The following is a 1153433-nucleotide window of genomic DNA, read 5'->3' as shown; positions in this document are numbered from 1 at the left end:
TTTTGATTATCAATTTTTTTAAAGCTTCATTAGGAACTTTGTCTTCTACAAGCTTTGTGACCACCAGCCTATGAGTCAGCCAACCATGATAATTCACACTGGCTACGGTTAACTTAGTAGGCATTACATTTAGGCAAAACATCAGGCAGAGAAGCACAGTGGGCCACACAGATTAGTCAGTAGTCATAACTACAAACAGCTCTTACAGACTCACCAAAGGAATTCAAGGAGCTCACCAAAGAAATTCCCTAAGGCTCTTAGAGAATGTGATGAAATGCTACTGGGAACAATGGCCTGGAAAACGCCTCTTAGTGCAGTCAGTCCTGGGAACTACTGATTTATTACCCGCTATCTTATTTACAAGAAATACGAACACATGGCTAAAAAAATGTTTTAAAGTTTAAAAACGTAAAAAGTAAAAATTACAAGTACCCTTTTCAATCGCTATCTCCATCTCACTTTTTAAAATTAGTCACTTGTCAACAGTTTGGACAGATTCACAGACATAGAAAACAAACTTGCAGTTACCAAAGGGGAAAGAGGGTGGAGGTGGGGATAAATTAGAAGCTTGGGATTAGCAGATACAAACTACTATAAACAAAATAGATAAACAACAAGGTCCTACTGTGCATCACAGGGAACTGTATTTGATATCCTATAATAAACCATAATGGAAAAGAATATGAATATATATGTATAAGTGGATCACTAGAAATTAACACAACACCAGAAATTAACACATTATAAATCAACTATACTTCAATTAAAAAAAAAGTTTGGTACGTGTACTTCTAGTCATTTAAAATATATAAATAAATACATATGTAGTTACATTGGTGTATGTATGTATATTTCCTTTTCTTTATAAATTAATTAGATCATGCTAAACCAACTAAACACTACTTGCTTTTCTTAATAATCTGAATATCTTTCTCTGTTACTGCGTATATATTTTTCCACTGTTATCTTTATTTTTAATAGCTGTGTATTATTCCATTTTATTATAATTTTCAGTTAACATTCCTGTACATGTCCTTTCCTTCCTAGGATAAATTCATAGAAGTGCAATTGGTAGGGGAAAGGGATATTTATTTACATTTTGATAGATATTCCCAAATTGTCCTCCAAAGATATTGTACTAATTTACATTCTCAGAATTGTATAGGAGACAAATATTGACCTTTAAATTCATTTCTTCCAGTAAATAGGGATTATACCTTTAATACTCTCCTAGAGTGCTGTGTAACCTACATATCACATACTGCCTTCTGTGAAAGATGTATATTTGTTTTCTCTCTCCTGTTAGAGTCTTTTAAGGGCAAGATTTCCATCCTGTACATTTTTGTGTCCCTTAAGAGAGCTTGCATAAAGCTCAATAAATACTTTGCTGAATGTTGCTTACTAAATATATTTTGCCCTTGACTAGGACATAGACTGTAGCCAAAGCTGTCCAAGGATTAGCCATCAGTGATTCATAATTATGCAACCCAGAAGTAAGCCTAAACTTTAGATGTTCCTCAGTGGTTCAGTGTTAAGCTTGCTTCTTTTGGGCACAGTTAAAAGGGTGGTTTGTTATTTAACTGCACTGATTTTCTCATTTCAGTGGACTTCTTTGACTTCTTTATTGCTAATGTGAACTTTACTTTTCATGGGGAATAAAATGCTAACTGATATACAATTTAAAAGGAATCACCTTCTGCAGAATGGATTCTTAAGATACAGAACTTTTTCCCTCTCACAATGATATAAAAAAATAGAAAATAGCTTAGATCCATGTAGATTTGCATTGCTGCCTTTTGAAATATTTTCCTAATGCCTGCGATTTTATATTTTCCTTATCTACTGGGTTCTTACTTCATTTTCAAAGGGACTTTGCTTTTCATGTATTCTGAGGAACTTGGCTCCATGACTTTGGAGACCTGGTCTGTTAGGGTAATGCTAGCTGCTGTAACAAACTTCAAAATGCCAGTGGCTTACTACGGTGGAAGCTTATTTCTAGCTCACAAATAGTCCAAGGTGGGGAGTCCCTGGTTGGTGGGTGGCTTTTCCCCATGTAGGAATTCAAGGATCCAGGCTCCTCCAACTAATGGTTCTGCCATTCCAGAGTCTTCCAAGCAGATGGGGAAAGAGGATGGAGAAGGCGTACCCACTTCTTAACTGCTTCAGCCTAGAAGAGACACCTATCACTTACATTTACATTCTATTGTTAAGACCTAGTTTTGGTCCTACCAAAGGACCAACGGAGGAGAGAAATGTAGGCTTAGCTTGGCACCTACCTCTCAGCAAGAATTCCACACTATGGAAGGAGGAGCACATCTTTTTTGTGGATAGTTAGCTGACTCTCACAACTTATTAGGTAGGCAGAACAGGGTTGAATTCTGTAGATTAGGAAAGGTACTGAATTAGGTACTGAAAAGTTGAAATCTCACGGCTAGTTAGTGGTAGAAATGCAATTTAGAAGCCAGATCATCTGACTTCTACTCTGTTTATCTTTCCTTAATATTAAATAGTGATCCTATTTAATTGGCTTGAAGTATAACCCTCTTGGTGATTCATTACTTTAAATTCAATGCCATAATCTTTTTTTTTTTTAACTCCTCATTCTCCTAAGGACTTGACAATGTCCCTGTATTGTGGAATTGCTTGCAGAAGAAAATCTTTTTGGTGCTATAGACCACTGTCAACCTATGTCACTAAGACACGGTGAGTTTTGACCAAACTGAGCTCTGATTATTCTGTCTTTGTCCCATTAAATTATAAAATATAATTATGTCACAATCCTGTACTGGGGATTAAGGATGTATGACTAAGATTTACATATAAATATGTTCTTTGCAAATTATTTATAATTAGAAAAATTCTAAAACAAACTAAATTTCCAATATTATCTAAAATACCTAAAATGTCTGACATACTGAAATAAACATTCTATAAAATAAGAACTTTATCTTTTTCACTATATTTCCCCTAGTGCATAAAACCCTAGTATCTGGCACATAGTAGGCACTGAAATATTGTTGAATGGATGAATGAAAGCAAGGGAGAAATTTAATTATGGTACACCCATATGATGGAGTTAAAAACTATACTGAATAATAGTTAAGTTTTCTGAAAATAAGGTAGATAACTCCAATCTCTGCACACCCTCCATTTCTTCACCCAAGAACTAAACTTCAGTGAAAGGTAGACTAGAAAAAAAAAATCTACACCAGTATAGGAAGGTGATAAAGGACTTCTTTGTCCTCAGCCTGGGTAAATTTGAAATCTGGGAATTTGAAATCACTAGCCTGCTCTCATACAGTTTTGTGGTTTAAATTTGCACCATGTACGTGGTGTGGTCCCAAAACCCCCACCCTAAGAAAAGAATTCATGTAGTATTCATAGATTTATTAATACCTCTGCACCTTGCAGAAGAAAATGTAAAACCCCTCTGGAGGGATACACTCACAGCCAGGGCTTCCCACATTGAAAGCTCTGCCAAACACAAGTGCCCAGTCTAAAATGTAAAGGCACATAAACATATACAATCTTACATGAGCAAGAGTGAGAATTGCAATACTTGTTTTATATATTGTTGGACACAGGTTATTTACAGTGCTTAAGCTGAGATTCTGAAAATAGTAACAGAATTACTGAATAGTCTAAAAAAACGAGTGTTAAAGGGGTTAAATATATTGAAAATGAATTTAAAAAATCACACACACAAAAATTCTATTAATAAAGAATATGGTGTGAAAAAATGTTAATGCTGAAGAAAAAGGCTACAAATTAGATCAATTCTAAATATACTTATTATAATATGATAGATGCATAATATTAATAAATAGTTTGGAGAATTCCAAGGTCTAAATAGTGATCAGATCTCAGTGGTGGGATTCTTGATAATTTCTCTTTTTTAAAGAAAATTGATAACTGTATTTTCTGATTTCTATAGGATGACTATTTTTTTTACTTTGATAATAAGGGAAAAACAGTTTAAGTTTGATAATCTTAGCATTTTGGTTTCCATACTATTATAACTAAAGGGGTAAAATGCATTTTAAAATATAGTGTTTTGATCAAGAAGAATGTCAGGAACTTTTTGGATCTCAGTCCCAGTTCCAGTGAGGCCCTGGGTTTAAGACCTTAACCTGGATGTTTTTGAAGTGATTTGCTTTCTAGGGTCATTAGGGCAAAGCACAAGTTGTACCACTCTTACTGTTCTTTTACAAAGGCAGCAGTATTTGCTCTATTGTTTATATTTGGTAACTTCTGAGTGGCACATGTCTCTCCTTTGACATACATTGAGTCTTTGTCCCAGGAGGTTGCAGTCACTCATTATAAGTTTAAAAATATCATGAGTATTAAAATCTCAGGTTTCTTTTGTCTTCTGTTTATAAAGTACTCATTGTAATCTCTTTTATCATAGTCAAAAATAGGTTCCTAAAGATGCCACTGGGGCACATTTATCCTTTTGCTTTGTAGTTTTATGTGGAGCCAGCTCTACTGGTGTTACAAAAGCTCCCAGATCCTACAGAAAATATCTGTAAACTGTGTTTCCCACTTAAGTGACAAAATACGCCATATACCTGAGAATCTGTTTCAGGGCTTTCAACAGTCAAAAACTGTTATCCCTAAGGCCCCAGAAGGAGAGTCCACTTTCAGTCCTCCCTGAATCGTGCAGACCCTGCCCTGATTCCCAAGCTCTTGAAAGGAGCCATCCTTAACGAAGGTACTGGAAAAGCCCAGAACTTGCTCCATTACTTTTTTATATATATATTTTAGAGAAACTAATTATAGGATGTTCTCTTTTTCCCCATTTTAATTTTGGCTAGTGACAATATTACACTTATTAAGTGAGTGTAGGTCAAGTATGGCTTCACTCTCATCAGTGGTCCCTTCAGTAGACTTAAGGAGCTAATGTCATCCACTTGGAGGACTAGATGGTTGAAACAAGAGTGCATTAAAGATAAAATTTAATCTTTATCATCCCTAGATTGAATGAGAGCTCCTGAAGGTATACTGCTTGCTCTGTCTGCAGTAATAAGGTCGGCTCCCAACTGCTAGGTACTCTGTGGTTGATGTTTTATCAATGTACAGGTTTTCCTTTCACTCGCATGTAAATTCTTGCCTCATAGCAATAATATTGGCAAAGTAACTTGAGGTTCAATTCAGTAAATATTTATTACCCTTGAGGTTCAATTCAATAAATATTTATTGAATTGAGCCATTCCATATGCTAATTACTGGCAATATAGAACTAAGGAATACTCTGCCCTTACAGAGATCATAGTCTTTCAGGGGAGACAGACAGATTAACAAATAATACCAGGTAAGTGCAACCACAGAAGTTTATATGGGCAAGGTATACAGTAGGACAAAGGATGTAATGACTCCCTGTAGCTACCCCAAATCCTTTTTTAAAGCAATTTAGGATGTAAATAAATAAAAGGGAATAACTGTGGTGGAGAGAATTGCAGGAACAGAATTCTCAAAGACGAATGCTTCATAAGTAACTAGGTGTGGTTTCGTAATGCTTTGATTACTTCCACAATATAGGTATTTATTTGAGCTGAAGGAAGATGATGATGCATGTAAAAAAGCCCAGCAGACAGGAGCATTTTACCTCTTCCATAACCTGGCTCCTTTGCTTCAGAAATCAGGACATCAATACCTGGCCCCGCAGCACAGCCTATTAGGTAAGCCTAAACTGGACCAGTAGAGTAGACCAGCCTGTGGCCACTAAGCAGAACTCGTCCATATTGAATCCCTGAGAAGAATCCTCTGACTTCAGAGTCCAGATTTTTTCAAACTGCTTCTGCCAATTAATTATTTAGTGCATAAGCCTGAATCGCCCAGTTTTATTCTATTATTTGGTAATGGTATGAACCACTACTGCCTTAAACCAAGGATCAGCAAAACTGCTGTCCAAATTGGAACCTGTGCCTGTTTTGTAAATAAATTTTTGTTGGAACACAGACATACTCATTCATTTACATGTTGTCTCTGACTGCTTTTGCACTAAAATGGCAGAAGAGAGAGTTGGGAGTTGTGACACAGACCATATGGCTCACAAAACTTAAAATGTTTTGCTAACCCCTGTCATGGACCAGTGATTTCCAGCCTCCATGGCATTGCTCACTGTTACACTGTTTAAGCTTTGCCTCATGACTGGATTTCTCCTAGAAGAGTCAAAACTAAATGTGAGCTAAAATTAATTGGTTTTGAGAACTCTCTTAGGGTATATAACTAGAGATATCTAAGCCACTGGGATTTGGCTTTCAAGATGCTAGTGGTTACCAGTGGGGAGAGGGAAGGGGGAGGAGCAAGATGGAGGTGGAGGATTAAGAGGTACAAACCATCAGGTATAACATAAGAGACAAGGATGTATTGTACAACATGGGGAATACAGCAAATATTTTATAATAACTATAAATGGAGTATAACCTTTAAAAATCTGTGAAACACTATATTGTATACCGGTAACAGATAATATTGTACATCAACTATACTTCAATTTTAAAAATATGATATTGTAAAATAAATACATAAGTAAGTGAAAAAATCGTGAAAAAAATGCTAACTTTCAGTTTTATGTGATGTCACTATACACTGACTTCTAAATACAGTGCTAGGGAAATTCCTCTGTGGGTCAGATGAATACTTAGGTAGTTTCTAGCAGGGCAGAAGTATATGGGGATGCTTATCAGAAGGTACTAAACATTATTTACAGATTAGCAATGTAATGTTGTATTATGGACAAATAAATACAAGTCCTTCATGCACGGGAGGACAGGTTTTCTCCCTACACAGCACTTGTCTTATACAGACCGGGATCTCAGATGAATAGTCTACCTTGGCCCACAGAAGCAGCATAATCTAGAGACTAAAGTACAGAGCTGATCTGGTCTCTTTACCATTTTAAGCATGACATATTTTTTTTCTCAGTGCCATAATAAGTTAACTATCATGGATCTTTTTTTCTTGGCACTTGGTATGATCCCCCCGCCTTTTTTTAATTGAAGTGCAGTCAATTACAACGTGTCAATTTCTGGTGTACAGCACAATATCCCAGTCGTGCATACACATAATTTGTTTTTATATTTTTTATTAAAGTTTATTGCAAGATATTGAACATAATTTCCCATGCTGTACAGAAGAAATTAAAAAAAATCTACTTTCCTGTATCTTTAAAACTAAGGGACATGCTCCTTTTATGATACAATCATAGAGTAATACAGTGTTATACAGAAAGAATTTTGTAGTCTAAACTTCAGATTGCTGATGAGAAAACAGAGGCCTGGGGAGGTTAAGTGATTAGACCAAGATTACATAGCTAATTAGCTGCAGGGCAGTGACTGGCATCCAGGTGTACCTACTTCAAGTTGAAGTAGATGGTTTCCTGTAAGTCTATGGCTCTAGTGGCTTAATTAAAACCCTTGTTTTCTTCCCTTTTGTGTTTCTTAGAGTTGGAAAGGCTTCTGGGTAAGTTTGGACAGGATAGTCAAAGAATAGAAGATTCCGTGCTGATTGGATGCTCCGAACAGCAAGAAGCATGGTTTGCTCTGGATCTAGGTCTAAATAGCTCCTCTTCCATAAATGGTACATAACTTTTTCCCTAATGGGTACTTCCCGGTGTTCTTAGACTTTGGGATGCCACATAAGAGTAAAATTTCAAAGAACATTTTAAGCATACGAAAACAATTTCAATTTTTTAAAAAGTTAGGACATAGCAAAATACTGTCATCTACTATCAACATCACTCACAAAAAAGTAAAGATATTTTCATGCTTTCCCAGCTGTGTGGTGGGTACAGAGATGTTTATTGTATTATTCTCTGTACCTTGATACATTTTATATGTCTTAAATATTTTATAAGAAATGTTTTAAAATTCATGCAGGTGAATAAACATGTTACCTTGCACTAGCTCTGGGTCTTCAGACCTGCATTTGGGAACCGGTTTGCTATAGGCTCATGGCTTCTCTCAGGCTTTCCTTCTCTCTTTCAGGGTCTAGGTGTAAATGTAAAGATGCTGGAATGAGGTTCAGATGGGAGCTTTGAGGTCCCATTTCATCTTTTTTCCAGGGATAGTGTGTGGCTAGTGCAAATGTTCTTACTGCCCTGAAGAGGATCTTGAGAAACACTGTGCACTAATGTTTCCCAAATTTCCCTGAATATAAGAATCTCCTGGTGCTTGTTTAAAAAAAATAAAGATTTCTGGGCCTCACTCATCTCCTACTCAGAATTTCCAGGTAGGGGCTTGAGAACCTGTAAATTTTTTATTCTCCCTAGTTGAGTCTTATTAGGTGAGCTTGGGAAACACTGTTCTAACAGGATATACTTGAGAGGGTCCCCGAGGCAAAATCTGACATTTGTTTCATTTCGTTCTCTTCTCCAATTTTTTAGCTTCCTTGCAGAAACCTGAAGTGGAGAAAGAGCTCACAGGGTCTTTCACTGAGCTGAGGAAGGCTCTCTATCAGCTGAATGTGAAGGATGCCTCCTTGTTATCCACGGTAGATTTTGATTTCTCCATTCGGTAGGAAATGTAGTAAAGTAGTTTATACGGGCAACATTTGATTTCTCCTTTTGCAGATCATACTCCTTCCTACAAACGCTGGCAGAAAGACAATGTGCAGTAGGGAGATTACGGTTTCTTCCTTCTTTTATCCTGTTTTTGGCAGGACCATTGTTCTCCTAAGGTCCTCAGTATCATTTTCTCCTAAGGGCATGAAGATCCACAGCAATATGATCTATCAGCCTCATAAACATTTTGAATGACCACAGCGTGACATATGTATCATGAGAAATTATTTAATGTAGTTTTAATGACTTGTCCTCCAGCTTTAGATTTCACTTGCTAAAGTGCTTTTGATTGTCCATTTAAAGAGGTAGCTCTAAACATTTTTTATTTGCCAAAAAATTCCAACTTTATTGGGGAGGAGTACATGTTGGGGTGTTTAATTACATTGGAAATGTTTTCTTTTAAAGCTGGGTCATAAGTACATGGATGATTATAATACTTGATATATTATGTATTTTTAAAATGATTCATAATACATTTAAAATATGCTTTTTAAAAATTTATTCTTCAAATACTAGACGACTATGTTCAGATAGTTTCCTTATTTTAAAGCTTAAATAGTTAATAATCATTTAAAGTAGGTGAGCTGGAAAGAAATTGGCATATCCCTTTGAGTTGCTTCAATAGGAGGCCCAGCATTGTTATTGGTGAGCCCCACATCCTCTCCAAATGAAATCAAGTCCATCGTCGCATTCCCAGGCTCAAGCTCTTCTCCGCTGGCATGACACTCATCAGTTCTGCAGCAGAAGTGGGCAGCCCACCAAGAAGAACATGGCTGGCAGCAAGCGTGTGTGCTCTTCCAATAAGATCATCTATTATCCACAGGTAAGTGCTGCTTTAAAAGGACAGTAATCCAAGAAGGTTGTGCACTACTCTGCCCTGGGGATGGAAGCCTGTACAACTAAAAGGCTTTCCTTAGTTATTTATTCCTTTATCTCATTAACAGGTCCCAAAGCCTTAGTGTCTAAGTTTCCATCCCCTTTTCCCAGATGGCTCCTGTGGTGATCACTCTGGTGTCAGATGGAACTCGATGCCTGCTTGCCCGCCAAAGTTTCTTTCCCAAGGGAATGTATTCTGCCTTGGCAGGTTTTTGTGATATAGGTAAGGAATTTAGGGTATGTACAGATGACATTTAAGGACACAAAAGCTTACGAACAGTATGTATTTGTCTTTTTGCAATAGTGCTTGGAGTCTCAAGCATATTCTTCCTTATTATAGAGAAAATGTCTGGCATTATAATTTTCCAGTATTTTATAGGCAAATTTTCAAACATAAGCATAATTGGAAGACTTAAATAGTAAACACTCATACTCACCACCTAAATTCCATAATTACTGTACTTTATCACATATCTGTCTACCCATTCCTCTATTCACCCATTAATCCATCTTATTTTTTGATGCATAGATTGCAGACATTAGTACACTTACTCCTAAATATTTCAGCATGCATATTAATAACATATTAATATTATCAACATATAATATACATATTAGTATTATATTAATGTTAACTAGAATTTAATATTTATTTTTAGGGTTTTCCCCTCAGTCTATTGGGGTAAAATTTGCAAATGGTGAAATGTGGCATTCAAATTTAATTAAAAAGCTGAGGGCAGCAGCAGCCTTTCCCACTCTTATTTTGCATAACTAACCTAGCAGGTTCAAGTATTCCAGACTTGATTCCTAGTGTTGTAGAGACTCAGAGATTTAGGGCTCTCCCAAGAGTATTTCATTGAAACTTTGGAGGCAGCTTTGCGCTCCTTTCACAAATGGGCGTCTGTATCACCCTTCCTGCTACAGGGCTGTCCTGAATTAATCTGAGTGCTTGTAGGTGAAAGTCTGGAAGAGACTGTCCGGCGAGAAGTTGCAGAAGAGGTGGGATTGGAGGTGGAAAGGCTGCACTACTCTGCATCCCAGCACTGGCCCTTTCCTAATAGCTCACTCATGATTGCTTGTCATGCAACGGTGAAACCAGGGCAGACAGAGGTAAGTTCTGATGCTTCCTTTATGATATACCCTTTGACTCATCCATCCTTTGCTGGTCTGTAGGTACTTATTAAGCACCAGTCTAGTCCAGCATTGTCTAGATTATACAAAGATGTGTAAGATATGATGTACACTCTTAAGGAATTTGCAATCTTGTAAAGAAAACAAATAATCACCATGAAAATTGGGAGTGCCAACATGGTCACCATTCTTTTTTGTATATCTATCTCCATCATAAAAAAAAAATCTTTCATCATTAGGAAATTAACAGAGCATCTTAGTAGGGAGGGTATAGCTCAGCGGTAAAGTGAGTGCTCAGCATGCACAAGGTCCTGGGTTCAATCCCCAGTACCTCCAATAAATAAATAAACAAATGAACAAACCTAATTGCCTCCCCCTCCACCCCCCAAAACACCAGAACCAAAACAAAACAGAAAAACAGAGCATCTTACATAGAATACACAATAAACATATAAAATTTAATGATTGATCATATTGCTCAAGTCAGTCAAGATGTTGGGAACTAATAATATAAAATTATAGGAACTTCTGGTTGAAAGGGACTTAAATGTTGTCTTATCCAACCTCACCTTGCTTTTCTGTAGCATCCCTGACAGATGGCCTTTGGTCCCTATCTGCTGAAGTCTGTCTATTGTATGCTTTGGTTTCTTTACAATGACTAATATCTAATCTGTCTCAACTTTCTGTGGATGCAGTTTGCATCACTTTGCTTCTTGCAAGGAATATACTATGCTTTCAATGATCATTAATTAACCCTTGTCCTTTAAAGAAGAGTAATATTTGTGTTTTTTTAATGGAAAGTTATATAATCAATATAGGCACAAAGAGAAATAAGCATTATTCACAACTTACCCCTCAATGTTAATCAATCTTAATATTTTAGTATTTGAGCTTCCAGGATTTTTAAAATATTTTTTTAATATTAAAAAAGTACCACTTACAACCAAGAATACTCTATCCAGCAAGGCTGTTGTTCAGATTTGATGGGGAAATCAAAAGCTTTACAGATAAACAAAAGCCAAAAGAATTCAGCACTACCAAACCAGCTTTACAACAAATGTTAAAGGAACTTCTCTAGGTTAAAAAAAAAAAGCCACAACTAGAATAAGAAAAGTAACAGGGGAAAAAAAAAAAAGAGAGAAAAGAAAAGTAAGGGGGAGGAGGGTACAAATGCAGGGTATCTAAAATGCATTTGAAAATAAGAGACCAGCAACTTAAAACAATCATGTATACATATAGACTTCTATACCAAAACTTCATGGTAACCGCAAACCAATGTAACTCTACAATCATCAAACCACAAAAGAAGAGAACAAAACGAAGAAAGAGAATAAAAGACCTACAAAAACAAACCCCAAAACAATTAACAAAATGGCAATAAAAATATACATACCAATAATTACTTGAAATGTAAATGGATTAAATGCTCCAACCAAAAGACACAGACTAGCTGAATGGATACAAAAACAAGATCCATATATATGCTGTCTATAAGAGACACACTTCAGAGCTAGAGACACATGCATGCTGAAAGCAAGGGATGGAAAAAGATATTTCATGCAAATGGAAACCAAAAGAAAGCTGGAGTAGCAAACTTATATCAGACAAAATCTTTATTTAGATTTTAAAATAAAGACTGTTAAAAGAGACAAAGAAGAATACTACATAATGCTCAAGGGATCAATCCAAGAAGATATAACAACTGTAAATAGATATGAACCTAACATAGGAGCACCTCAGTATATAAGGCAACTGTTAACAAACATAAAAGGAGAAATTGACAATAACACAATAATAGTGGGGACCTTAACACCCCATTTACATCAATGGACAGATCATCCAGACAGAAAACCAATTAGGAAATATAGGCCCTAAATGACACTTTGGACTAGACGGACTTAATTGATATTTATACAGCATTCTGTCTGAAAGCAGCAGAATACATATTCTTCTCAAGTGCACATGGAACATTCTCCAGAATTGATCACATGCTGGCCCATAAAGCAAGCCTCAGTAAATGAAATGCTAATCAAACAAACCTAATTGCTGGAGAGGAGAAAAAGAAACCCTCCTACACTATTGGTGGAATGGAAATTGGTGCAGCTGCTATGGAGGATGGTATGGAGCTTCCTTAAAAAAACTAAAAATAGACTTACCATATGATCCAGCAATCCCACTCCTGGGCATATTTCTGGAGAAAAATATAATCTGAAAGGACACATGCACCCCAATGTTCACAGCAGCACTATTTACAATAGCCAAGACATGGAAACAACCTATATCCATCAGCAGATGACTGGACAAAAAATTGTGGTATATATACACAATGGAATACTACTCAGACATAGAAAAGAATAAAACAATACCATTTGCAGCAACATGGATGGACCTGGAGATTGTCATTCTAAGTGAAGTAAGCCAGAAAGAGAAAGAAAAAAACCATATAATATCACTTAATATACGGAATCTAAAAAAAAAAGACACAAATGAACTTATTTACAAAACAGAAATAGACTCACAGACACAGAGAAGAAACTTACAGTTACCAGGGTGTAAAAGGGGTGGGAAGGGATAAGTTGAGAGTTCAAAATTTGTACCTCTTGGGAAGTGATGGAAATGTTAGTTATCTTGATTGTGGTGGTGGTTTCATTGGTGTATATACATCTATCAAAATTCATCAAATTGTATATCTGAAATATGTATAGTTTACTGTACAGAAATTACACCACAATAGTTTTTTTGAAAAATATACCTAACTCTCTCTCTTAATTATGGCTCCTTTGCTTCTGGAATATCTAGAACTGATTATCTCCCAGCCTATAGACCCCAGATATTACCTTCTAAGATTGCTCAGTTCTAGAACCATTTTCTCATCTTTGGCCATAGTATTCTAAGTTTTGTAGCTCCTAACCTTATATCCTGTTTTTCCTTATGTCTTTCAGATCCAGTTGAACTTGAGAGAACTAGAAGCAGCTTCCTGGTTCAGTCACAATGAGGTGGCCATAGCCCTGAGGAGAAACAACCCATATACTCAGCAACAGAATAGGGCTTTCCCATTCTGGTTGCCCCCAAAGTTCGCTATTGCCCACCAACTGATTAAGGAGTGGGTGGAAAAACCAACCCGTTCTACCCTGCCTGTTTAGCTCAGATTGGGTCACCTGATCAGGTAAACACCTCCTCACTGTCTCAGGGGAACATCAGATATCAGCTGATAAAGAGGAGGTGACAAAAGGCCATATCCAGGACAATCTCATAAGGCAGAGCAGGTGAAGCGCTTACAGCGAGACATCACTACCAGCAGTGTTTATGAAGAAGTCCCTACTCACAGGCAATCAAAAATGCCAAAACTGACAAGATGACAGTTGTCAAAATCAAAGGGAAGGCTAAAGCATTAGTTTGGATATAGGCTCTTGTTCACTCATTTTCTCCTGTGCTTTGGAAGCAAACATCTTTTGGCATGTGACTTATTAATGCTGGGTTTATACTAACTGCCAAAATGTGCCTGGTATAATTTTAGTTAAAACTTTTATCTTGGTATCAAAAAATATATAGCAAGTTACTTTTTAATCCTCATAGAATTTTTTAAAATAGCACAACATAACATTTTTGAATTCATGTAACTATTTTGTAGATGGTAGTTAAATAAAGGTCATATTTCTTTAAGTCATCCGAAGGGTTGAGGAAAGTAGGAGTTAAGGTCTTCCTCAAGGTATTCTGTAATAAATCAGATGCAGTGATGTTCTGTTGAGGTAACTGCATCCTAATGGGGCTCAAAACAGTTAAGTCTTTTTTGCTGTTATTTGCTCAGTTTGTGAACCAAGGAAGAGATTATCCCTTGCCATGTCTGTTTTCCTAAATGTAAAATGGTTGATGCCATTTGCACACCCAGTAAGTGTTGTAACTTCAAAGAAGGGATCAGTGAAGATGAACCATTTCCTGAGTTTTATGGGATAAACTAAATTTAGGATTTCTCATCAGTTATACATGCCATTCTATACCTTGTCATAAGGGACAAGCACTTACCTGGAGAGAATGAAATAAATGTCTGTACCTTTGTTCAGGTGTATTTTTGCGTCTTATGATAGTTAGAAAATTGTAGCAAGTGAGAATTGGGGGTGGGAGGAAGTAATCTCTATTTACGTGACAAACATTTAAGTCCAGTTTCCAAGTCTGTATAATGACTAAAGCAACGACCAGAAGAAATACCATTAGAAGTCTGTTTGAAAAGAGGAATGGCTGGAGAAGAGAGTCATATCCCAGGTGCTTTTACGCACTAATTCATGATTAAAGACACAAGTGCCAGAGACCCCAGGATTATTTAAATATCCAAGTCCCACAGGACTAAGTAAAAGAGATTTCTAAAACTGGAAAGGTTAAAGCACTGAATTTCCTTTTGATCCCAAAAGGTCATTGGTCTCACCATTGCCAGCAAACCGTCATTGCTTTAGGGAAATCAAATTGCCTTCATCAGGAAATGCTGAGGATATGTGATGAAACTTGATTATCCTGTTGGATTGGCAGCTTGCCTTTACCTGGGCTGAACCCAGCATGTAGAAGGGAAATGCACTCTTGAAAGAGAGGTCCTGAGATTTCTTCATATCTTGTAGTTAGAAGAAAACAGTTCAGGGTCCATGTGTACTACCGTCTCCCAGTGTTTTCTGTCTCTATGTGGGTGTGTTTGTGAGCACATGTGTACACATCCCCGGTCTGAAAATACTGATAGAAAGGGGAGTGTGCAGGATTCCTGGTTATGAGTTTCTCAAACTTACCATGCAGTAACTGTTTGCTTTTGGATTAATGTGTTGTTTTGGAAAAGAAAAAATGAGAGTGGCTAATAGGAGGAGCTGCAACATTGACCTTTGTTTCCCAGCAGTGAGAGGAAAGAGGGCTTTGCTTCTTAGAACTCCAAAGATTACTGAAAGCAGAGGCAAAGGAGGGCAGGGTTGGGATACTGAAAAATAGCAGAGAAATAAAAGAAACTTTGGTACAGAAGTCTGGCTGGAGAACAGTTATGTGGCAATGATTTATGAAAATGATAAGGATAAAAAGAACCCACTAGGTCCCATGAAGAAGAGCAGAAACAGGTAAAACATTAACTTGTCACCAGAGGAAGGCTGGCTCAAGGTCATTCCTGGTAACTGGAATAAGAAAGCAACTCATTCATTCCTTATGTTTGACTATCTACCTTCCTTTCTCTTCCCAACATTTAATCCTCAGTAAAGATAAAAAATGTTCCAAACATGCAGTGTGTAAATCTCAGGGGCTGTCCAGGGGCTTGATTCGCTCTCTCTGCTGACTTCATAACCTTGAGTGCACCTCTGAGTTGAGATCACAGAGACTTGTGCAGAGGCAACGTTTGAGGCTCAGGGAAGAGAAATCAATCTGCGAAACTTACAACGAAGAGAACTTCTTTTGGGGGGGTGGAATTAGGTTGTTATTTATTTTAATGGAAGTACTTGGGATTGAACCCAGGACTTTGTGCATGCTAAGCACGCACTTCACCACTGAGCTATACTCTCCCCACAGAAAACATTTTTACTAAATGAGTAATCAAAATCATAAATCAGCACAGTCAGACTCAATATTTATTTAAGAAAAAAAAAGAGAGGCTAGGTTTGCTGGCTAATCTTTCGTTGGCTTACTTGTGGGTCTGTGATCAGTGTTGTCAGGCAGCTGTACTCCCATGCTTTGTAAAAGGTTAGAAGCAGGTCCTGCCAGTCCAGCTTGGGAACTATAGGATTCCAATATATTTGAAACCAGGTTCAGGTCTACATCCAGTGGCGTCATAACAGATCCTCCTGCACCAGAATCTTCCTCATCTGAATTGTTATTGGTAGTCTGGGATAGAGGTTCCTTATTCGTGGAGGGAAAAGAAAATCATGGGATAATATGCTATTAGGTTGGATGGTAGTTACAATAAAAAGATAACTAAGCAACAATGTAAAATGGAATTCCACATTAGAAAGGAAATTTGCTTCTTGTTAGAAAGTAAAAATGAAGTCTAATAATAAACAATGTAATTTAACACACATATTAAAATTTGGTCCCAAAGATGTAACACATTTCTTCCTAAGAAAAGTTTCTACATATTAAATGGATTTCTTCCCTGTTTTGAAATAGCCCAAGGGAAATAACCAGGGTCAAGGACGTCCATTTATAGCTTGCCTTAGAGTTTTAAGAGAAATAAACAGAAAAATGAATATTTAAAAAAAAATTCTAAAATTTTCTCTAAATGAAAAAAGCTAGATTTCCCTTTCCCCCCTGCAATGAAAAAACAAAATAAAAATCTGAGGCTTTGCAGAGTCCAACCACAAAGACTCTGAATTGGTACTTGAGTCCCTGATTTCACAGGCTAGGGAAAGGATTTGAAAGATTGCAGCTTAATCTATCTTTTGTATCTCTGCTTAAAGTGTGGTCCCTGGACCAGCAGCAAGTCTGTCACCTGGGAACTTGTAAGAAATGTAAAATCTCAGCCTTCACCTTAGATATACTTAACAAGAATCCATATTTTAACAAGATCTTTAGGTGGTTCACATCCACATTAAAATTTAAGAAACATTGCTTTAGATAAATCTCATGCATGGTTTCTACGAGGTTTTGGCAATACTGAAAGTGATTTATAGTTTTAAATGAAGTTAAGATGATCAAAGCAAGGGGAATAACATTAATTAAGGGCCCATTATGAGTTTAACTGTCATCTCATTTTGATTCTCGTGTTCATTCTATGACATGAGGATTATTGGTTAATGGATACATCCACAGTGGATGGCTAAGCTGGATTTCAAACCCTGACCCATGAGACTCCAGGGTCCATTCTCTTTCTATGTCTCTGTCTGTAGTTAGACAGTACTGGTATAAAAACTAGGGTAAAAACATGATGGAAGATGAATTCTAAATTTGGCTCTAAATAAGAGAAACATATAAAACAAATACTATTAAGACTTGAAAATACTTGGATATTTAATATCCTTTCTCTTTTTTTAAAATCCATTTAAGTCATTAGCAGAAGTATGCAACTGCATACTAATCTGAACACAGCCATGACTTTTTATTTTAAATCCTGATAGATAACACAGAATAAATAATATAGTTAAGCCTATTTATGTTTAGGAAAATTAATAATCCTTCATCCTACCAGAGTTTGGAAAAAATTAGCATTCTTATTTATTTCAAATCAAAAAATCAAATTCATCATAAAAAATTATCACAGATCAAAAAGAAAAAAGAAAAACTAAGAGAAAATACGGTTTTAGCTATCCTTTGTAACAGACTCAAAAGGGAAAGAGGTTAAACACACATATACCATTTGCTTCTGGGTGGTGAAACTTTTGCCAATGCTGGTATGTGCCAGTTCCTGGTCCATCTGGGCCATGTATGACTTGAGATCATCAAGAGTTCCTTTTATAGATGCTTCTTCCCCAGGCTCCTGTGTTTCGAGATCCAAGTCATCATCACTATCTAAACATTCAGAGTCTTCCTCATCCACATCGTCGGAGTCTGACTCATGAAGCCTGGACCCTACACAGACCCCAACATAGAAAGCCATCTGGTAAATTTTTTTGGAGTGATTACACCTCTCAAAAGAATTAGAACATTATCTGCAGAAAAGGACTAACATAGATAGGCAAACCACTTCAGAAAAATCCCCTCCAGAAAATGGTACTGACATACATTTGCAGAAAAGTACACTGGCTGAGCTGAAAGATTCAGCTTTTTGAAAAAAAATGTGAATTCAATTAAAATATTTTACTTAAAAAAATTTAAAAACTAGATAATACATGAATACATTTTTATGTAAACATTCAAGTTATACAGAATTATTGTCTCACATTTCACTCTCTTCCTACAGTTAAGCATCTTTTAACAGTTTGGTAGGTACCCAGACGTTTATCTATGCAATTCTGTGTATGTATATAATATGTATTTTTTTACACAGATATACATATTGAACTATGGTTTTCTTTTCTCATTATTTATCTTCGCGGTTCTTTGCTGTCAAAACATATAGATGGGCCTCATTCTTCACTAAGGCTGCGGAGTATAATATGGATGTACTATGATTTTTTTTTGGTAAAATTATACTATAACCCAATTTTTTAATACTACAGTGTTGCAATCACTACCTTAGCATATGTATCTTTTTCATAAAGTAAATTCCTGGAAGTGAAATTGCTAAGTCAAAGGTTATTAACATTCTAGAGTACCAAACTGCCTTGAGAAAAGACAACTTTAACACTTCTACTTCCACAGTTAGACAATGCTCATTTCTCCAACCCTTGAGAAAACTGGCTTTTATCAATCTTTTAAATTTTTGCCAATATGATGGGCAAAAAAAAAAAGTTCTTATTTTTATTTGCTTAGTAGAAACTGTTACTATTTTCAAATATTTATTGACTATATTTCTTCTTCAAGGCACTGCCTGTTTATATCCTTTGTTGATTTTTTTAAATTGGGCTGTTTGTCTTTTTATTATGAGTGTGCAAGTGCAATATGCCTAAAGGAGAAAAAGCAATATAGTGTGGGAGCCCAGGAAAAACCCATCTAAACACACAGCATTCATTTACTCAACAAATATTTAATGAGCAGCTACCATGTCAGGCACTAAGCAAGGCATCCTCCGCAACAGGACAATAATTAATGGCTGAAAGCAGCTCGAAATCAAGAAGAAAAAGCAAATGTTTTGACTTCCAGGAGATCCAATGCCCTAATGCTCTAGTAATCTCTACACAACTTCGTTTCAAAATGAAAATAAACATCACACTGCAACTCACCTAAAACTTTATCAAAATAATTAAAAAAGGAATCTGCATCAAAAGTGATTGGAGCCTCAGAAGGTTCTCTGTAAGATTAAAGGAAAAAGACAATTTATCCCAAACATAACTTTGAAATTTTTTTCTACCAACTGAAGCCACTCTTAGGAACACTACTAGGGACAGACTCTCAAAAGGGACAGCAAGGAAAACTATAGTTTAAATTTTAAAAATCATTATTCTTACTCACCTTGTAGGGCAACAGAAATGGGAAAGATCGATGAAATAAAAGTAAAAATTGCACTTTGATTATACACATTTAACTTATGCTGATTTAGGGATCTGCTCACCCTCCACTTCCCACAAGATAGATCTAGCATTAGTTAAAGAAGTTATTTATCCAAGGTAATTTACATAAAGTCTATCTTTTAAAAATAAATAAGAACAAACCTTTCATTATTCCTGCTTTCTTAAAGAGAGAACGCTGAATGTAAATTTTAATCTTCTCATGAGGCAAAAGGGCATCAACACTACAGAAGATACATTTGTTGTACAAGTAACAATTCTATCTACCTTTTTTTCCTATTACTTGCCAAATGTCACATCTTCTTTCTTTTGTTATTATTTCTTCCTCTGATAAACCCTTTTATCCTCCTCTTTTCAGTTTGAAGCTTCCAATCTGCTTGGGGGTAGGAGATCAGAAACCTGAGCCTGGTGAGAGCTAGATGGTAAGAGTTCATCAGGTTCTGAGTAAAAATTTCCAGAGTAAAGTACATGGTTGCCCTGCATAGCTCTGGGAAAGTGGCCTTTAGATCTTTTGAGTGGTCTCTCTGGTTTACTTCAAAGGATCATATGGATCAGGTTACTAGCAATCTGACTCTAGATAAGTTATCATAGTATCAGGCACCAAAAGAGGAAAACAAAGCAGTAAAAATCACTTACTACAAAAAAATGAATAAATAATTAAAAAGAAAACAGAAAGAGAGAACTGGCAGTGACTGGACGACTTCAACATACGGGCTGTAACTATGTAGATGTTTATACTTTAACACAAATTACCGAGGCAGCTCTGCTCCTTTGTGTGTTGAGACTTTGGATATGAAAGCTTTCATGCTCTCTGAGACTTGAGTTAAGTCATAGTTCTCCTTCTGTGCCTTGGAAATGGGCTCTGGTTCTTTTCTGCCAGCAGCTTCCTGCAGCAGCTGGTCCAGCTGATCTGGTGAGAGCTCTAACCACTGGTCATCTGAAAAAGAAGCACAATACTGCCATACTATACTCACATGATGACTACTCTTAGGAGACTTACTGGAACGTTTCAGTTCTTTCAAACCTTCTGCTCTATCCTGGTCCATCACTTACCATCTTCTGGGGGAAGATTAGCTTCTTCTTTCTTAAGCGCTTTTATATCAAATGGTATTGTCTGTAATAACGTTAAGATTTCTTCACCTGGGCTCATAGCAAGAGAGCTACAAAAAAATAAAGGACATGGGCATTTAATAAGAGAGGTTAGAATAATAACTACAGAAACATAGTATTTTAAAGTTGGAAGGGATTATCCAGCCTAATTTGTTTTTAAACATTGGTTTTAGGATACAGAACTCTTTTTCTCAAAATTTCACCAGGAACTCTAATATATAAAAGAGCTCCAAGAAAAACTGCTTTGTACAGGAAAGGAAACCATCAAAATGAAAATGCAACCTATAGAATGGAAGAGAATATTCGTTAACCATATATATGACACAGGCTTAATATCCAAAACATATAAAGAACTCATAACTAAACAGCGAAAACAAACAAACAAAAAAACTCTAAGCACCCTGATTAAAAAATGGGCAGAGGAGCTGAAAAGACATTTTTCCAAAGAAGACATACAAATGACTATAAAATGTGCTCAGTATCAACTAATCATCATGGATGCAAATAAAAACCACAATGAGTTATCACCTCACACCTGTCAAAATGGCTATCATCAAAAAGACAAGAGAGAACAAGTGTTGGCAAGGATGTGGACCAGTCCACCTTGTGCACTGTTGGTGGGAATGCAGATTGGTGCAGCCACTGTGGAAAACGTTATAGAGGTTCTTCGAAAAATTAAAAATAGGACTACCATATGATCTAGCAATTGCACTTCCGGGTATCTATCCAAAGAAAATGAAAACAGGATCTCAAAGAGCGATCTGTACTCTCATTTCACTGCAACATTATTCACAATAGCCAAGATATGGAAACAACCTAAGTATCCATCAATATAAATGGATAAGGATACACACACACACACACACACACACACACACACACACACACACACACGCAATGAAGTATTATTCAGCCATGAGAAAGAAATCCTACCATTTGCAGCAACATGGACCTTGAGGACATTATGCTAAATGGAATAAGCTAGACAGAGAAAGTTAAATAGTGCAAGGTATCACTTGTACATGGAATCTAAAAAACAAAACAAAACAGAACAGTCAAACTCATAGAAACAGAGAATAGAAAAGTGGCTGCCAGGGACTAGAGGGAAGGAAATAGGGAGAGGTTGGTAAGAGGGTACAAATTTTCAGCTAGCAGATAAATATGGTGAGAGGATCCAATGTAAAACATGGTTACTAGAGTTGATAACATTGTATTACATAATTAAAATCTGCTAAGGGAGTGAAAATTAAATGTTCACACACACACACACACACACACACACGATACGTATGTGAGGTGATGAGCCTGCTAATTAACTAAGTGGTGGGAATCTTTTCATAACATACAGGTATATTCGATCACTATGATGACACTTTAAATACCTTAGAACTTTGTCAATGATATCTCAATAAAGCTAAAAACAAACTGAAAGACTGCTTCACTTGAAATGGAGGCTAGAGATTAGAGTTCTCTCAGTTAACTCTGCTTCATACAGTCTTCAAAGAACACTTTATTAGACAAATGCATGGCATTTGAGATGCTGGCAAAATGGCTGGGGTTCAAAACCAGATCAGTCTGACAAAAGAAGAAAAAGAAACAAAAAGCCTAACAACAAACAAAAACCACACTCACGTACAACCTGAGACCTTTTGAATCTTAGCATATACAAAGCTACTTCTTTCTTGTTATTTAATAGCTTTACATATCTCAAATTCAATTCTGCGAACATCAACTGAGTTTTTTCTAACACTCAAATTCTGACTCTTGATTCTTCAGCCCAGTAAGACTTGCTGCTTGAGCTCCACTTCCCTTGTGCCACACTGACTAAAAGTGCTCTCAGGGGACAAGTCAGACAAATGTACCTTACCCACTGTGATCTTCTTTCAAGGGTCCTGTTCCCTCTAATTTTTGCCTTCTTTTGTTATTCTCCAGTGTCTTCAAATAATTTTTTTTTAATATTCTGTTCAGTTTATCTTTGTAATTAGCAGGGGGTTAGTCTGATATGTTACTCCATCATTCCCAGAAAAGAAACTCAACTTAATCAGATTTTAAAGCGGTGCTATTTCCTTCCAAACCTGTGTTCATTTCTTTCTCCCCACATAAAATGTATGGCAGGCTAGAATGAGATTTGATTTGGAGGCTGAATGCCTGCTTCATCCTGTGTTTCAGATCCACCTATAATAGCTAAACACAGCCCAGAACTCCCATAGGAATTTAAGCACATGGCTCAAAACCAGACTGCCTGAGTTCAAATCCTAGGTCTGTCACTTATTAGCTGTGTAAGCTTTGGCAAATTACTTAATCTCTCTTGGCCTCAGTCTCTCACCTGTAAATATGGGTGTTGGTGTTGGTGGTGGTGGTGGTGGTGGCTACCAGTGCCAGCAATCTTCTGTATCAACACTTCCTCTCTCTCAACCCCAGCTCTTTCGGGAGTCATGATCCTTTCCATTAACTGTTTAAATTTGGAAACTCCAACTTCTGCCACTCTCAAGAGCAAGTAACCCCTTAACTTCTGGCAAGTCATCACTCTGCTGCCATATTTGGGTAGTGATAAACTCACCTTTCTGGCCGGTTTACGGAGAGTTGGAAGTAGTTCTTTGCCATTTCTAACCTTTCCTGGTACTGAGCTGAACCTTCTATCAGTCCCTAAAAAAGTAATAATGCCTATCAGAACATTATATACACGGTGTCTTTAAAATAATCTGCTCACCAGCAACTCTAAGGGAGGCAGTGTATGATATAAGATATTGTTCAGAAATCATGAGGCCTGAGTCCGAGTCCCTGTTCTGTCATTGATGTCTCTGGGCTCCAGTTTCTTCAAATAAGGTTAGATGTAGTGGTCCCTAATCCTCTTCACTATTAAGACCCTTTTTCCAATTTGAAAAGTTTTCTACCATTTTCTACTATTCAACTAGTTCTTAAGAAGTAGTTGACTAACTAGTAATTAACTTATAAAACAAAGTACAAATAGAGCCAAAAAATAGCATAATCCCACCTTAACGATCATTTCTGTCTTTCATATACATGTTTATAGTGGCACTCACACTCAATATTTTACATTCTTTTAAAAATATACTATAATATAAGCACTTTTCCATACTGCTACACAGTCTTTAAAATCATCATATTCTTTTTTTTAACATTTTTTATTGATTTATAATCATCTTACAATGTTGTATCAAATTTCAGTGTAGAGCACAATTTTTCAGTTATACATGAACATATATAAAATTCATTGTCACATTTTTTTCTCTGTGAGCTACCATAAGATCTTGTATATATTTCCCTGTGCTATACAGTATAATCTTGTTTATCTATTCTACATTTTGAAATCCCAGTCTGTCCCTTCCCACTCCCCACCCCCTTGGCAACCACAAGTTCGTCTTCTATGTCTATCAGTCTGTTTCTGAAAATCATCATATTCTTAACGATTTTTCTACTTCTTGGATGTTTCCTTAAAATTGATTATTCAAAGTGAGTGTTCCAAGTTTGAACCCTTCTACAGCTCTTGGAACCTGACTATCAAATTACTTCCCAGTTAAGGTTCTACCTATTGCAATGTTATCAGCAATGTATAGGTGTATTATTTTCACTATATTCTCAACAGCACTGAACGTCATTAATACCCGTTTTACATAAGTGAAAAACAGTCTTTATTATTGTGCTCATGTGCATATCCTTACTACTTGTGAGAGTGAATATTTTAAATTTAGAAATTTACAATTGTCTTTTGTAATTTTTTTAATATCTTAAACTGCAAATTTTTTTTTTAATTGAAGTATAGTCAGTTTACAATGTGTTAATTTCTGGTGTACAGCATAGTGTTTCAGTTATACATATATATATATTCCTTTTCAGATTCTTTTTCATTATAGGTTATTACAAGATATTGAGTATCGTCCCCTGTGCTATGCAGTAGGACATTGTTGTTTATTTATTTTATATATAGTAGTTAGTATCTGCAAATCTCAAACTCCCAATTTATCCCTCCACATTTCCTTTTCCCCCGGTAACCATAAGTTTGTTTTCTATGTCTGTGACTCTGTTAAACCACAAATTTTACATTCCAGTGAAGTAACAAGTAATAACAAATCAATGAACAAAGTGCATACCTGAAAATCAGTTCCTCAAGAGAAAATTAGAACTGTTTATGATCAGTTAATATTAAAAGAATGTTCAGTTCAATGATAGTTGTTTTTTTTTCTTCTTGTAATTTTTTAAATTCATGCCTTTGCTAATTTTTCTACTTGGTGTCTTCATATTTGCTTTATAGATTTTTGCAAGTTGTTCATCTGATACAAATAATAACTTCTATCACTTTATACAGATGTTACTAATTTCTCTAAAATACTGGAAACAGTTCATAGACATTCCCTCATTACCATCAAACTAGGATGGCCCCTTTTAACTTTTAGTTCCTACAATTATGTTACACATTAAATATGGACCATAGAACTTTTTTTTGTAATTGAAGTATAGTTGATTTACAATGTTATGTTAATTTCTAGACCACAGAACTTTAAATCACTGGCCTGATTTTCCCTGGATTGTACAATTTTAAAAATGCATTGTAATTCCTACCTTGAAGTAATCATTCTTTTTCAGACTTTCAAGGAAGCCAGCCCAGAGTGGGGAGGTAATCACATGGGATTTCTTGGAGTCAGAAAAATGTGGGCTAAATTTGGAGCATAAGATCTCAAATCCATGAGCCTAGGTGGAAAAGACAAAATTTTTATTATTAGGTTACCTTCTTTCCATTCAACCACACTAAGCTAAAAACTAGGTGACCAGACACATGGGCATGTGAACATTTATAGCACTATTCTAATTTTAAGAAAAAAATGTGACTTCATTTCCAAGTTTCTTAATCTCTGTAGAGTACCAAAAAATTATACGGGGGAAGCAAATAATACAAAACAAAGATTCTTATTCTCTACAGAGAGATTTCTTCCCTCACTGATTAAAAAAACTAGAAATTTAAACTTATTTCTTATTTGCCTAAAAAAGCCTTGCAAAGGGTTTCTTGCTTAACAGAAATTATAAATGAATTAAGCGTAGTCTCAGGCATAGTAAAGGGAGGGAATCACTTCATTTTGAGAGTCCTTTGGTTAAAAAATATAATGCACGTGGCAAAATACTTCCAACAGGGGGCTTCACTAATCACTCTAGAGAAAACTACTGTTATAATTTCTTGCATATCCTTTCAGAAGTAATCTATGCACTCAAGCAGATGTGTGTGCTTGCATTTGTGTATCCTCCTACTCCATCCCTCTGTCACTAAATGGCAATATACACACTGCTCCAAACTTTGCATTTTCATTTAGTGATGCCCTGGAAATCATTTCATATGAACATACATAAATTTCTCCATTTCACTTCATGTACAGACCATAATTTATCAAACTAGTCCCCCACTAATAGACATTAGGTAGTTTCCAATCTTTTGCTACTATAAACAATGCTGCCATGAGTATCCTCGAATGCCTTTGTGGACAAGTAAAATATATGGAGGATAAATTCCTAGAAGTGAAAATGCTGAGCAAAGGATTTGTGCATTTTAAATGATGCACGGTGACAAACTGTTCTAAGAGACTGAATCAACTTATACTCCTGTCAATAATGTTTGAGGGCATCTCTTTATGTATTTTTATTAACCCAGTATATATATCAAACTTCTGGATACTTGCCAATCAAAAGGTGAAAAATACTATTTTGTAGCTTTAAATTGCATTTCTTTTATTATGAGCAAGGGACAATCTTTTTCATACATTTAAATTAAAATCAGTTGTATTTCCTTTTCTGTGGACTATCTGTTCATGGTTTCTGGTCATTTTTTGATTGACTAGTACTATTTTTTTTTCATATTGAGTTGTAGGATTGCTGTATATTAGAGAAATCAACTTTGTACCATTTAAATTGCAAATATAGTACTTTCTCCAGGTTTACTGTCTTTTGACTATACTTACGGGTTTTTTTCCCACAAAAATGCTTAATTTTTATATAATCAAATTCATCAGTCTTTTCTTTTATAGTTTCTAGGCTCAAGTGTTGCTTAGGAAGGACTTTCTTACTCAGATTTCCAAAAGTTTCCTATGTTTCCTTTCAAATTTTATGGTTTCAAGTTTTTCAGTTCATTAGTTGGTCCAAGTGGAATTTATTTTGGTATTGGTGTGAGGAAATCAATTTTAATTTTTCAGATGGCTTCACAGTCCTATCATCATTTACTGAATAATCCACTTTTCCTTCTTAATTGAAATGCCATGTTTCACATTAATACAGCATATTTCTAGATTTCTGTGCTGTGTCATTATTCTGCTAAGAGCCCTTTAACATAAAGGAAGAAAATAAAATTTTCTGGTTCAACATTACCAGCTTCATGCCCAGTTCATGCGCTCGGTACTGGGGATGAGATGGAGGAGGCAGCCTGTATCCACTCCGCCGGTCTGGCACAAACCTTTGTTGCACCAACTGCGCATACAGACATTTAGTGAAAGTGACCTGGACATGGGGACACAAACTATGTGAGTCTTTTCCCAAAATAAAAAATTTGACTGTCATTTCATAGCTGATAACAATAACTTCATTTATGAGCTTCATATTCATATAAATGGAAAAAGGACCCACCTACTCACTGCCTACATTTTCTAGTAACAATCTTATCAAGATGTAATGCATATGCCATAAAATTAACCTTCATTGTGCATTTTTTAGTTATCACCAGGATGATTCCTATCATTAGTTACATTACATGACAATGATGATAAAGAATAATTTTTAATTCTCTGGGAGAAATGAAATATTTCACTATTAAGAAGGATGTAATTACTCAAATAGGGAAAATATGGTTAGAAATAGCTAGGAAACATTGAGATACAAAATAGGGAGTCAGGTCTCTTTCAACCTTCCTCCCCTGGATAAGAGAAAAGAAAAAAAGAAAAAAAGTACATTAACTTGCTATGAAGAAACAGAATATTTCCAATATTTTCCTAGTGAACAATTAAAATAATGTTCAATTCTCTTTCTAGTGAGGGAAACTAGATGACCAAGAGACATATCTTACCGATGTCATTATTCGTGTTTCAGGCAAGAATGTCTTGAAAACACGACAGGCTCGCAGGTCAGTGGGGTCCCGGAGGTAAAATGCCTGGACTCCTGCAGCCACCAACCTGGGGCGCTGCTTCAGCACTGCGGCAATGCCGACTGGAAGGAAGCAGTGCGCCTGATGGAGGGAGGCTTTAATTTTTTCTGGGTATCTGTGGCAGGTAACAGAATTATTTTTATTTTATGATATGCAAATATCTAGGATTCCTATGCCATTTAATTCCATCTTAACATTTTACCTTGTCTTGGCTCATTAAAAGTAAGACAGAAAGAGTGACAAGAGAGGTGAAGATAGAGATGCTGTTTACACTGAAGACTACAAGAAGGAAGAGAAAGAGAAGAAGTGGGAAGAAATGGAAAATAAAAAACAGGGATTAAGGTGGTCCAATAAAAACAAAATGAAAACACTACTATACTTTGGAAATAAAATCAGAATTTATTCTCCTAAAAAAATGGTACACATTATACTGAGGCAAAGCTAAAAGAGATTTTTAATACTGTTAAGATACTGTTAATGGTGTTAAACATTTACTAGGTACCCAAATTTGAATGGCTGGGCAAGGAGGGTATGGCTCAAGGGGTAGAGCACATGATTAGCATGCACAAGGTCCTAGGTTCAATCCCTAGGAGCTCCTCTAAAAGTAAATAAATAAATAAACCTAATTACCACCCCCCAAATTTTTTTTAAAAAATTTGCCAATAGCTGAACAAATATGTTATTAGACTAAGACATTCTCTTCTGAATAGAGCCTAAAGAGTTCTATGTAGGTCAAAGAATCCCACATATAGGCGCAGACCCACAGATAAAGCTTGAAAACATTGTGCCCACTTAGGTTTTCTATCTAAAGGTCTGAAAATTCTTATCTATGGATATACATAATACTAAGCCACAATGTCTATGGTAAATAAATGCAAAAATGTTGAGAGGATAATATTTTTAAATGGGAATTAAAAAGGTACCCGTTTCTTGGTTTTAAAACGTGTAAGTTTAATTTGTTGGTCAATTTCATGAAGGATGAAGACAGAATGAAAATTATCACTAATCTAGGTGAAACAAATTCTAGACCCCCCCAAAGACTTGCTACACTAAGTCAAAAGGCTCCTTAGTTAGCAATGAGTGTTTATTTTCATACCCTCTGATGCGTCTATTCACAGCAGCTCGTATGGATTCTGAAGCCAAAATTTTTTCTGGGTGTGTTGAGATTATATTCAATGCTTGAGATATTGTTGGGGGTGTGGTGGGTAACCAGGGTACTGCTCCAGGTTTCTTTGGTGCAGGGATAATGCACAACTCCCCATGGTGAAAAAATACCTGCAAAATGGTATGTTTTAGTTTTCATACTAGGCACTAACAAAGTCTAGGTACATATGAAAAATGCTGCAACATGATTTTACCTCTGTAAATTTTCCAAACATGGATATACTTACCCTATTGGCACTATTATCAGGATCCAACCATTTAGGGAGAAAGTCAGCAGCTTCTATTAACAAGAATTCACCATCATTGTCTTCAATCCTAATGAAAAAAAGTTCCAGCTTTGTATTCAAAAAAGCACATATTTGCTAATAATCAAAACAGATTTGTTCTAATAGATTTTCTGCTTCATCTTAGTAAATAATACGAGTATGTACTATTGTAGATTTCTAGAATAAAACAAAATATTTAAGATACCATTAAGCACTGAAGGAGACTGTAAGATTGTAAGGAGAGGTTGGAGGGCAATAAGGTGAGAAAAATAAGAATATAAATAAATAACAGTGGACAAAAATGAGAAAAATATACAAAGTACTATATGGTTTCAGAAGGAGAAAAAAATTACACTAGCCAAGATTAGAAAAGCCTTATGGAGGAATTATTATTTGGGCCTTGAAAGATAATTTTGTTTTGCCTCATTTGCATCACTTTTTAAAAATTTAACTTTCTGAGGGTACAGTCACATGGTTAAAAAGTCTAAAAAAATACCTAAAAAGTTACACAATGAAAAAGTCTCCTTCCTACTTTTTTATCTGAACACCCAGCTCCTCCACCATTGTTATTTCTTGTTGATCCTTCTAGAGTTTCCCTCTGTATAATGTAGCAAATGGGAACATAAATTATTTTTTTCCTCTTGTCACACCAAATGCAGCATATTATATATACTATTCTATAGTTTTTCACTTTTAATGGATGGAGATACAATATGTGGAGAAAAGGAGAGATGTTCTCGGGAGAGGGAACAGCATAAGCAAAACCATGGAGGGGGCACTTTAAGGCAGGTATCTGAAGAATGATAACTAGTAAAGAACAAGACTAGAAAAGCACAGTTATATCATTTTGAGAAGAGCTTTCAATGTTGGCAGAATCAAAGAGAATGAGTTTAGTTTTGTAGACAAAAAGAATGAAAGGTTTTAGAGCAGGGCAGTAAAATGGCTAGGGCTCTACTTTAGGAATACTAATATGGCAGAGACATAGAGGAAAAGCTTTTTTCTTTTTCTAAATTTTTTTTAAACAAGTTGATGCCTATTAAAGAGCTTTAGAGGCCTAATATGTAGATAGGAACCATTATTTTATATATATATAATACCAGAATCAGCACATGAAAGGTATTGTCTTCTCCTTATTTTTCTTGTAAAGACAGAAATTAATATTTCTGTGTATCTTCATTTGAAATTCTATCATTTATTAAGAAATTATTGCTACCTATTTTTAGGTGTGGTAACAGTAGAAGCAGTTCTTATCTCAGATTTACATCCTGAAGTATTTGAAGATCAAATGGTATAGTACTGGAGATTTTCTTTAAAATAATCTTGCTATGTGATGGGGGAGTAGGGGAATGGAATAATCACTATGAGTTGATAATTACTGAACCTGGGTGATTAGTACACGAGGGTTTATTCTCTTTATTTTTATTTATTCTCTCTACTTTTGAAATTTTGATATAATAATGTTTCCAAAGTTGTTGTTGTTTTTTTCTTTTTGTTCTGCTGGGGAAAAGATTGAGTGGGTAGAAGACCAGAATTTGGGGCCTGAAGAGGACAACTAGGACATGCATGAAGTGGGTAAATCGCCCTCTGCTGGCGAAACTTGGGAATTGCAGAGAATTATCAGTTCCTATTTTAAAATTTGAAAGAGGATGCACTATTATCTACTTTGCTTCTTATCTATGTAATTGTTCACTGATTTCTCTTTAAATTTCTTCTGTATGTGGTTTCTCTAAAAATTTAGCTATGGTATAATAAGGTAAGACACAATAAAGAAATCTGTGAAAAGTGTATATGTATATATGAATGAATTTTTTTTAAAGATTCATAAGAAATTTGATGGTGATTACTTTTGAGAAGTCAGAGCAGTACAACCTTTTGTATTGTTTGGATTTTATTTACCATGTGTATTTGTTCTCTCATAACAGGCATAAAAAAAGAGAAAACCTAAAATAAGCAAGTTTGTTCAAATTTTTTTGGAAGTTGAATGCCCAAGTGATATTTTAATCCCTCCTCAAAAAAAGGAAGTCACAAGAGAAAAGGAAGAAAACACAGAAATCACTTTTGAAATCTATGTCAAAATTTGTACAGTTTCCACCAGACTGCAGAAAAAAATATTACTAAGTGGGAAAAAATGTCAGTTTCAATAACAGAATTCCTTCAAAACTATTAAAATAACTATAATACCTTGCTACTAACTCTGGAAATTCCTTGGTAATTCGTTTTACTATATAAACAATAAACCATTCATCCTCAATGTTATCCCCAAACTTTGTCATGCCAAACATATGAGCAGGAACATCTCCTAAAAACAAGAGAAAAGCAATCATATAACCAAATAAATTTATCAGTGCAAATAAAAATATAAGCAGTTATTCAATTAAACAAACATTCATTGACTGCCTATGCTCTAGGTACTATACTGGAAGTTGGGGATGCAATCCAAAACAACATACAAGAAGCCTACTCTTGAGCAGCTTAGGGATTCGATGACAGGAAACAGACAACCAAGCATCTCAAAACAAGATGATGAACAGAGGTATGCACTGAGGACGATGTGAATATCAAGTATGTGCTATCTGAGCTATGCTTATCTGGAGGAATGACCAGAAGTAGGCTTTCCAGAAAGAGAGAACAGCATGTGCAAAGGCACAGAGGCATGACAGACAATGGAGTATTTTGGGGATATCAGCATAAATTTTCAAACAAGTACATTATCCAAAAATATGTAGAACTCAAACAATACACTCTGAAACAGCCAATGGTTCAAAGGAGAAATCACAAGGGAAATTAGAAAACATCCTGAGACAAGTGAAAACAGAAACACAACATACCAAATGTGTGAGATACAGTGAAAGCAGTGCTAAGAGGAGGTTCATAGTTATAAAAAATCTCAAATCAAAAACCTAACTTTATTCCTTAAAAAACAAGAAAAAGAACAAACTAAACCCAAAGTTAGAGGAAGGAAATAATGAAGATTGGAGCAGAGATAAAGGAAATAGAGAACAGCAAAATAGAAACAAATTAACAAAACTGAGTTGGTTTGTTGAAAAGATCAACAAGATTGACAAAATATTAGAGTAACTAAAAAAGGAGAGAAGACCCAAATAACTAACATCAGAAATGAAAGAAGGGATATTATACCTATGCCACAGAAATAAAATGGACTATTAGCGAACACTATGAACAATTACATACCAACACACTGGATAACCTATAAGAAATGTATAAATTCCTCGAAACACACAACCTATCAAGACTGGATCATGCAGAAATAGGAAATCTGAACAGATCTATAACACGTAAGGACACTGAATTAATAGTCAGGAACTTCCCAAAAACAAAAAAGCCCAGGACCAGATGAGTTCACTAGAGAATGCTACCAAACATTTAAAGAAGAATTAACATCAGTTCTCCTCAAACTCTTACAAAGAAAAAGTAAACATTCCAAGCTCATTTTATGAGGCCAGCATTAATTACCCTAATACTAAAGCCAGAAAAATACACAAGAAAACTACAGACCAATACCCGTGGTGAATGATGATGCAGAAATCCTCAACAAAACACTAGCAAACTGAACTCAGCAACACATTAAAAGGGCTGTACACCATGACCAAGTGGGATTTATCCTTAAAATGCAAGGATGATTTGACATATGAAAACCAACCAATGTAATAGATCAGATTAACAGAATGGAGGTCAACCAGGTATACTGTGGAGTGTCTCAAGAGCTGCCATGGCAAAACAAACAAAACAAAACAAACAAAAAAACCAGGTGGGAAGAACAGCCCAACTAACTCTTCTTCCTACTGTAAATCTCCCAAGTTTCTTTAACCAGAGAACCTCCAATTAGAACCTCCAATACTTTATATATTAAACTTCAATTCAAATTTCATCCAGAAGCAATGTGGAACTGTTGAAGGATGTTAGGCAGGAGAGTGATCTGATCAAATTTGTATTTTACAAAGGTAACTGGCAACAGTGTGAGGAACTGGAGACACAGGAACCAGACAGGTTGGCTAGGTGGCTACTGTAGTCTTCTAGATGAAGAGATCAAGAGAGCCTAGACTGCAGCCAAACAGATGTAGAGAAGGGGTCATATTTTAGGAGTAGTCACACTAGGATTTAGTGACTGACTGATCATGGTGAAGTGAGGAGTTGAATATGATTCTGAAACACTAGCAAGCTTGATAACTAGGTGGATAGCAATGCCATTGAGCAAGACAAGAAAACACCATGTAAAAATGACTTAACAGAAGAAAGATAAGGAATTGGTTTTAGATGTGCTGTGCTAACATGACAGTGTTCTTGCCAATAAATATCACATGTTTCAGTGATTAGGAGTTCAATAAAATTAACAGTAAGGAAGACATCTGGCAACTGCTAGCCAAAAGATAACAGATAAGTCCTAAATCAAGAGCTAGAACGATGTTATCTCAAGATGCCAGGCTCCTGATCTGAAACAAGCCCCCACATAAGTCACTGCATGAATAGAGACTTGGTCACCTATAGATGATTCATTTTAGTACAGTTATAAGATAGGACAAAGTGGCATTTTTGGCCAGAAGTCAGATTTCAAGCACCGACAACACAGGGAAGTAGTGAAAGAATCTTAAAATGCTTCTGAGGGGAGAATTATGGTCGGCTAGCCCAATTATTTCTCTTTATAAGCCAGGCAGAGCCACTCTTAGATCCTTCCCAAAACAACTATGCAAAACAAGGCAGCCTAACAAACACATTGTCAAGACTGAGGAATACAGAGTAACAGCTAAAGGAACTCTGGTTAAGGAAACCAGATGTCTGAACCTGTTTAGTATCGGTACCTAGATACATCATGGTATAGTAAATTAATTAAAGTTCAAAAGAAAAGCCATGGTTTAATAACATTGAGTATATATTAGTTCCTAAGGTAATGACTATTAGAAAGTTTTTATCAATATGAATTTTAAAAAAATTTTAAGCTTAAGGGCTTAACTGAGTATAGACAAACATCACTAATCTAAGAAGTTCAGGATGTAAGTCTCTTGACAACACTGAATGAACTATAGACTATTACACACCTCTGTTGTCAGAATGACATTACCAGTCACACATATTAAATGAAAATGAGCAAAAGAGCCTTACCTTTCCCCGGTTTATATTTAAGATTGAAAGGCTGATTCTGCCAGATATAGGGGACCAGCATAGGTGCAAACTGGGTCATTATCTTCTCAATATACTTTTGAAGAATCTCTTTGTGTTCCTCTGGGTCCCTTGGTTCATCTGGTATCAGGAACAGGCGGTACTCTACAGTGTCTTCCACTGTAGCAAGCTTCATATTTTCCTCCATTCTTCCTTGAAAACTACATTGAAAGTGTCAATAATATAAATGATATAGAATAACGTAGAAGTAATATCCTATTCCCTGAGCTATCCTAGGCAATTTAATTAACGTTGTTTTTCAAAATTCAGTTATCCACATATGATCATCATGATTTTTGCCTTGACCACATATCAACTATGGTAACATTTCTTTAACATTGTTTTAATGACATTTTTATACTTACAATTATATTAAAGGAACTTTTGATATAATACAGTAAATGGAAATCCAGTACATTCCCAAATTAACTAATAGGTATTTAAGAATAAAATTAAAAATGTTTGCCCTTGCACTGGTGTGCCACACTTTAAGAAACACTGCAGTAACATCTTCTGTTGAGATACTATCAAAAGTCCCAGTTCTGCAATTAGTCCCAGCTGCCTCAATTTGGGCATTTCACTTTCTCTTTCTGAGCTTTTTTTCCTTAACTGTAGAATGAGAGTTACTCTCTCATCTCTAAAATCCTTCTCTAATTTAAATTTTTTAAAGGAGGTACTGGGGATTAAACCCAGGACCTCAGGCATGCTAAGCACACACCCTACCACTGAGCTATACCCACCCTCCTTGAGTCTTTATTATTTAAATGCTCTTTAAGAAAGATTGCCCTTACTCTGCAGAATTTAAATCTTTCCCATTGCATGGCATAGGGGAATTCAAAACTACAAAACATTCATGTCCTACCATTCACCCCAAAATAACCTGCCCATGGTTCTTGACCCTACAACTATCTGTTGTAAATTCTTCCCCTTTTCCGATCTCAGGGGGTATAGCTCTAGTACCTTAGGAGGTGGAAAATATCTATTTACCAGGGGTTTCCCTTACAAACAAAAGGACTAGCTTACTACTGCTGCCAGATGAAGCTTGGTAAAGGAAGACACTACACTGGAGGGTCCCCTCTAAGGCTGCGATTGGCTTACTTGGTTTTCCATGGGACTAATAAAACGAGGTCGAAAAGAATTTACATCTTCCATCCAGACCCTCACTCACTACAATCTGTCCAAACCATCATTTGGCCTACCCACCCACCCCATAATGCCAAGCACACATTGTTAAGAATTTGGTGCCAGAACTGGAAAGGACTTTGAAAGCACCCCGTCTAATTCCTCACTGTACACTTGAGAAAACTGGGGGCACAAGAGAAGCGAAAAAGCAGCAGAGGCCCCACCTGGAGTCTAGCGCTTTTTACTCAGACTAGGCTCTCTCCATGCGACAAAATGAGCCAATTCCGCTCACGGCTCTGGGGCCTGGGCCTCTCCGGCGCGTCTCTGCTGCGGTACTTTCCTCAGCTGCCTTTCCTACCTCGTGAGCAGGTCGGGAGCTGCCAGCAGCAGCCAAAGCCTGCCTCGGGCTGGGTCCACACGCTTGTCTGGGACCCGAGGCCGACGGAAACTCTGGAAGTCAGAAACCGGCTCAGCCCCGGAACCGCAGGCGTCGTCACTGCTGCGCGTCGGCGGGAGCACTAGGCGGGTGCCCCTGTGCCTTCGTCACTTCCGCCCCGGGCGAAGCAGGGAGGGCGGAGGGCTAGAGAGGCGAGGGACCCTAGGGAAGTGGCAGTCCGGCGCCTAGGCGACGGGGCGTGACGGGGCTGGAAGGTGGCGGGAGGGGGCCCAGCCGGAGCCGGCGGGAGGGCCAGGCCCGGAGGCCCCCACCCTGGCGTATCTGCCCCGGCCGCGGCTGAGGAGGAAGAGGAGGATGATCTCCAGATACACTCGGAAGGCGGTGCCACAGAAGTTGGAGCTGTGAGTGGACGGCTCACCCATCCCAGCCGGGACCGGGGGAGGCCGAGGCGGGCTGCAGGCGCTTTGGGGACCCTTCCTGATCAGTCCCTTGATCCTTTCTCCTTTCCCAGGGCTGAGGAAAGAAAATTTTCCTCGGAATTCTCTCCTCCCAGCCTTGCCGGATGTTGCCCCTTCTATCTCCATCTCCAGCTAAGGGCATGTTCTCTGTGCTGTCCCAGGACTTGGCTCTCTTGGGCTGCATTTCTTGAACTCAGGGACTGGGTTTTCTAAGGCATTTGCAATTTCGGCGGAGGTTTCACGTCCCACTACCAATGGTCATTCACGACTCTTAAAGCTATTCATAGCTGAGTGCTACAACAAAGTTTAATATGTCTTGTGCCAAGGAACTTGCAAAGCTGCTTACACGCATTAGTTCACTTAGACCTATCAATAAAGATACCACATAGGAACTATTATTTTGCACTTTCTACTGATAAAGATCCCAGGTTTAAAGAATGTAGCATGCTGGAGATCACATAGCCAGAAAGTGGTGGAACTTAAGTACAAACATGTTGTCAACCTGATTCTGAAGCTTGTGATCATAACCATTATACATACTGCCTCCCCTGCAGTTAAGCGTCGGAATCCTTAAGGATCAGTTTGCTTTTAAGACTTAGAAAGCAAATATTTCCGGTTTAAAGACCCACCTCCCACCCCTAGTGAAGCGTTGTAATTTCGCAGATAATGATAATGTCATACACTTATTAATGCTTTACACTTTCAAAAAGACTTTCACATCTTGATCCTTGTAACCACTCTGTAAGATGGGTATGGTTATCCAGTTTTTCAGCTGATCAGAAAAGGTACACATCTTAAGATTATATAACCAGTAGGTTTTGAGCTTGGGCTTTTAAACCCCAAATCCCAATTTTTTTCCTCCACATAGTTATATAATTTTAGCAACCATATATTTATTAATTAAATATTAATTATATATGGTAATAACAGGCATGGTATTTCCAGTCACATCTGGATTTCTGGCTAGACTCTTTTCAAGCCTTGTGAATTTTAGGCAAATAGCTAAACCTTTGAGCCTTCATTTCTGTAATATAGGAATAAGACCTTATCTAAAAAAGCATATCTAAAGTGATGGCACAGGGCTTGAGGCATGGTTACTCCCCGGGAAATGGTAATTTCCTTGTCCTTTCCCACCTTTACTTGGTACAACAGTCATACAAAGAAAATCAGTCTATGATCTTTCCTTGCCTTTCAGAAGCTTATTATCTACCAAGTATAGGATAGGACACAGAAGCAATTTAGATAATAAGCTTTTTACGAACTAGGAAGAAGACAGTCATTTCCCAATAAAGCAAACAAGGCTTAGCTAAAAATCTGCTTTTATAATTAACTCTGACCATTCTGAGAATTTAAAAAATATCCTTTATGGAAAAAACTGTTGATCGGCACTAACTGGGCCAAAATTATGGACCAAGTATAGTTAGGTTACTTGTTCTCTATTGTCGATTGTAAAGATAACTCTGCTAAAGGATGATTCTCTAGAAGCATCAGAATAATGTGACTAATGAAGATAATGAAAATTATATGCATCTGAATAACTATATTAAAAACAATTTTTACTTTAGGTGTTATAATGATAATTTGCTCTGTTGAAGTAACTTTAGTTTTCTCTCTAGTAGTTCCAAATTATAGATACTGAGAAGAGTTTGAAAAAAAGTGATTTTCACAATACAGCTTAACATTTTGAAAATGATACATCTCAAGCATAAATGTATAGTGAATAATATAATGACCTATTTGTCACCTTCATTCAACAGTTATCAAAAGTTTAATATATTTGCTTCATCTTTCTTCTGTATTTTTTCAGCCTCTCTGTCATATGTGAAATAAGGAAGGAAAACCCCAGACACTATTTCCCCCCATATCCTTCTTTATGTATTTCTAAAAATTATAGACATTTTCTTATGTAACCATAAGGGTATGATCAAATTTAATACTTCTTTGGTTATCTAACTGTCACTTCATAACCAGATGTCTTCGACAGACTATAATTGTCTTAAGTTTCTATTTCTTAGCTGGAATTCACATTTCTGATACCCACCACTGTCTCAAAGACAAGCTTTTGGTGTAGGATCATTGAATGAGAGAAGTACAAATAGCTCTGCACAAATCCATCCTCACCATTTAAGAAATAATTTAAAGTACAAGCTCTGCTGACTAGGTTTTTAGATTTATCTTTTATATATAAAAATGATACAAGTCACTGAAATCTCAGACTACTCATTTGCTCTAAGAAGCCTCAGACTACCTGGATTTGAATCCTGGCTCCATCACTTTCTAGCCATATGACCTTAAGCAGGTTACTTAATCCTTCTGTGCCTCACTTTCCTTTCCTGTGAAATAAGAGTATTAGATTTCTCATGTACATTTGCATATTAAAGGCCCTGGGAAGACCTCTTGTAAAGATATCTGTGTAACTTTCTTTAATGTATTATGTTATTTGAGTGTAGAATTTTGTGCGGAAGGAAAGTCTACTATAGATGATTAGAACTGGAACTTACAATAATTGACCCCATAGTTTATTCTAATGCACATGTTAAACTCTGTAGAATAGCACTGTCCAAAAGAAATATAATAGAAGCCACAAATATAATTTAAAAATTTCAGGTAGTCACATTAAAAAATAGTATAAATGGGTGAAATTAACTTTACCTTTTTATTTTCAAATAATTATGGACTCACAGGAAGTTACAAAAATAGTACATAGAGTCCCATGAACCCTTCCCCCAGCTTCTCCCAGTGATGACAACTTATGTAACTTATTTCAAAGCCAGGAAACTGACACTGATACAGTACTGTTAAATAGACTATAAACCTTACTCAGTTTTTGTCAATTTTTATATTTATTTCTTTGTGTGTGTATACGTGTACATAGTTCTATGCAATTTGGTCTCATTTATAGATCTATGTAACTACTAGTACAAACAAGACAGAGAGCTGTTCCATCCATGCCTTTCTCCATACCTTGGTAATCACTAATCTTTTCTCCACTTCTATAGTTTTATCATTTGTGAATGTTTTATAAATGGAATCATATAGTATGTAACCTTTTGAGCTTGGCTTTTTTCACTAAGTATGATGCCCTTGAAATCCATCCAAGTTGTTACATGTACCAGTCCACTCCTTTTTATTGCTGAATCATGTTCCATTGTGTGAATATACCACAGTTTAACCTTAGTTCACCTGTCAAAGGACATTCCAGTTGTTCTAATTTTTTTTTTCAGTTATAAATAAAGCTGCTGTGAACATTCGTGTACAAACTTCTGTGGGAACAGAAATTTTCATTTCTCTGGGATCAATGCCCAAGAGTGCAAATGGCTAGGTTAGGTCTAGAATAAATGCATGTGTTTAGTTTTCTAACAAATTGTGGAACTATTCCAGAGTGGCTGTACAACTTTAATATTCCTACTAGTAATGTATGAGACATCCAGTTTCTCCACATCCTTGCCTGCATTTAGTGTTATCACCATATTTTATCTTAGCTGTTCTAATAGGTGTGTGTTTATATCTTATTATATTTTCAGTTTGCAGTGAAATTAATTTTAAGAATATATTTGATTCACCCAAATATATCCAAACTATTATCATTTAAACATGTAATCAAGATAAAATAATTAATGATATATTGTACATTCTTGTTGTACTAGAACTTAGAAATTCTATGTGTTTTACACTTAAAAGTGCATCTCATTTTCAGCTGACCACATTTTAACTGCTAGTGGCTAATGGCTACTGTATTGGACAGTGCAGTTCCAGGACAGCAAGAAGGAGGTGGACTAACTTGTAGATCAAGTTACTGAAAAGTTTATATTTTATCTTTACAGGAAATATAACTTTGATTTTCTCTTTCACAGGAAAGGAATAGCAAAACATGCTCTTAATCATCATCCCCTTCCAGAGCAGCTGGATGAAATTTCCTCTACCAATGACAGCCATGAAAAAGACATAAGTTCCCAAAGGTAATAAAACAGAGTGTACTTGCTTGTGTATTGCACTTGATAATAACAAGTTTTCTTTTTTCAATCTTAGGATTGGTATCAAGCCTTGTACTAATGAAACAAAACAAGAATTTTTTTTATCACATTTTCAGTACCCCTCAACTTTCATTTTGGAACAGCTAATGGAAACATCATACTTATTTTATAACTTTTGAAAAACGGTATTATGAAGTAGTTAAAAGCACAGACTCAGGAGGAATCCAACAGATCTGATTTTTAATCCTGATTTTGCTACCTATTAGCTGAGTAACACTGAGCAAACCACTTACCTGATAATAGTATATCTTAAAGCGTATTGTGAATATAAATGAAATAAAGTATAGTAAATGCTGAGTAAACATTAACGGCAGTTATTATTTTAAAAATAGAACAGAGGAGACTAACTTCTCAGAGGGTTCTGAGAAACAAAGTGTGGTATCATAGAAAAATTATACTCTTAAGACCCAGTTTCAAAACCTAGAACTAAATTTCAGATTCTTTGTCTTAAAAAAGGAGTTGAGTTCTACATCACTAGGTTGTTGTGAGGATAAAATGGGGTTACTATCTGTAAAAGTGCTTGGTAAACTGTAAAAGTGCCATATAAGTTTAGACACTATTAATACTTCTGAAATGTCTGTAGTTTGCAAGGGTAGAGGTTGTAAGTGGAATGTTAAAGTATTCATTGTAGACTAGAATCCATAAAGTATTATTAAACTAGAATTATTTAGAATAGCTGCCATCAGTTCTCTAGGAATTAGGTTGGACTTTTCCATGATGCTTACATTTCAAGTTCTTTACTTATTTTTGCCTCTGTGGATGTATTTGTATACATGCTTATCACCTAATAAAATGCTAAGTAATTAATGCTGCAGAAACTTGAGGAAATATAAGAATTTTTCTGTTTTCTCTTCTCCTTCCAAATTGTGCATTTAGTGAGTCTGACATCACACAAGAATCACCTTTTACATCAGCTGACACTGGAAATTCAAGGTCTGCTTTTCCAAGTTATACAGGCACAGGGATCTCTACTGAAGGCAGCTCGGACTTCTCCTGGGGATATGGTGTGAGTTTTATGTTATTGGTCTGACGGAGTGCTTGGGAGACTGTTCTGGGAGTTAGGATTTGTCAATTTTGTCAGTATATTTCATTCCTTCCTTCTCCTACATTGTTTCTTTACCCTTTAAAATGGCCGTAAAGAAGTATTAGTCTTCACCCTCTTTCAGTATTTACTGTTTTATGGATGTAGTAGTTGATCCTTAGAGATGCTTAGTGTTTGGCTTAAACAATTGCAGGTTGTTGTGGATCTGGGTCCTGGATCTGCTCCTTTTGCTGTGTCAGTCCACTAATGCAGACTCCACTACTAATACCTCGTTATTTAAAGTGTTTTTGAAAGTTTATTACTAAGCCATATAGACTTGGAAAATGTTTATGATATATTGTTAAGTGAAAAAAGGCACCTTAAAAATAGTATGTACGATATGGCTCTAATTTTATTTTACATATATATACACACATATATATATATATATATATATACACACACACAAACCCTTGAAACCTGAAATGACTATTTGCCAGTTAAATAGCAGATATCAGTTTAAATGGCAAAAACCACTAAAGCTATTTCAATTAAAAAATAAGGAACCAGACAGGAATTCTTTTTTACAAATTTGATTTCTTTGCTAACTTTGTACATTTTAATTTTTTTTATTTTTACCTTACATTTGTCATTATACACTATCCAGGGCCATTTGTTTTTCCAGTTAACGATAGTTCTTTAATAGTTGCATAGCCATTGTTATTACAAAAAATTTGCATTTATAACTCTGTATATATATTTTACATAAATATAACTATATCTGAGAATAAATTTGTAGAGGTGGAATGCTGCTCAAAAGATATATGCTTTTGTAATTTTGAAAGTTGTTAACCAAATTTACCTCTGTAGAAGTTATTCAAACCTACATTCTCACCAGGAACATATGAAAGGGCCTATTTTCCTGCACTTTTGACCGAAACAGTGAATTATCAAACTTTTTCATGTTTGACAGACTTTTAAGTTTTTTTAAAAAGGTATCTGATGCAGTGGGGTTGGTTAGAAAAAAATGTTGCACAGCTTACAGAAAATTGCATAACCTACATTTTGTGTGTTCCTACATGCATGTGTGTATGTGTGTGTGTGTATGAAAACAGTACACAGATCAAGATATAGACAGTCAGGACCCCCACAAAGCTCCTAGATGCCTTCTCCCAACCCCAGAGATAATCACTATTCTGACCTCTGTCACCAGTTTTACTTGTTCTTGCCCTTCATATAAATGGGATCCTACAATATGAATTCTTTATATCTGGCTTCTTTTGATCAGCGTTGTTTGGAGAGTTCAGACATGATGTTGCACATATTTGTAGTCTGTTAATTGCCTATTTATATTTCATACTCATTTATGTATTTGCTTATTATTTTCAAAGTAATTGGTAGCAGTTCTTTATCTTTTAGATTAGGGGTGGTAGGTGTACTTTATCTGTAAAAGACTAAATAGTAAATATTTCAGGCTTTGAAGACTGGCAGGACCCTCAGCTCTCAGTGAGAATGCAGCCACAGGCAATATGTAAATAAATGGGCATGATGGTGTTCCAATAAAATTTTATTTACAAAACAGGCTGTGGGCTGGATTTGTCCCACTAGCCATAGTTTGCTGATCCCTGTTCCAGATACGTAGAGACTCTAAGGTAGCTGCGTTATATCCATTCTCCCTATAGAACGACAGAACTTTTGGTATTGTACCCAGTTGAAAATTTATTTACTAACCTCTACTACAGGTAAAGGTAGCTAATGAATTGTACAATAAGTCAGGAGATGGGGCTTTCTGGAATGCCATTTTTTCCATTTACCCCCTTACTCCTAATTACTGCCTGGAACATGGAACTATAACTAAAGGTAAAACAGCCGTCTTAGACCATAAAGCATCATTGAGGATGGAAGTGATAGAAGAAATAGAGTCCTTGATATCCATGGAGACATCACATCAGCTTTTTAATGCCTACCCCTAGATTAATTTTTTATGAGAGAAAGATAAACTTTTATCTCTTGAAGCCACTGTTACTGTTTTTGTTAGTAGTAACTAAATGCAATTAATCACTGATATACTCATCCTTTATTTTTTTTTAGAGGTTTAATTTTTTAGGTTTTTTTTGGGGGGGGTTAGATTTATTTATTTATTTTTAGAAGAGGCACTGGGGATTGAACCCAGGACCTCGTGCATGCTAAGCATGCACTCTACCACTGAGCTATACCCTCCTCCTCTTTATTAAATGTATTGCAAATATCTTTTCCAGGTATGTGGCTTCTGTAACTTTCACAATTTCCACACTTGTGTCTTTAATCCCCCTGGAATTGTTTTTTGTATGTGGTATATGGATCATAATTTTAATTTTTCATTCAGACAGTGAATTGTTTCAGCACCATGTACTGAGTAGTTCAGGATTTCTAAGCAAGTGCATTTTTGGCATTTTGGGTATGGCTGTTGTACAGAAGTGTAGCAGGATGTTTAGTATTCATGTTCCCTGCCTATTAAATACCTGTAGCACCCCCTGGCCATTATGATCACTAAAAATGTACACACGTTTCCAACTTCTTCCATAGAAGGCAGTATCATTTCCAGTAGTATTGTTGCATCCTTTCCCCACTGATTTTGCTATCTTACCTCTGTTATAGATTAAGTTTTAAAATATGAAAGGGTCTTTTCCTGGGCTCTCTAAACTGATCTAAACTCAGGCTAATACAGCTGGTTTTAATTAAACTATAGCTTTATAATAATCCATAAAATCTGATAGTGAACTCTAACTGCATTGTTCAGTAACTGCCTTGGCCAATCCTTTTCATGTATGTTAGAATCAGACTTAAATTGCACAGGTCAACTTGGCGAGGATTGCTAGCTTTATGATACTGAGTTCTCCTGATTTGGAATCTGTTAAATAAAACTTTCCATTTAATATCCATTTCTTTAAGGCCTTTTAATAATTTTTTATAATTTTATCCATAATGGTAATGTACATTTGTTGAAGATTTATTCCTAGGTACATTGCATGGTATAATATTAAAATTTATATTTTTAATCTATTTGTTGCTAGTATATAGGTGTAGAATTCCTTTTTTTTAAGGGAACAGCATTCTAGGTAATGTTGGCTTCTGGGAGAAATTTACAGTCTTTGCCATATTTTTAAAACTTTTGATATTAAATTTAAATGTTTTTCTTATCTTGTAGAATACTAGATCAAACTTTCATTGGATTTATTTTTATTATTTACTACAATATTCACACAAAGTTCACTCTTTTAAAGTGGTTTATATTCACAGAGTTGCACAACTGTCATCACTATCTAATTCCAGAACATTTTCATCATCCCAAAAAGAAACCCTGTCTCCATTAGCTATCACTCTCCATTCCTCTCTCCACTCAGCCCCTGGCCACCACTAATTTGTTGTTTGTCTATATGGATTTGCCTATTCTAACATTTCATATAAGTGAATCATGCATTATGTTACCTTTTGTGTCTGGCTTATCTCACCTAGCATATAAGGTTTCCATGTTATAGCATGTGTTGGTAGTTCTTTTTTATTAATGAATATAATTCCATTGCATGGATATACCAAACTTTGTTTATCCATTCATCTGATGATGGACATTTGGGATGTTTTAGTTTTGGGCTGTTATGAATAATGCCACTATGAACATTTGTATATAAATTTTTCTGTGGACACATGTTTTGAATATTCTGGGGTATATACCTAGGAGTGGAACTGCTGGGTCACATAAAAACTCTATGTTTAATTTTTTGAAGGATACATTTCTCTTTGATATTTATACCTATAATTATGATTTTTTCAAGGTTTCCGGTTAGTATATAAATAATGTTGATATTTTCTTTGTATTACAGAAACATTTAATTGCAGATTTCACATGTATGTCAGAGTAGGTAATTCCTTTGAAATCTATTATTTTGTTAGTAAGGCGTGTCTTAATGAAAATCAGATTTTGTGATCAAAGTTGCAATTACTGCATATTGTGTTTTCTTAAAAACCTGAAACAACCTCAAACTTACAGAAAAGTTTGTAAGTATAGTAAAAAGAACAGTCATTCCTCCATATCTGTGGGGGATTGGTTTCAGGAACCCCCATGGATACCAAACTCCACGGATGCTCAAGTCTCTTATATAAAAGGGTGCAGTATTTGCATATAACCTACACATATCCTCCCATATACTTTAAATCATCTCTAGATTATTTGTAATACCTAAGACAATGTAAACATATTTTACATTTACAAACCCACGGGTATGAAGGGCCAAATGTTTTTCTCCTGAACAAATGGATAGTAAGTCACTGACATGATGCTCCGTCGCACCAAATATTTTAGTGTGTATTTCCTTCAAACAAGGACACTGTATAACTGGAGTACAGTCATCAAATTTGGGAAATTAACACTGATATATTGCTACCGTCTAATCCATAGATTGCATTAGTTTCACTAGTTGTCCCAATAATATCCTTTATAGCAAAAGTCATATCACATTGTCATGTCTCTTTAGTTTCCCTCAATCTGGAACAGTTCTTCAATCTGTGGTATCACACAAATGAGCCTGTTTTTCTCATCGCATTGTTGTGTGGCACATGATTCCATTTGTCCCATTACTGATGATGTTCACTTTGATCACTTAATTAAACTGGTGTCTTCTACCTTATTATTTTTTTCTATTTGTATTTAGAAGTATTTTGTGGAGAGGTACTTTGAAATTATGTGGCTACTATCCTATTCCTCATCAAACTTTAAGTTTATGAATTTATTTATATCAATGTAGACTCAAGGATTCCTATTTTGTTCACTATCATTATTTATCTTAAATTAAGTTCATATTGTCCTAGAGTTGGCCAGTAGAATTCCCTCAGGCTGGCTTCTGTGCCATTTTGACATGTTCCCATCCTTCTTTGAGTACTATTTTATCTCTGCTCAGCCCTGGAATCAGTCACTTCTCCAAGGAGCCCTGGTTCCTTTTAGTGCCACATTTAGGAACAAATATTTGGGTGCTAAGTGTGCTCATTGTTTTTCAGGTGTCACTCATTCCCAAACCCTCCCAGTGGACAGAACTAGGGAGTAAAAAGTATTCCTACTACTCCACTCTGAAATGACAATGTTCATTCTAGTTTTTCCCTTTTCCAAATCTGTAATTTCTTTATCTGACAGTGAGCAACCTGGCTCCCATTATTTTTAATATATTTACTTATTTGATTAATCTCCCTGAACATAACCAGTTTCATACTACTGCCTCCTAACCTCTCCAAATGCCCTTCTCACTCCACAGATGTCTCAGCACCCTATGCTGGGTCACTGCCCCCTCTACTCTCCCACCCACTGAATGATCTCATCCTGCTCAGAGTCAGACACCTAATGTTGTCCTGGCCTCCACATAGACACCTTCCTCACCCTGCTTGGACTGTCACCCAGGGTGGGGCTGCCTACTCCAGCCCCACAGGGTAAAAACCATTCTGGTTCCAACATAAGCTGGCTGGCCCCCCACATGGACATTCTTCTAACCTCACTTGTGCTCCATCACTTTGCAGGGCACCCACTGTGGCAGATTATATTTTCGAAAGTCATGCCAATATATTTCCTATCTGACATGCCTTTCTTACAAGATACTGGTACTCCTCCACTGAGGAGTTCTTTCCCTTTGAACCTGAATGGACCATTTAACTGCCTCAATCAGTAGAATGCAGTAAAAGTGATGCTACATGATTTTCTAGGTTAGAAAGCAACACAGCTTCTGCCTGGCTATTTCTGTTTCTCTCTCTCTGGATGCTTGACCTTGGAATCTAGCCACCATGGTGTGAGAAAGTTTAAACCACATGGAAAAGTCCATGTAGAGAACTACTGAAGCCCCCCAGCTGAAAGCCAGCATCAATTGCCAGACATTTGAGAGAATGCGCATTCAGATGCTTTCAGCTCCAACCTTAAGAGCCTTTCAACTGATATCCCAGATGTTGTGGAGAAGAGACAAACCATTCCTGTCATGATCGTTGCAAATTCCAGACACATAGAAACCTGGAGGGATGATACATGATTATCGCTATTTTGAGCCATTCAGTTTCGGAGTAATTTGGTACACTGCCAAAGTAATGAGAACACCCCTCTCACACTGCTCAGGGTCAGAAAAACTGCTTAGATGTTCTCATCACCCCTCTTGGGCTCCCACCATACAACAGGCCATCTTCCCACACAGATGCCCTCTTTATCGTGCTTGCATTCCAATTTCTTACCAGGATGCCCTCCCAGGAAGATGCCTTCCTTATTCTCTTCTGGCTTTGAAACCCCATGCTGAGTGTCTGTTAAAGCGTTGGTTAACAGGCAGCACACAGCTACAATCCATGAGAGAAAAAAACTCATAAAGTGAGCCCATTTATCCTGGCTCCCTGTCTGGGGATAATATTCTGACTATGGAATTGTGAGCTAGAATCCGAAGCTTGGTGGCCCCATTTTGCTGAGTAACGGAGATCAGAGTTCAGGGTAGATGAATCTGCAGGACATAGGGAGATAAAGAACACCAGAAACTAACTAAGTGGGTAAATATAAAAGTCTGTATATTTTGGTGATTTCTCTAAGGGATAAGTGACTGATTAAAGCAAAAAATGTGCAAGATGGAGATTATATTTGTAGAAGTAAAAGCTGAGATAAATACACCTCAAAGGATGAGTGAATATAAATGGAATTATTGTTATATGGTTATTACATTTGTGAAGTGTCAGGTATCAAGAGAGGAATGGGAAGTAATAAGAGGGAGGTATGAAGTGGTAAAATATTGACTCTTAACTAGACTTTGATAGGTTAAGAATGCCTATTATTAGCCATAGAGCAAGCATTTAAAGAATTATAAGAAGAATAAGCTAAGATGCCACTAGGGGCAATAAAATGGAATACTAAGAAATATGTGATTAACCCAAAATAAGGCAGGAAAGGAAAAGAAAAAAAAAAAGAAAAGAACAAGGACAAGAAAGGATAAAAAAAAAAAAGGGTGAGGGGGCAAATGGAAAAGAAATAGCAAGATGGTAGATTTCAACCTAACCATGTCAATAATTAAATGCAAATGGAATGGATAACATGCAGAATGGATAAAAAAGCAAGAATCAACTGTGTACTATATAGAAGAAATGCACTCTAAATATAAAGACCAATAGGTTGAAATTAAAAGGATAAAGTTATACCATGCACACAGTAGGCTGACATGGTTATATTAATATGAAACAAGATAAACTTCAAGACACAGAGTTGGTCACTGGGAAAGAGGAATATTTTTTAGTGATAAAAAGGCAGCCTATCTTCGCTGAGGCTGCTGGAACAGAATACCACAGACTGTGTGGCTTAAACAACAGACATTTACTTTCTCACAGTCCTGGAGGCTACAAGTCCAAGGTTAAGATGCCATCAGGGCTGGTTTCTAGTGAGGCTCCTCTTCCTGGCTTACTGCATCCTCACATAGCCTTTTTCCTGGACACATGCACAGGCAGAGAGATTTCTGGTGTCTCTTCCTTTCCTTGTAAGAACACCAGTCCTATCAGATTAGGGCTTTACCCTTATGACCTCATTTTACCTTAATTTCCAACTTAAAGGCTCTATCTCCTAATAAAATCATGTTGCAGATTAGGGCTTCAACATATGAGTCTGAAGAGGACATAACTCAGTCCATAACACAGCATACCAGGAAGATATAATAATTTACTTCTGAATAAGTAAATATCTACTCGTGTTTCAAAATGTATGAAGAAAAACTAATAAAACCAAAAAAAGGACTTGGTGAATTCACAATTGTTAGAGATTTTAGTTATTAGTAAAACAATTAGAAAATCAGTAAAAAAAAACATAGAAGATCTGAGGGTAGACCCAACAAATGCAGAGTACACAATATTCCCAAGTGCATATGGGATGTTTACAAGGATAGACTGTATGGCAAGCCATAAAATGTCTCAATATTGTTCAAAAGATTAAATCTTACAGAGTATGTTCTCTGACTACAACAGAATTAAATTGGAAATCAGTAACAATAAGATACCTGGAAAAATCCCCAAATATTTGGAAATTAAACAAAACTATTCTAAATATTAAATTACAAGAAAAATTAGGGGGTATTTTGAACCACATGGTAACAAAAACATAAAATATCCACATTTGTGGCTGCAGCTGAAGTAGTTCTTATAAATAAGTTTGTAGCTTTCAATACCTATTTTAGAAAAGAACATTTTTAAATAAATAAGCTAATTTCCTAGGTTAAGATGCTAGAAAAGGAGAGTAAATTAAACCCAAAGTAGAATGAAAGAAATAATTAAAAGCAAAATCAGTTAAACAGAAAATAGATAAATAAAAGAGAAAATGAACAAATCCAAGAGTTGATTCTTTGAAAAGATTACTAATTAATAAGCACTGTAGTGATAACAGTCAAGATAAAGCAAGAAAATACAAATTACAAATATCAGGAATGAAAGAAAATTTATCACTACAATTCCTAGAGACATTAAAATAATATTAACAGAATATAAAAAATTTTATGCCAATAAATTCTGTAACTTAGATGAAATGGACAAATTCCTCAAAAATATGAACAGCTGTAAAACCCCTAAAGAAACTGAATCAAGCAACTCTTACAGAGAAAGCTGTAGGCCCAAGTGGTTTCACCTATATGAATTCTATCATACATTTGTGGAAGAAATAACAGTTGCACAAACTTTTTCCAAAAAATAGGAACATTTTCAATTCACTTTATAGGCCAGCATAATATTGATGCCAAAACCTGACAAAGACAATATAATAAAAGAAGATTATGAGGTGGGACTTCTAGTATGGCAGATTGAGTAGCTTGACAAATCTTCCCCCAAACCAACAATAAAACTGGATATAATGGCCAAGAGCAACCATTTCAGGGTTCTAAAAATGACCGAACGTAACACAACAAATAGAGTAGCAGTTATTCATGAAAATCGATAGGACTCTGAATTAGGAACAGTAAGAGTCTGTTCAACTTTAAAATGGCAAGCTGTGTAAACCAGCAGCTTTACCACCAGAAAGTGCTCAGTAGATTTGGATGAACCTTATATCCAATAGCATTGTCAATAATCGTAGCAAACTCGGTGGCATATGAACAAGGAAAAACAGTGACTCAGATAGTCTGAGGTTTCAGTACTAAGTAGGGCAAAAAATGGATTGGCAGACTATTCAGAAGTTTATCAAGGAAATCTGAGATACAAGCCACAGAAGGCCCTAATAAACTGCACATATCCATGCAGGAGAGGCCAGAGAGGGCCCACACTATGCACACATCCCTGGCTGCCTCAGTCAGCACGCAAATGCAGAGGAGATACGTGAGAGCACAGAAATTAGAGCCAAGGCAGCCATAAAAACTGCTTCAATTTGAACTCAGACAAAGTAAACTTTAAGGCAGAAAATACTACTAGAAACAAAAAGACATTTCATAATGAGGAAAAGGCCAATTCATTAGGAAAATAAAGCAATTATAAACTTATATATATCTAACAACCCAGCCTTAAAGTACATGGTGCAAAATTTGGCAGAATTGAAAGGAGAAAGAGAACACAATTATGGCTGGAGTCTCCAAAACCCTACTCTCAATACTTGGTAGGACAACTAAACAGAAAATCAACAAGGATACCGAAAAGTTGAACAATGCTATCAACCAACTTGACCTAATTGATTTCCCCCAATGACAGCAGAATATGTACTCTTCAAGCATACATAAAACAAGTCTCATAAATCTGAAAGAATTGAAATTATACTATGTATATTCTCCAACCATTTGGAACTAAGTAAGAAGTGAGCAACAGATACAAATTTGGGATATACCCAAGTATTTGGAAATTAAATAGTGCTCTTCTAAATAACCAATGAGTCAAAGAAACTCAAAAAGGAATAAAAAAATCCTTACAGATATATAATAATTAAATAAATTAAATATCTTCCTACAAAGAAAAGTCCGGGCACAGATGGCTCTACTGGTAAATTCTACCAAATAGTCAAAAAATAAATAATAAACACCTTTCATAAACCCTTTGAGAAAATAGAAGAAGGAACACTTCTCAACTCATTCAGTGAGGCTACTATTACTCTAATACCAAAGCCAGACAAATACATCCCAAGAAAAGAATTCTGTATGTAAAAAATTCTAAGGAATTCACAAAACAAACAAAACTGATTAGAACTATTACATGAGTTTAATAAGGCCACAAGATACAAGGTCAATTAAAAATCAATTATATTTCTATATATGCTTAAATATTTAAAGAAAGAAATAATTCCAATCTTTCAGAAAAGAGGGAATGGTTCTTAACTCATTCTGTGAGGCCAGTATTACTTTGATACCAAAGTCAGACAGACATCACATGAAGAGAAAACTACAAAGTAATATTCTCTTGAAATTAGACACAAGAACTTTAAATTATTAGCAAACCAAGTCTAACAACATAAAAGGATTATTTACCCTGACTGAGTGAAATTCATCCAAGGAATGTACGGCTATTCAACGTTAGAAAATTAATACATCATAGTAATGGGGGGAAACGACATGATTATCTCAATAGACACAGAAAAATATGACAAAATCCAATACCCACTCATGTTAAAAACTCTCAAAAAACTAGAAAATAAAAGGGAATTCATCAGCCTGACATAAGGCATCTAAGAAAAACTTAACAGCTAACAGTATATGTAATGGGAAAAGACTGAATATTTCCCTCTTAAGATCAGGAGCAAGGTAAAGTTTTCCACTCTTGCCACTTTTATTCAGCATTGTATTGGAGGTTCTAGTCAGTGCAAAAGAACAAAATAAGGAAATGAAAGGCATCCACATTGGAAAGGAATAAATAAAACTATCTTCACAGGTGACATGATGTAGAAAATTTTAAAAAATTTACACTCCCTCCATCTCATTCCCCAAATTCTTAGTTCTTAGTTCTAGTAGAGTTCAGGAAGGTCACAGTATATGAAATCAGTTATAGAAATCAATTGTAAATACGTTTTATTTATGTAATGCAATACTATTCAGCCATAAAAAAGAAGAACTAATAGCTGCTACACTATGAATGAACCTTGAAAACATGCTAAGTGAAAGAAGCCAGACACAAAAGGCCACACATTATATGATTCTTTTTATCTGAAATGTCCAAAAGAGCAAATCTATAGAGACAGAAAGCAGATTAGTAGTGGCCAGGGGCCAGGCAGAGAGAGCAATGGAGAGTGATTGCTAATGCAAGACAGGGTTTCTTTTGGGGGTAATGAAAATGTTCTGGAGTTAGATAGTGGTGATGGTTGCACAATTGTGCATATACTACAAACCACTGGGAATCACACTAAAACCACTACATTGCACACTTGAAAAGGATGAATTTCATGGTATTGGAATTGTATCTAAATTTTAAAATCCACAGTATTTCTACACATTAGTAATGAGCAATCTGAAAATGAAAATTAAAAATTCACAAAGAACAAAAACATTGTTAGAGATAAATTTAACAAAAGAAGAACAAGACTTTTACATTGAAAATTTTAAAACATTGCTGAGAAAAATGAAATATACGTGAGACATTCCATGTTCATGGACTGGAAGGCTATATATTAAGATGGCATTTCTCCCCAAATTGATCTATATATTTAATGCATTCCCTATCAAAATCCCAGCAGGCTTTTTGTAGAAATTGATAAGCTCATCTAAGATTCATATGGAATTGCAAAAGACCCATATTAGTCAAAATAATTTTGAAACAGAAGAAAGTTAGAGGACTTATACTATCACATTCCAAACTTAATATAATGGTACAGTAATCAAAACAGTATGGTATTGACATAAGGATAGGCCTATAGATCAATGGAACAGAACAGTGAATCTTGAAATAAACCCTTATATTTAGGGTCGACTTATTTTTGATGAAGAATTACCAAAGCAATTCAATAGGGAAAGGATTATTTTTTCCAATAAATGTTGCTGGGACAATTGGGTATCCATATGCAAAAAGATGAACTTAGACCCTTACCTTACATCATACAAAAAATTTACTCAAATAAACTATAAACTTAAATGTAAGCAAAAATTGTCAATCTTTTAGAAGAAAACGAGAAACCCGCCTGCAAGACCCTGGGTTAGGCAACTAATTCATAGATATGACACACCAAAAGCACAAGCTTAAAAAAAATGATAAAAATAAATTTGACTACATCAAAATTAAAATCTTTTGTGCTTCCAAATGCACTATTGAGAAAATGAAAGGACAAGCCACAGATGGGGAAAAAATATTCTCAGTAAATATATCTGACAAAGGATGTATCCAAAACTTAAAACTCCACATTAAGGAGATAAACCAGTTGAAAAAAATGGGCAAAAGGCTTGGGCAGTCTGTAAAAAAAGGACATATGAATGGCCAAGTAGCATACAGAAAGATGCTCAATATCATTATCATCAGAGAAATGCAAATTTAAAACTGTCATGATACACCACTTCACACCAAAATTCTAAAACTAAAAAGACTGACAATACCTATTATTAGTCAGGATGTGGAGCAGATTTAATGCTCAAACATTCCTCGTGGGAGTGCTAAATTATATAGTTATTCTGCAGTATAGTTTAGTAGTTTATTTTAACACTAAACATCCACTCATAAGACCCAGTAATTCTACTGCTAGGTATTTATCTGAGAGAAATAAAAATATATGTCCAGAAAAAGATCTGTGCATGAATATTCATATCAGACTTATTAATAATAACAAATATTGTAAATAATGCAAATGTCCCTCCACAGGAGAATGGATAAAAACAAGTTGTGGCATGTTCTTAAAATGCAGTACTTCTTAGCAATAGAATGTAATGAATACCAACAGATACAACAACATGGATGAACCTCAGAAACATTCTGCTGAGTGAAGGAAGCTACTAAACACATAAAAGTACATCCTGCATGAGCCTACTGATATGAAGTTCTAGAACAGACCTGCTAATTTATAGTGACAGAAATCAGATCAATGGTTTCTTGATATGGGGAATGGGAAACTTCAACTACATAGGATATAAGGGAACATTCTGGAATGACAGAAATGTTCTAAACTGGAAGGAAATGGTGGTTAGTTGGGTGAATACATTGGTCAAATCTCATTGTGCTGCATGTATATACTTGAAATGTTACTGTATATAAATTATTCCCCAAAAGTGTATTAAACTTTTTTAAGTACTCAGAGTTAAGGGATAAGATAGCATCTATTAAAATTACTGGGGACTCTTAAAACAAAGCAGGTAGAGATTTTAATTTAAGAAAAGACAGATATGAAGATCCAGTTTAAAATCTTGGACATGAATAGCATTTGAAATATCTCAACAGGTAACTGGACATGATTACTCTATGTAAATGGAACACAGTAAAACAGAATAGTAGTGAACTGAATGACAGAACTAAGAAAATCACCTGGAACTAGAAAGCTAAAGACATTGGAGAATCTAAAGAGTAGTTAGGAGACATGGAAAATGGATCAAGATGCTGCAAGATATGTCTAACAGAAATTTGGAAAGAGAGAATGGAAGAGAGGCAATATTAAAAGAAATCATCACTGATTTTTTTTTTAAAGAATTGAAGAAAGACAACAGTCTTCATGTTGAAAAAGCACTGTAAGTGAGGGACAAATTTAAAAAAAAAACAAAACTTCCAGATATATTCCAGAGAAACTGCTGAAAATCAAGAAAAAAAAACTATTAAAAGCTATTAGAAAATATAGATCACATATAATGGAGTAAAAATCAGACTTAACAACAGGTTGCTCACAATGAACAATAAATGCCAGATGATAATGATATTATATCTTCAAACTGCTAAGGAAAAAATGATATACCTCAATTTATGATATATATAATAAGTAATAAAATTATGTATATATGATATACTACCATGCAGTAGTGAAGGCAAAATACAGACATTTTAAACATCTATAGAACAAAAGTTTCCCATTCATTTATACTCACTGAAAGAACTATTAAAGGACAGATTGTAGCAAGAAGGAAAATAAAGCCAGAAGAAAGGAATGGGATATAAGAAGCAACAGAGAACAAAGTAATTGGCAAAGCATATTAGTAAACCTAAGTAGTTACTAAAACAAATAACAATAATATTTTATGTGTTAAAACCAATACTGATATTAAAATTCAAAATAAAAATCACATGGAAGATGCTTAGAGGGAAGTTAAAGCATATCAAAGTCCTTTTTAAAAATTTGTTTTACCTAATTAGATTGTCATTGATTGTCAAAGTGGTGAAGATGTCTTAAGCCCCTAAATCCCTTTTCATTTCTGTCAATAGTCCTGTAAACTGAAGGAAGGAAGGTTTAGACTAGAAAGTGCCTTTGAAACTTTAAACTGCAACTCACACTCAGACATGTAGTTGACATTGTGACCCAGTGTGTGTACATAAAACACACGACGAAACTACACAAAGTAAGAACCATTATATGAGTGATCACTACCATATTTTACTTTCCATTCTGCTTTATTATATTTCACTTTTTTGGTATTACTTAATAATGTCTTAAAATTGATTTCCCTGTCCACATGGTCCTAAAGCTTGAAAAACACTAGTAAGAGTGTTTCCTGAAAAGTCCTAAGTGTCTACCTCTCCTGCTTTAAAAATATATGCTATTAAGTCAGAAATCAGTTAAAGATAAAAAGTTAAATGAAAAAAAATATGATAGAGATTTCTAGCAGCATCCTACCACCCAGAATGGAAGGCTTGGATTCATCTTCACAACCACCTCTCTCAATGAATCAGTCATCAATTTCTGTGTCTTCTGTCCTCACAATGTATCTCACATCTTTGTTCTCCTTTTCTTTTTCCTTTAAAAAAATTGAGATATAATTGACATATAATATTGAATTACTTTTAGGTGTACAACATAATTTGATATATGTATATATTACAAAAAGATCAAAGTTCTTTCTTTGTTTCAGTGGGGGACAGAAATTCTGAAAAACTTTAAACTTTGTTAGTGAAATAAGGGAGTATGGATCATAAAATTTTAAGTATAACAGTATAAAAATAATGAATATTTTCTAAATTGATAGGGGGAATATGGAAAACTCACTGTAACAGAGGGAAAGAGAATTAAAAACACAAGAAAAAGAAGGTAAATAGAAAACACAAAATAAATTGTAGAAATAAGTCCAAATATTGCACATTACAATAATTATAAGTGAACAAAACTGACCCATAAATAAGACAAAAACTCTGAAACTGGGTTTTAAAAAGCCAGCTACATGCTACTTAAAGAAATATATCAAAAACAGAATGATACCTGAATGTTGAAAATGAAGGGATGAAAAAGTTCTAAGAGGCAAATACCAGCAAAAAAAAAAAAGCTGACATGAACAGAATTTAAGAAGATAACTATTTAATAGGAAAAATAATAGATTTCACTGAGACTAGGAAAGTTTGAGCTTACTCCATCCAGGAACTTGAAAATAATAAATAAGAAAAATTTTAAAATATATTTGTATTGAGTCTTGAAAGTTAAACTCTACATCTACCTAGCAAGCCCTGTTTTATTGTATAGAAGCTGACTTTTATTGTTAGAATGAAAATATATATTTCTCATCTTGTGCTTTTAAAAGAAGGTGTAACTTTTCTTCCACAAGAATGTAAAAGGATGCATAAATACAGGTAAAGTAGAGAGTAAGCAGGTAATCAGATAACATGATCAAATTCACAGTTTATAGCCATAGATTTATAGGGAAAAGATTTAACCTAAATTGTCAAGTAAAAAATACACACTACAAAGTATTATACATATAGGATTGACTGTCTACTTTAAGCTCTAAAAAAATACTGGAACCAAGCAACTGTACTAAAATTAACAATCATTATCTTACAGTGGTAGAATTATTGGTAATTTTTATTTTTCTTTATACTTTTCTGGGTTTTCATGATGAAGAAAATGTTACTTTTAAAATGTAGATATTTCTACATATTTCCTTTAAACAGGAATAGGAAGGCCATTTGAATACTTGAAGAGCCAAAACTCACTAACTTAACTTTTCTTTAACAAAAATTCAGCAGTATTTCAAATGGACTAAATATCAAAAACAAAACAAAAATCTGAATGCTTTTTACCTTTTATGATTTGTTAGTGAGGGAGGTAACTGGGTTTATTTATTAATTCATATTTGGAGGAGGTACTGGGGATTGAACCCACGACTTCGTGCATGGTAAGCATCTGCTCTACCACTTGAGCTATACCCTCCCCCACTAACCTTTACGATTTTTAACAGAGATTAAAGTTCACCTAAATATTATGGAGTAATAATTTCTTCTAGGAACTTGATCAAAATGCAACTGAAAAAGTCCAGGCAATGTTCACAGCCATTGATGAGCTCTTGTATGAGCAGAAGTTGAGTGTACATACTAAGAGTCTACAAGAAGAGTGCCAACAGTGGACATGTAGCTTTCCTCACCTCAGGTATTGGAATCCTTGTATATTCATGGCTAATACTAGAATTTGAAAAGCAGACTTCAAAAAAACCTATTTATTTATTTTGAAATCTTTATGGGCATGGTTTTGTGTAGATAAGGCCATGTGCTGAAAAGCCTCAGCTGATAGAAAACTCACGTTGATGGCAGTTTCTCTGAGTTTTCATAACTACCAATATGTTGTCCTAATTGAGTAAAACAATTTCTATACCAGTAGCCAAGATCTGTGTATTGTCGCTGTCCAAAGAGCTCTTCTTCTGAGCAAGAAGTTCAGAAAATGTACTTGGTTACACTATTGTCTACAGTTAAATTCTTATGCACATATACTTGAAAGCAGATAAAGGCTATTAGGAAGTGCCCTTAGAAACTGCATTAGTGCACTTATTACACATACTTAAAATTTATAGATTCATGTTCTTAAAAGTATAATTCAATTTTCACTAATTTGGCCTGTCTTTCACTCATTTTGGAAGATTTAATGAAGACTGTTATAGAGGATGGAAGGCAAATTACAAATGTTTGCCTAGTTTCCTTGGAGTTTTGGGGGGAGTAGAGGGAGTGACTATAGCTTTATGTTTTCCATCTCCATTCTGGGGAAGAGAGATATACCTTTAATAAGGCTCTGATTCACATTTCTCTCAAGAATCATTCTTAATCAGTAACAGACTAAGTATGTACTGGACTTCTCTGTAAAGCCATCAAATTTGTTCCAAAAATATCTACATTATATATGCCCAATGAAGGTGCTTAACTGTCTCTTTATGTTCTTCACTTTGAAGGATTCTGGGTAGGCAGATAATCACTCCAAGTGAAGGTTATGGACTGTACCCTAGATCCCATTCTGCTGTTTCAGCTTCATATGAGGCAACACTGTCTCAAGAAAGAGATTCTACTATGTAAGTATTTATGTATTGTAATGTACAAGTATTATATTCTACCAGTTATACTTAGAGATTAAAATACTTCTTACTTATTGGTATTTAGTGAAGCAAGCAAATTCTGTAAGATTGACCATAGTCTTCATGCATATTAGAAATTTGTTATTTAATTTTTTGTTCAAAAAGTAAGACATTCTCTAGGGCTTAAGGGTTATTCAGATCAATATATATCTATATCTACATCTGTCTATAAATACAGGCACTTCCCTCTTGGAACAGATGTGTAGATAACACGGGTTTAAAGAAATTCAGGGATCTAAGAAACATTTAAAAGTTTTTTGAAAAAAATCTTGAAAAAGTGATTTTTCTTAAACATGTAATGCTAATTACAACTTAATCTACAGAAGTTAAACTGCTGTTAGTCTATTAGCTTAAAATGAGTAATTAGTACATTAATTTAAATGGCTAATTCTTTGAACACCTCAAACTATTTAAACAGCAGCAAAATAAACTCAAATAGGACTATTTCAAAAATCTATGCTTACCCTTAATTCTATGCTAACATTTCATAGTTTTAATTCATTTTAAAATTATTCCTTTACTTTTTCCTAAGACTGTAGCTTTACTTACTTGATACCTTCTGAGAGTTGGAGTTTTACTTACTTTTGATGCTTTTTTGGGCTTGTAATTTCATTAGACCACAGAGTAAAATATTACTGTCTTAGGTCAGTTAGGGTTATGGAATCTGGGTTATCAACTAACTGATTTTTGGTCAGAGAATGGGATTTGTTTGCTTCTCCCAAAGTTATTTAAACTTAAGCTTTTGGTCACTAGGCTGAGCTTTCTTTTAACATTTTAACCTCGTGTATTATATCAATAAGCCTTTTTAAGTTTACTCCTTTTATATACATTTCAGATTTTTAAAAACTAATGTCTCCCATAGAAATAATGTATTCTATAATTCTCACTGACCACAATTACAAAACCCATGTCCTGCTATTAAGATATATTTACCTGATCTGTTAGTATAAACTTTATATATCCCTTATTATTTTATAACTATAAATACTAGTTCCATTTAGAGAACTTATTTCTAAAGAAATAAGAAACAAGTCTGAGCAGTTAGCACCTCCTTTTTAAGGACATCTGGCTAAATCATCTACAACATACTGCAGACTTCCTTTCTTTCTCCCTTCCTCCCTTCGTAAAAGTAGATTTAGTCAGAGAGATACACACTCCACAGACTGAGTGTAAGCCATCTCAGAAGGCCAGAGAGGACATGAGGCATGGGGGTGGGTAAAGTAGAAGTAGACAGACACTCCATATACAGTGTGCCGGCCATCTCAGAAAGCAAAAGAGCGACCACAAGGTGCGGAGTTGTTAGTTTTTATGGGCTTGGTAATTTCATATGCTAACAGGTGGGAGGATTATTCCACCTACTTTGGAGACGGGCTGGGATCCCCAGGAACTGGGCCATCACTCACTATTTGACCTTTTATGGTTAGCCCCGGACATGGCACCTGTGGGAGTGCCATGTAGTATGCTAACTTAGTACAGTGAGTGTATAATGAAGCTCAAGGTCTACTGGGAGTTGAATCTTCTGCCGCTTGGTGCTAACTTCTGTGTCGTTCTTTTAATGATTGTGCCCTGTCCTTCTCCCTCCTGTCTCATTGCCCCCTCAGAGATTTATTTTTTCTTTTACTGAAGTATAGTCAGTTTACAATGTTGCATCAGTTCTGGTGTACAGCATATTTCAGTCGTCCATATACATACATACACCATTTTCATATTCTTTTTCATTATAGGTTACCGTAAGATATTGAATATAGTCCCCTGTTTTATTTCTTAAAATAGTATGTAGCTGGATTTTTAAAATCCAGTTTTAAGAGTTTCTGTCTTATTTATGGGTAAATTTTGTCCACTGTAATGTGCAATATTTGGACTCATTTCTACCATTTACTGTTTTCTATTGATCTTCTTTTTCTTGTGTTTTTTCCCCCTTGTGTTTTTAATTCTCTTTCCCTCTGTTACAGTGAGTTTTCCATATTTCCAATTGATATTTCCAATCAATTTGGAAGTTATTCATTACTTTTATACTGTTATACTTAAAATTTTAGCATCCATACTGCCTTATTTTGCTAACAGAGTTAAGTTTTTCAGGATTTCTGTCCTCTACCGAAACAAAGAAAGAACTTTGATCATTTTGCAGTATATATGTATTTATACATTTTAATTAACCATAATTATTATTGATGCTCAGATTGTTACAACTTGCCCATGTCAAGCTAACTCCCTTGTTTTTGTCTTGACTATAACCTTACTTTCTGGTTACAGTAGGATGTTCTAGGCCCTACTTAATTTTTCCTTCCTTTAGACATGGATTCAGCTGAAATTCAAGGAGGCCTAATTCCTTTGAGAGGCTACTAGTATTTGAGAACAAAATTAGGGTAGTGAGGGTATATAAATTGGTGGTGTTGCTACAGTTTTGCCCCTTTTTTAAATAAGAAGTGTGGAAAATGTGTCAAGAATTCATTTCAATATTTTTTTCAGTTTAACAAATAAGTTTTCCATAAAATATGAGGCTTATCAACCGCTGAGACTTTATGTAAAAATAACATTTCAAGTTATATCCATTCTTGCCCCTCCACATTACATCAGATTTTCCTTTTAAAGCTCAGAATTAATCCTTTCTGTCCCCTACTTAAAAATCTTCAATACCTGCCCACTGAATTTAAGATACAAATATAAAATTATGTCAAGGGCTGGCCTCAGTCTACATCTCTGTCTTTATCTTCTGTCACTCTCTATCTCATTCATTAATCCTCCTACACTGGCTTTCTTTCAAATCTCAAATGTACCAAACAGGGTATTTGGTCCAGTTTCCATTCCTGAGGAGTTCTTGGGCCAGAGGAAAGTGGTACAATAAACAATACAAAAAATGCAATCTCTTCCTCTTTTTATCTCTAATACTTAGCACAATACCTAGAGCATGGTTAGCATTCAGTTTTGTTTTGTTTTTTTACTAAATCAATGTATCATATTTATATGATAACAAATCCATGAAAATTAATTAATTGATATTATGGTTGCAAAACAGTGTTACCAATCGAAACAAATATTAATGTCTAGGTCAAAATGGAATTCTAGGAACTTACAACGATAGAAGATGATGGCAGCAGAAGGAGAAAACAAAGGCCAGAAAAGGTCCCTGAAATGATGATTTCTAAGACATTTCTATTTGAAAAAACTATGCATTCTACTGCTTCAAGTTAGCATAAGGGTCTGAGCTACCCTTAATTTAAATGCATATCTCAACAAAAATTAACTGTAATAACTAATAAGTTGCTAAAATATATGACTATATGCAAAACTATAACCCTTAAGAAATCATTAAAAGAACAGAGGGCCCAGAAATAAACCTTTGTGTATATGACTAAATGATTTTCAACAAGGGTGCCAAGACTACACAATGGAGAAAGGACAATCTCTTCAACAAGTAGTACTGGAAAAACTGGATATCCACATGCAGCATGAAGTGGGACCCTTACTTTACACCATATACAGAAATAAACTAAAAATGGACTATAAAGACCTAAATGTAAGACCTAAAACTATAAATAAAACATTGGGGAAAAGCCTCATTGCCTCATTTGGAAGTGATTTACTGGACAGAACACCAAAAGTACAGGCAGCAAAAGCAAAAACAGGCAAATGGGACTACATCAAACTTAAAATTTTCTGTGCATCAAAATAAAGTCATCAGAGTGAAAAGGAAACCTGTGGAATGGGGGAGAATATTTGCAAACTGCATATCTGATAAGGGGCATGTATCTAGAATATATAAGGAACTTACACAACTAAACAACAAATAACCCAATTTTAAAACGGACAAAAGACTAGAATAAACAATGCTCAGAGAAGATATACAGATGGCAAACAAGCATATGAAAAAACGCTCAATATCATTAATCAAAAGAGGAATGCAAATTAAAACCACAATAAAATATCACTTCATACCCATCAGGATGGCCACTAACAAAAGAATAGAAAATAACAAGTGTTGGCAAAGATGTAGAGAAACGAACCTTTATGTACTGTTGGTGGGGATGTAAAATGATGCAGCCATTATGGAAAACAATATGGAAGTTCCTTAAGAAATTAAAAATAGAATTACCAAATGATCCAGCTGTCTCACTCCTGGGTATATATCCAATATCCAAAAAATTCAAAGCAGGATCTCAAAGAGATATTTACACACCCATGTTCACTACAGCATTATTCACAGCAGCCAACAGTTCGAAACAACCCAAATATCCATCAGCAGATGAATGGGTAAAGAAAATGTGGTATATACATACAATGGAATATTATAGAAGGAAATCCTGTCACATCTGCAATATGGATGAACCTCACTGATATTATACTAAGTGAAATAAACCACTCACAAAAGGACAAATACACTATTCCACCCATATTAAGTATCTAAAGTCGTCAAATCATAGACATAGAAAGTACAAGGGGGGATGTCAAGGGAGGGGAGGAAGAAGGGACATTAGTGTTTAATGGGTATCAGAGTTTCAGTTTTGCAAAATGAAAAAGTTCAACAGATCTGTTGTACAATAATGTGAATATACTTAACACTACTGAACCATATAGTTTAAAACGGTTATGATGGTGTATTTGATGCTTTATTGTTTACCACAATTTAAAAAAAATCATTAAAGTGATATAGTGGTGTTTGTCCTAAGCCCACCTCCCTTGTGTCACTCATTACAAATTATAGCTTTTGCTTTCATTTTCTTTGATTTTTTTATAACTGTCCTAAATGCAAGAGCCCAGTCAAGCTAATTACAAATCAGATTTTTTTTTAAGACATAAAGAGCTTCCTGAACCTCTCTAAAACCATGGAAATATTCTCTTTCAGTTCTTCTACTGGTAGGGCCACCCACAATCATATTTCCTTTACAGTATACTAAGTTATAATGTTTCTCCTTTTGGCATCATGAGCTCACACCTTCATGTAAATTTCTTCTATTTTGGTCATTTCTAGAGGTCTACTGAGAGATAAATTTGGTCTGAAGTGGAGTTGAGAGTAGTTAATTGTGCTTTTCAGATCCTAGTCAGGAAGGAGAGCTCTTTGCCACTTGTTCCTCCCATCCGCCCTGGAGGGTTGCAGTCATCACCTCCATGAAGGCTGCAGAATTCCACCTCCTAAGGCCTACAGCTTAGTGGGCTGGCTCCAAATTAGACCGTCTAAATAATAAACCTTGCAAAGTCATTTTATCCTCCATACAAGTGAAGAAGAATAAAGTGGCAGTGATTTTTTTTTCCTCTCACAAGAAAACAGATCTGAACTTAAATATTACTTTAATATAAATATTACTTTCAGGTCAATACATTATTAGGTAAGACTACTGTTACTCTTTTAGTAAGTAAAAGAACTACAAACATTTTAGAAGTTAAAGGTTATTTTCTAGACATGGTAATCTCTGAGGCATTTAGAAGACTCTTTTGTTAGAAATAACATTTGCAAAGACAGTTTACTACCATCTGTTTTTTGCTACAGCTTTATCTAACTGAAAAATTTTTTAACAAATGAAAAGGCCTATACTTTGTTAGAAAAGCCTATTTTTTTTAAAGGAGGTAATTCCACTAGTTACCACTGACTAAAAAATGATTGGTTAATAATACAAATGGAATGATACAATAGCAGAGTAACATGGAATGTTGCGAATGCAATGCTTGACATGGGTTTGACAGCTTTTAATTTTGTCATGTGGTAGAAAAAAAGTACTAACACCACTATTTTATAAAGGAAAAGACATTTTAACACAAAAAAAGCATGAAGCGCATAATACATAATAAGGACAGTCCTCTTCAAGAAAGGTATTTTATAGTCTTACTGAGCATTGTTCTTATTTTGCTCATTTTGGTGTGGATCAGTAAACAAATCTGTCATGGATTGCCATAAATCTGTTGACCAGAATTTGGGTATCACTATTTTAGAATTTCAGAACAAAGACTTTAAAAACTCTTAAGTCTCAAGTTTAGAGATTTTATAAACAGTAATACCAGTTGGTTTAGAAGTGCTGGTTCTTCAGACTTTTTCTCATCTCTTACTGTCTCTTCATCCCTATGGCTCCTGCCATGGTCCAGGCTCTCATCAGCTTACCAGCTCTTGCTTTATCTTTTGCACTAACCTCCTAACCACATTATCATCTTCTTTACCACCATAGTGATCTTTTAAAGCAAGGATGCTGTCATTCCCCTTCTTAAAAACTTTAATTCATTTCCATTGCTATCAATTAGACAAAATTAAAAATGTCCTTCACAGTCTGGCGTCATAACTTTCCAACTACTTCCTCTGAACCATATACTTTATTTAGTGGCTTACAAAACAGGTTTTTCTTTTAAAAGAAGTCTGGAGGAAGGGTATCTAAAGACATCATGGTGATGACATGGTGTTTTCAGGGTCCTAGACTCCATTCATCTTTCTGCTACACCATGCTAGCCCAGGATGTTTTTTCCTGGGTTTTTTTCATGGTCCAAGATAGCTGATAGAGTTCCAAATATGACATTCACTTTCCAGGCAGCAGGAAGGAGGAAAGGCAGAAGGGCAAAAGGGCACCTCATGTAGCTAGGCCAGTTCTCTTTAAACAGCCTCCCCAGAGTCCCACACAACAATTCTGCTCTTACCTCATTGGTTACCTCTGGCCGCAAAGTAGTGGGAAATGTCTTTAAGATTGGGTGTATTGCTTTCCAGAACTAAATTGACATCGTTTACTAGGAAAAAAGGGAAGAATGGATATTGGACACTCTAAGCATTTTCTGCCACATATGTATATAGTTTTGTGAAATTACTGTACCTATTTTGTAATCTTTAATACTTACCATTTTATTGTGAGCATCTTCCATTTTTCCCCCCAACATTAATCTAATAACATCATAGACTTCCAATACTATTATTTAAACAACCAATTCCCAATCCTACATTTTGAAACAGTTGGGCTAGTATTGACTTTTGCCAATTATAAACAATTCTGTGATGATAATTTTTATAGCTAAATCTTATAGGTCATATCCTTGAAGGAAATCCCTACAAATGAAACCACTGAATCAATAGGTATGTTTATTTTAAGGCTTTTAATAAATATTTCCAAAATGTCTTCCAATAAGATTTTCCGACTAGCCTTGATGAAAAGTGACATAGGTTTATTCTTTTTTCACTGTTTAAAAAAATACTTAAGGTACAAAAAAGTATAAAGAACAGCACAAAGCATACATTGGCTATATTTAATATTAGGTTAAACTGAGAGCCATTTAAAAAATTGTATTGCTCAGATTTGACTTTCTCCAAAGTAAATCTGCTGAAGTGAATGAGTTATTACATATTCACTGAATACTTGGGTAGGAAGAGGAATTTAAATATAAATGAGAGAAGATCCTTGCCCTTTAGGAGCATGCGTTTTGAAAAATGATTGAGTTATTGAAACAAACTCATAATTTCCTGAGGTACCTTAAAGAGGTAATTATGACTGTGAATCTTACTAAATTAAAAAAAAACTTATTTTATAGCCATAGCTATTGCATCTGAGAAGATAGCACAGAGTATTCAAAAGTGCGTAATACACCTAAGCAGAGTAGGTCTATGGCTAGTATTTACTCCTATTCTGAGAAATTATAGATTTAAGGTTCAGAGTAGTCCAGGAAGGGGTCACTAGAGCAAGGGACTTTGAGCTGAAACTTGTGCAACTGAGTTGCTGTGAGAACTGTTTATGCTGTACATAATTACTATTTGCTTTTTTCCCTCCCCCAGATTTGGTATTAGGGGAAAGAAGTTACATTTTTCATCTTCCTATGCTCCTAAAGCATCTTCCATTGCCAAATCCCCTAGCTTGTGTTCTATGGAAAGAGAAGAGGAAGACTGTATAATCTTCTCTGAAGGAATAATAGAGGAATACCTAGCATTTGACCACACAGATATGTGAGTATTGTGTCTTTTAAACTTTTTACTCCCCTCCTATTTTATGTATTAATATCTACTTTTTCTAAAGTATACCACAAATATTACCTATAATTAGATTTATGTCCATTTCTGTTATTTATTTTCCTAATATTTCTCAGTGACCAGTGTTCAGGTACTTAGTTGATATAAATTCCTATTGCTTCCACATACCAGACTTCCTTGTATATTTTCTTCCTGCACGTGTAATTTGCCTGAGAGTAAACATTTTAAAATGCATCAATTTTTTTCTCCACATAATTTTACTCTTTGTAAATTATCATCAGTAACTCGTGGAAACTCTGAAACTTTTTAAAAGAGTTAAAAAGGTGTGAGCCTTGTTTACATAAATCCTGTTTGAAAACGGTATATACAGTTTATACAAAACCTTTTACTTGGCAGACTTTATAATTAGTAATGTTAATTTACATCTTCTTATTGTATTATGACGATAGTTCTGTGACACAGATATTATTTACCCTCTTTGCAGGATAGGTGAGAATCATAGTGGTTAAATAATGTCTGAGGTAAAGCTAAAATAAAAATTTTACTCATCTGTTTGTAAATCCAGTACTCTCTTCACGATTCCATGTTATTTTTCTGAAATATTAGCCTCTTAAATAATTCCTCTAAGCTTTTAAAAATTCAGAATTAATAGTCACCGCAGCACATCTAGAAGTGAGAATTTCATTTTAGGCTGTGAGGCTGTGGTTAGGTCTAGTTAGTATTGGGTCACATGATTCTGGACTTCTCTTCCTCCCATGTTTCCTCCTGAGACACATTTACTCCCATACTTAATGTACACAGTCCTCGGATCAGGTAAGCATAACCCAGATTTCTATACATAACACCACTGAGCTAGCTCACTGTTCCAAGAGTATGTTGTTTTGGCTTTCCAGAGACTGCCCCCTTCCCCTTGACTTCATCTGGCCAGGGTCAAATTAGCCCTGTTTTCTCTTCCTTTTTTTCTCAAAGGTCTTTTCCCTTCATATTAGCTTATTAAAAAATAAAGCTGATTTAACTAATCTGACATATGATATTCATGGCTTATCCCTTCCCCTTTTCCTGATAGTAAACCTAATGAATTTTAAGGGAATACAGGGAAGATTTTTAGAAAGGCAGTCTTCCTTTCCAAAATCTTGAGATACTGAGATGTGACAAATGAAATCATGTAAGTTTGACAGAAAATAAGATATGAAAGATTGTTTTTAAAAAAAATAATTTGAGAATAGGGAAGGCCTTTCTAACCATAGCATAAAAATTGACAAGTGATTTAAGAAATTCTTAACAATAACTACATAAAATGAAATTTCTGCACAGAAAAAACTCCTAAAGTCAAAAGACAAACTGGCAGAAATATTTGCAGTTCATACATACTCAAAGGCTTAACTTCCTTAATATGCACATCAATAAGGGAAAGAATAAGGATAAAACAGTCAACGAACAAGAGTAGTTCACATTATAATGGATTTTAAATATATGAAATGAAATTCAATCTCATTCACAATTAGAAATGCAAATTAAAACTATAATGAGATACTATTTTATCTGTTGGGCTACAAAGAACAAAAGATAAAGAAGTCTGATAATTCCTTGAATGAGAAAACAGGCACGTTCTTTCACTACTGGACAATTATACTACCTCTTTAGAGGAAAGTAGGCAATATCTTTCAGATTGAAATGCATATACCCTTTGACTCAATAATTCTATTTATAGGAACTTACCCTACAGATATAACACCCATGTAGCCAAAGAACTACATACACACAGTCCCCCGACTTAAGATGGTTTGACTTACAATTTTTCGATGTTATGATGGTACAAAAAAAGTACGTATTCAGTAACAACTGTACATTGAATTGTGAATTTTGATCTTTTCCTGGGCTAGCTATATGTAGTATATTCTCTTGTGATGCTGGGCAGCGGCAGCCGCAGCTCCCAGTCAGCCACGAGATCACGAGGGTAAACAACCAATACACATACAGCCATTCTATACCCATACAACCAGTTTTCCACTTTCAGAAGAGTATGCAATAAATTACATATTCAACACTTTATTACAAAGTAGTCTTTCTGTAAGATAATTTTGCCCAACTGTAGGCTATAAGGTAAGTGTTCTGAGTATGTTTAAGGTAGGTGAGGCTAAGCTTTAATGTTCAGTAGGTTAAATGCATTTTTTGATTTATGATATTTTCAATTTACGAAGTTTATTGAGCTGTAACCCAATACATAAGTCAAGAAAGATCTGTACACAGATATTAATTGCAGTATTGATTATAAGAGCAAAAGGTTGGTTGATTAATAACTAATTAGAAATATTATGCTACATCCAATGGAATACTCCGCAGTTATTTTTTAAAAGAGGCAGATTTTACATGTATTGTTAGGGATCCTGTGCCAAGATACACTGATAATTCAAAGAGCAAGTGCAGTACAGTGTGTGATGTAACTATTTCTCTGGACCTATGTATGCTTCGTTCTGGGAATGGGGACTGGGGAACAGAGACGTAGGAGACTTATTTTTCACTATGTACATATGTTTCCTTCTGTACAATTTGAATTTTCACATGAATGTCTTTTTCTCTTCTAAAAAGCAATATAAATTAATACAACTAATACTAATTGGCCTCCTTCCCCACTTAGCACCAGGCTAGCTCTTCCTTGGGGAAGGAGAAGCAGAGAGTCCCGCTGCCCTGCATAAACCTCTTAGCATCCTTCTATCCTGCCTAGTTTCCTATTAATTTATGAGACCTCTGCTGCCCTAGGAGTAACTTTTACTGTAGAGGCTGGGAGGTATTTCTCCCCACCCCAAGCAAGTTCCAGAATTTGCTTTGTCTTAGTTTATAATACATCTGTCAAAGGTAAGTATATCTGTCAGCTAGATTTTCTCCCCCCAGAATTCTGGGGCTATTGGCACTCATTGTCAGAAGAGACAGGCTTAGCTAACTGGGAGTTCCTGGGTTATAGATACACAGTCTCCAGAAGAGCCTCAGAGTAGCTTCCTGTGCTGTTCGGCTAGCCTCTTTTTCCTTTATAGCCAATTACCAAATGTTTATTTGGATTAGTAAAAATATACTAATTTTAATAATCTATGTGGATTATTTCCCTAATGAATCACTGCCTCAAATAATTATGCCATAATCACAGTTACATGTCATTAAATGTGTCACGTTAATATTAATCTAAATGTTATCCAATTACAACAAAAAGATTATTTATGTGTGCTTAATTGTCATAGCTGGTTGCTCAGTTGGCAGTGCTCATTTATTAACAGCTAAAAAAAGTAGTGATTCTCAGTCTTCTTTATCTTGTCCTATTTTTTTGGCAGAGTTGGGGGGTGGGGTGGGAGTGAAAAGGGAAATGCAGAATCTCCCCTGTTGAGAACTCCCTTAGTTCACAAGGCAGCTTAATACCTGTGCTACTTATGCCTGGCTGGGGAGAGGGGTGGGGTTGGCAGCACAGGGTGGGCACAAATCACACTGCTAAGCAGCACAAAAGATAGTGGTGAACACTCAGTGAAGAATAACTGTGAAGTCTTTCTTACTGTTACAGGGAAGAGGGGTTTCACGGAAAGAAATCAGAAGCGGCTACAGAGAAACAGAAATTAGGGTACCCACCGATTGCTCCATTTTACTGCATGAAAGAGGACGTCCTTGCTTACGTGTTTGATGACGTGTGGAGCAAGGTCCTAAGCTGTATGGAACAGTTGACACGTAGTCACTGGGAGGGATTTGCTTCTGGTAAGGCTCTTTGTGAAAACAATATAAAAAAATAATTGTTTTTTGATTTCCAAACCCTAACCAGTCTATTAGATTATGTGCTTAATTAGTACCAAAGAATCGTATTGGTATTTCTCATAGAAACTAAAAGATATTTAGAAAATGAGTGGATGAGTAACAAAGCCTAGTATATGATGACTAGATACTGTGCTTTCTCTTTGAATATAATTATTTGTGAGGAAAAAAAAAACTCCTGCAAGTGACAAACACATTTTTAAAACTTCTTTATTGAAGAATAACTGATATACAACAAACCATGCATATTTCAAGTGTATAACTTGGTGAGCTTATGTATGCAGCCATGAAACCATGAGACAGCCAATATGGTGAACAAATCCATTACCCCCAAAGGTTCATGATTTTGTAATCCCTCTCTCCTGCCGCAGCCCAACCCACTATCCCCAAGTGACAGTTTATCTGCTTAAATGGAATCATGTAGTCAGCTTCTTTCACTCAATGTGATCATTCTGAGATTCATCCATGTCACTGTGTGTCAATAATTTATTCTTTTTACTGCCGAGTAGTATTCCATTGTTCTACAATTTGTTTATCCATTTATCTGCTAATGGACATTTGGATTGTTTTCATTTTTGGACTATTAAAGCTGTTATGAACACTAGCGTACAAGAATTTTTTGGACACATATTTCCTAGTCTCTTGAGTAAATTTCTAGGAGTGGAATGGTTGGATTATATGGTCAAATGTATATTAACTTATTAAGAATTGTTTGTCTTGGTTTTCTGTGTTGCACAAAAAAATGTCACACACATTGATTATCTCATAGGTCTGTGAGCCAGAAATCCAGGAACAGCTAGCTAGTCCTTTACTTAGGTTCTCACGGGGCTGCAATCAAGGTGTTGTCTAGGGCTGGGTCCTCACATAGAGGCTCAGCTAGAAAAGGATCCACATCCCCTTCGGTGTGCTCTTGGAAGCATCCATTTTCTTGTAGCTATAGTATTCATGGCAGATTTCTTCTTCAAAGCCAGCAAGAAAGACTTGAGAGCCAATCTGCTAGCAAGACAGAAGCTCTATAATATAACATAATCGTGGCGTGACATCCCATCACTTTTACCATCTTCTATTTGTCTGAAACAAGTCACAGGTCCTGCCCACACTCAAAGGGAGAGAATTAAACAAAGGTGTGATCACCAAGAGGTGAGAATCATAGGAGGGCCACCTTAGAATTTGTCCACTACAGTATTCCCACTGTCCCCCAATGATTCATGTGCTCCCACATGCAAAATACATTCAACTCCCCTCCAGGGTTTCCAAGAGATTCATCCTAATATAGCATCGGCTCTGAAGATTTTGAATCAGGTCCCAGTATGAATGCAGTTCCTGGATATAAGTGAAGTCACTGGGGTACAATTTCTTTCCACCTATAGACTTGTGAAACTAAAGGTTATATACACAGATATATGAACATCTGACTATATAATCCACCCATTCCACTCCTAGAGATGAATTATTTGACCCCAACATACCCAACATACAATAGTGGGCCAGGGCAAGGATAACCACTGTAGACACTCCAGTTAAAAGGCCAAGGGAGTAGGTGTAAAAAAAAGGTCCATAGCAATTCTGAAATCCAGCTGCAAAAATATTGGGAGTTCCTTCATTAAGTTTCAATGCCTGGAAATAATCCTCTCAGTTCTCTGCTCTACCCTCTGAGCTCTTGGTTTCACCCTGAGTCATCCCTCCTTTTTCATGAAAGGCAGCATATGTTTGCAACTAAGTAACTTCATTAGGCTGCTTCCTGCTAGTACAAATTTTAGAGTCTGATAGCTTCCCCTTATTTAGAACCTTTTGCTATCCAAAGAGATTGAGAATTTTCAAAATCATCAAATCTTGGTTTCTTTTTGTTTAATAGTTTTTCCTTCATTTTCTCTCTCATCTTGTGTTTTATTATAAGCAGTAAGAAAAAAAAAAAAAACCAAACAGGCCTCATCTTCAGCACTTTGATTGGAAATCTCCTTAGCTATATAACCAAGAATCATTTCTTAAAAGTTCTGCTTTCCATATGAACACAGGAGACCATTTCACTAAGCTTTTTGTCACTAAATAACAAGCATCTCCCTTTGTCCAGTTACTAGTAACATGTTCCTCATTTCCCCCTGAGCCTTCCCCTACAGTGACCTCCAAATCCAGATTCCTACTAAGTATGTTCACAGTAATTTGTGTCTTTTTCTATCATGCTTCTCAAAATTCTTCCTACTTCTATCAATGAACAATCAAAAATAAAATTAAGAAAACAATCCATTTGTAATAGCATCAAAAAGAAGAAAATATGTGGGAATAAACTGAACCAAGGAAATGCAAGACTTGTACACTGAACACTGTAAAACACTTGAAAGAAAATAGAGGAAATCTAAGAAGTGGAAAGACATTCTGTTTATGGATTTGAAGGCTTAATACTGTTAAGATGGCAATATTCTCCAAATACATCTATAGGTTGAATGTGACTTTATCAAAATTCCAACTGCCTTTTTTGCCGAAATGGAGAAACTGACCCTGAAATTCATACAGAAATGCAAGTATCCTGAATACCCAAAACAATATTGAAAAAGAACAAAGTTGGAGGATTCACACTTCCTGATTTTAAAACTTAATACAATGCTAAAGTAATCAAAATAATGTGGTACCAGCATAAAAACACACATAGATCAATGGAGCAGAATCAAAAGTCCAGAAATAAACTCACACATCGATGGGCAATTGATTTGCAACAAAGATGCCAAGATCATTCAGTGGTGGGGGGCAGAAATGGTGCTGGCAAGGAATGTAGCCAATATTTTATAATAACTATAAATGGAGTATGATCTTTTAAAACTGTGAGTCACTATGTATACACCTGAAATTGTAAATCAACTGTCCATCACTTTTTGAAAAAGAAAATACAGATGGAAAACAAATAATGCTGAGACACCTAGATAGCCATATGGAAAAGAATGAAATTGGACACTTACTTCACACCATATACAAAATATCAACTCAAAATGGATCAAAGGTACACATTTAAGAGCTAAGGTTATAAAACTTTTAGAAGTAAATCTTCATGACCTTGGATTGGGCAGTGGGTTCTTAGATATGACACCAAGAACACAAACAACAATAACAAAAAACTACACAAACTTGACTTAATCAAAATAAAAAACTTTAGGGTATATCAAAGAACATTATCAAGAAAGTAAAAAGAGAACCTACAGAATGGGAGGAAATATGTGTAAATTATACACCTGATATGAATCCAGTATCTACAAAATATGAACAATTACAACTCAAAAACAAAAAGAAAAACAATCCAATTTTAAAAACGGGCAAACAGCTTGAAGAAACAATCTCCAAAGAAGATATATAAATAGCCAATAAGCACATGCTAAGATGTTCAACATCATTTATTAGGGAAATCAAATCAAAGCCCAAACCACAATGAGATATCACTTCATACTAGGGTGGCTGTATTTTTTAGGACAATAACAAGTGTTGATGAGGATGTGACATTAGAACCCTCATACATTGTTAGTGGGATGTAAAATGATGCAGCCACTGTGGGAACAGTTTGGCACTTCCTCAGAAAGTTAAACATAAAATTACCCTATAACCAAGCAATTCCACTCAAAGGTTTATATACGAAGAGAACTGAAGATATATCTACACAAAAGCCTTGCACAAATGTTCACAGCAGCATTATTTATAACAGTCAAAAAGTGGAACCAACCCAAACATCCATCAACTGATGAATGGATAAACAAAACTTGGTATATCCATGTGTTATGGGCTGAACTGTGTCTCCCTCAAAATTCATACGTTGAAGCCCTAACCCTCAATGGGACTATGTTTGGAGATAGGGCCTTCAAGGAAGTAATTAAGGTTAAATGAGGTCAGAAGGGTGGGACCCAAATCCTATAGGATTGGTATCCTTTTAAGAAAAGGAAGGGACACCAGAGCTCTCCCTTTCTGTGCATGCACAGAGAAGAGGTCATGCAAGGACAGAGCAAAAAGGCAGCTGCCTAGGAGCCAGGAAGAGAGGTCTCACTATAAACTAATCCTGACAGCACTTGATCATGGACCTCTAGCCTCCAGAACTGTGAGAAGATAAATTTCTGTTCTTTAAGCCATCCAGTCAGTGGTATTTTGTCATGGCAGCCTGAGTAACTAATACACCATGCAATGGAGTATCATTCATACATAAAAAGGAATTAAGTAATGATGCATCTTAAAACATGGATGAACCTTGAAAATATGTGAAAGAAACCAGACACAAAGGGTCATATGTTGTATGACCATATGATTCCACTGAATTGAGATGAAATGTCTAGAACAGGCAGGTCCATAGAGACAGCAAGTAGTTTAGTGGTTGCCAGGGGATGGAGGAAGCAGTGCATTGGGAGGTATGGGGTTTCTTTTTGGAGTGAAGGAGAATTTCTGAAATTAGAAGTGGTGGTGGTTGCACAACACTGTGAATATACTAACAGCCACTTAAGTGTATACTGTAAAATGCTTAATTTAAAAACAGCAAATTTTGTCTCACTAAAAATTTAAAAACATGCTGCCAACCTGAAGGATGTCCTCTAAAATTTCTTGTATGTGGGTCTGTTGCTAAGAAGTTCTTTCTTTTGAGATATGAAAATTATTTTGCTTTCATTCTTGCAAGATAGTTGTGCAGTGTATTTAAATTTAGGTGGACATTCTCTGTACTTTAAAGATGTTCACTGTCTTCTCACTTGCACTGTTTCTGACAAAAAAAATCTGATGTCATCTTTTATCATTGTTGTTCCTGTGTTCATGTCTTTTTTTTTTTTCCTTTGGCTGCTTTGAAGATTGTTCTCTTTATCACTGGTTTTGAGCATTTGATTATTAGGTGCCTTGATGTAATTTTCTTCATGATACTCCTGCTTGGAGTTTGTTGAGCTTCCTGGATCTGTTATTGTTTTCATTGTTTGGCAAGTTTTCAGCTGCTATTTCTTCAGATTTTTCTTCTGTCCTCCACAATCCTTCAGAATTCCAGTTGCTCATATATTAGTTCACTTGCTCACTGATCCCTCAAATAAGCGATGCTTTAAGCAATTTTTTTCTGTATGTGTTTCATTTTGGATAGTTTCTATTGTGCCTTCCAGTTCCTTAATCTTTTTCTTTTGCAATGTTGAATCCACTGTTAAGCTCATTCAGTGTATTTTTCCACTTGTTTTCTATGAAGTATGATTAGGGTGACTTCTATATCTTCCATGTCTCTAACTTTTTGAAAAAGTGGGATAACTCAAACACGTGTGTGAATTCTGGGTTGGTTTCAATGATTGATATTCTCCTCATTATGAGTTGTGTTATGCTGCATAATATTCTTTGGGTGTCAGACATGTGAATTTTATCTAATTGGGAGGTGAATTTTTTTTTAATTTGTATGAATCTTCTTAGTCTTTTCCTGGGATGCAATTAAGTTACTTGGGAAAAAAATTAATCCTTTCTGGTCTTGCTTTTACAATTTGTTAGGCAGATCTGGAGCAATGCTCAGTCTAGAGCTAATTATTCCCTAGATACTGAGACAAGATCGTCCTGAGTACTCTGTCCAATGCCCCATTAATTATGAGTGTTTCCAGTATGGCTAGTAGGAGCAGGCACTATTCTTGGTCCTGAGTGAGCAGCAGGCATTGTTCCCTCTAATTGTTTTAGTTGGTTCTCTTCCCTAGCCTCAGATAGTTTTTGTTCATACATGCATTGATGAATACTCTTTTGAGTACTCAGAGGACACCCCATATTCTGAAGATATCCTGGGTTCTCTTTCTGTGCATTTTTCTCCTCTGTGGCCCTGTCCTATGAACCCTAGCTGTCTTGGTCTCTCTGCACTCTCAAATCGGGGAGTCCACTCGGCCCAGCCTTTGTTCTCCCTCTTTGTGTCTGTCTTGGAAACTCTTTCAAGGCAGTTGCAGAGCTAGCTTCATTTACTATCTCATGATTCACTATCTCTCATTACCTGATGTCCAAGGTCTTAAAAGCCATTGTTTCATGGGCTTATTTGTTGTTTTAAGCAGGATGGTAAAGCCTGTCCCTGTTACTCCATCTTAGCAGGAAGCAGAAGTCCAGACAACATATTTTAAACTTATAATTAAAGTATATCTATATAGAGAATTGCAAAATGTTTATATCAGGTAAGCTTGATTAATTTTTAAAAACTGAATCCACTTGTATGACCAGTGCTCAGATCAAGAACAGAACATTACCAACACTTCAGAAGCCCCTCTCATGGTTTCTCTCAGTAAGTTACTAAACTCGTACCCCTCTAAGGGCAACCCTATCTTGACTTACATAGCACCACAGGTTAGTTCTACCTGTTTTAAAACCTTGTAAGAATGGATTCATATATCTGCCCTTCTGCACTTGGCTTTTTTGTAACTCAATTTTATGTTTATTAGATTTGACTGTTCTGTATGTAATAGCTCATCTTCACTGTTATATTGTATTTTATTGTATGAATACATCCCATTCCTCTGTTGATGAATATTTAGGTAGTTTCCAGGTTACATTTGCCAGCATACAGTGCTGTTTTGATCATTCTTGTATGTGTCTTTTGGTGAAGATAGGTACTGGGTACATAAGAATGGCATTGCTGGGTCATTGGACATGCTATTCCACATTCAGTGGACACTGCTACATTTTTTTCCAAAGTGGATACACCTATTTGTACTTTCTCCAGTGTTGTATGAGAGTTCTAGCTGCTCCACATGTTGGCCACACCTGATACTATGTGATTTTTTTTTAAAGCCACTGTGTTATATGCATGTTAAGTTCCCTTTTAAACTTGGCATTTGAGAATAATAGGTCTTAACACCCTTCTTAAAACTACTTGCTTTATATTATGTGAAGTTAAGTTTTTGGAGATACAGGACAATACCCAAACTCCAATAATAATAAACCCTGGTAATAAAGGAATTCATCAGTTTTCATTATCAAACAGGGATATCAGAGAAAACTTTCACTTCAGCTTTCACAGGTTACTACTATTGGGCTGTGAATTAATATCCTTTTTTCTGTGCATCCATAAATTTAGGTTATTTTATTGTATTATAGTTGCAATTTTGAGACAAAGTCTGCAAAGAAGATACTGATCTTAAAATGTAGCTGGAGGATCTCTGGTTTAGTGGGCTGATGGAAATGTCCTAAAATAGGGGTCAGCAAACTTTTGAGTACAAAGATAGTAAATATTTTAGTCTTTGCCAGCCATCCAGTCTCTATTGCAACTACTCAATTCTGCCATTAAAAGCAGCCATAAACAGTGTGCATATAAGTGGGTGTGGCTGTGTACACTCCTAAATACTCAGTATATGTTCCCCAAAGACATGTATAACAGCACTGTATGCTGAAAAACATAAGCAGGAAACTACCCAAACATCCCTCAACAGTATAATGTGATACAGTCATACAAGGAATATACAGTAATGAGAATAAACAAACTACTGCTGCAGTTTTACTTACAAAAACCAGCAGCGATAATGGGCACCAGGTTTCCCTAGTCACAAGTGGCTATTTAAATTTTAATTAATTAAAGTTAAGTAAAATTTAAAATTCTGTTCTCAATCACATTAGCCAAATTTTAAATGCTCTATAGCCATGTGACCAGAGCTGCTATATTGGACAGTGCACATGTAGAATATTTCCTTCAACTCCAAGTGTTCTTTTGGACAGCTTTGCTCTAAAAATCTTTGCTTCTCCTCTGCCAGGTATCAACAGGCATCACCAGCCTAGGAAACCACTTAAAAATAAATTCATGGTTTGGAGAATTTTTTTTTTGAAACATGCAGGTGGTATGAAATTGGACTGCAAAGATGAGTGAAGCTGAGCTTGACAGCATGAATTCTCAAGGGAGATTTTTCTTCACAGTACTGTTGCTGTGGGTCTGAAGATATCCATGGATAATAGATTCTATTCCTTTGCTCAGATGATGAGAGTAATGTTGCAATCACCAGACCAGATTCAGAAAGCCCCTGTGTGCTGAGTGAACCACAGCCTTTGGTCCTACCTCGAGTGCCACAGTCTAAGGTGCTGTCTGTCACCTCAAATCCGGTAAGCCCCACGGGGGAACATACTGGAGAATCTAGGCCTGCTCCTGCCAGAGGAAGTTTGCTAAGTTATTTGTCTTAATTATGTCATTATTACTTTTTTTCCAGTAAAGTTATATATTTATCACAATAATCCAGTGACTCTTTGCAGAGAGAAGTTTAATTTCAGTTTAAAAAATTAATAGCAAATTAGAGTTGAGAATTCTCAGGTAGCTCTTTGGAAAAGATATCTACAAGCTGTGCAATCTAGATTCAATTGTATGGTCAGGTTCAGTCTGTTTGCGGAAGAAAGGATATGACGAAAAGAGGGACCAATCTCAGATTTTCTATGGCCTTCTGTCCTTTGGTCTTCTTTTTTGATTTCTTCCCTCTTTTTTCTCTTATCTCAACCTACCTGGGTTTTATTTTTAATATTTGAATCTGTTGACTTTTTTGTCTTTTAGATGTTTAGAAATCACAACTCAGCTGTAAAAGGCAAATCAAAGAGGAGAAAATGGTCTCAAATAAATCTGCAGATAAGCATAAAGCAAAGGCAGCCATTTCTTGCAGAAGGTTGATGAGCCTGTCTCATCCCTGTGTAATGATTTATGTAGTCCCAGTTCCTACATGATAGCTTCCCAAGGTTACTTGTTGGGAGCAGGGGAGGGATAAAAAGAAAGAGAAAAGGATTCTAATCCTTGGACCATGCTCATCGATCCACATTAGTATCTGCTTTGTTGGTATGCCAGCCAGATACTGTACAGCTGGATTTACAAAAGGACCATTTAAAGATAAACTCAGCAAGGCCCACACCTTACCACACTGGGGGATGAACCAGGTAAACTAATATTCCTTTGATGGTAGTAAAATACTTCTACATGTTGAGCTTTCCTGGTTATGGTTTAGGTAGCCTAAACCTGAAATAGTTAACTTACATGGTTCTGGCTGTCAGTGACCAAAGGAAGGAGAAGCATTAATAGAAACACTAGAGAGAAAGTAGGAGGAAGGTGCAGGCTTTCGCAGAGTAGGAGCTGGCCAAAAAGGGCACTGAAATGACTATCTGAGAGGGAAAATAAACAGGACACTAAGGTGGCAATATAAGTCCAAGTAAGATTACATCCTGCTAACATGAGAAAAAATAAGATTAACACTTTCTAATAAAGTCTTCAGAATTTAGATTATCACTGAGAGCTGAGTGCTCCAGGGGTAGTTTAGGGGAAAGGATTAGCTTGTGCAGAATATAGGACTGTGTGATGGTGAAAGCGATTATATTAGTTTACTCTTATTTATTCTACCTTTGTACCATATTTTGTGTTTTCTAATGTAATGTAAATAATGATAACAAAGGTCCTCTCTCCCCTGTGAGAGTGGTTGTTAATTGCTTTCATCTAGATTGATCAGAGTTCTCCAATCTGCTGTCATTTAGAAATGGAGAGGAAAGTACTCTGATCCTGTCACCTTGACAGTAGAGTTGCAGCCCCAGCTGGGCTATTGGCCAAGATGTTAAGACATAGGAGAAAAATGTATAAATGACCTAATTTGGAAATATTAGTTTTTGGCAAAGTTGGGAAACTAAGTATCTTCACCAACCAATAATAACATCTTCTTTTACATGTAGATGAGTCTCTGTCAAGCAGCAAGTGGTCATCAGCCAAATGTGAACGGTCTCTTGGTTCATGGGATGCCTCTACAGGCAAGAAATCTCTCCCTAATGGACAAGCTCCTGTAAGAAGTATAAAATTTTAATAGACTATAGAGTTTAAGTAGATCACTGAGAAATAGAAGGAAAGCAAAGTCAGTCAGTCAATGTGCATGTACTGAGTACCTACCAAGCAACCAGAAACACATGGGGAGTAAAAATACCTAAGGAAAATGGTCTCCACCTTCAAGCAGCTGATAAAGTAACTGGAAAGAGAAGACACACATGGGTAAAGAGACCTAATCCTACAGGGCATTCCTGTGACTGAGTGCCAAGTATGTGTACTCAGTGTGAGCACTATGGCAGACCACAAAAAGGGAGGCATTTTGGTGGATAAGTGTAGATTTTGAACTTGTCCTTGCAAGATGGAAGTCTGGATAAGCAGAGAAGAGCAGCAATGCTATCCTAGATAGAAATGTGTGGGGAAAGGATTGGAGACAAGAAAATACAAATATTTAGAAGAGAAAGCAGACCATTTTTGCTATAATAGGATAGGACGAAACAGATCAGAACTTAAATATTCTGACCAAAGACCACTGACAATCTTCTAGAATTAAAATGGATGCTAGTGTTTGTGATTAGTGGGAAAGACAAGACCGAAATTAATGAATGTTGGGACCAGACTGTGGAGGGTTCTGAATGTCATGTTTTTGAGATCCATCCATGTTGTTGCATGTGACCTTCTCTTTTACTGCCAAGTGGTATTCTATGGTAAGAATATACCACAATCTGTTTATCCATTCTTCTGTTAATGAACACTTGGGCTGTTTCCAGGCTGGGGCTGTTCTGTATAAAAGCACTATAACTACCTTACACAGGTCTTTCTTGTGGACCTACGGTCTCGTTTTTCTTTGGTCAATACCTAGAAGTCAAAGTGCTATAGGATAGGTTAACTGTGTGCTTAATTTTATAATAAACTGGCATACAGTTTTCCAAACTGTACCATTTTACACTCCCACCAGCAAGGTATGAGTTCAGTTGGGGAGCACATATATTTAAATCAGGAATTTGAAAGATACGTTTCACAGGAGTAGAACATAGACTGCCGCAGGGGGAACTTTTGAAAGGTAAGGAGTCTAATGCAGGAGTTCAGGCTGCGCAGGGTCAATACTCAAGTTGTAGCAAAGAATAAAAAAGGAGTAAAATATTTTAGGAGATACAGTAAAAGAAATCAAATTCTGTAAAAATAGAGAAATTAAAGTCAACTCTGAGATTTCAAGCTCAAGGGAAGCTTGTTTTGCAGACAGAGATGATTCTGGGGTGTGGGATGACGGGCCATCTCACGGGAAATATGGAAGAAGTCAGATCTGGAGGTTGACCTAGAAGTCTGGACATGACAAATCCAGAGTTATGGATGAGTAGTCCCAAGGGAAAATAAAGATGAACAAAGAGCAGCTAAGGCCTAAACCTCTAATTAGAGAGCAGTTAGGGTGTGCAAAGAAAAGATCCAGGTGAATGGTTAAGGAGTCAGGAAGACTAGAAAGATCCCTTGAGAGTAACACTCAAGGTTTAGCCCTATTCCACGACAGGCATTTTCCCTTCAAAGTTCTCCAAACACCGAGGCATATTTTGCACTAGAGGACACCAAAGTGGCCTGAAAGATTGAGGAACTCGCTGAAAGCCAAGAGCACATGGCAGAGCTTTCTTCTTTCACTTTCCCTCCAATTCATGGTGTAAATACTATCTCTTAGGCGCCTTACAATAGAATCAAATGTTTTCTCATCTGCTTAAAAAACAAAAAGAAAATCCCTGAACCTACAGGGCAGAGTTAAAGCTACCAAACTGTTGGGCATGGTATTTTATTCATCAGAGTACTGAGAGAAGTGTTGTATTTCACAGTTGTTTATGCAAATAAGGACCTACTGCCCTGAGCTGCACAAGGTTCTGGACCCTTTGCCTGCTCCCAGCTTTCCAAGGAACCCAAACCCTTACCCCTGTAGGCTCCAACTAGCTCAGCATTATTATCTCTGCAGTGGGAGCCACACTGGTGCCACACCACTTCTAAGCAGCAGTATTTGCCTTTCAACTAAATCTTTCTGATGATGTTCCTTCAACACAAAAGAATCTCACTCCCTGAGGTAAACTTTTGGGAAGCACTTTGGAGTAGATACCCTATAGGTTACACTTTACCAGTAACTGAAGAAGCGACTGTGATGGCAGGTGAATAATGGACTTGCTTTCCCAAATCTCCATTCTAGTAAATTATGTGTATGACTGAACTGATGTCCTTCTTTTAAGAACACATTCTCATGCCTGAGCTGTATCGTGGAGCTTCTAGAAACTTGGTTATTTACTGAATGGTTTCTCTTTTTGCTCTCCTGAATGAATGAATTTCAGTCTAGGGCTTTTTACCATTTGAGACCTGTCTCCCTGTACGGAGCAATCTTGATTTCATTGTGGGTTTCTGATTTGGCCACTAGAGATCTTGATGACAAGCTACTTGTGAGGCCTGGGTCCAGTACCATCCTTTCAACTCGAAATTGGCCAAATCGAGCCCTGGAGCTTAGTACATCATTTCTGTCATATACAGTGCAGTCCGCCAGGAGACGCAATCCCCCACCACGTACCCTTCATCCCATCAGCACAAGCCATTCACGCGCTGGAACACCAAGACCTGTGGAAGAAATCCTCAGAGGATCCCGAGTGTAGGTTTCAAAAGCAGAATTTGTGGAAACTATGGTAAAACTAATGAAGAAAAATTTTACATAGAGAATGAATTTAAATGTAAGATTGAAATATACGCCTAGAAGTTAACCATTACATATTCTTATGATGGATTGCACACTGGTTCAAATCTAATACAGAAAAAAAGGGGTTAAATTTGAATGAAATAAAGATACTGGATCTTCCTATTGATTTAGCTAAAGATTTATATTTCTACAAATAAAATGTTGGCTAGATTACTTTAGCAGTACTCACCAAAGGAATAAAAATATATATATTTTATTAAAATATTTTCCTTAGTGGGAATATGCTCAAATTCTTTCCAAAATAATAGCTAATTTGCCTTTAATATTTTTCTACACCATGGGGATCCTTTTATTCCACTGACAATAAAAAGCTTCATAAACCTCAGACAAGTAGTTGCTTATATACTAGGAAAAATGTCCTTTGGCACATCTTAGGAATAACACTAAACATATTCACTTCCCTTTTCCCACCTCATTCACTAGACACTCTGAGCTTCATGATGCAAAAAATACTTAGAAGCCCAGTTTTTAAAATAAAATTCTTTAATTAGTTGCTGATTTACAAAACATCTTAGAATGGTTGATTACTAAGACTATGATCAACGGTATGAAATAGTAAGTCCACAACTGTTTTGAATTCAGCTTCCAAATTTAGCACATCACTGTACTTCTCTCCCAACGTGTTACTTCTTGATTTTCCCTTTTAAATTTCTTGTTATAATTTAACCCAAAAGACTCACTAAAAGAGATGTCCAAAACCACGATAAGTCTTTGTTAGGACACCAGGGTTCTCCTCAGCTGCTCACTACTTTATGTGGATGTAGCTTTTATCTATTCCAGTATAGCTATATAGTCACTTGGGTATAAATGGCCTTGATGTATAATTAGTCTCTCACCCCCTCTGACAGTGCTTTCTTCAAAGTGGAAAAATAAGTTGCTTTGCTTTTTCTGGGATGTGAAAGTATCATTCAGTTTCAGTTACTGTCTTGGGTATGAGTAACACTGCAAACTGTTTCAAATCCCATTTAAGGAAATAAAAGTTTAGGAACTTTACCTGGGAATTATAGTTATTATAAGGCCCAGAACTGTGGAGAATTCCATCAGATGTGAAATTACAAATCTGTATTTGTATCACTAAGATCTCTTTACTTAAAAATATAGGCAGCCTAAAGCTTTCTGTGCAGACATTAAACTCACCGGCTCGATTTATTTGATTCTAATCAGTTTGCTTGTATTGTTGTAACTTTATGCTTGTTTCTTCATGTTTGCCGGTGGGATCCGCAGCCCAGTGGCAGCCGACTCGCTCTCCTCTCCCTCACCAATGCCCCTGAGTCGAAATAATCTGCTGCCACCTATTGGCACAGCTGAAGCGGAACACTTGAGCACTGTGGGGCCACAAAGGCAAGCGGTATGTCTTTCCTATTGCCTTTCCATGTGCTTATAAAACCTCAGTAATTCTGCAGGATCCGTGCTCTGGTCTTGACTTGTACTATATTTTGTCAGGAGTACATACTGAATCCTGATTTATGACAATGGAACTGGAACTGCTTGGCCTGCAGTTACCATACCTACTAAAGGTGATGTAAGACATGCACAGCTCCCACTACAAATTAACTTTCTAATTTTTGTCTCGTCTGCAGAAAACCCATGGCGATTCCAGTCGAGCTCGAAGTGCAGTGGTGGATGAGCCTAATTATCAGCAGCCGCAGGAGAGGCTCCTTTTACCTGACTTTTTCTCCAGACCCAATACAACTCAATCATTTTTGGTAGAGTGACATACTTCCTCTATGGTCTTGATAGTTGGGGAAAGAGAAACGAAAGGAAAAAAAATGTAGGTTGGCCGACTTAAGGCTTTACATACTGGCTTAATCAATTCTAAGGATAAAAGCTGAGGTTCTAACAATAAAAATAGTATTTTAAGTACATTTTGTTGAAATTATAACTGGTATCTGCCGCTCATTCTTCTAATTTGTAAAAATAATAAGGTAAAATGCCTTACACATAAATTGCAAATTCTTAACAATTTAAAGTTTAGATATTTCTGAGAATAAGCAAAAAATGTTAAACCCCAGTGCTTATCAGATTACCATTAACTTCATTCTCTAACACTACTCTTAGGGAATTACACCAAAAGTGGTTATCAGATTATGATGTGGACTGGTGAATGGGCAAGTTAAGACTTTCTTTTTTTCAAACTGATACTTGAAATGCTGATATTGCCTTACCATTTAATGTGTATTTACTAGCCCTTTTACTTTTAAACAATAGAAAAAAACCTGACTGGGAGATTGGAGGTCATGCTCTGACTTTGCCCAACTGTAGGCCAAGAGCTCAGCCCCACCTCATTTGCTTTGTGCAAGAGGGCTCGGTTACTTGGGCCATGCTTAGGGCCCAGGAATCAGGCACCAAGAACCCACATCCTATACTGTTTTCAAGATGTAGTGTTTGCAGCCTATTCTCAAATCATAACCCTTAAACTGTATCAACCTAAACACTAATCTTCCCTCCACTAGAAGAGTGGTGAGAATGAATGAATGGGACATTGTATCAGTTTCCTAGGGCTGCTATAACAAATAACCACAAACTGGGTGGCTTAAAACAACAGAAATTTATTCTTTCAGCTAGAGCTTAGAAGTCCAAAATCAAGGTGCAGCAGAGCCATGTTTCCTCGGTAGGCTTTAGGTAAGACTCTTCTTGCCTCTTCCTAGTTTCTGGTGGTTGCCAGCAACCCTTGGTATTCCTTGGCTTGTAGCTGCACCATTCATTTTTCCCTCTGTCTTCACATGGCCTTCTTCCTTGTGCCTCTGTGTCCAAATTTCCCTCTTATAAAGATGCCAGTCATTGAATTTGAGATCTACCCTAATCCAGTACGACCTAATCTTACTTGATTATATCTGCAAATATCCCATATCCAAATAGTCACATTGAGGAGTTCCAGGTGGACATAAATTTTCAGGGTACACCATTCAAACCAACAGACCTCAGGAGGCTTGATTTAGGGGGATATCCCCCAAAAAAACACAGGCAAAAGGAAAATGTAAGCATTTCTGATTCTGATTCTTCTTAGGAAGTTTGAGAACCTCTATTAAATATGTCTTTTCATAATCTGATCCAGGACATTTGTTGAGCAGTGTTTCCCAATTTTCTATAGCTTGATCCTCTACTATCTAACAATTTTTGGCTGCCTTAGGATTAAAACTAAACACATGAAAACATTTCAATTTCTCTTTTTTTCCCCAGATAGTTGTAACAATAACAAAAGTAAAAACTTCTTAGCTATTACTCTCCAGTTTGTTGTCATGAAAAGGAAGATGAACTAGTAGCTCAGTGTAACTAAGGACACTAGATCTGAGTCCTTAGCTGGCACTGCCAGACTCACTCTATTCCTTCATGTTCACATCTAGAATAGGAGTCAGCAAACTAAGTAAGGTTCATGGGCTGTTGGACTTACTGCCTGTTTTCATTGTTTTCTTAGAGCAGAGCCACTATGCTCACTCAATTTTGTACTGTCTATGGCTGCTTTCCTAGTACAATAGCTGAACTTAAATAGCTGCAATGATGGTTGTACCACAATACCTAAAATGTTTACTGACTGGCCTTCTACAAAAGTTTACCTATCCCTGATAGAAAACATAGGGCATCACCAGGAGAAAAATGCTCAAATCTCTTAATACCAATGCTATGACAGGATATTGAGAGGGATTTTTATTCCAGAAGTACCAGTGGGATGACATTGATAGCTTTTTTTTTGATATCTGCATTTAAATATTTTAGTCACATCTTAAAGAATTTTAAATCCCTTGAGGTAATTTTGAAATGTTTGAGTTCCACATTGAGAGTCACATTTCAAGCATGGAGGTAAAGTATGAGTGTTTCAATGTTGCTAAAAAGACTTCTGTTGTTTTAAGCAGTCAGCAGGCAGTTTTTAGAAACATTAGACATCTGGATTATTTAGAAATACTAAGATTTTCTCAAAGACTTATCAGTAAAGTTCTAGAACTTTCATCAATTTTTACAAGTTAACAATGTCTCTGTGGGTTTCTGGCTTGGGATTTTTCACTTGGAATGCAAGAATGCACTCAGCCAACCTGTCCCTTAGGTTGGCAGACGATGCCAATTACATTGTTGTCCAATATCAAGGTTTTCCCTTGTAAACCACGTAACACATTATCCTTTAGGAGAAGTTGTATTGTAAGACGTGTCCCATCTTTTCTCTTTTTCAGCCGGATACACAGTATCGTCGTTCATGTGCTGTTGAGTATCCTCATCAGGCCCGACCTGGCAGGGGATCTGCAGGGACAGGTGGAGCCATGGCTTTCATTTTATATCATGTGGTTAAGACCCTGCTGTTTTCTATGTTTATTTTTCCTTCCTCCTGTTTTTTCTACATCTTTGTAAATCACCTCAAGTTTACTTTGGAATATGGGATACAATTTTTTTTTAAATAGAGGACAACTCAATTGCACAAAGCCAAAAAGTTCCAGATTTCTGTCTTCTCATATAAATTAACCTCTTGCCACTGTGGCAAAGTAAACAGTACTCTGTTGGGTTTTTTAATCTAAAAAGTTTAGGCTAAATAAGTTATTTTCATAACATTCAAACACTGTATAGATTTTATTATGTAGGCAAAACACATATTGCTCTGGATTAAGCTGCTTTGGTCAGTTAACCTAGTAGGCCAAGGTAAGAAAAGAAATTCAAAATGTCAAGTCATGCAAAGTCTGATTCTATCCCATCAACTTTTTTTAATTCTACGTTATATTCTATAGTTTCTATTTTCATAGCAGTGATGGGAGAAAATTTAAGGATGTCTTAATTCTTCCTATAATCTTCTCACCACCATCAGGGTCATTTTGTCATGTTGTAGATGAAATTTAGAACTACCAGGCAGTTGAAATGTTTCCTGTTGATAATCAGATTAATCAACAAGTACATTAAAAAGTAATCTGCCTCAAACCATCTCTCCAGTCCAAATGAGTTCTATTAATTCAGCTCCTAGTAGCATTGTTTGGTAGTCTGAATGTTTTCTATGGATTCTGTTCTTGGATCAGTCCTCAGAGAAGCATTGCTGCCTCTGAGCTACAGTTATTACATGTGGCCATGTCTGATAGTCAGGTATAACTAGTGTGATATTTAGGTAAGTGAAACAGACATTTTATTTTAGTCTTTCTTAAATTAGTCATTATTGTCTAAAATTAGGTTACTGCTTTCATATCCTAATATAGATTTTGTTTTTACATAAATTATGTAAACGTGACTTTTACTGCCTTACTAAATATATACTTTACTACTTATTCAGTCTCCAAATTTAAAGTCTGATAATTGGAGCAAAAAAGTCTTTACGTATGAACTTGAGATTATCAAATAGAATGTCTACTAATGTTACTCTACGATGTCATCTTTCTCTGACAGGTCCTCAGTCACATGGGTATACAAAATCACAAAACAGAGGTGGACCAATCTCTCGAAACAGGAAGGGACCATAGGGCAAATAAGAACCTGCTTCAGGCTGCAGGGAAAGACGTGGGAAGATTTCACGAATCAGCGTTCAGTCATCTCATGATGCAGAGCTTGTACCCAAGAGACAACCTGAAACCATCCTCACAAAGAGTTATTTTGGTATAACTGAGAAAAAACAGCATGAGCCAAAGATTACATGTGTACTGTTTCTACCTCCAGTTACTGTCTTCTTTCAGCATAAGTTAACCATTCCACTGGACAGTAAAGATTGTACCCAAAGATCTGACAAATAATTACCCCCAAATCACTACTCATGTTGTCTGTTAACAATGATCAGTTCAATTTTTATAAGATTCTATCAGACCATACATACACAAAAACTAGCAAGTGATTGATAACATTAAGTTATCACTGGCTTTGGAATACTTATGCTTGTGTTAATTTCTGGAAAGGTGTTATTACTTCTAAGTCATTTTTAGGGGACAGTGCTATCAAAAATCTGGGCTACTCATCAAGGAGATGTCATTCATTCCTCAAGCTTTCTCTTTAGATGTCCAATCCTGTAGGCAGATAGATATGGCAAGGGTGAGTAAAGACATAAATGCTGAGTACTGGTGTAAAGTAACTCATGTAATAAATCACAGTGCATTTTTTTTCAGATAGAACAGCTCAGCCTCATAACAGCTGCTTGATACTAGGTTATGTATGCTTCTTTTCTTCTTAAAGTACATTAGTGGTAGTTTTTCCAAATATTGAACTCGCCTTGCCAGACTTTCTCCTGCAGGTCTAAGAAAGGCAATTAAAAAATTTACAGCATCTTTCTACTAGTGAGCCAACAAGACACAATTCCTTAAAATTTCAGAAACTCTGGCAGTAAGTCCAGTATAAACACATCTTAAGAGCAGAGGAAGAGAACTTTGACATTCTTCTGATTTTAACATGAACCTTTCCTGAGTGCACTCATGAATGCAGCAATGGTTTTAACTATGGCTTAAATTTATATTTCATTGAATTTTAATTTTGATGATCATATCAGTTTAAGTAAGAGCTTATTGTTAATCTTCAGAGTTGATAAATTCAAATGATCATAAATTGGGGTAATTTTTTTATTATATCAAAGTGTTCTAATGCTATCTTATAAAGACAGATGCTTCAATCTGCATTAAATTATATTTTTAATACAATTAAAAAGACTGTTTAACTTGTTTGTAATCAAAAGCTGAAAACGTGTCATATGCTTACCTCAGATAAACTGAATCTCAACAACAGAAGGCTTGTTTTATGCATATGGTATTAAATATATTGGCCAACAAATTAGGATTTCAAGTCTCTAAAAACTTCTATATTCTAATGAATTTATACCAATTCAACTAAATATAAGTGAAAATCTCTGTACTGTTCTCACAAATCAATATCATGAGTACATACCAAACCACTGGATCAAGATGGCTTGCCTTTCAAGGTAAGCATTAACAGAAGGAGCCTCTAACAAGTCATTTAACCCACCTCCCTTACCCTTTTACAGATAAGGAAACAAGTTCAGACAAACTCAGTGACCTGACAAAGGACATTCAGCAGTTACAGGCAGGATTACAACATCTCTTTATGCTACTTAAACCAGGGCATCTACAATGCTCACTAGGACTACTTTTCTTCTCTTTTCTCTATCCTAAGCACCATTCATATTTTCTCTAGATCATCTAAAATGAACACACTGGAATCATTTAAAAAGCCTCCAGAACTTAACAGTCATATTTTACTTATTTAATCACGTATAAGTCTTATAAAGATGCATGCAAGTAATCTGAACCCGTTTGTCCGATATACATCAAGCAAAGAGTACAAAACCGGTTGAGTAAAACAAAAAGGAGAGAGTCTATGCAAGAATATTAAGACTGAAGGCAAACTGGCAAGTATTTGGAAGACAGATGTCCAGCAACTGTGCTGAAGGCCTTCTAGCTAGGTAGAGTACCTGTTTTAATAAATACACACATCACTGGATACTCTGCAACTCACTCCTACATGGCAAAATGACAACTGCTAAAGGAGGTGTGGACAGACCTGCACTCTAGATAGAGCTCCTTGTACAGAAGACCCACAGAAGCAATTCTGTCAAGAAGTATACCACCCTCCCCTGTTCCCTCAGTGATCACCACCAAATTCCATGATAAGAGGAGGAATGTCAGGATACTTCTAGAATATTTCTAAGATATATTAAGATTAGGTTGAGAGATTCTGCTTGGTTTACTTAGTTGATCTGAATAATTTAGGCTTGAAAGATGACTTTTCTCAAGGGCTGGGTTGACTTTTGTCTTCAAATCTTGACTATACCTTGCCTACGATGGTACCAATTAACACCTGAGGACATTTGAAGAGAAAATTCCATTATTTCTTCTCTTTCTTGAGAGTCGTTTTTTTCCCTCCTCGTTTGGAAGGTTTGCAGTACTTCGCTTCCATCTGAGCCAGAAAACTGTCCATTTCCTTTTGCCGATCCTTTTGTCTGCTCTGTTTGAGAGTTAAAACACAAGCTTTCAAAATAAGACTGTCCATCGAGATAAAGTACTTAGTGGCTGCCAAGGGCTGGTGGGAAAGCAGAATGGGGAGTGCCTGCTAATGGATAAGGGGTTTCTGTTTAGAGTGATGAAGATGTTCTGGAATTAGCTAGTGCTAATGGTTGTAAAATGATAAATATACTAAACACCATTGGCCTGTACACTTTAAAAGGATGAATACATGGTACATAACTTGTATCTGAAAAGAAAACAAAATGCCCACAACACCATACCTACTCTCCAAAGAAAATACTAGCAGTAGGAATCAGAACATGAAAGTAGCAGCTACTTTCACAACCTGCCAAATTTACCTGAATGACTGCTTTCAAGTCATCTACTCCTCCATCAAGTCCCAACTCCTTCCTGCTCATTTCTGCTTCTTTAGCCTCCTCCTGAGCCTAAAACAGAAATTCATGTGAGACTCCATTGCAACCCAGCAAATACTAAAAATACACGCTCTTTCCCAAAAGCAAATCTATGTTAAGACTTTCAGTTTGAGGACTACATAGATAAAAAGGATAAAATTACATAAGTGTGTCATTCATTGAAAGACAACAGTGCTGAGAGCAAGCAGTAGATTCTCTGATTCCAATAAGCATTTCTGAGTTTTCCCTATTTTTACTTGCTAAGGGTAAGCAGGTAGTTTGGTTTCATAAATCACATGGTGACAGGAAGGAAAACAAAATGCAAGGAGAGTTAGGAAAGGTCACTTAACCAAGGATGCCCTCAAAATGTTGCTCGAATAAACAGGCACCTCAGACTCCTCCGAAAACCCAATTTTACTAAGCTGACTGGTGGCAGCTTTGGGAGCAACCCTGGTTCAAAATTTCCCCAAGGTAGTTAGGATAAATGCTAGCAAATTCAGTTTTAACCTTTCTTTGCCTGATTTCAAAGCCAGCTCTTCTTGCCAAAGTTCACTAAGGCACTGATTCCAAAATACCACAAGAATACTTTGGGAAAGGTTAGTAAATTCATTCTTTCCTTCAGGACAACTAAGACTATAAGAGGCCCCAACCCCCCAGTGAATTATAAAGAGACAGTTTCCATTGTCTACTTTCAGTCCTTGGATTCAATTTATCTCTTTTAATACTGTATTCCCCTCTTCAAGTTTGTAAGAGTCTCAAAATTATGCCACCTACCTCCCTTCCCCAAAACTCTAGGGAAGTTTCTCCAGCTAATAGCCTATTACTGAGCACAGCTGTGTTCAGTTTCACCTAAAAAAATGATTACCAACTTAAACTGTCAGCCGGAATCTAGACAGATGTAGCCTATGAGCCAAAACGATGATTCTGACAAACTTGCCACTTCTCTCAACTCAGCACACATGTCAGCCTTCTCCTGTATCTCATATCTAAAAGCTGCAGCCCTACCTCCACCCCCAATTCAGCCATACAAAGTAAGGTACCCAACAAAGAACTAAAATCTTACACTGTCTGCTTTCCATGGAATTCCCATTATGAAAGCCAGGTTGAGGCAATGGTGACTTCAACACCAGTATGGTCTTTGCCAAAGGACCAGAGGCATAGATGTCTGCTACCTTGAATACACTCTTCCTCTTGTCCCAGATGTCCTTAAGCTCCTTTCTCCTGTCATCACCCTTACCCTCACCATCTCCACAGTTTAATATGGGTGTAAAGCACACACAAGCCACTATCTTTGATACTGCACAAAAGTATGCCTTGAAGTGTGTTTGGAAAGACACCTTCATCAAAGTAAACTAAATTGTTTTAAAAAGTATATTCTGGGCCCAACTCAATAATCAATCTGAGCAAGAACAAAGGAATCTGAATTAACAAGACACAGTCTTAAAAAAAGACAGTGTCTGTCACCTTCTCCCCATCCCTTAACCAAATGAGAATCACTGTCTAGCCTATGTCTCTGGACTCTATTACTTGATCTCCTGAGTAATACTTCACCAAAGCTACAAAAATTGGCCCATATGAAGACTATTTCAGTACTAATTTAAAATGACATTATTTAATCCATGCAGTATAATTCTCATGAGCACAATATAGTAGGGGAAGAAAAAGGTTCTCTTAATGAGCTAAAATGCTCATTTTATTAGATGCAAACTATAGAACACATTAACCCTTATTTCAGCAGTCATATATATATTTTCGTTGTTGTAAATATCCGCAAAAATTTTTACGTAACAGTCAAGATATAAATAATAAATAACATTCAAAATCTTACCCTTCTTTTCCTTGCATTCATCTTTTGCTTCGATTCTTTGACAAAGGCGTTATAGGATGGGACTTCTCCGGCATCAATGGCTTGTTGAATAATATTCCTTATCCTGGGTTCCTCTGCGTACTGCACACACAGCACAGACTCCATAATCTGATCCATGTCACCCTTGAAGTCCAAATAGGCCTGTTTAATATCAGCCAGCTCTTCTTCAGAACCTTTGTATGTCTTTTCAAAAGCTTGAATGTCTTCTAGAGATATCTGAACAAAAAGATGTATGCTTTAACTTTTGAAAATTTTAAATAAAAAGAATACTAGTGCACATTAAATTCAGGTGTTGAAATGTTTCTCCCCCAAATAAAACAATTGCTTGAGTTGAAACTATTGTATGGAATCAAATTTTCTATGCTAAAGACTTTTCAAAATCCTTCCTAGTCCAACCTTTACAACTGCTAAGCTACAGACCACGAAAATTTAAGTGAAGTTTCCAAAGGCGGGGAAAGACCCCAAAAAACACTCAGGACATACATTGAATACGTAAAATAAAGCGTATCTGTAAAAAAAAATCAAATGCTCCCTATTCACTACAATCACTCTGTATCAACAGAAAATTAGAGACCCATTTCAGTAAGTGTGTGTTATATGCGCTTGTGTACGAATATACACATGTAATAATTTGTTTTCAGATAGGCAGATGTCTCCTGAGTGATGATTCTGTGTATTTATTTATTAATGTTTTGAGGCCAAATAAAAATTCCTCATTCTTACACAACATAAAATGCAAGGCCTTCAATAAACGTTTCCTTGGGACTAGTCAAAAGGAAATCTCCAGAATCCTCTACCTTTTTAAAGAGTAATCTCCAATAGGTCTCCCAGTCCCGGTCTTGGCTGAGCACAACAGAATCCTCGTCCACTGTTCCCTGTTCATCGTACACTGCTCTCTGCTCTTTGTCACTCAGAACGGAATAGACCTTCCCGAGGATCTGCAGAAAGAAGCACCCAAACGTCAACGCCGCACCTCTCCCCGAAACCGCGCCGCGAAATTAGAACGCCAGGCCCAGCTGGGCTCACTCCACTCGGGCGGGGCCAGTCGGCCAGAAGACTGAGAGAAGCCCGGGCGGCCGGGGCAGCGGGGCCTTGAGTACCTGGAAGCGGCGGGTGGCGTCCTCCTTGTCGCCCTCGCCCACTCGGTCCGGGTGCACCCGCAGGGACACTTTGTGGTAGCCGCGCCGGACTTCGCCGTCTGAGGCCTCGCGCCGCACGCCCAACACTCGGTAAAGGTCGGCGGTGCCGAACACTTCCTCGCACAGTTCCAGAAGCCCCATGGTCCGCAGCAGCGCCGAGCGGGCGGCTGCCTCAGCGAAAACGGCAAACCCCAAAGACGCTGAGGAGAACTCCAGACTGCTTCCTTTTCCCGCGCAAAAAGCCCAAGGCGCCTGCGTCACAAGAAGCGCAGGAAGAGGCGGGGCCACGAGGCCGCACTTTACGGCGGCTGCAAATTGGGGCGTGACCAAGCCGCCGGCAGCCTGGATTGAAGCGGAGAGTGAAGCCGGCGTCCCGGTGTCTTAGCGCAGGAACCTCTCTTCACGCCGTCTGCTCCGCCGCCCTCCTCCCCTTACCGTGGAAACCTCGCATCTGTTTTCTCCCCAGTGTCCCAGCTCAGAAGCGTATGCAATATAAGGAGCGTTTATATCAAGTTGAACCTATGCACTGCTGTTTTGTTCTTGCTTTTTCCATTAAAAACAGCAAATCATCTGCATCTGGCCATTTCACATGGTTTAACATAGAATAAATGGATTTGTTCTTTTCCAAAGATGATCTGACAAGAGTACATAGAGCTCAGGGCCCAAATAATTTTGCAACCTACAAGATGGAACTGCTGGGTAGGAACTTTTCCCTTGAGCCCTGCAAGAAAAAAGCCTACGTTAAACAAAAGGCACAATATATTGGTCTTCTAAAAACTTTACCTGATAGACCTAGATTTTTATTACACAATCATTCCTTCACCTTCAAGCCTCTAAATCACTTTCCATTTTGGAGATAACATGATCCAAACCTTAATAAAAATACAAGCTGTGGAAGCAAAAGCTTTTTTCTTCTTCTTTTTTTTAATGCTTTCTAAAGTGCAGACCTGGGTTTGACCATGTTGGATTTGAGATGATACCAAGACAGGCTGATGCAATCATTCAAGACAGTGCAGAATCTGGGCCTCGAAATCCAAAGCAAGGCTAAGGCTAGAGAAAACTTGAAATCAGGGAGAGGATGAGCTCACACAGGAAGATTCTGTATACAGATCTTAGACAAAGGATAGAACAGGGCACAAAATGAATACTTGAGTTGGCAGAAATTTAGTCACTCAAAATTATTTTCATTTCACATCAGTTCCCCTCACTGGTCAACATTCTCTTCTGCTGTACCTATTAAAGGTTTTCCAAAGAACTCAAACTCTCTAGGGTATATTAATATCTTTTAAGCCTCCAGAGTTCCTACAGTTTTCAAAGCATTTCTTTCCTAGATCCAAGATCAACGCCAGGTAAAGTCAGTTCTTTTCTTCTGCCTGTCCTGCCTTCAAAGTCACTTTAAAGTAAGTGGAGGCCAACCAGTGACAACTGTAGGAGAGCTTTGATGACCTCAGATTTTGAGGTAGCTGTTAACTATTCTCAGAATATAAAACCCAGAGAGTAAAATAGGTTGGTAACATTGATAAGGCTTTAGAATCTCCTCTATGTTAGTCTTACACCAGAATATAAAATATGTATTATCCAGGGTGCACTTAAACCATCTAATCCTTGCTTGTGGTTGTAAAATCCTGCAGTTCTGATGGATTAGACAATGTGTTATTTTGGGGGTTTTGGGAGGCACAAGTCATTTATATTATCAAATCATGATACCTAAACCTGATTCGATCACTGACTTTTTAGGTGGACTTTTGTAAAGCCTCTCATCTTTTGCTCACTCCCCCACCTACAGACAATATAACATGTTGGGAAGGGCTCTCCAGGCAGGCACATTGGGTCTGACTCTTAGCGCTGCTCAAAACTGAAACTATGTAGCCTTGGGCAAGTTTCTATTTCTGAACTTCAGCTTCCCCACCTATAAATTGGAGATAATCCTGTCTAATTTCATGATACTTTCTAATTGTCACATATAACCTTGCATGTAAAAGACCTAGAATGTATGTAAGTACTTTACAGTATTATCTTTCTTCCAGCTATTCACTCTTAAAAAGGAGGCTACTATAGCCTAAAGGCTCCTAACAAAACTACCTTTGTAATTTTGAGATAATACGTTGAACAAGAAAATGTAAATCTTCAATTACAAAAACATTAAATAATTGTATCATTGAGCTGGTAGGATGACCATAAATGATTAAGGAAGGAATTACTTGGACAGGCCATGGACATGCTGACTGTGGCTTTGAAACAGGGAAGTCTTGGAAGGCAGCAGGCTGTAAAGTTGTGCAAGAGACCCAGGGCCCAACTCAAAAGTACAACCCACCTCACAGCTACAACCCTTTCCCCAGATGAAGGCTGAAAAGCCTAATTAGTACCTAGGCCTAGCTTTATGTCAGTCAAGAACAAACCTCTCCCTGGGCCCTGTTCAGGCCAGGCCAGAAGAGCATGAGTGACAGAAAATTCCATTTATTGACCTCCAAATATAATAAAACTAAGAGCTCTGCACCACGTGTTTTATGGGGACTTTTTAACCTTGTTCCCACTGCTATGCTCACTGAAGTCAGCTTGCATATGTTTCTGTAGCCTCTGAATCTGTTTTCTGGGCGGCTAAAAGGACTTCACGTGCCCGTTTCCGTCGCAGCCTCTCAGCATTTGTGATCACCATGGGATGCAGAGGGAAAAAGCCAGAAAGACCTAAAAGTAACAGGATTTTCATTCATTATAACAATGGAAGTTAATGGTTCCCTGGGAACTCACCCTCACTGAAATGAGGTCTAAAAGAGACCTACCTGATCTAGTGCATGGATTCAAAACAAGTTCCTCACTTGCCAAAATGTTTTACCTCTTCCCCCAACTCCCTTCCCTCCACTTACTGCAAGGATGTTGTCTACTTCTTAACACTAGTCTCCTTACTTGAAAAAAAGATAAACTGACAGCCATTCAAGACACAGCATTCCCATTCCTCAGCATAAAATTTCAGTCACCCAAAAAGTCTCACAAAGGAGTCCACAAAAGAGATATCCAGATTCAAAATGGCAATTAGATCAATTTCAGTTCTCAATCCAGTCCTGATTACTCTGGAAATAATGTAAATCGTTATTAATTCCTATCATCTTGGAACTGACTTCAATTTAAAATCCCCTCAATGATCTAAGGCTAAAGCTGTTACCTAGAAGCTTTTCCACAGGCTTAGAGAGGTGGGCCCCACAGCCAATCCAATGCCGGATCCGATCCAGGTTGAGAGCAACGAGTTTCTCTCCATGACTGTTGGGCATTGGATCATAGGAGCCCAGCTGCTCCACGAAACGGCCATCCCTGGGACATTTGTTGTGAGCAGCCACGATGCGGAAGAAAGGCCGGTTGGTACAGCCACCCAGGGAAAGGCGGATGGTTAAGTGGCCTCCACGGTAGGCCTTGCAGAGGAGAGTAGCTGTAGAGAAATAAGGGGTTAGGACACAAAAACCGAGGAACAAAATGGACAAAAAGAGGTAATAAACAACCCCCCTCCTCTAGTGAAATGTCCTTACTTCCAATCAATTCTGGCTTACATCCCATTTTCTCTGTGAAATTTCTGTTACGCATCCAGCCAGAAATGACTTCTTTCTCATCCCCCAATCCACTCAGCACAGGCCCGTCATTTACTGGCTCTGTACCATGTCCCAACCCTGCTGCCTCATCTATAAACTTAATGTCATTTACCTCACAGGGTTTCCGCAAAAACTTAAAAAAAAACAAAACAGACACGAGGGGAGGGTCAAAAGTGTGGCAGTTTGTTTCAGGTTCAGGTAGCCTCTAGCTCGCTTAGGAGAGCGCAGTTCCACCCGGTCCCGCACGCCCCCTACCCCCGCGAACGCCCAGAAGGTCTCCCGGGGCCTCAATCACTCACCGAGCCGGACCATGGCGCAGCCGGCGGGCGCCGGGGCCTGTACGCCAGTTGCCACGCCTCGGAGCTTCCCGCCGCCCGCGCGGATCTCCTCGACCACCTGGGACTGTGCCAACAAACCACGGGACAGTCTACGTAGCGTAGCCGCTGGGATCGCCGCTCTACGACCCCGATCCAGGATCCTCGGTGCCGGAAGCGAATGGTCCACTCGCCCCACCTCTTCCGCTCTCCGCCCCTCACTTCCCAGAACCCCAAACGTGAATTCCAACTGCTGCAGTAAGCGGCACTGCTATCTCGGGTGGCGGTGCGAGCCGAACCCTGTGGGTTCTCCTGGCCCTCACTGGCCTGAGAGTCCCTGCCGCAGAGAGGAGTATTGGGAGAATCCCGGGAGGGGCTGAGAAGTGCTACACTGCTCCATGAATCCATCTTTGCAGCCAACGTTTTTTGAGCACGTTAGGGCACAGTGCGGAGAACGCAAAGAAGGAAGGGCGCTGTCCCTGTCCCCAGGAAGCTGACAGTCTTGTCTGGGAGACGGTGAGGTTATACTAGACTAATAAGGGGTGGTCAATACACAGTTCTGAGGTGAGCAGGAGAGAAAGTGAACCTGATAATTCCTTGGTGCCTCAGGAAGATTTCATAAAGGAAGTAGCGTTATGGCTGAGACTAGAGAAGGACTACTAATATGCCTCTCACCTTCCCTCCTATTCTCCCACCTCCCTATTCTCTCAGCCTTCTCCTGTGAAAAATAAAGGGGTGGAGGGCTTTACTTCTGGTTTTGCTGTGCACTGATCAAGGAGGACAGGCAGGAGACAACGGTTCCTTTGTCGTAGCTAGCCCTAGAATAATCGCTTCTCAGTTATGAGTTTTGCATCTATTATAGGGTAATGGACTCTTCATGGAGCCTTTGTGGTTTAGATTCATAAAGATACCTTCAGCAAAGACCACTCTATTCAGCTGTTCCCCGTTGGATCCAAAGGATCTGGCCATAACTAATACATTCTTTGCCCTAACGCATTGACCCAGCATAGCTTGCTTCCTGTAGGCTCACCTTAGAAAATGCCTTAATTCCAAGTTACAGTAAGTGAACCTGGCCAGGGATTTCCTTCAAGAGTGATCCTGATAAGCTTTTACCAGAAACCCTAGTAATGAGCCCACCATACCTTAATTTTATATATATGTATATGTGTGTGTGTATAATATATATAAATTACATAATTATATTCTTATATATACCTCAGTATACTTTAGCTCCAGAGCCACACTGATGAATTCTGAACCTCTTATTTACACTTTATTACCATCCAGTTTACTATTAACCAGTAAAACATCTAATAGCACAGACATTCAGTAAGATAGCCAATAGAAATAAATAAGTGGGTTTCAATTTATGTTGAAGATCCTCTTTTTCTTTTTGAAGATTCTTTTTTTCTTTCTCCCCTGTCCTCATAAGGTGAGACATCCAGGATTTAATTTCTCTGGGAAGGAAAGGAGCTCAGAGCCCCATACAGAGAAGTCTTCAGGTGGACGGATGTTAGAAAGATGGATTTCCAAAGCCAACTGCTTCTTGTACCATGTGGATCTCTGCAAGCAGATTCTCATCTTTCAATTTTAGCTGCATCGAGAGGAGGAAGGGAAGGACACATTCATACCCAATATACCTACATGGAGACCCTTCACTTACGGGCCACAACTGAAAAACATAGTTCCTTGAGGTGGGAATGGCTCTTCCTTTATTCTCTATTTCACAGTAACTCTATTAAAAAGGCCTCAGAACATTGTGCTGGTTACATGGATGTATTCACTTTATGAAAATTCATCATGTGGTATGAACACTCACAATTGGGGGGTTGTATAATAACTTTAATAAAGTTTATTTTAAAAGAGTTTACCATATTACCCAATATATCTTGACTAATGTATAATATTCCCATTTGGCAAGTGAAAGAAAGGAATCAAAGACAGATCTGAATTTAATATTAATATCTAGATGTACAGTAGACACATCTAGTTGCCTACTGAAAACCCACTCTCTCTTCTTTTACTAACAAAATCTTCATTTCTTTTCAGGGCAGCAATGTAGCCAAAAAAAGCCACATTTCCTGCTTCCCATGCAGCTAGGGGTTATTTCAATTGTGGCCAATGAAATGTAAGGTAGTCATATCTCTAAAGGGAGGTGAAATAGGTAGTATGGCCCCTTTGACCTTTCCCCGCTTTGTTCTTTATTGTGCCATGGATATGATGGCTGAAGCTACAATGGCTGTCTTGCAACTATGAGGGATGGAAACTGCATGCTATGGTTGGTGGAGCAGAAAGATAGAAAGAGGTCAGGTCTCTGATGACACTGTGCAGCTGTGGTACCAGTTCTGGACTTTTCATTAGATGAGAAACATTAAACTAATTTGTTTAAGCAACTGTCTTCCAAGTCAAATTACTTGCAATCATAACTGATAGACTAGACCAGGGGTTGGCAAACGATTGCTCATGAGCCAAATCCAGCCTCTACAGCCTTGTTTTTGTAAGCAAGTTTGAAACACAGCCACGCTCATTTGTTTGTGTATTGTCTATGGCTGCTTTTGTACTACAAGGGTAGAGTGTAGAAGTACAATAGAGACCATTTGGTCTACGGAGCCTAAAATATTTTCTGTTTTGCCCTTTGCAGAAAAAGTTTGCTGACCTCTGGACTAGACCAACACCGTCATTTTACATATGAGGAAAATGAGACCCAGGGAGGTTAACAAAAGATCTCCCATGGTAATATGTGGGTGATTATTCCAAACCCAGCAGCCCCATGATAATGAAATGCTGGAAAGTCAAGTCCTGAATTAAGCCAGCATCTTCCTCCCAGGTTCTCAAACTCAGTTCAGTACAAACAGCAGAGGTGTCTGCATCATACCTTCATTGTGTACTTGTAGGCCTGCTCAGCTTCTAGTTGCCGTCCAGCCTGAAAAAAAGAGCACCACCTGGTGACAATGGCACATCATACACGTTATGATGGGAAAATACATTGCCGCTATTTCTACCTAAAGCAGAGAATTCCATGTCTTCTTAGTTAAGAACCTCTGAATTCAAAAAGGAAGCAGGAAAATGAAACGTGGTAGGGAAAAGCAGATATTCTTAAATACATATATATGTATGTGTATGTACGTGTGTGTGTGTCTGTATATGTATATACATATATATACATATATATGTATATCTCCCTCCATTTCAAAAAGCTTAAAGACAACTTGGCTTCTTTTTTTATTTTTCCTGAAAGCACCATAAGTCATTTGTTTCTCTTAGGATTGAAGCTATTTTGTTAATAATAGCTAACAATTGCATAGTGCTTGCTTTGTGGTTTACATTTTTCAAATTGTGTACATTTTTAAGTGCTTTACTTTCATACACACTATTATTTATATTTATATATTATTCATGTGCCAATATTATTTATTATTTCCAGTTTACAGATACAGAAACCTAGGCACAGAGAGGATAAATAACTTGCCAGGGTTATAAAGCTAGTAAGTGGGAGAGCCAAGGTTTTGAAACAATGCAGTCTGGCTCCAGAGTCCAAGTTTTTAACTACTAAATATACCCTGTCTCTATGCATTAGAGAAAGCAGATACTGGAATTAATTTCATGCAGATCTGGATATGAGACAAGAATACTACTTCTCCCACTTGTTTCTTGCATGAAGTACTCATGTAGCACTTAAAAGTCTGAGCATAACAAATTAGCCACAGTATGCAAAGTCACTTGGGAAAGCTTAAATACATAAATTTGAAAACCACAAACTGTTCAGGTTAGAAGGGAACTTAGAAAAGATCAAAGTCCAATTCCCTTATCGTTGCTAGTCTGATGAATTTTTTACTAGTTCACAAAAGACGTCATTACCCAAAAGACTTTCCTACAATGTCTACACTTTGAAGTTTTCCCACCTGAAGTTCACTGAATTCCGGGGGCATTTTCCAGCCCATCTTCCTTTCCTATCATTATTACTTTGGTTTCACTTCTGCCATTGGGAGGCAGAGGCCCAAAGGATGGAAGGATCCAGAACAGCCAAAACAATTTTGAAAAAGAATTTTTTTTTTGCTTATTATGGAAAATGCTGCAGTAAACATCCTTGTACATGTCTTCGGGTATTTTCCTTAGGAAAGTATCTAGATATAAAATTGCTAAGTTGTAGGTATGAATGTGACTAAATAATGCCATGTTGCACGTCAAAATAGTTGTACCACTTTACATCACTAGCAATCAGGAGAATTCTTATCATTGTGGGTGATATCAAACTAATTTTTGCCAATCTTATGGGTGTGAATTGCTGTCACATAATAATTTTAAATTGCATTTTCATGATTACTAGTGAAGCAGAACTTCTTTTCATATATTTATTGACTTTTACAATTTTTACTTCAGCCAATTATACATTTCTACCCTGTGACCATTTTTCAATCAGATTGTAGGGGTTTTTTTTCTTACTGTATAAACTATTTCTCTATTCTGGATATTAATCCTTTATTAGTTATAAATGCTGCAAATATTTATAATAAAGAAAGTCCCTAAGCTTTATTCTAGTGCCCTTTGTTGTACATGAATTTCCAATTTAAAAGTTGTTAATTTATTGATATTCTTATTTTTGCCTTGTGCTTTTACAGCCATAAGAAACCTTGCACACCTCAAGGGCAAAGAGGTATTCTCTATATTTTCTTGTAAATAGCCTAAAGTTTTAAGATTTAGGCCTTTAAACCAGCTGGAATTGTGGGGTGTGTGGGGTGTGTGTGTGTGGCTGTGTGTGTGTGTGTCTGTGTGTCTGGTGTGAGGTAAGGAACTGCTTTTTTTTTTCATATGGATAGCCAATTACTCCACCACTATTTATTGAATAGTCAGTTCATTTATTTCTCATTGGGGGGGGGAGCTTATAATCTTTTAAAAATAGATTTATTGAGGTATAATTTACATACTATAAAATTCACTAATTTTAAGGTTCAACTGTGCAACCATCACCACAATACAGTTTTAAAAGGTTTCTATTACTCCCTAAAAGTTCCTTTGTGCCTGTTTGCAGTCAATTTCCATTCCTACCCTTGGCCCTAGAATCAATGATACATGTTCGTCTCTATAGTTTTCCTAATATCATATTTATAAATGGTACATATAGTATATACTCTTTTGTGCTTTGCTTCTTTCAATTAGCATAATGTTTCTGAGGTTCATCCATATTGTTGCATGAATCAGAATTTCATTTTTATTGCTGAGTTGTAGTCCATTACATAAATATACCACACTTTGTTTATCCATTCACTGATGGACATTTTGAATATTTCCAGTCTTTGGCTACTATTAAATGCTGAAATGAAATAGAGAAATCTTTGTGTGGACATATGTTTTCACTTTCCTTGACTAAGATACCAAGAAGTGGAATTTGCTGGGATATATGGTAAGTATATGTTTAACTTTTTAAGAATCTGCCAAACTATTTTCCAGAGTGGTTATACTAATTTGCAACCCTGCCAATTTCTCCACATCCTTGTCAACACTTGGTATTGTCAGTCTTTTTGATTTAGGCTATTCTAATAGGTGTGTAGTGTGTATCAATTTGCATTATGTTAATGAATTATATTTTAAATTGTTGACATAATTTCCGATTAAAGTTATAAGAATAGTTCTCTCCTTTCTGTATACACATGCACACATCCACAAACATATACATATACACATATGTAAGTATATATTGTAACTTTTCCTGAAGCATTTGAGAGTAAATTGCAGACATGGTGCAGTTTTAGACTTCAGTAAGTTTCCTAAAATCAAGACGTTCTCTTCTATAACCACAGCACAATGATCAAAATCAGGAGACTAGCATAAATATAATACTATTATCTAATCTATAGACCTCATTCAGATTTTTCCAAATGCCCCAATAATATCTTATATAGCAAAAGAAAATCCAGGGTCTTGTATTCAATATTCATGTCTTATGTTTCTTTTAACTGGGAGTTCTTGATTCTTTGTGTTTCATGATATTGGAATTTCTCAACAGTACAGGGCAGTTACTTTGTAAAATATTCCTCAATCTATATTTGTCTGATGTTTCTCCATGATTATATCAAGTTATGAACTTTTGGCAGGAATATCACAAAAACAATGTTGTGTTCTCAGTGCATCCTATTAGGAGGCATATGCTGTTCATCCCAATGATGGTGATGGTAACTTTGATCATTTGTTTCGACTATTATCTGCCAGGTTTTTCTGCTACAACATTACTGTGTTCTCCCTTGTAATTAATGAATATCTTGTTGGGAAATATCTTGAGACTATGTAAATATCTTTTTTTTTAACAAACAAGTTCACTCCTTTTAATTAACTCGTTCTCACCACAGCACTGTTAAAGTTGGCATCTATTCTGTAGATGAGAAAGCCCCGTTGCATACATTAATAGGTGGTCCAAGGTAAGAGGTGGGGCAGTGCATTGACTCCATGCTTCTGGCTCTACGCGCCGTGGCCTTCAGGACTGTAGCTGCCTGCAGAGTATACACTTCGGTAATATTCATTCCAGTGATTTGTGAGAGGCTCTCTTGGACTCCAGTCCCTCCTGCTTAGCCCATGGTGTTTGCTTCAGAACCTGCCACCAGTGCTTTCACAGCCATCCTGATATTTCAACTGGTAAACCACAGGGATGGGCTTGTATTCACCATGCTTTAACTTGTACTTATTTCTGGTGGGCCAGACAATAAGTTGGGGAGGGACTGAACTCTCAGGTGGCATCCTGATTATCCTTATAGCCTCCTGATTAAACCTTCCTTTGGAAGGTATCAGGGCCCTAGGGACTCACTTCTTGCAAGGAGACATTCTACTTCCTCCATTTCATCTTCAACTTCCTCTTCCAACTCAGGGTCTTCTGAATCCTCAGGAAACACAGTGTTCAAGGCAGCACTTTTCAACAAACAGACTGTCTTAATATTTGAGAAGCTGCTCACGTCTTTCAGCTTCCTGTCTCTCATACGCTTTTAATCTTTGCACACCTTTTGAAGTTCTCATTATACACCTCTTCAGTCTCATCATTCATGATCATTTCTTCTTTATATACACTTAATTTCCTATTTGTGACTGTTCTTTTTTTTTCCAACATCCCTTGGTTTTGCAGTCTGGTGATGCCTCTTCACCTCTGGAGGGAATTTGCTGGGGGGATTTCTTATCCTTCAAACCAACTCATACCGCACTGTATGTCCTCAACTACTTTGTTGAACTGGGCCAGCCAGGCAGGGGAGGAACCATGCCCCTCATAGCTGTTGTTTTCTACCTCATCATCTTCGACTTCATCCTGGTTCCTATTCTCCATCAGCTCGGCTCCCTTTCTCAAATCGCACTGTATGCCCTCACCTACTTCGTTCAGCAGCGGGCTAAGTGGGGCATTATAGGGGAATAATCATACCCTAATAGCTATCAGAATCTTAATAATCATCATCAGATTCAAAGAGGTCACTATACTTCCACCATGGGCACACTGGTCCTTTACTGCTTTCTGATGAACGTTCAGGGAATTTCCCAGTCATCATAGTGCTGACTCATGTCACCTGGGAGGGGGAGGGGGCAGGTCCATTTTTAAACTGATAAAATCTTTTGGGAAAACTATCAGAGATTTCTGTTCATCCTTTTGTTAGTAATTCATTTATGCCTGCAACCTTATAGTCTACTTAGCCTTGATTTTTATCATTGGACTTTTAATAGCTTTTCGAGGCCATATATGACATTTTTGGTAGATCGACAGCATAAGTGAATGACTATACAGTTCCCAGGCTTGAGCTCCTGAATGTGAGAGCATGGGGAGGCAGAGAGGTGCTGAGGAGGGCAGAGGTGAACATCTCGCCTCCTCCAAGTCTAATCCACCATCCCACTGTGCTGCCCTTACACAGCTCCCCATGCAGTGTTCACAACCCCAGACCAAGACCTCATCCCCATGTGCTCCTTCATCGTGAGGCAGGGCACATAGGCTGCGCTTGGTTTGTGTGGCCTGGGCTGGGGTCTACTGAGCAGCTCAAAAAGTGTCACGGGGAGCCCACCCCACTTGGAACCTCCCCTGGCAGTCAACCCTAGTCCACCCCAATCCCACTTGCCTGAGACCACAAAACCAAACTGCCTCACTCCCATTTTTAGAATCTCCTTTCCAGACAAATGTACCTAAGTATATGATTTACAAGCACATGCTAAGTAGAGGCTTCCCAGTCATGGCCTCTCCTTTGTAATCAGTATAATGACCAAATCTGAAGCTCATCAAACTATCATGCATTGGTGATTGGTGGCCTTCCTCCTACTTCTTTTTCTACTTGGTCCCTCACCTCTTTGCCCTACAAAGACATTGTGTAAGGATAACAAACACTCACTTTCAGGCAGACCAGAGCCAGATACGCCCATACTTCAGCATTGTAGTTGTTCAGCGCGTTGGCTTCAGAGAGAGCATCCTCAGCCTCTGTGAGCTCCTCCAGCTTGACAGAAAAAGAAGATGCATGAGTTGTTAAGTAAGAGTACTTTTCACATAAGCCAGCTGGAGTCTATTTAGCTGAAAATACTGTCTTTTATTTTTAGCAAAATAACTCTTTCTTCAAACAAAATCTTATGTGGTGGTGTTCCAATATATGAACCAGTTAAAAGTAGAACTACACTAATTAAAAAGTCAGGTAGGAGAATCCGGAGGCCTGCCAGCTGGGCTCTCAGCTTACACGCCTCTCTTCTTCCTTCCCTCCATAGCAGGCCCATCAGGGCATCCTTGAATCATGGAGCTTCAGGTGCCAGGTTGGAAAACCAGAAGGATTCACTATCATGAGTTCAGTGACCAGTGATTTCTCTGGACATAGTGGGCTGCCAGACACATCTGTAGTTCGTCGTTTACATTGTGCATCCCTTTCTTGAGGTTAAAGTCCTATTAGCCTATCAAAGCACTATTGTTCAGAAAGTCTCCCTTTCCCCTAATGTTAGTTATTAAGAGCACAGTCTTGAGCAAAAAATACAATATTCAGAGATTCTAGGGTGCTCCCTGAGTTCTGGGCACATGGTTACCATTGCTGCTCCCTAAAACTAGGAGTTAGCTTTGTAAAAATCTTCCAAAAGGCCACCTAAGGAAAGGATAAAGTACTTCTCTCTCCCCTGTAAAATAGCTCTTCCCTTTTTCTGTTTTAGAAAAGAAAAGAATGGGTTTCTAGGCCCAAGACAATATGATGTACAGCCTTTCAGCAATGCCTATACCTTGGTCCACACTTTAACTATCTCAGAGATATTAATTCATTATTCAATCAACCTATATTTGCTAAGAATTTACTCTGTCAGACAGTATGCTAGATACTGAGAATAAAGAGATAAAATAGAGCCCTTGCCCTCAAAGAGTTCAATGACAGATATGCAAAGAAAAAAAAAACTCAAACACATGAACAGTTCTGATACAAAACAAACATGTCTATAATAAAAACATATATATAATCTAGTGGAGAGACAATGGAAAATAGGAGTAATTCTAACCTAGATTAAAGGATGGCTTCAGAGAAGAAACTGCTACAGTGAATCTTGAAAGATAAATAGGAGTTTACATAAAGTAACTACTAAGAGATAAAGGGGGAAATTGATAGGAATATAATCATTGTCAGAGACTTTAACACTGCATTAACATCACTGGACAGATCTTTCAGACAGAAAATAAATAAGGCAACAGGGAAATTAAATGATACAATAGAAAAATTAGATTTGGTGGATATTTTCAGAACATTACACCCTCCCCCCAAAATAGAATATACATTCTTTTCAAGAGCACATGGAACATTTTCTAGGACTGATCATGTACTTGGACACAAAAGAAGCCTCAACAATTTTAAGAAGATAGAAGTTATCTCAAGCATCTTTTCTGATCACAATGCCATGAAACTAGAAATCAACTATAGAAAAACAAAGGAGAAAAAAATGACAGCATGGAAATTAAACAACATGCTACTAAAAAAAACCCAGTGGGTCAATGATGAAATCAAAGTTGAAATTAAAAAATACTTTGAGACAAATGATAATGAAAACACAACCACACAAAATTTATGGGACACAGCAAAGGCAGTGCTAAGAGGGAAGTTTACAGGCCTTCCTCAAATAAAAAATAGAACAATCTCAAATAAACAATCTAACCCACCAGCTAAAAGAATTAGGAAAAGAAGAGCAAAAAAAACCAAAAGTCAGCAGAAGGAAGGACATAATAAAGATCAGGGAGGAAATAAATGAAATAGAGATTGAAAAAATAGAAAAAATCAATCATCAAGAGCTGGGTTTTTGAAAGAGTAAATAAAATCAACAAACCTCTGGCCAAGCTCACAAAGAAGAGAAAAGAGAGAGCACAAATAAGCAAAATAAGAAAGGAAAATGGAGAAATTACAACCAATAACACAGAAATACACAATATTATACAAGACTATTATGAACAACTATATGGAAATAAAATGGATAACCTAGAGGAGATGGACAAGTTTCTGGAAATATACAGTCCACCAAGACTGAATCAAGAAGAAACTGACCACTTGAACAAACCGATCACCAGAAATGAAATCAAATTAGCAATAAAAAATACCTCCCTACATATGAAAGTCCAGAAGCGGATGGCTTCACTAGGGATTTCGACCAAACATACAAAGAAGAATTCATACCAGTCCTTCTTAAACTCTTCCAAAAGATTGAAAAGGAGGGAATACTCTCAAACTCATTCTATGAAGCCACCATCACCCTGATATCAAAACCAGGCAAAGACACTACCAAAAAAGAGAATTACAGACCAATATCACTGATGAACACAGATGCAAAAATCCTTACCAAAATATTAGCAAATAGAATCCAAAAGCACATAAAAAAGATTATACACCACAATCAAGTGGGGTTCATCCCAGGGACATAAGGATGGCTCAACATACACAAATCAATCAATGTAATACATCACCTCAACAAAAGAAAGGACAAAACCACATGATCATCTCAACAGATGTAGAAAAGCATTTGATAAAATCCAACACCCATTTATGATAAAAACTCTCACCAAAGTGGGTATAGAGGGAACATGTCTCAACATAATAAAAGCTATATATGACAAACCTACAGCCAGCATAGTATTCAATGGTGAAAAGCTCAAAAGCTTCCCACTAACCTCTGGGACAAGACAAGGCTGCCCACTGTCACTACTCCTATTCAACATAGTCTTGGAAGTCCTAGCCACAGCAATCAGGCAAGAGAGAGAAATAAAAGGGGTCCAAATTGGAAAAGAAGAAGTAAAATTGTCACTATATTCAGATGACATGATACTATACATAGAAAACCCTAAAAGGTCCACACAAAAACTACTAGAACTAATCGAAGAATTCAGCAAGGTAGCAGGTTACAAGATTAATGTACAAAAATCAGTTGCATTTCTTTACACTAATGATGAATCAACAGAAAAAGAAAGTAAAGAAACAATCCCCTTTAAAATAGCACCTAAAGTAATAAAATACCTAGGAATAAATCTAACCAAGGAGGTGAAAGACTTATACATGGAAAACTATAAAACACTGATTAAGGAAATTAAAGAAGACTTAAAAAAATCGAAAGATATCCCATGCTCCTGGATTGGAAGAATCAATGTTGTTAAAATGGTCATACTGCCCAAGGCAATCTACAGATTTAATGCAATCCCTATCAATTACCCAGGACATATTTCACTGAACTAGAACAAATCATAATAAGATTTATATGGAATCACAAAAGACCTAGAACTGCCAAAGCATTGCTGAAGAAAAAGAAAGAGAATGGAGGAATAATCCTCCCAGACTTCAATAAATACTACCGAGCTACAGTAATCAAAAAAGCATGGTATTGGTACAAAAAGAGACATATGGACCAATGGAACAGAATAGAGACCCCAGAAACAAACCCACAAACTTTTGGTCAACTAATCTTCGACAAAGGAGGCAAGAACATACAATGGAATGAAGACAGTCTCTTCAGCAAATGGTGTTGGGAAAACTGGACAGCAGCATGTAAGTCAATGAAGCCAGAACACTTCCTTACACCATACACAAAAATAAACTCAAAATGGATCAAAGACTTATACATAAGACAAGATACAATAAACCTCCTAGAAGAAAATATAGGCAAAACATTATCTGACATACATCTCAAAAATGTTCTCCTAGGGCAGTCTACCCAAGCAATAGAAATGAAAGCAAGAATAAACAAATGGGACCTAATGAAACTTACAAGCTTCTGTACAGCAAAGGAAATCCATAAGTAAAACAAAGCGACAACCTATGGAATGGGAGAAAATTTTTGCTGAAGATGAAACTGACAAAGACTTGATTTCCAGAATATATAAGCATCTCATATGACTTAATAAGAAAAAAAACAAACAACCCAATCCAATAATGGGCAGAAGACCTAAACAAGCAATTCTCCAAGGAAGCCATATGAATGATCAATAGGCACATGAAAAAATGCTCAGTATCACTAATTATCAGAGAAATGCAAATCAAAACTACAATGAGGTATCACCTCACACCAGTCAGAATGGCCATCATTCAAAAGTCCAAAATGACAAATGCTGGAGAGGCTGTGGAGAAAAGGGAACCCTCCGACACTGCTGGTGGGAATTCAGTTTGGTGCAGCCACTGTGGAAAACAGTATGGAGATTCCTCAAAAGACTAGGAATAGACTTACCATATGACCCAGGAATCCTGCTCCTGGGCATATATTCAGAAGGAACCCTACTTAAAATGACACCTGCACCCCAATGTTCATAGCAGCACTATTTACAATAGCCAAGACATGGAAACAGCCTAAATGTCCATCAATAGATGACTGGATAAAGATGTGGTGTATTTATACAATGGAATACTTTCAGCCATAAAAATGACAACATAATGCCATTTGCAGCAACATGGATATCCCTGGAGAATGTCATTCTAAGTGAAGTAAGCCAGAAAAAGAAAGAAAAATATCATATGAGATCACTCATATGTGGAATCTTAAAAAAAAAAAAAGAATAACAAATACAAAACAGAAATAGACTCATAGATATAGAATACAAACTTGTGGTTGCCGGGGGGGAGGGGGTGGGAAGGGACAGACTAGGAGTTCTAAATTTGTAGATACTGACAGGTGTATATATAGAATAGATAAACCAGATTATACTGTGTAGCACAGGGAAATATATACAAGATCTTGTGGTAGCTCATTGTGAAAAAGTATGCGACAATGAATATGTGTATGTTCATGTATAAGTGAAAAATTGTGTTCTACACTGGAAAGTGACACAGCATTGTAAACTGACTATAACTCAATAAGAAATTCCAAAAAAAAAGATAAATAGGAGTTTTCTAGCTGTACAAGGTGAAGAAAAGCATTCCAGGTAAAAAGAATTTCATATACAGAGAAATGGAGGCTTCAGAGAGCATGTCTTGCTCAGGAAACTCTTGATATACCTGTGTGGCTGGAGGAGGAAGAGAGAGAGAAAATAAAGGAAGGGAGAAGACTAAAGAGTTAGAAAGAGACCAGGTCATTAAAAAAAATCTGAATATTATTCTGAAACAAGCGGTAGTCACTAAAGGATTTAAATCGTGTAGTAACCTGGTATTCACATATTTCAAAGGCCATTTTTATAACAATGTGGAAGATAAATTGAGGAAGGACAGGAGACCACCCTAGTGGATAAAGAGGAGATGAGGCTTGAATTCGAGCAGTAAAAATAGGGACGGAGAGGAGACAGTAGAATCAACAGACATTTAGGAGACAAAATCAGTGTGATATTTGATGCCTAATTAAAAGTAACAGAAGTAGCTCGGTTGATTAGATTTATTATAGCTCAATTCACCAAGACAGGGAATACCAGAGAAGATACAGGCTTAAGGAATGTGAGAACGCTTCAGAGATAAATTAGGTTATATGTTGGATATGTACATTTTGAGGTGTCTAGGGGACCATCAAATGGAGCTGTCCATTACATTGTTTGATGTAAGAGTCAGAACATGAAAGGTCTTATAAACTGAAGCTTTAGGATTCATTAGGACACAAGAGGTAGTAAAAACCACTGGGGTAGATGATATTTCTTAGGGAGAATAAATAAGACACAGAAGAGTTGGCTATAGAATTCAGGAGAACCCAACAATCATGGTGGGTAAAAAACTAGGAGCCAGCGAAAAAGGCTGAGAAGGATCCCAGAGAGGAAGGCATGGAACTGGATGTGAATGAAGATTGTGGAAATCACGGGAAGATGGGGCTTCAAGAAGGAAGCACTCAACAGACTTAGGTGCCACAGAGACTTCATCTAAATGTCTATTGTATTTGGCAATTAGAGTGTTATGGGGGCCCTTGTCAGAGAAGTTTCAGCAAAGTGTTAAGAGGTATACACCTAACTGCAATGAAGTGAAGGGTAAATGGTACCTGGGAAATGAACAGATAATTCACAAGTAAAGAAATACATCAATCACATGATTTCCACTTCATTAGTGATGAAAATGCAAATTAAGATCCCTATCAAATTGGGAAATGATAATGCCCATTGTTGATCAGGTAACAGTAAAATGGACTCTCATATCTCTGGCAGAGCATAAATCAGCATACAGCCTCTCTAGAAGGTGAACTGACATTATAAAGACTTTAAAAATTTTCTAGTCTTTAAGAACAAGGAAATAACAGAATTAATCACAGATATTTATGTTCAAGAATATTTATTCCAGCTTTATTTATAACAGTATAGCTGTAGAAACTAATGACACATCCAATAATAAGTGATTGGTCAAATTAATTATGGTATATCCACACATAGGTAGAATGTGACCAAAACACTGATGTGGGCAGATTACTCAGACACCTTAGCTATAGGGCTTAACCCAAGTCTTATTGAATTTCTATCTCAATGAAAATATATTTTACACTACTTAAAGCAAATAGAAGCATGACTTATGCTGACTAGTTTGTATACTTGGTTTCTTGTATTTTCGACAGTGCTGATAGATTTCTAAGAGCTAAAAATATTTTACTTCCTTTCTGGGAAGGTGGCACAGGGGGCATATGGCTTATATATAAGTGATCACATGTCCTGGTTGCTCTGTGACATCCCTTGTGTCCCAGTGTAATTATTAATATCCCCCTTTTCACTCTCAGAAGTGTCCTGGTTTATACGATAAATTATATGGTAATCTTACTTACGTATCCAAACTAGGGAATACCATGCAGTTATCAATACTCTTGTTTTAAAGAAAAAAAATTCATGTTTTAGACTATTTGATGATGTGAGAAGGTACCTATGCTATATTATTAAGTAGAAAAAAGATTACAAAGCAGTAAATATATTATTTATAATTTTATACATTAGAATTGCTTTCATGTATGTATGAAAAAAGGCTGGTGGAAAATGCATTCAAATGTTAATGGTAGTTTTCATTGAAGGGTAGGATTATCTATACTTTTATGTTTTCTTTATATTTTGTATCATCTTAATTTTCTATAAAGAACAAATATTTTCTTTACAGTTAAAAAAATAGCAATGAGGAACAGGAGACAAAGAACGCAGACAACTCTTTTGGTTAAAGGTCGCAACCAGGAAGGTGGTTGTTGTTGTAGAGCTGAATGAGAAGGAAAGCTTAAAAGTGTAAATCATATATGTCCATGAATGACTGAAAAATTGTGCTGAACACTGGAATTTGACACAACATTGTAAAATGATTATAAATCAATAAAAAATGTTAAAAAAGTGTAAATCAAAGAGAAAGAAAATATTGAGTGTAAGGTATTGGGAGAAAAGGAGAGGGATAGAATCAAGAATACACACAAAGGAATTAGACAAGGACAGCAGAATGCATGCCTCTTTCAAAGACCAGAGGAAAGGAGGGTAGGGTGACTAAAGAGTTTTTAGAGGTAGCGGGGAAAGGGGTCTATCAGAAGCTGTAGCAGCTCCTCCCAAATACAGAAGGGCCACAGAGCTTAGTAAGTACCAAGTAAATTCTTTAATTGAATTGAGTAGATTTTTCATATCCCATATCTTTTTAATTACAGATAACATCATACAATTACGAGCTTCTATACTAAATAACATGAACATTTTTATTCCATAGCTTCATGCTTCAGTTTTTGTGGGTTTTTTTTTTTTTTTGTAGTTCAGATTGATCGTCAGTTTAAGAACAACTTTGAAGAGCAACTTTTTGTTAGAGAAGACTGCCCTGATTGCCTGCTCACTGTCATCACAGAATCCCCATGGTGCCTGGAAGACCAAGGAGTCAAGGTTAGCTGTATGCACAGGCCTAGTTTCAAGCCTTGATCCTCTTACCCGATAACAGGCAATTCCTAGTCCGAGCCAGGTAAGGCATGAAGGCGATCTCTTACAGGCTTGCATGTAGGTTTTCTTTGCTTTTTCGTACTGTAGAAAGAAAGCATCACTAAGCTATTGTTCTTCTGGAAGCTTCAAACACTGCATTTCTAAGATAATCATGGGGCTTCTGTAATTATACTCCAAATCAAAGTTAAATGAGTTCTTGGATTGTATATATACATATTTTTAAGACAACTTTTTTAGAGAAGTCTCATGTTCACCTCAAAATTGAGAGGAAAGTACAGAGATTTCCCATTTACCTCCTGTCCCTACACATGCATAGCCTCTCCCATTATCAACATCCCCCACCAGAGTGGTACCTTTGTTACAACTGATGAATCTACGTGGATGTATCGTCATCACCTAAAGTCCACAGTTTACCTTAGGGTTCACTCTTGGTGGTGTACATTCTCTGGGTTTGGATAATTGTATGACATGTTTCCATTATTAGAATATTTCCACTGCCCTAAAAATTCTCTGTGATTCATCTATTCATCACTCTCCTTCCTCCAACCCCTGGAAACCACTGATCTCTTTACTGATTTCATGGTTTTGCTTTTTCCAGAATGTCATATAGTTGGAATCATGCAGTAATATAGAACTTTCCCAAATTTGTTTCTTTCACTTAATGGTATGAATGTAAGGTTCCCCTAGGTCTTTTCATAGCTTGATAGCTTATCTCTTTTTAGCACTGAGTAATACTCTATTATCTGGATGTACCACAGGCTATTTATCCATTCACCTGCTGAAGGACATCTTGGTTGCTTCTAAGTTTTGGCCATTATGAATAAAGCTACTAAAAACATCCACGCACAGGTTTTTGTATGGGCATAAGTTTTCAACTCCATTAGGTAAACACAAAGAGCACAACTGCTGTGTCACATGGTAAGAATATTTTTGGTTTTGTAAAGAGTTGCCAAACTATCTTCTAAAGTGGCTGTATCATTTTGCACTCCCACCAGCAATGAATGAGAGTTCCTGTTGCTCCACATCCTTACCAGTATCCGGTGTTGTCAGTGTTTCAGATTTTGGTCAGATTTTAGTGTGTAGTGATATTTCATTATGTTACTGACCAGGGTTCTTGAACTCCTTAATCAATAAAAATTAAGAGGCCAGACGAGAAATTCAGATAAGGCTTTATTGGGACTTATGATGCAGAAGGAGGGAGTGAAAACAAGTAACAGGTTCCCTTGCTCATTCCCTGAATGGGGGTGAGCTGGTCCCTTAAATGGGGTAAGGGTAGGGATGGACTCATGGATCAGGCCAGGGGGGTGACTTAGCTACTCAGCCCACCCCCTTGGTGGTGCTGTGTGCAGAGATTATGTGCAGGGATCTACTTTTGCTCCTAACACCTCAGAAGTGGCCAATGGGTTTTTGGTTTTTTTGTGTCTTGTTGTTCATATTTTGCCCCAACTGCAAATTTTTTATTATTTTTAATAATAGTTATTAAAAATAATTTTTAGTCTCTTACAGTTTCTTTATATTCTGTTGTTTGAGGAGACATTTGTCCAGGTGTAAGCATTGCAGCAAAGGGCTCTAGGTCCCAGCCTGTCTCAATCATTGTTTTAATGTGCATTTCCCTAATGACATATGATGTGGAGCATCTTTTCATGTGCTTATTTGACATCTCTATTTCTTCTTTGGTAAGCTGTCTGTTAAGGTTTTTGGCCCATTTCTTAACTGAGTTGTTTGTTTTCTTATTGTTCAGCTTTAAGTGTTCTTTGTATATTTTGGATAGCAGTCCTTTATCAGATGTATCTTTTGTAAATATTTTTCCCAGTCCATAGCTTATCTTCTCATTCTTTTGACATTCTCTTTTGCAGAGCATAAGTTTTTAATTTCAGTCAAGTCCAATTTATTAAGTCTGTCTTTCATGGATCATACCTTTGCGGTTGTACCTAAAAAGTCATCACCATACCCAATGTCATACAGATTTTCTTCTATGTTATCTTCTAGGAGTTTTATAGTTTTTGCATTTTACATTTAGGACTATGATCCATTTGGAGTTAATTTTTGTGAAGGGTATAAGGTCTGTGTCTAGATATGTATTTTTTGCATGTGAATGTCCAATTGTTTCACCACCATTTGTTGAAGATTATCTTCTTTGTTCCACTGTGTTGCCTCTGCTCCTTTGTCAAAGATTAGTTGACTATATTTATGTGGTCTAATTCTGGACTGTCTATTCTGTTCTACTGAACAATTTGTCTATTATTTCACCAATACCACACTGTCTTGCTTGCTGTAGCTTTATAGTAAGTCTTGAAGTCAGGTAGGGTCAATTCTCTACTTTTATTCTTCTCTTTCAATGTTATGTTGGCTATTCTGGACTTGGATTATATTTTTATGTCTACTTTAAGGAAGCTATCACAAGAAAACTAGTGAGAAAATAGGGATAAACCAAATTAAAGGGCAGACTGATGTAGAAGTCCCACAGACATTTACAGCCTCTGCATAAGTTGAAGCAAGGTGTTACACTGGAAGTTCTAGGTAACCACGATGATTATCTGAATTCCACCTTGACTTTATGGATTATCCCCTTTCACTTAAAAGCAACACCATGTAGTGGGATGACAGATACATAGTCTGTGAACTTAGGCGTATACTCGATAAAAGCCTCATTATACTGAGAGTTTGTTACCTTGTTGTAAAAGGTCTAAAGCTCTCTACAGTAGTACAGGAGGCATTTAGAAAAACAAAAACCAAACTTCCCAAGGAAACTGCCCACAAAAGACTCCCTGTCTTGTAACTCAAGTGTTAGAGATTGAGCTATAGCTGAGCCTCAGCTAACAGCTTAAGAATTGCCTGCCTAGAACTGAGTAAGTCAGTAGCTCTGAGAAGATGCAGCTGGCAACAACTTCGGAAAGAAAACTTTTTCTTATTTATTTCACCACAATGGGACAGTGGTTTTTCTCTCTCAAGCCTATGTGAGCTTTCCTCCTTAAACTATAAGGCATTGTAACTTCTCATTGCTGTTGTTGTTTTATTTTAAATAAAATAAATTGTGTGTTCTAGAAAGAGAAATGAAGTCAAAACAAAAGCATGGAGTCAAAAAGCCTTTGGCAGAATGTTGATAATGTTGAAGTGGGATGATGGGTCCATGTTGGTTCATTCTCTGATTCTGTCTACTAGGTATGCATTTGAAATTTTCCATAAGAGAAAGTTTCCTTTAGAAGGCCTTGCAGGTATTTCCTAACATATAGACAGGACTTGTGGAGAGGAAGTGCTAAAAGGTCATGTCACAGTGCCCAGTGGAATGGAGTTAGCCTCAGGTGAATTACATATAACGCTTTGTGTTGAACAGGAAGTTTGGAGAAGTTCTTTTGAAGCCCATGACACTTTCTGTTACTTAACTCAAGCTATGAATGTTTCTACTACTGCTAATAAAAGAAAGTTAGCTAAAATAATATCTAAAATAATACTTACTGAGTTCTTAACTTTTTTAGTATCATAATGGTTAAAATTACAGACTCTAATTCTAGACTGCCTGGGTTTGAATCCTACTTCTATTAATTACTGGTTATCTGATGTTGGGCAAGTCACTTTATCTTTGGATGTAAAAATGTCATTATCATATTGCTATTTTTAGTCCATAAAGATGGATGTCAATGCTTGAACTCTAATCAGGTCCCAGACCACGACCTGATTTACACAGTTACTCCCCACCATCTATCCCTCACCTCTTTCTCTTCCAGGTATATGTGCCCCAGTCGCAGGAAGATGAAGTGCATCTCAGAAGCATCCACGACAAAACTAATGGTTCGCTCATAGCATGCCTTGGCTTCAGCATGATTTCCACTCAGAAAATAGAGATGACCCTTCAAGCCCCAGACGTTGGGGTTCTGAGAAAGTGAAGAACAAGTAATACATGGGATGAAGTGGTATTTAAAAGTACATTAATGATCTTTGTTTAACATTTAAACTTAGATTAAGTCCATGTTCTTTTGCAAATTACAAAGAGGGCCATCAGTTGCACTGGGAGGTATTGTTCTAGGACTGCCCTCTCATTTCTTTCTTACATTCTTCAAAGCAATTTTGTCTTTAGGGTAAATATTAAGAAAACTATTCAAGCATAACCATGATAGTATTCACAATAAGAAAGTAGAAGTTCAGGAAACTTGAAATAGATAACGGTTTGCTAAAGAGCTGTCCTTATCCTTTCTCTGCCCTTTGTAAAACTCATGATTGATTAAGAAAACCAAATGGAAGAAAACAGATAATTGAGTTTACTGACAGCTCATGGCCCCCACCTCTGGGAACCAGAAATCTACATGTGATATGGCATCACCACTGTTAAGAAAGCCTGCTTGCCCTTTCCTTAAGAGGCTCTAGCAAGAGTTATTACCAGGTAGTCCATCTGGGCTGCTTGTTGAAGGCACTCCTCTGCTTTAGCAAAGTCCTTCTTGAGAAGGTGTATCTGGGCCAGCACCAAGTAATACTCACAGCTTGGGCCTCCTTGAGGGCATAATAGCTCATGTGCAAGTACTCTGTGTACATACTGCAAGAAAAAACCAGTTTATAAAAAACATGTAAAAGACTGCATTGTATCAGTTTCATAGCTCTCATGGTTGAAGATTCTCTTATCTCTCTGATATAAATAATAAGGAACATATTATAGAATGAAATACTTGTCATTTTCAAAATGATACGGGTGAATTATAAACATTCACCACATCATGATTCCATTACCAGCTATTTACTTAGTCACATTTCCAAGTGAATTATCTGCAGTATTGTACAACTTTGGTCTTCCTGATCATACTGGATGCATTTGAGCCTATTGTGTAGCAGACAAAAGCATTTCATCAACCACTCCGTGTACATATGAAGTAGTATTTTGAGGCAGCTGTCACTGTAAGGAAACTTAGAGTGAGGCAAAACCTCCCTTTCTAAAATTCTAGACTCAGGATCCTAGCAATATAAATGCCTATTTCCGACACACTTTCAAATATTTGTTATGTTCATTAGTTTTATACTTTTGGCTGTTCTTTGTTTTTAATACTATATAAGGCCTGCAAATTTCACGAAGTCATATATACTTGCTAAGTAGAGTGGGAAGCCCTTCTTTTCTTCTCCCTCTGTTCTCATCTCAGCCTATAATATAGAAATTTCCACTAACATGTATACCTGCTTAGGAAAATACCAGGGGATGGGGGACTTTGCAGCTGTTCCCTCTACCAGCATTCTGGCTCTTGGACATGGGGAAACGTGATTTATTTAATCAGGGAGACAGAGAACCTATTTCTCTATTGTGAAAGGTTAGTATGTTAAAGGCTCTTGTTTAATGTGGTCCACCCCACCTAGTTCATAATTCTTGCTCTTTCTTGAGCTTGCCCACCCTCAAGTGGAGCATCATTCTACAGGTTGAAAGTCAATTCTCTTGGCTCCTGGATTTTGCTCTCTCTCCCACTGCTTACTTCATGGGTATGTTTCTTATTTCCTATGTGGTAAGTAGACCTTGCAGGAAGCTCTTTTTCTCTGGAAGGGGACTGCAGTTCTCTAGCTGTTCCACCTGTGACTGCATGGATAAGTCAAATCTGGGACCAGTCACATCTCCAGCCCAGCTTTACCAATAAAAAATTAATATTTTTATCCCCCATATAGCACTGTGTATCTATTTCCAATTGGTTCAGAAACTGGAATGGAAGAAGGGTTTGATTAGGCTCCTGTGAACCCCCAACACTCACATAATATGAGTTCCCATAATAAGGTGGCATTAGGCTACATGTGAGTCTGATTTTGCTCTGCTGGTATTCTATAGGGAGCAGACTTGCAGTGAGGTCTCCTGATGCTCTCTGCAGAGAGCGGTTCATATTTTTGGATGTTTATCCCACTGGGCCTATAGTGTGCTGTCAAAAGCATATTTAATTTCTGTATCATATACATTTAAGTTTGCAAAGACACCACTAAGACATTATAAGTAGTTCATTAAAATCTTTCCACCTACTTGACCTTTTCTAAATATTCTGACCTGCACAGCATTGACCTTCATCAAGAAGTGTATGGTCTCCATGAAGATGGTGGTAGGAGTCTGGGAAACACTATAAGGAGTGGGATGCAGACAAGTCAATGACTCTTGACATTTTGATGCTTCTGAAAATATTATATTAAAATAATAGGCAATTAGATGTAGAGGAAAAATGTCAGAAGCTCAGACACATAGCAGGGAGAGTATTCTACTCTAACATACAAGAAAAATTATAATCTTGAAATCAGTAGATTACTCTATAGCAATGGCCCCTAAAGAGGAGATCTCAAGGTTCTCAAGATTAGTCTACTGGTGGTTCCAAATGCAAGCAGAATGAAATGAAAGCTTTTTTTTTTTAAGTATTCATGTCTTCCTGAATGTGAAACAGATCTGCAAATACTCTAAATCTGTGGATATTTTAAAAATGAAAATTCATTCTTAGGAAATCACAGGTCTTTAGTTGGCTCCTTCTCTGAGCTAAATATAAATCCTTACTATTTAAAGAGTTACATTATTAAGATTGGATTTCAGAGCCTAGCCTCATATGAAGGAACTTAAACAATATTATAAACGAATCAACTTCAAACAAGTTAAGATTGCCATTTTGCTTATCATAAGAGTTTTCATCACTGTCTAGTTAGTTTATACCCTTCTTTCAAGTGGAAATCTTAATTCTAATTACCTTTTTTTGTTGGTATCCCCTTGAAAAATGTGTTGGATGGTTTTTGGCTGGTATTTGGATCCTGAGATTGTACAGGCAAAATGGGTTCATGTGAATCAGATTGCAGGTTAGAGGATTCATCAAGAAATTCATCCAGAATGGATAATGGAGCTCCCAGCCCTAAAAAGATTAAATTTTAATGAAAAAAACCCCTTCTTACATTGTATATTAAAAGGTTATTACAGGAGATAAAATACAATTGATTTCCATAGCACAGGAAACACATTCCCTAAATATTTCATGAAAAAACTTGTTTTTCAGACTTCTAATATTTCTGAATAATTTAAAGAGTGTAAGCTAAACTAACAGCACAGGTTCTGTTACTATGACTCCCAGTCCAACCCTGCTGCTAGCTCAAGTCATGATAATGTCAAACAAATACCTATTACAAAAGCTATTTGTAAACCCACAAAGAATCCAGAGGAAAAGATTAACATATTTTTAGATAATATTAAAACTCCTGAATGACAGGAATTCTATTTTATCTTATTGTTCAAAATCATTATCATCATCATCATCACTATCATCATATAAGTAGCTATATTTGAACATGACTATATGCCAGGTATTATACTAAGGATTGTAATGTATAATCTTATTTATTTTCACAATATTATGAGATTTATTTATTATGCTCCATTAAACAAAGTGAATCACAGAAAAGTTAAATAATTTGTGGAAGCTCTTAAACATGCCAGTCTGTCTCTCAAATAACAAATGTTTTAGGAATAAAAATAAAAAGCAATGCCAATTAGGAAATGATCAGTACTAGCTGGCTGTGAATCAGAAGAGGTCATTCTCTGCTACAGAAAAGATACCGTTTTGAAAACACCAGAAGTTGACACAACATTGTAAACTGACTATACTTCAATAAAAATATATTTTAGAAAATACAAAAACAAAGACAGTGTGGTACTGCCAAAAGAACAGACAAATAGATCAGTATAACAGAACAGAGAACACAGAAACAGACCCACATGAATGTAAACTGATCTTTGACAAAAAACAAAGGTAATAAAATGGAGCAAAGATAGACTTTTCAACAAATAGCAGTGGAACAACTGGACAGCTACATGAAAAAAAATAAAAATAATCTAAACACAGACCTCATAACTTCACAAACACTAACTCAAAATGGATCACAGAACTAAGTGTAAACTGCAAAAACTATAAAACTCCTAGAAGATAACATAAGAGAAAACCTAGATGACATTGAGTATGGCTTTTTAGATAGAACACCAAAGGCACGATCCTTGAAAGAAAAAATTGACACACTGGACTTCATTGGGATTAAAAATTTATACTCTGCAAGCAAAGGACAATGTGAAGAGAAGGAGAAGACAAGCCACAGAACTGGGAGAAAATATTTGCAAGAGACTTAATAAAAATATAGGCAATTTTATTAAAAAGTGGCCAAAGACCTTAATAAACATTTCACCAAAGAAGATATACAGATAGTATAAGCATATAAGATACAGCACCTCATATGTCACCAGGAATGTTGATAATGGGAAAGAAAGACTGCATGTGTGGAGATAAGAAGTATATATGAAACCTCTACACCTTTTTAATTTTGCTGTGAACCTAAAACTGCTCTAAAAAATTAAAGTCTGTTTTAAAATAACAGACTAATATGAAAAACATATTCTAATAAAAATTTTAAACCTAAATGAAATTGGTGAACTCCTAAAATGCATAAAATGCCATGAATAACACAATAAGAAATATAGAACACAAATATATTAAAGATTAATCAAATGAAATGACAGTCAAACACTTTCCCTGCCAAAAACCCCAAGGTCCTGGTTTTTTTTATGATTGAGTTCTGCCAAACGTTTAAGTCAAACTCAATTGCTATCATATGTAAGTTGATACAGAAGAGCAAAGGAACAAAAGGTGCTTAATAAATCTTGATTATAAAACTAAATGACAAAAGAAAAGTATAGTCTATTTCATTTATGAACAAAGACGCAAAGATCCAAAATACAGCATTAGCTACTGAAATCCACAGGTATATTAAAAATTAATACATTATGATCAAGTAAGATTTATCCCATTATTGCAAGGATTGATCAATATAAAAGAAATCAACAATGTTGTTCACTATATTAATAGGTAAAAGAAAATTTTTTCAACTGATGCAGAAAAATAATTTGATGAAGTTCAATACCTATTAATGAAAAAAATTCTTTGCAAATTAGGAATACAGGAGATCCTCCTTGATTCTGTAAAGGTTTTTTTAGAAAAAGCTTACAGCATATTTTATACTTAATAGACATTAAACTCATATCCCTTAAGATAAGAAAGAAGACAAGGTTGAATACCACAACTGATATATATCACATTATTGTAGATAATAAAAAGACATGAGTAGTATGAAGATTGGGAGGGAAAGTTAACACTTCATATTGGCAGGTATGATAACCATATTCTGAAAAACATATATAATTAATAATCTACTTGAATTAATAAGAGGCAAATAAGATTGTTATATACAGTTCAATCTAAAAAATAATAGTATCTACTTAAATCTAAAATGTAGAAAATCAAAATCATTCATTAAAAAATACCAGAAATAACCACCTAGAAAACATAATTAAAATAAGATACTATTATGATAGCAATGGAACCTATAAAATATCTATGGATTACTTAAACAGAGCCTCACTGGAAAAAAAGTTAAAACTTTAATAAAGAACCCAGAAGATGACCTGAGTAAATGGAAAGATCCTCCACATACTTGGATGGAATGGTTTAATAATATGTAGACATTAATTATCCCTATGTTAATCTATAAGTTCAATACAGTCTGAATAAAATCTCCAACTGGACTTTTAATGTACTTGATAAACTCACTACAAACTCCAGATAGGTGAATAAAGGTTCATGAATAGGTAAGTAAGGTATACAAAAGGCAAGTAAATGAGAGAACCTCATATTCCAGATATTAAAGCATACTACAACATCATAGCAATAGAGTGTGATATTGTTTAAAGACAAGACAAATAAGACAGAATAGAGAGTTCAGAGAATATATATTTTAAATCAAAGGAGAAAAATGGCTGGTTTAATATATAGTTTTGAGAAAACTAGATCTTTATATGGAGAAAAATAAAACTGGAAGCCTACCTACAATCACATGCAAAGATGGAATCCTAATAGATTAAAGATCTAAATGTAAAACTAATACTATAAAGTTAATTGAAGAAAATGTGACTTGAGGTAGGAAGAGCTATTTAAACAAAACTTTAAGGGCACAGAACTATAAAGGATGTGGAGAGTTCAATAACACAATCAACTAACTAAACCTAATTGATATTTATAGGACACTCCACTCAACAACAGAATATACATTTTTTTCAAGTGTGTTTAGAACATTTATCAAAATAGATCAAATGCTAGACCATAAAAGAAGTTCAAGGATTAAAATCATGCAAAAAGGATTCAAATCATGCAAGTCACATTTTATAACCACAATGAAATCAAATTAGAAATAAAAAACAAGGATATCTGGTAAATTCCCAGATATTTAAAAAATAAAAACATTCTGCAAGATAACTCAGGGTCCCAGCCATTCAACTCCTAAGTATTTGCCTAAGAAAATGAAAGTATATGTCTATACAAAGACTTGCAGACAAATATCAATAGCAGTTTTATTTTAATAGTCTCAAACTAGAAACAACCCAAATATATACCAACAGGTGATCAGACAAACATAGTGTGGTATCTCCATACATCGGGATACTATTTAGCAATGAAAAGGATGAACTACTGGTATGGGCAACAACATGTTTGAATCTCAAAATAATTACGCTTAGTGAAAAAGTCAAATAAAAAAGCAGAGTATATACTGTGCGATTCTACTTAATTCTAAAATTCTGGAATATGCAAACTCATCTATAGTGATAGAAACTTAATTGGTGGCTATCTGGAAATGGGGACACAAGAAAGATTAGAAATGTATATAAGGAAAGTTTTGGAGATTTTGCATATGTTCATTATCTTGATTGTGGTGATGTTTCCATGGGTGTGTTCATATGTCAAAACTTAGCAAACTGTGCATGTTAAATATGTGTAGTTTATGAAATGTCAGTTATATCTCAAACTGTTGAAAATACATGTACATAAAATAACAATGTGCAATAACTTATAAGTAAAATAACATATGCAAGAAACACATAAACAAAAATACACATATTAAACACATTAGAAAGACTGATTTCCTAAAGCGAAGGAAAGGAGAATGGCAGTGAAGAACAGGGAAAAAAGAGAATGCGTGAATAAATAAATAAGTTTAACCATTACAAGAGTGGGACCTTATATGGTGGGGAAAGGGGAGTGGGAAAAAGAAAGAAATTTACTCGGCTACAATAACATTCCTTTTAGGGATACAAAGAGATAATAAATTCTCTAAGACTCCAAATACAGAATAGCAACAATAGAAGCTTTGGATTTTTAGTCATATGAACGAGGAAATATTTCAAAGGACCCTTTTCAGGTATCCCTGGAACAACTCAGAACTCCACCTACTCATTCACTTAACTATTTACTGAGTACCTACTACGTGCTAGGTCCTATTCATAAGACCAGTAATTTTTCCAATAGACACTCATCATCTCCCTAGTCCTACCTGCTGGGGCTTCCACCTTGGTTGCTGCTGTAGAAGAACCACTAGTAATTCCCCAAGGGCCTAAACTGGATTCTGCTTTCCCTCCTTCTTCAGCGTACTCCACAGTCCCAGTGCTCCTCTGCGTTGTTACTTGTGCCTGAAACACTCGTGCCTGAAGCTGTTTGAAGGCTTCATGAAATGCCATTTCCATTCGAATATCGTTGTTTTGAATTTCATAGTACAAGCCTGAAGGGAAAAAGATGTTGAAGCAAAATGGGACTATTTCCCACCTTAAATACTGGAGAATTGCAACATTTCACTTAAATTCCCCACATTTTTACCAAAGTTTAAAACTACATAATGAGTCATTAAAGAGTGGAAAGAAATAGGGAAAATCTTCTAATGAAAGAAAACACATTCATATCACAGGAAAATATCAAACCAAGTAAAGTCCAGGCTACAACATTAGTTGGTTCCAAGCAAGTAGCATCCTCGAAGAAAATTTCTGCCTGCTCATAGTTCTCCATCAGGACAGCCAGGATACCGCACAGCAACAAGCTGAGAAGAATCCACCAACATTATTAACAATGTGGTCTCATGTCACAGCCATGGAACCAAGACAATTTCATATAGAAGCTTATCTGCTCCTTCTCATTCCTTATCTCCCTTTCAACCATACCTGTGGATATGATTCTGGTTGAGGGAAAGAGCTTTCCGAAAACACTCCTGTGCTTTGATATTGTCTTCAGTTAGGAGGCAGAATGCACCATAGTCCAGCCAGTGCTCCAGGTTCCGGGGTTCACGGACCAACCTCTAACACATGAAACATCAAGAGGACCAAGGTTATTGTGACACTACGCCATGTTCTTTATGCACATAACATCACACAGTAAGCACTCCATAAAACTTTTAACTCTTTGAAACTAGAAACTATAATTTCTTTTTTTACCTACCACTGAATTCTAAATGCCTAGCACCATCACTTCTCTAGCTTATAGTATGTGGTCATTAAATACTTGCTGAAATAATGTAAAAATGAATCTTCAACTCATTGCATCCTCCTGTCAGTGTTCTGGTCATCATATGCTCATCCAATTACTTGGGAACCTAAAGATTCATTTCATGTTTCATTTTAGAGATTCACATATAATAATTTCTGTCATAGTCTTGAGAAGGCAAGTATAAGATTAGCCACAAATATGTAATAATAAAAGCAGCTCATAATAAGTGAAAACTATAAAACATTGCTGAAAAAAATTTTAAAAGACATAAACAAATGGAAATACTTTCCATGTTCACAGATGGGAAGACCTAAATTGTTAAGATATCAATACTGCTCAAAGCAATTTACAGATTCAATGCAATCTCTATCAAACTCCCAATGATGTTTTTTGCAGAAATATGAAAACTCACTCTAAAGTTCATATGGAATCTCAAGGGGCCCTGAATATCCAAGACAATCTTTAAAAAGAAGGCTAAAACTGGAAGACTCACACTTCCTGATTTTTAAACATATAAAGCTACAGTAATCAGTCTGACCCCAGGATAAAGACAGACATGTAGACAAAGGAAACAGAAGAGAGCCCAGAAATAAATCCTAGCATATATGGTCAAATGACTTTTGACAAAGGTGCTAAGACCATTCAATAGGGAAAGGACAGTCTTTTAAACAAAAAGTGCTAAGTAAACTGAACATTCACATGCAAAAGAATGAAGTTGGACCTTTACCTAACATCATATACAAAAAATAACTCAAATGGATCAAAGACCTAAATATAAGGCCTAAAATTACAAAACTCTGAGAAGAAAACATAGCGCAATAGCTTCACAGCATTGGATTTGACAATGATTTCTTGGTTATGATACCAAAGGCATAGCCAATAAAATAAAAATAGACAAATTGGACTTTATCAAGATTAAAACCTTTTGTACATCAGAAGAAACTATCAACAGAATTAAAAGGTAATTCACAGAATGGGAGAACTAGATTTGATGTGGATGTCAGTCAAGTCTTTTCTGAGGGTATGCTGGCATCTATCACCTTGGTAGGAGGTAGGGTTGGAGATGCAGAGGATAGAGGCGGCAACAGATGTGAGGCAGGACTTCCTCTCTGATCATTGGCCATCACTGCTCTGTCAGGGACGGCAGGGATTAGGGGGTGTCTAATTACAAGTCGCTGGAGCATAAGCCTTGAGTGTTGGCCTTGGGCTGGCTATGTTCCCATTCACCATGTGTTTTTCCCTCTCCTTGCACCAGGACCTTTGTACCACAGGAGCAGAGTGCTGAAGCAAGTAGAGCCCGTGTGCGTACTGAGGTCCAACATACTAAATATGTAGGTGTCAGCAGCTCTTCCCAGATGCAGCTTGCAGTTGAGTCATGGCCACCCCAGATCCAATGCTGCACTGTGGCACAGTCAGAGTGGGGCTGGAGCATTCAGTTGCCCTGGACTGGGGTGCATGGTGAAGCAGTCATGGAAAACCCTGCCACTAGGGCAGACCTCTCTCAGTCCTGCCTTGGGGCCAACCAGCATGCTCGCACTTCTCACAAGAGGAGTCCAGGCTTCCCCACCCTTCCTATCTGCCCAGTGATCCTCCAAACAGCCAAGGTGCTGGCCTCCTCCACATAGGGACTGGGCTGCCCAGTCTTTGGTTCAACCCGTTCCCAGGGTATAGGCCAGTGCAGTCTCCCTTTTCCCCTGGGTCCCCTCCCAGGGGCACAGGTCCCAACCTGATCACTTCCCCTCCCTTTCTACTCGATTATGTGTATATCTTTCTTTCAGCCTATGTTGTACAGGAGTCCTTCTGCCAGTTTTCAGTTATAGTTTTCAGTGAGAATTGTTCCACATTTAAATGTATTTTTAATGTGTTCATGGTGGGGAGGTGAACTCCACGTCCTCTTACTCTGCCGTCTCATTGGACCATTTTTTGCATATGGATGACCAAAAGTTCTAATATAATTTTTTGAAAAGACTATTCTTCCTGCATTGAATTTATTTTATAATTTTTGTCAAAAATATAATGGCCTTATTTGTGTGAACCTATTTTTGGACTGTTTTATTGAGCTATGTGTCTATCCTTTCATTAATAAGGTTGGATTTTAAACAATCAAAAACTACTATTTATTATACCCATATTGTACAAATAGCTGTAACAACAACTACTGGGAAGGCGTTTAATTACCTCTTCATAGTACACTGTTGCCATTTCAAAGTTCTCATTGACTTCTGCTTCAAATGCAAAGAGTCGAAGCTGTTCACTGCTGATGTAAATGGTTGAAGTAGTGCCTTGAACATCATCTGGCATGGTCTGGTCAGTATCAAGATGCTAGGCAGACAAAATGAATCAATTGGAAGTAGAGAAGTTTTATAAGAATAAATCAGAAGCGAGACTCTAGTCATGATATCTAAAATGATAGTGAGGTTTCTTATGGTCTTGCCAATACAGTAAGAGAGTGAGAGTGAACCAAGAGAGAAATATCAAGGTTGAAAAAGAAGCTCAGGTATCTGACTACCAACAGTCTGAGCCCATGGAAGTGAATAAAAATTATTTAGGGTAGAACTGCTCCCCTCAAACCTCAAGACAGTCAGAATCCCTAAAATATTTCTAACCTCAAATAGCTTCTTTCATTTTCTCTAGTGTACAGGCAAATATCATTTTTAGGTGCCATGACTTCGAAAAGTTTGGCAATAACTAGCTAGAGTCTTCAAATATCAAGAGAACACAAGACTAGGGTAAATCTTTGGAAGCTACATCTATTCTTTCAAGAAAAGAAAAGAAAAAAAAATGTGTCCTTGTAGTGAGAACTCAGGATTTACTCTCTTAACGGCTTTCGTATATATCAGACAGCAGTGTTAACTAAAGTCTTCACACTGTACATTACATCCCTAGCACTTATTATCTTGTAAATGGAAATTTGCATGTTTTGACCATTTTCTCCAATCTCTCCTTCCTCAACCCCAGATTTTGTTTTTCTTGAACTCCTTGGAGTATTTGACAATGTTGACCACTTTTTCTTCTTAAAATTTTCTTCTCTTAGATTTTGAGATAGCACTGACTTCTGGGTTTTTGCCTTTTCAACAACTCACTTATCTCCTTAATTCTTCTCATCCATTCCTTACTATTGGTGTTTCCTAGGGTTTCTCCGCCAGCTTGTTTCTTTCTCTACTCATATTTTTCTTGGCAGCTTCATCCATGGCCACAGTTTGACTAGCATCTATATACTCATGGTTCCCCAAATCTCATCTCTCTATCTTGGATCTCACTTGAGCAAAACCCCACTAAGAGCCAATGTTCAACACTGAATTCAACATCACCTGCCTTCCACCAGATTTCTTCATGTTGTATTTCTTGTCCTAGTCAATGGTATTACCAGCTACCCAGTAGGGCATTAAAGTTAAGCATCTGTTCCTCTTCTGTATGTAATAACCAGCTAAAATAATCAGCTTCACCACCTCTAACCCATCCTATATAATGCTATCCAAGGTTTGTTTTTTTTTTTGGTAAAATGTAAATCTAACAATACTATTTCCTAGCACATAATTCAACTTAATTGCATTCAACTTCTAAGAATGGACAAAGTCAAAACTTCTTGGTGTTACATACAAGGCCTCCCTGCCTACTCCCCACTGCCCACTAAGAACTGATTCCTGGCTTCATCATCTATTTCTCTGTCCCTCAACCACTTCAACCTGTGCTATATGCCATATTCTTTCAAGTTCCAAGACTTTGTGATGTTCTCTATGATTCAAATGCTCTGAAACATTTACCTGGAGAGCTTCCTTTTAGCCTTCAAGGCCCAGCTCAAGTCACAGGTTCTCTGTGAATCCTTTCCTAAAAGATCTCAGGGTGAATTTGCTCACTTTTTCTTTAGGCATTCCCTAATCTGCTCTACCATGGACACATCTCTGTCACAGCACTTACCTCACTCTACTTTAGTTACCTGTATTTTGTGCCTGTCTCCTCTACTAGACAGGGGATCCTTGGAGACTTAAGGCAACATTAGCTTATGCTCATGCTCATTTCTCAATTCCTTTCCAAATCAAATCATTCAAATCATCTCTGCCAGATTGTTCTCTTAACCCTAGGACACTGGACACTCCTCTCCTCCCTCTTTCAGGAAAGCTAAACAGGTGAAAGAAAAAGTGATGGTGGCAAAGAAGAAAAAAGCAGTGAAGGAAAGAACAGATAGAATAGAGGCTATAAGGACACAGAGCTGGTTAGACACTACCAAGGAGGCAAATAAGATTTTGATTTGTCATTGTTTTCAAACAAATCACAATGGCATACATTAAAAAATGAACAAATGAAGGCAAGATAAAAGTTGTGCAAATATAAACAGACAAGTGGGAAGAGAGCAGATTATCAGTCAATTAGAGAAGGAATGTTTGAAGTGTCATTGTCATTCAGGCATAATATCTGAAAACTCATAGTTTTTCTTTATCAATCTTGAAGAAAAAGTTGAGAATTGCAGACATTCACAGAATAAATTGAACGATAATTTCTGTTTCACAATTTACATAGCTGATTTTATTTTTATCCCTCAATTTTATGTCAGTTATAAATTTTTCTAGGAAGTTGAAAGAAGATACTCCTTTTTTTTCCCCAAAAAATAGCCTTATAGTTTAGGCAGTTTCTTATTCATCTTGGTGTTTCCAGTGCCTAGCATGGAGCAGACACCTCAATAAATGTTTGTGGAATTAAAGAAGAAAAGAAGAAAAAAAGGAAGGAATCATTCAGAGGAGACCCTGAGGACCTACCGAGAAAAAGAAGGGTTCTTAGTTCTTGAGCACCTACCTGATTTAAGGCCACATGCATCTGATCTACCAAGAACACATAGAGCTCACTAATAAATGTTTGCAGTTCTTCTTGGCTTTCAAATGATGTTGTCTTCAGGTACTTCTCTCTCACAATCTTTACCACAGCATGCTGCAAGAAACACAGGCCACGATCTGATAACACAGTCCAGCACGATGTTAATAGCACAGACCTCCCCTGAGCTTCTGATCTAAGGCTCATCAGAACTCCAGAAGGTAATTAGTTTCCCTTGGTGACTGCTAGACTGTTGGCTCTCTGATTTTCCCCTGGTCAGCATACTCCACATAGCTTCCTTTCTTGACATCACCATCATCACTAATATGGTCAATACAGTACTCAGACTGTGTGAAGAGTCATAAAGCTAAAGAAAATCCTAGCATTATGTTTATGTACTACGTTTCTCATGGTTGCCACTGATTCAACAGAGAAAAGGAGAAAAGCATGATTTTAGAATCTGGAGAATGGAATCCTGTTCAAATCCTGCCACTGTCCAACCTCACAAATTATTTTACACTTGGTACTTCAATTTTCTCATTTGTTAAACAGATATGTACTTCTGGTAATACTATCCTATTTCAGAAGATGATTGAGAAGCCAGAGAAATAACAGGTGGTGAATCTTAAAATGCGGTACAAATAACATTTTGCTATAGCCAGAAAAGCTTCTTTTTTTCTCCCTAAGTAAACATTATTGCCAGGTTTTGTACTTAAATACTTTCCATGCATTATCTTATTTAATTCTCATAATGACCCCATGTAATAATATCAATATCATTTCTCATCATTAGGCAAAGAAATTGAGGCTCAGAGAGATAGATTCACTTGACCAAGGTTATCCAGTTAGTAACGGGAAAACCAGGAATCAAACTGAGGTGTGACTTTGCCACGTGAGAAAAGCCTCTTGCCTCCATGAGCATCAATTATTTTTCACTTTATTACTTCCATGTGCTTTCTTTGTATCTGTTTAGTACAGTACAGGGCACATAGTAAATGTGCACAGAGAGGAAGTGCATTGTAGCAGATAAGAACATGAGTCTGGAGCCAGACCACCCAAATTTGCATCCCGTCTTTGACCTTTACTAACTCTATGATCTTGAGCAAATTATTTAACTAACTAATGTTGCATTTCTCCATCTGTAAAATGGGAGTATCTACTTCATAGGGTTGTTGTGACGATTAAATTGGTAAAATGTGTAACATTTACAAGTTTGGTATACAGCAAACACTCAGTAAATGTTACTATTATTATTCAAGATATTATTATTAAGTAAGTATTTCCCAAATCTTAGTGATTCTATGGACTAAGAAAAGGTTTGTAATAGAAGACAGAGATAATTAGTCATGGAATCAGTGTCAGGTTCAGAGTTTCTGCCTGCTAGTGCAACACGAAATCTGGACCAAAATCTGGCCCAGCTTCAAGTGAAGAATAAGTTTCTTAAAAGCTCACACTCAGTATAAATACCGAACAATTCCATTATATATATTCACATATGACTGAAGCATTGTGCTGTATACCAGAAGTTGACACAACATTGTAAACTGACCATACTTAATAAAATAATTATTTATTTATTTAATTAAAATGCAAAAAAAAAAAAAAAATACTGAACCATTCCAAGGCTCTGCAGGAGTGGAGCTTCTCCAGACACTGTCATAGAAAACGTAGCCCTTTGAATCAACAGCAAGAATGGTGGAGCATAGCTGAACACAACCAAAGAAAAAATGATAACTAGATATGTAGAGAAGATGTTTCATTAAAAACTCATGTGTTAGAGCAGGCAGATAGCTAGATATGAGCAGAGAAAGGGAAATGCAGGCCAAACGGCAGAAATTGGACAGAAAGGAGAGACAGGCCCAACTCAAGAAACCATACATCATGTAAGCACCAGGGGTCCCTGGGCAGAGAAAGAAAAGCAGGAACTTCTGGGCTGATAAGTGGTCACAACTTTGGGGGTGATAAGTGGCCTGGAGGCCAACAAAGAAAGGTTGGGAAAGGCAGGAATCTCCAGTGTCTGAATGTAACCTTTTACTCATTATGCCCTCATCTCAATAAAATTAGCCTTGCAGATTAGAAGTACCCATCATGCACCAACGTCATGACACTTCTGGTCCAGACTAAATAAGGATAAGAATCCCTCTTCCCTTTGGGAAGGTGGAGTTGGGATGAAAATCAGGGAATATGACCCCAGACCCTTCCCTCCCTAGTGAATATTCTGCCCATTTTTACACCCTATGTAACCAACCTGCCAAGAAAACTCAGGCAGCCACTCACCTGAGCCTGCCAGCTCTCCCCTTGAGAGGGTAGTATCCATCCTTTAATAAATTCTCACTTTACTTTTTTACTACGTCTTGTCTCTGAATTCTTTCTGGGATGGGACAAGAACCTGGAACACCGGTTATATCCACCAGCAATACATGGACTAATTAAATAAACTAGTATTTACCTTGAGTTGTTCTTTGAAAGCAAAATATTTCCCAGAACAATTAAGTTCATAGTTGAGCTGGCACTTCTGCTCCTCCAGGGTTTCACTATCCATATCACTCCCCAGTTTGGCTACCTGTTTTCCAAACATCCTGTGATACTCATCCAGAATGGCTCTAGAAATGTTCTTGATCTGCATGTGGTAGTCACTCACTGCCTAGGAAAATATAAAATGGCTGGTAAAGAGACTTCAAAGAGGTCAAGATCTGGATGGAAGTCTGAAACTGGTTTGGGTTTTACATTCAATAATACTTTAGGTATAAATTGCCCTTTTCTTCCCAGCTCAAAGACTATCAGCCAAAGATTAAACACTGTATGCCGTTGGTCACAAATAGAAGCAGGAAGGAAAACCTGTGAAGCTCTAATTTCTCACCTCTTCTGGAAAACATACTGAAAAGACCATGCCTTATTTTCAAATTGGTGCACTCAACATCTTATTATTTAAGAGTTTCACCTTGGCTTTGGCACTTGCCTTTTGAGCTCCTCCTGTCCGATGGGTAAGAGGTGGCCTCGGAGGAATCATTTCCTTGACCCTGTATCAAAAAAGAAAAACAAAAAACCCCACAAAAAATTTTATTATATGGAGATTTATGCAAAAAAAAAAGATAAGTGGTTGCTGAGGGCTGGGGTGCAGGGTGTTGGTTGGGGACTGGCCTGAGGGTTGGGAGGAAATGTAAAGTGACTGCTAATGCCTATGGTTTTCTTTTAGGGGTACTAAAAATGTTATAAAGTTGACTACGGTGATGGCTGTTTAACTCTGTGAGTACACTAAAAGCCATTGAATTGTATTATTTAAATGGGTGAAGGTAAATTTAGTTATGTAAATTATATCTCAATAAAGCTGTTATTTTTTCAAATTAAAAATAAACTGAAGGATGGAGTGGTAGATGCAGGGATGCCAGGTGAGAGACTGGTATGGTTCTGACCAGAATTGTGAGAATTAGATAATACGGATCTGGAGTTCAGGAGAGAGGTTCAGTCTTGATATATAAATTTGGGAGCCATCAGCATATAGTTGATATTTAGAGACATGAAACTGGAAAGAAACCAAGGGAGTGAGTGTAGAATGAAAAGAAATCCAAGATCTGAGCTCTGAGGGACTCCAACATTTAGAGGCCAGAGAGATAAAGAAGGCCAGTGAGGGAGAAATAAAATCAGGAGAGTATTGTGTCCTGAAAGTCAGGTAAATAACGTGTTTCAAGGAAGATTGAGTAGTTAAACACTAATCACTGGTCACAATGACCCTGAGAACAAACCATTGGATTTAATAATGTGGTGGTCACTAATGGTCTTGCTAAGAATATTTATCCAAAGAGAAGTTACTGGAAGTGAATTATTAGATTAAATAATGCATGCATTTGTATTTTAATAGCTTTTACCAAATTGTCCTCTGCAGGAGTTCTATCAATTTATACTCTTAATAGTTTGTATCAGAGGACCTGTTTCCAAATATTCTCATCAACAACATGAGTTATCAAGCCTTTTTGATCATCCACAATTTAAAAAAAAACAAGGCATTTCAGGGTAGTTTTAATTTGCATTACTTTTATTATGAAATTAGTTGAGCTTCTTCTCATGTTTAAGAATATTATTACACACTGACATAGATTCAGCAGTCTGGTACACACATGCCTCAGCCAGGAACCAAAGGCAAATAATCTTTATGAATATTGTGTCCAACTTTCTCTCACTGACATTCTAATTAGCCTTTGCTCTATAATACTGTCACATGAGCTAGCTTAGAGGAGAAATCTGCTTTCCACCTCCCTACAGCCAAAGAAAAAACTTATAGCTAATAACCTTTCTCATATAAAGAGTTCAATAATATTCTAAAGTTGATACACAGCATAATTTGAGAAGTACTATATATAGTTAAGTCAAATTGATTTTCAAAAAGTCAGAGGAGATGTTAAAAAATCATAAATTTTAAGAAAAACTCATTGATACAGATAATAGATTGATGGTTGTTAGAGGCAGGGTTGGGGAACAGGAGAAATGGGTGAAGGGGGTCAAATGGTACAAACTTCCAGTTATAAAATAAATAAATGGGGATGTAATATACAACATGGTGACTATAGTTATAACACTCTATTTTATGTTTGAAAATTAAGAGAGCAGATCTTAAAAGCTCACATTATTAGGAAAAAATGTATCACTATGTATGACCACAGATGTTAACTAGACTTATTGTGGTGATCATTTCACAACATACACAAATACTGAACCATTATGTTGTACACCTGAAACTAATATAACAGTATATGTCAAATATAATTCAATTTTTAAAAATCATAAGAATTTGCTTCTGTATTTGCTGTAAAACTTTCATTAACAATGCTGTTATTCTGTCACTCAGAATTCCCTATGTAGGAGCTTGAATGAGAAATTTGTTCTAGAATTTAATGCCAGGAAAAAAATACGGTCTCTTCTGGGACTAGTGTGCATCTACCTTTATGATTAGAATTGCATAACTTAAAGGGCTTCCCTTTTTGTTAGATAGCTCAGACTTGATGTCTATTCATGAAAGCCCTATTTAATACTTTCTTCCTTTTTGTTTCCATGACTTCTGTTTTTAACTTTCTATTTCTAGATTATCAACCTTATTTTATATATATAATTTATGGTAAATATTTTCAATTTATTTTTGAAGGGGCTAAATGTAAAGTTTAAAAAAGTTTAAGGACTCTCTGGTATAAAAGATGAATGTGCCATTGACAGCAGGTAATTTTCAAAAGGAGATTTCCAAATGACTAACAAATATGTGAAAAAATGTTTAAGCTCACAAAAACATGTACAATGTGCATTAAGGTAAGATAATTTCTTTCCCTGTAAAAATAAAAAATTATTGTGTTAGTGAATGTATGAGGAAACAGCAGTCTCATACATCACTGGTGGAACTGCAAACTTTTGGGAAGGCAATTGGATGATATTTGCCAAAAGCCTTAAAATTATCTGTAGTAAATAGTTTCCAAGATGAAGTTATCATTTGCTTTCATCCTTCATTGAGTGTGGTGCTCCTCATGAGGTCTAGATGTCAGCAAAATGACAGATTAGATAACTCCAAACTCCCATCCCTCCACAAAAGCTTTGAAAAAATAACCGGAAACTGTCAGAACCAACTTTGTCAGAAGTCTGGAAGACAGTCAAAGGTTTACAATAACCAAGCAAATACTGAATCAAGAAAAAGGCAAACAAAAAATAGTAGGAAAGCCTTGTGGCATTTTCAGTTGACCCTACCTCACCTCAGTGGCAGTCTTACAGATGGCTACCTGTATTTCAAGTGTGGTACACTGACCCCTGATTCTGGAGGAGCAGAACAGACCTTATTCTCAAGTTACTGGGTTTGTTCTAACCTGTCTGGGGCTACCCAAAGGAATGAATAGAATAACCAGACATAAGATCAACAAGGTGATAAGGGAGTTAAACAACAGTATAAATCAATTAGGCCTAACAAACATATACAGAACACTACCCAACATTCTTCTCACAGAGTACACATTCTTCTCTAGTACACATGGCACATTCTGAAGGATAGGCAATATATTAGGCCACAAAACAAATCTCAGTAAATTGGAAAAAACTGAAATCATACAAAGTATATTTTCTAATCACAATAGAATGAAACAAGAAACCAATAACTGGAAGGAAATCAGAAAATACACAAATATGTGTAAATTAAGCAACTCACTTTTAAACAACCAATATGTCAAAGAAGAAACCCAAGAGAATGAGAAAATACCTTGAGATTAATAAAAACAAAATACAACATATCAAAACTTATGGGATGCAGTGAAAAAAGGGCTAAAGGAAAATTTATAGATCTAAATGCATACAATAAAAAGATGAAAATAATCAATAATCTAACTGTAACCTTAAAGAACTAGAAAAGAAGAGCATATGAAACCAATAATGATTAGAGTGGTGATAAATAAAACAGAGAAAAAAATAAAGTTAACAAAACCCAAAAGCTAGTCCCTTGAAAAGATCAGTAAAACTGGTATATTTTTAGGTAGATGAACTAAGAAAAAAGAACAAAGAATCAAATTACTAAAATCAGAAATGAAAATGGAGACATTACTCCCCACTTTACATAGACAAAAAGGATAATAAGAATATGAAAACGGATATATGTATGTATATTTATGACTGGGACATAATGCTGTACACCAGAAATTGACACATCATAATTGACTATATTTCAATTTAAAAGAAAAGGATAATATGAGAATACTATGAATAATTATACATCAACAAATTGGATAAACTAGATGAAATAGACAACTTCCTAGAGACACAATCAAAGCACTGATACAATATAAAAAGTTTTTTAAATTATATACATTTATATGTGACAAGGGTATGTGTGTGTGTGTGTGTGTGTGTGTGTGTGTGTGTGTGTGTGTGTGTGTGTGTGTAATACAGAGACTTCATCATAGCTCCAGAAGGATAAATACTAAGATGTCAAAAGTGGTTATTCCTGGGTGAGTAATAACCCAGTAAAAACCCAGAAATAAATAAAGCTGGGTGTTTTTAGATACTTTCTTGCTGATTTTAAATTTCTCAAATGTTTTTTAATTGGCATATACTGTTTTATAACAAGAAAACAAATAAAAGAAACCTCATCTAAAAAAAAAAACCCAGAAAACTGTCTGTTGCTTAGCCCAGGAAAAATTACATTTATGTGGACAAAACAACTTCCTTTTATTTATGCCAAAATTGTTTTGCAAAACAAGTATGAGAACCATTGCTACATACCTTCTGGCTAGCTCCTCTGGCATGCGCTTCGGAACCAAGGCTTTGTCCAGCTGAATCTCCAACACAATGTATGTCCCTGCTTCTACATATTGCTGTAAACACATTTTTCTGTAATGTATTATTTCCACAAAGACAGATACTTATGAAAATTTTTAGTAACATAAGATAATGCTCATAATGTAAGAGAGAAAACTGCATATACAACTACATATATAGTGTGACTGTGACAAACTATTTTTTACATAGAAAAATAACTGGAAAGAAAAATAGCAACAGTGATTATTTCTTATAGAAAAAAAGGTTTTCAATTTTATTCTTAGGAACTTCTATCCCAGATGAAGCCTTGTTTAATTTATCTGATACTGTTCTTGGAACTATTTCAAATGAATGACATTCTTTCTTCCACCAAATCTGTTTCGTGAGTCTTGAAGAAACAGTTTTCTCATAACCTTCTGACATTCCCACCCACACCCTCATAAGCACCATCTATCAACTTCAAACTGATGGATATTTCTACCTAGATTTTTGCAAACAGCATCCTAAATACATGTCCAAAACTGAACTTATCATTTCTCCTGTATAAACTTCAATTTTGACTTTTCTCTTAATGATTTTATCATCCTTCCAGAAAGTGAGGCTTGAAACCTGAGTTATGTTTAACTTTTCTTCCTCAACACTCCAAAGCTTTCCAATTCTACATTTTGCCTCTGCAGGTTTCTGACTTTCTTGACTACAACCTCTTCCCTAAATTAAACTGTCATCAACACTTATCTGTACTGTAAGAAAAACCTATAAACTGATGTCTGAAGCCCCTATCACAATTTCAATCTCTCTTTTCCACATCCTAGCAAGAGAACTGCCCTGAAACACTCATGAAATCTTACTTCTATGTGACAAAAACCTTTAATGTGAGTCTCCAAGATAAGGCTTAAGAGTCCCTCATCACCTATAGAATGAAGCCCAAACTTTGTAGCAAGCCTTTCAAAGTCTACAACCCAACTCAGCCTCTCTCTTCTCATCTCCTTCTAGAACCATTCTTTTCATTTCTATACCACACACTGAATTAACTGATGTACCTTGAATTTATTACCTTCTTTGTGCCTTGACTCAAGCTATTCTCTGGCCCTGAAATTCCTCTCCTTCCATCTTCATCTGACAAAAGAGTTCTCTTTCACACCTTAGCTCTTCCTGAAGCCTTCTGAGACTGCCCCACCTGACTGCTCTGAGCCCACACAGCACCTTCATTTGTACTTCCACTACAGCATTCATCAAGATCCTGTATTACAGTTAGTTATGTACCAGTCTGCTTTGCCCACCAGAGTGCTGAGTGTCCTGAGGACAAATGAATAAATGCTGCAGATGATACATCTTTGCATCCCTCATAATGCTTAATATAGTACAAACAATAAAAAATACATATTTTTAAAGCTAGAAAGGACCTTAAAGTTAACCTGGTACCCACTCCTTTTAGAGAGTCTCAACAAGATGAAATTTACCAAAAGTTATAAACTATCATGGCAAATATGGAATGGTTATTCAGATAATGAGCATTTTCCTGAGCATTTTCCACTATTCCATACTGTATTGCTCAGTAAAGGACTGATGAATTTAAACTTAATTTTAAAACTCTTTATGCATACTTACCTGTCCTTCTGGATTGTTGCATAGAGAGGGTTCAATTTCCAAAGGAGTATCTGAGCTCTGAGATTTTATGCTAGATGCTTGCTGAAAGAAAATGAACACACTTCAAACAGTGAATTCTTACATGGTCTTCACAATTGCAGGAGCAAGGATCATTATGTTGCATCAAAATGCAAACTAAATTGAGGAAATCCACCAGATTGAGAAATCAGTGCAAGCCCCTGGAATGGAACAAAACCTACAAAATCATCACTTTCCAAAAAACTTACCACATCTCCAGGCCTAGACTTTCCTTCCATATCCTTTTCTTTGACTGCTTTATCTTCTTTCAGGTTCTTAGAAGCAACTTGTTTGGGCAGTGGAGAATTAATTCCTCCTATTTTATTATTCTGAATCAAATGATGGCCAGTATCCCGGAACAAGCTAAGTAAACACTTGGTCTGAAAAGAAACAAACAAACAAAAAATGCAATGCATCACAGACAAATGAGACAAACTCTAAAGAAACTTATATTATTCTTTAACATCATTTAGTTTTCTGGATAACTTCAGTATCATAGAAGTAGAAATAGAAGAAGTAAAAAGCTTCATTGCTTTACCATACTTGCTGAACAGGTGAAACTATCACAGAAAATTATCTACCTACTCTTATTTGTTAAATTAGCAAGAGAATTTTCAACCTGACTTGATTTGGTGTCTCATAAATTTTACCAGAAAGCTTTTAAACTTTAACACATAATTTCAAATTAACTTTAAGTGGTAGAATTTATTTCTGTACAAGAAATATTATCTGCTTAATTACTACTGGTCTATCAATTATAATTGGAAGAACAGTGCAAGTTTAAATTTCGAAGGAAACTTGTATGGGGGAAAATTCAAACTACAGATAAATGACTGGAAAATAAGTTTAAAATAATTTTTAAATTTTACAGCATGCATGAATCTAAATATGACTTATGCTGAGTGAAAGAACAAGACCCCCCCCCAAAAAAAAACAAGAGAGAGAGAAGGAATGGACAGAAGTGGGAGAGAAGAAAAACAGATGATGATAATGGATATTTTCACTATCTTGATTGTGGTGATAGTTTCACAGATATAAACCTACATCAAAAGTTTAAAATTGTACATTTTAAATATATGCAGTTATTATATGTTAGTTATATCTCAGTAAACCTTCTAAAAGATAGCCCAACTCTATTAAAAAATTGTAAATACTAAATATCACTCACAATGCTACTACTTCTACCAAAATTCCTGTATTTCATATATTCTAAGATGCAATATTTTTCAAATATTAACATCTCTGGAAATGAGAACATTTCATATAAGTGGTATTGTACAATACACTGTCACTGTGTCTGCCTTCTTTCACTTAGCATAATGTTTTTGAGGTTTATCCACATTGTAGCATGTATCAATCATTCATTCTTTTTTTAAACAGTTTTATTGAGATATAACTAATATTCCTTATAATTCACCATTTAAAATGTAGTCAAAATTCAATAACTTTGATATATTACATTAATTTCTTTTCATTGACTATTTAGCATATCTTCCCTAGTATAGACATGCCACAATTTGTTCACTGATTCACTGGTTGTGGGCATCTGGACTGTTGTGAGTCTTTAGCAATGAGGAGTAATGCTGCTATCTACATTCACATACACATCTTTGTGTAAGTACAGATTTTCATTTCTCTTGGGTAGGTTCCTAGGAATGATTTGCTCAGTTGTATGGTAAGCTTATGTTTAACATGGATTTTCTACATGGTTGTTCTGTAAGTATTGACAGTAGAATACTGAAATTTCTTAAAGTTACTATCAAATTGTCTATTATGCCTTTCACCTTTCTTGGGATTGGCTTCAAGGATCATGAGGTTCTGCTGTTAAGTGTATATACATTTATAGTTTATACATAATAATTTATAATTTATAAATCTTATCTTCCTGGTTAATCGACCTTTTAATCATTACGACATGCAACTCTACGTCTTTAGTAATATTTCTCATCTTGAACTCTATTTTGTCTGATATAAATATACCCATTCTGCTCTGTTATGTTTTCCACATGCATAGTATATCTTTTCCATTCTTTTACTTCACCTTATGTGTGTCTGAATCAAAATGTATCTGTTGCGGACAGCATATCATGAATCTTGAATTTTTTTTACTGTAGTATAATTGATTTACAATACTGTCAGTTTCAGGTGTACAGAAAAGTGATTCAGATATATATTTTTTTCAGATTATTTACCATTATAGGTTATTCTAAGATACTGAATATAATTCCTTGTGTTCTATAGTCTATCCTTGCTGCTTATCTATTTTACATACAGTAGTTTGTATCTATTAATCCCATACTTCTAATTTATCCCTCCTCCCACTTCCTTTCCCCTTTCGTAATCATAAGTTTGTTTTCTATGTCAGAGTCTGTTTCTGTTTTGTATATAGATTCATTTGTATTATTTTTTAGATTCCACATATAAGTGGTATCATATAACATTTGTCTTTTTCGAATCGATTTTTCTGAATCCAATCTCATAATCTCTGTCCCTTCATTGGGGTGTTTAGACTACTCACATATAACGCTATTGTTGAAATATTTATATTTATATTTGCCTTTTTGGTATTTGTTTTTTATATATCTTCTGTCTTTTTTGTTCCTCTGTTACTCCTTTAAATGCCTTCTTTTAATGTTAAATAAATATATGTACTTGTGAGTATGTGTATGGCATATGTACACATACACTTTTCTTAGTGGTTGCTTTAGGGATTACAATATGCATCCAAACTAACCATAATCTATTTTACATTGATCCTAACTTAATTCTGGTAAAATGTGGAAACTATACTACACTATAGCTCCATTCTATCCTCCCTCCTACGGTACTATTATCATATAAATTAGATCTGTGTATGTTACAAACCAAATAATATAATTAATGCTTTATACAATCAAGTCTTTCAAAGAAGTTAAGAGCAAAAATAAGAAAAAATATATTTCTAAAATCTTTTATACTAACTTACATTTAAACATTTCTAGTGCAGTTCATTTCTTCTTGTGGATTTAATATACAATTTGGTTTAATATCCTTTCAAGCTGAAGGACATCCTTTAGTAATTCTGGCAAGATAGGTTTGTTAACAACAGATTCTTTCAATACTTATTTATCTACAGATGTCTTTATCTCGCCTTCATTTTTAGTTGACAGCTTTTTCCTTCAGCACTTTGAATCTGTTATTCCACTGCCTTCTGGATTCCACTGTTTCAGATGAAAAATCAGTTGTTAACCATGTTGGTGCTCCTCTGTAAGTGATGAGTTGTTTTTCTCCTGTTGAATTCATGATTTTCTCTTTTTCTTTCAATAGGTCACTGTAATGTATATTGTAGATCTCCACAGGCTTATCCTACCTGGAATTCTATGAACTTCTTGGATATGTAGATTAACATTTTCATCAAACAGGGGATGTTTTTAGACATTGTTTTTTCATATATCATTCCTGCCTCTTTCTCTTTTCTCCTAGGACTTGCCTTACAATATGCTGGTTGCTCTCCACTGAGATCTCCATTTCAACCAACAACATTGTTGGGCATGGGTCCTTCACCCATTGCTTTAAATTATGTGAGCCTTCTCTGTGGCAGCAAAGTTGCTGGTCCTCTCAACCCATCCTGCCCTAGAAGAATTATTGCACTGATTAAGCTAAAATAGAGCAGGGGGAGAAGGGAGGTAGTTTGAGAACAGACCTAGGCAACAATGCCTCAAATTCCAGTTTTTCGTGCATTACTGCTTCTCAGTTTTTTGATGCCTTTGGTCAATTTCCAGAGCACTGAAATGGCATTTTGTCAATTTGTCTAGCTTTACAGTTGCTTTCACGGGGAGAAAATTTGATAACCTCCTCACTCAGACATAGCCAGAAATATTTTTTCCTCAATATTTTTCATATATTTTAAAAATTATGATTATATTTTTTAAAAAGTTATGATCATAGTGACTATAGTTTTATATCCTAATTTTTCATTTAACAGTCTGTCACATGCATCCTCTCATATTTTTTTAATTTTCATAAGGATAATTTTTAATGTATGTACAACAGTCTCCTATTACGTGGGTATAATAAAATAGGTAAAAATGTCTGTGTGCCAACTACATCTCTACTGCATTTACATATTTTATCTCATTTAATATGTAAAACAATTCTAGGAGACAAGCATTGTCTCCATTTAATGAAGAATAAAGTTGAGAGAAATTTAGTCACTTGCCCAAAGTCAGTAAATGGCAGCTCCAAAATTCAACGCAGAAGCCCTTGGATGTCAAAACCCATAATCTTTTGATTATGAATGTACTGTTTCCTGGAGGGGAGACTATAGCTCAGTGGTAGAGTGCATGTACAGTGCATGTTTAGCACACATGAGGTCCTGGGTTCGATCCCTAGTACCTCCATTGAAAAAATAAATAAACCTAATTACTTCTTGCCCTGACCTAAAAAAATTTTTTTAATTAAAAATAAATAAATAAAGTGAACAAGTCTGAGCATCTAGTTCCAAAACACTTTTTAAAATGATATACTGTTTCCCTTAGATTCACCAAAAATATCTTGATATGATTGATATGATGAAGGGCTTTATGTTTTAGGAATAGTAACATTTTTCTGATATGTATTCATTTTCCCCAATTTTTTAGTTACATTTTAATTTTGTTTATGATGGTTTCTTCTATATATAGAAGATTTTCATTTTTTGGTAATCAAAATCTTTCACATCTTTCATTGCTTTCAAATACAGGAAGTCTTCCTTTAATTCTTATCTTTAATTAATAGCCACTTCTATTTTTATAGCCTTCACATTCAACTTATTTTAATAAACTCACTTGGAATTTATTATGATCTATGCTATACGTAAAATTTTTGCATTCTTTTTTCTATTTAACTATCTACAAAACATTGTTGTTTATCTTTTTTATTGGGTGCATATTCCATCATTTTTATTTACAAAAATTTACTAAGCATTACTCTATTATTAGACATTTAATCTTTATTTTAGTTTTGCTATTAATGATCCCCCAAAGTTTTCATGAATATGAGGGGTTTGATCTTATTAAATTACCCCGTTCAGATAAATCCCTATAAGTGTGATTTCTGATTCAAAGGATACTTATATAGATGTTCAAAAATCAGTTGCATTTCTTTACACTAACGATAAATCAACAGAAAAAGAAAGTAAAGAAACAATCCCCTTTAAAATAGCACCCAAAGTAATAAAATATCTGGGAATAAATCTAACCAAGGAGGTGAAAGAATTATACACAGAAAACTATAAACCATTGATGAAGGAAATTAAAGAAGACTTTAAAAAATGGAAAGATATTCCATGCTCTTGGATTGGAAGAATCAATACTGTTAAAATGGTCACACTGCCCAAGGCAATCTACAGATTTAATGCAATCCCTATCCAATTACCCAGGACATATTTCACAGAACTAGAACAAATCATAATAAAATTTATATGGAACCATCAAAGACCTAGAATTGCTAAAGCATTACTGAAGAGAAAGAAAGAGGCTGGAGGAATAACTCTCCCAGACTTCAGACAATACTATAGAGCTACAGTCATCAAGACAGTATGGTATTGGTACCAAAACAGACATATGGACCAATGGAACAGAATAGAGAGCCCAGAAATGAACCCACAAACCTTTGGTCAACTAATCTTCGACAAAGGAGGCAAGAATATACAATGGAATAAAGACAGTCTCTTCAGCAAATGGTGTTGGGAAAACTGGACAGCAGCATGTAAAACAATGAAGCTAGAACACACCCTTACACCATATACAAAAATCAACTCAAAATGGATTAAAGACTTAAACATAAGACAAGATACAATAAACCTCCTAGAGGAAAACATAGGCAAAACATTGTCTGACATACATTTCAAAAATTTTCTCCTAGAAGAAATAAAAGCAAGAATAAACAAATGGGACCTAATGAAACTTACAAGCTTCTGCAGAGCAAAGGAAACCAGAAATAAAACAAGAAGAAAACCTACGGAATGGGAGAAAATTTTTGCAAGTGAAACCGACAAAGGCTTGATCTCCAAAATATATAAGCAGCTCATATGACTCAATAAGAAAAAAATAAACAACCCAATCCAAAAATGGGCAGAAGACCTAAACAAGCAATTCTCCAAGGAAGACATACAAATGATCAAAAAGCACATGAAAAAATGCTCAATATCACTAATTATCAGAGAAATGCAAATCAAAACTACAATGAGGTATCACCTCACACCAGTCAGAATGGCCATCATTCAAAAATCCAAAAATGACAAATGCTGGAGAGGCTGTGGAGAAAGGGGAACCCTCCTACACTGCTGGTGGGAATGCAGTTTGGTGCAGCCACTATGGAAAACAGTGTGGAGATTCCTCAAAAGACTAGGAATAGACTTGCCATATGACCCAGGAATCCCACTCCTGGGCTTGTATCCAGAAGGAAATCTACTTCACGATGACACCTGCACTCCAATGTTCATAGCAGCACTATTTACAATAGCCAAAACATGGAAACAGCCTAAATGTCCATCAATAGGTGACTGGATAAAGAAGATGTGGTATATTTACACAATGGAATACTACTCAGCCATAAAAACCGACAACATAACGCCATTTGCAGCAACATGGATGCTCCTAGAGAATGTCATTCTAAGTGAAGTAAGCCAGAAAGAGAAAGAAAAATACCATATGAGATCGCTCATATGTGGAATCTAAAGACTCATGGACAGAGAATACAGACTTGTGGTTACCAGGGGGGTAGAGGGTGGGAAGGGATAGACTGGGATTTCAAAATTGTAGAATAGATAAACAAGATTACACTGTATAGCACAGGGAAATATACACAAAATGTTATGATAAATCACAGAGAAAAAAATGTGACAATGAGTGTGTATATGTCCATGAATGACTGAAAAATTGTGCTGAACACTGGAATTTGACACAACATTGTAAAATGATTATAAATCAACAAAAAATGTTAAAAAAAAAAAGGATACTTATATAGAGTTTATTACTCAGCTGGTTTCCACAAAGATGACGGGTCTTTCTTGACTCTATTATTGAGAAATAGGTGTCCAAACAATGATGAAATAATAATATGTTTTTGTTATTATTGTTGTTTTACAAAGCCTCACTTTCTCCTAAAAGCAACAGGATAAAATTGATTTTTTTGCTTAAACATAAAAATAAATAAATAAATAATATATATATGTTCTCTCAATAGATGGGTGATTTTAAGATTTTAACATCTGAAAACTGAAAGACTCATATCATGGATTTAAGTTTTTGCATACTTAACACAATAGACTTCTTTCATTATTCTAAAGATTTTGTATCCAACTTTATTGAAGTAAAATTGAAATACAGGCTTACCTCAGAGATATTGCGAGTTCAGTTCCAGACCACCTTAATAAATCTTAATAAATAAATATTGTAACATATTCCCCATTGCATATAAAAGTTATGTTTACATTATATACTGTAATCTGTTAAGTGTGCAATAACATTATGTCTTAAAAAAAGTACAGACCTTAATTTTAAAATATTTTATTGCTAAAGAACGCCAAAACATTTATACTAGTAACAACACAGATCACAGATCACTATAACATATATAATAATAATGAAACCATTTAAAATACTGTGAGAATTACCAAAATGTGACACAGAGGCACAAAGTGAACACATGCTGTTAGAAAAATAGCATCCACAGACTTGCTCATCACAGGGTTGCCACAAACCTTCACTTTGTAAAAAACTGCAATATCTATTAAGAGTTGATAAAGTTAAGCACAATAAAATGAGGTATGCCTGTAAAATAAACTACATATTTAAAGTAGACAATCTGATCAATTTTGACATATGTACACACATGTGAAACCATCATCACAATTAAAATAACCAATATGTTCATCATCCCTAGAACTTCCCTCACATTTTTTTTGCAGTCCAGTCTTCCTTCTATCCCTGTTCCCAAGTAACCAATGATCTGCTTTTTGTCATCATAGGTTACTTTCCTATAACTGTATTTCATTGGAATCATAGAGTATATACTCTCTTTTGTCTGGTTTCTTTTATTTATCATAATGTATTCGAGATTCATCCACACTGCATGGATTTTATTGCTAAGCAGTATTCCATTGTATGGATAGACCACAGAATTTGTTTTTCTGTTCACCTGTTGATGGACATTTGGGTTGTTTTCAGTTTTTGGCTTCTCATTATCCTAAAGTTTCTAAGGTTCAAGGGCAGAATGACTTCAAGGCTCTATATTGAACATCCCAGTATACCAACTGGTTCCAAAAATCAATTGCTAAGATGTATGTGCTATAGATGTAAGCAAACACATATATAAAGGATAAATTAGAATGATACCTTCTATACAATTTTTTCTTACCTTTTCATACACTGTACTATTAAGGTAAGGGTAAACATGAAAAGCTCCCCGAATTCTCTTCACACCTGGATACAGCAATGGCACCATATTAACATAAGCCACACCATGAAATGAAAGCTGACCTTCATCATCAGTCTAAAGAAACAGAAACAGAGAGCTGTGAACGTTACAGAGTAATGCAGCATAAGGTATGGTGTTGACTGAGCAATTCAACCTCAATTTAGGAACTAGCTATGCTCCTTAACTAGTTGATTTGGGCCAATTATATAGACATTTTGGGTCTCCACTTACTTAACTTCAAAGCGGATTTAATAATAACATGATCACTGAGATAATACATATTAATAGAGTTAATAAATAGTAAATATAGTAGTTGGGTCAACATACTCAAATTATTTGATAATACATATATTCAACCAAAAAATCAATTTCACCATGTTGCTTCTTAGGAAAAGTGAAGTTTGCAAAAAACAGTAATAATAACAAGAAAAGCTTAAAAGAAATAAGAATCTGTGGCCTTTAGCTTTAGTTCACAGATTCATATGAATGGAAGGGGCCTGTGATGACAAATAGGATCTAACTTATGCTTAAATTCTACTCAATTGCTGGAGGTGTTTTAGAATACTGTGTTAAGAAAGATTCTGTGTCCTTATCTGGATTCAAAAGGAAAGAATGCTTTGATTGATCAGTACCATCTGCCATGGATGAAGGAGGAAAAATGACAGTCTGCTATCATGTATTTGCCATCCCTAATCTCATCTAAATTCTCATTACAAACATGAAGGACATGTCCGTAGATATATTTTAATATAATTTTTAGTGGTTGTATGGTTTGCCACGGAAAACTCTTATAAGGAAAAATCAACTTAGTGAAATAAAACACATTTAATTTCCATAAATTAAAAGTAACCTCTTTGATTCTGCTGATTTAACAATAATTAGAAATTAGATTAAAAGTCCTGTCTTCATGTGATAATATTCTGTTGTTTTAGAAACCTAAGGAATGTTAGCCAATGCATACTATATACTACAAAGTGAAGTGCTCACATGGTAGTAGTATTTTTATTATGTAAAAAAGCCTATTTTAAAAATCTGCAAAATAATTTAAGCACTTACTAAGTCTCTACTATATGCCATGAATCATGCTAGGTACTGTGGATGATACACAGCAGTCTATGACAGGATCACTACCCTTAGAGAGTTTATAAACAAGCAGCAAGGACCAGACATGTATAAGTAAAACTATAGCAAGGATAACTTGAAAAAGTATACACTAATAAAATGGACAACCTAGAAGAAATTGATAAGTACCTAAAAATGTACAAACTCCCAAGACTGACAGGACAAAATAGAAAATAAGAATAGACCAATAACCAGTAATGAAATTAAATCAGTAATTTAAAAAACTCCCAACCAATAAAAGTCCAGGATCAGATGGCTTCATATGTAAATTCCACAATACAGCTAAAGAAGAGTTAACACCTAACATTCTTAAACTATTCCAAAAAAACTGAAACTAAATGAAAGCTTCCAAACTCATTCTACAAGGCCGGCATCACCCTGAAACCAAAACCAGACAAAGATATCAAAAGAAAAGAAAATTACAGGTCAATATCCTTGATGAACATAGATGCAAAACTCCTCAACAAAATATTATCAAACCTAATTCAACAATACACTGAAAGAATCATACCATAATCAAGTGGGATTGATCCCAGGGATGCAAAGATGGGTTAATATCTGCAAATCAATCAATATGAGAAACCACATTAACAAACTGAAGAATAAAAATCATATGATCATCTCAACAGATGTAGAAAAAGCATTTGACAAAATTCAACGTTCATGATAAAAACTCTCAACAAAGTGGATAGAGAATGTACCTCAACACAATACAGGCCATAAATGACAAATCTAAAGCCAACATCATACTCGACAGTAAAAAGCTAAGATCAGGAACAAGACAAGGATACCCACTCTTACCACTTTTACTCAACACAAGATTAGAAGTTGCAGCCACAGCAGACAACCAGACATCAAAAAGAAACAAAAAGAATCCAAATTGCAAAAAAGAAGTAAAACTGTCACCGTTTGCAAGTGATGTGATATTATATGTGGAAAATCCTAAAGACACCTCCCAAAACTACTGGAACTAATAAATGAATTCAGTAAACCAGCAGGATACAAAATTAATATACAGAAATCTGTTGCACTAACAATGAATTATCAGAAAGAGAAATTAAGAAAACAATCCCATTTACAAATGCATCCAAAACAATAAAATACCTAGGAATAAATGTAACCAATGTGGTTAAAAAAAAAACACATGTACTCTGAAAACTATAAGACACTAAGGAAAAGAAACTGGAGATGACAGAAACAAATGGAAAGATATACCATGCTCATGGATTGAAAGAAAAATATTTTTAAAATAACTATACTACGTAAGGCAATGTAAAGAGTCAGTGCAATCCCTATCAAAATACCAATGGTATTTTTTCACAAAACTAAAAGAAATAATTCCTAAAATTTATATGGAACTACAAAAGACCCCAAATAGCCAAAACAACCTTGAGAAAGAAGAATAAAGCTGGAGATATCATGCCCTCTGATTTCAACTATACTACAAAGCTAGAGTAATTAAAAAGTATGGTATTGGCACAAAAACAGATATATAGATCAATGGAACAGAATAGACAGCAAAGAAATAAACCCATATTTACATGGTCAATTAATCTATGATGAAAGAGGCAAGAACAACGTGGTGTATCACATTGATTGATTTGCAGATATTAACCCAATAGGAAAATACATCCTCTTCAATAAATGGTGTTGGGAAAACTGGACAATTACATGCAAAAGAATCAAACTGGACTACTTTCTCCTACCATATATAAAAAGAAACTGAAAATGGGTTAAAGACTTAAATGCAAGACCTGAAACCATAAAACTCCTAGAAGAAAACAAGCAGTACACTCTTTGACATCAGCCTTAGCAATATTTTTTGGATGTCTCCTCAGGCAAGGGAAACAAAAGCAAAAACAAACAAATGGGACTACATCAATCTAAAAAGTTCTTGCACAATGAAAGAAACAATCAACAAAATGAAAAGGGCACTTACTGAATGGAAGAAGATTTTTGCAAACAACATATCCAGTAAAGGGTTAACATTCAAAATATACAAAGAACCCATACAACACAACATAAAAAAAAAAGTCTGATTTAAAAATGGGCAAAAGACCTGAAGAGACATTTTTCTAAAGAAGACAAACAGATGACCAACAGACACACGAAAAGATGCTCAACATCACTAATCATCAGGGAAATGCAAGTCAAAACCACAGTGAAGTATCACCTCACACCTGTAAGAATGGCTATCATCAAAAAGACAATAGATAACAAGCATTGGTCAGGATGTGGAGAAAAGAGAACCTTCAGGTACTGTTGGTGGGATTATAAATTGGTGAGTCATTATAGAAAACACTATGAAAGGTCCACAAAAAATTAAAAATAGAACTGCTATATGATCTAGCAATTTCACTTCAGGGCATTTACCCAAAGAAAACAAAAACATGAATTTGAAAGGATGTATTAACTCCAATGTTCACTGCAGCACTATTTAAAATAGATATGGAAGCAAACATAAGTGTCCATCTAAAGATGAATAGATAAAGAAGATGTGAGATACATATACATATGTATACACACACACACATAAGTACAATGGAATATTGCTCAGCTACTAAAAAAATGAAATTTTGCCATTTGTGACAACATGGATAGATCTAGGGGGTATTACGCTAAGTGAAATAAGTCAGACAGAAAGAAATATATCACATTATCCCACTTATATGTGGAACTGAAAAAACAAAACAAAGCAAATAAAATAGAACAAAAACAGATTCATAAATACAAACAACAAACGAGTGGTTGCCAGAAGGGAGTGGGGATTGAAGGGGTGAGAGAAATAGGTGAAGGGGATTAAGAGGTGCAAATCACTAGTTATATAATAAATAAGTCATAGAGATACAATATATAGCACAAAAAATGTGGTCAATAATATTATAATAACTTTGTATGGGGACAGATGATTACTAGACTTATCATGGTGAACACCATAATATATGCAAGTATCAAACCATTATGTAGTACACCTGAAACTAATAATATTGTGCATCAACTATATTTCAATAAAAAAGACCTCTTGCAGTGGACATTTCTTGGCCTATTTCCTGTGGTTTTCTTCTTCAGCATGACAGGAAGCAACTGTCACAGTCAGTGGGATGAATTGGAAACAGAGTAATTTGGACAAATACATTTATTTTTATCATAAACGAACAAAAAACAATGGAGAACTTATTCTAGGATCACCAAAGTTATATTTTTTCAGACTAGTAGTATATGTATGAATCCTTACTCTAATTAACAGGCCAAAATATTTTAAGTAGGTAAATCTAAAAGAAGTTCAGAAAATAAACAAGCTTATACTATATAGCACAGGGAACTATATTCAATATCTTGTAGTAACTTATAGCGAAAAAGAATAGAAAATGAATATGTATGTTCATATATGACTGAAGCATTATGCTATACACCAGAAATTGACATAACATTGTAAACTGACTATACTTTAATAAAATAATTAATTAATTAATTAATTAAGATGTATTATGTGGAACCATATAGCCAATATTTAACTACTTTTGACCTATTAAAAGGCTATTTTGTATGTAAAACTGTAATAAAGGGCTAAAGGGAAATAGGATATCTGGGAATAAAGCCTAAATAACTTTTAGTGGACAACAGGGAACTAGGTGAGTAGTCATCTCAATTTGCCAGGGAGAAGGGAATTTCCTGGGACATGAGTCTTTCAGCATTAAAACCAGGAAACTTGAGCAAATCAGGACAAGTTGGTCACCCTAGGAAGCAGCCACATCAGTTTACATTTTCCTTTGGTATCAGAATTAGAAGCAGAATAATAGGTTGGCTCTCACCTAGCATTTCTTATAAAAATATTTTTAAGTAAACAAATTTACCTTTTCAAATTTAGCAGCTTTCCCTTTGGGTACACTAACCAGAGGAATTCTTGTGATCTCTACAGGCCAAAATCGGCAGTCAGCAATTCGCTTCTGAAAACTGCAAATCAAGAAACAAACAGCCCACTAGTATTATATGCAAAAATGAGGTTAGTATAATTTAGGTTAAAGAGAACTAGTTCTCTCTTTAAAAGTAATGGAATACACATATATAAAAATTCTTATTAGGTATGTGGGTTTTAAAAAATCTTCTCATATCTAGTAAGATTCCAGGAGGAATTATAAAAATAATTATACAATGCTGCTATCAGAAGCAAACTGTACATTTTTTAGAGCAATTTGACAATATGAATCTGAAGTCTTAAAATGTTCAGTCTTTGATCCAGAAATTTCACTTCTAGTGATTTACTCTAAAGAAACAATCAGACAAGTATGCAAATGGTATTAAATAAGTTTATTTCTACTGTGAAAATAATCATAGTAGGACTTCCAGGGTCAGTTCTGATACATAAAGAGCATGGAAGTTGTCACTTCTGTCCTCACAACAAGAAAAAAGGTGGTCAAATTGAAAATCAATGGCCTTTCTTAGATCCATCCAAGAAGTAAGTTCAGTGGCAAATGCCACCTGGCAATTTGGAGAAACAGGCAAGTACAGAGAATTGCAGCTGAGGTCAGCTTACAGGCATCAGAAGCCACTAGAGCCAGTAACTGGTAGAAACACTTTGATGATAATTTTGACAAGTTGCTGGAGGCTAAGCGTGAACTAGCCAGAGAGTTAAAAAACTCTAGGGTGCTCAGTCTTAGGGGAGTTCCCCCACACTGTGCTGGGTTTTAAATCAAGGAGCCCCATCAGATTCTCACAGTGAAAACAGGAGAAAAATACCCTAAGGCAGGGAGAAGGGAAAGATAACCATTTTAAAATATATCCAGAGTGTTCTTAACAAAGGCCTGCTCTTTAAGGGAAACTAGTTCACCAGAGTTTTATCTGACCAAGGTGGAGGGCAATTAGACAACTCCAACCCTGTGTAGCCTTCCTGTCTCACATGAGGAGAGGAAGAAAAAAAGACTTATACACTCAAGAAGTCAAAACCTGGGGACTCAAACCTATTAAAATACTGAGATTAATTCACAGGATTATAGAACATTTCCCTTTCCAACACATTCCATAACATCAACAGAATTCCATTATAATGACAGTGGATTGTAAGTAAGAGACTGGAATACACAAACCCTATTTAGGAAAGAGTTCTTAGCAAACCCAAAGACAACAGGGGAGGAGCAAAGGAAGGACATTGAAGACTCCAGCACCTGCAGCTACAGCAAGTATTAAACATAGCCTATCCCGTAGCCAGATTAACATAAAATCTCACCTAAAAAACTTAATTATCACATTCCTTATTACCCAAAATATAATGTCCAGCTTTCAATAAAAAACTACAAGAAAAAAAAATTCAAGGAATGCTAAAAGGCAAGAAAAATACAGTCTGAAGAGACAAAGCTAGCATATGAACTAGACTCAGATATGACACAGATTTTGAAACTATCAGATAGTAAATTTAAAATAACTGTGATTAATATGTTAAGGACTCTCATGAAAAAGCATAACATGCAAGAACAGATGGGTAATGTAAGCAAAGAGATAGAAATTCTAAGAAAGAATCAAAAAGAAATGTTACAAATCAAAAACACTGTAACAAAAATATACAGTTCATCTGATAGGCTTATCAATAGACTGGACATAGTTGAGGAAAGAAACAGTGAGCTTGAAGATACACCAATAAAAACTTCCTAAACTGAAATGGAAAGGAGAAAAATGAAAAAATCGCAAGAGAATATCCAATTGTGGGGCAATTACAAAAGGTATAACAGGAATATCAGAAGGAAAAGAGAGAAAAGAGCAAAAGAAATATTTGAAGTCATAATGGCTGCACATTTTACTAAATTAATGACAGACACCAGAGATCTAGGAAGCTCAGAGAACAGCAAGCATAAGGAATACAAAAAAAAAAAATTTACACATAGGTATATCATATTCAAATTGCAGAAAACCAAATAGAAAGAGAAAATCTTTAAAGAAGTCAGAGGGAAAAAAAACACCTTACCTATAGACGAACAAGAATGAGAATACACCGGACTTCCCTTCAGGAACCATGCAAGCAAGAAGAGAGTGGTATGAAATAATCAAAGTTTTGAAAGAAAACAAACCACCAACCTAGAATTCTGTATCCAGTAAAATTATCCTTCAAAAATGAAGGAAAAGTAAAGACTCTCTTAGTCAAACAAAAATAGAAGGACTTTGTGGCTAGTAGACCTGCCATGCAAAAAATGCTAAAATTCTTCAGAGAAAAGGAAATGCTATAGGTCAGAAACTTGGATCTACATAAAGAAAGGAAGTCAATTAGAGAATGAAATAGATTAAGGTAAAACAAATTTTAATTTTTTTCTTATTTTTAATTAGTCAAATAGATAATTGTTCAAAGTAATAATAGCAACAATGTATCCTTAACAAGATATCAGCAAATCAAATCCAACAATGTACCTTTATATTATACACCACTAACAAGTTGGGAACTAGAAGTATATAGGACTTCTGAAATATCTGATCAGTTTTTCTGTAATTTTAAAACTGTTCTAAAAAATAGTCTATTAGTTGAGAAAAACAAAACAAAACAGAGTTTTTCATTCAGATTACACATACACTGATAATCCTCTATTTCTTACCTGTCCCTAAACACCAGGTCACTGTGACAGAGGATGATAGTTACCCACACAAAATTAAATATCTTAATCTTATTTAGCATCTAAATCCTGATTTAATCTTGGTAACAACAAAAACACTATTTTCTAGCCTCTTCTACATCAACAGAAAGACCAATAAGATGTAGACAGAGGTTGTCAGGTTCCAGGAAGGTTCTATAAGAGGGGCTAACACAGCTAGCGTATGACCTTCCTTATTCATAAACATAAGAAGTCCCCTCTTCCAACTTTCTCCCAGGAATATGAATGTGCAGGCTGGAGCTCCAATAGCCATCTTGAAACATGAGACAACTTTGTGGATGGAAGGCACATGTTAAAGAAGGTAGAGCAAAAGGAAAGATTGAGCCTGGATATCTGATAACACTGTAGGGCCACCATACATACTAGCTCTGGAGTTCTTTTATACGAAAGAGAAATAAGAATCCACCATGGTTAAGCCACCATCACTAGAAGCCTCTGTTATCAGCCGATGTGGAGGAAGACAATCTCAGATCACCTTAATTCAAATGTAGATAAATAATTAGGGGGGAGGGTATAGCTCAAGTGGTAGAGCACATGCTTAGCATGTTCAATCCCCAGTAACTCCATTAAAAAAAAAAACAATAATAAACAGACCTAATGACCTCCCCTCCAAAAAAAATAGTAACTTTCTTCCCACCTACAGTCTTTGTGGGTTAGACATATTCCCTCCGTATTCCTACCTGACCACTGTAGGAGGATCAAGGTAGCAGCGACTTTCCAAGTCCCAAGTAATCCTTTTCTTCATGCACTCTGCTTGGTTCCTAAATTCCCTGTCCTGTAAAATAATAAGCCAGAGACTTTTATCTTTCAGTATGCCATGGCTGCATCCTGCTTAATCTGTGGACATTCTTTTAATAGATTTGATCACAACACTTTTATGACTACTACTATTAGAACTATAAGTATGATTACTACTGAAAATACTATCACCATCTTAAATTTTAGGGTACTTTTCTTTCTTTTTTTTAACATTTTTTATTGATTTATAATGATTTTATAATTTACAATGTTGTGTCAAATTCCAGTGTAGAGCACAATTTTTCAGTTTTACATGAACATATATATATTCATTGTCACATTTTTTTCTCTGTGAGCTACCATAAGATCTTGTATATATTTCCCTATGCTATACAGTATAATCTTGTTTATCTATTCTACAATTTTGAAATTAGGGTACTTTTCTATTAAATAAAGTACCTAGAATAAATTACTTATATTATCCTTACATCAATTCAGTACTAAATGCCAAATATTCACTCACATAACTTCAATCAGTGATTCTCAACCTTGAATGCATATTAGAATTATCTGAGAGTATCTTAAAAAAAATCAACACCTGGGCATTGTAATTATTTTAAAAGTAAATTCTTAGGTAATTGACCTGGGTTAAAGCTTCACCACTGTTACTGTTTTAAGAGCTCTCTAGGCAATTCTAATGAACAACCAGCGTTAAGAACTAGTTATCTAAAGTAAAATAGAACAGGGTGACGATCTGGGAAGGAATCAGGAGGAAGAGACATGGAGTAGGAGGGAGACTTTAACTGCATATCCCTTATTTTTTTATTTTGACTTGTGATTGTATTACTGCCTACTCATAAATAAATAAATTTAAAATAAAATAAAGGGTAAATATGAATTAAATCAATTGTTTTGTTTGCTGGACTTAAAAAGTCAGGAAACATTTTAATCACAATTTTATAGATTAGTGTTTTATTCTGACATATAATTGTTTTACTTTAAGAGGTGACAAATGTATATTAACTATTGCGATTTACAAGCTGTTTATATCCCAGTGCACTGAGATTATCACAAAAAACTACACAGTTCTCTCACCTCAGGGTGGTTGAGTTCTCCTTCTTCTTCGTCATATGGCCCACCAATGATGAACGCATCAGGAATGTTATTAGCTCCTGGAGCCAGAATGTTGGCAATAGGCCATTTTTTGGGCCGAGGAACAGGTTCTCGTTCTCCTCCAAGCTTCAGAGTTCCATTCTTGAAGAAAATGGGATAGTCTTTCTATAAAGATAAACACCATATATCAGGAAATTTTGTGAAAGAATTTGAAATGGACAAAAAATGATTACAGAAATGACTCCTCAATGAAATAGAGGATGTTGTCTAACAGACCCTTCTGTGATTATCTGATTCTATAGAAAGGTCTGTCCCCTTAATTGTCTTTGTACTATTTTATAATTTTGTAATTTCTAGAAAACTGATAATGCAAATTATTCTTGTCCATGATATGCATATATATTTTGTCCAGTGGAGATGTAACTGATTATTGCCCTGTGGCTGATGACAAGTTTTGAATTACTAGCAAATTTATTCCAACATTCCTGGTTGCTTATATATGGCTCCTTTGTTCAGATTCTCCTTGGAATTGGTTTAAATCCTTGTTGTCATTTTGTATTTATATGAGAGTCATGATATGCCTTTTTAATAATTACCTTTTAAAAAACAAACAAATCTGACAAAGGGCTAAATTATAGGCATTTTCATATCTGTAATTTATCTAAAATACACTTGCAATAGAAAATTGGTAAAGTCATAAATAGGCAATATATAGAAAGGGAAATTAGAAAATCCAACATTTAAATAAAAACATGCTATATATATCATTAAGAGAAATCCACACTAAAACAATGAGATGCAATTTTAAACATAGGTTGGCAAAGTCTGAAAATATCAAATGTTGGCAATATTGTGAGAGAATAGTATTTTTATACATAGTTGATGAAACTGTAAATTGGCACAACTATGGAAAGCAATTTTGCAGTTTCTAGTAAAAGTTAAAATTGGCATACCCTATAACTCAACTATTCTAGTTCTTTGTGTTAAGTTTAAAAATTTCTGTGAAGGAGGGGCATTTCTGGAATGGCAGAGTAAGAACCTTTAGAAATCTGCTCCTCCCTCCAAAAAGAATAAGCTAGCAAAAACTGTCAAAGTTAAGGGTGCCAAGACTATTCAATAGGGACAAGACAGTCTTTCCAAATAATGGTGCTGAGAAAACTAGTTATTCACATTCACAGGAATGAAGTTGGATCTCTTACCTAATACCATATACAAAAATTAACTCAAATTGGACCAAAGGCCTAAACGTAAGAGGTAAAATATAAAACTCTTAGTGGGTAGGGTATAGCTCTAGTGGTAGAGCACATGCTTAGCATGCATAAGGTTCTGGGTTCAAGTCCCAGTATCTCCATTAAAAAATTTTAAATAAATAAATGTAATTACCTCCTCCCCCCAAAACAAACAAACAAAAACTCTTAGAAGAAAACACAGGGGGAAAGCCTCATGACATAGGATTTAGCAATGATTTCTTGGTTGTGACACCACAGGAACAGACAACAAAAGACAAAAACAGACAAACTGAACTTCATCAAAATTAAAAACTTTTGGCATCAAAAGACACTAACAGAAGAGTAAAAAAGGCAACCCACAGAATGGTAGAAAATACTTGCAAATCACATATCTGATAAGGGGTAATAGCTATAATATATAGAGACTTCCTAAAACTCAACAACAAGAAAACAAACCACCCAATTCAGAAATGGGCAAAGGACCTGAATAGACATTTCCCTAAAGAAGATAAACAAATGGCCAATAAGCACATGAAAAGATGCTCAACATCAGTAGTCACCAGGGAAATGCAAATCAAGAACACAGGAGTTGCTACTTCATACATATTAGGATGGCTGTTATCAAAAAACAGAAAATAACAGGTATGGTGAATATGTGGAGAAACTGGAACCCTTGTGCACTGGTGGTAGAAACGTTAAATGGTGAAGAGGAATTGGAGACTTCCGTACTAAACACGTAAAATGGCAATAAAGCAGGTGGGAGTATTAACTAATTACATTCTTTTAGCAAGCAATTTGAAAATCTCTCTCAAGAGCCTCAAAAGACCCATACACAATCATTCTACAGAAACTTGGAGTAAGAAAATAACCTGGAATTAAAAGAAAGTTTTGTATAATAAAGTGCATTATACAATATTCACAAAATAAACACGTATAAGTAACCTGGGTAGAAATACTACATACAAAAATTGTCATTTTTAAAGTGTTGTACATATTTTCTACCATAAATATGTATTTAATGATATAAATGATATTAGTCATATATATAATATATAAACTATAAATATAGACATCAATGTATAAAACAGAAGTAAACTTTATTTCTGTGAGCCTAAAATAAATCTCAGCCATTATCAGAGCTTGCTTTGAATGAAATTTTAGAAGGTGAGGAATAGATGGCCACATAAGGGTTTAAATCTATATAAATATCTGGCTGTAAGTCCTTACCTCTCCAGCTGATGGAACTTGCAGACCAACCATGTAGTTCTGCAGTGGCCCTGTTGGAATGAAAGATTCAGGCACAGAGTAGGCAGCCTCCAATGTGACCTTCAGAAGATTGCCTCCTGAGATCTGGGCTGGGGTCAATAAGGGCTCCGCAACAAATACTTTAACTTCGAGACTGCACTGCTGTAAAAGAATAAAATTATACAGCAATTTGAAAATGCCAGAGGCCTCCCTTTTTTTGCATTATCTCATTTGAATCTCATCACTGTTCAAGGTAAGAAGTTCAAGTTTAATGATTTCCATAGAGAGGATTCAAATAACTTTTTCTAGGTCATAAGTTAGAGACAGAGCCAAGAAGAGAACTTTATCCCTAAGCAAGTGCCCTTCCCTTCTACTATACTGAGGTCAAGTATGTATACAAATATATACAGAAGAGGAATTGCAAAGTTCTATTCTGAAATGTTAATAGTAGTTGCACATGAGTGACTGAAATTGGGTGCTTTTTTTGCTAGTCTATATTTTGTGACTATTTTTGTGAAATTTAAATGCAGTGCTTAAAAGCTTTTAGGTTTTTATTAAATATTTGAAAATCATATTCTTTAATATATTTCTACTTTTCAAACATGAGAAAGTATTTTGGGACAGCATGAGTAAGCTCAGGAATGAATTTTTAGAAGAGCTGCCAGGTATTTGACTTTAGTGATGTATCCAAGATAGCTAGTGTTTCATTAGAGAGGAGAAAAGAATTTGTTCATTTTCATTTTATTTTTCAGGAATCAACATTAATTGGAATAATTAATTTTATTGTTAAAGAATTAAGTATCCTACTAATGGGAAATTCCCAAGTTAAGTCTCCAATAGAAATTCTGGATTGGCAGATGTAATGCTTTTTAATAAAAAATATTTTTTGAAATATGTATGTATATAGTTATACAGAGTGAGAGACACGTATGTCTATATCTCTGACATTTTCACACAGGATACAATAAAAAGTAGGTTTAAAATATGCATTGATTGCTAATTATATGCCAGGCACTTCACTATATCACTGTGAATACAAAGATGAAGGATACATGGTCCCTTTCATCACGGAATTCATGTTAAAATTTCATAATTTATGATAAATGCTATAATAAGAACTGATACAAAGTACCCTGGTCAAGGAACATCAAGAAAGGAAGTGTATAATTAATTATGCGGGTGGGGAAGAGTAAAATATGGTGACATTTGAACTGACTTTTACAAGATGAATAGGAGTGTGCAATCTGGACAAGCAGAGGAAAAAAAGAGAAAACAAATCTGGACAAAAAGAAGAGCTCATGTAGAGGTGGCCTGAAACAGCATGGTACGTTCGGTTTAAGTGTAAATAAGGAGTTCAGTATTTTAGAACATAGCACAAGGAAGGAAGTACTAAGAGATGAGACAATATGTGGCAGGCATCTATAATAAACACTGTTGTATGTTTGTTAAGGAATTTGTACCTTAACATGCAAATCACTGTGCAAAAACTTGGACGAATCCATGAACTACACAATGCTAAGGAAGGGAAGAGATGAGATGACATTTACTTTTAAGTCACTCTGCAAGCAGTGGAAGGCTGAACGGGAGGGAGGAAAGGGCAGTTACAAGGCTACTTGTAATGTTCTAGATGAGAGATTATAAGGCAATAAAGTGTAGGAATAAAGGTAAGAAGAGAGAGTCCGAAGTCACTTAGGAGACAGAAAAGGCTGGATTTGGTGAAAGGCTGATTTGGGGATTGGTTGTAAATAGGGTCCAAGGGAGCAGTCATGGATGTAATGTAGATTGTACGTATGTCTTATGATTTTACAGATGAATGATGCCACTAATCAAAATAACTAAAATAAAAAGAAGATGCTAAGTTCAATTTTAAAATGTTGGGTTTTAGTGCCTATAAGGTATCATTACAGAGAAATAAGTGGTATCTACTGAGAGTGGCAAAAGCAGGGCCCCAGGAAGCCACTGATTCCAAGAGGAACTGGGAAACAGCCCAGAACACAAACAGTAGCACAGCCTACCAGTTCATGCCTCCCCACCTCCAATAACCAGAAGCAGGTTACCATTCCAGAAAGTGTGTTAGGTGCATTCATATACTGTTTAATTTAATCCATCAGGACATAGTTCAAGAGGCATTTCCACGGTAAAGCCTTCCCTACATCTACCCCTGGGCGAAGTAGCAGATATCTACTCTGTGCCCGTATGCCTCATCCACCATTTAATCACACTGGTTATAACATATGATGTGTAGATTATGGACTCCTAAGGTAGGGCCCTGCCTTATTTATCTTTGTTTCCCAGAAGCTAGCACTATGTGTGCCTGTGAAAAGAAGATGCCTAATGAACTGGACTCAACTGAATTGAACCTTAGTAGCAGACAGATTTGACTGAGTATCAGGGTGAAACGCTGAAATTTAAAACTCTGATTACCTTAACACCTGATCGAAGAGATTCTAAGGGGGAGCCCGGCACAGGGTGCAATGGGACCATCATTTCAAATGAACTCTCTCCTGCAGAAAGAAAGCCAAAGAAAGAGGGTTAGGCAGAGATAAATGTGCTCATCTTTTCACTGAATTCCTCAAATTAATTGAGGCTGATTTTTGCACTTCTCTAGAACTAAATATTATGAGCTCTGTTATTTCTACTTTAAAGCAAATCATCCATCTGACCTTCCAGTAAAGGAAGAAGGTCCACCACTGCTTGACCAAGAATTAAGGTTTTCTCCTCTTTCTGTTTCTTTTCCTTTGGTAAAACTTCAGTCATAGTTACTACAAAAATCAAAACAAAGAACATGAGAATGTGTCTATCACACACCAGATAACCAAGATGCAACAAAGCATTGTCAAAGAAATTTAAGTTAAAAGAAGCAAACTTCAAACCCAAGAAGGCACCATTATTAGTAACTTCCAGTGGAAATACTGGACCACCTTAGCAACTTACTAAATTTTTGCTTTTAAAAAGAAAACTTTTTGCTTTAAATTTTAAGAGTAAGATTACTTTTTAAAAGGGTTTTATAACATAATGATGTACACACATGTGTAAACTTACTGATACATATGATTATAACAAAGTTTCATGTAATATTCATCTGTACTAACTCAAAATCCTTCAGTAGTTCCTCTTCTATTTCATGTATAAGAAATTACTGGTCATGACTCCCCTAATTGATTTTAGTAATGACTAAAAATCACCATCTGCAGTTTGAAAAACACTGTTCTAGATCTTTCCATACTGCCTAGCATAGAGTTAAGCAGACCATGGAATGACTTACAGAGCATGTAAGGTATGCACCAGGTTTTTCACTGTAGAATTGCTTCTTGTATGTACTGAACATTTATTATGAAAAATTCCAAATACATAAAAAAGTAGAAAGATTAGGATAATGAATATCCATATGACCAACTAGATTTAACAAGTTAGCATGTCATATTTGCTTCATGTTTGCAGAAATACTCCCAAGTAAATTACAGACATTATGACATTTTACCCCAAACACTAATGTATATAAGTCCAAAATACGGCACTTTCCTAGTAAGTATGTGAAAACAGCATTATATAAAATTATTTAATACATCTAATACCCAGTCTACATTTAACATTTCAATGATCCCAAAATTTATTTTGTAGCTGGTTTGTTCAAAAGACCACAAGATGTAGTTGGTTGTCACGTTTCTTACATTCTTTTCATTTAGAACAGTCCCTCCTCCCATATACTTTTTTTTAATATGACACTGATTTGTTGAAGACATCAGACCAGTTATTATAGAGAATGTCTCATCTTCCGATTTGTTTTTTCTTACGATATTTAATTTGTTTTTCAGTCCTTGTTAACCTTAAACATAGCTTCATCTTCAGTATTTTTGGCAAAGGTAATACAATTTGATAACATACTTACATTGTCAAACTCTGTGATCTTTGTAACCATCAAAATGGAACCTCAGCATAATTATATTTCTCTTAGTAAAGTGAGGTTGAACATCTTTCCATACATTTAATAATAAGTTATATTTCCTGTTCTGAGAAATTTTCATCTCTTTCATGCATTTTGCACATTTGTCCATTAGTTTCTTGTTTTTCTTATTGATATGTAGGAACTCTTTAAAGGGAAATTTGCCTTTTGTATAGAAAAAAAATTGCAAACTGTATTCCAGTTTGTGACTTTTTTTTTTACAGTTACTTATGTAAAAAATATTTTTTTCCTTCTGTAGCTTCTGCATTTGTGAAATAGAAAAACTTCACTACTCTATGTTTTATTTGTTTTACTTCCATGACTTCTTATTGTACATACTTACATGGTTTAATTTTGTACATATATTTTATCCACCTAGAATTTATCTGGGTGTGATTTTGGATATCAGTTATATTTTTTCCAGATAGCTACCTACACCCTACATGTTTCACCTACTGATGTGAAATGCCATCTTAATCAGATGCTAACTTACTAGAAGTATTGATGACTGTATCTGGACCTGCTAATCTGTCCTAATAAACTGTTTAAGTCTGTGCATGCACAAGCACCGCATTGTTTTACTGTGATATTTTACTATTCTTTATCGTCATATAGGACAAATGGTCCCTTGTTAACTTTCTTTTCAGAAATTCCTGATTATTCTTACTTTAAAAACTTTTTTTTCTGTAAAAGCTCTATAATTTTAAAAAATAATGTTGGCAGATTTATAGAAATCACATTAAACTTACAAACTTAGGGGAAATGATATCTTTGTAATGTTGAATATTCCTGACTAAGAACATGGTATGCCTTTCCTTTTGTTCAACCTCATGTCTCTCAACAGCATTTTCTTTGAATGCTTGAATCAGGATGCAAATAAGGTCCACACATGTTGTGATTAGTTTGTGTTTCTTAAGTTTCTTTTAATGGGCTCCCTCCCATTTCTTTAGATTTTTCCCATTTTAATTTCTCGATACTGTCCATTTTATCAAAATTTTCAAAAGCAATGGCAGAATATTTTTTATGTCTTTTTTATTGTGTTAAACAGAAATTACATGAAGTTTATCATCCTATCCATTTTTAAGTATCAGTCCAGTGGTATTAAGTACATTCATTTTTTGTGCAACCATCACAACTATCCATCTCTATAACTCTTTTTACTTTCTAAAACTGAAACTTTATACCCATTAAGCAGTAACTCCCCAGTCTCTCCTCACCCTGGAAATCACCAGGATACTTTCTATCCCTATGCATTTGACTACTCTGGGAACTTCGTATAAGTGGAATTATACAATATTTGCCTTTTTGTGTTTGGCTTACTTTTCACTTAGCATAATGTCCTCAAAGTTCATCCTCCCCTTAACATAGCTGAATAATATCCTATTGGATATGTGTATACCACATTTTGCTTATCCGTTCATTTGTCAATGGACATGTGTCTACATTTGACCTTTTGTGAATAACATTGTTATGAATATGAGTGTAAAAATATCTCTTTGAAACCCTGATTTCAATTCTTTTGTATATATTCCCAGAAGTAGAATTGCTGGATCATATCATAATTCTATTCTTAAATTTTTGAAAAACCGCCAGTTCTCACAGCAACTAGACCATTTCACATTCTCAACAAAAGTACACAAGTGTTCCAATGGGTCTATATATTTGACAACATGTTGTTTTCTGTTTTCTGATAGAAGCCATCCTAATGGGTATGAGATTGTATTTCATTGTAGTCTTGGTTTGTATTTCCCTAATGGTTAGTCATGTTGAGCATTTTTACACGTGTTTACTGACCATCTGTAGATCTTCTTCGGAGAAATGTCTTTTCAAATGTCTTTACCCATTTTTGAATCAGATAGGTTTTTTCTTCTTTTTTGGTTTTGAGTTTAAGGAGCTCTCTATACATTCTGGATATTAATCCCTCATCAGATATATGATTTGTAAATATTTTTCCCATTCTGTGGGTTGCCCTTTTACTCTGTGGCTATTGTCTTTTTTCTAACTGAAGTATAGCTGTTTACACTGTTGTGTTAATTTCTGGTGTATAGCATAGTGATTCAGATATATATAGCTATATATAGATACATCCGCCACTTTCCTCCTTTGTAACCCATAAGTTTGTTTTCTATGTTGGTGACTCTGTCTCTGTTTTGTAAATAAGTTCATTTGTGTCCCTTTTTTAGATTTCATATGTAAGTAATGATTTTTTTTCTCTTTCTGGCTTACTTCACTTAGTATGACAATTGCCAGTTCCATCTATGTTGCTGTAAATGGCATTATTTTATTCTTTTTATGGTTGAGTAGTATTCCATTGTATGCATCTATACATAACTTAAGAAATCAGAAAACTGGAAAAAGGAGAACAAACTAAACCCAAAGCTCACAGAAGGAAGGAAATAATAAAAGTTACAGCAGAAATAAACACAATACAGAATAGAAAGATAACAGAGAAAATCAATGAAACCAAAAGTCAGTTATTTGAAAAGGTCATCAATATTGACAAATGTTTAGCTAAGAGGACTAAGAAAAAAAAGAGAGCTGACTCAAATTACTAAAGTTAGAAATTAAAGTGGGGATCTCACTACCAATTTTACAAAAATTAAAAGCATTACAATAGAGTACTATGAATAATTGTCCACTAATGGATTAGATAACTTAGTTAAAAAGGACAAATTCCTAGAAACACAAAAACTACAAGACTAAATCACAAAGAAAGAAAATATCAATAATCTTATAACTAATAAGGAGATTGAGTCAGTAATAAAAAAATCTCCCAACAAAGAAAAATCTTGGACCTGATGGCTTCACTGGTGAATTATACCAAACACATAAAGAAGAATTAGTACCAATCAAAATTTTCCCAAAAATTGGAGAGGAGGGAATCTGTCCTAACACATTCTGTGAGTTTAGCATTATCCTGACACCAAGCCAGACAAGAACACTACAGGAAAAGAGAACTACAAACCAATATCTCTTTATGAACATTGAAACACAAGTCTTCAACAAAATACTAGCAAACCATATTGAGCAGCAGGTATTATACCATGACCAAGTGGGATTTATTCTTGGAATCCATGGATGATTCAACATACGACTCTATTGATGTAAAGCACCGATTCAACAGAATGAAAAAAATCCACATGATTGTCTCACTTGATGCAAGAAGTGAGATGATCCCTTTCATTAAAAAAAAAACCCTCTGTATAGCACAGGGAAATATACACAAAATGTTATGATAAATCACAGAGAAGAAAGTGTGACAATGAGTGTGTATATGTCCATGAATGACTGAAAAATTGTGCTGAACACTGGAATTTGACACAACACTGTAAAATGATTATGAATCAATAAAAATGTAAAAAAAAATAAAATAAAATAATGTAAAAAAAAAAACCCTCAACAAACTAAGAATAGAAGAAAACTAACTCAACATGGTAAAAGCCATAAATGAAAACCCCACAGTGATCATTATACTCAGTGGTGAAAGACTGAAAGCATTTCAAGGCAAGGATTCCCACTTTCACCACTTCTTTTCAATATAATATTAAAAGTTCTGGCCAGAAAATTAGGCAACAAAAATAAATTAGCCTTTTTCATTCAGCATAGTTCCTGGAGATCATCGAGGCCATTGTGTGCAACAGTAGTGTGCTCATTTGTATTGCTGAGTAGCATTTTGTGGTATGGATGTACCACAGTTTATTGAATTCACAGAAGGACATCTGGGTTGTTTCCAGTTTTTTGACTATAAAACTCCTATAAGCAAACATGTACTGTTTGAAGAAAATATATATTATTTAATGATTGGCATAAATCTATGATTACTAATTCTTAGGGGAGATTTTTTCCTTAGCCTAGACAATGCCTAGATAGATATGATGGTGAGTGGATTTTGTTCTAGTCCAGTCTTTTTGAGTCTTGGCTTATGATGAGGTGGGCAGTCTCAGTCTCAACTCTGCATCTACAGCAGCCCAAGGTCTCTGTCCCTGTAAGAGCATTAAAACCCAAGCCTCTAGGTTTTAGAGTACTGCCCTCTCCCCCCACACCAGCACACATCAATGGCAGCTGTCCAAGAGTTCCAGGTTTCAGTTCCTGCTTTGTTTCTGGAACAAAGGAACTGCCTTTTCTTTCTCATGAGTTCAGTGACACACTTAAAATAATGGTCCAGTTTTGCCTTTCCCATCCAACATGCTAGGGAAGGAGGCAATTGGGACACTCCTCTTATTTGGGGCGACACAGAATCATAGAGCAAAGAAGAAAGAAGTAGTAGGGAGTGGTCAAAGAATGCAGGCCAGATGGTGCCTCTGTGGCTGACTGATTCCCAGGGAGGCTAGAGCTAAAAATCAATTTCTTGAGCAGTATTTCCCAGGAAATCACTTGACACTTTTGTTCAAAGGTACAGATTCCTAAGCTCCTCCTCTGGCAATTTTGGACTTGGTAGTCTGAGGTGAGATCACCAAGATTGAAGACTATTTTCTCCCAGAGCCTCAGGTGACTGTTACGGAAAGAGTTTCAGAAAGCACTGCTCTAGAATCCTGTATAGATTGCCAGGTCCACCTCTCTGGGTGTGGGATCTTACAATCTGTGGTTTTTGGCAGATACTCCAGGAGATGTGCCACTAAAAAAATAACAACAAAAAAAAAATAGAGTATAGTTTACAACAACAACAACAAAAAAACGTTTAGACCAGCATACAGATATAGGAATAAAATATTTCAGAGATAATATTGTGTAGTTAGAAACTGTGAAAGTGTGGATACTGAAACCATCCATCTATTTATCCATTCATTCATTCAATGACCACTTTTGAGCCCTTTTATGTCCCAGATATTTCCAGGTGCTAGAAATTCTGAAATAAATAAGATACAACCCTGATTTCAAAAAGTGCCTCTTCTAGCAAGGAAGGCAAATTAATAATACCTATACAGTCTGGTGAATATATAGAAGTACAGATAGGGTTGCCAGGTAAAATATAAGATGCCCAATTAAATTTCAATTTCAGATAAACAACAAATAATAATTTTTAGTATAAATATGTCCCAAATTTCACTTTTTGGGGGTTCTTGTTTGTTTGTTTCTTAATCTGGCAACTCTAAATACATAGGAATAGAAAGGAAAAGCTTCCCAATCAGCTTAGGAGATAAAGGCTGCAAAGTTCAGGCATATGTCAAAAGGTCTTTGATACAAACGGATTAAAATTAGTAGGGCATGGGGACAGCTGCCAGAAGCCGGTAGGACTCCAAGTATACTGCATTATTCCTAGATTAAAAAGGTAAAGTGTGTTCATCTGTCCCAACAACAGCTACTGCATACCTCAGAATATCCTATAACATGTTCATATAATTAACATTTTTAGAATCACAAAGACTTACAGAACACAGGTTTATGGGCGAGGTCTTCTAACGTGATTCCTCCTTCAGGATTGAACTCAAAACTGCTAGTGAAGTTGTATTTTGCAGTTCCTTCTGGAGAAATAGTAATTTTTGCAGAGTCTCCCAGAACTACCTGATTGAATTCTGCACGAATAAAGGTAACTGGAGTATCTCCTTTAAAACCCTTCTGTTGACAGAAACATACTTTACAATTATGCATGTTATATAATTATACATAATTTACAGTTCAAATACAGAATTTTCCTATATATCTGGCAATCCATTTTGACTTGAACTAAAAAACATTTTCCATGTTGTCCTAACAAGCTATACCACAAATGTAGTAGAAGTAGAAGTCATTATATAAATCTAGTTATAGCTAAATGCAATATTCTATTTAAATGCCATCAAGTTGGAAGTTTTGAAAAATAACATTTATTGTATTTATATAATTATAAAAGCATACTGTGGAACATTTGAAAAAGTGAGGAAAGCACATAGGAAAATAAATTACTTGCAATCTCACTTTTATATGGAAGCACTATTAACATTTTAGAATATATTTTCTAGCATTTTACTGTAAATGCACACACATTTATATATATATTTTTATATACAGCCTTTAAAACAAAGTAGAAATTAGTTATTACATCCTGTTTTGGAATAAGCTTTTGATTTCATAGCATTGAATGAATATTTTACTATTTCATTTTTCTTGTAAATTTTCAGTTATATTATATTGTAGCTTTATTATTTAAATTCAGCAAGTGAAATTAATCACAAGAGAAACTCTGGAGGAATTCAGATCCTCTTCTGGAGAAAGGAACTGCTGCTAGGAAAATGAAAACCAGTTGTTTCACCCCTGTTAAATTTAGTATTCAAATTGCCAGGTATTTTACACACACAGTAAGAGGATTTGCTGATTATAGACTAATAATAAGGCATACTGAGAAGGAAGTGCCATTGCTATAAAACCAGCAGGTTTGGTGGTACAGAATGATGCTAAACTCCATTCCTCCTGCTAATGTTCCTTACACATCCTCCCCAAGCCACACTTAGATGACTAACAGGGAGACTTGAGCCCAAAGGCAAAAGTATTTTCAAGAAATGAATAAACTAAGGACTTCCTAGATTCTCAAAAATAACTTTACCAAGTCATATCCATCTGTCACAGTGATCTGCACGGGTCTGCCTGTTGATGACACTTGTTCCATACCGACTCTCAGGCAGTCTCTCTGGTCTTCTTTGATCTCTGTGAACATAATGAGTGAACCTGTCCTCTCATATAACATAGCTGCACAAGTACTCACATTACATCATAACCAATACCAGGGGAGAAATGTTCTAGTCCAGTATTGTTTTGTGCCCTTTCCAACCTTTGTTGCCAGGTAGGCAGAGCTAGTTACAAGGGTGATTTCACTGGTTAGTGCTAATAAGATCCTTATATATGTAACTAACCCATTAAGCACAAATTATAGCAAGACAGAGGATAGGAATGCCATACCCCCAACTCACATCCCCCACATTCTTCACAATGTTTTTTGGTAGCTACTTTTTTTTTTTTGATGTGCAAATCTCCCCTCAAGTGTTACTTATCTCTCGGTTTTAGAAAAATATATTTTAAAAACAGGAAAGCAGCAGCCACACAGGTGAGTCCACTGGAAAAATTCCTAACATATGTCTTATTTAGTCAAAGATATTTTCAAATTATTTTACAACACTAAGGATACAATTTCAAAAATAAACTGCATAGCTGTTAAGGGGGGAAAAAAGTCATGTTTTCTAACAATTCAAAGTGGAACTTAATGCAATTCAAACATTTACTCAGGATTTACCCCTAAGTGTATCTGACCGATGGAACAAAAAAGGAGATATCTCGCCGTTCCCAGGGTTTATAAATATTCTGCCTCTCCCCAGCGACTCCCTCACTTTCCCAGTTACCTAAAGTCTCAGATCACTTGTTCAACACTATGTCTCCAGGTTCATTTAGGGCCTAAGTGACCCTAACAACTTTCTTATCAAGTTTACATTTGAAATGACCTTCTGCATCACTCTACTTCTTTCCTTTTCAGTAGTAGTACATGAATTAGGTCTTCACTAGGCTGATAAATGCCTAACATCTCTGAGCCTCAGTTTCACTTTCTATAAAATGGATAATATAACTTACGCCTATTTCACATTTGTTGAAAATATTCACTAAAACAGTAAAACTGCTTAACCTATGAAGCACCGCACAAATGGTGTTATTAATATGCACTACTTTTCCTGAATGCTGAACTATTCCCTTAAAAACAAGTAATCTGTCACACTTTTGCAGCCCCTGAGTGCCTAGCACCATGCCTTGTCCCTAAGTGGCGTTAGAGGCGTATTTGTTGAACAATTAGTGCAAGGAATCTGGCTAGTTACAAGTGATGGTTAAGGCAGTCAGTCACAAGAAACTGCAGGTTAGATAAAGGAGACAATGTGACTAGGGGTGGTCTGGGGACAGGTACGCAGTCTGCGCTTACTTCGGGGGATCTCGGCGTAAAGTGGGAGGCCTGGGCTTGGCGGGGTCGTCCCAGCCTAGGGGGGTCGGGGCCGTGGAGGTCTGTACCGGAGTACGGCGGTGGAGGGATGCGGTCCGTGCGTTTCAGTCTGGCCGAAGCTGAGGGAGAAGAGACTGAGGTAACGGGGTGTGGGCGCCGAGGGCGGGAGTGGTGAGACGTGGGACTGTTTTCTAAGGAGTGATAGCTGTCTTACCTGAGACAGCCGCAGACGCGTCTCCTGCAACTATAGGAACCGGTTCCCTCTCGCGAGAACTTCGTTTTCGGAATTACCGCAAGTTTATCCCAAGACTCGCGATAACATTGCCCGCGAGGGAACCAAGAAAGGGGCGCGAGGTGAGCTTCTGCGCGTGCGCTCTGGAAATTGTGAGCCTGAGCCGCAGCGCCCGTCCGTACCTGGGGTCTCTGGTGTTTCTGCAGATGTCCTTTTACCTTGGCGAAAGTTTTGGCTAAGTACGTTTTCCACTTTTTGATTTTGCTTTCTCGACCCCTTTCTTTCAGTATCCCTCCATAAACAGGAGGAGAGAAACCAAAAGGAAACGTATTAAAAGATAAAATAAAGGCCTGTATTAAACGGTTTTGAAAACGGGCATTTAAATCTTTATCCGTAAAAAATGCAGATAAGACAGTATTTTTAAAGGGAGACTGGCTCTCTCATATTGTTGATGAAAATGCAAAACCGTACTGCTAATAGTGCTAATAATGCTAAAACCATAGTGCTAATATTTATACAATAAACAGACTTGAAGTGATGCAAAAATTTAATACATTTGAAATTCTACATTAGAGTTGGAATGGCAAAATACAGTAGCAAAAACCTGGAAACAACCCAACCGAAGAGTGGATGAATATGCTGATACATATTCACAAAATAGCGTTATTACAAAGCAGTCAAAATGAATGAACTATGGAGGCAAAAAAAGGTATAAAAGCTCTAAAAAATTCCAACTCCTTAGTCTGGGTTTCAGAGACCTCCACTAAATGGCGCACTATTTCAACAACTCCTTTCTCATTACTCTGAAAGACTTGTTCCTAATTAGCCAATCTGTTTCTATTCCCCATTTATTTCTGACAATATCCAATAATATAATCAAATGTATTGCTTATACTCAAATTGATCTACAGAGTCAAAGCAATCACTATCAACATGGCTTTTTTTTTTTTGCATTCATATAGAAATGCATGGGACCCAAAATAGCCAACACATTCTTGAGAAAGGCTATAGTTGAAGGATTCAAATTTCCCAATTTCTAACTTATTATAAAGCTATAGTTACCAAGTAATCAAAGCATAAGGATAGACATATAGATTAATAGAATAGAGAATGGTGTAGAATTTGTTTCACAGTTAGCATAACTAACGCCATTTTGGGCCTGTTCAGTTTCTCCTGTCCTTCCACTGACCCTACCTGGGACTGTACTGTGTGGTAAATCTCTTCTCTATTGTCAAGAGCTTTGTAGCTAATAGATACTGTTTAATGTTCATTAGTTCCAGGTGGCCTATATGCTGTGTGAGTCTTCAAACTATGGTAAGACCTTCGCTGATGTTATCCTGGTGCCCACAAGACTAGTTACTCATAAATTAGATGCAGTCTTGACTTAGGAATGCACGCCCTGTCTCTGAATATGTACCCTCATGCCCTAGTTTGACATAAAGTTGTCTCAGTGGCCCCTTGACAGTGTGGAGAATTGCTCTACTGCAGAGGGGCTGCTGTCCACCCGATTCCACCCTGTATGTAAGTTACCCAATAATAAACTGCTCCATTGATTGTATGGAACTACCTGCCTTATTTTTTGGTTTTAAGATAGCTCCTCAGTTCGTTGTGCACTTTTCATTCCCTCTGTCCTTGGACCAAACTTTATATTCATGGTCAGGTGATTTTTGACAAGAGTGTCAAGACAATTCAATGGCAAGAGAATAGTCTTTTCAACAAATGATGCTGGGTCAACTGGATATCCAAATGCAAAAGAAAGAAGCCGGACACCTATCTCACATCATATAAGAATATTAACTAAAAATGTTAAAGACCAAAATTTCAGAACTAAAACTCTAAAAATCTTAGAAGAAAATATAGAGGTAAATTGGCACGAGCTTGCATTAGACAGTGGTTTCGTAGACATGATACCAAAAGCACAAGCAACCAAAGGAAAAAGAAAGAGAATTGGACTTCATCAAATTTAAGTTTTGTGCATCAAAAGACACCATCAAGAAAGTAAAAAGACAACCCACAGAATGGGAGAAAATATTTCTAAATGTGTATTGTGTGTGTGTATATATAATTTTCTGCACATTGTGTTGTTTTTACATCTTAAAAACCCTTCTGGCTAGGGAGAGACTGCCCCTCCCCAGGTAGCCAGTTCTTAGAGATAGCAAAGGACCAAGCTAAGAGCATGTTTTGATATGCCAGCTAACCAATCCAGAGCCATACCTCCTGTATCTGGCCCTGAACCCCAGGAGGAAAATATTCTTCTGCCTTAGTAATCCCAGGGCTAGGAACCAGGCAACTGGAGACCACCCATATAGTCCAAAGCCCACCAAAATTACTCCAACTAGCCAATCCTAAACTGTTTACCCTGACCCGCACTGCCTTTCACTCAGAAACACCAATATAGGCATGGCCCCCCAGCCTCCTGACCACCCTGGTGCCTTTCCCATTTGGCCCTATGTGTGCAGTGCCTTCTGTCTCTAAGATGTTTGAGCATAATTACTTTCCAGAGCCTCTCCTGTGTCTTCTCTTGTGGCCAAACCTGACTTACCATTCCGTAAAAGAATACAAAACAAAATCACATCCGATAAGGGTCTTCTAACCAGAATATATAAATAACCCTTACAACTCAACAATAAAAAGATGAATAGCTCATTTAAAAATGGGTATTTGAATAGACATTTTTCCAAAGAAGATATGCAACTGGCCAATGAGCTCAAGATATGCTCATTAGTCATTAGGGAAATGCAAATCAAAACCACAATGAGATACCACTTCACACTCAGTAGGATAGAAGACTCATTCATTGCTGGTAGGGTTGTAAAATGGTACATCTGCTTTGGAAGAGAGTTTGGCACATCCTCAAAAAGGTAAACATAAAGATACTGTATGTACCAGCAATTCCACTCCTAGTACTATAGCCGAGAGAACTGTAAACGTGTCTACACAAAAACTTGTACATGAATGTTCGTAGCAGCATTATTCATAAATAAAAAGGGGGAAACAACCCACATGTCCATCCAAACAATGAATGCTAATTGATAGAAGCCAGACAAAGGGCCACACATTGTATGACTCCATTCATATGAAAAGCCCCAAGTAGGCAAATCCATTTGGACACAAAGTGGATTAGTGATTGCCAGGGGCTGGGAAGGAGGGAAAAGAAGTTACTGATAATGTGTATAAGTTTTCTTTTGGGGTGATGAAAATGTTCAAAAATTGATTGTGGTGATTGTTGCACAAATATATGAATATTCTAAAAACCACTGAATTTTATGATATATGAATTATATCTCAGTTTTTAAAAAGCTTAAAAATACATTGCTCCTATCTTTTCTTTCCTTAATAACTTAAACCTCTCTCAGCTTTACATTTGGTACCTCCCAATCACTAGATTTTTTTTTTTTTACTTTACATCCCTTCATTGTTACTTACTCAAAACCTTTATCAAAACTGAACTTTTTCAATGAAACTTTTTAAAATTACATCTACCTTAGCCCATTATCCTTCTACCTATGTATCTTGCTTTTGCCTCAGTATTGTACATAGGTCTGCCTCTGTAAGAGTAAGGCTGTATTTTATACCATCTTGTATATATATACCTTGGTACTTAAACAAAACAAATGTTCATATTATAATTGATACTTACAATTCTTCTCCTCAATTTTTATTTAGTACAGTCATTCACCAGATCTATAGTAAACACCTGCTTTGTGCCAGAGAGCTCAACACTAAGAACAGATACGGTTATTATCCTCAGCAGAATTTATAACCCAACATTTACAACTTCCTTATATCCTAAGTTTTGTTTAGAACCCTCACTAGATTACAAACCTTCTTCCTTTGTATTTTCCCTGACTACCTATTGTAATGCTCAACATACTTAAGTAATTGCTCAGTACTAGGAATAAAACCAGGTTTGAAATCACTCTGCTGTACCACTGAGCTCCCAAAATACTTCTCCAAAGAGCTAGTGTTCAATCTCCCAGGGAAATACTTTAAGCCTCATTCATTCATTAATTGAGCACATTTTATGTGTCAAGCTTCACTTTCTTCAATCATGATTAAATTGCAACTGAAATTAAAGTCTTTTATAAATTTTTTTTTAAATCAAGGGTCAATAAAAATCTGTAGTGAGCTTTAGGAGACATAAAAGTAGGCTATGTATTTTATGCATGTAAACATATAATTCTTTTTTTGAAAAGTTGCTACAGGCAATACTAATCTATTTTCTGTGTGGGAAATTTAGTATTTATGAAATAGAATACCAATTTATGTAAAATAAGATGCAAATTACTCTTCTAGGTCAAAAGAGCTGAATTTTTTAAAAGAGTAATACAGTTTTGACATACAACCAACTATAACTGTCCAGTGGAAGGCAGAGGTTTTCTTTTTAACTCAGTATTATCTATTCAAATTTATTCAATATTGAACTTTTTTATTCAATATGATTGCACAGAATTAGAGACTGTTGTGATTTTATTCAATTTGGTATCCTATTTAGAATAAGAGCAGTGAGAATTATGCTTTACAAACATTGCATTATTACTATATCATTGTGATATGGCTTTACTTGATTGTATATAAAGAGAAAAAGAAAACACTGGAATTAAGGCAATAACCCCATGTGCAAACCAAGCACAATACCCTGACACAGTCCTTAGGAAAAGCTCTTTTGTTTAGGTGGCTGGTGTTGCTGCATGCAGGTCAGTCATTGCTTTGAAGGATAAGCTTTGAATAGCTTCATTTGTTTAAAAAAAATTTCTCCTACTGGCCCACGATGGCCAGAAGAAGCTTTCGGTAATCTCCACTTGTGTCACTTGAAATCATCATGCCCAGGGTCTTCTGATACATCTGACTGAATATCTGTTTTATCTGTACGAGATCAATCTGCATGCAAGAGATGATATTTTTGACATTAGAAAAAAAAAGCTGTCAAAAGAAAACTTATTTATTAATTTATTAGAATTATGTTTTAACAGTGAAGAGATCCTAATTATAATCAAAGCAGAGGGGAAAAACACAAAATGACTGGCATATTATAGCTAGCATTAAATTACCAGTACTAGCATCACCTAATGAATTTCTGATTCACTGCTATGTAAAGATATTGGCTAAGGGTGAACTAGTTTCATCTATTATTCCAAATATATTAGTCATTTAAAAACCAATTTCAGGGGAGGGTATAGCTCAAGTGGTAGAGCACATGCTTAGCATGCATGAGGTCCTGGGTTCAATCCCCAGTACCTCCTCTAAGAATAAATAAATAAACCTAGTTACGTCCCTCCACCAGAAAAAAACAAACAAAAACAGCAATTTCATAGGATGACAAATATCAAAAACACAGAAATTAACAAGTGTTGTGCCTTGCTGGTAAGAATGTAAAACGGTGCAGCTGCTGGAAAGTAGTATGGTGATTCCTCAAAAGAATAAAATAAAATGGAATTGCCGTATGATACAGCAAATTCCACTTCTGGATATATACACAAAAGTGAAAGCAGGGACTCAAATATTTGTACACCCATGTTCGTAGCATTATTCACAACAGTCAAAAGGTAGACGCAATCCAAGTGTCCACTGACAGATAAATCAATAAACAAAAGGTAGTGTAGATATACAATGGAATATTACTCAACCTTAGAAAGGGAGGAAATTCTGACGCATGTTACCACGTTTATAAACTCTGAAGACATTAAAAGGACAAATACTGTATGATTCCACTTATGTCAGGTAGCTGGAGTAGTCAAACACATAGGACAGAAAGTAAAATAGTGATTGCTGGGGATTGGGGAGCAAGTAGAATGGTGAATTATTGTTTAATGAGTGTGGATTTTCAATTTTACAAGGTGAAAAAGTTTCAGTGGTGATGGTTGCACAAAAATGTGAATATACTTAATGTCACTGAACTGCACCCTTAAAAATGATTGAAAAGGTAATTTTGTGTTGTGTATATTTTATTATAATTTTTAAAAAAAGAGAGTGAGAGTGGTTAGAAAATGTAGATCTAAAAACAAATACACAAGAAGTTTTTCCCATACATTGTATTATGGCTGTCTTTTAAAAAATGATTTACCTTCATTAGTATAATTTAGTAGCATATGTTTTCTTTCAATTAAAAAAAAAAAAAAGTCCACTGGTAAATACTAGGGTGTAGTTGTGGGGCTACGAGGCCACCAGGAAGCAGGCTAGTGTGGCTGGGGAAGGGGTGATGCCCTGCAGCCCAAGGCATTTTGATTTGATCTTTTTACATCATGGACATCATATCACTAAAAGTACTTTTAAAACATCCACAAAAAAATATACAAAGTCTAAGAAAGGAAAACATTTGAGGCTACATTTAGAGAAAAAGATAAAGATAAAATTTTTAAAATTATTTTATAATTAACAGTGTATGCTAATTTCAAGCGTTTTTAAGTCCAATAGGATTAATTTGCATAGGTCTTTCACATAGTTTTTTACATAAGCAAAATGAAAACCAAAAGATAAACATCTTACAACTTGTCATAAACCAGTGTTCTCTGAAGACCTTCTCAAGTAGGAAAATCTCTTGGCATTGGGATCATTAAAGAACAGTGGTCTGTTTAACTAAAGCAAGCCTCTCTCACAGCATGAGGAAAGGGAACACTGCGCTTTATACAACCTCTACCAGCAGTGAGAGAGCTTTTTCTTAACGTCAGTCTGACAACCAACTGAGGAATGTTTAAGAAATCAACATTCTAAGTTGGACAGAGAAAGACAAATACTGTATGGTTTCACTTATACATGGAATCTAAACAAAACAAAACAAATTAACAAACATAATCAAACAGAAACAGAGTTACAGACAGAGAACAAACAGGTAATTGCCAGAGGGGAGGGAGGTGGTGGGGGAGGAAGTAGGTCAGGGAGATGAAGAGGTACAAACTTCCAGTTGCAAAATCAGTGAGTCATGGGTATGAAATGGACAGTGTAGGGAAAAGAGTCAGTAACTCCGTAGTATCTTTGTATGATGACCTCATAACTAGACTTACCATGGGGATTATTTTGAAATGTATAGAAATATTGAATCACTATGTGTGTGACAGAAACTAACATAGCGTTGTAGGTCAATTATACTTCAAAAACAAATAAACTCATACAAAAAAAAGATCAGATTTGTGGTTACCAGAGGTAGTGGGTGGGGGAGGGAATATCAGAGGAAAGTAATCAAAAGGTATAAACTTCCAACTGTAAGATAAGTAAGTACCAGGGATGTAATGTACATACAACATGATAAATAAAACACTGCTGTATGTTATATATAAAAGTTGTTAAAGAGTAAATCCTAAGAGTTCTCATCACAAGGAAAACAATTTTTTTCCTATTTCTTTAATTTTGTACCTATAAGAGATGATGGATGTTCACTAAAATTATTATAATAACCTCATGAGGTATTTAAGTCAAATCATGATGCTGTATACCTTAAACTTATACAGCGCTGTATGTCAATTATATCTCAATAAAGCTGGAGGAAAAAAATTTTTTTAATATTTCTAAGAAAAAAAATCAGGGGAGGGTAATAGCTCAGTGGTAGAGTGCCTGCTTAGCATGCACAAAGTCCTGGGTTCAATCACCAGTACCTCCATCAAAATGAATAAATGAACCTAATTACCAGCCCCACACCAAAAAAAAAAATGGAGGGGATAGCTCCAGTGGTAGGGCGCATGTTTAGCATACACGAGGCCCTGGCACCTCCTCTAAAAATAAATAAATAAATAGACCTAATTACCTCTCCCACCAAAAAAATAAAATAAAAAAGAGCTAAGGAAAAAACCCTACATTCAAAATCAAGTAGTATCAGGCAAAGAGAAAAAGCCTCACCTCACTTCGAGTGACCACAATCCTGACCAGGGTGGAGTCATCTGTGCCGGCACCTTTCATTGAATAGTAGAGCCTCTCAGCAAAGAAGGCAGGGCGGTTCAGGGCACACTGCACTGCAAGGGAGACACGCTTCAGACACGGGGCCGGGACGGGACAAAAGGGGTCCACCCACCAGCTTCACCCGTCACTTCCAGCTGCCTCCGATCGGGTTCTATGTAATCATCCCCGAAATCTTATGTGAGGTGCGGATGTTCTCCTCTTGATTTTTCTCAGCATCCATCTGTCTTTCTAGCTGCATCAGACAGACTACCTTCAATACTAGAAGTTTCCCTCTGGCTAATAAACCCCATTTTCTCTCCATAGATCAGTCACACAGAGTCTTAACATTTTCCTCTGTAAAGTGAGAAAATCCTGTGGCAACTGTGCCCTGATAATCTCTTACTGAAAGGAATAATTGCTGAAATCTGAATTCTAAGAGTTAAATACATCATTTGGCTGAGAGAAGGATGTGAGACAGACTCCAAAATGAAAAAGAAAACACAGATCCAAGCAAAGACTTGAGAATGATAAAAAGAAACCTGACATGTTTTCTCTTAGGAAAACTGATTTACTAAAGTCTCCTCCTGCAGGTGGTAAAGATGTACCAGGTGTTCATTATTATGTTAGCTACAATTACTATGGTAGTATTTCTCAGACATTCAACTGCTATTACCAATATGTTACTAATACTCTCTTTAGTCTTATATTCTCCTTGAGAATGAAATTTTCACTTCATTAAGCATTTGAATGTTAAGACACCCAAAATTGGAGTTTTAGTTTCAAAAGGGGAAAGGGTCTCACTGGGCTGAGTACTTGAAAGGTGTCTGGGGGGCTCAAAATGACCCTTTGTGTGGTGGTGCTCCAGAGTCTCCTGGGGCATTCCCAGTCACCTTACTGGAAATGCTTCAATCTATTGTCTATTTTTGCACAGTCCTCAAGAAAGGAGACAGAGAATAAAGACTAAATAATCCCAGAACAACCCTATTTGATCATACCACCAACCACTCATAGGGAATCACATATAAAAACACAGGATTAGCTCAGCCTCTGCCTAAGCAGATTTCAGGGAGTCTATATTAATAATCACCACTTCATGGGGACAAATATTCAAAGCCTCGCTCATTTACAAACCAAACAAAGCAAAACACAAAAGTATCTTACAGATGGTCTTCAAACCACTTTCAACGTTTCCAGAAAACTCACGGCCAACACTGCTTAACAAATCTCGATTAGCCATCTGCAAACAAAGAATATAGGGGTTAAAATATTCTCACACTTCAAAACAAAAGCCAAATCTTCAAAAGAAAAGCTCATACCCTGGAATAAGCCTCCATGGTAGCTTTCAGCTGAGGAAAGCTTCTTGTGGCAAGAATCATGTTAAAGCAAGACTCATCTGTCCCTAATCTCCCCTCACCGGCTTGATACAGACGCTGAGCATCTTCCTGAGCCAGTTGGTGGTTAACATTTTGGTTCTCGTCACGATTTCCCTGCAAAAGAGGAAGGCAGGAATTAGAAGAAAGTGATGCAAGTTTTATTTAAAAAACATTTTCCAATATAGTCACTTTTAGATTTAAAGGGACAACTTACTAAAGATTAATGCATAACGCTTCTCACGCATATCTTTCACTCCCCAAGAAACTATACTAGTGTAACAAGTACTTTATCACTCTGCCAATTCTGGATTTTATAATATATATTCATGGTTTAATGAGGTTAAATTAAAATAAGAGGTTTTCAGGGCTTTGAGAGCTAAATTAAACCACAAAAGTTTTCCATAAAAAATTACACATACACACACACAAAAATCTCTCTTCTAGAGATATAAACTACCACTTGAATGAAGAAAGTATGGCTCTCCTTAGCTGGGATTTAAGACCAATATGCACTACACTGAGTTCCACTCTGTTTTCATTCATGCAATTGAAAGGTAAGGAGCACATGCTCTGTACCAGGCTCTATTAGTCAGGGTTCTCCAGAGGAGCAGAACCAACAGGCTGTACTAAATGGTAGAGACACAAGAAAGACAAGGCTCCCACCCTCAGGGAACTGAAGTCCAGGGAGGGAGCATATAATACGGAGGCTTCAGGAACTTCCTTGCTTTCATCCAAGAGTAATCTTACTATGTAAGTATTATGAATGTGTACGTAAAAACGACATGTGGGGCTTTTAGAAGAAGTGATAAATAACTCAGGTTCTGCTAGACTGTGTTGATTTATAGACCAAACTCTTCCCTGGGATGGGAGGGAGGGAAGAGAGGGAGACAAGCAGCTCTGGGCCTGAACAAGAGGAAAGCTTAGATGGGTAGCTGGTTTCTCTCAAAAACAGAAACACAAACCCCAACACAGGAAAGGCTGCGCTCTAGAGTCATAGTGTCTGTCTGAACTAAAAAACCGAGAGGTGTTCCTTGAACATCAGAAACTGTCTTCTGAAGAGCACTGGGCACAAGGAATACGTAAAAGCATATTCTAAATAGGCTACTGAACACAGCCCAGGAAAAGGTGCTCAGAAAAACCTCCCCAGATTATTGCCTTTGGATTCAAACACACAATACAATCCCACTTTCCTAGGAAGCCACTCCCTGGAAGAGGCTCCTTTACTTTTACTTTGTAAAAGAGCTGGGCCTTGACTCCTGCATAAAGACACATTCAGCACCTCGTTAAAGACTTAATAATCATTTTTAGCATTAAATCTCTGTTCCCAATTTTTTTTTCATGCTAACCTACTCTTCTGCTGTTACTGTTGTAGGTAAACTCAATGGCCTCCCACCCTTTTGCTTTCTTTTCTCATTTCCATACCCACTCACTTTGGCACACTGTCTTTTCTGCAACCGCCTTCTTTGCTCTGGAGAGCCTCTCCTCTACTTCTGGAACCCTCAAGACTGTCCAACCTTGTGCACTAGCAGGGTAGCCAATAACTCCTGATATTGAAACAGTGTGCTAGTCTTTTGTATCATCTCTCAAATATACTCTCATCATCTCATTCTAAGTGTGTTTATAGTATCATTCCAAATACCCTATTTGGAGAATTTTCTGTCATTTTTCCAGCACATCTTGGGAATCTGAATAAGGAAGGTGCTAATCACAGCATTACTGTGAGCCCTACAACACTGTTTGCATTTCTGGCTCTCCTCACACAGCTCCTCTGATAGCTCTTCCACAGCCGACCTGCAGTGCCAGTCCAACTTAACTGGCAGTACAATGCCAAGCTTAAAAGTACAGATTCATCTCCAATCTACAACACAGAGCCTCAAACTGATTTCTGATTTTGTACAACCTTAAAGAGGTTAATTTCTGATTCCTTTCAAAAGTCAAATCTGCAGAAATAAATTTCAATAGTGACCACAAAGAAATCTGTAGAGTGGATTCTGTGCCGCTTCAAGATGGCAAGATCCCAAGGGGGCTAAATATTAAAAAGAATAAAAAGAGCCCACTGGCAAAAGGTAGCAAAGAATGTTCCCTCCACCAACACACAAACATTTATGCTATACTCACCTGGCACATGGATACAAGTAAACGTTCAAAATGCCCTGAAGTATCTGATCTAATGTCCTTTTCAAGGTCTCGTCCAAATTCTGACTGATAACATCTGACAATTTCTCGGATTTCTTGATTTGTTCTTGTACACAAAATTTCAATCAATACACGTTCCTGAGTTCCTGCTCCCTATGTGAAATGAAGAAACAGAGAATTATACAAAGAAAAATAAAATTTCTGAAAGTAATTAAATCTTACTGTTACATCAAATATTTCTTTGGCCTCCAGATCTGAAAAACTCTGTATTTTCAGATAATATAAAATGATGTATTGATTTAGCTGTCACTGTAAATTCAGAACTACCATAATTTATAGTGTTTTACACTTGAATAGGATAAACTATTCACAGTAAATGTCATATAGTACCTTCATCGCATTCCGTAAACTCCAGGCATCATAATATGTAGGTGGCATGAACAGGGCAAGGATCAGTTCTTCCATATTTCCACTTAACTCTGATTTAAGATCTTTGATTAAATCCTGTTAAGTTACAAATACAAACTTAAGTACTTGTGCTCTCCAAATTTTGTTCCTTAAATTTTTTAAGGAAAATACGAAAAAAATGGAATTGACTTGCTTTATGAAAACCTTAATTTCAATTCTCAATATTACACAGTAAGAAATAGGTAAATATATACACCTTAAGTTTATCACACTCAAGCAGATATATTTTATTCATTCTATCAATAAACATCTAGTAATAAATTTACTGTAGTTCCTCCACTATACCAGGTACAAAATAGGAGGTACATGAAACAGAATAATTCAAATTAACAAAATGATAAACAAATTTACTTAGTATTTACTTAGTATATACTTCCTCATCTTGTTCTATGAGGAAGTAGAAATCATTATCATATTCTTATTTGGAAAGATAAGATAAACATCTAAAAAAAAAAGACAATAAAAGGCAGCTTGAACTCCAGCACCAGATGAGTAAGTAGCACATAAACAAGTTGAAACAGGAAAAGCTGAAGTGGGCTAGAGAGCTCAGAGACAGCTTTTAGTCCAGATCTTGAACAGTACGTAAAAATGAGCAGGCAAAGAGAAAGGAGAAAGGTATTGTAGGCAAGGAGGAAGAACACAAACAAAAAAAGAGGTTCCCAACCTTGACTATATGCATTAAAATCATCTGTGGAATTTTTCTTAAAAAAAAAAAAAAACCTCTGATGTCAAGGATGAATATTCAGAGATTCTACATGTGTTTTTAAGTTCAAAAGGAGATTATGATTCTTAAGGTTAAGAATCACTAGCGTAGAGGCAAGATTGAGGAAAGCCTGTTCAATGGAACAATAAGATGACCAATTTAGTTAGAGGGTAATGTCTCCATAGATTAGTGAAACAGAGTTGTAGCCATATGCTTGGATTACTACCTGAATACCAAGCTAAAGAATGTGGATTTGACTCTGCATCCTGGGAGAAGCCACTGGAAACTTTTATGCAAGAAAACAGCATTGAAACAGCAACAACAGGCAGTATGAATTATGATGACAAGGAGGCTATAAATTAAATTTAGGCTACTGGAATATTTAGGTAAGAAGTAATAAAGGCTTGGACTTGAGTGATGACAATGGAAGTGGAAAGAAAAAAGGAGACACAAGGCACATTTTTTAAAGAGCCCTTTTACAGGTTAGATCAAGAAGATGTGGTCAATAACCAGTTGCTACGATAAAGCAGTGCAGGGCATACAGTAGGCACTGAAACAATATTCACTGACTGACTAAGAAGAATGTGGAATCAAAGAAGATTCCATGGCAGGCTAGAGGAATAGTATTTTTAATAATAAGTCAAGAGACAAGGTGACTGTGGGTAAGGAAAATTGGCTGTGAATTAGTTTTAATTCAAAAGCAATATATGAGAAAATTCAGGACAGCAGAGCACAGACTATATATGAATTAAAGAAATTCATAATATAGAAAATACTTTTGTGAGAGAAGCAAGTCTGCTGTTGAACCCTAAGAGAATCTAGTTTGTGTTGCTTAATCAGTCTTAAGACTGAGGAAGTGGATTGGGTTGGGCAGAGAGGGAAAGGCACAGTAGAAAGATGAGGTGGGACGAGCCAATGGACCTCTACTTGCATTCTGAGAAAAGTAAACTGGACCCAGAGGATGTCAGGAAATGTTTAGGATTCCTATCTAAATGGCAAACCAATGCTCCCAGTTTTTCCTTTTATTTAAGAAGCAGTGGAACTGTTCAGCCACTGAATCTCAATGGGTTTAGTCTCTGATCATCCACTCAAGAAATATTTATTAAGTGGCCATCTGCTATTGTTCCTGTACTTGGTGCTATAAATACAAAGTGATGAATATGACATGGTTTGCCTGAGGGAAGCTCAGTTTTACGGGGTGAGCAGTGAGATTAGTTATAGCAGAGGTTTTACAAAGTACTGTGGGACTTTAGTGAAAGAAGCAGCTACATTCTGCCTGGAGCAGAGAGAGAAACTTCACAAAGTAGCTTAATTAAGCCAAATCCTGGAGAATTTGTTTGCCATGCAGAAAAAGAGGAAAAGGTATTCTAGGACAAGAAAGCAACATATACAAACCATGGAATATGTGTGGGGAATGGTAAGAAGTTCCATACAAGCATAATACAGAATATGTTTAGAGGGAAAGAGAGAGGACTGGAGATGATGCCAAGGACCAAGAACAAGCAAGGGCTTAAAAGAAATCCTTAAATCCCACTGCAGGGAGAAGAGTGAGAATCAAGCTACTGATCATGACTCTGGTCATAATCCACTTTCTTCTGAACATCTATCACCTACCAGACATAGTAGATGGGTATGACTATGAGATCCAGAACTGGAAAGGTTTTCAAGAGATATAAATATTGACTACACCTCTCCTGGGGTTTCTGAAGTTTAGCTGTCTCTACTCTATACTCAACAGTACTAATAAAAATACAGCATCCATCCTGACATGAATGGGGGAGGTCTACAGACCACTATTCCTGCTCATGCCAAAACAGAAAAAGAACAAAAACATACCTTGCCATACATGGTCTTAAAAGCTGCTTTAATTTTCTGCCTTTGATCATTGGAACGGTTGGCTACAACGTCTATAATTGCCTGCTCGTCTGTCCCTGGAAGAACCATACATGTTTAAGTAAGGATGAAGTCCGTGTGGGGTGTTCCTTGAGGACATCTCTTAGATGCTTATAAGGTGACTGGTGCCAGATTAAATTGGGGTATGTGCACACAGGCTGAAATATAAACTTGGTTTATGACATAAAGCATATTTTTACTTTATATTCAATCACTTGAACTTATTATAAATAAGATCAAAATATATTTTCCTTACCAAAACCCTTCATTGCTTTACGAAGAACTTCTGCATCTCTCATGGCATCAAAGCTGGCAGCTGGTTGAATTGTTCCTTGATTTCCCTGAGTCAAAGCAGCAGGTAAAGAACAAAGAACATAAAATCCAAGTCAGTTATTGTGGTAATCATTTCACAATACATACATATACCAAATCAACATGGTGTACACCTAAAACTAATACAATATGTCAGTTGTGTCTCAATGAAACTGGAAAAAAAATATGAAAAAAAATGTTCAACTTCTTTAATAAAACAAACACAAATTTAAAAAATTAAAAAATCCAAGTCAGGATTCTCTGCTGACAAGAAGACAACTTAAGACTTCTCCAATCATCACTCTTAGGCAAGGAAGCTAGTGCTTGGGTTTGAGGACAAGGATACTTACTTTCAGGGCTCATTCAGGAACAGGCAGGAAAGATCTTTCCCCCTCCTGCCAATAGCTAGCTAGACAGCAAACTTTCAGAAGACAAAATAGTCAAGCTTATGAAATTAGTCACAATCTTTCTATGCTTTGGTTTCCTTCTTGATAGAATAGGAGGGGAAAAAAGAGATGGATCCCTGGATAGTGTGAGATGAGTAGCAGTGTTTGATTTAAAGAGTACAATAATGGATTTAGTGAAGTAGAACATAAGCTACCAAGTGAGGTTTCAAACAAGCAGTATAATTTTGGTAATATCTCTTCATTTTCTCTATGGGTCTGGATTATTATACATTTTAAAAATCACAAAAATGAAACTGATGACTGGAAATTCTGAGAGTTACAATATTCTTCACTGATTTTATAAGAAAATAAACCAGAAAGCAAAACAAGGATTATATTTTAAAAATACAAATCTATAAATTTAAAATTGCCATATGACAAACACCACAGTAATAATTGTTTCAGACAAGAATCATCAATTGATGCGAAAATTAGCAGGTAAAAGTAAGATGAGAACCAAGATATTTGCATAGTTTGGAACATTACAGGGGAAAACCTGGCAGAGATCATCTTAAACATGTGATCAAACCCAAATGCCACCAGTAATGGAACAAGTCAACAATAAGTGCCTCCTGACAGGATGCACTGGGGACTCAACATCATTTCTGTGGTGTTCCTGCCAAAATGGCATAACATAAATTTAATCAGGAGGACATATGAGACAAACCCAAAGAATAATAAGGAATATTCTACAAAATAACTGGTAAGTACCCTTCAAAAGTGTAAAGGTTATGAACAACAAAGACTAAAGAATTACTTCATTACTTCATATTAAAGGAAAGACATGAGACATGAGGATGAAATACAATGTTTCATCCTGGATTTGATCCTGAACCAGAAGGACATTACTGGGACAACTAATGAAATCTGAATAAGGTCTACAGGTTGGGTAATAGTATTATAACAATGTTATTTCCTGCTTTTGATCACTATTTTGTGTTTATGTAAGAAGTTAACATTTGGAGAATCGGTAAAATGTATGTACACAGGAAATCTACATACAATTTTTGCAACTTTTTTATAAGTCTGAAATTATTTCAAAATTTAGTTTAAAAAATTAAAGATAACAAAGCTATGAAACGATTTATTAGTTTTCTTAAAATATTCAAATCAGGGCTTAAGAGAGATGGGATGAAGCAAGATGATACCCTACCACATTTTTAAAAATTCTTAATATATTTTATTTTACACAGTATCTCTAAAATATCATTTAAAGATGCAATCAAATATAAAATGATTCAATTGCTTTTTAGGCAACTGAAACTGCATTGACACTTACACCAATTGACTACAGCAATATGCCAGCACCTGTTGGAGCAAAGTAACTGGGGAGAAGGGGACCAGACCACCTTTCAGCAAACATTTTTATGGTCAATGGTTCCTCCCACTCATCTATACTCTTACACCAACATTTTCTTTTACCAGTAAGCCCTAACAAACATTCTTTATTAGTTTCTAAGCCAGGAATGGGAATGGAAGCAAAGAACTGGTAAGAAATATTTTTATAGTTGTTTTTAAGGAAAAACTAAAATTCTTCTCTTGTAGCAAATATTCAAGCAGAAATTTTTTTCAGCATGTTGCCTTTATATCAGCCTTAATGTATCAAAAAATTATAAAAGTTTCCTTTGACGTAACCACTGTCACTAAATCCTAGGCAGGGTAGAAGCCTTTGTTTATAATACACTGAACTAGACAATAAGACAAACTAACCCTCAGCATGTACTGTTCGTTGACTCTCATTTTCTGAAATTGTCTTCCTTCTAAAAACAAATAACAAACAAAAAACCTATTCCACTTTTGAACTGGAGGGGGAAATGGTTCTGTTTCATTCTTTGTTCAAAGTCTAAGTTTGATATGAATCTTCATCAAGAATATTATGATTTCCCAGGCATTATAAAGAATTCAAAGAAATCAGGGTCCATGTTCTTAAGGTCAAAACTCCCTGACTAGGGAGATTTCTCAGCATAGCAAGTCCATACTATCTGCCACCAAAAGGCCAACCGTTTGACACTCATTTGAGTCCAATCTTCCTGCTGGAACACTGCCATAGACATACAATTGGGTTAATCAGGAGAGGTCACCCTGCCCAATAGCCCAACCAAGACAAAAATTTTCTTTACATCTTCCTACACATACACATCATCAACCTTTACCAGGGGATTTTCAGTGACAGGGCGTTCACCCCTCACAAGGTAGTCTATTCCACACCCATCTAAAAGCTCTTTCAAAATCTACTGCTGTTAACTTGCTGGTTTTAGTTCTCTCTTCAGGTGGTAACTGTTACACAAGACAAGTTGCGTATGTATGTGTTTTATGTTTTTATGTTTTAAAATATTTTATATTCAGTCATAAAATCATGTCTCCAGAATTATATGCATGCTTAAACTAAAATAAAATCAAAATTCTTATAACAAATTATTAAAATAATCTGACTAACAATAATATGACTAACAATCTACTTCAACAATAAAAAAAAGGACTAAAAGCAATTTACTATGTGCTTTGGAGGAATATCATTTACTGTATCAGCAAAGTAACACTGTATAACAGAGACACCGCTGGCCCAGGAGGCAGAAGAGTGAGGATCTAGTCTCAGCTTTATCTTTTACTAGCTGTGTAGCCCTGGACAAGTTTCTTAATCTCTCTGGGGCTCAAATTCCTCAAATCAGGAAAGGAAGTCAGAAAATGGCTAAAGTGCTTCTTTTCCAATACTGTAATCCCTTTCCCAACCCAGCCTAAAAAAAATTTCCATATGCTAGATCTTAATGAATAGACAGTATGGAAATGAGAAAATCAAGATAAGGTAAACAGAAAACTGCTTATGCTCCTGTAACTTGCATAGAATATAAAAGAATTAACAAGTCAATTAAATAAAACTTACTATTAAAATGAGCTATACTGAGATGGGGCAAAGATTTGACATATGGGAGGCCTTCTGAAACTACTGAAAAATCAATTTAACAGACATTAATTGGCTATGTTTAAAGCCCTGTCAAGCGCTATAGGGACATAAAGATAAAACAGATACAGTTGAGCCCTCAAGGAAGTGATCAGAGACAAATACATCAGAAATTAGAAACAAATGAAGACACATTTGTGATTAGTGAACATTAGAAGAACCTTACTCACTTCACTGCTATAATCCAAAGAAACAGGAGAGAAAACAGGATAGGAAGGAAAGGATTCTGTACTGATCTGAAAGAAGAGTGGAAAGTTACAAAGGTCAAAATGGAAAACAAACCACACCAGAAATATCAATCACCCAGTCACCTGAGTTTATAATTATAACTGCCAACGAGGAAGGGGGAAAAAGGACTAAAACCAATGTCAAAGCCCAAGGGAATCTCTATGAAGAAGAGTCTGAGTACTGGCACCTGCGAGAAGGGACCCGTACTTTTCTTAGCAAAGTCATGAAGACACTACTTACAGCAGCTGGACCAAAGAGAGCAAAGAGTCTATGAGAAGCAACAATTAAAGTCTTAAGTGGGGAGGGTACAGCTCAGCATGCACAAGGTCCTGGGTTCAATCCCCAGCACCTCTGTCTAAAAGGAAACAAGAAACATGAAGTGCCCTAAAATGAGAGATAATTAAAAAAAAAAAGTCTCTTTAAAAGAAAATCAATAAATAAAGTCTTAAGTGACTGTATAGACCACCTCCCCTGCTTCATGGAAACCTCTAATGTCAGCGAAGGAGTGGTGGCCTTCTTTGGCATTATCCAGTTACTCAGACTAAGTTTAATTTGGTTTTGGGTTTTTTTTGGTGGGGGAGATAATTAGGTTTATATACTTAATTACTTTTTTAATGGAGGTACTGGGGATTGAACCCAGAACTTTGTGCATGCTAAGCCCACACTCTACCACTGAGCTATACCCTCCTGCTTCAGACTAAGTTTAAGAGGTAAGAGCAAAAAATACCTGACTAAAATAAGGAGTTTGTCCTCCAGGATACTGGGAAGGCATTGGTCCTCCAGGAAAACCACCTACACATCAAAACAAAACAAAAAAAAAACAGCAAATGACTAAATGATTTCTTGTTTCAAAACAGTGCTGATTTATTATGAATATGGAAACATGAGAACATTCACACTACAGTATTCACTAGGATAATTTTTAAATATTGTAATTTACTAAATCAAAAACCAACTTTGGTCATGAGAATCTTTTAAAATATTCCATGTCCTACATAATGTCTTAAAAAATAGTATTTTAAAAATAGAACAAACACTTGAACCAGATTAAATTCTGATTCCATCTGGAAAGGATGACAAGACATAGTTCTGGGAGCTGTTTCACTTGTGTTACAGGAGTGAATAGAGACGGTCCTGAAGGTTTTGTTTTTTTTGGTTTTGGGACAGATAAATTTTTCTTTAAATGAAAAAGTGGGTCCATCTTTCCATCTTACTAACTAAACTTTTCTATCAAATGAATACATTTCATGAAAACATATAGTAATTAAAATTATTTATAAAAGCATTTAGTATATGACAATCTCAAACATAAACTAAGTTCTCTCAATGGCAACTGAAAAATTCAAAATATCATGCTATTGTTTTTCTCCAGACAGCTGGTACCTACCAGGTAGTGGGACCTGTGCTGGGCCACCACCATAAGACTGTGAGGGTGGCTGTGGATAGCCAGAAAAGCCTGCTCCACCTGGTGGGGCTCCAAACCCTTGGCCTGGAGAAACCAGAGAAAAAAATTAAACATAATGACATTTCTCATGATTGAAGAGAAAACTTTAGAAAAATATCTCCTATTAACAATGGGGAAAAAAAACCACTGGAAAAAAATATGTATTATTAATGCTATAACAGCAGTCCCTTCTGGTCTAAATTCAACTTCTTACCAACTCCTTCCCCATTAAAAAATAAATATAAAAATGTTTACTTCATTTGTCTGCCTAAATAACTTGCAATACAAAAGTGCTAAGCTTTGCTGTTTTTTTAACCTGTGTCCTAAAGGTCACAATCATGCTAATTGAAATGTCTTAATCAGTTCTTAAGATTACAGATAATCAAGCAAACTGTTATATATTGGTCTTTTATTACCATTTATTCCAATTTCCTACACAACAGAATTTTGGAGACTGCTCCCAGCTTTCATGTCCTCTGAGAATCTTGATCCCTCAATCTTGCCAGCAAGGTCTTTACTGTCTAAGGTAGAAAGTAGGCTAAGGGAAACTGACCTCATACAAAACGAGCAGGAATACACTAATCCCATGACCCATGACTCACCTCCGGGATAGGATGGAGCTCCCCCTGGCTGTGGTGCACCAGGATAGCCTCCAGGCACTGGATAACCTCCAGGGGCAGGGTAGCCTCCAGCTCCTGGGTAGCCACTACTTGGTGCTGGGGGGTAGGCCCCTCCTCCCATTGGAGGATAGCCACTAGGGTAAGGATACTGACCAGGAGGGGGAAAAGATGACTCCTGACCTGCAGGCTGAAAAATGAGAAAAACTTTCAAATGAATGTGATCAAGAAACACAATCCATATAAAAAAGGAAAAAATCGATAACTGTTAAGGCCTAGCTTGTTCTTTCATGTATTAAAAAGCCCATCAGAAATCCTGGTATCTCATACTAGCTTATCAGTATACTAGTTTGTCAGGACACTTGTTTGTCAGAATTTGGTTAAATGTAATTCTACCTGTGTCAGGCAAGAGGGGTCTGTTTCTCCATTTGGGAGTAAATAGAGAACCAGGCTTTTTCCAAACCCCAAAGTTTCAGGAACAACTAATAAAGCTCATTAGTTCCTTTATTTTCCTAGCACCTAGAAATATGAGAAAGATCCACCTCTCTACCCTAAGGAGAGGAATTCATGCAACATACCTGGACTTGGGCATAACAGAAAAAAAAAAAAAGTGACCTGAGTCACACATTGGGTGTGACATTTTGGATCTCAGTTCCAATCATACGATGTCTAAGTATGGCAGAGATTGTTACATGTTCACTACACTTCTTCCCGGCCCACAAAACTAGACTACATTCCCCAGGACCTCCTTACAGGTAAGTAGGACCGTATGAATGTGGTAAATGAATGCGGACAGAAGTAATGTACACCACTTCCAGCCTGGCCCCTAATAACTTCCTATCTAATCCTCTACACTCTCTCTTCCTCTCTCTTTTCCTTCATCTGCCAGCTGGAAGCAGAGGATCCACTGGAGGATTATAAGGCATTAGAGAATGGTACAGCCTCCAAGATCACACAGAATAGAGCCTCTCAGCTCCTCACAACACCACCCCACCAACACACACACAACCGCTGAATTCCAGGAGGCTGAAGTAAGCAAGAAATGAGTTTTTAAATTGTTAAGTCATTGGGATGTTAGGGTTGTCAGTTTCAGCAATTAGCCTAAATTGACCGAAATGGTTGCCAGAGTTCAGATTAGTACATAAGACCTGGGAACATATTCATAATTCTCATCTCTCCTGTGATAAACACAGGAGAGCTATATATTCACTTTAAATAAGGATTCACACATTATCATTAATCTGTATAGGCCCCTTTTTCTAGTCTCAAAGAGTTAGACAGAAGCCTTAAATACATATGAGCATAAAATTGAAATTCACAATTCTCACTTTGGCCTCAGTAATGAGGTTAGTCCTCAGAATAGCATAGACATCAACAAGGCAGAACACGGTAGCACATGTATAAAACATACTCCAAACACTAAAAGTCTCAGAACTACAAATCCAGGGCCCTGTAATCCACAGCAATTTGTTATCTCTGAGCCAAGCCCTTCTTATTTATTTTAAACCTTCCAGCACAAAGGTTAAAAACCAGTGACTCATAGGATACATTTAGCTTACATACATGTTTTACTGGCTCATACAGCATTTAACATTAAAACAAAATTTTTAAGCAGGCAATTTCACATAAAATCCAGATTTTTGGGTTTACTTGAAGAAATGGAGTATCTAGCAACACTGAGTGGGCCTCCCTCCATGGCCACATCAGGCTGAAGCCGAGCAACTGCTGGCCTTCCCCACAATGCTTTACTTCACTCACATATTCTACTCTGGCCATTTGAGTTTGACCCTTGCTCTAGCATACTATAAAATCTGTCATGGGCTAGTCCTATACAACACTGCTTCAAGGACATGAGCTATTTTAGTATCATAAATGGCAATACTTACAGGATATCCAGGGAAAGGTGGGTAGCCTGTGGGAGGATAGCTTGGGTATGACATTCTGTAACAACAATAAAAAATATCCTCTTTAATTTCTTAAAGATATGCATATAGATATAAATAGATAAATAGATCAATCATATGGTTTTACATAAAATACACCTTCTTTCAAAAGAGTTCAGCAGACAGACTCTGATTCAGTAATTCTGAGATGGGGTCTGAGATTCTGCATTTCTAACAAAGCTTCCAGGTGATACTGTTGCTGCTGGTCTGTAAATATTTTGGTACCAGAGTATTTTGGCATTTCTGGACCTACCATCTAATTTGTTAAGTTTTTCATTATGTGTTTTGGCTCTTCTCTCTAACTGGTTGTAAATTATTTGTATCTCTTTTTTATCAAGACTTCAATCCAATCCAATTCAACATTATGAAAGCCCATTATATAATAAGCACTGTCCTAGGTGCTGGTAAAAAGATGGGGAGAGGAAAAAAAGTACCCTTCCTTTTGAATACATAGTGTAGGAAAATGAGATAACAAACTGAAGTTACTACAGTGTCCCTTATGACATTAAGCACAGTACAGAAGCTAAAAACTTGCTAAGTTGAGAATGAATGGCCATATGTTTAGTCAAAGTTATAAGTTAATAAGAAAGATAATAAGAAGGTTGATAAAATAAGTTCTAAAACAGTCATTTGGGATCCAAAGACCTTCATGCAAAGAAATAGGTAAAATTGTTTCTCGCTTTCTTCTTCTCTAAGCCCCATTGATAAAAGGAGTAAAGGAGAAACAACAGCATCTAAGAACAGTTAGGCAAAAGAGGTCAGGGTCCAAAGAAAGGGGAAAAAGTCTGAAAATAACTTATGAGAGAAATTAACAATAATTTTAAAGGCAACAAGTAGCTACAGTACTAAAGACTACATAAGCAATTCAAATTTCTAAATCTCTGGAATTGTTCCAATGACAAAGTCCTATTTCTACATCCTTGAGCTGCTATATTAAATATTATCTTTAACGGCCCTAGAGAAATTATTGTCAACAAGAGTTTCAGAACAGAACGAAAATGAAAAGTATCTGTATCTCATATGCAGTTTCTCATAAACTTAAAGCAATTTTAAGAAAGTGAATTCGATGTATTTTGAAGAATAATTATATAAAGGACTAGAATGCAATTCCATTTCCAGGATGTACTTACAGAAATACTTGCACAAATGCAAAGCTATATATGTAAAAGGCTATTCGTTACAGCACTATTTGTAACAGAAAAAGGTTAAAAACAATCAAAGTCCATTAATAAGGGACACGTGAGAAAGATTATGGGCAGCCATACAATGAAGTGTTATTTATGCAAGTATTAGAAATGAGCAGCTCTCTTTCTACTCATATGTGAAACCGTCTTTTGGTAAAGTAAGTGGGGGAAAAAAGTAAGGTAAAAAATTGCATAGATAATGTGCAATCAAATGTGTAAAAATACACATTTATTTGCTTGTATATAGAGAGAATATCCCTGAAAGTATACTCAAGAAACAGTGGCTGCCTGCAGGAAGGAGAGCTGGGGCATAAACAGGAGACTTACTTGTCAAAGTATCTTTAGCCTTTTTGGAATTGTGCATATATCATCTATTCAAAAGGTAGATTTTAAAAGCTTTTGTAAAAAGCTTACACAGACCTGAGGGTGACTCCACAAATTACTCAACTTTGCCCAAGGAATAATTAGATTATACCAGTGAACCAGAGCTTTTAAAAAAGACTGGAAAAATCATTCCTGGTTCTCCGAATCATCTCCACCCAGTGAGTCAACTACTAAAAGGGGTGGGTCTCACTAGGCAAGTCTCAGAGATGGCATGAAGCCCAGAAACACAGGCGGCATCTGGTGCAAATTTATGAGAAGAAACAAATACGAAACAGGAAGAGTGAATGAAGATGGCCAACAGCAGATACTACAATTTTCCAAAACCTGCCTCCTGACTGGGAAGGACCATTTAAATCCATCAGCAAGGGCCCTCTGATAAAGAACTGGAGGCGTGACTAGCTTCTGCATGGAAAGGGTCGGCAGCCACCACCAGGGAAGACTCAAAGGCGGCTTCATTTTGCATTGGTCAAAATTCTAACCTGCCTATCTAGTACTTGAAACTCCTTCCCTGCTTGAGAGGTAACTCATTACACTTATTATCTAATTAGGACAGATTACTTTAACAGATCAGCTCCCCATCAGTTGGCAGAAATTAGGAGTTTAAAGGCAGTTGGATGACTTCTTTTCATTGTCACTTTATGGTGAACATAAGCTATCTTCTGTCGAATTGTTCACACAGGTTGGCCTCATATCAACACACGTTTGCTCGTGTTCGGGAAAAAGGACCAAATCTGTAATGTTATTTCCTAGAATAGTTGCCAAGAATTATAAATCTGAGCCAGTGTACAATTTTAGGTTTATGCATTCTGTCCTTAGGATTCACTAAGCAAAGAACAAATTTCCCGTTTCCCTAAATTTGCTGTGTCACCAGGAGGTCTAGTCACCAGCTGGACTTAGCTTTCGGTGCTGCTCGCTGGTTTTCCTACTCAGCCCTCCTTGAGGTTGCTCCAGGAAGGCCATCCTCTGGCCTACTCCCTCCACCTGTGGTCCACCTGCGGTCCACCTGCCTGCGCGGGAGGGGTCACTGCTCCCTCTTACCTCCCGACAGCCGAGGGGCACGGAGGATCGGGGAGCAGGACTTCCCGTTGCCCGACGCCTCGGTGATCCGCCCCAATGTACCCCAAGCCGAACGCCCCCACCAGGGAGCCGGGGTCCCAGGACGCGCACACCGAGTTGCCCACCACTGGGAGACCCACAGGCCCTTCCCCCGCCCCTGGCTTGGGTACACACGCTGGCCACTGCCCTCTCCCGGATGGCCGGCCTTAGAGCGAGCCAGGGGGAGATGTTCAAGGGGGAGGGGTGGCGGCGAGGGCCGGGGGGCGCCATTCCTCACCTGACCCCGAGGAGCAGCGTCACAGCCCAACCCGGTCGCCGGCAAGATGGAGCCGGGGGCGGGCCCGGCGGGGCGGGGCGCCGGGGGCCGCCGCCCAAGCCCGTTAGGACTGCCGCCGCGGCCGGGAACGCCCCTGGGGCAGGAGGGGGCGGTACCGGCAGGGCCAGCCCGGGAAGCCAGCAGGGCCCCGGCTCGCGCTTTCCCTTCCTTCCCAGCTGGCAGCTCCACCTGCGACAAGGCGCTCCCTTCGGGTGCCCTGGCCGGTGTTACCGCAATTCTCGGTACCAAGGATGACGCGCCAATCCCGTCAGCTCTCTCAAGCCTCTTGGGAAGTTGAAGCGGTTCTGAGGAACCCTGGAGCCCTTTCAGTGGTGGGCGGAAGAGATGGGCTGGGGACTAGGAGGCCAGGTGCAGCCTCTCCGCCTGATATGCCATCCTCCCTGGAATCTTCTCAGGTCAAGGACGGTGTCTTTCATCAGTCCTTTGTGAAGTGGATTGGTATTTACGGGGATCCTAGATAGTCGGAACGCGAGAGACACTAATCAAAACCACTCTAGAAAGGAGTTGCTAGGTGGTTCTAGGCTCCCCTCACACTAGAGCCCTACATAGGACATACAAACTAGCATTAAACATTTGAGGCAATTTCAAGGGCCCAGACCATTATCTTAAACTCATTAAGAAAGTTTATATTCCAGAGCAAAAACCAGTCAGCAACCTTTTACAGTAGTTCTCAAACTGTGGTCCCCAGATGGGCAGCCACAACATTCCCGGCAAACTTGTTAGAAATGCAAATTATTGGGCTCCACCTTAGACCTACTGAGTTAAGCTCTAGAGGTGAAGCTCAGCAATCTGTTCTAACAAGCCCCCAGGTGGTTCTGATGCATATTGAAGTATAAGAACCATTAACCTATTACTCTTCGTGCTTTTCTATGCAAAAGCTTTCTCATCAGGGTAGGACAGGGTGGATTAAATTTTTAAGTGAGAAGAGCAAGATATACATGGTCCCAAAACAGGGGTGAAGTGGAAGGTACTGGAGGAAGTCACCACCCAATTTAAACAAAAATGGACAACACTTTGGGTACCCAGCATTTATTCCCTGTTCATCAGTCTGTCAGGCAAATAACTGGGCCTTTCTGTCCAATCTGCTCGGAGATCTCTGGAATTAAAGCATTTCCTAAGAAGCCTGTCCTTACTCCTCTTTGTTCTACATTACTTCCTTGGTGATCTCGTCCCCACCCTCCCCTCTCCTTTAACTATCAATTTGAGAGGTTATTTTCCAAACCTCTCATTTCCTGCCCAGTTTCCTGAGCTATAGGCCCAAATATCCAATAGCCTATTCAGACAGTACCACTAGATTTCCCGCTTCACCACTTCCATTCGTCATTTCCTGACATACAAGGCCCTCCAAGATCAGAGGTCCTTTCCTCAGGCTTCCTCTGCCTAGAAAGTACTGCCTGCCTTTTAACAACTGTGCATCTATTAAGACTCAATTCACAGATGAACCATCTCCTTCCTACTTTAAGAAACTTTTCTTTACCTTTTCCTCCTTTTCTTTACCTTCCCTTGGGTAGACTCCCTTTTCACGCCCAGCTAAACCTTTTATAGATATCTGCCATGGCGCATTTAACAGCAGTCATAGCACATGAGCATTTAATCTACCTGTATTTAACCACATAAACTTAGCGAAAACAAAACACCTCTGAAAAGCCATTATATGCTTCAGAGTTCATGTGAAATAGGAGCCATTATGCTTCTCCTAATGTGAATATTCCTTTGTGTTTAACACAAAATTTTTGTACAGATAGAGCAATAATTTTTTTCCCCAAGGGGACATTTGGCAATGTCTGGAGTCGGTTTTGGCTGTCACAGCTAGGGAGGAGGGGGTTACCAGTATCAATGGGAAGAGCCCAAGGATGTTACTAAACATTCTGTGACACACTGGGCATCCCCCTTCAACAAAGAATTATTCAGACTAAAATGTCAATAGTGCTGAGGTTAGGAAACTCTTAGACTGCTCTTTCTAAATAGATTTGGTCATACAATTCCCTTGATTAAATTCCTCCAATAGCTTCCCACTGGAAACAGAATAAAATCCAAACTCCTGGCCCTGGTCTATTAAGCCCTATATAGTTTGGCCCCTGACTACCTCTCTGATCTCATCCCTCTTCACTTTCCTTCTCAAGCACTAAACTCTGGTCACAATGGCCCTCTGTCCAAACATATTGAGCTTGAGTTTAAACACACCAGAGATTCTCAGGATCTTTGCACTTGCTATTGCTTCTACTTGGAATGTTCTCCACTGCATGTTGCATCTCAAATGTCATCCATCTCCTTAGAGAGGTAGGTATTCCCTGAACATTGTAACATTAGTAGCCACCACTGCCACAAACACCATTACCAGTTATACACACTTATTATCCTATTTAATTTTCTTTGTAACATTTAAAAGCATCTGAAGTTCTGTGTTTACTTTTGGTGATCTCCCTCCACTGCCCTGGAATATAGGCTCCTTGAGAATAGGGATTATCTGCAGAGTCTAGTAATAAATGTTCAATGAATACTTGACTGACTACAACAGGGCCCACAAAACTCAAGCCAACTATTTCATCTGGTGATCAACTTAATAAATAAATTTTGTTTCCAATACTAGAGGAAAAACTGGCTCTGATACACCTGCTGAGCGATGATATGTTGGAATCCACAATGTAGTGTTATCCTAAGGGAATTTCAATGTACTTTCGAAAATACAGCCTTTTCAGATTTTTAAGGCAATGAAATTATTCTGTATGATACTATAGTGGTGGCTACATGTCATTATGCATTTGTCAAAACCCAGAGAATGTACACCATCAAGAGTGAACCCTAATGTAAACTATGGGCTTTGGCTGATAATAATGTGTCCATGTTGGTTCATCGATTGTACCAAATATGCCACACTGATGAGGGATGTTGAGGGTAAGGGAGTATATATGTGTGGGTGGAGAGGACTTTCTGAGAACTCTCTGCATTTTCTACTCTGCTGTGAACCTGAAACTGCTCTAAAAAAATAAAATCTATTTAAAAAAAAAGAAGAAAATACAGCCTTTTCACTTCATATGCTGACTTTAGAAAATATAACTTTTATTATATTGCCTCTGCTTGTGTTAGTCTTCGGTTAAACTGTAAACACTTAAAGAGCAAAAGCCATCTTAGAATTCTCAGCATTTAGCATGAAGCTAGGCACTTTTATGTCCTATCACCACCATTCTAAGTTGGAAATTTCTGTGTCCCCTATTACTTGTTAGACTCTTATATATCACACTTCACCCATCACAATCAGTAATCAGATCCTATGGATTTTACTTTCATGTTCTAGATATAAAATGTCATTATCTACTTATTTGCTTCTCTTGTTACAGCTTTTCCTTTCCATACCTACTACTATCACCTGAGCTGACATGTGCAATATCTCATCTGGACCATAAAAACGGCTTCCCACCTGGTTTTTCCATTGTCAAACCATCTTGCACAGGAAGTTCAATCTATGTTACTGAGTGAAATTCCAAGTGGTATGTATTCAATAAAAGCTACCATTTATTAAATACATACTATGTGCTAAGCACTGTTAACCACTTAACAAATATTCTCATTTTTTTACATTATGATTTAAATTTTTTGGTAACAGCTTTATTGAGATATAATTTACTATGTAAAGTGTATAGTTCAATGGTTGTTTAATATATTCACAGAGTTGTACCAGCACCACAATCAATTTTAGAACATTTATATAACCCCCAAGATAAACCCCACACCATTCAGCCATCACCCCCAATATACTCATCCTCCTCATCTCTATGCTGCCACTGCAATCTGCTTTCTGTCTCCATAGATTTGCCTCTTCTGGACATTTCATACAAATGCATCCAGTCAATATGTGGCCTTTTGTGACTGGTTTCTTTCCCTTAACATGAACATAGATGAACATGTTTTCAGTTTATCCATGCTGTAGCATGACTCAGTACTTCATTCCTTTTTATGGCCAAATATTTCATTATGTGTATATACCACATGTTGTTTATCTATTCATAAGTTGATGGACATTTGGTTTATTTTTTACCTTTTGGCTATTATGAATAATGCTGCTATGAACAATTATGTACATATTTTCATTTCTCATGGGTACATACCTAGAAGCAGAATAGCTGGACGAAATGGTAACTCAATGCTTAACTTCTTCAGAAAAGGCCATTGTTTTCCAAAATAGCTGCAAGATTTTACATCCCCACCAGCATGAAGGTTGCAATTTCTCTACACCCTCATTAACCCTGTTATCTGATTTGATTTTTGATGTTTTGATTACTGACATCTGAGTGAAGGAAGTGCTATTTCATTATAGTTTTGATTTGTATTCTCAGATGACTAATGATGTTGAACATCTTTTTATGGGCTTATTGACCACTTGTGTATCTTCTTTGAAGAAACATCTACTCAGATCATTTGTCCATTTTTAATTGAGTTATTTGCCTTTTTATTATTGAGATGTAAGAATTCTTTACATATATTCTGGATATAAGTAGCGGGGTTGAGGTCACAGAAGGTTGTAGGAATGAATACCTGGGACTCTCCTAGTCCTGGGAGTGTGGTAAGAGGATGACAAGAGACAGGGTGTGGTAGAGAGGAAGGCCCAAACAGAGAGCTGATGTTAATCACAACTTTGGCCAGAGAGAAACCTCTGATCCTGATGTGTTCTGTGTAGACAGGTAATACTTGCCAGTGAATAGGAGATAAGATAAAGCAAATGACTTACTAAGCCCAAAACTGAGTTTATTGTGGTATAGACCAGGTGATAACAAGTTCCTATATATTCAAGTAAAGTCTGATACACCCTGGGATATCTAAAATACAACACAAGAGCAAAAAGTTTCCCTAGGGCTAGAAGTCCCCAAGAGAAAACAAAAATGGGACACATATCTCGAAAAAGCCAGGAAAGAGAAGACTGTGCCAATCTTCACAACCTCCCCCACGTCCTAACCACTTCTCTGACTTGCCCATCCTATTTGTCCACCACTTCGAGTAATTAGTATCTCCACTTTTTAGCCCAAATTACTGGATGAGAAAAAAGTCTTTTTCAGAAGAATAAGGTTCCATTCCTCTCCTTGGTGCCATCTGGTTCAAGTCAAAAGGTACAACTTTCTCATAAAGGAAAACTGTTAGGAACTCTAGGTTCTATAAAGATTTATGTGAGGGCTTTTTGCCACACACTAAATCTAGAATCCTGTCTCTAGAAGCTACATTTAGCTAACCTCTTGGAAATGAGTCACATCACATAGGATCTCCCATTTAGCTTAGTTTCTACCCAGATGAGAGAATTAGGTTTAGGACATAGTGGGTTTCAAAGTTAGCAATAACCTGGCATTAGCAGGTAATTTCATCACAACTTGTCATTTTCTAGACATCCAGCCAGGATTGAGGTCAGCTATTTATACCTCACCATCTACTTTTTCTTCCAATTGCCTCTTATCCAGCTGGCAGGAACTTCCAAGAAACATGACATAGTAGGCACTGCAGTATACTGGCTGCTTGTTGGGGTTGGAATAGACCTGTTCAGGTTTGAGGGACGCAAAAGGGTTGGCTCCATAGGCTGTGATGTGCATATCCAGGTCCACCAGAATCTGCAAAGATGCTGTCAACTCCTGATTGCTACGGAGACAGATAAGAAAATTTGCTCTGCTGATTATGAAAGACATAAGAGAGAAATTGCTTAGAACTTGACATTTCTGAACTCAGTGATCCCCAAAATTACCTAAGGCTGGACTAGGCAACAGCAATCCCTCCCTCCCAAATGTCTATAGTACCTACTCAATTAACTAGCGTAGCATTTTGTCTCAGGAGATGAGAAAGCCAAATGCGGGAAGGAAGAAAATCCTTACCAAAAGGCAGAAGATAGCAAGGGGGAAAGAAATGAGCTCATTTACATAAAGAGAGGTGTGAGTGAGTCAGGGAGGTTTCACAAATAGGAAGAGGGCAAAACCTGTAAACAGTAATCATTGTAGGGATCTCATAATCACGAAGTAGCAGGAGGGTGGGTAGCCAAGACTCCGTCAAGTCCGAAGAAGCATGGAAACCTACAGAACAAAGACAGAGATGGGAATAGGAAGGACAAAGGCTGAGGTAGACCCTAATTAAGATACTTCTTTGACTGTGCCCACCCTTCACCTTGCTCCCCTCCAACATTCATTTACCACCATCACCCACCCTATGTTCTTCAAAGGGAAAATTATGAACCCAAGTGTAGCACATATGGCTAATGATCAACCCAGGTCATCATTATATTACATTTAACCTGACCAAATGAATGGGGTTCCAAAGGTACAAGAGTCAGGATAGGAAATTCCCAGGACTGACCCAGTATTCCCCCGAACCAAAGACTCTTACCAGGATGGAATGCCACCACCAAATCTGGATGGGCTATCTGTCCAGTCTCCACCTGCTCCTCCCAGAAGTCATGATAGAGGCCCCTATGGCCACTAAGCTGAACTGTGCCAGGTTCCAGAAGTGAAGCCGAGGTGCTCTGCGAAAAGCCAGCAGCTATGTCTATACCTACCATGATTACACGGAGGCCAAGGTGCCCAGGAAACATGTAGCCAAGCTCATCATAGTCCCCGGGCCGAGTGAGGAATGTCTCTGCATGGGAAGCACCAACCACATGCACTGTGCTTCCCCCGACCTTCCTAACGTTTATCCCCAAGGCCCGAAGCCCAAAGCCCAGCGTCAAGGGCCGTGACAGGGCATCTGTCAGCAGCCGCTTCAAAGAGCCCTGCAGGACATGTGGGTCTGGCCTTGACCGTCCTGCACTGGCCCAAAGGGTGGTCATGGCCTGACTATTAAGCACAGCATCCAGTGTAGAATCTAGCTGTAAACGTCGCATAGAAAACCAGCTGTCCCAGCCCTGTACAACTTCAGTCAGCCATGACCAAGGTCCCGAGGGTAGGACAAAATCACCTGCAGGAAAGAAGGAACAAGAAATGACTTGATCCTTCCCTGGCTTCAATATTCCCTCTGTGTTCATTCTCCCAACCTCTGACCTGTAGGGCCGCACTCCCTGTCCCACTCAGTTCCTCATTTTCTCCTCATAACATGCTTTCATATGTTTGTCCTGAGTATGACCACTATGACTGTTATGGCAGTCATACCAATACCACCACTCCACCTGTGACCAGAAGCCATTCCATGAGACGGTCCACGGCGACAAGACGCAGCTCTTGACAAACCCTCCTGTGTGCTGGCCAGTCTGACCTCTGGCACTCTGGACCACAGTAATAGACATTTCTGCACCTGAGAGAATGAGCCCCAGAAATAGATGCTCCTATACCTCAAAGGTGACTGAGGGGTATCTGGGGAGGGGAATTGATATTCCTGCACCTAGGAAGAAAGATCACTGCGTAAGGAAGGTAGGGAGAGGACTGACAGCTGCTACACCAAATTTGGGGACTATATTTGGCAGAGAAGGCAGGAGAGAGTGGGAATGTAATTTTTCTCTTGGGTCAGAGGGACACCTCAGCCTCATCTGGAACTCATTTTTGACATCCCTTACAGAAGAAACCAGGAGTTTGTGGCTACCCTCTTGTCACAGATGCCTTGACCCCAGCCTCCCCAGAACAGATATGGTCTTACCACTTAAGTACTCAAGAGAAGGGAGGTAGAGGGGATTACACGGTGATCTCTGTCTAACCTCCCCATAATACCAAAATAAGCAGGAGCCCAAACCTTTTCTAATTTCTCTGTGGCCTGGATCATACAGAATAAGGAGAGGGCCTTAAGTTATTCTGAAAATTCTCAGACCTTTCCTCCTGCAATAGGATCGTTTTTGGATGTCTTCCCTACTAGCCCCCAGCTCGTCACCTCTTGCAGTGCCGGAGGACCTTGGAGTCTGAAAGGCCACTAGGGAGTGCTCTACAGTAAGCACAGAATCGGAATGTGTCCTCCATCTTCTGGAACATTTCTTGAGGGCATCGAAATCCAAAGCCTGATACAGGAGTACCCCCATCTAGCACCAACCTGCAGAGAGCATGGAGAAGCAGTGGCAACAGGAAAAATATCTCCAAAATTTCTCATGACCCATACCTTGCCCCCTATTTTTTCCCACTCTCCTACTCCCATTATTTCTTATTTAAGCAAATTACATTTCTTCTACAGTAATAAAACTGGCAAAAATAAGGATAAGAAAATCCCTCATTTTGCAGATACCACATATTCCTCAAGTTGTACTCCCTCTCCACCTTCTGAAATCATTTCTACCAGGGATAAGGCTAGTCACTCACTTGTATTCTTCATAGCTTTTCATGTTCAGCTTTTGAAGGATCAGCTGGGATAGGCCAGGAACATTATTCTCCAAGGAGAAGAAGCCAAGTGTATCAATGCTAGGGCCAGGTTTTGAGAGGGTCAGAGGCACAGGGGTTACAACTGTGGGTGGGGTCACAACCACAGGAGCCACTGATGAGAGGGGTTTCTTGTGCCTTCGTCGCCGGGACCGTGGAGCCATGGCCTGTCCACTAATACCTGGAGACTATATGCAGAACAGATATGCAATAGAAGTTTGCAAACTGAACATAAATGTGTTTGCATATGTTTGACCTTTCACTTGTCATTCCAGCCCCTCAGGCCCAGGTATCAGTAAGATTTATTTCATATCTACTGATTATTGATCACCACAGGCAGTTGTGAAAAAGAAATAATTAGATGTGAATACAATTATACATATATGTGTTACATATGAAGTTCTATATATAATGTAAGCATATATGTAAGTAAATGCTTTAAAACAGGTCTGGCAGAGCTCATATAAAACTGATAACAGATTAAGTCTGAGGAGGGGAAAAGGCACTGGGATGGGAACTGGGTTGATCAAAGGGGACTTTAGCCTTACCTGTAATGTTTGACTTTTTAGACAAGGAATATATACATATGTTACTAGTGTATTTTAAAAATAAACTTAGAAGAGGAAAAAGCAAAAAGTTTTGGTTGTCTAAAGCTACCATCTAATTGGAGAATCACTCAACCTAATCTAGTTGGGGAAGGAAAACATACATTTCAAAAGATTATAATCACATTTATAAGGAATACAACAAGAAGCAGAAATCAAATGCAACATGAAATGAGCACTACAATGCTAATAGTTACGCAGTCAAAGCACGTTATGCAAATTATTAGAAAAACTTCCCAAAGAGGTGAATTTTGAAGTAGAACTAAGCCCACACCCACCCACTACATAGCAAGAACAATGTGAAATCCTCCTTCCCTGGCTTGTCTTCTCCCATTCCTTTCACAAGGGCTCAATAAACAAAACGGATTATACTGGGAAAAAATTAAAACATCCATCCACTCAATAAATATTTATTGATAAAGAGAGAAAATCATGTGCAGAATACTACAACAAATATGAAAAATATACTTAACATCTAATTGTCTTGAAGTGGGATTAGATGCAAACTCTAAGGCAGTATATAAATCCTATCAGAAAGGTGAAAGTAAAGCTGTAATGGGAGATCAGGAGAGTCTCTTCAGAAGGTGAGCTATAGGAAGACTTTATGAAGCAGGCAGCACTTGGAATAGACCATGAAATATGGTAATACTTTGAATACACAAAGATAGGGAACAAGGAATTCTAAGCACAAAGAAGGGTATGAGCATACTAATGTAGATGGGAACATTCTGGGAATTAATGAAATAAAATGGTCTGAGTTTGACGGTAAAGTCTAAAGACCTAAGTGTAAGAGATAAAACTATGAAGTCCTAGAAGAACACGGGAAAATCTTCATGATACTGGATTTGGCAATTTCTTGCATATAACACCAAAAGCATAGGCAACAGAAGAAAAAGTAAACTGGACTACATCAAAGTTAAAAACTTCTCTGCATCAAAGGACAAAGTGAAATGGCAACCCACAGAATGAGAGAAAATATTTGTAAATCACATACCTGATTAAAGACTAATACCCTGAGTATGTGAAGAACCCCTAAAACTCAACAACAACAAACAGCCCAATTTAAAAATGGGCAAAAGACTTGAATTGACATGGAATCATGACCTGTGATCATTGGTTGGGGAAGCTGAGGAGAAAATCATTGAGAAATGTGATAGGAATTCTTAAGTATTTGACAGTTCATCATAGAGTTAAAAAAAAAAAAGTTTTCCTCAGAAGAGATTCAAAGGGTAGAACTTTAACCACAGGGTGAGATTTAAATAAAGGCACATTTTGGCAAATAAATAAATAAATAAATAAATAAATAAATAAATAAATAAATGACTTGAATAGACATTTCTCCAAAGAAATTATACAAAATGCCCATAAGCCCATGAAATGATGCTCAACTTCACTAATCAAACCCAAATCAAAAACATGAGACACCATTTGACTCCCATTAGGATGGCTATTATCAAAAAGCTAGAAAATAACAAGTGTTGGTAAGGATGTGGAAAACTGGAATTCATACACTGATGACAGGATTGTAAAATTGTGCAGCTGCTATTGAAAACAATATGGCAGCTCTGCAAAAAGTTAAATATAGAATTACCATATGACCCAGCAATTTCACTTAGGTACATACACAAAATAACTGAAAACAGGTACTCAAAAAAATGCTTGCCCACAAATGTTCATAGCAGCACTATTAATAGCCAAAAGGTAGAAACAAACCAAAGGTCACCAACAGATGAATGAATAAACAAACTGGGATATATATATATCCATATATATATATACACATATACATATATGTACATACATACACACATGTGTGTGTTTATCAGAGTAATAGAGATTGAGAGAGAGAATGAAGATTCAGCCATAAAAAGAAATTAAGTACTGATATATGCTACAATGTAGGTTAACCTCAAAGACATGCTAAGTGAAAGAAGCCAGATATAAAAGGTCACATTAGTTAAATGATTCCATTTATATGAAATATCAAGAATAGGTAAATCCAGAGATAGAAAGCAGATCTTTGGTTGCCAAGGGCCGAGTGGAAGGGGGAATAAGGAGTAACTGCTTAATGGTTATGGGTTTTTCTGGGGGGGGCTGATGAAAATGTTTTGGAATTAGATAGAGGTGGCAGTTGCACAACAATGTGAATGTACTAAATGTCATTTAATTACTCGCTTTAAAAGGATCAACTGTATGTTATGTGAATTACACTTCAATTATTAAAAAAAGGTATCTAGAGATTCAGAAGCTAAAAAATTATTATTCCCTCTAAAAAAATGACACAAATGAACTTATTTACAAAACAGAAACAGACTCACAGACAGGAAATCAAATTTATGGTTACCAGTACAAAAAGGGGGCATGAGTAGAGGGATAAATTGGGAGTTGAAGATTTGCAGATACTAACTACTATATATAAAATAGAGAAACAACAAGGTTCTACTGTATAGCACAGGGAACTATATTTAATACCTTGTAATAGCCTATAATGAAAAACAATATGAAAAGGAATATATATATGTATAACTGAATCACTATGCTGTACACCAGAAACTAACACATTGTAAACGGAATACACTTCAATAAATAAATATTATTCCCCAGGTAAACTGCCTTCAGGGACAGGGAAATGACAGGATAAAAATGCTGACAGTGGTTGGTTTCATTGTGAATGAGGTAATTATTAAAGTTCAAATCAGGAGTCATGTTTTGTTACAAAAATGGCCTGACATTTAATCCTTCTGGACCAGATCTGTCAGGAAAAACACTCCAGAATCATCACTCAGCTGAGATATAGGTGGCAGAATAATCAAACAAAAATCCTCCCCAAATCATACAGCTAATATCCATTATCTTTTGACATGGCTCTTGCAAACCACTGTCCTGAGGTTAATGGAGGAACTATTTCGTATTTTCTTTCTCCTTGTCCTTTCATTCTACCCCTGTACTCTCCCTCCTCATCCCACAGATGAACAGATGGTTTCAGAGTTCACAGAACAGAGACAATTAGGCTCATCTGCATATCATATCTTCTACAATCCCACCAACAGAGAAGAAATTAGACCTAAAGATGATACATTATTTTAGGATTTAAGGTTCCTGTCTCTTTACTCAAGGTGGATGGAACTGCCTTTACACCTTAGAACCCCATTTCCAACAACTGACCTGATCCTTCCCTCCACTTTTAATCATCATTCTCATCACATTTCCAGCATAACTGCAATTCTAGAAGAAGCATTTATCAGCTCTATCTATCCAGCTCCCTTAGGCAAGACAACACCATCTTAAACCTCGAAAGAATGGATTCATCTTTTCTTCCTACGTATGGAGGAAAAGTATCTTTGAGATAATTCAAGAGTCTTAAATTCCAGGAGTAATAATAAATATTTTTCATATTCAACCAAAGGCCTTTATACTGCAATGGAAGCCAATTAAGACCTGAAATGTACTGCCTCACTTATCTGCCTTTCCAAAGAGAAGTCTTCCTCCAATGGAAGATTAACTCTAATGGAATACTCGTTGAACAGACTGGAAGTCAAGGGATCACATGGCTTGGGGAGGCATGGTGTGGGTGAAATCCCTAATGTCATAGTTTTCCTCTGTGTCTAGAGTGGGTTCCTGATACAAATGAACTAATTTTACGGCAGGAAGGTTAAGAAGGTTGGGAATGAGGAGCCAGGTCTTCACATTTACATCTATATGTATCATCAGGCTCATGTCTTGAGTTTGCGTACCCCAGTCACAGACCCAGTTTCCCTGGTTATAAGTTTCCAACAATGAACCCCAAGATCCTCCGAGTTCAAGGTGAACGGTTCGGGGAGGAGGGATAGTGAACTGACAAAAACAAAGGCAAAAAAGACAGGACGAGGGAGAAGTTGCTAAGAATTATAGGAAGCTTTCAGAATTTTCCAGAATTCAGTCTACCCCACATAGAAAGGGAATCACTAACTTTTTTTCTATTTATCCCCAGTGACTTGGGCTCTAATTTAATCCCAGTATAGAAGAAAGAGAACACCAACACTAAGGACTGGCAAGGAGAGAAGGTATGAACTGGATGGCCTACAAAAACCCATTCTTCATCTCCAAATTCCCTAAAATAATTAGTCTATTCCCACATTTAAGTCCTCTATCCTCCTCCCTCCTTACCACCAAAAGCCTCAAGCTTCACCTAAATCAGTCATCTTCTCACCATCTCTAAACCAGGAAGGCCCATCTAATTTTCCCTAATTCACCAGCAAACAAAAAAATGTCTTTAGGGAGGTAAGGAAGAGAAGGGGGTGTGAAGCTAGTCATTGGAGATCATCAAAAGGGGTTGGGAAAGAGAAAGAGAAAATGAGAAAAACATCAGGAACATTGCTATTATGACAATATTTAGCTGCTTAATCAGTGATTAACACTCCCTGGGGTGCTAAATGCTTTACTCAACTATAAACTAAGCAAGCAGAGGAGTTGATGGAAAAGTAACTTACCCTGCTAAGCCCTCAGCTTCCTTCCTTCTCTCTTTCTTCCAAGTGAAATAAATGCTTGATCTCCTCAGATCTATGTTGTGGCTGTCTTGCAGCTGTCCCTTCATATCACTTACTTTTGCAAACTGCTGAAATGCTGGGTCTCTGTGATTAGATGTGTCCTGCCAACCAGACAGACAACACTGAATTCTCCCTAACGAGGCAAGTAGGGACCTGGCCCCCTGCCTGTGGACTGCTCTCTTTCTGACCTTCCTTCTCTGCCAAGAAGGCTCAGAACTCTTGTCAACACTCCCAAACTCACCAAAGGCCAGGCAGGCTGAGGAAAGATGAAGTCTACTGCTTCCTGGACCCCTCTCACCAAGGCAGCATTTCTGCTCTTAGTCAGCATTAGGAAAAAACCCTTGGGATTAGTTCAGAAGTCAATATCTGATTGGAAAGGATAAGCACTAGCCCACAGGAACAGGAATGCCTGGAGTTCTTTCGGGGGGTGTCAATCTAGACCCAAGATCAGTTCTCCTAAGACGAAAGTTCTTTTTCAGCATATTGAACACTCCTCAGACACAACTCAACAATCACCAATGTAAGCTTAAGTACAAATATAATACCCAGAAAAGGAGAATAGAAATGGTCATTAACGGTACAGAAGAAAATCAACTGTGGGGGAGACATCCAGAATTAATCTGTAAAATTCAACTTCCCTGAAAGGAGAGCAAGGCATTTTCTGAGTGAATGTCATCAGAGGCATTCCATCTGCTTATTTTATAAGAGGAATAAAAATTTCTGGAATATTAAAGTAATCAAGACCAAAATATTAATGACTAAAAATGCATACTATTTCTAGGAACAGAAAATAGAAAAGAATCAACTCAAACATCTTCTCATTCCTTCCTGTAATGGATGCTAATCCAGGGAATTTAACTCCACATTTCTAGCTCCTTTTCACCTAGAGGTATCAAACTCTAGAATCTATCAGAAATTATTAGCACAGTGGTCCTATATATGACTATAAGAACTGACTTTCTGCTCACATCTGGCCTCAGCTATGCCACTTACCTGCCTCTGGGAACATCATCAAACCAGGGGACAGAACCACTTGCAACGAGGTCCTGGAACGTGGCAAATAAATCTACATATGAACAGATGCAGAGAATGGATTCCAAAGGAACCCCAAACTGTAGAAAGCACAGGCTACAAGTAGGGAAGGTGGAAGAAAAGTGTTAAGGATGCAACAAAACATTACATAACATTATACAGAATAGCTAAGGACAAAGGAAAATCACTTGCAACAGGCAAAAATCCTGAATAAAGGAGGGGTGATTCATTTTAAGCAAAGATTTCAGGGCAATTTCAAATTTAACTGGCAGAACATTTGAAGGTTATGAAGTCTGTTAATAATGGCGGAATTGCAAAATATAAAAGAAATCTGAGATTGTCTTTTCTAACTCAAAAGCGTCATCTTTAAATACAAAGGGAGATATGTAGAAAAATTTGATATTGAATAGTAATTTACATTTCACCATCATTACCACTTGCTCTGGTACATATTTAAATGCACAATTTAGAAAGATCTGTAATTTCTCACAATTTGCATTCATCCTGAGTTACATTTAACAAAGAAAAAAAAACAACCCTTAAAAACACTTCTATAGTTATTTGTGAAACTATTTAGAAGACAGACTAGAATGAGGTTCCTATTCAACAAGTAGGAAGTGACCTGTGAGGCACTGGATGATATTCTACCACTCTTCATGTATACCACTTTTTCTGAGTTCCATTTCTTCCTCTTATTTTCTTCTTTTAAATTTTTACCATCAACCCATAATTCTTCTAGTTTGCTAATGATGCCTTATGTTTACCCACGTTCTGATAAACACTATATAACCCTAGTGACAGATCTAAGGGCTAAAGAAGTTCCTGGTACCTGATATACTAGTTAAGCTCTTAACTTAGAGATGTGTAGTTTTCATAAAACAATAACATCAAGAAGAATCTTTAAGGTATGCAGTACATAATAACTTTAAAGGCAGCTCAGGGACTGGGATGCAAATTAACATTACAGCAAGTAAAAGCTGTAATGATCAACAATTTGAGTTCCGTTTGCTACCTAGAATTAGGCAAGTATATATATTTTTTCAACTTAAATTAATGCTTTTTATGTGTATCATAATCTTGTTGAAAATCATAATTAAAGTTGCTATATGATTATATTATTATAAAATGTTGAGCAGTATCCTAATTTCCCTCAATTTGCAAAATTCTAAACCTACTTTGATTATAACAAAGAAGAAAGGAATATAATGGCAAGAAAATGCAGCATCATTTTTTTCTTACTGTTAAAACACCTAATAAATTCCCAATACTACTATAACAAAATTCTAGACAATAATATTTTCTTTTAATTAAAAGTTAAGTGAAACAGTAATTTTAAATAATAGATTTAGGCCTATAGTAGGCACCCAGAGTCCTTTAATGCTCAGTTACTAATATTCATGTAAAACAAGTGTAACCAAAGTTAAAAAAAAAAAGCATTATTTATGAAGACAAGAATTTAATTCATCAAATTACCAAGAACTATCCAATAAGATAATTTTCTCTGAAGGATATATCACAGTTCTATTAATAGGATTTTCTGATTTGCATGAGAAGGTCAAATCAGACTATATCTTCCAAATAAAACCCAACACAGAGATAGGAGCAGCGGCCCATGCATGGAATTTATTGTGTGCTATTGTTTATAAAATATTCGAATAGTCCTGCACATGCATAATATTTCCAACTCAGACAGGAGACCATACAGGGTGCACTTTCTGGCAAACAAACAATAGATGGTTCCGCTGCCTGGAGCTCTGAGTTGTATTCCAGGGCATGAGGGAAGCAGGCCACCAAAGTAAAGGGAAATACCAAACTACAGTGGCAATCAATACAGATCAATAACTGTGAAAAATTAGCACATGGTTCCATTTAATTTAACCAAGCAGTTCTGTAACTATCAAAAGAAAATGTTCAACATGCAGTCTTGACTTTTATGCTTCCACTAACATCTGAATGATTTGAAACAGAACCATTGCTTCTATGCTGCACTGCTTAATCAAAAACACTTCCAGAACATTTTAAAATTTCCTTTGCATTAAAACATAAAAATGATAGGAAGCCAGCAGTAAATCACCCTGTGGCTATTTAAGCAACTTGAGTACTCACAATAAACTAAAATTTCTCATAACATCTAGGTAACCTATACATGTCGTACCTGTACATCATAGGTCTATATATTAAATATTTGCAAAATGAAAACATGCATACACAAAATACGTCAAGTTTTACAGACATGATTTGAATTAAAATTTACTTTGACAATGTACAAACTTCTTTTAAAGTACCTTAAATGAGTAATTCTGTAATTCTTCATCATTTTGAAATTTAGAGGTTTTCTTCTTAAATCTCTGGGTGTAAATCTTAAAAGATCTGGGCAAAAAAGTTTCTAAGTTAGTTTTTGGATTTGTGTTCAAGTAAGAGAGTCTGCCTAGAAATAGGTTATGCATTCAGAATTGAAAAATACCAAGACTATATTACAGAATTAGCCACATTTAAGAACTATAGCCCTGAAGTCAGCATTCTGTATAAATGCCAACTGGGTTTCTCAGCATTTTGCCCACAATTCAAAATACACCTTAGTAACCTCAGAAATGTATTTTAAGACCATGCTAATTCATCCTTTAAAGACATTTCATGGAAAAAAAAAAAAAGTCCACATTAGCTCTTAGGATTGTATTTGAAGTTATGGTTGGAAAACAAAATCTAATTCTACTGAGGGGAAAAAGAAATCTCATTTGTAAACTTAAATGTGTGAACCACAAGCATAAATGGAGGTGTAGTAGCCCTCCACTGGAAATTGCCCCAAGCCCCTTGCTCACTGCTCTCCACCTTGGCAGCGATGACCCAATCTTATCATATAGCACAACATGTCCCAGGGCCCTCAAGCCTCCATTCAGGAAGGGGGCTGGGGTCTCAAAAGCACAATGGTTTCTCCAGAGGGACTGTGACATCTACAGTCAGCTTGGCCGACCCCTCCAGCTCCTCGGGTGATCTGTCCATTTGGGGCCCGAGTTGTGAGAGTCCCTGGGAAGCCGTGGGTCACTGGGCACCATGGTTGCCAGTCCCGTGGTTCTCAGTGGCATGTGCGGTGTTCAGAGAATTGAAACCATCTTGCTGTACAGCATCTTTCCGGGGTGGCATTCTCTCATTGATCCTATCCAAACCCTTTGCCTCTTCAAAACTGCAGATTCTATGTGGTGGAGAGAATCCTCGTATTGCTTAACAAAATGCAAATTTGATAAGTCAGTAATTGAAAAACATTTCTGAGATTTTAAAAACATAATTAACGATTTTTAAGAAGAAAGAAATTAGCTGTATGTAGCAACATTTAAATATTACTTTAACTGAATTCTATCCTCATTCCAGATTTCCCCTTAAAACATGAAATATTTAAACCTAAACACAATAGCTTCATAGATGACGTGTTAGCATAGCCTTAAAAAAATGCCACAAAAATACCCTCCCCTGCCCTTAAAATTAACCTGCAGGCAATGGTCTCAGGGTCTCAGTCTGACTTCTACTATACCAATTATCTCCTACCTCAGGCCCTAAGATCACCAGTAACTATCACAGTAAGGTAGCAACAAGAGTAGGAGCAAGTGAGGAGGCTAAACAAGGTTAATTCTCAACATACAAATCTGTACCAAGAGCTTGGGAGGAGAAAAGAAATAAAGCTAAAATTTAGCAGATCAGAACTATCATGGAGGTCAAAGTAACATCACCACATCACCACCAATGAAATGAAAACGGTGGGAAATGCCTCCCAGGAGTTAGATCGATGTGTTTGGCTGACAGCAAAAAGTATTTAGAGTTCCATATTTTAGGAGATATCTTTCTTAGTTCACTAGCCATTCACTGCTTGTTCTTTGGAAACCCAAATCAAAACAAATGACAATCCTCCTCCAAGTGTTATGGCTTCGCATTCACTTCATTTGGAATGCTGCATGCTCTATTATTAAAATGTGCACAGAAAAAATTTCCATATTGTTTTAATATGTACAATCCTGGGACTCAGAGTCTGTACATATGAACCAAGTAAGTGGCTAGGGCAGCAAAGCTTTCAGTAATGTGTAATATCAAGCCAATACATGATATACATGGATATAATATTATCAGCAAACATTAGCCCAAACCACAGTAAAAAAAAAAAAATCATAGTGACAGCTCCTACACTCTCAGGTGCATTACTGAAAATGAGTACATCATTTTTATACCATGAGCATACCAAACCTGTATGTATAGGTTTCACTTAGGAAAAAAATTATCTGAGCAGCATAGAATCATGCAAAATATTGAACAGATCTTTATTTGCAACTGTAAACGCGATAGCATTGTATGCTACATAAATATCATAGCATAACATGCTGTTCTCTAAAGAATTCTGGAACATTAAATGCTGGTTGCAAACTATGCTAGAAAAGGGAAAAAAACAAATTTCACTGCGGAAATTAGTCCTTGTGATTAAAGAAGAAGAAGAAGAAGAGGAAGAGGAAGAGGAAGAGGAAGAAGAAGAAGAAGAAAAAGAAGAAAAAGAATACGACTGTTAAATTTGATGAGTCAGTGAGTCTGATTCATCTTGGGCTGTGCAAGCTAGGAGTAAAACACACCCAAAGGACATTCTCTGATGCCCACCCACACACCACAGATCTCTGCCCAGCGCAAGGACTCTGATCGTACCTTTTTCAGCCTCAATAGCCTCAACTGTGGCTGTACAGAAGTGAGCAGAGGCATGCAAAATGAATGAGAGAGATGAGAAGGGTCATATTGTACAGCAGAAAAGGCAATGATCACTTAAAATATCACAGTACCCCGTACTACATCATCATTTGCAATTTAACATATATAGTACCCATATTAGAGAGCCCCATCCAATCCCCCAATTCCTGACACAGCACAGTTTACACACAGCACTAAGACACCATCGCTCAGAGCACAGAACACGTAGACCTACTATACACACAGACACCTCAGCATCCATGCAAGTGCACACTAATATTAATTACCCATCTTGAATTCAGTATTTTGATGGCCTTAGAATTTTCCAACATGTTTATTATATCACATCCAACACAATCACAAGGAAATTCTCTAGGGTGAAATTATGATGGTAGAATTGTAGCAAAAGAGTACACAGGAGGAGATTCTTTTTCTTTCACATCTAACTGGAATAATATTTATCACCAGCTGGTTCCCTAAGATATAAACTAGAAGGGGTCAGCAATGCTTTTCCTGTCACTTCTAATTCATAGGGCAAAGCATAAGCTGCAAAAGTTGGTATGACCTACAATGAAATTTATGGGCAGTAAACTTGGAAAGTTATTCTAAACAGAACAGTTCAGTTCCATAGCCCTGTCCTTCACGTGTAATCTAAAAGGACTCCTCTGGTCTATTAGAAACTTCCTTTCTATTCTAACATTGGTGTTCAACTATCTAAAAATATTAACATATATAACCTTAAAAATCCATTTATGTTCAGTGTATCATGAACTCAAATCTACTTCCGGTACTAATAGGCTGCATTCTCAAGTGAAGATAAAAAGGCTACTTACTGAGCATCTTTTCAAGCCCATTGAACAATTAGAGAGGAATCAAGAGAAAGAACTGAGGTCTTACAGGCAATAAATCCTAATCACTTCATGATACAGACATACAAATAGGTCATGTAAATGAGAAATGCATTCTTGGTATAGCTTGTTTCTGGCCCATTAAGAGAATTTCAACATATTTAGTCATACATTTTGTAGTCAAAGTATCTTTTGGCTCATTTCTGGGTTCAAACTATATAAAGCACTCACATTGAGGACCAGGGCCAAAGACTACAGAGGACAATATTGTCAATTCTCAATTCTTCACCTTACCCAAAGTGCACACACTCAGAATATTTATAACAACAACGCCCCATCCTTTCTATTTTGCTTTTTCTACAGTAAGGTCAGCTAGGACAATTATTCCTAAACTGACCTTTTAGCAGTACACATGATTTAGAAATGATAAATTTTATCCAAAGCAGTTATTAATGTGAAAGGACACTGATGAACATATGGAATTAAAGTAGACTAAATTAGATAAGTTTGTTGATCTCAGCCAGATAGTAAAGTGAATTGGGGACCCCAAACAAGGAGGATGAACACTGAATAAAGGGAGAATTAATTTTTCTTAACTTTCAAATTATATTACAAATTAAAGCAGACATACTTATTGTATATTCACTGTACAAATTACCATTTAAAAAATTTAGCCCTGTACATTTGGAAAATACTCTTGGAATGTGCCCAGACAGAAAACTGAGACAAATGATCCATCTCTATTGAATCAGCCTTGGGACTCCTACTTTCAAAATGTGGACTATTTTCTTTTATAATTTAGAAATTAAATGAGGAAAAAATAAAACACCTATCCAAACCTATGTTTTAAAGAGCTTGTGGTAACAGAAGTGATTTTACATGAAATATTTCATATTTTATATTATATTTAGTAATAAATTAAAAATAAAAACTGTTATCACTGTAAGAATTAGTATCTATTTGAGTGTAACAATAATTTAAGTCTATTAATAAATTTTTTCAAATTATGAAATGCGACAATATACTTTTGAAATCATTCTGTGGGCTTTTAATTTTATACATAAAACCATTTTCTAGGTCAATTTATATTCTCTGCTCTTTCCTGAGGTCTCTAAATGCTCCTGAATTCTTTTCAGAATACAAAATAAGTATCACACTCAAAACTGCATACCAGGTCAAGCTCAGAATTCAAAGATGATCATTTGAAGCTTAAACATTAAGCTAAAAACCACTATTTTTCTTCAATTTTTTTTTCAGTTGTATTGGGCATCTTGATATGGCCTTAATAAGTTTGAATATAATGCTTTCTCAAACTATGTTCCTCAATACTACACAGGATAAATGATCAAGAGGAATTGACATTACTATAACAGAGATGGCCACATATTTCCCATATAGGTCTGCATGAAGGTAGCATTATAGGGCTAGCTCCCAATTAAATTTCCATGAAGAAACTGTGCATAAAATATGAGTATCAAATCCCACTCCAATAGAGTTGTACAGTTTATAAAAACACTTGAGAAATATCATAAATTAACTGTAAAGTTATTGAGAAGATGATTCCTATTTTCCAATAATAGGATGGTGGTCTTAGAATTTAAAACCTTTCTTTTTTGCAATACTTAACTCTCAGTTATTCACATAAGGAGTCATGTCTACTAAAATTTAAAATGTTACATAAATTTTTAAAAATCACACAGGTGCAGCTTTTGTATGAGGTTTGTTATTTGTTTCGAAATGGGTTTATTTTATGTTAGAGAAATCACTTCAACCAAATGCTCAAACCACACTATCAAGATCCACGGCTGGCAGAGCTAGGGAGCTATCTAGTTTCCCAAATTGGACCTCTTAAGCTCAGCACCATCCAGTAACACACTCTAATCCAGGAATAGACACTCCCTTAGGTAAAGCTGTCTTTCAAACTTTCCCTGCAGTTAGGGGTGATTTCAAAGTTGGAAGACTGAACTTCAGGCTGCATGCAAATTAAGAATAAATAGAAGTGCTGAGCTATCAACAAAGCATGTAATTAGCAGGCGCTAATTGTGAAATCTGAAAGAAAAGGTTTGCTGTGGATACAACATAAAACTAATAATATATCCAAGGATAATCGAGAGATGACTGTAGTGTAGATTTATTTCAGTATGAGACTCTTTTGGTTCTCTTTTCCTTTTCTAAACTAAGAGGAGGAAGGGTGTAACAGTTTTCAAGCTATTAAAATTCATCCTTTTCTATTAACATTTTTGCTAGTTTTATTAAATATTTAAGATTTTCTTGTTTTAATGAAATCCTTTTTTAAAAAATCCCCTCATTTATCTTAAGTTTACAATATAATAAGAAAAATGGAGGGCAAGAAATTTAAAGAGAATCAAAGTAGGTTTTTTTAATCAAAAAAAGAACCCTTATTCTAAGTGAAAATTTGAAACTATAACTTTAAAACATAGCTGTATATCTCACATATACCAGTGATGGTAGCAGACAACACAATAACATATAAATAGAACATGTATAGGCTACAAGTAGAAATAATTTGTCTACAGGAAAAATTCTATTTATTTATATAAGCATTTATTACAAAACTGAGTGAAATGAAATTGTGAAAAGTCAATCTAATTTAAATTTATTCAAAATTAAAAATTAAAATTTCCTATTTTTTTGCTTTTAAAAAATTCACTAATTGTAACACCAAAAACGACACTGCTAATCATGACTAAGGAAAATACCAGATCTGTTGCTGCCTGTTTTTAATACAGCAATGACCCTTGGAGGGCTATAAAAAGTGGCTACAATAAAACATAAATTAAGGCTTTTCATATCACATTTTCTGGTTTCCAACCACAAGGGAAAGTTGTGGGTTACTGTGTATAGTCTACAACATCCACATCACTACATCACTCTCTTTTATTTAATCTGTAACGGGCTTTCAAAAAGTTAACCCAGTATTTACACAGATATTTACGCCAAAAAAACTTATTTTTTTTTAAATATAAGATATTCAATGAGCCAGATTACAGGAATTCTTTATGTATAATTCTTTTTATTTTCATGCAAAATAAAGGCACACTTAATAACACCCTTTCAATTTTGACTTACAGGATTTAAATTCAACCCCTTATAACAATGACTTAATATCTAATATTACATTCATGTTCAGAATGCACAAAGCACAGCAACAAATGCAGCAAACCTCAAAACAAGGTGCTACAACGTTGCTTCTACATCAAAAGACAGACAAGTGTCTGGTAAAGTAATTTAATTTAACATACTTTTACAGACATACAGCTAACCTAAAGAAAGACAGACAGATTTAGGAAAGCAGCTACATCTGCAGAGGAAGGAAACAGCATGTTACAGACAGTCAATTATACATAGAACATTTGACAAACACCACAGAAAACAAACTTTGGCATCATTTCCCAGGGTACAAAACCTTGCACAAATCTTTTGGCAAGTGAAGTGCATAAGTAATGTTCTGGGGCCCAAGCAGATTGTTAATTCTAAAATTAAGTATCTGAAAATATAAGCATAGTCTAATACAATTACATAAATTAAAAAAACTAAAAATAAGAAACGTGGAATTACATTTCCATTTTAGTAATGTGGATATCCTTGATTCACATTCTGAAATTGAGGCTTTAAAAAGAAAAGGGTGCATTAGACAAACGAGTAAATAAATATTTCAGACATTATGATATGAGTTACTCCCAGATCATTTCACGAAAATCTGAGAGACTGATCATTATTTTCAATTGAAAGGAACACCCATTCTATCAATTTTCGCTCCGGTCAGGTTATTAATCAGAGACTACCTATCATATATAGTATTCTGCCTGTGTCAGCTGCCAAGACAGGAACTAAAAAGCAGAAAGAATTCCCTGCATGCATTATGTGTACTGTTAGCAAAAGAGTGAGGTGTGCCCCAGTCCATCTGAGGCACAGCAAGTTGCATAACATCATTACCACTTTGTAGGGTCTGCCGTCCTCCAGCCAACACTCCACTAGGCAACATCCCTGTGGGAGTCAGGCCCTTGAGTGTCAGCACACTTTCACTCTCCTCCCTGTAGCAGAGAGAAGATAATAAACATCAGAGACTTCCAACAAGTTCCTAGTGTAAAAGAAGAGATGTGGCCCAGGTGTAGGCCATATATATAACTTAGGACATTCATTGCTATTATCCTATTTTATTCAATTCCAAGATATACATTTTTCTACATTCTAAATGTGTCATATATGAGGGTATGCCTTACAACTGAAACGTATATTGTTTCTCTTGAAAGTCTTTATTAAATACAGGGTGAGTCATCAGCAATGGGTATCATAAAATTGTGAAAATATAGTATTTCATGTGCTTTGAAGTTCAAATGTCTAATATAATCAGTTTTGCAAACAAATTATTGCAAACAAATTTTTGCAAAACACCCATTCCTGTGCCTCCATAAACTTGGTCTTCCTGAATTAACCCCAAGAAGACAATTGGTGGCTCCAGCAAAAGGGACTTCCCATATGGATGAGCAAGTTCATCAGGAACACTCTAAAAAGTGCCCCCTCCCTCTTATCCTGCTCTAATTTTCAAGGTGTAGATCTAACACTTTCATCACAGAAGGACAATAGATACCAAAGGTGAGTAAATAATCACAAGGGTCAAAAACACTAGTTTCAAAGGGACTTGTGTTCCCTTCCTAAACATGTAAATATGCAACTAACTTTATAGGAAGAATGCTACTGTATTGCTTTCAGATATTAAACAGGACATTGCTTGTAAAAGAGCACAATAAAACTAATTTCTGTAAAACAAATAATTGGGAAAATATATAATTACCTGAGAACAGAGAAGACTCTTGCCATCTTGCCAATTGCTCGAATTTTGTTTCTTATGATTTCTTTCCGGGCTGCAGCTGAACCTACTTTCAATGGAATAAATAGAAAGAAAGACTCAAGTTTAGGGCATCCACATCTGTACCATTCTATTAGCCTGTTCCACACTCATGTGAACCAACACCAAGCCCCCTGCCACCAGCTAGATGAACTCATGCCAAAAAGCTTCTCACTCCTTCAATGTTTAGCTCAGCACTGGTCTAGTACTGGGATCTGAATCAGATACAAATGAAAAGTAATCCACAAACTTGTATGACTCTCAGACTACTGACTAATCAGTAAAGCAGCAATGGGAAAGAAACTAGAGCCCAACCTGTATCACAAACCAGAGGACAAGAAAAAATGGTAATAATTCTATAGTCTGTTTAATTCTCATGAGAGCCTATGGCATGCAGACTAACAGACAAGAACTGGTAATAGCCTACAGCCTTCTGTTTGATTATCAAAAAGCCTTTGACATGCAGGCTGGAAATATCCCATCAGACTACAACAAAGTAAGTTTCCTTGCTCTAAGTTGGTCTGAAAACAATGATATGAAGCAATTACTGGACAGGTGACTCAGAACTAAGGACCATATCAGCATTTTAACAACGCACATCTCAACCTCATGGACTAGGTGTCCTCTATGGTCATGCAAATATATACAAGTTCTTACATTCCTAGGTGAGTATGACACAAGGAGAGTGAGCAATGTGAAAAACTCTCCCAAAAACTAAAGGATCACTAATGCTTCATCTCCAAAGGGTTAGCTGTGCTGCTTTTGTGATACAAAAGAGAATGTACCAAAATAACAGAATCTTTGGCTGAAGAAAGACTCATAGGTTGTATCTTCCTTCCCTTGGCCTCCAGAAAGAACAACAATCTCTGTCCTGTTACCTCATATATAGCAACTAGAATCATTCTGGACCCAAGAGTGTGGTTCCTTAGAACTGTGCTTCAACATGATGAAAAACACACATATAGAAGCACTGCGGTTGAGGAGAAGGTTAAGGAGAGGCTAAAGACACTACACCAAAAAGGGCCTGAGGTATACAGAGGTCTGAACAACCAAAAGTCTTCTCGGCTAGAGCATCTCACAATTTAAAATTCAAGCAGCCCACAAATACATATAACTAAAACCTAAGATGATGACTGGATCTTACTGCAAGGAAAAAGAAATCCAATTTCTAAGACGAAACAAAAGACACACTTTAAAGAAAACAGGCTCCACAACCATGTTTACGATACACCTCTAAGGGTAATATTAAGGGTTATCCCTCTAAGGGTAATACGATGAGCACTGAAGCTACAGCTTTTATAAGTCCAGAACTGTGTAGGCACCATGGCACTACACAGGTATTTTCAAGATGCCAAAAACATTACTTAAGAGTCTCAGAATCATTGAACATTAGAATTTGAAGAGACAGTAGAGATATTGCAAAGTTCAACTGCCTCATTTTATAGACAAACAAACTAAGTTTATTAAGTGTCTTGTTCAAGGACATAAGGTAAGTCTGATTCTCTTCAAATAAATTAATATAGATATTTTGTTTTAAAATTGACAGAATTTTAAAAATAGCAAAGCTGGGGAAGAGGAGTACGGGGATGGGGAGGAGGGCTGTAATGAGATACATTCATATTTTCAGCCTTAATTTATATGTATCTATAAAACCGAATGATATGTAAACTATACTGATTTCAAATTAAAAATTCACTGGAATATAAAAACACTTTATAAATCAGGATTTTTAAATCAGTTTACAAACACATCATGCATAATATTAAAGTAAATGTCCACAGTAAAATTACTTTGGGGAATAAGACAGACAATCAAACACCCCTAGTCATGCAGGGAAAAGTACAAAACATTACAAATAAGCAAAAGAATGAAATTTTAAAACAAGAGGAATGAAAAAGAGGGAAAAATATTTCCATGCACAGAAAGACAGATATCTTGGAATATGACTTCTAAAAACATCAAATTCTAACTTAGATAAAACTTAAACTAAATTTGCACAAGGCCCAAGAGGACTCTGCATAAATATACTCAATGAATATGCTAACTTACATGGACATGAGGACAATTTATGAAGTCATATTTCAAAACAATGTTACTCTGTCTGGTCTGTACCTTTTTTATTGCCATATATGAGCCGTTCTTCAGATGGAGAGTCCAGAAAAAAGGAAGTGAATGATGGAGAAAAGGTGGTTGAGACAAATAAAAAGATAGAGATTTAACTTGGCAGTGGTACTGAAGAATGAATGTAGAAAGAAAGGGAGAAAAATGAAGGCCCTCATATTTGAAATTTGAAAAATGTAGTACTGTAGGATCTGGCAAATAAAAGAGGGATGCCACTGGGTAGAGCTCTAAAGGAAAGATTTCTTAAAAGATATGTGTTCAGAAGAAATTATGGATAGAATGACTATAATATTTGATGAAAGTAGACAAATTAGGGACAGAAAAAAAACACGTGAAAACACATAAGACTGATAAAAAGACTGTGCTAACAACAATCGCACATTTATATTAATACCCCTAAGGAAATGTGTCACTCATGGAAGTATGTTAAGTGAAAGGTAATGACACAAATGAGATACAAACTCATGTGGTTCTTCAAGGACACCAACATCTGCAAAATCTGTAGTATACACAGAGAAATGTAGGTAACTTTATAAACTACCTCAGTGGAAAACCTTACCCACTCCCAATTAAGGAAAGGCTAAGTCTCCCACACTCCATAATAACAAGAACACACAATTTCTTGAATCTGAGTTGCAGAACTTTTGCACATACTCAGGATCATCAGTATGTGCTGTCTGTTCCCAATCCAATCTGGGAATTTGAGGAACATCTTTTTGCAGAAATAGCAACAGATTGTTTTAAAGCAAGTAATAGTTCTAAGAGTAGGGAGCAGAGATGTTTCATTTGAGCTTTCCATTCTAATGCTGAGATACATGATTCTACTATAGGAAACGGCAAAGTTTTAGTTTAGTAAAACTATAACAATATGGATTATGTATTTCCTTTACCCAACTCAACACAAAAGATAAATAACTGAAAGATATAGTATGCATTCTAAATATCACAGGAATTAGTGTTCAAAAACTTTCTTTAATGATTACATAATACCTCTAAAAGGAAGGCTATGTGCATTTATACATGCAATATGTTTATGTAAATTTTTGCCTTTAAAAATAAACCCACATGTACATTACACAATACAGAATATCAAACTCCATCACTTAAAAAAAAAGTTATTTCTTTAACCAATTTCTGCCTTGAATACGCAAAAACTACTCCTTCCTTCCTGCCACTGGGAAATCTCCAATCCTACTCTCTCCCTTCCCCATTGAAAAGCTAAGCCCTTATTCTTCCTCCACAGCAATGCCCACCCCAACAAGTTTTCCATCTAAGCCAGATTTCTCCCCAGGCCCAGTCCATAGGATGGTTCTACTGCTGAGCAGGAAAAGGGGAAGGAGAAGACAGAAGGCATGTTATCGTGGTGAAAGGAAAAGAAGAAAAGACAGAGTTAAGGGGAAGAAATAAGGGAATATGAGTAAGAAAGGGAAACAAACCTAGTTCCAGTAGCTTTTCTCTATCTCATCCTAGTATCTCTCCTAAACTCCTCCCCTTTCCTCCATTCCTCAATTTTCTTTCTCCCTAAAACCACTCTCATTCCTCGATGCAAACTCCCAGACCCATATTCTTAAAATTTTCTTGGAGTACCTACTGTTAATACTTGATAGTGGAAGGGTGAAGAAATAAGGAGTAACTGCACCTGCCATGTTGGCAGTGAAGGAAGATCTATTTCAAGTATTCAAAGCTGGAACTCAGTGTATTTTCCCACAGAAACACTGTCATAATGATACTTACCAATTTTTTTAATTACTTAAGAGTGGGGAAGAATTTTCATTCTATTCCCTCAATCTATAGATGAGAAGATTCTGAGAAGTTAGGTGACTTCCTCAAGATTACACAGCTAGATATAATGGTAGCACCAAGACACCTGAACCATTGATCTTTTTCACTAAACTACACTTCCTCTTTAATGATCAAATTTGACTCATCCCTGGAGTGTAAAAATGAGAAAACAAGTGGATAAACAGCATTATCTATCATTGATAGGAAAAATGTTGATAAAATATATGAAAGCTAATTAGAATGAATATAATAAAACTTCATATTTATTCCTGGTTGAGTCCCCAGATATATTTAGTGTCTATCTTCAAATAAATCATCAGTATCTAAACCAAGTACTATATTAGACTTAAAAAGGAAACTTTTTTCCTTTTCACTATAGAGAAAGGACTAAAGCATCACATACCACTACTCCTATTTAACACACTATTAGCAATATTGATACAAATTTTTAAAGAAAAAGAAATAAAAATGTAGAAGTAAATAACAATATCAGCCTCATGCAAATGGAATATTTTTTAAAGTTAAGGAAAACAAAATAAAATTACCATTGGAAATAATTCTGCTGACCCAAGTTGCTGAATAAGATAAATACACAAATATATAATTCCTTTATACAGTTAGAAAATACGTTTAGAGCTACCAGTTGCAATACCAATAAGAATTTAAAACACTGAAGTACTAATTAAACTTGGTAATAAATTTTTTTCAAAAAAAACTATGTAATTTTAAATGGAATAATTTTATATTAAATATACTAAAGGGAATATTTACAGTAAATGAATGAATTATATAGAGCAAGAGATTTTGACTTTAGAACCTTAAATTTTTTTTACACTTCCTAGATTCAGATATAGATTTAATGTAATATCAATTAAAACTCCAACTAGATAAATTAATAGAAAACTAAAAAAAATTGGTGGGATATGTACAAAAATTATTTCAATCATTATATCAATATCTGTAACATTATGATGTAGGTACTATTACCTTTATTTTGAAGACAAGAAAACTGAGGCTCAGAAAGGTTAAGTAACTTGCCTGAGATCACATAGCCACTATGAGGAACTAGAATCTGAACCTCGACCTAGTCTTACAACAGTAGTATCAGAATAGGTAAAAGAAATATTTAATTATAATACTTAAAACTTTTATGGAAAAGACAGATATGATAAAATATGTAACAACTAAAAACTTCTACACAAACATCAAAAGGAGAATTAAAATAGGGAAAAATAAATATTACTCATTAAAGCTTATTATCCAAATCAAAAAAGAACTGATATATGTAATTTATTTCAGTTAACAAAACTATAAGCCAGAATAAAAGCACATCTCTGCCTGCCACCAACAGATGACAATAGCAGACACTAATATACAGTCACTTTGTACTTTCAACAAACGGACTTACAAATGATTAAGAATCAAATCTATTTGTAAGTAGAGAAATTTCTAAATAGTTTTTACTCAGATTTTACTTGGTAAATGGTCACTTGAGAGGGACAGTTTACAAAGTTGCGAAAGCAGTTATTTTCTTCCTTAACATCATTAAAATTCAAAGAAATGTAAATTAAACCAACTGTAATGTACTACTATATAGCCATCAAGCAAAGTAAGTCAAAATGACCAAAATCCAATTAGGTGGGCCTGTGGAGAAATAGGTCTATGGAATCACTACTGGAAACACTTCATATTGGTCCAGTTCTTCTCAAAGTTGTCTGGCAGTTCTGAGCTAAAATAATGAAACTAAAACTCTTGATATTCTTTAACTCTGTAACTCTCTTCAAGAAATTTATTCCAAAAAGGAATAAAAAAACTGTTGTACAAATATATTTATTGTATACTATTCATAATAAGAGTAATTTAAAGCAACCCAAATGCTACACAATATAAGATTAACTACGAAGATTTTGGTGTATTAATATACTTAGAAATATGTAGCTATCAAATTTCAGCACTATTAGACCATGTTTAATACATGGAAACATTTATATACTGGTTACAACTATGAAAAGTATGCTGCAACAAAGATGTGACGGGAATATGGAAGGAAATAGTTTTTAGCTTACAAATTGTCTACGTTTTTATTTATTCAATTAATTAAATATAAATAAATATTTAAATTTAAAAGTTTTAAATAAAAACTTCAAAACATAAAAATAAAAGGAATTTTGTTCCTATGGTATTAATTTATACTATAAATGCACATTAGGTACATAGGCTGGTTGGCTTACATTAGAACTAACAACCATGTATAACTCTGTTTCTGTGAAAAAAATGCTTTCTCAAACTAAACTAACAAGTGGTCTCTTAGTACACAACCACTCATAAGTTGGGAACAGCCTACTTTAGTTTTTGGAAGGAAGAAGTGACCACAATACTGGATGCAGGTATGTTTCTAATGCACTAAGAATACTGTACCTATGAAATAAAAAGCATTTTTATCCTCTCTTCTCTAAATAGTGTCCATATTCATGAAGAACCACATTCTTTTAGTACTTCAATTTCCTTTCCTTCTGTTCTTTCTTCCAAATTTCTCCTTTCTCAAAATTTATTTTCTTCCCCATACCAACAGAAAAAAAAAAATCACTAAAATTACTTTAAAATCTTAAAATAAAACCTGAAAAAGTGACTTGTCACTTATCAAATAGCATAGCCATTTTAGAGGAATGACTATATTTTAGAGTATATTGAAGCTGGACAGTTAAAAGATATCATTTCACAACAAAAAAACAGTAAAATGAATAATCATACCATCAAACTGGTCTTCACCTTCAGTCATCAGTTCATCATCAGAGCAAATACTCAGAACATTTACCAACATCTCTGTCACTATTAAAAAAGAAACACAGTTACACATTAGCTGACCATAGTCAACTGTCTATATGTATACAGGACAACTCTTCGTATAAATGGCCAAATGATTTTCACCCAAGAACACTAACATATTCTGATAGCAAAAATGATGAAATTAAAAGTTATAAAGGTTTTCAAAATGAAAGAAATTCAATGGCTAAGAAGTCTGCGACAGATTCTTTATGGAGTAAGTTTCCAGGCCTCTCAGAAAAAAAAAATGCTCCATAGGGATAAGAACAGAGATAAATCACACCTAGATATACACATTTAAATTCTTCACTTATGGATATAGGAAAAGGAGTAAGGAAAAACCATGGCACAGTTCTACTGTTTCAAAAAGTCCTAGGATTCAGTCATTTTAAAAACTAGCTCCAGTAACTCCCCTGGCACTTAATTCTTAAGATTACTAATGACTATCTAACAATTGGAGCCCATGGTTCTTTCTTAGGCTTAATCCTCCTTCACCATTCTACATATTTTTGCCTTCTCTTTTCCCCTGGATTCTAGGATTCTACCCGTCTGGGTTTTCTACCTTGTAGACTATTTCACCTCAAAATCTGGATATTCTCTAGGTTCTATCTGCAGTCTTGTTCTTTTCATATGTTTAACCTCTTGGTAATTCCATCCATTACTGCCAGTCTTGACCTCTCCTTCAAACTCTGGACTTCCTGGTTGGTTTTATTGTCAACTGTCTTAGACTGGCTTTGTTGTTGTTTTACTTTTTTGGAGGTGAGGGGGTAATCAGGTTGGTTTGTTTGTTCATTTTAGAGAAAGTCCTGGGGATTGAACCTTGGACCTCATGTGTGCTGAGGGCTCACTCTACCACTTGAGCTATACTCTCCCCTAGACTATTTGTATACTGTCTGTTTCCTCTACTCGAATGAAAGCTTCATAAGAACAGAGTGTTGTTGTGTTTACCACTGTATCACCAGAGCCTACAGTACGATGTCAAGCACAGGACAGGTATTCAATAAGCATCTGACAAATGAGTAAATAACAAAAGGAAGATATAAACAAACTTCAATTAATAAAAATGCCTGTTGAATATTAGCCCCCAGATGTCTGATGGCATCTAAAAATAAACTCATCCAAAACAAAGTTCAATACTGCCCCTATTATTTCTCCTATAAATATATTAATAGCACACCACGTCAGGCACTGTGCTAAAGCTCTAGGATTCAGGTATAAAAGGTCCAATTTCTACCCTCCAAAAGCTTACTAACTACTGAAGGAGATAGATATAGATATAGATATATATATATCTCACAAAAAAGTGATGAGCACTATGCTCTAAGTATGCAGAGATATGCAAAAGACCTGCTGAAGAAAGGAAGGCTTTTGGTAGAAGAATCATAAAGTAGAAGTTTGCCAGGTGGAGAGGGCAGATAGAAGTTAGAAAAAGTAGTCATACAGATCAGTGGAATAGAATTGAGAGTCCAAAAACAAAACCTCACATTTAATGTCAACTGATTTCAATAAGGGTGTCAAAACAACTCAGTGAGGAAAGAACAGTCTTTTTAACAAATGGTGCTGGGACAACTAGTAGCCACAAACAAAAGAATGAAGTCAGACCCATCATTTCACACCATGGACTCACCATTTCACACCATACATACTCACAAAAATTAAGTCAAAAAGGATCAAAGATCTAAATGTAGGAACTAAAGCTATAAAATTTTTAGGAAAAAAAGGGTAAATCTTCATGAGCTTGGCAATGGTTTCTTAAACATGACACAAAAGCATAAGCAACAAAAGAAAAAATAAATAAGACTTCATCAAAATGAAAAACTCTCATGCTTCAAAGAACACCACCAAGAAAGTGAAAAGAATCCTTAGAATAGGAGAAAATACTTGCAAATCATATATCTGATATGGGTCTTACACCTACACTATATAAAGAGCTCTTACAACTAAGTAATAAAAAGACAACTCATTCAAAAATGAATAAAGGACTTAAATAAACATTTCTTCAAAGAAGATATGCCAATGGCCCACAAGCACATGAAAATATACTCAATAGCATTATTCATTAGGGAAATGATTTACAACTTTATATCCAGTATGACAGCTACAATAAAAAAAATGATATATAATTTAAAAGATACATAATAACAAGTGTTGGCAAGGATATGGAAAAACTGGAAACATTATACACTTCTGGTGGGACTGTAAAATGACATAGCTGCTTTGGAAAACAGTTTGGCAGGTCTTCAAAAGGTTAAACACAAAATTATCAGTATGACCCAGCAATTCTACTCCCAGTTATATACCTAAGAAAAATGAAAATATATTGTACAGGAATGTTCATTGCAGCGTTAGTTACAGTAGTCAAAAAGTAGAAAAAAACAAATGTCCATCAGCTGATGAATGAACAAAACATGGTATATCCATACAATAGAATATTATTTAGTCATAAAAAAGAATGAAGTACTGATTCATGTTACAACATGAATAAACCTTGAAAACATTATGGAAAGAAGCCAGTCACAAAAGACTACATATCGCTTAATTCCATTTATATGAAATATCCAGAACAGGAAAATCTATGGAAACAGTAAGTAGATTAGTGGTTGCGAAAGATTGGAAAGAATATGTGAAGGGATCTAGGGAGTGACTACTAATGAAGACAAGGTTTCTTTGGGAGGATGATAAAAATGTTTCAAAACTGATTGCAGTGACCGATGCACAACCTTGAATATACTAAACACCACTGAATCATACAATCTAATTGTATGGTATTTGAATTGTATCTCAATAAAGCTGTTATGAAAAAAATAGAGAAAAAGTATGAAACTTAAAGAGCAGCAGCACATTCAAGAAATTGGCTGTGCTGTTTCATAGCTGAAACATAGAGAATGTGAAACAGAAAGACAAGAAATGAGGCTGAAGAAAGTAGGGAGGGTCCAAAGACCTATGTGGCAGGTTAAGGTTTATCTAAGCCATTTATGGATACTAAACAGTAGCTTTAAAGTGTATAGTACTTTTCATCTAGAAGCTTAGCTGTGAAGGAAGTCAAGAGAGTCACGGCATAGAAGTAGCCAGTGAAAAGGTATCAGACAGGGGAAATGTTATTTATTTTTTATTTAAAGATCAGATAGTTTTGAACAATTTATAAAAGAGTTTAGTAGAGACAGTTTGAAGATACCAAGGACTTAACAAATGAAATAAGTTTCCTGAAAAAGCAGAAGAAGAATGGAATCTAAGGACAAGTTAGAAAGGCTAGCCTGGATGGAAGGGTCACTTCTTCAACAGGATAAAAATTCAAGATGAATGCAGTTTATAAAGCAGGGAGGGGAACAGTAAGTAGAGAAAGCTCCCATTGGTGGAATGTGCTTTCTCTGAGAGTAAGGGAAGTGGCTGAAAAAAGAAAATGTTTAAGAAAAAAAGATGAAATTTTAGAACGTATCTTAAGGGAAATAGTGAAGAAGCAGACTAATGACATAAAAGATGTTTGGGTACTATTGAGAGCCAATGCTAGAAGTCAAAGGGTGGTACCAAATCATAAGGCTGTATAAATATCTATAGCAGTGATCTACATCTTGACAGTAAAAATGGAGAAAATGAATGGTTAGACTTTACTGGCTAAGATTTATAGGACAAACAAAGAAAAACAGAGAGTTTGGGGTGTGTTAAGAAGAGAGGCAAGGAGAAATCTAATAAGAAAATGACATGGTTAAGGGCCTACAAATCCCAATGAAGATGAAGAGCAGCTATAACTGGAGTGAGGGGTTGCTAGAACAACAGGGGTTTTCATCAGAGTGTTAAAGACAATCATTACCAGACTCAAACTCTCCACATTATATTTAACCATTCCCTCCTCTTAAGCAATGCAATCTTGTTAAGTCTCACCAATTCTACTTTTACAGTTCTCGTGGTTCTCTCCTGCTCTCCATTTCTAATGCTACTAGGATTTCATTACCTTTCCACTAGATTCGTTTTTTTTAATTATTTATTTATTCATTTATTTATGGGAGGAGAGATCATTGGGTCTACTTATTAATTTATTATTAGTTTTTTTTTTTAATGGAGGTACTGGGGATTGAACCCAGGACCTCACGCATGCTAAACACGTGCTCTACCATTTGAGCTGTATCTTCCCCTCCTCCACTAGATTCTTGATATAGCTTTATAACAGGTCTCCTAACCTCTAGTCTTCCTTCTAGTTCATTTCACCAGAGTAATTTTTCTAAATGACTATTGTGGTCATACTCTGTTGCAGTTGTTTCCCACTATTTATCAAAGTTCCAGATTATCTCTGTATGTCATCAAGAACCTCGTGATCTAACCCTGACTTAACTTTTCATTCTTTTTCTACTACTGCCCTTCAAACTGAACCCCTCAACATTTGTCAGTTTCTTGCTTTCAGACTCTGGCTTGGGAAGCTTTATCATCTAGAATTCTCTTGCCCATAACAACTCTACCATTACTTATATCCCTCTGACAGATAAATTCCCTCTCTTCTATTAATTTCTATAAAACTATGCTTGTCTTGGCGTACTTACCGCATAACATTTTATCATTATTTATGTATGTTAAGTCCCCACTAATCTGCAGAGACCCATATCTTACTTATATTTTTCTATCCTTAACCTTGAATAAAACAGACTTTCAAAAAAATCTAGTAGATGAATAAATCTTACGTGTATGACCTTCTATGGAAGGTCACACCATTTTGGACTGCCTGGAACAGAGGTTCTTAAATTGGGGCCAATAAACCTGAGGTGGGTTACCAATCCACTTCAGATCTCTGAGCAACCTCAAAATGTTATGTGTATGTACAGACTTTACATATATCTCACACATGAAATTTTCTGGGGCAAAAGTCCATAACTTTTATCTAATTCTCAAAAGGGTTTTGTTTAAGAAATTAATAAATGTTTTTGTGTACTTTAGTTTTTTTTTTTTAAAAAAGAGTCAATCTTTGAGATTGATCCTTAAATATTTATAGATACAAAAAAAAAACAGCTGAGATTTGATTCAAAATAATTTAGATGTAGGGCAGGGAACAGTGTCTAGGGATATAAATGACACAGTATTGGCCATGATTTGATAACTATCAAAGCTGAGTAACTGATACATAAGAATTCACTGTATTATTCATTCTACTTTTGTATATGCTGCAAATTCTACGAGTTTTCTTTTTATGAAATAAAAAGCCCCCAAAAGGCTAAAAAACACTACTTTCATCTAACTTTAGGGTTAAGCCAACCTGTAAGGAAGCTTTTGGCTTAGGTTAGTTTCTTCCCAGGGACTAGACCAGAGTCAAACTAACTTTTTTGATATGGAATCAAATGAAGTATCATTTGCTGATTTTCACACCAAAAGAAAATTTTCATTAACATGAAGAAGTAATTAGGCTATCTAAAAAGCTAACCTGTATTAAAATGGAAAAATATGCAAACAGTTTGAGAAAATTTTCTTACTGTGCTCAACATTGGTTAGGATTCTACTTGTGTATACTGTAGACTGTGTATACTGTATACTGTTAGGATTCTACTTATGTCTACTTGTGTATACTGTTAAATCTGAGCTTATTTTTAGAAAGATGTGAATAATTTACAGAAGATCCACAGAAAAACAACAAAAATGGTCAAAAGGTTTAAATACTTCCTCACAATAGCTAAAATGACTTACAGTGGCAAAAAAGAACAAAAGCTTAACTTAGTAGCAGACTTCAAATGTAAGATCCGTGATAGAAACCCACAGTTCTTCACTTATGAGAGATCCACAGAAACTAGATTACATTTTGTCATCTCTCAAAAGGAATTAGACTACACGATTTTAAGTTCACTATGAGATCTAAAATTCTATGATGTGCTGGTTTCTGACAGGTGCATTAGTTGCATTAGTTGAGAAAACTTATTATCTTGTACGTATTTCCTTGTTTAAATACTCATAGCATAAACAATTACATTAGGTATAATGAAATACTTCCTTTTGGTTGAGGCATCAGAAAATCAAATTAGAAATGTCCATTTTCCTCCTATTTTATTTTCCTTCCTCTGCCCTCCCCCTGCCCTGCCCCTCATATTATATTAAAATAGTGAGTTGTAGTCCAGCCTGGAGGCAGGACGAATTCTTAAATTCCCTTTAGCCTGATGATGCTATGATTGAACTATTTCTCATATACCAAAGATAGAAGGTTATAAGCGTAATATATCCCATGCACCTAAGCCCTTTACTGGCCCCCTTCTCAAATGCTAAAGTGGGTAATTCTATCTCCATACTAACTTAATGCTGACCTAATGAAGACCAGAGGCAATACACAGTTTTAGTATTAACTCTGAATTTTAGGAACAAAAATTGCCTTGGCAGAAGTAACATATCTCAAACAGAAAGGAACATTTTGTAACATATAAGGGGTGAAAAAAAATAGAGAGGGATACAGAACAAAATGTTTTACAATCATGTCTGTACTTTCATACTCTTGTATTCCACATATGGAAACTGAGGCATTGCCTTGTGGGAAAATTAACACTAAAATGGAAAGCAAAGAATATGATAAAGTAAGGAAATCTTAAGTGCTCTATAAAACTAAAATAAAATACAGAAACAAAATTTCTTAAATAGCATTTGTTTTCTTAAAAAGCTTATTAAGTATATACTAATAGAAATCTCTCTAAATTATCAGAAAAGCATTACCACTAAAGTTGTTTAAATATTTTTCATATAGGAGAAGTATTAGGCCAGAACCTGAATTTCTCTTTATCATTTTTCAGAGACTACAGAACTGTTACAAAATGACTAACAATGCCCAAAATAAGGATTATTAAATTCTCCTATGAATTGCCATGACATCCCCAAAACTGATGTTAGAATATGGAAAAGTGTCCATTCCAAAGCAAAGCTATCCATCTACTCCTTCATAAATGATTTAAGCTAAAGAAAAAAAGAAAGAAAACCCAACAGCTGAAGACAACATTAGGCTATTTATAGGTCTTCTCCCAGTACCCCAGACACCCTCACATGGGGGCTGTAAACAGCTAACTAAAATATCTTTGAGGCTCCCATACACACACCCACTGACACAAGTAAAGCTGTACCCACGGTGAAAGTAGACTTCAGCTTCCTTTAGCAAGTTGTACGTGCCTGAAGTAGTAAACTGGAGTAAATGTAACAGCAATAAAACAATTATTTATTTTTCTTAATAAAAATTATACCTTTTTCTCCAACAAATGGTAAAGACCATGTGAAGACATCCATAAAATTGGGCAACCAGTAAGGATGTGGAGAACAGTTAAACTGTCGAATATTCATCACATTATTTTCATACTTTAATACAGCAGCTGCAAGGTAAGTTTGAATGTCAGTGTAACAATTTGTCTTTAGCTCCAAAAGTCTATAAAACACATAAAAGCAGAGAAATATCTTTTTAAAGGGGTGGGGAATCAAGGAGTGACTGGAATAAGGGCTAGTAAAGGGAAGTAGGAACTAATTTTTAGCAGTAATTCTTTTTAAAACATACTTCTATATAGAGCATTGTCAGATCTTCACTTGTTATTACTAATGAAATTTCCAGATTCTTTCCAGAATACTTGTTTTACTTTATAATCCAATGACAAACATGCAATTTTACTAAATCCAAAATTGTGAAAACTCAATTTTTAGAGGAAACAGAGAATGGTAATGAGCAATTTTCTAGGTTTAAAAGTTCATACAAATTGGAGGAATTTAAGAGGGTCTTTTTAGTTGCAGGCAACCTAAAAAGGACAGCTAAATGGAAATAAAGAGAAAAAAAGGCAAGAAAAAAAATCAATGTGGAATATTTTACTTATGAATGTATGAATGTATTTATTTCAGGTATTATGAGAAATCAAGTGAAACTACTAAAAAGAAACATTTTACTTCATTTAGAGAAAAATTCCATTAAAATATCAAAAGAGAAAATATTATAACGAAATGACCCAAAGGTAACGTACTCATCTCAATTTCAGGTATCTTTCCACTGTTTCGTAAGTTGATATAAATAACATCGTAAATAAACCTGACATAGATTTCTGTAACTGGTTATATTATTTTATAGAACACTGGGTTAGATGGACTAGATTCTAATCTAAGCTACAGCATATGCTAGCTGTGTAACAGTAAATTATTTAATTAATTAGTTTCTCATTTATAAAATAGAACTTATATGTCCACCTTGCCTACCTCAGAAGTTTAAGGTCAGAGAATGTATTTCACATGAAAGTACATTAAAGTATAAAATGCTTTGTAAATATTATAATAATTATGTGGTTACTTTTTTTTTCATTTTAATGAAAAGCACTGAAATGCAGATGCTACATTCCAAGATTTGGGATTCACCAGTAATGTTTGTTTCCCTTATAAAATTCCCATGAAATAGAAGTATTAGCCTCAGAAATTAAGGGCTGATATCAAGCTTTCAGCTTTAAAAAAGAGAGACAGAAAGAGAATCTAGAAAATTGCCTTCTGGATGGAATGAAACATTACAAATATACCCCATATCACGTAAGCACTCAAATCACTAACACTATGTACAAACTCAGAACTACCAAGAGACATTTGATTCTGACAAAACAGATTCAATGGTTTGAGTTTCTTTTCTGAGTACTAAGAAAAGTGATCCCTTAACCTACTTAGTCAAACTGACAAAGGACAACCAGTAAGGCAGTAATAAACTGAGCAAGGAACACCAGCTCCTTTAACACTGACAAGGAGAGGTTACAGTAAGAAAGTTAAATGAAGCAAGTCAATTCTGAGAATGGAGTCCAAACTTAGATATGTTTCTCTTCAAAAATGAAGCCACACTTCATTAGGTATCTTTACAGAAGTTCCAAAATTTATAAATCAAAATATAATTTAAAGGAATATTTCAGCACTGGCATAATCCTTGGAGGCTGCACTGATACTAGCTTCTAAAGATTAGCAAGCTGGTTAATGTCAATGGTATGGCTGTTTTGGTAATTTACATAGTATTGAGTTCTTAGTACATTCTGTATCAAAGTTACTATACAGCTTGCTCCTGTTTGATCTCAGACAAATGCTTTAATCTTCTATCACCTCCAATCTTCCGAAAACTCATATTCTGCTCCTCTTTTGAACTCACACTATGACCCATATTTAACAATGACCTCATTATATCCCTAAATGTTCTTAGAAGAATCTTTAACTTTCTGTTCTTTCCTCCTGGAAACTATGGCATAGTCAACTGAATTTCAGACATGTCAAGATAGAATAGGAGCTGGTTTCTTAATTTCCTCCTGTGAACATGTGAACTGCATAAACATACCCAAGCTCATCTTCAATGTCCTTGGCAAGATCCTTTGGTATTACCTCTAAATAAACTACGTTCAAAGTTAAAGGAAACCCAGTTACTACAGACCAAATATGGACAGAAGGAGGGAGAATGGAAACCACCAGAACAGAAAGTAAATTAAAAAGACATACGAGAAAAACAGTAAAAAGAAAGGAAAGGGAAAAATGAATTCCTGAATGGAGGTCAGATTGATTAATCAAAGGCTCAACTACACATCTTCATGGGGCAATGATAAGACTTTGGAGATAAAAGTAGGGAATAAGAAAGGGAAAGAACCTAGATCAGTGAACTTAAAACAAAAAACATAATAAACTAAACAGCTAGACAGTGCAAATACACGAAATGGTCAAAGCAGTAGCAGTAGCCTTATGCAAACAAGAAAACATTCCTTTGATTATAAGGGGAAAGATTTAAGAAAGGGGAGTTTGAGAAAATAATGTTTATTTTTTGACATACTTAACTCAGAGCATTCTTTTACAAGGCAGTTTTTGTGAATGACAAGTTGTGGAATGGTTACATATGACTTAAGTTTCACATTTTGGATTTTTATTTCTTGTTCTCTCCCCTCCCTTATATCTTATATTTTTTTATAATGAGATTTGGATAGTTACAGTTTTAAACAATACCCCTTTTCTATTATATTTTTTAAAAAATGAGTCATTTAAGATACTAAGTTGCTTAACAATTTTTTATCAACAACATCTTACCTTTATTATTGTAGACATCTAAGTAATTAGGTGCCGAAAAAATTGTTATTAATGAAGGGAACCCTGTAGTTTGACTTTTTCTGTACATTCTATAGCTGCAAAACAAATAGCTTAATATGCATCGTAAAGCATCAATCATGGTTACTAAGTTTGATTTGTACATAGGTGTTAATTTGGGTCAGGGAAACAGAATTCTTACCCTGCATCTTGAGCTTCATGAGCTCTAATAATCGATAACAAATTATTGTTTTGCAAAAATTCACACACTGCTGGATAGCTGTGGGGGGAAAAGAGTAAATTAAACAAAATAATGGTTTTCTATATGAAGCATATGCTATTTTAACAACTAAAATGTTATTAAACTGTGATATTTTTCCTTACTTATAAAAATAAGAACATCCTCGAACTGTATTATGACTAAAATGTTCCTGTGATTTTTCATTTCCAAAATCTTCAGAAGGATCGGACCATAACAAGTCACACATTGGTCCAAATGCAGGTGGCTCTTTGAATCTATCTAACTGTGAAAGAAAGAAAAGAAACAAAAAACAGAAATAATTTGTCAAAAAGTGAGAACAGAATGGACATAGGAAAGTGGTACCAACTTTGAATACTGTCCATACTACATTATTATGAATGGTTAGAAGATATTTCCTTAAAATATCAGCATATTAATTTTTACCATTACCTAATCTTGGCAGTGAAGAGAAGTTTGAAGCTTCTACTCTCTATCCAACAAAGTACTATAAATAGGAATCACCCTCAGAACGAAAATATACACTTACTCTCCTAATATCATCCAGTGTGTGTATTTCTGGCGAAAGTCCACCATGAACACAAAGAAATTGTTGATTTAAAAGTGCAGCAAGAGGCAGGCTATCAAAAGCTTCCATACAAGCTTCATAGACTCTTTCTGAATATTTAATTTTACCTAGAAAAATAAAAAAATTAAATAAGTGAAAATTATATAACTTGTTGATTATTTTAAAAATATAAATATATAATTGACTAATAAAAACCAAGGTAAGAAAACTATAGACATGGGAAACAGTCAAGTGGTGGCCAGGGCTTGAGAGTGGGTAAATGGCTGAGTATAAAAAGCAACACAGATGAATTAATGGAATGATAAAACTTTTCTGTATCATGACTGTGGTGCATTTGTCAAAACTCAGGACTAATCACCACAAAGAGTAAATTTTAGTGCATATAAATTTTTTTTTAAAGGCAAGCATCTTGCCCCATAAGAATCAATAAAGATAACCAATATTATTGGTCTCATGAAGACAAAATATTTGCTCTAAATTTGTTTTGGGTATGCAGCAGATAGTCATAAAATATTACTAAAAATAAATAAGTCAAATCTCTAAAATTAGCTCTTATAGGCCAAGTAAGGCAAAATTAGAACCATACTTAAAGGTATAATGGTGTCAATACTTTATTCTAAGAGTCAGTGACTACTTTGTTGTTACACGCAAGATCACTACATCATCACAACAAAACTCAAGGTCCATCCAATTAAAAAAAAGAAAAGAAAATATTTTATTCATATGTTGGAGGAACAGAGGGTTTCGTCTAGTCCAATTAAAAAAAAGAAAAGAAAATATTTTATTCATATGTTGGAGGAACAGAGGGTTTCCTCTAGTCTACAATGAGTGTCTAATAAGGGCAGTGAAGCAAGAAGCCAATATAACACAAGACAGACTACCAAACCAAACTGTCATCTATTTTTAAGTAGATATCATATACATTCTTTTGCTCCTTTATACCTTTAAATTCCTCTATATTTTGATTTTGGTGGGATTTTGGTGGATGGTTTGTTACTTACCTAAGGGGAAAAAAGAATTTAGTTCCTATTTCCCTTTTTAATATTGTAACATTCAAATATGATGAAGTCTATATCCAGCAACTAAAGGTTATAAACTGGTAGTCTGCTGACAGACCTGTTTTCCAACACCGTGGTTTAATAAAAATTTTAATATGACTGCTTTTAGGTCAAGTATGCACTTTCCAGGTTTCATCTTCTATTCATTTAGGATACCTACCTGATCCTTGAAGTTATATGAGCTTTCCACCTCTGCCAGTACCCATCACTAAACTTTCCTTCTGTTTTTGGAAGTCTCTGATCTTTATTGGATCATATTTTGAGTCTCAATAATTCTGAAATTATTTCTAATTTTAAATCTTAATTCGAAGACATGAATATTAACAAGTACACAGCTATGAGGTATGAAAAAAGGCCAAACACTGCTCTATACCATATGATTGCTTACAGCTATTAGATTACCACTGCAATAATAACTTAAGAGAGAAATGAGGTAAACATTGTTGGTTAAGACCTTCAATTCATTAATAGTGTGTTTATAACAACCTATAACAATGACAGGGTAAATAATTCATTAAGAATTTTCATGGGAATGTCTCAATATCGGGGGACAGAAATCTCCAATGCAACATTTTTTCTTTTGGTTTTTATTCTACCTATTAAAAAAATAATTCTAACACAAAAACTATATTCAAAACTGTTCCTAAGTACATCTGTAAAAATCAAACCTAGCAGGAAATTATTTATATAAAAACATCTGAATAAAATTAAACACTAGAACACTAAAAAAACACTAAACTCTAGACAATCTTCCTCAAAGCTTTACATGTTTGGACACAAAATCTCTTCCTAAATGTTGCACTGTAAAGTCTTCAAACTCTTACTACCCACATCACTCCAAAAGAATACAGAGGAAGTGAAAATATTTCTCATGGTAGTACTCACATTCCTGCTTAAAGGTAAAATATTCAGTAAGGTGTCTGCATTCATGGTTGCCTCTCAGAAGAAATAATGTGCTTGGGTATAGAATCTTCAGGACCCATAAATATAAGACACACTACAAAAGAAAATGTCACCAGTGAATTAATCTTATATTTTTGTTTACCCTAGTTGTTTGATCCTTGCTTCTTTTTCTCTAACCCTATTACTCTTACAATTTCTATTACTCTTTATCTTTTTCTCTTTGTCCTTTACTAAAATAAATATAAGCTCCATGAAATTAGGAACTTTGTCATCTTATTCAACTTTTGATTCTCCACTCCTAGAAATTACCTAGTAAATAGCAGAAGAGCAATAAATATTTGTTGAATAAATAATCTATTTAATTACTTTAGATTTACAGACTTTTTGCTGTAAAAAACACTAGCAGATTGGTCTCCTCCTGAGGTATACCAATAAATAAAACAACAATAATGTCAAAAATAATAGCAGCTAACATTTATTGAGTGCTTACAATGTGCCAAGCACTATATACTTAATCCCTCTCATTTATTCCTCAAACAACCCTAAGAAGTACGTAATATTATCTCTATTTTACAAATGAGGAAACTGAAGCAAAGAGCTTAAGTAACTTGTCTGAAATCACAAAACCTATGAGTAATGGAGATAGGATTCTGATCCTCTCATCTTAAGCATTATGACATGCTGTCTAATGAAGGGAATAGCCATGTTTTATGTTTATTTGGTTGATTATGAATGTTGACTTACATAATGTAGGTGCTTATTATCTAAACTGATTCAAAAAAAAGTATAATTTTTTAAATAAAAAAGAATATTAAAACAGTACAGCAGCTATTTTTCTCTAAATAGATAACATAAGACAGATACACATTTTACTTATTTGGTTAAAAGCTTATTTCACATAGAAATAAGCTTGGTTTACATAATTATATACAAAAAGAAAAAACAAACTTTATTTTTAACAAGTTAAGGTATATTGAAATGTGTAACAATTCACATTTTCATTTTATTCACATAAAAAAAATTAAAGGGAAATACTTATTAAACACTTTGCTTATTTTCTTTGTTATTTTCCTTATATAACAATAAAATATATTTTAAAAATCAGCTACAAAACCTCTAAAACAAAAACATACTCAGTTACCAACTAAGCTTCCTAAAATTGTTTATTTTATTATTTCTGTCAAGGCCCCTGATCTTTTTGTTTAAGAAGGGCCATTTTCTGGTTTTCTTGAAGCCTGAAGGGAATATTGAGGGCCTGATGATGAAACTCTGAAAGAAAGGAAGAACTGAGATAATAAAATTCCCAAGGGAATTCAGGTGGACAGAGCCCTAGGCTTCCTTCCCCACTAAGGATCCTAGCATACCACAAAAAAGAGGCTGAAAACACTGGAGAAGGAGATTCACCAGATAAGGATTCAATATCTAGTGAGGGAGGTGGTTAATAGCCTAGGATTAGAGTCAGACTGCTTAGCTCAACCACTTACTAACAGCGTAACCTTGAGCAAATTATTTAACCTCTCCAAGCTCAGCACCTTCATAAGGCGAATAAAATAACAGTACTTACCTCATAATATTGTTGTGAAGATTAACTAGTGTGGGTTAAGTGCTTCAAACATGCTTGAAACAAGTTAAATGCTAATACATATCTGTAAAGCTTTTACCCAGCAATTTTACCTCTAAGAATTTGTCCTACAGAAATAACTGGGCAAGTAGACAAAGCTGTATAAATAACATGGCTCACTAAAAGCATCATTTGTAATGGCAAAAAACTGAGACCACCTTAAATGTCTAACTATAAGGACCTGATAAAATAAATTAACTGATTTGTTTAGTTGATGGACTATAATGCAGCTATTAAAAATGATGCTAGAAATTTATAACTATTGACCTGGAATGACATCACAGCACAGGGATTTATGAAAAAGTAAGTCACAGAACATTATAGTATGATCCCATTTCCATTTTTAAAAAAGAGAGAAAGATACACATATATTAGAAAATACAAATTGTTCTCTACTTAGCTTATTTTAATTTACATAATGAGAAAAGCAAAAGGAGCAAAAAGAACCATCTACTGTTAAGTGATAATAAACAGGTCATTTTAATGCCTCTTAAGTTTTTATAAAACAAATGAATACTGTCAGAATACATAAAGATTCTATATGATATACTTGGTCTTAATAGTTATAGGACAGACAGAAGCTCTAGGATTTAAGCAATAAAAGCTTTATAATATATTTCATTTAATCAGAAAAAATCCAATTAATCTTTTTTTCACATGGGTGAATGCCTTTAGGGGCAAGAGAGATAAACAGCACTAGCTCCTAGGGCCACTAGATAACAGGGCAGTAAAGACCCCTCAGTTTGCTTATAATTTCCACTGGGAAAAATGGCAATTATAATTATAAAACGTAATACAAAGAAAATTAAGATAATAATTTGCAAGAAAGAAGAGGAATAAATAGGAGTTTTACCTAAAAACTTCAGAATATGCAGAGGTATTAAAAAGAACCCAATACAGGTAATTTAAGGAACTTATTTTATTAGAAATAAATGGAAATCATCTATGATAACACTTAAAAGCAAATCAAATGACAGTATATGATTATTACCTCTATACTAAAATAACCTCTGTCCACATAATCACCAAGAAAAAGGTATCGTGTATTAGCAGGTGATCCTCCCACTTCAAAAAGTTTCATCAGATCAAAAAACTGGCCATGGATGTCACCACACACTGAAACAAGAAGATTATTAGATATGAAAAAAAAGCTTTGAAATAACAAGTTTTACTTAAATTCTAATTTATTTTACATAAGAGATAGTGTAAAATTCTATCAAGAAATGTCAGAGAAGGAAGTAATTAAAGAAGAGTCATGATAGGGATAATGTGTACTCAAGTGTTCATGTGCTCAAGATCTAGAACAAGATACAACAATAATGAAATCTGTAGCCAGTGACAAAATTTTCACCTAAGTTTATAAAGCTCCTCTTTAGGAAGCCACACATGTGTACCATAGGATGACAAAATTATAATGGTGGCAGTAAAATCTCTATTCTAACTCAGTATTTTCTGTTGAATTCTAAATGACCATTTTTGATATCTGATATGGTACTGAGGTATTTGCCCCTAATGACTGGGAGCAAAGTAAGTAAGTATTTGTTGAATCAAATTCAATTATGGCCAACACAACTGATGGAACCTTCACAAAAACATATTAGACTAACTTCTACACTCAAGATTATTTAGGATCATGTTTATTCATTGAAAATAGGCAAAAACTTTAAAAGTTACAGAAAATAATCTGGAAATTCAAGATAATGCCCACGTAATCTTAATTTAGTATACAATATGAATGAAGAGGAAACAGCTTTATATTTAGGCAACTAAATAATGGGGTAGTAAAGAAAATAATAACCAAAACATAAATAAGTGTACCTGTAATTGGAGCCTCTACTTCTATCATGGTTTTCTCTCTCCGAAGAATGGCAGCACCCTCATTGATAATTCTAAGTGCAATTTCTTCATCTACCCGACCTTCTTTTACTAAGTGGTTCTTCAGAACATCAACCCTGGGTATCCCATCCATATCAAATACTTCTTCAGATGTCAAGCGATGTGTTGGGGGGAAAGGGACAGCTGCAATTTTTTTAATTAATAAAAAATAAATCACTATTAATACATTAACATACAAACTAATCAATGGATCTAGGTAAATTAGAGTATAAACTGAAAAGCTGAAATTGTTTCTTCTTCATTTACTTGATACAGATGTTAATTTTTAAAAAGCTTTTAAAAAGAGTAGTCAAATTATACTTTGTAATAATCTATATATGACATGAGAATTATTAGGAAAATTAATTGTCTCACAAAATTAAAAGTTCTTTCAGGATAACTAAAGCTTTTTTTCTTTATACCAAAACACTTTTTGGCAGAACTCTCAAAGGATATTATACACTTTTCATCTTAAATGAAATACAATAAATATAACTTAATACCACATAAGCTTGAATAGAAAGAAATCCCAAATATAATAATCCACCATGTTCCTAATAAGAATATATAAAACAGTGCCTTTTGGCCAACTTGAATAGAAACTTCTAGGGAGGCAGATAAATACCCAAATGCTTACTTACAAAATTTAATTTAGATGCACATATAGATTTAAAATAACACTGATACTGACACAACATTGTAAACTGACTATAACTCAATAAAAAATGTTTAAAAAATACAAAATAAATAAATAACATTGATAAATAATAATTTTGAAATACTGTTTTTTCCTCCTACCTTCACGTTTCACTTTCATTCAAAATCTTTACAAACATTTTTGACATCAGTATATTCCTTACCTTTGGATTCACTTTTTGAGTCATCTAACACAATTTTCAAAAGCAAATAATCCTAATTTCCACTTTAGTTGAGATACAGCAATTTTTGCACACATGTACAATGAATGCTATCACGGCAAATTTTTCCTAAACCACAGTTTTCACTTGTCTAACTACTGAAATAGTTGGCCTTTTTATTCCTGTAGTATATATTTACAATTTCCACAAGTAATCACCAACTATACTGTTTTAAACTGTTACTTGTTAAATGGAATGGAAAACATGAAGGTCTATATTCAGTGGCATCTACCACAGTTTTGAGGTCATGTATCTGGGAAAAATATATTTGTTAAAACTTTTTATTTCTTTTTTACTGAATCCAACAAACACCCTCTTTATACATTCAAAATCAGCTTGGACTGAAGTAGTTTAAGGCTCTTTACCAAATAGTACTTCATTTTTCAAAATAAAGAAAGCAAGAGAGAAATTTATAATAAGAATCTAGTCTACATACAGACTCAAATGTAAGGCAGCTCCCTCTTTTCTGAAATAAAAACTATTTTTAGAAAAAACTCGCTTTATACTCAGGCATATAGTATATAGTATTTTCTTAATGTTTCAGGGTTATCACTGTGATTATCAATTATTACATAGATGACCAGAAAAGCACAGGACCAACTGCTTATTCATAGTTCAATTTAAAGTAACTAAAAACAGGGGGCTGGGTTAGAATTATATCAATTACCTAAGAAATAATAATAAATAACTAAACTCACTTTATACTCAGGCATATAGTATATAGTATTTCCTTAATGTTTCAGGGTTGTCACTGTGATTATCAATTATTATATAGACAACTGGAGAAGTATAGGACCAACTGCTTCTTCATAGTTCAATTTAAAGTAACTAAAAACAGGAGGCTGGGTTAGAATTATATCAATTACCTAAGAAATAATAATAAATAACCACATTCTCACAAGAGGAAAAAAAAATTTAGGAAGAACTCAATCCTTCAGAAGTGAGATAAGAACTAAGGCAGAGGGATATCAACCATTTCTAAAAGACTTTGAAATCATCAATTCCTCTTGCTTTCTTCTTTTTTTTTTTGACACTTAGTACAACGAAACTTGAATATGCTTTTCTCTCCACTTTGTTAGAACACACTTACTACAATAACTTTTTACTGCACTTAGAACAAGGGATTAAAATACATTTTGTTCCCCCAAATATAGTATGTCTAGATTCTAATAAACTAAAATCTTGTGTTAATGTATGTTTTTCTCCAACTAAAGATTAAACAAACCATTATACTATATGCTATAACCAAATTTGCCCCATCAGTAAACCAATTGTTTAAAAATTACCAAAACTAATAACTGATTACTAAATAAATCAAAAATTACTTTTGAGACATTATAAAAATGAGTTTAAATATCTCTTAAATACAAATTTCTGAGATCAAGACGGGATCATATTTTTCTCATCAGGCCAAGAGAATTTTTTTTATCACTTCAGGAAAAGAAACACTGTTTAAGATGCTGCATTCTAGATTATGTATACTTCCTAATAACCAACAACCTAATTCCACCAATGGCTGAATTTTGTTCAAAATATAGAACTTCCTAAAAATCCATCTAGGAGACCATCCCTCTCCTCCTGACTCAGCCAGTCACCCAAGGTACTGCACATTTTCATGCACGTTGTCAAAGCCCCACTGAAAGTCACACTGAAGTATTGCCCCTCTTTAACCAAGAGCCAGAATGTCTTTATTCATCTGGCGAAAAAAAAAAAAGTATCAACTGCCTCCAGACCTATGCTTTTTCACTTCTTTTTCAACTCAAGGCATACTTTTACATTTCAAGACCCGCTGGGGTCTCTTTAAAGGATTGGGCACAGGTTGAGGAGTGAAGAAATGCCACCATAGATAAAAACAGAAGGAAAGTAACGATCACTCTTGTTCTAACCACACAACACTAAAAGTGGAGAAGAGTGAGTTTCAAAAGAATACGATTTAATGTATCAGTAAATAAGAAAATAAGACGCAAAAGGCATGTACTCTTCGGAAGCTAGAGAAAGAAGACACAGAATGTGATCTGACTAAGCAAAAGAAAACTGACCAAACAGAATTTGTTGCCTAACAGGCAGTTAATTACTGACTTTGTTGGTCAATAGAGGGCTACATTTTTTTCATCAAAAATTAATATTCTCAACTACTACTGTTTTGCAACTCCTAAGGTACTTTAAAAGCATTTCCATCTATTTTCAGGTTATAAAGTTTTCTCTCCTAATCAATCCCCTTCTGGATACCTCTGCTTCCTACAGTTTTGAAGTTATTCCACCACCTACCAACTTTTTAAACAACATCCTGAATTGTTTTGTCCTTTCATCCTACTTGCAAAACTCCAATTCTTGGATGAGTTAGCTTCTAAACTTGGATGCTAAGTATAAAATCATCAAAATAGCTCAGTACTACTACAACTTCATGGTCTCAAACTTAGTTGTTCATTGGCACTTGCCAGCAATCCTATTAAACATTCTAGTCTGTGTCTTCTCCCACTCTCCTCAGTGGAGATTTTAAATGGTCACATCTTCCCTGAACGCTTCACTTACTTTATCTCTTACTCAGTAATAAACTTTGCATCCAATTTCAGAGAAGATGGAGGCCCCCAAACCAAATTTCACATTTCTACCCCTTTCTAACCACAACCACGGCAGTATTCATTTTTACATTTTTTCCTATCACAAGGAAGAGGCATTCCTTTCATCCAGTATAAAACATTCTACTGCGCTCTGAATCCCACTCCTCCAACCTTTTATCTTCAATCACCCTTCTCACCCCATCCATGCCCCTATTCTGTTTCTTCTGCCTCTGACTCACTATTGGATCTTTCCTTAGAGCAGATAAACAGTCAACCTTCCATAACCACAGGTTCTCATGTATGGATTCAATCAACTACAGATAGAAAATATTTAAAAAATAAAATTCCAGAAAGTCCTAAGAAGCAAAACTTGAATTTGCCTCTCTAGCAACTATTTACATAGCATTTGCACTGTATTAGGTACTATAAGTAATTTAGAGATGATTTAAAGTACATATTTAAAGGATGTGGGCAGGTTATATGCTAATACTAAACCATCTTACATAAGGGACTTCAGCATCCACGATTTTGGAATGGGGAGGGGTGTTCTGGAACTAATTCCCAAAGGATACAGAGAGGCAACTATACTTAAGTCTCTATGATCTTAAAAACAACTCAAATAAGCAACTCTCCCTCACTCCTCATCTCTGTTTCTGCTGTATATATATATATATATATATATATATATATATATATATATCCCTTATTTTACAAATAAGCTTCTTGAAATAGTAATCTACAGTGGATATCTTCATTTTATCACCCTTTTGTCAGTTTTCCTCAATCTACATTTATCTGACTTCTGCACTATTTCTCTATCTTGTAACTCTCTCCTCTTTTGGGTTCTTGAAATCACTCCCCTGGCTTTTCTCTTAATTCTCTGGTCATACCTAATCAGCTTACTTCATGAACTTCTAGTCCTTTTCATGATCTTATGGCAGTGTGTGTCCTCGGATTCCATCCTTGGCCCTCATATCACACTCATTTATAACCACAGCTTCAACTAAAATCTATATTTTGTGGACTCCCAAATATATTATTCAGTACAGACCCTGCCACTAAACTCCAGATCCTTATTAAACTGTCAAATATCTCCACTTGGATGTTAGATAGATACCTTAACATGTCCAAAACTTAATGTATGGTCTTTCCCTCTATCATTAACATAGTTACCCATTCGGAAATTATCCTAGAAGTCTCTTTCTTCCTCACCCTAAACATGGCCAACAGGTCCTAAATAATTCTCTGATCTGTTTTTGTTCCTTTGGTCCAAAGACACTGAATAAGGACCTTTTTTCCCCCTAAAATTACTAAAATTTTTTCAATTTTGCCCATGCTCCACAGCAACTCAGAATATTCTCTTTAAAATTCAAATCTCAACGTTCTCCTGTTTTAAGATTGACTTCATCACATAAAACTCAAATTCTGTATCTTAACATGTCATATGAGATCCCTTGTGATCTGGCCCTTGCCTACATTTCCAGTCTTCACCTTCTGCCACTCATATTCCAGACACATTCTATACTCCATTTTATTTTCATTTTTGAAATTATATCACTTTAAAAAAATCTCTGTATTGTGCACACCGTATTGTTTGGGGGTACACTATTCCCATCTTTTGTCTAACTTCTCCTTGTCCTTAAACCTCATTTCATTTCAGCATTCCAATTCTTGAAAACTTTTCCCATTTCCAGGCTAAGTTAATGGTGCCTCCTCTTTGTGGTCCCATAGCAAAGCATATGATGCATACCCACATCATGTCACTTACAAACTGTATTGTAAGCATCTGTCTCCCCCACAAGCTTATGAGCTCCTGAAGGGAAAGCTGTTTTTTATCTCTACATAGCTAACGATTAGAACATAGAACATCAAACTAATGAATGTTTACTGAATTAATGATATATCAGTCATTATTTCTAAAATACTGCTTATCTTTACACTAATTTATGTAGCCATAACAATATTTTATAGTGCTTTATTTACACTTTACAAAGTGCTTTCACATACATAATCCTACATGATTTTCAGAGACATCCTGTGAGTTTGGTATGGCAAGTTTTATCTCAATTTCACAAATGGGATAACAGGTTTAGATAAGTTAAATGGCTCTCATAAGGAGTAGAGCTGTGATTGAAATTGATGTCTTCAGAATGCTACTCCAATACCATTTGTCTTATACCAATATAATGATAATGCTCTTCTGACTAAAAGAGTCAACAAAAGTCTTCTCATCATGAAAAATAGTATAATCCATTAGTTGCCAGGGTAGAAGCAGGCACTGGCCACATGATCAAAGGAAAGATTCAATAAATTCTACAGCACTGTCTTCAAATGTTCCAGGTATCCCTCAGGTTCCTTTTAATTTGTGGTGGTCTTTTGAATGTAATATCTTTCCTTCAAAATTGGTTCCCCTTCCTGGCTTATTTTTGTTATGGTATCATCATTCTCTGTCTCTCAAACTTAAAATTTTGGTTATCATTCTCTTTCTGGACTCCAAGTCCTAATGATTCTTCAAATTCTCTGTCTCTTTTTTTTTTAACATCTCCATTGCTGCAATGCTAGTTCAAGTTCTTATCATTTGTGTACTAGAAAAATCTAACCACACCCTACTTTTCCACTCCCTTGATTGTACAAAGCACAGCTAGATTAACCTACTCAAAAATCTGGAGTAGTTTAAGGACTAAAGAAAAAACAAGAAAAAAAGCCTGAATTTACTTTCAAAGTCCTTCTTACCCTAACCATTCCCAGCCTCTTAAGTATCAGTCCAATCTTTGACTCCAACTACATTTGCTCAATTTAAACAATCACGAAAGCAAGAATAACTGTTTTCTTAAAAAGGCTTGCTCTTTCACCTGTTTCATTCTCATACCCAGTCACTGATCCAATATATCTACTTTCTAGTATCACTTAGAATTTGTGTCACATCTGGTTTCTGTCTTTCTCTTAATTCATGCCATGGTCATTCTGCACCTGGACTACCTCATTAATATTCTGACACTTTGATTTAAGCCTCTCCCATTCTAGTATTGTGTTCTACACAATATCACGTTAGCTTTCAAAAACCAAGATCTACTTTAAAACCTTCAATAATAATAATGGTAATGGCTATCTTGTGCCAAGCACTGTGATACAAATTTTATATGAACTGTCTCTATTAATTCTTCAAAAATCCCATAATAATATTTTATTAACTCTATTTTGCAGATGAGAAAATTGAGGATTGGTGATATTAAGTATCTCGTCCTCAGAGAAAAGGTTATTAAGGTAGAACTAGGATTCAAATCCAAGCAGTCTGACTCCACAGGGCCTTAACCATCCAGTGTTCTTAACCATCTAAAGGCTATACTGCTTATCAGTTTAAGTTTCAGATCCTCAACTTGGTGTACAAAATATCCTTTCCAACTTCATCTCCTGCTACTCCTTGCCAGAACTTTACACAATACTACCACACATTTCATGCTTTTTTCAACCTCTGTGTCTTGCTGCTCCTGTCTTCTCTACCAGAAAATATTTTCTCTGCTCCAGCTCTACCTTCTATCTGGAGAAATTCTACTTATCCTTCAAGGCTCATCTCAAAACATAATCCTTTCAGTGAAGCTTAGAATCTCTCCAAGTAAGACGGTCAATTCCTTCTTTACAGCTCCAGGAGCACTTTGTACCTAATTATTACATCAATTTATTTGCAATAATGTCTCCCCTACTAGACTGCTTCCAAGAGAATCTATCATAATATATCAAATTTAATTCTGTCTCCTTAATGCCTAATATAACGTCTGGTACAAAGCAGGAACTCCGTAAATGTTGTACAAATAAATGGTCCCAATCCCCTGCCTATTTGAATCCTACCCATCATTCAAGGCCTCTTTTCTCCTAGACCACTCCAGTCCAGAGACATCACTCCCTCTTTTGAACTCAACTCCCCAGATCTGCCATTTATCTGGCAATTATTAATCACACCCAGCCTTATGACATAAATAATCAACCTTTCATGACTACTTATTTCCCCAAGGACCAAGATTGTATTTTAGCTTTTATACTTCTGTTGTTTCCTTACTTTTTAGCTATACAGCAAGCATTAAATATTTGCTATTTGATAACTCTGAACTTCCAAAGTAAATTTTACCTACAAGTATGCCAATGAGCTTTAGCTTATTTAATCTCTATATATAAACAAACATTTTATGATGAAATCAAGTCATATGATTGGCACTAAAACACACTTCATCTAATAAACCAAGAATCTTTCACCAACTTTTCCTTACACCAATTCATTCAATAACTCCGGAACCTGAAGCTTTTGCCTCACTACTGAGCAGCTGTATTTCTTCCCTGGCATTTTCGTTCTAAGATGACTTGTTACCACAGTGTTCTCTTTCCCCCTCATGCTCTTTTTCACATACACATACACACACACACACACACACACACACACAATATTCTCTGTTCCTCTGCTTTCTCTAGGACACATGGTACTGAAGATTTATTTTAGTAAGCATACTAAACAGCTTAATGAGGGTGGAAAGAAAAAGAAAAATCATTTTCAGAGTCATCTTTTTTAGATAGGTAAGTCTACAAAATAGATTTTGTAAGCAAAAATTAAAATTCAAGTTGCTTTAAAACATTATGAAATAGAACTAGTTAAAAAACACTTCAGTAGCTATGTGACCCCAAGACCAATGCGAGTCATCTAAAAATCTGTAATGAAAATAAGCAATCCTAATAAAGCTAAGGTACTGGAAAACACTTTAGCCAAATGACCTCAGAGATATAAGCAGGGCAGCTGGCAACAGAACCTAAATGAATCATAAGGCTGCCCATCATATATATAACAGCTTAAAAAACTTATCAACACACACACTTCAGCATTTTGGTTCACTCCTGAGAGTCCAGAAACTTAAACAATAAGGTTAATATAACCTGGGAAATAAAGAAAACATGTTGAATGCAAAAGAAAGTAAGTCACACTGTGGGTGCTAAAAAGAACATAAATATAACATAGACAATGCACTGCAAGTTATAAAGGTCAATTTGTGTATCAAGACTAATACATTTAATAATCTCAAGGGATAATCTAGTTTTACAAATCTGGGAGCTTGTCTATACAGCAAAAAGTACAAACATTTTTAAAGGAGGGTGGGGAATACGTCAGTGGTAAGAGTACATGCTTAGCATGCATGAGATTCTGGGTTCAACCCCCAGTACCCTTATTTAAAAAAAAAGTTTTTTATTTTTTTATTTTTTAAAGTATCTAGAAAGAAAAGGAAGTAGCTGGACAATTCAGGTCAAGTAAATTTCCGGGGATGCAATATATGTAAGTTTAAGGTTTTAGGTTTTATTAGCCACACCAATTTTGCTGATGTGGCAGTAAAGCACTCAAGCAGATATAATTAGCTGTTTTTCCTCGTTTGTTTCTGTTTTCTTATTTCCAATTTCTTATCTGAGCTAACGATAGAAAAATGCTTGACAGAAAATAGTTAAGAGGGCATGTTATCTCACCTAAACCACGTGGGCTACATCAACTTTCAAACAGAAAAATCTGACCAGAGCCAGCAGCTGGAGTAGGCTCAGAACTGAACTGCTTTAACTAACCAGGAAAACTAATCAACCATAATCTGTGATATGGAATTACCACCAATGATTTTAGTGAATAGATAATTTATACATGAATCACGTGCAGTATTCCAAGATCTCAAACTTCACATGAAGTGAATTTCTTCTGTTACTAAACACAAAAGGATACATTTTCCCTTGAAAACCTGTATGACCATAAAATATAGGCCTCCCTACTAAAAGTGTAAAAGCATAAAATTTAGAGACAAGAAAGAAAACTTTCAGGTAGTAAAAGACTTCTTATGTTCAATGCCAATGATGGTCTCCGTAACATTACTACTATGAAATGGTACAGAAGCCAAATAAGCACATACTGGACTTAAAAGAAATCTGGATTTTAACATGTTAAACTTAAGTTGAAATAGCACTGTGGTCATGTATCTTCAGGAAACTGGTGTTCTTTGTCATCAAGTGCAACATTATAGCACAATTATTGAATGAGGACAGCAAGAAAAGAAGCTTGAAGGTGAAATCTAAAAGCATGCTTCTGTGTGAAAGGTTAAGTTTCCCAGTAACATCCAAGGCAGCCAGAGATGAGAATCCATGAGCCATGCAAACTAGTCTGTTAAACACCATCTCTAAGCATGTGGTCCATATCAGTCATTTCATTGCCTAACACATTCTATAAAGAAATGAAAGCTGTCTTTAGGAATATACTACTAAGCACATGAGATCTTATATCCATGAGCTCTACTTAAGTATAATTTTTCTATACCAACAAACTCCTGTTAACCTAAATCGAACGACTTTTATTCCATATCAATAAACTGCGAACATGACACTGTCTTGCATTCACAACTCATCCCTAAGGAATATGCCTTATGTTTAGAATCGTATTCTTACCGTATTAAAGCAGTACAGGGGGAATATTACCACATATGTGACAAAAAACAAGTAGATTCATAAGCATAAGGATACCATTAAATCACTGTTCAAGGATGTGACTGGTTGTCCCATCTAATTGTAGGGTGGAATGTGCCCAGGGAAATTAACATATAGCACAGGTATACAGTCAGAAAACGAAGAGGCAGCCTATGTCTCCTACTCCCAACCCCTACAAAACTTCAGGATTTCATGATAGGATGAATACATGAACTACCAATCTTTTTTCTTTCTCTTTTTAAAAAGATTTCTCAGGACAAGGATTCCATGGACTCTTTATGTAGCTCATTCCAATGCCTGGCCCAAATAGATAACTACTAAGTTTTAAAAATTATCTACATAAGCCTAGATGCAAATCAGTGTTGTTATTAAAGGAGGCTCAAATTGAAAAATTTAAATTAAAAAACCACAAAGGAAGGTTTTCTTGTTTATAAATATTTTAATGGAAACACATCTAGTCAGATTTCCAAAACTGGGCTAACAGTTACTTAAACATTGTGCCAGTATATTTGAGAAGCTGAATGAAAAATAAATAAATCAAATAAAGTATCTATCTTTCAAAAATAAACGTGATACAATAAAGAAAACTTTATTCTAAAGTGATTTCAATTTATTGACCAAGCTAACTGGTAAAGAAAAATCCTTTCAAATTATGTTTTTCACCTCCACAGCAGTGTTTGAAGTTGATGGGCTCTCCCAGAGAGCAAGGAAATCTTAAATAACTCTCAATTAGCCTTCATTTCTCTGATTTAATATGCTGACCTGTTGTCGTTCAACATCCATAAATTCTGCCCCAGCTGAGAAATATTAACTTTTTCTTCTAGGAGGAGTGTGTAGGTGTCTGCCTGCAGGGGAGGGGTAACCCCTTTTGGCCTCTGACCAGTGTTTTCTAAGTAAATGCTTCTTCCCATCCACGAGGATTTTTTCTTTTCTGCTGCCTTTTCTCTATCTGTTCTGCACGTAAAGCTGGGGCCCCCAAATTCCGGTTCGTCCTTTCACCCTTGTCCAATCCCATACGATCCCCCCGATTTCCGCGCGAGGTGACACCGCTCGGCCGAGCGCGAACCCCTGCGGCTGGCGCTAACTAGGCGCGAATGGGCCGGACGGCTGTCACTGGGGAGCACGCGTGGGCCAAAGCCGAGGTGATTTCTGACTGCTCATCGCCTGGCCCCGCGTGGCTGAAGGTCTCCAAGCCCCTCGGTCCGCGTCGGCAAGCCAGGCGTGCAGCTGTCGCGGTGCAGGAAGCTAATCGCGGCCTCTGGGCCGCTTTGACAGGCCGAGTAGGAAAAGAAAGGGGCTCACTGCGGCTAGCAGCCTCACCCCTTCGGCTAGGAGACCTCGAGAGCGAAACCCCCGCCCTGGTCTGAAGGCAAGCGAGAGACCCGGAGCCGCCGCCACCGACTCAGCCCAGCCCAGCTCAGCAGGGGCCCGCCCAGGGGCCACTCCCAAAGGGAGACAGCCAGTCACTCGCCCGCCCTTCCGGGCCCGCTCCGGAGGGGACGGTCTCCCGCCCGCCCTCACACAGCTCCTCAGGCCAGGCCCCCAGGGCTTCGTCCACCTCTCACCTTTGACGACGCGGTCAGCCCCGGGAGGGGGCGGCGGGGGCGGGGGTGGGGGCGGTGCAGCCCGGGCCGGCTCCGGGGCGGCCATGCTGGGCCCGGGGCTCGGCTAGGCGCTGGGCCGGGCGGGGTTGGGGGCGGGGGCGGCGGCTACCAGAGCCAAGCGGCGGCGCCGCCGGGGAACATGGCGGATCCTCTTTTCCCTACAGAGGGGCTAAGACCGGCATGCACCGCGCGTGCGGGGGCGGGGGCGGAGCAGGCTCTAGGGACTTGGGCAAAATTACTGAAGCTAGGAGAGAAACAGGACGAGGCCAAGGGATCAGATTAAAATTCTGGGCAGGCAGAAACTGTGAGGAGAGGTGGCTGGCTGTAGCTAGTTGCTACTGTGAAAGTGCTAGGGAACACGACACCGGCTTTCATGGAGCTCCCAGTAAGATGGGAAGACTTGATTAAACCTAAGAATCTCCTGCTAATAGAGAAATAAATGTATAACAAATTGGCTGCCAGATCGGGGTACTTTAGTTGGTAAGTGGCAGGAGAAATAGAGGTATTCTAGGTTCTAGAGAGAAGCAACGGTTCAAAATAGTTTGAGAGAGAATCTGGAATTGTCAAGAGGCTGAAGGCACAAAGCAAGAATTCAGGTAGAGCGGACTAAACTCCAAGGGTTAAGAATCAAAACAGGTAAGAGGAAAGGAAGGGATGACACCAAGAGATGTTAAGAGTCTACAGAATTTACCTGAAAAAGACACAGCCTCCCTCTTGATTCATTCAGAGAATAGATTTCGAAGGCCGAGGAGTAAATAGGGAATTGGAAATTAGTTCCTCATAAGAAATACCTCACAGTGTATTTCTGTGCACATACACAATGTGGGCCCAGGAAACTTACAGAAGAGAGATGGGCATTCATATGGAAGGGGTAGTGGTACTAGAACTGACTGTTCAATTAATAATTATTGGAAGAGTGTGTGTGACACAAGGAGATGTACTGAATCATGAACAGAGATCAGCATATAACCTAAGATCTATATATATCTTGATGGCATGGGATCCAAGTGGGATAGGGTGAGAAATTCCTGCCTATCCTTCTGCTCAATACTACATGTGCTTAGAATCTGTTCATAATGGACGGTGATAATTAGGTAAGCAGTGGTCCAAAGGTCTCAAAGAGCTCCTTTCTACCTCTTCATTTTGTCAATCTCAATGATCCTGAAACCTGAGGTAAAAGAGGAGAAAAGTGCCCAATAAATGTTCTTTGCAAAGGGAGCCCACAAAATATCTTTCAGAGGGAGATGAATTTGGGAGTGAGGCAGGGGTGAAAATGGATCTTTCCGGCATGGAAGTGCAGTAATTCCACAGGGGAAGGGGAGGGGCAGCCATGGGAAGAGAGCAAGGAAGGGATTAGAGGCATATCACAAACTTGTAGAGGGAGGGCACCAAGAGTAAATAAAGCACAAGCGAGTTTGTAAGAGGAGTTTGAATCCCCAGAAAATTTCCCTAGAGGGAAGGAGAAAGTGTGTAATGTGTTGAGTGCCTCTTGGCAGGAAAGGGATAGAAATTATACTAGCAGCAATAATAAGGAAAGTCACTCCATACTAGGACCCATTGATTCATACCTTGAATATATACCCTTCAACTATCCTTCAAAGTCCTCTTTAGCTCCTTCCTCACTTTCACTCAGTCAAAAGCCATATATATATATATATATATATATACACACACACACACATACATATACATATATATACACATAAATACATATGTGTGTGTATGTATGTATGTATATATAATTTTTTATGCCATGGTTCTCTCTTTGAGAGCCCCAAGCCACTGGGAATTGGTATTTCTTGCTTCTCCAAGCCTCCCCACCCCAATACAAAAAAGCAAGAGCATACAAAAGGAATTAAATAGACAACTGAATGACCAGGAATTAAATAGAACTATCTTATAGATTTATTAATGAAAAATACTTTACAAAAACAGTATGTTTGGCCCTAAAATAGTTTAGCTGACTCTGAGGGTTTACAACGGCGACTGAGCAAGTGGCAGTAATGGCTCTGCTGCTGAGGACAGGAGGGTATGTTAGTGTGCCTGAATCCATCTGTTCAAACGACCAAATGTTATGTTAGCAGCTCTGCATTCTAGGCCTAAGCTTTGGGGCAGAGGGAAGGCTGACCATCTGGGCAGGTGGACTAGCCTGAATGATGTGGTCAGAACCAACCACAGGGCTACATGTCTCTCCCAGGAAGGGGGATGGGGAAGACAGAAGGTCAGATAATAGGGATAGGGGATAAAACGAAGAACAGAAGCTGGTAATGTAGTAGGGAACAAAGGATAAGGGCTTAGGTGCAGGTAGGGGCATAGAGTATCCAGGAATAAAGTGTTGACCCTAAAATCCTAAGGAATGGCTAATGTCCAAAGTAATATGGATTTATCTTTAAAGTGGGTCAAATAAAGCCCTACACAGCAGCTGCTTTCTTTTGCTAGGTGAATGGAAATTGGAATTTGAAATATTCTTTCTCAAAGAGCCAGGTCTCTTTAGGGGTTCCTGGCATCACTGGAAGAAACTGCCAGCTCTATGTTGAGATGAGACAAGAACAACCCCACAGGGATGCAGGGTACCAGCTCTGCTACAGTACAGTTTAATGGAGAAAACTGTGGCTTCAGGAGAGGAAAGGGGTGACTCTTACCACATGCTGTGCTGCAGGGCTCTAGCTCTGATCTGTTCTCTTCCTGGGGCATCTGCTAGGACAAACAGAAACTCCTCTCTCCCTGTCCTCCTGTGCCCAGATGGCAGGGCATAACTGCTTTGCCTCCAGTCATCATCTGGGGGCATATCTACTCTTCGAGGACCAGGGGCTCGAAACCCTGGAACAGGACTGGAATTCCAAGCTGACCTCAGGGGTACAGGAAGACTGCTTGATGGCGGACACACAAGGTGAACAATGGGAGGGTGGGAGGGTGAATGGGAAAGATCCCCCCAGGACTGAGCATGAGGAACCTGAAGGCCCTGGTGTCTTTCTGGTGGTGTGGCAGTGTGGGTTAGCTGAGGCTTGCATCCTGGAGTAGTCAGGAGTCTGGCCCCAATATGCTGGTTGGTCTCTGACCACGGTGCCCATGAAGCATCTGTTCTGGAATGGTGGGGGAGACTCCAGTAGTTCAAAGTCCTTCCTGTGCACTTGGCCCCTTCGGAAGTTTCACCCCTGTCACACATAGCCAGAAACTGCTGGACACTCCTCGAAGTTCCTGGGAAGAGAAAAGAAACCCAAAGATTGAGCATCTTCAACAAACCATTCTCCTTCCCAGAGGACCATTCCTGGCTGTCTCTCCCAACTCCCCACCTCTCCAAGAACATTCACACAAAGGAAAGAAAAACGTAGCTTTGCTTTTAATTTCATTTTTTAAAACTCTTAACATATACCAAAATCAAGTCTCTTACCTCCAACCTGGGCAAATGAAACAATCTCCTGGCTGTTGCCATACTTCTGTCTCACCCCACTATAATCCTTCCTCCAAAACACACACACACACACACACACACACACACACACACACACACGAATGGCTCCCTAATATTGCAAATGTCTATTCTCATTGTGACAACTCTACTCCTAAAGCCACCACTCAGCTTTTCTTAACATGGTACCTTCACACCAGATAAGCTGTCTCTGCTTACATTCTTGCTCCTTCTCTGGGATCTCTGCTTTTTTTTAATCCTGTATTTTTTTGTTTTGGTTTGGTTTTTTGGGAGGAGGTAATTAGGTTCATTTCTTTGTTTGTTTAGAGGAGGTAGTGGGGATTGAACCCAGGACCTTGTGCATGCTAAGCATAAGTTTTGTTTCTTCCTCATTTACTGGATAGAGGTGTTAATTTTTTTAAAAGCTTTAAAAAAAAAGAGTAATCAAATTATACCTTTTAATAATCTATATATAACAACATGAGAATTATATGAAAATGAATTGGCTCACAAAATAAAAATTTCTTTCAGGATAACTAAAGCTTTTTTCTTTATACCAAAACATTTTTGGCAGAACTCTCAAAGGATATACCCTCTCCCAAGATCTCTGCTTTTGTTCAGTCTACTCCCACACACATAATGTGGAATGCCTTTTCTATACATTGATTCCCCTTTACTTAAAAGAATCAAAATAATTAATTCTTCAAAAATCATTCTTAAAAACGCTTCTCATTCTTTATCTTAAAAGTTCCATCAACATCTATACTATACTTCTATATGTATGTATAGTCCAATTATTGAAACTTGGAGCTCTTTGAGAGCAGAAAGCTGCCTTCTTTCTCCCCTGTATTCACTGTAGCATTTGGTGCAGAGTGGGTTACAATAAATGCTGCCTGACTAATCAGATGCCCCCAACAATTGTCAAAGGAGGCTGGCTACCTGGCTGCTCCACTGAGAAAGGGGAAGTCCATTTATCCAGAAGGATTGCTTATCCTAAAATTTGAACACAAATATCAATAATACTATTCTATCTTCTGTTCCTAGAACAACCATCCCTTGCTCCAGGAATTTATATTCGTAGCCAAGGTTTCTCAACCTCGGCACTACTGATATCTTGGGCTAATAATTCTTTGTTGTGGGGGGTGATGGGGTGGGGAGTGTGCAGGGAAACTGCTCTGTGCATTGCAGGATGTTTAGCAGCACCCCTGGCCACTCTACCAACGAGATGCCATAGCACCTTCCCTTTCCCATTGAGAATCACTGCCTTAAACTGTAGATTCAGCCCATGAGGAGGAAAAGGAACAAATCCTGCTGTGGAAGGTCAAGGAAAGCCAGATGATGTTGCCTACCTGCCCCAGGATTGTCCAGGTCTATATACATGGTATGGGTATACCGTGTGCAGGGTCTCTCCAAGTCTCCCATTCAGTCCTTGTCTTCCTAAACTATCCTTTAACTGAGACTCAGGGGACAGAAGGAAAGAAAACCAGCTGATAGAGATGACACTTTCTGTTTGAGGGGATCCTAAAGACTCTGTATTAACTCCCTTTGGTCATTTAAAAGCATATCCTATCATGACTGAAGCAGTTCGTTTTCATGGGTAGTTAGATTCTGGGATCTCTGGTCTATATCATGTTGCCCAAGAAATAATTCAATCACAATTCATCTAGATCAATACTTGAACTTCAAAGCAGTATAATTCATATCCCTTTATAATCCCACCTTGGGACCCCTCTCCCCCCACCCTCAAAAGATGTACTGATTTGATCCTTCAAGATCCCTGGACGTGTACCACATTCTGGCCCATAATATTAGATTTGGGGAGAGTTACCTGGGGGTCTATGGGGCTCCCCTGCTACGCTGGGCATCAAGACATCTGGGGACAGGAACTGTGGTTGGGGTGGGTAGAGTTGGGAACCAAGGAGAAACACAGGAGGGTCATGGATGACAGGGAGGGAAGAGGAGCTGGAACAACGGTGCCCGGTTTCCAAAGGCTTTTTCCTCGCGTTTGATGAATCCTTATAATGAGACAAGACAAAAAACACAGAGATGAGGATTAACACACAGCAGGATATGGTTGGGTAAACACAGTGAGGCAAGCAGGGGCAGATGGAGGAAACTAGAGCACAAACATGCCTTAATCTAGAGAGAGACCCAATTTACTCATCACTCTCCCCATCAGCCCCTCTAGGAAACATCCTGACCACTATGAACTGGAGACACCAAACTGCAGATGCTTTCCCCCTAACCTGTCTTCCTCATAATCCTCATAACCTTCCCAATCCTACCATCAAGGTCTAGCAAACTCCTTAATGCTAACAGGAGAGTTAGAGAGATTGAGATAGAAATTTGAAATGAGAGAAATTCAGAAAGCCTGAGAGGTTGAAAAAGAAAATTCTATACTCTCTCTTAATATTGGAAACTAAAATATATTTCCCAAAATCAAAAATCAAAAACTCTACTACTCCATCTCCTATCACTGCTACAGTCCACAGCTTCCTCTTTTGCCTGTCAAGTTTGTACCCATTGATGCTTATGACCTGCTCTATACTCCATTAGTCATTCACTTTTATGCAAAGTCTCAGAAATATCCCCTTTAACATCTAAAACAATATGTCCAAAATCGAATCAACATTCTTCCAAACTCCTCCTCCTGGTACCATATTTTCTTAAGTCACCTAGACTCAAATGTTGACACTGCCCTTGATTTTGCACTTTTCACCCACAATTCCATTAGTTGCCTTTGCCAAGTCTTGTCATTTCTACCTATAGGTTTTATATTTAAACTCATCTGGACCACTTCAACAGCCTCCAGTCTAATCTTCCTATCTCCAGCCCACTACCTCCTTACTGTGGCCTGCAAGTTTGTCCCTGTGCAATATGGCGGTGCTCATCTTTCTCATTTTATCTCCTACCATTCCTGCGCCCTCTTTACAATCTAACCTTCTTAGTGTTCCTCAGACACACCAAGCTCATTCAGGGAGGGCCTTTACATTTTGTGTTTCTTTTACTGGGAATGTTCTTCCCACGGCTTACACCTTCACATCACAGAGGTCTCTGATCATACGTTACTTTCTTAAAGCTGATTTCCCTCACTACTCTATCAAAAATAGCCCTGAGAATAACCACTATTACCTCTTCTTATCCTTTTGCTTTGTTTAATTCTTCTTTATCACACATTATCTGGGGTTTCCTTGTTTATTGTCTTTCTCTCCTAGTAGGATACATTTCTTTTCACTCCAGTATCCCCAGCACCTTGAACAGCACCTGGAATATTACAGGCACTTAATAAATGATATGTTAAATAAAATAATATTTATGCCAGTGTATCTTATTTCCTTTACGAGACTGTAAGATACTCAAAGGCAGAATTTGTGTTCTTTCATCCGTGTGTGCTCATAGCACCCACACCACGTGGCACATGGCATGCATTTACCGTACAGCCTAAGGACCAGGTGGCAGTCCTCTCAGCATGTGACAGAGCCACAGAAGAAAGAGACACTTCTATCTCTCTGGTCTCTTTTACCAAGTCTCTTTTTGAGATTCTTCAGAAAAACCACCTTAAATCTGATACTTTCAGGGATATGTCCTGTTTCCTCTCCTCTTTTTGCCAATACTCTTTTCTTCTTTCCAATGGCTGTGATTCTCAAATCTCACTTTCAAGTTTATATGTCTTACCACCAAAGGTCTATCAGATATCTCCACTCAAGCTTAATATATCCAAAATTACACATATCTCTCCCCTCTAATACATTCCTGCTTTTCTACTCTCAAATATGTCATTTTCAACCCATAATTCCTGGATAGCATCCTTGATTCTCCACTCCCCATATCCAGGCAAGCAGGCACCAAATACATTAACTTTTACTTCCTAATTGGCTCTCTAATATGTCCACTTCTCTCTATCCTCCCAAACTCCTTACTATGGTTCATAATATGACATGTTTATATTCTTTCCTGTCTCACTTGTCAACACTCTCCATCCTTCCCTCGCCAGACTCTAATCCTGCCATACCACTGAGTTTCCTTTAACTCAGTTAATATCTGCTTTAGGTCCCTTTATCTGCTATATTCTTCTTACTTCCTCCAGGAAGCCTTCCCTGATGCCTCAAGACTGGTTTACATGTCCCTTCTATTATGCTTCCATAGCATTAAATCCTATCATATTATAATTGTTTATTTATCTATCTCCCTCAGTAGACTGTAAAGTCATGAGAGCAGGGGCTGTAGCTCACTCACCACTGTATCCCCAGCACCTGGCACAATTATCTAGCACATAAGCTCAAAATACATTTGCTTAAAAAAATTTATCAATGAATAAATGAATGATACAGAAGTCAGGACAAAGGAAACCAGCTCTCCTAAGAAAATAACAATTTGCCATTAAAGGTATATGAGAACAAATGCTGGGCAGAAAAGACCACATTTTCCAAAAAGAATAGCTTACTGTTCAGAGTTGTTTAGGAACTCATGAACAATAAATTGGAAAAACTGACTACCTCTTGGGAAGGAAACTGGATCTGAAGGACTGGTGGAACAGACTTAGTTTCCCTTTTGTATCTTTTTATTTTTTTACCACATATTTAAAGCCTGCTTTAAATTTTTATCACACTGACCTGGTGAACAAGCCTCAATGCACTGGTGCTTTGCATCCTGACCTCTCAAAAGGCACGATTTAGAAACCCAACTACTGAAACTATTTGAGTTTGCTGATCTCTGCTGACTTGGGTGTCCCTGTCCCTTTCACCTACAGATTGCTGCATTAATTCTACATGAAAAGCCCCCAGGATGAGGATTTTAACTCATTTTCCTTTTTTTTTTTCTTTTGCTAATGCGTATGCTTCATTTCATCTTGAAAGCACACTGGACCTCACTCAGTCATGTACTAGGGTGGGGAGGAAAAGATAAAACAATACTCCATCCCATCTCTTCTCTTCTTCCTTTGATTAGTGCAATGGGCTTTGACCCAGTCAGCGGCCATGGCTTCTCAGACTCCTCTCAAGGCCACTAGGATTCTTCTTACCCTGGGGAACTCTCTATACACCTTCCAGACTGCTACAGGGAAGGGACATTCCTCCAGGCTCCAAGTAAACGTATGTCAATAAAATAATGACTGTGTCCTCATTTTTGCTGAGTGCACATGGCTTTCCCCTAAATTACAACCTTCAGTTTCTCCTGCCCCTTCACCTGCACTATATTTTTAGAGAAAGAGGATGCTCTGAATAGGCAGACCCTGATTCTACTTACAAAACTGTGGGAAGAGACTGGGACCTCTTCCCTCTCTGAGACAACGGTGCCACTGAGACTGCGTGAGATGCGGCGAAAGTTCTCTGCACTGTACTGATCATCCTCCCCACACTGCCTGCTGGGGCCTCGGCAAGGTGCAGCCTTCAAACACACAGACACACACAGGCAGACACATAACACCAGACCTGTGAGTTTCCCACAGTGTACCCAGGGATATCGGAGAGAACTGGGTAAGAGACCCAGCAAATCACTAGTAGAGATCTAAATTAGATGTATTTGGAAGGTAGTGGCCATGTGGCAATCTCCTCTCATTCAAAATAAGCCCAATCATTGACCTTTTTAATAGCCCCACATTACCATGCCCCTGCCCTACCACCAACCCTACTATTCATCTCTCTCTCCACAATTCTTTCCCAACACACCACCCCATCCCCAGCACTTTAGCACCTGAGGCTGCTACCTGAGAAACAGACACTGTGCGGGCTTCATGGAGACTGTGCTCCATCTCTGCTGTTGGGGTCTTTGAGAGACCAAGCCCAGGGGCTGAGTGCAACCTCCTCCCCACACCATCTGTAGAGCCTGAGGAGGAAAACACATAAACAGAAATTGAAGTCATCTCTTCTCTTGGAGCCTAAACTCAGCCCGGCAGCACAAACTCAGAAGTTCTTGTTTCATTAAATAACAAATATGCATCCCTGAACCTAGTGGAGGATGGGCTCCTGATAGCTCCCTATAGGTCACAAGGATCTCAGACCACAGGCCTTGAAGAAGCTTGTAGAGAAGGGGCTCTGTGGACAGACAGCTGAATTGTAAGTACCATCAGCTTTGCTTGTGGCAGACTTGGGCCCAAGACACATAAAATATACAGAGAAAGTTATCTGACATAGTGATGCTCCAAGAGCATCTGCGATGACAAAGGAACTATTACCTCCAGTCTAGTTAGGAACTGAAAATTATCATAGCAATCATCTATGAAACCTCCTCATTTTACACAACAGGAAAATGAGTTCCAGAGTCTGACAGGTAGTAAGTAGCTTAAGCAGGATTAAAACTCAAGTCTCTTGATATTCACTTCCAATTAAGTACTATGGGCAGGAGTCTTCAGCAGCATTTTCTATGTGTAATGCTCTTTTATTTTCCCCATTAGCTTCTCTCAATCACTTAAATTCTAAACAGTCACTGAATGTTTATTTCTTCCTCAAAATCTCGCTAGACTGTTAAGAGATGACCTGCTCCAAACTGGATATGTGACTCCCAAGGGACTCGCCCCAATACAACTAATTAAGCCTTCCATTCTGAAAGTGCACACACCCTTGACCTACATTTGATATATGTCTATCACCAATTCATGTCTTGATTTGATATTTTGATTCTAATATGTTTATCTGGCTAAAGCATAATATTTTTGATACTGAGCTAGAAGATCAGTTATTTTTAATATTTTCCTGAGCTTAAAAGCAGTGCTTCTACTTCAGATTAATCTAGCACCTTTTAAAAATATAGCTTTATGTACCTCTCCACAGACCTACTGAATCAGAACCTTTGGGGTTGGAGACTGGAAATGTTTGTTTTTAAAAAGTTTCCACAAAAAGTATGAAAGAATATCCTCAAACATTATTGAGGAAATGAGAAATGTTCTAGTCTTCCTGAAAAGCAATCTAGAGATAACCATTAAGATTGAAAATACATTTACTCTCTTACCCAATAATTCCATTCCTGGGAATAAGAAGCAAAAATACCAGTTTATCGTGGAATTGTTTATAATGACCAAGAATTAGAAATAAAGTATAGTGCTCATCTATAGTAGAATGGCTAAATACATTACAACATCCTCAATATCAAATATTGTCCAGCCACTAAAAAGAATGAACTGAAAAGAAAAAAAAGAATAAATTGAGTTAAACTAGATGACTTGGAGGAATTTTCATCAAGTATGGTTGAGTCAAAAGAAAAAAATCTGTAATATTATCCCCAAACAAACAAAAAGACCCACACCATATATGTAGGTCTACATAGTATTATAAGAACAGAAAAATATAGAAATATTTATATTAGGTTATTGCCTGGGAAGGTAGGGAGATAAAAGGTAGGGACTGACATGAAGGGAGGAGAGCAAAACAAAAACTGTGTATAACAAAAATATCATGTGTCCCATGATCCCATTTTTGAAAATTATTTCTCTCTCTCTCTCTCTCTCTCTCTCTTTTAAGCCATTCCTCAGGTGACTATGATGGGTAGCCAGATTTAAGAATTATAGCTGTGATGGTTAGAACCTGGGGCTCCTCTTAGCAAGTCAAGTATGATTCTCACTTAGACAAGGAGGTGGCCATTGGAACCTCCTAAAGACAGGAGACTCTAATTCCTTTAAAGATATTTAAGCAGAAGTGGAGGTGGCCATCTGTAAGGAGTACTGTTGAGGGAACTTCTCAATTTGATAGAAAATTGAATTAGGTGACATCTATTCACTGATCAATGGTTAACAAGGACTACCAGACATTATGTATTTCTTGATATGATATAAGAAGTCAAAATACTGCCTCTGAAATATTCTCTTTTAAAAATTAGACCTGATTTTAATCAAGCCTTCTAGCCCTAAGTACCAAGTTATAGGAAAAAAGAGGGTCTAAAAGAACATGTTAAAAAAAAAAACAACAAAACTCTACTAAATATAATCAGCAAAATCTAGAATGTGGAAGATAAATAACCAAATTTCTTCAACAAATAAATGGCAAGGGGTAAAAAGAGACAGGAATCTTACAGGCTAAAAAAAGAGTATTGAGATATTATGAACAAAATGCAATGTATAGATCTTGTTTGGATCCTGATTTGAAATAAACCAACTGTGAAAAGACATCTGTGGGACAACTGAGAAAAGTTGAATACTAGGTAGTTACTGTATTAAGAAATTATTGTTAATTTTTTAGATATAATAATATCATAGTTCTGCCTTTTAAGAAAGAGTCTTTATTTCTAGAGATACATTACAAACTATTTATGGAGGAAATGATATAATGTCTGGGATTTTCTTTAAAATAATCCAGTGGGGAAGGGGAGGGGGTGGGTTGTTAATTCAAAATTGGCCATATGTTGATAACTGGCCAAGATAAATAACCACCGTGGAAGTCAATGATAAGTACACGGGGTGGGGGAAGGGCGTGGCTATATAACATTTACTCTTTACTTTTGAATATATTTGAAACTTCCTATAAAAAAAATTACTTTTTATTTTTAAGATGATGTCTGACCAGCTTCAAAATACTATGAAATAGTATTTAGAATATAGGTCATGGGCAGTGTTCATATAACTCTTCAGGAACTGTAATCATGTCAAAACTAATCCGATCACAAAATACCATACATCATAGATTTTATTTATATGAAATGTCCAAAATAAGCACTCTATAGACAGAAAATAGATTAGAGGTTGACTGGAGGAGTGGTTACTAATGGGTACAGGGTTTCTTTTGGGGGTGATGAAAAAACATTTTAAAACTGATTGTGGTAATGGCTGGACAACTCTGTGAATATACTAAAAAAAAAACATTGACTTATACACTTTAAATAGGTGACTTGTACACTATGTAAGTTATATATCAATAATGCTTTTTTTAAGTAATAAGAGAAAGACAAAAAACTATATGATTACACTCATATGTGGAATCTAAAAACAGCCAAACTCATAGCAACAGAATAGAATGGTAGTTGCCAGGGACTGGGAGTGGAGGAAATGGAGAGATGCCGGTCAAGGGGTACAAATTTCCAGTTATAAGATGGGTAAGTTCTGAGTATCTAATGTACAGTATCATGACTATTGTTTAAAGTACTGTATTACTATATACCTGAAAGTTGCTAAGATAGTAGATGTTAAATGTTTTTACCACAAAAATAATTGTAAGGAAGCGTGGTGATGGTTGTGTTAACTAACTTTATTGTGGTAATCATTTTGCAATGTATACCTGTATCAAACCATCATATTGTACACCTTAAACTTATACAATGCTGTTTGTCAACTATATCAGTAAAGTTGGGAGAAAAATTTATTTGGTGCTTAATAAATGCTTCATAATAAGATAAAGAAAGACTCCCCTAAAGATATCTTCTGACAGATATGGTATTTTCCTTCATCATCCACTTCTTGATTTATTACACCTGATCTCTTCTTTATCCTGTGTCTTGACAGTTCTTAAAGACAATTTAAAAAAGACTCAAAACAAAATAAAGCCTGGTTTGGTTGACAAGTTATCTTGAGACTTGATTAAATGAATGGATTTTAAAAATTAGTTTTTGCTCACTATTACGTTAAAAACTAACAGTTGATAGGTAGTCTTTTATATTGCTTTAAGAAGTATAATCTTCCTGAATTTGCTAGTATGTATCAAGAGATTTTTAAAAGTTTATAACCTTCAACTAGTTATTGCCCTTCTAAGAGTTTATTTTAAGGAGTTTATCAGAAATGTGGCCAAACACTTAGGTATAAAGATATTCATCACAGTGCTATCCTAACAAAAAATTGGAGTTAACTTAAATATTCAAAGACAGTAGAATGGTTGAATATATTTGGTACATTCATATGCAACATATCATAGTTATTAAAAGTAGTGTTTTTTTCCAAAAGGAAAATGCTCATGGATATAAAAAAGTTATGTGACTAAGCTGTATATATATACATATTATAATGATCCTGCTTTTTATAAAAATAAAACAAATAATATATAATACATACACATAAGAAACCAAGCTAGAAGTAAATCCATGAATTACTGAAGGGTTATCAATGATTTTTGTTACTTTATGTATTTTCTAATGAAATGAAAATGTTACTATTTAGGGTAATACAGGGTGTTTTTGTTTTGCTTTGTTTGTAACATAATGTTTTACATTCAATTGGTTAGTTCAGTTTTAATTGCAATGTATTCTTTTATATGTGTTTATTATTCTTAGAAAACTTGACATTTGTATATTCCTTCTCCCTTAGATTAAACAGGAAGCTAACTGAGGCAAACTCCAATTTTTCCTCATTCTTTAGAATCTTCAAGTACTGCCCTATCCTGTTTAACTAAGGAGCATTTAATAAATGTTACAGCAGAGTCTACTCTAGGTTGCAGATCCTAAAAAACATATCTTAATATCAAATCTTATATTTATGTGATAATCCCCCCTGCCCTCAACTGCTCCTGGGAACATAGTAGACACTCATAAACACTTGTCTGACTGTAATTAAACACTGGTTGGCAGCATGCAAAGAACCTGTACCACTGGAGCTGAAGATAAAGTTCTCTGAGTTCAATTTCACAGAATAACACGTATCATTTTAAGAGTTGGAAGATATCTTTAAAAAATCATGGAATCAATTTTCTCATCTTACAGGTAAAAACTTGGCTGTTGGATGTTAAATGGCTTGTCCAAATTAACTGACAGTTAATGATGGAGCCAGGATAATAGCTCAGGCTTCAGAGTTAAGACTCAGTGAACAGGTACCCTACCAGCATACCACCTTAAAAATTCTAAAACTGGTAGTTCCTGAACAGATCAGGGAAGGTCTTGATATTGCTGGCTCAGTATTATTCAGAAATGGATTGGAAGCTTGGCTCAGTGTGGATATCCTCGTGGCAAGTTGGATCTGGAAGCTGGATCTTTTGATTAGTTTAACCTCTAAGCCACAGAAGGATGACTTTTCCTCTCAGCCTCTCCTACCTCATGTTAAATCCCTCCCAAAGGCCTATGCACCACTCTTCAGCATGCATAATGCAGAGACACTGGACACATACTCACTAGTCTCTTGCTTTAGAAGGAGGGAACTAGCCTGTGAGTGATCGTTCTGCCCTCATTCCCCATTCTAGCCAGAAAGATGTCTAGCCCTTGTACTGAAGTCTTTATGAATAAGTCAGAAGCTCTACTGCTACCTCCTAAGCTAAGGATATGATTTACACAAAACACCACCCCATTTCTGATCTTATCTTTCTGCTTTCAGCTTTTCTATGTCCCCCACTCCCCCTGCCCGTTTGCATTCTTACCTGTTTGACTCAGTGGGTGCCAGGCCACATCCTGCTGCCCCCATTCAGAACAGCCAGAATGAGAAACCTGAAGACTGGCCTGGTAGAGAGACTTTAATTCTGAGGTCTCCTGCTCTGTGTCTTGGTTCCAATGTGGATGCAAAAGGATGTGGTCTCTTTCTGGATAGGTTACACAGGTATAGGAATCATGAGGGGAAGACTTCATTCCTGGCCCAGGGACCCCATGTTTAAGTTGAGAATCACAGAGCCTTGTGACATTCACCCAGGAATCCAAAGGCAAGGAAGTCCCCAAGTTGACTTTGCTGCCCAGCTCCTTAGGCCTAGCATCTCTCACTTGAGATGGTTTCCCATGGTAAATAGCTGGCTCTGCCAACCTGGGCTGTCCTCCTCTAGAAGTGTCACCATTAGGCAGCCCAGAGTTCATGGCAAGAGAAGAATGATCAGCAGGCTTTTCCCAGGAAGGCAGTCTGCTCCTACTATCCACAGAGGGCTGCTGTTTTGCCCACACCCAGTGGCCTTTCCCTGGACCCTGTGGGAAAGAAAGCTTAGAGTCAGATGGGGAAGAGCTCTTCCTTAGGCTATTTGGCAAACTTCTATCCTGGGAACCTGTACCATCACTTGTGGAGGCACCTTGCATCCTCTGGAACTGCTCTGCCAGAGAGCGGACAAGCCCCTTTGTGGTGGGAAACTCTGGCCTATAGGGCTCCTCACTGCCTCCGTCCACTTTTGAAGTCAATGAAGTTTTGAGGTTTTGGGTTTGGAGGCATTGCTTAGTTTTCTGTATAGTATTAGGAGAGTGAAGCACAGATGAGGAAGCAGCAGGCATTATGGGGTGGCAGGCCCTGTACGGAGGAAGGCTGGGCTGAGCTGATGAACTTGAAGGACTATAGCCTAGGCTGTGTGCATCTCCTCTCTCAGAGGCGGTTGTTCCAGTTGGGTGTGACCGAGGCACCACCTGGGAGGAGTCAGCAGGATCCCTCTTTTTTTGGAATAGTTGTTCTTGATCAATGCCTTTTCCTTCTTGTTGGTGGAACCTGGTACAGGGGTTATTGTCACCCCTGTAGCTTTGCAGCTCACCCTCTGGTTCCCAGCCATGATGAGAATCCTTCTCAGTTCTCCCTGCTGTTGTAGGTAAGCCTTGCCTGTGGAACACAGAGGGGTCAATGCTGTCCACCTCAACTGACGTAAGAAGGCTTGAGGCCGACCCACTAGGGGAATTGTGCTGTGGAGCACACAGGGCAGATGACTCTGGGAACAGTGATGAGTGTGACTCATGGCAGGAAGCAGGTGAGTAGACAAAAGAACTGGCCCCAAACTCTGTATTCATGTAGGGTTCCAGTTGGGCCTCCTGGCTTAACAATACTTGGAGCGGGATAGGCTGTTCACTGAAAGAAATGGAGAAAGCCAGTCATAAGCTGTCTTAATTGACAAGATCACTTACAAAAAGAATTGTTCATGTGGTTCCCATTTCTAGACATTCACAGAGGGAATGGTGAGACTACATGGAAAGACAAGCACAAGAGGTTCACAAGAGAAGGCGTGTGGTCAGCTCACACCCAAGTAATATTATCTCTCTCTATTAAATGACCTCACCAAAGTTACACACAGTCATTTAGTAAGTAAAGCCTTTGCCAGTATTCTTTACTACCCATAACGTCCCATTCCGATTATATTCTACTTACAAATTAAGAGACAAAAATCACTAGTCCCACATGCAGATGACAATGGAAGGTACGCAAAGCCTAGAAATCACTCATACCTGGGGTCCTGAGAGGCAGACATGCCAAAAGAACCGAAAGGCCATATTTACATAGCACAGGGTGATTTGGGCTCCTGGGATTAATACAGAAATCAACCATTTCAAGTACATCTTTATAATCTGGATTTGACTGTATTATTCAGAGAGTTGTTTTCCCAAAGTAATGCACTATGACTCTCTTGAGATTTGGGAGTAGGGGTAAGGATTAACTGTATTTAGTTGGCTTCTCACGAATTGTTTCGTATTTCTGACCTAACAAAACTCAGTGATAGAAGCACTTAGATATAATCTTGGTCACTCACATACATCAAATGGCTTAAGTTTTCTGGAAGTTTAGCTGCCTAAATTAATTGCTTATGTTCAAAACATATCTCTGATCAGATTCTCAAATCAGCATGCAACTGGTGGAGTGAACAACAGGAGAAAAGAAGGAAAAGGAAGATCCTAGCAATGAGCATTACATTCAATTTGAATGATAATATACTACAAACTTTTGTGGGTATAGTCATTCAATCACCCTTACAACATTGTGAAGAATATGATATTATACTTATATGGGAAAACTAATGGAGTGAAACAGAGCTGGATTTGAATTTCATGCTTCTACCACTTACTAGCTGAGTAATCCTGGGTACCTTACTTATTTTATCCTCTCTGAGTCTGAGTTTCCTTATTTATAAAACATGGCTAAATAGTAGTCCCCATCTCCTAAAGTTATTGTGAGAATTAAATAAAATAAAACATAAAAGTGTTTAGCTTAGTGCCTGGGCAAATGTTCAAAAAATGTTAGCTGCTTTTATAATATTTATATTCCAAAAACTACTCAAGGTTATTAACAGTCAAAATGAATTCTTACTTAAGTCTCTCCATTCGAAATAACAGCCAAATTCAAGGGATAAAATGTGGGAACTACATCAATGGCCACGGGGATTTGTTTCCTAGTTTCCACCATAAGGAAGCAAAACAAAGGGAATCTTTGTGTCACTTCTCAGTGGTTCAATCAGAGCAAGGAAGGCTGCTTTTTCTGCTTCCATGAGGGACAGGAAGCACTGAAATCCCAAAATAAATCAGACAGTTTCTACTGCAAAGTGAAATGTAACTCAGATTGCCATGTCTAAGAACACAATACGTACAAATTTAATAATCATGTTATTACACAAGTCAAGGGACAAACTCACCCACAGGAAATGTGTTCAAGTGGTCTATTTATTATGCAATACTTTCTGCATCTTTCTAGGAACTATTAAGAAAAGGACCAGCAGTGGGATGAGCTTTTCATTGTATGTCTGACCTGGGAGAAGAAATCTTTTCAGGGGACTCTTCTGTCTCCCCTGTAGTCGCCAAGACAATGAGAGCTGGCTACGGCGCACCCATGGCTTCCTCCCCTGGCGTCCATAAACTACAGTGGTTCCCAGGCACTACCTTGTTGGCTGAGGGAGGGCCCCGCCCTGTGAGGGGAGGCAGGCTGAGGGCTGCGACGGCGGCTGCGATGATTGCTGCTGCTGCATGCGATCCTGCAGGCTCCGTGCTTTTCGAATACTGATTTGCAACTTCTTATCGACTAGGGCTCTGCTGTGCGTGCTAGAGCTGGCACCATGCAGGGCAAGTCTTAGTTTAGCTAAAATGCAAAAGAAAATATAGCAGAAACAGAACACAAAATACAAACAAAAATAAAAGGAATAAAATTGAACCAAAAATGAGCAAAGATATGCAGTAAAACTCAAAATATGCAGCAGGAATGCAAGACGTGGACCATGCATATGCTGTCCAGGGCACAGAGCTGCCTCTGGCTCTGAGGAACATTCATGGAAGCCATGGAGGCCAAACAGGTTAATTCAAATTTTAAAAACAAACAAAAAGCTAAACTAAAATGAGTCAGGAAGATAAACTGGTGCTTCCATCTTAGAGGTTGCCACTCTCATTGTCCTTTGCAACTGACCTGTCCGACTCTGGTCTCCACACTCTGGCCCCAACTCCCCCTTCCCGACGGTCAACAGCAGAAATAAGATCCGAACTGCATCTGTGTGTTTATAGAACACAGCTTCTCGTGGGTCACATTAAGAACCAGATAGGAATTCTAAGCCTTAGTCTCTTGCTGTAACCTTATGCTGAAGCATACCAGGAAGGCAGGGGGGCCATAAAGAATCCCATATGCAATGCAAAGTCACAGGCCTGGAAAGTCACAGCCAATTTATTCATTTCTTCTGCCCTAAGCTCCACCTCACTAGTTAATGAGAACTAGAGAAAGAGCAGACTAGCCTCACATCTGAGGTCTAACTTTATCATGGGTTAGAGGGTAGGCACTGCGGGATAGTTCACCTGTGGACTCCTGTTGAGGTTGTTCCAGTAAATATCCATAGGCCACAGTGACAGCGCCTCGCACACTTAGAAATCTGAAGGGCAGAAGATAACTAAAGGGCCTCAGTCTAGAGAAGTGACAGTGAGAAGACTTAAAAGCTGTTTTTATCCTATCTGAGTGATGAGACTAATAATACCTACTGTGAAGTTAGTCAAAAATGCCACAGCCATAGCGGTTAGTTACTTACAGATAGCTTCGTTACAGAGAGCCAAAGCTGCAGCACAGTCTCCCTTCTGTTCCAGACGCAGCGACTCTTCAAACACTGAATCTGCCTCTTGCAAGGACCTCTCAAAGCCGTCACTCCTCCCTGAAAGGGCCAGCACTTTTCATTTGCATTACAATCCATTCCAACTTTTCCTAGTGCCACTGTTTTCCCGTCAAGTCATAGATCCTTGCTGCCGAACTTCGGGTCTACCCTTATTCCCACTGCTCGTTACTATCAAGAATTTCCTGAAACAGTTAGGACATCCATTTTTGCCTTAACTGAGACCTTACCAAAGCCATGAAAGAGGGGCATGTCATTGCCCACCACATATTCCAACTCCAAGACCTCTTAGGGAGTCTCTCAAGGAAAGAACAAAGTACTGTCAATGGCAGAAGGGTGGGTTTTTATGCCTAAAACTGAGCTTTTCCATAGTGCAACAAGATACATCTTGGCAACCAGTGTCAATCACCCCAGACCTTCACCCAGACCCCCACTGCTGTGTTAAGTGGTGTCGCTACTCTGTGGAAGGCCATCTATAACACTTCTTGTCTTAATTCATAATCCTCTCTGTACCACCTTTACCTGGAAAACTAGCACCCTTTCTGGGCACAGCTGTTCTACAGCTCCCAACTTCCACCTTTGTTCTTGGCCCGCACACATATACCTTTCATCAGCACTGCTAAGTATTTACTTTTATCGTGCTCTTGCTCACCAAACCTATTATGAAAAAAAGTCACCTTCCCATACGGTAAGCATGAGATGTTGCTTCCTCCCCTGAAAGTGAATGCCAAAGCCAGGTGCAGGAGAGTACAGTGCCAGATGAAAAAGCGGGGAAGTACAGTAAAGGCAACTTCTGTAAGAGAATCCTCAAGTTTATGTACCCTCTTTCCTTTTACTCACTCATAACCATAAATTGATAGTAAGCTGTAATGTAAGTTCAGGTACACTGGGATTAATGGTGGGTTTTCACAAGCTCACAGAAAAAAAAAAAGATCATATCACTTCTTCCATAATGTCACCAACCTCCATTAACCTCCAGCTGGACACAGTAAGAGAGGCTCCTCCATACCCCAACATCCACTCTCTAATTCACCACAGCTGATGGAGAGCAAAGGTAAGGCAGCAGAAGTAGCAGGTTGGTTCTGAAGCACTTGACATTCAGGTTCTACTCCACCGCCAGAGGTATGGTCCCCCTGACCTCCAGGCCTGAAGATTTCCCATTATAACTGAACTCAACTAAATCTATTCAACCTTTATAATCAGTGATGGTAGTGGCTAGAGCACTTAAAACAAGAAAGTTCTGTACAGAGATACAGGCAAATTATAGTTAGCCAATCACTGTACTAGATTTTAATTCTTATTCTCCAGAATCTGAGCACTCCATTCCTTGCTCTTCCAGGAGATGCTAAACCAAAGCGTATGGAGAACTGACAATGAAATATAGCCAGAGGGATCCCCTCTCAACTCTAATATACTACCCAACTGACAGAATCGGGGTGAAGATGACAAGACCCCTCTTTCAGAAGCAATATAAACTTGAGTCACCAATGTGATATAGCTTATGGACAAAAAAGAAGGAAAAACTATCCAAATGCAGGGGCAGCTAAGAAATTAGGAACTGTAAACTAATCTGGAAAAAAATATACTGCCTTGGGGAGTATAAAATAACTGCCTTGACTCAAAAGACTAGGATTAGAGGAAAAACGCAGCCTCCAAGTAAGTCCAGGAAGCGTCTCTAAGTGTTGATAAGAAGAGAGAAGTGATCAACAGACAGTGGCCGCCCAAAACAGCATCGGCTCCTATTCTTTATCCTGCTTTAGCACACACACAAAAAAAGAAAAACAGAGATACAGGTTTCAGGGCCTATTTAAAATAGATACCTCAGCCTTTCTGAACTCCTATTTTGAAGGCTAGTCTCTGCTGGTACAAAGTGACATCCTAGAGCAATTGAAGAAAAAAAAGTAACTCATGTGGAACAGCTGGGGAAACTTAAATAAAGTCCATGAAAATCATGTGAGATTGGGAAATGAATCATCAGAGGATCAAAAGGCAATCAGGCTGTGCGTCCTTAGAACCTACAGGGTAGATCCACTTTCCTGAAGCTCCTGGTGGGGAATCTCAAGGGCACGTTTCTGCTGAGCAAGAATTCCTCACTCACTGCCTTCTTCTGCACTGTGAGTTTCTGAATTGTGAGTAGTTTAAGTTACACCTCTTACAGGTGTTTATCGGAAATATTTTTCATGAACAATATATTATCTCCAATCTATAAGCTTTTCATAGACGGGCCCCAAAACAGTGCCTGTCTCTAATCAATAGGCTCGTCACCTCCTCCTTTAACTAGCTCTCTACCGAATTAAGACAAATATAATTTTGCTAAAGAGAAGACAGAACTTATGAGCTTGAATACTCTTACTCTTCTCAATCTCTCTGTCTCCATCACCCACAACTTAATGCTCACAACAATTACCCTGATTCTGCAGTTCATCTAAGTCCATGAAGCGGCTGGGATGAGGGTTAAATCCTTTAGCTGCCTCTAATTCCTTCTCCCGTTTCCTTCGAAGTTCCTGTTCCTGGGCCCTCCTGGCCACCTCTTCCTGCAGTTCATCCAGTTCACTTTTGGAAGATGTTTCCCCACCTGGAATACAAGCAAAGGAGAAGAGAAATTGCCATATTTCCAAACCAAGACTAAGCACCTGCTGTATTTATGGCCACTGGACTGCTTTTCCTCTGGAACTCTCGGCTTCAATTTGGAGTTCATGTTTGGACAGTGCTTTCTACATCAGATTCAGGATGAGTCTTGAGCCATGAATAATAATAAAAATATTTATTGAGTGCTTTATAACAACATGAAAACTAACATTTGTTAAGTATTGGCAGGCACAGTTGTAAGCACCTGTACATATATTATGTCATTTAATTCTCACAACAATATATAAGCTAAACACTATTATTGCCCACATTTTAGGGATGAAGAAACTGAATCACAAAGAGGATAAATAACTTGCCCAAGGTAACAATGAAGGTAAATGGTAGAGAAGAATTAAAGTCAAATAGGTTAAATTTAGAATCCACACTCTTAAACATTAGGGAGCATTCTCTACCATGTGCTACCAACTGACTCACCAGGAAGCTTCAAGTAATTTCTACTACCTCTTTAATGAGTTTGTAAAGTATCCATAGTAGTAAAAATTTAATTTTACTGGTGTTCACAGATGAAATCAAAAAGATGTAAAAGGATGCCCATGATACATTAAGTGAAAAATCAAGTGACAGAATAGTATGTACAGAGTGAATTCATTTTACTTTTTTTTAATGGTAGTAATAAATTTATCTATATACTTGTATAAGCACAGAAAGAGATGTAGAAAGATATATACCATAATGGTAAAATTAGTTCCTTCAGTTTGAAGAGGCAAAGGGCACGTTACTGCATTGTTGGATTTATTTTTACTTCTATAACTTCTTATAAGGGTTATCAAAGTCACCAGATTAAAAATAGGGCTTACTATACAGAGAGGATGGTGGGGTGGTATGGTGTGTGAGGAATTCATCGTAACTCCTTGCCAAATATCTTTTACCAGTGGAGGAATCCTGTGGGTGAATTCTATCTAGCTAGTCCAGAATTAGGGCTATGAGAGAAGTCATGAGCCTGTCTTCAGTGTGCTGATAAGGTACTGGCTATCCAAGAAAAGGGAATTGGGAATAGGCTCATACAAGATCACAGGTTTTTCAAACAAATGTTAATCAATATGAGACAAGTTAAAATGTAGGAAATAAACCAAACTTACAAATTTCATTAGGAAGCATGACTTTCCTCCATGGGTTTCTAACTATTACCTACTCCAGCCCAGCATCTCAGAGATACCTGCCTCTCAAGGCATTGTTCTGCTCTGCCAGATGTCAGGAACCTATGGCACCCATACCTAAAAGAGTTCCTGCCTTTTTTATTACTGCTGCATACCTCCTCTCCAGTCACCACCAAGAACTTTCAGTGGCTGTCAAGAGAATTTGTGGTCAGATCAATAATGTTCCTGGTCTCATCTCTACAGGCTGGCATGTGGTACTCTGTCCTCCTCACCTTAGTGAGCCGGCCACAGATCTATATTCAGAAGTTCATTAAATCAGACCTTAGTTACCCTACTCCCAGTTGATCTAACAGACTGGAAAAAAGGGTGATGAAACATATCTTTCAGAGAAGGTGAATCTCTAAGATAGACAAGTAGATCCCAGCACTCCTCAACCAATGAAACAACACTGAATACTCACTCCCTTACCTCAGGCATCACAAAAACTCTCCATGTTGGGAAGACTACATAGTTACTACCTCAATTTTCAGCTCTGAGTAAATAAAGGATTTACTTATTTTATTTATTTGAATATGCACTGTAAGTATATATATGTGTTGTGAGAAGAATGTAAAAATGATATAAAACCTATGATTACCTCAAATCTCTGTATTTGGTGTGTCATACCTGAAATTCCAATATTCCTTTATCTTCAGGCTTTCATTTGTTAAAATGCTGGTTTCTCTTAGAGGAAGCATACTTTAAACTATTTTCAGTCACTTACATCTAGTGTGAAACAGTCAGATCATTGCTTGAGAGCTTGTTTTGAGGAGGGACACACATACATTCAAGAAAGAAAAACAAAACAGCAATACTGGACAGGTCATAGAGGCAGGGTAAGGGTAGTTTTGACCTGCTTATTTCCCAGTTTTGCCCAAAGCCTACATGTCCTCCTTGTAATCTCAATCCAGAGTATTAAACAATAAAAATTCCATTGCCAAGAGGATGCCTCTATACCAAGGAAAGCCCTAGACTTATTCTTTTCAGGAAAGCAGGTGCTACTAATACTGTTCACCATATTTCTGTTCCTTCTTGCTCCCACCAGGCTCTCCCCAAGATAGAAAGGAAAAATTAGGCAAGCCATGATAGAGAACAAAAACAAACAAACAAACAAAACAGATAAATCTGGAGATAGAGCAGATCAAATGCCTTCACACTTACATTCTGATGGAACACTCAAAGTGTAACTGTCCTGTAATTTCAAATGTGCTCAGGTTAGGCTATTCCTCAAAGGAAAATTGGCAGTCCTCCTCCAAATCCAGTGTCCTTTTGCTTACCTGAGAGGGGCTGATTCTTTGTCCATCCACTCCTGCATGCTGTGGAGTCTGCCTCCAGGATGCTACTACTGTGAGACTTTGGGATGTGACGCCAGGAAGGTGCCAACCCAGCTGATCTCTTAGCACTTGGATCCCTTCAAAAGAGAAAGCAGAGTCTAGTGAAAGAATTAGAAGGCTAATAATTAGCACATTCCTAGGACTAAATTCCCTCCAAAAAACAAACAAACAAACAAAGAACATCAAATTAATACAATTAAAATATCTGCTAAACTACTTCTGAAAAATTGAAATACCCACTCATTCCACCATTTTGTCTCCCCTTATTCACATTTTGTGCATCTACCACAGTGTCTGGTACAAAACTTATTTAATAAATTAATAAACAAATGCTCTCATATGGATCGCCTTCCTTTCTTACACTTCGGTAGCATCCTCTTATGTGTAAAATTGAACAGGGCCCTGCAGCCAAGGAAGAGCAGTGGGAAAGTATGGGATCTGGTTATCACTCCTGTAGATGACATCACTCCTTTCAAAAGTAGCTATGATGTTAGGAAACCTGTCTCTGTGGCAACTCAGTAAAACCAATGTATGGAGATTTGAAATTTATCAAGCAAATGGGCCCTATGGACAGGGTGCAGTGACCACTATTAAACTGTCATCATTATCTTACAGAAGTATGAATATCACTAGCTTCATAAGACACAGGATCCCTGGTGACCTTAAAAAAAATCCTAAGATAAAAAGCAAGAATAAAAAACTGGGCTCTCTCTCTGATCATAGGGCTATAAGTTTTGATTCGCTAACTCAATGTTTCATTAAAAGTTATTTACTAGATAATTATTTTATAAATAATACTTTAAAAGTTGTTTGTTCTCCCAGCAGAGGGTGCTGTTGCCATAAAAAGTTGATAGAGCACAATACTTTGCTTGCCCACAAGATGGTAATAAAGTCCATCTCTCTTCTTGTCTTAGTTGAAAAGCAGCTGACATTTCTGCAAGGGACGATGCAGCCGCTCAAAGGCAAAACAATACCTGCAGACACTCGAGCTCTCAGGCAGGGCTGCATCCAGGCTGATGGGACTGCTGCTGTTCCTCTCGCTGCTCTCATAGCCAGATTCCATTCGCTGGATTAGGCGAGGGTGCTGCTCTAAAAGGTGACAGCTTGGCCGTGCTGGGCCCCAGACCTTGTACTGGGGGCTTGGTCCGCCAGTTTTAATGTCGTAAGCAGGCGGCTTGCTTAGTTCATCTGGTGTAAATTCTTTAGCTATGTCGATCAAAGGACAAGTATGGAAAAGGAGGTAGATTTAGCATCTACCTCAAATCAAGACATAACTAACCCCTCCTTCTAGCTACTCATTCACTGAAATCATATCCCCAAAAGGCTACCCATCAGGGAAAATTTTTACCTTTCAGGGTAAAAATGCACCTTGCCAAGTCTACCAGAAAATCCAGGTTTTAAAAAAATACGTAAATCAATCTTATTTAAAAACTCAATTCTTCCCTAATTATCTCCTTACCTGAATCTTCAGAAAAGGGACTAAGCTGGGTATAGCCACAGTGCTTCCTTTTGTCCTTACTAAAGATGCTATCAATATTGAGAGACTCCCGTTTGGGTCTCCATGTGGGACGATACTTGCTAGAAGAACTGGATTTGGACTCACTGCTGGTACTCTCTACTTCCCAGTCACGAGAGTGTAAAGGCAGGTTCCGAGGAGGAAGTTTTTTGTCGGTCTGGTCTCCTCCCCTCACCCCACAGGAAGATCCCAGGTTGGTCTGAGAAGCCAGGGATGGTCTGCTATGGATCATATTGCTGACTGTCTCTTTAAAATCCCTTAGCCTGTTGGTGCTGCTGGATGATTTAGAGGCATTCCTAGGAGCCTGCTTCTCTTTCAGTGTTTCTCCTAAAAACACAAAGAATGAAACAAATATAAATGCTTAAAGTGATCACGAATACCCAGACCCCAAAATCGAAAGACAAAGAAAGCCCTCTGAGCAGACAGTAGCAGCCACAGTCTGGATATGACCAAAGTGTGACAGAGTGAATGAAGAAAGAGAAGCAGTATGGGCTGGCTTGCCTTCACTGTGGTATCCCGAGGCCTGCGGCTCATCGCCTTTCCTCCTGGCCCGGCCAGAGCTCCGCTTGCGCTCTATCAGTGACCCTTTCTTGGATGGGAGTTTCTGATTACATTCACTATCAGTCAGGTGCCCTGAAAAAACAAGGAAATGGGGGTAAGCTGGTATCTGACACTGACTTCCATCCTCCTGAGAACCTACTCTCCCCTTTGGGGTTCATGGCAGTGCCACAAATTTAGTGGGCTAGAAGCTGTAGGGGCCAAGACTATCCGATTTAAGTGTAGCAGAAATCTCTCAACAGATAAATACAGAGAAACTCAAATATTCAATGGGAACTTCCAAATTTACAATGTCTTCTGAGCAATTACTAGTCTCAATCCCACTCATAATCCTTCCCAGTGACCCAGGACGCATTACTTGCTAGTTTTTTTTTTTGTACATTTTTTATTGATTCATAATCATTTTACAGTGTTGTGTCAAATTCCAGTGTTCAGCACAATTTTTCAGTCATTCATGGACATATACACACTCTACTTGCTAGTTTTTAAAAGGCCAAAGTTTTAAAGATTGTATAATAATATCATGTACCAATATATTTTCACTTCCATAAACAGAAGACAGAGCTTTCCTTCTATTTATTTAGCAACACATACCAAGTAAAGTCTAATTTTTATTACCTCTGGTATTATCCCAAGTGGTCCAGACTTTGCCTAAGAGATTGTGTATACTTTAAGACCCAGCTCTAAACATTCCTTAAATGTGAATCATTTCAAATTTGAACTCTGAGTAATTCTCATTCCCAGCCCCAACCCATGCTTTACCAAACCTGACTTCACCCAGAGATCACCCTTCATAATTCCTCAATACGAATCACTGGGAAATCCAGGAAGGGGATTTGGGCTCCTTTATTGTAACGTGCCATACTTCATGTGCACAGTTTGTGAATGTATGAGTCTGATTTGACAACAGCAAAGGTCAGACTCTAAAGGATATAATGATCTAAGCCACTAGAAGCCAGAGGTGAACTAAGCAAATGAATTGTAAGAATACAGGCTTAGAGAAAATCCCCTAGGATTCTCAAATGCAGTGAAAGCTAACAGAAGAGCGTTTTCATATGTTAGTTATGAAAACCCTTGTACATATTCAGGTATCAGCAGTGTAATGAGATGGCAACATATTTTCAGTCAATTACCAGTGTAATCTTTTATTGCTTTTATCTGATCATGTGCTACCTCTGGGCCCATAAGAAAGATTTAAGAAAGGAGGAAATTAGTTGGAACAACTAAATCTACAAATGCTAAACTAATGGGGGTATGCTTCCCTGACCTCAGCCATTCACAAACGCCTAACATAAACCTGACTCTCTTGGAAAATATGCCTTAGTTATCCTGTGACTTGGTTTCTTTCTGTTTCACAGTTTCAGAAATAAAATCTAAAAAAAAGAAAAAACCACACACACACACTTTGCAGTAGTCATCTATGTAATAATCATCAAAACAAACATAAATCTGAGCAGAGCTCTAGATCCCACTACCAATTTATAAGAAATAGAGGACAGAGAAATATGTTAAAGTTTATCATAGGGACGCAATAAGCAAAATTTAGAATGTGGGGAAACTATGGGACAAAATACCTAGTTCTTCAACGGTAAGTTGAAAAAACAGAGGAGAAACAAGCAAGTTAAAAGAAATGTAAAAGACTTATTAACCCATTGCAATGTGTAGACCTCATTTTTATTCTGAGTCAAACAAACCAACCGTTAAATAATTACGACATTTATAACATAATTGGATATTTGAACACTCATTGGTTATTTAATAGTCTTAAGGAATTATTAATATTCTTAAATGTGGTAATGGTATGCTTAAAAATGATTCTTTTAGAGGTATGTACTAAAATATTTATGGAAAAGGTGATATAATATCTGGGATTTGCTTCAGAATAATGCAGGAATAGGGAAAGTGGGAAAAAGGTACAGAAAAAACATTAGCCATGAGTTATAATTATTAAAACTAGGTGATGGGTACATGAAGGGGCAGTATACTATTCTGTATTTCTGTATCTTTCTCTATTTAAAAAAAAAAAAAGGGGCCACGCCCAGGATGTAAACTCCCAATCTGAAGCCATGAGCTCACTAATTCCCAAGTCTCCAAGAGTGTGGGCACTGTGCTGTTCCTTAGATGACGAACTCTTCATCTCAGCAGTCAGTCACTGTTCTTCCTTTGATGCCCTGTATTGATTTCCGCCACTGACACAGGCACACTCTTCCACAGGTTAATAGAAGAATTCAAGAATGTTGTCTGCATGGAACTCCCAATAACAAAAGGCTAGCTTTTCATTCTTCTGTTTCTCCGTCCTTTAGGAACCCTACCAAGGTGATGAGCAGGTTTTCTGGCCCATAAATATGCCCCTTCTCTCAAGGCCCTACACTTGAAACAAAGCCTGGCATGTGAACATGACAAGGTGCAAGACCACAAGGGCACTTTAATGGGGCACTGTGAGAATGACCAGGATCAAGAGCATAGCAGGAGAAAAGCAGATTTCAGAATAAATAATCACATCAATAATCATATTACAGTGGTTCTTACTGATATGCTGCTATGGACAGGAACATGTCCCCCGGAACATCATCGTTCATTCAGAATTGCATTGCTTCTCTTCATCCCACTCAATTACCCAAGTTCTGTGCATTTCCCCCTTTGCATGACAAACATTTCTGACTTGCCCTAGTTTCTTTTTCTTGGGAGACCCTCTATGCAGAACTGAATCAGGCCAGCAGGGTCCACTGTATAAGTCCCTACCTGTGTCCCGACTGCTCTGAGACGTGGAATCATTCTCCACATTATAGATGACTGTCCCCTGAGAATCAGAAGAGAAGTGACTGACCACGGACTCATGGTGGGAGTGTTTGGGATAGCTCTCCGTTGAGGAATCTGTTCGAGTATCACTTGAGATGGAGGGCTCCCTCCCTGAGGGAAGGAGGAGACACACGCAAAGGTGAGGAAAGAGAGGAGAGTAACAGAGAAGGAGCAAAGAGCTGCTTGGCAATAAAGGTCCATATGGTTAAGAACTTCCTAGATGGAAGGATGAGGAGAATATACCAGAGCCACTCTTCCCAACACCCAACTTCAGATAACCCAGACACACAAACAATTCCTCCCACTCCTGCCCCTACCTTGCTGAAGCCCTCACTTTGCCTGCCACTGTGAAAAACTGTGGGGTTTTTAGAAAACCTAAGAGGGGAAAGTAGAAGAAAGGAAAAAGTTGTGAAAAGTAAGATCTACTTAGATGGAGAGTCCCAGGCCCAACTTGGCACACATAACCAATTGTTTCCCTGTCCCATGATTTTTTTCCTATCCTGCCAGAAAAGTCACTTTAAAAAATTTAATGATATTATAAGCATCTTTAATATCTCTGAGACATTCTGGGACAGTTATTGATACTTAAGTGTGAATTAGTTCAGTAAGACTAGTTTCCTCTGAACACCTAGCCAAGATAAACAGAGCAGTGGAATGGGTGTCGAGCGCAGGGAGAAGCAGCAAAGCCGGTCTGGGTGGGGTACAGGGGTGGGAAGAACATACCAAGCAGGAGGGAAGCACAAAAGGGAGGGAAAAGGATACCAAATACAGCATCTTCTCTTTCAAAATCATACTCAGGGCCAGCCCTAGATCCAGAAGAGGAAAAGAACATTTCCTTTTCCTTCTTTTAGGAATCAAGCCAAAACCATTAGGGTTCTATTTCTATTACAGGATGAGCTTCCAAGGGATAGCCTGAGATTTTAGCAATCAAGCTGCAAGCTGTTTCTACAGGAAAACATGATTTAAGTTCCAAACAATTGAATTAGAAGTGAACAACTGATTCATAAGCTGAGGAACATTGCTTCTGTACTTGGCATTTTACAACAAAAATCTCTCATCCCAAACGAAATGACTAGCTTTGTAGTAACTCATACCATTTTCTTGGTCTTAACAACTCACTAGAGTCAGTTAAATTGCTAGTAAGTTATCTGTCATCTTTACTCATGTTAGAAGGTTAAATAGTGAGGTTTCCCTCACAAACAATATTTCAGTCTAAATCAACATAATTTGCTTCTCACTTTTGAATCGGGGCCAGGTGATCTGGGCAACACATTCTGAAAAGGAAGGAAACAAAGCCTGGCACAAGTTGGGCTTCAGTACGACTTGGCACTTCTTTCTCATCTCTGATGGATCCTCCTTCTTCAAACTAGGTTATATGCTAGACTCACCACCGTGAGACCCAGTTGTCCAGTAATCACATTGGAGGTGGGGGAGAAGTAAAGAGCCAGGCTGCTCACCTGAATCTTCACTATCATAGCACATCCTGCTGTATGACTGGAAGTCAACTTGCGGGGGCAGGTCCTGGGTAGACACTGGGGTACCCTGGGGGTCTGCATAGAGCAGCAGCAAAGGCTGATAATGCCCCTTGATGCATTTGGTCACCACATCCTTCCATTTGGGCCCAATCTAAATCAGAAAAACATGACAATTATACTTCATATCTACATTTCAACACATGTCTTTCTGTTCTATTTTTCCAAGGAAAATAAGAGAGATGAAAAGATAAGAACTGGGTAAAGAGACAACAAAAGAGACCTCAGACCTAAACTTAATACAGTTTTTGTTAAGTCTTTTCTATTAAATACTTCTAGAAAGCATTAAAACCCTGTAAGAGGTAGGAATGATGAGTAAAATTACTTAAGATTCCTGTGAGACATTCAGCTCAGTTATGAAATATGAATAAATATTCTCAAAAGTGAATATGCTGTGTAAGGGGACTTCACTTGCCTTGGTGATCAATATCTTTTCACAGCCATCAAATTATAGCCCTTGCTTGAAATCTGCATTTTATAATTTTCTCATAAATATTAAAATCACTCTTATGAAGTTAAAGGACAGAAATTCTCTCACAGACTGCCTTAGGATAAATGACATTCCACTTCAGAGTTCACATGTGGCAGGACATAAAATGTCAAAGTGCTGAGAATAGACAGCTGAACCTAGACAGTCTGAGCTTTGTGCTAGATTCAGCACTGCCTTTCGGTGGAAAAGAGTGACAGAATAGGCACGGACATAACAAGCCAATCAAATCCCCAAACTAACCCTCTCTTGAGATTGAACCAGTCATATTCTTAGATGGTGTGCTCTTGGAGTCAGACAACTGGCACGATGCTTGTATCATAATAAATGTTCAGAAATTTATAACTGAGTTGTCATTTTAACTGAAACACATTTATGTGCTTTTTACATATAAATCTTATTTAATATTTTATAAGACAGGTATTCCTTTTTGAATTAAAAAATCTAGAGCTTGAAGAATTTATATAAATTGCCCAAAATTACAACAGTAAAAAAAGAGATGAAGAAGACAATCAGGGAATTTGACAAAGATTTTACTATTTGTGGAAGACACTACGTAAGGTCCATGGATTGGTGCAGATTATAGTAAGCAGTCTCCTAGCTGCTAACCTTATAACAAGAGGCTTCCTAACTCACACAGGTCATCTAAGTGAATTTGGCCACAGACTCTGTGGTTTAGCTAGTACCAAGTTTCCAACTTTAAATATCATAGCCCTAACTTTCTCTACACCATCCCCAAACATGCTAATCCGTGACAGAATACTTCAGGGAGATAACAATCAGAAAATAATTTATAGCAGCCCTGAGACAAAGTACTACCCACTGATTATGCCAAGATTTGGAATTCTGAACTAACCTTATAGCCTAATTTGAGGCATTAGATTGTTCTCACTCAAATCAACCAATTAACACATTGTTTTTAAAAAGCCTTTTCAACTATAAATACAGAACTGTGCTGAATGCTTGGTAAGAGGATTCAGAGAAAATAATAGATATCTTGATCCTATCCTCAAGGAGCTTGCCAGCTGTTGGGGAAGACAAGACTGATACTTTCATAAATTCAATAGATAGACAGACATCAAAATTATGAAAATGAAACACTGAAGACAAATAACTGTCTGCAGTTTCTTGTCAGTCACCAAGCACGTCAGGAAGGACTTGAATATTCCTACCTCCTTCACATGAGCATCATCAAAATACATCCATTTACGGATCTTTGTTTGGAAAAAGAATGTAGAATAATGTTTGCCATAATAACAGATCATTCCTACTAAGTACAGTTCAGACTGCTTGGCCCGGTCATCTGTCACTCTGAAGAACAGCTGTGGGGACAGAAGGGAAAGGCAAGAACAGTCACATACTCAACACTCTCACATCATCACTCAGCAGACTCCATCGTTTCTTAATTAAGGTACTGACTCGCTTCTCTACCCTTCAGTCAAAGGCTAGTCCTTATTGATCATCAGAAATGAACTGAAAAAGGCAAAATTTAGGGAAAAGTAAGACAGATAATGGCCAAACAGGTAAGGTGGTGATGTTTATTCATACCTTTTAATAATATTTTCTTGTAGGGCCTATTATAAAAGGAGCCAGGAAAGTTGAAAAAAACAAAACAAGGGGTGGACAGTGTAGCTCAGTGGTAGAGCACGTGCCTAGTGTGTACAAGGTCCTTGGTTCAATCTCCAGTACCTCCATTAAAATAAACAGTAAATTAAAATCTAACTACCTCCCCACTACAAAAAAAAGAAAAGAAAAAAAACTTCCCCTCTAAAAAAATAAAATAATATTCAATATCTTGTAATAACCTTTAATGAAAAAGAATATGAAAACAAATATATGTGTATATGTGCATGACAGGGATATTATACTGTACACCAGAAACTGATACACTATAACTGATTATACTTCAATAAAAATAAATAAAAACTCAAAACACTCTCAAGTTTCAAAAGTTATTAATCAGCTGGTGCCACAAACATAAATTTCCTAAGTAGAGGCTAAGAAAGCCCTTAGGAGGAGCAATAACACTATGCTGGTTATCAGCATTTCAATTCCTAGATGTCCAGCACTGTCCTAAGCTAAGACACATACAGAAAATTTGAAGAAAAGGACTTGTGACTTGAGGAACTTATTTGGTTGAGAAAATGATCATAAAAATAAAACAAAACTAGAACAGAACAGAATGTGTGGGCTACAGAAATTTAGAAAAATGAGATTTTATTGTGCAGAGCCTATTCATGTCAGCCATTCCTGGCAAGGAGACCTAAAATAAGATCCCAGATAGTTCACTTATTGTCAATCACGGCTTAATGACATTAAAAAACAACAAGGGATCTCCGTAGTCACAGGACCATCCCAGAGAGAAACCAGTAGAAAGGAAACCATTGTTTCTTAACTAAGGTACTGGTTCTTCTCTTGAACAGAGGGAAAACCCTGGCTATACCTACACCAGGGTATGTGGCTGACAAGGTAAAGACCCTGGTCTGAAGTCTGTGTCCCTGTCTACTTCCCTGAACAAATGCACGGAAAACCACTAAAATTCTCTTCTAAGTCCCCTATTACCTTCTCAGCAGACTCTGGTTCCCTTCTGTGAACTTAATATTCTAGGACTTAAGGCACCAATTTCCACCCCCTTCAACTCCCACAGCAGCTCCAGGCAGGACTGCTCACTTCTTTGACCTTACTACCTCCCATGGCTGAATACACTTCCCTCCTCCTCACTGGTGTAAACTAACAATGAGGAGAACACATAATAACTCTATTAATTACTTGATTTTTATCAGTTGCTAAGGTCTGCCCTTTCTGTCTTTCAAGGCCAACACCATCCCATTTCTTCTAAAAAGCATTGCACATACACATGCACATATATATATAGTATATTTGTTCAATATACTATGTTTAATAGTTCACCTAGGATACACCTTGAGCAACACTAAGATATAGGAACTCCAAGTGAGACATAAAGGTAACTAACACTCACATCACCCAGCTTGAGGCAGGTGCCCAGACTGTGAATGACATCTTCAGCCAAATCTGAATGGTCCGAGTCCCAAACAAGCCCAATTGTGATAATTTGTGGAGCGTTCATCAACACACGGCGAATACGAATCCTCTCTCCACAGTTGCTCTGAAATACATATATAACGCTAGCTTAACATGTTTCCCACGGGCTCTGCCTCAATTCCCACTAACCCCAGGTTCCCCTGCCCACTTTGAACCCCACCCCTGACTTAACTCACCGGACAGTTCCGCAGATCCCCCATGGTGCTGGCATTCTGCAGCAGCTCACCAAACATGCTTGGTGAGGGTTTTTCTCGTCTTTCCAACATACAAATAGCCTGATTGCTTCAAGATGGGGAATTGAAGGGTGATGATGTTGGGAGTTGTACAGTTATAGCTAAATCAGATAAATCATTCATGCAAATTTCTAACTCACATGTTTGACTTTCTTCCTCTGCCCACTATGCCAAAGCCCCCCGGTCCTGATCAGTCTAGTGTCCCATAAACATAGTGAGTGAGTGCCTCTGCCAGTCCCCAAATCCAAAGCTTATAGAATCCCCACCCCTCCTCCCACTTTGCTGGCCAGAAATGAGGCAAAGAAAAGGGCAGGGATGAGAGAGGAAAGAAGGATAAAAAAAGGTTATTTTTAAATTATTGTTCTCAGTTCCTACAATACAGCAGCAAAGACAGAGCAATAAGGATACAAGCTATTTGGGTGCCTTGGGCCAAAACCCAGTCAATTGAAGGAGTGTCCAAGGCTGCAAACAGAGAACCCTGTAAGACTCACCAAAGGGAAGTGGTGGAGATATAATGCACCATCTGGATGAAAGGCAGCGGATCAGAAGTGGCGCCACAGCTAGTACATACACACTGGGCCCAGGGAGAAAAAAGCAAAACCAAGCAGCCACAGTCATTAACTGTCTTGACGCCCTACATCCCAGGATAAAGTGTTCTTGAAGAAGAGATCTAAAAAGTGATAAGGACAGAGAGAAGTTTTACCTGCTCAAACAGCGTCATTGCAAATTTCTGATGCGAGATGCAGTGTTGGGCAGTACAGATATCCTCTTTGGTTTCATCAGCAATGTGGAAGTGAATTCTCATCAGGAGGTTTTCCTAATAGGGAAAGAACAAAAGCAGTATGTCAACAATACTTAACAGACAAAAAGTACAAATTAGTTGGCAGTTTACTCAGAGAAACTGTAATCCTCCTGGAATGTAGGACTATCTTTTTTTTTTAACTTTTTAATTCAAAATAATTACAAATTCACAGGAAGTTTCCCAAAAATTGCATAGGAGGTCCAGGTATCTTTCACTCAGTCTCCTCTACAGGTGACATCTTACATAACTATAGTACAACATCCAAACCAGGAAATGGACATCAATACAATCCACAGAGTTTACACAACTTTCACCTGTTTTACATACATTCGTGTGTCTGTGTAGTTCCGTGCAATTTTATCACATGTATAGTCACGTACACCCCCATAATCAAGATATAAAACTGTTCCATCACCCCAAGGTTCCTTCATGGTATCCCTTTACAACTTTACCCACTCAATTCCAACCCTAACCCCTAGCAACCACTAATGTGTTCTCCCATCTCTATAATTTTATTATTTCAAAAATGTTATATAAATGGGATCATATAGTACATATCTTTTGATATTGTGTTTTTCACTCAGCATAACTCCATTTAGATCATTCAAGTTGCTGCATAAATCAATAGTTCATTCCTGGAATGAACTGCGTGGTATTCCATGGTACCGAAGCACCACAGTCTGTTCCATCATCTACGCATTACAAGCACCTGGGGCTTTTTAGTTTGGGGCTATTACAAATAAAGCTTCTATGAACATTTATGTACAGGTTTTTGTATGAACATAAGTTTTCATCTCTCTGGGATACATGTCCAGGAATGCACCTGCTGACTCATATGGTAGTTTGCAAGTTTAGTTTCTTAAGAAACTGCCCAAGTGTCTTCCAGAGTGGCTATACCATTGTACATTCCCACCAGCAATATATCAGTGATCCAGTTTTTCAGGAGTACCTCTGATTCTGGCCTACATTTTACCCTGTAATGGGGTGTATATCACTCTTAGATTGTTTAATGATTGCAGAGAGAGAGTCTTTGGAAGGTTGATGGATAGGACCTAGATTTTAGAAGAGTTAGGGCCTTCTACTGAAAGTCACCGGCAGCAAAGGAGCTATCTAAATAGTACATCACACTTGTGCTGAGGACTCAGTTATTCTGCTGAATTATCTTCAGTAATGCAGAAGTTCTCAAAGTGTGGTCCCCAGACCAGCAGCATCAGTATTAGCATCACCTAGCAACTTGTCAGAGCTATTCTTGGGCCCCACTCCAGACCTACTGAATCAGAAACTCAAAAGAATGGGGCTCAGAAGTTTGTATTTTAATGAACATTGTCTCCTCTGAAGGTGAGAACTACTGTTCTGTGCAACGGCAAGCACAAAACTACCCTAAGTCTGAAGAAAAAAGAAAAAACTCACTAAGTAATCCATACTGCATTAGCAGAGACAACTTAGAGCTCTGAGAAACGAGGGGAACTCCTAGTTCTAACTGCAGAGACCAGGGGCACAATAAATACCGCAGTAAAGTAGCCAGTTCCTGATGGAGACCATCAACAGTCTCACCCTGTATCAGAGAGAGCCAGAGGCCAGTACTTACAAAGCACTCTGCAGCATCATCCATAATTCCCAGCTGGAAACGCTGTTCATCCTGAAAAGTCTTTGCCAGAGCACTGCGCAGAGTGTCAGATGGAAGCACTTTTTCACTACTACATTGAAACTGGTTGAAGATTCCCTGTAGGGAAGAGATTAGACAAGGGGAAAAGCACAATGCTGTTATTAACCTGCTACACGACCCAGTCTGTCAGGCTAGCATCTTCATGCTTAAAACTATGGAGCCAAATGTACTTCCCACAAGTTGATACGATTGTATTTAATAATAAAAAAAGTGAAAACTCAAGAGTCAGAATAAAGGGCATGATATATGCTAACAAGGATCTTTGCTCTTCCATCTGAGTGTTCTGAGATACCAACAAGGACACATTAGAAAAGATCACTGTCGTGAGTTAATGTAATGTAGTTACCCCATTTCCTCTGATACAGATAGAGGCAGATGGTCTACAGTAAATAAGGATAAATTAATGTAAATGGATTGGTAAATTATTCTCTAGGGACACATCCTATGAAACTTGGCCCCCTTCTTTTAAATTGTTTAGCTACTAAAAAATTACTCAAAAGCATAAAGAATAATACACCAACATCTACATATTTAACCCCATAGAAATAAACATTCCTTCATGTTTACTTTCAATCTACCAACAAAGCTAAAGTCTCATTTAAGACCAGTCACTCTCCACCAACCATTCACTATTATGAGTTTGTTGCACAATCCTATTTTTAGTACTTTTATATATATGTGTATGTATATGTATAGATCCCTCAATAATATATAGTATAATTATTGTTTGTATTCTTTGTTTACAGAAAAAGTACCATATTGAATTTTACTTTTAAAAAAATATTCAGCATTATTTTTGAGATTACCCATATATTTCATCCCTTTCCCTGTTGCATAGTATTATATCAGGTTACTATGTAACATCTATTTATCCATTTCTTTATTGACAGACATTTTGGTAGTCATCAATTTTTTGCAATATAAAGAGGTTATGCCTACTTAAGCTTTCACCAGCACATGAATATAAATAAATTTCCCAATATCCTTGTCAGCAATTAATACAGTCAGATTGGTTCATTTTAGTCTTTCTAACTACATTTAGTTTTTCCAAGTCTTCTGTGAGTACCACTAGCAGCAAATTCTGTCTTCTAGTTTTCTGGTGTTTTTAAAGTGCAACAGCTTTTATTTTGGTGTAATTAAATGTATCCATCTTCTTCATCTTTACCTACATCTGAAACAATGATGAATGTGTATCCAGAGAATGGAAACAAAGAGTGGCAACAAGTGGCACCTGGCTTGATGAGTCCTTCTCAAGTGGTACTGGACCTTCCCCACAGAGATTAGAATAAGCTCCCAGATCCTCACTAAACCACCCAGATAAACAACTCACTCAACAATGAGTTATGTTTCAATATGCCAAAGAATGTCACTCACTTGAAATCCTTATTAGTAACTTCTTCATAAAAAAAAAAAATTCCAGGGTTATTTTTCAGACTTACTAATGAACCAGAAATAAGACCACTTTATAAAACCTACCTATGTGAACTAAGAATAGGAGGTCCCATCAGCCTAGAATGGGTAATTCTTCATCCTCATTTTACTTGACTATTCACTCATTTCCTTCAGGTTTTTATCCAAATATTCCCCTCTCAATATAGTATTTCTTGATCACCCTAATTAAAATTCAAGCTCCACCCACTCTTTCCCAAACCTACCACCCTTACTTCTTCTATCTTTCCCTGTGGTACTTGTTACCAGCAGTCATACATGCATTTTACTTATTTATTGTCTGACTACACTGTCTGGAATATGAAAGCAGAAATTTTTGTCCTTTAATGTTCTGCTATACTCCCAGTACCTAAAATGGTACTAGCATATTAACGGCAATCAATAAAATGAATGAATGATGTTATATGGGTTGATCTTATTAAGGGAAAATGTTAAGTCCCTTCTCTCTCTTTTTGGGGGGGGAGGGCAAAATTATGTTTGTTTGTTTGTTTATTTTACAGAAGTACTAGAAATTGAACCCAGGACCTCGTGCATGCTAAACACACACTTTACCACTGAACTATCCTCTCCTCACCCCTCTCTTTTTAAGTAGATAAAGAATCACCTAGAAAAGGTACAATTTTTCTTAAGGTAATATAACTGGTTTGAGCAAAATGGAACTAAACCTCGTTCTGCTAATTTCAAGTCAGAACTGTTTTCTTCACTCCATTCTCTTACTAGCATCATTCTTCCTCAATCACATTGAACATCTATCCCTACAGAAGCCTGAGAACAATTTATTGTGCAACCTATTATTTCCCTACAAATGATTCCCTATGATGTGAAGGAGGCATTACCAGCAAAACATATTTAATATTATTCAATAAGTTAGGAGCTGGCAGTGGAGGGGAGAGGAATCTATTATAATTACTTGGATTGATCTAGAAAGTTTTTACAAGTCAACTATAAGTTTGGGTAAAGGCAGGGCAGGATCTTCAAAAATTTGTTGCTGGAAGTGGAAGAATGCCTATCAGTGACCCTTTAAACTAGACCAAAAGAAAACACCTAGGTCCACAGTTAAATACTCCCAGAGGGCAAGTGGATATGTGCCAAGTGATCTACGGGATTGTGAAACTTCAGGAAACGGGAAGAAACAAAGGGAAAAGAAGGTGGAAAAAGAAGCAGTGACAGCTTCCACATATGGTGGTCTGACTACTTGAGGATATGCTGAAAGTCACCTCAGCTCAGCAGAACTTGGTAACCACCACCACATCCCAATCTGCTGCTCCTCTCAATGGTTAGTGGTATGACATTACTGCTAACAAAGGCTCTATCTCTAGAGCTAGGGATGGATGAGGTCCAGTCCTTTGTTCAGAGTTCAAAACAAACCAATTGAAAATGAGTTCTAGGGCAGTTCTGTACAAATAGAATACAAGCAAAGTACATCCCCTTTAGTCTTTCTCAACTCGGTTTCCTCAAGAACTAAGATCTGATATTCTAAGGCATCAACAGTTCCTAAGGAATTAACTTCTCTCCTATGCACAGCACTAGTTCTTTTACCATCCTAGAGAGAATTAAGAAAATAGTCCCTCAAAATACTTTCTGTGTTCTGTGGTTCAGAGGACCCTATCTAAGAAAAGGCAGAGCTCCACTGAGAGATGGCACAGAGTAACAGCTAATCTAGAATCATCCTATCTGGATTCAAAATCCCAGCCCTGTTACTTACCATCTATATGACCTTGGACAAGTTCCTTAACTTCTTGGGGCTTCAGTTTCCTCTTATCAAAGAGAATTAATAATAGTATTTACCTCCTAGTGTTATTTAAGGATTAAATAAGTTATCTATATCTTTATCTATCTGTCTATTTATATTTTAGACTAATGTTTGCAATATAAATGCTTGCTAAGTGTTAACAACCATTATTATTTTATTTGGGAGTCGTTTTCAGTTACTGTCTGCAACTGTCCTAGGAAGAAAGGCTTTGAGTCAGAAATGCTTCTACCTTGAGCTACCTCCCCAGTCTCTGAGATCTGGATACAAAGGACCAAACTCTTCTCTATTCTGCTGCTTGTATTCAAGAGAGGCAGATTTCCCCTGACCTAGATAACAAGGGTTTCTGCACAGAAAAGGAGAGACTGAAAGTCAGAGCTCTGCCTGCACCCATATGCACTGAGTTCTGAATGTATTCAGAATAGCCTCTGCCTGCATCTTCTTTACTTTCTTATTTTGATCATTATCTGCAGTCTTGCTCTGCTATTGTGAGGGAGAAGCAAGGGTATCAGGGATGAAGCAGCCTGAGCCTGCCCAGCATGCATCTGCGGAGCCGCAGCTCTGGAAGAAGCTGTAGCACAAAGCCCCTCTGTTAGGGCAGCACACTAACCCCTGTGTGTCCCTCTCACATGAGCTCAAGGCTGGGACGGGCCTCCTCCTGTTCCCCTTTTCACCCTCCTCCCACCTTTCCCAGAGGGAGATCCTGTTCACACCAAAGAAAGCCAAGAACATTTAGTTCAGCAATAAGAACAGGTGGTAGCACCAATAAGGAACAAAAACTGGTATTCTTCCAACTACTGAGTTCTGTGGCAGAGGGAGAAAGGACGGGAAGAACCAAAACCCAGGAATCATCTTCCCCTCTCAGGTCCCTGGTGGTTTCATTTCAGTAAACAGAGAAAACCCACCTTTGAGGCTTCTCTCGGCTCTTCTTCACAGAGTGAAACCAAAGAGGTCTTCCTTTTCATTCTCAGGAAAAGGCAAATTACTCTTTGTTTGTTAACTATTTTCTTGGATGCAGTGCAAAAGCAACAAGACTTTAATGACTAAAAGCAGGTGCTTCCCCACCCATCCCTCTTGGATCAAGTGGCAAACAATTCTACCCACATGAGCGTATAATTATCTGGATTAGTAAAAACCATGTAAATAAGATAAAAGTGTCATAAAGACAGAAAGTCTTTGTGCTTTGGCACCTACAAATTCAGCTGTTGTTTAAGTTTTTTTCCGCCTAAAACACAGACTTTGTCTTTAAGCAGGGAACAGCTGTTTATTTCTCTCAAGATTTCCTAGCCTTGCATCCAATAGAAATCATGAGTAGAGAAGATACAGGTCAAGGAAAAGGGCTGTCACTAAATCTGATGCTTTATGGGCCCAAGGTCTTTGGAAAATGCCCTTGTCAGCAGTCTAACTCATCCCTGAAGTATCCAGCAATATCTTCTGCAAAGGCATGATGCACGTTACATACTGCTACTAACTAAATTCTTGTATCTCTTCTTGATCTGAGCTTCTCAAATGTCTCATCATTTTAGCTATCATAATTATTCCTTTTTTCTACACCTCCTGGAGATCACAGACCCAAATAAATCATAAACCTAAATGTGGCTAATCAAGCCTGTTTATGAATATAACGCTTTGAAAGGAAGATAAAGGAGCTATTCCTATGGGTCACTGACTACTGGAAAAGAGAACTTCCACACTAGCTTTGTGTGTTCAAAAGAATGCTGAATGTTCTCTTTCAAGAGGGGAAAGAATACTTAAATGTTTACCATTTTGGCACCCAAAACAGTAACACTAGATTTTTTAACATTTTCTTATAAAAATTTTCAAACATACAAAATAAACAAACTAACACAATAAACTCCCCTGTACCTATCATCTGTCCTCAACAGTTATCAGCCTGCAGCCAATCTCATTTCATATATACCATATCCATCCACTTACCCCAACCCCAGATCATTTTAAAGCAAATGCTAGACATTATTCATCTGTAAATATTTCAAGATATGCCTCGAAAAAATAAGAACGCTTTTTGTTTAAAATGTACTCATAATATCATTACCAGATTCAGAAAAAGTAATAGTAACTCCTCAGTATCATCAAATATCCAGTCAATTTAATAGAAACTCTTGCTCCAACTTTGGGGAAGGCAGAGAACAGCTGGCCAGTTTCTCTCTTGGGATTCTTTAACCTTATGTCTTAAAATAGCTACATTTTGGACTTCCTAATTAGGAAATTACCCACATATCCTATATCAGTCCCTTTAAATTAAGGTTAGCTATCAAAGCCATACCTCCCCCCATGAGTTTAGGGCTTTATTCAGAGTCAGTTCATAACTCAATACCTTGGACTTGCAGTGGTAAAGTTAAAGACCTTCATAAACCTATCACACTCATTCCTGCTACCTATGCAAAACAGACACCCACATACATAAACAGACAGAGACAAAGAACACCAAGACCTCAAGACACTGGACAGATAGACACAGAGGCAGAGACAGGCCAAATTCACCAGAGAATGGTGCTGCTTTTAGTGGGAAATCATAAACTAATGTTAAGATTTATAAACTATAACAGACAATTTGCTAATTTTTACCAAGATCAGAAATGTAGGACCTTATAGATTACTAACGGTATTTAAATCAGATTTTGAGAATTGATACCATAACCACTTACCCCACAGAGAAAATGAAAAGGGGGACCCTTCTGGACATGTACAAAGATTTTTGAGATTGTGTAAGTTTCAGGTTCTGTCATAAACTCTGGAAAGGAAAGAATTATGATGATCTACTATGATCTATTATACTTTTTCTTATAGTCATACCCCTCTATTTGAATATTATGTAAAATTCTCAACTCCAGAATTTTTAAAAGTATAAAAGCCTACATTTTATACTATCCAAGTTACATCAGTGGTTAAATTAGTTGAGAATATTTAGGTACAGCCTAATAGGACTTCAAGACTAAGAAAGGTTAACCAAAAACCAGACAAATATGCTCATATCCCACAGACAAGCAAAACAAGGAAGTTCAGCTCAAGCAGATGATATGTGCATTAGACCTAAGGACATAGCTTCCTTATTTGAGAGCTGTTTATTACTGGCTAACATTTCTAGGGAACATACCAGAAATCTAATTTCCTGGTTTAAATAGTCAGTGGAGGATAATGGGCCTACACCTCTCCGATAGTGGCCATGAATACAAGACAATGAAGAACATTCCATTCCTATAATCTACAAAAAAAAAAAAAAGAAGAAGAACCAGACCGTAATTCCTTAAACCACTTTACTCCCTATGTGTATGCTTTAGTCCCCACTAGGGAAACAGCTACATGGTACACAATAAAAAAATATTGAGAGATTTATTCCCTGAACTGTCAAACATCCCCCCCATAAACAAATGAGCTATCAGCAGAACACAGACTTTCCTGCCCCTTCAGAACAGTCTTACAGCTCTATACATACAGATTTACATTCCAGGACACCATATATATAGAAACCTATTTCCTCCCTACCTATCTCCATCACCACCACCATTCCCTCGCTTTTATGCCTTATACTAACAGTCTTAAAAGAAAAAACACTAATTGAGATTTGTTGGATTTAATCAATCAATGCAGCATTCTTTTTTGCCTATAACAAAAAACACTCTGTCCTACATCCTGGCACTGCAAAGCCTCTAGTACAATCCCTGGAAGGAGAACAAAATCTTTGCGGCATACTAAGTACAGAGGACGGATTTCCTCTCCTGGACAGAGATAAATAAATAAACCAACACTAAAGTAAAGTCATACCCTAGGGGTTGGGGTGTAAGAGCAGATTCAATATGAATAATAAATAAGAGCTCTGGGCTATAGCACGACAAGAGTTAAGGTCAGGAAAAATCTTTTAGCAATACTAGAAGGGAATAAATTTGGGGCTTTAGAAGGGACAAGGTAATTAGCACACAAATCCCTTCTATTTGCCAAATCACAGTAAGAGGCGTTGTCGTTCAAAGTAAGCAGAAGGACAACTTGACACAATTCTTCTTAATGAAAGCCATCATTAATAATTCGAATGCAATACTTTGAAGCTGAAATTACTTTAGGGACTTGGTGTCAAGTAACACATACACACACACAAACACAAAAAGAGCACATTTTGCAGGAACAAAAGAAATGGATTATCATAAATATTCTATACAAACCACCAAAAAGTACTGGATGTAACATACACTGTGGTACCTGATGAAGATCACAAGGCACAGGAATACTGACAGACATTCATAAGCAGAAGAAAAAAACAAAAATATTCAACAAAGACATTATCCAAAAGGTGTTAATATAAGGCCAATAGTAAGAGCATTTTAAGGTGCAAGGTAAAGTAAACAAACGGAGAAACAGCAGGGATAAATATCTTTCACCCAGACTTGGAAGAGCAAATCCATCATCCAAACATCAGATTAAGGGAAAGCTGGCTAGCTTCTGATTCATCTAGGAACATGTTTGTGTTTTTGTTCTTAATAGTGGATTCTAGAAACAAGCAATTATGCTCTAACATAAAGAATTGACTTTACAGAATTGGCAAGTTTTATAGAGTACTTCTAATTCAGGAATTTTGGAGTCTCCTGTTTAAAAAAAAAATCTAAGAAATAAGAATTTTACATATCAAACTTAGCATTAAAGAATGCAAACAAGGTCCTAAAGTACCAGCAAAAAGGAATTCTTATTAGTCTCACCAAATGGTCCTCTAATTTTTAAACAGGAGGCAGAGAGAAAAAAAAAAAGAGAGAGAGAAAAATATATAGAATTATACACACAGAGAAAAGTATACACAGAATTACACCCACACTGAGACAGCAAAAAGTTAACACGTAACTTAACCACAAGATACTAGGTAACTGCTCTGTGGCCAGAACCCCAGGCTTTCACTCTTCCTTCAGAAGATCAACTCACCTCTGTGTCCCCACAACCCCTGGCCACATCTTACTCTTTCCCTAAGAAATGAGGACTGAAGGTCAAAATTAGTAGACCTACTGAAAAAAGTACGAGACCAAAAGTCACAATATGAACATCCCTTACACAGGACAAGAGTGAGAGAGAACATGAAAGACAAAAAGAAAAGAGAAGAAAAAAGCAATACCCTAAACTCCGTAACTAAAATCCAAGAATTACTTATAGACTGTATGAACCCTGAATATATAAACCCTGTTTATATTACAGTCCAGGCACTGCGACAAGCACCAAGAGAGAAGAAAAGCTGAGCCACCTTCCCCAAAACCCATTCAGCCACGCTAAAAAACACTGTTAAGTCAATCGTGATCTGGACAGAGTAGTTTTAAAACTTCATGAAGAAGATAAATTTTTGAAATGGAGTTCTGAAATGTGGTTTCTTTAAAAGGGGTGTGTTTGCTATTGTTTTCTTTATTGTTCGTTATTATTCTGGGTGCCAAAGGATCCAGGCAAAGCGAATGGCACACGCAGGGCAATGTCTAAGAGGCAGGCATAGTAAGTGTACCATCTGCTGTCACAGCTGAAATGGAGAGTGCTGGGGGAAAGAAAGGAAGGGAAAAGAAAGTGTGAAATTAGTTTTTAGAATGTCCATAATCATGCATATTTAAGTGATTTAAGAAATAATTGGGAGCCACTTTAAGGTTATAAGAAGGGGGTAACTTGAAAATAGTACTCCAGGGTAGTCTTAGGTTAGAACAAATGAAACAGAAAGATACTAGAGATAGAAAAGCAATTTAGGGGTCTGAAAAAAAAGTACTCTTTTTACTAAAACGGTGGGCAAAAAGATTTATTATTAGAAATATCATAGACCAGAGAGGAGGCATAAAGAGAAATGATAGTCTCTGTGGTGAAATTCAGGCTATTTTCAATTTTCCTCTTTATACTTTAGTGTGCTTTCCAGAATGATTACAGTATTTTTTATATTTATAATAAAAATCATCATTCAAATAAAGAACAAATGTGATGTGTATACACAGCTAAAGAATAATAAATAAATGCCCATGTGCCTACCACACCATTTAAGAAATGGAAAAATTGAATTTGAGACTCCCCAATTGATTACATCCTTCCCATTCCACCTTCCAGAGGTAATAATCACTACCCTGAATTTCGTGAAAATCATTCCTTTTTTCTCTACAGTTTTATCACATGTATGTATCCCTGAACACTATGTTTAGTTTTGCTCATTCTTGATTTGTATATAAGTGGAATCATAGTTTAGTAGTCTTCTGTGACTTGCTTTTTTCACTCACTGTACAGATCTTCCTTGACTTAGAAAGGAGTTACATCCTGATAAACCCATCATAATATACCTAACTTGAATATACCTGTAACTTACCTAACAAACATCATAGACTAGCCAGGCCTACCTTAAACAAGTTCAAAACATTTACATTAGCCTACAGTCAGGCAAAACCATCTAATACAAAGCCTACTTCCTTACAAATTGTTGAATATCTGGTGTAATTTATTTAATGCTATACTGAAAGTGAAAAACAGAATGACCGTATGGATACTGAATGGTTATAAGTGTACCTATCGGTTGTTTAATTTCTGACTGTGTGGCTGACTGGGAGCTGAGGCTTCCTACAGCTGCCCTACATCACAAGAAAGTATCACACCATGCATCGCTGGCCAGAGAAAAGATCAAAATTCAAAATTCAGAGTAAGGTATCAACTGAACGCATATTGCTTTTGCACCATCACAAAGTCAAGAAATCATAAGCCAAATCATCATAAGTCAAGGACTGTCTATAATGTTTTATAATTAATTCAAGTTGATATACGTAGCTGCAGGCTATTCATTTTCATTTCTATACAAAAGCTTACTCTGGGAGTAAACCATAAGTGTTTAATCCATTCTCCTATAGCTGGAATGGGTTGTTTCCCTTTTTCTGTAATTACAAAAACTACTACCTTAAACATTCTCTACTATATCTTCTCATACGTATGTACAAGGAAGTTTTCTATGGTAAATATTCAGGAGTAGAATTACTGAGTGGTAAGGTATCTTCTACTTCCATTTTACTTGACAAATGGCGTAACAAACTGGTTTCCTCCACAGCAGTATCAATTTATATTCTGACCAGCAATGTATGTAAATTCTTATTACTACGTCTTTCAGGTAAAAAATTTATCCAATTTTTAAAGTTCTACTAATTTGAAGGGCATGGTTTAACTTACATTTCTAAGATTGCTGAAGGTCTTTCATATGCTTACACGTCAATTGGGTTTCCTGTTCTGAGAAATGCCTGTTTATGTCTTTTGTTCATTTTCCTGTTGACTCATTTTATCTTTTACTTATTCTTTATGAGAGTTCTTCTCTGGACTTCTATACTGGACACCAATACTTCGTTGGTTACATATATATATTGCAGATATTTTCTCCCAGCTTGTAGCCTGTGTCTTTACTGTCTTTATGGAGTCTTCTAATGAACAGGAGTTCTTGAATTTTCTGTACTAAAATGTATCAGGTTTTTAACTTTGTCTTTTTCATGATTTATTAAATAATAATAAATCCCCTCTATCACTTAGGTCATGATATTTGCTCATATTTTCTTTTAAGACTCAAAAATTTTTGTCTTTCACAAAAATTTCAGTCCTTAATTTCAGTCCTTAATTCATCTGAAATTCTTTTGGTTTAATATGAGGTAGGGAATCTAATTTCTTTTTTTTTTCCTATATGGGTAACCAATTATCAAAGTATATTTACTGGAAAGTCTACTTTCTTTTTTGATTCACAGGGCAAGTAGCAAGTTCCCATAGGTCTGTTTCTGAACTCCTGATTGTGTTTCATTTATTTATTATAGTGTTGATACCACATTGTTTTAATTACTACAGTTTATAATAAGTCTCAATATCTGATAAAGTATGGTAGCCATCAGTACTTTTAGCCAAATATTTCTGGCAAGAAATATTTCCTCTCCCAAGGATTATGATAGGATCATGCTTCCTGGCCCCACTGTCATTCACTAGAGCTGTATGATTAGTTCTTGTCTATAAGCTATAAGCAAAAGTGACCTGCTAAGCTTTTAACTACCTGTGCAAAATCCTCCAGAATTTTTTCCCCTCTGGCTTAGCAACAAGCAATATTCAAGTTGGTTGTAGCTTTGGCACCTGAGTTCCTAAAGGACTATAATCGGTGGGTGGAGGGTATAGCTCAAGTGGACCTTAGCATGCACAAGGTCCTGGGTTCAATTCTCAGTACCTCCACTGGAAAAAAAAATTAAATAAATAACCTAAGTGACTATAATCAGTAGTTTTCCAACTAACTTGAAGTGGACAAATAATGTGATCATTATATAGATCTTTTGTATATTTATCATTGAGATTTTAGTTTGTCACCACATAACTTAGCCTACTCGGATATACAAGGCAAGTAGCTCACTTTGTTATTCTTCAAGAGTGTCCTGTCTATTCTTCACTGTTTGTCATATGAATTTCAGAACTGAATTTTCTCAACTTCCAGGAAAAACCTACTAGTCAGAGCATACATTAGTACCATGAAATTGGAAAACACATAGACATACTGGAAAAGAGATGGAATTATCTAAAAAAGTTGAAGATATACATATCCTGTTGATCCAGATAATCCCATTCCTGGGCAGGTACACAAAAGAAATATGTACACATATGTAGATATGTACAAATATGTAGAGACATACAAGAATGTTCCTGGTAATATTGTTCATAAAAAATCAAAAACTGAGAAATAATCCAAATGACTACCAGCAGTAGAATGGATAAACACTGGTTTATTTATACATTATATTACTATGTAATAATGAAAACAAACAAACTCAACCTGCACACAACATGATGATCTTACAAACATTGCTGAGCTAAAGAAGACACACACACACACACACACACACACACAGAATGGATACATAGGCAGTAAAACTGTCAGATAAAACATGAAAGTGATTACTACAAACATTATGAAAGTGGCTACTCCTGAGAGAAAGGAGATGTGACTGAGAAAGAAGGGAAGGCGGATGTCTACGAAACTGGCAGTATTCTATTTTGACCTAAAGAGTTGTGACAAACATTTTTCACTTTATGGTTACTTGTTATACTGGATCCCTGTGGGGATTTTACATAAATGTCTTACATCTTTTTTGTTAGATTTATTCATGTCTACTTTATATACGTTGTTGCTATTATAAAAGCCCTTCGAGGGGAGAGGGTAATAGCTCAGTGGTAGAGTGCATGCTTAGCATGCATGAGGTCCTGGGTTCAATCTCCAGTACCTCTATTAAATAAATAATTAATTAAATAAAAATTTTAAAGCCCTTTGAATTTTCTGTTAGTTAGAAATTTCTAGTATATAGAAATGCAATTGAATGTATAGGTAGCAATCTGATAAATTCTCTTACTGATTCTACCGACTTTATTAGTAGATTCTTTGGGGTTTTTTTTTTAAATAGCCAATCACATCATTTGCAAATGATATCAACTTTGTTACTTTCTTTCTAATCTTTATTTTTCCTTTGTTTTTCTTATCTTACTATACTGACTAGAACCTAGTTCAATGATGAATTATATTATTGTCATACTCTATAAGACTATTTTTAAAGTAGGGAACAAAAGAGACATTCTAAAGGAGAGCCCAGATGCTGACAGTCCAGCCCAGGTTTACTCCTCCCTTCTCTTCTCTTAGAAAACGAAGTCCTCCAGTATGGTGGAAGGAATGTCTCTTAGAAACTATGGCTACTCTAACAATTTACATTTCTCAACTATTAGAACCAAGTTCAGTTCATCCTTTCTGTCAAATTAGTCCATTCACACTGTAAGACTATAATTTTCAAATTAAGTGCACAATTAAAATAACGCAAACAATGCCACCTAAAACAAAGTACATGTAAACTAGAGCCTAGTTATTTAACATTTATTTAGCACTGAGGGACTTAAAAGCACTTCAGAGGGGAAAGAAAGCAAAATTTTAATATACTTCCAATATAGCAAAAGTGACAGTGAAGGAAAAGAAATCTAATGGATAGATCAGGCAGTGGTGTCGTGTGGAAAGTACCAGAAATCCAACACATTCTCAGAGTTATGAAGACCCAGAATACAGCCATTAATCCCCTAAGCCCATTGACTTATCTATCATAAGCCACTGCTTCTCTGAAAGAGTCCCAGGATACATCCTCAGCCCCTTTAGCTTGAAAAACAACTTCCTTTCTGTACTTGGGTATTTCAGAAGGTGTCCCATAAAGTCTGGTGGTTGGTTTTCTTTCTCTCTCTGGCTTATATAATGATACTGATTTACTTTTATATTAAAGTAACAATTTATCCCTCTGGAAAATGAAATATAACAATCCTGTGACAGCCAACTCTCCAGAGTCCCATTTTGGCCAGTGAAGAATACAGCACAGTCCTGACTAATCGCATGCATGTCAGGGGGTCATGTAAGTTCTGTCATCCCTTCATGGTACACATAGGAGTTTCCAGTTTCAGGAGATTGTTCTTCCAGGGATTTCTCCAGGATTCAAATCTTCCTTGCCTTCCTTTTCTTGGTTTAATGCCATAAGCCAGACTTTCTTTGGACTTAACAACCACAGGATCACTATGTTTCCTATTTATCTAAAATTAGATACTTAACGTCAATGTACCTTTCAGAAAGTCAAGTCAAATACTCTTGGATGGACTTCTGCCCAAATAAGCATAGTCGGAAATATTACAACTTGTAAAAAGTCTAGTTTTATTAAAATTTCATACTCAAACTCCCCAATTAGTCAATAATTTATATTCTATAATTTGCTAAAAGTTACAATGGTTCTAAAGAAAGGGTGAAAAAAAAGATGTTTGCTACCCCAGTGGCAAGAAGTTCAGAAGACTCAGTTAACTCTTTCCAAAGATATCTGCCTACCATGGACTAAAACTTCAAAGTAATGTTTGTCAAAAAATTGTTTTGAGTCGGTTGTTGCAGATTTAACTGGGAAATGCTCCCAGGTTTTCTGGTCACAATTCTTACTCTCAGATGTAAAAGCAACTAAATTAATAATGATCGCATCCGAGCACCCCTGTGACAAATCAAGAATTCAGATTTCATGAGACTGAAAGATGACCCTGAAAGCTTACTCGGAGCTCAAGCATACTCATTCAACCACAAACAATCCGTTGTACATCTGGACCAAGAAAACAGAGAGAAGCTACGTGTTGGAAAAACAGATAAAATAATGGAGAATGGGCTCTTTATACATCCTAGGTCTTTCTCTTTAGCAGTTTACCTAAAATCTCTTGAGTCAGAACTCTCTCACGTTAGGCCATTTTATTTGTCTCTAAATGAATTCTCAGTTTCATTTTATTCAGAAATGAAAAACTTGGAGTCAGATGATGGGACAGAAAACTAACATAAAGAATCTGTCAAATGTGATAATGAGAAACATTAGGGAATGGGAAAATGGGGAAATTTTAGTACTGGCTTTTCTTAATAGAAAGAGTTTGTTGCTAAATTTAGCTTTAACAGACAATAGTTAATTCCATGAAAAACAATTGGTTTATTCTTTCAAAATGAATTTTAGTACTAGCTTTTCAGATACTCAGAGTCTAAGCACATTTGGTTAGTATCCTATCATAATAAATAGAGTTGTACAGACAAAAAAGTTAAGAAAAATAGACTATCCAAACCAAGCAGTAATTCTTTGAAGCAAGCAAAACTAATCATATCCATCCTTTGCACTAAACCACAGGAAGATAATTCAGTAATAAATTCTTTAGCATCACCCCAAATAACCAAACCACTTCAATACTGACCATTTGGCAACTTAATGGTAGTGAGAAAAAAACAAATTTGAAGTACTTACCTTGAGAGCACAAAAGATGCAGGAATCTCCCATGCATTTGTGAGTTGTAAGCTGTCTAAAGCTACGTCGGAAGATGTCCAAGTGCCATAAAACCTGATGAAAAAGGGAAGATACTTCGTACTCTATAAAAGCCCCCATTTAATTTTAAATTCAAGAGGTCAAGTAAACACAGGTAATGACTGCAGAAGATATTGTTATTCCCAAGAGAAAATCTCATTCTAGTATATTAAAACAAATATCCAAAAAGGTACCCGACAAGAGGGCTAGATGATCATATTCCGGAAAAGATACTAATTTGAATGTGAAGTAGGTCACACAGGAAAAAAAAAATGGTATGACATACAACAAATGTGAACCTAAAGAGGAAATTTATGGGTTAAAAACTGCAGAATAAGGGTTTATATTAATGATCCACACAAGAAAAGCAAGAGTATTTTAAAACTTATTTAGAAGCTTGAATTGTAGTGTAGAATTTTGTCTTTGTTAGATATCTGAATTTTTGGACCTTTCTGAGAAAGGTGTAACCTCCTTAAGTTAACAGAATAAAAAAATAATGGTGATATCAACAATGATAAATCTGCTCATAGTATGTAACCTTGACATGAGGTGATAAGAATGTCACTTCACTTTTATGGTCTTCCTGTCAGAAACCCTTAACCCCAGTCCAATCATGAGAAGAACATCAGACAAATTCTAACAGTGGGACATCCTACAAAATACTCAACTAGTGCTCTTCAGAATTGTCAAGATCATCAAAAACAAGGAAATCTTGAGAAACCATTATGGCTAAGAGGAGCCTAAGGAGACATGACAAGTAAATGTAAATGTGGTATCCTGGATGGGATCCTACAATACAAAAAGATACTAGGTAAAAAGCTCAGGAAATCTGAATAAACTACAGACTTTAGTTAAAAAAGAAATGCTATAACAAACAGCACAAATGATTTAGGAAGCTCCTCTTAATTGGAAAACATTTAAATGGCATCATATATGAAAAGGGACTACATTTCTGGAACCCCAGACCATAGCAAACTTTGGAACTTCTTACTTAGGTTTCTACAGGTATATACATGCCAAACTCCCAAATAAATAACAAATGTAATGGATTCAATATATCTGTGGTGAACACACCTTTCATATCAAAAGTTAGAATATTAGCTCATAGAAACAATTATTTTCAACTTGTAACATGATTATAACAGGCAGTCCAAAACTGTCAATGACTCAGTCTTCAAGTATAGATAAAGAAATCTGTGTGTGTGTGTGTGGGGGGGTGTATACTATATATTCTATATGGCACTGGAAATTAGAACAGAATGTCGTAAATACTATTGCGTCGATTGACAATGAAGATAGAAAATATAGAAAGAAACAGAATTATAAAACCAGGACTATGACTAGGAAGGAGGTAAACACATATACATTATATCAACACCCTTTTTTTGCCTGCTTCTAAATTACAAAAGTATTTTTAGTTCATTCAAAGTTAACTCAAAAAGCTAACAGGCATCATCCAGGGAAAAATTTGTAGTAATTAACGAAGGTACTTACACTCTTTCCATAGATTTGACAGCACAGATTTATTTTAATGTTTTCAAATAAAACATAAAAGTTTATTACATAAATAAGCTTGACAATGAAATTTTGCCATTTGAAACAACATGGATGGACTTGGAGGGTATTATATTAAGCGAAATAGAGACAGAGAAAGACAAATACTGTATGGTATCACTTATATGTGGAATCTAAAAAATAAAATAAAATAGTGAATATAACAAAAAAGAAACAGACTCACAGATATAGAGAACAAACTAGTGGTTACCAGTGGAGAGAAGGAAGGTAGGTGGCAAGATATGGGTAGGGGATTAAGAGTTACAGAATAAATATATACATGTATACATATGTGTAAAATATATATATATAATAAATAAGCTACAAGGATATATTGTACAATGTAGGGAATATAGCTAATATTTGATAGTAACTATAAATGAAGTATAAACTTAAAAAATTGTGAATCATTATATTATACACTTGTAGCCTGTATAATATTGTACACCAACTATAACTCAATTTTCAAAAAAAGACATTTTTACACTGCTGAGAAAACTGAACGTGGACTGCATATTAGATAACACTAATAGTTTTAGTTAAATTTTTTAGGTGTGATAAAGTTATTGAGATTATGTTTTTTTAAATGTCCTTATGTACTAGAGATATACACTGAAGTATTTTAAGATCATATGATGCTTGGGAGTGGCTTCAAATAATTCAGCAAAAGAAGAGGGGCGATGAATGAAATACAAATGGTAAATGTTAATCATTGTTCAGCCTGGTTGATGTCTACAGCAGATTCATAATACAAAATAAATAAATAAGCTTGACAAGACTGTTGTATGACAAATGAGAAAACTAAAATACTATTACCTGTACAAGGTCACAAGGGTAGCATATAAAAAGGCTAAAACTAGTACTCCAATCTTCTCATCCCTAAGCCCAGTGCTTTTTATACCTAATACACTGTCTTTATTTCTCTCATAAAAGCTTATTTTCTCATACATATGAGGTGTAAAGCTACTATTTTTCCCAAGCATAATTATCTTGAGTGGTGAATTTCATTTACTTTCACTCCGAAAAAGCAGATAAAAGGGGAAAGTAATTACTTGAAAGTTAGGCCAAGGGGGATGAACCTAACACACTATGGCCCCGAACAGGCAGGGCAGGCAGGCAAACAGGAAGCTTCGGGGTTCTGAGACCACTAAGGTGACAGGCAAGGCCAAATGGGTAAATCTAGAGTAGATAATCACCTTAGGGGAATTTACTTTCTTCCAGCTCTGTTCAAGCGCATCTGACCAGACACCAATCAGGAGCCACTACAGGAGAGCTCAGAGGAAGGAGATGAAGAAGTGGACAAAGACTGGACTCCATTCAGTGTGTGGACTAAGAGCCTGGGTATTATGAGACAAGAATAACATACCTGAAAAATCTTTGACTTGTGGAAAGAATTTTGCTTTCTATACTAGAGGAAAGCAACTAGGGGATAAGACACCTTGGTGACAAATGGGAAAAAAGGAAGCAGTAGAGACTGCTGAGGAAAAAAGTCATTAACAAGTAGTAAAATCATCTAGTCCATGTACCTTCCTTTAGGCAAGTAAGTAGTAGTAGTTACAGCTATTATTTCTATTATTATTATTAACCTCTTTTACAAATGAGGTAACTGGGAGTCAAAGAGATAAAGTGACTTGCCTATATGATCACACAAATAAACTTAAAAAATGATCTTAGGCTGCTGACCAAAAAACAGAGACTATCAAGGTATTATATTTAAAAGAGTAATCAGAAAAACAGCACCAGTAACTGAAAGTCAAAGTTCACCAAATAGAAAGAAATCCCTTACCTGCAAAGCACTGTTGAGGAAGCAGCTATTTTGTCCTGGCTCATTGCTGAGGCCTTTGCTGGCAGCTATGGAGGTTGAGCTTCGAGGAGCAAACATCCCTTGGACACTGCCACGGCTCCCTGAAAAATAATTTCTCTTCCAAGACATTATTGTTCACATTTAGCCTGGAAACACAGAGAAGGTTTTGTATCTTTTGGAGAGGGAGGCTCTGTCTGATGAAATCCTCAATGTAAAGAGAATCCAGGATGTAATGAATTTACATTGAAAGATTTTTTGAGTTTACAACCTTTCAAACATCATATATGTAAGTTCAAGGAACTCAGGTATCCTTCAATCCAATGTGACGGAGCTGTCCTCTACTTGCTCCAATCAGTGCCCCAAATTTAACATGGTACAGGGCTAATGCAAACAGAGAAATCCTTAAGTATTTCTTCCTTCTATTTTTCTTGAACTGCCTCCATAAAATCCTGGTGAAGTGGCTGTAAATCCTCAACTCCAACAGAAGCCAGGATCAGAGTAGGATGTGTTCTTTAGGCTTGTTTATAATGCTTCTTGGGGCTTGAAGATTTTTCCAACTCGAAGGAGAGGCAGACCGATAAGCGAGAATCCAGTGCAACCCTCCTTGCCTTTTATTGCCTTGTCCCATCATCCTCTGAAGTAAAAACTCAAGTTCTGAGAAATTGACATAAATTCCACAAAGCTAAGAAGCTTGTCTGAAATGTATGGGATTTCTGTTGTTGTTGCTGCTGCTGCTGTTCTTTAACATGCCCCAAACATCTTCTATTATTCCATCCAGAACTTCAGAAAGTCTGTTCTCTTTTCCTCTCTGACTAGACTAGCCAGCTGTGCCAGAGAGCTTTAACAGAAGGAAAAAAAAAAAAATCAAAAGCTTGCGTCACTTAATGACTCTACTAGCTTTGTGCTGTTCTGCCAAGATCAACGTTGCCTCACCTCTCTCTATAAACTTGAAACCTTGGCAAACAATGCCAAAAAAAAAAACAAAAAAAAACCCTCTAACAAAAAGGAGAAACACTTAAAAGATACAGGGGGAAAAAGGTGTGAGCAGCTTTACTTTCACAGGAGACATCTCTGAAATTTTCTAAGAGGAGAAGAAATTGATCTGGACAAAAATAAAAATCTAATGCGAACTTTCCAAAATCTGGTTAATTAAAAAAAAGAAAAGAAAAGAAAAAAAAAAAAAACAACAACCAAGTAATCACATACCAAACTAGGAACTGAAACTGTTTCTTTTGGATGTTGTAAATGAAGACATTTTTTAAGGTGTTTTAAATGTTCATGTTTATGAAAGCCTATTTAAAGGTGGGAGAACCAAGTTATCAGTCTGGACTCTGTTCTGAATAAAAAGCTGTCCCAACCCAGAGAAACACTCACGGTGGGTAAACCATATGTCCTTAACATCCAGTCCAAAAGAACTAAATCTTCTGCCCTGTTTGTTTGTATGTTACTTTTTTTTTTTGCCAAAGGATCAGAGAGGTAATTTGGGTTACAAATCACTTAATCCTCAGATTATATCCAAGGCACTCACAATCAGAGGCCACCCATTGACCAACATTAGTTTTCAACTAATTAAAATGCCAGTGAGGCAACAGGGAAAAATACAAAAGCAAACTCCTTCCTTGGAAGGAAATGATTCTAACATTCAACTTTAAGTTTTCCCATAAGGCTGCCATAAGGTTCACATAAGGAAAAAATTAAGCATGTTAAATATTACATTTGGTTTCTAACAGTTTCCCAAGCTTCCCCCTTCCTTCCCACCATCATACGGACAACATGAAAAAGCAAAAATGCTGTAACATCTTAATCATTCTCTGGCAGATCACCCAGCATTATCCATAGTGTGTTCAGTGGAAAAATTGAGGCACAGGAACATGAAATGGTTGCACAAGACTGTTCTTTCCCTTCTTTAAATTCCTAGACTATTTATAATCTACAGGTCACAATTAAAGTATTTGATTATACATTATAGTGTCATATTATTCTCTATTTGTTTTTATTACTCTCTATTTGTTTCATATGGTATCAGTCATAATATCCTAACTATGACTCTATGAAATGACATACTACTAGGATCAGACATGTGCTAAACACAATACTTCCATTCTTTATTTAATCTTCACAACAACCCTGTCATGTGGGTATTAACAGTTCCATTTTACAGAAGAGTAAAGGAAGGCTTAGGGATACTAACTTGCCCAAATCAAAGCAGGTAAGTGGCAGAGCTAGAATTGTTTGACTGTTTACTTGGACTTAATCAAGTATTTTATCATACTATTCCAAAAGCTATTACAGTGCTTGTCTATTCATAAGGAGGCACTCAATAAATACTGCCTGATAATCAGCATAGCACCACGAAGGATCCCATGTCTCCCACGCAGACTACAAGACCCTCAACTCTCTACACACCCTCATACACACCCTACTCTAGGCCACTAAGCAACTTCCAACAAGCCATGCAGCATTCTTTCAGCTCAGCTGCTGCAAAGGAATGACAAGTACCAAGCCTCCACTTTGCTAAAAACCAAAAGGACTTGGCAGGCAGGTGGGGTTTCCAGTACCCATATTAGGAACTCACTGAAACTCGGCCTGTCCTATGATAAAAACGCTTGAGTTCAGGGAGCAAAGGCAAAAAATACAGTGGCAGAAAAAAAGGTTCTCAGGCTCTGAATGGCAGCATTATGCAGCATAAGGCAAAAGCTCTCACACTTGCACTAGGTGTGTCAGAAACCAGAGGCAAGAGCCAAAAGGAAGAAAGCCAAAAGTGGCAGTAACAAATGGTCCAAAGAAATACTGATGACAAAATATTTCACTTAAATTGCAAGTCTAGCACCAAACAATATAATCCTTCTCCAATGCCATCTACTAAAGATATGTGAGAGTGTAAATTAAGAGTTCTACCCACTACCTGGCTCTAACAATCTATTTTAAAAAAGGAAAAGAACTTACAAGGAAATACTGAAGTAGTTTAGGGGTAAAAGACCATAATGTCTGCAACTTACTCTGAAATAGTTCAGGAAAAAAAAAAATGTATGTGTGTGCGTGTATACATAATATGGAGAGAGAAGGAGAAAGAAAACAGTAAAGTAAATATAGCAAAATGTTAACAATAAATAAATCTAGCTGAAGGGTATGTTCAAATTCTTTGTTTCATTTCTTGCAGCTTGTTTGTAAGTTTTAAATCATTTTTTATCTTGAACAGAAACTGATATCTGCAAATAACTTAAAAAAATTAAAATTGCCTAAGATTTACCTTGTACTGTATGCAATATTAATGATTCAAAGCAAAGCCATGACTAAAATCATTAAGCTGGTAGATAATAACATTACCAGATGATACTGGCAATCCCAAACTAAAAAAATGTAAAAGAAAAATACAAAAATGCATAGATATGAGGACAAACTAAAAGGAAATAAAGTTTGAATACTATTTCTATGAAAAGGGAAGCCTGAAATAGTGCATAATGTCAAGTTGTTGTAAGCAGCAAGTGATAGAGAATAACTGTGATATTATATAAGAGGATTGAGACTAGACTTGGAAGACATGAATTCAATTTCCATGTTTTTACTACTTTGTGTAATCCCACCTGAACTTTGTTTTCTGTATCTATAAAATAATGGCACGAGATACCTATTTCACACAGTGACTGAGATTTAATGCAATAGGTGTATGAAAATATCAGCAAGTTTCCAAAACAAAGAATGAATAATGAGTTCACTGAATGAATGAATTGCTGTGCCTACAAATAACAAAATAAATTTTCATTGGGGATCTCAAGATACCAGAAAGTTGGAAGTCACCCAGAATAAGTCTTCTGATTGTATAAAGAGAACAATAGGCTTCACAGAGGACAAGGCACATGTCGGCATAATTTAGCTATGTGTTTAGAGAAACATTTGAATTTTACAATTATTTTAAAACTACAAAGATTTAACTTAAAAAGCGAACAACTGAGTCTATTACAAGGAATAGGGAACATTTTAGAAGGTCTACAAAGAATGACCATGTTCAACTGATCAATGATTAAAAATGGAAAACCATGAGAAGTATCTCAGTTTCTAATGAAGAAACAGTAGCCTGTTACTAGTGATTAAAGCCAGAATCAACCCAAACATTAGGAAGTCAAACTGCACTCCACTGAGATATTCAAACAGTTTAACCAGGAAATTTGCTCAAATTTTTGGTTTCTGTTATTCTGTATAGCAGTTTACTTATAATTTACTTAAGGATCTATATTTGCACTGATAAATCAACAGGCAATGACCTCAATTCCTTGGCATGCTCCACATGTCAATAATTTCAATCCATATCTAATTGTATATTGTTGCTTATTATGAGGATTTCAATGTCTGGCATATAGTAATTTGCTATATAAATTACTGTTATTGCTATTACTGTTGTTCAAATATTCCCTTCTCATGAGCTCTTTTCCCTTTAAAGATAATTACATACAGATAGCCCATATTCTTTAAAAAAAAAAAAAAAGTAACAAAAAGACCACCTTGAACTTACTCACTCCTATGACTACTGCCCTAAATTTTTTTCAGCCTTTCACTATTAAATGTCTCTATAATTTACAGCTACTGCTTCTCCTTGTTCACCATCAGTCTTTTGAGCACATGGTACTGCTCCTTCACTCCACCACCACAATTTTACTTCATGGAACATTCACTTTCTAAGGAAATCTCCTAATTTCAAAACCTACTGGCTTTTTCCAAAGGCCTCATTCTTCCTAATTTTTCTGTAGCACCTAACGCTGGCTGCCTTGACGCTACACGATCCTATATTCATAGGATGAATTAATAAGACAATGAGAGAATGAATAAAATGAAAGAATGACAAATGAACACTAGTTCTCTTGCTCTGACAGTTCATTTTCCCTCTCCTTTGCTGCTTTCTTAAAAGTGATCATTCTTTTACGTTAAATCAGACGTTCTTGCTCTTCTCTAGAGTACCTCCCATGGTGTTCTCACTCCCTATCCATCAGAACTTCAACCATCGCTTCTAGTTTGATAAATCACAAATCTCATGAACTCTAAAAACAAATTACCAACTACTTGCACACTGTCCCACTTTCATAACAGTTTAACATGTTCAAATTTGAAGTCACCTCTTTCCCCCCCAAAATAGTCCCTCCTCTTATTCCTATATCTTTTTTTAACTAATGGCATCCCCAATTACCCAGGTTCAAAATCTCAGTAGTCTTTGACCTTCTCCTATCCCTCTCCCCATTCTCTAACCACATCATAAAGGCCTGTCAGTTCTCCCTTCAAAATCTCTTACATCGATCCTTCTTTTTCACTTCCACTGTCATCACCTAGTTTATACCACAATTATCTCCCATTTAGACTATTACATTGCATAAGTCTTTCTGGCCTCCTATGTCTTGCTAATACAATTAATTTATATAATCAGTTTTTTAACCAATATTTCTCTTTAACATGCTTCATTACTTATTTGTGTACATGTCAAACAAAAAGGCTGAAAGCGTGAATTACTCCTTAACAGTAGAACAATGTCAGTTGCTCAGCAGAAAAAAGTTTTCAATAGGACCACTCTCACCTTTTCAGGTCCCAAGAAAGAAAAAGATGTCTACTCTTACTACCCCTATTAAATATCATACTGGAGGTTCTAATATGTGCAATAAGGCAAGAAAAAGAAATTTTAAAAACATATAGATTGGAATGGAAGAAATAAAACTGTCTTTATTCATAGACAACATAGTATGCTACATTTTAAAAATCCCAAGAAATCTATCCCTAAAAACCTCTAAGAACCAATAAGTAAAGTCACTAAGGCCACAGAACACAAAGTCAATATTTTTTAAAAAATCATTTGTGTTTCCATATACTAGCAATGGACACTGGAAATTGAAATTCTTTTAAAGTATTACTTACAATAATACTACAAAATATAAAATACTTAGGTATAAATGTAACAAAATATATATATAGGACCTGTATCCTGAAAACTACAAAACAGTGGTGAAAAAAAAATCAAAGACCACCTAAGTAAGTCAATAGGCATGCCAGGTTGTAAATTGGAAATCTCAGTTTCAAGATATTAATCCACTCCAAACTAGTCCACAGATTCAATGCAATTTCTAATCAAAAATCCCAGCAGGATTTCTTTTTGCAGAAATTGATTCCAAATTTTAGCTGATTCTAAAAGTTATATGGAAAGACAAAGGAATTATAACAGCCAAAATAATTTGAAACAGAAGAAAAATATTAGAAGACTCAGTAGCCAACACCATATGGTATTGGTAAAAAGACAGATTAATGGAACAAAACAGAGAGCCCAGAAACAGGCCTACACATACACTGTCAACTGATTTTTAATAAAAGTGCAAAGGCAACTCAAGGGAGAAAGGACAGTCTTTTCAACAAATGATGTTCAATCAACTGGATACACATATTAAAAAAAAACTGAACCTTGACCCATAGCTTACATCTTACACATACACACAAAAACACCTCAAAACGGATCATATTTCTAAGTGGAAAATCTAAACCTATAATAACTCTAGAAGACAGAAGAAAATTTTGTGACTTTTGGTTAAGCAGAAATTCCTTAGATACAACAAAATACAATCCATAAAAAAGAATTATAGAACTGGACTTCATCGTAATTAAGAACTTCTATGCTTCAAAAGTCATTGTTAAGAGAATGAAAAGACAATTCAAAGATCAAAGAAAATATTTTCAAATCACATAATGGATAAATGACTTGTATCTAAAATATATATATAGAATCTTCTAAACTTAAGAAAAATTATCCAATTTTCTTAAATGGGCAAAAAATTTGAACAAGACACTTCACTAAAGAAGATACACAGATGACAAATAACTATATAAAAAAGTATTCAATATTATTAGTCTTTAGGGAAATGGAATTAAAACCATACTACACATCTATTAAAATAGCTAAAAAAAAACCCCAAAATTATTTAAAACCTGACAACAACAAATGCTAATGAGGAAGAATCAGAGCCACTGGAACTCTCCTAAATTGCCGACAGAAATGCAAAATGACACAATTGGCAATTTCATATAATTGTAAATATACTTTAACCACATGACCTAGCAATCCCATTCCTAGGTATTTTACCCAAAAGAAATGAAAGTTTATGCCATATAAAAATTGGTACACAAGTGTTTACAGCAGCTTTACACATAATCACCAAAAACTGGAAATAACCCAGATATTCTTCAACTAGTAAATGGTATATCCATACAATAAACTTAACAATAAAAAGGAATGAATGTTGATAAATACAAAAATATGGATGAATCTCAAATGTATTATGCAAAATTGAAGAAGTCAGATCCAAAAGGGTATATACTATATGATTTCACTTTCATGACATTTTGGAAAAGTCAAAATAGACCAGTGGTTGCCAGGAGTTGTGGGTGAGGGTACAGATTGATTACAAAGGGGCAGTAGCAGGGTGATGGAACCGTTATATATCTTGATTATGGTGGTAGTTACACTAGTTCTATGCATTTAGCAAAACTCAGAACTCTATACCACAAAGATTTTGGTATTTTAATGTAAATCTTGATAGTTTTATGTAGATGACCAAAGATTCCAAAAACTGTTTTTAAAAGCATATTCTAAACTGATTAATTAAAAAAACAAAAAAAACTTTCTCAGGTTCCTCCTGCAGAATATGTTCAAACTTCTTGCCTGATTCTTAATAATACAATCTGACCTTAATTTTTATTTTACATTTATCTTTTTATTTTACTACGTAAAACTTCTTCCCAAACAAAAAGTTTTCCCATTTCTGTGATCTTACTAATTCTGTTTTAACTACTTGGGATACTCATTATTCTTCTTTCCCTCTTATTAAACTAGCCTCTTTGTAAAAAACTTTGTAAAACGTTCTTTGACCACCCCAAGCCTAAAGGGATTTCTCCTATTTCTGAATTCCTATATAAATTTTCTATAATTTTAAGAGAAATTAACGTTTCTATCAGACCAGTGTTTCTAGGGTCCTTCCCCCTTCCATGTTCCCCTCCTTCCCTAGAAGATAAGGGGTTTTATCCCACCCCATTTGAGAATGGAGAATGGATGGAGGTCAGAAGCCAGTTGTGTTATATCCAACCATCTGTCATTGCAGGAAACATTATCATAGGATTTTACTATAGTTTATTTTATTTGTCATATAATAAACCTTTCTATGTACAGCAAATTTCATGACACTAATGCAAATGATATAGTATCAAAGTATCTCCACCAAGATATTTATTAAGTAATAGGGAAAGACAATAACTTTACTGTAGAGAAACTGGGCAGAAAGCACCTTCACCAAGTGATCAGGTCAAAAACATCACCAGCAATAATACATACACATATTCACGACATCATGAATCCCATGGTAATAATGCACTGAGAAGGATACTGCATTATTTCTGTGATATTCTTGCCTAAATCACATAATCACAGTCCAATCATGAGAAAAAAAAATCAGACAAATCCAAATTGAGAGACATTTGACAAAATAACTAACGCCCTCTGAAAACATCAAAGTTACGAAAGACAAACAAAGACTGAGGAACTCTTACAGAATGCAGGAGACTAAGGAAGAAAAAAAATCTAAAATGCAATGTGAGATCCTAGATAGGATCTTCAGTGAGGAACAATGGTTCATAGACATAGAGAACAAACTATGGCTACCAGTGGGTAAAAGGGGGTGGGAAGGCATAAACTGGGAATTCGAAAATTGCACCTCTTGGGGAGTGATGGAAATGTTAGCTATCTTGATTGTGGCAATGGTTTCACTGATGTATACATCTATCAAAATTCATCAAGTTGTACATTTGAAATATGTGTAGTTTACTGTACAAGAATCACACCACAATAAAGGTGTTTTTTTTAAAAAAAAAAAAAGTATTCCCTTTAGGAATCAGAGTCTGGTGACAGACAGCAGACATCTGTAAGTTTGATTAAATTATGATATTGGGTTTTCCTTAAAAAAAAAAAAAAGGTGAACAAACTGGTGAAGTCAGAACTTAAAGCATTGAACCAAAGTTAGTTTCCCGCTTCTGATCCCGGTACTATGGTTATATAAGGTGATAATGTTAGAGGAAGCTGAATGAGGGATATACAAAAACTCTGTACTATTTTTGCAACTTTTCTGTAAGTCCAAAATTTGTTCAAAATAAAAAAAAAACTTTTTAATTGTACAAATAATTCATTGAAGGAGATGGAAGCTTGGGCCCAATAAGGAATAGAGACATTTGTAGGATTAACATCTATACTTATAAAAGGTAGGTGAACTAATAGTTTGTGATCCTGGGAACCTTAGAGTTCAATGAAGGTTTCATGTGAAATCTGAGTTTACCATGTTTAACGTTTCACAGTTAATGGGTTAAGTCTTATTAGTTCAGAAGGCTGTTTCTCAGAGCTTCATTTATCTAGAATTAACTACTAGAAAAGTTTTAAATCTATAAGTTTAAAGATAAGTAAATGTAAAAGAACAGGGGTTTTGGTAGGGTGATGAATTACTTTTTTCCTCTTTTCCCTGTTTTCTAAATTATCTATAATTTATAGATAAATTATAACTTATAATTCCCTTAAAGTAAAACTAAAATTGGGATTTAAACTCATTTTCCCTAAAAATAAAATGAAAAGACTCTGGACCAGAAGTAACCCACAATATCCTAACAATATAAAAGCCGTTTAATAATTGGTAATTATTTCCTATTTAGAAACAAGGGACTAGATGTGGATTTCTCTTTCCTTTCATTCTATTCTCATTGTTGCTGCTGCTAAGGTTTAGATCCTCCCATTCTGGACTATTACGCCACATTATTGACTCACCACCAGGCCTCCATTCCTATATATATGACTATCTGAGGACTCCTGAAATACTGTGCCACTGCCTTTTTTCAAAAATCTTCAAAGGCTTCCAGAAAAGGGTATTCTTCGGGCTAGAGAAAAATGGTATTTTTCTAATTCACAAAAGGGAAACTAATGGATGGATTTTTCACAAGTTTTTCTCCCGTAATTTTTCCTTGTCCACTTATTCTATTGCTAACAAGGCAAAAACATGAACAAAGAGTAAACCTAAAAAAAGCCAAAGCAGTCAATAGGACCTATTTTGACAGGTTTTTTTCTATTACTAACTCACATTCATGATTGTCATTTTTATATTTCCATATTCTGCTAGTGAAATTAATTACTAATTTGTAAGATTGAATTAAATATGTTCTGGCTCCCATACAAAGTCTGAGAATCATTAGACCTTACCACCATTTTCCAACTACATCTTCTGCTCACTCATTCATTAAATGACATTTCACTGAGCACCTATTAAGTGCCCCTCACTCATCCTCCACTCCAAGTAAACTGGACTCTTTTCTGTATAATGAATACTGTCTGTAGCCTTCTTCCTCAGTGCCTTGGCTTTAACATTGCCTCCATTTGGAATGTCTTTCCTCTCCACAACTTACCAAAAATCATAACTACTCTCCAAGGAACGGCTGCATCAAAAGCCTTCTCCGATCCTCTCCCTCTCTTATCTTTCCATTCTCTTCATTTCCTTCATCTTCCTCTGTGACATCAGTGCATGTGGGACTTTAATTACAGCATTCCCATCCTCTCCCATATTAAGGTTATTTGTATACATGGACTACATTATCTGTTTCTTAAGGGTATCTTTTTATTCCACACGAAGGTTGAGTATAATAGACATTGAATCGTTGAAACTTAAAGAGAAAACTTTACGTTCAAAGGAATAAGTACCTAGAACAACCAATTCCAACATTGTAATAAACTTCTCCTTAAATAAGAGTCCCCAAAATCTCCATATCTAGCCTGAAACATTACAGACAGCTTTTTCGAATGAACACTGTATCTATTGAATCAATATTTGCTTCTGATTCAAGCTTAAAAACAGGGAGATAAGCATCCACAACCATAAAAAATGCTAAGTTATTTGTTGCTTTATGGGCTGATTATCTCAGACTCCCTGGTGAATACAGTTACTCAACTCAAACAGTTTCCTGAGAACTGGACTTCAGCAGCTTCAAATTATTATGTCATGTACAAGAAAAACTATATGCTGACAAAGTAAGAAAGCTGTATTTTTCTCTTTTGTAAGAACTTAAAATTGTCATTTACAACAAATTTGTCTAAAATCAGTAGGAAAAAATAATTTAAACAAGAAGACATGTTTCACTTTGTTATAACTGACAAACGTTAAGAACTAAGAAATGACAGTTGCAAGCTACTTAGCCAATTCTTATAAAGATGCAGAGCTATACAGATAATTACTGACTTCTAGGGGAGGCAGCATGATAGTAGAAAGAACATAGTGGTTATAAGTGCAGCCTCTACAGGGCCCACCACATTACATAACCTCAGGAAACATCAAGCTCATAGTCGAGATCCAGGAGGTACCATTCCCAGAGAACACAATGTGAATTATACAACATAGGGACCTAGAGTTCACATGGTAAAACAGGTCTGGACTCCACCACCTAACAACTCTGTCATCTCCACCAACTTAATCAGTTACTTAAGTCTCAGGTAAAATGGGATCAGTCATCAGTAAAATGGGATTAATAAATAACATCTCCCTCACAGGATTGTTAAGAGGATTAAATGAAATAACATATATATGTATCATTAACCCAGTATCTGGTATTTAGTGAGGCATAAATGTTTTGATGATGATTATGATGAATAAAAATAAGATGAATCTGCATTCCAATCCTGCCCTATCACTTTCAGGTTATTTACTGTCTGTAATAAATGTGATTTATTGAGAGTATTCCAACAAAATTACAATATTTAGCGCCAGGTACAAAATAGGAGCTCCATAAATAGTAGCTACAATTATGATGACTGCATCCCCTATACCCATCCTCTCTCCTTCTCCCTTTCTCTCTTATACACACAAACACATACACTTACCATAAAAATCCTATGAGATTAAATTATAACTGACAGCACAAACCAAAAGCTTATCAAAATGAGGGAAAATGTATTCTAAAAATAATGCTTTCTTGATTATTATAGACTATACACTAGACTATTATAATAACTTCCAAACTATTCTTCCTCTTCTAATACTTTCTATAAAATACTGCCAAAAGCAATCTCTGATCAATCACTACCTTAGGAAACTTCGGTGACAAAACACTTATAGACAACACTCTTTGGCCTTAAAAGGCTTTCCACAATCTAAACACATGCACATTTTCAACTTCATCTATCATTGCTCCCCTTAAAACACAAAAAGATTTGTTCTGTGTTTATGCCCAGAATTTTACTCAATAAGGAATATGTATATTTTTTGAAGAAACTCTGCATGTATGTGGACCCACGTAGTTCAAACCCATGTTGCTCAAGGGTCTGTATTACCCTTCCCCCCGCATCCCGATCTTCCCAGTCCTACCTAATACTAGGAATCCACTCCACTCAGCAAACCTGCTTTTAGAAACCATTCTGCTGGGAACTTACAGTAACAAAGATACATATATAGATAGATATAGTCACAGCCTATTAGGAAGGAGTAGTCATTTATATTTAATTCATTTCCCAAAAGATTTTCTAAATACTGTTTCCCACCAATTGGGACTTAATCTCTTCCTCCCAGGAATTTAGTTAATCAGTAGTTAACCAATACATGAGTACTTTATTAGAATACAATGTAGAAAGTTACATTGCCTGACACACAGCAGATGCTCAATACTTGTTAAATGAAAGAGTAAATGAAGAACAAAGTTTTGTGAAGCGTGTTTTTCAACTTACAGATAACTCAGCTATAAGCATGAATGTTCATCTCCTTATTTCTTCCCTAAACCTACAGCCTAAATCATATCATACCTAAATCATACCTTCTGTTTCCCAGAGGTCTACAGAAGAAAGACACTCTACTTTATGGCCAGCACCAAACAGCAGGAGTTAAAGGAAAGAGAATCAATAGCAATTACAGTGGGCCCCAGGAAAGTAAAATGATAACTATGAGTTCCATGAAGTTGCCTTCAATTACCTAGAATCGGAGAATTTTTTTCCTGATTTTTTAAAACACTAAGGCTTTAATGCTTGATTGCAACGATGCACTATTTATGAGTCATTATAAACATACCACTATCCAAATTATTTCAGCACAAACAATAATGAAAGCATGATAGCTCTATCAACAAGAGGAAAATAGGAGGCGAAGCCACTGACTGCACTGGCTTGACTCATTTCTGCTGGAAGAACACTGGCACTGAATGGCACAAGCAACTCCACTGTGAGAAACCAAGCACATGACTGGGAAGGTGGCAGCAGATACCAAGAAAGAAGGGCATCTATAAAGAACCCCTCCTCCATGGGGGCAGGAGTGGAGGGATGGGCAGGGATCCACTGAAATCTACGCTAAAAGCCTTCGCAATACTCAAACAAAAACATGCTACCAGACTATGAGTTTTGAGCCAGTTCAAACTCTAGCTCTCCCACTGACAACTGAGAGACCTTCAGCAACTTACTTAGCCCTCCAGCTCTTTCACAGCTGTAAAATTTTATTATAATAATAGTAGCCACCACTTAGTAAACACCACCTCTGCCCTAGGCACCAGAAACATGGTATGCCCTTTAATTCTTACAACAAATCTACCAAGTAGAGATTATTTTCCTCATTTTGCAGAAAAGAAAACCCCATGTTCTTTCTACATATGCATGACTGTTTCCCAGAGGGATAATACTACCTACCTGACAAGGTTGCACTGGGAATCAGAAGTAAATGCAAAGCACTTACCATAGGAACTAACACTTGCCAGATAGTATGAGCTCAGGAATTCATTGTTAGACAAGTACACCTATCACTTGAATAAGTGATTCAATTGAGAAATGAAATCCCACGGACAAGTTTTCCCTCACATCATCTACCATAAAAATGATTTTTAATTTGCAGTACTTCTAGAGAATCCAAGGCTCGCAACTTTATAACTGCTTGAAATACCAGAGTATTATCTACTCGGTGTCAACACACACATACACTCACGTACTGATTCTTGGTTGAGAATCAAAATGTATAATCCAAGGAAATAGAAAGTCCATAATTAAAATGATATTTGACTTAATCTGAACACCAAATATTAAATATTTTACTTTGAAAAAGATAAATCTCACACCTCAAGGGAGAAGGTAATGATGAACAAATCTATCTAATTTACCAAAAATAATTCCCAGAAGCATCTGTTATCCTCAAGTACTCAGTAAACCATTTCCCAGAATTGACAATACATTGCCAAAATCTTACTAAATTTTGCCAACATTCTGTTGAGAGGAAAAAAGAATCATTCTGACTCTGAAAGTAAATGCTATTTTCTAGCTTAGCCACAAAACAAGAGTTTGTTTTCATTATTACTTTTGTCAGTATGTTAATACTGAAAATAAGTATAAAGAAATTACAAATAACCATCTATTTGAAGAAAACTTAAAATACTAAGCCTACAACTCTTGCCTTTAATTCTATGAACTCAAGAAAATTTATGAGAATTTTTTTAAACCAATAATAAAAATTACATTCCCAAAGCCCTAATAATTAAATCAGAGAGGAAGAACAGAAACAACAGTCAGCATTAAAGAAGTCTCCTGAAAGTTAAGACAGTCCTATAACTTAAATTTCAAAGTTTAAACTTTCGCTGTTAAAAATAACACTTCACAAAGACTGACCAGTTCCCAATATCCCTGCATCCACCCAGTTTTACCATAAGCACGGTACTTACCAGACAGTACACTCAACTGCCAGCAAAAGGCCTCCAGCAATCACAAGGGCATTTGTGGGACAAATGATACAGGAATGGGGAGGGGCAAGGGAAGAGCTAGAGTTCTGGGGAGGGAAGGGTACGGAGGGAGGAGACAACTGCAGCTAGCAACAATGGGAAACTGTGAATCTAAACCACAAAGGCTTCCCGCAGAACAGGCTAACAGGGAAAGGGCAATTCTTTTTATCACCTACCAGGAACTCAGCACTGACGATTTCTGATAAAACTAAAAAGATGGAGCCTCCAAGTAAATACAAACAAAGTAAACTTAAGGCACTAACCAAAAGTATCTTGAAAGGATATGTCACAAGCTTCACAGAGGCTTAAGAAAAACATTTAGGAGTCTGTTTCCTCCAGGGGCATTCCTGATGACAAAGGTCAGCAGGACAACAATAAGGCTTACAGGGTGGCAGCTGCTTCCAATGGAGGGCCAGCACTAAAAACCAGTCCTTTGCACTACAGTCAAAAGGAGCACTAGAAGAAGACACTTTAGAGAATAACCAAAACAACGTCATTGTTTGAATCCTTAATTCACAATTCCAAGACTGTCTAGACTTAAATTAAATTATTTTAATAGGCAAAACTTCCAACTGTCCTAAACAAGATAAACTTTTAAAGAAAATTACTGTATAAACTGAGCTGTTGGATTCAAAAATCAATTTTTAAAAGCTTGGGATCTCAAAGGTTCCCAGCCTGAAAGGCGAGGACAGTGAAAGATCTCCACCCCTCTCTTAGGGAAAAGGCCAAGTTATGTCAGTAAGAACAAACAGCAGGCAGATCCTGCCCCCAAACATGTGATCAGTCCACCCAGAACCTACATTTGCAGGCAGGGCACAAAGGCCTCAGAGGACCAACACACACCCTTCTATGTATTACTTCCAGTTATAAAACAGATTTATTGAAAGGAGTTGTTTTCTAAGCATCCTAGTGAAAAAATTCATCAGTAGAATCCCTGCCAAATAGGAAGATCTGTTGTATTTCTATAGGTTGAGAGAAAATATGTTGATTTTTTAAAAAGATTTAATTAAGATTTATTGGTAAAATTAAAGAAATGCAGACACTGCCCAAAACTAATTAAGCTCTTAAATTTTAACAATGTACTAGTCTAAATTAGTCCTTTTGCAACAAGGGAAGTGTCCAAATTAAAAAAAAAAAATACTATTGCTTTTTTTTTGTTAACCATTAGCATTCTAACTGCGGTCTCCCACCACTTGGTGGGGGATCGGGGTGTTAGTGACATATCAAAATGTGAAATATAGGATTTCTACGATTAGTGCTAAATACAAAAAAAGAATGTACAAAAATTAAGGTCAAGCTCTCCAACCAAGTCCTCAGGAGATGGTTATATAGACATTGTGGAACTAATCAAATAAAACTAGAGTAATGGGGCAGAGTTACAGAGCTTCAATCCTGGTTACAATGCAACTACATAACTTGACTTTTCATACTTGCCATACCTATTCTCTGGCGACACGTGTATATCACTCTCCCTCTTGACCTAGCAATCATGTCTATGAAAACACTCCTACAAGGAATTTTGGCACTCATGTAGCACACACCTGTAGGTACTCAATTTATTTTTAGTTGAGAAGCCCAGTGGTTGACACAGGGTTCTCTCTTTATATGAGATAGAATCTTCTGTGCAGTCTTGAAAAGGAAATAAGAAATGTCCAAAAACAACTTAAAACAAGGGAGACTGTGAATATGTAGGAGAGTTTTGCATGAAGTGTTTTCTAAGGGGCTTCAAAAGAGATTATAGTCCATGAAGGTGAGTTTTCCCCATAGATCACCTCCCACTTGAATTCTTTCCTGCGCAAAGCCAAGGACCTACACTTGGCGGGGCACATCCCAGGGGCTCAACCAAGACCTGAGACTTGGCCCTTCTCACGTCCCACATCTGTTTTCCTGCATCATGAGGACAGTTAGTTTATATGGGGCCAGGTAATTTTACATGCTAACAAGTGGGAGGATTATTCGACCTATTTTGGGGAAGCGGTGGGGATTTCCAGGAATTGGGTCCCCCCAGCCACTTTTTGGCTTTTTATGGTCGGTCTGTCATGGTGCCTGAGGGTTTGTCACTTAACGATGCTAACATATTACAATAAGCCTATAACGAGGCTCAAGGTCTCCTGGAAGTCAAATTTTCAGCCATCTTGGTCTGAGATGGTTCTAATCAGTTTATGTCCTATCCTCAATTGCTGTGTCAGTCTTTTAATGGTTGTGCCCTGCCCTCTTCCCTCCTGTCTTACATGGTTTTGATACCGAGTAGGATCCTGCATGCCACCACCCCCAAGTCCCTGCCTCTTGCTCAGAGAAAAGCTGAAGTCACCCAGGCCTTCCTGAGTCATAAAAGAGTAGGCTTAAGCATTTGATGATTAGGACAAGCTTGTATAATAGGTCTGCATGCAATGAGGGATGGTGGCAACTCTGATCACCTATCTCAATCATTAACTGAGATTACTTTCCCATTTCCCTTTAAAATGCTCATGGTTGAGCAGAACCTTTGGAGATGGTTTTTGGGGGACACATTCCAGCAGATTGCCACCATACTGATTAAAAGCAACTTTCCTTCTTGTTACCAAGTGTCACCCCCAGAATCATACAGCTGCCCCTCCCTTGAACAGAAACAAGTTACTCTTACCTAAGTCTCAGGAGGAGGCCACAAAGAGAAGAAACAGGAATAGGCTAGAATCAATTAGGCCCAAGACAGCAGAGGATTTGACTTCCAGTGGACCTTGAGCCTCATTATACCTTCATTGTAATGTATTTGCCCATTAAATGAAACACCCATCAGCATCATGACAGATGAAAATTGCCATGACAACAACCAGAAAAGTCCATACAGGGACAATAAAAAGATGATTGGCTCCAGCACACCTGGAAGGAGGATATGATGGCAGAAGCTTCCAATAAAAAAGTCCACATGGCCCAACCCAGAGCTGGAACTGTCTGTACCTGCCATCTTGGCTGACGGCTCCCCACTCAAGCACTTTCTTTCCTTCTTCCTCTTTGAGCAATAAAGCAGCTTTTCACTGTGTCCCTCTGCCTCTGCTTTGAATTCTTTCATAGCCGGTGGCAAGAACCCACACCTCTGGTGGGCTTGTCAATATGGGATCTCTCAATCTGCTAACAGTTTTAAATGTCATTTTTAAATGTCCAGGAATCCTAAAGTTGGATGACACTGGTTACAACAGTGAAACTGAGCAGAACCCTACAGGCCCTTCCTTGGTCTAAAATTCCCTCTGTGTCCTCTATCAAAAAAAAGAAAAAAAAAGAAAAAAAGGCTTTAGTCTCCTAGGCCTTCTCAAGCATTCCAAAGAGCAGACTCAAGCACTTAATAATTAGGACAGTCACAGGACTCCTGGTTCCTCTTAAAAGGATACAGATAACAATCTGATACATATCTTTGAGCTGTTCTGCAGAAACTGACTCCCCACAACCCAGGTAGAGGATAGTGACTACATTCTGATCACAAGCACTAGACCCCAGGCTGGCTGGAACAAGGTTGATGACTGACATTCCTAAAACATCACTCTGTTACCTCACCATCAACCAATCAGAATAATGTCCACAAACAGATCAGGCACCCTGCAACGCTCATCCATAATGTTGCCTTTAAAAACTCCTTCCCTGAAAGCTATTGGGGAGTTCAGGTCTTTTGAGCATGAGCTGTCTGTTCTCCTTACTTACCACCCTGAAATAACCACTGTACTTTCCTTCAACATAGCCCACTGTCAGTAGGTTGCCTTTGCTGTGCTTCAGGCAAGAGGACCCAAGTTCAGTTCAATAACAATAGTACTTTGTAAAATTGTGTTTCAACAAAACCTGTCACATTTTTTCAAGTACTTTGCAAGGACTATTACACCATAGTAACTCACCTTTGACAATAATAGATAAAGACCTCTGAAAAAACATAAAATTACTAGCAAGGAGAAATTACTTCTAAGACTTAAATAAACAAAAGAAATCCTTGTGGGGTTGGGAGGTGACAGTAGAGAGTGATATGGAAGAACACTGGCTTAAAAGTTACACTGGGTCAGATTCCACAACCTTTCATTATTGGTCTCTACCAGCAAGAGGGGTAGGATACAGCAGAATGTTCAATTTAATTAAAAAAAATTGCTCCTCTTAAAGCCGTAAAAGAGAAACAGAATTTCTGTAAGAAAAGCCAAGGTGACTTCCTCCTGGAGTAACCCCAAAGCAAAATCATTTTTTGGTTTTAATTTCTGAGATGCTAATGATAACGCTGATGTTGGTGATAAAGGCAGGATTTGAGAGGCTCCAAAGTAGAAGCCAAATTAGAAAATAAAAGCCTCTTGATTTTAGCAGTCTAGAGGATAGTGAGGAAATGTGGGATCTTTTAAATAAACTATGGATGACTGAGGTGGGGAGGTGCAGGGTAGAGACTGCTTTATATCAAGTGGAAGCCCATAGAACAGTAGCATTTGATCCCTGGGCTATATGCCCACATGGGGGGAAAACAAAAATGCTTAATTCAGAGCTGTTAACCTGGAATTTTGGAAAATGAAACTAGAATATGGTCTTGATTTTAGTTAACAAGGAACCTGAGAGAAAATATTCTAGCCTTTAACCCTAGATTATAAAGAATATACTGGAAAGTCTATGAAAAACAATAAAAACTATATAGCTAATTTGCACCTACTTTTTATTCTGAGATTTATTCATTGTTGGTTAACAGTGTATGTACCTTAAATAGCTGACTATTTTACTCAGGTACACATTACTGAGAAGAAATATATTGCAGAAAAGGAAGAGAGAAGGGAAAAACAAAAATAAAAAAACTGTAATCTTAAGGACATACTTTGGAGTAACTCTAGCTGTTAACCACAAACCTAAGCAACAAAACCATCCAAAAACACTTCTGCGTATTTCTCACACAAATGGACTCTGAAGAAAGGAGAAAGGCAATCAGGGGCTACTTATTTAGGTTTCTAATGTTATAATTATCATTTAAAGTCATATATTCAAAAATACCTTGAATCATCCTAAAAATTATTTTAAATAGCACTATGTCATTATGAACATAGCCAACATATCTCTAGAACAAAGGTCTAAAATTTCTTCTAATAGACTGAAAGCTCCTAAACAGGAGAAAGGATATGAAATACCTCTCAAGTGTACCACAGAACCCCCTAAATGCTAGTCTCACAGAAAGTGGTTAAAAATTAATCTCTCCACATCTCATGGCCACCTCTCTCTCTCCCTCATCTTTGGAGATGGCCTGTACTCTGTCTATGGAATGTGTACCTACTTTTACTTTAACCTGAGCACCCAACCACCACACCTCATGGCCTTTCTCTTGTCTTTTGAAACAGCCTACACTCTATACAGTATTTATCTCTCTAAACAAATCTACCTTGACTCAAAAAAAAAAAAAAACTCTCATTCTTACACCTTAAACCTACAATTTTAAGGCACAATCAAGGAAGAAGAGAAACATGACTAAGGAGGAAAAAAAAAAAAGAAGAAAATGATGAAGGGGAAAATCTGACCAAATAGAGTACCAGTAAAAATTATATTGCTAGCCTATTCCTAATCTATAGACTTCAGAACACATTAAATTCAGACAGAGCCTGTCCAAGAGATTTCATCAGACTTCTCAGAGTTTAAATAGCGAAAAGGAGCAAGTTTTAAGCTAAGAGTACATGCATATTCATGAAAGGGCTTAGGCCATCTACAGAGTCTAAGTTTTAATTGATTAAAGTCATGAGGATCAGGAAAGGTCAACATCATCATCATCCCTTGGGTTCCAATTGATCTGGTCGTTGAGTGCTTCAGGCTAATCTTTGAAACAGAATTGAGAGGCTTCATAATTGATACATTATCTTTGCTCTTGTTACTTCTTCTGTCTGATAACAGACATTTACTTCTGCATTATTCTGTCCTCTTAAGATCATGAATTACTAAGACCTGTTCAAGGACAAGCATCATGGCCAGGCTTAGATCACAAAATGATTTAGCCATGCCTGGTTCTCTTTCTCTGGGTAGGCGATCTCTATCCTATCTGCTTATAAGGCAACCAGATATCCATGTGCAAGAGAAATGAAGGTGGACTCTTATCTCACACCATGTGCAAAATTTCACTCACAATGGATCAAATATCTAAATAAATAAGCTAAAACTATAAAACTTTTAGAAGAACGTATAAGCATACAACTTCATGACCTTGACCTAGGAAAAATCCTCTTAGACATGACACAAGCAGCAAAAGCAAAAACAGATAAACTTAAATTTAAAAAAATTGAAACTTTTATGCTTCAATGGATACCATCAAGAAAGTAATAAGATAACCCAAAGAATGGGAGAAAATATTTGCATATTACATTATCTGATGAGTTGTGGATCTAGAATATATAAAGAACACTTACAACTGCATAATAAAAACAATACAATTTAAAATGGGTATTTTTTTGTTAAACCCCAATTAAAAAAGGATCTAGATATTTCTCCAAAGAAGATATACAAACGGATAATATGCACATGAAAAGCTGCTAAACAATGTATAGTAGGGAAAGAGGCAGGAGGAGTGACTTTACAGTGAAGAAACCTGACAACCAGGGCCTCAGGCAAGTGATCAAGGTCAATATCAACAATGATAAGTCATGTTGATAACATTTACCTTTAATTAGATGTGATGAGAATGACACTGTATATCTGGATCTTCCACCCAAAAAATCCATAAGGCCAGCCTAATCATGAGAAAATATCAGACAAATCCCAATAGAGGGGCATCCTACAAAACACTCCTCCAGACTGTCAAAGTCATCAAAAGTAAACTTGTTACAACCAAGGGAAGCCTAAGGTGATGTGACAAGGAATTAAGTGGAATTTTAGATGAGAATTTGGAATAGAAAAAAGACATTAGGTAAAAACTGAAGAAATCCGAATAAACTATGGACCTTAGTTTATTATAATGTTTCAATATTGGTCCATTAATTGCAACAAATATACCATACTACTGCAAGATGTTAATAATAGGGGAAACTGGGGGGGGGGGAGGGGAAGGGAGACACCATATAAGAACTCTACTATCAGCTCAATTTTTCTATAAATCTGAAACTATTCTAAAAAATAAAGTTTGTCAATAATAATAATAGTAATTTAAAAAACAAACACAGGTTAAACAATGAAAAGAAAATCAAAACCACAAGGAGATACCTCTTGACACCCATTGAGATGGGTATAATAAAAAATAGATAATTATAAGTGTTGACAAGAATGTACAGAGTCTCTTTTTGTACCTAGTACAACAATAGGTTGAGGTCCTAAGGAGCACCTGAAGCACGTAGCAGCTCCAAAGCACCGATGCTGGATAAACTGACCAGTGTGTTTGCTCCTCATCCATCTACTGGTCCCAAAAAGCTGAGGGAATGTCTCCCCTTCATCGTTTCTTCATCAAGGAACAGACTGTATGCCCTAACAGGTGATGAAGTAAAAAAGATCCACATACAGTGTATCATTAAGGTTGATCGCAAGGTCCACACTTATAAACCTACCTTGGTTTAATGGATGTCATCAGCATTCACAAGAATAGAGAGAATTTCCATCTGATCTGTGATACCAAGGGTCACTTAGCTGTACATCATATTACACCTGAGGAGGCCAAGCACAAGTTGTGCAAAGTGAGAAAGATATTTGTGAGCACAAAAGGAATCGCTCATCTTATGAACCATGATGTTCGCACCATCCACTATGCTCATCAAGGTTAATAACACCATTCAGATTGATTTGGAGACTAGCAAGATCACTGATTTCATCCAGTTTGACACTGGTAACCTGCACATGGTGACTGGAGGTGCTAAACTGGGGAGGATTGATGTGATCCCCAATAAAGAGGGACGTCCCAGTTCTTTTGATGTAGTTCATGTGAAAGATGCCAATGGCAAAAGCTTTGCCACCCAGCTCTCCAACATTTTCCTTACTGGCAAAGGCAACAAACCATGGATCTCTCCTCCCCGTGGAAAGGATATCCAACTTACCATTGCTGAGGAGAGAGACAAGAGACTGGCAGCCAAACATAGCTGTAGATAAAATGATCCCTAGGCGACATGATTGAAAAAGTCTTTGTACTTAAAGATAATATTGAATTAAAAAAAAAAAAGAATGTAGAGAAATCTGAATCTTCCTACACCGCTGGGTAGAAATGTAAAATGGTGCAGCACTTTAGAAAACAGTCTGGCAGATACTCAAAAGATTAAACATAGAGTTACCATAAGATGCAGCAATTCTATTCCTAGAGATAGATAGATCTCCAAGAGAAATTAAAATATATGTACACTCAAAAACCTGTAAATGAATGTTCATAGCAGCATTGTCCATAATAGCCAAAAAGCAGAAACAACCCAAATGTACATCAACTGATGAATGTATAAATAAAATGTGATATATTCATACTATAGAATAGTATTCAGCCATCATAAGAACGAAGTACTAATACATGATACATGTATAAACCTTGAAAACATTATGGTAAGTGAAAAGGCCAGTCACACAGACCAACTATTGTAGGATTACAATTACATGAAGTATCCAGAATAGGTATATTACAGAGATAAGAAAGCAGATTAGGGCAGAGAGGAGGTGTGAAGGAAATGGAAAGTGACTACTAACAGGTATGCCATTTCTTTTGGAGGTGATAGAATGTTCTAAAATTAATTGTGGTGGTTTGTTTAATTCTGTAAAGATATTAAAAATTACCAAATTGTATACTTTAAACAGGTCATGTTTGGTATGTGAATTGTATCTCAATAAAGCTGTTATTTTAAAAAAAACAGTTTTCCTCTTTGCAAAACAAGGACATTCTTTGTTTCATGTCTGTGATTTAAATTAGGTCCACATAAAAACAGCAGCTTATACATAAGTGTATATGCATACATGCATATATTTATTTGCCCCTCTATCAGCTGAAAATGCCTAGAATCAATGACACCCCAGTTACAATAAGCACACCTAGACCTGATATTTTAGTTTTGAATACCTTTCTCTATAAAAGAATTCAAGGTTCCTTGGAGAAATGGCTCATTCTAGGTCTGGAATAGGAAATATATGAGATGATCCTGGAGCATATTATAATGTCATAAAGTAAAGAAATGCTAAAAACAAAACAAAACAAAAGTCCTAAATTGATAGAGGTATATCAAAGGGACACAGGAGACAACCAAAGGAGTTCCCAATGGCCAAGTCTGAAATAATTCGGAAAAAAAAAAAGTAACATTGGGTTATAACCTAAGTATAAAATAAATAACTACGAGTCCATACTGATAAAAAAGAAATGTACTCCAAGGAGTACAATATGGAGGTGTGACCAAGATTTTGAAGCAGGAAGACCCTGAGCTCACCTCCTCCCATGGGCACATCAAAATTACAACTATTCAGAGCAACTTTCTATGAGAATGACTTGAAGACTAGCAGAAAAGATTTTCCACAACTAAAAGTATAAATGAGGAATAACAACAGATGGGTAGAAGAGGCAGAGGACAGCAGAGTGAAGACCCACACCCCCCAGGTGGGTGACACACAAACGGGAGGATACTCACAATTGCAGAGGTTCTCCCCAAGGAGTGAGGGGTCTGAGCCCCGTATTGGGCTCCTCAGTCTGGGAGTCCTGCGCTAGGAAGATGAGTCCCCAGAACACCTGGCTTTGAAGGCTAGAGGAGTTTGCAAAGGAAAAAGCCAGAGGGCTGTAGAAAACAAAGTCTCTGCTCTTAAAGAGCATGGGAAAAATCTCAGCTAAGCAACGATGGCTCAATAACTGCAAATCAATCAGTGTGATAAAACATTAACAACTTACAGAATAAAAATCACATGATCACCTCAATAGATATAGAAAAAGCTTCTGACAAAATTCAGCATCACTTAGTGGGGGAGGGTATAGCTCTGTGGTAGATGTGCATGCACAAGGCCCTGGGTTCAATTCCCAGTGCCTCAATTAAAAATAAATAAATAAACCTAATTGCCTTCCCCATTAAAAAAAACAGCAAAAAAAAAAAAAAAGCAAAATTCTACAACAATTAATGATTAAAAACTCTTTAAAAAATGGGTACAGAGACAACACAGCTTGACACAAGAAAGGCCATATATAACAAACATACAGTCAACAACATACTCAAAGGTGAAAAGCTGAAAACATTTCCTCTAAGATCAGGAACAAGACAAGTATGCCCATTCTCACCACTTTTATTCAATACAGTATTAGAAGTCATAACCACAGCAATAGACAAGAAAAAGAAATAAAAAGGCATTCAAATTAGAAAGAAAGAAGTAAAAATGTCATTGTTTACAGATGACATGATACTATATATAGAAAATCCTAAAGACTCTGCCAAAAAAAATTAGAATAAATCAGTAAAGTTGAAGGATACAAAATTAATATACAGCAATCTGTTGCATTTCTATATATTAACAATGAACTATCAGAAAGAAATAAGAAAACAATCCCATTTACAAGTACATCAAAAAGAATAAAAAACCTAGGAATAAATTTAACAAAGGAGGTAAAAGATTTGTACTCTGAAAACTATAAGACATTGATGAAAGAAATTAAAGATGACACAAACAAATGGAAAGGTATACTTTGCTCAGAGATTAGAAGAATTAACATTGTTAAAATGACCATACTACCCAAGACCATCTATAGAGTCAATGCAATCTCTATCAAAGTACCAATGGAATTTTTCACAGAACTAGAACAAATAATTCTAAAATTTATATGGAAACATAAAAGGCCACAAATAAGGCAATAGATTAACTGCAAAAAATGTACTCTAACTTAAGATGTTAATAATAAGGAAAACTGGGTGAAAAGTATATGGGCTCTTCCTGTACTATCATCTTAACTTTGCTGTAAATCTAAAACTGTTCTAAAAAATAAAGTATGTTTTAAAGTTTATGAAAAAGATGAAAACAACAAAAATCAGTAGTTCATTTAAAAAATCACACACAAATGTAAAAATTATACATAAGAAAGGGAAAATAAATCATATGCAAATAACTTCTAGTGTATTCACAACTCCAAAAAGGATATATCCCAGTGAAATACTGTTTCATGGGAACTAGCCCAGATCATGGTAAAGATATTCAGAATCTTTTTTTTAATCTTAACAGAAAGAGAATGGTTACATTTTTATTAAGCACTCACTATTTTTGTATGCATGGCAGGACAAACAAGAGGGCATTAGAAACTTATTCACCTTTAAAATCAGAGGGAACCATAGAGATCCTCTGAGGTGAAGTATGATAATGCTAATGTGATTATGTGAGAATATAGTCCCTATAAACTTTGTGTAAGTGGAAACCTGGTATCTTTTAAATGTATTAGAAAAAGTTGCTATTTAAAGAACTGTTGATGAATTTGTTTTTAAAAGCCAAATCACCTTCTTTCTTTTACAAATTTGACACCCACATGAAAGTATAAAAATATTTAAATAAGAGAAAAGAATGATGGATGAAGCAAGAAATGAAATGAGACTATCAATTCTATTTGATCTCCAGGTTAACTTTAATAAGGGAATTCTGAACTTCCCATCTACTCATGAGTTATTAAGTATTTTAATTCACTAAATACTTACTGAGCATCTATTACAAGTCAGATATAGTGCTAAGATTACAGATGCAAAGACGACTAAAATTAGGGGACCTTCACAGTGTTCACTGTCTAATGAGGGAAAAAGAAAAACTATAACAAAATCCCTTGGAAAGTAATAACTGAACTGAGTTTTAATATTATCATGTAACAAAGAATTTGACTGGACTTTGTCCCTGGTTCTTGAGAGGGAAGCCGCTAAACCTTTGGAATTTCTCAAACGATATGAGTGTCTCTATTACTCATACTGGGCTCTTCTAACCACAATGAGTTTATACTAACCAGGTGACTCACAGTGGACCTCTAGATAGTTTCAGGATGGGGACTAGCCATACTAGAAAGTCCAACCATGTGATTATAGGGTTGGGGCTTTGAGTCACATGATCTCAGACTGACCTCTGGGGAGTAGAGGGAGGCTGGAGACTGAATTCCATCACACAGGCCAATGATTCAAACAACCATATCTACATAATGAATCCCCAATAAAAACTCTGAATACTGAGAGCTGGTGAACTTCTCTGGTTGGTAAAACACATGGAAGTGCTAGAAGGGTGACACATTCTGAGGACACCAAAGCTTTGCTTTGGGGAAACTCCTGGACCTTACTTTATGTATCTCTCCCTTTTGCTGGTTCAGATTTGTACCCTTTTATTACTATAAAAACTAATCATAAATATAGGACTTTCCTGAGTTCTGTGAGTTGTTCTAGCAAATTATCAAACCTGAGAGGGTCAGGGAACTCCTGAATTTGTAGCTGACTGATCAGAAATGCAAGTGTACTGGAGAGTCCCAAACTTACAGTTGGAGTATGAAGTACAGAGTCTTGTGTACTTAAATTGAGAAAATTGAGCTAATTCTGTAGTTAATGTGACAACTACATTGCAAATACCCTAGAGGAATTCATCTAAAATAAGAATTTACAAAGTTATTCATCACAAAGTACAGCACATATCAATACAATGGAATATGAATCAACCATGAAAAATTTATAGGTTAATATTTATTGAAATGGAGATATAATCATCACACTTTTTGTCTCCAGCTCCAATCTCTTCCCCTGAGATTCAGACTTGTATGTTCAAATTCCTACTGAACACTACCACTTGGACGTCTACTAGGTATCTCAAACCCAACAGGCCCAAAAGAAAAAATCTTGATTCTCACCATATACACTCCAGTCAGCTCCTCCATACTCTTCCTTATCATAGTAAAAAGCACTACTCACTTGTTCAGGCCAAGACTGGAATCATTCTTGACTCCTTTCTTTCCCTAACACCTCACCAATCCACCAGCAAATCTTATTGGTGCTACTCTCAAAACATATCCCTTCTCACCACCTACACTGCTACCATCCTAGACAAATACTGCAATAGCCTTCTATTTGCTTTCTTGCTTCCATTACAAACACTTCTTCACACAACAACCAGAATAATCTTTACAATAATAAATCAGTGTCATTACTCCTCTCCAATGTTTTCCCACTACATTCTGAATGAAATCTAGACTCCTAGTCTTAAATCCTTCATGATCTAGTCCCTACAATCTCAACAATTTCATCTTTACTGCTCTCTGCCCATCATTTTTCAAACATGACAAGCTAGTTCCCATCTCCAGGCTTTTTAATTGCAAACCTCTCTCTACTGAATGCCCATTCCCTAGCTCTTTGCATAGCCTGCTCCTTTACTTCACTCAAGTCTCTACTTAAATGGTAACTTTCTCAAAGGGACTTCCCTGAACATCTCATCTAAAATTACCAACTACCAATAAAATCAATATTTGTTTACTTTAAAAAACTTATATTAAATTAAAATAATAAAATAAAATAGAATTACCAATTGCCACCCTATCTCCTTCCCCTGCTTTTTTTCTTAATTGTACTTAACACTACCAGACATTACTTACTTGTCTTCCCCATTAGAAAGTACGTTCACTAAGGCAGAGACTTTTTTATCTTGCTTGCTACTGTATCTCCAGAGTCTAGTACACTATGTGGACATATAGCAGGCATACCATAAATAACTTAATGAATGAATGATGATTAGGATGCTAGGTGAAAAGAGCTGATTAGAACAGTATTTTCAAAATTATTCCATCTGTATAAAATTAAGCAAGATGGAAAACAAAGGCTACTACTACCACACATACATAGTAAATCATTACGTGGATTACATATACACAAATTTTCCTACTTGCTAAAATTCATTTAGAACCTCAAAAATCAATACTTACAGCAGTTTTGTGCTCTTTCATGGACATGCACAGAATGCTGAAAAATTCGAGTTGCCTGATGTGCACATTCCCAACTGAGGTCAAAGTAGGCAATGGAGATATAATCATCACACTTTTTGTCTTTTTGTTTCAGCTCTCATACTATAAACAAGTGTCTTTTTTGTGGTTTATTTACTGCAACATTTTTCATACTTTTGTGCTTTTGGTTGGTGATTTCACTGTTTAAAATGACAGTGTAGTGCTGAAGTGCTGGCTAGTGTTTCTAAGGGCAAGAAGGCTGTGATATGCCTTCTGGAGAAAATACACGTGTTAGCTAAGGTTCACTCAGGCATACGTTACAGTGCTACTTGCCATGAGTTCAGTGTTAAAGAATCAATAATATATATTAAATAATGTGCCTTTAAACAAAAACACACATAAAATAAGGTTACATGTTGATTAGTTAATAAAAATGTGACCAGAGACTCATAGGAACCTAATCCTATACTTCCCCTAGGAGCAATGATTCAGTATACGTTAATTCAATGTTTGCAGTGATGCTATATAACATATTACCACAAATAAAGAATCTGTGTATGTATGTTTGTATCAAATTAAAAGGTCAGAGAGATTATATGTCATTATACCACAGTGTTGATATTTTTAATGCTAATATAATCTTTGGGGGGAGGATTATAAGATATTTACTCCTCATTTCCTTATTTGCATTTCTATTTTACAATGAAAATATTTTTTGTTAGAAGAAAAAACTGAAAGACAAACGAACTTACTTACAAAATAGAAACAGAATCACAGACATTAGAGAACAAACTTACGGTTACAGGTGAGGGGGGTGGGAAGGGATAAATTGGAAGTTCGAGATTTGCAGATACTAACTAATACATATATATAATAGATAAACAACAGGTTTATACTGTATAGCACAGTGAGCCATATTCAATATCTTATAGTAACCTATGGTGAAGAAGAATATGAGAATAAATGTGTGTATGTTCCTGTGTGACTGAAGTATTGTGTTGTACACCAGAAATTGACACAACATTGTAAACAGACTATATTTCAATAAAAATGAAAAAAATAAATAAATAGAAAAGAAAAAATTGAGTTGCTGCTAATATTTTAAAATAAGAATTATATTAGTAAGCATTCTATGGTAGCCAAAGGAATATAAAAACAGGATATGAACAGTGATTTTCGATAATTAAAAGTATAAATTTATAGCTCTGTTCTGAACTTCTTAACCTGGATCTTTTAAATGAAACCTTATATGTACAAATATAAATGTATGCCTATACACCTCTCCCCAGATAGTGGTTAACAGGCTATTCAAATACTAACAGTTTGAAACTCACTCATTTATAATTATAGAATCTTAGAGTAGAAATAATCTTTAAAGAGCTTATAGTTAAGTTTCTAACTTAATGCAAGAAACTTTTTTACAAGTAGTCAACCAGCATCTGCTAGAATATGTTCAGGAATAGAAAGCACATTATCCTATAAGGCAGTACATTTTAACTTCCACCCACTGTTCTCAGTTCAATCTCTGATCCAAAACAGAGCAGACCTACTGTTTCCTCTTTATGTAAGCCTTTCAAATATGTCAGACAAAACTCATGTGTTCTTTTAATCACCTCTTTTTTGGCTAAATACTCTAGTACAGCTATGACTCAGTACGGTACACAACTTTATTAATTCCTCACACAACCCCTACTCTTTGAGGACGGGCTGGACTGGGTGCCTTGCTCCTAATGAAGAGAATACAGCACAGGTGATAGGATATAATTTCTAAGATTAGGTTACAGACTCTGGCTTCCATCTTCTTCACTGTCATGGAAGCCAGTTGCCATGTTGTACAGCGTCCTACAAGGCAAGGAACTGAAGGATGCCTGAGTCAACAAGCTAGCAAGGAATTAAGGTCCTCAGTCAATCAACCCATGAGGAACTGAATTACATTACAAGAGAGGCAGAACTTGGAAGCTGATCCTCCGCCCAGTGAGTCTTCAGATGAAACCAAAGCTTCAGTTAACAAGTAGATTACAGCCTGTGAAATACATACCATGATTCCTGATTCACAGAAACTGAGATAACAAATATTCATTGCTTTAAGTTGCAAAATTGAGAGATGAGTTGTTATGCAGCAATAGATAACTAGTACACTAGCAATTTCACTTTCTCATCATAGCCTAGAAAAGTTTTGAAACATATATCTTCACTAGAGAAAAAGTGAAAATAACTTAAACGTCATCAAAGGGAATGGATAAACACAGTGTGATATAGTCTTAAGATTTAATGTTATATATCATTTAAAAATGAATGAACTAGATCTATTTCAACATTAGATTTCAACATAATACTGAGAAAAAAGTTGTAGAATTACAACTACAATATTCCATTTATGTAAATATTTTAAAACACATAAAGCACTACTATATATCAATTGTGGATACATTTCATATACACATAAAATTTTAAGAAATGAATTGCATTTCTGTTTAAATATGCAGATTAAGCACACACATTTATCTCTACTCTCTCCTAAATTAAATCTTCATTAAAAATAAGACTAATGAAATACAAAAGGTAAAAATCCACAAGAACAAAGAAACTGGGAAGGTAAATGACTGCAGAGGTAGAATTTACATAAAAATTTGGAAGCCAGAAAACAGATAAATGTGTGGTAATTGATCAACATACCAGAGAAAGGACTGGAGGGTAAACGTTGGCAACCAGAAGTGTGAGTACTGCTGCAGAACCCAGGAAAAGCTCAGGAATTAGAACTTTTTGCAGATGAGAATATGGGAGGGCCTTAAAAATGGAAGAGCAATTGAAAAATGTGTTTAAGAAGCAGTTAGATGCTTCAGATTCTCTCTTTGAACCCAATACAGCCAGGCAAACCCCCTCCTCTACAGCTGAAGACTATAGGCTTATTTTCTGAAGAGTATGAACCAGAGAGGGTGTGATTCTGGGGCAGCAGGCACAGCTAAAATGGGTGAAATGCCTTATTGAAATAAGAAACTTATACTTTAACAAAAAGTTAAAACTTAAAAAAAAAGCATAGGGAATAATAGCCAAGACATGGAAGCAACCTAAATGTCCATCAACAGATGACTAGATAAAGAAGATGTGGTGTGTATATATATATATATATATATATATATATATATATATATATACATACACACACATATATATGGTATGTATGTGTGTGTGTGTGTATATATATATATATATATACACATATACATACATACAATAAAATATTACTCAGACATAAAAAAAGAATGAAATAATGCCATTTGCAGCAACATGGAGGGATCTAGAAAAGTGAAGTAACTCAGAAAAAGACAAATATCATATCACTCATGTGTGGAATCTAAAAAAATGATACAAATGAACTTATTTACAAAACAGAAACAGACTCACAGACATAAAAAAATAAACTTATGGTTACCAAAGGGGAAATGAGGGGGGAGGATAAATAAGGAGTTTGGGGTTAGTATATACACACTACTGTATATAAAATAGATAAACAACAAGGATCTATTATACAGCACAGGGAACTATATTCAATATCTGGTAATAATCTATAATGAAAAAGAATCTGAAACATATATATATAAAAAAATGAATCACTTTGCTATATACCTGAAACTAACACAACATTGTAAATCAACTAAACGTCAACAAAAACTAAAAAAATAAAATAAAGCACAGGGAGATTAAGTGAAAGTCTACATACTAAATGGGAAGATCCCAGTCCCCTTTCTCCCTCTCAGCACAAAACCACTGGTACTCGACTCTATTCCACAGGCAGGTAACTGGAGCATTTCCATCTGAGGAAACTGACCAGCCTGAAAGAATACGTATAGATACAGACGACTGATGGTCCTGCAAACAGGAGGGGAAAAAAGCTTGAAGGAAACAGACACTATAGAGAATACAAGAAAACTTAAAAATCTAAAACATATTTTTTATGATTTTACACCTATAAAACAAGATATACAAATTTCATCAAAAGGTTTGAAAGACATATTTAAGGAAACCCCAAAAACTAAAATAAAAAGACAGAGAAATAGTAAAGATAATAGATTTAAAAATCAGAGAATCAATCCAGGCTTTCTAGAAAAAGAGAAGAGAAAAGTATCTAAGAAAAAATACAGACACCAGCCCAGATTTTGAGATTATAAGTTTTCAGTTTCAAAGGAACCACAAAGCCCCCAGCATAATGAATTAAAAAATCTACACAGAGGCATAAATAATACTAAACTGCATAACACTATACATAAAGAGAAAATTCTGTAAGTTTCTAGAGAGAGTGAAAAAAAATAGGAAGAAATAACACACAAATAAATGGATATCAGAATGGCATCTGGTTGTACAACAATGTAAATGTACTTAAGGCTATAGAACTTTGCACTTAAAAATGGTTAAAACAGTAAATTTTATGTTATGCATATTTAACAACAACAAAAAAGAATGATAGAACACTTTAGGGGTCAGAGTCCAACTCCTTTTTTTTCTTTTTTAGATTCCAACTCCTTAATTAGAGTCAGTCCATAGAAAAACAACCTACATTTTATGTAGAATGCTAAAGTAAATGCATACACTGTAAATGCCACTCAATCTTTGTCTTACTAGAAATTACATATTTTTGTCTATTTGTTAATAAACTACCATTTGTTCTTATAAAAATAAAATAAAACAAAAAGAATTACATCAGACTATTCATTGGCAACACAGGAAGCAAGAGAAATATCTTCAAAATTATAAGAGAAAATGATTTCCAACATAAAATTCTAGTTCCAAATACAGTATTATTTAATTTTGAAGGTAAAATAAAAATATTCTCATATACTGAAGATTTCAAAAATTTTAACTTCTATAAATGTCAATTCTCAGAAAGCTCCTAGAGGATATGTTTCATCAAAATGAGGGAGGAAATCAAGAAAGAAGATGACTTTGGCGGGGGAGGGTATAGCTCAGTGGTAGAGTGCATGTCTAGCATGCATGAGATCCTGAGTTCAACCCGCAGTACCTCCATTAAATAAACAAACAAATAAACAAACCTGATTACCTGTCTTTCTCCCCCAAAAATAAATAATAAATAATTTTTTTTAAAGAGAAGAAAGAAGATGACTTCCTGATCCAAGTAATTCAGGAAACAGAATTCCAAAGATGACAGTAAAAGGAATAGCATGGTGACAGCTGTACAGCGGGCCTAGATAACAACCAATCCATATTAAAGTATAACGTAGAATAGTACTGTATACAGAAATAGAAATACAATGTTGTACACATGAAACTGATATAAACCAGTGTTACCTCAATAAACCAACCAACCAACAAACAAGTAAATAAATAAAAGAATGTAGAAGAATATACAAGGTAGGTCCCTAAGGGGGAAAAAAAAGATCGATAACTTATCTACTGGATTTGAATGAATGGAGCAGAGTTTTATGGTTCTGGCTAAGAGTCTGGGAGTGATTTAATAGTGATGAGAACTTTAAAAACTGAGCAAATGTAAAAAGTAAGGCAATTATGCTTAAGGAAAATAAAAAGTTGCGTAAGAATTATAATAATTGTACATCATGAAGCTCAGGTTCAATACATAATATAAATAATAAGTAATGATTCAACCTCCAAAATTAGATAATTATGGTAAGAATATAAGGGAGAAGACATACATACATGCATTTAATTGATATAATTATACCATTAGAAATATTTAAGACAATTGATTATGGTTGCCTCTGGGGATGGGATATCAACTATTTTTCCTTCAAGCATAAACTATTCAAATCTTTAAAACTATACACATGTATTACTTTGATAAAAATAAGGTGGAGTTCCCTGTAGGATGTAGGAACATGCATCCTTTTATTTCTAAGAGAAAAAGGAAGAAAAATAGATATAAACAGTAGTTAATTCTGGGTGGTGGGAATATGGGTATTTGTTATACAACTTTTCCATTTTAAATTGCATACAATTTAAATAAATTATTTTAAATTATTTTAAAATTTCTCAATACTCCTCTCCCCAAATCTCAATGGTTTCCTTCATAAATGGTTTTCAGACCATATATGGTCTGGTCTGCCTTTCTTAGAACACTCTCCACTTAGTCAGTATCCATTTAAACCAATAGACAAGATGTATTTCCAACCTAGTACAAAAATATATTGGAAAAAAAAATATTGGAACCAATACTTTAGTGACCTAGATAAACTGGTAATAAAGCTGAAGGTGTTTTCAGCAGGAACATTGCATAGGCAGTTGCTGCAATTTTTATGATTAACCAAAATTCCCAGATATTTTTCACATGAACTGCTACTCAACCATTTCTTCCTCATCCTGTTCCTGTACATTTGAGGTTTTGAAGTTAAACCTAAGGCTTATTTCTGTTAAATTTAATTTCAGTTTGAGCACATGATTTCACCCTATGACATAATTTTTAAGGCTTTATTCATCATCTGTCAAATTAACTACTCCTGCAGCTTTGCAATACTTACATATCTGATAATCATATATATATTTTAAATTTTTACTCTATCCAAGGTCCAAAGAAAATCCATCAGAGACTTTTCTGGTGAAATCAAGAATCTAAGTAGGTACAGTGTTCTACACAATCACTTAATCAATCAACCAAACCATATTTTACTATATAACAGCTATAAGTGTATCATGAAAGACTGGGAAACTGTGGGATTATGATTATAACCAGAACAAAACCTTGATCTACTAACCTCGTAAGTCTGAATAGAAATAGAAGTCATAAAATTTAAGAATAGAAGTAGAAGTAATTTGTTATGATAAATCAATCCATACTAAACATTTATGGTTAAAAGTCCACATCATCTGTTTGATCACTTACAATTGAATTTTTCCAGGATTTAACATCAGTTTTACATGTCTGTAGTTTTCCGACTACTTTCCTCTTTTTAGATATTGGGACATTTGTCTCTCTCTGGTTTTTATGATTTCTCAAAGATTAACAACACTGACTCTGAAATTATCAGCCTCTTAATTCAGGACACTGAAACTCAGTTGAGTCTTAAAACTTAAATTCACTTTAAAATGTTCATTCTTACCATCCTGAGCTAGTTTCTAGTTTATAATTTTACTAGTCACTATATTCTTTCTAGTTGAAAAACTCTTGTCCTTGCTGTTAATAATAATCTATGCAGTACTTATTTCTAAAGAACTTTATAATTTCTCAAAAATCCTATAAATAGGTTAGATAGAAATTAATATAACACTATCCTACTTTATACACAGGGGAACTGAAGCACAAAGAAATTTAAATTATTAACCTAAGGTCAAAGAGCTTATAATGATAATGAACCCAAATCTCCTACTGCAGTCTAGGGCTCTTTTCATAAGGCCATGTAGATCTCTGATACAAAACTACGTAAGATGGCACAAAAAACTTCTTAAAAATTGACTTTTTCAATTAGTGGTCAACAGGGGTTAAGGAGTGGGTGAGGTGTAAAGGAAGTGGGTATAGCTGTAAAAAGGCAATATGATGGATCCTGTGTTGATGAAAATATTCTGTACCTTCACTGCATCACTGTCAATATCCTGGTGGTAGTATTACACCAAGCTTTGCAAGATGTTACCATTGGGGGAAACTGGGTAGCGAGTATATCAGATCTCTCCAGCTCTGTGTCAATTGTGAGAAGTATCTCAGAATAAAAAAGATTAATAAAAAAAATTGAGAAGATGACAGAGTAGTAGGACCACGAGCTCACCTCTCCTCATGCTACAATAAAACCACAACTGAATGCTAAACAACCATTGAAAAAAGACTGGCACCTAGTAAAAAAGATCTTTTGCAACTGGAAACATAAAGAGGGAACCACAGCAGGATGGTAGGAGGGGCATGCTCACAATATAATTGGGCCCTATATCCCCCAAGATGTGTGACCCACAAGCTGAAGAACAGTGAAGTGGCAGAGGCCCTCCCACAGAAGTGAGAGCTCTAAGCCCCACATCAGGCTCCCTAGCTCGGGTTCCAGCATTGGGAAGAGGAGACCCCAGGACATCTGGTTTTGAAGGCCAGCAGGGCTTGGTGCCAGAAGCCCCATGGGACTGGGGGAAACGGAGACTCCAATTGCTTGTGAAGCATACAAGGAAACTCATGTGCACCAGGTCCAAGGGCAGAGGCAGTGATTTCATAGGAACCTGGGACAGGCCTGCCTGCTGGATTTGGAGGGTCTTCTGGGGACATGGGGGATGTGGGTGATGGCTGCAGCTCACTCAGGGGACATAAAAGCCGTTGGCAAACATCCTCAGAGTGTTCATCACATGAGCTTTCATCTTGATTGGCTCATTAGCACCAAGACGAGCCCCACCCAAAAGCCTGTAGGGAAGCCTCAGGCCAAATAACATACAGGGTAGGAACACAGCCCCACCCATTAGCAGACTTTCTAAGCCACAAAGGCCTCTAGACACGGCCCTATCCACACCAGAGGTCCAGGAACAAGCTTCACCCAGCAGTGGGCAGGCACCGGCTCCTCTTGCTAGGAACCCTGCATAAGCCTCTAGTCCAGCCTCATCCACCAGGGGCCGAAACTAGAAATAAGAAAACAACAATCCCAAAGCCTGCGGAAGGAATCCACAAACACATAGAAATATAGACAATATGAGGCGGCAAAGGAATAATTTCCAGGCCAAGGCACAAGATAAAATCCTAGAAGAAGAAATAAGTGATGAGGAGATAAGCAATTTATCTGAGAAAGAGTTTAAAGTAATGATGGCCAAGATGTTCAGAGAACTCAAGAGGAGTATAGATGCACAGAGTGAAGTCTTTAGCAAAGAGTTGGAAAATATAAATAATACCCAAACAGAGTTGAAGAATAAAATCACTGAAATGAATAACACACTAGAAGGAACCAAGAATAGACTAAAGAAGGCAGAAGAACAGATCAGTGAGCTAGAAGACATAGTAGTGGAAATCACTACATCAGAATAGAAAACAGAAAAAAGAACAGTAAGAAATGAGGATAGTTTAAGAGGACTCTGGGACAACATGAAGCGCTCCAATATTCGCATTATAGGGGTCCCAGAAAGAGAAGAGAGGGAGAAAGGACCTGAGAAAATTTTTGGAGAGATAACCACTGAAAACTTCCCCAGCTTGGGAAAAGAAACAGTCACCAAGTCCAGGAAGCGCAGAGTACCACACAGGATCAACCCAAAGAGGAACACACCAAGGCACATAGTCATCAAATTGTCAAAATGAAGGATAAGGAGAAAATATTAAAATTAGCAAAAGAAAAGCAACAAATAATATACAAGGGAACTAACATAAGGTTATCAGCTGATTTTTCAGCAGAAACTTTATAGGCCAGAATAGAGTGGCACAATATATTTAAAGTGATGAAAAGGGAAAACTTACAACCAAGAATACTCTATCCAGCAAGGCTCTCGTTCAGACTTGATGGAGAAATCAAAAGCTTCACAGATAAACAAAAGCTGAAAGCTTTCAGCACCACCAAACCAGCTTTACAACAAATGTTAAAGGACCTTCTCTAGTCATCAAACCATAAGAAAAGAGAACAAAAAGAAGAAAGAGAAAAAAAAAAGACCTACAAAAGATTGTTTTGGCTGTTTGGGGTCTTTTGTGGTTCCTTATACATTTTGGAATTGTTTGTTCTAGTTCTGTGAGGAATGTCATGAGTATTTGACAGGTCTGTGGATTGCTTTGGGTAGTGTGGCCATTTTGATAGTGTTGATTCTTCCAATCTAAGAACACAAGAAATCTTTCCATTTCTTTGTGTCATTTTGGTTTTCAGAGTATAGGTAATCTCCTTGGTTAAGTTTATTTCTAGGTGTTTTGTTGTGTTTGATGTAATGGAAATGTCTCTGCCAGTTATAAAATTCTGATTTTTGAAGTGAAAAAAAAAAGTGAATGAAGGGCTGCAAATGGCAAAGTATCCTCCTTTCTTATGAGTGAGTTGTATTCCATTACATATATGTATGCTGCTTCTTCATTACCTGCTTAACTGTTGATGTGCACTTAGGATGCTTCCGTATCTTGGCAATTATAAATAATGTTGCTGTTAATAGCAAGGTGTATGTATATTTTTAAATTAATTTTTATTTTGTGGTTGGATTCATTCCTTTGATAACTATGTAAGTTTAAAAAGCTAAAGCTCTAAACGTTCTTAGAAACAATGAACAGTACATATATGTAAATTTAAAAATATGTATACAGTAAGAAAATTAAAAAATGAGCTATCAAGCCATGAAAGACACGGAAGAAACTTAAAAGACATATTACTAAATGAAAGAAACCAGTCTGAAAAGGTTATAAACTGTACAATTTCAACCAAATGACATTTTGGAAAACGCACAGCTACAGAAACAATAAAAAGATCGTGGTTTCCATGGGTTTGGAGAGAGGGAGGGAGGGAGAGATGAGTAGATGGAGCACAAGGGATTTTTAGGGCAATGAAATTTTTCTGTATGATACTATAGTGGTGGCTACATGTCATTATGCATTTGTCAAAGCCCATAGAATGTACATCAAGGGTGAACCCTAATGTAAACTATGGACTTTGGTTAATAATAATGTGTCCATGTTGGTTCACAGATTGTATCAACTATGCCACAATGATGAGGGATGTTGAGGGTAGGGGAGTATATATGTGTGGGTGGGGAGGGCTATGTAAGAACCCTGTATTTTCTGCTCAATTCTGCTATAAACCTGAAACTGCACTAAAAAAATAAAGTCTATTATTTAAAAAAAATTGATATTTCTTTTTTTTAAACCAACTTAATTTTAAAGATAAAGTTTACATAAAGTGAATAGTTTAGATAAATTAAAACAAAAAACAAAATAGAATCATGCATATGGCTCTGAAAGTCAGCACAGTGGACTTCAGAAGTGGGGAAAGTCCCATTAACTAAAGCTCAAAATAAAAACAAAAAAAAAACCCATAGAGATCCTCAGAAATTAAAGAGAGGCCCTCAGGATTCTTATTTCCCAAAGCAGCAAAATAACACACAGTATAGGAAACAAATTATTAAGTCACCTCAAAAAGAATCACTAGAATAAAGTTAGACATACCAAAGCTTTCCTCAACCCACCATACACTTTACCACAATCCTCAACTTTGAGAAAAACTGAGTATGCATGTGTGTCACCTTCAACTTGATATTCACAGCCACGTGTTTCAAAAGAGTTCCCAAATTGCTTCTTTTTGTTGTAGTTGTTATTACTCACAAAGTGCCTGAAGCTTCACCCATTTCCTGCTTCTCCCAGCTGCAGGACTTGCAGTTAGGAAAATATTTACTCAGCATCTAGAGCAGGTCTGGTTAGAAGGATGAGCTCATCCCTTCAGATGTGCACCTGATCCTCAGGAAGCTGCTCCTCCTCCAGCCAGCAGGTCTTTGTGTGTTTAAAGTGACACCCACAACCTGTGTAAGCACTTGGCCAGAACCAGAACAAATCCTTCCCTACACACGCCTAGTGCCACAGAATCATTTCCTGCTCTGGCCACCTCATACAGCCACCAAGTTCAGGCGGCAGTGTCAGTAGCAGCACCTGCTGCTGCTCCCATTATGGCCTCAGTAGAGGCCTCACTTCATTTTCAGCTTGTAATGAAGGTCAGGTCCTTCACCACTACCTATTTATTTCAACAGGTCCTTGCCCACAGTCACACCCAACCAAAAGCACCCCTCTTTTCAGAATTTACAAGTCATCTTCCTAAACCAGGAATGGTATGCTCCTACACCTCTCGTACTCTGTTTGTCCTGTCTACAAGTCTCAATTAACCAAGGCAGCTAAATGCACTATAAGCAGTTGGAGCTAAATGCTCCAAATTCAAGTCTGCCCCTTAGTTTCACTACTTCTAAGAAAACAATTAGTCTGCTGTAGCTGTCTACTTATTGGTAAAGTACATGACAATCTTAACTCAAAAGATATGTAGACTTCATTTCAAAATGATGTGACTGATTCTGGTACTAATTATCTTCAATCAGAAGTACCTGGGCACCAAATAGTCATTCAACACATATTTCTGTGCATCTATTATATAAAACTATCAGACAGAGTGGTGAACTGGGCTTTGAGCTTAAATATATATACATATCTAAGAAATAACCCTTCCCACCTTAGCTTTCCATAGGACCTCTGCAGTATTTTTACTTTTGTCATGATAAGCTTTTAATATACTAACAGGCTGACTTAGGAATATAAACTAGTCAGAGAAACATCAAATTCATTAGTGGTTACATTTGAGAGATGGTAAGGGACTTGTGATCAAGAAGGGGAAACCCAGGGGCCTTCAACTTATTTAGTAATGTTTAATTTGTTGAATGGTAGACATAAGGATGCTTATTATATTATTATTTTAAAATGTCTTAAATAATAAATAACAAAAATTTTTAAACAGAGAACTTCTGAGAATCTAAGGATACAATCAACAGTAAAAAGTCACCCCACAGAAAGGGAGAAAATTTTTGTAAATCACTTATCTGATAAGGAGTTAATAATCCAAAATATATAAAGAATTCCTACAACTTAAAAACAAGCAATTTGAAAGTGCACAAAGGACCTGAACAGACATTTCTTCAAAGAAGATATACAAATGGCCAATAAACACATGGAAAGATGTTCAACATCACAAGTCATTAGGGAATTTACAATAGCCAAGACATGGAAAAAACCTTTATGTCCATTGACAGATGACTGGATAAAAAAGTTGTGGTATATTTATACAATGGAATACTATTCAGCCATAAAAATGACAACATAATGCCATTTGCAGCAACATGGATGCTCCTGGAGAATGTCACTCTAAGTGAAGTAAGCCAGAAAAAGAAAGAAAAATATCATACAATATTGCTCATATGTAGAATCTAAAAAAAAGAAGAAGAAAGAATAAGAAGGAGAAGGAGAAAGAAGAAAGAAGAAAGAAAGAAAGGAAGAAGAGGAAGAAGGAGAGGAAGAAGGAGAAAGAAGAAGAGGAAGAGGAAGAAGGAGAAGAAGAAGAAAGAAGAAAGAAGAAAGAAGGAAGAAGAAGAAGAAGGAGAAGGAGAAGAAGGAGAAGGAGAAGGAGGAGAAGAAGAAGAAGAAGAAGAAGAAGGAGAAGGAGAAGGAGAAGAAGAAGAAAGAAGAAGAAGAAGAAGAAGAAGAAGAAGAAGAAGAAGAAGAAGAAGAAGAAGAAGAAGAAGAAGAAGAAGAAGAAGAAGAAGAAAGAAGAAGAAGAAGGAGAAGGAGAAGGAGAAGGAGAAGGAGAAGAAGAAGAAGAAGAAGAAGAAGAAGAAGAAGAAGAAGAAGAAGAAGAAGAAGAAGAAGAAGAAGAAGAAGAAGAAGAAGAAGAAGAAGAAGAAGAAGAAGAAGAAGAAGAAGAAGAAGAAGAAGAAGAAGGCAGCAAATGAACTTAAATACAAAACAGAAACAGACTCATAGACAAAGAATACAAACTCGTGGCTGCCAGCGGGTAGGGAGGTGGGAAGGGACAGACTGGGAGTTTGAAATTTGTAGATACTGACAGGTATATATAGAATACATAAACAAGTTTATACTGTATAGAACAGGGAAATATATACAAGATCTTGTGGTAGGTCACAGTGAAAAAGAATGTGAAAATGGATATATGTATGTTCATGCATGAGTGAAAAATTGTGCTCTACACTGGAAATTGACACAACATTGTAAACTGACCATAACTCAATAAAATTAAATTAAATTAAAATAAACAATTAGTACACCTAAAAAAAAAGTTGTGGAATATTTTTACACAATGGAATACTACTCAGTCATAAAAGAAGAATAAAACAATGTCACTTGCAGCAACATGAATGGTTCTGGAGATCGTCATTCTAAGTGAAGTAAGCCAGAAAGAGAAAGGAAAACACCATATGATATAACTTATATGTGGAATCTTGAAGAAAAAAAAAAAAAGAACTTATTTATAAAATAGAGACTCACAGACAAAAAACAAACTTACGGTTACCAAGGCGAAAGGGGATGGGAAGGGATAAATTGGGAGTTTGAGATTTGCAGATACTAACTAATATATAAAAAATAGATAAACAGCAAGTTTATACTGTATAGCATATGGAGCTATATTCAATATCTTGTAGTAACTTATGGTGAAAGAGAATATGAAAACAAATATCTGTGTGTCCCTATATGACTGAAATATTATGCTGTACACCAGAAATTGACACATTGTAAACTAACTATATTTCAATAAAAATATATTTTAAAAATTAAACAAACAAGTCATTGGGGAAATGCAAATCAAAAGCATAATAAGATACTATCTCATACTCTTTAGAATGGCTACTAGCAAAAACACATTTGTTGATGATGATATAGAGAAATTGGAACCACTGGTGGGAATATGAAATGGTGAAGCCACTACAGAAAATGGTATGGCAATGCCTCAAAAAATTAAAAATGGAATTATCATATGATCCAGTAATTCCACTTTTGGGTATACATCCAAAAGAACTGAGAGGAGTGGCCAAGATGGTGGAGCAGGAAGACTCTGAACTCACCTCCCATGGGCACATTAAAATTCCAACTACTTACAGAGGAACTACTGATGAGAAAAACCAGAAGACCAGCAGAAAAGATCTCCTACAACTAACGATATTAAGAAGAAACCACAACAAGATAGGTGGGAGGGGTGGTGAAGCGATATAGTCAAGAATCATACCCCCAGGTGGGCAACCCACAAATGGGAGGATAATTACAATTGCAGAGACTCTCCCCAAGGAGCTAGGAGTCTGAGTCCCACATGGGCTCCCCAGGCCAGGGTCCTGCACCAGGAAGATAAGCCCCACAATGTTTGGCTTTGAAGGCCAGTGGGGCTTACTTTCGTGAGAGGCAGAAGGCTGTGAGAAATAGACACTCCACTCTTAAAAGGGCACACACAAAATCTCACACACTATGGGACCCAGGGCAGAAGCAGTAATTTGAGAAGAGCCTGGGTCAGAAACACCTGTTGTTCTTGGAGAGCCTCTTTAGAGGCAGGAGGCAAATGGAGCTGATTTTAGGGACACAGACACTTGCAGCAGCCATTTGGAGGAGCTCATTCTACCACATGGACACTAGTGCTGGCAAATGCCAATTTGGAATCCTCCCTTTAGTTTATTAATGCTGACACCCAGCCCCGCCTACCAGCCTATCAGCACCAGCACTGGACGTCACAGGCCAAGCAGCTAGCCAAGAGCCCCACCCACCAGCAGGCTGACTGCCTTAAGACTCCTTGAGCCCATTAGCTTCACAGGGACTCATTCCTGCCCACCAGAGGGCCTAGAACCTGGCCCCACCAACCAGTACACCTGAACTAGCCCAGGACCCTGGGGTTCCCATAGCCAGAGACCCTAGGACACAGCATTGTCCACCAGTGGGCCAGCACTAGCCTGAGGACCAGCCTCAACCACCAGTGGGTAGGCACCAGCCCCAGGATCCACTAGGTCCCTACCGTGCCCACCAGTAGGCCAATACCAGCTCTAGGACACCTTGAGCACCTCAGCCAGCCAACTCCACCAACCACCAGTAGACTAAAGTCAGCTTTAAGACACCCCAGAACCCATAGCAGCCATATCAGGAACCTGCCTCACCCACCAGTGAGCTGGCACTAGCCCCAGGACCCCCTGAGCCCTGGCCCCACTTACCAGAAGTCCAACACCAGCTCTGAGGCACCTTAGACCCTTCAACTGGCTGCCCCAGGATGCAGCCTCACTCACCGGCGGACCAACACCAACTTTGGGACACCCCAGCCCCCACAGCCAGCCTTGGCAGGAACCAACTCTACCTACAAGCAGGCCAACACTAGATCCAGGACTCTCAGCCCTGCAACCACCCACCCCAGAACATGGCTCCACCTACCAGTGTGCCAACACTAGCTCCACGATCCCACAGTCAGTCACCTCGTGACCCAGTCTCACCCACCAGCAGCCAAGTAGCCTCTGCACAAATCAGAGCCTGGCAAACAACCAGAGACAGGGTCAGTCATACCTACCAGACTGCCCACAGTAGTCAGCCTGCCTAGAGGGGCAACCCTAGAGCACAAGTTTTACAGGCCAGCAAAAGCTAAAAGTGTTCAGCAACCCCAAACCAGCTTTACAGAAATGTTAAGCAGACTTCTCTAAGTGAAAAAAGTCCACAACTAGAAATATGAAAACTACAAAAAAAAAAAAATCTCATTGGTAAAGGTAGTAAATCAACCACGTGTAAAGCTAGTAGGAAGGTTAAAAGACAAAAGTAGTAAAACCATCTATAAGCACAAAAAGTAGTTAAGGGATATGCACAACAAAAACATGTAAAATATGTTAAAAACAGTAAACATGGGTGAGGGGTATTAAAATGCAGGATTGTTAAAATGCATTTGAACTTAAGAGATCAGTAACTTTAAAAAATCATTCATATATAGAGAGAGAGAGAGAAAGAGAGCTATAAATAAACCTCATGGTAACCACAGCCAAAAATCTATAATAGATACACAAAAAAGAGAAAGGAATCCAAACAGAACACTAAAGATAGTCATCAAATTACCAGAGAAGAGATCAAAAGATGAATGATTTCACTTATATGTGGAATCTAAAAAAACAAAACTAACAAACGTAACAAAACAGAAACAGAATTATAGATACAGAGAACAATTAAGTGGTTTCCAGAGGGAAGGGGGCTGGGAAGAGAAAATAAATAGATAAGGGATATTAAGACGTACAAACTTCCAGTTGCAAAATAAATGAGTTGCGGGTATGAAATGTACAACGTGAGAATATAGTCAACTGTGTAATATCTTCGTATGATGACACATCATAACTAGACTTAAGTGTGGTGATCATTTTGAAATACATAGAAGTATTGAATCACTATGTTGTGCAACAGAAACTAACAGTGTTATAGATCAATTATACTTCAAACTTATAGAAAAAGAGATGAGATTTGCGGTTCCTAGAGGTAGGGGTGGGGAGGAGAGAGAATTGAATGAAGGCAGGCAAAAGGTAAAAACTTCTAGTCATAAGATAAATAAGCACTAGGGAATGTAATATACAACATGATAAATATAATTAACTGTTGTACTGTTGTATGCTATATACGAAATTTGTTAAGGAAGTAAATCCTAAGCATTCTTATGAATGAAAAGTTCTTTTTTTCTATTTATTTTGTATCTACATGAGATGATAGATGTTTACTAAACTTATTGTGATAATCATTTCATGATATATGTGAATCAGATCATTATTACAACTTGTAGAAGTTTAGAAATGTAGAATGTTGTATGTCAATTATATCTCAGTAAAATTGGAGGAAAAAAAGAAAAAAAGAATTGAAAGCAGGTTCACAATGAGATCATTGCACACCATTGTTCATAGCAGATTATTTACAATAGCCAAAATATGGAAGCAATCCAAGTCAATGGATAAGCAAAACGTGATATACACATACTGGAATATTATTCAGCCTTAAAAAGGAAGGAAATTCTGACACATGCTACAAACATGGATGAACCTTGAAAACATTGTGCTAAGCGAAATAAGGAATGCACAAAGGACAAATACTCTGATTCTATTAATATTATGTACCTCGATGTATCAGATTCAGAAACAGAAAGTAGAATGGTGGTTACTAAGCACTGTGGGGAGGGAGGAATGGGGAGTTGTTAAATGGGTACTGAATTTCAGTTTTATAAAATGAGAAGAGTTCAGGAGACTGGTTGCACAACAATGTGAATATGTTTAATACTACTGAAATGTATACTTATAAAAGGTTAGGTGGCAATTTCCATGTTGTGTTTTACCACAATTTTCTAAAAAAAAAATTTTTTTTGTTTTAAATACAGAACTAATCAAAATAGATCTTAACCTGATCATAAAGTATTGGGTGAGAAACATTTAAATCCTAATTCAAACGGTCTGTTGCTTTTCTCCTCTTTTAAAAATCAATTCTAACTTTATAGGTGATAATTGTTGAAAAAAACTGATCAGTTTCTCTGATCAGTTTCATACACCTTAAGATCCTAATATATTATGGGTAGCTAGTGTACTCCTAGAGAAGGAAGTAGAAAGTACAGAACCATCTCATTTTATTGTGCTTTGCTTTAATGCACTTTGCAGACACTGAGTTTTTTACAATTGAAGCTTTGTGGCAGGCTACCTGGTATTAACCATGTCTACTGGCACTATTTTTCCAACAGCATTTGCTCACTTCATGTCTCTGTGTCACATTTTGGTAATTTTCACAATATTTCAAACTTTTTCATTATTATAATATTTGTTATGGTGATCTGTGATCAGTGACCTTTGATGTCACTATTGTTTTTATTTGGGGACGCCACAAACTATGCCCACATAACACAGCAAATTTGATAAATGTTGCTTTGCTCTGACTGTTTCACCGACCAGCCATTCTCTCATCTGTCTCCCTCTCCTCAAGGTTCTCTACGCCCTGAGAGACAACAATATTGAAATCAGGCCGATTAATAACCCCATACTGGCCTTTAAGCGTTCAAGTGAAAGATAGAGTCACACGTCTCTGACTTTAAATCAAAAGGTAGAAATGATTTAGCTTAGTGAGGAAGGCATGTCACGAGTCGAGATAACCTGAAAGCCACTCCTTTTGTACCAGTTAGCCAAATTATGAGTGCAAAGGAAAAGTTCTTAAAAGAAACTAAAAGTGCTACTCCAATGAACACATGAATGATAAGAAAGTGAAACAGCCTTATTGCTGATATGGAGAAAACTGTATTGGTCTGGATACAAGATCAAACCAGCCACAACATTCCCTTAATCCAAAGCCTAATCCAGAGCCAGGCCCAACCTCTCTTCAATTCTATGAAGGCTGAGAGGTAAGGAAGCTGCAGAAGAAACGTCTGAAGCTAAGCAGAGGTTGGTTCATGATGTTTAAGGGAAGAAGTCACCCCCACAACACAAAAATTCAAGATGAAGTAGGAGTAGAAGCAGCAGCAAGTTACCCAGGAGGTGTAGCTACCACAATGAATGCGGCTACACTAAACAACAGATTATCAAGGTAGACAAAACAACTTTCTATTAGAAGAAAATTCCATCCAGGGCTTTCACAGCTATAGAGAAGTTACTACCTGGCTTCAAAGCTTCAAAGGATAGGCTGATTCTCTTGTTGTGGGCTAATGCTGTTACCAAACCAAACTCGGGTCCACTTGCCCAACACACAGCAAAGCCAATCTACTGACATCAAGTTGTGGTAAAGAAAAATACAGCATTTATTGCAAGGTGCTAAGAAAGAAGATCAGATAGCTTCTGATCAAAAGACCCGAACTCCCCAATGGCTTTCATGCAAGGGTTTTTAAAAGAAACATTAGAGGTAAAGGTTGCAGTGTGCACAATCAGCCAGTGGACCTTCTTCTGATTGGTTGGTGGTGAGGTAACAAGGTGATGTTTCAGGAATTTAACCATCAGCCTTCTGGTTCCAACCAGTCTAAGGTCTAGTGCTTGTGGTTAGAATGTAGTCATCATCCACCACCTGGCTGGGGGGGTCTTAGTTTCTGGAGAATAACTCAAAGATATGCATCAGACTATTATCTATATCCCTTGAAGAGGAACCAGGAATCCAGTGATTCTGTTTTATTGCTGAACTATTATTTAAATTATCATTACTTTTCTTGCTTGACTGCTTTTCCTTTGTTTCTGCATTCCCTCACTTCTCTAATTAGTAACTGCTTGAGTCCAGGGAGGCCTAGAAGACTAAAGCCTTTTTCTACAAACAAGAAACAGGAGGTGGAGGGGCTTTTGTACCCGGGAAGGCCCCACAGGGTCCTGCTTGGTTTCAATACAGCTAGTAACTTTAAGTTGAAGCCAGTACTCATTTACCATTCCAAAAATCCTTAAGACTTATGGTCCTTAAGAATTATGTCCTTAAGAATTATTCTGAGTCTACTCTGCCCATGATCTTTAAGGAAAAACAAAGCCTGGGTGACAGCACATCTGTTTACAGCATGGTTTACTGAATATTTTAAGTTCACTATTGAGATCTATGGCTCAGAAAAAAAGATTCTTTTCAAAATACTGCTCACTGACAATGCACCTGGTCACCAAAGAGCTCTTGAGATGTACAAAGAGATTAATGTTGTTTTCCTGCTTGCTAACACAACATCCATTCTGCAGCTCATGGATCAAGGAGTAAATCTGACTTTCAAGTCTTATTATTTAATAAATACATTTTGAGGTTGGGAGTGGGAGGTATAAACTACTGGGTATAAGACAGGCTCAAGGATGTATTGTACAATATGCAGAACATAACCAATATTTTATAATAACTGTAAGTGGAAAGTAACCTTTAAAGATTATATAAAAATAAAATAAAATTAATATTTTTTAAAAAGAAAAAGAAATATATTTTGTAAGCCTATTGCTGCCATAGATAGTGGTTCCTCTAATGGATCTGGGCAAAATCAATTGAAAACCTTCTGGAAAGGATTCATCATTCTAGATGCCATAAAGAATACTCTAGACTCATGGGAAGAGGTCAAATATCAACATTAACAGGAGTTTGGAAGAGACTGATTCCAACCTTCATAGACGACCTTAAGGTGTTCACGATAAAACTTGAAGGAATAAGGAGTTACTTCTCATGGATGAGCAAAGAAAGTGGTTTCTTGAGATGGAATCTACTCCTGGTGAAGATGCTGTGAAGACTTTTGGAATAACAACCAAGGATTAGAAGAGTGCATAAACTTAGTTGATAAAGCAGCAGCAGGGCTTAAGAAGACTGATTCCATTCTGAAAGAAGTTCTACTGTGGGTAAAATGCAATCACAGGGTATTGCAGACCACAGAGAAGTTGTCTGTAGAAGGTAGAGTCAAGCAATGTGGTAAACTTCCTTGTTGTCTTAAGAAATCGTCACCACCACTCTAACCTTCAGCAATCATCACCCTAATCAGGCAGCAGCTGTCAACATCAGTGCAAGACCCTCCACCAGCAAAAGGATTACAATTCGCTGAAGTCTCAGATCATGGTTAACATTTTTTAGCAATTAAGTATTTTTTAATTAAGGTATGTACATTTTTTAAACATAACGCTATAGCACACTCAATAGACTACAATATATTGCAAATATAACTTTTATATGTGAACTAAAAAAATTCACATAACTCACTTTATTGCAGTATTCACTTTATTGTGGTGGTCTGGAACTGAACCTCCAATATGTTCAATGTATGCTGTAAATATCATCACTAAGGTTTGCTGAAAAAAAGAACATAGTCCCCAAATACTAAGATGATTTCTTAGAAATAAAATAATTATTATTTGTCATATTCTATACAAAGTTTAAAATCTGCATTAAATTGCATTAGCCCCAGTCCTGAGGTTTATTCAAAAAGGATGGAAATAAGAAAATTATAAGTTAAAAACTCAGAAATAATCCTTCAGAGGAAATATATGCTTTATTGGGTTATTATAAAGATTAAATGGGTTACTGCATACAAAGTGTTGAGCATAGTGTTTGGCACATGGTATTGCTCAACAAAAGTTATTCAAACTTTCTCCATTTTCTCATGTGTCTATTTTTCCCCTTAAACCAACATAACCAAAATTAGTTTGACTGTTTTTAACACAAACACGAACATTTGAAATAACTTTATACAGTTCACACTGACTTTAATATCACTATCATTTAATACATAAAACAGTTCAATGAAGAAAAAAAAGAAACTAAAATTCAAGTACCTACTACAAGATAGCTACTGTGCTAGGAATTAACATGTATTATTTCACTTAATTTGTTCAGGTAAGTTACTATTATCTTAATTTCACAGATAAGAGAACTAAGGTTCAGAAATATTAAGTAATTTGACCAGCTTCGCACAATAGTATTAAATTGAAGGGCTGGGATTTGAATTCTGTCTGGCTCCAAAGTTCATGCCCTTTTTTTTTTTTAATATTTGAGATTTGCAGATACTAACTACTATATATAAAATAGATAAACAACCAAGTTCATGCTCTTATCACTAAAACTATCTTAGGCCTTGTGACAGAGAGTTTCTCATTCTCTTGCTCAATTATTCATTCATTCACTCCTTCATTCAATCAAACAATTCAGTGGTGCCAAGCACACTGTTCTAAGCTAGTGATATAAATAAAACAGACTCTAGCGGGGAGGGTATAGCTCAAGCGGTAGAGTGCATGCTTAGCATGAATGAGGTCCTGGGTTCAATCCCCAGTACCTCCTTCAAATATAAATAAATAAACCTAATTACCTCCCCCTCATTAAAAAAAAAAAAGAGGGAAAAAGAAAAAAACAGACTCTGTCTTCATAGCCTAGAGGCTATATGTGTCTGAGAAGGATAGGGACGGGTGGATAAACACAAATCAACCACAATACAATTAAGTAAGAATTCAGTAATAGTAATTTATGCAGAATGCTATTGAAACATGGAGGGTAAATACTACCTTGGGGGAATCTGGAAAAGTATTGCATAAGAAATACGATTTCAGCTGAAATGTGTTAAATATGTGGTTACAACTTGATTTAAAAAAAAAGCATCTACCCAAAAACCTACAGCTAACATGACACTTAATGATGAAATGTTAAATACTTTTCCCCTAAGGCTGGGAACAAAGTAAGGATGTCTGCTCTCACTATTCTTATTCAACACAATATTAGAAGTTCTAAGCAATGTAATAGGCAAGAAGGAGAAATAAAAGGCATACTGATTGCAAAAGAAGAAATAAAACTATTTGCAAATGACATGACTGTCTAAATAATAAATCCCAAGGAATCTATAAAAACACTCCTAGAAGTAATAACAAGATTGCAAGATATAAGATCAACACACAAAAATCAATCGCATTTCTATATACAGGAGACCTTTGAAGAATGCAGGGGTTAGGGATTTGGACCCCCGCCTCCCACTCCCCATCTGCCTCCTACTCCCCATCCGCCTCCCTGAGCAGTGAAAAATCCACATGTAACTCTATTTTTATATAACTTTCCAGTGCCCTCCGGTAGATGCGGTTCCATATCCTCGGATTCAACCAACGGAGGACTGTGTAGTATTATAGTACATACTATTGAAAAACATCTATGTATAAGTGAAACTGCATAGCTTCAAACCTCTGTTGTTCAAGGGTCAACTATACTAACAATAGATGTGTAGAAACCAAAATTAAAAACACATTACCATTTACAATCACTCTAAAGAAAAGTAAATATTTAAGTATGCATTTATCAAAAACATGTGCAGGGTCTGTAAGCTGAAAATTATAAAAAGCCAAGGAAAGAAATCAAAGAAGACATAAACAGGCTTGTTCAATGATTGAAAGACTCAACATGATAAAAATGTTAATTCCCCTTAAATTAATCTATAAGTTTAATGTGATTCTTATCAAAATCCCAGCAAGACTTTTTTAGACATAAACAAGCTTATTCTAAAATTTATATGAAAAGGTGCAGACTCCAGAACTGTTAAAACAAATTTTTTTCACATTATATAGCTTTATTTTCCTTAATGATTGATGCCAACAAATAGAATACGGAGTCAAGGGGTATGAACTTTCAATATTTTGATAAAAATTAAAAATTTGTTAGAACTGGTAAGACAATTTTAAAGAAGAAAAAGTGGAAGGAATGACTCTACCCAATATAAAGCTTACAACATAGATACAGTCATCAAAACAGTGTGATACTGGCACATAGAATAATGAAACAGAATAGAGAACCCAAAATTAGCCCCACATAAATATTCTTAACTGATTTTTGACAAAAGTGCAAAAACAATTTAATGGAGAAAGGAAAACCCTTTCAACAAATAGTGCTGGAGCAACTGATTATTCATAGGGAAAGAAATGAATTCAACTTGAGCTTAACACCTTATATAAAAATTAAATTCAAATGATCATGGCCTTAAATATAAAATATAAAACTATAAAACTTTTAGGAAAAATAAATAAAAGGAAATCTTTGTGATCTAGAGTTAGGCAAAGAGTTCTTAGACTTGACACCAAAAGCTTGATTTATGAAAGAAAAACTGATAAATTGGACTTTATCAAAATTTAAAACTTTGGATCTATAAAAGCCCAGAGGAAGAATGAAAGATGAGCTACTGACTGGGAGAAAATATCTGCAAAACACAGATTCAGCAAAGGACTAGTACTTAGAATATACAAAGATCTCTCAAAATTTAATAGTAAAAAAATCTAACTATCTAATTAGAAAATGGGCACACGAAATGAAAAGGCCTTCAACAAAAAGGACGTACAATTGGCAAATAAGCACATGAAAAGATGTCTAACATTATTAGCCACCAGGGAAATGCAAATCAAAACCATAATGCAATATTACTACCCATCTATCAGAATGGCTAAAACAGAAAGAAGTAACAATACCAAATGTCCATGAGGGTGCAAAGAAACTGGATCACTGATGCACTGCTGATGGGAATGTAAAATTTATTTTACTGACACTTTAGGAAATAGGAATTAGGTTTTTTCTTTAAAAAAACCTAATATGCAACTACCATACAATGAAGCAATTACGCTCCTAACCATGTATTCCAAAGAAATGAAAACTTATATTCATATAAAACTTGTACACAAATGTTCACAGCAGCTTTCTTTGTACCAGCCAAAAACTGGAATCAGCCCAGATGTCCTTAAACAGGTTAATGTTTAAACAAATGATTGCATATCCATATCATAGAATAGTACTCAGCAATAAAAAGGGACAAAAGTATTGATTCTTGCAACAATCTAAGCAAATCTCCAGGAAATAATGTTGAATGGGAAAAAAGGCAACACCAAAATATTACATATTGTATGATTCCATTTACGTAACACTTTTGAAATGATAAAATTTTAGAGAGGGAGGACAGGTTGGTAGTTGCCAGGGATGGGTACGGGGTGCCTATGGAACAATACTAGGGAGACTTGTAGTTTTACAACTGTTTAGTATCTTGGCTGTAGTGGTGGATATATTAATCTATACATGTAAAAAAAATTATTCAGAAAGCACACAAACACCCAGCCCACTATAAGTAAAACTGGGGAAATCTGAGTTAGACCAGTAGTATGTATCAATGTCAATATCCTGGTTGTAATATTATACTGTAGTTTTGTAAAAAGTTACCATTTTGGGAAACTGGACAAAGCATACATGGGATCTCTCTGTATTATTTCTTACAGCTGCATGTGAATCTACAATTATCTCAATAAAAATTTCCCCTAAAATGTACACTTAAAATATGTGTAGCTTACTGTACAGAAACCATACCACAATAAAGGTGTTAAAAATAAAGAAAGAAAAGAAAAGAAAATTCCAAAAAAGATGTGGGCATAAATAACTTGCCTAAGATCACACAAAGACTGAGCTGACATTCAAACCTAGTCTTGACACTTAGCTCTGTGCTTTCACACAGAAAAACAGTAATAAATAACTGTAAGAATTATTTCCAAAAAATAAAACAAAACAAAAAGAAGTTACACTAGGAAAAATAAACTTTGTGTAATAAAAGAAATGTATTACTACATGGCTTAACTGTGAACATATTTACAAAATTATAATAATGTAAACAATGAGATATTGATGTAGTACTGTGGTAACAAACTACCACAAATTCAGTGGCTTAAAACAACAGAAATTCATTATCTTACACTTAAGTCCAACACATTCTCACTGGGCTAAAATCATGGTGGTGGCAAGCAAGGCTACTGTTCCCTTCTGGTTCTGGGGCAGAATGTTTCCTTTCCTCTTCCAAATTATAAAGGACACCTGCATGCCTCTGCTTATGGTACTCTTTCCTCCACATTCAAAACCAGCAACAGAGATTGAGTCCTACTCACATAACATCTCTTCTGCCTCCCTCTGCCAATTTTAACAATCCCTTTAATTACATGGAACCCATCTGGATAATCTCCCTATTTAAAAATCAGCTGATTATTAACCTTAATTCCTTTTTGCCACATAAGGGAACACACAGGTCCAGAAGATTAGGCCATGGATATATTTGAGAGGGCCATTATTCTGCTTACCATAACTAATTTAACCAAAAATTATATTATACTTACATTGGGAGAGAAAGTGTGTGTGTGTGTGTACTGGGGGAGGGAAGGTAGGAAATAGCAGTTGAAGCATATAATTTAGAAATATATATGAAGGTAAAACAGAAAAAAAAGTCAACACTTAAGAATTCTCTGAAGAACAGAATCACAAATAGGTAAGGAAGGGTAGGGCAAAAGAATGATGTTTTTCCTTCTAAGCCTTTAAGTATTATTTCAGTTTTAACCAATGTTCATGCATTATTATGACATGATTTTATTTATTTTTTAATGGCTTCAAATTTGCATGGCTTTATCTCTGAGGTTGGCACAAACAAATCAGTTGCATAATGTTAGTAATCCCCTTGGGCACTCAGTGAGAGGAGCAAAGCACTTTGAAGAAGTTGTAGGAAATGCAGGAAAAAGAACAATTTGAACCAATAGCTATGGAATTTGTCCTGACTAGGGACACGTATCTTCCTACATTCTGAGTAAGAAACCTAATTAGAAAGTTCCTAACTGGTTTCCTGAAAAATATCTGTGCTCCAGAGAGGAAGGAGACTACTTCTAATACTTGGGAACTGGAATCTGAACAAGATTAGTGCCATAGGCTCAAACAGTTGGTTCATCCTCATCTATGCCATCACAAATAGTTTTTGTTCAGTGTATCAGTTCTAGGTGAAAAATGGCATGGGCAAAGTCAGGATAACAGAAAAGCTTTTGACTTGTTAGGGAATACAAAGTAGCTTAGGCTGAAATGATAAAACAGTGGGGATCTAACGAGAAATAAAACTAGAATCACAAATCACAAGTCAGTCTTTGATAGTCAAAGGAAGATCACTGAACACTGTTGAAGAGGAAAGTGCCAAGAGCAAAGTACATTTTTACTCAGTTTTTTAAAGTGGCTGGTATTCAGTGAAGCTCCAGGAGAACCAATCCACTGCCAAGACTATGGTGGGACACTTGAAGCTCCGAGTGCAAAATTTAAGAAAGCACTTACTCTCAGAGTCAATCAAGTGATCCTGCACTTGTACAACCCTGAGAGTGAGTGAGTGCCTCCTTAAATTTTGCACTTGCACAACCCTTAGTATCCTTATTTTGTGGCCCAAGCAGCTCATCTGTCTCATTCGTAAGAGCCAAAAGGTAGAAACAAGCCAATGTCTATCAACTGGTGAATGGATAAATAGAATGTGCTATATTCATACAATGGAATATGGACTATCTTCCAGCCATAAAAAGGAATGAAATACTGATACATGCCACAACAAGAGTCAACCTTGGAAATATTATGCTGAATGAAAGAAGCCAGTCACAAAAGATCACATACTGATATTTTATGATTTCATTTATATGGCATGTCCAGAATAGGTAAATCTATAGAGACAGAAATAAATTAGTTGTTGCTAAGGAACAGAGGGGATGAAGAGTGACTGTTTATGGATATACAGTTTCTTTTTGGGGTGATAAAATGTAATAAAATTAATTGAAGTGTCAGTTGTACAACTCTGAACATTTAGTAAAAAACTTTTGAATTATGTACTTTAAATAGGTGAAATCGTATGGTATATGAATTATACCTCAATAAAACTGTTATTTTAAAAGCAGATGCTTAGATCTACTGGTAGAAGACATAAAAAGGATGAAAGTCATGGTGAAATAAGAACTCCAAATTGAATTTAAAAAAGGAGTTATTGTTTTCTTTTTCATGAGTTTTTAGAGGAGGTATAGGAAAAGACAATTCTAAATCAGACTTCTATACTTTGCCTAATTAAAATCACTACCAGAGTTTAGTTCAAACAGATTTCCTACTCAAAATAACTTCCTATGTGGCAATCTGTAAATTAAACACTGGTCTTGATTGATAAAGCATAAATAATTTAAACGTGTATTCTCAAGATCAATAAATACCCTGAAACTGTGAAGTGTCTAAAACTTACCTTTGTAATTACAAAATTTTTTATTTCAATTCTATGAAATAACTAGAAGCTTCCTTAGACCTAGTGGGTCCCACGAAGGGGGATAAGAAGCAATAAAATGATATTGCTTCTCTCTAGTGTTCCCCAACACTGAAGGAACACCATGATAAAATTCTCAACTGTTCACAAATACCTTTCTGGTCTTCAATGACCGTGAGTAAAGATAAATAAGAGGCTGAAAGAAACAACAAAAAAGGATCAAGGAATTTGTTTTCTTTTGGCACCAGACAGCTTTGACTGGTGTCAATATCCAGGACAGGATACACCACCAAAGGAAATAGGTCTGTACAGGAAAACAAGCTGAGCCCAGGTCAGACACACCAATAGAGAAAGTTTTGTTTCTATAGGGAATGAATATTTCTACAAATCTACTATGAAACTACTGTATTATCTAAAAGATATTTACTCAAAATTTTCTTCTCAGGGGAAAATGAACAATTTTTCTTCTGGGAATTACAAATAAGCCATTGACTTCCTTCCAGCTTTATATTTAAAAACTTACTTTTTATATCTTAGGAAAAAAATGAACTTATGCACAGGTCAAAATAAGACTGACAAAAATATATTTTCTGCTCATACAACTCAATAACAAAACAACAAGCAACCCAATCAAAAAAATGGGTAGAAGACCTAAATAGACATTTCTTCATACAGATGGCCAATGGGCACATGAAAAGATGCTCAATATCACTAATTATGAAAGGAATGCAAATCAAAACTACAATGAGGTATCACCTCACACTGGTCAGAATGGCCATCATTAAAAAGTCCACAAATGATAAATGCTGGAGAGGGTGTGGAGAAAAGGGAACCCTCCTACACTGCTGGTGGGAATGTAATTTGGTACAGCCATTATGGAAAACAGTATGGAAATTCCTTAAAAAACTAAAGATTAAGTTACCATATGATCTAGCAATCCTACTCCTGGGCATATATTCAGAGAAAACTCTAATTCTAAAAGGTACACGCACCCCAGTGTTCACAGCAGCACTATTTACAATAGCCAAGATATGAAAGCAACCTAAATGTCCATCAACAGATGATTGGATAAAGATGTGGGGGATGTACACACACACACACATATACATACACACACACACAAACTAGAATACTACTCAGCCATAAAAGAGAATGAAATAATGCCACTTGCAGCAGCATGGATGGACCCAGAGATTATCATACTGAGTGAACTAAGTCAGACAGAGAAAGACAAATATCATATGATATCACTTATACGTGGAATCTAAAAAAAATAGAAGTGAACTTATTTACAAAACAGAAACAGACGCACAGACATAGAAAACAAATTTATGGTTACCAAAGGGGAACGAAGGGGAGGGATAAATTTGAAGTTTGGGATTAGCAGATACACACTACTATATATAAAACAGATACACAAGGTCTTACTGTTCAGCACAGGGAAATATACTCAACAGCTTATAACTTATAATGAAAAATAAACATACATATATGTATAACTGAATCAATGCTTTACACTAGAAACTAACATAACATTGTAAATAAACTATACTTCAATTTTAAAATATATGTAATTTTTTTTTCAGAGAGTATAGGCTTATCCTCAGCTTCTGTTTTCATCTAAAACTCAAATGCTATTTGGAAAACATTCTTTTTTGGAATATGTTTCTTGCTTTCAACATGGTACAAGAAGGTATTGTTAACAGAAAGTGCTAAAACACTGAAACATGAATTTCAGAAAAGTTCATTACTTCCACACCAACAATGACAGGGCTATATTTTCTCTATGCAAAAATCTAAGTAACAAATGTAATGGCTTTTTCTTAAATGCTACTTGTCTATAGAGAACATTTACACAGCCAAACTGAAGAAATAAGGAAAACTCTGAAAGAGTAACAGAAGATTAAAAACGTTTTTGTCCATACTACAATCATATAAATATTCATATGTGCCTGATATAAACCATCAATAAAAAAGAGAAAAATAATCTACAAATTTATTAGATGGCACTGTCCCCGAAACAAAAATAAATAAAATTTGGGTAATTCTTTCTATATATATATATTCTCTGGGGAGGAAAGACTAAAAAGTGAAACTCAAAGTGAATTCTACTTTCCCACTAATTCTCATTAAACATAAAAAAGTGTCCATAATTTTAATATTGATAGAACAATTTAAAAAGTTTAGTGAAGATGTGATTAAGTTGCTGACTGGCTTAGCATTAACATGGACATAGAATTTACTTTCTGGATTATTTCTTCTAAGAGCAATATTGTTTTTCTAGCAGCTAAATATTCCTTTCAGTACTTCATATGATTTCCCAACTCCATACCCAACCATTCCTACTCTTCCCCATGCTCAGCAATTTCTTTTATATCTGGAAAATCCCTTAACTTAACACTCACAGCTCCCAGAACATTTTCCTTGTCAGCTCCTGTCCTCTTACTTTTCAGCTGATGCCTTCACTTGCAGGCACACTCAAACCTAAACAGAACAGGGAATTTATCAGCAGCTATCAGGAACACAAACGATCTGGAATGGGATGCGGGGTTCCACGTGTGACCAGCAATCCATCGATTTTCTCTACCCACTATACTTGGACATTTTGAGAAACCTTTAAGGCTGACATCCTATCTTGGTATCTCTGCCTACTCCTCTCAAGTGATGTCCAACAGAAATTCTGCACTGATGGAAATGTTCTATATTTGTACTATCCAATAGAGTAAAATACATGTGACTACTGTGCACTTGAAATGTGGCTAGCATGACTTAGGAATCGAATTTTTACCTTTATTTTAATAGCTACATGTGGCCTCCATAATGAACAGCCCAGCTAGCCTAGATTCCTGCAGAGGCTAAAGCTATTGCTCTGATGCCAAACCCCTTGGCTGGTGACCAGACACCCAACCAGGATCGTACTAGCCCTTTCCCCTGAAAGATGCTCCTTGTATTCCCCAGCTTGTTGAGAGGGTCCTACAGGGAATACATGAATCATCTGGAAACACAATGCGACCACCTGCCTAATTTTCTATAGCTCCTCTCATCTCAACTCCTGCTGCTTTGAGCTTGAAGTTACCACATTCCTTTAGATACTGCATACTAGATCACCGCTTCTCAAGACTTTCAGATGCATATGAATCACCTGGGAATCTAGTTAAAATGCAGACTCTAACTCTGCACATCTAACATGCTTCTAGGTACTTCCAGGTGGTCGTCCTAATCCTAGGTTCTTGGTTCTCCTAACCCCTGATCTGACTGGTGTTACTGATGGTTCAGCAGCAAACATATGAATTCAGACCCCCTAAGTTATAGCACGCTTTCTCATTCATCAAATGTTTGTACCATATAATGGAGCTGTACAGCAATAGCAATTTTGAGCAGTAGATGATGTTATTTAATGGGATATATCACTTTTGAGCACGCTATTTTACAAAGGAGGATATTAACAGTGAGCTAAAGATCACCATTCTAATAACTGGACAACTGAAATGGGAACCAGCGTTTGTTTGATTCCAGTGCCCATGCTATGCCAGCCTCCTCAGTGCTAAACTCAGGAATGTCCACATGTCAGGATTTCCCTTCAGAAGAGAGCTGTGAGGGGACATTGCTTCTAAAGACTTATTTTCTCCCCTTAGGTATAACAATAACCAGAAAAATCAGTTTCTTCCATATGTATGATTAAATATCAGACATCATGATTATTTATACACTCTATTGTGGATTTTCAACCTGATCAACTTTATTCATCTATCATCTCCTCAACTTTAAATTCAACTCCTTTAACTCAGATGGCATATCATTATAAATAAGACTGAAAGAGTTTCTGAATTTTCTACTCAAATTGCATTTGAACTTAGATGTGGGCTTTTTTCCTCTCATTTTAATTCATAGTTTTATCCACCAGACTTGGTCTAAAGCTTTCTAATCCTCTTAGAATTTTCCTAGTGTTAAGATAACTTCAAAACATTGCAATAGTCCATTCTAGTGTTTTACCCATTAATCGTCAAGAGGTTTCCCATAAAAACAAACAGCAAACTAAAAAAAATTGCTACCTGTATGATAAAGGGGTAATAGTTTTACTATAAAGAGCTTTAAGACGTGTCAAAATAAGAAAAAATTGCATTCACCAAAATGAAGTTTGGCAAAGACGTGAACAGCTGGAAAATATGACTATCTTTAACATCTAAAAGAATTAACTGAAAAATCATTTAGATCATTTTTAAAAAACATTTAGTAAGATAATCCAACTTAAGACCAACACAGAAGAATCAATAGCTTTCCATATGCCAGCAATAACCAATTTTTAAAGTGTCTTAAGGTAAAAAATCCCAATTGCCATAACAACTTCAAATAGCCATAAAATACCTAGAAACTGGACATGTACAAGACCAATATGAAGAGAACTACAAACTTTTTTTGAAAGGGGTTTTTTGAAGACTAAATAAAGAGAATATCCTGTTTCTAAATGGCAAGTCTCAACATTGTAAAGATACAAATTCACCTATAAAGTAATTAATTTGTTGCAATTGATCCTAATTACAATCTCAACAGATCTTTTTTGTTTGTAATGAAATCTGAAAGGCTGTTTCTGAAAGAACAAAAAAAATCTGTTATTATATATATTCTAAGACTGAGAGGGGACTTGACCTTCAAACATACTGTAAGTCAGCAATAATTAAAACTGGGTGGTACTGGCCCAGAAATAAACAGACAGATCAACTGAAAAGAACGCAGAAAGTCAGGAACAAACACACATACCTACGTATATATGGCAGTTTAGAGCTTGATGGAGATAAGATTTCACATCAGTGAAGAAAGGACAGGAAATATCAATGAATTACATATTTCTGGATTTTAAAAGTACATCATAAAACACACAAAAATAAATTCCAGATTGATTAAGGAGCTAAATATTTTTAGCTAATAAAGTATTACAATAAAATACAGTAGAATATTTTTATAATTTGGGGATGGAGAGAGCATCCTTAACCAAGCCCCAAAGTCCAGAAACCATTATGAAAAAGATATACCTATAAGAAATAGATACATTTTAGTATATCAACAGACACTACAGTTAATGTAACATACTGGAAAAAATATGTGCAATATATATTAAAAATACAGATTTGTATCTACATACACATAAAGAGTTCTTGTTTATCAATAGGCTAAAAAAAAAGTAGGCAATGAACAGAATAAGCAATTTCACAGAAAGTAACATGAACAGCCAATAAAGAAATTAAAAGACACTCAAATTCACAAGTCATCTGGAAACTGCAAATTAAAACAAAAAATTTTGCCTATTATATTAGCAAACATGTACAGGATTGATAATATCAAGTCTTGGAGGCACTTTCATAAACTGCTGATAGAATGGAGAATGGTACACAGACTATTGATGGGCAGACTGGCAGTATCTTTCAAAACTACAAACATGTATACCTTTTAAACAGGAAGTCTAAGCATCACTCTAGAGATATTCTAGAACATTTGCAAAAGAGACAAGAATAAGGAATGTCCATTTCAGCATTGTTGATAATTGCAAAAATGTGGCACAATTTAAATGTCCATAGATAAAGAAACAGTTAAATAAATTACAGAAATTCAAACTGAAATACAATCAGCTGTTAAAAAGTGTGTACTGACAGGATGAGATCACAAAAGCATATTGCTAAGTTAAAAAAAACTGCAGGAAAATTATATTATCACCCAGTGATTTTTAAAAGCTAAAAATAGACATATAAATTATAAATAGAAACTGCATATATTGCATAGAAAAAGAACTGGAAAAAAATCCACCAAACAGAATAGTTCTGGAAGGAGAAGCTTTGCTTTTTAGCCTCTATCTGAAATATTTTTTTAAAGACTGTATTCTTTTTTCTCTTTCTTTAAATTAAATATACAATTTAAACATCTGTACATTTTTTTAATGTTTTAAAAAAGACATAAACAGGGAAGCCAACAAAAAATTTTGTTTCAATTTGCAGTTTCCAGATTACTTGTGAGTTTAAGTATCTTTTTATTTTTTTTTATGGGCTGTTCATATTTCTGTGAAATTTCTTATTCTATTATATGCCTCATAAAAATAATAAATATGGGAAAATGTTCAATTTCACAAGTAATCAAAGAAATGGAAATTTAAATTTAAAATTCTACCTATCATGTAGAATAAACTGTTTTTGGTTTGTTCAATGTCTATTTACATAGCTAAAACGAAATACTTTCATTTTACAAAAAGTAATACTTTTTCCCAGTGGATAGACAGAAACTTTCCAGAGGCCATGTGTATCAAAGGAGAAGAAAAGATCTCCAGGCTCTCCTGTGGAGGGTGAGAGTTAAATGCTTTTATACTGTTATCCTCTTTACACCATCAACTGCTTTCAGTTTTCAACCCTTCTGGAGAAGTTCCCATTCTCACCCCTCAAGGCTCTTCCTCTCAATTCATTCTCTTGCTCTAAACCTTTCTTGGAAAAATGTCTCAATGCCTCAAAAATAACTCACATAAAAAACATGAGCACCCAGCCCACTTAGTTAAAAGGTGTTAGAAAACAGGAGAATCTCATTCACACCAACATGCTATTCTAGCTAAAATCTATGCAGATGAGGCACTGATGCAGAAAGTCAACTCAATGGAAAAATTCACTGACTAACCTTCTAATTTGCATATATTTAAGAATATTATGTATTACAACACAGCTGTACCCCTCTACTTTTTTCTAAAGCATATAAACATTTATTAAAATGGGCCAGCAATGCAGCTGGACACAGAAAATAAAACAGTAATACAACAAACCAAATGTAGGAAGTATTTGAATAGATCATCTGAATGCATTCATCCAAAGTATAAGTAGGAGTATAAGTAAAGTATAAGGGAAACAAGTAATCAGTTTGTACTGTCACCTATTGCAGCCTCCTGACAACATCAGTTTCCTAAAAGCAGCTAAGAGCATCTATAACTCTCTATACAGCAATTATTAAATATAATTTGGCAATGTGGTACAGTAAAAGGAACACTTAACTGGAAATTAGGACACCTGGGACACTGCAGCTGGATGACTTTGGGTAAGTCATTTAAAAGTTCTCTAGGCTTTAGTTTCCTCAATATAAAAGGAATGGCTTGAACCGGTTGATCTCTAAGCATTCAGCTAAGTCCAGAATCAAGTATCAACACTTCATTCATGATATTTCCTATTCTCACCTAGATATTTAAAGAAACCATGTACTAAGATATAAAATTTGAATTTCAGCCAGAAAATCAGATTTTGGACTTTGGAATATAGAGTTTTAAAAGTGTGAAAGCAGGGGGAAAGGTATAGCTCAAGTGATAAAATGCATGCTTAGCATGCCTGAGGTCCTGGGTTCAATCCTCTAAAAATAATAAATAAGTAAACCTAATTACCTCCCCCTCCCCCAAATAAACAGATAAATAAAATTTTTTTAAAAAGTGGGAAAGCAAATATATAAATACATGTGATATATATACACATTTTTCTCAATACAAAAAAAAACCCCAAAAAACAAACTGCAGTATACAAAAATGTTTGATTAAATCCCTTAGTCTGTTGTAATAACATCTGTCCTATATATGAATATAGATAACCATTTCCACTGTTATGATCACTTTCTGGAAGCTTACACATATTAACAATTGCTTGTTACAACTATTTTCCCAAGCATAGCTCCCTCTATAATTATATACAACATGAATAGGGTAATTTACTCAATTCTCTGTCCAACAATACAAACCTCATATTTACCATAATGCTAATATTCAAATTAGTTTCCTATATGTACTGTAAATATTTGAGGGAGAAAAGTCTATTAATAAAGACACAGAGATTGAATTCTGGTCTTTTGACCAATTATACTTTCACTATCTGGCTCTCTACCGGTTCCAAGGCTCCCTTCCTTTAAAAGAAAGGAATCTTGCCTAGGTTTCTAATCACATATATTTTCAACTCCAGTCCCTAATCTGCCACTTACTAGCTCTGTGATCTTTGGCAACTCTTTAATTTTTTAAGTTTCAGTCTTCTTATCTTTAAAATTGAAGTATTAGCACCAGCTGATGAGTATTAAGTGCTGTGAAGATAAAATGAGATAATGCGCCTAGCACATTAATAATCACTCAATGAATGTTAGCTTATGCTTATTATTAATACTGGCTTAAGAATGTTCAGTGATATTTTAAAACAGTACTTTAAAAAGACTATTAAATTATGAACTGACCCATGAATTTTCTCTTCAAGCTTCCATTTTATTTCTTCTGAGAAGCATATGTGTTTTATTGATGCAGAATAGAATTTGTCCAATAATTTGTAATTTTTAAAAAAATTTCTTCCTTTTTAACTACTTTCTTGTCAACTACTGTGTAAATTCCTCAGGGCCAGAACCTGGTTTCATAAGCCTGTGTTTATATATGTATTATGTTTACTACATTGTAATGATTTGTTACTCTTATTACTCTCCCTTTCCTAGACTCTAATTCCAAGGCAGAGAGCAAGGCTTACTTGTACTTGTATCCTGAAGACTTAGTAATCAGACACAAAATAGGTCTCAATAAATGTTTGTTGAATAGATAAATGAATGAATTCATCTCCCCCCTCTCCCCTACAATGCCTTACACAGTACCCTACACAGAATAAGAATTCAGTAACGCTCCTTAATGGATTCATGGAGAAATCTTTTGGACCCAACCATATAAAGCTTTATCTTGCCTCAAAAAAGCAATTCTACTTTGAAGTTTAGCTACCAACATTACAAATTAAAAGTTTCAATCTAACACGTATCAAATAAATAGGTTCAATGATAACCACATCAAGACTAGCTCTAGAAGGATTAAAATCCATTATTCTAATAAATTTGTGAACCTCAACATGGAAAAAATCCAGTTACATAATCAAGAGAAGTTTATCCATTGCAAATTTATACCTACAAAAGCTAGTGAGAAAAAATTATCAGAAAGTCTGTATCTGTAGACTGAAATGGACAAATATTTTTATGCCTGAATCAAAGCCACTATTATCACTAGAAATGAATTAACAGCAAAGTGATCCAAACCTGTCTCTAGAAAACAGACCTTGAGACTCAAAGAGTAAATGTTTTGTCCTCTCAGTGATTTTCAGTCCTGGAAGACTTCTTTTATTTCCAGATTGACTGATATTAAAAACTCATTCTGTCTCCTAAAATAAAACCTCATCCATTTCTTAAAAGCCAAACAACCTGAATAGGCACACTTTTCAGAACACTAGGTTTTACAGTCAAGTATGTAAAACTATCCCTAGCGTTCAGCCTGCCGCTGCTGCAACAGAAACACTTTTACTAGTTTTTAAATTACATTCGTGAAAGGTTTAAGTGTCGTACTGCACATTCTTTCACTGCATCATCTAAACTGATTTTACACTGCATATATAATTTCATAAGTACACCGTAAAGGAATTCTACACTTGAATGAATCTGGTAAGAAACGTGAGCATAGCACACACCCCCTTCTTCCAACTCAATACGCTCCAGAGGAAGCGCGTCTTAGTCTTTTTTTTTCCAAGAATTTCTCTTTCCCGCCCCCACCCCACACTTTATTTCAGAGCAGCAATCATTCACTATCCCACTCACAGTCTCTCTAGCGAAAGAACCTTTCCAACTAATACTATTTCACCAGGACCCTCCTTTCAGGCTCAGAGTCCGTAGGGAATTTCTTTGCAAGGAGCTAAGGGGAGGAGGGTGCGGTGAAGGTCCCGGACGCCACCATTCCCGCCATGCCATTTAGGACCTAGGTCCTAGCGCGCAGTCCCTGACCAGCCTCAGCCGGACCTCAGGAAGCTACGAAGGTCTGACACCGCACCCTCATCTCCGCCAGGGCAAAGCAAACCGGGCCCAACCTCTGGGCTCCCATTCAACATACCCTCCTTCTCGCTGTACCCCATTTCTTCCCACTTATTCTTCGGTGTAGCCCTGTCTCTTTATCCAATTCTGAGTCCCCATAAACCTCTTGCTCCCAACACACACACACCCTTCCACACTCCCGCCCTTGCCCCTTGAACCCTACTACACCCTGGTCCCTCCCCCTGGACCTCCCGGCAGCTCCAGCCCTCCCCGCGTGCCCTAGTGCAGACTGGCGCCCTGTCCCTATACCCACTGGACCCGGGTCCTACCCCACACGTCACACTCAGGCCCATTCCCCCCGCGACCCGGCCCTCCCCACCCCCTCCCTGGGCGCTACCCCCCAGCACCCCTTTACCTCCGGCCCCGCCCCCCTGAGGGTGTCGCACTCACAGCTTCTGCCGCCGCATCCTTAACCGCCGCGGCTGCTATAGCTACAGGGAGCCAAGGCAACCAGCTCTCGCGACACTTTCCTCAGCTACGGCGAGAACAGCCAGGAAGAGCCTCTTGCAAGAAAGTAAATGAGTCAGACTCGAGAAGGCTAAGTATATCTCGCGATAGTATTGTGTAAAATGGCGGCCGCAAGGCGCTTCTTCGGTCGCCCGGGAAGGTCGGAAGGTGGGCGAGGGCGGTGAAGGAGCTTGAGCTGGCGGGAGAGTCGGAAAACTATTGCCGGCAGGAAGCAGAATGGTTTGGGCTCAGGAAGTTAGTATGGCGAACTCTACACTGGAATAGCTTTAGGAATGTGGCCTTAATTTCCCAGTGCCTCAAACTTGAGCAGTGTCGCTTTTAGCTGAAGTTCCGTCTTCCTAGCATCTTCCTTCTGCGTGTGTAGTAGAGATGGAACGAACATGCCAGAAACTGACATTTCCATCTCCTCATTAACCTGACTTCAGGAAATTTTCATCCGTTCTTACCCAACCCTGGTTTGTAACTGCTATTTGACTTAACAGAAATGTTTATGTTCATCCATGAGTTTGACGGCTCCCACCCACCAATAATTGGCCCGACCAAAATGGGTGTGTGTGTGTGTGGTAGTTTTGTTTTGTTTTGTTTTTAAATCGAATGTAAGCCAGATGTTTGGCCTTAGATGTGGAAGGGGGCTGCATTGATGTGTTATGTGAAGTTCGCACTTGTTGCTTGCAACTCTGTGGACACATCCTCACTTGATGACTCAACACTTAGTTGTAGGGCTTTCTCTCTGCTCTCAGAGAGCTGTAAATGCAGACTGATTGAGTAGGAACTGGAACAGAGGTAAATGTAAAGAAAGTTGTTATAAGAGAGTAAAACAGGGAAGAACAAATAGAGAATAAAAATAGTAAATGGAGAATTCATTTTCTTCTCTCCAAGCCCCTGAATAGTTCTCATAGTCTAGACAAGTGCTATCCAATAGAAATACATTGTGAGCTGCATTGTGCAACTTAAAATGTGTAGTAACCAGTTTTTTAAAGTATGACAAATTTAGTAATTTCCTTAACTCACCGTGTTCAAAATATTCCAACATGTAATCAATACTTTGAAATTATTAATGAGATATTTTACTTTTTTTTTTTCTTTTTCATACTGAGTCTTCAAAATCCAGTGTTTATGGAGCATCTCAATTCAGGCTGGAATGGAGCAGAACCTTGCGGGTGGAGCTCCCCCAAGTATAAAGACCCTCTATGTCCCTGCCTCTTGTTTGTAGAAAAACTGACATCTTCCAGACCTGCCTGAGTCACAAAAGAGCAGGTTCAAGCAGTTAATGATTAGGACAAGAGAGTCACAGACTCAGTGTCTGATGCACACTCCTGAGTTGTTTTACAGATACTGTAACTGCCACCAGAGGGGAAAAGCTAACTGCAGTATGACCAGACTAGCCTTAACATAAGCTGCTCCTTCTTGAGCTGTAATGAATCTATGACCAGCACAATTCCAAGAACTGGACTTAAGAGAATGGGATTAATGCTGTTGCTCAAAATAATCTATATCTTTGTGGACATCAAAATAATTACAGCTTGTAGCTTGTTCTGCCCATATATGTAAGCAGGCAACTAAAACTATCAGCAAAGAGATGCTTCAAACCCGTGTAGATATCTTTTCACCGTAAGACCACAATGCCCTTTCTTAGCATGAAGCAGTTACAGAAGATGGACTATTGCCATAATCCCATAGAAATGGAATGATATCTGACAGGGTGATTTGTAAGCAGCTCTTTGCAGGAAACTTCTTCTCTTGTCACTTTAGCAAAGCTATATTGTAATGACTTTTAAACCAGGCACCCCCATGCTCTACTCATCTCTGGGCCAAGCACACCTTTTGAAGCTTTTGATCGCACGATACCTTGCCAGACCTGTTGGTTCTTTCCTTAGATCAAAGAAGTAAAAATGAAGAACGAGTAATTCACAGGGATCTCTTCCCTAGCTTCCCCTTCAGTAATCTCAAGAAAAAACTGTAAACAAACTGTGTGAACAAGTTAGCATCTAAAGAAAGATCACAAGAGGTCCACAAGCCTGCATGAAGTGGGGAATGGCAACAATGACTCTGACCCCCTATCTCAATGATTAGCTGAGATTACTTCTCTTTTTCTTTTTAAAAACTTTCATGGCTGAGCAGAATCTTCAGAGTTCGTTTTGGGGGGACATGAGTCCACCTTTTCCCTAGACTGTCAGCATTCTGATTGAAAGCAGCTTTCCTTTCCACCAACAATTGCCTCTCAGTATTGATTTTCAAGTGGTGAGCAGCCAGACCCAAGGTCGGTAACAAGGCTAGGCATATTTTAAGAGCTCAGGAGCCACATGTGGCTGGTGACTACAGTATTGAACATGGAAGCTCTAGGCCCTATACTAGGGAATGCCTTATCTAGTGACTTTAGGGAAATAGTATTATGGGCTTGTGGTTTATGTAAAAGAAACCTTTGAAGTTGCTAACTCAAATGGCTACAGAGTCTAGGTGAGTAACAAGAGATGACCTGGTGTAAAACAATAGATGATAGTAGGGACTAGAACCCACTGGAGAGTGCAAGCTTCTATCTAAAAGGGAGCTTTACTGCAACCACTATGGAAAACAGTATGGAAATTCCTCAAAAAATTAAAAATAGATGGGGGGAGGGTATAGCTCAAGTGGCAGAGTGCATGCTTAGCATGCGTAAGGTCCTGGGTTCAATCCTCAGTACTTCCTCTAATAAATAAATAAGCCTAATTACCTCCCCAACCAAAAAAATTAAAAATAGAACTACCATATGATCCAGCAATTCTATTCCTGAGTATTTATCTGAAGAAAACAAAACACTGGTTAGAAAAGATGTATGCACCCCTGTGTTCATTGCAGCATTATTTACAATAGGCAAGACATGGAAGCAACCTAATTGTCCATCAACTGATGAATGGAAAAAGAAGATGTGGTATATACATACAATGGAATACTACCCAGCCATAAAAAAGAATTAAATATTGCCATTTGCAGCAACATGGATGGACCTAGAGATTATCATAGTAAGTGAGATAAGTCAGAGAAAAACAAATGTTATATGATATCACTTATATGTGTAATCTAAAAAAAATACAAATGAACTTACTTACAAAACAGAAACAAACACACAGACGTAGAAAACAAACATGGTTATCAAAGGGGAAAGGGTGGACTAAATTAGAAGTATGGGATTAATGATACACACCACTATATAAAATAAATAAACAACAAGGATTTATTGTATAGCACAGGGAATGATATTCAATATCTTATAATAAGCTATAATGGAAAAGAATCTGAAAAAGGATATATAACTGAATCATTTTGCTGTATACTTGAAATTAACACAATATTGTAAATCAACAGATTTACAGTTCAATAAAAAAAGAATATGTGGTATATAAATACAATGGAATATTACTCAGCCATAGAAAAGAATGAAATCTGGCCATTTATCGCAACATGGATAGGCCTAGAGGGCTTCACACTAAGTGAAATGAGTCAGACAGAGAAAGACAAATATTGTATAATTTCACTTACATGTGAAATCTAAAAAACAAATATGAACAAACATAAAGTAGAAATAGTTATAGATAACAGAGAACAAACAGGTGGTTGCCAGAGGGGAGGCTATTAGAGAGAGAAAAATGGGTGAGAGAAATTAAGAGGTACAAACTTCCAGCTGCAAAATAAGTAAGTCACTGATATGAAATGTAAAGTATAGGGAATATAATCAATAACTATGTAATATCTTTTTATGGTGACATCATAAGTAAACTTATGGTGATAATATTGAAATGTATAGAAATATGAAATCACTGTTTTGTGTAATAAGAACAACATTGCAGATTAATTACACTTCAAAAACAAACAAATAAGCTCATAGGAAAATAGATCAGATCTGTGGTTACCAGAGGTGGTGGGGGAGTGAGGGGAGGGTGAATTTGATAATGGCAATCAAAAGATAACGAACTCCCAGTTATAAGATAAATACGTGCAATCTGATAAATATGATTAACACTGCTGTATATTACGTATGAAAGTTGTTAAGAGCAAATCTTTTGAGTTCTCATCATAAGGAAAAAATTTTTAATAAAAATAAAAGGGAGCTTTCCTGAGCTCTTAGTTCAAAACTCTCCTGAAATTTAAAACACAATGATGGCAAACAGAAGATGTTTGTAAGCAATATAGACAGCTAGTTCTGCTGCCAATATGTGGCTTCTGTAAACTGTGGTATTCAAATATCTGAAACATTTTTGAAGAAAAGATGTTTTAACAGAAGAATAGTGTCCAGCCAAAGGGATAGCAAAGCTTGAGGATTTGATTGGATTTCTGGCTAGATCATATACAAGTGGGCACTCTAATACATTAAACCATCATTGCAACTTCTGATAATAATTTGACTTCTAAGTTATTTAGAAGGAGATAATTTTGCAACTGCCCTGGCTCCCTGTAAATTAATAAGCTTATATCATGATTTTTTTGTTATTTAAGATTTCAGGGGGTAGGGTGTAGCTTAGTGGTAGAATGCATGTTTAGCATGCAAGAGGTCCCTGGTTCAATCCCCAGTACCTCCATTAAAAATAAATAAACAAACAAACAAGTACCCCATCCCCCCAAAAAATAAACAAAAAAATTTCAGACATCCTGAGCTTGGAAAAATTAAGTTTCTAGGTTTTCAGAGCTATTTACTAACAGATCCTGGCTTCTTTTTTTTTTTAATCCCAACTTTAAAGGTCGGCATTTAATAATTATTTTATAGTTAATAGGAAAATCTTTGTCACATGAAAGTTATTTGCCTTTGTACCTCTCATGCCTGATTTAGTACCTGGTATACAGTAGGCACTCAGTAAATATTTGTTAAAAGAATATAGTCCTTGGGGTGGGGACAGAAAAAAAAAAGAATATAGTCCTTAACTTTGGGGGAGGGCTCAGACTTTTAAACATGAGTGATAAAAATCTGTGGACCCTTATCCAGATCCTGTCTGTGCCCTACCCATATTCCCTCAGCCCACTCTAGAGTTTGCTACAGCTTTCGTGGACAGATCCTGTACAAGCCCACAGCTTCCTACATCAAACACCTGAGTGTATCTCCTTGCCTGAAAGTGACAGCAGAGTTAACATTTCCAGTAGCAATCTGCAACCAGTGACAGATGGGATCTGGTGGCTAAATACTCCAGTTTCTACCCTGCTCAGTGAAGCAATTCTGAGGTATGTTTTACTATGGTGTTTCTTAAAATTTAATAATACATAAGAATCACGTGGAGAGGTTAATAAGACACAGATTCTTGAGTTTACACTTTTAACTAAGCTCCCAGGAGAAAAGGATGCTGCTAGTCCAGGGACCACATTGTGAATAGCATTTTTCTCAGTGTCTGAGTAAGATTCAGCCCCAAAGGTCCATTTGGCCTTCTTCTCACTCCTTTACACTGCTTGGATTCTGGGATCACCTCCCAAATTTTCTCCTTGCGTCCAAATCTTTATTTCAGGATCTATCGGGGAGGGGGGGGAATCCAAACTATGACAACACTCTCCTTAGAAAAATGCACGTAGATTAGAACTTTGTGTACAAGTTTAGAGGAAGTATGAATTCCCTGAAATTTATTGTAAAGGAAAGTGACCAAGGGAAATGCCATGTGACCCAAGGTCCATGAAAATTGCATCAGTTTATGCCTTTGTAATCATTAACAGCTCATGGAGCTGGCTGAAGTTATTTTCTCAGATCCTATTAAGTCATCTCTTAACTCTTCCTGGTCTGTATGAAATTCCTACTTTGTGGAAGACAGAATTAAGTCAGAGACTCTAAAGAAACCGTATGAGTATTGTTACTCATTCCTTTTGGGCTCTCAAGATTTCTTCCCAATCAAAATGCTTTCTGGACTCAACGGCAGGGCCCCCGTGACCCTTAGATCTTTTCTTGCTGTGTTCACAGAGCCAAGCATACTATAACTCAACTGGTTTCTCCCACTTCTTTCTGGATTCTGCATGGCTTCCTATTCTATTTCATCTTTTGGGGAATCTGTAACCTTTGACACATGTATTCCTAAATCCACTCAGTGTAATCTGGCAAATTTATGGTTTCTAGTTCTGTGATAATTGGGTAATCCTGATTATCCCAATTTCTAATCAGCTACATAAAGAGAGTTAATGCCAGGGTCACCAACACTTATTTCCTAACATAGCACACAGTAGCACCTGAGCTTCGCCCACATATGGGCCCACACATGTGTTTGTGCATGGTTATTCATCTTATGTACTATTGAATAAGTATGTCTTTGTATGCACCTATGAATGTGGTTTGGTGGGTGTGGACGTGGTGTGGGTGCGTAAGTAATCAGAGCTCACGTCTAGTCTTGAAGTCTGAATAATGGATGTATGGTATTTGACTTCAATTAGTCTCTGTGTATTGTTAGCCTCAGTTTGCGCCTGCCCTCAAATATCAGAGGAAGAATGAGTTCATTTCCTTGAAGTTTATTAACTGTTACCGGTGGCAGAGCAAATTCCATAAAAGAGCAGGTTCCATACAGAGCAAGTGGAAAGGGAGCTCTGAGTTGGTGAGAAAGGACGCTTGAAGTGGGAACTTGGAGTGAAGGATGGAAAGGCAGATCTCTCCCTCCTTTTCCTCTCCATTCCCACAAAGATACTGAATTTTCACTGGGGGCATCCTGCTCAGCATTCATTCCCTCTCCAAATTGGAACCAGAGAGGGGAAACTTGATGCAAAGTAGAGGAGGAAACACCTCACAACTCCTCTGTTTCTCCATCCAAGGGGATGCCAATATCCACGTTGTAGTCTACAGGCTCCCCAGAGCTCAGCCAGGGAATAGGGGTTCGATTGAAAGAAGGCCTGTTGGAGAGATTCTGGTTGTAGAGGACCAGGGGTTCACTCAGCAGGGGCCCCAGGTCAAACTTGGGCATCTGGAAGGTCATGCGTTTGGAGGCCTTCTCATATCCACCATAAGGCATTGCCGTCCTGAAAAGGGGAAACATTATTTAATCGAAAACCAAAACAAAAGGCATAGAGCTTTATCAGTGAGATGTTACCCTGTTCTGAGGATGGGGAAGTCTATGAATTCTAGTTTAAGATTTGCACTCCTTATCCTCCTTCTCCCTTACCACTCCATGCCCCCTTCTGGTTTGCTCATTCCCCCAACATTAATAATGAGAAAAGTAATCTACTACTAGAGTACTAGATAGAGAGTCTCATGGATAGTTGTGACCCCAACCAGTCACATTTCAGAGAAAGTGACCTCAAACACTATTGACCCAAGGGTCTGAAGCCACCTTAAATTATAGTTTAGAGATCCCCTCAAAACCCCTACCCCACCTCCAGTGGCTAGTGCATGCCCTGGATGAAAGGAATTAACATTTCCTGGAAAATCCAGGCTCCTTAAGACCTAATGCAAAAGCAATTCTCTAGCTCTTCCCTGTCTTGCTTTCACACAGATCTGCTATCTGTGGTGTAGAGAAGCCAAGGTTCCAAAAGGATAGATACTTAAGCTTTATTAAAGTAGGATATAAAGAAACAGAATCTTCAATAATATTATAATAACTTTGTGTGGAACGTAATTGTAAAAATATTGGATCATTATATTGTACACCTCCAACTAACATAATGTAAGGTAACTGTACTTCAATTTAAAAAAAAAAAGAAAAATAGAATTATACTATGAGGGCAGTAATGGAATTGTAACCCTGAATGAAAGGAGCCCCAGGAGGCCTTAAATGTGTAATATATTATTCCCATTTTACAGTCAAGGCAACCAAGGCTCAGAAGCAGGGTGACTTTCTCATGCCCACACAGTTAATAACTATGAATTTAAATTCAAATCCTGTCTCCTAGGAAGTTATTCCTTCATCGTAACTGTGCTGTTTCTCTGGGACAGAGTGAAAAGAGCAAAAGCCTTCAATTAGGGCCCCCATATTCCTCTCATGCTTCCTCAGCCTCCTTCTGAAACATTTGAACCAAAGTCTCCATCCCAACTAAGGACATGTTGCAGTATACCAGAATGCATCTGGTTCCTTCCCCATCCCCCTTACCTGTTGAAGGACTTATACTGAGGGAGTTCAGCTTTGGCCCCAAAGGCCAGAAGGTCAATGCCAAGTTCCACTTTTTGCTGTGGGTCAACCCCCATGGCTCTCTCCCATGGTGAAATATAGGTCTTGAACACAGTGATATGTTTTCCTTCTCCACCTGCCTGGTCTCCTGGCAGCCATGGAAGAGAAATAATACTAAGTCAAATAACAGCAGTTAGTAGCCAATGGAAGTTAGTCTCATAGCACTGCACTAGGGAAGTTGCTGGGGCCAGAGACCAAAGGTAAAAATATCCTGGTAATTGTTTAAGATTTGTGAAATAATGACAGCCTGGGGTCAAATCTGTGACTAAAACCAAAAAGCCAGAAAGGTGACTGAGAGACAAGCTTCTAGGTGGAATAGACACGTCTCTGTATTTTTCTGGACCCAGAGAGTCCATTGAGATACCTTATCTGGCCTCCCCCGCTCCTACCCCCAGTCAAGGCCTCATTCCTGCTGTCAGGAGCAGACACATTACTCTTGAGTGAAGATACTTGCCTGTTCCTGTCTCACCAACCCCTGCTGTGCCAGCAGCTCCTCCTCTGCCAGTCTGGCCCCCAGGACCACCTGTCCCCCCAGATCCAGATCCAGATCCAGATCCAGGGCCCTGATGATGGTGCTGCTGGTCAGAGCCATACTGTCCGGCAGAGCCACTTGCCCCTGCCTGGCCTCTGCTGCTGGCCTTGCTGTAGGAGTAACCCTGACCAGCCGAACCCAGCTGTCCCCCCACTGTGGGAAGGAACTTCTGGAAGTGATCCTGAAAAGAAAGGACAAAGTGAGGGGAAGGTTAGCAAATATATGGAAAATATACAAAGACATAGGTGAGTGTAGCAGGTGATCAGAGACAATGGCCAACCTGAAGACACTGAATCTTCTGAGACTTTCCCCCTCCAACAGATGGTTAGTGGATAGCCTGACTCAGAGAAATTAATCTCTCCTTAAGGGGTACAACCCCTTTGGCTCAGTTCCTCCAATTATATCTAGGATGGGGCAAACTCATGCTCTATACTCCCCTTTCCCCTCCTTACCAAGACAAAGAGGACCAAGACTTCTGCTCAACTAAAATTTGAGAGATTGGACTTGGCATGGAGAACACATGCTTAATTTGAGGAATGAGACAGATCTCTGCCCCTAGTCCTCCTCCTCTTGTCTAACACCTAAGTCTCTTTTCTTCCTCTTCCTCTCCCTTTCTCCTCTTGGTGCCTGTTGGACCAGAACTTCCTGACAGTGAAACTGTAGTGGGTAGGGGGAAGGGTGGCCCAAAGGGCAACACTGGATCCATCTCCAAAGCCTAAAAATAACCCTGCCAACTCCTTCAGGAGGCTCTTCTAGCCACCCCACCACGCACACCCCTATGCTCCACCCAGCGTAACCAGACACAGGCAGGGAGGAGGGCTTTTGGCCTCCTAAAGTTAGATATGACCGGCTCAGCATTTTTATTCTGTTCCTATATACTGGCCAATGACAGATACTCCTGTCCCTGGCCCCATGTAGGCATCTATTTCCACTCTCCCCTGGCTGCCCAGGGAAGGTGGAGGGGGAAGAAAGGAAATGGAGAAGATCCCCTCCTTCTCAGCTATAACATCTTGTGCCTGGCCCCTTTCCACTCTACTTCTCTTTGGAGAATAATCCTGACTAGGGGACGTAGGACTTAAAGGATGACTTCAGTCCCACATCTATGGTCCTTAGGCAGATCCTTTAGATAAAAGAATGGCTCAAGAAGAGATGGCCATAAAAGTTCAATCACCTCTTTCTAGGGTTGCCAGATTTTACAAATAAAAATCACAGAATACCAGTTAAATTTGAATCTCAGATACACAACAATACTTTTTTTTAGTGTAAATATGGAACTATTGCAGGGATATATTTATATATAAGAGAGTATTCATCATGTATCTGAAATTCAAATTTAACTGGGTGTCCTGTATTTCTTAATTTAATTTTTTGTTCTAGATATTTCATGGGACACACATACACTAAAAAATTATCGTGTATCTGAAATCCAAATTTAATTAAATGTCTTTAATTTAAAAAAATTTTTACATCCCAAATATTCCATGGGACATAATTTGCTAAAAAATTGTGTATATCTCAACTTTATTTTAAATTGAAATATAGCTGATTTACAATATTATATTAGTTTCAGATGTATACCATAGTGATTCAATATTTTTATAGATTATACTCCATTTATAGTTATTATAAAATATTGGCTATATTTCCTGTGCTGTACAGTATATCCTTGCAGCTTATTTATTTTGTGTGTATCTCAGTTTTAAAATACAGGACTGGGCATCCTGTGTTTTATCTGTCAATCCTATCTTTAACACTTAACCATACTGGGAAGGAATTTTTCTCCCTGAAGGTGTGGTACTCTCCACCCAGCTTCTCTAGCCCTAGGATACAGACTTAGTTTCAGAGGTGGGCTATAATTCACCCTGGAGCTATTGGGAGCTCGATATATCAAGGGAGGGGGCAAGTTAATGAGCTTATAAATTTGCAGAGAGGGGGGTTGATAATATTTTGGAGATTTGGGGCCTACCAAGAAGCTGTCAGAAGAGGCACTAGGCTTTGAGAGTAGCCAAGTTTTGAACTCACCATTGAGCTGTCAGAGAAGACATCAGGATGGTTTTCATAGATAAATTTCTCCACTCTCAACTGCCGCAGTTTGAACATCTTGGAGCCCCGGTTAGTGAGCAGGGACAGCTCCTCCAACATCACATCCCTTGGGACACTGATCTTCTTGCCCAGGTTCAAACCTGAGCTCTCCTGTCCACCTTTCAGGGAGGTGGGGAGGCAGAGGCAAGGGAAAGAGGAAAGTAGGGTTTTCTAGGCTCAAAATGCAAACTCCATCCACAACTAAGTATGCGGCCCAGCAGAGAGCACTAGGGAAGCAGATGCTATAATATCTGATTAATCCAGTTTATGAGGGATTTTGATTTCCTGGGTTTGAAATTGGAGAGAATGCATTGGAACTGGGGTGCAGGGTGGAGACAGCGGGCATACTAGAGAGGAGCAGAGAGAGTGAATGAGGTAAAAGGGGTGTGGGGTACAGGGCAAAAGTGTAAAGAAACATCATAGAAGGAGGTCATTGGGGAACTATAGCATAGGGGAAAGCCCAAAGGTCACCTCTAAATATAGACTCCTGTCTTAACTCCTCTCCCTTCTCTTCCCCTCAGTGAACCCTGGCTACAAACCTCTAGGTATTGGGAGAGCTCTTCACAGCCCAGTACTCCTACCACCCTCAGGAAAAATGCCTGAGCTATTTTCCATTTTAAGGGCTTATACAAGGCTCCTTAGCTCTGGGGAAAGAAGGAAATTAACCACTTATCGAGACCTTACTCTGTGCCAGTCTCTATCATATATATTTTCTTCTCAAATATACCTCACTGACCTGTGGGTCCTGTTGTCCTGGACCTGTGTTGGGTAACATGGCATGGCTATTGTCTCAGATTACAAGGTGAAAAGGGTGGAAGGGTGAGTAGTCAGTGTTGAATTTTTTCTCCCTCCCCCCACATCCCCTCCCCCATTCCCCTTGTCTCTTCATATCTCTTCACCCCAAGACATATATAACCTTATGATATTTCTGGGACTCTTGGGCCAGAGACACTTTTAATTAATAAGAAGTCCCACACTAGGTAGGTGCAAACACGCCATACCTCTGGTGAGTTCCATGATCAGCTTGCTGGATTTCCTCTTCTTGTTGGGGGCTGGGGTTCCTGAGAGAGGCATTGTGGAGGTGGATGGAGCCTGGATAGGGTGGGAAGGGGGAGTTGGAGGATGGACAGGGACTGGGAAGTGTTGAGTGTCTATAGTAAGGCAGTGCTTAAGACTTCAGGAAGCAAAATTTCAGTAGATTTTCAAAGAAAAATGTATTTCCCTAAAATAAGAAGCTTTAGGGCTTCTCTCCTTGGGAAACAGGGCAAAGTATAGATGTAACCCCTGCCCCTACCTTCTATTAACCTCTTTTTAGCTGTTTTACATAGAGCTGGTACAGGGCTTAGTAACACAAGTATGTTTTGGGGGCTAGGGGTAAAACAAATTACATACAGGCAGGGCAATGCAACTGGGTTTCATTGGTTTGGCAGGATTTGAAGTTTTTATTTACATAGAGATCTCAGACTGGAGGTGTCATTCCAAGCTCTGGTCTCTCAGTCTTCCCCAATCCCCAGGGCGGGGGTGGGGGTGGAGCAGAAAAAATGTTCTGCCAGGGTTGAGGAGATCCAGCCAAAAACATTCTTCTTAGGAAGGAGAGGTTATTGCCCCTCCATTGGGCCAGCTGGATCATGGCCTGGGATGTCACAGCAGTGCTCCCCGATCCCTTTTAGTCACTTTCCCACCCCAGACCCCAGAACTGAAGTGGAGAGGGAGGTTAGGGGACATTTGAACCTTGATGCATGTCAATTCAGCAATATCATAGCAGTGGGGAACTGAGGGAGGACACGAACATAATAATAAGATCTGGCAGTGGAGGGGGACACGCTGGGAAAACATACAGACTTCAGTCCGTGATTAACAGAAGCTGGCACCCAGCAAAACGCTGTCTTCTGCTTAGTCCTGTCTCACAATGCATCTGCAGTACTACCAGCTTAGTGGGGTCTGCTGGGGCCAGAGTCCAGGAACTGCTACATGGACTCTCCCTGTACCTCGCTCAGCCCCAACCAGGTTCTTTTTTTTCATCCAGCCTCTCAGATCCCCTTCTCATTCCTCCAGTACCTCCCCCAACATCTCCATTCCCCTCATCCTCTTGGACCCTTCTCCTTCCAATACTCTGTGGCTCCCCTGAACTGGACAACTGGGAGCTGAGCATAGATGGGGGAGGGGGAGACAACTCCCCCAGGATCAAGGGTCACTACTCCAGACACAGACACGGCAGTCAACAGAGTGGGCTCCAGCCCCTCTGGCCATAAAGCTGAAGACTTACCGGCTGCTCAGGTAGTTGTCAGCTCTCCCTGGGGTCCAGCAGCTTTGGAGGACTGAGCTGCTGTGACCAGAGAACCTGAGCTGGGCAGGCGTGGGGGCAGCACTGGCAGTGGGGGAGGGAGGGTAGTTATTAATAGAGATGATGAACGCAAGCAGCTCAAATGGCACAGGGGGTACTGAGACCCTGGAACCAAGATCCCGCCCTCCTTGTCTAGAGGCTCAGGAAGGGGAGGAAAGACCTTTGGGATTCTCTCACTAAGCTGTCTGAGCCAGGGTTCAGTCTGCCCAGGGACTCCCCCTCCTTGGCACCTATAGGCTGAGATCCAAAGAAGCATTTAGGGAGAAACTGAAAGCTGAGAGGGAGGGAGGAAGCAGGCAGCAAGTGGTAGATAGGAATTTGCAGTAGGAGACTGAGAACCTAGAGAACGTGTCCTGAGAGCCGTTCTGAGACAATCCTGGCCAGAGCTGGAAGGACATGTGGATGCATTTTGGGTGTGGGAGGGCTTAAAGTGCTATGTTTGGGTAAGGCAAGTCTGTTCACAATGGAACTGCCCTTTGAAAGTTCCTGGGTGGGTTGGTCTTTCCTCTGGGAGGGCCAGATCTTGGCAGGCTAAGAGACCAAATTAACTGAATCCAGTTCTTTTTAGGTGGCTGGGGATGATGTGGGGGAAGAGAATTGACCAATTGCTGCCTTTCACCCCCACTGTCGGTTGGGGTGCTTAGTTCTGCCTGCTCTGCTGGGTAGATGTCCATGTCTCCTTGAGAAGTAAATGCAGGCTTCTGACCTTACTCTCTGAGTTTCCTACTTGGGATTTTCTTCAAAGGGAGCATGCACCCCACCCCATAGGATCTGGACTGGTCCCATTCACTCTGGTCCAGAGAAGTCTCTGGGCAGGGGCACAAGCTTGAGAGCCCCCAGGAGGGAAGCCTGACATCTGCTCAGCCCCTTCCTTAGTAGCTGCATGAACATCCTGGATCCTCCTCCATCTTCTGCTCAGGTTCTAGAACTAGCTGTTGCACCTCTGCTGTAAAGGAAGTGGCTTTTGGAGCTCCCAGAATACCTTTCTGTCCCACTGTGAGCTCTCTACTCTTCTCCACTCCACCCCTTTCCCTTCCTGAACTTTACAAGTTCAGGTTAGGGGCTGAAAAGTCACCCTGCTCCCCTCTGCCCAGACCAGTTTAGCCTCCAGATCCCTCATCTTTTGTCCTCTTTCTCCACTCTCCCTAACTCAGAAAAACAATTCAATGAAAAAACATAAGTAGCAAAGATGATTTCATCATTACTACCATCTTTCCCTCAAAAACAACAAAAACAAACAAAAATTTTGGTCTCCTATGATTGAGTACCGGGTAGATAAGAGACAGATTATTTAGCCTAGGCTGTCTGACCCTTTCTTTGGAGCTCTGAGAGGCTGTGTATTTGGGAGAATCAGGGACATGGGCCTGGTTATTGGCACAAATATGCCCCCTGCTGGTAAAATTGGGGCAATGGCACTTTCCTTCACTGAAGTCTAATTCTAGCCTGTCTTCCCAGTGCTTTCTCTTTTTCATTAGTCTCAGTTCACACTGATCCACCCTCTCTCTCCTTCTCTCTCTCACAACACCTTCACCTTCAGTCATTGCTTTCCCTTCATCTTCTCCAGGGACTTGGGGAAGTGTTGATGGCAAAAGGCTCAAAGGGCCTTTCTGACTTCTCGGTTCTGTAAGCTGAAGCCTTGTCTGAGAAGTATGGCGCAGAAGATGGAGAAGGGGAGAATCCAAATTGAGAATGTGGAGAGAGGAAACCAGGGGAGGGGCTACACTGCAGCAGGAGAAGAGCAAAATACCAGGGGGTGAAGGGCAAAAGGGTGAAACGTAAAAGGCAGGAATGGAGAGAGAGATCAGGAATCAGGATATCAGGGGAGTGAAGGAGAGATGAAGGGGAGACCAGGATTTAGGTATAAAGCTTGAAGAGATGACAACAGAAGGTAGGGAGCATAAGTTTATTCTTGTGCACAAACCAAAGTACTATGACTCACACCCGGTATGCAAAGGAAATGATCAATTTCCAGATCAAGCAACAAACGTGACTGGTGGTGGCCATGGTGAGAGGGGAGTCCGGACGCCTCTAGGGGAGTCCAGACACCTCTAGGGCCAGTGATCAGGACCTGAAGCTGGAAAGGAACACGAGCTAGGGTTTGAGGGATGGGGTAGAACTTAAAAAGAGGTTTTTGGCTCTGGCTGCTTCCTTGCCCTTTCCCAGGTAGTTATGACAAGCTGCAGAAGACAGAGGGACAGACTCAAGGGAGGCAGCACAGATACCACCCGTTCTCTCAACACTCGGCACACACTCACACATCCCTCCACCATCATCCCCCTTCACTCTAACAAATACATTCTCCTCCCTCAAAATTTCCCCCAACTCTCCTTGTGTACACAGTTGGTTTCTTATTCCCCAATTTTACTCTGCCAACACTGCACTCTTCCTCACCATGTTCCTCTCTGTGGCCCAATCAATGTCATTCACTTCTGGTCTGCTCCTGGTTTCTACCTCACTTTCCACATCATGGCTCTTGTCACCTTCCGTTCTAGCTTAGAGTCATGGAACAATAAAGCCAATGATTTGTTTATTCTCAGAGGAAATTTTTTTTTCACTTCCTGGATGCTTTGTTGCTCAGCATGGGCCTCTTGAGTTGCTAACTTTCTGAAATCCTGAGGAACAGCATTCTTAGTTCTGTTCCTGGTCTAGCTGGTGTAACTCAACCCATACAAACTGCCCTGGCCCTTCAAGTCTCCTCATCCTCCATGAGTTTCACAAAATGCTCTACATCTGCTACAGATGATGGTCTTTAACTCTAGTGAATCTTTCTCCCCACCAGGCAATCCATGTGGGGACAGCTGACCCTTCTTCCATCAGTACAAGGGCAAAACCCAGATTGGGTCTCTGTCTCTTCTCTTGTTCTTGCCCAGAAGAGCACATCTGTGCACATGCACACACTTGTACACACACACACACACACACACATGCACCTAGGTATAGCCAACCAAGCTTGAGAAAAAGAGCGAGGAGCAGCGAGCAACTTAATGCAAACGGGTCAGTTCAAGCCCTTTGCTGCCTGTCTGATGGTGAGCTTCTTGTCTGAGGTCTCAGTGATAACATCTGTGTGTTTCTCACTGAATGTTAAAATGAGACCCACAGAGAAAAAAACACAAATTTAGAGAAATAAAGACCAGTGGAGGAGTGTAGGTGGAGAGACCTAGAGATAAAGACAGAGATTCAGGCAAGGAACTATAGAGAAAAAGAGAAGCACAGACACCAAAGCAGAGATTGTAGGTTGGAAAAGAGCAGGGAGACTGGGAGCTAGGAGGAAGCTGGGGGATGGGACACCAACTCCAAAACTATCTCTGGCAGGAGGCAATTTAGCTTCCAGATGCCTGAGAGTGGGGGTGGGATAGGTAGGAGAAGGAACTTTAGGAACTGGATGTTCCACCACCCCTTGGTCCTGGGAGCTGTGCCCTGCTCAGTGGTGACCTGCCCCAGGCCTCCACACATGAGCCTGCAATCCTGTTCTGGTAGCTGAGAACCGGGGCCTGGCTACCTGGAAGCCACAGGAGCTGGGAGAGGTACCAAGACCCCTGGGAGACTCCAGAGGAGGGGCTGGGCTAAGGACAGGGGCTGATGCCAGCTCTGCCCTCCAGATGGGCTCATCCAATGTAGTGGCTGCTCGGGGGGCAAGCACAGTGGGGGCCAGGGGTTCTGCAGTGGGCTGGGGTGCTGGAGTGGAAAATCGGCGGATCTCCTGGACTCGGGCAGTTTTGGGAGGCCCTGAGGAGGTGGGTCCGGGAGTCTGGGGAACCTCATCAAAACAGAACATGGCAGTTTTAAGTTGGTAGGGCTGGTGCCTCATGAAATCCAGAGCCTTGATGCCCTGCTTGGGGGTTGCCCTAGGCCCTTGGGATTGGGCTTTATTAGGGAGAGTTCGGGCAGCTTGGGGGAAAAAGGGTGAGAGCAGTGGGTTGTAAGCAATAGGAGGTGGGGCACGGATGTTGGGTGAATATTTCCAGGAAGAGGGCAATGAGGGGGTAGGAGAAGGGCTTCTGGGCCCAAGGCCAAGGCCAGGACCAGGTGTAGCTTCCACCACATACCTGTCTGCTCGGCTCTGCCGCTTGGCAAACAGCTCCCCACCCCTGCCCTGAAGCCTTGGTGGTTCAGGGATTCCAGCCGAAGGGGCAGCCCCATTCACTAGCCCATCGAGGAACCCTCGAGATGGGGGCTTAGGAGCCACTGGGGGTGGAGTCTTAGGAGTCACAGGGGGTGGAGTCTTGGGTGCCATTGGAGGCGGGGTTTTAGGTGTCACGTGAGGCAACGTCTTGTAACTCCTGCCGCCTGGTGGCTGCATGAAGTTGCAGGCTTCAGCCCCGAGGCTCAGAGCATCCTCCTCTGGACCAGATTCAGCGCCCGCAGCCCGGGGTTTTTCATCCAGGTTCTGCACCAACGATAGCAGCTCTGGGTTGGGCGAGTTCTTCGTCTCCTCATTTCCAGGCCGAAACATCTGCTTCCGGGTCCCCCGACGCCGGGCCTCCTGGAGGATGCCGGTGCGAGCAGCTGGCACAGAGATGCGCTGCTCCCGAGCGCTGGTGGGCTCAGGGGCCGCGGGGCCAGGGGCGGGCGCCTCAGGGCGCGCAGCGGGTCGCAGAGGCGCGGACAGGAAGATAGAAGCGGTGGAGGTCTTGGCAGCTCCGCTAGAGAGGGCGGGGGTCTCTGGGGCTCCGCCTGGCGTCACGGGACGATTGGGGGCTGGGATGTATAGGGAGCTGGTGGCCGTCACGGAGCCCGAGGAGCGTGAAGTGCTGCGGGAACCCGAGGCTGGCACGTGGCTGGGAACCCCTGACGTGAAGCTGGGCAGAGGAGTGGTCCCCTGCGGAGAGAACTGGAAAGGCGGTGGGGCGGGGCTCAGGCCTCCCAGGCTTTCATTTGCCCTCTTGGGAGCTAGGGGTCGGAAAATAACCGAGGTGGTACCTGGCCGCTGCTGGCCTTGTAAGCCCGGGGTAAAGGGCCTGGCTGACCGGTTAAAGATGCTTGGGGCTGGGGTAGAGGCTCCACCGCCAGGAAAGAAAGGTCTGGGGCCGGCTACAGGGGCCGGCGAAGGGCTGGGGGGGAGCATAGCCGCCTCCGGGGGAGCACTTTGTGCCCGAGGTGGTGACTGCAGGCCCTGCCCGTTGAGCATGGCTGCTGGACCATCCCGGGCCAGCTCCACGGTGCTGGAGGCTGCGCGCTGGCGCTGCTGTTCAAAGAGTTGGGCTCCTCGCCCGGAGGCCTCAGTCAGCTGCCCTCCCGGCCCCGGGCCCTGGCCCTCTGCCGCTTTTGAGCCTGGCCTTGCCAGCTCCATGTCCAGGTAGGGGCTGTCCCAGTCGGGCTGGTTGGTGAGGCTGCGAGCGTCTGAGAAGGCCTCCTCGTCCAGCTCAGACTCACTAGTCGGAGGGACACCGTCCTCTTCCTCTTCAGCCCCTGTCCCAGCCGCAGCCCCAAAGCTCACTAGGGTGTACTTCTTGGCTCTCTGCCGACGTTTCTTAAACATCAGCACCCCCTTGGAGTGGGGGTTGGGGGCTGCGGTTAGCAGGGATGCAATTGTCCGACATTTCGTCTTGGCCTCCTTCACGCTCCTCTCTTGGAGGCTCTCTGCCCGTTGCAGTTCTGCAGAGAGGAGGGAGAATGGTTAGGGAGCATCTTCTGGCCCTATTCCCCAAGGCTTTCACCCACCCCCTCCCCCAGACAGCTCCCTCAGGCCTCCCACCTCTGATTTTTTTCACTGGCCTGACCCACAAGGTCCCCTGCCTGTGGCAAAGTCCTCTAACTTGGGGGCAAAGTGGAGGTGAAAGGTGAAACCAAGGACAGTTGAAGGGAAGGCAGAGTCTATTAGCTGCCCTGACACGACTCTGACCACAGCTTTCCTCCTGTCCTCTCTTCCCTCCACTCTACTCCTTTCCTTCTGGAGATGTGCTCTTACCCACACCACACACATGCCTCCCCTGCTTCCCTCCATTCCTGGCTGGCAATGTGGTGGTGTGGTGGAGGGGGGTTCACTTCCCATGGCAGGCACGGACATGAAGCAGGTCCCCAGGTAAGAAGGGACTCCTTTCTCCCACCACAGAGACTATGGGTGCTTCTCAGAAAGTTTGGGACTTATCTTGTCTTCCAACCCCTTACCCTATGATAAGGACACAAAGGATCCTTAGCAATGAGCATCTTCATTCATAATTCTGCCACCATCATGTAATATACATCATATACATTCATAGACACAACTCCCACTACACATCATTTCAACAAGAATATGGTTCTAGTGAAAGCCAACTGTGGACATATTTTCTCATATGTATTTTTCTCTCTCATTCCCATATACTTTATATATACCTCAGTTCACATACATGTGTGTAAATACACATAAGCCCACACAAAAACACACATGCACACTCTAGAAGACTTCTCTTCCCAGAATTCCCCTAGCAGAGTCCTCATTACTAACAGTTTGGACAAAATTTTAGAGGTGATATTGGCTTTCTAAATTCCAAGGCACTCCTATGTGCCTCACACCCCTGCTACTCACAGCCAGGGACAGCCTCAGATCCGAGATGCAGGAAAAGCCAGAGTGTCTCCAAGGTAACCTTCCAAATCTTTAGGATATCCCAAGGTCACCAGCTAGATGTAGTCTCCTTTCCCACAAGCTGGGGGTGGGAGTGGAGTGGGCTGCTTTGACAATAAGAGCTGCCCCCTATTTTCCAAACCTTCCAGGTGGAAAGCTCAGGCAGTCACTACCAGGCCGGCACGCAAGAACTGTGTGCTCAGGGGAGCCAGGACAGGGCTTCCTATGCCATGTGGGGCCAGGGAGGTGGGGCCAGGAAATGGGAGAGGCTGCCCTGCTGCTAGGACCCTAACTTGGACACGCATACTCTCTGATCCATGATCCCCAGTTCCTCCTGAAAAATTCTTGAAATTCCATCTACTTTCCACTCGAGATACCAAGCTCCTTTCTAATTAGGGCTCTCATTCCACCCATTCCAGTGTTGATACCACACAGTAGTGCTGTGGATGAGAGACACTGGAGTCATAGTTCAGTTCAGATTTTTGGTTCTTGGGAGAGTTACTTCATCTCACTGAAGTTCAGTTTCCTCATCTGTAAAGGAGGATGATAATGGCTACCTCATAGGGTTGCTATGAGGATTGAGTGAGATAATGTAGGTAATTTTAGCATTTAACGGCAGCCCTAAGGCCCACTGTGAGTAATCGTTACTATCAAAGCTTTCTTGACACTAGCTGCACGTGTATACACTTTGCTGTTCACATCTCCCACGGACTCCCACATACTTTCATGTATTCATAGATTACTGACACTTCCCTCTCTCACACACACACACTCTCTCTCTCCACGAATTTTCCACAGCTCATGTGGTTACAGACCCCTCTGACATGTGGCCATGGCATCAGCCCATTCTGAGAAAAGGGCAGTGAAACTCCTGAGAAAAGAAGGAAGAGAAAGGCAAAAAGGAGGAGACGATGATGGAGTAAGACTTTTCCCAAAGACCTCCCTTCCTACACTGTTGATGTATTGCCCTCCATTCGAGATCCCAGAACCCTCTCGGCCATGGGAGGGTAGTACCTGCATAGAACGGGTCCTGGAGCTCAGGAACTGGGCTTGGGGCTTTGTCGCAGCTGGCTTGGCTGAGGGGCTCTTGGCTGATGGGCTCAAAAGTCTCCATGCCGAGAAAGGCAGTGTTAGCTGGAGCAGGACCAGCTTGAGCCACCCTCATGCCTTTTAAAGCCCCTTTGTCTTGTCCCCAGAGCTGGCAGCTGAATGAGCTCACTGTGCTATTTTTGGAGCCTGGCCCCCTCCCTTCTCTCAGCTGCCCCACAAGCCCCGGTGTGATGGACATGGGCACCTGCCTCCCCTCCCCCCAACCACCACCCCACTGGACAATGATGTCTGCTTGGCTAAAAATATCCCTGAGCCACTAACTACAGTCTCAATTATTATGATGCGGAAGGGAGAGGGTGCTAAATTGAGAATTGGGATTAAGCATGGGATCCCGGGCATGCATCTGGAATTTCTTTGAGGGACATTGGACACTCTCAGGGATATCAGACTGTAAACTGTCATGTCTTTAGCCCCTATTCTAGGCTTAGAGACACAAAATTCTATGGATTAGGAATCAGAATGGTGGTGAGGAGGAATGAGACATGAGAACTAGAGGGGTAATCTTGAGATTTCCAAGGTGACAAGACAGGTCTCTAGGGGAGGGACATGGGAGGCCTAGGACAGGGAGAAAGTTTGCTCTTAGACCTTGTCCTGTAGCTCACATCAAAAATAGAAAAGTGCCTGAGATAAGTGGAACTGCCCAGGCCTACATTCTCGCCCAAGATAAGGAGCCCAGGTTCCCTCCCTCTACCACTTCCTAGGGCTCTCGTGACTATCCCATAGCCTCCCAGTACCCAGCAATTCTAATGGAACTTACAATGCCAAAGGCAGCTCTGATGCTATGCCTACAATTGACACTGAAGGGTCCCTGTATCCCTGTCCTGCCCCATGTATGCACTCTGCCCTCACCCCATCTGACAGCTAGCAAAATAGTAACAACAACAAACAAGCCCTTCATTGGTTCATGTGCCTTTCTGTTTTCCCTACTTATCCTGCTCCTGGGTTGGGTTGAACCACCTGTACCTTTTTGCCATGCAAGTTCAAACAGTAAAAATAATGGGGACCCGGAAAATAATTATTTTCCCATCCTATTCATTGCTCTTCTCCACCTGTCCCCAAGACTACAATCTAAGGGAAGCAACAGGTAGGCAGAATGTATGGTTATGGAGGCTCAGATCAGGTTATAAGGCTCAGATTGAATGATCCTGACTAAGGAAAAGGAGTTCAGGAACTCACTGGCTTGTTTGGCCTTCTGGGCATAAGTGGTAGTAAGATCTTCTGCCACCGGGTGGGGAACAGGCCCCACCATAGGGATGAGATTGGGGCCAGGCCGGAGGGGACCACGTGGCAACAGCAGGGCCTCAGCTGGGGATGGCTGAATGGTCGTCCCATCCTCCCAAGATGGGGAGCTCACGCGGCTGTCACCCTGGCTGGGAGGGCCAAGGACAGCAGGTGCTGGCTCCGCAGGGCTGTCAGACAGGTAGACCTCATCAGGTGGGGCTCCTGGAGGGGTGGGCCTTGTGGGGCCTCGGCGACGGGGTCGGCGGGGCTTTTCCTGGGTGGCTGGGCCATCAGCATCACTGTCTGTCTCTCCATAGTAAGCCTCACTGTCAGGGGGTGAGAGCAGGCTTCCGGGCTGAAGAGGCTGGGGAACTGGAGCACCAGGGGGCTCAGGACTCAGAGGAGATAAGGGTGACAGTCCCTGACGTTCACCAGGGGATGGAGATCTCACAGGCCCCTCGTCCTCTACCCTGGATGGGAAAGATGACAGAACTTGAGAAACGAGCTGGATGACAGACAGCTACAGAGATCTGGAGGGGATGGGAGAAGGATGTAAGGAGAAAGGGGAGACTAGCATATGGGTGGAATGGATGGGCTGGGAAGAGTGGAGATCTGAAGACAGACTGGGAGGCAAATATGCCTAGCAGGCTTTGAGTGGAAATGGACTTAGAGAGAGAGATGTGATGCTAAGGAAACAGGCAAGGGGTCAAAGTAGGCCCCCACACCCAAATACCCACGTGACACCTCCATCCCTTAACTGCAGATATATTCAAGGAGGCATGCCCAAACATCTGTACTCCAAGCAGCAATGGGTACTTGTTAGTAGCTGAAATCAGGCCAGTGAGGCATAGAGCTGAGACAGGCAATGGAATCCCTGGACTAGGGGTAGGCAGGTAGGCTAGGGTGGGAGAGGTCTATACCGGTGCACGGTGAGGACAAGCTGATTCCCTGAGGCATCGATGAGGCTCATGGCACTGGCATGAGACAGGCTGGTACAGGAGACCCCATTGATGGCCAAAAGCTGGTCCTTCTCTCGGAGTCCTGCTCTGCCAGCCTGGCTCCGTCTTCGGATCTGAGAAGGTGTTGGAGGAGAGACCATAGGTGAGGGAGGACTCCATGGGGGAACAGAATGAAAGGGGTTAGGACAGGAAGGACCCATGTATGGAAGGGATTTTTACTTTACAGGATAAGAAAGGGTGGAGAGAGGGCAAGGGGCTGCAGATAAGGGAACCAATCTAGAGGGAAGAAGGTGTAGATGGGAGGGAATAATACATCACATGAAGGGAGGTAGGGTAAGCACTGAATGAAAGAGGCTTGAGGAAAACAGCAGGGGGTACATACTAGAACCGGTGGTCTTATCCCCTCAAGATCTTCCTCCAAGGGCATTATCTATACTAGCCAATAGTTCTCTGCTAGGCCTTGGAATCCTAGGCACCATTATCTATAGCGTCAAGATTTAGAACAGTATTCCAGATTGGAGGGAGTCCAGCAGATTCTGGGAGATTGGGACTGTGTGTGTATATGTGTGACATGTGTCCACACACATGTACATATGTTAAAGTACTAATAGTAGTAGTGGCTATCATTTATTGAGTACTTACTGAATGTTAGTCACAGTGCTAAGCACTCTACATGTATTATTGAATTTAATCCTTAGAACTTAGTTTATCTATGAAGTAGGTACTATTTTTTACCTACATTTTACAGTTGGGAAAACTACGCCTGTGCTGTGAAACCAAAAGGGTAACAACTTCATCTGACAGGTCAGATCTTGCCATAACCCTCTTAGCACCTAAAAATGTCTTGTCTAGTGAGAAAAGGGATCTGGCACAGGGAAAGAGGAGGACTGAAAGCATGGGCAGGGCAGGGCAGGGCTGGGCTGGGCTGGGCTGGGCTGGGCTGGGCTGGGCAGGGCAAGACAGCCACAGCTCATCACATATCAGTTTAGTTAGAGAGAAATTAGAACCTTCCCTACATTCCTGGAGTTTGGAGCAGAGGCACAGACAGACCCAAGAGAGCAAAGACTCTGTGGCCAGCTGTGGGACTCTGCTCCAGTGGTGCCACAGGAAACTGAGGCGGTCTTACTTTTTCTCTGCTCACAGAAACCAGGAATTCCCTTTTCTAATAGCTCCCCCACCCCCTGCCTTCCCACACCAAGAAGCCTGTGCTTAGACTCTACTCCCCCCATCAGACTTGAGCATGCTTCCCTGACCACCTGCCACCCAACTCCACTTCATCACAGCCTCCCACTTCTCCCCCAGAAGCCACCATGTAACACTTCCCGAGTTCCCTTGGGTTCCCCTTTCCCTGAAAGCTCAATACAGGGTCTCTCCCTTACCTTGGACACCTGTAAGGGCTTCCTCTGCTCGGCCCCCCCCTGAAGTCGAAAGCCCCAGGGGGCTCCCCCTGACAGTGTGACCAGCACCTCCTCCTCAGCACCCATCGCTCAGCTTGGCCTATGGCCCTCGGAGTTTGGATAGTGTCCCAGGGAGAGAAGTCGAGGCGCTGGTACCCCGTCCGGCCTGTCTGGCTGTCCTGCTCCTGCTGCCCCAGACCTTCCCCCCCACACCACACACCACAGGCAGGCAGTTTGGCCCTGGGATCAGTACAGTCCAGCACACGTGTCCTGTCAATCGGAGCTGTGCTCAAAATAGTTACCGGCTGTACGCCCTTCCCTCCCCCAGCTGTATTACTCCCAGAGCTAATTATAGTGAAAACTTCTGCCCTCCCCTGTCCCGCATTCTCCCGCATGGGCCTTTTACTCAGGACTCAAGAGTGTTAGCTCTGTGGGCTCTATAACTGATGTACATCCTCTCAGGGACTGTGCCTTTCCTGATAGGATCATGGACTAATCCCAATTGCTTTTCTTCAAAGCTCATTTCAAAGTGACAGCATCAGGGGCTTCAATTCCAGAGTAAGGCGGGGCTGTGTTTGTCCCAGGAGTTTGCAACCTTCCCAGAAAAGACTGCCCCCTTGCTGTATTAACCTGTTAATCAAAATGGGGATCTGCTCACTGCAGTGCTGGGTGCAAAGTAGAGGAATTCTGATCAGCCCCACTCCAGTGGGACTGTTACCTGTTTCATAGAGACTTTCCTGCCCATCTCCTGACTCCCTACCTATAGTATTAATCCTTCCTTCCTCTGGGCAAAATTTGTATCTTGTTCATATTTCTATTGTGGTATTTTCAGCCGATATTGCAGTTTGTTTATAGGCCTGTCTCCCTCCTAGATTGTGAGAAACTTGAAGGCAAGGACTGTGTGCAACAGCCAATCAACAGCCCACAGAGCAATGACTGATTTAACAGATGCTCAATAAATGTTTTCTGAAATAAAGTACCTCTTCCAATACATAGTTGGTCATGGAAAAGGCGGTACAGATAGGTGTGCATAAACATGCTAACCCATGTTAATAATAGAAGTCTTCATTTTTAGGTTTCCAGTACATGAATGTGCCCTATGTTAAGAGATCTCTTTCTTTTATAAAACATAATATTATGGTGCTGTAATTATTAAAGGCTTCAGACTCTCTAGGAATAGCTGTTCTGCTAGCATGCTAAATGCTGTTTGCCTTGATGTACGACGTAGTCATAGAAAGCACTTGGGATTTAAAATCAGAACTGTTTTTTTCCCATAGGGGGAAGTAATCAGGTTTGTTTATTTATTCATTCATTTATTTTTTTAATTGGAGGTACTGGGGATTGAACCCAGGGCCTCATGCATGCTAGGCACACAGTCTACCACTGAGCTATACCCTCCACCTTGGACTTGTATTCTTACTCTGTCATTTATTAGCTGTGTCACCATGGGCAGTTTACTTGACCTCATCAGTACACACAGTATCTAAATATCCATTCCTTCCCTATTCAAACATTTTTACTGAGTACTAGCTACAGGTAAGCCATTGTGTTACATCAGTGGCTTTCAATTAACTCTGAGTCCACATTGGAATTACCTGGAAAACTTTTGCAGCTACCGGTTCCCTAAAATAAAACTGTGTATAGGATTAGAAGATGTGTAATGAAATTATACACACACACACACACACACACACACACACACACACACACACACACACACACACACACACACACACACACACACACACACACACACACACACACACACACACACACACACACACACACACACACACACACACACACACACACACACACACACTCTCAGGCCCCTCAGCCTTAGGGATTCTGATTTTACTGGCCCAGTAGCTGATATTGCCATTTTAAAAAGCACTGCAGACAATTCTAATGTGCAGCCCAGATTGAGAATCAGAGTAGGGATATAGAAACCAATAAAATGCAACATATCAGTCTCTCAAGGAACTGTGAATCGGAACTCTACCACTTACTAGGAGTGCAACCTTAAGGAAGACAGAGGATACCCAGTTTCCTGTGCTGATATGAGTTAAATGGGATAAATTATGTGAAAGTGCTTAGCAGAGGGCCTAGCCTAAGGCAGTTGCTCAACAAATATTAGCTGAATTTGGCAAATTACTAATCTAGACTAATGAGTCTCAATCTTCAGCATGCAATGGAATTATCTGGAGGGCCTATTAAACCATAGCTTGCTGGGTCCCACCTCCAGAACTTCTGACTTAATATGTCTAAGGTGGGTCTGAAATTTGTAGTTCTAACAGGTTCCCAGGTGATCATAATACTGCTGATCCCAGGATCACAGTTTGAGAAACACTGACCTCCACTACAAACACCTGAGGACAGGGACAATTTGTCTATTTACTAAAACATGCTCAATGCCTAATATAGTTTTTAGCACAGACTAGAAGTGCATTTTTTTCAATGAATGAACCACTTGTGCCTCAGAATAACTAATATTGACTGTGAACAATATGAGAGCAAGAACTTCCCCCCGTGAGTCATAAAATTCTCCATTTAATAATTTTTTTCCTTTGAAATGAAGGATTAACCAATCTGATGCTTCCTATCCACCAGTGCTTTTGCCCATTTCTCTTTAAAAAAAATTTCATTTTGAAGCAACTTGTACATAATACATATGAACTACTTGAAAATAACAGTGAATATCCATGCAAATCCATGTGAATAGTGTGAATATTAAAAAATAGAAGTTAATATTGAAGCTCGAGTACATTCCTCCCAATTATACTCCCGACCCTGCCCTGTAACCAACAGCCTGAATTTTGTTACTTTGTTTTTCTTTATAGCTTTACCATTTGTGTAAATAATTGCAAAACAATTGGTTATTTAAACTGGCCAAAAACTTTTCTTTTGTTCACTACTGTATTCCCAGAACCAGGAATATGGCTTGCTACACAGTAGTGCTTAAAAAATAATTATTAAATTAAAAAAAAATTGAAAAGATTAAGTGGGGCTTATGTATATTTTTTAAAATTCTACAAATAGTCGCTACAATTATTGTTATTCGTTAAATAGGGTAATAATTACTCCAGGGACTGTGGCTCTTCCAACAGACTGGGGACATTCAGAGAGCAGAGATCATCAGTCTCTGGCAGAGCTCTGCATCTGAACAAAGGCTTTGTATAAAAATGGTTAACTAATAACAGCTGACCTTTACTGAGCAGTTACTATGGTGCCAGGCAATCTGTGTGACCTAATTCCATCCTCTCAACAAGCCACTAGAAAGGCATTCGTATTCTCTTCATTTTACAGATGACAGAAACCGAGGTATAGATTAAGTTGCCCAAGCTAGGGAGCTGCAGAGCCAGAACTTGAACACACGAAGCGCGAAAACAGAATTAGTCCCCTTTAACATCATGCGTTCCTCAAATCTCATGACCAGTAAAGGTCACGGGTGAGAACCACCTCGAAGACGGAAATCAATGGGGCCAAGGGTCAGCAGGAAGTCGCTAAAGGACTCCATATCAGATCTCTAATATGTCACGGAGTGAAGGGGCGTTACCAAAGATAGTGTGACCTAGGCGTCTCAGTCGCATCTCAGCTGATGGGACCACAACGTTACTGGGACATCTGGGGGAAAAAAAAGCGGAAATGCAGAAGAACCTACGGAGCCTCCCGGGGGCGGCCATGATGGGAGAGAAAAATAGCGCATGCGCGGCACCCAGTTTCCTCAGCGTGTCCCTACTGCAGACGTGGCAGAAGGCGTGGCTCTTGAGCGTGGGGGAGGAACTTCCGGGGGCGACGCGCCGGCCCCCTCGGAAACGGAAGTGGAGCCTGGATCGTTGACGCTAGGAACGAAGTCGAACCTGGATCTGGAGCCGGGTGAGGAGTGGCATCGGGAGGTTTGTGGGTAGGAAAGCATAGGAGAGGTCGGGGTATCACTGGCCCGATTGGGGTCCAGTCTGAGTAGGAAGGGAGGACCCCGGGGGCGGGTCGCAGGGAGAGACCCTTACCTCATGCATCCACAATCCAGGTTCAGTCCTAGACCCTCCCTTCTTTCCTCCCGGCCCAGATTCCGGCTCCTGCTTCCTGCCTCGAGCCAGCTGAAGGGCGCAAGATGCTCGATCTTCTGCGTAGTGGATCAGCTCTCTCTCATCGTGGCCCGAGGAGCTAGCTTGGCTTCTCGGTCTTGATCCCGGGCGCTCCCAGCCTCCACAGCTCGACTACTTTCAGAGTTCTAGGACGCTTGCCCCGCCCCCTGGGTTGTCACCCTTGACTGTCCATCCAGAATGGAGTCGCGACTTGAGCCTGATTCCAAACTCTTGGGTGTGTTTGAGGAGATTATTTACCTCAAGAAGAAGCTCCTTCCCTCCCCCACCCCACCCCCACACTGACTTTAGGAAAATAAAGGGGAAAAGGACATCTCTCAAGCATAGTGTAAGATTGTGTAAGTAGTGTAAGTGACCTGTGTAAGATTTAGGATTTGAAAGAACAGCTCCTGAGATGGCTTTGAATTTAAAGAGTACTTGTCCAGGAGAAGCTCAGCTTTTCTGTAGTCAGGATAGCCCTTCCTAGCAAAAGGGAGAGGCCCATTGTTCCACTGCAGCAGCTGTGACCACTTCTGCTTCCTGGGCCCCTTTTGTCTATAGTATAGTTGGAATGATCAGGCTGTGTAGAGCAGATGTGCTCAGATAGTCCTGTTCTTGGAAGGACCCTGGAAAGGCCCTCCAGTTCATTCCTCTGTGGCTGAGCAAGATTGTAATAATTTTGGTGGTGGCCTAGATTCATGACAAGCATATAAGGAAAGCAAAAACAGGAGAGTTAGAGAAGTGCACTGGGATTTGGAATACTCATAGTCCCTCTGCTTGAAGGATGAGGTGAATGACCTTTTTCCATTAGCTCTAACTTTGCCGCTGATCCTTGAACTGTTTCCCTAGGTTATTGTGAGAAGTTTTTATGCCAGGCCTCCACTCAGTTTTAATCTGGTACCTTGCTAGAGTTTTCAGCTGTCCTTTACATTTAGTGATTTTAATGCTTCAATTCTAATGTCCATACACTCTTTTGGTGGGAAGACTGGGAATGCAGTAGTGTTTAAATTACTGCAGTTGAGCCAAAGAGTGTAATTTCTCTACCTGCTTAGTCTAAAATTTGTCTTTTGAGGGGGAGGGAATTTAGCTGATTTGTTTTGAATATGTGGTCTGTGTGATTAAAAATGACTAGCACACTAGAGAGTATTCACTTTTGTGAAATGAATGGATGCTAGAGTGAATGAATAGAAACTGGGAACATTGTTTCATTTACCTGTAATATCACAGTAGTTCATCAGTGGCAGAACTCCTTGTATGACTAGACACTAGAAATCATACCGCTGGGGTATGGAGGCTGCTGCTCCATTCCAGTGGGCCTGTCTGAAGTTGAAATTTATACCCTCTTGGCAGTGACAAAGCGTGAGGTTCAGAGTAACAAAACCCTTACTTTGAGGAGGCAATTTGTCTACTGTCTGGGGCAGAAAATCACAAAGATCCTTTGGTAGTGTGGGAATGATTAGGCTGATCACTGCCTGATAAGGTCAGTCCTTTTCTATCTCTACTTCCTACTGTGAATAATGTTTTCTCTTTAGTAAGTTGATTTTGACTAACTTCTCTTTTCTCTCTCATCTAATAGGTGAGACCAAGTCGGGGATGCTCTCATAATGAACGTTAACCAGTCAGCTCCACCTGTGCCGCCATTTGGGCAGCCCCAGCCTGTCTACCCAGGGTATCATCAATCCAGTTATGGTGGGCAACCAGGGTCCACAGCCGCCCCCACTCCTTATGGAGCCTACAATGGCCCAGTACCAGGCTATCAGCAAACCCCTCCCCCGGGTATGTTTCCGAGCTTCCTTTGAGCTAAGGAGGGGACTTAGTAGTCTTCAGGTTGGGTTGTATTGCCCCATCTAAGCTGCCTAGAGAGTTGTGGTAATTGGAATTTTCCTCAATCCCAGTTGAATCTGGTTTTTGGTCACTGAGTGCCCTGTGGACGGTCTCCCCTTCCCTGTTTTTATATAAGATGACTGTATTTCTGCCTTAAGAATCTAGTGAGAGCACATCTTCCAGGTTCAATGACAGTTCACCTTCCATGGGTGTCACCTTGTGCAGCCTCCCTAGCTGCATTGTTCACAGCTGGTTGTAAGGGTTGTGGTCACAGCTCCTCCAGAGCCAGTGACCAAGATTCACTATTTCATTACCTAAAGTTTGTCTGGAATCACTTGTTCCTCATGTATATTGATAATGCCTCTCATTGGACTCATGGGTCTATCTGTAATTGACTCAAGGACATGGGGAACTAGTTCATTGATGAAAAATGTGATTTTGTGTGTCTGATTTTTGGTGCCTCTCATATCTTTTTGTTGATATCATTCCTTTTCCTTTGAGTTTCCTCTGCTTCTTAGATGTTCTCTAATATCAAGGAAATAAGAGGAGACTAATCTGGTGCTGCCTTAGGATTAGTGTTTGGCTTTTATGTTACTTTTTCAAGAACAGCAGCTAGTAATCTGCAGATTGACTCATAGGGGTTTTGTAAAAAATGATTGACAGTAGATCTTTGATTAGGCTATCTGAAGACAGGGTATGCCAAACGTATTAAGAGTAAATTCCATAAAGGGATATGGGGAAACAAAGGCCCCAAGGAGGTATAGGTAAGATTTGAGAAATGAATGAAGTTACTACTGTTTTAATTATGACTTTGAAGGAAAAATTATGAAGTGGTGAGATTAGGTCTCAGGGCTTTGGAAGAGCCTTACTCTGGGTTGGGACTTTGACTGGACAGAGTCCACCTCTGATCTGTCAAGTCCTGGCTTATCAAAATGGAGTTTGGTATTGCCTCAGAGGAAGCTTTGTTATTGACAGGAAAACGTATCTGGTTTTCTGATGGCTAGTGAGCAGGTTCAGATTAATCATATTCCTGCAGGCAGGTTCTATAGTGTTGTAATGCCAATTGAGGACAGAGCAAAAGAAAAACAATTGTTTGAACAGGGGTCAGCAGCGTTTCCAAAGTGATGTGCCCAGAAACTGATTTCTGTCTTCCTGCATTTCATGTTGGAAGGATGGTTGGGGGTAGTAGAAGTAGTTTTGTTGGCAGCTCTGATGAGTGGGAAGGATGCAGTACAGCTTTTTTGAAGACATAGGTGGCAGCAGTGGTTGGAGGGCAGGTGAACTGTCCTGACTGAACTATTGGGCAGAAACAAAGTCTCTAGCCCATGGGAACACTTTCCTGAGCCGTGTGCTACTGGGAGTGTCAGCACTTAGAAGTGGATGAAAAGAAGATGGTTAGGATAAGTAGAATATATGAAGATCAAGTTAGCAGAATTGCCTCCCCAAGAGGTGCCTTTCTTTGCAACCTAGTTTCTTGTGCTATCTTCTGTGCCATCTTTCTCACTTCTGCTCAAAGCTTCTGACTCCTGGAGTGGGATTTTTTTCTCAAAAGAGTTGACTTTTTGTCTAGGGTAAGAACATTAGACTGTCCTGGAAGGAGTGAGAGTGTATGGTGATCACAGGAATGCCTTACATTTTTGTGGCTATGGCTACAGCTTCACCTGTAGTACACCTGTCTGGGAGAGTGGAGGCTCTCTGGCTGGACATTCATGTTCAGAATTGGCTGGAGCTGGAGCTACATGTTGATAGTGTCCTTTTCATTACCAAACTGTGATAATGTGCCTGTGATATTGCAGTGAAGGTCTGAGCTTATTGATCCTTGCTTTGCATTCCTTGCTCAGGGTGGAGGAGACAGTTACTGTCCAATCACTTAGTTTCTGTCCTTTACCCTCAGGTATGTCAAGAGCCCCACCTTCTTCAGGGGCACCTCCAGCCTCGACAGCACAAGCCCCTGGTGGCCAGGCTGCACATGGCCAGTTTGGCCAAGGAGATGTACAGAATGGGCCAAGCTCCACTGTTCAGATGCAGAGGTATGTACTTGGGTCAATCTAAAATTGGTCTGATGAAACCGGAAGGATTAGGAATGTATGAGGTCTATTTCCCTCCCTCCCTCCCTTCCTTCCTTCTGTTCGTTCGTTGTTTTCTTTGCTTTTCTCTTAGATCCCTTTTCCTCTTCCCCTCACCTTTTTGTATTTTGTTTTCATTTTTCCAGGTTACAATTGCTGCTGGTGTCCACTCTGTGGATTATTGACCCATCTAAGTACCTGGGTTCTTTTGCATATTCTTTCTATTTCTGTGAACTTGAGTTTTTTCCTTGATTAGACATATATCCTCAATAATTGCTGTGGTCCTAATGAGCATATCCTAAGGGGGAAACAGGAAGAAGGGACTTCAGGATTATTTTATGTCTCTTCTGACTTTCCCTTTTCCTCTAGATCAGGCACTTAGTAGGACTTATTAGTTAAGTTTGGATGTAACCAGTTATGAAAGGAAAGATACTCAAAGGAAAACTACATAATAGATGAAAACTGTGGTGGTGCATGACCTGATAAACCTGTCTTTGCATGGAAGTCCATTAAAGGAGGGCTGTCATCTCTGTTGGAGTGCTGTTCGTTTTTTGGTAAACAAAGAATAAAGTATAACTATGGGTAGGGTGTGAAAAGTCACTTTCTGACATTCTTATTGGCTGTCCAGAATGTACATTTTTGGCACTGAATGTAAGCGTGGAGAAAGAGCCTCGGAATCTCTCCTTAACCCTATGTGTTGGAAAACTCTGAGAAGCAGTACAGGGAATTCATTAATCCACTTAAAAATATTTATTTTGTACTATTAATGTATTGGATGTTGTTATGGAGGTTGGAGATAAAGCAGTATCAAACAGACCATGTCTCTGCCCTCAAGTAGTGTATAGTCTAGTGGAGGACCCAGAAGATAACAAGTAGACAAATACAAGTAAGAAAGGAGAACAGAGTAAGAATATAGAGAATGACTGGTGAGGAGGTAGGGAGCTGTTTTAAATACATTGATCAAGGAAACCTTCTCTGAAGTGATATTTGAAACCTCAGTGAAATGGTGAAGGGAGCTATCCAAAGATCTGGGAGATGAGTGTCTTACAGAACAATGGTGTAAAGGCCCTGGGGGAGACATTAGTCTGGTGGATGTGAAGAAGAGCAAGTGTGGCTTAAAGCAGAATGGAGAGTGGGGGAGATAAGGTAGGAACATAGACAGGAGCCATATGTAGTGTTTTCTAAGCCATAGTTAGAAGTTTAAATTTGATTTTACTTACAGTGAGAAGCCATTGGAGAGTTTTAAGCTAGAGATAATATGTTCCCCGTTTATTTGTTCATTTATATGATGGATTTTTCTCACTGTAATATAAAACAAATACAAAAAACCCATACAAAACAAAGGTATGGCTTAGTACATTATTATAAAATCAATCCCCTTGTTACTGCAACCCAGATCAGGAAATAGAACTCTTCCAAACACTCCAAAAGCCCCTTTCGCATCTTCCAGTTCAGTCGTCACTCTCTCCCTCCCCCCGTAAGTAACCATTATCCTAACTTTTATAGTGGCCACTTTCTTTTTTTTTTTAAATAGTTTACATCCAAAGGTACATCCCTAGACACCACAGTTTAGTTTTGCCAATTAAAAAAACCCCCAAAACTCAATGTGTACTTAAGTCTACAGATTTCCTTTTTATCTGTTTCTTTTTCTCACTGTTTATCTGTTGAGGAGCCCAAGCTAATTGACCAGAAGAGTTTCCCACAGCCTGGATTATCTGGTTGCATATTCATGTTCAGTTCAATATTTTCCTTTTTCCTCTGTATTTCCTGCAAATTGGCAGCTAGACCCAGCGACTGGGGCAAGACTTTGAAGGCACATAATATCATGATTTCTCTCTCTTTGTGATGTTAGTAGTTGTTGATGCTTAATGTGTACATATATTAATTTGTTGGGTTACAAAATGGTGATACTCTAATTCTTCTTTTTTTTCCCCATTCGTTTGAATACCATCTTAGACAGTTCTTGTTATCTTTTATTTGGTTAACAGTTGTGCAATCCATGGAGAGTAAATGCTTGATTCTTTACCTGTATTTACTAGTTTACAGGGGAATGAATTGGTCCTCTGTTATCTACAAGGTGACCAACTCTATTTTAATATTATTGCAAATTCATAGATTTAAACATATTTGCTGGGTTTTGATCCACTGCAGTTATCATCATTACTGAAGTCTAAAGTGTCCTGTCTTTGACCAATGGGAGCCTCTTCAAGTTAACTCCTGAATACTTTTGACATGACCCTAGTAATCTTTAGGTGTGATGAGATGTTCCAGGGTTATCTTATACGTTTTTTGTTCCAGAACAGGAATTAGCCATTTTTCCACAAAATTATTTATTTTGTTGGTGAGAAGTGATATTTTGTAACTATAATTGGGCACTAGGAATGTTCATTGCTACCTGATTGGTCACTTCCTAGGCCTCTTCAGTGGACATAACTAAGAAATACATATCTGCATATATTAAAGATAAAATACCTCATTAGTTTAAATATGTACCTCCAATTCAGAATCGGGACTACAGAGCCCTTACTTAACCTCTTCATTATAACTGCATCTCTTTTCTTCTACACCAAGTGTCTTGGTTCTCAAGGCTATGGGGATGATGGAATTAGAATATTGGGATATGCCACAATTTCTCATTTATTTTATCCCTCACTATACACACTGGTCTCAGTATAACAATACTAATACTATCATAAATGTGATTACTAGAAAGATTACTTTTAAAAAATTTTTCATGTGTTCTTTCCATTCTCTAAAAATTAAAACAAGTATATTTATTTTAAAAAGAGGTCACTTTGCTGGATGCAAGAGTAGAAGTAGGGAATCCTGTGAGGAGGTCATTGCAGTAGTTCAGGTAAGAGAAGGTCTTGACTTGGTTTAGGATGGTAGTGGTAGAGGTGGTAAGAAAGTCAGATCTGGCGTATATTTTGAAGGTAGAGTCAGTAGGATTGGATGTGAGTTAAGAGAGAAAGAGGAATTCTTGATGTCGTTTAACGTGTTGACCAAGCAACTAGGTAAATAGTAGTGCTAATCACTCAAGTGAGGAATATTTGAGAAGATTTTGGGGGTGAAATGAAGGGTTTTATTTTGTACGTTATAGGTTTAAGAAAGCTACTAGGTAAAAAGCAGAGATGTTGAGTAGGCCGTTGTAGATACAGAGCTGTAGCTAAGGAATGATATCAGGACTGGAGATGTATATTCGAGAGTCTTTGATATACAGACATTATTTAAAGCTATGGAATTAGATTAAATTACTTAGAAAGTGTGCATTGAGAGTAACAGTAGAATTAAGGACTGACCCTTGGAGAACTTACCAACATTTAAAAGGAGGTCAGAGGAGGAGCCATCAAAAGACAATAAGAAAGAACAGGTAGGAGATTACCCAGGGGAGAGTAGCATCAGGAAACAAGGTGAAGAAAGTATTTTAGGAAGTCAGGAGAGTAATCAGTTGTGTCATTTGCTGCTGCAAGGTGAGATGTGGACTGAGAATTGGCCGTTGGGTTTGGTGAGGTTCAGCATTATTGACGTATGTAGTTTCAGTGGAAATAGGAAGGCAGCTGTCTAGCTGGAGTAGGTCAAAGAGTTTCCGCTGGGAAGTAAGTTAATATAACCTAAAAACGCTTCTGCCACAAACATCTAGAACAGACAGAGGAAATAGAAACTTTTTTTTTCTCAAATGCATCATCAAGCTTTAAAAACTAAAAAGAAAGTGAAATCCTCAAGTGTCAGAGACCAAGTGGGAACTTAAAATCAAGAGTGGTAAATTGACACTAGGGCTGCCTGTGGGGAAGGTGGAAATTACCATCCTGAAAACCTGGGAACTTAAGTTTAAACAGGTACCTTGGGCTTTTCTGAGTCGAGGTTTGGAACTGAGACCTTGTTTATGAAGTCTGGACCTGGGCTACATCTTCACTGAACAGGTAGACTAGAAAAAAAAAATTTATACACTGGCAGAGGGAGATTATAATAAGTAGTCCTTTTTCTCCCAGGCTGGCTGTGAATTAAGTGAGGAAAAAAAGAAAAAAGGTCTTGGGACTGCACGTGGACACCAGGGGTCTTTTGGGGGAAGTGAAAGTGTTCTAAAATTGGATTCTGGTGATGGTTGCACAACTATAAATTTACCAAAAATTGTTGAATTGTACACTTAAAAGGAGTGAATTTAATGATATGGAAATTATATCTTAAAGCTTTTTAAAAAAAATTTGATCTCGGGTGGCAATATCATTAGAGTACCTTCCAGATCAAATGCGAAACAACCACCCTCTCTCAACACAGGTGACAAGAGTTTCTCAGTGGAAAAAAAATATTGATTAGAGTAAATAGTGGCTGTTAGAGGAGAGCAGATAGTAGACTAGTACTTGAAAGCATTAAGGGCATATAATAGTCAGCATAGAATTATGTACATAGCTAAGAGAGAGGGTAAATAGAGACATTTTCAGACAAAGACTGAGAATTTACCATGAGTAGACCCTGGTTGAGAACACTACTAAGGGATAGACTAAGGAAAAAAAGGAAAATGAACTTAGAATGAAAGATCTTTAAAGAGAGGAGAATAGTAACTAAAGAAGTAGAGAGGTAGAGACAGAGTATGGACCAATTCTTTTGTACTGTTTGGCTGAAAGAGGACCAAAAGCTTGAGGAGGATGTGAGGTTTGGGGGAATTTTATTTGATTGTATTTTTTAAACGATTTCACTTAGATATATTTCATATACCATGAAATTCTCCCCTTTAAAGTGTACAATGTAATGGTTTTTAGTATATTCACAGGTATGTGCAACTATCACTGCAGTCAGTTTTAGAACATTTTCATCACCTCAGAAAGAAACATCCTATCCTTTATCTAAGTAGCTATCCCTATTTAGCTGTTCCTTTAATCCCTCACTACCCAATCCTAAGCAACCACTAATCTACTTTCTGTCTCTATAGATTTCCTTATCCTAGATTTTCATATGAATGGAATCGTATACTATATGATATTTTGTAACTGAGTTCTTTGACTTAGCGTAATGTTTTCACTGTTCATCTATGTTGTAGCATGTATCAGTATTTCATTCTTTTTATCACAGTATTTCACTGTATGCATATAATACCACATTTTGTTTATTCATTTATCTGTTGATGGACATTTGGGTTGTTTCCACTAATAGTTGTTATTTTTTATTTATTTATTTATTTATTTATTTATTTTTAGTTGTTATTTTTTAGATGTTTGTATGTCTTTGTACTGATGGGAGTGATCAGACAATGAATGGAAAGTACATTGAAAAGATAAGTTCCAGAAAGGAAAAAAGATATTTACACATAAAGTAGATATAAACACATAAAATAATATCTAGAATATGTAAAGAACTCCTACTAATCAGTAAGAAAAAGTCAATTCAGTTGAAAAAATAATGGATAAAAACTAGAATAGGCATTTTATAAAAGAAGAGATACTAATGGCCAAAGAACATATTAAAAAGCTGTTCAACCTCATAAGTAAAGAAAATAGTAAAATCTAAAAACCACAAGTTTCTCCTGTGTATCCATAAGATTGGCAAAACTCAAAAGTCTAGCAGTACTAAATATTGCTAAGCATGTGGAGTATCAGGAACTCTTATCCACCAGTGGATAAGAGTTCTTATCCACATGGTGAGATGCAAATTAGTACAACTACTATGGGATAATAACTTGAAATTATCTATTAAAATTAAAGATATGCATATCATATAATTCAGTAATTTCACTCATAGTTGTATGCCTTAGAAAAACTCATGTATGTGTAAACAAGTTAAGTATATGAGTGAACATAGCAACATTATGTATAATATCAAAAAATCAGAAAACCCCAAACTCTATCCATAGTAAAATGCCTAGGTAAATCATGGTGTATTTGTTTAGTGGAATAACATTTAGTGATGAAAGGGAATGATAAATGCAACAGTACAGATGAATTTCTTAGACATATAGTTGAACAAAAGAAGCAAAACTCAAAGTATGTATGATGTGATTCTGTTTACAAGGGAGCAATTATTAAGAAGTTAGGAAAGTAGGTATCTTTGGGAGAAGGGAGAGGGCTATGATGGAGGAGAGGCATACAGGGCCTTTGGGTTCCAGAGTATTCTATTTCTTGACTTGCTTTTTGGTTACATGGGTGTTTGTATTATAATTATTCAGCAGTATATATATGTCTTACGTATTTTTTTCTATTTATGTTGTATTTCACAATTAAAAAGTAAAGTACATAGGACTGTGAATCAGATCTGGGTTCCAGGTCTAGGTTCATCTGCCACTTACACCCTTAGTGTCTTAGTTTTCTATCTGTTCTGTCTCCCTAATTTGCTGTGAGAATTAAATAAAGTACTTAGAGATGCTTTATAAATTATAAAGCTCTGTATGGATAAGGTGTTGATTTATTGTTATTATGGCATGTGGCAGAATAACATTGGGTAGTTGAGAGGATTACCCACATTAATGGAGTAGTACCCTGGAATATAATTATTCTGACAGGGATTTATGAGCATCTGCCATGAGGCTAACAGTATGTTTGGTGCTATGGAAGACAAAAAAATGCAAAGCCCAACAAAGAGCTTAGGGCAGTAAGGTTCACCAGCATAATACCTAGAAAATACCTAGTAGAATGATTGAATGAAAAGTGTACAACTGCAGGACTAACAGAAGCTAGCCAAATATAATCAAGTTCCAATTATTTAGTAGAGACAAAATAAACAGGAAGGATAAATCAGAATGTCAATGTAACAGACTACTGTTGTGAAGAAATTGATTCATTCTTGAAATCTCGGAAGGAGCTTGTTATGTATAATAATCTGTGTTGTAGCTTTTTGCAGTAACGTTACTGTAAAACACCAGTGCAGTTGCTAGTTCATATTCAATGATATTGGAGTGATTTTGTATTTATATTTTAATGTGCCATCTGATACCATGAGAGTGTCCAATGCAGCTATCCAAGTCACGAGGCTTTTGCTAGATAGACCCAGCTTAGAAGGCTACCTGATTTATGTTCTGTTTGTCTGGTCCTTAACTCTGGTAGAGTTGGCATCGTCTTTCTGATTAGTACAGAAAGCCGGACTTAGCTGGCCTGCTCTTCTGATCTTACAGATCTTTCCAGGATAAAGTAATACTTCGGTTTAAAAGTTAAACAATGAAACTGCATTTGTTTGATCCCACATTTATTAGGCTCCTATTGTGTTAGTGCTTCTGTGCACCTTCCCTTTTGACTCCTTCAGGGCTTCTGATTACAAAACTGAGGTGGTTTGTCAACAAAAGTTTGAGGCAGAGGAGGTGGTAGTCTAACTAGCAGAGTAAATAAATAATACTTGATCTGAGAGTGCTTGGCATATGGTTTTGGAGTGAATATAATGGACAACAAGATTTTCCATGAATAATCACAGTGTGGATCATCAGGGATGTAATTTATTCACAAATACATAGAAGCATGAAGCTATAGAAAAGAAAGTAAGATGAGAGTAAGATGCTGTAAAAGAATATAGCTTCCTTTATGATGTGGTGCTCTTGCCAACTTGGAAGGGTGTCCCAGCCCACTGGAGGCCTCTGCCTTCCTTCTCTTCACAGGCTCCCTGGGTCTCAGCCATTTGGGTCAGCCCCATTGGTCCCTGTGGTCAGCCAGCCAGCTGTGCTTCAGCCCTATGGCCCTCCCCCGACAAGTGCACAGGTGACTGCTCAGCTGGCTGGAATGCACATCAGTGGTGCTGTGGCCCCAGTCCCTCCCACTTCGGGGCTGGGCTATGGTGAGTAGCTGTGATCACAGAAATGTTACTGTTCCCTTCTTTTTAGAAGCAATGGGCTCTAGGGGTATTCCTGAATCCCTTTTATTTCTTGTTCTGAGCCCCAGCAGATGGGACCGTCATTCCTGCCCCTCATGTGGAAAGGGAAGTGATTTACTGAACAAGGAGGCAGGATGACTGGGGTTCTGACTCTACTTCTTCTGCTTCTCAGGCCCACCAACATCGCTGGCCTCAGCCTCAGGAAGTTTCCCCAACTCTGGTCTGTATGGCTCCTATCCTCAGGGCCAGGCCCCTCCCCTTGGCCAGGCCCAGGGTCATCCTGGGGCCCAGCCTCCCCAGCGATCTGTCCCACCACAGGCCTCCAGCTTCACACCCTCAGCTTCCGGGGGTCCTCGGATGCCTTCCATGACTGGTCCACTCCTGCCTGGACAGAGTTTTGGGGGGCCCCCAGTGAGCCAGCCCAACCATATTTCCTCACCTCCTCCTCAAGCTCTGACCCCTGGCACCCAGATGTCTGGGCCCCCAGGACCACCACCACCTATGCACTCCTCCCAGCAGCCAGGCTATCAGCTGCAGCAAAATGGTGAGTTTTTCCCAAGGTCTATCTCGGAGTCAAAGGTAGTTTTTGGTTGGTTTGTTTTTATATGCTTTTAGTGTTGCTTGCTAAGTGGTGACCTAGATAGACAGCTTCAGGGTATTAGCACTAGGATGTGGGGATGTAAGATGTTTTTTTTTTCCTTGCAGTTCAGAGAATGTGGTCATTCCCTGAATGGTTATTACTGTACCTCACAACTCTACATTTATAGGAATCTAGTCATTTCCCTGAAGCCTTAAGAAGAGATAAGGAGGGAATTTTTGGTCCATCAACCTTGTGCCATTGTCTCTCAGGTTCCTTTGGACCAGTCCGGGGCCCTCAGCCCAATTATGGAAGTCCCTACCCAGGAACAGCCACTTTTGGCAGTCAGCCCGGGCCTCCTCAACCTCTGCCTCCTAAGCGCCTGGACCCTGATGCCATCCCGAGCCCTGTAAGTACTTATGTGGTCCTGGGGAAGGAGCTTGTGGCTGCCAGATAAGTGAGTCAACGTTGATGAGATGTTTGCTGAGCATTTCCTGACTATTTTCCCTTTTTCATTCATCGTCTTGTGGATGAATGTGTAGAACCTCAATGTAATTTTTGACTCTTTGAAATGGAAATTGAAGTCCCAGAAGTCTTTTGGGGGCACTTTTACTTCATAGCTGGGCAAAAAGGGAAGGGAAGCCAAGCATGGTCAGCAGTGTCCACAGAGCTCTGGGTTGAGTGCTGTGTTCTGTCACTGTTGGACATAGCATGGTAACCTCTGCTCTTCCGTGGAGGAGTGGCTGGGTCTGGGTCTTGTCCTCTTAGGTCTAGTAGGATAGCACTCTTGTTAATGGGTAGAGCTGGTGGGAATTCTCTGGTATTAGGTGTTAAGGAAAGGAAAGCCTCTCTGGTTTCTCTCTGCTCCTACTTGGACAGTAGTTTAGGAGGAAGCCTTGAGTACTTTTGTTTGCTAGGCTTCTGCTGTGTGGTTAGGGAAAAGTGAGCTACAGTTTACAAGGGCAACGTGGGGAAACTGTCTCTTCCGGAAGGATGGTGAATTTCACCCTTGGAGCCATCAGAATCCTCAGGCCTTCCTCATCATACTCAGAATAGAGGCTTGGACTGTACTCTCGAATGGAGGCCACTTTATAGTTCTGTCTGCAACATTTGCTATGTCGGTTACCTCACCATGCTTAGCCATTGTCATATTCCATCTGTTCTCTTCCCTTTTCCTTTGGGGAACTATCATGGTGAGGGACCCAGCTGGCTAAGTGGGACCCGAGAGGATTATATGGCCCCTCCTTCCTTTTCCCTCCTTCAGTGAGTAGAGTCTGGTTGGATGTGAGAAGAGTCTTCTTTCAGCATAAGAATAGTCCTTAGATGGGAGGATTGGCCTTTTAGAGGGAACAGCCCTCTTCTTCCTTAAGGTTTCTCCCATTCAGTGCCTCCCTGTATAACCCCTCTTGCCTTCTGTTTGTCCCCTTCCTTATCTTTCTGCATCATAATCTGAGCCATTAAAGGCTCTTTTTTGGGCCAGAAAAACTTGGAATTCCTGATCTAGAGGGGGCCCAATTTCAGCAGTCTAAGCTGGCCTCCAGCTGTTCATGTCTAACTCATCAGGGTTGAGAGAAGTAACATCTGCTTCTTGTTCTTTTGTCTCCCTCCCTGTATTCCCCTGCTGCCTTTATTATTAAAACACTAAAAGCAACTCAATGAGCTGCCTCCTCAGCAGAAAACCAGGCACAGAATAGACCCTGATGCCATTCCTAGTCCAGTAAGTGCAGGGGGAGGGGGTGTGTGTGTGTCATCCCTGTGTTAATGTCACCCATGCATGCCTGTGACCTCATCTTCACCTCATCCACCATGTCCATCCCTCTCCATCCTTTTCCCTTAGTCCTTCTAGATCCTCGCTTCTACATGCTAGAAGGATGTGCATGCCTCAAGTCACCATATAATGAAGTAGCAAGCTGTTAGCAGTGCCTTTAAGTATGGGATGGTAGAAGGTCAGGCTCTAAGGGTGGGCTCAGGTGGCATGTTAAGCTTTGGTTTTAGTCCTGCTGGCTCCTCCAGGAGCCTGCGTGTGACATACAATGGAACAGGACAAAGTCGAACAATAGATCCTTCCCCTTTGGGTTTGATTTGTCTACAGCTTGTTGTGGAGAAACATGTGGGTAGGTGGCTACTAATGTACAAGTTTAGAAAACTGGCATTTCTTACAGGGGAAGGGATGGCCGGTTTGGGAAAGTGTGGACCACTGTCTCAGCTGGACAGTGACTCTGATGTATTTCTAAGCTTCAACTCTTTCTGCTATGGGATACAAAGTCTTAGTCTCCCTTTTTCTGGTTTTACCAAACCCATCTTGAAGTAACTGACCAAAGGTTCTCGGCCTGCACAAAGATCTGATCACCAGCTTTGCAAAACCTTTTTTTCTCCCTTCGCTGGGTCTGTCAAAATGTGGGGGACTGAGGATCAGGCTGTAAAATCCTCTTCTCCCATATTTACACACTGATGCTTACCTGAAAATAAGGCAGCATCTGCTTCCTCACCTTACCTGATCATTTCTGGGTGTGTAATCCTCTCCTCACCCTGTCCCTTCTTTCATTGAGTATAGAGTCATTCCAGGTAGATTCATTTTTACATGGTTACTGTTGTCTGTTTTCCTGCTCTTTCTCAGAAAGTGTCTTGGGGAGAAAAGGGGAGGCGAAGGCTTGATGGGGGAGGGAAGTAGAATCTGATCAGGTTTGAAGGTTTGTGATTAGAGCTGGAGCTTCCCTGCAGTGGGGGTTATAACAGGGTTATACTGGGGTTCAGCCCAATTTGTGAAGAAGCCTGTTCTCAGTGTTGCCTGTCCAGCATTTTGCTGCTGACTGTACACTAGAAGGTTGGCGTTACAGCATTTTATATGATCTCCTGAAGGAGAGCAGGCCTGGTGCATGAGGTGTGTTCCTTGGCAAATTATTAGTTTCTGTGCTGCAGCTCCAGCCTTTCTTTCTCCTAGCGCTCTGGGACCTGGTTCTTCCTTTTTGTCTGTCACCTCATTCATTTCACTTCTCCCCTACAGATTCAGGTTATCGAGGATGACAGGAACAACCGGGGTTCAGAGCCATTTATTACTGGAGTACGGGGCCAGGTGCCACCCTTAGTCACCACCAACTTCCTGGTGAAAGACCAAGGTGAGAGGGGCGTTAACCCCTCCCTGCAGAGCTTTTTCTCCAAAACTATCAGACTATGGATGGGGCTTTTGTCAGTCTTTTTTTTTTAATTTTTCTTTTTTTGGTTTGTTGGGTTTTTGTTGTTGTTGGAGAGGGGAGGTAATTAGGTTTATGTATGTATGTATGTTTTTTGTTTTTTTTTTAATGGAGGTGCTGGGAATTGAACCCATGTCCTTGTGCATGCTAAGCATACACTCTACCACCGAGCTATACCCTCCCACCTTTTGTCAGTCATTAATTGAAAACCAGTCCCTCACTGCTTTCGAGGGGGGAAAAACCACCATCAGCTCTAGCATTTGTTGGGGTGATGGGCTGGATCAGCACTGGAGAGCTGGTGTCTGGAGGGATTCTGTGATCTGACTCAGTCTTTCTACCTCCCCCTTCAGGGAATGCGAGTCCCCGCTACATCCGATGTACATCCTATAATATCCCTTGCACATCTGACATGGCTAAACAGGCTCAGGTGCCTCTGGCAGCTGTCATCAAGCCGTTGGCAAGGCTGCCCCCAGAGGAGGTGAGTCAGAGAAGGGACTAGAGGAAATGAAAGGGAGGAAGGGAGGGGGAGTGGGGAGTAAGACTTCTTCCTAGGTGTGATTCTGTCAGTCACAATGGAAGAACTTTTGGCTGGGCAGAAGCGGAGAGTATCTTCAGCAACTTTGTATCCCAGGGACCATATCTGAAGGAGGTTGTAGGGATGAAAGCAAAAGTCCAAGAAATTGCTGGATGGGAGCAGGATCCACAGGGGAAACACAAGGCCAGCTTGCAGGGAAGAAGACAGCTGGATGCAGGAGCCTCTCATAGCATGGTCATCTCCAGATGATTAGAAGCACATCATTCTACTTTTTCTTATACGCTGTCCTGTCATGCCATGTTAGAGATGTTAGGGCAGCATGTAAGGAAAAAGGTAGATTAGGATCCAGCAGTCTGTCTCTTACCTGGCTTGGGCCATGATCTGCAACCCCAAAACCTGAAATCAGCATAAAAAGAGAGAGAGCTTGGCAGCTGCTCTATCCTACCAGGCCTTGGTAGGATACCCTCGTGTTCATGCTTAGCTTATCAAACTTAGGATGGATTTCTCTATAACTGGACACTCAGGGCTCACTTTACATCCTGCTTCTCTGTCTTATTCTGTGTGCTTCTCATTCTCTTTTCCTGGGTCTCAGTGGGGATGGTTGGACACTTGGCTGCTGGTCTTTAACCTGTAGGGTGACATCTGCCTGGGGCATCAGTAGATATCACAGAAATCCAGGGATCATGGAGGACAAATGTCATAGATACTTGTTTGGGAAAGGAAACAGGAATCAGGATCCCTACGGCAGGAGTGAAGGGGATTGAAGATAGGGCCAGAAATGTGAATCCTGGATACTCTTTGGCTTTCTCTTCAAAAGCCCATATCAGCCCCTGAGTTGTTAGGGCTGGGTTCACAGTCACTCTTCCCTTTTAAGAAGAAGTGAAATTCTGGAGATGAGGAATAAGGAGAAAGAACTATACAATTTAGACTCTTAGGGACACTCCTTAGGGAAATTTGTCCTCATTCCCCTTCACTCTACTCCCTCCCCAGGCAAAATATCTGAGCCATGCTCTTGCCCCCCAGGTTGTTCCTCCTTATCTACTGCTACATGTAGCTTCCCACTGTAGCTTCCCTCTGTGTCTCAGACCTTCCCCTTTGGTCCTTAGGCTTCACCATATGTCGTCGACCACGGGGAATCTGGCCCTTTGCGCTGCAATCGCTGCAAAGCATATATGTGCCCCTTCATGCAGTTCATTGAGGGCGGGAGGCGCTTCCAGTGCTGCTTTTGCAGCTGTATCAACGATGGTACGTTCACCGAGGCTGGGATTGGGGGCATCTGGATTGCATCTGTGTTGTACTCTTTCTAGTTAGGTAGATGAGGGTCCGTTGTTTAGGAGCTGGGGAAGTAGACTGAGCTCATATGGGGGTGTGGGACAGTAGACTGAGCTCAGCCAGGGCCAGACTAAGATTGAGAGTGGACTCTTGAGTAACACTCTGCCCTACTCCCCACAGTTCCCCCCCAGTATTTTCAACATCTGGATCATACCGGCAAACGTGTGGATGCTTATGACCGTCCTGAGCTATCCTTGGGCTCTTATGAATTCTTGGCCACTGTAGATTACTGCAAGGTGAGGGAAGGTAGCACGGGGAGGAGCAGTGGGTGGAGGACAATGAGACAACGAAGACTTGCTGTGATCATTTCCGTCATCCCTTCGTTGTCCCATTTTATGTTGACTTCTCTCTGGTCAGTTGGCCTGCTTACCAATACTCCTCTCCCCGACTACATTTTCTTCCTTTGCAGAACAATAAGTTCCCCAGCCCTCCTGCCTTCATATTCATGATCGACGTCTCCTACAATGCCATCAGGAGTGGTCTTGTTAGGCTCCTCTGTGAGGAGCTCAAGTCACTGTTAGACTTTCTGCCTAGGTGAGAGTTATGGAGCCGAGGTGCTTTCTTTGGATGATGATGATGGCTGGGGAGGGTGGGTGGGGGGTGCTGGCTTGATTCAGCAGATGGAGCCAGATGTCATGAAGTTGGGTGGTGGAAAAGATGGCAAATCTGAGTAACAATGTCGCCTTCTACAGGGAGGGCGGGGCCGAAGAGTCAGCAATCCGAGTTGGCTTTGTCACCTATAATAAGGTGCTGCACTTCTACAATGTGAAGAGCTCATTGGCCCAGCCACAGATGATGGTTGTATCTGATGTGGGCGACATGTTTGTGCCACTGCTGGATGGCTTCCTGGTCAATGTCAATGAGTCTCGGGCAGTCATCACCAGGTAAGACATTGTGGGGGTAAAGCTGGGGTGGGGTGGGTACAGTCACGGAAAGCCAGAGAGTTGAGCAGAGAGGTCAGCAGATGGACAGGGGCTATGCCTCAAGAGTTTTCAGAATCTGGGGGCCAGATGACTCTTCAGGGGATTGAGGATTGAGGAATCTGGAATTTGGATAGCAATTTTGATTGCCTCTTATCACCTGTCTCTTCAGCTTATTGGATCAGATTCCAGAAATGTTTGCAGACACAAGGGAGACGGAGACAGTATTTGCCCCAGTTATCCAGGCTGGGATGGAGGCTCTGAAGGTAAGGCTAGAGTCCCTGGGAACCTCCTCTGTGACACTTTCTTCTGACCATCTTACCCCCTGGGATATAACCCTTGTTTCTTCAGTGATTGACGCCTGTCCAGTGAGTCAGCCAGTCTGACACAGTTGGCACTGAATAAATGACGAGGGAAGGGGTGAATGAATAATGGATGAATAAAGGAAAGAATGGACCAGTAGATCTCTCTTCTTTCCTAGGCTGCTGAGTGTGCAGGGAAGCTCTTTCTGTTCCACACCTCCCTGCCCATTGCAGAGGCCCCAGGGAAACTGAAGAACAGAGACGACAGGAAGTTGATCAACACAGACAAGGAGAAGGTGTGGGATCGGGTGCCACGGGGAGGACTTTCCATTGCGGAGGAATGTGGTGTCTCTTCACAGCACAATATTGTTACTTTTTTGAGGGGGACTGGGACTAGATCCTCTGCCCTTTAACGTGTCACCTTCGTGATTGCCAACCTTCTCCACTGCTCCCACACCTCTACCCTTCTCATCCCAAGCCCTTGGTAGGCTTTTTTTGAGAACGTTTTACTACTATTGCAGACTGTGAAGTAGATCTGAAGTTTACATGTCCTTGCATAGCCCATATGCAGGTATGGTTCTCAAATAGTGTGGAACTTTGACATTTGAGCATTTTCTTCTGTTCTTCCCCAGACTCTGTTCCAGCCTCAGACAGGTGTCTATCAGACTCTGGCCAAAGAGTGTGTGGCCCAAGGCTGCTGCGTAGACCTCTTCCTCTTCCCTAACCAGTATGTGGATGTGGCCACACTGTCTGTTGTACCCCAGCTGACTGGTGGCTCTGTCTACAAATACGCTTGCTTTCAGGTATGGCATGGGACTCTGGGTGGCAAGTGGAAGCAGGACTGGGGATGTGTGCCTACGTGTGGAGTGGCTGTTTACCTGCTGACTCGTTAATAGGAATAGTGTTGGAGGTGAAGACCACGTAGTGTAAAGAGAGCTATGAGTGGAGCAGTCAGGAGCAGGGGGCTTGGAGTCAGTCCTGGCCCTCCTGCTTACAAGCTGTATGACCGAGGATAAATTACTTAATTTTTCTCTCCTTTGTTTCTTCATCTGTAAAATGAGATTTTAATACTTATCAGGATCTGTCATCAGGATTAATGTAAAGCACTTTATATGGTACCTGGCATGTAGTAAATGCTTAAAGCTATCGTTATCATCAACATCATTATTATCTTCACTGTTACTGTCATTATGATTCAGCAGACTTGTAGAGTGGAGGGGGTGCAGCGAGACTGATTGTATGATGTTAGGTAATCAGTGATGTGACTCTGGGCCTGGGGGAATGCAGGTGGAGAATGACCAGGAACGGTTCCTCAGTGACCTGCGTCGGGATGTCCAGAAGGTTGTCGGCTTTGATGCTGTGATGCGAGTCCGGACAAGCACTGGTCAGTCCTGGTTGGAGAAGAGCAGGTTGGGGGCCTAAATCTGGGAGGGAGGCAAGTGGCACCTGTCATACCATTCATTAGCCCTGTCCCTGTCCATGTGGCCTCAGGTATACGTGCTGTAGATTTCTTTGGGGCTTTCTACATGAGCAACACAACAGATGTGGAGCTGGCTGGGCTGGATGGGGACAAAACGGTGACTGTGGAGTTCAAGCACGACGACCGGCTCAATGAAGAGAGTGGAGCCCTCCTGCAGGTGGCGGGCAGGCGGCAGGGACTGGGGAAGAAGCGTTGGGGGTCATTTCACTGGCTATAAAGAGGCTGCAGGGAAGGGCGTGAGGGGTGCGTAGAGAGGACTAGAAGAGGCTGGGGGAGGGGTGGCTCGTGTCTTTCTTTTATTCAATAATATAGCAAAGAGGCAGTTTTTCAGAGGGCTTTGTTGAAGGAGGGGTGTGAACTCCCCCTTTCTCCCCCCTCGTAGTGTGCCCTGCTCTACACCAGTTGTGCGGGGCAGCGACGGCTCCGCATCCACAACCTGGCCCTCAACTGCTGCACTCAGCTAGCTGATCTGTATCGAAACTGTGAGACTGACACGCTCATCAACTACATGGCCAAGTTTGGTGAGGGCAGGGGCAGGGCTGGGTGGGACTGAGGCAAAGAGAGAGGTCTAGAATGTCCAGCAGTTCCACGTTCCTGAGTAGGTGTGCTGGTGGGAAGGCACATGTGATGGAATGGCAGACCAGTGACTGTGCTAGCTCCTTTCCTTTCCAGCGTACCGGGGGGTCCTGAACAGCCCAGTGAAGACCGTTCGTGACACTCTCATCACCCAGTGTGCCCAGATCTTGGCCTGTTACAGAAAGAACTGTGCCAGCCCCTCCTCCGCAGGACAGGTAGGGCAAACATGTTGGTGAAGGAGTTGCTAGGATACATTTTTGCATTGGGAGGGATCTCTCATGATTATTGACTGTGTTTTGATAACCCCCTTAGTTGATCCTTCCTGAGTGCATGAAGCTACTCCCAGTTTACCTGAACTGTGTGTTGAAGAGTGACGTCCTGCAGCCTGGAGCTGAAGTCACCACTGATGACCGTGCTTATGTCCGACAGCTGGTTACCTCCATGGATGTGGCTGAGACCAATGTCTTCTTCTATCCTCGGCTCCTACCATTGGTGCGCCTGAGGGCTGGAGTGTGAGACATCGTACTGAGAAAGGGGCATCATAGGAGGAGGAAGGGAAGGATTAATATTATCTGGGTCTGACACTAATGAATTTTTTACCTGCATTATCTGATGTCATATTTTCACACTGAGTTGCTAAGGGGCTTAGCTTTCTGAAATTTTGTGTGTGTGTTGGGGGTTGGGCAAATATGTCTTATGGTCCTTGGTAACCTTTTGCCCCCTTCCTTTTGTCCAGACAAAGTCTCCCATTGAGAATACCACTGAACCACCAGCAGTTCGAGCATCTGAAGAGCGTCTAAGCAATGGAGATATATATTTGCTGGAGAATGGGCTCAACCTCTTCCTCTGGGTGGGAGCAAGTGTCCAGCAGGGGGTTGTCCAGAGCCTCTTCGGCGTCTCCTCCTTCAGTCAGATCACCAGTGGCCTGGTGAGGGCAGGGAGTCAAGGAGACTATGGGTGTGGAAATATACTTTGTGAAATGAGTAGGAGCCAATAAAATTAGTGTGTGAGTCCGCTTAAGTAGCAAGGAACACTGAGGAGGGAGGGTGCTGTCATTCTTCAGAGGCTTCCTTGTTTCAGATAATGCATAAATCTGTGCTCCCTCACCTTGACCACTGGATTCAGCATATTTTACCATAAGGATAAATGAATTTTGTGTTCCAGAGTGTTCTGCCAGTTCTGGATAATCTGCTGTCCAAGAAAGTGCGAGGCCTCATTGATGGTTTGAGGGCACAGAGATCGCGGTACATGAAGGTAACACTGATCCCAACCCTGGATTTCTTATTTTGTCAAGTCCTCCCCTGGAAGGCGGGTAGGGGGTGAGTGACTGGATAATGGGATTTCAGGGTATGTTTAATTCCCTTTAGCCCTGCTTCATGACAGTGTGTTCTGGCCCTAGCTTATCGTGGTGAAACAGGAGGACAAGCTGGAGATGCTGTTCAAACACTTTCTGGTGGAAGACAAGAGCCTGAGTGGGGGAGCATCCTATGTGGACTTTCTGTGTCATATGCACAAGGAGATTCGGCAGCTACTGAGTTAGAGCAAGTGGGTAAACAGCATAGGGTCCAGGCCAGCTTCCAGAAAGTACCCCAGGACAGCAGAGAAATTGGGACAGTTGCATATCTTATAAGTCATGTAAGCTGACCTCAGTCTCTTTGGGGGGGGGGGCGGGGGAGGTATAAGGAGACACCTTCTTTCTGGGCTCAAGTATCCTACCACTCTGTCATGTCCTGCTGTTGGAAGGTGCCCCTATCCCCTCACTTTATCCTCCTTTTCCTGCTAATCCTGTCGTAATGAATGTAGTTTCTCAGTTCACTGTATATGATTTGGTGTTGGGAGATTTGGAGGCACCCAGACTCTGGCAATATTATGTGTCCCTTTGGACCAGCCTCCAAGGGCAGGCAGGAAGGAGGGGGGATCCCAGGGTTACTACAGGGGGAGGGGCTGCTAATTCAGCTCAGTGTCATCAACAACTTCCTATATTAGGGATAAACATACATATAGGTGCACAAGAGCTGGGGTGTAGACCATAGGTGGTAGAGAGAAAAGTGGTCAGTCTTCTTGGGCCTGAAAGTCAACAGTCAAGCCAGAATTACTGAGGGTGGTTGATTAGATTTCTCTCTCTGCTTCCACTGCTCTTTCTCTCTCCTTCAATGATTGATCACTTGGTGGATTATCACAGGCACATTAAGAAATGAATGAGCCTGGGAACTGAGTTGCAAAGTATACTAAGACCTGGAAGAGGTACCAGCCTCCTTTGCAGCCGGAGAGGCCCCAACACTGGATGGTTCTGTAGGGAGCCTGGTCATCAACTCGCAATACCTCACAGAGCCAACCCACATCCCACTCTGGGCTCCCGCTGGAAACACTGCTCTCCAAGCTGGGGGTTGTTGGGGAGAGAGGCAAAGGTGGCTGGTCTCTCCTGCCAGGACATCACTCAGGCTTTGGTTTTGACAGAGTGGCTGACAGTTATCTTCCAACGCGACCTGGCTGGGGCAGGACAAGGGCTAGGCTTGGACGCCATGCTTGCCTGCTCCCAGCCTGGGATGCCCCTGCTCTGGACCTCTCATTTCTCTTCATTGGTTTATTTTTCAATGCATCTTTAATTTGTAAAGAAATAAAATAAATTAAGATGTAACCAGTAGCCTCAGTTTTACCCGCGTCGTTATCATCATCACTTTCCCTGCAGTGCTTCCTGCCAGGACTAGCAGCTCCCGGGAAGTGGCCGGCTGCGCATGCGCCGCTTGCCCCTGTGGCGTAGGACCTCGTACCGTCGCTACTCAACGCCAGGCGGGGACTGGTGCTGAGGGGCTTCGGCCGCCGGAGTGGACATGGGGGTCGGCTGCACGGGGGCTGTGCTTGCCGCCTTGCAAGTGCTTAGTGTCTGTGCGGCCAGCAGCTCAGAGCCAGTGGCAGAGGGGGAGACCGGCGGGGAGACGGCGTGGGCAGAGCCGTGGGATGGCGCGGTTTTCCGGCCTCCCTCGCCGCTGGGCGCAGTGGGGGTGGCGCGCAGTCCGGGGACCCCGCGGCCGGGGAGGGAGGACTCGGCGGACTTGCCGGTGCTGCTGTGGTGGAGCCCAGGACTGTTTCCTCACTTCCCGGGCGACTCGGAGCGCATCGAGTGCGCGCGCGGCGCGTGCGTGGCGTCCCGGGACCGACGGATGCGGGGAGACTCGCGAACGCGTGCTCTGCTCTTCTACGGCACCGACTTCCGCGCGTCCGAGGCGCCACTGCCGCGCCTGGCGCACCAGAGCTGGGCGCTCCTGCACGAGGAGTCGCCCCTCAACAACTTCTTGCTGAGCCACGGTCCGGGCATCCGCCTCTTCAATCTCACGGCCACCTTCAGCCGTCACTCTGACTACCCGCTGCCGCTGCAGTGGCTGCCCGGGACCGCTTATCTGCGCCGCGCGGCGCCTCCGCTCCAGGAGCGCGCAGAGTGGCGCCGCCGCGGCTACGCGCCCCTGCTGTATCTGCAGTCCCATTGCGACGTGCCTGCGGACCGGGACCGCTACGTGCGCGAGCTCATGCGCTACATCCCGGTGGGTGAGGGCGGGACCTGGTGGGGAGGGGTGGGTGGCGCACCGGGCTGAAGCCGGGACCGCTGGTGTCCCGGCCAACGTGCCGTACCCTCTTGACTGCCGTACTCTACCCCACGCAGGTGGACTCATATGGGAAATGCCTGCAAAATCGGGAGCTGCCCACTCCGCGGTTACAGGACACAGCCACAGCCACCACCGAGGATCCAGAGCTCTTGGTCTTCTTGTCCCGCTATAAGTTCCATTTGGCCCTCGAAAATGCCATCTGTGACGACTACATGACGGAAAAACTGTGGCGCCCCATGCATCTCGGTGCTGTGCCCGTGTACCGCGGATCTCCCTCTGTGAGGGACTGGATGCCCAACAATCACTCCATCATCCTCATTGATGACTTTGAGTCGCCGCAGAAGCTGGCACAGTTTATTGACTTTCTGGACAAAAATGATGAGGAATATATGAAATACCTGGCATACAAGCAGCCTGGGGGCATCACCAACCAGTTCCTTCTGGATAGTCTCAAAAAGCGGGAGTGGGGAGTGAATGATCCTTTACTGCCTAACTACCTTAATGGATTCGAGTGTTTCGTCTGTGACCACGAGTTGGCTCGGCTGGCTGCAGAGAAGGCCCACGCAGCCTCTCCTGGGGACATCCCTATCCCCGAGCCTCATATTGCCAAGCCCTCACACATGGACTGCCCAATGCCCACACCTGGCTTTGGCAGTGTGGAAGAGATTCCTGAGAATGACAGGTAAGGGTGCCTGCGGCTGGCAAATCAAATGATTTACTTACATGCTTCCTGTGGACAATAAACTAGCACTGAGAGGATGTACAACATGTACAAGGAAATTGTGACATGGGATCACTTCACTTTTAAGGTATCAAGAGTCTAGTTGAGGAGATAAGACAAACTGAAAAAGCTCAGTAGAAGATGTGAGAGATAATTCAGGGCAACACCATATAAAATGAGCTCTTGTGCACAATGTTTGCAATAGTGATCCAACCAGAACAGAGGGTCTGTTCAGGGAAGCAATGATGGAGAGACAAAGTTGTGCCAGGCTGTCCGTAGCCTGAATATCAGGCTCAGGAACTGGACTGGCCTGAAAATCAACTCAGCTATTTATTGAGCACCTTCAAGATTGTGGGGCTGGGGATGAGAAATAGAAGTGAGTATTTTGAGAGAGGTTTGTCTGCATTAGTCAGGGTTTATATCTGTTAACCTGGCATAATTATTAACACCACCAATCACTCTTGAAAGTACCCAGATTTGGATGACAAATTATATGTTCGTCCCAGACAGAATAGAGGGAATACTTTCAAAAGATGATTAACAATGGTGGGCAGTGTGGATTGGAAAGGAAGTAAAAAAGATACTGCAGTAGGTAGTGGCTTTGGGAAACAAGGAAGCATGGGAGGTGGGGTGGGAAAATGTTGAAGTCATTTACAGTAAACCACACTTGCTAGGGCAGAGGTGAAAGGTTATTAGCCTGGAGAAGAGAGGCTGCTAGAATGACCTGCAGAGATCACTGCGGACTGTGGATGGCAGCAGAGGGCTGGCACAGTTTGGTCCTGGGAATGGAGGTAATTTGTATCTAGTGATTTGCATCAGGTAATTGTATCTAGTTTGTGCTGAATATGATATTACGATTTATCAGAGGAAAAATGTAATACACTAAAAAACTAAGAAACATTCAAGTTATGTATTATCTAGACACTGGATACTACTGCACCTTCATTTTGATTATTGAAATAGTTGGTAACATAAATGGTAACCATCTAAATCTGATCCCTTGCCTGCCTTAGGGAGATTACTGTTTCCATAGTTTGGCTCCTGACCTCCCTGCCTCTGAATTCCCTCCACATCTGGGAACCAGGAGCAGGCAAGTGAGGAAATGTAACTCGCTGGGGTGGGTTTGTGTGATAAATTTGTGTTTGTGGCTTAGTGCCTGTCACTTGGGCTAGTACTGGATTTACTTCACATTCCCTTCCTTTCAAAGCAGATCCCTGTCCTAACCAGAGACCACTGTATCTGCTTAAGATTTCTTTGGCCATTCAGAGAAAGGCAGGACTCATAGCTGTGCTCATATTCAATAATCCATCCCCTATTTGATGTTTCAGCTGGAAGGAGATGTGGCTGCAAGATTATTGGCAAGGTCTGGACCAGGGGGAAGCTCTTACTGCCATGATCCACAACAATGAGACACTGCAGGGGAAATTTTGGGATTACCTAACCGAGATCTTTATGAAAAGGAACCAGAACCTCTAATTACTCTTGCAAGAACTTGATAGAACTAAGGAGATGGAAGTCCTTATTTTACCATGGGACATGAAGGGTATCTGCTGCACAAACCCATGAGGAACACTGTCTTACCATGAATTCAAGAAATAGCAGTTATATCCACTGACATGTTATTGTAATGATGTGTAGCCAAGATCTGAGCCTATGGTAATAGGGCCGCTCCTGAAGGAGAGATGGAGGCATCTCAGTTCTTGGTTTAGTGGGAACCAGAAGCCTGAAACACTCATCTGATTCAAGGTGCTGATCAGCAGAATTTTTAAAGAACTGTTTATTTTTCTAGCTATTTCATCCTCAGTCATGATTGGGACAACACCTTAGCATTTGGCTGTGAGTGAGGTAAGATGGGCCAGGTTTAGGGTCTTAAAACTTCTATGCTATTCTTTAAACCACTCATCATTCAGTACCTTTCCTATCTCTTTTCCTCATCTCTTGCTTTATAAACTATTATGTTGGTGGTGAAGCAAAACTGGTGGGTTGTATTCTGGTTCTCTGGAGTTGTATTTTTTTTTATATATATATCCTTTACTTTGCCTTTCATGTCAACCTTTTTATTTTAAAATGGCTTTTTCTTTCCTGGTTTTTCACAATTCCTGATGGAGATGGAGCAACCTTGCCACCATTCCCACATTCACTCTCCACTGTATTAAAGTGGCTATATATTTGACAGCTTTTCTTACTGCTGGTATGTTTCTTATCTAGGGCATATGGGGAATTCCTTCTCACCTCATGAATAGAAAGATTAAGTGGCTAATGAAAGTCACGTCAGTTTAATGAATTGTCCTGCTCCATTTTAGGCTAGGGTGGAGACTAAGGCTGAAAATGTCAGACAAAGCTATAAAGATTTTGAAATGTTAAAATAGTCCAATGTGAATCAAAGTGCAGATTGTTAGAGGTCTCTGTTCTCTTCTGTCTACCCAATGAACTCTTGTATTTTATTATTTTTATATGCTACACAAGTCCCATTTCCTCCCAGAAGTCATGAAAATTATAGCGGGAAAAAAGCCCAGCAGTATAGCTCTAGTAATTATCTCATAATATTCTGTGGCACTTTCCACTTTAAGTGGGATAAATATTCCAACTTCATTCGTTCTATTACTGATGTCCTTCACACAACTTTATAGTGCTGACATTACATTTTGATGGAGTCCACCCAACACCCTAAGCTCAAGGGGAATGAGAGGCGAGGCAAGAGAAGTTAAGCCACCCCAAGTGGCTTAGCTAAGTACAAGCTGTTAGATCTGGGGATGTAGCCAATCCCTTCTATTGCTGTGGTTTAAACATACAGCTTAATGGGCAGGGGAACCATTTGCTTTTTCTGGGACAGTGGAACAAGAAAGAATACCTTGGATCTTAGAACTACCCTGGTTGTAATGTATTAATAAATTATCACTAGAGAAGTTCCATAGCTCATCAATGTCTGGTTTAAATTAGTGCGTGTGTATTTATGTGTGTATATATATACACACACACATTAATTGATAACCATACAGTTGTAAAGACTGAAGAGGAAGATGAATATTATGACCTTATTGCAGACTATGTACAGTTGAGCCTTATCCTTCTGTAAGGTTTTGTTTTTAATATTTTGAGCAGACTGCTGAGCTGTTCTGTGTGTGATGTACCAGTTTGTTTTTAACTTTAAGAAATCTAACTGTTTATTTAACATCAAAGCCAACATACCTGCTTTGAATCGGGTGAAGATCTATGAAGAATTTACAATTTTAGGCTAACATGAAACTATATAATATCCTCCAAAATGGAAATTCTGCAAAAAACTTCACAATAAATATTTTATTTTATATATGGGGTGCTTCATATATATATTTATAGATACTTCAACAACTAGGGTCCCACACTTATTGTGACATCTAAAGATATGGCCAGGGAAAGCTATAATTTATGCTGGGTTTCACTGCCAGGGTGGCTCTTATTTCATTTTAATAAAAAATGCCCTCATAACAACATGGAAAGTTTGCTTAACCAGTTTGGACTTTTGCAGAAAAGAACAAGAGGGAAAGACAGACCTTCAAAAATATTTATTTTAAAATTTGATGTAGCAGTGACTCTTAGAAAAAAAGCCCAATCCAGGACTCAGATTTCAAGCTTGCAATCTGTTTAAATGCAGATACTGATATACATATAGTGCAAAATACATATTACCCAAGTGCAAAGTAAGGTTAGGAGTCAAATTTCATTATGTGCAATAAAAAGGGTAAGTGATAGTTATGCAAGGTGTAGAATCATCCTTACATTTCCTGTCTAATTATACTAGTTCACACTAGCATTACTTGAACGCTTTTATGTACAAAGTGGGCCAGTTGTTCATGAATGACTGTGGTTGGGAGGCTCATGCCTGCTTTGTGGTCAGTGCTTCCCAGACTTTCTCCTTTATTCCTATTACCATGAAAGTATTCACAAAAAAAAACAGGACAAACTGGGCACCACAAGGGAAAGGAGAACCAGGAATAGCCATATGGTTATCCAACTAAAGGCTTCACTCTATGGAGAAAGCAAGCAATGTGAATTTTCTCTGGTTTGGGGCCCAGCCTGATCTGTTTACAGCAGCAGGCTTGGGGTTGTTGGTGGTAGAAGTGTCTGATAGCAATCAGCTTTATTTGTGGTGTTGGAGTAGGGGATGGAGCATGGGGCTGATGCCTTTATTATTCCCAAGTGTTGCTATTTTCTATTATCTCAGGTTTCATTTTGTGTAATAAATGGCTTCTTCTTAAACCACGTCTTCTGCTTGGTTTTATTTCCGCGGTGAATGTAGTAAAGTTAGAGACTTGCAAAAATATTTCAAACATTGTTCATTTAACATGTATTTATTGGCACTACTCTAGGCACTGGGGATTCAGCACTGAACAAGACAAAGCCCCTTCTTTCATGGTGCTTACATTTTAAATGGGTGTTGGGTATAAGGCCATAAACAAACAATAAGTTAACAAGATAATCCAGACTGTGATAGGTGCTATGAAGAAAATAACAGGTTGATGGTGGTTTGGATGTAAGTCAGGGAAGTCCTGTCTGACATGAAATGAGACTCAACAAGAAAAGGAACTAGTCATGCAGAGATCCATGGGAAGATCCCGAACATTTGTGATAAATGATTTTAGCACACCAAATTTACACAACCAAATAAATATTGCTCCTCCGAAGCAGTCATCTTAGGAACTACAAGCTTGTCCAAGTTGTCCTTACATTACCCCAAACATTTCTTGGAGCTTGTGTGTAAATGCCTTTAGAATCAGTAGTACATCTTTGGTGTGGGTTTTGTCAACAACTAAAAGTCACTTAGAACAGAGTTTGGATTAAAGCTAGGCATCACAACTGAAGGGCCGAGTCTATAAATAGGAATAATACTAAGTACCTTCAGAGGATTGGGGAGGGAATTAAGTAAAACGATGACGAATTCAAAAGTGCTTAAACAGTTCTTGAAGGTTTACTAAAATCATTCCCAACTTAGCATCTTAAAGTCTCATATTTTGATTAGCTCCCATCCCCTGCCCGTGACTATGTCAATCACTATCTAATCCAACCAGCTCACCCGAAACCAGTGTCCATCTATCGTGGCTCTTTCCTGGGTGTTCCCGGCCCAGTAACTGCCCGAAGACTTCAAGGCCCGGAGCTGCCAAAAGAGTGGCCCAGGTCAGCGTACGACTCCCGACAATCCTCCTAACTTGCACAGGGCTCTGCACCCGCCGACGTCCGAACCCCGTATGAGGGCAATGATGCCGAAAAAAAAAAAAAAAAAAAAAAAAAGAGAGAGATAGAGAGAGAGAGGTGCATGCTGGGGCGGGAGGGGCCGCCGAGCTTTCTCGGAGCAGCGCGCTGAGCCTCATCGAGCTCGTAGGGGTCACGCAGCGTCACGCACGGCGCCGCAGAGCCTGCCGGGAGCTCGGTGAGCAATGGCGACGCCCAGCTTGCGGGGTCGTCTAGCACGGTTTGGAAACCCACGGAAGCCTATACTGAAGCCCAACAAGCCCCTCATCCTAGCTAACCATGTCGGGGAACGGCGCCGGGAGAAAGGCGGTGAGCAGTCGGAGCTGTGGAGGCCCCAGAGAGGAAGCCGGAGGAGTGCAGGGGACTGCTGGGTGGGAGGATTAGAAGGTTAAGGATCTCCTTGTGACAGGGCCTCCCGTTCTGCCCCTCCAGAGGCGACCTGTATCACGGAGATGTCGGTAATGATGGCTTGCTGGAAGCAGAATGAATTCCGCGACGAAGCATGCAGAAAAGAGATCCAAGACTTCTTCGATTGTGCTTCGAGGGCTGAGGTGATAGAAAGTTCTTGGGGTATCCTCTTGGGAGGAGAATGGGGTCATACAGTAATGATTCTTTTTGCCTCTTGCTAGGTAATAAGAAAGTCCTCCTCATTCTAAAAGGGGGAGGAAAGTTTTAGAAGCCACTTGACCCACGCCAAAGTGGGAAAGGTTACGGTTTTGATGGCATTGTGATCTTGAGCGATTTGTTTCACTGCTTTTAGCTTTACCAGATGCAAAACGAGGTTAATGTTAATATCCACCTTACAGAATTTTGAGTATCAAATGAAGAAATGGGTGGGAAAATCACTTTGTAAGTTTTAAATAGATACTATTGTCTGAAGTAGGATTAAAGATAGTGAAGGACAGGCAGGTTGTATGGTTTCCAGCCTAGACTTAATTGCCAGCTGGCATGGTAGTTTCAGATCATACGGTCATTCGTAGGTCTCAAATCTTTTTGTTGAAAGGGGACTGGGAAGATAACACAGATCTCCAGGCTGGCTAATATCTTACTGTGATTTGAGGTGTTGTGAGAACTGTTAGCTTCGGTCAGAGCCAATTTTAGAGCTGTCATTTTAATTTTTGTTCTGTGTTTTCAGGCAGCCCGAAAGATGAGATCAATCCAGGAGAGCATGGGAGAGTTGAGGAGTTTACCTCCCAAGAAATTGAATAAGTTGTTACATAGGTTTCCTAACATATCTCATGTCAGCTGAAAAATGAAGAAGGATTTTCAGTGACTGGACTGTAGCTTCTGAGAACTATGCAGAGGCGTTTTAGAGATATTTGCACTGTTGTGCTCTCTTCGAAGAGTAGAAGGAGGCAAACTTTTTCCCCCTCTTTGGAATCATTATTCGATATCTTTATATCGAAATAAAGTCCTCTGACGAGAACTTGGCCTTTTGTTGTGGATTAGGTGCTCTCCATAGTTCAACCTTGTATCCACCCTACACTCTGAAAGGTCTTTGCTCCCTGATTTGCACCAGGAGCAGGATAGAAACTTTTGTTCTGCATTTGAAGTCCTTTATACCGTTTAGTACTCTTGCTTTTGAATGCACTAAAGGATGTTAAAAACAAAAAACAAAAAACTCTATATGCAGTTTCTTGCCATCATCTGTAAGTATTTAGTGACTATGTGTTTTGTCCATAGCCACTACAAGGTGCTGCCAGAATAATTGGAAGTTCACAAACTGGTGACTTGAAGGTGATGCAGATGTATTTTATTTGGCCCACACAGTTAAATAGTTTTTAAAATAGCTGCCCACATTGAAAAATAGGAAAAATGTCATAAAAATCTACTTTTTAGTTTTTCTTAAAAAAAAAATCAAAAGATCTGGCAACCCTAGTTTCTTAATCCCACATGAAAATAAACTCTTTTCAAATAGAGCTGTTTATCATTTGTCTCCACTCCCCAGGGACCTGACCACAGGACTCTTCCAAATAGTGACACTAAGATGTAACTGGCAGTTATCTTTCTGTATCACCTGTTTACCTTTCTCGTCAAGTTACCTATTTGCTGAAGGTATTTACTTTTGTGACTCCCTGATATTAGAAACAGTTGTTTAGCATTTTATGGATGCCCTTTCATGGAATACCTCAACCTTTTCTACGTACTTTAGAGCATTAAATGGACAAAGGGATATGTGGGCATTTTAAAGCTCCAGGGGGATAATTATTGAGATAAAGAAGTCTTGCCTCCTTGACCACCCCACAGCTACCTCTTCCTCATACCCCAATGGTGGAACACCGGGCACTTGCCTGGTTCTGCAGGCTGAGGCTGTTCACTGTTAAGAAGAAGCTCAGTGCTTAGATGCTTTGGACTAGCCTACTTTCCGTCAATGGAAACTCCCAGTAAGAGGTCTGTGAACATGCATGGGAAAAAATTTAAACTACAACTGTAATTGAACATTTCAGTTAGGACTGTGGAAACAAACCCCAGTATTATTAGCAACACCTATATAAAAATCACAATTTTTTTAATATAATGGTTCATTACAGATGTCTAGTCACTTATACTCATCACTATCTTCAAAGTTTGGTAGTTATTACACTTGCTACTGGGATCTTATTTCATGTGAAAATAAAGAAGTACTACTTTGTTGCAAATTTGTTTTATTAGTATTTTATCATTGTATTTCAACATAATCGGTTTTCTTTGTAATTCTTTTGTTTATTTATAAACAATCTGAGAAAGGGGTCCAGGGGTTTCATCAGGCTGCTAAACGGCCCATGGCACAAAAAAAGGCCAAGAAATCCTAGACTAAAAGGCCCCACTGACAAACAGTACAACCATCTCCTGAAATCAAATGCCTCCTTTAACCGGTGTTTCACCAATTAGACCCTATAAAAAGTCTCCTGGAATGCAGGCTTCTGGACTACAGTTCCCAGGAGGTAACGCGGCCCCGGGGCCTATCCGGAGTTAGGACAGTAACTCCACCCAATGGTTCCTATGTTTGTCTCTTGACAGCCTACAATTCCCGGCATGCGTAGCGGCTGTTTATCCCTTGGGGACATTATGGACGCCGAGTTATGTTGGGATCTGTAGTCATTTCGTCTACTTGTGTTGGTTGCATTCCTCTCATGGTATCTAGAGCTAGGCTCGAGAAAAAAAAGCCGGAAATATAGCAGTTAAAGAAACCGGCCCCTTACATCCGCGCCTACCGGGACTGGTTCCCCAGCGCGCGAGGGCGGAAGTGGTGGTGGCCGGCGCGGCCGGAAGTTCAGATCAGCTGATGGGGGAGGCGGCGCCGCAGCCGCCGAGAGGCCCCGGTTGCCGAGCGCTTCGTCCGGGCCCGGAGTCTCGGAGACTGGCCACGATTCCCGTTCACACTTCGTACTTGGGCGAGGTCCCGTCCCGTATCTCTTTCAGACCTGAGCTCCTCGCCCGGCACGGCAGCCCTGAGCGCCCCGGCCACCCCCAGCCCCGGCTCGCCGCTCAGGCCCCGGGCCTCCCCTCAGCCCCCGGCCGGCGGCCCGGGCCGCGGATCCGCGGGGGGGGACCCGGCCCCGGGAGGTGCGGGCCCCATGGAGCTGATGTTCGCGGAGTGGGAGGACGGAGAGCGCTTCTCTTTCGAGGATTCGGACCGCTTTGAGGAGGATTCGCTCTGTTCCTTCATCTCCGAGGCCGAGAGCCTCTGCCAGAACTGGCGGGGATGGCGCAAACAGTCAGCGGGGCCCAATTCCCCCACTGGCGGCGGTGGCGGAGGTGGCAGTGGCGGTACCAGAATGCGAGGTGAGGGTGAGCTGGGGGGAGGGGAGCAGGCAGGCCCTGCTTCGGCCTTGCTCGAGAGCTGTCCCTGCTCCGGGCTGCCCCGGACCAGGAGCTGTCCCAAGCTTAGAACAGACTTCAAGACTCGCTTTTCCGGTCTTCCTGGGGCTGGTTTCTCCGCACTGGTGTGTATGTGTGTGTGTTGGTGTGATGGCTGGGAAATCCTGGGTTGGATAGGATTAGCGACAGAAAACAGATCTCTTGTCGTTCATTTGCCTTAGAGTTGGGATAGAGGAGAAAAATTCCCACTCTGACTTGGGGAATACTTACCGAGTTCAGCCTGAGGCAGGCCAGAAAATGGAAGAGAATGTGGGTAGGGTTCGGATTGTGAAGAAGTGAACACTTGAGGTGTGTCACCCCGTTGCAAAGTGCATTGGGAGCTTCTTGATTCAAGGTGATAATCTCTGATGCCAGTTGCACCAAAAAGTGATTCCAGCCAGAAGAAAGTGGAGGTGAAGTGGCCCTATGAGAGGAGATGTCACATAGATTTAGATTTAGATCAGAAGCTTGGTTCCTGGCCATATTGAACATCTGTGAGAAGCCAAGGCTGGGGCTACTGTATTAGAGCCTTAGATTTCTATCATCTGGAGCCTGGGGAAGAGTATGGGTACTTGTCCCTGGAGTCTCATGAAACACTCATCCCGCTTCTCACTTGAGTTTCTTTCATCCCCGGGTCTTTCAGTGGATTAGCTGATTAGTGCTGTGAAGAATTTTGCTTTTATTAAAGAGGAGGGAGAGGAGAGTGATAATAAAGAGAAGCCCCACAGGCTCAGGACTCACCGGGTTATTTCCCTGCCTTCCTCAGGGCAGTTTTTGTCCTGGGCTTTATGGGAAGTTGAGGGGTTTAATTTGTGATTCTACTCTGGCCATTTTTTAAGGGTCCTGTTTTCCAGATTGTCCTGCAGAGAGAAACTGATTTATGTCATTATTTAAGAGTGATAGTATTCAACTTTGGAGAGAGAGCATATGCCCTGTGTACATGTGTACGTACGTATGTGTACACACACACGCACACACACACACACGTAGTATTCAACTTTGGAGAGAGAGCATATGCCCTGTGTACGTGTGTACATACGTATGTACGCGTACACACACACACACACACACATACACCCTTAGGCGGTTTCCCTGTGAGTTTTCTATGGCCTTTTTACTTCTCTCTATGGCCTTTTTACTTCTTTCATATTTGCATGTGTAGGTAATCTTGGAGCTTAGAGCTCCCTCAGTTTAAGGGAAGTAACTGAAGATTTTGGTGACTTTTAACATACTGGTATCTTCCTGAACAGGTTGAAATCTGGAAACCATGTCATTTCCCCACAATGCCTACCTCCTACCCCCACAGTTTCTCACTTGTAAAATAAAGAGATTAACTTTTTGGGGGGGAGGAAGGTCCCTTTCAGCTCCATAATTTTCTAATCTGTCTTTTAATCTGACTTGCAATTTGGTGAAATATGCAGTCTGTTTCATGGCTTTTTGATTAAAACAGTGTGGGAAACTTTGAGTGGTAACTCCATTCTACTCCAGGTGATCCCAGGAGCAGCAGCTAGGTTTCCTCTCCCCTGACCCCAAGGCTTCTGTTGTGGGAAGCCATGGTTCAGGTGTGCCAATGTAAAGTGCTTCTGGAGATACTTCTTTTAACTCTTCAGGGCTCTGGCTTATCTTCCCTCCTTAGATAGAGGCATGGAGTCATCTGGAGAAAAAGGGATGGTAAACAAACAAAAAAAGCAATTAGAGAAGAGAATGCTAGGGGAGAGGTATTAACAACGTAATACAAATCTGAAGTGCCAAGTATATGGGAAATTAATTGCCAAGCCAGGTGAGACTAGTTACTTGCTAGGATCTTGGGATATACCTGTTTGACCTGGAGTTTCTGTGATATCCCTGGTATCTTCTATTCTAGACCTTAAGTAACAGTGTGGCCTTGTTTAGCTACCCTTCCCCAGACGGAATCTTAAGGGTGAGTGTACCCTGACAGGAGAGTCCTTGGTTTTTCACCCAGATCTCCCCTTTCTTTCTTGGTGAAGGTGGGACTCAAGAATGGCACTGGCATTGATGCCAAGTAATCATGGCCCTTTTCATTTCCCCTTATCTTTCTTCTCACCTCAACTTTTGTTTCCAAAGATGGACTGGTGATCCCATTGGTGGAGTTGTCAGCAAAGCAGGTGGCATTTCACATCCCATTTGAAGTGGTGGAGAAAGTTTACCCGCCGGTACCCGAGCAGCTACAGCTCCGAATTGCTTTTTGGAGCTTCCCTGAGAATGAAGAGGATATTCGGTGAGGCTCCAGGACTGACGGTGGGGAGCAGAGTCCTGATATTCCACACTGTGTGCTGGAATTCCCACAGAACAAAGGAGATACTGTATTTGGGGCTGTTGTAAGAGATGACAGGGGGAGGAGGAAGTGTCTGGGATTGTCCCCAAGAGGGAGTGACACTGGGGAGAGAGTGCCCAGAGCATTGTGGTCTCTGACAGGCTCTATAGAAGGTTATTTGCTGCATTGTGGCTGCGTCCTCTTCTTCCCTCCCAGACTATATTCCTGCCTGGCCAACGGCAGTGCAGATGAGTTCCAGCGAGGGGATCAGCTGTTCCGCATGAGAGCTGTGAAGGATCCCCTACAGATAGGTAAGGGTCTCATCACACCCTGTGGTGCTTCCTGCTCCTCCCGTCCCCTGTGTTAGGAATTAAGGAACTACTGTAAGAAGATGGAGCAGGTTGTCTGAATAACTTCAGGGCCAAAGTCAAAGGCAGAGACCTTTGTCTTGGCAGCTCTCCCTGGCCATACCCATGTTTCTCCCCAGGGTTCCACCTGAGTGCTACTGTGGTGCCACCTCAGATGGTCCCCCCCAAAGGGGCCTACAACGTGGCTGTGATGTTTGACCGCTGCCGGGTCACTTCCTGCAGCTGCACCTGTGGGGCTGGGGCCAAATGGTGCACCCACGTCGTGGCACTCTGTCTCTTCCGCATCCACAACGTGAGGCCCTCCCAATTTATCCTGGCCCTATCCTCTGCTCCACCCCCCTCTGCTGCATGCCTGGCTGCATTGTGAGCCCCCTCGCCTCCCCTACCTGCCTCTCTATCCCTGGCTGCAGTGTCAGCAGGCCTTTTCTCAGATTGTTGCATTTCTCTTGCTGTTCCCTTCAGGCTTCTGCAGTCTGCCTCCGGGCCCCAGTGTCAGAGTCCTTGTCGCGGCTACAGAGGGACCAGCTGCAGAAGTTTGCTCAGTACCTCATCAGTGAGCTGCCTCAACAGGTGAGTGAAGTTGGCACGCCCTCCTCCAGCTAGCTCCAGGGCAGCGAATCAGCCTTCCTTTTAGGCCTAGGCCTCCTTGGGTGACTTACACCTTTGTGTCCCTTTCCCCCTCAGATCCTCCCCACAGCCCAGCGTCTCCTGGATGAACTCCTCTCCTCCCAGTCAACAGCCATCAATACAGTGTGTGGAGCCCCAGGTGAGTGTGGTGAGAAGGAAGGGCAGCAGGAGAGCAAGCTGGGAGTGCAGGGTGCCGCTTACTGAAGGTGGACCTGAGCCCCATCTCTAGGTGACTGACTGCCTGTCACCCCCAGACCCCACAGCAGGGCCCTCGGCCTCTGACCAGAGTACTTGGTATTTGGATGAGTCAACACTCACTGACAACATCAAGAAGACGCTACACAAGTTCTGCGGCCCCTCTCCTGTGGTCTTCAGGTAAACGAGGCCTCCGCATGCGGTGTCTGTGGTGGAGCGGGGAGCGTGCCTCAGGTTGTTGACAGATCCTTGGTTCTGTTAATGCCTGCATCTTCCACTTTGTAGTCCCTGCACTGGTCCAGGGCCTGGCACACAGGAGATGTCACTAGTGAAACCAGTGGATGATGATATTTTATAGTCACAGAGGGTACTGTCCTTAGGTAGAGCAGGAGTTAGTTTTCTTCCTTTGAGTGATCAGCAGACTGAGGCAGAGAGAGATGAAGAATTTTTGTCCGGACATACTATTTCCCCTGTACTCTGTATTTTGGGTCAGGACCCCTTTTGTGTCAAAGTCCTGTTGCTCTTTCACCTGCTTTATTCAGCCCCATCTTAGGGTCGTCATTTTCCGCTCTGTGACTTTCCCAGTGACGTGAACTCCATGTATCTGTCTTCCACGGAGCCTCCGGCCGCTGCAGAATGGGCATGTCTGCTGCGCCCTCTGAGGGGCCGAGAGCCAGAGGGCGTCTGGAACTTGCTCAGCATCGTGCGGGAGATGTTCAAGCGGAGGGACAGCAATGCTGCCCCCTTGTTGGAGATCCTCACTGACCAGTGCCTCTCTTACGAACAGGTAATCGCCCAGATTTGGTTGGGTAGCCCCGTGGTGGTTGATTCTCTCCCTTCCTTACTTAGCTTTTTTCCCCTCTTGCTGACAGGGACACTGAGGAGGGCTGCTCTGTCTTTCTTGAAGCTGTTAGGCGTATCTCAGAGCCCTCTTTGTTTCCAGATAACAGGTTGGTGGTACAGCGTGCGCACCTCAGCCTCACACAGCAGCGCCAGTGGGCACACGGGCCGTAGCAACGGGCAGTCAGAGGTGGCGGCCCACGCGTGTGCCAGCATGTGTGACGAGATGGTCACTCTGTGGAGGCTGGCTGTGCTGGACCCTGCACTCAGCCCCCAGCGGTGAGTCTCCCCCTAGGCTCACCAAAGCACGAGCCCCCATCTCCATGTGCACATACAGACGTACCCTTTTTCTATTCCTAGGGAAATGGGAGGTGCTGAGTAGTAGGGTTACTGGTGATTTATGTGTCTTTTTCCTGGGAGGGTTCCCCTTCCTTCCCCTGAATAGCACCTACTTTCCAAGATCCCTGAGTATTAGGGTGATGTCTGTGAGGCCGGCTCAAGGTGTGCTTCCCTGACTCCTTCCCTGTGCCCCTCTTTGGGGCATGCCGTGCCCTCCCCTCCCTCCTTGGTGTAGAGCAGAGCCCCCCAGCGACCTGCCCCCTGCTTTGTTCCCACAGCCGCCGGGAGCTGTGTGTGCAGCTGCGCCAGTGGCAGCTGAAGGTGATTGAGAACGTGAAGTGGGGACAGCACAAGAAGATCCTGGAGCGCCTTTTCCCTGGCTTCCGGCCAGCAGTGGAAGCCTGCTACTTCAACTGGGAAGAGGCCTACCCACTTCCCGGTGTTACCTACAGTGCCACTGACCGGAAGCTGGCCCTGTGCTGGGCCCGAGCCCTACCCCCTCGGCCAGGTGCCTCCCGATCTGGGGGCCTGGAGGAATCCCGGGAGCGGCCCCGCCCTCTCCCCACCGAGCCAGCTGTGCGGCCCAAGGAGCCTGGGGCCAAGCGCAAGGGATTGGGTGAGGGCGTCCCCTCATCACAGAGGGGTCCCCGCCGCCTCTCAGCTGAGGGGGGAGAAAAAGCTCTGCATAAGATGGGTCCAGGTGGGGGCAAAGCCAAAGTATTGGGTGGGGCTGGCAATGGGGGCAAGGGCTCAGCAGGCAGTGGGAACAAGCGACGGCTGAGCAGTGAGGACAGCTCCTTGGAGCCAGATCTGGCTGAGATGAGCCTGGATGACAGCAGCCTGGCCCTGGGCGCAGAGGCCAGCACCTTCGGTGGATTCCCTGAGAGTCCACCACCCTGCCCTCACCCTGGTGGCTCCCGAGGCCCTTCTACCTTCCTTCCTGAACCTCCAGATACTTTTGAAGAAGATGGTGGCGTGTACTTCTCAGAAGGGCCTGAGCCCCCCACAGCCTCTGTGTGCCCCCCTGGCCTACTGCCCAGGGAGATCTGTACCCAGGATGACCTCCCTTCCACAGATGAGAGTGGCAATGGGCTCCCTAAAACCAAAGAGGCAGGCCCTGCAGTTGGAGAGGAGGATGATGACTACCAGGCATATTATCTGAATGCCCAGGACGGGGCTGGGGGCGAGGAAGAGAAGGCTGAGGGCGGGGCTGGGGAGGAGCACGACCTGTTTGCCGGGCTGAAGCCACTGGAACAGGAGAGCCGCATGGAGGTGAGGGGACTTGGGGGAGGCTCTGAGGGTGCTCCATAGCCATAGCTGGGAGAGGGGCCACCTGCCTTGAGTTAGGAGTGACAGGACCGTTGCATGACTGTTAGAATCCTGTGGCAGACTCCTAACAGGCCTCACTACCTGCAGTCTGTTCCCTTCACTGCCTCCAAATTGATTTCCCTGGAAGGTGTGATGGTGCCACTCCGCTGCTGAAACTCTTCAGTGGTTTTCATTGCCCTTAGGATAGAAGTGAAGGTCCTTGGCCTCACCTACGAGGTTTCACTTATTCTGATCTTTGCCTGCTTCTCCAGCCTCGTCTAGCCACCGTGCCCCTTACACTACTCTCTGCTGAGCCTTTCCCGTAGCTTGTCGTGCTCTCTCTTACTTTTGCATGGATTGTTGGGAATGTTCTTCCCTCATCTTACTTGGTTAGCTCTTGTTCCTCCTTCAGATCTCAGAGATCTTAGAGATCACTGCCTGTAGAAAGTCTTCCTGAGACTGTCCTGCTGCCCCAAGTTCCAGCGAGGTATCCTACCCATCTACTCCATTCTGGACCTTTCCCAGTAGTAGCCAGTTTCACACTGGTCTGTGTGTTTATGTGTCTATTTCTGTTTCTCTAACCAGACTGTGAGTCCCTATGATGTACCCAGGACTAGAATAGGGCCCAGCAAATAGCACGTGCTCATGGGATGTTTGCTGCATGAGTGAGTATGGTGTTCTGCTTCTTGGAAGCATTTGGGCCTCAACATGTCTGGTGCCCATGTCCTCTTTCCAGGTATTATTTGCCTGTGCTGAGGCCTTGCATGCTCATGGCTACAGCAATGAGGCCTCCCGCCTCACTGTAGAGCTTGCCCAAGACCTGCTAGCCAACCCACCTGACCTCAAGGTAGAGCCGCCCCCTGCCAAGGTGAGAGAGACCCCTTTCCCCTTGCTCTTCACTTACCCCTCTTCCTCTCCCATGCCCCACCCCAGGTGAGAGTCTCCTCCCCCTGCCAAGGTGAGTCAGACTCATCTGGCTGCCTCCTTGTGTTTCCCTCTTTAGGGCAAGAAGAACAAGGTGTCTACAAGCCGTCAGACGTGGGTGGCTACCAACACCCTGACAAAGGCGGCCTTCCTGTTAACAGTGCTAAGTGAGCGCCCAGAGCACCATAACTTGGCCTTCCGAGTGGGCATGTTTGCCTTGGAGCTACAGCGGCCCCCAGCTTCTACCAAGGCCTTGGAGGTCAGAGGTGCTATCTGGACCTCGTACTGCAGTTTCCTCAGAGCCTCTCACCTTGATCTCTGTCGAGGTATTAGAGGTCTGAGCTCCTCCCTGTGCCCTCAGGTGAAACTGGCATACCAGGAGTCTGAGGTGGCCACCCTGCTCAAGAAGATTCCTCTGGGTCCAAGTGAGATGAGTACCATGCGGTGCCGGGCTGAGGAGCTTCGGGAGGGGACACTCTGTGACTATCGGCCTGTTTTGCCTCTCATGTTGGCCAGTTTCATCTTTGATGTTCTCTGTACTCCAGGTAGGATGCCTGACTCTACAGCAGGTGGGGAACTGGGGCAGGGGTAGCTTTCTCAAAGGAGAAACCAAGAGCCTCAAGGCTTAGAATTGCCTTTCCCATCAGGCAGTTTCATGGAAAGATCTGGAATGATGAGCATCTTGGGTTCCTTCCCTTTCATTCTTTTCCATGCTGCTTCTCTCTGCCTAACTTACCTCAACTTTTATCCAGTGGTTTCTCCCACGGGTTCCCGACCTCCAAGTCGTAACTGGAACAACGAGATGCCTGGGGATGAGGAGCTGGGATTTGAAGCAGCAGTTGCTGCCTTGGGTGAGTCTGTCAGTGTCTCGAGCACATCTGTGAGCTAAGCCTGGCCCAGGCCTTGAAGGGCATGAGACATGGTGCCTGTTCTGAAGAGGCTCTATAGTAAGGGGAAAGCCAGGATGACACGTTAGTGCCAAGTCATGCCTCCAGGACAGTTAAGAATTCAGGGCAAAAACATGTGCTGTGGGTGCTGGGTGCTGTAAGGACAGCAAAACAGAACTCTCAGGGGGCCTTAGGAAAGGGGTACAGTTGGGAATGTGGGTTAAAAGATCAGTTAAGGTCTAGGTAGGGGGACAGAACACAGGGGCAGTCAAATCTTCACGAAAGTGAGGAGCCCAACCTCTCTGAAGTGATGGATATGCTGGGACAGTAGCGTGAGCCAAATTATGAAGGTCTTAAAAAGCAGACCAGAGCTTAGGCTGGATGTGCTGGGCAATGAGGCCCTTCCGTAGGGAATGTGGGTTGGACCCGGAGAACTCCTTACCTCACATGCTAGTGGCTGGGGAGCCCTAGCCTGTTTACCTTTGCTGTCTTGGGAGTTGTGGCCATTCCCAACCCGCTGAACCCCTCTTTCTCACAGGCATGAAGACAACAGTGAGTGAGGCGGAGCATCCCCTGCTGTGTGAAGGCACACGTCGGGAGAAGGGTGACCTGGCATTGGCACTGATGATCACTTACAAGGATGACCAGGCCAAACTCAAAAAGGTAAGGGATTGAGGTACTGGGATTTTGACAGGCAAAGAGAGCAAACTTCACCGCCTTTCTCAGGGTTTCCAGTATGATGAGAAGAGGGCTCTTCTACCTGTAGGAGTAGGAGATAACTAGGGAATCTTGGGAAGAGCTCATAAAGAGCACCAGAGACCACTGGTTCTTTACAGGGGTGCTTGGGCAGGGGGTGGAAGAAGAGAAGCAGAGGGCATAAAGTCACTCACTCATTCATTCATTTCAGTGTTTATTGAATATCAGTGTACTCAGTCCTATGGTGTTACAGAGGATACCAAGATATGTAAGCCAGCCCCTATCTTCCAGGAGGTTCTCCTGTGGTTGGAACTGGGGAAGCCTTCCTGAGAAGGAAGTGCTAAGCTGCTTGAGGGAGAAAGGAAAGTAACAGAAGTCAGGAGACTGAGGGCAGCCTGTCACTGCCTCTCTGTCTTCCAGATCTTAGACAAACTCTTGGACCGAGAGAGCCAGACACACAAACCACAGACACTGAGTTCGTTCTACTCATCTAGCCGCCCAGCCACAGCCAGCCAGAGGTCTCCTTCAAAACATGGGGGCCCATCTGCCCCAGGGGCCTTGCAGCCGCTGACCTCAGGCTCTGCAGGGCCTGCTCAGCCAGGGAGTGTGGCAGGGGCTGGGCCAGGTCCCACTGAGGGCTTCACAGAGAAGAATGTGCCTGGTGAGGTGGGGGCACTGGGCAGGGGGGATGAATGGCATGGAGCCATGTTGGGGTCCCCTTTCCCGGGCTCATCCCAGTGTCCTGTTTTCCCTAAATAGAGAGTTCCCCACATTCCCCCTGTGAGGGTCTCCCATCTGAGGCAGCTTTGACCCCAAGGCCAGAGGGGAAGGTTCCCAGCCGCCTGGCACTTGGCAGTCGTGGAGGCTACAATGGACGGGGCTGGGGCTCACCAGGGCGGCCTAAGAAGAAGCACACAGGTATGACAACCCATGGGATGACATGGAGGGAAGATCTCTGTAGGTTGGAGTCTGACTTCTGGAACTTCTGACTTCTGAGACTGACTTGTCTTGTGGGGTTAGGCATGGCCAGCATTGACAGCAGTGCCCCTGAAACAACATCAGATAGCTCCCCAACCTTAAGCCGGAGGCCACTTCGAGGGGGCTGGGCCCCTACCTCCTGGGGTCGAGGACAGGACAGTGACAGCATCAGCAGCTCTTCCTCGGACTCCCTTGGCTCCTCGTCATCCAGTGGAAGTCGCCGGGCCAGTGCCAGTGGAGGGGCCCGGGCGAAGACAGTTGAGGTTGGCAGGTCAGTGGGAAGAAATACCCTCTCTTTTGATCTGGCCCACCCTCAGAGCCACATCCCCACATCCCTAGTGTAATCCAACTTTTGCTCCCCCCATGCCGCCCCCACATCCTCACTTACCCAGTCTCTTCCAACCTACCTGGACACCCATTTCAGAGAAACCCCAATCCCCGTCCCTACCGCATTGCCCCTTCAGGTACAAGGGCCGCCGTCCTGAGAGTCATGCCCCCCATGTACCCAATCAGCCGTCAGAGGCAGCTGCACACTTCTACTTCGAGCTGGCGAAGACGGTGCTGATCAAGGCAGGGGGCAACAGCAGCACTTCCATTTTCACACATCCATCTTCCTCAGGGGGCCACCAGGGTCCTCACCGAAACCTGCACCTTTGCGCCTTCGAGATTGGGCTCTATGCCCTTGGCCTGCACAACTTTGTTTCTCCCAACTGGCTCTCACGTACCTATTCTTCCCACGTTTCCTGGATTACAGGTAAATCCAATATCTTGATTTGGGTATGGGAAGGAGATTAATTGATGGAGACAGAGCCTCATCCTAATGGAGTTACTGATCTGATAGGAAAGACACCATTCCCGTTCCCCAGTGGTGCCTGTGCTAACCCCATTCTGCTTTTCTCTCCTTCCCTTGAAGGCCAGGCAATGGAGATTGGCAGTGCAGCCCTAACTATACTGGTAGAATGCTGGGATGGGCATCTGACGCCCCCTGAGGTTGCATCCCTGGCCGACAGGGCATCACGGGCACGAGACTCCAATATGGTGAGGGCAGCGGCAGAGCTAGCCCTAAGTTGTCTGCCTCATGCCCATGCGTTGAACCCCAATGAGATCCAGCGGGCCCTGGTGCAGTGCAAGGAGCAGGTATTTCTACAGGCCATTTGGGGACATGGGCAGGGAGGTTGGGCATGGGAAAAGCTGCTGGCCCAGCTCTTGACTCCCACATCCTGGAGTTCACCAACTATCCAGGTAGTCCTCTCATGTTGACACTGGACATAACAACGTGTTTTCACATCCATGACTTCCTGCACCTTACAACTCTGAAGATAGGATTATTCCTATTTTACAGTTAAAGAACATGGCTTGTAGTTAAGGAACCAAGATCATCACCAGAATGGAGTACTTAGGGAATGTCTCAGAGAGATGGTGGGACCTAGTGGGGAGGGAGTAGCTAAATTAATTTGGAACTGGGACTATAACCGAGTCTTGACTATTACTGGTCAGCAAGTATTTGCTCAGTGCCTGTGTGGAGCATTCACTGCTCTGACACTGACTCTAAGCATTGGCCCTAACCTCGGATGCCTCCCTGGGAACCAGCCAACCCAGGGAGACTTTGGAATGTCATCTATAACTGTCCCTAAGTAAAGCTCTTCCCCCTTATAACCTCTTTGCTCCTCCCTTCCAGGATAACCTGATGTTGGAGAAGGCCTGCATGGCAGTGGAAGAGGCAGCTAAGGGTGGGGGCGTATACCCCGAAGTGTTGTTTGAGGTTGCTCACCAGTGGTTCTGGCTATATGAGCAAACAGCAGGTGGCTCATCCACAGCCCGTGAAGGGGCTACAAGCTGTAATGCCAGTGGGATCAAGGCAGCTGGGGAGGCTGGGCGGGGGCTGCCTGAGGGCAGGGGGGGCCCAGGGACTGAGCCGGTTACTGTGGCGGCAGCAGCAGTGACAGCAGCCACAGTGGTGCCAGTCATCTCGGTGGGGTCCAGTTTATATCCGGGTCCAGGACTGGGGCATGGTCATTCCCCTGGCCTGCACCCCTACACTGCTCTACAGCCCCACCTGCCCTGCAGCCCTCAATACCTCACCCACCCAGCTCACCCCGCCCACCCCATGCCTCACATGCCCCGGCCTGCCGTCTTCCCTGTGCCCAGCTCTGCGTACCCACAGGTGAGACCAATGTTCTGCTGGGGGGATGGGCATGTGGGAGAACATGGGGAGTTCATGGAGGGCTGGAGTGGGGTGCTCTGGGAGAATATTAGGGCTGTCCAGGAGTCCTGGGGGGTGGCAGGAGTCAGGGAGGACCCAGCCTGACTAAGAAATGCAGGCATACCCAGTTGTGGGACGAAGGGGAAAAAACTACATCCTAATGTAGTTTGGTATCTTCCTTTTCTTCCTCTCCCTCCCTGTAGGGTGTGCATCCTGCATTCCTGGGGGCTCAGTACCCTTACTCGGTGACTCCCCCCTCACTTGCTGCCACTGCTGTGTCTTTCCCCGTCCCTTCCATGGCACCCATCACAGTACATCCCTACCACACAGAGCCAGGGCTCCCACTGCCCACCAGTGTGGCCTGTGAGTTGTGGGGACAGGGAACAGGTGAATGGAGGGGAGGTACACTCGGCAGGGGAGGTGTGGAGGGGTTCCTCTTTGTCCCTCTTCGGGCTCTGAGTTCCTCACATGGCTTTCATCCCACCCTCAGTGAGCAGTGTCCATCCAGCTTCCACGTTTCCAGCCATCCAGGGTGCCTCACTGCCTGCCCTGACCACACAGCCCAGCCCTCTGGTGAGCGGGGGTTTTCCACCACCTGAGGAGGAGGCGCACAGTCAGCCTGTCAACCCGCACAGCCTCCACCACCTGCACGCGGCCTACCGTGTTGGTGAGAAGAGGTCCCTTTCTGTGCCCCACACTTGCAGAGCCAGAGGCTCTTCAGTGACCCCTCCTCCCTGGAGCTCTCAGCTTGTTTACTGTGGGAGCATTCCCAGGTGGAGGTAGAGGGTGACAAGGATGCACCCTCATCACATGCCCACCCCTTTCTCCCAGGAATGCTGGCACTGGAGATGCTGGGTCGCCGGGCACACAACGATCACCCCAACAACTTCTCCCGCTCCCCCCCCTACACTGATGATGTCAAATGGTTGCTGGGGCTGGCAGCAAAGCTGGGTAACACCTCCCCTCCCCAGGACCATTGTCCGCCCCCACCTGCTTCCCCAACCTTCCTATCCCAGACCTCCTTCCTAGCTCTTGCTCAGAGTTGAGGCCTTGGTCGGGTATGTGTGCGTGCGCGGGGGGCGGGGGGTTACCTCAGCTCCTGGGGCGGAGGGAGGCTCTCTCCCAGACCAGAGCTGAGAGATCAAAGTTGGGTCCCTAGGGCAGAGGTGGCCACCCCCGTCTCATGCCCCTCCCCCTGCCCCCCAGGAGTGAACTACGTGCACCAGTTCTGTGTGGGGGCAGCCAAGGGGGTGCTGAGCCCGTTTGTGCTGCAGGAGATCGTCATGGAGACGCTGCAGCGGCTGAGCCCCGCTCATGCCCACAACCACCTGCGGGCCCCGGCCTTCCACCAACTGGTGCAGCGCTGCCAGCAGGCATACATGCAGGTGACAACCCAGAAGGATGGTGCAGGGTGGAACCCCTCCTGGGCAGGCATGGAAGAGATCACTCAGTCTGCAAGGGCGGAGGGGTCTGGCTCTGCTCAGTGGCTTATCCTCCACACATCTTCCAGTACATCCACCACCGCTTGATTCACCTGACCCCCGCCGACTACGACGACTTTGTGAATGCGATCCGGAGTGCTCGCAGCGCCTTCTGCCTGACCCCCATGGGCATGATGCAGTTCAACGACATCCTGCAGAACCTCAAGCGCAGCAAACAGACCAAGGAGCTGTGGCAGCGGGTCTCACTCGAGATGACCACCTTCTCCCCCTGAGTCTGGCCCCCCTAGGGGCCTATACAGGGACACAGGCCTGTGGCTATGGGGGCTCCTCACAAAGGGGGAATGAATCTTGGCTGGACAGATCATCCCCACTCGGTTCCCTGGTAGCCCAGACTGGCAGCTGCTCTTGGGCTGTAGCTTGGGGCCAAGATGTCTCAGACCCTAGAAGCCTAGGGTTGGGGGAGACAGCCCTGTCTGGGAGGGGGCGTTGGGTGGCCTCTGGTATTTATTTGGCATTTATAAATATATAAACTCCTTTTTTACTCTACAGTCTGCCTGGGCCTTTTCCCTTCTTTCACTCCATGTGTGGATGAACCTTGAACTGGGGCAGGGAAAAGTCTGATACTTGCTCTGTTCTAGGTTTCTCCCACTCCAGTGAGGCAGACAAAACAGAAAAATAAGGATGTTTATTAAGGTAATTTCTAGCCCATGGCTAGGGCTCGTACTCAGCTCTATGAGCCACTGTCCGGCCTCGTCCCCATTCAATGTGAATGACATTAGGGAGGCCGGGCCACAGGTAGATCCCACTGCTCCCACAGTAAGCGGTCCCTCCCATAGCCAGTATAGATATACTGCTGGGGATCAAGAGGGACATCACTGGATTAATACGTTCCCCTACACCCTGCCTGGGCCCTCTCATTCCCCCCACCTTCCCAGACCATGGGCTAATGGTGCCTCGTACCATGTTGTGGGGTATCTAGAGAAGCCCCTTTATTAGACCCCAGAGCCATGGGACAGGGATGCCCTTTCCTTCTCAGCCATCCCAGGCCTGGAGGCCACTGAGGTAGAAGGAGGAGGGGCCAGGCCACTCTAGTCCCCCTTGTGGGCCCTACTCTGGGCTGCCCCTTAGGGAAACGGGGCTTTTGCTGGTACGTGAGGTTGGTACATCAGCCCAGACTGGAATGCTGCAGTTCTTCCCGAAGCCATGAGGGCACTGGCTGGCCAAGCCGGCTCAGCAGCTTCGACAGCTCCAAATTGTGGTTCCGGAAAAAATCCGTAAGGAAAAGGCGGGACTAACAGGAGAAAAATTAAGTCGGAAGTGGTAAGGAGTGGAACACAATCAGATCTTAGAGGTGGCGAGGGATACCCTGCCCCTGGCTTTACTAACCTCAGTGTCCATATCTGGGTACCTCCGGCCTTTGCTCTTGCCCAAACAGCGAGTCTTGCCACCTTCAAGTCCCTGGCACCAGAATCCCTTATCTTCATCAAACCTGCTCAACAAGAAGAGGCCATTAGGTGGCAGAGAAAAGAAATCTAAGCCGCATAAATGTACGCTACCTCTCCCAGCCCACAGGGACATATGTCTCTCCTTGCAAGACTGGGTAAATCCATGTCTCTTCCAAACAGGCATGGTCAACCTGCTTCCCCACTTCCCCCAGAGTCATCCTCCCCTGGGTCATGCTCTCCCACCTGAGGGTCCGTGTGTAGTTCAGAAAGGGTGTGATACCCAGGAACTTCTGGATGTTCTCCATTGAGGCAGCTGGGTTGGTACGCAGCTCTTGCCCATCCACAATCAGCAACTAAAGGGACAGGGACGTGGTTCCCTCTATATTTAGAAGCCTCTGGGCTGAAGTGAAGAGGAGGGGAAGGGGACCCTAATGAAGGCTACTGGGGAACTGTACCTGTCCAGAGGGGTAGTAAGTCAGCCAGCGTTGTAGATGGGTGGAATAGTAGCCAGGGACAAGACAACGGTTCTGCAGGGAGCGAAGGGCCAGAGGGGCCTGGGAAGAGGCTGAAATCACCTGGTAGAAGGTATAGTTCAGAGCAGTTGGATCTCCATGAGCTCGCTGGTGCTGAAGGACAAGGAACAGGAAGGGAAGGGATTGGTGACTTGACAGAATTATTCTGCCCTTACTCTTGGTCCAGTTAACAGACAGCATAGGCACCCCTCCCCAGGGCACTAGTTTAGTTTCCGCATTCTTAGTCCTTTCTGTCTCTTACGGTCACACCTCCCTCAAGTTCCAGTGTGTCCCTAGCTTCAGGCTCACCTGGTACCAGGAGTAGGCCCTGTCAGCAGGGTTGGTGAGCACAGTGATGATCTTGGCTCGTGGCAGGAGGGCAGCCCCCCGCCGTGGTACAACCTCTGAGTCAAAGTAGGTGGCACTTTTTTCAAATAGGAAGTCAGTGCTGGCATTAGAAGGGACAGGGAAGAAATCCATGTACCTAGGAAGTAGTACAGAGAAGAGGCAGGGCATGTACAGAGCGAAGGGGCCAGGTATCTATGCTGGTGGACGCTGGAATGGGGGATTTTAGGGCAGGGAAAGGGAGTGTTGTCCTGAGAAGCATTCCTGATCTCACCAGTCAATTCCCTTGTTGTAATTAGGGCCATTGAAGAACTGAATCTCCTCAAAGGTGCTGGGGCTCGGGAAGCTGCTAGTCACAGCTGGGTGTAGGCTCAGGAAGAAGTGAATAGCTGTGGTCCCTAAATGGAAGACAATGTCCAGGCCATTGTGGGAGAGAATCCAGTTCAACAACATGAACTTTAAAGAGCTGAGAAAATAATCACTCTAGGGAGTAAAATACCCTTTGGCCAAACTAGAATGAGAAAACGTCTGACAGAGGCCCAGGGAAGGGTTAAAATGGTGGGTCTCAGCCTTGATTATACATCAGAATCACTTGTGGGTCTTTAAAAAAAAATACCTCCACAGATGACTCTGATACACCGCTTGGTTAAGAATCACTCAAGGAATTGGATTAATGAGGGGTTGGTGTGAGAAGCAAGTTCCTTGGCCAAAGAATCCTTTGGGTTTAAGGCAAGGCAACAGAAGTTGGCTAAGGATGATTCACCTGTCTTCTGGGGTCCCACAATGAGGAACTTGGGGAGCCGATCACAGGTTTTCTCCTTGGACCAGATATCTTTGTGCCTCTTGTCGTCACAGGGATTCTGAAGGTGAGGCCAAGAATCAGATGAGGCCTAATCTCTCCTTCAACACCCACCCCATCACGTCTCTGGGTCAGCCTCAGTCCCACCTATACCTGCCAAAGGGGGCTTCGCTCTTGAGGGAAGAGGTCAAAGTACTTTTGTGCAAGAGGGACAGGAGGAAGGGTCTGTAGGCGCAGCCGTGTCCAGCACTGGAGAAAGCGCACCAGGCTCTCAAAGGTGTACAGGCCCAGCCGGTCATTTCCATAATTGGACAGATGGGTCATAAAGATGCTGATCTGAAAGGGGGTGCCTGCATGTCAGATTGGGAGAGTCTACCCCACTTCAGAGTTGGGCTTGGTGAGCTAAAGTCGCAGCCTGCAAACAGTCTGGCTCTCCAATCTTCTAGCCCTTCCTCTCGGCACCTTACCGGATTAAGCAGCACCGTCAGAAAAAGTTCTCCTCCTCGGATGCTCCGGTCTAGTTCACGAGAGCCTCCAGGATACTCATTATAGAAGATTGTGTGAGTGAAGAGGCCACACGTCTGCCGCGGCAGCACCTGAAGGGAAAAGAAACAGGGACAGATGAGATCTGAAAGACAGAATGCAAAGTAGATGAAGGACAGGAGTCCTGAGGCATTAGGGTTCCCTGGGTTTGTAGAGGACTCACTCTGAAGTTATAGCAATAAAGCTTTTGCTATGTGTGTTTTGACTTTTCACCCCTCTACCCCCATTACGTGGATGAGCTTGGACAATGCAGGCTGTAGGCTGTCCAAAAGTGGGAGTTGGATTCAAGTTTGTATTGGGAGTCCCTCACCATAATGCCATTGTGAATGAAGCCACGGCGGTAGCGGGCAGGGCGGAGATGGGGATACTCCTCGGTGCTGGTCACTTGGATGCCCCACACAGATTTCCAGGCCTCATAGAGCTGTGTGTGGATGGGGTACACGCCGGAGTGGTGGGGGGCCACAGCATACCCTAGATCCGTCGGAATCCCATGCTCCTAGGAATGGCATAGACTCTCACCAGAACCTGGTGAGGTTTGGGGAGTAGAGGGTAAAGAAGATGGGGGTGCCTCCACAGAAAGAAAAATGGAGAGGATGGGAAAGGGTACCCCATTAGGGGCAGGTTGGAAGCATTACCTCTGGGGAAAAATATGGGGAAGAAATCCAAGTGTCTCACCAGAGCAAACTGTTTGTTGAGCCTCATCTGGTCAGCTAGCACGGAGCGATTGTGGAACAGGTGTGGCTGCATGTGGCTCCACATGTGGGGGAACCACCAGAACTCTTGGCGGTGCTTCAGCAGCATGTCGTCCCCTGCATCCTCCTCCTCTGTCCCTGTGACCACACACTGACCACTGACCACAGCCAGTCAACTCCTGTGCCCTCCTTTGCTCTGCAACAACACTAGCCACCTTCCATCCTTGGGACAACCTTGCTGACCTCTGCCCACCCAAGACTGTCCATTTTCCCCATTGCCAACCTGCCCTCCAGCCAGCCATGCTAACCTAAATTCATACCCACTGCTACTGCCTCACTGCATTCTGACCCCAAACCTTGCCCCTTTTCTCCAACTTGTCAGCCCAGGAGAATGGACAGTGAAGGGACAGATCAAACTAAGACTGACATGCTGAAGGAGCAGGGGAATAAGCTCACCAGTATGATAGAACTTGCCCGAGAAGCCCAAGTTGAAGGTGAAGTTGGGGACTAAGGTCCTGAGTTTGTTCTGGGTGGTCAACAGAGCCTGGGAAGAGTAGCAGGGACATGAGAAATCAGGACAGAGCAAACCAAGCAGAAGAAAAATGAAAAGTAGCATTCTTCTTGTCAGGAAAGGGCAGGGACCGTACCAAGACAAGCTCAGAATCAAGGAGGTGAGTCTGATAGGACAAAGCTTAAAACAGCTTCTAAGGAAAAGAAATTTAAGACAGGAAAAAGACTGACCTCAACATCGGCCACCTTCATGCGGGTACCTTCCTTGCCCACAAAGATGTCATCGATGTCTACCAAGATGTAGCGGTCAAGGTCCAGGCAGAGGCGCTTGCCGGTGAGGTACGCAACAGCATCAACGAAAACAAGTTTGTGGAGCCAGAAGGAAAGGCCGTGGCCAAAGAGCACCCGCTGGATGCCATCATGAAGCCCCAGGTCCTGTACCACAGTGGGGAGCCGGGCCCGGCGAGGCACTGGTCCCGGCACAGGGGGCTCAGCTGGCCGAAGGCTGGCAAGAAGCACTGGTTCATATGTGCTATGATTGGACTGGAAGATGGTCCAGTCATCACCAGGCAGTGGCCCAGGCTCCAGGCGGCTGGGGCGTGTCAGATGCAGTAGCGGGGCAGAAGGATTCACTTGGTAGTCTCGGAGCCCCACATTTGAGTGTAGAAAAAGGGGAAAGCCCTTGAGCTGGGCACTCAGTAGGCTATGCTCATGGGCTCGGAAAAAGCCAATGATGCCCACACCATACTCCACACAGTACCGGTCTAGCAGTTCCCGACTCCAAGCATCCAGGTTGACATACTTGAGCAGGTTCTCATAAATGACCAAGACATAGCGGCCACGGGTATGATCAGTCAGTGTGGGCATGTCCCCTCGGCCAGGTGCCAGCTCAGTGCTGTAACGAAAACGACTAGACTCCAAGATGGCCACAATCTCCTGTCCCAACTGTGAGTATGCACTCTCCACAAACACAAGGACCACGGGTTCAGTTCGTGCTGTTTCTGGAGGCCTGGGGGGCCGGGGTGGAACTGGAGGCCGTGCAGGGCCAGGACCAGCTGCCCCACCACTGCTGCAGTCTCCCAAGGGCAGGGGCAATGGTTCCTTGGCCTTAGGGCTGGTGGATACATAGTAAGCCAAGAAGCCCATGGAGCCCAGACTGAAAGCAATCAGCAGCAGTATGAGGCGGTGCAGTTCCAGCTGCCGAGCTGGGCGCACCACCTTCCACAGCTTGAGCATGGCGGGGGAGGTAAGGCAGGGATGGGGACCACCTCAGGGGATGGGAGGTAGGAGTTCTATAGGCTGGGACTCTCTGGGAGGGTAGAAGGATACAAAAAGAGGGGAAAGGGATTCTCACAGGGTCAGCTCCCTGGAAGGGTGGAAACAAGTCCCCTTAGTATAGGGTAGGGGAGGTAGAAGGGGCAACAGGGAGCAACTGGACAGAGTCCATTGGTCTCAGGTCACCATAGCCCACTGGCCCATGGCTTCAGGATGCAAATCTAGCCAGGATCCACCTTTGGTCCTGGACGAACTCCTCACATCAGAGGTCAGCAAAGTTCACGGTCTCTCTGCTCACTATCTGTAAGAGAGATCAGTGGGTTACTTCTCTCCTTGAAACTGTCAGTAATCCATTCCCCTCTTCAACCCATCTCTCTTACCTCCTGCTCACAAGATGATTTGTTCTCCAAAAAAAAGCTCCTGTAGAAGAACAACACAATCTGAGTCTCATACCTTAGCTTCACAGCTTGTACCCTCTCTTAGAATACTGGCTAAATTCTCCTCCCTGAGTTAAGTTCAGAACTGAAGCAGTATATTCGAGGTCTGGAAGGGAACAAACCTCCAAGCAACAAGGGGCCAAACGGTCCAGGAGGCTGAAAATGAACCTGCTCTAAAAGGAGTTCCCAGCCCATGACTGAGCAGTTGGCCAGCCAGCAGATCTGGCCTTCCTGTGAAGCAGGGACGGAAAGCCCCAGAAGTCCCATGCTCCAACGAAATTATCAGTTAAGAGGAAACTCGTGTTTGCTAATCTTCCTCATCAAGTAAACCCAACATCACAAACGAACAGCACTAACGAACTTGCAGTCAGATGGACACTATGGTGGGGAAAGAGAAATGGCGCTAGCTAATCATTCTATTACCTTCCAAGCCCAGAACTTGGGGATTCTCTTTTCCATTGCTTGTGAGAAATTACCCATCCCTGCCCTTTACCTCACCTGTGCCAGTGTCAGGAGGGATGGTAAAAATGTAGCCCCAGAGCGGGCCATATCACTGGGACCTAAGAAAAGCTAGAGAGTTGAGTCCAGAGTCTCTCTCCTTATCCACTCCAGTTCTTCCTAACTGAGCCTAGGTGGTACTACAGCCTCATCCCTGAACAGCTAAGACAGGTCTTGAGCTAGCCTAGAGAAACATGAGGGACTGAGCCGTTACAGAACCAGAGCAAACTGAGTAGGGCTGGGTGACAGAGAGCAACACGAGTATCCAAGCAAAAACAGAAAAGCAGTAGGGACAGTATGACCAGAAAATAGTTTTAAGAAGAACTAATTCTGGAAACTTTTTTCCTTAAGCAGGTAACTGCTTCTAGCTTTACTGTCACTCTCCCCACCTGAGCCACTCCTAGTAAGGCCAGTGGCTGGCAGTCTCTACCATCCACCCACAGACACACACATCTCAGGGTGATTAAGTGGAGATAGGGTCCTTCAGAACTGACAGACAATTTAAAAATGGCTCAGCTCAGGCCTGGGTAAAACAAATCAGTATGAAAAGGGAACTGAGAGAGGACCAAAATAGTGATGGGAAGGGATGAATCCTAAGAATTAGAGTAAATTCTTTGTGGAAAACAGCAGTGAGAAGACATCACTGTGGGGCAGTAGATATTGGGAGTATACCATCCATAATGTTAAAAATAGTTCACATTTACTCAGGGTTTACTCTTTGTCAGCCATTCTTCTAAGAGCTTTTCACATATTTAATGCTCACAGCAGCCCTAACAAGTAAGTAAGTAGATACTATTACTATCCCCACTTCACATGTGTGTCATTCGAGGTCCAGAGAAGCTTAATAACTTGCCCAGGATCACACAGCACAGTCAGTGAAGGAACTGGGATTCAAAGTCAGGCCTGTCAAGCTCCACAGCTCTGCTCTTAACCACTGCATTTTAGCTTCGGACCTAGAAGAAGCAGCAATATTAAGTGAAGGGGTGCTGAGGAAGGATTGGGGGAGGGTGTGGGCGGAATGATAAATACTGAAGTGAGATCCAAGGTGGAAGCCGGTGGTGGGCGCGAGGGGATGCTGAATGGATGTGCAGTAGTGGAAGGTTTCTGCGGAGAAACCAAAGGGGTCACCCAGGCCCAGATGGCAGAGAGCAATGGTGGTGGGACCGGGGAGGCGGGGCTGTGGGCCCCGCGCTGGGAGACCAGCAGTGCAGATGCCGTGGGAGGGGGACCGAGTGGTCATCCGGGCGAGGGGGGCTGGCACACGGGATCAAGGATGGAGGGGCCTGCCGGGGGAATGTGGGGTCACAGGTGGGGAAGGAAGGAGCAGGACGCGGAGCACTGGAGGGGAAGGGCAAGGGGCGCGCTCAGGAGGGTCGGCGGTCACATCTGCGCGGGCGTCTGACTGGGAGAGCCCCGAGGGGAGGAGGAGGCCCAAGCTGAAGAGACTGAGGCCACCAGCAAGGCTGCTAGTGGAAGGGACGGCGCGGGGAGCGCGGGACGCCACTGCGGGCGGTTTCGGCGGCCACACGGAGGGAAGTCTGTGAGGGGAGAACTGCGGGGACAGTGGGTGGGGGCCACACTCTGAGCTGAGGGGGTGGGGTCTCCCCAAGGGCGGCTCACCCGGCGGACTGGGCGGCGTCCCCGCGGTCCCCGGGCTCCGCCACGTCCCGGGGCTGCCCGGCTTCCCAGCTCTCGGGGCCTCGGGCCGCGTCGCGGCGGCTCCGCCATCTCCGAGCGAACGTTCTGCCGCAGCCGGACCCAACCACCGCTCCCACCGGGGGGAGGCGGCGCGCGGCCGCTCGCGACGCTCCCTCGGGTCCCGCCGTCTCCGGGCCCAGCAGCCGCACGGCCCAGGTGCCGGGCCGCCGAACGGTCTCCTGCCGCGGTCGGCGGAGCCACGGCCTCCGAGACGGCGGGCTCCACGTCCCCGCGGCAGAAGCGCCCCCTCCTCCCCGCCCGGTGGCACAGTCTGGCGAGCGTCGGACGCCACGGCTGCGGGAACAGGGGCGGTCCGAAGTTGCGGGATCTCCCACTCGGCCCGACGGAGGGGGAGCCGGGCCGGCCCACCGAGGGGCGGGGGGGGTTGAGGCGGCCCTGGACGCGGGCGGGGCCCGGGGGCGGGGCGAGATCTCCAGCTCACCTCCTGCGGGGCCCAAGTTCCTCCTCCCCAACCCAAACTCGCCTCAACAGCCCCGTGGACAGATTTGAGGCTGATGAACTTTTGAGGAAGTTTTATTCTAAAATGGGCCCAAAAGGAGTGGGAAGAGGTACATCTCTCCACCTGAATGAAGCCTTGAAACCCAGGCAGCTAAAATCTAAGCCTTTGGCCATAAGCCTCCAACAGCAGTAACGCAATGGACTCTTTAAAGGTTATTTTATTAAATATCTTCAGTTCAAGGTTTCATTGTAACAAAGCTATGAAGGGTCTACCAACATTCAGAACAAACACTAACTATTTTTAAATTATTTCTATGTCATCATGCAAAAATTCTGCATCAAATGCCTTCCATCTCCTGTTTAAAAGGTGATTTTTTTTAATAGTCTATTGTCTATAGATGCTGACATTAGCCCCAGAAGAGGAGTAAGAATGCTAAGAAGTGGGACTGGAGCAGCCATATGAAGCTATGGGTCTTAATGAACTCTAAGACCATTTGTCTTCAAGCCAGCAAAACCAAACCCTGTGGTGAAGGTGTCTGCGTGCTGGTACTGCAGGCTGCAGGGCAGGAAAGGGCAAGGTCCCAGGGGCTGGGGCATGCATGAGGTGCTCGGAGGAGCCTGGCTAAATCCAAGCACCAGCACCTGTGAGTCTCCTCTCTTCTCAGTTGGTTCCAAGGCAAACCTCTAACTTTGCTCTTTTCCCAGCTCCTGTGCCTCCTCTTAAGGCACCATCCAGGGAGCTGGGGTCTCCCCACCTTTCCCCCAATAGTGCAGACGCTTGTGCAGGTAAGTCTACACAGTTGTTTTTGGGGAAGCCAAGGCCATGACCAACTGCTCCTCCATTATCTTCTCTGCTATCTGCTTAGAGTATAGATCTTTCCCCTCCTGGAATGAACTCCTTGAGCACAGAGAGGGACAATGCATGTAGGAGCCGTGGCTCTGGACATCTCTTTTGAGTACATGCAAGTGAGAGGGAGGGTGACGCCCATGCAGATTGTCCAGCAGTAAGTCTATGCTTCAGTTGGTCAGTAAAGAGGCCTCTTTAAAGAGGACACCTCTTCTTCTTGCCAAAGTAGTCAGGTCAATTTCTCAAAGACAGGAAAAGAGATGGACGTGCAACAAGGGAAGAGTAAGAAGGGAGGCAGCCCTGAGGGCAGCCTGAATGCATAGAAACAACCATCAACTCAGTCCTGCTTCCTCACTCCTCCCGTCCCACAGGAGCACTTGGCAGAGGGCCCAGGCCCAGATGAGGGTCAGCACAGGGACCACCAGCATGAAAAGGCAAGACAAAGATGGTCCAAATCAGCACGGAAATAGAACTGCCAAAGGCAGTAGGGGGAGCCCAGACCAAGGCCTGGCTCTCTTCTTGCTAGGTTATAAGAAAACAAACACGAAGCAAAGCGGCAACCCCTCCCACTTCCTAGCTGCAAGGATAGGGCCTCAGTATCAGGGCCCGCGTGCATTGTGCATCCTATAGAAATGGATGAGTAAGTGAGTGCATGTCAGACTAACACGAGGTTTCTCATCAGCTTCTTAGCGGACACACTTCTGCAGCACCAATTCTCTTCCCTTCTACACTAAATGGTACAGTACAGCAACATCCGGGCCACTGCTTCTCAGTCCTGAGGCCACTGCTTCCCAGCTGCCTCCACAGCAAGCTGGGAGCTCCGCACGTTCTCTCCCAAGTAGGTCCAATGGCCACGATGTTCTCGTCAGCCTCACTCTAGGCGCATCACAAATTCTGAAGAAGTCCATTCCTAGATCTGGGGCAGGCAGGCCACCTCAGGGGCTGCAATCACATCACGGCCCCCAAAGCTCCGTCAGAGTTCTCGTCTGGTCCCCCGAGTCCACGGAGGCCAGAGGCTGAGCTCACCTATTCAGGGCCCGTTGGTGAGCCCACTGTTCGCACCAGGATGGGTGTCACACAAACTCCTGCAGTCTTCCTAGCCCAAAGGCCATCAGTGATTTTAAAACGCATCATGGTATGGATCCTGTTTTTTTTAAAACAATCTTTTTTTCTTTTTTTTTTTTCTTAAATGTAAAAAACACCTCGGTACAGCAGAGACAGACATGAAGGGCGGGCGGGAGGGCTGCATGCAGGGGCGTGCATTGGCTGCTGCCGCTTTGTAATTTAATTGTTTTAAACCTCAAACGAACAGGACTGCCGCTGTCACTCAGGCCCTCCAGAGCCACTGGCTGCGAAGGTTCGACCTCCGGCTGGGATCTCCTAATGCCCCTGTCAAACAGGACAGACGTGGTAACAGAACAGAGGACAAAACACATACAGATGAGTTCCAGAGGCTTAAACACGCTACACACACAGCCCAGGTCTGCCTGGGAAGGTGGAGGATAGGGAGAAGCTAGTGTTTACATGTTAACATTGCCTCACATTTGCTGAGCACTTACTAGATGCTTTACTTACAAGTATCTTATCTAATCCTCACAACAACAAAGGAGGTAGGCACCACTCCTTCCCTCTTTTTGACAGCTGAGGAAAATGAGGCTTAGGGCGGGGAAGTAACCTGTCCAAGGTCACCCAATTGGGAGTCATGGAGCCAGACCCAAGTCTGTCTGACAACCACCACACTGTGCAGCATTTGCTACTCTTCTGAGATGGCCCATATATCCTCCCCCAGTGCCACCTCTTAACCTCTCTTCCTCCTCTGACCCGACCTGTCCCAGCCCCCCCAGCCCCCCCAGCCCCCGCAGGTGCACCTGTGGCTGAGTTCACTGCAGCGGTGCGGCAGGGGCCCCTGAGCAGTGATAGTGGACATTGAGCCACTTGCCATCCCGGCGGTGCCAGACCCGGGTCTCCTCCGACTGGCTGGTGCGAGGCCGACCCTGCCCATCGATGTACTGGGTGAGGCGGATGTAGGCGATGCAAGCTGCGTCCTCTCCGATCACATGGACGTGCGGGTTCAGGATGGTGGTGTGGATAGGCTTGCTGTTCTTGGATAGGACTGCAGGGGGAAGGGCAGGGTTGGGTAGGTAGGAGGGCTTCAGGCCTGGGAACCAGCATCTTCCTCCCAGCCTGCACTTCCTGTCTCATCCTATCTCCAGCAACCACTCTGGAAGTCTCCAAGGCCCCCATATACCTTCCAGGGGCCAGGAAATCCCATCAGATTAGCCTCAGTTATTCAGAAGAAGAAGAAAGGTGGGAAGCAGTGATAACATCAGCTAGGGTTTTAATCAGACATTGTACTGGGGGTTTTACATGTGAGCTATATTCCTTGGTTGATACTGATTTTCTTCGTTATAAGATAAGGAAATAGGCTCAAGGAGGTTACGTAATTTGCCCAAATCACACAACGTTTGAACTCAGGGCCTTCTTAACGAAAGCTCATGATCTTTCTACTCTGCCAGGTGGGTGTAGATTTCATAAGGGCTTGCTGGTCCTAATGAGGGCTGTAGTGCAAAATCAAGAACTTAAAATATTCAGAATTGATTTATGATTTTTAAAAGGGCCAAAGTTAAAAAAGAAATCATCAAGGCACCAAGCCTGGGATATTCCCAAAGTTCCCAGGATCTGGGGTGAAGCCGAAAGAAGAGGGACGGACTGCCATTATCAGCAAACATTGTGAATTGTGTTGTTTTTACTGAGATGTGCATTTTAGTTCAAGTGTTAGGGGCTACATGAGACCTTCCAGAGAGCTTCTATAAATTCTGGAATTGCTGCTGGCTGATAGAATTACTTAAGATAACCTAAGGTTTACAACTGCAGCTGAGACATGGAGAAAACAGTGGAAAAATAAAACTCAGGGCAGGATGGGGAAGGCCCAGGATAAAGTGGGAAAGATGAGAAAAAAATAAGGAGGGGGACAGTCTTAGAAAGATGGGAGGGGGTCCTGAATCAGCTTCTTATACCCTAAAAAATTCCACAAACTGTCAGAGCACATACTCCCACCCCCACCGCCAGCAGGGATGCCCATCTCCCTCGGACGGACGGAGGGAGGACCCTAGCCACAACTTCCAATCTCACAATCAACAACAGTGCCCTGTTACTTGCTTGCAAATTCTTATCGTGGTTTTAATTTTCCTCTGTTGTGAAACCTGCAGACCCAGCCTTCCATTATTGCCTGTTGAGATCATTTCCACCTAATCTCGAATGGTTTCCAATCGTCTTGGAAAGAGGTAAGGCTTAAAGAACTACAGTGACCCCGACTGGGGCAACTGGCACCGCCATGAGGCAGCTGCAGAATGGAGGGGCACATGGGCCCTAGAGGAGGCCCTCAAATGTGCCAGTTTAAGACCGTCCTCAGGGCACAAGGAGGCAAGCACACAGACCAGGGTGCAGCAGGTGGGTCCAGGAAGGGAAGAGCGAGCAACTGGGAAGGGGAGAAGGCAAGTGGGGACAGAGGCAAGGGGTGAGGGGCAGGCAGGAGTATCTCAGCAGCACGAACCCACTCACGATTCTCAAAGTAAAACTTATGGAAATCCATCCCTTCCACGAGGTTACCGAGGGCCTCAGGCTCAAAGGAAGTGAGGCCTGGATCGCAAATCTTCCTGCAGAAACAAAACAAAACAAAAAGCAGCTTGTCAGTCTTCTATGGGAATCACCTGTCTCTCCTCCTGGTCAGCGGCGCCTGTCCTGCAGCAGCTTAGTTGTGGGCTAGGACCGACAAGATGGCTGAGATCTTAGGGCCCTGCCTGCTGAGCTGCTTAGCGCTGCCCCTTCCACCCTCGGCCAGAACACCACGGCAGGCTCCATCACTGGTGTCTACCTGGAAGGGCTCCTGGGCGAGGGGCCTGGAGTTTAACTCAGACACTGTGCCCAAGGCACTTTGGGAGAGGTGACTTGGGTCTCAAGGGAATGAGCCTCTACTCACGTGTAGGCCTCAAAGTCCCCGTTGTTGATGGCCTCAATCAGTTGTTCCGTGATCTTAACGATCTCCTGTTTTCGCACTGTAGGGGAAAAATCCAGCAATTTACTTGCGTGAGACTGGGGCTCTCCCAAGGGACCGAAAGCCCTCCCCAGTCTTTCAGAGAATCCCCTGTGATCACTTTGACAAAGACATCCTTCTCCTCTGTTTTTAAGGCCCTCTGTGGGAAGAGTGAGCCCACGTTTCTCTCCACGGCCCCTCTGTTGTCTTAGTTATGGTTCTCTGGCCTTTGCCTCCCTCTCCATCAACAACGAGCATGCAGAAAACAGTCTTGAATTTATAACAGCCGAGGAGCCTGACACACTGTGATATTCTGCCCTCAGTCTGTTTCCTACTCCCAGCAGGTGCAGCCTCTCAAAAAAGCATCTCCCAATACGGCTGTTTCCACCACCCACTTCTCTCACCTGAAGGACCTCAGTCAGGTCTCAACTGCCCCCCATCCCACCCCCAGTGCTTACTCAGTGGCTCAGAACTTAGCCCTGGGTGACAGCCAGCCAGCCTGAGAGCAGAATCTAGCCAGGGATGAGGGCTTGAAAGGGTGAACAGAGCCCTAGGAGGAGGCTTGATTCTCTTCACCTTGCTCCTCTCCTCCACAGGGCTTTTCTGGGATAAAGGATCTTGAAACTATAAACACTTTTTAAATGGAGCCTCTCACCAGAGAGATGGCTCCATTTACCCTGGACAAGCCTTGGAAAAGCTCTAAATCTCACACCAGCTCTCATGCCAGGATGTGTCCCTCAGGAAAACCAAGAAAAGGCTCAGACTGACAGGCAGGCAGAGCTGGTGACCTCAGAGCCTCCCCCATCTCCGCCCTATCCCCAGCCAGGGGACTGCTGGTGACACCCTGCTCTCAAGGGCAGCTCACTTACAGGGAGCACCACTATTAGCAGAAGCTACTGCCAGGGTAAACGGGGATGGGCCTCAGACTGAGCTGAGGCAAACACTGCCTGGAGCCCCAGTCTGGTCCAGGCCACAAACCTTTCCTCATAGGAGCAAGACCAATGCAAGCATAAAAACAACAGCCAAGGAGCACTGCTGGGAGAGGGCAGTGCAGCCAAAGGTACAGGCAAGAGGGGGCTCCATAGCCATCAGCACCATTGGGGGCCGGGGGTGGGGTGGGATGGGGTGGTGGGCAGCTCTAGGTGAGTAAGCAGCAGGTTAGGGGAACCAATGAGCTCTACCCCTTTCTAGGGGTGAGCAGGTATGTACACACACACACACAAACACACACACACACTCTCTCTCTCTCCCCAACCCACCAAACCCCTCTGAGGACCTGACTGGGGCCCTATGGGTGAAGAGGATCATGTTTAGGAACTCTAAAAAGGATAGATGGTAGGAGGGAAAGCAGCAGACAAAGGCATCCTCTACAAAGATACAACGAAGAATATAAATACAAGCTACCGTTAACCCAGCAAAGCATCACATCAAGACATTCTACCATCCCATTTATTTTTCATAACAATGCTATGAGGTAGGTGCCATTTTATGCCCACTTTGCAGATAAGGAAACTGAAGCTCTGGATGGTTAAACTACTTTGCACGTTTTTGAAGGCAGTGTAGCTGGATTTACACTCAGGCCTGTCTCACCCCCAGCTCTTAATATGATATTATGCTGAACCTCTAGAAGCACCACATTCCAAGATGGTTTCTTGAATAAGGCAGTTTCACCCTCCCACCCAGCTCCCACCACCCTGGACCTGACTTCTGACTCTGGCTTTCTTCCCAGCTCAGTGCTGAGGCAAGGCCCACTGCACGTCCCACTGACCTTCTACTCTGTCCCTTCATGCCACGTTCTTCCACCCGCTTTTCTCCATGTCTGTGGGCCCCAGTGTCAAGGGCCCCTGCCTGGTCTTAACAGCACCTCCAATCAGCTCCCCCACCCAACAGAGGCCAAGCTGAAGCTAACTAAGATGGACTGCTGGGTGGGGCTGACAGCTGGGGGTGTGGATCCCTGAGGGGCTTCAGGACGAGCCAGGGAGACGGAAGCCAGAATGTGCCTCCCTCACACTTACTGGCTGAGGAGCAGAGAGAAGGCTGGGGCTGCATGCCTGCAGAGGGGGCTGTTCTGTCCCGGGAGCTCCGTCCTTCAGGCACCGAGCTGCCATTCCCAGTGCGGAGCGGGGCAGCTAGCCAGCCAGGGCAGGGCAGGGCAAGGCAGAGCAGCCAAAACAAACAGAACAAGGCAGGTGAGCGAGCAAGCCGGACAGGACCCGAGCCCGTGGCACTGAAGAGCTGGGGCAAGGCGGCGCCTCGGGCTGCTGTGGACACTGGACCATGTCCTACGCCACTGCCTCTAACGGAGGCCTCCCAGCTGAGAGCCCCAAGACAGGGCACAGACCTGGGATTGTGGCTTCCAGAGGAGCCTTCAAACAGCCTGTATGAGGACCCCTGTTTCCAGGCAAGACGTTCTAGGGGGCGAGGCTACAAGGTCAAGAGCCCAGCAGTGAAGGAGCCGCTTACTCTACCAGCATCACCAGAACTGAATCGATCTGACCTTAATCCCAGCAGCACTGGAGGCACTGTTCTTTACTGCCTTACATACTTTTATATGCCTTATGCTTTCTATGTTTCTGATTACCAAAGGTTTATTCTTCCCTTCTTGCCCCTGGGCATGCTCTCTCAGCTCTGTCCTGCAACATTCCTCCAGCTTTTCTGAGAACCTGGCCTAAGGTCACTTACTGAAGGCAAAGGGAGCAATTTCCGGAGGCCGAACCACAGAGCAGGACAGAGATTCCCCATGGTCTGGCCTGCCATGCCTCCCCACACCCCCTGGCATTCTGGCCAGGCCCGAGCTTAAGCTGGTGGTCTTCACAGGACCACTGGGACATGGTCAGATGTGTTTCTGACTCTGTCATTTACACCAAGGCTTTGTGATGAGAGTGACCAACCCATCCCAACGTGCCCAGGACTGTCCTGGTGTTAAAACCCAAAGTTCTACATCCTGGGAATCACGTCAGTCCTGGGAAAACTGGGACCCTACTAGTGGCTCATGGTATCTGTAGGCTACTTCTGCAGGGACTCAAGATGTCCCTGTTCTGGGATGTCACTTCATTATTAGCAACAGGAACAGTTCTCTGAGCCCTGGGCCTAGAAGGGATCGAGAAAAGCCCTAATTTAGCTATCTTAGACTTGGGGTCAAAGAACAGCAGTCTCTTGCCCTGCCCAGCAATGTCAGACTGGGGCCTCATATCCTAGCCCATGAAAAGCAGCTTTTATGTCAAACCTTCTCCTGGGATATTAAGGAGCCACTAATCTCAGTTCTGGGGGCGGACAAGCCAGGTGCCCCACTGGAACTCAGGTGCCTGAGACGCTGCTGGGGCCCTTCCCCACCAAGGGCCAGCACCTACCTTTGAGGTCCTCATCTTCTGTGGTGGTATTGCAGCTCTCTGTAGAGCCCTGTAGGCCAAAAAGAACATGTTTCTATACATTCAGGCCCTTGGAAATCAGAGGAGCCAAGCAGAACAAAAGCATAGTATGTGCTCCTACAGGAGTTTCACCCTTGCCATCTTGACTCTTACGAAACTCTGGACTCCCAAACACGCTAGCGAGTCTTCCCAACTCACCACATGTACCATTTATCCAGGCATTTGGGCTAAAACCTAGAGTCATCTTCTAGGTTTGATTTTATGTTGACTTTCCTTTTTTTCTCTAATGTCACAATTGTCCAATCTAAAAATTAAATCTGTCAGTTCTACCCCCAAAATAAATCCTGTGTCTTACTTCTTCTCTTCAAAGGCTACAACCTGCGTCCAAGATACCAACATCTGGCATCTGAACTATGACAATAGCTTCCTGGCCTCCCTGCTTTCACATGTGTCTCCTCCCTAAAGTTCTTGCCTGTAACATGGCCAGAGTTTTTCAAAGTGTAAATCAGACTCTATTACTCCCCTACTAAGAACCTCCAACAGCTTCACGTTGCTGCTGTAATAAAATCCTATCCAGTTCTACAGAGCAGGTCCTGCCTGCTCCTCCAACTATACCAGCCTCCTGCCACTGTCCCCCTGCCCCCTACACTCTTAGCTCTGATTTCCTCTGTCCCACAGAGGTGCCACGCCCCTGTCCTTGCCATTCCCTCTGTCCAGGGCACTCTGCCCCACAGTCTGCCTGGCTGTCTCATTTTAGCTCAAGTATCACCTCCTGAGGGAGGCCCTTCCCTGACCACTTAATTAAAGGCCCTATTCACCCTCCATTTACTTTGCACTATTTTCTTAAGATAAGATAAGTGCACTTATCACTCCTGGATTTTATTCTATTTATTTGGTTTTTGGTTTATCACCTGCCTCTCCTATACCTGTGGTGAGGGATTTTGTCTTGTCACCTCTTGTACACCAGAGCTATGGATGGTCTTGGGCTCAATAAATATTTACTGATGGCAGTGAAAATAAGGAGACAAGATCACTGAGGGCATAAAGGAGTGTGGCAACGGAGAATGGAAGCTTGAGGGTCTGATTATACTCTGGCCTCTGTTCTTCTGGCCAGTGTTTACTCTCATTTAAACTTCAAAGGTCGTGGAGGAAGGTTCTCTTATTATTATCCCCAGTTTGCAGATAAGGAAACTGAGCTGTAGACTGGCAGTGACTTGTCCAGCAGCCCAGGGCCTGTCTGACTCTAGAGGCTCAGAATCACTAAGGTGTAACACCCTTCCTGAGAACAGGCACACACTACCCCCGCCCAGGCTCTGCAAACACCTTGGCCTCGAGGTGCTGCCATTTGCAAGGGCCTTAGACACCGTGACCCAGCCCACCTGTTTCCTGCTGGTCTTGAAAAGCAGGAGACTGGCTCAGGAGCCACTCACCTTGATCCCATCTGTAGCGTTGTGCACCACGGTGGTTTGTGGTTCCTGTGAGAGAAGGTGAAAATTATCCCCCTGACCTGGGGATAGACCTAACGCTCTTCCTGAGGGACCCCACCCCTAGCCCAGTACCCTCATACACTGACCCTATGATGACCACTGAGGCCTGCTCACCAGCCATTCCCACAACAAATCCTGGCTCAGCTGGGTCCCAGACAGCCGGAAGCCCCAGATTTAGGGGACAGCCCTGGCTGGTAAGGAGGAGAGACCTCGTACTTAATGGAAGCAGGAACTGGGGAAGCTAAGAGGACAAGGGCCTCTGCTCCCGACTTCTGCTGGATCTGGTATTCTTTCCCCCATGGGACAAGTATATGCGAGAAGCTGGGGGGCTATGGGCACAGATCGGGCCCTGCCAACAGTGTTCATCAAGAGGTGTGTGAGAGGAAGGGACACAAGGAGAGTGGACTGAGGTCTCCCAGAAAGACCAAGGATGGCCCTCAGCAAGATGAGCCCAGAGAGCTGCCTGCTTCACCCGCCCTCTGCCTTTCCCGGAGTTCCTGTCCCTAAGGCACCAGAGCAGGCAGCACGAGGGTCCACAGGAGGGAGGAGGAACAGGCATGATGAGCCCTCCCTCTCTCCCAGTCACCCCCCTTCCCTCCCGGCTGAGTCTAGTCAGCCACCGCAGACGGAGCTCCGAGAGCACCCAGGGCCCCTTGGGGAGCCCAGACAGAACTCGGACAGCATGGGCAGCCCCAGGCTCTCCAAGAACCCAGAGACATCAGCACCATCCAGAGGTGGGGGACCCCAGCCCCTCTTCTGGTTCATGGGTTTGCAGAGGAGAGGCAGAGGCCTATTTTACAAGGAGGCCTCCAAGAACTGACGTACAGGTCCCAGAAAGCTCCTGCCCTCTCCTTATATAAGCCACTCACCTTCCCAGCCCCACAGCAGACCCCCTGGGGCCCGGCCTGGGGCGGGGAGGTTTAGCTGAGAGCCCTGATCACTCTTCCCCCAACAGCAAAAGGAGCAGCAGCAGCAGTTCTGCCATGCAGGACGGAGCGGGCCAAGCGGGCAATGAGGGGGTAGGGCCTCTGAGCAGGACACAAAGCAGCCTGCGCTATGGGGACGAGAAAGGAGCAGGGACAAGGAGGCCTGGGAGGGAGGGCAAGAGAGGAAGGGGATGAGCGGGAGGCAGCCAGGGGCGGGGGCGGAGAAGCCGTAGTCAGGAGGTACCATGGCCGTCTGCAAGGGCGCGGGCTCTTGGGCTGGGCTTAGGAGACTGTTTTTGTTGTTGCTCTGTGGCTGAGACAAGAAAACAGATGGTTTAGTTCCTCTAGAGTCACCAAAGCTGCTCAGGTTCGACTCCCAGACCTCCCTTGACTCCCGGCCTGGCCCGGAGGAGCGAGGCCCGAGATGGCCTCGATAACACTGTGGGATGGGAGCAATGGCTGGAGAGATGACCAGAGGACCCTGGAAACCTAGTCCTGGAGGCATCCTCGAGGTGGGACGAGCCCAAAGACTTGTTTTAAAGCCTCTCTCCAGAAATCTCTGCTTATGCCAGATGCCATGTCACTGCACAATCATACTTCACCCAAAGAAATTCAGGATCTTCTCACTTTACAGGGAGAAAGGAATGTGGTTTATAAGAAAGCACAACAAATTCAGAACTCTGGGTCCCCTAATGATGGGCAATCTCCTGCTGCCCTTTCAACCTGCCACCTGTATTTCCTTCCCCTTAAAACACCAAACTGAAGCCTGATCTGAAATGAAGAGGAACAAGAGGAGAAAGAAAACCTAGCCCAGGAGATGGTGTCCAGAGAGGAAAGGGGTGGAATTCGGGTACAAAATGCATCCACTGACCCCAGGGGGCAGAAAAAGGGCTGTGCTTGTTGGCCTTTCTGCCTGATCAATCTTAGACTTGGTCAGCCAGGAATGAGGACAGAACTCCAAAGAGAATCCAGATAGGGGCTGTGGCAGCAGTCCCAGAACCCAGCCCCCAGGAAGGAGCGGGCTGCCCAGCAGGCTGACATTCTTAACAGCAGCAGACCACTGGGGTTATCTCCTTGACTTCCAAAGCATTACATGGACTGGCACAGCAAGGGAGGGTGGCGGGGAGGATGGCGAGGAAGGAGGCCGATTTCCAGGGCAGGAAGTTATACCGATATTCTCTGCCTCTTACAATCCCCTAACTAACAGTCTCTCTGGGAGACCCAGGGGAGCTGGTGGCCACGGAGAAGCAGCCTGATGCCTATGAATCCTTCAACAGGCAGAGACAAATGCATAGCTACCATCTCTGTGCAGGGCGCAAATGAGCACACACTGGCAGACAGGATGTGCTTCTTCTCTCCTAGGACACATGGAAAGCCATCCAGACTGCCCCACTTCTTACCTGGAGTTCTCTTTTATCACCCCTTGGACCAGACCTGAAGCCATCTACCACTAGCTTGCTGTCAATGGTTGAGATGTCCCCAAACCCAAGGCTAGGCATGGAACCTCAAGCAAGCACCAAGTGCTGTATGTAAGACTCCACTGAACTCTGCAGGCTGAACAGGGGTCCCAGGAGTAGCCAGGATGTGGATCGAAATTCACGTGAGCTCTGCTCTCTTCCATTCTCCCCAGGAAAGAGCTGAGCCCTCCTAGCTCTGTGGATACAGACTTGTTTGGGGCTGACTAGAGAAGGCTATCCTGTTTGCAAAGCCCAGCTGAGACAGAGACCCTGGCAAGGGAAAAGGTCTGCAGGGTGCCTGTAAAACCTGCTATATCTGCAAAGGGCTGGGATGTCACCCAGGTGGCCCCACCTCCGGCTTTAATAGATGGTTTCACAAGGATTCAGGCTGCTGTGTTCCCCTGGGTGCCCTGTGTCCCATGAGAAAGAAGATGCGCTCTCAGCAGGCTTTCAGCTGTTCCCCTGCGGGCTGGGAAGGAAGGATGAAACATTGGGCACAGCCTGCTAATGGGCACTAAAGGCCAGGAGAGTGAGGCTCAGAGCTGTGAGCCTACAACCGGCTCCTCTGCACATCACACAGAGGCCCACGGCTGCTCGTGCCCGGTGAGCAGGGCCTCTCCTCCCGAGACACAGTGAGTGAGGGTCTCCCCCTGTGCAGGCCACTGGCCCCGAGTCCCTGCCAGCTTCACATCCTGCTCTGGGCTGCTGGGGCAGTCCAAGCTCTGCAGCAGGGGGTGCCAAAGCACACATTCCAATGCCTGTTTTTAAGGCCTCCAGGCGACTTTGGGCAATGGCCCCGGCCTGGCAGGTCAGGCCACACCTGCCCACACGGCACAGACATGCAGTGAGGATGAGTGAAGCACACGCACATGGCAGAATGGGTTTGCGTGGCTGGCAGGCGGGCGCAGGCAGCATGGAGCGGGCGGATGGGTGGGCAGGCAAGGCTCACCATCAGGTGCACGCTGGAACTCGACTTCCTTTTCTGGACACACCACAGCAAAAGGGAAAGAGAAGGGGAAAGAGGAGGTAAGAAGAGAAGCACGGAGACGCTGCAGGTTAGTGCACCAGCGTGGGCTCTGCCTCAGGAGACAAGAGCAGAAGGAGGAGACCTGGAGTCCAGCACCGGCAGGGTTAAAACAGCACCTAGACCGACAGGCACACACCCTCTCCAGACCCTGAGGGAGGAAGAACTCCTTTGCTGTCAGGTTCACAAATAGAGATTTAGCATATTCTGAGGTGTCTCAACCTTGCTCAGAGAAAACCTCTTAAAAGGAGATTAAGTCAAGTCTATGAGAATAAGTAACATTTTCCTACAAATATATACATTTGGGCTTATAAGCCTAGCTCAACTGTAGGATTGTTTATTTTCTCTTATTACTAGGTCTGCCTGAAATTCGAGTGAGCAGCTCTCAGATAAATACTGAAAGCTATTCTAGGTCATCGTCAGCTTTAACAACATTTGACTTCTGAGCCTAGACTTTTTCACTGCACCCCTGAACTGCTTTTCAGATAAAGATGCTGAGCTTTTGTAAATCATCTGACACACATTAAATTTTGGCATCCCTTTCTTCATTGGTATGGCCATGCTTGTTTATAAGATGTCAATGTTTTATTGCATTTTGCAATTAGTGGGAAATGGAAAAATAAGAGTGCTGGTGATTAAAAGTATAGTGATTATATGGACACAAAGATGTAAACTAGCGGGAATGCTGTGAAAGCACCGATTCCTTAGCCTCGACTAGATGTTCAGGGACTTTACGTTCAAATGTGAAACAAGAGCATAAAAATAAAGGCCACATGGAACACTGAAAATGTATCTCGGAAGACTGTGTTTAAAAGGTGAGAGGTGGGGGGAGGGTAGAGCTCAAAGTGGAAAAGCGCATGCTTAGCATGCATGAGGTCCTGGGTTCAATCCCCAGTACATCCTCCAAAAAGTAAACAAACAAACAAACAAACAAACCTAATTACCTCCCCCCACCCTGAAACAAACACACACATAAAAGATGAGAGGTAACTAGGAATTTTATGAAGAGCTCTCTGGGAGACAGAAGTCCCCTTGGAACATGTCTGTCACTTGACAACTGCATATTCATCTGATATCCAGCAAATGCTCATTGAGGGCTATTCTAGGCACTGTGAACACAGAGAAAATTTTTCTGCCCTCAAGAGGCTGACATTCTACTTTAGGAAACATTTTTGAGAATGTATTCTATTCAAAACAAGGGGACTACAGGTATTGGAAAGAATGGTCAACAATTTGGAATCAGCTCTAAAGAAAAAGAAAGGCTGAACATCATTAGATGGCTTTTATTTCACCTTTCCATGTACGCCCAAACATGAGATTTTACTTCCAAATTATCCAAAAAAGAAGAACTTTCTTCACATTCATATGTACCCTTAACCCTTTATCCAAGTAGAGTGTTGACACTTTGAAGGAAGGTCCATATGTTATTTGTCTTGGTAATCTCCACGGCGCCTAGCAAAATGCCTTAAAGGCAGGATATGTTTGCTGAAGTAAACGGGGTTGTGGGCCCTGGCTTTTCACCAGGCAAAAGCAGAACCCCGGTTCCTAACTTGTCCAGAACTTGCAGGGGCACAGACCGGGCCTTGCAGGTCGCTTTCACCCGGACCTTGCCTTAGGCGGACCCTTCCTGCTGCCCACTTCTACAATGGGGAGAAAGTTCCCAACTTGCTCCCGGGTGGCTCTTTTTCTCCTAAACTGTTCTGCATGAAAACCTGAGATAATCCTTTCTATACAAGAGCTGTGGGGTGAGGGGTGGACAGACCTCTTTCAGTTCCTCTCTCCAACCCTTTAGGGTTTCACCCTGAGCCAGGCATAGCTGGGCTCCTTCTCCACCAGCAACCTGCAGCGCTGTTTAAGCACCAGATCACTTTTTAACAACCGTATCTCACTTATGTTTAGAAATTAAGTAAAATCTTAAACCAGAAAAAGGTTCAAGCCTTCTTTCCTCACTTAAACAAATTTTCAAACAGTACTTAAGAAAAATAACAATTATTTTTCTTTCTTTGTTTCTTGCTTGCTTGCTTTTTTTTCTTTTCTTCCTTTCTTTCTTTTCTCATTCTTTCCTTCCTTCCTCTCTCCCTCCCTTCTTTATCTTTCCTTTTCTCTGTTTATCTTTTCTTTTCTCTCTCTCTCTCTAAGACTGGATGGCCATTCTGGCCTGGAACTAGCAGAATGCACAAGTTGTCCTCAACTAGGGGCCCCTCAAGTCTTGTCCCCACAAGTGGCTCTCACTCCCCAATAGACCCTGGGTCACTAGTACCTAACTTCAACAAAACCTAACCAGAACCTGAATTTCCCAAATTCAAGTGCACAAGGTAGACTCACTGCTCAAACCAATGCTAATACTGAGCATCCTGTGAAAGCTCCTGGACAGCTGCAAAGAAGCCTCCCTGTGGACTTTAAGCAGCAGGAATTGGGGAACAAGTAGGGGTGGGGGACTAGGAAAGGAGGATATGGTCTAAAAGAAAGAACCAGGATGCTTACAGCTCAGGATCTTCTGAGCAGCCTCACAGGCCTCCCTGATAACACAGGTTATCACCTCTTGGCTTCCAAGAGGGCCCAGAAAGGCAAACCCCGCACATTTTGCCTCATCTTCCCCTTCCTCTTTCGCAGGACTTCCATCCAACCATGCTGTCCATTGTTATATACCTGCTCCTGATTATAAAAGGAGTAGAGCCACACATTACAAGCAATTTGGGAACAGAAAAGAGGGGGAAAACACCCCTAATCCTACCACTCTTGCCAGTCCTTTCTCATAACCAATTTAAACATACCATTGTAAGCTATACACAAGTTTATGCCTTTTTTTATGCCTTACTTTTGAAAATAGTATTCTGATTTTTACTGTGATTATCAAAGTAATGCACAGTCTAAATGAAAAATGTAGAAAATACAGAAAAATGTTTAAAATAAAAGTTTCCCAAATTCCCCTCACCTAGTGAAGTTACTATTAAAACTTCAGTGAATTTTCTCCCAGTTCTTTTTTTATATACCTACTATCCACTAAATATAATCCACAAGTACTTTGTTTATTTTAAACAAAATTTAGACAACAGTGTATGCACTGCTTTATATGCCACTTCTCCCACTCAATGCATTTGTCATTATATAGTCATAAAAATTAATAACTTTGTAATGGTCCATTAGATTTCCCATAATTATTTAGTCATTATCTTGTTGGCATCTGAAATTGTTTCCCATCTTTTCAGTTATAAATAATGTCATGTTGAACATCTTTTCTGCTTTCAGTTTTTTCATATTTTGAATGATTCCTCTAGGACAAATTCCCAGAAGTTCAAACTAAAGGGTTAAAAAAAAAAAAGGGAACATTTTGACAGTTTTTGACACACAGCCTGCTTAGGAGGGGTCATTCCAATTTACACCACTGTCACGAACTGAAGAGTCAACAAATGGCACCTCATTTCAACCTGCATTTCTGATACCAATGAGGCTAAACATCCACACTGGTTAACCTGTCCTACTTCCTCTTTTCAGGCTGTCATTGCATCTTCTCTGACCATTTATCTGCTGAATTTTAGGGGATATTATTAGATAAAGTTCTTTTGTATAAAAATAATATGAACTCCTCCCATTCACACCTGTGAATACCTTCCCCAACCTGTCTACTGTTGGCCTTTTAATTTTGGTTGGTCATTCCCCCTTACATACTTGCATCTTAGCCTCTGGTCCCACCACAATCTTCTAAGTATTTTCTCAAGCATAAAACTCATGTACGAAGCACATATCAGAGTCAGACACTGGGCTAGGTTCCCCACATATGGTCTCATTTAAAGTGATTTATTTATTGATTCTGTGTGCCTACATGACATGGTTGCACACCTCTGCTCTTCCTCCATTTCCCTTGCTGATTCCTGGGTCAGGAATTCCCTTAATATCATAACCCCGAAACTGTGCCTTTCCTGGACTTTTACATTTTCATGTGCTTTGGATTCACATGGAGGAAGAGGAGAATTATAAAATTCAGGTTCTGCCTCCCACCCAAGGCTTCCTGAACCTGAATTCCAGGTTGGACCCCGGAATCTGTGTATTTTAACTAGCTCCTAAGGCTAGTCTTACATGGCTGTGCCTGACTCATCCTCAAGGCCAGTACCTGGAAAGTTCCGCTAGAATCCTATTCCTTAATGACAACTTTATCCATCTTCTCACCACCATCTTAGCTGTCACTGCTTTACGTCAGGTCCTGTTTTGTGCAGTCACTCTTTGCTTCCACGATACAGAAGCTACTCGTGTTCCCAGGAACATTATGCTGCTTCAAACATGTGTTACCTTCACATGAGCTACAGCCTGGAGTATCCTTCCCCCTCCCCTCCCCTCCTTAACCCGCAAAATCCAACTAGTACTTCAAACTCAGATCAGAAGTCACCTCCTTGAGGAAAACTTCCTGTTCTGGCTCAGATGCTGGCCTCTCTGCTCCCCCAGCACCAGCCCTGCGTCACCTCCTTCACAGACCTTCCCAGAACTGGTGGTCTCCTTGTCCCTCTCCCACTGTGAACACTTTAAAGAGTGGGTTACGTTGCTGCCTTTCCAGCTCCTGACACGCAGACTGGCTGAGGGAGTGGACTCATGAAATTCACTCACTGAGAGTCCCCAATCCCACATCCAGCGCTGATCTCCCGAGGCTACACCAGGTATCTCACAGCACCTTTAAAGACCTCTCCACCCAGACCCCCACCTCTCTCTGTCTCAGTGTGGTCAAAACGAAACAACTCTTCCCACCAAAACGGGTATTTCTTCACAATTACTCTCATTTCTAGCAAAGACACCACCATTTCTTTTAATAGTCAAGGAACTTTGACATTATCTTGAATGGATCCTTTTTTAATCCCCCATATCCAGGGTGAACTTCCTTTGACACACCTCTAACCAGAGCTAACGTCTAATCAGAGCCCAGCACTCACAGGTACAGCGGGACCAGTGACCCACAGGCAGTCCCTGTTCTGACTGATTTAAGCTCCTCTGGGTTATTTTGAATACTAACCCTTTCTATTTCTAATCACCTTTTCTTCACCCTACACCCAGATTATAATAAATCCTAGTTGATACTCCATACCTATTTCCTATCCTCTTCTGTTTGTCCTAACACGCTTAGCTAAGTCTTTCAAAAACATTGCTCTTCCCCACTCAGTAGCCTATGGTGTTTCCCGTGATCTGATCCACAAGCCTCCAATTCCTCTGCCCAACCAGACCAATGCAGCTGTATTTTTTTTATATCCCTCTACCACACACCCCATGGTCCAGTTGGGCAGAGAACATCGATATGTATGACAGAACCTATGAAAATATTTTTTGTTGTTTTTGAGTTACAGAAGTAATACATTCTCATTTTAAAGAAAACACATGTGTACAAAATAAAAAACAAAAGCGTGTCTCCCTACCCCGTCCTCGCCTCCGATCCCGTTGGGTCCTACACGGTCCAGTCTTCCTACGTCCTTTAAACTTTCTCCAGTACGTTTTTCCCCAGAAGCTTCTTGGACTGAACCAACCCACGCAGGGTCCAGAACGAGTGCTCAGCTGACTCCAGGTGTGTCCATTTTCCTCTTCAATTAACCCTGCAACTACCTGAGGCTGGGTGGAACCTGCAACTCCTCTTACACCTCTTGTGTGCCCCCAGCACTGGGCCTCTCAGAGGTACTTAATACTTTGTCAAGATTGATTCTACTTTCTTCCCCAGCTAGAAATAGGCAAAATCTCTAACTAAACCTGCCACTTCTTCCTAGCTTGGCTCTACCTGCTTAGCTCACACCCTGTAACTGGGAGGCTGCCATTCAATCCCAGCTCCATGTCAGCAGGTGTGTGCAGAGCCCAAGCTCCCCTCCTTAGGGCAGCAGTACACAGAAGCAGGCATGCAGAGAATGAGAGAAAGAGGAAGGACGTGGGGAATGGGGCACACAGGTATATTTCAGCTGGGGACATAAGATCCGATCCTGGGGGAAAGCATAATTAAACTTCTTTTGGAATTTAAAGGTTTGCATAATTCTGCCTTTGAAATTCTCTATGGTATAAATTGGTAGGCTTCCCTAGATAGAATGAACTCCTATTCAATGCCCCAGCCCCAGGGCTCCTTTCTGGCCCCCCAAAGCCACTCCCACTAGGGCTTCCTCCTGGTGGCTATGGGCCCCTATTTCCTCCTCTTGCCCTGATTCCCCAAGAAAAGTTCTCTCACCATACAGACACGCACTGTGATACGCCATGTCCCTCACCTGTTTCTGAGGCATCTATGCCTCGAGAAAGCCTAAGATGCTTTCCCTGAGTGGCATCTAAGCTGGGTTTTGGCAGTGCTTTGGAGACAGGGAAAAGAACAAAAGGATAGTGGCTTCAGGTTCCAAGCCCTGTACCCTGAGTCAACCAGGCAAACTTTGCTTTTATTTGACTAAAAGGGTTTGTGCTTTAACAAAAAAAAAAAAAAAAAAAAGATTAAGCAAATGACCTAAAAAACCCAGAGAGTCAAGTACTGGAGATGAGGCCTGAGTCTGGAAGTCAAGTTCAGGATTCAGCTCTAGTAAACTATAATTTGGGTCACTTCCCCTGAATCTTTCCAATCAAGCTAGGGTCAAGAGAAACAAGTATCTCTCTGCCCTCTGAGGCCAGTGGAACCTGCTGTTCTGAGCACAGAGGTTTCTGGTTTAAAGCAGAAAAGCAAGGACAGGAAGGCTCCTGGGGAAAAGGGGAACAAGGGGCCAAGAATTCCCAAAAGTGGCTGTTGGGAGAGAGAGGCCAGTCTCGGGCTGAGGGAGTGGAGACACCTACCTTGACACCGCCGTCTGACTTCTTGTTCAATAGGCTTTTGGCAGCTGTGAAAACAAAGAGGAAAATCAAGTCTCCTGCATTGGACCCTCCCCAACATGAAGTCTGGCAGCTGGATCCGCAAAGACTGATGTGTCTGACAAGGGGGCCAAGAGTCTCCTGAAACTCCTAGAAGAAGCTCTTCCTGGTGCCCCAAAGCAAGAAGGGCATCTCAGGCAGCTTCAGACCCTCAGGGTGGCACCCCAGGATCTCCTCTGCCATGGAAGAGGACTCAGCAGAAACAGGGACACTCTGCACTTAGGAGGAGAAACCACATTCAATACTGGAGCTGCCCGGGCCACTTGGAACTCTGCCTTCAAGAGCTTCCACCGAGGCCTGGAAGCAGAGTGCCAGGTGAAAGATGAAGGCTCCGCCCTAGAGGCCATGGAGATTCTCAGGATGGCCAAGCTGCAAGGATGCAAGACATCTCCTGAGTGTTCTCAAGAAACAAGAGTGTCACAGTTCACGGAGGAGACCAGACGTGAGGACAGACAGACACAGACACAGGGACCAGGACCACCTACAGGAGGGTTTTGCCAGGGGGTTGAAGCCTTGACTGGGCAGGTCCTCACTGCCACGCTTTCCTCAGTGTTTACTCTCTGGACCCACTGAGCAGAAAGGACTGGGCAGAACAACAAGGCCAGACTCTAGCCAGGCATAAAGTGATGCTCAAGGCTGATGAGCCCCCCCGTAGGAAGGCTGGTGATGCCTGCTGGACACAAAGGCCACAGGAAGGTAGCAGACAGTAGATGGGAGATTCCAGGGAGATGTAATCAGCCCAACTGTCTGATCCACCTAGACTTTGCTCTTTGCATCTTGGTTCAACTGTGAAAATAAGGGTCCTTCCATCACAAGAATTCTTTGCTCCAAAAATGGCCTTTGGTCCTATCTCGTTTATGCTGGGGTGATGTGAAACTTGTTTTGTTTACATGTTTACTACTATGTCTGACCACCTACTATATTAAGTGCTCTACACACATCCAAGTTCTCAACTCTGACTGTCCACTAGAATCACTAGGGGAGTTGAAAAAAAAAATGCTTATGCCTATCCCATGCCCTAGGGAATCTGATTTTGTTTGTCTGGGGTGGGGGGTCCCGGCATCAGGATTTTTTTTTTAAAAACAAGTTTTCTGGTACAGGCAGGGTTGAGAGCCTTTGACATATATGATGTTAATTGTCACCATGTTATTAGCGCCACTGGAGAGAGGAGGAATCCAAGGCTGGGAGAGCTAATGTGACTTCCTCAGGGTGTGGCAGGGCTAGGATCCAAGCCCAGGGACGGCTGTCTGCACAACTTCTGCACCCTATATAGCCTTTCAGAGGCCTACAAATGCCAGACTTCACACTCTTGAGGGGCGTGGCTTCCCGGCTTAGGGGGTGGGGTCCTCACTAGCGCTGAAGCCTAGTCCTGGCTGGGGCAGCTCCCGGCCACGCCCAGGCTGTCTCTAGGGCCTGCCTCACCGGCCAGCAGCAGTGTCTGGAGGAAAAGCCTCCTGCTGCCCAGCTCCACGCCCCTAGGCTATTGCCTCCTGAGAGTTGGCAAGCGCCCAGCATGCATGGCTGGTTAGGGGGCTCCGTAACACCAATGCGCTCGCAGATGCCAAGTTAGGTGGTCCGTCCGGCATGCCCATCTCAGCCCGCAAGCATGGGACTCGCCTCCCTGGTGAGCGGGCCCGGCATGCTGGCCCTCCTGGTGGGGTGGCAGGGAGCCGAGGCAGGCGGTCGGGGAGGACTCATGCCACGTACCTTGCCCGGCCAGGCCGGCGGCGCTCGCGGCAGGCGAGGCGGGGGCGGAGCTCTGCCTGCCAACTGAGGGGATACAGTCTCTCAGTGCACAGAGCTGCCGCAAAGCCACGGGGGCCCGTCAGCAGCGAGCATGCCCCAGCGCGAGGCGCAGGAACCCGCTGGCCGCCACGCACAGCGGGGTCCGGGCGGCGTGGCCAAGCCAGCCGAGCTGGGGGAGCGGAGGCGCCGGGGGCAGGCTGATGAGCAGGTGCGGCCAGCCCTGCAGCAGTCTGGGGACCTGAGAGGACCGCGAATCCCGCGGCTCCACCTGTCCCGCGACCACCTCACGTGAGGGTCTGCAGGTCAAAGCCTGACGTGGTGAGAGGCGGTGTCCTTCCTGATACAGCCCGGCCCTAGCTTAAGGCTGTGAGGAAACAGTCTCACTTGCAGCCCTTCCTCCCGAGGGGACCTAAAGGAGGACGTTTTCAGAGAGCCAGGAGCAGAGCGCAGCCTTTTCCTCCGGCTACATTCCAAACAGTAGAGACTGGCACTGCGGGCCCGAGGCGGGTCCATGGACGTGCGCAGCTAGCTCACTGATGCTCCACAGCCCCGGCTCCCCAGAGACACAGGGCACTTTCCCTCTTCAAGGTAGGCAGCCAGGAAAGGCTGTATTTCACAGTGTCCGAGGGTGAAGATGTCGAAGAAACGAGCCCCCGGGAAGAAAACAAAGGCTGCTAAAGCAATATATTCTAGAAGCCCTGATTTCACTGTCAGCCAATCTGCTAGCGTCCAGGGATAAGCTGAACCCTCTACTTGGGACCAACTCAGAAAATAGCCTAGCTTGTCCCTAAAGAAGCACACAAGTGCCCTTCCTTCTTGATTATACTTGTAGACACCTCTGTCTGCAGAAGCTCCTGGAGACACGCTCTGTCCTCACCTGTCCGAGAACCAGGGCAGAAGAGGTCACCCTAAAATGCTTGAAGCCTTTTTTTTTTTTTAATCTCCTGAGCCTGGGCAAAGTGAGAGCAAAGGCCAGACAAAGTCTGGGCAGCAAGGACAGGAGGCTCTTTAGGGATCAGTGCTTTGTCCTAAGAGAGAGACTGAGTTCTTGAAACCAGGACACCTTAAGAGGCTGATGCGCAGGCCCAAAGCCACAAGACGGGGCACATGCTATTGATTTCCTAGCAGCCTGTTTTCGCATCTCTTCCACCCGGAGACAGAACAGGTCACCAGTCTAGGGTCAGCACAGAACTGCCCTTGGCCATCCTCTAGAAAGGTTTCTTAAACCCAGAAACTAGAAGCTGCAAGTAACAAGAGGACCAGAAGCATGATGTGGGACTACATCTCCATCTCTGCTGGAGGCGGCCAGCTGTGCCCTCCTGTTCCCATTTCTGAGGTGGAGCCAGAACCCACAGCCATCCCCTCGTGGGTACCCACGACACAAGATCGAGCCCCAGCAAGGGTCATAGGGGATAGGCCTGGGGGGGTCACCCTCCCAGCACACTCTCCAGTCCTGACCCTCCAGGGCCCAGTGGCTCTCACTCCGCTAGAGCTCATGAAGCCCCAGGTCTTCCTGCCCATCAGCATCCCCAGAGCCAGGGCTGTAGGTTACCGGGAACCAGCACAGCCGAGCCTGGGAACTCAACTCAAGGGAGCAACCTCTGCCCAGAGGAGCTACCCACCTGAGCCCCCACACAACCCCCACTCCATGGCAATGCAGAAGGAAAGCAAGGGAGGGGGTCTGGTTATGAGAATGAGAGAGGGGGTCTTCAAAACAGTGGCGCTGGGGAATAGGGGGAAGGAAGACCACGGGAAAAGGAAAGCCAGCAAGAGACCTTTCTGTCTTCAGTTAAGTCCTGTCATTAATCTTTTCACCACAGAAAAGCCACTGTGCTTCCCAGTTGAGGGCAAACAATGACAAGGGTGGGGGTTAGGGGGGGACGTGGAGTGTCTTGCATCTTAAAAAGAAATGTCAAGTGTGATTTACACATTATTGGGTCCCAGCTCTCCCAATTCCTCATGCAAATTTAAGCAAGTTCCTTTCCTCCATCCTCCTGGTCTCTATTTCTTCACTGTTACAGCTGGTATCACAGAGAATATTTTAAGCACAGTTGCTGTAAGGGTTTAAATATCTGGAATAATTTCTATTAGTCACCTCTACTTGGACACAACAAATTAGAGACCGTCCCAGGCAGCAAATTAATGGTGATGACTTGGAAGGTTCACTACATCTCTTTCTCTTCCCCAGCACATCCTCCTGTGCCCTAGAGACTGGCTAAAATCTCAAGTGCTGAGAGTCTTCAGAGAACTAAGTAAGAATCCCGTGGACAAGGTAAATGGGAGGCGGGGCAGGCTACTCCTTAGGAGGGTCTAAGGAACAGAGTTCACAAACACAAGCCCAAGTAAAGCCCTCCAGAATTTCATGTTACAAGACTCAGCTGCAGCAGCCTCTCCAAACAGGATCCTTATCATCTTGGTCAAGGTGTTGCCCGAGACACCCGGCACCAGGATGGTGTGGTACGGCAACAGCTTGTTCTGACCCACTCACCTCGTAGAATTAAAGTGCACAGCTGAAAACATACCTGAAAAGTTCCTGGAGACAAGCATGGTCGTGAGGATGGCACCCTGGGAAAAGAAGAGAGTCCCATGAATCCCACCAGGCTCCAGAAAAGCAGTGTTCTCAGACAGAAGGCAGCTGCTGGCTACAGCCCGAAGACACCAGGGCTCTGGGGCCCCCAACCTCAGTGTCCAGAGGAGGCTTCCTTCTGTGATGGGGCAGAGGCCACACTGTCAAACAGTATTTCAGGACCCTGGCAGCCAAGATGGGAAGGCCAGACTCACCTTCAGTTTCCTCCGGGCATTGAACTTGCGCAAGCACTCCACAGTCTCTTGACGATGCATCATAGACGCCACCGTGGATCGTTGCTGGAAGTCAAAGAGACAGGACTGTGAGCCCCCTGCCGGACCCTCTGCCCCTCACTATCGCCCCAGCACAGTGGCCACATGCTCAGCCAAGCCACAGCTGCTCCAAGATAAAATGAAGTCATAGATGTGAAAACACTTATACAATAAAAGCACTACCCCAAACTCCAAGTTATGTAATGACAATAATCTGAACATGAAAACACCACTGGTAATTGATACTCAATCAGGGTGCCTGAGAGAGCATGCTAATCTTCCTGGGGAGACGGAGGCTATAGGAAGGGAGAGCATCCTGTGCGCTGTGATCCTCACGCAGTTACCCCTCCAACAACTGTTTAGTGAGCACCAACTGCGTTCCAGATTCTGAGCAGTAAGAGAACAGGCAGGGTTCCTGCTCTACCTACAGCGAACTTTCATTCCTTCTAAGAGCTCCTCTCACCAACCCCCTACAACAAGGTCCTACATGAAGCTGTGATCTGAGAAGCTAAGGATCCTTGCCTTGAAGCATCAATTCCTTTCATCACTTTGGATGGGAATTTTCTTCAGTGTATTACTGCTAACTTCCCTCCTCCTTAAACAGAGTCCACCGGACATGATACACATTTCCCTAATGACTCAGGGTCAGCAATTCAAGCATCAGTTACGACATAATATAATACAGAGATTTCCTCAGGGGCTGCTGAGATACACAGGACACTGGAGGGTGGGGCCCACAAAAATGACCCCCAGAACATCAAATGTCCCCAATTCTTGAGACCCCATTTTAAGCTGTTCACCCCCTCACTCTGCTGTTGCCCGCCAGCCAGACTGCTAGAAAAAGAAATCCTACCACATGCAGCCTGGCGCCCACGCCCCACAGGGCCACCCTGCAACCCTGCCCCTCTTTCCTAGCCATTTCCTTTCTTCGTTTTCAAAGCAACTCTCCCAATCTTGTCTGCCTTTCCCAACTCTTGTATTTCACCTCCCCCTCCAAAGTATAAACTTCTCCACAAAGAGAAGTAACAGATTCTCAAGCAAGATTCCTTCAACTTCAGCCCCACAAGCTGATTTTCACCCCCACAAGCTGATTTTCACCCCCACCACTACCGCAACCTGACGGTCTCAGAAGCAGCATCTCTCATGTGCTGACCTTCTGACCTGGGCTCGGAAGCCCCTCTCTCTTTTTGCTACTCAAACACTGGCTCCTCAATTAGCCAATATTTTTAACTCCTGGACTATATTCTTCTCTGTTGTCTATACATTACAGTCAAGCCCCTCTGTAAACAAAATCTTCAACAAAATTTACTCATCTGTCTCATCCATCTTCTCTAAGGAGTGCCATGTCTTTCTCCCTTCACCTCCATTCATTCCTCACCTCAGTGAAACCAGGCTTTGGTCTCTCTCCTTCCACTCCCTCTATCAGTGAAATAAGAAAACAATGGCTTCTAACTGGTCAGAGCCATTGGGCTCTTACCCATCGTTATCACGGACTCTCTGAAGCATCTGATTACTGGTGCTCCCTTACTGAGACCTCCTGTTTCTTAGGATCTCCTGATCCTGCTTCTACCATGGAAGTTCTGAATCTCAGTCCCCTCTGCTGCTCCTCTGCTACTAAGTGCTGGTGGCCACCTCTTCTCTCACAGCAGCCCCCAGTAAGAACTCGATCAGCACAGAAACAACCTCATTTCTACAGCCGCAACACCACCTACACAGAAATGACTACAACCTATTTCCAGTTCTAAACCTCTTTTCCATATTTCGAACTACCCACTGGCTGTCTCCAGCAGGAGGTCCTCAGATATCACACTTAACGTGTCTGAAACTAAAATCTTTTCTCACCATCTGGCTCCCCCTCTGGGTCAGTGAATGGTACAACCCTCCACCCAGCTACCAACTCAAAACTCCGTAGATCCCTCCCTCTCCTTCACTCCCCAAGTCCAGCAGGTCACTAAACCCTTTTTAACCTATCTCCTAAATCTCTCTCAAATTTGCCCACTCCCTGCCACACCGCCCACTCTCCTATCAGTACCCTTACTGAGACCTCACCTGGAATTACTCAGTCATGACCCTTCCTGAGCTTTCTGCCCCTACCTCTTTCCTCTTCAATTTCATTCTCTACACAGCTTTCAAAGTGATTTTTCTTAATTGCATATTTCATTCTCTCTTTAAAATTCTTAAATGGTTTCCTATGCTTTCAGAATAAAATCCAAACTCCTTATGCAGAAACTTGCATATAATGGAATCATTTGGGCTTCATTCTCTTGTATTCCTGTAGTCCTATCTTCATCTACAACCAAACTACTTAATGCTGGCCCATGCTAGCCTCTGTCTGCAGGCTATCACCCTGGGGAACTCCCTCCCAGTCATCTGCCAAGAACCAGGGCAGAGCTCACCTCCTCCATGCAGCCTTCTGTAATCCCACTGCCCACAGGAGACAGCAAGAGATACTACACACTCATTAGGTCCTTTTACGTACTTGTCACATTGCAGAATGGCTGCCTGTTTCAGTGCCTGTCTCCCCAGATACTCTGAGATCTCTGAGGGAAGGGCCTGTGCCTCATTCACCTTTGTATCTCCTGCACCCACACAGGGACTGGCACCAAAGAGGCAATCAGTAAACATGAGAAAGAACAAATAAACAAATGCATCATGGTTGTCAGGAGGCCTAACTGTAACAGACCATCTTATCTGAAAAAAGGTATTTCAGCTGTTAGAACTGCACATGAAAACAGAGTATGTCGACCCCTATTGACAGCCTAAGGGGCTCTTCTAGGGGGAGCTTTATGGCTGAACTTCAGGGGGCTCTTTTCCCCTGCTCAGAGGCCCCTTTTGTTCATTTGTTGGGTGTTGGTCACATTCCCAGTAGAGCTGAAGTCTGAATATGTCCTAAGCCTGACAATTCACTGTGGGTTCTGCCAGCTGCTTTCTATCATCAGCTTGAGTCTGCAAGGGTCAACCCAAGCCCTCATTCAAGATCCAAACTACGTCACACCTGACAAGTGAGGGAGGGAGCAATAATAGGGAGAGGTCTGTTAGCTCCATTTGCCTCCCCAACTCCTTCCTGGTGAAGTTTGCTGCCCCTGGGCCCCATCCAGACCCCTTCCCTCTCTGCTAGGTCCTGGCTCAGGGCCCAAAATGATTATTCTCCACTCATAAGAAGAGGGTAAGGAGGGTGCTACGGGTATATCGAGAGCTGACATCCCTGATATCCTTGATCGCGGGCAAGACACTTACGCAGACCCATGGGTGCTTCAGAGCCTGGTCAGCTGTGATACGCTTTGCGGGGTTTATGGTCAGCATCTGGTTGATCAAGTTCTTGGCTTCAGGCGTCACCGTGTCCCACTCTGGTGATGGGAACTAAGGAGTGGGAACAGGGGAAGAAAGGATGTGAAGTTTGTGAAACTCACACCCTGAAAGGTAGGCTGTCTTCATCCCATCTCCTATAATTGGGATACCTGTGCTACCTAAAGCTCTCCAGCAGGGAGTGAGGAAGCCCCTGGATATTCTGTGTCAACTTAAAGACTGGGAAAGAAAAACAGAACAATCACGGTTAAAATGCCAGAACATCAGATCAGGGGACTCCTACTAGGAGGGGACTCTGACTGGGAGGGGACTCCGACATCTTCTGATTCAACTCCATCTCTCTCCTGGGGTGAAACAGTGGCTCAACGCTGTGCCCAAGGCCCCACTGTAGTGGAGGGAGCTGCGGGACTTCTCGTCCCCATGCTATGCAGCACACCACACGGCCACGCCATTCTTCGCAAATAACAGACCAAAAGGCTTCACTGGACTCTGTGATTTTACAGCTCCAAATATGGCTGTGCAAAAAAGCTGCTTCTTGGGACAGGTGGTGGCAAGAATTGAGACCTATATGCCCATCCCTGGGTCCCCAGAGTCCCCTGACATTCCGCATACTTGTAACACACTAAACATGTCCCTTCCCTTGGACAGAGCCTGAGGGGCAGAAGCAAACCAGTCCTTACATCATAGGCTCCAGCCTTGATCTGCTGATACAGCTTGTGCTGATCCTCATCCCAGAAGGGAGGGTAGCCAACCAGGAGGATATACAGGATGACCCCTACAAGACAGGACACAGGTCACTGTAATCAGTCACCTGCTTTGCTGTGGAACCAAGAAAGGCCACACAGGGCTCAGAGCCACTCAGAAAGTCAAGGGCCACACCAGGGGTAGAAGTGGGTGCCAGCCAATAATGCTGTGCTACCAGCCCCTCCTGCTCTGCTTCACTCCCCGTGTCACTAAGCCACGTCAGGGATTTCTTTATGCACAACCCACCCTCCAAGGCATGGGCAAATCCTTCTTCAAGAAGGATGCAACATCACCTAGGAAGTATGTGGTTGGGGGAGGAGAGTGTGATGGAACAGCCATCCCAGAGGCCCTAGAGCAAACACCGTGATTTCACATACACCAGACACCTGTGGGACCCGCAAGGACTAGCAATGCCTCTTTCTTGCCATCGCTGGAAGTCAAAGAGCTGAGCGTGTGGAATGGGCTTACCGCAGGCCCAGATATCCACAGGTTTTCCATAGGGATCTTTCCTCAAGACCTCAGGGGACAAGTAACCTGGGGTGCCAGCAAAACCTGTAGCAGAAGAGAGAGCGGAGGCACACTGAACCCACTTTCTCTCTCATTAAATCCACAGCAGCAACTTCCCCCAAGTCCCTCCTCACTCCTGTCGCTTTTGCAACATAAGCTCTCAGCACACGGGCAGCAAGAGATGACAGGCTGGGCTTCTTGGAGTGCCTGGAATCTAAATCAGAGGGCAAGTCTGTGTGTCTACCAGGAACTCCTCCTCCCCAGAGGCAGTAAGAACGCAGTGCTGACAGCAGCGAGACTCACTGTACTGAGTCACGGAGGGCCAGTGGGGGGGCTCTGCACCCTCCCCTCCGCCAGTTTCGGAGGAGGCCAGGACCATTAAGGGTCTGGCTTGTAGTTCTGAAAGAGGAAGGCAGATCAGGAAGAGGAGGAAGGGCGGGGGCCGCATTCCAGGAAGACAGGGTCACTCTTACCAAACCAAGCCTGCTGCTCTCCCTGTACTTCGATGGCTAGGCCAAAGTCAGCCAGCTTGACGGCGGCACCCTTGCATTTACTCGCCAGCAGCAGGTTCTCAGGCTGTATAAGGAAAAGAGACAACCTTGTGAGGCACCCACCCCGCTGCCCAGAGGGAGCCTCGTTTGGGCCCTCGCAGTACTATCACCAGGCACCAGGTGGCGCCAATGCTTCACAAGCGAGAGGCAAAGGGGCATCTGGGTAGTACCTTCAGGTCCCGGTGGACGATGTCATGCTGGTGGATGTGGTTAACACTCTCCAGAATCTGATGTATACAGTGGCTGCAAAAGCAGAAGGAGAAGAAAGATCACTGCAGGGTTCAATCATCTATGACCACATGCCGTGGACTAAAGCACTTAACTCTGGGTCACAGATTTACAGAGAATCACTGAATGACCAAGCTAGAACCCTGGACTTTGGACATCATCTGTTCAACTTATTTTACAGAAGAGGAAACTGAGACCCAAGCAGATTGAGTGGTATGTCCAGGGTCTCCCACTAGATAATAGCAAAGGACAAACTAGAAGAGGGTCCACTATGCCTCTTTGGACTGTGAAGGCCCAACATAACCAGTTTGTTTCCAAGAAACTGCGGGATACCCCAGACTCCTGAGAAAGAGAGGCATCCAACCCCTTCCTTCTTTCTCTTTCCCCCACAGTAAGTCTGTTCTTGGAGAAGATGCTTGTGGTGGCAACCTAGGAAGAACAGTTCAACTAAGTCTAAGTTGTTTTGGGGGTGTGTACACTCATTCACTTATTTACACATGTATAGAGCACCTATAGGCACTGTGCTTGGCACCACACAAGCTGTAAAGACGACCCTGCCTGCCCTGTTTATCATCGAGTACACAGGTACCATCAGGAAACAGTATATTTAAGAGGGTTCCAAACAGGCACCTGAGGAGCATTTCTGACAATGATTCTGCAAAGAAGACGACAAACTAACCTAGAGTCACATTCAGCTGCTGATTCTTGAATCAGGCTGTCCACCTTCCAAACCATCCTGCCACACCTGCAGTCAGACTCCTGGCGGGGTGTGCTGGTAGTCTAGAGCACTGATGAAAACTGAGGGATGATTGTGGCCCCCAGGGGACATCTGGCAGTGCCTGGAGACATCGCTGGTTGTCACAACTGAGGGGGAAGGTGCCTCTGGCATCTAGCAGGTAGAGGCCAGGGATGCTTCTAAACCTACAATGCACAGGAGGGGCCCTCACAACAAAAGGTTATCCGGCCCCACATGCCAGCAATGCTGAGGCTGAGGAAGCCGGGCCTAGAGAATGGAGCAGGTACTGTCAAGTGTGTGGAGTGGGTGCTAGGCTGGTGACCTGGACCTATTATTCCTTCCTCTAAAATCTGCTGCTGGGGCTTCCATCAGAGCCAAGGGGTCTTGCTGGGCTCTTGGAGACTGAGGCTCAGGCCTCCCTAAAGGACACAGTCCAAGAGTAGGCTAAAGAGACTTTAAGACTGAGCTGAAGAGGCGAGTCTCCACAGAAATGTATAATTAGAACAGAGCCAAGCTAGCAGGGAGAGCCTTCTGGCCAAAAATGGCAAAAGTGCGAACTGTCCCAGCAGAGCCAGGCCAAGCCCACTGGTACAGTCACCCGCCCCAGCTCTCCCTCCTCCCCGCCAGGCTCCCTGAGCTATCACCGCCTCCTCCCGCCCCAGAGCCTGGTCCTCCCCTGCTGGCACTGGAATTCATCTCCCACTTGAGAATTTATCCTGAGGCTGAAGCATCTGAAGTTGATCAGCAAACACTGGCCTCTCAAGGTTGAGAAATCTGTGAGGAAGCGGTGCTCCCCCCGCCCAGAGGAGAGGCAGCCAGTGCTGCCACATATGCCTGAGAATCTGTAGGCAGGACGATCAAAATCAGGGTGTAAGGACATTACCCTCAGAGAAAACCCGGGGCCGGGGGAGGAGCCGAGGCAGGAAAGGCAGGCCAAACAAGCGCCCAAGAGCTGTGGTGCGGGAGGAATTCTGCTGTGTCACACGGAGGAGCTGCCAGGGCTTCCTGGAGGGCTGAGGGCTGGGGGCTGAGGGGTGTGGCCAGGGAATGGTTCTCCAGCCTGAGGGGCGCCCCATGGGGGCTGGTCATGATGGTCAAGAGACAAGGTGACACAGGCTGAAATCTCCCAAAAAGTTTCCTGGTTGGATCATGACGTTTATACTCGCTCGGCACACAAACCATGTTTTCTCCATCTCTGGATCACACCTTGTACGCAGTAGGATTTGTCAAAGAAAAGCTGGGATAGGGCGGGACCTGGGTATGCCTGTGAGTACACAGTGGTGCAAGGAAAAGGTATTTCTGGTGTGACAGGGTAAAGGAGATCTGTAAGAGCTTTGCAGAAAAACTGATCTGGGAGTGTTGAATTTTTAACTCCTGATATCGCCCACAGGATGTAGCTCTAGAGAATTCTGTCCAGATGAGAGCTCTTCTGATCTTCCCCAAAAACTATTCAACCAGGCAGAATTCCTGGCCCCCTGAAGTAGTCAAGACGCACACTTACACAGGGCCCTCATCTCACCTGGCATCAGCTTCACTGTAGTACTCTCTGGCCACAATGTCTTCGAACAGCTCCCCACCGGTAACCCTGCAACCAACAGACAGAGGGAGTCAGAGGAGGCAGGTCAGTTGGCCAACCCCAGCATTTAACAGGTAACAGGTCACACACTGTAGGACAACTTTTACAGAAGAGTCAACTCTACGTGCATTTCATCTGAGAGCCCAGAGCACACGCAATCCTTCAATGACACGGGGCTTCTCCCTGGGATAGCGCGGGCCCGCCCTCCCTCCCTCCTGCACATTTGTTTCTATAACCTATAGATTAGCTAATACTCTGGTAAAGATGAACATACAGGCATCTAAGAGAAAACAATGGATCCACTCAAACAGTCCATAGCTTTACTTGAGACCAATATAAATATTAAGATACAGCTGCCCAAGGAGGACAGATTTTCTACTTGAAGTTGAAGAATCATGAGACCAAGGACACAGAGGTCCAACCCTGAAAATACCAGAGAGCCATTTCCAGGAGGTAAAGAGCCACTTTTAAGATATTAAACCACAACCAATGGGAGTCCAACTTATGACAAATAAAAGGTACCTACTATTTCCCAGCATTTTTAAGGTCACGCACTAAGGACAACACACCAAGAAACAAGAAAGGAGCATCCGCACAAGGTATGCTGCTGAATAGAAATGCACGATTAGCGCCACCCCGGGGGTCAGAGCCCTGGGGAGATACTGAGGGAGCCATGGGACACTCGGCCACCTGCCCGAGACCAGAGGAAGTTCAAAATCAAACCCCTCCCCTGGGGCAAAGGAGAGGGACCCTCGGCAGAAGCTGAAGATCCAGTAAACTCTTGGGCCAGCTGGAGGGAAAGAACCCCCCACCCTCAGAGAGGGGCACTTACAGGTCAAACACGAGGTAGTGAAACCCTTCTTCGGAAATACTGTCATGGAGGCGTACTGCAAGAGAGGAGATGGGGACAGAGATTAACAGAGAGAAAACCCGGAAATCCTCCTCCTCTCCTCCTCGGCCACCCCAGCCCTGCCCCATCCTGTCAGCCCCACAGGCTCTCCCCTGAAGGGGCAGCATGCCCAGCACCCCCAGTCCAAGGTGATGCAGCCATGGAGCGGGGGCGACCAGAGCCCGGGTCCAGTGCTCTGGTCACCACCTCAGACCACCTCAGACCACCTCAGATGTGGGCAAAAGACAGAAGCTTGCGACTAAGAAGTAAGACAAGATGGAGAAAAATAGGAACCTTTTTCCCAGAGGGGCTGATCCTAAAAAAAAAGGTGGTCCTGGGATATGATGCATGAGGGTGCAACGCAGAGCAAGAAGCACCTGGGGACGCTGGCCACAGGGAGACAGACAATGACAAGATGGGAGAGCCCGGGACCCTGGAGTAAACGGGAACAGAAGAATTAGTGGAAAAGGCAGAGTCCAGCAGGAGGGCACGGGGAGCGAGGGTGGTGGATGTTGAGCACAGGAGGAAACACAGGTTCTGACAACAACAACAATAACCGTTCATTAAGCGCTTACAATGTGCCAGGCCTCGTGTCAGGCTCTTTCTGTACATTACTTATGTGACAAGCATTTATTGGGTGCCTACTGTGTGCCGGACCCTGTGTTTGACAGTGGGATTCAGGAAGGACACAGCGCCTACCTTCAAGGAGTTCATTATCCCTCATGACCTTCCTGCAGGCAGTATTGCTGCCATTCTACAGAGGGGGAGGCTGGAGGCTCAGGGACATTCAGCACCTTGCCCAAGGCCAAAGATGTGGTGGGCCCAGATGTGAACCCAGCTCTTTCTGACTCCAAAGACTGGTCTATACCACTGTTTCCTATGAGAAATACGGAGGAGCCAATATACTCAGGCAACAAAGCAATGGAGCCGGGAGAGAAACTGCTCACGAATGGGCCTACAACAGCATCAAAGACAGGTCCAGGAGGCCACTGCATGGAGCAGACTAAGGTAACTTACCAACTACAAGGAAAGGCTGGCGGGCAAAAATCCCTTCCCACTCCCTGCCTCCAGAGCTTTTAGGCCAAAAACCAACCTGGTGTTTTCTGAGGTCTCCTCTTCAAGCTCCTGCCCACAAAGCCACCTCTGGGTTCAATGCCAACCTCTGAGCATCATTCGAAGTACACTGTCCGACTCGGTGCTTTGGCTGACTGTCCGGCTGTTCCTGTCCCTTCCTTCGCCTGCGCTCTCTTGATGAGGAATCCCTGTTCCCAAGGGCTCCCTCGGTTTGACCATCACTCCAACCCTCAGCAGCTCCAGAAGTACCAAGCCAACCAGGGAAGTTCTTGGATACAAAGAAACCACCATGTCTCTTCAGTGGTGGCCCCAACTAGCTCAGAAACGACAGCTTCCATCTCCAGCGTCAGAGTGTTTCATCAGGGCTGAGGCACGTCCCTACACTCCCTCCCAACCAAAGCAAGATCAGCAGAACGTGAAACACAGGCACTCAGACATCACTAGAGCCCCGTGGTTTTCCTCACTTGACAAATGAGGACTCGGGCCTGCCAGGGCTAGAACCAGGGCCTGACAATTGTTTACGCTTCATATTGCCGACCTTATTGGATCTGATCTGGTTATTCAACCCCAAATTCCACCCGAACTCAGTATTTCTGAGGTTTACCAATGGGATCAAAGGCAGGTGGTACTTCTAAAATCCCTCCTCCTCCAAAGGTTCTCTCCTGTACTTGGGCAAACAAGCTCACACTTCTCTAGGCCTGTAGGTGACAGAAGGAAGGAGGTACAGCCAGACCCCTGCCTCCCTCCCACCCTAACTAACTCAGACACACTCAAGTCAGCTCCCCCGGAGCCCTGCCACCCTCCCTCCTCACTTGTGCTTTTCTGGCTGGAGTCGGTGCCCCACGCTGAGTCCTGCTGCAGCTGCTGCTCCCTCGCTTCCAAAAGGACTTTCCATTTAATTAAAAATTTGCTATTAAAAAGCATTAGAGTGTGTAACACAAATAATCCCCTGGAAATCAGCTGTCCCAGAAGCTAAAGACCAGCTTCATTAGGAAGGTGACTAACAGCAGCAAGATGGTGAGTTAACAGGGCAGCAGGTAGACGCTAACTGCCACTCCCAGGGGAGTCCTGCTGCCTAGCCCTGCCACCACCCCCCGCCCTGCTCCCAGGCCTGCCCCCGCCAGCCCAGCACAGCAAAAAGGGCAAGCACCCACGCCTCTGCCCAGACAGGGAGTCACTGGCACTTGCTCTTCTCCAGGAAGGCCACACACAGAGCCCAGGTGGGAGGAAGCTGGGAGGGCAATCAGGAGAGAGCAGCAGCAGAGGAAGATGAATCCTCCCAGGCCACCCAGCCCAGAGATGGGCTTTGATCTGTGCCGCAGGGCAAGGCACCGCCAAGACAAGGAGGGACAGGTGTGGAAGGCTCTGTCTCTGAGCAAGACTGCTATCCACCCCTTGTAAAGAAAATTAACAGGGAATTGAGAACAAGCAGAGAAACCTGACTGCACCACTCTAAGTGCCAACCTAGCAGATTCTTGATAATAATGATCCGAATCATAATCACTAACACTTGGTTGAGCTGCTTTCAATGTGCTAGGCATTGTGCCAAGCGCTTTACACATGCTATTTTATTGAACCCTTGCGTTAACTCTGCAAGGTAGGTACTTCTATTACCTCCATCTAACAGGAGAGGAAACTGAGGCTTCAAAAGAAACTCACCCAAGGTTACACTGAGTGGCAGAACCGAGACTTGAAGCCAAAGCAAAGTGGCATCAAGATCCCTGATATCATAGAACTACCTGCTAAGGAGTCACTTTCTCCATCCTCTTAGGCACAGGAGCTCCAACTTGTCCCCACTATCCCTGGCCACTATGATTCGCTCTACAGTGTCCACTGGGCATCTTCCCCAAAGTGGGCGTGGCCGTACATGCCCCAGGTCTGGCTGTGAAGGGAAACCCAGCCCTGTCACTGCGTGGCTTCCAGGGGAATAGGGGAGACGGGCTTTAAAACAGCACTCACACAAATATGTAACCAAGCACTACTGCACTGAGGGCTGTCAGGGAGAAGCAAAGAATGCTGCGGATGCCTGGGAAAAAACAGTCCAGCACCCAGCCCATTTCACAGCCACGAGAGGGTACGAAGGCCAAGGAGGGCCAGACCAAGTCTACAGACAGGAAGATCTGGGACAAGGAGTACAAAGCACTTACCAAAATTTGATAAACCTGATAATTGATTATTGTTTTTTACAAACTGTGGAAGGAAGGATAGGCAAAAAAAAATGACCTAAATACTTTTACTTGATGTTTCATACCTTCAAGGACTGACAAGCCACAACCCAAATTTAGATGTGGCCAGCTCTCTGGTTATGAAAGGCCTGCCATTGTTTTTTTGTTTTTTGTCTCTAAAGTCTACAGCCCCCTGTTCCCACGCAATCTCCCACCCAAGTACCAACCAGGTCTGACTCTGCTTAGCTTCCGAAATCAGACGTGTTCAGAGTGGATGGCCAAAGGCAATCACAACCTAAATTTTATGGCTATTTTCAATTCTTTAAAAACCACCCAATAATATGCCACATTTTAACTAACAAACTTTGGTCAAAAAAGCACTGAAAAAGTGTCACTGTTCATGTCCACAAGAAGGACACAGTGGGATGAGGTCCTGTCATCCCAGGGGCTGGTGAGGGATGAAGGCTGCCCCTCAGGAGCAGGTGGGCAGGGATTTGGAAGCTGCTCAGTCATGATCCAATGTTTTCTTCTTTTTCTTTGCAACTGTTTTTGCTACACTTACTGTTAGCTAAATGGGTCCTGGGCCCAAGGGAAAAGGCAGTCTGGCTTGAATAACTTATGAACAGAGTTGGGGCTGGGAGTTGAGCAGAGATCATTTCTGGGAGCTGGCATCTCCATTTCCATCATTTTCATTTATTTCCTAGGCCTCCTTTGCTCACTGGATCCTCTCACAACTCCACAGAGAGGCAAAGATGACAGAACAGAAGCACAGGTGGGCAAAATCCTGTGTCTTAAGTCACAGCTACCAACCAGCAAATCCCAGATTCGAGCCTGGAGGACTTGACACCCGAGCCACAGACCTTTGCTTCTCCACGTATGGTTCACAGATCAGCAGGGTAAGCATCACCAGGAGACGTGAGGAAGCTCAGGTCCATCCCAGACCTACTGAACCAGAATCTGAATTTCAACACGATCCCTAGGTGATTTACGAGCACATGAAAGTTTGAGAAGCGCTGCTCTAAACCACAATGCTAGACTGTGATCGAAACTGCTGGGGCAGCTCAGCACGAAGGAAGACAGAGTCTATTCATTAGAAGAACTGAGAGCAGGGAGCAAGCAGATCACAGGCAGAAGTCACTTCATTCAGACTTTAGATGATTAGCACTACTGCCGTTTCCTCCTCTCAACTCCACACCTCTGGCCACTCTCCCAGGGCTGTTCTAGGTTCTGCAGTATGCCTCATAACCATCAGGCTTTAAAAAAAAAAAAAAACAGACTTTATTTTTTAGAGCAATTTGGGTTCATAGCAAAACTAAGAGGAAAGTACAGAGAGCTCCCACCTCCCCCACCCCCCCGCCACAGCCTCCACCATGATCAGCATTCCCCACCAGAGCAGCACATTTGTTACAGCTGATGAACCTACAATAACACATCATTATCACCCAGAGTCCATGGTTCACATTAGGGTTCACTCTCCCAACAGGCTTTCAACTCCTGGGGCAGAGTATCTATTAGGGAAGAAACTGGGATACCTGGATCCTTGTACCAAATACCATTCTGAATTCAAGTGCCTCTGAGTCTGACAGTAACCAGAGGCTGACCCATGTGCTCTCTGCTCTCAGCTTCCTCAACTCCGTACCACCCCTGGGCTGGTCCACTTACATCTCTGTGGGATGGAGTCAGAGGCTCGAGCCTAAAGGGCCACAGTTCCGAAGGACGGAGCAGTGGAGAGACGAGAGGGATAGCGAATTAGGAGGACAAAACTGCCTCCTCTCCTGCCACAAGCCAGGTCAGGATCCATGGTAACCCTTGCCTCCTGGGCCCGCAGCTCCCCCACACCTCAAGGAGAAGTCCTGGTTCCCACTGGAAGCCACAGCCTGGCCAGCCTCGTCTCCCAGGACCCTGTTGACTCACCCTTCCCTCTCCCTGCCCTTGACTCCAGAATAGGGACTCAGACCAACACCACTCAGGACCTGGGAACAATCATGAAATGGAAGCACAGTTCTAGGCAATCAAATGCCAACAAAGTGAGTGCGCCTTGCCTAGCCTCCCCTGGGTGGTGCTGCCTCCCTAACAGAGCAGATGGCTGGGGTAGATGGTCCCTCCATCTGCCTTAGTTCTGAGCTAGGGGCAGGTGATTAAAAAAAAAAAAAAGAGGGCTACCAAACTAAGTAAAGTCTAAAAGGTCAGAATTTTAAAAAAAAATTATATATATATAAAGCTAGGACATTTTTCAGCTAGAATCCCATTCGTATCCTTTCTGGTTGATTCTCAACTGTCTTCATCCTACACTGACCCTTCCATGGTCAGTCACACTCAGGTTGCAGGTAATGCAGATGTGGTTCCGCCTCCTGCATCATCTACCCCACCCCTTGTTCTCCTCCCTCTATGGGGACCATTCATCACTGCACTAGAGTTGGTCACAAGGTGCATAAGGAAAGGAAGTTGCTGTCCTTGGACCCTCAGACCCAGGACTGAACATCAACATGCTTCTGTGCTTGTGGATGGCTTGAGTCACCCATATGCTTCTCCCTCCTGTTCTGGAACTTCTAGGTCAGAGGTCACAAGTTCACAAAGCAGACAGGGACCAGGTAGGCAGTACAAACGTGCGATAACAGGGAGTGGCCAGCAGGCTAAGGGGGCAGCCACTGCCCAGCCCCAGCTGATTCCGGCCACGCACAGATGTAGGATCAGCAGAGCCAAGCCTCCTGATTCGAAAGATTGGGAAACAGAATTTGCTTCAAAACGTGAAGGCACGTTTTTAAATACTGGCAAATAATAAAAATATTTTTAAACCACTTAGCTAGCCAAACAAAACAGGCCTGAATTTGTGACTGCTGTTCTAGGTGCTCCACTCTGTTGTCTCTCTCCTATTCAAGGTACCACTTTGGTCCCCACCGTGCTGTTTCTGGGTGAGGGTCTAACTTCAGAGACCACGCAGGAGCTCCGGCAGTTCCAAGCCCAGCACCCGTGGGCTGAGAGGGGTTGGCTCCGTGGAACAGGCCCGGCAGCAGGCACAGCACAGCACCAGCTGTACCAATCTGCTGCGGCTGTAATCCAAGCTGCTGACTGCCATCTATAAAGCCCTGCACGGCTGCAGTTCTGGTTACCTCAGAGCTCCTCTCCCCTCGGGCTGCAGTGCGACCTCGGCTCTCCCACGTAAGAGCTCGCGGTGAACACTCCAGCTCGAGATCTGGGAAGCCAGAGGCCGAGGAGCCTTGGAGAAAGCATCGAGCTTCGGCAAGTCGTCCCACAGCCCTGCCCACCAACTGAACAGAGTGGGCGGCCTCCTGGGCACCGTGGAAGCCCCAGTATTAAGGCCATGCCTGAGGAGCACAGACAACGCACTGTCCTCGATGATGATCGGGGCTCTCAGGGAAAAACCCAAGAGATGCTCTCTGCTCTGCCTCAAGTCCAGACCAGGGTTTCTGCTCAGACACCACAGCCAGCCCAGTTTCTGTCTCCTCTGCAAGAAGCACCGAATCAGGGCCAAGGCTTTTGGCAAAGACGATTTCAGCTGAACAATGTAAAACTGAGCTGGAGTGGGTTGTGGCAGGCAAACCTCCTCAGGCTTTAGAACAACCAACAATGTGCTCTTGTCCCCCAAGTCAGGGTGGGAGCAGGGAGAAATCCTCTTAATGTTTTCTCCTTCTCCGTCCCAGTGGCTCCTGCCATCCCTTCTCCAGAGAAGCCAGGCGGGTGGGCAGCTTGCTTTTCTGGCTCCGGGAACACAAACGGGAGTGCCATGGAAACCCCCAGAGTGTGCACGACACCGCAACAGGAACAAAACTCTTTCAAGTCCAGAAACAAAATCCGGACCCTTTCATGATGACCGCGGAAGGCCCCTGGTGAGGGACGCTGGCAGGCTACTAGCCCTGAGCCTCACATGCCGAGGACCTGGACTGCAGCCCAAAGACGGAAGGAGAGAAGAAAGGGAGTCTGAAACATATTCCGGTATCTCCCACCCCAGCCCTGAGATGGCACCACAGGGATGGAGACAGTCAGGTCTCTAAACTAGAACACCTCAGAATTCTGAGCAAGACATGGCTGCTATTCCACTCAGGCAAAGAAAGACACCAGGCAAAGGCCCAGGGACAGACGTGGTTCCCAACACAAAAACAGTGGATCTCTGATCTCTCCACCTTCTACAAAATGCCCAAGAAATACTCTGCACAATGGCACTTACCAATGTTTGGATGTTTCAAAAGTCGGCATATCCGGGCCTCACGTTCTAGTTTCTGGTGATCTAAAAGCAGAAGAGAGCAAACAAAAGCCATCAAACACCCATTCTATTTGTGGCTACCTGGCTACTCATACATCTTCAATTCTTAGGCACCAACTATGCCCTTTTTACAATTGCTAAATTAATGCAGCAAATCATGGCAATCCTGGAGACAAGTACCACAACCTTTCCCTGATAAAGAAGTAAGTGCCCCAGGAAAGCTCCCCGAGCTAGTGTGTGGCCGAGCCAGGATCTGAATCCAAGTCTTAAACTAAAATCTGGTGCTCCTTCCATGACAGCAGGGATTTCTCTGGGCCAGGGTGTCCATAATCTCTTCCTTGTTGGAAATACTAATAATGACCAAGTTTTACTGAACACCTACTACATGACCAGATACTGTGCTAGGAGTTTTGCATATATTTTCTAATTTAGCCTTCATGGCAACCTTGAAACATAATGATGCTGACAGTGAAGATGATGATGATGATACTGATGACTTGAAAAAATAATAGCCAGCATTTATAGAGCACATACTTCTACACCAGGCAGACACATCTTTTAATTTAGTCCCATAACAACTCTGTGAGGTTGGTACTATTATGATGCCCATTTTGCAGAAATTCTGCTTCTCCTCAGGAGCCTCGTGGCCACCCACTGCTAGGAGCTCTGACCTCTGGGCACTCAGGCTCTGGGGTTACTCTGCTTTGGTGAAATGACCAGAACGCAACAGCCCCCAGATCTAAGCAAGCAGCATTGGTCAGTTCCTTCCACAGGAAGGCAGAGCTCCAGAAACAGAAGGACAGGCTATTATTACTCAAAGCAAGGTGGCCTAGAAGCCCTCCCCACGCTGCCTCCCTCTCTCTCCTTGCTGGAATCCCACCAGTCACCTCCTTCACAAAGTCTTCCCTGTTCCTCCAGGTAGACTGTGACTTCTCTCCCCCATGACCCACCCACCCCCATCTCCCATGGTATCACTTATCATTTTCACATCATACATTATATCAATTATCTCCAAAGGGTAGGACCTCTCCTTGGTGCTCCCTACAGTTCCTTCCATATCAGAGGCTTAATAACAGTTTATGAATAACATCGACAGTAGTAGTAAAACTACTATTTACTAAGCATTTACTATACGCCAGCCAGAGGCATGGATTATCTTATCACATCCTTGTAGAAACCCCGTGAAGGGGGAAGTCTGATTAGCTGCATTACATTACAAAGGAGGAAACTGAGGCTTAAAACGTTAAAGTAACCTGCCCAAGGTCACAGAGATAGGCAGCAGACGCAAGTGGTCCAAGCCTAGAGCCATCTTTCTTCAGCGCTAGGCTATGATGACGGGATAGAGAAAAGTGAGAGCATCAGGTAAAGACTCCAAGCTTTGAGGGGCACAGTCCAGTTCACCCCAGCTTCTCCAGACCCAGGCAGGAGGCTTCACACCCATACCTGCCAAGCAATTCCAGCCTCGCCTGGTAGGGGCTTCTGCCCATCCCACCTCTACCTAAATAGCAAAGAGCCTCTGTAAAGCCTCCCATAATGTTCATAACCCTCACAACCATCCTATCAGAAAGGTGATTCGATTGTCCCCATTTCACAGATGATGGAACAGGCCCAGAGAAGTTAAATAACTTGCCAAGGTCCTACAGCAGGAAAGAGATAGAACTAGGATTTCAAGCCCAGGCTGGTCTGAGCTAACACAGGGATTACAGACTAGAAGGAATTCATATTTATTGTTTCACCAACCACCTTCAGCTTTGTCCTAAACTTTTCCTCCAGGGACAGCTCTGCTCTGTGGAAGAAGGAGGTGGGGACAGGCAGAGATTAGTTCCTGCTGCCCAGCTAATCCATCCCAGCTGCCCAAAGATCTGGGTCAGGCCTTCCTTCCCACCCTCAAGTTCGGTATGACCACTGACCAGGTGCAGCCAGGAGAACCCTAGGTAATCCCACACTGCCTGGGATCCCTTAGTCCCAGGACCTTCAGAAGGTCGGGTAGTTGAGGAAGCAGCACCAGCCCTGCCTGGTGGCAAGAGAGCTTGCTTCTTCCAGATCTGGTGGGAGGATGTCAGGGTAATCCCACCTTCCTCCCCGCCCCTGGATATGGGATGGAGGTACCAAGCTAGCCATCCCAAAGCAGCAGACCCACAGGCCCTCTCTCTGACCATTCACCTCACTCTCCAACCCACAACTCTCAGGCTTGGCTGCCCGGGCAGGTGCAGGAGAAGAGCATCTTTCGATGCGGAGGTGGCAGCTAGGGGTAAGGCCCAGAAGATTAATGTTTATCTCCTCCCTTAAGTCTCTTACTGGCTAACGGTTACAGTTCCACAACAGCAACAGCACTAAAAATAAGGGTCCTCTGGCTTTACCAGTGACTCAGAGTGGGAAGAGAAGAGACACAGATTCACACTCCCAGCTCCTCGAAGGAGCTGCCCAGGGTCCAGAGTCCTTGACAGGGTCACTTAGTGCGACCCTATCTCCAAGGAGTTGAGCCCCACATTCCATGTGAGGCCCATGTCTTCGCTGAAGCCAGGGCTGCACCTCAGTCCTTGCTCTGAACCTTAGTCATGGAGTCTGGTCACTGACACAACAGTTTTGGAGTCAGATGGAGTCCCAGAGCTGCCACATTGGGTGAGTTATTAAACTCATCTGAGCCTCATCCATTCATTCAAAAAATATTTATTGAAGCCTACTATGTGACAGGTGCTGTTCTAGGTGCTGGGGATACGGCAGGGAACAAAACAGACAGAAATCCCCACCCTCACTGACCTGATATTCTGGTGGGCCGAGTCAGGGGAGGGACAGACAGTAACAACTGGACAGCACGTCAGATGTCGTGGCAAGTGCAACACAGGGGGAAAAAAAACAGGGAAAGCAGAGACTGCACACTTGCACACTTAAACAGGTAGTCAGGGAAGGCCTCAGCAAGGGGGTGACATTTGATTAGAACCCAAAGGAGGAGAAAGAGTGAGCCAGGCACACATCGTGGGAAAGGGTTTCCTCATTTCTAACATGGAGGCAGTGGTATCTGTGGGCTAAACGATGTGTTTGGGTGAATGCTCAGCACAGTGCCTGGAACACAGGGAGAGCCTCCTCTTCAAGGGCCAGTGGTAAGACAGACGAGGCTTCCCAGGCTGGACTCGTGGCCATAGCCATCTCCAGAGACACTGAAGAGAGTCGGACCCACTCCCCCCAGCCTGGGCCGTCACAGGGTCCACGGCAGGCCAACTGAGCCCTCTCCAATGTGGCCTTCCTGGGGGTGGGGGTGTTCCTCCCTTTGGGGCGGGGCCCACCTGTGTCTACAGCCTGCAGGTAAAGGTTACCAACAGGGCTCCACAGAGAGAAGAGTCCAGGGATCCCTCACCTTCCTCGGCCTTGCTGGCTGTGGCACCCTGCCATCCCGAGGTTCTGCTCAATGAGCCGTGTGGTTTCTGCCTACCATGCTCTCCCTACCTCCCTACTCCGCGCACAGCCGGCCAGCACCCTGGCCTCTCCAGCTGTTATCTCTTGTCCCTTTCCCCCTCCCTTCCTGTCCTGTTGTCCCCTCCAGGGCTGCTCCAGGTCTGGGAAAAAGCAGAGGCCTCCCCGCCAGCAGCAGCGGTGTTTCAGGAACAAGTATGGTACGGAGAGCATCTTTCCGCTGCAACGCCTGTCCTGTAAACTCAGCATCCTCAACCCCAAAACGGGTGGGGCCACCGCACTGGCTTGGTCCACAGTGGTAGGTCCAGGCCTCGGCTTGGCATCCCAAGGTGGTCACACACCAGCAGGAGCCAGTGCTCCTGCCACAAAGGTGGCATTCTCCCTTGAGACACCCCTCCTTCCGGTGACGGCTGAGCTTGTCATTCTAAGGGAACAGCCCAGGCCTCCCAAGGCTGACCCTCTTCCCACCCACCTTTCGACTGGGCTCGTCCCCCGCCCCCTCACACAGCCCAGCCCCCCCCTTCCTGTTTGACAACAGCCACTTCCCGCTTTTGCACAGGGCCACTTCCTGCCTGCCTGTGAGCTACTGCCATGGAGAGACCCACCCCTGCCGGCCTTCAGCCCAGCTCCAACCACAGCCCTCTGCAAGGCTTGCCCCCTCAAGAGCTGAGGTGGCAACAGGAGCAGAAAGCAGAAGCAGCCGTTATCAAGGTCCCCTTCAGGCCTTCCTAACGCCCCACCCAGGGCAGGGCCAGGCCCTGGGACTCGAGCATCCCTGGAGGCCTCGCCTCTCCCGCCTTCTGCCCAAGCACTTCGAGCCTTGGTCCAGGGCATCACCAAGGCCAGACCCCCTGGACAAGAAGGGCAGCAATGAGTGATCAGAGGTGCCAAGGGAGGCAGAAAAGAGGACACAGACGGTGAGGAGGCTTGGCGGCACAGGAGAGGCGGAGCTAGAAACACCTCTCCCCTAGGACCCCAGGAGAGATGCCCACTCCAAATTCACTTTCCTCCCCCAACAGGATGGGGGGCACAGGGAGAGCTGGTCAGATTCTCCACGGCCCTGCAGAGACACGCCGGCTGATTTAGTGCCACTTCCCTAAAACCATGAATGCCAGCACTAGCTTCAAATAAGCTCCTGCCACCGTCTAAACACACGACCCACTGTGAGTGGGAAAGCACACAGAGTCCTCCTCTGGCTATGGGGACCCCTCCCCAAGTTCCAATCTCAATGACACCCTTGACTTTTCAATGAGTATTTCAAAGGTCTGTGCCTGTGGCCCCAACACAGATCGGGACAAGCTTCCCACAGCCCCATTGATTTCAGATGCTCAGTATGGGCGTCTCCTCTTGCTGCCTTTCCAAGCGCCCCCCTCCTGGCCCCCTGAGGCATCACTCTGAGGAACAGAAATGAGGGCAGCCTAGGGATTTGGTGTCATAATCCACACTCCCCAGCTGCTTATGAACAGCCCCTGGCCTTGGGCACTGACCAGTGGGAATCCCAAGCCACAATCCCATTGACCGACCTCACCCTGACACTGCAAGGCCACATCCCTTCCTCTCTGAATCTCACTCTAAAGGTGCAAAGTCCTCAATTAAGAGCAAAGTCTGGGCATTATGTAAGAGCAGGGAGGGCCATGGCTTCTAATTCCTTCACACCCGTACACCCGAGGACTAGCTGAGGGCGGTAAATCCAGTGGGACAGGGCCTGACATGTGCCCACGTGAACCCACAAGGCTCTGTCCTTTAACTTGGTGTCCTCCCCTTCTCTTTAGTCCTAACTCGAGCAGTTTTAACTGGACGACACAAAGACCTGAGCCCCACTATGACCTTTGGATCTTAAGATGAGAGGCTTTAACTGAGGAGGAAAAGGAGGGAGGCATCAAGAAGAGCCCCACAGTGAAAGTCTTCCAACCCAGCCTGGATAGAGAAAATCCCCAAGGGGTCACCAGCAAGCCCCAAGAAGGCAAGGCTCTGCCTCTGGACGCTCTCAAGGGCCAGAACAGGGTCAGCCGCTGAGTTCTCCATGCCCCCAGCAGGGCCCTGGGTGTCTGCAGCCTTTGCCCACTGTTTTGGTGACATTTCCTTCATGGTAACCAGCCCCAAGTAAAACATCCCAGGAAGCAGCCCCTAAAAATAGCTCCTCCCAGGGCAGCAGCAAGCGGGGGGAGGGGAAAGAGAGGGAGGAGAAAAGAGGGGAGCAGATGGGAAGCTGCTGCTGCGGATGATAGGGCCCAGAAAGTAGAGATGGTGTTGGGGAGAAATGGCTGGAAATATCCCCAACGTAGAGCGGTCTCTACCCAGACAGGTGGATACCGACAAGAATGAGACCTAGTTGGCAGAAAGGAAGCATTTGCTCCACTGGGCTTAGAGCTTTGGACCTAGATGGAGAGATATGGGGGTGTTATATCAGGATTTATCACAGGAACAAAATATCCAGAATCTGTATTTTAAGGGAAGAGTCAAGGAGTAAGTGAAGAGCACACTGCTCAAGGGTGCTGGGATCCGAGCACTGGCATGAATCACTGGCATGTCTATGGCTCAAAACAAACCAATCTTTTGTGTCTTGGTTTCCCCACTGGCCCTGGGGCAGACCTGTCTGGCCATGGGCAGAGGACAAAGGGCCTCTGCTGAGATGCATTCAAGAGGTGCACAAAGTGCCCATCTCTTCCTGTCACCACCCTTCTGGTACCCATGGGACCAGGCCCTTGTCAGCCTGCCAAGGCCGTCCCGAGAGCAGCAAGCACAGGGATGGGGGCAGGAGCCCATCACACCCACTCCTCCCCTTCCAGGTCTCCAGCCTCAGCAGAGAATGGGGTCAGCCACTCACCTCTAGGGTTTCAGCACAGCCTCAAAGCCTGGAGCACAGCTCCTGACAAGGGACCAGAGGATGCAGTATGAAGAAGGCAGGGGCTTCTCCTACAGGACGGGGCCACCTTCCAACCTCCATCCCTACCCTATGATGGCAGCATCCAAAGTCACTCTGGGAAGGGGTAGGAGGGCAGGGTGTCAGGCCAGTGTTGTACGAACTACGTCACACAGCTCCCAGCATGACTGTATGATGAAACCGGCCCTTGGCACGAAGAAGGGACCTCCAGGCTGCTTCCTCATCCACTCAGGGGGACGAGTCAGAGCAGCTCAGTCACTTATACACAGGACGCCCATCTCTCTGTCAACAGAAATTGGTCTGTTTTATCCTCAGGAGAAAAGCACAGTTTTGTATGTAACCTCCTTAAACACTTCCTCAGATCCCAGAGTCCCAGGGTTCCAGTGCTGCACAGATTTCTCCTCCTCCCCCCACCTCCTTCATTGCTGCATCACCTTCCCCTCTCTTCACCTAGATCCTTAACAGGAAAGTCTCTCTTGGAGATACCACAAGGGACACAAGTGTCATGGGGGCTACTCAGGCCAACACTAAGGGGGCGGGAACTTTCAGCTGGCACCACCCAGAGGGATCCTATTTCAGTCCCCAGGGCCAGCTGGACCCAGAAAGGGACAGCCTTTACCCTTCTGGTGGCCAACATGCCACAACCTCAGCCAGTCTGCCACAGCCGTGGACATGAATTGACACCCCAATCTGGGGCCTCAGAAGGAGGCCCCTAATCACAGAACAGATGGCCACATACCGGCAGAGACACCTCCTGGAGGAGGCTGGGCCAAGGTGTGTCTGGTACATCTCAGCGAGCATGGCAAGAGCAGCTGTCACTGCTGTCACTGATTTTAGATGGCATTTCTTATGGCGTGGCTCAGGGACCACCTGCATGAAACTCACTAAGGCACTTGTTTTTAAAAGTGTACATTCTGGGGCTTCACGCCAGATCTCCTAAAGCTGAATCTCTGTGGAGAGAGCCCAGGAATCTGCATCTTTAGCCAGTCTTCAAGGTGATCCTCTTGCACACTAAAATTGAAAATTGCTACTTAGAGGAAGTCCCAGTATTGCCCTATAATGCCAGTGACGTTAGGGAAAGAACCAGAAGCTACGGTCTTCCTACTTCTCCCACCTGCCTTATTCCTCAAGCACAGGTCTTTAACCTCGTCTGTCCTCTCCAACAGCTGTGGCAGGCCTACAGCCTGGCTCCATGGATCAGAAAGGGGAACTCAAGCCAGCACCAGGTTACAAGGGTTCCAACAACTCAGTTATGCGTTTCCCGAGAGCCAAAGCCAAAAGGCAACTATGCTGGTAACACAGTCTTCTTAATCCATTCATTCAACATGTATAGGAGGCTCAGTACGTATCAGGCACTTTGCTGTATCGGTATGTTTCAGGCCCTGCTTACACAGAAGCAAAACAAACAGATATGGTTCCTACCCTTACCTCCCAGGTCCTCAGGAAGAGGAAAGCATTTGCTTACATTTAGCTTCAACAGCAATTTCCTCACGTAGGGATCACAGATCAAATAAATAAACAAACAAATTAAGCAAGTGCTGTTAACAGATTCATAATATTGTTCCTGGTAGCACCTCTTAGTAAGGCTAAGGATCCCACCATAGTGAAAGCAATTGGAATTCAGAATGGTCCCAATAAAGAAGTTTCTTGTGATGTGAATTGTTCCAAGGATAAATCCTAAACTATGCAGAAGAAAGGAAGGACCATTTGCCCTTCAACTGTATCAACAGAGAAAATGCTTTGGATATAAGCAAGAGAGTGGGATATAAAATGTTATGCTCCACGAGGTGACAATCTATATGCATATGAATAAAGATAAGAAAGGAATATGAAGATTTAAAAATAAAAAAAGACATAAGGGCTCAGGCTCCTGGGGGAGGGGGTGCTCTTAAATCTTAAAATAACAACTTATCATTGCCATCACCTGGCCCACTAGCTCCTGCATCCAAGCCTATTTTAAATGCCTCCTTCAGTCTAGCTGAGAGCTAAGCTTGGAACCATGGGCTCCCTTAAGGGCCCCAACTCCACACCTATTGCTGTTCCAAAGCAAATGGAGTGACGTTATGTGACTTTCAGTGACTCTACATAGACAGGCCTGCAGACAAAGACAGTGCTCAATGCAGGGCCCCATGAACTCCCTACCTCGGAGCACAGCCACTACCACCGTGGGCCCCTGAGGCCACAGTGACAAGAGACAACAGAGGGAAAGAAGGATTCCCATTCCAGAGATGACCCCCCAGAAGACCAGGTGATTTCTCTCCATGCCTCCTGGGCCCCCTCGCCATGGATGCCACGGAGAAGCTGCCCGATACACTCTTTTGTTTTGTAGCAAGAGAATCACAAACAAGAAAGATAACAGTCAGGGAGACAGCAAACGCAGCAAGCTCCTTCAGACCCTCATCGATGACCGTGGTGGGCCCACAACATTCCCAGACACAGAAATCCAACACCTGTGGAGCCCTAGACAGACAGACAGTGAAGAGTGAAACCCAGCCCCAGCTGCCGCACCTTTATAAAATATACAGCGTAAACTGAGAGGCTGCAGCGAAGCCACGGCCTTCACTCCCTAACCCCACGGGCACCAGCCTAGTGGGCACCCTGGCCCAACCCTCCTCAGGAATTCACATCCCCCATGCCCACATCTACAGCACAGCCTCTGGACTGCTCCCTCCATCTCCAAGACAACACCCTCCCACTCTCCCAACCTCCAAACAGTACTGGCACCTACGTATTTCTGACCTCTCTTGTTGGTATCTGTGTCTGTCAGCCAGGACCAGGCCTCTGTCCCAAAGTTAACCTGGCACACCAGCCACATAACAGAGCCCCAGTTGTGGCATAACCATCTCGAGAGAGGGGGAGTTGCTGCCCGAAGCATATGATCTAACACAAGAATCTTCTTCTGGAGGAAAAAAACCAAAGAGAAATAAAACCTCGTCCAGTTTGGGCAGGGAGAGAAAGGTATGAGCTGGGAAAGGTGGCACAAGGTTGAAAGAAGTGAGACTGGAAAGGGACATGATCACACAGGTTAGGGAAGTTCAGGTGGGTAGGGAAGGAGCAGAAAATGACAGCCCAAGGCAGGCAGCTCCACAAAGTCAGCACACCAGCTAACCTCACCCCAGAGTTCGGCTCCCAGCTGTCTCTCCCTCCCTCACCCCGAGGTCAGAGAACACTGGTGAGATGAGGAAAGCAAAGCATTGCATCATTAACTGGAGACACCAGACACCAACCCCATTTCTGACGCATCCAGGCTATGCTGTGTGGGCACGGGGAGGTATCTATTCTCAAACTGTCGTCCCTGCCTGCACCCTGCACCCTTGGCAGAGGATGTCTGCCAGAGCCCAGCCCACCACGTTGTCCCACCACCCCATAGGAGAAGGGCATCTGACTGCCCACATATCTCTATGGCAACCATCGCCTCCAACTCAAGGTACCCAGAGAGAAAGAAAACAAACAAATAAGTCAACTTTATAGCCAATGTAGACGAACGGCAAGCGACGGGCTGGGAGGGAGACAGTAAGACAACCCCTGCTTGTGGGGATGGAAAGACGCATTTCCAGCCAGGAGGCAGACACAGCCCTGTTAAACAGGTCCCAGAACAACTGGCAATATGACAGAAGCCCACTGTCATTTTATAGCTTCTCCAATGCTTGGGGACATCTCTTACCTCAGAGACACCCAGGTCATCACTAGCTATGGCCCACGTCTCCCCTAGGGCACTTGTCCTGGCTCCTGATATATTTATGGCATCCTATTGCCAAGTCTTAATTCCTTTCTCTGAGTCTCATAACCTTTGTCCCCATGCTGCACCCTGCAGCCCTCGATGACCTGACCCATCCACATACCTCCATACTCGCCACACCTGTTCACAGAGCACTTCTCACACTGCTAGGTCTATACCTATCAGATGAGGTGAGTTTGGCAAACACCCAATACAAAGTGCAGGGAGTGTAGGTTCAAGGTGTGAAAGACAGGACCTGACCCTCCCAGCCTCAGGTACTTGGGAGGATCTCACTAGACAGGCTCTCAGGCCTGGGCCTTCACAATCCTCAGACCCCAGGCCATGTTGCTCCCACCCAGACCAGGCCGCTGAGATTTCCAAACCATGAGGCATCACCCTCCACCCAGGACAGACTGCATCTGCTGCTGCAACACCAACTTTGTAATTTGATCAAAAAAGCAATCAAGTTCATCTGGCAGGATTTGTTCCCGAGAAGCCCTCGCCAGTAGCAACCTCCCCTGATGTTTACAGATTCCCTTCCCTTGGGAGTCTGTTCTGCCGCCTGGTGGGCAGGGGGAGGCTGGATTTGTCAGAGCTGTTCACTTACTGCATTTCCATCTTAAGTCACCACTGGGGCACAGGGACTAGGGGAGGCCAGGAGCAGCTACCACTGCCCCAAACACAGAGACTCCAAATGCCCCCAGTGAAAAGCTCTCCATTCCAAGCCACCCACCACTCCCCAGATCCTCCCCCTCCATAAAAACCAAATTCCCTTGAGCCTTCAGGGACCACTCCTTCCTGTAGCAACCTACATATCTTACATCTTCATTCTTTTCTACCATTCCCCATACAATTCCTTGCCTGGCTACAAAGTCCACCCACCCTAAAACTCCAACTCTTCTCCAAGATCTAAAACACACCATTTCCAACTGCTGGAGCATCTTCAGAAGAATTCATAGCCCTTGGAGGCACCCCAGGGAGAGGCCAAGATGGTGAATACTCACCCCGGGCAGATAACTTCTTGGTATTGATGATTTTTGCTGCATACTCCTGCGTGGAGGTTTTCTTCACACACCTGCGGACCACAGAGAAAGCACCCCTGGAGGGAGAAGGGGGAAAGAACTGGGACACGGAGCAGAGCAGAGCAACACAAACACACTTTAGGTCTGAGGATAGCAATGCCTCCATCACCAGACCTTTCTTTAGTCAAAATCCCATACACATCAGCATAGTGATTATCACCACCCAACATAGGGCAGAAGGATGTGGCCTCTGCAGGACATTCAACAGATGTGGGTGGAGGACCACCCTACTCCTACCCCCATATCTAGTCGCTGAGCACAGCAACAGCCCTAACCTCAGGCTGTTCGTCAAGAACTGGTGGGAGACGCTTAAAACACACACCTGCTGCATCTCACCGACAGCCCTGCAGTCCCAGTCAAGAGAGCCGGGAGGAGGGAAGAGACCCTGCCCTTTTCTCAGCAGGAATAGTTGAGGGTAGGGGAAAGAGACATTAGGAAGAGGGTCTAATCTCCTGAGAGAGAAATCTCCTCAGCCATGGGGAGAGTGAGGAAAGTGAGGCTCAAATACCCCACAGCTGGCTTCATCCCACTGCATCCCGGCTCAACTGACAGCAGGGAAAGAGAGGATCTAGTTGTGGGTCTCAGACATAAACAGTTCCCCTTCCCCATGGTATTTCCCTCTACGTCCGCCCCGAATGGGAGCTCGTACTCTCCAGCTCTGGAAACGTCTAGGGGGGCGGGCAGGGCGGGGGCTGCAATGGCTAGCCTCGGCGCCGCGGGTGGGGGTGGGGGGGGGCCGGGGCTGCTGCAGCGGCCAGCTCAGTGCGGAGGGGAGGGGGATGCTGCGGCTGCGGCGCGCGGCTCCCGGGACCACTGCAGGCATGGGGGGAGGGGACGGGGTGCTGCAGCACTGCCCAGCAGCCCGGCTGGGATCCTGGAAGCGACACTAGCCGGGGGCGGGGCCGGGCACCAAACATCCCCCCACACCCGGGCACCGCAGCGGGGTTAGAGCTGCAGGGCCGGGGAGGGTCCTGAGTGCCAGGCGCGTGGGACGTGGGACAGGGTGCTGGGTGAGCTCCTGGACAGGGTGGGGAGAGGGCTGAGGGTAGGCGAGATCGGGATGGGGGGCGCCTGAAGGGTGCGGGAGGGGCGGGGCTGGAGGGCGCCCAGGAGCGGTCCGGGGGCTGCAGTCCCCGCGGCAGCACGGGGTGCAGCGGCCCGGGCAGCTGCTGCAGGGAGCGGAGGGGGCTGCGGGGCAGGGAGCTGGTGGCGAGGGGGCCCCGGAGGCGGCAGGCGGGAAAAGCTGGGGGTGGGGCGGGCGGAGGGGGCGCTGCAGCGGCCGGTGCAGGGCCGGGGGGCGGGGCGAGAAGCCGCATAGCGCCCGGGCGGCGGGGGCAGGGTCGGGGGCAGCGGCGGGCGGGCGGGCCATACTTGCCGAGCTCCTCGAAGAGCTGGTAGTCGTCGGTGAAACGAGTGCAGGTGGCGGTGGTGGCCATGCTGGCGGGCGGGCGGGCGGACGCGGCGGTGCAGCCCCCGCCGACGTCGGTGCACAGTCACCGCCGCCCGGCCGAGGGAGCAAGAGGAGGAGACGGGGCTGAGCCCGGCAGCACCGCGAGACTTTACCGGGGAGAGCGAGGGAGGGAGGGACACCCCCGCGCCGCCCGCCAGCCCCGCCCCCAGCCCCGCCGGCCCCCCGCCCGGCCCCCGGACCTCCCCCGGGGAGGGGCCTCCCGCCGCCGGCCCCGCCCAGCCCCGGGAGCCGCCCGGGCTGGGCAGCGCGCGCAAGGGAGCGGAGGGGACGGGGTTCCAGCCGGGGGCCACCCGGAGGGGGCTGAAAGGCTCGCGACCTGTGGGCTCGTCCCAGGGCGGACCCTACCAGGACTCGGAACGTGCGTGCGAGTGTGTGTGTGTTGGGAGTGTGTAGAGGTCTGGACCACCAAGTTCTCTGGCGAGGCTCCGCAAACGGGTCTTAAGCCACAGCCTGGCTCACATGATGTGGTGAGAGGACCAAGGTCAAAAAGCCCGTGTCAGACTGCACACTCGGGATGCGCCTCCAGTCTGTGCAGAGCCAGCTCTCAGCAGCCTTCCCTCGGGAAGCTGACAGTCTAGACTTGTGTAAGCATCGAGGCCATTATTAGATAAAATCCTTCAGGCACGGTTTGTTCAGGGAGACCAGGCCAAGGCCGAGGATGCAGGTGGAACTCTGACTTCCCGCACTCCATCCTTAGAGATGAAAGAATGTTCTCTCTCAGGCCAGGAATTAAAGGGATGAAGTGGGAACCATTTCGAAAAGGCTTTGTGCAGTATGGGTTAGAAGAGCAAGTGGAAGGAAGGAGGAAATAGCCCCATTTTCTTGAAGGCACCCTTTATTTTCATTTTATGGCACTCATCACATTGTATAATGATATGTTTACTGGTATAAGAGGCAGCAGAGCTAAAGCCTGGCTATCTAAAGAGTGAACTCTGGGATCAGACTGCTTGACTTGGATTTCTAATCAGCTGTGTGACATTAGGTGAGTCACTCAGTCTGTCTGTGCTTCAGTTACCTTATGTGGAAACTGGGAATAAAGAATAATAGTAACTAACTACCTCACAGAGTTTTGAGTATTATATGGGCTAAATCACATAAAGCACTTAGCATAGTACCTGGCACCTAATTAGAACAGTGTTAGCTATTTGTTTAATATTTGCCTTCCTACTAAATTGTAATAGAGCAGGGCCTCCGCCTCCTTTGTTCACCATTGTATACTCAGCCCCAGACCCTCAATAAATATTGGTGGAATGAAAGGACTCCTTGAAGCCCTGGTAGAGGGGGTTGCCATCCCTGCCATCCCTGCCATCCCTTTCTCTGTCCCCACTCTCAGAGGATGGCAGGACAGAAGCACATAACTGTCTCAGCTGAGGATAAACAGGCCGGGTGGGTTCCTGACCTGCCAGGGCAGCTGTACCCTAAGTCAGAGACCAGCCCCTACTGCGCAGGGCAGAGCTCAGCCAACTGCTGCAGCTCAGTCCTGATTACAGCACGATGCCCACTGGGAGTTGGGCCTCCACTGTCAGCAGGTTGGCTCACCCAGAGAAGGCAGCTGAGAGGCTGAGGCATCCCAGCCTCCCAGGCCACCTCCCTGAGGGGGTGGGTAGAACAAAGCTCCTGGGGAAGGCTCCTCTCCTTTCTTTACCCAACAGCCCTGGGAGCTGGTCTGAGAACCAGACAGCCCAGTGCAGGTGATTAAGGGAACAAGAGAGGAAAAGTATTAATAGATTGCTTGGGAGGAGGGAAGAGGGCAGAAGGAAAGGGTTGAGGTGACAGAACATCATGCCCCACCCCTCCCCAGGGCAACAGGAAGTAAGGCGCTGGGGAGTAAGGCCACTTCCTATCTCGAAGCACCAGGGTAAGAACCTGCCTGGTTCCAAGTACCTGTGTGGGGCCGGGCAAAGAGATTGCATACACAGAATGACAGTAAATCTTGGGTTTCTGTCATCCACCTTAAAGGCAGAAGTGATGGCTAACGTGCACTCCAGTAACAGGGACTGCATGTTAGTTAATCATCAATGTGTCCTTCCTGAGACCTCAAGGCAGCTTGGTTCCTGACTGCCAGATGCTGCAACTTTATACTCGTTAATGTAAGATAGAGTGACGAGATGTTGAGAGGTCAGAACAAGCACAGACCAGGGCTGTCGTGTAGTGCCCCCAGGGTACCCCAGGGGAAAACATAAAAATAGGACTACAACCCTGACCTGTTCCCACCTGAGGGTGGGGGTTCTACTACCCCACTTCTCCCTCACTCTGCCACTACTCTCATTGGCTCAGGCTCCGACTCTGGTATGGCCCCACTGGTGACCTGGAGTCTACAGACACCTTTGTGTGCACACACAAACGCACCCTGGAACACACCCCCCTTGATTCCCCATTGCTGTAGCACCCACACAACCTCCAGCTACCCCACAGCAATTAGAAGGAAGATACAAATAAATAACGAGTTCACCAGCTCCCTGCACATCAGTATCTATGGCAACCTCATGGGGTCCAAGAGCTGTGATGTTCCGTCGACGTTCCGTTACAGCCAGTCCCCTGGGTAGCACCAGCACTCAGGCCATGCCCACAGCACAGGGAACAGGGAATTACACAGGAAATCGATGCTCTGATAATCACCAGGGGGCCCCACTAGGTGGACCCTCTGTCACTCTGCTGATCTTTCTCCTTGAATTCTCTGAAAACTATATCATGGACTGCCCAATGAATGAGAGAAGCTTCCCTCCCTAATTTTGACATGCAATTTTAGAATCTAAAGGTACTTATTCTTTAGAGTTGAGGAAAATCGGACAGTTGAAAGTAAGATTTTTTTTTAATTGAGACATAGTTGATTTGCAGTATTACGCTAGTTTCAGATGTACAGCAAAGTGATTCAGTTTTATATATATATATATATATGTGTGTGTATTTCAGATTATTTTCCATTATATGTTATTACAAGACAGACTATAGTTCCCTGTGCTATATAGTAAATCCTTGATGCTTATCTATTTTATATATACTACCTTGTATCTGTTAATTCCATATTCCTGATATATCCTTTCTTCCCTCCCTTTCCCCTTTGGTAACCACAAGTTTGTTTTCTATGTCTGAGTCTGTTTCTCTTTGGGGGGGCAGGGCTTAACTTCCTTTAAAAATTCTTATTTTTTATTGAACTGTAGTCAGTTTACAATGTTAGTTTCAGGTGTACAGTAAAGGAATTCAGTTATACATATATCTACATACACATATATATATTTTTTCAGATTCTCTTCCATTATAACTCATTACAAGAAATTGAATATAGTTCCCTGTGCTATACAGTAGATCCTTATTGTTTATCTATTTTATATATAGTAATGTGTACCTGTTAATTCCAAACTTCTAATCTATCCCTCCCCACCCACTCCTTCCAGTTGATAACCATAGTTTGTTTTCTATATAAGTCTCTTTCTAGTTTATAAGTAAAATTTGTATTTTTTTTAAAATCCACATGTAAGTGATACCATATATTTGTCTTTTCTGGTCTGACTTACTTCACTTAATATGATAATCTTTAAGTCCATCCACATTGCTGCAAATGGCATTATTTCATTCTTTTTAATGGCTGAGTAATATTCCATTGTATACATACATAGATACTTACCACATCCTCTTAAACCAATCATTTGTTGATGGGCATGAAAGTGAGGTATTTAAGTGCAAGGGGGATGATACTCTTGGAAACAAAGAATAGTTACCTGTTTGTTAGGGAATGTTATAAAATTCAGTCTTGTGCCTATAAGGGGTTTTTAAATCCATATTCCATAGAACCCTGCAGGTTACATGGTCAATGCCCCAGCAGCTGCTCAACATATATACTGGGGTTCCACATATGATTTTGTTGAAGAAAGAGTCCCTGGCTAAAAAGAAGTCCCTGAAAGAAGTTTGAAACCTACTAAACCAGTGGCTTTTGAGGATCCCTCCAACGCTTAGACTCTATGACAAGTTTTGGAGGATTAGAGATGATAAGGTCATGGTCTCTCTTCAAGGACTCTGAGAAAATTATTTGTGGTGAGGCAATTGAAACTAGTGAGAACATATGACAGTGGGGATAGGAAACGCTGAGAAAGACAAATGAAAACACTTAAAAAAGCAATCCCCCCACTAGGAGGGGGTAAGGGAAGCCCCTCTCTTCCCTGGAAGACACATCAAATCACAACCAGAAAAGCTGATAAGCCCTGTCCCCAGTGAGAATTCCTCCCCCACCAAGCCATTGTCCTTAGTGGGAGTGTTTTCCCATCCCTCCTGTGTCTAAGAGATGATAAAAGGGTTAAGAACCACAGAGCAAGTTAACGATCAGTATTTCTTAAAAGAGAAGCTGAGGTATTTAAAGTGAAAGGCTGAGCTCCTTTTGGTCACAGGGGATGAGCTTCTGGAGTGAGAGACTGAGGATATTTGGGGCCAGGGCTGAAGCATCTGGTGTGAGACACCGAGGTGTCTGTAATAAGGTCTAAGATGCCGGGGATGAGCTGAGCTCAGAATTTCAGGTGAGTTGTAGGAGTATGTAATATGAGGAGCCAAAATATTTGGAGTGAGGGGCTGAGTGGCTGGCAGCAAGGAATTCCCTTCCATTTTCCAGCTGGAGGGCTGGTTCTGAAGGGCAGTCTGATTCCTGCCTTCTGACTCTGCAAGTCCAGGTCAGGGCTCCATCCCCCTACAGACTGTGTGCTCCTTGAAGACATAAGATACCAGATCTTTCTTCTTGTATCCTCAACACCTAGCACAAATCCTGGCATACAGTAGGTGCTCAACAGGTATTTGTGGAATGAAGAAAGTATCAGGGGCAAGGGGCTGAGATATTTGGGATGAACAGGGGGCACCAGAGGAGAGGTCACAGAGCTGTCATCATCAGAAAAAGGGAGGTGAGGGGCTGGCTGCCTGCACCAGCACGCATGGCCTGAGCATGAACAGCGGCATGTGGGGCCCCCTGGTGGGCAGACCTGAAGTGTACATGGTGCTTACAGGGAGAAACAGGAAAGGGAGAAGAGATAAGAAAAACCACAGTTGTAGCTAACATTTGGGGAGAGCTTACTACACGCAAGGCACAGTTACTAAGCACTCAACATAAGTTATTTCATTTAACCCTCATCACCACCCTGTGAATGTAGGAGCCATCAGCCCCATTTTACAAAAGAGGAAACTAAAGTTTAGAAAGGTAAAGTAGCTTGCCTAAGGGCAAAGAGTTACTACTGGTAGAGCTGGGATGATGTGATCAGGGGGAAGTGAACAGAAAGACATATGGGAGAGTAAATAGCGTGAGAATTCAATTCAGATGTGCTCATACCACCAGTAGGAGCTAGACTAGAATCTTAAACCCAGTCAGATGCAGTCCTGGCCCTAATTCCAGGCAGCCACTTGGAGGGGACACATTCATTCATTTCTTCATTTTATTGAGCACCTCCACTGTTCCAGTCACTTGAGAAACAGAAGAGAATAATTTGACAAACTTCCTGCCCTCGTGAGACTTACCTTCTTCTAGGCAGGTGATAAACCTAGAAAGAGGTCATTCTAGAGTGGAGTAAGTTCTACAGAGAAAATAAAATAAAGCAATGGGTTGCAGATACTGACAGGTATATATAAAATAAACAAGTTTATACTTTATAGCATGGGGAAATATATTCAGTATCTTGTAGTAGCTCACAGTGAAAAAGAAAATGAAAACAAATACATGTATATTCATGTATGAGTGAAAAATTGTGCTGTACACCAGAAACTGACACAACATTGTAAACTGACTATAACTCAATAAAAGAAAGAAAGAAAGAAAGCAATGGGGCAGAGAGCGAGGGTTGGGGAGAGGATGGAAAATTCCTTTAGCTGAACTTCTCAGACATGGCTGACCTCAGAAAATGACTTTTAAGGGAGACTTAAAAGATGATAAGGAGAGGTGGTCATTGGAAGATCTGGAACAAGAGCATTTCTGATGGAAGGCAGAGCAACAAAAGCTGGAGATAAAAATGGCCATGGCATTTTGGAGGGGTGGAAAGAAGGCTGTGGTGGGAGCAGAGTGGGCAAGTGGGGAAGCAGGAGAAGAATAGGACTTAGAGCCCTGATAAACCCCACTGTGCCAGTACAACCACCGGAGTGCTCCCTCCACGAGGGCAGGCTGCTGCTGTGCTCAGAGTCAGGGGACCCAAAATCCCAGCTAATTGTGAGATGATACCTTCATCAAGAGCATACACAAATTTGGGCCTGAAGCTGGAACTGATGCTGTTCCTTGAATACCACAAAGAAGGGTGGTGGAGACGGGCACAGGATGACCTCTCAGCACTCCAAGGGCTCTAGAGGAGGTGTGCAGAGGAGTTGTGCAGAAACAGCCAATGTCATTACCAAATTTGGGTCTGCCCACCAGATATGCAACAAAGCCAATCTACCAACACCTAACTGTGGTGAAGGATAGTATAGCATTTATTTCAGGGTGCCAAGCAAGGAGAACAGGCATCTCATGGTCAAAAATTCTGAATTTCTGGATGACTTTCATGGAGGGATTTTTAAAGGCAACATTAGGGGTGACAGTTGCAGAGTGTGTGATCAACTCATGGACTTTCTTCTAATTGGTTGGTGGTGAGATAATGTCAGTCACCAACCAGTCTGGGGTCTAGTGCCTGTGGTCAGAATGTAGTCATGTCCTCCACCTTGTGGGGGCGGGGGGGTCTTAGTTTCTGTAGAACAGCTCAAGTTGCAGCAGATTTTTATCTATATCCCTTAAGAAGGAGCCAGGAGTCCTGTGATTGTTCTAACCATTAACTGCTTGAGACTTCTCTTTGGAACTCAGGTAAGGCTTAGGAGACTAAAGCTTTTTCTACAAACAAGAAATGGGGGAACATGGGGGCTCTTGTACCTGGGAAGGCCCTATAGGGTCTTGCTCAGTTTTAATGTCCCCTCAGTCCATTTAGACAATTATCACTCCATGTTGGGTAAGCTTTAGACCTAACTCTTATAAGGGATAGAAAGATGGACAGAAATAGTTCTTGTCTTAAAGGAGATTCACTCACTGGGGACAAAAATGATAAGCATGATAATAAAACAATGATACAAAACAAAAGATTAGCACTGTAGTACAAAGGACTACCTGAATCACATTTCCCCTACTCTGCCTATCCTGGGCTCTGCCTCTTACTAACTGTGGGAGGCTGCAAGTTGTATAATTTCTCTGTGCCTCAGTTTTCTCATCTACAACGTAGGGAAAAATACCAGCACTCACCTCATAGGGTTTTGTAAGGAGTAAATTATCAGTACATTAGAAAGTAAAGCAGTGCCCTCCATAGTAGGGCTCAATAAATATTAACTATAAGCATTTCTTTGCCACCCTTGACTAATTTTCTTCCCTAGTTCTTTTTGGCTCTGACAGTGACATGACTCTCCTGCTAATGACCTACGTTCAGAATCTGGGCATCAACTTTGACTCATCCCTCATGTCACCTCAGGGGCAGAGCTCATTTTGAATTCTGCCACTTAGTTATGTGACCTTGGGCAAGTTACTTCAGCTCTCTGAGCTGCACATTCCTCATCAGGAAAAGAAAGATGTCCTAACGTTCACTAGAGGATTGTTATCATCATTTAATGATAATGGGTGTAGGTTAATGACTCAATGCCTGATGCTAAATAAATGGTGGTTGTTTTATTATCATCTTGTGTATCATCAGGGACAGACAGGTGTTTTCCCCTTTAAATATCTCTGCATCCATTCCTCCTTTTCCATTTCCCTCCCACCATCCTAAACTAGGCCGATCTCACCCTCCAGTTAGTGCAGTAGCTGTCCTAACTTTGCCAACTATATTTTGTATTTTCCTTTCTTCCTCCCTCCCTCCCATCCTCCCACCCTCCATTCCTTCCTCTCTCTTTCTGTCTCTCTCTTTTTTTCTAGAAATATTAATTGAACATCTACTTTTTTAGGGCATTGTCTCAGTGCTGAGGGTAGAGCGGTGGCCGAAATAGGTACTGTCCCTGCCCTCAGGAAGTATACTTCTGGTGAAAGGGACACACTTTAAAAAAAAATACATTAGGGGGTACTAAATGCTATGAGGAAAACTGAAGCAGGGAAAGGGAACGGAGGTGCTATTTAATATAGGGTGGTCAGGGAAGGTCCCTCTGCTAAGGCCAGCATATATGCAGAGGTCTGCAGGAACTATATCACTTCAGTAGGTCATATCATCTTGGCTGAAATGCTGTTTCCTTCAGAATAGGTATGAATACTCACCTATAACTTCCGAAACCCTCCATAGTTCTAGTCAATCTTGTGATTTTGTACCACTCTCAGAATGCCCCTGCTTCTGCAGACATGCTCAATGTTCTTAAGAATGTACATCATTAGATTAATAGTACTTATTTCTTTTTTAAAATAATTTTGTTTTTTTAATTTTCATTTTTTAGACTTTATTTTTTTACCCAGATTCTATTTTTGTTTCCTAGGAATTGTTTTTTAGGGGGGAGGTAATTAGGTTTATTTCTTTATTTTAATGGAGGTGCTGGGGATTGAACCCAGGACCTTGTGCATGCTAGGCATGTACTGTACTACTGAGCTACACTCTCCCCCGCTATTAGTACTTATTTCTGATAGTGGTATTAGTGTGAACTCTTTTCCTTAAATGTGCTTTCTACATTGTTTATGATGAACATAGTTTACTTGAATAACAGCAACAACAATACTGCCATATTTTCTTCTCCCCATCACCTTATTTTAATCTTCATTTAACACTGCAAGGTAAATTTTATTATCCCCATTTTACAGATGAGAAAAATGAGGCAAGAGAGGTTGCACTGAGCCTCTGAACTCAGCTCCTGAAATGTTTGGCACCTGATTACAGGCTCGCTGCTTGCTTTTTTAAAATTTTAGTTTTGTCTTCGTAGTTAGATCATAGGTTTCTTAAGGGCAGATCCCTTGTCTTATTCTTGTATCTCCCTCTCTTTCTTTGATCAGAGTACTGTGTACCATATGTAATGGGTGCTTTTTTAATGAATCAATCTGTTGGATGGCTGGTCTACTGTTCTGATATGGTCCATTACCTTGCTAGTGGTCCATCACCTTGCTAGTGGTCCATCTTGAACACTCTTGACCCTGGGGCCAAAGATGGAGAACCCGGAGGTTCTGGGGGCAAAGAGGTGGGGAAGTTGGACCTCAACCCTAAAAGGGCAGTGATTCTGCTTGTCCACTAGAGGCCGCGGTAGGTCCGGTTTTAGAGAGCCAGCAAGGCTGTGGATTACTCAGCCGACCCCACCCCAGGAGTCATTTCCAATACCAAGTCAACCCCAGAGACAGCCTATCCATGTCCCCAGCTTCAGGTTCTTCCAAAGATTATCAGATTCCCAGAGTTAGCTCCAGAAAAAAAGTTGCTGATGACAGCTAGATAGCAGAAGGGTTCCGGCATGTTCCAGATGCCCCTGAACTAACCAAATCAACCAATGTGTATGGAGAGAGTAGCCTCCTGAGTGCCTGCTGTGTACCATGCAGTGCGCTAGACTCCGGGACTAGCTCCGTGATCAAGATCGACTCTGTTGCTGCCCTCCCAGCTCTTATGATCCAAGAAGGTACAAGGACAATTAAACCTGAAATGACTGTATTGTGGGATTAGCTATTGACATGGTTTCATTTACAGGGTTAGTTTTCCTTGGGTCTCATTTCACTGTGGATTATCCCACGTGATCTGTACCTGATGCAGAGAAATGAAATAAAGGCAAGAAGGAGAGAAAAGCTCCTTTGTCCACATTTGGAGAATCACTGGTAGGGCCCCTCCTCTCTCAAGGTGGAAGGATTCCCAGTGGCTCCTGGCAGACCTGAGGGTGTCTGGGGTTGGGGTGGGTGCTGGGGGCAAGGAAGGGCCAGGCCACCTCATCACTGCTTCTCTGCTCTCCTTTCTCTAAGCAGCCCAGGAGCTGCGCTTGGGAAGGGAAGTAGATTCCCCAGATTTGTGGGTGTGGCCCAGACTGCTGACTTGCTCACTGATTTCTCTTTGCCTCTTTCTTTTCTTTGTTCCCTTTCCTCCAGTTATCAGGCAATCAATCACTTTATCAGATGAATAGTATGTTCAGGCACCCTTTTCCAGCCAGAAGCATGAGCTCAAGGAAGTTACACCAGAGTTGAGGAGATAACTAGAGAGAGGAGTAGAGACAGACACCTACGCAATGCCACATTTTGATTACGTACAAACTGGTAGCTGCAGGCAGTCGTTGTCAGGGTCGGTCCCTGGCTGAGGGAGTGCAGGGAGGCTTCCTGCCTGGGCAAGGTGACCAGGGTCTTCCGGGATAAGCCCTTGATCCACCCTATAGGAGGTTTCTCTGGAAGAGGTGTCCTCGGAGGAGTGGGAGAAGGGCGAGACCTCCCCCACGGCCCAGCTGTCCATTCATGTGCCTGGACAAGGGCTCCGGGGCCCATGTGCTCGACATTCCTGAGAAGCAGCTTCTGAGTCAGAGCCCCAGAAACAGCTGAGGCAGCTTCAGCCTGGAGTCTTGGCTCTCTTTCCCCCTTTTCGGTCCAAGAGCAACTCCCTCCCTAGCTATTTGGATGTGACCAGAAACCCAAGCAGAGCTCTGTGTAGGAGCCTGGCTCAGCCAGTCTATAAAATGTATTTGGTCTCTGCATCCCCTCGTGGGCCACAGGCCTCAGGGAAAGACATGTGCTCAGAGCCACCTGTGCCAGGAAGTCCAAGGGCTGAGGGAGACTCTCCCTGTGCCTACAAGCTGCAGCTCCCAATGCAGCCACTGTTGGGCTGCCTCCGGAAAGGGGGTCTTAAGTGGGAATTGGCTTGAGTTAAGGCAGCAGCATTCCCCGGGCAATCTGCCAGTGCCTCCTCACTGCCTGGGCGTGGGGCCCAAGACATGCCAGGGCAATGCCAGGGAGCTGACTCAGGGGGAGGCACGAGGGGTACAGAAAAACTTCTTCACACCCGCCAGCTAAGAGAGAAGGCGAAGCTGCCCTGATGCCTGCTGTGATTGCTCTGTATTGCCAGACCACCCTCCGGATCTGGGGGTGGGTCCACTCCTCAGCCACTGATCCATGAAGCCCCATGACTCAGGGGCCACCAGCAGAAGGCCAAGGCTCCCCATCTCTCCCTGAGCTCCCCTCTTCCTACAAACACATCTAGATGTGCAGGACTAGGTTCCCCAACCCCCTTCTGCAATTGATTCAGGCCCTGCCATTGTCACTTTCTTAAAACTATGACCTTAGGCAAGTCACTTACTTTGGTGAATCTTAGATTCCTTATATTGAAGGGGACAAAGAACCTGCCTGCCTCATAGGACTGCAGTAAGGATCCGATGAGGTCATGTCTCATATACTCATATACTATAAATCACATTTATAATAAGGTGTTATGATTGTCATGGTTAGTCCTGAGACAGAATTATAGCCACTGGCCCCTGAACCTCAAAGACCTCCTCTTTTGTAGCTTGGAAGCCAGTGCTGAATCCTGGCCCAGTCCTGAGCCTCAGACACACTGAGCTCTTCTGCCTGGTGCTACGGCACCAATGCAGGGAAGCAGCATCCCCAGCCCAGCTCTGTTAAACTGGTTCTTTCCCTTCTAATCAGACTCGCTCAGTCCAGTTTGCTTGCAGTGATGACAAAGGAACTTAAAATAGCACAGAATCTGCAAACACTGCTGGAGACGGTCTGGGCAGAGGGTGCCACCCGTCACCCGCGGGCCTGTCTGGGCCTCCCAGCCAGGTGCCGGCTTCTACCCTCCAGGGCCCGGCATGTCTTCCTCTCTGCAGCACCAGGATGACAGTGTCTCCAGTCAGCACTTTGGGTGCTGAATTGGATGACTACCCAGAAAGCTGGCTTGGCTAGATGGGGAGGAGGCTTGGCCCTCAGGAGAGGGGGCTCACGGCTTCCCCCACGAGCTCCTCACACCCATGCTCTTGAGACTGCTCCTGGCACCAAGAGGCCAGGCGAGCTGGACTAAGATCATGCAGAACAGCTGCTGCCTTGAGACACTGGGGAGGGCTGCTGACTGGGAACCGGCAGAGGCTGATTCTGAGGACCCTGTGGTGCGCAGGTCCTGGCTTGTCACTCTTGCTGCAGAACCAGTTTGGTGTAGGCGGCTGCTGGGCCTGCCTCAGCTCTGAGACTTCCCATGGGGCCTGCATGTGACTTACCCTGGTGGGAGTGGTGGCTGCGGAGGGTGCATTCAAAGGAGGAGTCTTGCTGCTGGAAGCCAAGGGTAGATGCTTCCATTCTCCTAGAGCATCACTACTGAGCTCCTCTTTAATCCCCTGAATTTTAAGCAGTCATTTCCACAGGGCGTGAGTCACCATCCTTGGAACTTTTCTCATGCAACTCTCTTAAACACTTCTTCAGCAGATATGTCCCTTTCCCGGGTGACTGCTAAAAGAAAGGCAGACAAAGTCTTAGCTTACATCAGGAATCCCAAACTGATGGTCTGTTGGCCAGATCCTACCCTTCAACCTGTTTTGTTGACATGCACAATTTTAATTGGGAAGTTTTAACATAAAACAAAAATCCAGATTTCAAATATTTATTAACCTTTTGTGTCCTTAGGTTGGTTTCTCCCAGAAGCAGACCCTGAGACAAGGCTTCAGTTGCAAGGAGTTTATTTGAAAGGTGATCCTAGGAAAGTCCAGTTAGGGAGTGGGGAAGGGGGACAGGGAAGGAAAGGGATATGGGTAAGTAATCAGGGAAATTACCATATCAGCATCGGGAGCTTTCCCTGGGGAACTCGGGGAAACAGTGTAGAACACATGTTTCAAAGTCATCTCACCTGAGAGGCAAAGACATTAGTGTATTTATCCACCTAACCCATCAGTCATTGGTTGGAAGCTGCTATGGTATAGGGGGGTAGGAGGGTTAATGGTGGTAGTAATTTCTTGGGAACACCCAGCCTGCTATACAGTAGGGAAGAGTGGACTCCAATGAACAGAGGAAGCTGGAACTGATAGCATCTGTTACAATATGGAAGATCTAGCAAAACTTGTCCTCAGTTCCTACTTGACAACAATTAGCGGTAGCTGAATAGCAGTTCCTCCCGTTAAGTAAGACAAGAGCTCTCCAGTCTGCGGTAGTCCCTACTCCTCAGCCATCCCCAATGTCCTACACTTAGCCTGCTTTACTCTTTACCTGCCTAGCCTCTGGGATTTTCGTGTTTGTGACCCCTGGTTTATGTCTATGCTAGGCTATTCCACTACAGCTGTGAATCCCACTGTCTCGTTTCCAGTAAGTTGTTTCTTATTCTTCCTTGCATCCTACAGGGAAGCTAGCCAGTGATTCCAAAAGATGCTGACTGATTACTTCTGTTTCTCTAGCCCTGTACTCTGAATTATTTAATTCTTTGAGTCTCAGACCACCTTATCTCAATGTTGTTATATATGCTGCACCCGAGCTTGTGAAATAGGTCCTCACTTCGGGGCCTGACTTGGAGAGGCCCTCTGTTACCTCTTAAACATCGCCAACCTGATTGGCTTTCAGTTCATAAAATGCACTGAACTCACTTCTGCCTCAAGTCAATTCCTCTGCCTGATAAGTTCTTTTTTCCCTTTATGATAAGCTAACTCATATTTAGACTTTAGGATTCAGCTTAAATGTCACTTCCTCAGTGAAGTCTTCCATATAATTTACTCCTCCACCCTCTACTAGGTTATGTTCCTCCACTGTACATTCTCACAGTGCACTGTATTCCTCTTTAATGTATTTACAATAATTACGTACATATTGGTATAATTTGTATTTACACTGGAGTCCTATCATTAACGTAGTTAACTTATGCAAACCCAACTACACACACTCAGCTGCAAGAGCAACAAAAAAGGAAATCCCTTTATTTAAAGTCCCATTCCACCATTAAAGCCAGATCTTGGCATCTACTCCCCCAGGGTCACATCCAAAGTGCAAAGAGCAGTAGATGTTATTTCTTGGCTTTTGTGTTTCTAAATGTCAAGGTCCTGGTGAATTAAGGAATTATCAAGAATAGTTTTGCAATCTATGCCTCGTGAACTTATTTTAGAATCTACCACCCCCGCCACAAACACTCACAGATACAGAAGGTGGAAATCCATTGCATCATCTGTCTCTCCCTCTAGCTCTGTGTTGAAGCTCTGTGAAGACAAACAACATGCTGCCTCTATCACTGCTGGATCCTTAGGACATATTAAGTACTCAGTAAAACTTTGTTGGATAGATGATGGAGATGGGTGATGGGGAATGAGTGAATGATGAAGATGGGATGATCAGAGCTGTGAGGACCAGCGCTATGCAGGATGCACCTGGAGAAAGGCTGGTATTTAATGTCATGAGCTACCTACCAGCTTGGGAGGAGAAGGATGAAGGTAATGTGGGAGCTTAACTATTGCAATTGAACTGTCTCCCTAAAGGCCTGCCCTTCTACAGTAAATCCCACACTCTACTTTCCCTCAAACCAGGATCTCTGGATGAGAGCCTTATCCCAGACAGTGCAGCAGCCTCTGAGTCATTGCACTGCATGGCTGTATCCCTCTGGACTCAGACAGTGTATACCATCCTGCGTGGATTCCCAGCCCAAAGCAAAATTTCCACACAACCCCCACTGTGACCCTGCTCATGACTCCCTCCCCAACCTAGCCCCAATTTTGCTTTGACCCAATTCCAACCCTGATCTTGATCACAGTTGTTTTTTACAGCCCTGGTATCAGTCCTGACCTTGATTCCCATCTTGACCCTAACCTTGGTCCAGCCACGTCCTTGCTTCCGATCCTGAGTATATTATATATCTGTGCTCTTTCAGTTGTTGTTATTTATAGAGCTTTTCTACAAATTATTTAATTTGATATTTACAGTATTAGATATGATACAACCCTATGGAATCATCAATATTTTACCAATGAGAAAACTGAGACTCCGAAAAATGCTCAAGGTCATACAGCTAGTAAACCAGGGAACCCAGATCAGATTCAGGTCTTCCTGCTCTAAATCCAGGGCTACAGGAGTCTGGGTTACTGAAGCTCCAGATACAGGTCTCCATTGCCCTCGTGGCAAAGTGATCCTAGGTAATCAAAGACGTCAGGATACTAACAGTAACGCTGACAGTTATAATCACCTTAACTTACTGGGCAATTTCTTTGTAACAAACGAAATACTTCATACATTATCTTACTTAGTATCCATCACAAAGCTATGGAGCTCTGGAGTCCCATTTTACCGGTGAGGAAAACATGGTTTTTGAAGATTAAGTAACTTGCTCAAGGTCATGTAGCTAGTAAGAGGCAAGACAGAATTTGAACCCAAGTCTTGTTGACCTTAAATGCAGTTCACTTCCAATGCATTTTTCAAAGAAATGGGATGGCCACAGGAAGCAGCTTGGAGCCTGCAACCCATGTTCCCACCATACCTTTTGAGCCGTAGTGCCAAATTCCAGAGTATTGTGTTTGGTCACCAAAACTGGGTCAAAAATGAGTCAGGCCTTGTTTGGTAGGACTGACTCACTGTGGTGTCTGTCAGCTCTATAAGGAGACAGGAAGCCTCAGAGGGCAACTGCCAGCTGACCACTACAGAGTGGACGAAGGTTCCAGAAGCATCCACCACAAGCCCTGTGGCAGTTAAACATGTCTGTTTAAAGAAACTCACATGTCTGCCAAAGAAAAAATTCAGACTTAAGGTTCATTTTAAAAATCAGACCTACCAATCCCCATTTATTACTCCATACTCAGCTCCACCCGCTAACAGGGCTCCATTTTGGTCAGTCTCTCTGTCTTTCATCTCTGATTTCCCACACTTTATCCATTTCCTTCACGGACAGGTTTCTTGGTCTCTGTCCGGGTCCCCATCCCCACCTTATTAGCTCATGACGCTGAATATCTGTGCTGCCACATTTTCATGTCCTGTTTCTCTGAGTCTTATTCTCAGTGCCCTGTTGAGCCCTGTGTCATGGGGTCCCATCTTTCTTTTGCAATCATTTTTTGGTAAAACGCACATAACATGAAATTTACCATTTTAAGCATTTTTAAGTGTACTGTTCAGTGGCATTAAATTCATTTACTGTGCTGTACAACCATCACCACTATTCATTTCCAGAACTTCTTCATCATTCCAGACAGAAACTCTGTATCCATTAAACAATAACTTCCCATAACCCCTGTAACCTCTATTCCACTTTCTGTCTGTGTGAATTTGCCCATTTAGGTACCTCATATAAGTGAAATCATACAGTAGGTAGCCTTTTGTGTCTGGCTTGTTTCACTAAACAATATTGTCAAGGTTCATCCATACTGTAGCATGCGTCAGAATTTCATTCATTTTTAAGGCTGGAAAATATTCCAGTTGTGTGCCTGTGACACATTTGGCTTATCCCTTCATCTGTCAATGGACAGTTGGGTTGGTCACCTTCTGGCTACTATGGATAATGCTGCTACAAACATGGGTGTACAAGTATCTGTTTCAGTCCCTGCTTGTTTTCTTCTTTTTTTTAAATCAGCATGTCTTTTCATTTTATTTATTTATTTAATGGAGGTACTGGGGATTGAACCCAGGACCTTGTACATGCTAAGCATGCACTCTACCACTGAGCTATACCCTCCCCTCCAGCCCCTGCTTTCAGTTCTGTTGGGTCTACACCTAGGAGTGGAATTGCTTGATCATATGGTAATTCTCTGTTTAACTTTTTGAGGACCCACCAGACTATTTTCCACAGAGGCTGCACCATTTTACATTCCCACCAGCAATGCACAAGGGTTCCAGTTTCTCCGCATCCTCATTAACACTTGTCATTTTCCACTTTTTTGGTAAAAGCCATCCCAACAGGTGTGAAGTGCCATGTGAGACCCCTTTTGAACACAGCACTCCACAAGTCCTAGTGTTCTACACTCCCAGAGTCCCGCCCCATGCAGACGCATGAGCCTCCCTGGCTCTGAGAATTGCTATTTTTCTGGCCAACACACTTCTTTCTCCCTGTACCCTCTGGTCTCTCTTCCAGGCTCCGACAAACTGCTGCCCATCTCGATGCCTATTGCTATGGAGAGTTGGATTGAGAAGTAACACCAACTTTGGGAAGAGTACAAATTCCATTTCTTTAGGCCCTACAATCAACTGAGCTTCTTTTTCCACACAGTCTTCCAGACCAGAGACAACCAGGCTGGCTCCTCAGGGACTGGCTTTATGGCTCTGACCTGCCACTGACCTCAGGACTAGAACAACATCCAGAGCCTCAGGCAAAACTCTTTCTTGGTCTCACCAGGACCTAACGGAACAGCTTATATTCTCACTAGAATGCCCAAGCTATTTGAATCAGGGCTGCCTCGAGCCTCTTCTTTTGCTGAGGCTGGTGTTTCACAGTTTAGGTCTCCAAGACAGATCCTGGGTGTGGTGATTCACCTCCTTATAAGCCTCATGACTCCTTGAGGGAAACTCGGAAACCTGGAATTTTTGTCATGATTCCCTGTTCGTATTCCCAGAACTAGACTCTCTGGGGCAACATTTGTTTATATTGTTCAATAATTACGTCCTCTCCGTAGACGTCTGATGTCAAGAGCCGGGTGCGTCAAACCTGGCCTCCATGTCCTCATACATCCTGGGCTTTGCGTCAGCCCAGACCTCACCCCTTTGCTTAAAGGTGCCTGATATACATTTATTTTTCTTTCAACCACTTCTTTCTTCTATGAAAGCAGGTGGAAAGAACATCCTCCCGCATTCCACAAAAGAGAAGACAGAGGCCTACGGAGGGAAGTGACTCACCCAGGTTTGAAAGTCGAGTCAGCGACCACGCTGAGAATGGACCTCCAGTCTCTTGACTCTGAAGCCATAGCCCTCACCATGGGCAGTCACCGCTTCCTCAAGAGGAAGCTCTCAGCTCATGCGTGGAGATATGGCCTTTGTACTTGACAGGTGCCCCTGGGATTGGACAGTGGTACTCTCTGCCCTCAGTCTTCCCATTCCAACCCATGAAACTATTGTTTTGGCCTTCAAATATGGATTTCATGGCACAGCCCTTTAAAGGAACTTTCTAAGCTCTTTCCAAAGCAAAACATGTGACCTGCAAGTTTGAAAAACCAAAACCTTCTAAGGAATAGGAACAAAGATGGTTGTATATGTCCTCATCCCTACTATGCATTCTCACTTCCCTTCTGGTGGCCTCTTATTTCAGTTCTCACTCCCACTGCTCACTCACCCTGGGGTTTATCATTTCCCCATTCCCTCCAGCCCAAACCCAGACGAAATACAAGTTAGTCTCTTTGCTTCATTGATTTCAATTGAAACCAGTGGGAATTTTCAGCTCTACTAAAAACCTTACACCCACCCTCATTCAAGAATCTACAGTGCCTTCCTAGAGTCCATGGTATTAAGTACAGACTTCTACCTGTCTTTAAAGATCTTTTATAATCTGACTTCACTCTACCTATCTGTACTTAGTTTTCACTACTCTTCTATGTAAACGCTCCCTAATTGGGCCAAAAATCTCACTGCTAATGTACACACAGACACACACACACACACACAGAGTTAAACATAAAAAGTCTTACTCTCCACAATATATACTATGTTTATTCCAGCTCCTGACTTTTTCCAGAACTCTTGCTTAGAACTTCTTTTTTCCTGCCCTCTACCAATCTCAACATGACCCATCCATTAAGATTTGTTCAGGTTCAGGAAATTTATAATTTTATTATCTCTATTTTCTAAGATTCTACTGCATTTATGGTCAGTGGTCAGAATGTTTAACGTAAACAATTCTTAAAATACATAACATAGAATTTATCATCTTAATCCTTTTGAAGTATACAGTTCAGTAGTGTTAAGTATATCTACTTTGTTGTGCAACAGATCTCCAGGACCTCTTCATCTTGCAAAACTGAAGCTCTGAAAGAGCGCAAATCAATAAAATCAAATGAAAGAGGAGAAGTTACACCACAGAAACACAAAGGATCATAAGAGATTACTATGAACAACTATATGTCAACAAATTGAACAGCCCAGAAGACATAGATAAATTCTTAGAAACATACAGTCTCCAAGATTGAATCAGAAAGAAATAGAAAATATGAGTAGATTGATTACCAGTAATGAAACTAAATCAGTAATCAAAAAACTCCTAACAAACAAAAATCCAGGCTTCTCAGGTGAATTCTGCCAAACACTCACAGAAGAGTTAACACCTATCTTTCTCAAACCATTCCAAAAAAACAAAGAGGGAGGAATGCTTCTAAACTCATTCTACAAGGCCAGCAACATCCTGATATCAAAGCCAAAGACACCACAAAAAAAAAAGAAGAAGAAGAAGAAAGAAAAGAAAATTACAGGTCAGTATCACTCATGAACGTAGAAGCAAAAATTTTCAACAAAATGTAAGCAAACTGAATTTAGCAATATATTAAAAGGATTATGTATCATGATTGAATGGGATTTATCCAGGGTATGCAAGGATGGTACAATATCCACAAATCAATCAATATGATACATCACATTAACAAACTGAAGCATCAAAATCATATAACCATCTTGAGAGATGCAGAAACAGCTTTTAACAAAATTCAACATCCACTTATGTTAAAAAAGACTCTCAACAAAGTTGGTATAGAGGAAACTGACCTCAACATATTAAAGGCCATATATGACAGAACCACAGCCAACATCATATTTACTGGTGACAAGCTGAAAGCATTTCCTCTAAGATCAGGAACAAGACAAGGACACCCATTCTCAACACTTTTAGTCAACATAGTGTTAGAAGTCCTAGCCATAGCAACTGGACAATAAATAGAAATGAAAGGACTCCAAATTGGAAAGGATGAAGTAAAACTGACACTTTAAATAGTGACAAGACACTACATATAGAAAACCCTAAAGACTTCACCAAAAAGCTGTTAGAACTAATAAATGAGTTCAGTAAAGTTTCAGGGTACAAAATTAATATACAGAAAATGTTGCATTTGTAAATACTAATAACAAACTATCAGAAAGAAAAGTTAGGAAAATGCCAGTTACAATTACACAAAAAAGAATAATATACCTAGGAACATATCTAACCAAGGAGGTTAAAGATCGATATCCTGTAAACTACAAGACACTGATGAAAGAAATTGAAGATGACACAAACAAATGGAAAGATATACCATGCTCATGGACTGAAAGAACTAATGCTGTTAAAATGTCCATACTATCCAAAGCAACCTACAGATTCAATGCAATCTATAGATTCAGTGCAATCCCTACCAAAATACGAATGACATTTTTCATAAAACTAGAACAAATAATCCTAAAATATGTATGGAATCACAAAAGATCTCAATTAGCCAAAGCAATCTTGAGAAAGAAGAACAAAGCTGGAGGTGTCATGGTCCCTGATTTCAAACTATACTACAAAGCAACAGTAATCAAAACAATATGATACTGGCACAAAAAGAGACACAAAGATCAATGGAATAGAAAACCCAGAAATAAACTCATGCTTACAGGGTCAATTAATGTACGACAAAGAAGGCAAGAATATACAGCTTCTTCAATAAATGATATTGGGAAAATTGGACAACTACATGGAAAAGAATGAAACTGAAACACTTTCTCAGACCATATACAAAAATAAACTAAAAGTGGACTAAAGGCTTAAGTGCAAGCCCCAAAACTATAAACCTCCTAGAAGAAAACACAGGCAGTACATGCTTCAACATCAGTCTTAACAATATTTTTTTGGGATCTGGCTTCTCAGGCAAGAGAAAAAAAGCAAAAATAAACAAATAGGACTATATCAAGCTAAAAAACTTTGCACAGTGAAAGAAACCATCAACAAAATGAAAAGGCAGCCTACTGAATGGGAGAAGGTATTCGCAAATGACATATTAGATAAGGAGTTAATATCCAAAATATGTAAAGATGCAATGCAATAGCAAAATAATAATAATAATAATAATAATAATAATAATAATAATAATAATAATAATAATAATAATAATATTAATATAAAAATGGGCAAAGGACCTGAACAGACATTTTTCCAAAGATGATATACAGATGGCCAACAGATGCATGAAAAGACGCACAGCATCACTCATCAGGGAAATGGAAATCAAAACCACAATGAGATACAACTTAACATCCATCAAAATGATTATCAGCAAAAAGACAACAAGTGTTGACAAGGATGTGGGGAAAAGGTAACCCCGCGCAATGTTTGTAGAATTGTAAATTGGTGTAGCCAGCCACTATGGAAAATAGTACAGAGATTCCTCCAAAAAAATGAAAAATATAACCACCATACAATCCAGCAACTATTTCATTCTTTTTTTTTATAGCTGATTAGTATTCCACTGTCTAAATTTACCACAGCTTCTTTATCCAGTCATCGTTGATGGACATTTAGGTTGCTTCCATGTTTTGGCTACTGTAAACAGTGCTGCTATGAACACTGGGGTGCATGTACCTTTCTGAGTTAGTTTTCTCCAGATATATGTCCAGGAGTGGGATTGCAGGATCATATGGTAACTCTAGTTTTAGTTTTTAGAGGAATTTCCACACTGTTCTCCATTGCAGTTGCACCAATTTACATTCTCACCATAGATTGAAGTTTTCGAGGACTTGCCATACTGTTTTCCATAGTGGTTTGCAGCACTTTACAATCCCACCAACAGTGCACAAGAGTTCTAATTTCTCTACATCCTTTGCCAACACTTGTTATTTTCTGGGGTTTTAAAATTATTTCATGTATATTCATTTTTCCTTCTTTACCTGATTTTAAACGTCTTCAGGGCAGGGGTCAGGTCTGCTCTTCTGTGTGCCCGCAGGGCTAGCACGTGCCAGGCACATGTTAGGTATTCTAAAGTAATTTTTGGTTCACTGAATGAAATGAACAGTTTGAGTTGAGCTCACTTCTACTTTTAGAACTTGGGGTAGAATTTTCTTTACAAATAGAACAGGCCAACTGCCATGATAGAGACTGAATAATTCTTTAGGACACTAGAGTCTGCATGGGAAGAATGTCGCTGCCACCTCCTTCTTGACTAAAAGTGCAAACATTGTGGTCATCCCACAAGCTGCTGGGTCCATTGTTGCTAGGGGTAGTTCCCACCCTCCTTACAGAGGCTCAATGCTCTGGAAACCTAGTTTTATTTGAGTGGAACCAGAAGCTCCTAGGGGGAAAAAAAAAAAAAAACACTGATCTTGAGAAGCTCAGGAGTTGGGCCAGCATAGGAACCATGAGGAACTATCACAGATAGAAAGGTCCCAGTAAGTACAGGTATTTTCCATTCTGCTTTGTTCTCACCTTTACTCCGTTTCTCCCAAGCTTCCTGACATCTCTGGGAGTCAATTTCTTATCCATTGCCATGACTTTGAGGGCTACTCTGATGCCCCAAGTTCTTTCAGTTTCTATATGGAAAGTCCCTCCATTAGGCTCCCATTTGGCATATTCAAATGAAACTTTAGTATCTAAAAAAGGAACAAGTACAGAAGTGCTCAAACAATTAACTTTGTGAGAACAGATTCTTGAGACAAACCGCCTCAGGGTGGCTGGGTTGGCACAAGGCTCTCAGGTGTACATCCCCTTTGTGATTCAGCTCTCTCTGGGCAATTCTGCCCCAGAGTCAGCCTTCCAGCCCCGGACCTTTTCCACCTCTGTTCTCCTCCTGCCTCCATCTCAAAGGATGGGGTTAGAGCAGAAGCTCCAGTAGATAGAAAGTTTGGGATGCAACTGAGCATTCCCAGGTGAAAAACAAATAAACCAACACTCCCTAAATATGCATTGGCTGACATTTTCACCACACTTCTTTGATAGTAAGACTCCTCTGGGATTCATATTAAGAATTCCTGGGCCCCATCCTGGACTTCATGAATCAGAATTTCCAAGGAAGTAATCTGAAAGTCTAAATTTTTTTAAACGTTTAAGCCACGTGATTCCTGTCATCAGACAAGACTGGAAAACATAACATTAGTGAATATTTATCATTACTGATTCCTAGGCACCGACATAACGGGGTACATTTTTTTTTCCTCAGAAAGGAATAAAGAGGCAACACTATTTTACTGGTAATCAAGACAAGCCTAAAGTCAGAAACCTGGCTTGACCTGCCAGGTACTCTCTTGGCAGAGTGTCCTTAACATCTCAGAGGCTAGGTTTCCTTATCTATTAAGTGGGATTGATACTGCATCTCCCTCACTGAGAATTAAATAAGGTAATGCACACAGAACGGTTACCCAACGCCTGCTAAATAAAATGCACGCTCAATATATAGATGCTATGTTATTTCCCCAGAAAACTCTTAGGGTATCTCCATCATATAAATATGGCTGAATAACGGTTTTGCAAAAGGCAGACTGGCCATTGGTGTTTCCAGGGATCTACACAGATACATAAGCACAGCCAGAAGTCCCAGTGATCACTTCTCTGACTAGACTCAGCAGACACAACTGTGGTTGGCTTTATCAAGCAAAAGGAAGAACATTTTAATCAGTCTGGCTCAAGCTGTGTAGGCAGGATTCAACCCAGCCGTGACTTGGGACAGCTGGGCCTACCCTGGGATGGCACCACAGCTTAGAGTCAGAAGATTCCCTAGTAGGTGTAAGGACAAGAACCCCCACCTTCCTGACACGATGTGATATTGCCTCAGAGATAGTTCTCCAAACCCTAGAATCACCCAGCTCTGGTGATAGAGTCCCAACTCTGCCATTTACCTATGGGGTGACCTTGGGTAAATTGCTTAAACTCCGTAAGCCTCGGTTTTCTCATCCATAAAATGGTGATCTTAATAGTGCCTTCTTTAAGGTACTGTTGCTACCACTGAAAAAGAAAATAAATGTAAGGCAAATAAAGGCTGGCCACTATAAACGATCTTTAACAAGGAATGGATTATAATATCCACTTGGAGAGAAAAGACTTCCTCTTTAGTTTCTGTCTATTCCCACTATCACTGCTCTCAGAGTAAACAGGAGCCTCTTGGTTAGATCACCTACCTACTATTCCTTCTATTCACTCGGCATACGCATCTGTTTTGGGGGCTCCCTTCCATGCTCCTGCTACCCCTTCCCACAGACTCCCATACATTTCGTCCCACGCCATCTTCTAAAGGGAGACTGACCACTCCCCGGGACTTGGCTGCCTCATCACGCTGTTATCAATTGCACCTTCTGCAGGTGGGTAGGAAGACAAAGAGACTGAGGGTGGGGATTGAGGGTGGTCAGGAAGGGAGGAGTGAGGATTCAGAATAGGAGGGGAGAGGGTGGAAGTGTGTCATGAGGTTCCTCAAAATCGGTGAATTCTGAATCTCATCATTTTTAATGAATGAACTCAGATGATTCACTTCCCTTCATTAGCCCTCTATTTTCCTCTCTGTGTAATGGAAGGGAAGTGCTTGCACTTGCTTTAAAGACAGAGAAGCATATAGAACTAGCTCGGGAGGGTCATGAGCCCATGAAACTACATATCACAGAGGCTGTGGGTGTTATGTTAGTTTTCTTCTGAACAACGCTTTTGAACGCTCCTGGCTCAACATAGCCCCTTACACATCATTGACTTCTTGGCAATTTTCAGCAAATCTACCAGTTTCTGGTTCCCCATTCCAGCCCTTCGTTCCTCGGTATCCCCTTAACTTCCGGTTAAGTATTCTTTTCCATCCAGCACGGTAACCTGGGCTCTAAGCAGAGGTTCTAGGACCAGGGCCTTGCTTTGATTCCTGGTGGAGAGCTCAGAATGCAGAAGGTCTGGAAAGCTATGACCAACACTCTGAGATAATAAATGACTGGTTTAGCAAGTAACTGGGTTTAGATTAGGGACGAAGAAAAATTTGGCCAAGGCTCAAAATATTCATGCAGAGGTCTGAGCTTACTGGCTTGGGTGGGGCTAGGAATTGAGCCAGAGATGATGAGGCAGGAAAGGGTGAGAGGGTAGGGGTCATAGGCTGAAGCTGGAGGGTCCAACTTGGCCCTTCTGTTCACTGATGACAGAGTATAACCCCAGGGTGTAGCCCCTGGCTCTTTGCTTTTGGTGAGTAAGGAAGCAAGTATGCAGCTTCCCCTCCCCACTCTTTCCAAAGGCCGCTGGGGGCCTAGCAGCTCCAGTACCTCCCCTATCGTGTTACAGCCCCAGACGTGGCTTCCAGTGCCTGCTCTGACAACAGCATCTTCACCCTTAGCATTACACACGCAGGGAGAAGGAGTCCTCAGACCCAAGGAAGCTCTGTGACCAGCACTGACTGCCTCCTTCCCAGAACCGCAGAGGAGTCTGCCCCAAGTGTAGGAGAGAAAGAGAAGAGCTTCAGCCCACAGACAACTGGAGAGGGGGAGGAGAGAGTGGGAGTCAGGGCTGTGGGGGCCAGCAGCGCACGCAGTTGGCCAGCTGCATTGCTGGGAACTGTTTGGCTAAGGATACCGCATCCCCAATCAGCTAGAATCCTGGGATGGACTCCCAGGAATGGCCTGGACTTCTAGGCCAGTACCGCCATAGTCAGGAAGGCAAGGCAGGCACTCAAGGTACGAATTCTAGTTTACAAAGTTCATTCTTCTTTCTCTAGCTTCTAGAACTGCGCCTGACACATGGATGCTCATTGATAAATACTGGGTGACTGAACAAAGGAATGAACGAGTGATTTCACACACAAATATGGTCTCATTCAATCTGCAAAGCGAGGCATGGGCAGGGCAGGTGTTGCCTTATTTTGCAGATGGGGAACTGAGATCAAAAGAGTAGGGTGTATTGCCTGAGGTCGTTTAATTTGGACGTAGCTGACCTGCAGCCGGACATTGTACTCTCTACATTGTACCATGCTGAACGTCTTTAGTATAGCAACACAGGAAAACATCCTGTGACTCGATGTGAACTTTCCTTTGGGTCCTGTCAGTCAGAAAATAGCCTTTCAATGGCCCAGTTTCCTGGACGCAGTCTCGGCCAAGTTCGACATCCTGGTCCTCTTTGCACTCCCGGCATCTGCCTACTTTTTGATGAGCAGCTCCAGGAAAGGGGGCCTCTCCATTAGTCTCTGTTACCACATCTAACTCGAGATGTCTGGACCACTGAGATACAGAGGCAGGAAGCTGGTGGTTTTACTCTGGGAGTCAGGAACAAAATGAAATCATATACATTTAGTTCCTTATTCTCTCACACTTGATAGAAACTTCAGATAGCCATACCATGGAGTTAGTTCCTGAAACTCAGGCAAGCGACTAACTCATATGACAGCCGGGGCCTCCCAGGAGCTCCAAACCCATAGTCCTAGCAGTGCTTCTGGGAGGAGGTCTCCAAAGCCAGCAAGAGGGCTCCCCTGAGCTGGAACATCTTACATCATCTGGCCTTTCTCTTTACAGCCTTCTATCTTGAACCTGTCTCTTACGGAGGCAGAGAGATAGAGAGCAGTGGAACTGAGATCAGTAAACCTGGGTTCTGGCACTGGCTTTGCCACTCATCAGCCACGTATCTTCTCTCCACCTCATTTTCTTCATCTGCAAAATGGGGATAATAATTCCCAGCTATCATAAAGCAGTTGTGAGTTTAAAGAGGAATGGCTTGTATCAAAGTCCTTTTGAGCACTAGACAGAAATTATCTTAGTACTTTTTTTTTTATGGAAAAGAAAAAAAATGACAAAGAGGAGGGAAACTTCCAGGGTGCCTCAAAGCTTTCTATTTTTACTTGTTCATGGATTCATTCATAAAAAAGCACCTGGGTGAACAAGGCTGCACCGGGTGCAGAGGGAGAGACAAAGATATTTACGATGGGCTCTCTACCCTGAAAGAACTAAAAGGCTAGCACAGACTGTGTCCAAAAGATAGACACAGATTTCAGAGAGCACTGAAGATTAGAGTGGAAAGAGAGTTCTGTCTTCACAGAGGCTCTAGGATTGTTCAACCAGGTGAAGAGGCCACAGTGGGAAAGAGGGGAAGAGGGGTGTCATGGTGCATAACGGTTTCCAAGCCTCTTTGTCCGGGAGGAAATGAGGTCACCCAGCTCTCAGAATCAGCATGACAGCCTCCAGCCAAGTAATCTGGAGTCATGCGAGCTGCTGGGGGAGCTCTGTGAATCACGACAGTCTGCTGGGAATTTCCTGATAACTAACCTAGGAGTTTCGGGGTAAGTCCTCAGGCTGCAACATTTCTGTTTACATTCTGATCACGTTTATTTACAATTAATGGGTTCTAAATCCAAACAAAACATACCATAGTCTTCTAGAGGAAGTAGCAAGGTTGGTTCTGAGGTCTCTGTCACTTCTGATTCAGTCCATTTTCTGGGAGGCTTGTAGCTCAGAGCTGGGCGCAGAGAAACTCTTTCTCCAGAGGATGATGGGTCACCTACAGCCCGAAAGCTGTTCGCTAATTTGTATTTTCCCCAGGCAGAGGCTGGCACCCTGAGACCTCCGGCTGGAAAGAGGTCCGGCAGAGCAAAGAGGCTTTCCTTCTTTTTGCCTTTCAGGCATGCTCCCTGTCCTCCTCCTGTCTCACTCAAGTGGACCCCGACACAAGGTCCAGGTTTGTCAGGCAGCAAAACACGATAGGCCGAGGCAGGGAGAAGGACCAAGCCTTGGGGCCCTAGAGAGACCCAGCCCGCTCCCCTCCCACTGAGGGGCACTGTCCTGCTAGGTGGATTCAACTGACCTCAACTCCTGGTTCCCAACACTAGGGGAAAGGGATGGGGTGACTGAACCTGAGTCCCTGCTGTGCTTCTTCAATTATGCCCACGTGATACGTGCGTGTGCATGTGCTTGTGTGTGTACACAACTGCGCACTCGTCCTCAGGCAGGAAGCATGGGTGGAGGCCTTTACACATGGTCTGTTTTCTGCAGGCCAATCTTATTTGGTGAACAATTATTTTATCTTATTAAAAACAAGCCTCTATGATGAAGTCGAATACTGAATACGCATGCATTTTAAAATCTGTAATTATCTTTTAGGAATGGGAGAGCCAAAGATGTGTTTTCAAAAATTTAAACAGTGTAAAAGGCCATATAGTGAAAAATAAATCTCATCCTTGTCCTCTAGTTCCCCAGTTCCTCTCCTGAGAGGTGGAAACAGAACTTTCTACATTAATATGGCTTTACTATTTCATTGTCTTTATTGACTATACTATGGTCAAGGCAAATAAATGAATCTTTCATTATAGGAACTTCCTGAAAGACCTACCAACACTTCGAGAGAAAGGGTCAACAGTTTGTACCTTAAGACTTTGTTTTCATAATCCTACAATATACCATGACCCTTACCCAATCCTTATCAAGTCCTCAATTTCAAACCAAACTGCAAATTCTCAGTAAAATTTGACTGCCAGCGCCACCACCCCCCTCAACAAGCTACCGTACTGAACTAGCAGTAAGTAACAAATTCAGCCTTGTCTTATCCACTGGTTATGTCCATTTAGGGGAAGCCGGAATACGTCGGAGGCAGACCCAGTGAGTAGGCTTTTTGCCTGTTTCAAGAGCGTGCGTCAGGTGCATTTTCACGTAGAGAAAGAGACTTCACAGCTGTCTTGAGCTGCAGACTGCCCCTGCAACCGAGGGTCTGAATCACTCTCCTAGGCAGTTGGGGACCGAAGATGAAAAGGTTGGAGAAGAGCTGATTTAGGGGACCTGGGAGGAGGCATAAGAGCTGGGGAGAAGGGGAGAGCGAACAAGAGAGAGAGGGCGAGAGAGAGAGAGAGAGAGAGAGAGAGAGAGAGAGAGAGAGAGAGAGAGAGAGAGAGAGAGAGAGAGAGAGAGAGAGAGGGAGGGAGGGAGGGAGAGGGAGGGAGAGAGAGGGAGGGAGAAAGAGAGAGCGCGAGCGCGTGTGTACGGGAGCTGCACTGGGGTGGGGAGGCCAGGTGAATGGGAGGAGGGGGTGGGGAATTTAGATGCTTCCCTAGCCCTCATTTAAGACCTGGTTCGTCCCTTCCGCTAGGAGCAGCGTTTCCCCTCCCAGAGAAGGCTGAGGAAGCCCGGGGGGTTCAAATCGCGGCGGGCTGCAGGAAAGGGGAGGGAAGGGAGTGGACCTGGCGATCTCCGGCTGGGGCGGGGCCAGGGCTGGGGAGAGTCCTAATATAGAGCCGGCGCTGCGGGAGAGCAGGGCAGCGCGGAGACTGGAGCTCTAGAGCCCGGCAGAGCCTAAGAGTGTCTGCTAGTCCCGCTGTCCCGGCCTCGCGCCGCTCCGGCCATAGCCGCACCGGTAAGTGCGGGCCACCCTAAGAGCTCAAGGCGGATGCTGCGCTCCTGCGGGCTTCACTTCCCCCTACCCTCTGCCCCGGCTCGGCATCCGTTCGGCATCGGCTGCGCGCTGAGTCACCGCGCCCCGTGCCCATGCTTCCCCTTGCGGGTGCCGGTCTAGGCTGCGCCGCGACCCGTGAGCCTCCAGAGAGGAGAGACGGCCGGGCCTGGGGAGCCTGGCCACCGCGGGCTTGTCCCGCAGGGAGCCTAGGGGATCCTGGCCTGAACTGCAGTAACCCGCCCGGTCCGCCTTTGCGCTCCTCCGCTTCTTCTCCTGACTTATCCTTCCTTTGCAGAGCCACTGTCTAGAGCCCCAGCCTCGCCACCATGAGAGTCCTGCCGGTGTGCCTGCTCCTCTGTGCCTTGGTCGTGAGGGACTCCAAAGTGAGTGGCTTCCCTGCTTTGACTTATGGCGGCGGGAGGGGGCTCGCAAGACCCCTGAACAGCGCCGGGGAAGGAAGGGGCTGCACAGGGAGCTGGAGTCCGAGTGCATCCACAGCGGGGCCAAACCCTCCCTGGGAAATGGGACAGGTGTGGCACTGGGGCCTTGAGAACCAAGGGAACCGCACTTGCCGGCAAGGGAGGAAGAAGCCATAGGGACTGTTCCAGCCTGCTGGCACCTGATTTGTGAAGCTTGCTTGAGTCAATCCTTTTCTCCCTGCTGGAAACCTATGACCTTCCTTCCATGTGTGGTCTAGTTAGACATGAACAGGGTGAGGAGAGAGGGAACTGGAAGGAGGGGTTTGTTTGGGGACTGGGGCTAGTTTATCCTTACCCGGGAGTGCCAGGAGCACTGGACCTTTGGTGAACTTTCTCTTTGACACCCCCCCCCCCCGCCTCATTTCTTCCAGGGCAGCCATGAACTTCATCAAGTGTCTGGTGCATGTGAGTATCCACCCCTTGCACAATATCTGGTTGCACAGATATCTTGGAAAATCCTCAAGGGGCAACCCCTCCCTGGCCCTGCTGTAGGGCTGACTCCCCCCCCCCCCACCCCTTGCCTCCTCCCACGCTCCTTGCTTACCCCTCAACCTTTGTGCTCTCCAGCGAACTGTGGCTGTCTGAATGGAGGAAAATGTGTGTCCTACAAGTACTTCTCCAACATTCAGCGATGCAGCTGCCCAAAGAAATTCCAAGGGGAACACTGTGAGATAGGTACGGGGATCCTGACTCTAACTGGGGAGGACAGAGTAGCACAGATTTGGGGGCAGGGAGACATGGGTGGGATGCAAGAGCAGGCAGGAGTTAGGTGGAGGTGGAGGGAGGGCATCTTCATTCCTGTGTGATATACATAGTCAAACACAAACACATAAAGCTGTGGCTGCGGGAATATAAAGTAGGGATGGAAGGAGACACTTTCCAATGTCTTCTGCCAGACCTGAAATCATGTGCGGACCAGCAGGATCTCTAGGGTACCTGTCTCAACTTTCTCCTCTTTCTAATCTCATCTGCATATCCTTCCATAGATACATCGAAAACGTGCTATGAGGGGAATGGTCACTCTTACCGAGGGAAGGCCCACACTGATATCATGGGCCGGCCCTGTCTCGCCTGGAACTCTGTCACCGTCCTTCTGAAAACGTACCATGCCCACAGAACTGATGCCCTGCAGCTGGGCCTGGGGAAACACAATTATTGCAGGTGAGGTGGGGGCAGCAGGGACCCTCCTCATGGCCTCACAGAAACCCTTGTTGCCATCCTTTCTGCTTCCCGAGTGCTGGCCATAGCATGAGAAAATCAAGGCCTCTGGTTGAGTCTTCCCTGGAGGGGAGGATGCAGAAATGGCATTCTGGGCTGGAATGACACCCCCCTCCCCTTTGTGCTGCCAGGAACCCAGACAACCGGAGAAGGCCCTGGTGCTATGTGCAGGTTGGCCTAAAGCAGCTTGTCCAGGAGTGCATGGTGCACGACTGCTCTTTTGGTGAGTGTCACTGGCCTGTTTATGATGGGGGTGTGGAAGGGGACAAACAACAAACTCATATGTTCCCTTATTCCATCATCACAGGAGGGATGAGGAGGGAGGCCTGCCTGGCCCTGAAAAACTGGGAGGTCAGAGGACCAGAAGGACATTTGATCCTACCTCCCTCTCCAAGATACACCTCTCTCTCTCCTGCAGGAAAAAGTCCCTTCTCTCCTCCAGAAAAAGGAGACTTTCAGTGTGGCCAGAAGGCTCTGAGGCCCCGCTTTAAGATTGTTGGGGGCGAATTCACCACCATCGAGAACCAGCCTTGGTTTGCAGCCATCTACAGGAGGCACCGCAGCGGCTCTGTCACCTACGTGTGCGGTGGCAGCCTCATCAGCCCCTGCTGGGTGGTCAGCGCCACCCACTGCTTCATGTATGTCCCTCTGTCTCTTCTCCCAGACCCTCCGGCCCTACCCCCAAACAGATCCCTTTCTCCTTCCCAGCAAAGGATTCCACTTGAATTCTACCCCCTCGGCCTCTCTCCCTATGGCTCATGACTGTGGGGACAAGAGATGCTCTGAGGTCACCGTGGTGGGGAGGGGGAGGTGACAGGGTCTCATGAGATCAGACAGTCTGACAGGGCTCCTCTCCCACAGTAATCACCAGGAGAAGGAGGACTACATTGTCTACCTGGGTCGGTCAAACCTCAACTCCAGAACGCCTGGGGAGATGAAGTTTGAGGTGGAAAAGCTCATCCTGCATGAGGACTACAGTGAAGATACCCTTGCTCACCACAATGATATTGGTGAGTAGAAAACCCTCATCAGCCATAACAAGGATGGCTTGGGGGAGCAGGGTCCAAGGAGAGACCCAAGTGGGAGGTTGAGCTTGTAGGGAAACTTAAAGACTCTGCTTTAACAGCAAAGGGAGTGGTGGGGAAGTGTTCAGAGTGACATACGCAAGGGGCCTGGTGCTCCTCTGTAGACTCCCTGATTTTCCAAATAGCCTCCTCTGGGTGGCAGTGGCCCTGGGGGCATATAGCATGGGCTGGGACACTCCTTTGGTTGTTGGATGCAGCCTCTGCCTGTCCCAGGATATAGAACTTGGAGAAAGCACTGGGCTAGATTTCAGCCCAGCTCCCTCAGAAAAAATCCCCATACAGCTGTATGCAGCAGCCCCAGCTGTCCAAGCCTCTGTCAGCGGCTGGAACAAAGCCCTTGAGGTGTGGAACAGGAGAGGCTTGTCTCTGGTGACAAGGTGCCAGCAGGCCTCCTGGGATGACCTCTGACCTAACTGATGTAGGAATAGACAACCACTCCCTCGGGGTTTGGAGGGGAGAGATGGTGACAACCTGACAAGGTGGTGATCTATCCCCTCTGACCCCTTCCTCCTCCTCCAGCCTTGCTGAAGATCCGTTCCAACACGGGCCAGTGTGCGCAGCCATCCCGGTCCATACAGACCATCTGCCTGCCGCCAGAGAGCGGTGATGCCCGTTTTGGCACAAGCTGTGAGATCACTGGCTTTGGAAAAGAGAGTTCCTGTAAGTGACACGTGGGTCTGACTGAGAGGGTCCGGGGTGGGGGAGTGGTGGTGTTGTAAACTGGAAGTGAGCTCAGCTTGATCAACAGAGGACCGTGCAGGTAGAGATGGAAGCACTACGGAGGCAGCAGACAGGTCCAGGGATGGAGTGAGGAGTGCTGTTTAGGGAATGATGGGCTACAGAGTTAAATGGGTGGGAGTGAGGGACTAGAAGCGGGGTAAAGACCTAGATTTGGGTGGAAAAAGGAAAGAGGCTTTCCCTGGAAGGGACACTTTTTGGTCCCCTCCCTGGCAGAGAGTCCAAATGGGCGAGCTGGACAGACACATCTCACGTAAATTCCTCCCTGTTTCCTCCCCCAGCTGACTATCGCTATCCAGAGCAGCTGAAAATGACTGTTGTGAAGCTGGTCTCCCACCAGCAGTGTCAGCAGCCCCACTACTACGGCTCTGAAGTCACCACCAAAATGCTTTGTGCCGCTGACCCACAGTGGAAAACTGATTCCTGCCAGGTGAGAGTTCCAAGCATCTCTCTCCATCAACCTCAGATCTCCCCTGGGCTCCTGGGCCTGTCCCTACCAGTTTTGGGGAGCCTCTCTCCAGCCAAAGCCCTAAGAAGCCAGGACCAGGGACGGAGGTCTTAGAAGGCTTAAAGCAACCCTGTGTTTACCGAACATTGGTCAAGAGCCTGGCTTTGTGCTAGGCACTTCAGACTCGGGGAGGGAGGGGGACTAAGACCATAAGAACGGGAAAACAATAGAGAATAACACAACTCGGTGCTCAGAGAGTGGTGTGAATTATAAGTGATCTGTTCAGGAGCGGGAGGTGAGCGCCAACTAAATGGCCAGGTAGCGGGGGTTTTAGAGACAATGTGACTCAATAGGGATTCGAGGAGGCAGAGGGAAGAAAGGAGAGCATGTCAGTTGAAAGATACAAAAATGAGAATAAGCATGGCATATTTTGGGATGGGAAGGAGAAGTGGGGTCTATGAATGTGGACAGAATAGTAGATTGGAAAGCCAAGCAGAGGATTTTAAACTTGTTGTGGTAGGAAAGGGAAGTTCACTAAGGACTCTGATTCTAGGAAACTCTCCCCTCTCTCTCGGGCATGACTGGGTGGTAGGATCAGATGGCCCCCTTCTCGCTTCTCCCAGGGCTCACCTTGGTGTCTTCGGCTTAACAGGGAGATTCGGGGGGCCCAATGGTCTGCTCCATCCAAGGCCGCCTGACTCTGACGGGGATTGTGAGCTGGGGCCGAGATTGTGCCATGAAGGACAAGCCTGGCGTTTACACCAGGGTCTCAAGCTTCCTGCCTTGGATCCACACTCATACCGGGGGAGAGACTGGCCTAGCCCTCTGAGGGCCCCCAGAGAGCCAAGGGAGGAGAGGGGCGCCGCCCACTCCTATGCTGACCGTCATTTTTGCAGTAGGGCCACCTGCACCAGCTATGTATAAGGAAGAAACTGCGGAAGATGGGCTCTGCTGAGATGGTTTTGTTTGTGCTGCCCACTGGGGTGAACGACAATAGCTTTACCCTCAGATACGGGCCTGGGTGCTGGGTGCCCAGATCCTCCCCCTCCGGCCAGGACGGAAGGGTGGTCCTGAACCAGGATGGTACTGTCGTCTTCGGAACAAAAACCTGGAGTTAAAAATGGCACCTCCTGTGCATAGGTGGAAGGAGAGCCAGCTCCCCACTGTTGGGAAATGAATTATTTCCCAATTAGGAAGTGTAACGGAACTGAGGTCTCTTGAGAGAGCTTGGCCAATGTGGGCACAGTGGCTTAGAGAAGAGAGACCCTGATGACTCGAGGGAAGGGTTCTAACATTCCACGACTGTATCAGGGCACGTTATACATGCATGTGTGTGTTTGCACACTTGTGCACAGGATGTGTCAGTGTAAGAGTTGGTGTTCTGTATCTGACTACAAGTCTAGATATGTCCCCCCAATTGTATGGACTGTGATGCCACATGAAATGGTCTGTTTGGAGAGGTCGTGGGTCACTCCTGGGACCCACCTGGGTCTCTCATGTGGTGATAGCTATAAATGTATTATTCTAGGGCAGGGGCTAGGACTAGCACTAAATTTTCAGTTTCACTTTCACATTGATGCCCATTTCTTGGCCAGTTATCCCTTCTGACCTTCCAGGAGAGTTCATCCAATCCTCACTGAGTGAAGTGAGAACCACTCCTGTACACTAAATATTTAATAATTATATTCTGTTATTTTTATTTATATATATTTTTGTAATTTTGAATGAAGATGATCAATAAAATATGATTTTTCTGAAGATTTTGGCTTTTCCCTGGTGCCTGTATGAGAGGGAGTTGGGAGTACAAAAAGAAAATGACAGTGGCGGCACGTACCCCAGAGTTTCTGGTGGGGCTACATCTCTGGACTTCACGGGGCTTTGGGAAGCGGAGGCTGGGAGAGTTGTAGAGCAGGCCCTCCATTGCACATAAGGTACAAAAAGGTGCCCAAGCCAGAAGCCCACAGCGTGGTACCTGTGTGCAGGCTTTGTCCACTCCCAATTCCCCCCTCAGTCTGATGCCTTTGTGCAGTGCACATGTTGTACAACTGTACATAGTGACCCTCTTTAGGATTTATTCCACCGTATTCTCTTCACTCTGCTCCCCAACAATCCTTGGGCTGACATCAACCAAAGAGGACACTTGCATGAGTGAAAACTGCTGATCCAAAACCCAGCCCGGGGGTGGTTTGGGGTGGGAGAAGGGTATAGCCCAGTGGTAGAGTGCATGCTTAGCATGCACAAAGTCATGGGTTCAACCCCCAGAATCTCCGTAAAGTAAAAAAATAATAATGATAATAAATAAATAAATATTAGCCCCCCAAAAAACAAAAAATTAAAAATTAAAATACAAAAAAAACCCCAAAAACCAGCCTAGCTTGAGTCTGTGGCATTCAGGGAACAGAAACCATAATTTCCCATCATCTGTGCTTGGGGCTGGAGCTCAGTTTCCTCATTGTGTTATTGAAGCCCCTGATCAGCCATCACTATCCCTAATATCAAGGAGCCCAGAATCTAAAGCGGGGTGATATCCTAATAGGGGTGAATATATATTTTGAACCAAACATCAGTGTCTGAAGAACTGGGTATAGAAGGCAGGCAGGGAGATAGAGCTGGATGCCAAAATATTGGAATTTCCGAACTACATTAATGAGTTTTGGCAGTGTTTCTTAACCAAGTCATCTGAGAACTATATATATATTTGTCTATGCCCCACCCACTGAGACTGTTATTCAGGTCAGGGCTGGTTCCAGGGCTCATGATTTTAGAAAAATTCCCCAGGTGCTTCTGGTATGCAGCCCTGATTGAGATCTGTTAGGGACAATTGGCCAGATTATGTGAAGGACTCAGTAAATTCAAGATGTGATCAGCATATGCTCTCTGCATGAACAGTTAGTTTTCTGAGTGGGATTTGGGAGTACAAGGTCTCCTGGACTTTCTGTTCAGAGGATCCCTAGACCATGGACCTCCGGAGGGCAAGGACCCGGAGTATTCAGTTTTTGTCCCCGTAATCTAGCATGTCATTTCATTTAGTATGATGCAGTGGTTCCAGAGCATGGATTTTGGAGTCAGGTGGCCTGGACTAGACTCCTGGCTCTAAAACACTAGCTGTGTGACTTGGGAAAGACTCTTCTCCTTTTGTGCCTCAGTTTCCTCATCTGTATAAAAGAGATAATAATGTCTACCTCTCAGGATTGTTACAAGGATTCATGAGTTCATAAGTCTCTTGGCCATAATCCTGGCACCTACTAAAGGCACAAAAACAGTAGCTACTATTACAAAATCCTGTAAATTGAATTGAATTGAATGGGAACCCCCTCTCCTCTTCCACCCCAGGATTGCACAGGTGTGTTTTGTGGCAGCTGAAACTTACTAGGAGAGAAAAGGCAAGATGTGAGGCCCAAGGGCCCAGCCCAGGCTGAGTTGCTGCTCAGCCTCTGCTTTCCCCCGCAGGGGCCAAGAAAGGTCTTGTTCCAACTTGAGCATCACCAGCATCAGGGCTCTCAGACACTGAAAACAGGAAGTCTCAGCCCCACTGGTTGAGCAATGACACTGCTAGCTCTCTTCAGACCATTTCCCAGCCACCAGCCCGACCCCCAGCCAGCTGCTGCTTCTTCCCAGTCACAGACCACACTTGGGGTTGGCAGGGGATAGGCCACTTCTCCAGCAGCCAGTTTCATGGCTCCAGATACTCCCCTGTCACACACTTTAGGGACAACCTTCTAGTACTTCCTATGCACTGGACATTGCACTAAGTTCTTCATATATTATCTGGTTTAATCTTCGTAACAACTCTATGAGGCAGGTGCAGTCATTAGCCCTATTTTACAGCAGAGAAAATGGAGGCATAGAGAGATTGGCCAGCCCAAGGCGATGTCGGGTGGTGAGTGCCAGACCCAGGCAGCTGGCTCCAGAGTGCACAGGTCCGGCACTACGACACATGAGCTCTCAGCAGGGCCCACCCTGCAAAGAGACAGCAGCCCTCTTTTCAAGCTCCTTACTTCAGGGATGCAGGGTGCAGGGAGGCTAAGTGTATCAGAATTTCAACTCTGGCCTAGATTCTAATCCTTTCCTCTTAAAAGATTCCCAGACCAAGGAAAGAAATCACCCTTAGCCACCAGTTTCAAAGTCAAACTTCCCCCTTCTCAAGCTAACCTCAGACTTTTGGGTTAAAACCTGATAGCCTTGAAGTGGTTTCCGTTTTCACCAGCACTCCTCCTTCTGAAATAGTCTGTGGCCCGTTCTACTATCAGAACTCAACTTGATTTCCACTCATGCTCTGCCTTTCCCAAGCCAGCCCTGTACAACAACCACACCCCCGCCCATACCCGCCACCTGGTGTGTCCACCTACCATCCCAACAGCAAACATTTGGGGCTGCCCTTTGAGTCAGACACAGTAGAGGAGTTTGCTGAGGTGTTCTTTAAATAACAGTACTACTGAAATATATTAATTCACATGCCACTCAATTCACCCATTTAAAGTGTACAACTCAATGATTTCTAGTATATTCCCAAAATTGTGCAAATATCACCACAATTAACTACAGAAAAATTTTGTCACCTCAAAAAGGAACCCTGTGAGACAGGAAGGAAGGGGGCAGGGCACAGCCATTCAAGGAATAACACAGCAATTAACACCAGAATGGCAGTAGGCCTTGAGGCTCAATATGGTGGGAGATTTGACTTCTAGTAGAACTTGCACTTCATTATACGCTCACTGTAACATACTAGCATGGTGAATAACATGCCCACAGGCGCCATGACAATCCCAAGGCTAGCCACAAAAGGTCAAAGAGTGGGAAATGGCCAACTTCCTGGGAATCCCAGCCCCTTCCCCAGGGTAGTTAGATTGGTCCTTCTACTTATTAGTATATGAAACTACTGAGTCCATAAAAACCGCCTTTTTGCTCACTCTTCTTTGGAGATGGCCTGCACTTTGTCTATGGAGTGTGTACCTACTCTTACTCTAATCTGAGCCCCTAAACCACACACCTTTCTCTTGCCTTGAAACAGCCTACACTCTATGTAGTATGTATCTCTCTAAATAAACCTTCCTCTACTCAACTGTGGCTCACTCTTGAATTCTTTCCCATGCAAAGCCAAGGACCCACTCTTGGCGGCGCACATCCCAGGGACTCAACAGAGACCTGGGACAAGGCCCTCCTCACACCTCACGTCCTTTTTTCCTGTATCACCTGTACCCATCAGCAATCACTTTCTTTTTCTCCCCAATTTCCTTAGCCTCTAATCTACTTGCTGTCTCTACGGTTTGGCCTGTTCTGGACATTTCATATAAATAGAATCATATAATAAGTGGTCTTCTGTGACAGACTCTTCCCCTGCCATGATGATTTCCAGTTCTGTCACGCTGTAGCCATGTATCAGTGGTGGTGTTGAGTTTCAAGCAGCAAATTCGGAGAAAAGGTAGTCTAGGCCCCCTTCTGACCTTGCAGTCCCACGGAGTCCTTCAACAACCTTAAAACGTTTTTTCTTTAAGGATCTAGACACCAAGCGTTGTTTTAGATGCTGGGGATACAAGAATGAATCGGACGTAGTCCCAGTCCTCACAAAATTGCAAAGGAGACAGAACCATGCCCGCAATTTAATGTGAGAAATGCTATAATAAAGTGCACGGAACAGTGATGAGGAAGCAATTAATTCTGCCTTGGCACATCAAGGAAGACTTTACAGGAGAGGTGATATTTTACCTGGGCCTTCAAAGATGCAAAGAAATTTGCCAAACATGGAGGAAAAAGGCATTCCAGGCTTTGGGAAGAACATGAAGGCATGAAAGGCAAGGCATTCTCAAAAAGTGATGAATAAACTGTTGTGGTAGAGAAAAGAGTGTGAGGGCCAATGAGCAAGCAGAAGAGTGGAGGGAGCACTGGTCAGGAGCTGCTGGGATCCGGCTAATAAGGACCCTTAGGCAGGGCTGATACTTAGTAGCAGGCGCCAGTACTGCTCATCACTAAAAGGCTGCTGTCCCAAGGTCCCTTCCATGTAGCTCCTGTCACCCAGTGTCTCTCCACTTCTTCATGACCCAGCAACCATAGGGTTAATGCCTGGCAGAGGGTCCCCAACAGGGGCCTCTGAGATTCCCTCCCTCCTCCAGCTGCTGTCCAAGTGTTGGTACTCTGAAGTCTTCCTGCTAGTTAAATATTTTGAATATCACCTCTTGCCCTCAGGTAGTATGTTTCCAAATCTAGAAAGTTAATTAAGGTCAAAGAGGCATACTTTTTTTTTCTTTTTCTTCTTAACTAAAAATTTCCACCCAATTCTGAAAGTCAAATGCTTCCATAGCATTCCACAGCCATTGTTAACTTGTATCATCTCTGGCTTCTTGAGTCTCCTCTGCCACCTCTGCTTGGCCTGGAATTTTGGGTCCCCCAAGGTCAGATCCTAGATTAGCTCCTCTTTCCACCCTCAACTTTCTCCCACACAGTTTTATTCACACCCAGGCTTAAATTACCACCAACAAACAGTTGATTCACAAAAGCTTATTTCCAGCCAGACCTCTCCTCTGAGCTCCAAACCCTTATTTTCCATTGTCTGCTTTACACCCACTTCTAGGTTTGTCACATATGGGGCACCTCAACCTGCCCCAAATTAGTTCTGTCTTCAGGCCTCAAACTGATGGACTTCTTCCATTATTCTCTGGCTCAGGTCATGGTACCACCTCCATTCACCTCCAGAAGCCTAGGAGTCATCCTGACGCTTCTCTCCTCTCACCCACCTCATCCCATCGGGTCACCAAATCCTGGCAGTTTGCCTAATAGCTCTTGAAGTCATCCATTTGTCTCCATTTTTATCACCACCATTACTTGAGCCCATGCAACCATCAACTCATGCCTGGACCACCACAATAGCTTCCCAATGGCCTCCCTCACTGACCCTTATTTCTCCTTTTACTCCCTCCCACCACCACCCCCACTCCTCCTCCCAATCCATTCTGCTTACATGAAGCAAGAAATTCTTTTGAAAATGCAGATGTGCTCAATGACTCCCATTGCTCCTGGCTGGTTAGCTTGGGCAGGGCCTGGCCCCTTCTTCCTCTCCAACCTCTCCCAGTCTTGCCCTACTCAGCCATTCTCTTACAGTTCCTCTGTTACCGCAGGGCCCTTGTTCACAATGTTCCTTCTGCCTAGGACTTTTCCCAGACTTTCTTTGGCTGGTAAAGTTCTTCCTCATGCTTCAGAGATTGCTTCACCAAGGAAGTCTTTCCTGTGTTGTCTCTGTCTGCTATTTTGTCTACAGTCTTATCACGCTATGCACCACTTCTCTGATGCACTTGTCACTACTGCAATAACACTATTTGATTAACGTTTGCTTTTCCCCACCAAACTGTAACCTCTGCGAGGGACAGTATGCTTTCTATCACCACTATATCCCCAGCACCAAGCATGATGTCTAGAATATGGCAGACAACTAACAAATATTTATTGAGAGAAGGCATTCTGATGAGTTTCTGTCCATCTTTCCTCTGCTTCTTCTTTTACGTAGTTGTGTTTACACTCTACCCATAATTTTGTATCTTATCTTTCGCCTTTGTCATATTTTGTCATAAACCATTTCCTGTGGTATTACAAATCTCTCCAAGCCTATGCGTGTAATGGAACTAATAATAACATTCATCCAACCTACCTTTCTGGACTGAGGCATCACAGATTAAGTAGGTGAAAGTTCTTTGTAATCTCTATGTACATATGAGACGGTATTATTTGCATTTAAGAGGAAATGGAGGTGAAATTTCTTTCTGGTGCCCTCCTCACCCTTGGTTTTATACCTCTTTTCCCTGGGCATTTTTTGTTTTTGTTTTTTGGTGCCCTTGTTCTGCCTGACCACCTCGTTAAGGGCTAAAATAACTCATTAACTTTAATATGCTACCAGCCCAAGGAGGTTTGCATTTTTTAAAAGGACATCTAAAAGAAGGGCACTTAGGCCAAGGTGATGAAGTTTGGGGGCTGGGAGAGGCCTCAAGATATGCACTGATTTACCCTTGACTCATTTCACTCATTAATTTGACAAACACTTTATTGAGAGTTGGTTGTGGGCCTGCCACTGTGCTGTGTACCGGGTGTAGAGATGGAAGACCCAGTCTCAGCTTCAGTGGGTGGAAGTAAAGTGGAGGGGACAGATAAGCCAATGAATAGAGTACAGTGAGAGCGCAGCTGTACCGAAGACATGTGAGATGGGCGTGGAGGGCTGAGAGCGGAGTCTCGATGGGCTAACATGGAAGGGAGAAACGACCATCTGAGCAAAGGAAACAGCACGTGCAAAGCTAAAGAGGAAGCAGAACACGTGGGGCATTCAAGGAACTGCAGGGAGTTCAAGTGGATGGGCTACAGGGCCAACTTTGGAGAGGTGATGTGGCTGGAGGGATTGGCGAGAGCTGAAACCTGAGGGCCTAGAGGACCCTGCCTGCCACACGAAGGACTTTGGGCTTTATTGTGATGGGGAGTCGTTAGAAAGTTTGAAGCATGGGGAGCAGTGTGAAAGATTGATTAAAAGAAGATTATTTGGCCTAGATGACTATGGGCAGGGAAAACCAGCTCAGAGACGAGTACAATAATCCAGGTAGGCACTGAAGAATGTCTGAACCAGCACAGTGGGGTGGGAGGGGAGGGTACAGATGCGGGAGCCTTGGTGGGGACAGGATAGCCTTGGAACCTGGCTGGGGTGAAAGGCGGAGAAGGACACATCATCGGGTTTAGCCTCCTGCCCTCGGACAGGTGAGATACTGCATAATTTTACAGATGAGAAACTGAGGTTCTACCCTAAGCAATTTCCCTAAAGCCCCATCTAGTAGGTAATAGACCAGACTAGAGTGGCTACTGGTGGAAGTGTGGGGATTAGTATCCACAGGGCAAGCCAGACCTGCTCTTGGCCTCTGTGACTCTGTCCACTCAAAGGAGAACTTTTTCATCACCCTAATCATCAAGTGGTGATGTCATCCAACACTTCAGGGGTTGAGGCTTGTTCCCTAAACATCCCACATCTGCTCAGCCCTGTGACCATGCTTCTGACTGAAGGAGCTTCTCCCAAACCTCCCAGTCCTGTGATGCACTGTCAGCGAACCAGTGGATGGGTCTGTGGTAGGGGATTAGCAGACGCTGGATCTAGCTGTTTGCTTTCTGGCTTCCTAGAACTGAGACATGACTTCTGGTGTTTGAGAAGATCATAAGCACTTGGCACATAGTCAGGTTCTGCATGCAGGATGTGAAAATGAAGTGGATTTTGTAAGAACTCTGACTTGTGGGGTTTTCAGCCCAATCCCTCCATCCCCCTTTTCTGTGGTCTGCCAACTGCCTTTAATTTCTCACTCTCTTTTAATATGAAGGAAAGGGAACGACTTCCCTCTCTCACCTGGCTCTTCCCATCTTTGCTCTGCAGTCTCCTTAGCTCTCTCCAGAGCGTATGTATAAGCTGGGGTCAATGCCACTGGCAAATGGGACTTCAAGTTTGGTTTCACCCCTAAGTAGTTTGGTGACAAGGCTCAGCCCCAACCTCAGTTTTTCTCTTATTCCTCACTACACCTGTATACCACTTACCATCACACAATGAGAGGCTCTGCCAGGGGAGCTCCAAGCTTTGCAGTCCCAGCAGAATTGGATGTACGTGTGGAGTTAACAGCTATTGATCAGATCACTTTTATTCTCCACTGGAATCTGGCCACCATCCCTGGCCTTGGAGAGCTATTAGAATTTTGCCAGGATGCCCTATTGGTGGACATACCAGAAGTCCTGCTGTGACAGCAGCCTATTGTAGCCCTGTCAAAGCAAGACACCCTCAGGCCCTTTATCTCAGCCCTTTCTGTCTCCTTGGCTGGACTACTTCATGGCTGAGAGAATGAGAAAGGATGGATAGAGACACAGAATGGGATAAACACTTTGCTTAAAACAAGTCTAAAGCGGTTGTTCTTAGGACAGTCCTTAAATCAGCAACTTCAGCATCGCCTGGCATTCGTGAGAAGTGCAAAATTATCAGCCCCCCCCCCATATCGACTGAATCAGAAACTCTAGAAGTGTGGCCTGGCAATCTGTGTTTTAACAAGACCTCCAGGCGATTCTGTTACATACTCAAGTTTGAGAACCGCTGATCTAAGGTGTTGATTCTCAGACTTCAGCATGTATCCAAATCACCTGGGGAAGCTTATTAACCATAATCGGGTTAAACAAAACTGGACTGGTGTCCGGGCAACTGTACCTTTAGCAAGTTCCCTAGATGATTCTGACATTCATCAAAGATTGAGAATCACTGATCTAAGGAATTAATTTTATCAATTAGCCGAGTCTCCTGGGGAGGGAGCAGACAGAAGGCTGTGGAAATGCCTCTCAAAGTTCCAAATGCCATCTGTATCTGAACCTCTGGGGAGCTTGTCAGAAAAGCAGAATCTGAGTATCAGATGTATTGAACCAGACTTTCTGACCTGAGGCGCTGGCATCTACATTCAGAGTTCTCCAAGTGATTCTTTTTTTTTTTTTTTGAGTAAAAATAGATTTATTCAGAGAGATGCATACTCCACAGACAGAGTGCAGGCTGTCTTAGAAGGCAAGAGAAAGGCCACGAGGTGTGGGGTTGGGTGCTTGGTTTAAAGAAAAAGCAGATACACACTCCATAGACAGAGCATGGGCCATCTTGGAAGGCCAGGGAGCGAAAGGCGTCCAGGTGATTCCTATGTACGTGAAAGCTTGATAACCCTTGAGCAACAGGTTGGCAAGTGTTCAAAATGGTAGCTGCACATTAGAATCACCTGGGGGGCTTTAACAATGACCTGATATCTGAACCCCACCTCCAGAGAATCTAATTTAATTGGTCTGAACTGGGGCTTCAATCGTTTTCACAAGTTATCCCCTCTACCCCCACCCAAGTGATCTTAATGTATAGGGTTAAGAACCATCAGGTTAAAGGATGACGCAGATCCAGGAAGAAACAGGCAACAGGACAAAACAAAGGAGTGCCAAGGAAACAATTGGTGGGAACCTGAGGGTGAGATTAGCTGGAAATATCAAATTGAAAGTCCAAAGGAGATAGAAAGGTGGAAGGGGCCTCAGGTAAGAGGGTGAGTAAGTTGGCTTCAGTGGTGTGGAGCTTGGTGTAGGAAAGGGGTTAGTGTATCACTTTCCTACTGCTGCTATAACAAATGACCACAAATTTAGTTAACCATAATCGGGCTAACACAAATGTATTATTTTACAGTTCTGGAGGTCAGAAATCCAAAATGGGTCAGCAGGGCTGCATTCCTTCTGGAGGCTCTAGGGGAGCAGAATCCATTTCCTTGCCTTTTCTGGCTTCTAGAGGCTCCCTGCATTCCTTGGCTTATGACTCCACGTCACTCTGACGTTTGCTTCTGTCATCACATCTCCTTCTCTCACTCTGATTCTCCTGTTTCCCTCTTATAAAGGTCCCTTATACACTGTGATTACACGGGCCCCTATCAGATCATCTAGAATAATCTCATCTCTGGATCCTTAACTTAATCACATCTGCAAAGTCTCTTTTACCGTGTGAGCTAACATAGTCATAGATTCCAGGGATTAGAATGTGGATGTTCTTAGGGGTCACAATTCAACCTACTCCAGTTTGCCCTCTGGTCCCCAAAGATTCATAACCATCACATATACCAAATACACTCACTCCATTCCAACATCCTTCCAAATCTCGACCCATTAGAGCATCAACTCAAAGTCTACAATCTCATCACCTCAAAAGCCCCACATTTCATCATCTAAATATTCTTCAATAAGGTATGGGTGAGGCACTGGATACAATCCATCCTACGGCCAATTTTCCCTCCATCTGTGAACCTGTGAGACTCAAGAAACAAGTAATCTACTTCCAGAATCAGTAAAGGATAATAGACATTCTCATTCAAAAACAAAGAAAGTGGAAAGAAAAAAAAGAAGTCACTGGTCCCAAGAAATTTCAAAATTCTACTGGGCAAACTGCTTCAGATTTCAAGGCCTGGCAATAACCCTTTGTGGCTCAAGGCTCTGTGCTCTGGGCTTGCCCTTCCTCTCTCAGAGTCATTCTTCCTTTCATTTGAAGGGTAAATTATGCTTTCAGCTAAGAAATTTTATCATCCTGTTTCCTGCTTGTAGAGTGTTGGGAGTCTGACAATCTTCTTTCATTTTGTTTTCTTTCTGTCCTTTTCAGTCCACAATGGCAGTATTTCTGCTGGTACAAAAGTCTGAAGAACCTTGTGGGTCTCCCATGTAAGTCACAGGCATTCACTGCATTAGACAAGAGGCTCCTCCACAGATTCTTCTTGGATGATCTCATCTCTGGTTCTGGATTCTGCTGAGATAGTTGTGGGGATCCACGCACAAGATGCCCAGTCCCTTGTAAAAGCCCTTTGTATTAAGGAATACTCTGACCTTCTGACCCTTACAAGGCATCTGCAAAAGGTTGTCCAGTCATATCTTTGACTTTCTCTCTAGAGCATTCTTTCCTGACAGTGAGTCTCCTAATTTTAGCATCTTTTCCAATCTGGATAGGTTGAGAATTTCCCAAACTACTAATTCCTGGTTCCTTTTTATTTAGAGTTCTTCTCTCGATTTAGCTCTTTCCTCTTACATTTTACAAGTAAAGAACAAACATAAACCCAGCTGCACCTTCAACACTTTGCTTGGAAATCTCCCAAATAACCTAGTTCATTCCTCAGAAGTTCTGCTTTCCATGTAACTATAGCATACAATTAAGCTCAGTTTCTGCCCTATGTAACAAAGACCCTTCCCTTTCGTCCTTCAGTTTCAAATAAAATATTCTTCACTTCCAGGCCCTCACCAGCTGTAACTTCAATGTCCATATTTTTAACAACATTCAGCTTATGGTTTAGATATAATCTAAATACCAGTTTTTCTATACTGTGCTCTTCACTTCCTTCTCATCCCTTACCAGTAGCGTTTTTAACATCCACAGCTCTACTAACAGGCTGTTTAAGGCAACCGAGGCCTTTTCTATTACGCTTCTAAAAACTCCTCCATCCACTGCCTACTGCCCAATTCCAAAGCCACTTTGTTTTTAAGGTATTTGTTACATCAGCACCCTACTCCTGGTACCCAAGCCTGCATTAGTTTCCTATTGCTGCTGTAACAAAGGACCACAAACCTAGCGGCTTTAAATAATATAAATGTATTACCTTATAACTCTAGAGTTCAAAAGTCTAAAATGAATCAGTAGGACTGGAGGCTCTAGGCAGAATCTGGTTCCTTGCCTTTTCCAGCTTCCAAAGGCTGCCCACATTCCTTGGCTCATGGTCCCAGAGCATTCTGACCTCTGCTTCCTCCATGACATCCCTTTCTTTCACTGTTGTCCTTCTGTTTCCCTCATATAAGGACTCTCATGATTATATTGGGTCCACTCGGATAATTCAAGACAGTGTCCCCATCTCAAGATCCTTAACCGTATCTGCAAAGTCTCTTTGGCCATATAAGGCCACATATTCACAAGTCACAGGGATTAGGACATGGACATTTTGGGAGGCCAATATTTAGCCTACTATATTTAGCAAAGCTTAAGTGGAAACAGTTGGTTCAGGGACAGTGAAAGTCAAGCAGAGGAGAAGTTCACCAGTAGAGAGTCCATCCTCCCCCAGGGTTGAGTTGGTCACCTTTGGCCAGCTCCAGGAAGCCCCGGCATGGCTGAGAAGTTTGGCCAGTCACAGAGGCTGCCTTGGGATCAAGGTGCTTATTAGTGTCTCTCAGGGCCTGGAATTTCTCAACCCAGAGAGAGGAGACGGGAAATAACATTTGTTGATGGCTCACCAAGTGCCTGGGACTTGGACAAGCAAAGGAACCCTGGATTCTTGATTCTCTACCCTAAGGCCCTTGCCCTTGGCCTGGGACTCCAAAGCCCCTCACAGAGCAGCAGGGGTGCTTAGCATTCACAGTCAGACTTGTAGTGGTCCCTGCGACCCCCCAAGGTGAATCTCCTTCCTGTGCAGGCAGATGTGTCATGTTGGGCAGCACCTCTCCCTCCCTGGCACCTGTGTGGTGACTCAGACTCCCAGGTAAAGCCCAACCCAGTGGGAAATGACTAAGCAGTGAAGTCGCTTCCTCTTATTGGGGAGAGAGGAGGAAGCCCGAAGCTGGGCCTGATCTTTCCCCTCGCTCAGATTTCTCAAGCTAGTGAGGGACAGGGTGAGGCTTTGCAGGTGACTGCGACACAGGAGGTTCCCTAGAGTGTCCCCACACTTCTGCTTTTACTGAGTGTGTTTGTGTGTGTGTAGATTTGGGGGTGGTGGCCATACTGAGATCTACCAGATTTTCCCACCTTCTAACTTGCTGCCTATGAGAAGAGTCAAAAGTTTGTTTCCTACCTCAGTGAGTCCTTTTATTTATTTATTTTTTTGAGTACAGAGAGTAGGATTTGGGGAATGGGGAGGATTCTTGCTGATGGGAGTCCTGACAGTGCTAAATTACAAAGGCTCTGTTTAAAATGCATAAATGCAAATATTGGATATCTCTGAAAGGCTGCATGGTACTGTAGTTGTCCTAGGAAGGGAAACTGGGTGGTTGGCAGACAGGAAAGGGAGCCTTACTCTTCTCTGTTACTCTTCTTTGATAACTTTAAATTTTGTTCCATTTGCAAGTATTACCTATTCAAACAGAAAGGGTAGTCCATGATTACCTTGGAGGGAAGAGAAAAAGAGTCCTTTTCCATATACGTGCTAAAGCCATTCACAATGTTAGTCATTGACTGGACAAAACTTACGGAGTCCCTGTTGGATGTCAGGCACTGTGCTCGGTTCTGGAGTCTCTAAGAAAGCGACACGACATCCCTTGCTTCACACAGGTCGCAATCAGGAGAATGATTCAGACAGAGAACCAAGCGATGACCACACAGGGTCAGAAGCATGATGATGGGGAAGCAGAGAGGCCAGAGAGCTACAAAGGAGACTCCTTTGCTCAGACTCAGGGAGGGGAAACCTTCCCAGACCTGTCCAAGCTGAGACGTGAAGGGTACACAGGAGTTAGACAGGGAGGAAGAGAGCGCAGGCACAGGGAACAACACAGTAAGTATGAAGACTGCAGCGGCTGTAAAAGTCTTGACTGCTTCCCTGGAATTGCAAGCACTTGATAGGTCTGGAGTGTTGAATTTGGAGGGAGTGTTGGAGAAATGCAGTTGGGATGGTGAGGTCAGATCATGAAGTGTCTTATACACAAGCTTACGATCAGTTGGTGGTCACTTTGAAGGCAGGTGTGAAGAACTGAGGCAGAAGGATTCATAATGATAACCCACAGGTGTTGAAAAGCTTTCGTGCCAATCTGTTTACATGAGTTACTTCATTTAATCCTTCCAACAAGCCTGAGATATTTACTATCATTTTTTTCCTCTATTTTATGAGTGAGAAAACTGAGGCTCAGAGAGGTTAAATTCAGTGGGAAACAGTACAGGGTCACCCAGGAAATAGTATAGATGTCTAGGCACACGGCTAGCCCTGGGCAGAGCTGGGGTCTCTCCAAGGCACGCTTTGAGTCTGCCATGCTACCTCCTCCTTCAGATGGAGCAGTGGTTCTCAACAGGCAGTGGTGATTTTGCCCACCAGGAGACATTTGGCAGTGTCAGGAAACACTTTTGGTTATTACAACTAGGGGGATGCTACTGGCATCTAGTGAGTAACTAACACTCTACAAAGGACAGTCACACAACAAAGAATTACCTGGCCCCAAATGTCAATAGTGCGAAGGCTGAGAAATCCTGAGATAGAGAGTAAGCTGTAGGGGGCAGACACAGGGAGGTAGCCAGAGGGTGAGTGTGAGAGTTTTAGAAAAAACATTTTTTTAAAAAATGACTTGTATGTACTGGACTTATAGCAGCAAGAGACAGGGGTCAAATACAGCAAAGCCCTGGATGGATGGGACGCATCCTTTTCCCAGCGTGTTCCTGCTGCTCCCAAGCACCACCCTTAGGAGCTCAGAGACCAATAATAAATTATCCTAGAATTACCCAGAGTCAACTTCGAAGAGTTCCCTGCCACCTATTAGACCCAGGATGGTTCAGGGCTACCAGGCAAGATGACCACCTCCAAACAAGCATATTCTGCCAGGCCAGGGTTCCCAGCTCCGGCCCCGCTGACATGTGGTAACTGAGCCCAACATTTTTGGTCGATGCGTAATTTCAATAAATAGTAGCTCACAGTGAAAAAAAATGTGACGATGAATATATGTATGTTCATGTGTAACTGAAAAATTGTGGTCTACACTGGAATTTGACACAACATTGTAAAATGACTATAACTCAATTAAAAAATGTTTAAAAACAAACAAACAACAACATCCAGCAACTGATAGACCACAGGCACAAGAAGTACATAGGAAACCCTTACTGCCTGAATCTGCTATTCTCCCAAGTCCCTCAGCATCCCCTCCACCTGGTCAGGAGTGAACTGTGAGTGGGTTAGCAGCCTATTCACACTGATTGAGCACACCTGCCAGGAGCGCTTGTCTTTCTACTTGTAAACTCCAGAGTGGGTGTGGGTCTTTATAGGAGGCATACAGAGCTGAGAGGATGAGGAAAGTGTTGTCTTCGTTTCCAGGAAGTTCTGTGTAGGGTAACTGGACTCCCGAGTGCTTTAGATCCTGCATGAACTTTTAACTGTTTCCCTCCTGGCTGCTGTCTGGCTCTGTGGTTTGACTCTCGATACATGTATCTGTCCTAATTGAGTTTTCCAGCAGGCCCTGTCCCTGTTCCAGGCCTACATGAGTCATCAAAGTCTTGTCTCTGTCCTCCTCATGAAAGCTTCTCATCTTGCCCACAGCCTTAGCCCTGAGAGTGAGGAAAAACTGTCCCTAGGGCCTGGGATCTACAAATACTCAGGAAGATCCTCCTTTCCCTACGTCCGAGAGTCCACTCGTAGGAGAATTAAATTCTTCTAAACATCCTGTGTTCCCCAAAGTGTCCACATGGAAATTCCGTGAGGTATTAGTAGATACGAAGTTGAATGAAGCATTTTATAGCCAGAGAAGTTTCGGGAATGCTCTGAGTTTAGTTCCCTGTTTATTACAAGGCTTCTTGGAGCCCTTGACATGCTACGGACAGGAAAAAGGGCCAATAAGGGCCCTTACACAGTTCACAATTCAGGACCCAAAATCCTGGGCGCCAAATGTATTTGGAATTCAGAACTTTTCAGATTTCAATAAGGTAATGTGGTGAATGTGCTATTTATCCCCCAGCATCCCCAGCAGAGTGGGACAGGCCCTGAAATCACAACCTTCTGCAGTAAAACATATGGATAGTCACACTAAGTAAGTTAAATAAAGACTCTGGAAAGCTACGTGTCAACTTAGATCAGGCTTTGCCCTTGAGTAATGAAGAAACGTGTAGTTTTCAGGACTTTCTGGACTTCAACATTGCGGATAAAGGATTGTGGGGCTGTGTATGATGTCCCCCAATCATATTTGGCTGCAGAACCCCCTTGTCCAGGAGCACCCAGCAGAAGTGGCATCTGCAGATTCTTTAGGACACCCGAGCTCTGGGTCTGCAACACACGTAGCCTTCCCAGGAGAGAAAACACAGGGCCTCACCAGGCCCTCACATCAACCTAATCATCTCCGGTGACAACTAGGTGAGATGGGGATTCTGACAGCTGAATGAGGAGGAAGTTTCACCCTCTTCAAGCAGAAACAGTAGATCTGGTGGAGCGGTCACAGTGCTCAGCCTTCAGGCCCTGGGCGGAACAAAGGGCCCATGAGGAAGAGCAGCAGAGTGGAAATGCGGGCTAGTGCTCTTTTCTTCTTAGCATTCTTTCACATTTTTTCGAATTTCCTTAAAAAACTTCAAGTTTTGCTCCTTGATTGTTTTCTACTGCAAGATGTTGTTCTGAGTGTGGCTGAGCAAGGGAGGCAGATGCTCACCCCAAGGGCAAGATGCTGGGCTCCTGGGAAGCTGACTTCCTGTTGTTCTGGCATCGCTGTCCCAGCCCCGAGCTGGGGGTGGGGGTGGGGGGCGCGGTGTATGCTTAAGACCAGTGTCCCCTGGGTAAGGAGGAGGATGTTAGATTTCTGGAGGATTTCCAGGAAGACTTCCTGCTCTGACAAAAATGACACAAACACAGGAAAAGGCTCTGGAGCCTTAGAGGAGGGAATAATGGACCAGAGTGGAGACTCTGGGATGGAGGCTCGTACAGAGAGCAGCCGGGTGCAGTGAAGCCTCTCTCCTGCCATTCAGCTATGTTCCTGCAGTCAGCTGAGAGCATTTCTCCCCTGAGGGTGACAGGCTGGGAGCTAGAAGAGGGGAATCAGTAACTCTTGAGCCTCCGATCCTTCCTCTTACCCACTCTGCACTTAGTGTAATATTTCACTGTTGCCTGGTCCGTGGAGGTTGGAGGTAGGGAGTGGAAGTGGAGCAGGAGGGCCCTTGGCTAGGGCCTCACATTTAGGAAGGGCTTCAAATACAGACCTTAAATGTGTGAGGTTGCGTATCCATCACAGAGCTACACTCAGCCTCACTCACCAGGATCAGCAGAAGCCATCCCAAACTTGTCCCATCACCAGACCATGCCAACTGTAGTGTGCTGTAAATTATTCTTTTCATACAGCTTATAAATTGCACTGTTATGTTGCATTATATGTATGTATGTATGTCGTGTGTAGGGGGCAGCAGAGGGTCACAAGTTTTAATTTGCTAAGTGTAAACATTTGAAATAGGTCACAATTTAGTAGCTTTTTTTGGCATTTAAAAAACATATGGGGGGGGGTGGCTGGGCATAGCTCAGTGGTAGAGCTCATGCTTAGCATGCACGAGGTCCTGAGTTCAATCCCCAGTACCTCCATTAAAAACAAAACAAAAAATTGTCAAGAGAGAAAAAAAAAGGAAGTAGTAAACATATCTTTTAAAATAGTAAAATGGAAATAGTGTGGCCTTCTCTTAACCTCTAAGGATAATGGGAGCTCCAAGCAGGAGGCTCAGAGCGCCTGTCCTAGCTGGATGCTTGGGCCAAGCTTCTGGAGGACAGGGTATTATGCCAGCCCCTGGGTCCTCCTTTCACGGCTCCTGCCAGCTCCGGCTTCATCTGCATCACTCTAGCGGCCTCTGCTGGGCTGGGGGTGAAAGGCGACCAAGGACCAAGGACAGGGAGGTGCTCAGAACTCTGGCTGGGAAGCCTGGTGGGATGATCAGTTGGGCAGCATGAGGCCCTTGGTATTAAAAGGGACTCAAGATAAGATCCAACTACCTCGAGGCTGTTTCTGCCACTCTCTGATTTAACAAACTGTTCTCACAGCAGGGCTGAGGAAAGAACGCGAGTCCGAGTGTGAGGGTGGGATGGCTGAGCCCAGGGAGAGAAACATTCTATTACCGGGTGGGGATTCACATCTCACAACTCGGTTTCTCCCCTTCTGACTCCTGCCTCCAGACGGTGACCACACAGGGCCTGGCCTCTCTGGGAAGGGCAACCGTCCTCCTCCAGGCAGCTGGCTGGGTCATGAACCCTCTGATTCAGAGAAAGAGAACAGGAAGCATGGCTGAGGCCTCCTGGCCACAGCTGAGTTTTCTGATGAAGCATTTGCTGAAGAACCTTGTTCTGAGGGCAAGCAGGAGCCTCACCAGCCAGTTCATGAAAATCCTCCTTCTTGCCCATGTGGCATTTATCCCTGTAGCATTCAGGCCCCCAAACCTTTCTGGGAACATACTGGTGACCAAGTGGGTCCCAATGAGTATTTGGGATAAAAACAACCCACAGGAGTCCACAGCTTAGTGCAGCTGCTGTGGCTACTGATGGAAGCTGGTATCAGGTTATTGAGAAAACAGAGACTTTTAGGCTCACTTCAAACAGACAGACAGAGGTTGTAGTCATCACAAGTAGAGCAGCTTGCTTCCCACTTCGCCCTGTCTCTCATCCAACACTGCAGATGCGAACTTCAAACTGCAGAAGATGCTGCCCAGTTTCATATGGACTGACAACACTTCTGTGTGAAGTTTGGGTCTTTATGTCGCTAGCGGTAGCAGCCTCCCCCTCATCTGCCTTCTTTCTCTTGCTTTGTGGGTCACCCAGGGCCTGTGGAGAGCTGGGGCAGACCTAACCCCTCTGGGCCATGGGGCAGGCACAGACGCTCCTGCAATCAGGCCCCTCCTCTACTCCCATGCTCAGGTCAGCCCAGGCTGCTTGATGGCACAAAGGCTTGTCATGGTCATAGATTTCTTAGGACAGAGATGATGGCTCAGCCACAACAGGGTGGTTGGTTTTCTCAATGGACAGTAAAGAGGAAAAGCATATTTGTAGCAATTGAAAAAGTACATTTCTGGAGCAGTCTGTGTCTAGGAACCCAGGTTTGCTCAGACCCAGGATGACTATCTGGAATGTTCAGGAAACTCTTGCAGATCAACAAGAAAAAGACCAGAAATCCAGTGAAAAAGTGAGCAGTGGATAGATTAGGAAATCTCAGGAGGGAAATCAGAACAGCTGGCAAGTGTTTGAAGAAGTGCTCAGCATTAGAAGCGTTCTGAGTGATGCAAATTAAAACATGATACCACTTTGTGTCAGTTACATCCGTCAAAGTTAGACAAGTCATATATCACTTACCACGTTCTGGCAAGGATGTGGGCAAAAGGGAACCATTGTTGGTTGGAATATAAACTTTTGGAACCATTCTAGAAGCCATCTGATTCTACTTATGAATTTACATATGCTATACTCAAAGAGCCAGTGAGCCCACTTCTGGGTATGTTGCCCCGGACAAACTCTCAAGCAGGTCCCTGACTGAACATAAACAAGGGTATCTGTCAAAGGATTATGTGTGGAGGCAAACCTGGGTGTCATCACTGGAGAAATGGAGAAGCAAAACGTGTGGATGGATGCTTGGAGCCATGAGACGCAATGAACCAGAGGTACTTAGAGCCACATCAATCTTAAAAACACATGTCATATAAAGAAGAAATACAATAAGATCTATGGCACAATACCATTTATGTAAACTAAAGTCACATCTCTTCACAAAAGAGCACCATGTATCTTTTAGGAATGCCTATCTACCCGAGGAGTACATTACACACATTATAGTGAGCGTCCCCTATGGGGTGGGGAGAAAAATAAATGGGGAGAGGAATGAATGAGAAAAAAAATTAAAGAGAGCACCTACCTGCCAATGATGAAATGAGGTACCAGGAACTGAAGAGATCTGTCCAACTCTCTGTATGAGATTAAAAAAAAAATTACTAACAAGAAGTTTCATACAGATGGTCAAAAATAAGGGCACCGGGGAGCTTCCCCTAATGATTGGAATAGTTGATGGCTGTATAAAATTTGGACAGACATTTCAAAGGAAGGACCACTGAGATCATCACAAATGGTTCAGGCATCTTGGAGGCATTTTAAGGTAACGCAGGGATTGTATGAGTGAAAAAGTAGGTAAAGACTTAGGCCCCCAGGTGACATGCCCAGGGAAGTCATGGGGTGGAAATTACACTGGAAAGTATAGGGCAGATGCACATGGAGGGCAACCAGAACACAATGGATCCCACCCTGTCCCAGGTGTGATGTCTCCTGAAGGGCAAACCTCTGGCTGGAACCAGCCTACTCAGAGAAGGGGCGGTGAGAAGGTTATGTTTGACCAGAGGCGTCTTTACAGAGATCTTCTATCTATGGGGTCCCCCCAGACAGTCTATGGAGAAGCACATAAGGGAAGCAAATGTTTGGCCTGAAAGCACGGAGGTAGAAAAATGAAGGGAGGCACTGTGACCCCAGGTTAGTGATACACATGGAAAAAGAAAAGGAGCAACTTAAGAAGCAAACAAGGGAGGGAGGGTAGAGCTCAGTGGTAGAGTGTGTGCTTAGCATGCATGAGGTCCTGGGTTCAATCCCCAGTGCCTCCATTAAATAAATTAAATAAATAAATAAACCTAATTACTGCCCCCAAGCCCCCAAAAAATGCAGGTGAAATCTGTGAAAACTGCCCCAATGCAACATGGTATCTTTCCCAGGCCAGAAAAAGACCATAACTGGAAAAAATGGTAAAACCTGAATAATGTCTAAAATTAGGTTAATAGCACAGTACTAATGTTAATTTCCTAGTTTTAGCAAATGGACCATGTTTAGGTGTATGTAAGCTGTCAATATTAGGGCAAGTAGAATGACATTTAGGCAGGAACTCTGTAAAATCTCTGCAAATTTTCTGTAAATCTAAAATTATTCCAAAATAAAAAGTTTTTTAAAAAGTAAAGACTCTAGTCCAAAGGCATTTAAAAAAAGTGAAAATAGGTAAATATAATATTCAGGTACATATTACATCTAAGATGTATGCATACACATGTACCAACACGTGTGAATTTTAAAGTTGGTAAGAATTTACAGCAAAATGTGATTATCTCTAGGTCATATTAATTTCTAGGATGTGGATGCTATAGGTTATTGATTCTTTTCTTTGTATTTTTTGTATTGTCTGAATATTTTACAATGAAATGTGTAAATGTTATAATTATGAGGAAAAAAACTCACTAGGGTCTGCCTGAAAGAACAGGGTGCAGGGCTCAGAAACTGCCCTGATATCTTGCACAGATTCCAACCGCTACTGGGTCCCAGGCTCCTCCTCCCCCAGCACCATGTTTGAGCAAATCTGCAGATGAGCAGCATTCCTCTCCCTCTGCGAGGTCTTCAGTGAAAATGTATGGCCCTGCAGGTGTTCAGGGAGAAGCACTGATGCTCTTATTGGTGGTCAGAGAGCTCTGAGTGTGTTCCCTTGTCTGCCTGTCACTGGCCACATGTGGGATGCACAGTGTGGACAGTATGCTTAGGCTGACAGTATGCTTTTCCTTCCTTTCTTTTTTTGATCTTTAGTATTCTTAATTACAAAAGTAATTAACTTATGTGCACAGTCTCAAATTCAGAAAACATAAATGTGTCAATAAAAAAGTAGAAATCCCCCATATATGGCTCGAGGAGGTCTTTTTTAAAGAATAGTGTTAAATTCACAACGAAATTGGAGTAGAAGGTACAGAGACTTCCCATATACCCCATACTCCCATCCCCACACAGTCCCCTCCCCCATTATCAACATCCCCCCCACCCAGAGTGATACATTTGTTACAGTCAATGAACCTGCATTGACACATCACAATCACCCGAAGTCCATAGTTTACATTAGGGTTGATTCTTGCTGTCATACATTCTATGAGTTTTGACAAACGTATGATGACGTGTATCTATCATTTCCCCATCATACAGAGTAAATTCATTGCCCTAAAAATCCTTTGTGCTCTGCCTATTTATCCCTCCCTTGACATTTTTTCTATCAGTAAATGTATGTATTTGTCATTCCTTTGAATGGTTCCATAGTATTCCACTGAATGATGTATCATAATGTAGGCAGTTTCTAAACCTCTCCTAATACAAATGATGCATCCACAAAAACACTTGCACCTGTATCTTGTGCAGTCGTGCTATTTCTGTGGGATAGTCTTTCAGCAAGACTGCTGAGTCACACAGTATCCCATTTACAATGTCGACAGAGATTGCCCTCTAAAAGCATTCATTCATTCAACAGGTATTTATTGGGTACTGCATTGTGTCAGACATTTACAAGACCCTAGGAATAAAACACAGTTCCTAGTGGAGAACGTTATCGCTAAACAAATAATCACATACAACAGTATATTATTGCCATCGTGGTAACTTCTCTGAAGGAAAAGAACAGGCTGTCAGAGAACATAAAAAGAGGAACCTAATTTATACCAGGGGTTCAGAGACAGCCTCCATTAAGATGAGAGTTAAAGGATGAATAGGAATAGACTAGGAAGACAGGGGACCTGGGGGACAACTGAGGGAGAAGGAGCCTCCTAGACAAAGGGAAGGCCTTTGTGGACAGTGTGCCGAGTTGGAGGAACTCAGTGTCCGGGAGAAAAATCTGGAAGCAAGGCTGAAGAGGAAGGCTGAGCCAGGCCGTGCTTGGTCCACTACGCTGCCTGATTTACGGTCTCCCCAGCAGAGCAGGAAGGGTTTCATTTCCTGTATTTGCGAGACCAGCAATGCTTACAGGTGTTTTCTTCCCTCCATTCTATCACCGTGAGAACATTCCTTGATTGTGGCCATGCCTTGATTTTCAATACAAGCCTTTTGGAGAAGTGTATAACAGCTCATGTTGGGATTGTCAGATTCAAAAATGCACATCAAGTTGACTTCACAACATTAACCAAATTCCCCAAATCCCTGTCCACCCCAGCATATTTATTCTATTTTAGGACTTAAAGTATGAGAGAAATTTCCTGTTTCTGTAAAATCAGTTTGTTCATCTAAAGCAAACTGTGCTTGTTCCATTCAGCTCATGTTTCAGAAGCTCCCCCTGGGGGTCCTGGATCCTGCCATGTTCTAGCCAATGAAGTGCAAGACCTGGGGAAGAGGACGTGTGCTGGGCAGTGGGCCTTTTAGATTCACACTTTCCAGTTCCACTCTCGATGCTGCAGGTACTGCTGTCAAATACATGCCTCCCAGTCTGTGGGTCCCGTCTGGGCTCCCACAACACCCTGGAATAAACCTGTCATTGCAAGCTCCACACTGTTATTTAATCTGTCCTACTGGTGCACAATAAGTATTTATTGAATGGATATATTGCATTAGGAGAGGGTTAGAGAACATCGAAATCATGGTACATCATTCGATGGAATACTATGCAAGCATCAAAAATGAAGTAGACATTTATTTTCTGATGTAGAATAATGTCCATGAGCTATTAAGTGAATAAGCAACTTACAGAACACATATAGTACAGTCCTCTTTAACTTTTTTAAAATTGTGTACACACATATACACCTCCATGTATGGAAGACATCTATGTTCTTATTTCTACATTTCTGGATTGTCTGAATTTGTTATAGTGCACAGGTGTTAGTTTTGTAATTAAAGTGAATGAAGGAATGAATGAATAAGGGACTTCTTAGGATTTTCAGAGGGGTGAATGGAAAAGGAAACTCAGTCCTTAAGTTTCTCTCTGATCAATTTACCAAGTCTGAGACTTATTCTTTCAATTTCTATTTCTATAATATTTTTAAAAAATTCCAAAGGGTGTTCATGGTATAATAAAAAAAACAGGTTCATAAAACCTCTATGTGTAAGTATAGAAAAAGGTCTCAGAGAAAGCTGCTTATCGGGCTCTCCCTGGGTATGAGCTGGATTAGGGGAAACCTTTACTTCAATTGCTGGAATATTTTGCAATATGCATACATTTCTTTTATATTTATAATAATGGAGGGCTAATTTCCTGTTTACTATTTCCATACGTCCTTTTCATTCAAGATTTATTCATTCATTCAGTAAATGTTCACTGCACAGCTGCTGTCAGCCTGACACAGTCCTAGGAGTTTTTCTTCTTGAGGAACTCACAGTCTGGTGCGGAAGACGTAAGAAAACAATCTGAAGTGAGAGTATGCATAACACCAAGTGTTCCGGGGGCATCCATCTGCCAGGAGACTCGAAGAAGGATCAGGGAAGGCTTCACAGAGAAGAAGTTGCTTGGGCTGAGTCTTGAAGAATGAGGAGGTGTCTGCCAGTTAGACTAGATAAAGAAAGGTATTCTAGACAGAGAGAATACTTGTATGAAAACATCTTTTATAAGAATACAGAGGAGTAGAAGAGGCTATCCTGCTCTCGAACATTAAATAAGTCATCGTATTGGAAACATGGGGGCCATTAGGAGAAGATGCGCTGGAGAAAGATACCCTAGGAAGAGTAAGAAGCCTTTGACGAACCTCGCGTGAGTTACACTGCAGGCACTGGTGCCCCATTTAATAGTTGAGAAAACTGAGTCACAGAGAGGCTAAATGATTTGCCCAAGGCCACCTTAGGGGAGGAGGCCAAGCTGCAACATAGCTCCAGGGTTTTTAATGCTTCAGGCTACAGTGCTCCCTGGGTCAGGCCCCATCCTTGAGAGCCTTCTGATGTTCTGGCTTGAACCACTCAGAGTTGTTAGCAAAGAAGAACAGGGCCGACCTCACCGTAGGCTCTGACCACACTGGCCACACACTTGGCACACCCTTGTCCCAGAAGCCACAGGAGAGAGCTTTCTCCAAAGAGCTTTTCCTAGAAAATGACATACGCACACTCAGTCTTGAAGTTGGTGGGCACCCCTCAGAAATCATGGAGGAGACGGATTTCCTGGCAGCTAGCTGTCCTCGGGAGCCACTTTATTGCCAGCATATAAGTGGTACTTAGGCCACTTACTTGTTCCCACCCAAGACAGAGAGCCATAGATGTAGCAGGAGCTCAGATCCAGAGCTTTCTGATGCTGCATAAGCTTTGGAATCAGGAAGAGTTTATCCTCACACTCACTCTAACGGCTAAAATGAAAAGACTAATAATTCCATGTGTTGACAAGGACGTGAAGCAACTAAATGGTTTGGCAGTATTTAATAAAGTTAAATATGTTCCTACCTAAGAAAAATGTTCATGGCAGTGCTATTCAAATTGATCTATAACTGGAAACAACCTAAATATTCATCAGCAAGAGAATGATAAATTTAGTGGTATAATCAAAAAATCATATACTAGTCAGCAATAAAAAGGAACAAACTGCTGATATACACGACTATGTGGACAAACCCTAGACACACTATACTGAGCAAAAGAAGCCAGATCCAAGAGTATAATTCCATTCATATGAAGTTCAAGAATAGGTAAATCGAATCTATGAGGATAGGTGTCAGCATATGGGTTGCCTTGGGAGCTAGTGGAAGTATGTATTTGCTGGAAAGGGGCATGAGGGCAATTTTGAGAGGGATGGAAGTGTTCTAATCTTGATATGGTGGTAGCCACATGGGTATATGTACATAGGTGTACATAAATGACAACACAAAAAAGAACTCTGTGAGTGTGTGTGGGTGTGTGTGAGAAAGAGACAGACAGACAGAGAGAGAGGGAGAGAGGGAAGCAAGCTTTGATTCTAGTTCCCAGTTCTAGCACTGTGGTCTCTGGGCAAGTTACTTAACATTTATGATCCCCTTGCTTCATGTGTAAAATGGGGATAATAATAGTACCTCCTTTACAGGGTGTGTTTTAAATGATTTTTTTTTAATTTTACTGTGGTAAAAACACTTAACATGAGATCTACTCTCTTAAGAGATGTTTAAGTGTGCAATACAATACAATTAACTATACAGAGTCACAACGCTGCACAGTAGATCTCTAGAACTTACTCATTTCGCATCACTGAAGCTTTGAACCTGTTGATTAGCAACTCTCCATTACCCCACCCCCAGCCCGCCCCAGGCAACCACTGTTCTGCTTTCCTTCTTCTATGTGTTTGACTATTTAAATTCCTTATATAAGTAGAACCATACAGTATGTGTCTGCTACTGGCTTATTTATTTCACTTAGCACAATGTCCTCAAGGCTCCACCATGTTGTCACATATTTGTAGGATTTTTTCTTTTTTAAAACAGAATAATATTCCATTGTGTGTATGTATCACATTTTTTTTTATCCATTCATCCTTCAATGGACATTCAGGTTGTTTCCACATCTTGACTATTGTGAACAGTGCTCCAGTGAACACAGGAGCGCTAATACCTCTTCGAGATCCTAATTTCAATCCTTTTGGATAAATACCCAGAAGTGGGATTGCTAGATCGTAGGGTAGTTCTATTTTTAATTTTTTTGAGGAAACTCCACACTGTTTTCCATCATGGCTGCACCATTTTGCATTTCTACCAAGAGCGTACAAGGGGTCCAATTTCTTCTCATCCTCCTCAACACCTGTCTTTTGCGTAAGGTGGTTTTAAAATTTGAATGAGATAACGCACAAAAATGCCTCAGTCCAAGAGCCTGGGAAGAAACTAAGAGTTTGGCAAAAGTTATTCTCACTGTTCCTCCCTGACCCACCAGTTACTCCACCAGGAACAGGCTTGTGAAGCCTCACACCGCCCACCCCACCGCAAAAACAAAACAAAACAGTTCCACTACTGGGTTGTGTCAGATCCTCAGGCAGCGCTTCCAAGCCCCACCGCACTAAATGTTGTCACGCTTGTAGAATCCATGAGGCTCCAGTGACTAGAAAGACGTTTCGTCGAATTCTGAACAGGAAGCAGCAGTGGCAGCTGATAATCTGCGACCCGAATATAGCTATCCATTATCTCACTGTGGTTTCTCGTTTCCCTGACAGAGGAAACGCCCACGACTTTCTTGAAGTTATTCTAAACACTCGGTTCCTTGTTTAACGCCAGTAGGATAATGTTACCCCTGGGCACTCCTGTGCTTTGGGCTGTGACCTCACTGGCAGCCCTGGGGTCCCAGCTTAGCAGCCAACCTTTGGGGTAACCATCACCTCTAGCTGAGAGGTGCATATGAGGAAAGAGGCCAACAGTGTCTATAGCCACTGGAGGCGAAAAGAAAACAAAGCAAGAAACTTTTGCCACTACATCCCCTTTTGGTTCCTCTTCAAGAAACCAGCCAGGCTGGGGGAAGGTATAGCTCAAGTGGTAAAGCGCATGCTTAGCATGCAAGAGGTCCTGGGTTCAATCCCTAGTACCGCCATTAAATAAACAAACAAATAAATAAACCTTAAAAAAACCCTAATTACCTCCCTCCCCCTCAATAATAATAAAATAAATTTTAAAAAATTAAAAAAAGGAAGAGAAAGAGAAGAGAGGAAAGAAAGGAAAGGAAAGGAAAGAAGGAAGAAAGGAAGGAAGGAAGGGAAAGGAAGAAAGGAAGAAAGGAAGAAAGAAAGAAAGAAAAGAAAGAAAGAAAGAAAGAAAGAAAACCAGCCAGGCAGACTTGACGTGCTGGGAGGGAGCAGCATGTTATCAGTTTCTCCTCATCATCACTAGTTCCTAAATTGCTCTCCAGTTCCAGTGGCTTCTCTCCGGTTCTGTTCTTCTCAGGGAAACAAATCTGCCCTCCTGGTGGGTCCACCCTCCAGGTGAAGAGCAGAGCTTATAGGCCCAAACCTCAGGTGTGAGCAGAAAAGCCCTGTTGACTTTTATTCTTGTAAAACTCAGAGTCCAGGAGGCTCCTGGACAAGTTGCAAAGGATGCAAAGTTTGTCTTTGGCTTCTCCTCCCCTGGCTGCCCCCTGGCCAGCCTATTCTAGACCAGGGCTTTTGTGATACCAGTTCACTTGTCAATGCATCTGGTGGATCACTCATTCTGAAGAATTAAAGATTTCACATGTTACCTCTCTCGGGAGTACTTATATTTTAAAAGAGAACTCTTGAGACTCACGCATAGAAAACAAACTTACGGTTACCAGGGGGTTAAGGAGGGAGGGAGGGATAAATTGGGAGTTTAGGATTGGCAGATACAAACTTCTATGTACAGAAATAGATAAACAACAAGGTCCTACTATATAAGCACAGGGAACTACATTCAGTGGCTTGCAGTAGCCTCTAATGAAAAAGAATATGTGTATATGCTGTACACCAGAAACTAATTCAACATTGTAAATCAACGACACTTCAATTTAAAAAATAGGAAAAAGTTTTTAAAAAGACAGTAAAGACTGAATCATTCTTAAATAAGAGAAAGAACTCTTGAGATAGTAATGCTTAAATCAAAGGACTATGTCTCTAACTGACATCTGGGGAGCTGTGTTTGGGGAGGGGAAGGCCTTCGGGCTCTCTCTGGCCCCCTGGTGGCCATCACTTCTCGGTCAGTTCTCTGGATGTAGATGACACAGCAGGTCTCGCTTCTAAAAGACGGTGTTTTTTTTCTTAAGAGGAACTGGAAGGTGGAACTCCTGCTATTTGGTCAGAACAAAATGGAGAAACTGAAAGCAGGTGGCTGCCAAGCCCAGGAAAGTGTGTTCACAAGCTGCTCTCACAGGCCCAGAGTTTGTGCTCAGAGCTCAAAGGCCCCCAGGAAGGCTGGAGGAGTCAGGTGTCACTCAGGAATTCTGAGACGCAGTGGAAGCAACACCAGATTAGCAGGGATAAAAACTACTTTCTGAAGCCCGCCTGTGCCACCAGCTAGCCAGAGCCTGAGCGAGCCGTCACCTCTCCTGGGCTTTTTCTCATCAATTAAAATATTCCAGGCAGGAAAAATATACCCTGAGATGTTGGCAGAGGTCCTCGCTCCTGTGGGATTACAGGTGGATTTGGTTTTCTTCTTAATGCCTGTATCAGTCAGTGTTTCATCAGAGACATAGGACTGCTTGGCATGACAGAGAATGAGAAGTTTACTGTAAGGATTTGACATTTTGCACTTGTGGGAGCTGGCTCAACAGCTTGTGTAGGACTGTTGCATGTGCTTCAGGGGCTGGGCCTGAAGTCAGGAGGGCACGTGGTTAGGAAGAACAGCGAGTCGCAAAGTGTGAGAGAGCAAAGGCAAATTGGAACTTGCAAGAAAAACGTGGTGCCCATAAGGTGCACTGGAAGCTGTGTTGGTCTCTTACTGGGTCCTTTGTCATGGAGCTAAACACACATCTGGCCTAGGAGATGAAAAAGCTGAAGGATGAGATCTGGTGGGAACTGAACGAGTTGCGGACCTAAGTGCTGGCCCAGGGCCAACCAGATGAGCCAGCAGATCTGAGCCAAAACACAGCGCCTGATTCCACGCAGCCTTTCTGAGCGTAAACGTGGATGCTTTCCTTCTGCTCTCCAAATCTCCTGTAAGTTTTGTGGCCAGCCCTAGCCCAGATCCCGACAAAGAGAGAAATTCTGGAAAACATAGTTCCCATTTAGCTACATGGACACAGTAAAAATCTACCACAATTCCTTTTTGTATTGGCCAAACTGTCTTTAATCAGCATGCATTACTTTAATAATTTCTACAAGAAAAAAAACTTGTAGAAGTCCCTAAAATATCCAAATGGCTAATAAATATATGAAAAGGTATTCAATTCCCTAACCATCAGGAAAATGCAAGTGAAAAGCACAACATGACATCGCTACACACCCAGCAGAACGGCTAACAAGTAAAAGACAGACAACACTTGGTGTTGGTGAGGGTATAAGCAACTGTAACACTCAGACATTACTGGTGGGAATGTAAATTGGTACAACACTCTGGAAAACTGTTTGGCAGTATCTGCCAAAGTTGAACATGTACACACTGTATGATCAGCAATGACATGTCTAGAATATTTATGTTCACAAAAGACATGTGCAAGAATAAACATAGTGGCATTATTTGTAATAGCCAAAAACCAGAAACAATTCAAATGTCCACCAACAACAGGTAAGTAAACCATGGTGAATTCACACTATTCTACTACCCAGCAACGAGAATAAGTAATCTATAACTACGTACAATAATAAAGGTGACTGTCACAAACGTAACATTAAGTGGAAGAAACTGGACACAAAAGAATAATACTTCTAATTCCATTTATGTCAAGTTCAAAAACAGGAAAAATGAATCTATGTCTTTAAACTATGAATAGGGATTGCCCTTGAGCGATTAGTGACTAGTACAGGGTCAAAATGGGATTTCTGGGATGCTGGTGATGTCTGTCTCATCATTTAGGTTTTGGTTACATAGTGGTGTTTGCTAAAACAATTTATAGAGCTGTATATTTACGACCTGTGCATATTTCTGTATACATGTTATACTTCCACAAAAAGTTTTAAAAAATTGGTAATCCCTGGTTTAGGGAACTAAGGATAACCACTCTTATTATATCACAAGTTGAAGGGATCAAATTTAAGAATGTGTATTACAGTGCTTGGGAAAAAAAAAAAACCCTGAGGAATATGTAGACATGGGAATAGGGAGAGAAAACAGAATATTTAATCTGGGTTGGTGTCTTTTAAAAAATTGTAAAATTTACACAACATAAAATTCACCACTTTATAATTTTTTAAAGAGAATGTGTGTGTTGTGTGTGTGGCAGGGGAGGTACTGGGGAGTGGGAGGTGGGAAAGTGAGATAGGTTTCCTGACTGCCTGATGAGCTTTGGCCATGGCCTGCCCTGAGGTGACAAGCATTTGCTCTGCTTGCTAAGCTAAAGTCTTGCGACAAAACAGGGAAATGTCACTGCCCCCTGAAGCCAGGCTGGATCAGATGACAGGAGTGACTCTGAGTTCTAGAAGTGCCACTGAACCCAGGTCCCACTCTGCTCCCCCTAGTCCCACAACATACAGTCAGCCTCACCTGTGACTATCTCTGCCCCCAAAGCTTCCTTCTTTATCAGCAGCCACAAGAAAGATGAGGATTACAAATTCAGCAAGGGCTTCAGGTGGCAGTCCCAAGTCATTTTGCTCTTCAGAGTGATGACCTGTCAGCACTGCTAGGCTCACTGGGGAAGCTGGTTCTTTATTTAGCTCTAACACCAGCACCAGCGCCATCTGGAGAGGGAAGGAACCCACAGCTCTTAAATACCTACACTGGTGCAGAGGCCAAGGCTTCCAGAAGAATCTGTCCCTTCCAGTACCACTGGAGAGGATTAATTGAATGCCTACTGTGTGCTTGTCATGACATTCCCAGGAAGACATCTGAGCCTCTCAGACACCAGCAGCGGGCTTGGGACTCAGCCAAGGTTCCGCAGGCTAGAGCTTTTTAAGGGTAAGAGAAATCTGGATCAATTACAGTGGGTGACTCATGCTCCCTCTTCTAGAAGCCTAACCAACCCCAGATTTTATTCTACTAAAATCAAGTTAAAATGAACACCCTGTACATGTTTGTAAAGAGAAGTCTGGAAGGACAATAGCAGGGGTTATCTTTGAGTCGTGATGTGGCGTTGCCATCTTCTTTGTACTTTTTAAGGCAGCATATGTAATACTTAAGCACATGGCCTTTAGAAAGCAAACACTTTGGTTCAAATCTCAGCCTTGCGGTGTACTAGCTGTGTGACTTTGGGCAAGTTACTTCACCTTCTCTGCAAATGAGAATGAAAACAAACCTACTTACAGGAATACTATGACTTTTGAGTGAAATGATGCACATTAAGTACTTTAATATAGTGTCTTATGCATAGAAAATACTCCATAAATGGAAGCTATTATTGTTATATTTCTATACGGTTTGATTTTTTTCAACACATATTTTAAAAATAAAAACAATACTTAGAAGAAGAAGGAGGAGGAGAAGGAGGAGAGGGTGAGGAAGAAGAAGAGCCCTGGAGGGAAGAGGGTTTATAGGAGTGCAGAGAGCAGGTGGAGACTTAGAGGGGTGCAGCCAGGAGGGCGGGGCTCAGCTGTGCACTTGGTAGGGAGTTGAAGGGGACTGTGAGCCTTTTTTTTCTGGCTTCCAGCTGAGGAGCCATCTCTTTCTGCTCTGGGATGCTGCTCCCTGCATCCTCAGCTCAGACATAGGAGCATCTGTCCCAGTCAGCTCTATCCTGGCCAACAGCTCTGATTCTCAGAGAATGCTGGGGTCATCAGAGGGTTTCTTGTCATGATCTGGGTCCAGGGTGACCTGATCAGCTCAGCACAAGGCTGGTGTCATTCATCTCCTGTTCTGACAGGCTGTGTCTGGGAGGCCAGTCCTAAACGGCTGGCCCCTTGAAGATGCTCCTCTTTAGTTCCTGAAGTTCAGGATTCATTTTACTTTTAATAAGACATTCACTGCCGTGACATTTTCAAGGTAACTCTAGACAAGGGATTGTTCTTAGGTGTGGCAGCCTCCCTCTCCTTTGCTGAGGCTTTTCCTTGTCCTTTAAGTGGATGCTGGCTCGGGCCCTCCATGCCTGGCCTGGCGCAAGGCACACACCGTGGGTTTGCCTTTTGTCACACTGAGCATGCCTCCTGCAACCTCGGCTGGCGCACACATTCTCCCATATTTGGGAGTAAGCCGGAGACTTGGCGGCATGTGGGTTTCTGTTTAAAATTCCAAAGCCAGCAGGGCGTATATTATCCATTTCCTCAAATCCAACATGCTGTAAAAGCATGAGTCAGAGTCGGATAAGCTTCTTCCCAGGGGAAGTTGTGTCAGTTGGTTAGTGAATGTAATTAAACAAGGATAATGTTCACTGGCATTAGCTGCAGATTAATGCAGAGAAAAACAAAATCTCCATCTTGAGTTTGCAGCATTCCTGCCAAGATAAGACAACTTCCCCAAGTGTCACTGATCAGAAAAGGCAATCCAAAGTTTATGAAATTGAGGGGCACAGGGGATCCCTCCATCAACGCTCTCCTTCCACATAAGTAAATAATGCAGCTATTAGGACCGAGGAGAGAGATGTATATTCTGATTATTTTTAAGGTATTTTTATGAGAGGGTGTTACATGTTAGCAACTATCAATGAGGTTTATTTTATCTGATTTAATCCACCATCACCCAGAACCAGGTGGTTGAAAGCAGACTCTGGGGGAATGGAACATGGGACAGATAAGATCTGATAAGTGCTGGGGATGATATCTAGTTTATTGTGCTTTGCATACCAATGAGCCCTTTGGGAGGTCCCTCCAGGAAGCCTGGAAGCAACACCAAGGCCTGAGCTCCAAAGGGCCTGAGAGGATGAAGATACCAAAGGGGAACTTAGGAAATGAGGGGTAGGTCTAGAGAGTATTGGAAACCCATGGTTTTTATAGCCTATTTTAGCCTAAACAAGTCCTCTCCACAATCATGGAAACCATAAAATAGAAAGTCAGTTCTGGAAAGTCCAGTGGAAGTCATTTAGTCCAGCCTCTCTTCAGAAAGAGCAAACTGAGGTCTACTCAGAGAGGTTAATTAATTTGCTCAAGTTTGCCCAGCAAATTAGTGGCAGGGTTGAGACTTGGCTTAAGTCTCCTCTTTTTATCTTTCTACCAAACTGCTCCTGGGCAGTTTCCAGGAATGATGAATCAACACATGCTGACCTCACTGGCCCATCCTGCATATATCTCCTTGGGCTTTTCAAATACAACCTCTACTCAGGGTGTGAGAAGCAATGCTAAACCGTATCTGAAAAAGTCTAGTCTCCTGCCATTCAGGTGCCTCCTGGCTTTGGCAGCATAAATAAACAATTTCCAAAAGTATTTTTTCTTAACATCAGTAAACAGTGTGCTAAATTTCACATAACTGAGATTTAAAGCTTACTGCTAACTAGAACAGCCTCTGGAATTAAAGAAAAAGGAATTCAGGAATGTTCTTTTAACTCTCTGATGAAGCATTTCCCTCCACCCCTCACCCCTGGCCCCTTCCACCTGAGAAAGTATTTAGAAATATACTTGATCTTTTTGGCACTTCTCTGTGTTTCAGTATTTTCAAGTGCCCCCTCTGATGCAGGTCAAAGCATTTTGTTTTTCTTAAATGTAAGATTGTAGTCTTTCTGCCCAAAGAGGATGAAAAAGACTTTCCCAAATAAGGCAGTTTTGCTGGAGTGTGTGTGGCCCAGGCAGCAGCAGTTGCTGGTGTCTTAACTTAGTCAAATACGGTAGCTCCACTAAGCTGGGAAGCATTTAGGGACTCATTAGCACTACTGCGCAGCTGAACCACTGGGGGTCGGGGGTGCTGCCAGCAAGTGGCTGTGACAACCAGGGACACGAAAAAAATTTGTAGAGAAGGCAAAGTTTGGTTTTGGCACAGCCCTGCTCTCCACCAGAGAGAGCCCTCCTTCCCAGCCCGAGTCCTGCTAGTGTCTGCTCTCTATTCAGAAAAGAAGAAGGATGCTCCGATTCTTTGGAATCAGACAGATTTGAGTTAAAATCCTAGCTCTTCACGTACAATCTTCGTGACCTTCATTAAGTTATTTAACTTTTTGAGCCATTTTCCTTTCTTTTAAAGTAAAAATAATAGTGCTTATCTTATGGAACTGTTCTGAGGAATAAATTATCTAATAAATTTAACACATGTAGTAGGTTCTAAATTCCCCCTTTCAGGTTCTAAAATTACAGTTGGCCCTTGAACAACATGGGGGTTAGGGGCACCAACCCTCCACACAGTCAAAAAACTGGGTATCCTCAGCCCTCTGTATATGCTGTTTCTCTTTATCTGTGGTTTCCCATCCACATATTCAACCAACCACAGATGCTATAGTACTATAGTATTTGCTACTGAAAAAAAATCTGCGGATAAATGGACCCATGCAATTCAAATCATGTTGTTCAACTATACTCTTTTTCCATTCTTTATTTACTACCACCTCTCTTATCAGAACACCTTTGTTTGGGTCAACTCTACTTAACCAGGGGTTAGGAGGAAAATGTTATTATTAAAGTAATCTGAAAATAATAATAATAAAGTAATTTGTGCTAAGGTGTGAGTGACTACAATAAAAATGTATTAGCCCATATAAACTTCTGACTTCTGTAAGCAGGGATGTTGTTGTAAATGAGATAAATAGTTTTCTTTTCTTTCTTTTTTTTTTAGGTTCTTTTTTTAAAAATTTATTTTAATGGAAGTACTGGGGATTGAACCCAGGACCTCGGGCATGCTAAGAACATGCTCTACCACTGAGCTATACCCACCCCACCCCACCAAGAGTTTTCTTGAGATATTGGGGACATTTCATTTTGCAGTGCCCCTTAATTTATATCACCATGCTTTATTCCACCTGCCCCTAAGGCCTACCCAGCCTCTTAGGGGGAGAAGAGGCAAGGGTTCCATAAGAGTCTATAGCATTCTGGAAGCTTGATAAATAGGATCATTCTTTTTCTTTCCAGTCAGGGGAAGGCTAACCATCTTACTTTAAAACCTGTTGAAAAACACATACTCTTGGATTGCTAAATTCAGACCATACTAGAGTGAGAATCTTTGACAGAAGTTTCTTATCTGAACAGCAAAGGCTTGTCCCAAGTCAGTACCCAAATGGAATAACAATTAACCCGAAACCAAGTAGATCTTAAGATAACCTTGATGTCAAATGGCGCAGTCACTTTGGAAAACAATCTGGCAGTTTCTCAAAAGGTTAAACATAGAGTTATCATATGACCCAGCAACTCCACTCCTAGGTGTATACTCAGAAGAAATGAAAATATATGTTCACACGAAAACTTACACATGAATGTTCACAGCAGCATTATTAATAATAGCTAAGTAGAAACAATCCAATGTCTGTCAGCTGATGAATGGATAAATGAAATGTGGTACATCTACACAATGGAATATTATTCAGTCATAAAAGGGAATCAAGTACTGATACATGCTACAACACAGGTGTGCCTCAAAAACGTTATGCTAAGTGAAAGAAGCCTGACACAAAGGGCCACATGTTAAATGATTCCATTGATGTGAAATTTCCAGGATAGAAAAATTCATAGATAGAGAAAATAGACTAGTGGTTGCCTAGTGCTGGGGAGGAAAGGCGAGTATTGTTAATTGGCATGGGGTTTCTATTTGGGGTGATGAAATGCTCTAAAATTAATTGTGGTGTTGGTTGTACAACTCTGTGAATATACTAAAAAAACCGTCAAACTGTACACTTTAAGTGGGTGAACTGCATAGTATACAAACTGTATTTCAATAAAGCTGTTACACACACACACACACACACACACACAAAGATGGCACAGTGCTTGCTACCTTGTAGGTACTTACAGGTTGGTTGGTTAAAAGATTACAGTTCTCCTGAGGTCTGGCAGATGGCCCTGGTGTCCTGTTTGGAGATCCTAGTGAGTGGTCACTTGTTGAGACCAAGCACATGTGGGAGGAACCAGGGTGAGGACCTCACAAGCGCCTCATTCTGTACTCCTGTTCGAGTGACAAGAAACATGAATAAAGCAGGAGAAAACAGGCCACAGATGGCTTCGAGAGTACATTTTAAGAGCTATTTCTAATACTGCTGCCATTTTTTCTTAAAAATCTAATTTCTCTTTAAGCCCAATAAATAAACAAGCCTTATTAAAGGGTATTATTATTTAAGATTGGAGTCACTAGAGAAATCATATGATTACTAATTCTACAGGCAACAAATTAAAACAGCATGCTCCTATCAGCCATAGGGAAATGAGACGGGATCTTTGGCAGGATGCTAGATTATTAATAGAGATCTTTTGCACTAAAACAAAAAGCCCCAAGTAAAAAAAAATTTAGTTAGAATGGCTTTGCTTCAAAGATCCAAATGATCAATGGAATAATAAAAGTAATTCTTTGTAGACTAGGAAATTTAATACTATTAGTATTTGTTTCAGGATCAATTTTGGTAAAAATGGCACCACAGCTTCATGAATTTTTTCCCCACCTTAGGAAATTCTCCCTCTTCAATTTGTAAAATAGAAAAGAATAACTAAAGCACAATTCAGACCTTAAGTCATCAGTCTCCATTTCCTCATCTAAAACATAGATGCCAAGGAAGAAGGATAAATCCCTATTTTTCAGCTTGAAGCATGATTTGATAATATAAGAATGCATTTAAATTAAACACACAAAATGGTTGACTTCACATATTTTAAAATAGCATTAAAATTTTCAAATGCAATGCATGTTCATAATAAAAATGTAAAATGAAGCAGTATGTAAGTTATTAATAATAATTACTAACAAGTAATGCATATTTACATTCTGTCCAGCACTAGGTTTAGAGGTAGCAGACAAGATTGGAAACTGAAGATCAGAGAGGTTAAGTAACTTGCCTAAGGTCACACATCTTGTAAGTGGTAGAATCAGGATTCTAAACTATGCAATTATACTTTAATATTTAAGCTAAGTTTCTTTACACTTTGAGTATAAAAGTCCATCAACTTCTCAAGTCCTCTTCTACCAAATTAACTATTATTTGGAGTTCACTATATATTAGAAAGATGAAGTTTACTAACTGAAAAATAACCATTAGCTTTTTAATTAAAATATCAATGGATCCAGGTATATTATATGATATAAAAATTAATTAAACATATAAATTTAAATTTCATTGATTATATGTGATTAATTATGTAAAACTAATTAAATATATAAAATTAATGTATTGAAAAATATATCAAGATATTCATGGGCTCAGATACTAACCCCAAATAAATGGAAAGACACGTTCACACAAAAACATGTACATTAATGTTCACAGCATAATAGTTATCCATGATAGCCAAAAAGTGGAAACAATCCAGATGCCCATGAACTGCTGATTGTTAATAAAAGGTGGTATACCCACACAATGGAATACTATTCAGCAATAAAAAGGAATAAAGTATGATACATGCTACAATATTGATAAAACTTGAAAATATTGTGCTAATTGAAAGAAACCACTCACAAAGGACCACATATTGTATGATTCCATTTATAGGAATTGTCAAAAATAGGTAAATCAATAGAGACAGAAAGTAGATTAGTGGTGTTTAGGGCTGGGGGTGAGGGTGGTTGAGTGGGGATTGAATGAAAACAAGTAGTAGGTTTCTTTGGGGGGGGTGATGAAAATATTCCAAAATTGGCTGTGGTGATGACTACACAACTCTGTTAAACATACTAAAAGCCATTGAACTGTATACTTTCAATGTGTGAATTTTTATAGTATTTAAATTATATTTCCACAAAGCTGCTACAATGTCATTCATGATAGTGAATGTTATAACCAAAATCCTTTTGGTTATCTCAACTTGTCCTTGAAACCTAATGAATTAATAAAAATAGAATCAAGAACTCCTTCATAAGCTAAGGTAGGTAGTTTGCTGCTCAGATAGGACAAGGTTATAGTGAGAAGAGAAAGCAGAAGTTCAAAAACCACAAGAAACAACAACAGAGTTAAATATACTGGTCACACAGGAAAAAAAAGAGGTGACTTGTACAACAATCTAGAGCATGTCTCAGCTTTAATCTATTGCCTTGGTTCATATATGGCTTCTAAAAGCCTACATACTTATTTTAAATGATTTTAAAATATAACGAATTTCTGGCAAGGGGACAGGTGAATTAGCTGTGATGGTGTAGTAGCTAAGCCCCCAATATGGCCCTTGATACACCTCCTGTTCTCCATGTTTTTGTGGAGTCCTCTCCCACATGAAATCTGGATTGACCCTGTGACTCATTTTTTAAAAAATTACTAATAATTTAAGTTTGATTTAAAATGTCATACAAGAATTTGAAGCTAGATGATGGGTACATGCAAAAGATCACGTGGAAAAGTGACTTAGAGAGGCCATAGAGAAAGAAGCCCAGCCATTCCCGCAGCCCATCTGAGTTCAGCCTTGCACCCATCCTCACCAAGGCACCAGACATGTGAACGTGACGTCTTGGATATTCCAGCCTTGTGCGTCCCCCAGATGACTGCAGTCCCATCTGACATCTCATGGAGCAGAAATGCCCAGCTGATGTCAATCAATCCACAGAATCATGATAGGTGATACAATAAAGCCACTGAATTTTGGAGTGGTTTATTATGCAGCCATAAATAATTGGAATGAGTATTTTTGTTTTCCCTAAATCTCCTAACTCCACAGGTGTTTGTGGGCCTTGCTCTTCTAGAAGCTCTTCAGGAAATAAGCTGCCACAGTTTTTCATTTTAAAACCTTTCTACTTGGAAATAATTTCAAATTTACCAAGAAAAGTTGCAAAATAGTACACTGTCTACTTACTATCACTGAATCATTTGAGAGTAAGTTGTAGACACCAGGTGCCACTCTCCTTTAACATTTCAATTTGTATTTCTTGAGCACAAGGATACAGTACAACCATCAAAATCAGGAAATTAACATCAATCCAATTATTATTTTGATTATTTGGATACATCATCTAGTCTACAGACCCAATTTAAATATCACCTAATGTCTCAATAACAACCCCTCCAGGTTCAGGATCCAATCTAGGGTCATGTATCTCATTTATTTGTCATGTTTCTTTAGTATTCTTCAGTCTGGAATAGCTTCTCAGTTATCTTTCATGACCTTGATGGTTTCGAAGAACACAAGCTATTTTGAGAATGTTCCTCAGTTATGGGGGCTTGTCTGATATTTCTTTATAATTTATTTTTTATTGCTTTGCAGGAATGTCACAGAGGTGAGGCTGCACTTGTTTCTGGGTATCATATGGGGAGGCACATGATGTCAGCTTGATCCATTGTTAGGTTAACTTTTATCACTTAGTTAAGATGGTGTCTGCCAGGTTCTCCACTATAAAGTAATGAGTAATTATTTTGTGGCAAAAATCTTTGAGATCATGTGAATACCTTGTTTCTCATCAAAATTTCACCACTGTTAGCTTCCATTAATTATTCTAACCTGAATAAATTATTAGTCAGATGTTTACCAAATGGGGATTTTCTAATCCTGTCATTCCTTCTAGATTTATTAGATTGGATAGAGTTTTCCTTTCTGCCTAATTAATTAATTAATATCAGAATAGACTTATGATTTCTCTTTTACTCACAGGATTACAATCTGTTACTATTATTATTTATTTTGATACTCAAATTGTCCCAGACTTGGCCAGTGGGAGCTGCTTCAAGCTGGTTACTACATCTTACAGACATGTCCCCATTATTCTTGAAATACTTCTTTACTTTTTGGAGTCAAAATGTTACTAACACATCTTGTATTTCTCATGCTCCAGTTACGGAATCAGCCATTTAACTAAGGAGCTCTGGTTCTTTTTAGTGCATCATGGTATCTAGAAACCAAGAGCTAAATATGTTCATTGTTATTGGAATGCCATTGCCTCTAGACCCTCTCAGTGAACAAACTAGAATACACACGTACTACACACAACTACATCTGTCTGTCTGCCTATCTACATAATCAGACCGTGGTATTGGTATCTCCAATTCCTATGCAACACTCCAGGGTATATTCTAGACTTCTCAGTTTCCATAGTTGTAATTCCTTTTTCTGCCAGTGAGAAATCTGTATTTATTTGCTTAACCCCAGGCATGCCACCTTCACCCCTTACTGGGGACCAGAGGAAACGTTGGCCCCAATGAAGGGGGAAAGGAAAAGGCTTTTTCCCCACAATGTGTCAGAAACTTAAGCAATATAGAGCAAACATTTACGTATATTTAACTATTTTGACCATGCATGACCATTCTTTTTTTAAGTAACAAAAAGGACAAGTAAGCTTGCTTAAGTCTCCATATATTACAATTAACAAAGATTTTAGCAAACAAGATTTTCAGTGGCATCTCTGAAAGTAGCGGACAGACATGAAATTGCAAGCTAGAAGGAGCTGGATTTAGTTTCTGTTTCTAAGACTTCATGGAACAACCTCAGGTAAATTTCCTAAGTTTTCTGAAATGCAGTTTCCTCTTCTGTAAAATGGAAATAAAAGAAAGACATGATTGTATTTAGGATTAAATGAGACAAAAATGTGCCATGGATTGTCTTTTTTTAAAAAAATGAAATTAAAAAGTTTTCTTCCCTTTAAGGGAGGCACTGGGGATTGAACCCAGAACCTCGTGCATGCAAGCACACTCTGTACTACTGAGCTAAACTCCCCACCCCATGCAGTGGATTGTCTTGATAGAGACTGGGTTTTTAAATTTTTTAAAGCAAAACAAAAATTGTAACTTAAAAGTTACAAGCAGATTCTTCCTGCTAAGAAGTGAAGATTTGGATACACATTAAGAATATTGCCTTCTTTTCTGGAAAAGTTGCCACTTCGTTTTTAAATTACGCACATATACACAAACTACCCACCCATTGTTCTTGAGAGAAAAATTGAATACAGTAACAGCACTCAAATATAGTGATTTCCATAAAGAACTGAAGTGTTTCATAATGTAAATTGAGTGTATTTTTTTAGCCACCTTGAAGGGGAAACCTTTCCTTTCCTCTATGAATTTAGACTGCCCTAAGCCTATAAATTATTGCTCATTCTTGAAGAGTAGTGTAATTTTTTCCAGTTTTTTTTTTGTTTGTTTGTTTTTTTATGAGGGAACCCTGAGAACTGTAGGAGGGACCACAGGCATGAACTTCACCTCATGTCAGAGGAGAGACTATGCACAGTGACAGCTCTTGGCAATTACTGCCCTTCACATAGTAGTTTTTAAGATAGAATGACACAGAATATATTGATGCTGGCTGTGTTAGTTCAGGTCCTCTGAGAAGCAGAATCAAGATGCTATTAAATGTGTAAGAAATTTATTAAGGAAAATGGCTGTGAGAGAAAATGGGGAGGGAACCAGGAGAGCTGGGACAGGCATTTTTCATACTGTGGATGAAAAAGTAAAGAAAGTCACTACACAGAGAGGAGAATGAAGCAGATGCCCAGAGAAGACACAGAGATACATATCTGCTATTGTACCTGACCACTCCCTGTCCCCTTTGTCTCTTAGGAGGCTGGGCTGTACCTCCTCACTTGGATTCTGTGAGATATTCTTCTCTCTATGAAACATATGCCTTTTGTTTTGTTTTGTTTTGTTTTAAGTGCATTTGACTCCTGACTAAGAACTGCCACATGTGGGAAAAGTAGCCAAGAGGAGAGCCACACCTCTTTCCTGACACAAGACTGTGGATAACCATGGAGAGAACCAGGGCTTGGTGGAAGGGAGCACAGAGGTGTCCCCTGAAGTGGTGATCTCCTCGGGTCCCTGAGAGAGACCACAGGGTAAGGAGGCCAGGGGTGCAGAATCCTCCAGATCTATTCCTGACCCCTCCATAGATAGCCCCCTCTCACTGGGTCACATTGAAAAGGTGACTTTTGGGCAATCAGAGGAATGAGTATTGAGTATCTGTCTTAGTATGAATGGACACGTGGCTGAGACTTGTAATCTTAGGCTGATGAAACCCAAGCATTTGGGTTACCTGGTAAAATGCTTCACAACAGGCCTGCAGTTAATGCTAATTATTTTTACCCACTTTCCAAGATTCTCTGTCATTCTATCAAGTACCATGCTCCAGGGTCACTTTATGAATCCACTCTAATTTCTGGAGCAATCACTTCTGAGCACATAAAAAGTCATGCAAGCCTCCCTTGCTCAGGAGAATAAATTACATTTTAGGAATTTTGCGAAGTGGCTTACATTGTCTTATTGACTTCCATTAAAAATGACCAAATAAGGGCTCTAAAACATGCTGACTATAAGTATCTTTAGAAAATGTAGTAAAATAAAAATAAAACCTCTTTATAAAAAGCAAAGTTTATACAGGTCACATACTGGAAAGAAAATAAGAGTTCTCTTAGAAAAGACAGTAATACAATCATTCACAATACTCCAAACTAGAATACTGTGCTGCTCGCAAAATGCATCCCCAAATAAAAATATTAAATGTACTCTTGATGCTAGAGGGCGTATGCGGGGTGTGGTACAAAAGAGGAAGCAAGAGCCCTCTTCTCTGAGTGATTTGAATACCTTGATCTACTTCTTAAGCAGGTGCAAACCATTTATTACACTTTCTTCCCTGTTTTCAGGCTATGGACGTAGATGAGATTGAGGAATAGCTACATGCATTAATCAGGGCTCTTCTGACTGCCGATGGGAGAACCCTGAAATAACTCAGCTAAAACCAAAGGGAATTTATTGGTTCTGATATCTGAGCGGTTTAGGGCAGGCTCTGGCTTTAAGCATACCTGAATTCGGGGCCTCAAACAATGGGTCAAGTCTTTTCTTCTTTCCCTGTCTTTGTGCCCTGCTTTTCTCCGTGGTTTGGCCTCGTTTCTTTCTACTCCAGATAAGCCTCTGGGGAAACGGTCTCCAACAACTCCAATTTCACATCTTTCAAATTTAGTAACTCCAATGACTTTCTCTCAATACCCATATGTCCATTTCAGGGAAGGATTCTGATTGGCTGTGCTAGGGTTGTGTGTCTGTTCTTGAACGGTTGATGGTTACCAAAGTGGTGGGATGATTGACCAATCCTGGGTCATAGTTACTCCACTTCGGTAATGGTGAGGGGAAGTGGTTGGAGAAAAGAGATAAGTATAATTAAGAGCCCCACCAAGTCATAGGAAGTAGGAGAGGAATTCCACAAACCAAATGGTATGTATGTTAGGAGAAAAAGGATAGAGGAAACCTCCTGAGTGTTCTGTGTTACAGCTCCCTGAGGGTAAATGGCAGAGCCCAATGTATATTGATAGACTTTTCACCTTTGGTCTTCTCTATGTCTTGAGAGTTTCTTGGGCTAATAACTACAATTTCCTTAAGCTGATGAGATTTTTTTCTTTAGCCCCAAAGCACATGATAAAATACTTTTGATTCTTCTTCCATTAGCATTTGAATTTACTGCTCTTTCCAGACTCCTTCGCTCAGTAATATCTACATAAATTGTTATCTTTGGACTTGAAGAGACAGTGACATCTAAAGTTAAGATCCAAAGTCTGTGAGAAATGAATTGGGTTTTAATTTAAAGCCTTAATTAAGTTTCTTTAACTTTCCTTCAGCTTTGACCAAAGGTAGAAAAGAAGCAAGAACAAAGGCAGTGATGGGAAGTATCAGGGTGCTATGCTGTGTGTGAACATTTTACCAAATTTATAAATTTCAGGCTTTCTCTTAAGTGAATTTCTGATAATCATGGCATTCCTGTACCAGCCAAGAAAGTTTTCTTTATAGAAGCGTAGAAATCCACACTGTACCAAGCATGTTCTTACAGATGGAGTGCATAGCTTCCTAGGTTAGAGTTTACCCAGTGCCAGATCTTGGACTGATGGTGTCTGGATCGCCAAGGGATCTTATTTTCTTAATTTTTATTTATTTATTTTAGGTTTTTTTGGAGGGAAGGGGAGGTAATTAGGTTTGTTTGTTTGTTTGTTTTTAGAGGAGGTACTGGGGCTTGAACCCAGGACCCAGTGAATGCTAAGCATGCCCTCTACCACTTGATCTATACCCACTCCCCTGAGGGGTCTTATTAACCATACAGATTCTTTGGCCCCATCACAGACCTACTGAGTCAGGGTATTCTAGGCAAAGCCTACAAATTTGTGTTTTGAAAAAGCTCCCTTAGTTGATTCTGAGGTGCAGCCAAATGTTAGAACCACTGACCTATATGTCTGGAAGACTCCATGCCTCTGAATGTTCTGCCTGTTGTCCTACTACCACAATGCCTGAAATTCTCATGTTCCACTTAAATATTGAGGATTTTCACTGATGTGCAAATGTTATCAATGTGCGTTAATCAGGTCTCCTTCAGTTGTCAGTGATATAAATCTAACCTAAAGGGAAATGGCTGATAGAACTGAGAAGAGGAAAGGGGCTTTTCAGCCCCTTCACTGTTCAAATGTCATCAAGGACTGGGTCTTTCCAGCTCTTAGACAGCTCTCTCTACCTAATGGGGAAGAAAGTTGTTGTCAGGCCATGATTCACAGCCTCAGGGGGTGGCTGGGTGGGTGTGTGGAGAGGGAGTGGAGAGGATGGGGAAAGAGAGAGAGGGACAAACAGAATTTTCTAATAGCTCAGCATGAGAGTTCCTAAGAATCTTGGGCCATTCAGGGATCACATGCTTATCATTGAGTGGGAAAAGAGGTGTGGTCAGCCTCATCTGGACCATCTGCGATAGGTTCTCTTTAGGAAAGAAGGGTTTTATCACCAAGTAAAGATGAATGTGATGCTTGGAAGTCAAAATAACAGATGACTGCTACAATACAGTGTGATGGGACAAGGAACTCATAAGCAAGGGCCAGTGCTTCAAAGTGTAGTCTAGGGATCCCCTTGAGTCTCTGAAACAGTATTGGGGGTCCACATTATTTTTCATAAAATAAGTTATTTATGTTAACACATGATGGGTTTATTATGGTTATTTTTAAGTGAATAAATATGTAAAAGTTTTATAATTTCTTTAAAACAGTAAATATTAATAACTATAGTCACATAAACAAAAAATCTTTGGGGTCTTCCGTAATTTTTAGGACTTTATAGAGATCCTGAGACCAAAAAGCTTAAGAACTGCTGGCATATGCAGAAATTAGCTAACAGTTTTGCTGAACAGTAGCTTTACTCTCTAGGGTTAAACTGGGATCTGCAAAAACACTGCTGAAAGAAGTTCTCTGTACATAAAAATCTAGGACTGAAAGTTCCATTTGATGGATTAAGAAAACCCATGGGAATGAGGAAGATATGGAGAACCCATCTGCGCAACTAAGGAAACAGTGTGTCCTCTTACCATTTTAAGTATTTAACACGTGCAAATTAAGGATTGTTTGGAAATGGTGAAAAGATAAATGACTGCATTTGCAGTCATTTTAAAAAGAAAAGCAGGAGAAATGAATAAATAAAATATCAGAGTAGGCACTAGCATTGGAAAGTTAGAAGCAGCAAGAACTATTACATTAAAAATGGCTTCCGATACTTGCCTGGCAGGGGAGACACCACGATCACGAAGGCGCTTTTCCCAGGGCGAGGCTTATCCGTCGCGCGCGGGATATGCTGACCCCTTGCGATTTCCGCAGATGTGGGAAACTCGACTGCATAATTTGTGGTAGTGCGGGACTGCGTTGGCGTTTCCCCTGAGTTTGCGGTATGAAAATACAGAGCTGTTGTTGTGTGTTCTTTTTCTTTCTCCCACAAGCGCTTCTTGACCCCCCGCGCTGTTGGTGACGGGGTCTTGGCCGTCCTTCCCCGGGCACAGGCTCAGCGTGTGCGCGGCTTGTTCTCGTTCGGCGGGGAGCTGTGCGTCACCCGCTACGGGTCTCGCACGGCTCGTGGTGGAACTTCACAGCAGCTGGCCGCGTGGGGCACCATTTCCGGTCGCTTTGCAGCGTTTGCTCAAGTTCTTACTTAGTATGGCGGTTAGTGCACTTCTCAGAGGCAGCGGGAAGCTTTCCCAGCAGCCACCGGGTTCTCGTGCAGGCCCTGCTTCGAATGCAAAAAAAAAAAAAGAGTTCCGAGAAATATGAGTGTATCTGTCCAACTAAACGACATATATGAGTGTTCATAGAAGTTTTAGTCATATAACCAAAATTTGGGGGAAAAAATCAAATGTCCACCAACAGGACAAAGGCTAAATTTTAGTATATTCATAAAATGAAATACTACGCAGCAACAACAAAAGAACAGACTACTGCTGGATGTGAGCATCTGGATGAATCTCATAGCTATAATGATAACTGGAAGAAGCCAGGCACAGAAAAGTACATACTGTGTGATTCCATTTGCACAAACATCAAGCACAGGCAATGCTAATCTAGGAGGATGATAGAAATGAGATCAGTGAGTACTTCCGGGGCAGGGGTGTTTTAGATAACTATTCCTGTGTATGAAATTACCCAGAATATTAATGGCATAAAAGAACAAAAAACATTTATTATCTCACGTAAATTCCTCTGGGTCAGGGATTTGGGAACAGCTTATCTGGTGGTTCTAGTTTGGGGTCTCTCATAAGATTGCAGTCAAGTGTCAATCAGGCTGCAGTTATCTGAATATTATACTTTAATAACATTTTTCAAAAAAAAGCGATGGCTTTCCTATACACGTTGCTAGACTGTAAGCTCTGTCTGTCTGAGTCACCACCTCTGTGCACCTGGCACAGTCTGGCATACAGTAGGTGCCCCATATCAAGTTAGTTTCTTTTGGTTGCAATCGAAAGAAAATGCTAATCAAACTGACTTAAACAACAAAATTTAGTTGCTCAGCATGTTGGGTCATTTTGTGTCAGCTAGACTGGGCCATGAGGTGTCCAGATATTTGGTCAAACGTTATTCTGGGTGTTTCTGTGAAGACGTCTTTGGATGAGACTAACATTTAACTTGGTAGACTGAGTAACACAGATTGCCTTCCCTAATGTGAGTGGGCCCCATCCAATCAAGTGAAGCCCTGAATAGAACAAAAAGCATGACTCTCCCTGCCCTGCCAAGTAACAGAGAATTCTTCTTTTTAACTGAAGTAGAGTCAGTGACAATGTGTCAATTTCTGATGTACAGCACAATGTCCCAGTCAAGCATATACATACATATATTCGTTTTCATATTCTTTTTCATTACATGTTATTACAAGATATTGAATATAGTTTCCTGTGCTGTACAGAAGAAATTCGTTTTTTTGAGAATTCTTTCCTGCCTTGCTTTTGCGATGAGCCCAGCTATAGCTACTATCTCACTGCAGCCTCATGAGAGACTCTGAACTAGAACTTCCCAGCCAAGCCATTTCCAAATTCCCAAGTCACAGAAAACATGAAAGAGAATAAGATCATTATTTGGAGTAACTTATATGCAGCAATAGATAACTAATATATGTCTCCAAAGTATTAGATTCTACAATCTAAGGATGAAGCAGAGAATGACTGTTGAATAGGAACCAATGGTATTTGTCCATCTCATAAGTAATAAACGTGTTAAAGCAACAATTCAATGCCTATAAAAATAAAAACTCAAGGCTATTTTTCAAAGCACTATTTAGAATAATAAAAAGTTGGAGATAGACTAAATGTCCCAAATAGGAAGATGTTTAATTAAATTATGATTCTTGCACACTTTAAATGTAATATGGCTATCAACTGACTATGAAAATCAAGTTTTGAAGAATATTCAATGTCATGGGTATATGTTGTTGATATTATGTTCTTGATATAATAATGTTAAGGTAAAAATAGCAGGAATAAAAATTGAACACTATTTTAAAAGGGTGAATTTTATAGTATGCAAATTATCTCAGAAAAAAATCTGTATGAGAAAAAACTGAACACATAAAAATATATATGAACAGAAAAAAGGCTGAAAGGGAATATTTTAAAATGTTATTATTAGTAGTTATCTCTGGGAGCTGGAATTTTACATGATTTTTAATAATCTTTGTAGCTTTCTCACACAGTGTAGAAGGTTGAAGTGCAATAAAAAATTGAAAAAACTGGAAAAAAGTGTAGAGCTGAAAATGATTTAAATTCACAATGATTTTTAAAAAAATTGGTCAAGAAAGAAGAGCAGCATCATATGGTAGTTCTATTTTTAACTTTTTGAGGAACTTCTATGCTGATTTCCATCATGGTTGTACCAACTTATATTCCCCACAGTGTATAAGGATTCACTTTTCTCCATATCTTCTCTAACACTTGTTATTTTTTGACTTTTTGATAGAAAACATTCTAACAGATATGAGGTGATCTCAATGTGGTTTTGATTTGCATTTTCCTGACGATTAGTGATTTTGAGCACCTTTTTGGATGTCTTCTTTGGAAAAATGCAATCCCACTGCTGGGTATAAACCCAAAGGAAATAAAATCTAGCTTTTGAGGTGATATCTGTGCTCTCATGTTCACTACAGCATTACTCACAATAGCCACAACATGGAAACAACCTAAGGTGTCCACCAAAGGATATGAAAGTGTGTGGTGTATATGTATACTGTGGAATATTATTCAGCTTTAAAAAAGAAGGAAATGCTGCCATTTGCAACAACATGGATAAAACTGGAGGACATTACGCTAAGTGAAATAAGCCAGACACAGAAAGATAAATACTGCATGATCTCACTTACAGGTGGAATTTTAAAAATTCAAACTCAGGAACAGAGAGTAGAAGGGTAGTTACTAGGGGACAGGGGGAGGGAGTAGGAGAAATGGGGAAACGTTGGTCAAGGGGTGCAAACTTCTAGTTATAGGATGGCTGAGTTCTGGAGACTGAATGTATAGCATGGTGACTGTAGTTTATATATACTTGAAATTTTCTGAGAGTATGTCAAGTATTGTAAACACACACACAAAATGGTAACTAAATGAGGTGATGGATATGTTAATTAGCTTGATGGTGGTAATCATTTCACAATGTGTATGTATATCAAAACACCATACTGGACACTATTAATGTATATATACATATATGATACCATATATTTTTTATAAGCAAATAAATAGTTTCTGTTTATTAATTCCACCTTAATAAAGCCACGGGTAAAAAAGAAAAAGAAGAACCACAGTGTTTTCAAAGTGATGGTGGAAGTGGTTGTGGTTTTGGGTGGGAGTGGAGAGTGGGGTGTGGTGTATATGCAGCATTTGGGGAGGGGAAGGAAGAGCTAGTGATTGAGCCACTATGTGGTTGTGATGTGGGGACAGCATGGGGAAGGGGCTGGTCACGTGTTCTAGAGAGAGAAGGTACATCTATAGTGAGTTGGGGAAATGCAGTGTGTATGTGTAAGCTGTAGATTCACCCATGTGGGCATGAAGTGCCCTGCAGTGTACTGAGTAGGTGTAAGGAAATCCTTAGACACATGACTGATACAGAGCAGTCCCACACCTCCCCAGGAGGAGAGCACAGACACAGGGAGTGAAACTGAGCATCCCAACTAAATATAGAGGATTCTCTCTCCTTGACTGAAATGTCCACAAACTGTACTCACACTGACAGCTGCTACTACGTCTCAATGTCCTAGACTGTGTAATAAGTGAGAACTGTACTTCTTGTTTTCCACCTACCTCAGAGAATTGCTATGGACTTGAAAGAATCTAAAGTTTCCCATGTCATGGGCACTGTCTAAAACTCTTTCCCAATTTTTTCTAACTGGAAAATGCTAAATTCTTATATATCTTACAATCTTCCCTATCATTAGTGGCCTTCAAGCTAATTACATGGCAAAGAGTAACGTTGAGCTACCACAACCACGAGCAAATGTCGCTCCATCTTTAACCTCTGTAGGTTATAATCTTGTGGAAATTTACCTTTTCTTCCTTTCTTGTCTTTGAGTTGTATGAACATTTACTTCTGTCCTGTGAAATTAATCACTGTCCCGGAACATGCTCCCACCTGCTGGTCTTGCTCATTCTGGAATGTATGCCCTCTTGCCTGTCTAACCAAGTATTGTTTTTCTTTTGAGGCCAGGTTTGTTTCACCATCCCATAAACCCTTTCTTACCCTCAGGCCCAGGAAGATCTCCTCTTGGAACTTGACCATAAGGTCTTCACCACATTATTTATGACTTCCTTTTGTGATGGTTCTTAGTGTAGTGTAGGCTGTGAGTTGACCTTTTCCTCTCTCTGGTAACATGTATTTGAGTGCTTATTGTATCCTTTGTATTATAGCTTTTGTATTCAAAGAGTTTGAAAACATTATCCCCATTTTAGAGATGAGAAAACTGAAGCTTTGTAACTAGCTGAGTGTCAATTTTGAAACCATGTGGCTAAGTGCCCAGCTATAAATCTGGGGTTCTGTTACTGTGAAGGAAGAGCAGAACAGATATTGGGGGACATCTAACAGCCTCTGACATGAAGAGATGGGAGGGATACGTAAAATGGTCACCTAATAAAAGACAACTGTGCTAAGTGCCCTGAAGGAGAAAGGAGTCATATAAGCAGGTCATGCCAGGGCTTTGTAGTAGGAAGTCATGGAGAAAGAACTAGAAGTGGGCCTTGAGGCTAAGGTACCTTAGTGTTCTACTGCTGTGTAACAAATTACCTCTCAAAACCCATTTATCATCTCAAAATCATATATGTCAGAAGTTCTGCATGGTGTGGCTGGGTTCTCTGCTCAGTATCCCAAGGCTATAATCAAGGTGCCAACTGGACTGAGTTCTCATCTGGAAGCTCTGGGGAAAATCTGTTTCCAAGATCACTCTTCTTGTTGGCAGAATTCAGTTCTGTCCAGCAGGCTGTGGGAACAAGTTCCCTGTTTTCCTTTTGTCTGTCAACCAGGGGCCGGGCTCAGCTCCTGGAGGCTGCCTGCATCCCTTGATGTATGGCCTCCAGCATCTTTGAACCCAGCAACAGCTTGTCAAATCCTTCTTAGGCTTCTAATTTTCAATCTACTCTTATGTGACCAGCTGGAGAAAACTCTCTGCTTCAAAGGAGCTAATGTGATTCGGTCAGGCCTGCCTGGATAATCTCCCTATCTTAAATTCAACTGGTCTGTATAACATCATCTAATCATGGAAGTAAAATCCATTGTAGTCACAGTCCTGGGGATTACACCAGGGGTGGGAAATCTAGGGGGACATCTCAGAATTTTACCAACCACAGTAGCTAAGACAGAGACAAGCAGAGAGAGCTTTCTAGGTGGGAAAGAAATGTAGGCAAAAGCTCAAAAGTGAAAGTCCATCGGGAATTTCTGGAGACGGTGACTATGTCTGTTTGTGGAGCCTCCAATAATAATAATAATAGCTCCCTTTTACTGAGGTCTCCTGGGTGATTTACACAAATTCATTCACCAATCCTTATACCAGCTCTATGAGGGTGATATTATTTCACTTTTACAAGGAACAAAATTCAGGCAGAGAGAAGAAAAGCCTCTTGCCAGACTTCAGTCCCAATTAAGTTGAAAAGCTGGGATCATAGGTTGAGCTCTGGATGACTTCGAGCCTGTGCTCTCTGCACTGTTTAACCTGCCTGTCTGTGGGTCTGGGGGGGAAGCAGAAGGCAGTAAGTTTGATCTGAGTCCAGTCTGTGGAGGCACTGATGCTAATGTGTGTTAAGAGGTGCCATGGAAGATTTTAGAGGGTTCATGTGAATTGTAGGGGAGGAAGTGGGACAGAAGTGGATATGGATGTGGATGGAGGGGAACACATCAGCTGGATGTGTGATGTGGTCTTTTAGGGAGGCTAATATGGCCAGTTAGGAGGATCCTGGATTACAAGAGTTGCAGGCAGAGATGATATGTTACAGTGAAAAGACTACTGTGTGATCAAGCCCCTGAATCTTGCTGCCAACTTGCAGGAAATTTACAGGACAGAAGAACATGTTAAACTTCATGTGAGTATACAATCAACAAAGTGGAGGCAGAATGAGGATCACAGGAAACAAATTGCATATAGTTCCATCACCCCAGTGCTACTACTACTAATGTGAAATAACAAGCAGAGAAAACAGCTTTGGTAGATGTGTTAAGACTAGACAAAATTTCTATTAGTTTTTAAAATTTTTAACGGAGGTGCTGGGGATTGAGCCCAGGACCTTGTGCATGCTAAGCATCTGCTCTGCCACTGAGCTATATCCACCCCCTTATTAGTTTTGATAAGCGGCTCCAGGTGAAATTGGAGGTCCCAAGGAGCTGTTTAGTAATTAAGAATCAGTCCTGGTCAGACCTAGGTAACCAGCTGTGTTAACTAGGAATAGGTTTGTGGGTATGCAATCAGTATAGCTACACAGGGCCCCGGAAGTTCAGAAGAACTTCGTATTTGGGGTCCAATGCTCTGCAGTCACTGTCTTGATTCTTAATTTTATCTTTGAGTTTGTATTTTAGACGAGAAGTCCAATGGGACAACTGGAACGTGCACTGGGGGGCTTGGATCTTCAGCTTCTGCGTGGCCCTACCTTCCACCACCTCCCTTGGTGGGTTTTCAGCAGCTTACTCTCCCAAGCTCTGGCCTCCTGACCCCACCCAGCCTCCCCAGCTCCTGTTCAGTGACCACTTCTGCCTTCTGCTCCGCCTTGGCCAAGGCTCTGTGTATGCTACCCATGATGTCTAGGGGTAAGACAAGGAGGTGGCCATACTCAATCCAATCTATCAATGCCACTTCAGTTGGTGGGGGTGAGCCTCTTGCCTTTCTTGATCCAGTTACCGAGAGTCTCAGGGTGGAGGTTGTAATACCTTTGGAGGTCACCCATTTGCTGTTGATTGGGAAGGGAGGCCTGTGGGAAGGGGAGATGCCTGGCTGGGTCTCCTTGTCCCTAGCTGGGAATAGCATGTCAGTCCAGCAACTGGCAGGACGAGGCTTCAGGTAGCCAGTGAGTTGCATGGGCTCCCAAATTCCTGTGGGGGGAGGGGGGCCTGAACTGATCCACAAAGTATCCCCTGCCCAAGGAGTGTGACATTAACTAGTAAATAAGAAATACCATGACAGGTTGAGAGAAAGACCATCAAAGGAAGGAATAAGCCCTACACTTTAGTACCTTTAACAGTGCTTTCTCCTACTTCCTGATCCACATTTTTGTTTTGCACTGGGCCCCACAAATTAAATAGCTGATCCTATGTGTAATCTTATAAACTACCAAGTACCAAATTCTAAATTTCTTAGAATTTAGAGAGTGCCAAATAAATGTTAGCTTAAAATTGAGAGATAAAGAAATCCATTGCCTATACGGACATGCAAGCAACAACAACAAAATGAAAGTATTATGAGAAGGAAAAGTGCAGAATTTGATAACATACACAGCAGAAACAGAGGAGATTATATATATAATATATAATATTATATATGTAATATACATATATATATAATACTGGACAAAAATTGCACAGGGCAACACACATAGTTTAGTCTCTTGAGAAATGTGGAAACTTGAGAAATATTTTCATTTGACTAGACCATCTTCTGCTTGGAGGTATTCATGAAAGTGTTTTGTCTTGGAATGGGGAAGTTTAGACAAAAGAGATTTTGACGTGAGGAAGACATTTACAAGATGTCTTCTACAAAGCATGCTGTGATTGAATTAGACAATTTGGTCTTATCCATCAAAATGTAAAATGTACATATTTTTGCATTTTCACTTCATTTTTAGATTCTAAATAAATACACATGTGCACAACAGAGAGGCAAGTCCCATGATGTTCATTCATAATTGTTTTTCTGATAGCAAAGAACAGAATCCAACCGAAATGTCTATTATTAGGAAATTGTTTGATTTCATGCAATGGAATACCATGCAGCCTTTAAAGAGAATGAGGTAGCTCTAGACCTATATTTACCAATAGTGAGGTAACCAGGGAATTTTAATTAAGGGGAGAAAGTATCAAGTTTCAGGAAAATATTTAATCCCACTCACGTAGAAAATATATGTGTACAAGAAAACAAGTAGAGAAAGGTCTAGAAACCTGCACACCAAACTGTTAACAGTGAATATCTCTTAAGGGTGGGAGTGGGTGGAATGTCTATGTGAATGAATGGGACGCTCATGTATCTCTGTGCCTCTCTGTTGTTCGAACGTATTACTGAGAGAAATGGAAAGAGTATTTTGAGGGCGTTGTATGACAGGAAAAGTTTGGGAGCTGGCAGGGAGACCTATAGGTCAGATTCCAGCACCGCCCGAGGTGAGGAGACCCCGCCCCGCTGAGGTGATTCTGCAGAGGGGCGGAGCTCTGCAGAGCAGAGGCGGGAGGCGGCCCCGGGGGGTGGGGCCCCCGACTCCAGCCGCACCCTCCGTTCCCACCATGCCCTTATAAGGAGCGCCCGGCGTTAGGGCTCGGGAATCCGGTCGCAATCCCTGTGGCGCAGCCCCAGTCCCAGGCCCCTCCCTTGGGAATGGGGGCGGGGCGGGGTCTTGGCGGCTCGGTTGCGGGGGCGGAGCATCTCGAAGCGGGACCAATAGGTGTGGCGGCCCGGCTCTGAGCGGCGCTGCCATTGGGTGCGGCGACGCGAGGGGGCGGGGCACCCGGGAGGCTGGTTACGCTGAGGGAAGCCCGGACTCCGTAGTCGCTGCTCGGAGTCCGTCTCTCCGCGGGTTCCCGGTCCAGTCGTTCTCAGTTTTCTGTAGCCCGCGGTTCGCCGCCCCGCTAGCCGCCGCGATGCCGGTGTTTCATACACGCACGATCGAGAGCATCCTGGAGCCGGTGGCGCAGCAGATCTCGCACCTGGTGATCATGCACGAGGAAGGCGAGGTGGACGGCAAAGCCATCCCTGACCTCACTGCGCCTGTGGCCGCCGTGCAAGCGGCCGTCAGCAACCTCGTTCGGGTGAGCGCGCTGGGCCTGGGATGGTGAACAGGGGCGGGACACGTCCCTGGGGGGGTCCCAGCCCGCCTCGCGGCTCCTTTTCGCTGCCTGTGGCTTTGCGCGGGGGCTCTGAAGCCAGACCGCCACGGGTTTGAATCCTGACTCCTCCGTGCTGTGACCTTGAGAGAGCCCCTGCACCTCTCTGGGCTTCAGTTTCTTCATCTATAAAATGGGGGCAATCATAATAATGCGGGTTTGCTGTGAAGGTTTGGCAAGGTGGTGTTTATAAAGTGCCTAGCGCAGCTGTAAGACCCATAGTAAGCGCTCAATAAATGATTGGTGTTAGGATGTCGGATAGCCCCTTTCCGTCAGCGGGCTGTCGCCCCTCGCGTTGACACCCTTGCTCTCAGCTCCTGCTTAGGCCTCCCCAGTCTGGCTTCTGGGCTGCCGGGTTCTTGTACTGATACACTGCCTTTCCTTCCAGAGATTCTTTGAGCCACGTCGTTCTCCTTTCTAGTACTTCTTCCCCTCACCTTGAGACCCGCTTCACCCACCACCCCTCCCCAGCGTTCCTCGCTTCCAGCCCTTTTGTCCACTTGTCTTAACTGGCCACTCTTCTCTGTTTCCTCCCTTCCTGGGCATTCTACTTCTGCTCACACCTCCGGCACTTACAAACACCGGGTAGTTTCTTTATGCAGTTATTCAGGACCTCGAATAATCCCTTGTCCCCTTTCGCTTAACCCAGCTGTTTTTAATTTTCAACCCCCTCCCGTGGAGATTTCCACCTGGCTTCTACCTGCTGTCAAACGGCTTCCTCCCGCTGGGGCCTTTCCAGACTCGGGGACCCTCCTCCTCGGCCCCTCCTCCTGGCAGGAAGCAAGATGGAGCTGCTGGGAGAGGCCTGTGGAATCTGGGATCTGCGGCCCCTGCCGGAGGAAAGGACGGGGCGTCTCCTCCCCGAAACACAACTTTCCTAGATGCCTAAGTGGCTCTGCAGACCCAAGTAGCCCACAGCTGTGACTAATAACCGAGGTGGTTCCTGGAGGAGGCGGAGTCCATTTCTGAAATAGGAAAAGAGGTGCTGTGACCAAACTCCCAACACTCCGCTGGCTAATATCACACTTTTCTTTCCTACACTGAGTGGGTGACTCAGACTGCTGCTGCCTGTGAGGAACAACTTTGGAAAAAGTTCATACTGTTTCCCCCTTGAGCTGTGTAAATAGTGTGTCAGGGTAGTTAGGAGGCTGGGAGGCAACTGTGGGTCTGGGTGGGGCTTGGGTTACTTATCTGATTAGAGCACTTTAATGCACTGGAGGCCCTTCAGCAGCTGAAAAGTCTGGCTCAGTCTTCGGGGCCCCTCCACTGTTCAGTAGACTGGTAACCAGGAGGACAGTACAGACCAGATTCCTCATCTGCCTTCTGTGTGGGTTTAGTAAGACTCTATACAGAAAGAATACTGTATTCATTCAAAACGTCTAGTTCTACATTGTTCTTGTTCTTTTTGTAACTAAGTTTAATCTAAGACTCCAGAGTACATTCTTATGTAGTGGTGTCTAACATGGCTGCATTCCAGGCCTCCATTTTTCAACAAATAGGAAACAATGTAAAGAGACAAGGTAATAGTGTCCCTCCAAGGAGTACTTCAGGAAATGAAATCTTAAAACCACATGTTGCACTTGGAACAGAGTTAGTGTAGTCTAGGGGCTGATATCTGGTTAGGCTATTTAGAAAAAAGTTATTTATGAGCTTCAGTGCATGAATTAATAAGAATTGAATGTCTGCTTTGTGGGGAGCATTTTAATAAATCAGTGGTTCTCAGGTTGAGATGTGCATCTGAATCAGCAGTGGGGCTTTTTAGAAATAGAGATGTCCAGCTCCCACCCCAGACTTACTGAGGAGCTCTTCAGGGGGTCTGGTTGAGGCCTTTGAGTTTTTAGGAAGCTTCACAGGTGGCTGTGATATACTCCCTTAGTTAGGAAAACACTGTACTAGATACTGACAGACAAATGCAAAAAAAAAAAAAAAAAAAAAAAAAAAGACCAGCCATAAGCTGAAAACAAAATTATATATAGTTACATACTTCCCAATACATTACAAAAGAAGGGACTTGAGATTGGTAGTAGATAGGAGTTAGCAGAGAGATAGTGGGGGGGATTGGGCTGATAAATAGTCATGAACACTGGTGCTTGTGAGTACGACACTTCCAGGTTACAGCAAGTTGATTGTCTTGGCTAGCTCAGGAGGCAAGTTGGAGAGAAACTAAGATCAAGTTGGTGCATGCCATATGGGCAGTTTAACAGAAGTCCAGTAAGATGAACAAAGAGTGGGCAGGAGAGGATGAGGGCAGTGTGGGAGGGAGACTGTATAGATTGTGTTGTAGAGAAGCCAGAGGACCTGCTCATTGCTTAGAATTCTGGGTGTCAGTTGTGGCAATTATCTATCTATCTATCTATCTATCTATCTATCTATCTATCTATCTCCTGAGTACTGTGATGAATCCTGTCAAGTTCCCAGCTAGATTGCTTCTGGAGAACCGGCCTTGTCTGATAAGTATGTGCTCTCCAGATGCTCCCCTCAACATTGGCATGTGGGGTGGCTTGATAAGTACTGTGGAAGGGAAGATGCAACTATGGGAAGGGAAATAAATTAGGAGACTTTTAAAATTGGTTGGTCATGAAGAAAACGAAGGCCTGGACTTTGGGTGGGGCAGGGAAAATGGAGCAGGAATTAGAACAGTATTAGAAATAGAGTAGAAGAAGAATTAGTCGAGCGTGATAATAGAACTCTCAGAAAAAAAAACATGCAATATTACTATAAAATAATGAAACTAATTTTTGAACAAATGTTTTGGAATTTACGCAGTTCACATTTTTTTTCAGTTATCATTGGAGATTATATCCTTACTCCAGTGCTTCTCTTTGGGAATTTCTTATAGATTATTTACAAACATATGTCAAATTAATTTGATTTTGGTGAAAATTTTATCTGAAGTGTGCATTCCTTATCTCTACTACTTTGTGTACCGTTCCTGAGTCTAAATGACTTTTGGACCTTTCCAAAATTAAAATTTACCAGGCGAAGATGAAATTCTGCATTGTTAAACAGTAGTTATCCACTGATCAAATAGGCATTTATTGAGCCCCCCTTTTAATGTCAAAGCAATAAGCATGATACTGGGCAGAGTAAATATAATACTGGGTTGAAAGTCCTAAGTGGCTTGGAGGAAGTGAAGTACCATGGAAGTTCAGAGGAAGGTAAGGTTCCTTTTCATAAGAGCATGGGGACAGCTTCTTAGAAGAGGTGACATTTGAACTGGCTTTAAAGATGGGTGGGATTTGAACATTAAAAGATGTGGTAAGAAGGGTGTTAGGAGTGGAAAGAACTCAGACAAAGGCACAGGATCATTAAGAATATAAGGATCAAGTTTTGACTGAAGGCATCATTAAGCAAGACTCTGCTGAATTTGTAATTTTTCATTTATGTTCAACAAAAGTAGTGTGGTCACTATATATATGCATATATAATCACAACTGAGTCATCACTTTTACCTCACACTTAGGGAGAGAATAGGATGTGAATATTTATTTGCATGTCCTTTTTTCAACTCGGGATCCTGAACAAGACTTTTTTTTTTTTTTTTAAACAGCTTTGTTGATGTATAATTCACATACCACACAATTCGTTCATTTAAAATGTACAATCCAGTGTTTTTTAGTATATTTAGAGTTCTGCAATATCACTACAACTAATTTTAGGACATTTTGTCCCCTCAGAAAGAAACTTCATACCTATTAGCAATCACTCATTCTCTCCCATTCCCCACCACCCCCGCCATAGGCAACCACCGATCTACTTTCTGTCTCTAGATTTGCCTATTCTGGATATTTCATATAAATTGAATCATAAAATATGTGGCCTTTTGTGTCTGACTTCTTTCACTTAGCATAATGTTTTCACGGTTCATCCATGGTGTAGTATGTATCAGAAATCCACTCCTTTTTGTTGCTGAATAATATTCCATTGGATAAAAGAAGGCCATTTCAACACAGTGATTCTGATACAATAAGAAAACAAGGAGCGGGCCTAGGAGAAAGAAGGATGGGAAAGGAAAAAATAGGGGAGGGGTACAAGTTCCAAGGGGAGGGTTCAGTAAGCAGTGTGAAAAATTCCGAACTCTTAGACTGCCTGTCTTGTAGCATGATATATAAATTTGTCTTTTTTTCCCGCATTGAAATGGCCCATAGAAATCTCAGTCTTTGTGACCATATAGTCATGCCAGTTTTATTAATGGGGTTCAGACATTGCCTTTTCCATTGCATCTGAGGGCATGTGTTGCAACTCCTCCTGGGGCTCATGAAATATTTATTTTGGGAGTTTTTGTGGCCTTGACTTTTATGAGCCTCGTCCGTATATCATACCCTGTTGGGACCAGCTCTGGGACAAATAGCAGCATTGTCTTTACTTTAAACTGATAGATGGCAAAGACTGTTCTGATCTTAAAAAGAGCTCAGCAATTTTGTCATTTGTAAATCATCTGTATTAACATCTGAAAGTATTCTTTAATTTCTTTTGGTTGATATTGGATTTATTTCAGTTAAAATAAATAACAATGATGTTTGGGTGACAGGCCTGTGGGTGATTTTTTTCCTTAATCTGTAGTTTCCAGTTTTTCAAATGGACATATAAATTCCCATATTAAGGAAAAATTAATAGAGTAAATAATAAGAGTATTTGTATAATCCTTTATAGCTTATAAAATGCTTTCATATATATAATCTTAGCAATCCTTTAAGGTAGGCATTGCTATGGTCCCAATTTTACAGGTGAGGATACTGTATGTAGATCAGAGAAATTAAGTAACCTGCCCACAGTGGCACAGTTAGTGGTGGAGCTTGGAGTCAGACTCTGTTTCTCATACTCTGGATCCTCTGCTTTTTTGACTCCATGATTATGTGGTCACTTAGAGCAAAGTTGTTAAATATCAGTGGAAGTTTTCCACCTTGAATCAGAAGCAAGAAGAATGCTGTTAGTTTCCATTTGTTCTGGACCTGGCAAGGTTACCTGTTTAAAGCCTGGCTTTGGCATGGCCTGTGTGAAGGGCCTATATGAAAAAAATGATGTGAAGGCAGGGTTCTGTTTCACAGTGACGTTCAATTTTGTAGCATTAAAAAAATAAAGAATAGATACAGATCAGCACAAAGTATTTATGCCTACAAAACAGATAAAGACATTTTATAGTATATATGGCTGCTTGGCTTGAAGCCTATTAGAACTAAATAGTATTTAAAGTAGCTTTGTAGGATTTCTATTTAATAGTATTTAAAGTAGGTTTGTGCATTCTTGAGGAATCATGAAGTTTCATTTGAAAGATTCTGTCTCTAGATCAAAAGAGAGACACGAATGGGACTTTGTTCCTATGATACTGAACATTTACTCATATGATTGAGAGAATGGAAGAGTTTTCGAGATTGTATGTTTGTAATTTTAATGGAGCCCCAACTTAAATATTTGTTTCTATATATTGACACAGTGGAAGGTTGGGCTTTTCTAAAGCTCTTTTATAAACAGCCCTGGTATAACGATAATAAAAATAAAAGTTCTTTTATATTTTACAGACAAAATAAAAGTTACATTTTAGGGACAAAATAAAAGTTAAAGTCCTGTGGTGTCAACTCCAGTATCTTAAGTTGACTCCTTTTGTTACAGTCCAGGAGTAAGGGCAGCATTAAGGTGACTGTTTTTATGGAGATGGGGGGGACTTATTTGGGTTTTAATGTTTCTTGTATATTTATTCAAAAAGTAGTCTGGTCATTTTATATACTTACTTAATTGCTGCATTTATTATTATTATTATTATTATTATTATTATTATTATTATTATTATTATTATTATTATTATTATTATTATTATTATTTATTTTAAAAGCTTTCTGACAAATTCCTGGCCTTATACTGGTGCACTTAGGAAGAGGATAGGGTTGGAATTTCTTCATTATCCGCAGGCTACAGTCTAAGCATAGCATGCATTTGTTCTCCTGTGACAGTCAACATACTTGGTCAGGGTTTGTCTTCTCCACTGGATTGTAGGTTTCTCCCTGGCAGGGACCATGTCTGTTGTGTTTGCTCCTTTGTTTCCAGTGTCAGGCTGGTCATAGGTATGCAGTATAACTTCTTTTTCCCCAAATAAACATATATATATGTATATATATACATATACATATATATATATAACATTTCTTTCTTTTTATGTGCAAAATATTGTGATAGGAATTTTTGTGCAACAAATATTTTCCATCCCCAGCTTGCAAACATCTGGTGATTGTTTTCCCTTAATATTCTGTATTTTCCAGTTTTTAAAATGAACATATGAATTCCTATCTTAAGGAAAAATTAATAAGGTGAAGAATAAGAATATTTGTACAATTCTTTATAGTTTATAAAATGCTTTCATAGATGTAATCTGTATTTGAACAGTCTCATCAAATTTATAATGGGCTTTGTCTGAAACAAGTAGAATATATACTAAGAGGGAGGAATGAATGGCTAACTGCCCATTGTTTGAGATAACAAAAGTGTCCATGCTATTTTGGGTTGTGGTTCTCTGTTTCAGAGTCATTTCAACTATGCAGGCCACTTACTAAATTCATAATGTGAGAATATGTTGTCTCCTATCTGAAAGTGGCATTGGGATTTTGCATTCTTTTTGAATTGAGTATGTCTTTTTAAAATTTAATGATTTAGACCAGGTGTTGATATATTATTTGGAGCTCTGCTGGTTATAGACTATGTGGTATCAGACTATGAGTCATGAATTCCTCATTAAAAGATCTTTATTTCCCTGAACCGTATGGCAGGAGACAAAGATATCATAAAGTTGACCTGCTGCTTTTTTGCTTTCTGGTTGATCTGGGTCCAGACTTTTCCACTGAACCTTATGTCATGGTCATGACAGTGGCTTATATTTTTACATAATAAACCAGCATTAGAGCAGTATCAAAAGAAGTAGCAGTCCATAAAGAGCAAATGTCAGAGGTTAGCTGGTATCACAGCAAGGTTTCTCTCTGGGATAATGCTCTGTGCTCAGGACTCTTGCTGGGGAGGGGCCGTTCTATCCATTCGTATTGCTTTCAGGCAGCTCTGCCCTTAAACCTTGCCATCTAGATGAAACTAGAAGAAGAAAACATAAATTTCAGCTTTGTCTTTTTTAAGCTTCAACAGCCTTCAGTGCTATGCAGTATAAATACTTGAGAGTGAGCTTTAAGGAGTGAAGTTTGAATCTGTAATAGGACTCTGACACACCCAGAGATGAAAGTTGATATGTGGGAGGGAGGACCTCCCATTGGAGGCTTTCGTCTGTCTTTCTGTTCCTTGTCCATTGGACCCGTAGAATTCTTGCAGTACGTGTTTGGGTGTATTGGGCCATATAGTTAAGTTTGTGTAACGTAAGTTTTGAGTTATCCAGGTGCCTGCTTCTCTGTTTTTTTTCTGTCATTTTTGTATTTATTCAGGTTCCACTGGGAATGGTTATGGAGAGGAAGGCTATCTTACCTGTTTCTTAATAATTTACAAAAGGGTTTATTAGGAAAGAAAGTTGAGATAAATATATAAGTAGGGGATTTTTGTTCACTTGTTTTATCTTTCATTTAACACTAAATAATATTAGTGAACAACACACTATCAGTAATTATTTTTTGTCACGTTGAGGCTTCATATAGTCTTTCAAAAAGAACAAATTTTTTCTTGTTACAAAAATATTACCTTTTTAGTGTTGAAATTTATAAAAATCTATCTTTAGTCATAATCTTCTGTTTCTCAGCCCTTTTCAGTCTATTTGAACTTGATTTGTCTTTTTGTCTTTTCTCTCTGCTCCCAACCAGTTTGTATTTACCTAGCTATAAATACAGATTTAACTATATATAGATGCAGCAGCTCATATCCTTTTTCACCATTAACACCCACCCTCCCCCAAACCCTTAAATTCACTTTCCTGCTCAAGAATTTGGAAAGAAAAGTGAGGAAAGCCAGTCTGTTTCAACACCCCCTGACTTTCTCTGTCTTGTGCTGTGTAGGGAGCCATTCTGTATTTAGCTAACTGCTGGTTTAGTAAGTGTGGAATGAAATAACTTCAAAATGATGGACTAGATCCTGAGAGAACGTCTAATCTCAGTATACTTTTTAAAAGTATGGGGGTCTTTAAGTTGATTAAATCTGTTTAAGTATGTACATTATGTGCAGACAGAGGGATAGAGTATGATACAGTCGTGGATAAAAGGGGACTTGTGTCATTCGACATGGGAAGTTGGGGATTCATCACCTTCTTTCCAGTCCCTTGGTAAAGCTTTGTAGAGTTTTCGTCCTTGTACTGCAGGGCATCAGCCTTTGGATAATTGATTTGATTGTGTTTGTGTTTTCCCCTCCCTCCCAACTCCATAGAGTGTCTCCCTTTAAGACTGTTGGTTTCTGGAGGGCAAGGACTGGCTTACATTCTTCTTGATATTCTGGGTGCTATGTTTATCCCAGTCCCTGGCTCATGGTATTCCTTTGATAAGTGTGTTGTGCTTTGGTACTCACTATTCCCACTGGTCATTCTAGGCTCTTTCATGATGACAAGGATAGCTCACTATCTCTTTCCTCCATGGGATGGCCTGGGGATTTTCTTTTCCTGTCCTCAAATGCTGCTATATACAGATGCCTATGTAATCACAAAAAGAAACGAAGATTCACAAATGTTATTCTATTGTGTTGGTTACATATTTGGACCTTTAGATTCACAAAAATTCTGTCACTCCCATCAGAAGTCAGCTCATTGGACTGGTATGAATACAGGAGGTGTGTATGTACAGAGAATGAGAGATAGTGAATCTTAGAACTAAAAATGTTTATAAATGTCTTTAAGTTGCAGAAAATAGAGTCTTTGGCCCTTAGAGAATTCCCCACTGATAAGATTTCCAGTTGAATGACTTTTAAGGGTAAAGTGGCTGAATTTTATTGCAGTTGGCCACAATCCAAGCCAAAGTCATTCCTTCTTTTGAAATAAGCTTAACTTATTCCCACAAGTCGGCTTTCTGTGAAAAAAGAAAAATGGTACATTTGTTCTTAGAGTTGAGAGTTGAGGAACCTCTGTTATGTAGCTTCCCTGGATTTCCAGCCTTCTCTCTGTCCCCACCCCATCCCTGGACAACTGGCTTGGCTCGTCTTTTATCTGTAAGATGGACAACATGTTTTTATTCATTTAATTCAAATAGATAAGGGTATATGAATGTGCTGGTTAATCTCTGGTAAAACTAAAATTTCTTATGCTACTGGTCTTCTCCCCAAATAGCAAAATTAGTTATCACAGGCTAGTATGCACATTGCGTTCCAAACGACGGCCAGCTTTATAAGATGCAGTCTCTGGCCCCAGGTTGTTAAAATACAGATGAAATTTATGATCTTATAAATGATTTACCTTATCTGCATCTTCTCCACCAGTGAAATTGTTGCAAAATTTAAATGATTTATTTTAAAAGATTGTGTGCTTGTACTCTATGTACAGTTTTTATTCTTTGGAGCCATGGAGAAAATGTGAGTGGGCCAGCAGCAGAACGAGCAGACGGTGGGTGTCACGGTCAGGAAAAGACTTTTGAGCATTGGCTTCGGCTGCCCTCTTCTTGTGGTTCTCTGGGCACACTGGATTTTCCTTGTCTGCAAAGCACAGTGCTTCTTGTGGGCCTTCACATGTGCTTTTTCCTCTGCCTGAACCACTCTTCTGTTCTTTGCTTGGTAATTTCTACTAACCCTTGACTTCCATATTAAATGTCAATTTTTTTGGGACACTGTCCCTGACTCTACCTCCAAAACTATGTTAGTTCCCTCTCTTATTTATTTTTTTTTCCTTATTGTGCTTTTCACAGTTGTAAGCAATTATTTGTGTGATTATTACTTCTTTAACATCTTTCCCCAACTAGAGCCCCAGGGGCAAACATGGCAGAGCCAGTATTTTCAGCACCCGTCAGAGTTCCTGGCACGTAGTAGAGTCTTGAGGAATAATTGTTGAATGAACAAGTGGGAAGACCATTTGCTGCTTCCCTACTCCAAACTGTTTTATGCTTCTTTGGAAAAATGTAGATCATGCTGTGGGTGAATCGGTGACATTTAACTGCCAATTAGGAAAGCAGCTGTAACTCATTGCTTAGTGCAGAGAATTGCATGCGGTAGGATCATCCAATTCATGTTTCCTGAATGAATAAATTCCAGGCATAGAGTCCTGGAGTGCAGATGGGGATAATACTGCCCAACATAGGATTATACAGAATATGTAAGTGTAAATAAAAATATAACATGAGGGTGGAGGGTATAACTCAGTGGGTAGAGTGCATGCTTAGGATGCACAAGGTTCTGGGTTTGATCCCCAGTACCATTAAATAAATAAATAAATATAAGCCTAATTGCTTTCCCTTGACCTCCCCCAAAAAATTTAACACAGATTTGGAATTCTGTATTAGTTTTGATGCTTTGCAAATGAACAGAATACTCAGCTTTGGCAAAGTGCACCTGATATGAATTAGCAAATACCAAAGTCAGACTTGAGATATGGATATGTTAGCCTACAAACATGGGAAGAATCTTGGGAGGCAGTGTCATGTAATGGTTAAGAGAAAAGGCTCTAGAGCTAAATGCCTGAGGTTTGAATCCCACTGTTGATTGACACCTGCAAAGTATGTAACGTTGGAGAAAGTATTTAATTTTTGTTTCTCAGAGTCCTCTTCTGTAAAACAAAGCTAATCTTAGTATCTGACTTGGAGTGTATTATTGTGAAGATTAATGAGTTCATAAAAATGTTTAGAGCTATGCCTGTCACATAGTTAAGAGCTCAGTGAGTGTTAGACATATTAATATACTTTCCCATGATTTTTAAGTCATAGTTTAAATGTTAGTCTAATGAAAAGGCAGTGTTGATTTTTTTTTTTATGTCTAAGTATAACTTCTAACTTTTGCTCAACAAGGCAAAGTGCCAGTGAAAGCTTTCAGTAGAATTCCATATGTTGTGGAATATACAGTTTTACCAACTGTGGGGAAAATACCACTCACAGTTTAGGTGCCTGCATTTCCCATGATTTAAATCAGACATCTAAGTTTATGTTTGATATCTCTTTTGGTTGGAGTAATAATGAGGGTAAAAGTGTGTCTCCCCTACCCTCAATTTAGAACCAAGAATTGGGGCTTAGGATTTGGGATTTATCCCAAGCACTCACTGTTCTATTTTCTGAAAAAGAAAAAACTGAAGGGGTAGTCACTAAAATAAATTGAATCAAGCCTTCTGTGTAGAGTTGAGAAGTATGATGCATTTTTGAAATAGAATTCATCTTGTTCTGCAATACCCAAATTAATTTAAAAAATGTTTAATGACTAAGTACTAGGCTGGATATTGCAAGAGTTTAGTATCTCTTGCCCAAAAGGAGGAATAGAACCTATTTCAGATGATCTATTAGTATATAGGAGTAATACAGTTGAACATGAGGGTTAGGGAACCATAACAACTGGTTTAGGAAGGTATACCTCTTATTTCTAGTCTTGTGGTTTTTTGGAAATTTTTTAACATGCATATTTAACTTAAAAATCTTAGATTAATTAGCATATTTACTGTCTGCCTGAATAATATAACATTGTAAATTCCTCTGTCCTCTTATATACAGTTTTCTAAGATTTCATTTGTCTTCTTTTTTCACCCCACAGATTAGGCACTATTGTTGTCTTATTCAGTTGTTTTTCTCCCCATTTACCTACATGTTTACCGCTTTCTTTAAAGTATAGGAGAAATGATGACCAGATGTCCCTTTTTCCTGAAGTCTGTCCTTCACTAGTATCTTTAGTTGGGTCTCTGGGCAGTTTACACTCAAAGTTCTTATTTATCTGAAAATATCTTTATTTTGTCTTCTTTTTTGAAAGATAATTTCACTGGATATACAAAACTTGGCTCATAGTAGTTTTTTTTCCCAGCACTTTGGAAATATTATTCTTGTGTTTTCTGCATTCAAATCTGCCATCAGTCTAATTGTAATTTTGCTGTAGGTAATGATTTTTTTCTCCCTGGGGTCTTTAAGATCTTATTTATCCTTCTTGGGATTTTTTTTGTGCCCCTTAATTTTGAGGGCTGATTTCTTTTATCAGTCCTAGAAAAATCTTCGCCATTATCTCTTTGAATTTTTGCCTCTTGCTTCCTTTTATTCTCACCCTTTGGAAGTAGAATTAGATACTGAATTTTCTCACTCTATCCTCTTTGTCTCTGAACAGTTTATATTTTCTATTTGGTTATTTCTTTAGCTCTTCCAGTTTGCTAATTTTCATGCAGCTGGGTCTAATGTGCCATTTAATCCATCCACTAAATGTTTAATTTAAATGACAGTATTTTTTACTTCTAGAATTGTATTTTTAAAAAAAATCTCCTTGTCAGTGTTGAGAGTCTCTTGTTTCATCATACTTTTTAAAGAAGATTGCCTCTATTTTCATTTTTTTGGTTTGGTGAAAAAGATCTTGGAGTGTAGAAACTGCAAAAGCTTTATACCAGGATGAGAATAGGAAGGGACTTCTAAAATTTGATGTGTTAGAATTTCCTTCCTTTTAAAGATGGAATAATATTCTATTGTAGGCATATACCACATTTTGTCTATCCATTCATTTGTTGATAGACACTTGGGCTGTTTCCAGCTTTTGGCTGATGTGAGTAATGCTGCTATTTCATCACACATTTAATGCCCTGTGAGCTCTGGTCTCTGTCCCTGAGGGGTGTGAGCTTCTAATGGACTCATGGAGGACTATGAACACCCAGCTTCTAATGCCAGGGAGCAAATATGTAATCAAAGCAGTCCAAAGGCCCTTTTGAAGGTGGGAAGACAGGAGGTGAAGTTTAGTCTGTCTTAGGCAGTGTCTGATGCATGAGCAAGTTCGCCAGCTAGAGAAAAACTGGAAAGCCTTCTGTGAGAGAGAATGAGAAGATATAAGGGTGTGAATGTGCAGTTAGGGAGTGGGAGTGCTTTAATGATGACACTATTAAGATAGATTGTGCTAGTTTGTGAAGAGACTTATATGTTCCTTTAAATAATTTTTCTTTTTGGTGGTAGTCGGGGGAGGTAATTAAATTGATTGATCGATTTAAATGGAGATACTGGGGATGGAATTCAGGACCTCATGCTCGCTAAGCACACCACTGAGCTGTACCCCTCCCCCCATATGCCATATTAATCAGTAAACAAACCAAAAAAAAAAAAACCTTCAATTTTTGAATAAGTGAAAAATTCACCTGGTTCAAAATTTAAAAGTTTCAGCAAGGTTTATAGTAAATAGTCTGCCTCCCACCCTTGAACTCCAGCCACCTGGTTTCCCTCCTCATAGGAAACCAGTGGACACAGGAAACCAAATGTCTTGCTTATACTCCTAGGGGTAGTTATGCATAGTCAGGCAAAATGTATTCCTATTTTATGCAAGTAATGACCTATTATACTGTCCTGTTCCATAATTTTTTCCCCTTTACATATTTTGGAGTTAACTTATAGGAGTAACATATAGGAGTTGGGGAGCCATTGTCCACCAAAGACAGTGAAGGTTGCCTTCAAGCAGTGGGAGGAGTGCAGATGAAGAGGGGGCAAATTCTAGAGACACCCTCTTTATTACTTAATTTACATTTGGATTCAAAGTATTCTCAATTTCAAAAATGCATCAGTAAAACAAGTGAGTTTTTAAAATTATCAATTTTATTTATCCTCAGTTAGTTTATTTATACTATGTGGTTATTATTCTCATTTTACAGGTGAGGTACCTAAGGGCTCATAGAGCCTTGAGTTAGTAAGTGGCAGGACCAGAATTTAAGTATTTTAATTATGCAGATGAGCTCACTTTGAAATTCAGGACAGGAAACCTAGAATCCTTATCAAATCTGAAAGAAGTCAACAATGGTTTTACTTAAGTTATATATTAAACGAGTCATACCCATATCTTGTTTTTTCTTTCCTTTTTCTTCTCATCATGCCTTATTTATTTATTAGTTTGTTTATTTATTTGTTTATTCATTTGAAGTATAGTTGATTCATAGTGTTGTTAGTTTTAGGTGTACAGCAAAGTGATTCAGTTATGCATATACATATATATTCTCTTTCAGATTCTTTTCTATTATAGGTTATTACAAGATATTGAATACAGTTCCCTGTGCTATACAATAAATCCTTGTTGTTTATCTATTTTTTATATAGTAGTGTACTATACTGCTATACACTACTATATATGTTAATCCCAAGCTCCTAATTTATCCTTCCCTCCTACCCCTTTCCCCGTTGGTAACCATGGTTTGTTTTCTATGTCTGTGAGTCTATTTCTGGTTTGTAAACAAGTTCATTTGTATTATTATTATTTTTTAGATTCCACATATAAGTGATATCATATGATATTTGTCTTTCTCTCTCTGATTTACTTCACTTAATATGATAATCTCTAGGTCCATCCAAGTAGCTGCAAATGCATTTTTATGGCTGAGTAGTATTCCATTGTGTGTGTGTGTGTGTGTGTGTGTGTATGTGTATGTATATCTCCATCTTCTTTATCCAATCATCTGTTGATGAACTTTTAGGTTGCTTCCATATCTTGGCAATTGTAAATAGTGCTGCAATGAGCACTGGGGTGCACGTATCTTTTAAGTTAGAGTTTTCTCTGGATATATGCCCTGGAGTGGGATTGCTGGATCATATGGTAACTATATACATACCCATACTTTTTGATCTCATGTGGAAGCAAGAAAAATCTTGGAAGAAGACATAGAGAAAAGATGAGATTGAAATCAAGAGCTCAAAGGAAAGTCTGTAAAGAAAGGGCTATACTTTCTCTTGAACTCAGGTATGCCAGTGGTTTTTAATCACTCCGGTTTGTATTGCCAGCTGGCATGGACAGATATCAATGCTAAGATGTTATCCAAAATACAGCAGGGAGCTATGTTTAGAATGATCCTATTTTGTATGGAAGACTATATACTAAAATGTAGTGAGATTGAGTGGTGGGCTTTCAGGTTAAAATATTTTTGCTTTTCTTACCATAATTTATGTTTGTCCCCTAACAATGAGTATATACCACTTCTGAAGTAAAAAAGTAAGTCCAACATCTCCCCACATCTTTTTATTGTTACTGTTTTCACTGTTCTCGCTGCCTGGAGTTACTCTTCCTCTCTTGTTAAAATGTGCCCAGTGTTGATGTCACTTTCTCCATGAAGCTCTTTCCGGGCTGCTCAGTTGAAATTAATCTCTCCCTTTGCTGTGTTTCCACATTTCTTATCAGATACTGTCATGAATTAGAGCTACTATGTGCATGTCTGTTAGCACCCCTTCTTCCTCCAACTCCACCCAGCTTCCAGACTTGATTTCTGGAAGTCATGTAGTGCTCTCATTGAGTGGGATTACTTGGATTTGATAGACACTCTAATGTTGAATTGGTTGTATTTGCAACACTACAGTTTTTTTCCTCTGTCAGAGCAAGGAAAGATAGATAAAAATTCTGAGTCACAGTCAGCAGGGTGATGTTAAAATTCTGAGGGCAGTGATATATCTATGTATACCAGATGAATACTCTTTCCTAATTTGAGAAGGCTGCTGACAATCCTCTGGAGTGAAAGAAGCCATAAATAAATAAACATCATCTCTAAAAGTGCCTTGTATCTATTGCATCTCTAAAACCAAAACATGAAGGCTACATTTTACCTGATATATACTCTAGAACTCTTATCTTTGAACTGGAAATTCCAACTTGGGCTGTTTGTTCAAAAGCTTTTATAAAAAGGCAAATTTCCTCAATTAGTCTACCACAGTCATATACTCCACTGAAAGCACTGAGGGATGGGAATACAAAAATCATCTCCCCCCAGCTTTTGTCTGAAAATTGACCTCTTTTATTACATTTGCCAGATAAATAAATCTTTTTTTTTTTCATATCTTTTTTCTTCTCTTTTCTCAAAGCTACCAGTATAGATTAGGCTTTAATATTCTCTCTTCTTGATAGTTATCTACTGATCTCTCCCTCCCCTCCATTACTGCCAGGTAAAGCTAAGTGCACTCTGATTCAACACTTTCTTTGCCAGAAATTTGCACCTTCTCCCATTGTTTTCTAAGTTAAATTCCTTTTTTTCTAGCTCTTTTAAAAAAATTGAATATATTTGACATAAAACACTGTAAATGTAAGGTATACAATATGCTACTTTGATACACTTCTGTATTGTAATATGATTGCTGTTGTAGTGATATTTATCACATTATGTACTTATAATACAACACTGTTGTCTGTCTTATTCTAGTTCTCCAGGGTTAGCACACCCTGCCCCCTTGCTGTTCTTCTTTCTCTGTGGAATGGAAAAGTGAGCAAACTACAGCCCATAAGCTAAATTTTACTCTTCCTGGGAGCTAAGGATAGTGTTTACATTTTTAAATATTTGAAAAAAAGTCAAAAGAAGAATATTTTGTGACATATGAAATTATATAAAACTCAAGTTAATATCCATAAATACAGCTGTATTAGAACAAAGCTGTGCCCATTCACTTACATATTTTCTGTAGCTGCTTTCACACTACGTTGAGAAATTGTGACAGAGACCACATGGCCCACGCAGCCTACAATATTTACTCTCTGGCCTTTTAGAGAAAAAGTTGCCAACCATCCACCTAGAGGCATAGATTGTAAAGTTGGAAATAAGACCTCAGAGATGTTCTGATCCAACCGTCTCATTTTAAAAATGAGAAAATATGTTCTCAGATGTAATTAACAGTATGTCCAAGGCAGGTTGCTTGGGCAGTGGAAAAGCCAAAAAGCAGAATCCTTTGCTGGTCCTACCCCACCATAGTGCCCCTCCCAGGAAGCTGGCACTAGCTTAGTGAGACTGCTTGGTGTGTCGTGAACAAACTCCAGTTTGTCTCACTTCTGCTTCTGTGCACATGCTGCATTTCCTTCCATCAAAGATGACTTCTTCCTTCCAGAAATTTTATCCATGCTTTAAGGCTCAGCTTAAATACTTGAAGACTGTCCTTATCTTAGCAACTGGTTGAGCTCCTGTCTCCCAGCCCCCAGTAGTGCTCAGTTACACTTCTTGTTGGCTTTCACCCGAGTCATCTACGTAGTCCTGATGCTATTCCAGGCCATAAACTCCCGAACTGTGCATCTTTGTGTCACCTGAGGAAGTGTCACCTGCACATTGCCTTACACACAGAATTCTTGGGACATAATTTAAAGAATGAACTAATCTAAAAATGTCAGGATACAAGAGATGCCTTCAAGATACCTCATTTACTTCTATTAAAAAAGAAAGAGAAAGAATTTAACTGAGTAATATTTTTGATGGGATCAGCTATGTAGAAGAATTCCTAGGGAGTTTACCTGTACCATATCCACCTAACAATGGATGAATTACGTACACCCTGGGGAGAGAACTCGGATTCCTTCTAAGAAGGGTTACCTAATTCCATGATGATTATTTTAGCTTTTAGTATGTTTGTTGATTACTAGGCTTATAGAAACTTGCCTGCTAAGATAGGAATTCACACTCTTAAAATTCAGCAATGAAAACCTTCTACATTCTTTCTCAATGTCCAAGGATTTTCTGCTGTTATATCTTTCATATAAACTCTCAATATAGGATGGTTTCCATTTATGAACTAAATGTAGACTTGTGTTGTTCTGTAATGAACCATTAGATGTGAACTTGATATTTAGTAAGGACTGAAGATAAAAGGATTGTAATTTAGTCTTTTATGTGTTGCCAGCATTGTCTTTTATACTTTCCTTAAAACGGCAACAACAATAAATATAACTGGACAGATGAGTGGGCTCTCAATATAGAGTAATTCTCTCAGTTCTAATTCTGTTTCTTCCTTTTGCCCAACTGGGAATGTTACCTAAGACCGTAGAGCCAGAATTTACTAATGGGTTTAGTTGTCTGTGGCAACTGTTGAACATCTGGGCCGCGGTATTGATATTTTGTATTAGTGAGCAAGTGGAGTAAAAGGAAATAAACTTTATTATTCCTGTCAAAGTCTTTCTCTTGATTAGACCGAGGCTGTGTCTAATCTGTTAAAGTTATATGAAGAGCAGTGATGAAATGCAATCTGTAAAAGGCACAAACACGTGTAGTATTGCTGGGAGTGGTTGATAGCTTTTTTAAAATCTGTACATCTTGGCCAGTTTGTTCTGGATGTGTTGTAGCTGTTCTCTTATTTCACTTTTCAGCAAGTTTAGAACTAAGTCTGTGCTCAATCCATATGTGGTCGCACTAAATTATGTTTGTAGTAGTTGAGAAGGAAAAGAAAATCATTAAGAAGAAAAGCCTAAAGGTAAAACTTTGGGGATTTATTTAGTATAGGTATCATAAAACAGGGTTTTTTTTTTTTTTTCTGTGAGCGTTTTAATTAATAACCTTAACCATTTGACACATTAATATTAAAAAATTTTGAATTCTGGCTACTTGTAAGAAATGTGTTTGTAGTTTGAGCTAAGAAATAAAGCAATCTTTTTATGGCCCTAATTTAATGGGTCAGAGTGTCTATTATAGCCTAGAGCCAAATTCAATTACTATACTGTAAAAAACGACTCTAAAAAATCTCCAATTACCAAGCAGGATGGTTCCCAACATTAGTAATGATACCTACTTTTGCCATTGAGTTACTATTTCAAGTTTTGACCACATCTGTTAAAAAAAAAAAAGCCTACCTTGTTGGTCGGTCCTGGTTCAATTTTAAAAGCTAGTTGTAGCCAGGTTGACTCAGTTGATTGTTCCTAAGCAAATAACAGTTAAGGAGCTTAAGCAGCTGAAACCCTAGTGAGCCTAAGCCATATTTGCTGTGGAAACCTTCCAACTTCTGGGAAGGAAAATCAGAACAATTGGACATCAGTTGCTTAAACTGCATCTCGGTGGTTGATATTTGCTCATTGTGAGCTTGAAGTTGTTCATATCTTTGCCATCTGAGAGCACCATGGAATGCTAGAATCATGCAGTTTTACAGCGGGAAACTTTAGGCATTGTTGAATCTGTCTTCCTCGTTTTTAAAAAACACAGTATAGTGATTTAGGATTAGAGCGTGGATGTACTGAAGTCAACAACACTGTGTGAGTGATTTTAGGCAAATGGATCAACCTCTCTGTGCCTCCAGTCTTCATGTGTAAAGTGAGATAGCAATGGCACCTCCCTGTCAAGGTTGTTAGAAGGATTTAATGAGGTAATAAATGACTCCTGACTTACAGCCTGTGCTCAGTAAAAACAAGTATTTTTTTTAAAGGAGAAAACAGAAGTCACAAATGAGTACTGCAGTGGCAGAGGGAAAGAAAAAGGGACTCATGTTTATTTAGCACCTGTTATCTTTCAGGCCCTGAAAGATGCATATGTATTAGGTGATTTACATGTGTATTACTGCTTTTTTAGCCAGGAGAGGCATTTTACTTTTTCCATTTTACTGATAAAGAGACTGAAGCTCCCAGATTGTTACTTGCCCATGGGCACAGAATCAGCAGTAACCGAGCAAGGTGCGATTCATTCCCAAGCCCCAGTTCTTTTCGCACCACTCCATGTTGCCTTCCAGGATGAGCGCTAGGTCCCCGTTTTCCAACCATAAAAATAGGTTATATTTCAAAATTCACTTACAAATTGGTTTGGAGTGATTTTTCCATTGGGGCAGTGTTACAGGTGCTGTGTTACATACCCAGGCTTATCTGCAACAGCTGAAATATAATTGAAATGCTTCACATTTGTGAACTAAAACTGTTAAGAAAAAATGTGTTTGCAGTTCTAGCTATTAAAGTAGAAAACCAGAAAAAAAAAGTGTATTTTAAGTTGTGTGGAAGGTTAGCTCTTTGAGAAAAGCAGATTTGAGTAGAGGGCAGTGAGGAAGCAGACAGGGATTGTGACGCTCATGCGGCCTCTGGAATACTTTAAGGGATAAACAGAGACATCCTACAGTTGATAACACTTTGATAGTGTACAAAGCACATCCATATGCTTTATTTCCCTCTAATCGTGTGTGAGACAGGACAGTTGGTAGAGTTGACCTAATTTCTCCTAGCAATATTTAGCTTTCTTTTTTTCATGTTTTTATCCATGATTTTTTTTAAAATGGGCTTTGGGAGCCCAACTAGTCACCTTAATAGAACCACAGAGGATTAGCTTATAGGTGTATTGAAGAAAGGATGAAAAAAAAGAATGGATGGTCTTCCTGAGTTAACTGTGCAGGAATGAAAGAAATTAGAATGGAGTAAAAGAGTATATGTGGGCAGATATGAAAATGGTAGAGTTAAATGTTAACCCCTTTAAACTAATTATCTTCCTTTATCATTTCACTTTTTTCAGCTGGCACTTATTTTCTGAGCATTTATTGTGTGCCAGTCACTGTGTGTCATGGATTTGAGGGAAAAAACAGTCTAGATCCTACCCCCGTGGAATTTGTTCTCTACTTGAGAAGCATCTACCAAAGATTACATTCAGATCACACAGTGATCTTTTCCTCCCTGCTAGTATTTATGAACATACGATTGTTATGGAATTTTAAAGCAAATGGCACTAATACCAACTTCTCTTTTAAGTAATCTTTAATAACTAAAAAAATTGGAAAAACTCAAAGAGATTGAGTGAAAACAATCCTTTTACTTTCCCACAATTATTATCTGATTTCCTGCCACTAAAGGTGGAGAATTGGAGGACTTTTGTGTTATGTAGCATTTGCTTATGTATGTTTGAAACCAAAATGGAAACCACTTTGAGTAGGGTTTGATATGCTCTGACTGAGTGTAGGAATAGTTGTCACTTACCAATGTCTTGCTGGCAGGTTAGGAAGTGTGTCTGAAAACATGGGAAATGTTTTGGATTCAAATTCAAGTTCTGCAGCTTTCTTAGAGAAATAACTTCTCTGAGCCTCATTTCTTCTTCTTCTTCTTTTTAAGAGCTTCTGACTCTCAGGCCAGTGCTCTTTATATATTCATTAAAAAAAATTTTTTCCGGGGCACTAGGGATTGAACCCAGGACCTTGTGCATGCTAAGCATGCGCTCTACCACCAAGTTATACCTACCCCCACCACCCCCAGCCTCATTTCTAAAGTGAAGAATTTTGATTAGGCTGCCAGATTCTTTTTCACTCTGGAATTCTCCATGAAAAGGAAGGAGCATATCTTGTGTTCCTTGGGAGGGCTGGGAGAAAGAGGATGGCAGGGAGAAGCTGTCTGTGCTGATGACCTGCTTTATTGTTCACATGGTGGCCATCCAGAGCACAGGTGTACTTTGTGGCTGTGTCTACAGAAGACTCCTGGGTTAAGGGAGAGAATTAAGTTGCAAATTGGAAGCCTGCCCACTGTGTCTTCATAAATAGGGATCTGGTGAGCAAGGCTGCTCTGCTGACATTTATGTAGCCTTAGTTGATACACTCAAATCTCTAGTTGGGTTGAAATAAACAGCTGCTGCCAAGGCAGCTTAACACTAGTTCTGACGAAAGTGTGTTGCATCAAACGAGCTTGCTTGGCATTAGAACTCGCCACAGATGTAGTTCACCTGCTTTTTTTTTTTTACCCATTTGATTATATTCTCATTGATGCGTATTTGAATTAAGATTTTGACAGTTGGTCAAAATGTGAACCTTTTAGGCATTGGTGGTTTCTCACTACTTCATAGATTGTTATGTACCAAGAATATTGTTGATACATTTTAGAAATTTAGTCTGTTTTTTTCTGATTCTGAAAGTATTGCATACTCATTTAAAAAAAATCTGGAAGGTACAGAAAAAGATGAAGAAGAAAATAAAAATCATCTGAAATTCTACTTTCCATATTGCATTTCCTTCCAGTCATTTTTTTTTTATTTGGCTGTACATTGGGAAGAGAGTGGGATGCTTCACTATCAGTGAGATGACTGAGGCATCAGTACACTTTTACATGACATTTGTGATATTGGGGAGCTTGCCTCATATACTATGCTAGTTAAGAACTGAATCTTTTTGTTAAAACAGGTGGCCCAAACCCAAATACCTGCAGGGTCAAATAGGTAATGGGTCAATCAGGTGGGTTATAGGGACCTGGGGATGGTAGGCAGGGTGGTAAACTGAAAAATGCAGGCTCTGATTGAAGAAAACTGCTACTGTCTTCAGCTTATTATTGCTGTGTGGAAACAGGGCCTGGGGTTACCAGATCTTCCTGATATTCAATAAAATTTGGAGATCTATATTTCCTTTTAATGTGAATTTTCCCATTTAAAAAGAATGCTGTGCAGGTCAAACAAAATAGGTCTGTAGGTTGCATTTGGCCCATATACTCCCCTTTTGTCATTCCTGACATACCTTCTTGTCAGTCTTTTTCAGAGCTCTCACAAGAAGAGCACTTTTAGAAGGTATTTAGAGAGGAGCTGGACAAGGAATTTCTAAGAGTGGCCTCAGGAACTTTCCACTCTGTATAGAGACTGAGAGTGTTGTCTAGTATAGGAATGAAAAACTCAGATACCCACAGGGACCAGGCAGTGACATAAATGAGTGAAATGGTCTGGATGTTAAGATTTTAGAGAGTGATGCAGAGAGTATATTCCCCATATGAGACATTTTGATTCCTACACTTTGTTTCCTTGCTCCTGGAATGCAGATCTAGTATGGCCAAATCTTGATATCAGAAATTTGGATCCTTCTTTTTTTTTCAGGTTAGTAATTGTAATTGTTAACAAAAACATTAACAATTATTTTTCTATTGAAGTATAGTCAGTTACAATGTGTCAATTTCTGTTGTACAACATAATGTCCCAGTCATGCATAATATACACATGTATTTGTTTTCATATTCTTTTTCATTAAAGGTTATAACAAGATACTGAATATAGTTCCCTGTGCTATACAGATAAATTTGGATCTTTGTGAAGTGTTTTATTTTATTTTATTATTTTTTTAAAGGACCAAACAAAAATTACCCTTGGCCCAAATTCTGCACAAAGGTTTGCAGCTTCTGCCTGCCCTAGATTACGATTTCCCTAAATATATTCTACAAATCTTGTTTCTATGATAGGTTAGTGGGTATTAATAAATAAATAATTCTTGGTCAAATGAATTTGGAAAATGGTGGATTAAAGAAAGTTAAGCAGATTTCCTGACTGAAGATTACCTTAGATCCTTAAATATACTATTATGCCTTGTAAATTCCTAAGAAGCTCTAACCTGTAGACTCCACAGTTACAGTTACTTCTCTGCCTCCACTCATTTCCTCCACCATTTCCCTTGTCTCTTGAGGAGCAGGTGGCTTTCGTTCTGGTAAAGTTAGGTCCTTCCTGTTCTTTACATTTTATCCCTGCCTTTTCAAGGACCTTGCTTCATAATCACTGTCTTTTTTCATTGAGGGAGAGGTAATTAGGTTTAGTGTTTTTATTGATTGATTTTTAAATGGAGGTACTGGCAATTGGACATCCTGCATGCTAAATATGCAGTCTGCCACTGAGCTATACCCTCCCCCCTATTGTCACTGTCTTGTTTCCCACCTCCTTTCTTTCAGTCTATGGACATGCTTTGTTTTCTCCTATTTAAACAAAATAATAACCCTTTCCTTACATCATACACAAAAGTTAACACCAAACAGGTCATGGATCTAAATGTAAGAGCTAAAACTATAAAATTCTTAAAAAACAGGAGTAAACCTTTGTGACCTTGGTTAGGCAAAATCTTCTAAAATACTGTATCAAAAGCACAAGCAGCAAAAGAAAAAAAGAGATAAACTGGGCTTCATCAAATTTAAAACTTTTATACTGCAAAAGACATCATCAAGAAAGTGAAAAGAACCCACGGACTGGGGAAAGTATTTCCAAGAGACACTGCCTAATTAAAATATGGGTAGAGGGTCTGAATAAAGAAGATATACATATGGTCAGGAAGCACATAAAAAGCTATTCAATATGATTAGCCATCAGGAACATGCAATTCAAAACCACAATGAGACACTACTGCACTAGGATGGCTATAATAATAAGAAATACAGATAATGACAAGTATTGGCAAGGACGTCGAGAAATTGGAAACCTCACGCACTGCTGGTGGGTATGTTAAACGGTACAGCTTCTTTGGAAAACAGTCTAGCTGTTTCTCAAATGGTTAAATATAGAGTTACCATATGATCCATCAATTCTACACTTAGATATATATACTCAAGAGAAATGAAAATTTATGTCCACACAAAACTGCCTTAGCTCATCTTTAGTTTATTTTTCAGTAAGACTCTAAGCTCCATGAGGTCAGGGGCCACATGTATTTTCTTCATCACTGTCTTAATACTTGGCACATGGTATGTTATATAAATATTTGATTGAATAAATGCACTAACAAATGAACTTGTCATCCTAGCTTTCTTCCCTCTAGTCCATTCTTGCTGCTGCATTTTTCTTGTTGAATTACAAACCTAATACTGTCTTTTGCTTAGAACCAAGAAATAATTTCCCACTGTTTAGCGAATAAGCACATTGCCTACAGGGCCCTCCCTGATGTGTCCCTTTCTGCTCCTCCGACTTCCTACCTCTCCACACTTCTTCTCCACCCAGTACCGTGTTCCAGCCCAGTGGCTCTGTGTCCCCTGTACTGGCTGTGCTTCACGCATGATGCTCCACTATTGGAAAGCTCCCTTTTCTTCCCTAAATCCCATTACTCCTGGATAACTCTTTATCAGTCTTCCTTTTCCTCTGTGAAACCTCCCCTTCCTCACTCATGCAGAGCGGAAGTTTGGATGTAACTATTAGAGGATACGTTACACTGTTACAATGACTTATTTAAGCATTAGTCTTGTCTCTGAAGAGCGAGATCTGAGTTCTCATTTATTTTTGTATTCCCATCACACGTAGTGTTGAACATAGTGCCTCCACTTAGGAACTTCTCATTAAGTTCTTGATTAAATGAAAGTGAGTGAGTTGGAACTCAGAGTAGGTTAGAGAGTCCTAGTTTTTCTAGTATATATTGCCATTTAAACACTTAACTCTGGTGTGTCCTCTGTGAGTGATACAGAAGGTACCAGTGAGGGAGTGGATGGATCACAAATCCATCACCAACCACTGCAGGGGAACAGTCAAAAGTGTTGCTGGTGTTGGGTCACATACATTATTGTCCCTGTATAATACACGTGTGGTACTGGACACAGCTGCCTATCAGAGTGGCTGTTCAGTATAATGGATTGATCAACCTAATACTTATGCCATAAGAAACACTGATTTGAACCAAGCTGACCAGGCAGATGGATGCACACTCTCTTGTCTTGTCACAGTCAGTTGAGCCTGTAGCTTGGCTTGGGCCACTGTAACTTTAACTGTAAGTGAGGCTTCCATTTTCATCATTTGTATCTTCTTATCTAAATACATTAACAGCCTCTGTTGATTATCATCTCCCTGCCACCTTTTTAATATAATGCTCTAAGTTACCACTTAGACTGTACAAATCGGTGACACAAGTCCTCCTTGCTGTGTTTTGTCTTACTGTTTTTTTTATACTTAGTCTAGCTAAAGGAGACATCTCTATTAATATATTTTTTAGTCTGGGTAGTGACTTGAACCAACCAAGCTTTCTTTACTGGAAAGAAACCAAATCTCTCTACATTACTAAACCAAGTTGAGTAGATTGTGATAAACAGAGTAATAACAACAGCAGAAGACAAAAGGCCTCACACAGAATTTTGAACTGAAATCACATATTAAACAAAAGATTTTAAAATTAACTACAAAGTAAGAGCTCTTCAGAAGAAACAGGGCTTCCTGCCAAGCCGCCCCCCCCCAAATATGCCCCCAGGGCTCTTACTCATTCACTACCATTATTTCAGTTTATATATGGAAGGATGCTTTATTTCTTATCTCTTTTCCCACCACCTAGCAGAGGCGTAGTTGGCACTTACTGCCTGTTCACTGAAATGAATGGAATTGAATTGAATGAAAGGGCCTCATGAGTTAGAAGCAATTCTCTAAAGAAGAAAGTGAAAGAAATAATTTTAGCAGTGAATAGAATCAACAAATCTGAATTTCAGCAGTGGATTAAAGTTTGGAAGCAATAAAATGTGTTTACTGTAAAGTTAGATTACTTTGAAAGGATTGTTTTAAAATGCTGACCTGGAAAACCTGCTCAGACCTTAAGACTAAGATCTCTGTGTCATTTTTTTCTCCATTTAAAAAAAAATACTTTAATATATAGGTCTTTTTTTCAGAGGGAATAAGATTTATTTTAAGGTTTAAAAAATCAGACATCTAGTTTAGTCTCAAAATCTTAAACAAATAGACAAAATATTCAAGAAGTGAGAGCTTTTAAATTTTATATTTATTAGTTGTTTTATACTTTGTCTTGTTCTCCCAAAGAATTTGAGGTTGAAAATGAGGAATTAAGGTAGAAGAGATAAAGGTAAATTTCCTTTATCAGAGAGTTAAAAGGGAGTTGGGTTAACCTATAGTGGACAAGTAAAGAGACACCTAAGGGAATCACATAGTATAAAAGAAATATTTGAGTAATTAAATGATTTTTTTGAGATCACAGAGCCACTTATTACCTGAACTGGAACTAGAAATCAAGTCACCAAATTTCTATGCGTTTTCTTTTACTGTGTATGTAGCAAAAACGTTTGGCTTAACTAGGCAAGTGTTTTGATGACTTGGTTTTGCACAGGTTCAAGAAGCATTTGTCACGATTATTACTGACCCACTTGTTTGCAAAGTTGTAGCTTGTACTGGGAAATCATATGCTTCCCCCTACTAATGTTGACCTCCAGGAGTAATGTTTCTCCACCAGCCACGATGATTCCTACTAGTTAACAAAGAACATTTTGTGAATTGCTTTCTCAATTGTTCTGCTCTTTTTATTTGGAAAAGACGGGTGCAGGAGAAACTGTTTCTGTTTTGATAGTGTGGGGAGAGAGGAGGAAAGTTCATTTCCTGTCATCTCCTGGTTGATGGCTTAAAAACAAGAAGTTTTGTCTGTGGCTGTTTTCGATAGGGTTTGCCAACTGTTTACACACAGGCAATGCTTTTCTGGTCCTGCCTATCTTTAGAAACTGGCTTCTTTGGAAATTCTTGACTTGTTAAGTTCAGTAATGGAATCCTAAATTGAAAAGATCTAGAACAGAGGATGACAACCTTTGAATAAATGGGCAGGTTAAGTTACATAATCCTTTCTGCCCTCACTTGGTGTACAAAGCCCTTCCCAGGCTGACTCCAGCTTCCCTTTCTAGCCTCATTGCCTTTGCTGAAGCCACACCAGCCTGTTTTTCTTGTCTAGTCAACCATGTGCTCAAACACTTGTGAGCCGTTGCCTGTGCGCTTCTTTGTGCTTGGGCTGTCTAATTCCTCTTCTCCACCCAGCTACTTCTGTCTTTCCAAGCCCAGCTCTTTTCTTCTGTGAAGACACCATGTAGTAAAGGCAAAAATCAAGGTTAATCCGGCAGTTGTGGGGAGGGTGAGTTAGAAGAAGGGAGTCTAGAGGCGAGAGAACCAGTTTTAGGAGACAGTGAAAGCCCCATAGACCTGAGCTGTCCAGTGTGGTAGTCACTAGCCGCATGTGGAATTTCAGTTCAATTTAAGTGAATGAAGATAATCTGAAAAGGCTACATACTGTACGATTCTAACTATATGACATTCTGGAAAAGGCAGAATTATGGAGATAGTAAAAAGATCAGTGGTTTCCAGGGGCTTGAGGGTGGGGAGGGATGATAGGCAGAGGGCAGGCTTTTTAGGGCGATACTCTGTGTTACTGTAGTGGTGGATACCTGTTATCATGAACGCATTGAAATGCAAAGAGTGTACAACACCAACAGTGCAGTGTAAAATGAACTGTGAATTTGAGGTGATTATGATGTGTCAGTGTAGGTTCATCAGTTGTAACAAATGTGCCACGCCAGTGGGGGATGTTGACAATGGGGGAGGCTGTTGATACCGGGGCACAGAGTGTACAGGAAATCTCTGTATCGTCTCAGTTTTGCAGTAAACCTAAAACAGCTATTAAAAAATAGCCTTAATAAAAAAGATTAAAGATTACAGTAAATAAAAGTAACAATTCAGTTCCTCAGTTGTACTAGCCACATTTCAAGTGCTTGGTAGCCACATGTGGCTAATGGCTACCATATTGGGTAACACAAATGAAATAGAACATAAATGGAACATTTCCCTCACAACAGAAAGTTCTGTTGGACAGCATTGCCAAAAACCACTTTCCCAAGTGAATATGGCTTTCATTCTACATAGTCTCTTTTTATGGGTTGTGCCTTAAAAACAGGACCATTCATTTTACGTAACCTAATTGTAGACTGAGTGTATTGAAGATCAGAGTGATTATGGTTACTGTCATGAATGCAGCTTGGGATAATAAATCAGATTTAGTGCCCATCACTTAATGCTTAAAAATAGCTTCAAAATAAGTCGCCCTTGAGTATGTTTTTATTGTCTATTTCTCTTTCCTTACCTACCCCTACCCTTATAGAAGAGACATAAAATAGTTAAATAAAATTCATTCTTAAGTAATTACCTCTACTGGGGTCAGAATAATTGCTATTTGAATAACGGCTTCGGTGGTTTTGCCTGGTGTGCTCATGGTTGTTTTACTTTTCATGATATATCTTAGTCGTATACCAGCCTTCTAGCATTGCTGCCTTTGAAGACATTTTAGTTGACCTATATGCCATTTTTTATTTTTCTTTCCCTCAGTCCACTCCCCATCCCCTACCTTACCCATCCCAAGAGCAAGTCCCATTAGCTCTTCCTCCAAAAAAACTAATTCTTCATTTCCACTTTCACATCTTGTTTTAAGCCACTACCGTCTCTCCCTGGGACAGCAGCAGTAGCCTCCTAACTGGTCACTCTGCTTCCCCAAGCCCTCTGAGATCACTTCTCCTTACAACAGGCAAAATGACCTTAAAAAAAATCAGGTCATATCAATCTCTTGTTTATCACTCCTGCTTTCTGTTGTACTGAGAGAAGGTTCCAAACGCCTTAACCTGGCCTACAAGGTTCTCTGCCTTCTTACCCAACCTCATCACACACCTTCCCCCTCACTGAACTTCAGCCATTATGGCCTTCTTAAGGTTCCTTGAGTACCCAAACTTTCTTGCCTTAGGGTCGCCTTCTTGCTTCTCTCTCTGGGTTCTTTCCCAGCTCTTGCGTGAGTGGTTCCTTCTCAGCTCCAATGTTACTTCTTTGTCCACTCTTTTTAAAGTAGGCTTCCTCTACTCCTGCCCCATACTCTTTGTAGCATCATCCTTACTAGTAATCTGGAATGATTTTTGTTTACTTATTTATTTACTTGTGTAGTCTCTCTGTGTCTACTCTCACTAGAATATAACTTCTATGAGGGAAGGAAACTTACTTTGACTCCTGATCTGTCCCTGGTACGTAGAAAGGTGACTGGTGCTTATGGTTGTACTCAGTAAATTTTTAATAATGCTGAATAACTGAGTACTTTTGAAAGGAGATATAAGAGGAACTCAGCCCCCACCCCTTCCTCTGACTTACAGGTTCTCTTCCCCCTTCCCCAGCCCTTCCCCCCTCCCTCTCTGCGCCTGTGTATGTCTCTGGCTCCCTCTCTATATGCACACATGTGTGTAAAATAAAAGGAATCACCATGTATCTCAATGGGAATATCCTTCTAGGCCCTTTGTGCTTAGTATGAACTGGTGACTTTGTTGCTGAACTTCATCTTTTACTTCACAAAGTCATGGCCCACAGCTTTTTGAATGGTTGATTTTTGTTGGAAACTATAGTGAACAATACATCTGGAAATATTCTGTCATGTTTTGATCTGAGAAACTCTGGAGAACCAGCTGCTGATTTGAAAGGCTTTTATTATGATACAGACAGTCTATTGTCTACAGAAGCACTGGCTATTACACAGTGGTATATGTGTTTTGCTTTTTTCTGAGCTATTAACTTGAGAGAAAAAGACTTGTATTCATTAACTAATGCCTTACTGGTATTCCGTGAAAACAGATTATTGTGTTGGTTACTTTAACTGATTTACTATGCATTTAGGACATTTTCTTTCTCGTTTTTCTTCTTTAAATTCAAGCAAAGGTTAAATGGTTAAATAGGAGAACTGAGACAGTTTCCATTCTGGGTTTAAAAAATTTCACAGATTTCTGAATTAAAATGTGGTTTGTATTCAAGCTTTAACACTTCTAAATAGTGTTCTATTGATAAAAGGGTGAATTTCACTATTCTCTATATTAAATATTAAAGTTCACTTCTTCTAGAGTAGCTTATAATATGATATAGTTAAAGAAAAATTGACATCCAAGCCTCTCATAGGAATGATGTCAAAGGAAGTGAGTATGTGTACCATTTGTGGTATAATAAATACACATGCACATACATGCAAAGTGTGACTTAATACTTTGATTTTTTTTTTAAATTTTGGCTGTTACTTTTTGGAAAGGTTTATATAAAATGACAGATAATTACTAAAATTATTAGGTAGGAAGTAATTGCACCTAAATAATCCAGAGTAACATTTTAATATTACTTGAAAGTTTAAATTTTTTTCCTTTTTCTTTTACATATATTTTATTTATTTTATTATTATTTTTTTACTTTTCCCCTTAACGGAGGCATTGGGGATTGTGCACTCCAGGTGCGCCCTCTACCACTGAGCTATACCCCCGACCCCTGCTTTTTTTGTTTTTTTTAATGGAAGCCCTCGGAATTGAACTCAGGACCTCCTGCATGTGAAGCATGTATTCTACCACTGAGCTATATCCTCCACACAACTTAAAAAAAAATTATTTTTTAAGTTACAAAAACTGTATATTCACATTTCAGAAAATTAGAAAACAAGAAATACAGATAACAAATTCCCCCAAAAATTCTGCAAGCATTAATAAAACCACCGGTAATATATTTTTTAAAATATTCTTTCAAAAGGTGTTTTGCCTTATACATAATGATTTTTTGATTTGTTGTAATCATAGTATATTTATCTTTTTATTCCTCCTTTTCAATGAATTATAATGTAATAAACATTTTCCCATGGTGCTGAGTCTTTGTAACCATTATTTTAATGGCTCCACAGTACTCACTCTATATATCTTAATTTACTTAACTGCTCTTTGTTGTTGGATAAGTTATTTAAAAAATGTTTCGGCTTTTGTAACTAACATGATAGTGAATACTTTTATGAATATTGTTATTACCACATTTGGCATTACTGCTTATAGGGTATGTTCTCATAAGTGGCATCCCTAGATGTGGCATTTTTATGTCTCAGTACACACCAGCAAATGATTTCCCATAGAGAATATACCAGTTTGCATTGCCACTGGCATGATATAAAACTATCTATTCCATTGCAGCAGTTAGCATTATGTATTATTTCTTTTTAAGTTGCTCTATGATTAGGGGAAGCATCATGCTGATTACGAGTTAAGTTGTATATATTCATATGTTTGGTTTCTAGTTTCAGAGTTATAATTGCTTCACCTCCCATGCTTTCCCAGATTCAGGAACATAAATTTTTTTTCCGAATAGATATTTTAGCCTATGTAACTGGATTCGCATACTTCATGTATTCTTTTGGTGATGTAGCTGTTTGTCAGTTAAACATAATACACACATGTATCTCAATGATGAATTTCTTTTTTTTCTTCCTCATTGTAGTTGATGATGCTTTCAAATGAATTACTCTCAAAAAGGATGAATACATTATGCTTATACTCCATATTGTTATCCAGGTGTATTATGGAAGCATGTATGGGAGCAATCTTGATAATTTCAGAAAAGCCAGAAACTTTCTTTGAATCCAGAAACTTCATTGCTAGATTATGTGTAATGTATATGTTTCATATATGTTTAAGTGATAGTTTTAAAAGTCTGAGAATGTATATTTGAATTGTGAGTCTTTTTTTCTCTGTAGGTTGGAAAAGAGACTGTTCAAACCACTGAGGATCAGATTTTGAAGAGAGATATGCCACCAGCATTTATTAAGTAAGTAATTAAAGCATTCTTCTGTTGCTAAGCAGAATAATCCTCTTGTTAGAAAAGAAAAGTACTGATTTTAGGAGCAATTAAAAAAATGATATAAAGCTCTGTTTATAGTTGGAATGTCATTCTTTCATCTTTCAACACTCAGGTTTCCTACTATTGATTTCATTCATCAGTGTTAGGCATTTTTGATACAATTTTTAATCAAGCCATGATTTCTGAATTTTGTTTTTCAGGATAGAAAGGATTTAGAAACATTATGACCTTGGCATGTGGGAATCTTGATTGTATACTAAATACTGTTTGCTTAAAGATAATAGTGGGTACAAACTTTCAAAAAGTATATTATAACATATTTCAGTAGTATCTTGTTATATTTACATATCACTTAATAGTCCTACAAATAATTTATGGACATTTTGACCTATTTTATATAAAGCAAAAAGAGATACTAAGGTTTTGTTTTTTTTTTTTTTAATGGAGGTACTGGGGATTGAACCCAGGACCTCATGTATGTTAGGCAGGTGCTCTACCACTGAGCTGTTACTCACCCTGCAAGTTTTGATTAGTCACAGCTTCTCAGGTTCTTGATTATATTGTCTTTGATTAATGAATTTGTTCCTCATCCTTTATAGCAATCAAGTCCTAAGTAAAAGTAAAGGCATAAGACCAAAAAAACGGTGGAACCTCTACAAGCCAATCAATCTCTTCAGTTTAAAAATAAAAAAGGGCAAAGGACTTCAAAAGAGAGGAAATCCAAATGGTCAATAAATCTATGAATAGGTGCTCTATCTCATTAGTCATCAGAGAAGTACAGACAGGTCTATTTTAAGCTCCTAAATTAAGAAGTCTGATGATGTCAGTTGTTGGTGAGGATGTGGAGCATTTGGAACTCCCATACACCGCTGTCAGGAATGTAAATTGGTGCTACTTTGGGCAATGGTTTGGTGTTAGTAGAGCAGAAGATAGGCAATTTCACTGCCCTCTAGTATGTTCCCTAGAGAACCTTATGTCTATGCACGCTAGGATCCACTTACAGAAATACTGGTATCATCATTGTTCTCGATGATGCCACTGGTCTGTCTGCTACTAGAAGGGATAAAAAACAATCATGGTATAGTCATAAATTGGAATAATAATCAGTAATAAAAAGGAATGAGAATTTTTCATTTTAAAATGGTTAGTTTTATGAATTTCCCCTGAATTTAAGAAGAAAAAGAATGCATGGATCTCAAAAATAATTGAGGGAAGTGAATGACAGAGAGATGGATGTGTAGGTAGGTTCTATTTATTTAAAGTTCAAAAACATGTAGAAATAAACTATGTTGTTTAAGGATGCCTATTTGTCTGATTAAAAGATAAAGATGAATAAGGAAATGAGGGCCATAAAAGTCTGGGTAGTGGTACCTCTGGGAAGAAGGAAGAGGGCTACATGCAGAGAGAGCCGTGCCGAGACTTCTAAAGTGACAATAACGTTCTCTTTCTTGATTTAACTGTTGTGTTACATGAATTGTTGTTTTATAATTATTCATTATATTATACATATGTTTTGTGCAATTTTCTGTATGTATGTTATATATCACAATTTTAAATAAAGTGAGAAATGTTCCTTTATTTTTATCCTCCTTATGTTCTATTATTTTCCTAGAACAGATGCAAAATTTCACCCATATTGATGTCTTCTTATTTCTAACTTACTTGAGTGGGTGCTTCTACAGAACTGTTTCTGTTATTCTGCAAAATGTTCATGTGTCAGGAAGTAAGGTACCAGAAGCATCTGTTTTTGGTAGAGCCTGTTTTGTGGGAATATCTTTTTAAACTTGCCTTTGTTGGACCTGGTGGTCGCCAAGGTTTCTTTTTTCCCAGCCTTAACCAGTAGGAGCCTACTTTGTTTACATGCCATTTCATCAGTGTGGTAATATTAAGAATCCTATGCTGTCAGCTAAATGTATTATAGTTAAACTTGTATTTACTGTACATTAAAAACACAGCTCCAGCTTGTACCCATCTGCCCCTCACCCCCTGGAAGGTACAGAGGATGGTGAGATAGAATACAGGGAGTTTCAACATCAGGGAGGAAGTAGGACTCAATGATCCTATAAAAAGTTCCTTCCAACCCTTCACATTCGTGTCTATGAATATCATTTGATAGGTAACTGAATTTCTTCAGGAAACTCATTTCTGCTTATTCCCAGATATAGACCCTTAAAATATGTGATGTGCTCTCTCACAGGCTTCCTTGGGGACTTAGAAAAATTAAGGAGTGCCTTAGTTGTGACAACATTTTCCAAGAAGTGGGTAACTTTAAAACAAAACAAAACTTCATTGATCCCCCTTGGTAGCAAGTAGGACACCAACCCCTTACTCTCATAATAATGGGAAATTTAAAGAAAAGAGTTAAGCATTTATCCTATCTTTCCAGAGGTTTAACAAAAAATTAAAAATAGAACTATCATATGACCCAGCAGTTCCACTTCTGGGTATTTATCTTAAGAAACCAGAATCACTTACCTTGAAAAAATATCAGCATCCCATGTTCTATGGTGATTGCCATAGAAACAGCACTATGTACAATAGCCAAGACATGGAAACAATCTTAGTGTCCATCAATGGGTGAATTGATAAAGGAGAAGTGATATATATACATATCTACATCGTATAAAATATGTTATTCAGCCATAGAAAAGAAGGAAATCCTGAGACAACAAGATTTGTGACAACATGGATGGACCCTGAGGGCATTATGCTAAGTGAAATAAGTCAGAGAAAGACAAATACTGCATGATCTCACTTGTATGTAAAACATTTAAAAAAACTGAATTCAGAGATACAGAGAATAGATTGGTCGCTGCCAGAAGCCGGGAGGTGGGGGTATGTGCAAAATAGGTGAAGAGAATCAAAAGATACAGACTTCCAGTTATAAATAAGTCATGGGGATATAACATACAGCATGGTGACCGTAGTTAACAATTCTATATTGTATATTTGAATGTTGCTAAGAGAGTAGATCCTAAAAGTTCCCATCACAAGGGAAAAAAAAATGGTAACTATCCTCCCTTTCCTGTGCAGACTTTATTTCACAATAGTGTAATAGCACTAGTTGATGAGGGAAATCCTAACCGATAAATGTGGACTAAATGACAGAATTAGAAAGTCATCACTGTGCAACTTTTACTGGAACCATTGATTTTAGTAAGGATCATTAGTGAATGAAAACATTGAGAGATTTTAACCTTTATCATACCGTGGGGAAAGGAAAAGGAGGAGTCAGGGAAAAACACTGTGTTATGACGGACTGAAATACTTCTTGAGCAGTGTTTAAAATGTACATAACCAATATGCCACACTCTGAAATGCTACCTGAAAATAGCCTAGACTACAAAAACAATGTGGCTGTGGTTGGGGGGCAAACAAATTTGGGAGCCCAAGAAATATTCTGCAGTTTAAAACATGATGGCTCTTTATGCTTTTCTTTAGAATGCAAAATGAAGCAGAAAATAGTAGATGCCTTGACTAGGATGGGGAGGGGACAGAGAGGGAAACAGATGGAAACAATTAGTGACATCCTTGGAACTGTTGAGTAGGACATTCTTTTGAGCTGTTTGGTTGATGTTTGGAAGTTTCCAAGGCATGATAGACTGAAGCTTCCTCTGTCTCCACTTTCACAAGGATTTCTAAATAGGGTCTGTTTTGGTAACAGTAAAGAATAAAATAAGTTTAAAAAATTTATTCTTAGATCAGTCTCCCAGACTGCTAGAATGTTAGACTGTCAGGGCTAGAGAAAACAGAAGACTCTTGGTCTGTAGATAGATTTATACATACCTAAATAATCTGATACAGATTTAGATACGACATTTTCAGGATTTTGAGGGTCTCAAAGTCAAATCATAGTCTATTTGAGTGACTGGCAGTTAAGGACATGTTGAAATGTTGGAGCATGGTTTAATATCAGTTAAAGATTATAGATTTGGTTTGTAACTGTCAATGAGGGACTTCCAATGCTGGGGCAGTTTGTTATAAAAGTGAGGGCCATTTTAACATAGAGCAATATTGCATTGTCACAGGAAGGCTTTCTCTTGGGTGGAGCAAAAGTTATCTGACCCCTGAGTGCACTGGGATAGAGTTTACAATTTACTTATTTTACCCAAGATTGCGGTAATAGCCCCACTATTGCACAAGAGGAGTAGGGTTGCATGGTGATTGCCATAGAAACAGCCATGATCTTCATAGACTTCAGGCGTGCCACCGCCATGCTGTAACTGTTGAAATATCGGTTAGACTCATGCTATAAGAAGTCCTTTGGAGACCGTCAGAGGGAGATTCAGCCACTGCGCTCCATGTTTGCATTTTGTATCATCATTGTCAATCATTATCACTAGGCAGAAGCAGCAGCAATATTTATGTGTGATTGATTGATTAATGGGCTAGACACACTAATTGGTTAACTAAATATTTATTGATTGCTTTCTATGTGTCTAGCATGCTAAGTGCTGTATAAAATAGCGGTTCTTATCATTCTTATTATGAATAATCACTCATAAGATGTTGCTTGTTAATAGTAGTAAAGTGCCAAAGTTTGCCAATGCTTTACTTAAAAAAAAAAAGTAAATGGAGTATATTCAAGGTCACATGTATAATGATATCCCTCTCATTCCCACTCACTAGGTTTTTTTTTTTTAACTTTTATTAAAGTATAATTATAATTCACTGGCTTTCTTTAGTAGGGGAGAAGTTAGTGGAATTACAGCCATTGTGGCTGGAAATTGTGCATAATCCCAGGCACAGCCATGGCAGTACGTCATGTGTGAGAGATTTATCCTTCTGTGTATCATGGATGAACTAAGGTGGAGAGCTGCTGTTGCAGAGAGGTTTTTTTTGTTAATGCTTTAAGAAGTTTCAAACTGAAGAGCTGTAAAACAGGCTGACTTTACCTATAATAGGAATTCAGAGAAAGCGTGGTATTACTGTAGGTAGGAATGGTAGAAAGAGGCTTCGTATAGGAAGTGGGACTTGGGAGGACAGGTGCAGGGAAAAAGGAGACTCCGGGAAGTGGGGACAGGTGTGGTGAGAAAGGACCATACTCCTGGTGAAAGGAACAGCATGCATCGGTCACGTGGGCTGTGAGGCGAGGGATGGTCCCGGTGGGCGGGGTAGGAACTAAGCTTCAGGGAGGTAGGTCGGGCCAGGTGATGAAGGCCCTGGAAAGCCAGGCCCAGGTATTTGGAACTAGGTGGCAGAGAAGCTTTGCAGTTCTTGAGCAGTAAGTAGTGCATAAGGTGAAAATGGTTTCTCAGGAAGATTCATGGCCAAATACAGGATGACTAATACGTGCTAGTGGAGGAGAGTAAGCTGTATATCAGACTGACCAGATTCATTTTTCTGTCAGCATGGATTTGCTTAAAATTGATTTCTTATAGGTTAAAAAAAAGTTTATGGCAAACCATTTTATTTGCCTCAGAAAAATTGCTATTGCAGTATGTAGTGAAATTTCATTCTTATTTCTGCAATGGAGCTGAAATGGATAAGGAAGACAGTTCTTGGCCCTTATCCAGGGGTGTTCAATACTTGAATGTATCAAAAGGTGTCACTCACTTACGGTGGGCTTGTGGCATGAACTCCTTAAAAGGGGCATAATGAGGTTTGTTTGTTGGCAGGCAATTGAGTTTCATTTAGAACTGTAAGCTGTTGCTACTCTGTCTCAGTGCTGCCCTGAACAGTTCGCTTGAAATCATCAGAACTTGGATTGATTCACCAGTTTGGACTATTTTTTGAAACATATTATAATGTCTAAACCTATTGGATAAAAGAATGTTCCTAAAATACTTTGTGAAAGGGTGTATGTAGTATTGGCAATCTACATGATTGTCATTAATCATATTTCCTAGGAAGTTGCCTTGTTTTAACCCTTAAACTTTATTAGTTAAGCACAATTATGGCCTTTATTTGTATGACTTTTCCCTGACAGATATTCGTATACAAAGAAGAAATTTGAAAGGGATTTAAACATGCTTACACTTAATTTAGGTTTCTTTTGACCTAATTTAAAGTAGTGTCATATTTTTAGATCACAAGCCCTCATATTGAGCTTTTTTCTTTGCTTTTGATCTTGAACACTCAAAATATTTTGTGATGAAATTTGTATTTTCAAACACTCTTCTCCGTGAAAATGCCCATAATATCTTTTTAAAGTATTAATTCTTCACACATACTGCTCAATGCACTTTGCTTAACTGGGGCTGATGTGTGATTTTATACTTTTTGAGTTTTTTGTGATCCTTTCCATTGATATTTTAAGAAAAGATTTTTGTCTCTTAGCATAAATGACCAAATAACTATAAAATAATCATTCGCATCTGCCAGCTGACTTGTTGCTTTTTTGACCTAGAGCAAGCACTCAAACTTTAAATAGTTCACCTTTAAACTTGCCACGTTAATCGTAATTGAGTACCACTATTCTTCACAGAGTTCCTCAAACCAAAATGATTTAAGACTTGAGTCTTCTCAACAATGAACTCTGAGTATTTTATCAACTTCAGAAAGAGTTCTAAACAACTTGGCAGGGATTTAACCCTCGTTCTACTTTGTATGCCCTTCATGATTAAGAAGTAAACAAATAATGCTTTAAACATGTAATACTTTGGTTTCCATTGTCCGCAGAGGAGTCACAATCATATGATTGAAAGGAACTCAAGGGGCCAAGGGAACTCATATTTACTGAGTATGTATTATTGAGCTGGGTATTTACATATTTCCATTTTCTCATGTAATTCTGAGAACACCAACCTCTAGGTATTAATAACTTCATTTTATAGATAAGAAAACTGAGGTTTGACAAAATTTAACTCACCCAAGTTTGTTCAGCATGTACAAGGCAGAACATGTTTCCCACTGATGATCTCTCGGCTGCCAAGTCCACGTTCTTTCCATAATCTGACTTCCAAGAAGTCATGTAGTCCACCCACCTCTTTTCAGGCAGTACGAACTCTATACCACTTTTAGAGGAGAAAAATTTACAGTTTTCCTAAATATTTCCAGAGAAGGAATTTTACACATGTAATTTGTGATGTACAGAAGCGTCTTATGATTCAAGCTACAAAGAAGTTAAAGTCATAATATTTTAAATTTAAAAAGAATCATAGACATTATTTAATCCAACCGCTTTATTTTATAGATGAACTGAGGCCATTGGCTGCACCAACTCTACTCTGCAAATTCAGACAGTAGCACTAAAAGTAATTAGACATAAGTATTCCCTTGACTATTCCTATATAGGTCCAGTCCCAAATTAAGAGGTTCTCAAGGTTTAAATTTTTTCCCACATCTATTTAAAATCTTTATTGTTCTTTCCTTAGTGGAAACAAAAGAACCCGGTAAAAATAGCTCTATTTCTTTGAATACCTTTGATGAGCTGGGTACTTTAAATTGTGTTAATCCACCTCATCTTGCATATGGGGAAGCTGAGACTGAGAGGCTCACAGTAACTTGTTGAGAGTTGACCCAGTACATAGATGGCAGAGGTGAGATTCAAATCTTGAACTCTCTCACTCCCAGGCTTGTGCTCATTTCAGGATGCAAAGGCTCTTTCTCACCCTTCATTGTAAGAATCCCTTCTCATAATATAATATTGTGAGGCTTAAATGAGTGAGATAATGTATGTGAAATTACCTGAAAAAAAGATATTTGGTGATTATTGGCTTCCTCCTTCAGCTTCTCGATCTTTTTTTCCCCAATCATTTTCTCCAGATAAACTCAGTTACTTTTTAAACTTTCTCATGGAAAATTTTCCTCTAATTGATTGCCTTCTGTAAAAAGACTTCTAAAAAAATAATGATTGCTTATTTTTATTTAATGCTCTTTCTATATCTGTTGAGATGATCATGCAATTTTACCCTTTACTCTGTAAGATGGTCTTTAGGCTACTCCATAAATACTGATTTTTGTGATGGTGAGCCATTTATGCATTTCTAAGATAAACCCTGCTTGGTTGTGATTTAGAAAAGAAAATATAGTGCTAAATTCAAATTTTTATTAATACAGTGCTAACTTCAATTCTAATATTTTAAAAAGATTTTGCTTGATGGATCTTGATGTATAATTTTCTTTTCTTGTTCTATTTCTTACCCTGTTTTGGTATCAAGGTTATTTTAAATGTTTCCTAAAATAAGATCTTTTCTAGTCCTTGAAACCGTTTAGATAAGATAAAGATTGTTCTTGAAAGTCTGGCAAAGCTTATATCTAAAATTTTCTGAGTCTGGTGTCTTTGAGAGAAGAAACTTGATTATTCATTTAGATTCCTTTTATTATCTAATTCACGTTTTAAATTCATTTTGAGTCAACTCTGATAATCTGATACTTTTCTAAGAAATGATCCATTTCATCTATCATATTTAGTTCACTGTATATACTTCTGCCTTTTTTCTTATCACTTTTATGGAGATTTATGTTTTGTTAGATTTTCCCCCAAAGATCTATTTAGGTCGAGTCTTCTCTTATATTCATTCATTAGTTACTCTTTTATTATTTGAATATCTAATTTTTAATGTTTTTGTCTTTATATTCAGTATTTCTTATTTTTAAATAAAAATATTTTGGGCTCTCCATTTTGCTCTGTCTTACAAGTTTGGAAACAGTTACATAAGTACTTTAAAAGTTGTTCAGCCCTAAATATTTTGTAATTTTGGTTGTGAATTCCTCTTACCCTTGTGCATTATTGAGGAGTACAATTCAAAGTCCTTTTTGCTACACGCATACTTTGGAGAACCGTGTGTTTGGTTCCAGACCACCATAATATTAGAAATAAAGTGAATATCATGGTAAAGCAAGTCACATGATTTTTTTTTGGTTTCCTACTGTATATAAAAGTGTTAACACTATTCTATAGTTTATTAAGGGTGCATTATGCCTATAAAAGCAATGTACGTACCTTAATTTAAAAATATTTTGTTGCTAAAAAAATGACAAAACCATTCATCAGAGACCGCTGATCACAGATCACCCATAACAATATAATAATAGTGAAAAGTTTGAAGTATTTTGAGAATTACCAAAATGTGACACAGAGACATGAAGTGAGCAAATGCTATTGGAAAAAATGGTGCCCATAATCTTGTTCAACACAGGGTCGCCACAGACCTTCTAATTTGTAAAAAAAAAATATCGTATTTGTGAAGCACAATAAAGTGAAGCACAATAGAGCAAGATATGCCTGTATGTTTTAGTAGTTATATTTCTAATTTAATTTCTTTGTGGCCAAAATAGATGGTTGGTATATTATCAATTCTTGGAAATTGTTTTGTGACATTATAAGTGGTCAGTTTTGGTAAATGTACTGTGTATGCTTTAAAAGAAAGTATATTCTCTTTTACTTGGGTGTAGGGTTCTCTTTTTATCAGCTAGGTCAACATATGCATATCATTATCAGACTTTCTAGAGTCTCGCTGTCTTGTCTGTTTCAGCTGTCTATGATTGAGATCTTTTGAAATATATAATATAGATTTGTCAATTTTTCTCATAACTATCAATTTTAGCCTTATTTCAAAGCAGTATTATTAAGTAGTTACAAGCTTATGATAATCTTGGGTCCTATATTCTGTTAATTGTTTTGTTATTACCCTTTTTTTAGAATGATTGTTGATTGATGTTAAGCCTACTGTTGACTTGTATCTTCAGATTTTGTTGTTGTTTTTTTAAACCACATGCTGGTTTTTGTCCGTTTTTATCATAAGTGAAAATATTCTCTTGCTGTGTCTATTCCACTTCATTTTGTGTCTAGGTATTTACATCTCTAATTCATTCATCACGTTCTGCAGTAGAACAGTGATTGTCAACTTTTTTTCAGCATAAGGACCATCAAATATTAATGGTGAGATGCTTTATTATTAGTTGAGTGAGAATGTGTAAGAATAAAAGTTACAATGAATTTGTAATGTTTTAAAATAAATTTTAATTTTATTCATGACAACAGAATCAGGATACATCTGAAAACTACTAGGATCTGTAAGGCACACTTGCTTATATGTTTATCCTTTTCTGCTGTAACCCTAGCTTGAGACAGAGGAATGACCAAAGGAGCTGACAGACCTGTAGGTAGCAGAGTTTTTGACTGAAACTTGCAGACTTAGCATCTCCTCTCCCATCACAGATGCTGCATTTGAAATGGGGGTGAAGGAAATGGGTAGAAAGACTAGGACTAGTCATTCAAGCTTTAAAGGATTCACAGGTTGTGACTCATACTCTACTTTTCAAATAAGCTGCCACCAAGAGGAGCAGTGACACTTCTAACCCTCCCATCCCCAACCTGTGGCTTCCTCTTCAGTTATCTCTGGGCTCTGGCAGAATCCTTGTGTTTGAAGGGGTGGGGGCTGGGGGTTGAAACTGGCTACATACCCTCCTAATCTCATCTGAAATAAAAGAATTTAGTGAGCCTTCAGTGTTTATGTGTGTGTTTTAGCTTTGTTATCTTCATGTACGTGTTCTAGTGAAAAAGAGTTTGGTCTTGCCTTTGGAGGGTTTTGAGTGTTTTCAGTATGACTCACTGTGGTTCTTAATTTTAGTTTTGGGTGTACGCTTGCAATGTCCTGTACTATCACCAAGTTAGGTCAGGGAAAGGAATAATTTGTGGATGAGGCCTGTGGCATCTTGAAATCTAGGAGCCCAGGGATGGAACGGCATGTTTTAGTGTTATCACACAGCGTACACGTGGGTGAGTTGGTGCAGTGCACTTGCTACTTGGACTAGATTAAAGTCTGTGGTTGTACTCAGTGTTCCCCATGCCCTCCTGAAAACTGTAACTGCTGGTAGCCTTCACTCAGGTTTCTGGATGACTGATGGCTAAGTCTCCTTGACCTTTCTTAGAACAGCAACGCCAGGAGCAGAGCCTGTTGGTTAGTACCGGGATGCCACAGGATGAACTGCTTTTTGCTGTTTTACAGTAAAACTTGTGCCCAATGGCTACTATATAAAAGAATACTTTATTTTCACATATCTTGCTGAATCTTTTGAAATCTTCACATATATTATTATTATCATTGTTTAACCACATGTATAGACACAAAAAGGATGGAGTGAGCTGGATATAGAGGCATTACTACCAGTTTGAGAGATACCAGAAAGATTGCACTATCAGTTCTAATGCTGGAAATTTCATTAGCGCTCATTCAAAACAATTCAAATGCTTGAATGCCTCATGAAGGGACAATTTTTTAAAGGCATCAGCAGTCGTTTTTACTTATCAGAACTTTGACTGAGGTTAGGTTCTAAATATGGGAAAGTAGAGAGCGTTTGAGGGCCTGTGCCTTGCCCCTAACCCCTGGCCTCTCACTCAGGTCTTAGATCTGTGAAAGGCCTGGACTTTAATTAATTTTCTTCAAATGATACTATATATGCAGCCATAGAGAAAAAGAGGGTGTCTTAAAAGATGTTATTTGTGCATTTAAAATTATTCAATGTAAAGAGTTAAATATCCCACCATGTTTATGACCTTGTTTTGGCACTTACTCATTTTTAAATATGATAGGCTTCTCAAACTTGGAAGTGATCTGGGCCTTGATCTCTTCTTGATCTCTGACAGATCCTGCCCAGATAGGAAGGGAAAGAAAGTCTCAACAAGGGTTAGGAAGAGATCAGGAATAGCCTCATAGTCAATTTTGCCTGTCAGATAACTATGCCAGGGCCAACCTGGTTGGAAATGGGTGTCCCAGCCACAGTGGGGGAAAACCTCACCAACCAGCTAATTTGTTCTTTCTTCCTCCGACCTGTTTCCTCCCCATCTACCAAGTGTTGTCTGTGCTAGGCTTGGTCAAGTATGCTTGTGGCCTGACCAGCTCTCTGTCTTGAAAGGATGGGTCCCGAGATGTAAACACCTGTTTCCTTGAGTATGCTCCAGGGTAATCCAACTTCCATGAAATCAGGTTTTTCAGGTGTTCTGCCTCATAGCACTGCAGTCTTTAGCAAATAGAATGCATCTTTTTGGTGACAGTGTTTATAACCTAAATGGCTATACTGTCTGAGGTCAGGTTTTATTAAAACAGTGAATTTGATATGGGAAAGTTTATCCCACTCCTAACATGTTTTTTGGGGTGAAGTGAAAGTTTAATTTGTTGAATGTTTTAGGGAGCTTTTTGGTTTAAAATTATGGAGGAGTATATATCTGTATAGGCACATCAGACTGTCCGCTTTATAGAGGCATGAATTGTTTTATTGCACTTAACTTTATGTGCTTCCCAGATACTGTGTTTTTCACAAATTGAAGGTTTGTGGGAACCCTGCATTATCGGATGGTGATTAGCATTTTTTAGCAATGAAGTATTTTAAAATTAAGGTATGTACATTGTTTTAGACATAATGCTATTGCACACTTAATAGACTACAGTGTAAACATAACTTTTACATGCACTGGGAAACCAAAACATTTGTGTGTCTCGCTTTGTTGTGAAATTTGCTTTATTTCAGTAATCTGGGACCAAAACCTCAACATCTTCTAGATATGCCTGTATTATTTTGTCCAAAGCTCTCTCTCCCTTCCTCAGCTAAATCAGTGAGCTGCGTGCGATATGATGACTGATTTTGACAGAAGCAGATTGAGATTGTTTGGCTTCAGGGAGAGGGAGTTACCTGTACTTTGTGATGGTAAATTGCCCTCCCTAGTCAAACCAAGTCTATTGTAAATGCATGTTGTTATTCACAGAAATGACTCGCGCACACGTGGGTGGGTGCGTGCGTGCGTACGTGTGTGTGTGTGTGTGTGTGTGTGTCTGTGCAAAGAATCATCATTATAAGTAGTGCTGAGCTTCTGAGGGGAGGAGCAATGTTATCTTTACCTTCTCTATCATAACTTTTCTAATTTCTCAGGTAAAAATGACTACTTCCTCTTTTATGTCCTCTCAGCAGCTGCTGGGCATATTTCTAAATACTAATTTGTATTTGCTTGTTTACGTGTATGTCTCCTCCTACCAAGATGGTAACCCTTTAAGACCAGGACTTAAAAGAATCTAGTTCTAGGACTCATGTAGCATGTAGTAGGTCCTCAATATGTTAAAGGGACAAATACATGAAAGAATTAAACTAAAAGAATTTAAGATTAGTAACTCATGTCTGGATGTAGTCTAGAAGAACCTTTAAAAATGTCTTGTGGCAATCAGTCTTTTTTATCTCTGGATCTGTTTCCCTCTTATTTTTCTTAAATAAAGAATCTAGCATAAGTTTGAGCTTGTTGATTAGTGATAATTGAAATCACATGAAACTGAATAGTTTGGAACCTTTTCATCTCTTAAATTGTATAGCGTTATATCATCCAGTAATTCTGGGAAGAACGGATCAGAAGATTATGAGTGGGTCCTGTGAGGCTGTCATTTGTCCACTGATCTAAAGCATAAGAATTTTCTATCATCTTAGGTATATAGTCAAGATATATAATTATTTAGAAAATAGACCATATCCCTACTGTCATTCTCTCTAATGCTTTTTTTTAAAAAATTCAGACTTGTATTAAAAAATAGAAGATCACTTTAAGAAGCCAGGCAACTTGAATGTTTAAATAAAATCTCATTTTCACAGACAAGACAGACTCCTTCCTGTTTCTGCCTACTGGTTAGTCATGGTGGGTTTTGTTTGGCTTTTACGAATGCCATTAAATTTTAATGTACAGATCAGATGTCTTACTGTAGGTTTAAAAAAGTGTGCAATGTCTGTTTTGGCCCTATCATGTTACCACACAAGGGAACCATTAGTGGAGAATCAGATTGATTCCTGTAAAGCTTTTCCATTTCATCTTTTTTTTTTTTCCTCTCTTTCCTTTCTCCCTGATGGTTATTCCTTTTAATTATTTTTTGCTTTTTCCAAATTTGAAACACTTGTGCAGTAATTAGATCCTTTCAAATAGGTGTAGTATGACAGTTGCATTTTGTGGTGCTTGTATTTGTTTGCTATAATTTCATCAAGTTCATGTTACCTGGAAATAAAATTAAGTTTTTGACTTTGTAAAGTTAATGATTTCTATGGCCAGATGATTTCATGATCACCTGTACTTGGTGAACATCCGTTCATTCATTCAACAAATGTTTATTGAGTGTTTATTGTGTGTCAGGGATTGTACTCTGTGAAGACAGTAATGAACAAGATGAATAAAGTCCTTGGCCTTGCTGAACTTACAGGCTTGTGGGAGAGAGAAAATTAAATTGAGAGGGTTTATATCTCATAGGAGCACATAGGAGAGGTACTTACAGATTTAGGATGGTTTCTTGAAGGAAGAGAGTTTTAATTGTGGAGTCTAAGAGAACCAGCAGGGGTTATTTAAGTAAAAGAGGAAAGAGAGAGAGAGGTGTTTCAGTTAGAGAAATAACCTTGAAGCAAGAGGTCAGTGCTCTTCAACTAGTGGTCTTCAGGAAGTGGCTGGCTGGTGTTTAGGAAGGAAGGGAAGTTATCAACTCATTTTAGATTTTTAACATGCCAAGTTTCTATGTTAAAATATTTAATGTAACCACAGAAATAACAGAAATAGGGTATGTAACCTATAAAATAATGAAGGGAATTGAAAAAAGGTAGAAATTGACCCTCAGTCAAAAAAAAAGGAAGGAGAAAAAAAGAAATTGAAATATTAAATGGCATGTAGAAAATTAATACTAAGATATGAAAGTAATTCTAAATATATCAGTAATATTAATACATTAAATAGGCTAATTTACTAAGTTAAAATTTGCTAAAATGGATTAAAAATATGTAGCTGTATGGTATTTATAAAGACATATCTAAAACATAAGACTACAAAGAGTTAGAAAATGATACACCAGTCAAATAAAATAGTCAAAGAAAGCTGATTTACAATATTAATCTCAGACAAAATAGGCAACAACCATTACTGGCTATATAGAGAGGTGTTACATAATGATAAATAGGTTTAGGTTACAAGAAAGTTGTAATAATTGTAAATGTACGTGTACCTATTAAGCCCCTCCCTCCCTCCCTCCCTCTCTCTCTCTCAATATGTATATAAACAAAAACAGAACTACAAGGGAATACGGACAAATCTGTTGTTACGGTGTGAGATTTTATCACTCAGTAATTTGATAGATAAAACCGACAAAAAAATCAGCAAGATATAGAAGATTTGAACAGCACAATTAATAAGCTGGAACTAATGGAATATGTAAAATATTTCACCTAAAAATTAGAGCATACTTATTCTTTTCAAGTACACAGAAAATTATACTCTTTAAAATGACTAATTGTATGTTATATAAATTTCCCATCAAGTAAAGTGTATTGAGATCCATTTCGGTCTGTCATATTGGTGAAGATACATAAGCTTGTATGCGGAGTTGTTGAGATTGTGAGGAAACAGGTACTCTCATCCCTTGGTGGGAATGTACATTGATAACTTCTGTGGATGGCAGTATGGCAACATTTGTCAAAATCATTCATGTCCAGACCTTTGACTCCGCAGTTCCATGTCTAGATTGTATCTTACAGATATGCGCATTTAAAAATGATATTTATTCAAGGTGATTCATTGCAGCAGGCTAGTTAATTGTGGACTTGCTACGTAGCCGTATAAAAGAATCAGGAGACTCCTTATGCGTTTTAATCAGAACATCTCCCAGTTAAAGTAAGAGAAAAAATCAATGCAGACAGTATGATAGCGTGACCCTATTTGTGTAAAAAAGGTGGAAGCCTACGTTTTTGTTTCTGTATGCATCAAGTGTGTGTGTTTTTCTTCTTGAAGAATACACAGGAAACTCATAACATTAGTTACAAGTAGATGAAATTTGAATGCCTAGGGAATAGTGGAGGGAAGGAGATTTTTCACTGTATGCTTTAGGATTTTATATATGTATATAGGTTTCTGTCTTATATATGAATATGCATATTGTTTAATTTAAAATTAAATTTTAATTTTAACTTAAAAATTAAAAAGGAACAGAAAATGACCAGTCATCTAAGAGTGATTAATATCAGACAAAATAGGCAACAACCATTATTTTACCACATCAGTGAGGTCTTATCCTTCTCTGACATTTATTACCTGCTGCTTTATAGCTCTGAAGTTTTTACATGGTAAACTAAACTTCTTGAGAGTTTTTGCATCTTTATATACATACCTATAGTGTCCATAGCCCAATGCTTTCTATGTAGTTGAAATGCATATGTTGGTTTAATTCTGTTTATTAACATCACAATCCTGCTTTAATTGTGGGGTTTTGTACTGTTTCATTTGATCCTTAACTCCCCTGTGAAGTGGGCTTTTATTTGCATGTGATATTTTCTGTGTTTTCAATAAGAATGTGTAATTTTGGCTAAATATTTTAATTTGAAGTAATTTGTCACGTATCTTTATAAATTACTTAGTGATAACATAATGGGTTTATTGAATATGAGATGATCTATTAGGTCTTTTTCAGCACCATATGGAGGAGTATTTGAATGAATGAATACATTTTAGTGGTGCAAGAGGATCAAGGAGAATTCTCGCTTTATACATTTTGGATTCCTTTTTTCAATGAATGGCCCCCTGCTGAAAAGACACTGTTGGCTGATCAGGTCATCTGTGTTATTAAATGGTATTAATATTAAACTGATAATAACTGGTTCAGTTATTAATGTCAGTGAAATTTTAATTAACAGCATAGTTTTCTAGGGTTGTTTTCAAATAGTCCAGTTTGTCAAACAGATCCATTTAGCTAGATGAACGAGAAATTAATACATTACCTCGTACTTTTTCTGTGTGTTTCCTCCTGTTCCTTTGCTTTGTCTGATTATTAAATTTCACTTAACATAGTGCTTTGATGTTTTATTTCCAGATATCAAATCTGAAACTCATCAAAGATTTCAGTTCTTTGTGTGTCTTTTAATGGCAGTGTGTGTAGGGTGCGAAGTAGGGAAACAAAGGCGTCACAGAGATACAGCGACCTGAAGGAAAAGGTCCAAAACATCTTCTCATTATTTTCTGTTGCTAGGAAAGAATGAAGAACAAGGGCTTAGTGCAGTGAATGAGTGAGTGTGCTGCCCTTACTTGTAAATTTTAAAAGCTGGAAATTTAGGTTCTATTATCAGTTGGTCTTGGCTATTTCTCATATAGGAAAAAAATGTGAATTTATGTCCATTTACATTTCTTGCATTTGCATGTGATACTCTTCTGCTTGCTCCTGCCCGTGAATTAACTCCATGCTTCTGCCCTCAGGGTTGAGAATGCTTGCACCAAGCTTGTCCAGGCAGCCCAGATGCTTCAGTCAGATCCTTACTCCGTGCCTGCTCGGGATTACCTGATTGACGGGTCAAGGGGCATCCTCTCCGGCACATCGGACCTGCTCCTCACCTTCGATGAGGCTGAGGTAGGCCATCGGGGGCCCATGCAGACCCTCTTTCAGACAAAAAGCCCAGTCTTAACAGATAAAAATGGAGGACTGATGATTGTTTAGAATGAGAAAATGTTGACTAGCTACACATCTGAATTCCTATTTTCTACTTACCATTCCCTAACTTGACTGAATACTCCGAAATATATTTTCAGGTTCGTAAAATTATTAGAGTTTGCAAAGGAATTTTGGAATATCTTACAGTGGCAGAGGTGGTGGAAACTATGGAAGATTTGGTCACTTATACGAAGAACCTTGGACCAGGTTAGTCATATCCTACTTCTATAATAAAAATTTTTATGGCTTGTCTATGTTTGATCAAGAGGAAGGGGGCCCTCCCTACTACTTTTTGTGGAAGGTAGGTAATGATGACTTTTAGGTGTCTCTGCTCTCTTGATGGAGCTGACACTGTGCTTCTGCTGAAGAGATATTGTTGTCTCTGAAAGCTGAATCTGCTTTCTGCAGATCCTGGCCTTGTCTATGAATTAAACTAGACATTGCAAATGTTGCTGGAGACTGCAGGAAATACTTTTCTATTACTACACTGCCTAAGGCCATCCTGAATCCTGACCTCTTCATTCCACATTATACAGCATTCCTTCACTGTCTGCCAGCTGGCCTGCAGCTCTCAGTGACCTCTTAGCTTGCTAATTAGCCCGCCTACTATTATGGATTCATGCCCTTGCCCAAAGTTGCATAATATAATCTTACCTACAAGGAGAGAAGAGCTTCTGTGGCTAAATCTCTGATTGTTTAGTCATCTGAGAATTGAATATTCAAAATACATGGACAGATACCAGCTTTTGGTGTTACAGACGGATACCATAAACTTGAAGCTCCTTAAAGTATGAATGAAGACATGCCAGATGTTTAATTTGTTAAAATTCTTTTGTCTTACATAAAATGATTTTTATTATTTATTTATTTATTTATTTATTTATTTACTTTTAATGGAAGGTATAGTCAGTTACAATGTGTCATTATGTGTACAGCATAATGTCCCAGTCATGCAAACATACATATATTTGTTTTCATATTCTTAAAATGATTTTTAAGTAACAGTATTTCCTTGAGGTTCCATCCAGGGCAGTCATTCTGTACTCTTAGGGCAGTTAAGAATTTCTCGTAGCCGTCATTGAAGATCACTGGGAGACGGCTTTAGAGCAGCACTCTTTAAACTTCCTCATAGCTCTGTGAGGAAATTTTACTTCTTTAAATGAAATCTTATGCAGAATCCCAGCATATAAAAGACAAAAATGGAGCTCCTCTGGATGAAGCAGGGGCAGCCCCATCCTTTCCTTTTCCCTCTGGGTACCTCTTGATGATCTGTGAAACTACTTAAGAAATTCTAAGAGCAGTTTGAAAATCAAAGCTTTAGGGAATCACATAGCACCTTTGAATAATAACCAAAGTAAACAAAAAGTGCTAGCAGGCTGATTCCAAAACACCAGATGCTTTCAAATGCTGTCATCACTATAATTATTTTTATAATATTTTTATTTATTTCTAATTATAAAAGTAGTACATGCTTACTTTGAAAAAATTGGAAAGTACAGAAAAATTTAAAGATGAAAATGAAACACATTATTGTAATTCTTATGATTTTTTTCAGCCGCTAGTGTCTCATTACTTTATTATGCTTCACACATACTACGTTCTTTACAAATTGAAGGTTTGTGACAACTCTGCCTTCAGGCAAGTCTATCAGCACCATTTTTGTGACAGGATTTATTTACTTCATGTCTCTGTGTCACATTTTGGTAATTCTTGCAATATTTCAGATTTTTTCATTATTATTGTATTTGTTAGGGTGATCTGTGATTGATGATCTTTGATGTTACTGTTGCAAAGAGATTCTGATTCAGTGAAGGCTCAGGTGATGGCATTTTTTAGCAATAAAGTATTTTTTAATTAATGAATGTACATTGTTTTTTCGACATAGTGCTGTTGCACACTTAATAGACAACAATTTAGTGTAAACATAATTTTTACATGTACTGGGAAACTAAAAAATGCCTATGACTCGCTTTATTGTGATATTCACTTTATTGCAGTGGTCTGGAACTGAATCTGCATTATCTCTGTGATTTGCCTGTACTAGGCTCACATGAGATTTTTACATACATAGGCTCAGAGGCCACGTATATCGTATAAACCTAGCATGGTAGCCAGGCAAGGTATTTTTTCCCCTCCTTGTGCATTAATTTTTTTACAAATACATATTTATTCATTTAAACATTTAAAAACATTTGTGAATGTATTTGTGACATACTTGAGAATTATGTCATATTTAGGATTTATATTTAACAAATTACTTTTAATGAAAAGAGTAAAGTTGCACTGTTAGAACTGTCATGAAAAGTTCTATGTTATAAATGCTGGAGTTCAGTGACAGTATCTGTTGTTTACATAAGTGGGAGATCAGTTTGGACTTTCATAGTAATTCATCATGGATTTAGGCTCAGAAAGCTAGACTCTGGATTGTTTTGCTACTCACCCTGCACGATTTATTCCTTGTGTCCCAGGAATGACAAAGATGGCCAAGATGATTGACGAGAGACAGCAGGAACTGACTCACCAGGAGCACCGAGTGATGTTGGTGAATTCAATGAACACCGTGAAAGAGTTGCTACCTGTTCTCATTTCAGGTATTTCCTCTCCTCTCCTCTCCTTTCTCTCTCTCTTTCTCCCTCCCTTTCTTTTCTTTCTTTTCTTCCTTCCTTCCTTCCTTTCTTTTCTTCCTTCCTTCCTTTCTTTTCTTTCTTCCTTCCTTCCTTTCTTTCTTCCTTTCTTTCTTTCTTTCTTTCTTTCTTTCTTTCTTTCTTTCTTTCTTTCTTTCTTTCTTTCTTTCTTTCTTTCTTTCTTTCTTTCTTTTTTTCTCTCCTTCCTTCCTTCCTTCTTTCTTTCCTTCTTTCTTTCCTTCTTTCCTTCTTCCTTTAACACCATTATTATAGTATGGTTCCTGTACAGTAAACTACACATATTTCAGATGAACAATTTGATGAATTTTGATAGAATTTGATACATCAACGGAACCATCTCATTTCAGGTATTTTCTACCTGTACTTAAACTTATGGGAAAAAGAAGTTAACATGTTGTAAACTCTGGTGTTCATTTTCTTTGCTGTTAAGTTGCACGTTCTCCAGTCTGGGCAAAAATGCAACTGATGGGCTAAGTACCAATATTCATCTGCTCTAATGCTCTCCTTTTCCTACTCTTTGTTTGAAACTGTCCTCCTGTTGTATGATTCTGTTCTCCTGAAGTTCTAACAGGCCCCTTTTCTCCTCTAGAAATTCTAGTTTTGGACATGTGGATTTTGACACTTTTATTTGTACTATGAAAAAATAATTGGAGGAGGGTATAGCTCAAGCAATATAGTGCATGCTTAGTATGCACAAGGTCCTGGGTTCAATCCCCAGTACCTCCTCTAAAATAAATTAAAAAGAAAACCCTAATTACCTTCTCCAGCCAAAATATCCAAAAAACAAAAAACAAACAAACAAACAAAAAAAAACTAGCAGGTGGAATGGATATTATAGAGCACTTTGTTTAGTAAAGAAGTGAACCCAGAGCTCTTTTCAGAGGTGTGTTAACACAGTTTTCCTAGAAGATATTTAACTCTTTACTGTAGAGCTGGTGGTCTGTATTAACTGGGACTACCTTCCCAGTGTGCAGAGCCCAGAAATGCAGACATGGTGCTGCTCTCTCAACTAGCAAAAGGGAGTTGCACTTACTGAGTGTCTAGTAGTACCAGACACCTCATTGTTTATGTTAGCTACCTTAGTCAAGTTGTAGGTTAATTGCTTTGACTCTCAGAGGGCAGCGTTAGTTTCACAATCTCCTGAGGCATGTCACTGTGACCACCCCGCCACCCTGACCCACCCCAGCTACTGCCTTCCTGCTTTGTCATTTCAGGTAGTATCTAAAAAAGGAGATGTGCGTGTAAGAGTTCAGCAAGTTACATGAATTAGAAAACAAAAGTTTGTAGATACAGCCTTATAATCTCCATGGGAAATAGGTTTTTGAGGCCAAGTGCTCTCTGTGGCAGAAGGATTGTTGGGAAGAAGCATTCTTTCTAGTCTGAGTAACTCAAAGTGTTGATTAATCTTTGTTTTTATAATTTTAATTAGTTTGTGGGAAAATACTCTTCAGTGTTTCATGTTATTATTATGATTTTCTTCTTCACTCTTGGGGGTTAGAAAGTTCCTGCTATTTGTTGAGAGAAATTATAGAAAATAAACTCAACACTTTCAGATCTTCCATTAGGACTGGGGGCAGCAGGAGACTTCAGTTACAGTTTCCTGACTGTTTTTATCTTGTCCCGTTAGGTTTGTTTCAGATGGGGCCAGTGTTACGGCTGCAATGATGCCTGTTTTAGAAGGAGACTGGGTATTTTGTGACTGTGTATCTTCAGTATTTGCGTTTTGAATTAGCTCCCTGATCATGAGGTGGTGGTGTTCTGTACCTTGAGTTTTCTTTACAATGAAGGCTGCTGATACTGGAATTTTATGGGCAGACTTGCAGTGTTTGTTTTCACATTCTTTTTAAGACCTTGGCAGCCCAGAACGTGTTTAAAGTGTGGAACATCTTGTGTGAATATTGTAATACAGCAAGATTAAATTCCAAGCTTAGTTCCTGATCTTTTGTTTATTTTTACAGCTATGAAGATTTTTGTAACAACTAAAAACTCAAAAAACCAAGGAATAGAAGAAGCTTTGAAAAATCGCAATTTTACTGTAGAAAAGATGAGCGCTGAAATTAATGAGATCATTCGTGTATTACAACTCACTTCTTGGGACGAAGATGCCTGGGCCAGCAAGGTGAGTGTTACTGGGGGAGAAATAAGCAAAATCCCAAATTCTCCCCTCCTGGGGATGTGATTATCTCACATCTTATCTTGTGATTGTGTGTAGCATAAGACTGTTTTGATATTATGAAGGTAATTTCTTCTTCACTTTTGTTTCATGGGTTACTTGCTGCTTCTGCAAATTTCCTTTATTCTGAGGCAGAACAAATAAATAGGTATGTGGGTGAATGTTGGTTGAAAGCTGAGATGCGTAGCTTTTCCTTCAAGCTGGGGTCTCGTTGACTGGGCTGGCAAGAAATTCTGGTGTGGTATATACTCCCCTGGATGGGAGAGCTGCCTTTCATGTGGGCGGTTGTTGCTAGGTGACTAAATAAGACACAGAATATGCCTATGACGGAATTTTATGGAAAACTTTTCCTTAACTCACCTTTGACCCAGAGAAATCTATAGAGGAAACTCTTGGCATTTCTAGGTATGTCCCTTCATCATTCTGTTTTCCCGAAAGATAGCTTAGCTAAAATGTTAGTTTTCACGTTTGTCAGTTAGTCCCTTCACCTTTGGTCTAGAATTTCTTATTGGACTCCAAAAGGGTTGGTAGATTCCTACTAGAGCCCAGCAGCGGTTGTTTGCGTTGCTGCCGCTCTGGTCTGCTTCTCCCTGTCTAGTGACTGTCTCTGGGAACAGAGATGCTTGGGTTTACACTTTTCCTCGTAGGAGCCCAAGATGCAGGCAGTGGGGGGAACACACCGTCTCCAGGATCCAGCTCCCCCCCTACCCATATGTGACCCACATGATGTCTCCAGGGCCACCCTGCAGGCTGGGAGAGGACTACAGAGGGGCTTTTGTAGTATAACCCCCGCTGGGTGCCTGGTAGGGCTCTGTTGGTCCTCCAGGACACTTACAAGGTAAGGTCAGAGCTGGGGCCTAAGATCACCAGCTCTCTCTTTTGTTGCCAAAAAAGTGGATCTAAATGTGCGGGAGAAATTAGTCAGCTTGTCTTAACGTTGGATTTGTTTTCAGAGGCGTGAAGTTCTTGAACAGATTCTAAGACTATATTTTAAATCCAGATGGCTACATCATTTAAAGTCTTTGATATTTTACTTAATCTTGCTTTTGCATATTTGACAACTTTTACTTCCCTGTTATGACTTCTTTATGCATCTTTTTTTGTTCTCTTGTCTGTTTCATTCTTTTTTTCTCACGTTTAGAAGGTAAGCTTTCTCTTGCCCTCTAGTTTCTTTTTCGCTTAAAAAGAGAAAAAGCATGTCCGTGAGGTTTTCTTGTGCTGTGTGCCGTGCCTGATTCCGTGTGCCGGTGTAACACTGTGCTCGAATATGCGTCCGAATGTGATTTAATACGGGACTTGGGGCTGTGCTGAGCAGACTGACTATGGCTCACACGGAGCTGTTTCTTTGGGGACAGCAGCAGGAAAGACATTGCCGTGGGAGACCAGGCTTTCTGTATTTGGTGGGTGCTTTCCTCTCTTTGAGCAGGTTCCTGGGAACTGTTTTGGCTTGGTCCTTCCCACTGCCTTCATCTGATGGGCAGGTTTCCCCAGGTTGTTTATGCCACCTGTGGACCCTGCTCTTAGGAAAGGAAACTTCCAGCTGATGCCATCTCTGTATTTGCCTCTCCTACTGGCCTCCTTTGCAGGCTCTGAAATTTTGCTTTTGGAGATGCATCACTGAGGTTTTAAGCCACAGTGAAAATGGGTGGTCTAGAGAGTTTAGATGGGGGTACCTGTCCTTCACGATCATCCTAGCCTTCAAAATCAAAAGGGTAGGTGTACCTAGTTTTTCCTAACTTCAGTCCGTGGCTCGCTGCATGTTCTGCTGTCTAAGCTGTGAATCAGCTGTAGTTCCCCATGACCTCATGTTCCCTTAACCTAATCTCTTCCCTTATTCTCTTTCCTTTGCTTCTGGTAGATGAGAAAGTAAAAAAGAGGAGCAGACATTGTCACCTTAGTGTTTCTCTGTTTTTAGAGGGGAAGAGTCACCTATCAGTTAGCAAACAAGTTTAGTTACTCAGCTTTCTTTTGTGCTTTCAAGAGCTGCTGCTCTAAAACCAAAACCAAAACCAAAACCAAAACCAAAACCAAAACCAAAACCCATGGTCAGTTGAGTTTTTCAGGATGGGGATTAGGCACTTGGAGGGTGTACAAGGGACATAGACCTGGTCTCCACCATGTACAGTCCTGGAGCTGTCTCAGTTTTATGCTGATCTGCAAGGAGCGAGACTGTTAGGATGCCAGGAAAGTATCAGAATGAAAGGAAATAAATAAAATTAGTTCAGCCAAAAGAGCTCAAGTACATAGTGACATCAAAATGTGCAAGAAATGTTTAATTTTTAACTTCATTTTGTTATACAATTACCTGGTTCAAAAATCAAAGTGCTCTGAAAAGATGCACATGACAGATCTCGCTCCATCCCCTTCCCCATCCACTCTACCTCCCTTACCCCTAAGGGTCATCGTTTTCATTAGGTGTAAGAATATTTAGAAAGACATTTACCCTAAAAATGAAAATCAGAAACTAGGGTTTTGGTTGTTACTCAGTTTAGCAGCACTATGCATCTTTCATTGCTCAACTAAGCAGTGAATTATTCAGACCTTGTGTCTGTCTGTGATTCCTGGGTTCCCATTCTGTTTCATACTTAGGGTATCTTTTACCTCCTCACGCCCCTACCAAAAAAGAATTAACTTTGTCTTACCGTACTTGTTTCATGCTTCCCCACTGGTGCAGTTTTCTCCTGGAAAGTGATGGTTCCTCTAGAAAAGTAGGGGAAGAAAGTAAGTGGAAAAAAATTCTTGGTAAAATTGCGTCTTGCCGAATAAGTTAAGATTTTAAAGAGGCAATGCAATAGCTGATTATTTTACCTTTTATACCTGCATTCAAACGTCAGATTTACAAATTTAAAAATACTTTGACTTTAAACACTTCACTTTATTTTGAAAATAAAACTTTTCCCCTCCTTAAATCAACAGCTATCTTATAATGATCATTAAAAATTAGTTTAGCATTTTTCCTGGGAAATACATTATGAGACAAAAGAATAGGGGAGTTAAACAATTCTCATTTTACCCTTTGTAAATTGAGCAATCTATGTTTAATCTCTTTTTTTGGTATTTATATTACGTGTATCTTGTGTGTGCTGGGAATTAAGAGGAAGTGAGAAAAATTTAAAAAGCGTTTCATTACTAGGAATTTTTGAACCCTACGTGGGTGTTCCTGGAACAGCACCTGGAGTCATTAGATACTCCTATTCAGACTTTATTCGTGTGTTGTGTCTCCTCCCACTGTGGGCCTAGGCTGGTGGTGGGTAAATGTATTGAGTGACTCAGATGTCTTGCACAGACTACCCTTCCAGAGAAGGAAATACTGGTTAGAACATGTGATCCTGTTACATTTGCCTTTACAGCAGACCTTCGGGATTTAAGAGTTAATTTTTATTTCACTTTTGAAAAAAGAAGGTTGTATAGGAGCTTTTTTGGAGTCTTCTAGTGTTCTGTTATGCAGTATGAGTATTCTAGTATGCAGCTAATACAGCAAGATTTCTCTCTTAGAGTTTGATATAAATAGTTAATTCAGGCATTTATGATATTATGCCCTCCCCCCAGAAAAGTGAAAAGCCCTACATGTTAAAGGAATTGAAGTTCCCCTTCTGATCCAAGTGATCTTTTAGTTGGTACGTCTACATCTTAACTGTAGAGCTGGGAAGGTATTCTTAGAGATTGCAACTGATGCCTGGTAACTTGCCTGAAGGCTCAGAGCTCGAAGACTTAAATGACTTAAATGTAGTTGGTAAGATTTTGTTTTACTGCCCAAACTATTCTTTCCAAAAACATCTTTGTTTAAAATGTGGATTTGGAGGTGAAAATGTGGTTCAGAATGGAGTGGAGTGGGAAGGGTGGGGACCGGAGGTGTTAGTGGAAAGGAGAGAGTAGGTTGGGGGGTGATTGAGAGGGGGTCTTTAGTCCCATATTTAACATTTTCAAGAGCCTGAAGTTGCAGGAGCTCCCTGTTCTACCGCAGTTCCTCTGATTGTCTGTAGGAGGAACTCAGTGGTTTTCAGTATTATTCAGTGTTCTTCAGGTCTAACTCCACGTAAAATTTCAGGAGTGTGTCAGTTCCTGGAAAAGCATGTAAAACAGAGTGTAAGTTGGCCTCCTTCTGCCTTTTGGTATGTGTGGCAGAGTGCCAAGGCACTGTGGTTATTTTTTCATTTAAAACCTGAACTCATAGGAGTTTTACAGTAAAAGGGACCAGAGGAGGAGGGCACCAGATGCCAGCTGTCCCCAAAGCTGCGTGAATAGATCTGGTCTGTTTTGTATTCACTCTTAAAAAAAAAAAAAAGAAGAAGAAGAAGACCAGCAACAAAAACAGAGACAAGATTGGTGGAGTCTTTTCTGTTTTTCAAATCTGAGATTTTACAAAGAAAAGTATTTAAGTGAAGATCTAGGTTTTTTTCCTCCTCTATATCATACTCAGATTGTACTCTGGGTACTTAGACTTAGATGAGAAGATTTAACTACAGGCTTTGTAGGACACAGTATACTTGACCATGGAGTTAGCATTATTTTCACCCTTTATAAATAATATTTCAAAATTGCTTCTTAGCCCTAGTTATTCAGCGGATTTGTTTATATTATATCCAATGTTAGCATACTTCTTTTGCTGCTTATGATCGAAATATTTATTCCCATAGACTTTTAGTAGATATGACATTAAAATGTATTGTGTTTCAATGATTATTTACAACTTGCTCTATTCCAGAAGGAATTTAAGGTGGACTTTTCAATGACTGTTTTAAATCCCCCAAATTGTTTAAAATTTATGCTATTAAGAACTTTGGTATGGGGGGAGGGTATAGCTCAGTGGTAGAGCGCATGCTTATTTAGCATGTATGAGCTCCTGGGCTGAATTCCCAGTACCTTCATTTTAAACAAACAAACAAATAAAAACAAAACAACTTTGGCAACTAATTGAAATTCCCAGTTTAAAAATGCAGCTTCATTCCAAATTTGCCATTGATTCTTCTCAGGAGAAAATGAACATCTCTTAGTTTTAATGTCTTAATATTGTCACATCTCCCACGCAGGAGTACATTACTCACATCCTGAGAATCAGATTCTTTCCTTGAAGCATGGTGGCCATGCTTTATTAGGGCGAAAAAAGCTGTGATTTTTGAGGCTACTGAAAAGAGCAAAACCAGTTTTTCTATTGTGTTTTAAGTAATTTGGGGGCAATGAGAATAAAAGCAGTTATTTAGGTCAGTGAGGATTATGAATTTGATTTCTAGAGCTGATTTTCTAGGCAGTATTAAACCAAAGCCAAAATAGGCAAGGCAAAGATTTGCTGACTGTTATAAAAGGTTAGTGGAATCTTTGGCTATTCATTTTTGTAAAAGAAAAAAATTCTTGAATTTCATCTAATATAAAATAGTGAGTTTTGAGATCAAATTGGGCTTCTAAGATTGAGCCCCTGTTTCTTAATTTGTAAAATGAAATTGCCTTTAAATTTGAAGTTCAGTGAAGCAATAAGGGGGAGAATGCCTAGAACAGAATCTAGCATGTAGGAAGTGCTCAGTTAGAGACAGGTTCCTAACTGGTGGCCTTTAATGCTAGAGTAGACACTGAAAAATTTCTGATCTTTGTTTCCCCTTGAATTTAGATTTTTGAACTGTAATAAATATCTGTTTTTTTCACTGAAAATATAAATATGTTAAAGAAATGATTAACAGATTTTAAATTAAATATTTTTATATGGCTATCGTTTCTCTTCTTCCTAAGTGAGAGACTGTGAAATTTTTCTTTTTTTCAATCTGTACCTAGACGAAGTCCTATAACTTGTATTAAACCCTGAAGGCTATCTGACTCTCTGAAGTTGGGAGTTGTCTGAGACTCTCTTTAAAAAGATATTGATTTGGGCCTTGCTGTTTTGGAATAAAGCTGACTTTTGAAGGCAAAGTTTGCTGTAGAGATTAATTAGAACAAGATGGAGGAGGAGAAAATATTTAAACCATTTGAGAATTGAAGCGCTTAAAAAATGGCATTTGTCTACTTGTCCTAATTACAAATGGAGTTTGAATTAGATAGATCCTCCTATGACTCTCCCTTTTATTGATAAATAGCTATCATAATTCTGTATAATTTGATAATAAAAATACTTTATTTCCATTTTTTTACCCATTTAGTTCACTTCTTTTTAGTTGCTGCGGCTGAGAATTTGCTGCTTAGAGTTTTGGATAGCCAGTTTCAACAGGAGAACAAGCTGTATCTGTTTAGGTGGGGAAAGAGGAAGTCCAAAGCTGAGAGTCCTACAATTTGAATAGGTACTTTGGAAAAGCTGCGGTCAGGCTGCTGACCTTAAGCCTAATTCTCATTGCTCCCAACATTGGTGCTAGTGCTGGGTTTTGTTTGAATTGGAAGTGGGGATGCGCCTAGTGCCCCCGTGTGGGAAACTGGTGGTACCACACCTTTAAGAACCCCAGCTTGCAGGACTGGAAATTGAAAAGGATGCGGATTTAGGGCATTGCCTGGAATTTCAGAAGTTAACCCTATGCTTTCATGGATGGACTCCAATAAGAGTCAGTTCCCTAAGCAAAAGGTAGGTAGGCTGTCTTTTAAGGTGTTTATAAACAGAGCCTTAAGAGATGGCCAGCCTGTCAGTTGTGAGGATGGGTAGGTACATGGGTATTTGTTATACTGTTCTCTGTATTTTCCTTTATTTAAAAACCTTTATTAAAATGTATGTATATTTTAAAAGTGATGAGTCTGTTGTTTTGACTTCTCATGCTACATCCTGGGGGATTTTATGCTTGTTTCATGCCAGTATTGTGAATCCTGGATATAAACAATAAATTGAGACCTGCTTGTTTTATCCAGCCTCTCCTTCCAGGTAGGGACAGTCAGGGCACTAAGGATGAGGGATGCCAGGGAAGGGCAGAAAGATATTTCTTTCTTGTATTACATTTAGTGGGTTTTTTGGGTGGAATTAAAACTAAATTGCCATATTAAACTTTTCAGTTTTCTTCCAACCAGTAATTCTAAGTTTTTTAGATTAATTAAACCTAGTGAAACATCATCCACTGTGTGTATATTTCAAAACAAGATGTAAAAATACTGTGATTTGTGGCACCACATGCTAATGAGGCTTCCCTGAAGCTGGGAGGGCTTTGACAGGGCTGCCATAGGTGAATGTTGACTAGTGGAAAGGCTGATAATGAGGCATGTGACAACCAGGCTTTTCCTTGCTAAAGACATTAAACATCTTTTGGCTTGAGCAGTTTTACCAGTTTAGCAGTAGGAAGGCTAGAAAACAGTAGAATTAACTGAAGATTTGCATGCAAGATGCTGCATTTTGACAGAAATAAGCATTATGGTGTGATTGAGAATACTTTTAAGGCTGTTGTAGGACTACCTTAGCGATTGGATGTTAATGGTGTAACTTCTCTGTCTTACTTTGTATCATGGTATCTCAGTTTTTGCAGAGAAAATAACTGTGGTATTTTTCTTCAAAAGGACACTGAAGCCATGAAGAGAGCACTGGCCTCAATAGACTCCAAATTGAACCAGGCCAAAGGTTGGCTCCGTGACCCCAGCGCCTCCCCAGGTAACCGTCTGGTTCTACTTTTCTGAAAGATACAACGAAAAGCTAAAAACTAGGAAAACAAAAGTAAAAAAAGAAAGAAGTTATTCCATAATCTCATAATCCTGAGATAACTACCGTAGCATTTAGGGCCATATTCCATTCTCTGATAGTTTTTCACTAATTAAAGCATTGCTGGTCCTTAAAAGGATGAAGGGCGTAGACTAATGACCTCTCATCATGGAGGAACAAGCCAAAGTGAACTGGGCATTCTTCGTCACATTATTCGTTCACCCCTTCCCTGAGTCAGAAAAGTAATTATTTTGAATAAAAGCTTTTCTCTTCTAGTTCCCATTGGGCAGGTTTCCATTTATGTCAACAGAGTACTTTATTAAGCAGATTAAACGATGTTGCTAATAAGAATTGGGAAGCAGAGTTGACTTATATAAAGATAAGACCCAAACAGGTTATTGAGCTAGGCTTTATGGATTTTCTAATCTAATATTTATTCAGTTTTAGATTAATATTTGAATGAATGTGAAAAGCCTAATGGAGTTTGGAGGTGTTAAGTACTATTAAGTTGTTAGAGCCTACTTTCATCATCCATATGCTTACCACAAGCTGCTTATTATCTCCAGATGGCTATGGTTCCAGAGGTCTTTTTAGCAGCCTCTGTGGGTGGAAGCTCACCCTCTGGCTGTAAGAGCACTGCTCCGCTGGCTGCTAGCTGTCAGATATATTGCCTTCAATTCACTTGTTCTGTCGTATAAAGTCATCTGTTCCTTCATGAATGAAATGCCTTGTAAAGCATCCTCTCTGAATAATTAATGGGTCAAAATGTAGATATTGAATATCTCTTTATTTTAGGGGATGCTGGTGAGCAGGCCATCAGGCAGATCTTAGATGAAGCTGGAAAAGTTGGTGAACTCTGCGCAGGCAAAGAACGCAGGGAGATCCTGGGAACCTGTAAGATGCTAGGGCAGATGACTGATCAAGTGGCTGACCTGCGAGCCAGGTAATGTTCCTTTGCTCTCACCAGCGCAGGAATGGGTAGGAGATAGGATCTCATTCCTGATGGAATGACTCAGAAAGCAAGTTTCTGTGAATTTTACTGAGTTCTCTACGGCTGATAGATAATATAGACATTATATTCTACTAGTTCTTTTGACATTGAAGTGAATTTTCCCTTTGTTGAACTTTTAAAATATGCAGATGCCTTGTAGTAAAGTTGAAATTGAAATAGAAATCTGTTAAGTTTCTAGCCATAGGCTTATGAAAAATAAAATAAGGGGGCAGTGGGTAGATATTTTTTTATGAGGAATGGGTAGAAAAAAACAAGAAGTGAAAACATCAGAATCACTTCACATGTCATTTTTAAAAATCAGTTAAATAGATTATCCTCTACATTGACCATTTCTAGGCTCTTTTAAGTTTCTATTTCATCATTATTCATTTGATTTTATAATTCTTTTAACTATCTTTTACCCACCTCAAGTCTTGGCTTTTAGAATCTACTCCCACCTTCTTATAAACTAAATATATATAGTTTGCTTTTAAGGAAACTCAATATGACATAGGTTTATTTGGAACTCATAAATACAGTTAATGATGCTCTAAAAGATCCTCACTTTGATGGAATTTTATAGCGTGGATGTTGAGAAAAATTGAGGTATGCCGACACACTAGTACAATGAAGTTTAACTTTACTTTGAGAATGTCATGAAGCATCTTGAGATGATTAGAAAACGAGGTCTCCCTACAAACTAAGTGCTCAGAACTCGGTGGCATGTTGCACACCGTTACACCTGGCCTCAAACGTGTTCACATGGTGGACTTAAGAACACAGTTCTTAAAGGAGTGGTTCTTAACCTTTTTGGGACCAAGATCATTTTTATAATCTGATAAAAGCCATTACTGAAAGCCATTACTCTGTACCTAAGCAGATGCACATGGGCATGCCCATATACAATATTATATGTACATTTCTAGAGGTTTGTGGATTCACTGTAGCCCTGGAAGTCCATGGGCTTCCAGTTAAGAGCCTCCAGCTTGAAGGGGAGAAGGAACAGCATCAATAGATGTCTCTCAGTGAGCTCAAGGGGCCTTTTCTCCTGCTGTGAGGCAGTCTCCCCTGACGTGAGCATGACAAAAACTTCACAGAAAGGACAAAAAGAAGTTCTGTTCCCATTCGGAGAAATGCCAATGCGGTTTGATGAGATTCTTGGCTCTTCTAATTTCTCACTGCCGGCTCTTTTGTCTGCAGCCTTTTCACAGTGTGGTTTCACAATGTGGTAGACAGTTTTCACTTGGAATTCTCAAATACACAATTGCATGTCCTCAGAGAAAGATGGATTTGAGCAAGAGAATGAGGTAGTTGCTGTACAGGATCAGCTATAAATCTGTAGAGAAAAGGCTGGGACAGGGAGGGGCTGCAGTGGGCCTGCTCCACACTGGAGCCTGCACCAGCCCCTCACAGTGAAAGATTACAAAGCCGTCTCCCTGTTATCCTTTCTTAGATATGCCTGCTGCCTAACATTTAAGCGGCTGAAACTCAGTAACAAGTTTCTAGTTGATATTCTTCTATTCAGTCACCAAGGGTTTCTAGGATAGTAAATATCTATTTTCTTCTCTGTGGGACTCAATAAACTTTTTATTTTGAATGAAAAATTATGTAGTCCGTAAATATTTTTACTTTTTCACTTGGCCTCTTAGACCAAAAAGTTACCTCCTCATGAATTACTAGATTTGAAGGAAAAAAGCAAGTTAAATCATAAAAAGTTTATTTCCCAGAAGTCTTAGACTCCTCTGCTGTGTAAAAGGGAGGTGTCAGGTACAAGGGAAAGCTGGATATATACCTTTTATATACCTGGCAATGAATGTTATTGCGTTCACTGTCTCAAGTATTGGTGTAAGTGAAAAACAGAGATAAATTTAAAAAGAGGATAGATAGGTGAATGAGAGATCTGTACTATTATAAGGGAAGCAAAGATGTTTTGGAGTTGATCCTAAAATTAGAAGCTCAGGTTAGGATGATCAGCTGTGCCATTCGGCCAAATGATAAAGTTGCCACCCCTACCACTGAGTTTACCAGACCGGGTGGATTGTAAAACCTGAGTATAAAAAGATGGCAACTCTTACTTTGTTGTGACTTGGGAAGTCTTTTACAAAGGGAAAACAAGTTTCTGCTAACTCATGTCGTTTTTTGTAGTAGTAGCATACCACTTCTGAGGGGGGAAAATAGTGAAGTTAATTCTTTAGGAACTTGGTAGGAAGTAATGGTTTCTAGTCACCATGTGCCCTTTCCCTTCAGTACTAACTGGCTGTGATATTTATAGATTACATAGGAGTGGAAGGTAAATATTTAAGATTATCATTAGGTTATGATAACTACAATTCAGTAATAATGATAGTCATATATGTACGTTACTTTATTGCCAAAGTGCTTTCGAGTGTATCTTTTTGCTTGAAGCCACTCTGATGGGCAGGGCAAGTATTGTTACCTACCTATCCCTCACTTTGTAAGTTAGAAAACTGAAGCCCAAAGAACTTAAACATCGTAAACAAGGTTCCATGGATATCAGGAGTCAGGATTTGAACACAAATCTGCTTGGTCCCAGTGCGGTGTGCTTTCAGTAACACTAGGCATGCTGCCTGTTGAAGCATTTTCAGTGTTTACTTGCCCATGAACAAGACAGTCTAATGGACTGTTTATTTCCAAGGCACACATTACTATGGCAACAAAACCCTCCATAGCAATAAGATGATAAGCACGTCTCCCCCCCCAAAGATTAGGTTTGATTATGTAATCACCACCAAGAGGAGAATCATTATTATCAAACTTGCAGGTCTGGTCTTTAAAGTGGTTATGCAGTTCCTTGAAGCTACTGTGTGTATGTGTGTTTGTGTGTGTTTTAGAGAGGTATTTATTGATTTGTTTGTTTGTTTATTTTTTGCTTTTTTTCGGGGGGGGGGAGCAATTAGGTTTATTTATTTATTTTTAGAGGAGGTACTGGGGATCGAACCCACGACCTCATGCATGTTAAAGCATGCATTCTACCACTTGAGCTATACCCTTCCCTGCTACTGGGTATTTTTCAAAGCAAAGGAGAAATTAGATGGTTTGGGTGTTTTGCTTTATTTCTCTGTGTTTCCTTGTGCTATTCCAGATTTAGTGGAGGAAAAAGACAAGCATGTTAGCAAAACGACATATACTGTGCTTTTAGTATTATTTTGCTCTTAAGACTTTGAGGGAGTACAATAACAGCATCTGTCTGTTTGAGTAGAGGACAGGGAGCCTCACTGGTGGCCATGCAGAAAGCCCAGCAGGTGTCTCAGGGTCTGGATGTGCTCACAGCAAAAGTGGAAAACGCAGCCCGCAAGCTGGAAGCCATGACCAACTCAAAGCAGAGCATCGCGAAGAAGATCGATGCTGCTCAGGTAGCAGTGATGTTTTCAGGAGTGTGGGGGATAGAAGAGAAGGAGACATGGCCCATAAACATCCTGCATCCCCCGCATCCAATTTACTGTGGGTGGATAATGGGGGTTTCTGGGCGATGACTGATTCCCAGCAGTTGCCAATGTTAACATGTCCCCTATCACCACAGGTTTTAGACTAATGTTTATTTATATTTTGAAGCAGAGATCTTAATTTTGAATCCTTTGGTTAGTTAAAAGTCAGCATTCTTGGGTACCAAGAGAATCCTAATTCCTGATGGAGATTATGGTACTTAAAATTGTTCTTCATCTCAAAAATCACAACAGTTTTTGGTCATAGCAATGTTAGAGGGTAACGTTTTCCAATACTACTCTACTGTGAAATGATTTTCAAGCATTTCCTGAAGAAACACAAATGTTTGAGAAAGTGAATTAATAAGACGTGATTAATTCAAAGATAAGATAAAACTTGTGAAGGTATTTTCCTAATGGGAGAGAAAAAAAATCATTTTTAGAAAGATGAAGGATTGATTTGGTTTCACCTGAGCAAGAACCAATGGGGGAAAAAAGGATCAGCATTATAAAAAGAACTGCAACTATGCCTTGTGATTACTTGTGAAATATTTCTGATGGCCTTGTTAAGTTTAATAAACTTGGCTCATGAATAGATGACAGCATGCTTCTTTTCCATTTCTGTGTCTGTAGAATTGGCTTGCCGATCCAAATGGTGGACCAGAAGGAGAAGAACAGATTCGAGGGGCTTTGGCTGAAGCTCGGAAAATAGCTGAATTATGTGATGATCCTAAAGAGAGAGATGACATTCTCCGTTCTCTGGGAGAAATATCTGCTCTGACGTCTAAATTAGCAGATCTACGAAGACAGTATGTATTTAATCAATTAAATGATCCTTTACTCTCTCTCTCTCTTTTCTCCTAAGAACTTACATAGTTGAATTTTATAGGTTAAATGCACATATGATGTTCTGTGGTCTCATTGTTTCTGTGTGACATGGTGAGGGCAGATGGTTTTAAATTAATAAATGTAGGATTTGGATTTAATAAATAAGTTTATTAATTTTTTAAATTAATAAAAAAGAACTCATTTTTTGAGAGCTATGTTTAAAATCTCTAAGCTGCTACACCGTGGTGGTGACCTTTCTGTTTCCCAGCCATATGAGGAAAGTAAGTTTTGCAGCTAGCTATGAAAAGATTGTTGTGTGTCGGGGGAAGAGGGGGTACGGTGGGAGGAGGCCTAAGAAGGTACTTTCTTCCTTCCCCAGCAGTGTTATTGCTTATGTAGAAGTTATAAAAGATCCTTAAATATGATATCTTCCCCACAGCTTCTTCTCTTAAGGGGATTTTTTTTTTTAAATCAGTCAGACAGATAAGGCTTTCATAGCACCAGCTCTGATTATCTAGAAAAGACGTATTGCTGTCTTCTTTTGAAAGATATTTTTCTGTCTTTAAAAAACTGCATCCCGTGCTAAAAGAAGATTGAGAAAGGTTGCAACATCAAAAGTAAGAGTTGCTTCTTTCCCACCTCAGTCCTCCAGCCACTTCTCCAGGGATAACCATAGTCAAGTATCTCATGAAATTTGGCTTTTCATTGAATTTGCATGTTTCAGTTCCTTTTCTTCCATGGGACAGTGCCTGACCTTTTCCCAGAGATACTGTAGCGTTTCAGATCTTATGTCGGCTCAGAGAGCAATGTTGGCTAAGAAAGCAAACTCCTGCCTTGGACTGTGAAATAGGAATGAGTGGGAGCAGGAGGGACAAACTTCAGGCAGAATGTTGTGACAGAGGGCAGCTTAGGTAACAGCTCAACTCTGATTGTATATCAGACACAGTTATTTGGGGGGTGGTCTTGGTTTTATACCCCGAAATCTTAAATTTGGGAAGGTGGGAAAATGTGTATTTGGACAATCGTAGAATATAATGGCTGCAGAGTTAGGTCTCTGTTCATTAATATCATCTGTTCCCATTTTTACTAGATTCAAAAATAAAGGAGGAAACTATATTCTCAGGACCCTAACACAAGTCCATACACATAGCAGGCACTCATTAATGTTTCTTAATGATCAAGAGAGAATGAATGATAATGATAGTAACAGTAGATTTCAAGTCTGGTCTTGTAGTGTTACCATTACTTATTCCTCTTTTATGTAACGAATAAATAACCCTCTGGCAGCAGAAATAACTATGATCAGAATCACAGTAAATAACTTCTTTGTCCAGCTTTATAATGGAGAACGTATGGAAATTTAGAGTCATAAAGGAGCTCTTAAGATAGTATCTGAATTAATCATTCTGTCAGGTAGGTTATTACTTGCATTTTTATTGGTGAGACAGATATGATTATCCCGAAGTTTACTTTTCTGTGACCTAGTGGACCTGAGATATAAAATGAGTCAGACTCTTTATATGGTCATAATGGTTAGAATCATAATTTGAAATAAAATTTTGGGGACAGCAGTTTTCTCCCTTTGTGATATAATTGTGGTTGTCTTTTTGTATCTGTGTTCGTGTACTTGTTGAGGTTCTTTGGTTACAAGGACCAACTCAAGTAAAAGTGGATGTTTATTGATGATACATAGAAGCATCTAATGGGACTCAACAGCTTGAAGTGTGGCTAGGTCTTAGGGCAGCTGGAAGCTCCTTCCTCCTTCTCTTAGCAGCTGTGTGGTGCGCTCTGCCTGTTTCACTCTGTGTGTTGACTTTATTTATTTGAGTTCTTCATCTAGCTTTGACCCACTGTGTCCCAGGCTTACCAGCCCCAGATCCCACCACTAGCTGAGTATGCAGGGTTTTTAAAGTCTGGACTGAAGACCACCTATCTCAGAATCTCCTAGGAAGGTTGTTAAAAATACAGAACCCTGGACCCCACCCCAGACATACTTAATCAGAATCCCCTTTGATGCTGGGTTTAACAATCTGCATTTAAAAATAATATCCCTGGTGACTTATTCACACTGGACTTTCGAGAGCCACCAGAATCAAATTAAGTGCCTTGCCTGACTGTGAGCATGTCATCTTTGAGTTAGATAACCACCCAGTTCCATCATTAATGGTAAGGATTGAGGGTTATTTGATACCAACATAAGGCAACATGTGTAGTATCTAAGAGTGAGGACTCTGAAGTCAGGCAGAGTGCCTGGGTTTGAATCTGGCTGCACCACAGTAAGTTTTGGAACCTTGAGTAAATTATCTAACCTCTTTGTGCCTCAGTTTTGTTTTTTGAATAATGGGAATAATGCTGGTATTTACCTCATAAATTTATTGTGAGGATTAAATAATACAAGAGTGTTTGCAAGAGTACCTGGCAGAGTTAGGACTCAAAAAATTGTGTTACTACTAATTCTACTCTAGCTCCTTCAACTACTGCTGCACAGCAAACTTGTCTGCTTGGGCCCGCTTAGTTCCAGAAGAAACTGGTGTTTTCAGAGGTGCCAGGCTGGGGGCCAACTAACCTAGTGATGATTGACTAAGCTCATTTTACCAAATGGTTGAGCCTAGTTGAGCTCGACTGGTCAAACTCAAACTTAACTACAACATATTTAACTGCCTGAACTAGGCAAGACAGTCAGAACTTATATTATTAATTTCTTATTTAAGGGCCAAATAGGTAAGTCCCTCTACTTTCAAACCAAATTAATAATAATCATTTTGTCATCTCATTAGCATTTGTATTAGCAATTAAATCATCTCAATGTGAAGAGTGTCTCTGTGTGACAGGATGGCTATTTTTGTTTTTCCTCTGCAGGGGAAAAGGGGATTCGCCAGAGGCCCGAGCACTGGCCAAACAAGTGGCCACAGCCCTGCAGAATTTGCAGACCAAAACCAACAGGGCTGTGGCCAACAGCAGACCCGCCAAAGCAGCTGTCCACCTTGAGGGCAAGATTGAACAAGCACAGCGGTGGATTGATAATCCCACAGTGGATGACCGGGGAGTTGGTAAGGCACTTAACCCTCCTTATACTTACTTCAGTGAGGATAAGCAAGTTGTTGATAGAGCTGTAATTAGGTTCAGAAAGGGTTCTTTAGCCTCTGGTGAGTAAGTCATTCCACAGTGGGACTCCATTTCCAAATGGAGCCAATACGATTCCTGTGAATTAATCAAGACATGTTAGCAAAGGAATGGATTTTCTGTGGGCAAGAAGAGCCTCAGGTTGCAGTTGGAACTTTGAGCTGATTATTTCCAGTCTGTGTGTACCTTAATTCTGTTGCATTTCTGTTATTATGGTCCTTAGGAAGTTCTCAGTTAAATGTAATTTTTGAAAATAAGTAAAAGGCGTGTGGTTGCCAAGGTGATTTTCAGTGGTGAGAGCTCCTGCGTCACACTGTCACCTGTAGAATTGATTACCTACAATTCTGTGGGGTTTTTTTTGAGAGATTTTAGAAATGGATCTATAAGAATTAAGGTCATATTATGATAGCAAGCCTGCTGAAGCTGAAAGACCTGTTTATTTCATTCACTGTATTAGTTGGAAAAAGATAAAATTTTTAATTTGTGATTCCCAGTGTTGGGGATCAGGCAGATGTATAATTTACTGGTAGAGGAATAAGTTGGTGCAAACTTTATGAAAGGCAGTTGGGAATTATACGTCAAGAGCTTTAAAAAAGTACATACCCATTGACTTAGCAGTTTGACTCATAGGAATTTATTCTAAGAAATAATTAGAGATGTTTCTAACAACTTACATATGAGAATTTATACAAACGGCATAAATGCTTACTAATAAGTAAATGGCCAACAATTATGGTGAATATGATGAAATGTTACCTAGTTTTAGATTATGAATTTTTAAGAATATTTAATGACATAAAAATGCTTGTGTTAAATAAAAAGAAGAGAGGAATAAAAGTTTATGTATAGTATGACCCCAGTTTTGTAAAAGAGAAATGTATGTTTGTTTGGGAGCATGCAGTGCATTCAGAAAGACTGGAAGGCAATGTTCAGATACAGCAATTTCTGAGCGATGGGATTATGTGTGGTTTATATTTTTTAACATTTTTTAAAATTTCCCCAATTTTTTGTGTTGTTATTATTAAAAAAGAAATACCAGAGTGGGCCTGTGTGAGTTTCAGTGTTTTCTTTTTGGTCCAGGTCAGGCTGCCATCCGGGGGCTCGTGGCCGAAGGGCATCGTCTGGCTAATGTCATGATGGGGCCTTATCGCCAAGATCTTCTGGCAAAGTGTGACCGTGTTGACCAGCTGACAGCGCAGCTGGCTGACCTGGCTGCCCGAGGGGAAGGGGAGAGTCCTCAGGCCAGAGCACTTGCATCTCAGCTCCAAGACTCCTTAAAGGTAGAACTCAGGAGCTCTATCATTACATTTCTTATGCTTAACTGTTGTTGAAAAACAAGGAGGCGGAGAGAGTTTTTAAAATATATAATTTCTTGAGCCAGAGCTTATTAGGGACAAGCTCACACGAGTGTGATAACAAATAAAATTGCGTTTCCCAAGTTGCACCCAGTCCAGAGCTCTTTCATATTTGCTCTACCACATGTCATCTATACTTTGTAATTTAGCCAATAATTTTCTTAAAATGGACTCCTTTTTAAAATGTAAATAAATTTATTTAAAAGAAAAGTTTATAATAATCCTGAAATCAGGTGATGAACTAGTTAGATTTTTTTCTAATATTCTGTAAAAGAAACACACAATTATTAAAATAAAACCAGTTGTCTATATAACACCTAAAATCATCTCATATCACCAGCCCAGACATTCTCCCCACCTTGAGAAACAGTGGGGGTGACTGAGACTACTCTGACTATAAATCCAGAATAAAACTTAGATTGGACAAAGTGTGATAATTATGAAAAAGAGTTTTTTTCATGACTTCTTAGAATCCTCTTCTTTAGACTCATGTTAAAAAATGGGTACATAAATTGGTTATTGAGTTTTTCTAGAAACTTAATTGAAATGGCATGTATCAAAAATACCCTATTCTTGATATTTTCTTCTACATATAAGAAATTGCTTAGAAATTGGGCACTGTATCCATCGAACAATCCTTACTGTTACTGTGGTCAAATCAGGCCCCTCCAGCATTGAGATTGGTGAGGGGCTCTCGGTCTTCTTGGGCTCAACCCCATGATTCATAGTATCTTTTCTTAGAGGGAAACAAGAAAGGAAGGAAGATTTCTTGATTGCATGGAGCAGTCTCTAGGAAAATGTGGGCCATGTCTTACTTTTCCTTAATCTTTTGGAGGGCAGGATCCACATCTTACCCCTGTTTCATGCTGGCTCAGTGTTTTGTTGATGCTCACAGCTGATAAAGTTGAATGAAACACTGAATGAATGAATGTGTTGGTGAAGTGAGAACACATTCACTGTGACAGATGTGCTTTTTGGATATTTCTGGAAATTTTCAATTATAAACAATATTTTTAAGGATCTGAAAGCCCGGATGCAGGAGGCCATGACTCAGGAGGTGTCAGATGTTTTCAGTGATACCACAACTCCCATCAAGCTGTTGGCGGTGGCAGCCACTGCCCCTCCTGATGCACCCAATAGGGAAGAGGTGGGTATCTGAGGTCTTCCGTTTCTTCTGTTGGCCAGCCATATGTGTTTGTATATATGCGTATGTATGTATATGTATGTGTATGTGTGTGTATGTATATGTGTGTGTGTGTGTGTGTGTACGTAAAGGTAAAATGTGACTACAGTGTACGTCAGAGGCAGTGGTTGGGAAATTGTGGATGAAGGGTGGAAGGGTAGAAGAGGGAAGGAATGCCCTGCCCCTTCTTTCAGTCAAGTATGTCACTTAGGAATGTCTTTAGGAGATGTCCTCACTTGTAAGCAGTGGAAGACCTGACTATCAGATTAAAACAAGTAGGTTTTATTTTCATCACATAACAAGAAACATGGAGGTAGGTAGCCTTGGCATTGGCTCAGCAGCTTGACACCATGAAAGCTGGTGTCCCTCTGAGTTTCGGTCTTTTCCTTTTGGTGTGAGATGGCAGTTGTGGCCCTGGGCATTATGCTCAAGGCAGTAAGGAAATGAGGAATGGAGGCACTCTAGCCATAACTGTCAGTTTTATTAGGGTACTTTATTCTCAACAAAGAAGTCAGGGCAATTTCAAATCATTTGATGTCATTCTTTTACTCAAACCCTTCAGATGACTCCTCCCTGTCCCAGAGAGAAGGCAGAGTGCTTGCAACGAACAGTGAGGCCAGTGATAATGCTGGTAGACCAGCTCTCCAGGAAAAAACCAAACCAAACCACAAAAAAAGCCCTGATTTGTAATGTTTGTTGACTTCCATGATGTAAATATTCCCATGATGGCTGTTTCAACGTGAAGTCACTGTAAGCAGAGTTGGGAGGAAATGGGTGCATTTGGCTCTTAAGAGCTTATATGAGTTGGTACAAGCGGCTGCATCACACTCTGCATCTGGTCCCACATCTGCTTCTCTGACTTGAGTGGTGCCTGTCTTCCCCTCATGCTCCTCTCTCTGCATTGACCTTCTTGCATTGTACTTCCGGTGTTCCTTGTTTATGTTCACTTGTTCTAACTGCTGGCCCCTTGCTCTTGTTCTCTCTGGTCCTCCCACAGTACTTTCTCTAGCTCTACTGAAATGTCACCGTGGGGTCACCACCTAAGATAGCAACCCCACCCCAACCCCAAGGAATTTCCTCATCTCCATACCCTACTTTTCTCCCTAGCGTTTATCAACAGATGACGTATTTGCTTTGTTTCCCTCACGTTAGCATGAAAACTCCATGCAGGCAGGGATTTTGTTTTGTCATTACTTGTTCCCCAGTATTTAGACCAATGCCTGGAACTTCACTGGTGCTAAATAAGTGAAAGTAAAGGCTTTCCCAGAAATCCTCCCTGAGAGAATTAGCTGTGTCTCATTGGCCAGAGCTGTGTCACATGGCCACCTCACTGCAGAGGAACCTAGGAAAGCAAGCATTTGGTTTCCCAGCCTCTATGGTGTTGGCAGTGAAGGAGAAGGGGTTGGGTCAGGCACCAAGACGATGTAGAGCTGGGTGGACAGAGGCAGACCAAACTGTCTACTGGTCATCTCCGCCCAGATGCTGCCTGGGTACCTCAGCGGGTGTTGTCCTCCTGTTTTCTTTCTATTTGAAATTTGTGAGTTGCTACTGACTCTTCTTTTCCCTTCCCTTCATCTTCCTACATCAGTAAATTAAGGCAAGCTAATCTGGTCTCACAAATATTTCTTGAGTCCTTTCCAGTTTCCATTCATGTTGCCACAGCTCTAGTGCTGAACTTGTCTCCTGCTGCCTGATTGACTGCATGGCTGTGACTGGTCTTCTTTGAGTCTGTCATTAGGCCACCAATAAAATACACATACAGATCTGACCCTTATATATTCCTGCTTAAACTCTTCAGTGGCCCTCCCCTTTCATGTAAGAGGAAGCCTGAGCTGTGTGATCTGGCTTCTCATACTCTCCCTGTGCCTGCTCCCACAAGCCCCCGCCTCCAGTTCACGCCCCAGCAATACCTCATTGCCTGTGGGTTCCTGCGTGCTCTGCCCTTTCTCCCCTCTGTGTCTTTGTTCTTTCTGTCTCTCTGCCTAATTATCTCCCCCTTCATCTTTTGGCTAATCTCTGTGTATCCTTTATCCTAGTATCCTTTACTTCCTGGATAGGATGAGTGCCTTTCCTTTTCCTCCCATGGTATCAGTGCTTAGCTTAATTACTACACACAGCACCCTCATACTGCAAGTATCTGTCTGTGGGCCTTTTTAACCCCTGTAGGATGTGAGCTCCTTGAGATGCAGAAAGGCACATAGTAGGTGCTCAGTAAATTCTGACTGAGTGACAAGAAAAGCAAGCTAAGCAGTTGGTTAAATCAGAGGGTGCAGCAGACACGGGCTAGGATTGAGATGGTCAACCAAATTCGGCAACAGTCCAGTAGATCCAGAGTGTGGGCGACCAGCCAAGAAAAGAAACAAGGACTGAGGGCAGGAGAAGAGAACCAGCAGATCAGAGATTTAGGCAGAGATTCTGAGCATTAAATGGCAAGAACCCAGGTGGCTGAATCCACACAAGAGGCCAGGATGGGGAAGAGACTTGAGTGGGTAAACACAACCCTGGCAATGAGGCTGGAGCCTGCTGTTGAACCAAGAGACCTTTAGCGATTGTCAGCTGGGAGCCAGAGCTTGTCTCCACGTGTGGGCAGGCTGGCCCTCGGGAGGAGGCAAAGAGGAGGGTGGATTCTTCCAGGCCCTTCCTGCCTTGCTCTGGGTGTAGGAAAAAGCTCCCTGGGGCTGCTGGATGTACCTTTGCTTCAAGCATCAGTTCTACTATTATTTGAACAAATGACAGAAGAACTTTTGTCATCTTATCTAAGTTAAATGGTCCCCTTTATGGTATTCGACCTTGCATAATATCCATGTTGAAGAAAAAGTTAACTTTTAAAAAATGTGAGTGCAAAGTGAGCGATTCAGTAGGTGGTTTTGCACGTGGGCTGACAGAAGTCAGTCAGCCTTCCCCCATGTCAGGCCTGGGCATGAGCACCAGCTATCGCCTTTCCCATGGAGGTCAGAGGCAGGGTTTTTACAACATTAATGGTCATGGGATATGTGAGCGGAGCTGCCCCGAGGAGGCTGGACCTCTGGTTAGGACTCCGAGGATGTTCTTGGGCTCTGACCCACCCAGCCACCTGCACTGGAGCCTGGAGTGGATTTTTTTGTCTTCTTCAAACTAGAGGATAGGTGTTTTGGGAAAGGGGATTGTTTACTTCTTTGCATTCTGTGAACTCCTTACTGCAGACTGCATGGTGCTGTATGTCCTATTTGCCCTCAGTAAGAATTGGTTAATGAAACTTCAGGGGGTGTGCGTGCACATGTACACGCACGTGATGCTTGTGGCCAAACATCCTGAGCTGCGGCCAGGCCAAGACTAGGGTTTGATGTCGTCTCCTGAAGTCTTTGCTTGAGTAGTTGCTTTTTTTCTGCTCAAAGAGAGACTGTTTCTTAGGCCACTTGACCCATTTTATTGAAATAAATTTTCTTAATATCTTTGCTTTTTTCTCCAGGTATTCGATGAGAGGGCAGCTAACTTTGAAAACCATTCAGGAAGGCTTGGTGCCACGGCCGAGAAGGCGGCTGCTGTTGGAACTGCCAATAAATCAACGGTGGAAGGGATTCAGGCCTCCGTGAAGACAGCCCGAGAACTCACACCTCAGGTGGGTTCTGCTCCTTCGTCATCGTGTCCTTACTCACCCCATGTCAGTGTTCACCACATTCAGAAATGAAGGTTAATTACAGAACAGTTTCTATACATTTTTGAACACTTGCTATAAAATATCATGAAAAAAAATCACATATCTATAGTGTCTAAATAATTTTTGTATTGTTTGAATTTTTTACAGTGATCATAGATTGATTTTGAAAGTAGAAAAAACTAGTAAAGCAGTGCCCCGCCCCCACCATGCATAGTTAGGGAAATATTTGGATAATCTTGTGAGGTTTGTTTTGTTTTAGAGCTTACACCTTTCCCCACGTCTCTGAGGGTATTTTAAAATTTTTAGTTGTGTCCATAATTTGTTTTCTTTCTTCTACTTAATTATATAACCAAGATATGGCTAGTAGGCTGTGAAGAGTATACTGGAAGGGTGGGAACAAAAGAAAACAAACTGGACAGGAATTAACATTCTAGTTCATGGTAGATGTTCTTAAAATATCAGTTCAACATTGTTTAGTGTGATGTTTGTGCATTTTTTCTTCCAATCAAATTGTAGGAAATTCATTACTTTTTCTTTCATTTACTCAGCAGATTTTATTGAGTGCCTGTGATACATTAAGAACTGTCTGGGCTTCGCAAATCTGTGATCCTGGTTTTCCTGGGAGCTTGTGGGCGGAGACTGGGGGAATAAGCATGTCTCTTAATTGTTCAACTTTTGCCCATGTGGCATGTTAACAAGTTAGGTTCTCTTGAAAAATCATATTTGTGTAGCTTTTCAGAAAAAAAACTTCCATAAAACTTGAACATGTCTATATTTCTTTTAAAACTTCCATAAAACATGGAACATAAAACATAGGATTAAACTGAGATTAAAAGGCTTAAGACACCAACTATGGAAAGAGCAAGAACTTTAGAGACTTCTGGACCTGAATCCTCTGTGACATTGATTTTCCTCATGTGTGACTTTGATTTTCCTCATGTGTAAAATGGAGATAATTCCTTTCTAGTGGATTGTTCTGAGGATTAAGAAGATGCTTGTACAGCCTGTAACTTATCATATACTCAATAAATGTTAGTTCCTCCCTCAAGTGCTGTAACTGACTAGCTGGGAGCTCTTGAGCAAGTCACATTTTCTGCATCTTGGTTTTTGGAGCTGTGAAGTGGAGAAATTACTGTCCTGTCTCTCTTGCAGGGTTGTTGTGAGGATTCAGTAAGATAATGGATGTGAAAGCACTCTGAACTGTGGACAGTTATTTTTAATAAATATTTATAAATCTGTCTTAAGTAATTTTTAGTGTTTTGCTTAATTGGTGCTTTTTAAGATGGAATAATTAACATCGAGGGCTTAAGTCTGTTTTGTTCAGAAGTATTAAGCAAACATTTATTTACTTTGTCACTTTATTACCTTCTTAAAATCAAGCTGTGACTGTAAAACCTTTTGCAAGGCCCATTTTGGGGAGCTATTCATGAGACCAAACTGAAGAGTTCAGTCTGAAAAGAGACTTGCAGATTTTTGGCCTCACAGCGCCACCTGTAGGTAGAGGGGAGAAGCTCTGCCGAAGGCTTATATCTGAGCGGGAAGGTGCTCTGGTTTAAAGGTCGTTTGTTTTGTCATTGCCAGGTCGTCTCAGCCGCTCGCATCTTACTTAGGAATCCTGGAAACCAAGCTGCTTATGAACATTTCGAAACCATGAAGAACCAGTGGATCGATAATGTTGAAAAAATGACAGGTAGAGTTGTGTGCAGAGCTCTTACTGTCTAACCCATGAGGGTGAGGTTCTGAGAAACTCAAGCAGGGCCGGTTATGTTACTCAGCTGCAGCTGGATAAGGGGACGGTCATGTGCTCAGCAGTGTACTTGGCCCTGATTAAGGCCACTCGGCAGCGGCTTCTCATTCAAGCCTTGCAACTTAGTCTGAAGAGAGACTGTTTGAGTCGCTTTTATTTTAATGCCGCGCCCCCTCCCCCGTGTGCTGTTTACTGTTCCAGCTCCTATCTTCTCTTTGAATAGTGTCTTTTCTCTGTCTAAGCTGGAGTTTGGTTTCAGAGGCGGAGAGGCAGTGTTTGTGGATACAGTAGGTGGCCCTGTCATTTTCAGTGGGTTCATGTTTCAAGGAACCACAATAGCTACCATTTAATACAACTTGTCTCAGAGTTTCCTCCAACTTATCAGCTACGTAGTTTTAAAAAAAGGAGAAACCAACTCCCGACAAACTTGTGTCTGTGCAGTTGAAGTGGCACCTCTGAATCTTCTTCGCTCTCTGTGAAGGGAGGGATGGGAGAGGAAGAGATGAGGGATGGAGGCTTTTCGGCTTCCCTGCATCACCTGTGGGGACAGGGGTCCCTAGCAGCCAGAGATGAAAGTGGAGCTCCTGAGGTGTCTGAAGAGAGGTAACAGAAACAAGGAACAGGCAGATAGGGTTATTGGAATCCTCCGACTGCCTCATCTTGGGCACTGCAAGCTGCCAACAAGCAACAGATGGCTGGGAAGTGAGACGGGAAGGGAGAAAATATTACTAACAGATAATGTGGTGCTGATGCGGCGAAGGTTTCAGACGTAATCCTTGTTTCCTCCTGATGTCGCTGCATTTCTGGTTGTCTGTAGTAGATACAAGAAGGCCAGTGACCACGGTTGGTATAAATGCTGTGAGTCTGTTTGGCTTCCTGGGCCACATCCTCAAATTTTTTTTATTATGGTAATCATCTGCAAGCTTTTGATTATAAAAGAAGGGCTTTGAGTGAAGGGAAGAATTATGGGTGTTGTACATTCACATGAGAAACTTGAGTGGACAATGGGGTTTTGGAGTCTCTGTTCTTCTAAAATAGAAACTAAATTCCATCTCTCTTCTCTGGACAGGGCTGGTGGACGAAGCCATTGATACCAAATCTCTGTTGGATGCTTCCGAAGAAGCAATTAAAAAAGACCTGGACAAGTGTAAAGTAGCCATGGCCAACATTCAGCCTCAGATGCTAGTCGCTGGGGCAACCAGCATTGCTCGTCGGGCCAACCGGATCCTGCTGGTGGCTAAGAGGGAGGTGGAGAACTCTGAGGACCCCAAGTTCCGTGAGGCTGTGAAAGCTGCTTCTGACGAATTGAGCAAAACCATCTCCCCAATGGTGATGGATGCAAAGGCTGTGGCAGGAAACATTTCTGACCCTGGTAAGCAACGCATGGTGTGGTTCACCTCAGTGGAGAGGTTAGTTCAGGAAGCTGACAGCGTGGGGAGAGGAGATGCACCCCACAGCCACCGAGTACAAAGTCTGGGAGCAAAAACTACAGATACTTAATTCGAGAATGCTAGGTTACTCCTTTTCTGTCCAGAATATATTGGACAGAATATTTTCTGCAATATTGGCAGGATTATTGTAGATTCGTTTCTCTGGACCAACTTCTCTGTGCTTTTTTAATGTTGTCTGACTAAATAGCTCCTGGTCCTGTTTAGTCAGTATTTTGGAAATTTTTCAAAAGATGCTTGATAACCAGTTTATACCAGCCATTTAGCTTATGTAACTGGCCTAACTTCTGCTTTTCTTAAAACGCTTTTTCTCTGGACAACATCCTCTATGTCTGTCAAATCTGGGAGGCTTAAGTTGACCTGTGAATCCCCTAGATGATTATATTGGTCATGCACCAGAGAATCTGGGTTTTCTTTGGCTGAATTTGGATCATGTTTTCATGTTACTACTAAAGATGCTGCCACTCCTTTCTGGTTAGAAACATCTGAATTCCTTCTTGCTGTGAGCATCCAAGGTTTCTAGCCTCGTCTGTGAGTAGAATCCACTCAGTGTGAGAGAGTGGGAAGGAGGGGCTGCCCTCTTCTTCCTCAGCCCAGGCAGAATCTTTCTAGTTTTCTCAGCCTGCCATCACTAAGTACATGTTGAGTTTCCTAATCGGCGTTTCTAATAGTTTGAGTAGATGGCTGGATTCTAGGTGACCGGCCAGACAGTAGCAGCAGCTCAGCCTAGGGGTTAATATGCTGAATGCCCAGTGGAGCAGAGGAGTAGGGAGAAAGGTGAGAAGTACTCCAGGGAAGGTGCACCCCATCTGAAACTGACATCTCTGCTGTCAGTTCTGAGTGGGGCCGGCTTATCTCTTGACTGCTTTATCATAAAAGAGGTGATGGACACCATCTGAGCCCAGAGTGTTCCTGCCCAGGTATGTCCCAAGGACCTGTTAGTTGTACAGGCAAGAAGGCACCCTGGGCAGGGAATTGCTTTGTGGTGCTTCTGACTCTTTGCAGGCCTCAGGGCGTCTGCCTCGCGTTTACCTCCCTTCCGCTTCAGTCACTGCCTGTGCTGCTTGCTGGCAGCTTCACATCCAGCTTTTGTTACTGGAAACCAGTTCTTCTGCTGGACAGACAGTGCTCCAGGGCGCTGACCTGCCCCACTGAAAGTGAGTGCGTCTGTGTTTAGGCCTGCAAAAGAGCTTCCTGGACTCAGGATACCGGATCCTGGGAGCTGTGGCCAAGGTCAGAGAAGCCTTCCAACCTCAGGAGCCTGACTTTCCACCTCCTCCGCCAGATCTTGAACACCTCCGAGTAAGTAAATTCAGAGATGGGGAGAATTGAGCAGCAGGGTTTTGGGACTGTGGCAAGAGACAAATAGACTGGAGCCTTAGTCACTAGGTGGCTTTAACTTTTACTTGAACCTTCGTCAGAGGCACAACTTGACTTTCATTCCTGAATCCAGTGGAGTCCTAGCCCAGTGCTTATGCATGGGGTGTACTGGGTAAGTGGGGGTCTGTGCTGTTGGCCTGCTGTAACGGGGGCGCCTGGAGCAGAGGAGCTGGCTTTGGTGCGTGTGGATGTGATGAGTGATGAGTTGGGGAGGAGAGGGAAGGAAACCTGCACGGCCTGTGATGAGCATTTGTGTCCCCAGTTGATGACAGCAAAACTGAGGTGTTTAGACTCTTGTGTATGTTCCTTCCTTCATCTGACTTTTTTTTTTTAGTAACACAATACAGTCCTCTTTTTAAAAAAGTTTATTTTTCCCCAGCTAATTATAATTTAAAATCTTTTGATGCCCCACAAAATACTATAAATTTTTCTTCCATAGGTAAATGGTCTAGGGGGAAACCGGGCACCAGCTGGCAGATACAGGCCCTAGAACCCGAAATACTGATTATCTGTGGACACTGACTCCAGCAGTATTGGGAGTAGTTTGACCTTGGGAATAGCTTATTGAGGCAATAATTTGACTGATTAACTTTCCCATATTTAATGCCCCAAGTTCAACTTTCCCATATTTAAGTCTCTAAGCTGGTTGAGGACAGAATTGGGTCACTGTGCCCATAGTTAATGAACGGTGCTTCCCTAGCCTTCAACGCTTCTCTTTGATTTGATTCTTTCCGGCTGGGCTGTTTTGGTGGGTTAGGGCCAGGAAGAGGGCTATTCGAGGGAATGGATTTTTATTGATCAATAGAGTCGTGACATTTGGAATCAAGATCTTAGAGGTCATTTGGTCTGGCTACTCCTCGTTGACAGACGAGGGGCTTGAGGGCAGAAGTTACATGCCTGTGCAGCTGCCCCTCAGCAGAGTCAGGGCTTGAACTTAGATCTTCTTTGAGAATCCTTGGTCTGGTAGTGCTGTACTTGCCTCCCTGGGGTATGTCCAAAACAGTAGCTGCTAACTTTTTGTGGAGAAAAAGGGGAGAAAATATGCTTCTGTTGAGACTGAAGCAGGTGGTCCTTGTGCTCAGTGTGGGTGGTCTTAAATGGAGTGAATGTGGGTGGCTTTTCTGGGGATGCTTTTTAAAGGCACGGAAAGAATTCTAGTGGGGAGCAGTTCTTAGGGCTTTACTTATGACCTGGCGATTCTTTCTTAGCTGACAGATGAGCTTGCTCCTCCCAAACCGCCTCTGCCTGAGGGTGAGGTCCCTCCGCCCCGGCCCCCACCACCAGAGGAGAAGGATGAAGAGTTCCCTGAGCAGAAAGCCGGAGAGGTGATTAACCAGCCAATGATGATGGCTGCCAGGCAACTGCATGATGAAGCTCGCAAATGGTCCAGCAAGGTAAGTAATGGAGCTCTTCTTGTTGAGAGAGGATGAAGACCATGCACACATCCTAGGAAAAGTCTCTTTGGAAAGTCACCCTCTCTCTGCGTTGGTTTCTGTTGCCAATAGCAAAACCCTCGTCTTCCTGTGGCTTAGTGAGATGTTTCTGGTGCTTGATGGTTTCTCCTGGCAGCTGAGAGCTAGGATCCCTGTGGTTTGAGATGAAGTTTCCTTTCCTCTGTCCTCTAGAGTGTCCGCTGCGCTGACGCTGGACATTTGGGGTCTTTTAGAAATTGCTTTTCTTTCCTGGGTTGCTTAATGTCTTTAGTTGCTCTCTTGCTAATTATCCACACTCCAGACATGGCACTGTTTTCTTCAGGCTCTGCTGTAGCTACATGAAATGTTTGCATTTTCCTTCTATTTCTTCACAGAAGCAGGTAGATTGGTGTCTTAGAAGCCACATGCTTTTTCCTTTTCTCAGAATCATCTTACCCCTCAACTCAAGACAGCTCTAGGCCAACTCCAACTGAACAAACCGGAAGTGTAAATATTGACATGGTTGGTGAAAATGTAGGTGCTGCAGCGGTCATGCCCGGTGGATAACTTTTGTCTATTTTGCTCTAAATGATGAAAAGTGAGTGGTAGCTTTTCTAGATAAGAGCTAAATGTTCTCATTAACCCTGCAGTGGGATGTAGCTCCACTCCATCCAGGGGTCCATCCCTACATCTTTGTTCCCAACACCCATCTGCCTTTGTTCTTTTCACACCCTCAGCTGTCTCAGGCTCTTGTAGTGAATGTTGTTCCCCGAGGGACTCCTGCACATGCAGCTGATCTTGAGTTTTTTCAGGCTGGGAATTTCAGCTTGGTTTTTTACCTCTGTATTTTTCTGAACTGTTAGCTGTGAGCCCAGGTTCCAAGAAGGAATGGTGACCTTGCTGGTTCTGGGCCTGACTTGGAGAATTACTTATACTTACATCTCTCCATCTGGGACATGCACACCCCTGGGACCATTAGTGGAGTCCCAGTGCATGTGGGAAGTGGGGTGGGGGTGACAATGAGAGTTTTATTCAATGGTTTTTAAGAAAATGTAAATTCCATTACAATAAACCCAGATACATTATGCAGTGGAACACAAAATATACTTGAATTGTAAAGATAAACAACTTGAGTTTGGGGTGAATGAGAACCCTGTTTTGCAACAGGAGAGATTTAAGTTGTACCCAAAGAACAGCTTTCTGAGTCGATACTAGCAATAAATGCAGTATGACTGTGGTGTCTCTGAAGACTTTACAGAGAGCTGGCCTGAAATGTGGCTTTTCCCTAAGATGGAGCTGGATGAGGTGTCTTCTCGAGGCTCCTTGTAGCTGGGTGATTGTAGGGTACTTGATAAGTTCTCTTCACTCACCATTGTATTTTTCTTGTCTCTCTTGGTTTGATATCTGCTACCTACGATGTGTCATTTTAAATTCTGAGACTTTTAACTCTTGGAGGAAATAACCTGTGTCTGGCAGCTGCAGAGCTGACTCAAGACACTTCCTATGTCCAGGAAGATGTAGAACAGTGTCCATGTGAGCCAGCAGGGTGTTCACTTTGTCCTGTTCAAACTTGTGTGGCTGCATTTACTCTTTCCCTCTGGATTCGTTTTAAAGGTAATAAGCTACTGCAGTTTGGTTGTTTGGCTTCTCAAAACTGTTCTGACATGAGAATTACTCTTGGCAAATTTAACTTTGGTACTAAGTGTATAAAAAAGGAATGCCACTTGCTCTCTTTGTATAAATATTTCTCTGGAAACCCTCTGCTACTGGAGTAAGTCTCCTTCCCTTACTCGCTGTGAATGGGCTGGTGCTGGAGGCTGAGAATTCCCTTCTCTGTGGGGCGCAGCTCATCTGACTCCTGGAGAGTATCCATTTTCTCTCCCATCCTAGGCAAGCTTTGGTTACTAAACCAGCTGAAGCTCAGTTTCCCAAGTCCTACTGTGCTCATGCTAACACTGTCCCTGTTTCTCATCCTTCCTACCATCGACAAAGCCGGGTAACCCAGCCGCTAAGGTGGGTATAAGTGTTGTAGCTGAGGCAGATGCGGCTGATGCTGTTGGGTTCCCTGTCCCCCCTGACATGGAAGACGATTACGAACCTGAGCTGCTGTTAATGCCATCCAATCAGCCGGTCAACCAGCCCATTCTGGCCGCGGCTCAGTCATTGCATCGGGAAGCTACCAAGTGGTCTAGTAAGGTACTGACTAGCACCCCTGGTTGGGGCTGCTCCATATGCATCCGGCCATGTGCAGCCTTGACACATTGCATCACTCATGATCTGTGCGGGTACTGTGAGTCTGAGCCGGGCGGGCATCTGTCTGTCTGCACCTTGTTGTTAGGACTGGCTTCACAAGTTTGGTAGGTCTGCTAATGCCAGATTGAACTGCATTTATATTTGGGGGCTAGGGAGAGGTAGGGTCACTGTACGAAAGGATTCCTTTCCTTACTGACCAACATTGGAACCTTAAACCCCTTGGGAAGCCGTGGATGCGTCTGTCAGACTCTCAGGTCAGGAATCATTGTAGACCATTAAGAGGTCATCTGGCCTGATCATTGGGCTTTGCCTGCCCCCCTGCTGACTTCTCACTGATGGCTCAGGCAGTTGATCAGGGTGAGAAGCAGCTTTACGTGGCAGGGTCTCTGGGGAGGACTGCTTGCTGTCCTGCACTTGGCTGTGTGGCAGATGCTGGCCTTAAGGGGAACCCCCAGGGAAGGGGGCCTCACTGCTTGTCCAGGGGTTTCAGTGGGAGAGGGGGTGGGAGCGGGGGACAGAGAACGCTCAAGGCTGCAGGACAGGGACCAACAGAACTTTGGTCTTGGGGCGTGGGGGATGGGGTGATCACTTTTTTCCTCTTGAAGGTGGCATGTTGCAAGAAGAAAGGGTTTGAAGAGTGATGGGTAATAAATAACACTGGCACTACACCATCTTCTAACCAAGGTCCTGAAATTCTGGAATGATCCCAGGTCTGCACTGGAAGAGGGGTCCCAGACAGCCTTGTCTAACATGCTCCTCTTCTCATGCCTCCTTCCCATACCTGTGTTCTCTCTGGCCTCAAGTACTGCCTGAGATGTTACACGCCTTCCAGCATAAATGATCAGCCACTTCGTGGTGCCTGTGGAGGTCTCTAACAGAGCACCCTGCAGTGGCATGGTTTGTGAATGCCTCACTGCATTATACATAAATTGAAAAGCATGAGGGGAAAAATGAGTAGGGCCTGGCCTTTTAGGTAGTTTTGAACATTGCATTTGTTATTTTTGGTTGTTACCAGACAAAAGATGAGCCTTTTGAAAGCATAAAGTAAATTACTTGTACATTTATTATCACCCATGAGGGTTTTAATGAGCCAAAATGCCAAATCTAAGATAAACTGCTATTAGTTGGAGTGGGAGTTCCATTTACAGCTTGACTCAAGATTTTTATTTTCCCAGTGCCTCTCCCAGCATCTCTTAGCTGAGTTTCTTCTTTAACTGAAGCCACTTAGCTAAGCGACTGAAGAATTGATTTCTTGGCATTTTTAAATGTGAAAAATTAAAATAACATGTTCCTTTAGACTGACGGACAAACAAGAGGCAGTAGGGGGAAGGCAGGAGCAGTCTAGGTCAGGAAAATTTTTTCTTCCACCAAGGCTAATAATAGTTACTTGGTTTATATTCTAGTTCAGCAGCGACAATCCTTGGCTGCTACTTGTAACAAGGATAAGGACGAAGAGGATGATTTCAGCATCTGGAAAGGCTCATCTGTATTTTTCCCCTCAGGCGAGCTCTACTGCTTTCACCCCACAGAAAGGAAAATGCCTGTTTAACCAACTTCTTGGCCCCATCCCCGTTTTATTGAAATGATTAACCTGGAGATGCTGAAGTGCTTGTTTAATGCTGTGCCTGGGGCACACACGTTGCCCTGTCAGATTAATATCCAAGTCTTCCTTTTATCGGTCAGGTGCTCTCTCTCTCTCCTTCTCCCCCTATCCTTTCCCCTCCCTCTCCCGGTGCTGGGGCGAGTGTCCTGGCTCACTCTTCTGTTTCTCCTGTGCTATCCGTATCACTCAAGAACAGTCTGTTCATCCTCTTCTCACCTTTCTGAGGACTGCTAGAGCAGCAGGCTCCCTCCTTTCTTTGTGCTTCTGCTTCCTTCCCTAACTTGACCAGGGTGTGGGCTGAGCTCACACCGTATCTTGCTTCTCTCTAGGGTAATGACATCATTGCAGCAGCCAAGCGCATGGCTCTGCTGATGGCTGAGATGTCTCGGCTGGTCAGAGGAGGCAGTGGTACCAAGCGGGCACTGATTCAATGTGCCAAGGACATCGCCAAGGCCTCAGATGAGGTGACTCGGTTGGCCAAGGAGGTTGCCAAGCAGTGCACAGATAAGCGGATTAGAACCAACCTGTTACAGGTACTCAGGGAAAGTGTGTGTGTTGGGTGGGTGGGCAGGGGGGCGGGTGGTATGGGAGGGAGAAAAGCAAGAGACAAAACTCGCTGAGCAAGGAGGAGGCACGTCAGAACGGGAAGAAGTAGCAGAAAGGGAAATATGTATTTGGGAAAGACAGATTCAGGAAAGTTTATTTCTGAATCAAATGAAAGAATTTTAATGCTTCCTTTCTGGACAGAGGGACTAGACTGATCCTAGGGGGAAAACAAGTGGAATCTGGCTGTGGGTTTATTAAGTGCCTTCTGCACACCAGCCACCGAGAATACAGAGGTGGATAAATCTCACCCTTGAGAAGCTTGCAGGCAAGAAAAACACAGAAGCATATAAACTTTTCTTTTTAGGTATGCGAGCGAATCCCAACCATAAGCACCCAGCTCAAAATCCTGTCCACGGTGAAGGCCACCATGCTGGGCCGCACCAACATCAGTGACGAGGAGTCTGAGCAGGTACGTAGCCGCTGCTTCTGCTTTCTCGCCAGCAACTGCTGTGCCACTTTGTGGCAATTTAATTCAGCTTTGGGGAAACTTTACCTGTGAATTGAGTATTCAGTGTGTGGAATGGAATCTTCAGCTCTCTCAGAAAGGCACCTGTGTTGGAGATGAATCAGAAATCTGGAAGGGGAGTGAAAAGTGTGCAGCTTTTGTCATTTTATGGCCGGTTAAGTGTCTGAATCGGCAGCAGTTAGGACTGGACTCAGCTCTTTTCCTCCCTGGAATAGGTTTGGCTCCTTTGAGGCCTTCAGTGCCTGGTCACTCCCACTCACTGTATCTTTTTGGCTAGAGAGAATTTCTGCTTCCTTGTTCCCTGTGTGTAAGTTCCTCAGGGAGGATGAATAGTGTAGGCTTTTCGGGGACATGGAGGTGGTTAGGCCTGTGCTGAGGCTGAAATGACATCTCAAAGGAGGTGCTTCTCTTTTGGTTTCTCTCACATAGATTGAAATAAATACGGTGGGAGTGTTTACTTAAGTGATGTTTCTTTTGTGTGTCTTGGCAATCACTTCTTGGAGTGTGTTCTCCTTCCATTCCTCCTGGAAGTGGGGCTGAGGTCTTTCAGAAAGCCCTCATTTGAGCACCTCCTCCTCTCTTTATCTCCCCACTAGTAGGCCCTGCTGTGAGCCGGACTTCTAATTTCTTCTCATGGCAGGTAGTGCATCTTTTGTTGAACTGCTCAGATGAGGCTTATCATACATGAGTTACGTATGTGACACTGTATTCTGTACTAATGCAGGGGAGTTTAAAAAACAGACAGAGTCCCTCTCCTTGGGGAAGTCACAAATAGTTCTAGGTCAGGAGGAAGAGGTTAGGAGCACTTCAGAGGAGACAAGGTGGTTACTTTTCTTGGTGCCAGCAGTGCTGCTTTCAGTACTGAGTTTTAATTCAGCAGTGCTCACCTTAACCCTCTCTTCTCCCAGACCATGGGAACTGGGTCTTCCCCTTTAACTTCCATGTCTTCTGGGCAGGATTTGGGCACTTAGGCCTTCCTGTCATCTGACCTCTTCTGCTCCAAGAAAAGGAAGTAGGCAAAACAGCGAAGGAAGGGTTAAGACTCAGAGTTTCAGACCTTATCATTTAGTTATTCCATTAACCAACAGAAATGTATCTTGGGAGTATCTACAATGTTCCATGAAATATTCCAGTTAAAAAAAAAAAAAGGTAGAAACTGATAAGTGGGGTAGAATGGAAGAAACACAGGACTGTAAGTCAGAAGTTTTGTGTCCCCATCCTGACTGTTGTGTGAATTTTGTTGGCAAGTCTCCAAACTCTCTGGATGTCAGCCTCTTTGTTGACCAGGTAAAAAGATAAAGTGGTTGGGAATTCTAGTCCACAGTTATGGCTCTCAAAGCCCTTGAATCCTCTGAAATTGAGTGCACAAATTTTGTGCACATGAGCATTTTTCTGGGAAGAATTCCACAACCTTCATTAAACCCTTAAAGGGTCTGTAGTGCAAAAGTAGTTAAGAATTAAAAACAAACAAAAGAAACAGAAAAGAAAAAAGTTTCTGTGGTAGAGTACCAGTGTGAGCCCAGTCCTGTATTTTGTGTGTTTAGAAGATTTACTTGTCTACTTATCATGGATTTATAAGGTGGTTGGTTTGTTTACTTGGTTACTTTTTCATTTATTAATTAAATATTTATTTACCTAACACTGGGGTACAGCAGAGAACAAAACTGACAAAAATCTCTGCCTTCGTGGAACTTAAATTTTACATAAAATTAGATAAAACAAACTACCCAGGTAAAACATACAGTATATCAATTACCAATGGTAAGTTCTGTGGAGACAAATGAAGAAAGAATTGAAGGATGAGGAATGCTGGGAACTGGGACGGTGGTTGGTGATTTAGAATAAGGTGAACAAGAAAAGCCTCACCAAGGTGACAACTGGGCACAGATCTGGAGGAGGTGAGAAGAGAGCCATGGGGGGGGGGAGAAGAGCATTCTAGGTAAAGGGGACTGTAAGAGCCTCTGGCAGGAGCTTGTTTGGACACCAGGAAAGCAGTATACACTGGAGGCCACATGACGGTACAGTACACAATCAGGGATGGTCCAGTTTTGAGCTCTTTTTGGTGAAACAGCTATAAACCACCAGTGATGTGAGAAGTATGAGTAATGTCAGGTGCAGTAGGGTAAACTGCGGTCCATTCCTGGCTTAAGCCTGTTTTAGAGGCAGGGCTCCATCAGGGACTGTGAGTAATGGAGAGCTCCTCTTTCTTCGCAGGCCACAGAGATGCTGGTTCACAATGCCCAGAATCTCATGCAGTCTGTGAAGGAGACTGTTCGAGAAGCAGAAGCAGCTTCAATCAAGATTCGAACAGATGCTGGATTTACACTGCGCTGGGTCAGAAAGACTCCCTGGTACCAGTAGACACCTGGTTGAATCTGGCTGACACAGAAATCCCTGCTAAGCAGAATGAAAATGATCTGAGTTTCAGGAGCTGCCCAGGATTTGCTAGGAGGGTTGAAAGCCACATCCTGGCCTGACATAACAGAAAGGAATGTGTCCTCTTCACATTAGAAAACATTTATACTCTTGTCATGGACACTTTGAAACGTGTCTCCGTATAAAGCCTGTATCCTCAAACACGGTTATACTCGTGCACACTCTATCCCAGTAGGCAGACTGGGTTTCTAGCCCATGGACTCAGAATCCAGGAGTGAACACTAGCCAGACACCCTGCTCTGCCCTGCCCTTGTTCCTTAGAGGACAGTTACCTCTCTGCTTCCTTTTCCCTGCACCCCTCCAACCCGCACCCCTCTCTCTGCCAGGCTCCCAAGATCCAGGGCCCAGGCAAGTCGGTTAAGAGGGAAATCACTGTGCCTCCCAAAATTTGCTTTGGGCTTTCTATGTTGCTGCTGATTCTGCCTGCCTTCTCTGGGGGTGCTACCTGGGTCCTTTTCAGAAGTGAGCTTCGTTGCTGCAGGGGAAGGTGGCCACTAGGGAGCCCCAGCATATATATACAGCCTGGATTCACTTCCTGCCCTCCCCCATTTATTCCTTCTGTTTCCACAGTGCAAAACCAAATTTCACTTTGTCAGGGGGAAATCACAGAATCACAGGATTCTGCCTTTACCATGCCCCAGAGCAATGTCTGTGCTAGGGAAACTTTCCGTCCCACATCCTGCCTCGGCCTGCCAAGGTTAGCCATCCCACAAACACACTGTGTGTCCTGGTGCTCTCTGCCAGAGAGGCAGAGTAGCCTGGGTGTGGCCCTGCCCATCCTCCCGCCAGGGCCACTCCCAGGCATTCCACGCTTTGTCACTGCCTGCAGAGGTCTGTGCTGAGGCCTTACCATTCATTCTTAGCTCTTACTGTTCTTTCTGAGCTGAAATGCTGCATTTAATTTTTAACCAAATCATGTCTCCTGTCCTGGCTTTTGTACTCTTCCCTCACACCCTTCCTAAACAAGATTTTAAAGATAAGTGTTTGTTTTATAATTTTGAAAGATCCGTTTTACCCTTCTGAAATTCAGTCCTAAGAATTGGTGCTTGCCCCCCAGGGGTGTTTAATGGAAAGGCAATCCTGTCTGAAGGATACTTTCTACCCAAGGGAAGTGGTACCTGCAGACAGGAATTCTGGCGCTGCTGGGGATAAATCAATGAGAAATAGTCCTCAGTAACTCCTACCTCCCTCAGCCAACCACCACCAAGCCCCTTGCATCCTCTCCTCCCTCCCAAGTACAGGTGGTCGAGAGTAATGCGTATAGTATATAATTATCACCACAGTAAGTTTCCTATTAGCAAAGTGACGGAGAAGGTAATTTTTCCTTTTCTGTACGTATCACTGCTGTCTAAGCATTCCCCAGCACATGAAACTATATTTCTTCCCAAAGCCAGAACTGGATGAGTAAAGTAGTAAGAACCCTTGCCTGAATGTTCTTCCTTCCCACCTCCAGTGTGTGTTAGATCCTAACATCGAATGTGTAAACCTTATCTTAAGTTGGTACTGTACACTCAGGCTTCCTCTATTCCTTTTAACTGATGAAGATTATTTTCAAGGCCCTCAGCATCTTTGTATAGTTGCTTACTTGATACAAATGCAATATTAATGCCTTTAAAGTATGAAAGTATGAGTCTATGCCAAAGATCACCTTTTGTTTTACTAAAGATTACTAAGAGGAAATAAGAAAAATCATGTTTGCTCTCCAAGTTCTTCCAGTGCTTTGAGACACTGGTTTACACTTTATGCCGATGTGCTTTTCTCTAATATCAGTGCTCAAGACACAGTGAAGCAAATTAAAAAAAAAAAATCCCTGAATGCTGATTAGAGATATCACCACTAAAAAACTCCATTTATAAGCTAGGATTTGTTATATGCAAATATTTTCTGCCTCTTCTTTTGTTCTGTTTAAAACAATAAAATGCATTTGTATAAATAATGCTTTCAATGACGGGTATGTTATTTTAGGGAGAACTTTTAGATTAGGTTTCTCCTTTGTTCTGAAGAACAGCCAATGAAGTTAATCCTCGCGATGTGGAAATTAGTTTTATTTAATCTAAATGCTGTACTGGAAGGAACCAGCAGTAATATATTTACTTGACAAGGATCTGGGTACTAGAGGATACTTTGGGGATTTTACACTAGCAGGAGCAGAAGGGACAAGGTTAACTTAACAGTGAGAGGTAAGCAGCGGATGTGGATCATCCCCTGGTTGAAGTAGTCTGTCCTCGTCACAGAAATGCTAGCTCTACTTGGAGGCCATCACCATGCCCTAAGTAAAGCTCTAAAGCTGTTACATGGGCAGCAGTATCGCAGGTCTGTCTTTCATATTCCCAAACCCAGTACAGAACAATAGGGTGTCAGGGACCTACCAGAGCCATGAGGCAGAGCTACCTTTGGGGGACATTTTCCTCTTTGTTGTTGAGGAAGCTCTAAGAGTAGGAGCAGGTTCTTGGCGTAAAGCTGGGACATCACTGTTTTTGCCTGATTTTCTAGATCTGAAAGGGGTAAATTACTTAAAAGGATGACAGTGCTGCCTACTACATTTGTCATTGCTTTAACTCAGAAAAGTTGCTGACGAGGGATGCAGATCCCAGCTGTTTGAATTGAAGAGAAAAGTCCAAGGCTACTGAGTTGGCTCAGCAATATCTGAAAACAGTACTCATGGTCTCGCTTTTGCTACTTACCATATGTTCACTGGTGCTGCCTTCCTGCTGTATTATAGTTTGTTTTCTCAAATCAGATGACTCTAAGAGAAACCACAGGACCAGTATCTTCCACGGGTTCTTCTGTAGTACCACTTACGGCATGAACCCATCACATGACTTCCCTTTGAATAAAATTATGCTGACTCCTTTTATGCAGAAAATGAGCTCTTGGGATGTACTCCTTTAAGAATTTAGAAAACAGTTATTCTTGGATTATATGGAATTCTATGCTTGAAAAATATTTCACTACTACTAAGTATTCATGGATCTTTGTTATTTGTAGGTGGTGGTAGGGAAAGTAGCTTCGATCACTTACTGTTCTGTGGCCAGAAGGCAGATGCTTAGAGAAAGTATACAGGGCTGTTAACATAATGAGGTTAAGAGAAGAGCACTTTGGAGTGCTTTGCAGCAACTCACACACCTGGTGTGATAATGCAGAATAAAATGTGATCACATTCAGCCTGCTCTAACACTGAAGCATGCCCATCTGAGAATGCTCAATCAACAGTCAAGCTAAAAAATCAGCTTGTTACTTTCATCTTTTTATTGACAGTATAGCCAGAGAAAAGGGCTTATTGGATTCAATTAAATTAATAAATACAATAATTTAATTGTAAAAGGGAATAATCTACTTGCAAGTTTTAGCAGAGGCAAGGGACTCTTGGCATCTGCTTGCATATGAGAAGACAGCACAGAAAGGAAATTAGACAGTCCAGATACGATGGTTGAGATTAGGGAATCTACAGAAAGAAAAGCAAATGTACTGACTGCTCTTCTGAGGTACGAACTCTGAGGAGAAAGACATTAAAAATGAAAAGCAACTGAACTGGGTAACCAACCTCAGGCAAAGAGAGTAAGTATTTGGCAACATCTTGATTTTTAGCTGCCAAGCTGATCTTGGTTACCCTAGAAACTGCAAGGTTTCAAGTGAACTCTCCTATCAGATGAAAGGTAGGCTGGGCGCCCTAAGCAGGCAAAGGTAAGAATGCTGCTGTAGGGTGGGCTCCCTGTACCAGCACCAACTGCAGCCCTTGGCAGCAGAGTGGGATGAGTGTAAGGGCTGTCCTTAGCATGATAAGGGAAAGGGAGTTATAAGCTGAGAAGAATTAAAAGAATGGCGTACACATAAAAGAAAATTAATAGCATGAGTAAGAATAAGAAGGAAACATGAAGAATAAGCACTTACATTTAACTTTTCTCCATTCTTCACGTCTAATGGGACAAAATAACTCAGCAAGGACTTCTAAGCCAGTAAAATTAAATGAAACGGTATGGCTGCAGACTGACCTGCCAACCAGGAAGATCAATGCAGGTTTATCATTGTTACTGAGGATTTTGTTTCTGCCTCATTATGACGTACTGCCATCTACTGTGTCAGTACAGTAGACACGTGCAGGTACTGTCGTGACAATTACAACAACAGGTTCAGGAAGGAATCTACTGACTATAGCCTTAAGAAGCACACAAAATGAAAAGGGAGTTCCCCTCAAGACAAGCAATGTAGGCAGATTCAGACCCTTAAGAACAACAAAAAAGGATAAAGTACTAAAAAAAAAAGTTGATGATAGTGAGGCAGGCACATTTTCCTGCTTTAGCTGAACTAGGGCATGAGGCCTTTAGGCTAACTATGGTTTAGGTGATGCTGAGTAAGCTTTATAAAACATGAAGATGGCAAAGGTTCACTGAAGTTTTTTTACTATGTTAATTTGCTTAAAATCTCAAATGCTTGTGCTTACAATAACTTCCTAAAAGCAGAAGTAGTGTTCCCTTTTATTATCTTAAAGTATTCGCCCCTCTGATACATTGATTTTTTACTGTACTAGAAGCTGAACAAAATGGCACAAAACTGAGATGGTACTTACTGCAGCAAGGTCCCTGTAAATCAAAATCTGAGCTTTACATAAAAATCTTATTTATAAAAAATACAATACCAAGTACAGTGAGAATGGAGCAGGGAGCGGCAGTGCTGTCCCTGCCTGGGCCATGTGGAGTGGCTTCTGCTACAGTGCTTGCTTAATGGCACAAGTGAAAAGCTGAATAAGGCAAACACTTGAAGAGGCAGTTTTTTGTAAACTTCTTGGGGTGGGGGAACTCTTCCTCTGTTGGGACAGATACTGATTTGGGGTGGCTAAAATCAGGTATGACATTTGGCTGCACTTGATACATCACATTACATAATAAGACAGCTCCTGCTGATTGAGACCAGTTCACTTGTTTTAGGAAAGAGGTTATCGCTGTAGACTTCTGCCTTTACTGTTAAAATGTGCAGCCTCGAGCTGGTGCCTCCCTATGGAGGAAGTCACCTCCAAATCTTTCTTAATCAGCTAAGACAAATAAGCTAAGTCATTCAAAAGTTTCCTTAGCTTAAAGCTCCTTGAACTCTACATTGATTCTAAGCAACTCTGTTAGCAGTGTGTGGCTCGACACAAATGCTTTAACTAGATTATGTATTCCCACCCAATTGGTACCTAATAGTAATAAACTGTAATGACACTTGGAAAACAAACAGATCTTGAGGAATTTTGGCCTCTTCTCATGTCCTCACTTGGAACTTTCCAGCTTTTGTGACATATTTGACTCCTTTAAATGGCTTATATTTCTCTCCATACATGTCCAAGCGGTTTACTTTTAAGCCTATGTCAAAAAGAACAGGTAAGAAAAGGAATAAATTACTATCCTGGTTACACCAACCAACAGAAATATTTACTTAGCAAAGAGCACTACACAGCAAACCTGACATTAACCAGTGTCCCTTCCACCATTTGGAAACAATGTTCCTTCTACCATTCAGATTATAGCACTGTGCGGATTTGGTTTTAGTTCAGATTCCCATGTGGGCAAGGAGTATCTTTTAAGGATAATTCTACTTTCTGTGAGTATGAATATAGGCTCCTTCCTTTGTGCCTGAATGGGGGTTGGGGTGAAGGGAAGCTGTGTGGATTAAGGTGCTCTCCAAAATCACTATACCCAGAGCACAGTGTGAAAGGCAAACTGCAGCTGCTGCTTTCTAGAAAAGGAACGTCAGTTACCCTTCTAACCTAACAGCTAACCTCAGAGAAACTCAACTACCCTTAAACACAAATCAGATTTCTTCTTACCCGAGATAGCAAGCTGCTGGATTTTGAACTGTATGTTGAGGCTTGGATTCTCTTCTGGCTTGGGTGCTCCAGATTGTAAGTTTACCAGTCCTTTAAGACTTGGGAGCTTTTGTGGAGTAATTTTTCCCACATCCCATGTTAGTACCTTAGAAAGACATAAAAAACAGAAACAATCTGAACTATTTCTCAAAGACAAATGTTCAAAGACACTATATGCTTCTGTACAAAATGAAGCACAGTGTGTTAAAAACAAAGGACCTGGAATCTTCACTGAGTATGACCCCTAGTTCATTCTGTGACTTTGAATGCAGAGTGAGGATGGAGAACCAACATTTGCTGAACATACACTTTTGGCTACAGCCCTGTGCTTAGCATTATCCATACATCATCTCATAGATGCCTGTGATGTGAATTTTGTCTTCTTTTTTCAAATGAGGGAAAAAGGCTCTGAGGTCAAATGACTTGCTCAAGGTCACACAGCTAGTTAGAGGCAAGGTTGGGATCTGAACCTAAGGCTATTTGATATCAAAGTTCTTTCCACTATGCTACCTTTACTGTTTCTGGGCCTCAGTTTATTTTTCTGTTCTGTAAAATGAGATGATGGGCCTAAATCAGTGTTTTCAAACTTTCAGTGATGGAATCCTTTGTTTAAATGAAATCTTCAGTGTGGGAGCTCAGTAACAGATAAGAAAGTGAAGCTGTTACGGTTGAAGTTGGGGTGAAGGTCCAAGGATCTGGAGCTCCCCGCTTCACTTCTCATCCCTGTGTAGTCCCTGGAGAGATTCTTCAAATCCTTAGGACTGGATTAGACAATCTAATACAATGATTTTATTTTAAAAAGTATGCCTTTTCATTTACCAAGCAACTCAATGACTCTACTGTGGAAAAGAATCATTTTTCACCCAAGCAGGAAGCTGAGAGGAAATCATCTTTTATAGTTTCTCTGAAATCCCTCTGCTAGAGGCAGATATATGCAGGGTAAGAAGTCAGCTTCTCTAGCCAACATACCCTAGGAAGATTATGAAACAATGCTCTTAAATTAAAAAGGAAGAGAAAGGTCTTCATGATCAATGTCTACAGAAAATTTAACAATTAATAGATTATAATACCTTCTTATACCCACATAATGATTTTCTCTTTCTAAAAAGTTTTTACACCTTCTTCCTCATTAGAGTGAGTGAGTCTCTGGATTATCAATGGATTGAGTAAAGGCAGACTCTGAAGGAAGACAGAATGAATCTCACTTTTCTGTTCATCTGCTCAGACACAGGATTTTCTCCATAGCTAGTGGAAGATGCACAGCACAGGATGCATTCTAGGTTTTACTAGGAATTTTAGCTTTAACCAAGATATTAAACCCTTCTCTCTGCCCCTCACATCCCCAAATCACAAAATAAAGATTGCAGAAACACATGCTCACTCTTGATCTGAGGTAGCTGTACCTTGGTAACTGGATCAAATGTATAGCTGCCTTGTGTCGGTGTCAGGTTCATATTCAACACAACTTTTGGCATGTGAACTGTCACTGTGATTCCTTCAATGGTTTTCCCCATGTTCTGCTTTGGTCCAATTGTAATATCAAATCTGCCACAAGAACTGTTCTCCTTGAAGCTGATGCTATGTTTCACATACACTGGTATTGCCACTAGACTAAAAAGAGAAAGACACAAGCACAAACACACAAAATTAATGGTATGAGCTCCAGAGGTGGCCTGAAGACCTGTCCAAAGTATCTTAAACCCTCAGAACTGCAATTCGGTATCTGCACCAGGGCAGGTTTAGTACAGCACAGAGTTCTGGTACGATTGTGCTAGGACTAATATGATTCCTGAGAAGTAAATATACAAATCAAGACAGAAATCTGAAGCTTAATTATAGTATAGACAATTGGGGCAAATAGCCCTAGTTTAAAGAAATGAATTAAGATCTCATAGAAAGATAATTTAAAATTATTTAAACTAAATAAAGCAGTTCCTATGTGGGAAGAGCCAAGAAACAATTCCTCTGCTTTAAGTCCTTTCCTGATGTTACCCAAAATACTTTGATATTTTTAAGGGACAAACCAGTCACAACTCACAATGCTAAATCACTCACTTAAATCTCAATGCAGAGAAAAATAACTTGAAGCTAGTTAGTTGAGGGATGTCCTGAGGAGATACAGGTAGGCCTGTCTCCTTCTATCAGCCATGGTGTTGACAGATCATAGTAATAACATGCCATGCGTTCATGGTTTTGCCCAGGTTATGCATGGTCCAAAATGCTTGCTCTCAGGTACATATTTTACTATAGTTTAATTTACTACTACTTGATAGTCTTAGACTCAGGATACACTGATTATTTTAGACACATATTTTCACCAGTTCTTCCTGGGTCTCAAGGCTAGCAATGGCTAAAGGGAGCAACGATGACTTTTAAGTACTGAACTGTTAGAATGAAACAGAGAAAGGTAAGTTCTACCCAGTACACTGACATATGATTCTGGTTGATGCAGCAACATACTTTTGCGAGCTGACACGGTATGATATGAGTCGGAAATTTCCATCTGGAGGAATAAACGACAAAACCCTTTCAGATTCCCAACGCTTGAACCGGATGCAGGGGTGGAAGCTGACATCATCTAGAAGCCTTGGGTTCTGCCAGGCAAACAGAAGACAACCATAATCATAAAGTATAATGACAACTCTATTCAGATATCATGAGAAATTAATATGCTCTCTACAGCAGTTATATAAGAGTTTGTTATTAAGATTGCATCAACACAACCTATGGTTTCACGATGCTTTAAAGTTTGCTAATATTTTATATACATTATTGTATTGAATTTTAGTAACTCCATGAGGTATAAAATGTGAATGGTATCATTTCCATTTCATAGATGAAAAAACTGAGGTTCAAAGAACTCATGATCACAGGTTAGTGGCAGAGATAACACCAGAGCTCAGTTCTCTTGATTGTTCTTAGTAGCGTGTCATGCTGAATCTAAAATTATGCAAAAGATCAATGCCCTTTTGTGACAACAAAGCATATAATAATTCAGTAAAAGTGACATTGCAGACTTGCAGAAGCCAGCTAGCTATTTAAGCCACTTCTAGCATAGACAAAGGCAAAGACCCTCTCTTCAGTCTTTCTATAAAGGTCATGCTCATCACGTAAGCTACTGTCTCTGGAAACTGTGCTAGGAATACTTCTGAGATAATCCTCTGCAATCTAAGGTACAGCATGTCTCAGTATTTATTATTTCATTTAGTACTTCATATGTATTAGTCATACAGGGAGCTACAAAATAGAACAAAACTTACCATGAAAGAAAGGGAAAGGTCAGGCATTCCAGATAGCTTAATGCAAGCATCTATGACCCCTTGAATTTCTGCAAAGACTGTAGATCCTGAAGAAAGAAATAAAGATTCACTGGAATCTGCATCCTTACTAGGGCTATCACTATAAATGCCGTAACAGGTATCTCCTGGGTTTTAGACATAGTGAAGCTTTGCACATCTATTAAAAGGTTAGGGACAGAGGATCCATTACACCAGTTCAGACAGCTTCTTCACTGAGTGCCATGGCCTGAATGTATTTCTGGTCGGAATATGATAATTCTAAGGAAAATCAAACCTATCCCTATCTTTATAGAGTCAACCCTGTAAGACTGCTGGCTATGAAGTTGAAGAATTTTTAATAAAATTTAAAAATTGGCCAAGTTTCTAATGAAATGGACAAAGCTGCCTGTTAACTTTTAAGAAATAAGAGCCATTATTCTTTAATAATAGTTATTATTCCATACAATGGAATTTTATAATGAAAAGGGCACTTTATGAAAGACACTGTTTATAATTCACAGTAAGTCATCTTCACATACCAACCAGCTGTGTGACCTTGAACAGATTACCTAACCCTTCTAAGCCTTAGTTTCCTTATATATAAAATGTGAACGTTGGACTAGATGTTTTAAATAAAATGTTATAATTCTAACAAGAGTACTGTTGTTTTGTCTGAGGTTTTCACTAGAAGGACTGCATATAAAGTGGTAGCAAAAAGCATGGTGCATAGTAGATATGTAATAAATGTTAGACTGAATAAATGGCAAGAGAGAAAGGTATAAAGGGTCATAACCGGAGTAAGGTAAGGCAGCATGAGATCTGATTTACAAAGGTTTGGCAGATCTCAACGACTGGTTATGAAAACTGTATGTAACCTCTGGGCAAAATAAACAGATTTTAAACCATTAGAAGATGAATGCCTTTCCGCTGAAACCATATTTGCCAAGGGATTTCAATTTGCTATTCAGCTTATGTCAGCTGAACTGTTTTTTCCCTGATAAGACAACATGCACACAATTACCTGATTTATCTATAATTGCATCTATTTCTTCAACGACATCAAAATAGGCTTCATTGTTTGTGTATTTTACCCCAGCCCGGCGCCATGGGATGTTGGACAGCTGCCCAGTGGGGAGAGTGTCCCCAACATTACTACTGCCTAATGGGAAAACGAGAAAGCAAAGCTAACGCATAAAATGGTCATCAGAAAAGCTATTAACAGAGGAAAAACAAAAAACCAAAAAACCACAACTCGAATACTTTGGCTGCTTCTTTAGTGTTTAGTTTTTTCTTCACTGAAGTTGTGGATGGTTTCCAAAATTGTCAGAGACATAGCCATACCAACATGATCAAATTTCTAGAAGACAGAAATAGGCCATGTGGTCCTGTGTCTACCTGTAACCAGGTTAAATTCATTTACTTATCTTTTGCTTCCTGTGTGTTAACAGTAACCTAACCTAATGCCAGTGGCTCAACAACAGAATTTTATCCTGCTGCTACTGATGAAAAAAAGAGGCTGGTTGTTTCAAAACCTTCTGCTGATAAAATGTCTCCACTGAGAATACAGAGTGATAACTAGGCCATATGGTATTCAGCTTAAATTCTATGCGATACTGCTAAGCAGGCCTCAGTGGAGTAACTACCTGAAAACATACTCTGGTCTTTTCCTATTTTAAGGTCAGCATATCCAAATGCAATACAGCTAATGTTCAAAATCTGGCTAATTTCCTGGTAAACTGATAAATGTCTGAAAATAATTCCAGCTGTCCAAAACAAGTATCCTTGACCTGTGATGTATTTTAACATTTTGGTTAGTTTACATTTCAACTGCCTAACATGTGAAAAGTGCATAAAAATAGCTGAAAAATATCTATCTTCCTATTACCTAAATACAACATTTTGGTATTATTTCTTTAAATATTTCCCTCATAAACATAAATATTTATTATTTTTTTCTATTTTGATAATTTTGCTTTTTTTCTGACTGCACTTTAAAACAGAGTCAACCCATGAACAATGCAGGGGCTGGGGTGCTGACCCCCCATGTAGTTGAAAATCCATATATAATTTTACAGTTGGCCCTCTGTATATGCAGTTCTGCAATAAAAGATTCAATCAACTGTGGACTGTGTACTACTGCAGTACGTATTTATTGAAAAAAATCCACGTATAAATGGACTTGTGTAGTTCAAACCCAAGTTGTTCAAGGGTTAACTGTAGTTGCAATCAAACTATATATACAACTTTGTGGTCTAATTACGGTTGGTGCTCCTGTTTCCAACCTGTTGCCTTCCAGCATTTTCTAAAAACACTGCTTTAATTTTCCTGTCCAAAAACTTTAAATGTTTCCCCACTGGCTTTATGATAAAAGCTAAATATTTAGCCTAGCATTCAAAGATTTCCTCAACTCAATTTTTTTATCTCTTAACTACTCAACTGAAAAACAGCTTTGTTTCTGTTAAAATGGTTAACATAACTCAGGATTTTTCACTATGTGTTTTTTTATCATACAGTTCCGCCTATGAAAAATGCTCTTATTTGTCCCTCTCTTCATAAACTCTATTGATTCTCTAAGCCTTGCCCTCAGGCCACCTACACAGTTCAGGAGGGATTACTTCATCCACTGAACCATTCCCTTGAACTTTATAATGTATTACCTTAATAATCTATGTTATATTTTTTTCATTCTATAGTTCAGTAATTTTTTTCTGATTAAAAAATACATGTTTATTTTTGGAAATCAGAAAGTATAAAGCAAAAATAAAGATAAAGTAGAGTTCCTCAGCTGAACAGGATCATGATAAACTTTAGAACTTCTCTGTGTGAGTATTTATGCGTAAATAAAAGTGACTTTTTATGGTTTTGTGCTTTTTTTCCCATTTAATATTATATCATGTGTACTCTCCAGTGTCACTACATCGTCTATAAAGTATGGAACTGCTTTTCAAAATCTTACAGTTATTTATGTGTTTTAATTTTTTTCCCCCAGTCTCCCATCCATAGTGCAAGTTTTAGGAGCACAGACACTTCATCTTATGTTTCCTTGAATTTCTCCTGACCCTTAGCCTTGCCTAGAGGATGAATAAAGGAATAATCACTTTCTTATAGGCCTCTTACACACCATTTTTTAGGTCAGTGCATTTGCAAAGGGATTTATAATGGAGGCCAGTATAGTTAGAGTGGCATATAACATTTCACAGAAATCTTTCTCTAGAAGACTTTGATACTTTCAAAAGAATACTGTCACCTGGAGGTACATAATTTCCAGCTATACTCAAGAATTAAACCAAAAGCTTATAACACAAGTACAAGGCCCACAAATGCACAAAATCTCACAAATAGATTATGTTAAGAGTGATGTTAAAATTCATGTGGAAAAATGAAGGGACAAGACCAGATAAGGAAATTTTAAGGACAATACAGGAGCAAGGCTTTTTCAAACAGATACCAAGATATACATTAAAATTATAGTACTTAAGACAAAAGGATACTAGTGAGGCCAATGGAATAGAACAGAGAGCATCCAAAACAGATATATGCAATTCAACTACATTAAAATGAAAACCCTAAACTTCTATTCAACAAAAGACACCATCAATGAAGTGTCTTTAGGAACACTTAGAAAAAAAAAAAAATCTCACAAATAGACTAATTTTCTCTTTTTAATATATCTTTTGCATGTATAAAACAAAGACTTGGAGGAGAAAGTTTGTATTCTATGGCTTAAATTTTCTATACTCTAGTAATTGTGGGGCATTCAGCATAATGCCAGTTTTATAATGCTATTTTTTAATTTTTATGTTTTCCCCAGCTTTATTGAGATATAATTACATATAACACTGTGTTAAGTTTAAGGTATACAATGCATTGATTTGATACACTTACATATTGCAAAATGATTACCACTATAAGTGTCAGGTAACACCTGCCTTACATCACATAAACAAATGCTATTTTAAAAACTAGAATGCCAGTCTATAAATGCACTTCTAAACAGCCTCATATATTGGCTTCTTGTTTATTTTTATTTTTTCCAGTTTTATTGAGATATAATGGACATATAACATTGTATTAGTTTAAAGTATATAACATAATGATTTGATATATGTCTATATTACAAAATGAATACCAAAATAAGTTTAGTAAACAGTATATTGGTTTCTTTATGATTAACTGGAATAATTTATTCAGTCGTACTGTTTAGTGTTAAACAATAGTAATAATATTGTTCTGGTCTTGTAGAAAAACCTATAATAAAAAAGTAATAGCCAAAAGTTCTTTATCATTTAAGATCTTGCCTCTTTCCATGAAAAGAAATATATATCCATTTTAACAATAATGCTAACTTTAATTGTGGCCAAAACAGATTACCTTCATAATCTGCAAAATCATAAGCAAAAATGGGTTGCTTATGAAGTTTTAAGTGCTCAGTTCCTAATAGAGTATATTTTCACCTTACCTGTAATAGAGTTGACAACAGAACGTAGAATTGTTGGTGGTTTAATCAATTCTTTCAAAATGTTAGATTCAGTAGCCAGTGGAAATCCATTGTCTAACATTTCTTCCAAGAGTTCATATACGATGACCACATTATCCTTAATTGCAGCCTCTGAACACTCACCAAAGTAGTCCTAACAAAATACATAATATTGCACAATGAAAGGCACGAAGAAAATCTTGTTAAATACTTTTTGTTCTAAAGGATAAACTTAACAGGAGCATAATTCATTGTTTCAGATGCTGAAAATATGTAACAAACAGGGCGAAAAAACCTTCTACAGTTTTGTATGCTATTCCTTAATATTTCCTTAATATTTTTACATTGAATTGAATTTCTATTACGTATTATGATAGAAAGTACATTGAAACATAAAACAGAATGTGAACTATAAACTTTATCTTCCCTGATTCGGTATCCCAAAATATAAGTTTTTTTTTTTTGTTTTTTTTTTAGAGAAAATTTTGTTGCTCCTGTATTTTTATTTTTCTTATTTTGGGGAGAGGAAAATAGGTTTATTTATTTATTTATTCTTAGAGGAGGTACTGGGGATTGAACCCAGGACCTCATGCATTCTACCATTTGAGCTATATACCCTCCTCTCCTGATAGGTTTTAAATTACAAAAATTTTGAGACCACTTAGAGAACTGTATGTGGAGGGCACTATTATTTTCTGATGACATAATTCATAATATATTAAAAAAAATACAGCTTCCATGATCATGAGATTGTTCTGTTCTCCTCAAATAGTAAATGGAGCAGCCACATGTACTACTTACTATACACCCCACAAAAAAGGTTTTATGTTTATGAACTTATGCTTAGTTGAAAATAAGAGGGAGAGAGAGAGGCTGATAGACTACACATCAAAACCTGGGAAATTAAAGAATATAACCGTGTCCCACCTCCAGCTAATTTGGATGATTTGAATTCAAAAGACTGATGAAAAACCAACCTGAAAAGTGTCAGCAACTCGATGTAGAAACTCAATTACAAAGAGAGGTGGCACTTCAGTCTGTATGACAGACACAAAGAAGAGCTTATCCCGGTAGATACTGATGAGGTAGTGATGAGGTGTTGAAATAACAGGTGGTACATTTTCAACATCAACAGCTTTCTCTTGAGCCTCAAAGAAATAATCACAGACGGACTGGCTCACAACGCTCTTCCAGTGCTTCTCTAGAAATATGTCACCGGAACAGTTTATGAGAAACAGACTGTGGATCATTTTCTGGAGGGGGAAAAGAAGTGTAAATTTAGTATACATCAAAAAAGGTATCCTTGTGTTATCTTGATAGCAAAACCAGATAAGGCAATACAAGAAATACAGGCCAATATCACTTAAGAATATAGATGCAAAAATCTTTATTAAATTACTAGCAAACTGAATTCAGCATTATAAAAACAACTATAATCCTGACCAAATGGGATTTACGTCATGAATGCAAGGTTAAACATGAAAATCAATCAACATAATATACAATATTCATATAAGGCAAAGATATAATCATATCAAAAGGTGCAGAAAAACCATTCAACAAAATCCAGCAACCTTTGGTGATTAAAAACATTTAAACTAAGAACAGAAAGTAACTTCCTCAACCCGATAAAGAACATCTATGAAATAGCTACTGTATTTAATGCTAAAAGACCAAAAGCTTTTTCCTTTAATATCAAGAACAAACAGTAATTTTAACTTTCACCACTTCTGTTCAGCATAGTACTGAAAGTTCTAGCCAGGGCAACTAAGCAAGAAAATGAAGCTGAAGGCTTCCAAATTCAAAAGGAAGAAGCACTCACAGCAAAAAAAAATGCGACAATGAATATATGTATATTCATGTATAACTGAAAATTGTGCTCTACAATGGAACTTGACACAACATTGTAAAAATGACTATAACTCAATAAAAGAAAGTTAAAAAAAAAGGAAGAAGCAAAATTATCTATCTGCAGATGACACTATCTTGTATATAGAACTTTCTAAGGAATACACACACACACATACACATATAAACTATTAGAGCAATAAATCAGTTCAGCAAAGTTGTAGGATATAAAATTAATATAAAAATCTATTGTATTTCCACACATTAGCATGAATAATATGGAAATGAAATTGAGAATATAATTCCATTCATAGAAGCATAAAAAAGATTACAATACTCAGGATTAAATTTAACAAGTATAAGACCTAGACAGTGAATATTATAGAACATCACTAAAAGAAATTAAAAAGGCCTAAAAAATGAAAGACATTTCATGTTTATGGATTGGAAGACTTAATATTGTTAAGATGACAATACTTCCCAAATTGATCTACTGATCCAATGCAATCCCTATTAGAATGCCAGCTGCCTTTTTTTTTTTTTTGATGGAAACTGAGAGGCTGATCCTAAAATTCACATAGAAATGAAAGAGCCCAAGAGTAGCCAAAACAATCTTGAAAAGGAAGAACAAATTTGGAGGACCCACACTTCCTGATTTAAAAACTTACTACTAAGGTACTGTATGGTACCGGCACAAAGATACACATAGATCAATGGAATAGAACTGAGAGTTCTTAAATTAATCCTTACATACTTTAGGAACTAAGAGTTTAATCCACAATATCCATGTGTTAAAGCTTGTGTCATGAGATAAAACCCTTGTTCTAAAGTATATTATCTAAGGGGAATCAGGAGCTAGAACTAGGAAGATATGCATGATTCTGATCATTTCTCCTTTCCCTTAATTTTGGGACTTTCCCCCTCAGGTAAAGATCATAGTTTAAAATATACTAAACAAGACTTCTTTTCATTATTTCATAATTTCAGGTGACTGGCAAATGTGATCTGTTCTATTGCTCATACATTGAATTAGAGCAATCTTCTTTTGTCTTTTAATTTGGGTTTGCTTATTGACTTCCTATATCTGCTCTAAAATAAAACAGTATCTTCTTTTTTTTTTTTTTTTAAGTAGAAAGCTATCCCTCAAGGTTTACAGATTCCAGTAACTTGGATCTGTTATAATGTATTTGCTTATACTGGTTAGGATTAACAAACATACCTCTTAGAGAGTCATATTTTCTATCAAGATTCCTACTGAGCAAAAAGCTTGGTAGACAGAGGTTAGGATCTAAAGAAAACAGATCTAAGAAGGAACCTATATTCTTTAGGTTGAGTACCCACCCTAAACTCAAGTTTAGGGCTCTATCTCATAAATATATATCAACTGATTTTGCACAACAGTGCCAAGACCACTCTATGGGGGAGAGAACAGTCTTTTTAAGAAATGTTGCTGGGACAACTGAATTTCTATATGAAGAAAAATGAAGCTGGACCTCCACCTCATATCATACACAAAAATCAACACAAAATGTATCAAAGACCCAAACTGTAAGAGCTAAAAAATAACTCCTAGAAAAAATAATACACATCAATCTTCATGACCCTGGATTAGAAAATGTTTTAAAGATATGACACCAAAAGCACAAGGAACAAAAGAAAAAACATAATCTACACTAGAATTAAAACTTTTTGTGTTTCAGAGGACGTTATCAAGAAAGTAAAAAGACAACCCATAGAATGAGAAAATTGCAAGTCATATCTTTTACAAGGGACTAATATTCAGCATATATAAAGAATTCTTACAATTCGATAATAAAAAGACAAATAACTCAATAAAAATTGTGCAAACAATTTGACATTTCTCCAAAAAAGATAAACACACAAATGGTTGATAAGCACTAAAGAAGATGTTCAACATTTTTACAAAATATGAATCAAAATTATAATGAGATAGCATTTCATACACTTTAGGCTAGATATAATCAAAAGACAGACAACAACAAGTGTAGACAAGAATGTGGGGAAACTGGAACCCTTATACATTGCTGGTAGGAATGTAAAAGAGTGCAGCTGCTGTGGAAAACAGTCTTGAGTTTTCTGAAAGTTAAAGATAAGAGTTACTAAATGGCCCAACAATTTTATTCCTAGGTACACACCCAAGAGAACTAGAATATATGTTTACACAAAAATTTGTACACAAATGCTCCTGGTAACATTATTCATAATAACATTATTCATTCAAAAAGTGAAAACAACCCAAATGTCTATTAACTGATGAATGGATAAATAATAAACATCCAAAAATAAAATATTATTCTGCCATAAAAAAGAATGAAGTACCAACACATGCAACAACATAAATGAACCTTGAGAACATGCTAAGTGACAGAAGCTAGACACAAAAGATCAAAAACTGTAAGATTCCACTTACACGGAGTATCTAATATAGGCAAATTTATAGAGACAGAAAGTAGATTATTGGTTGCCAGGCACTTGGTAGAGGGGGAAGAATGGGCAGTTACTGGTTTTGGTATTTCTTAAGTGACAAAATCTTCTAGAATTAGCTAGAGATGATGGTTGTGCAACTCTGTGACTATACTAAAAACTCCTAAATTGCACAGCTTTAGAAAATTGAAATTTAGTAGTCTTTAGTTTAAAAATTGGTTAGTTTTATATGAATTATTATCTCAATTAACAAAGAGCATTCTTTAACTTTGTGACAAACAAATCCACTCCCAGCTGGATTAACAGAAATATGTATGAATGTGCACCAAAAAGATGTATAAAAATGTACTGTAATGGTGAAAACTATTATCACCTACTAATAGAACAATGGAAAAATAAAACTAGTGTATTATTAAAGTGAAATATACAGCAATGAAAATGAATAAACAATTGCTACATGAAACAAATATGGATGAATCTTACACAATATTGAACAAAGCCAGACTCAAAAAGGTACATATAAAATAATTCTATTTATATGAAGTTTTAGAAGAAACAAAACAAATCCATGGTACTGAGAAATCAAATGGTTTCTTTTATCGAAGAGAGTAGTGGTGGTGACTGAGGGGGCAAAAAGATGGTTTTCTAAGGTGCTGGTAATGTTTTATTTCTTGATCTAGATGATGGTTACAAGCAATGTTCATTTTGTGACAATTCACTGGGCTTTATGTTATGGCTTGTATACTTTTCTGAGTGTTAGTCATGCTTCAAATAGTTTATTGTCCTTGTAATATGAGAGACAGTGGAAAAATGTCTAATTACCTTAACTTGTTCCTTTCTTTAATATGGGTAACATCAGTATAAGGCATCTAGTGGCCCATTCATTCAAAATTATAGTACTGAATGGTAAATGTAGCTGGAGGAGAAAGAATATAAAATCTATGAATATAGTTTCTATGCATGAAAATAAATTCCAAAGAGGAAAGGAAGACTTTCCAGAATAAATTTGTTTAAATCTACTGACATAGAAAAAAATGACATCAAACTGACCACTTCTTTTTAGAGGAAATCATTTATTTTATGAAATAAAGACAATTGTGGTGATTTCTCCTTCCCATTTGGTGCATGTTCAACAATTAGCAAGTAAATAACACTAATCACTAAGATGTATTTTATTATTGTATTAATAAAGTATGAATGCTGTTAATAGTTTAGGGTTCCTGTGTATTAGAAATAAAAAATGTTTCTATGTTCAAAGCCATCTGTATTTAGCCCAGCAATCAATCTGAGTTGGGAGTAATAAACCCTGACTCCTCAGGCTTTGGACCTACTATATTCTTCCGAACTAGTATCTGGAACCTGCTACATTTTTCTACTTTATCTAATCAGATGCTTTGTTTAATAGGTTTGCTTTGTGTCAGTTTTTATTTGAGTGTTAAAATAGTGTCTCTGGAATACAAAGACTTGGTATTCAGAACCTCTGACTTTTAACTATCTTTCTGATACATTTTTAAAAAATGGAACAGGAATACCCAGCAATAAGATCTTCAAGTAAATTTGCATTATGATGTCTTTTCTTGGAATAAAATCTTCACCTAAAATATAAAGTATGGCTTAGAACATTGTAATCAACTCAATGAGACCCAGATTTGAGCACTTCAGGTGAGCCACCTATGGAATACGGTATCCTTGCAATAATTAATTTTCAGCTTCATTCAAAGTGTTTTATTCATTGAAGATAAATGAATTAATAATACCTAAAATGTACTGAGTACTGCCTGTGGGCCAAACACTATCCTAGGCACTTTACTTACACTATCTTCTTTCTCACAACTCAATGCTATAAATACTACTTTTATCCTCATTTTATGGATTAAAGTCTTGGAAACATTAAGTCAATTATTTAAAATCATACAGTAAGTATCAGAGCTAGGATTCAAACCCAGAGCTAGTTGAATCTTGAGCCCCCGTTCTTACTTGCCTCTTAGAAACTAATTATTAGGAATACATTAAAAAAATTGGGGGAGGTAATTAGGTTTTTATCTATTTATTTATTTTAATGGAGGTACTAAGGATTGAATCCAGGACCTTGTGTGTGCTAAGCATGCACTCTATCACTGAGCTATATCTCCTTTGGAACACATTCTAATGCAGCACTGTCCAACAGGATTTCCTGCAATTATGGCCAGACATGTCCTCTATTTGTGTTGTCCAATATAGCAGCCACTAGTCATATGTGAGAAGCTGAAATGTGGCTAATGCAAATGATGTACTTAAGTTTTAATTTTAATAAATTTAAATTATTACATGGAGCTAGTATCATATTGGATAATCATACTGGATTGGGCACCAAATGTTCTGTTTGAGCTTATAATTTAAGAGAAAGAAATGAAGGCTATCCTTCTTGCTTAGTTAGAAGCCAAAATGTGTTCTAATAAATTATTTACAGCAGAAATTATATTTAAATTTAAGAGCTGACACAGGTTATCTTCTTAAACTATTCATCCCAGTGAAAGTGCAGTACACATAGATCTGTGGTACTACACTGCCACAAGAGAACCCCAAAAGAGCTGCTTGTTCTTGAATCAAGTAACTTCATAGTTTCTCTGTTTTAGGGGCCAGATTCCTACTCATCCTCTTAAGCTGGGGAAAAATTCTTTCCTGGAAAAGTTTCCACCGAAGTTGTTTTCACTGGCAGCAGTTCAGGTCTCAGAAGAATACAGTACATTAAGCCCACCATCTGGATTTATTGTTGTTATCCTTAGTGCTGAGATGAGAGTATAGCACTTGTAGCTTTCAACAGTGCTTACTCTTTTTTTTTTTTCCCCTACGGGAGGTACTGGGGACTGAACTCAGGACCTCATGCATGCTAAGCATGCACTCTGCCACTGAGCTATACCCATCCCCAACAGTTCTTAGCTTTAAAATCCATCTTAACCTTCTAGTATAGGAAAAGAGAGCCTATTTCATTTACCCATATTATGACCAAGGGCCTAAAGCAAAAAAAAAAAAAAAAATAACACATGCAGCAGTGTAAATTAGCCTGTTTCTTTAGCTACGTATCCTTTTACTAGCTGTAGTTACTTCTTTCACTATTATAATAAATTTTCTGGGAAAGCTAGACACTTATCACCACCACAACTATCTTTTTGTTCTTAGTGACTTTTGAGTCAGAAAACAGAATTCTCTCAGCTTATTTTAAAGCCACTTAAGCTGTTCAGAAGCAGTTCCATCAGAGCTTTGACTGCAGCTTAAATACTTAAATAAACCCTCATTACCCAATGTTGAGCACTCTCATCCTAATGTTTCACAAGCAATGTGATTACAAGTCACAATATCCTTGGAAGAGAGTGTCTGAAAAAGAAAACATATTCCTTCTACACATAACAGAATGGAGGCATAGAAGGGCCTCCACTATAATAGGAGAGAAGGTCATTTGAAGAATGAGGGAGAAGGGCACAGAGAGAAGGGGGGAGAGGGGGGCAGATAGAGAGAATTCCTCTTTGCTACTCATGAAATGAAATATTATTGAGCTACTTAAAAATATCTAGTCTGCAGAGAACTCCAATAGTCTATTGTGTTGACTGTTCAGAAACATTGTAAAAATCGTTAGGATTCAGTAAGAAAAGCTAACCTTATTGCCAAGAGAGGGTTCCTACTAAAAGTATGTTAAGTTTCAGGTAATTTTTCATTCATCTCATTCCTCCACTCTTTCTATGGTCAACTGAAAGCATCCTCCATTCTTTATAACACTAATCCTTCCACTAGTAATTTTGATCCCATTCTCTTTCCTCTTTTCCCAGGTCTTATCTTCTCTTTCTTGAATTTCTTGTGTGTGAACCTTACACACTAGTTACTTGCTTTCTGCCTCCAAACATAATGTGTCTTGTATTCTTCAAAACAAGACAACCCCGAACCTTTTAGAGTCCTTGCCACCTTCAACAATCTTGCTTCATGATCCAGATGAAGAAGGATTACTCTACACGCAATCTCCCCTCTCAGTAACTGACTCTGCTAAAGCAGTTCTCTCAAATGACATAACTTCCTAATCATTAAATTCAACGAGCTACTCTCAGACTTCAACTTCCTCCTTCGGTCCTCGCAGCATTTCAGGTCACTGATAAGTTTCCCCAAAACAAAGCAAATACTTCTTACCAAACTATATGAAATTCCACCTGTTTTGGTTCTCACTTCGAAATTTTCTTTCTGGCTTACTTCTTGAGCTTTTTTTTTTTTTCTCTTTCTATCGTCTCCACCTAAACCACTGTTTCAAACTTGATACATCCTAAACGCCACAAAATTCCTCCTTCTAATGTGAGGACTCCTAATTTTATAGAGATACCACTTTTTTAATCAAGCTTCAGCTTCGGGTTCAATCCAAATCCACCAAATCCAATCAACCACATCGTTCATACTTTTCCATACTCACTGTCACCTCATCAGTTTAGATTTCTACCAACTCACTTCGGTAGAACTGCAACACTCTCCTCAACGCATCCCCTACCCCAGGCTCATCCAGGCCGCACCCTCTAACAGGACGTCCGCTCAGGTCAGTCGGGGATTTTCTCCTCCACAGCAGAAGCCAGGCGCTGAGATTCGAGTGGTCGGTACTCCAGCTTACTGTGCGTGACAAGACCTTTCCCCCGCGCCGGAGTACGGTGAGGGACCCCAATGAGCCTGAACTTCTTGGGCTTAGGGCCGAAAAACACTGGGCCTCAGGTGTACCTCTCCTTTCCGCCCCGCTGGAAAGAAAGACCGGAAGGCAGGGAGGGAGGCGCGGTCCTGGCTCACAGCACCGCAGACGCTCCCGCATCCCAGGCTGGAGTCCGGAGCCCCAGCCATTCAGCCTACTCCCCGATTTTCGAGCTGTCCCCAGTCCGCAGACTCCCCGCCCCTCGCACTCACCCCAACACCTAGGCGCGTCAGTGATTCCAAGCGGGGTCCTCTTCGGATCCGAAGCAGAGGCAGCTAAAAAGGCCGTGAGGACCCCGCAATTGGAGTGCCCGGTAGATTGCCTGACTAACAGCTTCAAAGAAAATAAAGCATTGGAAAGAATAAATGAGCGGGAAGAAATTGAGTGAAAAGAAAGAAGTCTTTTGATGTATAGAATATAATTTTCTAGACCATCCAGAATCTAGAAGAGTGATTTCGTACATCCTGGACTCAGGCGCTCGTTCGCAGCCTAAATCGATCTGGGGTGTCTCTATAGTCGGGCGGGCGGGGTCAGGAGAAGCTGCATATTAGCCAATGGGTGAGGCCGGAAGGTAGAGCCAATGGCCGTGGATGGCACGTACAGGGAGGAGGAGAGAGGGGGCGGGGCCTTGAGAAAAGGAGGCGGTGATGTGATGAGGGGCGGAGCCAGACAGCCGAAGGGAGGGGGGCGCGCGCTGGAGCTTAAGTAAGGTGGGAGTGCGAAGATGGCAGCAGCTGAGGAGGAGCCGAAGCCCAAAAAGCTGAAGGTGGAGGAGCCGCGAGCGCTGAGGTGAGCGCTCCCTGACGTAGGGTGGAGGGTGACGGCACCTGCTGCTAACTAGGGCCCACGTGGGGTTGCGCGGCCCCGGCGTTGGGTGGTACCCTCATCACCGGCATAGGGCCAACGCAGAGGACCGGCCGCTCGGGGAACTGACCCCCCTGGCTGCGACCCTTTGGCGCCCGCCCAGTTTGGCTGAGTCGCCGCCTGCTCCGGAGAGGCTTCGCCCTCCCTTGGCCAATCAGAGCCCCGGCCGGGGGTACGAGGCGGCTGTGGGCAGGCTGAGGGCGCCACGTGGGAGCCCGTTCCCACTTGGGCTGGTGCGACCTGGGAGGACCGGACCCGACCTGAGCCGAGTCACACGCGGCCACCTCCTCTTCCCTGGAGGAGGAGGACTAGGAGAATGCCCAGCAACTGCTCTACCCTGGGGCAAAGACAGAATTCTTGGGGATTTTTCGTAAAGATCGCGGAAGGGCGCCTTGACCTTCCTTTTCGTACACTGAATCGGAGGCTGGTATCTTTGGAGACCATCTACCAAGGACCAAGACCCCGCCTTCGAGTTTTTGCGGGGGTGGCATTTGCTAGAATGGTTGGGAGAGGTTGATTTTTCTTTTTTTCTTTGCACTTTTTGGCAGCAGTGGAGGTAGTTCCGCACTAACATTTGCTTCACATGCGATGTGATGTTGCAACTTTTACTTATAAAAAGTTGTTGGTTAAAATATTCCTTCTTAATAAGTATAAAAGTGCAGTATGCGCATTCCTTGAGGATTTTGAAATGTCCCTTGGAAGGTAATGATTTTTCTATCTAAAAATAGACCATGTCAAACTGACTTAAAAGTATTGGGACACTGCTGATTATACAAGACAAATCTCATATCTTCCAACATTACCCTTCTTCACCTCTGAAAGAATGAATCATTCATAAATGAAAAGAAAAGATCGTTTAGGGTGTGTTCATGCTGTTTTGAATAGATGGTGACCAAATCCCAACCAGTGCCTTTAATATACCCCTCAAAGGGTTAGTGTGCCTGCCTTATAAGACGAAAATAAACCTTTTTTAAAAACGACTCAGGATGTTCTACTTTTGTTTTAAACTTTCAAACTATAGACTAAAGAAAAGGCTTTTGAATCAGATCTACCTGGGTTCAAGGCATATGCTTTCCCATTGGTCCATTATTAGAATACTTCCTTAGAAAGCACCTCCTTCACAAAGTTTCCTCTACCAAATTGGAAGACAGCTGCAACTTTCCCCTGCAGTCATACTAAACATACAGCCCTTAGATTTTCTCTTATACCCATTTGCGAAAGTGCTTTCCTATATTACAGATGAGGAAAGGGAAGCCTAAATAAAACAATTAGGGAACCGATGTATGAACCCAGAGTATATGGGTGCAGGTTCATTGTTGTTTTGACTTTACTTTACTTTTATATAGCCACCTAAGATAAGCTTCACTCTGCCTATGTAGCCTTAGAAGTCATGATAAATAATGATGTTTAATATGTATTGTTTCAGCATTTACCTATTTTAACTCATTAAATCCCACAACAACCCTACAAGGTAGACACTGTAATTATATCCATTTTACCAAGGAGTAAACAGGTATAGAGAGGTTAAGTAACTTGATCAAGGTCACCTACCTAGTAAGTGATGGGTTTGGGATTTAAATCCAGGTAGTCTGATTCTAAGCCTGTGCTCCTGATTACCACACTCTGCTTAACTTCAAGCAATTTATACAAGAGCCCTAGTGAACTGTTAACTCAGATTTCTGTATTTTCCCTTTTGTGTTTTTTTTGTTAATATACATAATTTTTTTATGTTGTTGCAAGTGTATGATTCATAAAAATTCTTAAACAGATACAATATATTTTACATGTCATTAGTGTCTGTTTAAAACTTATAGAAGTCCTTAGGCAGCTGAAAGTCATTTCATACAACATACATATATTGCCACCTGTAGACATGAAGTTAAAAGATTAGACACTTGGGTATTGGGATAAATCTCTTAATTTTGTGTAAAGACTTTGGGATTGGCTGTTCCTACGTTCATTGTATTTGTCTTTAAGGGTCTCAGTGTGATATGTGCTGAGTGGTTAGACTGCATGCATTATCTCTGATGACTTACTTGATAGTTAAGGGGCTAGCTACTGGTTTTGGTTAGACAATGGCTTATAAAGTCTAAGCATAATTTATTGTGTATAATCAGTTACTGGGGAACAAATAAATTTATGATATATATATATAGATGTCAGGGAAAGTATTTAGGGCTTTGTGAGAATTTCAGTTAGTTCTAGGGTAGCAGTTCTAAACCAGGGAAAATATTACCCCCACAAGGGGCATTTAGCAATGTCTGAAGACATACTTGGTGGGGAGTGCTAATAGCACCGAGTGGGTGGAATTCAAGGATGCTGCTAAACTTACATCCTACAATTCAGAGGAACCCCCGTACAACAAAAAATTATCCAGCCAAAATTGATAATAGTATGAGACTGAAAAAAACTCTTCTCCAGGGAGGGCCTCTGACAAGTCTAGCCTCCCTTTCTCAAATACACATTATTTTTCTAGCCTGGATTGCTATTCAGGGTATAGCAGTTACTGAAGTTGCAAAGAAATAAGCTAGGTCTATCATGTTCTCACACTGGGTTGGGGAACAGAAGGGAACATTAATTGAGTGCCAGACATTATACTTTATATATGTTCTCTCATTTAATCTTCCCAGAAACCTGTTAAGTAGGGGTAATGATCCCCATGTTACGGATGAGATATTTAGGGCTGAAAGAAGTCAAGAAGCATTTTCGGAAACTGCTTCCTAGATGAAGATGTTCTGTGATGATTACCTGTATTTAGGACCACTTAATTTTATTTTTCATTCTTTGGAAATAATCATCCAAGTTCATTTAGCAGTCACCTTTAAGAGGATAGAGTTCCTTCCAAGGCTTGTTGAGCACATGCCAAGTCTGTTCTTTCAGTTAGTCTTTCAGTTGCCGGCTATTTTAGGCATGCTGCTAAAAATTAGGTGCCTATCTATAGACAGAGCTTAAAGTCAGGTACCATCCTCCTCGTGGAAAATGAGTGGGATTTGGGAAAATGATACCTGATTATTCTGAAAGATGACAGCTAACCAGGTGTGAAGTAAAGTATCTGACCTTATAGAAAAGTTTGGTGGTAGACATGGGAGACAGCGGCCTCTGTTGGGGAACTACATTTGTTTGATCTGACTGAAGCAGAAGATATAGGCGTCCCGGCTTTGTACTGGACACATTCACGTGTATGCTCTTTCTATCTCTGTATCTTTCAGCTCTCAGACCCTAATTTTAACTGTTGGCTGAATATCTCCTTCTGAGTGTCTTGGTGACACTTTAAAGTCATATATATCAAACTAAATTCATCTGCTGTCCTAAATCTACACCTTCTTCCATGGTTCCTGCATCTATTAATGGCACCACTGACCTCTTACTCCAAAGTTTGGAACCTAGATCCTTTTCTTCTCCATCCCTTTTGCCACAACTCAAGATTAGCCTTTATTTTGCTTAGATTTTGTATTGGCTTCCTAACTGGTCTCTCCACCTTCAGTTTCAAGTTCTGCCTACTTGTCTTCAGGTGCAGCTCTACTTACTTATCATAGCAAACACTTGTAAACTCTGAAGTTGATGTTAGGAAGAGTTGAATCCAAAGAGCCCATGTCATAACTCTCTCTGACATTAGCAATTACACATTATTCTGGGTCATGATAATTTTAATTTCTATTAAAGAAACAAACTGCAATTCTCCAATCAGCAAATGTTGATCTTTTCTCAAATTGTTGTTTCCTAACCATTTCATTTACATGAACTAACTTTATTCTTTCCTTCTGTCTCCTACCTCACTAAAGACTCTGTGTTTTAAAATTGTGTGGTAAACCTGTATCTGTATCTGAGGTGACCAAGCAGTAGTCTCAGTGACCTCTTCTTTTAAAACACTTTTTTTTTCTGTTTCAGAAAATTCTCTGGAAAATTGCTTTATTTTTATAAACTGAGCATACTGTTCCTGGAATGGCCTCTTGTGAGGATTAAATGAGGAAAATATATGCAAACTAGAAAAAGAGAAAGGATGATTGATTGTGTGTCCTTAAAGTGTTGCTCAGTGCCTGGTCCTTAGCTGTTCAGTTAATGTTTGCTGAATGAATTATCAGCACTGCATAGTGTGGGACTGATAATCTTCACTTTTCTAGACCTTGTGTTTTTAAGAGTGCAGTCTAAAATTTGTAAATTTGTAAACTGAAGAGATTACTTGGCCTATATTTGCTTTGTAGGGTCTAGGGACTTTAATGCATCCCTAGTAGAACCATTTCTCAGTCTCTAAGAGATTCAGTTGACTAACATAGCAAGGAGTCTAGCCAAAAATCATTCATTCTTGGAGTGCATCTCTTGCCTTTATTGTCCTCTGCTATTGGATTTATTTCTCACACATGCCATTTTAATGTAATAAAAAAGTGGTATTTCTCATCCCTAAGCCAAAATCTCATAAGTCCAGAGAGACTTTCCACATCTATGTATCAGTTTTGAGAATACTCTAATTGGACCTACCTGTACCCACCACTGAACCAATCACTGTATCAGAGGCAGGAATTTTAGCCAGCCTTAGATATATTCTCATTCCTTATCCTGTGTGTGTGTGTGTGTTCTCACGCCAGTGGTGTTTTTATATATGGAGGAGTGGATGGGTATTGAGGGGGACACTCAAAAGTGGCCTGATTTCTTCTTTGTAAATTCAGAGGGCCTTTGGCTGGACCTTTGGCTCAAAGTCCAGCCAAAGTCTGTCTTCCCTGTAAAACTTTCCTAATCTGCGGCCCTAGAAATGGCTTCTTCTCTGATTGTATTGCATACTTTGTATTTTTGCTGTGCACAGTATGTGCATGTTTTATCCCGTCTACTGCTACTTGAAGTAAGGAAGCTAGTCGAAAGCTTAATGCCTTATAACTAATTATGCCATTGCAATATAGCAGGCTCTAAATTGTTGTTAAATGAACTAATTCTTAATTCTTTAGAGGTGGTTTAAGGTTATGTTTGTAGTACTCAGTGGTGCAAAATGGATTCATGTATTAGCTGTAAATTCTTATCCAATCAATAAGAGTTGATAGAACCCTTACCTGAAAACACCTCATGGTTCTTGGACCTTTCTTTATTCTTGTTACATAGAGTGAGCTTGTGTGTGAAAGAAATCTGATACTGGAGGATAGAGTCAAGACAGATGCACTCCTAGATTGCATTTCTGTTCTTTCTGGTGACTGTAGTGAGCTTTGACTATAATAATCATTTCTTACATTTGTCCATGGGGAAAATTCCCTTAGAATAAGTGTATTTCTCCTATGTAAGCAGTGACATTTTATTAAGGCCCTGTGGTCAGTGTTTTCTTTCTTTTATTAAAAAAATATAGTAGAATGGCTTATTTGGTGGAGAAAGAAATTTTCTGAAAGAGTGAATTTACAAAGAATAAATCAGTGACCTATCAAAATGATAAATCTTTTCCCTCTGGGTTAGCAAGTCCTTAATTAGTGAGATTATTTTCATTATAATTAGAACTCCAAAAACATTGAATGGCAATACCGTTCTTTTAAAAAAAATTTTTTTTTAAATTGAAGTATAGTTGATTTACAGTGTTGTGTTAGTTTCAGGTGTACAGCAAAGTGATGCAGTTCTTTTTCAGATCCTTTTTCCTTATAGGTTATTGGAAGATAATGAATATGGTTTCTTGTGCTATACAATAGATCCTTGTGTATCTGTTTTATATGCAGTGGTGTGTATCTGTTAATCCCAAACTCCCAATTTATCCCTCCCTCCTTTTCCCTTTGGTAATCATAGTTTGTTTTCTATGTCTGTAAGTTTATTTCTGGTTTGTAAATAAGTTCATTTGTATAGTTTTTTTTTTTTTTTTTTTAGATTCCACATATAAGTGATACCATGTGATATTTGCCTTTGTCTGATTTACTACATTTAATAGGATAATCTCTAGGTCCATCCATGTTGATGCAAATAGCATTAATTCATTCTTTTTTATGGCTGAGTAGTAAGTAATCTATTGTATAAATATACCACAACTGTTTTATCCAATCATCTGTTGATGGACATTTAGGTTGCTTCCATGTCTTGGCTATTGTAAATAGTGCTGCTATGAATGTTGGGGTGCATGTGTCTTTTCAAATTAGAGTTTTCTCCAGATATATGCCCAGGAGTGGGATTGCTGGATTATATGGTAACTGTATTTTTAGTTTTTTAGGGAAACTGCATACTATTCCCCATAGTGGTTGCACCAATTTACAATTCCACCCACAGTGTAGGAGGGTTCCCTTTTCTCCACATCCTTTAGCAATACTGTTCTTAATTTCATAGCATACTGTATAATAGTGTACTATGTAACCAACAGATAATACCACAAAATGGTCTTTTTAAGAAATTTGTCCCTGTTGACTCATCCAGGAGGAGTCACTGGAAAACAAAATATAGCAGAAGAATCAAATTCAGATGTCTTTGGTTTCTCAAATTCCTCTAAGCTTAATATAGCAAAATAAACAGTTTTACTCTCTAAGCCCTGAGCTGAAGTCTGAAAAGCCATGTTAAGTTTTTGAGTAAACAAATTAAAGTAGAAGAAAATTATCTTCTTTAAAAATAAACGGTTCAAATGTGTTGTCTTTGAAGTTAACCACATTAGATATTTGAACATTTCCTTGTTTTACAGGCATGACTGAGGATGTCTTAGCTTCCTCCTAAAATAAGAGTTTTTCACAAATTGTTTTTCTTAAGCAGAGCTGAGACATTAGTTATCATTTTCAGTTCTTAGTTTTGGTGAAGGTTAAAGCTGTTAAACTGTAGAAGTGATGCAGATTTACACCGTATGTCTCTGTTGTCACATACCCAAGAGGAACTGATTATATTACATTTTAGCCAAGGATAGCTCGTTGATCACATTAAAGTATGTTGACATTTATACTTTGTCTTGTTTGTTTCACTTAGCACTTGCATATCCACAGGTATAGAACTAGACTGTTTAGATTAGAAATATTATAATAAAACATAGTTATATTATTAAATTCAGTAAGTAGTACTAAAATGTTTATTATTAAAAATAATATTGTAGTAAAAAATAACTTAAAAATGTTTCTTTTTTTTTTTTTTTGGAAGGTTAGAGATTTGGGTTCCTCTCTGCATGGTAGGTTTGACTTCTTTGAGTGTATTTATCCCTATGCTTGAATACTGTAAAGGTGCTCTGTAGAGAAATATATAAATTTCTAGACTCACACTCACAGATCCTTAGATTGGGAGGGATATTAAGTTATCTTTGCCTCCTATCTCAGACAGGAATCCCTTCTTTAGCACCCCTCCTCTTCTATTTGTATAGCACTCCTCCCCTAGATTCAGCACAAATATGGGAAAAGGAGTACATTTTTCCACTAATGGAAAACACACGTACATACACATTAGAGACCTTCAACCTCAGTTCTGTGTGAAGCTTGAATAAACTACATTCCTAAGAAAACCTGTTAGTATCTTGTAGACATCAAGTCAGATTCATATCTCTTTAAGGAATTTCTTGTCCAAGATATTGCTTCTTTATATTCATTAAACAGGTTAAAGCAGACTCTCCTTGCCTTTCTCTTCTAGAAACTTCTTTGTTATTTCCAAAGACTGTTTGGGAATGCTGGTGGGAGTAGGGGTAGGAGCAGGGGTGGGAGGAGACAAATCCCCAGGTAGGGTGGAGCTGAAGTTTCCTCCAGATGATGGGGTTGAAGTGTGAAAACAACGCAAATCTCAGTATTAGCCAGATGTGGCTTTGAAATGGTCATTTACAATTTTATATGATTTTTGAAAACTCTTTGAATATGTTTTAGACTCTTTAGATTGTTAGTGCCTGAGGGAGTACTTAAAATCAGAATCTATTATTTCCCTTGTGCTGTTTGGAGAATTGAAGCCCAGTGAGGTTTAATGATATCAGTCAGGTAACACAGCTAATTACTTAAAACTGCTGAACGTCTGAGGTGAAATTTGATCCTAAGTGTTATAACTTCTTCTGCTGCCTTCTGGAACAAGAAATGAAGTGTCAGTCTTTTTTTTTTTTTTTTTTTTTTAAGATAAGGATAACATGTTTAAAGAATAAGTCAAGCACTTTAGAAGGCCACCAGGTAACTGTCTTCAGCCAAGGAAACAGACCCAGAGAAGTTAAGGCCCCCTAAGTACTAAGCTCTCATTTTACACTCAGGACCTCTGATTCACATTTCTTGCTGTTTATATTACACTTTGAAGACACAGATTGAGACACTTGTCAAAGTGAATTCTGTATGTGCTAGATAAGCACACTAAAGAAATTCTGTGGCAGTGTGTTTAGTAACCTTGTTTAGATTTTTTTTTTAAGGTTTTCTTGCTCACATATGTAGGTCTCCCCTGTCCTCCTCCCTGCCCAAGGATAAACATTCTCTTGTAGGATATACTTAATTGTATGCTTTGCAAATGGATTAACTCATTGAACTTGAATTTTGAGCAGATTGTGTTTCCCATTAAAAACCTTGGGCTGGGGAACGTATAGCTCAAGTGGCAGAGCACATGCTTAGCATGTACAAGGTCATGGGTTCAATTCCCAGTACTGCCTTGAAATATAAATAAACCTAACCCCCCTCCAATAGTTTGACTCCTTAAAAAAAAAACAAGAACCTTTGGGCAAACCAATTTTGCTTATGTTTAACAGTTAAAATGTTCCAGTTAAGAAAATAATTTCTTTTTTGTTTTTTGGGTTTTTTGTGGGGTGTGGGTAATAGGTTTATTTATTTATTTTTAGAGAAGGTACTGGGACTGAACCCAGGACCTTGTGCATGCTAAATATATGCTCTACCACTTGAGCTATATCCTCCCCCAAGAGTATAATTTCTGATAAGTTTTTATTTACTTTGGAGATTTTGCACATTTCTCAATATTGATATTTATAATTTGAATCTTATGGCTTAGTATTATTAATTATTATATAATATGGGATAACCATTACAGTTACAGTTCAGAGAGTTTAATATGCCCAAGATTATACAATAAGTGGCAGAGATAGGATTCAAACCTGAATGTCTTATTTTTAGTAATTAACTAAAATAGTCAAGTATTGTATAAACAATAGAACAGAAATCAACAGTGATTTGTGTCATTAAAAAATAAGTCTTTTGCTTCAAAAAGTACTCATATTGTATATTAAACAATTACTAGTAATCTTTTAAAAAGCTGTTAGTCCTTTAATATTATTAATAATTTCAAATTTTATAAAAATGTTCTATGAGATCTGAGATGACAGTGATGAGAATTCTTTTTTATTAAAAATGACCTACAGCCACAATTAGTCTTGGACCTCATACAAAGGAAATAAAGCAAAATTTTTAAAGAAATGATGAAATGTTCAGTTAGCCTACTTTTAAGAGTATGACTATAACATTTCATTAAATTCAACTGATATTTAAAAACCTGAATTTCATAATGCTTGATAACCGAAGGAAGAGGAAGTAGGGGAGGGAACAGATCTGTGAAAAGAAGGGGGGAGGTAAAAGGAAGTGATAAAAAGGGAAAGGCTTAATTCCTCTTAGCTATTTCTGATTTCTGTGTTAACTTCCCACCTCAGACATCTCTGCTTTTCAGCTTTTCACTCAGCTCTGAGGTGCATATGCTAGTTTGTGAGAAACTTCTTGTTATGAACTGTTATACCTATGGGCTGTTGGCATGATGCAAGGAAAAGAGCTTTGTATTAGGAATCAGACACCTGGGTCCCATTAGGGTTTCTGTCTAGGTTTGTGTGTGTACCTGTGAAGTTAGTAGTGTAGACTAAAATGCTTTTCACACTGGACCATGCATCAGTTTTGGTGCAGAACAAGTAGTATTTTATGAGGTAAATAAAAAAAATCAGTGCATTGAATATGGTAGCGGCAAGTGCTGCTCTGTGAAACATTGTTTCAGTTATGTATATGTATAGAATATTAGGTTGTAGTGCAAAATATATTTTTCACCATGAGTTTGACTTTTCTATCCCAAAATTTAGTGGCTTAAAAGAATAGCCATTTTATTAGAATTCATGGTTTTGTGGGTGGTGAATTCAGACATGTGGCTTGACTAGTTGATTCTTCTGAGTAGACCTCAGTAAATATTTATCGAGTTAATGGGTGATTGGTTCCTTAAAGTTTGTTTGTGCAGTATCAGATCTATGGTGAAATTGAAATAAGAAAATCTTTTATATAGAAAATATACTTCATAAGATTACCAACAATATTTTGGGCAGGGCTGTTTATTCTGTGATGTCCTTCATACATTTTTATGTTACAATGCCCTTTTATGAAATGATAGTGATATTTAATTGTATAGTTTAAAAATATATTCTTGGTAGCATAAGTGATTGGGAAGCACCATTGTCCTCTACTTTTAGATTGGAAGTTTTCTTTGAGTTTTAGAGATTTGTGGTTCACTGAAAATGAAGAAGCACTATGTAGGTGTTCTTGGGAGGGAGTTTTGCTAAGGATTCTTACTAAATAAAGCTCAGTCAATCAAATGTTATTATATTCTTCAAATTCTCCTGGGAAATAAATTGTCAGGTTCCATTTGAAGATTATATTCTACTTGAATATGTAATGTTAAAGTGAAATGTGACATAAGAATCTACAGATAATAATTAAAGGAAGGAAAAACAGCGAACTTCTTATCGTGTCTTTTGGGGTAATACATTTAGAGATGTTTCTTTAAATAACCTTGTCAATGAAAGCTAAGTAAAATTGCATCATTGTAGTTGCATTAAAACTGATCAACTATAGAAAAGCAACCCAGTTTGTATTGAGACACAAGTGGACAGTTTGCTTCCACTGTCCAGTGAGAACTGAAAAGGACCTGAGATGCCACCTATAACAAACTGCCTTGTGTTTCAGATAAGGAAACTTTTGGTCAAAGGGCATAAATTTTTTCGGTAGGCCTAGGATTAGAATTCCCACCTCCTTATTCCTAGGCTCCTGAACTGTACTATGTGGCAATACTTATTTGAGGGAGACAAATTTTAAGAAATGTCTCTTTCTGGAGTATGGTATAGATTGCTTTAAAATATTACTTTATCTGTATTTTCATTCATATAAAATGAGGAGATGTATTTTTTAATTTTTTATATTATTTTTATTTTTATTTATTTATTTTTATATCTCTAGCACATAACCAGCCCAAACACCTGTACCTGGTAATTGTCACTGGGTTGTGTGATTACAGGTGATTTTTATTTTTCTCTTTGTGTTTCTATTTATTTTTCATGAGGACTAAGGGGGAAATCATGTTTAATTAATCAGCAAAAAAAGGATAATTTTTTAAGGTATCTAAAACAGAAGGGGAATGGATGATGAAAAGTGTTTAGTCAAGTGTGGTAGCAAGTGGCAGTTAAGAATGAATGGTATCTGTAAATGGCTATGCAAGAGAAAGGATACATGGCAATTAACAAATATTAGCCTAGGATTTAATTTGATTTATTAAAAGCCTCAAATATTCTGGAATGTCCCTGTGACTGGACTAATTTAAAGAATTCTAAAACATAAACTACTTGGTCCAGAATACTTTTAGAAATTATTTTCAAAATGTTTATAGTTGATCCTAGGAAAAACACTGATTTATATTAGATGATTTGTATATGTATTTTAAAAAATGCCCCGATGAAATCTGTAGGACATTAATCTAAGTCTGATTATTGGAAAGAAACTATTTGTTACTCTGTGCACTCTCAGGTGCTTTAATTTGACGGCCCTCTATGATAAATAGCTCATTCTTGATCTGGTAAAGAAAAGCAGAGAAGATGTATTTTTAAGTAACATGCAAGGAAGACATTGCACATTCAGTGTTGACAGCTGGCCTCTTAAAGCCTATGCAAAGCTTTAACAGTGATATTTATGCTTTTAATTTTTGTCAAGTGAAGATGTAAAATTAACCAGGAAAAATTATAAAGACATTTTTGTCATCCCTGTCTTAAAAGAATCTTTACACATGGAAAGGAGACATTTATAAAATAAACCCAATTCCTTTAAAAGTAATTGTAGTTTTGATGGTTGTGATGTAAAAAAATACAGGTTTTAAAAAGAGCAGGAATCAGTTTTGTATTTTTAAAGCATTTTAGAAAGACAATTTAAATTTAATCATAGTTATAAAAATTTTATGCTAATAAAACCAATATATAGTAGAAAATTTATAAGTTAAATCAATATAAATAAGAGAGTCAAAGTGACACGTAATTCTACTTTCCAGAGAAACCAGTAATAATATTTTGGTGTGTTTCTTTCCAGTCTTTTTTCTGTGTGTGTATGGCATGTATTTGTCTTTAATATAGTCAAGATTATACTCTACATTCCTTTTATTTGTTCTGCTTTTTTTCACTTAACATTATATCATGAATGTTTTCCTGTGTCCTTAAAAGTCTGTGAAAATATTTTATAGTAGCTCCATACATTTTTCTGTAACTTATGTAAATATTACTCTATTTTTACTTATTTAGGGATATAATAAGTTTTTTCTGTTATTAATGCTGAAATGGATAAGGTATATAAGTTTTTGTTCACATTACTTCTATTTAATTTATGAGAGTTGCCTAAAAAATGGAATTGGTGACATATATTGCCAAAAAGCTTTCTAGAAATTTACCAATTTCTAGAAATACACTAATATATGAAAATGTTTGATTTATTGCACCCTTAACAACAAACTAATTGTGTTTGAAGAGAACTTTGCTACTATTTTGGGGCTTGAAGCATTTGTTGCAAAGGTGAGTGGGTGGGTCCACATATTTGTAATGCTATCCAGAGACACTTTAACTATTTGGGGTTAGCTGTCTATTTGCTTTTATAGTAGCAGACTAACCACATGATTAGATAAAATAGGATACTTATCTGTCTTTCCAAGAGAAAACTATTTTGATCCACTGATCTTGATTCAACTATTGGAATTGGAAGAAGTTTAATGAAGGTTAAAAATTTCAGTTGATTGCTTTTTCCTAAAAATGAAAAGAATAGGATTGAAATAAATTGCTTAAAAAATTGATTGAAAGAGTTTTAGTAGTTAATAGCTAATCGCATGCAGGCGTGTGTGCTTGTGTGTGTGTGTGTGTGTGTGTCTGTGTTTTGAGAAAGACTGGGTGGAAGAGAGGGTGGGGAAAGATTAGAAAAAGAACATGAAAGGCTGAGGAAAGGAAGGTACTGTGAATGAAATAAAAAGAATGTCTGCTTTACCTGGAAAAATATGTCTTTACTTTTATCGCTGCCTGATTTACTCTGAAAGAAAAATTGCACATGAGCCCTGTTTGCTGAAGTAACATTTTTGCAGCTGTATCTGTTGAACTGTTACCTAAATACATTTGAAATAATACACTTTCTGAAAGTTGTTTTGACTGCCTGAGTTAAAAAACCAAAGCTTTAATTTTTAGATGCAAAGTGTCAGTCATCAAAAATAAATTGTTTTTCTAAGTCTTTGAATGTGATATGGTTTTAATCTGATGGAATATTTGAATATTGCCAACCTTTACCTTCCCTTAGTGACAAAGAATTTACTGTATTTGTTAAAAAAAATAAACTTTCACGTCTAGCTGTTTTGGTACCAGAATTAGCTTTTTTTTTTTAAAAACTTTATTTTTGAAAATCAAAAGTAGAAGTTAACAAAGTATGTTAAGCAAGAGTAAAAGTGCATTTATTTTTTCCCAGGGTTTATGTTCATGTTAGCTTTCATATCATGCTTCCCAGGGATATAATTTTAAGTAGTGTGATAATAATAATGATAATACAAAGTAATAATCATGTCATGTGCTGAGGGCCCTATTAGGTACTTTACTAGAATTAATTAAGTTTTAATTTTACAATGCTCTGAAAAGCATGTAGTGGGTAAACTGAGGGACAGATATGTTAAGAAACAGCCCAAGGCTGTGCAGCTAGTAGGAAGTCAAGCAGGGGTTGTTGAACATGATTTCTGCTTGCTTCCTTTACAGTCTTGCTACTTAGCATGGCCCACAGACGAGAAGCAATTGGCAAGATCTGGGAATATAAAGAAATGCAAAAACTTGACCACAGAGACCTGCCGAGTCAAACACTTATTTTCACAAGATCCCCTCAAGTGATGTGTATATATATACATTAAAGTTTGAAAAGCACCATTCTACATCCCATATTAAAAGTTATATTGAAGTTTTGAAGTCCGTTCTAAGGATTATTCCTGTTTTGACTTCAGTTCATGTGGGTTATCTATTAACATTTTCCACAAGAGGAGGAGGAGGTTGAATTAGTCAGTGTCTCCACCACTTCAAATTGCTATCCTGCTGCTGCTTGGATTCAGATCCTGTTTAATTCAGACGAACAATTGACTAATTCTCCTTGTGGACATTTGGTCCAAGTCTCAATCAGCCAAGTATAGCTCTGCCTTTACTCATGGACTAAAAACATCAGATTTATAGTACATGGCTTCGTTCTGGATAGCTATTTTGCAAACTAAAGAGAATAATACTAAAACTATTTTTGAAGGAAACTTGGAATCTTTGGAATATTTGATGTTTGAGATAATTACTAAGGAATCACAGATCTGTATAAACTGGTCTCCTTACTAATTTCATTTCGGGAACATAATTATTCTGTCACAAGGGCGATGATAGGTAAGAAAAGAAGCAAGGCTAACTTTGGAGAACACTGTCAGGTACGAATATAATGCAAGACATATAATTTAAAATTTTCCAGTAGTCACATTAAAAAAGTAAAAAGAAACAGTTTAAATTAATCTTAATGTATTTTATTTAACCCATGTAGGAAAATATTATTTCAACATGTAATCAATATAAAAATTGTTAGAGGTATTTATATTTTTTGTACTAAGTCTTGAAAAATTCAGTATATATTTTATATTTACAGTGTCTCAATTTGGATGCTAAATTTTCCACATTTAAAAGGTGAAATAGTGTCCAATGAAAATAAAACTGAGTTTCATGCAAAAATACTTTACCTTGCTTTTGGTTTTAAAATTTAAACTAATTAAAATTAAATAAAAATTCAGTTCCTTCAGTCACAGTAGGCACATTTCAGTATCACATCACATGTTGGATTGTGTTTCTAATGCAACTGATTCCAGACTTACGGAATTGATCACCGTCCAAATGGTCAGTAAATGAATGCTACTGTTGGTTGTGGTCTGTTAATATAAATATTTATACAGAGACTAAACAGGGAATAAACAAAGCTGTTTAGGTCGTAAGGCGTTTACTGACTCCTCCCCTCCTTTCTATCCTTCCCACAGTTGGAATTAATTTACCTGTCTTTTACTAGTGGTTCAGAATCAGTTCCTTAAATCCTTTAGCCCCACTAAATTGTAAGGATAGCGCCAAGAGTTACGGTTCTTCTGATTTTTCCGCTGTAGCATTAGATGCTTGCCTCAGAGCGCTGCGTACTTTTCAGAGAAGTGAGGTAATCTGACAATTAAGCATGGCAAGCAGGATAGTCTTGAATAGGCTAGTTTGGCCCAGAGGTTTTAAAACTTCACACGTGTACTCGGATCACCCGGAAACTAGCTAAGAATACCAATGTCCGGGCCTCACCTTTCCAGGTTCTGATTCAAAAGTTTACAGTGAGACTCCAGACACTTCCATTTTAAATAAGCTGTTCTAAGTGTTTCTGAAGTCCAAGAACATTTGAGGACCTTCAGACTCAGCAGTTGACCCTTAAAGGCTGTGAGTTCCAATTTAACATATTGTGCTGATGTTGCCACGCGATCGGTTTTCCGTGGGCTTAGGTTTCCCTGGGCGGTTGCGGCTTTTCTGCAGATGAGTTTTCAGGCTGTTAAATCCCATCCCCAAAGACTGCCCTGACGACGTCCCAGTCCCAAGCCCGGTTAAAGCGACCTGAGCTGGCCGAGGTAGACCGTGGCCATGTGACTGACAAACCCGGTGCCTTTCGGGGCGGCCATTTTTGAGGCGGGCACCCAACCTCATGCCCCGTAAGCCAGGAGTGGGGGTAATGCTGTTACCAGGACTCAAGATGGCCACCGCGCCCGCTAGCCAGCCCACTAGCCCGCGCGCCAGCGAGCCGGCACGAGACACACGGGCGGCTTGCAGCTGCCCGCGGCCCCCAGGGCTGGTCTCCGGCCCCCGATCGGGGGCGGAGCGCCCGCCCCTTCCGGGCGCGGCCAATCAGCGCGCGCGGTCGGCTCGGCGGGGGCCGCCCGCGCGCGGGGTGTGTGAGGACGCGCTCTCGGTCGCTGAGTGCCTGAGCCCAGGAGCGGTGGCTGTGGTACCTGCTGCTGCCGCCCGTGCGGACGCAGAGCATCGGACGCGAGCGCTCTTGAGCGTGGGGCAGGAAGGTGAAGCCATGACGTCCATCAGGTAATGAGACAGGGCGGCAGCCTAAAGTGCGCGCTTGCTGGGCGTTAGCCTCCCCGCTGCCTGAGCAATATCGCCCCTTCTCTGGGTGGTCTGGAGCCTGCCAGTGCCAGCGGTCCCCCTCATGTTGGAGGCGCTCTCTGCACTTTTCACTTGGTCATTTCTGCCTTCCTCAGAAGTTTTGGGGGCTGTGGCACATGGCGGAGCCCTGTAAGTAGCTGCACCGCTGAGGTGACGCTCCTCCAGATTCCAGGGTTTAAGGCTTCTGGGCTATGTAGTGGATTTCTCATGAAAAAATGTAGCTCTCTTTCCCCAACCAGGGGTGGCCGGGGCCTGGGGAAGTGTGACGTGCACCGGGTGTGTCCATTCCCGCATGTCATGTCTCTGACAACTTCGTTGATGGCCCAGAGCAGACCTGCAAAGTTGACCCTTTTCTGATGCAGGTAGACTGCCCAAAAGTTGTGAAATTGTGTGTCCCCAAAATATTTGTTTATGATTGGAATTAGTAATCCGGTTCCCAAGATGCCATTTGTTCACCTATTTTTATCAGAGTCACACGCGAAATGAGTTTCGTGAGATAGTAGGTATATAATGAAAGCAGTAAATGGGAGACTTCCCCTCAATTGCTCTTCTAGAGTTTGGAAGGTTCTTTTTTGTTGATGTCGACAGGATAATGGGCCCGTCCAATGTCAGGGTGTAACATTGACTGAATGTTTACCTTTTGCTAATGTAACTATTTATAAAAAGGGATAAATTGGCTTATTTACCCAGTGTTCTGAACTGCCTCTTGTAAATGGACCTTGGCCTTCATTGTCCCAGAGGAAGGGAGGCCCCAGCACAAATGTGAAGTGAATAAAATAAGTTAATTTTTGGTCCGTGAGCTTTCAGCAGCGAAAGTTCTGGTGATTTAATGGTTTCTCAGTGGTAATGTTGACTGCACAATATTTAAGAAATGACTGGAGAACCTAACCCTTAGGTAAGTAAGTTAAGGTAAGGTGTAACTGTGCTAAACTTGGATGTGGTTTCTCTTTCTTAAATTGCATGTTTCTGTTCTAACACAGACAGAGGATACTTACCTCATTATGCAGGAGAAATTCAGATACTGAAATGTGGAGACTCACATGGAAAGATTTCACAGTAAATTATATTGGGACATATAAGTCTAGCCTTTAATGCTGATAATATTTTAAGATGGATTAGGATTATGCTGTTAAACTGAGTCAATCCTCCCTCTCTACACTCCCACTCTCAATTCCCATCACTGCTGCTAATTAGGAGCGTGGGTCAAATATTTAAGGGTCACTTCTTAGGTGGACTCAATTTTATTCCATCATAGTATTGCTGGGTACTCTTCTGTGGAGAAGCACCCAAATCTGAAGCTTCTGCTCCTTGGCCAGTGACAACAAAATGTGTCTTTTGATGTAGAACTGAATGGTTGTCATGTTCAAAAGATTGATTTAAAGATTGACATCAACCTTATTTGATTTATGGAAGGATAGATAACTCATAGTTATATTTATGCTTGTTTCTTAAGGTGTTATTCTGAATTTTGAATAGTCTTCAACTACAGTGACATGACTCAAAAAGATTTTTAGATGTTATCTAAACACAGCTACCGCATTTATACTTGACAAATTGAGACCAAGAAAAGTTGAGTGCCTTTTGCAGATCAGTCAGTGGCAGAGTTAGGAACTGAATCCAGTATCCATGATCTAGTGGTCTGCATGATACCTTCTTAGAAATGATATACTACTTAAATTTCCCGAAAAAGCTGCTTCTATGAACAAATTGTAAAATATTGTGAGACAACTCTAGTAACTCTTTTGCTATCTTCTAGTCCTCCAAGGAACTTGGTAACTTAGTTTTAGAAGTAGGGAGGGAGACTACTGAAGTTGAGGCAACTCTGTTTATATGGTGACGATTTTAAACGAGTTGGTAATCTTACAGATACCAGCCCTTCCCAGTAAGGACTGCATCTAATGCAAATTTGTTACACCTTTTGTTTTCACAGTTATGATGTTAGGCATGTTTCCATTTTGTGCTCAGTTTAACAGTAGCCCGAAAGGTAGGTAATACTGACTTGCTTTTACTGATGAGGAGAATGATCAAGGTCACCAAGCTGTCAAAATCTGACTTTGTGTCCAATGTTGTTTTTCACACCACGCTTAAAATAATTGTTGCTAAGTATAGTAAATGTGACTCTTTGCATTGATTATGACAGAATATAGAATTGGAAAGCAGTGAGGGCCAGTGGTCAACATACCTGGATTCTAACTGAGGGTCTTTTTCTCAGATACTGATCTTCCTTTTCTCTTTCCTTCTTTGGGCATTTATTTAATGAAATATTCAGTGATAATGATACTAATAATGTACCCACAGTGTTGCTGGGTAGATAAGAACGTGTTTTTGTATTTCAAGGCATTTTATAAATAGAATATTCTCTGCTTGTTGAAAGCAATTTGAGCCCCTTAGAGAATAGTGTCATTTGAAAGGAAATGTTTAAATTTTAGATTTTTAAATGGGAAGAGAACTTACCTAATTCCCTCATTTTACAGTTGAAGAAACTGAAGCCAAGACATACTATGATTTGTTCAGATTCACACAAGTAGTTGCATATCTTGAACCAGAACTCAGATCTCTAGACGCCTGGTTCAGTGCCCTTTCCAGTGTAGCATTCAACTATTAGGAAGTCCTAAATAGCGATGTATTTCTTTTTCTTTGGCGGTGGGGAGGTAATTAGGTTTGTTTGTTTATTTTTAGAGGAGGTACTAAGGGATTGAACCCAGGACCTCCTGCACAGTGAGCATGTGCTCTGCCACTTGAGCTACGAAATAGCGATTTAAATCAGAAGAATTAAAAAAAAAACAACAAAAAACCTTAAGACCTTTGAATAAGTTTGACTGGAGAATTTGACTCTCTTCTGACTTTTATTAATTGTATTCTAGTCTGCTACACCATTACTAATGGAGAGTCTAAGTTTACAGTCTTTAAAGCTAATTATCCTTGAAGAACAACTTATCTTTTGTTACATATATCAGATTCCAGTTGTTCTTCATTTGAGAAATGGTAGAACATATTTGATAAGTTAATGGTTTTGTCATTTTTAATTGGCCCAATAGAAAAGTTGATGTTTGAGTTAAAATTCAGGAAATAGAGGAAAATGTAGAATGCCAGGACAAGAAGAGAATCTTAGAGGGCTTTTTACTCTTTTTGTTTCTTTATACTGGACCTTGAGGCCCAGGCTGAAGTGATATGTCCTAGTTAGGCAGTGGTAGAGCCTAAGATAGAATTTAGGTCTCCTGACTCCTACTTTGTGTGCTTTTCACTGATCAGCACTGTTTCAAAATACTCCTATGAATATTGCCTTGTTTTCCTAACATGAATGTCTAGTCTGGTTTTGGACATTGCTTACAGCTTGAGTTTGCGCCAGGGAAGACTGGGAAAATGAGGTAGGGAGACAGGGAGAGACTTTGCTGTAGAGCTGAGGAACTCTATTCTTTGGCCTGCCCAGACAGGTCAGATTTGTTTTAAGACTATTCTGGGACTCGACATGTCTATGCTCTACATGATAATTCTGTAACCATTTCTGTGGGTCAGGCCTACGCTGGAAAATTTATGTGGGCTGTGGGTGGGGTCCTGGGGTATTTTTCCCCGAACACTCAAGTTTTTTTGAGGTATGTCCAGTAGGATCTGCCAAACCACTCAGATGGAGAATATTCATATGGAGGCTAAATTCTGGCTAAAATTGAAACTGCCTTTGTTGAGTTGATTTCTTTAGAGCCTTTAAACAGAATTTTCAAAGTCATTTCAGGACCTGTGTCTTTTATAAGAATTGCAAATTTCTGATTACTGCACAAACTTTTAAATGCTGTGAAACTTCTAAGTGAGGCAAGTGAGCTTTTAAAATAAAATGAAATCGTTTCATTTGTGAAATATTTTGAAGAACTAAAACAGGAATCCTTTTCTTAGAGAACTGCAATGTTGTCAGCTGTTAATACTCATATTTATAAATAGGTCATCTTTGCTTGAAAAGGCATACAAGGTTTTCTAACTCCCAATCTTTCCAGCCACAGTATTGCTACATTAAGCAGAACTGTCAAAGATGAATTGGAACCAAAATGATTGTCTAGACTGTTTGAATGTTAACCCTTTCCTGTAACATTGGTTAACACTCATGTCTGTTTACGTCTTCGTACCTACTTGGTTTTAAGTTGTTACTTTAAAAAATACTGTAATAAAAGGTAAGTATGAATTCTTATTTTCACATAGCAAAGCTGGCATATAAATAGGATGACCATATGTACCAGTTTATACAGGACAGTCCTGGATCATGCCTATTATCCTGGCGTAATTGGTAATAGCTCTTCCTTTACTCTCAGAAGTGTTCCATTTGGATAATAAATTACCTGGTCACATCCATACACACTATAATAATTTTGTTGTAGTAGATTTTGGTTGTTGAAGTCTTATTTGAAATAGGATTATAAGATAATGGAATATTAGATTATTTTGACTAGATATGGATATTTTTCTTTGGTTAGACATTTTTATTGCAGTAAGAGAGTTCTTATTGATTTGTTGTTTGACCTTTGGCAGCTTGTAAAACCTTGCTGAATCTCTTGTTTCTGTTAGAGATAATAGCAATATCTACACTATGGGGTTATTGTGAGGATTTAAAGGCAATAACATACATAAAAATGCTTTGTAAGTTGAAAATTGCTATGTAAGTGTTAGTCATTAAAGTGTCACACGTATACTCCTGAAAATTTAATTTTAGATGAATAATTTTATCTAGTTTAGGGGAACTTGCTATTTATCAGCACAATCTTTTCGAAGTGTTTCTACTGTAATGGGGAGCAGGGAAGTAATAGTTGGAGATGTATGTGGGGTTGAGGTTTTTTTGGGAGGGAGGGGCAGAAATTTCAACATTTTTGTGCTGAAAAGAATAATTCAATAGAAAAAAAAATAGATGATGCTTTTCAGAGAGAAAAGATTATTGCCTTGAGTATGCAAGAAGGCATGCCAGTATGCACAGGCATAAATGGAAGAACTGGTTTTACATAGCCTAAGGGGCACACATATTTTCCTAGCTTGTTTACTTTTTAAAAAATGCCAGTGCTGTAATTCACATACAGTAAAATCACATATCCTAAGTTCACTGAAGTTTGGGGGAAAAAATGCACTTATTTGTGTAAAACACCACTCAGGTCAGTGTACAAAACATGTTCATCTCCCAGAATACTCTCCACTGCGTCTTTTCAATCAATGCCATTACCTGCCCCATCTAGGCAATTATATTCTGGCTTCTATTAGTAGAGATTAGTTTGCTTTTTCTAGAACTTAATATAAGTGGACTTGTACAGTAAATACTATTTGTGTACAATTACTTTGATTGCTTTTGTTCAATAATAATTTTGAGATTCAACCATTTTGATGTGTGTCAGTAGTTTGTCCCTTTTCACTGCTGAGTAATATTCCATTATATGGATATAGCAACAGTTCTCCTGTTGATGGACTTTGACTTCTTTCCAGTTTTTGATTACTAAAAATAAAACGGCTATAAACATTTGTGTATAAGCCTTTGTGTGGACTTGGATAAATACCTAGGTATGGAATGGCTGTGCTCCTAGTGTAGATGTCTGTATAACTTCAGAAACTAACAAACTGTTTTCCAAAGTGGAAAACTGAATGCATTTCACATTCAGTGTTACACGAGTTCCATTTATTCCATATTCTTGACAGTATTTGGCATTTTTGATTTTAGCCATTCTGCTGGGTGTGTAGTTATGTTTCATTGTGGTTTTAGTTTATAGTTCCTTGATGGCTAATAATGTGATTGTAAACCATTTGCTTATCTCTTCTTTTGAACCGTCATTTCAAGTCTTTTGCTCATATTTGTATTGGGTTGACCTTTTGTTGCTGATTTGTAATTCTTTTTGTATTCTGGATACAAGTTGTTTGTTACATTTTAAACACAAACATACATACCTCCAGATGTAGCAAATATGTTCTCCCTGAGCCATGCTTTCCCATATTCTTAACAGTGTCTTTTGGGAGCAGAAGTATTAAATTTTGAAGTTGAATTCATTGATTTGATTTATTTAATGTTTATTAACTTTTGGGTTCTTAGAAATCATTTCTTCCCCTATCCCAAGGTTGTGAAACAATTCTCTTGTATTTTCTTCTAGAAGCTTTATAGTTTTAGGCTTCACAGTTAGGTCTATGATCCATCTTAAACTAAATTTTTTCTGTGGTATAAGGGTTTCCTCAAAAGGATTCTCAGTCAGTAGATTAGATGGGTGTACATCTTTTCCTGGACTCACTATTCTGATCCATTGATCTATTTGTATACTGTTAATGCCAATACCACACTGTCTTAATTATTATAGCTTTGTAAGATTGGTATTGTTTGTTTAAATTTTTGATACAATTCAGCAGTGAAGCCATCTGGGTCTGGAATGTTGCTTGGATGAAGGGATGAAAGGTTTTAAATTACAAATTTGGTTTCTTTAATAGAGAAATGATTATTCATATTTACCATTTTCTCCTGTGTCAGTTTTGGTAAGTTGCATTTTTAAAGAAATTTATTGTAAATTGTTGAATTGTTAAAAATTTACTCACAGTATGCTGTTATTGCCTGTAGGAACTATTTTATGTTCCCCTTTTCATTTCTGATATTGGTATCCCTCCTTTTTTAAAACTTCTTGGGGTCAATCTTGTTAGGGGTTTATCCAGTTGTATTAGTCTTTTCAAAACCCAGACTTTGGTTTTGTTGAACTTTTATATATATGTGCTTTTTATATATAAAATGTTCCCCTCTCAGTACTTCTATAACTGCATCATACAAATTTTGAAATGCATCTTCAGTTCAAATTTTCTACTTTCTATTGTGATTTACCTCATTCACAGTTCATTTAAAAGTTTATTTCTTAATTTCTAAATATTTAGATATTTTAAAGTTATTTTTAAAAAATAGATTTTCAACTTAACTCCATGATGTTTGGAGAATATATTTTTTATACATTGTAAACACATATCTATAGTGGAGAGAGAGAGAGAATATATTGTTTATGATTTCAGTCCTTTGATATCTACTGAGATTAGTTTTATGGCCTCACCTGTGGTTTTGGTGAATCTTACATGTGTTTTTTTTTTTTAACATTTTTTTATTGAGTTATAGTCATTTTACAATGTTGTGTCAAATTCCAGTGTAGAGCACAATTTTTCAGTTATACATGAACGTGTATATATTCACTATCACATTTTTTTTCTCTGTGAGCTACCACAAGATCTTGTATATATTTCCCTGTGCCATACAGTATAATCTTGTTTATCTGTTCTACATTTTGAACTCCCAGTCTGTCCCTTCCCACCCCCCACCCCCTTGGCAACCTCAGGTTTGTATTCTATGTCTGTGAGTCTGTTTCTGTTCTGTATTTATGTTCTTTTTTTTAGATTCCACATATGAGTGATCTCAAATGGTATTTTTCTTTCTCTTTCTGGCTTACTTCACTTAGAATGACATTCTCCAGGAACATCTATGTTGCTGCAAATGGTGTTATGTTGTCGGTTTTTATGGCTGAATAGTATTCCATTTATAAATATGCCACATCTTCTTTATCCAGTCTGTTACATGTGTTTTTAAAGTCTTTAATTTCACTCAGGAATTTTGAGGTTTTCAGTGTAGAAATTTTAGATATCGTTAATTAAATGAATATTGCAGTTGTTAACTGTAGTGTTCTATAAATACCAATCGGGTCAAAGAGTTTAATTGTTTTATTTACTTAACTATTAACTAATTACTGCATTCAGATATAATTCACATACCATAAAATCTGCCATTTAGTATATTCACAAGGTTGTGCATACATCACCACTAATTTCAGAACATTTTTTATCACCCCTAGGTGAAACCTCATACCTGTTAATAGTCCCTCTCCATTTCCCCTGCCATCTTCTGACAACACTAATCTCTTTTGTCTATGTGAATTTGCCATATTCTGGACATTTCATAAGTGGAATCATATATTTGGGCTTTTGTGCCTGGCTTCTTCCACTGAATATGATGTTTTCAAAGTTCATTTATGTTGTTACATGTATCAGTATTTCATTCCTTCTTAGGGCCGAGTCATATTGCATTATATGTATGCACTGTGTTTTGTTAATCCATTCATCAGTTGACAGATATTTTTATTTCCACTGTTTGGCTATTATGAATAATGCTGCCATAAACATTCATGTGTAAAGTTTTTGTGTTGTCACGTATTTTCATTTCTCCTGATTATATCCTTAGGAGTGAAATTGCTAGGTCATATGGTAATTTTATGTTTATTTTTTTGAGGAACTGCCAAACTTTTTTCCAAGCCGGCTGCATCATTTTGTTTCCACCAGCAATGTGTGAGGATTCTAATTTTTCTATGTTCTTGCCAATACTTGTTATTGCCTCCCCGTCTTTGCTGAGAGGCTGTATGTGCTTATTGAGGCATACCTTCAGCTTTCAGCCAGGCTTATAACACTGCCATAGTGTTTGTTTCCTGCTTATGTAGAGCCTCAAGCTCAGAGGTGATTACTTAGTACCTTTTCAGGTCTTTCTGGAGCATGCCCACAGGCCAGGGCACATGTTCCTGGTCTTCTAGACTCTCAGGAATATTCAGAACTTTTCAAAACCCCTTATGGACATCTCATGCCCCTGCTTTTCCTTTTAGGTTTTTTGGTTAGCTTGTTGTTTGCCCCAACTGCTTCAGATGGCTCCGGTGTTAAACAATTGCAGCTGATTGTTTTTGACAAATGCCCCTGGGGAAAAGGCTGTTAGCACTGGGCAAGCTCTGAGTCAGGTCAAATAATGAGTAATCTTGCGAGTAGGGGTTTTTCAGGGAACTGCCAGTAAGCTCAAATAATAGCAGTTCTCTGAAAATGGGGCTTTGGAAAAACTCCAATTCTGTTCCGACTCCTCCAGTGGCTGCTAGGCTCCTCATTTCCACTATGTTTTTGAACTGTTACTTTTAAGGCTGCTGTGGAGCTGGGGAGGGGAAAAGAGAGTGGGGCAAGTTATAATGCCACAAACCTTGCTATTTTCACTGAGATTCAGTCTTTTTTCCCCCCTTGAATAAATGCTTCTTGAATGTTGCAAGCCTTTCATTAATTTGTAGAGTTCTGAAAGTGTTGATTTTGACATATTTTGCTAGTGTTCTTGTTGCTTTTATGGAAGAGATGATTTTTGGAGGCCCTTATTCTGCCATTCCTCATGATATCACCCTAATTGTTTTTTAAACATTTTTTTCAATATCCCTACTTTCTCTTTCTTTTGAAATACTTTACAAGTTTTTTTTTTGGAAGACTCACAAGAAGTTGTAAAAAGAGTACAGAGAGTCCTGTGCAGCCTTTACCCAACTTCCTCCAATGATAAATCTTACATAACCATAGTATATTACCAAAACCAAGAAATTGATGTTAGTATAGTACTGTTAAGTTGACCACAGATGTTATTAGAATTTCACCAGTCTTTGCATACACTATTTTTTATTGGTGTGGTGGTGGTGTATAGCTAACATGAAATTTTATTATGTCCAGATTCCCGATTAACACAGTTAGGGTACTAAACTGTTGTGTCATCACAAAGAAACTCCTTTGTGTTATCCCTACATGGTCACACCCTCCCCCCAACCTTAACCCCTGGCTACTACTGATCTGTTCTTCCTCAGTATAATTTTGTCACTTTGAGAATGATAAGTAAATGGAACCATACATAGGTTCTATACACATACACATAGATAAGATTTTATTTTCACTCAGTACAGTGCCTTTGAGATCCATCCAAGTTGTATCATAGTTCATTCCTTTTTATTGCTGAGTATTAGTCCTTTGTATGGGTGTACCACAGTTTGTTCTCCTAGTCATCTGTTGAAGGACATTTGGGATTTGGGTTGTTTCCCTTTTTTTTTTTTTTTTTTTACTATTACCAGTAAAGCTGTTATGAAGAGTATCAAAATTTGTATGGTGCAGTTAATGAAATACTGAGAGGGGAACACTTTATATAAAAAATGCATATATATATATATATGTTCAACTAAACCAAAATCAGGGTTTTTGAAAAGATTAATACAACTGATAAACCCTGAACAAGATTGACCCCAAAAAGTTAAAGAAAGGAGGGATACCAATAATCAGGAATAAAAAGGGGGACATAAAACAGTTCCAACAGGCAATAACATCATACTATGAGCAAATTTTTAACAATTCAACTTACAATAAATTTTTTTAAAAATGCAACTTCTCAAAACTGACAGGAAAAAATGGTAAATCTGAATAATTATTTATCAATTAAAGACATTGAATTTGTAATTTAAAACCTTTCACCCCCTTCACCTGAACAACATTCCAGGCCCAGATGGATGAAGTTATAAGTTTTCATTTCTCTGAGATAAATATCCAGTAGTACAATTCCTAACATATTTATTTATTTGGGGAGGGTTGCGTAATTAAGTTTATTTATTTTAATGGAGGTACCAGGGATTGAACTCAGGACCTTGTGCATGCTAAGCACTCTCTCTACCACTGAGCTATACCTCCCCAACTTATTTTTGTGTTGTCTGTTTTACTAATTACTAAAAGAGGGGTGTTACAACTACCTAAGATTGTGCATTTGTCTGTTTCTTTTGTTTCTCTCAAGTTTTTTTTCCACTGACTATTATGAAGCATTTATTTTTTTGTGAGTTGACCTATTTATTTTTATGAAATCCTTTTATATCTGGTGATACTCCTTATTTTAAAGCCTACCTTGTCTGATATTAATATGGCCACTGCAGATTTTTTCTGATTATTGTGTGCATGGTATTATTTTATCCAGCCTTTTATTTTCAAACTGTCTATATCTTTGTATTTAGCATGTATCTCTAGTATATGACATTTGTTTTTTCTTTTAATCCAGTGTGACAGTCTTTATTTTTTAATTGGAGTGTTTAATCCATATACATTTAATGTAATTACTGATATGGTTTCATTTAAGTACACCATCTTTTTGTTTTGCTTATCTTGTATGTTATTATGTTATTTCTGCCTTTTTTCCTAAATTGACTATATTTTAATTTTTCATTTTATATTTTTTGTTGAATTTTTTTAGCTATACCTCATTGTGTTATCATTTTGTGATTGCTCTAGGAAATGCAATATTTATTTTTAACTTGAGACAAACTATCTTGAATTAGTGTTATATTATTTGACCTTTGATTTAAGTATCTTTAAAATATAACCTTACTGTAAACCCAGCCCTGATCTATGGGAGCCTGAGAGAAGCAGCAGTCTGTTGATCGAAAAAATCACAGTCTAGAATCGCAAAATCCCTCAAGGCCCGTGAGATTATCATATGCTAGCCATTGAGAATACAACTGTAATTAAGATTAAAAAAAATTTACCCTTTATATTGAGATAAGTCGATTGAGATGAAGTACAAAGAAACCCTTAAAAATCAATTAAAAAGTTCATCAAGGACTTAACAGAACCTAGAGGGAGGAAATGAGTAAAACTGGGAGGGAGAGCAGCAGTGCCTTACTTTATAAGAGCTATCTTTCACATCGTGAATAGAGCCCTCTGGAGTTGTGCAGGGGACAGTTTTACATGAGAACCCTTGGGTACGAGTTAGAGAAGATTTTTCTAAGACAGCTGGCATATGAGACATTTTAAAAAGATGAATGGGAGTTTGCTAGACAAAAGAACTAGGATGAAGTACTTTACAGTTAGGGACTTCTTCAGGGAACAGTGAGGTATTGTGATTAGAAAATAGATTGTATGTATGTGTTAGAATGGTGAGAGATAAAGAGGCACTGTATTTCAATGATTGTAATATGCATATTTCTTCACATTTTAATGTTTCTGAAAGTAGAATGCATCTCTCATCAGGGTTTATGTTACATACTTCTTGCAGCGAGGGGCAGTAGGCAGTGTATAAGTATTTCATCTTTTGTCCTTTAGACGGGGAGTTCTGAATCACATTTTACATGTTCTTGTCCAGTTATATTCATAGGAAAAGGTTTTGTTGGACAAATAAATTTAGGAATGAGTTTAAACATGGTTATTGTGATTCAGTGTGCTCATTCCTCCCTGCCACCCCCCCCCATAGTTCTTTGACTGTAGAAGCCATATGCCCAGAGAGGTTGCATTAATTTGGCAACATTATTTTTACTAAATTTTCAAATAGAGTGTAAGGAACTATTTTGAGAATGCAGGAGATGCACAAAGGACTGACTTCTTAAGAAGAAGTCACAGTTATATTCTTTTTAATTGTATTCCTTAAAACCAGGAGGAGACCAGTTGGGGATGGAGAGACTGACATGAAGACAGGATGGTTTTTTTGTGTGGTGATGGAAATGTTTCATATTTTGATTTTGGTCGTGGTTACATGACTATTTATAATGAACTGAACACTTAAAAGGGGTGAATAAAAGGAAACAGCCAGGCAGCTCAGTTGTATTTCCCCTGTACTTTTCTTTTTAAATAAGTTCTAGGAATTTTTATTGTTAGACTAACAATACATAAATCACGGAGAGATGTCCCTAATGAAACGATGATCAAGTGTTACTGTATCTGCCTGCTGATCCTTCATTTTCTAAGAACTTAAGTATTTTCTTTTTGTATTAGACTTTTTTTTTAATAAATGTCAGTGTGACTAAATCAATGAATTATCTTTCCTTTTCACCATCAGCTTTCTTTAAATAGAAAAAGGGACAAATTTCTTTTTTATTGCATATTCAACTGTAGTTGCACAATCTATAATTTTACTAAGAGAAATTCATCTGAATATAATTCATTCTTCTAAATCATTATAGACTATAATTGTAGGCTGTGCCTCATTCTCCTAAAGCAGCTTTGGGGTATTGATCCTGTTAATATTATTGGTAACCTCCAAATGAGGAGGATGGTCACCAGTTTGGAGGCAACTGGAAGAGAACTTGAGCAAACTAGAGATCAGTGGGAAATTACACAGAGGTAAATTTTACTGCATAAACTAGTGGAATGCCTTCCATGGAGGCTGACCCAGTTATGGCCACTGGTCCATTTCTTGCTTTCATTTGGGCTGAAAGGTATCACTTGGGTGGAGTTCTGTCTTTCCCTCAGTTTTGAGCCATATTATGATCTGTTTTGGAAAACAGACTTCCTCAAAGCCTGTTAAATGTAATTGAAAATTACAGCATCTATGATACCCATTGTGAAGTTCCCACCCCAGTCATTCACAGATTTTTAGGGATAAGGCTCTTGACTGGACTTCTCCAGGACTTGCTGTATGCTCCCTAATAACTTTCATTTGTTCAGTATTTCACTTGTTAGAGAGAGTTAATTGTCTATCATGCTGGTTGGGTGTAGAACTTTGTTATGATAGACCTTAAAAAAAAAAGAACATTGAAATTAATTAGCTGCAGTCATTGGCTGTTAAATACTGTGGGAAGAAAATCACTTGATCTGATTTCTTCTGTTATATTTTAGTTCCTCCAACTTAAAAGTCATTCTCCTTTCTGAATGTCCTTGTTCTACCTCTAAAATGTTGCCCCACACATAATAGGCAAATCAAAGGTTTAATAAACTAGTATGTTACATTTATTTTCAAGGTAAAGTGAAGATATTTATTTTTATATTGTGTGCATTTTACACATCACTTATTTTCAGAAGTATTTCTCACTTGTGCTTGTATTTTGTTTCTGTTTTTTTAGTGAAAATATTCTCTTTGGAATGGGAAATCCTCTTCTTGACATCACTGCTGTAGTGGATAAGGATTTCCTTGATAAGTAAGTATTAAGCTTTTTTATATGTACTATGTGAAACTTAAAGAAAAACTGATGAGAACTTTAGAATTTACTTTCTTAACATCTTCAATTGGAGGAAAACTCCAGAAATATAAACCTGCTATTAGCAAGTAGAATATTATTACTTATTAAATAATTGACCATATTTTTCCCTGGGAAAACTTAGGTACGTTTGTTCATTCCTATTGCTATTTTCACTTGAAATTTATTTTTAATTTTTTCAAGGAAGAAGTATGTGGTTTACTTCATGATTTAATTTCCACATTTAAAAATTACTATCAATGAACTACATCTATAGTGGTACCATAATAACATGAATGGGAGAAGGAATAGGATTAGAAAGGGCAAGAAGAGTATCAGGACATAACCCAAATGCCATGAATTTCCACTATTTTCCCCTAATAGTAACTTTCAGTGTTGTTAATTTAGCTGAGAAATCATTTTGTGTTTATTTAATCTGACTGTCTGAGACTATTTGGTACAAGGAAAAAATTAAGTACTAAAAAAGGATTAATAATGAGAAATCAAGGTCCTTCTACTTGATCACCCCAAGTTCTATGTCCAGGGGCAACCACTTTTAAAAAAAAATTGTTGAGGTATAATTTACTTGAAATTCATAATTTTAACCATTTTAAAGTGTATAATCCAGTGACTGCCAGGACATTTGCAGTGTTGTGCAACCATCACCACTACCTAATTCCAGAGCATTTCATCACCCCAAAAAGAAACTAGTACTCTTTTAGTGGTCATTTCAGTATTTTCAACCTGCCCTCCCCACCTTGCCCAAATCTCCAGGGAACTGCCAGTCTGCTTTCTGTTTCTATGGATTTGCCTATTCTGGACATTTTATTTCATATAAATAGAGACATACAATATGTGGCCTTTTGTGTCTGGCTTATTTTACTTAGCATGATGTTTTTCAAGGTTCTTCATGTTGTAGCATGTATCAGTACTTCATTCCTTCTTAAGGCAGAATAATAATCCATTGTATGCATACCACACATTTTGTTTGTCCATTCATCCATTGATGGACACACTGATGATGGATGCTTTGGGTGGTTTCATTTTGGGGCTATTATGAACAAAGCCGCTGTGAATATTTGTGTACAAGTTTTTGCATGGACAATATATTTTCATTTGTCTAGAGTATACATTTTAGAGTGGAATTGCTAAGTCACATGGTAATTCTGTGTTTAGCTTTTTTAGGAACCATTTGACTGTTTAAAACACTGGCTGTACCATTTTACATTCCAACTAGTTACAGGTGAGGGTTCTATTTTCTCCACATCCTTAGCAAGACTTGTTCTTTTCCCTTTTTAAAATTATAGCCATCCTAGTGGGTATAAAGTCATATTGTGGTTTTGATTTACATTTTTCTAATCACTGATGATGTTGAACATCTTTTCATGTGCTTATTGGCCATTTGTATATCTTTGGAAAAATGTGTATTGGAATTCTTCACCCATTTTTTAATTTGTTTTTTGTTGTTGAGTTGTAAGAGTTCTTTATATATTCTTAATACTAGAACCTTATCAGATGCATGATTTGCAAACACCTTCTTCCATTCTGTGGGTTTTTTTTCCCCACTTTTTTGTAAGTGTCCTCTAAAACAAAAAAGTTTTTAAATTTTGATGAAGTTCAGTTTATCTGTTTTTCCTTTTGTACCCTGTGCTTTTGCTTTCATATCTGAAACCCATTCTAAATCTAAGATGATGATGATTTGTGCCTGTTTTCTTCTAAGAGTTTTAGTTTTAACTCTTAAATTTAGATCTTTGATCCATTTTGAGTTAGTTTTTGTATAAGATGTATCTTAAGGGTTCACTTCATTCTTTTGCATGTGAAAATCTAGTTGTCCCAGCATCATTTATTGAAGAGACTGTACTTTTCCGCACTGAATGGTGGTTTTGGCATGCTTGATGAAAATCAGTTGACCGGGGTGTTTGGGTTAATTTCTGGATTCTCAGTTCTATTACATCAGTCTGTATGTTTTTCCTTATTCCAGTACCACACTGTTTTGATTACCGTAGCTTTGTAGTGAGTTTTTAATTCAGGAAGTGTGAGCTCTTCAACTTTGTTGTTGTCTTTCAAGGTTGTTTTGGCTATTCGAAGTCCCTTGCAATTCCATATTAATTTTAGGATCCTCTTGTCTGTTCCTGCAAAAAAGGCAGTTGAAAGTTTGAATGGGATTGCATTTAATTTGTAGACTGGTTTTAGAAACATTGCCATTTTAACAATATTAAGTCTTCTAGTTCATGAACAGGGGATGTCTTTCCATTTATTTAGGTTGTCTTTAAGTTGTTTCAACAGTTTTTAGTAGTTTTACGTTCACAAGTCTCACAGTTCCTTGGTTAAATCGAATCCTAAGTATTTAATTATTTTTGATGCTATTGTAAGTGGGATTTTTTTTTAATATTATTTTTGGATTGTTCATTGCTGGTACATAGAAATACAACTGATTTGGTGGGGAGACAACCATTTGTAACAAGTTTGGTTCTTTTAAATGTCTTAGAGATTACCTCCATAACTCTTTATTTGGATAAATTCAAATGTCGAAGGATCAGGCAAGAATTTATAAATGTGTAAATTTGGTCTGTTGTAATATAATAGGAAATGGGTTGGGGGGTGTAGGACAAACTGGAGGATGTCTTATCCTATGAAATTCAGATACAAATTTAAAAAATATACTTTGCTAATCAGAAACATGCCTGCAAACAAGTGTGTTAATGGTTTTATTTCTTCTGGTTATCTTGTGCTTTTAAGTAACATAATATACATACATTAAATTTTTTTCTTACATCAACTTTTGATAGAATCCCTTGACTTCTCACTGTATAGAATGAAGTTAGCAGTGCCCCTATTCTTCCCTCTGCCACTTCTCCCTTATTTTCTAAATTCTGTTAACTTTTTGCTTCTACTTCTAACTGTAACTTTCTACTTTCTAACTACTGTTTATATTTTTAATGTTCAGATTGATATGTTTTCATTCTGTTATCTATCTATAATTGTCTTACCAACTTTGAATGCAAAGTGATAATGAAGGTTGAAAATCTTTTATCTACATGTATACTAGCATCACTGTATTAATCACTTTGCAGAATTAAATGGCATCCTAGGAACATAGAGTAGGTTTAGCGTTTGGCATGTAGTTAGAGAACATCACCATATTAACAAACTAAAAAAAGAAATCATATAATCATCTCAGGAGTCACAGAAAAAGTGTTTGCCAAAATCCAATATATTTTCCTGATAAAATTTCTTATAGCAATTGTGGAATAGAAGGGAGCTTTTTTAACTTCATAAAATTTAAGTTGGGGAAAAGCCATCTACTGATAGTGTAATTTTTACTGATGAAAGTCTGAATAATTTCCCCGAAGATCAGAAACAGTTCAAGGATGTTGGCTTTCACCACTTCAGAATGTATGCAGTGGTCCTGGAGATTCCAGTCAAGGCAATTAGACAAGAAGAAAGAAAAGACATCCAGATTGCATAAGAAGAAATAATTTTTTTATTTCCAAAAGGCATTGTCATTTATGTAGGATAACTGATGGAATCTATAAAAAAGGATACTACGTGATTTCAGTAATTATTATAAAACTACAGTAATCAAAACAATGATACCAGTGTAAAGTTTGATGGCACAGAAAGTCCAGAAATAGATTCACACATAAATAGACAGCTGATTTTTGACAAAGGTGAAAGGAAGTTTGGAGGAGAAAGGATTGTCTTTTCAACAAATGGTGCTGGCACAATTGGACATCCACGTGCATAACAGTGAATTTGGATCTGTATTTTGTACCATATTCAAAATTAACTGATAGAACTAAGTATCAAGACCAAAACTATAGAAATTCTATACAATAATATAGGACAAAATCTTTGTGATTGATTTAAGGCAGAATTCCTTATATACAGAATACCAGAAGTATGTTCTATAAAAGAAAATATTGATGAATTGGACTTTATCAAAATGAAAATATTTTGCTGTTGGAAAGACACTGTTTTGAGCATGAAAGGACAAACCACAGGTTGGAAGAAAATCTTTGCAAAGCATTTGTCTAATAAAGGACTACCAGTCAGTCAGAATATATAAAGAACTCTCAAAATTCAATCAGAAAAGAAGCAACCCAACAAAAAATGGGTTTTTGGGCAAGTGATTTGAACATTTACCAAAGATACATGGATGGTGAATAAACACAGGTAAAGATACTCTCTTTAGTTATCAGAGAAATGTAAATTGAAGACACAGTGAAATATTACCATACATTTGTTAGAATGGCTAAAGTTTAAAAACTGAGCATATCAAATGTTTGGCCAGATTATGGAGGAAGTGCAATTTTCTTCTCATGGGAATGTAAAATGTTGCACTGATTTTCAGTCTTAGAAAGTTAAATACACATATGCTATTTGGTCCAGCCATTCCTTTCTTAGGTATTTACCCAAGAGAAGTGAAAGCATATGTCCATACAAAGACTTGTTCACTAATGTTCATGGTAACTTTGTTTTTAATAGCTAAAACCTAGTAACTTCTAGGTCTATCAGCAGGTGAATCAAACAGATTGCTTACCCATGGAATGGAATACTAGTCAGAAATGAAAGAGGATTGGAATACTGATTGGATGAAACTCATAATAATTGTGTTCATTGAAAGAAGCCAGACAAGAAGTATATACTGTACAATTCCATTTATATTGAGAATATAGGAAATTCAATTTAATCTATGGTAACAAAGCAGATCATTAGTTTTATGTGCATTTGCCAGGGTGTGACAGAGTGCAGGAAGGAGAGATTACAAAGAAACTGGAGGGAGCTTTTAGGGGTGTGTTCATTAATCTTGATTGTGTAGTGATTTCATGAGTATATGTATGTATCAGAACTTATCAAATTATATATTTTAAATATATACAGTTTAATGTATCTCAATTATACATTGAAAGGTTTATAAACAAAATAGAACCAACTGAACATGAATTTATGGGTTTGAAGTTAGATCTCCTTTGTTTGCTTAGTGCGAGATGTTTTGTCCAGGAAATCAACTAACTGATGGTCACTAAAAAAAATTCACATAGCGTATAAAAATCCAAAGAGAAAGTAACAAATTGGAAATTTTATGACGTGTGTAACCAGTGTTAAACTGTTTTGATGAACATGCTTTCAGAACATGCTTTCAGACATTTCTTAGGCATGTGTAACCCAGAGATAAATGTTTGTATTTATGGGATAATACTATGGGTAGTCTTAGGTAATTAGCTTCTTTTTCACTCTATACTATGTTTTGAATGTTTGTTTTTAAAAGTTTGTGCAAATGTGAACAGAATGATTATGATCTGGCAGCTGTGTGCTGACACTACTGGGAGCTCAAGTAGCTTCTTTGTTTCACTAGCAGCTGGTCCTAAATGGCCAGCTGAAGTCTGATTTTTTTTTTCTGGGTGGTGGTGAGGGTTTTAATGTAACCTTTACTTTTGAAATAAGTATGTAGAGATAAAAAGCAAGTTTTGATCGTAAAAGGTAGAGAATTTCCTTGTTTATATCTCTGGCCATTTCTTCCAGAATATATTTTAAAGGTCCTTATTATTTCAATAGACTATGTTTAACTTGTATTTCAGACCATATTTATGTAAGTGTTTTATATTTGAACTGTGTGAAAATAAACTATCCTGGAATAGTCTGTTAGGTACTATAACTAATGATTAAATATATACTTATTAGTATCTTATGCTATAAAAGTGAGTCAACTGTCAAAATTCTTCTGATAAAGTATTTGTTTTTGTGATTCTGATTTTCAAAAAAGAAGTATGTGATCTTTTCAATAGAAAAATACTTATCATTGTAAAACTAGTACTAGTTAAAAACTAGTTAAACTGGTACTGAATGTTTTCAAGGAAAAAAATCAGTTCTTTGCGACTTCTTCCGTCTCTCCCCTTGCTTTTACCCTTTTCCCCATAAATGCTGTTTTTCTAGACGAAACCATTTAAAATTCTGTTAGCTGTTTTTTTCCCCCTAGTATCTGTCTGTGTCTTAACAATAGGCTAATATTGCTATGTGTGATTTTCATAAGGATGATTGACTGGATAGGCAAAGGATAAAAGTTCCTTTAATGTAAGCAAAGGATACAAGAACATGATTCGATTAGGATGGATTCCAGAATAGAGGATGCAGTGGAACTCCATGTGGAGAGGCACACTTGGTCTGCAGATAGGAGAGTAAATGACCAAATCGTGTTTTGGGGTGATGGTGGAGAGGATTCCCTCTGACCTTCTGAGAACTTTGCTTTTGCCATTCTCAACAGGATTTTTATATTTTCTTGATTTAAAAAAATTGTTGAAGAGTCTGATTACTTCCTTCCTTGCTGATCAGGTTGTAGTAACTTGGGAAAACCTCTGTGCATTCTTGAATGTTTACTGGGAGACTAAGAGAATTGAACGTTAATTTCTCGTGCTTACCCACCTACCTAGCAATTCTAAGCTTAGGGGCTTTCTGAGGTCTGTATTTCTAGCTGTTTCTTGATTTGTCAGTTTTAGATTTTGCATGTTGACTCTCTTATGATAGCTAAGGATTTATCTCTCTTATATGAACACCATTTCCTCTTCTTCATCTTCCCCACTTTGTTATATTACATTAAATCATGAACAAAATTACAGACTTTGATTACTTATAAAGCTTTTTGTTTTTCTTGCCATGATTTATTGCATTCTGTGTTCATTTGTACCATTTTCTGTACACTTGTTCAAATTTTCAGTAGCCACTCAATATATTAAGTCTGTTGTGTGCCTGTTAACCACTCTCCCCACCACTCCTCCTCCTCAAAGTCAGTAAGTCTATCAACCTCTTTTCCTCTGTGACCTCCCTTCTGGAGTTCACCATCGTTGTGCTTCAAACTGAACTAATTGTGTTGCTATACCTGTCTCATTTTTTTTGTCCTTTTAAATAGTACTCTACCTGAACTTATTTTGACTTTCTCCTTTTAGATTTCTTGTTTCCCGTGTCTCATATTTTCTTCATTGATTTCTTGTGTGTGTGTGTGTGTGTGTGTGTATAGCATATCCTTCAGTAGCTTCCTAAGAGAAAGAGTGCATGTGTACATGTATGGTCATTTTTTTAATCTTTTGTATGTCTGATGATCTTTTACATTTTTTTCCCTTCAATCTTATTAACTGGTTAATACAGAGTTTTTGTTGAGAATTTTGAAGGCCATTGTCTTCCAGCATCTCATATATCTCTTTTTTATATTACCAATTTTTTCTCTATAAAAGCCTTTAGGATTTTTATTTTTGTGGTCCTTGATGCTAGAAAACTATTATTATGTAACATTTTGTTCTTGTGTTATGAATGTAGATTTTTTTCCCTTGTCTGTCTAATTAAGCATAATAATTAGAGTTGCTTTTGTTTGGGTTTTGAAGGTTTCACTTTTCTTCCCTGCTTTATCTGTGAATTGTCCTCTTCTGATTGCTTATTGTGATGTTTCTCCTTCACAGTGGAGACTTTCCTTCAATATTTGGTGACTGTTGGCTGTCTGTAGTTAAATGTAAGACATTAAAAAGCTTATTCTGTTTATTTGCATAGGAATAAGAAAAACTCTGGATGAATATTTTCTAAACTCTGACATTCATGGTAGGGTACCTGTATTTCAGCATTCTGTACAGTTAAATATTTTTGTAACAGTCCTGAATTGCTTTTATAAGTTTTTTTTTATACTTCAATAGTTTTTTTATTGCTGTGTAGTAATAATTATCTATTGCTGTGTACTACATTATCCCAAAACTTGGCTGCTTGCAATAACAAACATGTAGTATCTCCCAGCTTCTGAGGGTTTAGGAGTGTGACATAGCTGGGTGGTTCTGGCTTAGGGTCTCTGATGAAGTTGCAGTCAGTCTGTTGGCCAGTGTGGCAATCATTGTAAGGTTCAAATGTGGCTGAAAGATTTGCTTCCAAGCTCACTTATGTCGTTGGCTGGCCTGTTTCTTAAGAGCTATTGGACTGAGGGCCTCAGTTCCTCACCTGATAAGCATTTGAGTGTCCTAAAAAATGGCAGCTGTTTGCCCTATTGCCAGTCATTTGAGAGAGAGTTGATTTTCCATAAATATAAAAAAGCTGCAGTCTTTTTATAATCTATTCTTGGATGTGATGTGCCATCGTTTTTTCCATATGCTTGCTATTGGTCATACAGACCAAACTGGGTGTAATGTGGGAGGGCACTACATGTGGATTTGAAAACCGGGAGGCAGAGATCCTTGGGGACCAGAAGGCAGACTGGGATAGCCTGCCTCCAAGGTGGCTCCCGATGATCCCCTCCTGCTGGCATTCCTGTGAGTTATTCCCTCCCATATTGCACTATGGTTGATCCACGTAACCAGCTGCATATGGCAGAAGTGATGGTGTGTTGCTTCAAAGATTAGGTTGTTAAAGACGGCGTCTTCCATCGTGGGTGCTGTCTTACTTGCTTGCGCTTGCTTGCATGTTCTCTCTCTCTCCCTCTCTCTCTCTGTCTCTGTCTCTTATTTTTGGATTACTCATTCTGAAAGAAGCTAGCCACCATGTCTTGAGGACATTCAGACACCTTGTGAGAAGCATAAATGGCTGGAGAGAAGAGGCCTCACGCCTACAGCCAGTGGGGAATTGAGACTTGCCAACAACCGTGTAAAGGAGCTGAGAAGTGGGTTCTCCATCCTCTGTTGAGCTCTGAGATTATTGCAGCCCTGGCTGACAGACAGCTTGACTGAAACCACATGAGAGACCTCGAGCCAGAGAAACTCAGCTAAGCCACTTCTGGATTCCTGACTCTCAGAATCTGTGGGATAATAACTACTGTTTTAATTTGCCAAGTTTTGGGTGAATTTGTTATATAGCCAAGAGCACTAATAAATAATGCAAAGAAAATTTGTTTTTCAAAAACCCCTCCCCCCAAGTACCCCTCATTTGAAACCTCATTAGCAGGTTGGTATGTGTGGGTTGGACTTGTTGACTGGTGGGACTTTATTGTGGCCTAATTATGCTAAAAGTCTGTTTTTTTTTTGGAGGGGGGAGATGACCCTTAATGTTAGTATCTGGAAGTCTGTTTTGAGAATCTTTTCAGTTTCTTTATAGAAAAATCTTCATTTTCCTTCCTGAAGGTATAAAGCTGCTTTATTGTTAGAGTTGGCCAGAGAAAGAGGGCCAGAATTACCATAATTAGGCAGTTTCATCTGTCCCTCCCTGCTTCTGGCTTGCCAGCTGTCCCTCTGTTCAGAGATGCTTCTCTTTGGTTTCTCAAGGGAATAAACCTCTAATTTATCTCTGATTTATCTTGTGAGGGTGAGATGGTAGACTGTTCCCCTAATTTGAGCTCCATGCCTTATCCATGTCTTCTGAGATTTAGGGCTTCTGCAGGTGTTCTGGGCTTGCTTATCATATGTAGACTCTTTCCGTTGGAACTGAGATTTTAGTTTCTTTGGTGCTGCTGAGTTCCTCATCTGCTTTCCTTTTTCTGGAAATTTGTGGAAACCTTTTGACTTTCAATGCTTATATTACTGTTCTTTTTGATCCTATTTAAGTCTTTCTGCCATGTTTATGAAGTCCAAGGGGTGTGTGTATTTCACTATTATTATATGTGCTATAATAGCAGGAAATATATGACTACAGTTGCATAGAATTTTTGAGATACATTGAAATTTGGAGATGTTTTAATCCTCTTTATTCTTTTTACAACAGAAAAAAAAAACAGGTTCAGTGAAGTTAAATGTTTTCCCTTGATTACAATTAGCAGTGCAAGCCTGAGAGAGAATCTGTATCTCCTGACTCTATATGTTTCCTTTTCTGCCATGTCACACTATCTTTATTTATTAACTAGATTATTTTTTTTTTGGTAATTTAAACCTATTGTACAAACTAAGAATTGATAACTACATGGCAGATTTGAGGGATTCAGAATGAGTAAGCCTGTTTCCTGTGTCAGAGCAATCCTTGGATAAATCAAAACGGTTTTCTTACTTTCCTTTAGTTGAAGCTTTTTGTTGATTTCTGGTCTTATCTTTTGTTTTCAGTATTTAAAATTTTGTGTAATTTATGTGATAATCTTAATTTCTCAAATAGGTAGTATTTTGAATAAGAGAGACTTTTTTTTCTTTAATTTAAAATTTCCTTTGACTTTCTTGATTCTGATTTGCTTACTCTCTTCTGGTTTCTGATCTCTTGAGAGGAAGCTCAACATTCTTTTTTGTACAAGGTATATAATTAAATATCCATAGTATAAGCCTTGCATGCAGCATTTGTCATGTGACTGTTAGCATAGTGCTGCATACGCGTTAGGCACTTGGTAACTATATCTGACTGAAAAGCCTTTTTTAAGTGGAATTTTAAGTGTTAAAAGTTAATGAGGATATTTATACTTTTTTCACATATATTTTTGTGAAGTTATGTTTTCCACATGCTATGTCACGCTTTTCAGAGCAGTTTTTAAAAGAACAAGAACCATTATATCCTAATGGTCTTTGCACGTTGGAGTGGTGTGCAAAAAAGGGTTGAATCTAAAGAAGTGCCATGGAAAATTCTTCTGAAAAACTTTCAAGAGTGAGGAGAAAAATAAAAGTATAATAATTTTTAATAATTATCTGATAATAATAGCATTTATTCAGCATATATTAGCGTGTTTTTATATGGTATTATTTTAGCTCTTATGACAATTTTATGAGGTAGTTATCCTCATAAAGAATAACTTAGTGTCTAAGGCCTTTGTTCATGACCAAAAAATTGTATCAGTCATTGTGCAGAGTATTTGTTTTACTTGTAAGCCTGTATTCTTTATTTTCCACTATCTTACTATAGAAGTATTAATTTGAAAGTGGAAAACTCTATATCCAGATTTTTTGAGTATAAATTAAGTAGATATGTAAAGGTTTATTAAACTTAATGAAATTCTTTTCTTCTTCAGTTACAGGTATAATGTAGGTGAGAAAAATGTGTGTAATTTGCTCTAAAAATTGTTAGCATTCAGTTTTAATTAATGCCTTTGAGTAGATTACTGATTTCTTTGTGAGAGGTTGAAAGACTCAACAATTCTCATCTTGACTAAGCTTTCAAAACAGTGCACTTCTTGTGTTGGAAGGATGGTATGTTGCCTGCAATTGACCTGTTTCCAGAATAGAGCAAGCATTGACATGATTCAGAAATATAGATACTCATTTGATATTAAAAAACTAAAATTTCTTCTAGAGTATCCTATTGTTTATTTGAAGATTTTAAAGCTAGTTTTCCCCTTGAATAAGAAAAAATTAAGATCTTTATCTAATTAAAAGAAAAAGCAGAGTCAAGTTAGTCAGTTTTGATGTATCCAATTTGCCAAATATAACAACTGAAAATAAGTAGGAACACTTGTGGCAGGAAGTAAGCTATTGAAAATAATCTTTTTCAGCATATTGAAGAGACACAGTGGGTGTGAGGGGAGAAGGAAATATGGAACATGTAAATACTTCCAGATGAGTTTGGTCTAATTATGGAGAGTAAAGAAAGAGTATGTATTAATAGGGATGGAAAACGGGGGGAAGGAATACATAAGACAGATTTGCCTTAATTATTTCTGACACCAGATAAATATCGCAGAAGTTAAGAGGAATGAGAGAATTAATGAAATGATAATTGGGAAATGAAAATCATCATCAGAAGTGAAAATACTCAGTTTTAAAAAGAGAAGCTAGAGTAGTTTAGAAACTATGTTTTTCTCAGTGATGTAAATCTTTAGCAGTGTAATGATGTGAACCCTAGGTAAATCTTGATTAATGTTAAGCATGCATGAAAGATATTACTTAATGTCCACTACAGAAATACTGAGAGTAACAGTAGTTGGTCATAAATTTCAGCGCTCATTACTCAATGCCAAAAATTTACAGCTGAATTATTTTTATGAACTACGATGAATTACTTCGATAAATGAGTGTGTATTAGGTGGATATTAACACTCCTAACAGTATTTAGAGTGTATGTTAAACTCCAAACAGTGTATTTAGAGTGTACATTAACACGCCAAACAGTATTTTTGGAGTGTTGTGATACTCTGTATATTAGGTTAAAAACTATTATTGTTTTGTTTTACAAATTCTGAAATGTCCTGACACTTGTAGTTAAGTCTTTATACAGCTATTTTGCAGTGTTTTTCTTCTATAAGTTATAACATTATGTTTTATATATTTAGATCTTTAATTGAGCCTGAATTGATTTTGTATATGATATGAAGTAGGGATACCGTTTTTAGAAAGTTTTTCTTACAGAAATCAGCTGCTTTATAACTGTATTGTGAATAGTCCAGCCTTTACTCACTGATCCGCAGTGCCAATTTTTATTTACCTCTAGTTTGGTTTCTTGGTTCTATTTTTTTTCCCCTCCTGGTCTGTCTGTCTGTCCTTGAACTAATGCCAGCCGTATCTTTATTTTATTACTTAAGTTTTACAGTATGTCTTGTTGTCGGATAGAGCAAGTCCCTACATTTGGTTCTTATTCAAGAATTTTCTTAGTTGTTCTTGGCTCTTTTCTTTTGTCCATAGATTTTAAAATAAGTTTGTTGATTCCTATGAAGATTCTTTCTGAGATGTTGTTTGGGATTGCATTACATTTATAGATTAATTTGGAAAAAGGAGCTCTTCACCGTATGGGTTTTTCTGTCTCTACATATATTTCTCCATTTAGCTTATGTATTCTTTTATATATTTCAGTGACACATAGGTTCTAAGTACATTAAATACAGGGTTACAAAATTAATAGTATTTTTTAGACTTATACATCTTGTGGTAGTGATCATTGCTAAATTTGTTATAAAAATAAATGATTTTTGGGAAACATTCAAACCATTCAGAAGCGATTAAAAGTAACAATGAAATCTGGGGTAATTTACTATATCTGCAACAGCGCTGTCCACTGGAACTTTCTGTGATGCTGAAAATGTTATATAGTGTTGTCCAGTATGGTAACCAGCAGTCACATTTATTCAGCTTTGAACATTTGAAGTATGATTAGTGCAACTGATGAATAGAATTTTAAAATTTTATTTAATTTTAGTTAAATTTAGTCATGTGAGTAGTAGTTATAATATTAGACAGTGCAACTTAGGTCTTATTGCAGAATTTTACAGTTTTCTTTATAAAAGTACTTTTTTTAGGTTTATTCTAGGTATTTTAAAAATATGGTTGTTGCTATTGTGAGTAGAATATTTTTTCAATAACACTTTTTAGATTATTACTGGTATTTGGAAATGCTACTGAATTTTGAATATTTCCTTTAACTTGGTTACCTTTAACCTTCATTAAAAGAAAGATGAGCTTTGACTATTTTGATTCTTTTAGAATTCTAGATTCTTAGAATTTGAAATAAACTGGTATTTAATTCTGAATCTTTATGTTTCATATTATGGAATTGGATTTGAGTTGCTCTGGAGTTTCTTCAGTTAAGACTTAAATTATGAATACTAAATGAACATGGTCTCATTTATGAAGACTTCATTTTGCTCCAGATATTTTTAATAGTGTTCTTTGTAGCTTCTCTGATGTTCAGACCTGACTTTGAATATTGAGGGAAATGGTATTCCTAAGGCTTACCTAAACATGGATTTATTTTTAACAGTTCACTTGAGCTCATAGAAATTTTTTGGAGCACCTGATTTTTCATCAGCATTTTTCAAGTACTGGGACTACAATGTTAAATAAATTTCTTGCCTTTAAGCAGCTCGTCTAATTGAGGAGAGACAGATATAGAAAGAAATTGCTTTATCACCGTGGTTAAGATTGTGCTCTGGAACAACTTGTAGTTGTGTGACTTTGGTTACATTTCTTAATCTAAGGAAGCTCAGTTTCCTTGTGAGTCAAATAGGAATATTAGAATAGGAATATTACAATGTAAGGGTTGAATGAGATAATTTATGTATTTGCCATATGTTAGCTAATACTATTGGCTACTAAGAAGCTCGAAATGTCTCTCATCTCTGTTACAAACAATGGAGACATCTTGAGGGGATTTAATAACCAGGGGGATGACATGGTCAGATTTACATTTAGAATTACATAAACCAGTGTGTCTGCAGTAGACCAGGGGATTTGAGGAGATAAATTAGGGAAGGCTATAGTGTTAGATCTGTTGAGAGATGGTGACCTGGTTGTTATAGTTCGGAGAGGATAGTTGGGAGAAAGTTCATTAATACTGTGGTGTTATAAAGGTAAGACTTGATTAATGAAAAGGACAAAGGAGTCAGGGGTGACATTTCAATTTTAGTTTTTGAGAGTGACTAGATGTTGTTATTTATAACTGAGTTAGTATGAGAGGGAGTAGAGAGGTTGAGTTCAGTTTTGTTCATGCATGAAATGAGTATGTGATATCCAGGTGGGCATACTCAGAAGAGAGTCTGATTTATGTTTATGGTGGGTAGAGGATTCATGACTGAAGGGCTCTATCATAAGTAAATGTTATGTTTAATTGTGCTTTGACACAATGCCATTCAATAAATGTTAGCTGTTATTACCATTATCATCATCATCGTTAGCATCATCATCATCATAACTACTACCACGATTATTATATAGGTGATATTTAAGCAACCAGTAGACGAGCCTTTCTAGAGAAAGAGCATAAAGTAAAAGGAGAAGTGGTTGGAAGATAGAATATTTCATGGATGAATAGATGAAGAAGGATTACCGAAGGAGATAGAGAAGAAATGGTGAGCTTTTAGCAGGAGAGCTAAGACAGGGTCTCACAAAGTACAGTGAGTTTGTATGACAAAGTGGTTAATAATATCAGTTATAACATCTCTGGCAACATAAAGCCTGCAAAAGTCCACTGAATTTGACAATAGCATGTCAGTGGTAACCTCAGCTAGGTAAATAACAGTGGAGTGACAGATAGGGACAGAAGTCAGATTAGAATGTACTTAGAAATATATAGGAAATGTGATATAAAGTGTGCTAATTTTGTTGATGTGGCCTAAGAGCCAAGTGGAGACAACTTACAAGTACCACATTTTAAAAATGTCTATTAATGAAAATATGTGGCTAGTCACTATGAATAATTATCAACAATTTTAAAAAAAGAATATAGTTTGGTGTGTTAGGTTTAAATCTAGTTTAATTATTTTTCCTCCAGCCTTCTCCAGTTGAGTTTTAATCTTCATCTAGTTTACTAATGAGAATTTAAAATACTATTTTCATAGACCTTGTAACTTTTTGCTATTATTTGCATTCTAACCCCATGGTTTACTCTTAATCTATTACTTTATAAGCCTCTTAAATTTTACCTTTAGTAATTAGTGGTGGTTAATATGTTTGGTCTCTCTTTTCTTTCTTTCCAGTGTGTTTTAATTAACTTTTATTTTTCAATTGCAAGAGCCAGTTAAACATGTGAAGTTGTTTAAAATCTTTGCAATATCCAGACTGTCTACCTGATTGATTCTGTCAGATTTATTAAACTACAGGATACCATTAGGGTTCTTTGGTCTGTGAAGTAGTGTTTGCAGATTTCTGGAATTTTACTTGTTTATTTCTCAGAAGGCAATCTTAATTGCAAGTATTAATGGAATATTTTATTGTCATCCTGCTATGTAGAAAGTCTTGGTTTGGCATAAACTATCTGTGAAATGGGGTAGGGCATTTCGTTTATGATTGGGCTGTTTGTGGACTTCACTTTCTCGTCAAGGATCTTTTTGAGCCTGAAATTCTGTTATGCTAATCTTCTTCAGGGAAAGAGCATACTTGAATAAATAATGTTTGTTTCAGTCTCTTACAAAAGGCCAAAACTTCGTTTTACTACTGTTCGTAGCACATTACCGCTGTTCTAGCATATCTCAATAGTTACCTATAATGTATTTTACTTATGTATTATGATATTTAATTATAAATCTGAATTAACAATACCATTTTCTCATTGCCCATGGTGGGAATGGCATTAGTGGGTTTTATTCGTTGTTTTTTTGTTTGTTTGTTTGTTTGCTTCAGGTATGTCTTCCTTAAACAGCTCAGAGTGAGGAAAGAACTCCTTCTTCTCCTCTCCCTTCCTTCTTTGTTCCCTCTTTCTCCCTCCTTTCCCTCTCCCCTTCTTCCTACTTATTTGTTACCTGTTGCTCTCAATATTTATACAATAAAATATTTAAATTTATTTAAATTTTTAAAATACAAGATAAGTTTTTAACTAATCTTTGGAGGTTTACAGATTCATTGGTTGAGAAATTTAAGTGAAAACTACATCCAGATGAGTATCATAATCACATTCTAAAGTGTTATATGTATTTTTTAAAATATTTCTTTCTAATTTCAAAAAAATATTATTTACATTTTGAAAGAGCACAAAGAATATATAATATTTTGACATACATGTTTCCACCTCTTTTTGGGAGTATTTACAATCTTTCTTCTTTTGTTTTAAACTTAATATTGTACCATTTCCCTGTGGTTGAACTATACTTTACTGATGCAGTTGGCTCCTTTTTGGATGGCATAATTGTTTACAGTTTTACTTTTTCATAAATAATGCTCTAGTTGACATCCTTGTACAGAACTCTCTGATATTTCCTTAATGGAAATCTGTAGTCATGCAGTTGTTTCAAAATATGTGAAACACTTTAATATCTTCCCCACTTTCACTTATGAGCTTATTGAATTATTCATTTTATAGAGGTGCAGGCACCTCTAATAAAGAGGGGAGGGGTATTTATTATGTATTAGATAATGTGTTGGGCCCTTTGCATGTATTATCATTTTTAATCCACATAGGAACACTGTCACATAGGTAGTTTTGTCCTCTTCAGAGAAATTAAATGGCTTGTCTACTTAATGGCAGAATCAGGTCTTAGACTTGCAATCTAATGTTCTTTCACTGGCTCAGAGGCTCTCTTTGTAGGGGCTTGTGGCAGGAATAAAGAGGTGCCCTTCCCTGCGCTCTCTCCTGCTGCCTCATCTTCTGCTGACTGGAGTGTATGTCTCTTCCCTCTGGTAAATTCAGGTAGAAAAAAGGCTGGAATACCTTTTGCTGTCTCTGGCATTTTAAGAGACCATGTTCATGTTTGAATCTAAGGAATGGATATAAAACCAGAACATTTTAAAATCATGTCTTTAGGAAACAAAACCCAACTGAAAAATAGGCTCTTTTTTGGTATCATTCTGGAAAAGACATAGTAGAAAGTTGAAGTATATGTGGCCATCTACTTTCACTAAGTTGAATTTTCTCTTTGAAGTTTATTAATTTAAAGTGTCAAATATTCAGATAATAAGTTAACTGTAATAGAAGAATTCAAAAGGCTGTGTATCTTTTGTTCTACCAACAGCATTTAGGTTGGCAGAACAGGACATACAAATGAAAATGAGAACTGCCTGTAATTATAGCCCCACATTTAAATAAACATTGACATTAAATGTTTCAGTGAGAAGTAGCCCCGTTTATTATTCCCTCTTTGTATGAATACTATACATTGTACCTAACTTTACTGTAACACTTACCACACTATGAGCAGTTACTTTTATTCTGATTTGTCTTCTGAATTGTGAGGTCCTTAAGGGCAAGAAATGTTTTTTATTTCTCTATCACTAGCCAGCTAGAGAAAGAGGGAAAGTAGCATTGATTGAGTTCCTATTTTATATGTACCAAGCACTTTGCTAAGACACAGATGTCAAATCCATTGTTTTCAAACTTTGTAACTTCCATAAAAATGTTTTGATAAAAAGTATTTCACTTGTTAATATTTGTGATTTTTATATTATAATGTTAAATAAAACTGATAAATCACAATTTTAGTGGACTAAATACCATAGTGGTTTGATACTTACCATTATTCACTTATTAAAAGACACAAATAAGCTTTTTTTAACATTTAAAATTTTTATATTCCTTTCTCTGTTTAAATTTGTATTTCTGTTACACTTTTCCCCACCAGATTTTATCCTTGTGTGATGAGTTTTTATGCATGAATTATGTTTTGCATGTAATATATTATGCATACATTATGAAGGCAATGTATTTTTATGCATTAAAACCTTTCATGCATGTTGATCACCCTTTCATATGTCTCTACAACAAATACGTGTGAAGTCAAGTTTTTTAAAAAAATCTCCTAGTCATTAAATTGTGATTAGCATATAGTTAGTAAAACAACATAAATATGTTAAAATGTTGAATCATTATTAAACAGAAAAAAATAAAGTTATTGGACTTCCCTCTTTTAATGAGATGGGTGAAGCTGATCTTTAATTTTTTTCAATTAATTCAACCTTTGTGCATAATACTCAGTGCTGCAATAAGACCATGTTCAACATCAATTTTATTGCCTCTTTTTTCTTTTAGTGGTATAAGTGCTGAGAGATCTGTTCACATAATTAATTGAATGATAACAGAGTTTTGTTTCAGCAGTTGTCACTCAATTATTTGAACTCTTCTAGCATCAAATGATGTATCATCAAAAATTATTTTTATTTATCTGCCAGCTGATAATTTGATTAGATCCTTCAGTTTTGTTGGAAGAAAGTAATAGAAACCACTTGACTTGCCAGTTATTAGAGTCATTAGAGACTTGCAATTCTGGGAAGTATACCAAAAAAGGCTTTGTTAAGTCTTCTTAAATAACTAGTAATTATATCTGTTAGTGTTTTACTTATAGGCATGCTTTTACTTCAGCATTTTAGGAGGTGCTGAGAGAAGTTAAATATTGTTTATTTCGATATACCTATGTCAAAAATGTGTTTTTTTGATAAAATATTTTTATCAAGTCCTTTAAACATGTTTTAGCGAAAGCCATTTGTTCAGCTTAAAGCCATTGTCTGCCTTGGAACCTTGTTGGCAAAACTGCTTTTCATTGTCAAACCAATCAGTTTTAATTTCTGATAGAAAAAGTCTGGCTTTATTTTTCAGTTCAAATAAATGATTTCATTGTATTCCTGTGACAATCATCTTCTCCTTGGTAGATAAATGGAAGGCAGGGAGCCTTGTTTAAGTATGTTGCTTGGAAGAAATAAATTGACACTATCTTTCTTGTTCTTTTTTAGAAACTCGCTTAGCTTTGCTTCAGCAGGTTCTCCCTGAAAAGCAACATCTTCTTTAATGATGAACATGGGATGGAAATGATAAACTTTTTAAGTGAAAATTGTGACGTTTCTGCCCCATTCCGTAATATATCTGAAGCTGGAATGTCATATCACAATTCCTCCTTTTTAATTTCTAGCATCATTCTTTATAGTAACAATATATAAAACAGGAAACCCTATAGTTAATTTGTCATACTTTAAGTAAGGAAGGGTTTTCAGACAAAATATTATGAATCATTCCTTGTTTAATACTTCAGAGGTTTTTATACCCAGGTAATGCAGTACAGTTCCATTCAGGATGAGTGAGAGGTTTGCCACTCTTTTTATAAAGTGAGTAAAGGCATTTGTAGAAGGGGAGTCAAGAAAAGATAATTTATTAATTTATTAAATTTTGGGGGGAGGGAGTAATTAGGTTTATTTATTTTAGTAAAGGTACTGGGGATTGAACTCAGAACCTTGTGCATGCCAAGCATGCACTCTACCACTGAGCTATACTCTCCCCACCAAGAAAAGAGAATTTACATGACCTCTCCGCTTGGACCTTGGACCTCTCTGATCCATTGTCCGACAGATTAGTTTTAGAAAAGAGATAAATACAAGTGGAAACTGAAGCCCTGTCCTTTGTTGTTTATCTATTTCTCTGTACTCCTCAGAAAGTCTGTTTTTTCTTCAGCAGTATAAATATATGTTATTGGAAGATCTTTGTTCTGATAGTTATGGTAGCTTCTATTTTATAGCCAGGGAAACTTAGACTTAAAGAAGTGAAATAATTGCCTATGATCATTAAGCTAGTCAGTGATTTAGTCGAGAACTCCAGAATATATTTTTCCTCCTGTGTCACACTACCTAGTAAGTTTACTATGTATTTAACAAATGAATAACTGCATATTGTTTTGTGAATTCTTAAATTCTTAACATTGTAGTAGTTTCTTCAGTTTTGAACTGCTGGATGATTAGAACATTACAGATGATTTCACTACAGAAGAATATTGAAGATACCTTATGTTTTCAAAGCATGGTCAAGTTGATCCGGCTTCAGCTCTTGAGAAGGTGTCTGTAGAAGTGACTAATAGAGCATCAGAGAATTTGAGCATTTTTTAATATTTTATCAATTAAGACAGACCTGTTAACCATGTAATAATGCTTATTTGATAGGGGTAAACTGACTGTATATTGATACCACAATCAGATGTCTATGAGGCAAACATACTTACATGTTTATATGACCAGCATATTTCTGTTTCTGTGTTACAGATATTCTCTTAAACCAAATGACCAAATCTTGGCTGAAGACAAACACAAGGAACTGTGAGTGCATTGAACCCTGGATTGTACATAATTTACTCTGTCTATGGCATTGATATGTATAATTTAAAAAATTCCATAAAGTATAAAATATAAAGATGTAATAAATACTATGATCCTAATCCTAATAGGATTAGGATAATTTATACTACATAAGGTTAACATGGGAAATAATTGTTCCTGTGTGTACATTAAAATGTGTAGTATTATATTCCGTCATGTAGATTAAGGGTATTTTGGGAAATTTGTCATTTCATTTTCTTTCCCTAGATAAAGTGTTAAATTGTCATTGTTAATTTTGGTTCTTGCTCAGTGGACTTTCACATTATGCTTAAGATGGAGAAATATAATTTTCTTTCTTTTGTTGCCTTATGAAAAAGTAAATGCCTAACTATGTTTAGCACAAGGTAAAACACTTTAAATATAAAGTTTTAAATGTGAGTGAAATTTTGTTTCCTTATAAAAATTTAATGTTCTTAGGGTTCTATTATTCAGATGAAAGTAACTGTACACAGGATTCTGGGACATCTCTGTTACTAATTTTCTGCCCTATGGTAGTATCTAAAAATATTACTACCTCACAGGAACTATGAGGTTTTTGGTTAAAAATTATAGATTTGAGACTTGCAAAAATTCATCTTCTTGCTTTGCAATATCATAAGATTGTCCAAAGAGGGAAGCCCCCCACAAAATATATATGCTTTTATTTTCTAATAGTCTAGGTTTTTTCTATCATAGAGCAATAAGAAAGTTCTGATAACCTTAATTATTATGCAAATACCTAATGTCAGATAATATTCTAGAATTAAGAATTAGGAATTTGAGACTGACTATACCTTCACCTTGGACCACCCTTGTTCTTGATAATAATTAAGGTTCTATCCTGTTTATAAATACACTGGTGAATTTTACAAACTTCCTTGGAAGTTTCCCTAATGTTTGACATTCCCTTATGTTAACAATATTTTAACTTCTGATTCAAGGCTCTCATGGTTTAGTTTAATATAATCTTCAGTTGTGTATGGAGAATAACTTTTTTTTGTAGATAGAGTGCTTCAAGACTATTATTTTCTTTTTAAGACTAAGTAATGATTTTTCCAAGTACTTTTTAAGCTGCTTTTTAAAAACTCTGTCCTGAATATTTTCCAAATTATATTTTCTTTCTTCTCTCTTATTGAAGAGATTGTAATAAGTGTTAATCATAAAATGGTACGCTCGATGTGCAGAGGAAGGATTTCTATAAGAGTTCCTACAGTTGATACATCCCGTTGTTATGCTGGCCTTTCATCAGTATTTTTATATTTGTTCTGTCTTCATTGGATTATACTCTCCATAATGGGTTCTCAAATATATTGTCCAGATAATTTATACAGTTTCTTTCTTTATTGCCAAGTATGGTCAATGAGGGTAGGTGATTGTCACTGGACCATTGGTTGGTTGCTTATTACTTATAGGCCTGGTAACACCTTTTTTTGGTTTGGGAATTAGGTAACTAGTCAACCTAGAGTTTCCTTTGGGCCTTCTAAACTGTGACCAATATTAAAAATACTGGAAAAGTGCAATAATATGAATATTTTCATTTTATTTAATACGTAACTCATATTAATGTGTTAATTCATTTACAGTTTCTTTAGCTGTCTGTGATATAGTTCACCCTCATGGGTAGACTGATTTTTTTCTTACATTTTATTATGAAAAATTTTAAATAGGATCCATATATTCATAATCCATAATCCATATATTCATAACCTAGATTTTATCATTAACATTTTACTATACTTTATCACCTGTTTGTTCATTCTTTTGTCTGTCCATTACTTCATTTGGTTTTTGAATGCATTTCAAAGTAAACTGCAGACATCAATGTTTCCCCATAAATACTTCAACATGCATACCACCGACTAGAGTTCAGTATTTTAAGAGTTTTTTATCTTTACATATAAAGTTTTCATACAGTGAATTGCACATATCTTAAGTGCATATTTGCTGAGTCTTGATGAATGCGTAAATGTTTATAACTCAGTCCTCTATCAAGATATAGAACATTACTGTCACTCCAGGAAATTCCTTTATGCCTTTTTGTAGTCACTCTGCTCCTGCCCTCCCAGAGGTAACCATTATTACAGGATTTTTTTCTACTATAGGTTAAAATTTTCCTGTTCTGGAATTTCTTATTAATGGAATCATACGTATGTTCTGTTTTATATAATACTTGTTTCACTCAGTATAATATTTTTTAGATTCGTTTATGTTACTGCATGTAGCAGATAATTTATTATTATTGTGGATTAACATTAATTGTTTATCTGGTCTCTTATTGGTGGTGGGCATCTAGGCTGTTTCCTTTAGTTTTTGGCTACTATAATAAAGTTGCTATTAATATTTTTGTACAAGTCTTTTTGTGAACATGTTTTTATTTCTCATGGATAATTACTCAGGAGTAGATTTGGCTGAGTCAAAAGGGGAACAATATATTCAGTTCTATAAGGAGCTACTAGATTTACTTCTAGTAGTGTCATTTTACATTCCTACCAGCAATATATGAGAATTCTAGTTGCTCTACATCCTCACCATCTTTTGGCATTTGTTCGTTTTTCTAATTTTTGCTATTCTGGTAGATGAGTAGTGGTATCTCATTGTGGTTTAATTTTATATTTCCATGATGACTAATGATATTGAGCACTTTATCATTTGTTCATTGGCCATGTATATTTTTTTTGAAGAGTGTTTAGATCTTTTGCTGATGAAAGAAATTGGGTTGTTTTGTCTTTTTATTGATGAGTTGTGGAATTCCTTATATATTCTGGATACCAGTCTATCAGATGTATGTTAAAAAAATTTTTTTTTCCTCCAGTCCCAGTCTTACCTTTTTTCTTACTGGTATCTTTTGATAAGCAAGTTTTTAATTTTTATAGAGTCTCAGTTATCAAATTTTGCCTGTATGATTATTGCTTTCTGTGATTGTCTAGAAAACCCTTACCTATCCTCAGTTTATGACAGTACTCTTGTTTTTTTTTTCTTTAAAAACTGTGTGAATGGTTTGAGCTTTTTTGTTTAGGTCTGTGATCTGTTATGCGTTAGTATTTGTATTTGGTGTGAGGTAGACGCTGAGGTTCGTTTTTCTTTACCTATATGGATATCTAGTTATTTTAGGTCCATTTACTGAATAGATTTCACTTGTTGATTGAACTGTTTTGGTGCCTTTGTTGAAAATCAGATAACTGTAGAAATATGGGTTTATTCTGTTCCATTGATTTACTTGTCACTCTTTATGCTAGTAATACAGTATAGTAAGTATTGAAGTCAGTTACTATAAATCCTCCAACTTTGTTCTTCATTTACAAGATGGCTTTGGATGTACTAGATCCTTTATATTGGCCTATATTTTAGAATCAGTTTATCAATTTCCTCAGGAAAAACCTTTTGGGATTATCATGGAGATGTTGAATCTATCTGGGAGAGAACTGACACCTTAACAATATTTAGTCCTTCTTTAATTTTTCTCAGCAGTGCTTTGTATTTTTTAGTGAGAAAGTTTTGCATGTTGTTTGGCTAAATGAATTTTAATACCAGCCTTGCTTTATGACTATGAATTTAGAAACTAAAATTTGAGGGTTTCAAATTATATTTTCACATAAAGTGTATTAAGTTTGAATAGATGATCTTTTCTTCTCACAGTGCCTAATAGCTCTTCTGGATATACCATAACAGACCTTTGGTAGGGCGATCCTATCTTGTTAACAGTATCAGGTGTAAAACATTCTGGCTGAGTGTAAATTTCCAGAATTTTCTTTCTTTTTTTTTTTTTAGGCCACTTGGAACATCCTCTGAATTTGATTGTTGCATACTTTTTAAATTACTCTTCTTACAGATTTCTATTCCTTTTGAATATGTTACATAGTAATTATTTTATAAGTTAACTAACATTCATCACTAAAACTGTATTGCAGTTATTATTATACCACATAGACATATTCAACTGTGTAGGAAAATGAATGATGTCCTTAATCTTTGCTAACTGTGGTTAAAATGAATGTCATAAGCCATACCAGAGACTGGAAAAGAGAGGTAGATACTTAGCTCAAATCTGTCATGATTATTAGAGAAACTCTTTAAGGTATGTAGTATGATGGTAGGTTAATAGCTCAAATTTTTAATCTAATGGAAGTGCTCTGGAAAAAACTTGTATGGCATTATGACAGGAAAAGTAAATTTTATTGATTGGAGTAGATTTTCAGGTGAGACCTTTTCTTTTGTCACTACTTACATTAACAATTTACATCTTTTCTAGGTTACCTTTTGCTTTACTTACTTTATTTCAATTAAAAAATATGTTGGAAAGGAGTCCAGAATCTTACTAGGAGCTGTATGACTTACATCTTAATACTTAATGTGTACTCATTTTATAGAAAACATAAATTTCGTCAACCATTTTAAAATCAAGTGCCCTACCACTGGATTAATCTTAAATGACCCATTCTCTTTTTCCAGTGCAATTAAATAAATTAACTCTGAGGATGATTATGCAATTATTAAAATGTTTTTAGGAAAATATTTAATATTGTGACAATTAGGTAGTTGAAAAGCTTCCTTGTACATATTCTAGAAGAGAATTGTAGTAGAATAGTAGTTTTGTGGATGATGGGATTATAGGTGAAATTTTTTTCCTTCTTTGTACTTTTGTGTGTATTTAAAGTCTTTAATGGATTGTTATTCTATAACCAGAAAAAAGAATGCAATGAAAGAAATTCTAAATTCCCTGAATTTAAATTGGTAATTTAGTATGCTTATCTATTACAAGATGAACTTTTTCAACTTTATAATCATAATTGGAAAACTAAGTTAGCAAGCATAATGAGGATCTAAAGGTTGAGAGGACACAATTTAATTTTTTTTCTGGTATAACATGAATTCTTCTTTCTTTTTTTAAACTTTTTTTATTGAGTTATAGTCATTTTACAATGTGTGTCAAATTCCAGTGTAGAGCACAATTTTTCAGTTATACATGAACATACGTTTATTCATTGTCACAGTTTTTTTTTTGCTGTGAGCTACGAATTCTTTCATAATAACTAGTGCTTATGTAATAAGAATCTTATACTTGTGAGTATATGCTTGATTGATTTGGCATTGATTATCTTAATTCTTTTGGCTGCTGACTCTCTGCCTTGTAGTTTTTAACTTATACACGAAAGAACACTCAATTGAATGTTCCACCATAAAAGCAGGATATTAATTAAAACAAATTCACCAGCCCTTCATGAAAGCTGCTCATAAATAATCTCATTTGTGTCTTTACACTTTAAATAGACAAGATCTCTTTGTGCTCAAGACGAAGCTTTTAAAAATATCATATGAGGTGTAGATATAAACAACAGTAATTATCCAATTAATAATACCATGCTTTAATCTCATAAAACATTATCATTACTTCTTAATTCTAATCTGCTGAAGATAATCTTGATTCATCATGATACTGTAAAAATGCATTGGCATCATCACATTAGCTGGGTTTTTTAAAATGTACCTCAAGGAATGTAAAAGCATAATATAAAGTAGAAAGTTTTGAATGAAGTTATTGATGTTGTATCTTTCCTACTCCATTGAAAGCTACCAAAAAAAAAAAAAGATTGTCTTTTATATAACAGAGACTTAGCAAATACTTGAATAATTGAATGACCTTGCATTCCCACAAATGATACTCTAATGCATAGAAAAATATAACTTAAAAGTTTTATGATTTTTGTTCATAATAATTAATTTATATTCTTCTCCTGACTGTTACACACTCAAGGAAAGATATCTCATTTGTTCTTGTATCTTTAGTACTTCATGCCTGGTATGGCGTTCAAAAAATGACATAATTTTGGTACAAGTACTCCATATATAACTCAGAAAACACATATCTAAGCTGTATATAAAGATTTAGGTTTTACTACCAATCCTGCTAAGATACTTAGGGATTAACATATTTTGAATTTTTGTCATTTTTCTGAATGGTGGTATAAAACACACTTAAAAAAGAAAGCAAAAAAAAAAAAGAAAATGTACCTCAATTCTTTGTATATGTATTGGAGAGTACAGTCTTTTTTATTTATTTTATTATATTTATTTATTTTTTGTTTTGTTCTTTTGTGGGGGAGGGAATTAGGATTTATTTATTTATTTATTTATTTATTTATTTATTTTTAATGGAAATATTGGGGATTGAACTCAGGACCTTGTGCATGCTAAGCACACCCTCTACACACTCTACCATTGAACTATACCCTCCCCCAGGAGAGTACAATCTTAACTTTAATTATTTTGATGTTACTTTATGTGGTAAATATTAACTTTTTGTTTTTTGGTTTTTTTATTTTATTTTTTATTGAAATGTAGTTGATTTACAGTGTTAGTTTCATGTGTACAGTAAAGCGATTCAGTTATATGTATACATACATATATATATTTTTCAGATTCTTTTCCATATATTACAAGAAATTGAATGTAGTTCCCTGTGCTACAGTATTAGCTATACTTATATTTAAAATATTCTTCATTGCCTAATTGTGATTCAGATTCCATATACACTTAATCACTAAGGTTTCACGGATATTCTTGTTATTTCCCTATCTGGGGAAGTCTGACATGCAAGAAAACAGGGAAGATTGGTCAGCAATGAAAATGACACTTGCTTTTTTAAGCATAACCGTTTTTCTCAAGTTCCTGTTTTCTGAACTCTGGTCATGGATTAGTTGAGAACGTACTGAAGATTCTGGGGGGTGATTTTAACTAGGGAAGGTGAATAAATTAAAATTGTTATCTGATTAATCCAAAACTTTGGAATTGATACTTTACTCTCTATGTGGTCCAGTAATGAACTGGTTTTATTAGTCTGTAGATTTTTCTCAATCAGAGTTTTAGTTTTTTTAAGTGGAATAATTTAAAATAAATTAGAAAAATATCACTATTTCATTGAATAATTTTTTTTCAGCTGCTTACCAGTCATTATGCCAGGCACTATTGAAAGGAAAGATACTGACTTTATAAATGTAGTCTTACTCTCCTGTTTAATGTTATTTCATATTTCAAAACAGTTTCATAACTGGAGATTTTGTAATAGGTTTTCTTATTGTTAGACATATCTGCAAGCTATACAAGATAGAACCCTTTTGTTTTCATTTATGAATATCTAAATTCTGTGTTACACTGAATAGAATATTAAGATTAGATCATAAAGATTCAGATAAGGAAAAAAAGCTGGGTGGAGTAAGAGACAAATTCCAAAGGCAAGTATAAGTACATTTAAAAGTATCCATTGCCACTTAACATAGATAGAAGTAACTTGATAGCTGAGAATTTTTTTCAGTTTGCTGTGCTATAGAAAACATGGGGAAAGCTATTTTTAAAAAAAGAGATTCTCATTTATTTACTTGGCTTTTCAAGATCGCTGCCAAGATAAAGGCTGAAATTTTACAAATAGTGTTTGCTGTTCTAAAGTATATTTTCCCTTTTATTATTGAATGAATTCTCCTTAATGACTGTTTCTTATGTCAAAAATTGAATTATTTTGTCAATTATGCCTTGAAGTTAAAAGTTTTATCTTGTAATAATTATATTGAAGTTTTTATCTGTTTAGTATTATGATGAAATAGGAGAATATGAATTATGTAAGAGGTATGAAGCAAGAGTATTGGAAAGGACACTGTTAAACGTTAATCTTTGGTTTGGTGTAAAAATATTATAATCTCTTAAAGAATAATTCCCAGTTTTTAAACCAGCAGGGGAGATTTTTAAGTATTTAAGTGGCATGTTTAAAAACATGTTCAGAGCCCTTAGAGACAATGAGTAACATCTGATATGCTTTTAAATTCATTACTGTTGTTGTGGCTTAGTAATTCTTTGAAAATGATCAATACTGTTTTGTAAGAGTAATATAAGAACTGATTGCCTATAAAGCTGATAGATTTTGTTCCTGGCAAATGTATTTGCTTAATGCCTTAGAGAAAAAAAATCCTGGCAAGTGAAAAGTCAAAACTGAAATAAAGACTATCTAGGACCATCAATAAGGTTAATGGATACTATTTTTTCAGTATTCACAAATAAGCTGCAGTATTTTAAATATCATGAACATTTTTATTGTCCCTTTCTCAGGTCCCACTTTCTTTTATATATTTTAAATTATAGAAGTTAGATTCTAGAAATGAACCCTGGAACTAATTATCCATGATTTATAATGAATTGAATGAGATCCACATAACAAACTGACTTGCTGTGAGTTACACTGATATTTAATGACAGCGCTGAACCAGAATCGAAGTCTCCTGCTTCCCATTTAAGTGCTTTTTCTATCACACCAAGCAGCTCCCTAAGTATACAAGAATTTTTTTTAAATAAAAGGGCTTGATACCCAGTGCAAGATTCAGTAACTGATTATAATGAAATCAGTAGCTATCCAGACTCAATGGCTGGTTAATTTCACAGTATTATGGTTTTAGAAACTACCTCAGACTCTTTGCATGAGTTGAGGAGAGTCAATCAAATAAATACTGTGTATACCTTAATTTCAACTGCAAGGCACTTCTCATTCTTCCAAGGAGAGGTTATAATACAAATTCAGCCAACTTGATTCTAAAAGCTTTTCGAGATGCTTCTGAAATAAGTCAAATTTATACTTACTATTTAGTTTAGTTAATGTCATACCTTTTACAACCACATATTATGTGAAATAAATTAAAAATTTTTTTTATTTTATACTTCTCATTTGTTTGAACATTGAGAATTTTCCTCATCTTTGTCCACTAGGATTCCTTTCTCCAGGACAACAATCTTCTTTGATTTTTTAAATTGTTTGAATCCATGTCTAATCCTTTCTTTAGACATTTTATCCTAAGCTACAAATGCCTCTTACATAGAGAACATTTTTTAATTGATTTTTTTATGGATAATCATGATCTTTATAAAGTAACTGTTTACTATGTTGCTTTTTAAATTGATCTTTAAAAAGCTCTATGTAATAACATTCACCATTTGTGCTCAGGAAGCTGTGCCTCCAGGAATAAATACTAAATGTGTGTTCAAATTCTATGCTCCTTTTTTTAAACTAATACCATCAGGTGACTTCTGTAAGACTCCCAAGCTAGGATTGATTGAATTCTTTTCAGTCAAACACAGATGGTTCTCAACTAATCTGTGACCAGATTTCACCCTTTTGGGTGAACTGTGCTCTCACTTTAAAATTCTAGAATTTCATAGTTTCTTCTTACCTGTCGTTATATCTGGATTGTGAAACTTCTGAAAGATTTGTGTAAATATTTATTGTTTAAGAGAAAATTATTAACCCTGTCATAAAGGAGAAGAACTCATTACAACAGATAATTTTAGTATTAAGCTTTGTCTTATATTCATGCATGAATGATAGATGAGTGAAAATTGTATGTTATTAGTGGTGAAATCTTCCAAGCCGTAAAGGATTTATCCTAAATTGCCACCTGCTGCTTTTGAAGACATTTATGGTGCCCTGGACTTAGCATTAGAAGAAACTTAGTTTATGTATGAGTTTTGCCATAGACTGTAACCTTGGTGTATCAGTTAAGATTCAATTCCAGTATGAGTATTAAGAAGTAAGAACCTTATTCATTGTCGGGAAAATTAGGGAAGTAAAGGTCCAAAAGGATTAGAGAAATGTCACTAACCAGTCCTTGTGTAGGTTAATGAATTGGAGCTTTCAAGAAGCAGCTAAGCATGTCTAGCTGCTGAAATGAACTGGGGAGGGAGTTGGTGGGTTGTTGGCTCTTGCAGTTTTCAAAAGAGCATTTGGTGATGGGCTTGGACCTGGTTTGAAAGGTGAGCTGGAGGTGGAGTGGGGATAAAGTAGGACAAATTGGAACTCCGCCCCGTACCTTTCTGTCTGTTGTTTTTCACTGCTGCTTACCAGTAACTACCCTTTATAGTGAAATGGCTGCTGCTTCATGTGCACCTCACAAATTGTACACAGATTTCTCTTGTTGCTAATACTAACCTGAAATCACATAGGGAAGGAAATTCTGGGAAATGTAGTTTTAGTTGACACAGTATAAAACTACTACACTTGGATTAATCACTTAATCTCCTGCATTTAACATCCTCACTGTAAAATAGTGAGAATTTCACTTTATCTTGTTAGATTTAATGAGGATTAGATGAAATTATATATATATAAAAGTTTTGAACTACAAAGAACCGTAAAGGTTAATTGTGATGTAGGTTTTTGTGAGTATGATGATGCTCATGAAAACCCTCTTGCTCTTAGAGGAGCTGTCTGTCATATATCATTGTGGGGTTAGATTAATGCTTTGCTATTTTATTACTATCCATTAAGTAAATGATTTCTTTAACTAGGCGCTTCTTTTTTGGTCTGTTTCCATAATCCCTTTGAATATAGTTTTTTGAGTTTCTGGCATAAAATTGTTCAGAAAAAAATGATACTGGCCTTTTTTGCTTTCTACCTCTTTTTTCAGGGGGAAGGGTAAACTGTTTCCTGAAGCTTTTCTAGGACTTTTCAGTCCAAGTGTACTGCATTGATCTTTTGCTATAAATAATTTACTTGACAGTATTGTACTATGTAATATCTATGAGGTGAATATTTTTTAGGGTCAACATGGGATAGAGAGAGTAGAAACTGCTAATATGTTGAATTCTTTTTCCTTCTTGGTCTACAACAGACAAGAATATTTTGAAAGTGAAGCTATGACAAATATCTACCTGAAAAATAATGTCAGGGGTATGCCCACATGGTCTATATTCCTGTAAATATTGAGTCAGATTTTTTGGGAACTATATAAATTTAGGAGTTTGGGGGAACTTTTATGGCTTAATATTAGCAGCTATTCTAATTCTTGAAAACATTTTCTCTACTAACTGTAATTAATGGTTTCTTTTTGGAAGTGTTGAAAAATTGAATAACACGTGTTAAAGAAGATTTAAAAAATTTTTTAATTACTTTTATGCTCTAATTTAATCCTTATAGCAAGCCTCTGAGGTAGATATTATAATTATTCCCATTTTACAGGGAACTGAGGCTTGGAGAGATTCCATAGCCTGTTTTATAGTAGGAAAGACTGCAATTTGATTTCAGATCTTTTGTATTGCTTTTTACTTTAGCTAAATTTAGTGACTTAGGAAAAAGAATATTAAAACAAATTTTTTAGAAGAATGATTTATTTAAAACAAACATTTACTTCACAGACTTTTTTTGGGTTTTTTTCTTTTGATTTTTTTTTTCAGTTGAAGTATAATCAGTTTACAATGTTGTCAATTTCTGGTGTATAGCATAGTATTTCAGTCATACATATACATTCATTTATTATTTTTCATTATAGGCTACTATGAGATATTAAATATAGTTCCCTGTGCTGTACAGTGTAAACTTGTTTATCTATTTTATATATGGTAGTTAGTTCTGCAAATCTCGAACTCCCAATTCATCCCTTCTCACCTACAAACTTTGTTTGTGATAGATGTTTTATTTCATTAGTTTTAATATGACTAGAAAAATGCTATAGTTTGTAGGTAATACTGTGGGTTTTTTGGTTGGCTGATGACTCAGGTATAAAACATTAGAGGATAATCTGAGCTTAATGTTGATGAATAGAAATCCAACATTTCCAACAGACTAGGTCTTTTCTTGAAGTTCTGTGTGTTATAAATTTATTTCTTGTGATGCTAGCTCCCTCTGTAGAACTTCATTAAGATTGCAACTTAATTTTTTCAAGGATTTAGCAAAGTGATTGAAACATTGTCTATCTAGAACAGATTTAAATTTTTTCTTATAAATAACACTTCCAAGTGTTTTCTCTTGTGAAAATGTTACCTTTATAAAAATGTTTGACTTGAATGTACTAAATTTTAGTAGCATATATGAAGAGAAACCATCTTCCTCAAATATTCTTACTACTTTAATGCTTAAAAATTTTTTTAAAATTTTTTATTAAATGTTTTTTTTTAATGGAGGTACTGAGGATTGAACCCAGGACCTCATACATGCTAAGCATGCACTCTACCACTGAGATATACCTCTACCCAGTTTAAATGCTTTTTTGTTTCTGAAGGCCAGAGACACTTGTGATTTCTAGGTCTATAAGTATGTGCTGGGTAAGACCAGAGAATATAGAAGAAACCTGTTAGAAGATTTGAAAAAAGAATTTTTTTTGGAAGTTTAACTGATTTTCCATCTATCATATTTGAAATTATCTTTTTTAAAGAGTTTTTTCAGTCTTGAATGAGAAAATGGTCATTAAAGGAATTTTCTTTTTTTTTTTTCAGTCTCGCAGAAAGACATCATTTATGCATACTAGAATGATTCATTTCCTTTTAAATTGAATTCAACAAAAAATTCAACAAAGAAATGTAGAAAATATGCTTCATATACACAGTTTCCATAAACTTATGTTCTTGTAGGAAAATCCTTTATTATCAAGTCCTATCACCAGTTTCCCTTTGTGGGAAAACTACTTTTTCTCCTTTCTCTCTTTTCTTTCCCAGATTTTATATTTTAGTATTAAATTGTGTAATTAGCTCTTCAAGGATGTTTTCCCTACTGAAATGAGAACGGGGAAATGTGACTGGCTTCCAAGATGAAATTTAGAAAAATGAGTAAACTGATGTCAACTTTAAAGCTAGGGACTAAAACATAATATCAAGATAGGAAAGAACTAAATTATATATGCTCTTTCAATTAAAAAAATAACTATACTCTCTTCTAAGTAGGATTGAGGGACGTTGTTAGGATGATGCATGAGTTGGTTTTTAAACAATTTTGAAGGATAATTGTCTTTGAACCTTTTGTTAATTCTAAACATATTTATTCTGTTAAAGTATAATATTGCTTATACAAACATGGAGATGCATTATGATGATACAAAGAACGTCAAGGATGTTTTTTTTTATATTTGTTGACTTTGAATTTGCTATCAGAATTGTTTGAAAGAATAGAACTGAACTGTTTTAATATAACAATATCCTTCATTATCTTTTTTAAAAAGTGGTATATATTTGACATGTAACATTGTATTAATTTCAGGTGTACAAGATAATGATTTGATATATGTTTATATTGTAAAATGGTCACCACAATAAGTCTAGTTAGTATCCATCAGCACACATAATCACAGATCTTTAAAATCTACTCTTTCAGCAACTTTCACATATACAGTTGACCCCTGAACAACAGCAGGGGATTAGGGACATGCACCCTCCACATGGTGGAAAATCCACTTAAAATTTAGTCTGCACATATGATTCCCCTGTATTTGCAATTCTCTATCTGTAATTTCAATCAACCTTGAATTGTATAGTATTGTAATGTACAGTGGACCAATGCAGTTCAGACCCATGTTGTCCAAGGGACAACTGGACAATACAGTATTACTAACTATAATTACCATGCTATATATTATATCCCCAGGACTTACTTATTTTATAACTGCAAATTTGTACCTTCTGACCACCATCATTATCTTTAAAGCATATATTATGCCTTGAAATAGTACTGTTGTTTCCTTTATTAGTAAGCAGTTTGTATTGCTATATAAGTACTTTGCTAGGAGTCCTAATAGTTTTTGTTTTTCCTCTAATTATTAATGGCTACTTAAATCCATGTCATTTCGAATTTGTTTTGACCTATGTGTTATGTATCATGTGTATAGGAGCACTTCCCAATGTTAGTACCTAAATTGTTTATTTAAATTTTTCTTTATATTAACTGAAAAAGATTAGCCTCATCTTATATCAGTGAAATCCTGAATTTTGCACATTTATTTGCACATTTATTGATTTATTTGAATATATTACTATTAAGGTGAAAAATGTTTGCCACTTAAAATTGTCTTACATACAAGTTGACATCATTTGTTTCTTGATATGATACACTGAGGAAAGAATATCACATGTGTAGTATTCCTACAAAAAGCTGGCCGGTACTCAGGAGTCACTGTTATGAAAAATAAAGGACTGGCAAATTTGCAGAGAAACCAAAGAAATATAAAAACTAAATGTAATGCGTGATCCTGGATTATATCCTGGGAGGAAAGAAGGAAATATTGTAAAGGACTTTGGGGCAGCTGGCAGAATTGAATATGGACTGTACATTAAATAATGGTATTGTAGCACTGTCAATATTCTGAATTAATAAATGTACTGTGGTTATGAAAAACAGTGGTCTTGTTTTTAGTAAATAACACACTCAGGTATTGGGAGTAAAGGATGTTGATGTCTGCAATGTACTCACATGGTTCAGTGATAACTATGAATAATAAATAGTTATATATATATATATATACTTATATAAATCAGGGAGAGAGAGGTCAAATTCTGGCATAATATTAATATTAAGTAAATGTAGGTGAAGAGTATGCAAGTGTTATTTGTATAATTCTTGCAGTTTTTGTTATGTTTGAAATTATTTCAAAATAAGAAGTTAAAAACATCTTGTCTCAAGTATGATCAGTGGTACACGTACTATACTTTGGAATGACTTGACCCTATGGGTCAGCAGTGGCTGTGGTAGGTGTTTTTAAATAGGCAGAACATTTTAAAAAGAAAACCATGGAACTTCCTTTATCCTACTGGACTAACTCCTCATCTTTTAAGGCTTAACACAGCTGTGAGTTCTTCAGGATATCGTTCTCTATTGCATAGCCTACCTGTACTCTGGGATTAGTTTGGTGTAAACCATCAGACAGACCAGAATTAGTTTTGACACTTACTAGTTGTGTGACTTTGGGTTAGTTACTTATTCCTTAAATGTTTCTTCATCTAAATTATGAGAATGATAAATATAGAATTATTGTGAGGATTAAGTAATAATAATGCATATAGACAATTCCAGGATGCCTAGTATGTGAATAACTACTCTCCCTACTACTTTTATTTATTTATTCTTTGTTTATCTTCCTTGCAGACTCAGTACTTTGATCATAGGATTCACATTTTATTCATATTTCTACCCCCAGTGCCTGGCACATGGGAGATGGTTATTAAATATTTCTGAATAACTGAAGACTATTTTAAAAGATAGTTTGCAGAATATCTATGTTTTTCAGTTCACCTATTTATATGTACATTTTACCAGTATGTGGGTTTATTCCCAATAAATAGTTTTGGTGGTTCTTGGTTTTGCTACAAGGTTGTTGGCTAATTAAGCAGACTTATGTTTATAACTGTCTTTATGAATGTCATCAAATTTAATAACAGGCTCCTTTAAGAAAATCAGATAGGTGCCTAAGATACAATTAGATGCTTCTCATTATTCCCTAAATATTACCAGTTTAAGTTTCTTAGAAGAGAACAAAATCTTTCTGTTTTTTCCTCCAACATTTGGATTGACTTTATTTGGAATGATTTCTGTGACTGCCCTCTTAAATCTGGATTCTGAGAGAATTTTTAATGCCCATTTTGGTTTTCTTTAATTAGAATTCTTTTCTTTCAAAATATGTGGTAGATGAGAACATAAGCTTTTTCAGTACTAGTTCCCTTTAAAGACAGGAGATTGTGTACTTCCTACATTGTGATGCCTGTGATCGTGAGTAACAGACACTCAAAGCAAAATGACTTTATACTTGGAAAATTTTGTTATTTAACCCAATAAATCTGGAGGTAGAGGTTGCTTAATTCAGTGCTTCAGGAACATCATCAGGGAGCACTGGGCCCTTTGTGCTTTTCTATTTACCATCCGAATGTAAAGGCTGGTTACTCCTCATGGTTACAAATGGGTCTTACAGTTCCGGAGCTCAGATGTTAGTTGGTAATGTCTAAAGACTCTCAGGAAAATCTTCGTGTTATTTTTTTGAGAGTAAGAAGAGTTTTGCCAGAATTATCCCGGCAGACTTCTTAATTTATCATTGACTTCAATTGCATCATATGCTCATTCCTAAACCACTGACTGGCAAAGAAAATAGAATTATCATGAATGGCTTACTCTAATCAAGAGTCATTCTGTGGGTCAAAGCACAAGGCTCCCTAAATAAGTGAACAAAATTTGGGGTTCACTGGAAAAAGGAAAAGCTGTTGGTTTGGGAACTAAAAATACACTGCTCACAATGTTTAAATAAAATGGTTATGTCAGATTTCCCTGGGAACACAGCAGCCAGGGCCAGACTTAGAGACTGCCTCAGTGAGAGATTTCCTAAAGCTATGTTGCCTGAAATAAAATCACGCAATGTGAGAGTTGTGGTTAAGTTTTTATCTGGGACAAAATGGGGACCATAGCTCAGGAGACAACATTTCAGATAGCCCTGAGAAACTATTCCAAAGAGACAGGGAGAAAACTCAGTATTGTATATGATTTCAGCGAAGGAGGTACGTACAGTCAAGCACACATTTAGGTAGAGGCTGCTGCTAGTCATGAGGAGCAGATGTCACTGTTAATGATTTTAGTGCTTTTCTAGATGCGAAGAGATGCAAGAATTTGGCTCATAAAATCTTCTCCTGAAAATATCTAACTTTCTGATGTCCTGTTCAGCCAGTTTTCCCAGAGTACAGAATGCCTCATTCCTGATCTCCATTCTGAACTCCTTTCAGGGTGTGCTGGAGGTCAGCGGCTGCAGTGGCTCAAGATTTTATCCAAGCAGAGTTAGATGGCAAATGCCAATGTGATCCAATCCTTGTAGAGGCAGATGGCAAGTGCCCTTTTTCAGTTAGCAGCTACTTTCAATCTTTCTTCCTTATTACTGTGCACATTGAAGAAATTTAAAATTTTAAAAAATTGAAAATTTAAACCCATTCCCTGATAGTAACCAAGATGTAAAAATATGAGGAATTGAGTGAATATTTTTTAAAGCATGAGAGTTTTGTGTTATACTCAGACTTGGAAGGGGGTATGCACACTTACGTAGCCTCATGGAAATACTGCTCCCTTTTGTCATGACTTAATTTTCAGCCTCTTTTATTTCAACCTCAGCAACCTAGAAGGACATAATAAACAAATTAAAAATAAACAAAATTATTTACTGTCTCTAAACTTGGAAAGGTTGAGAAACACATTGAGAATTATGGTATGCAGTGTAAAGTGCTGCTGTGATGAGTGCTCTGTATTTGAGAAGAGAAACTGTGTATTTTAAGGGGATCATAATGGGGAAGTTGGTCGTATTTCTCCTGCTTCCTGAAAAAAATCATTATAGTTCCTTTGTTTTTATTTGTTTGTTTTTGTTTAAAGCCCTAGTAGTTTGGGGAATTTTATTCCAGACTGTTATAAATGACTACTCAATAACTTGTTTTAGAATTGTTTTACTTAGTCACCTGACAAAGGTAGAATTATAATTTCACTATAAAATGAAGAGTATTATCTCCTCTGCAAAGAAGTATAGATTAGCCATGGGTGAAAGCAGCGACTGTTGGTTCAATACACCTTGAAGAAAGAATAAATAGAATTGAATAATCTCTGGAAAAAGCAAGATGGACTGTTACATTCTAGTACTTACTTACTATGTGTAAGAGTGTTTAATGTTAGTAGGTGATTTTATAATCCAAAGTATTCTAATTTAGATATGTTTGAATCATTTTGTAATCACTAAACCACAAAAATTCAATTTGCTTTTGCACCTTTAAAGGAAGTTCTGTCTTAATCTCTGTAATACTTCTATATATTTATGCTTTTCATTTCTCTTTAAAGCCTTTTTTGTTAATATATGAGATTTGGAAAATAGTAGTAATAATGCTGCAATTCCTTAAAGATTATAGTAGTATATAACATGACAGTGTTTCTCAAAAGTGGATAATTTTCAGCCTCTCTTCAAGGCTTCCTGATTATTTTTAGCTGTATTTGTTAACTTTTTCCTCTTTCTTATTTGTTTCCTTGAAAGTATAGGTCTGTTAACTATCTTCTTTGTTCTGTCTGAAATGATTTGTTAATAATGGAAATACAAAATTTATCAGTAAGACTGTAGGATTCTGGGGATCATCTCATTGACTTTGTGACAGAATGATCACTGTTGTTAATCATTATCCTTTGAATTTATACATTTGTAAGGCAGAGTAGACAAAGCCATTATACAGATTGGGAATTGTGGACAGAAGGTTGCCTGCCTTTCTGGTAAAGTAGCCATCAGCCACTGCAGCTGCCCTTGATGGTGCGCCGTGAGGGGAGTTCAGGATGGAGAAACACAGAATACTGGCCCTAGATAGTTATGATGCATATCAGAGGAAAAAAATGAAATGAGCCCAGACTCCTGCATCTTCCTATACAAAGAAAAGCACTAAAACTATAAATTTGAGAGTCTGTTCTTGTGATTAGCAGTAATCTTTTTGACTTTCCCCCAGCAAAACTCCTATTCAGACTCTTCTCTTACATTTTTTGAAACAGTTCTTCAGAGCAGTCTTTAGAAAGGCTGTCTCCTGGGCTGTCATACTCAGTAATGTCCCCGAATTAAACATAATCTCAACTTTTAGGTTGTGCCTTTTTTTTTTTCTAGTTAACCGAATGATTCCAGGAATAATTTAGCATATTATTTAGTGTGAATCTGTAGGAATTTTATTTAAAACCTTTTCTTCCCCCCTTAGTGTATTATGGTTTTAAGGCCCCCTGCTTGTGGCCATTTCATGTGCAAAATTTTTGGTGGTAAAAATTGTGTTTTATCAGCTGAAAGTGAATCCAATTCCCATATATAAAATATTCATGGGGTATTACTTAAAATGCTTAATTTGTGCCTTTCTCTTATAGCAGTAGTGAAAATGTCACTTAGGTTCCTGAATATTTTCAGCTGTAGACAACATTTAGTACCATTCCTTTAATTTTACAAATGCATAAACTGAAGCATAGAAATCTTAATTGGCCATGAAAAGACTGTTACTCAGGCCTTCTTTTTAGTTCCTTGTTCTTTTTATTTTACCAAATCGTATTCATTTTCCCAATATATGCATTATAGAAGTATATAGGAATTTGAATCAATGCCCTTTCAGAAAAGAAACAGATTTGTTCTTTATTTTCCAACCATAGATTTTTAGTTTGAATGCAGGTTGAGAGAGCTCATTTCAAATAGAACTGTCTAGTGATTAAGTATTCTATCCTTTATTGTCATGACCTCTTTTAAGGAGTAGTAATTTTTCCTCCTATGAAGAGTAGGAGAATAGAAACTTCACATACTTGTTCAAGGTCACGGTGTGTGTGTTGAATTGAGAGTACTCTTAAATCAACTGTAGCTCTTTGGTTCCTGTCACCATTAGCTTTTGTATTGTTAATATAAGGTAAGGCATGTGAATTATCAAACTAGTTCCCATGCATGGGGACACTCAAATATGCACATTAGTTACATTTGGACTATTACAATTTTTCTGTACTGAAAATCTGATCTTGTTTCTTCTAGGTTTAAAACCTTGTAATGATTACTGTTTATCTGCAAGGTAAAGCCCAGAGAACTTCCTTTGCTTTTTATTCCTTAGTTCTGGCATCTATTTGTGAAATTGAGCAGGATCCTTTGGGGCCCTCCTGGGTACAAAAGCCTTTTCATGTACCTCTTGTTTGTAGGAAAAAGGCTTCAGCCTCCCAGACCCTCCCTGAATCTGTAGGGCAGATTCAGTTACTAATAAGAGGAGGGAGGGAATGCAGAAACAAAGGAAGGGCAGTCAAGAAACTATAATGCATGATAAAGCTGGGTCCTGGTTCCTCCTCAAGGAATAAACATAACAATATATTTTTGAGTTCTTCTGCAGGGACTGAGGCCCTCATCCAGCTGGAGGATGGTAACTTCTGGTTAAGCAAGAGATTCCTGGAATACCACCCTGTTAACCTTACCATCAGCCAGTCCAGAGAGAGTCACACATCCTGCAGCCCTCACCTCAAATTTTGCCTATAAAACTCTTCCCTGAAAACAATCAGGGAGTTTGGGTTATTTTGAGCGTGAGCCACTCGTTCTTGCATGGCCCTGCATAAACCTGTATCTGCTATGAACTGTGATGTTTGGTTTGTTTTTCCTCACTGTACACTGGGCACACAAACTTCTGTTAGGCAACATTTGCGGGTCATTGAACATGCCCCTCTTGTCTATGTACACACCACTCCTCCTAAAAACCTCCTCCTTATAGGTCTCCTCTCACCTTCTACATCTTTTTCAAGCTTCAAATCGTTATTTATCTGGAAAACTATCTTGACTTCCTAAATCTGGGTTATACCCTTGAAGGAGGGGTGGATTTCTCTTCTTCCCTTCTAGGTTCATTGGCTGGTCTGATAATGAAATTGATGAAGGGTGGATTAACAGAAGACAACATAAATTTAATTTTGTGTGTGCAGCACCTCCGTAAAAATGTGAGACCTAAAAGACAGCCAGGTAGTTGAAGCTTATTTGATATCCAAAACTGAGGAAAGGGTTAAGGGTTTCAAGATAGAAACAGACGAAAGGCCATTCACAGGAAGGCACAGAGAAAACCAAGACTGCCCTGTGTAGATAAGTTTCTTAGGTAAAAAAGTATCTCTGGTAATGGCTCTCTTCCTGTTATAGGCCCCCTTTTCATATAAATGTAGGCAGTTAGGGGGAAGGGGAAGAACTTTTATTGATTTTGCTGGGTTTTGATTGCTTTTAGCTCAAAATAATCCTCATGCCAAAGTGTGGCATATTTTCGAGTGACGGATTTTGTTCCAGATTTTATGTTGTAGGAGTTAGTAGATTGTTTTGTATTTCCCTGCTTGCTTTTTCTTTGTTTCCTCTACATTATGAGATATCCAAAAGCAGGGATACTTTTATCTTTGTATCCTTAGGGCTTCGTACTATGTCAGACGTATTCTAGGCCCTTAATACATTTTTAATGAATAAATATCGTGTCTCCAACTCTCTCTCTTTCTTTTCATACTTCTTGCCCTGGAAAGTTACAGTAGCACCTGCCTTTATTCTCACTCCTTTTCTGTACTTCACATTCTTTGTTTAATGTTTGTTGTACTGTAAATTTGTTTCTGTCCTATTGATTTATCCACCTTTCTAAGACACTAGTTTGTCCCATCACTTGACCAAGTTATTAAAACACATTAATAGTTCTCCTTTGCCTACTGGATGAATTTCAAGTTATTATGAATGACTTGGAAGCAGCTGATCTGAAACTTTTTTCCCCCTTTAGTGCTATCCCGTGCCAACAGCTTTCTTCTCTCCAGTAAGATCGAATTGCTTGTTTTTGTATCTGTGTCTTTGCATGTACTGTTCTACCCTTTCCCAGTCTGATCTAACTGATAACTTCAAAATTTAGCTGCTTATTCCAGAAAGCTCCCTCTTCACTTGTAATGAATTTGCTTCTGTTGTTGTACTATAATTTAAGTGTTGTCTTCCATATTAGATTGAACTTCTTGAGGCCTGTGACTATTTCATATCCACTTCTGCTTTGTGTAGTATATAGGTCTGCTTCTGAAATGCTGTTGAATCTAATTAAATACCTGTGGGTTATGGAATAAGTATTAGTGGAATTCTAAGTGAAATTTTAAGAAAATGATGCTTTAGGAATTTAGGAAAATGTTGTTAGTTTGTAAAGCATGATCCAAAGTGATAGTATTTTTATTTTTATTTATAGAAGGATTTTTAGACAAGTTAAAATGATTCTGTTTCTTTGTATTGAATGTTCTAGGAAAATGTAAAAAAGGTTTCAATCCATAATTTAATCATTTAAAAATAGAGTTAGTTATCAGAACATTTCTAGAGCATAACTGTATTCCTGTGCTGGCTTACTTAATCCTGCAACCTTATTTGTAGTCACATAAAGAGGAGAATGCGTGGAAGGGGGACGTAAGAGAGGAAAGGGTAGGGAATGCTACAGGGAGGGGGAGAGATGGGTGTATGTATGGGAGGGTGTGTTTGTGGGTGAGAGAGAGATATAGAGAGGTAGACTCGGTTTATTTCACCATTCAATGTATAGACTTTTAATCTCTTAATCTCTTCTTTTTCATATGGATGCATAACCCCTGTCTCCAGAAATTTCTGAGTCTGGGGATTCTGCAAGTAAATCGACTTACTTCTTAGTCTCTCTTCTCTTCTTCCTCCTCAGGCTTTGGTTTTAGATTTTGCCTGGTCTTCTGCTTCATCTGTCAATATTTCTGTTACTTTAAAGGCTTCAACATACTATGGACATTTTTCACCAAAAATATTGTTCTTGTGAGCTTCTTGTCAATTTAGTGCAAGTAGCAAAGATGAGCTTTAAGTCTTTTGTGTTGAAGCAAAAGTTTATGATGGTCAGCATATTTTTAATATGAAGGTTGTATAAATTGAGATGTTCAATTCCTTTACATTAGAAAACAACAGGGTAAATTAAAGGGAGAAGAATTGCTGCACCTGGAATATGCTCAGACAGTGGAGAAAGATAGCTTCATTGTAAACTCCACAAGAGAATGGATTTACATCCTTGTTTGTGTGTGTGTGTTTGCTTTCCATTGTATACATAGTGCCTAGCTGAGTGTAACATAGTGTGAGGTTAACCAATAGTTATTGGAAAAAAATAATATGTAGTTTTATCATTTTAGATAAAAAGTACATCAAGAAATATGTTACCTTTTGGGAGGTTTTGGTACTTTGATCCTGCTTTCATCCTCCATTTCACCTTTAAAAGTCTAATGTGGAAATTATCAAAATAAATAACCTCGCCTTATTCCTGATTTCGTCTTTAGTTTGTTATATTCTTTTCCATAGTTGTTACATGTCTATTTTAGCTCATAAAATTATGACCTAATTTATGTTTTGACCATTACCAGCACAGTTAGTGTTTAGAAAGCTTTTCATTGTTAATCAGCCTTACCAATTGCAGTTGATGATTTAGACACACGTACTTTTTCAAAAAGTCTTAAAATAGAAGCAACAGACAATACTATCTTTTCTGAAGATTATTATATTCACAACTTATCCTCTTCATTGAATAGTATAGATGTATTATATCAAAAATAAAAATTATTTTTGAATCAAAAATTGACACTTTGTTTTTTTAGTTAAGACCGCAAGGTTCTGAGATTTTATCTTTAGTAGCCTTACAATAATGGTTAGCTATCAGTAATTAAAAAACAAAACAATACTACAACCTTGGTTCAGTTTTCAGGTATACTTTTGCTTACTAGTCAAGCCACTTTTTATTATTCATTCGTGGTACTTTATAATGATTCCCTATTATGCAGTTTTTCAAAGATAGTATTAATAAGGTACATGTAGAAATTTATTTTAAAGCTAAAGTGGTACCCACCAGATGGTGCTATTTCGCCTTTGTGAAAAAAAGACGAATAAAGAACTTTTTAAAAGTGTATGGGAGATCTCCTAATATTTTGGGGATAGAACAGCTCAGTGAAAAGAAGTATTCAAATATTGTCACCTTAGAGAATATGGAATAAGTTTACATATATAAGTTATACTAATATGTTTATCTTCATAAAGATAGAGACTATTGCTAGAGTTAACATGGCAGAGAACCTTCTATTTAGTCTAAAAATATTAAGTAGGTATTCTTAAGGTTTACATAATGTAAATTGCTATTAGCTGTTGTCACTCCATAAGCATGAAAAATGTAATTATTTATAAAAGGAAGTGTGCATTACCAAAATTTATATTTCAGTTTTCTTTACATTTTCAGTTAAATAGTATTACTATCCAACTGAGTTACATAGTTATTTACAAGTAAGGGAAACATTTTGATTAGTTTATGTGTTCTTGAACATTTCCCAAATCAAAGAGAGAAAATTAGATTTGGATTCATTATTTTTACAAAGGAAAAAGATGACTGTTTTAATTTGTTTATTAGGAAGAAAGCAGCCACACAGCACACTAGTCATTTAGATGCTACAGTTGAATGGTTGGCTATCTGTTATAGTTAAAATGACTAGCTAGTGAAATATTCTTTTCAGTGAAGTATGAGAGATTCAGCCAGTGTTTCTAAGATTTTAATATACTTAAATTAACTTTTTCTGGCCTTAGTGTCACTCTGTTTGTATTTGGCCATGAGATTGAAGCATAAAGGTATATAGGTGCTGTTATAAGTATTTGCCAAAGTCATTGTTGATTATGCCAACAATGATTTTATCGGCATTTGTGAAATTAGAGGTTAAACTTGCTTTTATTTCTTACATTTGAATTTTTCCTCTGGAAAGGTGTGTGTATTACTTTGTAGGGTTGGAAAATTTTTTCCTCTACTCTTCTAAGTTCTTTGGGCTGCTCTATTAATTCAGTTGACATAAGGTAGATTAACAGTAAGAAAACAAATTTAATTATGTATGTGAAGGAGCCCCATAAAAATATGAAACCCAAGGGCAAGTGTGACAATTGAGGCTTGTATGCCATCTTGAGCTAAGGAATGGGATAGGGGTCTGGGGCTTTAAAGAGGAGGAGGGCAATTCACAGGAAAAGAAGAAGAGCAAATGTTTGATAATTAGGTGCCATACAGGTAGGTCATTTAGATAAATGTTATCTCTGGTAGCTCTTTCTTTGAGCCAGGCCCCCACCTAGATTGTTTTAGGTACTTAAGGGAGATAAAAAGCTCAAAATAATCCAAATGCCAGAGTGGCATATTTTGGGGAGGCTTGTTCTGAACCCCTTCAACTTTGAATTCAGTAAAAGAAATATATCTTTATAGGTTAATAAATATAGACAGTAGTTTTTCTTATATTTCTAGATTTTGTGAATGAATAGTTAATCATGATTTTATTAACACTGTTGATATCATTCTCAGAATAACCTGGAGATTATTAACCACCATACTGCTTTATCTTAACTAGTTTTATAGCTTTTTTTAATATATTTAAAAAATTTTTTTAAACTTTGTATTATAGTTTTGGAGTATACCTCAGATCTGTCCTGTAAGAGTATAAAGTCCTTCCTGATTAGATTTCTTCTCTCTACTTAGCACAGTGCTTGACGTATAGTAGATGATCTGTATATATTTGTTACTTAAGAGTTAATTTTGTCATGCCTAGTATTACTAGTAGTAGTATAATACAAAGGAAATTATTTAGATAGAGCTTTTCCTCCTTGTAGAAATTTCCGTACTAACAGTATACTAAATTCTGTTGTTTTTACTCTTATACTTCTTTCCTGATAGGGCTTTTTATAGTTGGTTTTAAAAAGACCATCTCACTGAAATCTCTTGAAATCATTTTAGTGAGGCATCCTATTATGGTGAAGGTTTTTCAATTTTTTTCAATTTTTTCGATTTTTTAGAAAATAAAAAATCTTGTTATCTGCCTAGTTTCATATGGATCTTGAGAATTAAAGATGATCTAGTCCAACAGTTCTCAAAGTGTGGTTCAGGGCCTCTTGGGAGGGTTCCTAAGATCTTTTCCAGAGAGTCAATGAGGGCAGAGCTATTTTCAAAATGATAGCAAGACATTGTTTGCTTTTTCATACTCATTCTCTCATGAATGTAAGTAGTTTTCCAGAGGTTACATGACATGCACTATTGATTGAATGCATAAGCATATGAGAATGAAGCTGTCTTCTATTAACCAGACATTAAAGAGATTTGCAAAAATTATAAAGAGATTTAACTCTTCTTACTAAATTTTTTTAGTTTGGAAATAGTTTTTTTCCCCCCATAAAATGTTACTTGTATGGACATTTAATGCTTTAAACATTTAGAAATCTATGTTTTAATTTCTAATATGGTAACCAGAGATAGACATAAAAGCTCTTTGATGTACTCAATACTTTTTTTTTTTAAAGTATAAAGAGGTCCTGAGATCAAAGCGTATGAGAACTTCTGATCCTAATTCTTTATCTTCATTTCACAGATGAGGGTACTTGGAGGCCCAGAAAGGTGGAGAGGTTTAATCAAGTACACCCAGCCAGTTTTTGGCTTAGCTGAAACTTGTATCACTGACTTCTGACTGATTTGATTTATTTTATTAGCTTTTTTTTTTTTTTTTTTTTTGCTATGTTTAGATATTCTCCAGCCTAATACCAAGGCGGAGTTCCTTAAACTGTTTTTGTTTGATATTTTAACTTTGTAAGTATATGAGTAAATTGGAAATATTGACCTGATTTTTCAGGTACAATGAAAAAATGATTTTTGACACATAAAATGTCTGATATAACCTTGCTATAAAGTATGAACTTTCAGGCAGGAAAAGGGAATTGATAGATGAAAAAGTATAGCCTTAGTGTCAAAAAAAATACAGTTGAGGGCAAAGAGGTAGCCTCTTGTGCTTTAGAGACTCTTTTACTATCTTTTTTACTTTTTTTTTTCTTTCCTCTCATCAACAATAAAACATTGGTTACAAGCTTTCCTGGACATTTATGGCTGTTCACTTGTAGTAGAATGAGCTGTTCTACTGTTAGGTTTCAAAAATTAAGAGGATAATAATTCCATTTTGCTCTTTTGGTGGGTATTATTTCTCATGTTACATTTCATGTTTGGGAGGATGAATTCTAAAACATTCTCTGTTTTTTGGAATTTTTGAAGGAATTTGAAACCATGTTATGAAGATGGATTGAAAACGTGGATAGTTTTAGCTTGAAGAAAGAGAATCAGGATATGTATGATAGTCCTCTTCATTTGAAGGACGTCCTTCATGTGGAGATGAGATTAGATTTATTGATTTATTTGTGAAATCTCAAGGATAGAAGAACCAGTGAGGTGGATGAAATTTCTAGTAGTAAAGAAATACAAAAATAGAATCAGCTTGTTTTGTAGGTAATAAGCTCCCTGTGTCAGGAGGGGTGAAAGTGTAGACTGGATTGCTTAGTAGGAATGTTGAGAAATGTTGTTGGCAAATGAATCAAGGAGTTGTGGTTAATTGGGTTAGATGACCTTTAATAAAATTCTCTCTATTGTCATGTGTTTGGGCGTACTTGTTGAAAATAACTTGTATTGATGATAAAGAGTTTATTTTTAAAAAGGCAGTTGGTTTAGCAGATGTATTCCACTTTTGTGTCAACTAGTCAATACACTTTATGGATCTGTGGTCTTGCCATGAGCAGTATAATTGATTCTCCTAGAAGGAGTATGTGTTTTGTTTGTTTCTTTTATTGCAAGCCATTTGAAGAGATGATGGATTGGTAGCAGAAATTTAGAAAAGAAAGGAATGATAAACATTCTAAAGGAAGATAAAAGCCATTTTGACAATGTACATTGAATTGATATTTTGAGATATGTTTTCTGATTTGCCTGTGATCACAAGCATTTTCTGCCTCTTATTACCAGTTTTTCCTGTCAATTGCTTTCCAAATAGTCCAACAAGTTAAAACAGTCCATAACCGATATTCATGTGAAATTCTCTCACTTGTTGGTGATTTTATAAGTTGTATATAATCAAAATGATGACTGCATTAAAACATACTACTTCTTAATTGAACGGAGTATGAGTAGGGGAGGATCTAGTCTAATATTTTTAACTTTTTTCTTGGCATACTAGCAGAAAATACATGTTCTAACTGTAACTAGAAGTAAATGGATTATAACAAAATATTTGGCTTTATTTTCATTTGCAAGTGTTTCTCTGTATATGCATGTATCTTTCTCTATATATCATATATATCCTTAATAGCTCCAAAAAGAATTTGAGATCTTATAATGTCTTACACACACACACACACACACACACACACACACACACAGATAGTGTTTTATTTGTTCATCAGACATTTATTGAAGGCCTGGCATAGGAGTTAAATTACCACAGGGTTCAGGTAGGAAATGAAGGAGTGAAATGAGGCAAGTTAGAGCAATAGATTTTGATTGATGGGTGGATTTTAGCCTCTCTTCAAAATAAGATTTGTGGCACTGTGAAATCTTGCCCCCAGTTATACAGTGTAAAAAAGATTGTTGTGTGTGAGATTTAAATAGTTAAGAAATTCTACCAGAACTGAATGAAAAGGCTTCTTGGTCAACTCATCATTAGACAAATTAAGTAATTTCACCATTCTTCAGGGTTACTGAAATTTTCTCTTATTGGTTGATTAATTCATGAATTTATTCATTTAATTAATATTAATTTATCTTCTACAATTTGTAAAGCCCTACTTTAGACACTGGATACAATGTCAGACAATAATTTGCCTTCATTCACAGAGTTTGCAGTCTAATGGTGAAGATAGATTTAAGCATTAAATTTCTTATTCAATAAAAATTTCTAGTAAAATATAAAATAAAAAACTTTTGAAACTGGAGACTAATGACTTGAATTCTTATTCAGCTGCTATTTACTTATTCATCCAGTTAATTTACTTATTCATCCAGTTAACACTTATTTAATGTTTATTATATATGCCAGAAATGTAGAGATTAGTGAAGATGTAACTCTGCCCTGAAAAAGTTTCCATCTTTCCAGGATTATAAACAGGCAAAAGCTAGGGATGACTGTTACGATTAAATTATGTATAAAATCCTACAAGGGTAGTAAATTCCTCTAGCTGTGAGGGATGCTAGAACCTGTCTCAAAGAGCTAATATTTGAGCTGGGCCATGAAGAATGAGTAGAAATTAGTTGGGGGCAAAAGAATCAGCATGAACAAAGGAGAGGTTGCCCTTGTTGACTTAAAAAAAAAATGCACAACATGAAAGCTGTGAATTCAGTTTTATTTGGGGCTTACTGAGAGGACTATAGCCTGGGAGACAGCATCTCAGCTTGGAGGAACTGCTCCAAAGAGGTAGGGGGCAAGGTCAGGATATATGTCACGAGGAACAGGTATCTCCGTTAATGATTTTAGTGCTTTTCTAGGTATGAGAAGATGCGATAAATTGTGTTCATCAAATTTTCTCCTGAAAATAGCTAACTCCCTGAAGGCCTGTTCTACCAGTTTTCCCCAGAGCACAGAGTGCCTCATTCCTGATCTCTGCCCTGAACTCCTTTCAGGGTGTGTTAAAGATCAGCAATTGCAGTGGCTAATGACTTCAATCTTGTAGAACCAGATGGCGAGTGGCATTTCTTTAGTTTGTGCCCTTGTACCCCAAATAGAGTGGTCTACATGAATTACACAAAAGCATGAATGAGCAAGATGTATTTGGAGATTGATGGAGTATTGTTTAGTTTGTTTAAAACACTAAGTATACCATGGAAAGAGGTAAGAGAAGAAGCTGCACAAGTAGGTTGAAGCCAGGTTATGAGAAGTCTTAATATACTAGGCTAAGCTGTTGGGTTTAAGGTCTTATATATTAGGCTAAGTTATTTGGTAAAATTGAAATGTATTTGTGACCACTGAAAGATTTTAAAGCAGGCAAGCATGCTTAGTCTGCATTGTACAAAGATTGTTGATAGAATTATGGATGAATTGGAGAGAAGTTGAGGCTAGAGGAAGATGTACTAGTTTGAAAACTCTTCATAATAGATAAGAATGAGATAATGAGGACCTCTTATAGGGTAGTAGTAGTGACTTCAAAACACAGGAGATGAACTTTAAATATAATTCAGAGGCTGAATTGACAGGATTTAGTGACTGATCTGTGAGAAGAGAGGACTTCCAGAGAGATTTTGAAGTTTTGTCTTTAACATCTGTATAGGTAAATAGTGAGGCCATTAAATTTGAAAGGAAACCCAACATGATTTTGGGGGAAGTAATAAATTTGGTTTTGTGATGCTGAGTTTGGAAGAGTCAATCTAAAAGGAATGTTGGAAGCATTTAAGTTGTAAGTGAAGGAAAACGTCCATTTGTAGAGAAGGGAGAAGAAACACGAGAGAGAGCTATTTGGTGTGTTGTTGAATCTCTTAAATTCTCTGCTTCTTATTTTTAAAATATGGAAGGTGGAATCAGTAATTTTTCTGGTTTGGAGATAAGCAAAGTTTTAGTTAGCGCAAGTTCTAAATTAGTGGTGCAAAAGTCACAATAATTATGTATGTTATAGACTAATAATATTAGTTAAACTTTATTGAGTGAGTTAAAATTAATTGAGTGCTTCCTATGAAGTTCAACTCAAATGCTAAGTGTTTTACGTTTATCATCCTATTTAATTCTCATGGCAGCAAGAATTAAATATTACTACTATCTGGCTTTTCAGAAGAGAGAGTATGTTGGCCAAGATTTTACAACAAATAAGTAGCAGGTTGGGTATTCAAAGCCAGGTTATTCCGACTGTAAAATCTAGGCCCTTAACCACCATGCTAATTGCCTGTCTTGTAGAACGTTAGAGCTGAAATAGATCTAAACACATTATCTAGCCCTGCCCTATAATCAAATATATGTCATAGCTAAAATCTCTAATTAACGTCAAGATTAGCTATCCAATTTACTTAGTAAAAAGCTTACCCAGCAGCCATTCATTACTGCTGTTGTCCTTTTGGCAGATCTTTCTGTGTGTGTCTTGTGGGGGCGGCTCACCCCTCTACTGTGTGACTTGAGTGAATCCTTATCAGTCTAGGCCAGTCATGGTTGTCCCAGTTTTTGGTGCTAGTAATGAGTTAAGACATGGGCATGAGACTTATATCTGGCCAATGAGACACTGAGGGGACATTTGATGGGGGGCTTCTGGGAAGTGTTTTCCCCTGTATTTTTGAATGTTATCCGTATGGGTATATGGAATTGTGAGGAGCTATTTTGTAACCATTTGAGGACTAGTTGAGTATAAAAATAAAAAAACACTGTGTGGCAGAGTGAAAGATGGAGAGAACCTGGATCCTTAATGACTTTGTTGAACACAACAACAATCCTAAAGTTGCCTTGCCTCAGGACCCTTATGTGAAAATAGAGGAAATTTCTTAGGCTGTGTGAAATAAATAAGGAAGTTTATTAACCTATTTTGAGTTGGATTTGATCCCCCCTCCCCCATAATTACCACTGAAGGAAACCTAACTGGGGTCTGAAGTGTTTACCCTTAATCTGAAGTACAATAGAAAGCATTGTAAGTCTTGCATTGCTACTAAGGTAGTAGTAGACAGTCTTAGTGTCAGTGTACCTAATTTGATTGGGGTGGAAGCTAGAGATGATTATGTTCTAGAAAACAAATGTTGTAAGTTAAAGTAGCAAAATGTCATTGAGGAAATAAGCCTTATTATCTTGACAGTTTCTGTAGGTTAAAGGAATAGGAAGTAGGTCCTCAAATTAGGATAGGGAATAGAGTTGGATTTTTTTTGTAATCAGTTAACTTAAATTTTAGGGTTTCTCACTTACACACACCCTTCCAAAGCCCTGAGAGGATGCCAAGCAATGTGTCTATGTAGTTTTTTTTTTTTTTCTTTTTGGTGAAATTTAGAAAAGTTAGACATTTTAACCAGTTAAAACTATTGTTTCTTTTCACTTTGACTCTATCTGTTACCCTCATTTTGGTTGGCATTAAAGTGGCCAGAGGCACTTTGGTGATCTGGTTAAGGAGAGGTTTAATAAGGGATACATTTAGATGGTGTGTGTGGTTTGCAGTTGTTTCTATGTATAGTTAAGTTATTGCTAGCTGTTCTTGCATACATATGACTTCAGGAATATTCTTCCTTTCCACTGTGCCAAGGGCTTTATAATACACAGATGCAGAGCCAAGACTCTTAGAGCAATATGAATGTGTGTTTTGTATCTGGTACCAGAAGTATCTAGGCAGAGGAGGATTTAAGTATATGGAGTCAGAAGTCAAATATGTAGCCAGAAAAATAGGAAAATATGAGCATTAGAGAGGTAGGTCAGGTACTAGATAAAAATATGCCATTCTCTCTGAAATTTATGATGTTTGTGGTATTTGTCAACTTTTTAAAGTTTGTGGTTGTTGTAGTTGATTTCCCACATTCTAGGTAAATGTTTACTTCATACCCAATTTTGTATTCTTTTCCTTAAAGAGAACTCCCTATGTTGTAAAAAATTTTCACCTACAAAACTAGGATCCATTCCTCTAAGGAAACAAAAGTTAAAATTTGTTTTGTAGCAGTGTTGAAATAGGTAAGTCAAATGACGATTAAGTGAGTACCGTGTTTCCTTATTATGGCAGAATAAGATAGAAGTACAAGGTTTGTAATGAACAGAGAGAATTGGGGGTTTTAATAGCTCTAGTGGGTTTGAGTGATAATATTTTCCCATAACATTTTATCAGATCATTTCTGGTACGTGGCTGTGGCACCCTTGATGATATTTTCTTCATTAACATTCTTCAGGAATTGGAATGGGAGAGATTTGATGAGCGGACAGAAGCCCTCTACCCTGTGCTGGCTAATGAAGAACAGATAGAATCACCTCCTGTTGTATAATAAAGAATTTATCTGGTTTTTGTCCTGGGTTCCTGGTACAGAGCAACTGAAACTCTTGGAATTTCCCAAGTGACAAAATTGTCTTTGTTATTCATGAGTTGCTTGGATCACTGTATTATCATTATCAGTATGCTAATGAGGTGACTCTTGGTGAGTCCTTAGATAGCTTCAGGTGTGGGCATGCAGGTCACCTAGGAAGACTAAAGCGAGTGATTGGGCCTGGGGATGGGACTTTGAGCCAGCCCAACTTCTGGAAAGGTGGCTTTCCAGAAGTTCCAATGAACCAGAGGTGGTTCATTGATGTGGCCAATGATTTAATCATTCTTGTAAGGAAGTCCCAATAAAAACTCTGGACATTGAAGCTCAGTGGAACTTCACTGTGTGTAAACAAAGTAGGTGCCAGGAATGTGTCCAGCATGGAAGCTCTGTGTTTGGGACCCCTCCAGACCTTATCTTATGTGTCTCTTTGTTTGGCTGTTACTGAGTTGTATCATTTATAGGAAAATTGTAATTATGATGCTTTCCTGGGTTCCTGAGTTTCACAGTCTCTCTGTGAATTATTCAACCAAGAGGTCAACGAAAACCCTCAAATTTGTAGGCAGGCAGGCAGAAGTGTATGTGACATCTGACATCAGGGAGTCATGCTGTGAACAGTGTCCTTTAACTTGTGAAATCTGCATTAACTACCGGTGGTTAGTGCCAGAACTGAATTGCAGTACTCCAGTTGAGTTTGGAAGAGAATACCTCCAGAATGACAAATTCTAAAATAATGTGCCAAAACATGGAACACAATTTTGGACTTGCTGGTTTGCAGCATCAAAACAAAAAACATGAACAGACAACTTAAGTATGAGAAGATGTTCAACTTCATTCATAGGGAATGGAACATTTTGTTTTATTTTTTTGGCTTGTTATGTGTTTCAGTGTTTCGCTTTCAGGAGAGTGATAATCACCAGTTCACATGTTGTGTCAATTAGGACTGATTTTGCATATACTAGAAAGTCCAAAAACCACAGTGACATAAGCAAGGTAGAACTATATTTTTCTTTCATGTAAAACAAATCTGGAGGTTAGGTAGTCCAGGTTGGTGTAGTAGCTTTACAGTCATGAGGAGCCCAAGTTCTGTTTTCTCTGTGCTGGCTTCTGTTTCCAGGTTCACTTTATGATGACGGTTACTTCAAGGTATGTTAGGCCTTATTCTAGATCCTATCCTTTGAGTAGTCTATAAAACAGACCCAGTCCCAGACCTCATGGAGTTTATAATGAGTGAAGAAGCAGCTTGTAAAATTGAAGGTGTAGTAGGCATCACATAGTGACTTCTTTTGGGGAAGAGGGGAAGGCAGCTAAGAAAGTGATTTCTGAATAGGGGAGATTAGGGGCAAAAGTAGTGATAAAATTACAATGATATATTCAGACAGTCATGAGTGAACTAAACAAACAAGAGTAAGATAATCATATATTATCCTAAAGGAAATAATAAGGGACTTGTATAAGATAAGAGCCAGCCAGCTTCGAGGAAGGAATGACTAACTTTGTCTGGATAGGATCAATGATTCAAGATAAACAGGACAGTCTTTCAAAGGACTCAAAAACCCCTATTTGGTTTCTTCCTGAGCCTCTTGTTTATTCGGGCTTTCATTTTCTGGGTAGTCTCAGGTGCTCTATTTGCAGTTTCTTGATTGTGCCCTGACTTCAGTACTTGTATGTGATTCTCTGCCTGGAAGTTCTTACTCTCCCTTAAAGGCTAAGTTGTTTCCTTGAATATTCAGGATTCCTTAAAAGGGTTACCTGAGAGCCTTTCTCCTATCCTCCTCCCTCCATCATGCTAACCTCCCACAGCATGTTAGTATTTATTGCTTTGTATTGAAATTATTTTCAGTTTGATGCTTCCTAAAAATTGTGTATTATTTGAAAATAGAAACTGTGTTTTAATTCTCTCATCTCTACTGAAAATAGTAAAACATTTACATGAAGAAAATTCTTTTTAATATAGTATGCTCACCTGCACATTTCTCACTATCTATGTGTCTAAATATATAAAGAATTATAACATTTAAATATTTTAAATTGTAATTTTCCTAAAATATCTGCGCTTTTCGGTCACTTTTGTACCATATAACTTTTAGTTATATAATTTTTAAAAATCTATTTATAAATGCATATATACTGAACGTGTACATGAAAGTTTTGTTACACATTTTAAAAATAGTAGTATGATCAAACTATTAATAGCTTTCTCTCTGGAAAGTATACATGCAGTAAACTCTAATTCTGTTATTTTTTAATTAGAAATCACAATAGCAAAATTACAAAAATTCATCTTTCTTTGGTTCCAGAGATAAGTACATTGCATTATATTGTCCCTTGTGAAAGATCATAATGATTCATAAATATATAGAAAGCAAAAGTCCCACACATTTCCTTATTCATGAGAGCCAGTGCCAATAACTTGGTATATATTTTTGGAATATCTCTCTTAAAAAGCATTTAATGTAAACAAAAGAATATGTGTAAGTCAGAACAGAGGAAGGCAAATACTGTATGTTTTCACTTATATGTGGGATCTAAAAACCAAAACAAATGTAGAAATATAAAAAAATAAAAACAGGCTCACAGATACAGAGAAGAAACTAGTGGTTGCAAAAAGTGGAGGAAGATGATGGGAGGGGCGTAATAGGTGAAGGGGATTAAGAGGTACAAACTACCAGTTGTAAAATAGTCACAGGGATATAATGTACAGCACAAGGAATATAGTCAATAAGATTATAATAACCTTGTATGTAAAGATTCTATAAAACATCAAATCACTCACACAAAAAGAATATGTATAATGTTGTTCAGCATACTAATGAAATAACCATCATGAACTCATCACCCAATTTAAGAAATATGTTATTAATAGCTTTGAGACTCTGTGTGCTGTCTGTGAACTTCATTCTCCCAAATTCCTCGGAGGTTTTTTTGAGGGAGGATTTTGTTTTTACAGTCCCCTTTCTTTATCATTTTACTATAAATGTGTATTCCTAAACAGTATGGTCTTTAGTTTTGCCTGTTTTGAAACTGTGAAGTTAATACCATTTTTGTATGTTTCTATGATTTATTATTGCTGGTACATGTAGCTGTAGTTCATTGGTTTTCATTGTTGAGTAACCTGTATTCCATTGCACAAACATGGACATACATGAATATACATACATATTTTTCTGTTCACCTGTTGATGGACATTTACTGTCATTTCCAGGTGTTTTGCAATTATAAACAATACTACTGTGAACATTCTTATATGTGCCTCCTGTTGTACAAATGCAAGAATTTCTTCAGGGTAGTGCTTATCAAAATACTATGAACTGCAGCTTGCAGCAAGCAACATATTTTCTACTTCAATGCATGCATGCACACACAGGCTTCCCTGCAACTGATACTAATAGTACTTACTCTTACTAAATATAATCAAATAAAAATATAAAAAGTTAATGACAAATATGATTTTTAAATCTCCAAAAGGAACAATCAAAATGAATTTTTAGAAGTACTTTGTTTTGGAAGTATTTATACAATTTTGGAAATGTTTATGATGGATGTTCTTGCCTATTCATAAATTCATTTCAATTCACTGCATATAGATACAATGCACTGTTTATTTGGTACACTGTTGAGCCTGTTGGTGTCTTATGTTTTTAATTAAGTTAAAATCTTTGTTCATACTAATAGGTTGTTGTCAGTGGTAATAGGCTCTTGCTACTTAGAAATATAGTTTGGGTTCTAATCTGAAATAATTCATTCTGTTTGAACATTAAATTTAATGAAATATTGAGTCTAGGCTTAAAAAATGGATATTTGTCCAAACGTTTTTCTTTAATGTTTCAAATTTCTCTTTCAGAAATCAATAATGAATTGTTTTACACAGAGAAGTAAGAACTCACAATACATCTCATTTAGTTCAAACCTGTCTTCATTAATGTTCTCTTCAGTAAGCTAGGGAACAGTGTCAGTGTCTTTTGGTATCCTTGGGTATGTCTGATGTATTAAAATGTGTCATTGTTATCCCTTATAGTTTCACATTTGTTTTTTTAAGTGTTGAAAATCATCAAATATGCCCATTTTGTCCCCTAGTTTTTCAACAATATTTTCCAGATAAGATTTAAATTCACTTGAATTAAGAAAGATATCTAACTTCTGCATTTCATACCGTCCCCTCTGCTTAGTGTGTTCTTTCTCAACAACCAATAAACACACTTCAGATGTAATTCTAAGTGTATGGTTAGTTCCAATCTCTGAACAAAATATTTTAGAAAGTCAGCTATTCAGTGAGCTTCCTTTCATTACATTAACAGCTTTTATTACATTTTACCCATGAGATTTGGTGGAATTTCTGTGCTCAAGCGTTATTACATGAAACAGTGATTCCAACCAACTCTTTGTTTTTGTAGCCTCGTTGTTTTTTTGGACTAACTCTGCTCTTTTCCAGTCAAATTTGCTACTCCATCACTTATAATTCCTGTAATTTTTTTACTTTAATTATATTGATCAGCAGTGAACTTTATTTAAATTTTTTTTTTACATTTTCCATAAAGTTTTGTTGGAATTTATTCTAATAATTTATCCAAAGTATATTGCTACTAGTATGTCTATAGTAGACCTTTGATATTCATGAGGGTTATTTATACCTGTTATCTTTATGAAACTGAACTATCAAATGCTTTTCTAGCACCTATTGTCACTGATAAAATGAAATCAAGTACAACTGGAAAGTATACATGACTCTTTTAGATCCTTAACAGTTGTATAAATAAGAAACTAAACTTTTATAAAGCTGTTAAAGCAACTGAATGAACTGTTTCTCTTGTTTCTCTTGTTTGCATTGGACTTTATTGTATCAGAGGGCCGAGCCATCTCTGAGTGCTGCCCTTTTAATAAACTCAGTCATCTGAAATTTAACACGTCCAGACGCGTTCCTCTTACAGTCTGCCTCACTTATAGATAATTCCAAGCCAGAAAACCAGAAGCCATCTGTGGCATTGTGCTCTCTGTCATTCCCCACCTCCAGTCCAATCGCATATTTTATCTATTTGTTCTTCTTTCAAAATGCCCTAAATCCATGCACCACTTTCTATCTCCACCAGCACCACCTCAGGCTCTTCTCTTTCAAGAGCCTCCTGTCTACCTCTTGGTAGCAGTGTACTTTATAATTCAATAAGTATATTTATGCCAGTTCTACAAGAGGTTAAAATTTTATAATACAAAAGTCTTAAAATTAAATGGTCTTCCCACCCTGTATCTGGCATAAATTGAAAGAATTCTTATTAAGTTGGGTCTTGAAATTTATTCCAGACTAAAACAGAAATAACACTATTTCTTGATATTTTGCAACAGTCAGAGTTTATGTAATTTAATAGTATACCATTTCCAAAAGATAGAGCTATTAACTTGTCAATTGTTTTAAAAAAAATGCATTTTCTTGTCTGTGCAGTGCTAACAGTAAAAAAAAAGTTCAGTGGTCGTGTGAGTCAATTTCTTTTGCCTAGAGTTAAGCAACTAAATGATAACAAGAATGACTAAGAATTGGGCTAAATTTGTCTTTTTTTCTTTCTCTGAAAATATTTCAGGAATGTAGAGCATGCTGTTTTTCTAAGTATCTTTACTTTTGAAGATTTTAATCTTTTGTTTAGAAAATATCGTTATATTTGGGCTTTACCATTTTTATTAAGTTACTGAGTTTTTGTGAAGTACTGTCTGTATTACCCTTTCAGATACAGCAACTGAATTTGAATATGCCTCTTGTTTAAATCACAGTAATTCATGTACAGAGTAATAAAAAATTTTCATAATGTAAGTAGACTATGAATTATTGCAAGTACCTAAAAGAAAGGTCACTTTGAAAGAGATTAAAATGACCTTATCTTTAATTTTTTAGCATAAATACAGTAAGTGTGATATAAATCCATTACAAAATTGGGTAAAAGTTGAAGGCAACTGCAATGTTTTAAGTCACTGAATTTAACTTTACACTAGTAAAGTATTCCAGTAAGTATTTACACAATCAGGAACTTAAGGGGGGTTCACTTGTACTTTGATATTCAAAGATCAAAAATAATCTATACATACACTTTAAAATAAGGCATATGGTGGTATTGATGTTTGTTTGAAAATATGAGTTACTAAAGTAATTCATAATTTATGGACATGATGTGATTATTTTGGGAAATCATTATCCAGTATCATTAGGATAATCATCTTTATATAGATAGAAGTAACTTGATCTTTATTCAAGACATTCTTAAGATGTTTTGATTAGTATCTTAATAATGAATAATGAATAGAAATTTTACCACACATATACGTACTAATATATGCTTTAGATTGTTATCATTTACTGATAGTAAATTAGATTTTCACACTACATGATACCTGCTTATCTAGGCAGTAAATTTAAACTATAGAAGAAATGCAGTGTAACTTGTACTGTAAATAAACTATTAGTAATGAACATCACAGTGAGAGCTGGTAGTATATGAATTATTCACTGCAAACTTATTATCTCTGTGTCATTAGCATGTAAGATAATGAATCTAATTACCATGGCTTTAAACTCAGGGGAGTTAGCAATTTCTTTGTGGAACTTTCTGGGCTGTTGTTACCACCCAGAAGGGTATTGAGAGAACTGCAGATACTACTTCTGTATTTTGTTTCTGAGATGCTCTTTCTCCTTACTTGCTTCTTTGTTGGTCAATTAGTTTTTGTTTATTTTTAGAGAAAGACTTAAGGGATTTTCTGTTACTTGAATATCTTTTAAAGGAGTTATGGGGAATATTTAAGTATTTTATTATGTGTTCTTCTTAGTGTAATTTAGTGTTGTCAGTAGACAAAGTATTTCTGGTATGCTTTCATTAACCCACATGGGTTAGCATCACCTATTATAGTAGATTACCAAAAACAGTGTAATTACTTGAACAAACTAGGCTAAAAGGTTAATAATCAGTTTTCTCCCCTTAAAGGATTTGGACTAAAATACTTTACTGCCGAAGTACTTGGTATTAGCATATAGCCCTTTCCAATCTTAATACTGTACCTCGGGTCTTAATTTAACATTTTGATGAACTTCTTGCTTCTATTTTCTTATATTATAGTGTAAATGATCTGTAATAAGCCATTCTAATTAAAGTTGGTAAATCTACAACTGCTTCAATTATACACTAATCAATTATACACTAATTTAATTCTACTTAGCAGGGTACGGCATATCATTAATTGGTTTCAGACTTAATACAACAGATTTAGAAGTAATCAAAATTTAAAGCATTTTACTTAGCTGGGAAATAGTGAAGGATCATAATGTCAAGTAGTTCACATATCAACTATGATAAACTAAGAGGTTTATCTCTTTAAAAATGAAGACATGTGTTTGCCATTTATGTTCATTGTTGGGGACTGTGGGTTGCGAGGGAGGTTTAATAGTATCTTTAGCTATTAATAATATAGTTTTATATTCTACCCTTTTCTTTGGATTTTTACCTTTTTTAATGTTACTAAATTATTTTTTACAGCATGGTTATTTTATGTATGCACATATATATATAATATATACAAATAATATCATGGGTATACCCTAATTCATTCCTTTTCAACTTCCTTGTCATGGCTCTCACAAAATACTTATTATTAGTTGATTTTGAACATGTAAGCATGTGCTGTTTTTTTTCAGAATTATGTTAAAGAAATAAGATGATTAAATATAATTAACTTGAAAATCTTTAGTAAAGTGATCTTTATTATGGTTTTATTCTTGTTGAGGTGATGACTTAAGTGTGCCTCAGAAGTCTTAGGAATGACTGATGAACTCAGTGTAATAACTTTTCTCAATTAACTGCTCTTTGAATTAAGTGATTCAGATTAAATTTCATTACCCATTCTTCCTCTGCATGTTCATATTATTGGGAATGCTCTTTGCCTTGCCCAGCTTGCTTCCCAATAAATTAGTATTTCCTTGTAAGAATGTTATAATGGAGCTTTTCTGTGTTGTAAAGACTGTTAAATGCACTTCACCCTTTTGGGAAAGTTATTTTTGGTTACAAGTTCAGGGAACCCCATGGGCCTTTGATCTATTATATCTAAGGGCCACTTAAAAAAAAAACCTCTAAGTTAATATATGCACATGGTTAGGATTCAAATAGAACAGATGGTCTTATAATGAAAAACAAGAGAAATCCTATCCTACATTTCCTCTTCTCATTTCCCCAAAGGCAGCTACTTTTAACCAATTCTGTTTTGAGTGCTTATGGTGGTTATCTCTACCTATATTAGGCTTATATTATTTCTTGATATTTCTGACCTTCTGTATTCTATGATTAGATGAATCTTTATCTTACACCACCTCTACCTTTTAGTCACCTTTCCTGGTTTTGATCACTGTTTCAGTTCCTATACTGATTATTTTGTGTCTTCAAATAATAAAAATAAAGTTACCTTTCATGTTTTATTAGCTGTGTTCCCTGTTTTCTATTTCTCAGCTTCTTTTACTTTTAATATTATCAAAGTTGCTAATAGTAGGACCATTTTTGTATTGGAATAATTCTTGCATATGGGTAAGAAAGTGATTGATGCCAAAAGGGTTACAATAAAATATAGCAGTCTCCTGCTCTCCTCTTAGTTTTCTAGAAGCAACCAATTTTAATAATGTTAGTTTCTTCCTTCTGATACGACTTTATTTCTAAATAATATGGTTCCTCAGCTTTTCTTGATTCACCAGTTTTACGTGTTATCTATTGATCTTTAATGGCGATTTGGGATTTGGATCATATTACACACCTATTCCTCCAGTTTTAAAAAATTATGTTAATTTTGGTTAAATCTATAAGCAACCTGTACTTAATATTTTCATTATACTGACCATGTACGCATTGAATAATATAATGGACTATATTACATCCATTTACTTAAACAGATATTTGTGTCCTTTCCTCCTCCTGTATGATTTATTGCCTTGCTTATTTATTTGCTTGCTTTTCTATGGGCTAGTTTGCTAATTTCTCTTTCTCTTTAAACGGATCTCTCAGGCAATGCTCAAAACAATTTTCTTAAGGTGTTTAAATAAAGGTCTGAAAGCTCAATTAATACTTTTTTCTTGAAGAATTCTCTCCGTCAACCAGCCCTCTGTTCTGCTTCAACCTTTACTTTTTTATTTTAAGTTTTTGCTTTCTACAGCCCTATTCCTGATCTTCTGACTTTTCTTTTGTTGGATAATTTGCTTTTTTGGGTTGTTTTCTCCTTTATTAGTTTATTCCCCACTGAAGCATATCCTTCAGAGATTCCTGATGATAGGATGTGTGGAAAATAAAATTTTTGAGTACTTGGAAGTCTTAAAATGTTTTCATTCTACCTTCACATTAGATTGGTATTTCAAATAGGTATGGAGTTGTAGGTTAAAAATAATTTACCTTAAAAATGTGAAGGCCCTGCTCCATTAGTAGCTAGCTGTCCTTCCTGTCATTTTTATTAAACATTTTTGATAATTTCCTGTCTACCATCTTCTCTGTTCTTTCTCTCTGGAACTGTAAATTATTTTTATAAACCAATTTTCTATTAATGAACACTTAGGGTTTTTTTAGTTTTTCACTACCAAAAATACATTTATTGTCTCTTCACATGCCCTTCTACACAATTGTGCCAGTGTTAAAATAAGATATAACTTAAAAGGATACATATTTTAACTTTGGAGAAATGCCAAACTGTCTTTCATAAAAGTCGTATCAGTTACTTATGATAGAGTATAATGTTTATTTACTGTGATAAATACTGTGATAGGTGAAAATATGACATTTAACATTTCTAATAAGCTTTCCCCTAATTATTGCTGAGGTTGAGAACATTTTTGTTTTATTGATCATTTGTAATTATATATTTTGCAAAGGCTCCTTTTGTACTCAGTCTGCAAACAGACCTTTTTGCCTGTTTTCTTCTATGTTCATACCCTGATATTGATAATTAGCTTAGAGTGGATTGGCCTAAACTATCCACTCCAAGCCTTTCTCCTAGCTCTGTCATTTTTCAGAGGGGTTGTTCTGAGTGTAATTGCACCAGACAAATGGAACACTGAGAGAAAATCTGGCCATAAAATGAGATTTTAGGGGGAAGTGTATAGCTCTGTGGTAGGTTATGTCTTAGCATTCATGAGATCCTGGGTTCACTCTACAGTATTTCCATAAATAAGTAAAAACAAAATCTGTATATACATATATCTATATAGATATATATGAATACTGTAAAAAATGGTGAGATTTTAACCTTTAAATTGGGATTTGCTTTCACTCTGTTAATCAGTGCTTCCTCTGAGAGATGGAGGTTGGGGTGCAGAAGGCAGCAAGAGGGAAAAGCTTTGAGATTCTCCTACTTGAACTTCGGATTCTAGAGTGAAGCTCCAACACTGAGTTAGCATTGCTTTTTCAAGTGTATCTATTTCCAGTTTTTGAAATTATTTTGCCCTACCAAGTCATGAAGCATGAAAAAGCAGCATGGAGCACATTTGATACTGATGATAAATAGGTAGTTTTATTCATTTATTCATTCAGTCATGTATAGTGACACTATACTTGATCTCATGGAGCTTAGAGTCCTAGGGATTGAAAGGAGTCTAATTGATAAAACATAGTTTGTGCTTCTTAAAAACAGGATTGGCTAATTCAGGAAAACTTTTGAATTCAGACACAGGTTTGCTTTAAACTGGAGTGGGATGTTTGCTTGTTTCTATTTTCATTAACACATTTCTTAGCTTTTGATTTTTAAACTAGGAGAGAGCAGAGTATCTTGGCAGAAAGATCTAATATGTGATCCTTATGAGTTCCTCAATTGTTGCAAAACATAAACATTTAATAAGGGGTTCAACAAAGTAGATTAAATGTTATTTAAAACATATGTTATCGTTGACCTCATGGCTAAATGCCTGGTTCAGGAATCTATGAGTTATCCCAAGGGTAATTCTTATATAGCAAAGTTTTTTGTTTTATTTTGTTTTTTCATGCTGAAATACTTTATTTCCGCAAATACTACATAGGGGAATTGAATAAAAAGTCAAAAAGTCATAAGAAAAAGAAAAGAAACCTTGCCTTTTTACTGCTTTTACTAGAACATAGCAAATGTTTTTGGTAACAGGCTGTGCTTCATCATGAAAATACACTTCAGTGTTTTAGTCCTTCACAATTTTGATTTCATTTTGTTTACTGATGGATGTTAGTGGGCTGAATGAGATAGGGAGAAATTAAAGAATAAACAGGAACTCTCAAACTTTCAAGTGGTTGTTTCTACAGTGTATAGCATGGATTTTCCTCTTTTTAGATTTTCCTTATGAAAATTTTCAGTATGTCGAAACATTTAACAAGACTGAAACATACACTCATGTACCCATTATCTTAACACTATGGGCTATATTTGTTGAAGGTTTGATTGTAGTCGGGGGAGGGAATAAAAAAGGTACAGTTCAAACCTGTACACCATTCTGCAATCTCCTTCTCCCTCTTATCCCAGGTCACTGGTACTTTTAGCTCTTTCTCATATTTTTAGCTGTAAGACGTTTCTTAGTGCTTAAAGTGAGTATATATGTATCCATGAACAATATGAGAGATTGATCTGAAGGTTCTAAAACATTATGTAAATGCTGTTTTACTGTGTTCATGTTGCTTTTTTGTGCAATATTATATTTTTGAGACTTTTAGATGTTAAAATTTTTAATATGTCATATAATGTGTTTATATTTTATAAATATATATATTATAAAATAAATATAGTTTATTTTCTCCTATACAATATTGTATGACTGTGTCACAATTTCTATTCTGGTTGAGGAATTAGGACTTACAGTTTTTTTCCGTTTTAGAAACATTGCTGCAATTAAAGCTTTTGTACTTATTCTGTGTATGCATATGTGAAAGATTTTCTAGAGTTGTCCAATACAGTAGCCACTAGTCACATGTGGATGTTTAAACTTAAATTAATTAAAAATTAATAAAATTAAGGTCCTCAGTTGTACTGGCCACATTTCAAGTGCTCAGTAGTCCTATGTAGTTAGCAGCTAATGTCCTGAGTATTGTAGATACAGAATATTTCCATTATTCTGGAAAGTTCTATAGAATAGTGCTGCCTGGGATTTATACCTGTGTGTAGAATTATTGGTCATGCAAATCTTACACTTTACTACATATTGCTGAATTGTTTTTGCCAGCAGTATCTGAGCATTCCATTTCTCAATTGTCTTGCTAAAAATTTGTATCCATAGAAATTTTAATTTTTAAAAATTTAATAGGCATAAAATATGTCTTACTGTGATTTTTCACTTCCACCTTAAAAATGTCTGGTGAGGTTGAGCATCTTTTCCTAAATGTTTATTTGCCTAAATTTCCTGTTTTGTGATTGCCTCTTAGTGTCCTTTGCTCACCTTTTTTTTTTTTCCTTGCTGGAATATTTAAAATCACTGATTTATAGAGACTGTTTATATTTTATGGATACTAATTCTTTGTTTGCGTTTGTTAAATATATCTGTGCCCTGTGTGTGACTTGTCTTTAATTTTCTTTGTAATGTCTGGTTTCATACTAGTTTTTAAACTTGATGTAACTAAATTTATCAGTCTTTTTTTATGCTTTATGCTCTTATGCTTTAAGAAATTACTTCCTACCTGAAGGTCAAAGAGTTTTCCTATGTGTGCTCTACAGAGTCTGATGTTTCATCCAATTGAATATAATTTTTGTGTATGGTGTGAGGTAGACTTTGAGACCGAATTTCTTTACGTATGGATAACCAGTTATCCTGGCATAATATTTTGAACAGTCTACTGAGTTCCCTTATATGTATGAGTCTGTTTCTGGATTTTAATCCTGTTTCATTGATCTATTTATCTCCATACCAATATTTCATTTGAATTTTCTTAAAATAAACAGAACAATGTGGTTAGATCTAAGTCCTCCCCCCAGATTTGATTTAACTGATGAGAAGATAAGAGGATTGTAATTCATAATACAAAATGTTAGAAAATGTTTTATATTTTCTAATATATTAGTACAACCAACAGAAGTGAACAGAAACATTTTTTTCTGTGATGGTATTTGAAGAAAGCTTGCCTTAATTTTCGAAGAATGAAAAAAATGGATAACTGAAACTCAGAACTTCTGTACACTTTCAAGTGGTAGATTGAGCCTAATTTCTTTTTAAATCTAATGTATCCCTTTTAGTGCCTTTTGTTTTCTTCTAATACACAGCTGCATCATTTACCACCAATTTTATAAATTGAGTTTGTGGTTTGGCCATAGTATGAAAAGAAAAATTAAGGAAAAGCATCATGGGTCTCATGAATAGTAATTAAGCAAATGAGTTTTGGAGTCATCCTGTCCAGTGATTTGTCATCTTGGGCGTGTGAATGGGATGCTTCTAGTAAATAATAACTTTACAAAGTCCTTGTGATGATAATCTGCATTAAAAACCAAGCGCCTTGGCAAAGATGAAGGGCATACTAAATAGTTGTTCCTAAAGAAACTGGACAATTATTGAGAGAGAGATGAGAGAAGACTTAGGACAAAGTATATGTACATGTGAATAATAAGGAAATGGATTTTGGAATAATGATTAAATACAGAATAACAATTGGAGACTAGCCTGTATTCCTTTAGCTGCAGAAGAAAGTGGAAGACAGCCTCAGTGACCACTGCAGGACACTAGGTGGTGCCATTAGCCTAGATTGTTTATCTGATATCTCTGGAGGCTGAATAGCCTCAGGGTAGAAAGATAGCTAAAAAGGCACTCATAAATTAAGAGATTAGTCAGGAATTGCTTGTATATTAAAGGTGTTGAAATTTTTTTGAGTATATTTCAAAGTAATATGATAGTTCTTGATATTTTCTTCTCCAGTGATCATTTTGAAAAATTTCCTGTTTTAAAGCTGTTTGTTACTTTTAAAATGCAGTTTATTTGGTGGACAATCTGTTTGCTTCTAATTTAAAATTAAAAATGTATTTTTATTTAGAACTCATAGTAAAGTAAGATAACAAGTTTCATATTGAAATGATAAAATTCAGGAGGAACTTGGTGTTTTAATAAGCTTTAGTTGACCTTGGGTCAGTGTACAATTCCATTAAACTTTTTTGAAATACTGAAAATAATTTCTTGATTTCTGTTAATTTCTTATAAGATTCCAGATTGAGAATAATTAAATACATTATTTGATTTCTGGGGATGATTTACAGCATTAAATTTTTATTGATAGGTTCATTGAACAAATGACAAAAAACCCCAATTCAAACTGTCTTAAATTAAGCAAATGGATATTTATTGGTTCACGTAGTTAAAAAGATCATGGCATGGCTGACTTCAGGTGAAGCTTGATCCAGTGGCTTAAATAATGTTCTTTGAACCCTCTTCAACTGTTAGCTCTGTTTTTCTTGTTATTGACTCCTTTTGCAAATATTGGCTCTCATCTCCTTGAGGTAGGGTACCTGCTAGCAGCTGTAAGTTTATATCTTTCTTGCTCTCTGTCTCTCTCTCTCTCTCTCTCTTTTTTTTTTTTTTTTTTTTGCATCTAATGGCTCCGAGCAAAGCTGTGGTATTAGATCATATTAGGTCTGTTTGACTTGGCTTGGGCTACATATCTACTCCTGCAATTGGAGATAGAATTAACATTCCTGAAAATTTAAGGATTAAGAATGTTGAAGGGATAGTTTCTCAAAAGCAAATTTTCAGTCTGGTTGTAAAGAATGATTGTAAAATGACAGTCATTTCTTTAAGAAAGTTGTATTAAAACTGTTTTCATTCCTTTGATTTTATTTTGCTAGAATTTGTTTTTACTTCAATCCCATTTCTGTCATTGGTTAGTTGTATGACTTCTCAGAATCTATTTCTTCATTGGCTAAAGTGGGGCTATGACACCTAGTGATATGGTAATTGTGATGATGAAATAAGATAATATGTGTGAAATATATATTAGAGTGCCTGGCATATATTAGATATTCCAGAAATGTTAGCTTACCTCTAAGCATAGTTATCAGCCAGGCACTTTTGACTATAATCAATACTTGATATATGTCTCATATTAGCCTTCTATAATCAGTGAATATTACAAATATTAACTTATTTTTAATGGAGGTACGGAGGATTGAACCCAGGACCTTGTGCATGCTAGGCATGTACTCTACCACTGAGCTATAGTCAACCTAAAATGTAGTAACTTTTAATGATAAATTTCTAAATTATTAATGTAATTTTCTGATTACCACTTCCAGTGCTTAAAATAGCAGTTGATAGACACTGTTCTGTTCATGACTTACCTATATTTTTATATTTGTACTGCATGTGCAGATTTAGCATATGAAAGATTTTTTATTTAATCTATTCTGGGAAGTATAAATTATCTTTAAAGACAGCAATAAATATAGTGAAATTATGATAAATGATTTTATTGTTTAGGTAAATAATATAAACTGCTTCATGTGTTTGAAGAATAGAGGGAAACTGACAGCAAGGGAGAAAGATGAATGATTAAATATGGTTTAAACTTGCTTTTTTGATTAAGGTGCTTCATTGCTGTATACAGTATTCAGAAATGTATTTTAATGTAACATTAATTTTTTAATTACCATTAATGTTTATTAGAAAATATTGCTTATATTTATCATAATATGTTTTCACCAACTATAAGGCTTTTGGAATCCATTTAGGTTTACTTGTATGTTGTCTCAAGAAAAGGACCTCCATTATGGTTTTTAAACATTAGATTTTTAGTAACCCACATTTCCAGTAACTAACAATACACATGAAACTCTTGATCGTGATGGCACAGAACTAATTATTTACCTTATAATTTAACATAGTGGTAAACGTGGTTAGCTATAAGCTGTGTTAAACTAGTGTCTTTTATTCAGAATTGATAAATATGAATGTCAAATATAAAAAAAAGTTCTTTTAAACAATTTTCACTACATAAAATGTTGTAACCAAAAATAAAGCTACAGGAGACCAAAGAATGTTGTAAAACTGACGTGGCCCATCATTTTATTGTTGGTTATTGTGTTCATTATTTGTTTGCATTTTAATTGCAATTTGTTTTTTAAAATACTGTATTATGTATGTATAAAAGCAGTAAAAATATGAAATGCAGTACAGAGAGAGGTATCAATCTGATGGTTATTAAAAGAGAATTTTTAAAAATTGGGAAATAGTGAAAAAGTGGTTTGTGCAACAACAGGAATTATTTTGAAGACAAAGCTGGTGATCAGACATGTGAAAAGTAGTGTGCCTGTACTTCGGAGAGCTATTGCTTCTTGGTTATATCTGATGGTATTTACCATATCAGAAGTTAACATGGAGACATTTAAAAATACTTATTAATACATTTAAAGATAACTGTAATAAACTCATTATATCTTAACGAAAGTAATGCATTTTTGTGAAAAGTAACTATTTTCCATAACAGAAAATACTATAAAAATATTGGTATTGTTTTACATTTTTTGCAAACTTCTTTAACATCTGACTTAGTAGAAGGCAGGTGGATTCTCATTTGCTTCTGCATTCAATCTTTTGAAATACATTGTTTTGACTGAAATATACAAATGCAGTATGGCCTCATGCCGAGATTATATCAACTATAGCTAAGCTAGTAAGAGCATAGTAGAAGTAAGCTCTGAAAATGGACATATTAACATCCTAAATCTGTTACCTTAAAAGCTTCTCAAACAAAATGGAACAAATATGTAAGCATCCATTTAATTAGCCACCAGAGTGGTGTCATCACATATTATGTAGCCTCTGGGAAACTGCTGCATAGTCATGCAGGAATAAATAAGAAAAGGCAAATAATTTTAACCTGTGGATTCTCTGAAAGAATTTTAGGGACCCCTGTGGTCCATGGACCACACTTTGAGAACTGCTGGCCTACACGACTAAAAATGATTAGTACGAGGCATTGGTAGAAGTTCTTTTGAATTTACAGCGAAGTCTGAGCATTAATATCAGATGTCTATTGACCTTATGTTAAAAGACCAAGAGTTTGAGGTCCAACACTGTGTAAATGCTGCTGATCAATCTGTCACAGCCAGAGATAGTCCTGTAGAGTTAAGGTCCTTTAAATTAATGTGGTACTCAAGTAAGTGGCAAAGTAGCAACTGTGGATTCCATAGCTGCTAAAAAGTTTATAAAACTTGTGCAGAGATCATCAAGCAGGGAGAAATTATCTCATAACTAATTTTTAGTGTGGACAAAACTGAAATATTTCAGAGAAAGAAGTCAAATAGAAGGCATGTACCAACAATTTAGGAGTAGAGGATAACAGTGTAATCTATTTGATAGGACTGTATTCAGGGCCTGGTCATGTTCGATTAAGAAACAGAGATTTAACCTACTTATATATATTGGCCTCCGTATTGAGAACTTTTCTTAGTATTAACATGTATTCACCCCAATGTCAAGTTGTGGGGGATTCTGATACCTTCAGCTAAGGGATGGAGATAGGCCAGACTTTGGTTAGTATCTTGCAATAATTAAGTGTTATTTCTATTGTTGGAAATTTTAGCTCTAACACTACTGATTAAGCACTTTAACTATTTATATTTTCATGCTTAGAGATAAAAAGTATTTCTCTTTAAATTTTTATTCAAGTATGTTTTAAGGCAATTTGAAGTATATCATTTGTTTTTCTTAATAGTGTTTATCAAAGCTGTAATTATTTGTTATGACAAAACTACTTGGCATTGTCATATTAGTTTAAACTTCCCTTTGTTAAGTCCAGCAAATAATTGGTTGCTTTTACTGAACAGAAATCAACTACACTGCAAAGCCACTGACACTGAATTATTTGTGGAGATTTAACATGTAGGGAAATCTTAATTATTCACAATATACTTATGTTATGATGTGTAGATGATTTGTTTACTATCTTTAACTCAGTCAAAATATAAGCAGATATTTGCATAGAAGAGAATTGTTGCTAATACCCTTTGCATTACTGAATGCTACATGTAAAATTAATTTTCCTTGTAAGGGATGTGAGAAATTTTTTCGTTCCTCATTTCTGTTTCTTCTCTTCAATTTCTATGAAAATGTAGATTTGATCTTTTTATAATATAAGGAGAGTGGAACAACTGATGGGAAGCAGCATAGGTTTCTGGCAAGATCTGAAAGTGTCAGCTTATCAGCTCTCAGTCTCAAGTATTTATATAATTCTCTAACAATCAACAGCAGATTAAGTAGGAGGAAGGATGGTTGATCCTGATATTGACACTTTGAGTGTAGCTCTTACCCCTTGTTAGAACACTCTTGTTCACAGTGCTTCAGTGAAGCTGATCTTCGTTTTGTTTCTTGAACAGCTGTTGATTCCTGCATTGGGACCTTTGCATATGGTGTTTCTTTTTTTCTTGAATATTTTTTCTTATGGTTCTTTTGGACTTATTTCAGTTCTCAGTTTAAATGACACTTCTCATAGCACTTAGCAATATCTGAAGTGACTTTGCTTTCTTGTTTATCTGTCTCCTCTAACTAGAATATAAGCTTCTTGAAGGCACGAGTTCTGTCCTGTTGACTTCTATATCCAGCTCCTAGGAGTGGCTGGCACACTGTAGGACCTTAAATATTGTTTTATGAAGAAAGATTCTATTTAAATAGTATATGACAAAATCATTAGAAATGCCTTATTTTCTCATTCTGATTATAATTAAAAACATGGGCTGTAGCCCCCAGATAGTGGCATTTTAGTGCTCCTTGTTGTGATGGATAAATTATAAGCCATCCTGTTCGGAGGTTTGCTGTTACATCATTTTGTCAACTATTCCCATGTAATTACTTACTTCATTTACAGCCAAATAAACTTAGAACAGTAGGGCCTCCTTTTACCCACATCCAGCTTCAGTCTGTCTACAGTCTGTAGTGTATCTCTTGGAAGTTTTTTGCGGTGCAGATCCTGCCTGCTTGGGCTTTTGCCTTAAGCACGAGTGTAGTAGAAGAAGTCTAAAAGAGAAGAGGGTAGATTCGAAGAGAGGAGAGGATTTTTAAAATGGATGAAATGAATTCCTAAGTGAAAGTGTGGTAGACTTGGAGTTGTGCAGCCCAGATCCTCCTCCAAGGAAGAATTGCAGCCTAGCTGTGGAGAAGAAGGTAATCAGAAAGCCTTCAGCTGTCAGCCCCTTCAAGGTCAGCTTCTGCTCTGAGAGCCTCCTCACCCAAGGTCCCACTCTTCCCAGAGCAGCTCTCATCCTGAAACTGAGCAAGGCAGAGGGATGAAGGCCCAGCCTTTTTGTTTATCCCTGAGACGACTTTGACAAGCAGTGTACCTCCAGATTCCCTGCCTAGTTGCCTGAGGCCTTGTGAGGCCTGTATTGTAATTTGACTTTTCTCTCTAGAATTCTGCTTCCTCTACATTCTTTCACAGGTGTTGATCCCTAAGAAACTCTTGTACCCCATACCATCTCAGTGTCTGTTTTCAGAGAATCCTGGTCACAACAGGGAGGTGTAGGGGCTTCATTTTGTCCTTGAATCTTTCATACATTCTGTGTTTTTTTTTTTTTTATTTGGTGTGTGTGTAGATATGAATTATTCTGAGATGGTCTACAGCTTTCACCCTATTCTTAAAGCTAGATTGAAAACTTCAGGTCTTTCTTACCAAGGAATTAAGAAGGAAAGGCTTTTGATTTTTTGTATTCAGGGTCAAACTAAATATTGTGAACCTTTGATTCTGGTTAACATCTAAACCAAAGCTCTTGATATGGGAGCATTCTCTAGTGACAAAGCAATTTAACAACCTGGCAGAGGCCTTTGGAGCTGGTTCTAATATGCTGCTGCAGTGGCTCTTGGAAGCTTGGAAAGAATGATGGCCCATAGCAATTGAAGTATATCTATCCGAGCTGCATGTCAGACAGTGTAGGAAGGGATCAAAAGGCTCAGAGAAGTGAGCATACTAGAATGGAGCTACTTTTTGAGACCAGAAAAACCCTCTGCTTGTCAATGATGCAGTAAGGAAGTGTAGTAGTGAGGGGAGCCCCAGCATCATAGAAAAGCCTTAAGAGTGGCTTTTTACTGTAGATGGGGACTGATAGTAGACGATACATTTACAAAATTGGACTCTAGGAACAAGGGAGATGATGGGATCCTGGAAGAGTAAAGCCTAGGGAGCAGCACTTTACTGTCAGGCAAGGAAGATATTTTAGTTTTCTGTTGCTGCCATACAGATAGCCACAAATTTAGCAGCTTAAAGCAACACCTATTTATTATTTCATAGTTCTGTAGGTCAAAAGTAGGTGCGGTGTGTCTCACTCAACTGGTTCTCTGCTTCAGATTTCACAGGGCTGAAATAAAAATGTTGGCAGGAATTAGGGCACTAGGGATGAATGCTTCCATGCTCATTCAAGCTGTTGGCTGAATTCAGTACTAGGAGTTGTAGGACTGAGGTCTCACTTGCTTGTTTGCTGTTGGCCACAGTCTTTTATCTGTTTAATTTCTGTTGTATCTAGTTATATGTGGGTGTGTTTTCTAAACTGATTTCTGTTGTAGTTTTCTTTCTGTTTCATTGATTTTTGCTCTTATTCTTTTTCCTTTCTTTGGTTTTATTGTTACTTTTGTAATATCGTAATGTGAACACTTAGCTCATTCATTTATAGCCTTTTTTTCTTTTATAAGATTTACAATTAAGGCTATACATTTTTCTCAGAACACCTTCTATGTGGTATCATGTAGATTTTGATAGTCTTTTATTTAGCATTCATTTCTAAGTATTTTAAACTTCCCTTAATGATTTGTTTTTGACCCACTAGTTATTTGGGAATTGTTTTAAAATTTGAAATATGGGCTTTAATGAAGTTATCTATTTGTTTTTTAATTTAATTCCATATTGAGGTTAGAGAAAACATTGCATGTAATATTTTGCAATTTGTCTTATGTCACAGTGATTACTTTTGTAATGTTTTGTGTATACTTGATAAGAATATACATTCTCTAATTGTTGGATGAAAAATTCCATATATTCCATATGTCATTATGTGATCCCCTCATATTGTTATTTCTTACATATATGTTTTTTATTTAAATGCTTGCAGTAATGGAAAGAGGTGTGTCGAAATCTGTTGTGATGTTAGATTTGTCAATATATTTTTCAGATTTACTTATTTTTGCTTAATATATGTTTGCCATTTTATTAGGTGCATTTACTTTTAGAATTACTATTCTTTCTTTTAAACTGAAGTTTTAAAATACCATTATGTAGTGACCCTGTCTATTCTGATTGATATCTTTTATTTTAAAGTTTATCTGATAATGATTACAGTTAAACTTATTTCCTTTTATTAACATATGACCAGCATGTCCTATTCCTCCTTTCACATTAGAACATTAAGCATCCTTATGCTTTGGATGTATCTTTTTTTTGATGTATCTCTTACAACAGCCATTAGTTGGTTTTCTTCCTTTATCTAATCTTGAAATCTTTCTCCTTTAGCGTAAATGTGACTTTTCAAATTTGTTTGTCTTACTTCTCTTTTTTCTCCTTTTTAAAAAAAATTGGGTGCCTTTTACTTGGAACCTCACCAACAGAGTTGTTAAATTTCTGATTTTTTCTCTTTTGCCAGCTTAATCACTAAGTAATGGTGTTTCAACCTACCTCTAATTTGTGTTTTTTTTTTTAAATGAGTGAAGTTGACAACCTTATTTAAAAACCATTTGTTTCTCTTTCTCTGTGAAATGTTTGTTCATATATTCTATAGCAGAATTCCTTTTTTGGGGGAGTTGTTAATGTTTTTAATGATTGCTAGGAGTTTTTTTATATGTTAGGAACCATAAGCCCTTTGGCTATATGTTACAAACATTTTTACAAGATTATAATTTAGATTTTTATTTTGCTAACTTCATTTTTTATGGTTATATAATTGACTTTTTTTTTTAAGACTTACCAGTTTTGTACTTTTAAATAATTGGTCCATTTATAATTATCTTCCTACACAAAATGGGATGTGGATCCTATTTTATTTTTTATAGCTGGTTATTTAGTTGTTTCATACTGTTTATTGTCTACTCCATTTCTTTCTCATTATTTTGAGATACCGCTTTAACCATGTTACCATCATATCTAAATTTCCACATTTATTTTACTTTACTTTTGGGCTTTTCTTCTATGTTCCATTGGTATGGCTTTTGATTCATGCCAGTTTAGTTATTGAAGGTTAGTAGTCTTCTTTATTCTAGTCCCTCCTGTTAACTTTAGTTTTTTCAGAGTTTCTCATTTTATCCTTATTTAGTTTTGTTTTGTTTTGTTTTGTTTTGTATTTTTTATCATGATGTCCCATCTGCACTACCCATCCTGAAAAAAAAAAACAAACAAAAACCCTGAAACCGGTTGCCCTTGATATGGTTATTGTGTTAAAGTTAGAAATTAACTGAATGTAAAAGACATCTCTGTGTTGAGTTTTCCTAAGCAAGAGCATGCGTTGTCCATTTATTGCTTCATGTCTTCTGTTAGTGCCCTCAGAAGTGTTTTAAATTTATTTTCTTACAGGTATTATACAATTCTAAAGTTTATCTTTTTTATTCATTCTGTCAATCAAGATCTTTTAAAATTGGCTTTGGTTTTTATAAATGGAAGTTACCGATTTTTATGTATTAATTTTTTACCCATGTAACTTATCACATTCTCTTATTGATTGTATTTCTCTTAAATTTTTTGGAAAATTTTTTAGCTATGCAATTTTTTTTTAGCTATGCAATAACATTTAAATATTTATACCTCCAGTTTCCTTCCTTTTGTTTAATGGTGTTGGCTAGTATTCCAATATGATATGCAGTGATAATGGTGGTAGTAGACTTTCTTATTTCTAACTCAGCAAATTAGTAGTAAAGTTATGCATTTCATGGTACTCCTCGAACCTTCAAAAAGTATATTTTCACAGTCTTTTTAAATGAATTTCCCCTGGTGGATCCTCTTACTACACTTTGTGCTTTTCTTACTACTGCATGGAAGCAACTTTTGACAGCTTAACAGTCTATATTTATAGTTGTTCCATATCATCACTGATTACTCCATCTTCCCCTTATTAATTTGCTATGCCTACTGACTGTATTTATCTCCTGTTTTTTTCCTGAAAATAATGTGCTGTTTTCATTATTTTGCATGATTTCCAGTAGCAGGAATAGAGTGTTCCGTGAACATTAGAATTTCTAGTCAGAAATTTCTAACAGACTTGGGACAATTTTGAATTAAACCACGACTCCATTTTTCTTATTTTCTCTGTAGGATTGAAATATTTAGAGTTTCTGAGGTTTGAGAGCTCTTATTCCTTTCTTGCAGTACTGGCTAGTCTAAAACCAGCAAGTTTGAAGCATGCATTTTTGGTGCAAAGCTGTTCTAAATCTCAGTAATGTGTTTTTTGCCAAAATTGCCTTTGTATTTTCAAGGCAATGCTCCATTATCTTCTAGCTTTCAGTGTTGCTGTAATGAAATCTGATGCCATTCTGATTCTTTATCCTTTGTTCCAAACTTTTGTTTTTTTTTTCCTGCAAAAAGCCTTTAGGCTCTTTGTCCAGATAATGTCTTTGTAAGTCTCTTTTCATCCACTTTGCTGGGCACATTGGTGGTGGATTCTTTTGATATGGATCATGTCCTGGAGTTCTAAGAAATTTTCTTGAATTATTTATATGATTTCTTCATATTTTCTCTATTCTCTTTTTGGGTAGGGACTCCAGTTATTTGGATATTGGACATCTTAGACTGGTCCTCTAAATTATATTTTCTAATTTTATTCCATGTTTTAAGAAATTCTGATTTTTACTGTCATTTTTAATTTCAAAGAGTTCTTATTTATTCTGATACTTTTTTTAAAGTAGCATCTATTGTTGTCTCATGGATGCAGTATCTTCTCTCATCTGAGGATTTTAATGATAAGATAATCTTTTCCTCACGCTTTTTAAAAAATATATGTCTCTTTCCTACAAGTTGTCATTTAAATTTTTTATTTATTTTGGCATATGTCTTTCACAGTGGAGTTTCAAATATCTGGTGTTATTTACCTCTTTGCTTATTTTTAAGACTGGGAAATTCATAGACAGTGATTGTGCATGGATAGGAGTTGTCAGCTGTTTGTGTCACTGTTAAAAGATCTGGCTGTGCTGTTTTGTAACAATTTCATGTTGATAGCATTAGATCATTTCTTAGACTAGGTTGATTATAGGAAGGTTCCTTTTCCAACTTCCTGTCTTCTGGAGCCAAGAAGAAGAAAATTGGAGGTCCCAAAGTATACTATATTAACTTTTGGTTAATCCTCTTGTTTTCAATATATTTTTCCAGCCCTCTTTTTATCCTTTTTCGAAAATGGACCTCTAGTCTTCTGCCTCACTGAGAAAGAGGGCCATTTTCCCTGATGTGCAGAGTAAAGGATGGTTTCTTAAGCCAATTTTTATGCCCTACTTTCCCTCCCATTCCTGGACGTTCCCAGTGCCACCTAGTGTGGTACCTTTAGGGGTACGGCAGTGCAAATTTGGCTGCTCCCAATTTCCTTCTGTCTTTCTCCACTGCTGTTTAGAATTCAACTTTTTTGGTTTGTAAAGTTAATCACTACTTCTCATTCTGTTTTCTAGTATTCAAATTTTTGTCACCATTGTTTCCATTTCTGTTATTTTTGTCCTTGAGAATAGTTTTAGTGGGGTTCAGGAGGAATCAGAAGTTCTTGCAAGTAGTGAATTCCTTGGTTTTTTCCTAAAAGTCTGACATATCTTGAATTAATACTTTTATCTTTTGTCTTTCTTAATTTAGATAGAAAATTATTGCATTATATTGTTTTCTAGGGAGATATTCTATTTTCAGAATTGAGATATTAAGGGTAACAAAAAGGATTTTCCACATTGTTACATAAAATGTTCATTTGAAACGTGTAAAGGAAATAATGACTATTATGTGCAGTGTATGAAAATAGCACTAATTTGATGCTTTATCTTTTTATACAGTTGATTTGATACTTTAGTTTTTATCACTCATCAGATGCCCATGTGCTTTATGGGAAGCTGGATTCTTCTTGACTTTCGGGGGCCGAATCTGGATTAACCTAATCCAGTCATCCTTATTTCATTCCTTTTGCCATTGATTGATTTAGTGAAGCGTGGCCAATGACACTTGGAGAAATTTGTTGGGAAAGTTTTTCTTTCCTTTCCAAGATATAAAGAAGGGGCAGTCTCTCTCCTTATCTTTGAACAGTAGGTAAGGTGATAAGGTGATACTTGGAACTACTACAGCAACTCTGGGCCATTAAAGGACAAAAAAGTTATCACTCTAGGGATGACACAGGGAAAACATATGAAGAACCTAGGCCAGTTATGATGCTGAGTAATAAATTAACTAATCCTGGAACTCCTCTAGCTCTGGTGCTGTTTATGTAAAATAGTAATTCCTCTGATTGTCTTACAATAATACAAATAACCATTACTTGTAGCCAGGTTAAAAAAAGAATCCTAAGTAAATAAACATTCTCAAGTTCTAATTACATAAACATTAAAGCTTAAAACTTCAGGTTTCTGAGAAGTTAGTGGTTATTATTTTTCCACTAAAATAAGCTGAATTGGAAATTTATATCTTTTTCTTTCATTATTACTGTCTTTGGCCATAATTTGTGTGGCTCTGACATTTTAGATATTTGGTAAAACTGGTAATTTTATTCTTTTATTTTGGTATGATTCAGGTTGACCTGACATTTTACTAAATCTGGCTCCTAGGACTGATTGAAAAAATATCTTATTTGTTGAAATATGTGCATTTTCTTCATGAAACTGGTTTTCTTTTTAATTTGTAAATTGTCTTCCCAAAGCTTTGGAAGCATATGTTTTTGATACTGGCATTACATTTTTAATTAATATTTTAGATGCAAAAGGTGGCAGTTTAAAAGATTGTTTTGTTAGTGACTTATCCTTAAAAGCAAGTGGCATTTGGTTTTATTTTACAATAGAATTTAATCTTACATGTTTTTTGTTAAAGTAATGTTACCAAAACTCTTACTGAACTATTTGTGGTGAGCTTTTTAAGGATGTTTAAGATTTCACATGCAGTTAACTGATCACAGATGAAGTTGTAAATTAATACCTCATGAATGTATTTGACTGCAGGGCATTGTTTGTGACTCAAAACTGCTTTGTTCCTGTAAACTGTGAAAGAGGTTTAAGCATATGGATTAAAATTGCATGGTGATACCGATGTACTTATGAAAAGACACTGTAGTTGGATTATTTAAAATGTACTAAAATATTATGAATAGCCATAAATTGTAATAATTCCCTTAAGCTTTTAAGGGTTGTACGATTTAGTTTTATTCTTTTGTTGGATTTAAACACCTTTATAAGAAATTGTTTTGTTGCTTTTAAAGCTGTGCATAGTAATAAGAATAACCATTGATATAGTATGGTGATGAGAACAGCTAGTTTCCCAGAAAACATGTATTTTTCCAGAAATGTTCGCAGTTGTATCAAATACATACATGAAGTGTTTTCTTGTTTTCATTTAAGTCATTGTTTTACCAAAACATGTAGGATGAGTAATTATTCATTGTTATCTTATAATATAAGATTATTAAGTGCGTTTTCAGTGTAAAATCAGATTTACTTGCTGTTATTTTTGTTTTACACTATATGAAAGCCACCTGATGTAGAATGTACTCTTCTGGTTATGACAAACTGTGATGTATCTACCTTCAGTGCCGGAAAATTGTCAGGGACTTGTTCTGGAAGACAGTGGTAAGTTAGAGGAAGAAGAAACAAGCTTATAATTAATTTCTTTAGTCGCTAAGGCAAATGCTAGATCATAGCATGGAAAGGTTGTTGGGAAGCTTTTGGAGTTCTGATCTGTGTCACCCTTTTAGGCCTCTTCATTATTTGAAAACTTTGGTACCTGTTTTACAAATATTCTGTTTTCTGTTATCTTCTTAGTTCTTATATGGTTGACATTTCCAGCACCAATTATCACTCTTCCTTAAACTCCTATTATAGCTACCTGTATCTTCATTCCACTTGAACAACCCTCTTTCACATTTTGAACCTAGTCGTTGCCCAGAACTGCTTTAAAAAGTCTGTATCCACATCCTGTTTCTCTCCTTCCCATTTTCACCTTACTCTCTTTATCCAGCCTGAGTGGCATGGTGCGTTATTTCAACTACATACTACCATTACCTTCAGTTCTCTCTCCCTTTTGACCCTGCCAGTTTCTAAACTTGGGTAATTTTAATTGTGTGCCTTGCTTTTTGACTTTTTAATCACAATTAAGTTATTTCATCATACAAGGCATTTTTAGCCATTTTGGATCCTGCTTCTTAAACCTTCATAAGCAGATTGTTCACCAGCTCTCAATCACTGTCTGAAATGACTCTCAAATCTCACCTCTCTTTGCTCCTTTCATGTTCATTGTCCATATCATCTCTTGCATTAAGAACTGTAGCCCTCTCTTCTCTGGTTTTATGTCTCCAGTGGTTCTCCCTTTCCACTTTTCCTATCCCAGCAGTACATGAGGGATTGGATCCTCATGGAGCTCCGTCTCCCCTCTAAATTAAGAGAGTCTCCCTTCAGTAGTAATTCTCGATTGAGGTGCCAAATCCTTTGGGTCTCTGTGTGGTGTACGTATGGTTTTTAAAATACCCTAAAAGTGATTTTTTTTCTGTCTGAGGTTCTAAAGGGTCTGTTGTAGGACTTCCTCAATTCCATCTGTAGTGCTATAGGTGTCATCTTTCTGAAACCTGGATTTATTCATTTTAAATATATAGCAACTTAGTTTTTGCCAAGGGCTGGATTAGCTGCTGGATAAGGAGGATGCATGTTTGCCTTTGAGAATAATATTAATGTTACTGTACATCTGTCATTTAGCAGAACTTAATTATTAAGTGCTAAATATTTCCTGCACTTGTCCTTATAATAGTCCTTTAGTGTAGGTAATGTTAGTCACTGTACAGATGAGTAAACTTGAGTCTCAGAATTCTTGAGTTGTCACATAGCTAGTAATTTAATAAAAAAGTGGTAATTGTTTGGATAAACACTTGAAAAGGCTCTTCTGGAGAGTATCAAGTATCTAGTTCAGGATTAGAACTTCACAAAGTTAAGGTTGACTTAACTTAGAAGATAATGTCTTAAGCTCAGTCTTTAAACGCAAGTATGAACTTAGGCACTGAAAGTGATAGGCCAGAAGTTATGTGTATAGCATGGTTATATTGTGAACAGTCTTTGCAAAAGACGTGCAGACACATGAGAAAGCATTTTATGGAAACAGCTCAATGTGACTGAAGCATAATGTGTGAATTGGGGAACTCAGAGTGAGTTTAGTAGATACAAAGACATTAAACTACATTCATATTATGTATATACCCTCTAGAAAATTTAGATTTGCTATTTAATATGTGATGGGAATGATTTTAAATAGGAGAGTGAATTGATTAAAAAGTGTGGAGAACGGGTTAGAGGAAGGCCTTTCTGCAGTCATAAAGACACGTTAGACTAATGAAATATCCCAAAAAAGAAAAAAGGAGGCCCTGAAAAAATTGGAATCAGATTGAAGGGGAAAGAGGTGGAACTAAAGGTTATTTGTGAGCTGGAATCAACAGACTTACTGATGTAAAAAAGTCAGTGAGAGGAATGACTTCTCAGGTTATATTCATTGTGGGAGAGTGGTTGTGTCAACCTGAGGTAAAGATATTAATAATATATAGTACACAAAGTAGGACATACTTAAGGCCCTAATAGGCTCTAAGTAAATATTTATGTAAGCTGCTTCCTAAATTGTCTCCCAGTTTTTTTTTTTTTTAACTGAAGTGTGTTTAAACACCTGGACAGCTGTGGGCACTGAGACCTTTTCATTTTTCCAGCCTTAACTAGATACCAAGGGCCCAGTTATATTCCTGTTCCTGGGAGGAAGCACAAAGGAAGTTCTGGGACTTGCCTATCTAGTTGAACTTCTTGAGTTTAAACAGCTTATGAACTTCAAGTTTTCATTTTCTCCAGCACTGGAAACAAACTTTTACTAGAGATCAGGTAAATTGTACTGTGGTTTAAAAAAAAAAAGAAGAAAAAAACCATAATATACAGAAGTAAACTTTTTAAAGATATTTTATTAACAAGTTTATTAATAAAAGTTGTCTAAATTTATACTACCACCATTCTTCTATGAGCTTGTACTGACCCTGCATTTTTGCAAACATTAAATACTTTCTTTTTTTAAATTGAAGTGTAGTCAGTTTACAATGTTGTATCAATTTCGGTGTACAGCAAATTGCTTCAGTTATACATGAATATACATATGTTCAAAAAGTAAACTTTTAAAACCTCACTAAAGAGGCGTTTACCTGAAAGTCTCACTGTTTTTTGTCAAAATTTATAAACTATTAAAGCTACAGTGAAGATGATCTCTCTACATACCTCTGAGTGGAACCTTGATAACTAATAGTGTAGCAAATAGGATCTAAAATGGGTTAGCAGTGTTATTTTACTTCTTTTTCTTTATATCTATGGAAGTTAATTGGCCTTAAGTTATTTAAGAGATTATCTGAAAAGCAAGTAATGTTTTATAAGTCTGTATTGCAACAGATTGAGGGAGGGCGAGTACTTTGAAAATTATGTTAATAGGTAGAAAATGAAAATATAAATGAAGTAGTTTATGCTTCATTGTTTAATTGACTGGATTAAACTTTATTGCAATTCAAACATCACACACACACACACACTCCAAATACAACAAAATACACATTCACAGAAGTCTCATGGCTTCTTCTGTGAACTGCACATCACTTTTTTATGACACTCTGCTTTACATATAGTAGGTGTTTGGTAAATATTTGCTGAATTGAACTAGACATTTTGTTTCTCAAAGCGTCGGGAAGATTAAGCATAGGCAAAGATGTCAGTTGAACCATGATGAAGATTAAAATTACTTAAAATGTATTCTTATTTAAAAAGCAATGTTTCTTTTTCATTGTTGAGAATTTGGAAAATACATAAAAATACAACAAAAAAAAATAAAGATCATCAGCAATTCCACCATGAATAGAGTATATTGAATCACTGTGTTGTGTACCAGGAACTAACATAGTGTTGTAGGTCAACTGTACTTCAAAAAACACACTTATAGAGAAAGAAATCAGATTTGCTGGAGAAAAGGGGGCTTGGGGGAGGGGGAATTGGATGAAGGTAATCAAAATGTATAAACTTCCAGTTGTAAAATAAATAAGTACTAGAGATATAATGTACAACATGGTTAATATAATTAACACTGTTCTGTCATATGTGAAAGTTAAGAGAATAAATCCTGAGTCTCATCATTTAAATTTTTTCTTTTTATTTTATATTTATACAAGATGATGGATATTCACTAAACTTATTGTGGTAATCATTTTGTAATGTACGTAAGTCAAATCATTCTGTACACCTTAAACGTTTACAGTATGACAATTATATCCCAATAAAACTGGAAATAAAAATGGTACTACTATATAAACAACAAGTTTATACTGTACAGCACAGGGAACCATATTCAATATCTTGTAGCAACTTATGAAGAAGAATGTGAGAACGAATATATATATGTGCCTATGTGACTGAAGTATTGTGCTGTACACCAGAAATTGACACAACATTGTAAACTGACTGTACTTCAATAAAAATATATTTTTTAAAAAGGTAACTACATTTTTCGAAAGAAATGAGTACTTCAGGAAAGTTGCTATCAGTTTGCTTTCTCACAGTGGTGCTTCTCAAAAAGTGGCCCTGTAGTTGTCTCCTGTAGTGAATCTTATTTTGATGATTTTTTAAATCTCTACCTTTCCTCTAAGATAAAATTCTCCTTTGTGGAAAAAGGAGAGAAGATGGAATGTATGCATGTCATCATACAACTGAAAATTGATGCATTTCTGTGATGTATGGAAAATTAGTAGTTTCCGCTTTCTTAAAATAATACTTTTATACTCTATTAGGATTCTTGGCTTACATGTGGCAGGAAGCTGAACTAGCACTAGCTTATCTAAAAAGGGAACTTAGCAACTTAGTCACTAAAACTGCACACATGAAAGTATGGGTACACAGATTAGGCATAAGGGTTGACTAAATTTAAGGACTCAAAAGCTGTCAGATTTTTCTTTCTTCAGTTCTTTCCTTTGTCTCTGAGAGTTATGTACAGTTTGTCAGACTTCTTCCTCTCTTTTTTTACTTTGACTTTGTGTATGTATTATGGTCCTCTGCTAGCTTTTCCTTCTTGTTTATTTGGAAAGCTATCAGTACTGTTGATTAATCAGTAATTTCAGATATTGTTTTTACATTTTTATTTTATATGCAAGATAAATATCCAGAAAAAATAATTTGGTTTAATATTTTTGTAAGATTTACAATGTATTTCATTATTTTTCCTCAAAAGAGTAATTTCAAATGAAATAACCACGACTGGAGTTTCATTTATTTAATGGCTGAAAAAGCCTTCAATTTACGCCAGGGACCAGCTGATAAATTTCAGTATTTGTGATGCCAGTATTTATATTCTGAGGTGTTAAAATGCTTTTATGAAAGAGGTAAGTGGTTTACCTAAAGAATGAGAAAAAATTAACTTCATTTTTATAAGTTACAGCTTTCTCCATTTTTGCTGAATGCTTTAAACATTTGTTTTTACATTGTTCCAGGTTTTTCTTCTTGCTAATCAACTAATGTGCTAAATGTGTTTTGTTAAGGTGACCCTTTGAGATGGCTCTTACAGACTAAGGAGAGGCACTGAATTTTCTAATGTTGTGGAAGAGGTTATATTTAGCTGTTGGTATTTCAAGTTGGAACACTTCATTCTACTGTGCCTTTAGTTAATGAGTCATCTGGAGAAAATGGGCGGCCTCTTGCTTTTAGGAAGAGTCTGTAGCAAATAATAATAATAAGTTAAACGCTGTGGGAGATTTTCTGCCAAATAACAAACTTAAAATGGAAAATGTTTTGTAATACATTTTATTGCCCATATGTAAAATATATGCTAAAGGATATAGAAGCATTTTGCTTATTATTATCTTCAGCTGATAAAAACAAATAAAAAAAACCCCAATGTCACATGTAACAAAAAGAAAGCATTTTTAAAACCAAAGTATTGTGTAGATTGTTATGAGTTACAGACAAGTGGGAAGCCAGCTTAACTGTAAAATTCTTTTATATAAAGTGGTCAAATCTTAATGATAATTGTCAGTAATTGGGGAAAGTATTGTGATTTTTGAAGTACTGATTTCTTAAAGTGTTTTTATGTTATGTCTAAATTTTCCCCCATTAAAAAATTTAAAAAATACATATAAAATTTGCCATCTTAACCATTTTTTAGTGTACAGAGGTATTAAATACATTTGTAATGTTGTTCAGTCATTACCACCATCCATCTCATAACTCTTTTCATCTGGTAAAACTGAATCTCTATGTGCATTGAACAATAGCTCCTCTTTTTCTCCTTTCCCCAGTCCCTGGCAGCCACCATTCTACTTTCTGTCTCTTTGGTTTTGATTACTCTAAAATACCTCCCAGAAATGGAATTACATGGTATATGTCATTTTGAGACTGGCTTATTTCACTCAGCATAGTATCCTGAAGATTCAGCCATGTTTGTGATGTGTCAGTTTCCTTCCTTACTAATATTCCATTGAGTCGATATACCACATTTTGCTTATCCATTCATCTATTGATGGACATTTGAGTTGCTTCCATGTTTTAGCTATTGTAAATATTGCTGCTATGAACATGGATGTACTGATACCCTATTTGAGATCCTGATTTCAGTTGTGTTGGAATATATACCCAGAAGTAGAATTGCTGAATTATATTGTAATTTTTTTTAAGGTTTTGAGGAACCATTATGCTGTTTTCCACAGCAGCTGTACCATTTTTCATTCCCACCAACAGTGCAAAGGGTTCCAGCTTTGTCGTATTCTTGTCAAACACTTGTTATTTTCTGCTTGATAGTAACCATCCTAATGGGTGTGAGGTAATATCTCACAATTTTGATTTGTCTTTACCTAATGATTAGTGATGTTGAACATCTTTTCTTGTGCTTATCGGCCATTTGTATAATTTTTTTTTAGAAATGTGTATTCAAGTCCTTTGTCCATTTTCGAAGCAGGCTGTTTGGTTTTTTTCTTGTTGCATTTTAGGGGTTCTCTATATATTCAGGATCTTAATCCTTTATCAGATAATTTAAAAATATTTTCTTCCATTTTGTGTGTTGTCTTTTTACTCTGTTGATACTGTTTTTGATGTACAAAATTTTTAATTCTCATGAAGTTTTGTCTATTTTTGTTGTTGCTGTTGCCTGTTCCTTTGGTGTCTTATCCAAGAAATCATTGCCAGATCCAATGTCATGAAACTTTTGCCCTGTGTTTTCTTGTAAGAGTTCATCATTGTAGCTCTTAAATTTATGACTGATCCATTTTCAGTTAATTTTATGTATAATGTTAGATAAATGTCCAGCTTCATTCTGTTGCGAGTAGATACGCAGTTTTTGCAGCATCGTTTGTTGAAAAAACTATTCTTTCTTCATTAAATTGTCTTGGCATCTTTGTCAAAAATCTTTTGACCATATATGCCAGGGTTAATTTCTGGGCTTTTTATTCTTTTCCATTGGCCTTTATGCCAGTTCATATTTTTTGATTATTGTAGCTTTGTAATATGTTTTGAAATCAGGAAATGTGTGTCCTCTATCTTTGTTATTTTCAAAATTAGTTTTGTTACTTGGGGTCTCTTGAGGTTCCATATAGATTTCAAGATGTATTCTGTTTAATTTCTGGAAAAAAGGTCATTGGGATTTTGATAATGTGCTAAATTTTTATAGTTTTCTTTGATACCTCATATTTGGTTTAGTATGACAGCTTTGCAATATTAGAAATTTTTAGAGTAGTGAAGGATATGGGAGATACTGATTCTAATTTTGGTTACCTTAATTTACCTTACCTAATTTTGGTTACGTATGTCACAATGTTTGCATACTTTAGTTTTCTCATCTGCATAATATTTTTTTACTTTTCTTACAGGAATGAAAGCAGGTAGCATGGGATAAAGAAGAGCATATCATATTGAGAAACTGGAAATTTTAAAATCTTAGAATTCAGATTTTTAATGCAAGATGTCTCTTTTGAAATAAATTTGCAGGGTTTACTTGGGCACAGAATGACTACATAACTAGCACCATGAACTGTGGGATTTTTTTCCATTTTTCTCAAATTTATTTATTTAACATGGATCTATCTAGACTATTGTGAGCCTAGTGTTGTCTGCTGTATGAAGAATACCAGTTCTTTACTCATTCTGTTCGTTTACAAAGATCATGTGGAGTATGCTGGAGGAGAATTTGATTCTGCCTTAGGAAAGCCTGCATTTTGGTTCTTCCAGCACATGGCAATCAGGATATAGGCCAGCTTCTGTCTTGGTAAGATGGCATCTGTTGTGAAGTCTTTATCCTTGTTTGTGGATCTCAAGGAATCATTTCTTTGCAGTGAAGTAGAATGTCCTGTGGCATATCTCTCTGTCCTTAATCGTACCAGTTTTGGAATATTGGAGAATCAGTCATATTTGAGAGATGGTTGAATTGGTTTGTTTTTTTTCAACATTTATTTAATGAAAATGCTTGTGGTTTTGAAATCCTAAACTCAGTATATCCAAAACTGAACTCCTAATTTTCCACCCCAAACCTCTTCTACCTGCAGCCTTCTTTTTTCCACTTCATAGCAGTTTTATCCTTCTGGCTATTCAGGCTTCAGAAACCTTAGCATTATTCTTGATTCTTTTCTTACAGTGCATATCCAATCCTTCACAAATCCTGCTGGACCACCCTTGAAATATATCCTGAATCTAATCAGTTCCCACCCTTGACACCACTACAGTCATCTGTTCCTTGCTTTGTGCCACCATCATTCTTTGCCTGGGTTAATATAGTAGCCTCTACTAGTTTCTCTCCTACTCTTGCCACCTTCATTCTATTCTCAGTACAGGAGACAGGTAGACGTTTTAAAAACATAAGTCAGATCATGATGCTCTGATAAAAATCAGTAAGGTATAGAAATGGTAAAGAAAGGAAATATAATTTGCAGGTAATATGATTGTAAAACTCAGAAAATATCAACTGACAAATAATTAGAAACAAGAACATTTACTTGTTGGGGCGTTAAAGAATTGATACACAAAAATACATTTTTTATACTTTATACAAAGAACCACAGACAATAACTTAACTGCAACATAAACAGAGTACAGCTACATATCAAGAGATTAGTACAAGTGGGGTTTATTTTAAAATGAAAGGATATTTTAAAATGAAAGTTCAGTATTAGGGAATCTATTAATATGATTTACCATGCTGAGGAAAGCTTCCCAGAAGGTTACTGTTGTTTGCTCATCAACTTTAGACCAGCTAAAGGAATGAACTCTGCTATTTGGTGGCTGAACCACACCTTCTCAAGTGAGATCTCATTCTTTACATGTTTTTCCTTCCTCAGGCACTCTTCAGTCAGAACTAGAGTACCATATGGAGCTTTCTTGTCTCTTACTGTTCCTCTTTTATCATAGTTAATTCTTTATGTTAAAATTCCCTTGTTTAACTTACTGTGGATTTAATCTTTTTATTGGACCCAAACTAATAGATTTTTGGAGAATTTTTATATGATTATTTTCATAGATGCTAAAAATGCATTTGCAAAATTCAACAGTCATTCTTCTTTTATTAACTTTTTATGAACTGAAGTATAACACACATAGAAAAGTATACAAATCATAAGTGTACAGCTGAAAGAATTACCTCAAAGTAAACATACTTGTTTAACTGCCATCCAGTTCTAGAAATAGTACTTGGCTAGCAGCCCAGAAATACCCCAGGCCCCTCCCCTCTTTCTTCCCCAATGGTATCCACTATACTGACTTAAAACATCAGAGATTAGCTTTGCTGTTTTTGAGCTTTAAATAAATGAAATTATATAGTGTGAATTTTTTGTCTCTGGTGTCTCAGGCTCACTTCGTGTGATTTATCCACATCATCACTTGTGGTAGTGCTTTGTTCATTTTCTTTTCTATGTCCTATTCCACTGTATAAATCTATCTCAATTTACTTTTGTATGCTACTGTTGATAGATATTTGAGTTGTTTCTAGTTTGGCTCTATTACAAATAATGCCAGTGTTGAGCATTCTTGTATTTATCTTTTGGTGCTCATGTGCACATATTTCTGCTGGAGTTGTATGTAGGTGTAGAAATACTGGGTCACTTAGTGTGCTTGTCTTACAGTGTACTAGGTACTGCCAGAAAGATTTAGAAAGTTTTGTATTCCCATTAGCAGACCTGAGAAATCCAGTTGTTCCACTGGTGTTTTCAGGCTTTGAAACTTTTGTTTTAGCCATACTGTTGTGTGAGTAGTGGTATTTCATTGTTGTTTTAATTGTTATTTCTTTGACCATGATTACTAATGAAATTAAGCATTTTCTTTTTTGCTTATGTACTGTTTGTATATTCTTCTTTGCATGTTTAAGTTCTTTTCCCCAATTTTCTGTTGGATGTTTAATAATATTTGGTTCATAGGAATTCTCTATATATTCAGGTTGTGACCCATTTTGGTTGGCGAATGCCTTCTGTGACTTTGGGATTTGCTTTTTCACTTTTTTAAAGGTATCTTTTTCTAAGCAAATGATCTTCTTTAATGTGGATACTCATTTTGGATACTGTATGATTTTGCATATGGTTATTGTTATTTCATCCTTAAATGTTCTATAGAATTCAATGATAATACTGTCTAGACCTGGAGTTTTTGTGTGTGTGTGTGTGGGGGGGAATATTCAATTAAAAACAGTTAAAGGACTTTTTAGATTTTTCTACTTATTCTTATATTAGCTTTGGTAAGATTTATATTTAAAAGTATTAGTATATTTTGTCTAAACATTAAAATGTGTTGAGCATACCCTTGTTCATAATATCTTCCTTCGATGTCTTAATATGTGTGTAATTTATGGAAATGTACCCTTTTGCACTTCTGCTAATAATTATTTGTTCCTTCTAAGGGTTTATCAGTTTATTAGCCCTTTCAAAGAACCAGCTTTGGCTTTGTTATTCACCTATAGAGTGTGCTTGTTTTCCCCTATTCATCTCTTTGTTATTTCTTTTTTCTATTTCTTTGGGTTTAATTTGCATTTCTATTTTTATATTCTGGAATGGACACGTGACTGTTTAAAAACACATTTTTTAATTCATGACATAAAGTTTGCATAAAGTTGGAAGGCAATTTGCAAACTGGTTAAAATAATTGCCAATTAAATCTCAGTCCAAGTCCTACTTCTTTAATATGTAAAGAACTCCTAGAAGTCAACAAGAAAACAGCAACAGTTACTTAATAATAATGAGCAATGTCTATAAACAGATGATGGATGGAAAAGTTAATATTAATGGCACATAAACATATGAAAGGATGTTTTACCTTTTCTCATAAGAGGAATTAAAAATAAACCTGTTATGATAATTCTTATATATTATATGGGCAAGGATATGGAGAATAGGCACTTTTGTAATGTGGTGGTGATATAAATTGCCACAACCTTTTTGAAGGAACAATTTATATTATTTATGAAAATTTTAAATGCCTTTGATCTGTGAACTTTGTGTATGTGTAAGGAGTTTGTTCCCGTACACTTGTTAAAGAAAAGAAAACCTAGAAAACACTTATCGGTTTATTCTACAGATTAGGCTGTAGCTGTGCGGTGGAAAACTCTGAAGCCACTAAAAAGAGGTAGACTGTCGGTGCTGGTTGTTATGTCACGAGCCCTATAAAAGATTGTTCCTGAAATATGTATTTTATTAAAAGAGTTTGTGGATGAAGTGTTTGTGTTTTGTGTGTACTTACTGAATTTCTGAAGTGCCTGTGTATCTTTTACAAGGTAAATGCTAAGTGTTTGTTGTATGTTTATGGAATTGGATTGACTTCATCTGTATTTGACACAGCTATTCAGAATTTCTTTTAGTGATGTTGTATTTTCTCACTTCATTGGAAGCTCATTGAAAATAGAAGATGTGGACCATATTATATGCTCATTAGGTGTTCTACACTGCCTGGCATAATGCATTGGATGTTGTATGATCAATGTTTTGTGAATGCAAAATAGAATTAGTTGAAACTCAATCACTCATTTGTTTTACAGTTTAAAAACCTGATCACATATTATCTTTGATGGTCTTTTTCATAGAGCACTGTGGTGGATAGATACAGCAGTCATTGTTTTATTTTCATGTTACGGAAGAGTGAACTGAGCCCAAGTGAACAAGTGGTGTCTCTAAAGCTGGGATTGGCAAAGCCTGTGGGCTAAATCTGTCCCACCACCTGTTTTTGTATGGTTTGTAAGCTAAGGATGGTTTTCATATTTTTTAATGGCCGAGGGAAAAATAATATGACATGAAAGTTACATGAAATTCAAATTGCAGTGTCTGTAATTAAAATTTATTAAAGATACTCATATGTATTCATTTATGTATTATCTGTGGCTGCTTTTCCCCACTATGGTTGGGTTGAGTAGTTGCAACAGGGATTTGATGTGGCATTTTCATTACTTCATTCACACTGTTACTTGGCACACTACACATCTCAGAGATGCAGTTGTGATCAGTAGTGTTTCAAGTGTCATACATATTGCTGTGCTGTACACTTAATTTTTTATTACTGTTGCATGCCCATTATGTCAAAACAAGAAGGGGATAGAAAGGGGGACTTTTAATCTCATGGTTTTAGGGGAGTGAACTGTGGATTATTTTATTAAATTAGATGGTAAAATATTGGGTTTATTATGGTCTATTAATAGAATACAGTATACATTGCCATTGCCAGGCTAAGCCCTTAGAGTATTCCAAGCACAGGAAAGCAATTCTCATAAAAATTATAAAATTTAAAATGTCTCATCATAGCAGATTTTTTTTCACAAACAGAAAAAAAGTGAAAATGAATATGCACTCAAAGTAAGATTTGGAGTGGCTCATTTGTTAGCCAAACAAAGAGAGCCACTTACCAATGGTGAGCTAATTAAACTGTGTTTCATTGTAGTAGCCAAAGAAATGTGTTCAGAAAAATAAATTTAAGACTATTAGCCTTTTGGTGGCAATAATTGCTTTAAGAATTGAGGACATTGGTAACAACACCAAAAGTCAATTGAAGAGGATAATGATTTTCCTGGACTCTTGATGAATCAACAGATGTTTACTGACACTGCTCAGTTATTGATTCAAAGAGATAATGCTGAGTTTCAAGTGACTAAAGAATTAATTAGCCTCCATGGAAAGTCTTTGTAGAACAACTGCAGGCAAGATTATTTTCAAAGAAGTTGACAACACTATTTCCGTATAGTCTGAAGTAGAATCTGTTAAGATGTGTTACAAATGATGGTGGTAAAAATATGTGTAGAACATAAAGTTAACTGGACCCATTGACAAAGTTTGTGAAAATGTGAGGCTTTTAAAGTCTGTCATTATTCATTGTATTATTATGATTACAAAGTTGTAGAAAATATTTGACTCTGTTATTTATTACTGAACCAGTGATATAAATAGTGAACTTCATTTGATCTCATGAAGAGGTAGTTACAGTTTTTGTTAGAAATTGGAGCTATTTGACATGGCCTACACCCATAAGTTTGATCGTTACAGTTTTTTGAGCTCACAGTCAAGATTCAAATTTTTCTAGGCATGGACACACTCCTTTAATTACTCTTACGTAACACTGAATGGCTTTGAACATTACCTTTTGCTTCCTTATTTATAGTGTTTCTTTTTAGAAATTGTTTCTTAATGATATAATTGATAATATTTAGTTGTGAGACAAAACAACCCTTATATGTGAAACTTATAATATGATAGTCATTTGTCAGCAACTAAGGTAGTTTGACTCACAAATAATGTCAGTCTACTTTTTAAACGTCACTTTCTGACAGAAGTTAAAGCAAGGAGTGATATCTCTATTCACACAGATATTTGCAGTAGATACGTTTTTCAGGCTGGAACTACAGTTCAAACAGTATTTTTTTCAGAGCTTGATGGAAGTGCAAAGGAAATTTCCTTATTTCAAAGTCTTCTAACAGTGCACTTGAGTGTCTACCTAACCTTGAGTTAGAAGTGATTAATCTACAATGTAGTGACATGCTAAAAGGCAAATACCAAGAGACCTCTGTAATAGAATTCTATAAATGCCTTCTAAGTGATGAATATGCTCAATTAAAATCATATGCTTGTGGATTGATATCAGTATTTGGCAGTATATCTCTGTGAAAAGACATTTTCAAAGTTGAAATATCTAAAATCTCATTATAGATCAGTGTTAACAGATGAACATTTGCAGTCATTTTTGATGATAGAGAACAGTAACTTTGAACACCAATTAAATGAAATGTTATTCCTTCCCCTCAAAAGAATTACGCTCTTTTTATTAGTAGACCTGAATTACCGAAGACTTTTTAGAAATTTGTTTTCTCTCTTGTTTTACAACTACCTAAATAATATTCTTGTTTTTCTCTTTACCCTCAAAGCCTAAAATATTTAATATTTGACTTTTGATAGAGAGTTTTTCTGACTCCACTCCACCCTTAAAGGAATATTTACTTAGAAACCAGTTACACATTGGGTTGCTTGTGCTTTAGCCTCGTTTTAGATTTCTTGGATTTAGAAAATACTAAAAATGTTCATATTTGGAAAAGTTTATTGTCTGTGCACTATAATTTAAATCTTTGAAGTGCTGGAAAAGAAATTCATCTGTAAATTATGTCAGTAGAGTATATCCCATATAGTATCTTGCAACAAACACTCCTTTCCTGGAGCTGACTAATTTTGGAATTCAGGGCTTCACCTTCTTTTACCCTTCTTTGTTTGCTTTTTCTTCCAAATTGACAATGATAGTTTGCTCAATTTTTTTTACTTCTGAAATCCAGTATGTACTAAAAGGAATTTTTATTTGACACTGTACTGAATCCAAAGTTGGTAGTTGTTTTAAAAAAACAGTATGAATGCTTTCCTCAACTTGTAAGCTTCATGGGCAGTTTTATTTTAAATTCTGTGGGAGATATGAGTTTTAGGATCTCATATAATATGCCTTGAGACATTCTATAATGTATATTTTGGTAAATCTTTTTATGAAACAAAATTGTACATTGATATCTTAACTTGATGTAAAAGAAAAATATACTTTCAATATGTTTTAAATATAAATTCACCCATTTATTTCTTACAATAGCTTTCTGAGAGCTTATTGTTGTCTCATGAGAGTTTACATCTGGGGAAACATCTTTCACAAAAGAATATTTGTAATCTGAACCCATCACGCAATATCCTTCAGTTAGCAGTTACAAAGGATTATTGACAGTTACCTTCTGGTTGCTGATCCCTCTAAAATCATTATGTTCTCAGGATTATTTTATCATTTTATAAGTTCTTTTTTTTTTAATAATTGAGCTATAGTGTTTATTTTTAAAGTTTCCCTTTATGGAGCATTTTTGTCTCGGTACTTTGTTTTCGAATTATAGTTCCTTTTGTCTTTTCTTCTCTTTCTCTTTTTCTTTCTTTCTTTCTTTCGAGTCTGTTTGTAGTCAATGGGATTAAAAACACACTTCCACTTTTAGAGCAGATTTATCATCTACCCTTCAGGCTGTTCTCTAACATGGAGCTCTTAAGAATGAATATCTTAAGATATTCCCCAGATGTTTTAAACTTCAGCAAACTTGTGGTTTTCTTTATTGGAATCTCTGTTTGTAGTATTCGAGAGATGAAAGAAAACATCTCCTCAGTCTCTAAACACTTTTCATATTGGTTTTAATGTCTTCTGCTACAAAGACATGCATAAGATAAAACTTTCTATATTGATAAAATTTCAGAATCTTTGCTTTTAAAAAGTAATAGCAAAATGAGAATTGCATTAATAGTAATGTAAAAAATAATACTATATGTTGTATGTGCTTTTGAACCAGCATTGTTATGTGGTTGGTTTTTGTTTTGTATAGGTATAACGTTTGGTTAACTGTTTAATGGGTTTTGCAATAGATTTTATTCTTCATTACTTAGTAAAGTAGGGATTAAGAATGTTTTGCTTTAAGTGTTTTCCAAAATGTTGGGAAGTTTGAATTTAAAATTTTAAAGATGTCAATCATTTAGTTCTTTTTTAGAGTATAGCCAAATTGCAAATTCTCTGCAGAATCAGCAACTAAGGTATCCCTCCACAATTATAAAAATAGTTGGTAACATTTATTGAGTGTTTAGCACACACAAGGCACTGGCATAATGCTCACAATGGAGTGGTAATGATTTGTACAAATTGAAAGAAAGATAATAAGGGGTTAGTAAATGAAATGAAAAAGTGAAATATTGCACTACACACAAACACACATACACATACAAACACACTTTTCTCTTGAGTCTGTTGTAAAGGAGGCAAGTAGGAGTACCTTATCTGATCTCTGTTTAGAAATAATCTGACTTTTATTTCTCACCAGGTGATCTCCTATCTAACCTAAAATTTATTTCTTATAGTTAAATTTCTCTCTAATAACAATCTACTACATTCTTGGGTTTTTTTTTCTTTCTTTCTTCTTTCTTTCTTTCTTTCTTTTTTTCTTTTTTAGTTCTTTTGCCTTAATTTTCTGCCTAGTGTCTGGTAGTCATTTGGGATGTCTAGTAGGCAAAATCACAATCAATGTCAAATTCTGTTTAAAAATACTAAAGAAAAACTTAATTTTGTTAAAATGTGTACAGATTGGTAGTATGCACCTTCTTAAAAATCCAACACCAGCACTAACAACAGCAGCAGCAAGAAGACTCTCATTGAATCCTTCCCTAATTCACCCATCCATTTCTTTTTCTTTTTTTTTTTTTTGCATGTGTATACCCAGTATCTGTCAAGCACTATTCTTAAATATTGTGGAATGCAAAAACAGTTAGGAGTTTTAATGCCATGTTTTATAAATGAGAAAACTTAATCTCAGAGAGTATAAGTTACTTGCCCCATGTCAGACAATTAGATGAACATGAAATTAAAGACAGGTCTGTCTACACCAGAACCTTTGCTTTTAAGCATTAAGGAATGCTGCCTATCCTGATGACTTGCAGTGTAAAATCACATTTTGACCGTGTTGATACCAAATTTGTCTAGTATGTCCTTAGTTAAGAAATTTGACTATGCTGGATATTCCTTCCTTCTTTCCTGAAGTTTCCTTCTTTTGGTATGTGATGTTTCCCTTCCTCTCTGCTGATGCCTTTTCCTCTTATATACTGATATTTGGCCCAGTTCCACCCTCTGGGTTCTTATTTGTCTGGACATGGATTTCTTTAGGTAAATAATATTGGAGTTTCTGAGTTTCTTAAGCCTGTAGGAGTGTGTCTTTAATCAAATTTGGGTAGTTTTAAGACGTGTGTCTTCAAAATTTTTTTCTGCACTGCATTTTTCTCTTATGGTACTCTGATTATGTACACGTTAAATCTTTTAGTATTATTTCACAAGTGTCTGAGTACTTGTTCATTGAAAAAATCATTTTTCCCCTTGTTCAGACTGGAACATTTTTATTAATCTATCTTCAAGTTTAAACTTATTCAATGAATTCTTAAACTCATATCAAATTATTCAGTTCTAGATGTTTACTCTTTTTTTAAAAAATAATTTCACTTCTCTGTTGAAATTCTCTTGTTATTTCATCTAACTTAGACATTCTTTCCTTTAATTCCTTGAAAATATGTATTATAGTTATTTTGAAGTCCCTTTCTTTATTTTTAGTATCTGAATCATTTCTGAAACTTTTCCTGATATGTTTCCTTTGTTAGCTTTTAGTCAAATTATTTTGCCTTCTTGCATAACTATCAGTTGTTTATTGTCTGTCAGGCACTGTTTACCTAAGAACTGTAGATCCTTCAGACTGTGTCTTCTACCAGAGTGTTCACCCTTTTCTCTACGAGGCTGATGTGGAGTGACAGGAGAGCTGATCACCTTAATACAGTTAAGGATTAAAACTAGGTCAAAGTTTATTTTCGGTTTTGATAACTCAGTCTACCCTGTTGGCCTGTTATTAGAGCTTGACTCTCTAGGACTTTTAATTCAGACCATTGGGGTCTTTGTCTCATCACCTATGGAACAGCCCACCAGAACCGCTGTCAGAGGTTTCTAGCTTAATTCTTTATCCCTTTGCCTGATGCACCTTAAAAATTTGGCAAATACATTAAGCAGGAGACTGACATTTCAGGCCCTCAGTTTCCAATTTTATCACATTAGTACTGTGTAATGACTAAAATTTCCATTTTTTAAAACCCCCTTGCTCTTCACCCTCATGACATTGTTCTGCTAAACCCAAGTCTGAATTTTCAGCTTCCTGGTATACCCAGGATAGATATATGTCCTCTCCCTGTCCCCAGGAGATAAGTGTCTGTGTATCTTTAATTATCCGTCAATCCTCCTAGGGATTTAATTTCTTGCTTATCATGTTTTCAGTTCCTTTCCTCCTAGCCTTTGTTTTGTAAGCACTGCCAGACTGGGTGAACTTTCTGGTTTTCATGTGATTTTGGATAACCTTCGCAGCTTACATTTCATTTTCAGAATTCAGCAAACGTGTTATGGGACAAACCATCTATATGTTTTTGGTCCCTGAAATGTTAAATTTTGTCTCTAGCCTCCTGCTACTGACTACAAATTCAGACAGGTTGGACAGACAGCTTACCAGTTCTGACCTGCCCTTTGAACAGTTCTTACCTCCTCAGTAATTTATTCATTTGGTCCTTGTTGCCTCCATAGATCTTTGATATCTTAAATGATTTACAATTTGTATGATTTCTCTAGTTGTTGTCAGTAGGAATGCTGTTTACAACCCACTGTATGATACTCAGAATCAGAAGTTTCACATGTTATGTTTTGATAAACATTTGAATGTTTCTGACAACTGATATTTTTTATAATTTAGTAGAGAAAAACAATTAATTATTGCTTAAGTACTGTCCTTATCTGTTAATACATATTTCTAGAATATTTCTATCAGAGAAACTAAGGCCCCATTACAAACCATGCATTCTGTGATAGAAATACCAGGCGAAATCAAATCAATAAAGGAGGGGGAAAATGTAATTTGTGTTTTAGAACATCCTGTGGACATATGGATGACACTCTGTTTATCAAGAGACTATACATCTCATTTTGAGAAACACTATGTTGCAGTATTTTTCTTTTCCTTATATATGACTTTTTCTTGTGTAGTTTAAATTGATTCAGTAAAATTTTATTGTATTTTTACAATGAATAGAAACCTAATGCACATGCTGCCATACACCTGAATTTAGGAATAACTCATTTTATTTTAATCATCTGTATTTCTATACAAAGTGCTTTTCAACAGTATACTTGATCATTTCATGTGCAAAAAAAACTTCAGTCATATTTGGAGTTGTAAATGGGAATAATTAAACTTTTAAACATTTTAGAATTGAATGAGGACTTGTCTAAGCAGCGCATGCTTTAAACTCCTTTCTTATCGAAGAAAATAAAATAAGAGGTTGGAGAAATACCTTTAAATTACAATCCTTATGAACTAATAGCTTAACCCTGGTTTTGAATGACTGTTACTTTTTCCATCTTTTAAAAATATGCTTAAATATAAACACATGTGGAAAATGTTCTTTTGGCTTTTATCAAACTGACATTTAAGTGAATTTTTTTGAACCTCACTAAACATTTGTGGTAAAAGATTTCAAAGCTTTGACTCTTACTATTTGCCTATGGATTTTTCCCCCTTGTGTTATTCTATTAACATTTGGTCTTAATAAGTATAACCTGGTTAGAATTACTGATGTTTTTTCATTTATTATTTGTTTAGATGAGAAGTTTAGGAAAGAACTCCATCAAAAACCCTGCTTGGCAGTTATGAATACCTTCTTAAGGAAGTTAAAATTTTTGCATTTTACTGTAAAAATTTTACGTGCGTCTTATCCCTTATATGTCTTTTTTATGAAATGTTCAAACTTGTTGCTGTTCAGTTTCTGTGCTGTGGTGATGTTAGCACAGTATGAGAACTTCCTTATCTTCTGATGTTTGCTGAACTCTCTGCCTCTTTTTTCCCCCAAGACTGGAATAAAAGAGGCTTTAGTTACTGTGAAAATGGGAAACAATTGCCTTAAGATAGAGATAGAAATTCTGAAGGGTAGTTTTCTGGGCATTTTCCTCTTCGTAAGTCTTCTTATATCTTATAAGGACTGTTTTTTCTCTTAAGAATGATTGGTGCAACACTGTAAACTAACTAATTCAATAAAAAAAATTATAAAAAAAAGAATGTTTGGTGCTAAGTTATAGGGTATAACCATGAAATCTTTATCATTTCAAGTAGTATTTGTTTAGAATCTGATAACTAGAAAAAATTATGCCTTAAAATTTAAAGAGCTTTTTATATTCTTTTGATTTCTTGTCTCTCGTTTTCTTTCCTTAACACTTTCCCTTTTATTTTTCTGGCTTTTTAGAATGGTTTTCTGGATACATTTTAAAAACAAGCCACAACGCTTTTTATTAAAAAGTAATTTTTTATTAAAAATTTAATTTTGGGCCATAAAGTGTTTTATTCCAAATGTTCTCATTTTTATTTTGTATGATTATAATGTTTTCTTAATTATTGCATAGATCTCATAGTCCTGAGTCTACCACTTACCAGTTGTAAGAAAGTCATCAGAAGTCACTTAAACTGGGCTTGGAATATAATGAAGCTAAATTTCCTCATTCTTCTTAAAACAAGGTACACAAATAAAATCACTTATAACCTGCATTCAGAATTACTAGGAGACAGATCATATGATGGATTCATATTTCTTATAAGTAAAGGAGGAAGCATCATATTCCAGTAGAGCTCTTACTGCTTCTGTACATCTTTACCTCTGGAGAGCAAGGATGGGAGATGGAGGGCCTGTGAGAAAGAAGGGAAAGATGTGGAGAATGTAGTTCAAGAACAGACATAATCACTCCTGAAAAGAAAAAATCCAACACATGTTCCAGACCTATGTTTTTAACATGGAGCAGGATCAGATAGGCCTGCTTCCCAGTGCCCCATCCCCACCCTAGTCCAGTTATGAGTTCTCTTTTTACCCTTGAAGTGGCTTGTCTAGGAGGGCCACTGATCCCTGTACTGGACCTCAGAGCAAGGGATCTCCCTGTGGAGGTAGTGGAGATAGTCTGGGAATTTCCTTGATTGGTTTCCCCCTAGATAGTATATTCTTCTTCATCTTTTTTTTTTTCTTTAATAAGCCTGGTTTATTGAGGTATATTGAGGTTTAATTTAAGTAGGGGAAAGTACACCTTTTATGTGTGTAATATTCTATGAGTTTTGACAGATGTATACAGTTGTATAACCATCACCATGGTAACCATTTCCATTGCGCCAACCCCCCGCCCCCCCAACTCATTCTTCTTTATAGTCAGTTTCTTCTCTCTACCTTCACCTCCTGGCAAATACTACTCTGATTTGTCTTCTCTAGCCTTGTCTTATCCAGAATTTCAGGTAAATGGAATTATATTATTTGTAGCCCTTTTATGTCTGCCGTTCATATGGCATAATACTTTTGAGATTCACCCATGTTATTGAATGTATTCATTGTTTGTTTCTTTTTATTGTTTAATAGTATATTCCCTGTATGAATGTGCCACAATCTATCAGTTCACTGATGGACATTTGGCTTGTTTCAAGAGTTTGATGATTATAAATAAGACTGTTATAAAAAGTCATGTACTTGAGTTGTCTGGCAAGTATATGTCTAATTTTTTGTGAAATTACCAAGTTGTTTTCTAAAGATACTATATCCATTTATCATTTCCATCAGCAGTGTATGAGTTTCAGTTACTCTGCATCCTTGTCAGCACTTAGTCTTGTTATTTTTTTTAAGCCATTCTAGTAGATATATCTCCTTATGGTTTATTTGGATTTCCCTAATGACTATTGATGTTACAATCTATGCTTATTTGCCATCTGTGTCTTTTCTTTGGTAATGTCCTTATTAATCTTTTGCCTGACTTTGTTGGATTGTTTGTTTTTTCATTATTGAGCTTTGAGAGTTCTTTATATACTCTGGATAGTATATCCTTCTCAAAGTTAATATTTATAATAATTGTTAAAAAATCTATTTTTATAACAAATATATTTTTGAAATTGTTGATCAATAATGTTTAAGTCAGAGATCATGAACAGTGGTTTCATACTATTAGTTGCTAGACTCACTGTGGCATGTTCATAATTGTCAGGAATTAATGTTTTGTAATATGAAAAATATCATAGCTTGGTAAGTCACTAATTTTTTAAAGGAATGTCAGAAAATATAGTTTATATTTCTAAAATTTTCTGTTAAAGTTCTCACATTTATATCTTTACCATTTGTCTTGCCAGTTTACATCATTGTTTGGGTAATTTATTTAGGGTTAAATAGGAAGTGTTTTTGGAAGAAATTTCTTAACCTAAAAACTGAATGATGATAGGAATTTAAAATGTCCTAGATTTAAAAACTTCCTTTGGCTCTTACAAAATGAACCATGCTAGATCCTCAAATTAAAGGAGTAAGACTTAATTTTTCATTCGGATCCTTTATGCTTGAGTGCTGAATTTTCTAAGCAAAGAAAGCTTATCCCATTGTATATATTATATTATGTTAGATTCTGTGTTTCTGCTGTCATTAATCTACCTCTAACAACTCATTGAAAAAATCATTTTATGTTTGTTTTTCACTTTGCAAAGTTGAAACAAGCTGGAAATTTTACGAAATAATCAGTACACTTTAATAACAAGCAACAAAATCTAGATACTCTAGCATCATAATTCTTTTCTCTTAAACTTTTTAGTTACTGCCATTCCCATAACCATAGCCCATGTTGTAGTTAGTATAATAATTATTGCTTTTGAAAAGGTGAATCACTTTGTAGTATACTATCCTGCATTTATTCCATTAATACTTGTGCCTTGACTTCAATGCCAAAAGGCCTTTTATGCTAGAGGATGGATTATGTTAGCTTACCTTTGTTTACTTTAGTCATTTAGGCACTGCCCAGCTGTTCCACGGTTAGAAGCTCTTTGCTGCTGCTAGTAGCATGTTTATGATCATCGGTATTATTTTTATTTTTACTAGAAATCTGTGCTACCTTTTAGTAGACTTTAAATTTTCATATTTGTGCGTTTTCATTTGATACTTTTTCTATGCATAGTACGACTCTGAGGTATGGTTTAATATTAAACCAGGATTAAAAGACTAGTATTTTGTCATAGCTTTGCCTACCACATTAGTGTTTGAAAGCTTCTCTATTTCCTTGTATTTTGCTTTTGTTCTCAAAAACAAAGTAGGTATATAGATAGCTGTCATATTATTGTCAGGAGTAATCAATTGTTTATGAAGTGTTTAATAATATGTGATGTGAGAGTGGAAAGCATTACTTAGAATTTAAATTCTCCTATACACTATCAGCACAAGTATTAAAAAAATTTTGGAAGTATGTGGTATATCGCTTTTTGAAGAAGGTTAGTCTTCAATAAATTCTGAATTACATTCCAGTGAGATTAATTTTTTCTTTAAAACTTTTCTTTAATAAAAATGTTTTCCTTACAAAATGAATATAAGCACATGATCAAATTGTAGAAAATATCTAAAAGGAAAAGGCTTTTATCAAAAATATTGTTGGAATGTTAATATATTTCTTCTGGTTATTTTCATTAATTTCTAAAGAATACTGAACGTGTTGAATACATTTTCATATTCTAATAATTTTTTTGAACAGTAAATATAAGAATATTCCATATTATGGTTTGGTTTTCATAAGCTACAAATGTGTTCTTTTGACTTCATCTTAATTCGCTACCTATATTTTTAAAGTCATTTTCTTGCATTTGTTTGGTCTATTTTTTCACTATAGTATTTTAATCATATCTTCATAAGCTGTCGTAATTCCTTCCTAGAAAGATACAGCATATAAATATCTAAAATATAAACTTAATATTCTTTCTAGTGGTAATTACCATAATTTAATCATTTCCTTATTTTTGGATATTTCATTTTAAATGTTACTTTATTATATTTTATGGTAGTATGAGCAGCTCTTGCATATAGCATTATTTATGATTTGGATGGCTTCCTTAAGAACAGTGTATGGTTATGTCAGCTTTTTCACATCTCTACTAATCTGAGTATTATAATTTATACTTAACTAATTTAATGTGCAGAAATCTGTTTATATATTTTTGATTACTGCTGAACAAGGCTGATTCTTTTTCAATATTTGTCATTTTTCTTTTGTTCATTTGTCTATTTATATAAGCCTTAATAGTTTTTTTCTGTTCCATTTGAGAATATTAAAATAATATTTTAAAAATACTGAATTAATAAAATCATTGAAAGTTAAATTAATGTTATAGTATATAAATCATATTTAAAACATTTAAAAATCTTTTAAGTAAGGATAACCATTTTTCATATTTGTTAAACATTTCTTTATATTTTAATTTTTTTGTTTGATTTGGTTTTATTTATAAAAGCTTTAAGTGTATTTTTAATTCAAGTATAGTTGAGTTACAATATTGTATCAGTTTCAGGTTTACAGCAAAGTAGTTCAGTTATTTATTTATTTGTTTGTTTATTTATTTATTTATTTCAGGTTATTTTTCACTATATGTTATTTACAAGATATTGAATATAGTTCCTTGTGATATATAGTAAATCCTCGTTGCTTATCTATTTTATGTATAGTAGTTTGTATCTGTTAATCTCATACTCTTAATTTGTCCCTCCCATACTTCCCCTTTGGTAACCGTAAGTTTATTCACTGTGTCTGTAAGTCTGTTTCTGTTTTGTATTATTTGTATTATATTCCATATGTAAGTGAAATCATATAATACTTGGCTTTCTCTGTCTTACTTCACTTAGTATAGTAGTATGATATTCTCTAGGTCCATCCATGTTGCTGCAAATGGCAATATTTCATTCTTTTTTAATGGCTGAGTAATATTCCATTGTATATGTAGATCACATCTTCTTAAACCTGTGGTCTGTTGATGGGCACTTGGGTTGTTTCCATGTCTTGGCTATTGTAAATAGTGCTGCTATGCATGTTGAGATGCATGTGTCTTTTCAAATTAAGCATTTTCATCTTATTTGTATATATGTCCAGGAGTGGAATTGCTAGATAATATGGTAGCTCTATTTTTAGTTTCTTAAGGAACCGCCAAACTGTTTTCCATAGTGGCTGCACTAATTTACATTTCCACTAATAGTGTAAGGAAAAGAAAAGCTCTAAATATTTTTACATTATCAAATTTGTTACTCTTATTCTTTGTTTACTTCTCTTAGTTGGAAACTCTCATTCACAAGTTTGATAAACACTGAATCCATTTTAATTAATTTAATCCTTTTAATTAATTAATTATTTCAGTTGTATTAGGTAGAAATGTTACAGTTTGACTGCACATATGCAATATATTGCATGTAAATATATACACAATATACTGCACATTTAAAAAATTTACATATATGTGTTGTTCATTGTTTCTAAGAACATTTGGAGCTTTATCTCTGCATTTTATTTATGTAAAATTTCCTCTGGAATTCTTTTAGCTTCGTAAAAGCTGTATACTTTATTAATTTGGACTTCACAAATAGATGACCGGTAGGAAAATGGATCAGCCACTGTTCTTTTGATCGAGGTGTTTGATATGCTCACTCCATTCAGACAAAGAAGGTCAACCAGAAGGGAAAAGTAAGAATGTGTCTATAAAGTAATAAAATTGCTGCACATCACTCCCTGTAGGGAAAAAAAAATAATCACAGAGTGGAAATATATAGAAGTTCCCCATAGAATTTAAAGATATCATAAACTCTTCCATCACTAAACAACTTAGAAAATATTAAAGGTTTTTATGTAATTGATTACATCCCTATAGAGATATAATCATTGTTTTGAGATTTATTAATGTTTTAGCCTGAAATTTTTTGTTCTTTCATTAAAGATACACAATCCTTCACCTTTTTGTAGTATTTTCCACGGGGTACATTGATAATTTTGACATAGATAACAGTAGACCATTTGTAGGCAAACAGATTTTTAGCAGCTAGAGAAGTCTATAGGAAAAAATATGCCCAATCCATGCAAGAGATTAAAGAAAACAAATCTTGCCCCATGCAGTCGTTTCTCTAAACAGTTGTTTCTAGGTGTGATAGTCAACTATTTAGGAGTTCCCTTTTCTCCATGTGATTTTTCTTCTCTCCAGTATTTCCTTTCCTAACACCATCCCAACACTTAACCAAGCCAGAAGTTTCAGAATTGTTTTTCCTCTGCCACATCTTCCACTTCTAGTTATTTATCACATGCTATACCTTCAACTTCAGAAATGATTCCTTAGCTTTATCACGTCCCTCTGGCCCCTTAGCTTAGCATCTGATCTTTGGTATGAACTATTCCATAGGCAGATAACCTGCCTCTCCTTATTCTCTCTTGTCCTCAGAGGAGTGCTCTCATCATTTAAAAATTAAAAAATCTGCCTTTCCTACTATTAGTAAACAGATTTTAATAATTCCTAATTGCCTCTTGAATTTATTAGCCTGGCAGAGAGAGTTACCTTTTCTTTGTCAGTTTTTACTACTTTGATTTTGACCTACATTTTAGTCTATGTGTAACTTGTTTCTCTGAATATGTTATGGTGTTTATTTTACCCTCAGCTCTGAAAATTGTTTCTCCCTTAATCTGTCAAATTGCAGTTAAAATGTTAAACTTTCCCTGCCTCTTTCAGTCAGAATCACTTACTTCTCTGCTGTGTGTTTTGTTCTATATGTAGTTCTTTTTACATAATTTATGGAAAATTCCTATGTTCTTCCATTATAAAATGAAGTAGATTTTAAAGGTGTTTTCATTACCAAACATTTATATGCTTATTATACAGATAATGAAAACAAATGTATGTAGAATCCATAATTGCTCCTACTTTGGAGCTAACCACTGTTAACAACTTGGTTGTACTCTTCCAGGTCCTTTTCAGTACACATGTATATTGGGTAATTTTATTTGCAATGTACACATGTATATTGTAATTTTCTTGTATTATATTGTGCTTATGTTTTGGTAACTTAATACTTATAAATTGAAATATGGAAAATATCTAGCAGCAGATAGAGATCTATAACATTTATATTTAACTTTTTAGTAGAATCAATGCATACACCCAGTAAAAATAAATCAAAGTGAAAAATTAAACATTTTTCTTTAAGACTTCCAGTTTTGTAAAGTGGACCTACCCTGCCATTCATCAGGATTCATCAGGCAAAATTTGGAATAGGACTAAGTCTGCCTCTTGTCATCCTCTGCTCTTTATTCTCTATGAATGCTGTGGTGGAGGTCCTAGTCTGCACTCAGACAAGAAAAGAGGAGAAAAAAAATTTTTTCCATATTCACAATGATGGCTATGTATGTATGGCAAAAATATAGAAACATCATTGCTACTAATTAGAGATGTTAGCAAGTTGGCTAGGTAAAAAAGATAAAAGAATTGTATTTCTAAATACCAGCAACAGATAAATGTGAATTTTAAACAATATCACTTACATTAGTGTTAAAACATAGAAAGTATGAAGTTGTGACTAGTAAAACATGATCAGGATTTATGACAAAAATTATGAAACTATTTAAGAGATATTAAACGCCTAAATAAATATACTATAGTATATGGTGTGATCATGGATTGGACAATTTAATATTGGAAGGATATCACTTTTCCTTGTATGTATGTACATGAATGTGTATATAATGAATGCAATCCTAGTCAAAATCCCAAGAAGTTTTTTTTTTTTGGAAATTGAGATCTAGTTGTGCATTTATGTGGAGGTACAACAAGACCAAGAATAGTCAAAACACTCATGAAGATCATGGTGAGGGCACTTGTCCTTTCCTTCAGACCTACAAAGCAATAGTAACTAAGACCAAATGGAAATTCTGTAGGGGTAGACATATGGATCAGTGAATCAGAATAAAGGGCCTAAAAATGGTCAAGCGTATATATCTGTCTATCTGTCTGTCTGTATGTATGTCTATCTATCCATCCATCCATCCATCTACAGTAGTGGTGATGGTTGTGGTGGTAACATTGGTGTTCACTTTAGAACTATTTTTAAATTGCATATTTATTTTAGATACCCTTAAGAAATGTATAAAAAATATAACTGAACAAAAACAAACTAAAAAAAAATGTAAAAACCTTCCCTTCTTCATTCCTTAGAGCTGTAGTTTGTTATTTAGTTTACTATTATAAATAATGTAGTTATGCCCCATTTTTTTAATTAACAGATTTATATATCCATTGATTCATCTGTGAACTGAAGAATGTAATGCGCTTAGACTGTGTTTTTTCTTTTCCCTTCTTCATCATCTGTTATTTTATATATTTTTAATTATTTACTGATTGACTTTATTACTTTAAACAACATACTTAAAACCTTTTTTTTTTTTTAAAGTTGACTATTAACATTTGAGATATCTGGGGACTCTTTTAAGTTGAAGGAATGAGAATAAGAAAATTTTTCATCTCTTAACTCTCCCATCTTCAAAATGTCAGTGTTATATATAATGTTTTTACATGCTGTTTTGCAACTATAATTATATGTTAAATGTTTAATCTCTGCATAGATTCTAAAATTGAAAACAAACAACCTAAGCTTTTGGTTGGCATTGGCATTCCTTGGCTTCCTTGGCTTATGGCCACATCACCGTGGTCTCAGCCTCCGTCTTCACTTGGTCTTCTGTCTGTCATTCTTCTATCTGTTTTAAGAAGATCCTGGCATTGGACTTAGGAGGGAGGATCTTGTGGCAAGATCCTCAACTTAATTATATCTACAAAGACACTTTTTTTCAGTTTACAGTCACAGGTTCTGGGAGCAACATATCTTTTTGGAAGAATTGGCTTTTGAAAGTGAAGGGACCTCAAAGGAACATAGCAATTGGTCACTCTGTTTTTTCTTTATCCACTGACTCTCCCTTTCTCCAATCCCTAATATCACTTTTCGCTGATACATAGCTCAGAAAGTAATTAGAAGAGAACATTTCCTAAATTACCATAACTGCCCACCTATCTGCATCTGGAACTATGTACTTTGCCCTCTCTCCTGTTAGTATGACATTATTATTAGTGTTACACAAATACTGCTGTCAGTATTTTGGAAAGATTTGCTAATTGTGTTTATTGGCATCTCAGGGTTTTATAGGTTGAATCCCAAGGCTGTTAGAAACTGGGTATAATAACTCCATTTTTCCTACTCCTAATGCAATTATCTCTTTTATCTCTTTTTATATTATGAAGTTCTATGAACTGTTTCATTTGTGTAAAAGGATCTTCTTCTGTACTTAAAATTTTAAATTTTGGAAAAAGACTGAAATCTTCCTTGAGTATTCTGCTAATATCCCAGTTTCTTTCTTCTTTGATTGACTTTCTGTAGCACTTGCTGTCTACATTGCATATATCTTATTATTTGATAACTTGTTATTTTCTGATTTTCTCTTTTTTGTGTATTCATCCTTTTGTCCCCCAAAGCTTGTAAAGCCTTTTAAATTAAAGTTATACCTATACCTATGCCCTTTGGATATCTCCCACAACATCTAACATGTTAGAGACGTGTAGTTGGGAATTTTGATTTGTGATCTAGATTATTAAATGCCATCTAATTTGAGACTTATTTGAATAGGTAACCATAGACCTTTGGCTGGGTGTGTGATGTTTACATGGATCATCTTTTATGAAAAGTTTTATGTGTAGTGAGTGTCTGTATTTTCCTGGAAAGAAGTTCTGTAGCTTTGTAAGATGCCAAAGTAATAAAGTATCAAAGCTTTAAATCACCTCTCTCTTCCCCTTTATTTGGCACAGAAACTGTCACCAAGCAGTTTGCCTAGAATCATGCAACCCAGTGTAATTTCTATTTTTAAAATTATAAACCAATAGCATTTATGATATCTAAAACTTTTAGAACTTACTAAAATACACATTTGTAAGGATTCTAGAGTTTAATACTTGATATAGGAAAATATACATTGCAAAACAATAATTTATAAACTTTTATTTTTACCTTTTGTTAATTTAATGGTGAATTATGGACAGCCTGACTATATATATATATAATTGGTGGTGATGGTGGAAGTACTAGGGATTGAACCCAGGATCTCATGCATGCTAGGCACCCATTCTACCATGGAGCTTATACCCACCCTCTCCCTGCCCCAGTCAGCTTATATATTTTAAAATCTTACAGTTGTACATTTGTGAAAAAAATTAAGTATGGAAATTTAGCGAAGTTTTTCATACAATATTTTAATTCATTTATTTAACATGTAATTCAAAAAGTGATTTAATGCACTTCTAGTCAGAAAAGTTTGCATTGTGACAAATGACAAATTCTAACCTGCTTTTTTCTACTGTGATTTCCTTTTAGGTTTGATGAACTTGTAAAAAAATTCAAAGTTGAATATCATGCTGGTGGCTCTACCCAGAATTCAATTAAAGTGGCCCAGGTAGGTTAATTATTTTTAAGATGATAAAGAAATGGATTCAAAATGATTCTAGACTTTTGATCATTGTGCATAATTGTTTCAATCTATATTTTGTTGCTATAAGATAGTTTTGTTGGTTTTTAATGTTTATTCATTTACATTTCTTCTTTCTTAATTACTTATTGAATCCATTGTTTATTCTCGATAACTTTTCATGTTATTGGTTTGTAGAAATTCTTCATATTTTATGGATTATTCCCTTTTACTCTATAAATTGAAAGTATTCCTTATTTGTACATTAACTCTGCTTATAGTGTCTTTGACTGTGTCAGAAATCTTAGTTTTTTTAATATGATAAAACTTTATGGCTTCTGCATTTCTTATAATACTTGGACATCGTTATAACAAGATACTGTACGTTTTCTTGTGTTATATATAAATACATATGTACTTATATAAGTGTATGTATATGTAAATTTATATGTTTATACCTATATCTGTCTATATCTTCCAGTGGGTATTTTCATGAACTTATTTTGACATACACTCTTCAAGTCATCAGCCTTACCTAATCTTAAGTGAGAGTGTTAGTGTTCTATTTAAATTTCGAATTTTGAAGGACATGAGAAAACTTTATAACCGCTGGTTCTTACCTCTTCAATTTGAAAATTGGCTCGCAATCCCTCTCATTGCAGTCACAGGTCAACTCTGAGGGACTCAGGTCATTTTGATTTTGTTTTATTGATTAATGCTTTCTCTTTGAGTTTTATTTTAATTGAGGACTGGAGAATGGAAAATTTACAAAAAAAGGTTGAACTTCTGTTTTTTTAAACTTACTTTTATTAGATTTGGACATACAGTGTAATTATCCCACATACTTCCAAAGCTCAGATTTAATCATAGTTACAACTATTTTAAGTTGTAAAAATTAATCTTTGTGTGCAGTGGCCTGAAGAGAAGATATTTGTCATTTTTTTTAAAACATTCTTATGGTCACTTTGTGAGTTCAGGTTAGTAGAGAAGGGACAATTTACTTTTTGTCCTTAGATATTTATATTAGTCTCCTCAGGCTGCCTTAATGAAATACCACAGACTGGGTACCTTAAACAACATAAATTTATTTTCTTACAGTTTTGGAGGCTGGAAGTCCAAAATCAGGGTGCCATCAGGTTTGGTTACTCGTGAGGCCTTCTTCCTCACTTGTAGATGGCTGCTTTCTCAGGTGTCCTCCTGTGAGTTTCTCTCTCTCTCTCTCTTTCTCTCTCTCTCTCTTTCTCTCTCTCTCTGTTAGTTTTCCTAAAGGTTTGTTGGAGAGGGAGAGAGAGGGAGGGAGAGAGAGGGAGAGAGAGGGAGGGAGAGAGAGGGAGAAGGAGAGCGAGCAAGCTCTGGTGTTTCTTCTAATAGGGACACCTGTTCTATTCCATGAGGCCTTCACCCTTAGCACTTCATGTACTTAGATGATCCCCCTAAAGATTCTATCTCTAAATGTAATCACACTGTAGTTTAGGACTTCAAAATGTGATTTGGTGGGGGTTGGGGGGGTGTGGACACAATTCTGTCCATAACAGATGTCTCATAAAAAGCCTCAGTCTATCAAAGCACATTCTAATACCTTTTCAGTTTTTATCCTCCTAGATCTGGGATGCTATTAGCTGTCCACTAGTAAATTCTTTTCTTTCTTGAGTATCTCTATCAATTTTTATTTCCAAGGTTTGTAACTTACATAATTAATATCAAGGTCACCATTGAATTTCTATCTGATATCAGTCTCATTAATTGAATAACCATTGCCTAACTATTATTATTTTCTATTTCTCACAATACTTCATGTGCTTTGTAACAGTATATTTCTAGTAATGGTTTATTCATTTCCATATTTAACAAAAAAGTAAATGGAATTTAAAATTTGGGGTGGGTCATCTAATATTTTAATTTTGTTATTAGTGGTCTTTTGGGGATTGAAATCTTATGCTGATTTCCAGAATAGCAATCTTTCTTTTATACCATATGTAGAGCAATTTAGTTCAGGTCAGCCAACCTGATATATATAAAGCTGTGTGCTATATGATATACACATCAATGAACAAGATATGTCCCATGTTTACAAAATTCTTGCTTACATTGTGATAATTACCATTTCCCTTCTCTTTAACCACTGTTCTAATTTTTTGTTTTCTGCTCTTCCTATTTCTCTTTGTCATCATTTATTGAATTCCTCCTGTGTGCCAAGTAGTCTGTTAGATGTTGGTGGTGGGACAGTTCATAATGGACTTGGCCCTTACTCCTGAAGCTTTCATTATTACAAAAATATATCTGGGATGGGGGTGGTGGGTTGGAGAGAGAGAACTGTAAACTATTAGGTGCAATATCACTTTGTCAGAACAGTCTTCTCCACCCCTACAAGACAAAGAAGCAAATTTACAAGAACCAAAATAAAAATGCATCAATATTCACATGTGTGATTCCACCAGTTTCTAGAAACTTGAAGTCAAAACTCAATATATTTTTCCAAGTACACCTCCAACGTGATGTTCACTTCCTGGTTGAATCACACTTCACATTTTCCCAGTAGGATTTTTTTCTTATATCCTATATTTTAGGAAATTTTAAATTTGAACTAGGAAAACTAAATGAGATACCTATGAATAGCAATTTTTCTATATCCATCTTGAACCATTCCCCTCCCCTAACATAAACTCTGTTGTCTAAGATTTTTCTTCAAACAGTGGAACCTCTCAGAGGTTGTCACAGGAAGGCAATACTAAAATTGTTCTAGGTTTGTTGCTTTAAAATCATAGCAATTCTGCTTTCTATTTTGTATATTAGCTTTAAAGTAAGATTTAATTCTTTTAAAAATTTTACTGCTCACCTCATATGCATTAGAATGGCTACTATCACATAAACATCAAATAACAAGTGTTGCCAAGGAAATAGAAAAATCAGAACCCTGTATACTGTAAATGGGAATGTAAAATGGTACGGCCACTGTGAAAAACACTAGTATGGTGTTTTTTCAAAAAGTTACAAAGAGAATTGCCATCTTATTCAGCAGTTCCACATTTTAGCATACTGTGGACTCAATGTTTGTGCTCCCCCCCAATTTGTATGTTGAAGCCCTAATCCTCAGTATGATGATATATGAAGCCTTTAAGAGGTTCGTTCCTTAGTACCCCCATTAAAATAGATAAATAAATAAAAACCTAATTAAGTCCCCCAAAAATAAAATAGAAAATAGAAAATTTAAAAAATAAAGGAAGTTAAAAAAAGAAGGTTATTGGGTTTAGATGAGGTCCTGAGGAATTAATGCCCTTATAAGAAGAGACAGCACAGCATGCTCTCTCTCTCTCTCTTTTCCCCACGTCTCCCTCACCTTCTCCCCTGTTACCCCTGGCCATTTACAAGCCAGATAAAGAGTCTTCTCCAGGAATGCAATCGACTAAATCTTGATCTTGGATTTCCCAGCCTCCAGCAAAAATTTCTGTTCAAGCCATTTAGTCTATGATATTTTGTTATGACAACCTGAGCAGACTAAGACAGAAGATTTGAAAGTAGAGTGATGAAGAGATATATGTACACCTGTGTTCATAGAAGCATTATTCACAATAGCTAAAAGGTGGAAGCAACCCATATGTCCTTCAGTAAATGAGTGGTTCAACACAATGTGGTATATACATGCAATGGTATATTATTTAGCCTTAAAAAGGAAGGACATTCTGACACATACTACGGCATGAATAGATCTTGAGGGCATATGCTAAGTGAAATAACCCAGTCACAAAAGGGCTACTAATGATGATTCCACTTATATGAGGTGCCTAGATTAGTCAGATTTATAGAGGTGGAAAGTAAAGTGGTGGTTGCCAGGGGCTGGAGGAAGGGGAAATGAGGAATTATTTCTTAATAGGTACACAGTTTCAGTTTTACAAGATGAAAAGAGGTGTACAGGTGAATAGTGGTGATGGTTGTACACCAACATGAATGTACTTAATGCCATTGCACTTTAAGCTTAAAGATGATTAAAAAGGTAAATTTTGTATATCTCTATTTTACCACTATTGAAAAATAAATTGAAAACAGATTCTAGAAATGCTTCAGTAGGGTGTGAAATCAGCCTGATTCAAGTTACAGATTTTATTTGCTTATTCAACAATTAATGAGGTGACATAACAAGTTGAGAGCATGGGCTTGCTCTTGAGGTTGTGGGAGTCCGTGAGAACTGGATTTGAGTTCAAGCTTTATCACTTTACTGTCTGTAAAACCATGAGCAACTTATCCAGGCCTTTTGTCTGGAAATAAGGAGGTTAAAGCTTATCTCAGATGGAAGTTGTAAGGATTAATGAAATACTGAATGTTTTAAAAAATGATACCACTTTTTAAAAGAGAGTTTGGAAACCACTAGAGTTGAAGGGCTCCCTCCTCCCCATTTTTCTGATTTTTCTTCTTCTTAACAAAATGTAAATTTACCCATTCATGGACAGAACAACCAGATTTTTGGCTCTCATCCACTTAAAAATACTTATTTCAATTTAGTCCTCAGTTGAACATCTTGTTTGGCTTTTCAGTTCTCCTAATATTTTGAGAGTGTTTTTCCTTTCCATCTGATTGATGATCAAACTACATAATTGCCCAGTTATAATTTATGACTAGAATAACCACACAGTTTTGAAAAACATGCCTTTAGAAGTACTTTTCTTTAGAAGGAGAGTTTCTCAGATTTTTCTTGGCCATCATTAATAGGAGGAACTGATTCCACTACGCACAGCAGATATTTATTGTGCATCTGCTGTGCTAGTCATTGTGGTAGGTACTAGCTGGTGACATAAGCTGTGTTGTCTAAATTTTAAGTAAAATCTGGTAAAATATTTAGAGCCTTAGAATGAACAATCTGGATAAAGTCTTGCTCGAGTCGAATGTGGTGAGTGAATGAGGCTGGGCTTTAAACTGTCTAAAAAAGTCTAGCCAGGGATACCCAACCAGGGAAGGTGCTGGGTTTTGTCTTATGTTAGTGTGTTTGGTTGGTCTTCAGCTGTTGTCTTTTTTTCTTATCCATTTCTGTTCTCCTTCATCTCAGAAAAAAACTGGATTACAGACTTCCATTTTTTCTATCTAGAAGAAGCAAACACAGTTCAGTATAGCTACACTAACTGAATGTCAGGTGCTGTGAACTCTAGATCTAAAACAGAGTCAAGGTCTATGATAATCTAAAACAGTAAAAGTCTATTTGATCATCATCGAAGTAGTCATAAACCATTTGATTATATTTTTTTCGTTAGTATATACCATGTGTAATATGTATTTTATGGAATATGTATTTTGAAAATAATTCTTCTATAAAGACAAGAAAAATAATAGGATAGATGAAATTCATAGATAGTAAACTGATAGCTAATAAGATTGAGGCGAAACTCATAGGATATTTTTGATAGCAAATAAGCAAGTAGCTTGGGAAACAGGCGAATTTGATAAGATGCATTAAATGTAAATAGCAAGTAGGCTTGTAACCTGAAAGACTGCTAAAGATAGAATAAAGAAAGACTGTAACAAACAAAAGTATTACTTATAGATGGAAAGGGATCAAAAGACCATATTACGGTCATATACCACAGAGCTGGCAGTTTTATCACCCACAAAAAGATTACTTACCTGTGAAACTTACTGTGTTCTCATGCACACAACCCAGGTAAGGGAAATAGAGTCATGACTCTTCAGGCTTTTCCCCAGGCTTTAGTGCCCTTGCTTTTTAATATCTCCTAGGGACCCCTGTCCGTGGGCCCCCTTGCTCAAACTGTGGCCCTGTTCTAATAAGTGTACCATAATCATCAGGGAAGGCAGATGAGGTAAGAGGGGATGTTTGAACATTCAGATAGTTTGTCTTTATACTTGTTTGCACCCTTGTGTTACCTTAACCTAACTCTTTCCTTTGCCTCTTTTTGTGTATTTTAAATGGATAAATCTGTGATCTCAACATCTTAATTTGGTTAGTAGGCCCTTTCTGTTCTGTGCCCTCAGGGATAGCTTGTTTAGGAACATACTTGAAATCTACCAGGATTTTAAGATAATTTCCCCACACAGCACCAGGTTTAGATAGAGCTCTCCTTGTTCAGTAGTTTTACAACAATAACTCACATAATAGCTACGGAAAAATATGCAGAAACATTGAAAGGGGACGTTATTTGCAAAAACATCACCTCTTTGAAAGAAGAATTGAAAGTCATATGGAGAGTAAAGGTTAACACTTGACAGTGTAGACCTCATTCTGTCAGATCTTACCAATAATCATAGTTTGATATATCAAGTGATGTGAAGAATCATGTCAGCAGGAAAATGTGCCCATTAGCTCTTAGATACTTTGGTCTGTTAAAACATGTTCTTAAAGATTTTAATGAAACCACAGGCAGCATAAAACAAAATATTGTTAATATCATGTCCAAATACAATTCTAGACTTTTCTCATCTGCATTTTTGACAGGCAGTGCAAAACAAATTTTATTCAGTGTAAACTTCTTATTAATGAAAATAAAAAGATTTTTATCTTCTAAATCTCTGCACACTTTGTATACAACTGTTAAAAGGGATATGCTTTGCTTACATTTGATACTGATGCTTTCATAGTGAACGTCTTTGGTCACTTTTGTTTTTTCTTTACAATGTACAGATGTACTTAATGTGCCTTTTGACTTTAAAGAAGTGGAAGGAGATAGCCTCCTTGGACATGTACCTAAAAGATGGCAATAATTGTTGCTAGACTTAGAAAATATGCCCTGTAGTAAAATATTTTTAAAATGTGAGACAAGAAGAATGTCCTTGTCTAACGTGGCAATACATTGAAGGTAAGAATGGAGAGAAAGAGTACTCTAAAACAAAAATTTATACGCCATTTCTCCAAAAGTGTTTTATGATATTTGAAGATGCCATAAGAAGGCTAGAAAAAACTTATACAACAAATAAATGGCTCATTTTTGTGAATATGACTACCTTATATCTCATGGTGGGGAAGGTCACTATAAAGGGGCAGCCAGCTTAAATGGGACTTTCTCAATTTCTTTACTAAAGCTATAACTTACTTGGAATCTAACTTAGACAGCACAAATTGAAATCCCCATTGTGCTTGGGAGTGTTTTGAAATCATCCTCATTTTAGGCATGGATAGTACATATAGTTAATTTATAAATGCAAAGGATATGATTGATAAATAGTTGGAATACCAAAACAAGCATTTAGATTTAAGGTAGATGAATATTTTGTAGAGCTAAAAATTAAGAATTTCTTTCTAAATACCATGTGTTGCTAGTAAGTAAAATCCTAAATATTCCATGCTCAAATGCTTTTGTTGAGAGGGTATTTAGCTTCATCATGTTGGACTGACACCAAGAATGTGGACTTGATAAGAGCAGAGCCATAAGTCAAAGTGAAATTTACATTTAACTGTATTCAGTTTTACCACACATTAAAGGTGTCCTAATGGTTCTAATCAGTTCAGAGAAGTATTTTTGGAAAGGAAACACACAGTAAAAATATTCTGTTATTTCATTGGAAAAAAAGGAACATGTCACTGTTTTTTTCCTGCATTTTGGTAGTATTTGTTTAATCCAGCTCTACCTACTCTTTTTAAAAATCTTAACATCTGTGTATGTTAATAGTATATAAAATGGCTTAAAATGTAAATATCTAATAAAGAATTAAGAAAAGTTAAAATAAGTTGCTGTATTTAAAAAAGAAACAATGGTTATATTTTCTCATACATACTGGTTAGTCAGTCATACTTTTAATTATTACTAATTGCCACTATTAACTATCCTTGTTTCATTTAAATGATGGCACTTGTGTAATGAAAGGTAAATAATGCAGAATAATATATAATTTCAATTAAGTACTGTATTGCTTTTCTCAGCCATAATAAGTACCGTGGATTGGGTGGGTTAAACAAGAGAAATTAACGTTCTCACAGTTTTGGAGGTTTAGAAGTTTAAGATCAAGTTGTTAGCAGCTTTGTTTTCTATGGGTTCTCTCTCCTCATGTACTTCTTCACATAGTTGTCCATCTGCACACCCTTCTTGTCTCTCTGTGTGTTCCTATCAGTGCTTATAAGGACACGTGTCAGATTAGATCAGAGCCTACCTCATTTTAACTTAATTATCTCTTTAAAAGCCCTATCTCCAGATACAGTTGCGTTCTGAAATCCTGGAGGTTAAGCCTTTGATATATGAATCTTGGGAGGACACAATTCATTCCATGATGAGTACTCATTTGTTTATATTTTTTATTTTTTGTAGTGTGCCATTTTGATTCCCATCTTTCCTTTTCTGTGTATGTTTTAGTTATCTTGTTGGTGATTACTTTGGGGATTACAATGAATATTCTAAACTTACAACAACCTAGTTTGAATAGTGCCAACTTAGTTTCAATAACATAAACATTCTTCCTCTTTACATCTCCATCCTCTCCCTTTATATTGTTACTGTCACTGATTACATCTTTATACATTGTGCTCATTAACATAGATTTATAATTATTGTTTAATTCATTTGCCTTCTAAATTCTATAAGAGTAAAAGGAGTTGCAGATCAAAGGTGTAATAATATTGGCTTTTATATTTATCTATGTAGTTACCTACATCATTGTTCTTTAATTCTTGTTATGCTTTTAAATTACTGTCTAGTATCCTTTCATTTCTTGTAGGACAGGTCTACTATTAACAAACTCTTTTAGCTTTTGTGTTTACTTGGGAATGTTTTAACTTAGCCTTTATTTTCAAAGTTTAGTTTTACCAGATAAAGAATTCTTGGTTCACAGTTCTTTTATCACTTTAAATATGTCAAATCATTACCTTCTGGCCTCCATGGTTTCCGATGAGAAATCAACTTTTAATCTTACTGAGGATCTCTTATTCTTGACAAATCGCTCCTCTGTCTATGCTTTTAAGATTCTTTATTTGTCTTTAAATAATTTAGTCAAGTCTTGTTATGAGTCTACTTGAGTTTATCCTCCTTGGACTTCATTGAGCTTCTTGGATGAATAGGTTCATAGATATCATCAAATTTGGGAAGTTTCTGGCCATAATGTCTTCAAATAATTTTTTCTAATTCTTTCTCTTATCTTACGGGATTCCCACAATACATGTATTATTAGTCTTCTTGATTTTCTTTTTTAATGCTTCTGTGAAAAGAGTTTGGAGCTGCCTACTCCATCAGTTTGCTTCATAATTATTTATTATATCATCATAAATATATATAGAGATATATTTTTTGGTCTGGTATTTTTGTTCTTGGATTGGCATTCTAAAAAAGTTGTTGACTCTGTTTTAAGGCCAGTGGCCTATTGTCTTCTATTCTTGCACTGGAGCTGTTTGTTTTCCTGTACTTTACCTATTTGTATTCACTCCTTGCAGTCCTTATTTTATACTCTTGTATGTTCTCTCAATCATAAGATCCTCACAACAGCCTATGAGCCTGACAAGAAAATGTGATCTCCATTTTAATGATAAAGATTCTGATTAAATAAGATGAAATACCATGGTGGATACCTAAGCAGGTCAGAATTAGAACCCAAGTGTCCTAACTGGAGGCTTCTGATTGCTCTCCTTACTGGACATTATTCTCTCTTCCTTAGAGGGTTTCAGTTTTGACTTGTCCATATGTTAGAGATTTTGGGTAGTGTTTCACGTACTCTCTACACTTCTTATAGTCTGCTTCAATTTGGGAAGAATTGGAGGTTGTCAGAGAGAATCAAGTATCTTATCATTTTAAATACAATTCTGAGCAAACCAGCTCTTTCTTGCATGATTTTTAGGGGTGGCAGTTTTCCTTGCTGTTTGGATACCTTTCTGCTCCTTGGTGATTTATGCTATTTTCTGACTCACTGAATTTTTCAGAAGCCTGATGCCCAGCTATAAGTGGTACTCCTATGTTGTTTGAAGTTATGTAAGTTCACTGTTTTTATGCTTCCTGCAAATTGACCTCCTGATTTTTTTAATGTCCTGTATTTGTTAAAAATTTGTCATTTTAGGATATGTTCTGGGCATCTGGTCAAATAATTTAAGTGCCTCCTCAGCCTTTGTTACCTGGAATATAAGTAGATCATCATTGGAATCAATTGTTTCTTCTCCCTGTCATCCCCCCCAATGTTGAGGCTATATGGCTTTTTATGATTCTCTGTCACTAATAAAGAGTAATCATTTTCTTACTATTTTAGTAGCTGCCATCTTCCCAAGTAAAGTTTATTTTCTCTCTCATTTAAAGCAGAAAATTTTGAGGGTAAAACAGTACTTCTTTCTTTGCTGTACTAAAAATCATTTATTGAAAACTACTAAATTTGTATATACTCTCCATCAAATAGCCCTCTCTGCCTCATTTTTCTTTAGAAAATAGATATGACATTGTGTACCTAATTACAGATTTTCTTTCTTAATCATAAATATAAATACATCAGCAAAAGAATTTGATTCTTTTCTTCACATAAGCTTTAAATGTTTAGCTTGGTCTCTTCCTGAATTCTGATATCCTTATTTCTACCTTTTAACTCCTGATCTGGTTCTCTGATCATTGACTTTTCAGTCTTCCTACTTCTCATCTCTCTTTCAGTTAGCTAAGCCTCCATATTTGTATTTAACCTCTAGTGAAAGCCTAACCACATTTTTGTTTTGTTTTTAATGAAATTTTGAGAGAACTGTCATGTGCCAGCTTGTTTATGTTTTTATGTAGGATTGCAACAAGAGGGTTGGGGGCAGTATTTTAATTGTTTGTTTTTTCTAATGCAAGCATCATATGATGAACCAGTTTTCAGAATTATGTTTTAAAGATTTCCTAAACTCTGTGTATAGTGAGTACCTAAAAGCATTTTAAATAAAGTTTAAAGAATTATGTTTGAATGAAAAGAAACATATTCAACCCCAAATTGCAAAGTTGATATTTTAAGAACCATTTCCAGTTTTGTCATACTGGTATTTTGATATTAAAATTGAAAATCAAGAGCCTCATCTTTTCTTTTGTAGACCTTTTAAAAAAGTCAGTCAATGTGTTTTCTCTGTATCAATAAATATTATTTGATTATCTCTTTTTGTGACCTATTTCACCTGTGAAAAACTAGTTAGAGATTAAAAGGCATTTTACTAGACATATCTCCTGGAATCTGGGAACAGTCCAGATTGCTTAGATCTAAAGAGAAGAAACGACATTGGAGTGATCAAAGAGAATTCTCTCTTCTAATGCCTTACACCTGGAGCAGTTGTAGAACCGTCAGTAGCACAACTGTATTTATGAATATCAGAGCAGGATGTGGCAGATAGTGATGCAACACAGTCTTGTCAAACTTTTATGTCACTAAAAAGAAGGTTCCTGTTAGTGCCAATTTTAAGAAAAATAAATAATTTTAAATAACTTACAAAATAATGTTGACTATTCAAATTGTGAATTTCTCCTTGTAATTGAAAATTTTAAATAAGAATTAATACCTGCTTCTTTGGTAGTCTTTTTCCTTGTTGAGTTAGATTGTGAGAGGATTTAATAGCTAAAATAAGGTGTAGAAAGTAGTGTTTTCTTTTCCTAAATGGTGTTTTTTAATATGTTTGTGACATTTTTCCTAAGTTAAGTCAAATTCTTTAATGTAAAGCAAAATCTATATTTTATCTCTTCCTTCTCTCCCTTCCTCTTTTCTCTTTCCTTCTTTTTTTCTCTTTTCATTTTTTTTGTCCTTTAAGCCTTATTTTATAACTTATATTAAGGGATTCTTTTTACCATTGTTAGTAAAACACGCTTTTAGTTTTGTCTCACTATTTACGGTGTGCACTGAGGTTGTATAAATCTACATGTACATATCATAATTATCCACTTTATAAAAGAAAGCATAGCTTTTACATTTATAAACCTTAATGTGGTACATTGTGTCTTCCATGATATGACATTAAACGTGGGTACAATTTGAGATTGTATCTCTCCAGCCTAAGGGCAAATCAACAAGAACTGAAGTAAAAACTGTAAGTGGCAGGACTTTATTTCATCCTGGGGATAAAATTCTTTCCTTGATTCCATTCTTTTTCATTATATTTTATAATTGGAATTCGGGAACTTTTAAAGTCAATGTCTTGTGGATTAATGTACTTATTTATTTCAATTGAAAAAAATAAGTCAGAGCTCTTCTGTGGGGGGAATAAGTCTCATTTGTTTGGTTGGACAATGGGCATGTCTGTGTCAATTAAATTATATAGTGGTACTGTCAACTGCCATTTTTTTTAAAGACAAGCTTTTCTAGAGTATTTCTGTTTTTTGGTACTTTTGATAGTAAGGTATTTGAGATAACAAAGTGAGAAACAAAATAAATCTGAATTTTAGCTTAGCACAGCATTGTGATTAAGGGCATAGCAATGGGCTATGAAAATGAGCAAAGCTGGCAAGTATAAACTTGGGCAAGTCACCTAACCTTTTCAAGTTTCAGTTTCCTCTTCTGTAAAATGGGAATAATCACAGTACTTTTATAGGGTAACATTCTTAAAAGGGTAAAATCATGACTCAGCTATAAAAGGAACATGTGTCAACAATTTCATTTAATTCACAATTAATGAGTGAACAGGTAAGATGTTGCTGCTGATTTAAAAGAGAATTGAGCTGATCGTTGAGAAGCTGTTCCTGGTAGGAATAACAAGTGGGTTGCAGGTGGTGTGTAGTTAAATTAAAGAGCTTTGCCATTTGCTACTTGAGTATTTAGAAGTGCTTTTAACAACATGTATATGAAAATTTTTAGATTTTAAAAATTTGAGACCTCACAAAATACAAAACTTAGATTTGATTTTGTGAAAGCAATACCAACTATAGTCCTATATGAAGATGGCAAACCATTTATGTAAATGAGAACAATTAAAATAACATTTCATGAAATGAATCAGATTGCTTTCAGCCATGTTAAGAATAGTAATTATTCATATTTATTGACCACTAGGGATTCATGTTTTGTGTAACAGTTGTCACATTCTTTCATATTAAAAATTGAGTGAAGTGTTCATTGGGTAGACTAATAAAACTCACAAAGGAAAGTAATATTTGAAACATGTTGAATTTATGGTGAAAAAGAATATGAAAATGAATACATGTATATTCATGTATGACTGAAGTATTGTGCTGTACACCAGAAATTGACACAGCATTGTTAACTGACTATACTTCAATAAAATAAAATTAAAATATTGGGGAACTGAAAAGTTATACCTCTGTGAAGCATTTATATAATTGTGTCTTTTGTTTTAAATGTTAAAAAAAAATTTAAACCTTTAAGTATATAGCACACTACTTTGAATTATTTAACATGGGACATTTTCCCTTCTCAAAACTTACAAATTTAATCCTACCCCGAGGAAAATTATAGTTAGTGTGAAAGATCATATTCACTAATAGTGTAGTCAGTGTTGCAGTTTTTTAAGAGCTATCAACTATCAATTCTTAACCATCTCCTTTCGGCCCCTAAGGGATAAATCTCAATTATAGCAGCAATGACTACAAGGAATATACAGGGCTTAGGACATGTACAAGGCTGATTTGACAGGGCTCATACTTTTGGAGTGGCTATACAGTAGGTGGAACAGCAAGCTCAGCCGTTGGACTCTTCTGTAGATAATTAAACCTGGCTTGTAAGAAGTTGTGGCAGGTTTATTCTTTACCCTCACATCCCCCTATTTGTTGGATTCCTTAAAAAATTTTTTAATGGTTTTGATTGTTAAATTTAGAACACATGTTAGAAAATTGAAACATGAAGAAAAAAATGACAATAACCTCCTTTCTTCCATTTCTATGGGAGTCAGTGTATGTGTTTACATAGTTCTGCAATTTTGTATTTGCATGGGGGAGAAAACATTTCGCTTTGTTTTTTAATGTAAATTTCCTTTGTATCATGTTGTTTTACAGAGCCACCAAAATAGAATTTTAGGGAAATAATGTAAGAAGAGTATTTCAAATGAAGGAAAATGAAGCTTCTACAGCATATGTCTTGAATGTGGTACTTAGTTCTGGAAGTTGTATATTGAGAATACATGATAAACACCTTGTTGCAAATAACATTGGGCAAATTTACATGGCCTTTCTGTGCCTCAGTTTGCTCTTTTGTACACTGTCCACTTGGGATTGTGAGGGTAAAATGTAAAGTAAAGATAAGAACAGTATGTACTAGTAGGTAAAGTACTGGCACATAAAATCATTATTATGATAGATGCTGTTAAATTTTAGTATCATCACCATCGTTAAAGCTTATGTGATTTATTTTCACAAAATATTTATATTAAGTAGGTGGTGCACATTGATATATTAGGCTGGACAGAGCCATTTTCAAGATGGTCCTATGATTATACATTTATTAAACTGCTGCTCTACCTACTGGGACTTCTGAGAAGCACAGTAGTATGGGTTGGATTTTAGATGTCAACATATGGATTGAAATGTTCGTTGGCATTTCATAAAAGTTAAATCTCCCAATATTCCCTCTCATCCTTTTGAGTAATGATGCAAGTTTATCTTCCACAGAATTAAATGCATCATTTCTTTTAATTTTGTAAAGTTATTCTATTTGTATTTTCCAAAATGTAATATACATATTTTGATTATTTAAAATTATCTCCATAAATTATTTGACATCCCTTCATTTAAAAGGTAGAGCCTGATTTCCATGCTCTTGAATATGCGCCAGACTTAGTAACTTGCTTCTAACATAGAATTGGTGGTGATGATTTACGTTTTCTGAGGCTACATCATTAAGAGCATTGTTGCTTCCACATTATTTTCTTATGGAATGGCCGTAATGGGAAGGTCTGCTGCCATGTCACGAGGATACTCAGTTAGCCTATGGAGATGTCCACATGGGAGGGAACTAAAGTTTTCCACCACCAGCCAGCACCAACATGCTGGCCATGTGCAGGAGCCAGCTCCAATTAAATCTTCAGTCGTGGAGGCCTTGCCAATTTATTCATTGGAACCTAATGAGATACTCTGAGCCTCAACTGCTCTACTAAGGACCTCCCAAGTTCCTGACCCATAAAAACCATGTAAGGTTATGTTTCTTATTTTAAGTCACTGTGTTTGGCAGCAATAGATAACTAATATGCACAAAGTCCAAAATTTTAAATGTACAAGAGTATATAGTGAAAGTAGTTTTTCTTCCTGTACCCATACTCTACTCACCCAGTACATTTCATTAGGTGTTATTACTGTAACAGTTTTCTTGTATCCTTGTAGAAATCTATTCTTTTACAACTATGTGTGTATCTATTAAAGTGTATTTTATTCATCTGTTACACCATATACACAGTTTTATGTCTTGAATTTTTTTCTCAATAGTATATTTTGGAGATTGTTCCATATCATTATAAAATAGATCTGGCTAACTCCTTATAATTTATTTCTAGAAATAGAATTACTGGCTCAAAGAGCATAGGCATGGTACATTTTTAAAGATATTGCCAAATCTGTCCACAGAAACATTTTACTAATTTTTATTTTCATCAGAATTAAATGAATGTGTTTGTTTTAATATATCATTAACAATTCAAAGTATTCTCAGAACCTTCTTTGTCAATATGATACGTGAAAACTCTAGTTGAAAGTTTATGTTTACATTTCTTTGGATGAAATGATTTACTTGGATGGAGTGAGCTATTTTCTGAGAGAAGTAAATTACCAAAACTCTTTCTAAAAGGAGGTAGAAAATGTGCATGGACTAATGCTCATACAAGAAACAGAGCAGATTATTTAAGAGCTTCCTTTCCACGAGAGTGAAAGTCCTGGGTGATTTCACTTGGTAAATATACCAAATTTGGGAGGAGCAGATTATTCTAAGATAATTCTAAGCCATTCATTAGCATAGGAGCAGAAAAGTTTCTCGATTCTTTTTTTTCAAGCTGGTCTCACATTGATACCACAACCCAACAGGAATAGCAGAAAGAAGAAGAAATAACCAAGCATAAAATTAAAATTAGAGATAGATGAATACTATTTATGACTGTTATAAAAAAAATCCCAAGTAGAATATTTGGAAAGAGAATCTAGTACCACATTAATAGTCAGTGATCAAGGTGGAAAGTAGGGTTAATTCTGAGAATGCAAGGATGGTTCAGTATTATAAAATGTATTGTTTTAGTCAGGTAGCAGTAAAACAAGAGAAATTAGATCTTCTCTGGAGACGTTAAAACAATCTCCATTAAAGAAAATAGATATATGCTTCCTTAATAGAATCTGTCTATCTCAACTCCAAAGCCTGCATCATATTTTAAAGATAAAATAGGGAAATAACTAGCTTTTTTGATTTTATTGTAGAAAAACCCCAACAGAATAAAGTGAATACTGTTCTAAACAAAGAATTAATAAACTAACTGGATTTAAAATTAAAATATTGAGGCACTTAAATTAATAGACTATATAAACAAACTGTAAACCTCATTTATAGTAGCAAACAAAAAGATAAAATACCTTTTGGACCGACATTGTTTTTATTGTTTTCTGTAATTTCTTCCTCCACCCCTCTTTTATATTTCTTGTTTTTATTTAAGCATTATTTTTCTCTCCTTATTTTTATTTTTCTTTGTTTTCTCTCTATTCTCCCATTGCCACGTGACTTTATATATTTAAGCTATAAGAATAATTTAATGCCTGAAACATTACAGTGCATATTGAAAATGCAAATAATATTATACATTAATATGGTAGCTTAAATCAGAAAGTACAAAAATAAGCTATCCTTTGGCTAATTTTTTTTAACAGATGCAGGGAAATGTCTACATTTTAATTTTACGTACGACAGTGTGTTTTGAAAGTTTTAAATCATGCTTCTAGTTTTGAAAACCACTCTTGATTTTTATTTCTCACAAATATGATGCTCTTAGATAAGTGATTATAGAAGTGATTTATATATATGTAAAGATATATATAGAAGTGATATAGAGTGATTATAGAAGCCATTTTATTTCAATTGAAGTAGCAAGGCCAGAATTAATTTTGTTTCCCAGAAGAAAAACAAAATAAAAAATCAGTGGTAATTCTATATAACATTAGCCTGTATTTCTGTTTCTTTAACTTTTAGATCATTTGTTGCTTTTACCTGGATCATATTTCTTGAGTTTTACTTTACTAATTTTGCTAATGTAAAAAATCCCAATTTAATGTGATTAGCAATGTCATATGCTGTCAAGCTGATGCTCTCTTAAAAATTGTTGATGGTAATATAAAATGAGGGGTGTTCGTAGTTATGAAGGATCTTAACCTGATTGTGTATCTTTTTATTTCAGAACAAAGTACTCATACTGTTTTTATCACCAGAATTTTTTTTAATGGTATAGCACAAAGAACTATGTTATGATGGTGAGACTATGAAAAGGTAAATTTATGGTTACCTTCCAGATCTGCTCTAGAGTTTATTACCATCTGGTCTCTTTGGAGACTATTATAATTATTCATGGGAATGTTTTCAACACAAAAAAAGGATGGTTTGTGTATTGGCAGGAAGCTAAAAATACCAGTGGTTTAAACCATATGTAGTTTTCTTAGAATTAGGCAAGGGAAATGAACTGAAGAACTAATTGAGAATCATCAGTGGTGATGTGGTTTGTCTCAATTTTGTCAGAATTCATTCATAAAGAACAAAATATTGCACAAGAAGATCTGAAGGTAATAGAAATACAACAATACAATATGAACTCCATTTAGCATATTATTTTGTTTTCATTTTAAACAATGAAATGTAGGATAGTCTCAGATAAATCTTGATGTAAACCTCAGAAACAAAATGAGGAATATATGTCAAATTTGAGGACTTTAAAAAATGAAGCGAAAGCATTTATGTTTAAGCAATTACAGAGGTGAACATTGGAAGAATTTTACCTTTTATTAAAGATATTTTTATTGAATTTAATGCAAGCATATTATTTTCAATATTACATGTGTTGTGGACTTATATCACTCTTCAGAAATAGAAGTAGCTCACAATGTTTTTTAAGCTTAAGTTGATTTAATAGTAAAAGAATAAAAAGAAATATCGTTTTACTTTTCCATCCTAAGAGTTGGAGAGAGTCTATAAAAAATGAGATGACAAGTCAAAAAATTGAAATCATCTATTTTTATTCAGCTGTTTTAAAAGAAAAATGCCTGGTGGGCTGGGAATATACAGGAAATTTAAATTTGTGATTGAGAATAAGAAATGCATTTGTGGTTTAAAAAAGAAATATCAGCATGTCACATTAAAGTTATGGTATCTATAGTATTGTACAGTTAGCAGGAAAATGTATTACATCAGGGGGTATGTTGCACTTTAGAGAGCTAGTGTGGGGATGTGGATGAAGAGAATCACTCCATAGAAGGCATGAGCATTAATAATCCCGTCAGAGAGGAAGAATTTTGCTGTCTCCCAAGTAACATAAAACAGATGTTACATTCTATTAAAAACCTTCTTAACTAAAATGAGTGTTTAGATCACTGGTCAATAGGAGAAATATGAACAATGGCAATTTAATGATTTTGAAAATTTATTCTGTTTGTCAGTTAATATTGGTAGGGAGGGTGAAGGGAAGCTTGCCAAATGTTATTATGTTTTGGATATCTTAATTTAGAAAGCTGAAAAGCAACAGTAAAGTATATTAATTTTTAATTTATTATGTTTTGCAAATTTAAGCTGTTTTCTTTCTCAGAATTTGTTGTAAAAACCCAGAGATTTAGAAACTGTGAGTCCTCATTTAATAAGTCTGAATAGTGATTTAACTATCTCTAAAAGTGTAATTAATAACTTTAAATGAATTCTAGAAACATTGTTTAGTTGGCAGTGGAAAGAAGACATATGCAGAAAGGGCTAGTGGGAATGTTACCACAAGGCCCTAGTTACCTTTTCCTCATCTTTTTTTTTTTTTTTTGTCTTCTCAGATTTAGCTACCCCCTCCACCAAGTATTTTTTCCGTTAAAAATTTTAGGTTTAACTTACATACAGTAAGATTGACCTTTTAAATGTACAGTTGTATAAGTTCTGACACATGCACAGTCATGTAACCACTCAGGAGTAAGATATAGACTAGTTCCAACACCCCAGAACTTCCCCTGTGCCCTTTCGTAGTTGGCCTTTCCCCCACCTCATCTCCAAGCAATCACTGCTCTGTTTTTATTGGCAAAGACAGACTTCCTTGCTTGATGTGCCAAGACTGTAAGGCTCTGACTGCTCTCTTTCCTCGGACATTTCTAGTATTATTTATACAGCTGGTGGACTTAAGACATGAGGTAACTGTCTCTCCCCAGACAAAAAGCAGACTTAGTTACTGTTTGCTATAAAATTGGTAGATTCCCCAAGCTTTATGTTCCTGGCCTGCCAATGCAAACCCAGTGCATACATAGAATCTACCTGAACCATATTGTGTCACCCCCATAGGACTCGGGGCAAATGGAACTGGTACAAATATGCTTATGTTTGTGTGCCTTACCGTGAGTAAAATAAAGTCTTTTGTCTTTAATCCAGGAGTCTTGGGTCTTCTGCCCTTGTCTGTGAATTGGTATCAGACATTTTTTGGTTAGCTTTTAAAACAAGGTAAAATAAAATCCGATATCTCATAGTTTTCTGTTTCTCCGGTTTTGCCTTTTCCAGTGTTTTGTATTAAGGAATCTAGCTCCTCGCCAAAAACCTATGTGTGATTTTTCAGGCCCAATCATAGGGCTCTACAAAGGTTTTAGCTGGTAGGATTTACGTGGGAAAGCTACCTTCCCCACACCAGGCTTGGTGCAAAGCGAATGAATTACAGTCTCTGAAGTGAGTTGCAGTCAGGGACGCAGCCTCCTGGCCAGCCATGCTCTTAACACGTATCTCCATCCCGAGCCCAAGCACCTTCATTTGGAGGCATCTTTATCTGGGGCTTTCATGGAGGCCTGAGTCAGATGCCCCTTTCAGGACCATCTTATTGGGTAGAGAACTTTGAAGACACCTTTCTCTACTGTGACTTAGTACTTTTCTACACCTAGCTTTTCCCCTTCTACCTTCCTCAGGACCAGGGTTATAAAACCACAGGAGCCTTTTTTGGGGGCTCCCTTGGCAATGAAGTAACTCCCACATCTGTGTGGATTCACCTGATCCTTGACCGGTATACTGGTCCTTGGTGGGGAAATGGAACAGTGGAGAGCTGGCACTTTCTCCAATTTAGCCTCTTTCTTATCGTATCACAGTAAGTGATGAAAGACTTAACTGTTACATTTTTTTTTCTCTTGTTGTCTTAATTGACTATTCCAAAACCTGGCAGCTCAGTTCTATCCAGCTTTGTTGAGTTCCTGACACATATAAATGGAATCATACAGTGCATAGCTTTGAATCTTATTTCCTTTAGTTGGTATAAGTGTATTTGAGATTCATCCCTTTTGTTGTGTATCAGTAAGTAGTTTGTTTCTTTTATGGCTGAGTAGTATTCCATATACTGATGTACTGCAGCTTATATATTCATCCCCAGTAGAGGAATATTTGGATTGTTTCCAATTTGGGTGATTACAAATACAGCTGGTATAAACATTTGTATTTAAGTTTCTTTATTAACATTTACATTTCGCTGGAAGTGGGATTGCTGTCTCACATGCTACGTGTACAGTTAACATCATAAGAAGTTGCCAAAGTGTCTGTATCATTTTACATTCCCACCAGCAGTGTATTAGAGCCTTAGTGGCTCCACATTCTTGTCAACTGTTGGTATTGTTAGCTTTTGTTATTTATTTGTTATAACAGGGGTAGAGTAGGGTCTCATTTTTTAAATTAATGCTTTCCCTGATGATGTTGAGCATATTTTTATGTTTTTTTGCTATCTGTATATCTTCTTTAGAAAAGTGTTCAAATCTTTGACCCTTTAAAAAAATCATGTTTATTTTATTACTGAGTTTTAAGAGTGATTTATATTTCTGAATATGTCTTTTATCACATTTATGAATTTCAGATATTTTCTCCCAGTCTGTTCTTATCTTTTCATTTTCTTAACATTATCTTTCAATGAGCAGAAATTTTTTTTTACCAATTTATCAGTTTTTTTTTATAGATTTTGTATGTGTGTGATGCCTAAGAACTCTGCCTAATCAAGGATCAGAAAGATATTCTTCTATATTTTCTTCTAGGTGTTTTATAGTTTTACTTTTTATATTTAGGTAGTGTTCCATTTTGAGTTAATTTTTGTATATGCAGGATGAGATATGGAACAAGATTCTTTTTTAAAATCCCAATCTTTGGCATATGGATATCCAGTAGTTCCAGCCTGTACACTTACCTGAAGTCTTTTTAAATCATTTTATTTGCCCTTGTACTATTTTCAAAAATCAATTATATGGTTGTATTTCTGTACTATGTATTCTATTCCATTGATCTATATGTCTGTTCTTTCTCCAGTATCATGCCATCCTGATTACTGCAGCCTTATAGTAACCCTTTATGTGTTTATTGTTTTGTGGGCTCTATAATCCTGTTATATTGAATCTAGATGTTGAAATTATTACATTTTACAGGTTGAAAATTTCTTACATTTGTAGTCATTAACATCTATAAATTTTCACTGTTGAATTTTGATTTAATGTGCTTGTTGGAAACTGTTTTCAATATGCAACGTGCTCTTAATTTACAGTGGAAGAGAGATTTGAAATTTGATACTATTAGTTAATAGTAATAAACAGAAAAAGTAAGTAGGTAGAAAAAGGAAAACTTACACATCTTATTAATTGTCACTACTTTTTCTTTTAAGTGTTTTTATTTTTAATGGGATTCATTTTGTTGTGATGGGTAGTTTAATTTATATAGGTTTTCCCAGCAGCAGAACCTAGGACAAGGGTTTTAGAACAAATAGATTTAGGTAATACTGGCAAGGGTGACAGGAGGTGATTCAGAAAAGACTAAGCAGCTAATAAAAAGTCATTAAGCCAGCTACCATGATAGGCTGCTGGAACTTTATCCTGTGGGGAAATTTTGAGAAAAGTCGGTGTCAAAATCAGTTTCAGAATTAACTTACTGGAAGTGCAGGTATGTTTCATGTTATTGGTTGTGGAGTGCAATTTGGGAGACTGTGCACCTGCCTAGGGTCCAGGTGGGCAAAGCAGCTCTCACCAGTTCAGGGCATAGAGAGGAAGCTTCTAGCTTTTGAAAGTAGTCTGGAGCAAGGGGAAATTGGTAGGTCCAAAGGATATGGGAGATGGCCAATGACAACATCTGATGCATGCCTTATGACTTTTAAGTACCTTTCCTGGATTATGGTAATTAATAGCTTTAATCAAATCATCCGTATAATGATATTTTCTAAATAAATTATATTGTGTTTTCTATACTTGTACGTCTCCATTTTTTATTCATAAAGCTTCATTAACTTTTTGTACATTTTTCCTTATCATACTATTTCCTTAGGTAAAAGCTTACTAACTGCACACTTGGAGATGTTATTGTATAATCCCTCCTCAGATCATAAACTGTTAAATGATAAAATAGGATATTTAAAATGGCAAATAAGCATATAAAACATTTTCAGTATCTTCAGCCATCAGAAAAGTGCAAATTAAAGACATGAGAAACATTGCATATACATTTAAATAGCTAAAGTTAAAAAATGCTGACAGTAACCAGTGTTGATGAGAATTCACAATGACTGGATCTCTCATATATTGCTGTGGGAATGTAAAATGACAGAGCCACTCGGGAAACAGCTTGGCATTTCTTATAAAATTAAACATACATTTTCATGACTCAGCAATCACATTTCTGAATATTTATCATAGAGAAGTGAAAACTTATGTTCATGTAAAAACTTACTATACATATATTCATTCATAGCACTTTATTGCCCCAAACTGGAACAATCCAAATAACCTTCAACAAGTGAATGGGTAAACAAACTGTGATACATGTGTATAATAGAAAATGGAATATTCCTCAGCTTTGAAAAGTATTGATACAGAAAACAATCTGCATGGATATTAAGGACATTGCACTCAGTAAAAAAAAAAAGCCAGTTGCAAATGGTTCCATTCTGTATGATTCCAATTGTATAATGTTCTTGAAATTAAAAAAAAATTTATAGTCTTGGAAAACAACAATGGTTGTCAGGTTAGAGATGAAGGGGAAGTAGGGACAGTGTGACTGTAAAGGAGTTGCACGAGGGACATTCTTGGTGGTGATATCTTGATTGTGGTAATGGTTGCACAAATCCATACAGCTGATAAGATTTCATAAACTGTACACATACTTAAACAAGAGTGTGGGTAAAAACTAGTGAAATTGGAATGGGGTCTGTAGTTTAGTATTGGACCAGTGTCCAGTTCCTGGATTTGAAAATGGACAATGGTTTTTGTAATATGGTATCATTAGAGGAAGCTGGGAGAAGGTAATATGGGAGCCTTCTGTACTGTTTTTGCAACTTTTTGTGAATCTAAAATTAGTATTTGGTCATTCAGTAAGTCCTGTTTATTCACATTCTTCACATCTTATGTCTGAGCTAATTCTCTTCATGACAGACTAATCCCATGATACATTAAAAAAATTAAAAGGGCTCAAAAGACTATGAAACCAACTTTATGAAAATAAATTTTGTGAATTGTTTTTCCTTTGTCTATTACATTTTTAACCTGTTCACAGAAATTCAGGATTATAAATATGAATAAAATGGTTTTATTTTTAAAATGACCTACTCGTGATTTCTTCAGAATTCTAGGCTAGAAATTGAAACTTTTGTGGTCACCCATCTCATTGGCATAAACGTACAGTCTTCTCTGCATGTAACATTCTTTTCCTTCATTTGACCAATTTGTACCCATTTCGTGCGTCAGCTTAAGTGTCACTTTCTTGTGGAAGTCTTAGCTCTGATACTCTGTCCCCTGAAATCTGTGTTTGGTGCTATTCGGATATGCTCCTATACCAAGTTGGATTCATTTCACAGATGTACAAAGTGACCAAATAGTGGGCAAGTTAATCAACCTCCTGAAACAGTGGCATTCGGTATAAAATTTCAGAATACATCCTAAATCTTAAGTGTATGAATAAATTATTCAAAATATGAGACCACCCAGCCTATTCTAGTGATACTTAACAGAGATGTATTTGTAACTGGTAGAAGAAGGATCACTCCCTGGGCACAAGATCAATTGCTGTTCATTTTATTCACCTGATGATAAATCACTTTCACAGATTTTGCAGACTTCCCCTTTTCCTGAAAAAATGATTTATTAAGGTGAAGGCTCCTTTACTATATCAATGCTGTCTTACTCTTCTCTTTATAATATTTCTGTATTGAAAGAATCCAGAGGCCAACAGTAGTCTTGTCGACCTGCTCTTTATTTCACTGTTATTTTTAAACCAGTTGATGAAATTCCCTTTCATTTTCAAGGGCTGTTTTTCTCCTACATATGAGGGAATTTAAACTATTTGTGCTGCTATTAACATATTCTATTACTATAAATTGTCTTTAGTTTGATTTAAAATATATATATTGAGTTATATTTATGTAGGGTAAATGTAGGATTCCACTCTACTGACCAGAAAAGAAAATAGTGGTTTTTGATGTGAGGGAAAGCAAAAGGTATAGAATACTGGTTAAAAATCTAAGGAAATGCTTTCAATGTTTTATCATGTATCTGCATTTTGCATTGTTTATATTATATGAGAAAAATTTGGTTGTTTCCCTATTTTCCCACACATTTTTTGTCAGTTTGAGAAGTATGACAGTTTTCATTTCTGTGCCTAGTGACTTTTCATTCTTTAAATATTTTCTAAACCAGGTTCAGAAGTTGCATTCTGGTTCCTAGTTTGAGAACTCTGAACATTACTATTCAAAACTGTAAGCAGATAAATCTTTCATGAAATAGGGGCATATGTACCATTTGCTTTGATAAAGTGAATGGCAGTCTGGACTGTTATAGGATATATAATATGTTTCAGTATATATATATATATATTATCCTTGTACATAGATTAACAGATCAGGGCATCAGAATAGAGTCAGGAAGAAAAACACAAATAGAAATGGAAATTCAGTAAGAATATATATAAAACTGGCAACCAGTAGAGGAAAACTGAGGAATTGCTATTTGTGGGATATTTTTAAATTCAGGGTGCCTTCTAACTGTTTTAATTGTTTTTACAACATTCTGTGTACTACCAATTTTAAACATGTACATAATTTTAAAAAGTTAAAATGGCTGACAAATTTGTATGGGAACAGTTTATTTAATCACTATTTAATTGTCTGTTTGCAAAATATAATTATACCAGGAATAGTATGATACGTAGAACATTGGACATTGTCTTTCAGATACTAAAAAAAATATTACAACCTCCTTCCATAAGAAGTATTTCTTAATGATTAACTGTTCATTAGACATATACCATTATCCTTTATGTCAGAAGTTTAGAGTGAGAGAAATTTTATGACTGGCCTGATTAATGAACATTTGTCCTCATTTTCTTGTGCTGTGGCCTTTGTGACATCCAAAATCACAGTTTTCTACTCACAGTTATTTTCCTTCTCTTTGATAGTATATTAACACAAGTATATTCAGAATGATGTTTCGATTTTTTGTTTCATTCACATTTAAATTTTAACTTTTACTGTGCTTTTGCCAAAATTTCTTATACTTGTCATAGTATATTATATACATTGAAAGAACTTCTGCAATAATTACCCTTGCTTCTTGCTGTCTCCGGTTTTGTTTGTTCACTTGTTTTATTTTGCTACCTATTTATGTCTTCTTCACAGTTTTCTGTATGTTTGGGCTTTACTGCAAAATCCGCCATGTGTTGGTTCTCATATAAATAGTTCCCCATTGTCATATAGTTGCTTACACAATACAAGTAACTATTCTTGGAGTTTTATTTATTTGGCTGTCATTGCATTGAAAATTGTTTGACAATTGTTTATTTCTGAACTGCCTTGGTGCAGAAATATGCAATGCAAGACCAGCATGCTCAGATTGTGCTGTTGTGGTTAATTGTTGCTATATGTGAATTGTGAGATTTTTAAATGCTTAGAGAATAGTAAAACACACAACAGCACAAACATCATTACTCCTTGATATCTTTATACTGTTTTCACTTTTTAAAACTCTGTTCTCATCCTACTTTAGAAAAATAGCTTTATTGAGATATAATTCACATACCATACAATTCATCCATTTAAAGAGTGCAATTCCATGGTTTTTAGTATATTAATAGATACGTGTAGCCACCACCAGTGTGAATTTGAGTACATTTTCATCACCTCAGAAAGTAACCGTATACTCTTTAAGCTGTCACCCCCTGGTCCTCCCCATGCCTGTTCCACATGAGTTTTGGAAATCAGCTTGTCCATTTCTATACAGCTTAGACTCTGATCAGGATCCATATAGGTATTACTGGGCATAGTGGCAATATAAAGTCTTCCACTTCATAACATGGGATACTTTTCCATTTATATCTTTAAATTCTTTCAACAATGTTTTATAGTTTTCAGAGTGTAAGTTTTGCATGTTAAAGAAAAATATTTCCAAATATTTTTTGTTTTTGTTGTTACTGTAAATTGAATTGTTTTCTTAATTTCATTTTTGAGTTGTTCATTGCAAGTATATAGCGATACAATTGATTATTTAAATATTGATCTTGTATCCTGTAGCATTTCTGAACTCATTTATCAGTTCTAATATTTTTCAATGGATTCTTTAGGATTTTCTATGTACTAACTGTCATCTACAAATAGAGTTTTACTTCTTCCTTTCCAATTTGGAAGCCATTTATTACTCATTCATTAAGTGTATGATGAGAAGAATATAGCTCATTCTGTTTTGAAAATCTAGAAAATAATCTACAGAAAGCATATGCATTATTACATCTTTATGATTTTATATTATAAACGCTTTCACTTATATATATATATGTAAATTTGAATTATATATATTTCATAGTAGAAGATAAGAAACAGACTAAAACTTTCTTCCTCAGAGTGAGAGATTCTTTATCCTGTGTTTGGCTACAAGAGGATGATAAAGGTTTTTGTTTTAAATAAGCTGTCATTAGCAGATACTTTACTGCATCTGTACAGATCCATTCATAAATATAGCCACATTTTTCTAAAATACAACTGGAACTGTCTAACATGGTTAATTATGAAGAGTATCTTAACAACATACATAATTTGTAAATATTGTCTAGTTGCTTAACGATATTCTGAATCATAGTTATTTGAAATTATGTATCATGCCAGAAGAAACCAGGATAATAGCAAAATAAGTAATGGGTAAAAACTTGCATAAAATCATGCTGTTTGTACATAGACAGAGTAACTTAGCTTTCTGGATTAAGTTGGGCCCTGAACCTTGTTAATTTACTTTAAAATTTTTTATGCTATTTTTAAAGGTTACACTCCATTTACTGTTACTACAAAATATTGGCTATGTTTCCCACGTTGTACACTACATCCTTGTGGCCTGTCTTACACACAGTAGTTTGTACCTCCTGCTCCCCCACCCCTATATTGTACAGCCCACCACACACATACACGCACATACTCCCCAGCCTCCTCTTCATCTGTCAAGAGACAGCCTCTCAACTAAGCAGTCATTTTAGCTCTCAAGAAGTGTTTTTGGTCTCTTGTACATAGTCACACTTAATTGTATCCACACCTATACTTTATTATTTCTATCTTATACTTGAGATATAGGTATTCCCCTCATTTTCTTTTATGTCCAACACCCCTCATTTGTGCTTTTCATCTCATTCTTGAATCTGCCTTCAAATCTTATCCCCTTCACCATCTTTGTTACATATGTGCTTAAATTCTCTCCCATCCCAATACAAAATAAATAAATTAAAAAAAAAAAAACCCTCTCTCCAACATCTCCTTTATCTGTCCTCTTCCTTTTCAGTTGAATTTCTTGAAAATGTAGTCTGTATATCTCTTTAGGTCTTACTCAGTTGCTCTCACCACTTCTCTGAAACCTAGAGAGTAGAAGCCACTCATGATTAAGCTGTGAAATCCACTGAACGCTTTTCAGTTCTCATCTCATTTATGAGATGGCAAATCTGTGGCATTTATCAGTGTTGACCCTACTACCAGGTTGAAACTTTTTTTCTCTCTGACTTAGCTTCTGTGATACCTCTCTCTTCAGGTTTTCTTCCTTTTCTGGTTCCTCTACCTCCTTTTCCATAACTGGATCTATCTATCCTTTTTTAGTTCCTACAGTGCTTCTTTCCTTCTCCTTTTAATCTTTGCCCCACATTTTCTCTTGAGTTCTCACAGCCTCTTAGCAAATAAATTCCAGCTCTTTCTGAGGTCGTCTAGCACAAAGCTGGATTGTCACAGGCCTTCTCTTGGATGTTCTCTCCTTTATCTGCTGGGCAGTCTTACTAAGTGTCTACCCCAAGCAGCACTATTTCCCACTGTCTTTCTCTGACACTCCTTCATCTCTTATCTAGTTTGTTCACTTCTCTTCCAGATTAAAGAATAATTTTTCTCTGTTCTCCTTACAGCCAGTCTGGCCCTCCACCAATCTGTCTTCCACAGAGCTGCTGAAAACTCTACTAAAAGACAAATTTTGTCTTATCCCTCCTTTAGGATGCTTCAGTGGCTGACATTAGCAGTTAGGATAAAGAGTCTTACGTTTCTTTTTCTATGTTTTTTTTTTTTACTGAGGCAAAATTCTTGTAACATAAAATTAATCATTTAAAGTGTACAATTCAATAAGCTTTAATGAAAGAATATGAAAACAAAAATATGTATGTATATGCATGACCAGGAGATTTTGCTGTACACCGGAAGCTGACACATTTTAACTGATGGTACTTCAATTTAAAAAAATAAAAATAAATAAATAAAGTGTATAATTCAGTAGAATTTACAGCATTCACAGTGTTGTGCAACCATACCCCCTGTCCAGTTTCAAGACGTGTTTTCATCACTCCAAACGTCAACCCCATTAAGCAGTCAGTCATTCCCCATCCTCCCCTCCTGCCAGCCCCTGACAACCACTGGTAGGTTGTCTGTCTCTATGGACTTACCAGTTCTGAAGGTTTCATCTAAATGAAATCATTACTTCATGTGACCTTCTCTGTCTTGCTTCTTTCACTTATAATAATATTTTTGAGGTTCATCTAGGTTGTCACATGTATTAGCACTTCATTCCTTTTAGTAGTTGAATAGTACTCAGTTGTATAGTATAAACATGTCCTGTTATCTGTTCATCAGGTGATGGACATTTGGGTTGTTCCTACCATTTGAAAGCCTGTTTTTGATTTGTTTGAGTATATACCTAGCAATTTAATTACCGAATCATATGGTAAATCTACCTTTAACTTTTGAAGGAACCAGCAAACTGTTTTCCACAGTGGCAGCACGGTATGTATTTTCACCAACAGTGTATGAGTGTTTCTGATTGTGCACATCCTTGACAGCACTTATCTTCTCACCCTTTCTTTTTTCTTTTTTTTTTATGGCCAGCCTTGTGGGTATAAAGTGGTATTTCATCGTGCTTTTGATTTCCCTAATGACTACTGATATTGAACATCTTTTTATGTGCCTGTTTGGTCATCTGGATATTTTCTGTGAGGAAATGTATATTCATCTTATTTAACAGTATTTTTTCTTTGATTGTTTGTCTTTTTGTTTTAACCCAGACGTATCTTTTAAATGATCAGATCCAGGTGATATCTAGATTTAATGGGTATCAAAGAAGTGTCACATTTTGCCCTTTAAAGTTCTCGGTTATCATAATCTCATTTTTAAGAAATATAAGTATGCCTGGTCCCTCTACTTAAAATACAGTAAATTATTTTTAATTTTAGTACTAAAATATCCAGTAATTTTGAAATTTTTAATATAGAATATTTTCATATATTTCTTCATACCCTAATAAGCAGTTATAAAAAGGGTATAATTTCCCTTGTCGATTAACTAGCAGTCATTGGTTAATGCTGAAATAATTGTTGTTGTTTCTCTGTTGTTCACTTTTCTCTTTTTAAAAAATACTACTTGCTTTCTTGTTAGTACTTCACAAATATTTACCAGGTTAATATGTCAGTTGTAAATCAGATATAAATGTGTTTTTGGCAGTCAAACTTTCTTTTTGAGGCTGTAAGGGTAATATTTTATAATCAGCAATTTTAGATATTTCATATGGAGAGAACCAAGTCAAGTTATAAAGCTGATGTAAATATTAATGTGGTGTGTAACTTCACACTTTATGTGTTCATAGCACCAAAATTAGAGCATTTTGAGAACTAGAAGAGCTCTCTAAATTAATACATGTATTATTTTTCTGCTTATGTTCTGTAGATTTTTTAAAATAATAATTCTGCAAGAAAAATTTGCTTTGGAAAGCATGAAAACTGCAAATGTATTTTATACTGTTTGACACTGTATGTTCTATTTAGTTGGTAAACCTCAGTCATTGTTTGCACTGTGCATTCAGAAAATGTAAGCTGGTCGTGATACAGCAGTGACTATTTTGTGAGTATGAAGAGTTAAACAATAGTTGGAACCTAAAATGGTTATCAAGGGGTGCTTTAAAAATTCTTTACATAGAACCTCTAAAGCTGGCATTTTAAGAACTAGTTCATGGATTATCAGTTATAATGGGGGTCTGTTTATGGGCCTATGGGAGGTCCATAAATCCACTAAAATGATCATTTTTAACATGTAATTTTTAAAGGAGAATACATTACTTATCTCCCATTCTCAAGAATCCAAGATTTGAAAAATGGTTAGAAAACACAGATTTAAAATGTTGATAAAGGCTGTTGTGGATCCCATGGTGTATACAGTCGATCCTTATTATTGTAGATTCGTATTTGTGACTTGACCTATTCAGTAAAAATTTATTTGTAAATCCAGAATTAGTACTGGGGGCACTTTCTTAGTCATTCATGGACATGGGCAGAGTGACATTAAATTTGAGTCACTTAATGTGCACAATACCATGTGAGGTCAAACAAGGTGACACTTATCTTCTTGTTTCAGTGCTTGTATATACTGTAAACAAGTGTCCTTTTCATGGTGTGTTTAGTGCCATGTTTTTTGCATTTGTTGATGATTTTGTTGCTTAAAATGGCCCCTCAAGGTAGTGCTGAAGTGCTCTCTGCTGTTCTTGAGATCTGTGATGTGCCTTATGGAGAGAATATTATTAGGTATAGTTTGTTCAGGCATGAGTTTTAGTGCTGTACACCACAAAAATCAGTGTTAATGAACCAAATATAAATAAGTATATATATACACATAGATATTTTTATATGCAATTATGGTTATATATAGATACATTATATTTATATGAGTATAAATTTAAGTCTGTCTGTATCTCTAAACAGAAACACACGTAAAACAAAGTTATGTGTTGATACTGATTGGAGCAGTGGTTCAGTATTCATGAATTCAGTGTTGTGACAACTTTGTACAACATAAGTACCTTGAATAATGAGCATTAACTGTAATTGGTTAGAGCCAGCTAGGCTAATCTAGTTGACCTTTTGAAGTTTTTTTAACTTAATATTTATTTCTTAATTCATTTTTATGTGAACATTTATGTAAGGCTACATACATCATTCATCTCTTAATATCACACATCAGATGCTTCTAACGTAACTATGATAAATGCTGTTGATTTAAGTGGGCTTCATATTTACACTGTCTAGTTCTGCCAGAATTCACTGGTCTACTTCAGTTTTCTGTCTGAAACATTGCTGCTCATCATACAGTATATTGGAATATAATACTGTATTTTGCTATGAGATATTGGTAACTATACTGAGTTTAGTCATTTTATCTACAGGCTTATTAATTCATTAAAGATGAAGAGTTAGAAGCAGGTCTTTAACAAATATTGACCTGTATTTGTGTACTTTAGTACATTCACTAAATCAAAGTATATTTTTCATTATTCATAACTAAAGGAATTTGGGGCTCCCTCTTTCTAACAAGATGGAGTAGCAAGTACAGGATTTACTCCCACCTGAAAAAATGATCAAAGAAAAGCCATATGATCATGTCTGTAGATGCAGAAAATCAGTTGACCAAAATCCAACATCCTTCTGTAAGGAACCAGTGGTAATACAGTATTTATTGCTGAAAGACTAAATGCTTCCCCACTAAAATTAGGAGGCAAGGATATCCACTTTCACCACTTCTGTTCAACATTGTACTGGAGGTTCTAGCCAGAGCCATTAGTCAATAAAAGGAAAAGCATCTAGATTACAAAAGCTGAAGTAAATCTGTCATCATTTGTCAATAATATAATCATCTATGTACATTATCTTGTAGAATCTACAAAAGGATACTCGAACTGATGGTGGAGTTTGGTAAATTTACAGAATTTAAGATCAATATTTTAAAAATCATGTGTATTTTTTCCTTATTAGCAAAAACAAATTTGAAATTTAGTAAACACAAGGTGTACTGTGACATTAACAATGTAAAATACTTAGGGACAAATCTGTCAAAAGATGAATGAGACCTGTGTATATACAATAAGTCAAAACATATACAGTTTTGTACCTAATATTTGTACAAATAACTTTGTATCATTTAAACCTATATAAAGCTATTAAATCAGTAAACAAAAAAACTAAAGCAATTTGTGTCAACATGACACTCAGTTGTCTTAATTGAACTCAGTTTTTAATCACAAGATTTCTAAAAATGAATGAACATCCCTGATCAAGAGTTAGAGTATGGTATAGAGTGTTAGATAGCAGTCAACATATCTTCAGAAACCAAAACTAGCTTGAGTATTCATAGCCTTGACCAACTTGTTTTCTTGTTAATCATAATGTTTTGGGGTAGCACTCTAACATTTGAGTGAGCAACATCTTTTGAACCATTTTTGACTGTTTTCTATAATTTATTCTGATATATATTTGGTCAAATAGGTTATGGTTAGACATGAGCTTAGGATATGTGTCTTTAGGGTAGAGGATATTTAAAAATTATTTATTATTAAGAATCTTTGATTAATATATTTGAAGATTATGTAGAATAATTTTGAGGTAACTTCAAAATAACCTTGCAGTTGTTATCATGGAGATGTGTTAATGTTAGTTTGGGGGTGCCTTTACTGATTGTCTGGTATGTTTTTATTCGTGGTGTTTCCTTTTCAAGCAACACATTGTGATGAAAAGCAAATTCACAATGAAATACATGTATTAGCAATTGTAAATTTTGGATTTGGAAAGGAAAATTTAAATTAAAATCAGCCATGTTTACATGTTGGAAGTTTGCTTCCAACCTCCCATCCCATCCCTCACCACCAAAAAGAGATAGTTTTCCTCAACTTTCTGAAAAGTTTTACTTCAGGTTTCTAACATCATTTTGAAAGATCGTGTATGTATTTTGATTTATGTTCAGGAAAAACTGGAAGGTTTAGCTGTAATGCTGGAATATCCTTTTATAATCAATGTATAAAAGATTACTTTTTATAAGAGAGAATTCGTACATCCTTAATGTCTTTTGTGTTACCTCCAAATTTTTCAAAGATGCAATAAATCTGACTTGCACTACTATTTTCCAAATGAAAAGTTTGTAGATAAAATATTTTTCTTCTTTATCTAAAGAGTTTACTTTACAAACTTAATTTAAATGACTATTCTCTGTCATTGCATATAATTCCTGGAGACTAATTACATCTTTTGATAAGATACATGTTTTAGCTATCAGGGAATTTCCATTGTGTACCAATTATTTCTTAGGAATGGTCAGAGAATTATTCTGGAATGGAAATAGTCTATTTTTTGTCTACCAAGTAGTAGTTTCTATGAATAACAGGCTTTTTTTTTGGGTGTTTATTAATTGGTAACTTTTGGTACCAGTTGACTCCAGGGAGTCCATAAAGTATTTATAGTTGTTAAAAATTAACAAAATGAAGAATTACGATCTTTGAAGTAATAGTTGCCTGTTTTATACTATATTTTTGCTTGTTTAGTGTTCCTGTCATCATTTGTTATTTTTATTTAAATCCTTAACTCGATCTAATAAGTGGGGCATTTATGATAATCAGTATTTTTTATTTTAGTAAAAATTTCATTTATATTTTCACATCTTTTATACTGTCAGTTCCTGTTTTTCCTTGTTCTCCTCAGAACAATGACTTTATATTAAATCCCAGCATGATTTTATACACATTCTTCAGATCCTTCTATACTGAGTCAGCAGGCATTTATTGATTGCTTAATATAGCATTGGTTTAGAATATGTTTCTTGAACTTTAAAATATTTCCGTCACTTACTTTCTTGAAGTAAAAATTTCTTATGAATAATTCATTTATAATACTTTCAGTTCAAGTTAATAATAGTAGACATTATTTGAAAAATTAAGAATAAAATGTGTAATGATGATCCTGATGTGTATCCCTTTTCAAGACAATTTTAACATTTCTCTCTTTTTTCTTTTTGACAGTCGTTTTTAAAAATCGTATATTTCCAATTGATCCAACAGAAGCAGGAAAGTGTACATTTTAGTCATTCCTTTTTATATTTTTGAAGTTTAAAGAGGTTTAAATGAATTTTATTGTGGCTTATATAGCTATCTATCAAGGATAGATACCCCAAATAGAAGGTAAGGGATAATTTAACTGTTGTAAACAGCCATCGTCCAGTTTTGGAGTTTGTTGGGCTTGGTTCTTTTTAAACCATGCACTATCATGTCTGTATGCTGTATGTTGTCGTCCCTCACAGTTCTATGTATGAAATATAAAAATCTAATGCTCTGCTTCTTGACTGAAACCTCTCATTCTTTATAGTTTTTCCCTGACTTTTCTCCTTTTATTTCAGTTCTTTGATGGCATAGAATTCTCCTAGCCCTTGTACCTGTGTCACTGCCCCCAAATCTGCCATTTGACTGCACTTAATGCATTTGAGTGCACTTAAAAGTTTTCTCTCAATTTTTGTGCCCTTTTATTTCACAATGTCTAGGAACCAGTGCTAGGTCACTCTAACCTACTGTCCACCATTCTTATACCTTGCATACTGAGATTACTGGATGAAAATCATAGTACTATTATGTAGGTGAGTCCTATTTCAAATTCCTCATGTCTAAACCCCCACTTAGCTCTTCCTGTAATGTTTTTGGAAACAGTAGCTTTTCTTTTTCAAAATTCTTTTGAAGACTAATATGTGTTAATATAATTTTAAGTAAATATTCTATTATCCATCCATTTGGAGGATACCCATTTCCAAAATAAGAATACATTCTGTAAAGTTGAAGAATATACAGCTGACCTTTGAACACTGCAGGGGTTAGGGGTGCCAACCTTCTGCATGTAACTTTATAATCCACCCTCTGGATCCCTGCACCAACCTGGTTCTGCACCAACCACAGATCGTATAGGGCTATAGTGTTAACTATTAAAAAAAAAAATCTGCTTGTAAGGACCTGTGCAGTTCAAACCCATGTTGTTCCAGGGTCAACTATAATTGATATGTGAAAACACTAATCTTTTTATATACTCTGCTTGCAAATGAAACTGTATCCTTTTATTTGTTATTTTGGTTGAATGTCAACAAACCATGGCAAAGAAATTTTGCAATAAAAATACTACTTTATGACACAGAAGATTTAAATGATATACAGGACAAGCACTTCAAAATATAAAAGCAGCTTCATGATTTTGATAATTTTATTGTTGTTATATAACATGTTAATATAACATGTGAAAGGTATATAAGAATTCTCTATTATTTCTGTAACTTTAAGTGTAAAAATACTTTAAAGTAAAAAGTTAAAAATATGAAACTATTACTTCATTGTTGGTATTTAAAAATAAACTTATTTGGAATAATTTTAGATTTATAGAAAAAAATTTTAATCGTACAGAGAGTTCCTATGTAATCCTCATCCACTTTCCCCTTAATTTACTAAATAAAAATACCATTTTCAGTGAATGTTTAGTAGCTGAATACATTTAGTAAAGTCTGTTCTAACTCTGTTTAGGTATTAGCTTTACCATTGGTAAGCAATTTTAGTACGTTTTACTTTTACTTTTATTATGGAAATGACTTATTGACAGTTAATCCTGGTAAGACAGATTTAGTTAGAAACTTGACTAATTTTTAAATTTTTTACTTACATTTTACATGATGATATTTTAAGTTATTAATTCTGAGGTTATATATGTATTAAAGTATTGAAATTAAATGCCTTTAGAAATTTAAAGATTCCACTTTTAATGACATTTACAAATCTTTCATGCTATATTGCAAATATAAATTTCAGTAGCTGCCACTTCATCAACTTCCCAACCCCTTAATCTGACATTTTTATCTGATTCTATAGAAATTAAAGTAGAATTTCTTTGGGAAATCATATCACCATGTAATTGTATTAGTATACTGGTTTATATAAAACATAAAAAGTAATATAAAGCAGGGAGGGTATAGCTCAGTGGTAGAGTGCATGCCCATCATGCACAAGGTCCTAGGTTCAATCTCTAGTACAGTTAGTCAATCAATCAATCAATGCAATCCACCCCCCCAGAAAAGTAATATAAAAACTAGATTTTGTGAAGTATGTGTGTTTTTTAATTATCCAAAATTCAGTTAAATTTTATACTCATTGAGTCTGTCTGTGTGTGAGACATTTGTCTAGGCATTGTAAGGAACTCACACATGTCCGCATCTACAGCACTTCCAGTTTCTGCTGCAATTCTCATTTCCTTGTGTTTATTCAAATCTTTCTCAATCTCCTGTAACATCTTACCCTCCTTAGGAAGTGACTTTACATCCTATTCTACAAATATAACAGAAATCATCAGGTATCAATTTCTTCATCTTCTCTCCCCATTGTTCTCAAATTTGCTTGTATAACTTTGGTTTTTTAATTCTATTCCATTTTCTTTTTCATTCTCTAGAACGGCAAATTGTTATCCTTTACCCCTTCCCTTCACTACCAGATGTCTAGACAGAGAAGTTTACATTCATTATTAGTACTGCTTCAACTCCCACTCATTCTTTATTCACTAATTGCAATATGGGATCTCAACTTTATCCTTCTTTGGAAACATTTCTTTTCTGTTTCTTTTTTTTTTCTTTTTGCAAAAGTCACTAACAATTGCCAAACCCAATGGCTTTTTAAAAATCTGTATCCTAATTGACCCATTGGAGGTTGTTTCCTTTGTTGATTACTTCCTCATTTTAAAACTTTCTGTCTTCCATTATCTTTCAGGTCAGATAGCATTCTTTCTTTGTTCTTACTAACTCTTTGAGTCATCCTATCTCTGTACCCTTTACTGGCTTATTTTCTCTATCAATTTCTTATTGTTATTTCTAATCTCATAAGTCATAAAGATTTAAGTAAATAAAAATGCAAAAAAAAAAATAGGTGAAAAGACAAAGATGAAATGAAAAGTAAATATTTGCCAGATATATCAGGCAAAGAGTTAATGTCTCTAATGAGTCAAAAGATTCTTGGCTTCTTGGCATCACTAAGAAAAGAAAAACCTAACTGAAGAAGTAAACAAAGGATGTGATGAATAATTCAATTCACTAAGAAGTAGGAATTGCTAATAAGTAAATGAAAAGCTCCTAAACCTAATTAACAATAAAAAAGTAAGTTAAAATAAAAGTTAACCGTATTTACATATCACTCTGTTGAAAATAAACTGATTAGAACTCGGTCTTGGGGAGACTGGAAAGCAAAGGACACTTTTATACCCTTATATAAGGTCATGAAAACAAGGTATACCTTACTGTAGACCAGTTTTGCAGTATTTTTACAATTTTAATATGCACATAACCTTTGACTCAGTAATTCCTAATTTAGGTATCCTATAATAGTAGTTAGAGATGTGTGTAAGTAGTATGTAGGTATATTGAGCCAGTATTTATAATAAAGTAAACTGAAGACAATCTAAACATTCAATGATAGGGGGAAAATTATGATTATTATATCTCTCTATAGAATGCTAAACTTTCAATGATAAAACAAATTATAATACCACTTGCATTTGTTGAATGTCATTTACATATTAAATCTATGTATTTAAAAATCCATTGATAAGACAGAAATTAACTTTAAGATCACAAAGATTTTCTCCCATTTTCTTCTGGAGATTTTATAGTTTTAGATTTTACATTTAAATCTATAATCCATTCCAAAGTCTTTTTGTTTTTAATGTGACTATCCAATAATTCTACTACTATTTTTTTGAGAAAGCTATTCCTTCTCCAGTGAATTACATTTATAACTTTGTCACATTTACTTGTTATAGATTTGAGAGTCCAAAAATAAATCCATCCATTTATGGTTAATTGATTTTTGACAGGAATATCAAGACAATCTACTCGAGAAAGACGACCTTTTCAACAAATGATGCTGGGAAAACTAGATATCTATATACAGTAGAATGAAGTTGTACCCCTACCTCACGCCACATACAAAAATTTTGGTGAGGATATTGAGAAATTCAGCTGGTAGGATTGTAAAGTGGTGCAGCTGCTTTGGGATATATTGTAGCAGTTCTTCAAAAGACTAAAGATAGAGTTACCGTGTGTCCCAGCAGTTCTAGGTATATCCCCTAGAGAGATGAAAATATATGTTTACATAAAAACTTGTACATAGATGTTCATAGCAGTGTTATTCATAATGGCAAAAAAAAAATGGGAAAAAACCAAAATGTCCCTCAGCTGAGGAATGGGTACACAAAATGGGGATATCCATACCATAGGATATTGGCAATGAAAAGAAATGTGGTGCTAAGTGTAAAAAGCCACTCACAAAACTCCACGTATTTTATTTCTCTGAAATATCCTGAATATGCATATTTATAGTGACAGAAAATATTCTAGTTGTTTCCTAGGGTTTGTGGGAATTGGGGTTTGGGGTGTGATGGCTTCATGATGTAGGATTCTTCTTGGGGTGTTGAAAATGTTCTAAAATTGATGGGATGATGTGCAGCTGTTTGAATATACTAGACACTATGAATTGTTCACTTTAATGTGAATTGTATGTATGTGGAATGTATCTCAGCAAAGCTATTCTGTTAAAAAAATGTATATCTATCGATCTCTTTAACTCTTTGGATAGAAATTCTGCCCATAAGTGACTTTTAGTATAATGCATAAGTCATTTGCAGAATTTTTGTTCATTAAATTATGCAAATCTTCCAAATATTGTAGAAAGTCTCATTTGTCAATATCACTACCAATCTCAAGAAGATAGTCTTTTGTGTATTGGGATTCTCACTGTGGTGAATATGATTTACACAATTACATTTTCAGTGGAAAGCTCAAATTTTATTATTAGCAATAAATCCTGACAGTTATTTTTTTAAGTGACAGGCTTACTTTTTTCATTTTCAAGAAAATGTCTGCCAGATACTCAAGTCTGAATAACTATCATCTGTCTGTCAATCATTATTTCAAATAAAAATAGTTTTCCATAAAAAAAGTAGTTAGTTCATGTAGAAATTCAGTTCACAAGTGTTTTTCTTCAGGAAACCATTGTACTTCATTCATACTTCCCAATTTCTTACACAAATTATTAAAAAGACATGTATTTAAAAGTCATCGTTGAATAAAAATCAATGATTGTTGATGCTTCAAAAATTCTTAAATTGGTATCTTTGAAAAAAAATTTTCCTTACAGTTTTATTGAGCTGTGATTGACGTAAAGCACTGTATAAATTTAAGGTGTACAGGGTAATGATTTGACTTACATACATCATGAAATATTACGACAGTAAGTTTACTGAACATCCATAATCTCACATAGATATTAGAAAAAGAAGAAAATTTTTCGTTGTGGTGAAAACTCAGGATTTATTCTCTTTAACAACATTTATATATAACATACAGCAGTGTTAATCATATTTATCATGTTACACATTACATCCCTAGTACATATTTATTTTATTACGGGAAGTTTGTACCTTTGGCTACCTCATCCAGTTCCTGCTTTTACCGCCACCCTGCCTCTGGTAACCATAAATGCGATCTCTTTTTTATGAAATTTTTTATTCTTTTTTTTTCTAAGTATAATCGAACCTACAACATTACATTAGTTCCTGGTGCACAGCATAGTGATTTGATATTTCTATGCCTTACAAAATGATCACTGTTTTCAGTCTCCATACTGAGATAGTATATTATTGAATATATTTCTCACACTGTACATTTCATAAATTGGTATCTTTTTTATATGAGCACAGGGTTGTAAAGAATTCGGTGGTTCCACTGCCTTTATTTGTCTTAGGTACCAGCAGTTTTACCCACCATTGAATTTGCACCTGAAAGCAAATGTTAACACAGTGAAAAATGCAAATAACATCTTAATATATTGTGAAAATTAAGTTGACTCTGTGGATCCCCTGACACATTTTTCAGAGTGTTCTAGGGGTCTGCAGATTCTTCTTCAAGAATAGCTAATCTTCAGTGCTTTTTCTTTATTCCTTCCTTCTTTATAGAACTACAAAATGGTATTTCCAGTGGTCCAGTAGATATTCTACTTGAATATCCTGATAATTCTGTATGCTTAAACTCACCATTCTCTAGCTCTTCACAGTGTACTTGTTCTTATGTTCTTATATAGTTTTTCTCTATTAATGGTGTCACCATCCATCAGTCATCTAATTAGAGACATTACAGTCATACTCAGCATACTTCTCCTTCATCTCCCATACCTAATCAGTGCTAAGTCTTATCCTTTTTACCTCCAAGAGAACTTTCTTACATCTGTTTTCCTCCCTTTTTGAAAGAATTCTTGAGGTTGAGATTCTTGTCTTTTTTCTGTAATACTGTGTGGCCTCATAATTGGTCTTCCTATGTCCTTTCCTGCTCTTCCTCTTCTTTTTGGTGAATAACTGTGAAATGTCTGGGATTTTACCCCACTTACAAGCTAAAAAATTAGTCTGCCACAGCTGCTTAGATGTTAACAAGACAAGAGCCTCCTGGGTCAGAGACAAAGGGATTTTTTTTACTTAATGGCGCAGCAGGCAGTGTGAGTTTTATATTCCAATTGGTTCTCTTTGCCTCCTCAGTCACTCAGAGACAGGCACAAGTAGAAGCTGTATTCACAGAGTTTACATCGCAACTGAGGAATCCTAAACTTAGGAAACCCCAGTCTTCAAAGATGCTTCTTGAAAAGTCTCCCAACCTTTACCCTGAAGTAAAGCTACTGTAGTTACCTTTGAAGGCTGCTTGCTATGTGAACATCCGTAAAAGGAGAGAACAAAATTGATGAAGACCTACAGAGACATGATAAACTCAAGGAGAATTGTCTCCCAACATTTTTTACTTAGTTTTCTGAACATTATTGCCAAAGTTATCTTTCTAAAATACATTTTTGTCATGCAACTCACTGATCTCAGCCTGCTTTTCTGCAATATGAACCACCAGTCCTTCATAAAATATGCTATTATATAGACCCCATGTTTTTGCTAATCCCCTGAGTTAGCCAAGAACATAGTATCTGTCTATATTTTTGCACATATGTTTCTCTGTGTATAATTTACTTTTATTTTTCTTATTCTCAACCTGGTAAAATCTTCAACCTTGAACAACCAGCTTATTTTTCATTTTCTCTTTGACTTTTTCATTACTCTCCAAACTTCCTGATGCTCTCAGAATATTTTGTGTCTACCTCTGTTATAACATTCATTGTATTTTATTTCCATTCTGCAACTCCACTGGACTGTGTACTATTCAAGGTCTTAATCAGAGTTTGTATTCCCTCACAGAGTATTTAGATATAATAAGAGCTTAATAGAAGTTTATTGGATTAATAAGTGTATAATTCCATAGTGAGTGCCCAGTAGCATTTTTATTTTGATGATGATATAATTGAGTTACTAACAAGATTCTCCTTGAAATCTCTGCATATAAATCATTTCCCTAAAAAACTGTATACATTTTAATTGTCTGATGCTATTGTGTAATTATCTAATGTTACAGTGCAAAACACACATTTATTGTCCATTGCTATTTATTTTATTGTTAAGAATAGACACAGGTGGGCCAAAGTGTGGGCCCATCAGAGATATAGGTATACCTGGGAAATCATCCTTTGATTTACCTGGCCTCAGAAATCTGCACTCAGAACTATGATACAGTATTACCACTTATTTACACCTGGTGGATAGACAGTCTCAAAGGTAAAGTCTCTTATTATAGTCAGTCAGGAGGGACCATAATTGCACGAGCACCTCAGCAGTACAATGAGAATGGCAAGGGGAGCTACTTGAAAGACATAGGGCATCCTCACTGAACAGGAAATAGCATTAGCAGTGGCATCCGTAATGCAGATTTGAAAGCCAATGAAGATTTGTCTTTTTTTTTTTTTTTTACAAAGTACTGCTTATTTTCACTATGTGCAGTCTCTTGGGATTTTTAAATGCTTGTATTCTTTACCTACATTAAAAGAGTATATGTATTACTACCTATATATATGGACATCACCTCTTCAAGCACCACCATCCTTGTGACAACTTTACTTATTTTTTTTTTTAACTGATTTTTGAGAGTGCTTTGTACTTTAAGGATTCTGACCTCCCTCCATCCCCTGCTGCATACATACACTCCTTTTTCCTATATAACGATCTTAAGTTTATGTCTAGTCCGAGCTATCAGTATTTCCTTCATGCCATGGTTAAGGAAATCTGCCTTGTTATTTTTTTAAGTAGCTGAATTTTCTTCCTTTCTGGTTTTACTTTTTTTACATTTTTTGGTTAAAGTATGAGGGGAAAGAGTCATACCGCATGCCCCAAAGTCTGTATACTTATCGCAGCTCAGTGTATTAAATAATTCCCTCTTTTCCCAGTTCAGTGACATGTCATCTGGATCCTGTACTGTGTTGTCAGAGGTACTGGAGTCTGGGTTCGACTCTTTTTTTTTTTTTTTTTTTTTAAAATTCCCATTGATTTCTTCTTGTGTCAGTACCAAATGGTTTCAGTTACAGTTGCCAAATAATATATTTAAACACCTGGTCATAAATCTTCCCCTTCCCCCATCATTATTACTCATCCTTTTTCAGGATGTATCATATATAAAGATAAATTTTTAGGGTAAATGCGTATCTTTTGTCATACATCAAGATTTTTATTTTGTTTTCCCATTTTAAATATTTATATATATATATATATATATATTTACCTTTTTAACATTTTATTATAGAAAATTTGAAACCTACACAAAAGTGGGGAGAATAATATAATGAACCCATGTACCCGTTATCTAGCTTCAGTAATTACAACATTTTATCAAACTTGCTTTATCCTTGTTGTTAAACTGTTTTCTCCTATGATGCAAATTCTAGATATCTTGTCACTTTAACTATAAATCCTTCAGTTTGTCTCTCCAAGAATGACACTTAAAAAAAACCATACTATTACCTTAACATCTTAATTTTAATGTTATTTAATGTTCAATTCACATTCAGCTTTTCATAATTGTTTAAAAATACATTTGTGATTTGTTTATTTGAATCAGAATCTAAACAAGAATTCAAACATTGCATTTATACCTTAGATCTTTAAGTTAGCAGTTATCTTGCTTTCGCCTTTTTAAAGCATCATTGATTTTTCTTTCTTTTTTTAGGAGCAACTGGGTAATTTGTGCTGTATACTGTCTCACTTTCTGGATTTGGTCCATTGCTTCATATTTAGTATTTGCTTGCAGTTAGTGCTAGAGGTTTATTTAGATTCAGATGTTTTTCTTTAGGCAGGAATCTTTAAAAGTGCTATTCTATCATTTCTGTGATATCTCATTTGTAATCCATCATCTGGTGGTACCAGTTTTTTGGCCATGCCAAGATTAATCACTGGGTTCACGTTTGGTTTCTTCTCGCTGCTATTGTGTGTAGAAGTTTTTCTTTTTTGTTTGTTTGTTTTAATATTTTTTTCTAATTTTTTTGAGATATAATTGACATACATCACTGTTTGTGTTTCAGGTGTACAGCATAAAAGTTTGACTTACATATATTGTGAAATGATTACCACAGTGATTTTAGTTAGAATCCATCACCTGATATAGATATAACAAAAAGAAATGGAAAAAAATGATCGTTGTGATAAGAACTCCTACAGTCTACTCTCTTAACTTTCATACATTTCTTAGAGCAGTGATAACTATAGTCATCATGTTGTACATTCCGTTTTATTATTGTTTTTCTAATAGTTTATCAATAGAATTTGAGAAAGTTTTTAAAGCACATGTTTTAGTAATGAACATCTTTTCTTTTTTAATGAAAGTACTGAGGATTGAACCCAGGACCTTGTGCATGCTAAGCATGCACTCTGCCACTGAGCTATACCCACCTCCGGTAATTGACCGTCTTACCAAACTTTCTTTACTATTTCTAATAATTTTTTAGTGGATCCTCTTCAGTGACCATTACAGAAGAGTGTTTAAAACTTGGGTCTTCTTAGTACAGTGTCTAGATTTAAGTGCTAGGGAGCTTATGCACCCTTTCTGTGCCTCACTTTCTTCCTCTGTAAAAGGAGGATTAGTGAGTTATTTCCCATAATGTGCAAAAAATAAATATTTTTTTAATTTCCATTTTTTTCCAAATTGTGACATTCTGTTTTCCCCTTTCAATATTTTTAGTGCTTTATTTAATTTTAGGATATAATTATGTTGGCCATAACTCCAGTTATGCATTAACAGCATTAGGGCCAGTAATATTGAATGATGCATTCATGATATTAGTAGCTAATATTTACTGAAGTATTATTTTCTTGTTTTATTCTTGTATAAAAAGCAAATGTGTTTTTGGAATATATGGTAATTTTATCAAAATAATTTTTGTTATCTATTGATCTGCTAAGAAGATACAATTCATCAAGTACCTATTGAGTATCTACTATGTGTCAAGTGCTGAGGATACACTGATGAGCAAAACAAATAAAAATTCCTATCTTCTTGTAGCTCATATTTTAGTGGGAGGGAGAAATAAAAATAATGTAATACATTAAGTGTTGACCTAGAAGAAATATTTCTTTAGCAAAAATGGGTTTATTCAGGATCAACAAAGAATTGCAGTTGATGAGTCTGCAACCATGACAAGCCATGTGCAAGTCCCTGCCCAGAAAGGAGGGAAGGACTCTTAAAAGAAGTGAAAAAGAAGTTGGCGGTGGGGAGGGGGCTATATCGCAAAGGAAGAGTCTGTTGCTGAATAGAAGGCGATAAAGAATAGGGATTAAAAAGTAGAAGTATGGCATTGGAAATGTTGGAACAAAAGGACTATTTTACAGTATTAAATAGAGTGGAACAGTTTTGTTTGATTTGGGTAAAGGCTTTCAAGGGGAGGGAATAGCTATCCGGCCCCTGGGGAAGTCTAGTCTAGTAAGAGATGTCAGCAGTTTCTAAGGGAGAGCATGCATGACATGTTTCAGAATCCTTTGAGGAGTTCAGTGTGATTGGAGCAGGATATGAAGAGTTGCAGGAGGGGAGGTTAGAGGCAGCAAGAGGTAGAGAAGAGTGGCTTTATCCTATAGGGCCTCATAGACTAATGTAAGGATTGCTTCTTACTGAGTGATGTGAAGAGCAGGGTTTTGATCAAAGGAATGACATTTGCTGATTTACATTTTAAAAGAAAAATATCAAGGATGGAAGCAAGGAGATGAAACTATTCCAACAATCTAGGCGAGAGAGGTTATGGTAACTTGGATGGGTGGTAGCAGTAGAGTTAACAAAAAGTAGTTGAAAAAAATGTAGTTAAAATCTGGAGATAATTTGAGGATAGAGCCAATAACCTTTTCCGAAGGACTTGGATGTGGGTTGTGAGTAACACCCTCCTAACTGATCTCTTTATTGCCTTTCTGTCTATGTGTAGTACAAATACCCTTTTATATACAATAGCAAAATTGATCCTCATTTAAATTTAATAATAATTTCACTTTTCATATTTAAAACTCTTCAGTGGCATCCTATTGCACCCTGTATGAAGTTTATTCTTATTACCATAGCCAATAAGTTGTGCATTATCTGGAACCTACATATTTGCCAAAGCTTATTATAACTACTATTAATTAAAAAAAATTTTTTTTAATATGCCTGCCTTAAAGCTTTGTATTTGCTTTCTTTCTGTTTGGAAGAGTCCCCAACCCCTAAGCTCACTTTCTGCCTGATTAGCTTATTTGCATATTTTATGTCCCAACTTAAATGTTCTTAGGCAGGCCTATTTAAAGTAGATTATTTTCTTGCTTCTCTCTCCCACCCCCATTGTCTTTCTCAGCCATTTTTTTTTATGGCATTTTTTGCAATTACTTTATTTCTCTATTTTATGTTTTTGTTTTGTTTGGTTTGCCTTTTTTTTTAATGTTCATGAGACAGGGACCATATCTAATTTGTTCCACTTTGTGTCTCAGTGCTAGTCAACTGTCTGGCCCATAGAAACATTTAATAAATAGCTTTAAATTAAATTGACTGACTAAATTAATGAATAAATGAACAAACAAAATAATTACTTTATATGCCAGAGTAGCAGCCCTGGGCATTACACCTAACTTAGGTTTTAATTCAGTCTTGTTATTTTGATACTTTTGTCTTTAATCAGCCATTGCATATTGCTAATTGTAAGATGGTCTTGTGTGATTCTTTATCACTAGAAGAAAATTTCCTCATTTAAATTTATTTAGTTATTAACATCTAGGTAAGTCCTTATTTCAGAAGATTACTCTAGTCATATGGTTATACTACCTGTCAGCGAGATTTGTCAAAGAAAATGTGAAGCAGTAGCTTTAAAGATATCCTCTGCCCCCACCCCATTTTTCCCTTGAAGCTATTATCCTAAAGGAAGTAAGGGAAAAGAGATATCTATGGTGTGAGTTCAGGTTTACTGCTGTGTTTAAGAAAGGTCCCTGTTACCATGACAACAAATGCATGAATTTCAAGTGAAATTTTTCAGCATATGGGACTGATAAAATTGTAGCATCCCTATTCTCTTAGTATAGAATTGCTGTTTGTCAAGTTAAAAACAAAAATCTGAAACACTGTTAAAATTAATTTTTAAATTAAATAAATTTTTAATACTGTTTTAAAATCATTTATAAACTTAAAATTATACCAAAAGAATATACTTTCATAGATCTGTCATACAGAAAGCTAAGCATTTGATTTGACATTAAAAATTACTTTTCTAATCTGTACTAGATCTCTGCTTAAATGGTAAATAGTTTAATGTATTGGGAGTTTTTGACAATAGAAAATGACCTGCCACTTTATAGATTCCTTTTCCTTAAATGCTTTCTAACTCCAGTGGAGGAAAGCTGTTAAGCTTTAAGTGCTCTGTCATATTTGCTGGCTTTTATAGTCGAAGAGAACAGCAGTGAGCAATGATGATGGAAAACGATGGCAGGTAGACTTAAAACACCATAAAGCACAGCCGATTGTGTGTAATGCCTTGAATTGAATCCTTTTTGAATGAAATGATCAGCCATATGTGCCACCCTTATGGACCCTGTAAGAAGAGGAGAAGAAATGTGCCCTAATGCTAACTGTGCATGAAATTGCAGTGTTAGGAGATATTGACCAGATGTTTCAATCTCAACAAATAGCTTGTTATGTGACTGAGTGAAAATATCTTTGCTGCTTTGATCACATACACCTTCAAGGAAGGGGTAATTTAATAGAGGCTGTCATAGTTCATCATTGTCAATAAACTTTGACTTGACCTTTGCCTTATGTTTTTGATGTTGCTTCTGATAAGTGTTGATGGGCAGATGTTTCCTGCCTTGAGGGATTTTTCTTTTTATAATGTGTATGCTAGAAATAGTAAAGGAGATTTTTCTCAATTCTTCTCTTGCTCTTTGGTTATTAGTTGGCATACTTCTCTGTGCAATTTGTAGAATTTCTGGGCAAATGCCTCTGACATTCTTACCTTTAAAGACCCACTGTTTTCTCTCTAAAGGTTTCTTACTCTCTTCACTTCTGTGTCCTAGTTTTAATTGGCCAAAATAAGCTTCCATGGTGATTTTTTCCCCCCTTATTTTAAATACAGCACATTCTTCTGGGATTTTTTTTTTGTATTTTGTTTTGTTTTGTTTTGTTTTATGTTTTTGTAGCTTGAAGTGATGGATCTGTTAGAAAATCATCATAATTTACTGACTTTTACAATTGAGGACAATACTAGCTGGAGAGATTAAGTTACTTATACAGGGTCACGTGGTTACTCTTTTCCAGACCAGCTATATATGTCTGAGATCTGATGACATTCTTTCCATTATGATTTTGTTTACTTCCCTTTTTTCCCTCGTATCTAGAGTAGTGATTGAGAGTATACCTTCTAAAATCATACAAATATGCACCTACCTGTGAAATTGGAATAGTAAGTATATGTACACGGTGCTTGGTGGTTCAGAATAGCTGAGGTAACATACGAGGTAAAAGATTAGCATATTGCCCAACATATAGTAAGAACTCATTAATTTATCTCTTAATTATGTTGTTTCTAACTCATCTTTGGTTAATTATAGTGTTTTTTAGATGAACCTTTGGTTTATATTTGGTTTTAGTGCAGTTTTTCTTATGTTGTCAGGGGACTTTCTTATGTTTGGACTATATGGGAAAAATGATAAAATGATTTTAGGTATTACTTTAAAATCATGGTAAATACTAGATAAATAAAATGGCCTTTAAACTAGAGCAGCCACTGTTACCATCTCCTATAATTAGAGTTTCTTGAGGATTGTAGAGGAGGAAAAAGTTTTCCTTGACCTTCTTAGAGTCCCTGGCTGGGTCTGAAAATATAAGTGACAAGGCGTACAAGTTTATTTAATATAAATTTTAGGTATCATGGTAGCCTACATAAGGAAATAAAGACCCAAAGGAATAGTTTCACCTGAGTATTTTCTAGGTTTGATGAAGAATGGGGAATTTTGTAGAAATAAACTAGGTCAGAGAGTATGAGGCAAGTGTTACTTGGAGAAAACTTAGCAAGGCCCATTTGTTAGGATTCTTCTCTGTGTCTCTTTGTCTTTGGAGATAAAGATGTTCCTTTCCTACAGATGCAGGGAAAGCACCTCGTACATGAGAGTTTTACAGCCTGTTTCAGGGGAAAAAGAGAAGGAAGTTCCCAGTGACCTTCCTGCTTCCACTGTTTTCTCAAATTCCTTCAGCCAGCATGCTGTAATTTGGAGTTGTGTGTCCTAAAACCCCCTCAGCATATTGCCATATATGTGTACAACATCAAATCACTGTATAAGGGAATTTAACAGTTTCAATTAATGTGACAGAAAATGCTATATTGAGTTCTGCTTCTGAAGACATTTTCCAGAAGGTTTTTTTTTTTAAGATCTGATTTCTCCTTAAGATATCTCTTTATTCCCTCCTAAAAGAAAGATTTAATTTTGCATAGTGAGAAACTAAAAGTAGGTGTGTTTTTTTTTTAATCTTGAGAGAATATAGAAATAGTATATATATTATCCATTTGATAGAAATCCTATTGCTTAAAGGCTTCTGGTGAAAGTCAGACAGAATAAAAACCGGAAGCATACGATAGCACCATATTCAGGTGCTGTGTTATTTTCTATCATCTAATTTTGGAAACTTTTGGGAATAAATCTAGGCTACTTATTTTTGATAGCTAAAGAAATTGAGTAACAATTTCAGATAAGTTGGTTAAAAAATATAACATACAGTGTTTTTTAATTTGGATAAATATTTTTGGATCAGTGGTTTTCTTGATTAATTTAGCACAATTCTATAACCTTGTTACTCTTCCACTTAAAAAGAAAAAGACTTTCTCCCTAGCTATAGCTATGTTCTCCCAATACCTTTCCGTCTCCCCTTCCCTCCTCTCTGATGTGGGTAGCCTAGTTACCTTTAGGAATCTGATAAAATTCATGAATCCCCTCCTCTGAAAAATACATCAAAGTTGCCTTACATTTCAGGAGTTCATGGATTCCCCACTTCCTCCCTCAAATACCTTGCCCTCGTAGGGGCCCATGGGTCTGACAGGCTACAAATCTTCTTAGAAAATAAAATTCAGACTCCTTTTTAGTATTCTAAATATTTAACAATTTGCGTTAGAAATAACAATAGTGTTTTTGTTACCCATATAATAATTACAATAGTAGTAATTATAAGAATAGTTAAAATTTATTCCGTGCCTACTTTGTGCTCAACCTTTAACCTGGACATACGGTTATGTTATTAATGATATCTCCAAGTGGAATATATTCAGTATGCATTTATTGTATGCTTTAGAAAATACTGTATCTTTTCAATACAGATATAAAGAAGAGATTATAAACATTTTGACTCAAAGACCTTTTCTTATTTATCTTCATTCATTGCTTTTATAAGGTAACAAATTTTTTGGAATACTGAATTTACTTTTAGTTGTTTAATTCCAATACTCTCTTTTTTGCTTTTGAGCCTCTTTGTCATTCTTATTCTACTGAAAATTAACTATCCCATCCAAGACCCACCATGTCCTTTCATTCCTACAAATCTCAGCTTGGACAGTTTCGTGTATTTCCCTTAAGAGACCTTTGGTCACACTCCAAAACTGTCTAATATACGTGCTATTCCTGTGTGCTGCAATAACATTCCCGTCCTCGTCATATTCTCCCTCCCTCCCTTCTTCTGTCTCCACATATTTATCTATATGATATATAGATCATATATATAACATATATATAAACAGTAGTGTACTTTTGTCTGTAATATTTTATATAACCCTAAACTGTAATCTTTATGAAGAAAATATTACAGATTTCCTGTTCATTCATTTGTTTGACAGATATTTATTAGACACTTGGAATATGGCAGGCACTCTTCTAGATGTAGAAATATACTTTATATAGCTCTTTCAAAGAAGCCAGGAAAAGTGTATTGAATAGGAGATTACAATTAAGTGGGATTAATTTTATGATGGGATTGACACAGTTTGCTGTGGCAACATAAAACATGAGCATATACTCTAGTGTCTAGGAAGAGCTTTATCCAAGGAAGTGAGGCCTAAAATCTTAAGTAGGAAGCTGGAAAGAACATGAGCCAGAATATGAACAGAATGAGGTGTTCACAATTTAAAAAAGAAAAAGCAAAAAGAACAGCCAAAATAAAACAATCTCAAAAGAGAAAAAAAAAAAAAAGAGAGATGTTCAATGAACATTGCATTCAAAAGAGAGTGAGTACGAAAGATGTACTTAGAGAGTCAGTTGATGGTTCAGTTGTAAAGTTGTTTGTGTTTGAACTTTGCTTAAGAGAAATGGGTAACTGTTGAAGGACATTTTTGAAAGATCACATTTTAAAAGATGCTGTGGATTTGAGGGAAACAGAACTAAAGTCAGGGAGATGAGTTAAGGAGTTTTTGCAAATGGAGTGGAGGAAAGAGACTGGGGCATGATTGCTAATGGACACAGGTTTCTTTCTGGGATGATGAAATGTTCTGGAGGTAGATAGTGGTGATGGTGGCACAACCTTGTGAATATACAGGAAATAACTGAATTGTGGTAAATTCAGTGGTAAATCTTATAGTGTATGAATATATTTCAACAAAATTTTAAAAAGAAGCCTCTGCAGTAGTCTAATTGTGAAGGTGGTGAAATACACTAAGGTGATAATGATGAAGATAGAAGCAGAAATGTGTAGATCAAGCAGGCAAAATAGGGTTCATAGGCTTTTGGATATTTGGGTCAGTAATCTGAAGACAGGTCTAAACTTAAAAATAGAGGTGAGGAGTCTCAGTGTACAGTTGGTAATTGAAACCGTGGGTGTAGATTAGATTATAACCAGAAAAAGTGGATAGGATGAGAAGAGCTGGGTATTCTTGGATCCAGGCTAGATAACACTCAGGGACGGGGAGAAGAAAAGAAGCCTACAAAAGAGACAGAGAAATGCTTCTTTATCCAATATTTACGGCAGTAATGCTCAGCAGATGGTAGGTGATCAAAAATATTTATGGAATGAGTTGAATGAAGTTAGACTAAAAATTATTTTTATCACATCTCAGTGCCCTGTTACCATCATCAGTACTCGTAATAGGCACTGCTTTAGGCACTTAGCTGGCATTATCTTACTCACTCTCACAATAGTTCTGCAAGAAATATAATTTCTCTTAGCATATGTAATTTACCATCACAAATGAGATGCACTTACATATATTTGAGTCTAAACTTTTTTTTTCCTAGTAGGCCAAAGTTTCCCAAAGTCTCTTCTGAGAAACAAAGGTTAACAGATAATTAACAAGAAAAATAACTAAAGAAAGCATTGTTGGGATAATAGTTGGATTATTGGGAATCATATTTTTATTAATAGGATGCTTGCCAACAGGGGTAAATAAAGCAGTTTTGGCAGGAAAGGAGCATAACATACTAGTTATGGAGGGAGAGTGGATTCTTAATAATATTTATGAATTTTTTTTGTTTCACCTTGACTCACTTAGTAACATGGCAGTCATCTGGGAGGCTCAGTCCTTTTAGCTTTGTGATTTATGCTATTTTCCTAACCAGCTACTTTAATTTTCATTCCTCATCACCCTTTGCAGTCTCCCTGTTGCTATTATTTCCCAGTTTTGACATTTAATTTCTTTTAGTTGTGCTTTACGGTTTTCTTGAAATGCCTCATTGGGTTTTCCGGTATAAAATTTCTTATCTTAGGCTTATCTTGCAAGTAGTTCAGTATCTAGGTGTCATTCTTCATCATTCTATTATGAATTGAATTAAAGTATGCAGCATTATTTTAGAAATGACTGGCTCTTGCAATGTTGTCACTTATATAGTGCTAAATATTGCATTTAGGTGACAGAGAGGAAATTTATCTGAAAAGTGAAGTTAATATTAATAGAAGTCTTTCCATATGTTGTTTTAAGACTCTTGATATGAAACTTAATGTGTCATTTTTCAGCCTCTATTTAAATTCAGTTGTAAATTTTCTCCTCCTGGTTTCTTACCTTAATGAGGTATCCTCTCTTATCACCTCACTCCTTTGCTCAAAAACCCTCCTGTGCACCCTTCTACCTACAGATTGCCACATAAACTTCTTAAAGTGGCATTTAATGATCTGGCTTTCATCTCCTTTTCCCATTAGTCTCTTCCCCCACACACAGTGTTCTATCATTATACTCCTAATTGACAAATGCTTATTAAGTCTTATTTCTCTTTCTCATTATTTTTGTTAACACTATACTTCTTTTATTTCCCAAACTATGTGCTAAGGACCCTTCAGTGGATATTTTAAATTTTCTAGGAAAACAGTAACATCTATTAGATATGGCATGAACCATTAGCTCCAGATATTTCTGTTTTAACCTTAGATTGCTACATTCCTTTGAATCATATCATAAACTGGATTTCTGGGGGGTTTTGTTATTTAAAAAACATAATCACTGCTCAAAAATCAATATGAAACAAGAAAAGAGGGTGGTGACGACCAGTCTGATTCCAGGGTTTGAGAATTTTGCAGTGCTAGATAAGCACTAAATTGTTATGAAATAAATACTTAAGTTGTTTAGAACCAACTACTTAATAAATAGAATGTCTTTTGCCTTAGGGACAGCATGATAAAGTTCCTAACATGGTAAAGAAGGCATGTGCTCTTTGCTTCTACTTTCTTTCCAGTTTATAGCAGTTTTTGAAAATTATATCCATCCTTCAAAGACTAGTTGATAATGTCACCCATTTCTGGAAGCCTTTTCTGATCCCCTCAGCTGCAATTAATCTTCCTCCTGGGCATTTTCTGGTAACATTGTATGTTTACCATTCCTTTTAAAATTGAATTCAAATAATTCATGTGTTTATTTAAAGTTGACGATAATGATTTCCTGGTTCTCCGATTAGGTGTAGTTACTTAACAGTATCGTGAGAGCCCTTTCATTTACTGCATAAAAATGAAACAACTGTAATAATAGGTATCCTATTATTAACCCTATAATAAAAGTGCATTCGTTTATTTCTAATTCTGGAAACATCCTTACAAGGTCATAGGTTATATCATCCACATTTTATATTTGAAGAAATTGGGATTTAGCAGTGTTGGTTTCTATCACACTGGCATACCTCCTAACCTTCGGCTATTTTAGTTGCTTTTCCGTTTACTGTTGATATAATCAGCTTTTTGATAGCCTCACAAATCCTACTGAAATTTTGACTGGGGGTTGCAATGACTATTTTAAGAATTGAATTGTTTATTTTAAGAATACTGAGTTTTCTAATTCATGCACATAGTATATAGCCTACCATTTATATAGATTTTTTTTCCTCAGCAAACTTATATAGTGTTGTTCTGTCTTGCACATATTTTCTTAAATTTGTCCTGTTTCATTTTTGATGCTGTTGTAGATGACATTGTTTTCTTAATTTTAACTTTTATCTGTTCCATGGTAGTGTATAGAATCACATTCAACTTTTGTATATTGATCTTGAATTCTGAGACCTTGGTAAGTTCACTCTTTAATCCTACAGCATTTATATGGATTCTTTGTGATCTCATATATTCCTTAAGCATGCTTAGATTGGTCCCCAGCCAAAGCCTCTAGACTTACTCTGTATGAATTTCATCTCATTTCTCTCTGAAACTCTTTTTTGCAATTTCTAGTCTCCTGATCCTCCTTGAACACTTATCTCTGTCCCCTCATTTCAGTGAGAATGCCGGGCTCTGTTTGGCCTCTTCCTCCCCACACAGTAGTTTGGAAATTGCCTCCTGGCAGAGAGCCTGCATGATGTCAGGACTCACCTTCTGTCTTGTCTGTCAGAGACTACAGTTCACCTCTGCCTCTTGCCCGGTGTCTGAAAATTCTGTAGTTGTTCGCTTTTGGTTTTGTTTTTAGTTATTCACAGCACACGGATAATTCTGGACCCTGCTTTTCCCTCAGGACTTGGTGGAAGTTAAAGATAGGTGGTTAAGGAGGTCCTGTACTCACAGAAACAAAGAGAAGCTGGGTGGTTTGTTTTACCTAAAAGAAACAACATAATCAGGTTATGAACAAGGTTGAATCTCTTTTTTGGAGACTCTGAAAATATAATGGTTTTGGCTTTGTATTGGGACACTGTCATTTTCATCAGTTTATTCTCTAATACACATGTATTAAATGTTTGCTGATTGGATGTCAGAAGGGTAGGAAACAGATTGGTATGTGTTGGTAACACGTATTTGAGACAAAATTAGAGATGTACTAAAATTTTAACATAAACTTTTAGCAAATTAATTTTAAAGCTTGCCAAAAATTGATATTTTTAATGTATTTAAACTTTCTTGGTTATCACATCTTGACTTATTCAGCTAGATTATTAAGTACTTTGAAGCAGTGAACATGGCTTCTATTTCTTCTGTGTGTGTAATTTGGCTTACTAAACTCCCATTTTAGATTGACTGCCTTTTGAGTAGAAATCACTGATCCAAATGTAAAATTCTCATGTTTTGTCAGTATGCTCCTATCAGAAATAGCCAAGTGTTAGCCAGTTTCCTGTGATGAAATATTCAGTAGTGAAATTACAACAGCCTGCTGAGTAGTTCTATTATTTGTCTATTTTTTTGTCTTGCGTGTTCAGGTAGTATTGATTTGTAATGAAGACATTTAAATTCATTTAAATCCTGACTGTGAAAGAGTTATAAGTCAGATTTAAGCCTGGTAGTGAGTTGATATAGCCCTTTTTTTCGCACTACAGTTGGAACGCATGAACTTTGATTATAAGTAGGCTGAATTACATCATAGTAACTTTACTTTCACTGATGTTTCCAATTATTTTGACGGCATATTAAGTTATTTAAGTAATCATACTAAAATTTGCTATTGACTTTGTCTTTTTGTTATTTACTACATTAAGCAGACATGGCTAATCATTTAACCATGCTTCTACATGAACAAAAAAGTAAATTATAGAGCAACACACAGATATTTTCTGCTGTTGAATTTACACTGTCCCTAAGTGTGTTTTAAAGAATTTAAAATCTGTTGTGTGGATATTGATGCATTTTGAGGTATCAACTACTTCGTGTGTTTTACTCATTTTAATAAATTGATTGATAATATCAAAGACAAAGTTAATTTTAAATTATTATTATTTTTAAATGGAATGATTTAGTTACAATATCTTTGGCCCACCCTTTAATTTTGAAATTTTTCTAACCTACAGAAAAGTTAGTAAAATGAACTCCTCTATACCTGTCATCTAGACCTATCAATTGTTAACATTTCAACATTTGTTTTCTCTTTCTTTGTATAAATAAAGATAAGTGTGATATCCAAATAGGGGCTAAATACTTCAGAATGATTCAGGAAAGTATATTTATATAGTACTATTTTCTGATGTATAATTGATACTGCAGTTTCAGCAGTTATTCTAATAGTGTCTTTTGTAGTTGATTTTATTCTCAATCCAGGATCCAGTAAGGATAACACATTACATGTATTTGTCATATTTCTCTAATTTAGTTTGATCTATAGAAGTTCATCCTCCCACTTTTCGTTTTTCTTTTCTTTTTTTTTTTTGATTAGAGTGGGGGGGATTGTCTTTCTAGGCTTTTCCTTCTGTTAAGAATCCAAACCAGTTGCTTCTAAAATGTGCCATTGTTGGTCTGGATTTATCTGATTGTGTCCTATGATTAGATTCAGGTTAAACATTTTTGGTAAAAATAATAGATAAGTGATATTGTGTATTTCTCGTTGTATCACAGCAGAGGGCATATAATGTTAGTTTCTTGCCTTATTGATGATGCTAAGTTAAATCATTTGGTTAAGATGGTATATCTTAGATTCATTGCTTGAAACTTTCTTTCCTTACTCTATCCATATTTGTATTTCACTTCTACAGTATAAGCCTCGTTCCCAACAACAACAACAACTTTATGTTCATTTGCTCTATCGTACAATACACATAATATAATATTACCAACTAAACCTACTATGGAAGTTAAAGATGTTTTTGTTTTTGTTCCTCATTTTAGTAGGTGGAAAAGTTATAGTATGTTTTAAAAGTTACTTACATTTTTTTATGTGATTATGTTGCAATCTGATGTTTTCTTTGATTTCTTTATAATTTTTTCTGATTGAATTTGAAATTCAAATTGAGTTTCATTTCATTTTCAAAAATATATAATGTTTGTATTTCAGAAGTCAAATTTTTTGTGAAATTGTTCAGAGAAGTCTTTCATCTGTTTCTGTTCCTCTACTCCATTCCCTCCCACCCTCTTTGAAAACCTTTTTTCTTCAAAGCTCGTAGTTTATTCTTCCTTTGTTTCTTTTTACAAAATAAGCAAAATAAACTTAAAGTTATGTCTAAATTTTCAAAGAATATGTTTGTATACTAAAAGGATATATATGTTCTTAATTCTTATTCTTTCTTAAAGTATACACACACACTTTTGCTCTTTTTCTTTTAATTTCACAAAAATATCCTGGCAATTACTCCACACAACTTTCCTTATTTTTTTTTTAATAGTTTTTGTATTCCATAGAGTGGATTTATCATATGTTATTCAACCAGTCTTCTATGGATGGACATTTAGGTTGTTTCCAACATTTTGCCGTTAGTAATAATGTCTCAAAGAATACTTACACATATATTGTTTTGTATTTGTAGACATGTCTCTTCAGGATAGATTCCTAGAAGTAGGATTGGATTGCTAGATCCAGACAGTTATTATATCTGTATCTTACAGTTTTCTCTTTGTTACCTTCTTACTTTTCCTCATCCCTTTAACTCTCGAATACACATGCATTTCTTTTATGCTCCAAATATTTGGGAATATGGTAAAATTTTGATGTCTTTTGACTTTGTATATTGAATATTTTGCGAAGTATAAGTGTTAGAAACAAAATAGTTGGTGACGTTACAATAACTAATACATGTATTAGAAACCTCTGGAATTTCTGGAAGATACTTCATACTAATTATGAAAGATATTTCATATCAGTGAAAAGTATACATTTTAAAAGAAATCCACTGTCATTGATTTATAACAAAGAAAGTAAATTTTATGAAACTAATGAAAAGATGAAATATTAGAATTTTTAACACTGTATTTCTGAATTTTTAAAACAGCTTAGGTTTGAACATAGTTAAGTCTTATACATTACAAGTATGACAATAATAGTGACAATGACAGGTAATATATATGATTTACTGTGTGCCAGGTACTTAGCCCAGCAATGCATATACATTAACCTAAATTGCTTTATTTAATCCCAACGGCCTTATGAGGTGTATTTATAATTATTTGCCTCATTTACAGATGAGGAAAATGAGGCATAGAAATGTTAAGTGACATCCTCTGACTCATGCAGCCAATTATTGGCAGAGGCAAAATTTGAATCTACACAGTATTCAATATAAATTCTTGGCTTTTAATGACAGTGCTTTATTACTTCCCTTGGACTCAGTATTATTTTTCTATATCAAGCCAGTATTGACCTGAGGTTTATATGACTTTAGATTCTGAGTTCTTAACCGCTGTGTTCTTTTTCTCCCCCTGAAAGCAGTATAATAAGATTTTATGTGGTTGTTATATCAAATTTGTAATCATAAGTGGTGATACAGGATTGGAATTCCATTCATACAGCCACTATTGCTAACAAAGCAACCCTTTTATGCCACCATCCATGGCAGAATACAGAACTGTGTATTTTATTTTTCTGACCCATTAAAGTTACTTATGTTCTGTTCTTCAGTGGATGATTCAGCAGCCACATAAAGCAGCAACATTTTTTGGATGCATTGGGATAGATAAATTTGGGGAGATCCTGAAGAAAAAAGCTGCCGAAGCCCATGTGGATGCTCATTACTATGAGCAGAATGAGCAGCCGACGGGAACGTGTGCTGCGTGCATCACTGGTGGCAACAGGTCAGTGTCATTTCAAAGGAAGCACTGCACTAACTGACTGTTTAACCACTGATAAAACCTGAGTTCAAATCTGAATTTGGAATTTGAACCTCACGTTTATAATTAACTTTAATGTTTAATAAACTCTTCTTTCTTGTATCATTTTTCCTTTAAATAAATTTTTTAACTTTCCTGAACCTGCTGTTGTCTTCATGAGGCTTAATGAAATGAAATTTTTGAGATGATCTAGTCCAGTCTCTACTTTTTATCATTAGGATCAGAAAAGGAAAACATTTTTTTCAATGTTTTATAGCTAGGTTCTTGCCGAACTGGCATTAGAAAGAATGCTCTTTTCACCTTATCCTGGGATTGGAATATTAAAACACATATGTGTATACAAATATTACATTACATCCAGTCTCATGTGAAGTAGATCATCTAAAGCATTTCTGGCAAATAGTCATCTGTCCATATTAAACAAATTCAGTCATGGGTAGTGTACCACTCAAAAAAAACAACCCATCACATTTCTATACAACTTTGCTTATTAAAATATTTCATTTATTTCTTACTGTATTATTTAATTTTGGTGGTGGGGGAGGTAATTAGGTTTATTTTTATTTTTTTGGAGGAGGTACTAGGGATTGAACCCAAGACCTTGTGCATGCTATGCATATGCTCTACCACTTGAGCTACAACTTCCCCCCAACTTTGCTTATTAGAACATTTTTCTTTCTGTGAACTTGTCCCTCAGAGCCTTCCATGCATTGGCTGTATCTGTACCTTTTGCAGCTACGTGGAGGTATATCTTCAGTACATTCATACATTGCTTCATTATTATATAGCATCATTATTTCCATATTCTGATCAGCACAGGCTTTATTCTCCTTTGGAAAGGACAAAAAAATAATTTTCCCAGTTATTATATTGTTAGAATAACCAAAGATGATCTCTTTTTATTTTTTAAGTATATATTTTATTTTATTTATTTTGGGGGGGTAAATTAGGTTTACTTATTTATTTTATTTTTAGAGGAGGTACTGGGAATTGAACCCAGAACCTTGTGTATGCTAAGCATGCACTCTATCACTGGAGCTGTACCTTTCCCCTGATCTTTTTTTAAATAGTGATTCACTAGGTACTTTCCATTCCTTAAAGCTGGAAATATTGGCTGTCCTCCCCCATTCCCTATCTCGCATTCTTTCCCTCCTTTCTTATTTGCCTCTTTGTCTTCTTTTCTTTATTTTCTCCTTTATCTCTTCTTCCTTTGCTCCATTCCCCCTCTTTATCTCTTTCACTTTCGCTCACTCTTCGACCTTGCAAATGTATGTTAAAGACCGGACACTATTCTGGACAGGCATCATTATATAACTAAAATAAAACTTTCAAAAATAATTAGGATTCCAAAGCCATTTTAAAAACTTTTTTGAGTGTTGGAGTACTTTATGATTTTAAGGTTTTAATAACGAAAAGCACCCGTTGTTCAAACGTTGAGATATATTTATTTAGAACCTTTCCCCTTTTCAGTTTTTCTAAAAACCAACTTTAGTAGGCAGATACAGAGTTTTCCCATTAGTGAGAAATGGGTCAACTTTTGCCTCTGATACCACTCAGGCTACAATAAAATTGCTTGATTGTTTTTGTATGCTAAATTGCTGTTTTTAAAAGTTATAATAATATTAGGTTTCCTGGATGTCAACAGCTTAATTTATATACTCCTGTTATGGTTGTGGGAATGAGTATTATTTAGGTGATACTGGAAGTGAGAACTTGGGGGAAACCCTCACTATTTAACTCATTGTCTAAATTGTGGGATCTAATATATTTAGATAAATTGTTTTAAACAGGGTTAGGAACTCTTCCTTCCACTCTTCCAAACTCTGAACCAGATACACTTGGATAGTAGGAACACCAGTATTTTTCTTTTGGAGGAACTATTTAGTTTCCTATCAAAGAGTCGTTTTATTATCAAAGTAAAGTTTAGTAACTTGTGCCAGAAGTGTCTGCTTTTATTTAGTAATCATTTTGTCAGAATTTTGATGAAGTCATGGTTAGCAAAATTTTAAAAATAAATTAGAATTAATTATTCTTAAATTTGTAACTTAAGTTATTTTGCATATGCATATATTGATGCATATTACTCTTAGTTTCATTAATTTTTAATTGAACATAAACAGAATGTATCCTTCAGTTAGTCACTTGGCATATGGTTGAGTAGAAATATGTTTTGGAAGAGAATTGATTTTTTTACTTAACCCCAACTATTAGCATTGGATTACAAAAAGTGAAAAATGGACAGTTTTTTTCCCCTAATTTCTGTGTCAGAATGAGGAGGAACAGTATTTTTATTTATTTGTCTGTAATGTAAATAATTATTTTATTACATTTAATTGATGGGCAATAATAAAAAGCTCCATGTGGCACTTGTAGCAAGATTTTATGTGCAATATTCTGCTTAGATTTTTCAGTTGCAAAGCTGGACCAACACAGGGAGTTTTCAACTGTAAAAAGTAATTTTAATTTATTCTAGTTCTTAAAATGCAATGGTTTGCAAATTAATTCCTCATAGTAAATATGGTCTACATTTATATGTGTGTTTTGCAAAATTAATCCCATACTTGGCTTTTAAAGTATTGAATTAAATAATCAGTGTATAACTCGTTGGTACTTAAAAACTGAAGTTTTTAGTTGTGTATATATATATTTTGTGTGTGCATATGTGTATAACGATGTAGTAGCTTTATTTCTTAACTGCATTTTGAACTATTAAAGTGTACAAAGTAGATAATCTTATCATTTTAGTATGACAAGAAAGCTTAAATGCCAGTTTCTCACAATGCCAGATGGTATTTAGAGCAAAGATGAATGTCTCTGTTTATCTCAAAGGCAACAGAGAAGTTTCAAAAAGTTTTCAAAACAAATTAATTTTATTTACATTTATTAAAATCAGTATACAGCAGTGTGAAGAATTAAGAATTAAAATGTAAAGCAAAACTTGTGAAAATGTTAACTGTATAGTTACATGACAGGTTTGACTATAGTATATACATAAAACCTACTTACTTTTTCTTTTTGTTGTTTTAGATCCCTTGTAGCTAATCTTGCTGCTGCCAATTGTTACAAAAAAGAAAAACATCTTGATATGGAGAAAAACTGGATGTTGGTAGAAAAAGCAAGGGTTTATTACATAGCAGTAAGTATTTACCTAATTCAAGTTTCTGGTACACATTTACACTCTAAATTATAGTTGTTAGCTGATGTATGTTTAAAAATAATTGTCTTTTACTAATCCTGTAAATTATTTACCCATCTCAAAGCATATGCTAGGTTCACGATTACAAATACAGAACAGAAATATAGTCATTCTATGGTAACATAATTTGCATTATTTACCTTCAAATATACCTCTTTTTGGATACATTATACACAGATGTTTTTTAACCCAAGTATCAAATTCTGTATTAAATCAAATCTTAAGATCTTGTGAAGTAATTCTGGAAATTTACATTTTATATTTTTAGGCTACTTGTGAATGATGCATGCATTGTGTGGGGAAATATTAGTAGTATAAATATTCACTGCAAACACTTTGAGCTTATTTGCCTAAAAAATATTAATTACTATTTATTCCATAGTAATTACTATGACACCTTCTAATTTAATATTTCAGAAACATTGATTATGACAAATCTTTTAAATCTCAGAATAAGGGCAGCATGTAATTTGAATTATTAAATCTTCTGACATAAAAATAACTGGTTAAGAATTCATTTCTAAAATAAGACTATACTAAGAATTTCTCCAGAATTAATCACCCCATGAATACTGTGTTTTTATTTAGTATGAGTTAAATGTGGCTGATCACAAATAAGTAGATACCTATGAAAAATTAAAAGCACTTCATATGCATATAATGTATGGTTTTGATATAACAGCTGCTGCCGTTTACTACCTGAGCTGTGAAACAGCTGGTAAGATGTGTAAAAAATTGATTATCCAGTAGGAGCATGTTTATTGAAAATATAATTATTTCTTTCAGTCTAGTGTTAATGTCTCCTACAACATGTTTATGTGCACTGCTGTAGGCTTTACAAGGTTGTTATTGATTCCTGTGTATAGCAAATCCTACCCCTTTATAACTGTCAAGGAAATGCTTACATTGAGAAGATTATATAGAGGAAAGTCACCTCTTCTGACAGTATGTGAGAAAAACATTTCAAAATGTTTAAATTTTCTCTCTTGATTATCTTCTGCTCCATTTTATTTCACAAAATGGTCTCATTTTATCATAATGTCTTGGTAGCATGTTTTTGTAGTGTGACTTTTTAGGGGAGTTTATGTACTATCTCAAATCATCTTACATTTGAAAATTCGACTTTCAAAGAGCACATGGTTTAAAGTTGAGTGTTAATTATGTTTACTGACTGAAATATGACAATATATTATGATAGAAAAATATTTTTATCCTGACAATTACAGTTCCCTGCATGTCAGTATATCATATTTGGACCCCAAATTATGAGCTAACTTGGAAAAAACTCACTGAACAATTATGTACATGTAACACATCTAGCCAAGTTTGCATGAATGGAATTTTTATAGCAGTACAGACCCAACTTGCAACCAACTCATAGCTTTAACCATTATGTAACTAACACATCTAGCCAACTATGGCTAAGTGGAATTTTTATAGTAGTATTAACTATTCAAGTGCAGTTTTGTATAAAGTGTAGAGTGATCAGTTTTGGTCAAACTAATAAACAAAATGAATTGCTTTTGAGACTTGCATAGTATATTTAGTCAGAGGCATATATCATAATGGATTCCACTTGGTATCTCTGATGTTAGCTATTAGCTCTTAGTTTCTATTTTAGTAATTTAATAAAATAATGCTCTTTCACATTGCCAGGCCAATTTATAGTTTGTTTAGAGTTTGGCTATTTTAAAATAGTTCTAAAAATAGTAGACTCATAGTGGATAGCTGGGATGCTGTATATTCTAGTAAATATTCAATAAATACTTATTTTGCTAACAACTAAGGGCATAATTCTTGTTCATTAAAACCTATGAAATCTCTTCTGAAATGCAATGATACTTCCTCAGACATTTGGCAGGTCTTTTAAATCTTTTATACCCTTTGACCTCAGAGCATTCAGTCTAGTCTTTTCTTAGTAAGAAAACTACAAGTTTAGATTGAGTAGACATATATATATCTATACTGACTTCAACAGATCAGGTGGGCTTCTCTATACTCAGGTTCTATAGGGTTAGCAGTCATCCCACATCATCATTATAAACTTTGGAGGTTCAGAAAGCTGATATTGTGAGAGCTGTTTAATTACAACAGGTTCTTGATCTAAAGAAGCAACTCAATATAAATAGCACATTTCCCTAAGTAAGATACCTGCATTACATAAAATAAACTAGATCTACATACTCAACTCTTCTTCTTCTCCCTATTCTATAAATTAATAATGGTCATGAGTATTAAGAAAATTCAGAACCTTCACCATTTTCTCTGTCGCATAGTGCACTGAACTTGCAGTTCACAGAAAAAAACTTTCCTGATTAAAAAACAGAAATGGAGTATGTGTATACCAGTATTCTCTTTTGGTTTAAATGAAGTGTTGACATCTTCTTTACCTTCACGGCAGATGTCCCACTTATGGCATATAAAGTCAGTTTTTCCATGTTTAACGCAAACTCTTTGTTAGAAGGTATTTGGGGACTTCTGGCTGTTACTAGCTAATTACATTTTGAAAACATGATTCTCACTTGCTCTTTACCTTCTTAGCATCAGATTAGCATATGACTATTTCTTCTCTTATGAGAAGTATTTCCTACAGTAGCCCTCTAAGACTATGATATTTAGGAAGAGTTTATGAAAAAGATTAGGAAATTGGAGTCATTAATTTTCTAAACCATGTATTTCTTTTTTAAGCAATATTAATATGCTATGAAAATGAGAAAATTAGCACTGAGTTTCTTCCTGCCTCTTGATTTTTTGTAGTTACTTTTATTTTTATATTTGCAGTGTTTAAACCTTTGCATTTTGTTCTATAACCGTAATTCTTACAGGCTTAATTCTGTGTTTAAATGAGCTAAATGCTTACCATCAATTACTTTACTCCATTTCCCCCATTCCTTTATTGTTTATTTTGATTTTCCTTCAACTGGCTGCTTTTTGCCATTAAACATTTTCTCCCCGATAAAAGACTCAAAACCCCTCTTTTCTTGAGCTTTTATTTATTTCCTATTGCTTTTATATGTAAATAGCAACTTGTTTGGTGTGATGTTTTGTGAAACAAAGTGCTCTGTGGACATTGCTTTCTTGTTTCCTTGTGCTTTTTCTGGGAAATATAAGATCAGTTTGATTTTTATTTCTGTTCTTTACTATTTCCTTTTTTCCTGTTTACTTTGGATTTCATTGGCTCCTCTTGCCCTCCTCCTCTACCTTCATCTACCTCCCCATCCCCCACCTTTGCTTTATTTCCTAAAGTGGAAGAATAATTCTTTGATCTGAGACTTTTCTCTTCTACTATAAATGTTTAGTGCTGTGAAATTCTTTCTAAGCATTCATTTGACTGTCTCCCACAAATTTTGATGTCATGTTTTCGTTTTCATTCATTTAGCAATACTTTCTACTTTCTGTTCTGCTTTCTTACTTGACTCATGGGTTGTTTAGAAATGTATTGTTTATTTCCTAAATGTGGGCATTTCCCAGAAATCTCTCTCCCACTACTATTACGGATTTGTATACTCCTTGCAAATCTGTCTAATTTTTCTTCATGTATTTTGAAACCCTGCTATTAGGTACATAAATGTGTAGGGTTGATTATTTGACCCAATTATCATTTTGAAATATTTATCTCTGATAATATACTTTGTCCCCAAATCTATTCTGATATTAATATAACCAATCTAACTCTCTTTGGACTGTTGACATTATGGTATATCCTTTTTCACCCTTTTATTTATAACCTATTTGTGTCTTTATTTTTAAAGTGCATCTCTTGTAGACAACATACTATTGGGTCTTATTTTTTATCCACCCTGATACTGTTTATCTTTTGATTAGTATGTTTATGACATTCCCAATAAAATAATTATTGATATGGTTAGGTTTGAGTTTATCATCTTGGTATTTGTCCTATCTGTTCATTGTTTTCTCTGTCCTCCCTTTTTTAAGGGGTTAATCCAGTATTTTTTTCCTCCATTGTTGATTTAATCTCTCTGTTTGATGTTATTTCAGCAGTTGTGTCAGGGTTTATAGAATACATTGTGATCTGCCGTCAAATAACACATTATGATATCACAAATAGTATAAGAATCTTACAATACCATACTTCAGTTTCATCTCTCATAGTCTTTATGCTGTCATGTAACACATTTTAAAAGTTTTGTGTTTATTTTTAAAACAGCTTTGTTAATATATAATTCACACACCATACAAGAGACACATTTTACTTTTATATGTTATAAGCACTGTAACATTATTTTTATTTAAACCTCAAATACCTTTTAAAGAGATTTAAATAGTAAAGAAACATGTATCTACTCATTTAATTACCATTTCCAGTGCTCTTCATTTCTTTTGCTTAGAATGAGATTTCCATCTGGTGTCATTTTCCTTCTGTCTGAAGAGCATTTTTTGGCTTTTATGTGTTTGGGTCTGTTGGTGATAAATTCTTTCAGCTTTTGTATTTTTAAAAACATGTTTATTTCACCTTTGTTTTAAAAGAGATTTTTGCCACGTATGTAATTCTAAGTGGACTGTTTTTTAGTATTTAAAAAATGCTCTACTGTCTGACATCCTTACTGTTGATCCTCTGGCACGCCACACACCACCAACCCTGGCTGCTGTTAAGATTTCCTGTTTATTACTGGTTTTGATCAGTTTGGTTGTATTGTACCTTAGTCTATTCTTTTGCATGTTTCTTGTACTTTGGGTTTCACTTCTTAGAGCTGTGGGTTTATGGTTTTTAATATGTTTGGAATATTTTCAGTTATTATTTCTTTAATTATGTTTTCTACCTCTACCTCCATCTCCTTTTGAGTTTCAAATTACTCATATATTAGGTCACGTGAAGTTGTCTCAAAGCTCAGTGATGCCACCTGTTTTTCATTTTTGTGGATTCTTTTTTCTCTCTCTTTCATTTTGGATAGTTTCTTTCGCTTTACCGTCTAGTCACTGATATTTTCTTCTGTAATAGCTGAATTGTCGTTAATCTCATCCAGTGGGTTTTTTTTTTTTCCATCTCATTTGTTGTTTTCGTATCTAAATAAGATTGATTTGGTTCTTTGACCTCTTCTTTATCTCATTTTAACTTTTGGACATATAAAGTACAGTTGAAAGAACTGTTTAAATGTCTTTCTTTTTTATTTTTAACACTGTGTCAATCCCGGGTGATTTTGAGTAGTTAATTATCCTCCTGATTAAGGGTTGTGTTTTCCTGCCTCATTGTAAGCCTAGTAATTATTGACTATCAAGCATTGTGAATTTCACCTTTTTAGATGTAGAATACTTTTGTATTACTATTAATCTTCTTGAGGTTTATTTTGGGATGCAGTAACGTTACTTGGGGTAGGTTTAGTCCTTTGGGGTCTTACTGTTACTTTTTGTTAGATGAGTCCAGAATAGTGCTCGTTCAATGGTAGTGGTTCTTCAACAGGGGCAATTGTGTGTGCGCCTGAAGTATTATTCCCTCTTATCCTTTTCTTTCTAATACTTTTAGATCATTCTTTTCTAGGCTCTGATCTGGTGAATGTTCAAGGGTAACTAACCCACTGCAGATTTCCAGTGTTCTCTGTAAAGCATTCTTTTCTCTGGTATTCTGGCCTCTGAACTATAGCTACTCTGATCTTCGTAGACTCCCAGCTCTATCACCTCAACTCAGGCTCTGCTCCAGTTCCTCCCTCTTGTCCTTTATGGTGGGAACTCTCTCAAGGCAGTAAGCTGATTCATCTTACGGCTCACCTAGATTGTTTGCTACCTCTGAAAAATCTCCATTTCTCATCATGATGTCCACTGTCTTAAAAACCATTGTTTCATGCATTGTTTCTCGTTTTGTTTGTTTGTTTTTGTTGTTGTTTCAGACTGGAGGATAAATCCAATCCCTGTTTCTTCTGCCTTACCATTGTGTCTTGAAAGGATATCTGTTGTCATTGTTCCTTCTTATCTTTTTTTCTTTTTAGCTGCTTTTAAGATTTCTCTTTATCACTGTTTTGAAGCAATTTTATTATGATGTACCTTGGTATAGGTTTCTTGATGTTTCTTAAGATTGAGGTTTGCTGAGTTTGGACATTTTTCTGTAAATAAAATTTCTCTCCCTACCCCTATTCACTTTTGTGGATTCTAAGAAATATTGAGCCACTTGAAGTTGTCCTGTATAGCTCAATAATTTCTTCAATTTTTTTTCTATCTGTCCTTCATTTGTGTAATTAGCATTGCTGTGTCTTAAAGTTTACTTATCATTTTTGTTACAACATCTAATCTTCCATTAATCCCATTCACTGTTTTTTTGATCTCAAGACATTATAGGTTTCATCTCTAGAAGTTTGATTTGGGCCTTTTTCATTCCTGACATGACTTCACATACTTATATGTTGCCATCTGTCATCTCTAAATTATGGACTATAGTATAATGCCTGTTTTACTATCTTGTCTGCAAATTTTGTCATGTGTTTTTTCTGGTTCTCACCTTGGCATTGGGTTGTTTCCTCATGCATATGTGCTAAAAAACTTGATGGGAAAGCCCTACAGATCTCCAGAGTTCTCATTTTGTCCCTCTTTCTTCCAATAGCTCTCACCTATCCAGTATTTTGCCCTTGTATGTGCTAGTTACCATGGCTTCCGCAAATGGAGGGTACTGGACTCTGTTTAGGTTCTTTCTGCTTGCACTACAGCCTGGAAATTCTCTCTAGGGGGAGATAATATTTTGAATAATTATAGAGATCACTTTATTTCGTCCCTTCTTTGATTATTGTCCAATTTCTCTAAGTTGTTTCGTGTGTTTTGTCCACTTTTATAGTTGTTCAAGATAGGAGTGTAAATTCATTTCACATTAATCCATGTTGGTTGGAGGTGGAAATCCCCTGATTGGTGTTGTTTTTCCTTTTTTAAATGACTCTTTTTTTTTTTTTTTTACTAGATTTCCTGACTATTTCTTTGAGTTTGAACAGTCTTTTTTTTTTTTTTTTTGAACACTCTTAGGTTGATTCAACCTCAGAAGCTCCCTAAATTATTGTTCTAGATTCTATAAAATTCTCTAGCTTTCACTTTATCTTATCTTCTCAGTGAATCCTTTATAGTGTTTTGGACTTCATTGTGAGTACAGTGAGCTTTTACACAGTAATCTATGCATTATTTCTAAACACTATTTTTTTTTTACATTTTTTTATTGATTCATAATCATTTTACAGTGTTGCTAAACACTATTTTTAATGAAGAAAAAGTTTCTAATTTTGAAGTACATTATAAAACACTAATAAGCTTGCAAGTTTAGGCTTATTATAGGGAAAATTTTAACCTTTAGAGATCAAATAGATATTTAAGAAATAGGTTTTACAAAAGCTTCTAGTGCCGAGTGACTTATTTTGCATTAATGAAGTTAGCCAATGTGTGTTCTTTTTACTGATTGAAGATTAAGCACTATAAATGAAAGAATAATGAATCATAGTTTGTCAATAAGTGCTTGAGACTATGGGACCACTGTTATCTCTTTTCAGCCTAGAATGTTACCATTTTGGGGAATATATTTTTTTGTGAAGGTAAGGTTTTAAGTGTTACTAATAACTTTTGCCTCTGGAATAAAGGGTGGTATGATTTTGGGTGAGTGGAGAAAACATGCTTTAGATAAGTGTGCAACCTTGGAGGAAAGGAATGGAGTTCACACTTGGTAAGAAATAGGAGGTTTTGTGGATAAAGGACAAGTAGTAATCAGTAAGTATTTGGGTAAGTTTTACGTCTCTCACTTTGGGCTGTTTGGGTTTTCTACTAAAATTCTCAATGACTTCAAGAGTAATAATTTATCTTAGTAGAACTGTGCTATAGACTCACTTACAATTAAATATCTTTGTCAGTAATCTGAAAGCAATAACTAAAGTTATTAAAATGAAGTGTTGTGGAAAATTATAAGAAATCCTATATTTGAAATTTTACATATTGGAAATTTTTTCCATGGACATTGAATAACAAACTAGAATGAGTGTATAATGAAATAGTATAATTTTTATAATTTGTTTTTCTTTTAGTAACATTTACTAAAAAAAGATGCTTACAGTAAAACATGATTAGAAGTTTTTTTTTAACATTTTTTATAGATTTATAATCATTTTACAATGTTGTGTCAAATTCCAGTGTTCAGCACAATTTTTCAGTCATTCATGGACATATACACACTCATTGTCACATTTTTTTTCTCTGTGATTTATCATAACATATTGTGTATATTTCCCTGTGCTATACAGTGTAATCTTGTTTATCTATTCTACAATTTTGAAATCCCAGTCTATCCCTTCCCACCCTCTACCCCCCTGGTAACCACAAGTCTGTATTCTCTGTCCATGAGTCTTTAGATTCCACATATGAGCGATCTCATATGGTATTTTTCTTTCTCTTTCTGGCTTACTTCACTTAGAATGACATTCTCTAGGAGCATCCATGTTGCTGCAAATGGCATTATGTTGTCGGTTTTTATGGCTGAGTAGTATTCCATTGTATAAATATACCACATCTTCTTTATCCAGTCACCTATTGATGGACATTTAGGCTGTTTCCATGTTTTGGCTATTGTAAATAGTGCTGCTATGAACATTGGAGTGCAGGTGTCATCCTGAAGTAGATTTCCTTCTGGATACAAGCCCAGGAGTGGGATTCCTGGGTCATATGGTAAGTCTATTCCTAGTCTTATGAGGAATCTCCACACTATTGTCCATAGTGGCTGCACCAAACTGCATTCCCACCAGCAGTGAAGGAGGGTTCCCCTTTCTCCACAGCCTCTCCAGCATTTGTCATTTTTGGATTTTTGAATGGTGGCCATTCTGACTGGTGTGAGGTGATACCTCATTGTAGTTCTGATTTGCATTTCTCTGATAATTAGTGATATTGAGCATTTTTTTAATGTGCTTTTTGATCATTTGTATGTCTTCCTTGGAGAATTACTTGTTTAGGTCTTCTGCCCATTTTTGGATTGGGTTGTTTATTTTTTTCTTATTGAGTCGTATGAGCTGCTTATATATTTTGGAGATCAAGCCTTTGTCGGTTTCACTTGCAAAAATTTTCTCCCATTCCGTAGGTTTTCTTCTTGTTTTCTCTCTGGTTTCCTTTGCTCTGCAGAAGCTTGTAAGTTTCATTAGGTCCCATTTGTTTATTCTTGCTTTTATTTCTTCTAGGAGAAAATTTTTGAAATGTATGTCAGATAATGTTTTGCCTATGTTTTCCTCTGGGAGGTTTATTGTATCTTGTCTTATGTTTAAGCCTTTAATCCATTTTGAGTTGATTTTTGTATATGGTGTAAGGGTGTGTTCTAGCTTCATTGTTTTACATGCTGCTGTCCAGTTTTCCCAACACCATTTGCTGAAGAGACTGTCTTTATTCCATTGTATATTCTTGCCTCCTTTGTCGAAGATTAGTTGACCAAAAGTTTGTGGGTTCATTTCTGGGTTCTCTATTCTGTTCCATTGGTCCATATGTCTGTTTTGGTACCAATACCATGCTGTCTTGATGACTGTAGCTCTGTAGTATTGTCTGAAGTCTGGGAGAGTTATTCCTCCAGCCTCTTTTCTTTCTCTTCAGTAATGCTTTAGCAATTCTAGGTCTTTGATGGTTCCATATAAATTTTATTATGATTTGTTCTAGTTCTGTGAAATATGTCCTGGGTAATTGGATAGGGATTGCATTAAATCTGTAGATTGCCTTGGGCAGTGTGACCATTTTAACAATATTGATTCTTCCAATCCAAGAGCATGGAATATCTTTCCATTTTTTAAAGTCTTCTTTAATTTCCTTCATCAATGGTTTATAGTTTTCTGTGTATAATTCTTTCACCTCCTTGGTTAGATTTATTCCCAGATATTTTATTACTTTGGGTGCTATTTTAAAGGGGATTGTTTCTTTACTTGCTTTTTCTGTTGATTTATCGTTAGTGTAAAGAAATGCAACTGATTTTTGAACATTAATTTTGTAACCTGCTACCTTGCTGAATTCTTCAATCAGCTCTAGTAGCTTTTGTGTGGACCTTTTAGGGTTTTCTATATATAGTAACATGTCATCAGCATATAATGACACTTTTACCTCTTCTTTTCCAATTTGGATCCCTTTTATTTCTTTCTCTTGCCTGATTGCTGTGGCTAGGACTTCCAGGACTATGTTGAATAGGAATGGTGATAGTGGGCATCCTTGTCTTGTCCCAGATTTTAGTGGGAAGCTTTTGAGTTTTTCACCGTTGAGAACTATGCTGGCTGTAGGTTTGTCATATATAGCTTTTATTATGTTGAGATATGTTCCCTCTATACCCACTTTGGCGAGAGTTTTTATCATAAATGGGTGTTGAATTTTATCAAATGCTTTTTCTGCATCAATTGAGATGGTCATGTGGTTTTTGTCCTTTCTCTTGTTGATGTGATGTATTACATTGATTGATTTGCGTATGTTGAACCAGCCTTGTGTCCCTGGGATGAACCCCACTTGGTCATGATGTATAATCTTTTTTATGTGTTGTTGGATTCTATTTGCTAAAATTTTGGTGAGGATTTTGGCGTCTATGTTCATCAGTGATATTGGCATGATTAGAAGTTTTAAAAGATCAGTTTGATTATGTTCAAAATTTAGTATGTGTTATCTGGTGTTCTTAGCTCTGTTGTGAAAAGTTTTGAGAAAGGTGCTAATGAAAATGAGTGTATTTGTCTTGTTTAGATTATCTAGTAGAAATTAGAGTAATTAAAGGAAATTAAAGATAACTATTAATTTGATATATATGTATGAGATTTATACCCCCCCCCCCGCAATCTGGATAGATGAAGTTAGAAAAGTTTTGCTCACTTATGGACAATTACTTAAGTTCATTGCCTTAAACTTTATTAGACTATAGAAAAAACCTTTATAATATCTTCTGAAAGCTGTGCTGTTACAATGAATGTAAGTTGGCAAAATACATAAACAAATGGATTTTTTAAATATTTGAGTTCTTTTCTGAGTAATTGATTTAATAGGTCACAGGTCTTTATAGAACATTTAGATATGAATGAATTCAGGCACTTCTTAGGTTTTATTAATCTTTTAATACTTTTCTGAGATTATTAGTTAAGGAATTGGGATGGTTGAACTTTTCATTTTATCATTGTTGTAAATACAGTTTTTGAGTGCTTATGTATTGGAACTCCCATTATATTAGTCAAATCAAAGTCATCTTTTGGCTTTGTTCCTGCATTTTTTACTTCAGGTTTTGACTATACTATTCTGGATGGCTTCATTGACTTCATTAGGGATTAACTATGAAATTTTAAGCCTTTATTTGAAAATGTCCTATAGGTGACCTTAACTATTGGATTTATACGTTCAAAAAATAAAATAAGAAATATATGGGTTTTTTTCTCCTATCTGGATCACTTCATGTTTGTGTATAATTCTATAATTCCTGACATTTACTATAGTAGTCCTCCTCTTATTCATAGTTTTGCTTTTTTTGCTTTCAGTTACCTGTGGTCAACTTTAGCCTAAAAATGTTAAGTGGAAAATTCTAGAGACAGACAATTTATAAATTTTAGATTGTGCTCTATTCTGAGTAGCATGATGAGATTTTGTGCTGTCCTACTCCATCCTTTGTCCGACGGGTCCGCGCTGTATACATTTCCTGGGAAAACACTTTTCTGCCTTTCCAGCACTTACTCAGGAAGGCAAGTTCATATATAAATCCGTATTTGCTATTGCCCAATTTCAGACCAGCACAGGTTTCTCAGCTGTATAACAGGGCTCCTTTGACTCTGTAGTCACTTTGTAGCCATCTTGGGTTATCAGATCATTTCTTGCAGTATCACAGTGCATGTGTTCTAGTAAACTTTATTTTACTTAATATTGGCCCCAAAGTGCAAGAATAGTGATGCTGGAAAAACAGAATATGCAGGGTTTGACACGATCAGCAGTTTCAGGTATACATTGGGGTTCTTGGAACATATTCCCAACAGATAAAGGGGCTACTGTGTATGTGAATCTTTGTCATGCAGGAATTTAGAATTTTGTGTGCCAATTTGACATCCCTTCAGGTAAAGCTCAAAACTGTGTGGTAAAGACATCTTTCTTTAACTTGGATAAATATGAGAGAGAGAAAAAGACTGTTAATTGTGTTGCTTCTTGAGTTCAATTTTTAACTTTTAAACATTTTCCATATGTTATTGATGTTCCGTGAGTTACACAAATGATTACTATTCTTACTTCTTCCTCATTACAAACAATTTTTGATTTTTGCTAAAAAATTTTTCAAACAAGAATGTGAGTTTTAGAAACTTATTTGTACTAATTTTCAATTTTCTAGAATTTTTTTTTCTGGCATGGTAAATTCTAACAATATCATTTTTTAGATAAATGCTTTGTGATTTTTATAGATAAACATTTTCTCCTAGTTGGTCAGTTTACTCCTGTCTTCCTATAATTTTCTTAAAGTCTTATTTTTAGCAGCTATCAAAAATAAAACTCTTTACTAGGAGCGGGAAAATCTATGGAATATTAAAGTAAGGTTATTTTTAGGTAAACAGAATACTTACTTTGTAAGTAAAAGTAAGTAGTAAGATAGTATTTGTTAAGGCGCTTTAGGCTCTAAAGATAAAGAGTGAAAGTTTTTGTGTTTGGACTTCTGGCATTATAATGAAGTCTTGGAATTTTATGTGAGGTTGGAAACCATGCTATGTGCTAATTGCCTTACAAGGCAAGAAAATAAACATATGTATAGCAATTAGTTGTTAAGACTGTAGGCCCTTATATAGAGCCCCAAATGAATTAACAAACCATCTACTGAAACATTTCCACTTTAGTTTACTTTATTTATATATTTCAGACCAATCAGCAATTGCTTGAGAAAATGTTTACTAAATCTCTTTAATAAACATGATTGAGAGGGAAAATTTATAAACATTATGATGACAGTATACATTTTTATGTGCTAGTTGTCACATCCTTGAAATTGTATGTAAACTGGACATAGTCTAGCATCTGCAGAAGTGTATCTGTTTTCCAATGTATTTTACTATATACATTATAGAATCTTTATAGCTTAATATGATTTAACCCATGTGTTCTGTTGTCTCTGTTCTTCTAGGTAAATAAAATTGGATTTAATCTCTTTATAGCAGCTTTGAAATGTTTATATACCATGAAGTTCACCCGTTTAAAGTGACTGTTCAGTGACTGTTAGTACATTTACAGAGTTAGAACATTCACATCACCACAAAAAGAAACTTTGTACCCATTAGCAGTTACTCTGCATGGTCCCTGGATTCAAATGTGTATCCATGTTTCATAATGGTTTCAATGATATTCAGGTATTATGGCTACAGATGATATAATTGTTCCTAATTTGACAAATAATGAATTCATGTCTTTCTTCTTTGACATATGTACTGGAAGTAAGTCATAATAAGTCTTTTGCAGGTACTCTGAAGAGGGTCTCTTAAGCTTTTGTTCTCGTTTGTTCTAGATATATTGTTACCACGTTTGGGGGTCAATTCTTTAAAATGTTAATTAATTTTTTTTCTGCTTTGGGTGGATGACATGTAGCAGATAAAGTTTTTAAAATTATATTTAGTAAAATGGAATCAAAAAAATGAGAAAACAGTTTTCTTCCTCTCCATTATTTATTCAGGAAGGCAAGCTCATATATAAATCCATATTTGCTGTTACCCAATTTCAGACCAGTACAGGTTTCTCAGCTGTATAACAGGGCTCCTTTGACTCTAACCCCTTGTGTCCATCGTATTTTCTCCCTGTCACTTGGAAGTAGCTTCTGGAAGATGTAGAGAACTCTCCAGACTTCTAGGACATACTCATATTTATTTTTTCATTGACGTTGTCCTGATATAATTAGGAACATTAGCAAATCCTAAATAGCTGAAGATATTCTGAAAATAGAGTGCTGCTTTTCCAAATTGCATTCTTCTTGTCCTCTGTACAGATTTCTGGCACGTTTTTCTTTAGATTTTTATAAACCCTTGAATACTTTTCTCTCTCCCCTCTTCCCCTGTAATACCCTCATCCCAAACATAAATTTTGTCCAACCTCCTGCCCCTGTTTAACTCTGCTGTCCTGACTAGTCATTTCGTGTATTCATTTTTCAAAGTATTATTTCTTTCTGCATTCTATAAACAATCTAAGACCACTTTGTATTATTATTGTTAAGTATAAGGTACATGACAGAAACTGTCACAATCAAATAAAATGTAAAATGTACCATACCCACCAAAAATATTTTGGTTCAGTCTTTTCCAGAAAGATGCACATATACAAAATAAAAGAGCACTGTATGTTCCATGATTCATTCTACAAAAAATAATTATTTTATAGATATGTAGCTTCTTGTAGGTCAATATTTAATTTGACAACTATAATAAACTAAATTGAATCTTTAAAATATTATTATACTTAAGAATGTCAACTAGTGGCTTTATTCCTTTGATAACTATGTAAATTAAAAATGCTAAAGCTCTAATCTGTTTTTAGAAACAATGATCAGTACATTAGTGTAAACTAAAAAATTTTGTTCAGTGTATTGTATTTATGTATGTACATGCAATATATGTATATGTGCAGTCGAACTAATAATTCTATCTAATAAAGCTGAGAAAGGAAAAAAAAGAATGTCAACTAGCATTTCTCAGGTAGATTGATATGTTTAGTGTAGTGGATTTTCATCTTTTCTGAGCTTTAAACTATTTCTGAAGAATTTATTTACTCATAAAATATTTGTATAAGTTTTGGAAGTTCATAGATTTCAGAAGAGTTTTTTAAACTCATGAAGCCCAGGTCAAGAACTCCTGTTATAGAAAATAGTAAGTTAAAATGATACGTAATTCCAGTTATAGTTCCGTATTAGAAAATGTCCATTCTGGATTTCTAAAAGTTTTCTGATTGTGACTATATACTTATTTTCTTGTGTCACTCAAGAATTGTTTTTTTGTAAAAATATGATAAAGTGGGGAATCAGACTCAGTGGTAAAATGATGTAGTTCAGTGCCAGTGATAGAAAAGCAGAATTCTATAAAATCATACAAATATTTTTAATTCATTTTTTCCCTTTTAAAAATATCTGTATATTTTCACTACCTGAATGTAACCAAGGACATTTTAATGCTAGTGCTTCTTTGTGAATATTCCCTAAAGTCATTTTTATTTCTGTCTGTCACGATGGTCACTATAATGTTTTCGGGTAGACTATAGCATTTTTTACTATTTCAGAAGAGCTGAACTGGGACAGTATTTTTTGGGAAGTTTTTTGTATAGAATGTAGTCATTGGTAAGAATTGGAATGTCCACTGACTTATTAGTTTCACAGATGCTTTTATAATACTTAGTGTACTCTTGGGTATATTAAATTATCATATTCTGACAGCAATCCTGAAACATGCCAGTCTTATAAAGCCACACTTCTGAGAACTAAAGTAAGGTGTCAGCGAACCATATCTGACATGCCATGTTAATTTCCATAACTATCATTACTGGAGGTGTTAGTATTTGTAAGGCATGGAGAATCTTGATAAATCTACCAAGTGAAAAATGGCAAAAAATCTGCCTTATCACTGGCTTTCCAATTACGAGGTCTGATTTCTCTCAGTCCTAATCAAATAATTTCAAAAATAATGGTAAGCATATTTCTTCTCTTATCATGGATTATAAAATAGTTACTTAGGTGTATAATATATCAAAACACAATGTTTTAAACTATTCTATTTTAATCATGTCTAGTGTTCATACTGTGAATGAAACCTCATTCTGTCATCTCATAGTATATTTACATATACACATGCTTTTTGCCTTAAGTAGAAAAGAAACAGCTGACAGATACATAGGTTAATTTGCTTTTTAAAATTGCAGCAAACTGTTCTGTGATTCTTGTGTGTGTTTGGGGCTATTTTGTAGAGAAAGAATTTTTCAAGCAACATTTGAGGGACATCGGCCTTTTGTACCCTTTCCGAAATAAACTTTTAACAGAAACCTACCAACTAAAGAATAAAATATTTCTTTGTAAATTCTCACCTGCAAATTATTGATAATGGAAGGAGCACCTTTTTAATCCTTATATTCCCCTTCTCCTCAATACAGCTTTTAGATTGTAGATAAACTTCCCAGCTCAGTAATTAACTGAGCTCAGTCATTGCACCCCATATCATGTGATTTTTTTTTTCAGTGGAATACATTATTAGAGCACTTACACAGCCAGTCTAGCTGCAGCAGCCCAGGCGGCAACAGCAGTGCCATTTTTCACAAAGAAAATGTTGAACAGGAGCCAAATGTTTGGTGGCAGTCTGTTGCTAGGAAATCAAGGTCCTGAGGCGATTAATGACAAAGCAAGCAATAACAAGAAGGCAGAATTACAGATTTAAAAGAGAAAAAAGTGGTTGGTGTTATAATTACCCAAAGAAATCCGCACTCATTAAATTGGCTGTTTTTATGATTGACTTTAATTGGAGGTTAGCTCAGATATTTAGCTCCTTTCCCACCCCTTTAAACACACACAGGCACATAATCTGTAGAACTGCAGACTTGTTTTTCTAAGCATTGAGAGGAGCTTGCCCTGTAATTTGATCCCCACTGACAGATGCATTTTCTATGCTGCCATTTTGAATTAACCTATTGTAGAACAATTTTCTTCAGTCCTGTTGAATAAAACATCCAGTCTGATTACCTCCGATGGATTTGATAGAGTAAAAGAATGTACTTCTCATTGAAGTAGATTGTTTGCATGGACTCTACTGATTTTGAACTCTGCCAATAAGCACAATCGTTTGTAATAAAATTTCAAAAGAAATCTATGAGGAGAAGGTAATGAGAGTCACCCTTTTACAGTTTAATATTTGAGCATCTGCATCAAAACAGTATTATCCTTATAAGAAAGTGTTATTTTTCCAATAAGATGTTCATATGCGTTTTAAATTTTTTTCTGAATCTTCATTTAGAATCTTATTATTTTTAGGAATAGAATCTTGTATTTATGTGCTCTAAAATGATCATTATTCCTCCCCACAAATAGAATTTTAATTTTAGGATTCAGTATGCTTCAAAGCACTCTATTGTAAAACTGCTTTTAATATATAAAATATTTAACTAAAATGATTTCAAGATCTGCCTGTTTGAATAAATCTTTGGTGTGTTTATTTAAAAAAAAAAGAATTCCTTTATTTAAATTTTCTAGAGTTTCATAAAGCATATTACCAAAAAGCATTGATCAGTCTTTCATGTACAAGAAGAAGCATCACAGTTGATTTACCTTTCAGAAGCCTTAAGAATAAAGTTACATGATGCCACTGCTCTCCAGATTTCTAATCAAACCCTGGAACAAAAGAGCGAAGCACATTCTATCTGACAATACACACACTGCTAATCAGATGCCAATGCCAAGCTGTCTGCTTTGTTAAATACTTAGCTTCCTAGAGACAGGAAGACAGCTGCTATAAGTATGATGAATTTTAGTAGTTCAATCTATTTTTACTACCCTTGGGCTACTAAGATACCGTTAATTTAGACCACCCCAATTGGTACACTTTAGGGAGTATTTTAAAGAGTTTGTAATTAAAATGGTAAAACATCATTATTACATTGAAGACCTTCTGTAAGTTTTACATTTGGCAGATACCTACTGAGATAACCCCCAGCATGTAATTTACAATGATGTAATGGTTGTAATTGCATTTTGGAAAAAAGAGGAACCATAAGAGATAAGTGCTTCCTTTTGAAGAGTTTTGAGATCTGCATCTATTTCGTTTAGATCCACTTCTGTCCCAAAATTGCCTACCTGTAATTGACTTTAAGCAGCCATAAACATTAAACATGAAGATACTATCCAAATATTATTTAAAACGTTATCATCGCAGACACTGCCACCAGGGGGAGAAAGCTAAACTTAAAGTCCTTCCCTGATGATTATACTGCCAGCAAGTAGATGTGCTGGTTAGACCTATGTAATTAACTACTTCTCCTGATGACACTGCGTTTGGGGACATGGTTCTCAAATTGTATGTGAAATCTGTACTGACTTAACACACTACTTAAATATAAATAAAATGGAAACTTCCATCCCTCATGGGTTTTGTGTGTGTGTGTGTGTTTTAGAGAGAGAGAATGCAAATAAGCGAGCTGGAGATTTTTGTTCTTTTTTCTCTTATATGTCAATCTACTTGAGGAGGCAATCCTTCTGAAATTGAATGGTTCAGATCTATGATACTGGCCAGCTGTTAGCATATTTATTAATATCAAATAGTCACATAATTGATACACCAAATTGGATAGTCTGTAGGATAGTTTTCTAGTTTATGGTCCCTACACTATAGTTGTGGGTTTTTTTTAATATCTCTGGTAAACCATTAACAGTTCAATCCTAAACATCTGTATGTTTCAGGTTCCTTCCTTGTAGAATATTTGATAAATGCATAAAAAAGGTGCCTGGGACTAGAACCTAAGTCCCAACCATGAACAACGGCATAGTTGATCTCATAGTCACATGTGTTTTAGGATAACACCATGGAAAAGCTAATTAAATAACTCAGGTGTCTTTTCTCCAGTCTAGATCTCTAAATGGTTAGATTATAAGCTCCCAACGCTAATAACTTACAAGTGGTGACTCTCCTCACAATTTTAGGTTTTATTCTGTGAAGAATCATGAGTCTTAATTTTCACAGTCTGATTTTTAATCATTGAGATATTCAAACTACAAATGATGGGGAAGGAAGATCATAGGCTACAAAGAAGACACTCAGGTCAGTTTTGGGGGTGATAGAACTGTGCTATATGGTGCTGTAGTGCTGGGTACGTGATTCTATACATTTGTTAAAGCCCATGGAACTGCACATCACAAAGAGTTAACTTTATATATATATTTTTTAAAGATTGGGAATCCTATGGTTAGGGTAACTTTGACAAATGAATCAACCGGTGTTACAAATGATTGACATTACCTCACTGAAGGGGCAAGGAAACAAGCAGCTGACCTGAGTAACTTTGGAAAATGGTGTCTTGACTGGAAAATGTGAAGTTAAATACAGAAGAACACCATAGAAACACTGTATTCTAGTTGGTAGATTTCTTAGAGGAGTATGAGTTAATAATTTTGAACCCACTTTGCATATATGCTGGACTTGGAGAAATACCTAGATGATGGGTGGTGGGATTCAGGTTTTTCACTGCCATGGATGTTACCAATAAGCAAGGTGGGGCGGCTAGAATAAACCCTGTGGTCCTGGATTAGAGTTGGAGATAATAGTATGAACTCATGTTTTAATATCTATAAATGGGTAGATGCAGAAATAATTACAGATACATGCATAAACCAGTGTTAGTATACATGCATATATTTCCTGACTTTGTCAACTGAGAAGGCTTAGAAGCAGTGGTACTTCATTAGCAACAACTATACTCAGCACCCAGATCTGGGTTTGAAAATACCATTCTCCAATAAAAGGATTCAGGTTTCCTTGGAGGAATGACTGATTCTAGGACTAGAATAGGGGAAAATGAATTTGTAGTATCTTACATTCTTCCACCAAGCCCATAACCTCAGTCTAATCATGAGGAAAACATCAGACAAATTCAAACTGATGGAATCCTACAAAACACCTAAAGAATACTTCTCAGAACTGTGAAGGTTATAAAAAATAAGGAAAGACTAAAAACTTGTCACTGACAAGAGAAGACTAAAGAGAGGTGACAACTAAGTACAGAGTGGTTTCATGGATTTCTTGGAACCAAGACTAAAAAGGGCATTAGTGTGCAAACTGTAAAATTTGAATTAAATCTGTATTACTATTTGGTAATAGTAATACATCAAAGTTGGCTTCTTAGTTTGAACAAATGTATTACAGTAATATAAAATGTTAACATTAGGGCAAACTGGATGAAGGGCATATGGGAACTCTATTATATTTGCAGTTTTTCTGTAACTCTAAAGTTATTCCCAAATAAAACATTACTTAAAAATTAAAAAACTGTGTACCCACCACCCATCTTAAGAAACAAAACATTACCTTTGAATCTATGTGACCCTCATGATCCCTTGTCTCTCTCCCAAAGGAAACCATTATCTTGAATTTTATAATAGCTTAACCATATATGTAACCTGCATCATTGTACCACATCTCATAACCTCTTACATATTTTCCCTATGTTTGTCTTCTTTGCTATGTTCTGAATAATTTCTTCAGATCTTTTTTCTGGTGTTTCTAATTGTGTCTTCAGCACTAATATTCTGTTTTGCCTATCCATTGAGTTTTACTATCCATTACTTTATTTTTCATTTTCATTTCTTTGAACTCTGCTTCTTGTTTCATCAATTTGATAAGCTCTCACTCATTTCTCCTATTTATAATCCTTTCTTTTCTTTAAATATGTTAGAATTATTTTCTCTTTTGTACATAGCCTAATAGTTAAAGCATTTGCAGTTCTGATGTTGTTATCTGTTGTTTCTGCTGGCCCCTAATCAGGCTTCCTTATTTTGTGTGTATGAGCTCATATTCATTATTTGTGGTAATTTCAAGGTTGAGATGAAAGTACATTTCCAAAGAGGGGATTTGTATGGGAATCTGCCAAAAGCCTGGGGTTCCATCAACCTGGGAATAGACTCAAATACATTTTACACTTAAACTTTTGTGGGCTGCACAGGTAGCATGAATTCTAGACCCATAAACTTTCACAAGGGTGGGCTTATGGTTAAATTTTCAGGGAAGATATTTTTACCTCTACCCAGCATGAAGTTTGAAACAGGCATATTTCCTCACTGATTCTTTCTCTGGGATAGGCATACTTCTGTTTCACTCTTACACTAAGTGTGCAGCTCAGTAGAGTCCCAGCTTGATGTGGGGATCTTCACAGACCCCCTATCTTCCATACACCTAGGATTTCTCTCATAAACCTTGGACTCTGTAGCTGGCTCATAAATACTTTAAAAGTGGCTTTCTAGAGGGGGAAGAAAGTCCTGATTTGTAATATTTTCCAATTTTATATTATGGCTGATTTCAAGCTACCAACGTGAAGTCATTGAACATGAATTTGGAAAAAGATATGTATAGTTAGTTTTCACGAGCCGTTTTCACCACACCAGTGCCAGCCCTGTACATGGCTGTGAAAACTAAAGCTCAATTCATGGGATTTGGCATATCCCCAGAATGAAAGACATTTGAGTGCTTACCTCTCTGGATTTCCATTTTTACTTTGTTTTAGTCTTCTGACTATTCTGTGTCAACCTCGCAATATATTCAAAACAAAAAAAGATTCTTTAAAAAAATTCATCATTTGTTGTTGTTTTCAGCAAAAGCACTGTGTTATGTTATCTAAGTCAGTTTTACTGCCAAAAATAGAACTCCTCCTTGTTTGCAAATACAATTTTTTGTTTTTATTTTTGTATTTAAACATAATACTTAAGGATTACATTAAACTTGACACAAAAAAGAGTATGGAGAGGAATATTGAAATCCCCTACAATCTCATGACAGTTATTTTTTGTGCATACATGTATTGCTTTGAGTTTTTATATAATATGCATCTTATATCTCCTATTTCATAATATGATTTTTGTTTCTTAATATTTAATGAATGTTTGCTCATGTCATTAAATATTCCTCTGCAGTACCTACACACCCAATTACACACTAGAGTAAAGATAAAAATTTTCATAGGTAGGAATTAGTTTAATCAGGAATCCAATTCTTGACACATATTGAAATAATTTGCTAGGATTATTCATTGCAGCATTTATAATTCCAAAAATATTAGAAACTATATAAATGACTAATCATAGGAGTTTGAATTAACTATGGTACATACACATAATAGAGTATGTGCAGCTTTTTTATAAACAGATATGGATTGATTTCCAGGAAATCTGACACAAAAAGGATAGCACAAAAGACTGTATATATAGTGTTACCTTTTATGTAAGAAGGAAGGGAAAATAAAACATGCATATATACAGGAAGGATAAAGCAGAAAAAAATAAATCAGTAACCTACAAGTGGCAGAGTGGAGTGTGTGGTGGAAGAGATGTGGGTGGGCATGACATTTTTGGAATTTATTTTTTAAGTATAGTTTCAAATTTTGATAGCATGTTAATATCCTACCTATTCAGCGGGTAAAATTCAGATGACATCAGCAGAATAGGGGATCTCAAATTGTAAGTATACTGAAACAAATGAACTTAACTGTTTACCAGAAGTCAAATGAATACCATGTACTGAAGGATAAAAAAGAAAGAAGGCAGGACTAATCCAAGTAATTTTTGAACACAATATTGGACTGTATATCTTCAGTTTGGGGCAAGGTAGGAAAGGAGGAAAGTATTGCAAACAAATCCTGACCTCTTTTTAGTAGATTTGTTTATTTTAGTGGTATGGACAATCTACTACTGAAACTATTTTGAGCAAATGGATAATTGAGCTAATGTTAGGAGCCTGCATTTTCACTGTGGAAAAATGGACATACAGATATAGAATGGGAGAAGACAGAAAAGAATTCTGTGGGGATGGATTGGATTAGAGGTATCTGTGTAAACATACACATTCCCATGTATATGTGATTTATGTGTATGATACTTGTATACGTGTGTGTGTTTATGTGAATATATGTGTATCTGTTTCCTAGCTCTATTGCCAAATGGGCAAAGGGGCAAAGTCACCCAAGTAGTAATGACACAGCCAACACTATTTCCCACTCCTTCAGTTCCTCGGGCTGCTACAACAAATAACTAGAAACTTAAACCAACAGAAACTTAGGCTCTCACAGTTCAGGAGTCCAGAGGTTTGAAATCAGGGTGTTGGCAGGGTTGGTAATTTTTGGTCTTGGAGGGACAACGTTTGGTTTTGGAGGGACAGAGGTAGAATCTGTTCCATGCCTCTCTCCTAACTTCTGGTGGTTGCCTGCACTCATGCTATTTTTTGGCCTCTTCGGTCTCTGCCTCCATTGTCACTTGTATTCTCCCTGTGTGTGTCCAAACTTCCCTCTTCCTATAAGGATACCAGTCTTTGGCTTAGGGCATACACAGTGTGAGCTCTTCTTGATTATACCTGCAAAAACACTTCCCCAAGTAAGACAAAATTCACAAATAACACTAGGGTTTAGGCCTTAAACATATCTTTTTGTGGGACACAGTTAACCCACAGCACAACTAAAAGGAACCAGGACTCCTTGTCGAAATGACAGGCTGGGTCTAAGGTCAAGTACCTACAAGATGAACATCTTTTAATGTCACTAAGGAAGTGCTCAAAACAATGATGGGTAGTTTATCACAACTGTATGGGAGCTAGCTTGAAGGTTTCCCATTGGCCAAATCTAGGACAATTTGGGCATTGAAATAATTAAGCACAGTAATGAATTATAAACCACTGGGGGGAAATAGAATTTTATGAGATTATACTGATAATAGGTGGAAAGACAGAAGGAAAAGGAAGGTATCTTGCTTACAGTCGAATGCTGAAGGTTGGCAAATGTGGAAGATGTGGTGGAGTTGGGGCGAAAAAGCCACATTATTTTGCAGCTATCAGTGTAAAGATTAGATCAGGCGAAAATTACCAATAGATGAGACATCTAAGAGGATGTGTTGATGAGGAGCAAGATATTTACAAGGTGTTAAAGTGTCTCCCCATAGAATGTTTATAGGTTGTAGGTGTGAAGAGAAATAGCAGTAATGCATTGAAAGTGTCAGGCCCTGGTAATCAAAATTATCATCAGCAGTAAGGGTCAAGGGGCCACTGTGTGCCTACTAACAAGGCTCCCTGAGGAGGGCACATATCACCTATGCTGTATTCTGGCTCAGAGTGCATAATCCCAACTTAAACAAGGAAATATTAGAAAAACGCACACATAGAGAAAGACAGAATACTAGCAAATGCAAATAAATAGAGCAAATGCAGTAAAATTATATATATATATTAACAGGGAAATCTGAATGAAAGATATATATATATGGGTGTTTTGTGCTATTTTTATTTTTGGAGTTTTTGATACATTTGAAATTATTTCCAGTTGAAAATTTAGATAAATTATCCTTTAGTTACAGAGGAGAAAGTGAGGAGAAAAACATTTTAAAGTGGACTCAGATAGTGGAGGGTCCCAAATGGCACTTAGCCTATATTCTAAGTAAGTATTATTCAGTTGGAAAAGTGATTTTGTGCTAATGGTGAAGTGTCTTATTAGGTTGACTTTATCCCTGTTACAGTATTAGATTGTTTCCTAGAATCACCTTGAAATTTAACATGGTAGCAGTTTAATATATAGTTATATATACATAGTTAATACACAGTTATACAGTCATCTCTCGTTATCTGCAGGGAATTGATTCAGGAGCCACCCGTGCACCAAGGACACCAACATCCTTCCATGCGAAATAAAATGATGTAGTACAGTCAGCCCTCCCTATCAGCATGTTTCTATATCCACAGATATGGAAGGCTGGCTGTGTAGTTAGTATGTAGTTATAGCTTGCAACAAAATGTCTCAATTCTTTGAATTAATTCTGAACCATTTTTATATGCATAAAAAGATTATTAGAATTATTTGAAGAAAATTGTGGATTTTCAGACAAGTCGACTTACTAGCCATAATTCATATCTGTAGTAGTAGTAGAGAAGGAAGATTTTTTTTTTAATCCATTAGTTCTTTCAATCACGTTGGGTATAATATGAGTGGATTTTAAGCCAAGAAAGATTCATGAGAGGGGAGAAAGAGGGAGGGAAAAAGAAACTCTTTAATAGAGGAAAATTTTTGTGGTTAACCATATCATTTATACAAATATGAAAAGAGAGAAACTTTGAATAGTAATATTCTTAAACTTGGAGATTCTGAAGAATGATTTTATCAGTACAACAAAAGCAAAAATCTCTCAGGCATTCATTTGTTCATTTTCAAGTGCTCATCATGTGCTAGTTATTGTTTTAGACACTTAGAACATAGTTGTGAGTAAGGATTATGTTTATGACAGACAATGTAATTTTTCTAAAGAATTAATAGATAATATTTGTATAGCACTTACTCTGTGCCACATACCATTCTAAGATTTTTACATATATTAATTAATTAACTTCAGATAATCTTATGAGTATATATGCTATTATTACCTCCTTTTAGTAAATAAAAAGACAATCATGGAGATGTTAATTAACTTGCTCCAGGTCTCACAGCTAGCAACTGGCCAACACAGGATTTGAACACATTAGGTTGGCTCCTGTGTCCAAGCCTTTTTTGTTGCTGTTAATAAAACTTTTGAGACCATTGAAGATTCACATGTCATTGTGAAAAATAATACAGAGAGATCTTAGGTACTCTTCACGCAGTTTCCCCCAAAGGTAACCTCTTACAAAACTATAATACAATGTCACAGCCATCATACTGACATCGATATAATTCAGATACCAAACATATCCGTCACAAGGGTCCCTCATTGTCTGGGCGGCTTAAACAGAAGGCCATAGTCTGGGTGGCTTAAACAATAGAAATTTATTTCTCACAATTCTGGAGACTGGGGCATCCAAGATCAGGGTGACAGCATGGCTGAGTTCTGATGAAGGCCCTCTTCCTGACTTGCAGATGGTCACCTTCTTGCTGTTGCCTTACATGATGGAGAGAAAAAGATTGTCTTTCTTGTCTGTTCTTATAAAGGCACTAATCTTATTCATGAGGCCTTTACCCTCATGACCTCATTACCTTGAAAGGCCCCAGCTCCAAAAAATATCGCACTGGGGATTAGGACTTCAACATATGAATATGGCGGGGAGGAGGAGGGAAGTGGGGAGATGGCAGCTGAGGGGGTGGGCAAGACAAACATTTACTACATAGCATTTATGGTTTTACCCCTTTATAGCTATACCTTCTGCCCCAACAACCCCTGGCAACCTCTAATCTTTCTTCTATAATTTTGTGATTTCAAGAGTGTTGTATAAATAGAATCATACAGTATTTCACCTTTTGAGAGTGGCTTCTTAGATTCAGCATAATCCTATGGTAAGTGTTCCAGATTGTTGTATGTATGTATCAAAAGTTCATCCCCTTCTATTGATAAATAGTATTCCATGATATGAAAGTGCCACAATTTGTCTCTTCATTCATTGAAGGACATCTGGGTTGTTTCTAGTTTGAGGCTATTACAAACAAGCTGCCATAAATATTTGTTTATATTTGTTTTTATTTTTCTGAGCTGCTTCTAAGCTTTATCCATCTCATTCTACCATCTCTCAATAAATTGAGTAGGAAGTGAGTTGCTGCTAGGGTGACATGAGAAGAGGCTGGGAGAAAGTAAGGGAGAAAATGCCATGAGCTATTTGAGGAAAGCACATTTTCAAGCAGGGGAGAGCAGTTCGGAGGCCTTGAGGTGGGAATATGACTGTGGTATTTGCAGCACAGCAAAGGAGGACAGTGAGGAACACTGGAAGGAGAATGGAAGGAGATGAGCTCTGAAAGGCAGCTGTGAGTCAGAGCTACAAGACATGTGAGGTTTAAAATTTTTCCAGAGTAAGACAGGTAACTATTGAAGAGTTTAAGTAGAGGAGTGGCATATTCTGTATTATATTTTATTTTAAAATCACTGTAGCTCTTCTACAGAAAATAGATGGCACTTGGGCCAGTGAGGACAATTAGGAGGTTGTTACAGTAGTTCATGACAGTGGCTTACACTAGTGGTGGAGGTGTTTAAGATGGCTCAGATTCTGGGTATATTTTTGATCGGTTTATTGTTGAATATGAGGGAAAGAGAGGAGACAAGGATGATTCAGTTTACAAGTTCAAAGTGATATATGAAAACCAATAGATCACTTTATTCATTTACAGTAGGAAATACATCACATTGACCAAATATTTGTGTTTGCCTAATCTGCATATTCTCTATCTATAGATAAATTTGCATTGAAAACTAGATATTTTCTCTGTGATGACATGGAGTCAGAAGAAGAGGACTTGAATAAATTAATCTTTAATAGCATCTGAATATGATACATTTATCTCATCAGTTGGGACCTAAAAAATTAAGGTCTACTGACCAAGAGTTCATGAGCTTTTGTTTAATATGTAGTATTAACATTTGCCTCTTTCTCTTTAATAACCTGTCAACACTAACACAACCCCTAACCTCGACATAATCTTTCTCTAGATTTGTTAATATATTCAAACAGGCCATATTGCGTATCCCATCATACTTTGTTGTTTTATGGTTTACTAAAAGGCAGTATTTTATTTTTTTTATATACAATTTTTAGAGGTTAAACTCCATTTGCAGTTATTGCAATGTAATGGCTGTATTCCCTGAGTTGTATATTACATCCCTGTCACCTGTCTTACATCCAATAGTTTGTACCTCTCACTTCTCTGCCCTTAAATTGCCCCTCCGCTGCCACTGGTAACCACTAGTTTGTTCTCTCTATCTGTGAGTCTGCTTCTTTTTTGTTATATATACTAGTTTGTTGTATTTTTTAGATTCTACGTATAAATGTATTTGTCTTTCTCTGACTTACTTCACATAGCATAATGCTGTCCAAATCCATTCATGTTGCTGCAAATGGCAAAATTTTGTTCTTTTTTATAGGCGAGTTATATTATGTTGTGTGTATGTGTGTGTAATATATATGTGTGTGTGTATATCACATCTTCTTTATCCATTCATCTGTTGATGGACACTTAGTTTGCTTTCATCGCTTGTCCATGATGAGAAATACTACTATGAACATTATGGTGCATATATCTTTTTGAGTCGGTGCTTTGGGGATTTTGATGAGGGTTGATACCCAGGAATGAATTTGCTGGGTCATAGGATAGTTCTACTTTTAGTTTTTTGAGAAACCTCCATTCTGTTTGATGGCCACACCAATTTACATTCCCACCAGCAGTGTACGAGCGTTCCCTTTTCTTCACATCTTTGCCAACATTTATTATTTGTGTTCTTTTTGGTGATAGCCATTCTGACAGGTGTGAGGTGATATCTCACTGTGGTTTTGATTTACATTTCCCTGATGATTAGCAGTGTTGAGCATCTTTTCATGTGCCTGTTGATATCTGCATTTCCTTTTTGGAAAAATGTCTGTTCAGTTCTTCTGCCCATTTTTTAATTCGGTTGTTTGTTTTTTTGATGCTGAGTTGTATGAGCTGTTTATATATGTTGGATATTTATCCCTATCAGTCATATCATTTGCAAATATTTTCTCCCACTCAGTAGGTTGTCTTTTTGTTTTGTCAGTGGTTTCCTTTGACTACAGACAATTTTCTTTTTCATTTGGATGAATTCGGCATTGCAGTTCGTATTATTGAAACTTTGGTTAGGGATATATCATTTACCCAGAATTGTCAAAAACAGCAGTGAATCACAACAAGCAGAATATTGAGTGAAACCTTATTTAAATTTTATTTTTTTCAGATTAGATATAGCTATATAAATTCATAGTCTTTATTTTCAGTTCTGTGAGTAGAATTCAGTTTTTCTTCATGTATTATCATATATAATATCTATTATTATATGGGTCTGTTCTGTGGTACATTTATTTGCTTTTAAGTGGCTCCAAACTGCTATGTATTTTGTGTATATATAGGTAATTTGTAATAATTTTACCACTTCTGGAATTGATAATGTATCATCCTCAACCAACCTCTTTTTTTTTTTAATATTTCTAATTTTTTAGGGTGTGAAAAATCTAATTAGGTAGATAGCATTTTTAGAAAAGAGTAAATAAATAAGTCAAGTAATAAACATTTAGATATTTGACTACTCTGGGACCTTTTTTGCTTCCTAATTCTCTTTTGTATTTTGCATTCTTGAGGTTTTCTTTCATTGAGTGTAAAGCTTTACAAGATAATTCTGCAATAGTTCCATGTATCATTTATTTGAAAGTCTTTTGGTTCAGTGCAAGCAAACACTGCCCATTATAAGCAACCTGACATAGAATTATTCTGTTGATGAGAAAATTAGCAAAATGGATCATCCCTGAGTGTTTATACTGCAAACAGTGCATCAGAAATGTCATAATCTCATTTCATTAAGAAATTTACATACACACAGATTTTAGAGTACTCATTCATGATGAAAGTCTACTTCCACACTGTTTGTGTTTGGAAACATTCAATAGCCAGTTGTGAATTTAAAAATTTAATTGAATGCTTAAAGAATTACAAGTGTTCCTTTCCTTAGCTGTAATGCTAACCAGAGTGCTTTTCTAAACTGCTGAGAATGGACTGAAGATTCTGCTGAGGGCTGTAGATACTTATCTGCCTAATTGAGCCATCATTTGTTGACATGAGGAAGAAGCACGTGACCTGCTTTAATGCATTTCTCAGTAACAGCAGGAGGCTAGAATGTAGTTCATCCAAGAGTAAAATAAAACCAGCAGCAATATTATTAGGCATGTGAAAATAGCATTAGTTATGGAATGGTTTTAGTAAAAGAAGAATAATAATATAAAAGTACATTATCATATAAACATAGAGAGTAATTTTTTTATTTTCAAAGTTATTTTGAATCCAGATCTTTTAATCATTTAGGTTAGTTATTCATTCAGTAACTATTTATTGATGTTTATAATCACTAGATATGTTAAGGAAGTTGTTGACTTGTCAGAATTGATTTGTATAAGTTAGTGGTAAAATTTGAAATTAGTGCTATATCATTGATTGCTAAAGCAATGAAGTATCATTATTGAAAGTTTTTGCATAGATAGGGAAGTAACAGGATCAAAATTGTGCTGGCTACATTAACCTGACCTGGAGTGAGAGACATTAGTTACAGGGACATTAATTAGCAAAGTGTTCCTTTAGTCTAAGACAAGGCAAAAGAATGTAGGAACCTTAACTAAGATACCAGTAAGAAATCAGGAATCAAGACAAGAACCTTTGTGAAAAAATGTACGTGGCTGACTAAAACAAGTTAGAGGTTACCCTCTTGGATGACTTGAGAGAATCATGGCTCCATTAGTAAATCCAGAGGAAGAAATGTTGTCTAGATGTATAATGAGTTTGATTTAGGACAAGTTGAAATAGAAATGCCAATGAGATATTCATAAATAATCTAAATTCAACTCTGGTTTGTGGGAAGTGAGTTGGAACTAAAAGTGTAGATTCGGGAGTCACCCATAATGATAGATTTGGTAAATCTTCTAGAGTACTGAGAAAATACCAAGAGAAAGAATACAGGAAGAATACCAAAAGCAACACACTGAATGCTTCCTAAATGATGAATGAAAAATTTAAAACCAACAAAGGAGACAGAGAAGAATCGTTCTGAAAGATAAGGGTTCGTCACTGAGTAAACCAACTTACAGACTTTTGTTGTACAACTGATGACAATAAAAAAGAGAAAGAAATCTCTAGAGCAAGGTGTGGTCTGGGAAACATTTGATCCTAGTGAATTAAATACAGAAATCAAGAGTAAGAATTTAGAAACCGTTTAGCAAGTTGGCATTGCTAAATGTCACTTCAATTCCTCATTGAACAGGGAATGGAAAACTTCAGATGTTGGGATATACCTGCACAGAGTTTCTTGTGGTACAGAATGTGAACGAGTCATGCACAGTAGTGCCACCATATGGGTTCATGTTGAACTGGGTTAAAAAAAACCAACTTGTCTTTTGCCACAGAGAGTTTGAGATGCACTACACTAGAGAGATGGTGATAGTAGGCAGATTATATAAAGTTAGAGTATTGGGTGAGAAGATAGTTTTGTTTAAAGACGTAAAGAGATCTGAGTTTGTATATTGCCTGAAGAAGATATGATAGAACAGTTTGTTGATGCAATATAGAAGAATTATAACTAATAGATGGAATGAGGTCAAAGGCTTATAGATGAAGGCTTTATCACTGGAGGGAAAATTACACTTACTTAATATTTTGTGTGTTGTTTTTATTAGATATTTATTTTGGTCCTCAAGAATCCAGTGAGTTAGGTGGAGTATAATTGATGTAATTCATCCCTTTTGCATGGAAGGAAATTGAGACAAAAAATTTCATGTGACTTGTCCATGATCACATGGTTAGAGAATGGAAATATTTTGATGCCTGTTTCTATGCTAGTAACTACTATCATGTTTGAAAATAAAGACAGAAAAGATACTTGAAGAAGTAATGGTAGAGAACTTCCCAAATTTATTGAAAAACAGTAATCTACATACCGCAGAGTCTCACTAAATGCCACGTAGGATAAATGCAAAGACACATAATAGTAAAAATGTTGAAAAACAGCAGCCAAAAGGAAACCGTGAAAGCAGTATGGGAAAAAAAAGCCATCACATAAAAGAGAGCTCCAATAAGATTTTAAGCTGACTTCTCATCAGAGTCAATGAAGACCAGAATGCAGTGAAATGACATATTTAAAGTGCTCAAAGAAAAGCATTATCAATAAATAATCTTCTGTCCAGCAGAAATACTTCATAAATGAAGGCAAAATACTTTCCTAGATAAGCAAATCCAAGAGCACTTATTGCTAGCAGGTCTGTCTGCCTTAGAAGAAATACTAAAGAAAGTTCTTAAAGCTGAAGGTGACAGCAGACAGTAATTTGGATTTATACACAATAAAACAAAGCATACCAATAAAGGTAATTATGTGAATAATTATTATAAAAGCAGTATAATTGCATATTTCTTCTTTTTTCTCTTAACTCATTTAAAATCAAATACAACTATATGTATGTAATTGTATTCTTAGGACTATAACATATCAGAATGTAATATATATGACAATAACAGCACAAAGGAGGTGGGTGGTAACAAAGTTGTATTGGAATAAGAAAATGATACCAGATAGTAACTTAAATCCACAGGAATAAATGAAAAGAACCAAAATGGTAAATTAGAAGGTTAATATAGCAAACTCTATAAATATATATACTCTCCTTTCAAAAAGACATAAAATTATATAAAGTAATACATATAAAAATGTATTGCTGGGTTTGTAACATACATATAGGCTTAATGTATATAACAATAATAGCATGAGAGAGGAAGAAATAGAGCTATAAAGGAATAAAGTTTCTATATCTTACTAGAATTAAGTTTATATGAATCTGATACTGATTTAATTAAGTTGTATACTGTAAGCCTTAGGACAACCAATGAGAAAATATCAAAAATTATTGTTAAAAATCATTAAAGGACACATATAAATATTTCAACTATTTTTGACAAAAGTACAAAATCAATTCTGTGAAAGAAGAATGGTCTTTCCAAAATGTTGCTTCAGGAATAGGACGTCCATAGGCGGAAAAAATGAACTTTGACATAAACCCCGTGCCTTATACAAAGATCAGATCAAAATGGGCCACAGACTTAAATTTAAAGTGCAAACCATAAAACTTTCTGTAAAAAAAAAAAAATGATCGACAATCTTCTGGATCTAGGGGTAAGCAAATTCGGTGTTCTACATTGTACTAGAAGCTCTAACTGTAGCAATTAAGTAAGAAAAATAAAGAACATTTACAACAGAAAGTAAAATTACCTGTTGTAGACTGTTTGTGTCCTTCCAAAATTCATATTTTGAATGTTAATAATGTATTCCCCAAAGTTATATTTGGAGGTGTGGATTTTGAGAAGTAATTGTGTCTTGAGGGCAGAGTCCTCATGAGTGGGATTAGTGCTCTTAAAGAAGAGGCCCTAGAGGATCCCTTGCCCCTTCTGCTATGTAAGGATACTGCGAAAAGATGGCCACCTATGAAAAAGGAAATAGGCCTTCACCACACTTGCTCTTGGTCTTCCCCACCTCCAGAAATGTGAGAAATAAATTTCTGTTATTTACAAGCCACCCAGTCCATGGTATTTTTGTGAGAGTAGCCTTATTGGACTAAGATGTTATATTTGCAGATAACATGATTTTGCCTGTAGAAAATCTTAAGGCATCCACTAAGAACAAAAAAAGGGAAAGGATATGATAAATATAAATACAGAATATAATGAAATAAAAAATGAGACAGAAAGACTTCGATCTAAAACCTGGCTTTTTAAATAAAATTAATCAAATAGAGTGCTGGTAATATTAGTCAAATGAGAAAGAAAAAGCACACATTAGCAATATTAGAAATGAAAATAATATATAATCAGTAAACATTTCTAGGAAGAAATTTGGGCCAATATATTTAAAGTTTGACACATTCTGAAATTTTCTCATTTATTCATGTATTATCCCCATAGTTAATGTTAGCCATACTCACGGCCAGGAATACTTTTTGTAGGGCGATGATTTCCAAGTGTATCTTTTCTAATTCCCAAATGTAACACCCAACTGGTTACTTGATTATGTGCAAACCGAACTTTTGATATACACTGTTGAGCCTGTTCCTCCCTCACATCTAATACATCTCTGTATATGGCGTCACTGTAGGGTTTGACTCAAGGCTCTCTTGACAAACTGTAAGAGTCATCCTTGATTATTCCCTTTCCTTCAGGAAGTATCTTTAACATTTACGTGGAATCCATTTATTCTTCTTTTGTCAGCAATTACCATCCTATTAAAAGACATTATTTTACTCTAGGCTTACTGCAATAACTGGTTTCCTTACTTTTACCTTTTAACTCTTTTCAAACCTCCACAGAATAATAGAAGTGATCTTTTAAAAATGCAAATCAGCATAAGACATTCTGGTGTTTAAATCCCTTGCTTAGCTGCCAGTTGCTTATAGACTGAAGTCCAAATTTCATGCAGTGATATATGACTTTATAGGTCTTAACAGCTTTCTTTTACCAATCATGTCATCTTATTGCACTTCCTCCCTCATTGACTATTCTTAAATATCTAAATTATTTTCTTCTTCAAGGCCTTCACTCTTATTCCATCTTTCTGGAATGTTCTTGACTGAAGTTTTCTAAGGGCTGACTGGTTCACATCCTTTAGCTTTCAACTCAGATATCATCCTCTTAGCAAGACTTTTTCTGGTCACCTATCTAAAATTGCTTCTCTTGCTCTTCCATGAGCTATTGTTATTGTACACCTCCAGCCTACTCCCCACCTGTCATATAACCATCTTTATTAACTTTTATTGAGTTACCTCAATTGGTAGTTAATCTTGTCTAATCCCTCCCAAGATTCTAACTATAGATGAGAAGGTAAAGAAAGGCCTTGCCTGCCTTAATAACCACATTATCTCTAAGAACTGACATAGTACCTTATTTAATGTGTGTCCAATATGCATTTGTAGAATCTTTTTATTTTTGCATATTTCACAGTACTGACCACATTGTAAGCAGCCAGGCCTGTGTGTGTGTAGATAGATAGATAGATAGATACATACATACATACATACATACGTACATACGTACATAGACAGACAGACTGTATTTATTGTGTTTCTCTTGGTTGTGTTTGTTATTTCATGGGGGGTCCATTCCTTCCTTTCTCCCTTCTTTTTTAGACCATATAATCATTTGTATTAAATATATTTGTCTTCAATTTCATGTGGGCATGTTCAAATGCATATCTATAGCCAATATCCTTTTCTCCCTAATCATGTGTCTTCTGAATAAAAATTCTCATCTTTCTATCATGATCACCTTTTAAAGAGCTCTTTTATATGTTCCACAAAATGCCTACTATTTGTTAGTGTTGTTGTTAGGTTAGACTGCCCAGTTAGGTGTCAGCTGGATTTGATGTCTTTGGCATACGTTCTGAACCAAAATTTAATTCTAGAGCTTGGGGTCAGCATTTTCCCAAATATTTAAAACTGTAATCCTTTATAAAATGTTATATGTAAAATAGTGAGCAACTTTGAATTTACTAAAAGCTGAGAAAGTTTTTGCTTTAGCTTTCACCAAGATGACTTGAAGAAAGTTTATCAAAAAGGATTATATAAAGAACAGATTTATAGCAACTGTATGATATATGACCAGAATCCTCATGTTCAACTAAAACAGACTTGCCCTAGGCTTTCTAGAGCATAATGCCCTTAGCAAGTAGCTTTCAACAGCTTTTTCAGGAAGCAATATTTTCCTTCAGTAAAAGGGTCACTGTACTGTTTTTCTTTTTCCTTCTCCTGTCTTATCTTTTGAGTTCAGGAAGTACTTTAAATTTACAGGCAGCTTTGAAGGCATGAAGCAAGTTCAGCCCCAGAAGTATTTCCTGTTATGGCATTAATCTAATTCCATGAAAGTAGAGCTGATTTTTCATCTGTAAAGTAGATAAAGTGCCTAGAGCAGCTGACCATTATTCTGGGTTATCATGATAAAGAGGCTTAGTTTTGACACGAAAGAGTTTATCAGCCTAACCAGTGGAAGATTTCATCCTTTTTGTTGAAAGATATATTAATGGATTATAATCTGTCTTGTCTTCCAAAAGAAAGCTCTTCATATTAAAAATGTTTACTTAATTCAGCAAATATGGTTTTCATGTTTATAGAATGTATAATAGAATAAATCAAGCAAACATATTAAAGGTATCACATAAAATTAAATGTTAAGATATTTTATGTTATTTAATGTTCAAACTAATGTCCTAATTTGAAATAGTCACAATTTTTTTCTTACAAATCAACTTGACTTTAATTTCGATATATAAACATGCATAATATCCTAGCTTTTTTTTTTTATATTAGTAGTTCAGGCTTTCTTTTAGGGTTATGAGAGTATTCTAAAATTGATCAGGGTGCTTGATGATTGCACATCTCTGAGTATACTACAAACCACTGAATTGTGCACTTTGAAGGTGTGTATTGTATGGTGTGTGAATTAGGGCTCAATAAAGCTGTTATTTAAAAAAAAAAACAGATGATGTTACAGAAAACAGATGTTGCAAAATGTCTAGACTGCTTAGATCCCTTGGCACACCCAAGAACAAAGTATCTAAGATACTGGTACTTAGAAGTATATTTATTTGTAGTAATAAAGGCATAGAATTAAAGAGGGACACTTTGAAGAAATGTATAATGTAAAAGTATTATTACTGTTGTTTTATTTATTATTTTCATCAAACCCAGGATGATGTTAACTTGTACAATCCACTGTAGTTCCTATTGGTTAAATACATGATAATATTTAGGATGAAACTCAGATGTTGGTAATCCAGTGAGGAAGAGTCAGTATCAGAACTTCATAGATCACCTATCACTTGCCTCTTCATTTTGGGTGTATGCAGCTGACCTAGCTATTAATACAATTGCCTCTTCAACACTTCATCAGTCTATCTGCCAGACCATCCAGTGTGAACAAATTAGCAATATGCCCAAATTTTATTTGTAATGTAGTTTCCCCACAGAAATTATCCCCCTGTGCAAATGATGGTTAATTTCCCACACTATTCTGTAAATACTTAATACTTAATATAGCTAAATTAAAGCATTAATTAGGTAGGAAGCAGTGAAAGAACAGGGAAAAAAACTTCTTTCCTGAAGGTAAATCCTGGCCCCAAGGTTTTGCGCTTTTAATGGGAAATGTTTGTCTATTTTGTGATGATACTTGGTAGTTAGTAGACTCACTGATCTTCTGTTTGATCCCAGTCATGTGACTGATACGAACCTTTAAAGAGATAACTCGAGTCTTCCCTGTTAAAAAAAGAAGAGGTATTTTCTTTCTGGAGTATTCTGAAGTGAAATTAGTAGACATGGAAGGTAGCAATGGATAGTAGGAATGCACTCTAAAGCAGCTTCTCTCTCTCACTTCATCTCTCATATGACAATAGTGTAAACACTCTATAATGTGGTAAAAAGAAGGTTTGGTCTTTTAAAGCCATTTCTTTTAAATTCGGAGTTAAGGGGTTTAGATCCTTTTTCTTCAGTATCCAGCAGTGAGTCCAGGGGTGAAGGTCATTAATATCTTGATCCATTACTTTTCATAAAAAATACAGTGTTTTCCCCTGTACTGATTCATTTGTCTGACTGCTTTATTTCCCACCAGAAATAGCAAAATTCATTTCCTGTGACAGTATAATAGTTTTCATAATATCTGATTATAGTGGCACATACAAGAGTAAAGATGGAGGTTAAAAAAGACATAATAAGACATTGAGAATAAACATCCTGGTAGAATTTATCTTTTTAAGTGTCATAATCTCTAATTTAGAAAAACAAATGTGGGTTTAATAGATTGTTCAGTATTATCCTGAACAATTAATTCATTGCATGCACATTTAGGATTTATACACTTGCCCAGAAGTTTTTTCCAAAAAAATTTTTTCTCTCCCTATTCTGACATGAAATTTACAGATGTTATGCACAGCCTCTGTTGAAAAGACCTTCTGTTAAACTCAGCTGCCCCTGGCTTGGCAAATCTTGTGTACTTAGTGATTAACATGTTAATAACAAGTGTGAATGTCATTAATGTATCTATAATTAATTAAATTTTTAACACCTTATGTTTTTCTTATTTATTCCTCCAAGAATTTTCTAGTTTATAACTAAGTGACAGTTATTATGTATTTTTAGAATTTAATAAAGAATAAAATGCTGTTGATAATATTAACAATAATTCCTATATCTGTTTATAGCAAGCTTTTGTATTCATTCTTCTATGTGTTTCTCCACTATTGTACTTTATTTTTCAGTAAGCCTTTGAGTGAAAGTGGTTAAAATGTAAAAGAAGGTACTTGGAATGTCTGTAATACCACATGTCTTAGTATGTTTACACCTGTTTGAAGGAAAGAGTAAATTATTTCCTGAGAATGCCACAGTTATATAGCTAGTCCCACCTCTGATCTGCTCTGAGGCATTTAACCTCTCTTAACCTTGGTTTCCTTATTTAGAGGAAGTGACTGTTGGGCTTTACCTAAATCATAAAGTGAGTGCAAGTAATTGTTTACCGAGAATTCTGAGAAAGGGTAATGGAAAATGTCAAGTATAAATGAAAGAGTTATAACTGCCCTTCTCTTTTGAAGGAATTGCAATTCACTCATTGAACTATCATTTTTAAAAGTTTTACCTTTTTAAAAAAGCTGTTTAAGTATAAATACATAAATGAATATAATACACATATATAGTGTTTGGATTTGTTACCTCAGTAGTAACTTTTGAAGTAATTGAAGTGTACAGCATAAACATATTTTTTATTACATTTAAATGGTAGGTTAGCCAAGACCCAGTAAATGATTTGAGAATGGGTTCTGCCAGGTGAATGATAAAATGGATGGTATGTACTTTAAAGGGCTTTGCGTTTTTCTTAAATTCTGAGTTAAGACTGATAATTTATCTCCTTACTCATTCTAAGTATTTGAACTTTTTTGAAGGGGGAGGTCTGCCACTAATTGTGTAACCCTTGTGTAATTTACTTACTTTCTCAGAAATCTTTCCAACCTTCCCCCGTCCTTAATATGCTAATGTTCATTTTGAATTTGCAAAACAGAGCTATGATAGGCAGCTCTTAAAAATCTATTTGCCACTCAAGCCTTTTTCATAGAGAGCTTATTAACCTCTCCTGTAGAACAGATTGTGAAATACTAATAAGCTAGCTTGCATGTACGAGAGTGGTGAGAGATGATGGTAGAAAGGTAAAAAAGTAGGAAGGACCTTATATTTCATTCTTAAAAGTATAAATTCTATTGCTATAAGCACTTGGCAACTATAAAATCTTTTTTAAGAAGGAATGTGATATAAGTCCGTAATTTGGAAGAATACTAGTGAGAGGGTGATTGTACATTTGCATTTAACCATTTATACTAGTGGTTCCCAAATACATGAAGTGAATGAAATGTAGAAGACAAATCTTCAACTGTTCATAAGTTTCTTATTGGTTTTAGAGCTTGGAAATGTGTTGAAATCATTGTAAACCTGTTTCATCAACTATATTTGCTCTATTTTATATATTGCAATGATTTTAAGTAAACTTTTACATTGATTTTGTAAGCCAAAAGTATGTATGATTAGTCTTAAAGTACCTCATGTTCCTTACTCATTGATTTTCATTGGGGAAGCTTTCGTTTGTTTTTTTAATAGATATTATTAAGTTCACGCTGATTGTTAAATTAGTAGCTATACTATTTGCCATGTTTATTCAGACATCCCTCTGCTTCCCTATTCCCCCAGAATAAGGTTGGAGAAATTGGCTACAGACTACTCTAATACTAGCGTACTGAATTAAGATGATTCATAAGATTTGGCTAATATCATACTACTCTGTCAATTTCCAACCTTCATTCCCTCATCGGTAAAATGGAGATAATAATAGCACTTGCCTCAGAGAGTTGTAAAAAGTAAATAAGAAATACATTAAAGTGCTTACTAAAATGGTCTAACACATAGTATGTGCTCAATGAATGATTTGTTATACTGTTAATGAATCTTTTCCTTATCCGAGTCTCTAGAGCAGAAGGAAAAGTTGGAGCTCTAGAGTTAGATAGGTTTGTTTTCAAATTCTGATTCTATCACTTATTAGCTGTATGACCTTGGACAACTCAGTCTCATCTTTCCTATCTGGAAATAGGAATGATGATGTTTACTTCATTAGATTATGAGGATTAAATGAGGCATATGATAAATATTCATTATATGCTACCTTCTCCCCTATGTAGACTTTCTCAAGGTTACTTGTCTTGCCCCAGGATGTTAACCAACTCTTGCATAAAATCACTCTTTTCTTCTGACGCTCCCCAGTGCCTAATGAAGTGCTCTGTGCACACACACACATATGCACACAGTCTATATTGACAGACGTTTTAGAACTCCTCTTCAGTTTTTCTTTATAATTGAGCTCCTTTAATTGAAAGATGAAGTTTAAGCCCAGAATTGTTAGAAACCTATTCAGGTTTATACTGGTTCTCACATTCACCTCAATTCAAGGTTGTATGATTTATATACTCACATACAATAATGTATACTTTCTTCCTTAATTGATAAAATGCCCATTTTTCCAATTAAAAAGCAGAGGCAAGGGGTGGGTATAGCTCAGTGGTAGAGCACATGCTTAGCAGGCACAAGGTCCTGGGTTCAATCCCCAGTACCTCCATTAAAAAATAATTAAATAAACCTATTTACCTCCCCCTGCCACCAAAAAAAAAAAAAAAAAAAAAGCAGAGGCACTCATTCTTTGAAAATGTATTAGTATAAGCAGAACGAGTAGGTATGTTTGATACAGATGCATACAGAGAGAGAGAAAGAGGTTTCAAAGAATTGGCTTTCACCATTGTGGAAGCTGGCTAAGCAGTCCAAAAACCATAAAGTAGGCAGCCAGAGTGGGAAGACAACCACCAGGCTTGAACTCCACAGGCACTAGCTGAAGCTGTCTTCCATAGGTAGAATTTATTCAGCCAGGGATTGTCTATGCTTTTTAGGCCTTTCATCTGATTTTGTCCAACCCTTCCAGATTACCCAGGATGCCAACAGATTTGGGGTTTTGATTACATCTGAAAAATACCTTCACTGCAGCAGCTAGATTAGTGTTTGATGGAATTTCTGGAGTCTGTAACCTAGCCAAATTGTCATATCAAAAATGCCATCACAGGATAAATTTTTGTGAAAGAAATAGCAAGTTCAAGGTATTTGCTCCTTATTTTAATGTATTATGTGGGTTTTTTTTTAAACTTTCTATTATTTACCTAGTATTTTGCTGAGAGCTTAAAGGAAACAAAAGATATCTTACGTTTTTTTTTTAATCTTAGCATCTTAAAGTTTATTCAGACACTTTGCCCAAAAATCATTGTAAGGATAGATAGAAGAGGTAGAATTTGAATCATAAATATGATTTAGATTGACAGAAATGAAGTGATCTGTTCCAGTGTGTGATTAAGTATTGACTGAGGCAGTAATAAGCATGGTGACTAAGAGAATAACAAGATGATAATATTAAGAATATAAGTAGACTGTGAGCTGTATAAAAGCTAGTATTTATTTTTATTTATCATTGTATCCCTACTGCCTGGCACAGTACCTGCAAAAAAGTGTTCAAAAATTGTTATTTATAGTGGATTAAGTAATGAGCAAAAACATAACTTAAAAATTGTGTTACAGTGTGATCTATCTATGCATCCAGATCTGATTGTACTTGGAGTCATAGCATCATATCTAAATTAGTGTTAAGAATCAGTACAGTCCCAATCCTTATGCTGTACACCAGATATTGACACAGCATTGTAAGCTGATTATAATTCAATAAAAATACATATACCAAAAAAAAAAAAGAAGAAGAAGAAGAAAAAAAAGAATCAATACAGTCCCAATTCCTAAGTTGGAGAAAGTCATTTTCTAATATATCTTCCCCTACAAGAATGTAAACCCTTTGAGAACAAGAAGTATTATGCAATTTTGGATCTCTTCCCAGTGCTTTTTTGCCTTGGATTTAAAAGATACTTAATATTGCTTGCCAAATTAACTTAAAACACCATAGAAAAGAAATCTGAACTTACTTTTTTAATATATCTCCTTTGAGACTGATAAGAAAAACCAAATATTTGAAATACATCATGTAATTGATAAGAAATAGTAAACTTAATGTTTTCAGTATTCCTGCTTTTATATATTTAAAGTTTATGCTTAGTTACTTTGTCTTAAATCATTATAAAATTTCTCTAGTTTGGTATCTTTCAGTGAACAAGTCACCTTTGTATCTTTTCTTTGTAGCAGGACAAAGCAACTGAATATAAAGGAACACTGCTGTAATTTTAGCCTAGTGAATACAAATATTCGGGGATTAAGGGTTTATTAGATAAATGGTTCAAAGATTAATTAACTGTGCTATCTTTTTACCTTCCTGTTTCATTTGTAGGTTTGTTAATATATAGAAATTGTTTCATTTCCCACTGTTTTTCCACTCCTAACTTAGAAAAATATCAAAGAAAAAAAGTAGTTCTGACCTCTTTTCTCTTTTTTGTGTTTTAAAATTTGTAAGGATTATGGCTTTACTGCTTTTTTTCATAGTTAAATTAATTTTTTCCTGGGATTTTATGAAAAAAGTAAAATAATATTTTTATTTTTTTCTTGATTTTCTTTTCAATTTATCCTCATTTTTAATCTAGTCAGTTGGATATTATCGAGATTTCCTTGTGGGGAGCAGAGAGAGCAAACAATATCTTACTCTGATGGCTTTTTAGTGATTTTATTACTGGAAAGATAAACATTACTTTATTGTTTATTTTAGCCAGTAAAGTTGTCTGCAAACTAGGTAACAAAATGCAAAGCAGTGTATTTACTTTTCCACCTTTTCCCAAAGAGACAATAAAAGCAGTGTTCCAGTGGAACAATTCACTAACTGCTCTCTTTCTTGGTGGGTACTGGTGGCTTTTATCACATAATTATATATACATTGAAAAGTGCTAATGGTGAAAAATGAGTATAATTTCTATTCCTTGAGCTGTGACTAAAAATTTTTAAATGAAATCTATTTTTCTATGGTGACACCTAGATGTGGAATTCATTTTCATCAGATGACCTGATCCACTTTTTTCAGCAATTCAGAAAAAAGGTGAGAGTGGAAAGGCTAACATACAATAAAGGCACTAAAGTGACTGTTTCAGTCCATCTGTCAGAGCTTCACTGGGATTAAGAATTTGACACAAATGGATGTAGTTCCTTCTCTTTTTACAAAGAACTAAATGATGGAACAAAACTATTCTAAAATGAAGAAGTAAAATGCCAGAAAGAGTGAAAGTTAAAAAAACTAAATACAATATTTTTTAAAAGAGTGTAACTCTTAATGTAGAAATAATGATTATATTAGTGATTATTCACTTACTTTTCCTTGTATTTGGTATTTTGGGAAAGGGGGCTTGAAAGGACTTAATCAGAACCAATATATTGATTAAACATCTCAATTGCCTGTTGTGCTTCTTATTTGTAGACCAGCTACAATTATTTATTCAGAGTACAGATGTGATGTGTTACACAGAAATTAAGCTGTATATTTATTTGCAAATAATGTGACTAATGAGGGCTTAATTTCCAAAATATACAACCAGCTCATGTAGCTCAATATCAAAAAAACAAACAACCCAATCAACAACTAGGCAGAAGCCCTTAATAGACATTTCTCCACAGAAGACATACAGTGGGCAACAGGCACACTAAAAGATGCTCAATATCCACTAATTATTAGAAAAATGCAAAAGAAACCTCACACTGGTCAGAATGGCCATCATCAAGAAATCTACAAATAATAAATGCTGGAGAGGGTATTGAGAAAAGGGAACCGTCCTACACTGTTAGTGGGAATGTAAATTGGTGCAACCAGTATGGAGAACAGTATGGAGTTTCCTTAAACTGAAAATAGGGTTACCATATGGTCCAGCAATCCCACTTCTGAGTGTATATCCAGAAAAGACAAAAATTCTGATTCAAAAAGATGCGTGCACCCCAGTGTTCATAGCAGCACTGTTTACCCCCATAGAAGCAACCTAAATGTTCATTGACAGATGAATGGATAAAGATGTGGTATAGATACACAGTGGAATATTACTCAGCTGTAAAAAATGAATTAATGCCATTTGCAGCAACATGTATGGACCTAGAGATTATCATACTAAATGAAGTAAGTTAGAGAAAGATAAATATCATATAATAAAACTTACATGTGGGAACCAAAAAATTATACAAATGAACTTTTTACAAAACAGAGACAGATTGACAGACATCAAAAACAATTTTATGGTTACCAAAGAGGGAGGGGAGGGATAAGTTAGGATTTTGGGATTAACAGATATACACTGCTGTATATAAAATAGATAAACAAGGACCTATTGTATAGCACAGGGAACTGTATCCAATATCTTGTAATAATCTATAATGGAAAAGAATCTGAAAAATATATATATATATGTGTGTATGTATGTGTGTGTGTGTGTATATATATATGTATGTATGTATAACTGAATCACTTTGTTGTACACCTGAAACATAAGTCAACCATACTTTAATAAAAAAATTTAATGAAAAAATTAAGCTATGTATAATCATGGATGATTAAAAGATACAACTTACATTGAACAAATAAAAAGTATTTTAGTAAGTTTGCAACAAAGAAAATAGATTTGGTTGACAAGAAAACATGAGAGAGATATTTTAGATAAATGAATTGGAATTTTCAGATTAACCTGTAATTTTATCTGTGTTTGGATTATGTCATTAGCTAGAATTCAGAGATAGGCATTCATTCTACTTGCTGACAGCTTCTAAAGCACTGAATTTACGATATAAAGCTTTGTGGTGCTGCTTTCTTTATACTGTTAATGATTTGTTGTTTCTTAAACACTTTTTGAAGTCAATCTCTAATTAATTGATCAACACACATGAATGTGGTGGAAAGAAATGAGGTTAGGCATACAACCTTTATTTTTATTTCAACATTCTAAAACCATGAATTTATAAATAGAGAAAAAAATCCTTTGGATATATATCAGAAAATTTATAAATGAGAGCTTCCTTTTAGCTATAGAACCATAATAATAATTATTATTTTGGAGATTTGCAGATACTAACTACTATATATAAAATAGATAAAAACAAGGTCCTACTATATAGCACAGGGGACTATATTTAATATCTTGTAATAGTCTATAATGAAAAAGAATATGAAAAGGAATATATAAATATATGTATAACTGAATCACTATGCTGTACATCAGAAACTGGCACAACATGTAAACCAACTATACTCCGATAAATAATAAACAAATAAATCTAGAATAATTCTTTTCAGGTGTTTCCAAGTATCAGTCTTTCATGACCACTTGATTCTGGATGAACATTTTTATGTTAATTCTAGTGTATCTCATGACTAGCCACAAGTTTTTAATATAGACATTTGATTTTAACTACCATATACACTTAATGGTTATAATTAGAATAGCTCTTAAATGAAAAAAATTCACTTTGAACAAATAATGGACAGATTTTTGGTTTGCTTCTTGCTATAGACTAGTAAGAATTTTTCCCAATCTTTTAGGTTACTATATCCTCTAAATTTATAGCAATGATAATGGCAAGTGCCTAGGTTTTATGATGATAAAATTTGGGAAAGTTTATATAAGTTTCATACTTTATAGATGTATATAGACACTTAATCAGATATAATAATTTAAAAATTGTCTTCATTTTGCAGTTATTTTACTTTCTGATTATTTGTGCGGACCATGGTTTAGCATATGGGCAAGTGAGTAGTTTCATGGTAACAGAGATACGTTTAATTGAAAATCAACCAAATTTCATAGATCTTTTTGAAAATCACACAAAGTAGATGATTTCTTACAGGGTCAAGAAGCTATTAAATTTTGAAAGTATAAACACCTGGTACTATCCAGATGTTTTATTGAATTTTTTTTAACAAAGGTCCAACTAAGTGAATAGCTAATTTGCTCAACATTTAAGATGCATTTCTATAGAACTAGGAACATACATCCCATCTCCTTGACTATGGTTTTAATTACCTCAGCTTGGACTGATCAATATTTGATCTTTTTCCCACCGTGCAAACATGTTAATTTGACTTTGTCTCTTTCTCTTCCTTTTGGATAATTTGCAGCCATGTGAGAATGGTTCATTTTGTTTGTTCTCTCTGGCTAGAGGCCAGGGGTCTCTTATTAGTATAATGCAGTTCATTGATGTGAATTTGTTGATCTCCTGGGTAGTTTTTCACAAATTTAAGGCAATTAAAACCTTTTATGTGGCATTTCACTTGAAGTTATTAGTGGCCTTTCAGTGATTTTGCTTTTAAAAATTACTTCATCATTTTATGATTATTTCCTTTCCTTCTCATTTGTCTCCCCTTTCCAACCTGTAAAACTGTTGGAAAAAAGGTTTGGAACAACCATTTCATTGATTGACTTCATAAAAAGTAACAACTTTTAAACTTGTAATTCAATAACTTAATAATATTTAATTAGCACAATTTTTAAAGGACTAATGAAATTTTTTTTTTTGTTTTATAAAACCCGTTTGTTTTAAGTGGATATTCATAATACAAGCCATAATGAATCTGGAGAACAATGACAAGAACTGGATCTAAAAGTTATGTAGTAATTGCTTTTCTGAAAAAAAAAAACATATTTTTTAAGCTTTTGTTTTTAAATGAGGCAGGACTCTCTTAATTAGAGCTTTATTAATATTACAATTTTTTAATAGCTAGTAGGTATCCATATTTTTGGTTCCTTAACTTTTGCAGTGAATGGACTGTTCTTTAGCACATCAGAAGTTAGAATGTCAAAGACCATCTAAATCTTTAGGAATGCTGTGTAGCGTTGATTAGATAAAAATCTTTTAGCTTTATTTATACATATTGGGAATCACTGGTACTGTTTCTCTATTCTTTCCCCATTTAAAAAAATACTTATTAAGAGTTGTTTTCTTGATGTTTGTCAGTGGTATAGTTTCAATTACAGCCCTTGACTCAATTTGTTTGATTAGTGTACTTGATTATTATAAAGAAACCATCGCTAGACTGTGTTTGAGTTAACTTGGAAATATTTTAAAGTATTGCGGTCAGTATATGAAATGTCATATTCAGTTATAGAAATACTTGACGTTTTACACTTGTAATTTGAAAATATGTGTAAAAGTAATAACTATTTAATAGGAACTTAACTTTATGCTGTATTAAAGCAAGACTGTATTATATTAGTTGAGAGTATTCCTTGGAGTTAAACTATCAGGATGTAAATCCAAGTGTCACTGCTTACTAGCTATGTGACCTTTGGGCAAGTTAACTTTTGAACCTCACTTTCTTCATCTTTAAAATAGTAACTACCACAAGGACGCATTATTTAGCACAGGGAATTATATTCAGTTTCTTATAATAAGCCATAATGAAAAAGAATCTGAAAAGATACATATATACATGTATATGTATAACTGAATTGCTTTACTCTATACTGGAAACTAACATTGTAAATCAACTACACTTCAATAAAAAATAAAATAAAAAAATATCTCCCACATAAGGATAAAATGAGATAATATATGTAAGTTGTTAGAACAATGTGTGGCCCTGAAGAAACACTCACCAAATGTTTGCTGTGAAGATATTTTCATTTCTTGCTAGACTGTGTTGAATTTTATATATGTTTATCCCAAAATTAAGGGAATGCCAAAGAGAGAAGTTGAATCCTAATAAAAAGAAAATCTATACATAAAAGAAGTAACATATTTGACAAGTAGCTTATTTGATGTAATAAAAACAGTTCTTTATGGTTCATCAGAGTAGAACTGTGTACAAAGCAAGCTCACAGTTAGAAGAGGTAGTTACTTGGACTCATGGTTGAGTAAATAGCATCTTCCTATTCCTTGGATGATCGGGAACACCTTAGAGAGTTGACATTCTCATTTAGGCAAGAAGTAAAGTGATTTGTTAATTTAAATGATATGATCAGAAGCTCCAGGTTTGATTTCATGATTCAAGAGTGAATTTCATTCATGTAACATAGAAAATATTCAACTTTCTTTTTGAAAAATATTTCTTCATCTAAATTAAATGAGTATTTCTGAAATGATTCTTATTATCTTACATTGCAATGGCCTGGCTTTGAGACGCACAAAGCCATCCTCTGTCTCCTCCTCTAAGCAAATCTTTAAGGGAGAATTTTTTTGTTGGGGAGAGGGGTTGGTGGGGGCAAGTAATTAGATTTTTTATTTATTTATTTTGATGGAGGGTTAAACCCAGGACTTTGTGCATGCTAAGCATACACTCTACCACTGTGTTATACCTTCCCTCTCTCGAAGGGAGAATTTAACTAAAAAATCTTTTTGACTTCCAAAAAAGGCCTTTCCTTGACTGGTTTCTACCTGTCTTCAGACAGTGTTTTCTGACCTCCAGCCACACTGGACTTTTTTCAGGTTTTATTCTTCTTTGTTGGAAAAACTCTCTCATACTCCCACTTTCCTTCACTTAGTTAACTCTACTGTTCCATCAGATTTCGTCTCAGTCATCACTTCCTGGCTTGGTCAGTTCCATTTAATATACTCTTATTATCCTAACAACAGCATTCACAGTTTCAACAGCAGATATTAAATGAGTCCATACTCTATGCTGGATACCATGTATACTTCAGGAACAAAAATATTTGCTTCCAGGAAACTCATTCTAGAGAGGCAGGGGGAGGGGGTACAGCACAACAGTCATATAATATATATATTCAGGTGGTAGTAAGTACTTTGTGGAAGTCATTGTGGCAGTAAGTAGTTTATAATAGAGTAAATCAGGGAAATTGATAAGAGCTTGACAGACAGGGATTGGGGATGCTCTCTTTTTATAAAGGGTATTCTTGGAAGATCTCTTAAATGAAAGGACTTTTGACAGAGACATTATTTGAGGGGTATATCATATCATGTATATATCTAAATGTTCCAGACAGATGGAACAGAGAATATAACATGCTTGATGTTTTTGAGGAACAAAGAAGCCTTTGTGATGAGAAGGGTGGTAATGTTTTTTGGCCCTAGAAACAGTGTTTAGCACATAACCAATAAAGATTTGTTGAATGACAGATTGATATTTGAAACATTGGCCCATATCATTATTTTCTTGACAAAACAAATTGTTTATTTAGTAACTATTCTCTTGATCAGCTTAAGCCCCCGACTTTCAAACTGGCTTCAAAAATATCTGGGGTATGTCACATCTTCTTGGAAGTGAAATTGGAAGTAAATAATTTATTAAATGTTGTATGAAAGCATTTTAATGGAGAATGCACATGCTTTTTAAAAATGATGACCAACAGATTTTGACTTACGATTTATCCCTTAGATTCCTCATGTTCCCACCACATCCCAGTTTGAAGTTGTTACTCCTTTCTGTCATTCAGGAGTTGGTATTCTGAGACCTATTCCAAAGGAAAGGTGTTTATCATCATTCAGCTTGGCTTCAGAAATTTTATTATTGCCCCATACTTCTAGTAAGGTCATGCAGATCCACTTTGGTTTAGGCCATTCCATCTACCACACCTGTTACTACCAGCTCCCACTTATCTCAGCCCCCAAATCAAACAGAAGTAAATAGCTTTCTTTTCCATACTGCTCTCTTAAGTGCTCATCTACCTTTCCTTTGGGACCAGCCCACAGGCCACCTGGTGGTTCTTCCCTAATCACAGAGTTCTTTTGATTAGCTAAGGTTTGACATGGGAAAGAACCAGAAATGCTCAAGCAAAACATGATTAAAAGATTTTTTTCTTTAAACATACACATATATTACCCTGCGTTAACATAATGGTGAAAAGCAGTTTTTCCCAAGTTATAGACCGTGAGAAAAGAGTTTCATTTCCAAATTGCTGGAGAATGTAAGGATAGACAAAAATTGAACAGATTTCTTTACTGTTGAACAAAGTCCTTTATTCACAGAACATCTTTTTACATCTCAGTGGACACTACGGTTCAGCAGAACACAATTTGGAAAATACTAGGACAAAAATATCAGCTCTGTGTAGTCAGGAGTTAAGCATTTTCACTGCTAAAATAAGGCAGATTTTTTTTTCTCCTTGTTTACATGGCATACCAACCTTTATTGGTTCTTTCTTCTTCCAATAATTTAATAAAGGAAAAAATTATCTAAATGTGTCTCCACCCCCAACCCCATGATCACTTCTTGTTTTTAGCTTCCTTCTAAGACTTTCTCCCCTTAATTGTACTCACATTTTAAGCAATGGACGGCAGTCTGTTTTATTTTGAAATTTCAAATTAGAAAGAGGTTTGGGTTTGGAAGCTGTTTATGTCTCTGGCCACCTAACTGTTCTTCTACTCCAAGGGGAAAATATTGTAAAAGAACACCTGCTATTGAGTGCTCTTTGAACGTTATTCTCCCAAGCTCACCCTAGATAAGGCAGTTTTTTTTTTAATGGAAAAACAAAAAGTCCTTGTGATAATTGTGTATCTAAAAGTCCTTTTGACATAAGCTACTAATACACACACACAAACTCACTTTGGTTGTTGCTGGTGGGGAGAGTGTAGCTTATTTTGTTTGTTGTGCTTATAAGCCGCTATTCTGCAGTTGTGAAATTTCAGACAGTAGTATGTCTAATTTGTCGGTTTGATTTTATTTCTTACCTCAACACCTACAGTATTGTTGCTATTTTTTTTAAGTTGCATGAATGTAAAATGATTGTAGTTTTTCATTAACTTTGTAGATTGTAGATGTTCGTTGATTCCATTAGATTTTTTTATAATGCAAGTAATGAAGAGATGTCTATTCAAGGATGCTTAGTTTTTTCTAAAATTTCAGTTATGATTTTATATTCAATTTAATTGGTTCCATGTCACTCAGAGTGCCATGTTATCCTATTTGCCTTATCCCCGCCATGTACAATTTAGACACTCTGCTGCAAACAGCTGTGGTGTAAGCAAAATTGTCCCTAACAAACATGAAATCTGCAAGGTTTCTGTATCTTTTCCTCTGTGAAGTTGGCCCTCCAGGGTAACATGATGTGATGTGGATGTTGTAGTGAAGTATTTCTGTTATTCCATGAATTACAAATAGCTTAAGAAAATATTTAGAGTAAGACTATAATGATTAGTCCTGGTAGTCTCTATTTTACTGAGAATGCCTTTGTCAGAAATTATGTCATCACAATGGACTGTTAGCCAGGAAATTCTGTCTAGCAGATGAATGAATTAGGAGTATTGAGATTCTAATAAAAGACACTATTGTGATATTGAAATACTGCTGATGGGGATGCCAGTTTTCTGTCTTTAGATTTACAGAGCATCTTCTGTGATTAAAGTAAGGAATACTTAGAGTAAGTCCTTAGAGTAAACCAACTATAAACTTGAGAAACCAGAAATAGAAAATGATACTTCCTTTTAATAATGCCATTCAAATTCTCTACTTTTTTTGGTTCAACTGCCAGACACTTGTTCCTTTGTCTCAAAAACTGTTAGCAAAAAACAATAAATATATTTCTTGTTTTACTCAGCTGACATCTGATTTTTTCTGCACATTGATTCCATTTAAAAACTTTTCTCACCTTCCTAGTCTGAATGTATTATATAGCCCTCTTGTTATGATTGTCAGAACAAAGATTTTGCTGCTTTATTTTGGAAAGGAAAAATATCCTGACAGTACTATTTGCACTTCATTTAACTGTTTCCTTCCAATTTAAAACATCAAATATTTTAGATACATCTCTGATCCTTTCCTATCTGAATACTTTTTTTTTTTTGGTAATTTTTATTGCAGTAGCATAACATCGTACAAACATACATTCCCTTTATGACTGACACAGAGTTTTACATATAGCCAGTATTCAATATAATGCACAATAATTTGGAACTCATACATTCTCTAGGATAAATATAACTTCCTGCTATTTCGTTCACTTTCTTAGATTTATTTTTAACGGTTATTAGGCTTTATGATTTTTTACAATTAATAGTGAATTCATTATGCATTATGTTCTGTAGTAAACATAGAAAAATGTTTCTGCAATTTTGTTTCCTAAATCTTAGCTTCTTAATAAAATATCTTATATGTACTAGAATTTTATTGTACAATAATTACAGCATTTTCTTGTGCTGTATTGTAGCCTGTTAACTAAAAATAAATGGGTACTTAAAATGGAAAATGAAATTATCCTGTTGCTTGAAAATATCTTAACTTGGATTTTATTACAGGTTGCATATGGTATCTGTTAGAACTTTGAACCTATCTTGGTTGTTGAATTATTATGTGGATTAACTGTTGCATTTGAAAGTTCTTGACTTTAAAAGCATATGTCTGTTTTAAATCTTATACAGATGCCTTACAGGTTTTGAGAATACTCTAATCTCTTTGTTGTATGTCTTTTTTGTTTGTTTGTTTTGTTTTTATACCAGAATTCCAAGTCCTAATCACCAGCAAATATAGAACATTGTTTGGATAATGTGGTATTATTAATATTGTTTTTCAGATAAAGTCTATCTACATTATGGATGTATTCTAGGGAATGTGAAAAAAATTTTTAGCAATTTGGAAAAGCAAGGAGAAGTCATATAGAATATAAAGAAAAAACTCTTTATCATGGTACTCACAGGAAAAATCAAACCTATTTTAAGAGTACATTTGTAAAAGAAAAATAAAAAGTACATTTGAAGAGCTTTTCTAAAATTTTGTAGATGATAGAGAAAAAAAAATTTTTTTTAATGTGGAAGGCCACATTTTCTCCTAAAATTAAATACTGAAGTTTTGGAAAGTAATTCATTAAGTAATGTATGCTTCATGTCTAATTTCAAAAATTCGAGTAATTTTTGTTTAGCATGTAAAGTCTTACAGTTTAGTCATAGTTGAGTCATTTATTTAAAAATGAAAGAACAAAATAGTTCTTGCCATTCACAAAGTTAGCTTTCATAGTCGACTCACATTTGCCATGGTTTTAAATAGTGAATGAGTCTAGTCAACTATCTAGCATCCATTTTGACTTATTTTGTTGTTCTCTACAGCTTATTAAATAGCAGTTGCCCTTTTGAAATGATGAGAACTTGGAGTATTTCTGAAAAATTACCTTTAAATGAGAAGAGTAGTTAATAGTAGAGACAAAAAAACCTATATATCTTTAAGTTTAGAGATGCACATAAAAGAAGGATGGCTCTCACATAAAATTTAAGATAAAAATAGAAGTTTTAATTAACTTCTCCATATTTCATAGATTTAAGGATTTGTGGTGCTTTTAAACTGTTCTGGAATTCCAAGATAGTTACGACTTAGATTTCATCAATAAATATGGAAAACTACACCTGAAGTTCTTGAGAAATTTCTATCTAGTGTGGTTATTTTATGTTTTATAATGTGGCCTTTTTATATTTTTAAAACAGAATCTCTGTACTGTTTATAGATTTGCCCATCTTTCGTACATTTTTAATCGTATCAGTGTATTTTTCCTTTTCTGCACGATTATTAGAAAACTATCAGCAAAATTGTGCTGTGCAGCTTACGGCATGGATTTAAGGTTTATTCTGTTTTCTTCTTCTTTACCACTAACTTTTAGTCATGATCTTGTCTTTTTTACATTCTTCTAAGCCACCTTAATCCTCAAGGAATTAGGCAAGGCATAAATAAAATACTAATAAAATTCAGGGAAATGTTCTTAGAAATCAGATTGTTATTTGCAACATATAGATCCTAAATGTATCATAAGAGAAAAATCATAAGCAGACTTCCTAAAGTTTTGTTTACTGAATGAGAAAGTATTGTTGCTTTTATGATTGCTCTGAATTGGTGTATTCTAATAGACACCCAAAAATTCCTGAACACGTTTTATTTGTATGATTACAAAGTTATACATATAAAGCATTTGTACTAACAATGACTACTGAGAAAATTTTCAAAAATATACCTAAGTTATGTTTCATATATGGCACTCAGTTTTTCCTGTGTCCTTTGTGTTCTAGTTTCTGGAAATTTTGGTCTTTTTAAGAACAGTATGAAAATATGTTCTTAAGCCTATTTACACTTGATCTTAGCCAAAAGGCCGAGAAGTGATCTTAAGCCTATTTAAATAAGAATCTATAAACAGTTTATGGAATGATATTTTAGAGTTTTTCCTTTATATTTGTTTCCATCATACCTTGAAAGAACATTCCATAAACTTTTAGTTATTTTTACTGAGGAGATACAGAAGCATAAGTTCAAAAGATACCATACCTTTAGAAAGGTCCTTAAATTTAAATGTTGTTTTATATGCTTAATTTATTCCCATTACAGTTACTATGTGCCTAGCACTTTTCTAGGTGCTGAAAATATAGTACTGACCAAAACAGTAGAAATTGCTGCCCCCAAGGAGCTTACATTTTAATGTATAGGACTTTTAACAAAATATGTAGTGTATTAGATGATAATAAGAGCTATGGAGAAAAATAAAATACAAAAGGAGGATAAAGGAGTTCTGGAGAGAGGGGTTGTACTTTTAAGTAACCCCATTCAGGAAAATCTCACCCAAGAAAGTAGTGTTTAAATAAAACTTCAAGCAGTTAAAGGAGCCAGTCATGCACATCTTAGGGAGAAAAACAGGGAATAGACACAGGGAATATATAGCAAGTGCCCAGGCTCTATACAAGGAGCCGAGCATGTTGATGAAAGAGCAAGGAGCCTAATAGGGCTGGCGTGGAGTGAGCAATGGGAAAAGTAGTAGGAGGTGACGTTAATAGGGGGAAAGAATTAAGGGACACACTGAATATGACTTTACCATTGTAAAGACTTTATTTTACTCTGAATAAAATAAAAGGCTTTTAGAGGGTTTTGTGTGGAGAATAAACATAACCTGACTCATATTTTAGTGGCATTATTCTGGCTGCTATCATGGACAAGGAACTGAATGGGGCAAAGATAGAAGGCGGGAGATTGATTTGGAGGGCATTGTAATAATGCAAGGAAGAGAGATGGTGGCTTGAACTGAGTTATGAGCCGTGGAAGTGGTAAGAAGCGATCAGGTTCTGAATATAGTTTGCAGGTAGATGTAATAGAATTTGCTCTTGGATTGGAAGTAAGGTACGAGAAAGAAATAGGTAAAAGATGGAATTTCCATTAACTGAGATGGAGGAAATGGGGAGAATTTGGCCTTGTTTTATATAAACGATGGAAAGTTTTAGTCTCATAGCCCAATGTCCTATGGGTAATATAGTCCCTTGTCTGTGGTGAATGAGTGATAGGTATGGCTGACTAATTTAATATTTCTCTCAGACTTGATTTAGACTTAGACTCTGAATAAGCTTCTATGTTTATAATGAGGGAATTGATGTCTTTAAGTTTACTGATTTTTCTATTTTATAATGGAATATGAAGCCCTTTAATGGAAACACAACTTGAACTTCTTTTTTTTCCTACTAACCTTTGAAAAGAATAAGTATATATAATGTTTTTTGCCTTACTAACATATTTGTACACCCTCCCCCTTCTTGGCAAACTTGTTTGAAAGTATAGTGTTACACGTTATGTCATGGGTATACTGGAGCACATGTGTTCAATACAGTTCATAAATGGAAGCAGCTGGTTTCCTGTGCAGTTAAGAGAAGGCATGCACACAGCTGAGATCTTCAAACTTCAGAATTCATTGGATTCAGTTTCTATCTTGTGTGATCAAGCTGTGATTTCAATTAGTACAAATGTGTAACAAGCTACCTTAATGGCTTAAAAATTTGTTTTGTTTCAATAGTTGAACTGCTAAACCTAGTTAATGTTCTTTCCCCCTGCCCTGTCCCAACTCACCCATCCTACCTCTTAAAAAAGCACATTACACCTATAGTCTTAGTTTTATATTCGATTCTGAAAGGGCCTTGGCAAGGGGGGGAAAAAGTTATCATCTCAAAGGGAAAAGCTGAATTCATACACAGGAACTGCAGGATTACTTTGGCGTTTTACTAGTCCCTTGTAACACTAGCAAGTCCCATAAATACCTAATGGAAAAACAGCAGAAAATGAGATCTGCAGCAGCCTTTTGAGATCGAATTTATGTTGCTGAACATTTTTTTGAGGTTGAGTGTAAAGGTCAAAAGAAAGTGGATAGATTAAAGTTGCTGATTTTTGCAAACTTAAGGCCACATTTAAAGGTTCCTCTTTCTATAGCAAGAAAATTTCAAGATAAATGGCTTTGCTTCATTAGCTGAAATGTCATGTGTTCATTTGATATCTGTTACATGAGACGTTTGGTGATTTAGTAGTATTTACACGCAATAAATAAAATTCTCAATCCAATTTAACAAGGGTAGGTAAAGAAATTAGTTTGTAAAATTGCATATCTGCCAAAGAAGAGTAAGATGATAAAGTGAATATGGTTGTATTAATGTGTCTGTAATACTTTTAAATTACTATCGTTAGGTATTTTTGGAAAATATAGAAGTCAAAGTTTTCCCTTTTGTGAGTATTGGTTATTGATCCAGCAGTAGAATTACCCACCTCTTTTAAAAATTATTTTATCTATTATACTATTTCAGTAAAGGTAAATGACCTCAAAGAAAAGGACACTGGCATCTTTTAGCATTAAAATGAAATTTGTGGATGCTTTTACTGGTCCCTTTACCTTTTAAATAAACTTCTAACACTATACCACTGTTGTAAGTCTACATCAGAGAAACTGTGAGTTGCTATGGTATTTCAGACTTGGTGCAGTGAAAGATGATGAACTACCATTGTGGACACCTCTGTCTTGAGTTAATAGTACATGAAGCCACAACAGATGTTAACCTAAAGTTATGGATTATTTGTATCTCCTAGGCTCTCACTGTGTCTTTGATTTCACAGTCCAGATTGCCAGTCATTGCTACTTAGAATCCAAAACAATAAAATAAAAATTTTTCATATATTACATTCAGTGCTGTATTACAGTAAAAAAAAATTACAGAATAATAATATATTAATGCTTTTCTTTTTTACAGTAGTTGAGAATTAATAGTAAAACTGATCATTTTTCTTTTTATCTCTAGGAAAAAAGGATTATGGGCAACTTTTCACTTTTCATTTTACATTTTTCTGTTTGCATTTTTCATGGCAAATATTTTTTATAAAGATATTAATTTTAATTATTCATTTTTGTTTACAATTATATATAAACCATCAGCTGATCTTATAGTACCCTGGAATTACAATTTACATAAAATGTTATATTTGTATGATAGTTGAGTTTATAGTCTCAGCTAATTTCTGTTAAATAAGATAAATAGTTTCTGTATGGAACTAGATAGGTCACATCTCATTAGTTACTGACAGCTGGTTCTCAAACCCAGGTACCTATCTTTTCCTTTATAACACATTTCCTCATTAGTTCTAACTACATTATATAGGTAATTTACTCCTCTGACCTCTTTGTGTTTTATTACCCTGTTAAAGTAGAACTCTACTTCTCAAGTGCCCTTGAGTACCCTTCAGTACTATCTCTAGTCCCAGGTGGTCAGTGATTCTGATTGGGAGAGGGAGAAGGTGGTGGTGTAGCTAGTGATGTTAAAAGGCCTTTAGGAAGGTACTTGATGTACAGTTATGACTCTTAAAGAGAGCCTTCCCCCACCTTTTTCTCAAGACAAAGGCAATACCTTAACTGACTTAGTGCTATTCTTATTTTTGAAGATCACTTATTAGGTATGTCTTTGGTCAGTTTTTGATGTTGAGTGAGGAGAGGAACCCAAATAAAAATGAACCAAAAGTTTCTTTACAACTTTAATAAACTTATGTTCTCCAAACCTTCTTAAATAATATTAAGTGATCCTTTCAAATATGATATGCTGTCATGTCTGTTTTAATAATAATTGTTAGTGAAACAATTTTAAGTGTTAGCTAGCTACAGAGGCAATCAGTACAATTTATGGTATATATTCTATGTTAATTAATAGAGCTTTTATGAAGGAGTCAGTATTGTGTTCTAGATAGAGCATTAGGTGGCAAATGGCGTTTCATACGTTAATCATAGTCTTGCCACTGATTTATATAATGTACAAGTTTAATAAACTTTCTAGGTCTACACTTCTCATAAAATTAGAAAGTGAATAGGATTATCTTTAAAGTTTCTTCCAGCTGTAAAAATCTATAATCATTTGAACATTTTATTATGGAAAATTTGAAATCATACACAAAAATAAATAGAATAGCATAATGAACCCCTATATTCCCATCACCCACCTGCGTATATTATCATCATTAACAGTAATCCCTAGTACCTTCTCATATCTAGTCCATATTAAAATTTACCTATCATCTCAGTGAAAATAATTTTCAGTCTACAGTTTTGTTCAAATCATAATCCAAATAATGAGTGTGTGTGTGTGTGTGTTTATCATCTAGCTTTTTTATTGAGTGGAAGGAGACGGGGCAAAAACACATAACATAAATTTTACCTTCTTGACCACTTTTATATGTACAGCACTGTAGTGTTAACTATATGCACATTGTTGTGAAACAGGTCTCTAGAACTTTTTCATCTTGCAAAACTGAAACTCCATATTCATTAAACAATAACTTCTTTTTCCCCGCAGCCCCTGGCAGTTACCATTCTACTTTGTTCTTAAGGGTGTTGACTATTTTAGATACGTGGTATGAGTGGATTCGTGCAGCATTTGTCTTTTTTTTGTGACTGGCTTATTTCACTTAGCATAATATCCTCTAGGTTTACCCATGTTGTAGCATACAACAGGACTTGTTTTTTAAGGCTGAATAATATTCCACTGTGTATATGTCTCATTTTTATACCACGCTGTATCCATTTACCTCTTGATAGACATTTAGATTACTTCCACCTTTTGTCTATAGTGAATAATGCTTCATTGACATGGATGTGCAAATATCTCTTCAAGATCTGATTTCAGTTCTTTTGGATATGTAACCACCTTAGGTTTCCCCAGCATCCTAACTGCTGTTTTTCAATTTGCATTCCCTAAAAGTAACTCATTGTTGTGTACAGCTCTCTAGGTTTTGACAAATATGGAATCATGAATTCACCAGTAAAGAACCAAACAAAATATCTATTACCCTAAAAATTTTAAGGTATGGTTCCTTTATAGAAACAACCCCTGCTTTTAAACTCCTGAGAAACATTAATTTGCTTTTTGTCTCTACAGTTTTTTATTTTCTAGAATGTCTCTTAAATGGATTCATACAATCTGTAGCCTATTGGATCTGGCTTCTTCACTTAGCAAAATGCGTTTAGGATTTACTCTTGTATGAATCAGTAGTTCATGTTTATTATGTAAAATGTTTAGTTAAAACATATTTTGGGAGTGAGTTCTGCTATTTTATATTACACTTTCTGTTTATAAGGTTTTTTTGTTTTTATCTTTCACATGGTCGCTTTCCCCCTCAGCCCTCTACTTCTGCCTTAGTTTGGCTTGTGTGTGTGTGTGTTTTCCAATAAGTTTAAGGGCTTGTATTTTTATTTTGATGATTGACTTTACATTTGTAACTTCATATAAGATAATTAAGGGTTGTTTTAAAAATATTAACTATTGATTCTTAGGAATTCCTCATTGTCTTTCACACATTGTTTCTTTCCCTTTGTATTTTTAAGTATACTTAAACTACAGTTACATGATCTATCAACTTTTAGAATCTTCTTGACCCTTGACTATAAAAGATGAGGAAATCTTACTTAATATCATAATCTCTCACTTTCTCTCTCAACTACTGAGAGGAATAAAGAGAGAGCATGTGTGCTCCAAATTTTATTAATATTTGCATTCTGTTTTGTAATCATGACCACTCTCACCCACTCAGATTTTTGTTCTTATTATTCATAGTTAAAAAGAGTCATAATAATAGTCATCTCTTGTTAAAGTTTATTCTCAGTGATTTCTTCAAAAAGTCATGTAGAAACAATTCCTGAAGTTCTTTTATGTCAAAAATGTTGTTTCCTTTATACTTACATGGCAGTTTAATCAGAAATAAAATTCTTGGCTAGACTTTCGTTCCTTGAGGAGATGATGACTATTGCTTCATTATCTTATAGCTTTAGATGATGCTTTGGACAGTCTGCACACGCATGTATTTCTTTCCTCTTCATTGGTGACTGTTTTCCCTTAACTAGTTTCATTTTTCTACCACTTGGTATAGGTAGTCCTTGGTTTATTTGTTTGTGGTCTGTCTCCATCCAATAGAACACAGACATTAATAATAAAAGGATTTGGTCTGATTTGTTCACTGCTGAATTCCAAAAGCCTAGGTTAGTGCTAACTACTTAGTTTGTATCTAACAAACATTTGTTGAATTAGTGAGATCAAACTGATTGTGCCCCATCTTCCATCCTACAAATACCTTGATATTTTTGCTGGTTCATCAAAGGAATTTTTTTTTAATTGCTGTGCCTTTACTAGGGAAGAAAGCAGCTAACTTAAATAACTCTGGCAAACAGTATTTTGTTTAAATACTGTACGAATAAAGACATTAAAAAACTGTATATATACACTGTACTTTCACTGGTAAATTTATCAAAGGAGTGCAATTTAGCAATTTTGAAACTACAGGTGTAACATTAAAGTTAAGTTCTACTGTTACTATTTATTCTGTGCCCTAGTAATGCTGAAGACATGATTGTGTGTTTTGTTTGCGTTCCTTGTTGTTATTGTGGCTTATGGGAAGATATGGATAGAGATTTGGTTGAAACTGAGTGCTGGTATTTCCAAATACATCTTTTAACCATTTTTTAAAAATTGAAGTATAGTTAATTTTCAATGTTGTCTTTGTTTCAGGTGTACAGCAAAGTGATTCAGTTATACATATATATGTATCTATTCTTTTTCAGACTCGTTTCCATTATAGGTTATTACAAGATATTTGAATATAGTTCCCTATGCTATATAGTAGGCCCTTGTTGTTTATCTATTTTAAATATGGTAGTGTGTATATATTAATCCAAAACTCCTGATTTATTCCCGTCTCCCCCTCACCCCTTGGCTGTCCTTTTGATAACTCTAAGTTTGCTTTCTATGTCTGTGAGTGTGTTTCTGTTTGGTAAATAAGTTCATATGGAGTATTTCTATTGCCCTTAAAGTCCTGTGTCTCTATCATTTTCTCACTAATTTATTTTATTGTTTTCATTAATTCCCAGTTCATTTTGCTTACTTTACCCAATCCAGACCTCTATTTCATTTACTACATTGTTAGCAATGTCTTTTGTCCATTTCTGTGATGGTTTTACTTTTCTTTTACATTTCTCCTTTGAACCCAGACAGTTTATATTATACCTTCTGTTAATATCTTTAATTATCTTTCCTTCACACTTTTATGTCTCTGGTTAATACGGATCTTTGCTGCATGAAATTTGTCTATGTATTTGGTTATAATTCTGATGTGTTCCTTTGATATGTATTTCTGTTAAATTTCTTTCATTTGTCTTTTTTTTTTTTTTTGACAGTTTATTTTTTTCATCCAGGTACAGGTTCTAGTCTGGGTTTGGGTGTTTTTTTTGTTTTTGTTTTTTAGGTTTTTTTTTCCCTCATATTTGAATAAGGAGTATTTTTGTAAGCCAGGTGTTCTACGGGAATTTCAAATAAGGAAGAGGTTAAGGATGTGTTCCATATTAGGAGGAATTTTTCTTATAATACATAAGTACCAGTTCATTTAATGATCTGAACTCAGTAGGAATCAAATTGGATGTAACTTTATGTATTCTTACCACTATCCTCAAGCACTTTATATCAGATTTACTCTCTGTTAATTAAGCCTTGTTGATATCTAGGGAAAATTTGCCATAGTTTTTAAATCACTTTCTACTATTAAGGAAATACTTTTATTTTCGGCTGTTAAAATTTTGAGTCTAACGTCAAAAATATCAGTCTTATACCATTCATAAATTGAACATTTTTTTTTGTCATTAGAAATGTTCTAATGTAATGTAGTCCTTCTACAGTGAGCAATAGAGTCAGTGTCACTCCCATCAAAACGAAAATATTTGTGAGAACTTTACCTCAAGTTTCCATAGACTAGCAAAAAGCCAAGAAAATCAAGATACTCCTGAAGAAGGACAATGAGGGGAGATGGGACATATCCCACCATATAGCCAACTTTTTTTTTCCCCCAGTTTTATGATTTAGACAATGTACTGTTGGCACAGTGGTAGAATATTGGAATAGGATAGAGAGAACAGAGACAGACCCCCTCGTACACAGTAACTTGATTTATGAAAGAGCTGGCATTGCAGCTCAGTGAAGAAATGGTTGATATTCGATAAGTGGTGCTGGGATAATTATGTTTTCTTAAAGAAAAAAATGAAACTGAATTTTTGTTTTTACAACAAACACAAAAAACAATTTCAAGTGGATTTATCAATCTAAATATTGAAGTTAAAAAACCTAGTTTCTAGAATATAACATTGAAGCTTATCTGTATGACTGTGAGGGTGAGGAGTGATTTCTTGAGCAGGACACAAAAAACATAAAGGAAAAGACTGTTTTAAAATTTTACAATTCTAAATGTTACCAAGATTAGGATTAATAACTTTAATATAGAATGCACAGGGTTTTTTTTTCCAAAAAAACCTAAGACACAGTATTGTATCTAACTTACTGAAACCATGAAATATCAGGGAGAAAAAGTCTTGTGAAAGTACAAATAATATACTGGGGTTTGGCATACTCTTTTAAAGAGATTTTTTTTAAATCATGTAAAATTATTCTCAGTTTTTATAAGTTTGTTGAATCACAGATGGCCCACATCAGTTTTACCTTATCTTAATAATATTTTAGCTCATATTTTGAACATGTTAGAACATTTAACCAGTTATTCTGAAAATGAATAATTTTACCAATCATAATCTCTATACTTAAAAATTTCTTCCCTTTATTCCTTCTTTTCAAATCCATGGCATCTGAATTTGTAAAATATTTCAATAAGGAAGAAAATGAGTATTTTTAATGTATTCGAAAGATTTGCCAAATTGGATAAAAAATGTTTGACAAAATAATACTTTTTGCATTTATTGCAGTATTGATTTTATCAATGTGTTCCTCTAAAGATACTTACTTACTAGCTTTGAATAAGTTCAACATATGGTATATGTTATGTAATTAATGATAGTGTAGAACTATGTTAAACCACAAAATATTGCCAGAGATTTACCAACAGCCGCAAATTTAATTATACAGAAGAAAATTGCAGTTGAAAATGCAGTCTTTTGTCTATTTACGTTCTTTCTTTATATCTAGATGGTACCAGAGATATTATACCCCTATGCAGTGTATGTTCTCCAGAATACACTGCCACAACTAGATCAAAGCTTCAGAGCCTAATTTAAGCTTTTAGTTAAAATTATTTTTGTATTTCTAGTAAATAAGAGGGAAAAAAAATTTGATCTAGTGTTTCAGCCTAGATCTCCTAACTGATATGATCCAAAAAATCCAAAGATTTCGATACCATTCATCTCTTCCTAATAACAGTTTTTCATTTTTGTTTTATCCTTGGACAAGTCAGTTAGTTATCTTATCTTTGTCTTAGTTTTCTCCTGGTAGGCTTAAACAAGATGATCCCCAAAACGTCTAGCTTGAAAATTCTATTGGTTTTTCTCTTAGTAACTCACAGATTACTTCCTAGGATGGAAATAGTGCTGTACACATTAAGATATCAGGTATTAGAACATATTTGCACCCAATGATCTGTGATTATTTTCATTTTTACTTGTTAATTATAGGAAGAATTGTGTATTTCTGTATGGAATGTACTGTCTTCTTTTCATTTAAAAAATGTGACACATTGAGTCACCCAAAATTAATCACCCTGTAAGAATTCTAATAGTAAAATTTTGATAATATTAAAGTATTTATCAATTAAATATTAAATATGGTGTCAACTTAAAATGAACATAAGAGGGAACATTTGTCTTTACTACTTAAGCTATTTATAAAAGTCTTGATAGTTCTAATTTAAGGTAAAGATCAGGCAGTGCTTTCTTTCACAGTGCCTCGTAGGTAGAAGACAATGAGTGTTGTTTGAATAAAATATCGTTATTTGGTGCATTCCATTTCCTTACATTTTTATTTTATTACAAATGTTTTCAAACACATACAAAGTAGCAAATATAGTATAATGAATCCCCATCTATCCATTACTGAGATATAACAATAACTAAGATTTTGCCATCTTGCCTTTAAAAATATTTTTCCTTTTAAAAATTTACTTTAAAATACTTGACCTCTTAGCTTTATACCCTGTATCCATTGCATTTTAAAGAAAGTAGTGGTGATTTTTTTACTTCTTTTTTTTTTTTCTTTTCCTAAAGACTTTGCTCCTGAGGCCCTTCATTTTTCTGCTTCAAGCTTTTGCCTTTCCTTCACTATCATCCTGAAATCCTCTTCATCTCTGATCTGTGGTGAATCCTCGGTTTTAGAATCCCACGGGTTCTAACTTAAATTCTTGTTTTGAAGTACACATCCTCTGTTAACTTTCTGAGAAAAATACAAGGGAGATAAATATTTAGAGACCTAAATATTTCAAAGTATCCCCATCATTTACTCTCTGTCTAGATTAATAGTTTGGCTGCATATGGAATTCTAGAAAGAATATTTCATTTTGAATGTTGAAATGATTGCTCTGTTATATTCTAACATCAAATGTTGTTTTTGAGCAGTCTCAGTCCATTTTTTAAAGCCATTGTATGTTCTAATTTTTCTCTATCTTTATCTGTGTTTTTCTAAAATTTCCTGATAAGTAATAATGGTGTAGGTCTATTTTCATTCATTGTGTTACCTTACTGATTCCTGTAAATCTAGACAATAAGAAAGTTCTGATGAATTTCAGAATGTAATTTCTTTCATAATTTCATTCCTATAATTTTTCTATTCTTTCTTTTTGGAATTTGTGTTAGAAATTTGACTCCCTGGATTGACCATCTACTATTCTCATTCTTTTTCTCTTGATTTTTTTTTCCCCGTTTCCTCTGTTTATTGAAATTCCTGTTTAGTATCTTCACTTTTTGTTGAAGACTCTTCTCAAATATCTGGCGATGCTGCTTGTCCATTTATATTAAGGAATGAGGCATTAAATACCTGACTAGACTATGCACAAGATGGGAGTTTTTGACAATAAATAAAAGACAGCTTTTATGTAGAAGAGACCATGGCTATTTAGTTTCTCCACATAAGATTGGATCCTCCAGTTTTCTGCTTGAGTGAACTTAAGCCTGAGTGCTAGTCAGGAAAAGGGTCTGAAGGGCTGACTGGTATATAGACTTTTGCATAACCATCTTGGCCTGTTTTCAGCCTAGCACTTCACTTCATCTTGAACCCTGTCTTCCTTTGTGCTTGGAGTTCCTGAGTGTGAAGTCTTTCCAGTTCTTTCCTAGCCTACCTTCTCTCCATTGTCCTTCAGAAGTAATGGAAGGATATTTGTCTGGCTCTCTGGGATGTGAATGGGAGCCTCATAGTTCAGCTTTTAGTCATCTCCCCAGTAGATACATGGTACTATCATTTTCTGAACTTCATAGGAGTTTTTGCATAGATTAGCTTGTTTCTTGTTTGAATCACTGTTCACCTTTATATTTTAGCTTTCTTAATTTTCTCTAATTAAAATCAGTCTATAGTTAGAAATAGCTATAATAAATGAAGTTTTCTTTAATCTCTGACTCTTAAATAATCTACTCCATTTGAATAAGTATTTTGGAATCAATAATATGTTATGGTGAAGATTGGTTAGAGTCTATTTAATTAGAACAAAAGTATGGCATTGCTTTTGACAGCATTTCTTGATTAAAATATAGAATACTATTCACATTTGACCAGAAATAAAGATCTATCTCATTTTCATATATATTTATTAGTCACCTGTTATTTGCCAGTGATGTTAGGTGTTCATTGAGCTTATATAGTCCTGTTTAAAGACATGATTTTTTTTAATGTTGTCACTAACTTCATTCATCAAGTTTGTCTATAACAAAACAATTTTGTTTCTAAATTAAAATTTAAGTGTTTTGTGTGTGTTTATTGAGCTTATTTGTATTTTTGTTTTAGTGGTTACCTATACTTAACACCTTTTCTAGTATTCTTTTCTAAGTCCTCTTATTTTATTTAACCACTTACTATCTGACTTCATTAGTATCCTTTAACTCTCATCTACCACCAATTTTTAGTCATAGATGTACATGTATATATTTTTTAATGTTTACCTTCATTTTAACTCCTTTAATAAATTCTTCAGAAAGATTCATGGGTACAGAATTCTCATGAGTGTTTGAAACTCACACTTGTGAGTGTCTTAACATTTAAAGGACAGCTTGGTTGGATGTAAAAATCCTTGATTAGTTCTTTCTTTTGTTGAATTTTTAAAAATGTGCTGTTCTAGTGTTGCCTTGCTACATGTTTGTTTTGAAAAGTCTGATACCACTCTAATTGTTTTGTCCTTATGAGTTATTTGACTTGAAGTTATTGAGAACAGCATAGTCTTCTGTATTAATCAGTGTTCACTATGTTAAGCACTGTATGAGAAGTATATTTTAGAACCAAATGTTTCTCATATAAAAGTGGAATTTTTCGTCTTTTCAAGAATGAAAGCCAGGTAACTAAATGTCTTACTTTTAGCTTTAGTTGTCCAGAAACTTAAAACCAAATTCAGAGCCAATTTAAGTCTCCTGTGCCATGTTTTAACTTGTTCTGGGTTATATTTTACCTCATCTTTGTTTTCCAAAATTGTCTTATTTATTGTGGACCATAGCAATGGGTGTATAAACAAGTAAGCAGACATACAAGTCAGTAGCCTGGATCGCAAGTACCTCCTCACATCCTTAGTTATATGACTTTAGGCAAGTAGAGCAACCTCTCTGGGCTTTAATTTTCATACCTGCAAAGTGAGTTTATTATATAGATCAAATATTTTTGACTGCAGAACCCTGTTTTCATCGGAAATAATTCAGTAGCCCAATATTTAAAATAGAGAATAGCAGAATGACTGTGTTCAGGCTGATGCCATAACTGCAGGAAAACTAATTTTGATTTTTTTTGTCTCTAGATATCAGAGCTACCTCTGATTTTTTTTTTAAGTAGACAATATCAGAGCTACCTCTTGCAACAAAGAAACACAACTCCACTACAGTCAAGTTTCATATTTTGTTGTGGGCCCCTCTTTTTGCCATCTTCATAAAGATTTTAAGTTTCTTTATAATGGAGTAAAAGTCTTAAGGATAATGAGTAGGTATTTCATTATTCTAGATCAGTGGTTTTCATACTGCAATATGTGTCAAAATCCTCTAGAGGGCTTGTGAAAACAGTTTGCTGTGTCCCTCCCACAGTTTCTGTTTCAGTAGATCTGGGGTAGAATCGGGGTAGGACCAAGGATTTGCATTTTTAGCAAGTACCAGGTGATACCAAAGATGCTGATTTAGGAATTACACTTTGAGAACTACTGTCCTATATCAGTGTTAAAAATGCATTTTACTTTTTATTTTTATTTTTTGAAGTGGGGGCTGGTAATAAGGTTTCCTTATTTATTTTTTTAAGTGTAAGTACTGGGGATTGAACCTAGGACCTCATGCATGCTAGGCATGCACTCTACCACTGAGCTAAGCATCCACTCTACCCTCCCACTAGAAATGTGTTTTAGTCAGTTTTCTTATTTTAAAAATTATATCAAACCAGATAAATTAATAATAGCCAGAAGATAAATAATGTATAAGTAATATGTGATATCTGAAAAATAATACTTAACATGTGAAGCTTCTAATGCCTTGATGTTTTCATATCTGACAGCAAAGACCATCTCTACCCTTTTGACTTCTTGTGCTACCATTATGAGTGAATAGATACCAATCCAGCAGCAATCAGAGTCAGCTTCAGCAATAAAGAAATTATTCAAGTCTAAAAGCAATCATCTCCTTTTGATATGCTGGAAGCACCTAAGAAGAAAATGTCAGGGTCAATACAAGTGCATTTACTGACAGTTTAGCTCTTTCCTGTGTCACAGAAAATGGTTTGAAGTTTGTCTTTTATCAAAAACAGAAACACTGACCACTTACAATGATAAAGCAGGAGCTTTCAGCTTAGTCATTTTCCATGTATAAAGTAGTACTTTTATAAAAATAAACAGTTCAGTTAACTGTTTGTTTTCTTATAGTTGCATTTTTGCCATTTTTGAACTCAGATTTAAAACAACTGTGGCCAGTGTAATGGAAAGAAATCTGTATTTTGCATTTCATTAAGTAACTGCTTACGATCACATCAAGGTAAAATATTACCAAAAAGAACAGCCATCTTAGTGTAGCTCCTTATAGATGACTTGTGTTCTCTGTTACTTCTCTTTATATTTCATAAACTTTTTCATCTTGGATAGAATTTTGTATGTTTTAATTTCTCACTAAAACTTCAATTAATTAGTTACATGAATTAAAAGTTATAATAAGTTGCATTTCTGGCTCACTGAGATTTGCCAATTTCTGGATAAAAGGGACTCCCTCAGAAGATCCCTTCAAATCCTTTTTAAAATGTACTTTTGGTATGTATGTGTTTTTATGTTATTTATTGCTTCCAAAGATATGAAAACAAAAAAAATGTCCATAACCAGATAGGTAGATAGACACATTGTGATGTATCTGTACAATGCAGTGTTATTCGGCCATAAAAAGGAATAAATGTACTTCTTACTACAATGTGAATGAACTTCGAAAATGTTATGCTAAGTGAAAGAAGCCAAGCATAAACGATCACATACTGTATGGTTCTATTTATTTGAAATATCCAGAGTAGGTTAATCCATAGAAACAGAAAACAGATCGGTGGTTGCCAGGGGTTAGGGGCAATGTGGAGTAACATCTTAATGGATATGGGTTTCTTTTTGAGGGTGATGAAAATATTTTGAAACTAGATAGAGGTGATGGTTGCACAACATTATGAATATACTAAATGACATTAAGTTGTTCACTTTAAAATGATTAGTTTTATGTTACGGAAATTTAACCTCAATTGGAAAAAAAAAAGTTAACTTAAAACCTAACTGAATTCCAGAATTTCTGAGATGGAAGATTTTCTCAAGATCATCCACCCAGTCTCCTGTCATGAAAAAACTGAATTTCACTGAGATTAAATATATCACTCAAAATATTTCAAAATAGCTTGTCTAAAACCTAGACCAGAATTTGAATATCTAAATTTCTAGTACAGTCATTTTTTTAAAACTATGACATGCTGCTTTATTATCTCCTACTATTTCAGATATTTTAGGGAGACATACTACTCCAATTGTTACTGTACATAATAATAACAACCAAGAAACAGCTTCATTTGTGCCACTTATTAAAAATGAAGGAATAGTAGGTGTTTATTTCAGTAATTTGCCAAAAAGCAGGCCAGAGCTTGAATTAGAAGAGTGTTATTCTCTGCAGTACATCAGAGAAGACTCCCTATATTTTAATTCTAGTTCACAGTTGCCTGGTTTGTGAAACCTGAAGTTCTACCATGATTATGATTCACTTCTTCAAAATTCAGGAGTCTTCAAAGAATTGGTTAACTTTATTAGCACATTCTACCACTTGACAATTTTTGTTTCTCCAATGGAGAACACTCTGGGTATAAAAATTATATAAATGTTCCTGTCTAGCTTATGGAAGTTGGAGGATCTGTTTTCAACAGTTACCCTCAGAGGCACCTATAAAGAAGCATTGAACAGGAGTGTGGGCTGGAGACAGAGCAGCAACAAATAAAACAAGATAAACTTCTTCAAAATTCAGGAGTCTTCAAAGAATTGGTTAACTTTATTAGCACATTCTACCACTTGACAATTTTTGTTTCTCCAATGGAGAACACTCTGGGTATAAAAATTATATAAATGTTCCTGTCTAGCTTATGGAAGTTGGAGGATCTGTTTTCAACAGTTACCCTCAGAGGCACCTATAAAGAAGCATTGAATAGGAGTGTGGGCTGGAGACAGAGCAGCAACAAATAAAACAAGATAACTAGTATCATTTGGAAATTGGTTGTTATACTCAAATGTGAGGCACTTGTGTTGATTTAGTGCTCGCCTCAGAAAATAGTCATATGTTCTCATTTCAAGGGGGGACATCAGGAAATGTAATTGCAGTTGATCCTTGAACAACATGGGAGTTTGCTGGTAGTGCCAGCCTATGCAGTCAAAAACCTGAATATAACTTTACAGTTGGCCCTCTGAATTCATGGTTCTGCATCCACGGATTCAGCCAACTGAGGACCATGTGGTACTTTTGCACATAATTATTGGGGAAAAAAACCCACATGTGAATGGATGTATGCTGTTAAAACCCTTGTTGATCAATGATCAACTGTATATAGTTTCCTTCTCTCTCTAAACCCACTTTAACTTTGTTTCTTCTTGCTCTTTATTCTTGTGAGGAAGCTAACTCTCAGTATCATCCTACACTGAATTTCCTGTTACTACTTCTTTCCAACGTTCCTTTTATCTGAGGGGTATTTCTACTTGGTGGTATGTATTTCCTTCTTTTTCTTCAGTTCAGGGGTCAGCAAAGTATGTCCCCTGGGCCATATTTGGCCCACTGATTGTTCTGGTGAATGAAGTTTTACTAGAATACAACCATGCTTTTTTTTTTTTTTAAATCCAATATCTATACCTGCTTTGGTACCAAGACAGCAATAGAGATCGTATGGCCCACAAATCTGAAATATCTCCTCTTGAGCCTTTAACAGAAAACATGTGCCAACCTTTGCTTTTGGTGTCCTAGTGGAAGGAACGGATTCTGGAGAGTGAATAAATACCGCCAGCAAAGGAGAAGATACAAGAAAGTATAGCATTTGTTAAGCTAACAAGAAACCCTGTGTGGTCAGAGTAGAAGTTTCTTAAAGGTGGATCATCAGAGACAATGTAGAAAAAAACAGACTACTGTCAGATTTACAGGATTTTTGATGCTGTGTCAGAAACTTGAGATGTATTCTTCAAGAAATGAGCTGTTTAAAGTTTGCCAAACCTTTAGCAAAGGAGCTTTGCCAAAATAGTTGCAAGAGTTTCTAGAATTAAAATTGATAGGACATTAGACATTTGATTTGGCGACAAAGAGATAATAATAATTCATAGGTTAAAACTTCATTGAACAGAAAAACGAAAAATTATTTACTCATATTTGAGAGATGAAGTAATTTTTGTAAAAAGTTTAAGTTAATAGAAAGAGATTATAACACTGCATAGGATGGGAAACACTAAAATTACTTACTAGGTATCAGCATTACCAGAGTTGTTAGGGCATCCCAGCCAAAGGCAGTTTTCCACTGGCAGTATTTTACCCCCAGGGCATCCTGCTTCCATCATCTAGTCAGGGTTCATCTCTTTGTAAAATCCTCTCACCTCTGCCCTCCAGGATGCCACTTTATACTCAGATTTACTTCTGCTCTCTCATGCAGATTAGATTACTTCCAATTTCTAAATATTCTGAATCATGTCCAAGAAGGGCTTTAGTTCTCTCAGGTAAAAATGCTTGTCAAGGTTTTTTCTTCAACTACAGCCACAGTTCCCAAACTGCACACTGAGACACCCGAGGGTACTGCAGCGAACTCCCAAGAGTGCTGTAGGGTATTTTATCCCAGGGTAGAGCATAGTTTCAACATTAGATTGTGATGCATTTAGGAGCAGTGGTGTCCTATCTTTGTGAGTGGTTGCTTTGATTTTTTTTTTAAATTGTGAAAATCAGTGCAGAACAGGAAACGAGGGTTGCACTATTTAATTAGAATCCAGGGCTTGAAGAACTGTGCAGTGCTCATAAGCACTGTATCCCATATTAAGTATTGTGGTGGTTTTTGAATAAAGTAAAAAATTTTCTTCAGTTACATATATTATTTTTTCAAACCAGGTATTAAGTTGTTAAGATTATCATACTTCTTAAGTTGTTTGGACCTTAATGTTAAAAAAAAAAAAACACGCACAGAACTGTTAGGTATTTCTTAGAATACCAGGAAAAAATTACTTATTCACTAAGGATGCTGTGAACTGAGGAAGTTCAGATTCTTTCAACTGAGTTTAGAGAGTTGTCCAACTCTAAAATAAATATTCTCTTCCTTTAGCATGTGAAAATGCAACAGCCCTTTTTTCTTCTTTTTTTAAATAGCATTTCAGTTACACAGGAATTTATGTAGAGTCTCAATAAAAACTTAATTAATCAGATATGTTTAAATTGTCTATGCACTGTGCAAATTATCTCTACTGTGCTTTGTGCTGTAGCAAACATAAAAATAAAAAGTACTCTTGCCCTTGAGGTTACAGTCAAGTTAGGGAGTAAGTGCAAGTTGCTTATACTAAGTAAAATAAAATAAATCTCTTGGTTATTTATCTCGGATATATATTATGGAAATTCAAAGAGGAAGGAGTTCATACGTTGGTGACAGTGCGGTAAGATGAAGTCTCTTTTCATCTCTTTGTGAGATGAAAGTTAGATTTTAAAAGGACCCTTGGTGGAGGAGTCAAATTCCAGCAGGTAGAGGTAGTGGATATTTCAGATAGAAGAAACAACATAAAGACTCACAAGATTCATTTTTGGAGAAGCAGGTCATTCTGTATGAGTGAGGCAAGGACATATGTTGTGGAGTAATAGAGGTTGCAGCTGGTGTACTCTGTACATTGGAGTACTATTGTGGAGAGCTTTGAATGTTGGGGTGTGAGGCATTTGGATTTAATTTACTAGGAACAGAAGAGTGATTAGGGTGATTAATCTGTCAGCAGGGTATAGGATGATTAAATCAAGGAGAGAGAGGAGGCAGGGAGAGCTTTTGGAAGGGGAATGATGGATTTTGTTTTATGTATTTGTATTGCAAAGGAAATACCAAACTCTATATTCAAGTTATAGAGCATACTTTTGATCAGCTTTGTGGCAAAGAGCTATAACAGAACTAACTCACCATTCACGGAAAAACAAAACTCTCATGTTCTTGATATTACTACAGAAATAGTATTAATGAAATGTTAATATGTATGGAGTGCATACTACATGCCAGGCATTATATTAAGCACTAATTTAACGACCTTAACAGACATTACTGTTCTCATTTTTCAGGTGAGAACAATGGGACCTAATAGTAAGTCCAAGTCACATCACCAATGAGTAGTAAGATTGGTAAAACTGTTAAAAAATAAGTATACTAGTCTGTGTGAACTCCCTGCTGCTGAAAATTTTGAATCCTTCTTAGATGCTAACAAATTATTGTCATTTGACTTGGGTATGGCTCCTCTCTTAATATTTTATTTTTCATATTATTCCTGATCCCTACTGTCATACTACTGTCCAGTTTGGGTACTCCAGTGTGTTTGATATGTGTCCCACATCCTTGAAAAATGTGTCATGGTGTCTTAGATGTGTGCATGTGTGTGTGCATTGTGCACAATATATAGAAATATGAACTATATACAATCTGATGTGTATGTTTCTAGTATATTGCTTTTAATCTCTGTAATAGTGTACACTCACCATATTTTCCTTATCTTTTCCCCTAGAAATGGGTTTTCAGGATGCCTCACATCCCTTTTACTTTCAGCAAAGCTGTGATAAATATCCTCCTGTGTGTTCCCCTAAAACTTATCTTTCCACTATGTCTTGCTTCCTTGTATTACATGCTTTTTGAGGGGTTTATTTCAGATGGAAGAAAAACTCATGTCTATGTTCACAGTATAGTTAAGATTTCAGGTATTTCAGTCCTAAAAAGATTAAAGTATATGTGGAGTGGGTGATTTTGTTGATGCTTCCAAAAGCAGCCACACAGGCAGGAAGATCTAGGTGGATTATGCTTTTCCATTGATGTGTTACATTCAGTCAGTGGTAACGTACGCTTTAGAGCATCACTACTTTATCTGGTCTAGCTTTCTTATTTTAGTGATTCTGTTGCTGTCATTGCTATCAAGTAGTGCATATTCATAACACTGTAATTGTAAACGATTTATACATTGTCTTAATGTTTGTCAAAGTCAGTATTTTTCTTACAAGCAAACAGAAACTCTGCTTTGTCAAAATTCATATTTGATCCTCCCACTCCTACAAGGAAGTACATTTTATACTCTCTGAGAGATTTGCAAATCTTGTAGGACCCATTAAAAGGAAGAAAACGTGCTATGAGGTTTTTGTATTTGTTATTTTTGGCTTCTAATTTATTAATTCTCTCAACCCTGTTCTCTGACTAGTGTTACTATGGCACCTTCGTTATGTCATGAAAAACAGACTAATTATGTTCTTTAGAACAGACAACAGTAGTACATCTTGAAATACAGCATCTGGTACTCTCAGCCCTCCCTTATCAGTGCTAGTCAAGTTTGGTGGAGTTCTCTGGTTGTCCAAATATTTGTCCGTTACCGTACATTCTCCTTTATTTTCTCTTTTGTTTCTATGGATAGTGGTTTATACTTAACTCAAGTCACTTATCTCATATTTAGTTTGTTCTGTTTTTTAGCCGTCTGTCTACTTGAAGAAGTAATGAAGACTTACTCCCAGGTGTTCATCTGTTTTTATTCATGTTTATTGAGTTAAAATTCTCACTATTTATAAACATCTTTTGTTTATACTGAGATTTAATTTAAGTGAATCAAATATTTTTATCTTTTAAACAGTTATCAGAGACTAATCAAACCACTTTACCAGAATTTGAAAAATTAAAAGATATTAAAAATTATCCATAGTTTTTCTATTCAAACTTAACCATTTTTACTTTTGGACATTGTCTTCCAGTTTTCTTTTCCTATTAATATAATATAGTTTATAACCTTGCTTTGTACACACTACTTGTGTATCTTACGTTTCACTTAACATTTATGTAGCATAAACAGTTTTTAGTCTGCCACTTAGTTTTCATAGTCATTATTTTTTTATCTTCAAAGTATTGTCTAGAACAGCACTGTCCAATGGAAATACAATACAAGCCACAAAAATAGTTAAAAATTTTCTAGTAGCCACATTAAAAAAGTAAAATGAAACAGGTAAAATTAATGTTAATAATCTATTTTATTTAACTTAAAATGTCTAAAATAGTTCTCATTTCAGTGTGTTACCATATAAAATTATTAATTGTATTTTTAACATTCTTTTTTCATCCTAAGTCTTTGAAATTGGTGTCTATGTTACATTTATAGTCAGCTCAGTCACTCCGTTGTCAACAGTTGAAATGTAACTCTTCCAAAATAATAAAATTGTGTGCAGCAGAAAAATATTTTGTACTGCTTTCATTTAAAAGATTTTAATTAAATTAAATTAAAACTTTGGTTCCACAGTCACACTAACCACATTGCATGTGTTCATTAGCTACATGTGGCTTCTTAAAATTAAATTAAAAATTCAGGTTTTCAGTTACATTAGCCACATTTTAAATTGTCAATAACCAGATTTAGAATAAGTATACATGCTAATTCTTACTTGACTTTTCATTCCTCTGTTACATTGTTCTCAAGTTTTCAATGAAATAAATGATATACTGTTATGTTCCTAATTGTGTATTTTCCATATTTGGGATTATTTCCTTAATGTAGACTCTGAGTTATTGGGTCAAAGAGTGTGAATTTGTTTATAATTCCTCATGTATTTTCAAATTATTTTCTGAAAAACAGTGTCAGTTGCACTCCCACCAGCAGTATTAATATATTACTTTCACCAACCTGTCTCTACCATTGAGTTACTCATGCTTCTTTTTAAAATATTTCATGTATGTCATTTTTTAAATTGAAGTATAGTTTTTAAATAGTTTTATAATATTTATAATATATATAAACAGTGATTCTATTTTTAATAGATTATATTTCATTAAAGTTATTACAAAATAATGGCTATCATTTCCCTGTGCTATACAATATATCCTTGTTGCTTATCTATTTTATACATAGTAGTTCATATCTCTTAGTCTCATACCCTTGTCTTGCCCTCCTTGCTTCTCTCTCCCCACTGGTAATCCCTAGTTTAGTGCCTATATCTGTATGTCTGTTTCTATTTTGTTATGTATGATCATTTGTTTTGTTACTTTAGATTCTACAGGTAAATGATACCATGAAGCATTTGTCTTTCTCTGTCTGACTTATTTCACTAAGCCTAATACCCTCTGGGTCCTTCCACATTGTTGCAAATGACAGGATTTCATTCCTTTTTATGGCTGAGTAGTATTTTATCATATACCTATGCCACATCTTCTTTATTCATTCTTTAGTTAATGACACTTAGGTTGCTTCCATGTCTTGACTATTGTACATAGTGTTGCTGTGAACATCGGGGTGCATGTAGCTTTTCAAATTACTGTTTTCATTTTCTTCAGATATATGTATCCAGCACTATAATTACTGGATCATATGGTAGTTCTATTTTCAGTTTTTTGAGGAACTTCCATACTGTTTTCCTCAGTGTCTGTGCCAAACTACATTCCCACTAGCAGTGTACAAGTGTTCCCTTTTCTCCACATCCTTGTCAATATTTGTGATTTGTAGGCTTTTTGATGATAGCTATTTTGACAGGTGTGAGGTGTTATCTCATTGTGTTTTGATTTGCATTTCTCTGATAGTTAGCAATGTTGAGCATCTTTTCATGTGCCTGTTGGCTATCTGTACATCTTGTTTGGAGAAATGTAAGAGTGTTCTGCAGATTTTTCTTGTCTAGGAGTTTTATGGTTTCAGGACTTACGTTTAGATCCTTAATCCATTTTGAGTTTATTTTGTATATGGTATGAGGGAACGTTCTAATCTCATTCTTTTACATGTAACTATCCACTTTTTCCAGGAACACCTTTGAAGAGAGTGCCTTTCTACATTGTATATTCTTGCCTCCTTTGTGGTAGATTAATTGACCATGGGCACGTGGGTTTATTTCTGGGCTCTGTATTCTATTGTATTGGTCTATGTGTCTGTTTTTGTGCCAGTATTTTACTGTTTCGATTACTTGTAGCTTTGTGGTATAGTCTGAAGCCAAGGAGCATGATCCCTCCAGCTTTGTTGCTCCACACCTTCACATTGCTTTGGCAATTCGAAGTTTCTTTCAGGGTATAGGTCTTTCACCTCCTTGGTTAAGTTTATTTCTAGGTATTTTATTTTTGATACAATTTTAAATGAGATTGTTTTCTTGTGTTCTCTTTCTGATAGTTCATTATGAGTGGGTAGAAGAGCAACAGATTTCTGTGTATTATTTGTATCCTGAAACTTCACTGAATTCATTTTTTAGTTCTATTAGCTTTTTGGTGGAGACTTTAGAGTTTTCTATATATAGTATTATGTCATTTGCAAATAGTGAGTTTTACTTCTTCCCTTCCAAATTGGATGACTTTTATTTCTTCTTCCTTTAAACTACCCTGAGAAATCCTGAGAGTGGTTGAATGACAAATCTATTACTTGGGATTTCCAAGCTTTAAGTCTGGCTCTGCTAAAGTAGTTCTTCAACTCTACCTTGCTCTTTCCCCGTCCCTTTTACTCCTGTCTTTTTGTGTTGTTTTGGTTTCCATTTTAATGGATAAAATTATCTTACTTCACCCTCAATTCTGATTAATCTTGTCCAGCCTCTTACTGTTAGAATCTGCCTTGCTTGTGGGCGCTTGTCAGGCCAAAGAGTGGCAGGGTTAACTGTTGTGTTAACTGAAATCTGTGATTAGAAAATCACAAGATTTTGTTGATTATATAAAGTATTTTTCTAAACTATAGCTGTATAAACTATTGGCCTGTTTTTATTACAAACCTGACACTTGAAAAAAATGTTATAGTGGTACTGTTTTTATTTTTGGTGATAAAGTAGTCTGGAATGTGTGGCCTAGCAAAGGGTATAAATCTAGAAGAAAAATTATGATTGGCATCAATTTTAAGTCTTCACACTCAAACAGAGCACAAATCCTAAATTGTTTAAATGCTAAATATTTACCTGAAGAGAAACAAGAGATTATTCAAAAATGGAATTAATTTGAATTGTGAATTTGCCCTATTTAAAAGCTGATCTTTTCTTTGTATATTCTTTGTAAAATTCACAAAAGGAAGTTATACTGTCCACATCGTAATACTCTTTGTTGCATTTTAAAGTAAAACACACATACAACATACACACATTTGGAATGAGGCCAAATTTAGACTCAGGGGCATACTGTTCTATACTTTAAATTACAATCAGATGTATTTTAGCACAGATCAAATTTTCAGTCTGAAGTTGGTGAGAAGCCTAATTATTTGACCAGGTTACTATTTATGTAGACCATTCTATGGCTGTCTGTGGTTAATCCACAGCTGGCAGAAAGCTAGCTCTGGGAGGTTTTTATTTCATGCTGAAACTGTTTGGGGAGAAATAAGGAGAGGGGGACTTTTAAACTCTCCTCATTAAATGGAAACTAAAAAGCAAGTACATACGTATTACTATGGAGACAAGACGCTGTATAAACTGTTCATTTTAGTTCTCCAAGTGACAGAAATAGCAAAGCAGCTTGGATGATCATAGTTCGCAAGTGACATAGTATTTGGTTAAAAAAGTAAAATGAAAACATTAAATAATTTTACGTAATACTAAGATCTGCTACTTTTAGAACAGTTGGATATCAGTAAAGAATTTGGATTAGAATTTTTAAATGATGACAATTTCATATTATTGTGATTGGGAAATGTTTTTATTAGAATTTCATTAGCATTACTTTACCAAGAGACAATTACAGTTTAAAATTCTCTCTTAATATCTCAGGACTTAAAAGAGCAATAACCCTTTCAAACATGGATCCCAGAACACATGACTCCTGCCACAAAATTAATATTTTAGTATTTTAATATTCAGTTTGAAGTTTGAAAATAATGGAAAAAAATCTTGTCTCTTTAAATTTTTTGAGTTTGCATGATGGAAGTGGTTAGTCCTTCAGTTATAAGTGAATCTTTCAATAGCTTTCTTATAACTTTTAAAATAAGTTTCTTTTATATTTGATGGTTGTTTCTCACGTTTATAAGCGAGCTCTTTCCTTCTGGTTCCCATTGCTCTCACTTCCTCTGGTCCCTTGCTCTGTTTAATGATCTCCTCTCCGCTCCCCCCCCCCTCCAGCCCCCACTTCATTCTTCTGTTTCTCTACTAGATCCTTTTCATTGAAAAGCAAAAATGCTGGAATTTTCTCCCTCCTAAAAACAACTCTCCCACTCTACTTCTCTCACTAAAAATATCTTTCTCTTGTTTTCTTCTCTATTGTCTTTTCAAAGTAAAGCTGTTATCTCTGGAGTCATTTGAATTCAAGCCCTATCACATATAAGCTGTATGACCTGGGAAGCATTTCTTGACCTTCCTATCTTGCCTTCTTTTAATAACGGTATCTACCTCATAGGTTTGACGTAAGGAAAAAGTGATGAATAAGTTGAATATACATAGAGCTTTGCCTGAAATGTAAGAACTGCTCAGCAAATTTCAGATGCTTCAATTATTATTCAATGATAAAGATCCCTAAAGAATTTATAATCCTTACCCTTACTTTCTCACCATTTTTTTTAACTCTCTGACTTTACCTTGATACCATAAGTACTTTCTCCTAATCATCAAATCCTGTGATTTTTGCTCAGTCCTTCTACTCTTGCCATTTGCCTTTCTCTTGGACTCTCCTTTACTTTTTCTCTTTCCTCTCTTCCCTGGTTTTTGTTTCTCCCAATTCTGTCCTTTGCCCTCTTGTTTTTCTTCATTCTCTTTCTTGGTAATTACAACTCCCCTTTTACCATCACCTTCTTCCACAGCCTTTCTCCTGAGTCCAACTTTCTGATAAATATTTGGAGGTCCCTTAATATCTCAAATGTAGTGTGATCACAACTACAGACTTTCTTTTATGCCTAAGCCAGGTCTTCATCTGGGTTTTTCTGTTTCTCTTAATTGTAGAACCAGATTCAAAATCTTAGTAATCTTTGGACTCTTTTCTCCTTTGTCTCCCACATCTTAATCAGGTACTAAGTGCAGTATGTAATACTCCCAGTATTATTTCCTTACACAGAGCCACATGCAGGCTTTTATTGACTGTTGCTGTCCAGATTAACCTTCCTCTGAATTCTTCTATAAGCTTGTTATTCTTTTCTTACAAGGAAAACTTCATTACCCATCATTCATCCTCACCCCACCTAATAGACTCCTGACCCGCCACTCAGGGTCCTTTGTGTACTTAACTCAGCTGACCTTTCAAATTTTATCTTCCTTTGCTCTTTGTGTGCTCCATCATTCACTTGTGCACCATCTAAACTAAATCCCTAGGTGGAGGTTATAGCTCAGTGGTAGAGCAGTTGCTTAGCATGCACAAAGTCCTCGGTTCAATCCCTAGTACCTCCATTAAATAAATATAACTAATTACCTCCCCCCCAAAATAAAATTTTTTAAAAACGAAATAAACTAAATTCTTACATAAGCATCCATGTCTTTTTTTTTACTTTCTTTCATCTAGAAAGCATATATATGTATATTTTTTAAAGACTTTTACTAATGTTTAAGATATAGGTAAATAGCATTTTAAAAGATAGCTTTCCTCAATGAAATTTTAATTAAAATATTTTTCTGTTTCCTTACAGAATTATTTTCTCATTATTTGAAAATTCTAATTCAGAATCTTCCTTAAAAATTCAGTATAGGGGAGAGGATATAGCTCAGTGGTAGAGTGCATGACTGGGTCCTGGGTTCAGTCCCCAGGGTTCAATCCCTGCCATTTAAATCAATCAATCAATCAGTCTATCAGATTACCTTCTCCACACCCCCCTAAAATTTTTTTTAATTCAATATAGATGTCTCATAAAGTAACAAGCTATGATATTAGTAAGCTAATTGCATTTTTAAGTAAATACCAAGTCACTTACAAGAATCTAAACTATTTGTAAGGAGCTATAAAGATCCAATCTGCCTTTGTTACTATTACTCTAATTTAAAAGTAATTATTGTCCTGAATGAAACATTTCAGATACTTCTTTAACGTAGATTCCTATAAATCTTTCAGTTTTGAGTATAGCAATCTAATATGAAATAAATAACGTCCTATTCTCTGATAGAATGGCACACGTCAAGCATATAGTACTCATATGATAAACTTCTCTCTCAATCAAATGCTGCTGTTTTTTGCCTTGCATCTTATAACTGTATTATTAAAGTTTATGTTATGTGGGCTTTTGTATTTTGTGTAGATTTCTTTTACTCTCACTGAGAGTGACTCTGTGGAGATTGCACTTCTGATTTCCTTCCTTTTTTTCTTTATCCAGGGTTTTTTTCTCACAGTTTCCCCGGAGTCCGTATTAAAAGTGGCCCGCCATGCTTCTGAAAATAACAGAATTTTCACTTTGAATCTGTCTGCACCATTTATTAGTCAGTTCTTCAAAGAACCGTTGATGAAAGTTATGCCTTATGTTGACATACTTTTTGGAAATGAGACGGTGAGTTACTTTTTTTATAAAACTACCTGGTTGTTTTGGTTTCTGGTTTGTGCATATGTTTAGAAATATATAAATAACCTAAATATTCGCGTAAAATTCTTGAGAATTACATAGTAAAACTGCCTCAATTTAGACCACTCTACCTCAGTATTTTCAATATTTCCTTCAGAATATACTAATTTCTTACATAGTAAAAAATTGGTCTTTTAAAGAGTTAGATCATTGAGGCTTATAATTTACATATAGTAAAATTCACTCTTCTTATTGTACATTTCTGTGAGTTTTTGTTTGCAAATACTTGCTTGTCATGTGCCTATGACCACAAGCAAGATAAAAAACATTTTCATCACCTCTTTCAGTCAACCCTTTGCCTCCTCCTTAGCTCTTGACATCAACTAATTTGTTTTCTGACCAGGAAAATAATGTTTTTCTTACGAAATTTTTATGAATTAAGGTAAGGAACATCTAACTAAAATAAATGTTTTATGAAGTTAAGTACCTCTTCAAAGTCTGAGTCTAACTTAACTTAATAAGATATGAGTAAAATGTTGGATTATTGTGATTTGTATTAAATTTCTTTATTAATAGTATCATTTTTCCTAATATTTGTATGTTGTATTTGAAGGTGTTGAAGTGAAGGTTCATTTAAACTTTTGCAGCTGTTTCTTTTTACCAAGAATATACTTTCATTATAAATTAGTGGAAAATAACTTTTTTTGCTTATGTAACATTCATGGCTTCTTTCTAACCTGTAGACTTTAAAAATCCATGAAATAAGAAAAAAGAGAGAGAAAGAGAGACTTTTAGTGTATCTTCATGTGACCTGAGCAGTATCACTTGACTTGAATGCCATAGTCTTTATGTGTAAAGTGAAGGTGTTGTATTAATTATCCCTTTCTGATTCAAATTCTATGGTCCTAACATAGTTTGATTATGTTCACTGATTTTGTATCTAAATAAGGTAACTGTGATGTCTGCCTAGAGTAACATAAATTTTGAGCTGGAAATAGTTTATGAGTTATTTGTAGAAATAGTATGGTGTGAATATCTTTAAAGGCACTAACCAGTTGAAGAAAATGCTACATTTTTGTTGATTCACAAAGTGACAAAATGGCAAGAAACAGTTGTAAAAACCTTGATCTCCCAGGTATCTATCTGTTCAAATAGAAGTCTCATTTGACTAAAATCTTTTGTTTTACATTTTCCCTATTGCCAGTTTTATTTTCTGAAGGGTAAAGGAAGTACCTAGTAAAAGTCCTACTCTACCTCTTTAAATAACATCCTCAGTATAGTGGTCTGAGAATCATTAGGAGAAATTGATACTTGAACTCAGTTCTTTACTGTCAGGAAAAATTAGAATAGCAATACTTAATATATACTCTAGATTTTAAGAAGACAAACTTTAAAGCTGTTTTAATAGATAAATATGATTCCAAGGAATGAGATTTTAGATGTAAAGACAACTTGAGAGGATTGAATACCATCAAAAATTCAATTCTGACTTTAGAATCTCAAATGAAACCTTAATTAAAAAGAAAATGAAGAGGAGCCTAAAAAAAAAAACATTGCAGAGCACACAGAAAACTCTTTAATAAGAGCTCACATTTGTAAAACACATGTAAAAAAGATGGAAAGCACTTATATAACCAGGAAATAATGCTAAAGGTTTGGCAGAGACATAGGAGAATAGAAAAGAATAGAGGCCCAAGAATGATTACGTTTGCAGAAAATGCAGATGATATCAAAGTTGTCTTCAATTGTTTTGGGGAAAAAAATTCCAAAAACACAATCAACAGAAAAAAAAGTTGGACTATATCAAAATTGAAAAGTTTCGTACATCAAAGGGCATTATCAAGAAAGTGAAAAGACACCCCATGGATGAGAGAAAATATTTGCAAATAATATATCAGATAAGGGATTAATAACCAAAATATGTATCTCAACAATAAGAAAACAACTCAATCCAAAAATGGTGAAAGGACTTAAATAAGCATTTCTCCAAAGAAGATGTACGGATGGCCAATAAGCACATGGTAAGATACTCACCATCACTAATGATTAGACAAGTACATATGAAACCAAAATGAGGTATTACTTGACACGCATTAGAATGGCTGTTGTCAAGAAATGGAAAATAACAAGTCCTGACAAGGATGCAGAGAAATGAAAACCCTTGTGCATTGCTTATGGGAATATAAAATGGTGCAGCTGCAGAAAGACAGTTTGGTGGTTCCTCAAAAAGTTAAACATAGAATTATTACCATATGATCCAGCAATTCAACTTCTAGGTATAACCCAGAAAACTTCAAATAATGAATTCAAATACTTGTATTACCAGTGTTTAGCAGCATTATTTACAATAGCCAAAAATTGGAAACAAACCATGTGTTCTTCAGCAGATGAATAGATAAAGAAAATTTGATATATACATCCAATGGAATATTATTCAGTCTTAAAAAGGAATGAAATTCTGATACATGGTACAACATGAATCAACCTTGAAAACATTGGGTCAAGTGAAATCAGCCAGAGACAAGCAGACAACTATTGTTTTATCCTGTAAGAATTCCACTTACATAAATACCTAGAATAGTTAAATTCATAGAGGAAGACATCAGATTTGTGGTTACCAGGCACTGGGGGAAAGAGAAAGTTGGGAGTTATTATTTAATGAGTACAAAGCTTCTGTTTTGATGACAGAAAAGTTCTGGAAATGGATAGTGGTGATGACTGCACAGCATCGTGAGTATATTTAATGTCACTGAATTGAGCACTTAAAATTATTAAAATAGTAAAATTATATTTTATATTTTACCACAGTTTTTTAAGAAATCATTGATTCTACAAATGACTAAAATTAAAGTTTGACTAGAACTTAGGCAGATTATTAAAGAAATTCTTTTTCCCTACCTAGAAAAGGAAGTAGTAAAATTACAAAGTTCTTCATGGCTACAAGTCATGTCAGGATAACTTTTTACTTTTTTGGTATGATTGCTATTCATTTGAATTCATTTCAGCAGATTCATAGTACCTGTTACAGCAGACCAATTAACAGTGGGAGTATGGTATATTTGAGACAATTTGTCATAATATGGATTATAGAATAATAAATATTAGATACAGGGCAGTTAGATATTTTTGATATTTTTATTGAGCCAATCTCAGAAAGTCTTCTGATAAATTAATAGACTTCTAGTGCTATGCCTCAGTGTTTACCCTGAGCTTTGCTCAAGTTAACTATCAATGATTCGGATAAAGCTGTATTTGCAGGTAATGCAAATGCAGAGAATGCAAATAATGAAACATGTTAACAAAAAGCAAGTACTTTGAATGTCAAAATGAGACTTTCAAAAATTGTCATAGAAATATCAGTTGAGTGATGAAATTTAATAAGGATAAATAACAGTGATACCATATTTGATTATAAAAAGCAAGTATGGTGTTCTGAGCTTTGTTTAATCTTATCTTTATCCCATTGTTCTCTTTGAATATTCTAGTAATCATAAACTATCTTCGGTTTTCTAGGGGAAAAGGGGACATTTATTTCTAAATTGCGATGAGGTGTGAAATATGTTTCTCAGGGAATATATATAGGATTGTTTCATCTGTCTCCCCCTCCTCCCATCAAAAAAACTCCTCAGATCTACTGTGCTTGATTTAAATTCTCAAAATGTCAACACTTACCTAAAACCAAACGCACTTGGGCTCTTATTTTCTGCCTTGATACCACTTTCCCTTTCATAGGGTTGCATAATAGTAATGATGCTTTAAAGCTTGTCTGATAACCTCAATATATTAAAAAAAAAAAAGGCCTTGTCCACCAAGGCGCTGTCTCTTTGCAGGTAATGAAGGACAGTGATCCTTGTGGGACAAGAAATAAATGAGATGACCCCTGTGATTACCCCAACTTACCGCTTGGAGAGAAGTTCCAGGCCATTGCACAGAGAAGAACCCAAGTTGAGTCTCTTTGAATTAAGGAGCCAGAGCTGGAAGTTCAGGAAATCTAAAGCTAGATAGCTGCAGTTTGCAATTCATAGTACCAGAAAGGAAAGAGCTGCATAAGAGAGAACACAGGAAATCTGCAGAATCCCACCCAAGTTTTTCATCTGAGTACTGATCAGCACAAATGTGTAAGGAAACTAATGAAGGCTGGGAAAAGAACCGCCTGAAAAGATCTGAGGGAATCATCCTCAGAGTGCACACAGAGCCTGTAACCCTTCTTATTCTACTAGCCAGAGCAGATAACCTCATAATTCATGGGGCTTCAGATTGAGTAGTCAGAACACTATTGGGGCAAAATTAGTCTAGAGTGAAGCTCCTGTGGTCTCTTCCAATAATATTATCCCAATATGCAGATGGTCCCCAACTTTGCAATGGTGTGAAAGCAGTATGCATTCAGTAGAAACCTTACTTTGAATTTTCATGTTTGATCTTTTCCCCAAGCTAGCATAATGCAGTACAATACCATCTTGCTGCTGGGCAGTGGCAAAAGCCAGTGCTCCTAGTCAGCAACACAGCCTCGGCAGTAAAGAACCCATACACTTAACAACCATTCTGTACGCGTACAACCGTTGTGCTTTTCTCTTTTAGTACAGCAGTCAATAAATTACATGAGATATTCAAAACTTTATTATAATATAGGCTTTGTGTTAGATGGTTCAGCCTAACTATGGTCTAATGTAGGCATTCTAAGCATATTTAAGTGGGCTAGGCAAAGCTACAATGTTTGGTAGGTTAGCTGTATTAAATGCAGTTTTGACTTAATGATATTTTCAACTTGCACTGGGTTTGTGTGGGCATTACATCATCGTAAGATGAGGAAGATCTGTATTTGACAGCTTTTATGTAATGGACAAATTCCTTGAAAGACATAAAGTACCAAAGCACACTCACAAAGAAATAGAAATAGAGACATGCAGGTTATATATTACATAAATTGAATTTTAGCTAAAATTCTTTCCACACACATACACAAAAAAAAATCCCACAAGGGCCACTTTGCTTCAGTGTTAAATTCTACCACACATTTAAGGAATAAATAATACCAGTTCTACAGAAACTATCCCAGAAAAATGGAAGAGGAGGAAACACTACCAAAAGCAAACAGAGAATTACAAGAAAAGAAAATTATGGACTAAAATCCTTCATAAACAAAGATGTAAAAATTTTTAAGATAATTTTAGTAAATCAAATCCAGTAAATGCAAAAAGGATAATTCATCATGACCAGGACTATAAGATTAGTTTACCAATCAATATAATTCACAGTATAAATAGAAAACAAAAAGCATGATTATCATAACAGACACAGAAAAACACATTTATCAGAATTCAATATCCATTCCTGATAAAAAGCCCTCAGAGTACCAAGGATAGAAGGGAATTTCATCAACCCAGTACAGGACATTCACAAAAAAATGTACAGCTAACATCATACTTACTGATTAAAGACTCAATACATTCCTTTAAAGCCAAGAACAAAGCAAGGATGTTCACCCTCTCCACATCTATTCAACACTGTACTCAAGGTTCTAGCCAGTGCCTTATTAAAGGCATGAAAAACACCCCCAGATTAGAAAGGAAGAAGAAAAACTGTCTCTCTTATCAAACACCATGATCATCTTTTTAGAAAGTCCTATGAAATCTACAAACAGCTGTTAAAAATAAGAGTTTAGAAAGGTTTTGGGATACAAGATAAACATACAAAAACCAGTTGTAATTCTACATGTTTTTCTACATGTAATTCTACAGCAAACACTCAGAAATTACTATTTCTATTACCATAAAAATGTATAACATACTTTGGGATAAGTCTAATAAAAGATATGCAAATCCTACATACTGAACACTACAAAATATTATTGAGAAAAATTTTTAGTGAACTAAGTAAATGGAGAGAGAGAGCATGGTCATTGATTTTAAGACTCTTGTTAATGTGTTGGTCCTCTTCAAGTTGGTCTGTGTATTCAACATATTTTAATAAAAATCCCAGCACACTTTTTGTTTGTTTTGTAGAAGTCAACAAGCTTATTCTAAAGTTAATATAAAGAAACACTGGACTAGAGTAGCCAAACCAACTTTTGAAAAAAGAATCAGAGGACCTATACTACATGGTTCAAGACTTACTATAAAGCTACAGTAATCAATACAATGTGGCATTGGCTTAAAGATAGACAAATAGATCGGCAGACAAATAGATCCATGGAGCAGACGAGATAGTTCAGAGATAGACCAACAATTGATTTTTTTTCACCGAAGTTTCAGAAGCCATTCTGTGGAGAATAGTCTTTTTAACAAATCTTGCTGTAGCAATTAAATATCCATATCCAAAAAAGCAAGCTTCAATCCATACAACAGAAAACTGTGCAGCTATTTGAATGTCCAACATTAAAAAGTTTGACCATACCAAATATTTGCAGGTTATGGAGCTAGTAAAACTGTCGCATACTCCTTGTGGGAATGCAAAATGATAACAATTTTTTGAAAAACATTTTCCCTGTTTCATACTAAGTTATATATGCACCCAACATGTGACTTAGCTATCCTTGTGGCTGTTCACCCAAGAGAAATGAACGCATATGTCTATGTAAACACAAAGACAAATGCTTATAGGAAGTTTTACCTGTAATACCCAAAGTCTGGAAACAACTCAATATCCATCAACCTGTGGATGGATAAGCAAATTGTGATATAGCCATATATTAGAATACGGCTCAACTGTTTTAAAAAATGAACTATTTATTTTTGCATCAAAATGTATATATCTCAGAATACTTAACGCTGGGTGAAAGATGAGCTGCCTGACAAAAAGTACATTCTGTGTGACTCCATTCAAATTCCAGAAAACGCAAACTATAGTGACAGAAAGCAGATCCATCGTTGGGCTGCAAGGCAGTGATCACAAATGGACAAGACAAAACTTTTGGACATAATGGATGTGTTCCTTATCTTGACCGTGATTGTGGTTTCAGAAGTTGTTATGTGTGTCACAACTTACCTAATTAGATGCTTTAATTTGTGCAGATTATTGTATGTGAATTATACCATAAAGCTATTTTAGATGAATACATACTATATGATTCCATTTATATAAGTTTACAAATGGGAAAATTAATCTAGAGTTTTCAAGTAAAAAGCTCCAAAGAACCAATGTTAAAATGTAGTTGTGAAATAGGTGAGGGAAATTAAGAGATACCCTCTCACCAAGGAAGAACAATGAAGTGCCAAGTTCTTATTTTTTTTGTTTACAGTGTGTCAAATTTCTGTTATTTCCATGGAAGATCCCTTATATTTCAACAGCAATATCAAGCCAGAGAGAAGTGCTTTGATAATCCTGGGTTTTAATCTTGACAGTCTATTAAAATTATCATACCTTATCATTGAATAATGCTTTAAAGTTACATAGGGTATCACAAACACCATCATTTAATTAATTACACAACAGTTCTCTGGCTGGTTTTCTAGTGCATGTGAAGTTTTCTGCTTGACTCATGAAAAGTACTGTTGACCCACAAATGAAAAACAGGGAGTTAGGGGTGCCAAACCTAAATAGAATTGAAAATCTGTATATAATTTATACTCTGCCCCCTACACTCAAGTTTCCAACAAGCCACATATCGTGTAATGCTATAGTATTTACTGTTGAAAAAAATGTGTGTGTAAATGGATTCATGCAGTTTAAACTGGTGTTGTTCTCAACTGTACTCAATTTTTGTTACGTTGTTATTGAAAGTGTTATTAGGAGTATTGATATTATTCCTCTCCTATGTTTCATTTAACTAATTTGCTTGAATAACATGCACTCTCCATTCCCTTGATAAAATATAAGTAGTGCCATGTGAATAAGGGAAGACTATTAGGCTATTCTCTGATATACCAACTTACTTCTCTTCCGTACAAAATTGTCTGCATTAAAAAAAGAAAGGCTCTTATCTGGTAAGTAATTTGTATTCATTACATAATTATTTAATGAATATAATCTGATAAAATGTGAGTGCAAAGAGAATGAGAATTAATTTAATGAATTAAGTTTGGTTGAAAAACTCAATAAAGACAAATCGCTTTAAAAAGTTGTTCTTGAAATATATGTGGGCATGAAAATTACAAAAGTTTAAAGGAAGAAGAAACCATAAGTATCTATACTCGAGTTCTTCATAGAAGTCTTTATATTTTGACTCTGCTTCAAGAAGGTGAAACTGGAATTCATAAACTATGAATTATGGATCTGGTTCTATAAGAAAGACTCTAAAATATGAACATACACACACTAAAAGTCTGGACCCTACTTTAAATATTAGCAAGTGATGTATCTTTCTATATTAATAAAATGTTTAGACATTGTCAATTAAAAATTTCAAATTTAATCAATTTTCTGATTTATTAGCCAACCACTGTACCTTCCATTTCCTCATACATAAAGTGAGGAATTTGTGTAGAAATACTAGATGATCTTTTAAATTTTTTCTAATAGCTTAAAAATGTTTTAAATGAACTATGAATTCATTTTCTCAGGCATTCTAATATTGCATAATACTGACCAGATTTATTATCAGTCAGCAAAATCCTTGTTCTGAAGTATTAAATAATATAATCCCTAACATTAATTTTAGGTGGTTATTCTTTCTCATTGTTAAAATTAACAGTCGCAATGGTAATGACTTACAAACTAGATTTTTCCCATCTCTAACTCTCGCTATTTCTTTTCTCTGATTTGCCCAAGGAAAAGGATATTCTTCTCTAAAGAGTATCTGAAAATATTTGGTTGAGCTCATTCTGAGATAAAATAGAAGTGTCTAAGGGAATACCAATGCTGCATTAATGTGATAAAAACAAATTATGAACTGATGTGGTTTACTTTCTTTCTTTTCTTTTATCATGGTAAAAAAAATTAACATAAAATTTACTATTTTTAAGTGTATAAATAAACCCCTTTACTCATTGGCTGTAAGTACACTGACAGTGGTGTGCAACCATCATCACTCTCCACTTACAGAACTTTTTCATCATTCCAAAACAGTAGCTCTGTACCCATTAAATAACTCCTAGCCCCCACTCCCAGTTCCTCATAACCACATTCTCCTGTCTTTCTCTATATATTTGACTATTTTAGATACCTCATATAAGTAGGATCATACAGTAGTTGTCTCTCTGGCTTATTTCACTTAACATAATGTTTTCAAGATTCATCCGTGTTGTAGCATGTATCAGAGTTTCCCCTTTGTTTATCCATTTATCTGTTGATAGATACTCAAGTTTGTTTTTACCTTTCAACTTTTGTTAATAACGCTGCTGCTGTGAACACCTATGTACAAGTATCTAAGTCCCTGCTTTCAGGACTTTTGGGGTATATAGAATTGGAATTGCTGGATGGTATGATAATTCTTTGTTTAACTTCTTGAGGAACCACCAAATTGTTTTCCACAGCAGCTGCACCATTTTACATTCCCACCAGCAACGCACAAGGGATTCCATTTTTCCACATCCTTGCTAACACTTATTTTCCCCTTTTTTGGCAGTAGCCATCCTAGTTGGTGTAATATAGCATCCCATTGCAATTTTGACTCGCATGATTTACTTTTTACCAAGATTCAGAAATGCATAGAGATAAATTTCTGTGTTGCCTCAATTAAAAATTCTTGGTAAGCTATTAAGTCGCATTTTGTACTTTTAAACTGTACATTTGAATTTATTGGTTGTTCTGTTAAAGTAGTTCTGAAACTACCCTTATATATAAATTCTTTAAGTGTTAACATTGTATTTTGCATTTGTTTCTGACATCTTCAAAGTTTAAAGCATTTTCATTCAGCGACAACCATTTGTTACCTAGACTCACATGTAATCAGCTTAATAAAGGACATCCTACATGTAGGTAATTATATTCATTGATGCCTGCTAATGCAAGCTGCTTTGGAGTCATTATCTAGCAATACATGACTGAAAGAACTTGATTATTATTCTTGTTTTTCATTTTTATTAAATTAAGAAGTTTTTTTTGAATAGTGTCATCTTGCAAATGGTTCTTAAGAGTAATACCTTTCAAGGCTCCATAATCACTAGATAATTAACCTGCCAGGATTAAGTACACTCAACTTTGCCTCAGGATGCTTAACTCTCAAGTAAGGTCAATTATCTCATGATAATAACTGCTTTGTCAAGAGTTACCACTTAATTCCACAGTGAAACGTCACATCACGCGTACAATGTGCTTTTAAGATAGAGATTAAATAATAAAATACAGCTTGAAAATTGGGCAGAAGATTTCAGTTTAATTATTTCATACATATTAAGAATGCTACGTTTTAGATAAAACTCTCCCTCATAGACTTAGTATTTAAAATCTCACAGATGATTTCTATTTATAAAGACTTTGTGTTACTCTGGTTCATCCATCCTTTTGCTGGCAATATTCCCACATTGTACATTTTCTTGCAGGGAAATCCATTTTAAACCTATTGATTCTGCAGAAGATTCAGTATATTAAAAAAAAAAAACTCTAGTGCAGACAAGGAAAATTGAAATTACTCTTTCTTAAGTAATGATTTAACTTTTTCAAAAAAAATCTTTTATTTATCAATGAATGAATTAAGAAACAGTGAACAGAATCCTGCAGTTTTTTGTTGTGGTGGTTTTTGTTGTGGCCTAGTAGCTCTTCAGTCATATTAAGACTATGATTTATGGCCAAAAACAGGAATGCTACTTGATGCATCAGGACATTTGAAAGAAAAATAAAATTGGCTTAAGTATTTGAATCCATGTTTTCTAAACCTGAATAGCTGTATCTCCTTATAAGTAAACCTCAATCATCTTTTTACCAAACAAGATAGAATAGGTTAGCTTTTTCATCTTCTTTTACCTATTTTACAGGGGAGAAGGGCCTTTGTAGGTATTTATTGTTGACAGTGTTAAATCCATCTTAATCTAATAGCCATGATTCTATCATTTTAATAATATAAAAATAATTTGAAAATAGCAATAGTGCTTTTGATTATAAATAGCCTTTGATAGACTCTATCTTATATGAAGTATTTTGTCAGTGTCTATACAAATATATCATTTGCTAATTCAATATCAAAATCTATGTAAATCTTTAAATTAGGTGCACCAAATATTATTAAGTGTTATACATACATACATCTTCATCTAGATAGCCACTCTTTGGTTAGGGGACTTTCTTTTCTTTATAAAGGTTTTATTTTTAATTTTTAGAAAATCTTCCTTTCTCTCTCAAGTCTGTGTTCATTTATCCTCAGAGAATTCCTTTTTTAATTTTTACATCTTTTTGTCAAATCTAATTCCTTAAGATGCATGATTTCCAAACAGTTGCAGAGAGCCAACCTGTCACCAGATCCATATTCTGACAGTAAAAGAGACAGTCTTCTTTTCCTCATATCAAGGTGTTTCAAACATGAATGTGGGGAATATGGCTGTATCTAAAATGGTAATTCTACTCTTTTAAGATTACAAAAGTGCTTCGTTTCTTCCAAGAAAAGAGGGAAGTCACCTTCCTGAGACCATATATAGATCTTTTCATTCCAATTAAGACTGAGCTATGGATTTGTAAGCTTACTTAGCTCCTGGGTTTAACTTTCTCCTTAGGGTCCTTCTGATATATTTTACTTGCCTGCAAAAAAAAAAAAAAAAAAAAAAAAGAGATTCACTGTAGCACAAGGGAGGTGTCTAATGTCAGTGGCATGTTGTAAAGATGTGCTGGGGGAAAGATTCAGAAAGCGCCAAAGGCTGTTTAAGTATATGCTTTGTGTCTCTCCTGCTTCCTCTCTGCTTAACTCTCTCCTTTCCTCCTTTTCTCTTCTAATCCCCACCAACACATACCCTTCCTTTTTACTCACTTCATCTCCCTCTCCCTTACCAAGCCAGATTGCCTCTCTAGAGATGAAAGGTTTTTAAATCATTCCCAGACTCGTCATTGGTAAAAAGCCATGTAATTTGAAATGGTTTGAATTGCTATGGAGGTGATTATATTTTATGCACTGATTCCATTCTGTGTTGTTCAGTATTTCAATTAATCTTTTTATTTATTTGAGTGTTTTAGTTACTACACTATGAATTGTGACTGTTTTAGTATTACTTGTATAGTATGCCATGATATTAAAAGTAATGAGTTAATATTTAACACTTTTAATTTAATGAATTTTAAATTTTTCTTATTACTAAAATTATAATGAAATTATGCTTGTAAATAAAAACTAAATTTATATGACAGAAGAAGAAACACAGGACTGTATTTAGAAAATCTGGGTTTGACTCATCTTGAATGTTTCTAGGCCTTCTTGTGTATGTATGTATATATGTATGTATGTATGTATGTATTTATATTGAAGTATATAGTCAGTTACAGTGTGTCAGTTTCTGGTATACAGCACAATGTCCCAGTCATGAATATGTATACATACATTTGTTTTCATATTCTTTTTCATTACAAGATATTGAATATAGTTCCTTGTGCTATACAGAAAAAAATGTTTTTATCTATTTTTATATGTAGTAGTTAATATTTGCAAATCTCGAACTACCAAATTTATACCTTCCTACCCTCTTTCCCCTAGTAACCTAAGATTGTCTACTATGTCTGTGAGTCTACTTCTGTTTTGTAGATGAGTTCATTAATGTCTTTTTTCTCTTTTACATTCCACATATGAGTGATATCATATGGTATTTTTCTTTCTCTTTCTGGCTTACCTCACCTAGAATGACAGTCTCCATATCCACCAATGTTGCTGCAAATGGCAATATTTTTATGGCTGAGTAGTATTCCATTGTATAAATATACCACAACTTCTTTATCCAGGCATCTGTTAATGGACATTTAGGTTGCTTCCATGCCTTGGCTATTGTAAATAGTGCTGCTATGAACATTGGGGTGCATGTTTCTTTTTGAATTAGAGTTCCCTCCAGATATATGCCCAGGAATGGGATTGCTGGGTCATATGGTAAGTCTCTTTTTAGTTTTTTGAGAAATCTCCATACTGTTTTCCATAATGGCTACACCAAACTACGTTCCCACCAACAGTGTAGGAGGGTTCCTTTTTCTCACACCCTCTCCAGCATTTATCATTTGTGGACTTTTGAATGATGGCCATTCTGACAGGTGTGAGGTGATACCTCATTGTAGTCTTGATTTACATTTCTCTGGTAGTCAACAATATTGAGCATTTTTTTATGTGCCTATTGGCCATTTGTATGTCTTCATTGGAGAATTGCTTGTTTAGGTCTTCTGCAAATTTTTGGATTGGGTTTTTTTGTTGTTGTTGTTATTAAGTTGTATAAGCTGTTTATATGTTCTAGAAATTAAACTTTCATCAATTGCATCATTTGCAAATATTTTCTCCCATTCTGTAGGTCATCGTTTTGTGCCTTTTTTCTTTGACATTAGGAGGATAATTGGCAAATTTTAAATAGGTTCTATAAATTAGTTAATAATATTTTATCAACAGTAATTTCCTAGCTTTGATAGTTCTAAAATGGTTACATAAAATGTTTACATTTCAAAAACTCCTAATGTCCTTTTTCTGATCCATATCTAATCTATGATCTCAGGTTGCATTTAGGTATATTTCCTTAGTCTCTTTAAATCTGAAACAATACCTTAGTATTTCTTTGTCTTTTATGACCATTACACTTTTGAAGAGTACAGGTCAGTTTGTTTGTAGAAGGTCTTTGAAAGTAGGATTGACTGATATTTCCTCATAATTCTTTTTGATAAGGATACCTCAAAATGCTATTTTTTTTTCATATATTATATCAAGATTTCAACTTGTCTCATTACTAATGGTTTTAGCTTTGATCACCTGGGTGACAAGATGTTGGGCCAATTTATACACTTTAAAATTACTATGTTTCCCTTTTAATTTAATTTATAAGTATCTTGTAGGGAAATACAAGAGACCACATAAATACTTTGTGCTTTTACTATATTTTTCACCCACTACTTTAGCTTCCTTTGATAATTCCCACCTCCAACAATTACTGTGGTATTTGCCATTTGGTGATTTTTCTATTTCCATCATTTATTAATTGGAATTCTATGTAAGGAAGAGATGCTTCTCCATTTATTAATTTATTTGTTCATATCAGTGTAATTTATGGATATTTATTCTATACATTATATAATCCTTTGAAGTCATTACTTTGTTTCTCCAGTTATCTCAATTTTAGCCATTGAGAGCTTCTTCATGTTGGTTCCTCTGCTCTTTTGATGTGCCCTGTTTAATTTTTAAGCACTTGTTTACTTCCTGGCACCACAAGTTGTTCCAAGTTCATCTTGTATTTTCCGTCTCAGCTCTGAAATCATCCATTTCTTCATAGTGTTCTGGTTCCTTGGAGACTAATTTATTAGAGATTATATTTAGAAACCAAGAGCTGGGAACTAGGTGTGCTCAGTGCTACTGGGTGCCTTCTAAGCCTTCCCTGCAAACAGACCTAAGAAATATATGTATGTACATACATATACACTTTTATATCTATCTGTCTATCTGTATTTATATTAAAAATCATAAGACTGTAATGATAACTCAGATTGCAATCTAGCATCACAAGGTTAAAACTAAACTTCCCTCTTGCCTTGTTCATATTCCTTTTCCTTGGCAATAAGAAACCTGGCTTTCATTATCTGCACTTTAATGACTCAGTGCTCAAATCTAAAATACCGATAGTTTCAGAATTTCATATGCTATTCCTTCTGTCTTTATCCTTACCCCTCTCCAGTTCTATCTGACAAAATTCTACTTATCGATTAAAACTCAGTTCAAACAGTATCTTCCTCACTTTCTCTCCTCTTTCTCCTCCCTTCTCCACTCTATTCACTTAGTCATTTTTTAAATTTGATTCTGTGATATTTTGTGTATAATTATAATACATTATTTTTTTCTTAACATTGACAGTGTCCAGTAATTACTTGCTAATGTGTTTTCTCTTACACTGACACATTTAAAATATTTTTAGTTTATTACCTAAAATATTGACCCTTGTTTTAACAGTTTTATCTACTCTATATAACATAATAATGCAAAATTAAAATTAACTTGTAGTTAACTAAACTTTGAATGTTCTATTTACTGCTGTCATACTTTCCGTTCCCATCAAAAAATAAAAAGCTGTACAATACATGAGTTCTTTGGTTGGCTCTTGAATTTGAATGGCAACCCTAAAATTTAAAACTTTTGAAACAGTGTGAAGAAATTCCCTGCATATATATATGGAGCAAAACTGAAAAATACTCAGCCCTATCATTTTTGTAGTTTAAAAAATGCACACATTTTTCCTGCCCTCTAGGCACTAGCATTAGGTGACAGTATGCACATTGTATGTTTGTGCACTTTGTTTTCCCTTTATCATTACTTTTTCCCTTAGTTTTGTTTCTTCAGCAACAGAGAAGACTGTCCTGGCAGTCTCCCTGGAGTTAGTGTCAGACTCCACAGTTTTAAGGGCTCATTTCTCCACAAGACTGCCCCTACTCAGGCTGAACTTTGAGGGTCCCCAGGCCACCTACACTTCTGACCAGCTCGACCATGGGTTCAGGGATTGCCACAACCCTCTCAGGTTTGATAATTTACCTAGATGACTCACAGAACTCAGGAAGGCACTGTACTTACAATTATAGTTTTATTATAAAGGAACAGCCAGATGAAGGCATGCAAAGGAGAAGGTCTGGGAGATGCAGAGATTCCAAGTCCTCTTCCTTTAGAGTCAAAGTATTTAACCCTCCTGGCACATCATTGTTTTTACCCACCAGGAAGGAAGCTTCTCTAAGCCTGAGTGTTCCAAATTTTTATTGTAGTTTCATTATTTAGGCGTGATTACTTAAATCAATGGCCACATAATTAAAATCAATCTCCAGCCCTCCATCACTGGAGGTTGGCCTGATCCTAAGCTCCAACCCCAATCCTGAAGCTATTTAGGGGCCCACAGTGAGTCACGTCATTAGCATAAGAAAGACACTCCATTCACTCAAGAAATTCTAAGTATTTTTAAAGCTCTGTGCCAGGAACTCAGAACAAGGACGAGATAGATTTTTTATTATACTATATTAAAAGTGTAATGAATAGATTATTATTTTTGTAAGTTTTATAATTGGGGTGGGAATCATGCAGTCTAATATAAAAATGGAAGAAAGTACAAATACACCAAATTTAAAATGACGGAGGTAATAGTAATGGAAACTAAGAATTTTGTAAGAAAGTTTCTTTCAAGACCACAGTCTGGGTGCTAAGGATGCTCATTTTTGCAAGATTGCTTCTTTGTTCTTTGTAGTCCTCATCAGAGGCCAGGGCTGGGAAATATGTGCATGATATATTGCACACACACAGTGCGTGTATGTATTTACATTTGTACACATATTCATCTGTGTGTATATCTAATTTTTTAACCTAGGTAACCCATGTATTATGCTGTTACTTCCAACTCAACTTTAGGGCTATAAGCTTTTTACCTATTGTTTCCTGGAATGTATCTTTTATTCCCTTTCTTTGGCTCTAAGTATTCTGGTTCTTTAGCGTATAAGGTATGATAGAATTAGAAATCCACTTGCTTTTTCATTTACTTTATGCCATAGGAAATGTACCACAGTCTCATATTAATATTCTTAACATTACCATTACCAATACGATTGCTAAATATAGTTTTAATTTTTTTACTTATGAAAAAGTTAAAAAGTCTATATTTTATTCCATTTTTACTCATTGTACTACATTTTTAGAGTATATAGTATTTATAAATGTTATTCTCTTCCCTGTTTGCTTTCACTTATTCTTGGCTCTATAATTGATATATATTTAATTACTGCCACCAATCCTCTGTTGATGTTTCTTTAGTTGTTTTGATTTTCTGAAACTTACTGTATAGTGGTTTCCTCAGGAAGGCCTCATGGTGAACAGTATTCCATGAGTTTTCTCATGTTGTTAACCATTAGTAGCCTTTATACTTAAAATTCAGTTTTGCTAAATATAGAATCCTTGCTTCATACTTTCTTGTGTGTTTTTAAAATATAGCTTCATTTAGTAGAACATGTGTTGATGTTGTTCATTCTGAGTCAAAATTTTCAGAAATGTAAAAGCATGTATCTCTTTCTGTGCGAAGTTTGTTTTTAATTAAAGTATATTTTATTAAAATATTTTATTAGTTTCAGGTGTACAACATAGTGATTTTTTATAGATTATCTATATTTAAAATTATTACAAAACAATGGCTATATTTCCCTGTGCTGTGCAATATATACTTGTTGCTTATCTATTTTATACATAGTAGTTTGCATCTCTTGATCCCTTGTTCCTCCCTTCTTCCCTCTCCCCATTAGTAACCACTAGTTTACTCTCTATTTGAGTCTGTTTCTGTTTTATTATAAACATTCGTTTGTTTTATTTTTTAAATTTCACATGTACTTGATAATGCAGAGTATTTGTTTTTCTCTGTCCTACTATTTCTCTATGCCTAATACCCTGTAGGTCCATCCATATTGTTGCAAATGGCAGAATTTCATTCTTTTTTATGGCTGAGTAGTAGTCCACTGCAGATATAGAGAGAGGGAGGGAGAAAGAGAGAGAGAGATGTGCATCTTCTTTATCCATTTGTCAGGTAATGGGTAGGTTGCTTCCATATCTTGGCTATTGTGAATAATAATGCTGCTATGAATATTGGGGTCCATGTATCTTGTCAAATTAATGTTCTCATTTTCTTCAGATAATATATCCAGCACTGGGATTGCTGGATCATATGGTAATTCTATTTTTAATTTTTTGAGGAATTTCTATACTGTTTTCTGCAGTGGCTGCATCAATTTATAGTCCCACCAATAGTATACAAGGGTTCTCTTTTCTTCACATCCTTTCCAACATTTGTTATTTGTAGACTTTTTGATGATAGCCATTTTGACAAATGTGATGTGATATCTTATTGAAAGATTAAACATTATTCAGAATTTTGGTAATACCCAAATTGTGTGCTTTGGTAAAGTGATCAATATAAAAACAGAATTACTGGGTAATAGATTTTCAGAAGAGAAGTAATGAAAGTTTCTTTTAGCATCTTTATAAGTTTAAGGCACTCTCTTGGAAATTTAATGTCCTTTAATCTGACCACAATTTATTGAGAGCATATTCTGTATCTGACACTGTGTTCTGTCTTTGTGTTTTAAAATCTTTTTAGAATGTTAACACTGCTGTTATATAGTCAATTAATTATTACACAGCCTTTTCCCTCTCAATTTTTTTCAAAATAAGAATCTGCAATGTGTTATCACATATGGAGTTCAGATCTGGCTTAAGGATCCCAGTTAATGTGAATAATTGTAAGGACCTCGATTATGTGGTAACCTTGTACTAATTTAACAAGCCCATGAATCTCTGGTCTTCACCAAAAGCGTTTTGTCAGCCCTGTTACTCTCTGGTTTCAATCCATAGTGTAGAGAAGGGAGACTTGGGGACTGGGACTACAATTCCCTCTTGTCAAATTGTGCTACCTGAGGCGGCAGGGTATAGCTCAGGTGGTAGACTGTATGCTTAGCATGCACAAGGTCCTGGGTTCGATCCCCAGTATGTTCTCTAAAAATAAATAAATAAGTAAACCTAATTACCTACCCCCCAAAAAAAATTTGTGCTACCTGAGAAACAGAAGACTTAAACCTACCATCTTTTATTGTATTCAAGAGCTAATTGGCTCCTCCTATTTTTAATTCTTTTTCCTTGGAAGAGTATTCTAATGTTCATTCAGAAATATGACTGCTCATAGGATTTATGATAGATATTTTCAAGACCAAATGCATACGGTGTCTTTTGACTGTTGTTTTAATATTAAACTACTAATGCCTTTTGAACCATAATGAATAATGCATTTTGAGAGGCAGTGTGTATTTACAGTAATTGACTGGAATAAAACTAAATATTAAGCATGAAAACATTAATTAATAGGGTGGATATTAGTAGTGATTTTTTCACATTAAGGTAGAATTCTTAATTTGATAAATAGAGTTCTTTTATTACAGCATGAAGCCTACTTGTGTTGATAGTTTTTACAACATTAATTTCTTATGACTTGAGGAAACACACGTTTTCTTTTTCTCAGCATGGTGTTTTATTTTAAAATGACCTCTTCATTTTTCTACCTTTTCCAGGGGAAAAATTCTGGTTGGGAGGTAAATTCAGTTTACTCCTTCATAATCAAACTTCACATTCGTTATGCTGAAGTCAGAGTTTACATTTCTTGGTATGTCAAACCTCAAAATACACCACAAAGACCACAAAATAAATTAGCAGAAATTTTGTTTGTTGCTCAGGACATTTGGACCAGCTACAAAATGGGTGAAAAGATACAAACCTATCACAACAATGTTGTTATAGCTGAATGGTACTTAGTACTTAGAAATAACAAGTGGAAGATGTAGGAGAAGGGAAGATTTATGAGGAGACTTTTAAAATGTGATTTTAATGCATTAATTACTGTGCAGCAAGAGCATGGGAAGAAGTAGGCCTTTTCTAGAAATACTTTTACCTCTATTTCTTTAGCTACTCTATTACATTAACTGAGTTCTGGATTTTGTTTCTTTTTCTTTTATTCTAAGCAGTCAGAAGACTACTCCTAAGGTGTCCGTGATTTAATCAGATTTTCCTTATCTCTTTGTGTAATAGGCAATATGAGTTCAGGGAATATTTCTGGGAAGATTGTTCATACCTAGATCAGTTTCAAAGTATAGCCTTTAAAAATTACCTGTATTGTGAAACAACAGAATGTGTCAGATAGTTGGGAGAAGACTAGAAGCAGAAGAATAAATGGACAGACTGGCTTAATACTTACCTTTTGGTACCCCTCATTCTTCAGAAAGTAATTGAGAATGTATTCAGCCTTCTAATGTATTTTACAATTATCTTTTCATATAGTATTAAAAATAAATTCTTATCCTGGAAGTTTATAAATATGGCAAATTAACAAGTCATGGATTATATATTTTATCAAACTATCTTTAAGTGATTTTTAATAGTTTTCCACTATAATAATAATACATGTTGATTATAGCAAATGAAAAACATACAAATGTGCAAAGGAAAAATTAAAATCAGCAGTCATCATATCATCCATTTACTGTTCTAAAAATTTTTGTGTTTCCTTGCAGTGTTTTTTCCACACATATTTTTAATCTTTTTATTTTGAAATGATTTCCAAATGAGAGAAGAGTTGTAAGAAGAGTACAAATAAATTTCTCCCATATGCTCTGAGCATTCTCTGTCTCTATATATATATGTGATACACAGTACAGATTCAAATTTTTCTTGTCTCCCAAGAATGTCCTTTCTAGTGATTTTGTTTTGCTATTCTAGAATCCAGTCCAAGATCATGCATTGCCTTCACTTGTCACTTCTCTTTGGTTTCCTTTAATCTGGAACAGTTCCTTGATCTTCTTTGTGACATTGTCATTTTTAAAGCATATAGCCAACAGTTGGATATATGCAAAGTTTTAATAAACTGAAATTATTTTCATTACTATAATTTTTATTTCTCCTTTTCCACTTAACATTATATTTTCAATGTTTTCCAGTGTCATTAGTTGTTCTTTCAATTTTTATTTTAGATTGCTATATAATATTATTTATTTTCATTAGTCTTGTACTGTTGAACATTTTTAATGTTTCTAATTTTTTCAGTATTGCAAATTCAGTTGGGAAGAACATCTTTATAAACAAATCTTCAATGTAATTTTAATTTCTGAATTCATCTATCAAGTATTATGTTAAGCGCTTACCACATGGAGCAACAAAACAAAAATCCTACAGAAGACAATAATTAAATGTTTATCTATATGATGCTGAATATAATTAGAATGGAAATTTGGAATGAAGGAAAATTACCAGATAATGAGCTTGCCACATTCAGCAAATAGAAATATAGGATATCCATTTATATTTGAATTTCAGATGAGATTCACAATGTTTATACAGTTACACTAAAATTTATTAACTAGATGTCTGAAATTCAGATTTAGCTGAGCATCTAGTATTTTATCTGGCAGTCGTACCAGAAGATTGAGTGTTCAGGAAACCTTCATGGTAGAGGCGATGGAAAGGAGTAAAGAAATATTTTACACAGATGGAATGGTTTCAGGATGCAGGAATGCATCCTGAATGCAGGAATGGGGTATGCTCCATAAGGATAAAAATTCTCTGTTTCATTCATTGCTATATTCCCAACCCTTTCCACAGCACCTGCACACTGTAGACACTCAAGGTTTTCAGAATAAATTTGCACTCTGAACAAAACTAAGCCTTTTGGAACAGGGTTATCTGTTGTAATTAAGTAGATAAGGATCAAATTTCTTTGAGCCTGGAAAACCTATCAGAAGAATTTGGACTTCCTGCCTTTCTTTATTCATTTATTTCGTAATGATTTTTTAAGTGTCCACTATGTACCCAATATTAGGGATAACTTAGGTGAATAAAAATAAACATGGTCCCTACCCTCATGGATCTTACAGTCTAGTGGGAGTGACAGACATTATTCAATTAAGGCACTTATTAATTTATAAGTACAACATAAATGTTATGAGGGGAAGGTACTTTGTTCTGAAATCATATAATGTAAGAGTGTATTCTTAAAAATCTGACCAAGTTGAACATGGGGACCTTGAGTGACAGTTTTAGGTCAGGGGTATCTATCCAGTGATTTGCAGTCAGGGAGCTTTAAAAATCATTGTCACATATTACATTTAATCAAAACAGTTGCTTTTGAATCTGCCTTTGCTAGCTATGTTGAAAATCTGACTACATCTTACCACCTCTACTGTCTTCCTTCTGCTTCATGATCCCTTTGTCACTTCCTGGATTATTGCAATAGGCTCTTAATTGCTCTCCCCAGTGGTCTTGTTCCCCTGGTAGTAACAACATAAACATACTAGAGGTTTTAGACAGTGGTGGTACCATTATTAGATCTGTGCTTTGACATGGCTACATTGTGTTTAATAGGTTGGAATTGGGTAGAATAAGTGTGGATTGATTTGGAAAAGACTAATACTAGTCTTAGTCTTTTTAATTAATTTACATCATTTTACCTATTAATATCCATTTGAAGCTTTGTTTATAATGTGCTGTACTCCAAGGTAATTCTGTTACTTTTTAAGTAAATGTTTTTCTTCCAATTTTATTGGGATATAATTGACATATAGCACCATATAAGTTTAAGGTGTACAACATAATGATTTGACTTATATACATCATGAAATGATTATCACAGTAAGTTTAGTGAACCTCTGTCATCTCAAATAGATACAGAATTAAAGCAGTAGAAAAATTTTGTGATGAGAACTCTTAGGAATTACTTTCTTAACAACTTTAGTATATAACATACAACAGTGTTAATTATATTTATCATGTTGTACATTACACCCCTAGTACATATTTATCTTACACTGGAAGTTTGTAGTATTTTTTGACTGTCTTCATCCAATTCTCCCTCCCTCTCCCCCCAAATCCACCTCTGTAACCTCAAATCTAGTCTCTTTATCTGTGAGTTTGTCTGTATGTTCGTTTGTTTTTGAAGTGTAGTTGACCCACCACACTACATTAGTTCCGGTGACATAACATAGTGGTGTTAAGTAAACTTTTTATTCTATCAAGACAGTCTTATATAACAAGAGTAATTCAGACAGTGTGGGATTGACTTAAGGATAAGCTAAATGACAAAGGATAGTGTTCAGAAATAGATCCACACATTTATAATCACCTAATTTACAACAAAAGTGCCACTGGCACATAGAGGAAATGATGGTGCTAAGGTCACATGAATGTTCATATAGAACAAAATTAACCTTGACCCTTACCTTACACCATACAGAAAAATCAATTCTGTATGGATTGTACATAAATAGAAAATGTAAAACAATGAAGCTTCAAGAACTCAGGAAAATCTCATCATGGTCTTGAGTCAGCAGAAATGTCTTATGAAGGACCCAAAATGCTAACAATGACAAAAAATAAATCAGACTCATTAAAATTAATTACTTCTTTTCATCAAAAGTCATCATTATGAAAGTGAAAAGGCAAGATACAGAGTAGACTTTAGAATTATGATCAGTTCAGCAGGGAAGACTAGTGGAAGGAAATTCGGATATGCATATTTTTTTCCCTACACTGTAAGAAATACGAGAAGTAGAGAATCCTACATTTAACAAAAGTCAGAAAAGATACATTTTGGGGGGGTAATTAGATTTATTTATTTTATTTTATTTATTTTGGAGGTACTGGGTATTGAACCTGGGACCTCATGCCTGCTAAGCACTTGCTTTACCACTGAGTTATCCCCTCCCTCCCTAAAGCCAGAAAATATTTTGAAGCCTTATTTGTTCTTATTTTATGCTTTTTACTTAGTAAATATACAAGTCTTAGACTTATGGATTTAGGCATATGATATATACATATTTTAAGTTATTTTTAGTGGTTAGAAAAGTTTGGGGTTTCCCCCTCAACTCAACTCTTTAATTTCCAGCCTACTATGAAAAATGCCACATTTATCGTCATGAAACAGTGAAATGTCTTAGCCCTTTCCACTAATTTTTTTACATTGATAGAAAAGATTTAGTTAGGTGGTAATGGTGGATAAACCTAACAAAAAAATGTTTTTAGAAGCCACTGCTATTAGCTGTTATTTGAGATTTTAAATAAAATGTTTTTTTACTTTATTTTTACATTATGACCTTACATTTTAAAAATGACCTATTAATTCAGAATGTCTTCTATGCTTAAACCAGCTCAAATAATAGACTAGTGGTAGAAAAGGAATTTACTATAAATGGGCATGGAAGTACCTTTTGGGGGTGATGGAAATGCTCTAAAACTGGATTTCTGTAATGTTTGCAAAAATCATTGAATTGTGCACTGAAAACATGTGACTTTTATAGTATGTAAACTGATACATTAATAAAGATGCTTTTTCTTTTTTTAAGGACACCATTAAGGTAATGAATAGGCCAACCACAGATTAGGAGAAAATATTTAAATTCCTGTGTCTGACAAAGATTTGTATATAGGATATATAAAGAAATCCTACAAATCAATAATAATTAAACAGCACAGTTTTTTAAAAAGTAGACAGTAGACTTGGACACTTCACAAAGGGAAATAATACCATGGCCAATAAGCACATGGCAGGAGGCTGAACATCATTAATCACTAGGGAAATAGAAATCACCAGCACAATAAGATACCACTGCCCAACCACTTCAGACCTTTAAGGACTACCAAGTGTTGGGAAGGATACAGAGCAACTGGAGCTCTCATTCTTCGCTAGTAGGACTACAAATTTGGGAAACTATTTAGTAGTTATACGTATGTACAAGCTTAATCATACATTTTACCTATTACCCAGCAAGTCATTTACCTAAGAGGAGCAAAAATACATGTCCACAAAAGGACTTATGCAGAAATATTCATGGCAGGAAGCAGATGTCCATCAACAGGACAGTTTTTCAACAAACTGTGGTATATTCATGTAATAGTCAATACTAGACATTGAAAAGGAATGAACTACCATTACCCCAACCACAGGGATAAATCTCAAAGAAGTCAGACACAAGATAAGATTTGAATTCTGTATTAATCCATTCAAATAGTCAAAAACTATCTACGATAGAAATCAGTAAGTAGTTTTGTCTTTGTTAAGGAGGCATAAGGATTGACTGGTAAGAGGCAATAGAGAACTTTCTGGGATTATGGAAATGTTCCCTATCTTGTTTTGAGTGAACATTTAATACCTGTGCATCATACTGTTTGTAAAATGTACTTCAATAGTAAGAAAATACAAAATTCTATAAATAACAGCTGATTTCAAGCCAGCCAGGCATCTCTGATAATAAATTTCATCAGTTTTTACAAGAAAAGTAAATCCTGTTTCTAGAAAAATAAAACAGTTTTATTTAATGATCTTTTACATATGCTTATATTTGACAGATTATAAAACGATTATCTAAACAAACTGAATAAAGATCTTCTGAAAAAGGGTGAATCTTTTGCCTTATTTTATATGCTTTGGTATTGAGTAAAACAAGGTAACTTCCTATGACAGCCTCTTGTGCTCTGTTCTCTTACGCTTTCTTGTGGTAAAATGTGAACTGTGATGTTCTGCCCATGAAGGGTAACTATACATAAGTGTACTCTTTTTCTCTTGTCCTTTTTCTTTTTTCCTTTATTATGAAATAGTTAATATGTATCAAAGAATGTATGTGGCACATATAGGTTACAAAGCAGATGCCTCCGCCTCTCTCCTCCTTTGACATATTTAAAACTCTTGCCAGTTCCCTGCAGAGCTAATGCTTATTCTGACTTTTGTATCTTCATCTTCCATATGTATGTGTGTGTATATATATATATATATATATATACATCTTCATATAATATATTGTTATGCTTTTAGCTTTATAGAAATAGTGTAATACAGTCTGTCTCCTGAGTTTTGCTCTTTTCATTCAGTGATAGGTTTCTAAGATTCATCCATGTTGCTCTGTTTATTAATTTATGTTGCTGTATACTACTGTTAAAAACATTTTTTTTGGTCCCTTTTCCTTTGCCCCTTTTCTCATCCTTTGACCACATCTGTAGCAGTAGTTAAATCAGCAAAATCATTGGTGGCTTCACAGGTATGGAAAGCTTCTAACAAAAAATGGAAATTATGACTTGGAGATATAGACGCTATTAGCAATGCCTTCTATTTCAGCAAGCATAGTAAGCTATGTGATTTACATTTTTATGGTGGGGTATGAGTTGTATAGTTACGCTGACAGCTGCAGGGTAGAAAGCTTTAACACACTAGGATTAAATGTATCTTGGAGACATTCTTGGTATCTGAAGATCCACGTGCTCCATATGGTGCTGCTGAACCAATAAGTTTAAAGAAAATACTCCTATTGCTGAAACAGCACTAAGTATGGATTACTCTTTTGTACACAAGTTTATTGTCTTTCCAATTTAATTTCTATATGAATAATTATATGTATAAAGTATAGTGATTATAAATACAACCTTTTTTACCTATAATTTTCCTTCTGGTTCCAATAAAATACTATATTTTCTGACTTAGAAAATTATTACAATAAAAAAAGTCTTTCCAGGTCAAAGTTAATAGCAGGTGATAAGATATGATAAAGCTTATTACATTGTCATTTACTGTAAATAATAACTGTAATTCTGATGGTTTTTTCAATAGTCCATCTTGACATTAATATTTATTTTATTGAACAGTGTTTTATTTCCCACAGAATATGGTTCTTTGTAAAAGAATGCCAAAGTATTTATTCTATAAAAGTATAATTTTATGTACATGCAGAAGTAACTTACTTTATATGTAACCATTGTGTTACAGTCACTGTTGTCAGCCACTTTGTTAATGTAAACACAGGCTTAAGATAATATGAAATTTGGCATAGATTTTAACTTTTTTAAATGATGTATCTTAGAGGCTGACCTTTCTCTTTATACTTTTAACTCATGCAACTCATTAACTTTTTTTTTTACGTCATTGGTGTGATCCTTTCAGCTGTCCCATAAGTCAGAATAATGAATTGGGAGGGAAGGAAGGCTAGGGGTGGGGAGAGAATCATCAGAGAAAGTAAAAATTTCTCTTCCTAAGTGGCATCACACAAAAAGTTTAAAATTAAATATACAATATTATAAACATCTCATTAAAATACATGATAGTCAGAGACAGTTCTAAAAGTAATCAAAGTCTTAGGAGGATCTTGTTTCTAGGTTACTCTGGCAAAAAAGCACCTAGAGGGGTGAAATAACACTGGTGCCAAATCAGAGATTTCTCCCCTATAATCATCCTGAAAATCTAACTAAGTTGGTTCTAACAGTAATCTCAAACCCCTGGAGAAGATAGTGCATTTTTCCCTGTTGACCAAGGCTGAGACTGCATTCATCCTTAAATCACATGGAACAATGCACATACTTTTTTAGAAGCCTAGATTAATAGTAATAATAATAATAATAGTCGTAATTCTTTATGAAGCAACTAAAACCCTGGGATGAAAGACACTGTTCATTTGTTTTGTTGAAAGAAGGAGGCATTATGAGAGTGAAGGCTTATTAAGTGTCATTTTTAAAAAAAAATAGAAGGGGTAGAATTTTATTCTATTAAGTCATGCAACAAGGAAATTTAAGTTATTGCAGCTCTAGGGCAACAATTACTTATATATTGACAACTTATACATGTTTTACATGCCCGTTTGCTCTCCTGTTCACTACTGAAATGTAGTTACCATAGCAATGAACACATCACATGGTTCCTGTGCTAGTTCTAAAATAGAGAACAGCAATATGCCATATGAGCTAGGCTTATTTTCTACATAAGGACTGCATATACAACTTGAGGCTATTCCATACCCTCTGCAGTGCAGATAGCTTATCATTCATTGATTTAGGAAGCTTTCTAAGTAAAAAGCAACTGGCAGGAGTATATTTCAAGTCTCCAACCTGTCTTGTGCTATATAGGATGTATTCTTTGCCACTGAGCTAAAAGAACAGCTTCACTAGCTTTGACCGGCAGGGACTCTGCTATTGTATATGTAACCAAATATCTTCTAGTGGAATACTAGTACCACTCAGAGGAGATTTGGCAGGAGGGGCATATATAGCATTCATGGAAACATTTTCTCAGTCTTATTGACCAGTCCTTATCCAATCTTAGCTTTTCTCTTACTGTCTTCTTTTTTGTATCAAGTTAAAAACTACATAGGAGTCTGTTTTAGAATTTGAGGAGAGGAGGGTGCCAGGCACAGCTGGAGGCATGCTGTTAGTTCCCTCTTAGGACCATTATTGCTCTGTAAGATTTAAGCGTAGGTTACACAGCAGTGTATCTGTAGAAAAGGACTTCAGATTTCTGTGATTGGTGCTGTCAAGGCTTCACTTCTGCCTTACTCTTGCATTCTTTAGAGTATGTATCAGGCTGTCAGATCTCAAGAAATAAAATAGTACACCTCTGTTACTGTGGATCTTACCAGATATTTGTTTAAAACAGTTCAAGAGCTACAACAGATTAGAGATTGGTGCAGCTCTGTTAACTATTCCTAACATGTATAAAACGAGCAAAACAAATTTCTACTTGAGCTGCTGGCTATGCTACACCTATTGTCACTGGAACTAAATTAAAATTCTTAATATTCTTTATTGAAACTACTAGAGACAGCTGTACTGTAGATAGTGGAGGAACTTGGTGCTTTGTTTTCCTCTTATTGTACCTTATACTCTCTTGACTGAAGTTTGTAAGAGGAGATTCATAGATCTTCAAACACAGATTAGTAAATTTAAGAAGCTAAGTAGTCATATGTATTTGACTATTACTGATAGGGTATCTGTTATATATGTTGAGCGTGTAACATTTATGTTGGCCCTTTTATCCCTTTTATAGTTTAAAAACCATGTAATTTAGTATTACATAAACTATATTATGTCAGATACTTCAGTATCTAAATAATTTACAACAAAGTAGAACAAATGACTGGAGATGATATTGTTATCCTGCATGTGAACTTTATTTCTTTTTCTGGATCATTGTTTAAAAATTGGACTTTACAAAACTAGATAATGCCGAAAGAAGACTTTCATAGTCCCACCACATCTCATAGTGAAATAATCTCTGTTATTAGTTTGGGGTAAACCCTTCTAGATTATTTTTTCTCATAAAAAGTATTTAAATTTGTTCATTTGAATGAACTCATACTATGATTCTCCTTTGTAGCTTTTTACCTAACAAAATACCTAGGAATTTTTCCCATTAGTACAGACTTATCTTCCTTATTTTTTATAATGGTTATATTTTTGTATGAATGTGTTTGTTCTCTTGAAGACTTTTGGGGGTTTTTCTGGTTTTGTTATTATAAATAGTGCTGTAGTGAATTTATGTCTATGTACTTCGGGTAAATTTCTCTGTAGAATCCATCTCTAGAAGTAAAACTGCCAATTCTTAGGAAGTTAATATTTTAAGTTTTGATAAATTTTGCCAGTTGCCCTCAGAGTTTCTACCAAATCATATTCCCAATTTAAATGTGTTTTTAAGCTTTACTGAAATGATAAATTTAAAGTGACATCTTGTTTTCATAAGTTTACAAACCATTTGTATTTTCATCTGTTATCTCCTTAATTCTTTGCCCATCTTTCTTTTGGATAGTTCATTTTTTTCCTACTAACTCCCTCCCCGCCAGCTTGTAAATGTTTGGTACTTTCTTGTACTTGGAAGTTTTTCATTTCATTTCATTCATATGTAGTCAAATTTGTTAGTCTTGTCCTTTATGGCTTCTGACCTTTATTTATTAATATCAAATTAGATGTTTCATGTGGGTCTGATGTACTTATTTATTCACTTATAAAATGTAATCATTTGAGTCCTACAGTATACCAAGTATCTGAGAGGATGGATCAGTACTGCACGTAGAGTCTAGGAGTATAACTGTATTTGCAACAATGATATTTTAGCCTAACAAAAGACTAGTTCTCTAGAATGGTTAGCAGCTGCTCTTGAATATTGCTGTAAAGTAAAGTAACTTGTAACATGACCAGATTCTCTAGAATTTTAGCAATTACCTCTGAATATTGCCATAAAGTAAAAGTAACACGTACCATGTAAGAGCAAAAGTAGAAAGCTACATGTAGCAGTTTGTCCTTTTCTGAGACTTATTTAATTTAGTCTTTTATATGTCTTTATGTTTACTATTAGTTTTGTGGCTTATAATACTACATACTATTCTGCACCTTATCAAGTCAGTAAATACTTACTGAGTGCCTGTTCCGCTGCTAGGGTCTTACACAATAAAGAAGTGATGGGATTTTTTTTTAAGGTGTCAGTTGTGAGCCTCTCTTCAGAAAGCTTGCGATCTAGTTTAGACTGCATGGCATGAGAACATCAAAAGTTAAATAATAAAATAAATGCTAATTACCCAACGATATATAAAGACCCTCCCCCCAAGCCAAAATAAAGCAGACAAAAATGTCAGTCTCTTCTGTAGCAGTATTATGTGCTAAGGAAATGTTACTGGTAAGGAAGCTTGGCTGCAATCATTGCTAGAATGGAAAATGAAGAAATCATCACACACCAAAAAAAGCCCCTGACAGTAGCCATTTTAGAAGTAGACCGAATAAATGGTCATCTGAGAGTTCGTGAATTTAAGGGTCAGAATATACTTACTTTCTTGCTTATTTTTGCCATTTGCCAAGTGCTCCTTTGTGTTCAGGCTTTCACTTTTATTAAAGTAGAAGTACCATGTGGAAATTTTAGCATACTAAGTATTGTCAAATTATAATACCACAGTGTGAGTAAATTTAACACCCTTTCCTCATCTCAGTTTGGATAGGGAAGGAAGGAGGCAATGAGAAGACTTAAAATCTGAGATCAGCAGAGATGAACAGTGTGAATGTGGGGATAGGTTACCTTTGTACAACTCAAAGTTTCATCAGAGTATGGACTTCATCTGCCCAATATACACGTGTCTACTCCTCAAATCCACACATTTCATTGAAATTGATGGGGAATAGTTAAAATATTTTAAGGTGTTCACAGTTTATAGCTTATATAGCAGGATGGTGTGATATCATTGTATGAGGTAGAGTTAAAACAGAGAAGCAGAACCAGTAGAACCATAAAGATACAGGGATTTGTTACAAGGAATTAGCTTATGTAGTTCTGGAGGCTAATTAGAGTTCAAAGACCAGTCAGGAAGGGAAGATCATGAGCAGGTTAAAAAGTCTATGGATGTAAGATAGAGTCTCAGCTCGAGAAAAGCCTAAGCTCTCATTGACAGGGCTCACCTGGGATGATCTCCCTTTGATTAAGTTAACTGATTAAGGACTCCAATTTCATCTGCAAAATTCCATCACGGCAACTAGAATAGTGCTTGGTTGAATAATTGGGGATGATCATTCAGCCTAACCAAGCTGACATGTCAAAAAAACAAACAAAATAGCCATCATAATCATTTAGATGCAATTTAAATAATAATTCTTATCATGGCTATAATTCATTATAAAATGAGTTCCCCTACAAGTAGTAACCCCAATAGTCATTTTCAGTTAATGTAATCATGCTACACACTTAGAAAATAAGCTTTGTTGCTAGTCATAAAATAGGGTTTAGAACTAGAAAGGTCTCCCTAAGAGGCCATCAGAATCGATCCCTTCATTTTACAATTATAAAATCTGAAGCCCAGAAAGGCTGTGAAGTTTTTTTTTTTAATACTTAAAAGGAAATACATCATTTAGGGATACATTTTAGTTGAATTAGTCTTTCACCTAAGGCTCTACAAAGTTTATCTAAGAACATAGGTAGAACACTGAAAGTACTCCATTTTCACTTCAATTAAACTAGTTTCCACTTTTTAATGTTATTGTATGTGGGAGATCCTGGTATGTAGAAGTATGTTTCTTAGGTTGCACAACTGAAAATCTGGATATTTAATGAACTTTGTAGAGATGAGTTTTATGAGAATGAATTTTGTCCTCTTTGGAGGATTAAAAACATGTTCTAAGAGGTCTCATAAGGATTAGTGACACAATTTTAGTATTTCTCCATTGCCTTCCCTCCCAACTTTACCTTGTAATTTTTTATAATGGATCCCTGGAGTTTACCCGCTGATATTATGGTCTATAGTTTAGTTTATTCATTCAAAAAATATTTAAACATCCACTGTGTGCCTAGCACTTCTCTTGATGCCAAAGGTGAGCAAGATAGATTCTAGTAGGAAAGTGATACAGGGAAACACCAGCATTAATTATGGAAAGTGTCATTACAGGGGAAGTATAAGGACATGATTCATGTTTTTTCTTTATGGCCCACTGCCTGACACATAGTAGATGCTTAATAAATGCATTTTGAATAAATAAGGACTAGGTGGCCTTTCTTAAAGAATATAGGCTTTTTTAAAATGTGTATGTCTTGTAGGGTACTTGGTACAGAATTAGGGTAACTGGAGTAGGTAGAAAAGCAATGAAAGGTTCTGATTTGGGCATGGATTCAAGGACTAGAGTATGTTGGAATGCATGAAAATACACTTTCACTGATTAGAAATTTGTTTCATTTTCTTCATTTCTTTCATAGTCTTAGTCACCTTGTTCCTGACCTTTTACCTTTGTTTTGAAATTAGTGCATCAGTTTGAACTAATTGGAATTCCCGGTGACCAAGTGAATGACATAACTATAAAAGAACAGAAAAATCGAAGTCCTTATTATGTTGCTGCATCACTAATCCAGGCTTCTAGCTAAATGCCAGAATATAAATTAGATCTCTTATCAAATGTGGCACATAAAATTTTAGGATCCTTTTTAGTGTAGTGCATGTGCTTTCAATAAATGCCTGCTTTGGCAAGAAATTAAATCAGTGTTCTTTGTGTCAAGTACACTTGCATTATATTTTATGCTGTATAACTTTAAAACTGTCCTTGCAAACCAGTTCAAGGGCAAAATTAAATTTGATTTCTGGATTTGTTTTTATATTCAACAGATATCATTTTTTCTTTCTTTGGTTATGTTGTGTTGTGGGTGTTTGCTTTATTTTGTTTTTTCACTCAGAACAAAATTCAGAATTCTTAACACTGCTGTCTCTCCACTAACCAGTCTCCTGCTACCCTGGCCTATTTCCAATTTCAAAAACCATTGAATTCTTTCTCCTGTCTTCTCAGAGTCTTTGCACATGCTCTTCCCTCTCCCTTGACCTATTTTTACCCCATTATTCAGTATTACTCACCCAGCTAACTCTTACTCATTCTTTAAGTGTCAACTTAAATATCATTCTCTCAGAGAGTCCTTCTGCATCCACACCGCCAAATCGCAGTTAGGTCCCCCTTAATGTCTCTTCTATATTACTTGTTCCTAATAGTTCCTGATACATAGTGGGTGCTTAGTAAGTGAAAGGATGGGTTAATATATTGAGCACTCACTGTGGTCTAGTCACTATAAAATGCCCTCAAGGAACTTTCTGAAGTCTAAGCTCCAAAGGGCCATGTTATTTTGTAAATGATATTTTTAGTTTCACTTTAGGGGATAAAGTTAGCAATTCTGCATGAAATAAGTATAAAAGATACAAGAATGTACACTTATGTAAATATGTGTATTTATATGTCTGTATGGCAAGTTGCAAAGTAAAGTGAATATTTTACTGGGGTTGCTATCAAGAAACCTTGAAAGCTACTACTTTAGTGGATACTGTTATATAATAATTTTTTGTATTTCTAGAAAAATAACCTGTTTCACCTACCAGCTTCCCCAAGCATCCCCCTGTTTCTACATCATTGATTTCTAACAGTTCTTTGCTTAGAGTCAAAAGCCAGAGTCTCAGAAATCTCCCAGAAAAGGCCATTTAAATTAGATGAGTCCATCAAGATATGGAGGAAAGCCACGGGAAAAAAAAAAGAAGACACTATGTTACATTCCACCTTTAATTTTCAAAACCTGAAAACTTTCTCAAGCCTAGGAAAACTAATGGTATTTCATCTGTTCTCTTTGATGGCCCATGTGCCCTAGTCCTATGATTTTCTTAGAATTCTGTAATACACTTTACTTTTAAGCATTTACTCTGTTTTTCTTCTCAGGATGAGAAGGTCCAACACAAATCCTTTTTCTCTAACAAACCTTTCTTGACTAACCCTATTCCACTTTGTAAAAGCCTGACTAACCCTGTTCCACTTTGTAAAAGCTCTTTGAATTGTCTCACCACTTTGGTATGTATTTCTCAACGTTTATGTGCTAGACTATCATGTGCTTGGTCATATGTACATTATTTTGTATTGGGTGTAGGCTTTCTTGTGTGTGTTTGTCTTCTTACTCCTTAATGTCATATGTGCCCCACCCCCCCAAAAAAATCTTATTTTCCTTAAATTAAATGAAATCCAATTTTATATCCTTTTCCCTGAAAATTACATAAGTCATTATTAGGGTACTTTCTTTCACCTCCCCAGAATTCTTACACAAAGTAAAGCATTCAGGGAATTACTACCACTAAGCACCCTCCCCCTCCATCTTCTGTCCACTTTTGCTCTACTGAGATCCCTGACTGTTAGCCCTTAAAATTCAGTGGCTCTGCTGCTTCCTCGCTGTGAAAGTCTTGGCCAAGTCTGGTAGCTTTAATAGCTTAGATCTAATTTTCTGTGTTGGGTACTTTTCTGTTGGCCCCTCAAGATTTACTTTTTATTCTTTTATTTCCCTACTTTGTGCCCGAGGGAATTGGAAAACTGTTAAGTATTAGTATCACGGAGAGAAAAGGTATATAGACCTTGTGTGGCCCTAAATTATTTAAAATATGCTTTTAAAGCCCCGGGAACCCCAAAGTTGGGTGAAAGTAAAAGGGTTCAGAAAGGAGAAGTTAGAGTCTAGAAAGTCAAATCTCAGGTCTTAAAATTTAGCCTAACTCCAGTAGTGCTCCAGGAACATTACTGTATCCTTAATGTGGACTTGTTGATTTGCTCAGCTGTTCCTTAATAACTGAATGAGAGCATTAAAAAGATTTTAACAATTCAAGATTACTGCTTATGATACTGGTTTTTTTCAAAAAGTGGTGAATAAAGCATAAATCTTGTCTTAGGAAGGGGAACAATGTAATAAGACTCCATTTGTGATTTTATTTTTCAGATTAATGAATATGATTAAAAATAAGATGGAATAAAAATTTTAGAAGACAGTTAAATAAAATCCAAATTGGATGTGGAATAAAGGCCAAATTGTTATTTTCAGTTGTGTGGTGCATATTTCCGTATGTTCTAAAAATCCTTAAGAACTTGGCACAAAGTTCTGCTGAAATAATTTTTGCTTCTTAAATGACAGGTGCCTCATCTTTTATTGTGGTATTAGTTCAGAATACCATCGAGTATGAAGATGCATAATACAAAAGATAAATTTGTAAGCATTTGCCTCAGAATCATTACTGTAGTGTTTTCAGCCTATTTCTATATCTTTCCTCTCCTTCACCTTCTGGCCTCCTTATGTCTTTATTTTTTCCTTCTTTTCATTTTAACCACAATTACTTCTCTATCAGATGGTTCTTGTTTCTACTTCTGAATACATTTAAATGCCATTTATAAAATCATAAGTTTTTATTGAATTCATGTTTAAACCTAAGGGGATTCAGCAGTGGTTTGAAACTGCAACGTAATTATTAAATGTGGGTTTTAATACCAGTGATGATTCACATTTTCCAACCTCCATATTTTGCAGTTTGTTTTTCTTGGCAAGGGTTTGTTTTAAGTATCTGTGAATAAGGCAAAAGGTTTCTTGAATTTTGGCTTTTAGAAAGAAGGAATGAATCCTTTTACTGTCTTCTAAAAAGTTGCTTTACCTTTTACAAAAAGATACGAGCAATAAAAAATGACAGATATTTAAATCTCACTGATTTAAACCAGTCATTTCTTAATAGACTCTTTGGACTTTTTGCGTGAGGAGCCCTCCCTAATAGTAGACTGTCTGTGGTTGTTAGAGACCTTCCAAAACCGCATTTTTATGGTAGTTGAATTTTAGACTTTGAAAGACTTTAGAAAGTGTTATAAGGCTCTCATTTTCAAAATGAAGAATCTGAGAAAGAGAGTGTATGTCTTGCCCAGAGTCACACTAGAGGTAAACTAAGAGGCAAAATAGAAACTATAATCCAAGTTTCTTGATTCTTTGATTTTATTTTATTATTTTATGGAACAGGGAAGACAAGCTGATTGTTCATATGAAATTCATTATATTATGTTTATCTTGTAACTTATTTACGTACTTTGCTCTTTAAGTTAAAATATCTTATATTTGTTACCTGTTTTCTGATCTTCCACCTAAAAACCTTCATCTTTCCTTTTATATCCAGTGTACATATTGGTACTAGATAAATTAATCTTTCTTAAGTGTAGTCCTAATTAGGTCATTTACCTGCTCAGAAATCTTAATGTCCCTCACCTCCTACATCTACCTACCACATAGTTAAATGAATTAAGTCCAATCTCCTAATTCATTACAATCTACCCTTCAAATCTTAGTGCTTCCACTCCTCTACTCATCCCTTACTATCCAGCTGAACTGGACCACCTGCTACTCCCAGGACACGCCTCTAATTTTCCATACCTCCCTGGCTTTCCTTTTATACACCTTCACCTAAAATTTTACCTGTCCGTTTAGATTTATATCAAATTCTACTTACACCTTTTCTTTTGCTTTCTTTCCTGACACTCTCTGATTTTAATTTTTGCTTTCATCTTAATTCTTTCCTTATTTTTGATTAAACAGATTAGTCTATCAGAGTGCCATATAATATAACTATGGAAATAAATTGTACCTAATGTGTTAATTGGTTGCTAAAATTCTTGAAGTAGATGGAAGACAATTATTGCTACCTCCCTTTATTCCTACAACAGATAATCAAAAGTTGCCCAGGTCACAACCAAGAGAAGTCCAACAACTACCATACCTATCCAGGGGCTAGGGTGTAGCTCAGTGGTAGAGTGCGTGCTGAGCATGCACAAGATCCTGGGTTCAATCCCCAGTACCTCCATTAAAATAAACAAACAAACAAATCTAATTACCACCCCCCCAAAAAAAACTACTATGCCTATCCAGCACTCAGTAGTATCTCTCTCTCATTATCATGGTGGTTACATGGGAAGATACATTCGTCAATTATTAAATGCCTGCTCTGAACCTAGTACAGTTACCCAATTTCACATTTTAGGTAATACCTATAGAATATATAATACGTATGTTTTGCTTTAAGGATACCAATGAGAGTGCATATTTTTCTTACATAGTTACACAGAAAATTATGCCACTTTTCTGTGGCAGCAATGTTTTCAGATACTGTGCCTAATAATACACTGAATAACATAGGATGCTCCTGAAAAACCTTAAGTAGACCTTGGGACTGTTGGTACTTTCTTTCATATATGCAGTTTATATCATCTCCTTCTAAAGAATGTACTGTTGCTTCCTTGAGACTCTTGACTTTTTTTTGCCATCCTTTCAAAATAAGAAAAATAGATTACCATCACCTATTGATTGGCAGAGGATAATGTGAAGTTAGCAGAGCAGAAAGAAATTATTGATACCTGAAAATCTCTGTAATAACAAAACCATTATTAAGTGTTGGTTATCCAGGTGGAAGTTAACCATGGTAACATTATAGTGAATTATTCTGTTTAAAGTGGAAGTGGGAGACATAGTGCCCTCCCCTACAAACAACCCACTCCTAAATCCAGGCTCCTTGCCTTCATCCCTGCTACTGGTAATCCAAGCCTAATTACCAGGCTCTACTGGGTTGGTGAGCACATCTCAGGCAGGACCCTGTTGTGTCTAAACCATCTCTGATCTACTCTAGCTAATCAAGAATTGACTTTCCTGGTTTATGAGGTGCAGTGCATGTTAATTAGAGATGTAATTAAGATTATTCCTTTCACAACAAGGCTTTTAGGATTGTTACTATTGCTCCTAGATTCTATTTCCAACGGGTTCAGTATCTGAATCAGACCTTGTCCTTAGAACATTTAACATTCAGGATCAATTTATGCATATAATCTCTTCTTTGGAAATGAAGCAATTTAGCAGTAGGTCTTGAGCTACCCATGTGATAGCGTCTATAATGATGTGTGCACTGACAGTGAAAAAATGACATAGATTACATTGGATGTATTAACATTTATTTGCTAGAGAAAATAAAAAGATGTCATTTTAAAGTTGTGAAATGTACCATAGTGCGTTATTGCTAGTTTTAAACCCATATAGACCTGTGTTTCTATCCCACATGCTATAAATGTTCTAATTGCCTTGCTTGTCAGCAAAGTAAAATAGTAGCTTGTCATAAAATTGCTCTTAGTTGATAACTTACCAAGTCCTCAGACTGAGTTGGGACTTACTATTTACTCCTGTTTTTTAATCTGTATGTTTGTGGGTTTTATTTAGTTATATTTGTTGATTTTTTTTTGCTATCTTTCTATTTTCTTCATAAATATTGGAGGTTTTTTTCATTTTTAAATAACTTATCCTTGTTACCGTGCTATATTGTACTCTTTAATATCCAGTATCTGCCAGTGATATCTGGACTGTATATATCATTGAAAATATTATTATAATTTAAAATTTCAGAGTAAAATATTCTTCCAAGGAAAACTATTTCCTTGATTATTTGTGTGATACTTGGAAATGAGGCAAAAGCCAAAATCCTTTCTGGTAACTTCCCGGAGCAGGACAGTTGCAGAAATGGCACAGTATACAGATTGCATAAATTCTGTCACAGAACACATCAGACCAACAATTGACTAGGTTTTTTAGCCAAATCTTAGATCTCATCCTAGAAAAGTTCATTACACATCAGTAGAAAGATCTTTTACCTTTTTAAATAAGTTTCTTTTAAATTAGTTTAACTCATTCCAATGCACATTTATTTAATTCATACTATGTGTGACGCAGAATTCTAGGATTTGACATAAAACTTAGTTCTCAAGAAAATCATAAACTAGGGGAGAAAATAGACCATGTAAATAAATTATAATTCAATGCAAGAAATAGCATAATAGAGCAATATACAGAGTACGAAAACCTCAAAATAAGAGAATGAACCACAACAAATCAAGTCAGTGTTGATCTAATGCAGAGGTATTTCTTCTTTGCCTAATGTAGGTGAGTGCTTTGTCCTTATCATTTGGTGAATCAACAACGATTTATTATCTATTCTGGGCAGAGCAATATGTTAGTTGCTTTGAGGATACAAAGTGGAAAAGAATTTCTGCGCTAAGAATTTATAATCTAATAGGAGAGACAAGCTGTCTATACAGATAAGTGTGTTTCCCGTCTACATAATTTCCATAAAAGAAACCTTTATAAACTGAGCAAAACTATTCTGCAATGCAGAAAGCCACTTGTGGAGGTGGGAAAGGAGAGACCATGAACAATTCAAGGAGGCTTCCATTAAACAGGAGATGGCTGAACTAACCCTGGAGGGATTGGTAGGATTTTGACAAGGATGGTTGAAGAGTATTCTAATTCATTTAGTGCCTACATGTGCAAGGTAGCATGAAGGCAAAAAAGCCTGGGGCATGTTCAGAGAATAGCAAGTATTCTGGTTTGAGTGGCATCTGGTACATGTACAAGGGAATAGCAAAAGATGAGGCTAGAAAGGAAAAGTAGGGCCAATTTATGGAGGACCTTTGAAAGTCAGGCTATGGAACTGAGTAGTTTATCAGGAAGCAGTAGGTAGCTTTTTGAACAAAGGCTAATCAGAACTGATATTTAGGAAGGTGAATCTATCTAATAGTTGGGTGCAAGGATGCATTCAAACTGAGCGTGACTGGAACTAGAGACTGGTTAAGAGACAGTAATCTAGGCAAGAGGTGGTACAGTCCTGACCTAGGTTTGTGTCAGTAAGACTGGAAACAAGGCTATAGATGTTATAGGCCTTATGTTTATAAAATGTACTGGGCAGAACTTCAAAGCTATCAGATGCAAAGAGAATACAAGTGTCAAAGGGACTCTGGAAGTGAGGCAGGATATCCGATGTTGATATCAAATGAAAGGAATAAAGGAAATTACCCCTAAAAACTGAAAAGTTACTAACTGAATTTGTAGAGAAGACTATATTCAGGGGATTTAACAAATGAGAAAGAAGATAAGCAACAGAAAGGTGAGAAAGATAGGGAAAGAAAACATACAGCAGAAAAGCAAGGAGTGTTTCTAGGAGAGGGTAGAAAAATTCAAACTCAAAAGCATCAATAAAGTCTTATATTTTTTTCATCTATTAAATTATCTAATGGAATAGGAAAACCCAAACAAAAGAACTTAAATGTGCAGGAATAAGTAGAGATAGTTGGCCAAAGTCTTGAAGGAGGAAAAATATATTTTTATGAATTCATAAAATTCTTAATAAAAAAATTAAATACGCAAAAGTAAAAAGAACAGTATAACATAACCTCGTGTACTGCTCACTTCACTTCATCAGTGCCAGTGCAAGTACAATCATGTGTCACCTCAAACATTATACACTCACACTACTGAATAATTTTGAAGCATCATATTTTACTCATACCTTAGTACCTATGTAGTTTCATACAATATGTGTGTTGCAATAAGTATAACTAGTATTATCCCAAGCATATTGTTTTCTTTTTTTTAATTGAAGTATAGTTGATTTACAATGTTGTGTTAGTTTCTGGTGTACAGCATAGTGATTCAGTTATACATATATGTATATATTCTTTTTCATATTCTTTTTCATTAGAGGCTATTACAAGCTACTGAATATAGTTCCCTGTGCTATATAGTAGGACCTTGTTGTTTATGTATTTTATGTATATATGTATAGTAGTTAGTATCTGCTAATCCCAAACTGCTAATTTATCCCTCCCTCCCCCTTTCCCCTTTGGTAACCATGAGTGTATTTTCTATGTCTGTGAGTCTGTTTCTGTTTTATAAATAAGTTCATTTGTGTCTTTTTTTTAGGTTCCACATATAACCGATATCATATGATATTTGACTTTCTCTTTCTGGCTTACTTCACTTAGTATGATAATCTTTAGGTCCATTTACGTTGTTGCAGATAGCATTATTTTATTCTTTTTAAGGGCTGAGTAATACTCCATTGTGTGTGTGTATCACATCATCTTTATTCAGTTATCTGGTGATGGACATTTAGGTTGCTTCCATGTCTTGACTATTGTAAATATTGCTATGATCATTGGGATGCATGTATCTTGTCAAGTTAGTTTCCTCTATATATATGCCCAGGAGTGGGATTGCTGGACCATAAGGTAAGTCTATTTTCAGCTTTTTTAAGGAATCTCCATACTGTTGTCTATAGTGACTCCATCAAATTACATTCCCACCAACAGTGTAGGAGGGTTCCCTTTTCTGCACACCCTATCCAGCATTTATCATTTGTGAATTTTTTAATGATGGCCATTTTGAACGGAGTAAGGTGATACTTCATTGTAGCTTTGATTTGCATTCCTCTGATGTTGAGCATCTTTTCATGTGCCTATTGGCCATTTGTATGTCTTCATTGGAGAAATGTTTGTTTAGGTCTTCTGCCCATTTTCTGATTGAGTTGTTTGTGTTTTCTGTTATTGTATAGTATGACCTGTTTGTATATTCTGAAAGTTGAGCTCTTGTCAGTTGCATCATTTGCAAATTTTTTCTCCCAGTTCATAGGTTGTCTTTTCATTTTGTTTATGGTTTCCTTTGCTTTGTAAAAGTTTATAAGTTTAATTAGGTCCCATTTGTTTATTTTTGCTTTTATTTCTATTGTCTTGGGAGACTGACCTAAGAAAACATTGCTATGATTCATGTCAGAAAATGGTTTTGCCTATGTTTTCTTGTAGGAGGTTTATGGTGTCTTGTCATATATAAGTCTTTAAGCCATTTTGAGTTTATTTTTGTGTATGGTGTGAGGGAGTGTTCTAACTTCATTGATTTACATGTGGCTGTCCAACCTTCCCAACACCATTTGCTGAAGAGGCTGTCTTTTCGCCATTGTATATGCTTGCCTTCTTTGTCAAAGATCATTTAACCATAGGTGTGTAGGTTTATTTCTGACTCTCTATTCTGTTCTATTGAGCCATATGTCTGTTTTTGTGCCAATATCACTTTGTTTTAATTACTGTAGCTCTGTAGTATTGTCTGAAGTCTGGGGGGATTATGCCTCCAGCTTCATTCTTTTTCTTCAGTATTACTTTGGCTATTCTGGGTCTTCTGTTATTCCACATAAATTTTAGGATTATTTGTCCTAGTTCTGTGAAAAATGTTCTGGGTAATTTGATAGGGATCCCATTAAATCTGTAGATTGCCTTGGATAGCATGACCATTTTAACAGTGTTAATTCTTCCAATTCAAGAGCAATCTTGATATCTTTGCATTTCTTTAAATCATCTTTGATTTCCTTTATCAGTGTTTTATAGTTCTCAACATACAAGCCTTTCACCTGAAGGAGGGAAAATATTTATGCAGAAAATGACAAGTAATTGATGATGCATTAGAGAGGGATTGAAATCAAACCTATGAAGGAATAGCAGGAAATATACTCATTTTATTTATTAAAATTATTATTGCTTAATTTTACACTTATTCTTATTCTCTGTAGAAAAGAGATCAAGTCCTATTCAAAAAAATCAAAAAGAAAGGCCAAGATTGGTGACCAATGGGAAAAGTTTCTGAGATGGATGTAGGTAGAAGCCAATTTGTAATACTGTGTACAAATAATAAGTCAAGTTAATTAGTCAGAATTGTTTTTAACAAAATCCCGTCTGTTAACTCAGTCACTTTATAACGTTCAGGACAATAAAAATGCCAGTACTTTGTTACTACCTCTTTGCTGTATTACTTTCATTTCCCAATGTGTTGTTCGTATCTAATGAAAACTCATACTTTGTTACAGAGACTGTAAAAACACTACATACAGTCAAGCACTTGGATTGGCCAATGTGTTATGTCAGATTCTGACAAAAGGTCTGTGAGGGAAAAATAGACAGTTCTTGATTCTAGTTTATAGATTAAGATGATTGGCTCCCATCTCATTATCAAATGCAGTACTAGCTTTTCAAAAGTATCTTTTCAAACCTGTTCATCATACAGCAAGGGTAGGTGAGTAATACTTCTAATTTAACATTTATTGAGCACCTGCTGCATGCTCTGTTGGATATCATCTTTCTGTGATTATTGTTTTTTACTAGCCTGACTTGTACATTTGGCCAGTTTTTCCTTTGTCTTCTTTGTAGTTTCATTTTTGATGTTTTTTTTTTTTTCCCCTTTAGAGACCCATGTTGTTACTGCCATAGCTATCCTTGCTGCTTCCTAGTGGTCACAGTGAAAATTCTAAGTTTGTCTAAACAAGTTTGAAGTTGTTTCTAAGACAGCAGCATTGTAATGCACTCTATGCATAATTATTGTGAGTCAGCTGGCAAGAAGGAAGAGTATGATGCTGGTTATTGGTGACAATTGGATGGGATGTATAATGTACATATCCATAGATTAAAAATTCTGACTAGGTACTGTATAGCACAGGTAAATATATACAAGATCTTATGGTAGCTCACAGTGAAAAAAAAATGTGAATGAATATATATTTGTTCATGTATAACTGAAAAATTCTACACTGGAATTTGATACAACATTGTAAAATGACTATAACTCAATAAAAAAAATGTTAAAAAAATTCTGACTAGGAAGAAATTGCCTTTTTTCCCCTCTACTTGAAGTAGAAGACTAGATGTTTCTCTTTTTTAACTATATTTTATTATATAAATAAGTCACATTGTAGCCTGCTAAGTTCCTTTTTAAATTTAATTCAGTAATATTTTCTATTGTGAATGTTGCTGGGATTTCCAATTCTAGTCCTCTTCTCCATCAAAAGACCAAGAAACTGGGGAGGAGGATATAGCTCAAGTGGTAGAGCACATGCTCAGCATGCACAAGGTCCTGGCTTCAATTCCCCAGGACCACTTCTAAAATTAAATAAGTAAATAAATCTAATTACCTCCCCCTCCAAAAAAAAAAAAAAGGCCAAGAGACTCAAAGAATAGAGGCACTTTTGTGATAGATTCTGCAGGTTAGGGTCATTAGCGAGGCCATGGAGGGTAGGATTCGTATGGCAGTGATTATCATACCTTGACACTTTAGGAAGCTTCATGCATGGAATATGGAGATGTCAAGGACATTGGTGCATATTTGAGAGAGAAAAATTATTAGACAAGCAGTTAACAAGAATGCTAATCTCTCCCCATCCTGAGGTCTTCTGCTTCCTCTTTTGGTCTAATATTTAGCATTGATTAGTAATGCTGTTCTCATTGTCCCACATAAACATGTATCTAAACTTGTAAGAATTGGTTATTTATCTTGTGTTTCACTGTCTTTTTATTAATATAGGTGAGTTAAGTTTTAGGTTGGTTTGTTTTTGTTTTTTGCCATTGAATGAAGAAAAGAAGACCTGTCTAAAGATACACATTTTACTGAAGGCTAGCAGGCTATATAGCTTGCTCCCCAAAGGGCCTTTGGTTCTTCATTGTTAATTCAATAAAGAAGAAAAAAGTCTGTTTTAAAACTTGTAAATATTCTACTAGTAACATAATCCAGGGGCTGGCTAATTTCAGGTGACCTAGTATACATATTTGGAATCCTGGAGAGGAGGAACAGAACATTGTTTGAAGTAATAAAGGATGAAAATGAAATTTGTAGAAAACTATAAACCCACAAATCCAAGAAGCTCAACAGACTGCAAAAGAAATGGAAAAAACTACACCAAGGAACATTATAATCAAATTGCATAAAATCAATGATAAAGGAAAAAACTTAAAAGCAGCCAAGTTTTTTTTTAAGACACATTATATGCAGAAGAACAAAGATAAGAATGCATCTGAAGCAATGCAAGCTTGACTTCAGAGCACAGAGGAAAACAATTGTCAACCTAGAATTCTATACCCTGCAAAAATATCTTTCAAAAATGAAAAGGAAATAGACTTTTCAGACATATAAAAGCTAGAAGAGTTCATCAGTAGCAGACCAGCACAAACCGTTCAGAAAGTGTCAGATCCAAATGCCAGCTACAACAATTACCTTCTATTTGATCTTGGGCATACTTTAATCTCTCTCTGAACCTTCATCTGTGAAAGGAGATTTTTTTTTTCTATACCTATTTTATGAGGTTTTCACAAGGATCAAATGAAATAAGAAAAATAATTGACATTTGTTGAGTGCCTTCATTGTGCCAAGCATGTTATCTCATTGAAAATGGAAATAAAACACCTAATAAGAGGCTTACTACCCTGATAATATTCTTATGCTATTATTTCTCTTTTCTTTATTCAGCAATTGAAAAACTTGGATTGTTCCGTAAGTTAGCCCAAATAGCTGATCAGTCCAATTTTGATAAAACACTTTTCCTAACCTTGTTTTCCTTTATTTTCCACCATTAAATATGCTTAAAGGTGGGAATGAACAACTCACCTTGTTAGAATAGACATGTCAGCTAATAAATCACTTTGTGAAAGGGTTAAGTATGTTCTAAACTAAACCAAATTTTTTTAGCTTGTAATTTGGCTGCTTAATTTTTTTTAGTCATGTTTAGGGAGGTATAATTTATATACTGTCTATCTAATTTTTATTATAAATCTATTGGATTGAGGCCATATGTGTCTTTATAGCTTATACATTGCCCCCACAGAGTTTTTGGCACTCCATAAATGTTAAATAATATTTCTATTCAGCATTTTGCAGACAGGAAGCATATGGTAATAAATGTCAGAGCACAGGTTGAAAATCTCCAAAAAGTTACATGTTATATTCCTTGGAAAAGCCAGTACAGATATTTTCATGAATGAAACTTATTTTAAAAGGGAGTTCCCAGATTTATATTTTACTGAGTGATTTTTTTCCTAGCCTTCATTTACTTTATTTACAAATTAAAACTTTTCCTCATCAGAAATAGTATAATTTTTGAACTAATAAAACATTAATGCAGTCTCATAGGAAAATATGTAAATAATCTCATCAGTAGCATAAAGACAACGTAATTCGCAGTCTTAAAGAATGGTATGGAGAAATATTTAGAGGCTTAAGCAACGTAAGTCTTTATGATATATTATAAAAAAAAACAGCAGGTAATTCTTTATGATTAAATGTCAGCATGGCTTAGCGGTGTATCACTGCTACAGATAAGAAATGGTTAACCATAATCAGTTATACAAAACTTTTCAGATTTTTGTATCTAAATTATTTTTCCATAATTTGCTCATCCTGTGATTAATCTGTTAACCACACTTGCTTTGATTTGGTTTTTGTGAGGATATTTTTTTAGGATTAGCATAATCTGAATGAGACGATATCTGAATTGGGCCACGTAAGTTAACCTCTCAAGGCTTAGGTTCCTCATGTGTAAAATATGGATAAGGAATCAGACACAGCATAGTTTGTTGCCTCTGAATCAGAGCCTCTTGTAAGGCTGTAATCAGGATGGCAGCCAGGGCTGTAGTCATATCACTGCCTGGGGAGCATTTACTTCCAGACTCACTCACATGGCTGTTCACAAGCTGAGATCCTCTCTGGTTGTTAGTCATGGACCACTCCATAGGGTTACTCACAGCATGGCAGATTATTTCCCCTAGAGCAAGAGCAAGAGCAAGCCTGTAAGCCAGAGGATGGATGAATGAGACATCCCATCACTTTTGTCATGTATTTGTTAGGGGCAAGTCGCTAGGTCCAGCCTATACTCAAGTGCAAGTACTTATACAAGGATTTGAACACCAGCAGTCAGGGATCATTGTAGTAGGCTTCCTGTGACACATATGATCCTCAGGCAGGACAGATAATTGAATGCACTCTGGATGCTCTGAAATTCATTTATTTAAATTATCCTGAGATCTCATCAAGAACTTGAATTCATTAGGCAAAATGATTTTATAGTTTCATATTAAATATTTTATTTATTCCTAGCAACAATTCAGTAGGTGTGTTGGCCTCAATTTTATTGATGTAAACTGATATACTGAGTTACTTGCTCAAGATTACATAGCAAATGAGCTATAAAACTGCAACTTTAGTGTATGTAGGTCTTCTGATTCTAAGCCCTGTACTCTTTCCATTTGGCTGTAACTGCCTCCAGACCAGTACTCTGTTGCATTTAAAGCCATTCGAAGAAAGCATTATCTAAATGTGTATACAAATATATGAATTTTATATATAGATATTTTTATACATAGATTTATAGAAAGACAGACATAGATAACATTATACCTTAGACTGTCATGTATACCACTCCTTTAGGATTTCCAGTATTGTTTCAGATATTACCAAGTCAAAGTCTCATACCATTATAAGGTATCCAGCAGATATAGCAGTGATGTACCTCTAGCATAATAGTTTTTGTTAGCCTAAACTGTCCTTATGGGATAAATACTAGTTGAATGGAGAGGTGAACAAAGAAAACAGCAGAACTGGTTTGGTGGCTCCATGCTCCCTTGGCTTTTCCCAGAGCTCTGGACTCCTATGACTTGAATTAAGACCATGGGAATTCCCAGTGAATTTCCTAATTCCTCTTTGCACTGGAGCAACAAAGTAGTTTATTTTGAATGGATGCAGTGCTTCCTGTGGATAGTCAGAAGTTACCTATCTTTAGTCCTAGGTTGAACCTTCTCTCTTTTTTGCTTCAGTCCATGAAGTTTCAGCCTCCGCCCAGGACCCCTCATGTTTGGGATCAGAAAATAGAGTGGTAGCATAAGCAAGCAGATAATAGCCCTAACTGGGTTCAGTACCTTGAAGTGCAGAGCAGAAAGTGGGAGAGCAAGGGTTATGAGCTGTGGTAGTGGTAGTAGTTAGTAGTTACACCCTTCTGATCACCCTGGAGAAAAGAGAGATGAATTTTTTAAAGCATTTGCTAATTTCTTAAAATAATTTTGTGGTATCGTTAGTAGGAACATCTTTCTTTACAGGAGCAAAAGAATAGTTCCTACAACTAATAGGTGAATTTGGCAAAGTCTCAGGATACAAAATCAATACACAGAAATTATTTGCATTTATATATAATTAGCAAAAAAATAATTGGAATTGGAATGACACTATGGACTAGTTACGGTTTTAGTTTAGTAGTGATTACAGATAATTCTATTTTATAAATTAAAACTGAGGTGTTATCAGGCAAAACGTAGAGGAAATAGTTTTCTCCTCAATTGACTATATAAAGGAAATAGTTGTCTTTCATACATGCAGACACACTTGAGTTTTTCTTTCCTTTCCTGTATAATCTAAGGATTGTGCTTTTTAGTAGTGGCTTGCTAATCCCTTTAAATAGCTCTTAGTGTAAGTATTCCGTAGTTTTCATTAACCATGAATTTCAGCTTTTGTTTTTTTTAAACCTCTACTGAAAAAACCATTCTTGGTTGTTGTTTCACTAGCATCCTTTTAGCCTGGTCGGTGAAGCAGCAAGCCTACTGCAAATCCTAAACGGCGTGGTGTAGAAGAGAGTCTAAGACTTTAATTATATGTCATTTTATTTACAACACTCACTTCCAGGAAGGAAAAAATGACTTTGTTGTTGTAAAAGACATATTATGTGAGTATCATTCATCGTAAACTAAAAATGATACTGTATTATAGCACAGACAACAATGGGAACTGATTTTGAAAATGTGACCTGTACGAGAAACTGAATAATAGTGAAAGTTATCAAAATGGAAAGAAGTGTTAATGTGAAATCCAGCCTTCTCAGAAATACTTTTTCCTGGCCTGTTTGGTTTTGCTTTTGTTGCTTGTCATGCATGAATGAAAGTGCTGCACTCTCAGGGGAGCAGGAAAGCCTCTGTGTCGGTTGTTTATTTCCTTAATCCCTCCTCCTTTGTGATTTTTGATGTCAGATCTAAAATGGAAAGCCTGTAAATATAATGATTATCACATGGATAATCACCTGCATTAGGAACCGCCCTGCTTCTCTATTCTAACCCTAGCTGTTCTCCACATGTCACATCCCCTCTGCGGTTGGATTTTAACCTGACTGCTTCATTAGATTTGTGAAACTCAGTACGTGGCGCCCTGGGGCAGCACAGATGGGGACTTGCTTGTTTTCTTTTCTCACTTTTACTGCGAAGGCACGCTAAAAAGTCCTTTTCAATTTAGTGTGATCAGTTCACTTGGAATTACCCCTGGTATTTGGAACCTGCCGCACTATTCTGCCCACCATTTATGCCCCTTTTTCCTTTTCCTGATTTCTGACCTAATGCCTCTTCTGTCCCTCCATGCAGTGAATCTGAGGACTAAAATTCTGTTTAAAATTCTTACTGGGTCAAACTGTTCCCCCTGTGTTGTTTTATTTGTTTTGCTGTGAGGGAAAAATAAATGTTGTTCCATCATTGTATCTACAAACACCTTCAGATCAGAGGTTAGCTGTGGGAAAGTCTGCAGTGATGTGAGCCAGCTGCCTTCTCTAATGGAGTGACTGGGGGCACCAGCCCAAGATCAAAGGAAGGTGGGAGGAAGTCAGGAGATAAGATCTTTTTAAGCCACAGAACAAGTGCTTAGCTTTTCGGTGATAGGGCTCAGCTCTGTGAACCTGAGTGAGGGGACGCTAAGATAGAAAATTGAGTTGACTTCTTAGCATGTCCTCCTTCAGTCAGAAATATGTTGGTGGTTGGAAAAGTTTACAGATGTGGAAGTGTCCTAGGACTCAATTTCCTTAAAGAATAATAATCTGACATTTATATAAGTGCTTCCTTGCTATTAGTCAGTTCTACTGTACCATAACAGACCACAGTTCATTGCTTCTCACATTTGTGTGAGCAAAACTGGACATTAAAACGGTAATTTATTCTGTGTGCATTTTGAGTTTTTGTGTCTTGGTGCAATTTTAGTCACACAGATTCTTCACATTAACTTTGTCTTATAGTCCTCTAGGGTTCTTTTGTGCCTCTGCCGAAATTCCAGGTAAATACGTAGTTCTCAAAGAGCTTTTCAGTTGTCTTTTTCATAAAAGAAATAGCTGGAATTGGTTAGGTAGGGAAAATTCTGCACTGATATCTTTTGAACCTTATCCTTTTCCTTGAGAATCCAGACTAGCAAATATTGACTGTGTGGTATACAAGATTCTATTCTAAGTAAATTGTCAAAGAGGCTAACCTTGCTTGCACCAATTGTCAAGATCATAATTTATTTATTTTTTTTTATCTGCATCAACTAGGGTTAACTCGATCAGCCTTATGCTTCTCTGGTGAACAGCCTAAAGAGTTGTGCTTTCAGCTTATCACGTTCTATTAATGTTAGTGTTCAGCCATAATTGTCTCTTTCGACCTTTTCAAACCCTCCAAGTGGTTGTTTAAATTTATATGGTATTAGTATATTGGACCATAAGTGCATGCATACTTCCCCCTCCCCCCCGTGTTTTCCTTAACATGTAGATAGTACCCAAATTTGTGCTGGAGACATTAACTGTACTTTCTGCCTTACATGGTTTGGTGCAGCAGTCGCTTTAGTTGAGTTGGATCTGCTCACTACTCAGGCTCAAATCCCATCCTTCTATTAATATCTCTTGGCAAAGATAATTTTGGAGGAATGTAAGTTAAGATGTAGAGGCTCTTGACAGTTGTCTGCAGTTTTTTTTTTTTCATTTTCAAGAGGGAAGTGGAGTTGAAAAGTAATATTGCCTCCATTTTCTGTATCAGTACTAAAATTAAAATATATGCACAAAGTGAAGAAAGGGAAAGGATCTGGTTACACAGATGTGTTTTTGTCATTTGATAACCTATTATAAGGGCATTAGAGTATACAATAATGTTCATCAGATTATGCCCTTAAGGTACTTAATAATTAACTGTGTTTTTTAAATGTTTAACTTTCATTACCCTGTCGTCTTATATCAAAGAGAAATGAGGGAGGGGGTTGTACTGTTTATTACAAAAATTTTCAAACAGACAAAAAAGTAGAAATACTGAATACATCTAGATTTAGTAGTTGTTAATGTTTTACCATTTTTGCTTCACTTTATTATTTTTAAGTTTTCTAAAGTAAGTTATGTATATCATGCTATTGTATCCCAGTATACTTCAGGATATACCTCTAAAAATCAAGGACAGTTTCCTTATCAAATTGATAATTCCTAGTATTAATTCCCATTTCATATTCAGATTTCTCCCAAAATGTATATTATAGCTGGTTTGTTCAAAACAGTTTCCAATTAAGGTCTATACATGACTCTTGGTCACTTTTCCCCTCCCTGCTTTACCATGACATTGACTTACTGAAGAAGACATTATTGTATAATGTCCTACCTTATGGCTTTGTCCATTTGCTTTCTCAGTGTATCATTTAACTTGTTCTCCTATCCTATTTCCTTTAGACTGAACATTATTGAGTTAAAGTTTTGATAAATTTATGTTAAAAACTTTATAGGTGATGCTGTGTGCTTTATACTGCATCACAAAAGAAGGCACAATATATTTGGTGATGCCGTTATTAATGATAAGTGATAGGATCGATCGCTGGGTTAAAGTGATGACAGCTTGATCCTTCCATTATAAAGTTATACTTGCTCCCGTGACCAGCATGTAATCCGTGACACTTTGACTCCGTGAAATACCCAGTTCCCCATCATCCTTTCACCTAATGAATTTAGCATCCCTTGATGATCCTTGCCTGGATAAATTTCATTGCTGATTTTTCTGAATCTATACATTTACTAGCAAACATTTTCTCTACAGAAGCACTTTCTAAAAGGTATTGCTTTAATTAAAAACATAGCCATCAACATCTTCCTCTGGTTTCAAATGATTGTCTTTCTTTGCTGGGGTCAAAACACCTGAACTCACAGTGACAGCTACAGTAAAAATATGTACTACATCTTCTTTATTCCAACTTGTGAAGTGTGTTGACATTATGCTGCCTTTTTGTATGCTAAGGAAAAAAGAAATCTTTTTTTGGTGTAAGAATAAAAATTGAACTATGTGGGTATATTGAGATAATTGTGTAAAACGAGGACTGTTTGAATGAGTTTCAAAATGGATTATTTCTTCATTACCTAGCACTTTATAATTAACTGTTCTTTTTTTTTCTTCTTCAGGAAGCTGCCACTTTTGCTAGAGAGCAAGGCTTTGAGGTGAGTTAACCCACAATTGCACACTAAACAGATCCTAAAGGTTTTTTCTAGCTGATAATGAAGTTCTTTTGGACAGTGATTGATGTGCTATTATACTCTCAGAGCCTCGCAGCAGTTGCCATGGAAACTTGGCAGTCGTCATGGTTTCTTTGTTCTGCCAGCACAGTGTTATGACGCACTCTGCTAGGTCTGCACCCAACATCGCCTACAGATGTTATTTATTGAATTTTGAAAAGCCTCTTGGGAAGCCAAGAGGTTGGGCACGGTTTCAAGCTGCCTCTGCAGATATGGGGCCTGTCAGTTTGTTCAGTTAAAAAGCTACCTCATTAACTGCATTACATTTCAGAAGGATTCACCGCTAAAGCAGTGGTGGAACAAGACTAAATAGTGAAATATAATGTCGTTTAAATAATTCCAACCCTACCACATGTAGATTATCATTATGTAAATTAATTTCCAAAAAAGGTTGTACTTAACAGTTCTTAGGAACTGATTAATTTAAATCCTGCTCATACAAACTTCCTGTTTAAATTTCTATTTTTTCTTTTCTTTTTCTTCTCTTTTAATAGCATAAATCGTGTGTAAATTTTCTGAAACAAAATACTGATAATTGGCTTTAATTTCCATGTCCTGACTGTGTCTTCCTGATAGAAATATTATCCTGTCAAGATTCCAAATCCATGTGGTTGTTACTGGCAAAATTAAAACAATAGGCAAAACCATGGTTTTATCTATACAGTGTCTACCTTCCAATCGATTGTTAGGAAACACTGCCCTAAACCTAGCTTAATTGACAGAGAATTAACAGCATTTATTAGTTTTATGACTATCATATTTCTTTGGCCAGAGCTATGTAGAATACTGTGTTCTTTACAACAACTTGGAATGTTTCATGGTTGTAATTTTTTAAAATTTAATCTGACTAGAACTAGAATATATAGAAACTCTCTCCTTATTTGCATACTCAGTATTGTCTACCATCCACAGAAGCTATGAGCATTGATTGGATGTATTACTAAGCTCACTTTGAACTCTTGAGAGAAAGGTGTTGTATGAATTTGTGATGGAACTGTTATTTAAATGTACTAAAGGCAGATTCATTACCAACCAACAAAGTAATACATGTGTATGTTATCCATGTCATAGGACTTGAAAGCCAGACGTAGAACTTCCTTTTCTTGGAGGAAGACAGGGAGCATGTGGTATAAGTATTCTACTTTCAAGGTCCTTTGAAAAAACTATATCAGGTTAGGAAACTGCTTCACAATGCTCAATTAATGGGAACTGTGATAGCTTCTTGGGAGTTTGGTTTTTTTGTTTTAACATATTCTCATGAATATGGTGTTGAGTCACATGAAGAAGAAGGAGTAAAGATTTCCAAGTAATTTTTATCTAATTTAAGTTCCATTTTGTAATTTCCCAAACTCGCAATTCATATATAGGACTAAATGTAATCAGGGAAATATATTCAATTTAAAAGTCAAAGTTTGATCATGAGAATATAAGTAAATGTTTTCAGTCATGTTTTAACATTTCACTGATGTTAAATTTCAGTATTAACAATTGATATTCTCTATTGTTACATCAAAATTCTCCAAAGATGAAAGCTTGTAGAATATAAATTTGTGTCCTGTTTTCTGTGCTAACAGTTTTTAAATGTATTTTGGTTCTAGAAAATAGCCAATTTTGTAGATGCTTAGAAATATAGCATATTGTATAACAAATGATCATGATTCTATAGTACCTAAGTAATAATTTTTAATAGTTTATTAAACCTTACTAATTCATACTTTTATTGCCCCCTTGAGCTACATGCGTTGAATTTGTCTGGTTTAATTTCAGTCTTAGCAACAACATTTTCTATTTTCCATTAACCAGCACTATATTAACCTTTCCATTAGTTCTTACTTATTGATTCTAGAATTGTTTCCTTTTACCATAAATCTGCCATAACTGATTACAGCATATAAACAAAGTGATGATGATTATAATAGTATACCTTATTACCTCCTGACCTAGCAAACCTCCTCGGTTGGTGATGTTGACAGTGATATGTTAGATTGGATAAAGCACACATGTCTTGATGGGTTACTGAAAATATTATAAGCTTTGCAGAATCTGTAAGATCCATGAGTAGAATAACCTCAAGTAAGTATTGTTAATAAAATATAATCCATGTATAGAATGCTATCTAGAGAAACTGAATGATTTTTAAATGTTCCCTTGGTCCACTAGATAGTAATATGAAAGAATAAGTTTGAAACTTGGTATTCTTAAAAACTCAAACAAGAATAAATCACTTAACAGTTTAATGTCTATGGAGATGTGTCAGTGCTCTCCAGTTAAATGTGACAAACTACACAAAATCTGCATCTTATCCCTCCCAATTTTAATTTTGCTTTTTGACTTGGAGCCTGAATGAGAGGAGAGAAACGAAAAGATTAAAGAGAAAGGAAGGTGAACATTTTTTTCTTCCCACGAATCCACTGTCCTACCCTCATTTTCTATTCTAAATCCCAGTCAGTTCTGAGTGTTGCCACTAGTGATCTGTCTGCTAACAGACCAATCAAAATGGCTCTAAAAATAACCAGTGTTTATTCATCAGGAAGTATCCTCAGCGGCATTGTTTATGATATTCTAGTTAGCTTCTCTGCCAATTTTAGATAATCTTTCTTTTAAAAAAAAATCTTTAATCTTTAAAAACAAATTGGGCAATTTTCAGTAAGAAGAGGCAGCTTAGGAGGGCACTGGAGAATGAGATAAAAAAGAGCTGGGCAGAGCGCAAAGCAGAAGAGAGAAGATTTATATATATATATATATATGTATATATATATATATATAGGTTGATGGAAAATTGCATAGTGCCTGATTTAAATGACAGACCTGCTAAGAATTTAAAATGACAATTCTTGGGGTAAAAAGTTTTATGAGGCCTTTTATTATTCTGGAAAATCAGTTCAGACTGCTATGTGTTTTTAAATCAACCTTATCTTGAGCTGAACTGATTAAAGGTTTCTATTTTTAGAACCTAAATAATAATAAGGTACTTAAAAACATGTTTCATTATGAAGCCTTTTAAGAGTACTATTGAAAACTGATTTATTAAACAAAGTGAAGAAAATACTGCCAAAACCTAAAAAAAAAATTCTTTGTATTTTCATTCTCAGTGCAATAGAGTATGTGCCAAATGATGAAGAGAATTCATACCTTTTCTATTGGATCACTTATTCAGTTTTACTCCAAGCAACAAATTTTAACTTTTTTATTTTAGATTTCTAGAATACATTACTTCTAGCCATAGAGGAAATACAGCTGTCCTTTTCCCTTTTCCCACTCTCCCCACAGCCCATGACTACCCAGAGTCTTTCAGACTTGTAGTCTTTCTCTGACCAATGATAATGCTATCATCTTAGACCATGGAGAGAGGAAAGTATTGAATTGTTCTATCCAGTACACATCCACTAGCCACATGTAGCTATTTAAATTAAGATTAATTAAAAGTAAATAAAATTTAAAGTTCAGTTCCTTGGTGTCTAGGCACATTTCTAGTGCATACCTGTGTAGGTAGGGACTGCCGTATTAAACAGAGCAGATTTAGAACATAGGCATCATCACAGAAAGTTCCATTGATCAGCACTGGATAGAAAGTCCACAGTTTCAGTAGGTATTGATTGCCAAAGAATTCTCCAGGATTTTTCTAAGGCTGCTGTGTTCCTCACAAATACAAAGAACACAGTGAATGAACACCAAGAGTTTCTGGAAATAGGACACTAAGTCAGGTCCTGCTGGCTAAGAGAGTGCAGTGCTGCTTTCCTAGGTAACAGAGTCCCAAAAGAGGATAGTTTTAAAACACTAGATTAACAGAAAGAGATAAGATAGTCTTCAGATTCTCTTTATTTAACCCCTTATTCATTCAGTAGATATTCATTGAGCACTAACTATATGCCTGATACTTTGGATAGACCCTGAAGACGAGATGGAAATGACCAGAGTAGAGTGAAAGAAAATGTGGGAGGGGTTCCTTTTCTAGAAACAATGGTCAGTGGAGTGATTCTCTGAGAAAGTAAAACTTGAAAAATACAGGTATCTAGCCATGACAGCAAAAAGCAAAACAAACAATAGGAAAACAAATTTCAAACAGAGGGAACAAGAGTACGCAGGCCCCCAAACAAGAAAAAGCATAATGTACTATGTACTCCAGGAACTGACAGGAGGCCAGTGTGACTGGAACAGAGTGAGTGAGAAGGAAGCAGTATAAGACAAGACGGAGACTGACACATCCTTGAACACCATAATTATTACAGGAGTTTCTATTTGGGAAACAAAACAGAATACACTATGCTTAAGTGAGGCAATGTATGTGAACACCACAATTGGTATTTTGCAGGAGTAGGTAGATTGTGACAGTGTTGTTTAACATTTGTATCATCAGCATGTTAAAAATGGAATAAAGGGAGTATATTCTTTAATTTGGAAAACAATGCTAAATTTAAGATGTGTGATTACCAGTGACAATAAAAGCATAATTTGACATTTATGAAATGATTCACAGTTTATGAGACCTTTTCTAACACATCATTAATGCATTTAATATTCACACAAACCTTTGGCAATAGGTAGGGCATGTATTGCCATGTCAATTCAACAGAAAAAATAAGCTGCATGACTTGTTCAAGATCACATAGCTAATACATTATGAAGCCAGAACCAGAGCTCACCTCTGAGTCTAGTACTCTTTACTGTATAAACTACACTTCTTTTGTTTCCACATTCTAACATATTGGAGGAGGAAATTAGATTTCCAAATGACCTTGGAAAGCGAGAAATATCTGGAAATTCAAAAGTTGACATTCACTAGGGTAAAATACAAGCCAGAATAATAAAGAAAAATATCATACTTAAATGTAGGATCTGCAGTTACTTATGAATGTGACATAAAATAATTTAGGATGAACATGCCATAGTTTTATGACAACAACAGAAAGCACATTGCCAGAGTTCAAAGAAGCAGTACAATCTGTGAATAACACAGTATATTCCCTGGAGTCAGACTTTGTGGGTGCTAGTCCTGGCTTTACTTCTTAGACATTTATGACATTAAGAAGTTCCTTCTGTGATTCAGTTTCTTCATCTATAAAATGAGGATATTAGTAATTGTGCCTCTGCCTGCAGTAGTTAAGACTTAATGAATGGAAACAACCTAAATGTCCATCGACAGATGACTGGATAAAGAAGCTGTGGTATATTTCTACGAAGGAATATGACTCAGCCATAAAAAAATAATAAAATAATGCCATTTGCAGCAACGTGGATGAACCTGGAGAATGTCATTCTAAGTGAAGTAAGCCAGAAAGAGAAAGAAAAATACCACATGATATCACTTATATGTAGAATCTAAAAAAAAAAAAAGGCAAATGAGCTTATTTGCAAAACAGAAACACTCACAGTCCTAGAAAACAAACTTATGGTTACCAGGGGAGAAAGAGGGTGGGAAGGGGTAAATTGAGAGATTGAGATTCACAGATACTAACTACTATATATAAAAGAGAAACAACAAGTTTATACTCTATAGCATAGGGAACCATATTCAATATCTTGTAGTAACCTATGTTGAAAAAGAATATGAAAACAAATATATCTATGTTCCTATATGACTGAATTATTGTGCTGTACACCAGAAATTGGCACAATGTTGTAAACTGTACTTCAATTAAAAAAAAAAAACAAGAGAAACAAACGAACAGAAAACCCAAAACCATATGTATGAAGCACAATAAACTTAGTGAAGTGCAATTTAAAAAGAAAGATTTAATGAGTACTTTAGAGCTACATACTCAGCTCTTGGTTTCTGCATCTATGAAATGGGGATATAGTAATGACACCTACTGCCTGCAGTAGTTAAGATTTGATGAGTCCTTTACAGTACTTGTAGCTCTGAATGCATGGCTCACAGCTAAAGTGTGTGAGCTTTCTTCTTCTTCTCCTTCGCTTTTCCTCTTTTTCTTCCCTTACTAGATACCATAATTGAATTCTCAGTACTCAAAACTCTTGAGGCACTTTTTAGAGATTTTAAGGCAACTCAGGATTTGACAGTTTGGGAAAGTATTAAAAATGACAGTCATTAGAGGAAATAAATTAGTATTTATTAAGTACTTACCATATGCTAACTAAGTATTTGCATTAAGCCGTTTCACTCACTTCATCTTCTTTCATCCTCACAAAAACTATTTTTAACTTTTTATTTTGAAACAATTTTAGATTTAGAAAATTTGCAAAAATAGTACAGAGAATTTCCAGATACCCTTCACTCAGCTTCCCCTAATGTTAACATCTTACATAAACAAAGATGTAGTTATCAAAACCAGGAAATTAGTATTTGTACAGTGTCAGTAATTGAACTATAGAATTTGTTCTGATTTTGCCAGTTTTTCCTCTGATTTCCTTTTCCTATCTGACAATTTCTCACTCTTTCCTTCTAGTTCATGATCTTGATAGTTTTGAAGATAATACTTATCAGTCATTTTGTAGACTGTCCCTTATTTGGAGTTTGCCTGATACTTTCTCATAATGGAATTACTGTTATGCATTTTGGGCAGAAACACCACAGAAGTGATGTGCCCTTCTCAGTGTATCCTACCAGGGATGTACAAGATACCCCAGTGTCTTATTATTGGTAATACTAACTTTGATCCTTGAGTTAAGGTGGTATTTATCCTCTGTAAAGTTATTATTTTCCCTTCATAGTTAATAACTATCTTGGGGGTGATATTTTAAGGATATGCAAATATCCTATTTTACATCACTAAGTTTGATCTCTGGGGTGAAGGGATATCTGTCAACTTTCTCCACTGTAGCATTACTGTTTTTCCTTTTGTAATGAGTAAATGTCTTAGGGGGAGATTCTTTGAGACTATGCGAATATCCTGATTCTCTCCAGACTTTAGCCCACTAATTTTAGCATACTTCACTCCCAACATCTTTTAACATGAATATTATTGTCTTAGTGTTGTAGATGAGGAAATGGAGCCTCAGAGAGGTTTATTTATCAGTTTGAGGTCACACCAATAGTAAATGCAGCTGTGTCATACTCTGAAGTCCCTTATAATTTCATCATTCTGTTAAGATATGTTAACCCCAGTATATGGGAGAAGAATCTTCCAGAGGAAGGAGGAGGAGAGGCTCCTAAACTCAGAATACATATTGTTGGGAAGACAAAATTGAAGTTTTAAGAAAAGTTTTAAAACTAGATGGGGATCAGCTGTTGAGGGCAAAGCAATGTCTCCTCAAGACACAGTGAGAAAGTTAGACTTGGTGCTCGCTGAGTGATCCAAGAGGAAAAAGGAGGTTTTGTATGAACTGTGGACACGGATACAAATAGGATAAAGCTTGACCTTTCTGTAAAGATTTATGTTTTATACTTGAGAAGTTTATTTCGATCTTGAATTGCCATTTTTATAAAATTTAATTTGAGACATTAAAAAAAAAGATTTCTTTGATTAGGTTATCAAAACTCCCACCAAAAGATGTATCTTCCCACAGTGTTGGTATTAAACAACCAAATCTCATTCTTCATTTAGTTCTTATACCACCTTAAGGAAGATCTCTCTTTTACATAGTGGAATTTTTTTTTTTTTTTTGGTGTGGTTGTTGTTAGAGGATATGATAAGGTTTATTTATTTATTTATAATTTTTAGAGGAGGTACTGGGGGTTGAACCCCAGACCTTGTGCATGCTAAGCATGCAGTCTACCACTTGAGGACCTCTATTTTAAAAACATTCAGTACATGAATGAGATTTTACTACCAAGATAATAAAGTAAATCTTTCTGGAATTTGTCTCTTTATCTTTACTAAAAATGAACTGTACTCAATCATAAGCAAAAATCCTACAGTAGTAAAATACGTGTGGTAAAGAGATTGGGAGAATATATGTGAGTAATTTAACTAAATTATGCATTTATTTAAGAGAGTGAAGACATCATTTTTATAAGACATTGCCATTTTGGGGTGGGGTGGCCTTTCAGCTATTACGAGTCATTTCTAACAGTCTTTCCCCCCCAAACTGAGGGGATTTCTTTTCTCATCTTATCAGAGTTCAGGCTTAGTTCTGTTCTAAAATAAGCAACCAAAAGTGGAATAGTCAGCGTGTCTGAAAAGTCAGCAGCATTGTCCTACCACAAGTGGCTATTCTTTTCAGAAACAGCAGTCCTCTGAAATCATGATGTTAGGTGTAGATGTTTAACTTCATATATCATCTGGAATTTGTTAAGTATTTCGTGAACAAACAACATGCAAATATTACTCTAAAGATTGTCATACCTTTAAAAATGTCATAGTTTCTAATGTCTTGTATAACTTGGCTGCCTTGCCTACCTAAATTTTTCTGTCCTTCATATTCTAATTAATTTCCTTTATGACACTCAGATGTATTTCTCTCTCCATAACTTTTTGAAACTTAGCACAGTGACAGAGTAAACTGCAAACAAGCCCCAAATCATGGACAATTTTAGAGGCCCACTGAATTCAGACATGGGTTTTTACATTATCTAAAATTGTTTAAAACATAATTCTAAAAATTTAACCCATAGCTCAAGAGTTAGATTTCAAGACAGAACATTAATGACATAAAACTTCACAGCCTTTGTGATAAGAAAAATAGTATGAGGGTTTCTAGAATTAATTTGTGATTTTTTTAATCTTGATCTTTTAAAAAAAATTGTAGGAAACGACATCTCTTTCTCTTGTTTCAGTTCTTTGAAAAATTTGTTATTATAGTAACTGCATTATTTCCAGAATCAGCATAATTATGCTCTATAAACCTCTGAAAGAATTCCGTATTACTCTTTTTTACAAATCTCTCTTAAATTGGAAATTTGAAAACTTACTGGATTTTTGTTGATGTTAAAAAATTATTGTTAATTTTTAACAGTATGATAATAGTTATATGGTTATGTGTGAGTCATCATGTTTCAAAATTATGTACTAAAATCATTTACATATGACATGTATATGAGATTTGCTTCAGAATAATATGAAGGCAGGTAGATGAAGGTATGTAGATGGAGTAACATTCATCATAAATTTAAAATTTTTGCAGCTTGATGGTAGGTAGGTTCCTTGGAGATTATTGTACTGTTCTATTTACTTTTGCATATGGTTCAGATTTTTAAATAATAACTCTTACTAGATGTTTAGGTCTCTTATTTTGAATGTGAGAAGCCGAATTCTTAATCCATTAATAACATTTTAGTTTATTGTACTGCTTATGAGAATGTTTTTCCTCCTTTCTAATTAATAGACTGAAGACATTAAAGAAATAGCGAAAAAGACACAAGCTCTGCCAAAAGTGAACTCGAAGAGGCAGCGAATCGTGATTTTCACCCAAGGGAGAGATGACACTGTACTGGCTACAGGTACACATGGCAACTGTGGGAGATGCCCAGTATTATGGAGATTAATCATTAAAAAATTCTATATTCTTCTATTATAATTTATTTAAAACAACATACTTTTTTTTCCTTTTTTTTTTTAACTACCTTCACTCATTCAACTCACTCCCAGTCCTGCCTCTGGCAACCACCAGTCTGTTCTCTGTATCTGTGAATTTGTTTGTTTGCTTTTTAATTCTGCATACAGGTGAGATCACACAGTATTTGTCTTTGTGTCTCACTAATTTCACTTAGCTTAGTGCCCTCAAGGTCCATCCATATTGTTTCAAATAGCAGTATTTCCTTCTTTTTTTATGGCTGGATAATATCCCTATGGGGATTGTGTGGGAGAGAGAGAGAGAGTGTGTGTGTATATATCACATTTTCTTTATCCATTCTGAAGTCTATCCATTCTGTCTATCAATTAGGTTGTTTCCATGTCTTGAAGCGATTGTAAAGAATGCTTCAGTGAACATAGGGTTGCAATATCTCTTTGAGTTAATGTTTTTGTCCCCTTCAGATAAATACCCAGAAGTAGAAATGCTGGATCATACGGTAACACGAATTTACATTATTCCAACCAACAGTGCATAAGGATACCCTTTTCTCCATGTCTTTGCCAACATTTATTTCTTATCTTTTTGATAATAGCTATTCTAACAGTATGAGGTGATATCTCATTGTCATTTTGATTTGCATTCTCCTAATGATTAGTGATGTTGAGCACCTTTTCATGTACCTGTTGGCTGCCTGTTGTCATCTTTGGAAAAAAGACCTATTTAGATCCTCTGCCCATTTTTTAATTGGATTGTTTGGATTTTTGTTTTTTATTTTGCTACTGAGTTGTATGAGTTCTTTATACATTTTGGGATGTTAACCCCTAATCAGATACATGACTTCCAAATATTTTCTCCCATTCCTTAGGTTGCCTTTTCATTTAGTTGATTGTTTCCTTTGCTGTACAGAAGTTTTTTAATTTGAAGTGTCACTTGTTTTATTATTGCTTTTTTGGCTTTTGCCTTTGGTATAAAATCCAAAAAATCATCACCAATACCAATGTCAAGGACTTACCTCCTTCATTTCCCTCTAAGAGTTTTCAGGTTTCAAGTTTTACCTTCAGTCTTTTATCCAAACCGAGGTGATGTTTGTGTATGTTGTAAAATAGTGATCTACTTTCATTCTTTTGTATATAGCTGTCTAGTTTTCCCAGCACCATTTATTGAAGAGACTGTCTTTCTTCATTGTATACTCTTGGCTCTTTTACCATGAATTAATTGACCATGTGTGTGTGGATTTATTTCTGGGCTCTCTTTTCTGTTCCATTCATCTATATGTTTGTTTTTATGTCAGTACCATACTGTTTTGATTTCTCTCTTTGTAATATAGTTTGAAATCAGGAAGTGTGATACCCCTAGTCTTGTTATTTTACTCAAGATTGCTTTGGCTGTTTAGGGTCTTTTGTGGTACCATAGAAATTTTAGAGCTATTCTCTTTTTGTGAAGATGTACCTTTTATTGTTTTTATTTTAATAAATGTACTTACCTTCTCTCAGTAGAAAAGATTTCATTTTCACAAACTTAATTTATTAAAATTCAGTTCAGTAAATCCACTTTGATTTAGTTTATTTACTTTGATATTTTGAAGATATTGTCAATCTAGAAATGTTTTTCCTGGGGTGGGGGAGGAAATGTATATTTTGCTTACCAAATACCTATGCTTGAATAAAATAAATGGATCTGATTATGAGCAAATAAAATTCAGAAATAAGTTTAGTCCTTAGTTTTAAACCTCAGGAAGAAAACCTCTCCTCTGTTTCTACTCAGTCATCTATTTTATAGTTCTCATAGAAGTAGAATAGGAATTTCATCTATTATACAGACATCTTACTGATTAAAATGAGGAATACTGTCAATATGATTCTGCCTGCTATTAAAGCCAAAATACAAACCTTTAAATACTGTCTGAACCATTAAGATTAAAACCAATCAGTTACTTAATAATTATTATAAACAGTAGCAATTATTACCTTTGTGTTGTTCAGTACTCTGCTGAACACTGAAATTTAAGATAGCCTTAAAGAGCTAGCTCGGAAATTAAATTAATACACATCAAAATATGAATTCAAGGAAGTATAATTACACTTCTTAATTATTGGTACAGACTATATGGGTTGTATTGACTCAGGAGGTCGGTACAGCTTAAAGAAAGATGTTATAGTGAATATGGAGTAAATTTTTTAATGAATTAAATATATAAGCCTGAAATAGATGAAAGAAGAAATTACTGTCACATTGTGGAGAGAAGGAACCCTAAAATTAATTTATTCTAACCTTCTTATTTTAGAATTGTCAAAAGCAAAATTCACAAATTTACTTCAAAAAATGTATGTTTCAGAGTAATTCAGTGAGTGGTAAATAGTGAAGTGGGGTTATAGATGAAATGGTATTTGTCAAGGGTTAATAACTGTGGAAGGCCAGGTGATGGATATATGGGGTATGTTCATTATGCTGTTACTTCCACTTTTACATATGTTTAAAATTTTCCATAATTTGAAGTATATAAAATAGGAGGAAAAGTAAAAAAATGATTTTCAAACAAAATTCAGAGATATTAAGTGGTTTTCCCAAGATACATTGATATTCTTGGTAAGCCTTGAATTTTAGGAAGGAGTTAAAAGAGGGCAGTCCAGTCAAAGAGGATCATGTGAGCGAAGGCACCAGGTACCATATAATTTTTATTGTGATGATGGGAAAAGCCATGTGGTTCATTTGTACAAGAGAGAAAAAAAGTAAGTCATGAAAAAATATTCCTGCATCGGTAATAACTATCTGAAATGCTGTCTTCCTAATAGTACGTGGCCTGTTCCTGTCTTAGCAATGAACTGTTTGGAAAAGTAAAAAACAGGCGGATTTCTTATCTCATAGGAACTGTAGTACTGCATTCCATTTCATAAAATGCAATTTGTTGCTCTTTATGAAGACATTTATTTTAAGGTTTTATATATTTATATATTCCAGATATACATATTGTGCAAGTGTCTTCCTCATTGTGAATTTGCACAATTTCCCAAAATAGAAACCTTTAAAATTAGCTTCCCCTTCCTGTGACTGAATTTCCTTGTCAACTCATTTTGTTCTTTATTAAATCTATTAAACCATTCTTAGGACTGCTTACCAGCAGGAATTTATTTGAGGAAAGACACTGGCTAATCTTTGCTGTTCCTACTATACGAAAATGAACTTAAATTAGAGGATGCACTATATCTGCAATGCATGATAAATACAAGATGGATAGAGAATCTGTTCAGTGGTGTCAGCTACAAAAGCAAACATGATAAATGTTAATGCAGTTTTGAGCCCTGGGATAAGCTATTCAATGCACAAGCATAGCTGAATCTCTTTGCTGTGTTGTTATTCATGGCAGCCAAATAAATGTCAATAATAAAAGAGAATTAAAGATTTTCATTTCCCAGAGGCAATCCTCTAATACGGCTTGATCTTTCATTTCATTTGTAATTCGTTCTCATGTCAGGATGCAATCATTCGCCAGGCTCTGGGTGTCATGTTAAGTCATTTAATAATGATTAAGAACATAAAAATGCTTGGCCTGTGGGGCAATTCACAGAAGAGATGCCAATTTGTTATTGTTTTTCCTCCTTTCCTCTTGAATATGGATCAGCTTTTTCCCACCTCCTAACATTAAAATACTAATGGAAGATGGGGAAGGAAAGTGTCCCTTAATTCACCATAAGTGACATTCCAGAATGGCACAAGGCAGTGCTAGCACACTTATTAAAACACTAATTAGGAATCATTGTTCCTTAAACCTCACACTGTAGAGTATTTTTTAATGATCACTGCTAAGTTGGTGGCATTTAGTGATAATATAACAAAATCAGTTTCTTTGGAATTTAATTCCAGAGACCTTTCTCCTTTTGAGATATGGAGTCTATAAACCACTTTTTCTTATTTTGTAGATAGAATTCTTTGAATTCCTCTTCTCTCAATTGCTTGTGAATCTAAAGCCTTTTCCCTGTTTTTTTTTTTTTTTTTTGTCACCTCTGTTTCATTTGGGTATCCATCCTCTATCCCTACAACCCAGAGGTTTTGCAGAGATTTTGTCACATCCAATCATTGTTTCATTGATTGCAGGCTAATTGAGTTTTGAGCTTTTTGAGGGGTGAGGGGTTGGAGGGCGGACTGGGAAGTAATAGGAGTAAGAGGCAAGGGCTGAAGGGCAGGGAAGAAAAGATGATTCTATCCGTTTTGATCCTTTAACTAAATGTTGAATAAACCTTTTGGTAGCATGGGAGTCAGGTTAGGGAAATCATTTCTGTGTCTGTAAACTTTAGAAAAACTGAGACTAAAGATTACCTACCAGCAGCAGCTGCTAATGAGGTCTTCATTTATTAACATCTTAACTGTATTAAGGATTGTAGTAAAAAAAATAAAGATTTTATACATATACATGTATAAATATATACATACATGCACATAAATACATACACATATATATGTCTTTATAGAAAGTTTAAATTTCTTCAAATTTCTGTACTAAACACATGGCTAAAAATTGGAAGAAGCAATGGGACCTTTGTTCTAAATTGAAAGTAATGCATTTTTACACAGTGGTTCTTACGAGACAATAAATTAGGTCCACTGAAGTTGTAGACTCTTCTGAGTACTTTGAGAATGCTTTCTGGGTTGTTTGAATTGTAATTTTGCCCCAGTGGGAAAAACAGACTAGGTCAGAGATTTTCAGCTGAAAGGCTGGGGCTATCATATCAGAATCACCAAATGGGCTTTTGGTAAATACAACCCTGCCTTAATAAAAACACCTTCCCCTCAGTCTGATACATCCCTATGAGGAGTTAGAGTATACATCCTCAAAAAGATGTATGAGAATGAGGGTGATGGGGTCTGGGGGAAGGAGAGTGCAGACTTGTCTATTTGTTGAAAAAGCTCCTTCAGGTGATACAGCAATGCTGTCTATCCTTCACCTCTCACTTTGAGAACCATTGGATTAGATGATTTGATAATGATGCCTCACATTCTATGATCCTGTGGGATGTTGGAAACAAAACCTTTTAGCAGCTAAGCATCTAGCATTTGAATAAGTCGGGCCTTGGTGAATGCATGTCTTTCTCAATAAATCACAAAGTAACAAGGACCCATCCACAATACAAGCAATCAACGTATTTAAATAGTCTCCTGCCTCTGAGGAGCTTGTAATTTAAGATAGTCCTATCATAGTGTCCTTTATCATTTCATTATGAAGAAATGGGATTACTTAAGTTTCTTGTCTTCATGTTCTTGAGTCCTTAAATTTGTCACCCCATTTGCTAGTTGAGTTTTCATGTTTTTTTTGAAAATACCCAGTGCTTACTCTATAAGAAAAGGTCAGTGTGATTTGCAGTTCTGGTAGGCATAAAGCCCAGAAGGTGTGCAAAAGAAAATGCAAACTCTAAAGGAGAACAGTCTCAGCAGCTGGAAGGATAATGTCAGCACATCATCACAACTCCTACTGCTACAAAATAGTAATATAAATCATTTTGAAAATGTTATCTCTACTACAGCCAAACCAATTTTAAATCATGATCTTGTTGGCATAGGTTGATAATGGTGTGAATAGAACAAATTAAGTAGCATTCTTCGAGAATGTCTGTATATGACGTTCACAGAAGAAAGTTCTTGCCTGATGAAATTTTACAGAATATATAATAACAAGTAAGTTATTAACTCATGTTCCATATTTAGATTTGTGTAATTGCAAAAGACAAAGACCTTTAATTAGCCAAGAGTTTGAAAACAGTTTAGAATTGCATATGTGGAACTGTCACGTTCCTGACAAAATAATATCTTTGGGGCTTGGTTTGTATGGTTTAGTGATCTCAGGCCTGCCTGTCAAGAAATGAGACTTCTTTCAACTCCCACCTTTCTATCAAAGCTAGAAAGCAAAATGGGAGACAGCCTACACTGGGGAAATATTAGCCCATAATAGCATTTATTTTTAGAAGGGCCTTTATTCCAATCTATTGAGGCATAGATTACATACTATAAAATGGACATATATTTTACTAAGTAACATGTAACAACCACCATAATCTAAATGTAGAACATCTTGTATAGTTTGAAGTATATGAGTACAAAATTGGTACAACTTTTCATTATGTAAACACACTCATGCCCCTACCACCAGATCAAGTAATAGAACACTTCCAGCACTTTCGAAGGCCCACCTTGTACTCCCTCCTAGTCACTACCCCCACCAAACATAACCATTATTATGGCTTCTAATTCAAACAGTTTGTTTTGCTTTTTTTAAAAAATAGAATCACCCAATATACAGACTTTTTATCTCTCTCTGTCCCCATACTTCTTTAAGCACCACCTGACTTTCTGACAACGTAAGTTGCTCTCGGCTCTTGTATTCTCCCTACCTCAGTCCTAGAATCAACTGCTTCTTTCAAGTAACCCTGGTTCTTTTATTGGCAAAAGTAACCCTGGTTCTAAATTGGTATTTAGAAACCCAGATCTGGGTGCTAGATATGCACCCAGAATAAGAATCATCGCTTCTAGGCCCTCTTACAAATAGATTGGCAATATATGTATGTATAATAACCCATGAATACACACCCATCTATTTTTTTTTTATCTGTATATCCATTGATATATCTAAATTCCATGAGTTCAAACTGATACCTTTGATTCCAGTCGAACAATAGAGTTCATTCTAGCCTTCTCCTTTTCCTTATTTATAACTTCTTCCTCTGACATTAAAAGTTCTGGTTCTCATTATATAAAATATATTTATTTATTTGTTCCATCCTAAAGAATTTTTAAATTGCTTACCCATTCCCTTGTGTGAAACCCATTTTCTTAATTGGGTACAGTGTTGGTTTACAGTTCTTTTTGTCTCTGGCCCTACAGTAGCCAGTCAAAATATTGTTAGCCACAAGTAACTTTAAGTTAGTTCTTTTACTCCATCCACTTCAGTGTGGTTACATTTTTCATTTGTAATACAGTTATGTTCATTTGTTCGAGTCTGTGTTCCATTTTGGTTTCAATTCATAGCTGGGTTGGTTTTTTTAATAAGTAAAATTCACTCTTAATAGAGTCAAGTTCTGTGTGTTTTGACAAATGCATAAGTTTATGTAGCCACCACCATAGTTGTAATACAGCATTGTTCCATTTTTGAGCTCCACTTTTCCAAAGTGAAGGTGCCAATTTATAATCACACCAGCGGCATGTAGAATCCATCTTTTTAACTTCAATTATTCTATGTTCTAGTGTCTCATTATGGTTTTAATTGAAATTTTCCTAAAATGAGGTGGGGCACCTTTTCATCTGCTTATTAACATTGGAGTATCTTCTTTTGTAAAGTTCTTGTTGAATTCCTTTGCCCATATTAGATTGTCTTATTGATTATGATTCTTTTTATACAGTCTGCATGTAAGTTTTTTTATTAGACAAATGTATTGCAAATATATTCTCCCATTCTGTGCCCTGCCATTTCACTCTCTTCATGGTATCTTTTAATAAATAAAAGCCTTTAATTTTAAAATAGCCCAATTTATAATGTTTCCCCCTGTGGGTAATAACTTTTCATGTTCTTTTGAAGAAAACCTTTGCATACGCAAAGCTCATGAAAATATTTTCCTATTCTTTTTTCCTACAATTTTTAAGATTTTTTCATCTAGATCCACATTCCATTCAGAATTAGAATAGTTTTTATATATATCGTACGGGCTTGAGGGCATGATTCATTTATTTTGCCCCCCATATGAGTAACCAGTTGATCCATCATCATTTATTAAAAAGGAACACCCTTTCCCTAACTGCACTACATTTGTACCTTTGTCTTATTTCAGATGACCTTATATCTGTGAGTCTTTTTCTAGGCCTTTCTATTCTTGTATCAGTTTACACTCTCAGTTATTTAATTTATAATCAGTCTTTTTATCTGGTAACGTCAGTTTTTTAATTTTGTTCTTTAAAGTTTTCCTGGTTCTTCTTGGCCCTTTGCATCTCTACGTAAATTCTAGAATCAGCTTTTTGTCACTGCCTCCCACATTTTTTTCAGTCCTTAACAGAATTTGTATTGAGATCATGTTGAATCTGCATTTTAATTGGAGAGAACTGACATCTTTATAATATTATGTATTCCAATCCATAGAGTATTTCCCTTTGTTAATTTAGGTGGTCTTTAATTTTTCTCACAATGTTTGTTGTTTTCAGTGTAATTGTCTTGTATATGTATATCTTTGTAAGGTTCCTAGTAATTTGTTTTTTCATGCTATTCATTTTTAGACATCATTCTTAATAGATTTCAGTTTCTATTTTTTTAATCGATATCCATATTTTTTATAATGACCTTGTTTTTAACTTACTAATTTTAATCATGTATCTGTTGATTCTTTAGGATTTTCTCTGTGTATAATGATATCATCTATGAATAATTACAGTTTTACTTCTTCTCTTCTAATTGCTTCTTTAATTTTTTTTACCGCGCTAACTCGCACAGAGAGGCACATTGAGTATGAGTATAGTTGAAATGGTTATATTGAACATCTTTGTCTCATTCCCAATCTCAGGTGAAAAACCTACAATGTTTCATCAAAAAAAGATAGTGTTTGCTGTAGTTTTTGTATAGATACTCTGAATCAGATTAAGGAAGTTCCCATCCATTAGTAGCTTGCTAAGAGTTTTGGTGGTGGTGGTGTTTTTTTTTAATTTATGAAGGAGTGTTGAATTTTAGTGAGTAACTTTTCTGCATCTATTAAGATTACTGTGTGATTTCTTTCCTTTTAACGTGTGAATTACAGCTTGATTTTTGGAGTGGTAAGTCACCTTTGCATTCTTGGGATAATCCCAATAGAGTCATGATATTCTTTTAATATACTGTTGGATTTGGTCGGATTATATTTTGTTTCAGATTTTTGTGGTGTTGTTTATGAGAATGTTTGCCTTGTAATTTGTCTTTCCAGTAACATCATTGTTAGTTTGGTAGGAATGTTCTGATGACCTTACAAAGTGAATTAGAAAGTGCCTTTTTCTGCTCTGAAAGACTTTTATAAGATTGATGTGATTTTTATGTAAATATTTGAAAGAGCTCACCCATCAAAATATCTTGGTCTAGGGAATACTTTGTCTGATGGCTTTTCATTACAGATTTGGCTTCTAAAATTGACGAGGAATGTTCAGCTTTTTCTATTCTTCCTAGGCTGGTTTTGATAAATTGGTATCTTTCTAGAAATTTTTCTATTTTATCTAAATATTCAAGTTTATTAGCATGAAATTATTCATAATGTTTTCTCATCTTCCTAATTATGGTAACATCTATAGTGATCTTTCTTTAATTCCTGATCTTGGAATTAAATTTGTGCTCTTTCTTTTTTCCTTGATCCCTCTTCCTAGAGGTGTACTTTAGTTTGGATCTTCCAAGAACTAGATGCCAAGATGAAGTTAGACATCAAGAGGTTTATTGAAGGAAATACCTGCAAAGGGAAATAAGGTGGGAGTCAGAGGAGGCAAGGAGACCTATCAAATTGTGGTGTAGATCTTAGGTTGAGTAGGAGCTACTCACCTGAGACTGCCCACTCTCCCCTTGAACATACTATCTCTTACTTAATAAATCCTTACTTTACTTTCTTGATCTAAAAAAAAAAAAATAGGTTAGCTAGGAAGAGGCTTAGATTGCAATGTAATTAAGTTTTGACAAGGCCAGTGATGAGTCATCAAGCCAGAGTTGCTCATCAAGCAAGTTTGCCCAAGAGAGCCCCACCTCTCTCAAAAATAGGACAGCCTGAAACTCCAGTTTTGGTCTTACTAGCCCTGGAAATTGCTAAAAAACTTCGTTGGCTTTTCTGCTTCTTAGCAAGAGCCCATTGCCTAGATTCTCACCCTCTCACCGAGTACACTGTAGGGAAAAGTCAACTTTTAGAATGTCAGCCTAGCTCTTTAAGGTTCTCCTCTCTCAGAGATCTTATCCCATTAGGTCTTGGCTACTCTGGCAACTCTCATACCTTCATTTATTTAAAAAAAAAAGGGGGGGGGTTGCAGCTTTTCTAGCTGTTTATGATATAGGAGTTGGTTTCTTACAAGCTATAGCATTAGAGCCTAACTAAAAGTCCTTAGTCAATATTTTTATTATGAAATAGAAATATATATGGCCCAAGAAAGTAAAGTGGGCTCATCTATTTGTTGCATAAGGTTTTTAGCTGATTTAACAATACTGTCCTCCATAATCCACTTTGAGAGCTGCTGAGAATTAGGTAGTTTCCCCCTGATCCCAAAGTTAGAGACAAAAACAGCTAGATTAGAACCCAGCCTCTTGAGTCCAAGTCTAGTATAATCTGTTCTATACCATGTTGCTTTATTTATTTTCAACAGCAGTTCTCAACTCGGAGCAGTTTTTCCCCTCACTTTTGGTTGTCACAATTGGATGGGTGGTGGAGGGTGGGGGGATTTCACTAGCATCTAATGGACTAGCAGATAAAGGCCAGAGATCCTACTACATCCTATAACGCACAAGACAACCTCCCACAACAAAGAATTACCTAGTCCAAAACATAAATAGTGCCAAGATTGGAAAAATCCTGACTTACAGTGTACCTCAGAAAATGTATACTTCAAGGATCACTGTCTGCTTCTTCATTACACTTAACCGTTAATCAATACCGATAGACTTTAGTAGGGTAAATCTTCTTGTAGGAATATATCCAGAGGCCCCTTGAACTAAGAAAGCATCCGTATATGATCTAGTCCATATTTGGTTAACTGTGTTTCTTAGAGCTTCTCCCAAATAATCTTCAACTTCTAAGACTTCTCTTTAATTAGAATCTGTTAGAGGTGGAAAACATTCTGATGAGGAGGTGTGTATACATTTATAAATGCATTTCATAAATGTTAATGAATGTCTAGATGATAGCTATATTTTGTTTATAGGTAGGTAGATAATCACATAGACACACATTAGCTTAAATGCTTCTTAAAGAATGTGTCCATTGTCTTTTAAAACTACAGATAATCAATTTCTATAATTGAAAGCTCTTGAAAATATAGAGATGGATATTTATCTAAGAGGTATATTACCAGATGTTTTTCAGAATAATTATTGTTTATACCCAGTGAGTGATTTTTTTCTGTAATTCAGTTAGATACCAAAATTCATATTTCAGAGCATTACAACTTGGCGGCAAAATTTTATTTTGGCTGAAACACTGCATGCAAGTTTTTTGGCTCAGATGAAAGTCTGTGGAGGTGTAGCAGAAAAGTATGATTCAGATAATTGAATAGCTAGAATTTTCCTCAGTTAAAAGAAATTAAGTGTTTGTACATTGATTATGAAAAGCTGCATAAGTGAAGACTTAACTATTGCCTTATTCCTTTTATTAGGGTAAAAACAGTTTACCCTAATTAAACTTGTTTAGAAGCTCACATCATTTTTGATTCATTGATTTTTAAAGTAGCTCTGTAGAAGACAGCATTCCTGAGGACTTCACCCCCACTGCTCAATCTTGGTCCATAAGTTTATTTAGCTTTTGTCTGCTTCTGTTAAACTATTTTATGTTCTTATGTTTAGAGCTTTCTTGGTTCAATAAACAGTCAAGTCTCAAGAAAATGTCCTAGTTTTTTGGTCATATTAATTATTTTGCACTTAGCCATCTATTTAATTTACTTCTAATAAATTTTGCCTGTACTCTTAATTATTACTTTAGTCCTAGAACCCCACTCCCTACCCATCTATAACAAAGAGAAATTTTTTTAATGCTTTGGGAATAGACAGTATATTCATATGGTTCAGAATTCAAAAGGTGCTATAATTAGGGCTGTTCAGTGGCCCAGCACTTGTGAGGAAATTGGCAGTTTTTCATTATTAGAGTAACTATAAAACTTGTCATCAAAACCTACATAGTTTTGAGAGTGAAAGAGGGTGCTATTGATTATAATAGGACTATCCGTGCAAACCATTCCATATGGTCATGCTGATCATTATAGACATTTAAACAAAGATGTTTGGTAAAATGAATTCTTGCATTGGTTGGGGTTTTGGACTGTGTTACTTCTACCATTTCTTTTAACACAGAGATTCTTGATCACATGCTAAGAATATGCCAGGTAAGAGAACTTAAAGGAGTCCAAGACTATCTAACTCCAAGCAGGACAAGTTGGAGAGACCAGACACTGATAAATAAAACAGTAAAGTAACAGTACGAATGAATTCAAATCAGTATGGTTTTATTGAGCACCTTCCATGTGTCAAGAATTGTAATTATAGCGGTAAATCAGACAAAAACTCCTTTTCTTGGAATCTAGGAGGGATAACCCACTAATGCAATATGAGAAGTAGTGTACAATTTTATGAACTAATTTTTTTTTTACATTTTTATTGATTCATAATCATTTTACAGTGTTGTGTCGAATTCCAGTGTTCAGCACAATTTTTCAGTCATTCATGGACATATACACACTCATTGTCACATTTTTTTCTCTGTGATTTATCATAACATTTTGTGTATATTTCCCTGTGCTATACAGTGTAATCTTGTTTATCTATTCTACAATTTTGAAATCCCAGTCTATCCTTTCCCACCCTCGACCCTGCCCCCACCCCCCAGTAACCACAAGTCTGTATTCTCTGTCCATGAGTCTATTTCTGTCCTGTATTTATGCTTTGTTTTTGTTTGTTTGTTTGTTTTTGTTTTTTAGATTCCACATATGAGCGATCTCATATGGTATTTTTCTTTCTCTTTCTGGCTTACTTCACTTAGAATGACATTTTCTAGGAGCATCCATGTTGCTGCAAATGGCATTATGTTGTCGGTTTTTATGGCTGAGTAGTATTCCATTGTATAAATATACCACATCTTCTTTATCCAGTCACCTGTTGACGGACATTTAGGCTGTTTCCATGTTTTGGCTATTGTAAATAGTGCTGCTATGAACATTGGGGTGCAGGTGTCATCCTGAAGTAGATTTCCTTCTGGGTACAAGCCCAGGAGTGGGATTCCTGGGTCATATGGTAAGTCTATTCCTAGTCTTTTGAGGAATCTCCACACTGTTGTCCATAGTGGCTGCACCAAACTGCATTCCCACCAGCAGTGTAGGAGGGTTCCCCTTTCTCCACAGCCTCTCCAGCATTTGTCATTTTTGGATTTTTGAATGACGGCCATTCTGACTGGTGTGAGGTGATACCTCATTGTAGTTTTGATTTGCATTTCTCTGATAATTAGTGATATTGAACATTTTTTCATGTGTTTTTTGATCATTTGTATGTCTTCCTTGGAGAATTGCTTGTTTAGGTCTTCTGCCCATTTTTGGATTGGGTTGTTTATTTTTTTCTTATTGAGTCGTATGAGCTGCTTATATATTTTGGAGATCAAGCCTTTGTCGGTTTCACTTGCAAAAATTTTCTCCCATTCCGTAGGTTTTCTTCTTGTTTTATTTCTGGTTTCCTTTGCTCTGCAGAAGCTTGTAAGTTTCATTAGGTCCCATTTGTTTATTCTTGCTTTTATTTCTTCTAGGAGAAAATTTTTGAAATGTATGTCAGATAATGTTTTGCCTATGTTTTCCTCTAGGAGGTTTATTGTATCTTGTCTTATGTTTAAGTCTTTAATCCATTTTGAGTTGATTTTTGTATATGGTGTAAGGGTGTTGAACTAGTTTTTATAGCATAACAGAGGGAACAAGAAGTTGGGAAAAGTTTCACAAAGGAAGTGACGTTTGAACTAGGTTTTGAAGAATACTTAGAATTTTGGCAAGCTGAGATTACAAAAGACAGTAAGTTAATGGAATAATAAGATCAAAAGGCAAAGAGACCTTTAAGGGTATGATGTATCACAAAGAAAGTCACATATCAGGGGGAGGGATGTGGGTAGACATGAAGTGGTAAGTTGTACTAGGCCTTCGAATGCTATACTGGGCAGTACAAGATTAAATGCTTAAAGCACAATCAGAGAAGGAAGAGATCATTTGGGCTGAGAACATTTTATGGTCAGTTTATCATAATTCCATAAAAGAAAGGAACTACACTTCTACTTGTTTATAAAGCTGTGTTTTGGAGGGATCAGCAAATACTGAAGATGAAGTTGTTTTTTTTTTAATTAAATGCCAAAGAATAAAAGCTGCAACAATCCCTCTAAAAAGTATTAGTGATGAACAATCCCATGGGGTTAGAGTGAGACAAATTTGATGGAGTTAGAAAAATTATAGAGAAAAAGAGATACATATAACCTGTGGTAAAAGCACTAGGGAAAACGCCTTAGGAAATTAATAGATTGACTTGGTTTAAAGATGATAAACAAAGACTAATGCAAAAGGCTAATGAATTCAGTCATGGAGAAAGTTTATACGAAAGTGCTTTCTAAAAGAATTGCTACTGGACTGGTTTTTATTAAACACTTTTTCCCCTTAAATTAAGGGGAAAATGTAACTAACCCATTAATAAAATTTGCAGTTGATGCTATATTAGGAGATAATGTAACTATTAATGAAATTATGGAAATTCTGATAATAATTATCAGAAATTAGAAATAGAAGTTCAAAATAGTGTTTAAAATAAAATAAACCATATTCATTCCATCTTAAAATCCACATCGAAGTGGCAGGTAACATTGGAGAAATGTCTCCATTTTCAGGAGATTTTCCTGGCTTAAGGGTTTTAAGAACTGAACGGTAGAGTCACCTTAAACAAAGAGCAGTAGGAGTATGTCTTCACTAAAGAGTCTTCATTTATAAGATGCATAATGTGATCATATTCCATGACTTAGAGTGGAATTTTTGTGAAGTTTTTCAGGTAAATCTTTGTGATTGAATTTTCTGTAGAACATTCTGTAGACCATTTTCTTTTGTGACTCACATTTCAGTGAAGGAATTATTTTAAAATTCTTATTCCCGCTAGATGTTGCTTTAATATCCGGAGGTTATCTAGATCCTAAGGAAGATTGGATGAGGAACAGTGGGTGGAGGCCTAGCCAATAAGATGAAGTTCCCTGGAACAATTATACAGTTCCCTAGCAAGGTTCATATTTCTGTCTAAACTGCTGGGTATACTGAATATGCCCATGAGTCCTAGAATAAGTAAACCATGGCCTTCACTTTCTGTATCTTACAGCAGATTTTACCATAAATTACAGATCATAGCATGATTATTGTGAAAGATCACCAGCGTAATTTGTTATGATCAAATAAACAATAGTTTTGCAGTCAGGGGTCTGTTAAAGCATTTAGATCTTAAGCCCTCATAGCAAATCCATATAGATTTAAGCTTTTTAGAGCCTTAGCTCTAGCTACTTTGAAAATGTGACACAAGGGGTAATCAAAAAAGATTTCTTTTGAAATGACTTCATGTTTATCAGTGTCTGTCTTTACACTGCTCTATAAAGGATGTCTATTTTCAGATATGTTTTATTGGCTGTTTTATAAGTACAAAGAACCATTTCCCTGAAAAACAAGAGAAAGGGAGAAACAAGAAAAGGAAGGTGGGGGAGAGGGGGAGCGAAGGGGGGAGGTTTTTTTTTTTTTTTTAACCTTAATGGAACAGTTGGCTGTAGTAAACTTTTAGAAAACTGTGCATTGGTATATCAACTTAAGAAGTGGATCATAAGGCAGGTCATTAGGTTTCTTTGACACATGATAGCAAGAACCCAACCCAGCATGCCACTTGTAAGCTTATCTATAAAGCCTGGAGGCATTTGTCACCATTGACAGTACTGACATTTAATCTGGGATCTGTTTGCAACTCAGTTTTCCACGTGTTACTGCATATTTGTTGGTCTCAATTCAACCTCAAAGCATAGCTCGCTTTTTCAAGTTTTTCTGAATTGTACCTAACAGAGAAAAATAGAAATGTTAAGTAGCTACTATTGGGATGATTATTTTTCTCCAAATGAGTCATGCCAACCAGAAACTGGACGTTGACCTCTTGTGCTGTTTCTGTAGTTCACAAGCCAAAGCTATGATGAGTTAGATTAAAGTAAATTAGATTAATGATCCAGGAAGGAGGCCTAGTGGATCATTTAAATGAGAATGATCTGGAAGGCCAAGCCAGCAGGGACTAAAAAAAAACCTAACCCAGATGAGGCAGATGTTGAGATAAGATGTCCTGGATACAGGGGTTGGTAGCAAGTCTGGTCTTAAGTTAGCATAAGTAACAGTCTCCACAGGAGTACAGCAGCCTGAGCAATCCTAATATAAACACACCAGGATATTATGTGAGCTGGGAGTGGTAGTGGGAAAACGGAAAAAGCTCTTTCTCAGGAGGCAATCAGTGTCAATCAGAGAGGTCTGTTTTTATATAAAAGGATCTGCCCTGGACTTCTAAAAAGAAAGGTTGTCAGGAGCTGGCAAACACTGGAATGCCCAACAAACACCTTGGAGTTCATGTGACTCATTTTAGAAGATGGAGGCTTGAGTGTTCAGAAGGATATGGCTCAGGGCTAAGGACAGGGAGTCTAGACTGAAGCTCAGTCCAGTTCTCAGGTTTGGTGCAGAAGACATCTTATTAAGATAGAATAAAAGCTTTGTGGTCACAGTTGGGCCACCACAGTTACATCTGGATGTCTAAAGTTATTCCATGCCCTACTCTTGGTTTATATCCTGCCCTTATTAGGACTAGCTTAGAGTTTATACCCAACTCTCAAGTGCAGCCTGAACTATAGAGACCTAGGAAAGATATGAGCAGGGCAAAATGAGAAAGGAGCTCATGCAAGAGAAATTGGGACTTAAAATGCCAGCAGATCTGAACATGTCATGCCAGAAAGCAAGTTGAAATTTTTTTTTAGCTACTATTAATTGAACTACAGCTAAGTATAACTTACTGTGATGGGTTAATAGTGGAAACAAAGATCTGTGGCCCTCACTTCAGAGCTTATGCTTAAGTAAGGCAGGTGAGATACATACCGGAAAACAGTATATAGAAAGGATTATGTGAATTTTACCCCAAAGTGTACTGTAGAAATAATGCAAACATGAATTCCCTTTAGTGATCAGAGAAACAATATATTCTAAAAGGGACATGTAAACTAGTTTGTGGAATATAAGTTAGATTTTGATACAAATAAGAACTAGAAATGATCTTAGTGATCATCTGGTACCTCTTAAAAATTTTTAAAATATTGAGACCCACTGCTGGTGAGAGAAATTTTGTACAGCTTTCCTGGATGACAGCTTGAAAATACATATCAAAAACTATAAAAAATACATATCTTTCACTCAGTAACTTTACTTACAAGAATTAATTCTGTAGAATAATTTAACAGGTGCACACAAGGATGTTCATAGAAGCATTGGTCTTAATTGTTTTTTTGATTTTTTAACTTCTCATTTCACAGCAAAGAAGTTGTAAAAATAGATTTTCCATGTATCCTTCACCTGACTTTCTTAAATATTAACATTTTATATAATGACAGTACAATTATCAAAACCAGGAAATTAATGTTGATATAATACTATTAATAAAGCTACAGGTCTTATTCATACGTTGCCAGTTATCAATTATGTTCTTTTTCTGGCCTGAGATACAATCGAGGATCCCACATTGCATTAGTAATTAGTCAGTTCCTTTTAATTCTCTTATAGTCTGCCATAGTTTTTCAGTCTTTGTCTTTTGTAACTTTGACACCCTTGAAAAGTACTGCCCAATTATTTTGAAGAAAGTTTCTCAGTTTGAGTTTGACAGTGTTTCCTCATGATTAAATTCAGATTATGCATTTTTAGGGAAAAATGCCACATGTAATATTATGCTTTTCTCAGTGCATCATATCAGGAAGTATATGTTATCAATCTGCCTCATTGGTGGGGATGTTAACTTTGATCACTTGGTTAAGGTGGCGCCTGTCATATTTCTCCATCATAAATATAGTGTTTTTCCCTTCTTAATGAGTAAATGTTTTGCGGGGAGATACTTAGTGTCTTTCATCTTTTTTTTTCCTTTTCATTATACTTTTGCCCTCTAATTTTAACATCCATTGTTTGATCAGTAATAATTATTACTTGGTGTCAGCCACGTAATGATTTTGTTTTTTTATTATTCCTCATACATTTATTAAAATTCTGCCATCAGAAAGAACTTTCTCTTCTCCCCATTTGTTTGTTTATTCACTTATTTGTATCCACATGGACTGATAGATTTTTATTTTACTTTATGGATATAGATTCAAATTGATCACTAACATTATTTGTTGCTCAGATTGTCATAGATTTGGCCTTTGAAAGTACCTTCAAGTTGGCTCTTACTTCCTTTCAACATGCTCCCATCATTTCTTTACTTCCTCATGTTCTGTTTACAAGATGTTCCAGGTTCATCTTGTAACTCCCCTGTGCTAGCCATGGAATCAGCCATTTCTCTAAGAAGCCGTGGCTCCTTTTATTGGCACTAGCTGTTCTCATTTCTACTGGATTGCCTTTATTTCTAACTCCTCTGTGGATGAGATAAGGAAATACATGAATATACAAATACTTCTACATCTATTTCTATATCTGTGTGTTTATGTATTTAAAATACGAATTCTTAATGATATTGCCTACTCCAGTTCCACTCACAGAGGTTCTCCCATATCCCGGTTACTGTTAACTCTTTATGGTGGATGGAAAGTTACCATGGTATCCATTCACAAAGAAATTCTCGGTGAAGTGTCACTCTCCACTCCTCCCTTCTGCATTCCCATCTTCCCACTCTTTCTTCCTTTTTCAACCCACTTCTTACAGGCAGGTGAACTCACTTGTTTCTAACTTGTCCTTCCTGTGCTTCATTTTTTTTTTCTAATAGCTTTGTTGAGATAGAATTCACAAAGCATACCATTTACTCATTTAATATGTGTAATTTAGTTTTTGTAGTGTAGTCACAGAGTTGTGCAACCATCACTACAGTTAATTTTAGAATATTAGAATATTTTCATCACCCCAAAAGAAACCATTTCTCCTCAGTTCCTCCAACCTCTCCCAGCCCTAGGCAGCCATTGACCTGTCTCTCTACATAGGACTTCTGTCTTTTGAATTTTTGAATTTATTGACTTTTGAATTTATAAATATATTCATAAGGCAGAAATTGGTTTAGTCATAAAAATGTTTTTATTAACATGGAAAAATATATACAATATATTCATGAATGTTTTTCTACAAATTTTTAAATAAATTTTTTCAATATATAACATTTTCACACAATACATTCTCTTTTGTATCGGGCCCCTTTCATACAGTATATTTTCATTCAGTATATTTTTAAAGTTCATCCACGTTATAGTAGTACTTCATTCCTTTTTATTGCCATATACAATTGCCTTTGTCGACTGAAATAAAATCACAGAATGTGAAAGTTGTGGGGTAAGTTTTTATTTGGGGCAAAATGAGGACTATAGCCTGGAAGTCAGCATCCCAGAAAGCTCTGAGAAACTATTCCATAGAGGCAGGGGGAAAACTCTATTACATATGATTTCAGTTAAGGAGGTACATGCAGTTAGGCACACATTTAGGCAGAGGTTTGCTGCTGATCTCAAGGGGCAGATGTCACCGTTAATGATTTTAGTGCTTTTCTAGGTACGAGGAGATGCAAGAATTGGACTCATAAAATCTTCTCCTGAAAATATCTAACTATCTAACGTCCTGTTCAGCCAGTTTTCCCAGAGCACAGAATGCCTCATTCCTGATCTCCATCCTGAACTCCTTTCAGGGTGTGTTGGAGGTCAGCAGCTGCAGCAGCTCGTGATTTAATCCAAACAGAGTTACATGGCAAGTGCCAACGTGATCCAATCCTCGTAGAGGCAGACGGAAAGTGCCATGTTTTAGTTAGCACCTTGCATGACATATTACTTTCCTAGGGCTGCCCTAACAAGTTACCACAACCTGGGCGGCTTAAAACAACAGAAATTTGTTCTCTCACAGTTACAAAGCATACAAGTCTCCCGATGTCAGCATATGGAGCAATAAAGCTATCAGCAAGGCCATGTTCCCTCTGTAGGCTCTAGAAAAGAATCCTTTCTCGCCTCTTAGAAGCCTCAAGTAGCTCCTGGCAGTCAATCCTCAGTATTGCCAACATTCCTTGGCTTGTTGCTCCAAGCTCTGCCTCTGTCTTCATGTGGCCTTCTTCCCTGTCTGTATCTCTCTGTGTCCTCACCTCTTATTGTAAGGACCCAGTCTTTGGATTTTGAACCTACTCTAATATGACCTCATTTTAATTAATTATATCTGCAAAGACCTTTTTTCCAAATAAGGTTATATTCTGAGGTTCCAGGTAAATGTGAATTTGAGTTTATTTTTGTGTGTGGTGTGAGAGAGGGTTCTGACTTCATTGATTTACATGAGGCTGTCCAGCTATCCCAAAACCACTTGCAAAGAGCCTGTCTTTTCTCCATTGTATACTCTTACCTCCTTTATCGAAGATCACTTGACCGTAGATGTGTGGGTTTATATGCAGACAAGAGTTTTAAAGCAATTATTTTAACTATACTCCCAACATGGGAAGAAAAATATGTCCACATAAACGAACAGAATATCTCAGCAGAGAAATAGAAACTTAAAAAATGGAAATTCTAGAACTGAAAATACAGTTTCTGAAATTAAAAGTTCACTAGATGCTCTTTGAGCAGTTTAGAGATGACAGAAGAGCTAGCAAGCTTGCTGTAGATCTATAGAAATTACCAAATTCAAATGCCCATCGTAAGTTCTTAAAGCAAACCAGCAACCTAGAATTGATTATTGACCATTGGCACAGTTTTTTTTTTCAAAATTACAAACTGTAAAATAAAAGACAAATCACCTGAATGAATGTTTTTCTTAACTCAGAAAAAAAGAAATAGGGTAACTAAAGAAGAAACAGAATTGTTGTGAATGTTACAAAGTTTTTATTCTAAATTATCAAATTAATTCCTCTTTCATTTGTTTTAAAATACTGTTGTTTCAAGAACCACCAATTATCAGGTAATGCTAGATCTGTAATTATGTGTTTAACATATGATGAGGCTGGCAGTCTCCACAGAAGACTGGCACGTAGCAGAATGCTTGAAGCTGCTGTTGGTCCAATCTGTAGCTCAGAAATTTTCCTGAAAGTAACGTCTAGTGTTCAAATTACATATCCATTTATGGAGACAAAACCCACTGAGTACAGGCAGAATTACTGAATCATTACAGAGTAATTGATTAAAAATCCAAATCAAACTTTGATATTATGTATCCATGTGAGTCAGTGCCTCGAAACTGGGGGGCAGGAAAAGGTAGGAGCTTATTAAGAGGCACAAGAAAATTTTTAGAAGTAATGGATATGTTCATTATCTTGATTGAAGTGATGGCTTCAGGGCTGTATATATATTCAAACTTATAAAATTGTACACTTTAAATTGTGTGTCAATCATGCCTCAGTATAGCTGTTAATAAAAGGAATGAATGTAACATTAGAATGGTCAGATAAAACACTTTAGGTCCTCCACCATTATCTGTATAAAAAAGAGCTAGCCATTTTTAAATGTATATACACAACTTGAACTAATCAAGGCTACCTGAGTTATAATGAACTGGGTATAGTGATTTTTAACTAGAGTCTTAAAGTAATACACTTTATTAAAATATAGGTATGTGTATTTATGAATCTGTGCTGATTCTGGATGATTTTTTTTTTTTGAGAATTGCTCTTTATGGACTGGATGTTAAATTGGCTTTTAAACGCGTTTTACAGTACATCACTACCATATTCGTATAAATATTTTTTCCTTGTGAGAGATGCAGAAAGATCAATGTCTCAGGTGCCCCAGATCATAATAAATATTTTTAATAATACTTTTTTTTGGACCTTTATACATATTTACTTTTATTAATGAACTTTCTTTAAAAATCAGACTATTAATGGCTTTCTGACAATGTCATCCTGGCTGTGGTTGAGACCAATGTGAACTCTAGTTTTTAAAGATTAATTCTGTAGGTAGAACATAGATAAGTTAGAGGTCATAAGGACTTTGATAAAGAGGTTCAAATTAGGATATGTGATATAAGAGAATCTTTTTAAAAAATTGCTATTTGGTGCTTGGAATATAGTCAATCAGATGCCGTTATAATATTGCTAAGATATAAATAGGTGAAAAGATTCATATCCTTTAATATAGTTATTTCAGTTCTCGGAATTTAACCTAAATAATTAATCAAAAATAGGAGCATCTATATGTGAAGATGTTTATGTTATTACCGTGTATAATAGTAAAAATTAAAAGAAACCTTGATAGAATGGATAAGCTATGTTATTTGCTTGATGCTACCATTAAAAATAATGCAGCAATTTGAGACTATCTTTATGTATTGTGTTAGACGAAAAATAAACCAACACAACGGGCTCATTCATTTCGTCTGATTTCATTACTTAAAATCTGAGGACTTTCCTATAGTGTAGAAAAATCAGAATATAAAACTGCCTGCTGCTACAATCAAAACAGCAAGAGTGATTATGTTGGGAGGGTAAGATGATAAATACTATGTGTTTTCCATATCTTCCAAATATAAAAATATTTCTTAAAAATTATCAGTTGTTTTTAAAAGAACACACTCCTCGTCATTAAGTATACAAATTTAGCTGCCCTAAAGTAATACAGACTGCTAGTAGCTGAAGCTCTGGGGTTTCATTAGTACAGTGATGACTTAATTAAAAAATCCTCTATGAACAAAACCTCTTTCCCCAAGACTGGCCTTGGTGCAGCAGGCATAAGGGAAGGATCAATTTTCTCTGAGCTAGATTGGTGGCAGCAGGGACTAATGAGGCAGGGCCTTGAAAGTGGCTCTCTCTCAGATCTGACTCCTCAGGGGTTGACGAGAGCTGATGCTAAGGGCACTGCTGTACTCCTGGGACCTACACAGCCTGGTTACCCAGGTGTTAAAAAAAACAATTTCTGTGCCAAGACCATATGTGGCTTTTAAGAGACTCGGCAGGACTCTTGATTTAGGCAGAGCATTCCTAGTGTGGAACGAGTAGGCTAGAAAATAGCAAAGAGGGAATTCCATGTGCCAGGAAGCTTCCACTTGTCTTCTGTGTGCTCAGTGTACTGCTTTTTTGACTCTCTGGGCTTCATTTTATTCAACTATAAAATGAAGAAATGACTAGAAAATCTCCACTGCATCTCTCAGTTCTAATGGTCTACATGCCTAGATCAGGAGTCAGCAACCCTTCTGTAAAAGGCCAAAGAGTAAATATTTGTAGCTTTGTAGGACATACACTCTCTTTCACAACTGTTAAATTCTGCCTCTGTGGTCAAAGCAGCCATACATAACAGTACATATAACCAGATAGGGGTGGCTGTGTTCCAATAAAACTTTATTTATAAAAATAAGCAGATACCTAGATTTGGCCCCTAGGCCATAGTTGGACAACTTCTGGTCTAGATATTAATGTAATGGAAGTATCATTAAAAGAATTATTGGGGGGATATGATATAAACATTACTTCATAGGAACTATTCTCTCAGACTTTTTACTTTTAAAGATTAGTCAAATATAAAATGATATTTCAAAGTTAGGGTTTAGCAGCATGGGAAAAAGGATAAAAATACCCTGTCACCAAACTGCTACATTTTCTTCAACAGAGGAACCCTGTGTCTTTCCAATTAAGGAATAAAATGGTGTCTACAACACTCGTGACTAGATTCTTTTAAGTCTTCCAAACCTTGAGCCTAGTAAGAGAGAAGTTCAATGTCCTGTTAATTTTGTTTCTTACAAAATTTTGTTTCTTTCTAAATCATGCCTGTCATGGTAGAGTGTGGGCTGCAGACTGTGTGTGTGTGTGTGTGTGTGTGTGTGTGTGTTTGTGTTTCCAGAAAAGGGCAACTGCTGTGCTAGGCAGGCTTCACATCTCCATCTGTCTTGGGTTAGGCTTATATCTTAGCTTTAAGTTACCAGGATTCTAATGTAGAAATCAGACTGTCTTCACTTTGGAGACCTTCACTCCTGCTTCGGGTCTTACCCAGCGTACTTTGTCTAGTGCACGTAAAGCCATAGATGCCGTGTTTGTTTGCTATAACAACAAAGCCTATTCATACTAAAGGCATCAGCACAGTGACACTTTAGCTGCCTAGGGAAGTCTAAAATATCCTGGCTTGCCACCTTGCTTTCATCTTAAGCACTTTTTGAGGTCTTTACTTTTTAAGCTGAAGAACATTAAGTCCTTACTGGCCTATCCCACTAAACTGAGCTGTGAGCACAGTAGAACTGATGTATTCTTGCTCTTATAGTTCGTCCAGAGTGAGCAGGTCTACCATCCCAGCATGGTGACAACTCTAGCCCTTACTTTACTGCAGCAGATTTCAAAGTGTGGATCCGTTGGAGGTCTCCACAATTCCCTCAAGGTGTGCTTCCATAAAGTCAAAACTATTTCACAATATGGGAAGGGATAAATTGGGAGTTCAAGATTTGCAGATACTAACTAATATGTATAAAATAGATTAACAACAAGTTCATACTGTATAGCACAGGGAACTATTCTCAGTATTGTGTATCAACTTACGGTTACAAAGAAAATGAAAACAAATATATGTATGTTCATGTATGACTGAAGCATTATGCTGTACACCAGAAATTGACACAACATTGTAAACTGACTATACTTCAATAAAAATATATATTAAAAAAACTACTTCACAATAATAGCAAGACATGATTTGCCTTTATGACTCAATTTCAGTGGAGTTTTACACACAATACATAATGTATAATATAGCAACAGATTGAATACTGAAGCAGATACGAAAATCTAGCTGCCTTTTATCAAATCAGACATTAAAGAGATTGGTAAAATGCAGATGCCACTCTTCAATAATATTTTTGTTTGAAATATAGTATTTAATAAAAATGTTAAAATGTAATAGGTCTGGCAATAAATATTCTTAAGTTCTCTTTTTGAATTTCTAGTACAGTAAATATTGATAAATATAACTCATATAAACAAAAGCCATTTGGGGTCCTGAATTTTTAAGAGTTTTACAGGAGCCCTAAAACCAAAAAGTGTGAGAACACCTACCTCAACGTAATACCCTTAGTTGCAATGCTCTGATGTTACGGTTACTGATAACATCCTTGGCATATTCCCATACATAGAATATTCACTGAAATTCCCCCATTCAGAGCTAACAAATGTTAACAATTTAGTGATTATCCTTCCAGACATCTTTCCGCTAAATGCTTGCATGGACACATTACGTAACTTTATATATTTAGGGTTAAACTATACTTTGCCAAATTTTTGTTTATGAGACATTTCAGTTTAAATTTTCTCCCTATTAACTCTCTGAATTCTTATAAAATCCTAAGGTCTTAAAAGGGGCATAGGATTATCTTATCCCTTTCCTAACTCAATTCAAGAATCCTCTCTAAAACATTGCCTAGCAGATATATTTTGGTTTTATAAACTCTAAATTTTTAGAAAGTTTTTCCTTCTGTTGAACAGACATTTACTTTCTTATAACGTCTATCCATTGGTCCTAATCTCACTTTCAGGAACTGTGTAGAATCCATCTTACCCATCTTCACTGTGTCTCATCTTAGATCTTTTCTTCTCTCTTCCAGTTCACTGATTCTTTTCTAAAGTATATCTAATTTTCTGTTAAAACTATTTATTGAATTCTTGTTTTTGATTCCCACTTAATCCTATCAGGTTCTTTTTTTTTTTTTTTTTTGGTGGGGGGAGGGAGGTAATTAGGTTTGTTTGTTTGTTTGTTTTGGAGGAGGTACTGGGGATTGAACCCAGGACCTTGTGCATGCCAAGCATGCACTCTACCACTTGAGCTATACCCTCCCCCCAATCCTATCAAGTTCTTAATTTCAGTTTCTACTTTTTATAATTTATAGTCCTTTGCTGAAATTCTCATCTTAGTTTTTAACTCATGATCAGTAAGTATATTTATTTCCTAGTGTCTGTTTGATAATTTTCAATACCTGGAACCACTTTGGACTACTTTCTGTTGTGTAATTTCTGCAGTTAATTTCTTACTTGCCTCCTTATATTGCTATCTGTTTTTTTATTGTCTGTGAGACTTTGTATTTGGAAAATTCTTTGTGGGAATAATTTGAGGGATAGGTGATTCATGTTTGCTTTTGACAGGCACAGGAACAGTGGCATGCTAGAATCTTCTTGATCTAAGTTTAGGAGTTTAGATGATGCCTAGCTGCAGTCCTTTGGGTTCCAACCTAAGATGAAGGGGTTTTTACCAGAGCCATCTCTCTTGACAGGCTTTAATTCCAAATTTTGTCCTCCCAGCAGTATCAAACAGCAGACTCATCTCTCTGGGCTGTATCATCCATTGTGTCCTACCCTGGTAATTCTTCACATCACGTTTTGTTAGGCCTTCACTACCTTCAAGCACATTTTTTGAAGATACACTTTGTCCAGACATTCTGATTGATCTTGATGAGACAGTTGGTCTAAATTACCTAGTCTGCCATTATCAAAAGCCTCTAGGTCCTACTTACATTTATATTAATATTTCTTTACCCTTCTGGGTTGTTTGGGAAGCTGTTGAGGAGCAGGGGTAACCCTGGCAGGGCATCCTCATAGGCACATTTTATCATCTGCACCATATTCATCCAGATGGTCTTTAAGAGCACTCCTTAAATGTTTATCTAATATTACATTTTGGTTCAGGCAAATTGAAGGTATTATCAAATTCAAATAAGCATTTATTCTATAACCTTCATCTTATCTCAAATTCAAATAAGCACTTACTCTATAACCTTCATCTCATAAGTTAGGATTCATAATTGCAGTGCTACCCTTTTTTAATATGTTTATTAACTAGAATAGACTAAGGTAGCAGCCTAACAAGTAACCTTCAAAATCTTAATGACATTCAATAACAGATAATTATTTTTCTCTTTCATTCTTGTTCTTCACTGGGTAGCTGAGGCCCTACTTGCTGTTTTCTTCATTCTGGGACCAACACTGAAGGGCAGCCCCCATCAGGAGCAGCTGGTTGTATGAGAGGGGTAGCGTCATGATGAAGAACTACACAGTAGTTCTTACATCTCTTGCATCACTTTCCCTCACACTTCATTGATGCAAGTCATACGGCCAAACCTGATATTAATCAGGTAGGAAGTTCAATCCTTTTAACAGATTTTAGTTCTCCCATAGGAATGAGTTCAGTAAGGAGAAGCAGTGAATATAATGCACCAGTGGCCCCTTCACAGGTTATTTTTCTAGTCTGGAAATAAAACAAAAGGTCTCAGGCAGGGAGGAGGGTATAGCTCAGTGGTAGAGCGCATGCTTCGCATGTACAAAGTCCTGGGTTCAATCTCCAGTGCCTCCATTAAGAAAAAAAATGAATAAATAAGCCTAATTACCCCCCCCCAAAAAACTGAAACTATAACTAATGATTTCATTGTAATAGAGAATTTAAACCACTAAAAACAAGATGTCAGAACAAACTGTTTAAACCTTAAATTAAGCTAGGGAATTGGGTTTGTTTTTAAAAAACACTCTCGTTGCCCTTCTTTAAAACATTAATTCCACGTATGCACAGTTTCTTTCCTCTGGTGTTTCTCTACACTCCTTTATCCCATTTCTTATCCAAGGGGAGTTTGCTCTTTAGGGAGTTAAATCTTTAGTATTGACCTCTCGGTATTTACAGTACAGCCCAGTTGTTTCCTGTTTTGTATTACATCTTAATCAGCACTAAATGTTTCATATTAGCTTTTCTAGGATTTTTAACAATTTTTTAAACTTTAAATTACATTCTTCCCATTTATTTGTCATTCTTCTCTCTTCTCCTAATTATTTCATTGTCCACCCACCAAAGATACATTATTACTGTCTTTTATTTTTTCATCTATCGTATAAGCCCATAAATTCTAAACTCAAGAGATTCTCAATTCTCCCTTACATTTGTGGTATTTTTCTAATTCTCTTGTTACTGTTTAAAATGTTTTTGGACTGTACTGGGATTTTCTTCAGTGTTTGAGGTTCTCTAGCACGTCGTTTTATTTTTATGCATCAGAGCAATTCCTACTCTTTTTTGTATGGGGTCTCATGATTTTTTTTAATGCGCAAAAGTACAGCATTCAGCAACATTAAAGATTTTATTATTTCTTAATTTTAAAATATAGCATTTATTTACTAATGAGATGAAAATACAGGTTTTGTGAAAGGGAGAGAAGTGTTTCTCTCAGTGTAATTCCTGTGTCGAAAAGCTGCAAGTACTACCACTGTTTTGTGACCCCTGAATGATGTCTGCTCTTTTTGTACTAAATCTAACAGTAGTTGATTCCAAAGAAAATCATAAAATTCTCTGTTGTTAGCTCTAGAAGTGCATTGATGAGTACCTTGTTTGATAGAATAAAAGCTTCAATACTGATGCCCCCACCTGAGTGGTTAATTCCAAAATATTATTTGCCTAACACATTGTTGTCAGTGACAACTGAACAAGAACTTTTAGGAGCAGTTGGCTGTCCAATAATGGCAAATTTCAAGGCTATGCAAATTATGCCAGTTCAGCCCAGCTCTTTTCTCTATTATCATATCAATTGAGTCAGTTCATAGTAGACAAAGCAAGGTTATGGGAACCACCTAGAGCATCATGCACCATTTAACATCAATGCAGCGCACAAGAACATCTGCAACTTCAGTCTTATTAACAGAGGATGGAATGGAAGGCAATAAACAGCTTTCTTCACCATCTAATTGCAAAATAGTATTTCCTAATGTTTGCATTGTTTATCAACAGGAACTTCATCAATAATTGTATAATTATGGTTGCCTAGATTACATAGGCAACCCTCATGCATCTTGTCATTTATTACAGAGAGGTCTGAATTTAATCTAAATTTGAACACATGATTCAAGACTAATAAGTCCTTTGAAATGTTAGTTGCATAATACAGATATTCGGTGCAGTAGGAGAATGGCAGTTTATGATTCCCCAGTCACTTTGGGGATTAAGTTAACATAGAGAAAAGATTGAAAGGCGGTGAAAAATGAGGGGAAGCCACTAGTTAGATTCAAACATAGATCCATTGAACATGAAAGTGAGTTATGTTCTTTAGAATTAATCACGAGTAATTAGATGTTTGCTTTAGGCCAAAATTGGGCTGAATTAAAACAGGATTATTATGCTGAGATCTTGCCCTCAATCTCTATATTCAAAGGGAGAAAATAGTAGAAAACTAGATGTATAGTGAGAAAAAAAAGCTGTGGAGGCCAAAGTTAAAAATTCTAAATGCACAGGAAAGACCTGACCTATCTGTTCAGTCTTTACCTCTGATGCTGTTTGAAGCCTGATAATGTCACTACTCTGAACTAGCAAAATGTTAGCGTTTACAGTAAGCAAGCAAGTGCATTCTTCAGGCTCTGCGGAAACAGTTTCTTTTGGCACACAGTGCAAAATATCCAAGAAAATGAGAGGGAATAATATAAGTTCAGTAAAAGTTATTGCTGTGGTCAGTAGGAGTTGTCTCATTATAAAGCAGGAAAAGGAAAATGTGAAAAATAACGGGTGCATTTAAAGCAAGTGAGGCAAGAGAATAGTCTGAAAAGTTTGTTGTTTAAACATGAAAATCTCATATTTTTACTCAAGTCTATTTTATACTTAAGGGAAACCTGAGGCCTGTTCATGAAATTCCATTTGAAACATTTCAATATGTGGTTAGGGTTCCTCTTCCCCCACAAAAAAATAAAAGTATTAAATTGAGTGAACCCAATTTGACCTGGACTTTTTCTTTCCAACTGATCAATGTAGTTCATTTCCTTAAAAAATATAAATAACTAGAGTTAGAATATTTTCATCCCCTGATTAGCCTGTATTTATACCTGTAATAATTCTCCATTCATTTTCTAGCAGCAAGCTTTTCTTCCCTTCTCAGATTTTTTTTTTAAGATCACATAAGGAAAAAGGGTGGGGGAAACATCTGCTGTAGTAAAGTATCCAGAGTAGAGAAAAATATACAGAGTAGAGAAAAATTAGTTTATGAGAAAGTTTTCCCCCCTTTTTCAGTGGTTCTGGGTATCATAAACATAGCAGAAGCTTTCTTAACATTATAGTTCATGTATCATTTCTTCCATCGAAGGGGATACTAAGAACTGGTTTGTTAGAGGTAGTAGTTTGAGCTGTAATTATGTAACATTATGCCTACTGACTTTTTTAAAAAAAGTAATTACAGCCTCTGCTATAAACTTGAAAAAGTTCTAGCTCTGTGCAGAATGAGAGTGAAGATTTTATATACATACATTTGTATGCCTCTCATTTGAATACCTAAGGAAGCACATTTTTTTAAGTTGGGATTTTGCATAAATGTCTGTGCAGTTCCAATTCTGACACATGCATACCTTTTCTTTAAAGAACTTATATGCAAACATTATTCAGGAACCTTTTCTAGGAGGTATTTATCAAAAACGCTATGATAATAACTTTGTCCTAATGAGTCCCGGTCTCTATTTAGGGAGTAATCGATAAACTACAAATTAATGTTCCATAATTCACATTACAATGCACATGTAATTATTTTGAGATGAGGCAAACCCTATGCATTTAATTTACAACTATAATTAAGTAAACTCATTTGATACTAATTAGGTGAGCCTAAAAGGATCATAGGTTTGTGTATTTAATTATCAAAGTACAATCAGCAACCAGTTCCTGAAAAGCTTTCCTGTCTTGAGCTCAACACTCACCTTGGCCCACACTACAATTTTATCTTCTTGGACCTTCAGTGAATTAAAATGCATTGTGAATTGTGGAGAATCTACTTGGTGAGTTCGCTTTTTTGGTAATTAGACTTGTAATTCACCATCTGAAAAAATGAGCTTAAATATTCAGAATTTTTATATCTGATAAAACAGTCCATCAGAAATGGAGAAATTAAGACACTTCTAGTTAAGCAAAAGCTAAAGGAGTTCATTAATGGTAGGCCTGCCCTCCAATAAATGCTAACGGGAATCCTTTGGGCTGAAATGCAAGGTTGCGGGCTAGTAACTCAGTATGAATTCCAGTAAAGGTAATTACATGTAGGTAAATTTATTATACAAAATTCTTGTAGTTTTGATTTCTAACTCTTTTATTTTCTACATGGTTTAAAAGTACATAAAACAGTGATTTTAACTATATGTTAATGGTTGCACCTGTATAAAGATGTAATTTGTAACAACAACATAGTGGGGGAAAGGAACAATATAGAATTAGAGGTTATATGTGCTTTTGAAGCTAATTTGGTATCATTTCAAACTAGACTGTTATATGTTTAGGATGTTAATTGTAATCCCCATGGTAACCACTAAGAAAATATTTAAAGAATACAGAAGTTTTTTCTGTTTTGTTAAAATAGCGTATAAAAATTAGTTTATGAGAAAGTATACTTGTACGCTAGCTTAGAAGTCTTAAATTCTGCTGTCAGTCAATCACCAAGTATTTCCTGAGTATCTAATATAATGGGCTTTCTGCTAGGTTTCAATAATTATCTGTATTTCTTCCCACTAAATGTATAAATGTACAATCAAGAGAGAAGAGTTGTAAGATGTCCGGAGTGACTTTCGTAGTCTTGGAATATGCTAGATAAGATGTTCACATTTTCGTATTTCTCAGCCACATTTATGCTGCAAAGAATGTGAAAGCTTGTGCCCGTGACTTTCCCTGTAGGTGTTAAGATGTTTCTGTCTCCATAGCTTCAAAATCAAGGTACCTGAATGTAAGGAGTAGAAGGCACCTGTATGATCCAGCATATGTTCCCTTCACTCTCAAAGTATTTAGGGTATTGCCATCACTATCAGAAAGTGTGAACCTTACCCACAGACACTCAAGCTCTAAGCTCTCAGGATGTGCTAGCCAGAATCTGAGAGTTTTGCCCTTCCCTTATCAGCAGCCACTACGGTCAAATAAAATGTAATTGCTGATGCTTCTGTTGCTCACATAGAACACTTACTTATCTTGTCTAAAATGAGGTGTTAAAATAGATGAACAAATTGATATCTGGCCTGTTGCTTCTTTTATTTCTTTGGGAATACTAGCATAATTTGTCAGTACATTAAAGCAGAGACTTTTTTATAGCATAGTTCAAATTTCTTCTGTCCACATGTAACCACTGTCAAGAAGTCACACACCACACAATTAATGCCACCAGCCTTGCTGCAGTAACATCTATAGCCTGGCCAGTTTGTATATTGTCCCAGGGTCATCTGTAAATGTATATTTACATTACAGATAGTATGGTGGACTATGAACAGGCCATGTCTGGCAGGTCCCACGTACATAGACCAGCATATAAATAGTATCCTCTGAAGCTATATGTCATATCCTTAAACTGAATTATCTCCCATCTTCCATTCTCAGAAACAAAGATACTGGTTTTTGTATCGTTTGAATAACTATTAGTCATTCAACATAACTAGCAAAGTATGAAGACTTGCTACCTAATAACTTCTATTGTATCTCCTCATGGTAAGAATTATTTGGTGGCTTGAGAAGAGTAGCAGACATTTAGAATGATACTTTGTGGAGGGTAACAGAAGCACCAACTAGGGATTCTTTTGTAGGAGCAGTTCCGAGAGGAATCAGCAGTAACTGGCATGGTACTGGATGACAGACACCAGCCCATTTGGACACAGGGTTGTTTTGTGTTTTTTTTAAATAAGGTTGTGCCATTCTTCTTAACCTACTGATAGGCATGTGTATGATCCTTAAACTGTTTCTGCAAGTTTCAAAAACTTGATGCTACAACTTCTATTCATAAACAACAGTGAGGCGTACAACCAAGCTTTAAAAGCAATCTAAAATGTTGCACTTGAGAGGGTTTTTTTAAAACAGGTAATTAACCATACGTTTACACATTTTAATCTACTTTTAAGTGCAAGGGAGATTGGCAAATGACTCAATAAAGAAAAGTGTGCTGTTTAAATCGGATAAAATGGTTGTTTACTAGCATTTATCACTGTACTCCAAGTAGTGAAGTGATCTGTGAATCCAGTTTAGTTTATTGGACAATAAATAGTACTCATAACTTTTATCACTGTTTGTCAGGGCACCCACTGAAAATGACTCCATACTTTGGGAAACTTTAATTTTATGATACAGTATAGAATATTTTAAAATATTTTCTTTTGGTATAAGCCTATGACACTACCTTGAGGCATTATCATCCCTGCAAACCAGCACTAAACATCAGTGATATTTCAGCAATACTTTCTTGCTCTAAAATTTCTTCTAATCCATAAAGAGAAGAAAGGAACCATTGGTCCCCTCATATCTGTTGCAGCTTTTCTTTTGTAAACTTGCTAAACATCTTCCACTGCCACCATCAACAATTCAAACAGAAACCTTACTGATAGAAAACTCAAGATTAACAAGCTGTTATGTATAAAATAAGCTACAAGGATATATTGTACAACACAGGGAATATAGCCAATACTTAATAACTATAAATGAAGTATAACCTTTAAAAATTGTGAATTACTATATTGTACACCTGTAATATATAATATTGTACATCAACTAGGTAGGTAGGTAGATAGAGTCCAAAATTAAAAGTGGTGGCATTAACAGCTTCTTTAATAATAGAGAACAGCTTTGTATATGCATATCCATTTTAAAAATCTTTACTGTCATACTCATAAGGAAATACATGATTTTAAGGAGGGGTACATTTAGAATATCAATAATACCCTGCATCTTACTCTGGTATGATAAGGACTAAACCATAAAAAATTTAAGAAAGCCATTGATATTTGATTGCTCGGTTTTTTCCATAACTCTGATGCCTTGGTCCAGTTATCTAATAAATGTGTCTTCCTGTTCTTCAAATCCTAAGAGCCCATGTCTCTTTACAAAAAAGGGTTGCATACATATAGATGTTAGTTGGTTTCCTCCTGAGGTAAATCCCACCTGTGTCACCAGGATCCATTTGATTGCTCTGGTTTGAGCCAATTCATATGTTAACTCCAAGTCTTCATATCAGCCTTCTGTCTTTAAGCAAGATCTGAATCTGAATTGTAATAATAACTTCATTTCTGAGTGATGGAAAGTAACTTGCTTGAAGGCACCAATCAAGTCATATTTTTATTATTTCTCCAGCATGTCTGCAACACAGTTAAATCTAGAAAGGTTTTTAGGAAGAGTTATGCAAGGTTGAATTTATTCACTGTTGAAGTAGCACACTACCCTTGGATTTTCTAGCAGTCGTATGATTTCCTTTCATATAAGCATTTAGAATACTAGATTAAATCCTAATAACTCTAAACTCAGGATCATTGACAATTAGAATCTTTTGTTTACTTGGTTCACTATACTAACCTAGAGAAGTATATTGTAGTTATGTATCACTTAAGGTCATTCAGAAAATATATATTGAGTTCATATTCTACAAGGTGAAACAGAGACCAATCTTAAGGAACTTAAAATCTAATAAGAATAATCATTCATTTAGTAGTAAATGTTTGTTGAGCACCTACATTGTTCTAGGTACAGAACTAAGAGCTGGAATAAGGTAGTCATAAGGAGCTCATAGTTTAGTAAAGAAAATGCTTGTAAATAAGTAATTTTAAATATGATTTAAGGACTTTTTTAGAGATATGTAAAGGTTATAAGTCATGGCATAAAAGAGGAAGTAATCAATTCTGCTTCTAGGGAAAACCCTGAGAGGTCAGGAGCCATATCTAAGAAGACAAGCCTTATCTGGGCTGGGATAATAGCGAAGGGTGATCTGAGCAGTAAACTTGGTATGTACACAGCATGAAAAAGCATGATACATTTGAAAAATTGTAAGTATGACAAAAGAGCAATCACAAGTCAGAGACTAGCAAAAGAAGAGGTTTTTAAACAGGAGAATAACATGATCAGATTTGTATTCATGAAGAATCACTCTGTTCATTCAACAGATATTTATTGAGCACCTGTAATGTACCAAGCATAGTTCAGGGTGCTAGAGATCATCAGACAAACTGCCTTTCATATAGCCCCTCTCACCTAAATAGCCAAGTTCTGTGCCATGAGCCCTAGCCTTGGACACAGCTGGTTGAATCATGAATAGGATGCTTACCAGGTTAGACAATCCATAGATGGCCAGTGACCTATAAGCTAAGCCATCAAAGAAAACCAGTTCTTACAGACATGAGAATGGAGCAAAGACATAGAAAGAAGCAAAAAGAACAGGTTGAAATGACGTGCTTTATAAAAGATTAAAGTGCTATGCACTGGAAATTGACACAACATTGTAGACTGACTATAACTCAATAAAGAAAAATTTAGTCCTAAAAGTAAAAAAAAAAAAAAAAGATTAAAGTGATACGCTTCATTTAGTGAACTTATTAAAGATATCAGAAACCTCTTAAAGAAATAATAAGTAAGTACATACCAAAGGAGAAATAAAGTTTTAGAGCAGCAGTCCCTTCTATCGTTTCCTTAGTCACTTTCCTTTAGAAAACAGTTTTTACTCAAAGCTAACACTTACATATTCTCTGACTACATTTAGCACTGAAGGCGTTAACTGGCATTTAATTGAAACATTTCTAGAAAATTACAAGAAAACATGAACAAACTAAGAGACTCTGCAAAGATAGTAGTTCTTAAGGTCAAACTCATGCCTTCAGAAGGAGCAATTTTACGTGAGACCTGATCTCCTATACCCAGAAGCCTCATTTTAAGATTTAAGTATTCTTGTACATTTATTCGTTCAATGCTTACTATGTGCCAACATTTGCCCTAAGTGCTTTACATGTATTAACTAATTTAATGCCCACAAAACTCTATGAGATAATTACTATTATTGCCCCCATCTCACACATGAGAAAATTGAGGCATAGAGAGTTGAACTTGGTTACGAGCTAGTAAATGCAAATTTACTAGTAATTGGGAATATGAACCCAAGAGTCTGGTTCATGTTCTTAACCACAATATTATGCTGCCTCTGTTTTCTATGGAGTATTTATTACTTAATTCAGTCAAATTGAGTTATCAGCACAGAGCTTAAAAAGGAGATTTAAATGTCAGTTAACTGTTATATACTGCTTAATCAAAATCTGTTTTTTTCCCATTATCACTGTTTTTCTTTCCCAGAAAAAATGGTAGCAACATTGCTCAAATGGCAGCTTTGGAAATATTTTACTTCCCCTCTCATTCTTTTTGTCCCAAAGTCCTACTTGGCCGTGGGACCCTGGGCAGTTGACAACTTCCGTGAACCTCAGTGTCTTCATTTATAAAATCAGGCCACTATCACCTAACTCATGAGCTTGTAGCAAGAATACATTAGATAAAGCATATAAAGCACTTAATACAGTACCTGGCTCACAGTAAGCATTTGAATGTCACGTTTTTACTTAGAAACTGCAGTTGCATCCTATTGCCTGACGTATCAAGTCCAAACTTTTGTCTGGCTTTCAGAGTCTCCCTAGAGATGGCTGGACCCCACCCATCTTGGATTATTTCTTACCTTTTCTGACGTAAACTTGCTTCTTTCTCTGTGCCTCCTGGGGCTTACATACCTTTCTTTTCCTTTCCTTTGCCTTCCCACATCGAGACCCAACTTTAAGTTCAGTCTTCTCTGTGAAACTGTCCCCAGTTAATTAAATACACATTGTTCCTTTTCTCCTTTGAACTCCTGTTGCAGTTTTAGGTATTGCATTGTATAATATTTCACAAATTCCTTCACATGTGCTAGATTTCTCCTTTCCGTCTAGATTCGAAGTTCCTTGAGAAGACAAACATGTCTTAATAATTCTCCTGTATCCCCCTCCAGAGGATCTAGCAGAGTATGAAGAGCTCATGAAGAGTGTTCAACAAATATTTATTGCCTGATTGAAGAAAATGAGCTCCTAGGAACACCTTATAAAATTGCATAGGGTTTTGTATTTGACAAGGCACCCGTATAATATTGTTAATGCTTAATATTAGTCACAGAAAATAGCTAGAGCAAGTGTAATCCTCATTTTCTGAGCAATTGTACAGAATTTAAGTTACCTTGTGACTTGCATAAGGTCTCTGGGTAAGCAGCATCTTTGACTCCACTCCCAGCCCTCACTATTCTGTCGGTTCTCTATAAGGCTACACGAGTAATCTCTTTTAAAGATAAGATTGTGTCACTCTTCTCTTTAAAACCTTCCAGTGGTTTCCCTTTTTACTACATAGGATGAAATTCTACCGGCCCCTCCTCCACCACACACACAGAGACACACACACACACACACACACACATGGAGTTGATCTCTGTTACTGTCACTGTACTTAGTTATAGTGGCCTTCTTAACCTTAAATAGGCTTAGCTCCCCAGGCTGGTTCTAGCCCAGGGCCTCTACACTTGACTATTTTACCCCTGGATCTTCACACCTCTGGCTCTTTCTTGCTATTGAACTCTCAATTCAGACGTCACCTCCTCAGTGAGGAGGAAACACCCATCTAAATTAACTCTTCTCCCCAGTGATACTTCATCACATCATCCTATTTTATTTCCTTTGTGGCATTTATTAATATCTCAAATCAACTTCTTCATTTTTTTTGTTAGTTATATATTATCTGTCCTCACTAAAATGTAGGTCCCATGAGAGCAGGGTTTTCGTTTTCCTATTTACATCTTTATTCCCAGTCTCTAATAGAGGTCCTATTGCATGATAAGCTCTTAATAAGTATTTGTTGAATGAAGTAGCTGAGCCAAAACCAGACTCAAACCATGGGTCTTTTGAGTCGTAATCCGGTGTCCTTGCCATCATTCCATTTATCCTGCCTTTAATGAAAGCACTTGCACCTTCAGAACTACAGTAGGAATTGATGTTCAGAATAATGATATTAACATGTGCTGTAGGAGTCTCTGTTATCAAAGAAAAATTTCATTCAGTTCAATAAACTAAACTAATTAAAGCAGAATTGTCACGGTATGTTATTATATTAGTACATTTAGAAAGATTTCCAACTAAAAAGACTTTCTGCTTTTTCTTTAGTTAACCAGAAAATTAAATTAACTCAGAACTCTTCATTCCCCCAAAAGTCCTTGTTAATTAGGATTGTTCTATAAATCTCTATTATTAGCAGAATTTGTCATCTGTCTCATTACCCTGTTTATTAGGGCAATCTGAGTGAGGTATCTTTGCTCATATCCTGGTATGTATATCCCAGTGAAAAGGAAAAGCATTTCCTGATTCTCATTTTACTCCTATTCCTTAACACAGGCATATTTCATGCCGTTTGTATAACAGCTTCCTTGTGTCAGTCCCCTATATAAAGTAGGAATGGTATTATTGACTTGGCTATAAGGAAAATAATTAAGTTTAGAGTCTACTTAAAATAAAAGTGTTAGCGCTTTGAAACATCGTTTGTGATAACAGAAGATTGAAAACAACCTAGAAGTCCATCAATAAAGGACTGCTTAATAGATTACAGTATACGGACTGTTATGCAGCAACAAAAAATGATGAGAGCATTTTCTTCCTACCAACAGAGAAGGATCTCCAAAAGAAAAAACACGGTCCAGTGCAGCCTGCATAGTATGACACTTTTTTTTTTTAAATAGAAAGAAGGAAAATAAGAATGTTTTGCTTGTGTGTGCATAGACAAATTGTGGAAGGATATACAGGAAAACAATAATGGTGATAACCAGATGGGAAAATAGTAGGACTAGAAATTAGATGAATGGGAGAGATAAGGACTATAGGGCTAAATAAAAAATAAAAACAAGCACAACTTAAAAGCATTATGTGGTTCTGGACTGGATCCTGTACTGGGTGAAAAACATTGCTATAAAAGACATTAAGCCAGTTAACAAAATTGGAATATGGAGTATTGATTTGATAAGAGAACAATATTAAGTTTTTTAACGTATCAACTATGCTGTGATTACCCGAAAGAATATACTTGTTCCTAGGAAACACACAATAAATTATTAAGGGGGAAAAGATACAAAATATCCAACTTATACTCAAATGGCCTGAAAGAATAAATAATAATATGTTTATATTATTAAAAAATATAAAAACTGGTAAGTCTGGATGAATGCTATGAGAGTTCTTTGTGTTTTTCTTCAAACTTTTCTGCTTGTTTAGAAGTATCTGCAAAATCAATCAATCAATCAATCAATCAATCAATCAATCTGCAAATAAAAGGTTAATGAAAAACAAGCAAACAAAGATATTAATACCCTGGAAATTACCTAATTATAAGGAATTGCCAAGGTGCAGGATCCAGTTTTAAGAATCTTATGAGTTCTGGTTTTTACTCAGTTATGCTTGTCACTTTCTGGTGAAGTTTTCGCCTTCAGTTTTCTGTCTGTTCCATGTCTGATGATACTGAATCAGAAGCAGTAGCTGAGGTGGTGACTACAGTCTACTTCAAGGTTGGAAAAAGCCTGCCTGTCTGCCTGTCACCTGCTATGTATCTTCTTCAATTATATCTTCTCTGCAATTTAGAAGTGACATCAGTAAGACATGACAAAACATGGCATTTTAATATACCTTGAACAAAATTTTTTGAGGATGTTAATTATCATGAGGTGGTGTGTATACCATGCTAAAATATATGGTTAATTTAGTAGCATCAAGGCCACAGGGACGTTTAATCTAGTTGTTTGACATTGAGTGACTGAATTTTTTTATTAGATATTGTGGCATTTGTATGAACTAACGAGCATTGTGGTTGATTCTATCCAGACTGACCTCTTAAGTGACTGAGTAGTGAGGCTTATGTCACAGTAAAATGAAGAGTAAATTATCTTTTATATAAACTGTCCAGAGAATGTTTGATTCATTACTTTGTATTTTAACTAAGCTAAATTTCATTGCTTTAGATGAAGATACCCTGGGGGTTTTATCTAGTAAATGACACCAAACAAATCTGGTATCAACTGAATCGTTGGTGTTTGTTTCCTGTCTACTTGGAGAAGCTCATAATTTTGTGCTTTTATAGAAATCTGGAGAGTAGGAATAGTAATTATTCCAAATCCTTTTTCTCCTCACTTTGGAAAAAAATTGGGAAGAATGGAGAGACAATGGCTCTTACTTACCTCAAATTCTTAAGAAGTACTTGATCAGAACTATCAGTGTCATTTTTCTGTAACTAAGGCAGAAAGCTCTTTTTCCTACTTGTTCCCACAGCTACTCCAGGCCCATTTCACACCTTGGAAAACTAGGTCCCAGGAAGAGTCATATGAGTGTCTTGGGCCTCAATGGCTAATTAACACCCATGCCTGTAAGTTTGTCTTAAGATTTAGTGAGGTACTTTATATGTTCATACAATAAATTGTTTACAAGGCTATGGAATAGGTCATGCTGCTGAATACCATTTAGTTGATTGTGTGGGGTTTTTTTTAATAGCTCTGTAAACCAGCTTAGATCATCATATTTCAAAAAATCAGAATGTACCAAAAATTTAATTGAGCTTAAATATTATTGGACATTGTTTAATCCCTAATACCTTTCATGATCTTGCAAATTTCCAGGGTCATTATTTTGAAAGGAGTTCTTGTAATATAGTGCTCTAGATGCAGAAGATAATAGAGCCTGGACTATGTCCTGGTTTATGACAGCTCTTTTGTATTCTTAATATTCTTATATATTAATTTGTATTAATAAGTATAAAAGGCAGAAAATATTTCTACTTCATGTTTCAGGAAGTTGGACTTCATATGACACCTAAGGATAAAGCATTTCAAGGATGTACACATATATCCAGAAAAAAGTGTAGTAAAGACTTCATTCACTGAAAGTTTTTACTAATTTAAGCCAAAAGTCATAATTCTTAAGAACAAAGTTCAGAAAAGTCTCTTCCATTGTGAATTAGGTTTTATTCATAAATAAAGATTTATGTAACTAAAAATTAGTAAGTTTTTTAAACAAAGGACTCAGGGAATTATATCTAATTGCAGCTTTCTTACTATCTATGTGAAAGTATTTTCAAATCTGTAATCCAGTAATTAATTCTTACATTACCTAAAAGGTTTTATAAACAAGTTACATTATTACATAATGTAACCCTGTTATAAATGGTAATGGTATCATTAACATAGCTTGTTTTACTTTTTTAGTGCCTGTTTGTTCTTAGTTTATAGTTGTAATTCCCTTTATAGTATGACTTGTAAGTAATAAAATCAGATTTCTTTATAAATATTTGTGGTATAGACCTTTTTCTAAATCAGACTGTAGACCTTTCCTAATTATTTCTAGTAAAGTCTGCTTATATCTTTTTTTTTTGGCCTTGTGTAGCAATGTGTACTGTATACTCCCTAGAAAATTTAATCCTGGATATTTGAATATTTATGCCTTCACTTCCAATTAATCAAATCTTGTCAACTTCATGTACATTTGGTGTTACAAAGTATGCAAAGTTAGTACTTAAAGAGTTTAAATAGATGCTTCTCCTATGGAGTCTCCTTAGCATCTTCAGCCATGTGCTCGAAAGGGATCACTAAGTGAACGAGTCCTCTTCTTGAATATCAGTCTTTCCAGGAGAATCTTTTTTCATTATCATATCTATGTTTAAATCTTGTTGAAAGTATCCATTAGTAGCAGGTAGGAAAAGGTAGACAGAACATGCTTTTTGAGACTCCTAGGTTCTTTATTAACACCTTAAAGTTTTCAAGATCTCCTTTTCCCTCCTTCTTGATCTTAGGTGAGACTGAAGTTTACCAGTCTTCAGCCACATCTGACCCTATGAGGGATGCAAATTTGTGATTTCAGAAGTTCCAGACACCAATGAAAAGCACTATCCAAATTCTTACAAATGTCCTCTAGGCCAGATTTCATCACAAATATAGTAGTCCCCCTTATCTGCAGGGAATATGTTCCCAAACCCCTAGTGGATGCCTGAAGCTGTGGATAGTACCAGACTCTACATATACTATGTTTTTTTCCCTATACATACATACATACCTATGATAAAGTTTAACTTACAGGTTAGGCATAGTAAGAGATCAACAACAATAACCCATAATAAAATACAGCAATTATGATAATATATTGTAATAAAAGTTATGTGAATGTGGTCTCCTGTCTTTCTCACATTATCTTATTGTGCTGTCCTCACCCTTCTTGTGATGACAGGAGATGATACAAGGCCTGTGTTATGACCTGAGGTGAGATGAATGACACAGGTATTGTGACGTAGCGTTAGGCTAATATTGACCTTCTGATGACACATCAGAAGGAGGATCATCAAGCCATAGCAGTGTCAATGGTTGGATGTCAGGAGCAGATGATGTCCATGGTTGGGAATCTTCAATAGTTGAAGGGTTTTTGTTTGCTGTTTTTGTTTGTTTTACCAAAACTTTGTGGAAGAGCATTGTAATCAGAAGGGGTCTCTGTTTTTCACTCATCAAGTTTTGCTGCAGAGGCTGAATCAATCCTTCAGTAATTATAAGGGTGACTTTAGTGCTGTGTTCCATCCAAGGATCTTATATTCCCTAACTTTGTCTTTTAAGTCTGCACAATTTGAAACAGTTTGACAAATTTCGTTTAAAATCCAAATTGCTGGTTCTGCTTCAGTTTTTCCTTCATTATGTTTCTCTTCCTCCGTAGGTGACTCAACAAGTTCTTCTAGTTTCTCATTTGTTAATAGCACTTCTCATTGGCCTTCAGTGTGTTCTACTTTATCGAGCATGTCGGCAAATCCTTCTTGCCAACTGCATGAATGGTTTTCCTACCTTCTCCACTGATTCCCAAGAAGCCTTTAAAATCATTCAAAACTGCAGGCATTTATAATTTCTGGTTTTAACTTATCCACTGCAACTTTGATGAATGTTATTGCATCAGAAATAGTGAATGATTTCCAGCACTGTATTGTGTCCAGGTTAGAGTCTGCATCAGTTGCTGATCAAATGTGATCAAATACCAGGTGGGTGCATGTGGCCTTGACAAACTGAATGATGCCCTGGTCAAGGGTTGAAGCAATGAGGATGTGTTTGAAGGTAGAAATCCAACCTCAGCGTTTCATTTTATAACAATTCAGGATGGCCAGGTACATTATCTGTTATCAATAGGACTTGAAATTCCTACCATTCCTCTTCCAAATATTTTTTCACTGCTGGATTGAGCAGGGGGAACCATTCCATAAACGAGATGACTGTCACCCACACTTCCTGATTATGTTGCCAGTCATAGGCAGATAATTTTTGTTTTTTTGTTTTTGAGAGCACGTGGGTTCTTCACTCTGCACACTGTGCACACCACACCTGGCTTTGTCATACACCCTGTGGTGTTGCCATGTAGCACCAGAGTTACTCTGCCCTTCTGTGTTTTATGAGTGTAGCTTCTATTAGGCATCTTCTTCCAGGTGAGCCCCATTTCATCGCCACTGAAGACTTGCTTTGGATGGTATCCTTTTTCCTTAATCAGCTCCTTCAACACTGCCGTAAATGTGGCAGCAGCTTCTTCATGCGGATGCAGCCTCTCCAGTAATTTTCATGTTTTTCAGTCCAAATCTTTCCTGAATCTGTGTAACTATCCTTTACTTGCAGAAAATGGCCTGGTGTCACTCATTTCAGGGGATCTCTTGCTAAAGTGCTCCTGTAGGCTCCATGTTTTCTGGCACAACACGTTGCTGTCAATAGGAACACATTTTCTGTTCGTTTTCTCCACCCCAAAATTTAATGCCTTTTCTGTCTTAACTAAGCACTTATCACACACTGTGGCCATAACTTTGGCATTTCGAGGTCCGAATTACATCAGATCTAGCACAAATTTCGTTTTCCTTCACAATATCATGGATAGAAGACTCGTTCTTACTGTAGATCTTATCACCTTCAGCATACAATCTTCTTTCCTCAATAAATCAGGAACTTTCACCCTTTCACTTAAAGGAAGAACTTTATGGTTTCTCTTCGGCATATCCATATTGTCAGCATCACTATTCTTGTGCTCTGGGGCTATTATTAAGTGAAATAAGGGTTACTTGAATACAAGCACTGCAGTACAGTGACAGTCTGATAACAGAGGCGGCTCCTGAGTGACTTACAGGCGGCATACGTCAGACAAAGGGATGATTCACATCCAGGGCAGGACGGAGTGGAATGGTACTCAGAATGGTGTGGAACTTAAAACTTATGAACTGTTTATTTCTGGGATTTCCCATTTAATATTTTTGTTCTTCAGCTGACCATGGGTAACTGAAACTGCAAAAAGCAAAACTGTGGATAAGGGGGACTACTGTAATGCCATTCCACTGTAACATGCCAAGTTTAAAGTACTGTATTAGGTTACTCTGTAGTCAAAACAGCTAAGCCCTGGTCCAGACTGTAGGACAGGAACTCATTGCACTGTCCCTTTTGTTCTGCCCATGCATTCAGTGGTAGCTCTCCCTTTTGTTATTTGATAGATAGTTTGGAGGAAATAGTGACTCCTTTGTAAAAAAGTAACCAGGTTAGATTATCCATAATAAGCCAACTAATGTCCATAGTCCTTGATGTTGGCATCAACTATTATAACAGAATAGCAGTTATATTTTTATTGTGCCACTGTAATTTTCCATAGAGAAACACCCAAGACTCGTTGTTTGCATTTTTTAAATTTACAGCTCTTTAACTGTGTCCCAAGATTTCACTGCCAGGACTGTAACCAGGCTCAATGCTTTATTAGAGATCACGATCTAGTACTTAACAAACACTTCCTTTAGTTCCTAGTTTCTGTTCAAGTATTTTTGCTTTCCAAAAAGGTACTGCTACCATTTACAGTCATGAACTACCTAGGTCGAATTCTAACAAAACACATACAGCATCTGTAGGCTGAAAATGACCAAAAAAGCATTGCTTACAGATAATCTTTCACTTTGTTCCTATGTGCTGGTGTATAGAGTATGGACCTCATGTTCCATCTCTCTCTGAATGATGTAGGAGCTTTAAACTTTGAACTGAGTGAGTTTGTATACTGAGTGTTACAAAGAGAAGTCAATTTGCCTTTCTTTGGCTCTGATTGCAGAAAGTGAAGTCACTGCTTTTGCTGTCTTGGATCAAGACCAGAAAGAAATCGTTGATACCAATGGAGCTGGAGATGCATTTGTTGGAGGTACAGACTCGTTTATTTCATGCTTACTTACAAGTTAAACATTTCCTTTAACTCTTATCTCTGCCGCATAGCCAAGATTTATGAATTTAATAACTTTTAATTTCTTCTTTTAAAGGATTAACTCTTAATGTTCTTTCCATATGCTACTATCGTTGTGAGTGTTATAAGAGTATATTACTACAGGAAAATATGTATTTTTGGCTTAAAAATAATTTACTATTACACTATATCCCAGTCATTTTCACAAGATTAATTGTGTTTGTCAGGATATTGCATAAACAGGCTGCATCAACTACAGTACATAATATAATCATAGCCCTTCAGGCTTAAATGTTAACACATTGTTGTTCTTTAAAACAAGTTGTGAATATTAAATAGCACGCTAATAACCAACGGGTGATATCTTTGGATTATATCCTTTGGTTAAAACATCTGCTTCTAACGTAATTGTTTAATGTTTATTGTATCAGGAAGAGGTTAAATTTTGTCCACTTCAGGCTCTATAAGAACTGCCATAGTTTATAAGAACTAAATCACTTTTGGAATGAGTAGCAAAAAATAAAATCAAGACAATTGGAAGATTCTTGGCTTGGGAACTTAGATTGATCTAAAATCTGGTTCAAAAGTGTTTTTGATATGTCTAAACTCCTTCTAGCTAAGTGTTGTTAAGCTTGGTTAAGATCTCTAGAAAGCTTTAGATTCCTGACTGGTAACTGGGAAGAGTCTCTCCTGATCTATATTTGTCATAACATCAAGCAAGACAAGGAGAAGACAACAAATGGAGCTGACCCTTGTCCTTCTTTCCTTGGAAGGTAATTTGAATTATGGGAAGCTTATTGAAGATTATGTGGTGGTTTTAAATTATTCTTTAAAATATATATTCTTTTATTTTATTGTTCTTTTACACCAGCGTAAGTTTTTCATGTTTTTCCTTCTTTGAAACTTTTCATGCCTAGTCTTAAATGACCTGTTAACCATTAGACTGGTAGCACGGTCCATGCCCTGTTGGAAAGAGCATATAGGACAAATAATGCTCTACTTCACTGTCATATGTGCATCTTTTATTTCTTTGCTCTGAAAACCTTTATCATTGATTAGAGTATTTTGCAGCTGTTTTTCCTATTCCATACTACTTCAGAGCTATAGAACCATGTAGCCTGAAAATATCCAGAATTGGGCCAAATTCTGTAATATGTTAAAGAAATAATATTGATTTCCTGGTTAGAAATTATTTAAGCCAGGGATCTTAGTCCAGGAACTTTTAAACTTATAACTTGTGTGTGCATTATTTAAGCACTTTAAAATATTTAAAGCAGTAAGTATTCTATTTCTTTGATATTTATTTGGATACATCAAGAGGCCATATGAAAGTGACCTAATTAGCCAGTGTTTCTGACCCTGAGGCCCAGGGCTTCCTATACCAACAAATTCCTTTACAGACCCCTAACTACCTGTAATACTTCCAGTACAGGGTAGGAATATGTAGACTTTTTGAGGGAGAGAGAAGTCATTCTTCGTGTACTGAATAGGAACAGCTAGCTACCCATTTGCATTATGGTTAGAGTGATAAGTGAACTACATCATCAGAGCACTTGGGCCCTTTGTTACAGGATTTTCAGCCTCTTTCTTAATCTCACTCTACTTACCTGGCCTCATTATATACTCATTGCTACGGTACAGTGAGGTAAATAAAAAGGAAAGAGTGTGGAACAGGGATCTGCAAACTTTTTTTCTAAAGGGCTAGGTAGTGAATATATTAGGCTTTGTAAACCATGTACGTACTGTGTTGCATATTCTCGTTTTGTTTGTTTGCTTGCTTGTTTTTGGTTTTGCTTTTGGTTTTTTACAATACTCTAAAAATGTATAAATTTTTCTTGGCTCTCTTGCTGTACAAAAACAAGCCACAGACTGGATTTGGCCCTTAGGCTATGGTTTGCCAACCCCTCGTGTAATATGTTGGCAGGTTCCTCACTATTCACTTTCATCACACCCTGGATTTACTATGTACTGTTGAAATCAATATAGTGAAAATGGAAGGCAGGCAGAACTTCACTGGTAAAACCTCAGTTAGGTAGCCGTTTTTCTCACTTTAACCCTCCTCTGATTGGTTCCCAGGGTAATCAGATTCTGAAAGACTGAGTCATGCAATAAGATGAATACTCTAATGTCATTTTAACAAGGAATGCTTACATTGGCATGTTTAGCACTTCTGTCTATGCTAGAATTTATACTGTATGGTGGTAGTAACATATAATATTTATGTAGCACCTAGTAGCCAACGGATATCTTAAGTAAGCACTGTATAACTCACTTAATGTTCATAAAAGTTCCTTGAGGTAGGCTGTTTTTAACTCTGTTTCACTGATGAGAAAACTGAAACATGGAGAGATTAAGTAAAAGTCTCATAGTTAGAAAGTAGCAGAGCCAGGATTCAAATCCAGACAGTCTGGCTCCAGAGTTAGTGGTCTTACTGAACTGTACTGTTTCTGTAAACTTTTAGGGAAATTTCATCATTAGGACTCAGAACCACAGACCAGCCTTCCTCACAAAAGCTGGTTTGGCAGAAGCGAATCTTCCTATTGTCTGAATAGATGACTTCATTTATTGAACATGTGCTTTTGTTATCTGGTAGGATTCTGAGGGCTCTAGGGTGGGATTGCTGCAGAAAAGAAAGAGAAGGTGAAAGGGAAAAGAATCGAAGGACTGTAATCCCTGGTGGGTTTGAACCAGGAGCTTTTTGCTAAGCAGTAGAATTGATTGCACTACAGACATACAGAAAGCCAGATCATAAACTTGCTTGGTCAGCATGGAATTCGAATACAAAGAGTTATATGAATCAACTGTTTAGTAGCACCAGGCTGATACATCCATCTTGCAATAGAGGTGGTCTTGTTAATTGCAAATACTCAAAGATCCATTGGTTAAAACCCTCTATTCCCATCTCTACAGCAGGAAAAGCCTTTCTGCTAGGATTGGAAATATACACTAGCTGTTGAAGCATACTCTTCTATCTTAAACATGAAGGGAGAAGCAATGGCATTTTTATATTTACTATGTAGTTTCCTTTTCTTTGCTTTATTGCCAGATTAACGTATCTCCTTTCTGATTGAGACATTCTGTCTTTGGATGGTTAATATATTCCTCCTGTTTCAAGTTTTTCTGGCTTAAAAGCATTTCTTTCTTTTGTGACTTTGCATAACTATATTGTAGTCCCAGTTTCAAGTTCTCAGAGAAAGCATGACTTCCCCTACCATGCGCTAATACTATATATCCCAGTACTGGAGTGCCATGTATTCTAATAGCCACATAAGGGATATATGACTGTGTCATAGATTTTCATGTATAATTTTTAAATGAGTGCCCCAGACGTACATAAATTAAATTCATAGTTCCATCTCAAGGGTTTAATCACAGTGACAAATCCCTCTGACCTCTACAAGTGTACCTCCTTGTTCTATTTGGAGATCTTAAGCACTTTCTGATGTCTGCCCTTTATTTGTCACCAGCCAGCCCTGATGGAACTACCCTTTTCACATTCTCCCTCAAAAGCCCAAGTGCTACGATTGTACCCTTGGAAATGGAGACAATTCTATAATCTCTAAGTATGATTTCCTAATTTCCCAGGTCAGTAGAAAATTTCTTCCTGTTGTCCTGCTGTGACAAAGCACAGCAGGTCTGCCTTTTCATTTGGAACCCTCTTTGTCACTGCCATAGTAACAAATGGAAACATTGAGAACATTTTGTGACAGGCACTGTCATTGTTCCCGGTGAAATCTCTTCCGCTGTGTCTTCCCAGTAAATGAAACTGAGAAGAAAAATCATAACAAATAACATGAAAGGGGACCTAATCAATATGTTCCCAGTGGGCTGTCAATACCAGCCTGTGTTAATCTAATATGATTTCGTTGTATGTTTTATGGCAGCTGAAGGAATATGGACTAGAGCTACAAATCATCTTTAGACTAAAAGTGAGTACACCTTTGACAGATTATAGCCAGGCACGTAACTCTCAGATAAAAGATGAGAGACCTCACCCAAAAACCAACATTCTTAGGATTAAAAAAGCTTCATTCAGTGTGGTTAAGAGCCACATATAGCTTAGAACAGCTTGTTTTGAATGATCGTAACGTAACTGTGCTGCGTGTGATACTATTTATTTTCAAATTTCTCATGACAGCCCTAGCAGGGAAAATATATTACCCTAAAAGGTATTACTTGCAATATGCAAATGACCTTTAAAGCCACTTAGCAATCACAGTGTACGTAATTATCTTATTTCCCATCTAATAAAAAGGAGCATTAATTTCACTTACTAATTCACGTTCAGAAAAGATTTTTTATTAAAAAAAAAATTTGGGTTTCCAGAACAGGGATTCTGCTTCCTTTCCACATGGCACCTGTCTGTGCTACTGAGAGCCACACGTCATCTCTAAATTATCTTTACATTTTTCATTCTCACCTTGTTTTTTGTTCCCAAACATTTGTAATGTACTCTCTCATTCTTCTTAACTGCTGCTTCATTGTGCTGTATGAAAAAGTGGTGCAGAATTCTTGTGATTTTTTTTTCTGCACCACCTCCTTCCTTTGCTGTCCAACTCAGAGGACTAGAAAATAACTTGATGAGTGTTGAATATATCATTTTTCACACTTCTTCACTCAAAAACCACAACCTTCATATGACCCACTGTATGCAGAGGATTTCTTGTGAATGATGACCAAGATGATTGCTGCACACTCCTACCCCATCCAAGAGCAACAGTGAACCCTTTCCCTATCTTTTAACTCTAGCAGGACATCTTTGGTGTTCTTATTTCTTTTTTTTTTTTTAACATTTTTTATTGACTTATAATCATTTTACAATGTTGTGTCAAATTCCAGTGTAGAGCACAATTTTTCAGTTATACATGAACATATATATTTTCATTGTCACATTTTTTTTTCTGTGAGCTACCATAAGATCTTGTATGTATTTCCCTGTGCTATATAGTATAATCTTGTTTATCTATTCTACGATTTTGAAATCCCAGTCTATCCCTTCCCACCCTCCGCCCCCTTGGCAACCACAAGTCTGTATTCTCTGTCCATGAGTCTATTTCTGTCCTGTATTTATGCTTTGTTTTTGTTTGTTTGTTTGTTTTTGTTTTTTAGATTCCACATATGAGCGATCTCATATGGTATTTTTCTTTCTCTTTCTGGCTTACTTCACTTAGAATGACGTTCTCCAGGAGCATCAGTGTTGCTGCAAATGGCGTTATGTTGTCAGTTTTTATGGCTGAATAGAATTCCATTGTATAAATATACCACATCTTCTTTATCCAGTCATCTGTTGATGGACATTTAGGCTGTTTCCATGTCTTGGCTATTGTAAATAGTGCTGCTATGAACATTGGGGTGCAGGTGTCATCTTGAAGTAGGGTTCCTTCTGGATACACACCCAGGACTGGGCTTCCTGGGTCATATGGTAAGTCTATTCCTAGTCTTTTGAGGAATCTCCACACTGTTTTCCACAGTGGCTGCACCAAACTGCATTCCCACCAGCAGTGTAGGAGGGTTCCCTTTTCTCCACAGCCTCTCCAGCATTTGTCATTTGTGAATTTTTGAATGACAGCCATTCTGACTGGTGTGAGGTGATACCTCATTGTAGTTTTGATTTGCATTTCTCTGATAATTAGTGATATTGAGCATTTTTTCATGTGCCTCTTGAACATTGTATGTCTTCCTTGGAGAATCGCTTGTTTAGGTCGTCTGCCCATTTTTGGATTGGGTTGTTTGTTTGTTTCTTATTAAGTCGTATGAGCTGCTTATATATTCTCGAGATAAAGCCTTTGTCGGTTTCACTTGCAAAAAATTTTTCCCATTCCATAGGTTGCCTTTTTGTTTTACTTATGGTTTCCTTTGCTGTGCAGAAGCTTGTAAGTTTCATTAGGTCTCATTTGTTTATTCTTGCTTTTATTTCTATTGCTTGAGTAGACTGTTCTAGGAGAACATTTTTGAGATGTATGTCAGATAATGTTTTGCCTGTATTTTCTTCCACGAGGTTTATTGTATCTTGTCTTATGTTTAAGTCTTTGATCCATTTTGGTGTTCTTATTTCTTAAGAAGCAGTTTTCCATAAAACCATCAAATGAGGTATGGAATTGCCTTGGTCATTAGGAATATGAAATACATCACAGACAGCAGCTGAAGTTCATGCAGGGGGAAAGGGACAAGGGATTCTTTATGACATGCTACTCGGTGTTTCACATCCAGAGACTGTGATAAGCTGACATTGGACTGGGGCCAAATTTCAAGAACCTTGCCCAAGATTTTTTAAGCCTTTGTTGGTTTAAAGGTAAAGATGATCCTCAAGCCATGACAAAAAATAAGAGAAACAACTTTCATTCCCATGGAATACAAGATGATTTTAGGCTGAAGTCTGGAATTTCTCACAAACATGAATGTTTCCTCAAAGATCTAATATCCTGGATAGCCTCCATCTAGAAGCAATTGTAAGTATATAGTGGAATTCGGAGGACTTTGTCTTCTGGAGATTTGGGTAAGACAGAGACAGTCTGAGCCGCGTAGGCTGTCAGAACCTGAAACTTAATAATGAGTCTTACATTTCTAAAATTTGAAGATTATTGAGAAATACTTATTCTCAGAAAACAATGTTGATATTTCTAAGATTTTATTTAGCAGCAGAGGGCCAGAAGAAATGTCATAAACAATATTTCTGAAGTTATTGATAAATGAGATTAGACAAATCCCCATTTTGCCCTATCCATATTTTATTTGGTGGCTCAAAAAGCAACTGCCTCAAATGAGTTGATGTTAGGTATGAAAACCTAATATGGTCTATTAAAAAGCCCCCATTTGATGGATAAGGAAAGTGAGGCCCAAAGAAAGGGAGTTAATTGCAAATATGCAATACTAGACGCCAGATCTCCTGACTCATTAACTTATGATCCAGTAATTACATATGATCATAACCCAAATGCAAGCTGTCAGTTAAGTAGGCTGTTACATAACCTCTTGGAAATACACAGGTCAAGAGTCAGTACCCCAAATGGACAGAAGCCTTTGATGTAGTTTTTCTTGGCATGTGGATATCCAAGATGTTCAGCTTTAACAATAAACAGTAGCGTATGCTAAACTTTTATTTTGGGAACCACATCAAGAGATCACACAGAGGTAGGTTTAAAATTCAGATTCTAACCTCATCTTGTACATTTTTGTTTCATAAGGAGGAATGATCTTTAAAGCAATATTTTGAGAGAAGTTGGGGTGTAAGAGCACCTTATCTACACAAGTGAAATGTACTGCTTAGTGGTACTCTTTAGAAGCTTCTTTCCTGAATTAGGAGCATTTTTTTTTTTTGGTTTGGGGTTTTGTTTTTTTTTTTTCCCATTCAAATGCAGTATCCCAAACCATGTTAATATAATTTGACAAGTTTCCATTTTCAGACACCAGAAAGAGGAAATAAATTATCCTCATATCATAGTTATAGCAGTAACCAGTGCCTGTTTATTACACCACGCTGCTCAGTTGCTCACTTTGTGTGGGAGGGTGTGTGGTGCTGAGCTATCATAAAGGAACCTTTGCTCCGAATTGACTTCCTGTCCGTGTCAGTCACTGCACCATCTGACACCACTTAGGCTTTGGTTTTCATTATGCAAATACCTGCTAGGTCAGACCTTACCCTGACAGGCACAGTAGCTTTTTAAGTTATTTCGAAATGTAATGTTTGTTTGTTTCCTTTTTCCAGAAAAATCTATGTTTTCTAACACAGAGATCACAGTTGTTATTTGAGTTCATGACTAGTTGGTAGTCGATATGAAGTCAAAACAAAACAAAATTTTACCAACTAGACTACATAGAAAATCCAAGGAGAAAAGTTTACATCTGAGCCTTTTTCAGCAGGGGGAAACCATTACTTTGTCACATCTGGGTAGCCTGAGCTAGCCAAATTGAAGTGGGAATTTCCTGCCATATGTTAGTTCTCTGAGCAACCTGTGAACATCTAAAAGAGGATATGTGAGTTCTTGTTTGGTAGAGCTGCAGCCACTGTGGAGGCTTGCTCCTAATAGGCAGCAGACATTTTTATGTACTACCACTAGTCGGGAGGTTGCGTAGCCTGTCTCAGGCTCACACTGTTTGCGCTTGTTAAGTGCATTAATTTGGAAGGCCTAATTTAGAAGGCACAGCGTCAGGTCTCACAGGTATTATAGCTAGAGTGAACGCCGCATTGAAATGACCTCCCAAAGGTACATGGCAGAAGTCTTGTTTCATTAATAAAATGAAGGTAAGACTGATCCACCACAGCTATTCCAGGTAACTTGAATAAGGTCATTTTATAAAGTCAGTGAAGACTAAAATAAGCCTCTGACTATAAAGGAAAATAAAGAATCTGAAGGGGCAGGGAAAATAACCAAGGATTTACATCAGCATCTTGTTCCAGATGCACATGAGAATTAGGAAGCAAAGATTTCATTCAGAAGAGTTGTACACAAAAAGTAGAAATGCTTTGTCCGATTGAAACAAGAAACATTTTTAAGGGGGAAAAAAAGACTTTCCACATGATCTCGCTGCTTTTGTCATCCTCTGTAGGGGAAAATATTGACATTTACCAGACTGTTTGCTCCAGCTTTCTGATCTCCTGCAGTTTATTTTTATAACAGCCTTATCGATGGGCCTCTTACCCAGCACTCTAGGTTTAACTGAGTTGAGTCGATTTGTTACCACAGCTTCAAGTAGCTGTTACAGAACAAGCAAGACATCCTAATAAAGCTGTAAACGTGTTTACTCAAACAGCGTATTGATTTTACTTGGAGAGGGAGAAGCCGGTGCTTAGCACAGTGTCAGGGTGGATGAATTTCACTGCAGTTTTTCATTGTCATCTGTCATGGTTGTGAAACACTAAGTAAAGCCATCAGAGGATAATTAGAAGTACCAGAAATTTAGCCCCTAAAATCAGTTAACCACTTGGGAATTTTGTAGCTTAATTAGCTTTTATTAAAAATTTCCTCTAGTAATAGTAGTCAAGCACTTCTTTAAGAGTGCTTTCAAGTAGAGCAAGATTTCAAGGTTGTGACTTGTTAAATATATGAATTTAATAGCTAAGGGTTTTTCAGACTTTTTCTCATTCTGGTAATTAGGCTAATACTAGAACACAACATGGACAGTGATCTATACTCATATCAGCCTTAAGTACATGATTTTTCTGAAAAAAATCAATATTAAAGAAGTAGTAAAACAATTATAAAATATTTAAAACACATCTTGTTAGGAAAAATACCCAGTTAGCATCTTTATTGAACATAAATAGCACAACATGACCATAAAAATAAAACTATCAGTGCCACCCTTGTTTCTAAATACCTTCCTTCATTAAAGAAGAATCTAAAATATGCTACCCTGCTGTAAGTTACTCATCATCTTAAAAATAAAAGTTGATGCACATCTGTGGGAAAGACAAGGATCAGACTGAGGAGTTGTTTACTTTCTGTAGAAACGGTATTAGCTATTGAATTTGATGAAAAATATTCATGTAAATACTCTACCTGCCCTCTTGCAAATGACTAGAGAAATGTGACAGTTGAAAAAAATCACCTAGGATAACGAACACAAAACTGAAAATTTATTAAAAATAAGTTTGACCATTATATTTAAAATTAGGCTTCTTCACATATCTACAGTCATATATTCAGTGCTTTGTAGTAAACTTCTCATGCTTTCTGGCACTTCTGGCCCAGCCTGCCTAAAGAACTCATTAAAATGATGGTATCTGAGGGATGACCAGTTCTAAAGCCTAGGAGTAACAGAGTCTGTCAAAAAGAACAGGGAAAGGTGTTGGGAGTTTTCTTTGCCTTTGAAATGCTGTATAGTTATAAGCCAAATTCTACCCTGAGTTAAGTCTTTAAGCCTTGAAGTAGCAGGTTGTAAAATTTTGTTACATAAGAAGGTACCACTAGAGTTCTTTCTTTCAACTTTTCAGAGGATAAAGGAAGAAATTGGTTTTTCACAGTTGTATTTAGATTTTTATTCTATATTAAAGTATTCAAAGGCAGAGGAAATGGAAAGGATATAGATTTATGATTATATCATTCTATTTTTTATAAGTGCATTTCAAAATCTCCACAATACAGTAATTTATTTTTTTCTACTAAATTTTCTTAAGAGTGACAACTCTATGAGGGAGCTTGTGGTCATGGAAGCGCGAGGGGCAAGATACAGTAGAGCAGCCATACTTTGGCTTTAAGGCACTGTTTCATCCGACTCCTTTGGTCAAAGGAACAGAAAGCCATTACATGTAGCTCAAATAAGGGTTTCTTTTTTTTTTTTTTTTAAGGAAGCATACAAGCATTAAAGGAGACCTTATAATGTAATGGTTAAGACAATAAGTCAAAAGACATGGATTTGAGTCATGGTACTGCCATTAACTAGTTGTGAAACTACACACAAGTTACTTAACATCTCAAGTCTCGGTTTTCTCATCTATAGAAATGAGAATAATGAGTACCTGCCTCACTTGGGGTTGTTATGAAGTTAAATGAAATAATGTTTTTAAAGCACCGTGCCTGGCACATAGCAAGGATTCAGTAAGTGTTACCTACCATAAAAGGAATCCCAAGCAAGAGCCAAAACTGGACGAGTTTTCACTGAGAGTGGAGCCATGTGACGATCCTAGACTCAGATCAGAGACCTCAACAGCAGGTATTCATGGATTTTCACTCCAGTGCTTACACGTTACTGTTACTCAGCTACATTGCACGTCAGCTTCTTCCAGCCTCACAGTCAGCTTCCTAGTCTTCCTCTGCTTTCCGTCCTGGCTTCTGAAAGAGAACACTAGGTTAGCTCAGTTCACTTTTTGTGGCATTCATAAGTAGGACACTGGAAGAACATCTTGAGTCAGATGCCCTCCCCTTGGTCCACTTGGAGGTAAGGCTTGATTGACACGCTCAAAACACACCAAGTGACCCCCTCAGCAATGCTGGAGGTGAGACAGTTTTCCTTAAAAGGGTAATAGATGGGTGCACTATATACACATGTATGTTTGCATTCTTCATCTATACACTTTTTCTCATGCTTAGAGTTCTGAAAATGTTCCTTACAACATGATTCATCTGTCACACAATATGTGGAACATCAGACACTTTATATCTTAAGCTAGAAACCTAGGTGTCATTCTTAATGCCTTTCTTTCCCTTTGTCTAAACCTTCAGTGAGTTCTTTTGACTTGGTTTTAAGTATATCATCTAGTCTTAAATCCAGTCACTTTTCTGCCATGACTGTAGCTCAGTGCTGTTTTCTACTCATTGTAGTAGCTTCCTAACTGATCTCCATCCTGTCACTCTCTTTTGCATTTTCTTCTGTTTTTCTGCACAGTAGCCAAAATATTCATTTTAAGAAGAAATCAAATTATTTCATTCCCTTGTTTATAACCCTTCTAGTTGCATTTAGACTACAAGTCTAAACTCCTATGTGGCCTAAAATGATCTACATGATTGGCTATCCCTGCATCTGTATTTCATGCGACTCTGACCTTTGCTTGCACGCTCTGGCTGTGCTGGTCTTCTTTCTGGCCAGAGACTCTTTGCACATAGAGTTCCCTTTGCCTCGAATGCTCTTCCCTGCTCTACCTGGTTCTCTCTTTCTCATCCTCAGTCTCAACTTAAAAGTCACCTCTTCTCTAATCATCCCATCGGACAGGGGTCTCTTCACTATTCTCTACTGCTACACACAGTCCTTTTCCTTAATAGCACTTAACCTTCTCTGGAATTTTCTTATTTACTTACTAATTACTAACATTACTTTTTTATCTCCATCATTAAAATATAAGCTTCGAGAGAGCAGGGACTGTATGTATCTTACTCACCAGTGTATCCTCAGGACCCACCACAGTGCCTGGCGCAGACCAGGTACTCGGTAAATATTAGTCGCATGAATGAATAAATCAATTAATCACATGCATAGCTACAAACAGATTTGCCCCCTACCATTGCATAAAAACTGTTGTAGTCAATATATCTGAGAACTTGGTTACTGAGGGATTTTGTTAGAAGGGAGGTGAGTCAGGAAATATCAGGCCAGCTATCACGTTAGTATCAGGTCACCTTGGCTTCAGATTAAGCCATGCTAGAATGTGTATGTGACTAATCCAGTGACAGAGAGACTAATCACAGCTACCTTTTCCTTACTCTTACTTACAATAGAGGTGGATATGGAGAGAGCATGTGTTAGGGAAGGAGGCATCATTTAATATCAATTGTCCTTAGTACCTATAGTATGAATATGAAAATCGGTTTACAAGGTCATAATTCTGAACATCAGTTCCTGCTTTAATAAGCCATAACGTACAGATCAGAGGCTCCAGCTGAGACTTCACAGAATATGTTGAAGTTATCTAGTAGATCTCTGAATTCGGTTTGGCACAATGCCCACTGGAATGCCCAGTGCATCAGATAATGGCACCCTTGTCCTGTCCTACCTAGAATCTTTACTGCTGTCCCTTAGTGGGAGTAGGGTAAAGTGTAGCTCCTCCGCAGGAAAGCCAGTGAGACGCCCTGGTGAAGGGCATGTGACGTGAACTGACCCTGAGACATAGACCACGTTTCACTTTCCACATCATTTCCTAAATTTTAAGTCAAAGAATTGTTCTTAACTTTTCATCTTTCATCAGCATCCATGCCAAATCACTGTTTATTCTCCTTCCTCTCCTTAATTATCTGTCACCTTAGAACAGTGATTCTCAAATTTAAGCATGCATCAGAATCACCTGGAGGACTTGTTAAAGGACAAATTGCTGGGTCCCATCCTCAGAGTTTCTGATTCAGTAGGTCTAGGGTGGGTGGAGCTTAGGTCATGCTAAAGCTGCTGGCACAGGGACCACACTTTGAGAAACACTCCTAGAATACTGCAGTAGATTCCTCTGTGAGCTCTCTGCCCACAGTATTTTTCCTAGTAAGTTCATGCTCCACCCTTCTGCCAGGATTATTTTGAAGTATTTATGTGGCTTTTTCTCCTAAAACTATAAGATCCTCAAGGATTAACACTATGTTTTATCCATTTTTGAATCCTTTGATTTCAAGCACAGTACCCAGTGATGATAGGCAGGGTAGCTGTCGGTTGACTGCATAATTCAGAGTACTTCTCACAGCATTCTAGGTTTTTGCCTTCTTTTCATTTGTCTCTTATAATAAAAATCAAGTGTTAAAGTGGTAGTGGCATGTCTAGTAAATGGAGGGTTCAGATTAGTCAGTGTTTTAATTTATATTTTATTCTCTCTCCTTCTCTGTAATAAATATACAGCCTTAAAAAAAATACAGCTTTTAAGTTAACTGTCTCATGTGCCATGTGGCAGTGTATATCTGGTAACCATTGGTTTAGAAGGTATAGCAGGCCTGTCTCAGCACATAAATCATCACTAAGGTGTAGATATCTAAGAAAGATGGAGAATGAACAAAGAATTGAACAATCAAATCGACCCAGAAATGACTGAGACCAAATTTATACAGGAAAGAAGACAGGGAGAATATAGAATTCACTGTTAGTTGCTGTAAAATATTATATCAGGTTTGCTTTAATTACACGGTAATGCCTCTAAGAACAAAGGTAATTACATGATAACTTATGTTGCTACTCCCACATTATCTCTTAATAACTGTGTAATTAACTTGTCACTACTACAATGTGTAGTTCAATACTCCTCATGTATAAAGAACATTGATAACTTAAATGAATGAGTTGGGGTAGGGTGAGGGATAGAGGTAGGAAGAGCATAGTATTATAGCAGTCAGGCATGCGGATGATTCATTAGATCATTGCCACAGTCCTCAGGGGTCTGAACCAAAGCCATGGGGATACCAACAGAGTCTGAAGTGACTCAGGTAGCACTCTGAAGACAGCAAACATACAACAAAGTAAATAAATTTACCAAGCAGTGAAATAGACAAGTGAGTATGGGATATCAAGCCTATACTTTTATGTTCTGGGAGGTTTTTATTTTAAGTAAGTGTAAAGAATTTTTTTAATTGGGAAAAAAAAAACATTTATTCACTCATGTCATTTTAACCACATCGTGAGTTTGTGTGTGTCCTATGTGGTGAGGGTGTGCCGCACCAGAAACTCTCATTCACTGCTGGTAGGAAGGCAGAATGGTACAACCACTTCAGAAAATAGTCTGGCAGTTTCATAAAAAACACACTCTTACCATGTGACCCAGCAGTCATGCTCCTTGGTTGCCCAACGGAGTGAGAAACTCATGTTCACATAAAAATCTGCACACAAATGTTTATAACAGCTTTATTCATAATTGACAAAACTTAGAAGCAACTAAGATGCCCTTCAGCAGGTGACTGGATAAACAAACTGTGGTATCTTCATACAATGGAATGTTATTATTCAGCCGTAAAAAGGCACGAGTTATCAAGCCATGAAAAGACACAGAGGAAACTCAGACACATCATACTAAATGAAAGAAGCCAGTTTGAAAAAGCTCCAAAATGTATGAATCCAACTATATGAGATTCTGAAAAAAGCAAAACTATGAAGACAGTAAAAATATCAGTGGTTGTCAAGGGCTCATGGTGGCTGTGCGAGGGATGAATAGATAGAGGACAGGGGCGTTTTAGGTCAGTGAAACTGACCTGTGTGATGTAACGGTGGATAACAGATCATTATACATGTTCACATCCCACAGAATGAGCGTCACAGAGTGAACCCTAATGTAAACCATGGACTTTAGTAAATCACTATTGGCCCGTTAATCGTAACAATACTAGTGCAGGATGTTAATGATGGGGAAACTGAAGGATGAGGACAGGAGAGGGTATACAAGAGCCATGGACTTTCTATTCAATTCTCAGTAAACCTTAAACTCCTCCTGAAAATAGCTTTTCGATTTAAAAAGCAAAAAGACCAAAACGGAAGAAGCTTTCTTCCACTCTCATTTTACCAATATCTTCCGTTTGGGTGTGTGCCTTGTATTTCCCACCTTCATCAGTTACAGTGTCCTGATGTGCTAAGGCTAGTGTCCTATGGTCAGTGACCTCACAGTTTTTACCAAAAAGCTTGTTTTATTGATATCACATAATAGCACTCCATCCAAGTACAGTGATCCTTTCTGCTTCATTCTGTCAGGAATTCTCCCAGCAATCCCTGCTAGGGAAGCATTGCTCCTTGAATTTTCATTTCAAAAGATGCGGACTGATTTACTTAGCATATACCTTCTATAGATGAAAACTTCATGTGAGGAAGATAGACTGCGCTAAGGTTCCCTCAAAAACTCTCTGAGATGCCTCCTCTAACACTGCCTTTGTTCCCCTAAGCCTGAGAATACAGAAAGTAATGAAGGTTTTTAGTTCTTAAGGAATCCCTCTAGGAGTAACCAACCTCATTGTACTTACACCAACACTTACACTGATTTTCTTTGTGGAAAGCTCTGTTCCCAAATGTCTACAATTATTAATAAACTCTAAAAGCATGAATGGAAAACTGTCAGAACAGAACATCACTTAGCTGAAATTCTTGAATTAATTGTACTTAACCATTTTTCTGAACAGTAAATGTTCCCATGTTATTCTTTAAAATAATGCTTAATGGCTTTTTTCTAATTATAAAAGTAATATTGCTTATTATAGAATATTTAGGGAATAAAAGTAAACAGAAAACAAAAATCATCTCTGAAATCTGGAAATGATAATATTTTTTCAGACATACAAAAATTTTGCTTTTTTACTATTTTGAATTAAGCATGTTTCTAAAACACATTGCAAAGATCTGACCAAAGACTGAAAATGGAAGGAAACACATGTAGGAATTTAATAAAGTCAGGATGAGTACAGGAGTATTCTGTACCATCTTTGCACCTCTTCTGTAGATCCAGAATTACTTCAGAATGTTTTAAAAGGATTGGAACAGGGTAGGTTACTTAAGATATAGTAATGGAACAAAAATGCAACTCTTTGGGGAAAATGAAGGTTGATCGCTACCAAGCATCAAACCAAATAATTTCCAGATGGAGCTGAACAATTAAATGACCATAAATAAACCAAAAGAATATATGAGCTAATATTTATCTGATCTCATGGTATGGAGGACCTTTGTCAGCCTAAATTCAATGGAGAAAATATTAAAGAAAAGACAAATCTATCTGTGTAACAATGGAAATAAAAGGCAGGTGACAAAGTAATGTGAAGTATTTGCAACATAAGTAGCAAACAAACTAGGAATGTCTCTTACAAATCAACTAAAGAAGAAAAAAACCCAACTGAAAAATAGGTAAAAGTTATCAGGCAGTTCATAAGAAGAAATACAAATGGCCAGTAAACATATGAACAAAAAAAGTTTTCAACCTTCCTAATAAACAAGTAACTGTAAGTTAAAACAAGATTCTACTTTTCACTTTTCAAATTATCAAACAGATTTTTTTTATAGCAAGAGTGCTGTTGGGTGTATATGTTAATAGGATCATTTGAAAAGGAGTTTGGCAATATGCATATAAAGCCTTAAAAATTATTAATTACCCTTAAAGAAATTTACCCTAAGGAAATTTTAAAAATTTTACTGAGCACAATGATAAATGTTATAACCTATAAAAAATATAACCTATAATAAATAAGTATGAAAATGAATATATATCTGTATATGTATGACTGAACTGTTATGCTGTACACCAGAAATTTGACACAACATTGTAAACTAACTATACTTCAATTTAAAAAGAAAAAAGGAAAAAAAATGACTAATACTAAATTCTACCCTAGGAGTAAAAAAATCCTATGAAGGATATTATCAGGTCAATTGACAAAACTGGAACATGGAGGATCTATTAGAGAACAATATTCTAACAGTGTTACTGAAGTGGATGGCTATGGTTATGTAAGAGAAAAGGCTTATTCTCAGGAAAGACATGTAGATATACTTAGAAGTAAAGGACAGAAGTGCAACTTCCTTTCTAATTGTTTGGGGGGAAAATTATATAAAAACAGCATGTGCACAAAAGGAGCAAAATGTTAACAATAAATGCATCTGGGTAGAGGATATATGGGTGCTTTTTACGGTGTTTTTATTCTTGCACATTTTCTCTGAATTTAAAATTATTTCCAAATACAGTTTTTTTAAAAACACATTTTAGGCCAACTAATAATTAAAAATTAAATTTAAAAACTTATATTGAAAGATACTATGCTAAGTGAAATAAGCCAGACACAAAAGGACAGATATTGTATGATCCTATTCATGTGAAGTATCTACAACAGGCAAATTCACAGAGACAGAATGTAGAATAGCAGTTAACGGGCCACGAGTAGGGGGGAACGGAGAGTTCAGTGTAATAAGTATAGTTTTTAGTTTCTGTTGGAGTGATGAAAAAATTCTGGAAATTGATTGAGGTGATGGTTACCCAACATTGCAAAATGTACCCAACATTGCAAAATGTACCTAATGCCATAAATTGTACACTTAAAAATGGTTAAAATGGTAAATTTTAGGTAGTATATATTTTACAATAGAAAATGTATCTTGATGTTTAATTCATATTATAAAATGATTCCCTATGATTCTTTAAATATAAGCTCCCTTTGTTTACTTAAACTGTTTTGTACAACTTCTGAAGATTCACATCAGCTACTTTATGAAGAGTCCACTTATAACTGATTATGTAACATTTGTAGTTCATCTCAGTTGGTTTCTAAAAATAGATTATTAAAAAACTGATATTCACCCAGGACACAGGTCTTAACTTTCCTCTGCATCCAGGTTTTCCACTTGTCAAAGCAAATGTCTGTTCAGAGTGCTTCACTTCAGTCATCAGCTCACTCTTCTCTTAGAAAGAGGATGCTGGTACTTATGCTTCACAAAAATATTTCATAAACATAAGCTTTTCTTTTTCTCACAAAGAGCATACCAGGAGGAATGAGGAAAACAGATGTTCCTTGTAAGGCTTCTAATGGACTTGTTTCCATTGTAAGCTGATCTGACTCTGAATTTGGCATCTGCTCTATTCACTGTGTGGGCTGAGCAGTTTAGTCTCACAGTTTGGCTGAAAGTTAATATTGACCTTTGACTGTTACCTGAAAACTCAATGATAAAATACTCTTACTAAACCTCTTGAGAGAGTGATTTCATATTCTAAGCAAATGTCTTCAAAATACATCATTCCATTAACCAAATTAATTATTCTTTGGTTGGGCGTACTTATTTGTTTTATTAGATACAGGGCATTCCCCAAATCTGACAAGGAAAAGCCTGTGTGGTCAGAATGGTGGAAGAGAAAGAACATAAATCTCTTATAATGCTCTCTACAGGTCACTGTACCACAGTTTCTCAATTAACCTTCACCCTCCACCGTCCCCGCCAGCCTGCCCAGGGACGATGGGAAGGCCTAAAAGTCTGGCCACAGAACAATTTCTCATTATCATCTGTTCTTCTGAGTATTTGAGTACTGCTACGGCAGCTCAGGTTTTCCTTAGGGGGGAAGTAGCCCCAGATTCTAATGTTCTTGACTACCTTATTTGTAACTACAACAATTTTTATATAGTTTTATTGCTGTATAATTGACATATAGTAAATGGCACATGTTTAAAGTATACAGTTTTACAAATGTTGACATATGTACACACCCCTGAAACCATCACTATGGACCTATTCACTACTTCCATGCTCCTTTGTAATCCTGTCTTCCTGCCCCTTCTCATCCCCATTTGGATTGTTTCCAGTTTCAGGCTATTACAAATAAAGCTGCTGTGAACATTCATTTTCAAATCTTGGTGTAGAAAAATGCTTTCATTTACTTTGGGTTAAATACCTAGAAGTAGAAAGACTGAGTCATATGGTAGATGTTTGTTTAACTTTTTAAGATGCTGAAAAATGGTTTTATGGTCTCCTAGTCAGTATACTCAGGTTTCAATTGATCTATATCCTTGCCAACACTCGGTATGTCAGTCTTCTTAATTTTAACCATTCTAGTGGGTGGACAGTGGTATCTAATGGTGGTTTTAATTTGCATTTCTCTAATAAATAATGTCAAACATCTTTTCATGTGCTTATTTGACATCTGTTTGTCTTCTTTGCTGAAGTGTTTGACACTTTCATCCGTTTTTATTGGGTTGTTTCTTGCTGTTGAGGTATAAAAATGTTTACTTTGGCAAAGTCAAAATTATTTTTTCTTTCATAAAAATTTATATCTTAAGAGATCTTTGACAAATTCAAAATCACTAAAATTTTCTTTCAAATTTTCTTCTCGAATTTTCATAGTTTTACCTCTTACATTTAAACCTGTGATCCATTTCAAGTTAATTTTTGTATTTGATATGAGGTAAGGTAGAAGTGGTTTGGTTTTTGTTGGTTTTTTTCCCACATATGGCCATCCACCTCTTCTAAGAACTAGCTTTTCTCCATTGAATTGCTTTGATACCTTTGTCAAAAATCAATTGACCATATAGAAGTAGGTCTATTTCTGGGCTCTATGTAGTTGCACTGATTTATTTGTCTATCTTCATGCCAATCCCATAGTGTCCCGATTATTTTAGTTCTATAATAAGTTTTTAAATCAAGTAATCTTCTTTTCAAAGTTATGTTTTAATTAGTCTAAGTCACTTGCATTTCCACATAAATTTTAGAATCGCCTTGTCAGTTTCTATTAGAAAAGCCTGCTAGAATTTTGATTGTATTACATTGAATCAATAGAGCTGATGACAATATTGAATCTTCTGACCTCTGAACGCTTCATTTATTCAGGTTTGTTTTATTTCTCTCAGCATTGTTTTGTCATTTTCAGCGTGAAGGTCTTATACAACTTTTGTCAGATCGGTCCCTAGGTATTTCACGTATTTGATAGTATAGTAAATAATAATATTAATTTCTAAATGTTCATTGCTGGTACACACAATTGCTGTGTATACACACATTACTAGTACTGAAATTCAGTTGATTTTTGTATAATGATCTTGTATCCTGCAACTTTATTAAACTCACTCAGAAGTTCTAGTAACTTTTTTCTAGATTCCATAGGATTTTTCTACATAGACCAGGACTTCTTAATCTCAGTATTATTGACCTCGTAGGATATTTAGCAGCATCCCTGGACTCTAGCCACTAGTTGCCAGAAGCACCCTCTGCCCCAGATGTGACAACAAAAATGTCTCCAGACATTGCCAAATGTCTTCTGAGGGACAAATTTGCCACTGTTGAAAACCATAGATACAGACAGTCGTGCCATCTGCAAATAAAGACAGTTTTACTTCATTTTCAATCTTGATACCTTTTGTTTCTATCTTTTGTTTGCCTTATTGCACTGGCTAAGTATCTCTAGGAGATACTCTTTCCTTGTTCTCAATTCTAAGGAGGAAACATTCCATCATCCACTATTAAGAAAGACATTAACTGCAAGTTTTTCATAAGTGCCTTTTATGAGATTGAGGAAGTTCCCTTCTATTCCTACTTTGCTGAAAGTTTTTTGTTTAGAAATTGATGTTGGATTTTGTCAAATGCTTTTTCTGCATCTATGAAGATGATCTTACGGTTTTCTTACTTCATATGGTAGATTACATTGATTGATTTTTGAATGTTAAACCAACCTTGTAGTTCTAGGATAAATGCTACCTGATCAGGATTTATTAGCTTTTTTAATATACTGTCAGATTTGATTTGCTGAAATTTTCTTCAGAATATTTGCATCTTTTCTGATTTTGCTGTGAGAGTAATGCCGGCCTCAAAGAATGTGTTGGAAGATATTCTCTCCTTTTCAGTTTTCTGGGGCCTTTGGATAGCACTGATACTATTTTTCTTCCTTAGTTGTTTGGTAGAATTCACCAGTGACACCATCTGGACCTGGAATTTTCTTATGGGAAGCTTTTTAATTATAAAATCAAATATTTAATAGATATAAGGCTATTCAGGTTATCTATTTCTCCCTGAGTGAGCTTTGATAGTTTGTGTCTTTTCTGAAATTTGTTCAATTCATCTCACTTGTCAAATCTGTTGACATAAAGTTGTTAATAATGTTTCCTTATTATCCTTAAATTTAGTATGCGTAGATGCTATAGTGATGTTATTTCTCTTATTGTCAGTATTGGCAGTTTGTGTCTCCTCTCATTTTTTTCCTGATCAGTCTGCCTAGATGTTTGATTTTGTCCTACTTGGACTCCCAATTCCATCTTCTCAACTCTGGAAACTATGGGGCTCTGCTAGGTAGCCTCTCCATGTGTTGTGGCCTGGTAACCTTTACAGCTTACCTCATTTGATTCCCTTCTTTCATGGATCTTTTGTGGCTGATGTACAATATCTGAAAAACTTTGTTTCATATACCTTGTTTTTATTTTGAAGTTGTTTCTGGAGAAAGGGCAAATCTGGTACCTTTTATTTCATCCTGGTCAGAAGCAGAGGCCTCAGCACTGTTTTCTGCCTTATCATATTTATTTTTAATGTCAAGCTGGTCCATGGTACTTGACTACAGAAATTATTTTACTGTTACTTCTGGGAGTGCAAGGGAAATATAAGGTCCTTCATAACTTTTCAACTCTCAGATTTATTCTTGGAGAGACATCCAGATGATAGAGTTTTTTCCAGCATTTGCTAGGAATAACAACAGTACAGAAGGAATTGAGAGAGATAGGAAGAGGCATAACTAATAATTTCTCAGCTGTAAAGACCCAAGATAATATTATTTGGCCAGTATTTCTTACTTACAACCTTTTAATATCAAAGTAAAAGGCAAGTATGATCGTTTAGGCTTAGAAAGACTCAATTGACTTGATGGTGAGTTTTCACATCCCAACTTGAGCTCTTTAAAATAAATATTAAGGAAGAATTCTCTAGCCCTTGAGGTTTAACACAACTATCAAGACTGAAGAAAGGGATAGGTATGTAGGCCACTTTTTGTTCTGACCCATATGACATTTCTGATGCTGTTACTACAATACTCATGTTTTTCCCTCTTGTCTATGTTGCAGGTTTTCTGTCTCAACTGGTCTCAGACAGGCCCCTGACTGAATGCATCCGTGCTGGCCACTATGCAGCAAGTGTCATAATTAGGCGGACTGGCTGCACCTTTCCAGAGAAGCCAGACTTCCACTGATGGGAAAGCAGGCAACCCCAGCCCAGGAGTACAGACTGCCCTGATTGCTTCCTGAGAATTCCCATATCAATAAAGAAGAAAATTATCCGCCACCTTTCCTACTATCATAATGTTCATTCTTAATTTAGAGGGTACAGTAATGCTCAGTGGAATCTTTATTCTCTCAACAACCTAAAAAATGAGGTTTATTTCCATAGTTTGATAGTGCCACTTAAATGTCAGTTAAACAAGGATATAACATTTCAATAGAAATTTTTATTTCATTTTCAATTATTTTGTAAATTCATGTGTATTTAGCAAAGTGATCAGTTTTTTTACATACATTTCTGCTTTGAATGCAGATGCAATTTAATATAATAGATTTTTTAAAGGAATTAATGGTAATACATAAATCTTTAGCTTTTATACAAGTATATTTAATTCAGGAGTGTGTGTGTGTATACATACACAGATATCTCATATATGTACCACATGTATACATGATAAATGGTCAAATAAGGTACAGAAATATTTATCTTGCCAAGTTATGCCAAATCATTTCTTCAGTGTGTACTCAAACATGTAATAAACTTTGGATAATTAAATAATTTGCCAAATTATAAGCTATATTATAATATTCAAATCATAATCTTATATTTACTTATGGTACTCTGTAATTTGATACAAATAAAAACATATCATATAGGACTTTTTTACTTTCTTTGCCCTGTGCTCAACAAACTAGGGAAGAAATACCATTATTTAATCCTGGGCCCCAAAACAGTACCTAATTTTTTGATGGAGATTGAAAGAACAACATAGCACATTGAAAAATAACTTAGTATTGAAGACCAATAAGCCACTGTTTTAAGGAAGTCAGAATGGTATAATGGAACCTCTGGAGTCAGGCTTAATTACCCTTAAATGACCTTGGGCAAATTACTCAGCCTCTGAGCTTCAGTTTCCTTTCTATAAAATGGGATCATAACCCCTATGTACGAGGTCATTGAGATGATTTGAGAGAATATCGAGTATAAAATGCGTGTTACAAGCCCAGTAAGTGCCTAGTAAGAACCTGCTATTTTTATCACTATGATTATTGTTGTTGAAGAAGAGAGAGATCATAGTTATAAAACTGGATTCAAACCATAGAAAGGGGTTCAGGCTTTTGTTTCGTTTGATGTTTGAGTAATCTTCCAGGTCTCCTATGCTTGCTTGTCTTTATTATTATTGAGATATAATTCCTTTACCATGAGATCTTCCATCTTAAAGTATACAGTTCAGTGGGTTTTAGTGTATTAACAAAGCTGTGCAGTATCACCATTATCTAAATCAAGAACACTTTCATCGCCCCAAAAAGAAACCCTGTACCTCCGAATTCACCACACTCCCCTTCCTCTGGCAACCATTAACCTATTTTCTGTCTCTGTTGATTTGCCTATTCTTGACATTCATAAAAATGGAGTCATACGTGTACTTTTGTGTCTGGCTTCTTTCACTCAGCATGTTTTCAAGGTTCACCTATCTTATAACATTTTCAATATTTCTTTTTATTGTTGAGTAATGTTTCACTGTATGGATAGACCATATTTTGTTTATCTACTCATCAGTTGATGAATATTTCAGTTGTCAACAATTTTGGGCTATTAAGAATTATGCTGCTAATTAACATTCACGTACAAGTTTTTTATGTGGATGTACATTTTCAGTTCTTTTGGGTATATACCTAGGAGTGAAATTGCTGGGTCACATGGTAACACTTCACTTTTTTCCAAAGGGACTGCACCATCTTGCATTCTCACCGACAAGGTTTGAGGATTCCAATTTTTTCACAGCTTTGCCAATTCTTGCTACTCTGTTTGATTATAGCCATATTGGTGGGTACGAAGTGATATCATTGTGGTTTTAATTTGCATTTTCCTGTTCACTAATGATACTGTGCTTATTGGCCATTTATTTGTATTTTTCCTTTGGAGAAATGTCTCTTCAGATCCATTGCCCATTTTTTAATTAAGTAATTTGTTATTTTTATTGTTGAGTTGTAAGCGTTCTTTATATTTTGTGGGTATAAGTCTTATCAGACATGATTTACAAATATTTTCTCCCCTGTGGTTTGTGTTTTCACTTGTTAGTGTCCTTTGAAATGCAAATTTTTAAAATATGTATGAAATCCAATTAATTTTTTTTTCAATTTTTCTTTTGGTTTCATATCTAAGAAACCATTGCCTAATTCAACGTCATAAAAAATTACAACTATGTTCTCTTCTAAAAGTTTTATAGTTTTTGCTCTTTGATCCATTTTGAGTTTATTTTTGCATTTATTTGAGATAAGAGGTCTAAATTAATGATCTTGTTTGTGGATATCCAGTTGTCCCAGTACATGATTGAAAAGACTGTGTTCTCTACTATTGAATTATCTTGGCATCCTTGTCAAAAATCTATTGCTCATAAGTGTGAAGTTTTACTTCTGGATTCTCAGTTCTGTTCCATTGGCCTGTATGTCTGTGTGTCTATCCTAATGCCAGTCCAGACTCTCCTGGTTACTGGAGCTCTGAGTAAGTTTTGAAATCAGAAAGTGTGAGTCCTCCAACTTTGTGTCTCAACAACAATTAGAATTAGTTTAGGAGCTAGAGTATCTCTATCATATTAAAACTATTACAGAATGTCTTTCTCTCAGATCAGTAGACGGGACTTCTCTCTTTTTTTGTTGTTAAGAAAATCTCATAAAAAAAGAACTATTGATCAAGTACCACTCACCAGGTAGGCTTTTATGACAGTCCCTGTTTATAGGCAGTTTCAAGGAATGCTCTCTGGTACTAATTAACATGCACAAAGATTGTGCAACTGTCTTGTATTAAAAAAAAATAATCATTGGAATACATGTATTTTGTTCTTGGGTTTACGGCATGTGTTTAGTTCTCTGTTTTGGTACAGGACAAAGGAAAAATATTGGCTAGCATAGCTGACCACGTCTCTGCAAAACTGCCTCTAACTGATTGTTAGGCATTCCCCTCTATGGCCTGAGTTTTTCCATCTTGGAATGAGGAGTAGTTAACCTAGTTCCATTTTATAGCATCTTGGTTTAATAGATAATTGAGGGAAAACTTATAGCATAGGGAAAGAACAATGAAGTTGTCAAGAAGATGTGGGTTCTGCCCCGAAGCTGGCTTCAGATAACTGAGTGACCCTCTTGTTCTATGTAATTCACAAATGTAGGTGCTTCAGTTGTGACATCCCTAAAGAATGCTGTGTACCAGAGGTTTTAACAAGATCATCTCCCTGTATGTGGGGAAAGATGACTCTTACCAGAGGAGTGAGCCAGAAAGACTGAGGTCATTCATTTGTGTGTCACAGTTGGATAAATGAGGTGGGCACTAGAGACTGATAGTCAGGGGTGAGCTCTGGTGATCTGGAGAGTTAGAATATTGAGGTCAGCCTAGTCTCAGCAAGTGATCAAGGGTTGCTGAAAGCTGCTTCCACGTGGTAGAAAAGAAGGTGGTATCAAACGTGGAGACAGGCTAGGTGCCCAAATATTAATATGGCAGAATAGAAGGGAAAGAAGAAGGAGCAGGAGTGGCTATTGAGTTTTCTTCTAGTTGTTATGTCTGTCTTCATGATATGTACCTTTAAGTACTGCTGTATTTCTCTGAGTCTAACTTTCTTTTTAGATCAGAGTGAGAGAAATATATTCTTTATCTTAAATAAAATCCAGGCAACCTTGGCTAAAAGCTATTATTCTTACCCACTTTTGTAAAGCAGATATTATGCTTTTTTCACTCTTTCAAAAAGAGATGCATAATATAGATTGTTTTGGACATATACAAGCCTACAAAGAAAGCATGTGTGTGGGCGATAGTCTAAAAATACAACCAGTGTTGAAATATAAAAACATTGCACTTACTCATTTCTGTTATTCTGCCACTCTTAGGGAAAAAAGTGTCTATTTAATAATATTTCCACTGGATAAAATAGGTTTAAAATGTAAACAATTTCTTTTTGATTCAGTATTCTGTGTTCAAGTCCTTGGCTTTGTGTCTCCTTGGTCAAATTCTTGAACTGCCTTGAGCTTTAGTTTTCTCAACTGTAAAATGAGGAGAACATCCACCCCCAGTGACAGAGTAAGAGCAAAAGAGAGTAAAAACACTTTATAAATAGTAAAATAAATTTAAATATTAAGCAGTTTGATATTTTATAAAGGCACTAAAGCAACTCAATAGGGAAAGGAAAATCTTTTCAATAGATGCTATAACAACTTGTATCTTTTTGGAAATTTAACATTTGACCCCTTACCTCATACCATACATAAAAATTAAAGATGGATCTTGGCCATAACATAAAAACTAAAACTATTATGCTTCTAGAGGAAAACAGCTTAAGGGAAGGCAAGTTTCTTGGAGAGGACTTTGAAAGCATTAAATAACCATAAAAGAAAAAATACTGATAAATTGAACTCTAAAAAATTTTAAACTTTTTATTCATCAAGATGCCATTAAGAATATGAATGAACAAGCCACATGCCAGGATAAAATATTCACAGCACATATAACTAATGAAGAATACATTAAAAATTCTAACTCAATAATAAAAAGACATAGATGATACTACAAAAGAAAATATATGAATGGCCAATAAGTGCATGATGAAGTATTCAACTTCATGAGAGAAAGGAACATTAAAACCTCAGTAAGATGCTACTGCTCTGGAAAATCTAAAATTTAAATGACGACATCAAACATTGGAGAGGATGTGAAGCAGCCTTGCCAGTGGAAGTGTAAAATGGAACAGCCTCTTTGGGAAAAGGCATGGGCGTTTCTTTAAAAATTAAACATACCTGTTCTTTGATCCAACCATTCCACTCCTGGTATTGACCGAAGAGAAGTGAAAGCGTATGTCCACATAAAGATTGTATTAGAACATTTAGAGCAGTTTTATTCATTGTTGTCAAAAACGGGAAACTGAGTAGCTGTCCAACAGCAGGAGAAGACATAAAAACTATGGTGTATTCAAACAATGGACTAATACTCAGCAAATGAAGGAAACTACTGATAAAACAATATGAATCAATCTTAGAAACATTTCGCTGAGTGAAAGAAGCCAGATATGAATAAGCGCAAACTGTGAGATTCCCCACGCATGAAGTTCTAGAACAGGTAAAGCCCACCTACAGTGAAAAAAAACAGCAGAAGCTGGCTTTGTGGGAGAGGAGAGAAGTGGAAACTGGGAAGGGAAATGAGGGGACTTTCTAAGCTGACAGTGATGTTCCATGTCATAACAGGGGTTACACAGTTGTATACGTTTGTCAAAACTTGGGGAATATCCCACTTAGGTTGTGAGTTTTTTAAATTTCACACACCTAAAAAGAAACCAACTGAGCAAAAGCTGAACTCTAGTTAATGATGTGCATATTGATAGATATGAACTGTATTGATGTCTGTAACTTACAGTGATGTTTATCAAATAATAAGATGAATGGAAAGAGGGATGGGTAGATGAGTAGATAAATGATAAGGCAAATATAGCAAAATGTTAATTGTAGATTCTAGATAGTAATTAGATGGATATTTGCCACATAATACCTGTCAATATTTCTGTATGGTTGAAATTTGTCCTAATGTTGAAAAAAATATAAAGTGCTTAAATAGAGAAACATATTAAATTTTTTTATTAAGTATAGTGAACCTAATATTATGTTTCACATGTACAGCAAAGTGATTCAGTTATATATTTTTTTCAGATTATTTTCCATTACAGGTTTTTTACAAGATATTTGATTATCATTCCCTGTGCTATACAGTAAATCCATATTGTTTATCTGTGTATAGCAGTTTGTATCTGTTAATCCCATAGTTCTAATTTCCAACCCCCTACACCAACCTTTCTGTTTTGGTAACCATAAGTTTATTTTCTATGTCTGTGAGTCTGTAGGTTTCTATTTTGTATACAGATTCATTTGCATTATTTTTCGGATTCCACATATAAGTGATAGCATATATTTGTCTTTCTCTGACTTACTTCACTAAGTATAATATTCTCTAGGTCTGTCCATGTTGCTACAAATAGCAATATTTCATTCTTTTTATGACTGAGTACTGTTCCATTGTGTGTATGTGCCACATCTTCTGAAACCAGTCAACTGTTGATGGGCATATGGATTGTTTCTATGTCTTGGCTATTGAAAACCTTTTAAATTTGATTAATAGCATCTCATGAAGAAGATAACACAGCACATAATACAAAGTCACATGTTATTTATTTCAAAATGTAATTTTTACATGAATTCCATGACAAAATTAGCCAATCTTGGGTTGCTACAAGGCTTCTTGGGGCTACCACAACCTCCAAGCCCCTCTTCTTAGTATGGAATACCCTCTCCTCATCCTGTAACCCCCCCCAGCAATTGGAATATTCATGAATCACCTCTGCAAACACCAACCAGACCTCTTCCCATCCAGACTCCTAAACCCACTACAATCTGCTTCTGCCACCTCTGAAGCATTCCTTCTCCTGATTATCAGAAAATTCCTAATTGTCAAATCTAATGGCCAGTTTTCAGTCCTTACCCTACCTCATCTTGTCTCAACATCCGACTTGGAGGACCACATTCTCTTGAGACTTATTCCCTTGACTTTTTCCTCATTGTCTTACCTCCTTTACAGCCTCTTCTTCATCTGCTTAGGAACACCTCCTCTGTCCTTGTCTTCAGTGTCATGGAGCCTCCACTCCCCCAAGCCTTTTGTCACTTTGTGAACTAGGTGACCAACTTGGTTGCCAAGAATTCATCTATCACCTAATTACTCTCAAATCTCTGTTTCTAACCCTGATTTCCTCCCAAGCTTTAGGCTCAAAACCTACAGGTCAGCCCCTTGGGATATTCTGCAGACAAGTTCATTATCAAAACAGAACTCACCTTCTCTTGAACTCCCCAGCCCAGTCTATTCTTCCTACTTCTTCTATCTCCATTAATAGAAATAATTCTTCCTGACTTTTCCCTTCATCACCCATTTGTCTAACTGATCACCAAGTTCTGTCAGGTCTGCCTCTCAAATCTCTTCCTCACCTCTTCATCCTCTCAGATATAATTTAGACCTTCATCATGTCTGGACTAATTGCTCCCACTTTAGTTCTTCCCCTCTATCAATCAGTCCCCTCTCACCATGAAGGATCCCTTGCTAGAGCAGAAACACAGTCACATTCCCTGGTCTGTTTAAATTCCTTGACCATCCTCCTCTTAACCACCCCCTAAGCAGCCTTCCTACTGCCATCCCTCCTTATAACCCTTCACCTCAGCCCAAACATACCTTATCTCAATTACTGTTTTCCTGCTATAACTGCTCATGTTTAAAGATCCAGTTCAAAAGTCAAGTCCTTTAAAAAGTTTTCTCTAAACCTCCCAGATAATTAGCTGCTGCTCCATCCTTTTTTTCTCTCAAAGTGCATGGCATATTTCCTTATTGTAGTTTATACAATCATAATGTAGCATATAATTTTCATTGGTCTTCTTCTAAGTCAGGACTATCCACTGCCGCACAGTACATGCTGAATAAATGTTTGCTCAGGGAAAGCCTTTCTCACTGCTCCAGATCTCTGCAGTGAGTCAGAGACAGAGATGGCAAGGTCACTAAGGATTTTAGTTGCTAGAACAACTAAAATTGCTGTTCTCTGGATATACTTCTGCTCACATTCTCCATGCTGGAACTCTTCCCTTTCTATTTAGCTTCACTATTAGAAGTCTGTCCCCTAAGTAAGCAAGAGAAAACAGTATCCAGTTTGCCTTAGTTGGCCCACCTTCTCCCCTCTTCCTTAATCACATAATCTACATGCACATAAATGGAACTTGATCATATGATACGATGTAAACTTTTATCCTTTATGACTTTGATCCTTTCTTAACTTGGAAAAAGCTATAATGTAGGGGACCTGGAGTTTGAGAACTGAGTTCTAGTCTAATCCCTTCACTAATTAGCTAGTGAGGAAGTGATTCCACCACTCTGAGCTTCAGTTTCTCTTTGACTTGGAGTGAGACATTTACAAAGACCTAGCACAGTATGTAAATCTGCAGCAGTTGATGATTTATTCAAAGATTCACTGGCTGCTTACTAAGTATCAGATAATTTGCTTGATGCAAATATGTAGCCGTCACTAAAAATGTGAGTTTGTTTTCTTGTAAGCGTGTTTTAGACTTTATTTTTTTAAAATATTCTGTATAGTGCTGTTTCCTCCCCATCCAATTCTCCCTTGGCCAAAATAATTTTTCTCTGAATTCCTCCTTTAAGGTCTTCTAAGTAGCACGGAGTGGTGGTTAACAGCATGAGCTTTAAACCAGACTTTCAAGGTTTGAATCCTGGCTCTACCACTTTTTAGCTGTTGAGATACTGGGTAAGTTGCTTGATGTTTTGCTTTCCGCGTCGTTAAAATACAGTAATACCTACTGCATTAGGTTGTTGTAAAGAATAAAAGTATTAATACATGAATCTTAAAAATGTTATCTAGCATTAAGTAAAGCACTTAAGAAGTGGTAGCTGCTATTATTTGCAACCTATGGTTCATCGGATGATGACCTTGCCATGAAAATAATTTAGAAATTGTCTTATACGCTTGCACTGTCCAGTATGGTAGCTACTAGCCCTATGTGTCTACTCTGCACTTGAAATGTGGCTGATTGGAAGAGTAGGATTGCAAGTATAATGTAAACCAGATTTTCAAAACTTACTAGCGGAGAGACATCAGTGAAAATAACAGAATAAAGTAAGAAATAGCTAAAGTTATCCCCTCTAAAAGAAACACTTTTTTCAAGAAGAACAGCCTCATTTTGATAAAACCAATGAGCTTCATGGCATTTGAACTTGCCCAAGTACCATTTTCCCACACTTTAAGAAATGCAAGAAACAAGAAAGTATGGTCCATACCCAGGGAAAAAAGCAACCAATATAAAACTGTCCCTGAAGAAGCTCAGTCATTAGATTTACTAGATAAAGACTTTAAATCAGCCATTCAAACAGCTAAAAGAAAGCGTGTCTAAAAAACTAAGGAAAAGCATGGCGTCTCACCAAATAGAGAATATCATTAAGGAGATGTAAAAAGGAACCAAATAGATACACTGGAAGATTGAAAATTACAATAACGCAAATGAAAAATTCACTAGAGAGGCTCAATAGCAGATGTGAACAGGCAGAAGAAGGAATTAGAAAGAACTTAAAAATAGTTCAATTGAAATTACCTAATCTGAGGAGCAGAAAAAATAAGAATAAAGACAACTGAACAAAGTCCGAGACCCATAAGATACCATGAAGTATACCAACTTACATATAATGAAAACCCCAGAAGCGGGGAAGAGAAAGAATATGTCAAGAAGTAATGGCTGAAAACTCCCCAAATAATCTACACACCCAATAAGAGCAGTACACTCAGGTAGGATAAACTTAAAGACAGTCACATTGAAACACATTAAGTCAAGCTGTCAAAAGACAAAGACCCTAGGGGTGGAGGGGTTATGGCTCAGTGGTAGAGCACATGCTTGGCATGCATGAGGTCCTGGGTTCAATCCCCAATGCTTCCATTAAGGAGGGGGAAAATGACAGACTCCTTAAAGCAGCAAGAGAGAAGAAATATCACATACAAGGAATCCTCAATAAGACTAACGGCTGATTTCTGACCAGAAATCAGGAAAGCCAAAAGGCAGTGTGTCCAAAGAATGAGAAAACAAGCAACAGACTGGGAGAAGTATTTTTAAAACACATATCTAATGAAGGACTGTAATCCAAAATATACAAAGAACCCTTGAAACTCAACAGTAAGAAAATAAACAACTTGATTTTTTTTAAAGTGGCCAGAAACCTAAATAGCTACCTCACCAAAAAGTTTTATAGAGACAAATAACTATATGCTCAAAATTATATGTCAGGTAATTGCAAATTAAAACAATAACTTCACACCTAATACAATGGCCAAAATCCAGAACACTGACAACACAAAATGCTGGTGAGGACGTGGAGCAACAGGAATTCACATTTATTGCTGATGGGAATGCAAAATGGTACAGACACTTTGGAGGACAGTTTGGCAGTTTCTTACAAAACTAAACATATTTATCATATAATCTACCAATCACACTTCTTTTATTTACCCAAAGAAGTTGAAAACTTGTATTCACACAAAAATCTACACATAGATGTTTATAGCAGCTTTATTCATAATTGCCAAAACCTGGAAGCAACAAGATGTCCTTCCATAGGTTAAAGGATTAATAAACTGTTGTATATCCAGGCAATGGAATATTATTCAACTCTAAAAATAAATGAGCTATCAAGCTGTGAAGGAGACTTAAATGTGTATTGCTAATTGAAAGAAACCAACCTGAAAGGCTATCTTTCAGTGTATGATTCCAACTATATAACATTCTGAAAAAGGCAAAATTATGGCAAAATTGGTTGCCAGAGGTTGCAGGGAGTCTGGGAGAGGGATGAATAGACAGAGCATTGAGGATTTGGGGCAGTGAAACTATTCTGTATGTTACTATAATAATAAATATGCATCATTGCACATTTGTCCAAACCCAAAGTATATACAACATCAAGAATGAATTCTAATGTTAACTAGGGACGTTGGGTGATAATAATGTGTCAGTTCAGGTTCATCCATTGTAGCAAATGTACCACTCGGGTGGAGGATCGTAGGGGAGGCTGTACATGGAGGGGAGGCAGAGAGTATATGGTAATTCCCTGTACTTTCCATTCAATTTTACTCAAAGAGTCTCTTAAAAATAAAAAGCTGTGGGATGACATACTCAAAGTGCTGACAGGAAAAAAGCTATTAACAAAGAAGCCAGCAAAAATATCTTTTAAAACTGAAGGCAAAGTTGAGGTATTCCCAGATAAACAAAAGTTGCAAGTGTTCATTGCTGGCCAACCTGACCTGAATGATATGCTAAGCAACACCCCTCAAGCTGAATTGAATATTTGCTCATCATTATCATAGGACAAATGTTGCAGCCAATAAAAATATATTAGAGGTAGTTTTTTGACCCCAGGATTTTTTTAAATTATCATGTGTAAAAGATTTTAAATAACTCCATTTACATTTGCTAAGCAATCACTAAATTCTCTAAAGTTGGCTTGAATGTACAAATCACTTTCAAGTCTTGGATACTTTTTGCCTTTAAGGATTTTCCAGTAATCGCTAAGGATGCCATCCCCAACTCTGCCCCATTTACATCAGACTTTCCATTCCATCTTGCAGATTGCTAACTTGAGAAAATTTGGACTGAAGCAAGCTTTCTAACCAAGTGCCACCTAATGGTGTGTCAGTATTTGGCTATCTCAAATGAATTTTACTGAGTTCGATGCCAGAATCAAACAATTTTATGGTCATAAGCTGAAAGCATGATGTCTGTGTGAGATTTGGGCATGATGGTGGCTGGCAGTTTATTTTTTCCAAAAGAGTAGAACTTTCTTCCACTTCCTCATCAAAGGAAATGATGATTTTTAAATATTCTGTATAGAAAATAAAGAGATGAAAGCTTTGATAAGCCTAATGGCCTCACAAAGATGCCTATGCCCTAGTCCCTAAAACCTATGAGCATATTATGTGACACGGCACAAGGGTCACTGCAATTGCAACAAAGGTTACAGACTTTCAAAAAAAGAGATTATTCTATTTGATCTGGGTGAGCCTAGTCTAATCACATGAGCCTTTCAAAGCAGAGAACTTTCTCCCGTAGGAGAAGGAGACATGAGGCAAAAAGAGAAATCAGACAGAATTGAAGCGTGAGGACTCAATGTACCACTGCTGGCTTTGAAGATGTTAGAAGCAATGTGACAAGAAATACAAGAAAACTTAAGGGGCTGAGAGGGGCTCTAGGCTGACAGCCAGAAAGGAAACAAGACCTCAGCCCTACAGCCACAAGGAACTGAATTTCACAAACAACCGGAGTGAGCTTGTTAGTGGATTTTTCCCCAGAGCCTCCAGTAAGGAACAGAGCCCTGCTGACACCCTGACTTCAGCGTTTTGAGATCTGAAGCCCAGTGCTTAGCCTAGCCCACCAGACTTCTAATTACAGAACAGTGAGACAATAACTGGATATTGTTTTAAGCCTCTAAGTTTGTGGCAGTAGAAAACTAATACAAGATCTATTGGAAAGGAATTTAGGAGTCCCACATGCTTAAAAGTTTCTTCATCAGGGAAGGTATGGGAAAGATGCTTAAATTTAAAAGTTGGAAGATGTATTCAGGGATATAAATAAAAACATTATGAGAGGGACTAGACTACAGCACAGAACCAAGGTTAGGGGCTCACAGGCTGGCTCTGATGTTGGGCTCTGTGGCAGGCATGCAACTGGCCTGATAAATGCAGCTACAGTTGTACAAATTCAGAAAGACTCAGAGGATAAAGATGAGCAGTGGGAGACTCTTATTTGTGTCTGACTTCGGGAGGTTCTGTGAGAAAGGAATAGCGCTGGTGCTGCTCTTTGCCCCAGGCTGCTCATCACTGCAGTTTTCTACTCACCTCACACAAAGCCAGTCGGTCACCCCTGCCCCAAAGCATAGTCCAGTCTTGTGCTGGCCACAAATATGAACAGCTCTAGGCTGAGGACATCCTTGGTGTCCTCTCCGGAAAAAAAAGCCAGTCCTTTCAAGAAGTGGACATACAAGGCCACTGTTCTCCCATGAGGGGACAGGACTGAAACAAGAAATACATTTCTTGTCATCAGGCTTATTGTGGTATAAGTGTCCATTCTGTCCCATTTCCATAAATTCATCTTTCAAAGGTCTAAGATTCAAGAAACCTCAGTTCTAGTCTTCTAGTTTGAACTTTATAATTTAATGTGATTGTCAAGGAATAAGAATGAACCATATCATTCCAGTGCTGTATAAACTATAGAAATAATGGCAAGGTTTTCCATTTATTTTACAAAGCTAACATAAACACACACACACACACACACACACACACACACACACGGCCAGGTCAGACTAATCTTGCTTAAGCTATTTATATAGAATTTATAACACATACCCTAAATGGAATACCACCAAATCTAATCCATTAGTACAATATATTAAAATAACAGTATTCCATTACCAAGCAGCGCTTGGCCCAGAAATGCAAGAACAATCAATACTTTAGAATTAATAAATACTATATACATACCATGTCTGTTTTGTACATTAGCATAGTCTTGGTGTCTAGCATAGTGCCTGGCACACAGTAGACAATAAGTGTTTGCTGAATGACTAAATGAATATTCACTGTCAACAATCCATTTGAAAATAAAATGAGAAGAAAAAGATCCCATTCAAATAGTAATTATAGCAATTTTACATAAATACATAAAAATGTATACAAGTATGTCTTACTTTACTGTACTTTGCTTTATTGTGCTTCACATATACTGCATTTTTTTTTAATGAATTGAAGGTTTGTAGCAATCGTTTGTTGAGCAAGTCTATCAACACCATTTTTCCAACAGCATTTGCTCTGTTTGTGTCTCTGTATCCCATTTTGGTAATTCTTGCAGTATCTCAAACCTTTCCTTATTATTCTGTTTGTTATGGTGATCTGTGATCAGTGGCCTTTAATGTTACTATTGTAATTGTTTGGGGGTGCTATAAACCACACCCGTGTAAGACACTGGACTTCACTGATGGATGTTGTCTGTGCTCTGCCTGCTCCATCAGCTGGCCATTCCCTCATCTCTCTTCCTCTGCTTGGGCCGCTCCATTCTCTCGAACACAACAGTATTGAAGTTAGGCCAGTCATTAACCATACAATGGCCTCTAAGTGTTCAAGTAAAGGGAAGAGTCACATGTCTTTCACTTTAAGCCAAAAGTTAGAAATGGTTGACTTTAGTGAGAAAGCCAAGATGGGCTGAAAGCTAGGCCTCTTGTTCCAAACAGTTAGCCAAGGAAATGCAAAGGAAGTGTTCTTGAAGGAAATTAAAAGTGCTGCTCCAGAGAACACACGAATGATAAGAAACAGCCTTATTGCTGACATGGAGGAAGTTTTAGTGGTCTGGATAGAAGATCAAACCAGCCCCAACATTCCCTGAAGTCAAAGCCTCATCTAGAGCAAGACTAACTCTGTTCAATTCTGTGAAGACTGAGAGAGAGAAGGAAGCCACAGAAAAGAAGTTTGAAGCTAAGCAGAGGTTGGTTCATGAGGTTTAAGGAAAGAAGTCATCTGCATAATATAAAAGTACAAGGTGAAGGAACAAGTGTTGATGTAGAAGCTGCAGCAAGTTAGCCAGAAGATATAGCTGAGATAACTTGGGAAAGTGGCTACACTAAACAACATATTTTCCATGTAGATAAAGCAGCCTTCTTTTGGAAGAAAATGCCATCTAGGACTTTCATAGTTAGAGAGGAGAAGTCAATGTTTGGCTTCAAAGGACAGGCTGACTCTCTTGTCAGCGGCTAATGCAGCTTGTGTCTTTAAGTTGAAGCCAGTGCTCATTTACCATCCTGAAAATCCTAGAGCCCTTGAGAATTACGCTAAATCCACTCTGCCTGGGCTATGTAAGTGGGAAAACAAAGCCTGGATGACAGCACATCTGTTTACAACATGGTGTGCTTAATATTTCAAGTCCACTGTTGAGAACTACGGCTCAGAAAAAAGAGATTCCTTTCAAAATATTTCCACTCACTGATAATGCACCTGGTCACCCAGGAGCTCTGATGGAGATGTACAAAGAGATTAATGTTGTTTTCAGGACTGCTAACACAGCCATTCACAATCCATGGATCGAGGAGTCATCCCGACTTTCAAGACTTATCATTTAAGAAATACATTTTGTAAGGCTATCGCTGTCACAGATAGTGACTCCTCTGATGGATCTGGGCAGAGTCAGTTGAAAACCTTCTGGAGAGAATTCACCATTTCAGATGCTGGTAAGAACATTTGTAATTCATGGTAAGAAGTCAAAATATCAACATTAACAGGAGTTTGAAGGTTGATTCCAACCCTTATGGATGACTTTGAGGGGTTCAAGACTTCAGTAAAGGAAGTTAACTGCAGACGTGCTGGATGTGGCAAGAAAACTAGAATTAGAAGTAGAGCCTGAAGACGTGACTGAATTGCTGCAAACTCCTGTTGAAACTTTAAGGGATAAAACTTGAAATGACAATATAGGGTTTAGAATATTACATAAACTTAGTTGATAAAGCAGCAGCAGAGTTTGAGAAGATTGACTCCAGTTTTGAAAGAAGTTCTACTGTAATTAAAATGCTATCAAACAGCATTGCATGCTATAGAAAAATTGTTCTTGAAAGGAAGAGTCAGTCAATGCAGCAAAACTTCATTGTTGTCTTATTTTAAGACATTGCAGGGTGGAGGGAGGGTATAGCCCAGTGGTAGAGTGCATGCCCAGCATGCATGAGGTCCTGGGTTCAATCCTAGTACCTCTATTTTAAAAAAATACACACACACACACACACACACACACATACATATCTAAGTACCTCTCTTTCAAAAAATTTTTTAAAAAAAAGAAAAGAAATTGCAATTGCCACTCCAAACTTCAGCAACCACCACCCTGATCAGTCAGCAGCCACCAACATTCAGGCAAGACCTTCCACCAGCAAAGATTACCACTCACTGAAGTCTCAGATGATGGTCAGCATTTTTTAACAATAAAGTATTTTTAATTAAGGTATGTACATTGTTTTTTATACATAATGCTATTGTATACTTTATAGACTACAGTATGATGTAAACATAACTTTTTTTTTGAGGGTTGGTAATTAGGTTTTTTGTTCACTTATTTTTAATGTAAGTACTGGGGATTGAACCCAGGACCTTGTGCATGCTAGGCAGGCCCTCTACCACTGAGCTATACGCACCCAAACATAACTTTTGTATGCACTGCAATACAAAAAAATTTCTGTGACTCACTTTATTGCATCATTTGCTTTATTGCTGTGGTCTGGAACCGAATGCACAGTATCTCTATGGTGTGCCTGTATCTATGTGTGTGTATATATTTGTGTGTGTGTATGTAGGTATGTACATGTATATATATCACCCTGGAATAAACTTAAAGTTTAAAAGTAAACTTAAAATTGGGTAGAGGGTTTAGCTCAGTGGGTAGAGTGCATGCTTTGCATGCACAAGGTCATGGGTTTGATCCCAAGTACCTCTGTTAAATAAAAATAATAATAATTAATAAACCTAACTACCTCCCCCCCAAAACACAAAAAAATTACATAAATAATAAATACTTTTTAAAAAAACTTAAAATGCATGAATATCTACATGAAGGGAAGAGCAAAATTTTACCAAAATACATAAAAGAAGGTAAGTACATGTACAACAATGTGACTATAGTTAACAATAGTGTATTTTATACTTGAAATTGCTAAGAGGGTAAATCTTAAGGGTTCTTACCACAAAAAAGAAAAGAAAGAGATAAGAAAAAAGGTAGCTATGTGAAGTGGTGGCTATGTTAATTACCTTGATTGTGGTGCTAATTTTACAACGTGTATGAATATCATCTCACCAAGCTGTACACCTTAAATTACATAAATATTTTACTTATTTAATACTTAAGTATTAAAACCTATTACAAAGCCAGAGTAATTAAAACAAGATTTGGCATAGAATAGACAGGTCAGTAAAATAAAATTTAAAACCTTGAAACAGACCCAAATATATACAAATATTTACTATATGATAAGAGAAGCATTTAAATCAGAGGTAGAGCAGGTGGCAGAAATGGGTGAAGGAGGTAAAACGGTACGAACTTCCAGTTATAAAATGAGTAAGTCGTGGGGATGTAACGTACAGCATGGTGACTATAGTCAACAATACTGTATTGCATATTTCAAAGTTGCTGAGAGAGTAGATCTTAAAAGTTCTCATCACAAGAAAAAAATGTTTGTAACTATGGTGACAGATGTTGACTAGACTTACTGTGGTGATCATTCTGAACTATTTACAAATACTGAATCACTATGCTGTACACCTGAAACAAATATAATGTTATAGCTCAATAATAAAAAAAAAAATCAGAGGGGGAAAAGATTATTTAAGCAAAAAAGTCCTGGGAGAGTTTGTTTTCTGTTTGGGAAAATTAAGCTAGAGCTCCCACTGCATACCAGTCTTCAAATACATGGGTTATTTTTAAAATACCTAAAACAAAACAACTAGAAAATGCAGAAAGTATATAATCTTGAGTCATAAAGGTTTTGCAAAGCAGAAATCAAAAGATGCATAGACTTGCCTACATAAAACTTTGAAACATATTTGATTTTTAAAAAATGAAAAGGCAAACCACAAACAAGGATAAAATGTTGGCAGTATGAAAGGGAGCCAGAGACTTAATACCCTTAATTTTAGAAACACTTGCAAAGCAGAAGGAAAAAGTCATACGTCGAAAAGAAAATAAAAAAACAAAGGCAATTCGCAGAAGAAGAATATAAATGAAAAAAAGGTTTTCCTCACTAATAAACCCAGAAGTGCAGATGAACATAAGAAGTTATTTTTTTATACCTTTCAGATTGCACTGATTTAAATTCTGATAATGTAACTCTGGGAAGCAGGACTTCATATACTGTAGAAGGCAGTTAAAAGCCTTAAAAACATGATCTGGAAATACTATATCTAGAATTTTCTTCCAAAGAAAAGATCAAGCGATGTCCAAGGATGTTCACCACAGAATTTCTTTACATTTTTCTAGTGGAAATAGTTGAAATGTTCTGCAGTAGAAGTCTGCTTTGCTAAGTCATAGTCCATGTATACAATGGGATGCCAGAGAGCCCTTGAAAATCCTGTTGAAGAGTATGTTCTGACTTGGTAAAGATCAGAGTGTTCAAGCCATTAAGTTCTGGAGTCAGACCTGGATTTAAACCCATCTCTTCCCAGCTTTGTGTCAATCTAACCTCTCTAAGCCTCAGTGTCCATACCTACCTGTTACAGTTGTTGTGAGAGTTGAATCATTTTATACGAAGTGCTTATAAACACAGTGCCTGGTATTCAATGAATATTCACTGCTCATCAATGTAGAGATTGGGTTCTAAATCTTAAAGTCAGTGATGCTGGCCTGCAAAGACATTTAATAAATGTCTTTGAATAAATAAACTATGATGAACATGACAGAGAATTTGACAGAAAAAGTTGTGTTTAGGTGAAACAGATGATGTGATTCTAAAGTAATGAGACCTTGGTTCTATAGGACTTTAAAGAACTCAGAAGGAAAAGCCTAAAGAGAGCTTTCAAAAGTATTTTGAACAGTAGCAGCAAATTGAAATAAATGTACACAGCGTCGAAAGGTGAATTCTTTGGAAGACAAGACACATTTAGACTTAAATGTTCTGTTAAAATGTATGCAGTTATAACTTTATAGCCATTCTCTACATTGGTCTGCCTCAAAATACCCTTAGTACTTCATTTATTTTAACAAATACTTCAAGGGTTATGTGCTCAGCACTGCCGCAAGCTCAAGGGCTTTGCCCTCGGACAGAGTTCCATTGTGGTTCGGTGACATAGTCTCACCTCCCCATGGGCACTGTGACAGGTTCCTGGAGCTCTGGAGGGCCTGGCACTCAGTCACCCAGGAGAACCCCAGGCTCAGCTCCTAGAGAATACTGTGTGTAACCCCAGCAGTTACGTTGTGACTCTGGACCTCAGTCTCCTCATCTATAAAACGAGAGCGTTAGAAGGATGACTTTCGGTTTTTTTCCTTTTTACGCCACAAGCAGAAGGAAAATGGTCGTGACCCAGTACGTCGGCACATGTACACACAGACACGCAAAGCATACGACATTTCACGAGTGCCAGGACCACTTCCAGCTCTGAAACGTTGGCTTTCCTAGTGGAAAAAGGTCTGGCAAGGAATCAAAAGCCCTGGTTGTTGGTGGCTTCCAGCCTTATGGGATCGTAGGCAAATTATTTCAGCTCTCAGGCCGTCTGTGAAATCAGGTTCTTAGACTGGATCATCTCTGAAGTCCCTCCAGGTCTGTAATTCTGTTTTGTGATCATTCAATTCTGTTCAACCATCATTATCAAGAACCCTGTGCCAGGCACTTTCTAGGTCCAGGAGAATGATTCACAGAACCTACAATTTAAGGACCCACCAGCTTATTGAGTGAGACAAGGTGGGTAGCACAAAGATGGAAATGGAGGTGCGTGTGCTTGCTCCAGAGTTGGTTTATAACATGCTTGAAGATCCTTAATAAAAGGTCTGCCTGTCTCCTATCTGGGCCACAGCTGTTTTTACAGTCTGGTAAATGGGCAATGAACATACTAAGAGTCACCAAACATGTTTTCACCACATTTCCACACTGCCCTCCCTACCCTGAAGGAAAGGAGTTTCAAGTGAGGAGCCACTGTCCATTCTCTGTGCCCAGAGCCAGCAAGCTCTGCTGCTGCTGAGAAGTGCTTGCATATACTGCATGAGCTGCATATTATGAAAGACAAATGCAGAAAATATGATACAGCTAAGTGCTGAGTTAATTATCTTACTAAAGTCTAAATGTTTTTCAGCCCTCCTCCCCTACCCTGTGAGCTGTTTACTTTTATCAGGTTTTTTTTAAGTCAGTGTCATGCAGAACATAATTATGTTCATAGTAACAAAAAAATGTTTTTTCAGTTAAGACCCACAGCCATATCCATTTGACCACTTTCCATCAGAAGACACTGCTTGAATTGTCACCTCCAAAGCTCTCACTGCCCAACAAGGCCAAATGCCAACACATAAGCACACAGAAAAAAAAAAAAAAAACCCTCCAAGCCAACTGAGTTTATCTCTAATGGCAAACACAGCTTTGAAATACAGGTTTAGGCAGCACATGAACTGCTGGTGAAGAATTGCTTCAACAGGATCAGCCCTTTAAGGGCCAAAGGAGTAAACATAACCTTCCATGTGAATAAAATGCAGTGGCTGTGTTTGGAGGAGACACGTTCAAGTTTTACCTTCAGCTGCGCAGTCAGAAATAGACTCTTTCCTTCCTCGGGTGTGAAAGCTCATCTATAAACAGCCTGACCAGCTCTGTGGCGCCAGACAATTGGACCATTGAAAGACAGGATGGTAAGTGCTACCTATTTCCAGGGGTGATTCTGCACAGCTCAGCAGAAGTAGGGTGCTTTGTCCTGTTTCCCGTTACGTGAGTAAATGTCTCATTCTTCCGTCTCTTACTGTTACTGTTCAGCCTTTTCAGCCGCAAGGAAGCAAGAGGTGGAGAAGCTGACCACAAAACAGGCCCATCCCGATGCCAGGTGGGTAGAGTTCTCTCTCTAGGAATTGCTGTTGGATTGCAGAACCATTGCTCAGAATGAACTGAGGGTGGTTTAAGGTAGAGTTCTCCTGGGAAGCAATAAAGCCATCCAGGAAGCCTTTGTAAACTATATAATCCAAAAATGTTCACTGAGACCTAACAAATGCCAGACAGGTTCCAGGCCCTGGGGGAGGGCTCCCTGCTCCCATGGTGCACATATTTAATGAGACAAGAAAGATAATAAATAATTACATCACATGTCAGGTGGTGTTCAGGGCAAGAAAGACAAATCAGGACAAGGGGAAAGATGCTATTCTGGATAGACTGCTCAGGCAAATTTCCTCTGACAAGGCAGTATTTGGATGAAGAAAGAGACTGAGTCACACACACGTATCTGGGGCAAGAGTTTCAGGCAGAAGAGACAGCAAGAAAAAGGCCCTGGCTGGGGATGTGCTTGGCGTGTTTGAGGACCCGAAGGTGGAATTTGAGGAGCTGGTGACAGAAATCCCTTCTAGGGTGCCTCTTACAGGAGATACTGAGTTAGATAGCAAATTAAGGGCTTCTTATTAAAATTGCTAGTGACGATCTCTCCATGTGAACGGCGGCTTGAGCCTGCCCGTAACTGGCGTTCACATCTTCTAATCCCTCCATCCATTCTCCTCAACACATGTTTTTACAAAGGGCCAAAGCTGCTGAAATCAAGCAGCCTCACAGGCAAAGCAACCACAGAATGAAAAAAGAAAAATAAGTCTGGTCTTAAAAATATTTGTAAAGAAAAATAAGTCTGGTTATTTTCTGTTGATCAACTACTAAGATACAAACACTTCGTATATATTATCTTGGATCTAGGAGTTATCATCCTCATTTTACACCCAAGTAACCTGGATCAGGATTTGAACCCAGGCTGTCTGACTCCAGCCCCTGTGTTCTCTTCTGTCACAGAGCCTCACCTCCTGTGAGCCATGATTATGTGCATTGGCTACTACAGACTCATTGTTAACCCAGTGGTTACAAAATGTTGTCAGAGAGCAGACTTCCAGATTTGGTTTGGGGCTGTGCAGGAGCCCCCAGTAACTGGCACGTTGTTTGTATATGGCAGCTGTCAATTCCTCAAAGCCTATGTCTCTCCTAAATGTGTGTCATGTCTCCATTGCAAGTTTGGCCATCCCACAAACCTCGGGGGTGGGGCAAAGTGCCATCTTCAGCCCAGCCCACATCTGAAGCACCATAGTAGGATCTCAGATGATGATGTGAAGGCAGGGTGGGCTGGGCTGTAAGAGCTACGGCCATATGCTTTCACAGTTAACCAGGGCTTTCTTCTAGACTATCACCACATGAGTAGCCCTCACACAGGAAAAGGCACAAAAAGGTTAATACTCATTTCCCTTTCTTTAGAGAGACTTCCAGTGCCTAGAATCACGGAATGTGTCAAAATGGACCTGAAGTTCTTTGAGACCAACCATCCTCTGATGGTTCCCTTACTACCCCATCTTTTTGCCAAGCGGTCATCCTGTTCATGTAGAAGACTCCATTTCCAGCGAGCACACTGCCTCCTGAGCAGCTCGTCTGTCTCTGAGCAGCTTCCTTACACTGTGCCAGCGTCTCTCCTCCTTTAGTCTCTACTCTGTCTCTGCCCTTAGTCTCTGCTTAGTCTCTACCCAAATTAATTCATCCTCTTCCTGGGGGGCTAAGCGGTCCACCTCGAATCCCTGTTACAAGGAGGCCAAACGCTTCTCTGTGCTTCTATTAATGTAGCCTGAAGTCTCAGCTTTCCTGGCACTCTTATGCTAGTGATTCGCATTGAGGCTTTCATCAACTAAAACTTGGTATTTTTTAGTTTATTACTGTTAAACCATGTCTCTGTGACCCCCCCCACCAGTACGGCCGATTTAATGGACAATTACAAGACTTTACATTTATCTCTATTAAACTCAATGCACATCTGTTAACTAGACCTTTCTGGATCTTTATGTTGTTACCGCTTTCTTTCTATTCCTCCCATTTTCACTTCATCTGTGATTATTTGGAGAAGCATCTGTCAACAGGGCTTCAAAATCAAATACCTATAGAGACCAAGGAGGTAGCATAAGTGGATCGATGAGAGTGAGTGTAAGTGTGCGCTCTGTGTGAGTGACCTGCGCCCTGTGAACAGGGGAGCAAAAGTCCCTCTGCAGAGGGGCCGCTTCTACTGACTGCAGCTGACTGTTGCTCTGCAGGGATACAAATGCGCTGTTGCCTGATCTCCAGCTGGAATCCTGGATTTTTTTTTTTTTTTTTTTTTTTAGTTTCCTGAGTTTAAACCATTGGCTCTATTTTTTTCCAGCATGTGGGACAAAAATGTTTATAGAATAGATGTCCTATGGGCCACAAGTCAGCAGTCAATTAATGAATTCATCATTAAACTACTTGAGCTGTCAGAGCCTGTGACACCACTAGAAAGTACCCTCCAAGGCATTCTGAATTCTTTCTCCAGCACCCTCTGAACGCGGTCCTTCAAACACTTTCCAAACAAACCACTTCCTTTGGGTGACTTCCAGCCTCAGATTCACCATCTTGCCCAGACACCCTGAGGACTTCTGCTCAGAGGAAGCACCTCGTTTCAGAAGGGAATGTGTACAGTGTAGGAGGGGTTAAGCTCTGGAATCAGTGCTGGGTTCTTATCTCATCCTCTACCACTTCCTGGCTGTGTGACGTTAGGCAAAACCCTTCACTTCTCTGTGGTTTAGTTATCTCTCCATAAAATAGAGATAATAATATTGTTTATTTCATAGAGTTGACATAAGTATTTTACAAAATCATACATGTAGGGTGCTTAGCTCAGGTTCTAAAGCAAAGGAATTGCTCCATGAATTTTACCTATCCTTATTACTTTTGTGATTGCATACTTATTACTGTTATTAGTAGTATGAATCACGTTTTTATATCCGACATCTACTGCAGATGGTGACTGGATGAGAACAACCCAGTGAGCACAGTGGGATTCTGGAAATATCCCCAACCTTCTTCCTTCACTCGTGACCCCCCCGCCTGGCAACCTTGGCACATTGCTAAAGCTCCTCTTAGAGAAAATACCTCCAATGGTGGGAGCGGAAATCCCAATTTCCCTTCATGTGTCACAGACCAGATCATGCTACTCCTCTCCTTAAGAATTTTCAACGAGAGTTCCTCTTTCTTGCAGAGTGGAGTTCGCACTCCTTTGCCTGTCATTCAAGGTCTTCTCCCACGTGGCCTCTGCCCACATCTTCAGCTCTCCCCTCAACAGAACTTTCCCAGGAGCCACCACCTTAGGAATTCTACACCTGCGACTTGCCACTCCCTGGATGTGTCCTGGGACCTTCCAAACCCATCCTGTGAGCTCTTCTCCCAGGTGAGGAGCCCTCTCCTTGCCATTCACTGACTAAATCCCATTCATCCTTCAAACCCTGTGAAATTCAAGTCCACTGTGAGAAGTTCTTTCTTGGAAATTCTTTAGCATTTACTGTTTCTACTACTTATTTGGCTTTAACGTTTCTGCCTTCTGTTGCTGCTTGGCTGGTAAGCTTCAGAAGAGGGACTGGGTCTTGGTCTCTTTTGTGACTCTCCCATCACCATACACACACACACACACTCACACACTCACGTGCACACACCCCGCATAACACAAGGCTGAGAACATGGAGAATGCTCAATAAAGAAACATTTTTGGCCTGAATGAATGGCCTGAAGGGCTGTTCCTTTCAACAATTATGGCCCAATAAATTATACCGGCATTGCCTCCTGGAGAGAAAGGCCACACCAAGCCTCCCACAGATGGGG

General features: G+C 37.9%; 22 protein-coding genes, 3 long non-coding RNA genes, 1 other non-coding gene and 1 pseudogene across 94 annotated transcripts in view; 13 read left to right on the top strand and 14 right to left on the bottom strand.

Annotated features, from left to right (window-relative positions):
- The window catches only part of NUDT13 (nudix hydrolase 13), a 23816-nt gene extending 9191 nt beyond the window's left edge, over positions 1–14625 (top strand). For 2 of the 4 annotated variants that reach the window (XM_072971333.1, XM_015251813.3), the window contains exons 2-9: positions 2612–2703; positions 5539–5678; positions 7447–7581; positions 8387–8493; positions 9261–9386; positions 9551–9662; positions 10395–10549; positions 13513–14625. In XM_072971333.1, coding sequence (XP_072827434.1) covers positions 2621–2703; positions 5539–5678; positions 7447–7581; positions 8387–8493; positions 9261–9386; positions 9551–9662; positions 10395–10549; positions 13513–13713 — 1059 coding nt within the window. In that variant the 5' untranslated portion in view covers positions 2612–2620 and the 3' untranslated portion in view covers positions 13714–14625. Of the gene's footprint in view, positions 1–2611; positions 2704–5538; positions 5679–7446; positions 7582–8386; positions 8494–9260; positions 9387–9507; positions 9663–10363; positions 10550–13512 lie in introns of those variants that run through there. The other 2 variants (XM_015251814.3, XM_031682287.2) reach the window with 2 other exon arrangements.
- Positions 14626–16141: 1516 nt separating this feature from the next.
- On the bottom strand, positions 16142–36098 carry ECD (ecdysoneless cell cycle regulator). Of its 2 annotated transcripts, none has more exons than XM_015251805.3 (14): positions 35960–36098; positions 34423–34640; positions 31486–31603; positions 29266–29353; positions 28971–29149; positions 27797–27989; positions 27106–27234; positions 25318–25446; positions 23297–23382; positions 20680–20786; positions 20380–20563; positions 19342–19409; positions 17874–18088; positions 16142–16423 (listed from the first exon to the last, which is right to left on the bottom strand). In XM_015251805.3, the coding sequence occupies exons 2-14, from the start codon at positions 34625–34627 to the stop codon at positions 16193–16195; spliced, it is 1932 nt and encodes a 643-aa protein (XP_015107291.1). In that variant the 5' UTR covers positions 34628–34640; positions 35960–36098; the 3' UTR covers positions 16142–16192. The 2 variants fall into 2 exon arrangements, with proteins under 2 accessions (XP_015107291.1, XP_006219041.1); XM_006218979.4 differs by having other exon boundaries at positions 35826–36072.
- Positions 36099–36156: 58 nt separating this feature from the next.
- Positions 36157–88833, top strand: FAM149B1 (family with sequence similarity 149 member B1). Of its 3 annotated transcripts, XM_006218981.4 has the most exons (14): positions 36158–36399; positions 40311–40415; positions 41367–41496; positions 57831–57973; positions 58764–58880; positions 66679–66846; positions 70418–70605; positions 78575–78699; positions 80293–80399; positions 82794–83018; positions 84348–84471; positions 84704–84829; positions 87287–87365; positions 88476–88833. In XM_006218981.4, exons 1-14 carry the CDS (start codon positions 36353–36355, stop codon positions 88547–88549), a joined length of 1758 nt encoding a protein of 585 aa, XP_006219043.2. In that variant the 5' UTR covers positions 36158–36352; the 3' UTR covers positions 88550–88833. The 3 variants fall into 3 exon arrangements, with proteins under 3 accessions (XP_031538140.2, XP_006219043.2, XP_015107292.2); XM_031682280.2 differs by lacking the exon at positions 88476–88833 and having other exon boundaries at positions 36157–36399; positions 87287–87548; XM_015251806.3 differs by lacking the exons at positions 82794–83018; positions 88476–88833 and having other exon boundaries at positions 87287–87548.
- A 782-nt stretch (positions 88834–89615) lies between these two features.
- On the bottom strand, positions 89616–94587 carry DNAJC9 (DnaJ heat shock protein family (Hsp40) member C9). The gene is made up of 5 exons (XM_006218982.4): positions 94408–94587; positions 94105–94245; positions 93269–93523; positions 91387–91473; positions 89616–91028 (listed from the first exon to the last, which is right to left on the bottom strand). Exons 1-5 carry the CDS (start codon positions 94585–94587, stop codon positions 90909–90911), a joined length of 783 nt encoding a protein of 260 aa, XP_006219044.1. The 3' UTR covers positions 89616–90908.
- A 441-nt stretch (positions 94588–95028) lies between these two features.
- On the bottom strand, positions 95029–98518 carry MRPS16 (mitochondrial ribosomal protein S16). Of its 2 annotated transcripts, XM_072971334.1 has the most exons (4): positions 98324–98518; positions 97607–97867; positions 96970–97131; positions 95029–95167 (listed from the first exon to the last, which is right to left on the bottom strand). In XM_072971334.1, exons 1-3 carry the CDS (start codon positions 98334–98336, stop codon positions 96998–97000), a joined length of 408 nt encoding a protein of 135 aa, XP_072827435.1. In that variant the 5' UTR covers positions 98337–98518; the 3' UTR covers positions 95029–95167; positions 96970–96997. The 2 variants fall into 2 exon arrangements, with proteins under 2 accessions (XP_072827435.1, XP_006219045.1); XM_006218983.4 differs by lacking the exon at positions 95029–95167 and having other exon boundaries at positions 96888–97131; positions 98324–98517.
- A 21-nt stretch (positions 98519–98539) lies between these two features.
- LOC140699313 (uncharacterized) lies at positions 98540–100107 on the top strand. The gene is made up of 2 exons (XR_012077374.1): positions 98540–98859; positions 99776–100107. It is a non-coding gene; the product is annotated as an uncharacterized lncRNA (long non-coding RNA).
- Positions 99590–173334, bottom strand: CFAP70 (cilia and flagella associated protein 70). Of its 2 annotated transcripts, none has more exons than XM_072971331.1 (28): positions 173271–173334; positions 171683–171783; positions 170532–170718; positions 163883–163981; positions 163644–163723; positions 161202–161381; positions 158728–158910; positions 157575–157669; positions 154117–154216; positions 149081–149215; positions 140911–141081; positions 140645–140725; positions 139001–139092; positions 134714–134778; positions 134208–134398; positions 131744–131875; positions 129131–129274; positions 126631–126764; positions 126394–126509; positions 125973–126197; positions 121304–121462; positions 120625–120746; positions 118999–119151; positions 118334–118495; positions 114615–114704; positions 106684–106785; positions 101214–101261; positions 99590–99932 (listed from the first exon to the last, which is right to left on the bottom strand). In XM_072971331.1, the coding sequence occupies exons 2-28, from the start codon at positions 171743–171745 to the stop codon at positions 99852–99854; spliced, it is 3390 nt and encodes a 1129-aa protein (XP_072827432.1). In that variant the 5' UTR covers positions 171746–171783; positions 173271–173334; the 3' UTR covers positions 99590–99851. The 2 variants fall into 2 exon arrangements, with proteins under 2 accessions (XP_072827432.1, XP_072827433.1); XM_072971332.1 differs by lacking the exon at positions 173271–173334 and adding an exon at positions 173039–173175 and having other exon boundaries at positions 129131–129256.
- Positions 173335–173825: 491 nt separating this feature from the next.
- ANXA7 (annexin A7) lies at positions 173826–198660 on the bottom strand. Its single transcript, XM_015251804.3, has 13 exons — positions 198581–198660; positions 195623–195677; positions 193722–193926; positions 193063–193164; positions 192403–192467; positions 187987–188071; positions 187674–187768; positions 185057–185170; positions 184649–184819; positions 182474–182644; positions 182319–182394; positions 181119–181231; positions 173826–178169 (listed from the first exon to the last, which is right to left on the bottom strand). The coding sequence occupies exons 2-13, from the start codon at positions 195674–195676 to the stop codon at positions 178047–178049; spliced, it is 1374 nt and encodes a 457-aa protein (XP_015107290.1). The 5' UTR covers position 195677; positions 198581–198660; the 3' UTR covers positions 173826–178046.
- A 3648-nt stretch (positions 198661–202308) lies between these two features.
- MSS51 (MSS51 mitochondrial translational activator) lies at positions 202309–208751 on the bottom strand. The gene is made up of 6 exons (XM_006218987.4): positions 206881–208751; positions 206462–206617; positions 205770–205894; positions 204995–205561; positions 204591–204684; positions 202309–204259 (listed from the first exon to the last, which is right to left on the bottom strand). Exons 1-6 carry the CDS (start codon positions 207099–207101, stop codon positions 204040–204042), a joined length of 1383 nt encoding a protein of 460 aa, XP_006219049.1. The 5' UTR covers positions 207102–208751; the 3' UTR covers positions 202309–204039.
- Positions 208752–214697: 5946 nt separating this feature from the next.
- PPP3CB (protein phosphatase 3 catalytic subunit beta) lies at positions 214698–258311 on the bottom strand. 5 transcript variants are annotated; one of them, XM_006218988.2, is made up of 14 exons: positions 258091–258311; positions 246499–246699; positions 245672–245796; positions 243042–243153; positions 241060–241205; positions 240656–240795; positions 240474–240551; positions 240275–240369; positions 237451–237576; positions 230189–230266; positions 223481–223565; positions 222622–222719; positions 217778–217807; positions 214698–216318 (listed from the first exon to the last, which is right to left on the bottom strand). In XM_006218988.2, exons 1-14 carry the CDS (start codon positions 258173–258175, stop codon positions 216140–216142), a joined length of 1578 nt encoding a protein of 525 aa, XP_006219050.2. In that variant the 5' UTR covers positions 258176–258311; the 3' UTR covers positions 214698–216139. The 5 variants fall into 5 exon arrangements, with proteins under 5 accessions (XP_006219050.2, XP_006219051.2, XP_015107287.2 ...); XM_006218989.3 differs by having other exon boundaries at positions 223481–223562; XM_015251801.2 differs by lacking the exon at positions 217778–217807.
- Positions 258312–260011: 1700 nt separating this feature from the next.
- USP54 (ubiquitin specific peptidase 54) lies at positions 260012–380264 on the bottom strand. Of its 19 annotated transcripts, XM_072971301.1 has the most exons (25): positions 363055–363140; positions 335644–335740; positions 313343–314198; positions 309946–310038; positions 294877–295011; positions 293190–293303; positions 292978–293060; positions 292430–292535; positions 292171–292317; positions 290363–290512; positions 288629–288797; positions 287115–287282; positions 284316–284447; positions 283758–284141; positions 283273–283504; positions 282242–282375; positions 279587–279754; positions 277102–277221; positions 276495–276575; positions 275978–276173; positions 272797–274181; positions 267243–267361; positions 266783–266923; positions 263367–263553; positions 260012–261327 (listed from the first exon to the last, which is right to left on the bottom strand). In XM_072971301.1, the coding sequence occupies exons 3-25, from the start codon at positions 313487–313489 to the stop codon at positions 260768–260770; spliced, it is 5151 nt and encodes a 1716-aa protein (XP_072827402.1). In that variant the 5' UTR covers positions 313490–314198; positions 335644–335740; positions 363055–363140; the 3' UTR covers positions 260012–260767. The 19 variants fall into 19 exon arrangements, 18 of the variants coding, with proteins under 18 accessions (XP_072827402.1, XP_072827401.1, XP_072827407.1 ...); XM_072971300.1 differs by lacking the exons at positions 335644–335740; positions 363055–363140 and adding an exon at positions 380156–380264; XM_072971306.1 differs by lacking the exons at positions 335644–335740; positions 363055–363140 and adding an exon at positions 380121–380216.
- Positions 335406–336178, top strand: LOC102541543 (small ribosomal subunit protein eS4, X isoform-like; annotated as a pseudogene).
- On the top strand, positions 380151–400864 carry LOC140699312 (uncharacterized). The gene is made up of 4 exons (XR_012077372.1): positions 380151–380279; positions 383084–383232; positions 385220–385420; positions 400627–400864. It is a non-coding gene; the product is annotated as an uncharacterized lncRNA (long non-coding RNA).
- MYOZ1 (myozenin 1) lies at positions 386665–397466 on the bottom strand. Its single transcript, XM_072971327.1, has 6 exons — positions 397331–397466; positions 391942–392032; positions 390881–391059; positions 388781–389039; positions 388249–388414; positions 386665–387181 (listed from the first exon to the last, which is right to left on the bottom strand). The coding sequence occupies exons 2-6, from the start codon at positions 392012–392014 to the stop codon at positions 386950–386952; spliced, it is 909 nt and encodes a 302-aa protein (XP_072827428.1). The 5' UTR covers positions 392015–392032; positions 397331–397466; the 3' UTR covers positions 386665–386949.
- Positions 395177–408159, bottom strand: SYNPO2L (synaptopodin 2 like). Of its 3 annotated transcripts, none has more exons than XM_072971321.1 (4): positions 408072–408159; positions 403080–403231; positions 402115–402629; positions 395177–398879 (listed from the first exon to the last, which is right to left on the bottom strand). In XM_072971321.1, the coding sequence occupies exons 2-4, from the start codon at positions 403127–403129 to the stop codon at positions 396706–396708; spliced, it is 2739 nt and encodes a 912-aa protein (XP_072827422.1). In that variant the 5' UTR covers positions 403130–403231; positions 408072–408159; the 3' UTR covers positions 395177–396705. The 3 variants fall into 3 exon arrangements, with proteins under 3 accessions (XP_072827422.1, XP_006218935.1, XP_072827423.1); XM_006218873.4 differs by lacking the exon at positions 408072–408159 and adding an exon at positions 404498–404602; XM_072971322.1 differs by lacking the exons at positions 402115–402629; positions 403080–403231; positions 408072–408159 and adding an exon at positions 400843–401116.
- Positions 408160–408238: 79 nt separating this feature from the next.
- On the top strand, positions 408239–431829 carry SEC24C (SEC24 homolog C, COPII coat complex component). 2 transcript variants are annotated; one of them, XM_072971319.1, is made up of 23 exons: positions 408239–408391; positions 410174–410373; positions 412316–412451; positions 420061–420236; positions 420445–420816; positions 421122–421258; positions 423854–423965; positions 424391–424518; positions 425682–425820; positions 426028–426143; positions 426317–426441; positions 426600–426791; positions 427000–427093; positions 427309–427425; positions 427762–427932; positions 428417–428513; positions 428621–428766; positions 428992–429130; positions 429282–429400; positions 429498–429677; positions 429922–430113; positions 430350–430439; positions 430585–431829. In XM_072971319.1, the coding sequence occupies exons 2-23, from the start codon at positions 410202–410204 to the stop codon at positions 430723–430725; spliced, it is 3291 nt and encodes a 1096-aa protein (XP_072827420.1). In that variant the 5' UTR covers positions 408239–408391; positions 410174–410201; the 3' UTR covers positions 430726–431829. The 2 variants fall into 2 exon arrangements, with proteins under 2 accessions (XP_072827420.1, XP_072827421.1); XM_072971320.1 differs by lacking the exon at positions 408239–408391 and adding an exon at positions 408703–408835.
- LOC140699311 (uncharacterized) lies at positions 428223–438763 on the bottom strand. Of its 2 annotated transcripts, none has more exons than XR_012077371.1 (3): positions 438562–438763; positions 429537–429690; positions 428223–428520 (listed from the first exon to the last, which is right to left on the bottom strand). It is a non-coding gene; the product is annotated as an uncharacterized lncRNA (long non-coding RNA). The 2 variants fall into 2 exon arrangements; XR_012077370.1 differs by lacking the exon at positions 438562–438763 and adding an exon at positions 432813–432933.
- FUT11 (fucosyltransferase 11) lies at positions 431985–437747 on the top strand. 5 transcript variants are annotated; one of them, XM_072971323.1, is made up of 5 exons: positions 431985–432724; positions 432844–433469; positions 434188–434299; positions 434522–434598; positions 434837–437747. In XM_072971323.1, exons 1-5 carry the CDS (start codon positions 432017–432019, stop codon positions 434982–434984), a joined length of 1671 nt encoding a protein of 556 aa, XP_072827424.1. In that variant the 5' UTR covers positions 431985–432016; the 3' UTR covers positions 434985–437747. The 5 variants fall into 5 exon arrangements, 4 of the variants coding, with proteins under 4 accessions (XP_072827424.1, XP_072827427.1, XP_072827425.1 ...); XR_012077369.1 differs by lacking the exon at positions 434522–434598 and having other exon boundaries at positions 434183–434299; positions 434837–434857; XM_072971326.1 differs by lacking the exon at positions 434188–434299.
- Positions 438764–438810: 47 nt separating the features above from the next.
- On the top strand, positions 438811–441321 carry CHCHD1 (coiled-coil-helix-coiled-coil-helix domain containing 1). Of its 2 annotated transcripts, none has more exons than XM_015251708.3 (3): positions 438811–439046; positions 439170–439307; positions 440985–441321. In XM_015251708.3, the coding sequence occupies exons 1-3, from the start codon at positions 438923–438925 to the stop codon at positions 441059–441061; spliced, it is 339 nt and encodes a 112-aa protein (XP_015107194.1). In that variant the 5' UTR covers positions 438811–438922; the 3' UTR covers positions 441062–441321. The 2 variants fall into 2 exon arrangements, with proteins under 2 accessions (XP_015107194.1, XP_006218940.1); XM_006218878.4 differs by lacking the exon at positions 440985–441321 and adding an exon at positions 439873–440163 and having other exon boundaries at positions 438824–439046; positions 439170–439288.
- A 482-nt stretch (positions 441322–441803) lies between these two features.
- On the top strand, positions 441804–456205 carry ZSWIM8 (zinc finger SWIM-type containing 8). 6 transcript variants are annotated; one of them, XM_072971292.1, is made up of 26 exons: positions 441804–442502; positions 444663–444816; positions 445069–445163; positions 445340–445512; positions 445683–445790; positions 445905–445986; positions 446102–446222; positions 446628–446829; positions 446986–447161; positions 447500–448493; positions 449266–449397; positions 449533–449712; positions 449815–449998; positions 450206–450304; positions 450879–451003; positions 451457–451697; positions 451796–451954; positions 452057–452285; positions 452479–452768; positions 452928–453151; positions 453693–454178; positions 454421–454580; positions 454708–454884; positions 455049–455168; positions 455492–455602; positions 455728–456205. In XM_072971292.1, the coding sequence occupies exons 1-26, from the start codon at positions 442295–442297 to the stop codon at positions 456186–456188; spliced, it is 5691 nt and encodes a 1896-aa protein (XP_072827393.1). In that variant the 5' UTR covers positions 441804–442294; the 3' UTR covers positions 456189–456205. The 6 variants fall into 6 exon arrangements, with proteins under 6 accessions (XP_072827393.1, XP_072827392.1, XP_072827395.1 ...); XM_072971291.1 differs by having other exon boundaries at positions 454421–454604; XM_072971294.1 differs by having other exon boundaries at positions 441807–442502; positions 454421–454604; positions 455424–455602.
- Positions 456206–456329: 124 nt separating this feature from the next.
- Positions 456330–464675, bottom strand: NDST2 (N-deacetylase and N-sulfotransferase 2). Of its 3 annotated transcripts, XM_072971298.1 has the most exons (17): positions 464336–464675; positions 463569–463668; positions 462161–462200; positions 462017–462081; positions 460737–461661; positions 460452–460539; positions 459979–460133; positions 459614–459799; positions 459228–459356; positions 458914–459096; positions 458725–458821; positions 458236–458359; positions 457926–458100; positions 457560–457730; positions 457348–457457; positions 457046–457148; positions 456330–456950 (listed from the first exon to the last, which is right to left on the bottom strand). In XM_072971298.1, exons 5-17 carry the CDS (start codon positions 461649–461651, stop codon positions 456825–456827), a joined length of 2562 nt encoding a protein of 853 aa, XP_072827399.1. In that variant the 5' UTR covers positions 461652–461661; positions 462017–462081; positions 462161–462200; positions 463569–463668; positions 464336–464675; the 3' UTR covers positions 456330–456824. The 3 variants fall into 3 exon arrangements, with proteins under 3 accessions (XP_072827399.1, XP_072827398.1, XP_072827400.1); XM_072971297.1 differs by having other exon boundaries at positions 460737–462081; XM_072971299.1 differs by having other exon boundaries at positions 457385–457457; positions 460737–462081.
- A 397-nt stretch (positions 464676–465072) lies between these two features.
- On the bottom strand, positions 465073–518108 carry CAMK2G (calcium/calmodulin dependent protein kinase II gamma). 15 transcript variants are annotated; one of them, XM_072971276.1, is made up of 22 exons: positions 517906–518107; positions 516457–516527; positions 505404–505463; positions 497922–497976; positions 497033–497098; positions 494720–494792; positions 494472–494574; positions 493960–494043; positions 493428–493522; positions 492679–492801; positions 489385–489468; positions 489126–489168; positions 486565–486627; positions 484783–484826; positions 475778–475846; positions 474551–474595; positions 473103–473151; positions 471768–471881; positions 469699–469774; positions 469281–469375; positions 467588–467832; positions 465073–467108 (listed from the first exon to the last, which is right to left on the bottom strand). In XM_072971276.1, exons 1-21 carry the CDS (start codon positions 517968–517970, stop codon positions 467600–467602), a joined length of 1710 nt encoding a protein of 569 aa, XP_072827377.1. In that variant the 5' UTR covers positions 517971–518107; the 3' UTR covers positions 465073–467108; positions 467588–467599. The 15 variants fall into 15 exon arrangements, with proteins under 15 accessions (XP_072827377.1, XP_072827376.1, XP_072827380.1 ...); XM_072971275.1 differs by having other exon boundaries at positions 516457–516551; positions 517906–518106; XM_072971279.1 differs by lacking the exon at positions 493960–494043 and having other exon boundaries at positions 516457–516551.
- A 28575-nt stretch (positions 518109–546683) lies between these two features.
- PLAU (plasminogen activator, urokinase) lies at positions 546684–552812 on the top strand. 2 transcript variants are annotated; one of them, XM_072971274.1, is made up of 11 exons: positions 546684–546706; positions 547382–547469; positions 547937–547970; positions 548133–548240; positions 548552–548726; positions 548915–549006; positions 549202–549421; positions 549645–549793; positions 550388–550528; positions 550888–551036; positions 551707–552812. In XM_072971274.1, exons 2-11 carry the CDS (start codon positions 547413–547415, stop codon positions 551881–551883), a joined length of 1302 nt encoding a protein of 433 aa, XP_072827375.1. In that variant the 5' UTR covers positions 546684–546706; positions 547382–547412; the 3' UTR covers positions 551884–552812. The 2 variants fall into 2 exon arrangements, with proteins under 2 accessions (XP_072827375.1, XP_006218942.2); XM_006218880.4 differs by lacking the exon at positions 546684–546706 and adding an exon at positions 546864–547047.
- Positions 552813–597967: 45155 nt separating this feature from the next.
- LOC116282397 (U1 spliceosomal RNA) lies at positions 597968–598131 on the top strand. Its single transcript, XR_004191911.2, has one exon. It is a non-coding gene; the product is annotated as a U1 spliceosomal RNA (small nuclear RNA).
- Positions 598132–606923: 8792 nt separating this feature from the next.
- Positions 606924–698770, top strand: VCL (vinculin). Of its 2 annotated transcripts, XM_031682310.2 has the most exons (22): positions 606924–607209; positions 639042–639112; positions 656283–656433; positions 656613–656721; positions 658983–659105; positions 661118–661278; positions 668785–668875; positions 669719–669866; positions 673135–673288; positions 673991–674166; positions 677045–677235; positions 678389–678588; positions 679682–679810; positions 683295–683444; positions 685065–685173; positions 686300–686602; positions 687856–687980; positions 689267–689452; positions 691463–691666; positions 693656–693859; positions 694237–694341; positions 696613–698770. In XM_031682310.2, the coding sequence occupies exons 1-22, from the start codon at positions 607042–607044 to the stop codon at positions 696757–696759; spliced, it is 3405 nt and encodes a 1134-aa protein (XP_031538170.1). In that variant the 5' UTR covers positions 606924–607041; the 3' UTR covers positions 696760–698770. The 2 variants fall into 2 exon arrangements, with proteins under 2 accessions (XP_031538170.1, XP_015107196.2); XM_015251710.3 differs by lacking the exon at positions 691463–691666 and having other exon boundaries at positions 606925–607209.
- A 2447-nt stretch (positions 698771–701217) lies between these two features.
- AP3M1 (adaptor related protein complex 3 subunit mu 1) lies at positions 701218–719766 on the bottom strand. 4 transcript variants are annotated; one of them, XM_006218884.3, is made up of 9 exons: positions 719630–719766; positions 711409–711684; positions 710414–710585; positions 706976–707113; positions 705937–706022; positions 705137–705270; positions 704080–704287; positions 702638–702782; positions 701218–702173 (listed from the first exon to the last, which is right to left on the bottom strand). In XM_006218884.3, exons 2-9 carry the CDS (start codon positions 711679–711681, stop codon positions 702073–702075), a joined length of 1257 nt encoding a protein of 418 aa, XP_006218946.1. In that variant the 5' UTR covers positions 711682–711684; positions 719630–719766; the 3' UTR covers positions 701218–702072. The 4 variants fall into 4 exon arrangements, with proteins under 4 accessions (XP_006218946.1, XP_072827372.1, XP_072827373.1 ...); XM_072971271.1 differs by lacking the exon at positions 719630–719766 and adding an exon at positions 719229–719623; XM_072971272.1 differs by lacking the exon at positions 719630–719766 and adding an exon at positions 719251–719390.
- Positions 719767–720073: 307 nt separating this feature from the next.
- On the top strand, positions 720074–1130142 carry ADK (adenosine kinase). Of its 4 annotated transcripts, none has more exons than XM_072971270.1 (12): positions 720074–720206; positions 750249–750323; positions 770609–770662; positions 859118–859196; positions 893525–893569; positions 917666–917838; positions 920902–921010; positions 1001354–1001524; positions 1053029–1053064; positions 1062362–1062476; positions 1107315–1107401; positions 1129331–1130142. In XM_072971270.1, the coding sequence occupies exons 1-12, from the start codon at positions 720142–720144 to the stop codon at positions 1129453–1129455; spliced, it is 1134 nt and encodes a 377-aa protein (XP_072827371.1). In that variant the 5' UTR covers positions 720074–720141; the 3' UTR covers positions 1129456–1130142. The 4 variants fall into 4 exon arrangements, with proteins under 4 accessions (XP_072827371.1, XP_031538173.1, XP_072827369.1 ...); XM_072971268.1 differs by lacking the exon at positions 720074–720206 and adding an exon at positions 736237–736551; XM_031682313.2 differs by lacking the exon at positions 893525–893569.
- Positions 1130143–1153433: the final 23291 nt, after the last annotated feature.

The sequence above is a fragment of the Vicugna pacos genome, chromosome 11 (assembly GCF_048564905.1).
Source record: "Vicugna pacos chromosome 11, VicPac4, whole genome shotgun sequence".
Classification (NCBI taxonomy): domain Eukaryota; kingdom Metazoa; phylum Chordata; class Mammalia; order Artiodactyla; family Camelidae; genus Vicugna; species Vicugna pacos.
The sequence above is the reverse complement of the archived record's forward strand: the minus strand, read 5'-3'. Positions and strand labels throughout refer to the sequence as shown.

Bases quoted from the DNA above. Each gene is read 5' to 3' on its own strand.
- ECD (XM_015251805.3), bottom strand. From the start codon at position 34,627: ATGGAGGAAAATATGAAGCTTGCTACAGTGGAAGACACTGTAGAGTAC. The intron at 25,447-27,105 runs GTAATGTTGAAC...TTTTCCACCTAG, and splicing joins ATGAACTGGGCATGAAGCTG to GCTCATGGATTTGAGATCTT. The intron at 23,383-25,317 runs GTAGGAATTACA...TTACTTTTTTAG, and splicing joins AAAAGAATGATTACTTCAAG to GGACTGATAGAAGGTTCAGC.
- FAM149B1 (XM_031682280.2), top strand. From the start codon at position 36,353: ATGATCTCCAGATACACTCGGAAGGCGGTGCCACAGAAGTTGGAGCT. The intron at 41,497-57,830 runs GTGAGTTTTATG...AATTTCTTCTAG, and splicing joins ACTTCTCCTGGGGATATGGT to GAACTTGATCAAAATGCAAC. The intron at 84,830-87,286 runs GTAGAGTGACAT...TCTCTTTTTCAG, and splicing joins ATACAACTCAATCATTTTTG to CCGGATACACAGTATCGTCG.
- DNAJC9 (XM_006218982.4), bottom strand. From the start codon at position 94,587: ATGGGGCTTCTGGAACTGTGCGAGGAAGTGTTCGGCACCGCCGACCTT. The intron at 93,524-94,104 runs GTAGAGGATTCT...CTTTTTGTTCAG, and splicing joins GGAGATTACTCTTTAAAAAG to ATATCTCTAGAAGACATTCA. The intron at 91,029-91,386 runs GTAAATTTGGCA...ACTCTCAAACAG, and splicing joins ACTTGAAAGCAGTCATTCAG to AGCAGACAAAAGGATCGGCA.
- MRPS16 (XM_072971334.1), bottom strand. The intron at 97,132-97,606 runs GTAACAGCTTTA...TGTTACTTTTAG, and splicing joins GCCTGTGGAAAAGCTTCTAG to GTCTTTCTGGCTTTTTCCCT.
- CFAP70 (XM_072971331.1), bottom strand. From the start codon at position 171,745: ATGGAACAAGTGTCATCAACAGGCAGACCCGTGCAGATCACTGTGACA. The intron at 106,786-114,614 runs GTAAGAGGATCA...TTTTCTGTCAAG, and splicing joins TAGGAATTGCCTGTTATCGG to CTGGAGGAGCTCACAGAGGC. The intron at 99,933-101,213 runs GTATGATGCAGA...CTCTCGATGCAG, and splicing joins CCTACAAGTACACAATGAAG to CTAAAATTGAAAGATGAGAA.
- ANXA7 (XM_015251804.3), bottom strand. From the start codon at position 195,676: ATGTCATACCCAAGCTATCCTCCCACAGGCTACCCACCTTTCCCTGGA. The intron at 193,927-195,622 runs GTAAGTATTGCC...CTCATTTTTCAG, and splicing joins CACCTTTCCCTGGATATCCT to CCTGCAGGTCAGGAGTCATC. The intron at 188,072-192,402 runs GTATTTTTTGCT...GCTTTGACTCAG, and splicing joins AAACTCCTTATTTTAGTCAG to GGAAATCAAGGAACAATTCA.
- MSS51 (XM_006218987.4), bottom strand. From the start codon at position 207,101: ATGGCTCCACGGTCCCGGCGACGAAGGCACAAGAAACCCCTCTCATCA. The intron at 204,685-204,994 runs GTAAGAGTCTTT...TTTGTTCTGTAG, and splicing joins GGTGGTGGCATTCCATCCTG to GTTTCCATGCTTCTTCGGAC. The intron at 204,260-204,590 runs GTTTTGCCCTCT...CTGTCTCCGTAG, and splicing joins ACAATGATTACTGTTTACAG to CAATCAGGAGTTGACAGCAT.
- PPP3CB (XM_006218988.2), bottom strand. From the start codon at position 258,175: ATGGCCGCCCCGGAGCCGGCCCGGGCTGCACCGCCCCCACCCCCGCCC. The intron at 240,370-240,473 runs GTAAGAATTCTG...TTTGTTTTGCAG, and splicing joins CATGAAGCTCAAGATGCAGG to CTATAGAATGTACAGAAAAA. The intron at 216,319-217,777 runs GTACGATCAGAG...CATTTTGTTAAG, and splicing joins GGCTATTGAGGCTGAAAAAG to CAATACGAGGATTCTCTCCA.
- USP54 (XM_072971300.1), bottom strand. From the start codon at position 313,489: ATGTCTTGGAAGAGAAATTATTTTTCAGGGAGCCGTGGCAGTGTCCAA. The intron at 267,362-272,796 runs GTAAGAATGCAA...TTTCCTCCTCAG, and splicing joins GCACCCACTGAGTCAAACAG to GCTCTACAGATGGTGTGGGG. The intron at 266,924-267,242 runs GTAGCAGCCTCA...GTGTGTTTGAAG, and splicing joins GCACAGTGTCTGTTTCTCAG to GCTGCACCTTGCCGAGGCCC.
- MYOZ1 (XM_072971327.1), bottom strand. From the start codon at position 392,014: ATGCCTCTCTCAGGAACCCCAGCCCCCAACAAGAAGAGGAAATCCAGC. The intron at 389,040-390,880 runs GTGAGTTCAAAA...CTTTCTTTTCAG, and splicing joins TCTTCTCTGACAGCTCAATG to GATCACTTCCAGAAGTTCCT. The intron at 387,182-388,248 runs GTAAGGGGGATG...TCCCCTTTTCAG, and splicing joins CAGTATAAGTCCTTCAACAG to GACGGCAATGCCTTATGGTG.
- SYNPO2L (XM_006218873.4), bottom strand. From the start codon at position 404,602: ATGGGTGCTGAGGAGGAGGTGCTGGTCACACTGTCAGGGGGAGCCCCC. The intron at 402,630-403,079 runs GTATAGACCTCT...TTTCCCATCCAG, and splicing joins CTTGTCCTCACCGTGCACCG to GGTAGAGGACGAGGGGCCTG. The intron at 398,880-402,114 runs GTGAGTTCCTGA...TCCTCTCTGCAG, and splicing joins CCAGAAGGCCAAACAAGCCA to AACTGCAACGGGCAGAGAGC.
- SEC24C (XM_072971319.1), top strand. From the start codon at position 410,202: ATGAACGTTAACCAGTCAGCTCCACCTGTGCCGCCATTTGGGCAGCCC. The intron at 412,452-420,060 runs GTATGTACTTGG...TTCTCTTCACAG, and splicing joins TCCACTGTTCAGATGCAGAG to GCTCCCTGGGTCTCAGCCAT. The intron at 430,114-430,349 runs GTGAGGGCAGGG...TTTGTGTTCCAG, and splicing joins GTCAGATCACCAGTGGCCTG to AGTGTTCTGCCAGTTCTGGA.
- FUT11 (XM_072971323.1), top strand. From the start codon at position 432,017: ATGGGGGTCGGCTGCACGGGGGCTGTGCTTGCCGCCTTGCAAGTGCTT. The intron at 432,725-432,843 runs GTGGGTGAGGGC...TACCCCACGCAG, and splicing joins AGCTCATGCGCTACATCCCG to GTGGACTCATATGGGAAATG. The intron at 433,470-434,187 runs GTAAGGGTGCCT...TTGCTAGGGCAG, and splicing joins GAGATTCCTGAGAATGACAG to AGGTGAAAGGTTATTAGCCT.
- CHCHD1 (XM_006218878.4), top strand. From the start codon at position 438,923: ATGGCGACGCCCAGCTTGCGGGGTCGTCTAGCACGGTTTGGAAACCCA. The intron at 439,047-439,169 runs GTGAGCAGTCGG...CTGCCCCTCCAG, and splicing joins ACGGCGCCGGGAGAAAGGCG to AGGCGACCTGTATCACGGAG. The intron at 439,289-439,872 runs GTGATAGAAAGT...CTGTGTTTTCAG, and splicing joins ATTGTGCTTCGAGGGCTGAG to GCAGCCCGAAAGATGAGATC.
- ZSWIM8 (XM_072971291.1), top strand. From the start codon at position 442,295: ATGGAGCTGATGTTCGCGGAGTGGGAGGACGGAGAGCGCTTCTCTTTC. The intron at 442,503-444,662 runs GTGAGGGTGAGC...TTGTTTCCAAAG, and splicing joins TGGCGGTACCAGAATGCGAG to ATGGACTGGTGATCCCATTG. The intron at 445,791-445,904 runs GTGAGTGAAGTT...TTTCCCCCTCAG, and splicing joins TCAGTGAGCTGCCTCAACAG to ATCCTCCCCACAGCCCAGCG.
- NDST2 (XM_072971297.1), bottom strand. From the start codon at position 461,741: ATGCTCAAGCTGTGGAAGGTGGTGCGCCCAGCTCGGCAGCTGGAACTG. The intron at 459,357-459,613 runs GTGAGGGACTCC...TTTTCCCTTCAG, and splicing joins TCATTCACAATGGCATTATG to GTGCTGCCGCGGCAGACGTG. The intron at 457,731-457,925 runs GTGAGCCTGAAG...CTTGTCCTTCAG, and splicing joins GGGCCTACTCCTGGTACCAG to CACCAGCGAGCTCATGGAGA.
- CAMK2G (XM_072971275.1), bottom strand. From the start codon at position 517,970: ATGGCCACCACCGCCACCTGCACTCGTTTCACCGACGACTACCAGCTC. The intron at 505,464-516,456 runs GTGAGTATTCAC...TTCTGCTTTTAG, and splicing joins CAAGAAGTTATCTGCCCGGG to ATCACCAGAAACTAGAACGT. The intron at 494,575-494,719 runs GTACTACCCAGA...TTCCTTATACAG, and splicing joins TCGTCCACCGGGACCTGAAG to CCTGAGAACCTGCTGCTGGC.
- PLAU (XM_072971274.1), top strand. From the start codon at position 547,413: ATGAGAGTCCTGCCGGTGTGCCTGCTCCTCTGTGCCTTGGTCGTGAGG. The intron at 547,470-547,936 runs GTGAGTGGCTTC...CATTTCTTCCAG, and splicing joins TGGTCGTGAGGGACTCCAAA to GGCAGCCATGAACTTCATCA. The intron at 548,727-548,914 runs GTGAGGTGGGGG...TTGTGCTGCCAG, and splicing joins GGGAAACACAATTATTGCAG to GAACCCAGACAACCGGAGAA.
- VCL (XM_031682310.2), top strand. From the start codon at position 607,042: ATGCCGGTGTTTCATACACGCACGATCGAGAGCATCCTGGAGCCGGTG. The intron at 674,167-677,044 runs GTATGTATTTAA...TTTCCTCTGCAG, and splicing joins TTAGCAGATCTACGAAGACA to GGGAAAAGGGGATTCGCCAG. The intron at 691,667-693,655 runs GTACTGACTAGC...GCTTCTCTCTAG, and splicing joins CTACCAAGTGGTCTAGTAAG to GGTAATGACATCATTGCAGC.
- AP3M1 (XM_072971271.1), bottom strand. From the start codon at position 719,537: ATGCGGGAGCGTCTGCGGTGCTGTGAGCCAGGACCGCGCCTCCCTCCC. The intron at 710,586-711,408 runs GTTGGTTTTTCA...GTATTTTGTTAG, and splicing joins GAGTTGCTGACACTTTTCAG to GACTACTTTGGTGAGTGTTC. The intron at 707,114-710,413 runs GTAAGGTGAAAA...TTTTCCCATTAG, and splicing joins TGTTGTCAACTCTATTACAG to GCAGTAGTAATGTTGGGGAC.
- ADK (XM_072971270.1), top strand. From the start codon at position 720,142: ATGGCAGCAGCTGAGGAGGAGCCGAAGCCCAAAAAGCTGAAGGTGGAG. The intron at 893,570-917,665 runs GAAAGTGTACAT...TCTGTTCTTCAG, and splicing joins AATTGATCCAACAGAAGCAG to TGGATGATTCAGCAGCCACA. The intron at 1,062,477-1,107,314 runs GTACACATGGCA...CTCTGATTGCAG, and splicing joins TGACACTGTACTGGCTACAG to AAAGTGAAGTCACTGCTTTT.